This window comes from Staurois parvus, unplaced genomic scaffold (assembly GCF_062004578.1).
Source record: "Staurois parvus isolate SC_StPar_1 unplaced genomic scaffold, SC_StPar_1.0 ptg000066l, whole genome shotgun sequence".
NCBI lineage: Eukaryota > Metazoa > Chordata > Amphibia > Anura > Ranidae > Staurois > Staurois parvus.
In genome coordinates, this window is record NW_028317862.1 from 7,495,536 (window position 1) to 8,648,968 (window position 1,153,433).

The 1,153,433-nt window shown below is 40.9% G+C and overlaps 2 protein-coding genes and 1 long non-coding RNA gene across 4 annotated transcripts in view; 1 reads left to right on the top strand and 2 right to left on the bottom strand.

The window, feature by feature from the left end:
• Positions 1–471,842: 471,842 nt before the first annotated feature.
• Positions 471,843–477,683, bottom strand: LOC149469625 (uncharacterized). Of its 2 annotated transcripts, none has more exons than XM_089668962.1 (6): positions 477,572–477,683; positions 475,248–475,337; positions 474,797–474,871; positions 474,230–474,381; positions 473,804–473,896; positions 471,843–473,019 (listed from the first exon to the last, which is right to left on the bottom strand). In XM_089668962.1, the coding sequence occupies exons 4-6, from the start codon at positions 474,254–474,256 to the stop codon at positions 472,765–472,767; spliced, it is 375 nt and encodes a 124-aa protein (XP_089525088.1). In that variant the 5' UTR covers positions 474,257–474,381; positions 474,797–474,871; positions 475,248–475,337; positions 477,572–477,683; the 3' UTR covers positions 471,843–472,764. The 2 variants fall into 2 exon arrangements, with proteins under 2 accessions (XP_089525088.1, XP_089525087.1); XM_089668961.1 differs by having other exon boundaries at positions 474,797–474,874.
• A 629,898-nt stretch (positions 477,684–1,107,581) lies between these two features.
• Positions 1,107,582–1,114,067, bottom strand: BARHL2 (BarH like homeobox 2). Its single transcript, XM_089668914.1, has 3 exons — positions 1,113,103–1,114,067; positions 1,110,935–1,111,160; positions 1,107,582–1,108,437 (listed from the first exon to the last, which is right to left on the bottom strand). The coding sequence occupies exons 1-3, from the start codon at positions 1,113,644–1,113,646 to the stop codon at positions 1,108,125–1,108,127; spliced, it is 1,083 nt and encodes a 360-aa protein (XP_089525040.1). The 5' UTR covers positions 1,113,647–1,114,067; the 3' UTR covers positions 1,107,582–1,108,124.
• A 133-nt stretch (positions 1,114,068–1,114,200) lies between these two features.
• LOC149469627 (uncharacterized) overlaps positions 1,114,201–1,153,433 on the top strand; it is a 129,741-nt gene continuing 90,508 nt past the window's right edge. The window contains exons 1-2 of the long non-coding RNA XR_016311543.1: positions 1,114,201–1,114,617; positions 1,117,916–1,117,969. This is a non-coding gene — a long non-coding RNA (uncharacterized LOC149469627). The remainder of the gene's footprint in view (positions 1,114,618–1,117,915; positions 1,117,970–1,153,433) is intronic.

A 1,153,433-nucleotide genomic window follows, 5' to 3' on the forward strand; every position in this document is an offset into this window, starting at 1 on the left:
TCCTCAGTGCAGGTGCAGATGTGGGGGGTGGCCATTTTTCTTTTTAAATATGAGCATTTTTCAGCCCTAACATGGTGACAGACATGACACAGAGGGCATGAGGAAAAACTGGAGGAGGCACATGGGGACATAAGACAGGCTCAGGACAACTTGCGGGTTATGAGACTTAACTGCTGGGGAATCGGCACTTACATCTAGGGTTTCTCTTGTGATACCAGGCTTGTTGCTCCTTGCATAAATAGCCTTTTAAATTAAGGGGGGCTGTCTTGTCTAGACACAGGTCCTTCTGCTTTGCAAGCTGATGACTTTTAAAAAGAAGAGTGGGAGCATGGCAGGGGGGAGAGTGTGGCAGGTGCCTTCAGGTCATATGGACACTAGACGTGGCCCTGTTGATGCCGTTTTCCCAGGAAGGCCAGGGGTATCAGGAGAATCTGATCTGTTATGCTTATCTGGTCATGTGGCTAAAACAGGGACATCCACATGTGCTATGAAGGAGGATTTGTCAGCTGATTGGCGAATTTAGAGAATGAGCTCACCAGTATGCTTGCTTTTATGGGGTGAGTTACTAAGAAACATGGTCACTCTCCTTCTCCTGCCCTCACTACTTTTTTGGAAAAGGACTGGGTAGATAACAGGCAGAAAGTGGATGTGGTGGAGCTGGACACAAAAGGGTCAGTTTTCCGTATTTGAGTCGCTTGAGTCTGAGGAATTTCAGAGGCTTAGTGAAGTAACTATCTGGTATAGTCCTCAGCGCTTATATTTTACATTTAATTGAATTTGAGTCCCTCAATGCACCTTGGGTTAAAGGCAGCCACCGCAAAGTTCCCAGTCTTTTTTCTTGCACCCTCATTAAGAGGAGGTGATCTTTGTGGAAGGGGCTCACACTGACAAGGTGTTTGTTCCTTCTAAGAGGGTTTCCTCAGCTGTATCCTATGGAGGAAGAATTTGTTAAGAGGTGGAGTATGCCCTCAGTTGGCAGCTATTTTCCTGTCTTAACAAGAGTGACATGCCCTGTGGATAATGTTTCCATCATCAAAGATCCAGGACATAAGAGGTTGGAAACATTGCTGAAGGCCTTTTTTCTTTGGCTTAGGTTGCCATACAGCCAGCAGCAGCAGCATTTTGGTTTTGTCAGTCTTAGGGACGAATTAAGCATCTGTCTAGTAACTTCAATTTCACAGACGGTGAGAGTAATATAAGAGAAAACTTGGCAGTGTTATCTCAGGCCCTCTGTTTTACTATGATGCCCTGAAGGATTCAACTCAGCAGATTTTGCGCTTGGGACTTTGTCTGTTCACACATGTGGGATACTTGGTTGGAGGTACTGATCAGCAGGGTTATCTTGTAATAACTTTTCTCAAAGCAGTCCTTTCGTCATGCAGGGCTCATCCTCCAAATCTAAGCATCAGCTCCAGTTCCACATGAGAACTTGGTCCTCAAAGGCAGCAAAAGTCGGATTCCAGGTCTCCCTCTCTATGAAGAGGTGTCCCCACTCATTCAGGTAGGGGGACGTTGCAGGCATTTGCAGATTTTCTTACGAATTTGCAAAAAAAGGGTGTCTCTCCTCTCACCTGCTTGGTCAAGGAAATAATAATGCCACTTCAAGAACAGGAAAGGGTCCTCAGCTTTAATTTGTGCCTGTTTACGGTTCCAAGTCAAACAGAGATGAACGTCCAATTTTAGATTTGAAGAGTCTCACTGAATTTCTTAAGGTATGGAGGTGTTGAGTGGCTTTGCTGCAGCAAGAGTATTTTCCTGACATCAGTGGACATAAAGGATACCTACCTACATGTCCCGATCTCCCTCCTCATCAGAGGTTTTTTGCGGTTTGCAATAGAAAGTAGGCATTTTGTTTTAGTTTGTAGTGCTGCCATTTCATTTGTCCACGGTTCCAGGAGTATTTATGAAAGTCCTAGTTCCATTTTTTAGTTCCAGGGGTGCCCATTTTGGGATACCTGGATGACTTGCTGCTCAAAATGAATCCCCTAATTACTTAGAGCACAATTGACTTTATCTCTCACAGTCTGCACACTGTAAAGGTTGGATGAGTTCTCTATTTTCCAGAGGTCAGCATTGGTTCCAAACCTTTACCACACCAGTAATTAGAGGTAATTCAGAGGTTAGAGTATCTGGAATTCTAGCAGGACATAGTCCAGGCAAAGGTAGTTCTTCCTCTTGGAGGATCTTCGGCTCTGAGAGATGAGATGTCTTCTTTCAGAACTCTGAGGTATTCTTCCATTCGTCTCTTTATCTCAAGAATGTTTACTGTTGTTTTTCACATGCATATTTTAACTGAGCAACTGCACAAAGGTCCAATACTGCTATTTCCTTGAGGTGTCTAAAAAAATTGTATATGTATATGGATTTAATTTTCTAGCATTCAGGTATGCATAAAAACTTCTTGGTATTTTTTGTTTTACCCTCACGGCGAAATATACAATCATGAGAAAACGTAAGTATACCCAATGGAAACTGGTTCAACATATCTGAACAGGCAATCATTAGACCACTATTCAAGCAAGGCCAACCGATAAAAGTGATACATTTGAATAAAATACAAGGAAAACAATGCTTTGTTAACCACATCCCAACCACCATATAGTAGATATAGTGCTAAAGGATGGCAGGGGTGCGCAAAATCACGTATATGTACGTGATATTTTATTTCCGGGTATACCCGCACCTCCATCCGTGGCCGCGGTTGTCAATCACCGGGTCCCGGCCGGTGATTACCCACCAGCGCCCGGTGATTACTGATGATCTCTGACGGGGAGGAGGGCTGCTTTGTTTACTAACAGTCCTCCTCCCTGTCGGCTCTGGCACACTGCTCTGGATGGCTGTCTGCACAGCACAGCCATCCAGAGCAGTATTCTTACAGTGAAGCACGAACACACCGCCCCCCAATAAAACACTCCCAGCACACAGTTAACCCTTTGATTGCCCCTCATGTTAACTCCTTCCTGCCCAGTGCCATTAATACAGTGTCAGTGCTTTTTTTTAGCACTGATCTCTGTATTGGTGTGACTGGGGATATCAGTGACATCAAGTCAGTTCCCCCCAGTGTCAGAATGCCCACCGCAGTCCCGCTATAAGTCACTGATCACCGCCATTACTAGTAAAAAAAAAATTCCAGTATATATACCGCCATTTGTAAATGCTATAACTTTCACGTAAACCAATTAATTTCCATGAAAATAAATGGTGCAGCGCTAACTAAAAAACTAGTATGAATAAATATATATATAATAATGCATAACGTGCTAATAACAAACCAAAAATTCATATCTCAATAAAGTGACTGATGAAAAAATGGTGATATCACAAATAAAAGTGAACAACCCTGGTGTAAGGGTCACCTTAGTGACCTATAATGGTGATGAACACACAAAATATTCAATAAGTAAACTCATGTAAAGTGTCCTTATTCACTCACAAAAACCTTTTAAACCAAACACTTATAAGTCCATGGATCACAAATAATAAGTGTTATTAAAACCATGCAATGTGTTAAAAGTGGTAACTTTGTGCAAGTGCCAGCACACTCTTAATCCACTCCAGCTGCAGTGCCTCCTCACCTCCTTACTGTGACCCCAAAGGGCCCAACAAGCATTCAGGATCACTCTGGATCCTTCACATCACCGGCTAATAACTCTCCAGAAAGCCAAGGATCATAAACGGTCTCCTGTTCATCCTCCAATGCTTCCTCCTCTGCCCTTTATAAAGGTACTCTGTGGGTATATTACTCACAATACCAGTGAGTAATAAAAAAGATCCTCCATAGTGTAGTATTTAATGCAGTCTTTTTATTTTAAACATAAGAAGTACACTCACATGAACATGCAGTCCCTTCCTCCTGCTGTGTATGGGTATGCTGCATCCATGTGGTACTTCCTGGGTGTACTGGGTGTACTATGGCATCCTCCACTGGATGTGCGTCACTCGTACTGGAAGCTGCGTGTCGGCGTACCTACGCATTACGTCTCGTGACTTCCTCGGGGTATCGCCATGGAGACGCAGCTGCTCCTTTTATAGCGGTATATGCGCATAACCGGCCTCCTAAGCTAATAGTTAACCGCGGCCATTTTCTAGAAGCCTGAAAGATGTATGCTCCTATTAAACTAGCCTCTATACCCAGGAAAATACCCATAAATCCAGCTCTCGGTCCCAAACAATCTATATACTAATTAGACAGATATACTATAATCTCTTTAAAATATATTCCTTTATTAATAAAAGCAACTCTAAATGTACTAAATGCATGATAAACTAATTAACATGGTATTGATTTGGAGAGGGGAATGAACTATGTGTATATAAAATGCTTCCAACATATACACTACCAAAGAAATATAAAGTGTATATGTAAAAAAAAAAGTACATATATAAAAAATATATATATATAAAATATGTGTATATGTAAACCCATAAAAATACTCTAAAAAACAAACTACCACATGTATATGCAATATACCCACATTAACATAGATCGCAAACTAGATGAATATCATTAATAGAGATGAGCGAATCGAAGTAGCCGAAGTGGAATTCGAGTCGAATATCGGAAAAATTTCGATTCGCGCCGAATCCGAAAAATAGCCTACTTCGGACGCGCGAATCGAAATTTTTCCGAAAATGGCGGCGGACATGTGCGGCGACAGAGCGGGGATGTCTGGGAAGGCGCGCAGACAAGGCGCGCTGACCCATAATGCATTCCTCAATGACATGTGATCGCATCAGCCAATCAGCAGCCAGCCAGCCAGCACTGTGTAATGGTCGAGCTATAAATAGTGGCCATTTTGGAATTCTTCATTTGCCTGCAGTCATTGAACAGAGGCAAAAATTATAAGATATCTTCCTGCGCCTAGTGAGACACTCTACTACAGGTACTATCCTGCTGCTGTGCAATGTGAACAACACAAATATATGAAAAAATAAAATAACAGCGCAAAACATAGACCTCTACATAAAATCAAAAAAGTGCAAAAAAATTATGTAAAACAAAATACAATTTAAATGGTGCAGTCCATCAAATTCTTATATAAATAGTGAAATCCATCAAAATAAACAAAAGTTCAAAAATATTCAAAAATATATGTGCAAAAAAAGAAAAAAAAAAAGAAAAAAAGAAAGAAATCTTTTCACATTCTTCTTGTAAAGAAACTTCCACCTTCCACCCGTGAAAACCAATATCAAATGCACTCACCAGATATAGGTGAATAAAACGCCTTTTAGGAATTTTATGGGATCCTACACCCTCTTTCGTATCCACTCTATAGGAATCCTCTCCTCCAACATGGGCTCCACCATCCGACCAGGGAGAAAAAAATCTCAAATAGTGTGATATTGTAAGACACCATTTCATATGTAAAATCAAGGATTAAGGCCACTCACATTAATTTCACTTTAAAAAGGCATATTTATTAAGGCAAGCTTCTCTCCAGATGAACAGTAGATGCAAGGTAACCTCTCACAGAATCTCACATCACAGTCCCAGGTTCCAGCAGAAGCTCCACAGAGACCACACATATATAAATCCCACAAAGATGGCCGCTTTTTTATTTTTTCATTGAACAGAGGCAGACCGCTCTGTATTAGGGACAGAGTTAGGGCCACAGAAACGATACTTGGGGACAGAGAAACGTTACTTAGGGACAGAGAACCATTACTCAGGGACACAGAATTGTTAATGAGGGCCACAGAATCGTTACTTAGGGACAAAGAAACGCTAGTTAGGGCCACAGAATTCTTACTCAGGGACAGACAGAATTGTTACTGAGTGCCAGAGAATTGTTACTTAGGGCCACAGAAACGTTATTAGGGCCACAGAATTGTTACTCAGGGACAGACAGAATTGTTACTGAGTGCCAGAGAATTGTTACTTAGGGCCACAGAAACTTTAGTTAGGGCCACAGATTTGTTACTCAGGGACAGACACAGAATTGTTACTGAGGGCCACAGAACTGTTACTTAGGGCCACAGAAACGTTATTAGGGCCACAGAATTGTTACTCAGGGACAGACAGAATTGTTACTGAGTGCCAGAGAATTGTTACTTAGGGCCACAGAAACTTTAGTTAGGGCCACAGAATTGTTACTCAGGGACAGACACAGAATTGTTACTGAGGGCCACAGAACTGTTACTTAGGGCCACAGAAACTTTAGTTAGGGCCACAGAATTGTTACTCAGGGACAGACACAGAATTGTTACTGAGGGCCACAGAACTGTTACTTAGGGCCACAGAATTGTTACTCGCACAGACACAGAATTGTTACTCAGGGACACAGAACTGTTACTGAGGGCCACAGAACTGTTACTTAGGGCCACAGAATTGTTACTCGCACAGACACAGAATTGTTACACAGGGACACAGAATTGTTACTGAGGGCCACAGAACCGTTACTTAGGGCCACAGAATTGTTACTGAGGGCCACAGAACTGTTACTTAGGGCCACAGAATTGTTACTCGCACAGACACAGAATTGTTACTCAGGGACACAGAACTGTTACTGAGGGCCACAGAACTGTTACTTAGGGCCACAGAATTGTTACTCGCACAGACACAGAATTGTTACTCAGGGACACAGAACTGTTACTGAGGGCCACAGAACCGTTACTTAGGGCCACAGAATTGTTACTCGCACAGACACAGAATTGTTACACAGGGACACAGAATTGTTACTGAGGGCCACAGAACCGTTACTTAGGGCTACAGAATTGTTACTGAGGGCCACAGAACTGTTACTTAGGGCCACAGAATTGTTACTCGCACAGACACAGAATTGTTACTCAGGGACACAGAACTGTTACTGAGGGCCACAGAACCGTTACTTAGGGCCACAGAATTGTTACTCAGGGACACAGAATCGTTTAATTAAAGAGTATGTCAGACAACATGCAGAGGAGTGGCAGAGGAGGCAATGTTTTAGGAGCGAGCAGACGTGGCAGCAGAGGAAGGGGTCGAGGCAGCACTATTCGCAGCCAGAGGCTAGTGCTCCCGGTGTCATCCAGTACAGTGAGGAAGAGCTAACAGAGGGTGGTCAGGAACGGGGGGAGACATCCGCCTCTTCAGCAGCCAGGCGAAGAAGTAGTGGCGAGGAGAGTGGCTTGGTAGCCGGTGTAGAGACAGGTCTGTCTCCTGACCCACACGCAGCCGAGGGGGCTAGTAGTGAGGCGGAGACCCTAATTGATGATGATGAGGCTGATCGCACTTGGCAGCCTCATCGTCATCAGGCTATTGCTTCCGCATCATCAGGAGAAGAGGGTGGCAGCTTGGCAGCGAGCAAAACAGTCGGTGGGTTGTCTCCATCGCCACACTCTGCCATGTGCCACTTTCAGGTCTCCTCACACACTGCTGGTGTGTTGAATTTTTTGACATAGGGTGCTGGCAGATTACGGGCCTCCCATAGCTGCTGCCAGGCCCCTAATCTGCCATGGGCCCCTATACCGCCTCCTCATGCTGCTGCCAGGTCCAGAGTCTCTCATGCCATGTGCCACTTTCAGGTCTCCTCACACTGCTGGTGTGTTGAATTTTTTGACATAGGGTGCTGGCAGATTACGGGCCTCCCATAGCTGCTGCCAGGCCCCTAATCTGCCATGGGCCCCTATATACCGCCTCCTCATGCTGCTGCCAAGTCCAGAGTCTCTCATGGGTCCCTGTACGGCCTCCCATTGCTGCTGTCTCCATCGCCACACTCTGCCATGTGCCACTTTCAGGTCTCCTCACACACTGCTGGTGTGTTTAATTTTTTGACATAGGGTGCTGGCAGATTACGGGCCTCCCATAGCTGCTGCCAGGCCCCTAATCTGCCATGGGCCCCTATACCGCCTCCTCATGCTGCTGCCAGGTCCACAGTCTCTCATGCCATGTGCCACTTTCAGGTCTCCTCACACTGCTGGTGTGTTGAATTTTTTGACATAGGGTGCTGGCAGATTACGGGCCTCCCATAGCTGCTGCCAGGCCCCTAATCTGCCATGGGCCCCTATATACCGCCTCCTCATGCTGCTGCCAGGTCCAGAGTCTGTCATGGGTCCCTGTACGGCCTCCCATTGCTGCTGTCTCCATCTCCACACTCTGCCATGTGCCACTTTCAGGTCTCCTCACACACTGCTGGTGTGTTGAATTTTTTGACATAGGGTGCTGGCAGATTACGGGCCTCCCATAGCTGCTGCCAGGCCCCTAATCTGCCATGGGCCCCTATACCGCCTCCTCATGCTGCTGCCAAGTCCAGAGTCTGTCATGGGTCCCTGTACGGCCTCCCATTGCTGCTGTCTCCATCGCCACACTCTGCCATGTGCCACATTCAGGTCTCTTCACACTGCTGGTGTGTTGAATTTTTTGACATAGGGTGCTGGCAGATTACGGGCCTCGTATAGCTGCTGCCAGGCCCCTAATCTGCCATGGGCCCCTATACCGCCTCCTCATGCTGCTGCCAGGTCCAGGCGAACGTAGTCACACAGGGGAGGAACTTCTCAGTGTAATGAACAGAGAAATCGACAGATGGCTGTCTCCGCGCAAACTGAAAATCGGAACCATGTTGACCGACAACGGAAAGAACATGGTGTCTGCTCTGCGTCAAGGAAGGTTGTGCCATGCGCCATGCATGGCTCACGTGTTCAATCTGGTTGTCAAGCGGTTCCTAAAATCCACCATCCCACTGCAAGACATCCTTAAAATGTCACGTAAACTTTGCATGCATTTCAGCCATTCCTACACCGCAAAGCACACCCTCCTTGAGCTGCAGCGGCAGAACGGAATTCCACATCATCGCCTGATCTGCGACGTTGCAACAAGGTGGAATTCAACCCTACACATGTTAGACCGCCTTTACGAGCAGCGAAAGGCCATCACCGATTTCCTGATGTTACAAGCGGATAAAGGTACTCCCCTGTGTAACTTCGATGTCAGCCATTGGCAGCTCATGCGTGACACCTGCCGCTTGCTCAGGCCCTTTGAGGAGGCCACGCTATTCGTGAGTCGGCAGGACTATGGGATGAACGACGTCATTCCTCTGTTGCACGTCCTTGAACAAATGCTGTTAACAATGGCTGGTCAGGGTGCGGTAGACGTGGCGCACAGATCTCAACGCCACATGACCCCTGTGGGGGCAGGACAGGAAGAAGAGGAGGAGGTAGAGGAGGACATTTGTGCTCAGGAATTATTGAGTGAAATGGGTGGTTTTTCCACTCAGCGGACAGGAGTGGAGGAGCAGGAGCATCTGGTAGAGGAGGAGGAGGAGGAGACAGAGGACCCAGACGCACCGTGGCAGTATGCTGTGGAGATGGAGGCAGGGAGTCCCTCGCATTCCTTGGCACAAATGGCCCATAGCATGCTCGGTTGCTTGCGTAGCGACAGCCGAATAATAACCATCAGACAGAGGGATGACTTTTGGCTGTCCACCTTGTTGGACCCTCGCTACCGTTCAAAAATGGTGGCCTTTTTCACACCTGCTGAGAGGGAGGCCAAAATAACGTACTATAAAAACCACCTATGTAGTCAGTTGGTCTCTGCCTTTGTGCGCCAACGTCCATCCTCAAACACTGTGGGCCCTGTGCGCTCGCATTCCGCTGCCATGGCAGCAGGGGAGGGGTGGGGTGGTAGGAGCAGTGGCAGCTCCACCAGCAGCGGCTGCCTCAGTCTGCAGTCGATGATGAGTAGCTTTCTTCACCAGCGCAGTGAGGAAACTACTAACCAGCCGCAGCAGCAGCAGCAGCAGCATCAGGTGGACCTGGAGCAGGACCTCAAACAACAGGCTTGGGCCTACTTGGACAGTGAAAGGAATTGGCTCCTCTCGTTCCTTCCTGTAGCTACCGACTCCCGTCAGTCCCCTGGCCCTGATCAATGTCTGTCCACAGGCCCGGAGTTCCCTTTGAGACACAGGAAATTGCACACAGACACAAGGTGGTATCTCAGAAGGAACTGAATTTATTCTTCCGTGTTCAAACTTATATATGAAACTTAAAACAATACATGGAAATATAAGAACCAATCAATTGACAGGTATGCATTGACCAATCAGAATATTATATACGTCAGTAATGCCCAATCATTTAGCATTTATGTTAATTATTATTATATGCGTCAAGCATTAATATAGAAAGTAGACAACTTCCCTTTTAGCGCTGGCTATAGTTTATTAATACTTTTGCAACAGGAAAAAGCCCACCGCAGACTTTCAGTCTTATGCTAGGTAGAGGAAAAAAGGAAGTTACATCTGAAAGAAAAAGAGGAACCTCAGACTCTTATCGAAAGTAAGAAACAGTCTTAAAACACAAATTCATCTTTAAGTACTGACATAAATCTCAAAATGGATTCTTATCTTAAAATGGCAGATCTCAGGTCAAGAGACAAAATGGCGGTATGGTAATGCTGAAAGGCTAATTCCTTCAAACCCCCTCTTAGGTCACGCACGTGACCTTACACCTTTTTTACAGGTTGGTACCTGGGGCCCTTAGTAGGTCCTTTATCAAGACACTGATTCCACATGGTTCTAGTAATGGTGGCGTCAATAAGTCTCTGCATTAAACCTCGGATGCAGGGGATACAACAGCAACCACACAGAGTTAATACTGCAGCAGCCATTACTATAGAAATCAGCATAGTTTTCATCAGAGTTCCCCATCTACCAAACCAATTTTCAAAAAAACCAGCTAGTGGATTTTCTACTCCTGAGTTTTCAGCCAATTCTTCAGACAACATTTGGAGGCCTTGAAGGGCTCTAGTAATGCTTCCATCAGGAGCGGTGTTATTGGGGATAAAAGTACAGCAGTAGGAACCAAAAATTTTACATACTCCTCCTTTCTCAGCTAATAACATATCAAGAGCAATGCGGTTTTGCCAAGCAGTAAGGGATGTTGCATCAAGTTGGGCAGAGACCCCCTTTAGAGCATCTCTAGTATAGTTAACAAACCTTTGTTGATTATAATAAATGTAATTAATCCAATCCACATTTTTGTTAGGCTGTACCCATATAGCAATAGAGGCAAACCCTGCAGCAATCTGGTCCTGAGCTTTAAACTCATCAGGGACTCCTCTTGGTACACCTATAGCATCTATGTAAACTCTATTATCAAAGGAACCACGGGGTGCATTTCTTTTATACCTTCTAGATCTGAATTTTTCCAAGATGGGCAAGCTTCTTATCCCATCTTCTACTTTGATCATAAAGAAAGGCATGAGAAGATGGGTCAGAGCGCAGCTTCCCTTCCATCTGCTGGGGAGTCTGGCTCTGAGTCTCATATCTCCACACAGCCACCACACATCCGACAGTTGCTGCCGGTGGTCCTGAAACCATTCCTTCCGGTAGCCTTCTGCGGAGGTGCGGATGGTCTTAACACAGTAATTAGGTGGGAATGTACCTAAATCTTTACCCTTAGCATCATCATGTTCAAAGCAGGTAAAATTTCCTGGTACCGGTTTAGAGGCCAAAGATAAATTTCGTAATCCGGTAACAGGGAACTTCTTAACAAAATCAGAACATTCCTTCTCAGTGATGTTATCTTTATACATTCTAATTAGGCAGGACATATTAGTTTCTTCTTCTAACAAAGGAACTGTGGCAAGTAGGGGGCGGGGATTGGCACATGAAACACAGTCTCCCTGTCCCTTACTTTTAGTGGTCCATCTTACCCATTCAATCCATTCATTTTTGTCAGAGTAACCAGTTTCAATGCTTAATCTGTCTTCTGATTGCATCACTACTCCTGTAACCTCATTATCCAGTCGATTCCTAACTTTGGGGAATGAATTGTCTATGGTATTGACATGGACTCTTGGGGAGGGTTTTACCTGTAATATGAGGTTGGCCCAGGGGTCTGTTCCTGACACAGTTATTCCCAACCTATATTCCCCACTATCTCTGACCTGTGGGTTCCTTATTGTGAAAATGATATTCCCTTGGCCTTTTGCTATAGAGATTCTTTGATAGGTGCCTATGTCCTCTAGGGGAATTCTAGCTGATTGGGTCTCCCATTTATGAGGGTCTGTTGTCCACCATATATTCTCCCAGTAACCACAGGGCTTATTCCTCCCACACATGTACACATTATAAGGTCCAATATCATAAGTAACTTTAGTCGGGTCAAACACCTGGTTTTTAGTCAGAGTAAACACTATGGTCTGATTTACATCCTCAGTAGTCAAGACTGGTGTTTCCTGTAACCCCCATCCCTTATCTTGTACAAAGGACATTCTTCTCATCCTTCTCTTAGTGCGGGTTAGACTTAGTTTCTTTCTGACACTAGAATGTTGTGTACTATGGTTTTGTGTGTGCACTGGTTCTGCATTATCTGGGTCACTAGCTTGGATGGAGGTATTACATATACTCTTAATGACTCCATAATCATCTGGGTGATAAATACAGTTAGTTATTGTCCATACTGGGAGGAACACAGTCAGGGCTGCTAGTATGAGGAAGCAAAATGTCTGCCCAGAGTTCTGTGAGAGCATCAGAAAGGTCATCTTCTTCAAAGACTTTTACACCGGCTTCACTTCCTTTTTCTTCTTCTGTATCTGTGTCTTTGCCTTTGTCTTGCTTCTTAGGGGCTTGGTTCACCCTTTTTACACGGCTGGCATGGATCCAGGCCTTGGAATCCTCAGTCAGGACAGCGGTCCTGGTGACAGCGATCACAGAAGTGGGGGGCCCAAAGGGATACTCTTGCTTCCGATTCCTATGGAGGGCTTGTATCACCACACGGTCCCCGACTTGGAAAGAGTGAGTTGGTTCCTGTGAAGAAAGAGGAAAAGTGCGAGCAACATTTCTTTCAACCTTGTCCAAAGTTTCAATAAGTTTTCTCACATATTCCTCCTGAATCAATTCCAAATCCCCTCTTTCTACCATGAGTGGCTGTCTGGCCCAGGGAGTGGGAAAGGGCCTACCCATTAGAACCTCAAAGGGGGAGTAACCTGTCTTTTTAGAAGGAGTCATCCTTACCTCTGCCAAGACTGCAGGCAGTATTTTCTTCCAGTTTGCAAAGGTACCTCCAGTAGCTTTCCTAATTTTATCCTTGAGGGTCCTATTCATCCTTTCCACTATACCTGAGCTCTGAGGGTGGTAAGGAATGTGAAACTTCCACTCAATTTTGAGTGTTTTCACCAAATCCTGACATACCTTGGCCACAAATGCTGGACCGTTGTCAGAATTAATCTGGAGTGGACATCCCCACCTGGGAATAATTTCCCGTGTAAGGATCCTCACTACAGTTTGGGCATCTTCTTTTGTGGTTACAAAGCTTTCTACCCAGCGGCTAAACATCTCCACAATTACCAAAAGATATTCTTGTCTTTTTCCTTCCTTTGGCATGTGTGTAAAGTCTACCTGTAGGTGAGTAAAAGGTGTTGATGGGTATGTCAGGTGTTCATGTCTTGCCTTGTGAGGATTGTTTGGGTTATTCCTTATGCATGTAATGCATCTAGACACATATGATTTTACCAAAGAGGGAAGGCCAGGAATGGAAAAATCATTATCCAGCAGTTCACATGTAATCCCCTGTGACCTACTCCATGATACTGTGAGATGAACAGAGGTGCACTGGCCTTTGGAATGCATGGTCTCCCCTCTGTGACACAAAGTCCAGTTTGTGGACTCTTTGTCACACCAGCTGCATTCCACTGCTTAATATCTTCTGAGGTAGCATATGTCTGTAAATCCTGCAATGTTTGATCCAACAGTGGCATTTCAGGGGTGAGCATTGGCATTTGGATCATGGCAGGCTGGGTAAGGGCCGCCTCTTTTGCTACTTTGTCAGCTAAAGCATTTCCCTTTGCAATATCAGTTTGTTCATTTGTGTGTGCCCTACAGTGTAGGATAGCAAGGGATCTTGGCAGTTGTATGGCTTTGAGTAAAGCCTTCACCAGAGATGAATGTGAGATGGATTTTCCATCTGCTGCAATAAATCCTCTCTTTTCCCAAATTATTCCAAAATCGTGGCACACGCCAAACGCATATCTGGAATCTGTGTAAATATTTACATCCTGACCCTCAAAAAGCTGACATGCTCTTGTAAGGGCTATCAGTTCAGCGGCCTGAGCTGACTGGTATGGGATGGGTTTTGCTTCAAGTACTTTAGCTGGCAACTGCACCACCGCATATCCTGCATGGTAAACAGTGTCAGTGGGTCTCGAGCAAGAGCCATCTACAAAAACATTCTGTGCCTCTGGAAGAGCCACAGAAGACATATCCTGTCTTGGGGAGGTGTCCTGATGAATCAATTCCAGGCAATCATGCTGTGGAACAACTTCATCCTGCTCTCCCTTTAAGCCTAATAAGGCATTTAAAATTGGAGCTGGACCTGAAGTGGGAGAGGTATATTTTATTCTCAACTTAGGGTTTGACAACAGTATAACCTCATATCCACTAAGTCTCTGGGCTGACATGTGTTGGGTATGTATATTCTTGAGTAGAATAGACACATTGTGGGTGGTATGTAAGGTGGTCTCATGTCCCAGAGTGAGTGACGTAGCCATTTGGACCACCATAGCGCTTGATGCTAGTGCTCTGAGACACGCAGGCATGCCTTGGACCTGTACTGGAACCATTTTTGAGAAAAAAGCAACAGGGCGGAGTTTTCCTCCATGCTCCTGGGCCAGGACCCCTGCCATAGTTTTACAATTTTCCCTAGCATACAGATGAAACATTTGATTATATGCGGGCAGACCAAGACCAGGGGCTATTACCATAGCATTTTTCAGATACACAAAAGCATTGCACATATCATCTGACCATTTCACAAGATCTGACATTTCTGAACCTGTGGCTTGTCTCAAAATGTTGTCATAGTAGGAACAGTCAGGTATCCATTGGCGGCAGTAACCAATCATACCAAGAAAGGTGAGCATGTCTTTCTTGGTCAATGGGCGGGGCAGACCCATAAGAGCCGCAGCTCTTTTGTGGCTGACTTTCCTTTCACCTTTTGTGAGAACAAAACCAAGGTATTCAACAGTTTTCTGACACCATTGTAGCTTTTTCTTAGACACTTTATGACCACATTCACATAACCAGTTCATGAGATCTACACTATCCCCTTGGCTGGCTGCCCGATTAACACTACAGAGAAGCAAATCATCTGCGTATTGAACCAAAACTGAACCATGGCGAGGAGTCCATGGCTTTAAGGTAGCCTGGAGGACAACAGAGTAGACCACAGGCGAATCTACATACCCTTGCGGTAATTTACACCAAGTAAGGGTCTTTCTCCTGTAATGAAACGCAAAAATTGGGCGTGTCTCCTTGGCAACAGGGATTGAAAAAAATGCATTTGTCAGATCAATCACTGTGAAAAACTCAGCATCAGCTGGGATGGAGGAAATGAGTGTTGGTACATCAGGCACTATTGGGGCAATGGGAATCACAAGATCATTAATGGCCCTCAGGTCCTGCACAAATCTGTAAGAGCCGTCCGGCTTCTTAACTGGATTTATTGGGCTGTTGTATGGTGAAATCACCTCTTCAAGGACTCCTTCCTTGAGAAAGTGTTCCACCATGGGCGCTATTCCTTCCTCCTTTTCTTTTGACAAAGGGTATTGTTTGTGAAACACAGGTTGAGCCCATGGCTTCAGTGTGGCCTTATATGGAGTGCAGGAAATGAATCCCACATCCAAGGCACTTTTTGCCCAAACTTTGTCATTAATTGTTCCAGCAGGAAATGAGGGGTCTTCTTTAGTAATCATTGTCATGGCAGGGATGATTGGCATTTTGGCAGAATGAGCCACTATACCACCTCTCCTTGTGGATTTCAAGTTGATGTTCAACTCTCCCATGAGGTCTCTCCCTAACAAATTAACTGGACAATTGGGTATTATTCTAAATGAGTGATCTAGCAGAGTGATTCCCTGTATGGGGTCAAAAATTGGAAGAGGCGGTGTTTTATAAGTCTTGGTCAGTATCCCATTTATTCCCATAGAAGGTTCAGCATTCATTACCTCTCCCTTATAATAATCCTCACTCAGACTCGAACGAGTAGCGCCTGAGTCCAACAAGAATGGGGTTAATTTGCCCTGTATATGCAAGGATACAAGGGGTTGTTCCTTATAAGAGTGAGAGACAAGCGGGAATGCTGGGATACCACCTTCTGGGCACCTTCATTTATTTTGTGATTGTGTCTGCCAAGAGATAGGAAACCTCACATTCTGCTGTGGGAGGTCCCTCTGTGGTTGGCCTGGGGAGGGGCTATGCTGGACGTGGTCCTGAGTTTCATATGGACATTGATTTCTCCAATGATCCTCAGCCCCACAGTTAAAACAACCCGTGTCCCGTCCCCTATTATTCCTCCCTCTTCCCCTAGACCGGCCTCTGCCTCGGTTATTGAAACCCCCCCTTCTCTTGTACGGTGGGTTTGTGTGGGGAAAGGGATCTTCCTGAAAATGAGTGGCCACCGCCTTGGGTATCTCTAGACATCCGGCAGCATCTTTCTCAGTCAATTTCAATTGAAATTGTTCTCTGGTACAAGTGGGCCATTCAGAAATCATCTGTTTTACAGTTAACATGACACTGGGTTTTAGATTGGACAGGAAAGTCTGAATCAGTAGACTATGCATGGTGTCTTGCAATGTCAGTCCTGCCTCTTGTGTCCATGTCTCATTAAACCTTTTCCAAAAATCTAACACAGTTTCTCCTGACTTTTGCTTGCAGGCTACTGCGGTAGGGAGGGAGGATCTAGATTGGAAAGCTCGTTCCATTTCTTCTGAGACCTCTCTCCACATATTGTCCCTACCATCTTCTGTGTTTAATTTATAATTTGTGGCAGTAATGTCGCCTGCTTCTAGGATGGATATGGTCCCAACATTACCCCAATTCCAAGGGGAAGTTTGTCCCAATATTCCATCGAGGATAAGGCGCATATCCTCTTGTGTGTAGTTTCTACCTTTACATGCTTTCTTCAAATAGCTCACAGTAGCCGTTGAAGAAACAGTGGGTCTTGGACAATGTTTGACAATCCTATTTATGTCTTCTATCTCAATGGGTTTCTTTAATAGATTGTCTCCTATTGTCATGAAGGGCATCTGTTGTGTATTGGAATCAATACCATATTGGGTATTATGGCGTGTGTGTGATGGACTTAGCATGTCCACTATACCTAGACTATTAGCTGCTCTGAACAGCAGAGAGCCTGAACTAGCGGATTCATCAACAAGTGAGTCATCTGCTTCAGTAGTTGAAGAAACAGCTATTCCCCCTGTCGCTCCCTGTGTGGTAGGACTTTGAACCACACCCTGGGAGGGCGCGGGAGTTTGAACTGTACTAGGCTGTGTGGTAGAAATGTGAACAGCACTAGGTATTTGAGGGGTCTGTGGAAGTGTTGGTGCTGGTGGTGCTGGAGGTGCAGTGGGGTGTTGGACTGCATAATGTCCGGCTAAAAAATCAATATCTTCTTCAGTAAGAGATGGATAAAGTTTTGTGGGCTGTGGGACAGGTGGGACATATGGGGGAGGGAATGGCATGAGAGGGTGTGTGGGTCTGTCTATTTCTGACTCTAATGCATGTATTTTAGTGGCATCTACATTTCTAGCTTTGGCTTTATTTTGTTTCCCAGTTTGTCTATGAAACCAGAGAGGGGCAAATTCTAACCAATTTTGTCCACCTTTGGTCATGTATTTCTGATCCCACACAGGATCTCCCTTATACAATGGGAAAGCCTGTTTATCCCCCAGACAGAGACCCCTAATCATATCCATATGAAAAATATCATTACTCCCATCACGGGGGAACGGGTCAACACTTCCCATGAATTCACTCCAGTCTGCTAATTTATCCACCCAGGGGTTAACTAGATAGTAATCTGTCCCACAGATACGGGCTACATAATCTTTACATGTCTCACCAACATTTGGGGGAGGGAGTTTATCCTTACTTTGACCACTTCCCATTTTTACACTTACAAAGGTCTGTGTTACAAATCTGTCCTATAGGCTGTCCCAAAAAACAGGGGTCAACTTCCAAATGACAATTTACTTTATAAAAATGTCTGGACTTAAGATATTTATTGGGTCTTTCTCTAGTGGTTGACCAAAAGTGGAGATTATAACCTGGATATACAATACTTCTAATAATACCCTGACTCTGACTAACTCCCACTTTTCTAACAATAAGCCTACAACACAATTTGAACAAGACATTTACATAGGCACCCAACTCCGTGTCACCATGCTATCACCTTCTCTAGGTCATCAGCCAATAAGGCCTAGCTAAAGGGGTGGTGCGTCTTACAACGGAAGTTGACAATACCTTCAGTGACCTCTGGCCCATACACTTACCAACTGGGCACTTGTGTCACACAAACAAATTATCTTATACTTCTATGCGATAGGAAGAAAAGCAAAGAGTTGCAGGACAGAATTGATCAGCCCTGGACTTTTCCTGGTTTCTTCTCAGAGAAACTCTTTTCAGCCCCTTCTCATAAGAGACTGTGCAGTTCCCAAAACTGCTCCTGGTCTTTTCCAAAACACCTTGTGCTCCCCACAGCACTTTGCGCCTGGCCACTAGCGTCTTTAGACGCGAAGCCCAGTGCTACCTAAGGGCATGAGATTTTAATCAGAGCCCTTCCGGCAAGACAGACTAATTGACAGAATGACAAAAAATCTTACCTACCGAAAAGGATGATTATCTCATCCCGGACACGAGCCCCCAATTGAAAGGAATTGGCTCCTCTCGTTCCTTCCTGTAGCTACCGACTCCCGTCAGTCCCCTGGCCCTGATCAATGTCTGTCCACAGGCCCGGAGTTCCCTTTGAGACACAGGAAATTGCACACAGACACAAGGTGGTATCTCAGAAGGAACTGAATTTATTCTTCCGTGTTCAGACTTATATATGAAACTTAAAACAATACATGGAAATATAAGAACCAATCAATTGACAGGTATGCATTGACCAATCAGAATATTATATACGTCAGTAATGCCCAATCATTTAGCATTTATGTTAATTATTATTATATGCGTCAAGCATTAATATAGAAAGTAGACAACTTCCCTTTTAGCGCTGGCTATAGTTTATTAATACTTTTGCAACAGGAAAAAGCCCACCGCAGACTTTCAGTCTTATGCTAGGTAGAGGAAAAAAGGAAGTTACATCTGAAAGAAAAAGAGGAACCTCAGACTCTTATCGAAAGTAAGAAACAGTCTTAAAACACAAATTCATCTTTAAGTACTGACATAAATCTCAAAATGGATTCTTATCTTAAAATGGCAGATCTCAGGTCAAGAGACAAAATGGCGGTATGGTAATGCTGAAAGGCTAATTCCTTCAGACAGCACCCTGCCAACCGAGGTAGACAATCCCCTTGACTACTGGGCAACGAAACTTGACCTTTGGCCCCAACTAGCTGAATTTGCCCTTGAAAGGCTGTCATGCCCGGCCAGTAGCGTGGCATCGGAGTGCGTGTTTAGTGCGGCAGGAGGTATTGTAACTCCGCGGAGGACACGACTGTCCACCCAAAGTGTGGAGAGACTCACGTTTGTCAGGCGTGGATTAGTCTGGATTTCAAACCACCAGTTCCTGACACAACTGACTAAATCCGCCATGAATCATGCCTCAAACATGTGCCACTTTCAGGTCTCCTCACACACTGCTGGTGTGTTCCATTTTTTGTCATAGGGTGCTGGCAGATTACGGGCCTCCCATAGCTGCTGCCAGGCCCCTAATCTGCCATGGGCCCCTATATACCGCCTCCTCATGCTGTTGCCAGGTCCAGAGTCTCTCATGGGTCCCTATACGGCCTCCCATTGCTGCTGTCTCCATCGCCACACTCTGCCATGTGCCACTTTCAGGTCTCCTCACACTGCTGGTGTGTAGAATTTTTTGACATAGGGTGCTGGCAGATTACGGGCCTCCTATAGCTGCTGCCAGGCCCCTAATCTGCCATGGGCCCCTATATACCGCCTCCTCATGCTGCTGCCAGGTCCAGAGTCTCTCATGGGTCCCTGTACGGCCTCCCATTGCTGCTGTCTCCATCGCCACACTCTGCCATGTGCCACTTTCAGGTCTCCTCACACTGCTGGTGTGTAGAATTTTTTGACATAGGGTGCTGGCAGATTACGGGCCTCCTATAGCTGCTGCCAGGCCCCTAATCTGCCATAGGCCCCTATATACCGCCTCCTCATGCTGCTGCCAGGTCCAGAGTCTCTCATGGGTCCCTGTACGGCCTCCCATTGCTGCTGTCTCCATCGCCACACTCTGCCATGTGCCACTTTCAGGTCTCCTCACACTGCTGGTGTGTAGAATTTTTTGACATAGGGTGCTGGCAGATTACGGGCCTCCTATAGCTGCTGCCAGGCCCCTAATCTGCCATGGGCCCCTATATACCGCCTCCTCATGCTGCTGCCAGGTCCAGAGTCTCTCATGGGTCCCTGTACGGCCTCCCATTGCTGCTGTCTCCATCGCCACACTCTGCCATGTGCCACTTTCAGGTCTCCTCACACTGCTGGTGTGTAGAATTTTTTGACATAGGGTGCTGGCAGATTACGGGCCTCCTATAGCTGCTGCCAGGCCCCTAATCTGCCATAGGCCCCTATATACTGCCTCCTCATGCTGCTGCCAGGTCCAGAGTCTCTCATGGGTCCCTGTACGGCCTCCCATTGCTGCTGTCTCCATCGCCACACTCTGCCATGTGCCACTTTCAGGTCTCCTCACACTGCTGGTGTGTAGAATTTTTTGACATAGGGTGCTGGCAGATTACGGGCCTCCCATAGCTGCTGCCAGGCCCCTAATCTGCCATGGGCCCCTATATACTGCCTCCTCATGCTGCTGCCAAGTCCAGAGTCTCTCATGGGTCCCTATACGGCCTCCCATTGCTGCTGTCTCCATCGCCACACTCTGCCATGTGCCACTTTCAGGTCTCCTCACACACTGCTGGTGTGTTGAATTTTTTGACATAGGGTGCTGGCAGATTACGGGCCTCCTATAGCTGCTGCCAGGCCCCTAATCTGCCATGGGCCCCTATATACCGCCTCCTCATGCTGCTGCCAGGTCCAGAGTCTCTCATGGGTCCCTGTACGGCCTCCCATTGCTGCTGTCTCCATCGCCACACTCTGCCATGTGCCACTTTCAGGTCTCCTCACACTGCTGGTGTGTAGAATTTTTTGACATAGGGTGCTGGCAGATTACGGGCCTCCTATAGCTGCTGCCAGGCCCCTAATCTGCCATAGGCCCCTATATACCGCCTCCTCATGCTGCTGCCAGGTCCAGAGTCTCTCATGGGTCCCTGTACGGCCTCCCATTGCTGCTGTCTCCATCGCCACACTCTGCCATGTGCCACTTTCAGGTCTCCTCACACTGCTGGTGTGTAGAATTTTTTGACATAGGGTGCTGGCAGATTACGGGCCTCCTATAGCTGCTGCCAGGCCCCTAATCTGCCATGGGCCCCTATATACCGCCTCCTCATGCTGCTGCCAGGTCCAGAGTCTCTCATGGGTCCCTGTACGGCCTCCCATTGCTGCTGTCTCCATCGCCACACTCTGCCATGTGCCACTTTCAGGTCCCCTCACACACTGCTGGTGTGTTGAATTTTTTGACATAGGGTGCTGGCAGATTACGGGCCTCCTATAGCTGCTGCCAGGCCCCTAATCTGCCATGGGCCCCTATATACCGCCTCCTCATGCTGCTGCCAGGTCCAGAGTCTCTCATGGGTCCCTGTACAGCCTCCCATTGCTGCTGTCTCCATCGCCACACTCTGCCATGTGCCACTTTCAGGTCTCCTCACACTGCTGGTGTGTTGAATTTTTTGACATAGGGTGCTGGCAGATTACGGGCCTCCTATAGCTGCTGCCAGGCCCCTAATCTGCCATAGGCCCCTATATACCGCCTCCTCATGCTGCTGCCAGGTCCAGAGTCTCTCATGGGTCCCTGTACGGCCTCCCATTGCTGCTGTCTCCATCGCCACACTCTGCCATGTGCCACTTTCAGGTCTCCTCACACTGCTGGTGTGTAGAATTTTTTGACATAGGGTGCTGGCAGATTACGGGCCTCCTATAGCTGCTGCCAGGCCCCTAATCTGCCATGGGCCCCTATATACCGCCTCCTCATGCTGCTGCCAGGTCCAGAGTCTCTCATGGGTCCCTGTACGGCCTCCCATTGTTGCTGTCTCCATCGCCACACTCTGCCATGTGCCACTATCAGGTCTCCTCACACACTGCTGGTGTGTTGAATTTTTTGACATAGGGTGCTGGCAGATTACGGGCCTCCTATAGCTGCTGCCAGGCCCCTAATCTGCCATGGGCCCCTATATACCGCCTCCTCATGCTGCTGCCAGGTCCAGAGTCTCTCATGGGTCCCTGTACGGCCTCCCATTGCTGCTGTCTCCATCGCCACACTCTGCCATGTGCCACTTTCAGGTCTCCTCACACTGCTGGTGTGTAGAATTTTTTGACATAGGGTGCTGGCAGATTACGGGCCTCCTATAGCTGCTGCCAGGCCCCTAATCTGCCATGGGCCCCTATATACCGCCTCCTCATGCTGCTGCCAGGTCCAGAGTCTCTCATGGGTCCCTGTACGGCCTCCCATTGCTGCTGTCTCCATCGCCACACTCTGCCATGTGCCACTTTCAGGTCTCCTCACACTGCTGGTGTGTAGAATTTTTTGACATAGGGTGCTGGCAGATTACGGGCCTCCTATAGCTGCTGCCAGGCCCTTAATCTGCCATAGGCCCCTATATACCGCCTCCTCATGCTGCTGCCAGGTCCAGAGTCTCTCATGGGTCCCTGTACGGCCTCCCATTGCTGCTGTCTCCATCGCCACACTCTGCCATGTGCCACTTTCAGGTCTCCTCACACTGCTGGTGTGTAGAATTTTTTGAGATAGGGTGCTGGCAGATTACGGGCCTCCTATAGCTGCTGCCAGGCCCCTAATCTGCCATAGGCCCCTATATACCGCCTCCTCATGCTGCTGCCAGGTCCAGAGTCTCTCATGGGTCCCTGTACGGCCTCCTATTGCTGCTGTCTCCATCGCCACACTCTGCCATGTGCCACTTTCAGGTCTCCTCACACTGCTGGTGTGTAGAATTTTTTGACATAGGGTGCTGGCAGATTACGGGCCTCCTATAGCTGCTGCCAGGCCCCTAATCTGCCATGGGCCCCTATATACCGCCTCCTCATGCTGCTGCCAGGTCCAGAGTCTCTCATGGGTCCCTGTACGGCCTCCCATTGCTGCTGTCTCCATCGCCACACTCTGCCATGTGCCACTTTCAGGTTTCCTCACACTGCTGGTGTGTAGAATTTTTTGACATAGGGTGCTGGCAGATTACGGGCCTCCTATAGCTGCTGCCAGGCCCCTAATCTGCCATGGGCCCTTATATACCGCCTCCTCATGCTGCTGCCAAGTCCAGAGTCTCTCATGGGTCCCTATACGGCCTCCCATTGCTGCTGTCTCCATCGCCACACTCTGCCATGTGCCACTTTCAGGTCTCCTCACACTGCTGGTGTGTTGAATTTTTTGACATAGGGTGCTGGCAGATTACGGGCCTCCTATAGCTGCTGCCAGGCCCCTAATCTGCCATGGGCCCCTATATACCACCTCCTCATGCTGCTGCCAGGTCCAGAGTCTCTCATGGGTCCCTGTACGGCCTCCCATTGCTGCTGTCTCCATCGCCACACTCTGCCATGTGCCACTTTCAGGTCTCCTCACACTGCTGGTGTGTAGAATTTTTTGACATAGGGTGCTGGCAGATTACGGGCCTCCTATAGCTGCTGCCAGGCCCCTAATCTGCCATGGGCCCCTATATACCGCCTCCTCATGCTGCTGCCAGGTCCAGAGTCTCTCATGGGTCCCTGTACGGCCTCCCATTGCTGCTGTCTCCATCGCCACACTCTGCCATGTGCCACTTTCAGGTCTCCTCACACTGCTGGTGTGTAGAATTTTTTGACATAGGGTGCTGGCAGATTACGGGCCTCCTATAGCTGCTGCCAGGCCCCTAATCTGCCATAGGCCCCTATATACCGCCTCCTCATGCTGCTGCCAGGTCCAGAGTCTCTCATGGGTCCCTGTACGGCCTCCCATTGCTGCTGTCTCCATCGCCACACTCTGCCATGTGCCACTTTCAGGTCTCCTCACACTGCTGGTGTGTAGAATTTTTTGACATAGGGTGCTGGCAGATTACGGGCCTCCTATAGCTGCTGCCAGGCCCCTAATCTGCCATAGGCCCCTATATACCGCCTCCTCATGCTGCTGCCAGGTCCAGAGTCTCTCATGGGTCCCTGTACGGCCTCCCATTGCTGCTGTCTCCATCGCCACACTCTGCCATGTGCCACTTTCAGGTCTCCTCACACTGCTGGTGTGTAGAATTTTTTGACATAGGGTGCTGGCAGATTACGGGCCTCCTATAGCTGCTGCCAGGCCCCTAATCTGCCATGGGCCCCTATATACCGCCTCCTCATGCTGCTGCCAGGTCCAGAGTCTCTCATTGGTCCCTGTACGGCCTCCCATTGCTGCTGTCTCCATCGCCACACTCTGCCATGTGCCACTTTCAGGTCTCCTCACACACTGCTGGTGTGTTGAATTTTTTGACATAGGGTGCTGGCAGATTACGGGCCTCCTATAGCTGCTGCCAGGCCCCTAATCTGCCACGGGCCCCTATATACCGCCTCCTCATGCTGCTGCCAGGTCCAGAGTCTCTCATGGGTCCCTGTACGGCCTCCCATTGCTGCTGTCTCCATCGCCACACTCTGCCATGTGCCACTTTCAGGTCTCCTCACACTGCTGGTGTGTTGAATTTTTTGACATAGGGTGCTGGCAGATTACGGGCCTCCTATAGCTGCTGCCAGGCCCCTAATCTGCCATGGGCCCCTATATACCGCCTCCTCATGCTGCTGCCAAGTCCAGAGTCTCTCATGGGTCCCTATACGGCCTCCCATTGCTGCTGTCTCCATCGCCACACTCTGCCATGTGCCACTTTCAGGTCTCCTCACACTGCTGGTGTGTTGAATTTTTTGACATAGGGTGCTGGCAGATTACGGGCCTCCTATAGCTGCTGCCAGGCCCCTAATCTGCCATGGGCCCCTATATACCGCCTCCTCATGCTGCTGCCAAGTCCAGAGTCTCTCATGGGTCCCTATACGGCCTCCCATTGCTGCTGTCTCCATCGCCACACTCTGCCATGTGCCACTTTCAGGTCTCCTCACACACTGCTGGTGTGTTGAATTTTTTGACATAGGGTGCTGGCAGTTTACGGGCCTCCTATAGCTGCTGCCAGGCCCCTAATCTGCCATGGGCCCCTATATACCGCCTCCTCATGCTGCTGCCAAGTCCAGAGTCTCTCATGGGTCCCTGTACGGCCTCCCATTGCTGCTGCCAGGAGGCAGCAGGGTCGCAGCAGTGTCAGTGGAGGCAAACGGCCACGGAGTAGAGCACCAGCTCCACTGCAGCCTACCACCACGGCCAGTAGTGGTGCCGGTGTGCACGGAGGAAGTAGCAGTCAGCCAGTGAGGAGTAGCGGAGGCAAAGTTTCCTACTCTGCGGTGTGGCAATTTTTCGTCAAGCCGCCCGAGGAAGTAAACGTAGCCGTATGTCGACTATGTGGCCAGAAAGTCAAGCGTGGCCAGTAGGCCCATGTTGGGACTACAGCGTTGCGTCAGCATATGCAGCGTCGCCATTCGGTGGCCTGGGAAAACCGTGATAAAGATACGGCGGTTCTGCCTGCCCCAGCCCAGGGTTCCATTTTGTCATAGGGTGCTGGCAGATTACAGGCCTCCCATAGGTGCCGCCAGGCCCCAAATCGGCCATGGGCCCCCGTACCGCCTGGTCACGCTGCTGCTGAGCCCACAGTGTGACCTGGGTCCCTGTACGGCCTCCCATTGCTTCCACTCTGCCATGTGCCACTTTGAAATCTCCTCACACTCCTGCGGTTGTCCATTTTGTCATAGGTTGCTGGCAGATTACAGGCCTTCCATAGGTGCCACCAGGCCCCAAATCGGCCATGGGCCCCCGTACCGCCTGGTCACGCTGCTGCTGAGCCCACAGTGTGACCTGGGTCCCTGTACCGCCTCCCATTGCTCCCACTCTGCCATGTGCCACTTTGAGGTCTCCTCACACTGCTGGTGTGTTCAATTTTTTGACATAGGGTGCTGGCAGATTACGGGCCTCCCATTGCTGCTGCCAGGCACGTAATCTGCCATGGGCCCCCGTACCGACTCCTCATGCTGTGACGTTGCAACAAGGTGGAATTCAACACTACATATGTTAGACCGCCTTTACGAACAGCGAAAGGCCATCACAGATTTCCTGATGTTAAAAGCGGATAAAGGTACTCCCTGTGTAACTTAGATGTCAGCCATTGTCAGCTCATGCGTGACACCTGCGCTTGCTCAGGCCCTTTGAGGAGGCCACGCTATTCGTGAGTCAGCAGGACTATGGGATGAACGAGGTCAAATCGGCCATGGGCCCCCGTACCGCCTGTTCACGCTGATGCTGGTCCCACAGTGTGACCTGGGTCCCTGTACCGCCTCCCATTGCTCCCACTCTGCCATGTGCCACTTTGAGGTCTCCTCACACTCCTGCGGTTTTCCATTTTGTCATAGGTTGCTGGCAGGTTACAGGCCTCCCATAGGTGCTGCCAGGCCCCAAATCTGCCATGGGCCCCCGTACCGCCTGGTCACGCTGCTGCTGGGCCCACAGTGTGACCTGGGTCCCTGTACCGCCTCCCATTGCTCCCACTCTGCCATGTGCCACTTTCAGGTCTCCTCACACTCCTGCTGGTTTCCATTTTGTCATAGGTTGCTGTATGGCCTCCCATTGCTGCTGCCTCCACCGCCACACTGTGGCTCCAAACACTGGTTTTGGCCCCGTGACTGGCCAAATGAGTGAAGTGTGCGGTGATTCTAAGATCGACGGCACTCATCTGCATGTCATACTGAGTGACAGTATTATTTCTCTTCCCCAGCAGACTCCAAGGGCATTTAAATTAAAGGTACAGTGTTCTGCACTAATATTAAGTCTCTCTGAAGCCTAGAAACACCCTTTTTTAAGTTAAATTCACAGCGAATTTATTCGACTCGAAAGGAATATTGTCCACGAATTCGCCGAATCAGTCGAATCGAATTTTTCATTTCTTCGCTCATCTCTAATCATTAACATACCTCCATAAAAATAAATAAATATATTAAAAATGAATAAATAATAAATAAATATATAAAAATACAGCCAACAATCTAAAAACTCATATATTAGTTAAAAATCACTAATTAAACAGTTGAGGTCGAACTCCACGTTCAACCCTCTAGGGACCATGGTTCTCATAAAATAAATCCACCGTGACTCGGCTTGACTGAGGGATCTAATTTTGTAACTGCCTCTCCAGTGTCTCTTATATTTTTCTATACCCCAGAATTTCATATTACTGGGGTCCTTATTGTTATGTGTGGCAAAATGCCTTGAGACATTATGCTTAGGGAACCCCTTCCTAATGTTTTGAACATGCTCTCTAAGTCTCTTCCATAGCGGTCTTTTGGTTCTGCCAATATATTGGAGTTCACATTCGCATTCCAAGCAGTATACTACCCCTTCTGTTTTTCAAGAAATAAAATATTTAATAGTAAACTCTTGTCCAGTAGTATTAGCAATAAAATTCTTATGTCTGATATTTGATTCTCTAGTGGCTATACAGGCGTAGCAATTTCTACATGGGTAAAAACCTTTCTCATTTAAAAACATGACTTTATTCTGACTGGGAAGATCTAATACACTTTTAACCACCTTTGATCTCACCGTAGGTGCTTTCCTATACTCAAATTTAGGAAAAACCGGTAAAACGCCTTTTTAAAATGGGATCTGCCCTTAAAATACTCCAGTGTTTGCTAAAAATTCTTTCTATTCTCTTGTAATGGATATTAAAATCTAAAATTATTGGTAAATTGTCCCCTATATTCTCTTCTTTCCTATTATCTTGCAAGAATAGACTTCTATCCCTATTTCCCACTTCAACTATTTTCTTGGTAATCATATCCTTAGGATACCCTTTATCTATAAATCTAGATCCCAACTTCTTCGCTTGTTCTAAATAATCACTTTCAAGGGTACAGTTCCTTCTAACTCTCATGAACTGACCCTTTGGGATATTAAACAGCCAAGGGGGAAAATGACAACTCCCCATTGGTATATATCCATTACGATCTACACTTTTAAAGTATGTTTTCGTTAAAAATTTCCCATTCATAATCTTAATGTTTAAATCTAAAAATTGTATTTCTTCCTTAATGTGTTCCCATGTAAATCTGATATTTTTATTATTTTCATTTACCGTATTTTTCGCTCCGTAAGACGCACTTTTTTCCCCCAAAAAAGGGGGGAAAATGTCAGTGCGTCTTATGGAGCGAATATGGAGCGGCCGGTCCGGTATTTCCAGCGCCGCTGTGTCAGAATACCGGGCCGGCCGCTCAGCTCTGCAGCGGGACCTTATGGAGATGACTGCTGACCTTTGGGGAGGTGGGGAGCGGGTACCTGAATTTGACAGGTACCCGCTCTTACTTCCGCGGAGTTGTTCTTTGACCTTACCTGTTCCTCTATCCAGCGGTGCGCTGTCTTCCCGGCTTCTGTAGCGCTGGGCTTGACAGCCGGGTGCCAAGTGCGCATGCGCAAGAAGCGGTGCTTTTTGTGAATGGTAAGGCAGTACCTGGGACACATGACAGATCCCAGAAGCCGCCGGACCAATCACAAAGCGCAAGTGCTTCTCGCTCATGTGCACTGGGCCCCCGGCTGTCATGCCGAGCGCCGACACTACAGAAGCCGGGAAGACAGCGCGAGGCTGGATAGAGGAACAGGTAAGATCAAAGAACAACTCCGCAGAAGTAAGAGTGGGTACCTGTCAAATTCAGGTACCCGCTCCCCCCCTCCCCAAAAGTCAGCAGTCATCTCCTGTACTGTCCACAGTCTCTGGTCATCCTTGTGCTGTCCGCAGTCTCTGGTCATCCCTGTGCTGTCCGCAGTCTCTGGTCATCCCTGTGCTGTCCGCAGTCTCTGGTCATCCCTGTGCTGTCTGCAGTCTCTGGTCATCCCTGTGCTGTCCGCAGTCTCTGGTCATCCCTGTACTGTCCGCAGTCTCTCATCATCCCTGTGCTGTCCACAGTCTCTGGTCATCTCCTGTACTATGTCTGCAGTCCATTAGTTCAGAATTTTTTTTTTCCTGTTTTCTGCCTCTAAAACCTAGGTGTGTCTTATGGTCAGGTGCGTCTTATGGAGCGAAAAATACGGTAATTTATTTAAAAACTTCAATAAGGTGTTTTCCTCTCCTTCCCAAATAATGATCTATATATCTTTTATAAACTTTTAACTCCTTTGGATAGTCTTGATATACCGCCGTTTCTTCCCAGTGTGCCATGAATATATTAGCTACACTTGGTGCAAAACGGGCACCCATTGCTATGCCCCTATTTTCTTTATAATATGTGTGCTCATTCCAAAAATAATTATGACTCAAACCAAATTCGAGACATTCCAATAAAAACCTTCTTTGAGTCCAAGACAAATTGCTATACTTCCTGAGTCCCCACCCCACTGAATCTATAGCATCCTCATGCCCTATGATTGTATACAATGAAGATACGTCCGCACTTGCCAGATAAACATCTCTTCCTCCTTTAAATTCCTCCAGCACCTGAATCAGCTGTTTGGTATCACATAAATACGCTGTAGTATTTTTTACCACTGGTTGCAGGAATTCATCTATATACTGTCCCAATCTAGCCACCACTGACTGTATACCATTGACTATAGGTCTACCTGGTGGCTTTGTGGCATTTTTATGTATCTTCAGGACTGTGTAAATGACTGGGACTCTACATGTATCTGGGACTAAATATTTGGCTTCTTTTTTATTCAAAACATTTATATCAGTACCCTTCTTTATCAACTTATCTAATTCCTTTTTGTATGCTAATGTGGGGTCCTTCTTTAAAATTTCATACGTACAGTTATCTTTTAACTGGGTGGATAGTTCACTTAGATAATATTCCTTAGACAGTATGACTATCCCTCCTCCCTTATCCACTGGCCGTATAACTATATCATCCCTTTTAGTCAATTTCTTAAGGCCTATTTCCATCCATTTATTAATACGTGGTTTTGGGATGCTGAGTTTTTCTAAATCATGGTTCACCAATTTCGCAGTCTCTGGCTATCTTCTGTACTGTGTCCGTAGTCTCTGGCCATCTCCTGTACTGTGTCCGCAGTCTCTGGTCATCTCCTGTAGTATGTCCGTAGTCTCTGGTCATCTCCTGTAGTATGTCCGCAGTCTCTGGTCATCTCCTGTAGTATGTATGCAGTCTCTGGTCATCTCCTGTAGTTTGTCCGTAGTCTCTGGTCATCTCCTGTAGTATGTCCGCCGTCTCTGGTCATCTCCTGTAGTATGTCCGCAGTCTCTGGTCATCTCCTGTAATATGTCCACAGTTTCTGGTCATCTCCTGTAGTACATATGCAGTCTCTGGTCATCTCCTGTACTATGTCTGCAGTCTCTGGTCATCTCCTGTAGTACATCCGCAGTCTCTGGTCATCTCCTGTATTATGTCTGCAGTCTCTGGTCATCTCCTGTACTATGTCTGCAGTCTCTGGTCATCTCCTGTAGTACATCCGCAGTCTCTGGTCATCTCCTGTAGTACATCCGCAGTCTCTGGTCATCTCCTGTAGTACATCCGCAGTCTCTGTTCATTTCCTGTAGTACATCTGCAGTCTCTGGTCATCTCCTGTATTATGTCTGCAGTCTTTGGTCATCTCCTGTAGTACATCCACAGTCTCTGGTCATTTCCAGTACTATGTCTACAGTCCATTGGTTCAGAATATTTTTTTTCTTGGTTTCCTCCTCTAAAAACCAGGTGCGTCTTATGGTCAGGTGCATCTTATGGAGCGAAAAATACGTTAATTTCCCAGGAAGGGAATCCCCCTCTGTCCTGGGTGGTGGCACTGCCAATATTAATATCAAATCCACACTTATACTTAGCAAATGTTCTTGTTCCCTTATTTATCCATAGGTTTAGTGCCATTCCCTCCCCAAAAGAGGGCTACACTTGCATTTAAGAGTTTCATTTAGCAAGTTCTTACTATAAAATTCTGGTATTAATAATTAGGATGACAGTTGTTCAACGTAACCATGATAACCATAACATAATATTTACAATTGGGAACTTGTCAGCAAATATCTAGTTTTAGATTGGCCTAACATCTACAAGGAGTGTAAAAAGTTAAAAAGAAACCTCCCTTTGAAACAGAGTAGGAACCGCTTGTGTCCATAGATTAATTAATTCCATCACTGGGGATTTGAATTGTCAGTTGTAAGGTTACTGTCACTGTTAAATGACAGATGTCTTGCTGAAACACCCTCACATCTTTACCTGCGATGTTCAGTTCAGTGGAGGGTATGTTTCTTTAATAACTGTTATATTTATCCTTTAGAGATTTCTCCAAGATGTCCTATTGCTTTTGCAGAGTTCCCTTGACATTATTGTCTGCATTTTCCTGCTGTATTATGCGTGCAGATTTAAAGTCAACACGGTCCCAGTTGTATCAGTGCCGGGATGTGCTTTGCTGTTTCTGCAATTGTCGTAAATTTCTGTCTCTTTTCTAGCTTCATGAAGCATCTGGGATATGACAATGAGGTCCCTGATCTACAATAGCAAACATCCACTAACATTGAACATATGGTTTAGCCATACGCCCGGAAGCCATGAAAAATGTGAGTATTTTGAAGAAGCAAAGTGACTGCTTTCTATTGTTTCTTTAGCAGACACTCAAAAAAGTAGTTTGGTATGATGCGTTTTACTTTCAAGAGAAATAAAAAACATTCAGCATGTGTTAGAGAGCCTAAATCTCAAATACAAGGATCAGATTTTTTGAGTTGCAATGAAAAATGTTTTACATAGCATAGCATAGTTCAAAGGTTTGCAGGAACCTGGCACACACATGTACTTGCTGCATTTTTAAAGAGATATACAACTAGGATTACTATCATAGGTAACATTATAATATAAAACATTATAACATTTGAAAACATTTCAATTGAAATTTACTTGTATTTACAAATGCAGCAGTACATGCGCTGGAGATTAGTTAATATACCCCATTTGCTAAACTGATTAAAAAAAAAATGAGCAGAAGGGAATTGTTGTGGTGCAATTAATGTGCTGCGGCAAATTGTGGGTGTTGCTACCAGTGGTGTATTTAGGTTTTGTGCTGCCCTAGGCAACACAAAAATCATCTGCCCCCACGGACACTGACCAACACAACCCCCCCTTCCCCTTCCCATGGAGATAGCCTGACATTGACCAATAGCACCCCTGCACCCCACCTGGGAGAGCCTTCCACTACTCTCCCCCCCCAGTGATAGACGCTCATCTTCACAGCTCTGGACATCCCCGGGAACGAGAGTCAGGCTCTACATACACCATGAAGCAGGATCCCACCTGGTTCCCATAATGCGCGTGTCCCTTCTTTCATTCCTTCTTCTGGGGGAGCTGCTACCCCCCAAAAAAATGCCTCCCTAGGCAAGTGCCTTGTTTGCCTTGTGGTAAATACGACCCTGGTTGCTGCAGTGCCATATCAGTGGGCAGAGCTTAACCACTTGCCCCGCCAGAGGATTTACCCCCCTTTCTGACCAGGCCATTTTTTGCGATACTGAGCTGCGTTATTTTAACTGACAACTGCGCGGTTATGCAACGCTGTACATAAATGAATTGTATGTCCTTTTTTCCTACAAATAGAGCTTTCTTTCTATGGTATTTCATCACCTGTGCAGTTTTTATTTTTTACGCTATAAACAAAAGAAGACTGACAATTTTGAAAAAAAAACAAAAAACAATATTTTTTACTTTTTGCTATAAAACATATCCAGTAAAAACCATTCACTTTGTAGATGGACACAGACAAATGGCTGATTGCTAATTATAAAATCACTCCTATTATTAATTAACCAGTTGCCGACCACAGATAGCCAAATGACGGCTGCACTGCGGCTGGCCAGTTCTGGGAGGCCGTCATATGATGTCCTCCCAGAACGTGCTCTCCTGCACGCCCCTGGGGGCATGCACCTGGCGATCTCTGTGCTCGCTACGGACACAGCTGATCACATGATGTGGTAAAAGGCCAATCACAGCAGCTTTTTACCACGTGATCAGCTGTGTCCAATGACACGCTGATCACCGGGAAATGCAATTGCCGGTTCTCGGCTGCACTTTCCTCATGCTGTCAGAGCAGGGATCAGCACCGATCATCAGGGTACTGATAATCAGTGCCCTGATGATCGGTGCCCAGCAGTGCCACCCACCAGTTCTGTGCACAAGTGCCAAGCAGTGCCACCCACCTGTGCCCAGCAGTGCCCACCAGTGCCACCCACCAGTACCCATCAGTGCAGCCCAGCAGTGCCGCCCAGCAGTGCCGCAAGTCAGTGCTGCCCAGCAGTGCTGACTATCAGTGCCAGTTCATCAGTGCCGCCTATCAGTGTCACCTATCGGTGCCACCTATCCGTGCTGCCGCATTAGTGCTGCCTATCAGTGCCCATTAGTGCCGCCTATCAGTGCTGCCTGTCAGTGCAGCCTCATCAACGCACATCAGTGAAGGAGAAAAATTACCTTATTATTTCATATGAGTACAATGTTGCATGACCGCGCAATTGTCATTCAAAGTGCTGAAAGCTGAAAATTGGCCTGGTAAGGAAGAGGGTATAAGTGCCCAGTAGGCAAGTAATGGGCTACTACTAATTGTGTCCCATGTAGTAATTATATGTGTGAACAGTGCTGAACTGCTGCAATCCCCAATAATGTGTGTTCATCATCAGGGGCGGACTAACCATTTGAAAACTCGGGCAGTAGGGGGCCCCATGAAATGCCCCTGGTACCTTTTTTAGGCTTTTTTGAGTGTGGGTAAGGACACAGGGTCCCCATGATCCCTTATTGCCCGAGGGCCCCATGAGTTGTCAGTCCGCCCCTGTTCATCACATAAAACAGTAAAGCAAACGTGTGTCAAGTGATGCGCTGCTCAAATATCAGATCCTATTGTGATCAACACTATACATAGAATCAAGTAGTGCTATTGCAATCATAAATCATTCAACATCAAGATAGTGCATACTTTCTAAAAGTGCAAAAACGGACAGTCCCATAAAGTCTTTTCCACTCTAGTGATGCTAATAGGAGTGTGTTCCTGTTGGTGAGTGAGCACACTAACCCGGTGCTGTAAACCTTTAAAGCAATGTGCACCACTGTCAAAAGCATGATTTACAGATGGACCCTCACCTTCATATGTTGACCTATATATTATAATAAGTCAAACTGCATGTGTCCCCTTCTGTTGGGGGTTAGCCAAATCCTCTCACAGGTTATGGTCTTCCTCTTGTTACAAACACTCATTAGGGGTATCTGTATCCTTAATACCTTCACTGTACCCCCCATATTAGCTCTGTAGGTCAAACTCAAAACCACATAAAGCCACCATGGTGCAGTATGTTATAAATGCAGATTCTGTTTATTAAAATAACACTCACATTGTGTAAGAAGTATTGTGCATTAGTAAGAATATTGCAAGGCTTCTACTTGCAACCACACAGCGTTCCCATCGCATTTCCGATATTCTGGCTCTGATATCGCCTGGCTCCTCTCCACACGTATCACCACATCCTGGACCCCTGATAAAGTCTTGTGATACCTGACGATATGCGTCCCCGCACACCAGGTGACGTCAGAGCTGGAATACTGGAAGTTCAGCGGGGACGCTGTGTGTTTGCAAAGTCGAATGAAGGATGCACAAGAACTTAAGCTAGCTGTCTCTCATATACTATATCTTCCACTGAAATCCTGGCATAACTGCCTAAAAGTTTTCCACTCCTATGGTCAGGGGCGGACTGACCATTTGGAAACTCGGGCACTGCCCAAGGGCCCGGGGTCAGTAGGGGGCCCCATGAGATGCCCCTGGTACCTTTTTTCATATGCTTTTTTGAGCTTGGGCAAGGACACAGGGGCCCCATGATCCCCTATTGCCCGAGGGCCCCATGAGTTGTCAGTCCGCCCCTGCCTATGGTCAAAGGAGAAAGAAAGGTCTACTTCCTGCATGCCAGTCTAATCACCCTGGTAATCCAACAGAAGATGACTTCTTGATTATCTGATGGCAAAATGAAAAGATTGTCCACCTTCCGTGTGTCTTTATACCTGTGCAAGTACACTGTTAGCAACTTGACCATGTGTAAGGAACTGAAGTCTTCCTGCTATGTACTGCTAATGCCCCTCCCCCAGTTGTTCGGGAAAATTAATACCATTTTAGAATTGAGCTTTGGAGATGGATGTAGTATCACTAGTTCTGGTAAAAAGACGCAAAAGAGATCCTTCCAGGAAAGTGCTGCAATTTCCAACATCCTGCTGTCTGAAGCAATTGCTGGCAGAAGAGGAACATCAATGGAAATGAAGCTATTGGAGCAAAGGGTGTCTGCACTAGTGCTTTCAGATCCAATCCTGAGACCTATGAAGGAAAAGGATTTCCTTCGGGGTTGTATATGGATTACTGCCTGCATGAAGCATCTGGTTAATGGCTCTTCTGCCCCTCTGCAGCCTGAGAAAGAGGATAAGGCCCCTTTCACACGGGGGCGGTTAGATTTCTGCTTTTAGCTGTGGTTAGAGGAACTTACTTACCGCAGCTAAATGCAGACAATGCATCCCTATGGTTCCATTCACAGACTGCATTTAGCAACGTTTTCCTAACATACGGTTTTATGCGTTTAGGAAAAAAGTTGACTGCGTCCAGGAGAGATGTACCGCAGCTATCTGTACCTATATGCAGTTAATTGCAGAACAAAGAAGAAATAAGTAAATAGTTGCTTTAAGAAACGGCAAGAATTTACTAGCGCAGCTAGACGCAGCCACATGTAAACGCATGTAAATGCACGTAAACGCAGATAAATGCAATGTACAAATGCAAGTGATCTGTGTGTCAGGAGTGTTGGAATTTAAAAAAAAAAACCTGCATTTACAAGTGGCAGAACAACTGCCTGTGTAAAAGGGGCCTTAGAGATCTGTACTTTAATGGAGTTGTATGCCAGATCAACCTCTAACACAGACTAAAAATGTTCATGATATTGGCTAGAGCTGGGGACACAGGAGAGAAATCTATCGCTGAGCAAACAAAACAAACTTTCTTCAATATCTTCTAATATGTAGCATTCAGAGCTTGGTGAAGGCCACAAAATCATCCATGAACCACCTCGTATGAGAGTCCTTGCTCCTCTAGTTCGGCTGATTCAATAACTTGGCTATAAAAGGAGTCTCATTGGATTGGAGTACTGCCATTGATGTTGGCATAAAAGATCTCATTTGACCAGAAATGGGATTGGTGGTGCTGATGATATCTGGAGGAGAAGTGAAAACCAAATCCTTTTCAGCAGGTGGAAAGCACCTGTATGGACATTTTCTGTCCAATTTTGCAGAAGCACCTTCATAATCAAGGACACCGGAGGAAGAAAAAGACTAAACGGAAAATCACATGGCACTGTGAACCCATCTTCCATCAATAAGTCTTTGCCTTTGTACAGTACCTTGTTGCAAATACCAGAAGCTGGAATCTCTATGAGAACTACTGCTGGAATACCCCAGGTCAAAGCTGTTTGAGGTACTCATTGTTGGAAGATAATCTGCCTAACTGATCCATCAGTGGATTCTGCTTTCCCCCCAAGTAGATCATCGTTAACTGCCAGTAAACGGCTCTCCGCCCAGCGAAAGTTTCTATTGCGAGATGTAACAGAAAAAGACTCTTGATGGCCCATGTAGGCTACTGCTGTTTTGTTATCAATCATCAACTTCGCTCAGGTCCCCTTAGAGAAGATCCTGAAAGGCTTGCAATGCTAGAAAAACCACCTTCCATTCAGAACAGTTGGATTGTCTGCATTCCATCAGGCTCCAATGGCCTTGCACCTGTCTCAGACTGGAGAGAGACTGTTATCCGACATCAAAATTATCCCATCTCCTGGGCTGAGAGGCAGACCCCGAAAGAGGCACACTTTTGATGTCCAAAATTCCAGATCTTGCTAAATTTGTGCAGACACAAAGGAATTCTGATCCATAGACAGCCCATCTCATTAACTAAGAAAGACAAACTGAATGCCCCCATGTACCACCTGGTCCAAGGCACCACCGGAATGGCCGTTGTAAAAGGCGCCAATGAGGATAATGCAATCCTTCACTGAAATGCTGTCTCCATGACTCTTTTTATGCAAATTTTCATTTTGGAAATTTTGCAGATTTGAAAAATTACTTGATTTATTCAGGTATCAGATACTACTCCAAGATCCTTATTTGTTCACTAGCCAACTGAACTTGGAAAGTACTTATAGGACAAGGTTGCGATGATATGCCAGCTCCCAGCTTGAACATGCGACAATCAAACCACCAAAGACAAATTACTGCCATCACTGCCAGCAAGATCTTTAAAAAGATTCTGGTCCTGTGCCGATTCTAAAAATGGCAGACACCTGAACTGGAAGTGACATCCGGCCAATGCAAATCTCAGTTGTTTCTGGTGTTCCTCACTGATCAGTACTTGCAGATGTCTAGCAGCCTGCTCTGAATTTGATTCCATGTAAAAAGGAATTCTGAGCCGCCTCCACTGTGATCTGTTAAATTTGCAGCATGGCCTATAAGATTTGGCCTCCTGAACTCCTCTGAAGTTCAACTGACTTGAGAAAAAAGACGGCTACTTCCTCTTATTATATAAAATAGTGTAGCGCTTCAATACTAAACCACCATTAATAGTGTATCATAGACAAATCAAGTCTTAATGTGAATAGTGATATTCAAAAAAACACATAAACTAGTGTGATAAATCATAAAGTGACAGGGTCACCTTGGTGACCTAAAAAAGTGCCAACAAATGACTGGACAATATATACAAAGACATAACGTGATAGTTCAACTTCAAATCTCATAAATGAATCAAAATAAGTTTAGTAGATATGAGTATGTAAGTGATACAACATACACATGCAATGTGCAATTCGTGCTAAATCGTGTAAGTGCCAACACACTTTTCCACTCCAGCTGCAGTGCCTCCTCACCTCCTTTCTGCCACCCCTAAGGGCCAGAAAGCCTTCAGGATCACCCTGGATCCTCAACAATCCCGGCTGGAAAATCTCCTTCTCAAGCTGTTTTCTTATTTAGCCTCATCCAAAATTTCTCCTCTGAGATCTTTAGGACCCTCTAAGCAGGTATTCTGTGAAATCTCACTCACATATTAGTGAGCAAAAATGAGATCCTCCATAGTGTAGTAAATCAAGCAAGCAGTTCTTTATTTTAGCTAAGAAGTACACTCACATTTAGATACATCCTCTTCCCTCTCCTCTGTGTGGGTAAACTGCATCCATGTGGTACTTCCTAGGAGTTTTCAAGATGGCGTCCTGTACCGGAAGTGCGTCACTTCAAAACCGAAAGCTGCGTATCGGCTTACCTACGCGTTACGTCACGTAGTCTCGTGACTTCCTCAGTACTTCGTCACGTAGTCTCGGTACTTCCTCTTATTAGATTGTAGCCACAATCTGGACTTTCCTCCTGTCATTCACTTAATTGCGTTGTTCAGCGTTTCACCAAATAACAACCTCCCAATATGTGGAATGTTATAGAAGGCTTGTGTGGAAGCTCCATCCACCCTCCAGTGGCACAATCACAAAGCTGTCTTGGCTGTGACTGAATATACCATCACTCATACTAGATTTGCCAAAGGGCAGCTGTCAGGTTCAACTCCTCATGAACCAAATCCTGTAGGTTCCATTTTGAACCAAAGGCCATTTTTTAATTATTATTTTTTTTTATTATTATACAGTATTTATATAGCACCTTTTGCTCTGTTGGTGTTAGAGCATTGGTTTTTTATTTTTTTTTATGTGCAAATGATAGCCCCTGCATGGGCGTGTTTTGTTGCTCCTGTCTTAAACTGTTTATAAATTAATAAAAACATTGAAATACAAAATTTTGACACATTTTTCATTATTTGGAGATTCAAATCTATTCAAATTTCCGAATTACAGTAGTAACGAATTTAAATGAATCTGAAATAATGAAACAAAATTACATCCGAAATTCAGATCAGATCAAATTAGAAAACGAATTTGAATTCGAAAGAATAGAATAAAATAGAATAGAAAATAAAGGAAACGAAAAGAATAGAGTAAAACAGAACAGAATAGAAAATAAAAGAATAGAATAAACTAGAATAGAAAATAAAGTAATAGAATTGAAAATAATAGAATAGATTAGAATATTATAGAAAAGAATAGCGTAAAACAGAACAGAATAGAATGGAATAGCATAGAAAATAATATAGAATAAATAGAATAGAAAATAATAGAATAGAGTAGAAAAATAGAATATATCTGCCTTCCGATATTCACATTTTGAAAAGAATAGAATAGAACAAAACAGAATAGAATAGAAAAGAATAGAAAAAAAAATAGAATGGAAAGAATATAAACATCTCCTGAAATTAAAATAAATTATTTTGAATTGAATTCAAAAACAAATAAAACTAAACTAAACAAATTCCAAAAATGAATTAAATGAATTTAACTAAACAAAATGATTTAATCAGCTATTAACACTTTTGCTGCCAGAGCCATTTTTGCGTTTCTTGCATGCGTGTTTAAAAAATAATATTAGGTTTGAAAACCTGTTAAAACAAACAACACTATACAGTATGTATTCTGAAAGCAGAGACCCTGGAGGATAAAATTATGGTACTTTACATTTTTGTGTCCCATGATATTTGCACGATTTATCAGTTTTCAGTAACAAAATACACAGTAGTAAATTTTAGGTCACAAAAGCATTACATATTTACACCAGTTTTTTGGTAAAATATAAAGCTGAAGTTGTGCTGAGCAAATAGCGCTGATGAAAAGCCCTTAGAGATCATCCATTTAGAGTCAACCATGAATAATGACCCTAGAATTGTTGTCTGGTGTTTGTGTCCATATGTAACATTTGTAGTGCAATCAGTGTTTTTGTACCTAGACACGCCCCACATGTGTGTTTACATTCATGTGTATGTGAGAACAGGTTGAGCTCAAAATTTGACAGTTGGCTTGTCAGATTTATGCGCATTCCTGGCTGCTTTTGTTTCCTACCTGATACAATTTTGTTGTCACAGGTTCTTTTTATTGACACATCAGGGTTTTAATACACCTCTAATGTCTCACCTTCTATTTTATGCGGGTTTTGTAAGTTTCTGACAGCGCCACAAAACTCCTGAATGCAGGAGGTTTGGTGCACTTCCAGAAAGTACACCACACCGCGGAGATTAATAGAAGTCTATGGCAAAGTGCATCTAACCCACAGGAAAGCTACCGGTGCACTGCACTGCACCCGTGGTGCTAGTAAACCAGAGTACATCAGTATGAAAGCAGCCTTATAGGTGGCAAAGAACAGTAAGGGCTCATTTACATTTGCGTTTTCTGGGGCAGTAAAACCCTATAGTTGTGATGCATTTTTATCATACCCCCCAATCATTGGTATAGTGTTAGGGGTAGCAATGGTGACTGAGCCCCAAACTCCAGGAGGCCTGTGCGGCCTGCAGTCACATTCTGTTTTACACTTGGACAGGAAGGGTGGTGGGGGCAGCATATACAGGAACTGTTCCCCTCCAATTTCATTCTGCAACTGCTGAAAGCTGGTATCTCCTCCTCTCCCTACCTGCATTCAGTGGCTGCACAAGGAAAATGTTCAATATGATACTGAAAATAAAAAAAGTGGCCCATGACCAGTTACCAAATCACTTAAGTGGCCCTCGCTCTTCAAAAGGTTGGGTACCCCTGCCTTAGAAAAACAAGGAACAGCAAGGTACTGACATCAGCAACTACTTTATTGTAATATATTAAGGCCAATATCCCTCCATATTTGCTAAAATGTTAAATATTTGAGCTGTTTGAAATGCTATATTCATTTAATTTATGTCTGTATTGAACAAAATTTCTACCTGAGAAAGACCTGACCATTAATACTGGCAAACAAGCTATACAAAAAGATGGCAACCAACCCAATTTATACCTAACCTTTACAGTAAGGTGCACATGGAAGGGCAACATACATCACAAATAAATACAAATGTACTAGCACACTTACCAGCTAGTCTGCAAACAAACCAAATTGACCCTGTCTAACAATTCACATTAAAGACAGAGGGTTTCATTGCAAACATTTAAAAATATATGCTGCAGTGTCCACGTCAAGGCTCAACTCTATACTGTGGTCCTAACTCAATGTTTGAGAGTCTCCAAGTTGGAACATATATACCAGTGGATAAATTAAGGGTAGGTTTGCATGGAGGGAGCCCACATCTCCTTAAAGGCACAGGGACACATTCGACACCCAGTAAGAACACAAAGGCAGCTGAAGGCATAAAATGTGTCCCCACACCAAATCATCAATACTGGCAGACGATTGAAAATACTGTACCTAGTTTAATTTTGTGACTGTATGTTGTAAAGTGGTTGCAAAGACCTTTCAGTTGGAAATGCAGCCTCTTCTATTCATCAACCTTGCCAGATTTGGGGATAATTGTATTAGTTGTCTTGATGTGCTCTATGCAGGCTTGAAACGTGTTTTTTAATGGTTGGATTTTTTACTCCTTTCCTAAATGCTGGGCCACCTGCTCTCTCCTCTTTAATTCACACCTTAGTCACTGTATCCTTGGATGTATGCCTTCATAACCACCCTAATCAGGGAGCCTGATGGCTGCAGAGGAAGACTGAGCGGACCTATATGCCATTACCTATTACAGTGGGGCAAAAAAGTATTTAGTCAGCCACCAATTGTGCAAGTTCTCCCACTTAAAAAGATGAGAGAGGCCTGTAATTGGCATCATAGGTAGACCTCAACTATGAGAGACAAAATGAGAAAAAAAATCCAGACAATCACATTGGCTGATGTGGAAAGAATTTATTTGCAAATTATGGTGGAAAATAAGTATTTGGTCACCTACAAACAAGCAAGATTTATGGCTCTCACAGACCTGTACCTTCTTCATTAAGAGGCTCCTCTGTCCTGCACTCATTACCTGTATCAATGGCACCTGTTTGAACTTGTTATCAGTATAAAAGACACCTGTCCACAACCTCAAACAGTCACACTCCAAACTCCACTATGGTGAAGACCAAAGAGCTGTCGAAGGACACCAGAAACAAAATTGTAGACCTGCACCAGGCTGGGAAGACTGAATCTGCAATAGGCAAGCAGCTTGGTGTGAACAAATCAACTGTGGGAGCAATAATTAGAAAATGGAAGACATACAAGACCACTGATAATCTCCCTCGATCTTGGGCTCCATGCAAGATCTCACCCCGTGGGGTCAAAATGATCACAAGAACGGTGAGCAAAAATCCCAGGACCACACAAGGGGACCTAGTGAATGACCTGCAGAGAGCTGGGACCAACATAACAAAGGCTACCATCAGTAACACACTACGCTGCCAGGGACTCATATCCTGCAGTGCCAGACGTGTCCCCCTGCTTAAGCCAGTACACGTCTGGGCCTGTCTAAAGTTTGCTAGAGAGCATTTGAATGATCCAGAAGAGGATTGGGAGAATGTCATATGGTCAGATGAAACCAAAATAGAACTGTTTGGTAGAAACACAACTCGTTGTGTTTGGAGGAGAGAAAATCCTGAGTTGCATCCAAAGAACCCCATACCTACTGTGAAGCATGGGGGTGGCAACATCATGCTTTGGGGCTGTTTCTCCGCAAAGGGACCAGAACGACTGATCCATGTACAGGACAGAATGAATGGGGCCATGTATTGTGAGATTTTGAGTGCAAACCTCCTTCCATCAGCAAGGGCATTGAAGATGAAACGTGGCTGGGTCTTCCAACATGACAATGATCCCAAACATACCACCCGGGCAACAAAGGAGTGGCTTCGTAAGAAGCATTTCAAGGTGCTGGAGTGGCGTAGCCAGTCTCCAGATCTCGACCCCATAGAAAACCTTTGGAGGGAGTTGAAAGTCTGTGTTGCCCAGCGACAGCCTCAAAACATCACTGCTCTAGAGGAGATCTGCATGGAGGAATGGGCCAACATACCAGCAACAGTGTGTGCCAACCTTGTGAAGACTTACAGGAAACGTTTGACCTCTGTCATTACCAACAAAGGATATATAACAAAGTATTGAGATGAACTTTTCATATTGACCAAATACTTATTTTCCACCATAATTTGCAAATACATTCTCTCCAAATCAACCAATGTGATTGTCTGGATTTTTTTTCTCATTTTGTCTCTCATAGTTGAGGTCTACCTATGATGCCAATTACAGGCCTCTCTCATCTTTTTAAGTGGGAGAACTTGCACAATTGGTGGCTGACTAAATACTTTTTTGCCCCACTGTACCATGCTTGTTGGATTCACAATCTTCCCTCCAAAACACCTCTAATCAAAAAAGATTAACTATTTATACATCCATCTCCAGTTTACCTGCCACAGAGTATACTTTAAAGATTTTATCTGTTCTGCTATACTTTGTATAATGAAAATGACATTAGAAAATGTTGTTTTCAATGTGCACTGACAGTGCGCATTGATACTTGATGTCTCCTCTGTAGTTATGGCTTCTGTGAACTTAGAGAGTGGCATAGAGAGAAGTGCAGAGAGTGGGAACACGTGGCTGGATCTGGAGGTGACATCCTGTGTATGGCAATAGTGAACGCAGACTGTGGTGGGGAAGCAGAGAGTGGGAGCACATGGAGGAATGTAGCAGGAGGTGATGTCTAGTCTATGCCAGTGCTGAATTGAGACTGCAGAGAGAGAGAGCAGAGCACAGGTGTACTTGGATGGATGTGACTGAATATAGCAGAGAGATCATAATAGCTTTTTGTACACTTACTATATAGCATAAAGCTGTTATGATCTCACCTCCTGCTACATTCAGTCTCATCCAGCTGGGTGCTCCCCCGCTGAATGTCACCTCCTGCTTTAACCATGTGCTCCCTTTCTCTGCTCAGCCCCCCATCTGTATTCACTGGTGCCTTATACACACAGTGATCCAGCTCCCTGCCCCCCTCTGTAACAAACTGCTGCCATACCAGGACTCATCAGGGATCTCACCTCTTGATCCAGCCATGAACTTGCGCTCTGTGCTCCCTCTCAGTCTGTGATGAGCGCTGCCATAGGAAGTCACCTCCCCTTCAGCTCCTGCTCTCTGATCTACTCCCTTTAAGTTCACAGGAGCCAGAACGGCAGAGGAGGCATCGGGTATCAATATAAACTGACAGTACCAGGGACGGACTGACCATTTGAAAACTCGGGCACTGCCCGAGGGCCCAGGGTCAGTAGGGGGCCCCATGAGATGCCCTTGGTACCTTTTTCATAGGCTTTTTTGAGTTTGGGCAAGGACACAGGGGCCCCATGATCCCCTATTGCCCGGGGGCCCCATGAGTTGTCAGTCCGCCCCTGGACAGTACTGACTGTCAATGTGCATTGAAAACAACACTAGAAATAAAAATGGACAGCATGCATCCGCCACAATGTTGATTTGTGGTGGAACACCTGGGGACTTCTCAGAACCCTGGTTGAAAAACATTGATATTGAGTGATTAGTATATTTAGTGCTGAATGCATGCACTAAAGAAAAAAGGAAGGGCAATTTGAACTTTGAAGGTGCTGGAGGGCAAACAGGCTAAAACTTGTATTTTGTTTCACAAACTTTATTTTACATCAATTTAAGAATATGTAAATGCACAGTTAAATTAAATTAACTTCTTGCCGACCGCGCATAGCCGAATGACGGCTTCACCGCGGCCGGCCAGTTCTGAGTGGACGTCATATGACGTCCTCCCAGAACGCGCTCTCCTGCGCGCCCCAGGGGGCGCGCACCCGGCGATCTCCGTGATCGCTGTGTCCTACGGACACAGCTGATCACGTGATGTGGTGAAAGGCCGATCCCACCGGCCTTTTACCACGTGATCAGCAGTGTCCAATGACACGCTGATCACAGGGAAATGCAAGTGCCGGTTCTCGGCTGCACTTTCCTCACGCTGTCAGATCGTGAGGAAAGTACTGCCGAGAACCGGCAGTTGTCAGAGCGGGGATCGGCACCGATCATCAGGGCACTGATGATCAGTGCCCTGATGATTGGTGCCCAGCAGTGACACCCGCAAGTTCCGCCCAGCAGTGCGCCCACTAGCCCCGCCCACCCGTTCCCAGCAGTGCCCCCACCTGTGCCCAGCAGTGCCCCCACCTGTGCCCAGCAGTGCACCCACCTGTGCCACTCTGCAGTGCCACCTACATGTGCCCAGCAGTGCCACCCACCTGTGCCCACCCACCAGTGCCACCCACCTGTGCCCACCAGTGCCACCCACCTGTGCCCACCCACCAGTGCTGCCCACCAGTGCCACCCACCAGTGCAGCCCAGCAGTGCTGCCAGTCAGTGCCACCAGTCAGTGCCCAGGGGTTGTGCCAGTCAGTGCCGCCAGTCAGTGCCCAGAAGTGATGCCAGTCAGTGCCGTCTATCAGTACCCATCATCAGTGTCACCTATCAGTGCCGCCTATCAGTGCTGCATATCAGTGCCGCCTATCCGTGACCCCTAATTAGTGCTGTCTATCAGTGCCGCCTATCCGTGCCACCTCATTAGTACTGCCTATCAGTGCCCTTTAGTGCTGCCTATCAGTGCCCATCAGTGCCGCCTATCAGTGCCCATCAGTGCCGCCTCATCAACGCAAATCAGTGAAGGAGAAAAAATACCTGTTTGAAAAATTTTATAAAAGAAACAAATAAACTTTTTTTTTTTTTCAAATTTTTTGCACTTTTTTTAATTTATAGCGCAAAAAGTAAAGCGCCCAGTGGCGATTAAATGCCACCAAAAGAAAGCTCTATTTGTGAGAAAAAAATGATCAAAATTTCATATGGGTACAATGTTGCATGACCGCGCAATTGTCAATCAAAGTGCGGCAGCGCTGAAAGCTGAAAATTGGCCTGGTAAGGAAGGGGGTATAAGTGCCTGGTAGGCAAGTGGTTAAAGATTAAATTGTGCTAGGAACCATCCTAGTTGTGTCTGCCCCCACTATGGGTTACCCATATTACATATGCTATAGCTTTCCATCAAATATACTGTATAGGAGGTCCTCATACACCTTTTTTGTGTGCCTCTTAGCATTTCATGGGATAACCCTGCTTCTCCAGGAGGACTTAGAATATACAGTAAGAAAGAAGGGAGGTGCAGTATATGTACATGATTTAATTCATTTTCTTTGTTCTACTTCATGATTGTTTAGAATTTATATCCTTCTTAAACTGATGTAAAATAAAGTTTGTAATATGATATACAAATATTGGCCTGTTTGTCCTTCAGCACCTTCAAAGTCCACAGTGCCTTTTCTTTTTTCTTTAGAATATGGGGACAAAGACTGTTAACCATTTCCATACCGGGCACTTTTATCCCCTTCCTGCCAAGGCCAATTGTCAGGTTTCAGCGCTCTCACACTTTGAATGACAATTGTGCGGTCATATAACACTGTACCCAAACTAAAAAATTTTAATTTTCTTCACACAACTAGAGCTTTCTTTTGTTGGTATTTAATCATCGCTGGGGTTTTTATTTTTTCTAAATTAACAGAAAAAGACCAAAAATTTTGAAAAAAAACCCACATGTTTCTTTGTTTCTGTTATAAAAGTTTGCAAATTAATAATTGTTCTTCAAAAATTTAGGCCAAGATGTGTTCTGCTACATTTCTTTGGTGAAATAAACCCAAATCAGTGTTTATTATTTAGTCTGTAGGAAAGTTATAGAGTTCACAAACTATGGGATATATCTGAAAATTGATCGATCCTGAAGTACTGATCGCCAATCTAATTTCTTGAGGTCCAAGAATGTCAGAACAGTACAGATATCCCCCAATGACCCCTTTTTGCAAAGTGGACAGTCTGACGTATTTCATAACAGGTATGGCGCGTTTTTTGAAGTTGTAATTTTTTTGTCATAATTTTTTGGAAAATTAAGGAATTAAAAAAATAATTTTCACTATTTTTTTTTCACATACTGTCACCAGTGCAGTACAGCGTCATCATATAACTGACATGGCAGTGATCAGGGACAATGACTGGTGACAGTACGAAAAAAAAATTGATAATTTCATTTAAATTTTTTATTACATTTTTTTCTCTTTTTTAAAGTTTTTTTTTCATATTGCACTATGACCAAAGTAGTATAATGTTACCATAGTAACTTTGTACTACTTTGGGGAAGTGATCAGTATTTTTTTTTTTGTACACAATTTGCTTATAGCAAAGGATTGCTTTGCCATAAGCAAGCATTTATCTGAGTGAAATTGATTCATTCAGGGTTTTTGGCCACGGCTAATCACATGACAAAGCTGGGCTGTGATTGGTCCAGCTTGTGCATGTGATCGCTGTGACCATTCACAGCTAGACACACTAGTATACAATGGATGGCATGAAAGGAAGCCATCCATTGTATACAACTGTCATGTGACCTGCTGTGATTGGTCACAGCAGGTCACATGGTACTGGCAACGGGGCCGGTACACAAATCTGTCATCGGCTGCGTCCAAGGTACATGGCCAGTGACAGATCTTGCCACAGCGTGGCCCTGCAGGCATGCGCAATGCGCGTTCCGCAAAGGTCGCCATATGGCATCCACCCGGCAGGACGAGCTGTTCACCCGGCTGCCATCTGGCTATAGGCTGGGTGGCAACTGGTTAAGACAGTCCAGAAATTCTTAGAATCAGTCATGACACCTTCTCCTTAGAAACATCTACAGTCATGGCCAAAAATATTGGCACTCCTGCATTTCTGTCAGATAATGCACCACTTCACCCCAAAACTTGTTGGAATTCCAGATGTTTAGGCGTTCACATGTTTGTTTCTTTTGTTTGTATTGGTATGACACAAAAAACTGGAGAAACAAAAAGCCAAATCTGACACATTCCACGCAAACCCCCCAAATGGACTAGACAAAATTATTGGTACGTTCCCAAAATTGTAAAAAATAATTGCATTCCAAGTTTGTGATGCACCTGTAATTTGTAATTAAACTCACCTGTATCAATTAACAGGTGCTGACAATATAGTAATCACACCAACAATCAGTTAAAATGGTACAAAATTGACTGAACCTTTCTGTTGTGTGCTATGGAGCATGGAGAAGAGAAAGAGCAGCAAAGAATTGTCTGAGGATTTGAGAACAAAAATTGTGGAAAAGCATGGACAATCTCAAGGTTACAAGTTCATCTCCAGAGATCTTAATGTTCCTGTGTCCGCTGTGGGCAACATTGTCAAGACGTTTACAGCCCATGGCACTGTAGCTAATATCCCTGGATGTGGACGAAAAACAAAATTAGATCAAAGATTGCAGCAAAGGATTGTTCGAATGGTGGCTAAAGAACCTCAATCAACCACTGCTGACACAGAAACATAAAAAAGCCAGATTGGAGTTTGCCAAAACTTACCTTAGGGAAGCCAAAATCCTTTTGGGAGAATGTGCTGTGGACAGACGAAACTAAATTACAGCATTTTGGTAAAGCCCATCATTCTGCTGTTTTCAGAAAAAGAAATGAGGCCTTTAAAAAAAAGAATACAGTCCCTACAATTGAACATGGTGGAGGTTCACTGATGTTTTGGGGTTGCTTTGCTGCTTCAGGCACTAGATGTCTTGACCGTGTGCATGGCATTATGAAATCTGAAGACTACCAAATAATTCTGGGGTGCAATGTAGGGCCCAGTGTCAGAAAGTTGGGTCTCCGTCAAAGGTCATGGGTCTTACAGCAGGACAATGACCCAAAGCACACAACAAAAAGCACCCAGAAATGGTTTAAGACAAAGCGCTGGAGAGTGCTGAACTGGCCAGCAATGAGTCCAGATCCCAACCAATACAACGGACTAAAAAGGGTTAACAAAGGGCCTAAATAGCCGATATAGGAGGGATTAAATTCAAAATCACCCTGTATTAACAATCGGCTACCATATAATTGCTGACTCACCTATAGGGAACAAAAATTAAAATAGATGGGTGTGGTCACTGAAACTCAATACATGCTTAATACATATGTGCATAGGGAAAGGGTTCCCCAAAAAAGGTAGTTTCATATGGGACCATACAGCTTTTCAAAGGGCTTTATTTGAAAAAAAAACATACACACAGCAGCTGAGCACACCACCACCGTAACTTCACCAAACTAAAAAGACAACGTTGTCTCATCACCTTAGCAGCTTGTGCATGACATCACCGCATTCTGCGGCCATCTCATCCGACCTCCACCACATGTCTGGGCATCCAGCACTCCCTGCCATAGATACAGTATATAGCATGGGTGTCAAACTGGCGACCCTCCAACTGTTTCCAAACTACAAGTCCCATGAGACATTGCAAGATTGACAGTTACAAGCATGACTCCAAAAGGCAGAGGCATGATGGGATTTGTAGTTTCGCAACAGCTGGAGGGCCGCCAGTTTGACACCCCTGGTATATAGCATGGATTTCCACTACTGATAACGCTGAACAGCCTATAAGAAATGGATCCTGACATTATCTAGCGGTACAGTTAAGGAACTACTTGGCTTGCTGGATTTAAGCCCAGTGAATTTATAGGGGATGGTGAGAAATGTAATACTTGTGTATTTACACTGCTATTCATGAATCTGGCTACTTGGTAATTGTGTGTTAATGGAGTGGATGGTGGTACATTATATGGGCAAAATGAGGAAAAAATCAGAGGCTTATAAATATCATTATAAATTATCTGCCCAGTAACCAACAAACATACATCAAAAGAGGGGAGGACGTGAAAAGAGATTCACAGAAAGTGGTTACATTATGGACAGAATGCGATACTTTATTTCACAATGCACATGTGGACAATTAAGGTACTTATTTTCCGGTGTATAAGACGACTTTTTAACCCATGAAAATCTTCTCAAAAGTCGGGGGTCGTCTTATAGGCTCGTATACAGCGCGCTGACACTTCCGAGCCGGTGTCATGCCGGCACTTTTTAGGGCGGCGGCGTGTTGTCCCGCCACCCGCCCTTCCAACGGAAGGGACACTAAGTACAGGGGCGGGCAGGGGGCTGCTAGTTCTTACCTGGCTCCGGTCCCAGTCCCACGACGATCCAGTCCAGGAAGCGTGGCTGCTCCTTCATTCAGTTCGGCCGCTCCCTCACTCGATGTTTGTGTGGCCGCTCGGCTCCGCCTCCTCACCGGTGATTGGGTGCCAGAACTGTAGCTCAGGAAAGGCACACAGGCGGCCAATCACCTGCGAGGAGGCGGAGCCGAGCGGCCCCGCGAACATCGAGTGAAGGAGCGGCCGGTAAGTGTGCCGTGCAGATGGTGCTGCTGCAACCACATATGCTGGCTGCAGCAGCACCATGCTGGAACAGGGGTCAGCAAGTGTCATTGGTGTCAGTGGGAGGAATAGTGCCCCATCATTGGTGTCACTGATACTAATGATGGTGCATTATTCCTCCCACTGACACCAACGATGGGGCACTATTCCTCCCCCCACTGACACCAACGATGGGGCACTATTCCTCCCCCCACTGACACCAACGATGGGGCACTATTCCTCCTCCCCACTGACACCAACGATGAGGCACTATTCCTCCCCCCCACTGACACCAATGATGGGGCACTATTCCTCCCCCCCACTGACACCAACGATGAGGCACTATTCCTCCCCCCACTGACACCAATGATGGGGCACTATTCCTCCCCCCCACTGACACCAATGATGGGGCACTTTTCCTCCCCCCACTGACACCAACGATGGGGCACTATTCCTCCCCCCACTGACACCAACGATGGGGCACTATTCCTCCCCCCACTGACACCAACAATGGGGCACTATTCCTCCCCCACTAACACCAATGATGGGGTACTATTCCTCCCACTGATACCAATGACGGGGCACTATTCCTCCCACTGACACCAATGACGGGGCATGATTCCTCCCACTGACACCAAAGATGGGGCACTATTCCCCCCACTGACACCAAAGATGGGGCACTATTCCCCCCACTGATACCAATGATGGGGCACTATTCCTCCCACTGAGACCAATGATGGGGCACGACTCCTGCCACTGATACTAATGATGGGGCACGATTCCTCCTACTGACACCAATGATGGGGTGCTATTCCTCCCACTGACACCAATGATGGGGTGCTATTCCTCCCACTGACAGTGGGAGGAATAGTGTCCCATCATTGGTGTCAGTGGGAGGAATAGTGCCCCATCATTAGTATCAGAGCGAGGAATAGCACCCCATCACTGGAATACCATACTGAAATACCATACCATATTGAAATCAAATCTGATATTTTTTTAATTTTTATTTGGGTGTGCGTTGGAAGAGGGGTAGTCTTATATGGCGAGTATAGCCAAAACCCTATATTTTAACAGGAAAAGTAGGGGGTCGTCTTATACGCCCAGTCGTCTTATACGCCGGAAAATATGGTAAATACCTTGGTTCACCATCGCCTCAGTATGAGATAATACAAAAACAGACCTAAAATCACATAAAAGCAATGTCAGGACCGGTCTTAGTAGTGATGTGCTGCAGATATAGTGACAATGGTCTAATATATTTGCAGCACCGACACATTGGTTACACCGCCATGTAGGAGGTGCATCAACAAATTGTACCATATAGGCATAGCATACATTGCAATAATGGCTGATATCAAGTACCAAGTGATAATGACAAAGTTGCCCATAAACCTAGCCAGGTAATGTGGGTGAAAAATAAATACGTATAGGGATGCGGTTAGCCTCTGTGATAACCAGATAAAGTAATGGCAAAAGTTAATAACAAGAGTAGGTGGTGGAATATAAAGCCACAATGAACATGTCCATATTGCTTGAGTATAGAATCAGCAATGTAAAAATCACTATTGACTTCCTCAATGTTGTAGAGATGGCAGGGCCCTGCCTTAAGGGGTTTCTTCACCGCGACATGTGGGCTATTAACTACCTTAGTAGAAATGCAAAGTGCTAGGTCCTATGTGCCTTGTAATGAGTGTAGGGTGCCATGCACCTTTATATAGTGAAACATGCTGTAACAAATAGGTGACATGTGGACAGTCAATAAATATGTTCCTTGAAGTATATATGTAATGGCGGACATGCGCCTTATTTCCGTTTATCTGTGCAGCTATTCACTCACCACCCAAGCCATAGGTGATACTCTTGCAGAGTTTCCTTCATCTAGATGACCAGGCACAGTCCCGGAGGCAGCCGCCATCATCGGGACTGTTATCCAGTGGGCTCCACTCCTGCCTTGGTGCTTGTGCTTGTGCCTTGGTGCTTCACCACTCGTGGCCAGCATGTATGGCTGATTTCCCTGATGGTCAGCGTATATGGCGCCAATGCGTGCACCCGGAAGTGACGTATCTGATGTATGATGTCAACGCATTTCGCCAGTGGGCGTATCTCACTCGGCTTAGTCAGGATCATTTGGCTGCCTCCGGGACTGCACCTGGTCATCCAGACGAAGGAAACTCCAATGTAGGTTCCTCCTCTCCGTCTCCTTCAACATTGCGGTGACGTCACCCGGGACTCCGGGATGTTGGGTACATGTGGTCCCTGCACTGACAGGCATTCATCTCTTCCACTGCTCCCCTCTGAGCGGACGGGCCGTCCATCTTGGAACCTGGCTTCTTAAAGCCACAGGCTGGTGTTTTATTCTATTATCCTGTGAATTGTTATTAAAGGCACACCTCCACATAAGGTGTTTATATGACCACAAAACTACACAGCACCTGGCTCCTGTCTATAATGGTCCCATATGAAACTACCTTTTTTGGGGATCCCTTTCCCTATGCACATATGAGTCCAAATCTCAATCCCATAGAGCACCTGTTGACAGAAATTGGGAAAAGGAACTCTTCCAATATGAGAGACCTGGACAATAAAGAGGTGTAAAAAAACTCATTGATGGTTACAGGAAGTGATTGATTTCAGTTATTTTTTCCAAGGGCTGTGCTACCAACTATTAAATTGAGGGTGCCAATATTTTTGTCCAGTCCATTTTTGGAGTTGATAGGATGTTTTTTAAGTGGCATGTGTCCAATTTGGATTTTTGTTTCTCCACTTTTTGTGCCATACCAATATAAACAAAAGAAATAAACATGAAAATGCCTAAACATTTGTAATTGCAACAATTTTCTGGGCAAAGTGGTGCATTCTCTGAGAAAAAAAATGACAACAAAAGTGACATCCGCTTTGGCTCTGATTTAGCAGTGAATCTGTTCATGAATTTCCTGCTGATCGGATTGGAGGAATGATCTGAAAGAGGCCTTATATGCCTGAATTTCAGTTAGTCGTAGTAAAATAAGATTTTTTTTTATATTATTATTATACAGTATTTATAAAGCGCCAATAGTTCGCTCAGCGCTGTACATTACAATGGGAGACAATACATGAGACAGTACAATAACAATACAGTGCGATACACGAGGGGTTCGAGGGCCCTGCTCCTTGGAGCTTACAATCTAGGAGGGAGGGGATAGTGGTACGGGAGGAAAAGCTGTGGGGGATGGAGTGCTAGGAAAAGTATCTACAGAGTAAAAAAGAACTGTATCAAACTAATCTAGTGGACTCAATACTGTTACCAGGGGCGGACTGACAACTCATGGGGCCCCCGGGCAATAGGGGATCATGGGACCCCTGTGTCCTTGCCCAAACTCAAAAAAGCTTATGAAAAAGGTACCAGGGGCATCTCATGGGGCCCCCCATTGACCCCGGGCCCTCGGGCAGTGCCCGAGTTTCCAAATGGTCAGTCCGCCCCTGCCTGTTACTGTTTTCAGGATCAGTGATGTGTATTTTATTTTCTTAAACTCTAAAGTTTTATAGTATATGAGCAGCATAGCCACTTTTTTTTCTTTAAATGTAAAATCAGAAAGAAACAGCAGAGGGCAGCAGCCACAAAGTTATGCTTTAATGTTTCATTAGCCTGCCATATGACTAACCTAATAAGATCCCATTATAAAAACCTGTATATGAAATGCCAAGTTTGTAGCTCCACTTGTTCATGTGGTATTTAAAAAATTCCTGTAATATATAAGTTAACATGTGAATAAAGACTATTATGAGCTGGTATATTTCCATGATAGGATGTTTTTCACATTCACACACAGGCACAATATAATTATTCTGCTTTATATAAATCGCAACATCTTACCCTTTACATGTGTCTTTGTGTGTATGATATAGTGTGTATGTCTGTAATGAATATACAAAACTGTGCAAAAGTTTTAGGCATGTGTGAAAAATGCTATAATGTGGAAATGCTTTTAAAATTAATGAAATAAGTCGTTTTTTAATTTATCAGTTATCAACCTTCAGAGGGCACAAACAGGAAAACCTATGAATTATATAAATTAAATCAATATTTTGTGTGCCCATCCTTTGCCTTTAAAACAGCATCAGTTCTCCAAGAGACAATTGCACAAAGTCAAGGATTTTGCAGGCATATGGTCCAGTGCATGATTAGCCACTTGACCTCCAAAAGGTTTTACCCCCTTTTTCCTATTCAGCGTTGTGCTACTTTAACTGGCAATTGCTTGGTCATGTAACACTTTACCCAAATGAAATTTGTATACTTTTTGTACACAAATAGAACTTTCTTTTGATCGTATTTGATTGGAATTTCTTCATAAATTTAGGCTAAAATGTATCCTGCTACATACAGTCTCTTTGGTAAACAAATCCCAATAAATGTATACTAATTGGTTTGTGTGAACGTTATAGCGTCTACAAACCATGTTATATATACTTGAAAATACGCAGCTTTAGACGCTATACTGGTAATGGCGGTAATCAGAGACTTATAGTGGGACTGTGATAGTGTGGCGGGCAATCTGGTGCTAAAAGATACTGGTTGGGATTAAAGCTAACTGACACTGACATCACTAGTGACACTATTACAATGATCAGATATAAGACTGTACTAATAACACTGGCTGGAAAGGGGTTAAAATCAAGGTGCAATCAAGGGGTTAACTGTGTGCCTAACAAGTGTAATGTGTTTAATATGTTCTGCTTTTACTCACAGATCTGGCAATTTTTTCTCCCTGCTTTTCAGGAGGGAAACAGCTGGATCACTGTTCTGTTTGCACAGAGTTCTGTATGTTTGTACACACAGAACTCTGTGCTGTGATTGAACATAGCTGGTCAGCAGATTTCAGACAAAATCACTGGCTGAAACCTGCTGACAAACTAGTGCTGTATCCGATCGCAGCACAGGCCAGCAGAGGGCGCATGCACGGTCCCTGCTGACCCACTAGGGGGCCAGGTGAATTGTACTGGGGGGGGGGGATAATGGGTTAAATTAATACACAAAACAGGTGCATATGATCAACAAGATAACATGAAATCATTAAAGTGTCACTGAACCCAGGGCTCTGCATTCACTATATCTGGTCTCCCACAGTACACAGAACATGGAAATGCAATTATTTTAGTAAATAGAAACTGCTAAATACCTTTTCTCATCAGCATTTATAGCAATTTTGTGACTTCTATCAGTGTTCAGCATAGCACTGGTTAAAGCTTGTTGGAGGGGTTTTCTTACTGCTCTAAAAGGATGCAGAACCCCTGACCCTCTGTCTGGACAGCACTGATTGGCCCTGCGTTGATCACATGCACTCTCCCAAGAAAAAAAGAAACCTCTCTAGCAGTACACACCAAATTGAGCATGTGCAGAGTGACTCCACACGATATGTCTTATCTGGAGTTAAGAGGGGGACACTGGGAGAAGGGGAGGATCAGAGAAGTCAGGATCAAACAGCATTTTTACACAATGCAGATGATTAACCCCTTAGGTTCCACAGTGAGTGTAACAAGCATGCTTTACTGCATATACAGACTGATTTTACTGTTGTGGGTTTAGTAACACTTTAAGGCTTCCCTCACATGGCTGTTTAGTCATATACACTGGATTCCAGCAGCATGAATCAGTGGATTCTTGCAGCTGGAATGACAGGTGCATGCAAATAGTCGTGGTCGCTCAGCATGAAAAAAGTGATTAGAGTTAGGAATGGTGTCTGAACTTGGACACATTCAGATTCATCCAGGCTTGGACACCTACCCCTAACTGCAGGTAACTACTTGGTGTGCAACTAAATGTGAACAGCAATGGCTGCTGTTAGTCTGGAAATATTTTGTACAGGCTGACTGGCTGCTGCTATTTGTGTGCACCTGTCATTCCAACCACAGGAATCTGCTGAATCTTGCCTCTGAAACCCACTGTATGTGGCTAAACCGCTATCTGAAGGAGGCCTAAACCAAACAGAGTCATTTGCATAGGACGAATAAAGCTGGGTAAAGACAAGCTCAGCTCTACTAACAAGTTGAAGTTATTGAGGTTTAACAGTTTAATGATGCTGCTGGAATAGCAAGACACAGGGTGATCTTACTGCATCAATAAGTTCTCTCACAGGCAAACATTTCAGACACAGGCAGAAATTTCAAGAAGACGGGTGTTTCCATATATTCTTTTAAGCTTTTTTTCATGAGTACAATTAAACAGACATTTCTGAAGACTGAAAATGCAGTGGTCAACCAGGGAAACATAGTGCAGCAGATGAAAGATACTGGAGAGCACAGAATCCGGTGCAGCTGTGCATAGAAACCAATCAGCTTCCAAGTTTTACATCAAAGTTTAATTGAACAAGCTGAGGTTAGAAGTTGATTGGCTACCATGCACAGTACCGCCACATTTTTCACTCTCCAGTTTTAGTACATCAACCACATCATGTTGACTTCCCAATGATATCTAGTGGGCACACTCAGCTCCCACTTGGCAAAAAACAGTGGGACCCTGGTACACTCATCTACAGTTTGAAGACGTCCAATAAGAAGTGGTGTTCATTGAGGGTTTGACCCTAAGGGGTTTATTTACTAAAGCTGGCGGGTGCAAAATCAGGCTCACTTCTGCATAGAAACCAATCAGCTTCTCCCCTCAGCTTGTTCAATTAAACTTTGGCAATAACACCTGGAAGCTGACTGGGTTCTATGCAGAAGTGAGCCTGATTTTGCACTCCCCAGCTTTCGTAAATAAACTCCTAAAAGTCATATGTCTCATACGGGACAACAAAGCAAAACAATTTGTCAATGGGACTCTGGTACACCTGGTTTGTGGAAAAATGGAAGCAGCTGCTTTGGACTGAGCAGAAGGAACTTTTAGCCAAAGATCTTGAGAGCAGTACAAGGATACGTGTTCACAGTCAAGCATGGTGGATGTTCCTTGCAAGTTTGGGGTTGCACTGCTGCACACGGAGTTAGGGATTTTTCTGAAATAATGGTCTACTCAATGCTAAATAGTACAGGGAGGTACTTATACAATACATACAATACCTTCCGGTAAGAGCCTAATAAGTCCAAAATTCATTCTGCAGCAGGACAATAACTCGCAGACATACAGTCAAAATCATAAAAACTATCTTTTACTAAAAGAAGAACGAGGGGTCCTGGAAGAAATGGCATGGCCTCTACAGAGCCCTCATCTTAACATCATTGAGTCTATCTGGGATTGCATAAGCAACCAAGATGGCATAAATCCACAGAAGATCTGTAGTTACTTCTTCTAGATCTTTGAAACAACCTACCTGCCGAGTTCCTTAAAAAAACAATATGCAAGTGTACCTGGGAAGATTGTTAATATTCAAACTTTTTCTCTGTCACTGCTGTAAGGCTTACATAGGCAGCAGCAGGGGTGTTTACATAGATTCCTGGCTGCTACAGCCAGTTGTACTAATCTGCTACTTTAAAGCAGAGTTCCACCAAAAAGGGGAAGTTCCACTTTAAGTCTTTGTCCCCCGCTCCTTATTAAGGATTGGCACCTTTGGGGAGCAGGAACGCCGAAATTGACAGGTACTCGCTCCCACTTCCCCTGCGATCGCCTAGGCGATCGGAAGCAGAAGTTGTCCTCCTACCCTCCCTCCCTGTAGTCCCCGTAGGTGCCTGGAACACAGGACGGCCAGTGAAAAGGGCTGCGAGGAGGACACTGCAGGATCGTGGGACAGGTGAGTGGCTGTTTTTTAAAAGTCAGCAGCTACAGTTTTTGTAGCTGCTGACTTTTATTTTTTTTACAGTGTGAGTGGAACTCCGCTTTAAGTACACTTTTTAAGCTGATTGTCAACTTTCTGGCCTAAGTTACAGCCGTCCAATCACTCCTGCCAACTGTCAGTGTAAACTGTCTGCTCATAGCTCATACAAGCAGGCAGTTACACACTGACAGGAAGACTCAACAGTCTACCAGAGCCCTCAACAGGGTCCTGGTAGTTCATTGAGAACTACAAGCCAACAGGCACAAAGGATGTCAGTACTTGCCATTTTCTTATTCATAGAACTCTGGAATGTATGATGTGGCGGGGTGGATGTGTTCTTTAAAATAGTCACAGAGATTTTGAGGAGAAGATCCCTGACTCCAATCACAGGGATGTAGCGGATCGAGGAGCGGCTGCAGGAGTGGGAACCTATTACATGTTGCACCCCAAAAACAGCTGAAACATGTAACATGTTCCCAAATGTGAACTTATTCTTTAAAGCATCACCTATTGATAATTTTGGGTATCGGAATTTGTTGCCATTTCACTGGTGGTTGCAATTTTAAGGCATGGTATCTGTTTACTCCTCTTTTATATTATACCAAAAAATAATATATTTGTAAATTGGAAAATATATTTGTGTTTATGTGCTCTAAAATGAACTTTAATGTACTTTTTACGGAAAATATGCATTTGATAAACCGTTGCGTTAATATCATGAGACATAAAAATTAGCAGCTACCACCATTTTACTCTCCAGGGTCTCTGCTTTCAGAAAATATTTAGTACTGTATTTGGGGGGTTTTAACTTATCTTCAGGCTTAAAATGTGCATTTTAACTTGAGTTCAAAAAATTTAAAAAATGTCCCTGCGGCAAAAGGGTTAAATGCAAATAGTTGATGGTAGGTTGATAATTGATAAATAAAAACTATTCATTGCATTATTTATTAAAGCATTTTTACTGTACAGCATTTTTTCATGTTCCTAAAACGTTTGCACAGTTCTGTGTATTTAATGCAACAATCGGAATTCTGTAAAGTACAACATAGCATAAAGAGTGGTCAGTATTCTGTGAAAGTATAACCTAGCCTATAAAGTGCAAAGGTAAGGGGTATGTGGTGTAGAACATAATATATAGCATGTAGTACTCAGGAGTAATGTGCAACATAGCCTTTAGAGTGCAGGAGTCACAAATACAGTCATGGCCGAAATTGTTGGCACCCTTGATATTTCTCCAGGAAATCATGTATTTCTCACGAAACGTATTGCATTAACACATGTTTTGCTATACACATGTTTATTCCCTTTGTGTGTATTGGGACAAAACAAAAAAAGGGAGGAAAGAAAGCAAATTCGACATAATGTCACACAAACCTCCAAAAATGGGCTGGACAAAAGTATTGGCACCCTTTCACAACTGCGGATAAATAAGAATGTTACAAGCATGTGATGCTCCTGTAAACTCACCTGGGGCAAGTAACAGGTGTGGGCAATATAGAAATCACACCTGAAAGCAGATAAAAAGGAGAGACGTTCACTTAACCTTTGCATTGTGTGTCTGTCTGTGCCACACTAAGCATGGACAACAGAAAGAGGAGACGAGAACTGTCTGAGGACCTGAGAACCAAAATTGTGGCAAAATATCAACAATCTCAAGGTTACAAGTCCATCTCCAGAGAACTAGATTTGCCTTTGTCCACAGTGCGCAACATTATCAAGAAGTTTGCAACCCATGGCACTGTAGCTAATCTCCCTGGTCGTGGACGGATGAGGAAAATTGATGAAAGATTGCAACGCAGAATAGTCCGGATGGTGGATAAGCAGCCCCAAACATGTTCCAAAGACATTCAAGCTGTCCTGCAGGCTCAGGGAGCATCAGTGTCAGCGCGAACTATCCGTCGACATTTAAATGAAATGAAACGCTATGGCAGGAGACCCAGGAGGACCCCACTGCTGACACAGAGACATAAAAAAGCAAGACTACAGTTTGCCAAAATGTACTTGAGTAAGCCAAAAGCCTTCTGGGAAAACGTCTTGTGGACAGATGAGACCAAGATAGAGCTTTTCGGTAAAGCACATCATTCTACTGTTTACCGAAAACGGAATGAGGCCTACAAAGAACAAAACACAGTACCTACGGTAAAATATGGTGGAGGTTCAATGATGTTTTGGGGTTGTTTTGCTGCCTCTGGCACTGGGTGCCTTGACTGTGTGCAAGGCATCATGAAATCTGAGGATTACCAAAGGATTTTGGGTCGCACTGTAGGGCCCAGTGTCAGAAAGCTGGGTTTGCGTCCAAGATCCTGGGTCTTCCAGCAGGACAATGACCCCAAACATACGTCAAAAAGCACTCAGAAATGGATGGCAAAGAAGCGCTGGAGAGTTCTGAAGTGGCCAGCAATGAGCCCAGATCTAAATCCCATTGAACACCTGTGGAGAGATCTTAAAATTGCTGTTGGGAAAAGGTGTCCTTCCAATAAGAGAGACCTGGAGCTGTTTGCAAAGGAAGAGTGGTCCAAAATTCCGGGTGAGAGGTGTCAGAAGCTTATTGATGGTTATAGGAAGCGACTGATTTCAGTTATGTTTTCCAAAGGGTGTGCAACCAAATATTAAGTTAAGGGTGCCAATACTTTTGTCCAGCCCATTTTTGGGGTTTTGTGTGACATTATGTCATATTTGCTTTTCTGCCTCTGTTTTATATTTGTTCCAATACATACAAAGGGAATAAACATGTGTATAGCAAAACATGTGTTAATGCAATACCTTTTTTGTGTGAAATACTTGATTTTCAGGAAAAATATCAAGGGTGCCAACAATTTCGGCCATGACTGTACATAACATACAGTGCAGCATACTATGGACTAGGACTATGTAATGTACAACAAAACATATGTGCAGAAGTCAGAAGTATGTAGCATGCAGCACAGGGGAATAGTCAGATGTATGTATTGTACAGAGTAGTGTACCGAGTGCAGTGGTCAGAAGTTCACAATATGCAGCACAGTAGCATTGATGTCAGTGTTTACTAAGGATAGAGAAAGGAGGATACAGTCTGTGTTTGACAAATGCCAGCACTGAGGCCCCATTCACACCTGAGAGTTTTGTAGCTTGTAGCTCAAAGCTCAGAAACACTAAACAAGCAAAAACCCATTGAATTTAATAGTCTTTGTTAACATCTGAGTGTGTTATTGCATGGAGCTGAACGCCTGTCACTCCAAAAAGTACACAAGCTACTTTTCAGGCAGAAATTAGTGTTTTGCCCCATGGACTTCAAAGGGAACACCTGAAAATGCTTGATTTAAGTGTTTTTTTTTCAGGCGATTTTAGCTTATATTAACTGATCTCTTCCCCTAGTGGTTTCCATGAACTAAAACAAAAAACGTAAAGCTTGAATACACATGTAAAACATGCAATACACTTCTAAAAACACCTGTATACACTTGCAAAGATGCTCAAAAAGGCTCAAATAAAACCTGAAAATCACTGTACTCAGGTGTGAGGGCAGTCTTATAAGCTATGCAGGCATTGGGTGGGAGATCAGTCTACCAGACTTTGCCTACAGCATGCAGGGTGTCACTGATCTAGGGCACCAAGCAGGAAACCCAGGGAATGTTCTCCACATCTTTGGAAACCCAAAATCACCCTGTTCAAAAATGCAATACTGGTATTCCCAGAAAGGTTGTAACCTTAGCAGAAACCCAGGGTAAGAAACACATACTGATTTCCTCTTTGGGTAATGTCTTACTCCACTTTAGTTGGAGTTGCCTGGATTTATTCAGATTAATTTATAGCCTTTGACAATATCAATTTCCTTAAGTGCTGTTTGGACTAGGCTTTCTCAACCAGGGTTCTATGGAACCCAAGGGTTCCTACAGAGGTTGCTAGGAGTTCCGTTAGCAGTAGCAGATTAATCTCCCAACTACAATGACTACTAGTGTAAGGGGACAATATTTAGCATAAGGGGTCACTTCTACACTTATCACCAATGTAAAGGGGCTTTTCACAAATGTGAAGGGCCCCTAAAGTGAGGGGGGCATTTTTACATTGACCACAAATATGATAACTCGTGCAAGCGACGCTATAAAGACCAAGGCAGTATTGTAAAATAATTCTCTTTGGGTGTCAAATAATTTAGTTGCACAATTTTCCTTATTGTTCTATATAAAACGTTCTACAACTTACTGATCTTGCTTAACCACTTGCACTCCTGAAGATTTACCCCTCTTCATGGCCAGGCCATTTTTTGCATTACGGCACTGCGTTACTTTAACTGACAATTGCGCGGTCACGTAACGCTGCACCCAAATGAAATGTATGTCCTTTTTTCCGACAAATTGAGCTTTCTTTCGGTGGTATTTGATCGCCTGTGAAGTGTTTATATTTTACGCTATGAGCAAAAAAAGACTGACAATTTTGAGAAAAAAAAAAACTATATTTTGGATTTTTTGCTATTAAACATGTCCAGTAAAAAAAAAATAAAAAGTCAAATTTCATTATAAATTTAGGCAAAAATGTATTCTGCTCCTTGTCTTTGTTAAAAAAAATCCCAATTCGTGTAAATTAATTGGTTTACATAAATATTATAGCATTTATGAATGGCGGTATAGAAAATGGGATTTTTTTTCTACTAGTAATGACGCGATCAGCGACTTTTAGAGGGACTGTGGCAGACATTCTAACACTGGGGGGAACTAAATTGGTGTCACTGACACCCCAGTGACACCAATACAGTGATCAGTGCAAAAAAAAGCACTGGCACTGTACTAATGACACTGGGCAGGAAGAGATTAATGTACGGGGCGATCAAAGGGTTAACTGTGCACTGGGAGTGTTTTACTAGGGGGCAGGGGGTGTGTTATTCACTATAAGCACACTGATCGGGATGGCTGTACTGTGCACAGCCATCCTAAGCAGTGTGCTTGAGCTGACAGGGAGGAAGATTGTTTGTAAACAAACGGCTCGAGTGCGCCCCCTACTTGGAAATGCAGAATGACGTATATATAAGTGATCCTGTGCACGGGTGCTGCTCTGTAGCAGTATATCTGCTATAGGGAGGTCCTTAAGCGGTTAATAGGCCTCTGCTCCAGGTAAGCCTGTTATCACAATCCTCCACATCTGTCATACACTTGGGTGCTCACTCAGCTTGTCTGGATTGAAAGATCAAAAGGTCCGGAAAGCTGCATTCCGAAAAGCATTGTCTTTACTGTATCTTATAAAAGCACTCCAATACATCTATATGACACAGTGGGGACAGAGGAAAAGTTGACGCGTTTCACATTATCTCAGCGCTTACTTATGACTACTCATGGAGTGCTTTTATATGTTACATTAAAGACAGATGTTTTTTGGAGTGCAGCTGTTCAGACCTTTGGATCTTTCATTACTGATCATGCTAACATATCTTGATCAGTGTATATAATAATTTTTCCTATGGTGGTTTCCTGAGACCTCAAAATTATTTCAAGGGTTAATCTCGGTTAAAAAGGTTGAGAAAGATTGGTGTAAATATATTCTTGCTTGTTTTTTTTTTCCTAAAACAAACCCTTACTGACCTCTGTAGTTGCAGGCATTGTTGAGAAATTAATCCTAAGGATCAGAACAGAAGCAATGACATGTTGGCAATTGTCACTTTTAGCAGTTTAGCTTCCCCTTCTCCTAGCACCTGCTCTGTGTTAAAGTGTATGTAAAGTCGAAAGCTTTTTTCTAGTTTTGCATAGAGAATAGAAAGGTTAAAGCCCATGTCAGTTTATTTTTTTGTTGTCTGTTTCCTGTTTTGGATATTTTAACTGGTATGGAGACACAACAGGAAGTGAGAGAAAACTTCTAACAAGTGAGGGGCATTCCCTTTTAGACAGTTGTCGCTGGGGCAGGAGCCCACGTTGGAAAATGTTTCCTCATCTCTTGTTTAAGTGACAGCTCTACATTTTTCTATTTCCCTTTATTGTTTCTTTTGGTGACATGCTGTTAGTTTGTGAAGCCTTCTAAAAAAGGAAGTTCTTTTTAAACACGATCTCAGAGTTTACTTCTCTAGCACTTGTTAGCTAGAATATACACAGTCTAAAAATTCTTCAGGTCTAAAGTAAAGAACTGCAAATATGCTTTAGTGAAAGACCAGGCCATGAAAACACAATGTTAACCTTCGTGTGTATTTTATGCCATTGCTTCATGGATAGAATAATTGCTTTTGTTTATTTGCCTTTCTCCTGTATGTGGACTTTAGATTTACCCTGCTAATATTCATTTCATGTTCTAGACATTAACCTATTGGGTTTGTTAGTAATGCTCAATCCAAATCAATTTTAAAAGACCTTTGCCTGAAGCGATGGTACCAGTTAGGAACTAAAGAACATATGAAGTGAGAAACATGTCTAATTTTGTAGGCTCCAGATGGTGATGTATCTCTTGAAAGATAACAAACTGCATTTTTTAAACAAATTGCACTTTCCAAATTTTGCAGTTGATTAGTGCCTTCTATGTAGTATAACTGTAATATACTTATCAGCATTCATTAGCCTTACTGGGAATCTATGAACCACCAACACTAGAAGTTACAGTAATGACCAGAAACCTACAAGAAGGTATTAACGTTCCCACTTAGCCTTGATACGACTTGGCTATGAAGCTCTTCTCTGGCATGGACTAAACCCTGACATTTGACAAGACACTGTCATTTAATGTACATGAGACAGATATAATTTGAAATAAACATGGCCAGATGCTTGATCTTGTGCCAGGGCTATTCCCCACATGTAAACAGCTGGTTGACCAAAGTTAATTCTTGGAACAGTGCCATTTTTTCACTTTCTCCTACACAATAAAATACTGTTACTATCACTGGAGCAAAGATTTGTGGTTACTTGTTGCTTTATTAATGTATCATAAAGAGTCAATAAAGAGTCATCAGAAAGAGACTATCCACCCAACCTGATATTTCATTTTAGGGTTATTTTATATAGGTCATGTCGCTACCCAACTTCTTGTCAACAACTGCCATTACAAGTCTTGTTCTACTTTTTGTCATTTTATTTTTCTGTACATTACTGAGAATTCATTGGAGAGAATGAGACTCCATCTGCTGTTGCTGCTGCAGGACGTAGACTCCAAGGTAAGAAGAGCAAAGCCATTTGGGAAAGCATCCCCACAGTTGCCAAGAGATCTAAGAAGGGTGCATGTCAATATGGTCCACCAGTGTCCATTCATAACTAATTTTGGGTGCACCAACTCTTTACAGAAAAGGAAGCTTCAAGGTATGAAAATGTTGTTGAAATCTGTTTGTTGATCATTTGAAAATCTCTAACCTGAAAGCAAAAAAAAAAAGCATCTGGATTTTATCTTAATCATTAATGTATTTTACCACTATAACATACTCAGTAGAACCGTACCACAAGGACAAAATTATGACATTTTTGACAAGTATATCATTAGAAACTAAGAGATTTGCAAGTAGTTCTGCTGAGAGCTTACACTTTTCAGACTTTAATTTGATTCCCGCACATAAATAGATCAAGGTATAGCTTAGGGGGTCGATAATACATTGTAAGCCATTTTAGCAAAAATGGTTTCATTTAGAGAAAAGTTGTTCACTATTAATTTTCCATTTGTATTCATATTTAGGTAACAGATGTAGTCTTGCTCCCCAGATAACACATATTGAATTGTAGCACAGGATATCGCAAAAATGTATAGCATTGGAGGATGGTGTTAATTTCAAATATCACCACATAATTTAACAGAGAGAACAAGAGTCTGCCACACAGTGTTTATAAATCCACATGGGAGGCAAAGGTGTAAAGGGCTCTTTTTTTCCTTCAAGTTTTCAAGTTCTTATTTTTCAGCATAAGTGTTGAAGGTACCTGTTGATTTCAGGAATGGACATCTGGAGATTAATATTGCAGCTGAATTCATGCTCACTGTCAGATCTTTCACAATTTTGTATACAAGCAAATGCTCTGCTTTTATTAATAAATCACCAAAATTATGAAAATTAGAGTCTCTTTACAACAGTTTGAATTTTGTGAAAAGTAGGCAAAACAGGCAGAGCTTTTGTTAAAGGATCAGCCTACTCAAATCTAGTTCATTTCAAGGTGGAATACAGTAGGGTTCAATCTCTTTCCAGCTCCTTTAATGTGTCTGATACTGGGGTGTTAAGAATTTCTTCGAATATTCAAGGTCTGTTCACTTTGCTGCAGACAAGCCCCAGTTAGGATTATCTTGACCAGTCGTGTTTATGGTACTAATGCTCCCTATTTGGTTGCTTGTAGGAACATACAGAGAATCTAGTCCTAGTTGGGCAGTACTATTCTATGACAAAAAGCTGATTGAGTTCAACTTTTTTCATTTTGGGTGGGAAAAGAGGAAAATGGTATGGGCATTCTCTGGAAATTGTCCAAAGATTGGACTTTCAATGAACCCAAAAATTAAGGGAATTGATAGAATATAAACACTGTAAAAGGAACTAGAGATACAGTTAAAAATTACATTTATTTGACATAAAAGAGCACAAATTATGGTGAGCAAGGTCACTTTCTTTAAACTGTTACTAAACCCACAATAGTAAAATCATCCTGTATCTGCAGTAAAGCATGCTTGTTATACTCACAGTGGAACCTAAGGAGTTAATCCTCTGCATTGTGTAAAACCGCTGTTTTATCCTGACTTCTCTGATCCTCCCCTTCTCCCAGTATCCCCCTCTTATCTCCAGATAAAACATATCATGTGGAGTCACTCTGTACATGCTCAATTTGGTGTGTACTGCTAGAGAGGTTTTATTTTTCATGGGAGAGTGCTTGTGATCAGCACAGGACCAATCAGCACCATCCAGACAGAGGTTAGGGGTTCTGCATCCTCTTAGAGCAGTAAGAAAACTCCTCCTACAAGCTTTAACTAGTGCTCGGCTGGACACTGATAGAAGTCACAAGACTACTCTAACTGCTGATAGGAAAAGGTATTTAGCAGTTTATACTTACTAAAACAATTGCATTTCCATGGTCTGTGTACTGTGAGAGACCAGATATAGTGACTGCAGGGTTCTGGGTTTAGTAGCACTTTAAACATGGAAATGGTAGTTGGTAGTTTTTTAACCATTATGTCAAGAAAAGTCGAGCACTACTAACAAAATTAAACTACACCAGAGAGGCATGCAAAATAGGCCATTCTGATTATTAAAGCCAGTGGCAGGCATCTTGTGTATTTTCCTAGGCAAGCCTTTTAGTTTTAAATAAGTAAAATAGAGTACAATTGAACTAAACAGCCAGAATATGAGTGGGATATAAACGACATTTGAAAGTCAACAAATACACAAGTAAAGTCAAAGAATATTTTATTACAGGAAAAAATCTTTTTAATGCAAAATTACACTGTTTCTGAGCTCACAAACTAAGTACACGATTGAATTCATTTTTAATATTCAAAGCAAACTCCCCCATCCATGTCTCCATGTCTCCATGCTTTATTTTGCTGAGAAATTGTCTTGAAAAACACCTCCTAGCATTTCTGGCCATGGCCATCTAAAGTAAGAGCAGATGATTCATGTAGCATTTACACCCTGGAATCCATCTGCCCTTAGTTTAGGCATGAAGGCAGGAGGGAGTGCTTAGCCCCCCCCCCGAAGACTCTAGGAATGTATGACTTAATTTGCCTAGGAATGTAAAGCAGGAAGTCACTGATGAAATGTAAAAAGAAAAGTTTAAAACAAGTAAATATGATATACTCTTCTATCTATTTATTAATAATAGCAGCATAAGGATTAACAATAGTCAATGTTGATTGAAAGAAGGAAGTTCCACTTTAGAAACAGTGTTTAAAAGCATACATATTAGCTGACACTATAATTGCTGGATCTTATCACTTTATAACCACTTATGCAGGCCATAGATGGGGAGAAAAACTGCAGATTTTTCTTTTAAAAAACGAAAAATCGGTTGTTCAAGTGGCCGACGTTACTATCAATGGTAAAAAAAATCGGCCGATTTTCTACCCGTCTAGAGCCGGCAAAAAGTGTCCCTGCAGAGAGCTCTGCTATTTCTTTGACAGTTCTCTGACAGTTCCTTGACATTTATAGAAGTTGCAACAATGTATCTATTTGTTTCCATTTAGGATACAGATGTTTTTATTCGGAAACAAATAGATACAATGTTTCAACCGCTGTAAATGTCAAGGAACTGTCAGAGAACTGTCAGAAATAGCGGAGCTCTCTGCAGAGACACTTTTTGCTGGACTGGAATTCTTCTTATTTTCATCCTACTTCTTCTTCTTCTTCTTCTTCATCCTCATCCTCATCCTCTTCTTCTTCTTCTTCTTCTTCATCCTCATCCTCTTCTGCTTCTTCTTCATCCTCATCCTCTTCTTCATCCTCATCCTCTTCTTCATCCTCATCCTCTTCTTCTTCATCATCCTCTTCTTCTTCATCATCATCATCCTCATCCTCTTCTTCTTCATCATCCTCATCCTCTTCTTCTTCTGCATCCTCATCCTATTCTTCTTCTTCATCATCATCCTCATCCTCTTCTTCTTCATCATCCTCATCCTCTTCTTCTTCTGCATCCTCATCCTATTCTTCTTCTTCATCATCATCATCATCATCATCCTCTTCTTCTTCATCATCATCCTCATCCTCTTCTTCTTCTTCATCCTCATCCTCCTCTTCTTCTTCTTCTTCTTCTTCTTCATCCTCATCCTCTTCTTCATCCTCATCCTCTTCTTCTTCATCATCATCATCCTCATCCTCTTCTTCTTCTTCTTCTTCTTCTTCATCCTCATCCTCTTCTTCATCTTCTTCTTCTTCATCATCCTCATCCTCTTCTTCTTCCTCATCCTCTTCTTCTTCCTCATCCTCATCCTCTTCTTCTTCATCCTCTTCTTCTTCCTCTTCTTCTTCTTCATCCATTTCTTCATCGTCTTCCTCTTCTTCTTTTTCTTCTTTTTGTATTCCTCTTGCAGGTCACTGCTCATGCGCAGATTTTTTATCGGTAAAAAATCGGCCGATTTGCCCACTAATTGCCGCGAAAATCGGCCGATCGGCAAAATCGGCCGATTTTTTTCCAACTTTACCGAAAAAAAAAAACGGCCAAAATACCGAAAAACGGCCGACCAAATCGCCCACTAACGATCCGAAAATTGGCCGATTTTATTTTCGGCCGAAAAATCGGCCGATTTTCGACCCATCTATGGCCTGCATTACACTATTTCTAAAAAAAATGAGCATTTTTTTTGCTAGAAAATTACTTAGAACCCCCAAATATTATATATTTTGTTTTAGCAGAGGCCCTAGTGAATATAATGGTGGTCATTGCAATTTTTTTAACCCTTTTTTAAACACGTTTGCATTAAAATTCATTCAAGTGTATTTTTTTTAAACAAAAACAATTTATAACCCATTTTTTAGTACAGTATAAAAGATGGTGTTACGCCGACTAAGAAGATACCGAACATGTAATGCTTTAAAATTACGCAAACTCGTGGAATGGTGACAAATTACAATACTTAAAAATCAATAAGTGGCGCTTTAATTTTTTTTTTACCAATTTAGAGTTACAGAGGAGGTCTAGCACTAGAATTCTTGCTCTCGCCATAATGTTCACTGCGATACCTCACGTGTGGTGACAACACCATTTACATATGCATGCGCAACCTACTTATGTGTTCACTTCTACTTTAAAAATTTTTTATTATTTATTTTTATTTTTACACTGTCCCTTTATTTTTTTGGATCGCTTTTATTCCTATCACAAGAAATGTAAACATTCCTTGTGATAGAAAGGGATTACAGGTACTCTTTATAGAGAAACTTGGGGTCTATAAGACCCCAGATCTCTACTCTACCCTGGAGAGCATGAAATCAATTAATACACATTAAACTCATGCTTTACAAAAAAAAAAAAAAAAACCAAAAGGTAGTGTTTACATCTGCCTAGTCGGAAATGAAGTCATGATGTTGCTTCCAGCCTCCTAAACCATAGAGATGGCCAGAGACCAGAAGGTCCCCAGCCAGCTCTGTTATCACCCTGTGGCACCGTTGGATCAGATACCAGGCTCACTGATTACATGGGAGAGCCCAGAGAAGTGCCGGTGGGGTTCACCTCTCACCACCTCTAAAAGCAATCCAGTGGCTAATCTACCACTAGAATTGCTTTTAGATGAAACAGCATCACTGGCTGGTGGGGGTCACCTACAGGGTGCAAGGCTGCGCTGGTAGGGTACATGCAGGGTGCAAGGCTGCTAGGTTTAATAGGGAGAGAGATTGGTAACATTCTCTGGAAAGTAAAAGATATGGGCAGATGAAATTACATGTTGATATTGATGGAAATGTAAGTGGAGTTTAGTTGCAAGAAATGCAGAGCCATTGGGCCTAGATGATCATTGATTAAAGTTAGAGTGAAAGGTCTGTAGGCAGTTAGTGTGAGATCCAAGGAATGCAAACCTCAGGATTGAGGTTTTCAGTTAACCTTTTGAAGAATAAATGAATGGGTACTTGAATGGTCAAGTATGTAAAGCCAATTTTTTTTAGAACGTGGAAGAGTTAGGACCCCTGCCAGATTTTCATTGCTGTGTTTGCGCAGGTGGGGGTCACCTGTCGCCACCTGTCAAAGCAATCCTGTGGCTAATCTACCACTAGGATTGCTTTTAGATGGAACAGCATCACTGGCTGAAAAACAAAATACCAGGGATATGCAATACAGCTACAGCCATGACCCTGATATATCCATTTGAAGCCAATCACATACATATACATGATTTGGCATCAAGTGGATTATGAATCTCTATTTTCCCACAAACCCTGTAACATAATACAGTATCTGATTCAACATCCAAACATGAGGTATGGGAAAAGTCTGTTGTATATCATATATTGTCATATAGATTCTGAAAGTTACAGTATAGTGTCACTTACAAATCAAAAGCAACCTTATATCTTGTCAGCCATTTTTAAAACATTTTTGTTCCGCAAATCCCAGATGAGGTCTCCTCAGTGGCCCCCTAGCAGAGGCGAAATGTGTCAGAGGGTGTGGCTAGCTGAGGCCACTCCATACACCTAACATGGTGGACTCATGGGGCTTTTTCTGAGCGGTGTCCACTTCCCCTTACCTCACTCTAGACACTGGAATGGACCAAGGACAATGTTCCCTTCATTCCTACGCTGGTGGGGCGGTTCTGTGAATCCGGCTTTAGAGCAGAGCCATTAAGGTTAACACACGGTCTACAAGAATTGAGAAAATCAAAGACCAAGGGCTCCCCAGTGTGCAGCTTATTTTTTATCTTTTCTGTTGAGACTGTTGGGCTTGATGATCCATGGTGGGGTAAATGCAGGGTGCAATGCTGCTAGGTTTAATAGGAAGAGAGATTGGTAAAATTCTCTGGAAAGTAAAAAATATGGACAGATGAAATTACATGTTGATATTGATGGAAATGTAAGTTGAATTTAGTTGCAAGAAATGCGGAGCCTTTGGGCCTAGATGATCATTAAAGTTAGAGGGAAAGGTCTGTAGGCAGTTAGTGTGAGATCTAAGGAATGCAAACCTCAGGACTGAGGTTTTTTGGTTAAGCTTTTGAAAAATAAATGAATGGGTACTTGAAAGGTACAATATGTTAAGCTGATTTTTTTTTTTAGAACGTGGAAGAGTTAGGACCCCTGCCAGATTTGTATTGCTGTGTGTATATCTGCTGGGGACATTCACCTCCATTTATGGTGTTGGTGAGCATTGTCTCCGGTACAGAAATTGATGTGAAATCTAATGTCACATGAGCAGGGAATCATCCAATGGGTAAACATGTTCTGGTGACATCTGTTTGAGAGGAAATATCCCCTCACATTCCTGCTGTATTTCTGAGACAGGAAGTGAAGATAAATTGCTTTATGTCAATGAAAGCCTTTGGATCCTTGATTCTTGTGAACTGCAAATATTGCACTGAATATTACAGATCAGTTCCCAGTCATTAGCAGGTAATGCGTTGGGTAGATAAGGAGAGAACATTGTTGAGTTGCATCATGTTGTGTGGATTGTCTAGATCATTGGCCTCCAAACTTGGTCCCACTGACAAAATGCATTCCTTTGCTTGCTTTTATCACACCTTTGGGATGTTACTCCTCCCACTGATGCAAGGCACTATTCATTGCACTGGCAACAATAATGGGGCATAAATTCTTCTACTGGCAACAATGCTGGGGCATAAATTCTTCCTCTGACACCAATGATAGGAAACTATTACTCCCGCTGGCACCAATGATGGGGCACTATTCTTCCCACTGGCAGCAACAAGGGGGCATTATTCCTTACACTGACACCAACAATGGGGCACTATTCCCTCCACTGACACCAACAATGGGGGTACTGTAAACTGGCCCTTTGTTTCAAAAGTTTGGAGACCCCTTGAGCACTAAATGCATGATGGATGCTGTTTAGAAATAAAATCAGACGTCCAGACCACATTTACTCTAATAAACAATTCTTTCTCTTTTAAAGATGCAGCAGAGCTTATGTATGTGTACACAGTTTTAAATGTCTCCAAACAACATCTGTTCTCTTTAAATTTAAAATGACATCTTAGCACTTAGAGCTATGTTCTGCAAAAGGCTGGGAAACCATGTCTTTGATTTAGCACTATTATATTGATCCATCACAAGACCAATAAAAATATGTCTATTTCAGAAGCCATTACAATGAAGAAATAGAAATAAAAATGTTACAGCCTAAACTAATCCGATTTGACTCCTAAACGTATGTCCTGTGTTTTATGTTTTATAACACTGAAAATATTATATGTTTCTTTTGCATCTCATGTCTGTAATGCCAATGGTGAAGAATTGATTGGCATCTGGTCATTATTTCTTATAAAGTGTATTCTACTTCTAATACTATCTGACAGCTATTTTTTAAGGCTGACAGCAACAATACAGCCTAATTCCCAGTGAACTGCTCTAAATACGTGGTATTGCAATCAGTTTAACAACCCCTGGAGGCAGAAAAATCTCTCCTTTGAACAAACACTCAAGGGGAAGAAATCTAAGATTTATAAAGGCCAAAAAGTATTCAAGAAAAGGGCTAAAGTTTATAAGTGAGCCAATAATTGATGTTTCCTTTGTTGGAAAAGAAAGCTAAAAGATGCTATAAGAATTAATCTTTAACATGTTCTAATCTCTTTTAACAAGAATTTCCAAGCTGAACAAAAGGACAAACTGCTTAGAATGTCAGTTGGTGCAATGTAAAGACAATGATACCTTAAAGTAGAAAATAAAACCAGTTTATGATCATTGGAAGCATAGCACAGCTGCTTAGGTTAATTATGCTGTGCAAGATGCATATAAGCAGTATGATTAGGAGTACATAAACAGAACTTTGCAACAGCCTAATAAAGTTATTATTGTTTATGTCAGTGAGTTCTGACGTTGTTATCTTGAGATTCCTTTTCTAGTGAGGAGTAAGAAAATAATTGCATGATAAAAGGCCAGGATGATGTTCATAAACTGTGAACTTGAACAAGTTGCAAACATGAATTGCAAAGAAGCTGTTTGGTTCTTGTTTTCTGACATTCGTGCTTGTTGACTTGATTCCATTCTATGGGGGAGATTTACCAAAACTGGTGCATACAGAATCTGGTACAGCTGTGCATAGTAACCAATCAGCTTCTCACTTCAGCTTGTTCAATTAAAGTGGTAGTAAACTTGTTTTTATTTTATTTATTTTTTATTCTACCTACAGGTAAGCTTCTAATAAAACGTACCTGTAGGTAAAATTAATATGTTCTAAACATGCACTGTTTAGGAGATGTTCTCTCTTTTTCAAAGCCAGCGCATGTGCTCTGAAGGAACAGTATACCCGTGCTGTTCCTTCAGAGCACTGTGCAGTAGCCTGGGACCCCTGCGCATGTGGAGTGACGTCATTGTGGCCTGGACTGTCAGACGGCCGGAGCTTGTGAACCCGGGTGAAGATGGAAGCCTCTGCAGCGGTGACAGTGCGCCGCTGGAGGGCTTCGTTTTCAGGTATGTTTTACATAATGTGCTTATATGTGATGCATACCGGTACATTATGACATTACCTTGCAGGGGACTTTTTTTTTTCTTTCCAGCGGTTTACAACCGCTTTAAGCTTTGATAATAAAACCTAGAAGTGAACTAGTTAAGTAACATCAACCTGCTTTAAAGCACTTTTGTAATTTCATTGACTTGTTCATTAAAGGACATTTTAGCAACTCATGAATATTTGACCTGATCTATGATAATTCCATAGCTGGGATAACTCCCAGATGTTTATTTAAAACTGTTTGGGTTAAAAGGCTGGGATTTTCACAAGGCATGGCTTCAAAATGTTTGGCAGAACCAGGGTAAAGCTTGGGTCTGAGCCCTGTCAAGGCTTGCTTTCAAGGGTGACAGAACCCAAGCATTAAAGTCAAGCCAAGAGAAATCAAGAAAATGCTGGAACATACGGTAAAGATTAAATGCAGGGTTTTTTTTTCTCAGAGAACAGGTGCAGAAACTCCCTTTACTAAGTTACTTCTTCTCCACCCCTTAGCCACCTCCAAGCACTGTCCTTTGGTTCCAGCCCGTGCCAATCTCCCAGTACTGTCCCTTTGAGAGAATTTGTCATTTGTATGGAATTTTGTTACCGATAACAAGAAAAGCAGTAAAAGAGATCCTCCACAGGCAACAGCGATAGAACCTCCCCCCATCAGCAATGGACCCCCGCAACAAAATATCATACCAACAACAATAGACCCTCAGTGGCAACAACAGATCACTCAGCAGCCAGCATCAACAGACTTTCCAGCAGACAACAACACAAACCTCTCCCTCAAAAGTAGATTATTTTCAGAAATTTACCCCCACAGCAAGTCTTTTGTATGGATTATGTTACAGATAACAAGAAAAGCAGTAAAATAAAACCCCCACAGTCAACAGCAATAGAACTCCACCCCAGCAACAATGGACCCCCACAAAAATGACCATACCAGCAACAATAGACCCCCAGCAGCAACAACAACAGATCTCCCAGCAGCCAGCATCAATAGACTCTTCAGCAGCCATAAACATAGACTCCTCCCTCAACAGTTGATCCCTTTAAGCAATTGACCCCCCTCCCAGCAACAGTAGATCTCCCCAGCAACAACAGATCTCCAAGCAAAAATAGATAATCTCCAGCAACAATATATCCCCCAGCAGCCATCAACAATAGACCTCTTCTGCTACAGTAGATCCATTTAATCAACAATTGACCCCACGGCAACACAAAGACCACCATGCAAAAATAGATTCCCTCCAGCAGCAATATCCCCCCCCTGTAGCCAGCATCAACAGATGCCATTCCCCCGCATTCTCGCTAAAAAAAGCCTTGATTAAATGAGAACACTAGCAAACACTTTAATAGAGTTATTCCTGTGACGGTCACGCGTCAGACCCCAGCCCTTCTCACCAAACTTGTGACCGAAGGACTAGCCAATCTAAAACCAAGATGTCACGTGCGTAACAATGCCACGCCCTGCTGCACCCTGCACAACGATTTTCCAGCTAATGGACCACAAATCGATGTACCGGCAGCCTGAGGGCGATTGTTACTGGGTCAGGTTAATTACGCAATTAACCCTTCACACTGCCACCACCTCCTTTTTTGTACAGAGAAAGAGGAAACTCGGCAATATCAGCAATAACACTATGATGGTTGAAATAAGCGTCTGTATACCACTGTCACCGCAGACAGGTTATACAGAGGGTTAAATACACATAGTAGCGCTCTTCAGTGGCAGGAATTCGTAAGTTGCATTAAAAAGCTATAGAAACAGTTCAACACTTTCAGAAACAAAAATTTATTACTAAAAGGTCAAAAGGGTGCAATAAAAGTATTTACAGAAAAAGATGCAACCAATATATATATATAAATATACAGAAACAATAGCACAGCAAAGAGGTAACAGAAAAGAGGTTAAAGTACTTGCCAATCAGTCTTGAGTTAAGCAGAGCAAAAGGGTACCGTCCCCCAAGTTGGTTCTGATGTTAAACGGGAGAATTCTTCAACTTCCACTCTTAGGCCTGACAGCCTATTTTGTAGTCCCCCAGCAGGGGGTGTCTCTGGAGCCAAGGACCAATGCCTCATTTGGGGAGGGGTGTCTGGATGGAGACCCACACTAGAACCAAAATCTCTCATAGCTCATATTTTGGCTCATAACTCTTCCTAGGCACAAGTACCATTCCACCCACGGGTAAATTAATATGCAGATGAATCTTCGGAACGGTTAGATATGAAATATAAAATACAGACTTGAATGGTTCAAGAGATGTAATTTTCTGCTTTCCTTTATATTCCAGCCAAGGAGAGTGACATATCAAACTGTTTGTCTTCTCGTGGCCAATCTGAAGATATGCCTGGTTTTTATGTAAGTCTCTCATATTCCAAGATATAAGACATAGGGGAAAAATGGATTTTAAAAGTGTTATCTAGTTTCTTACTCCTCTGGAATGTCTTTGAACTCAGGGAAAGGCTTGGGTTATCCTTTTACGATGTGCCAGATTGCACAGGTTCTTTAGACAGTGAAGCCCTAGTTTTATAGCTCGGAGCTGTGCTCTGGCCTCCTGTGACACTCCTCATCACTCAGGCCGTTTGTCACTGTAAATGAACAGAGAGGGAGGGGGGTGATCCAAGAGGGGGAGAAGGATCTACAAGATGAAGGGTTTGGAGCAAAATGGTTGAACCGCGTCCATCTCTGTGGGCATGATTGCTACAATATAATAATACATATATTGAATAAAGATTTATCCATCCATCCATTATTTTTGTTGGTAGGAAAATACATTTTGCACATACTGTATACTCTGTAACCAATTAAAAACAATTCACATCAGTTTGTAAGTGTCCTAAAATGTATTTACTGTCTCCTAATTAAATATATTTATATGAACAAATATACAAAACCCTAAAAAAAGTAAAAAAAAAAAAAGACTATGCACAAAGATACAGATCAAAATCTGAATTCAGTCCCCTAGGGTGCAGTGTGTCCAGGCAATGGGTCCACTGTACCTCGTTTTCTCAACATTAAATCACAGTCACCCCCCTCTCCTGTTTTTATTTACACCATGAATAATAATATATTTAAGTTGTGAGATGGTATGTCCTTTTTTGACTAATGTGTGTTTTAAGAGGTAGTTGAATTAATTTATCCCTTATCATATATTTATGATGGGCAATACAATCTTTTATTTTTTGTGTTGTCTCACTCAGATAGAGCAGCCCACATGGGCATTTAATCACACTAACTACATAAGACGATTGACAGGTATAATAACCCTTAATACTAATATCATATCATCTATGTGGGTGAAACAAATACTGTATATAACATTAATCATGGAACTGCATTGAACACAGTTCAGACAGGGAAGTGAACCGGTATTACGTAGTCTTTAAAAGGTAGCAATTGAAGTTGTTGGAGATATTGATCGGTCCTCACCTATCTATTGCAAAGTATCCTACCTTGTCTATATGAAGGAAGGGGTAGGGCATGAAATTCAGGGACAGTTTGATAATTATCTCTTAAGATGGACCAATGTTTTCTAATGATATTGTGTATGTGAAAAGAAAACAAATGCAATTGGGAGACAAAAGGTGTTCTTTTGTCTCTCACAGGATTTGCACTAGAATTAAATGAATTTCTTATTCCTTTTTTACTGGTTCAGAAGGATAACCTCTCTGTAAGCTTCCCTTCCATTTTGTCTAAACGATTTTAATGGTCCAAGGGGTTACTTACTATTCTTGCTATATGGGACAGTTTACCGTTTAGTATAGATTTAAAAACCCCAGGCAGGTAAAAGCTCTTAAAATACAATCATTGATTGTGTTCTGTAGAGTTTACAAAAAGATCATTAACAATATTACCTTCCTGGATTTTCAACAGGGTGTCCAAAAATGAAATCTCAGTCTAATTAAATGTAGCGCACTCTTGTTAGATAGGATTTTTTGCCTGTGAGTCAGAGGCTTGCTGGAAGCCTGGGATGAGTCAGCCTGGGAGTGAGGCAGTGAGGTTACCTCAGGTGAAGCTGGAAGGCTCTACAGTTCAGGGCTTCTGGAGCCCTCCCATCCTACTAGAAATTGCTGGAACGTTCTAGAAGAGAGGCAGAGGAGGGAATGAGACCTGAATTTGCATGTGTGAGGTAACTTGGCCAATCCCCAGGCATTGGGCCTGGCATGGTGGTTAGAACAGCCCTTAAATGTGGGAGAGCCTGATCAACAGGGAAGTTGTTGGAGTCATGTGGAAGATTGAGTGAAGGAAGGTGCTGGTGTAGAGCCTGGGATGGGTCCCAGCAGAGGGGGGCCTGCCTACAGGCTGAGGCTGGACAGAAGAGTCTCCACTGTCCCACAGTCTATCAGGAAAGACAGCCTGTCAGCAGGGAATGTGCTAGCCCAGTGTAAGGCCTGAAAGCATCTGCAACCCACTAAGCAACAGGAAAAGGACAGTGTGAGTACTTCTACACCCCCTGGGCCAGAGAGGGGGGAGGATGGCTAGGTGCAATACCCAACTAGTTTTCATCTGGGACTACTTCACTGTAGATGTTGGAATCCCTTGCCCAGGGATATCCTTGGGACAGCCAGGTGGATCAGAAGAGTTTCATCTGGGGTCTGAGGAGGTTCATCAAAGAGGACTCAGTGTTCCTTACTAAGACTGTTGCTGATTTTTGTCCACATTTTGTACATTCTCTTTTTTTTTTTGCTAACAAGTTGTCCTCAAAGGTCTACAGTTCCTTGGGCATCCCATATACCCCTAGACCCCGTCTAAGTTGTTAACCCCTAATAAAAAACACAACAAAAACAAACTCAAAGACTGTTTTGAAAGTGAAACTATAAGTGGGCGCTTACAATCCCCATAGACACCCCATACTCAATCTCCAAATGCCATGAACCAAAATAACATAAACAATAAATAGTGCTACATGTAGTCCAACACCAATATGGAAATACTGTTTCTATGCAACTAAATCTTCCCTAAATGCTTCATCTCCTGTGTCACCACTATGCACTCACCAAAGATCCATTACCTTCTTATTTAAAAGAAAAGGTCATAAAGTACTGTTTGCCCCAGATGCTCTCCAACTGCTGTTCCTCACTTTTCCTCCAATCATCATTTGTCCTGTGTATCCAATGTCTCTCCATCAATGTCACCCAAGGAACACAAAGACAGATTCTCTCATTGTGCAGTATTTAATTAAAACTTGGCAATAAAAAGTATTAAAAATTTTACACTTACAAAACGTGGTGCCCAATTTCTCAGCACCAATACACTCAGTGCCTGGGCATAGCCATTCCACTTCTTGGACCTCAGTGTGCGTTCCAAATACTGGAAACCGGAAATGATGTAGGAGCTTGTCTGGATATAACAACTGTAAGCAGCCTCTACATGTTTCGCCATGTGGTGTTCTCAGATTTTATTGTCAAAGCTTAATTAATCAAGCTGAAGTTTGATGCCGATTGGTTACTATGCACAGCTGCACCAGATTCTGTATGCACCAGTTTCAGTAAATCCCCCCATATCACCCTTACATGAGTGAAGATATCCTTTGGTTTTACAATTAAGGTTTTAAAATGTTTTTGAAATGCCTTAGGACCATATGTAGCCCACTGGGTCTCTATACTGTGTGCCTATTACTATAGCAGTGGTACATTTAGGTAAGACAGGTTCAGTGTAGCACCACAGATCATCACTTATGAACTCCAGCCTTAACTTCAGTCTTGCAGTTGTACAGGTTTGTGTCCTGTACTGAAGGTCCTTTCTCTGATTTCACTGCATGCCATGAACTTCTCAAGTGAGCTGCCGCAAGTCAGATAGAGTCTGCCTCATTTCCTGGCTGTAGAACATCCAGCATCATCTATCATGGAGGCTCAACATCATGTGGAATTTTCCTAGGGTGGTCTTCACACAAATGCAGTCTTTCTAGGAATGCTCACTCCTCCAGTTTGACATTTATCCATCAAGGCATTCTGATATTTGCAAAACTGCTTCCCAGAAGCCCTCCTTTTTGAGGCTATGGGATCTTGAGAGGAGTACTGAAGCAGGTTGCTGTGATGTTTTCAGGAAACTGTGTACAGTACCCTGCCAGCCCCTCCCACCAGCAATGACCTACCTACATGGTATAGAGAAGCACAGAGACTCAGTGATATCAATATGTTTAAAATAAGATATCTTATGAAGGCAAGTGTTATTTAAACAAATCACTAGCATGTTAAAGTAGGTCTGGGGTGGGTGGGAGAGAAGCAACCAAGGAAGGCAAAATATAAGGAGTTTAACTTTGAACTGTGTCAGCTTTGCTGTTGATATGTCATTTCAATTCCCAAAGACCAGCAGGCATGCTTTAACCGCAAGGCTCTGTTCGTACTTCTTATGCTACAAGATTTGTATTTAAACTGGTTAACCACCTGCTGTTGATTCAGTTAGCTACACGGCTAGGCCACCTGAAAATGTATATTATATAGGGCGCGCTTGTTGGAGCCAAACCTCTGTAGCTATAGGATAAAGGTGCCAAATGGATATCAGGGATGGATGGATGGATGGGAGCAGTAACACTGAGGCAGCTCTTCTTAAAGTGGAACAAGGCTCTAATGCAGTAACAAGAAAAAGAGAGGAAGGCACATCTAAGTGCAGTATAGACAATTTATTAATGAACAATAGATAACTTGCACTTACAAGATAAATGGTTTCAAAAGACTCATCGTGTGATGTAATAAGATCCAGGTGGGACATCCAGCCATCCATCAGCAAACTCTGTCTATAGGATCAGGAAATAGAGTCCAAGATGTGCCTGTGCATCAAAATGAAGCTTGGAGAGCAGTCGGATGTAGGAGGTGAAGGGGGGCGGTAATGCATTTCAGAGCATGCTCAATAGCCTCCTTCTTCGGACCTCTGACCTTAGTCTGAAGAAGGATCCTATTGAGCATGCTCCGAAATGCATTACCGCCCCCTTCACCTCCTACATCTGACTCTGCTCTCCAAGCTTCATTTTGAGGCACAGGTACATCTTGGACTCTACTTCCTGATCCTATAGACAGAGTTTGCTGCTGGACGGCTGGATGTCCCACCTGGATCTAATTACCACATGATGAGTCTTTTTAACTATTTATCTTGTAAGTGCAATTTATCCATTATTTAGTAAAAAAATTGTCAATACTGCACTTAGAGGCACCTTCCTCTTTTTTTCTTGTTACAGCTAGGCCACCTCCTTTTCCATTTAAGCTGGGCTCATTCCCTCAGGCATTGCCTGTGCAACAATGCCATGTTCCCTAGTGACTTTGTATTTTCAAGGAATTTCTTTGTGTTAGATATGTTTCCTAGTGGAGAAGAATCCTAGTTTTCCCTGTGTATTCTAAAGAGAAGAATCCTAGTTACCCTGAGTCCTACCTGTCTCTGGCTTCCTGAGAAGATTCCTAGAGTCCTCCCATGCATCCTTGTATCCTTGGCTTCTTGAGAAGATTCTAATTAACCCCTTTGTAGACAGGTACGAAATCTGGTGCAGTTGTGTATGGTAGCTTTTTCAATTAAGCTTTGACAAAAAACCTAGAAGCTGATTGGTTTCTATGCAGAGGTGCACCAGATTTTGCACTCTCCAGTTTTAATAAATTAACCCCTGTATGCCCAGTGCTTACTTCTTCCCCACAGTGTACCTATTTTGACAGTGCACACCAACTCTTGTTTCAATGGCAAGTGAAATGATCTATATTATTTATTCATTAATACACTGCAACAATAGTGTTAAAGTGTATACTGCTATACAGAGGTCAAAGGCTACTCAGAATTAGCCCCAGCAAACCCTCAGATGAAAAAAAAAACAACCTAAAAAGTAAATCCTACGTTAAGCCCTATACACACGATGAGAATATTGGACGAATGATCGTCTGTGTGTTTTGCATGCTAGTCTCATATCAAAAGTGAAGAGGTTACTAAAGTTACGAAAATTCTTGTACGACAGAAAGAAAATCCGTAAGTGATGTAATGTATTTGTATTCTATTTTCGGACAAAACTGTGCTGATTAAACAAAAATCGTACGATCTGGTATTGTACGGGAAAGATTTTACTGCTTGTCCCTTCAAATAATTTTGGACAAAAGCTGTGTACCAATGATCAGATTATCAAACGATCGCTTTGAAAGCAGTATTTTTCTTATGATTTTCTGATCATGTGTACTAGGCTCTACTCCTTAGTAGCTCTTAGTTAACAACAAATAACCTTAATTAGTTAAATCAATTAACCTTCATTTTTTTTACTATTTGCATTTAAACTTGTATTGTTTTTGTTCATTTAACTGTATATGTTTTGGTAATGTTACAATAAAAAGAGAAAAAAAATAAAGAAAACCTTTTTTTTCATTTGCAAAAAAATTCATCATGTTTTGTACTTAAAAAGTAATTTTAGTGTTGCAGACGTTGCAGAAATAAATTTGCACTTTTTTGCAGTAACACTATGGGGCATATTTATAAAGCAGTGAATGTGACTTTCTAAAAACATTAATTGGTGGTGAACCAATCCCTGTAAATTAAAACACACTCAAAAGAAGGATTTACTGGTAATAAATGTCTGGTGTATGTCATATTCTCTCTTTATAAATATACCCCAAGTTGTCTTAAAATTATCACTTGTCAAAATGGAAAAAGTGTTTGTTTTTCCTTTGCCTTACCTTTAGAATATATAAAAATATAAATCATTTTTGGCTGACAATTCCTAAAAAAATGTGTGCCCCCCCCCAAGAAAAATATGTATTATTTCAGCATCATAAGTTGTATACTGATCACGACCAAGTTATTGTCAAAGTATATCTATGATCAATATTTGAAATCATATTAATTTCCGCATTGGATTTCAGTTATTTCAAACCTACTCCTAATAATCTGAATGATCTTGAAGTTTGTAAACTTATTTTGTGAAGCTCCCCATACATTTATTTCCTTAAATTCTGTGACACATAGGCCTTGTGCACAGGGGCACAAAATACATAGCTTTTATAGACTTTTACAAAATTCCAGGAAGGTGCTGTATAGTAACATGTTGCATTTTACACCTTAAATATGAGTGTAACATATTACTAAAGGTGAAGTTATCTTTTAATACCCTGGAAAGTCAGCAGAAGCCCCAAAATACCTTTTTTAAATAAAGAGCCTAAATACTGTATATGCACCTTTAGACATCTGGGCAATAGACATGATGGCTAACCTATACCCCTGGTGCACTTTCAAACTATTTTATTTTTCTCTTTAGGCTTCTAAGGGTTTTTGCTTTGAATATTTACAATTATCAGCTTCACAGATTTGTAGAGAGTGCTGTAAATGGTTTAATTTCTCGCCTCCTCTCAATTTAAACAATAGTGGCAATGGTTTAATTGCCACCTTTTTTTAATTTAAACAATTGTTCTAGTGATAGTAATTGTCACCTATTCCAAATTCAAACAATTAGGTCAAGGGTTTTGCATGTGGACGATCTTTAAATTAACACTTCATTGTTATGTGTGTTACTTTTCACATGTTTCTAAGAGGGCGCTTTTTTTTGGCAGAGAGGAGGGAAGGAAGGCAGAGCGCCTGAAGGTGAACATATTTATGTCATCATAACAGTTGATTAAATAATTCTGCACATTTAGCAAGATTCAAAGGCAGTAATAGTTTAATAGCTTCCTGTAATAAAGAAAAGCAAGTATGCAATGCAAAACACTCATGAAATGGGAGGAAATTATTTATTGTAACAATGATGTAGTTAAGATCATGCACGGAAACTGTGTTTGGAAGCAAAAATGTGTGTCATGAAAAAATTATCAGTTAACTTCATATTTTAGGCCCCTTTCACACAGGAGGTCAAATAAGGTTCTAAATGTGACGGATCAAAGATAATCAGATGTAAATACGAACGTCAGTTAACATGCAGTAGCCCATAGATGTAATATGGGTCTGAAAAGTTCTAATGTTTAAATGCAGAAAAAAGGTAATGGACACAGATATCACAAAAATTACATCTGTTTCCTACTGCTCTGGTTCAACAGGTGATCTATTCGTGAATCCCCTGCTGATCAGATCGGACATGGCTCATGTGAAAGGGGTACTAGAAATATAATTTAGAAGATCTTAATTTGGATGAATTAACAGTAAAGGGAAGTGACATAAGAGACTTGTGAGCTTTTGTTGGAACAATAGAACTATTTTGGAGAAGGTGGTCCTCTCTAAGGTCCTACTGCATTCATCTAAAAAGGGGAAGGGTTGTACTGAACGAAATCACTGTCAACAGGAGGTCCTATTTTATAAACAGGTCTTAAAAGAGAAGTATGGCCAAAATGTGTTTGGTCATATTTCTCTTATGGGTCACAGGAGTGAACTTACTTGTGCTCTCTTGTGACCCAGAATCAGCCAACAAGCTAAAGCCTGCTGTCTACTGATGTCACGGAGTGGCTCCAGTCTCTGGATGTAATAAGATGCTTGAGCAGTAGCTGGCTCAGCCCCTCAATGCGTCACTCCCACCTCCCTCTAGTGCCTGTTGCCCATCAGTTTTTGAACCACTGCTTTGTCATATCAGAGCTAACCCAGATATTAAAGGCCTACATAGAGGCAGTGCTCATCATAATGCTGCAGCTTATGTTGATGAGTTGTTATTTTTGTGACAAGTACTGGGTTCACTATCCCTAATCTATTGAAGACTCTTAAGAACTACGTGGACCTCTTTAATTACAAAATTAATGTTCACAATGTTCATAATGAATAATAGACTAAGGCTTATACAATGAAGATTTCCATTCAAGTGGTCCATCGACTTTAGGGTTTATCTTATACTATTACTCCTGGACATTTTCAAGGAAAAATTTCTTCTGTGGCTAGGGAAGACCAGACCAGGCTTCAAGCAGTGGCATCAGCACACTCATACCTGGCTCACAAGGAACAGTATCTTGATAATAACTGTTCTTCCACGATTGCTATATCTTTTGCAGAAACTCCCAATCACAATTCCTGTTGTATGACAAGTGGGGGTGCAAATCTAAATTAATTTTCTATCATCTTCTGGCACTTCTGAAAGTGAGTGGAGGTATAGGATTTCAAGAACCAACTAAATATTACTATGCAGTACACTTAATAAGAGCCCTGGACTGAATAAAGCACTTCTCAGAAATTGGCTGGGTGGGGTTGGAACAAGACATATCTCTCTTACTGCTGCAAACCTTACCTTGGCAATCCTCAGCAACACCTGCTGCTATCAAATCCCACCTCTTGATATGAACCACGCTTGCGGTTCTTTATAAGGTGGGGTTGCCTCTCCAGCTCTTTGTCTTCCACTCACACCTCCATGTCACCAGTGATAGGGGCCTTAAAGTATACCCCAAGTATGATGAACAACAGATTCAAAGCTTTTCTTAAAACCAACCTATTTCGATTATGTCATTTTGCCCAGGGGAACTGTTGGTATTCAACAAAGGACAGTAGGAGCATGCGCTCACCCCCCCTTGGACCACTGGCAGGGTGCTACAGAACTGACATTTTTTATCGTCCATCCCGGAAGGTTTTACATTTAGTAGGATGTTAACCCAATTTAAGCAACATTGTCTGCTCCCCTTTCCTTTGAAACATAATCCTACATGATCCTTTTGAGATCCAACACCCTGCTGTCTCAGCCTGAGGAGGGTTATGTTCCCCCCTTCCTACAAAAATGAGAAAGGGATCTAGACTTAACATTCACATACAAATAGAGGGACTGCATCTTATATTTCACACACCGAGCAAGTAGTATCCAAGAGTCGGGCTACAAGGTCATTACGCTTTGGTATAGGGTACCACTCTATTACACAAGATATACCTTGCAGTCTCGCCTACCTGTTGGTTATGCCTGCAAGATGAGGGTACCCTGTTACATATATTCTAGATGTGCACTTGCATCTGGCCCTTCTGGGACTCATTACAGGACCTCATCTTCAAATTAACTGAGATCTCCTTAGCCGATAAGCCAGAGACATGCCTTTTAAATTTGACCCTGTTCTCGAGATGCAGGTATAAGAGGTCTCTCCTGTAAAACTTGCTTACAACTGCAAAAATCTGTATTCTGCAAAGATGGAAATGCTAGGAACCTCTGACAGTGGGCCAGTGTATAGCCGTGGTGAATGGAATCAATGAAATGGAGCATTTATTGGCTACCTTGATGTCTCTGTGGTCTCACTCCCCTCCTCACACCACATCCTCTCCCTGCCCATTTTCGTTTCTCCTTACCCTTCTCCGTTTCACACCTTAAGCCCTCACACTCTCTTTCTTTACTTCTCCACCTTTTTTTTAAGCTGCCTGTACCCACCCTATGGGTCTATGCATTTAGCTGTTAATAGGATGCTTCTTATAGCTAGTGTTTACTTGAGTTGTATCCAAGTGTTGTAGTTAGGCTTTGTCTCTATCTTTCATTCTATGTTCTTTTTCTTAGCTATACAAAATGAGTATTACAGCAGAGCAATACCTAGGTTGTTTTTCTTCACCTTTTTGTTAATTGCTGTACTAGACCAGGATTATACTCTTTTTACTGCAGGTCAATGTAACTGTGCTGCAGATCAGGCAGACCCTTCTACTGGCAGGATTACTCTTTGTACTTGATCCAGTTTACCTTTGTATGGATCCTGTTTATTACACCTGTTTCGCCTGTATGTCATGTAACATACTGAGGGATTGCTGGATGTTTTACTGTTGTACCCAATAAAAACCTATAACATAAATTTAAAGTTGACCTGGGGCCCCCTTACCACCACCTAACACTTCTACTGCATGCCAAGATACTCCCAACTCACACCAAGAAACTCCAAGTGGCTAAAGAATTATTTCAGACATTTATTTACATATTGAGAGAGCAATTAAAAAGATTGGAAAAACTGTCCACATTTTTCAAATACCTCTCCAATTCTTTTGAATACCCTGGAGCAGGGGTAGGCAACCTTTGAGGCAACCTATTCTTTTAGGAAATTAACTAGCAAGGCCTAACTAAATAGTAAGAAAAACATGCAAAAATATAATATCACTGTAAAAGTATAAACTTAGCCTACCTTATACTGTATGTGTACAGTGTCAGTAGAGCAGTGGAAAGTGCCAGTAGGGCAAAGGGCAGTATGCTAGTGGATGTAGTCAATAGGGCGGTGAATGGAGTCATTATGGCAGAGGTTGATGTCAGTCAGTAGAGCAGTGGATGTGTCAGGAATGGACTTGCCAGTAATGGTGGGACCCACCTGCCTTGTGGGCTGCAGTACCAGGGCTGGCCAGCGGGTGCTCCCGGCAATCAGAGACTCAACCCTGCAGCCAGCCAAACACCTGAAGTTGATCATGCAGGTGTATTTAAGGGATGGCCAGACCTGCAGTCTCTGCATTGGTGTGTGTTTTTCCTGGGCCCTGTATCTTGTTCCTGCATCCCTGTTCCTGTTCCTGTCTCTGTCTGATTCGTTGCTGACCCTGCCTGATCCGGACCTCTGCTGACTTCTTCTGTTTTATCCCTGGCTTGTGACCCCGACCATTCTCTGCCTGACCCCCTGTACCTACCTGCCCGATTGTTATTGACCCGGCCTGCCTGACGACGCTTGCATTATATGTACTGTTATCTGTGGGTGGTTTGGTTTGGTTCGTTTGCACTGTGTTATGTTTGTATTGTTAGTCTTTAATAAATTATATTGTTTATAACTTATCTGAAGCCTGCGTTTCCCTGCGTCAGTCATATACCTCTGGTCACACCTCGGAGCCCTGACAGGATGGTGTCAGTAGGGCAATGGACGAAGTCAGTAGTATTTTTTTTTTGTTATTTTATTTTCTTTATTATTTTTTGCTATTTTATTCATTTTTTTTACAATTTTATATTTTATTTTTTACATTTTTTATCAGCCCTTTTGGTGGGTTTCACTTTTGAAACAAAGAAAAGAGATTGAGGACACAGCCTTCAATCTCCATCTCCACAGCCTCAGCTGCACAGAATGAAATAACAGGAAGAGCTCTGCTCTTTCTTCTTGTTCATTCATTAACTGAAGCATAGTAAACACAATTTACTATGCTTCAGTTATGAATGGACATAAGAGCATCCTGAAATATCCCTCCCCCCAGCACAGAGAGGAGGGAAAGCCGGCAGCGCTGTGGGGAAGGGGATAGAGGAGCACATTGGGGGGCCAAGCAGCAGAAATAAGAGTATCCTGGACAGGTGGGGTGGTGGGGGTGGCATATACAATCCCTTGTATTTTCCTCCTGCTGCCGCTGATTGCTGATGAGAGGGAAAGGAGGAGGAGCAGCAGGCATTCAGCGAATGCAGAAGGAAATTACAGGGGATTGTGTAAGCCATTCCCACCACACCTCCTGTTCAAAGTGTGACAGGGAGGCTGCAAAGGCCCCCTGAAGCTTGAACAGAGTCGCCACTGCGGCCCCTGATGCTACCCCAGTGTTGGGGTTCCTTCATGTCATACAGGTCCCCCTGCTGCCTGCACACTACAAGTCCTAGATTGTCCAGGACTTAACTTTCCTCCTCTCTGGCTCCTGTCATTTTCCCACACATGGGATGTCCCCAGTACAGGAGAAGTCCAAAGAATTCTCAGTCCCCCTCAATATGTATAAGTCTCAAAGCCCTGTGTTCCAGACTGTAGAATGTTCTCAGTTCCTCTATAGTCCCTCCTCTCCCTATGCTCTGCTATCACCTCACTCCCACTTGATGAACTTGCTGCCCCATTGTAGGATTTCCATTACCCAGACTTTCTCCAGCTAGAAAGCATGTATACCCCACAATGACTAAGGACAGGTCGAGGGGGCAATTAGAGAAGAGGGAGCTGAGGAGAGACTATCGGGGACTGACTTGAAAGGAGATATGAGGTGAAGAGACAAGGGAGGAAGGGGGTGAGGCCAGCTAACGGGGCAGGGACAGAAGGGACACAGGGCTGCTAGGCAGCAGGGAAACGTATAAGAAAAGGCCAGCCTGTACACCAGGAAGGAGGAAAGTTCCCTGATCACCACAGTTCTTCCTATCATTCCCCTCAGCGTGTGACCCACCTCCTCCACTCAGAGGCTCCGTCCCGCCTGGTACCTGTGTGAAGTGAAGGGGAGTAGTCTTTCCCATCACATACTGGCCTCTCAGGTGACCCCACTGCCCATACACAGGCACAGTGACATAAAGCCAAATATGAGAGGGAGGCTGCACAGGTCCACCTGGAGCATAGGCAGGGTCGCAATTGTGATGCCTGTGACCCCTGACGCTATGCCAGTGCCTTTAAGGTAAGCACAGCCTGTACACAAGCCTTCTGTTTTTCATTTAGACATGGTTGCAGTGAATCAGGTTACTGTTGCATAAAGTTATTTTACTGCCAGTGAGTTGTTATTCTGAGAGCACCAGTTGCTGCTCCAGGTTTCCTCAATTCCTCTCACTGTAATTGCTACCATGCAATAATGGCAAGAAAGGGAACAAACAGTACAGTCAGAAAGTTTTAGCCCCACCCAGAAGCACATGCAAGGATCTTGCAGAACCAAGGCTTTTGTAGGTTGCATGCAAATCCTGTTAAGAAATTAAGGGCTCTCCAATTATAAAAGTCACAATATTTGCTGGATTGTATTAGCGATTCAGTGATTGATTTCACACATTGCCTTTTATATCGATTTAAAATATATGTGCACCCAGTAAAATAAACCTTATGTTAGCTTTTACATGTTATTATTTTCAAATTCGTGTTTAATACTTTTTTCTGCTCATTTTATTGAAATAGTACCTGGTCATCCTGCCACAATGGTTGTTGGTCAGGCAGTTCCTGCTATAGGGTGACAATGCTGCGTCCCTGCCTTCCACTTTTTCACCTTTACTGTAAAGGCTTTCAATTGAGACAGCAAATGGCTGTTCATCATACATTTTGCAAGCATGGTCCACTGTTGTCACCATCAGAAATCCTGCACTGAGAAAAGATGTAAAGCCAGCACTGCAGTGCATGCAGTTAGACGGGAAGGGGCTGCAAAAAGCCTGCAGGAAATCAACAGCACTTAGAAACAATAAAGTATACAAATATGTAAAGTAGTGTTTTATTTAAAAAATACATACAGTGGGGCAAAAAAGTATTTAGTCAGCCACCAATTGTGCAAGTTCTCCCACTTAAAAAGATGAGAGAGGCCTGTAATTGGCATCATAGGTAGACCTCAACTATGAGAGACAAAATGAGAAAAACAATCCAGACAATCACATTGGCTGATATGGAAAGAATTTATTTGCAAATTATGGTGGAAAATAAGTATTTGGTCACCTACAAACAAGCAAGATTTCTGGCTCTCACAGACCTGTACCTTCTTCTTTAAGAGGCTCCTCTGTCCTGCACTCATTACCTGTATCAATGGCACCTGTTTGAACTTGTTATCAGTATAAAAGACACCTGTCCACAACCTCAAACAGTCACACTCCAAACTCCACTATGGTGAAGACCAAAGAGCTGTCGAAGGACACCAGAAACAAAATTGTAGACCTGAACCAGGCTGGAAAGACTGAATCTGCAATAGGCAATCAGCTTGGTGTGAACAAATCAACTGTGGGAGCAATAATTAGAAAATGGAAGACATACAAGACCACTGATAATCTCCCTCGATCTGGGGCTCCACGCAAGATCTCACCCCGTGGGGTCAAAATGATCACAAGAACGGTCAGCAAAAATCCCAGGACCACACGGGGGGACCTAGTGAATGACCTGCAGAGAGCTGGGACCAACGTAACAAAGGCTACCATCAGTAACACACTACGCCGCCAGGGATCCTGCAGTGCCAGATGTGTCCCCCTGCTTAAGCCAGTACATGTCAGGGCCCATCTGAAGTTTGCTAGAGAGCATTTGGATGATCCAGAAGAGGATTGGGAGAATGTCATATGGTCAGATGAAACCAAAATAGAACTGTTTGGTAGAAACACAACTCGTCGTGTTTGGAAGAGAGAGAATGCTGAGTTGTATCCAAAGAACCCCATACCTACTGTGAAGCATGGGGGTGGCAACATCATACTTTGGGGCTGTTTCTCCGCAAAGGGACCAGGATGACTGATCCATGTACAGGACAGAATGAATGGGGCCATGTATCATGAGATTTTGAGTGCAAACCTCCTTCCATCACCAAGGGCATTGAAGATGAAACGTGGCTGGGTCTTCCAACATGACAATGATCCCAAACATACCGCCCGGGCAACGAAGGAGTGGCTTCATAAGAAGCATTTCAAGGTCCTGGAGTGGCCTAGCCAGTCTCCAGATCTCAACCCCGTAGAAAACCTTTGGAGGGAGTTGAAAGTCCGTGTTGCCCAGCGACAGCCCCAAAACATCACAAACATCACTACTCTAGAGGAGATCTGCATGGAGGAATGGGCCAACATACCAGCAATAGTGTGTGCCAACCTTGTGAAGACTTACAGGAAACGTTTGACCTCTGTCATTGCCAACAAAGGATATATAACAAAGTATTGAGATGAACTTTTGATATTGACCAAATACTTATTTTCCACCATAATTTGCAAATAAATTCTTTCCAAATCAGCCAATGTGATTGTCTGGATTTTTTTTTCTCATTTTGTCTCTCATAGTTGAGGTCTACCTATGATGCCCATTACAGGCCTCTCTCATCTTTTTAAGTGGAAGAACTTGCACAATTGGTGGCTGACTAAATACGTTTTTGCCCCACTGTACATGTCATCCAGATAAGGTTAAAGTAGTTGTAAAGGCTGAAGATTTTTTGCCTTCATGCATTCTATGCATGAAGATAAAAAAACCCTCAGTGTGCAGCTTCTCCCTCAGCCCCCTAATACTTACCTGAGCCTGATCCCAATCCAGCAATGTGCATGAGAGCCAAGGCTCTCCCGCTTGCTCTGGCGGTACTGAGCATGGGGGAGGGGCCAGAAGCACCTGCTGGGGACCCAAGAAGAGGAGGATCGAGGCTGCTCTGTGCAAAACTGTTGCACAGAGAAGAAAAGTATAACATTTTTATTATTGTAAAGAAATAAAACCCTTTTTAACTACTTTAATATCTACTTTAACCACTTTCCCCCCGCCCTATAGCAGAAATACTGCTACAGGGTGGCAGGACTGTGCAAAATCACATGTGTATATATATATATATATATATATATATATATATATATATATATATGTGTGTAATTTTGCATTTCCGAGCCCTACCCGCATCACTTTTGGCGGCCTCAGCTGTAGATCACCAGGTCACGGCCGGTGATTCCCTGCTGGCACCCGGCGATCGCTGAGTATCACTGATGGGGGAGAGACCTGTATGTAAACAATACAGATCTCTTCCTGTCAGCTTTAGCACAATGCTTTGTATTGCTCTGCATAGCACAGCAATACAAAGCAATGTGCTGACACAGTAAACCACACACACAGTACACAGTAAAACAGCACACAGTTAACCCTTTGATTGCCCCAGATGTTAACCCCTTCCTGCCCAGTGTCATTAGTACAGTGTCAGTGCTTTTTATTAGCACTGATCACTGTATTAGTGTCACTAGGGATGTCAGTGACAGATAGTCAGTTCCCCTCAGCAGTCTTCCAGTCCCACTATAAGTCGCTGATCGCCACCATTACTAGTATGAAAAAAAATTCTAGTATATATACCGTCATTTGCAGATGCTATAACTTTCACGTGAACTAATTAATTTACATGTATTGGGATTTTGTTTTAGTAAAGACATGTAGCAGAATACATTTTGGCCTAAATTTATGAAAAAATTTGATTTTTAAAATTTTTTTTTACTGGACATGTATGTTGTTTGTTTTCTCAAAATTGTCAGTCTTTTTTCTTTATAGCACAAAAAATAAAAACCGCACAGGCGATCAAATACCACCAAAAGAAAGCTCCATTTGTGGGAAAAAAGGATATGAATTTAATTTGGGTGCAGTGTTGCATGACTGTGCAATTTTCAGTTAAAGTAATGCAGCACCATATCACGAAAAATGGCCTGGTCAGGAAGGGTGGTAAATCCTCTGGAGGGCAAGTGGTTAATGATACCTTATGACAACATTCTACTCTGTGTATTGATCATACTCAGTGTTGGATCTCTACTCATTTAGAAGTGAAGTTTTGTGATTTGGTCCTATTTGCAACATCTCACAAGTTTGATAATGTTATTTCAGACTGAATTGTAGGTTCAGAAAGCCAAATTCAAAACAAGATTTTAGCTTTTTTTAGCAGTTCAGTTTCAAAAAGGCTTATGGGAGCTTTATAAATGCCTTAGGTCCAATCATAAAAAAAGTTCCTTGAGACTCCTCTCAAAGTTCCATACTCTTCACTGTGGTTGAGGAAGAATCAAGGTAGGGAGGGATTGCTGTGCTTGTAGGGAAAGGGTGTAGTGGGGATTGAACGGAGGCTTTCACATCAGGAATTTACTTTAGGATGCTATTACTGTTGGCAAAGGATGTTGGGCAGGAGGGCCACCCATGAAGTGAATTTTGGCCAGTTCATTAGGAACCAAACAAAATCTGTATAGTTTATGGCCAGCTTTACAGAGACAACTACAAATGAACAGGGTGATTACTGGTGAAAATTGATTTTGAAGCAAAACAATTTAACTGAAAATGCTCTCACTCATTGAGCTGGTCAGAAAAAAATAAATCTACTTTTTTAATGTTTAAAGGATATGTGTTTTTGAGGGTGGCTTATTTATGGTAGTTTATTTTATTTAGTATTTTTGTATTTTTCTCATCTTAGTGTGTTTGATCATTATTTGTGTACTGTCAATTTATGTTTTTAATTTACAATTTTTTTTTGCTGTCTGCATTTTCTTTCTGTGAAAAAAGAAATAAAATAATGAGACTAGGGAGAGGCCTGTTTCTGGCACAAGAACAAATCCAGGCTAGTTTAAAGGAGTTTTAATAACCTTCAGGAACCATCTTAATTTTACCTTACCTAATGACTTCAATGTATTGTGCAGAAATATTATGATTTTCATCAAAATGTTGCAGAAATGAAAACTTTCAAATTCACTCATACAATGCTTAACTTATTTTCTTTATCATACATGACGGGGCACAGAGCAGCCAAATAAATCCTCACTTGATGGGATATGCGCCATCCCACCTCATCCCTTTAAAATCAAACACATATTAATTACACAGGTTCTGTGGCTGATTAAGGTGGTAATAAAACTGACTTAATGCTTTATATGCATTAAATTAGCCCCAGAACCTGTGTAATTAATATGTGTTTGGTTTTAAAGGGATGAGGTGGCAACCCTAGCGCCATCTACAGGTGCTTGGACACTGGAAAAAAAAGACAAGAAGTCCTCCCCTATATAACCCCTCGTAAGCAGGAATTACCCCAGATTTTTCACCAGTGCCTGAAGGAGATAGTCATTGATGTGCAGCTCTCTGCATAATGCTACCAGATTCTCTATGGTTCCAGCAGGTATCAGGAGATTGGTGTTGTCTGGATCCAATCCTACAGCTGTGATGCTAACATGGATGGTGCCTGGGCCCCATTATGTTGGGATTGGAACAAACATGCAGGGATTACCTGTAATACAACCATTTGGCATTGGACCCGGTGTATACAGAACCGTGTTCAGTAATGACTGACCAAGATGTTTCCAATAGGGTCACCAGTCCCTTCTAATAAGACTAAGTGTGGCCGCCATTTTGTGGAAGTCCAGCAGACATTTTCCAAACCACTTCAATGCTAAAAACTGTGTCAGCCATTTTGTTGTAGTTCACAACCCATATTTACCGCCATGGCCATTTTCCAGATAATTCTTAATAGGAATTGATTGTAACCCATAATACAAATACACAAAAGCAAAGAAACAAACAAACAAACAAACAGATCTTGGCAGCTGGCAGCAAAAGAAAACCTCTACGGCCATTTAATAGATTACAATCCTTAAAGAGACCCTATATTAAGAATCAAATCTTACAATTATTCACAACAATAAGTGGGTACATTATCATAACTATTTCTATGTCTGTACTATAAACACTATTGTTTGAAATATTTATAACAACATTTTAGATATTTTAGTCTCAGCTGATAAGAAACAGACTGATGTAATCCTAAACCCCTTGCTGGCAAAAATGAAAATAAAAGTACAGTTACTAATCCAATTAAAAACACAGTAAACTCATTTAAAAAAGACAAAAAAACATATATTATAGACACAGGGTCACTTTTCTATAATCTCTATCTCATATCGATAAAACAATTGATTTTCAGATCCACACTGAGGCCAAAAGGTACACCAGTCTATTTTATCATTCAGACGTAGTACACGGCAGCCTCTCCAGCAGCAGCAGCAGGTGTTATGAAAGCACACCTACAGAGAGGCAGAACTGTCAGCTGGGTTAAGTGTTCTAGACCAAGATATTGTTTGTTTTGTGCACAGTATCCTCTCAGCTGATACATGGATGTCACTATGCATAAGTCCTAATATGGTAAGATCAGCAGGACAAATGCTTTCCAAAAGCATTGGTCCGAGAGGTGGGAACACAGAAGAGGAACCTCTGTCAGATCAGAAGGTCTCTAGATGTAGCCCCACTGCTGCAGTGTTTCCCTAAGGGTCTAGAAGTTTCAGGTAGTTCTGAACTTTTACCCTTATCAGGTTTCCTGTTACCCCCAGGGCACTAACATGTATTATTAAGGAGGATTGCCAACCACTTTGGCAGGCCAAAGGTAGAAGCATTCTCTTTTTTCCCCTCCCCCTTCTCTTTTCTTTTGCAGGAGGAGTGGGTGGGCATTGAGGAAGAGGCAAATGATGGAGGGTCAGAGGTTGGTGAGTTGATAGATTCTTCTGCTGAAGTCTCACAAAATAGTCCATTCTGTTTGATATTGCTTTGGCTGCATCTGTGGACATACACTCACTGGCCATTTTATTAGGTACACCGTACTAATACCAGATTGGACCCCCTTTTGCCTTCAGAACTGCAGTAATTCTTTGTGGCATATATTCACCAAATTGTTGGACACATTCCTCAGATTTTGGTCCATATTGACATAATAACATCACGCAGTTGCTGCAGATTTGTCAGCTGCACATCCATGACGCAAATCTCCCGTTCCACCACATCTCAAAGGTGCTCGATTGGATTGAGATCTGGTGACTGTAGAGGACATTGGAGTATAGTGAACTCATTGTCATGTTCAAGAAACCAGTTTGAGATGATTGGAGCTTTGTGGCATGATGCATTATCCTGCTGGAAGTAGCCATCAGAAGATGGGTACACTGTAGTCATTAAAGGATGGACATGGTCAGCAACAATACTCAGGTAGGCCATGGCGTTTAAATGATCCTCAATTGGTACCAAGGGGACCAAAGTGTGCCAATAAAATATCACCCACACCATTACACCAAAACCAGTCTGAACCATTGATACAAGACAGGATTTCATGTTGTTTATGTCACATTCTGAACCTACCATCTGAATCTTGCAGCTGAAATTGAGACTCATCAGACCAGGCAACATGTTTCCAATCTTTTATTGTCCAGTTTTGGTGAGCCTCTGCGAATTGTAGCCTCTGTTTCCAGTTCTTAGCTTACAGGAGAGGCACCCAGTATGGTCTTCTGCTGCTGTAGCCCATCTGCTTCAAGGTTTGACATGTTGTGTGTTCAGAACTGGTATTCTGCATACCTTGGTTGTAATGAGTGGTGATTTGAGTTACTGTTGCCTTTCTATCATCTTGAACCAATCTGCCCATTCTCCTCTGACCTCTGATATCCACCAGGCATTTTCATACACACAACTGCTGCACACTGGATATTTTCTCCTTTTTGGATCATTTTCTGTAAACCCTAGAGATTATTGTGCATTTTTTAAATACTCAGACCAGCCCCAACAACTAAGCCACGTTCAAAGTCACTTAAATTTTCTTTCTTCCCTATTCTGATGATCTGTTTGAATTTTACCAAGTTATCTTCACCATGTCTAGATGCCTAAATGCTACCATGTGATTGGATGATTAGCAATTTGTGTTACCAAGCAATTGAACAGATGTACCTAATAAGGAGGTCTGTGAGTGTAAGTTTCAGCTATGGTATCACGGTGCTTCCCATGAGGTTCCCAGTCATTCTCTGTATACCCTCTGTATACCCTCATCTTGTAGGGGGTAGTATATGTGGATTGGGCTCATCTTAACAGGGTGTTCACTACATCAAAAAGAAGTTTGTTCAGATATACCTTATGGGGTAGCATGCGGCAAACTCTTATGTCCTGTGGGTGATGCCCAAGTCCTAAATGTCTAGCTGATAAATGGCTGGAAACACTGCCCAAGGCATCCTTTTTTTTGGTCATGGCTGCTATGCAAGTTGGGCTCCGTAAGCAGTAAGGCTGACCTGGGTGAAGGTTTAGCAGATTTTCCCAGGCTCTGGTGTTTTGCTGTGGATGTTTGTAAATTCCATTCAGCAAATGTTGCACCTAAGACTTTTGCGTATACGTTTAAGCAGAGGTTTTTGGTAAAAATGCTGGTCTGTAGAATTACCCTGCAAAGAAAGTTTTGGGCCAAATTTAGATCAGGATATCCAGATGTTATCAGGAGGAAATACATTTCTTTTGCCTCTCTGTAAGAAGGGTAAACATGCTTTTCAATAGGCAGCGTGTTCTACTCCTTTGTCCAGGATACAGTCTTTTAGTCGCTTACAGGCTTTGCCATTCAGGGAGGCAGCAATGATTAACAGATTTGTTAATTTGTTTGGTTTGTCCAAACTGATTCATTTTAAAATTTAAATCAATGAAATTTTATTAGGTCATAAAATAAGGAATAAAATAAAATCTGAATATTTGAACAATGACATAATGTAGGGTGGAGGATCTCATTCAATAAAAGTCAGCTTGCTGTTGCGCCCCACTCACATCCAATAAAAGAAACTTACCCCATGATGGGAAGCTCAGCTGCTGGTCAACTGATTTGGCAGTGATGTAGAATTTCTGACATTTTGATAGTTTTACACATTGCACCTGAAAACTCTACTTAGTGGACATATGCATTACACAGGCCAACAAACATTTTTGTGCTTTGCATGTTAGACCTGTTTCTTGGAATATTTGACCTGCTGATTCCAAAAATGGCACCAGTTTTTCCCTATCATCTCTAGTTTTTCAGGTACAGAATAAATGCCATCTACAGTACCACTCTTCACAAACTAGGAAACAGAAGAACAAGTTGATTAGCAAGATGTTTTCAAAAATGGACTAAAAATTATATCAATTCAACCATATCTAAGAAACTAGAGCTGATGCAGTCTAGTCAATGCAATTTTCTGAATCAGTGCTCTAAGTAATCCAAGAACAGGTATACAGAAGCAAGGCACCAAGAAAAAAGATTTTTTTGTTGGGCTAAGTTATTATACAGTATCTGTGGGAGCAGCTATACATCACAATTATGGATTAATGCAACAACCATCTGTGCCACCACTGAGTTCAGTTCAATTTATATAAACCTAAGTATTTACAGGGATTTTCCAAAATGAATGGAATTCTCTTATTTGCTTCTATGTACCATACCATCACACAATGCTGGACTTTGAAGGTGTCACAAATACCATAATCACATATAAAAGTATGTCAGTTCATTTAATTACAAATTAAAAACAACAGTACTTCCACTATGCAATACAGTATTCAGATATGATATCAATACATGTAACGCTGCACATAAATACTACTCTATCCAGCTATTGTATTCTGAGGAGAACAATACGTTGTCTTTCCAGAATATCCTGATGGTCAAAATAGGTAGTAGGAGGATAGTAATTTCTTTGACGTATTTCCCAGAACAGGTCTGCTTCCTCAGCAGTATGGGGAATATTTATAATTGGGCATAATGCATCATATTAGCCCAATATTATTTACATGATGGTATCACACCATAACACAGCGATTCCACGTCACACATATACACAATTCTATTGCATTATGTCATAAAAATTTCACTTACATAAATCTAGTATAGTTCTGAGCCTGGGCAAGCTATACTTCATGGAAGACTGAGGGGGGATAAAACAGACTTTTCACAACCAAGCCACCACATCACTGAGAGCAAACTAGCCTGAGAGATAGTAAATCCATATTGTAATCCCTGTTTATCAGTATTACATAAAAAATTCAATGTTTATCTCATATTCCCTTGTATCACTTCACCAAGATGGCAATCTGTAAGTAGAACAAAGAGGGGGATATCATGTCCATTTATACAATATGGGCATAAATGTCAATATATTCATATTGCAGTTGGTATCCTATATCCTAAGATCTACTATAAAAGGGTTGGTTCATTCAGGTTGGTGTCTGCTCATGATATAATGCATTGATCTCCATCAGTTGTTTTAGGTGGGAGGGAGAGTAAACAAGTTCTCTCTGAAATCAATGATGTTAAAATGACACTATAATGTGTAATTGATAGCCCCTGCGTGGGTGTGTTTTGTTGCTCCTGTCCTAAACTGTTTATAAATTAATAAAAACATTGAAATACAAAATTACACTATAATTTGGTTTAAATAAAACAAAACATATATTCAAGTACTGTATATATTCTTAAGTTAAAAAAGTACTTTTTTTTGGTCTCAGCATCTTCTAATTTCCCTTTTTTTTGCTATTGTGATCTGAGATCCTGTTAAGAGATGTAAGAATGTAGCCACCCTTGTCATGCTTGCTCCCAAGATGGAGAAAGGACTATGGACTATGGGATCTGTAAGGTGTATAGAGCAGTAGGCAGATACAAGACAAAATTATATGGTGAAGGATTTCCGTTTAAACTTCGCTTTTGAAAGTGTAACATCAGCTTTTACATTTAGTGGTAGTGGTTGTATCACTTTGTTGGAAAACATTTAATATACATAGCGAATGTTGATTTAAATTCTCCACTACATCACTTACTTGCCCAAATTGGCAAATTGTCCTCTCATATTGTACATTTCAATATTTCAGTGGAGTCTTGAAATCTGCTCCACAGATCACGATTCTGCTATTGGGATGCAATTTTCCCTCATTACTGTAATTACTTAAAATGTTTGGCTTTTTAAGCATATTCTAAAGCTTGTTACCGAATCCTGTTATAATTACTAACGCCAGAGGTACATTTTTGAATAGCTTTACATCCACAAGATGCATTTTCTAATAGACCTGTTAGTGACTGTGCAGTAGCGGATCGCTCTAAATTAACAATCTCATGCAAATTAGGTAAGGGGGAACTAATATAAATTGGGTTAATTACTATAGCTCAAGTTTAGCTCAACAGCTCTTAATTCTAACTTTCAAAGGCTACACAAACCAATTTTGTGCTCTTAGAATATAATGAGCAGTCTTTACTGTGTAATCAGTTCTCCCAGTGTTTCCAGTAGCTGTCTAATACAGTGAGCCTTTGAAGTCTGCAAAGATCTAACATAATTGAAGGAATGTCGAACTGCTTGACTTGATGGAGGGGAGGAAAAAAAATAAAAGAATGAAACATTAATCAGACGAGTGCATCTCAATTAAACCAATTAAAATTATCACAGACAGTACTGAATATAGCAATAGGTAGGTTTAGCGATTGAATACATTATGAAGTTTCACCTGGTCTTTCTAAGATATAAATACCCTGGAAAGGTTTGAAGAATTTCACCCTGAAGGTCAGATAAAATATCTTTTAAATTAGCTGTTACCTTTCTAATATAACATGTTCCATCTCCATGAATGTAAAGTGCCATAATGTGAAGAGCTTCATTAAACAGTGATGCTTTACTGGGAGGGTTGTTAATGTTAATAGGAGGTATTTCTAATACCACTATCATAGACTGCATGCCATTTAATCATTTGGTGCCAAACCTTTGCTAGTTCCTTAAACATTTTCAAAAACAGCATATGGTGCTGAGACACACCATGTATGAGAAGCAGAAAAGATTCTGGTTAATAATGTTATATATTATTATTATTTTATTGTAGAGCTTATGCAGCATTGGTTTTTCATAGGAAGTACATAATGCATTAGGTGTCCACAAGTACTAAGTACATGCTGAGAGCTTACCAAGAGCAGCATCAAAGGAAGCTTACAAAGAACCCATCAGATTACTATTTGAGAGCTGCCACTGCTTGCTCTGTGGCTCTTATTGTTATTTTGCTTATGTATCCAGTAAATTACTAACCTGGAAAGTATATGCAATTCCAGAATCCTAACATAAGTAGTGAAGCAAGAATCAAGATGACAGCCATGGAGCTTATATCTTCATAAACCAAATTGGAACTCTATTGTTTCTATGCTGACAGGTAGCTCCTGAACAAGAAGTTGGGGATAATAACTCTAAATCTATAGGTAAAGAAATACCAGTAAGCAGTCACCACCATTCTTGTTCATTGGTAAAGATGGTGAATTGGAAAACCATGTGTGATGAATTAGGCTTCTGTACGGTGTCTGAAGACTTGGTAATTTGCTGTACTGGACAGGCAGCCAATCTATTTATGCCCAGTGTTACACTTTGCAAAATACACAATGCACTATATAAATAATGCTAGTACTCATGCTCTGCCTATTCACAGAAAAAAGAGCTAATAACTGTTCATTGAATTGGATTTAGAATCCACAAGGAAATGTAAACCAAGAACTGTTATTAGAAGTTGGACATATTTAAACACAAGATCTATTTTATCTTGCTTTCAGGTATGTTGACCTTTTCATTTTTTATTGACTGTGTTCCCCCTTAAAAATGAGTAAAATTCTGTTTGCCTTGTTTGGTTGGGCCTATTCACAGAGCAGAGAGCAGAAATTATAATAAAAATACAATGGGTGATGAAAACATTCATCTAGCTTGCCAAATCCTGGCTGATAACAAATACCAAATACAATGGGGTTGGCTAGGAGGTGATTTGGAAAGGTTTGCCTTTTGGTGCTACTACATTCAAGAGCCCCTTTCATGGTAGATTCCCCTGGGCTAAAGAGAGTATACAATGCAAATTATGGTTATTTCAGAGCCATAAAGGATGCTGATGATGGAAACCTTACCACAGCTAAACGTTGTGTTCATGACTCTGAATGGGGAGCAGTTTCTGTTCTAATGGATGTTTACATGGTTAATTATCTCCTCTCAGGGCCACCAGTCCAACATATCATACAAACACTGCCTCAGTGGCTAAATGCACTCAGCCCAGTCTCTCCCTTGGTTTATTCACTTTGTGAACCTTAACAATTGCTAATTGAACAACTCTATTTCTTAAGGGAAAAGTCCAAGCATATATACTTTACATAGTTACACTGATCCAGCCTGGAAAATTGTAACTGTATATGCCATACCTGTCTGATGCCCCTGATAAATGGAAATCACTGAAGTAGACACCACTATTCCTGTGATCTCCACTTTCTTCCAGGTCCTGTGCTAAGCTGTTGTCCTGATGCACTATGAACACATTTTCTGAATAAATGCAACATTCTCTGATTGGACAAACTGGGGAGCATGATGTCACTACTCTGCCTTTCCACCTATCCACCTCATCAAGCAGGGAACCTGGAAGCAGGTGGAGATCACTGAGGTAGCAGGGTCTAGTGATTTTCAACTTCAAGGGGCATTGGCCAGGTATGGTATATGCATTGCTGCATTGGTCCAAGCTGTAACTATGTAAAAATATAACACACACAACACAGCGCAAGGACTTTGAGAGTATATATGGTGTCCTAATAAACAGCTCAGATGATGGTGCTGATGTCTTTATAAATTACTTGGCTGTAAGTGCAAATTATGGACTAATTCAAATGCCACACGTAATGCTCAACTACACATCCAAGCAATAAACACTCTTATGGTGGTGTTGAATTAATGTACCAGAATCTCATATAAAATCCAATGGATACTTTATCGAGTCAATAGGGGTTAAAAACAACGTCCACAGTGAGTAATAAATATATATCATAAATGGTGCTTACACTGGTTTCTGTGGTGTGCAGTGGATAAAAAGCATTTCCAGACCACTGAGGGACCCTTTTCTAAGGCACACTTTTACAAACAACCTGACCAGCGAGTATAATGTGTCAAGATCTGTGCTCCCTGGAAAGTAAGAGTGAAGTAAGCTGCAGCATTCAAGCCAGCGGGGATGCTAGAGCTGCTTCATCAGACTGGAAGTGCATCACTGCTAGCAGGAAGTCCTCAAGCGGCCATATTACCATAGTGCCAGTAAGCATACAGGGTCTCCAAGATGACATGTTTCGAGGTCTTGCCTCTCTGTCAAATCTGTTTTGTGTGTTACCTTTTGACTTCTTGTAACTTCAATTGAATTTCTACAGCAGTAAGACTATTGGGACTACTTCACTCACTACTGGCCAGTAAGGTTTAGTGCCTTGTTATATTGTTTGTGTTGTTTTTTATGTTAAAATATAACATGCCTCAAATTTGTCTTTAAGTAATCAACCCTGAGTATGTAGAATGTCACAGTAAAGTAAAACAAAAATCACAACAACCACAATAACAGTAATTTTTTTTTACTTTATTGTAAATGGTACACTGGACTATGATTATGACTAAGCAGATCAACCAGCCTGCAGTGCACAGATGAGTAAGATATACATTTTATCTTTCTACTTGACATATACACCAAGTCCTTATAATTACTAATAATTTGTAACAAGTGTTAATTGATAAACAGCTCCCTGTGGTAGCTTAATTAAAGCTGTACAATTGCCAGGCGATTTACAGCTGGGATTGATCTCAATTAGTCAACAAAATCTGTGTAGTCTGTTCAAAGAGGAATAAGGAAATTTAGTCTACCGAGGCTTTGGGGATTTTGTCTTGCAGCCTGTACAGCTCACTTTTGAAACAAGTTAAATAAAATTACAAGTATACCAGTTTTGTTTGCAAGCGATTACTCAACTTCACATCACGCCTTCTTTTACAGGCTTCACATTGTAGGCTTTCATTTGCACTGTCTCTTTTTATTGTCAAGTCACAGAACAATAGAGTAGATCTCTTTTATTTTTATATATTTTTTTTATTTCATTTTTGTTTATTGGAGTCAGAATGAAGCAACGGAAATGAAATTTCATGAGGCTGTGTAGGATTTTAAAGATAACATTTTGAAAGCCTTAAAGCACAAAAATGCAAAACAGTCGGTAAATGACACTTTTGATCTTCCAATGATCTGTTTAAAACCTGTCAGTACGCATCCCTAATTATAAAATAGCACAAGAGAGATGGCAGAAGCCGGGGTTGGAAACTGGGAAGCATACTGATCAAGACGATCATCAGGCACGCTAAAGAACAATTCACCAGCCTTTTATCAATTAGACAGATAGTAAGGCAGAAAAGTACAGATTCCCCACTTGCCCAAGAGAAACAGAAGTGTCATTTGTGTTAAAATGAGATCACAGACTGGATACAAACAGCTGCCAAAGCAGTCATTAAGTTGTTTGCAAATAAATAATGGATTTTTGTAGCATCTGAAAATACTGTTACAAACAAGTGAGAAGGCCATTTTCTCCGTAAGTATGATTTTAAGGTTTTCACTGAATTGGTAAAATGTCACAGCACAGGATGCCATATGAAAATCTACGGTCTAAACACAACTGTTTCAAAGTCTGCTTTGTGTATGTGTTGTGCTTTCGCTTGTTACGAAGATAAAAGAGCATCAGTGGCCATGTACTATTTTTAAAGATTTTCTCTAGCAAGATACGTGTAATGTCATAGGAACGGGAGAAGCGGAGACAGCAATTGCTAGTGGATCCAAAGGGGCTGGTTTACTAAGGGCAAATAGATTGTTCACTTTTCAAGGGAATTTTTATTTAGCAAGGTCATGTTCCCTTAGCTTAGATAATCACATGGAGCTCTGGTTATTGCAGCCATCCAATAATGTGCAAGTAAAACCCCATTTACTAAGCTAAGGGGCCATTTAAAACATCCTCGATAGATCTTTATTATAGCAGGCTACAAGGTTGCCATGTTTGGTATATTGTATAAGTCATTTGTTAATTAGACTTTGTTGTTAAAAGTGATGTATAGTGCATTTGTATGTACTTTTTATTAAGTTATGGATTATACTATGGCGTGTGGGCCAACTAGCTACAACAAACTACAATATCACAGACAGCTTTAAACAAACTGGGGAGCATGATGTCACTAAAGGACAAGTATGGCCAAAGCTATTTTGGCCCTACTTCCCCTTTGGGTCACAGGAGTGCACTTAATTCTGCACTCCTGTGACTCGTCAGGAGCAGACTTTAGCCTACTGTTGGCTGATATCACTCAGCCAGCCCAGACTCTGGAGGGATCCCGACTTTAATGTTGGGATCCACCCAGATGCCTGACCGGTAGCTGGCTCAGCCTCTCAGTGCAAAATTTTGTCACTGGAAAAATGCCACCATCTTGTGATGCTGCACATATCTCCACTTGTCTACAAATCAGTTTCTTTGTGCCTGCAGAGTACCCTGGATCATATGATTTCCCATGCTTTCCATAGAGCCTTCTATTAAAGCTGCAATTAAGCCCTTCCACTCCTGTTGCAAAACAGTCTTTGACTGTCCAATGCCACTGGACTTCTGGGCCTGGATGTTTGAGCAGTAGGGAGTTGGGCTTGGCTCCAGGTTTGGTGAGACTTAAAGTACACCTGTCAAGTATAGTGGTTGCCATTACAGACCTCCTTGGGAAAATGTTAGCCTGGCCTAAACACCATTGAATCAATGAATGATGTCAATGAGTGTCAGAAATACATGAAAATTTCTCACCTCTATATCTCTTCCAGGTTAGTAATATAGAAAACAATACATCAGCATGAAAGCCAGTTAAAGAATATTCTCAAAAGGAAAGGTCTGAAGTGGCAGCCTAGATAATTATCTCATGACAGGTGTACTTTAATTTCAGCCATGTAGGTCTCAGCCCTATGTATGCAGTTAAGATCTAGGGGTCCTAAATGCAAATAAGGAAACTGGTCTGAAGGCAAATGCACGTGCTTGCAAGTGCTAGTAATATGAAACATTTAGACTTCAATACTTTGATGGAAATTACAAATTTGTTTTTATTGCTTTTTTTAGGTATGATCATTTTTACCTTGATAGATTTTTAGGAGTGGAACAGCATTCTACAATAAACATAGGGAATCCAAAGCCTTTTGAATTGCTCCTAATATTATGTAGAAACAGAAAAAGGGCGCACCGACCTAGTGCATTATCGTTTAAAATAATTTATTGAAGAAACAAAATAGGTATCATACTCACAATGGACATAATAACACAGGCATGTCAAACTGAACAAGATGTATGATCCAAACAACATCTGAGTCCATACCATGGAACCCTGGATGACCAACTGGCTAACCTGTTTCGAGGACACAACCTCTTCCTCAGAGGTTGGTTGGCTCTGAGGAAGAGGTTGTGTCCTCGAAACGCATTATTTTAAATGATAATGCACTAGGTCGGTGCGCCTTTTTTCTGTTTCTCCATTTGTATCCAGTGTATTTGGACCACCACGGTCTGTTGAGGGCAGCAAGCAATGCATACTCCAGAAAATTCCAGAACATTCCTATTGGGTCTACTGAGTCCTTTCCTAGCGCAGGAGTAAAGTGTTTGTTGTGTTGGATTTTCCTAATATTATGTGATGCTACTGCTGATTGAAACTGATGAGAAAGGAAGGTGGTGACATAACAATAAAGATAATTCCTACTTTCCTTCCAAAAACAGAGCACCCAAGTAATTTGTTTCTGTTTGTTTATTCACCTCAAACAATGTAAGTAGAATAGTAGCATGTTTAATATACTGATTGAATGTAACTGTGCAAGACATGGAAGTGGATCACATAAAAAATTGACACTGTGTGTTAGAGACAAACTTGTCATTACTGTACATAAATCACTGTGGACAACAAGCATTACAGGAAAGCCATGATAACAGAGAGAATACTTCAAAAACATGGTGAACTCATAAGCAAACCTGATTGTCAGGGATGATTTACTAACCATTAAGATTGTACCTAAGTAGACACAGATGACTGACCTCTGAGGGCATACCATTATGGAAAAGTTGTGTTGATTGATGTGCAGTGGATTCTCAGATCTTCGGTGATAAATGTATAAATGTCAAATCAAATGAAATGAATCCAAGACATATCAGTTTGAGGATCATTGAGGGATCATTGAATGCTACTAATTGTAATATAAACTAATCCATAGCGAATCTAATGGTAACATGCTGTAGGTACCATTCTATATTAGTTATGGGTGAAAAACAAACAAATGACCTTGTGCACTTGTGCACTTTAGTTATGTTAGGTATAAATTAATCAGAGTGGTTGACATTTTTATATTGCTTGGATTTATGCAGATAGACAATGGAGGTCTCATGCTGCTTTTGAGCCAAGTCTGGTCTTTCTGATGTGTCCTTGCACTTTTAAGGAGGAATGGGCTACACTCGCAAGGCATACCTGCTCTCATTGAATCATATACCATATGGATTGCGCTCTTCGAACTCACATAAATAAATTATTAAAATTCTAATATGAAAGTGCCTTACTCCAACATAAAATAGATAAATCAACAATTGATACACTCATATACATGAAATTGTAACACAAATAAAGTACCTGATACCGACATAAACTATGTGAAAATCTCAAAAAAATATATGAACATAACTAATTATGCAAAAAAAAAAAAAAATCTAAATTTTAAATCATAGTGCACTGTGCCAAATATCCATGTCAAAATTGTGCAAGAAAAAAGACAGTCGGAAAATAAGTGCCGGATTACCAAATAGGCAGAGTAGGCACCGGCTTATGGGCCCCACACCATTTAGGGGCCCAGTGACAACAAAATAAAATTGATTTGATCTTTTAAGAAAATTACAATGAAGCTTTCTTAAATTGTTTACAAAAGATAGAAAAAATTAATCAACTCAAGGAAAGAGAAAGTTTACAATAAAGACTCTATAGAGAAAATACTGTATTAATATAATGTACCCTATAACAACTTAAAGTACATACACCAGAAATATCACATTCACATTACAGTTTGTTAGAAACTCATCTTCTTTCTGCTGTTAGTTTGAAAAACATATTGTCACGATCAAAGGGTAAGGTCACTTGGGACTGCAGCTCAAGATCTAGTGGCCAGTGTAAACAAGCAAACAGTTGCGCCTGGGTACCTGGTTTACCGGAGAAAAGGGCCCCAGGCTCAGGTCAGGGCGGCCCTTCATGGTATTTTTTAACTGGGGCCCTGAAGGTTCTAGTTATGCCTTTGTCTCACATTCTACTACTAATTTTAAAAGCATTTGGAGTTACTAGTTACATTTGCCACTCAAAACTAGAATTCTGCTTTAGTATTTGGGTAAAGATCCACATAATCTAAGACTTTCATAATCTGGTCCTAGTGATCTGCTTCAAACGAACAGGTTGGGTCACAGTTCAGATTATTTTATGCACATACGCAGAGGAGATAAAAAAAAAATCTATGAAGTCTCCATTTGAGATGTAATTGAAAGGTGACTGTTTACTACACAGCACCTGTCTTAAACTTCAGTAACTAAAAACATGTGTCTAGAACCAACCTTTAACTAAGTGTATTTAAGTTTAGCTTAAGTGTACATTTATAGACTTTTTACGAACAAAGGAGAAGGAAGATATATGCTGGTTGCTTTACAGAATTACTACATAATTTTTTGCTGAATGTCAGTATAATTTTTTTTCAAATCACAATATCCAAGTTAAACATTGGCCAACTGTCTGTTATCTTCTTTAAATGGATGCTTTTTCATACAAAAACTAATTCAGAAGCACATTGTTAACAAAGCAATATGAAGCAAATTTCACATTTTTTTGAAAATCATGTCCAAGTAGGAAACCCTTTTAGTGAAGTGCCAGGCTGCAAATACACAGTATTGAGCTACTTTTGACTCTTCAACTCTCTAACAACGGACATGTGAATACAAGAGTTGAAACTGAACTCAAAGCACACGACGCAACCATTTTAGTAGCTAGTGACCTTAATTACACCAGCAAATCTTATGTGGGTATACTGGACATTGGATTCCTTCCCCACAGGTCTTCCTAGGTTCCTAGAAATGCCCTGTTTTCATCTCTGTATCATACTAAACTGATTCTTATTCTAAGCAGTTATATCACATGCCTCTAATGTGACCCTATTGACCTTCTATAAGTCTATCTACATGTGCTATGGCTGTTGAGGGAGCAGGGTTTAATGTATAAATAAAATTGTCAAAATATATATACAGGTATATATGGTGAGGTAAGAAAAAAAAAATATATACAGTTGTGGCCAAAATTATTCAACCCCCACTGAAATTGAGTGTTTTGGCCAGTTTGACATTGCTTTTGATCATTCAGTCATCTTGCTTACATTTACATTAAAGAGGCACTTGTAGGTCAGACAAATATAACATAACAGTTATAATGAAATAACCACAAATGTCTTTTCTGTGCTCACAGCATTATCAGTTTTATTCAACCCCCAAGTGACATTCAATCTTAGTACTTAGTACAGCATCCTTTTACAGTTATAACAGCTTTTAAACGTGAAGCATAGCTTGACACAAGTGTCTTGCAGCGATCTACGGGTATCTTCGCCCATTCTTCATGGGCAAAGGCCTCCAGTTCAGTCACATTCTTAGGCTTGCGCACTGCAACTGCTTTCTTTAAGTCCCACCAGAGGTTCTCAATCGGATTTAAGTCTGGTGACTGCGATGGCCACTCCAAAATGTTCCAGCCTTTCCTCTGCAACCATGCTCTAGTGGACTTGGAGGTATGCTTGGGATCATTGTCCTGTTGAAAGGTCCAACGTCTCCCAAGCCTCAGGTGTGTGACGGACTGCATCACGTTTCCATCCAATATCTCCTGGTACTGAAGAGAATTCATGGTACCTTGCACACGCTGAAGCTTCCCTGTACCTGCAGAAGCAAAACAGCCCCAAAGCATGATTGACCCTCCACCATGCTTCACAGTAGGCAAGGTGTTCTTTTCATCATAGGCCTTGTTCTTCCTCCTCCAAACATAGCGTTGATCCATGGGCCCAAACAGTTCTAATTTTGTTTCATCAGTCCACAGAACACTATCCCACAACTTTTCTGGTTTGTCCACATGGCTTTTGGCATACTGCAGTCGACTCTTCTTATTCTTTGGAGACAGCAAGGGGGTACGCCTGGGAGTTCTGGCACGGAGGCCTTCATTACGCAGTGTGCGTCTTATTGTCTGGGCTGAAACTTCTGTACCCACATCTGACAAATCTTTTCTCAGTTCCTCAGCAGTCACACGGGGACTTCTCTCCACTCTACGCTTCAGGTAGCGCACAGCAGTCGAAGTCAGCATCTTCTTTCTGCCACGACCAGGTAGCGTTTCAACAGTGCCCTTTGCCTTGAATTTGCGAATGATGCTTCCTAAGGTGTCTCTTGGTATGTTTAACATCTTTGCAATCTTCTTATAGCCATTGCCCTTCCTGTGAAGAGAAATCACCTCTTCTCTTGTCTTCCTGGACCATTCTCTTGCCTTCACCATGTTTGTAACCACACCAGTAAATGTCTAGAAGGAGCTGAGTATCACAGTCATTTTAAAGCTGCCTAATTGGTGCTTATTATGCTTGATTGCTGCTCGGTGACATCCACAGGTGTTTTCAATACCTGATGGAAAGCACCTGTATGAACCTCTGTTCTTCAGAGTGGTAGTCTTTAAGGGGTTGAATAATTGTGGCAATGAAGAAACCACATAAGAACCATTTACTACTGTATTACATAAACAATTGATGTCATTTTAGTTGCATTTGGGTAGTTACAACGTCCTTGTAGGATTTGATTCTGAATACAATTCCAAATGTACACTATAGTCCCTAAACCCCTTTACAGCATTGGGGGTTGAATAATTTTGGCCACAACTGTACACTAGAAGGTCACCACCCTAAGTGAGAGTATGCAAAAACGAGGAGAAGAGAAAGCAGGGAAATCTAGGGTGACTTATTGATGTATACATAAATAAAACAAATAAAAAATACAGATTTAAATGTATAAAATACATCACAATTTTTATTCAAACAGAATATAAAAACAAGCTATAATACATAGATCATAATGCATAAGTTACACTTGTTGGTGAAAAAGTTTGCTTTTTGTGATAACAACTGCTTCTTCAGACTTTTACACTCAAGTATGACAAATATTCATAACATCTAAAGACATTGTAAAGACTATCAGGTAAAAATCACCCCCGTCCAGGAGCGGACTGACCATTTGGAAACTCGGGCACTGCCCGAGGGCCAGGGGTCAGTAGGGGGCCCCATGAGATGCCCCTGGTACCTTTTTCATAGGCTTTTTTGAGTTTGGGCAAGGACACAGGGTCCCCATGATCCCCAAATGCCTGGGGGCCCTATGAGTTGTCAGTCCGTCCCCGCCCCCGTCCGAACCAAGGGGAGGTATGCAACAGAGACCACAGATGGGTAATCATAGGCACATATCAACAATTCCAAAGCGCCAGTGTATGAATAGTACAAACTTAGTAATATGGCTAAAACCCGTAGATAGATAATAGGGACCAAATGTGTTATATCAAGCAACCATGTCTCTACTCAAGATGGAAGACTGAGGTATATATCCCTGGTAAATTAACACAACAGAGAGGCAGGCCTCAATCGGAATAGGGGACAGATATGTGGTTTAAAATATACACACAAACAGTAGAAGGTCACCACCTTAAGTGGGAGTATGCACGAGGAGAAGAGAAAACAGGGAAATCTAGGGTGATCTATCGGTGTATACATAAACAAAACAAATCAATAATACAGATTAAAATGTATAAAATAAATCCTAATTTTTATTCAAACAAAGATCATAATGTATAAGTTACACTTGTTGGTGAAAAATTACGCGTTTTGCGGTAACAACAGCTTCTTCAGACTTTTACGCTCAAGTGTGACAAATATTCATAGCATCTAAAGACATTGTAGACTCTCAGGATATATTCACCCCTGTCTGAACTAAGGGGAGGCATGCAACAGAGATCACAGATGGGTAATCATAGGCATGAATAGTATAAACTTAGTAATATGACTAAAATCGGTAGATAGAAAATAGGAAGCATCCAATTTGGATGCTTCCTATTTGCTATTTACCAGTTTTAGCCATGTTACTAAGTTTATACTATTCGTGCCTATGATTACCCATCTGTGGTCTCTGTTGCATGCCTCCTCTTGGTTCCAACGGGGGTGATTATATCCTGAGAGTCTTTACAATGTCTTTAGTGTTGGGGATGCAACAGCATGTACTATATACAGTATTGTGTGTTAATATCACTTGACCAGAAGATGGCACTGTACACTAAGGTTACCAGTTGTGCATATCTGTAAAACTTGTTGGTTCATTTTCTTTTCTCTCTCTCTTTATAACCAAGATGTCTGCTGTTACAGTCTGCTGAAATGTTTTGTATGTTTGCAACTTAAGCCACACAAGTAAACCAAGTTCTGCCTCATCACAAGCTACTAGTGTCTTCTCTAACACATAACCAACAGGTTATGGGCCCAGCTCCAGACACTGGAAAAAGGAAAACTACAAGCAAGTAAGTGCTGCATTTACAATCCTACCAAATCCTGTATGAGGAAACAAGAGCTGTATCCAATTCACTGAAAGATGGCAAGTGCTTCAGATATGAAGTTTACAATAGCAAAGCTCAACAATACCAACTACCAGCTATGGAAGTTTAAGCTTGAAATGCTGTTATCCAAAGATGACTTGTGGCAAGTACTAGATACACACAGACCCAATGACAACCCGGAACAATGGGACAGAAAAAACAGGCAACCAAAAGCAGTCATAAGCCTGTTAGTGGAGGACGATCAACTGATTCATATAAGGAAAGAAAACACAGCTAAAGGTATGTGGACTGCATTACAAAAACTGCCTGAACGTGCAGACCTAAACAGTAAACTATATCTGCTGCGCAAACTGTATAAGATGAGGTTGGAAAAGGGGCAGGAAATGGGTGAATATGCAAATGCTATGCTAGAAATTGTGGACCAGCTGGGTGCAATAGGAGAAGAAATGAAAGACAATCATGTAGTAGCACTACTGCTATGCAGCCTTCCAGAATCATACAGTGCCCTTATAAATGCTCTAGAAACTAGACCAGAAACTGAACTGATGCTAGAATATGTTAAGGGGAAATTAATTGATGAATACAGCAGAAGAAAGGAAAATTTGCATAGTGAAGAGAACGAGAGACCAGAGGCAGTTCTGAAGGTGCATGAAGGCATAAGACAAAGTAAAGAAACCAGGGTATGTTTTTGCTGCAAAAAGGCCGGTCACCTGAAAAAGAACTGCTCAATCTGGAAAGCTGAGCAGCGAAAGCGGGAGCTACCCACAAGAGAAAGAGCTAAAGCGGTCATGAAAGAAAATGAAAGTGCATCATGGAGTGGTACTTTTAAAGTGACTCAGAATAGTACCTCACACGGATGGTACATTGATTCAGGGGCAACAAGTCACATGAAAAGCGACAAGACATTCTTCACAGAAATTGATTTTAGTGTAAAAGATCAAGTCTTCCTACCAAATGGGAAAAGTATTACAGCGAAAGGTAATGGTCAGGGATTTCTGAACTGCAAAACGCCATCAGGGGGCAAGCAGAGCATCCTTGTAAAGAATGTTCTATATGTTCCAAGCCTAGAAGGAAGCCTCCTATCAGTTAAAACCCTTGCAAGCAATGGACTCACTGTCCAGTTCAGAGGTAATGAATGCACAATTCAAAATGGAAAGCAAATTCTAGCAAGAGGAAAGTTAAATGAACATCTGTACAAAATCGTCACTGAAAGTGAGAAGGCTAATGCGGCAACTCATAACCCACATGACAAGTGCATCCACCTGTGGCATAGAAGATTGGGGCATCAAAACCCAGAAGCTATAAAGGACTTTGCAAAGAGAGGTCTATCAGAAGACATGAAAATATTGCCTTGCCACACACTCAGCAAGTGCCCGTGTTGCATCAAAGCAAAGGCCACCCAAACCTCTCTTCCACAGACCAGTCAGAGAAAAACCATTAAACCCATGGAACTGATACACAGTGATGTGTGCGGACCAATGAAAACCATCACACCTGGCGGGAACAGATATTTACTGACTTTCATCGACGATTATTCCAGGTACACAATAACGTATCTAATGAAGCACAAAAGTGAGACATTAGAAAAACTTCAAGAGTTTGTAGCTATGACAAGCAACAAGTTTCAAAGGAAACCTGGAATAATACGCACTGACAATGGAGGGGAATATATGAATAAAGAGATGGAATCATACCTAAAGAAACAAGGTATTATACACCAAACAACTGTACCATACACTCCTGAGCAAAACAGCGTAGCGGAAAGAAAGAATCGTACTCTTGTAGAAATGACCAGATGTATGATTTCGGACGCTGCCTTACCTAACAAATACTGGGGAGAAGCAATAATGACTGCAACATACCTACAAAACAGGCTCCCATCAAAAGCTATTAAGAGTACACCATATGAAATGTGGAATGGATCAAAACCTAACGTAGGACACATCAGAGTGTTTGGCTGTAAAGCATATGCCCACATTCCAAGTCAGAAACGCTCCAAGTTGGAGAACAAAGCCATAGAAGGCATTCTGGTAGGCTACAGTGAGCAGAGTAAGGGATATAGAATCCTTTGTCCAAAGACCAACAAGGTCACAGTAAGCCGCAGTGTTTATTTTGATGAAAGTGAAGCACCAGATAATACAATTCTTGAAAAATGTGGAGAGGATTTATGCGCTGAATCGGCAGGAGACACTGACCCATGCGAAGCAGGACAAGAAGCCATTTGGATTTGCCAACTTCTACTAGACATGGGACTGAATATGTCACAACCCACACCCATCTTTGAAGACAATCAGGGATGCATAAAGCTTACACACTCTGAGAAGATTAACCCAAGAACCAAGCACATTGATGTAAGATATCATCTGCTCAGAGACATGCAAGAACAAGGGGTTATCGACATCCAGTACTGCCCATCAGAGGAGATGACTGCAGATGCACTCACCAAACCTTTGCCAAGGGAACGTCATTGTTTTCTACAAAAGAGACTAAATGTCATATAATTATGCACATGCCGTTGAGAAGGGGTGTTGGGGATGCAAAAGCATGTACTATATACAGTAATGTGTGTTAATATCACTTGACCAGTAGATGGCACTGTACACTAAGGTTACCAGTTGTGCATATCTGTAAAACTTGTTGGTTCTTTTTCTTTTTTCTCTCTCTTTATAACCAAGGTGTCTGCTGTTACAGTCTGCTGAAATGTTTTGTATGTTTGCAACTTAAGCCACACAAGTAAACCAAGTTCTGCCTCATCACAAGCTACTAGTGTCTTCTCTAACACATAACCAACATTTAGATGCTATGAATATTTGTCACACAGCATAAAAGTCTGCAGAAGCGGTTGTTACCGCGAAACGCGTAATTTTTCACCAACAAGTGTAACTTATACATTATGGTCTTTGTATTATAACTTGTTTTTATATTCTGTTTCAATACAAATTATGATTGATTTTATACATTTAAATCTGTATTATTGATTTGTTTTATTTATGTATACACCGATAGGTCACCCTAAATTTCCCTGTTTTCTCTTCTCGTATTTTTAATGTATAAATACCCTTTGGGGTTGATCTTTGAAATTACTAGGAAGCCAACAGGTTTATACAATGCCCAAACTGTAAAAACAATTTTGGTTGGACTTACCCTTTAAACAACAATTAAAAAAAAGACACAGAGAATGGCTAGTACTCAACACATATGTGGTTAGTACTATTGCTTTTCAACTCTCTTTATAAATTAGAAAAGGAATGCTGTCTGAATAGGGTTTGTATGGGCTCCCCATTTGCATGAGGGTTTCTTCCCATAGTTCAAAAGCATACAGATGGGTAACTGCTTCCTTCCAAGAGGAGTGTGTATAAGTGTGGGAGGGACATCAGACCGTCTAATCCTTTGGAGGCAGGGTCGAATGTGAATGGCTCTATGTAATCTAAATAACATGTGGGTCCTAAGAAGGGAAATCAATCAAATAATACATATAAAAGCATAAAAAACAATACTAGAAAGTTATCTGATTTCTCCAGAAGGGTTATAAATATATAAAAGTGGTGGTATGAACCATTAGATATTTACAGTTGTGTCCAAAATTATTCAACCCCCAATGCTGTAAAGGGGTTTAGGGACTATAGTGTACATTTGGAATTGTATTCAGAATCAAATCCTACAAGGACGTTGTAACTACCCAAATGCAACTAAAATGACATCAATTGTTTATGTAATACAGTAGTAAATGGTTCTTATGTGGTTTCTTCATTGCCACAATTATTCAACCCCTTAAAGACTACCACTCTGAAGAACAGAGGTTCATACAGGTGCTTTCCATCAGGTATTGAAAACACCTGTGGATGTCACCGAGCAGCAATCAAGCATAATAAGCACCAATTAGGCAGCTTTAAAATGACTGTGATACTCAGCTCCTTCTAGACATTTACTGGTGTGGTTACAAACATGGTGAAGGCAAGAGAATGGTCCAGGAAGACAAGAGAAGAGGTGATTTCTCTTCACAGGAAGGGCAATGGCTATAAGAAGATTGCAAAGATGTTAAACATACCAAGAGACACCTTAGGAAGCATCATTCGCAAATTCAAGGCAAAGGGCACTGTTGAAACGCTACCTGGTCGTGGCAGAAAGAAGATGCTGACTTCGACTGCTGTGCGCTACCTGAAGCGTAGAGTGGAGAGAAGTCCCCGTGTGACTGCTGAGGAACTGAGAAAAGATTTGTCAGATGTGGGTACAGAAGTTTCAGCCCAGACAATAAGACGCACACTGCGTAATGAAGGCCTCCGTGCCAGAACTCCCAGGCGTACCCCCTTGCTGTCTCCAAAGAATAAGAAGAGTCGACTGCAGTATGCCAAAAGCCATGTGGACAAACCACAAAAGTTGTGGGATAGTGTTCTGTGGACTGATGAAACAAAATTAGAACTGTTTGGGCCCATGGATCAACGCTATGTTTGGAGGAGGAAGAACAAGGCCTATGATGAAAAGAACACCTTGCCTACTGTGAAGCATGGTGGAGGGTCAATCATGCTTTGGGGCTGTTTTGCTTCTGCAGGTACAGGGAAGCTTCAGCGTGTGCAAGGTACCATGAATTCTCTTCAGTACCAGGAGATATTGGATGGAAACGTGATGCAGTCCGTCACACACCTGAGGCTTGGGAGACGTTGGACCTTTCAACAGGACAATGATCCCAAGCATACCTCCAAGTCCACTAGAGCATGGTTGCAGAGGAAAGGCTGGAACATTTTGGAGTGGCCATCGCAGTCACCAGACTTAAATCCGATTGAGAACCTCTGGTGGGACTTAAAGAAAGCAGTTGCAGTGCGCAAGCCTAAGAATGTGACTGAACTGGAGGCCTTTGCCCATGAAGAATGGGCGAAGATACCCGTAGATCGCTGCAAGACACTTGTGTCAAGCTATGCTTCACGTTTAAAAGCTGTTATAACTGTAAAAGGATGCTGTACTAAGTACTAAGATTGAATGTCACTTGGGGGTTGAATAAAACTGATAATGCTGTGAGCACAGAAAAGACATTTGTGGTTATTTCATTATAACTGTTATGTTATATTTGTCTGACCTACAAGTGCCTCTTTAATGTAAATGTAAGCAAGATGACTGAATGATCAAAAGCAATGTCAAACTGGCCAAAACACTCAATTTCAGTGGGGGTTGAATAATTTTGGACACAACTGTATATACCTCTTTGTTGCACCAAAGAAAAGTGTTTTTCCGAGTCTATTAGTCTGTGTGTTTATTTGATACTGCACAATTTTAAGCTTTAGCACTAAAAGCACTTTGCACTCAGTAAAAACACAGAAAAAAGATAAAGTATAACCAGTCCAAGAAGCCTGAAAAAGAATAACATTAACAGATTTCCCAGCTGGTATGTTTAACATGCAGGTCAAAAAATAATATGGGAATAAGATCCGCTATCGCAGTTTAAATTTATTTTTATCCTTAAAGAAAATTACTTCTGAGCAAAGAATGACTTAAGAACTCCAACAATGCCTTGATTCATTTAAAAATTGTGCTAAACAAATCCTTTCCCTCAAATCATATTTGTACAACACACAATGATTATTAAATAAATTGACATTTAAACCTATTACAGCCTAAACCCATCTTTTACGGAGTTATGCAAAGCATTAAGTTAACATTTACCGGGGCGTTTATTCACACATGGTAGAGAGATCAAATCTAAATCCTTTATTTCATATTCAGATCTTGTTGGGTCAGCAAAGAAAAAACAGCACTTTTTTTCAGATTAGAAAAAATCCTTGCTGAAATCCACAATATAATAATTAAATAATAGATTTTTTTTTTTATCAGTTCAGTGTTGAAGCTGATCCAGTGATCTTTTATTGAATACATGCACCTTTGCCCTGGAGGTCAGCTGTGTGTGTGATAAGGGGAGGTCACAGTTCAAAGTACAGACATGCAACCTTCATGTCTAATTCCCTGGTAGCCAATGGCCAACAAAGCTTATGGATGTGTTTGGTACTTTGTTGTTTTATGCAGGTGTGCTATTATATATACCATATATACAGTATTTGTGAACTAACCTGAGGATTTCAAGCCACACATGTAGTTAATAAAAAATATGAAGTATCAAACCTGTAAATGTATTAATGTAACTGTATATTCCTGCTTTATAATATAATATTTACAGCATTTGTTAATAATAGATGTTCTATAAACTGTTATTTACTATGCTATGAATTTATGTTATCATTTTTAAAATGAACATTTTTCTGAATATGTATATATTTGTTATTTTCAAATTTTATAGATGTTTAATAAAACTGTAACTACAGTTAAGGTAAACCTGTGGCCTCCTCTTAGCTTTAAGGTGGCCCCCGTTATTTTAACTTATATTCCTGCTTTATAATATAATATTTATTTGTTAATAATAGATGTAAACTGTTATTTACTATGCTATGAATTTATGTTATCATTTTTAAAATGAAAATTTCTCTGAATATGTATTTGTTATTTTCAGATTTTATAGATGCTTAATAAATTTGTAACTACATTTAAGGTGAACCTGTGGCCTCCTCCTAGATTTAAGGCGGCCCCCATGTCTGTAAAATGGTTACGTCCAGGTGCTTGTTTACAGCCTCATTTAAAGGCATGGTACACTTTCAAGTGCTTTTGTTGTTTTAACTAGGTGTTGGTGCAGTTATATTCCCTGTGTCATTTTTCTATGTCCATGTATTTCTTCACCCAGCTTGTCCCTATTCACTAAAGGGAAAGGCAACAAGTTGTTCCTAGTCACACAATGTCCAGTCTTGCCATTTTCTCTGTGTTGCATCACAAATCTAGGAGCACTTATGTGATGAAAGACTGCATAGTAATTTCCCTGTTAATTGTTTAGCTTTTGGCTGTGTTAGATCTAATTACTATTTAGCTCTCACCTGCATCAGCACTGGACTGAGAGACCCAAGAATTATGGTATATTTATTTTTTCTACAGGAGGTGTCATATCTTAGAATGTAGACAGAGGTTGTGCATTAACGTGTGCAGTGCCATGCTGCATGCCTCCAGTTTGAACACAAGCTGGAACGTTTGACACAGGAATTTGATAATTTACTGTACTTCAGGCATACAGATTAATATATAACACCACAAAATTACGCGATCAATTGACAGCTAATGCAGGTGCAGGTAGGAAGGTTTATAATAACTTTAATCTTCACAGTTTAATTTGGTGGCAAATATGGAGTTATAGAGAGTTACAGGGGTGCAGGAAGATAAGGAATTGACCACTGAGGCTGTGATGGATAACATCATTCTCAATTTAAACAAAGTATTTAAGCAGACACCTGAAGGTACCAGAGTTACCTTAGATGCTAGAGTGAGTCCATAGGTTCACTTTGATTGTATACACTAATAAATAATATTAAATACTAATAGCTAATAAAGAATGTATGCTATGCTATGCAGAAAAAGGCTTTGTACTGCCAAATTGACAGCTAATGCAGGTGCAGGTAGGAAGGTTTATAATAATTTTAATCTTCACAGTTTAATTTGGTGGCAAATATGGAGTTATAGAGAGTTACAGGGGTGCAGGAAGATAAAGAATTGACCACTGAGGCTGTGGTGGATAACATCATTCTCAATTTAAACAAAGTATTTAAGCAGACACTTGAAGGTTCCAGAGTTACCTTAGATGCTAGAGTGATTCCATAGGTTCACTTTGATTGTATACACTAATAAATAATATTAAATACTAATAGCTAATAAAGAATGTATCCTATGCTATGCAGAAAAAGGCTTTGTACTGCCAAATTAAACAAAAATTGGAGATTGTATTAAATTTTGTGCAACAGAATATGACAGTTTAAATAAAATGTGGATATATAAAGCTGAGCTTGGTGCTAAAAAAAAATGCCTTAAATTATAGCCACACTCAAAAGCATAAAATACAAATGCCCAATAAAACATATATCAAAATATTGTTGTGCTTTTGTGTCAAATCAAAAAAGTGAAAACCATAACTCCATGTATACATATCTGTGAATAGATCACTAAAGTGCTGCGTTATTCACAAACATAATGTCAGTAAATCATAATAAAACCCAGGAAATCAATAATCAGTGTCTATACATAAATCGCCAAACTAAATGTGACCCAAAAAGTCCATACAGAGTCTCTCTCAGTGTTTGAAATATTCAAAACATGTGCTTCTATGGATAACCATGTCCACAATATCCATCAGGATAAATAACCAAGTCACAGATGTGCCCACCACTGCAGAACACCGCCTCCTACCAAATAGCTAGACCCCAAATCATACAAGGTCTAACATAGTGTAGAGCTGCATATACAGTATCTTGCTTCATTGCTTTCTCAGCATGAGGAATATATGTCACACATCTCCAGTATATTCCACCCCTTTCTCTCTTCTTTTGATCCACTGGCAGGCTTGGTCAAAAAGATGAGACTCCAAATAGTGTAATACCACCAATAATTTTAACAGATAATTAAAATTATACATACAAATACCTATCACTGCAAGCATGTAATAAAAAGGCTACTGGTGCTGACTCCAGTCAGGCATTGGTGATGTCAGCAAAACTCTGCCCAGTCCCGACGTATGTTTCCTCTTAACAGATGTTGTCAAGGGGATCAGCTGATTGTGCTGACATATGTGCTAGATTTAAATACACATAAGCCAATAAAAAAGAGCTGTATCTTCACTCAGACTAGCATATTTTCCCTACAAATGTATGTCAAATAAAGCAAATGCACTGATATAAATATAAGTGATAATCATTATAATTTGTCATATAATTATACATATTTTATAACATTTGACACCCCTAGTAATTAAAATACAACAACCTAATCACATTCAAAAGCACCTAATTTTATAGTAATTAAATCTAAAATCAATGCAACAGTTTATATGAAGATATATGCTCTGTTTACAATAAAAAGTATAATAAAAATATATTTTAAATTAAACTACTATTATAATAAAAGTATGCCTAATACACATACTTATTATATCACTAAGGTATATATCAATGTACTGCTAATAAACCCCTATACTAATATCTGGGACTCTTTAACTTCTCCTCTAAAGTAATTCACTCATGTCTTAGGATTCAGTTTTAGGTGTTATTAATAAAAAAATAATATCCTTGTCATGAATGGACTCGCCAATAGTGGTGGGACTCACCTGCCTTGTGGGTTGCAGTACCAGGGCTAGCCAGCGGGTGCTCTCAGCAACCAGAGGCTCATTCCTGCAATCAGCCAAAGGCTGATTGCAGGAGGTGCATATAAGGAATGACCAGGCCTGGGATCTGGGCCTTGGTGTATGTTGCCCATGAGCCCCTGTATCTTGTTCCTGATTCCTGTTACCTGTGTTCCTGTAGTGCGTTCCTTGTTGCCGACCCTGCCTGTTCTGATCCATGCTCACATTCTCCTGCTCTGACCCCCGGCTCGTCCCTGACCATCCTTCTGCCTGATCCTCTGTACCGTGCTGCCCGTGAGTTACTGAACCCGGCGTGTGACCTGACTACCCTTGTCTGCTGCTTGTACCGTGCCTGTCCCCACCGTTACTGACCCGGCTAGACTGACCACGCCTGCTCCTGACTGTCATCCATCCATCCATCCCGCTCGGACCTGGACCTGCCTGCACTCTCTACCACAGCCGGACGCACCCAGGGGTCGCGACCTGGTTCCAGTCTGCACCAAGTCCATCCCCACCATCAGGGGCCCTGGTGAATAGCAGGCTGGGACTTAGACCCTGCGCCCTGAGGAAATCCATGCTGTGGGCTTGGCCTGCCTGACCACTCCACCTCTCCAGCCCTGACTGCACTGTGTACCTATTGGTTTGTTTTGTTCGCACTGTGTACCTATTGGTTTGTTTTGTTTGCACTGTGTACCTCCACACACCTCTGGTCATACCTGGAGTCCTGACAATCCCATTCTATATTATGACCATGGGGTGCATCAGATTTTAAGTCAATGATCCACCTGGTTTCTAACTGAGAAATCCTTATGTAAAAGGAATGAACAGGAGAATAGAATATGCAGTCCACATAGTCCTGTCCCAGGTGGAGGGTAATCAGTCTAAAATACCAGGGCAAGCTGTGGTAGAGTGAAGCAGAACTCTAAAGTAGAAAAAACAGAGCAAGATACACAGCGCCTCTAAGTGTAGACTGTGTGACAGCTTTAATGTTTAAAAAAGTAAGTGTAACAACTCACATCTTCAAAATGACAAACAGGCTCATATGGGTAAGTGTGCAGTACGCCTTGTCGCCAGATGGTCAATCCGCAGTAGGAGTAAGTGTCGGACGATCAGTGGGAGCGCTGAAGGGAGAAGGAGCGCTGGTAGTAAAACCTGGCAAATTCTCTGATGTGTCCGGAGCGGTGGTGTCTGATGTCATAGGGATGTGATGCGTTTCTGAGCATATGCGGGATCTGATGCTCCTTCTTCAAGCATAGGGAGGGCACTAGTAAGGGGGAGCCTTATATGGAATGGGGGAGGGTGATGGCCAGGACCAGAGTCAGGGAAGAGAAGGCATGAAGGCAGCAGTATGCAAAGAGACAACGTAACTATGTATCTCTAGGTGTCGCAGGTTATAACATGATTGCTGTTGCTTTTGTACATGATTTTTGTGACTACATTGTTATAACCTGCGACACCTAGAGATACATAGTTCCGTTGTCTCTCTGTGTACTGCTGCCTTCATGTCTTCTCTTCCCTGACTCTGGTCCTGTCCATCACTCTCCCCCATTCCATATAAGGTTCCCCCTTACTAGTGCTTGAAGAAGGAGCGCGCCAGTCCCCATTGGATCCCGCGCATGCTCAGAAACGTGTCGCATCCCTATTACATCAGATGCCGACGCCGACACTCCGGACACTCCAGGGAAGTTGCCAGGCTTTACTACCAGCGCTCCTTCTCCCTCCAACGCTCCGACTGATCGGCTGGCACTTACTCCTACTCCTGGCACAATCTGGTGACAAGGCGTACTGCACACTTACCGATATGAGCCTGTTTGTCATTTTGAAGATGTGAGTTGTTAAACTTACTTTTTTAAACATTAAAGCTGTTACACAGTCTACACTTAGAGGCGCTGTGTGTCTCTTGCTCTGTTTTTTCTAACTGAGAAATCCCCCTAATTTTATTTCCTGCTCTACAGTTTGGTTCATACTTATCTATAACCATCACCTTAAGGCATGAATGGTACCTACTGTGATATAACTCAAAATGCTTGTATAAACTATGATATTGATATCCCTTTTTAATATTATCTACTGTATGTGTTCAACAACTCTAACATAAAAACTACATTTTATCCTTCCTACATGTTTTCTAGATGAACAACATAACATATATACCACATATGTTGTTGAACAGGTAACAAAATGTTTACTACTGTATCTCTTACTTCTTACTTCAGATGTAAGCTCCTTTGTTGGTAATCAATTATTCTTAACCAATTTACATACTTTACATTTTTTACAGGGAAAAAACCTACTAGATTTCCAAACATAAATGCTCTCTGGGGTCTCTGAACCACACTGGCTAACAAAATGTCCTAAAGTGGTAGCCTTCCTATATTCTGTAATAGGAGGTTTTTCAGGGATCTTATTACCTATAATCTTATCCTTCTTAATTATGTTCCAATGTTTATTTAGTATTTTTCTAACCATGTGGTGTTGTATGAAAAAAGTTTGTAAAAGCTCATTTAAATTTATTGTCACTTTGTTTATTAGGGACTGTATTCAAAAGAATATTCCTCTCTAAATGTGAAAACTCTGTTATTTAACTGAAAGCTTTGTTCTTTATAGCCGTTCACTATAAATATTTTTTTTTAACATTTCTGCTTCTTGGTGAAAGTCCGAGATGTTCGAACAATTTCTGCATAAACGCATGAACTGACTTTTTGTTATACATCATAACCATGATGGATGATGGCAATTACTAGTTGGAATGTATCTAGTTTTGTCAGTTTTTTTTAATGAAAGTTATGGTGACTAATGACCATTTTCTTTATTTAATCCCCAGACAGTTCTCATTTAGAGAAGCCATAAAGGCGCATGCAGAATCCTCTGTTCCATGCCATATTAGAAGGGTGTTGTCTATAAATCTTTCCAGATGCCTATTTCAACTGGATTTTTATCACAGATAGCTTCCTCATCCCAATGTGCCATAAAAAGATTGGCTACACTGGGAGCGAATTTACCTCCAATAGCTACTCCCATTTTCTGGTGATAATACTGCTCATTATGCCCAAAAAAAAGTTGTGTTTGAGACAAAAATCTAGGAGATCTAAAATTAGGAAAACTCATACAAATGAGCGCAGAGAGGCCACTCCAGGTGGAAACATGTGAACAGTTAATCATGAGCTCACCACTGCTGCCTTGTTAATTATTTGCATGATGAAGAGAACTGGAAAAAAAAGACGCTGTGGAAAATGCTCTCAGACAAGCACCTTAGTGAAGGTGCATCTTTATTGGGTGAGACAAAGTAGCAAATATAATAAAATTGACCAGCCTGAAGTGGACAGTGTGACTCCAATGGACGGCCCATCCGCTCTGAGGGGAGCTGAGATCAAAGAATGCTCCTGTCGGCTTCAAATCACGTGGTGTCAGCGTCTCAAGAGACTTGACAAAGCGCAACTGCACAAAACATGTCGAAACTGCGCGAAGCTAAGGTGCTTGTCTGAGAGCATTTTCCACAGTGCCTTTTTTTTCCAGAGATCTAAAATTAACCTTCTCTGTTTATCACCTATAGTAGCATCCTTAGTCAAGTAATATTCCACTGCTTCCATTCCCTTTGCATCTGCTTCTTTCTGGTAACTAGACCCTGCGGCTAATTTTTGTTCAAGTATCGTCGTATTGTGCTCCTTAAAAACAACCACACCATCTTTTTCCAGAGCAGGCTTTATTTCTACTGAGGTTATTTGTGGGTTTTTCTTTGTTACCTGAACAATTCTTCTGGCAGTTGTGGCTGCAATCTTTCTTGGTCTACCTGAACTTGGCTTGGTATCTAGAGATCCCTGACCTTTCCACTTCTTAATAAGCGACTGAACAGAACTAACTGGCATATTCAATTCATATCTTTTTCCATCTTAATAAAGTAAATATCCATTACCTTGTTGAGCAGGTCTTTGGACAGTTCTTTTCTGCTCCTCATGGCTCAGTATCTAGCCTGCTCAGTGCATCCACGTGAGAGCTAACAAACTCATTGACTATTTATACACAGACACTACTGCAATTTGAAAAGCCACAGATGTGGTAAAGTAACCTTTAATTGCCATTTTAACTGTGTGTGTCACCTTGTGTGTCTATACCAAGGGCAAACATTCCAGGGTATGTAAACTTTTGATCAGGGTCATTTGGCTGATTTTTGTTATCATTATGATTTAAAAAGGAGCCAAACAACTGTGTGATAATAAATTGCTTCATAGGATCACTGTCCTTAAATAAAATACAGTTTTTAGCACAATCAGTCATATTTTCAATATCAATGCCAAACTTTCATGTTTTTTTGTTAGGGCATGCAAACTTTTGAGCACAACTGCACTTTTTTGTCCTGAATTTCTCCTGTTAAAATGGAAGTGCACCTCCTGGTATGTAAGGGTACCTAGGCACAAGAGTGTCTTATAGCTCTATATCTGCTTCTGGACTCTATTGTGCCCAGTTAAAAATGTGCAATTACACAAACTTTTTTAATCAGCCAATGTACAGCATAGAGTCAATCAGTATTAATTTTTTTAAATCTTGTAAAACATCAGGGAATATAATATTTTCATGCACTAAATGCTGTTGTGCAAGGGATTTTATAAGGGTAATATAAAGACATATTCCAATACTGCTAGCTGCATGTAATATATATATATATATATATATTCTTTTTACATTAAAGTGATTAAAAATACTTTGTTTCTTTTTCTTAAATAAAAAACAGGTTTAAACTTACACAGATAGTCCCTGAACCTCCTATTCTTGAGTCCCCTGCCAGCGATCCTGGCTCCTCCCCTCCACTGAGTGCCCCATAGAAAGCCACTGATGCCTAAACAATTTATACCTTGATGCGAAGAATGCATTGAGGCAAAAAAATGTTTAGGCTGTATAACCACTTTAAAAAAAGAAATGGGGCTTTTTGCATTTAACTAGATTTTCTTTATAAAATGGGATAACATTTGGAGCAAATAAGAATGGGAAAGAAAACTAGACAAGCATGAAATACTAATTAATGCTCATCTAATATGCGCCGCGTAAAACAACCCAGGGGTCCTCCAGCATCAATTATATCACTTAACACTGAGTTTTCAGTTTAAGGTGTTAGATGCCATTAAACTATGAACTCAAAGATTAAACCCCCTCTTTAGGTTTCGACCTGCTTTTAGTCGCTACCCTTCAAAAATAATGGATTGGTTTGTTAGACATAGAGAAAGATTATGGTGAGAAGGGATAAAAGGAATTAAAAAAAAAACCTCCACCGAACTAGTACATGGAACAGCAGATCTTTCATATAATATTAGGTATTCATGTGTCTCTTTCATCACATATACCAACAAGTAGGATTAATCCTTATTATACACTGCAATGATGATGGCTAAAGTGGTATTAAACCCAAAGCCAAAAATGTAATATATTGCATCTTACCAATCATTAGGTGTGATGTCTGCTTTAGGTTTCTTTTTTAGGCTTTTTTCCCTCTGTTTTCACCTGGCGATCTGTTCAGTACCACACCTACTGTATTAGATTGCCCCCCCCCCCCACTCTGGATAAAGGAGCACAAGGGCACCTTTGGAAAGCAACATTGTCGGTTTTGGGGGAGGGGAGTGTTAGATGTACTTGCAGATTTGGATACACTAACAAAATGAAGCCAAACTCCAGCTAACACTGCAGTTACACAAGCAGTTACACCAAACACACATTCACTGGTCCCTCTCTTCTCTGTCAGGCAGCACCCACCATGGAGTTTCCCAACCCGCATGCTGGAAAGTGGATCCTGGGAAACATGGAGAGGAGTCACACAGGGGTATCTTGGAGGTGAATGTACCAGGGGTGTGTGGAAGTGATTGGATGAGTGTACAGCCAGTGGATCACTTCCTCCTGACAGCTAACAGTCGGTTTGTAAAATTTATATGCATTTTTGGCTACTGTAGCAGACATACAAAGCTGGTAGTGAAAGGGTTAAGGACCCTTTTTCCTGATGTTTCCCTTTTGTTGTTCAAGATATAGAGTTTGTATAGTATAAGTTCATAGGAATAGATAATGTAGCTCTAATCTTTTTCATTATTTAATTGCATTTAGTTTATACTAAGCTCACTTACTCTTTAACTCTTCCTTGACCAGAGTTTTTGGAAGCTTAGCTACTCAGACCAAGTTTAGCAGCATCAATATAGGTTCATTAACTTGACAATAACTCTATGACTGATTTTTCAGTTTGACATTATGTGTTTTTAAAAGTGCATATTGCAGTCACAAAGAAGTTAACCATTTTAGTCCCAGGTGCCCTTCGAAAAATCACTGGGATCACACTTGTTTGTATGGCATCAGTGGCTGTGGTGTAAGGCCCCATTCACACTTGCAAGTGAAGTCAATAGTGATTACATGAAGAAGATCCAGAGGAGGTTCCTAATGATTAGCGATTCTAATTATAGCTGCTCATATGTAATCGCTGAAGCAGAGATTACCTATGAATGATAGGCCCTGGATGCAGACTGTCTGCACCCAGGGTTGATAATTTCCAGGTAATCATTCCATGAGCATTTGCATTTCAACTGGTGCGATTAGCTGCAGGAGCTGTCAGCCTCCTATTGCTTTCAAAGGGGCTTCTGTCCCCAGTTAATCGTTACCCCCAGTTTACATATATGCGGTTGTGCGGGCCGTGTTTTGCACAGGCACGAGAGCCCATTCATTTGAATGGACTCCCGTGCCTGTGACACCCAGGGAAGAAGTCCCTTCACTTCTTTGGAAAATGCAGCCCGCACGGGAACCTCAGTTCCCAGTACGTTTGCTTTTTCCAGTGCAGGCAGCGTGCTATTATAACTAATGGCACCCTCCCGCGGGTCCGCATTTCTCTGTGCGGGTGGTGCGGCTGCACAGAACTTTGTGCGGATCCACAGCGGCACCATCTGCACAGATGTGAACCTAGGGTAAGCGATCCCTCGCTGGGTCTCTTGCGTGTAATATCTAATGGCCCCATTTGCAAGTGTGAATGGGGCCTAGAAAGCAAAAAAAAATATTAATAGTGTTTTTCTCTTTTCGTTAACCTGTAGGTCCCAAAATTATGTTGGACACATAACATTTGAGTTGTCTACATGTGCATCATTTACATTCAGGTTCATTTTTGTCTGCATAGACCCAGCTTGATGTAATCTTTTAATGTTACACAATTTATGAAACACATTATTTTCTCTTGTGTGTGTTGGAAAGTAATGTGAAACAGCATAAATACGTTTTCTTACAATGCAAAGTGAAATTGAATGTTGAACTTTACCATTTTGCTACATTATATACGAGTTGCATTTAAATGTTATATGCTTGTAGTGAGAAGCTTTGCCAATGATATATTGGGGCAAATATATGGGGGGAAATCAAATAAAAGTTGTGTTTTGAAAACTTACAGAAAAGTAAATTTATTAAAACCTAGGAAATAAAAATATAGTAATCCAAATTTTCTATCGATTCAAAGTCCCCTTGCCCCCCTTCCCACAAAAAAGAGTTTTAGTTTAGGAGGGTAGACCACAAGGCTAAACATTTTGCATTTTGAGTGAGGAGGATGAGAATCTCTGTAAGGTTTTCATTGCTGTCAGTGCTGGTGAGAGATGTTCTCTCTATTTGTCCTGGTGGCCATTGTCATCTGAGCAGAAAGTGATGGGAAATCCAAACTTTTACAGTTATCCATGGGATAGAAGATGAGGAGAATTTTTCCAATGGGGGCACCTATTCAGATGACAACTGTCTAGGAGGGGATTTCCCCTGACTTTGTATCTCACTTCCTGTTGTCTCCAAATCATAATGATAGTAAATCTCTCCAATTGGATTCAGACTACAAAAAGAAATAGAAAACAAGTTGAAAAATCTTACAGGGATTTTAAACATTCCCTACTCTATCAAACTCTAAAAAAAACAGTTGTTTAAATTGAATACACCCTGATTTTATAGTGTCATTAGTTAAAGCGGCAGTAAACCGTCAAAAAATAAAAGAATAAGAATCTTCTCTCTGCAAGAGCATAAAGTGCTAGTGTGCATAGCATACTAGCACATTATCAAGGACTTACCTGAAAAAGAAGCCCTGTAGCAGAGTGCTGCTTCGGCTCCTTGGAGCTTCCACCTTCACCCGGTCTACCTTCTGGGTTTGTGGACTGTGCCAGCATGACTGGCTGAGCTGCGATGATGTCACTCCTGCATATGTGTGTGGGAGCTTCAGACGTGACATGGCTCTCTCAATGAACGGCAAGGCGTCTATTGAGAGTGCAGTGTGCATACGCTGGTGATATCACCAGCATTGCTAAAGTAAATATCTCCTCAACGGTACATGTTTAGGAGATATTTACTGTACCTACAGGTAAGCCTTATTATAGGCTTACCTGTATGTAAAACATAAAAAAAAAAGACTTTACTACCACTTTAAAGCACAACTTCACTACATATGAGCACTATAAATCAAAAAAGCTATTTGATTCATTTTCAATATTCAAAGCAAACTCCCCCATCCATCCATGTCTTCTAACATTTCTGGCCATGGCCATCTTGAGAAGGGCAGATGATTCATGCAGCATTTACTTCCTGGAATCCATCTGCCCCTAGCTCAGATATGCAGATAGGAGGGTGCTCTCAGCTGGAAAAGCTCCTTCTCTCTTGAAGACTCCTGGGATGTATGATGTATTCAGTGTTGATTGAGAGAGTGAAGTTCCACTTTAAAGTTGGATTGTAAGGGAATGCCAGGCCGGCCCCCAGGAAGCTTCATAAGAATTATGCAAACGTCCTCTGCTGTGGCCTTGTGGAACTCAAGATGTCTATACATACACTGATGTAGCAGTTCAAACCAAGTGTTAAGTTTTCAGATCTTTAATGGCCATAGTTACATAGTTACAGAACTAGAGAAGCAGACCACATATACTGATAGTTACAGTCACCATATCATATAACTTAACCGACTGTCACGCATATACAGAGATATTAGTTGGAAGCCAGAGTAGCTGTTTGCCAATACCTTAATACACTGCTCAAAAAAAATGAAAGGAACACTTTGAAAACACATCAGACCTCAATAGGGAAAAATATCATGCTGGATATCTATACTGATATGGATTGGGTAATGTGTTAGCAGGTGCGGACTGACAACTCATGGGGCTCCCGGGCAATAGGGGATCATGGGGCCCCTGTGTCCTTGCTCAAACTCAAAAAAGCCTATGAAAAAGGTACCAGGGGCATCTTATGGGGCCCCTACTGACCCCGGGCCCTCGGGCAGTGCCCGAGTTTTCAAATGGTCAGTCCGCCCCTGTGTGTTAGGAATGTAAGGATGCCCCACCGCTTGATGGAAATGAAAATTATTAACCTACAGAGAACTGAATTCAAAGACACCTTGAAAATTAAAGTGAAAAAATTATGAAGCAGGCTAGTCTATTTTTCAATAGTTTATATGGCCCACACGTGCTTTAATGCATGCCTGACAACATCAGGGCATGCTCCTAATGAGACGACAGATGTATCCTGGGGTATTTCCTCCCAGATGTGGATCAGGGCATCACTGAGCTCTTGGACAGTCTAAAGTGCAACCTAGCCATGTTGGATGGACCGAAACATGGTATTCCAGAGGTGTTCTATTGGATTTAGGTCAGGTGAGCATGGGAGCCATTTAATGATATCAATTCCTTCATCCTCCAGGAACTGCCTGCATACTCTCACCACATGAGGCTGGGTATTGACGTGCACCAGGAGGAACCCATGACCCCCTTCACCAGCGTAGGGTCTGACAATGGGTCCAAGGATTTCATCCTGATACCTAATGGCAGTCAGGGTTCCATTGTCTAGCCTGTGCCTCCCTCCATGGATATGCCTCCATAGACCATCACAAAAACATGTTGAACGATATAACAGGTAGCATAACGTTCTTCACAGTTTCTCCAGTCTCTTTCACGTCTGTCATGTGTGCTCAGGGTCAACCTGCTCTCATCTCTGAAAAGCACAGGGGTGCCAGTGGCAGGCCTGCCAATTCTGGCATTCAATGGCAACACAGATGAGTAGGGAACAAATGTCAGTGTCCTCCACCTGTAAAACCATTCCTGTTTTGGGGGTCATCTCATTGTTGCCCATCTAGTGCACCTGTTGTTAATTTCATTAACACCAAAGCAGCTGAAACTGATTAACAACCCCCCGCTACTTAACTGACAAGATCAATATCCCAGGAGTTGAATTGACTTGATGCTATACTCTGATTAAAAGTGTTTTTTTAATTTTTTGGAGCAGTGTAGATTAGGTCTTCAAAAGCCAGATGTATCATGACAATAGTGGTATATAGGAAGCTGCAAAGGGTTAATAGCAGACTGTGATGTCAACCTGCCATTTGGCAGGGCTAGCTAGTATGGCAGGACTGTATGAAAAATTGGAAAGAAGATATAATTACAAACTCAAGGCAAATTACAGCTCACAAACATTTCAAATGGAGTTTTGGCTAGAGTTCTGATTTAGAGGCCTCTAAATGGATGATGACAGTTCGGTAGATATGACATAACACAAATATTTAATACAATACAGTGATTAGAAAGACATTCAAATAAAATAATATATATACACAATGAAATATACTAGTATCCACATCACATGACCCCAGAAATCAAACTTTACCTCTTGCCATGACTTTTTTTCAATACTGTTTAGTCTTTATTTTTAGGTTGGACCCTGTATGGACATCCGATAGCTGCAGAAATCTTAGTCTCCTGGGCTTTGTCTTATTGCATCCTTTGTTCATTTTTCACTGCATTGCACCTGGTTACTATATGTCCTCTTCACTTAAGGATAGAAGGAAAAACATTCCAAGATATATGTGCTTAAATGTGGACCTTCCCTTGAGAGGTCAGAGTCATAACAATACAACTATAAATAGAGGACCCAGAGGAAGCCATTTGAAGCACATTTTTGCTACATGAATTTTCCATTCAAGGGTTTTGATAATGGCAAAGCCATTGTCCTGTGCTGAGCAGACATCTAGGCAAAGACAGGGATACATAATCTGGCAGACAGCTCATCATTCTTGAAAGGAACCTCTATTAGCATATGAGAGACACATTAATTTTATGAATGATACACGAGAAGCTAAGCAAAGAGAAAAACAAATGGAGTCACATGGATGTCATGGTTGTTTTTGTCTCATATGGTATTTTGCTCATCTTTACATATACTGAAAATTTAGATATTGTAAGTTATCAGAAAGAAAAAAAAGACAGTTTATGTGAAAGAAAAAAATCTTTGCTTAGTGAGATGCAGTTTACTTTGTTGGATAGCTTGTTTTGCTTTTATCAGTTAGTAAACTTTTATTGCAATTCATTCTTAATAAAAGTCAATAACTGTGGACCTGCTGCATTTCTTAAAGGTGAACTTTGGTCAAACAGCTAAATACACAGTTGAAATACAGCTAAAAAAGCTGTTTTAACTGTCAACGGATCTGTTTTTTGTCCTGAAATTTATGCAGCCACGTCAGGGAAGATAGTTGGGTTGGTGACCACACTTTTCTTGATCATCTCCCTGCTCCCAGCCTGCAAATGAATAACAAAGGCTCAGCAATACACTAATTAGGTTATCATTTTCCTGTCAGCATACTAAACTGGCCATAGCTGGATCAATACCTGCAAAACCAGCCAAATTTTGATCCATCCAATGATCGACTTCTGATGAACTGGAAAGTTAGAAAATGTTTGTTTGATCAGTGCTGCAGCCAATCAGTGTATTCTGAAATTGGAGGATTACCCGCTGTCAGAATACAAAAGTGCAGTGGGGAGGATTCTTCTGTCCACCTCTAATATGTGGATGGGGGAATCTGTTTGTATTTCTATCAGCTTGCTGGCTGATCAAAAAAAAAAAAAAGACCCATCTATGGACAGCCTAACTCTACAATAAATATGCATGCATATTAACAGATTTGGATTTCCTAAGTGGTATTATTACCTGTGATAATATTGTTGGATTCAGCAAAGACAGAAAGGTCTTTAACAATTAGAAACTGAAAGCCGTATTTAATGCCCAGGATTTATTGGCATGCCAGTCTGCCACCTGATTCACAAAACTTTTTTTTTTCTATAAGAAAACTCTGGTGTTATGATTGGTTTAGTCTTTTACCTGCCAGAAGCATGTGAATAGCTAGACAATTTAACATGGCTTCTATTACAAAAGAAAATAAACCAAAATACATTAATAATACATAATAATTAAAGGACATGTTTAATTCCAAAATACATAGTAGCTTTTTGTACGTTTTCTTTCAGTTTTATTCTATTATGGTCAGAAATAAACCTTTAAAATGTATATTTTAATTAGGCAGGCAGAAATGAAATATTACATATTAATATTTAGCCACTTTTAATGTTTCTAAGACCTTTCTTTTTTCTATTAACAAGGACTGTTTATAGAGCTAGATAGCTCAAGCAGAAACGTATCTGAAGTATTCAGAACAGAGATTTATCCCATCACTCCCCCTTCTTGGCTGTCTTTTTCAGATGGCTCCATCCACAGTTTTATTGTGATATAGAGTCTGGGTATAAAAATCTCATAATGAATCTGGTGTCATGATATCCCTTGTATTAAATGTTTATTTGTAAAACAGAGATTTGCTGTATATATAGTATAAAAAAACATATAATCTTAAAATTTTTTTAATTTACCCCAAATGATTAGGCTTTCTCTTTAATTGTGTAAAATTAGATTTTACCCCCACCAAATCCTAGTGGGGAACATGCATGTGGGATTCATTAAGCCTAATTACCTTATGTGTTAAAAGTTTTTAAAAGTGTCTAAAGATTTTATTATGTGCAATAAATAGCAATGCAGCTTTTAAAACCACTTGCCTACCGCCCTATAGCAGATATACTGCTCTGTGCAAAATCACATATGTGATTTTGCAGTTCCCCTTACCTGCGCTGCCATTGATTGCAGTGAGTCCTGGCTGGCGATTCTTGTCTGGCACTCGTTGATTGCTGCTAAAGCTGAGAGAGGAGAGATCTGTGTGTAAACAACACAGATCTCTCTCGTGGTAGCATGGACATGCTGCTTTCTCTCTCTGAGAAATCAGCATGTCTCCCTATTAAAACAGCACACAGTGTAAGTACAACACAACACGCAGTTACCCTTTGATCGCCCCAGATGTTAACCCCTTTCTGTCCAGTGTCATTTGTACAGTGTCAGTGTCACTAGAGATGGCCGCTAGTTAGTTCCCACCCAGTGTAAGAATGCCTGCCGCAGTCCTGTAGTCCCTATATATATATTTATTTTGATCGCTGCTAAAAAAGAAAAAAAATATTCCAGTATGTACACTGCCATTTGTAGACGCTATAACTTTCACATAAAACAATTAATTTACACGTATTGGGATTTTTTTTTAAGCAAAGACATGTAACAGAATACATTTTGGCTTAAATTTATGAGGAATTTTTATTTTTAAAATTTTTTTGCTCGATATGTTTTATAGCAAAAATCAAAAATAGTCAAAAATAGTTTTTTTTTCAAAATTGACAGTCTTTTTTTTGTTTATAGCACAAAAAATAAAAAACGCAGAGATGATCAAATACCACCAAAAGAAAGCTCTATTTGTGGGAAAAAATGACATAAACTTCATTTATGTACTGCATTGCATGAGCACGCAATTTTCAGTTAAAGTAAAGCAGCGCCTTATCGCAAAAAAATGGCCTGGTCAGGAAGCGGGATAAATCCTCTGGAGGGCAAGTGGTTAATTACTTGTGTAATCCATTTTTAAACCCTGCCAGATCTTATCCTTGGTGGAGGTGTATAGATAGTGATCCCTTAAAATCTGTTACTATTACAAATTATGTGTTTTTGTAAAACATTTTATCGAAAGTGCATTTGTACATAAAACCAGGTAAAAGGTAAAGGTGGCAAGTGAATAGCAAAATTGCTCTTGTTTAACTAATGCAGCCTCCACATCCAAGGACCAGTAAGTTGCAATATATTACACTTTAGAGACACTTGAAGGCAGCAATTTTAATATTCTACTTTCTTCTTTGGCTTTCTCTCCATACAGTGTCACTTTTTATGTTCCTGGTTCTTTGGCTGCCCATGGTATACCCTTCAGCAAACATTTTCTGTAATGTTTTTCTTTATTAGATTATCTCTTTTTGGATTTTCTCCTGACATTTAAGTTAATATTACATTCTTTTTGACAGCCTTCTAATATCATCTCTTTCCTTTATCTCCTTTACCTGTTACAGTGTTGTGTAGGGCTTTTAAATTGTCATGTAGCAGATAAACCATGACATTTTCTAGCTTTGAGCCAAGTGGGACAGTCTTTGCTAGTCTTTATTCAGGAGCAGGTCATAATTTGTGTTTGCCAGTGGCCAGATTCCCAATGCAATTGGTGCAACCTCATATAAAACACAGTCCTCCTCATCTCTCAGCCTGCAGTTACTCAAGGAGGCCAAAAGGGTTGGGATAGTCCAGTGTTTCTCAACTCCAGTCCTCATGGACCCCCAACAGGTCATGTTTTCAGGATTTCCATTATTTTGCACAGGTGATTTGATCAGTTTCACTGCCTTAGTAATTACCACAGCTGTTTCATCTGAGGGAAATCCTGAAAACATGACCTGTTGGGGGTCCATGAGGACTGGAGTTGAGAAACACTGGGATAGCCTAAACTGGAACAGGAGTACATTATACATAATATTTCAGTAATTATTGCAATTATTGACAGTAATTCAATAATTGCAACTGAATAAATGCAAAGTTATTTAACCACTTCAAGTCCGGACACTTTCACCCCCTTCCTGTCCAGGCCAATTTTCAGCTTTCAGTGCTATCACACTTTGAATGACAATTGCGACATGCAACACTGTACCCATTTGAATTTTTTTGAGACAGATAAAACTTTATTTTGGGGGTATTTATTCACTACTGGGATTTTTATTTTTTTGCTATATAAATGAAAATGTCCAAAAAAAAGGTGTTTTTCTTGTAAAATTTTGCAAATAAATAATCTTTCATCATAAATCTTGGCCAAAATGTATTCATGTATCTAAAAAATATCCTAAATTTGTTTATAACCAAAAATTATAATTTTTTCAAAATATTTTTTACATTTTTATTTTTTTTTATATTATTATTTATGTTTTTTTTTCTTAACATACCTTCACCTAGTGACACTGTACTACTTGTGGGGGGTGATGAAGATTTTTTTTTCTTCTTTTACACTGATTGCTTTTACACCCATAAAAGCCGTAAAAGCAATCATTTCTCCTTCTCTCTGGCTGCATCCTTGCAGCCATTGAGAAATACTGTGAGAACTGTGATTGGTCACAACTTGTCACATGGCACAAGGCTGTAGTGAATAGCCTTGCACCATGCGACCTCTGTGATCATTCACAGATTTCACACGTAGTAAGCAATGATGTCAGGAAGTGGCATCTTGTTTACTACTGCTCCTGTGATCACTGATTGGCCAATCAGTGATCACATGAATCGGGACCTCACACAGAGGTCCCTTACAGCTATCGGGAGCACGCACAGGCAGTGAATGCGGAGGCCATTTATAAACAGCCACCCACTCCTGCACTGCCCCCTTCCAGCCATTTATGTACATGGGCTGGACGGGAAGTGGTTAAAAAAGGTGTAGCCATTTTGGATGGGCTGATGCTTTAGCACAACATTATTTAAAGAACTGTAACCAGTGTTGGACCTAGTTCATGCCAATGAAAATAAGAGTGAGGGCCCACCCTGAAGTGTGTAATGTGAAGTGGGAGTGGATTGTTATGAGCAGACATGCTGGTAGGTTAATTGGCTCCTGTCTAAGTTGACCCTAATATGTGTATGTATGAATGTGAGTTAGGGACCTTAGATTGTACGCCCCTTGAGGGTCAGTCACTGATGTGAATGTACAATATATATATATATATATATATATATATATATATATGTGTGTAAAGCGCTGCGTAAATGGACAGTGCTATATAAGTACCTGAAATAAATAAATAAATAAAGTTCACATTGTTTTGTAGGTAAAAAAATGTGCATTTATAATTTTTTTTCTAAGGAGCCTGCAGAGTTTGCACCTACGATCTGCTGATAATGGATATATTACCAGGCACCTGCATACTCTCTGGATAGTTGTCTGCCTGTACCTCATAAGCAGATATTTGAGAGCAAAAAGATCACTACAAGAGCTCTCACCAGCACCCTTGTATTTCATTGAGAACTACAAGCTGTCAGCCACATTGGCTGATGATACTTGTAGTCTATCCATTCACATGAAACTGTCAATGAATGACACAGCCATGTGGGCTGTTTTCAAATTGTGACAGTGGGTGTGGGTGTGGGGAGAGGATCCTCGGCTGTCACAGGGAGGGGGGACTGGGAGGAGAAGGTGTAGATACTGGAACACATATTGCACCCTAAAAAATGGGTGGAACATGTAACATACTCCAAAGGTGAACTTAGCCTTTAACTAGTTCACCGCTTTAGACATTTCTGGTCAGTCCAAAGAGTGAACCGGTGAAAACAAGTTCACAGCTACAGTAGCTGCTGTAAGTCTGTTTTACATTTTATCAGTGGGTTTAGGGCTTTAATGTATAAGGGCTCTATGTAGCTCTGAAACTGCCCAATCACTTGGCCTAATTTACCTCTGTAGTTGGTGGCAGTAAAAAAAATAAGTAAAAAAAATAAAATGATAATAAAATAAAATAAAAATTATGAAAAAAAAAATAACATTATCTCCGTTTCACTGTGCAAACGCAGGACAGGGTGTTATGAAGCATATCCCTGTGCAGACATGAATGCAGACATGAATGTGCACAAAATGCTTTAGAAGGGGCCATATGTACTGACGTCATGCCGCCAAATCCTTGTCAGGCTGGCGGCTGTCTTTGTAAATCCGGACGCAAATATTTTTTATTTCAAGTGGATTTTATCTATTGTCTGAATCAATTACTTTATTAAACTACTACACTATGTACTCTACTATGGGCTCTGTGTGGTGAGCTATTCCCCATAGGGCTTACTGCAAGCTAACGCTTCTATCCATTGGCGAAAGAAGTCTGAAGAGGTCCTGTTTTGGCTGGAAGTTTCCGTTTTTAAGCTGAATATTTCTTATGTTCTTTTGAGTGCTTAAGGGTGGAGGAGTTGCACTGAAGATCACCTACATTTGTTTAGATGCACAATAATTGTGAAATATTTATAACAAAGAATATCTGATTTAATAATTTATTTGGACTTTATGAACTAATATAATTTTGCACTGGCACTTTTTTGCACTAATAGTGATGTATTAATTTGTTTTTTTATATTTATTTATTTTATTCATTGACTGCTGCTATGGTGGATTATTATTTATTTATATTATATTATTGATTGCTTGGTGGGATGCAGTAATAGTGGATTATTTAATTCAATATAGCACATTTGCAGCTATATAAATTTTTCACACATGATTTTTCCAGTGCTGCACTTTTTGTTTATATTTATAGCAGCACAGTGTGTCTACATATACAGTATATACACAATGATTGCGCCACACATGTTATATATCATTGCAAACTTAAAAGTGAGAGCAATAATTCTATGGCCATCATTTACAGGTTACTCTAAACTGGTGAACTGCAAAGACATTAAAATCGCTTCCTATTCATAATTTTGTATACAGTACCTTAATATTTTGCCATTTCATGGTCACATGGAGGTTTGAGGCTCAACACACTTGGTATCTATGTACTCTACACTACCTCATCTTTTATTATTTATAAAAAATGTGGATTAAATTGTGTTTGTGTGCACTAACTTTCATTCTAGTGCATTGCTCCCTGAAAAAATAGATTAGATAAACAGTTTCCCAAAAACAGTATAACATAATTGTTGCAACTACCATCTTTTCATTCTATGAGGCTTCTGATTTTAGAAAATATATATATTATTCTGGGGATTTTACAGTAGGTAATTTAATAGCCCAAAGTGTTACTTGTATGTTAAATAGAGATAGTTTATCTGGTGGCTTTTGCTCCTCTTCATTGGAAGTGGGAGTTAGAATGTAGCTGGATGCAGGGGAGCTGGATCTGAATACAAAGGAAGGACTAACAGGGATGAAGATGCAACAGGAAAGTAGGCATAGCAAACTGTGGGAACCCATGTATTGCCACTTTGTGGTCAAACACTTACTGACAAGGTTCTCGCTTATGTACTTTTAGTTGGAAAAACATATTTTGAGTAGTCATTTTCAGGAGTCTTTCCTTTGTGTTGCTGCACAACAGGTTCTGGATTTTGGCTGGTCCTGAATACTTCCAATGGAAGTGGAGTTAATGCTACAGAAGAGCCTATCTCAGCATTTACATCTAAAGAAGGGTCCTCTTGCACTCTGTGGGGGGCCATTCTCTGCTTTCAGTGATATAGGATTTGGCAAAAGAGAATTTTCCAGTCTACATAAACTTTTATAACTAGTTGGATGAGACAATAAAAATCTAATTTTCATATTTCTTCTTAGGACCAAATCACACGTTTACAATATTTTTTTTTTACATAAATATGTGAAAATGGTCTGCTTGTTGCAGTGCTATTAATTTTGAATGGCAAACTAACACACTTGGCAATGCAGCTTTAACATACGTGCATTACTAGTGTGCATTTTGGTGCACTGTTTCTTAAATATGCTGCAGGTTCCTTTCTTTGTTGTTCTGATGCATTCAATTGAATAGGCTGCTTCAGTGCATTGCTTGTAAGTGTGCAAAATAGTGCTTGTTAAACAGCAAAGTGTGAATGGACCCTTATGATTTCTATGTACATAAATGGGCTTATTGAATTTCATGTCAAATAAAATGCTAAATCAAAGAACCATAGCAGAAATCCAAGAACCACAGCAGAAATCCAAGAACCATAGCAAACAATGTAATTTCATCTTTACTGGTCTAGTTTCAATAAGCTGAAAATAGATTACATTTTTTCAAAGGAATTGTCACGTATACAAGATTTTTAATACATTTCGATGGTAGTTGGTTGATGTAACCCCAAGTTTGCCTAATTTTCTATGTCCCAATCAAAACGCTCTAGTTACTCCCATGTTCAACTTCAATGAAATTTAACTTTCTGTTATTGAGCATTCCAATAAAAATAATAGTGAAAGGAAAAATCTGTTGGGGAATGAACTAAGTATACATCACTAAATTAAAGAATAACCGTCTGTTCACATTCACAATGTAGCTGGATGTTTTGCAACAAAACTAATTACAGTATCTTATGCACATTGTAATTAGTATGTAAAATATGACAACCATCTGATATTAAAAATGGTTAAATTATTCAAAAGCATTCATTAAAAGAAAAAAAAACCAAGCCATAGGCTGAGTTTAAACTACTGTCACGAAATAACCAACATTGACAATATTGTAGAGTGTGTCCCACGCTGGTGATTTAATGAAGCCGCGCAGTTAAATGGTTTTCTGAATTTTAAAGCATCTTGCTGTCCCATTGTACAAGTTGTGCCTCTCAGCAAGACCTGTCCCCTCCTTTACCCTGGCTTTTATCTGACTTTGCTTAAAGTCTACAGTGAAGCTGAGATTTTTTTTCCACCTGTCCCTGTCTTACTGTGACAGTGAAAGATGATTGCCTTCTGGTGAAGCCCTTTTCCCCTTCCTCTGCACCCAAGATCCATGTTCATTGCACATCAAACAGCTGTACCATACCCTGATGGTTTAAATCTTTAAACAGAGAATAAGAGCCTAAGTACATCCAGTGAGACCCCTCACATCCTATACTCTTGTCACTGTATGTTCATGGCACAATTACCAGGAGAGGGGGCTGAACTGTGAATCAAGTACTGTGTGTCGTCTCTGTGGACTGCATGCTGATGCTCTGATCAGGACTCCAGCAAAATTCTGTTTGAAATGAGAATAGACTAATTTTCATCACACTCGTTTCTCAGCTATCCCAAGTGGGTGAACATGCCAAGGGTCATCATTAAAAAAAAAAAGCTGCCTTCAAAAGAGTCCATATCTTTTTTTTATGGAAAGCACACCATTGTTGTTGCCATTTAAGCAAGAAAAATATGATGTGCACTTAATTGTTAAACTCTTTCACAGAGCAAAAATATCTTTATTGAAGAGAAAGAACATGGTAAAAAAAAATCACAAGAACTGGAGGATCAAAGGACAATAGTGTTATCTTTCAAGTTGCTCAAAATTCTATATACTGAAAAGAGAAAACGTGGGTCATGAATGAAAAAGAGTTTAAACATTCTGTATAGTTTACGTGGGTTTGGGAGGAAGATTAAAATACGTCCAGGGGTAAAAAAATGATGAGCTTTTCTGTTCTATTTTTTTTTAAAATAGATTGTACAGTTGAACAATAGACAGATAAAATTGTTCTGTAATATTAAAGAAGCTCTATGGTCAAAACATACATTTTCATTTTATAATGTTTATTTTTGACAATCCAGTATACGCTTACTTGAAAAAACGCCTTTCATTTCATAATGGGTCATTTTGACAATCCAGTATGAGCTTGTTTGAAAAAACTCCTATCATGTTGTCTCCTAGCCATCTCTTTCCACAACTGTCTGAATTCCTTGCATGCTTTGCAACCTCTCCTTCTGTTTACTTTTCATATTTCTTCTTAGGAAGCAGCGAGAAAGTGTTGTTGGACTTTATAAATGAGTAAATATGAGGTTGTGCTTAAGTGTTTCTCTCTTCCCTTCCCTTTTCTGTTTGTGCAAAAAAGTTTCATATACAGTATGTATTTTCTGATATATAACTATCTGTGGGACTCCCCTTGGACTATTGCCTCTATGATTGTTTCCTTTGAACCTCTCTGCAACCTGTGATGGCATAGCCAGTTTACCTACTTTTATCTGTTTACAGGTATGTATGATATATATGATGTTGAGAATGGTGTCCCCCCTCTTTTCTTTTCCCCTCTCTTGATATTGCACAGTGTTGTGCCCATATGGTTTTATTTGCCATTATTTTTCCTCTGAATATGTATGCAAACTGGAAAACCGTTGTACTCATTACCATTTGTTTGATTTATAAATATGCATATGGATTTTTTGGTTATAGAGGAGATGCTGTATGTAATTCATAAATGTCCTTGAAGACACTCCTGAAGGAGCGGACCAACAGCAAAATGTGTAGACTGATTAGGACCGTTGTCTGTGAAAAAGTTTTTAATTACACTATTGTGTGAATTTTGTTTAACCTTGCTATTAATAAATGTTGCTTTTTGTAATCAAATTAATTGTTTACCCAATTGATAGTCATCCTTGAATTCCCTGGTTTTTCTATTATTTATTCAAGTGATTTCTGTACTGACACCTCCTCCTGAAACTCTGAAACATGCTCTGTGAAATGTGTGACACAGCAGTGCCTACCCACAGGGCATACTGAATACATGTTACAGAATTCAGGGAAGTAAATGTGTGGGAGTCTTCATAAAGTAAGTTTACAAATTTCAAGATCATTCAAATTTATAGGAATAGGATAGAAATGATTGAAATAGAATGTGAAAATAAATATATATGATTTTAAATTTTGACTATATATATGCTTTCATGGTATCTTACTGTTAATCACTGTTACTTTTTCTATAATTCAATATTTGTAAAATAATTTTAGAAAATTGCAGAGTTGAGGCCAGTATTAGGTAAATCAGTGTTTCTCAGCCTTTTTTCAGTGAAGGCACTCTTTAAAATTCTGCACAATCTTGAGACACCCATTACAAAATGTAAAAATTAAACACATAGTTATATAGAATGCAGCAACATTTGGACATGTAGGACACCCAAAGTTAGAGATGATTTATTCTTTAAAAGCAAATACACTTATGCACACTGGTACTGACTAGTATTCCATTGTTTCTTTTCTCCCTCAGTTTTTCTCTCACTCAGCTAGTGTGACCCTAGTGCTTATGAAGAGGGGCAGGAAAGGAGCAAGCAAGGATGCTGTGCCCGATGTCCTTCTTATCAACCGATGATATCATTGGTTGTTATGTCATCGGCTGCTAGAAAGTTGTAATGGTGCACAATGAAAACCTGTGGTTTTGTGTAACTAAAAGGCAGGCTTGATCCACCTGCAGGCTTGTATACAATTTTTGGGCAAATTTTAGGCATTTTGTCAAGGCACCCTGGTTGAAAAAGGCTAAGGTAAACACATACAGTAGATGTCTCACTAAGGAAAGCAAGTTGTAGGAAGTGTTTATTCTTCATCTAAGAATTAGAGTGCTTGCTTCATTGCTGTTCATTACTTGAAATTGTTGAGCTGTATTTGTGCACCTGTGAACTATAGACATATTTTGAGTAGATCTCTTTTTATTTTTTATTTGCATATTTAAAGTGGTTGTAAAATCAAGACATTTTATAACCTAATGCATTTCTTGCATAAAGGTACAAAATGTCCCAGTAGTAGTATCACCCCCTCACCTGTCTAAATATTTACCTACTGCGTCTTTACTCGATCCAGTGCTGTGTCTGTAGCAGCTCGCTCCACTCTCTCTAGATTCCAAGGACAGAAAGGCAACAGCGGGAGCCATTGGCTCCTGCTGCTATCAATCAGCTCTTTGAGAAGGGAGTGAGGGATGGGGCTGTGCCGATCTGTGTGTGTCTATGGAAACACACAGCCTGGGGCAGAAGAGAGCCTGCACATATGCCCCCGTAGCAAGTGGTTTGCTATGGTGGCAGACACATAAGAGGAGGAGCCAAGAGTGATGGCAGGGTACCCTAGAAGAGGATGTTCAGAGTAGGTAAGTATAATATGTTTGTTATTTAAAAAAAATGTTTTAGCCTTTACAACCATTTTGTGAATTGATCAAATCAGTAATCATTATTTATAGACAAAAACTTTGTACCCAGTGTATACAGAACCCCATACTGTGCCTTACAATATGTTGATATTCTATTTTGGATTAAAACGTGACCTTTAATGAATAGTATAAGATACAGAAAATTAAAAATAGCATATTAGTATGAGTAATAACATTTTCTGAATAATACTGAGATGAGTGGTGGTGTGAAATATGTAATGTACATCACAGCTTACAGAGTTTGGCAGTCTGGAGTGTTCTATGTACAGTAAGATGTACAGAGTGATGTAGTTCATGGTATGTAACACATACACTATTCAGGGCTTGAAATTTCCGCTCACCTGCTCATCAAATGTGAGGGGAAATCCCTTTGTGGCGAGTACAGATGGATTGGGTGGCTTGCAATGCGAACCCCAGGCCCCGAGGATCGATTTGCGTTCCAAGCCTTGTTGTGAAGCCGACTTCCGGTTTCCAACTTCCGGTTTCTTCTTCACCACCACGGGGGACACGAGGAGAGGCCCGCTCTCCACCGCCTTGGGGGACATGAGGAGAGGCCTGTTCTCCACAACCTTGGGGGACACAAGGCCCGCTCTCCACTGCCTTGGGGGACACAAAGCCCGCTCTACACCGCCTTGGGGGACACGAGGCCCGCTCTACATCGCATTGGGGGACACTAGGAGAGGCCCGCTCTAAACCGCCTTGGGGGACACGAGGAGAGGCCTGCTTTACACCGGCATGGGGGACACGTGAAGAAGAGACCTGCCAATGGTGCACATCACTACACCCACCAGCTTAAGGTAAATTACATTTTTTGTGCAACATGTTTACAATAACTATTATTATTATGTTTTTTGGCATCAAAATAAGCACTTTTTCTTATGCTATACTTCTGTAAACTAAACTTACATATTTTAAAACAGACTTTAGTTTCTAAAGTCTTTTTTTAAAGATGTAGGAGATGGTTGCAGGCAGGGCTGGGGGCGCAGTTGGGGGACAGACCGGAGGGTGGGGTTGGAGGCGGACCTGGGCAAGGGTGGGTGGGGCAACAAGTGGAGAGTAAGGTTTGTGCCTGGCTAGTAGGTCTAGACTCAAAATTTTAAGCCCTGCACTATAAACAGCATATGGAAAGAAATGGTCCATTTAGCCCAAAGCTACTCTGAAAATGTTATCGATAGGCAACTCCTATCCTCATATTGATTAGTGGTTCCAAATTAATAATAACTACTGCAGTTGGGAACAGACACAAAAAGACACACTCAGCATCTTTCCAAATAACTGTTCTGTTTATTCAGCATAATTGAATGTCTTTTATACATGATTATGTAGGTATCACATTATTTTACAATTATATTTTTATGGTAACAAAGGGCGTTACATAAGAAGGCTAATTTTACAAGTTGGTTTTACAACTTCCCCTCTGTTGATCAATATTTTACATTTTTATCACGAACACCTACTATGACCTTTAACCTGGAACTTCTTTACAATTAGGCAGACCTAGTCCTGACCTAGGAAGCAAACTGCACTTGGGAGAAAATAATAGCTGAGAGCAGCTATATTATTACAAAATTACCTTTTATTGTGACTAAAACTGAAAAAATATTTACAGAGTAATTAGCTACACAGTCTTGTGGCCAGAATGACCTTGTAGCCTACTTGTGGAAAAAAAAAGTTCTTGAGTATCCCATCTATCTAGGCTCTGCTAAGTATTAAATATAACCACCTCATGTTAATCTAAAGTAACCCCATATTACAAATATTCCCAATAACTCATATTCTATTTCCAACCAAAGGTTTGTTTAAACCAATTAAAAATTAAAACAAAAAATAATAATTAAAAAAATGCATATACCATTAATAAAATTATTAACATCATATCAGAAATTAATATTTGAGTGATAATCTCAACATCACACCCTAATTTCTATTACACAGGTACAGGTACATCTCTTTAAAGTAGGACGCTTTACCTGATTTCCCTTTTTTTAAATACACCATTTCCGCTAGCAAAGGATGTTTCATTTGTGTTATTTCAAAATGACTGTGATCACATCAGATTAACCACTTCCATACCGGGCACTTTTACCCCTTCCTGCCCGGGCCATTTTTCAGGTTTCAGCGCTCTCACACTTTGAATGACAATTGCGCGGTCATACAACATTGTGCCCAAACTATAAATGTATCATTTTCTACACACAACTAGAGCTTTCTTTTGGTCATATTTAATCACTGCCGGGGTTTTTATTTTTTGGTAAATTAACAAAAAAAAGACCAAAAAGTTTGAAAAAAAAACACGTTTTTCTTTGTTTCTGTTATAAAAGTTTGCAAATAAATAATTGTTCTTCATAAATTTAGGCCAAGATGTATTCTGCTACATGTCTTTGGTGAAAATAACCCAAATTATAATGTATTTTTTAGTTTGTAGGAAAGTTATAGAGTTCACAAACTATGGGATAGATCTGAATATTGATCAATCCTGAAGTACTGACAGCCAATCTAATTACTTGAGGTCCAAGAATGTCAGAACAGTACAGATATCCCCCAAATTACCCCTATTTGCAAAGTAGACAGTACGACGTACTTCATAAGAGGCATGGCGAGTTTTTTGAAGTTGTATTTTTTTTGTCATAATTTTTCGGAAAATTAAAAAATTAAAAAAATTATTTTCACAATTTTTTTTTCATACTGTCACCAGTGTAGTACAGCATCATCATATAACTGACATGGCGGTGATCAGGGACACTGACTGGTGACAGTATGAAAAAAAAAATATATATATTTTTTTAAATTTTTTTTTTACATTTTTTAATTATTTTAAATTTTTTATTACATTTTTTAACTTTTTTTAAGATTTTTTTTTCATATTTCACTATGACCAAAGTAGTACAATGTTACCATAGTAACATTGTACTACTTTGGAGAAGTGATCAGTATTTGTTTTTTTTTTTACACAATTTGCTTATAGCAAAGAATGACTTTGCTGTAAGCAAGCATTTACCTGAATGACATCGATTCATTCAGGGTTTTTTTTTTGTGTGCTTATCTGTGATTTGGCCACAGCTAATCACATGACATGTGCATGTGATCGCTGTGACCATTCACAGCTAGACACTAGTATACAATGGATGGCATGAATGAAGCCATCCATTGTATACAACTGTCATGTGACCTGCTTGGTCACAGCAGGTCACATGGTACCGGCAATGGGGGCCGGTACTCAGATCTGTCATCGGCCGTGTCCGAGGTACACGGCCAGTGACAGATAGCACCGCTGCGCGGCTCTGCAGGGGAGGCTCTGCAAGCGCACAAACTGCGCATGCCTGGGAGTATGCCATATGGCGTCCACCCGGAAATCTAAAGCATTTTTCCGGCCACCAAACGGCTATTGGCTGGGCGGCCAATGGTTAATTACACTGGCACATAATGTTATTAAACTCGTAGTCATATCATGGATGACCTTGCCAGTGTTATCATGTCTCATCCAGCACATTTTTTTCATGGGAAAGTTAAAGGGAAGGGGCAAATCTGCACAGAGCTACAGGACACACAAAAAATGTAGGACTAAAAGCCCTAGCACACCCATTCACACGCATACACAGTTATCTATCTAAAATTGCTTATGTTTTTCTCATTTTTACACAATACTTGCACATCATTCTCGTGCTTTCTTTTAACTCTCTTGAAAATTTCCCTGCTTAAGTTAGTTTTCCTCCCTAAATTCTGCTTTCCTTATTTTGCTCTCTGATATCCCTTGCATCCCATGTACTGTAATCCTGTACTTAACTTACTCCAGCGCTTATGATCAGATAGGAAGCCATAGTGCTCATCCCATCTTCCTTCTCTGATAACATATAAAGTATTCTGTTTGGGCCAGGGTCACAAATTATGTTATTTATACAATTCGAATTTGTTTAGGCTTTTTCCCATATTTTAGAATTTACTAGTTGTGATGCCTGACCCTAAATTCATTCCACAACTTAACATCATAATTTTTCCATATGTCGAGTGTTGCATTGTCTGTCACACTTCATCCATCCTTCTCAAAAAGATAGCTGTTTCTCTTTTTCTCTAAATGTTTACTCTGCATGATTCTTAGTCCCTGTAGCCTTGGTAACCCTGTTACCAGGGGCGGACTGACAAATCATGGGGCCCCTGGGCAATAGGGGATCATGGGACTCCTGTGTCCTTGTCCAAACTCAAAAAAGCCTATGAAAAAGGTACCAGGGGCATCTTATAGGCCCCCTACTGACCCCGGGCCCTCGGGCAGTGCCCGAGTTTCCAAATGGTCAGTTCGCCCCTGCCTGTTACCCATTGTGGATCTCTGTCCTCTTTAACCATTAAAGTATACGCAGAACCACACCTTCATATTCTGTAGAGCTCCACTTGTGCTGGGCATTTTTGAGGGTCTCTTACCCTTCATTCCCTTACTTTATTTATTGCACACAATGACTGGCCAGTCTTCTCTCTTCTCCACATGTGCCTATACCTTCTTGCCTCTAGATCTACTATTACAGCAGATGTCTGCTTAATATAACCTGTTAACAGCACTATTCTTCCTTTTCTTATCTATAACACTCCAATGGACAGTAGTCAACAGGGGCGGACTGACCATTTGGAAATTTGGGCAGTGCCCGAGGGCCCAGGGTCAGTAGGGGGCCCCATGAGATGCCCCTGGTACCTTTTTCATAGGCTTTTTTCAGTTTGGGCAAGGACTCAGGGGCCCCATGATTCCCTATTGCCCGGGGGCCCCATGAGTTGTCAGTCCACCCCTGGTAGTCAATGACAACATAACAATCACCAATCAATACATTTCGATTAAGGGAAGTAAAACAGGTACCCTTTGTCCCAAAAATGACTATTGATCAAGGAAGTCTGATAACTCAAATGTAGGCAAAGGGCTTACCTTAGTCGGCTGTTTATCAGAAATTCCCAGATCATCTCAGGCTCCTCATTTCAGATTCTCAGGGTCACCTGTAAATCCCCTCCTAGGCACCTGTTCTGGAAATTTTATCAATAGGCAACTCTTATCCTTATATTAATTAGTGGTTCCAAATTAATAATAACTACTGCAGTAGGTAACAAACACAATATCTTAAAAAAAAGTTGCAAAATTCTGTAAAAAACTGTGTACTATTTTGTATGCTTTGCCTATGTATTGCACACTGCACTCATTGTGCACGTGGCACTAATAATGTTTTCATTACATGTTTGCATTATTTCAAATCCTGATTAGAAATTACCTGCCTATGTAACGTCCTTTGTTACCATAAAAGTACAATTGTAATATTATTGTGATACCTACATAATCATATGTATAAAAGACTTTCAATTGCCACGTATAAACAGAACAGTTATTTGGAAAGATGCTGAGTGTATCTTTTTGTGTCTGTTCCCTAGTGCTATTGAATTTGATTATGAAAAAATACTCTACTGTTGGTGGTTGGTTAGAGTAAAATAAGCCCCAGAAATGGTGCTCAGTGGGAGTAAGAAAGACCAAAGGGTTGGTGGTCCATGCGAGTCAAAAAGCCATGGTTACAGTGTTCAGTGGGATTAAAAAATTCACCAGTATTGGTAATCAGTGGGAAGTAGAATGCCCCACTAACAAATCTCAAAGAGAGTAACAAATGGCACACTATTTGTGACCATTGGGCTTTTAAAATACTGTGGTTTTGGAGATCATTTCAAAGATGAATGTGCCTGCATTTGTGGACAGCAAGAGAGGTGGTTAAAATGTGGGAGCATTCACTTTTTTTTACTTTTTAGTTTTATAGTGTATGAAAGGGTTGGACCCTCCATTGGGGAGATTTACCCCTCTTCGTAGTAAGGAGATCATTTTTACCTAGACAGAAAGTTTGGAGGTGTACACAATTTTAAAGCTGTCATGACAGCAAGGGTGAGGATAAATCCAATGGGGACAAATGTTTGTGTGACAACTGTACAAGATGAGAATTTCTCTCAATTTGGGGAGATTTTCTTTCATATCTGTTGCTTCTTTAGAATATTAAGTGTGGGAAAATCTACACAGTGGGGATACATGCAGCAAAAAAAGAAAAAAAAACTCAGTAAATGTTTGGACCCCTCCCTACTTTGTCGTAAGCTTAAAAACAGGTTGCCTTTACACATGCTTTAAAATGAAAATACAATTTGCAGTATATGGATGTGTTTATTATGTTTAAAGCTAAACATTTTCAAATTGCTGTTTTTTTGCCAAGCCCATTCTTTATGTTTACATTCAGTCTTATGTGAGCCCACACAGGTTTTATAAACCAATAAACATAATAGAATGTTTGTCATACTCTACAAATATCCATTGTTACCCTTATCTGTTAATTCTAGGGTTTTGGTAATGTTAAGACATACAAACCACTTCTACTCGCATATTTTTGTATTTGTGAACAATCTTTGCTTTCCCACAATTTGGTACTGTCCTATGGCCTTTCCTTAAATTAAGTAACATTGCCATAGCAACCAACAGATTGGTGAGGAAATACCCCAGTATTTCTTGCAGACGGCAATAATATGGGGGGCATTCAAGTCAAACTGGGATTTTTGAGTTTATATAATAAAATAACAAATTTCAAGGAGTGGAAACTGCTTATATTTTGACATACTTCCCTGCTACATTTATACACTTATCCCAGCGTTTAACTAATACCTGGATAGAAATATTTGTCAATATGCCTGAACCATCCTAGGACAGCCTGCTTCACTTCGTCATGATTGTGTTCACCGTTCCCACAGAAAGATTTGTCTCTTGTGCAATTTCATGACAGATTATGCGTCAATTATCCAGGATCAGGCATTCCACGCACTGAATGTTCACAGGAATTACTGCTTTGGGCTGGGAACCACCAGGGCCGGGATCGTCACTGAGGGATGTATAACCATCTTTGTAACATTTACACAATTCACATGTCTTACTGCAGCTCAGCATCTCATCACTGTACTGTGTTTGAAGCCTTCTGTGGATATCCAGGGGTTTTACGCCATCTTTCACAAGAAACTTCATCACCACACGCTGTTCCATGCACACACCAACACTGTTGTCTGCCATCTTGATTAACAATTTCTGGACATGTATTTCGCCTATCAGTAGTAAGACACACTTGCAAACTACTATTGCGTGTAGTACCACCACACTAACATCCGTTTTTATACCTTTAAAATTCAAAGTCCTGGTTTAGGGCCTGTGTTGATGAACATTGGGCTTGTGTTGATGATATCAGTTTGAGATCAATCTACAACATTTTTGAGAACATTCAGAATTAGTTGATAAATGGGTTTAAACCTGCATTTAATCTCCTTCTGAGCTGTATTTGACCTGCTTCAAGTGGATTTTACATTTCCATAGACTTGTATGGCAATGCAAAATGTTTTAAGCAAATAAAAGCTTGCTGAGATAGGCACTAAAAGCTAAGCATTCATTCACTCCATTGGTATTGGGCTGAATTCTGAAGTCACAAGGGAATGACTGTTTTGAGTATCCAAAACAGCATACATCTTAACTGCTTTCATTGGTTGCCTATCAGTAAACATTTTGACAAGACATATTTTTACACACGTTTTTTTCCCCCATGGTTTTTGCTGTCATACAGCAGTTTACTGCACTTTTGATGTGTCTGTTGCAGGTGATTATTCACTGCTCTCCCTGCCTCCCCAAGTAGGATGATCTGCAGAAGAAAAGTTGTGACAAAGTGGATGAAGGGCTAGGACAAGGGTATCGCTCCTGCATTATATGTCTTTGATTACAGTCTTACAGTCCTTGTAAGATGTTCTGTAGGAGAACAGCACTTAAAGAAAATTCCAAATTGTTTTAAGAGTTTCGTGTGTTTCTTCAGGGGTTTGTTATAGAACCGAATGCATTTTTGAGAGGATATTGTTTCTTAAAAATTGAGCATTGATAATTGGGATTTTCTATCTCTGGCCGTGTCTGTCAGAGTTTGTTTCAGAACTGAATAACGTTTGTCTATTCAGGGTTCATGTCAGGCCTTGGTAGCATAGCTGTTTTTTTCACAATCACATGAACCCTGGAGTCTCTGAATTTAATGTGAAGGTATTTGTCCTTGGGAAAGGTTGGACTCTCAGTGCTATGCTCACTATGCACAAAACTAATTTTGTGTATTGTAATTATTGGTTTCTACAATGTTCCTTATGAAATCACAGAAATAGAAGAATGGTGGAAAGGAAACTTGTTTTTTCTTCTTGTACTTTGAACCCATAGATGACCACGTCTCTCACTATATACTGTATGGCAGCTTTAAAACTATAGGATTCAAACCACAAGTTGCGTCTAGATGTCTGATGCTTGGTAGGTGTGGATGTGCCCTAGCATGTTGTAATTTAAGCAAAAAATCAGTCATATCCTTACCAGATATCTTGAAAAAGTCTTGCAACTCTTTGAACAGAGCATCTTCTATAGCTTCTGGACTGCTGTAGCTCTGAACTGGGCACTCCCAAGCAGCAGGGAGATCTAAAGCTGTGTTTCCAACATGAATAGGCCTGGCCATTTTATCAGCACGTCAACTTCTTCCCTAAGTAGGATATTCAGTTCATTGATGACAGCCCTAATGTGAAATGTCCACACTCTGTATTTTTTAGGCTGGTCACCAAACTTTACAAGCTCAGCTCTTGTAAGATGATGCTATACCACGAATCTGGCAAAGTGACATGTCAGAGCAGCATGGCTTAGAGTAGTATGGAGAAGCGAGTATCAGCTTAGCCAAAGTTGCTGCTTCCTTGCTGTCTTTCTAAAGGACTCCAACTCTGCTTCTGCTTTGACCTCCATTACCTGTGCCTCAGTGACTTGTACCTTAATGGTTTCTTCCTTCTTTATGCCGTGAGTTTGTGCTTTTGCTGCCTCTTCATCTGCATCAGCCCTTACAAGTGTGGAACACTTTTAAGCTGGAAGATCTTGAAGATCTCTTGTTTTCTGTGTTTGATCGATGTCGAATGATGAAATGTAGCTTTATGTAATTGTACTGTGTTATGTAATTGTATTGTTATCTACCTGTGACATGGCTTATAAGAATGTAATGTATCTTTCTTTGTTAAGTGCAGTAAAATGATTTAACGCTTGCAGAGATTCTTCTGGATTGAGACTCAATAGAAGAGATGAGTATTTTCTGACAGTCTTTTATAGCATTCATAAGCTATAAAGATATTTTTTTAAGCTACATGGGGTAAGCCCTATTTGCGAATTACTTAAAGTGGTTGTAAACCTCCCAAAAAATCAAAATTGAAATGACCAGTCTACTTCACACAGCATAACAGCAGAAGTCATCTGTCCCCAGTCTGGCCAGGAAAGGAGCAGTCAGTCATCTGAAATCTTCTCTGCTTTCCTACAGTGAAAATAACAGACACTTGAAGAAAATTTGTGTCGCCACACCCCCTCTCCTGTGACTGACAGAATAATTAGGAGTCTCATGCATGAACATGAGACAAGGGGGCATGTGTCCCTCAGCCATCCACACAGATCTCTCCCAAAATAGCCTCAGCTCCAGCCTGGGGAAACTGTGGAAACAGTTAACCCCATAAACACTGGGCAGCATTTGAGGCACAGGAGACTGAGGACTTTCATAGGCTGGATGGAGCTGAGCAACTGTTTGGAATTACTTAGTGGGACCCTGCCGACACTGTGTGCTTATCTCTACTATCAGAGGAGGTGGAGGGGGGTTCATGCGAGCCATCGATTGATTTGGGTGCAGTCAGCACGCTGCATTTTTAGAATGCGATTATTGCCAGCTGCTAAAGCCACTAGCAGTAATCACTGCATTCTCCAAGTGGAAGAACACTATAGCTCTGCGGGAGCTATTCCCCACCAACACTGTCTGTGTTGATGGGGGAATCAAGTGACTTTCTTTCCTGCAACCCATGGTTGCAGGAAAGAAAATCGCATAATCTATGGCGTACCTTAGAGTTTACTTTTCCTTCTCATAATGCAAGTCTGAGTCATTTGACACTAGACTCACTGCAAACAAAGCTCTCCCTTTGTGGTTGATATCTCAATAGTCATTAAGCAGGAAACAGTGTTATTGTAGTGATCTATGGGAACTTCTTCTGGTGGCTGGCGAATCTATCAAATTCTATTTCAATGCTAGAACAAAAATATGAAAGAGCAAGGCTCAGGAGGCATTGGAGTTGAACATAGCTGCAAGAGAGTTAGGAGCTGACACAGCTTATGACATTGACTACTAGCTGCACTGCATACATTATATTATTGGCTATTACCACGGTTTTAATTTAAATGCAAGAGATAGTATATTTTCCAGTGGTGCATATTTTAAACTATTATTGCAGTGGTTGTTTGATTTTAAACGTGACTTTCAAATTTGCATACTTTTTATTTAAAGGATAAGTTTACCTCCGGGAACATATTACATGTTTCACCCATTTTTAGGGTGGAACATGCAACATGTTCCCAGTGCTGCAGCAGCTACCTGCTGCCTTCCCCCTTCCTGTGATAGAAGTACGGGGAGAAGTTCCCCATTCTTGCTGTCAGATTTAAAAACAGTGCGGCTGTGCAGGGCTGTGAATGAATGAACTACAAGTCCCAACAGCCTTAGCAGCTGTCGGCTTGTAGTTCTCAACAAACTTCCATGGTGCTGTGGAGCACCATGGTAGTTCATTGACTCTTCCTATCCCATATGGGTAAGCAGATATACTGACAGGTCTGCAGGAGACCTGCAAGATGATTAAATATTTTGACTATCTTTTGAAACCAGAGATTCTCATCTTTTAGTGCCAGTTCACACCCTAAAAATGCACCCTGGATTATTTCCCTATGTGTTTCTGTTTACAGTTCACACCACATTTGTTCCTGGTGTGCTTTTGATGAGTTTTGCTGTGTTCCAGTACAGTTCTGTGCAGAACAAATGCAGCATGTTTTACTTTTTTTTGCACTGGAAATGCACTGGAACTGACTGCACTAGTATGAACCAGGGCCACTGGAATACATGGAAAACATTGAGCATGCATTTTTGATGCAGAAAAAAACCCCACACTGGACTGCGTCTGGTGTGACCTAGCTTTTAAACTCAGCCTTGTTCATCTCTGTGATCAGCCGGTCAGTCGGGACTCCTGGTGGGAAGGAAGATCCCGGTAAAGCTGCAGAAGGTGGAGGGGGGGGGACGTCCCCTCCCACTGCTTGTAACAGCAATCCAGTGACTAGTTAGCTGATCTTATTGCTATTACAGGAGAGCTGACCATCAGCTCTAAAAAAACAGTACCGGGATAATGCCTGCAACTGCCCATTTTAACCCTGTAAATGCAGCACCACTATGCCCCAAATACATGTATTGCACATGGTTGTAGGTCAGTCGCAGCTTCGCCTCATTTGCTTGAATAGGTCATATTTGGCTGTGGTTCTGCTCACAAATGCGATGCAGGGCAACATTTTCGGCGTTGTTGGGACGGAAATCATCACAGCCATGGCATGTGTAAACCCCAATCTGGCTGCTAAGGAAGGATGGTTGGGGTGGGGGATGTAAAATCACTGCCTAACCATGTGTTTTTACCACCCTCCAACTGCAAGTTTAAATAAACCTAAAGGAAATGCACACTTGGAGTGGGCGCATTTATATTGCCTTATACTGATAGCGGAGCAAGTAAATTCTTCAAAAGTTGCCTACTTCAGACAGTCTAAGCACCCATGAACATGGACATTTTTTAGCAGGTACAGTATATTCAACTGATAAAATAGAGTTATCTCACTCAGTTTGTTAATACAGTATATGAAGTATTCCAAATGGTGCCCATTATCACTGTTTCCTCTATATATCTATTAAAACAAAACCGTTTCCAAAGTTAGCATTTTGTATTGGTAATGCAACACATAAAGTATCGATGTATTTAATGTTTATTCATATTTTTTCTCATTGGGTCACATTATTCACGGTCAAATCTAGGTTTCAGGTTATCACACCATGGTAACATTTAGGTTACAAGTTTGAAACAAGAACACGTGTTTGTATGTTGTCTACTGTAAATTAACCGCTTAAGGACCGCCCTATAACAGATATACTGCTACAGGGCGGCACCTGTGCGCAGAATCACGTATATATGTCATTTTGCATTTCTGGGTAGAGGCCACGCCGCCATTTGCTACCGCGGATCACTGGGTCCCATCTGGTAATTGCCCGCCGGCGCCTGGTGATTATCGGCTATCACTGAAGGGGAGGAAGATTGTTTTGTTTACAAACAATCTTCCTCCCTGTCAGCTCAAGCACACTGCTCGGGATGGCTGTGTATAGTACAGCCATCCCAATCAGTGTACTTACAGTGAAGAACACACCCCTAGTAAAACACTCCCAGCACACAGTTAACCCCTTGATTGTCCCTCACGTTAACCCCTTTCTGCCCAGTGCCATTACAACAGTGTCAGTGATTTTTTTAGCACTGATCACTGTATTGGTGTCACTGGAGTGTCAGTGACACCAAGTTAGTTCCCCCCCAGTGTCAGAATGTCCGCTGCAGTCCTGTAGTCCTGCTAAAATTATGGTCGCTGATCGCCGCCATTACTAGAATAAAAAAAAATCCCATTATCTACACTGCCATTTGTAAACGCTACAACTTTCATGTAAACCAATTAATTTACACATATAGCGCTGCATGTCATTCTGTTTGTTTCAATTAATTTACACGTATTGGGACTTTTTTTAGCAAAGACATGTCACAGAATACATTTTAGCCTAAATTTATTACAAAATTAGATTTTTTTAATTTTTTTACTGGACATGTTTAATAGCAAAAAGTCCAAAATATTGTTTTTTTCTCAAAATTTTAGGTCTTTTTTGCTTATAGCACAAAAAATAAAAAATGCACAGTTTATCAAATACCACCGAAAGAAATCCCAATTCGTGGGAAAAAAAGGACGTAAATTTCATTTGGGTGCAGCGTTGCATGACTGCGCAATCGTCAGTTAAAGTAACACAGTGCTGTACTGCAAAACATAACCTGGTCATGAAGGGGGGTAAATCCTCAGGAGGGCAAGTGGTTAAAGTGTTGTGCCAACAAAATGTTTTTTTTTTTGTTTCCGGTAGGGTGGGGAAGGAAAAAACATCTGTAAGTTTTTTTTATTGTTGACTGTATTCCCACAGGGGAGATTCCCCCATGCTTTTAACTGTGTCACCACCAATTCCTTTGAATTCCGATGAATATTATGTACTTTTCTATTAAGCCAATGAATGAACTTGGCTCTTTTTCATGGTTTCCTCTCATTTTTTCTTCTTTTTAAACAACTCAGTTTCCACACATCATTTGACTATTCAGATACTATGCTGTATATTCCTGTGACTTTCCATGCTAGCTATAGATTTTTTTCATTTAAACCAAAGTCAGATGTTTACTGTTGTTTATGTACCAGCAGGCAAGAGTCACCATCTCAATTTGTTGTAGTCTTCTTTCTCATTTGGAGAGAAAGGGCTGGGAAATTTGAAATTGTACAGTTGTCACCAGATATATAATAAGACAGTACAGCTATTTCTCTTGTTCTGGGCCCAGGACCCATCTGTTCCAAAGGGGGGCCCAAGGACCTGCTAAGCAGAAGGACCGGCTGTACTGCATGATCACTGACACTGATCCTCTTGTGGCTCCCACTGCAGTGCCACTGGCTTCTCCTCCTCTCTCTTCCTCTGGATGCACTGCAGGGGAATCGGTTCTAGCATTTGCATCCATTACTCTGATCACCCCCACCCCCCTGCTGTCTTGGCCCCCCTTCATGCCCCACCTTCACCTGCTGTCCGGGTCCCCCTTTGTGCCCTTTCACTTGCAGTGCTATGGGATTTCCTCTTCTCCCTCCTTCCCAGCAGCACCCACTGAGGGCACATGGAGGGGGGTCATTTCAGGATGGAGACTGGGGGGGGGGGCATAGTAAACGGTGTCGAAGCATGTAAATGGGAAGTCCCCTTCAATAGGACAGTTAAAAAAAAAGTTACAAAAAATAACATTCTAAAAAGTTATTTAAAAAAATGAAGGGATTGTTCACATGTGCTTTGTTCTCTGACGAGTAGTCAGCATTGCTACCCGCTTTTACCCTGCACTAGTGTATTTTTAGCAAAAATATAATTTAATATTTTCCCGGGGGGTGGTGGTGGTGTTGGGGGGCTCTCAGGTAGGCTGTACGGGGTCCAGTGATTTCTAACAGCAGTCCTGGTTGTCACTGGAACAAGAGGTGAGTTTAGGGGATCATTCTGTACTCTATCCAAAACTGTTAGAAGAAAAAGTTTTGGCTCAAGAAATGATTTGTTAACCTCCCTAGCTGTTTTCCTGATCCTGGCACGAGGTTAAATCTAGCTGTCAAAAGCGGTAGCCCCGAGCCATACTTGGGGTCACCGCAAAATACATACCTGGTCCTGCGATCCGTGTCCCGGGTCCTGCAGCCACCTCCAGCCATCCCCTCCAACCATTCCCTCTCCTTCCTGGCTATCTCACGCTGATCAGTGTGATCAGCGTGAGACAGCTGCGCTGTGCTGTTGGGGGCTGTTGGGGGCTTGCGGGAGGCGGGAGTTTTAAAAATAGACCTGTGTCAAAATAAAGTGTTACTCAAGTGCATACATAGTAACTTTACCTCAGATATATCCATAGTGCAGTTTTTCAGTTTCTGTGACTAAAAATAGGTTTGCACTCATGGCTTCCAAAAAGCGTCTCGCTAGCGCCAAAGCGGTTTATGATGAGCTAGCGAACAGCGACAGTGAGGAGCTACTTGAATTGAGCAACAGCAACTCATGTGGAGATTTGTCTTCAGACACCAAAAGTGAAGACAGCAGCGAATCTGAGATTGACATGAGTGATCTGCGCACGTGGTGCACTATTGATTGAGGTATGCCAGCACCACCAAGATTTACATTTACCGCGGACTGGTATGAAAGTCCACGTTGAAGGTGACAACCCCGTACTTAGAATTGTTTCTGACTAATGAGGTTATTGAAATAATCGTGACTGAGGCAAATAGGTATGCAGAGCAACAATTAGCTGCTCCATATAGCAGGTTTTAACGAAGCAGAAAGTGGGAACCTGTCACCAAAGAGGACATTTGGCTGTTTCTGGGCCTAATTATTCTGCAAGGAGTGGTGGGGAAACCACTGCAGAAGTGGTACTGGACCACCAACAAAATGCTTGCCATGCTGTTCTTTGGCACAGTCATGTCGGAGTACAGCTTTTCCCTTATTATGAAATTTTTGCACTTCGCAAACAATGAGGATTTTGACAAAACAACTCATCTGGCTCCCAAGCTAAAAGAAATTTGGGAAGTCTCACAAATAATTGTCAGAAATTTCCAGCAGAGCTATGTGCCAGAGAAAGACATTAGCATAGACGAAAGTCTAATGGCCTACAAAGGAAGGCTCAGCTGGATACAGTATACTGCATCCAAGAGAGCACAATTTGGCGTCAAATCCTACCTGCTGTGCAAATCCTCTACTGGCTACATAAGGAACACAGTTATATACACCGACAAAGGCACAAAATTTGATCCCAAGTACAGCAACTACGGAATGGCAACATCTTCTGTCCTGTCACTGATTGAGCCTCTGCTAAACCAAGGCTACTGTGTAACGACGGACAACTTCTACACCTCTCCAGAACTTTATGAGGTATTTCTGCAGCACAAAACGGATGCCTATGGAACCGTTCGGGCTAACTGGCGCAACCTGCCATCGATGTTTGGAAAAACCAAACTGAAGCCGGGAGAATTAGTTGCCTGGCAGAAAGGCAAAATGATTGCACTGAGATGGTGGGACAAGAAGAATGTGTGCCTAATGAGTACCATTCATAATGCCTCCACAGTGATGGCACAAACAAAAGGTGGGAAAAACATCCAGAAGCCGCAGGTTGTTATTGACTACAACAGCACCATGGGAGGTGTTGACAGAGCTGACCAAGCTATGACATTCTATCCGGCGACGAGAAAGCAGCAGAGGAAATACTACAAAAAGATTTTCCAGCATCTTCTGGAACAGTGCTTGTAGATTGCCTATATTCTGTTCTGCAAAAACAGTGACAAGCCTGTGGTTCATGCGGACTTTATCCGTAAAGTGGCGGAATCCATTTTCCTCAAACATCAAACACCATCAGTGTCTGTGGGTACATCTGGACAATGTGCTGTGGGAGATGTCAACCCAGAACGTCTGACTGGATGTCATTTTATGGACCACATCCCACCAACCCAAAAAAAGGCAGCACTTACACGGATGTGAGTGGTATGTTGCTCTCGGCGAGACGAGTGGAAAATAAAATCCTCACGGAAACGAGGTTCCATTGTGTTCATTGCGATGTCCGACTTTGTGCAGTCCCGTGTTTCAAAATATACCACACCCGTGATGTTTTCTAGAATATGCAGTGTCTATATAATATTGTTTGGACAGAGTTCCGTGTGTTTGATTTTATTACATTATTTAATTTATTATTATATTATATTTTTTTATTATAATTTATGATTTAATGTATTAAACTTTATTGCACCAAGGATGTCTACTAGACTCTTGTTTAAACAGATTTCAGTGAGTTATTCCTAAGAATTACAAGCCTACAATAAAACAACAACATATTTCCATTGAAAACAATGTACCGCTTTGAGCACAGAAATACTGACATAACCATATTGCTAGGTAGGTTAAAGACAACCAGACTGTTAACTTTGCAAGGGATTTTGCCCTTTACCTTACTCAATGAAGTGAAGCTCTGATGACTTTCATCATCCAATTATATGCAAGTAAAATGCAGTTTTTTTTATCTTCTTTGATCATGATTGGGTATTCTTTGCAAAGTAAACCTTCACCACATTCTGCTCTGGAGCAAATTCCTTTGCAAAGTGCATCTTCCTTTGCACAGTGAACAGCCTATTTGCCTTTAGTAAAGCAACCCCCTAGGTATACTTTATCATATATACTGTATACTTTATCAGCATGCTGTATACTGACAAAGCGTTTAGCAACATTGCGATTCATCTATGATTAACCTAACAGTCAGGCACAAACAAAACAAGAAATAAACTAAGAAAAGTTTGGTCTGTGAATGCGGGCCAATTGTATTCCTCAGCATATCACAGCTGAGCACCAGGAAATGTGCCTCCATCATGTAACAGTTGATTTCTTTACTGGGCTGGCAGTTAGCATGGTATAACAAATGGCTTAAGGGCAGACAAAAAATAGATCAAGATTTCAGTTCATAGGCTGTAAACTGAATGCTTCCCCACTGTAAGAAACGGTCACAGAAGTGTAATTTTCTCAGTTATTTTTTTAAATATAAATGTGAAAGAGAAGCTTGTTATGTTATCAATATATTATGTATTAAAAAAGTTTCTGTTTATAGTTCATAATTAAATATGAATATGAGGGCAGCCATATTTGCCTATTACCTATGTTGGCTCTGCTGCATTGTTCTACACAATGGTCTTGCTTCCCTACTCAGGAGACTGATTCCATTGGTTGTCTGCCAGATATCTCATCTCCTTCCTGGAGGCACTTGTCATAATGTGTATGTGTAGCCCTGTTTTGGGGGGGGGGTTATGTGAAATGGCCCACACCAAACAAGCTATGGCGCTAACCTGTATATGAGTAGGCAATCCTGAGCCTTCGCTATATGGAAGAGGGGGTTGTGATAATACAAATGGCAGTGCCTCCACCTAGAATAGGGATCCTGCAATTGAGGAGACTCACCCCTTTCTAGGAATGTAACAGGTAGACAACTTAAAGTAACTATACATAGCAGTATTAATGCACCCAGCTTATATTTCTAACATGAAAACATGTCACCACACCTGTATGAGATTAATGCAAAGTTTATATAAAGCAGCCACTTAAAACAGGATGCATAAGAATAACATTCAGGAATTACAATTTACCATAAATTGGGAGGTTGCAATTATACCCGGGTATATGTGCATGTAGTATACAGAATACCTCCAACCATGGGTTATAGCGCAGTCCGGTTGCAGGGGCCCCTGGAGAGGTGAGAGTCAATAAGATGCACGCTTCCACTTTAGATGCTGTGATGGCGTCCAAGTAACATGCAGATGATTGCACTACTTGTCTGAAGATCAGCGATGCATCACCTAAAAGGATAAAATGCCCTATCTATCCTTACTCTTAGTCCCTATCCCTAAACTGGGCTGTCACTGCAACCGGGCCTCTGTCTAAGTGGCCGTCGGATGCCTAACCTACCTCTAGCCTAATCTATCCAACGCTCCCTATGCTAATCCTAGCTAAAGAGAGATCCAGACCAATAAGGATGCTATAGCTTTAAGCAAAGAGGCTGCAAAGATACACTGCAATTAACAGAAAGTTCACCTGACAGTCTTATGCAGGTGAAAACACTGATCTATATATATATATACAACTATAAGGATTCTGCAGTGTGTAAATAGAATAATGATAATGAACCACAACTCTCTCTCTTACAGAGATATTAGGGTTCCTATACAGAAGTTGAAATATAACAGAGGCAGACCTAATCTGCTTCAGTAACAACTAGATAGATAACAGCCTTGTTAATCTGGATCATTACTCACAGAATCCCCATACAGTTCTCCCCAGATACATAGCACATGGCAGGCTGCTACCCTCTGCCTGATACTTCCTGGAAAAACAAACTATATAACATCCTGGGGTTTCTTGACCTCCTTGTAGGGGCAGGAAGCACACCTAGGGACTTGTCTGTAATGGGACCTCTATGGTAGTGGCTGTATATGAACATAAACAAACCACAACTAGTGTATAAAATAACAGTTCCCTACATATGTATGGGACAAATCCGCTCTCCTTGTCCCTTGCCCTGCTTCATTGCCACCACCAGGACCTGGATGGAGGGGGCAGAAGGGGCACATGCCCTGAATGCAGCATCTCTTTGTAGAGGAGGGCAGACTGGGAGCTTGCATCATTGGCAGGGCTTTTTTTGCCCGGGACATGGCGGTACTTGTGCTCACTGCTGTCATTTGTTCTAAAAACAGAAGCCGGCCACTAACTTATGTGACAATGCACTTTTCCTCACACAGAATTCTCCCCTCTGCAACATAACAGTCTAACCTCCTGGCAGCTGCTCCCCCCTGAACGGAGGACTGGGTAGGTAGCTAGGGGTGGGGTGATGTAACAATATTTTTTCCTTTCAATGACACCACTGACTGACTGGATTCTTTTCCTTCCAGTGACACCATTGACACAGGGTCATTTTTTGTTTTTAGTGACACTACCGACTCAGGGACATTCTTTATTTTCAGTTACACAACTGACGCAGGGACATTTTCTGTTTTAATGACACCACTGACACAGGGACCTTTTTTTGTTCCAGTCACAACACTGATGCAGGGACATTTTTTTTCCTTTCAGTGACACCACCAACTTAAAGACATTTTTCCCTCTGCCACTGTTCGCACAATATTTGTGAACCAGTTTTAAACTTTTCAGTTTGCTGCAGTGTACCACAAACATTGGTACTATATCATTCCATGCCACAAATACAACAAATGTTTTTGTGTGCCACTTTTGGCTTGGTCCCCTTCTTCACCCAATGAGGGTGGGGGAAGTTGGTGATAGGCAGGGGGTGGCTTGTGAGTTGGTGGGATGCCAGGGGAAGCAGTTTCCTGTCTTTGCCCTGGGAACTGGATGACCTTGTCCCGGCACTGGTCACCACTCACGTTTTCTGGGATTCTTCTTCCCCATTCACCAAAGGCAGTGTACAATGAGAAGAATAAAATTACTAAACTGTTAAATTATTTTTTTGGCAAAAGATACTGTACAGTATATACCAAGTCAATGTTAGCAAAAAAACTCTTACACACTAGCATGCTTTTTTTGGTTTCAGGAATAGAAATAAAAATATAGGAAGAGCTTCAGCTCTCATTAACCACTTGCCTACCAGGCAGTTATACCCCCTTCCTGACCAGGCCAATTTTCAGCTTTCAGCAACATTGTAGCCATATGACATTTTTATCATATTTTTTTTTACACAAATAGAACTTTCTTTTGGTGGTATTTACTTGCTGCTGGGTGTCTTTATTTTTTGTGCTATAAACAAAAAAAGAGCAAAAAATATGAAAAAAAGTTTTTCTTTGTTTCTATTATAAAATTTTACAAACAGGTAATTTTTCTCCTTCACTGATGTGCGTTGATGAGGCTGCACTGATAAGAAGCACTGATGGGCACTGATAGACAGCACTGATGAACACTGATAGGAAGCACTGATGGGCACTGATGGGCACTGATAAGCGGCACTGATGAGGTGGCACTGATAGGCGGCACTGATAGTTGGCACTGATGTGCACTGCTAGGCGGCACTGAAAGGCAGCACTGACTGGCGGTACTGCTGGGTGGCACTGCTGGGTGGCAATGGTGGGCTGCACTGATGGGCACTGGTGGTTGGCAGTGTGGGGCACTGATGGGCACAGGTGGGTGGCACTGCTGGGCACTTGTGGGCGTCACTGGTGGGTGGCACTGCTGGGCACTGATCATCAGTGCTCTGATGATCGGTGCTGATCCCTCCTCTGACAACTGCCAGTTCTCGGCAGTACATTCCTCACGCTGTGACAGGGCGATCCATCCTTTCACGAATGTTTGTAAAAGCAGTCTACATGCCTAGGTGCTTAAAATACAGTATACTTCCCTTTTAAATGGTTATGAATGATTCCAAAAGCTTCCTACCCTGCATTTTTGTTATACTGTATATTTCTTTGGTGCCTGTTGTTACAGGGTAAGATATCTGAACATTGTGTTGCCATCAGCATACCATAGTGACCCCTGTTGTCTGAACTCGTCAGTATCACATATAACAGATGATGTCAATTAGTACTTTAAATGCCTAGCCATCATGTTAAATTGCAGGTGTATTTAAAAAAACTGCAAATACAGCAAACAGCAAATACATCTGTTTACCAACCAAGAGTCGCAGTGAATTTGCTTAAAGTCATCAAACATTCTGCAGCCTCAGGGTATCCATGATTCAAGGCTATATAACATGAAAAATAAATGTTATTGACATGTGATCATGTGGACAGCAAAGTAAAAAGACAAACTACTGAGTAGATCATGCACAGTTTTGTTTGTTAAGCACAACACGACCTTCCCAACAAGACAAAAAAAACATTTACTTTATAAATAGTCTATTCCCTCTTTTGGATCCTAATTCTGTTGAAAGCCTTTGAAATAATTGATTTCAAGAATAAATGTTCATATTTTTCTAGCAGTCTTTGGATCTGCCAATAGCTGTCTACAACTAAAACTTCAAGCTTCACATATACTCAACATTCTACATTCTGGATCCAATAAAAAGTTTGCAAACAGAGGTGATCATCATAGAGTACATCATTTAATAAACTTCCATCCTGTAAGGAAGCATGTTTACTAATAGCTGATTATTTAAAGCTCAACTGAAAATGTGAAATTATCCCTTACAGAGGGGCTGTGATAGTACTGCAAGGATTAATAGCTTGTTTTGTCTAGGGGAGAGGAGAAACACTTTTACTTAACTGATCCTCTGCTCCCCCAGCAGATGGCATTCCCCCATGCTCTGCTGATGGACTGTTCCTTACTGTCACCATGTCCAATGCAGGGCTATTGACCCTGCAATGTTCTTGATGATGTCAGTGCCCTAGACCAGTGGTCTCCAAACTGGCCCTACACTTGCTTTTATCTGTCCCTTTGGGCACTATTTTATCTACTGATACCAACAATGGGGCATAATTCCCTCCACTGACACCAATTATGGGGCACTATTCCTCACAATGACACCAACAATGAAGTCTGGAGGACAGTAAACTGGCTCTTTGTTTAGAAAGTTTGGAGACCGTTGCCCTAGACCACTGGAGTATAGGGGAGAAGATGCTTCGGGACAGGTCTAGCAGTGAGGAGGTGCAGATTATCTGGTAAGAAAAAATGTTTTTACTGTTCCCTTAGACTTAAATAGGCACTTGTAGTGTGAGGGTGGATCTATTGTAGGATAACTGTGATCCCTGTTGCTTTTTGTTTTTTCTAGTGATGCAAATACTGTGCATTTTACAGTGGCACTATTAAAGTATATTTATTGCCTATTTGTTAACCTTCTAGAAACATAAGGAAGTTATTAAAACCTAAGGAATTTTTTGTCCGGAACTGGATGTTTTCCATTTTATTCCTGTTCTGCTGCCAACCCAAAATGTTGACTTTTTTTCTCTTCCACTTTCTTTTACCAGGCCCAATGACAATGGACACCAGCATAAACAGAGAAGATAAATTTCTCTAGTGAAGACACAGATTGCTATAGAAACTTGATAGGAATATGGCTTCAAAAAAATTTATCTAAAAATGTATCTAAACCCAAACATTTAAATTGGTTGTAAAGAATAAGGTTTTTTTTAACCTTAATGCATTCCCTGCATTAAGGGAAAAATCCTTTTAGGTGCAGCTTCCTCCAGCCCTTCTAAATACTTACAGGAGTCCGATTTTGATCCAGCGCTGTGCACAAGAGCAGTGAAGCTGCTCTCTCTGTCCCTCCTCACTGGACTCAGTGAGAGCAGTGGGAGCCATAGGCTTCTGCTGCTGTCAATCAAATCCAGTGACAAGGAAGAGGGGGCAAGACAGAGCTGCATTATGTGTGTCAATAGATACATACAGTGCGGCTCAGTAGCAAGCCTGCACAAGTAATTGCCCTAGCCATGAGCGCTGGTGGGGAACTCCAGAAGATTGGGGCTGCTCTGCGCAAAACCATTGCACAGAACAGGTAAGCATAGCATGTTAATTATTTTAAAACCAACTGTAAACCAAACCTGGTGCTGTATGTTCCTGTGATGTAAAAAAGTTTAATCATATTCTGATATTTCATATTTGGTGATCCTATGAATATGGTGTATACTCAGGCAATTCCTTTCCTGGGGTAACAATACCTCTGTGTGTTTCCAGTTACCCATTATATTAAAATTGTATTTATTATTTATTGTTAGAATTTACAGTCTTTGCTTGTTTTTAATAAAAGAGCTTATTCATAGATATGTTGTACATGGCTTTTGGATAAAGGGAATTTACAAAGCAAAGCAATTACATGATTCAGAATTAATAGATAATTGCACATCAATACAAGAATAATATAAATAATGTAAGTGAATCACATAAAATGTGTAATATCAATAACAAAAGTTCAATATAGTGCTCATGTAATGAAGTACTCCTCTTGATTGGACAACACCACAAAAAGTGCAAAAGGAAAGTGAAATGTTGAAAGAAAACTCTGGCTAGTGCTGAAGGAGAACCCACAAGTGCAATGAACCCTGCATTTAAACAGTGCTTCCTCAAAAGACAATATTGTGTCTAGTATGATATCTCCTCCAACTGATACACAGGATAAAAGGTTGCTGCCACAGATTGCTCAGAGGTGGAATATAAAAGAAAACACTTCCATAGTGTAAAACCACTTTATAAAATTTCTTAAGAAATAAAAAAGAAACTCACAATATAAAAGGCATCAACAGGCTTATCAAACAATGCAGAAACAAAACTCTCCAATGTGGTGGTCCTATGGCCAGCTGCAGGTATGATATTGATCCCTGTCCAATAGCGATCCACGTGTGTGATGATATCACCATCTGAAGCCCCAGCCGATGCGTTTCATCAGAGGTGACATCGTCTGGGGGACAGATGAGGGAAACCCATGTTCCACGTGAGCTTCCCTCACTTCAGGTGAATGCGCTTCCCTTGCAAAAGTGTGTGGGTGCCAATAACTTGTTAATGGCACCCCAAATGCATCTCACAAGCTCAGCATGTTTGCGCACATCAAATCGCATGGTAGCGCAGTACCATACAGTTTTGGGCAGTGTGTTCTGAAAAAATAGTGCTTCGAATGACTGAGCTGCCAAGTTGGACCGTATGTGAGAGCACGTGTTCTGGTGTGAACTGACCCTAAAGGGATACACACAAACCAATATACAACTATTTAATACTCCTAAAACTCTGTCACCAAAGTGCTATTCATGTATTCATGGAAAATTCAAAATATAGATGAGACTTTAATCGTACTATGCAATACACCCACTCAAAGTTTAAACCCAGACCTCTTTTTTTCCCAGTATAAATATCCAGAATATTTCTTATCTACATACACATATCTACATAGGAGTTTTTTAATACATTTTCAAAGTAATCCTCTTGCTATTGAGATTGGTGCACAGTTGGCAAAGACAGCCACACGATGCATGTTTTATTTTCACTTTGCATTTTTTGGCTTAAACAGATGAACTTTATAAATAGGGCACAACAATTAGCCAAGTAGCTGACAAAATGTGAAGTGATAGACTATTTTGTAATATAAGTATGTTGATCAGCATTGCATGCCAAAGTCATGAATGGGCAGCACTTAGCTGGTGCCCCTGTCATACCATTTTACCAGTTGCTTCACTCTTTATTAGGTGGATGTGGATCTAATATTATGGGAATTTGCCAAACTAGGATTTGCAGATAAATATTTAGATCCCTGAGAAATCTTTTCCAATATATCAAATACAAGAATAATGAATTAAAAATATATATTGTATTAGCAGTAATTAATGGGAAACAAGAGTGGTTTGAAATCAATTAATTGATTTTTTTATGATTGCCATTAAAAATTTATAATATGACACCATCGCAATCCGCAATGATTTTATATTTAGTTATTCCCTGTCTGCCAAGCAAAGTGATGCAGTTCTAGTTTGGGTTAATCCAAAATTGTATATTACAAATAAACATGTACTAATAGATTCATACATGATACCCATTTTGCAGGGCACTCTGAATTCTCAAACAAAATCACACTGCTGAAGCTTTTCCCTTTATAACTTTGGGGGAGATTTAATAAAACTGAAGAGTGAAAAATATAGTGCAGCTCTGCAAACCAATCAGCTTCCAGGTTTAATTGGCAAAGCTTCATTGAATAAGCTAAATAAGCTAAGTTATAAGTTGATTGGCTACTGTGCACAGCTGCAGTGAGGTGGATCCTACGGTCAATGCCCACTTCAATGGTAAGGTGTCCCTTATCCAGTTATTCGCTTTGTTGCCTTGTTGGGAGATGTGATGGTCAATAGAACCACTGTACGGATATGGTTTTGTTCCCCTGGGAGTCCCCTTGGGGTACATTCTATGCCCCTTTCTTTGGAGATCTGTGCTTGTGACTTTGTCATCAATCTCCATTTTCCCCACCCTAGGTGTTCCTCCACAGCTAGGTTATGAGAGTTATTAACTCTGCAGGGTGCCCAAACTTTTTCAGACGCCATTTTTTTGTTTTCTGTTATTTTGAAAGTGTAAATGATGGAAATAAAATCTAACTTTTGTTGACATATTATAAGAATGCCTAATCTGTAATTTGATGCCTTTTGGAGATTTTTCCATCTTTCCTTGGCTTCTTTATGCACATTAATACAAATTTTTAGCTGGGGTGCCCAAACTTTTGATCCCCACTGTATATATGTGTGTGTGTGTGTGTTTTTAGATGTTTCAAATAGATTTTTTTGTATCTTCATCAGTTTCCTATATGTACATTCCCTGAAGAAGCCATGCGGCAAAACATGTAGAAGACAAATGCAGGATTTCAACCACAATTATGTCAATGAGTATGCCAATTAAAAGAATATTTTTGTTTAAACATTGGATGTTTTTTTATCATGGATTTGTAATAAACACTATTATATTTTAATTCTTTATTATAAATAAATTATTCCCCTTTTTATAAGTGATTTCTTCAGATAGAACTTCAGAGGGCTAGGGGAGTAGAAACAGCAGCCCACTGCTCTTCCCAGTGAATGGTTGTGCAGGGTGGTTGTGTCAACACAAGTCTAATATATGGAGGAGAGCAGGCTGAGTTCCCAGCATTGTCAGAAAACTGACCACGTTGTGCTTTCAGGCCAAGTGTGATAAGTTTTTAATAGGAAAGCAGAGGGACTGGCAGGAACATCAGGGATTTCACACAAAGGGAGCAATACAAAGAGAACAGGATACTTGTTCCTAGAAGTACATGGTACAGCAGCTACATATCAGGAATATGAAATGTTGGGGTAATGTATTCTTTAAATAATAATATGCTATATCTCATATTTACCTGACTAACAAAATAAAAACATATATATTATTTATTTTTTTTATATCAGAAAATGATAATTATAGAAAATACGTATAAAGTCATTAAACCTTGTTGAAATGGTAAACATTTTCAATCCTGCAGTACAATGTTAACTCTGATATGTCAAGGTTGATGGATTGAGTGATTTTCTCTTCAAGGACTTAAACACCGTACAGAATATGGTAAAAACAGGAAGTACTGTATATAAGAACAGTATTGGAATTGGCAATGGCTTATAAATGCCATAGGCTTGAATAAACCAGTAGGCATTTAGTATGATTTTAAATATGTCCAGGGATACAGTTTCCAAGAATGAAATGGATTTCTTCAGTGTTAGAGCTAAATGTGAGAAAACCTGTATGCTAAGGAATTTCAGCTGGGTTCTGAATTACTTGTTGGGATAAGGTTCCCTCCCTGTTGAAAATAACAAATAACAAGACTCTTTAATTTTGCAAAGAAATGGGTGCAATACTACTTGCTTAAAAAAAATGTGGCTGTGGATCTCGTAATTCTGCAAACACCTGCCTATGTAATGAACAAATATATCGGTCTTCGTGTACATTACAAACCAGAACTATATATAGAAGCAGCATAGAATACTCTTAAATTAAAGCACACTTGTCATGGAAAAAATATGGGGGCTGACAATGTTGACCTCTTCTTTTGAGAATGCTAGTTGCCTGACTGTCATGCTGATGCTGCGACTTCAAATCTTTGAGTCACCGACATAGATCAAGTATAGATATAAGGAATGCTGATACAATTTTGACACTAATTTGCACCATTCGTGTTCCATATGAGTGACTCTATTGAACTTCAAACAGACACAGCCGGACAAATATAATTTTTAGAAGGATGGCAGCAAATTACAGTTTTCCTACTTTAGCCATCTCCCGTCCAGCGACGTACCAGTACGTCGCTGGACGGGAAGGGTGATATCTCGATCATAGTCTAATAGACCCCAGATCTCTGCATAGAGAGGACCTGTAATGGCCCATGCTATCACATGGGATGTTGTTCATTCATTGTGATAGCAAAGTTAAATAAAAAAAAGTTAAATATATAAAACAAACAAAAAAATTAAAAGTGTCCTGTCCCCTTGTGCTCACCCGCAAATGTGAATGCTTGTGTCGATTCCGCACACATCTGTAAACAGTGATCACACCACACATGTGAGGTATCTCTGAGAACCCCAGAGTGAAATCAATAATTCTACCTCCAGATCCCCTCTGTAACACTAAACTAGTAAACTAGTTTAGTTTTAAAGCACCGCCTATGGAGATTTGTAGGTACCATAGTTTGGCGCTGTTCTTTGGGTGTACGCAGTTTTAAAGCATGATATGTTTGGTATCTATTTACTTGGTGTAACACCATTTTTTATATTTTATCAAAAACCCTGGGTATTATATTGTGTTTTTGTGCATTAAAATTCATTAAAGTGCATTTTTTACAAAACCATTTGTCTTTGAAAAACTGTTCCGTAAACATTGTGTGACATAAAAATATGCAACACCCACCATTTTATTTTCTAGGGTCTCTGCTTAAAAAAATGTAATGTTTGGGGATTCTAATTAGTTTTCTTGCAAAAAAATTATGTTTTTACATATAGGAGAGGGATGTCAGAATTGACCTGGACTGGAAGTGGTAAAAAAAGGCTTTATTAGAGTACTTTCCAGCTATAGTCAAAAGAATTTTGCCAAACAAAACCCTAAGGACTGTGTTTACAGTGCCGGGACCATGGAAACAGGCAGAACAAGTAAGTGACATTCAGATTTTTGTCCAGTTCATTTTCTTATTTATATTAGGGGGTCATGCTATTTTGTGCATAGAGAGAACATCAGATATGTAAACATGTTAGGGACACGCATCTGGGTTTCCTAATATGATAAGGCTGATTTACTAAAGGTGTTGGTAATCTTCACTCAATAAGCGGTGTAAATATTCACTTCAATTATCCAATCATGTGAAAAGCAAATTATTGTTCACTTTGAATACTTAATCATGGGCAGATGCTTTTTACCTGATTGGATAATAATGCAAATATTCACACCATTTTTTAGTAAAGATTTTCAGCACCTTTAGTAAACCAGTACAGTTGCATTAGAGATATTGAGAAGGGATTCTGTTTTATATAAGGGCACCTGGGATATATGTATGGTATGTATAGGGCATACTTTGCAATTAGGCTTAGCAGTGAAGGTCACAGACTTTACATTTTAGATGGACCTGCAGGTACAATCCAACCACTGGTAGACATATTTTATTATTGATTTTTCCATAACTATATAAGCATGTTTATGACTATGGAGTGGATGTAGACATTCCTGGTCCTAGCTTATCCAGTGCTTGGAGACTCCAACTCAGTTGACTGTATCTGACCCAGAAAACAGCTGTTCAAATGGATCTTGTGGAGCAGAATACTGTCCTACTTATCTGATCAGTTGTAATGGTCAATTTTCTTGGCAACATATTCTAGATAATCACAGAAGTGTCTTAAACTGATTTTATTTTGTACAGGTTACTGTTATGCAATGATATACAGGTATATATATATATATATATATATACTGCTTTACTGATGTGAGGTTTTAGATCGATGACTGCCTGTGTTCACATCTGGCCATGTTCACATCTGAGCATTCTAGCATCGCCAACAAAATTGCATGATTCTGCCTGACTTTCTGTAACGCTGTGAAATTGGGGCAAAATGCATGAATTATGTTTTGGTGCCATTAACTGTTAATGGAAATCCAAATGTAGAAAAGAAATGGGAATTTTGTCACACAACAGAAAACACACAAAACGCTCAAAACCACACTTTCCAAAAACACACCAAAATCTAGGCTTTATTGTCAAAGCTTAATTGAACAAGCTGAAATTAGAAGCTGATTGAATACTATGCAGAGCTGCACCAGATTTTGTGTGCATCAGTTTCAGTAAATCTCCCCCAATGAGTACTGAAGCAGCAACTTGTATCCCTTCATTGGAAGCTCCTGTGTGGGTGACAATGCAGACATGCAAGTGGAGGACAGGGGCATGGTGTTTTAAGCCACCTCCTACAACAGGAGGTGGCTTAACAAGGATTTCGTGACAAAATCATCTGGTATTATTTTAATAAAAGCTGCAGTGTTAAAAAACTGATATGACTTACTGGGTTTACCAGGGGCGGACTGACAACTCATGGGGCCCTCGGGCAATAGGGGATCATAGGGCCCCTGTGTCTTTACCCAAACTCAAAAAAGCCTACGAAAAAGGTACCAGGGGCATCTCATGGGGCCCCCTACTGACCCCAGGCCCTCGGGCAGTGCCCGAGTTTCCAAATGGTCAGTCCACCCCTGGGGTTCACATATACTCATTCTGCAACTTTTGTTTAGTTTAGTACAGAATGGCGCATTTAAACAAAAATTAGATGTTTGGACAAAACTCAGACAAGATATTCTTTTAAATGCTACTGATTAATTTGCTTTAGGAATCCCTGCAGGTTTTACTGCTATCAAGTACTCCATTTAGAAGATTTTCTCTTACATACTGTCACAGTGCCAAAGGTTTCACCAGACAGAAAGTGAGAAATGAATGGGGGTTCTAACTTTTCCTTACTTTACTAAAAAATATAAATTTTGATGTTAAAGATTTTTCTCTTTTTTTTTGTCTAGTGAAACCATTGTCACCTGGACAGTAGGGGGAAGGAAAAACTCTTTAATGAATCCCTGGATTGCAGTAAAACCCAACAGGGGTTCTAATCCTTCCCTACTCTATCCAAATCAAACAATCAAAAAAGAAAATTATTTTAGTCAAGCATACACTTTAAAGTGAATGTATAGCCAAAGACTTGTATTTTTAGCTATTTCCTGTCCCCTGGGAGAGATTTTGTTTGCTTCCTGTCTCAGTGAGGCAAAAAGAAGTGAGTGGAAATCTATAACACAAAGGAAATTTCACTCTTAGACAACTGTCACCAGAACAGGTGTCCCCAACTGAAGAGTTCCCAGTACTGTACCTCTGGTCTTGGTGACAGTTGTAAAATTTTGGATTTGCTATTCCTTTCTGTCACAGTAACAATGGTCAATAGAACAAATAGAGAAGGTAAATCTACCCAAGGGGGACACAAACAGCAATACAACCTTTTGCCACTTTATCCAAAACAAAAAAAAAGGCCTTTGCATACACTTTAAAGTTGACCTTGCATTAAACTGCTTATTAGAGCCAGGCCTCCTTCCCTTGTAAAATAAAATGCACCTAATAGTACTTGAAAAATCTACCTGTAAGAAAAAAAGGTGGATTATATACTTACCTTAAACTCATTTTCCAAGAAAGCTTCTAGACAAGGGTGACATCACCCTCCATCCAGTGAGATCCTGGGGAATGCAGAGCAGCCCAAATCAAATACTAGATTTGAGTGTCTTCTTGCTTTTTTGTTTCACTCACCCTTCCTCATGAATATCATCAGAAGGACGATGATATCAAGCCCTCCAATGTGGAAGATGGTATACTGTATAATGTAACTTCTTTTCTGTACAGGTACAATTTTCAAGTACTCTTACTTAGTAATTTTACAGAGGGAGGGGACCCAGACCTAAAAAGTGGACCTTACATTTATGTGCAAAGTCTGCTTTAAGTAAATTTGTTACTTGAAATCATTTTCAAGGAATTGACTAATAAAGAACTGGCACTGAACATAAACCCATCACTTTAGTTTGCCAGTATATAGCTTTTTTTTTGTTTTGTACTGATCACCATATTGCAGGCCACCTACCAATCATCAAAAATCTAGCCATAAACTACCTGTCTTCAGAAAGAAAAAATATGCACACAAGACACACGGCAAGGGAGAAATGAAGACATTATTTCGCTGCTTGTTTCATGCACACCACAAAAAGAATTATTGAAAATAGTTGTCATGCATCAATCTCCTCTAGAGTAAAGTTGACAGTTCTAGTGAGTTGGAATAAAGAAAAGCAAAATATATGAAGGAACCCAGGCATAAGATAAAACACAAAACACAACAGTGTTGTGCCTTTTTTTCTGTATTCTTGTCTTTGGAGAATTTCAGTTACAATATGTGACACTGATGGCTCTAAGAGCACTTTCTATCATATATCAAATTTTTTAAGCTGCATATGTTTGTAAAGGACAAAACAAACTAATAATGCCATTAAGTTGTTTAGACCTTGTTATTTTCCCTAGGCAAAAAGCAGATTCTTTGCAGGATCTAGCATCTGACCTTCACAGTAGTGCTCACTCTACAGTAGTAGCCAACTCCTTATTTCTTAAGTGCTGGTGGATTCATGAAAAATTCAGACACCAGGTTTCCTTGAGACCAATCTGGTGACTTATCTTTGTGCTAACTGCTTTTCTATATGCATCATTCAAAAGGTACATTCTGTTGTCAGCCCAAGAACTGCTACCTTGGTGTTAAACATGAATATTTGTAGCTTGGCAAGGGACTATATTTAAAAATATTAATATTTCACGACCTTTGAGAAGATTTTGTGCATTTAGCCAAGAGTGAAGAGGTCTGATTAATCTGGAGACAGACTAAAATAACAGAAAGAAAAGAAAATGTTTGGTGAGCTTCAGTTCCTAGAAGAAGGTCACATGTGTGATAGCTTTGATTGTTACCACTCATGATAAAAAAAGACCAACAATTGAATAAAAATAGTGATTACGGTTTCATTATTTCGCCTCCGGGGAAATGCATTCAAGTGTATGAGCCTCTAATCTCATCAGCGCACAGCGACCAGGGAACATTATATGACTTGGCTCAGAAAGATACACAAATGATATATACTTAGACCCACATGTATATGTCTTGTGGCAAAATTACCTTTTTCTTTTTGCACTTAATTAGAATTGGAATCAGTGTTGAGCTAATAGAATATCTTATTAGCAACAAAAGGCATAGCTGGTTCTTCAGTTTGAGTGGTAGAACTGCATAAATTATAGTTGTAGGAGCTTATGGAGTCACTCACTCCTGCCAGAATGCCTTTTACACTGTCATATTAATGAGTTGTTCTAAATTTAGTCGACTGTGACAAACTAATATTAATACAGTATTTTATGGCCCTGAGCTCTGTTAATGCATAGAAATGAAACCTTGTATCTGGGGGAGGGAAAAAAGGATTACTTTCCCTGATTGTCAAGATGGGGAATAATCCACGCATGTAGATATTAAGACTGAAACATAATGCACTTCTTATAGATTTGTATGATGTGAAACATTTTCTATTATTTTAAATCCTCGCTGTATTGCTTTGCTCCTACAGTGCTAGGGTATCTTAGCAGTCTATAAAAATTGTAATTCTTAAATTCCCTGAGTGTCACGGAAATACTGTTTGTAATTATTTAATGTAAAATGCAACTTACTGCCAGAGATAAAACCTGGGCATTCGATTTGGCTGGGGATTGCTAGGATAAATGTCAAGTTTAATGTTTTTTCGTAATATCAAACAGTACCCGCTTTATATCGCATGGGCAATAAAGTCTGTTAAGTCTGTGGAATGAATGCATGTGTTGCTGTGTAATAGCTATCACCTACTAAAGTTTTTCAAAGAGCAGTGAGGCACTGTGGCTGCAATAGTTAATTGGATATTTTGAATCTGGAATCCATCGGCTTTTTTTGGATTCATGTTTTCTTTGTAGAAACATATTTCAAGGACATTAGTTATTCACAAAGAAGTGCATAGCGCACCTCCATAGCCTCGAAATAGGCCAGTGACATTAAAATACACAGAGCAATTACAATTTCAAGAACGCCACGAAAGAAAGGAGTAATTTTCTTTATTTTTGATGTATTCCTTTTGTAGATGATTGGATTTCTGATTTCTGATCCTCTCAACAAACATTTTGTGATACAGTTGAGGCAGTGCCTCCATGAGAGATGAGCATGAGTCCTTTGTGTTCCTAAAAGTGGGAGGAATGCATAGCCAGGAAGTATCATGTGATCAGTAGATTATTCTACATTTAAATTTGAGACAATACTTTTTTGAATTATGTCTTGCTGATGGAGCCTCTGCACTTTGGGGTTGTGTTTGTTTAGCCTTTTCATTTTGAATTGGTACTGGGAACAGGCCTACCACAAGAAGAAATGAACACCTTATCTCAGGAGACAGGATCAGGATCTTGGTTCCTCTTTGACAGGCAGAGAGAGCATGAGTGAACGTCCATAGTTCTTCCTATTCATGTGACAGAAGGTCATTCTCTAATGTTCTTTGCTTACTGCCCCAGTGTTTGCATTAGAAAACTGGAATGGTGGAGTTAAGCATGGACAATGAAAAGGGAAACACCACTGATTTTAATGATTTTGGTCAAATGTGGTCCGTTTTTCAGGAATACTGGCTTTTATGTACACAATAAGATCTTCTGTTATAACTTTGGTGTGATAACAACACTGAAAAAAGAGAATATAGTTGTCTCCAAACCCATCTGTAGCAAATTGTTCTGGGTGTGGTGGAGTTGGGTGCAGCACCTTTCGGCGCAGCCCTCTCCTCAACATGCCTGTCAAGTGACACCAGCAGGACTATGTCCTAGCATCTGCTTGACTGCTGCTGTACTCCAAAAGAAGACTAACGCCTGCAGTGTGCTCTAGACAGCCATCTTAGGGGATGCCTCCTGTGGACAGGGATGTTTTCTCACAAATTGGGACTCCTTCAGGTAAGAAGAGTACAAAATTCATATTAGTGCTGGTGCCCCCTTTCTGTAGGCTCTCCCTTTTGGAGGAAAGTGGGAGAGCCCTAGCTGAGCCAGGATAGAAACTGCAGAGTACGCATGCTGGGAAGGGCTTTGTTCATGACTCATGTCATTGAGCCTTTTGAGAACAGACAGAACAGAAGTTTCATCTTTTAAGAAACTAATTGAGAACCCATGTCAGCTTGAGCATTAGAGGTTATGAAAATGCCTCCTTCTGACTTGGGATGAGGTGAACATAATTGGATTTGGTAACACTAGTAGCAGAATGTTAAAAAACAGTAATGGCCATTTTCTGGTTTAATAGGCATGGGTTTGACAAACAAATGGCATGGGGAGAGGGGGGGGCTGCATACTGCCTTGGGGAACATGTGCCAAAGCAATACATTTTTTTAATAAAAATCAAACGTATTTGGTACAATGATTTTATAATGCTTTCTGTGAAAATTCCTTTGAATAGCACGATTGGGGGGTGACTGTAATCTGCCTGCAAGTGATGTATCTGCACAATGTACTGTAAAAAACCTACTGCAGCAAAAATTGATATTTACAGGAAAAGTGCCTCTTCTCCACCAGCTTGGCCCGGTGGCTGTGAGGGTCTGCAGGAAGAGGTCTTATTGGCATCTGGAAACCATCTTTAAGATAAAGGGGCCCTCATGTACCTTCACATTACCCCATGTGAATAAGTAAGTGGTTCAGTAGTAGCCATACTCATTCATGAAAAAAATTTAAACAGTACATAACCATACCACACTTTTTGACAAGTAATTTCATAAGAAAAATAAAAGAAAAAAGTCCCAGGATGTACAACAATTATCACTCATGTTGTCCAGCAATGCAGAGCCACACCAATCACTTTAAATGATGCCTGCCAAAACAATGAAAGAGAAAAATCCTGCTGACTCACAATATGCTCTGGGGGCTCATTCATGCTGAAAGACATCTTCTGGTTGCTGCCGCTAATAGTAAACAAAGGGGAAGGGTCATCTGGGTGATGGCATTGACCAAATATGGCCATGTGATGTTAGCAATATCCCATTTCTTTGTTTACATGGCTAGAATACATGGCCAGTAAAGGAAATAGGCCAGGTGAAGTCACTGGTTGATAAGGAAGTGGTGGGAGGAAAGCTGTCATAGATAGTGGTGGAAATACTGCTACTATATATGATGTTCAGCTCCCACTATATGATCAAACAATCTGGTGTGAGGACTAACAAAAAAACAAAGTTTACTCTGAACTTTTGTTCAGACTGAATCTTGAGCACATCCCTACACGATTGTTTGCTGACAGATTATGTTGAAGAAAAGTTGGTAAATTGCAACATGAACCCTACTGAACATTCTGCATCTATAATGTGCTGGGCTGAAGTTTGAGTGAGACTGCAAATTGCCTTTGGAGGAAAGGAATAGTTGGCCTGTACAAGCAAGGGTACTGTGGTGGGATAAAGCTCTAGGACCTCCCATTAGCTGAAGTGGACTGACCATTCAGGACTGCAGCATTTGGCTGGCCTGGTGAAACATTGGTCCTTTGTGCAGTGCCTGCAGCTACTGGAAATAGCATCCAAAGTCAAGGATTTCCCTTTATGATAGTAAATTGTGCAGTGGAGAGCCCTAAATGTGACCTGGGTTACCAACCCTCCTATAACTGAACTTCTGGAAAGTCCTGGTAAGATTCTGAGGCTTAGATGAACCTATGTATTGCAGTAACTAGGGGGAGCCTTGCCTTCACTATCTGCTCCATGTTGGTTGTACATGTTTGATAATGCATATAAAAAATGTATTTCTTTAAAAATTATGGATTACCATGGATGTCTAACAAACCTATGTGTGCATATTTGACAACTCTCCCAGATTTGCTGGGACAGTTCGGTTATTTACTTACTGTCCTGCCTCTGCTGTGGCCCAGGCTTTGTCCCAGAATAAGAGCATAGGGATGGCCAAGCTGCCTGCTACAAATGTGCTGGCTCAGCATTGCTGATAATGATAATTTGTACACTGCCCCAGACCTTCCTCTCCGCTTCTGCATGAAGTGTCATCTGTGCATGGTGAGGAGTGGGGTGAGGCAGTCACTGGTTTCAGAGTGCAAGCTGCGAGATCTCCAGGGCATCCAGAACGGAGTCTTTAGGGAGGAATAGAGTAAGAAAATCAACAAGAATGGCAGTGAGTACAGTTCAGAGGGGAGACTGTAGAATGCAGAATAGATTATATATCCGGTGGTGCAGCTCTGTACTTACTATTCTATTATTGTTATATTGATAAAAAAAAACAATAGCTACAGTGATGCACAACGGAAAAGATAATGTACAGTATAATGTACACAATGCAGCAGTGTGCAGTATATAATGTGCAGAACAGTGTATGCAAAATGAAATTGTTAAGTTAAAAACATACAGCATTGTCTACAGTGTGTAGTATATAACAAACAGCACTGTGCACTGTGTGGAGAAATGGGGGGTATATAACACCAAGTGCCGAGAGCTTTGTAGAATATATGAGTGTGTAAACAGTGATGCAGTATGGCATGCAGGGCAGGGGGACACAGACAGTCCTTCCCTACTGGGCCTGGGCTCCATTGGGTCACCAGTGGGGCCCGGCAAGGGCTGCCTTTGGCTCTCTCTCCTGACGTGCAGTGGGTCTCTTGTATTCCTCCTCTCCAGTACTCTTCACAGAACTGGCCGCCAATGGGGACTTTTTCACAGCTCAGCAGCTTCTCCCTGACCAGTAGGAGGTGGTGGGTGGGCCAGGGATTTGGCAGACTTCTTTCTTTGTCCTGGTAGCTGCTCTGATAAAATGATACAAATGAGACAGAAGGAGGAGCAGAGATGGCAGCCCAGCAGGTCTTCCACCTCCAACCATGTGATAGGTGCCTGATGGGAGAAGTTTGTCCTGCAGGTACTCCCCCTCCCTGTGCTGCTTCAGGACCCTACCCTGACTGCTACACTGCACACAATAGGTGGGGAGCTGCTCCCTGTCCTGCCATACATACTGTTCACTGACTGCCCTGCCTGTACACACTGCTCACTGACTGCCCTATCAGTACACACTGCTCACTAACTGCCCTATCAGTACACGCTGCTCACTGACTGACCTGCTACTACATATTGCTGACTGACTGCCCTATTACTATATACTGCTCACTGACTGCCCTATCACTGCACACTGCTCACTAACTGCCCTATCCCTACACACTGCTCACTGATTGACCTGCCACTACATATTGCTGACTGACTGCCCTATCACTACACACTGCTTACTGACTGCCATGCAATTACATACTGATCACTAACTGCCCTACTACTACATACTGCTCACAAACTGCCCTGCAACCACATACTGCTTCCTGGCTGCCTTGCCACTGCATACTGCTCATTGACCAAGATACCACTTCCTACTGCTCACTGACTGCCCTTCCACCACATACTGTATACTGACTGCCATGCCACTGGATACTGTTCACTGACCACCCTCCCACTTCATACTGTCCACCTTGGCACTACATACTGCTACATACACTGACTGTCTTGCCACTATATATTGCTCACTGACTGCCCTGCTACTACATACTGCTCACTGATTGCCCTACCACTGCATACTGCTCACTGACCACCCTGTCATTACATGCTGCTCACTGACTATCCTACTGCTATATACCATACATTCCACAACTCTGCACTGTCATTTCCTATTGCCCTGCTTTTTTTGTTTACTTTTATATTTTTGTAGCCCCATAACTACAGCTCTCTTATATTTGAATAATTAAAGTATGCCATTAGGTTAATGATATGCCTCTTGTAAAATAATGCCCATTTTAAATCAGTGCCCCAACCCTAATTAAAGTACATTCTCTGCCTACAACAGCTTGCTGGACACACAGCAAAAAAAAAAAAGGTGCCCCTGGAAATTTTTCCTAAATGTTCACAACAATGCATGTGGTTGGTATAGCAGTTCAAACATTTTGACAAACATAGCCTTCATGCATCAATGAATGAGTGAAGGGATGTCTGTGTAGGACAATTTCCATAGATGCTAATCAATAGCTGTGTTTCACATAACATGGATAATAGAGGGTATGGTAGCTCTCCATATGCCACATTATAGAAACAAACACTGTAAGTAACCATAGGTATACTATATTTAACTTATTGCAACAGTGAGATAGAAAATCAAGTGAAAATACTTTTTGTGTCACACCAAGAGCTGGAACATGCTATACAGACTAAGGCTGTTCTGTTCTGAATAAACATAGCATATTATATAGAATCAGAGGAATGGGCAGAATTACATTTGGAACATAAAATTTTGTTCAAGCAGTTGGTATAATATTTGTAAGAAACAATATTTTATATATTGTACCTTTATAGTTTGTTATATTCATCTACATCATATACTACATGTTGCAGTATCTTGCAGGATACATTTTTGCTATTTACGTCAATCATTGCCTATAAAAAACTTAGAATCGAATGATTAAAGTACACAGAGGCAGACATACCACTGAGACTGTGCAGCTGCCTAAGGGTCCTTTGGAACTTGGGGTCCCTATTATACTAGATGTGGGTCAATATTGGTCTTGCACAGGGGCCTTTTGGTGACTGTGTCCACCACCGTCAGCAAAGTCAAGGAGATTCTAATGTTAATTGGTAGGAAGAGGCCTATTCAGCTATTCCAATTTTTTCAAAACGTGAAAGCAAGTCAAAACATCTGGAAGAAAGCAACACAAATATAAACAGAACATAACAATATCAATGTAAGTAAGATCTTGGTAAGGTTTTAACCCAGAATCTCAACAGTACCAGGTATCTGTGTTAACTACTGAGCAACCCTATCGTGCTTTTTCATTGTTTGCAGATCTCATTGTTTATAGCTAGGGAATACCTTTATCACAGAAGGAAATAAGGACCTGATTCTGTCAGATTAAAAAACAAAACAGATTAAAATATAATTTTAATGCATAGAGAATCTAAAACTAGGAAAGGAATCAAAGTGAAGGTGAGGAAGATGTATTAAGATTACTAAAATCAGTCAAGAATGATCAAAGGAAATATATCTTTTACACACCTGAGCCACTAATGCACATACAGAAAGAGTAACTATTAGTAGTCCTGGCAACTTGACTCATATGCATAGAACAAAGTGACAGATGATGTCCTCTTCATTTTCACTTATGCTAGTAGATCTGGCCAAATGTAGTAGTATAATGGCACTCGCTCAGACCAAAATCCAATGAAATGTGTCACATAAAAGATAGCATTATTTCATTGGAACATAAGAAAGAATTGATTTACTTACTTGGGTGAGCATAGGGATCCATGAAAAATAAGTGCAACATGCTTACTCACTTCCTGCAGGCTACGCTCACTGCATAGCAACAGTGGGCCCTTGGTAGTAGAAAGTGAGAGTGTTGTCAACTCTGATTGCAGAGAGCTATACATATTGACTCAATGTATACATACCAGATGCTACATTCAACAAATGTGCTTAGCACTAATACTACTCAAAGACAATCGCTAGTGGAGTCATGCAGCAGGTTGCTAGTAGGAACCTTATAGCATCTGCTCTTATGCTCTTACCTTGTCTCTGTTCTAATCTACCTCCAATGCTCCCAAAAGTCTGGCACTTGTTGGCATGGGGCACATTTGACATCTCCTGTCTTCCCACAATACAGGTGCTTGCCGTTTGAGGGGTCTATAACCAGGCCCAAGTGCCATGACATGGTTTCAGAAGAGGGACAAGCTTGCTTACCCTTGTGCAAGTTACTAATTTCAGGAAAACTAAATATGAACAGAGATTTCAGGACAAGTCAGTGGTGGATTGGTCAGTAGATAGGGTAGGAGCAGGTATGTGTTCTGTCATTATGGCATTGGCTAGGGATGAGGTTTTATGTTTATGACAACATTGGGAATACTATGAACTCTGACTGGTTTTATTCTCAAAGCTGGTGAACTAAATGACCTGTTTACCCACTGGCCAAACTAAACCTCTATCTTTGCAGAAGGTCAATAATTAAGTGGCGGGATTACTACCACTATCAGATTTCAGAAAGTTCTGCCTTGTTAACACTCACATCAACCCAACCAGTGATGTGGCAAAATAGCTCTTTGGCCCCATCAACCCTCTTGGCAAGGTACCTCTATAGTGTTAAGGTCACACTCATGCTGCTGTACTCCATTTTCTGGCTTGCAACACTGCATGCTCAGATAAGGGTCTGGAATGGATTTGGTTGGGGAAGAGGCTGCACTTTTTTACATTGGTGTTTTCACTTAAAATACATACCAGTACACTAGAAATATCAAATCGCAGGGAAATGTAATTTGTGTAATTTTTCCCTTTTTTAAATTACACTTTTGCTGTAGTACATCTTATAGGTGTGCCACTTCATATGCAGGTTTACGGCATTCCCCAAGCATGATATTAAAGGAATTTTGTTTGGCAACCCCTTTGTTTGAAAATCCTTCACCTATTAGATTTAAAAATGGAAAGAACTGATTTTTAAGATTTGCCTCCCATTGATTTCAATGGGGCTTCACATTAAAGTTCACAACATGCTATGTCTTTTCTGCACTATAACAAACTTACCTGCCTGTTCGCAATCTTCTTTAGAATTTACACTGAGCTACATATGCATTCTCGGCATACCTTTACACTGGAATATATGAACTCCCATGCACATGCATGGGAATTACGCTATTCTTCAGATGACCAAGATGGCCAAAGACCCTGCACCTGGAAAACTCAGGGAGAAAATGTTGGCATCAGTAGGGGGCCTTACTGACATTGTGTTATTGTAGTGGAGGTATGTATTTGCAAACTTCATAAAAAATGGTGCAGCGCTATGGGTATGATGTAGGTCACAGCAAGACTAAAAATATCTAAATGCACAATAGCACGTCAGTTAAAAACAAGACTAAAAAATCAAAATGTCTAAATGCATAATATCACATGCAATAAGTCAAGGCAAGAAAAAAATAGTTCCGTGTTTTCATTAGAGTCTTATAAAGTGCTTTTCTTATAAAACTGTGGTGTTGTTCCAAGTAATATAGGGGGATTGTGCACTCACCAGATGCACAATACAAATGTGCATTGAACAAAAATCCACAGAAGCTTCCTTCAGGATCTGGTCTGGAATAGGGGAAGTTGTCCTCCCTCTGGATGATTGGTCTGGTCAGGGACACCTGGAATGAATCCTCCCTCTAGGTGGGTAGTGATGGTGGGAACCCTCAGGGTGGTATGAAGAAGATTCAATAGGCTGGAGGTCCTCTTAAGGGATAGATGGATGTAGGTCTCCTGGGTGTAGGATCTCCCTTCTCCAAAATCCTTGAAGGTGTTGGATCCAGCAGGAGCTATGAATAAATATACTATGAGTATAGAATGTACTCATAGTGTAGTAATTATGGATGTAAACATTTATTTATAAACCATGGTAAGAACAAATATAGTAGACTTAAAATCAATGCAGAGTGTGCAGCACACTGGGTAATGTAGAGTGTGGCAGCAATGTGTATGGGACTAACCGTCCAAAAAGCAAGATGGCCGCCGGGCCTCCTTGTGGCACTAGCGGCTTAACGTCACAGCGTCTTGGCCCCTCCTGATGCGTGTCGTTCTTCAGAGGCAGAGGCATGTGATATTATGCGTTTAGACATTTAGATTTTTTAGTCTTGTTTTTAACTGACGTGCTATTGTGCGTTTAGATATTTTTAGTCTTGCTTTGACCTACATCATACCCATAGCGCTGCACTATTTTTTATGAAGTTTTATTAGGGTTTTCACTTGGTTATCTTGAGTGTCCAGCAGCTTACCCTTCAAGAGCGCTCACTTTTATACCATTTTTTACATGTATTTGCAAAGTTTAGTTCCTTAACGCTCAGTTTACACTTCCACATTGTGGTAATGTATTACCACAATGCATTACGGTGCATTGTGGTAATGCAATACCACAATGCACAGTAATGCATGTAACATACATTTTTAAAGGCACTCCAATACACTTAGGCAATGCTTCTGCATTGTACTGTGTCAGAATGCATGACAATATGTGGCAGTGTTTGTGGCGTGTGTATTAGAAAAAAGGGTTATATGTTTTTTTAAGCATGTTAGCGTGCATTGTGAACAAGCTGCCTTAACACAATGCACATTAACTAAATGACAATGCACATGTGATAACACACCACAAAGAAGTGAATGGGCCAAAAGAGCTTGTTCTTGCAATACAGAAAATACATTGTTTCTGGTATAACTTGGTTCAACCAATAGCCTACATTGGGAAAATCCCTTCATGTTACACTTTGGATGCATAGCTCAATTTTGCTCAATGCTGCTTAGGTAAAAGACATACTCTTTTTTCTTTTTTTTTGCCTTTTCTTCCATGGGGGTTGGGTTTTTTTCTTAGGAGAGTTTTGTCCATTAGTATTGTTTTTATTTAGGGGTTCCCCCCATTTTTGTGTATGTTATCATTATTTGTGTGTCATGTTACTTTGTATTTTTTTCTTATACCTCTGTCTGTTTTTTTTCCTGTAAAATTATTAAAACAGTGGGTTCTGGATTGTCGTAAGGTAGTTCTGTAACTATCCTATCCAAAGCCATTTAAAGCCCATTCTACCATTAAAGTGCTGGTCATATTACAAAGCTTGGTGCTTGTCATGTTACTAAAAGAATGGACCTTTGATCAATCAATTTGAATTGTAATGCTTCCCTTTAACAAACATTCCATGACCAAGCCTAGGTTTTGTATATGTGAGTAGTATTAGAGGAAGATTGGGGCTGCATTTTTTTTCCAGTAGTAAGTATTTTAGTCCTTCTTTTAGTTTTTTGTCTAGCAATCCCAGCAAGACAGTTAACATGGGTTTAGGTTTAAGTTTTGAGCTAACTTTTACGTACAGGTCCATTTTAGTAAAGCAGCTGCTCATTACTATGGAAAGAAGAAACAGTTGCTGTTTCTTTCTACAGCCCCAGTAAGACCTGTCTTATAGGACAAGGCCATTGCAAAGCTTTGATAACTTTGTAATTAACAGCTCACCATGATTATTTAGAAACTAAAACAAGACAGTATCATCACTTTCCAGCAGGACAGCTTAGGCCATGAAGAGATGATAATAATTTCTGCTTGGTCACCCAGAACTTTCTAAATTAAGCTTTGGGAATGGCTGGGGGTTTTACCAAAATAGGCACTGTCTCCATTTTCCACCTGTTAAGGAATACCAAAAAATAATTGCAGGAGGATTTCTATTTCTCATTGTGACTTCTTGAACAAGTAGGAAAGAGATATCTTCTGTTTGCACAGTGCCTCTGCTTGTGCTGTGATAAATCTCTTGGTTATGTATTATGTCATATAAAAGATTTGTGAAACTGAATAGATAATTGGTGTTAGTGTCACACAGCAAGAGTCAAGGGCCACTGGTACCTGATGTGATAAATGCATTGTTTCATACAAAGGGATTAGTAACAAGCAAATCAAACAAAGCAAACAAAAACAAAAAACAGCACCTAAACCCTATGGGAGTCAGTGGCAACCAACTTTTGTAATTTATGTCTGCCCTTTTTCAGGGCGATTTTTAAGCTTTTGGCAAAAAGGGCATGGGTAGCTGGGTACTTCCATGTACCAATCAGATCATGTAACAATGCAAAAAAATATTTAAAAAATACAGTTTCATGGGGAGATAGTCTTTTGAAAGGTTTCAAATGCAACAGTAAAAATATACTATTTATTTAAATAACATGGTTGAGGGGGTGCCTTAAACCTGCATGTGAAGTGGTGCACCTGAAAAGTGGTATTTAGAAAAATAAATGGCATTGGATCCCCCTAAAAACCCATACCAGATCTTTGGGGGAAAACCCCAAAGCCAGTTTCAGATCCTTATCTGAGCATGCAGCCTGGCTGAAGAGGAAAGGGAGGGGCATTGAGTGTGTGCTGCCTTCCTGATTTCTGTAATGGTGGTAGTAATGCTGCCACTAAATTATGCCTTCTGGCTGCAGCAATAGCCAAAAGTTTCATAGGCTAGATGTGGCCTTTGCATTCCCCCATTCAGCAAACCTTGTAGTTAAAGTCTGGGTTGAACCCTCTGTCGACCTAAATCAAAGCTCATCCTTCATAGAAATGGGGTCCAGGTTTTCTGCTACCATGGGTTCATGGGGAATCCTTTGAAATCGTAAAGTTTGTGAATTGCAACCTTTGGCTGAAAACTTTGCAAGTTTACCCCCAGTTAAAAGAAACAACCCAAACGCAGTAAATAGCTTCTGCCCCTGTTCAGCTGAATCAGTCAAAAAGCCAATAATTTGAATGATGGATAACCTAGTCTACATTCTATAAAATGTGTGTGCTCACAGCAGCCATATTATCAGTGTGTGTTGGAGCTAGAGATGAGCGAATCGAACCAGGCGAACCGGAATTCGAGTCGAATTTCAGGAAATATTCGATTCGCGGCGAAACCGAAATTTTGCCTACTTCGGGTGCGCGAATCGAACATTTCCCGATCAGCCGGCAAAAGTGTCCCTGCAGTGAGCTCCGCTATTTCTGACAGTTCTCTGACAGAAGGAACACATGTTTAGCGGTTGAAACATTGTATCTATTAGTTTACATTTAGGATACAGATGTTTCAACCACTGTTCATGTGAAGAAGCTGTGAGAGAACTGTCAGAAATAGAGGAACTCTGCACATACACTTTTTGCCGGCTTGGAATTATTCTTCTTTTCATCCTACTTCTTCTTCTTCTTCATCTTCATCCTCAGAAGAAGAGGATGAGGATGAGGATGAAGAAGAAGAAGAAGAAGTAGGATGAAAAGAAGAATAATTCCAAGCCGGCAAAAAGTGTATGTGCAGAGTTCCTCTATTTCTGACAGTTCTCTCACAGCTTCTTCACATGTACAGCGGTTGAAACATCTGTATCCTAAATGGAAACTAATAGATACAATTTGTATCTATTAGTTTCCATTTAGGATACAGATGTTTCAACCGCTGTACATGTGAAGAAGCTGTGAGAGAACTGTCAGAAATAGAGGAACTCTGCACATACACTTTTTGCCGGCTTGGAATTATTCTTCTTTTCATCCTACTTCTTCTTCTTCTTCTTCTTCATCCTCATCCTCATCTTCTGAGGATGAGGATGAGGATGAAGAAGAAGAAGAAGCAGTAGGATGAAAATAAGAATAATTCCAAGCCGGCAAAAAGTGTATGTGCAGAGTTCCTCTATTCTGCAGATACACTTAGAGGAGCTCTGCACATACACTTTTTGCCTGTTTGGAATTAATCTTATTTTCATCCTACTTCTTCTTCTTCTTCTTCTTCTTTATCCTCATCCTCAGAAGAAGAAGAAGAGGATGAAGAAGAAGAAGAAGAAGAAGAAGAAGAAGAAGAAGTAGGATGAAAATAAGAATAATTGCAAGCCGGCAAAAAGTGTATGTGCAGAGTTCCTCTATTCTGCAGATACACTTAGAGGAGCTCTGCACATACACTTTTTGCCGGCTTGGAATTAATCTTATTTTCATCCTACTTCTTCTTCTTCTTCTTCTTCTTCTTCATCCTCATCCTCAGAAGAAGAAGAAGAGGATGAGGATGAGGATGAAGAAGAAGAAGAAGAAGAAGAAGAAGTAGGATGAAAATAAGAATAATTCCAAGCCGGCAAAAAGTGTATGTGCAGAGCTCCTCTAAGTGTATCTGCAGAGCTCCTCTAAGTGTATCTGCAGAATAGAGGAACTCTGCACATACACTTTTTGCCGGAAACCGCTGTATGGAGGGAATGTCCCAGAACTGTCAGAAATAGTCTATTTCTGACAGTTCTGGGACATTACCTCCATACAGCTGTTTCAACCGCTGTATGGAGGGAATGTCATAGAACTGTCAGAAATAGACTATTAATGACAGTTCTGGGACTGTCCTTCCATACAGCGGTTGAAACATTGTATGTATTTGTTTCCATAAATGGATCCATTTATGGAAACAAATACATACAATGTTTCAACCGCTGTATGGAAGGACAGTCCCAGAACTGTCATTAATAGTCTATTTCTGACAGTTCCATGACATTCCCTCCATACAGCGGTTGAAACAGCTGTATGGAGTGAATGTCCCAGAACTGTCAGAAATAGACTATTTCTGACAGTTCTGGGACAATCACTCCATACAGCTGTTTCAACCGCTGTATGGAGGGAATGTCATGGAACTGTCAGAAATAGACTATTAATGACAGTTCTGGGACTGTCCTTCCATACAGCGGTTGAAACATTGTATGTATTTGTTTCCATAAATGGATCCATTTATGGAAACAAATACATACAATGTTTCAACCGCTGTATGGAAGGACAGTCCCAGAACTGTCATAAATAGTCTATTTCTGACAGTTCTATGACATTCCCTCCATACAGCGGTTGAAACAGCTGTATGGAGTGAATGTCCCAGAACTGTCAGAAATAGACTATTTATGACAGTTCTGGGACATTCACTCCATACAGCGGTTGAAACATTGTATCTATTTTTTTCCATAAATGACATTCTGCAGATACACTTAGAGGAGCGCTGCAGATACACTTTTTGCCGGCTTGGAATTATTCTTATTTTCATCCTACTTCTTCTTTTTCTTCTTATGAGGATGAGGATGAAGAAGAAGAAGTAGGATGAAAATAAGATTAATTCCAAGCCGGCAAAAAGTGTATCTGCAGCGCTCCTCTAAGTGTATTTGCAGAATGTCATTTATGGAAAAAAATAGATACAATGTTTCAACCGCTGTATGGAAGGACAGTCCCAGAACTGTCATAAATAGTCTATTTCTGACAGTTCTGGGACATTCACTCCATACAGCTGTTTCAACCGCTGTATGGAGGGAATGTCATGGAACTGTCAGAAATAGACTATTAATGACAGTTCTGGGACTGTCCTTCCATACAGCGGTTGAAACATTGTATGTATTTGTTTCCATAAATGGATCCATTTATGGAAACAAATACATACAATGTTTCAACCGCTGTATGGAAGGACAGTCCCAGAACTGTCATTAATAGTCTATTTCTGACAGTTCCATGACATTCCCTCCATACAGCGGTTGAAACAGCTGTATGGAGTGAATGTCCCAGAACTGTCAGAAATAGACTATTTCTGACAGTTCTGGGACAATCACTCCATACAGCTGTTTCAACCGCTGTATGGAGGGAATGTCATGGAACTGTCAGAAATAGACTATTAATGACAGTTCTGGGACTGTCCTTCCATACAGCGGTTGAAACATTGTATGTATTTGTTTCCATAAATGGATCCATTTATGGAAACAAATACATACAATGTTTCAACCGCTGTATGGAAGGACAGTCCCAGAACTGTCAGAAATAGTCTATTTCTGACAGTTCTGGGACATTCACTCCATACAGCTGTTTCAACCGCTGTATGGAGGGAATGTCATAGAACTGTCAGAAATAGACTATTAATGACAGTTCTGGGACTGTCCTTCCATAGAGCGGTTGAAACATTGTATCTATTTGTTTCCATAAATGGATCCATTTATGGAAACAAATAGATACAATGTTTCAACCGCTGTATGGAAGGACAGTCCCAGAACTGTCATTAATAGTCTATTTCTGACAGTTCTATGACATTCCCTCCATACAGCGGTTGAAACAGCTGTATGGAGTGAATGTCCCAGAACTGTCAGAAATAGACTATTTATGACAGTTCTGGGACATTCACTCCATACAGCGGTTGAAACATTGTATCTATTTTTTTCCATAAATAACATTCTGCAGATACACTTAGAGGAGCGCTGCAGATACACTTTTTGCCGGCTTGGAATTATTCTTATTTTCATCCTACTTCTTCTTTTTCTTCTTATGAGGATGAGGATGAAGAAGAAGAAGTAGGATGAAAATAAGATTAATTCCAAGCCGGCAAAAAGTGTATCTGCAGCGCTCCTCTAAGTGTATTTGCAGAATGTCATTTATGGAAAAAAATAGATACAATGTTTCAACCGCTGTATGGAAGGACAGTCCCAGAACTGTCATAAATAGTCTATTTCTGACAGTTCTGGGACATTCACTCCATACAGCTGTTTCAACCGCTGTATGGAGGGAATGTCATAGAACTGTCAGAAATAGACTATTAATGACAGTTCTGGGACTGTCCTTCCATACAGCGGTTGAAACATTGTATCTATTTGTTTCCATAAATGGATCCATTTATGGAAACAAATACATACAATGTTTCAACCGCTGCATGGAAGGACAGTCCCAGAACTGTCATTAATAGTCTATTTCTGACAGTTCCATGACATTCCCTCCATACAGCGGTTGAAACAGCTGTATGGAGTGAATGTCCCAGAACTGTCAGAAATAGACAGAAACTGTCACAGAACTGTCCTTCTTCTCATCCTTCTCCTTCTTCTCATCCTTCTTCTCATCCTTCTTCTCATCCTTCTCCTTCTTCTCATCCTTCTCCTTCTTCTCATTCTTCTCCTTCTCCTTCTTCTCATCCTTCTCCTTCTCCTTCTTCTCATCCTTCTCCTTCTCCTTCTTCTCATCCTTCTCCTTCTCCTTCTTTTCATCCTTCTCCTTCTCCTTCTTCTCATCCTTCTCCTTCTCCATCTTCTCATTCTTCTCCTTCTTCTCATCCTTCTCCTTCTCCTTCTTCTCATCCTTCTCCTTCTCCATCTTCTCATCCTTCTCCTTTTCCTTCTTCTCATCCTTCTCCTTCTGCTTCTCCTTCTCCTTCTCCTTCTCCTTCTTCTCATCCTTCTCCTTCTTCTCATCCTTCTCCTTCTTCTCATCCTTCTCCTTCTCCTTCTTCTCATCCTTCTCCTTCTTCTCATCCTTCTCCTTCTTCTCATCCTTCTCCTTCTCCTCATCCTTCTCCTTCTCCTCATCCTTCTCCTTCTTCTCATCCTTCTCCTTCTCCTTCTTCTCATCCTTCTCCTTCTCCTTCTTCTCATCCTTCTCCTTCTCCATCTTCTCATCCTTCTCCTTCTCCTTCTTCTCATCCTTCTCCTTCTTCTCATCCTTCTCCTTCTCCTTCTTCTCATCCTTCTCCTTCTTCTCATCCTTCTCCTTCTCCTCATCCTTCTCCTTCTCCTTCTTCTCATCCTTCTCCTTCTCCTTCTTCTCATCCTTCTCCTTCTCCTTCTTCTCATCCTTCTCCTTCTCCTTCTTCTCATCCTTCTCCTTCTTCTCATCCTTCTCCTTCTCCTTCTCCTTCTCTTTCCTCATCTCCAAGGGCATTTAAATTAAAGGTACAGTGTTCTGCACTAATTTAAAGTCTCTCTGAAGCCTAGAAACCCTTTTTATAAGTCATCTTCGTAGCGAAGAAATTCGCATCGAATCGAATTTCACACTGGAATTCGCCGAATCAGCCGAATCGAATTTTTGAGAAATTCGCTCATCTCTAGTTGGAGCTGTTGGAAAAAGCTGACAAATCTGTGTAGCTGACAATTCTACACAATTCTGTGTAGCTGAATAACAAGACCCCCTCCCCCTGTAGATTTCAATTGGGTTTGGTGCAACATTTTCAAACTTAGAGTTTCAAGATGGTTTCATGAAAATTTTCAGACCCAGGTAGCTTTTTATTTTTATTGCCCATCTCTATACACCCAGTTCTTGGGTGTAGAGAAATGGGCAATAAAATGGGGTTATCCTACTGCTCTTAATTTACTCTGCTTAACCAGGCACCAACAGGGGAAGTACTTTTTTATCTTTTTGGTTTAATAGTCAAACAAATATTTGGGAGAAATATAACCATGGAAACAGAGGGATGCGACCAGAATAACATGATTAAAATAAATACGCTGTATATAAAAAAAAACTTGCAGATTTAAATGACAAAATGTATGACTGTAAAGAAATTGTGTTCAGAAGAAAATTGCTCTGTAGTCTCCAACTGTTTTTTCTTATTATCAGCCTGAATGTTTGGCAATAGATTTGCACTGTATTTGTGTAATCATTTGCTTCTGTAACTAAATGTACTATAATATTAATGTCCTCAACTGTAGCAATTACAGGAAAGTTATGAAATGTCTACACTTATTTATCATATTCACAGAAGATTTGCAGTAATGTTTTGCATATGGATATATAGGACACCTATCTCACATATTTTATGAATATGTAAAAAATATATTTTTATAGAAAAAATTTAAATTAAGTGTAATGGTGATAATGAGTTTTAATGCCCTTGTTATCAGATCCTATATTATTCTTCGTGGTTTTTCAAATGATTTTTTTCCAGTATGAAATGTGAGTATTAAAGAACTGGTCAGAATTATATACTGCTAGCTGTCCTCTATGCGATTATTAGGATTTTTAAATATACAGTATATTGATAACTTAAAGCTACAAAAAACCTATTTAAAGCATTTCTAGGATATCTTTTAAAGACTTTTAATGACAGGATGCAATGTTGGCAAATGGATCTTAAAACCAGTGATAACTAGTTTGATGTTAATTTTCATTTAAACTATTACCTGTAATCATTTTGGTAACTGTTACTACTAAGCACTACAGCATGCCATAGTGTGAGCTTCATTTATGAAAATGCCTGAAAGAAAAATGTTCTTGTCATGATAAGTGTTATGGAGGTTTACATAGAACTAAGCTGATTGTGTTCTAAGCACTAGATATGTGATACTTTGTTTTCTTTGCAGTAGTGTTTTAAAATGATAATTAGATTGGTGTATTAAAGGCAAATAGACTGTGCTCCCATTTCCCCCAGAGTGCATGTGGTGACGCTCTACTAATTTCCATCATCCATTTATGTGCAAGCAAGAATACTTTGAAAAATTTTCTTTGCACCTGATTGGGTATTCTTTGCAAAGTGAAGCTTCACCCCAAGTACATTTACTATGAAAAAAGAGTGCAACTGCACTTGCAAAGTGCACAGTCTATGTGCCTTTAGTAAGTCCACTCCATTATGTAGCTAGAACAGGTGAAGAATTTTTATACAGACTTGGAGCTGTGACATTGTCTGATGTAATAGGAGATGGTTTAAATTTTTTATATGACCTGGTGGGAGCCTGTTTGTGGGAAAAATGGGGAATACCTGCCATAATTTTGGAGGAGAAACTGGATGGAATTAATAACTCTAAAACTCAAGAAAGAATGAAATTTACAATAAGCACAATTGTCCTTTCTAATTTTTTAAGGTCTGGTTCTTAGAATTACTCTTGGCCAAACTGGGATGGTAGCTATAAGTGAAGCCCAGAGGTGGATACACTTATTGTCTTGTTTGTACAATTTATGAGCATGGAAAATTTCCATTTATATTTTTCAATTATATAACTGAAGTGTTATCAGTTTAAAGTGGAGATATCATGTAAATTATGTAACAACAATTCAAGTATATTCAAAGCAACATTTTTTATTTTGGATAAAGTGATAGAGTGGGGATTTAAAACAGCTATCTGACTTATTTTGCCATATATGTCTCATTAGGGAGGTTTCCTTTCACTCCCTGTCCTGTAGACTCACCAGGAAGTGATATATATCCATTACGAGGTATATCCCCTCCTAGGCATTTGTCATGCAAAAAAGTGTTGCCCCAGGAAGATTTCCACTCTGTTCCTGTTTTGATGGCAACTCAAAATGTTGGTCTTACCCTCACTTTTATTCCTGGTTACATTGGTATTGTAGACAATAAGAGAGAGCGAATCTCCCTTATGGGGACACAGACAGTAATAACAACCTGACTGGGGTTCTAAGCACTCACCACTCTATTCAAATCCAAAAAAGAGAGTTTTGTCTTTAGTTATCCATTGAACCTACAGCTGCAGAGAACTGAAGCATTAGATATCCAAATATTGGAAGTGATTTGCTCAACTTTGGGAGTGTTGGAAAGAGGCAATCTGTACAGTTCACCTAGCTATAGGAGTATTAGGCCTGAGCACTATTGTGTAGGGGCATAGGGGAGAATTTACTGTTGTATGTGAGTTTCTATTTGCTTGTAAAGTTGAAACTTACTGTACACAGGAATTTTGGAGAGTCTAGCATTATATCAGGACATTGTGGTTGTAAAGTCTCAAGGTTTTTTACATTCATGCATTCTATGCATGAAGGTAAAAAAACTTCTTTGTGCAGCTGTGCCCCCAGCCCCCTCAATACTTACCTGAGCCCCATCTCAATCAATTGATGTGCAGGACAGCCTTGGCTGTCCCAGGTCTCTGCCTCCTCATTGGCTGAGACAGCAAGCTGGAGCCATTGACTCCTGCTGGTGTCAATCAGAGCCAGTCAGCCAATGAGGAGAGAGGGGGTGGGTCTAAGCCGCTGCTCTGTGTGTGAATTGACACATGGAGCAACGGATGCCCCAAAGCAAGCTGCTTGATGTGGGGGCATCCAACAGGAGGGAGGGGCCAGGAATGCATGTGGGGGACCTGAAAAGAAGAGAATCCAGTCTGCTCTGTGCAAAACCACTGCACACAGTAGGTAAGTATAGCATGTTTGTTATTTTCCATAAACAAAATGAACCTTTAGAATTGCTTTAAGGAAGAATGATGAAGACAATAAGTACTGACTGTTTATCGTTCTTCCTTTAAAGCGGTAGTAAACCTTTGAAGAAAAAAAAAAGTTGCTCCTGCAAGGTATTACCATATTGTGCTAGTATGCATTGCATACTAGCACATTTTGAAGGACTTACCTTGAAATGAAGCTCTCCAGCAACTCTCTGTCACTGCTGACAGGGTTTCCATCTTCATGCAGTCTTTCTACTGGGTTCACTGGCTCTGGCTGCTTGAATGGCTGAGCCCCAATGATGTTAGTCCTGCGCATGCATGTGGGCGTCATGGCCGCAGCACAGAGCTCTGAAGGAAAAACTCTGAAGGAAAAGCCTAAGTATAGTGTTCTTTCATAGCGCATGTACTGGTGACATCACCAGCTGCCAAACAAGTGAATATCTCCTAAATGTTGCACATTTAGGAGATATTAATTTTACCTAAGGGTAAGCTTTATTACAAGAAAGCAGAACACAAGCTTAGACCTGGAGACAGCCAGCTTAGGATGCAACCAGTACAGTATTTCTTGAACTTACACTCTCAAATGCACTATGTTTAAAAGAAGAAAAACAGACCAGTGCTCCACATACAGTAAAATCCAAAAAAACCATTTAATAAATAAAAAAAATATTGCACTCACATCCATAAGGATATCACAGCATTGTCTACAACAAACAATATGGCTGAAACCGCACTTCAGTAGCATGGCTCCGCTCTACGCGTTTTGTCAAATTTGATCTCATCCATCTGTTGACAAATTGCACACTAGGGTGGGTCCCGCACCAGACTGTATGGTTAACTGCAGTATAGTCTAGTCTAGAGGGATATCCAGAACCTGGCTTACATAGGTGAAGAGATCACAAGACTGGCTGCACAAAATTACAAACCATTTTGCAGTTTTCCTGTAGGTCTGTATGAAATTGTCATAAAGAGAAATTTGATTATAATGTTACATACTATAACAAACAACACCAGGGGCAAATTGCTATCACCTAGAAACAGTTAGATGTAGTAAAAACTGCATTGTTCATATAGAAAACACCAATTTTTGGTTAAGAAACTTCTATAAAAGTTGTGAACCAAAATGAAATGATCCAATTTTTTTTTATATTTTAAGAGTCAGCCCAGGAGCACTTTGATAAGACAGTAGAGGGAAAAGGTGTTTTGGAAGAAAAAAAGTTAGCTTGTATCATTATTTAATTCATACAGAAACATGATATTGTAGAATTACTGCATATTTTCATCACCTGTAAATATACTTATACAAATATATGTACTTATACTTTATCCAAGTTTTTGGGAAGCCTGACAAATTTCTGGCTGTAGAAGTGCTCTACAACATTACTCCAGTGGAGAGCATAATCAGAATGTATAAACAGTCATATCTGTGCAATAACAACAAGAAAGCATGTTTTCATGCTGAATAAACCACCTTTTTGATAATAATTTCCTGTTTTATGTTCCTGGTCTATATAATGCTGTTGGGTGAACATGATTGAATAGCCTAATAAAATATTGTAAGTGTGACTTTATGCTTGGGAATTTTCTATGAAGGGATTTTTGTTAAACCTCACCATGTCACACTAATCAGAGTTGCACAGTGTCTTAGTAGTTAGTACTTCTGCCTTGCAGCACTGGGGCCCCAAGTTCAAATCCCAGTCGGGACATTATCTGCATGGAGTTTTCATGTTCTTCTTACATTTGTTTGGGTTTTCTCCCACACTCCAAAGACATGCTCTAGGTCATGGGTGTCATACTGGTGGTCTTTCAGCTGTTGCCAAACTACAACTCCCATGAGGCATTGCAAGATTGACAGTTACATGCATGACTCCCATAGGCAGAAGCATGATGGGACTTGCAGTTTTGTAACAGCTGGAGGGCCATCAGTTTAACACCCCTGCTCTAGGTAATTGACTCCTGTCCAAATTGCCCCTACTATGTGCATGTGTGAATACACAGTGTGTATGGGAAATAGGGACCTTAGAAGACAGGAATTGAATGTATAGTAAGTGCTGTGTGAATTGCCAGCTTTATAAAAATACCTATAATAAATAAAATAAATAAATAGGTTTCTACCTTGGCCCCCTCAACAAAAGTTAATGTGTGATCATTAAGAATAGTAACGTGTTTTTGAAGGCAACATTTTTATTTAGATTTGGAGAGAGATGGGGAGAATTAAAACCCCCTATTCACTTTCCCTATATATTCTGATGATTGTTGTGAAAGACAGAGAAAATGACAGTACATCTAAATGTATAAATTGTTACCAGAACAAGATGCGAGCCTAAATCGTCCAATGGAGACACCTTTTCCGGTGCAACTGACTAAGAAAGGAATTTGCAGTTATTCTCCCACTTATTGTTGCATCTCTGGGATAAGAGGTGAGGGGATTTGAAATGTCTCCAATAGGACACCAACAGCAGAAAAATAAACTAACAGAGGTTTTCACCTTTCCCTATTCTATCCACAAAGAAAAATATATTTGGCTTTACATGCACTTTAACCTTCAACACACCAATAAAAACATAACCATATCGTGCAAAATACAACGTAACATGCAATTGATTTATTTACCATTTGAACATCTTTGAATATAAAAGAAAGACGTATGAAGTATGTGTATGAACTGCTATTCTTACCTTTTGTCAGTGCCAACCTTGCCATAAGTACATGCTGCAGTGGCCAACCTTCTTTACTTATCACAACATGTTAAAAAAAAAATGAAGCTTGCAAGGTTTCTTTGTTGCTGGATCACTGGCACATGTGCATTCTAAGTAACATTGTTTCCTCTGTATGCTGTAGAGAAGCAACATTATTATTTTATCTCCAGTGATAGCATAAATGAATTGCCCTAATATGTAACTTTATGTGGATGTGTTGATAGCAAAGTCTGATATGAAAGTCTAGGTTTGGTGACTCCATGCTTGTCTGCATGGGAACCAAGAAGATCATTATAGAGATAGGACAATATATGATAAAGTGTTTTCATTACTGCAGGCAGTGTTTTTACTACTTAATGCTTTTTGCTATTTTTATTTTTTTGAAATTCCTAGTGCTGACCCTCACCACCTCCAGTCTGAGTTTTACCATAGAGAAGATTACAAAGGCTGATACAAAGTCAAGTTGAGGTACTTAAACTAGGCGTATCTAACAATCATATTTTAATGAATAACTGCATTAACTACCCCTGACTACCTCACCAACCTGATCCCCAAGTACCACCCTACCCATACCCTTCGCTCCTCACAGGACCTCCTTCTATCCTGCTCCCTGGTCTCCTCCTCCCATGCACGACTGCAGGACTTCTCCAGGTCCTCCCCTATCCTCTGGAACTCACTGCCCCAATCCATCCGACTGTCGCCTTCCCTCCCCACATTCAGGCGCTCCCTCAAAACCCATCTCTTCAGGGAAGCCTACCCCACCCTTACCTAACGGCCATCCTCCCTCATTCCTCCCACCACTTCATCCCCCTCAGCCACTTCATTCCCATCAGCCACTTCCTATTGTTCCACTGCCCCCTCCCTCCTAGATTGTAAGCTTGAAAGAGTAGGGCCCTCTTACCCCTCGTACGCTGTCTGTTTTTGTTGTACTGTGCCATGTATTGTCCCCCTATCGTACAGCGCTGAGCAAACCCTTTGGCGCTATATAAACTCGATATAATAATAATAATTAAATGGTGTTTTTATGTATCTGCTTGGAGTTCAGTCTTAAAGCAAACTTGTCTTGAGAAAAGCATGGGGGCTACCACTACTGACCTCCTTCCAAAAATGCTAGGAGAAGGCACTCACTTGTAACAATAGTTAGCAGTCCTGCACATCCTTGCTGGATCCAAACATATTTGTAACTAATATTGTAAAAAGCCAAAGAAAACACAGAGAGCCATGGACTGCCAGAAAATTGCCTCTTTTTAAGAACAAGCAACCTTAATTCAAGAATATCAGTAGGCTGGTACACAAATTTCACTGTCCTTACAGTGCAGATAGGAAACACCTCTACCTCCTTATTACCAGAGTGGAAACTAGAAGGTGATGACACTCATTTTTGGAAAGATGCAAAGTCACCAGTGCTCCAAATAAATGCGTTTCATGTGTTTAATGTGAAGACAGCACCACATAGCACTTCTTATGCCTTTTGTGATACTGTCTTCACAAAAAATACGTGAGATGCATTTATTTTCAGTGCTGGTGACTGCATTTTTGCATTTGGTTCTTGCATGGCACCATCTTTGGCATTCACTTCAAGCACTCATCATTACAGGCTTTATTACTATGAGAAGTGCACTTCTTTTTGAACATTAAACTCAGTTTGAGGGAGACACCACAGGTACTAAAAGCTAAATGCGAAGAGCTCAACCTAACAACCTGGAGAGGAAAATACACCACTGATGTATTTTGAGATCCCGCCCCTTTACTTATTAAAGGGGCTGTGCCACAATAGGACTCAGTGACAGATTTTTTTCTTTCTCTAGGCTGTAATATTAAACTCTTCTCATTGGATCTTCTTTCCTGAAGTATGTATTTAAGATCAATGTAACTGATTTTTATGATTTAATTTTATTTAATTTATCTGTTACATATTACCTACTTACCAATTTTCTGAAATGCTTCAAGCAAGGATGTTTTATATTAAGTGCAATCACATATTTCCATTAAAATGGTGATTTTTGTTTGTATTCTCGTAAATTGTGGGTGTGACCAATCACATCAACCCACTACAGGCTGTCTACAGAAACCTACAAGGTTTTGGAGATTAGACCATACACGTCTCACAAGGAGAGAGAACAGCAGTGGCAGGTCTTTATTAATGTTGGGTTACGACACAGATCTGGAATAAATACTGAAAAGACACAAAGATTAAGGTAAGAATAATGGCTCTTGTATCTGGACAATCTTGTGTAGCCCATACTTTAGTTTTATCCCATTCGCTGCCAGATCCATCTTTTTCGATAAATTCTCCATACATAGCAGAGGCAAGTAGAGACATCATTGTGCTATAGAATTTAGATACATAACTATAGCAAAAAAAAAAAAAAATAGGGCTTTCTCTTAGAAACATATGCCTCACAGAAATACAAGCATCAGATCAACTGAGATATAGTTTTAGGGGATAGAGAATAATTCTAGCCAGTGAAGTGTGTGCTCTTTTGTACGACAGTCACTGCAACTCTTTGTAGGGTGTTATTCCTTCCCTTAGCCATTTTGAAAGAGAAAGGCATAGAGGGAATTAGGGTTGGGACATAGAAGGGAGTAGGCAGGAATCATTGGGATAGGGTATGTTAGGGATGGGTGGGAGAGGTGGCAGGATGTGGTGGAGGGGAGAAAGAGGCTAATGGGATTAGGGAGAGGCTGTGGGGGAACTGGGGTAGGGGAATGGAGTTTGAGTGTGACTTCACAGTTAATAGTGCACAATGCTCCTTTTCTTGCTACAGTATTTTCACTTAGGTCACTATGGCAGTGGAAGGCAACCTATGAAGAAGAGAGGAGAGATGTATACTCTTGGGAGCAAGTAAAATTAACCCAATAGAACCATGTTTACCTTAACTTTTCTCCTTGTTGTTTCGACTGTGAAAGTTAGATCCTCCAGGGCATACATTTACTGGATCTTTACACAACACAGGACCAGGGTGGGATGGGGAGTTTGCTTCCACTGTAGAGGAATGCATGCCCTGACTGCATTAATCAAGTGAATTAAAAAAGAATGCTTGTATCAACATCTAGCAGTGATTTAGATGGAATAAGTAGGTTGCATGATTTTTCCTTAGGTCAATATCTGTAAGTTTTTAAATTAGATCTTGAAATCTACCCCAAAAGGGACTAAACACAGGACATTCATTGAAAATATGAATATAGTATTCATCCTCAATGCCAGTATAAAGGTGATGTTAGCAGAAAAACCCTGTGTAGGGTTGAGAGAACCTTTTACCACCCAGGTGAAATGTTGCAGTCTATTTCCTTTATCATATTCCACATAGAAGATTTGTGAGTGAAGCAAAGAATGTGATCATTCTGGATAGCCAAGAATGGAAGAATGGAAGAACTTGAAGGTAGAGATAAACAAGGAGATAATTAGGGTAAAGACTCTGTCAATGGAGGGCTGCGTTTATGTGATTTAAAGCCCACATGAGTGTAACGCTTTGCTTTAAGTAGCGAAAGAGGTATGTAATATAATGTTCAAGGTTTCTGATTTTGAAAGGTTTCTCATAGTACATGCAGGAGTTTGGATGGGGTGATTTTGTGGGGAAAGGGGGGGGGGTGCTTAGTGAAATGAAAAAGGTCATCAGTAAAGCCCACCACACTGTGGCAGGTAGAGGCTATGTGGATCATGTTGATATCAGGATTAGAGCATATATGGCACAATAGGGGCTCCAGAATGAAGCTAAAAATTATGGGAGACAAAGTTCATATTTGCCAGTGCACCATGGATCACATTGTTGTTCAAAAGACTGTTTTTATTGAAAAATGATCACACCACAAAAAGAAAGGTACAACGTTTCGGAGCCGTGCAGGACCCCTTCCTGAAGGCAGCCCATCGGATGCCATGGTTTATCTAGAAGTAGACTGAGTAGGTCTCATTGACCTTAATTGTTTCAGTTGGATGAGAATAAAGAGCTTCAATTCTATAGTATGCTTCCCTAGGCCAATGTCTTTTATTGGTGTGTTTAGGGAACATCCAATCAACCCGATCAAATGCCTTTTGGCAGAATGGTGGAGATCTTGTTTGTGCATCCTATATAAATGAGAGTGAGTGCTTTAACAGTATTACTTCTTGACATGGCATAAAGCCCATTTGGTCTGAGTGGCTAAGGCTTTGAATGCATGGCAATAGTCTGTTAGTCAAAATTTTAGGAAAGTAAGAAGGGTTGATGGTTAATTTCCCTCCATAGGAACTACTCTTATGTGGGCTCACAATGAGTCAGTGGAAAAGGATCCCCCATCAAGGAGACAATTATATGCTTTCAGAAATTCTGAGATCAGGATATGAGGAAAGACTTTATAATATGGAGCAGACAATCCATCCAGACCTGGTACCTTATAAGTCTCATGACCTTAAAGCAATTCTAAAGGTTCATTTTTTTGTTTGTTTGTAAACTAACAAACATGTTATACTTACCTGCTGTGTACAGTGGCTTTGCACAGAGCAGCCTGTATCCTTCTCTTCTCGGGTCCCCCAGCAGGCTCTTCTGGTCCCTCCCTCCTTTTGGGTGCCCCCGCAGCAAGCAGTTTGCTATGGGGGCACCCGCTGCTCCATGTGTCCATTCACACACATGGAGCCGAGGCTTGGTCCCACCCCCTATCTCCTCATTGGCTGACTGGTTGTGATTGACAGCAGCAGGAGCCAATGGCTCCCGCTTGCTGTCTCAGCCAATGAGGAGGCAGAAACCCGGGACAGCCGAGACTGTTATTCACATCACTGGATCACGATGAGGCTCAGGTAAGTATTGAGGGGGCTGGGGGCACTGCTGCACACAGAAGGTTCTTTACCTCCATGCATAGACTGCCTGAAGGTAAAAAACCTTCAGCCTTTACAGCCACTTTAAGTGCCGATCTATGTAGCTTCCACGTAAGAAATAGTCTCTTCAGTGGTTTGTTTAGCTACCAGGTTAGTTGGGACATACCTGAGGACTGATGATATTGTAAGACCTGTTTTTTCAAAGGTCATGAGTGTTCAGGGGGAAACTCCTGAAAGTAAGATATAAAGTTCTGTGCTATCTCTGTGGATTCACATGTCCTGTTTCCATATTTGGTTTCTATGTGTGGGATATAGGCCCCCAGCCTTTCTTCCTGCAGTACCCTTGCCAGATGTGTCCCTTAATTGTTGCCAAATTCATACCAATTCCTATGACTTTTGCCCTGCTGGTCCTTAATTTTATGTGAATGTTGATATTCAATTGGCCTTGTAAAATATTAAGCCGGAGACATTTTTTTTGTGTGCACAAAATACGAATTCTTTTGAAACACACTTAAAACTCCATGTTTTCTGAAAGCAGAGAGCTTATAGAATAAAATGGTGGTAGGTAATACAATTTGTTATGTTTCTTGTCACTTGTGTTACTGTTTATCTAATCAGAATTTTCAGTAAAAAATACACTCAGATTAATTTTGGTGTACACAGACACAATATAATCCCCAATTTTTTGGTCAAATATAAAAGTTGAGACTGTGTCCAGTAAATAGATACAATATGTCAAGCCACTAATTTGCATGTGCCCATGAAACAGCAAAAACGTATGATACACAAATATACCAAAATTGTTCATAAGCAACATTTTAAAAGCGTTTACTTTAATTTAGAGTTAACTGTGAATTACCACCCTAGAATTATTGCTCTAACTCCAGCATTATACCTTGTCATGGAGTGCCTGTGCATCCCCCACCCCCTGTGCCTGCTGTCCCCCGGCTTGTTGTCACCTCACCCCTCTGTTGTCACCTCCCCCCTCCCTCCCCCCCTTGCCCAGTTCTCTCATCCTGAGGCAGCCTTTGAAGACAGCCTTAAGAAAGCTGTCGCGGGACCCAGCCTGCTGTTCATCCCCCGCTCGGGACAGGCTGCTGTACAGGGTCTGAGCTTTGGCCAGACCCCACAGCCAAGACCTTGCCGAGTCCCTGCAAGCCTGCTGTGTCCCTGACAAGCTGACTGCTGTGTTGGTCCCCTGCAGGAGAGAGAGAGAACAGCTGTTGGGAGGTCTGAGCCGAGGCCAGACCCCTCAGCCAAGACCCCGCTGAGTCCCTGTGAGCCTGCTGTTGTCCCTAAAAAGCTGTGCGAGGTCTGAGCTGAGGTCAGACCCCACAGCCAAGACCCCGCTGAGTCCCCATGAGCCTGCTGTTGTCCCTAGAAAGCTGAGCTCATAAGGATCCCTGTCTGCTGACCGTTTTGTCCCTGGAAAGCTGTGTGAGGACTGAGCTGAGGTCAGACCCCACAGCCAAGACCCCGCTGAGTCCCCGTGAGCCTGCTGTTGTCCCTGGAAAGCTGTGTGAGGTCTGAGCTGAGGTCAGACCCCACAGCCAAGACGCTGCTGAGTACCCGTGAGCCTGCTGTAGTCCCTGGAAAGCTGAGCCTGTGAGGATCCCTGTCTGCTGACCGGTTTGTCCCTGGAAAGCTGTGTGAGGTCTGAGCTGAGGTCAGACCCCCCAGTCAAGACCCCGCTGAGTCCCCGTGAGCCTGCTGTTGTCCCTGGAAAGCTAAGGCCCATGAGGATCCCTGTCTGCTGACCGCTTTGTCCCTGGAAAGCTGTCCCTGTCTGCTGACTGCTTTGTCCCTGGAAAGCTGTCCCTGTCTGCTGACCGCTTTGTCCCTGGAAAGCTGAGCCCCATGAGGATCCCTGTATGCTGACTGCTTTATCCCTGGAAAGCTGCCCCCTGTCTGCTGATCGAGTGTCCCTGGAAGCCGCCTGCTGCTGAGTGTCTGCAAGCCGCCTTCCGTGAGTGTCCCTACAAGCCGCATGTTGCAAAGTGCCCTGAACTGCCCCTATTGTGTGCCTAAATTACCCTTGCCTGAACTGCCCCTATTGTGTGCCCAGATTACCCTTGCCTGAACTGACCCTTTTGTGTGCCCAGATTACCCTTGCCTGAACTGCCCCTTTTGTGTGCCCAGATTACCCTTACCTGAACTGTCCCATTGAGTGCCCGGATTATTGCTACCTGAACTGCCCCATTGAGGGCCATGATCAGAGCTGCCTGAACTGCCCCTATTGTGTGCCGGGATTAATGCTTGCTCGGACTGCCTATTGCATGTCTGGAGTATCGTAGCTACCTGGACTGCCCCCCCTGAGTGCTCAGGCTATCGCTACCTAGATTACCCTATCGTGGGCCTGGTTACAATTATTTTGGTCTCCTCCCCTCTCTTCCCCTTTTTGGGTACCTGGACGCTACCTTCCTACCCTGATTGAGTGCCTTCCATAGTTCAATAAAGCTTTGTGTGTTTACCATCTTCTTTGTGTGTTCTGTCCTGCCTACGCTTCCGTCACATACCTAATATTGTCACTTTCGTATGCAAGCACCCTGATGCTTTTGTATGTGTGCATACATGGGGGCAGGGGGATTTTAGAGGTTTTTTTTAAATCTATTTTAATAAAATTCTGTTTTTAATTTTTTTAACTTAACTTTTTTTTATATCACAATATGTGATAGCATTGTGCAGGTGGCAGGTCCTCTTAGGGAGATATCAGGGGTCAATTAGACCCCTATTATAATGCCTGAATTCTAATGAAGTAAATCAAGACAGACTGTGCTCAACCAGACAGAGACTCCAGGATTTGACAGTTCTGAATATGGAAGGGCTCAGAGCCAAATGATTCAGGTAGTTCTTACTTCACAGGGGAGATCAGCAAAAGGATATTCACTGGTCTCCTGCCACTCTCCATCCTGTCACCTGCCGCCCAAAAGGGATAGGTAAAACTGGGATACATGGCAGGTGGGGGTTTAGGTGGTTAGGCAGTACCTTCTTTAACATGTTGATGTGATTAGCCACTTCTACTCAAAAAACAGCAGCTAGGAGAAAGAAAAAAATTAAACAAACTCTAGGTTATTATAGCAGTTGCAAATCTGCGTAAGTGTCCTATGGGACAAAGCTAGGTTTGTCCAAAGCCCACTAGAAGAACTGGGGTGGGGACCTTTGAAACTGTGGACAGTCAATAATCAAGCAGCACAACATCCTGAGAGTTGTGTGCTTTAGACAAACTTAGCTATGTACGCACATAACACTATGCAAGAAGCTTAGGGGCACTTCTGGCTGCCATTTTTTATATGTTGACAGTGGTATTCAGAAAATACAGATATGGGTTAACAGGTAGCAAATAAATAAAAATTGAATAATATGTGGGTTGTATTTAGAAAGGTGATAGCTGTTGCATTTCAAACAGGATGTAGTCTTTTAAATTCTTTAAATCTTTGACTTTATAGGAAAATTACAGATCGGCAAACTCAGAGAAAAGTCACAACTCATAGTTAGTCTGGCTGAAAAAAGACAAAAGTCCATCCAGTTCAACCAGTAAAAAAAAAAAAAGTTATAATCCTATACCCACAGTTGATCCAGAGGAAGGCAAAAAAAACAGCAAAGCATGATCCAATTTGCTCCTGCTGGGAAAAAAAAATTCCTTCCTGATACTCATGACTTAAAGTTTTGAAGATAGTGGCATTGCATGATTTTTACATGGGATTTTTACATACAATTATAACATGTGGTGATTGCCAGTGGCTATAGCTGCTGAAACGATGCACTGTTTTATAACTGGTATAGCCCTTCAATCAGCACCACATCCTGAAAAGGATAAATTCAAAAAAGTAAAGGAATATATGGGACTTTTAAGGTGCTTTTAGGGAGGGTTCACTTATTTGTGTTTTTAGATCTTGCCAGGAGAACACAATAGCTTCACGAGAGGGATTCCCCCATAAACACTGACTGTGTTGATGAGGGAATTGAGTGATTTTCTTTGCAGGAAAGAAAATCGCATCATTTATGGCCTGCTTTAGTACCGCTTTCCTTTCAAACGCCAGTTATTTCTAACTGTGAATAATTGCATGGCTCTTTGAGGTTTTGAGGTGCCTATTGAGGGGAGCAAAAAAATGAAATCATTCAAAAAATACAGATTCATGACAAATAAAGGTTTGAACTAGTTAAAAAAATATGTAAAAATAACAATTGCACACCTATTTAATATTTATGTATGGAAGGTGAACAGTTTGATTTTTGTGCGTTAAAATAATGAACGCAGTTAAAATATCTCATACCTCTTAGTGAACGGACCCTCGTGTGATTTAATCTGCTTTAATATTTTCTTCACAGCAGGATTTGACACTCATTTAATAAGTCCCCCAGAGAGAACTGGTACATGTATACTATTTTAATGTATTAATATTGTGCACATAATATGATCAAATAAGTAAGAGTTTGTTATTCTGAAAGTTTTGGTCAGTATTTAAGTAGATTTGCAGTATATGTTAATATTATGCTCAGTACTTCACTAGAGGGCAGCATTTGATCATATGTCTTATTCTGGTTGATAGATTTTAGAAGCTTTATGCAATAAATTGCAGTCCCTTTGCAGCAAATTTAGCAGCATTCGAGGGGAAACATTCTTACTCTAATTTCAACATATTTATCAGTTGGGTTGACCACACACTTTGCTCTCCAAAGAAATTTGCAAAGCTTTAAAAGATTGAGCTTGCTAATAAATAAGATTTAAAATTGCTACCGTCTCTGAGTTGTATAAATCAAGCTTAGCCCAACAGTCTGCATCTCAGAGCTGCAGCTTTTTAAATGCATTGATATTAATATTTTAAAGTCTTTTATTATTGTAACAGAATAAAACATGAATAGGTTCTATGGTCTATTAGCCCCTCTCTTTTCCTTTCTTCTACTTAGCACTCATATATGACAAGACCTAATGAGAGATGAAATAAGGTTCCTATTTGTGGCATACGTTTGTATTTTTTCCTACATAATAAGCATGAGCGAAATACACAAATATGTATATGCATTTAATGTATTCGTCATAAAAATAATCCCTTTGCTTTCTTATTTCACAAGAGCGTAAAACAAAAAAAAAAATGAAGATTAAAATATTAGCCAATACTAAAACCTAAGACACGTTGGCCAAGTATTAATTTTAAATATAATTATATTTATTATTGTAATCAAAATATCTCCATGTCAAATAAATACGGTAAAGTAGGTTGTATTTATTGCTTCTGCAATTTGTGAAACAAATTTCATGCTTTTATCCATACAAGTCAATAATCTTGACACCATTAGTACTATTAGCAGCTGAAAAAAATACCAAAATACGGGCATTGTGTATGAAAATGCAAGGCCTTGGCTCATTTATTTTATTCATGGTGAATAAAACAATAGAGCTTGTTAAAATCAATTTTGAAAGGTAATATGCTTGAAATAAACCTATAGGTAACACTGCTGCATTTGACGACTATGGAAGACTCAGATATATAAGGATTACTAGCTGAAGGATTTACATGCATATTGTTCATCCTTTGGGAAATCCTCATAATTAAATAAAGAAAAAAAATTAATTTAGTAGTGTCTGCTATGTCAATTTAAAAAGTAGATAAGTACACCTGACTGTAATGACTAAAAAGCTCAGACAGAAGAGGAAACATAGCTCTGCATTACTGTATGACAAGAGTTCCATACATTTACAATTGGTACAATCTTTTTGCACAATATTTGAGAGGTACAGTCAAATACATAGCTTTGTTGGGGGCTCTGTGGTCTTTTGTGTCATAATAAATCTTATGTATAGGTATGAAATGTTTTTAAAATAAGCATTTTTATTTACAGGTATGTATGTGTTTATTAATGTATTTAATTTTACTTGGCATTGAGTTTTTTTTGCAGATGACACAGATACTAAAGATTTAAGCCACTCTCATACTTTTATCAGTTGCAACAATTAAATATATGTAACATGCTAATGTAATTTCAAGAGTAATTTTCAATATTTGTAAATCTGACACTTTCAATACAATGTTTCATGGTGATCCTGCCATGAAGGTCCTTGTTCAGGCACTTGCTGTTATGGGATGACCATGCTCTGTATCTCCCAACTGTGTTTCTGTGTTGTCACTCTGTTACATTAGCTTCAGATAGAGACTACAAGTGGCCTTTTCAACATAAATTATACAGGCATAGTGAACTGTTGTCACCATTTATTTATTACAGGTAATTATATAGCGCGATCAACTTACCAATATATAGTGTACATTCACATCAGTCCCTACCCTCAAGGAGCTTACAATCTAAGGTCTCTTGAACCAACGACCCTAGTGCTGCTAGGCAGAAGTGCTAACCACATAGCCACTGTGTTGCACATACCACTTAACCATTGTGTTACCCATAAACTCAGCCTGGGAAATGTCATGTAGCCATATTTTGAGCCATATTTTGAGCACATGCATGTAGACTAGAAGTTCCTGCAAAAAAGATAGAGGAGTTAAGGAGCCCTGAGGTGCAAACAAAGGATCTATAAAGGTATTAAGCATTTTAACAGAAAATTGATGTTGTTTATGATACATAATGATTTAGCAAATTAAATGTCATTTGGTTGAGGTTTACAGCCACTTTAAGAACAAGCATTTCTATTGAAACTCTCCAGCATTTGTAAAAATCTAACAAATGTTTGCCATATGTTTAACATATGAGTAAATGTGGGTACCAAAAACTTCACACTGTGTGTTGACTGGTGTTTTTCCACACTAGATAAACACAGGTTACTGCAAGAGAACAAAGAAAACAATGACAAAGTACTACCATGTGAAGATATGAATAAAGTGTCACTTTGTCACACTTAAAATAAAGTAATAATAATTGATTGAACACACCTACATCATGGCATGGTCTCCATGGGTGTTTTGGTTAAGATGTATTTGTGCCATGTCCTACTTGACTAAAATTTTTATTAAACACAAAATGAAATTATATGGACTTTATAGGCACCATAAACACCAATAAAATTACAAATTGTTCTTTATTTATACAAACATGTTTAAAATACATTGAAAACAAATATAAAATTCTTACGCAAAAACAGATGGTAAGGTCCAGCGGGTGATAGAATAGGAAGTGAAACACTTGGATTAGCAAGAGAATTCAAATCTTAGGTTTCTTACACCCGGTTGTTCCCTGAGGGTCACAATATGAGCTCAACATGTTTTATGATAATGATCGCTTCTTCAGGAGCTTGAAATTGATGTTTTATGTTAATAAAAACAAAGCAAACCATAAGTATTCACATATTCATACATTATACTTGTATTGTAGTCAGTGGTTAGTTACCATAACGTACGTATACACAAAATATGTCATAAGAGATGGACATCAAAAAACGGGCAGGATCAGTGGATTGATGGACACCCGGACAGATATGGAGACCGATATCATGAGACCAAGTAACTGTCTGAACAACAATGGCTGATATTCATTGAGTGGCTCTGGATATTTACTGGTGTTATCCCTCTAACTAGCCGCCTGTGCGGGAGTAATCATTGCTTGATAGTGCTATACCTAACTAGCAGACACTTTATTCCTAGGAATCCCTGGCGCTTTAGGTGAGTTCAGCATTTGGGCTTATTACTTAGTTCAATAAGGAGAGTGTTACTGATTAATAATGTCCTTTCTGATTTGAAGGGGCCTTCCCTGGTAAACCAGGCAGACCATTGCATCTTCCATCTACCCCCCAAATATGGTACCCCACCTTAACCATTTAACTTTTCTAAAATTGATGTACATGAGTATTTACATTGTGTGTATATTTCTTCAGACAATTACTTGACCTCATGATATCAGTCCCCATATCTGTCTGGGTGTCCATCGATCCACCGATCCTGCCTGTTGTTTGTTATCCATCTCTTATGACATATTTTGTGTATACTTTATAATAACCAACTACTTTCCATAATACAAGTATAATGTGGGTATGCGTGAATACTTATGGTTTGTTTTGTTTTTTATTAACATAGAATATAATTTTCAAGCTCCTGAAGAAGCGATCATTATCACGAAACATGTTGAGGTCACATTGTGACCCTTAGGGAACCTCCGGGTGTAAGAAACCTAAGATTTGAATTCTCTTGCTAATCCAAGTGTTTCACTTCCTATTCTATCATCTGCTGAACCTGACCATTCATTTTTGCTTAAGCATTTTATATATGTTTGCAATGTATTTTAAACACGTTTGTACAAATAAAGAACAATTTGTAATTGTATTGGTGTTTATGGTGCCTATAAAGTTCATATAATTTGATTTTGTGTATAATAACAATTCTCTTAAAATAAAGAAAAAAAGAAAAATGTAAACAGTGTGATGATTTGAAATGTGCACTGTACTGCCCTCTGCTGGACTGTACAGTAATTTTTACTGTCTAAGCTAGTGTGAACAAGCCTTAAAGGGCAATTGGCTTAGTCATAAAACAATGCTATTTGCAATAAGCAACAATGCAAAAGAGGTTCAGGATGGCAAAAAAACATGCATGCACTGTGGGGTAGATTTATAAAAGCAAGTAGACTGTGTACATTTCTCCAGAGCTTAGTTAGTAAATGGGGGAAAGCTGTGCTAACTTCCATCATCCAATCACTTGCAAGCAAATTTTTTAAATTTTCCTTGCATGTGATTAGGCATTTGTTGCAAAGGATGGCAAAAAAACATGCATGCACTGTGGGGTGGATTTACTAAAGGCAAATAGACTGTGTACATTTCTCCAGAGCTTAGTTAGTAAATGAGGGAAAGTTCTGCTAACTTCCATCATCCAATCATTTGCAAGCAAATTTTTAAATTTTTACTTGCATGTGATTGGGCATTTGTTGCAGAGTGAAGCTTCATCTCATTTACTAAGCTCTTCCTTAATGCATAATCTATTTGCCTTTAGTAAATCAACCCCCCTTGACTCAATTAGAGTAAAATGTGGTTGCTTAGCATAGTCTCTAAAAGACTCTATAAAAATAGATTAAAGCCGAGAATTACTATGTCAGTAAAACATTACAGAACCTGGCTACTTGTGAATATACTTAATAACAGCATCCCTCACAGTGAAGTCCAGGGTAGCTCTGCTATCACAAGTAAACAGCTGGAGGGGTTCAAGTCCCAGGGCTGATACACTACCCTATTGGAACTGGAGTGCTCTGGTAGCAACTAGGGAGGGTCTCCAAACAGTAGCTGGGATTTTTGGAGAAGCAGTGTTCTATTAGGCTCAGGCTAAGCTGTCCACATGCTCATTCTGAAAGTGGAGGGCCTCTCACCTGGCTGCAGTTCACCTGCACAGCTACTTTTCCCTCATCAGCTGTGGCATCTGAGTTGCTGAGGGAAGAAAGCAGCAAAATCTATCTTCTCTGAGCATGTCCAGGAACCCAGAGAGTTGTGAGAAATGGGGGGAAAAGAGTCCTGTACCTGCATCTGAGGATTGTAAATGAGCACTCCCCCACTGCATATACTGTATACTAAAGCAGTGCAAAGAGTTATGATATGCTGATATTTCATAAACATGTACTCTCATCTCTAATATATCCAAATATGCATATGCTGTATGTGTATGCCAAAGGACACATAGAGTTGCTGCCTATTGGGTCTCCCAGTACCGTTACTGTATCTTGAATTAGTATTAGGGACATATATATTTGTTCCATTAATATATACAAGTACCACAAGGGCACCTAGATTTGCTGCCCATTGGGACTCTCAGTAAAGTTGCTATATTTTGAATTAGTATTAGGGTCATATATGCTTGTTACATCAATATAATGTATATAAGATAAGATATTTGTAGCATGGTGATGTTGAGAACGGAGTTAGGAGGTGCACTATTTTTAAAGTGTATATATAGTATGATATCCATGAGCTGGAAATTGAGCTCTGTAGTACGGGTTATAGGTGGTTTTTTCATGAGCAAAACTTAAACAAATTTAAATAGTGTGCGCTGAGATTCCTATGGTATCTTTAAAGTCCTGCACTACACACATAAATATTTCAGCTATGATATGCAGTATGCCATTGTAGCCATCTGATTGATCCTTGATACTATGAAAGTACAGTATGCCTGTAATGGGAGAAACATGGACGCTGTCATTGCTGACCTCCTTTTGTAAATTCCAAATGTGTGGCTGTTTGTGGTTTCAACACTCCATAGACACTGAGGCCAATTTACTAAAGGAGTTGAGAATGTGCACGCAATAAATTATGTGAATATTCACTTCAGGTATCCGATCATGCGCAGATGAAAAAAGTAAACAGGGACTTGCTTTTCACGTGATTGGATAATTGAAATTAATCTTCACAAAAATGTATTGGGTGAACATTCTCAATAATTTTAGTAAATCAGCCTGACTGGCTTAGGTCTCATTCACACCGTCGTGTGTGAATCTGCTCCTCCTGTGACAGCCATGTTTATCCACATAGGGATGCACAGATGCTCCGTGCATCCGCATGCAGGAAGTCCCATTGCTGTCAATTGGTAAGCAGCGGCTGCTCCCAATGTGACATCTATGTGGGTGCACGACCCCAAATGCACCATGCATGGACAAAGCTTCATCCAAATTGCCAGCAATGGAACTGCCTGCGCGGGTATGCAGGAAACACCTATGCATCCCCGTGTGGGTAAACATGGCCGTTGCAAGGGCCATGGATTCATATGTTGTCTGAATGAGGCCTTAGAGCCAGTATGTGACAAATGAAAGTGATCAGTGATTCAGAAGGTATTGAAACCAAAGTATCAGTATTACAGTCATGCAAATAGCATCATCAGCCCACGTACTTCTCTCCTAGAATGTTTCAGTCTAATGCTTCAAGGTAATTCACTAGTCCTGCTATGAGCTCAAAAATGATCCTGAACAGGAAGTACTATGCTATGATGTACGCTGTCAGAGCTGTAAACTCATTTTAATTCTGAACTACAGAACCAAATTACTTTTTATAGAATGCTATCTGGATTCACTGTAAATAAGTAAGCTAAATCAAATGAAAAAATAATATTATAAATAATGTTATAACAGTTTTAAAACAGATTTAAGTTAATGAAATTATTCTGAAATTATATTTGCAGGTTGGTCTAGCTGCACTTAGAAGATAAAAATAGAGCACATGCTTTCTGTATGATATTAGACGCATTGGTCAGCCATGTTGTCACATATGGCCGAGATTGTGAACTTCCTTTGATATCTGCACGGTGATGGAGCTAAGTGCCAAAATACATAATCCAAGAAGCCACCTGATATTCACCAGCACACCCTGCAAGGGGTGATGGACTTTGCGGCAAGACGACTCCCAGGTTGTGTTCTCAGGCACACCTGTGCAGATGGCAGCTGACATGGAAAAACAGAGCAATACAGTGCAAAATCAATAGATAAACAAGAATTCTGGAATACTATGGAACTTGGAAACAGAAACACAAGGATGCTGGACTCAGGGACAGTGGGTGGCACAGGGGTTACCCAGGGGTGTATTTACCACAAGGCAAACAAGGCATTTGCCTAGGGCGGCATTTTTCAGGAGGGGCAACACTGCTCCCTGGAAGAAGAGATGGAAGAAGGGACACACGCGGCATGGGGACCAGGTGGGATCTGAGAGAGACTATGGGCTGCTTGACGGTGTATGCAGAGCCTGACTCTCATTCTCGGGGATGTCCAGAGCTGTGAAAGTGAGTGTCTTTCTCTCTCTTGCTGGGGGGGGTCGGCTGGTGAATGGGGGCCAATGGTAGTGGAAGGTGGTGTTGGTTGGTGCCAGTTTCTCTTTGCAGGGAGGGGTGGGTGTTGCTCGGTGTCAGTCTTTCTCTGTGGGGGTGGGGGTGGGGGAGGGGTGGTGGTGTTGGTCGCCGTCAGTCTCTCTTTACAGGGAGGGGGGGTGATGTTGGTCGGTGTCAGTCTCTTTCCATGGGGGGAAGGGGCATGGTGTTGGTCTGTTTCAGTCTGTCCCTGCGGGGGGGTGTTGGTCAGTGTCAGTCTCTCTCCGTGTGGGGGGGTGTTGGTCGGTGTCAGACTCTCTCTGCAGGGGAGGGTGGGGGAGAGGGGGGTGGTGTTGGTCAGTGTCAGTCTCTCTCCATGGGGGCGAGAGGGGGGGTAGTGTTGGTCAGTGTCAGTCTCTCTCCTGATCGGTGTCAGGTTCTCTCCGCGGAAGGAGTGGGGGGTAGGCCAATTTTTGTGTTGCCTAGGGCAGCACAAAACCTAAATACACCACTGGGGTTACCAAAGAGGCAGAGGGCAGGGGTCAATGGAGAAAGTGTGGTCACAGGAGTGTACAGGGTGACAGAGTCTCTGGGGTCACAGGATTGCAGGAGACAGCCAAGGTACAGGAGCACAAGAATGGAAGAGCACAGGGATTCGGTAACCAACATGAAGTGTACCTTGGAGCAAGGAATTGACGCTACTGCTCAGGCCAAGAGTGTCAGTCTGAGACAGCTTAAACAGAACGGTAGATTCACAGGTAGGGCAGGGATTGGCTATAAGGTCAGATATCTTAATCAGCAGGTATGATGAAGTGACACCTATAGCTTCCAGTTCTGTACAAAAACTAAAACTACAAGCAACAGATCAGCTCTGAAACTGATCTGTGACAACATTTTATCTAAAGCCTATCCTTTGGATAGAGTATGGCATGGTTAAAACTCCTGTCAGGTTTTTGCTGTCTGTGTCAATTTGGGGAGATTTCCCTTCACTTCCTGTCCTAGAGACTCAAAAGGAAGTGAGAGACTATCTCTCCAACGTGAGGGGAATCAACTCTTAGATAGTTGTCAGTGGAACAGGAGTTGGAGAGCTTACTCTCTACAGTATGTCCATTTCCATGACAACTGTAACATTTTAGATTCATATCACTTATTGTACTGGTGTTATAGGTAAACAGGAAAAAGAAAAAGGTAAATCATCCCAACAGAGCCCACAAATATTCCAGGAGTGTAGCAGAGACACCAGCTGCTGAAGGAATAAAGTAAGTATTATGCTTATTCCAGGGGATTCTTGCTCTTGGGCAGGATTACTCATTTTATCCTTCTTCCAAATTTAGTTTGGGGATTTTTCTGTGCAATTAATAGGTTGTAAATTAAAACCGAACACTAAATATCTCCTCTTGCATTGGGGCGCCTCCTAATCTGCAAGGGTTAGAAGTTTGTTTTGTCAATAAGTAAATGATAAGGTGAAACACTTATTTTATTCCTCACTCCTGCAGGCTTCTTCCACTTCATAGAGTTCAGCTTTAAATACTTCACTGGAAAGATAATCAGTGCAATCATGCGCCATAGTGATGAAGGACTCAAAAAAACAGGAACAGCCAATGGTATATTTTATGACATAGGACCCCATAGCAAAATCATAGCCCCCTGTCTTTCCCACTTTTGTCTCAATGTAAAATTCCACTTTCATCAGTATATCAGTCTAACAAACATTGCTATACAAGCCATTTTACAAATTCCACAAAACGATTATATCTCCATTATTTTCAACAGCATTTGTGCACAGTAGATAGGATTTCCTAGCATTCCTAAAGCAGACCTTGCGATAAAATACAAGGTCCACTCAAATGCCAGTTCCCCCTCTCATTTGCAAATCTCCTACTGTTAGTAGGTTTAAAATGTACCTGTAAACAAAAAAAGGTAGATTTATCTTTTGCTTACCCCCTTCCTTCTGAAAATATTCCTGGGGATTGGAGAGTAGGTGAAATCTTTTGAGAAGACACTGCAGTCCATTGCAAGAGTATCTTCTCAGATCATTTCTGTGACTCTCTATAGTTTAGAATCTAACTTGAAGAAGTGTGACATCATCTTTACCTATTCGACATAGGTGGAAGTCAGGGTTGAAGGAAAGTATGAACCCTAGCTTTTTTTCTTCACAGGTACATTTTACACCTAATAATAGTAGGTGATTTGTGATTGCAAGGTCTGCTTTAAGTCTATTATCAAATAGTTGGCTAACTATTATTCCCAGAAGTCTTCACAGAGCTATAGGTAAAATTGTAAGCTTCCTAACACTTTGGTTTACTGCAATGAGGTTGTATCTTTGATGGAATACTTTGTCAGGGTACTGCACTCCTGAATTAGTGCAGAGTTCCCGGTTACAGCACTGGAACCAATCATGTAATTTAGCTCTTAGATTACAGAACAGAGAAAGTGGGTAAGACAAGGGGCACAGCCACAGGTCATTTTCCTGCATGAGTGCATTTTTTGCTGGAGTGCGAAGAAGCAGTTGAACATAGCCCCCTGATTATGTCCTCTCTACTTTTTCACAGGTAATGCTGCTGTCTCAATTCCATCTTAAACTGTCTCACTGCTATGCATTGACTATATCTGCAAAACTTAGGTAATATTGCTGTTTCAACTCCTTCTTAAACTGTCTTACTGCTGTGCATTGACTATCTGCAAAACGTAGGGTAATTAATCTATATCTTTTTGTCTGTTTGTGACGATTGATTCTCATCTCCTTTTTTTCCTCTCTGTGATCAGAGAATCAAGCATGTTTTATGACTTTGTCCTGTGTCTAGTCTGGCTTTGACCAATCCCAATTGGGGTTCGGAAGAATTCCTCATTTGATCATCTCCTTATAAATTTAGACCAGCTTAAGGGTGCACAGTCACAAGGCATTTTCCTGCTTGAGTGCATTTTCTGCTGGAGTGATCAGCAGCAGTGCATTTTCTGCTGGAGTGCGAAGCAGAAGTTGAACAAAGCACTTTAACAAAAGCAGGATAACTAAAGCAGCAAGAAGATACAGCAAGGAACTCTACTGCACTCTGAATGGATTGCAAGCAAAACATCCTGCAAAACATCTCCTACAAGTCTGATTTCCACTCCATCTACCTTTTTATTTTTGCCCCCTCCACTCTTCCTTTTCATATTAGTATCCATTCTCAAAATCTAATTTCTCTACCCATCTGCTCCAACCCAAAGCTTATAATATATCACCCTCACTTCTACCATATCCCTACTACTGCTCTCATCACCTCCTGCTAATACTTAACCCACCTGCTGACCCAAACACCAGGACAGGAAGGCATGTGCACTCATTTACATTCCACTCCAATCTTACTTTCCTCACACTCCTTCTTCTCCTAACCTCCGGGGATATGTCCCCGAACCCTGGTCCTCCTGTATCTCGCCCCCACGCCAGGCACCCTCCTTCTTCCCGGAATAGCCACAATCCACTTAATTTAATCTCAATCCCTCTGCTCCTAAAAACCACCCTCCCTTTTTCATGTGCACTCTGGAATGCCCGCTCTGTCTGTAACAAGCTCACCTCTGTCAATGACCTTTTTGTCTCCCACTCCCTTAATCTACTAGCAATTACAGAAACCTGGCTTTAAGCATCAGATTCTGCTTCTCCTGCAGCACTTTCTCATGGAGGCCTCCACTGGACTCACTCACCCAGACCCAGTGATCGTAAAAGAAGTGGAGTTGGTTTGCTTCTATCTTCACTGAGCACCTTTCAAGTCCTCCCTACCACTCCCTCTCTATTATTCTCTTCTTTCAAGACTCACTGTATTCAGCTGTTTTCTCCCATTTCTCTGAGGATTGCAGTGATCTATTGCCCTCCTGGACTGGTATCGAGCTTTCTTGATGACTTCTCTTCCTGGCTACCCTACTTCTCTCATCTGAAATATCCACTATCATTCTTGATGATTTTAACATCCCCATTAATGTGAACAACCCAGCTACTTCCCAACTCTTTAACCTAACCTCATCTTCTGCCTTAACACAATGGACACAATCCTACATTCACTCTGATGGTAATACCTCAGACCTGGTTTTCTCCCATCTTTGCACTCCCTACAACCTGACAAACACCCTCTTTCCTCTCTCTGATCACAATTTCATCTCCTTCACAATTATTTCATCTTTAAACACCTATCCCTCCAAGCAGCAAACAATTACCCGCAAAAACCTTCACAACTGTAACCCTTCTGTTTTCTACTCTGCAACTGACCGCCTCTATGACAGAATCTATCCCCTGTCCTGGCCACTTCTGTCTATAACAGTTCGCTTTCATCCACACTAGGCTCACTTGCTCCTCTAACTACACAAAGTATCAGGGCCCAACCATTACAACCTTGGCAGACTGACAACACGCACCATAAATCTTAAGAGACATAGCTGCGCACTGGAGCGATTGTGGAGTAAAACCAAATCTCAGCAAGCATTCACCTTATATAAATCTGCTTTCTTAACATACAATTCCTCAGTCCATGCTGCCAAACAAGCCTACTTTGTCACTCTATGAGGACACTCCAGACATCGTCATCTCTTCTCTACTTTTAACTCTCTACTTTCTCCATCGCCACTTCCACCCAGTAACTCACTCACTGCTCACGAGATTGCAAATCATTTCAAAAACAAGATTGATGCAATTCGTTGGGGCTTCTCCACTGCACAGACATCTATCCAGCATAGCATACCTTATACTAAACCTCCCTCAACACTTTTCTCTTTTGACCTTGCTACTACCGAAGAGGTCACTAAAATTTTCTCAGAAGCCCGTCTCACCACCTGCCCCCTGGATCCTGTTCCCTCACAACTAATACGGTCACCCTCTTCTTCTATCCTATGCTCCTTCACTCACATCTTCAATCTCTCCCTCTTTACTGGCACCTTCCCCTCCCCTCTAAAGCATGCATAGATCACTCCCATATTTAAAAAGCCCTCACTGGACCCCACCAACCTGAAAAACGTAAGACCCATCTCCCTGTTCCCGTTTACCTCTAAACTCTTAGAACGCCTAGTCTATAATCGCCTGAACTCCTACCTCACTGACAACAACCTTCTTGACCCTTTACAGTCTGGCTAAAACCAATGGCCACTACTCCATACTCTTAAACTTGACCTCTCTGAGGCTTTTGATACTGTTGACCATCCCCTCCTCCTCCTCAAACTCCACTCTCTTGGCCTCTGAGACTCTGCCATCTCCTGGTTCTCCTCCTACCTATCACAGCGCTCCTTCAGCAATACCTATAACTCTGTCTCCTCCTCTCCACTTTCTCTTTCTGTAGGGGTCCCTCAAGGTTCTGTCCTTGGACCCCTTCTGTTCTCCATCTACACCTCCTCCCTTGGTCACTTGATAAACTCCCATGGCTTCAAGTACCATCTCTATGCTGATGACACACAAATCTATCTTTCTACTCCTCACCTCACCCCTTCAGTCTCCTCTTGCGTTACTAACCTACTAAGTGACATATCAGCATAGATGTCACTCCACTTCCTCAAACTCACTCATTCTAAAACTGAGCTCATAATATTCCCTCCAGCTCATGCCCCCTCCCTTAACTTCTCCATCAAGATCAATAACACAACCATCAGTCCCTCCCCTCATTCCAGGAGTGTAATCCTGGACTCCCATCTGTCTTTTCAGCCCCAAATTCAATCACTATCCAAATCTTGCAGACTTCACCCCATAACATCTCCAAGATATGCCCGTTTTAACCACTGAAACCACTAAGCAACTTATTCACTCCCTTGTTATCTCTTGCCTTGACTATTGTAACTCCCTCCTTATTGGCCTACCTAATCGTAGGCTATCCCCTCTTCAGTCTATCATGAATGCTGCTACCAGACTCATCCACCTTACCAACCATTCTATGTCTACCATCCCTCTCTGCCAATCCCTCCACTGGCTTCTCATTGCCCAACGAATAAAATCCAAAACATTAACAATAACACATAAAGCCATTTATAACTCTGTCCCAAATTACATCACCAATCTTGTCTCCAGCTATCACCGAAACTGTCCTCTCTGCTCCTCCCATGACCTCCTGCTCTCTAGCTCCCTTGTCTCCTCTTCCCATGCTCATCTCCAGGACTTCTCCAGAGCCTCCCCAATCCTCTGGAATTCTCTACCCCAATCTACCCGACTATTGCCTATTCTGCCCACTTTTAGGCAATCTCTAAAAACCTATCTCTCTGAAGACTATCCTTCCTTCAGCTAATAACCGAATCCTCTAGTTCATCCCCCACAGTTATTACCTTTTGTACCACCAGCCCCTCCCTCTTAGATTGTAAGCTCCAAGGAGAAGGGCCCTCCTAACCCTTTTGTATTGAACTGTATTTTCAGATTGCCATTCTATCAAAGCAATGTCATACACGGTCAAACAGCAACCTTCTATGCCTCTTATGTATGTATATATGATTGTTAACTAATCAAAATGATTGGATTGAGTGACTGTTATGTCCATGTATAGCTTAAAGAGACACTGGGGTTGGTTTACTAATTGCAAATAGGTATTGATTTGCAAAGTAAGTTGCACTTGCAAGAGAATTTGCCCCAGAGCTTAGCAAATATAGTAAAGCTTCAATTTTCAAAGAATACCCAATCATGTGCAAGCAAAATAAAAAAAAAACAGCATTTGTGCTTAAGCTTTGGAGCAAATTTCCTTGCAAAGTGTACAGCCTACTAGTCTTTAGTAAATCACCCCCATTATTAACTTTTCGATTTAAGACAAATTGATAGTGCCTTCTGATAACCTGCACTCACAGCAAGGTATCCACCCCAGCAATACTTCTCTATTGCTGCAGGAAGTTATTTTCAGTGCTTTGTCATATGCACGAACATGCCGACCACTATGTTCACCATCACAACAAGAAAATGCACCATTCCAGGGCCCAGTCAATCCCGCTTTCTGTGGGTACTGGTATTCCAGGCTCATCCCTACATAAACTAGGTGCACAGCATAACTCCTACAAATGCCACATACCAATTTACACCAGATGACAAACTTTAGCAAATGAAAAAGCCATTCTCACCTAAGTTTCCAAAATAAAATTCATATCCTGTAGGTGCATATTCTTCAATTAAAAAAATTCCCAAATGTGCTCATTAAAACATTATGCCTCAAATGCAAATGGTTATAGTACAAGTCCACATATCATATATAAGTACAGAGTCCCAAATCATGCATGTTCCATAAACCCCCACACAATGTAGGTAAACAAGATGTCCATATAAAATGAATAAAGTGCTCTTCTCCATTGTGCCCACTGTTGAGTAATCCACCACCAATGATCAGAAACACTCCTCATTCACCAGATGCCATTGAACTTCTTGTTATACAAGAAAAGCCATATAGTGCTTTAATGTCACCCCAGTACCTCCTTGCTTGACACCTTTCTCCATAGTCACCTCTCATTAAATGGTCAGATGGTATTTCAATGGCATTTAAATGGCATGTGATCTAAAAAAAGAGAAGAGGGATCCTCTCATAGTGTAAAACCGTACAATTTATTGGTGTTAAACAGGTTTACATAAAAAGTATGAATAAAGGTTAGTCATTCCTATAAGCAATCAACCTTCTGATAGTAATATAAACATATATAGTATGTCAGCAGTATTCATTAGACACCATTTCTTGGTTGTTTTTTCTTATTTTTAATGGTAATTTGAGATTATGTATGGTATGGGAAGTCTTATTGACGCAAAATATATATGTTGGAGATATGCACCATCTTCCTGCTTCTGAAAAGGTCACGTTTTGTTGACTAAACGAGTCAAGCAGAACTTCTGGTGCATCACTTCTGGTCACAAAAACTGTAGCTGCTGACTTTTAAAAAACAGCCACTCACCCCTTTCCTAGGGTCCAGCTGTGTCCTCACCGCAGCCAGGTTCACCAACCGTCCTATGTCCCCAGTGCTGGCATCATAAGTGTGGGCACCCGGCTGTGACAGCTTGCAGCTTCACAGTCGGGTGCCCACTGTGCATGTGTGAGCGACGATGCTCATTATGAATGGTCCCCCAGTCCTCTGGGACCTGTTACCTTTATGAACTAAAATATTCATGTCTTCCATTGTGTGGTTTGGTTGTGATAAATGATGTTCCAAAGGTGTTCAGAAATAATCTTTGTTAAGTTATTTAGTGGTGTGTCTGTGTAAATTCCTTCTTTCTTTGTAATGCGTATCCTGTTTCATCAACATAAGATCCTTGGTTGCATTTTTTTTGCATTTAATGAGATGCACAACATTACTGGAGGTACAACTGTATGATCCTATAATACTGAATATCCCTTTTGTGTGTGTGCCATGTTTAATGGATTTATCTGCACAGTTTAAAGCATTTTTTGTTGCAAGGCTTGGTTCCTTTATTTGTGCCTTCAAAATCAGAATGAAATTTCCTGCTGATTAATTTATCTCTGAGGTGGAATGGTTGCCTGAAAGCTAGTATTGGGGGTTGTTGTAAAATTTCTTTCATAGTTTCATCCTTTCTCACCTCTGTGACTCTTTTTCGCACTCAGTCCATAGCCCTCTTCTTTGCTTTTCTCACTATCTATCAAAGTTTCATTACCATTGTATGTTTGTGTTTTATTTCCCTCAGAGATGGTCTTACTTAACATTCTGCTAAAACATTTTGCATTAGTACTGCTTGGACCTTGATGAAGGGGTACACCCCAAAAGCTTGGCATGAAATGTGGGATTTTATTGCAAATAAAAAAAGTGTCATGGACAGTACTCAATTGTTTTTATGACTGTGCCCAATGGGAATCCACATGTGAACCATGTTCTTAAAAAATGTTGAGACATATTAGTTTTCTTCTTGAATTTCGTATTATGTAATTGGTCTCACAACCTCCTCATGTTTCCACTGATTTGACATCACATGGTAATGAATACAGCACATACTGAGTATTGCCATTTATAGTTTGCTCCTTAAAAAATGAAACTTCCTTTCCTGTGACCCAAGTTTAAAACATTATTTCACCTTGTAATAAAAAATTCACATTTCTTTGAAGGTATAAAAATGTGCGATTATAATTTTTTTTCTAAGGAGCCTGCAGAGCATTGCATCCATTATCAGCAAATCATGAATGCAATCTCAGGCTCCTGAAGACTCTCAGCACAGCTGTCTGCCTGTACCTCCTATGGGCAGGAAGTTACCTGAGAGAAGGAAGCATCAATGAACTACCAGAGAGCTCACCATCGCCCTCATGGTTCATTGAGAACTACAGGCCATCACCCACAATGGCTGACGGTACTTGTAGGCATTCATTCACACGAAACTGTGAATAAATAACTTGGTCATGTGGGTGGAGCCCGTACGGCCACAATATATAATAAAATTGTGACATCTGGTGCAGGGAGAAGAATCTTTGCCCGCTGTCACAGGGAACGGGGGTGTGAAGTGCAGATACTGGAACATGTTGCAGGTTGAACATGTAACATGTTCCGAAGGTGAACTTATTCTTTAATTTTTTTGGATTTATTTTGAATATATGCTTTCATGAAAAAGAACATAGCATGGTCCTATCATTGGGTTGCTGCTTCATCCTGTTGGAAACTTAAATACCAACTAAACTTTCAGTTTAAATCACCTAAACACAGTCCAACTGCATCAAAAAAGAAGATGTGCAAAGTCTTACAGTTTGTTTTCTTTTAAAAGAAGCAACAGCATGCTGTGTGGAAGCAGTTGTCTCTCTGCAGTGGTTCAGTTCAGTTCATTTCTCCAAACAGCAGAAAACATGAGCTTTGCTGTTTGTAGATCTATAGTTCTGAGTAAGAACGGGCATTTCTCAGACCACTGCAGATAGAGCACTGCTTCCAAAGAGAAAGCAGTGATTCTTCTCTGAAGCATGCTGTCAGGAGACAGGCTTTTCCACTCAGGCTGCTTTTTAAAGAAAACAAACTATACTATAAGACTTTGCCCACCTTTTGTTTTGATGCATCTGGAATGTAGCTGATTTAATGTTTAGTTGGGCTTTAGAGATCAGGATGTGTTGTCTGGTAGGGGTGCCTGGATAACATTAGCAAAAACTGAATTAAAAACCCTTTGGCAGGTTAAATGACTGACATTTGTATGTATGTATTTCAAACTGTGTATGTGGCTATTGCATAGAGTTCAGCTTTAATACTACAACATTTTTTAATGCTGTATGCTGTTAAATATGTATTTCATTATCCAAAAGTACTTTCTAAATGTTCTTTCTGCTAAGATAAATAAATTATAAGGTCACATAGTACAGGATCCTTGTTCTACTCAGTCCAAAAATAGTAATTTGCTCTGCATTCCCTATTGGTAGTACCTTCTTCACTTAATTAATTTCTTATTGAAATTCTTATCAAAATGTACACTTTTCAAACATCACCTGGGCACATATCTACAATACAAAATCATAATATTATTTTGAGTAGAAAAAAAGTGTCTCTCTCCTGACAAGCAGAAAAATTGCTGCTCCTATGCTTTTCTTATATGACATTGCATCAGACTGCATAGTCCATTTTTTTCAACAAGACATACCCTGTGGGGCAGAGTGGTAATATAAGAGCCATCTGTCCCTGTTTCAAGAGGTTTGTTCCCAGTAAACAAGTGTCCCTGTAATCGTTCCTTGGCATGTACTGTACAAATTGTACTGCGCAGGTGCCAACCCATCAGTAGCACAAAACCTAGATGGCACCGTTAGATCCTTTTGCGCTCATGTGACAATCTTGATTTTTGCATGTGCACAAATGAGTTTAATGGCATCTTGGTTTGGCCAATGTGCAGTCCTACTGATGGATTGGCACCTGTGCAGCTGTGAAGACCGCCATTAATTATTGAGGTGACGTTTGTGCAGTTTCTGCCTTTACAATTTGCCAGGGAAGAAAAAGGGGATATGTGTTGTTCTGTGCATGGCTATAAATAGGGGTGTGATTTATGGGTGTGGTCATTAGGGTTCACCCCAATTTCATTTTGAAAATCTGGTGATTTTATTGTAATAATTCGAGAGGATTAGGTGAGGACTAACATTGTACAGTACTACTAGCAGAAAGTAGGGAATACATTTGTAATGTAACATGGACATATGGAAAATATGAATAACCCCATGCACATACTGTAAATAATTGCTAACTATAAAATGCTAATACATTTTTATAAACAACACGCATTGATAAGATTATTTAAATATAATTATTTATATGTACTAAAATTCAATAGGAAAAAATACAGTTCCCAATTAAGTTGTAAGGAAAACAAAAGTTTTATGCCATTGTTAACTATTTACAGTTCAAAAAATTAAAACACTGAATGTAATATGTCAGGAAAAAACAAGTATAGTGTACCATTACTAATTTTATCATATACACTCACAGGGCCTAGGGCATCATCAACTCAGAATACGACCCTACCTCCAGCAATATGACTTTAAAGCTGTGATTTTTTTTTGTTAGAGCTGTGATTTTTTTTTTCTCAATGTGAACAAGCACAAGAAGTGTCACACGCAACAGATTGCATTTCCTTTATTTGTGTGATGCTACACAGTCTGCATTTTCTGTTTCTGCAGCATATCTAAAATAAAAGTAAATAAAAGCAAAAATTAATAAGAACTGTAGCATCTAAAATTTTAAATAGTCTAACTGAGTCACATTAACATGTGACAAATTATATAAAGATTAAATCCAATATTAACACACATATTATAATGCAGTGTATAGAACAGGGGTGGGCAAACTTTTTGACTTGAGGGCCGCAATGGGTTCATATATTGGACCTGGGGGCCGGACCAAGAGTAGATGAATGATGTGTATGTGTGAATTAATATAAATTAAATTATCTTTGCTCCGCGCGTTCCTCTCGCCGTGTTCCCGCGCCGTTCCGGTCTTCAGGGAGGACTGTGAGAGGAGCCTAGCTCCCCTCACGTTCGTCACGCTGCCCCGCCTACACACATCCTGACAGCCAATCCCTGGCTATCAGGATGTGAGTGGCAGCGAGACTGGCCAATCATTGCATTTGAGCGCGCTGAATGATGCAAATGTTTGCCTGCCCTGGCTGTTTTTTTTTTGTATCACGCTCCGCGGGCCGGATTAAAAGGCCGTATACGGCCCGCGGGCCGTAGTTTGCCCATTCCTGGTATAGAACATTGTTCTTTTATAAGTGTAGTAAGAGAGGTTAGTACATTTTACTGCAGTCTCTGTGAAATTTGTGACACAGCAATGCATAGCCACAAGGCATAGTAAATATGTGTCACAGAATTTCAAGAAGTACATTAAATTGGTTGGATTTTTCACAAAGTAAGTTTACAAAATCAAAGATCATTTAGATTAATAGGCAGGCTAGAAGTAATTGAAATTCAAAGTTGAAATTAATATACGATTTTAAAATTTTGGTTATAGATACATTTTAATTTCCTCCTCACATGATCAATTTCTGCTTTTCAAAAAAAAGCAAAAAAAATCCACAATGATTCTTAAATGTTCCTTGATGACCTTTTGTTATAGTTTTTTCTGTAGGAAATAAAATTAATAGAAATGCTCCTTTTGGGGGGTTTTCACAAGTCATTTGTCCTCTTTTGCCCTATGCCCAGATTAAATATTAATTATAAGGAAAATGTGAGTTTTGCTTAAGCTGTTCTGTTTTTTATTTATTATTAGACAGCATCATCAGCACCTTGAGCATTTTAGACCACAAAAGGATGCCAATGGCAATGAAAACACAAAATAAATTCTCTAAAATTTTTGAAATTGGTGATGCTCAGGGGTGTATTTACCTCAAGGCAAACAAGGCATTTGCCTAGGGCAGCATTTTTCAAGGGGGCAGTGCTGTCCCCCGAAAGAAGGAAAGAAAGAAGGGACACACACAACACGGGGACCAGGTGGGATCTGAGAGAGGCTGCGGGCTGCTTTATGATGTATGCAGACCTTTGTGCCCGGAGATGTCCAGAGCTGTGAAGATGAGTGTCTTATGTCTTGCTGGGGTGGGGGGTTGTCAGTGTATGGGGGGCGTTGGTAGTGTTAGGCTCTCTCGGGTGGGGGGCTGGGGTGTTGTTGGTCAATGTAAGGCTCTCTTCGTGGGGGAGGGGGGTGTTGGTCGGTGTCAGGGTCTGTCCGTGGGGAGGGGAGCCAATTTTTGTGTTGCCTAGGGCAGCATGAAACCTATATACACCACTGGTGATGCTGTCATGACTTTGAGTGGTTGTAGCAATAACAGAAAATTGTCAATCATCATTTTCCTGTAACATTTGTCTGCTTGTCAACATATGGTGATTCCAAATTCCAAACAATACCTAAGCCGTGCACCATACTAAGTAGCTAGGCCCTCCAGATTTTAACAACCATAACAATCTAGAATTAGAAAAAAGCCAAAAAAAACAAGTGGCCATGGTAGTACAATTTTAAAATTGACCTTTGTTGGTGACATTGCAATGCTTTGGTGTTCCATATTTATATTTTCTTTTTTGTCTGTTACTCTTTGTAATGTTATTTTGTTCTTTTTTTTATAATTAACAATTTTTATTGATTTTCACATAAATATACAAACATCACCTTTGAAAGAGAAATAACAGGAAAAAGCACATCAATGGTAGAAAACTGCATAGGTACAGAACATATAATGTCACAAAATAACAGTGTAGAGGCTGTTAAAACCATACATTTTGGGCAGGTAAAGAAGAAATAAAGATATCCCATGAGTTCTATACTGCCTCAAACACAGCAATCGAACAAGTATGTAAGGCGGTCAAATATTCCATCTGTCTTACATCAGCAATAATTTTAAACAAAATCGGCATCGAAGGGGGTATAGAGGATAGCCAACACATAGGAATGCTTCTTCTGGCCGCAAGAGTTTCCTGGACGATTTGGGTAGGACCGGAAATGGCAGGCTCAATAAAAAATATAAAGGTTCGAAAGGGAGAAAGGTATGCAATAGCAATTGTAACAAGGTCAGAACCTCTTCCCAAAAAGGAGTAATGGATCTGCATGTCCAAAAAATATGGTAGAGAGAGCCAAAGTCCTTCCCACAGTGCCAGCAGGCAGAAGAAGCATTCGGTTTACAGGCATGGAAAACTGCAGGCGTTTTGTACCACAACATCATAATCTTGTATGTATTTTCCTTAACAACCACAAAAACAGAAGATCTAGGTGCATTTTTCCAAATTTTCTTCCACATTATCAGATCAATCTCACATTGTAAAAACTGGGACCACTTGCGCATGTAAAGATGAGTGTCATTAGATAGGGGGGAAACATCCATAAGGAGTCTATATGTATTAGAAATAATTCCCCTTTGGTGTGGACCCTGTATACATAGACGTTCAAAGGGAGTAGGCTTCCCAAGGGTCAATGAGGGTTATATGGTGGAAAAAAAATGTCGTATCTGAAGATAGACATATAGGTGTTGGGATGGTAGGAAGGCTTTTATCTGGAGATCTGAGAATGATTGTAACTTCCGAGTCACCGGGTGTACCAAGTGACGCAGTTGGAAAAGGTTGGCTGCGACCCAAGGGAACACCTGGGACACGGCCATACTATCCAGGAGATTGGGATTGTAAAGGATATTGGTCAGTGGAGAGCAGTCAGAGACCAGTGCAAATTTAGCCTTACATTTCTGCCAAACAGTCAGGGAAATTGCATGGGACCAAGGAAGAGATGACGAAAAGATGTGAGATCTACTGCCGAGGTCGACCAAAGGAGGGAGCATGGATGGGTCGGAGATAACTGCAAGGATTTAATCTCAGTCCATATGTTGGGAGGATAATGGGTGGACCATGACATAAGAAAACGAAGATGAGTAGCATAATAATAGGTCACTATATCCTGTTCCCCTAAGCCCCCTCTAGAACGCAGAGAAAGTAGTACAGAATGTGCGATTCTAGGCCGTTTGCTGTGCCAAATGAAATGTAAAATGGATTTCTGGATGGAATGATGTTTGAACATAGGGATGGGGATGGGGAGATTCGCGAATAAATATAGGAGTTTGGGCAACACAGTAATTTTTATTACATTGATGCGTCCGAGAAAAAAAATGGGTAGGGTATCCCAAAATGTCAAGAAGCGGGAAATAGCTATATATAGGGGGGGGGGGGGATTAGCCTCATATATGGAATGATAGGAGGAAGTAATGTTAGTACACAAATATTTTAAAGAGTGGGTGCACCACCGGTAAGGAAAGGACACTTGAAGAGAAGATAGAACAACGGGTGGAATGTGTAGTCGGAGTGCCTCAGTTTTGGATGTAATAACTTTGTAACTTGACAGGGCCCGAATTGTCGTAAAATATTATGTAAAACCTTTAGGGAGGTGTGAGGGTTTGAGAGTGTGAGGAGGATGTCATCTGCAAACAGGGATAGTTTGTACTCGCGGCCATGGGAGTGTATCCCTCGTATATCTGGATTAGACCTGATGGAAATAGCTAGCGGTTCCAAACAGAGAATAAACAATAGAGGAGAAAGTGGACAATCCTGACGTGTACCATTCGACATCTGGAAAGGGGATGAAAGAAAGGGCTAGTCTGACCTGCAAGGAGGGGGAAGAATAAAGAACCTTTAAGGCTGCCACAAACAGGCCCCAGAAGCCAAACTTCTCCAAGACTATAAACAGGGATAGAAGATTGGTTAACCAGGTCAACCAGATCAATAGATCTCCTGGTGTTATCTGCAGCATGTCTGGCAGGCACAAAACTAACCTGATCCCTGTGTATGACCTTGGAGATGAGTCTGGACAGCCTGTTGGGCAAGATCTTAGTGAAAATCTTGTAATTGGAGTTAATTAGGGCAATGGGGCGATACTTATCTACAATAGAATGGTCCTTGTCAGGTATGGGGATAACAGAAATATACACGTGGGAGAAATCAGCCTGAGGTGTGACTTCTTTGCAAAGAGAGAGGAGGTGAGGGGCCAGGATACCAATGAAGGACTTATAGTAAGAGTAGGGCAATCCATCTGGTCCCGGAGTTTTGAGGGAGGGGAGATGTTTAACTGTCGAATAATTCCTCAGATGAGATGTCAGCATTAAGGGCCCGCAATGTCAGAGGGCGATAGCCTCCGTAACGATAGGGGATCAAAAAAACTATCAAAAGACTGTTTTGTGAGGGGGGGGTGGAAATCTGGGGTCAAACAATTATAGAGATTCTCATAATATGAGCCAAAAAGGGAGACCATGACATGGGGGTCATAGGTAGGGTCCCCATTTGGTTGGATTAGATGATCTGGCATCGTAGAGGGAGATTGTGCTATTGACTAGCATACGATGAGGTTTATTAGAAAATTCATAGAATTTCTGTTTGACCCAAAGGAGGGATTGTGCAGACTTACAGGAATCGAGGGCCTTGATTCGGTCATGAAGAGAGGTCACCTTGTGGAGCTCAGAAATGGATGGTTTTGCCAATAGTCGTCGTTCAGCCAAGGATAATTGGGGAATAAGAGAAGCCTTGGCACTCGCCAAGGATTTTTTTTAAACGGGAGCCCATAGAGATACAAAGTCCCCGAAATACCACCTTATGGGCTTCCCACAGAGTTGAGGTAGATAAAATACATATCAAGTCCCCGAGAAAGTTTGTCCCGGAGATGTTCCGTGGATAGAAAGGTCTCATTGAGGTGCCAGTGGCATGCTTTCGGCATAACATTAGGGAAGAAGATTAAAAGTTGAAGAGGTGTGATCGGACCACGTAATAGGATTAATTTCAGAAGCAACCAGGAGAGGAAGCAATGGGGTAGAGATGAAGAAATGTTCCAAGTGGGAAAAACTATGATGAGGGGTGGAGTAGAAAGTAAACTGTTTAATCTGCCAGGCATCAAAGAGATGATGCTCCCTTATCAATCTGCGAAAAGATTTTGAAGAGGAGCATTGCCACTTTGAGGGATTGGACTAGAAGAGAACTTTTCTGTCTTTATGAGGGGAAATAATTAAATTAAAATCACCCCCAATAATCACATGTGGAGTAGAAGAGGAACGTAAATTGGCAAGTGTTTGGGAAAGAAATTGCAATTGACCCATATTCGGAGCGTACAAATTCAACAATACAAGGAAAGTGTCACCAAGCATACATTCCAAAATAATGAAACAACCTCGTTGGTCAACCTTGGAGGAAACAACCTGAAGGGAGCAGTGTCTCCTAATCAGAACTGCCACTCCAGCCTTCCCGGAGGGATCAAAAGCCGAGTAGGAGTGGGAAAAAAATCTTGAGGCAAAACGAAAGGAGCCAGTTGATTTGAAATGGGTCTCCTGGACAAAAATAATGTCTGCTCCTGAGGATCGAAGTTCCCTCAAAGCCATCCACCATTTTTGGATGGAATTAAGGCCCTTGACATTATATGATAAAAACCTTAAGGCCATCATAAAATAATAATGGATATAGCATGTGTACCAGAAGAAAAAATAAATGAGATATCATTGATGAAACAAAACAGAAAACAGATAACACTAATATAACACAAGAAATAGAAACCATGGAAATTACAGCGGCAGACATAGATATCTGTAGGGATATATACTTGGGAACAATAACTAGCCCAAAGTCATCTAGGCCAATGGTTAGACGAAATCGGGGGCAACACAACATCCGACACATCTAGACAGTCGTCAAACCTGGCCAGAGAAAAAAACAAAAGAAAAAAGTGCACCCAAGAGGGCTCGGCCAGCTAAAGAAAAACAATGTAAAAACAATGTAACAAACGGGGGGGAAGGGTCAGTACCGGAATTACCACAAGAGATCACCCCAGAAGAACATCAGAGAGGCACATCGCATGATCGAGGAGGAAGTGGACGTTGTGGGGTACGAGGAAGTCGCTTCCGTCCCCCGCGAACCGGTGTCCAGATCTTGCTGGGGGTGGCAGAAGGGCGAGATGGGGTAGGCGGCAATGAAGACGCATCATCTGATAAAGGTGGGAGTCCCAGCTGCTGTAGGAAAGAGTCCGCTTTACAAAGATCACGTAGAACAACTTGAGTGTTATCTTTAGAAACAACCAGCTTGAAGGGAAACCCCCAGCGAAAAGGGACAAGGTGTTGCTGAAGGTGTGTGGTGATCGGCTTCAGTGCCCGCCGTTTGGCCAGGGTAATCGGAGAAAGGTCACAAAAAAACTGGAGACTGTCCCCTTTAAATTCCAAAGAAGGTCTATGGTGGACTGAGGCTAATAAGGCTTCTTTGATTTAAAAAAAATGGAAGCGGACTATGACATCGCGTGGTCTGGTGCCTTCAACAGGTTTCGGGCCCAGAGAGCGGTGAGCCCTATCCATCCGCCAGTCTGCTTCTGGAACCATGGGAGCGGTTGCGATGAAGAAGGACAATAGATGTCGGTGTAGTTGAGAATCAGTAATTGATTCAGACATACCGCGAATACAGATATTTTGGCGACGTTCCCTGTTTTCCAAATCTTCTTATTGGAGCTGCATGTGGGACATGGAATGCTTTAGATACGCATTGTTTTCCTCCAAAACATGAACGTATTGCACCAAATCATCAAACTTATTCTCTAATTGATCCGTGCAGTCTCCAATCTGGGCTATTTCCCCTCTGAGATCCAAAGCCAATTTTCCAACTTCAGCGGATATAGAAGCGGTAATGTTGCGTAGAAATACTTGCAATTTATCATCCAGCTCAGAGATTGTGAGAGAAAACGATGCATGCTGCGATGCCGGGGTAGAAGATGGATGATGTCCTGATAAAGGGTGGTCTATTGCCCCTCCTGTCATGACCTGGGGTTCAGAATCCTCCATCTGGTAATGGGTAAGTACTGGTGACCTTGGCTGCTCTAATGGGAGGTAAGCTGCAGTACCCCCCGTCGCCGCCGGGGGTCCGGAATCCCTCCTCAGACTCTTAGCAGCATTCGAGGCCAGAATGGAAAGGAACCGCCAAAGTGGTGAAGGCTGCGGGTCCTGCGGTGGCAGAGAGGGGGGCTTCCAGTGCCCAATCTTCCTCATTTATGATTTCCCCAGGTGCTGGGCCGGGTGCAGAGCTGATATGGCTCACCCGGAGTGTAGTGGAGGGTATGATGTGTAGCAGGAGAGCCAGAAAGGCCGGAAATGAGCGGAGCTGAAGAGCTAAACGTCCGCCATCATCTCTGGTCGCTCATGCACACTGTTATTTTGTATAAAAAAAAAAAAATTGCCTCTGTAGCTCACAGTGATCTGAGCTATGCACTTCTCCTTATAATGAATTTGATTATTGAATTAAACAAATGGAAGACTTTTTTGGCATTGCAATGTTTGTGTCTGGTAATCTGTTGCATCTGGCTATAACATAGCCACAGCCAATGCATGCATGCTGACTCATGGGTCAGTCCCTGAAACTGATCTTCTTTCTTGCCTTGCTGCCTTTCTTTTATATATCTTGCTTGCAGAAGTTTAACTATGGATACCTTTGTTCTTGATCTTCTTGCACAAATTATTGTGGTCTTTTTTTGGGTTTTTTTTTTGTCTTCCCATCACCATACAATTGAATATCACGTCCTCCACTTCATCACTACATCACTTATTTTTAACTTTGCTTCAAATATGTTGTAAATACTAAATAAAATTACCAAACCAGATGTGAGGATTTGGTCACAAGTTGGATTAGAACATGGCATGCTGTAATTCTTTGAGCTGCCTCTGTGTGCTCTTCTGCATATCCTCTTCATTTTTTGTGTGTTTCATCTTGGATGTCTCCAACTTGTCTCATTTGTCAGTGCCTCAGCCTTGCTCTATCACATTTCCATTTCTGCGGCATTTCATCCATTACTGTGGTCTTTTATTTTGTGTCCATTTGGCTCTTGTTGGAACATACAGACAGTGTCTAATCCCTGACCAGGTTCCATATTCAGCTTCTGCTTTGTTTTGTGTGCAAAAAGGAGAACATTAGTCCCCCAATATACTGGCCCTGCTTCTCCTCTTCTGGGCTGCCATCTTTGAATATCTGGCACAGGCAGAGTTGTGGTGAAGGTATCTACCCAGTCTTTGGGACCCAGCACATCTGAACACACACAGAGGTTTTATGCTAGTATCTGGCAACCTGACATCTGTAGCATTTGTGTGTATGTGTGGAAACCCCCCTGCTTGTGCGGAGGTGCACTAAAGATCTCTGCCAGGTCCATTAGACCTGCATTGCATCTGTGCACACTGGAATTCTATGGCTTGCATGTGTCCATCAGCAAAACTGCCTACTGAAAAGTGTTATGTAGACATCTCGGGAGGCAGCAGGAGCCACAACATTTTTCTTGGTCATCATTCGATAAGGTAATATTCTCCAATTATTGTAGAGGGAATACAGAGGAGTCAGAAGGAAGAAAGTTGTTTAATTGCTAAAGGTCCACTTGAAGTATTTTGTTTGCTCCTGTAAAGTCTGTTTTCTGTCCTATTATCTTGTGTTTGTATGTTTTGTTTGAGCCTGTACTGGGTCTGCCTCTGTTGTTCTGACTGTTTTTCTATTTCTGTTGTGTTACCTCTGAGGGTCACAGGCTGGGTAGGCTAGTAACACAGTTCCATCTGCAGCATTAGAGGCTCTGGTGAAGACCAGGTACTTTAATGTCCTGCTCATCAATGTAAGCTTCCAACTTTTGACACAACTGCTGCTCTCTGTCCTGTCTGTCTTTTGTAGATTGCCATTGTTCTACCTTGGATTGTCCGCTTGGTAATTGTGCTGTTGTTTAAAGAAAAAAATGTAACTGTGTATGGATAACTTAAGATATTTGCTATTTTTAAACTAATATGACACTAGGAAAGTCTAAGCCTCTTACCCCAAATAGCAGTCTCTTGCTGGTCATTACAGCAGAAGCATTAAGCAATCTATTCCCACCACAACCATCTGAAAAAAGTATGAATCAACAACAAATTTTGTAAAAAAAATTGCAATATACACAAATCAGGAGGTTTTTTTTTTCTCAGGAAAAAAGTGGATTCATACTTTGGTTGTTATGTGTTACAATTATAGATAGAGAAGATCAGTTGATGCCATTATACAAACTCATGAGTTGATTTACTTAAAGAGAAGTGCATAAAAGTGATAGTTATAGAACATGCGAGTAGCTCTATACTCACAGACGGAAGCAGCTGCTGTTCAGTATTGCTCAGTATACTCATTTGATTAAAATATATAGAAAATATAACAGGATGAAATTTATATACATGTCTGCATTTAAATTTTGACACATTTTTCATTATTTGGAAATTCGGATGTATCCAAATTTACGAAAGCATCCGTAACAAAGTTCAATTTTCATTTGGATCCAAAATGAAACAAATGATTTGAATTAATTCAGTAATAGCTGATTGTTAAGGAGCGGGGCACCACATCCTTAACAACCATGACTCATCTGCTGTCAGCAGGACTCCCCGCTGACAGCTGAATACAAAAAAAAATTGCTGACATTACTTTCGGGTCTGGTAAGAATTTTAAGGGGAAACCTTCGCCAAACATTTTTTCTAAAAAAAATGCATGCCCCCCCTACCTCCCCAAAACCATACTAGACCCTTATCTGAGCATGCAGCCCAGCAGGTCAGGAAAAGGGGGGGGCAAGCACCCCCCCTCCTGAACCATACCAGGCCACATGCCCTCAACATGGGGGGTGCTTTGGGGGGCAGGGGGACAAGGGTCTCTTCCTCACAACCATGGATGGTGGTTAACAAGGGGGCCCCATATCCCGCCCCCCCCAATGTGAATGAATATTAGGTACGCTGTAATTGTTTCCTGATTTCAGTTATAAACAATGACCTTAAGATCTTTGGGAGCCTATTGGGGGATAGATTAGAGTCAATTATTTCCTGCTTTATTTATCCAGAGAAAACTGGTTTTCTTACCTTCTAGTCAGATTGTGGACAATATCCTTTTGGCCGCAAGCATTATTCGAGACAAAAATACATTTTATAGATCAGTACTTTTTGTTAACCTTGATATACACAAGACCATTGATAGCATGGCCTGGCCCTATATACATCTTCTTTTATCTAAGTTTAACTTTATGGTGAATTTTTGCATGGGTTCCAGTCTCTTGCATGCTCCTCAAATGAGATTCAAACTCCCAAGCTGTAATGCTGACTTTTTGGGGGGTCGTAGAATGAGGAAGGGGTGTCCCTCCTGTTCATGCTTGTGATTGAGGCATTAGCTTGCGCAATTAGGAACAACTTAAATAATAAGGGTTATTCAAAGGTGATTGGGAATTCAAACTAAATATGTATGCTGATGATGTTTTATTGTTTTGAATGGATCAAGTAGTCTCACATCCTAATGTAATCTCTACTTTGAAGATTTTTTCAGGACCTTCTGGTTTAGGGATTATCTATCGAAATGTGCTGTTCTTAATCTCTCACACTCTACTGCTACTATCATTCCAAACCAATTCAAATTTTCTTGGTGTGAGAAAATATTTCATTCTTGGGTATTCAACTACAGTAGTTCTATTTCTGCATACAAAGTATTTCTTCAACTATTCACCAATGTTCTCACACATCAAGAACTAATTAAAGCTTTGTTTTTTTTAGAATGTTATGGTTATTAAAATGTCTATCTTGCTTAAGCCTTTCTTGTTTTTTGAACATTGACTATCTATGTTTCTTAACCCACCATTGAGACCATTCAATCACCAATTAACCACTTGCCCTCCAGAGGAGTTTCCTGACCAGGCCTGTGTTATGGCGCTGCACTATTTCAACTGGTAATTGTACAGTCATGCAACGTGGCACCCAAAGGAAATGTATGTCCTTTTTTTTACATAGATAGAGCTTTCTTTTGGTGGTATTTGATCATCTCTGGGCTTTTTAATTTTTGCACTCTCTCTTCTAACCACCTGAAGACCAAGCCTTTTCTGAAACGTTTTGTTTTTATGAAAAAAATCTGCATTTTTTGCTAGGAAATTCCTTTGAACCCCCAAACAGTATATATATTTTAAATCAGACATCCAATGAATAAAATGGTGGGTGCTGCAATGTTTTATGTCACATAGTACTCAAATGCAAATTAAAAAAAAAAATACACTTTTTTTACTTTTTATGCACAAAAACACAATATATTGGCAATTATATTGTAAAGCGCTGAGCAAACTGTTGGCGCTATATAAATCCTGTAAAATAATAATAATTGTTTGGTAAGATATAAAAGATGTTGGTATGGCGAGTAAATAGATACCAAACATGACATGCTTTAAAACTGCGCACATCCCTGTGCAACGCTGACAAACTTCATACATTTTTAATATCCATAGGCAACCATTTTAGATTTACATAGGATGTCTAGTTCTAGAATTACTGCCCTCGATTTGACGATTTAACAATAAAACAGTAACTCAAAAAAACAATTTTTTTATTGCAATATGAGCCAAAAAATATTATATAATATATATGCTAAAGCTTAGGAGGCATCCACCCACTGGCCACCCCAGGCCCCCATGCTTGGGCATATATGCTCTTTTTTTAACGGCGGAAGAAAAATCTCCTCCAACAGCGCTGCACACACTTACTTATGTATATTCTGAGAGCAAGGCCCTGTTGCTGTCAGAATAAACAGATCGGTGCTGCAGCTGAATGGCGTTCCTGAAAAAAAAACAACAGCAATGGTTAACAATAAAACAGTAACAGTAAACATGACATCTTTTTGGGGTGTCCTTTGGGTTGGGATACCAGGAATGGCATCAGGAAAATGCCTCTCATGCAGCTGGCTATCTGCATCTGGGTTGAGGGTTTGGGGCATAGTACCTTCTGGATACAAAAGGGCCATGATGATCTCTTCCTGGAATTTTAGGAAGGAACCATTACGTCCAGTTGCTTTGTAAAGCACAAAAGCATTATATAAAGCCAATTGAAATAAATAAACAGACAATTTTTTGTACCAGGGTCTTGCTTTATGGGAAACTAAGTACAACTTCATCATCTGGTCATTGAAATCCACCCCTCCCATGTGGAGGGGAGGGGCTTTTCAACAACACCAGCTGCTGTGGAAATTTGGATGGTTTTGTCTGCATGAATGGAAGACAGGATGAAAGCATCACTTTTGTCCTTCCACTTCACTGCGAGCAATTCATCATTTCTCAAGCAGGCTTTTTCCCCCTTTCACGTGACTATCTTTTCTCTCGTACATCTGAAACTTACATGTATAGCCTGTTGCCCTCTCACAGGTCTTTTACATCTTGACCCCATATCTGGCATGCTTGCTGGAGAGAAATCGTTTGAATGTAAGTTGGCCAGAAAAACTAATGGGAAGTACAGACATCTGAAAATGTTCAGTTAAGTTAATTTACGAGGGGCTGAATTTTGTGGAGCCAGTCAAATTCAGGGTCACCCCAAAGACAGCAGAGTGTATATTCGTAGAAATGCATAAATCACATTATATTCTCATATCTATGTCTGGCCATGGCAGCAGAGAACATGGGCATATGATGAATTGGGTCTGTGGACCAATACAACTGCAATTCATTTTTTTAGTAATGCCAATGTTGAGGGTTAGGCCCAAAAATCTTTAAATTCAGAAACCGTATTAGGTTTCCATGCAAATGGTCTGGCAAGGTTTGAATTTTGGTTGGCGGTGATAAACTGTTCATAATAATTGCTTTGATCAATCAATGCATACAGATCTTTCGTGAAAAACAGCTCCAAAAATTCAAGGGGAGTAGTTAAATTTGCTGTTTACATGTGAATTCTTAGTTGGGCAGTAAATGGGGGAAGTACAGGTGGCTGCAGAATTTGTGGGCTGCCAATCACGATCTGCAAGCACAATCAGAAGGACACTGCGGGCTCTACGGGCCTGTGTTTGAAATCTTGGTGGCTGCAGGACACTACTTCTGCTAGCCTGCACCAGCTTGTATTGCACTTATGGGACTTGCCACATCACCAAGTGATACTGCAGTGCTGGTATATATAAGATGAGGATGTACTAGGCCGCTGGTGCCAAAAGGTAGAGCAGCACTAGTGATGGCACTCTGCTGCATATGAGGATAATCATGCAATTGTACCACTTCAACAACCTGGGAACGGGGTTGGGTACGCCTGACCTTAGCAGGGACTTCTACTCCATTGCAGTCCAGGAAATGGCTATCAAATTACACAACAGGAGGTACTTGGCCTCTTCCAAACTTCACACTATTTTCCCAACAGTCCCTGCAAATGGCTTCAGAGGGTGCTGGACCCTGTGACACTTTTATTCCAATTTTTTGGAGCTGTAAAGTACTCTGACCTCTGCAGCAACATGCATTTTCTAAAACAGCCCACATTTTAGGTTCACAATTATCTTTGACAATGCCACTGTGACTTTTGTTTGCCTCTATCCCAGATGTGCCACCTCCCTGCAAAGCTTGTTGCACTCCTTATTTAGTGATATTTGATGGGTAATTGATTTCAAATGGTGCTCTAATTTTAAAATAAGATCACAAGTATTAGCCCATATGGAATGACAGCATGCCAGTTTTACTAAAGGAAGTTGGATTACTAGTTTTCCTATTAAAATACTCCTGATTCATTTTTGTATGACATTCTTTTTTTATCCCGATCTTGCTTGTGGTGAGTTCACTCTGTTCTATTCCTCTTGACTGTAGCCATTAACATTTTTTTTGTTTGTAACACTATCCTTTTGTTGATTATTGAATGATTTTTTTTTATGTGATCAGTGATCCCTTTTTTGGAAAGTAGACAATCCAAGGTATTTAGTAAGAGCCATGGAGAGTTTTTTGAAGTTGTAATTATTTGTCACAATTTTTTTGGAAAATGAAGAAATGAAAAAACAAAAGTCTTATATATAATATAATGTTACCATAATAGCACTGTACTACTCTGGGGAGGTGATCAGCCTTTTTGTTTACACTATAATTGCTTATAACAGTAATAATCACTGTTATAAGCAACCATTTGTTGTGAATTAATCTTTTTCACTGAGTGTGTATTGTTGATCTTAACTGAGATTGGCCACAGCCATGTTTGTACCATGTGATCACTGTGGCCAATCACAGCAAGCAACACAATAATAAATAATGAATGGCTATGAATGGAAGGCATCCAGTGTATACAATTGCCATGTGATTTACTGTGATTAGTCACAGTGATTACATGGTTCCAGTAGCATCCTGGTACACTGATCTGTCATCTGCTGTGTCCAGGACACAGCGGGTGACAGATTGCACTGCAGTGCAGCCCATGGGGTGTGTTCTTGGGAGGATGTCATATAACTGCAACCCAGAATGAGAGAGCTCCCGCCCGGCCATCACATTACAATAGGCCAGGCAGAAAGCACTTAACTTCACTTTTGTGGAAAAGGTAACTTCACTTTTGTATAAAAAAAAATTAGCTAATAAAATGGAATAATATAGCATATACAATTGCTACATAAATTATATTGTAATTTAATGTTATTAAAAAGACCTTTTCTTATCAATCTGCAGTACTGACATTTTCTGTAAAATTCAGAGCAATAAGATAACCTGAAGATGTTACCTTCCAGAAATGTAATTTCCTGTTTGCATGATTAGCTAATTGATTTTCCCAGAAGACTGCACTAACATACATGTCAAAGTTTAAGCTCCCCCTGCAATAGAAATTTCTGTTTTGGTGAGATACCCCCCCAAGGGTTAAATACTTCTAAAGGGATGCAGACCCTGCAGATTTTCTCATTAGAACAGTGAGAGTACACCAGCTGATTAAAATGAACCAGCCCTTCCCATTTAGAATCAGTCTGCAAAGGGCATAGTGAAACAAATCCTTGCCATATACATTTACTCCACTGCACAGCAGCATTGAAGCTGAAAGAGGGAGAGCTAGCAGGGCTGACAGTGAACATGCTGGTAGAAGGAGAGAGCAGAATGAGCTAAATAGATGACCCCATCAGTGTGCTGCTACTCTTTCACAGTCTACACAGTAAGCTAGGGGTGTATTCTAGACCAAACTTTTCTGCTATCACAGTGGAGGTTGAATATTTGACTGTGCTGATTGACAGATATGCTTGATCACAAAAGTGTTTCCAGAGAACAAAAAATTGGTTCCCATATAAAAAGGACTTTTATTCTCAGACAATAGGTGCAGGAACTCTCCCTTTCCAAGTCACCCCTTATCTTTGCCCCCCTACCCACCTCCTAGCACTGTTCCTTAGTTCCACTCCCTCCCAATACTGCCCTTTTCGAAGATTACAGAACAGTATAATTTTGTGGTGTTAAGTAATTTGTATGGAATTTGATAATGATAATAAGAAAAGCAGTAAAAAAGACCCTCTGTAGCCAGCAACAATAGACCCCCCCAGCAACAATATATCCCCCAGCAATAATATACCCCCCAGCAACAATAGACCCTCAGCAGTCAGGAATATTAGACTCCTCTCTCAACAGTGGATTCATCCTATCAACAATTGACCCCCAGCAACATAAGACCCACCGCAGCAACAATAGTTCCCCCACCAGCATCAGTAGACTTCCCCAGCACAATAGGCCTCCCACGAAAATAGATTACCCCTTCCTAGTAACAATAGATCCCCAGCAACCAGCATCAATATACCCTTCCGCACACCTCAGCATCCCTTGCCAGTACATACATTTACTGCTGGAGGTGCCGCCATGTTCCCACTGTAAAATAGCCCTGCATATAAGTATTTAAACTGCAGATATATCTGTGTGCTTGTGCTTGTGTGCTTGCAGTTCAGCTTTAACTTTATCACTGCTCAGCCAAAAACTGTGCTTCAGTTTTACATTTTATGTACATGTAAGCCAGATCTTAAACCCTTCCACCATGCTTTTAAGCTTTTGTTTACTTTAAATGCTCCTTTACAAATGGACTGTCCTCTTTTGATTTTTAAGTCTTAGTATAATTATGATAGCATACTTTTAAAATTACCATAATATTCACATTATATTAATACAATACTTAAAGTTAAAATAAATAGTATAGGTTTGGAAATCACAATCTCTGTATGCAATGAGCTCACCCATTATTAGGTCGGTCATTTCCACTAGAGATAAACTGATATTGTAATAGTCCCCAGTTCATCTGACTTGTGAATCAATTTATTTATCCCTATTTTCTACCCATATTTATCATAAAATGGTATGCCTCTTAATGCTACCAGGGAAACTACAATCATATAGCATGGCCATATACCTGAAATTAAGCACTTCCAGTTTGTTAATGACTACATGATGTACAGTAATTGCTGCTACCTGTACCTGGTTCAATAAACCTGGCTACTGTAGAATGCAGAGGAGAACAAAAACTATAAATGTAATAAAATTCTGTATCAGCCACTTGTTTTCTATAGTGGACAGGTCAACACACAGATTTTACCACCACATAAAAGGGTGATACTTTTTTAGCGCTTCTAATTATACATTTGACTTTCATGACTTGTAGCTTACCACTTGTCTTCAGTCACATTCCTCATATTATTACTTCCTACCTGTCACTTATAGCAAAAGCTTGGATTTTAATGGAAATATGCTCTTTCTGGAAGGAACCTGCATTGCAGTCATATCAGGCACCTCATTCTAAAAACGACTTAACCCCTGGAGCTGAACTTGTCTTTCTGTACACAGCTCAGTTAATAAAAGAGAACTAGCACAGTCCTCCAATGTCTTTTTTAACCTTTTAAGTGTAATTAGTAATTCTGACAAAATGCAAAAATGTACGATAAGACCTTCTGTCTTTAATTAATATGGTTACCTGGTTGGTATTTGTATTTCATAGGATTGCATCAATAATGCAGTAACAATGGAAAAATGAATGGGTTTTCAATTTTAATGGCGAACACTCACAACGCCAATATATTTAGGATTTCCACTTTGCTGTCAAGATTAAAACATTATCATCTTCACCATAAAGTGAGTTCCAATGTGTTTGGGCTGAATAGCTATCTATCTATCTATCTATCTATCTATCTATCTATCTATCTATATAATGACCATAAATATACATATATTCAGATAGACATACTCTAGGATCAGTATGTTCTTGAATTTATTAAAAGGGTAGAGGAGAAAGATATATTTGTCTAGCCAAGCAAAGCTGGGTTAATGGAATGGTGTTTGAAAAGCAGAAGTTATGTGAGAATGATAACTGTTTACTTGCTTAAGTAAGCAAAATAAAAATCAGGAAGAAAAATTGTAGTGCCTATTTATTCACTGTGTTTAGGTGCAGGCACTGGTCGTTTACCTCCTTTTCCCACAATCCCTAGGTTCCTGGTCATACCCAGGGAACATACGTTTCTTTGCCTCCCTCCCTCAACAGCTCAAGGGGGTCACTCTTAATGGGGCAGAGGTAACTGGGCAAGTGATCTGTTGCCAGGTTGGGGCCCTTCACTGTCAGAACCAGCATGTGGGCAGCTAGGCGGGAGCCTAACAGCACTCAACTTCTCCAAAGGACCCAGCTACAATGAGGAGCCCTTCTTCAACTGCTACCAGAATACTCTCATTTCAGTGGGGCAGTCCTGTGTTCTTGGACCTGGAATCTCTCCAGCTGTTTTCCTGTATTACCACAGCTACCCTGGACTGCAGTAAGGGCGGTGCTGCTCATGTGTATAGTTGTGGGTATCTTTTTTGTTCTGAATTGTTTTACTGAAGTAGTTTTTGACTCTCTTTTGTAACAGAGTTTTATAGAAATAGTGCTATGTAGCCACATGCTACTCTGATTGAACCAACGATGTCCAGCGCTCATCATCTTTTTGTATTATGCAGTTTATACATGTTTTTGCCATCCTGAAACTTTTTTGCATTATTGCTTCTAAGGTTGCCTTGCTTAGTAAATTGCAAATGACAGCTTCTCCCTGTCTCTGCATTCAGTCAATAACCTATGCTGTTACAAAACTAGTTGTAATAGAAATCCTATATATACTCACACAGCAGTAGAAGTTACATACTCAAAGTAATATTCCATATATTCGGTTCTGTCCAGACAGTAGAATTAAATGGCAGAATTATTAATAACAAGAATACTTGGTAGATATGTTCAGTGAAATGTACAGTATGTTTTTGTTAGCCATGCTGTTTCTAAGCCTTATACTAGATACAGGCCAAGATGGTGGCAGGCAGGGTTAACATTCCAAAATCTTTCTTAGCAAAGATGTTTCTATACAGAAATATTCCAAGGATAACTACACACTGGAAAAAGAGCCAAATCTTTTATTTCATCAAATAGACAATGTCCACATCATAACAGGAGAAACAGACATGTTATCTTTTATCTGTGGTTATCCTTGGAACATTGTTGTGCAGTACTTTAGTCGCAAGCCGAACCAGCACTTGGATTAATATACAGTAGATCAGCTGGACCTGGACTAGTGTTCCAAACTCCACAAAGATGTTTCTATAACAAGCACACCTGTTTTGGCTGAATTCACATGCTTAGGTACTGACCAGATACCACTGGTGCTGCCCTTATCTTGGATCATTTTAAAGGTCCATTCCTAATTATCTATTTTATGCTCCAGGATCAGTTGGCCAAGGGTGTCTGAAGAGGTTACAGTGTGAATCTATAAATATACAGTTTTCTTTCTTGATCCTGTTGGTATTAGCTGGACAGGACAATGTTCATCTCATACTGTATATATGGGTACAGTGAGAAACCTCAACAAAGATTGTCAGTTCACATTTTGACAGCTGCCTGCTGTTTCATTTTTTTACAAATGGAAAACACTTCCACTTGTCCTTCTTCAATCTGTATTATAGAAAGTTTCTTTTTTATTGTTTTTGGTTTTGACAAGATTTTCAAAAGTTGGTGAACTTACTGAATGGTCTTTGCCCATTGTTATAAGACAGTAAAATAAACTGTGTATTTGTAAAATATTTATATACATGTAGTGCACATGCATTCATCTCCTCAATGACAATAATAGGAAGTAATGATTAGGCCTGTTTGAGATGACATTACTACACTGGATGGCTCATCCCAGAGGAGGGAGCCTCTGGACCATCCAGTGGTAAGTGATGTGAACTGACACCTGCTTAAGCCAATAAGCCCATTCTTAGCCCTTATAAATTGATTGCCATTTCACAACACACAATCTGTATTGATCCAATTTGTCCAAGTTGGTCATTTCAGTTTATTCAACTAGTTATTATTATTATACAGGATTAATATAGCGCCAACAGTTTGCTCAGCGCTTTACAATATAACAGAGACAATACAGCAACAATACAGTTCAATACAAGAGGGATTTGAGGGTCCCGCTCCTTGGAGCTTACAAACTAGTATACTAATTTAGCTCCCATGTGGTTGCTGCAGGTTTGAATGTGATAAACGCCAAGGAAAACCAAATTCCAAATGCCACAAGAAATTTTTCATATGTAAAACATCATCTCTTCAGAAACTGCCTATTGTACACTTTCTGTGCATCTTATTTTAGCTGCTGCATTGAGCCGAGGTATTGCATATAGCAACCAGTAAACTAGCTGCATTCATCTTTACTCATGTGCAAGATAAAAAGCTGAAAGTTGGTTGGGTGCTATGCTATAGACAGTACCTTTATTGTAATCACAGTTGTCAGTTTTTTAGGGAAGGTTAGACAAAGCAGATCATTAGTTGCAAACAAATATTGTACTCTTCTCTATTCTTTCTATTTTGCTAGGTTATTCCTTCAATATGTAAGTAAAAAAGTTTGTTTTTTTTTAAATATGTTTTTCAGCACAAGGCAATATTTTCATATATGTTGTTCTATAACCACATTTTGTTAACTTAAACATTGTGCCAGCAGGATGAATTACCCACCAGTTTCCTGTATGTCCTGTAAAGTCCATAGGTGAGTTTTCTACACCTGAGAACCTGGCTGGACCTACCTGTAGCAGCCTTTAGTACGTGTTATTGTTCCTACTGCTAAACATACATTATTGTATGACCTCATAATGGCTGCAGTTGGTGCAAAGCTGGGAACTCCAACTGGAATATTTCAGTGATGGAGTCCCCAAGAAATATAAGAAACCAGTAGGTGATTCAGTTCATCACCCAATACTGAAACATCAGTTTGTATGGATGTAGTCCTAACTTGTGTTAGTCTTTTATATTGAATGGAATATATAAAAACAATAAGTACATTTTACACAAAAAAAAATAAAATTCACCCCTAGGTAGCGCTCCACTTTCTTAAACAGATCTTTTCAAGAAAATGAATAAATCAATCTTCATATGTTCTATTCCACAAGGCAATCTTGATCACTTAGGCAGGAGCCTACATCGCTGATGGCATGCCCCCGATATCGAGGAGTGGCGGCCATCTTGGTATTTGATTGTACATTTTAATTACTCCACGTGGATGTTTTCTTACTACTGTGATTTTAACTCATCAATAAATACTGCACTATATAAGCGCTTTCTGGTTCCTCTGGTTGAGCTGATTCCCCCCAGGATTAGATGACACCTGCCCCAACTGATGGATGGAGGGAGCTGCAGGAGAAAATCCGGAGCTGTCATTATACCCCAGATGTGTGATATAAACAGATGCGCTGATTTACTTGCAGTCTGGTGAGTGTACATCCATCCGAGGCGGTGGATTCTCTTCATCAATAACCGCACATTTGCACTTGCACACTTGGATAAAGGACATTAGCAGTTTTCACTGCCTGCTGTATAATATTTGTGGTCGTCATGGACTCTCAGTGGTTTATTTTTTTTATTGCACTATTCACGTACTTGTTTGCACTTTATATATTCAAGTATGATATAAGATATTTATGTTTCATGAGTTTACAGCGCTGCACGTTTATGATATACGTTTACATTGGGACAGATACCTTAAGTGCTAGCAGCTATTTCATTTATCCGTAATTAATTTATTTACATAATTTTACATATAATTTTTTAGAACTTGCTTTTATACTCTCTTTTTATGTGAATTTATGAATATATATATTATTACCTATGCCCTGCATTACTAATGACAACTAGGTATAACACTAACTATAAGATCTCATTATATGCGCTTTTTTATATTGATCACTAGATCGCTTCCACCACTGTGCATAATGTAATTTACACTCATAGCAAGACACTACACTCACCAATTACATTTGCCTTTCATTTTATGATTTCATGATTGGCAAAAAGCTCATTTATCATATTCTTTACAGCACCTTCTGAACATCACCAGCAGATTTCACAATATCTCCCATAGATGCATTAGGACTTGATCTCTTTCTCTTTGGACTTCTTGCTTCTGGTTGGAGGGAAGGGCTAACTGCCTTTTTACTCCTCCCACACTCACTTGGCCAGAATGGTCTGCTTCATGTCAGCCTGGCAGCACATGGAGGGAGTGGATTGACCCCAACGACAAAGCCCAGCAGGTAGGGGGTAGTGGACTTCATAGCCAGGTGTACCAAGAAGGTGCCCATGTCTTCAAGATTGGCTTCTGGTTTTGAATATATGAAGATTGATTTATTAACGCATGGGACATTGTGAAATATTTTCTGAACTTTGAATAGATATCACTGTGGTGAACTTTTTGCTTTTTCAATTTAAATCTTTAATCACTGGGCGATATAATTTTATTGAAAAGATCTATTTAAAAAGTGAATCGCTACCTGTGACGAACTGTCCCTTTGTGATAATATTTTGCCTTTTCTGTTCTGGTTTTCTCTCTTGTTAAGTGGTCTTCCCATTCTCCCCTTCGTAAGCTGTAAATGTTTAGCAGCTGTTATGTAGACAGACATTCTAGACTGTTTGTTTAGGGAAATGTGACCTTGTAGTCTTTCACTTCTCTAGAGTTCATACTGTATTGTTGGGTTGTAGGGTTTTGTTGTGGGTGGGGAAAACCCGGTGCCAGGCTGTCTGGTGGGGGTGAAGCAGTATATACTGAACTATGTTCAATGAAGATTGATTCATTTCACCCTACATGAAGTTCCGACTCGTGGTTGGGATAGCAGGGAAGGATTGGTTTTGAGCTCTAATACCTGCGGTATTAGCAGAGCGCTGGAAGACTTGCAGGACAAGGGGACCATTGGCTGAGATGCATCGCTCCGCACGAGGAAGCCCAGGCGGAACGGTTCCGCCACACTATCCAGGGGTAAATGTTTGTTACGCTTTTTGTGTTTAAGGTTACGTTATATGTATTTATGGTGCTCACTATTAAATGGTAAATCAAAAAAAATGCAGCACAGTACTATACATTCAAATATGGTGCTAAATAAATCCAACGTGCATATGTGAATAGTGAAAAAAAAATTGTACTTAATGACACAACAGATTTAAAGGGACAGTTCACCAGCATTTTGATACCATAATATTGGGACACTTGTTGATGGTATATTTGGAACACGATGCATAGGAGATATACTGCACAAGCACATGTGAAGATATTGGAGTGTTAAAGGGACAGTTCACTATTTTGTATGGTTCATTTGATATTTGTATATACTATTCATTTAGCATTGGTATATGCAGTTTTATGGATATTCATGTACTGTATATGTGTTGAGATTTATTTTGATGTAGCACATATTATTGTCATGAAGCACAATTTTCTGTTTTCACTATTTACATATGCATGTTGGATTTATTTAGCACCATATTTGAATTTATAGTACTGCGCTGCATTTTTTTTTATTTATGGTTTACATGTGGGAACACAGTACAAGCTAGCTGCAATACTTGTTTCATAGGAGGTCCATTGCTCGGAGGGTCTCTCCTATACATCACTATTGAATGGTGTTTTAAGTTGATTTTAGTTCTTCGTAGGCATAAGGTATTATTAATGTTTAGAATTAAAGACTAATATTAAAAAGTATTTCAGTAGCCAACTGATGGAGCTCTGGGTTAATTTACATGCTTACCAGACTACATGGTGTATCCATGGTGTCATGGATACATCACATAGTAAATGTTTGTTTAAAGATATATAGTAATATTAAAAAGATATAAAACATTAGTTTAAATATATAAACAAAAAATTACTCAGACCCATTATAATTTCCTTTTTATTTTTTCTAATGTTAGAGAAATGATTTTTTATGTAGTTTATTGGGGAAACCCATTGACATAAGATATTTGCCCAATATCCCTCCTCACTGGCCTACCTCATCGCAGGCTATCCCCACTCCAGTCCATCATGAATGCTGCTGCCAGACTCATTCACCTTGCTAACCGCTCTGTATCTGCCACCCCTCTCTGCAAATCCCTCCACTGGTTCCCAATTGCCCAACGGATAAAATTCAAAACACTAACTCTTATGTATAAAGCTGTTCATAACACTGCCCCTATTTACATCACCGACCTTGTCTCTAAATACCACCCAAACCGTACTCTCCGCTCCTCGCAAGGCCTCCTACTCTCTATCTCCCTTGTCTCCTCCTCCCATGCTCGTCTCCAGGATTTCTCAAGGGCTTCACCCATCCTCTGGAACTCCCTACCCCAAGCTATCAGGCTATCGCCTATTCTGCTCACTTTTTGGCGCACTCTGAAAACCCATCTCTTCAGGGAAGCCTACTCCTACCTCAGCTAATACTGGAATCCCCTCCATAATATAAAGAGCTGAGCAAACTGTCAGCACTATATAAGTCCTGTATAATAATAATAATGGGCAAAAAAGCAGAGACATCATGACTTGACGTGTCATGCATGTAAATATGTAACGCCTGACAAAATCATTTTATCATTATTTTATCATTTTGGATAGTGGAGTGATGTTTAGAACCTTTGTCTACTTGTTATTGCACTGTTTTTCCCTGAGGATATTTTCCTTCACTTTTTTATCCAGTGATCACTTCCAAGTTTGAATTGCTGTCTGTATCCCCTTTTAAATACTCCCTGCCCCCCACAGCCTGTCCTGGTGACCACTATCACTGAGATAGACTTTGAGGAAATGTTTCACACTGGGACTGGAGACAACAATAAAAAAATAAAAACCTGAAAGAGGTTCTAGTCTTACCTACTCTAGCTAAAACAAATGTTTGCCTGGAATTCTATTTTAATGATGTCAACTAGCAGATAGTTTTCTATTAGCCGTATGTACATAGAGAGATAAAGATTTTATAGCTTTCAGCCTTCTATGGAGCGTGTGACAACAATATTTTTATTCTGTGCACTTATTAAAAATTAGACATAACACACAACATTATAAAAATTAACACCACATCTATTATCATGCACAGCAATGTAACATTCAGATAATCAAAACACATTTTTTTTTTTAAATTTAAGATTCCAGCAGACCATCTCAAAGTAATTAGATGCCTTCAAAAATGTGGAAAAGATAAAGCTGGCCTGTTGAACTGCAGGGATGTTGACCTTTTTTTTCCCTTAACTCATCCTGAATGCAGCATAGTTTGCAATAAAGGTTTAATGTAACTTAGCAGATCTAAGTTGCTTCGGGAAGGCTTTAATGCTTGGCAGGTCTGTACATTTTATTTATGAAATCAAAGCTACAACCTAGAGTTTTACTCACTTGAAGACATAAAAGAGATTCAGAAGTCAACCAAATCATCTTGTAATTAATGTTACCATGCACGCCCAAGACATTAGAATGTTAACAGTGTTAGAATCGTGTGCTTTGGAATATAGAGTGAGGGCTTTATTAGAGGGAAATTCACTGCAGATGTCATCCACCCTAATTGAGGACATCAGGGCGCCTGCTGCTTTTTCCTATCAGTGGCTGATGTTTTTTTTTTTCCTCCTTTTAATTTATGCATTTTCCTTACTGCTAAAATCTGCTCTCATTATTAGTCTATCTTGTCAGTCATTTGCATTTCAAGTGCTGGGACTGTGGGGTACCAGCTAGCTGCCTTAGAAGAATACTTCAAGGGGTTACACTATCAAATAGCAGCACAGTATCACAGTGAATTTGACATCTGGGTTATCGTATTCCCAGATGCTCCGCAGTGTCATTAGCAGGATTAATCTTAGCTTTAATTTCATAATGATTCTTATTCTAATGTATGTGAATGAACACAAAGTCTCTTGACTCATTATCACCAATTTACCCAAGATATGTAATCAGGCTCTTATATTCACCAACATTTATTTTTGCTAATACATCTAAAATTGTAGATTAAGCAAATACAGTTAGTTCCAGCTGGGTGAGTGCCTGGTGAGGTAGCTGTGCACCGTTTATGTTTTAATTAAGCAGCATTAACGGTTATTGTCTTTTAAATATGTATTGACCAAAATATTTTTTGTGCGGGAACAGCAATGTCAGCCTTCAATTTGCATCCCGCTGCACATGGATTAGGATTGTTGGAATAAACATAAGGTATTGCAACAGTAACATTTTTATTCTCACTCTGAAGGTGAAAAAAATAAGAATTTCGCAGTTAGGAACTTCCAAGACGCTGTTTCCAACTGTGTTGTGCACCTGCATATATTCATTGCTAACATCAGAGATATTAACATTTGTTTTACATTTGTAAAATATCTCACAGCTATTTTCCTCTCATTTACGTTTTATTTTTAGTTGTTTCAGTGCGTCAAAAAAAAATATTGTTGACTTTTCAAAAGAATGTTATGTTCAGTCCACAAATCAGCTATTTTCCCCAGCAAAATAAAATGTATTTTCTTTCCCATGCTTGAAATTTGTGCCATTCATTCAAAAATAATGTAATTTATAAATTAATTAATAAATAATTAGACATATATGTGAAATGGCCAACACACAGAGGACATCATGATAACAAAATATCACACTCGTAGTAATGATAAAAACCACATATAACACCCCAGCTCATACTGATTGAGTAGTAATATACATTTTTCCAACACTGCGGTTTAAAGACAGTAATTGTAACCACATTTAGATGGTCTTTGAGTCACATGAGCTTGACATTTATTTAAAATATAACCCAAAGCAAAAATGTAATATTTTCTAGCTTACCAGTCCTCAGATGTGGTGACTGCATTAGTTTTATTTTGCAGGCTTTCTTTCTTTTCTTTTTTACCTGTTATTTCTGCCAATAACACACTTACTTCCCTAAGGTGACTATATTCATTTGATTGTATCTATGGGGGAAATCATGGTTATTATTCAGGTTGCTCTTATGATTTCAACTACAAATACACCTTCCTCTCTTTATCTCCATTAAATGGAATGAAGGTAACATTGAAGATAAGATTGTTTGTTCTTTCATTTCAGCACACACGAAGTTACAAGATCTGGTAAAGTGGGTACACACTATGAGAAAATCAGATGACCAATCATCCAATTTTCCACGAAGGTGCGTATCATGATTTAACCAACAATGGTAATAACTTGTACAAAAATTCCCAAGCGACAAAGGCAAATGTTCTTTCTATTGTACAATTTCTATGTTCATTGCCATCTTTTTCCATGTCGTTCTTTGCTTCTGATCATGGACTTTTTTTTTCTATTCAATTATTTCCATACAATTACTGCACACATTGAGTGAAAATTGGACGTTGTGTTCAGGCACAATAAAGATTTTCTAGCTTGCACCTTCATTTTTTTTTTGTCTGAACAGTTGAAATTAGCTGTTGAAAGCACTATACTAACAATCAGATAATTGACCGATCGTTCATTGTAATTAATTTTTCTTATAGTGTGTATTAAACTTAAGATTAGCAGGTGTTTTCTACACTCCTAAAAAGTTCTTACCTTGAAAAATTTAAAAGCTTGTGAAATTAAAGGAGTTCTTCAGTAAGTGCACAAAGAGCAACACATTAAAGTAAGGAACGCAAACCTGGCCCACAGAGCTTTTTCACTCCTCTATATGTGGAATGATGTTTTCAATACACAATGTCTGTTGCAAAATTGTGGATGATCCATAATAGTAAGAGCAGACATCTCTTGGGAATCATTAGGGTTGATGATTGCTCTAAATGGTTGTATATTTGCTAAAGTATAGAGTTTTTCTGACTAGTACACATTACAGTACAAACATGCTCCAGCTTTCCAGGATGATAACACACCTTCAACACCACCAGTGAAAAAATGAGCCTATAGTTACAAATTGTAGAGTTTTGTCACTAGTTCACCATAAAAATGGGTGAAAAGCATCAAGTAGAGTTGTCTATTTGCTTTTCTAAAAGCAAAAAATGAATTTGCTTTTGCGATTGCTTTTGGATATTGAGTAGAGCTGCTTAGCTAGCTGTTAACCAGCACTTCCAGGTTCTTTTCAGGGTCTTTCTTCGCTGACTTTATTTCATTTAATATACAGGGACAATTACCAATTGCTTTGAGCTCTATGCTCTTCTCCCCTAATGCCCCCCCAAGCATTATTTTTTTGTATTCCTTACAATATCTTCTGGTTAGTCACATGACACATGGGGTTTATTTACTAAAGCTGGAGAGCCCAAAATCAGACTCCCTTCTGCATAGAAACCAATCAGCTTCCAGGTTTCATTGCCAAAGCTTCATTGAACAGGCTGAGGTTAGAAGCTGATTGGTTTCTATGCAGAAGGGAGTCTGATTTTGGACTCTCCAGCTTTAGTAAATAACCCCATAGGGTTCATTTCCTCTTTGGTCTTCTCCCTGAGATAAATGGTCATGGATGATGCAAAGAGTGGCGCTGACATGATGATATTAGTACTTTTCTCTGGGGCCATGACATCTGGAACTCAATTCTGTTTCAATTCTAAGTGATGACATAATTCAACCTAAAATATTAAGGCTATCTTGTGGTGAAGGGAGGGGGGGCAGTACATTGGGGAATTGAAAATGAGTATTTCAGCTAGGGCTTTTTTTTTTTTTGGGGGGGGGGGGGCATTTAACAAAAAGTCCAGACTTGGGCTTTACATTTTTATCCATTTTGTTAGGATTTTGTTTTGTAAAAGGTAACTATGCTGCCAATCTTTAGTAATTCTACATAGTTTTGTATTAGCAGCAACATTGGCCACACAACCTGTTGCATCCATCAGGTAGATTTGTTAAAAAAAATATTGAAAGAATGATTAATCACTTGCCCTCCAGAGGATTTATCCCCCTTCCTGACCAGGCCATTTTTTTGTGATACGGCGCTGCAGTAATGTATCTGACAATTGCGCGGTTATGCAACGCTGCACCCAAATGAAACTTAAGCCCTTTTTTCTCCACAAATAGAGCTTTCTTTTGGTGGTATTTGATCACCTCTGTGTTTTCAATTTTTGTGCTATAAACAAAAAAAACCCACAATTTTGAGAAAAAATATTTTTGACTTTTTGCTATTAAATATGTCCAGTAAAAAAAAAAATAAAAAATCAAATTTCGTCATATATTTAGGCCAAAATGTATTCTGCTACACCTATTTGCTAAAGAAATGTGTAAAATAATTGTTTTATGTGAAAGGAATAGCGTTTACAAATGGCAGTATATATATTATACACTAGTAATGGCGGTGATCAGTGACTTATAGCAGGACTGCAGCGGGCATTCTGACACTGGGGGTAACTGACTTGGTGTCACTGACATCCCCAGTGACACCAATACAGTGATCAGTGCTAATAAAAATTGCACTAATGGCACTGGGCAGGAAGAGGTTAACATGTGGGGAGATCAAAGGGTTAACTGTGTGCTGTGTGCTGTTTTACTATGAGGCTGTTTCACTGTAAGCACACTGCTTTGTATGGCTCTGCAGGAGCTGACAGGGGAGTGATCTTTGTTGTTTATACACAGGTCTCTCCCCCGTCAGAGATACTCAGTGATCACTGAGTGCTGGTGAGAAATCACTGGCTAGAACCCGATGATTGACAGCCGAGGCCGCAAATGGCAGCGCGGGTAGGGCACCCTACCCAGAACTGCAAAATCATGTTTATATACGTGATTTTGCTCACCTGTGCCACCCTGTAGCAATATTTCTGCTATACGGCGGTGCAGAACAGGTTAAATATAAATTAAAATATATGAGTATAGATTTTAAGAACCCACAGTACTCAATAATTTGATCAAGAATTGTGACAATCTTGATTGATTTAGGGCTTAATTGCCCTGGCTTACTCAACTATTCAAACAATCAGTAGTGTCCATTTTCATTGCTTAGTAAGTGTAAGAAATCACACCACGCAGAAACATCAAGGAAAAGTCTGTAACATTGTTTACCACAATCCAGCAAAACTGGAAGCAAAGGCATGCAAATCTAAAGCAAACTGGGAACAAATAACTGGTAGATCATTGTCATTCTATAATGAGAACATTTATAACACACAATATACTAAGCTCCTTTTTGCACTGCTGTGATCCCCAATCCCCAAGGAATCGAAACCTACAAAGAAAATAACTCCTACCTCTATGTTGGCATAGCAAACTTTATGTCTAATAAAAAGATTGAACTGGAAAAAAGCGCGTTAGTTGGTAGGCAAATCAGGATTACACTTCTGTTTGGCATTGTTTACAGGTGTACAAGATTATTACATCTTTTAAATTATAGATTCTCTTTAAGTGCCATATTTTGCGTGCTCAAAAACTGCTAGCATAGTGCTTTTGGCTGAAAATCACAAGTGCTATCAATTTGAAATTTTTTGGCTGATGTTGCCATTCTAGCAGCTTCAAAGCATATAAATATAACTCCTTTTTTAGCGAAGGCCAAGCCATTCTGAACCTCTGTGATGCCATAGTGAACATTTCTAAACCATTACCCACACACACTGGATTTCAGATGAATATTTTACTATGCTCCAATATTTCCAGCATGTAAAATGAATAACTCTGGGCAATCTGCCATGAAATTCAAGACTTTTTCTTTTAATTTTTACACTATCGCATTCAATGGCTGTTTGCTGTATTTTGTCACAGTGCAAATAATATTTTGAAACAAATCAGACGTAGACCCATCTGTCTTCCCTTAAAGAGGAACTTGTATAAGATTTTTTATATTTATGTAATCACCAATGCATAGCTCTTAAACATTATATATTTTTGAGCATACAGTACAAAACAGAGATACTAAATACAGTAAAGCAAGCCATAGACTCTGAAAATTTCTTTCCTGCAGCCACGGTTGCAGTGTTCAAGTGTTGATAGGGGAATCCCTCCTGCCAAGCTATTGTGTTCTCCTGGCTGGGGAAGCTGTCCTCACAAGGAGAAGACAGTGAACATTGTTAGTGGCTTTAACAGCCACTAGCTATAATCGCATGTAAAATCTGTCAGGATGGTTGTACCCAAGTTGACTGATCTTTCAACATGGGTACATTGCCCATACATAGTTTGAATCTTGGCTGCTTCCTGCTGAACCGGCCGAGATTTGAACTGTCTATGGCCGGCTTAAGTGCTCCAACTTTAAGATTCAGCCCATTTTCCAAGCCTTTATTCCTTTGTGTGTCATAAGCATCCTAGCCTTTTTAAAACATGCTTAATTAAGTACCTCCTCCAACTTACACACAGCATTCATAAAACGTGCATAGAGACTATACATATGTGTACCAGTCATTACAGCACTTCAGTGTAAAATTTCCCAAACACTCAGTCCAATTTTCCCATTAAGGGCTTTCTGAATCTCAGAAAGTACAATCATCTTACTGGTTAAATGACCATTATGAGTAAATACATTTTAGAATCTAGATGACAACTTACGATATACTCCTATACAGATCTAAAGACCTATTGTTATATTGAAACTAAGTTAAAATAAACTTTAGGGAACGTTAATGGAAAATATCTAAGCATCCTGGTTAATCTTTCCAAAGTCCTTTCAAGTTTCAATAGAAGCAGTATTGGCACTGGATGATGGACAGTTGTCTCCCTGCCTGACATTTACCCACACATGGCTAACCTAAGGCACCAAAATTGTTTATTGTATTAAAGTACTTGTGAACCCCTACCTTATAACATTATCAATCTTCTGAAGCGCCGTGGACAATCGTCCTTGTCCTGTACAGAGAGTTCAAGAGCTGATAACGCTCTATTCACTTGACACAATTGTACTTTCACCTCCTCAATGACAATCAGCATATAATTCAGAGAATTGTGTGTTGAAACCTCACACCATTTCTCGCAGAACTTCCACTTGTGACGACCGATCATCGGTTGGTTCTTTATGTAAAAACCCCTCGGGATTTTCTTTGTCCTGTAATATTCTGATAATGTCTGAACGTGCAATTCGAGGTCAACACGTCTCTTTCTAAGCCGTTTAATTTCACAATATACATCTGTGGTGGTATCAGATCCAAAAGCTTTCTCCTCGTCCGGGGGAAATAAAATATCATCAATTTCCTCCTGGCTATAAACACAAGCAGGGTTCCTGTTAGATTGGGAAGAAGTCGTCTCCACAGGTGCCATTAGTGCCTGAAAATCTCACTCAGTCGGATTGGTCGATGGTGGTCGTGTCCCATATGGTATGGACACGATATAATGATAAACCCATGTCTGGGTGACCACCAGGGGTGCAAAATGGAGAAACCAGATGCAGACGATAACTATATTCCCTTCACACACATTCCTGGAAGCAGGGGCGGACTGCCAACTCATGGGGCTCCTAGACAATAGGGGATCATGGGGCCCCTGTGTGCTTTCCCAAACTCAAAAAAGCCTATGAAAAAGGTACCAGGGGCATCTCATGGGGCCCCCTACTGACCCCAGGTCCTTGAGCAGTGCCCGAGTTTCCAAATGGTCAGTCCGCCCCTGTCTGGAAGTATGGCTCATCAATAGAGGGTGCTATAGTGACTACCAGCTGGGACTGGAAACATCATAGGCAAACGTACAGTGGGGATCGAAAGTTTGGGCACCCCAGCTAAACATTTGTATTAATGAGCATAAAGAAGCCAAGGAAGATGGAAAAATCACCAAAAGGCATCAAATTACAGATTAGACATTCTTATAATATGTCAACAAAAGTTAGATTTTATTTCCATCATTTACACTTTCAAAATAACAGAAAACAAAAAAATGGCGTCTGCAAAAGTTTGGGCACCCTGCAGAGTTAATATCTTGTACTGCCCCCTTTGGTAAGTATCACAGCTTGTAAACGCTTTTTGTAGCCAGCCAAGAGTCTTTCAATTCTTGTTTGAGGTATCTTTGTCCATTCTTCCTTACAAAAGTCTTCCAGTTCTTTGAGATTTCTGGGCTGTCGGTCACGCACTGCTCTTTTAAGGTCTATCCATAGATTTGCAATTATGTTGAGGTCAGGAGATTGTGAAGGCCATGGCAAAACCTTCAGTTTACGCCTCTTGATGTAATCCCCCGTGGATTTCGAGGTGTGTTTAGGATCATTATCCATTTTAGAAGCCATCCTCTCTTTAACTTCAGCTTTTTCACAGATGGCATCAAGTTACCATCCAAAATTTGCTGAAATTTTATTGAATCCATTTTTCCTTCTACTCGTGAGATGTTCCCTGTGCCACTGGCTGCAACACAACCCCAAAGCATGATTGATCCAACCCCATGATTAACAGTTGGACAGAGGTTCTTTTCATTCAATTCTGTGCCCCTTCTTCTCCAAATGTACCTTTGCTCATTCCGGCCAAAAAGTTCAATTTTAACCTCATTGGTCCACAGAACTTGTTTCCAAAATGCATCAGGCTTGTCTATATGTTCATTTGCAAAGTTCAAACAATGATTTTTGTGGTGAGGACGTAGAAGAGGTTTTCTTCTGATGACTCTTCCATGAAGACCATATTTGTACAAGTATCTCTTTATAGTGGAATAGTGTACCACAACTCCAGCGTCTGCCAGATCTTTTTGGAGGGATCGTGCAGTCAAACGTGGGTTTTGAATTGTTTTTCTCACAAGTCTGATATTTTTCTTGGTCTTCCAGATCTTGCTTTAACTTCCACTGTTCCTGATGACTGCCATTTCTTAATTTCATTCGGAACAGAGGATATTGACATCTGAAAACGCTTTGCTATCTTCTTATAGCCTTCTCCAGCTTTGTGAGCGTCAACTATTTTCAGTTTCAGTTTTTTAGACAACTGCTTAGAAGAACCCATGGTGCTGATTGTTGGGGCAAGGTCAGATGAGTCTGGGCATTTAAAACCTTTGAGCTTGACATCACCTGGTCTTCCCAGACGATGATTGAGAACAATCCATGACACTGGCAGGTCTCAGCTTTGCAAAGGGGGCAGTGCATGCTATAAATTCTGCAGGGTGCCCAAACTTTTGCAGACGTCATTTTTTTGTTTTCTGTTATTTTGAAAGTGTAAATGATGGAAATACAATCTAACTTTTGTTGACATATTATAAGAATGTCTAATCTGTAATTTGATGCCTTTTGGCGATTTTTCCATCTTTCCTTGGCTTCTTTATGCACATTAATACAAATTTTTAGCTGGGGTGCCCAAACTTTCGATCCCCACTGTATATATTCGCCAGTACACTACGGATCTCAAAATGGTCCAAAGAGGTTTTTATTCCAAAAAGGTCACATCACAAAGAAAAGTGCAACGTTTTGGAGCCACGCAGGACCCCTTCGTCAGGCATGTGATGATGCCCTACCATATAAAACAACCCATTCAGTTTAATAGAAATGAAAGGCAAAATGTTTCTATATATATATATATATTTTTCTCTTCTTATAAGTGATCACATAAACTCTGTTCTCAGCTACATAAAGAGCTTGAGGTGAGGGTGGAACCTGCAAGAATCGGGTCAGCAGGAGGCCGAGAAACAGCAGGATACTGACCTTCCAGTTATTGGCTGTGCAGGAAGACATGTCAGCACAAGTCTGACCATTGGAGGACAGGCAGACTGTGCTCCCAGGTAGAATGCAAAGAAGAAGAAAACTCACCACCCTGGGTTTGAGTAGCTTCCACGCCTTAACAATGCAAAAAAAAAACGGGACACATTTTAACATACAGTACATGATATAACAGACACATATCATGAATTTGTTGGGGTAACAAACACTTTAAGTGTTAAATAGCTTTGTCCATAGGGTGACACTAAGATATGTAACTGGCCCGTACAACTTTCTTTTTACATTTATTGATAGAAGTATTTACATTACCCTGATCACATTTACATATATATATATAATATTTAAAAGCTGTAGATTACCATTATAGTATGTTCATCCCCCCTCCCCTTCCCCCTTTTACGCCTGCACAGTTTTTATTGTATTTTGTCAAACTTCCCAATGCCAGCTGTTCAGCCAGCTCAGCATGAAGTTGTTTATTATTGATGGATAAAATGTTCAAACATTTAAGCAAATGAAAATCAGCTTTGCATTCTTAATTAATTAATTAATAGCACTGTAAATGCCAGCATTCTTCTTGCAGGTAGCAGTGAAACAATACTGATTTTCATCACATTCCTGGAATATTAATTTTTTTTCTCATCCTGCTAATTCTTGGGAAGCCTCTCATGCAAACATATTAGCAAAGAGTAAATATTGAATTTAAAACAAAACTACCAGCTTCATCTTTCACTGTACACAGAGTAGGATTTAAAGCGGGATTTAAATTTTCTTGGCTTCTAATTAAGTAGTGATAATCAGGCTTTCTGCTTAGGGTCACTTCCTGGGAGTGATTTTAGTTATTAAAATGCATGTTTGTGTTTGTTCTGCTTGGTGCGCTAGAACTAGATCTCTTTTAATATAGCTGCAAATATGCAAATGGGTGCTTCATATTAGTGTGCAATTTATGGCAATCTTCTCTAATTTTCTGAAAGGGCAGGAGTGGAACCTTGTCACTCATATATTTTTTTTACTTAAGCTAAACTAATTATAAGGCTCTTTCTCGTGAAACTCTAAAAGTGTGTGGCGAGTGACATAACAGCGAATGTGACAGATTTGGCTTGAATGTAAGAGCCTTGCATTTAGCTTCTCCCGTTCACGAGGATGGCCTTCAGCAATATTTGAATGTCACTGCTGGTTGATAGATAATTTAAAAATTACATCAGTTAGATCTACATCTGAGGAGCTGACTGCTGGAAACCTTTTCAAATGGCTTTATCAAAAAATAAACAGCTCTGATATATAACACATGTCCAGTGCTTTTGTCACAAGACTATTTTCAGAAGCCTAATATTTAAAGGGGAAGTGCTAGCTATACAATAGCTCTTTTTTTTATATTTTTAACTAATTTTTCAAGCCTTACAAGTGATGATGTTGTTCTACATAGTTGCATAGTTAGTCTGGCTAAAAAAAGACAAAAGTCCATCCAGTCCAACCATTAAAAAAAAGATAAAGTTGTAATCCTATACCCAGAGTTGATCCAGGAAGGCAAAAAAACCCAGCAAAGCAGGATCCAATTTGCTCCTGCAGGGAAAAAAATTCCTTCCTGATCCCCCGAGAGGCAATCGGATATTCCCTGGATCAACTTTACCTATAAATGTTAGTAACCAGTTATATCCTGTGTATCTAAGAAAGAATCCAGGCCTTTTTTAAAGCAATCTACTGAGCTGGCCAGAACCGACTCTTGAGGGAGTCTTTTCCACATTTTCACAGCTCTCACTGTGAAGAAACCTTTCCGTGTTTGGAGATTAAATTTCTTTTCCTCCAGACGTAAAGAGTGCCCCCTTGTCCTCTGTGATGACCTCAGGGTAAATTGCTCTACACCAAGTTCACTATATGAACCACTGATGTATTTATACATGTTGATCATATCCCCCCTAATCTCCTCTTCTCAAGAGAGAATACATTCAGTTCCTCTACTCTAATTTTTCCTCATAGCTGAGCTCCTCCATGCCTCTTATCAGTTTGGTTGCCCTTCTGTGTAATTTCTCCAGTTCCCCAATGTTCTTTTTGTGAATCGGTGCCCAAAATTGAACTGCATATTCCAGATGAGGTGTTACTAATGATTTGTTCTATGCTAGCTTATACTTAGATAAACCACTTTGTTATAGACGACGCTACTTTGGACCTATGTTATCTTCCCATCATCCCCATTCTTATTGCAAGATTCCTTAAGGTGATTTTAAATATAAAAAATTTTATACTTATCTGCTCTGTTCAATAGTATTGTAAAGAGCAGCCCTGATTCTCCTAATCTGGGGTTCCCAGTTGGCACTCTGGACTCCTCCTCTTCTCCATGTGCCACCATAGGAAGCCACTTCTATGGTGGCACAAATGTAGGCTTGATCCCAAGCCTGGCTGTGTGCATCTATTGAAACACACAGTGTGGCTCAGCACCACCCCCCTCCCTTGTTACAGGATTTGATTGACAGCAGTAGGAGCCAATGGCTTCTGGAGCTCTAAATTAATTCTGTGAGGGAAGAGCAGCGCTGTTGCTCTCTGATTGAGACCAGGCTCAGGTAAGTATTTGGGGAGGGTTTGGGGGCTTTATTTTACCTTAATGTAGAGAATGGATTAAGGTTAAAAAATCTTTAGTCTTTACATCCACTTTAAAGTAGACCTATTTCCTAATTGGTAGACAGAGACAAAAGGGGTTATGTACTAAAAATTAAATCTGGTGCAGCTCTGCATAGAAGCCAACTAGCTTCCAGGTGTTATTGCCAAAGCTTAATTGAACATCTTAGAAACTATCTGGCTACTATGCACAAGTGCATTAGATTATGAGTGCACAAATTTTAGTAAATCTGCCCTAGAGTGTTGTCACTCTATAACAGGAAGTGCCTGAACAAGGGCCTTCATAGCACTTACCAGATATTATTTTAATGAAAGATGTATATTTTAAAAATCCTAAATATTACTTCTGAAATTACATTAGCATCATAATTGATGCCAGGTATCATAGCTTACCTTTCATACTGTGGTGCCAGAGATTTCCAGCTTCCAGGGGGATCGTATAGGCAGGGGTGGACTGACCATTTGGAAACTCGGGCACTGCCCAAGGGCCTGGGGTCATTAGGGGGCCCCATGAGATGCCCCTGGTACCTTTTTCATAGGCTTTTTTGAGTTTGGGCAAGGACACAGGGTCCCCATGATCCCCTATTGCCCGGGGGCCCCATGAGTTGTCAGTCCGCCCCTGCGTATAGGTATGATATAAGCATAGTTACAGTGGTCCAAGTTGGACCGATGTAAATATGTAAATATGTAAAGATAAAGATATACTTGTACAAAAGACAGTAAACACCTATTATGCTGCCTGTACAACATAATTCTGCTCTATAAAATCACCCCACCGAGGAATTAACACTTCAGGGAGGGTCGATTTCCTCTACCCCTCAGCTTTTACTGTTTCCTCCTGCTGACCTCCATGCCACTATTGTACCCTACAATGAGTGGAGATCAAAGGGAAAAACTAGTGAACACTGTGAGCAACCCAGGAATTCAAAACTCACAGTGACGGTATCCCAGCTAACTTGGGAGGAGAATTTTACAGAAGGGTTTAGCTCTACAAGCAGTTGAAAAGTTAAAGCATTTGTAAACCCCTACATATACCCAATGAAGTGACTAGCTTCAGGTGATATACAGAGATTAAACAAATCATCCTTTATGTACCTGTTTATCTACATCTGTCTGTTCCCTACATGCATTCAAAATGCAGAATTTACATAGGATCTCTTAGCTCTGAAAAGCAAGAGGAGGGGAGCTGAAGTTACAGTGAAGAGAGGTGAGAGCTGATTGGAGGGAAGGGACACCCCCCTTCACACAGCACACAGGAACAGAGCTGAGGCTGTCAATCACAGGCTGTGCCCTCCCCTGTTATAATTTTTCTCTTGTTTTCAAGAAAACTCATCAGAAGGGACTCATGCTTCGAAAGAGGCAGCGGACAGAAATTACACAGCATTCTGGATTGAGTCAAGTACACACTATAGAGGGATGTTTTGTTCATATTTCCATGTCTGAGGTTTACAACTACTTTAAGTATTTACTGTTCTCTTGTACAAGTATATCTTTGCTGGGCATGTGCATAAAACTAACCAGAAAGTGTATTGTTCAAGACATGAAATAGATTTCTTCTACAAGTAATGTTTTTCACTATTGTCTACCGTGTTCTTCTCAAATCCTATGTAACATACTGTATATAGCCATCAATAAAGATGGATTTTTTTAAAATAAGACATGAAATAGACCATGACTGGTCAACTCAGATTAATTAGCATTAGTTTAATGTGAAATATGACACATTGATTTGTTATAGAAATCTGATCACACGATGCACAGGTGTGCAATCTTAACCAATGTATCATGCTGGATCTTCATTTTACTTTTATGTTTCTATAAAATTAACAACGTAAATCTACTTCTAATTGATATGGTCTGTATTTACAGATTTTACTCAAAGATTGAGTAGCAGCCTTTTGATACTACAAAAGCCAAATATTGATAGGAGCTTGAATCCAAGCACTTAAATTAGCAACTTAAATGTATATTTATAGGGAGAAGACACATTGGGATTTGGAAGTCTCAGGTGATGTCTTCGTCTTTGATGTAAGGTTGTGGCATGTGTCAGGCGCAATGCTAATAAGGATTGCCAGTCTCTGTAAATATTTAGAAAACACTGAGTCATTAATAGCTCCTAATTTACATCTTTATGTGCTGTAATTCACCTTCTAATTGCTGACTTAACTATTGTGATGTGGACTGCACTGGCATACCATTGTGTTACTTTTATTGATTTATTGGTACGCACTATACTTACTTTGAAATTTTCAAAGCATGCTCTTTTGCCTTAGGGATATATGGAAATCCTCTAATTCTCTGTATATATGCATATGTGACTGCAGACAACCAGAATCGACTTGTCTGTGCTATTCTACCCTTTTAAAATGACAAGAAAATATAAGGAGCAGGATAGATCTGTCACTAAACAAACAAAAGATGAAAACTTTTCTCGTGCTATACTTTTTTTCTCTGAGAAGCAATTGGAACATGTCCCTGTAAACAACAATGCCAAACTATGCATATATCTACGCAGACAAATGCTTGACAGGATGTGTTGTTAGAAATAGAATGGCATGCACATCATTAGCTGTGTTATGAGACAAGATGCCTGGCAATTTTTCCTTTCTATTTCTCTGTGCACTGGCTTTCTGCTAACTCTCACAATGATCTGTCAGTTTGTAAACCATAAATAAATATTTAAATAGGGACAATTAAGTAGGGCTGTCTGGGGTACTGTTGCTGCATTTATCCTTCTCACAATGGTGCACAAATATATATATATATATATATATATATATATATATATATATATATATATATATATCAGTATATACATACATGTGTGTCTGTTCACTGAATGTACTTATATTTTTGCATATCTATCTATCTATCTATCTATCTATCTATCTATCTATCTATCTATCTATCTATCTATCTGCCTATCTATCCTAAAAGTACATTACAGTCTTCACTGTTTATTTAACTTCAAATGATTGTAAATCTATTTTTTTAAATAGCAAACATGTTATACTTAGCCCCAATCTAGCTCTTCTCGAGTCCCCAGCTAGTGCTCCTGGCTCCTCCCCCCTGCTGAGTGCAATGCATAGCAAGCTGCTTGCTATGGGGGCATTTGTGCGGGCTTGATCCTAGCATGGCTCGGCCCCACCCCGCCCTCTCTCTCTGCTTGATTGCTGTGATTGACAGCAGCAGAAGCCAATGGCTGTCTCTCTGTCCATTGAGGAAAGAGAGAACTGCTGCTCTTGTGCACAATGCTGGACTGAGAAAAGGCTTAGGTAAGTATAAGCGGGGGCTGGGGAAGCTGCATAAAGAAGGTTTTTATTATCTTAATGTAGAGAATGCATTAAAGTAAAAACCTTCTAATGTGCTAGGTTTTGGCTTTTTGCAAACTTGCAATTTGGAGAGGACTGCTTGGGGCTGGAGGAGTTCTGTAGATATACCAGTGTTAACAAGTGCTTCTTTGCTACAACTGTTAACACTGGCATAAACTGCCTCCTAAAACTGTTTTAATAAGAAAAAATACAGATCTATCTAGTATTTGAGTCAGTTTAAGCATGGTTGAAATTCCTGAGCCCTGATGAAGAGGAAGTCTGTTTGCCTCCCTGAAACACATTAGATGTATTTCTGCTATAGCTAATTTTATTGTTAAAAATGCTTTGGATTTTATATACTATACATGGATTCTTAACTTCAGGTTTCCCCCCCATTTCCAAGGAGGGTCCCCATTTTGTGGAGTGATGCTTAACCAAAACACATAAGCCCAATGATAATTTGACTGATCCATTGAAACTCTGTACCCAGCACCTCATTTTTTTCTGTGCTAAGATTTTTTTTGGCATACAAGAAGTGAAATGTTAGGAGGCATTTAGTATTGGAGTTTATCTTTAATGCTTCAGTATCCCTAGAAGGCAAACTGTGGGATTACAAATATTCAGAAAGACATTTGTAGAAAACTGGTCATTTCCAACTAGTATTTATGAATATATGCACAGTTCCAGAAAGAGTGGAAAATATGTGTCTGTTCATTGCAGCCTTTGAAATTGAATTGTGAGGATGTGAAATCCAGTTTGTTTAGAGCTGCAGGTGTGTAATTAATTTAGTGTAAAATTTTTAGCTGGATAATTTTATGAAAGCGGCGAGGGCATATAATATACTGTAAGTATCTTTAAATTCACCCATCACAAAAACTTGACTCAACTTTCATTGGGCAGACTCAATGAAAAACAGGCAGACTCGATGGACCACTTAGTCTTTTTCTGCCATCACTTTGTTATATTTCTATGTTTCTATCATTAATTGTGAAATTAAGTTCTGCCATTTCTTTTTAGTCTTCTGGAATTTAGAGGATCTGGCAATTATTAATTTAGAATAATGGGTGCGAAAGAGGTTTGCTAAGCCCTCCTGATGGAGAAGTTTTGCGGTTGAGATAATGAAAATATGTTGTGTGAGGGACCCCATGTTCCTCCTGAAGATAGGAGAAGATAATCATGTTCCTGTCGTTAAACAATTGGTGCAAGAATTTAGATAGGCAGTTTTTATTGAACTTTCAACTGAATGAGGCCATGCCACAACTGCCCCACAACCGCATGTAATGCGCACAGTTGCAGTGCGTTGATGTGGGTCATTAAGGGTTAAAACAGGCAGAGAAGAGGCTCTCTGAAAGCCATCCTTCACAGATCACTCTTCAGATGGTGATGCTAGTGTAAAAGAGCCTTTAGTGTGCTTAATATCATCACTCTATAGCTGGCCATACATTGATATTTTTTTGTTTAGATGTAAGGCTGAATGAAAGAATTCAATAGATTTTTCCATTCATGGTAACAACTGTAACTTTAGTTTTTCTGCCCTAGAAACAGACATTCTTTGTCCTATATCCATATCAATTCAACCCAGGTGCTCCTTAGACTCTGAACCTCTCTTGCTTTAGGAATTTTACTAGTCCGTAATCAATTCATTAAATTTGAAAAAGAAAAAATAATGAGGAGTTAGCGCACTACACATGTTTGCTTTATAATTCATTAAATGTATCTAAGAAAACAGGGATTTTTTCCAAATGAAAACTGGGAGGCTCTACCTTTAAAAGTAAAATGGACACATGGGTTAATACTTAACTTTGATTAATTCCTTGAATAGGATTGACACGCAATCTATAAATAAGAAAAAAAGGCTTTAGGGAAATAGATATTCAATGCTCAGTGCCGGGTTGGAGGCTTCCATAAGTCTTTGTTCAGCTGCTTAGGGCAAATCTAAAATGAAGAGTTCCTTCACTATTATTAATCAAGTTGCTTATCTTCAGTGCAGTCATGCCTATTCTTCTTTCAGAGCGCAGGAATTTGTGCATCACGCATATTTATTAAGAATGCAAAGTCATGTAGGATCTATTGTGTATAATAATGTTACTGAATGCATGAGCAGGCCTCGTGGTCCTATACATGTAGGTGATACTTAAACAGCAGTAATATTTAAATTAAGGTATGTGGGGTATTCTACGAATATTCCTTTTCAAAGGAAATAAGAATTGTCTTCATACATATTCAACATTATTGTAATTGATCCTATGTCCATAGTACTACTGCAATTAGAAGAGTTGTAAGCAGGATGCTATTTACTGTAAGCCTTTTTGGTCCAAAACCTATTGCAGTGTATTAGGAAGCAGTATCATATCTAAATATATACTACTTGAGTTCATCTTTATTTTAATTTCTCAATGTTTGACCACATCTTTTGATTTGGTCACGTAGGCAGTGGTCCAGAGGTGTCAACAAACTATCCACTTATTATATTGCTTGCATAAGACATATTCTAGCCTGCCTACTTGACTGCTATTTTCCTTGTTGCTGCTTTGCACAGATTGTGATTTATCATTTTGGCATGGTATACTTAGATTTGTCTGTTCTAGGTAAATGGACCTAGGGTGTGCAAACAATTTCTTTTTCACCTCCAGCCTTGGTATAGAGCAGAACAAAGTCATCCAGAGCCTGGAAAGAGGTAAAAGACATCATATACAGGTAATCCCCGAGTTACAAACAAGCTAGGTTCTGTAGGTTTGTTCTTAAGTTGAATTTAAATATAATTTGGAACAGGTAAATTTTTTTAAGTGTATCTCCAGCCAAAAAAATAATTTTAGTTTATTTTGGATAACATAGGGGAGGGTTAATACCCCATGTAATGTTTGTTTTGCTGTCTGTGCCCCTGTTCAGAAGATTTCACCTTGCTTTCCCTGTGACAATTGGATTTTGAAAATTTTGGGTTATCGTGGAAACAAGGATTGGTTATAAACCTTCAGTGGAGACACTTTTTTCCCATGATAACTCTTGCAGAAGTGAATTTCCCTTCCTATGGGAAGATTTCCTCTCACTTCCTGTTGTCTCCCTCCGTTTGTAGGAATGAGTCGTATGTAAGTATGTAAGTTGGATGTATGTAACTCAGGGACTGTCTGTATGCTTACAGCAACCTGGGATTTTAATAAAAGTTATCTAGGATCCACTCTCAACAGGCCATAGCAAATACCATAAGGGCAAAGTCACATTACAGTTGCTCATGCTATTATTTTCTTAACGTGAATTTTTGCTTTGTCCAAACATTCAAATTGTCAGAACACAGAGCAACGCACGCTATTCTTACCATGCATGACAGTGTTGAGGCCTAGCATTTGGCAGGTCAGGCATGCAGTGTTGCATCATGAGAGGAAGGACAGATGTGCTTCCCATACTTTAACCACTTGCCTCCCAGGTCAGTTCTGACATATCTCACATACAGGTGAAACTTGAAAAATTAGAATATCGTGCAAAAGTTAATTTATTTCAGTAATGCAACTTAAAAGGTGAAACTAATATATGCGATAGACTCTTTACATGCAGAGCAAGATAGTTCAAGCCTTGGTTTGTCATAATTGTGATGATTATGGCTTACAGTTCATGAAAACCCCAAATCCACAATCTCAGAAAATTAGAATATTGTGAAAAGGTGCAATATTCTAGGCTCAAAGTGCCCCACTCTAATCAGCTAATTACGTCATAACACCAGCAAAGGGTTCCTGAGCCTTTAAATGGTCTCTCAGTCTGGTTCAGTAGGAATCACAATCATGGGAAAGACTGCTGACCTGACAGTTGTGCAGAAAACCATCATTGAAACCCTCCATAAGGAGGGAAAGCCTCAAAAGGTAATTGCAAAAGAAGTTGGATGTTCCCAAAGTGCTGTATCAAAGCACATTAATAGAAAGTTATGTGGAAGGGAAAAGTGTGGAAGAAAAAGGTGCACAAGCAGCAGGGATGACCGCAGCTTGGAGAGGATTTTCAGGAAAAGGCCATTCAAAAGTGTTGGGGACTTTCACAAGGAGTGGACTGAGGCTGGAGTCAGTGCATCAAGAGCCACCACACACAGATGGATCCTGGACGTGGGCTTCAAATGTAGTATTCCTCTTGTCAAGCCGCTCCTGAACAACAAAATGTCAGAAGAGTCTTACCTGGGCTAAAGAAAAACAGACCTGGTCTGTTGCTCAGTGGTCCAAAGTCCTCTTTTCTGATGAGAGCAACTTTTGCATCTCATTTGGAAACCAAGGACCCAGAGTATGGAGGAAGAATGGAGAGGCACACACTGCAAGATGCTTGAAGTCCAGTGTGAAGTTTCCACAGTCTGTGTTGATTTGGGGAGCCATGTCATCTGCTGGTGTTGGTCCACTGTGCTTCATTAAGTCCAGGGTCAACACAGCCGTCTACCAGGAGATTTTGGAGCACTTCATGCTTCCTTCCACAGACGAGCTTTATGGGGATGCTGACTTAATTTTCCAGCAGAACTTGGCACCTGCCCACACTGTCATAAGCACCAAAACCTGGTTCAATGACCGTGGGATTACTGTGCTTGATTGGCCAGCAAACTCGCCTGACCCGAACCCCATAGAGAATCTATGGGGCATTGCCAAGAGAAAGATAAGAGACATGAGACTGAACAATGCAGAAGAGCTGAAGGCCTCTATTGAAGCATCCTGGTCTTCCATAACACCTCAGCAGTGCCACAGGCTGATAGCTTCCATGCCACGCCGCATTGAGGCAGTAATTGCTGCAAAAGGGGCCCAAACCAAGTACTGAGTACATATCCATGCTTATACTTTTCAGAGGTCTGATATTGTTCTATGTACAATCCTTGTTTTATTGATTGCATGTAATATTCTAATTTTCTGAGATTGTAGATTTGGGGTTTTCATGAGCTGTAAGCCATAATCATCACAATTATGACAAATCATTGAACTTGAACTATCTTGCTTTGCATATCATGAGTCTATCTCATATATTAGTTTCACCTTTTAAGTTGCATTACTGAAATAAATGAACTTTTGCATGATATTCTATTTTTTCGAGTTTCACCTGTACATGTTAAAATCTGCATTTTTTTGCCAAATTGCTTAGAACCCCCAAAACATTATATATGTTTTGAAAACAGAGGCCCTGTAGAATAAAATGGTGGTTGTTGCATTTTTTTATGTCACATAATATTTGCACAGCCATTTTTAAAATGCAAAAATATTATTACACTGAGTAGATAGATACCAAATATGTTGTGCTTTAAAATTGCACATGCCTGTGGAATGGCAACAAGTTACAGTGCATTAAATTATTCATAGGTAACTCTTTAAAAGCTTTTACAGGTTACCAGCTTAGAGTTAAGCAGGAGGTCTTGTGTTAGAATTATTGCTCTCACTCTGCTGCTCGCAATGAAAATTCACATGTGTGGTGCGATCCCTGTTTACATATGTGTGTGAGACATACATATGCATTTGTATTTGTGTGTCAGCATGGGGATCAGGGATGCTTTAAAATGTTTAAGAAATGCTATTACTTATTTTATTTACTTTTTTTTTACACTGTCTCTTCAAATTTTTGGGATAAACTTTATTGATAAGGGATGAACAACATCTGACATGTTCGCATGGGCAGCTACAGGTACTCTTTACTGAGAAATCTGGGGTATAATACCCCCGATCTCTCCTCTGCCCTCAAAATGATCAAATCATCAAAAATGATCAAACTGAAATCGGTTTCATCAAGTGCTTTACAAGATGGTCATAACAAACTGAAACCCAAGGGAACAAAATCCCTGTCACTTCCTGTTTTATTCATCATAGAGGAAGGGAGGGTACAAATGTACCTTCTTCTCTGTTCAGCGAGCCACACAGAGAACAGTGGGTGAGGATGGGGCCCTTTCACGCTGTGTAGAAGTGATTGGGTAGCTGTAGAGCAGCACAGATTACTTCTACAGAAAAGCCCATCGCTGGCTGAAAATTTTGATACCAGGATTATGGCTACATCTACTTCAACCCAAGGACATATGGGTACTTCCTACGGGTGTGAAATGGTTAAAGTACCAAGTATTTCACATTGCTATGGTTCCAAAGTGGAACTGTTGGAAACTAAGGGTAATTTAGTATAAGAGATGGAGCATGAAATTGGGTGAACCTGTTGTTTTGTTCTGCATTGGCTGAGTAGACACTTGCTTTAAATTGAAGCACAACATGCAAATGTCTCACTGTATTGGTTAACAATACAGTATACAACTAAATCTTCTTTGTGTGAAAGCCTATAAGGTATACTCCGGTCCCTTCACACATGCAGCACTGTATGGAAGCAAGAAACCGCTGACAATGAATTGAGATTCAGGTGTAAGCAGTAGTTTTTCACCTGGTTGCAGTAGTCAACCCAAGCCAAGGAATAAGATAACCAGGTTTACCACTGTCCCATCTCAACACCACTGAACTGTTGTCTCTTTAGCCAACATATCTGGATCTTTCCATTGTTAGGGCCTGCTCATCTACACTTGGAACATTAGAGTGTACAGAAAGGCTCATAATGAGAAATCCTTTTTGCAAATAGAACATACATATACAGTACAATTATTGTTTCACTTCACTAAATTAATGATATCTGACCAGTTGTCAGGGCTTACTGCAATTCACACTCTGTCAATGCCCTTTGCACTGCTATAGGGAATAAGACTCTATACTTGGTTAACAAGCCCTTATAGAGTACAGAACCTGGTAAATGATTTAATTAGGTTGGTAGACAAGTAGCAGTAGAGAAAAAGTATGTTGAGGATTTATGGATTTAAGCAATCTACCAATAGCAATGCTATTGCTCTTAAAGTGAACCTAGAAAAAGACATACTTTTGCATGTTAGCTGCATGCATGTTAAGTAATGTGTAATGCTTACTTTTTATTACCTCTCACAGGTTAGAGTACCCCCCTTAACAATGCTTCCATCTATGTTTCTTGTTTAAAGGATGGCACTATTTTTGCTCAGTAATCATTCAGGGTCAAAATGTATTTCCTGGAATGGGATGCTGGCTCAGAGATGTCATCTCTTCATTACAAATGCCCCTGCTGCATCCTTTTACCTTGTTACTAGATACAAGGTTACAAAGTGATAGCAATAATGACTCAGAAAATGCTTCCTCATGCATGCAGCAAATTTATGACATCATTACAACCTAGGCAAAGCCATGTTACTGGAACCTAAGAATTTCTTTTTATACATTGTTAAGCATTTTTTAAATATTATACTGTTGCTGTATATTGTGATAAGTCTGGAATTTGACAGAAGAGAGTGAACAGAAGATAGACGATAGAAAAAACTTCTACCTGTAATGCATTTTTTTTACAGTAAAATATATGTTTCCTTGAAAAATTTGAAACCCTTCTTCCATGCACATGTTCTATTAAAACAGTACATGTAGGCAGGGCCCTGGATAAGGGGTTACCACCTGTCCTCCTGTGCGGGGCCCAGGCCCGGGCGAATAGGATGTGGTCAGGAGGGAGATCAGCACAGCGGGGGGGGGGGGGATATTACATCCGGCTAAGAGCTGGCTTCTTCTCTCCTGCTGGCTTTCAGTTGTAGTAGAGAGAGCCATACAGGGGATCGGTTCCACTAATTGCCCAACCCCCCCGCTACACCCATCACCCTCCCTGTGCACAATACATTTCTCATGCTGCCTAGGCCCCTCACCCTTTCAATGCTGCTGGTTTCCGTCCACTCCTTCCCAACAGCACTGCAATGCGCTTCAAGCTGCAATAGGATCCTTCAGGATGGAGAATGAAGGAAGGGTCCAGTAAGTATGTCACGATTACCAGCCCCTTCCTTTCCTGAATGAACCCAACGAGTTATCGGTACCCATCGCTCACTGTGTTCATTCATAACTGAAGCATAGTAAACTGGGGGTTTACAGAAGCAATACAGAAGCGTTAATTAATTACATTTTAGAGTAAAGGCATACATACATTGTGTCATCCTTTATTCTGAACACAGTTGTAAAATGTATCACTTAAGCCTTGTAGGCTTATAAAAGGGAAGTGTAACATGGAATTACTATATCTAACGTCATAGCAACAGATTAAATATTTGTGTCTCCTGACTTTAGTAATGTAGGCATCATAATGAAAGTTGTGGGTTAGTATACAATTTTTAACTACTTTAGTAAAGCACAACTACTGGCTAAAAAAGACTATGTTTGAATAGATTTAAGAGGGTTAGCATCTCTGTCAGGTTTTCTCTCAGGAGTCCCTGTTGAGTGCCCCCCCCCTTACTTCTTACTGGTGACCACACAGTAAGTGAGGGTAATTTCTCCAATATGGACATACCAATAAAAATGCCCTTCCATAATTTGTCTTAAATTTTAAAAAATGTGTTTGTGTTTTTATGACCAATTCCTTTAAACAACAAACTGGCTCAAGTGACAGCACTATTCTCTCAGTATAACCTGGGTAGTCTAAAAACCCTGAATAAAGAAAAGTTATTATTTGAGTTGAATTAAAGGATAAGTTCACCTTTCTAAAAAAAAATAATAAATGCACATCTTTCTGCAGGTACAAAATGTGCATTTACAAATTTTTTAGGAGCCTGTAAAGCATTGCACCCATGATTAGCAGATCCAGTGTGCAATGCAGGGCTCCTGAAGACTTTGTGTATGAATGGTGTGGCAGTGTGCGCTGTGTTCTTTTCAAACAGTGGGTGCAGGCAGAAGATCCCAGGCCAGCTGTCACAAGGATGGAGAGGATCGGAGAGAGGCTGAAGGACATGTTTTACATGTTTCATCCTAAAAATGGGTAGAACATATCCGTATAGGTGGACTTAGCCTTTAAAGGAAAGCTGTCATGAGAAAGTTTAACAATTTCTGATTTTTTTCTGACATACATTTATTGCATCCTACAGCATCCTTGTTTTGGGTATGCAAATCAGAAGCCAGAGACTGCCAGGCAACATATAGAAAAAGGTTGGCAATTGTGGCCCCATATTTCTCTCATGACAGGTATATTTTGAAACTTGCCCTTAAAATGAGACATCAGCACCAGCATTTTTCTTACTACTCTTTTATACAAAACCATTGATATGTTTTTACAATTCAGAATCAGAATCAGAAAATATATTGTCATTTTACAATAACGATCATAAAATGAAACACAGTTGTAACTCCCTCACATTAACCTCCCTCAGTTCTAGCTTCTATACCTACAAAGTACTAGAAATAATTTTTTTAGGATACTTTATTTATATTTATGTTAGTTTTGTATTCAATTGTTATGTAAAAATGTGCCTTTGTTATAAAAAAAAGAATACGCTTAAAATAAAACCTTGACATTTCTGTAGTCCTTAAAATGTTAAATGCTAAAGTTCTCGTGTAACTTCACTGCGTGGATAATTTAGCTGCAGCATTTAATTTTACACTTATTTTGTACCATCTCTTTATTTTGCTAGAAGCTCAGAACATTCTTTTGGCTTTCAGTACATTTTTACCATCTTGTACTCCTAGATCAGCCAAGCGGCTGAATTTTCTAACTTTCCATCTTGTAAGACAAAACCACCTGGTAGTTCTCTTTCCTGCTTTGCATCACTACAAATGTATCATCTTATTCAGACATTGATGTAATAAAATGCTCTCTCAGTCTCAACCCTGGCAATTCTTTGTGAGCTTAATTCACTTTCAAGTGTAGTGCTATTGCGCCATGCATTGCTTAATTAACGCCATGCTAGAGATGGTCTTTGATAAATAATGCAAAGTCATTTTAAAAATCTGTGGATCCTTTTAATTGTTGTGCACTTTTCTTGTACTGAATATTAATACATCTCTAAAATGATTGCTGAATAAAAATATTATCGGTGCAATGAAGCCTCTATAACAAGGTGAAAAGGTAAGCACTTGAATAGCATTGAAAAGAAGATTGGCATGTATTTATCTCTAATGTACTTAATCAAGATCTACAAGCAAACCATGCATGGTGATAGAAGATGCTTAATCTTTTATTATTACATAAATTTTAATAGCAAGTTTTGGTAATCAGTAGCTTAGAAGTACCTATTAGAAGTGAATAAATGCAAGCGCAAAGCAAGAGGGTAGCCTTTTTCTGTTCTTTTATACATTTCTACAATTCTAAGGAACTCATCAGTGGCAGAGAAACTAGCGTACGGTCTTCCTTGGCTCATATATATGTATATTATCTTCACCTACTGTGGCATATCAACTGCCAAGCTTGTTATCTGGCTCTAGCCTCCCATTAGCAGAATCCCTGGTGGAAAGCCGTTTCTCTACATTATATTGTAATGCTCTTGTTAATGATAAATTGATGAAGAGCTGCTTTTTTAGATTAGGTGAGTGGTCCTTTGATAATGGGGTTGGACTCAAGCCAGGGGTTTTATTCAACTTTGCCTGGAGGGTGAGAACTAACTAAAATATTCCTTTCTTGCATTCACTTAGAAAGTGAGACAGTCAAAGAATTTGTGCTTCACCTTTTTAGATGAGAAAATTAAAAGTCTATTCGGCAAAGTCTTGCATTTTGTTTCCACTTGTCTTTTTTTTTCTTTTTAAGGTGGCATGTAATTAATTAAAAATGGATGTTATTTACATTATACTTTAATTAAATTGACTTTTTTCAGTATTGTCATTGACAGATAAAAATGGTGTTAAATGCTGGTTGGAATTCATTGAGCAGGAAATGCAAAGCTATTAAGCATTGAAATTATTATTTTAATGTAACTTAACTTGTAAAGAATGATTATGCAGAAGGATTTTATAAGAAAATGCAGCACCCAGTGTGAACAGGCAGCCTTGAGTCAAATATATTTTCGTAATGCATTTTTTTCTACTAATATTTTTTTTACACACTACTTCAGCTGAATCACAGAGGCTATGACTTTTTTAGCCTTGAAACTTCTGCTTAAGCAAGAACACTGAAATGAAATGTGGCTTGATAGGATATTACGTATTGTTAGATCCTACATAAACTGTGATTTGTTCTTGTGTGGGGAACACTTAATTAACCTATAAATTTGACTCATATTTTAGCAATCAGTATAAACATTTCTTTTTTTTTATCCTTATGCTGATATATACATGTTTACATCCCTTGCATTTGTAATGCTTGTTAAAGGCAGTGCATCCAAAGTAACAATGGACAGCTAAAACATTACATGTAGAATTGGACTTTGCAGTAAATCCATTAGGTTCATTCTGAGCTGAAGTTTACCTGAAAGGGACAATTTGCTTCAATGGTGAACCCAGTTCAGTCAGTAAACATGTAAAGTAATCCAAAGGCAGTACAGCCACAGTGCTGCCACAACAGGAACATTGCCGATATGACATTACTACAGTGTTAATTAAATATTACACTTTCATATTAGAATAGTAGCTAATGTGGAAGGATACTATTATCTTATTTAGCCACAAAAGTCAGTGAGATAGGAAAATGCCAGTTGGAGAGAGACTCTTACACCATAAAACGTTGGCATTAAAAGTGGGATCTCCATCAAATCCCACCAGGTGACTGAACTTTGGGGTGGACCACTTTGCAGTCTGCATTTAATAGAGATCTGGTAAGTGGTTATTTGGACTAATTTATCTACTAAATAATAACATCAAGGTGAATCAAATATTGGCCCAGTGGAGAAAATTATGGATCCACAAAAAATATTTAGTTATAGGTAGAGTTTGGTGGGTTAAATCTCCCCCCTTATAACTTCTGATAGTTTTAGGTAGAGTCTGATGGGTTAGATCACCCTCCTTATTTCTCTTGGTAGTTATTGATAGGATATGGTGGGCTAAATCGTCCTCCTTAAATCTCATAGTAGTTATAGGCAGAGTCTGATGGGGTGACTCCCAGCAGTAAGCAATGGTTGCTATGTTTCATCTTCTGTCTTCAGCAGGAGTGTCCTTAAGGGTCTCTTTTTTTCTCTGGCTGCACGCTTTGTAAAATAATGTAAAACTTAGGGAAGGAGAGACCACTCTTAACTGACTTGGTAGGTGTGCAGACCATAAGACTTAAGTAAACAATTTTCTCCGGAGTACCTAAGAGACAAAAAACATCAGTCAACAAGTGCTTCAAGCAGATCACTTAGTGCTATGAATCTCAGTAAGTACATTTCATTTATACTGGGTTTGGAAAGTAGAGCACCTGGTGTAGAGTTATTTGCTTTAAGGCCATTACAAAGGACAAAGAGCACTATTTACAACTGTAGGAAAAGGTTTAACATCCACACATGGAAAGGCTTCTACACAGTAAGAGCTGTGAAAATGAGGAATAGGCTTCCTCAACAACTAGTTCTGACCAGCTCAGTGGGTTGCACCAAATATAACTGGTTATTAACATTTATAGGTATTAATACCAGTGGAAAAGCTAGACTTTCTTTCACCCGGGACAAAAACTCAGTTTGGTGCTTCCCCCCTTCCCTGAAAGTCAGTAATTTTTATTCTTATTATTTCATTTTCGTTTAAATTTTTTTTTACAATTGTATTATTTCTTTAACATTATCTTTCCAATATTATTTTGTTGCATAAGTGTCCCCCCTTACATCAATGTCTCCCTTGCTTCAGAGTCCCCCATTGCTTTAGAATCCCCCTAACAACAGTGCCCCCCTTACATTAGTTTCCCTTTACATCAACTTCTCCTATTACTTTAGAATCCCCCTAACATCAGAGTTCCTCCTATCGTTAGAATCCCCTTTCACATCAGAGTCCCAACTTACATTAGTGTCTTCCCTCTATCAATGCCCCACCTTATATTAGTATCCTCCTTTACATCAGTGTCCCTCCTTACATTAGTGTTCCCCTTTACATCAGTTCCCCCCTTTATATCGATGTCCCCTCCTACATCAATTCCCCTTTACATCAGTGTCTTCCTTTACAATAGTGCCTTTCTTACATCAGAGTCACTCCTTACTTCAGAGCCCCTCCTTACATCAATTCTTCCTTTATATCAATGTCTCCTCTTACATCTATTCCACCATCATCAGTGTCCCCCTTACAAAAGTGCCTTCCTTGCATCAGAGTCCCCCCTTACATCAGTGTCCCCTCTTACTTCAAAGCCCCCCCTTAAATCAATTCCCCCCTTTATATTCATGTCCCCTCATATCAGTTCCCCATCTTACATCAGTGTCCCCCTCTTACATCAGTTCCCCCCTTTATATCAGTGTTCCCCCCTTTACATCAGTTCCCCCTTTTCATTAGTCTTCCCCCTTACATCAGTTTCTCCACTTACAATAGTGCTTTCCTTGCATTAGAGCTTCCCCCTTACATCAGAGCCCCCTTACATAAGTTTCCCTCCCTTACAACAATGGAGTCCTTTACATCAGAGTGTCCCCCTCTTAAATCAATTTGCCCCTCTCAGACACATCAGTGTGCCCCCTCTCCTTTTACCTCAGTGTGCCCCCACCCACTTTACATCAATGTTCCTGCCCTATCTTAATCAGCGTGAATGTAGCAGCACAGCCGGAGCTGGGAGACAGAGCAAGTGTAAATGTGGAAGTTGTGTCCTCCTTTGAGATATGGCCCAAACAAGTGATGTCATTGGTTGTTAGGACACCAGCGGTCCTAGAAACCAGGTACCAGGGGGGTGCAGAGTTTTAGAGCCCTAGGCAGTGCAGTTGTAGTAACACAGAACATATCTTTAAGCTGCACCTGCTCCTGACACTGTCAGCTGCTGTCTTCAAAGCACATTCCTCCATCCGGTCCTGCTTGCACAGGCTCCTATAAGCATTCTGGACACTTTGGGGTCCCTGGGAACAGACCATCAGCACTGCCTGACAGCCTACAGAGCCAACACAAGTAGCACGCACATGTCCTCCCTAGCACATCATAGCATGTGGCATCTGAGTTGCAGCTCCCCCATCCTACATCAGGCTCTCACCCCTATGCCTCTCCAGTGCTACTTAGGACAGATGACTGGAGCTTTTAACTGCCACCAGGAGCTGACAGGGGAAGGAAGGGGGGTGCATGTTCTCCTGCATACTCTGTATTTGCCCCACTCTCCTACCACCTCGCTCCCTCTCTGAGCAAATGCCAACATACAGGCACCCTTCACCCCAACTACTGTCCTCTCTCAGGCTTCCATTGATCCCTGGTGCATGGGGATGCCCAAGGGCCAGCCAACAGCACAGCAAAAAAACAAGGGGAGCCAAAGAAACAGCTAGCAAGAGAGAATACCTGATCTGGTTCTGTGTGATCAGGAGTGCTGCACTGACAAAAAGGAGAAGGGGGAGAGAGAACACAGTGGGCGTCTTCTACTGCCTTTCTCCTCCTTGCTCCCAGCTCTGGGCTGACAGGAGTAATGATGTTGCTCTCACTATTCCTGTAAGCGACGGCGCCCCTCTTAATGTGGCGCCAGGAGCACATGCCGCCCCTGCCCCCCCAGTTTCAGCCCCGAAAAACACCATAGATTTTTGATCCAGAGCATATCCAAATACCTTGTGGGGGACCAGGAAGAATATATTTTCCCCCACTGGAGCAATGCTTTATAGGTTTTTAGGGTCCTTAGGGTCAACTATTAGGGTGTTTTCTATTTTTGCTGTTGGTTGAACTAGATGGTCTTTTTTCAACCTGACTAACTATGTAACTATGGATGATAGAAGTCAGCAGAGCTTCACCCCATTCACTAAACTCTGGGGAAAATCCCCATGCAAAGTACAACTTCTTTGCAAAGTAAATAGCCTATTTGCCTTTAGTAAATCAATCCAGGTAACTGAAGTCACTGTTTGGTTGAGCATTATCTATGCGTTTCCTTAGATTTTTGTATCAAAGGATGTCGGGTGGTAAGGTGCTGGCAGGACCACCCACTGCTTGAATTTTAGCCAGCTTATCAGGCTAAAATTCGATCAGTGCATGGCCAGCTTTATTCTACCCTCTCCCTAGGATCACTTTGTTCAACAAAGTTTTCTGCCCTGTCACAAACTTAAAGGCAGCACTGTAGCTGATCTATATGAGACTGTAAGATGTTTACACTAGTAGCTTAGAAAGTAAAGGGCAGTAGCAGAAGGTTGACTTTTTTTTTTTTGTTTACAAACGATTTTATTGTACAAGTGTAGACAGTAGAACAACAGCACATTTTAAAAGTGATATTGTCAGCAAAAACAAGGCACTTTTGAAAAGTACAATACATAAAGGTATATTAACATAACAAAGAAGATAAGAAAAAAAAGAGGAAGTTACAAGTGCATGAAGTACGTAAACGACAAAATAGGTTAGGTGATACACCTGTCAATAGTACATGCCAGCCAACTTTTACTGGGGATGTTATTAAGCATGTAATAAGTGTCTGCAATCTCTCCATGACTCCCATTTTTTATCGTATAAGTGCAGCTTATCCAGTAGGGTATAATGAATGCGTTCCATAAGCATTACAGTGTCAATTCTGTGTAAAACGGAGTCTAAGGGAACAACATTGGACCTCCAATGTAGGGCAATAGACCATAAAGTGGCAATACATAATGTGTGTATCAATCTCAGATTGGCGTCAGAGACCCCTGGGATATGGGCCCCCAACAAACAGGTCTGCATGGACAATCGTATCGGGGCGCCCGACAATAAGGTAGCGACCTCAGAAATCCTACGCCAGATCAAAGATATGATCGGGCAATCCCAAAATATATGAACCAAAGTACCCGTGCAGTCACAGCCCCGAAAACATAGAGGGGACGTTTGTGGAAACAGTACATGTAGTCTTGACGGGGTATAATACCATCTGGTTAGAACTTTAAGGGCCGTCTCACGAACCGAAAGAGACCTAGAGCTCTTGCATATATTATCCACCATGGAATCCCAATCCTCATCCGAAAAAGTGACGCCACAATCCTCCTCCCATTTTCGTCTGTACAAAGGGGGAGCATGAAAAAGACAGATCAAAAATTGGTGATAAAGATTTGAGATAAGACCCCTACCCCTGGGAGAGTCACGGCTGACACGTTCAAAAAAGGAAATCGGAGAGGATGGGGCAAGGCCAAAGTGCGCTTTAAAAAAGTGCCTAATCTGTCTATATCGAAGGTACTCGCGAAGAGGAACATCAAACAACACGCGCAGCATATCAAAAGTAATATAAGATCCTCCTCTTTGGAAATCAGACAATCTGATAAAAGATCGATCATACCACCAACGAAACATATGAGGGGAAGAAAAGGCTACAACAAAAGTAGGATCACCAAAAAATGACACACCTGGGGGAATAGAAGAGACTAAACCCAATTTAGATTTGTGTTTGGACCAAAGCGTCAGTGAGTGAGCCACTATGGAGTTATGAAAAACAGTCGATCGGGGGGAGATGTTAGACCATAAAATTCCCGGTAAATAAAAAGGGCGTATCGACTGAGACTCAAACTTGATCCACGGGATTTGAGAGTTAATAGTAGCCCATTGTGACAATTGCGCAAAACGAGCCGAGAGGTAATATAGCCAAAAGTTAGGAAGACCGAGACCTCCCGACCGTTGTGAGCGATACAAAATGGATGAGGCAAAACATGGATGCTTATTTCCCCAAATAAAATTATTAATAGTCCGCTGAAAATGATCCAAAAAGGTTTTTGAGACCGGAACTGGAAGTGCTCTAAAAAGATAAAGCAATTTGGGCAAAATATTCATTTTAACCGCCGTGACTCTACCCAGAAAGGAGATATGATAACCATGCCAGATCTTCAGTAGAGTAGAGAGACGCGATACACATGGTGGATAATTAGCCGCAAATATATCCGAGTATCTGGGAGTGAGGTTAATCCCCAGATAGGATATCCTGTCCTTGACCCAGCGAAATGGGAAAGAACTACGGAGAGATGCACTTAGGGAGTCAGGAACATTAACAGGCATGATCACAGATTTGGTAAAATTAACGGTGAGACCTGACACTTTGGCAAAATCGTTCAATACAGCACACAAGTTAGGTAAAGAAGTCAACGGGTTAGTAATAAAAAGCATAACATCATCAGCATACATGCTCAATTTAAAATGTGAAACTAATAATGAATAGCCAGAAATATCCGAATGTGATTTAATCGCCAATGCCAAAGGTTCCAACACCAGCGCAAATAAAAGGGGTGAAAGAGGACAGCCCTGGCGGGTACCTCTACCCAATGTAAAGAAGTCAGAGTCACAGCCAGGAAGCCTAATTCTCGTTTTAGGAGAGTCATACAGGGCATGTATGCCTGCCAAAAACCCCTCACTAAAGCCCATTTTCTGTAGCAAAGAGAACAAGTAGGGCCAAAGAACACTATCAAAGGCCTTGTTTATATCCAAACTCATCAACAGAACCTCTTTGGAATGTAAATTGGCGTCTTGAATAACATTTAGAGTGAGACGAATGTTATCTGTAATAAATCTGTCGGGAATAAAACCCGACTGGTCTGGAGAGACCAAAGAGGAAATGATAGGGGCCAACCGGTCCGCCAAAATACGGCTAAATATTTTTAGATCATTATTCATGACTGAGATTGGTCTATAGTTTTGTGGCAAACAGTGGTCCTTCTGTGGCTTGGGTATTAGAGACATGTTAGCCAATAACATCTCCTCAGGGAACTTACCCCCCTGCAAAACATCATTAAATAAAGTTATCAAGTATGGAGCCAATGTAGAGGCAAAATGTTTATAATAGCTAGCGGTAAATCCGTCAGGACCCGGCGCAGTAGAGTGCTTGAGCGCGCCTATCGCACATGTTATTTCCTCTAAAGTACAGGGGGCATTAAGAGTGACAATCTGAGAGGGTGTAAGGGCAGGGAGGGGTATAGAGTCCAGCCAAGAGTCCGACAGAGGGACAGAATCCGACTGCGGAGGAGCTAGTAGTTTTGAATAAAAATGTTCGAAAATACCCAAGACTTCCTGAGGTAGAGATGAGATAGCACCCGAATTTGTGCGTAATTTATACACGTGTGGGGGGCGCAGAGAGTGGTTCAACTTCCTTGCAAACATGGTAGATGCCGAGTTACTATGTAATAGGAATGAGGCCTTCGACCAGCGAAGGGCCTTTTCAGTTTTTTGGGAAAGCAGGGCATTCAGTTCCAAGCGCTTTTGGGACAGTAGCTGTTTATTAAGCAGAGATGGATTAGCGACATGGCTTCTATAGTGTGCTTCTAATTCTCGGGTTAGAAGTAGTATTTGCTGCCAACGTTTTCTATTTCTGGATGAGGCCATGGAGATAAGTCGGCCTCGTAGGACCGCCTTGTGGGCTACCCAGAGTGTGGCTGGGGAAATATCAGGGGTTAAATTAGATTGAAAATATTCCTGAATAGATGAAACCACTTCCTGGCGAGAGTCGATATCGGTTAGCATAGAATCATTAAGTCTCCAAGAGAAAGGAGTAGGTGCCAATCCCACAAATGTGATAGATAAGGCCACAATACTGTGATCCGACCAGGGGCTCAAATGAATGCAAGCTACCTTAGAATTAGCTAGTAAAATTGGGGTACAATATATATAGTCTAATCTAGCATAAGAGTTATGTGGATGGGAATAAAATGTGTAATCCCTGGCTCCGGTGTTGTGCGCTCTCCAGGCATCCACCAACTGAAGGGTATCTAATTTCTTAGTAAGGGATTTTGGGAAAGCCTGGGAAGAATGCGAGGGGGAACTACGGTCCAAAAGAGGATTTGCCACCAGATTAAAATCCCCACCCACCAAGAGATGAGGGGACAAAAACCTATCCAGAAGGTTGACTTTTGAACTAAGAATGATAATTCTATTTGACACAAGAGATAATGGTCTGAATTTGGACATGGGATTCCTCATTCATTATCCAACAGTTTTATCACCTCAAGCATGACTGCCTCTGTGAGTGTTGTCTTCCACCCCCCCCCCACCAGACATTTTCCTTTTGCTGTGTCTTATCTCTCTTTTTTTTTTTTTCCTCCCCATCCCCTACATCTCTTCTAACATTCAGCTAAATCTGTGTTCAGTACTGCTTAGACCTGAAGAAGGGGACATTCCCCGAAAGCTTGTCCTCAAAATTGTATGTTAGTGCAAAGTATCACGGACAGTACTCAATTGTTTCTGTCGCAAATGCACTAATACGGCTACAATCACCTCACTTCAAGGTTCTATAGAGATACAAATTTGAATAGAGGATGTCCTAAAAAGTATGAGTGTGGCAAAGATGACTCTCTACACCGTCACTTTCCTATGCCTAAGCATACCTCTACTTTAGTTGTTTCATGTGAAGATATCCTGCTTTAGGGGTCTTTGTTGACCAGGGCTGAGTGGCCTTGTTTACCCAATTTGTGTATAACCTCTGATGTTTCTACTATTTATCTTATGATTCTGCCTATGCCTAGTTCACTGGTAAGAATAATACATCCTATGGCATTTTCTCTTATCAAGGGGACGGATATTAACAATATATCTTGCCACCTGATTAGGAGGTTTATCCCTGGCCCTTTGATTTTGCTATTTCATCTCTGAATTGGGGGTGGGGGGGGGGGTGGAGGGGGGAGGAAGGTTGGAGAGGAGGCATTCTATTTTTTTTTTTTTTAACTTTTGTAAATGGTTTACTTTACAATGTGCCCTCATGGGCAGTATTTTGCTCTGGTGAGGCACTGTTTGGCCACTCTCATTTTCTTATATAGTTATCATACATTGTACTAAACCTCTTCACTAGCATACTTATTGTAATCAGTAATGTAAGGGTCTTGTTACTTGCAATGGCTATTAGTTTGGCAGTAGAAATTTTGTCTCAGTAGGCCAGAGGCATTGATTGTTTATAGGCCCTAGCCAATTATCTCCCCATCATCTACAACATGGTCAAATTCATATCTGGATTCCTTCTCTGTCCACGGGGGGGTATTGGCACTGTGGCTTACCATTGTCAATAACAGTATTCTGCTTCCATTACTGTGGTATACTGTTACCAATGACAGTGTTCTGCTTCCATTATGGAAGCTGTGGACAATTAAAGAATAGATAAATCCCATGTTTTTTTCATTTTGGTTAGAGTCAGGCAGAGTTTAAACCATCTTGGGTTTATTTTGCATTCTGTGTTCCATTTGAGAGATTCCCCTTATCTTTCTGTGCTGTAGACACAACAGCAAGTGAGAAGCAAACACTTCAAAAGGAGGAGAAATCCTCTCTTAAACAGTTATCAGTGTCCCCATTGGAAGGCATCACCTGTATTCCTTTTCCAGTGATAAATCACATTTCAATATGTTGGATTTTCCCTCCCTTTCAGTCCAGGTGACTATGGTTATTATGACTAACCAAGAGTGTGAATCTCTCCATCAGGGACACATACAGCAATAAAGCATTTTACAGGGTTTCTAACCTTTCCCTCATTCCTCCCAGGACTGAAGCACTTTTAGTCTTAATAGTATGATATATTGACTACAAAAAGAAGAATATTCTGTTATTTTGGACCTCGGTGGCTTTTTTCATCTACTAGATACTCTCATGAGATTAGCTTTGAGTATTGTTAGGATTGTGTATTCTATTAAGGAACTTGCCTCACCTATCTAATGGATACTTACAGTCAGTATTACACAGTGAAACAGTATTATAAAAATACATTTCGTAATAAGATATTAATGTAGGTTTATTGCATTCTTTGTGTGTGTTTAATTGATGCTCTTTTGACATTTTCCTTTTCTTTTTTTTTCTGATTTTTAGCTATTCCCTCCCCCAATTACTTGCAGTTTCTTAAAGTGCCTACTGAAAATCACTTTCTGGTAAGTTGATCCAAAAAGAAAAAAAAACAGATATAGTGTAATGTAAACAATCCCCTACCTTGCTCAGGATATGAATGGGTGGTTTAGTCAGCTTTGACAGATCAGGAAACCTGGGTTCACTTTAACATCTGATCTTTGGATGTTTGAGTGGGTTTCTGTGCATCAGTTAAGTTGGACTTTTATATGATCTTGGCTAGCTGCTTGAAGGCCATTTTGACTCCAAACGTGGCTCCAAAAGATTTGTAATTCTGTTTAGGCTGTCTTATGATTTACAAATCTCTGCCTCTGTAATCAGCTACAGTTGTACAGCTGTTTGTGTAACCTGCTTCCTCTTTGGATGATAATTCAGAACTGTGGTAATGCTGATTCTTTCTGTGATCAGTATGTTGGAGGTAGGGAGGTGACATAAAAGCTGCAAAGGTAAAAAGAGAAAACGGGGCTATTACCTGCTTGGGTAGATGAATCACAAGATTAGTTAGACTGAATTACACATTATTTGGCATTTAAAATAGTTCACACTTTTGTAAAAGTAAAATAGTTTATATACTGCTCAAGAAAATTAAAGGAATACTTTTTAATCAGAGTATAGCATCAATTCAATTAAACTCCTGGGATATTGATCTGGTCAGTTAAGTAGCATAGGGGGTTGTTAATCAATTTCAGCTGCTTTGGTGTTAATGAAATTAACAACAGGTGCACTAGATAGGCAACAATGAGATGACCCCCAAAACAGGAATGGTTTTACAGGTGGAGACCACTAACATTTTTTTTACCTACGCATCTTTTCTGACTGTTTTTCACTAGTTTTGCATTTGGCTAGGGTCAGTGTCACTACTGATAGCATGAGGCAATACTTGGACTCTACAGAGGTTGCACAAGCAGTCCAACTCCTCCAGGATGGAACATCAATATGTGCCATTGCCAGAAGGTTTGCTGTGTCTCCCAGCACAGTCTCAAGAGCTTGGAGGAGATTCCAGGAGATGGGCAGTTACTCTAGGAGAGCTGGACAGGGCCATAGAAGGTCCTTAACCCATCAGCAAGATTTTTATCTGCTGCTCTGTGCAAGTAGGAACAGGATGAGCACTGCCAGAGACCTACAAAATGACCTCCAGCAGGCTACTGGTGTGAATGTCTCTGACCAAACAATCAGAAACAGACTTCATGAGAGTGGTCTCAGGGCCCGACGTCCTCTAGTGGGCCCTGTGCTCACTGCCTGGCACCATAGAGCTTGATTTGCATTTGCCATTGAACACCAGAATTGGCAGGTCCGCTACTGTCACCCTGTGCTTTTCACAGATGAGAGCAGATTCACCCTGAGCACATGTGACAGATGTGAAAGGGTCTGAAGTAGCCATGGAGAACATTAGGTTGCCTTTAACATCGCTCAGCATGACCATTTCGGTGGTGGGTCAGTGATGGTCTGGGGAGGGATGCACAGACCTCTACAGGCTAGACAATGGCATCCTGACTGCCATTAGGTATCAGGATGAATTCCTTGGACCCTTTGTCAGACCCTACCCTGGTGCAGTGGGTCCTGGGTTCCTCCTGGTACATGACAATGCCTGGCCTCATGTGGCGAGAGTATGCAGGTAGTTCCTGGAGGGTGAAGGAATTGATTTCATTGATTGGCCCCCATGCTCGCCTGACCTAAATCCAATAGGATACCTGTGGGATATCATGTTTTGGTCTATCTGACACCACCAGGTTGCACCTCAGACTGTCCAGGAGCTCAGTGATGCCCTGGTCCAGATCTAGGAGGCAATACCCCAGGACACCATCCGTGGTCTCATTAGGAGTATGCCCCGACGTTGTCAGGCATGAGTTGACACAATGAAATTTCAGCAAAATTAACTAGCCTGCTGCATCATTTTCTCACTTTGATTTTTGGGGTGTCTTGGAATTCAGTCCTCTGTAGGTTGATAATTTTCATTTCCAGCAAACGATGGGGCATCCTTGCGTTCCTGACACATTACACAGTCCATATCATTATAGATATCCAGCATGATATTTTTCCCCTTTGAGATCTGATGTGTTTTCAAAGTATTCCTTTACTTTTTTTGAGCAGTGTATATGGGTATTTTTGCTCAGTATTTAGTGTTTTGCCTAAAGTTCAGCTTTAATTGCAATTGAAATGAAAAAAAAAATGTTTTTAAATAGGAATGATTAATTAGAGAATGTGTACTGAATTTACGATAACACAGTATCCAAGAACAGTCCATTTAGGACTGATTTTATGTCCGCTCATCCTAAGAACAACATACAATATCAAACTATTGTTGACTAAGACATGGAAGCTCTTTGCTTCTGAGAAAGTAACGAAGTACAGAAAATACTTACTTCTTCCTTGGCTGGAGATTAATTGGCCTATTCTTCCAAAAGAGGACATTCCTTTATTTAATTGGCCATTAATTTATATTTGTAAGGAAAAAGTATTCTATTCTATTTTTCCAGATCTCCATATCTCATTTTGCTAAACATTACAAATCACAGTGAACATTCTTTATGTGTCTTTGACAATGAACAAGCACTTTTTTGTATGTTTTATGGATACATGAAATGAATATGGTAAGATACAGTTTCTATACAATCCTATAAATCCTTTCTATTTCCTCAAGTTTTCCTCTGTGTTTGTCAATAACTTTCATGTATTTTATGTAGTACATATAAGTTTAGTTCATTAGTTGTTGTGCGTCATCTTGTACATGCTGTATATGTTTTTGCAAAATATTACCAGGCTAAGCCATAATAGTGCATCTGTACAAACAGAATTATTTACTGTAAATTTCAGCCACAGGGATGTCTCATGTCCACACATGATGGCAGGAGACAGAGTAGGTTCTGAAGGGGTTCTGTAACATTCTATTCCATCTTGCTGCTATAGGGTACAAGCGATGGACAAACCTTAGAACATTGAAGAGTTTGTTAAGTAATCCCCCTGTGCCAGACTCTCAGCAATTGTGGCCCTCCAGCGCCCTATTTTTATATGACTGCCTGTTGTGGTTTTAGGTTTACCGATTGAAATTTTAGATTGTCTTGGTTTGAAATTCAGATGAAAATATACAATGTAAGAAAGCTTGTGAATTCTCGCTGAAAATGGATAATAAAGTGTCCACAGGGCTACTTGTGTGTCACACACAGTAAGATTATTACATACTTGTTTATATTGTCCCACATTCATTTCCAGTTTAAGTTCAAGCTTTAATCTCCAATGTAGAGGTTGATATATTTGAAAAGCAAATCTCAAATCTCAGTAGTGAAAATTCAGTACAAGATGGTTAATAACTGGAGTCTTTCTTACGTCTAGGAATCCAGTAATTGGGAAAATGTTGAGGTTGTGCTTTGTCCTGATATCAACTCTTTGTACCATGTTATATATTGGGTACAGCTGTTTTTTTTATTTATGTATTCATTTTTTAATATTTAGGAGTCATATTAACATTGACATTTTTGTTTTGAACTGGAACTTTGCTAGATCACTTCAGGCTGGCCCCTTTTGCAGATATAGCTATGTAAAACATTAAAAATAAGTGAATACTGTATAAAATCCAGTAATACACTGACCCACCCTACTCTGCACATGCTCAGTTGCTCTCCATTTCGGCATTTTTAGTAGAGGCTAATCAGCTGGCAGTGTAAAGATTAAAGTGGAACTTAACCTATCAATTTAACAGTTTCAAAAAAGAGTTATATTCCTGGCATGCCAGATATGCTAACTGCCACATTTGCTTGTGTTTGCAACCAAACTATCAAACCATCAAATGACTAGTGTTATAACTGATCACATGTGCAGTACCATGGCAGTTACAGATCAAACAGATGGCAGCTTCCTTTGCTGGAAAGGATAGGCGGGTTTAGTTCTGCTTTAACTGCTTTAACTACTGCTCAGGGTTTTGGGCTTCAACAAAATGGCAGCCTCCAGCAAAAAGAAACATGAACAATGCTGGAGGAAATTTACAGCACACACTAATTTTGCTTGCATATTTTTAACGTGGAATGTATGTACTTTGCCAAAGAACATTATTTTTTATCAATTGTTATGAATAAAGTTCTGCTTTAAGGAGCTGAGAGCTCCCAATATGTACAGGGTGAAACTGCTGCATCAAAATGGTGTCTATGGATGTCTCCAGTTCCAATGTTCTTCGCCCACCACTCTCACTCTGTTGTTTCAATTAGAAAATCTACTCAGTAGTGATAATTCAATACAAGGTGGTTACAAAACTAGTGTCTTTTTACATCTAGGAATCCAGTCATTGCAAAAAAATTTGAGGATGTGCCTTGTTATGATATTGACTATGTTATATCTTGGGCACAGCTGTTTTTCTTTATTATTATTTTTTTATCTTTAGGAGTCAGAATCATATTAAAACTGTCATATTTGTTTTTACTGAAGGAGCTGAGAGCTCCCGATATGTACAAGGGGAAGCTGTTGCATCAAAATTGTGTCTATGGATGACTCCAGTTCCAATGTTCTTCACCTATCACTCTTCCTCTGTCGTGTCAGTTACACAGCACTGTACATACATCATCACTGTGCTGAGCTTTGTGAATGAGTGAAGAGGTGTATGCATGGCACAGAAACTAGTGTTGTTCGTAGACACAGTTTCCATTTAGCAATGTGTTGGAAATGTGGCTCCTTGCAGTACAAACCATTACTCAGCTGAGATTTAAATAGCTCCCAAAGTAGAAACAAATTCATTGATTAATGTGACTCTTAAAAGATTTGGGGTTTCTAAAAAAATAAACATCCATAATCATAATCTGTGATGCTTCAGCTGTCCCACATTTGTTCACAGATCACTCAGTTGTAGGCCTGCTTAGAGCAGAGGGCAACGGCTATCAGTCACTACTCTCCATTCTGCCTCTCCAGTGCTCACTGGAGCACCAGGCACAGGGGAAGGGTAAAATTCAGCTAGCTTCGGCTCTCAGCTACTTGCTAAGAACAGGAGCCAGCTGTCAATCAGGCAGCTGGGTGGACCAGCAATATGGTGGCTCTGGAGTGGCCCTGTGATGTCATCTGACAGTGGCCAAAAATAAGCTGACTCTGAGTCACAGGAGAGAACAAAATATGTGCACTCATGTGACCCACAAAGAATTATGGCCAAAATAGCTTTTTTAAAAGATGAAAAAACATCTCGCTTAGCTAAGTGTTATTAAATCCTCAAAAGTGAAAAGCATACAGTACTGCGGACCCCAGTACTTACTATACTTGCTGTTTTTTTCATTCCAATACTATGCTTCCCTTGCTTTTGATTCTGTAAAAATACTCTCTTCTCAGGTTTCTGTTTTCAGGAGGCTCCATCCCCTTACAGGGTCCCACAGAGCCATTTTTGCACGTGTGCACCCAGCTAGTACTACATATACACCTCCCTACCCTGCTTGCATTTACACAAGCACAAAAGCCCAAAGCCTAGCATAGAAAGCCACTCCCTTGCTCCCTCACCTACAGTTGATTGACAACAGGTGAAGCCTGCACTGTCCCTGTAAATATGAATGATGGACGTTCCAGGAATTGGTTCACACAATCTGGTGTCAGTGTCAATAAACAGCCAGCTTTGTAAGAGTTTGTGCACACATAGGAAGAAAAACATATACTGGGGAAAGTTGTACCAGTTGCTTAGAATGCAATAAATGAAACAACGTGTAGCATTTAATATTACTTTAGGACTATTATAGGTGTTTAACAGCCCCATAGCAAAAATACTGTTACAGGGTGGCACGGGTGCGCAAAATCATGTATATATATATGTGATTTTGCATTCCCGGGTAGGGGGTGCCCTACCCACGCCACAATTTGCAGACGTGGCTGTAAATCACTGGGTTCCGACCGGTGATTACTCACCGGAGTACTGAGGATCTCCGAAGGGGAGGAGAACTGTTTTGTTTACTAACAGTTCTCCTCCCTGTCAGCTCGGGCACACAGTGAAGCACACAGACACTGCCCCATAGTAAAACACACCCAGCACACAGTTAACCCTTTGATCGCCCTTCATGTTAACCCCTTCCTGCTCAGTGCCATTACTACAGTGTCAGTGCTGTTTTTTAGCACTGATCACTGTATTGGTGTCACTGGGGATGTCAGTGACACCAGGTCAGTTCCCCCCAGTATCAGAATGTCTGCCACAGTCCCGCAGTCCAACTATAAGTTGCTGATCGCCGCCATTACTAGTAAACAAAAAAAAATCCCAGTATATATATACCGCCATTTGTAAACGCTGTAACTTTCACGTAAACCAATTCATTTACACTTATTGGGATTTTTTTCTAGCAAAAACATGTAGCAGAATACATTTTGGCCTAAATTTATGACAAAATGTGATTTTTAAAATTTTTTTACTGGACACGTTTAACAGCAAAAAGTCAAAAATATTGTTTTTTTCTCAAAATTGTCTGTCTTTTTTTTATAGCACAAAAAATAAAAAACGCACAGGCGATCAAATACCAATGAAAGAAAGCTCAATTCATGGGAAAAAAGGACATAAATTTCATTTGGGTGCAGTGTTGCATGACTACGCAATTGTCAGTTAAAGTAACGCAGCACCGTAAGGCAAAAAATGGGCTAGTCTGGAAAGGGGGCAAATACTCTGCAGGGCAAGTGGTTAAATAACAATGCAACATTGTGCTTATCAAACATTTTATCATACAAATGTGGGTGAGTGATTTAAATATGCCAAACCTGCTTTTATCTGAGTCTGTGGTGTTTATTTATTAAGGCAAATAGGCTGTTCGCGTTGTAAGGGAAGTTGTAATTTGCAAAGGAATTATCCCCAAATCTTAGTGAATGCGTTGAAGTTTCGCTTTGTAAATAATACCAAATCACATGCAAGGAAAATGAAAAAAAAAAACAGCATACATTTGCTTGCACATGATTGGAAGATGGAACACAGCAGACCTTCACTAAGCTCTGGGGCAAATTCCCTTGGCAAAAGTGTCCTTTAGTAAATCAATCCCAATGTGGATATATATTATTATGTGGGGTATACAGTGACAATAATAATAATGGGCTTAATTTATCAAAGTATTATTATTATACAGGATTTATATAGCGCCAACAGTTTTGTCAGCGCTTTACAATATAACGGGAGACAATACAGCAAGAATACAGTTCAATACAAGAGGGATAGGAGGGCCCTGCTCCTTGGAGCTTACAATCTAGGAGGGAGGGGCCAGTGCTACAAAAGGTAGTAACTGTGGGAGATGGACTGGTTGGAAGAGTAGAAGATTCCATTGTTTGCTGATGGCAGGATAGGCTTCCCTGAAGAGATAGGTTTTCAGAGATCGCCTAAAAGTGAGCAGAGTAGGCGATAGTCTGATAAATTGGGGTAGAGAGTTCCAGAGGATGGAGGAAGCTCTGGAGAAATCCTGGAGACGAGCATGGGAGGAGGAGACAATGGACCTAGAGAGTAGGAGGTCTTGCAAGGAGCGGAGAGTACAGTTTGGGTGATATTTAGAGACAAGATCGGTGATGTAATTTGGGGCAGAGTCATAAGTGGCTTTATACGTTATTAATAGAGATGAGCGAATCGAACTTGGCGAAGTGGAATTCGTTTCGAATATTAGGAAAAATTCGATTCGCATCGAATCCGAATTTTAGCAAACTTCGGATGCACGAATCGAATTTTCCCCGATCAGCCGGCAAAAGTGTCACTGCAGAGAGCTCCGCTATTTCTGACAGTTCTCTGACAGTTCATTTACAGCGGTTGAAACATTGTATCTATTTGTTTCCATTTAGGATACAGATGTTTTTATTCGGAAATAAATAGATACAATGTTTCAACCGCTGTAAATGAACTGTCAGAACTGTCAGAGAACTGTCAGAAATAGCGGAGCTCTCTGCAGATACACTTTTTGCTGTACTGGAATTCTTCTTCTTTTCATTCTTCTTCTTCTTTTCATTCTTCTTCTTCTTCTTTTCATTCTTCTTTTCATTCTTCTTCTTCTTCTTTTCATTCTTCTTCTTCTTCTTTTCATTCTTCTTTTCATTCTTCTTCTTCTTCTTTTCATTCTTCTTCTTCTTATTTTCATTCTTCTTCTTCTTTTCATTCTTCTTTTCATTCTTCTTCTTCTTCTTTTCATTCTTCTTCTTCTTCTTTTCATTCTTCTTTTCATTCTTCTTCTTCTTCTTTTCATTCTTCTTCTTCTTCTTTTCATTCTTCTTTTCATTCTTCTTCTTTTTCTTTTCATTCTTCTTCTTCTTTTCATTCTTCTTTTCATTCTTCTCATTCTTCTTTTAATTCTTCTTTTCATTCTTCTTCTCATTCTTCTTTTCATTCTTCTTCTTCTTCTTTTCATTCTTCTTCTTCTTCTTTTCATTCTTCTTCTTCTTTTCGTTCTTCTTCTTCTTCTTTTCATTCTTCTTTTCATTCTTCTTCTTCTTCTTTTCATTCTTCTTCTTCTTCTTTTCATTCTTCTTTTCATTCTTCTTCTTCTTATTTTCATTCTTCTTCTTCTTTTCATTCTTCTTTTCATTCTTCTTCTTCTTCTTTTCATTCTTCTTCTTCTTATTTTCATTCTTCTTTTCATTCTTCTTCTTCTTATTTTCATTCTTCTTTTCATTCTTCTTTTCATTCTTCTTTTCATTATTCTTCTTCTTCTTTTCATTCTTCTTTTCATTCTTCTTCTTCTTCTTTTCATTCTTCTTCTTCTTCTTTTCATTCTTCTTCTTCTTTTCATTCTTCTTCTTCTTCTTTTCATTCTTCTTCTTCTTCTTCTTTTCATTCTTCTTTTCATTCTTCTTCTTCTTTTCATTCTTCTTCTTCTTCTTTTCATTCTTCTTTTCATTCTTCTCATTCTTCTTTTCATTCTTCTTTTCATTCTTCTCATTCTTCTTTTCATTCTTCTTTTCATTCTTCTTCTCATTTTTCTTTTCATTCTTCTTCTTCTTCTTTTCATTCTTCTTCTTTTCATTCTTCTTCTTCTTCTTTTCATTCTTCTTTACATTCTTCTTCTTCTTCTTTTCATTCTTCTTTTCATTCTTCTTCTTCTTCTTTTCATTCTTCTTCTTTTCATTCTTCTTTTCATTCTTCTTCTTCTTTTCATTCTTCTTCTTCTTCTTTTCATTCTTCTTTTCATTCTTCTTCTTCTTCTTCTTCGTCGTGCCCCGTGACTGCCCAAATGAGTGAAGTGTGCGGTGATTCTAAGATCGACGGCACTCATCTGCATGTCATACTGACTGACAGTATTATTTCTCTTCCCCAGCAGACTCCAAGGGCATTTAAATTAAAGGTACAGTGTTCTGCACTAATATAAAGGCTCTCTGAAGCCTAGAAACCCTTTAAATAAGTTAAATTTGCGGCGAATAAATTCGAATCGAATTTCTCCCGCAAATTCGGCGAATCAGCCGAATCGAATTTTTGAATAATTCGCTCATCTCTAGTTATTAATAATGTTTTTAATTTTATCCGTTGGGCAATGGGAAGCCAGTGGAGGGTTGGCAGAGAGGGGTGGCAGATACAGAACGGTTAGTAATTGTGGATGAGTCTGGCAGCAGCATTCATGATAGATTGAAGAGGGGATAGCCTGCGATTAGGTAGGCCAATGAGGAGGGAGTTACAATAGTCAAGGCGAGAGATAACCAGGGAGTGAATAAGTTGCTTAGTGGTTTCCGAGGTTAGGAACGGCCGTATCTTGGAGATGTTGTGGAGGTGAAGTCTGTAAGATTTGGACAGTGATTGGATTTGGGACTGAAAGGACAGATAGGAGGCTAGGATTACACCTAGTACCCTGGCATGAGGGAAGGGACTGATGATTGTGTTATTGATCTTGATGGAGAAGTCAGGGGAGGGGGCACGGGCTAGAGGGAATACGAACAGAGCTCAGTTTTGGAAAGATTGAGTTTGAGGAAGTGGAGTCACATCCATGCCGATATGTCACTTAGTAGGTTAGTAATGCGAGAGGAGACTGAAGGGGTGAGGTGAGGGGTAGAAAGATATATTTGTGTGTCATCATCATAGAGATGGTACTTAACCTCCTCAGCGGTATGATTCTTTCCGATTTTTTGTGCTGAAAGCGGTACCATGTTTTGCATGGAAATATGTAGTTTTTTATTGTAGGCTGTAATTTTTAGGAATAACTCACTGAAATCTGTACAAACAAGAGTCGGATTATCGAAACATTCCGGATATGATAAAATTTGAAACACGAAATCATAAATTTATAATTTAATAAATAATCATAAAAAATAATAATATAATAATAATAAATTTAATTCAATAATATAATCAAACCAAAAACACTGAAATTTTAAATACAGAGGCAAATTCGCACATCGCTGAGCAAAGTCGCAAAATTGTTTTCAGTGTCTGATGACGAATTTCCCCACGAATCATTATCACTCAATTCTGCAAGTGGTTCTGATTTACTATCGCTGCTCTAAAACCGCTTTTGACGTAAAGGGACGCTTTTTGGACGCCATGGACTTTTCTCAGTTTCCAGGCAGAAAGAACATTCAAAATGCAGGCAGGGCACAGGACAAAGCAGTAGGGACAAAATATATGTGAAACGCATTGAAACAGCAATGACAGCAAAAATGAAATTTTTTAAAAATTTCAAATTTCCCGCACGTCACAGGGACCGGAACACAAAAGCCGGATGCTGGCATCGGCCAGAGGAGATGGCCGGGGATGCTGCAGGGGACACATCGTGGGAGCGAAGGACAAGGTAAGTGCTGCAGGGACCCCCAGAGCAACGCCGCATGGTAAGCCCGAGTGTAGCTCGGGGTTACCGCTTTTGGTATAGAAATTTTACCCCGAGCTACACTCGGGATTACCGCTAAGGAGGTTAAAGCCATGGGAGTTTATAAAGTGACCAAGGGAGGAGGTGTAGATGGAGAAGAGAAGGGGTCCAAGGACAGAACCTTGAGGGACCCCTACAAAAAGAGGGAGTGAAGAGGAGGAGGCAGCATTATAGGTAACGCTGAAGGAGTGCTGTGATAGGTAGGAGGAGAACCAGGAGAGAGCAGAGTCTCTGAGGCCAAAAGAGTGGTGTTTTTGAGGAGGAGGGAATGGTCAACTGTATCAAAAGCAGCAGAGAGGTCAAGTAGTAAGAGTACGGAGTAGTGGCCATTGGTTTTAGCAGTTAGTAGATCATTAGTGAGTTTTGGTAGGGCAGTTTCAGTGGAGTGTAGAGAGTGAAAGCCAGACTGTAAAGACTGTACTTCTCCCAAGCGGCGGGTATGCGCGGGTAACATCGCCGCCGCTGTGCGCACCCAGGTCCTATTGCTCGCCTGGTGGTAAGTGCTGGTGTTCTGCGCATGCGCCGCCCGACTTCCCAATAATTCCCAATAGTATGCACCCTAGAATTGATGATGCATGTGAATGCCTAAAAAAAATGTGGGTAAAAACCTTACTGACACCCCTTAAAGATTTCTTCATCCCATGCAAACAAGGTTAGAAGAAAATGAGGTTAGAATTTCGGGTACACATATCATTGGGTGATTACAGGTAATATTCTAATATATTATTAGATCATCCAGAAAATGAACATCATCGCTCCACACTGACACCTTTCCTCCATGCTCACAGTCCTAAAACACAAATATGCAGAAGTCACATTCTGATGTCTATTCACCTAAGCACATTTATTTTTCCATGAACATCATAACACCATACAAGAAGCCCATGCAGAGACTACCCCTCCTTGGCACATTTCACCATAATAGGCGTAATCTTTGGCTTAAAGTGGTTCTAAAGGCAAAACTTTTTTACCTTAATGCATTCCCTGCAATAGGGTGAGAAATGTGTCAGAAAGTGCCCCCCCCCCATCTCTCTATATATGTATCAGAGTCCAATATTGATCCAGCACTGTGCCTGCTCTCCCTCTTCACACAGGCACAGAGGCAGCATCAGGAGCCTGCTGCTGTCAATCCTATGTGAGGAGGTAACGGGCTGTGAGGCTGATCCGGGCTGTATGTTTCTATAGACGCAGGTGCACCCCCATAGGAAACGTTTTTTATGGTGGTGTTTGAAAAAGTGGATGAGCCTAGAACACTGGCGGGGTACCCAGAAGAGGAGAATAAGCCACTGTGTGCAATACTATTGCACAGAGAAGGTAAGTATAATGTGTTTATTATTTAAAAAAAAAAAGAAGCACAATCATGTTAATCGTAAGGCGAATCGTAATTATGATTAAGCGTACTGTAGTGAAATGCTCCAAGGAGGGTTAGTCGTTGGGCAGGGACATCATGTTTGCTGTTATGCCATTTGTGGTCCAATAAAGACGTTCGGATGAGTTGACCCTGGAGCATTGGAGTGAGGCTCGTTTATCTATGCATTTTGTAACAGCCTAAATAGTTCTAAAACTCAGTTTTATTTAAAAGTATAATTCTAAATGCCTGCTTGTAATTTGTTAAAAAAGGCTCCCATAATTTCTTTGCATATCACGTTTTTGCTGTAGCTAAAGAGTGCACAGACTGAACCTATTGACTGAGTTGTGACATGACTGTTTTCAAACTACAAATCCCAATATGCATTGCACCCGTACCTTGTTTAGGGATTTGTAGCTTGTGTTCATGTTGTCATTGCGGGTGAGTGACCCCCAGAGAGCTGGGAATCTAAGAGTTCCCACTGAAATAGCTCAAGGGAATGTGTGAAGGTCTAGATTTTCAGCATACAGTAAAAATGAACATGACAGGGGGTCAGGCTGGAGCATTTGCAGAGAAGCATGGTTATTCTGAACAAAGGTATTGTGATTCCTTAGCACATAGGCTGCTAGTTTTCAGGGATCCTAGAGTTCAGCCTTAAGACACAAATGGCAGATTTCAAAGGAAGTGAAGAGCCAAGGTGTCAAGAAGTACAGAGACTGCAGTTGCTCCAGGGCCTTCAAGGTCAGGGAGACCAAGTATGACAGCTACTCCCCCATTATTTAGCTGCTGTGTGTTTTGTACAGACAACAAAAAAATTCTTCAGATATTAATAAAAAATTAACCATATTCCAGCATACGGAACCACCAAAAGGGTGTTTTATGAGATGCAAGCTGCTGGGTCTTTTAGTTATGCCTCTAGCTATGAACTGTTTGTTCTTAGAACAATTGTTGTAACCATTGTTACGATCTCCCATCCCACTCAACAGCAGTTGAAGTGTATCTAAATCTATGGATAAAAGTGTATTATATTGCAGCCTGGCAGTCTTTAGGTGCAATGGCTGCATCAGTTTTCCTCTTTCTAATTGTTTCTCCTTTATTTTCACCTGGTGATCCTGCCAATAACACACATCTAGTCTCAAGGTGACAATGCTCACTCGTTGTACTGTATTTATGAGGAAGCAGCATTGTCATCATAGGAAAGGACTGCAGAACACCTACCTCTCTTCTCCATTACATAGGGGGAAGTGTCCTGTTAACTGGGAACACTGTAACTTATAAGACTGCAACACAGGCATAGAGAACTGGAAGTTATCAGCTCACAATATTTCTGACAGGATCAATAGGTATTTTTTGTATTGTACTTATTGAACAAATATAACAAGATGCCAAAATTGTGTATGAAGATGGACGCCGCTCAGACAGATTACTATTATTATACAGGATTTATATAGCGCCAACAGTTTGCTCAGCACTTTACAATATAACGGGAGATAATACAGCAACAATACAGTTCAATACAAGAGGGTTAGGGGGGCCCTGCTCCTTGGAGCTTACAATCTAAGATCTCCAGGAGTCAGAGAGGAACAGTGTGTAATGAGTGGCTGTCACTCTCAAAACACCCTCTGATGCATTTCACCTAGCCCATAGGGGGCTTGGTCACAGAGGCAAAAGGCTAAAATTCTTTCATTAATATATTTAACAAACAAAATGCAAACAAATGAGAGAAGTTCAATATTAGGGTTTACATATACTTTAAACCTAGACGCACACTAGTACTTCTGCATAATCATGTGTTTTTCACTGTGTTTATATAGTGCGTTGTTATATGCATTTTTAATTCATTTTCATGCTTAACACCTTCTCGCCTGGCCTATAGCAGATTGACGGCTGGGCGGGACACTCCTTATGACTGGGAGTCATATGACGTCCTGTCAAAAGGAGCCACTTAAGCGGCGACACAGCCGATGACATCACTACACCGGCCCATTGCCAATGTCATGTGACCACTGTGACCAATCACAGCAGATCATATGTCAATTGTATACAATGGATGTCATACCAATCATTGTATACAATTGTGTTGCTAGCTGTGATCTGTCAAAACAGTCACATGGTACAGACAGAACCAATCAGAGCCCATCTATATCATGTGATGAGCTTTGCCCAATCACAGCTAATCACAACAAAAGACTGAATGAATCAGTTTCATTCAGTAACAATGATTGCAAATATCAATGAAATACATTGGTATTAGCAATCATAATGTGTAAAAAACAAAAAATCATGATCACTTGCCCAGAGTAGTTCAGTGTTACTATGATAACATTGTATTGCTTTGGTCACAGTGTGTTGAAAAAATAGTAAAAAAAAGGAACCACCATGTAATAAAAAATAGAAACATTTGAAAAAAAAATTAAAATTACATTATTATTTTTTTTTACATATTGTCACCAGTCAGTGTTCCTGATCACTGCCACACCAGTTATATAATAACACTGTACTGGACTTGTGACAATATATTACAAAAAAAAAAATTGTGATTTTCTTTTTTTTTTACATTTCTATAGTTTCCAACAAATTGTAACAAAAAATTACAACCTTCAAAAAACTCACCATGCCTCTTACTAAATACCTTGGACTGTCTATTTTACAAAAATGGGTAATTTGGGGGTATTTGTACTATCCTGGCGTTTTCGGGCTTCAAGAAATGAGATGGGCTGTCAGTACATCAGGATTGATCGATTGTCAGATATATATACCATCGTTTGTGGAATCTATTACTTTCCTACAGACTAAATAATATACACTAATTTGGGGTATTTTCACCAAGAAATGTAGCAGAATACATTTTGACCTAAATTTGTTATTTATTTGCAAAATTGTATAACAAACAAAAAAAAATCATTTTTTTCCAGAAGTTTCAGTTTTTTTTGTTTATTTAGCAAAAAATAAAAAACTCAGTGCTGATTAAATACCACCAAAAGAAAGCTCTATTTGTATGAAAACGTTATGCAAATATTTTATGGGTACAGTGTTGCTTGACCGCACAATTGTCATTCAAAGTGCAGCAACACTGAAAGTTGAAAATTAGCCTAAGCAGGAAGGCGGTAAAAGAGCCCGGTATTGAAGTGTTTAAAGTGGATGCAAAGGCAGAAGGCTATTTTTCTCAACCCCCAAATGCTTACCTGTGCCCAATCTCAATTCAGCATTGTGCCCCAGAGCAGAAGATTCCTTTGCTCTCTATCTCCTCATTGGACATGGAGGCAGCAGTGGGAGTCATTGGCTCATGCTGCTGTCAATCAAAGCCTGTGAGGAGGGGGAGGGGCTAAACCGATCTCTGTGTATCAATGGACATAAATAGCCTGGCTTGGGATCAAGCCTGCACAGGTGCCCTCATAGCAAATGGCTTGCTATGTGGGCAGCCATAAGGAGGGCTGAGCCAGGGGCTCTGTCAGGAGACAATCATTTTAATGTATTTTTTTTTGTAGGAGGTGACTGGTTGTTAAACACAAAAAATACACCAGAAACACATATACGGGTGAAACTCGAAAAATTAGAATATCGTGCAAAAGTTAATTTATTTCAGTAATGCAACTTAAAAGGTGAAACTAATATATGAGATAGACTCATTACATGCAAAGCAAGATAGTTCAAGCCGTGATTTGTCATAATTGTGATGATTATGGCTTACAGCTCATGAAAACCCCAAATGCACAACCTCAGAAAATTAGAATATTGTGAAAAGGTGCAATATTCTCGGCTCAAAGTGTCCCACTCTAATCAGCTAATTAAGCCATAACACCTGCAAAGGGTTCCTGAGCCGTTAAATGGTCTCTCAGTCTGGTTCAGTAGGAATCACAATCATGGGAAAGACTGCTGATTTGACAGTTGTGCAGAAAACCATCACTGACACCCTCCATAAGGAGGGATAGCCTCAAAAGGTAATTGCAAAAGAAGTTGGATGTTCTTAAAGTGCTGTATCAAAGCACATTAATAGAAAGTTATGTGGAAGGGAAAAGTGTGGAAGAAAAAGGTGAACAAGCAGCAGGGATGACCGCAGCCTGGAGAGGATTGTCAGGAAAAGGCCATTCAAAAGTGTTGGGGACTTTCACAAGGAGTGGACTGAGGCTGGAGTCAGAGCATAAAGAGCCACCACACACAGACGGATCCTGGACATGGGCTTCAAATGTCAAGCCGCTCCTGAACAACAAACAACGTCAGAAGCGTCTTACCTGGGCTAAAGAAAAACAGACCTGGTCTGTTGCTCAGTGGTCCAAAGTCCTCTTTTCTGATGAGAGCAACTTTTGCATCTCATTTGGAAACCAAGGATCCAGAGTATGGAGGAAGAATGGAGAGGCACACACTGCAAGATGCTTGAAGTCCAGTGTGAAGTTTCCACAGTCTGTGTTGATTTGGGGAGCCATGTCATCTGCTGATGTTGGTCCACTGTGCTTCATTAAGTCCAGGGTCAATGCAGCCGTCTACCAGGAGATTTTGGAGCACTTCATGCTTCCTTCCGCAGACGAGCTTTATGTGGATGCTGACTTCATTTTCCAGCTGGACTTGGCACCTGCCCACACTGCCAAAAGCATCAAAACCTGGTTCAATGACCGTGGGATTACTGTGCTTGATTGGCCAGCAAACTTGCCTGACCTGAACCCCATAGAGAATCTATGGGGCATTGCCAAGAGAAAGATGAGAGACATGAGACCAAACAATGCAGAAGAGCTGAAGGCAGCTATTGAAGCATCCTGGTCTTCCATAACACCTCAGCAGTGCCACAGGCTGATAGCTTCCATTCCACTCCGCATTGAGGCAGTAATTTCTGCAAAAGGGGCCCAAACCAAGTACTGAGTACATATGCATGCTTATACTTTTCAGAGGTCCGATATTGTTCTATGTACAATCCTTGTTTTATTGATTGCATGTAATATTCTAATTTTCTGAGATTGTGGATTTGGGGTTTTCATGAGCTGTAAGCCATAATCATCACAATTATGACAAATCACGACTTGAACTATCTTGCTTTGCATGTAATGAGTCTATCTCATATATTAGTTTCACCTTTTAAATTGCATTACTGAAATAAATTAACTTTTGCACGATATTCTAATTTTTCGAGTTTCACCTGTATATACCTTTTTCATGCACTCCTGTTGAAGTCTATGGGGCCAAAAATGCACTATGCTGGACCAAAAGAAACACCTGCGCCTTTTCAAAAATTGCACTGCATGTTGCATTGATGTAAATGAGCACCTAGGAGAATAATGTGATTCACACATGCATTACAGTGTGACCTCAGATGCAGAAGAAATCACACTAGTGTGAACTGGTCCTAGATCATACAGGAAAATGAGACAATCAAAGACTGGTTCTGAAAAATTCCCTAGGGTGCTACACAATCTTTTGCCAATCGGTCATTAGGTTGACTTCTGTGCTGCTGATCAGTGTATTCTGACAGCGGTGAGTCCCACTGTCAGAATACAATGTCCCAGCAGGAGTATTCCTCCATCCACCTTGCTTTCCTAGAACAACCGAATCTGGCTGGCAAGTTGAAAGGTTAAAGTCCGATCTTTAAAATAGTTATGGGGTAAAAATCCAGGAACAAAACAGTTGACTCGTTTCAGCCTATGCAGGCCTTAGTCATAATAATACATATACAGGCTGATTTGATGTGAACTGAGTTTGTTTCTAAGATACCTATGAACCACCTATGCGCTGCCATATGGCGACACGGCGACAGAGCTGCGCAAAATCACGTATATTTCCTGCCGGTGCCTGGTGATTGCCGAGGATCACTGACAGGGAGGAGAACTGCTTTGTTTACCAACAGCCCTCCTACCTGTCAGGTTGGGCACACTGCTCTGGATGGCTGAATGGCTGAGCAGAGTCATCCAGAGCAGTGTGTTTTACAGTGAAGCACACACTCCCCGCCCCCCAGTAAAACACTCCCAGCACACAGTTAACCATTTGATTGCCCCCAAATCTTAACCCCTTCCTGCCCAGTGCCATTAGTACAGTGTCAACGTTTTTTTTTAGCACTGATCACTGTAATGGTGTCACTGAGGATGTCAGTGACATCAAGTCAGTTCCCTCCAGTGTCAGAATGTCTGCTGCAGTCCCGCTATAAGTCACTGATCACCACCATTATTATTGAAAAAAAAATTTCCAGTATCTATAACACCATTTGTAAATGCTATAACTTTCATGTAAACCAATTAATTTACACGTATTGGGATTTTTTTTCAGCAAAGACATGTAGCAGATTACATTTTGGCCTAAATTTATGACGAAATTTGATTAAAAAATTTTTTTTTTGCTGGACATGTTGAACCACTTCCACGCCACCCTATAGGATAAATACTGCTACAGGGTGGCACAGGTGCGCAAAATCACATACATATACGTGATTCGCGCTCTTGCGGTTTTCGCTCCCCTCCCAGATAGCGTCAGATTGCCCGTCAGTACACCAGTAATCACATTTAACCCCTTGATTGCCAGGAACACACTCACATACACAATAAACCTCCATTGCTAGAATAGTGTCTGAACGGATCAATATTTTTGAGCACTATACCAGCGTTCACATTAGTATAGTGTCCCCAAAAATGCAGCATTAGCGGGATTAGCCCCGACACCTGCCAGTACCCACATTTAGCCCCTACGCTTACCCTCCCCCCTTTCCCCCAGCAAGTACAGTGTCAGTAGGTCACTGTAATTTGATACATTGCACACAAAACCACAGTGTTCGCAGAATCAGACCTAATCTCTGCTAGCACTTGCAGGTAATTTTTTTTCTAGCGCTGCATGTTCTATGTTTTGAATTTGTTACTGAGGTGCTGAGGAATACCTTTCATGCTAGCAGCTTGTCAATTTATTATTATCCGTACTTTTTTACTTTATTAATTTAGTTGCGCTCATTCAATCTGTTATATTTATACTAGGTAATTTTTTTTGTAGCAGTTCAAGCAGTCCTTGAGAGATAGCTCAGACGATGGTGAAGAGGTCCCTGCTAAGATCAGGCATACCCGACCCCATTCCCATGTTGCTGAGATGTTCCAAATGCATGATGACTCTCATATGCAGCAGAGTGCCATTGCTAGTACTAACAGCGACCTAGTACATCCTGGTCTTTCACATACCAGCACTGCAGTATCACTTGGTGACGTGGCAAGTCCTATAAGTGCAGTACAAGCTGGTGCAGTGGCGAGCACAAGTAGTGTCCCGCAGCCACCAAGAATTCACACACAGGCCTGTAGAGCCTGTAGTATCCTTCCTGATGTGCTTGCAAATCCTGATTGGTAGCCTACAAATTTTGCAGCACCTGTACTTCCCCCATTCACTGCCCAACCTGGAATTCAGTTGGAAACAGCAAATTTAAATGCTCGCTTGATTTTTTGGAGCTGTTTTTCACACAAGATCTGTATGCATTGATTGTGGATCAAAGCAATTTATATGCACAACAATTTATCGCCACCAACCCAAATTCAAACCTTTCCAGACCATTCGCATGGAAACCTTTTACGGTTTCCAAATTTAAAGTTTTTTTGGACCTAACCCTCAACATGGGCATTACTAAAAAAAAAGAATTGCGGTTGTATTGGTCCCCAGACCAGATTCATCATATGCCCGTGTTCTCTGCTGCCATGGTCAGGCATAGATATGAGAGTTTAATGCGTTTTATGCATTTCAATGACAATACATTCTGTCATCCTCGGGGTGACCCTGAATTTGACCAGCTCCACAAAATTCTGCCCCTCTTAATCACCTTAACCAAAAATTTGCAGATGTCTATACTCCCCAGCAAAACATCTGCATTGATGAGTCCCTCATTAATTTTTCTGGCCGCCTTGCATTAAAACAATTTCTCCCCAGCAAGTGTGCCAGATAGGGGGTCAAGAAGTATAAGACCTGTGAGAGGGCAACAGGCTATACATATAAGTTTCGGATTTACAGTATGAGGAAAAAGATAGTCACATGGAGCCCCCCCCCGGATGCCCAGACTACATGGGGATCAGTGGCAAGATAGTTTGGGACTTGGTGTCATATTTTTTTTTAATATGGGGTACCGCTTATACGTGGACAATTTTTTTTTTGTTTACAAACGATTTTATTGTACATGAGTAGACAGTAAAACAACAGCACATTTTTAAAGTGATATTATCAACAAAAACAAGGCATTTTTGAAAAGTACAATACATAAAATTGTATTAACATAAAAAAGAAGATGAAAGAAAAGAGGAAGTTACGAGTGCATGAAATACGTAAACGATAAAGTAGGTTGAGTGATACATCTATCAACAGTATATGTCAGCCAGATTTTACTGGGAATGTTGTTAAGCATGCAATAAATGTCTACAATCTCTCCATGACTTCCATTTTTTATCGTATAAGTGCATCTTATCCAGTAGGGTATAATGAATGCGGTCCATGAGCATTACAGTATCAATTCTGTGTAGAACGGAGTTCAAGGGCACAGCATTGGACCTCCAATGTAAGGCAATAGACCATAAAGTGGCAATACATAATGTATGTATCAATCTCAGATTGGCATCTGAGACCCCTGGGATATGGGCCCCCAATAAACAGGTCTGTATGGACAATCGCATCGGGGTGCCCGACAGTGAGGTAGCCACCTCAGATATCTTACGCCAGATCAAAGATATGTCCGGACAATCCCAAAATACATGAACCAAAGTACCTGTGCTGCCACAGCCCCAGAAAAATAAAGGGGACGTTTGTGGAAACAATACATGTAGTCTTGACGGGGTATAATACCATCTGGTTAAAACTTTAAGGGCCGTCTCATGAACCGAAAGAGATCTAGAGCTCTTGCATATATTATCCACCATGGAATCCCAATCCTCATCTGAAAAAGTGATACCACAATCCTCCTCCCATTTTTGTCTGTACAAAGGGGGAGCATGAAAAAGACAGATCAAAAATTGGTGATAAAGATCTGAAATAAGACCCCTACCTCTGGGAGAGTCACGGCTGATACGTTCAAAAAAGGAAATCGGAGAAGATGGGGTAAGGTCAAAGTGCGCATTAAAAAAGTGCCTAATCTGTCTATAACGAAGGTACTCACGAAGAGGAACATCAAATAACACGCGCAGCATATCAAAGGTAATGTAAGATCCTCCTCTTTGGAAATCAGATAATCTGATAAAGGATCGATCATACCACCAACGAAACATGTGAGGGGAAGAAAAGGCTACAACAAAAGTAGGATCACCAAAAAATGAAACACCTGGGGGAATAGGAGAGACTAAACTCAATTTAGATTTGTATTTGGACCAAAGTGTCAGCGAGTGGGTCACTATGGAGTTATGAAAAGTAAACGATCGGGGGGAGATTTTAGACCATAAAATTCCCGGTAAATAAAAAGGACGTATCGACTGAGACTCAAACTATACGTGGACAATTTTTATTCAAGCATGCCACTATTTAGACAATTGTACAATCTTAGACCAGCAACATACTGGTACATCACTGGACTTTGAGTGGTTATACCAGGATGATGCCTGCAGCTGCAGGCATCATCCTGGTATCATTTTTTTCAGCAGACGATCGTCATGTAAAAGCAATACTAGTGGCTAATTAGCTGCAGGATTGCTTTTACAAGCAGCAGGAGAAGATGCCCCCCTCTTCCACTGCCTTCCATGGCCTTCTTGGGCAGTCCCATGCCGGTGTTTCTACCAGCTGACCATAGAGCTGATTGGAGACCGGAATGGTGCCAATCATATCTATAGTCTAAGAAATCGGAAGCTACAAGCATTTCATCACTTCAGTTTTTCAGGATATAAACAGCGCCATTTATAAATTGGGAAAGCATCTGATCACACCAATCTTGGTGAGATTAAGGGAAGAGGAGAGATCTAGAGTCTGATAGACCCCAGATTTCTCAAAAAAGAATATATGATACTGCCCATTGAAGTTATAAAAGGGTATTTGCATTCCCTGTGATAGCATTAAAAGTGATTAAAAAAAAAAAAAAATTAAAGGGACAGTGTATAAAAAAAAAAAAAAGCAACCTCTCCCTTGAGTGTTGGCCCTGTGCCAGTATATAAACAGCAGTTGCACCATGCATGTGAGGTATCTCCAAAAACATCAGATGAAGGGCAGTAATTCTAGCACTAGACCTCCTCTTTAAATCTAAAATGGTAGCTTGTAAAAGCTTTTAAAGCTTTGTCTATGGCTTTTAAAGCTTTGCCTATGTATATTAAAAATATATGCAGTTTGTCGCCATTGCATGGGGCATGCACAGTTTTAAAGCATGTCATGTTTGGCATCTCTTTACTCGGCATACCATCATCTTTTATATGTTAATAAATATTTGGCCAATATATTGTGTTTTTGTGCATTAAGAGTAAAAAAAAGTGCATTTTTTTTCCAAAAATTTGCGTTTGAAAAATCGCTGCGAGTGTACTATGTGACATAAAAAATTGCAGCACCCACCATTTTATTCACTAGGGCGCCTGCTTTTAAAAAAAAATATAATATTTGGGGGTTCAAAGTAATTTTCTACAAAAAGATTTTTTTTCATGTGAACAAAAAGTGTCAGAAAAGGCTTGGTCTTCAGGTGGCTAGAAGAATGAGTGATGTGTGGCATAAACTTTTTTTTTTACACAAAATTTCCATTTAAATGATGTATTGCTCACACATGCCATGGGTATATGTGGAATTACTCCCCAGAATACATTATGCTACTTCTCCCAAGTATGGGGATACCACCTGTGAGATAATTTTTAGCAGTCTAACCAAGTACAGGACCCCAAAATCCAATAAGCACCTTCAGGCTTTTAAAGGGCTTTATTTCCTCATCACATTTCCTGACTACCTATAACAGTTTTGGAGGCCCTGAAATGCCATAATAGCACCCCCCCCCCCCCAAATGACCCCTTTTTGGAAAGTAGACACCCCAAGGAATTTGATAAGAAACATGGTGAGTATTTTTCAGATCTCATTTGTTGCCACAAGTTTTTGGAAAATGAAAAAAGAAAATAAAAACATATTTTTTCTTTTTTTCTATTTTTCTATTTCAAAACCTTGTGAGAAAAAAATTAGATCTGCAAAATACCCACCATGCCTTCTTTTAAAATCCTTGGTGTGTCTATTTTTCAAAAAGGGGTCATTTGGGGGGGGGGGGGGGAGTGCTATCCTGGCACTTCAGGGCAATATATCATTTAACTTTGTGTTTAAAAAAAATTCATTTTCCAAAAATGTGTGGAAAAAAAATAAATTTTCCATGGACTCAATATGCCTCTCAGCAGATAGCTTAGGGTGTCTACTTTCCGAAAAGGGGTCATTTGGGGGTGTTTGTACTGTCCTGGTATTTTAGCACCTCAAGAAATGTGATAGGCAGTCAGAAAGTAAGAGCTGTGTAAATTCCATTATCTATTCCATAGTTTGTAGATGCTATAAATTTCAAACAAAGCAATCAATATACACTTATTGGGATTTTTTTTTTTACCAAAAACATGTAGCGGAATACATTTTGGCCTAAATTTATGGCAAATTTTTAGTTTTTTTGATATTTTTTATGACAGAAATGTTTGTTTTTTTTCAGAAGTTTTATTTTATTTTTTTGTTTATAGCGTGAAAAATAAAAAGCACACTGGTGTACAGCATGTACAATGTACAGAATTGCATGACCGCGCAATTGTCAGTTAACTAGTGCAGCACTGTATAGCAAAAAATGGCAGAAATTGCAGTATGTATTCCATAGTTTGTAGATGCTATACCTTTCACACAAAGCAATCAATATACACTTATTGGGATTTTTTTACCAAAGACATTTAGCAGACTACACTTTGGCCTAAATTTATGACTAACTTTGAGTTGACTATATATTTTGTATAGCTGAAAGTAAAAAATATAATTTTTTTTTCAATATTTTCAGTCATTTTTTGTTTATAGCCGAAAAAATAAAAAGCACACAGTTGATAAAATACCACCAAAAGAAAGCTCTATTTGTGTTAAAAAAGGACATAAACTTTGTTTGGGTACAGCATTGCATTACCGCGCAATTCCCAGTTGAAATAGTGCAGCGCTGGATAACAAAAAGAGGCCTGGTCAGGAAGGGGGGTAAATCCTCAGGATGGCAAGTGGTTAAGAGCCTCTTTGGAAGATACATGCCTTGACTCCTTTGACTAAAATGCTATCTTTATAGTGACTTACATTGTGTCTGGATAGTTCCCTATTGATAAGTCGGTCCTTCTATTTAAAGATTATGTGTACAAGACCATTGGCTGTTTACTGAATGTACCTGAACTGCCCACCTGAGAGGCAGTGGCTTCACCCTGGCTTACTCATTTTCACCTCTATGAGCAACATGCACATGCTATGAATTCCACTCTTCCCTACTGGCTGATATTACTCTATTAAAGATTAGCTGTGGGTTCTAGTGTACTGATTCTGTAACATGTGTTCCTGAAGAAGGATTCCTAAAGCATGTCAAGTCCACATGTGAGCTCTAATCTGAATCTTTGCATGTTGTGAACCTCTATGTGGAGAGTAATTTTTAATGTTGTGTAATAGATTTTTAATGGTAAATAATAATGTTGTTTTTACAGTACTCAGTTTCTCTTCTATATGTCCACACAAAGTCCATAACTACATATTCTGATCGTAGTTGTACATAGGCTGAAATGTGTCAAATGTTTTTTTCCTGGAATTTTCCCCAACATTGTTTTTATTAAAGAAGATTGGATTTTAACCATTGGAGTTGCCTGCTCTTTTGTTGTATACTTATGGCTTGCAGTAACTTTGAGGGGGACACTGATAAGGTATTTAACCTCATTTGAGAAAGGATCACAGGGTGGTAGCACTGTCAGTTCTTGGTATTGTTCATGTCTTTGGGGAAGGTTCCTTACAATCTATCTAATGCATTTCTAGGGATGTATGCACTATATGTACACAAAGCTTTCTCTGAAAGGCATATATATAATTGTGTTGACACCTGGTTTGCTTACCAAATAATTAGCATACAAAATAGTGCAGTCTCTCCCGCATCCATAGAGGCAGGTATAGTGATTCAATGTTTTGATTTACAGTTGCACTGATGTGTGAAATTTCGCCTCAATTACATTAAATTGCTGTAAAGTGTTCTTGGGTTTCTTGGCAGATACAGAACTAGCGTGAAAGACTTTTCTTTAAACTGAACCTTGTTTCAACTACTGAAAGAGCACTGACTGAGCGCTTGTTACCTTGTATATTTTCTTTTAAGTGAAGAAAGAATGTGTCAAGTTTTAACTCCAAATATATTCACACATTTGAATATATAAATGATACTGTTACTTACTTTTAGTGTGTTTTTTTCCTACTGACAGGTATACTCAGAAAACATCTTTGGGTAAAAATGAAATGTTGATATAAATATCTGAGGAAAAATACTAATCAGAGCATACATTGAGCAGACTTACTGATCTTGTATACCTGGAAACTGATTTTCAAACAGGCCCTGTCAGTTCAGTCTTGGCATTTCTTGTCAAACAAAAGCACGCCTAAAGACACGTTTCAAAAGCAGACAATGCAGTACTTGCTAACCTGCAGAAAATCGAAAAGGATCAGGGAGACGGAGAACAAACAGAATAGGTAAGCATTAAGAAATGGAACATAGTTCTAAAGACATGTTTCTGAGAGCCAAATATGTTTAAAGAAGCAGCATTAATAATTAAACGTGAGTAAGTAAAATTCAGTATACTTCTTTTTGCTGGTATTGTCTTAAGATTTGTAATGTAGAAATAGAATAATTGATTCAATATCAGTATGGAACGTGATTGTGTTGAAAAAAAAAAATGAACATCAGGAAAGGCGACTCTGGAATCTGAACTTTTTTTTCCTACTGGCGCTGCGTACTTTTCTTCGGTATTTGCCCATTGCAGTCATATGAAAATTTGGGTCAGGTAGCCGTTATGTGAATTGACAGCCGCTATCTCACAAAAAGATGTTTCCTTATAATGTGACCTTTCCTATCTGCTGTGTCACATTTACGCCACTCATGTTGCTTATATTGTGTCATATTGTACAGTGATTTGATGCTACATAACATAACATGACAAGAGCCACAGTTGACTGCTATTCGTGTTTCATTCAGCTAGCTTTTTCACTCAATCCTCTGCAGCAATTTTTTTTTTTTTAAATCTCCTTTTAAGATAGAGAACACAGTTTCCAAAGGCTCCAAAATCCATTTTTCATGACTCACAGCACAAAAGTTTGGCCACTTCAGTCACTTAAGAGCATTTACTAGCCCTAATTTCAAGACGGCTGAGGTTATTCCTTGCCCACAGCACAACTCTTTGGAGAGAGAGCCTTTATACACGAAATGTTTGAACTTGTTTTCAGGATAGATATAATAACACATTCAGTCTGAGGATGTGATAGGTAACTTTAGTCGATTCTACAATTCCCCATAGCATTAGGAAAGGGTTATTTACCAAGGCAAATGCTGCAAAGCACCTTAGAATCTAGCAAATAATACTAGCTACTCCATAATGTATCTCTTGTAAGTATTAGGACACATTCTGTGCATAGAAGTGGGATGATATATGAAAACTGATGGAAAGGCCAGGCTGTGGCCCAGGGAATAGCCCAGCCTTTCTCAACCAGGGTTCTGTGAAACCCTACATTTCCTCTAGAGGTTGCTAGGGTTTCCTTGAGCAATCCACATTTTCTCAGGGAAGTAACCTCTGACACCTATGATCTTCTTACCTGCCTACAAAGCACAACATTGAATGTGATCAGCTAGTTTGAGACCTTCATACTACAAGCACAGCCATATGTAAGAGCACTATCTGTATGCATAATACTAAAATCCTAGGTCACACAGGGGTTCCACGTCACAAGATCTCTTGGGTCAACATGTTTCATGGGAGCCACTTCCTCAGGAGTTCTTGGATGCAGCATAAAATTTCAAAATATGTTAGATATGGATAGTCATATAAGGTTCCATGCAGATGGGAATGCAGATGGACATGATGGCTAATTGGACCTCCTCCACTCTTCCTACCACTCCATTCCCCACAGCTATCTCCTCCTGTACCACTATCCCCTCCCTCCTAGATTGTAAGCTCGAAAGAGCAGGGCCCTCGAACCCCTCGTGTATCACATTGTATTGTTTTCATACTGTTGCATGTTCTCTCTCCCTTTGTAATGTACAGCACTGAGCGAACTGTTGGCACTTTATAAATACTGTATAATAATAATAATTGTCCCTTAGTGGGTGTGGGAGTGCACCCACAAGGTAGGGGGTGTGAGCACAGCTTTCCTAGTAGAGCATATAATAAGATCTTGCTAATAGCATGAGGTGATAGCACTTGGATATTCATATACCTTTATATGGCATTGAACACAAAGAAGGGAGTACTCCCTGAATTGTCAAACCCGTTTCTATGCTGAGGTCTCCCTTACTGAGGCATATTCCAGGAGAATGTCACTCATTGGAGAGACCTAGTAATAATACTCATGGGTAGTGATATCTCTCCTTTAAGGTATCATAATAAAGCTCAAAATTTAGCCCCCCCCCCTATTCAGGACCACTATGAATTAGAAGGAATGACACCTGCTTCCGCTTCTTCTTTTATAAAATACTTGTTTTTAAACAATTTCGTACAAAAAAAAAAAAAGGATGCGTGTTTACTAAATTGATGTTGCGTGCCTAAAAAATCTCTGTATGTTCTATAACAAATATTTTCCTTTTAAATGTTGTTATTGTCCTCTGCATTTTAACTTCCTTTTATTAAAAACTGGAGTGTGCATAGGGTAGGGGGGATTCACGAGTTTCGCTGTCTTATCTGAAGCTAAGCGCTGGACCATACCGTTTACATACAACCATTCCTCATTTAGAGTTTTGCTTGCAGCACCTTTTCTTGTTTTCATAAGGGCACAATGAAACATTGTTTATTTTCATCACAAAAATGTTTACTTCATCCATTTAGTGCTTTGTTCAAACTGTAGGGATATGTGTTGATGAGGAAATGCAGCTTGCTGTCAGGTGCATTCAGCATGCTTTTGAAGTCAGTTTATTTGCTTTTGATTTCCATCAGTTTTTCACAGCTGCACTTTTGGTTCTCAACTAGCATGTGTTCCAGAGTGGCATCGTCCATTTTGGACTCTCATCTATGGTCAAACAATGCAGAAGTTTTTTTCTTTTTTTGGCTTTTTATATTGCATTTGTGACAGTCCAGCTTTGCCATGCCCCAAAGACTTTGGATCTTATTGGTCATGAGCAGGGGGGGACTGACCATTTGAAAACTCGGGCACTGCCCGAGGGCCCGGGGTCAGTAGGGGGCCTAATGAGATGCCCCTGGTACCTTTTTCATAGGCTCTTTTGAGTTTGGGCAAGGACACAGGGGCCGCATGATCCCCTATTGCCTGGGGGCCCCATGAGTTGTCAGTCCGCCCCTGGTCATGAGTGTATGTATATAAATATAGATATATATATTTATACATATATCTATATTTTATTTATTCTAAAAGCTTTTATTACATTTAATGGCGTTACAGAGGAAATACTTACCTATTGCATGGGATGGATATTTTGAGATTCTCAAGTATATTTGTGTTAAGAATATTATTGAGTGTGTATTTTGAAGCCAGATATATACAGTGGGGCAAAAAAGTATTTAGTCAGCCACCAATTGTGAAAGTTCTCCCACTTAAAAAGATGAGAGAGGCCTGTAATTGGCATCATAGGTAGACCTCAACTATGAGAGACAAAATGAGAAAAAAAATGCAGACAATCACATTGGCTGATTTGGAAATAATTTATTTGCAAATTATGGTGGAAAATAAGTATTTGGTCAATATCAAAAGTTCATCTCAATACTTTGTTATATATCCTTGGTTGGCAATGACAGAGGTCAAATGTTTCCTGTAAGTCTTCAAAAGGTTGGCACACACTGTTACTGGTATGTTGGCCCATTTCCTCCATGCAGATCTCCTCTAGAGCAGTGATGTTTTGGGGCTGTCGCTGGGCAACACGGACTTTCAACTCCCTTCAAAGGTTTTCTATGGGGTTGAGATCTGGAGACTGGCTAGGCCACTCCAGGACCTTGAAATGCTTCTTACGAAGCCACTCCTTTGTTGCCCGGGTGGTATGTTTGGGATCATTGTCATGTTGGAAGACCCAGCCACGTTTCATCTCCAATGCCCTTGCTGATGGAAGGAGGTTTGCACTCAAAATCTCACGATACATGGCCCCATTCATTCTGTACTGTACATGGATCAGTCGCCCTGGTCCCTTTGTGGAGAAACAGCCCCAAAGCATGATGTTGCCACCCCCATGCTTCACAGTAGGTATGGTGTTCTTTGGATGCAACTCAGCATTCTCTCTCCTCCAAACACGACGAGTTGTGTTTCTACCAAACAGTTCTATTTTGGTTTCATCTGACCATATGACATTCTCCCAATCCTCTTCTGGATCATCCAAATGCTCTCTAGCAAACTTCAGACGGGCCCGGACATGTACTGGCTTAAGCAGGGGGACACGTCTGGCACTGCAGGATCTGAGTCCCTGGCGGCGTAGTGTGTTACTGATGGTAGCCTTTGTTACGTTGGTCCCAGCTCTCTGCAGGTCATTCACTAGGTCCCCCCGTGTGGTCCTGAGATTTTTGCTCACCGTTCTTGTGATCATTTTGACCCCATGGGGTGAGATCTTGCATGGAGCCCCAGATTGAGGGAGATTATCAGTGGTCTTGTATGTCTTACATTTTCTAATTATTGCTCCCACAGTTGATTTGTTCACACCAAGCTGCTTGCCTATTGCAGATTCTACAATTTTGTTTCTGGTGTCCTTCGACAGCTCTTTGGTCTTCACCATAGTGGAGTTTGGAGTGTGACTGTTTGAGGTTGTGGACAGGTGTCTTTTATACTGATAACAAGTTCAAACAGGTGCCATTGATACAGGTAATGAGTGCAGGACAGAGGAGCCTCTTAAAGAAGAAGGTACAGGTCTGTGAGTGCCAGAAATCTTGCTTGTTTGTAAGTGACCAAATACATATTTTCCACCATAATTTGCAAATAAATTCTTTCCAAATCAGCCAATGTGATTGTCTGGATTTTTTTTCTCATTTTGTCTCTCATAGTTGAGGTCTACCTATGATGCCAATTACAGGCCTCTCTTTTTAAGTGGGAGAACTTGCACAATTGGTGGCTGACTAAATACTTTTTTGCCCCACTGTAGGTACATCTGTATTTTACTCGCCCATGAATAGGAGGAGCCTGCATGGGGCATCATGTGGCCTATCTAGTTACTATATAGGGATCAGTTATGCCTCATCCAAAATTGGCTCTGAGGAAGAAGGTATCCCCCTCAAAATGCATCAACCTTTTGGAAGGTCTTCTCACTCTTGTGATTCGCCTAGGGGACCAGACTGCTTCAAGTACATTGTGGACTTTAATGTGTCTTTATTCTGATGTTATTTGTGAGTATACATCTGTTCCTTTTACATGAATAAAAACATCCCTAAGGTAATATGCTAGGCTGGTGTGCTCTCTGCTCTTTGTTTTTTGCAGTTATCGTTCTGGGTTTTCCTAGCTCGTTAAGGGGCAGCAAGGCCTTTGCCAATATGGGACCAGTACACTTCTCTTGAGCGCAGGAGATTGTTCTCTTCTTTTCTACATTTGACCCATAGTTCATGACTTGTAGGGGAGAAAAGCAGTTCTGATGCAAATAAAAGCTTGCGTACATGGACTTTTTAGTTTATAGGGTTAGTTCACCTTTACCAAAAAACTACCTATGCTTATTCCTTTGCATCTTTAGATAAACACAAACTGTTCAGGTTTAACTAAAGTTGATAAAGTTGAATAATGCTCTTGTTAAAGGTGTAGGCCATTTACGTACTTCCTGAAGCATGAAAAACTCCTAGAGATGACATCATCCCACCCTACCTTGTTACTAGGAAGTTTCTAAGGCACTCCCAGCCATTACTGCTCACCCCCATCATCACAGGAGTGAGCTCTCAAATGCCAGCACATGTGTGGTCCACTATCTCCTCATTTGCTGCATTGCTGAGCTCACAGCTACTGTGACAAGAGAAAGACAGTGCATATGAGGGGATTTGAATTGGCTGGGAGTGTCTTAGCAACATCCTAGAAGCAAGGCAGGATGGGATTAAGCCTCTGGGAGGTTTTCAAGCAGGCATCAGGAGGTATGTAAATGGACTACAGGTTTAGCAAGAGCTTTATTTAACATTCAGCAACGCTGCATATGTTATTTTATCTACAGGCACACCTTACTTTCTTAGGCAGTGTTTTGGTAAAGGTGAACTAACCTTTTAAATGAAATTCAAGTTATTTTTAAACAACTTTATTCTACCCGATACAGGCAGAGGTATGGGTTAAAGATATTTTTTTCAAGCGATATACTGTTAAAGTTTAGTCAACATAAAAATAAGCACAAGGCACATTACTTACACTACTTACAGTCAGTAGATCATGTCCTTTGTGCTGCTGATTCCTTTGTCAGCTGTAATTTTCCTCCACTGATCCCCATACCCTGCTGTGATCTTTTGGTTTATAGAACTAAAGAAGTTATGACAGGCACTTATCAAGAGTTTCCAACAATGCTCCCCTTTCTGCCCAGCTCCTCTATTCATAGAAACCATTTTACAGCTTCTATGAATGATACCTGATCTATGAATGGAGGGGTGGACCTTTCAATCATCAGCACATCCTAGATTCATAGATTATTTTTCAATCTTAGAAGCTGTAATACTGGCTTCAATGAATGTAGGAGTTGGGTGGAAAAGGTGGATATAGTTGGGCACTCTGATGATTGCCTGTCACTGCTCTCTTAGTTCTCTTACCCCCTCTGCACCAGGCGATTACAACAGCAGGGGTGGAGGGGAGATCCTTTTTTTGACTAAACTTAGACTTTTACTCCAGTTATGCTGGTGTTTCTTTTTTTTTTAGTTCATGTGCAAAAAAGTGTCCTCTTTCTATCTGATTTTCTTCAAAAACAGTGAGATAAGGACCTAAATAGGTGAACACGCAGAACTAATCATTTTTGCATACACACAAAGCTTTTGATAAGTATATCAGTAAAAAAGTTCAATATGTTGTGAGTTTATTCAAGTCTGTGTATAGAGCAAAGTCAGTTGCATAAAGCACCATATGTAAGTGCACTTCTCTGCTGCCATCTTCCACTTACTAATCACTATTTGGACAAAACCGTGACAGACAAGAAACAAAATGGTAGACAGACGTGCATAAGCCCTTACAGTATCTTACACATATTTAAAATGACACTAAACAATATCCCTGTTCTTTAAAAAATAATCCATAGACAGACATCCACTAGTTAAAGGCCCTATAATCTATGTTTCATTAAATTATTTCTTACTGTGTTTTTCTGCCTTCTTATATCTTTTGTGAGATCCAGGTCCTCTTCTTTTCCCCCTCAATTCTGTTCTGTGTGTGCTCCATGTACACTACACATTCCATAGTCCATCATTCATAATCTCCAGTCCATCTTGGATGCCAACAAGAGACAGTGGCTACATTTCTACATACAGCAAGACCACAAAGAACAAAAGAAGCCACCATCCAACAGGAAGTTGGATTACAGCAACAAAAAAAAGGAAATTGGAGATTCAGAGGAGGTGGAAAACAACAGAAGGAACTTTTTGAGTTGAGAATACATACTTGATGTCACATACCTGACTGTGGGGGCCTGAGATGATGAGGGCGGCCTCCTGTGCAATTCCTGTCCAAGCACCCCTGGTAATGGAGACAGGGACTGCTAGGGCAGTAGAAAGGTGCAGGTCCTGGGAATCTGGAGCAGTGAACTTGAGCTTGGAAACACAGGATTCCTTCCAGTGACAGTACATGAGTCAACAACATTCTGGTGGTGAGGTACCAAGTAAGGAGGCAGAATCATGGTCAGAAGTCTAAGCAATGTTTAATAACACAGGTGAACAGCAGACATAACAGGCAGGGGTGATCCAAAAGAAGTGGGTCAAGAACAAGGTAAGCAGACTTTCAGGAACTTTGGATACAGGAACAAAAGCTGAAGACAAACCAACACTGAGGCTAGGCAGACCTTGGGCTTAAATAGGGCACCAGGTGCCAGGATCTGTGGGTGTGCCTGTGCATGCATGAATTCGCCAAGACCCATGCTTGCTGCACGTGAATTAGCACATTCTGCACAAGATCCCTGATAGTTTTTTTTTTCAACCATAATTTAGTATCACTTTAATTTTAAGCTCCCCTAGGACAAGGGTGGATGTAAATGCTGTACGTGTGGTTTATAAATTGGAATGTAATATTTGAATATATATTTGGGATGTTAATTGATGAAAAAATTATCTTGATCCATAAATGCTTGTAAGTGATATTAGACGTCATCCTCTGATAATGTATACACCGCTATCTTCAAAACATTGTAGCATACATTGTAATTAATAAATAATATTTTGGAATAACAAAATATAAATGCAGTGCTCTGTATATCATAGAAACAAAAAGTCCATAAATAAAGTCCTTTTTGAAATCACCAAGTGGATTGGGTTATCAAAATAAATCATCATGTGACTCTAAATAAATATCCAAACTGTGCTGTGCTCCCCCTATAGGTGTGCACTCACCAACTTTATTTGCCTCCCACTCTCATGGTTGGCAAAATGCGCTTTGGTATAAATACATATTTCTCCAGACCAGGATAATCGCTCATATACATTGATTTTTCTCAGAATGGTTCCAACACTACAAATTAATAGCCTTTGTAACTGACTCTCTACAGTGACCTTCCCAGAATGGCTCCAACACTCCAGATTTGCAGTTTCTGGTAATGACTCTCCATATCATATGAAAGAAAGGAAATAGAGACCCGACATGGTGCAGTATCCTTTAAAACCATTTCATCTCTGCTTAAAGAAACTCACTTACAAGAACAAAATGCAAGATAAGCCCAAAGATTTATATCTCTACTTTAGTGAAGGTAATGTCAGGGAGGGAAGACCGCACAACACTCTCACCACTGCCGGTCCTCGCTCTCAGACAACCTGCGTTACTTCCGGTTCCAAAGATCGTCACTTCTGGTTCTCGTTCAGCCAATCACTGACGCGTTTCATCACTTCTGGGCTTATTCATAGGGAGTGGCTAAGTGATGCAGTTCCACGCTTTTATAGCGTGCACAATAAATATGCAGTGTTACTAATTGGTTGATTTTGACAAACGGAAATACAGCCCATAACCTGGGGGATGTTAACCATCACTGCTGCCATATTTGAGGGCACAAGAGCTTAAAACACATATAATATGTCTCTACAACTTCGATTTGTTTATTAACGTTAATTCTTGGATTATTAAGAAAATATTTTTTAAGATTTAGTTGTCATACATATTTATGTACGTCTATGAAAACATTGAATTTATTAATAGATTTTTTAGGGGCACATTTTAAACCCAAATTTAAAATATTATTCTCTTTATGTGTCAATATTGTAATAGATGCCCCCAAAATTACATCTATGTTCCCTCACAATAAGGGGTTTAAAACATACGGTAAATGTAGAGCTTGCTGTACTGTTAGAAACACTAAAACATTGACCACTACTTTCACTGTTGTGAATGTGGAGCACAAATTCACCATATTGGAATTTATCACTTGTGACACTACCCATGTAGTATATTTGTTACAATGTCCATGTAATTTGATTTATGTTGGGAGAACAAAAAGACCACTAAAAACACACATAGCAGAACATATTAAAAACATCAAAATAGGATTCAAGGATCATAGTGTATTAGAACACTTTTCTAAACATCATCATAAGGATCCTTCCTTATTAACATTTTGGGGAATTGATTGGATACCCCCCAAATAGAGTTAGGGATCTATCTAAACGTGAAACTAAATGGATGTTTCTTCTTAAATCATTAACGCCATATAGATTAAATGTTGAATTAGATTTATACTGCTTCATTAGTGATCTTTGAAGCTCTATTATTATGTGAAACCCAAAAAAATCAATTATTGTACTCCATTATTGTTAATAGATGACATAGTTACAGTTAGTTTATAAATACATTTTTTAGTTTTATATAATTTTACATATATTTTAATATTTTTTATGATTTAATAATTTTATATGTACTAATTAAAGTTTAAGTTTATAATATATGGTTGTGTAATACGTTTGTAAAAGCCCAAAGATGTATGATATTCATATCTGTCAGTATATTGTTGATATATATTTATGTACTGTTATGAATATTTAATAGTCTGCCCTTTAATATGGGAGTAATGGGGGATCATTTCTGCCAGGTTATGGGCATAATAATGAGGTATCGAGTAACTACTAATAATATATGTTTAGTGATATATTGATATACCAGCTAAATATGTTTGTGAATATTTAATAATATATACCATCTTATCCATGTTTGACATTGAGTTGTAGAGACAAATTATATGTGTTTTAAACTCTTGTGCCCTCAAATATGGCAGCCGTGATGGTTGACATCCCCCAGGTTATGGGCTGTATTTCCATTTGTCAAAATCAACCAATTAGTAACACTGCATATTTATCGCGCACGCTATAAAAAGCGTGGAATTGCATCTCTTAGCCACTCCCTAGGAATAAGTCCAGAAGTGATGAAACGTGTCAGTGATTGGCTGAGCGAGAACCAGAAGTGACGATCTTTGGAACCGGAAGTGACACAGGTTGTCTGAGAGCGAGGACCGGCAGTGGTGAGAGTGTTGTGCGGTCTTCCCTCTCTGACATTACCTTCACTAAAGTAGAGATATATGTCTTTGGGCTTATCTTGCATTTTGTTCTTGTGAGTTTCTTTAAGTAGAGATTAAATGGTTTTAAAGGATACTGCACCATGTCGGGTCTCTATTTCCTTTCTTTCATATGATATGGAGAATCATTACCAGAGATTGTAAATCTGGAGTGTTGGAACCATTCTGGGAAGGTCACTGCGGAGAGTCAGTTACAAAGGCTATTGATTTGTAGTGTTGCAACCATTCTGAGAAAAATCGATGTATATGAGCGATTATCCTGGTCTGGAGAAATATGTATTTATACCAAAGCGCATTTTGCCAACCATGAGAGTGGGAGGCAAATAAAGTTGGTGAGTGCACACCTATAGGGGGAGCACAGCACAGTTTGGATATTTATTTAGAGTCACATGATGATTTATTTTGATAACCCAATCCACTTGGTGATTTCAAAAAGGACTTTATTTATGGACTTTCTGTTTATATGATTTACAGAGCGCTGCATTTATATTTTGTTATTCCAAAATATTATTTATTTGTTACACAATAGAAAGTAGCGGCTACATATAATTTTATAATATATATTGTTTGTTATTCACTTTTTTATTGTTTTGAGCACAGTTTATATTTAGAAAGGTGGATTTTTTATATATATTTTTTCACCTGATGTGTCATATAGATTGTAGCATACATACAGACAATACCACAATTGAATTTATGAATAGAAATAAACAACTCTTCACTTAGGTGAAAAGAGGTTACTAATCCTTATGCTTGGAATATACATCTCTTAATGTAAAGTCATTACCTGACTATATTTCCACATTCCACCTGCGGTCATCATGAGCCCTTGGATGTCACTAACAACAAAATTGATGAATTTGTTTGCAAGGATTTGTTGACTCATGCTTGGAAACAGCTGAGAGATTTGCCAAATGACAGGAAGACGCTTAGATTCACAAGGTGTGATCGCCTAAGTGTTTGCCTGTGTCTAATTAGCTTCTCTTTGCTGGTTGGTACCTCCACAGCCAGAAGCAGATTGACTCTGCAGGGTTTAAACTGAAAACTGTGATTGGTGTTATTATCATTTGTTTATTTAACCCTACATCAAGATCCAAATCCATCTATTGAGGAACACACCATGTCTGCATTCTATGTCTGAACAATGCTTTAATTGCTTTCAACTAATAATAAAACCACTTTCTTCATAAATTGTTAATAGCCGGTGAACCTGCAAGTCACTACAAAGGTGTTGGCAATATAGTTCTGTAAGATATTTTTAATACTAACCCTTCACTTAAAGAGCTAATTGTTTTTTAATAATGAAGATAAAAATCTACACAGGTCATAGGAGGATGGTTTATTGCGATGATAAGGATTTATTTACTAAAGGAACAACCTTACTGCTGGCCTGTGTTAGCTTCCATTGGCAAGGCAATCCGAAGGAATAAAAAAAGTCTGAAAAACCTAACTGGGTTGTATAAAAATGTTTTATTTTATTTAACATGATTATTTTCTTATGTAATAGTTATTAGGGTGATTTACTATGAGTATGTTTTTGCCCAGGGGACCTGCTTCCAGGGATGGACACATTTTTTAGAAAGCTGCTGCAGGTATACCTTTTACCAGTCAAAATTGTGCTAGACACGTGGTTGAGCCCTCTTTGTTTTGCTTGAAAAAACAAGAACACAGTGACAAGAAATGACATCATGCCCATGTAGTTTCACTAGGAAGAACCTTACATTATACAAGAATTAAAGTGTCATTTCACCTTTTCAGAAAAAAAGAAAGAGGTGAACGAATACTCCACACCCTAACAGGTCTGTACTGTACTTACTTCTGTAGGTGATGAGCTGTCAGTGCCCATGCAGCTGATGTAGTGATCTAGGGGTCCTGAGATTTGAAATCCCCACTCTTCTCCCCCTTCTTTCTTCAGGTCCTCTAGGATGGATCAGAGATTCAGATTGGTCTGGACCAGCACAAAGAATCACACTGATCTGCTCCAGAATCCCTGCAGAAAGCAGGGAAAGAAGAGCGGGGATTTCAAATTTTCACCTGCTGCATGGGCACTGACAGTTGATCCATGGAGTTAAGTACAGTAGAGACCTGGGGTGGGGGGTTGGGAAAGGTGTAGGGTCACACTGCAGATCATGATGTAAGAGGGGAAAGCTGCAGACTTTCGTGTAAAGGAAAACTCTCTGGTCACCAGAGCCCCCCCCCCCCTTTATATCAGAGTCCACAGCTTTCCCTTTTACAACAAAGTTCCCACCTACATCAGGGTCTGCAGCATTACCCTTTACACCAGAGTTCCCCTTTACATCAGAGTCTGCAGAGGTCCTGCTTGCACTGTAATTGGGAATCTTGCAGACTCTGATGTAAATGGGAACTCTGAGGAAACTGATTTAAGGGGGAACGCTGGGAACTCTGACGTGGATGGGACTCTGGTGTCACAAACCACCTTCCGCAGAGTGAATACACTAAGGTAAGGGGAGGTAACTGATATACAGGGGAATCTTTCTGTCTGCACCCCCTTACCATACTGTATTCATTCCCCCCTTTCATCAGTGACCCATCCTCAGACTGGCCTGGCAGTGCTGTCACTGAGCTTCTCTCAGGTGCACCATGCAGGGATCAGTTAGATGATCCTCTCTAGGCTCCAGCTTGGTGGATCTGGTTTCATCTTATATTCTTCTCTCCAAATTCTACACACGTCTGACTCTTCCCATGACCCCCATCCCGGTGGTGCTCCTGCTCTTGACTCCCCAGGCTCCCCCTCAAACTGCAGACATGATACAAGATGAGAGACAGTCAGAGATTGTGGACATGATACAAGAGATGGTTAGGGGCTGTGGACACGATACAGGAGAATGTTAGAGGCTGTGGACATGGTACCGGGGATGGTCACAGGCTGTGGACACGGTACAGAAGATGGTTAGAGGCTGTGGAAATGGTATAGGAGATGGTTAGAGGCTGTGGACATGGAACAAGAAATGGTTAGAGGCTGTGGACATGTACAGAAGATGGTTAGAGGCTTTGGACATGATACAGGAGATGGTTAGAGGCTGTGGACACGGCACAGGAGATGATTAGAGGCTGTGAACATGGTTAATGAGATGGTTAGAGGCTGTGGACATGATACAGGAGATGGTTAAAGGCTGTAGATATAGTACAGGAGATGGTTAGAGGTTGTGGACATGATACAGGAGATGATTAGAGGCTGTGAACATGGTGAAGGAAATGGTTAGAGGCTGTGGACTTGATACAGGAGATGGTTCGAGGCTGCAGAGATGATACAGGAGATGGTTTGAGGCTGCGGCCAAGATACAGGAGATGGTTAGTGGTTGTGGGCAAGATACAGGTTGTTTCGGGACTCCAGCAGCACACTTTAGCAGTTCAACCTAGGTTCAGTTGGGGTCACTGACAGCGCCAGAGAGGTGCATGCGCAGTTCAAAGCCAGCGAGTTCTTGGGCTGGTGCAAGCGCAGTGACAACATGGCACTGCTGAGTGCCATTTATCAATGGACTTGCCTCCCAATCTGGTGATCAGCGGATTCGGCAGATGGACCCCCCCCCACCTCGCATCCATGAACTTAGACTGTCCGCCTGAGAATAGCTGAGTATGACCAAGCTCGCCCAAGCCTAGCCGCCTTTGGAACTGCACATATGACATACTTTGACAGACAGTTCCTATGCTGGCCACACCTGACTGTACTCTGCACAATAAACTCCCCCCCCCTAGTGGATTAGACAGATTAGATTAAAAAAAAGAATTATCCATTCTTTAGTATTGCAATTGTACTCCCCTCTTATACTTAAATAAGTAGGTCAATGCTTGCTTTATTTAATATCAATAGCTCTCCCAGGTTCTCCTCCAATCATCACAGGTAACTTGCATGGATAATTCCCAGCAGCCTCACATTGCAGCTCACTCGCTGAGGAAAAAAGAAGAAAAAATCTAATTGTGTAACTCTTTATTGTATTTAAATTGTGGCCGTAAAACAAATATTTGCACTTACATTACATGTGCTTTCATTGGCACTAAGGTAAACCAGCCAACTAGAATGTAGAGCCCAGTGCCACTACTTTGCTCTCTTCCTGGAGCCAGCTTGGGTTCCAATGGGTGGATTTGCCATCAAACCGGAAGTCCCATCCGTGCATGTTTTGTCATACACCAGATGTCCTCAGGAAGCCTTGTGCAGAGTATGGTTGAGTGTGGCCAGCATAGGAATTGTTTGTCAAAACATGCCACAGCCCTGGAGACCCAAAATTGTGCAATCTAAGTGCAGTAAGTGAGTCTTTTTTATTAGAACCAAACAAATGTACACTCACATATTGTAGCATGATAAGTGTTTGTAGAGTACACCAAGACTGTCATCCACTAGTTAGTTGCAGTGCAGTTGGAGTAGAAGCCAGAGAGAGCAGGTATCCAACAGCAGGAAGGCACACTCTGCCAAAGCTACCACTTTGACAGCATGGGAGAACACAGCTGGTGAAGTCAGACACCGGAAGACATGCAGGGGGTATGGCAGGGGCATGGCTACGTGTTTCAAGGATTGAAAGAGAGGTGTTATCACCTCAAAATGTTAGATTATGCCCTCTTGTGTCCCTTTGTGCTATCACAGGTACTCCTTCTAACTGCTGACGTGCTGCATTATGTTAATTTCTCAGCCATCTGAATTACCCCTTATGTGCCTCTGTAGATGTGATGATTGATCCAGCCTGGAATTTATAGTTGTGGAGCCCCCTGATTATTTTTTGCACTACAACAAACTTTTTTACCCACAGCGCTGAGGAGGCAGGGAAGATATGGAAATATGGGCAACTACGTCCTGTATAGAGACAATACCAAACACACCATCAAATCCAGGAAGATCCCACATAATACAGAATAGGGAGGCAACCCAACAGTGTGAACAAATGGTAAAACACAAACTATTTTAAAGAAGCATGGAATTATGTTTCAGATTGCTGTACCATACAACCCAGAGCAATATAGTGTTGCAAAGATAATGAAGCACACTTTACATGAGTGGCAGAAGTTTGCTTTTTGATGAGGATATGTTAACAGTATACTGTGATGTGGCAATTTCTGCAATCCCTAAAACTACTTGTAGGTAGAACTAAATGGACTAGTGTCTTTTTTAACCAGATTAACTATGTAACTATGCTTTTTTGGAAAAGCAATGGAGGAGACTCCATATGAGCTATGGAATGGAAAGAAGCTTGACCTGAATCATATCAAAATCTTTGAAAGCAAAGCATGCATACATTGCAAAAGATGGGTCTGTTTTCCATAACACAAGGAGCAGCACAGTCATGTAGAACAGTAGCTGTCTAATACATCTATTGGTAACCATTTTCCATCTCAGGCATGTGAAGTACAATTGCAACCCCTAAAGGGCCTAGCCACTTCCCTGATTCATTTGACTCAGCAGGTGGTGAAGCTGCACAGGTTAATGAACTCCACACTGTGGGAGAGGAGTCATTGAAGCAAACAGACTTGGTTGTTGGGGATGCTGGATTAGAGACCCATTGGGTGATGAACTTCTCAGCTTTAGCTCGGTCTGTGAAGACCTGTTGTTGACCAATTGTGTAGTAGGGTGGAAAACTGCTGGATAGAATAGTGCACATTTGATCTGCTGGTTAAACAATTGCTGACATATGCCAACAAAGACCTTGCGCCATTTGGTCTCCTCAGCCAAGAAGTCAGAGAAAACCAGCAGTATGTAGTCTTGTATGTTCAGTCATTGCTGGCTGCAGCAAGCTCAAAGGATTTTGGTTTTCTCAGTGAAATCTAAGTAGCAAATAATGTTGAGACATAGAGCACAGCACCCAGTCTCGGAGCGCCATCTAATTAAAAGAGGGCATGAAGGCCCAAGGCCTCTAGGAGAGTTTCTGAAGGTCAGTCACCTTATACATTTCTGGTAGTCCTGCAAAATGCATATTGTTCTTTCTTGAACAGTTTTTGAGATACTGTGTGAACAGGAAAAATGTCTACAACTTAATCTTAAAGGCAGTACTTGCAAAGCCCCACCACAGGAGCCTATGTTTTCATATTTTGTACTTTGGATAGATTACAAGCTCCAAAACAGTTTTATGCACAACAGACACGTGGCCTCATAGTTAGAGGAAAATGAAATTTAGGCCTCATTTACAGGCATATTCAAGCATACATCTGTGCAAAGGGCTCTCTTTGCCCATATAGGATGCACAAGTGTTCTGTGCATCTGCGTGCAGCCAATCCTATCCATGTCTACTGGGATGCAGTGGCTGCATAAACACAGTCTCTGGTCCTAAGTTGACAGCCATGCAGGTGTGGGTATGTGTCCCCAAATCCAGGAAGAATGCATCCCAACAGACATAAATTGGACTACTTGCATGCAGATGCATAAAACACCTGTGCATTCAGTGTGGGCAAAGACAGCCCTTCACATGAATGTATGCTCAAGTATGCCAGTGTGAATTTAATGTTATTATGACTTGCCATTATCTTTCAACCTACAGGCATTTTAAAACTGTAAAAATATTCAAATGCTACCTCTTTGAAATATGTCAGCCTGGATGTGTTCTGTACATTGTATACAGAATGGCCCCAAAAATATAATTTCCTGGTTGTATGATTGGTTCACTGTTTTCTTTTTTAAATAAGTCATAACTTTTAAGGCATCCATCACAATATGATTTTCAGATTTGGTAAGGTACTATCAATAATTTACCCCCATCTAAAGGGATGCTGACAATTTAGCATTTCTTATTAGAGTACTGAGATTGGAGCAGATGGATATAATGGCAGAGCATTTCATCCAGAAATCACCTTGAGAAAGGAATGTTGAAACAAAAGACAACTTTATATGAACAGAAAAAAGTATGAATCTGTAAAAAATGTATACTAAAACGCTTGCAATATATAAAGTTTAACTGCAGGGGACCAGGATTGTTTGTTCACTGTAAGGATGTGACTGTACTGTACTGTAAGCCAGCAGCTTTGAATGCACGGCTAACCACAATTTCTGAAACTTTCTTTTTCTAAGCATAATATTGCATTAGCAAAACAACCCTTATATCACCATTCATATGGTCACACCAGAATGATGTCACAAGCCAAATGGACGAGCTAGGGTGCCATTTTGTAGTTGGGGGATATATAAGGCAGAGGATTGCAGGGAAGACAGCCCCTTCCCCCCTTTGGAATTAGAGTAAATGGATGTCCCCCTTTTGTGATTGAAAACTAAAGGGACCTTTTGATGGGTATTCAAAATATTATTGAGATACACTCGGGATAATGTTCTGGAGTTTTTTGTTCTTTTTTTTTGTTAATTTTAATTACAGTGGAATTACCTGGCAATTATGTAATTAAGTGTTTGGTGAACGGTTAAAGTACAGTTTGGGATACAATTGAGAAATAATGGTAAAGTGCAATTTAAATTATGTCATATACTAGGATCTATGAGTACACTATTGGGATAATAATTGCAGGTTTATGGTTATATGGCTGTTAACTAACCAGTAAGTTATCGATATATATCCTCCTTTCCCCTCTCCCTTTTTTTAATAGCACTTTATTTAAAATACAAATAATATCCTAGATATCTGAGATCCTTTTCAATGTGAGGATATTTAAAATTTATGAGGAGAATGTGTTATAAAATTACTAGTACACTTTGTAATATTTAGAAGCATTGGAAAATATCACAGAAGAGGCCTAGATAGCCAGAGTGTGTAACATATTGTTTTGAATTTTAAAAATTTATAAGTGAGACACTTTGAGAAGGAAACCTCTGCTGCTACAAAAAAAAGTGAACCTCTGGACTATTTGATACGTACCTTGTACAAGGGGTTGATCACCCGTGGGGAGGTGTTTGTATGGAGGGATTTGGTATTTTAATTAATTGTATGTGGTATAGCCTCATTGAAAAGCAGAAGAAATGTATACATGTAGATTTATGTTTTGGGGGTGTGGTTTGTCAGCAGATGAAGCCGGATGTTTGGTCTGCTTGCTTCTCCTGTACTCTGTGCACTCATCCTGAGGGCACAACTTCTGGGCACCTTTTTGCAGACTCCTTTACATAGGGCAACTGCTCATACTCTGGGCTACATTCTGGCACCCTTTCCGCAGCCAGTCGACATGTCTAAGTGTGGCTTGAACACTTGCTCCATCACAGACCATGCGAGCCAAGAAGGCGATCTTCCTCCTTGGCCAGGCAAGGAGTAGTACAGAGAAGCGGCCCAGAAATTAATTGACAAACCCATGACTCCTCTTGAATGCAGGATCAAGAGAAGTATAATAGCATCCCCATTGGAGGATCCTGCTGCCTCTCTGCTAGAATGGAAGTGAGTACTCCCTTGGACATCTTTGCTGCACTGCCTACTCAAATACTGGACCCAACTGGGACGGATCCTATCCTGTGGGACATTCTGACAGCCATTACCTCCTGTATTCCTCCATCAAAGCACTCCCAAGTGAGATTAAGGGGGTGATTAAAGGGGTGAAGACAGAAATATCTTTCCTCCATCAGGTTAAGCAGAAGCTAAAGGACCGCACGGAGGCATTGTAGGGGCACCTCAGCACACTGGAGGATGAATGGGTGCCATTACAATGTGATGTACACTACAATTAATTATTCTCTTGCTGTTAAGCATGCCGCCCATCTCAATGACATGGAAAACAGGCTACGCAGAAAAAATGTTAGAGCCATAAGTATCCTGGAAAAAAGGAAGGGAAAAACCCAGTGGCCTTCACTGAGCAATAGTTAGTTACCATCTTTGGGAAGGACTCCTTTTCTCCTATGTTCTCTATGGAAAGAGCTCACAGAGTCCCTCTTTAAGAAGCTCAATTACAAGGACCGAAATGCTGTCCTCTTCAGAATCAGGGATATGGATGACACACTTGTGATAATAACTCAAAGGTCTCATTGTTTCTGGACTTTTTAGCACTTTTTTGAGAAGTCTTTTAGTTCTTAGGAAGCAGTGAAACGTCATCTGGACACCTGACGTTTTGTATATGTGCTGATGTTACTCCAAATACATAAAAAATATAAAACACAAAGGTGCGGCGCTTCGGATGATCACACCAAAATAAAAGAAAAAGAAAGTCCAATGGTGTCTGGTATAGATAGAGTTAGACGTCTCTTTACTTGTATAGTAATGATGTCATATAAATTCCAAAATAATAATGTTCCAATAAGTTGGGAGAGTCCACCATCACCAACACCCCAAAAAATGCTGCCTCTTACCAGACCATAATGACCTCTCAATTGAGTATGGGTCAAAAAGCACAGTACAGATTCCAAAGGTAGGCTGTGAACCCGAACACTTTTTGGCTCCAAAAGGACAAGCTGGCCCCCAGGTGTTGAATGCTGGATCACTTGCAAAAATATGCCATAATCAGGAAATTGGCTGCCAACTGGCAATCCAAGCATAAGGCTAGAGATGGACCTGTAAAAATGAATTATCCTCGTAGAGGACAATACCATTCAAAGAACAAGAAAAATTCTCATAGTGTAGTATATTCAAAAGGATTTATTGCCTTAAAACGTGGTATTAAATGTACATCAAAGAAAAAGTAAAAACAGCATGCCACCATATATCCCAATGATATGTTTCAAACCCATAAGATGGCTGCCACATTGCGGTACATGCTGACGTCACATGCTCTGGCTTATCTCTGTTACAGACCCCATGATATCTCTTCTGAAGAGGCTTCGGTCTGTAGTTAAAAGCAGCTTAGGACTTGCAGGTTTTCTGCAAGAAACGCCGCTATTGCATAATCCCATGTACACCAAATTACATAAATTGGAGTGGTTTCAGATCTAGGAGGATGCAGGTATCTGTTATATATTGCAATTATACAGCCAAGTTATATTGAAATCTTTTTTCTGATTTACAAGGGGAATTTGCTATGCCTAGACAACAGTTCTACTGGTATCTTCAAATGTGACACGCCTTGCAGTCCCAAGCTCACCACTCTACTTTAGTATTATGACTACCCATTATTGAGCGACATAATATGTGGGCAAAATAAGAAAAGCTTGATTTCACAAATTTACCTTAGTTTCAACTTTACAGGATGTGGCTAAATTGCCTTGTAGACATGGATGGGAACAAGATATGGGTGACTTTGGAGGGGAGACCTGGGAGATATGTCCATACCTTCTATCTCAGTCTTGCCCTCTGAGAAATTATCACAATTGTTTCTGTTACATAGAGCCTATTGTAACCGAGTGCAACTTTACCGATGGGGAGAAGGGAGTCTCCTATATGTCCTAAATGTTGAGTTGAAGGCGATCTAATTCACCAGCTGTAGTGATGCCCAAAATTATTCCAATATTGGAAAGCAGTGCCCAATACTATTTTGACAGTATATATGATTAAGGTTCCATTGGACCCTATAGTTTGCATAATGGGTGCAGTGGATGAGGACATTTTTATTCCTCCGACTAACATAGCAGTACTCAGGCTTTTGTATATTGCTCGTAAACAAATTTCCCATTTTTTTGTCTTTTCCGCATACACCAACTAAGAAACACTGGATTGATCAGGTTAATTTTATTCTTATAAAAGAAAACTGACTTATCAACACAGAAATGCCAATTATAAATTGTCTTCTATTTGGCAGGCATAGCTTGATACTCATGGGCTTGCCCCACCTCAACTGGTTATGACTAGGCTACTGCAAGTGTGAAGTGTCATTTGGTCCTTGGTATATTCTATTTGCCTGGTTCCTAGTCACACTTAGGGGTTCTTACACACACTGGTAAATCTGAACACAGATGACTCAGGCTAGTATTACTTAGTATCCCACATGGAGGTTGTTTGTGTTTTCTTTCCATTGTATGACAAAAATGTATGCTGTACACAGCATTTTGGCCATTGTCCTCTTATTGTGCTTACAGACTCATTTGTAATGCTTTTTTTTACCTTACCCTTCCTGTATACCAAATTGTATTTTTATTGTTTTTTGGCACAATAAACAATTTCCTGATTTAAAAAAAAATGTGTTCTTTTGGAGTCTATAGTAATTGTACACGCATCTTTAAAATCCCACAGAGCTGTTATTATCAGTTGTGATTGGCTGTATATATAGGGTGTGTGGTGCATTCAAGTTCCCCTGATGGCTCAGTACACAAAATGCATACAGTATTCACATGTTGAATACACAGTTCTGATTATACTTCTGAAATTCAATTAAAAAAATAGACAGAGATTTTGCAGTTAGTTATCAATTTACATTACCAACACATTACATTATTTTATTTGTGGCAGGGTTTTTACAGATATCTAGGCCAGGGATTTAACTACAAAACTCCTGCAATTTTTTAATGTGATATCGGAAATGGAAAACAGCAAATGGTTATTTGCTTTGCATATATAAACATTTTTTGACTACCTGGGACATGCAAATTGGTAAGCTAAATCAACTTGCTTACTTATCTACATGATTCAAAACATATAATTTGGAGGTTAGGAACATATATGGGGTGTGAAAAAGAAATGGTTTGCATGTGATGTCACATCCATATTCATGAATTCCCCATGGATTAGGGCGGGAGCTTTACAATATTATTTCGATTATAGAATTTTTCTTGGACCTAAAAAAAATATTTTGGAAGAATTGCATTTTCTGTTTCAAAGACATGGTGTTTCTATGAGAGCAAAGTTTGTGCTAACCTACCTTTAGGCTGGTGGGAAGAGCACAATGTTTTAGGAGATACTAATCCCTTCAGGTCCCAGATTGAGATTTTTGTTTTTTAACATTTCAACAATCTAATTTTTATGATGGACTGTGATATGTCTGTGGATGGTTTCTTGAACATTATTTAAACACAAATTAACATAAATGGAAAATTACTCATGAAGAGCAGGATACAAACCTCAGTTAGATTTGACTCAAAATTCTTGTGAAGAGAGCTAGAACCCAGGGCCTGAACAAACTGTTCAGCAATGGACGGCTTTCAATATGCACCTTTAATGGTTATAATGTTGCTGTTTTATGCTTGTTGAATTTCTAGGTGCATATGCCTTGAAGACCACCCTGTTTAATTTATCAATACTGTATTAATAGGTTTATTCCCCTTGCTCATCTCTGTGATTAAACACTTTTTAGGGGAAACTATATAACAGAACATGGCTTGGATTTTTTGTGACATTTTCCTGGAACTATAAAGTTATGTGAAAGTTCATGCCATCGGAGTATGGTCTGCTTGCTTGTTCATTCTATGTTGGCAGCACTGACATGCTTCTTTGACTGGCACTTGAAGCCAAAGAGATTAGTGGATTGCAGGCTTTGCATGGTATCTTGCTTTGGTGCTGTGAGCTTACCTGTAAGCATTGAAAAAGACCAAAACAATTAGCAATCTTTGCTCCCCAAACCTTTATTGGAGCATAATCTTAAATTCAGGGTTTGCAAACTTCCAGCTGGGTTAGCTAAACATGGTTCAATGTAAATCCAGGCAAATTTACTCACCCCTGATAAAAACTAGCAAACTATATTCAGAAGGCTCTACTTTCTGCACTTAGAATATAGGCAAACAGCTAACACTTTTTCTAAAATTACCTTAAAGAGAAAATCTTTTAAATAATCAAGACAACTGAGCAACCAGCAGGTGTTGAGATACTGAACACTTTGGTCTGGAGTATGTAATATTGCATAAAAAGTGCATGGGTCATATATATATATATATATATATATATATATATAGCAAAGGAGTGCAGGGGTCAGAACAGGGGCAGACTGACAACTCATGGGGCCCCCAGGCAATAGGGGATCATGGGGCCCCTGTGCCCTTGCCTAAACTCAAAAAAGCCTATGAAAAAGGTACCAGGGGCATCTCATGGGGCCCCCTACTGGCCCCCGACCCTCGGGCAGTGCCCGAGTTTCCAAATGGTCAGTCCGCTCCTGGGTCAGAAGCATGTAATGTACTGAGTGTACGGGTCAGGGGTATGATATGGTTTAGTGTGCAACAGCATTTCTGGGGCAGTGTGAATGGGCCTCTGTAACTAGTGTACACTAGACTTTACCAAAGTGGGTTGAAAGTGTTCATAATACAGTTTTGACATTGAAAAGCTATAAATGTAAAGAATTAAAAAATATGCATGCACAATAAATGTATCAAATCTTTTGTTAATGGATATCAGGAAGAAACAAGTGCTGTAATTACCGGTCTTGTGTCTTACCTGACTGCATTTATTTTATTTACAGTCAGATATTATGGACAGCTGCTCCGTTCTATTCTCCAAAGCTGTCCTAAGGTTTACAAAGGTAAGATGCATATGTCCTAATTCTATGCATGTCCCAGGACCCTGGTTATTATAGCAAATTGTAGGGATCCCAGGAGAAGGACAAGCCCAAATAAATATTTTATTGCAAGGCACTGAAGTGTCAAGAGAAGCGTGCAAAACCAATTTAAAAGGGACAAAGATTAGGCTCAGGTGGCTTGTTAATCATGTCATCAAAGACTCTCTTGACAAGTGCCACATAATTAGTGTGACAATCATGACTGTCAAGGTAATAACATGATGCCATGCTAATTGCCCTGGGTTTGTCACTGGACATTTGGGATCATTGGTCCTTTAAAAATCCCAAAGAATGTCACTGGCTGTGTTCAGTTGTTCACCTAAACATGCCCCTCCTGACCACCTGATTCTGTTCATGTTATGCTCATTTACTCCTACTCCCAAAAGCTGGACAAATGAGTTAATCTCTAGAGTTCTGTAGACTGGCCCGGACTTGCTGCTTGTGCCATTGAATTACTACAGTCATTTGTCTGTACACCAGTGAGGAATAAAATGACTTAAGTAGCTGTAGGCTTAATTTGCTCTTTATTTGGCCTGATATAAAGTTGATCTCCAGTCTCACCTAAAGCTCTGCACAGTTGTACAGGTTCCTCTTCAATACTGAAATTGATCATTCGGATTTCACTGCGCGCTATGCACTTACAGTGTACATGAGAAGCTGCAGCAAATCATATAAAGTCTTCCCTCATTTCTTGGCTGGAGGTTATTCAACACAATTTAGCCCTTTCCCCCCTAGCTTGACTGTCCTTGACCCACCCCTTTTACTCATGATGTTTTCAGGAAGCTATCTACTGCCTTTCCTATCTGACTGCATTACATAGAGAAGCAATGAAACCCAGGGTTGATATAACTGCGTCTAAAATATTATATGTAATAAAAACAGAAAGGTTTAATTTAACTTTAAAGTGAAAAATTGAGTTTGCTTCCTTATGTATAATGATTGTCAGATCAAACTTTTACTAATCTGCAAGGAATGTTATTGCCTTTTCTTGATTTGGTCTGGCTTATAGTATTAAAGTGTAAATCCTAACAATGAACTTTTATTTGCTGTTATTTGGTCTGTTAAATATCATTGTTAGCTCACACATAATAGTTACAAGCTTTTTTAGTCCAAATCTAAAGAAGCGAGCAGCAACATTGTTTCTCTATAGATACAGTAAAATTAGTGAGCATTGTCACTCTAGAACAATAAGTATGTTATAGGCAAGATCACCATTTGAAAATAAAAAACAATAAAAAATGAAAACCAATGCAGCTGGAGGGTGCATGTGCACAGCAGATTATGGCAGATGCCTGAGCTCACCACTCTGCCACACACAGGCCATCTCCCACTGATCATGACTGCATCTGGGGACCAAACCATTGGAAACTAACCCCCACCAGCTTGCTGCACCCTCGGCACTTCTGCATGGCAAAGGGGAAGCAGAAATTCATCCCTACACAGTCAGTGGAGGATCAAGTCCTGGAGCCACGCAGAAAACATTATGGCAGGTGCAGCTCCACACAGTGCATTCACCACGAGGCAGGCTGAGAATTATGAGGCAGCAACCTCTGGAACCTCTCCTCCTGAAATGGGTGAACATGATTCGCCCCTCATGTATACCATCATGAACTTTGAGGGTGACTCCTCAGGCAGAGACTCCCCTCAGTCCATAAGCGCCTCCCTGAACAGACCAATGAGGTAGATCATTACCAGTCAGAACAGCCATATTGTCAGCTTTGAGCTCCACACTTTTCCTTTTTAGTCTCCGCAATCAGAATACTCTGGTGACCCCATCATACTAGAGAAATTCTCAGAGCTCCTAGACCAAGGCTTGAGGAAAGCTAGCAAACTACTACTGAAATTAAGCAAGAATTTACAGGTTTAGGCAACTGTATCAATATTATAGAATCCAAGCTGGATTCTATAATCTCCAGGACAAAGCAGAACATTTCCCAATCAGTCAACTACATGTCCAACTGGAAGAAACTCTAGTGAAAATTGACGGAATAGAAAATAGGTTCTGGTGATATATTTTAGGATCAGAGGCCTTCCTGAGTCATATACTGATACCCAAGCAGCAGTTATGGTCCTTATTACCCAATTAACCTGATCATGAACAGGAGTTGGATTGGGTCTATAGGGCCTTGAAGGCCCTCCATCCAAATGAGCCACCCAAAGACAAAATAATTTCTATGGGATTAAAGAACAGATCATGAAAAAGGCCCTAATATCGAGAAAGGAGGCCATGCTATTTATTTCAGTCACTTATATAGAGCTTTCAATTTATGCAGCGCTTTACATATATTGTACATTCACATCAAATTTTCAAAGAGATATCGCTGGCTACAGTCCATAAAATATGGACATTCAAAACACTCCTAAAACCCCTCAAAGAAAGGGGGATTACATATTGTTGGATGTTTCCATTCCATCTGTTGTTTACTTATTGTGGCAAAACGCACTAATGTTTTACTTTTATGGAAGGAGGATCTCTATCACATCATCTGGGCCTGATTTTGATTTATCCAGCCACATCATCATGGGATCAATTGCCTCGTCCTAAAGACAAAAGCCACTTGAATGCTGCAGCCTCTTTACTGCCTCTGTGTCACAACACCAAAAGTCGCTCTAAACAACAGTCCAGACCACCTTGATGGGAACTGCTGGGAATATCAGTTTCTCACTCCATTGTACACTCTCTAGATTTAAGGGTCCCCACCCATATGCATCTTATGACGCCTCCTTTGACAAGGCTGGTTTACACCCTCCATGTGTTGTTGGTAATCTAAATCTTTGATTTTCTATTTGCTTTTCAGAAGATTTACTTAACATTTAAGGACTGACATTGCTCCTATCTGTGTACTGTCTATATTCAGCACAGGCCATATGCATGAGCAATGCACCCCACTCTGACTCCTGCCTAATAAATATACCAGCTGATGTGGAAGCCACTGCAGCATGCCCACATTTGACTTCACCACACTGCTGCTTACAATAGCTTGTTGTTTATTACTTTGTTCTTTTTTTTTCTCCTTGACTAAAGGTCTCTTCTCTATTTAACAATTTGATGGAGCACCCTTCTTTCTCCTTTTCCTTCTTTCTGCCACCCCACTCATGTGCCACACACCCACCACTAAAGACAGACTGCAGTATGCCCTATGGTATAAGATTAACTAGGGTAAGCCTGTTTTTTTCCACTCTTTCTTAAGGTATCTCTGGTCCCTCTAAACCAAAACCATAGTCTCTCATAATACGCAGGGCCTGAACTCACCAGAAAAACACCGCAAGAACTTTGACTATTATCACTCCGTGGGAGCAAAGGTGGTTCTTTTACAGAAGTCCCACTTTCCCACCACATACTAGCCCTATTTTATTCATAGCCAATACCCCCAATTTTATTTGGCAAATGCATAAGATAAGAAACATGGAGTGGCAATATACATCTCCAAATGGCTTTCTTTCTCATCCCTTAATACTACCGAGGGCCCTAGAAGCAGGTACCTATTAGTGGCTTGGGAAATAGTGGGTGAACAAGTAAATTTTCTCACTCATTACAATGCTAACACTGACCAGATAACCTTCTTTAGGTCTCTTTTTCAGACGCTGTCTTCATACTTTATGGGGACTGTGATTCTGGGAATAGACTCGAATATAGCTCCAGACTCTATGCTCTAGATAAGACTTGGCCCCTGGGGTCCCAAATCTTATGCTCCTCTAAGATAAGCACCAATTTTGGAAAACTGCTGCATCAATTTGACCTCATTGATGTTTGGAGGGAATTTACTGTCTGTAGATGTAATTTTACCCACTTTTCTAATGTTCATTCCAACTACTCTAGGACAGACCACATCTTCACCACATCTTGTGATGTGCTTTTGTTCATATACTCAAAAATACTAGAGGCTCCTTATTCTGATCATTTGCTCACCACTGCCATCATCACTGTTATTCAAAAGGAAAACTCATTATATTCCTAGTGGCTAAACGAGTTGTTACTCACTAATCCCTCTATTTGCTTTGATAATAATTTGCATCTGAATTCATTTTTTGCTATTAATGAGCCAATACAGACTTCTCCGCAGAGTAACTGGGAGGCTCATAAGGCTCTCATTCAGCTGGCCTCGAGATACTGTACAAGAAAAATTCTGAGGTTCTTATTCATCAAAGAGAGTCAGAATTAACAGCCCTCCTTAAACAGCATAAACAGAACCCACGTCTTGACTTTCGAAATAAAAAAGAATCCATACGTCTCGAGTTTAACATCTGTCTCATCACCAAGGTAGAAAAACATCTAGGGTAGGCCAAAGCTAAATTCTACCATCATTCTGATCACCCAGGAAAATTGTTGGCTAGGAAATTAACTTCCATACCGCAAGTGACATCAGTTCCCAAACTTAGAAAGGCAGATGATTGCTAAATCAGAATTCTGTGATAGTGCTAAAAGAATTCTATATTTATACCAGATGCTATACAAAAACATGCATACCCCAACTCAACTAGGATTTTGAAGAATTTGTGTCCCACCTTCCTTTGCACACTTTGTCAGATTCCCATAGGGATATATTGGAAGGTGACATCACTCAGGCTGAAGTCCTTCAGGCATTTAAGGAGTATAAGCCAGCTAAGGCCCTGTATTATAAGAGTTTTGCTCCACTTCTTTCTCCACATATAGCAAACAACTTTAACACTCTTAGAAATGGTGTCCATAGAGATGTATCTAATTATAGTCTAATATCCTTGATAAAAACTGATTTGAACCTGTTAGCAAAAAATAATGCTATGAGGCTGAATGGCTTAATTGCATGCTACATCCATATGGACCAAGTTGGGTCCATGCCTGACAGAGAAGCTTCTGACAAAATCAGGAGAGCTATTGATCTAATTTCCATCCTTCATTCTGTTGGGACCAAGCCAGACCACAAAAACGAATGTTGCTTTCACTACTGTAGATATTCGGAAAGCATTTGATACCATCTCCTGGGAATTCCTTTTTAGGATCCTTTCAAGATGGCACTTTGGCTCCAATTTTTGGCTTCCCTTCATACCCTATGTAGCAATCCTTGTCTGCAGATACTGTTGAGGGGATACATATCCGAACCTATCTCCAAAGAGTCCAAGACTTGACAGGGCTACCCGCTGTCCCCTCCTTTCCCCTCTCCTATTTATTATTGCCATCAAGACTCTGCCTGTAACCATCTGGGCCCATCTTAGGCATGGAATACAGAGACAAATAGCATAAATGCGCTCTATTTGACGATGATCTGCTTCTGTTCCTTGCTTCCCCATATACCTCCCTTCAGTCCCTTCTGTACCTTCTTGCAAGATTTCTCCCTGCAGTGTATAAAAAGTCAATGCAGCTTTATCTGCAGCTGGTTTCTTGCCATATCTAGGAATCAAGTTGACCTTTACCATAGCAACACTTTATAAGGCAAAATAATTGTACCTTTTCACACACTTACTGTGATGTGGAGATGTGGTCCACCTTTGTCTCTTTATCATGGATGGGTAGGATCACTGTAGTTTACATGGTTGGGTCAAAAATTATTTTCAGAACAAAATATTACACTTTTTTGGAGCCCCAGAGGTCACAGAGTACAACACCAAACACTTTACATGCTGTGAGAATCAGATGCACTAGATATTTCGGATTTTAGGAATTATTACAGGGCTGCTCAGATAACTCAGTTGACCCAATTTTACTCCCAAAAAACATTGGAATGCTATTCTCTGTCCTACTCTGCCCCATTCCTTGCACTTGTGGGACATGCATTCATGCAAAAATGTACATAAATTAAATTTATGTATTTTTTTCCCCACAAATAGAGCTTTGCTTCAGTGGTATTTGATCACCTCTGCATTTTTATTTTTTGACCTATAAACAAACAAAAACCGACAATTTTGAAAAAAAAAAAAACATTTTTGAGTTTTTGCTAGAAAACATATCCAATAAAAATATTTAACAAATCACATTTTTCCATAAATTTACTTTAAAATGTATTCTGCTACATGTCTTTACTAAAACAAAATCCCGATAAGTGTATATTAATTGGTTCACGTGAAAGTTATAGCATCTACAAATGGCGGTATATATACTGTAATTTTTCTTTAAATTTTTTTATATTAGTAATGGTGGCGATCAGCAACTTATAGCGGGACTGCAGCGTGCATTCTGACACTGGGTGGGAACTGACTAACTGCCACTGACATCCCCAGTGACACTAATACAGTGATCAGTGCTAACAAAAAGCACTGACACTGTACTAATGACACTGGGCATGAAGAGGTTAATATCTGGGGTGATAAAAGGGTTAACTGTGTACTGTGTGTGTTTTACATTGTGTGCTGCATGCTGAGTTAGGGCCGGGACGGGTGGGACTCGGTGATTGACATCCCCAGCTGCTAATAGCGGCTGTATATAGCGGCACGTATTTAGTCAATAGCGGCACGTATATAGTATATATACGTGATTCTGTGCAGTGAATGTTAATAGGAGCGCTGCACAATTTATTTTTTTTATATTGTTTAATTGTGTTGCTGATGGTTTCACAACAGTGCTAGCTGCTCTGCATTGTAAAACAACTTTCACATTTTTCATACACTGTTTGGGCTACACTTTTCGTTTAGTTTTGTGCTGTATATTTTAGGGTAGTGCAGGGATATTGTTATTTTTTTTGTCATATAATTGCAATGCTTTGCACCAGAATTATAATTTGTCATTTTAAACAGGACAGATTATAGAACAAAATGTATTTTTATCTAATTTTTTAAACTATCAACTGATGAAACCAAAAATAATATTTTTTTCACCCAATTGTGTAAAATGGATGGGGGGAAGAGTCAGAATAAAGGAAGTCATACTTATTGTACTGTGCAGGAAGTTTTCACATTAAAGTGTTACTAAACCCAGGATCCTGTATTCACTATATCTGGTCTCCCACAGTACACAGAACATGGAAATGCAAATATTTTAGTAAATATGAACTGCCAAATACCTTTTCTCCTCAGCAGTCTTGTGACATCTATCAGTGTTCATCTGAGCACTAATTATTCTTGTAGGAGGAGTTTTCATTCTCCTCTGACTGTCCTAAGAGCCTGCATAACCACTAACCCTCTTTTTAGACAGTACAGATTGGTCCTGTGCTGATCACATGCACCCTCCCAAAAAAAAGAGAAAAACTCTCAGTGATACAAACCAAACAGAGCATGTGCAAAGTGACTCCTAAAGCTCTGTACTATCAGCAGATGGACAGTAGAAGAAGGGGAGGATCTGAGAAGACAGGGTCAAACAGCCTTTTTATACAATGCAGAAGATTAACCCCTTAGATTCCATAGTGAGTATAACAAGCATGCTTTACTGCATATACAGACTGATTTTACTGTTGTGGTAACACTTTACTGTTGTAGTAACACTTTAATGATGGCTTGCAAGCACAGACATACCCCATTCTAAGAATTGGTGTACCTCTAATTGGCACCAGTTTCCTATGTGCCACAGGGATAGGTTCTTAAGGTGGTCATAGCAATGTACTCGAATTTGTTCTCTCGTGTCAGTAATATTACCAAAACTGGCACAAATGCTTGCCTGAATTAGGCATAGGTAGTGCTAATGGAAATTACCACCAGAAAATTACTGTTAAAATGTTATTGCATTCCTTTGTATAAAGTATGTATTACTTTGCTATCTTAAAGTGGAACTTCACCCCTACCTAGCTATCTTTTTTTTATTCCTTGGTAATTGTTCCTATGTTGAAATAGAATTACGTGCTTACCAGTCCATGTAGTCCAGCATTGTTCTTCTATCCCAATATTCTTATTTGTCATGGTGCTTCAGCAATGCAATCTTTGTCAAGTGTAGGACCTGGCAGAGCTGTATGGTGTGTCTTCCCATGAGTGGAATCAAGTGAACCCTTGTGAATGCACAGAGAAACCTTGTGACTTTTCCAGGTTACATTTTTTACCCAATTGTGTAAGCGGTAAGGGGGAGGGGATCAGAAGAGTGGAATTTATACTTATGGATTAAGGTCCTCTTTAACCACTTACCGCCTACCCGCATTGTACTGTGGATGGGAGGCAGCTTCAGGCAGAGCTACATTACCTGTACGTCACTCTGCTCTTTTGCGTTTGGAACGAGCATGCGCGCACCCCCCACTGACTTGGCCCTTGCTGCAGAAGATGTTTGGCAGCATTGTTAAATTGCCTGCACACTATCACACTCATGCAATAAGTCGCTGATCACGCCATTATTAGTATATTGTTTGTACAAATCAATATATTGATAACGAAAAAAACTATACTGGTGCCCCTTAGTACTAGGATCAGACCCGTTCGCTGCCAGCACTTGCATTTAGTCCCTCCACAACCCCCACCTTCAACAAGAAGTGCAGTGTCAGTTTAATTTCTGATCACTGTCACCTGTGATACATTGCACACAAAACTGCAGCATTGGTAGAATCAGACCTGATCTCTGCAAACAGTAGCAGATGAATTTTTTTAGTAGTGGTTCAAGCAGTCCCTGACAGCCAGTACATGTAAATTTAAAGCCCAAAATGTCCCAAAAGAGGTAAACTAGTGAAGAGGCCTACAGGATTCTGAGCATGTCAGATGAGAGCGAAGGGAAGGCCTCTCTGACAAAATCTGCCTCAGAATATGAACCTGTACAAAGCAGTGACACCCTGACAGATAACTCGGACAATAGAAAAGAGGTCCCTATTAAGATCAGGTGTACCTGACCCCATGTAGATCAAGTGCCATCTTTGGTGTCATCTTTGTTCCGCAAGGGGTACCACTTATATGTGGACAACTTCTATAGAAGCATGCAGCTATTTAGACATTTGTACAATCTTGGAATTGGCTCATATGGCTCCGTGCGACCTAATCACTGGGGCTTCTTCCAATGGCTTGTAAACACCCTTAGAAAGGGGGAAAAAGCCTGCTTGAGAAATTATGAATTGCTCACAGTGAAGTGGAAGGACAACAGGGATGTTTTTGTCCTGTCTTCTATTCACGCAGATGCAACTGTCCAAATTAGGACGTCATTTGGCGTTGTTGAGAAACCCCTCTGAGTCCACAACTATAACCTTAGCATGGGAGGGGTGGACTTCAATGACCAAATGATGAATCCGTAACTAGTTTCCCACAAAGTTCAACACTGGTACAAAAAGGTCTCCATTTATTTTGTTTGGCTATATATAATGTTTTTATAATTTATAAAGCTTTCTAAAATTTCAGGAAGAGATAATCAAGGCCCTTTTGTATCCGGAAGGTGCTGTGGCCCACTCCCCAAATCCAGATGCAGTGAGTCGGCTGCATGAGAAACATTTTCCAGATGTCCTTTCTGGTAGCCCAACCTAAAGGTCACCCCAAAGAATATGTTGTGTCTGTAGCAGATACCGAATAAGGCGCAACACCCACTTTTTCTGCTCCTCTTTTCCTAGCCAACTTGGTCTCTGCCTCAAGGACTGCTTCCATCACTACAATACACTAGGGGAGTATTAGTATAAAGTACAGAATGGCACAATCTAGGGCACATTTTTACAATTCTCACGCAAGTTAAAAAAAAGAAAGCATATGCCCAAGCATGGGGGCCTTGGGTACTTAGTAGGTGGATTGCTCCTATGCTTCGGCATATTTTTTTTTCACTTTTTTTGGCAAAGATTTCTTCACCACATCGATCAATGTGAATGGAGGAATCTTTTAGGTTCTTTTTTTTGTTCAGCCCATGAGCATTTCATCACTTCAGTTTAGACGGATATAAACAGAGCCATTTTTAAATTAGCAAAGCATCTGATCATACTAATCTTGGTGTGATCAGATGCTTTAAGGGCAGAGGAGAGATCTAGAGTCTAATAGACCCCAGATTTCTCATAAAAGAGTACCTGTCACTGCCTATTGCTATCATAGGGGATATCTACATTCCCTGTGATTAAAAGAAAATTAAAGGAACAGTGTGAAAATAAAAAATAAAAATAAATAATAGAAAAAGCAGCCCCACCTCCCGTGCTCCCGAGCAGAGGTGAATGCAGCATCGATCCCATGGTGGTATGTAAAGAGTGATTGCACCATACATGTGAGGTATCAGCACAAACGTCAGATCACGGGCCTGGACTGGGACAAAAAATAGGCCTGGGAATTTTAGACTGAGCAGCCAATTTTTCCAGGGGGGGGGGTGCAAGGGCGTTCGCGGGGCAGTTGGTGATAAAATATTCACGGAGTCGTGGAGTCAGTGCCCCACACTGTAATGCAAAGGAGCACTTTATGTATTGATTACAGTGATTACAGTGCCCCTTTACAATGCAGTCCATTTTATATCACATTGTCCCTTTACATTACAGTGCCCCTAGAGCTCTAATCACAATGTCCCCTATATATTTAAAGGGATGGCACGATCCAGCAAAGAGAGATCACAATCCAACAAAGAAACATCCCCATATAGCAAAGAGACAGCCCAGACCAGAAAACAGACATCCCGATATAGCAAAGAGACATCCCAGTCCAGCAAAGAGACATTCCCATCCAGTAAAGAGACATCCCAATCCACAAAGAACAGGATGTCTCTTTGCTGGACAGGGATGTCTCTTTGCTGGACAGGGATGTCCCTTCTTGCACTGGGCTGTCTCTTTGCTGGATTGGGATATCTCTTTGCTGGACCCGAATGAGCAAAGAGACTGATCAGTCCAGCAAAGAAACATCCCATCCAACAAAAGTGACATCCCCATCCTGCAAAGAGACATCCCAATCCAGAAAAGAGACATCCCCATACAGCAAAAAGACACCCCATTCAGCAAAGAGACATCCCAACCAGCAGAGACAGCTCATCCAGCAAAGAGACATTCTGTCCAGCAAAGAGACAGCTCATCCAACAAAGAGAAATCCTGCCCAGCGAAGAGACAGCCTATCCAACAAACAGACAGCTCATCCAGCAAAGAGACATCCTGCCCAGCAAAGACACAGCTCGTACAGCAAAGACACAGCTCGTCCAGCAAACAGACATCCTGCCCAACAAAGAGACAGCCTGTTCAGAAATGAGACAGCCCATCCAGCAAAGAGACAGCCCATCCAGCAAAGAGACAGCTCATCCAGCAAAGAGGCAGCCTGTCCAGCAAAGAGACAGCCCATCCAGCCAAGAGACATTCTGCCCAGAAACAAAACAGCGCATCTACAAAAGAGACAGCCCATCCAGCAAAGAGGCAGCCCATCCAGTACTGCATTCCAGATGCTACAATATGTCACCTGCAAAGGATCTGGTGACTACCTTGAAACTGCCATCTAAGTGGCTGTCTGCTGGAGCATGCAAGCCTATGCCAACCCCCTCAGTCACAAAATGGCAAGATGGCCAGAAAAATATGTGAACACACACTGTCCAGATAGGGTGACACCTATAAACAAAACTCATCATTGCAAGAGAGTGTATGGCACAAAAGGATTAAAACACATAGATGCATTTCCACACAAAAAAAATACAGTGAGTAACAGAAGTATTTGAACACCCTGCGATTTTGCAAGTTTTCCCACTTAGAAATCATGGAGGGGTCTGAAAATTATATTGTAGGTGCATTCCCACTCAGAGACAGTATTTAAAAAAAAATTTCAGGAAATCACATTGTATGATTTTTAAAGAATTTATTTGACTTGCACTGCTGAACATAAGTATTTAAACACCTAAGAAACAGCAAGAATTCTTGCTCTCAAAGACCTGTTACTGTGCCTTTTAAAAAGTCCACCTCTACTCCACTCATTAATCTAAGCACCTGTCTGAGCTCTATAAAAACACCTGTCCACCCCACAGTCAGTCAGATGCTAACTACTACCATGGGCAAGACCAAAGAGCTGTCAAAAGACACCAGAGACAAAATTGTAGACCTCCACAAGGCTGGAAAGGGCTACGGGGCAATTGCCAAGCAGCTTGGTGAAAATAGATCAACTGTTAGAAAATAGAAGAGGCTAAAGATGACTGTAAGTCCCTCGGACTGGGGCTCCATGCACAATCTCACCTCGTGGGGTATCACTGATGATAAGAAAGGTGAGGAATCAGCCCAGAACTACAAGGGAGGAGCTGGTCAATGACATGAAAAGAACTGGGACCACAGTTTCAAAGGTCACTGTCGGTAGAACACTACGCCGTCATGGTTTCAAATCATGCATTGCACAGAAGGCTCCCCTGCTCAAGTCATCACATGTCCAGGCCCGTCTGAAGTTTGCTAATGACCATCTGGGTGATCCAGAGGAGGCATGCGAGAAAGTCATGTGGTCAGATGAGACTAAAGTAGAACTTTTTGGTCTACTCTTCACTCGTCGTGTTTGGAGGAAAAAGAAGGATGAGTTGCATCCCAAGAACACCATCCCTACAGTGAAGCATGGGGGTGGTAACATCATGCTTTGGGGGGTGCTTTTCTGCGAAGGGGACAGGACGACTGCACTGTATTAGGGAGAGGATGAATGGGGCCATTTATTGTGAGATTTTGAGCAACAACCTCCTTCCCTCAGACAGGGCTGGGTCGTGGCTGGGTCTTCCAACATGACAACGACCCGAAGCACACAGCCAGGATAACCAAGGAGTGGCTCCATAAGAAGCATATCAAGGTTCTGGAGTGGCCTAGCCACCTAAATCCAATAGAACATCTTTGGAGGGAGCTGAAACTCCGTGCTGCTCAGCGACAGCCCCGAAACCAGAGTTCTGTGTGGAGGAGTGGGCCAAAATCCCTGTTGCAGTGTGTGCAAACCTGGTCAAGAACTACAGGAAACGTTTGACCTCTGTAATTGCAAACAAAGGCTTCTGTACCAAATATTAACACTGATTTTCTCAGGTGTTCAAATACTTATGTTCAGCAGTGCAAGACAAATAAATTCTTTAAAAATCATACAATGTGATTTCCTGAATTTGTTTTTTTTAAATTCTGTCTCTCAGAGTGGGAATGCACCTACAATGTAAATTTCAGACCCCTCCATGATTTCTAAGTGGAAGAACTTGCAAAATCGCAGAGTGTTCAGATACTTCTGTTCCTCACTGTATATCTTATGCAAATCTAACATAGAGTAAGAAATCGAAATTAAAAAATTAATTATTTAAAAAATGAAATTTAAAGATATATATGACAAGTGGTGTAGAAATAATACGTATAGGTATAAAAAATGCATAAAAAGTGGTAATACTGGTGAATTCTTAATAAAAATAGTGCTGAAGTATACACAAGATGATGTATCATTATTATTACTACACTTGTTTGGCTTAAAGCGTGCGTGTACACCATATCTAAAACTGAAAATAAATGATTGTTTAAAAATGATAAAACATGCACATATACTTGTGTAAATGTATACATGCATTACAGTCAGGTCCATAAATATTGGGACATCGACACAATTCTAACATTTTTGGGTCTCTACACCACCACAATGGATTTGAAATGAAACTAACAAGATGTGCTTTAACTGCAGACTGTCAGCTTTAATTTGGGGGTATTTACATCCAAATCAGGTGAACGGTGTAGGAATTACAACAGTTTGCATATGTGCCTCCCACTTGTTAAGGGACCAAAAGTAATGGGACAGAATAATAATCATAAATCAAACTTTCACTTTTTAATACTTGGTTGCAAATCCTTTGCAATCAATTACAGCCTGAAGTCTGGAACGCATAGACATCACCAGACGCTGGGTTTCATCCCTGGTGATGCTCTGCCAGGCCTCTACTGCAACTGTCTTCAGTTCCTGCTTGTTCTTGGGGCATTTTCCCTTCAATTTTGTCTTCAGCAAGTGAAATGCATGCTCAATCGGATTCAGGTCAGGTGATTGACTTGGCTATTGCATAACATTCCACTTCTTTCCCTTAAAAAACTATTTGGTTGCTTTTGCAGTATGCTTTCGGTCATTGTCCATCTGCACTGTGAAGCAGCGTCCAATGAGTTCTGAAGCATTTGGCTGAATATGAGCAGATAATATTGACCAAAACACTTCAGAATTCATCCTGCTTTCTTTTGTCAGCAGTCACATCATCAATAAATACAAGAGAACCAGTTCCATTGGCAGCCATACATGCCCACGCCATGACACTACCACCACCATGCTTCACTGATGAGGTGGTATGCTTAGGATCATGAGCAGTTCCTTTCCTTCTCCATACTCTTCTCTTCCCATCACTCTGGTACAAGTTGATCTTGGTCTCATCTGTCCATAGGATGTTGTTCCAGAACTGTGAAAGCTTTTTTAGATGTCGTTTGGCAAACTCTAATCTGGCCTTCCTGTTTTTGAGGCTCACCAATGGTTTACATCTTGTGGTGAACCCTCTGTATTCACTCTGGTGAAGTCTTCTCTTGATTGTTTACTTTGACACACCTACCTCTACCTCCTGGAGAGTGTTCTTGATCTGGCCAACTGTTGTGAAGGATGTTTTCTTCACCAGGGAAAGAATTCTTCAGTCATCCACCACAGTTGTTTTCCGTGGTCTTCCGGGTCTTTTGGTGTTGCTGAGCTCACCGATGCGTTCCTTCTTTTTAAGAATGTTCCAAACAGTTGTTTTGGCCACGCCTAATGTTTTTGCTATCTCTCTGATGGGTTCGTTTTGTTTTTTCAGCCTAATGATGGCTTGCTTCACTGATAGTGACAGCTCTTTGGATATCATCTTGAGAGTTGACAGCAACAGATTCCAAATGCAAATAGCACACTTGAAATGAACTCTGGACCTTTTATCTGCTCATTGTAATTGGGATAATGAGGGAATAACACACACCTGGCCATGGAACAGCTGAGAAGCCAATTGTCCCATTACTTTTGGTCCCTTAACAAGTGGGAGGCACATATGCAAACTGTTTTAATTCCTACACCGTTCACCTGCTTTGGATGTAAATACCCTCAAATTAAAGCTGACAGTCTGCAGTTAAAGCTCATCTTGTTCGTTTCAGTTCAAATCCATTGTGGTGGTGTATAGAGCCAAAAATGTTAAAATTGTGTCGATGTCCCAATATTTATGGACCTGACTGTACATACATGCGCATATATTTATATATATATAAATATACTGTATACACATGCATGTGTACAACATATGTAAAGGGAGGAAAAACAAAGCAAGACCTTGTTCTTGCTTGATGTTAATATGATAGTAATTATGGTGAAAAATCCTGATGGGTAAAGTGCTCAAGAAACTGGTGGGGGGGAGGGAGGGGGGAGGAAAAATGTATAGCACACACCAGGGATCAACTGTGGCCAATGGATGACAGACATACACATTCTGCTACTTCTCCTCAGTATGGGGATACCACATGTGAAAGACTTTTTGGCAGTCTAGCCATGTATAGAACCCCAAAATCCATTAAGCACCTTCAGGCTTTTAAAGGGCGTTATTTCCTCAGTACACTTCCTGACTACCTGTCACAGTTTTGGAGGCCCTGAAATGCCAGGGCTGCAAATGACCCCTTTTTGTAAAGTAGACGCTCCAAGGTATTTGCTAAGAGGCATGGACAGTATTTTGCAGATTGTTTTTTAAAAATTTTTATTTTTCACAATCTTGTGAGAAAAAATATCTGAAAAATACTCACCATGCTTCTCATTCAATTCCTTGGGGTGTCTACTTTCCAAAATGGGGTCATTAGGGGGGGGGGGTATTGTACTATCCTGGTATTTCAGGGCCTCTGTAACTGATATAGGTAGTGAGGAAGTGACATGAGGAAATATGCCCCTTGAAATCCTGAGGGTGGTCATTGGATTTTTGGGGGCCTGTATGTGGCTAGACTCCAAAACTGTGATACGTAGTCAGGAAGTGTACTGAGGAAATAACGCCCTTTAAAAGCCTGAAGGTGCTTATTGGATTTTGGAATCCTGTACATGGCTAGACTGGCAAAAAGTCTCAAATGTGTGGAATCCCCATACTCAGAAGCAGCAGAATGTATTTTGGGGTGTTATTCCACATATATCCATGGCACGAGTAAGTGATATATAATTTAAGTGACAACTTTGTGTAAGAAAAAATGTTTTTGTCATTTTTCCAAAAACTTGTGGTAAAAATAAAATCTTCCATGGACTCAACATGCCTTTCAGCAAAAAGCTTGGGGTGTCTACTTTCTGAAAAGGGGTTACTGGCATTTTAGAGGAAGTGAATTGAGGAAATTACAGCCTTTGAAAGCCTGTTGGTAGTCATTGCTTTTTGGGCTTCGTATGCAGCTAGGCTCCCAAAAAGTCTCAGACATGTGGTATCCTCATACTCAGGAAAAGCAGCAGATAGTATTTTGTGGTGTAATTCAATTCCTTGGTGTATCTACTTTCCAAAAAGAGGTCATTTGGGGTTTTTGTTGTACTCCTCTGGCATTTTAGCACCTCAAGAAATGGCAGTCAGAAAGTAAAAGCTGTGTAAATTCCAATATACAGTATATACCATAGTTTGTAGACACTATAGCCTTCACACAAACCAATTAATATACACGTATTGGAATTTCTGTAGCCAAAGACATGTAGCAGAATACTTTTTTTTGGCCTAAATATATGACTAAATATAAGTCTATTGGATATTTTTTTATAATGGAAAGCAGAAAATATGTTTTTCTTTCAAGATTTTTGCAAAAAATTAAAAAAAACAGTGATGATCAAACACCACCAAAAGAAAGATCTATTTGTGTGAAAAAAAGGACATACATTTTGTTTAGGTACAATGTTGCATGACAGCACAATTACCAGTTGAACTAGTACAATGCCGAATAGCAACAAATGAGCTGGTCATGAAGGGGGGGTAGGGAAACCTTTCAGGGCTGAAGTGGTTAAGTAACTACAAAGTTACTGCCAAATAAACAGCAGAAATGTAAACATTGCATTGGTCCATAGTGGGTATACAGGTTTAGGAGATGAAGTGGTTAATTTTTTTTTTACTTTTAGGTTTAATGTGCTACTTTTAGAACCATTCCTAAGCCCAAGAGCAAAAAATTTAATATGTAGAAGTGTACTAGTCCTTATACGAGGTGGCTGCAATTGTTATCTTTTTTTCAAATTGGGTACATTTTCTGCAAGTAAGAACACTTTCTGTTGATCTTGCTAGTGTAGGGATCTGCTGCTCTCTGCCATCTGTATTTGTAAATAAGAGTGCTGCTTAATATCATGGAATTAATTATATACAAGCCCTTCCTGTCTGAAAACCCCAGATGGAGGAAGTAGAGGTATAGTCTGGGACAACATGTGGAGGAGCTGCTGCTGATCCAGACAAGAAGTAGGAACTATTAGGCAAGTGCTCCTACAGTATTTTATTCATTTATTTCAGGTACTTATATAGCGCTGTCAATTTACGCAGCGCTTTACACATATATATTGTACATTCATATCAGGCCCTAACCCTCAAGGGGTGTACAATCTAAGGTCCCTAACTCACATTCATACATACACATACTAGGGCAAATTTAGACAGGATCCAATTCACCTACCAGCATATCTTTGGAGTATATATATGCAGTGCTCAGCATAAATGAGTACATCCCTTTTGAAAAGTAAGATTTTAATCAGTATCTCAATGAACACAAGAACAATTTCCAAACTTCTGACAAAACTGAGTTTTACAGAACATTTGTTAAGCTCATTACATGAAAGCAAGGGTAATCATGTAACTTAGGTTACACCCCACAACAAAACTACATCTAGTATTTTGTACCTCTATGATTTGTAAGGACAGCACCAAGTCTTCTATGCATAGAATGAACAAGTTGGGGACATATTGCAACATCTATCTTTTTCCATTCTTAACCATTAGCCACCCGGCCAATGGCCGTTTGGCGGCTTCAGATGTGTCTCTTCACTCCGGGTGCACGCCATTTGGAGTGCTCCCGCACATGCGCAGTTTGCACTAATGCAGAGCGGCGCAGCAGTGCGATCTGTCACCGGCCATGCACCTTGGACACGGCCGATGACAGATCCGAGTACCGGCTCCCGTTGCTGGTACCATGTGACCTGCTGTGACCAATCACAGCAGGTCACATGACAGTTGTATAAAATGGATGGCTTCATTCATGATGCCATCCATTGTATACTAGTGCCTAGCTGTGAATGGTCACAGCTAATCACATGCACATGTCATGTGATTAGCTGTGACCAAATCACAGCTAAGCACAAAAAAAAAAAAAAGAAAAGCTGAATGAATCGATTTCATTCAGGTAAATGCTTGCTTATAGCAAAGTAATTCTTTGCTATAAGCAAATTGTGTAAAAAAAAAAAATACTGATCACTTCCCCAAAGTAGTACAATGTTACTATGGTAACATTGTACTACTTTGGTCATAGTAAAATATGAAAAAAAATCTTAAAAAAAAAAAAAAATGTAATAAAAAATTTAATATAATAATAAAAAAAAAAAAAAATATATATATTTTTTTTTTCATACTGTCACCAGTCAGTGTCCCTGTTAACCGCCATGCCAGTTATATGATGACGCTGTACTGCACTGGTGACAGTATGTAAAAAAAAAAATAGTGAAAATAATTTGTTTAATTTTTTCATTTTCTGAAAAATTATGACAAAAAATACAACTTCAAAAAACTCGCCATGCCTCTTATGAAGTACGTCGGACTGTCTACTCTGCAAAAAGGGGTCATTTGTGGGATATCTGTACTGTTCTGACATTCTTGGACCTCAAGAAATTAGATTAGCCGTCAGTACTTCAGGATTGATCAATATTCAGATCTATACCATAGTTTGTGAACTCTATAACCTTCCTACAAACTAAAAAATACATCCTAATTTGGGTTATTTTCACCAAAGACATGTAGCAGAATACATCTTGGCCTAAATTTATGAAGAACAATTATTTATTTGTAAACTTTTATAACAGAAACAAAGAAAAATGTGTTTTTTTTTCAAAATTTTTGGTCTTTTTTTGTTAATTTAGCAAAAAATAAAAACCCCAGCGGTGATTAAATACCACCAAAAGAAAGCTCTAGTTGTGTGAAGAAAATGATAAAATTTTAGTTTGGGTACAGTGTTGTATGACCGCGCAATTGTCATTCAAAGTGTGAGAGCGCTGAAACCTGAAAAATGGCCTGAGCAGGAAGGTGTAAAATTGCACGGTATTGAAACGGTTAAAGAACGTCTTCTTTTAGAGCCTGGATGCTGGATGGAGCATGAGACTCAACTCGTCTCTTCAGAATTCCCCATAGGTATTCGATTGGGTTCAGATCAGGAGACATACTTGGCCACTGAATCACTTTCACCCTGTTCTTCTTCAGGAATGCAACAGTGGCCTTAGATGTGTGTTTTGGATCATTGTCATGTAGGAAAAGTGCACGACGACTGGAGTGATGGTTGCATCTTCTCTTTCAATATAGAGCAGTACATCTGTGAATTCATGATACCATCAATGAAATGCAGCTCCCTGATACCAGCAGCACTCATGAAGTCCCAGAGTAGGACACTGCCACCACCATATTTCACTGTAGGCACCATGCATTGTACTTCTCACCTTTGCAAAGCCATACAGTTTTGAAGCTATCAGTTTCAAAAACATTTATCTTGGTTTCATCACTCCAGAGTACAGAGTCCCAGTAGTCTTCTTCTTTTTCAGCATGGGCCCTGGCAAATTCTAGGAGGTCTTTTTTGTGCATGGGCATTAAGAGAGGCTTTCTTCACGGATGACACCCATGCATGCCTTTCCTCTGCAGTGTATGCCATATTGTGTCACAGGAAACAATCACACCAGTTTGGCTTTCTACTTCTTTAGCTAACTGCAGTGAACTTGCATGGCAATTTTCTTTAAACCTTCTCATCAGAAGACGCTCTTGTCGAGGTGTAAACTTACGTGGATGGCCTGGATATCTCTGTGAGATGGTTGCATTTCCATCTTTGTTAAATGTTTGTATCACTTTTGCTACAGTATTCTGACTGATAAGTAAAGCTTTGCTGATCTTCTTGTAGCCTTCACCTTTCTTGTATAAAGAAATTATTTTCTTTCTCAGGCCTTGTGACATTTCTCTTCCATGTGCTGACAGCATGAAATGGGAAGTGGTTTTCTTTGTTACGTAATGCTCGCTTATAATCAACTGTCTGCTGGACTCCTGTTTAATGAATAATTAGACTCACCTGTAGTTGAATTCTTGTTTATTAGGATTTTGTTGTCTAAAATGTAGCTTTGCATCTCAGACTTTCATTGGGATGTATTCATTTTTGCAACATGGTCTTGAATTAATTTGTTAGGAAAAATAAGTTTTTGTGTGTGCAAATCAACACATCTTGTTTGCAATCAATGGCCCACATTTGTGGGAGTATTTTGTAGTATAGTGTCCCATAGAAAATGTTGATTCTGAAAGGAAAGGTTTTATATATATATATATATATATATATATATATATATATATATATATATACACACTATATTGCCAAAAGTATTGGGACACCCCTCCAAATCATTGGATTCTGGTGTTACAAATAATGTCTACAAACATTTGTGAAAGAATGGGTCACCCTTAGGAGTTCAGTGAATTCAAGATCATCCTTGAAATTTCCTTGCTACTAAATATTGCACGGTCAACTGTTAGTGGTATTATAACAAAAGCAACTGGGAACAACAGCAACTCAACCATGAAGTGGTAGGCCACATAAAATGACAGAGTGGGGTCAGTGCATGTTGAAGCGCACAGTGCGCAGAAGTCGTTGTCTGCAGAGTCAATAGCTAAAGACCTTTAAACTTCATGTGGCCTTCAGATTAGCACAACAACAGTGTGCAGAGAGCTTTATGGAATGGGTTTCCATGGCAAGCAGCTGCATCCAAGCCTTACGTCAACAAGTGCAATGCAAAGCGTTGGATGCAGTGGGGTAAAGCACACCACCACTGGACTCTAGAGCAGTGGAGATGTGCTCTCTGGAGTGACGAATCATACTTCTCTGTCTGGCAATCCGATGGACGTGTCTGGGTTTGGCAGTTGCCAGGAGAACAAGACTTGCCTGACTGCATTGTGCCAAGTGTAAAGTTTTATGGAGGGGGGATTATGATGTGGGGTTGTTTTTCAGGTGTTTGGCTTGGCCGCTTAGTTCCAGTGAAGGGAACTCTTAAGGTGTCAGCACACCAAGACATTAAGACAATTTCATGCTCCCAACTTTGTGGGAACAGTTTGAGGATGGCCCCTTCCTGTTCCAACATGAATGCACACCAGTGAATAAAGCAAGGTTCATAAAGACATGGATGAGCTAGTCTGGGTGGAGGAAATTGACTGGCCTGCATAGAGTCCTGACCTCATCCCAATAGAACACCTTTGGGATGAATTAGAGAGCAGACTGTGAGACAGTATTCTTGTCCAACATCAGTGCCTGACCTCATAAATGCGCTTCTGGAAGAATGGTCAAACATTTCCATAGACACACATAGATAAACGTTGTGGACAGTCTTCCCAGAAGAGTTGAAGCTGTTATAGCTGCAAAAGGCAGGCCAACTCAATATTGAACTCGACGGACTAAGACTGGGATGCCAGTAGCCTCCCTGGCGGTATTCCCGAGTGTAGCTCGGGGTAAAGTTTCAGTACCACAAGCGGTAACCCCGAGCTACACTCGGGCTTACCATGCGGTGCTGCTCTGGGATCTGTTCTTCTCTTACCTAGTCCTGGCTCACGCAATGTGCCTCCTGCAGTGTCCCCTGTAATGTCCTCCGGCGGATGCCGGCATCTGTCTTCTGGGTCCCGTCCCCTGCGACGTCGGGACGTACGGGGACAGAACGGCGGGAAATTTGAAGATTGCAAAAAGTGACATTCACTAAATTCACTAAAATAACATAGTAAAACATTACCGTATCAAACCATTTCACATACATTTTGTCCCTAGTGCTTTGTCCTGTGCCGTGCCTACATTTTTACTGTTCTTTCTGCCTGGAAACTGAGAAACGTCCATGACGTCCAAAAAGCGTCCCTTTAGGTCAAAATCAGTTTTAGACCAGCTAGAGAACAGCGATAGTAAATAAGAACTACTTGCAGAATTGAGTGATAATGATTCGTTCCCAACGAATTTCCCAAATTCGTCATCAGACACTGAAAATGATTTTGCAACTTTGCTCAGTTATGTGCAAACTTGGCGCTCTATTTCAAATTTCAGTGTTTTTGGTTTGATTATATTATGGAATTAAATTTATTATTATATTATTATTTTTTATGATTATTAAATCATAATTTATGATTTCGTGTTTCAAATTTTAACATACCCGGGATATTTACTAGACTCTTGTTCGGACAGATTTCAGTGAGGTATTCCAAAAAATTACAGGCCTACAATAAAAAAAATACATATTTCCATACAAAAAAATGTACCGTTTTGAGCACAGAAATATGGACATAATCTGACCGCTAGGGAGATTAACGTTCACGTGCATGTAAAGGCGGGCATCCCAATACTTTTGGCAATATAGTATATATAGGCTGTATGTATATATTTAAAGTCTGGTGACACTATATCTGTCCCTTTGTTGTTATCTCACATGCACTATACCAGAGAGTTCAGTCTGTTGCACAGTGTGCATGTGTCATATGAAGCTCCTGTTATTATAATTAACCCTGTCCTTTGTAGTCTGGGAATCTATACCTTGTGTTAGCTTAGTTAGAGAGGTCCAGCTGCATGGCAGGTGTCAGACCTGGGTCCGAACCTGGGCCTTCTGCGGTGAGTGGCAATGTTTCTTCTTGCTGAGGCACCTGGAATGCTGGACAGTGCCCTTCACAATTATTTGGATGATCTTACCTTGACCTTCTAAAAAAGCAAAAGATAAGTGAGCGCTTGTATGAATATATAATGAGCAGCAGCTGTACACCAGACAAAGGCACCGTATCAGACCTTCAATAGCATAAATGTGAAAAAAGAGGTGCAGCGCTATACAACTAGACACAATAATAAATAAACCACTAGTGATACACAATAGTGATAGACAGTGACTGAAATTAATAACGCCACTAGATGGTGGCCATAGAGTGAGGAGAGTGAAACAGTCCAATGAAGGAGTGCTCTTGAGATCCGGGACGATCTTCAAACGTCCTATATGAAGGACCAACAGGTGATAAAATATGAAGACTGCGCACTCACCAGATACGCAATCTTTATGCGCATTTGTGTAAAATATCACTGGACCTCCTGTATCCTCATCCTGGTCTGGTCAGATCTGGTCAGCATATCCCTCAAGGCCTGGTATCCACATAGATGTAGCTTTTCCGTAGATTTGGCCGGCTTTCACCAATGCTCAAATAAATAGAAAGGGCCACATAGTGTAATATCCTCAGGTGTCTTTATTAGAGGTACAGGATAGCAGGAAAACTGACAAGCAAAAATATACTGACCAAATGAAAATCAAAGATGGCCGCCGGGGCCCCTCGTGGCGCCGGCGGTTTCCCCTAAAGGGAAAGCTACAGCAGGTCGGACGCCTCACCGCCGGCGCCACGAGGGGCCCCGGCGGCCATCTTTGATTTTCATTTGGTCAGTATATTTTTGCTTGTCAGTTTTCCTGCTATCCTGTACCTCTAATAAAGACACCTGAGGATATTACACTATGTGGCCCTTTCTATTTATTTGAGCATTGGTGAAAGCCGGCCAAATCTACGGAAAAGCTACATCTATGTGGATACCAGGCCTTGAGGGATATGCTGACCAGATCTGACCAGACCAGGATGAGGATACAGGAGGTCCAGTGATATTTTACACAAATGCGCATAAAGATTGCGTATCTGGTGAGTGCGCAGTCTTCATATTTTATCACCTGTTGGTCCTTCATATAGGACGTTTGAAGATCGTCCCGGATCTCAAGAGCACTCCTTCATTGGACTGTTTCACTCTCCTCACTCTATGGCCACCATCTAGTGGCGTTATTAATTTCAGTCACTGTCTATCACTATTGTGTATCACTAGTGGTTTATTTATTATTGTGTCTAGTTGTATAGCGCTGCACCTCTTTTTTCACATTTACCTTGACCTTGCTTATCATGAACCTTGAACCCCTTGCTCCTCCCATAAACTTCCTGATATAAGCCATGTCTCTGCACTTCCTGTTTGCCAGATTATTGTGCTCTCCAGCCAGTATCATGCTCCTATTCATCTCTGTTATTATCCATATTTTGCTACCACCCGTTATTGACCCTTGGCTTGTTCTCGACTATGCTTCTACCTGATCCCAACCTGCGACTGCTCCTTACTGACCTTGCCTTGTTTACTGACCACGCTTCTGTTTGATCCTTACCTGCTTATACGTTACTGGACCTCCGCTTGCTCACCTCCTGGTGAGGTGATCCTGAGGACCACGACCTGGTACTAACATGCAGCAAAATCCATCTCCACCATCAGGAGCTCTGGTGAACACTGGTTGGTACTTAGACTCCGCACCTCGGGTGATCCTACTCCTCCGCCACGGTGACCTGTCTGTGTATCTATCCTGCTGGTTTCAGATGAGCCTTTCCACTGCTATAGCAACTGGTCTTTGAGCCTTACCCCTGATTGTGACAGCAGGTTACAAACTACTAGGTGCTAAGGCTGCATTAACACTTGAGCGTTTTGTAGCTTGAAGCTCGAAGCTCCAAAAATGCTCAAACTTAAAAAAATCAATTGTTCTCTATGGTGCCTGATCACGCAAACAGGCACCATAAAAAACAATTGATTTTTTTAAGTTTGAGTGTTTTTTGAGCTGTGAGCTTTGAGTTTCGAGCGGGTTGGAAACCGAGTTCCAGCTTGGTTGCACAACAGTTGGAGGCTCTCTCTATCATCACTGATGATTCTGTCTTCAGGTCTTTGACATCAAGATGTATGCCCTATCGCAATCTTCTTTTAGGGACCCCTGCAACAAGACTTTGCTGCAACATTCATCTGCAAGTATCTTTATTTATTTATAAATATATATATACCTCGTATATGTATGCAATGTCACCAGGACTCCTGAAGGCCTTTTGCTGATAATACCTGTTTGTATATTGGATGTATGTACTATTACTAATCTTTTCTTAAGTGTGTGCTATTTTTTACTGGTGTAGCTATATATTTATGGTTAATGTTATATTTTGGCTGCAGTAGTTCCTCTTTTCCCATTTATTTGATTAGATTACTGGTTCATTTCCCAGGATGGCAATCCCCTTTACTCTCAGAGATATCTTGAATGGAGGCACTGCCAACTTTATAAGCAAACACTCTCTACCACTTAACGAAAGGTTCTGGTTCTCTTGTTTACCTACAGATTTAGCAGAATATCCTGGTTGGTGAAGCCCAGTCTCATAACCATGTTATCAGCCTTCCCAGCTATCCATGTAATTTTAGCTATCAATGTAATGGAGATGAGGAAGGTTTGTGTTTGTAGATCAAATCAGGAGATAATCCAAGGTGATAATGCTGTTCCTTCATTGATACAGTACAGTGAACTAGCTAGCGTTGTCAGCTTAGTACTTCAAGTGTGTCATTGGCAGGACCATCACTGAAAATGAAGGGAAAAAAGCCTATAAAAAGGAAACTACTGTAATACAGCCATTGCATCTAAGGATTAGAAAGATGCAATATACAGTATAAAATGTTTGTTATGTTGTATAGATACCATTTATCTTTCTGTCTATATATCTGTTTTGGATGGAATGGCCCTTTATTTCTCTGTCTTCACTCAATAACATGTAATTTTAGTGTCATATGCTACGTAACCTGTACATTTCTAGCTAGCTGAATTGGGAACAGAAAAGGTTGTCACTTTTACAAGGTAAACTGATCATTGTTTGTCATATAACACTTTCATCCATTTCTATCTTTACTTTCTCTTATTGTCTTTTACTATTTATATTGAAAAAGAATAACTTACTTAGCTAATTTGCCAGACTAGACACAATGCCCTGTCATCATATAGCCATGGAATTTCTTGGAGACAGTTAAGAGTTTACATTATCTTTCACGTTAAAAAAAAAAAAATCTGATTTCTTTTGTAAATCAAATTGCACTTACGTAGAGATTAATTTTAATGTGTATTTCACAGTAATTTCAGTGTTTACAAATTTGACCCTCTTCTCATTTAGTGTTTCATGAACAACGTAGAGTAGTAATGCGTCATTTAGAATTCTGGGAGCTTAAAGTGAATACTATTTCAGTCTCGAAATTGTACAGCATTGACATGTTGTCAGAATGTCATCTTCTTCTGCTATACCTTGACTTGTTTTTTTCATCCTGCTAGTTGGCATACGGTGCTTCCTTCTAAAACGTTAGCAGGAAATTATACTTAAAGCATTAATTAAAATTGCAAAAGAAAAAAAGACCCTTTTTATAGCTCTGTACAAGTTATAAATTATACAATGTACTTGATACCAAGTTAAGGTCAACATTTTAATTGTTAAACTTTAACAATTAATTTAGTGCTTTGAATTGAAAAAAAAGAGCAAAAGCCCCAGGTATAAAATCATTGTTAAAAGGCTAAGTATTTTTACCGTGAGTGACAGTCACTGTCTTCTAGTTCTGACTTTTCCCAGAGCTCTGTAAATGTCAGTGTTCCTGAAGCTTTTAAGGCCACTTTTTCTCCAAGTCCAAATTAATAAAATGAAGTCTGTTCATTCAGTACATCTGGCTCTCTGGCACAGCGGGTAAACTATAAAAAAAATCCTTCAAAATGTTTTCGCTAATAGTAGGTGCCTACAGATACTTCGCAATGGAGATGAAAAGTGATTACTGTCCTAAGCACCTTGCTACAGTTAAAATGCCTTTAAATTGAGTTTTATTGTATGACATTAAAGTGGACCTGAACTAAAAAAAATAAGATTTGCTGTGTTATAGGGAACATCTAGAAATATTAATTGTTCTTAAGCATTACCCTAAAAATATGTCTGGAATTCCTGTAGAAAAATAGAAGTGCACGCTTGGTATGTGAGGGTGTCTGGCCACTCCTGTGCCTACAGCCTCAAAGCTGTGTATACTGTATGCAGCATGAGATATAAGGAACTTCTGCATTTAACTGCTAGATTTACCAGATTAGGAGTGATATTTGATGATGTGCTGCTCAATGTTCTCTTCAGTAGAGACTCTGCTATTTGGAAACAAAACTTCCTCTACAAAGATGGCCACCCCACACAGAGAATAGTACCAAGTAAATCAAATATTGGGTAAAGATCAGCTGTAGGGACACCATAGGCTTTGCTGGTGACTAGAGATGAGCGAAGAAATGAAAAATTCGATTCGACTGATTCGGCGAATTCGTGGACAATATTCGATTCGAGTCGAATAAATTCGCTGTGAATTTAACTTAAAAAAGGGTGTTTCTAGGCTTCAGAGAGACTTAATATTAGTGCAGAACACTGTACCTTTAATTTAAATGCCCTTGGAGTCTGCTGGGGAAGAGAAATAATACTGTCTGTCAGTATGACATGCAGATGAGTGCCGTCGATCTTAGAATCACTGCACACTTCACTCCTTTGGCCAGTCACGGGGCCAAAACCAGTGTTTGGAGCCACAGTGTGGCGGTGGAGGCAGCAGCAATGGGAGGCCATACAGCAACGTATGACAAAATGGAAACCAGCAGGAGCGTGAGGAGACCTGAAAGTGGCACATGGCAGAGTGGGAGCAATGGGAGGCGGTACAGGGACCCAGGTCACACTATGGGCCCAGCAGCAGCGTGACCAGGCGGTACGGGGGCCCATGGCCGATATGGGGCTTGGTGGCACCTATGGAAGGCCTGTAATCTGCCAGCAACCTATGACAAAATGGACAACCGCAGGAGTGTGAGGAGATTTCAAAGTGGCACATGGCAGAGTGGAAGCAATGGGAGGCCGTACAGGGACCCAGGTCACAATGTGGGACCAGCATCAGCGTGAACAGGCGGTACGGGGGCCCATGGCCGATTTGACCTCATTCATCCCATAGTCCTGCCGACTCACGAATAGCGTGGCCTCCTCAAAGGGCCTGAGCAAGCGCAGGTGTCACACATGAGCTGACAATGGCTGACATCTAAGTTACACAGGGAGTACCTTTATCCGCTTTTAACATCAGGAAATCTGTGATGGCCTTTAGCTGTTCGTAAAGGCGGTCTAACATATGTAGGGTTGAATTACACCTTGTTGCAACGTCACAGCATGAGGAGTCGGTACGGGGGCCCATGGCAGATTACATGTCTGGCAGCAGCAATGGGAGGCCCGTAATCTGCCAGCACCCTATGTCAAAAAATTTAACACACCAGCAGTGTGAAGAGACCTGAAAGTGGCACATGGCAGCAGAGTGTGGCGATGGAGACAGCAGCAATGGGAGGCCGTACAGGGACCCATGAGAGACTCTGGACTTGGCAGCAGCATGAGGAGGCGGTATATAGGGGCCCATGGCAGATTAGGGGCCTGGCAGCAGCTATGTGAGGCCCGTAATCTGCCTGCACCCTATGTCAAAAAATTTAACACACCAGTAGTGTGAAGAGACCTGAAAGTGGCACATGGCAGCAGAGTGTGGCGATGGAGACAGCAGCAATGGGAGGCCATACAGGGACCCATGACAGACTCTGGACTTGGCAGCAGCATGAGGAGGCGGTATATAGGGGCCCATGGCAGATTAGGGGCCTGGCAGCAGCTATGTGAGGCCCGTAATCTGCCTGCACCCTATGTCAAAAAATTTAACACACCAGCAGTGTGAAGAGACCTGAAAGTGGCACATGGCAGCAGAGTGTGGCGATGGAGACAGCAGCAATGGGAGGCCGTACAGGGACCCATGAGAGACTCTAGACTTGGCAGCAGCATGAGGAGGCGGTATATAGGGGCCCATGGCAGATTAGGGGCCTGGCAGCAGCTATGTGAGGCCCGTAATCTGCCTGCACCCTATGTCAAAAAATTAAACACACCAGCAGTGTGAAGAGACCTGAAAGTGGCACATGGCAGCAGAGTGTGGCGATGGAGACAGCAGCAATGGGAGGCCGTACAGGGACCCATGAGAGACTCTAGACTTGGCAGCAGCATGAGGAGGCGGTATATAGGGGCCCATGGCAGATTAGGGGCCTGGCAGCAGCTATGTGAGGCCCGTAATCTGCCTGCACCCTATGTCAAAAAATTTAACACACCAGCAGTGTGAAGAGACCTGAAAGTGGCACATGGCAGCAGAGTGTGGCGATGGAGACAGCAGCAATGGGAGGCCATACAGGGACCCATGACAGACTCTGGACTTGGCAGCAGCATGAGGAGGCGGTATATAGGGGCCCATGGCAGATTAGGGGCCTGGCAGCAGCTATGTGAGGCCCGTAATCTGCCTGCACCCTATGTCAAAAAATTTAACACACCAGCAGTGTGAAGAGACCTGAAAGTGGCACATGGCAGCAGAGTGTGGCGATGGAGACAGCAGCAATGGGAGGCCGTACAGGGACCCATGACAGACTCTGGACTTGGCAGCAGCATGAGGAGGCGGTATATAGGGGCCCATGGCAGATTAGGGGCCTGGCAGCAGCTATGTGAGGCCCGTAATCTGCCTGCACCCTATGTCAAAAAATTAAACACACCAGCAGTGTGAAGAGACCTGAAAGTGGCACATGGCAGCAGAGTGTGGCGATGGAGACAGCAGCAATGGGAGGCCATACAGGGACCCATGACAGACTCTGGACTTGGCAGCAGCATGAGGAGGCGGTATATAGGGGCCCATGGCAGATTAGGGGCCTGGCAGCAGCTATGTGAGGCCCGTAATCTGCCTGCACCCTATGTCAAAAAATTTAACACACCAGCAGTGTGAAGAGACCTGAAAGTGGCACATGGCAGCAGAGTGTGGCGATGGAGACAGCAGCAATGGGAGGCCGTACAGGGACCCATGAGAGACTCTAGACTTGGCAGCAGCATGAGGAGGCGGTATATAGGGGCCCATGGCAGATTAGGGGCCTGGCAGCAGCTATGTGAGGCCCGTAATCTGCCTGCACCCTATGTCAAAAAATTAAACACACCAGCAGTGTGAAGAGACCTGAAAGTGGCACATGGCAGCAGAGTGTGGCGATGGAGACAGCAGCAATGGGAGGCCGTACAGGGACCCATGACAGACTCTGGACTTGGCAGCAGCATGAGGAGGCGGTATATAGGGGCCCATGGCAGATTAGGGGCCTGGCAGCAGCTATGTGAGGCCCGTAATCTGCCTGCACCCTATGTCAAAAAATTAAACACACCAGCAGTGTGAAGAGACCTGAAAGTGGCACATGGCAGCAGAGTGTGGCGATGGAGACAGCAGCAATGGGAGGCCGTACAGGGACCCATGACAGACTCTGGACTTGGCAGCAGCATGAGGAGGCGGTATATAGGGGCCCATGGCAGATTAGGGGCCTGGCAGCAGCTATGTGAGGCCCGTAATCTGCCTGCACCCTATGTCAAAAAATTTAACACACCAGCAGTGTGAAGAGACCTGAAAGTGGCACATGGCAGAGTGTGGCGATGGAGACAGCAGCAATGGGAGGCCGTACAGGGACCCATGAGAGACTCTAGACTTGGCAGCAGCATGAGGAGGCGGTATATAGGGGCCCATGGCAGATTAGGGGCCTGGCAGCAGCTATGTGAGGCCCGTAATCTGCCTGCACCCTATGTCAAAAAATTTAACACACCAGCAGTGTGAAGAGACCTGAAAGTGGCACATGGCAGCAGAGTGTGGCGATGGAGACAGCAGCAATGGGAGGCCGTACAGGGACCCATGAGAGACTCTAGACTTGGCAGCAGCATGAGGAGGCGGTATATAGGGGCCCATGGCAGATTAGGGGCCTGGCAGCAGCTATGTGAGGCCCGTAATCTGCCTGCACCCTATGTCAAAAAATTTAACACACCAGCAGTGTGAAGAGACCTGAAAGTGGCACATGGCAGCAGAGTGTGGCGATGGAGACAGCAGCAATGGGAGGCCGTACAGGGACCCATGACAGACTCTGGACTTGGCAGCAGCATGAGGAGGCGGTATATAGGGGCCCATGGCAGATTAGGGGCCTGGCAGCAGCTATGTGAGGCCCGTAATCTGCCTGCACCCTATGTCAAAAAATTTAACACACCAGCAGTGTGAAGAGACCTGAAAGTGGCACATGGCAGCAGAGTGTGGCGATGGAGACAGCAGCAATGGGAGGCCGTACAGGGACCCATGACAGACTCTGGACTTGGCAGCAGCATGAGGAGGCGGTATATAGGGGCCCATGGCAGATTAGGGGCCTGGCAGCAGCTATGTGAGGCCCGTAATCTGCCTGCACCCTATGTCAAAAAATTTAACACACCAGCAGTGTGAAGAGACCTGAAAGTGGCACATGGCAGCAGAGTGTGGCGATGGAGACAGCAGCAATGGGAGGCCGTACAGGGACCCATGACAGACTCTGGACTTGGCAGCAGCATGAGGAGGCGGTATATAGGGGCCCATGGCAGATTAGGGGCCTGGCAGCAGCTATGTGAGGCCCGTAATCTGCCTGCACCCTATGTCAAAAAATTAAACACACCAGCAGTGTGAAGAGACCTGAAAGTGGCACATGGCAGCAGAGTGTGGCGATGGAGACAGCAGCAATGGGAGGCCGTACAGGGACCCATGAGAGACTCTAGACTTGGCAGCAGCATGAGGAGGCGGTATATAGGGGCCCATGGCAGATTAGGGGCCTGGCAGCAGCTATGTGAGGCCCGTAATCTGCCTGCACCCTATGTCAAAAAATTAAACACACCAGCAGTGTGAAGAGACCTGAAAGTGGCACATGGCAGAGTGTGGCGATGGAGACAGCAGCAATGGGAGGCCGTACAGGGACCCATGAGAGACTCTAGACTTGGCAGCAGCATGAGGAGGCGGTATATAGGGGCCCATGGCAGATTAGGGGCCTGGCAGCAGCTATGTGAGGCCCGTAATCTGCCTGCACCCTATGTCAAAAAATTTAACACACCAGCAGTGTGAAGAGACCTGAAAGTGGCACATGGCAGCAGAGTGTGGCGATGGAGACAGCAGCAATGGGAGGCCGTACAGGGACCCATGAGAGACTCTAGACTTGGCAGCAGCATGAGGAGGCGGTATATAGGGGCCCATGGCAGATTAGGGGCCTGGCAGCAGCTATGTGAGGCCCGTAATCTGCCTGCACCCTATGTCAAAAAATTTAACACACCAGCAGTGTGAAGAGACCTGAAAGTGGCACATGGCAGCAGAGTGTGGCGATGGAGACAGCAGCAATGGGAAGCCGTACAGGGACCCATGACAGACTCTGGACTTGGCAGCAGCATGAGGAGGCGGTATATAGGGGCCCATGGCAGATTAGGGGCCTGGCAGCAGCTATGTGAGGCCCGTAATCTGCCTGCACCCTATGTCAAAAAATTAAACACACCAGCAGTGTGAAGAGACCTGAAAGTGGCACATGGCAGCAGAGTGTGGCGATGGAGACAGCAGCAATGGGAGGCCGTACAGGGACCCATGAGAGACTCTAGACTTGGCAGCAGCATGAGGAGGCGGTATATAGGGGCCCATGGCAGATTAGGGGCCTGGCAGCAGCTATGTGAGGCCCGTAATCTGCCTGCACCCTATGTCAAAAAATTTAACACACCAGCAGTGTGAAGAGACCTGAAAGTGGCACATGGCAGCAGAGTGTGGCGATGGAGACAGCAGCAATGGGAGGCCGTACAGGGACCCATGAGAGACTCTAGACTTGGCAGCAGCATGAGGAGGCGGTATATAGGGGCCCATGGCAGATTAGGGGCCTGGCAGCAGCTATGTGAGGCCCGTAATCTGCCTGCACCCTATGTCAAAAAATTTAACACACCAGCAGTGTGAAGAGACCTGAAAGTGGCACATGGCAGCAGAGTGTGGCGATGGAGACAGCAGCAATGGGAGGCCGTACAGGGACCCATGAGAGACTCTAGACTTGGCAGCAGCATGAGGAGGCGGTATATAGGGGCCCATGGCAGATTAGGGGCCTGGCAGCAGCTATGTGAGGCCCGTAATCTGCCTGCACCCTATGTCAAAAAATTAAACACACCAGCAGTGTGAAGAGACCTGAAAGTGGCACATGGCAGCAGAGTGTGGCGATGGAGACAGCAGCAATGGGAGGCCGTACAGGGACCCATGACAGACTCTGGACTTGGCAGCAGCATGAGGAGGCGGTATATAGGGGCCCATGGCAGATTAGGGGCCTGGCAGCAGCTATGTGAGGCCCGTAATCTGCCTGCACCCTATGTCAAAAAATTAAACACACCAGCAGTGTGAAGAGACCTGAAAGTGGCACATGGCAGCAGAGTGTGGCGATGGAGACAGCAGCAATGGGAGGCCGTACAGGGACCCATGACAGACTCTGGACTTGGCAGCAGCATGAGGAGGCGGTATATAGGGGCCCATGGCAGATTAGGGGCCTGGCAGCAGCTATGTGAGGCCCGTAATCTGCCTGCACCCTATGTCAAAAAATTTAACACACCAGCAGTGTGAAGAGACCTGAAAGTGGCACATGGCAGCAGAGTGTGGCGATGGAGACAGCAGCAATGGGAGGCCGTACAGGGACCCATGAGAGACTCTAGACTTGGCAGCAGCATGAGGAGGCGGTATATAGGGGCCCATGGCAGATTAGGGGCCTGGCAGCAGCTATAGGAGGCCCGTAATCTGCCAGCACCCTATGTCAAAAAATTAAACACACCAGCAGTGTGAGGAGACCTGAAAGTGGCACATGTTTGAGGCATGATTCATGGCGGATTTAGTCAGTTGTGTCAGGAACTGGTGGTTTGAAATCCAGACTAATCCACGCCTGATTCATTTTCACAAACGTGAGTCTCTCCACACTTTGGGTGGACAGTCGTGTCCTCCGCGGAGTTACAATACCTCCTGCCGCACTAAACACGCGCTCCGATGCCACGCTACTGGCCGGGCATGACAGCCTTTCAAGGGCAAATTCAGCTAGTTGGGGCCAAAGGTCAAGTTTCGTTGCCCAGTAGTCAAGGGGATTGTCTACCTCGGTTGGCAGGGTGCTGTCCAAGTAGGCCCAAGCCTGTTGTTTGAGCTCCTGCTCCAGGTCCACCTGATGCTGCTGCTGCTGCTGCGGCTGGTTAGTAGTTTCCTCACTGCGCTGGTGAAGAAAGCTACTCATCATCGACTGCAGACTGAGGCAGCCACTGCTGGTGGAGCTGCCACTGCTCCTACCACCCCACCCCTCCCCTGCTGCCATGCCAGCGGAACGCGAGCGCACAGGGCCCACAGTGTCTGAGGATGGACGTTGGCGCACAAAGGCAGAGACCAACTGACTACATAGGTGGTTTTTATAGTACGTAATTTTGGCCTCCCTCTCAGCAGGTGTGAAAAAGGCCACCATTTTGGACCGGTAGCGAGGGTCCAACAAGGTGGACAGCCAAAAGTCATCCCTCTGTCTGATGGTTATTATTCGGCTGTCGCTACGCAAGCAACCGAGCATGCTATGGGCCATTTGTGCCAAGGAATGCGAGGGACTCCCTGCCTCCATCTCCACAGCATACTGCCATGGTGCGTCTGGGTCCTCTGTCTCCTCCTCCTCCTCCTCTACCAGATGCTCCTGCTCCTCCACTCCTGTCCGCTGAGTGGAAAAACCACCCATTTCACTCAATAATTCCTGAGCACAAATGTCCTCCTCTACCTCCTCCTCTTCTTCCTGTCCTGCCCCCACAGGGGTCATGTGGCGTTGAGATCTGTGCGCCACGTCTACCGCACCCTGACCAGCCATTGTTAACAGCATTTGTTCCAGGACGTGCAACAGAGGAATGACGTCGTTCATCCCATAGTCCTGCCGACTCACGAATAGCGTGGCCTCCTCAAAGGGCCTGAGCAAGCGGCAGGTGTCACGCATGAGCTGCCAATGGCTGACATCTAAGTTACACAGGGGAGTACCTTTATCCGCTTGTAACATCAGGAAATCGGTGATGGCCTTTCGCTGCTCGTAAAGGCGGTCTAACATGTGTAGGGTTGAATTCCACCTTGTTGCAACGTCGCAGATCAGGCGATGCTGTGGAATTCCGTTCTGCCGCTGCAGCTCAATGAGGGTGTTCTTTGCGGTGTAGGAATGGCTGAAATGCATGCACAGTTTACGTGACATTTTAAGGATGTCTTGCAGTGGGATGGTGGATTTTAGGAACCGCTTGACAACCAGATTGAACACGTGAGCCATGCATGGCGCATGGCACAACCTTCCTTGACGCAGAGCAGACACCATGTTCTTTCCGTTGTCAGTCAACATGGTTCCGATTTTTAGTTTGCGCGGAGACAGCCATCTGTCGATTTCTCTGTTCATTACACTCAGCAGTTCCTCCCCTGTGTGACTACGTTCGCCAAGGCATACCAGGTGCAGCACAGCGTGACACCGTTGCGCCGTGCACATGTGATATGCCGGTCGGGTAATGGGACTTGGCACGGGGGTGGCGGCTGAGGACACGGCGGAAAAAGAGGTGGTAGAGGCGGACATGCTTGCTGGACCAAGGACGTGCAAACGTGGAGGCAAAAGCGTCGTGACCTGTCCAAGTTGCTGGTGCGGCTGTGCCGGCACCACGTTCACCCAGTGGGCCGTAAATGACATGTACTGTCCCTGACCGTAGTTACAGCTCCACACGTCGGCGCTGCCGTGCACTTTGGCAGAGACCGACATGCTCAAAGACTGGCCCACCATCTCTTCTACATGTGAATGCAGGGCTGGCACTGCCTTTTGGGCAAAGAAATGACGGCTTGGCACTCTCCACCGCGGCGCGGCACAAGCCATCATTTCTCGGAAAGGTGCTGAGTCCACCAGTTGGAAAGGGAGGGACTGCAGCACCAGCAACTTGGACAGGAGGACGTTCAGCTTTTGCACCGTCGGGTGCGTGCTCGCAAACTGTTGTCTCTTGGATACGGATTCCAAGAAAGACTGTTGACGGAATCCGAGAAGAGGAGTAGCAGGAGAAGGAGCATCTGAACGAGCGGAAGATGCCAATGAGCGACAACTCCCCTCAGCAGAGGTGTTGGAGCCTTGACTGGCTGATAGAGGGCGATTGACGACGTCGGGTGACGGAGCAAGTAACGGAGCGGGTGATGGAGCGGGGGCTGGGGCAGGCAGAACCGCCGTATGTTTATCACGGTTTTCCCAGGCCACCGAATGGTGACGCTGCATATGCTGACGCAACGCTGTAGTCCCAACATGGGCCCCCTGGCCACGCTTGCATTTCTGGCCACATAGTCGACATACGGCTACGTTTACTTCCTCGGGCGGCTTGAGGAAAAATTGCCACACCACCGAGTAGGAAACTTTGCCCCCGCTACTCTTCACTGGCTGACTGCTACTTCCTCCGTGCGCACCGGCACCACTACTGGCCGTGGTGGTAGGCTGCAGTGGAGCTGGTGCTCTACTCCGTGGACGTTTGGCTCCACTGACACTGATGCGACCCTGCTGCTGTCTCCTGGGCAACCCACCGACTGTTTTGCTCGCTGCCAAGCTGCCACCCTCTTCTCCTGATGATGCGGAAGAAATTGCCTGATGACGACGAGGCTGCCAAGTGCGATCAACCTCCTCATCATCAAGTAGGGTCTCCGCCTCACTACTAGCCCCCTCGGCTGCGTCTGGGTCAGGAGACAGACCTGTCTCTAGACCGGCTACCGAGCCACTCTCCTCGCCAGTACTTGTTCGCTTGGCTGCTGAAAAGGCCGATGTCTCCCCCCGTTCCTGACCGCCCTCTGTTAGCTCTTCCTCACTGTACAGTGGGGCTGAGCCCACAGCATGCGATACTTCGCTTGGTGAGGGAACAGCAAAGGACAGGGGCAGGTAGAGGACACGTGATTTCAGTGGGCTTGGTCCCGGGCCATGCCAACTAACGGTTGTGTCTGACGTACCCACCGACCGTTGGCTGTAGGTGTCAGAGGTGACCTGGGAAGAGGAAGACGACCGAGCCAACCAATCAATGACGGCAGGGTTGTCGGTGGAGACACGACCGCTGGATGACACCGGGAGCACTGGCCTCTGGCTGCGAATACTGCTGCCTCGACCCCTTCCTCTGCTGCCACGTCTGCTCGCTCCTAAAACATTGCCTCCTCTGCCACTCCTCTGCATGTTGTCTGACATACTATTTAATTCAACGATTAGGTGTCCCTGAGTAACAATTCTCTGGCACTCAGTAACAATTCTGTCTGTCCCTGAGTATGAATTCTGTGGCCCTGAGTAACAATTATGTGTCTGTGCGAGTAACAATTCTGTGTCTGTGCGAGTAACAATTCTGTGTCTGTGCAAGTAACAATTTTGTGTCTGTGCGAGTAACAATTCTCTGGCACTCAGTAACAATTCTGTCTGTCCCTGAGTAACAATTCTCTGGCACTCAGTAACAATTCTGTCTGTCCCTGAGTATGAATTCTGTGGCCCTGAGTAACAATTCTGTGTCTGTGCGAGTAACAATTCTGTGTCTGTGCAAGTAACAATTTTGTGTCTGTGCGAGTAACAATTCTCTGGCACTCAGTAACAATTCTGTCTGTCCCTGAGTAACAATTCTCTGGCACTCAGTAACAATTCTGTCTGTCCCTGAGTATGAATTCTGTGGCCCTGAGTAACAATTCTGTGTCTGTGCGAGTAACAATTCTGTGTCTGTGCAAGTAACAATTTTGTGTCTGTGCGAGTAACAATTCTCTGGCACTCAGTAACAATTCTGTCTGTCCCTGAGTAACAATTCTCTGGCACTCAGTAACAATTCTGTCTGTCCCTGAGTAACAATTCTCTGGCACTCAGTAACAATTCTGTCTATCCCTGAGTATGAATTCTGTGGCCCTGAGTAACAATTCTGTGTCTGTGCGAGTAACAATTCTGTGTCTGTGCAAGTAACAATTTTGTGTCTGTGCGAGTAACAATTCTCTGGCACTCAGTAACAATTCTGTCTGTCCCTGAGTAACAATTCTCTGGCACTCAGTAACAATTCTGTCTGTCCCTGAGTAACAATTCTCTGGCACTCAGTAACAATTCTGTCTGTCCCTGAGTAACAATTCTCTGGCACTCAGTAACAATTCTGTCTGTCCCTGAGTAACAATTCTCTGGCACTCAGTAACAATTCTGTCTGTCCCTGAGTATGAATTCTGTGGCCCTGAGTAACAATTCTGTGTCTGTGCGAGTAACAATTCTGTGTCTGTGCAAGTAACAATTTTGTGTCTGTGCGAGTAACAATTCTCTGGCACTCAGTAACAATTCTGTCTGTCCCTGAGTAACAATTCTCTGGCACTCAGTAACAATTCTGTCTGTCCCTGAGTAACAATTCTCTGGCACTCAGTAACAATTCTGTCTATCCCTGAGTATGAATTCTGTGGCCCTGAGTAACAATTCTGTGTCTGTGCGAGTAACAATTCTGTGTCTGTGCAAGTAACAATTTTGTGTCTGTGCGAGTAACAATTCTCTGGCACTCAGTAACAATTCTGTCTGTCCCTGAGTAACAATTCTCTGGCACTCAGTAACAATTCTGTCTGTCCCTGAGTAACAATTCTCTGGCACTCAGTAACAATTCTGTCTGTCCCTGAGTAACAATTCTCTGGCACTCAGTAACAATTCTGTCTGTCCCTGAGTAACAATTCTCTGGCACTCAGTAACAATTCTGTCTGTCCCTGAGTATGAATTCTGTGGCCCTGAGTAACAATTCTGTGTCTGTGCGAGTAACAATTCTGTGTCTGTGCAAGTAACAATTTTGTGTCTGTGCGAGTAACAATTCTCTGGCACTCAGTAACAATTCTGTCTGTCCCTGAGTAACAATTCTCTGGCACTCAGTAACAATTCTGTCTGTCCCTGAGTAACAATTCTCTGGCACTCAGTAACAATTCTGTCTGTCCCTGAGTAACAATTCTCTGGCACTCAGTAACAATTCTGTCTGTCCCTGAGTAACAATTCTCTGGCACTCAGTAACAATTCTGTCTGTCCCTGAGTATGAATTCTGTGGCCCTGAGTAACAATTCTGTGTCTGTGCGAGTAACAATTCTGTGTCTGTGCAAGTAACAATTTTGTGTCTGTGCGAGTAACAATTCTCTGGCACTCAGTAACAATTCTGTCTGTCCCTGAGTAACAATTCTCTGGCACTCAGTAACAATTCTGTCTGTCCCTGAGTAACAATTCTCTGGCACTCAGTAACAATTCTGTCTGTCCCTGAGTATGAATTCTGTGGCCCTGAGTAACAATTCTGTGTCTGTGCGAGTAACAATTCTGTGTCTGTGCAAGTAACAATTTTGTGTCTGTGCGAGTAACAATTCTCTGGCACTCAGTAACAATTCTGTCTGTCCCTGAGTAACAATTCTCTGGCACTCAGTAACAATTCTGTCTGTCCCTGAGTAACAATTCTCTGGCACTCAGTAACAATTCTGTCTGTCCCTGAGTAACAATTCTCTGGCACTCAGTAACAATTCTGTCTGTCCCTGAGTAACAATTCTCTGGCACTCAGTAACAATTCTGTCTGTCCCTGAGTAACAATTCTGTCTGTCCCTGAGAATGAATTCTGTGGCCCTGAGTAAGAATTCTCTGGCACTCAGTAACAATTCTGTCTGTCCCTGAGTAACAATTCTCTGGCACTCAGTAACAATTCTGTCTGTCCCTGAGTAAAAATTCTGTGGCCCTAATAACGTTTCTGTGGCCCTAAGTAACAATTCTCTGGCACTGAGTAACAATTCTGTCTGTCCCTGAGTATGAATTCTGTGGCCCTAACTAGCGTTTCTTTGTCCCTAAATAACGATTCTGTGGCCCTCATTAACAAGTCTGTGTCCCTGAGTAATGGTTCTCTGTCCCTAAGTAACTTCTCTCTGTCCCCAATTCTCGTTTCTGTGGCCCTAACTCTGTCCCTGTCCCTAGTACAGAGCGGTCTGCCTCTGTTCAATGACTGCAGGCAAATGAAGATTTCCAAAATGGCCGCTATATATACCTCGACCATTACACAGTGCTGGCTGGCTGGCTGCTGATTGGCTGATGCGATCACATGTCGTTGAGGAATGCATTATGGGGCAGCGCGCCTTGTCTGCGCGCCTTCCCCGACATCCCCGCTCCGTCGCCGCACATGTCAGCCGCCATTTTCGGAAAAATTTCGATTCGCGCGTCCGAATTAGGCTGTTTTTCGGATTCGGCACGAATCGAAATTTTTCCGATATTCGACTCGAATTCCACTTCAGATACTTCGATTCGCTCATCTCTACTGGTGACTAATCTTTTGGCCTCTACCATTTTGGTACCTCTTTAAGACAAAATAGAAGTTTTTTTTCAAAATGCTAGCATGAACAGTGACTAGTTACATTTGTTTTACGCTGAATGTTTCTACTTTAAACTTTTAGAGATCAGGTTGGGCTTTTTGTTACCTGTGCCTGCTGTGACTAGTCTACTGGGATTAGTCTTTCTGTGTATTGTAACAGGTCAGCTTGAGTTTTTAACCACTTGCCCTCCGGAAGATTTACCCCCCTTCATGACCAAGCCACTTTTTGCAATGCAGTGCTGCTCTACTTTAACTGACAATTGTGCAGTCATGCAATACTGTACCCAAACAAAATGTATATCTTTTTTTTCACACAAATAGAGCTATATTTTGGTAATATTTGATCACCTCAGGGTTTTTTATTTTTTAATATAGAAAAGAAAAAAGACTGACAATTTTGAAAAAAAAATATTTTTTACATTATGCTATAAAACATATCCCATAAAAAATGTAAAAAAAAATCAAATATCCTAATACATTTTGACCAAAATGTATTTTGCTACGTCTTTTGTAAAAAAAAAATCCCAATAAGTGTATATTGATAGGTTTGTGTGAAAGTTTCAGCGTCTACAAACTAGGGGATATATACTGGAATTTATATGTATTTATTTTTTTATACTAATAATGGCGACTTATAATGGGAATGCGACACTGTGGCCATCAATCTGATACTAATTGGTGCTGGGGGGAACTAACTAACCACCACTGACATCATTAGTGCCATTATTACAGTGATCAATGCTAATAATATGCACTGTCATTGTACTAATGACACTGGGCAGGAAGGGATTAACATCTAGGGCGATCAAGGGGTTAAATATGTGCCTAACATGTGTTTTTGTGTACTGTGTGCTGCTTTTACTGTGGATCTAGTTGTTTTCAGTCAATGAAAAATCAATTAGATCCCTACCGCTGAACACAGCTCTGTGCTGTTTACACTGACAGAGCAGTGTTCTATGAGTTTCAGAGCCGAGCACCGGGTTCCGGTAGTCAATCACTGGCTGGCACCCAGGGATTGGCATGTGCTGTGATGAATCAATATCTAGTAATGCAGACTCACGTATATATATGTGATTCCAAGTACAGCGGCCACCCTGTAAATCTACAATAGGCTGGTCGTAAAGTGGCTAACACTGGTTTGTGAGAGTTTATTGAAATTAGATGAAAGTACCGTATTTTTCGCTCCATAAAACGCACTTTTTTCCCCCCAAAAAAGGGGGGAAAATGTCAGTGCGTCTTATGGAGCGAATATAAAGTGGCCGGTCCGGTATTTTTGCGGCCACCATGTCAGAATACCGGATCGGCCGCTCAGCTGTTGTCTCCTGCAGGGCCTTACCTGTTCCTCGCTCCAGCGCTGCACAGTCTTCCCGCGCTGGCTTCTGTGACAGCCGGGTGCCCACTGCGCATGTGCTGCGCTTTGTGAATGATCCGGTGTCTTCTGGGACACATGACAGGTCCCAGAAGGCGCCGGGCCATTCACAAAGTGCAGCGCTTCTCACGCATGCGCAGTGGGCACCCGGCTGTCACAGAAGCCGGCCCGGGAAGAAGAGGTAAGGACAACTCCGCGGAAGTGGGAGCGGGTACCTGTCAAATTCAGGTACCCGCTCCCCCTCCCTCCCCAAAGGTCAGCAGTCTCTGGTGATTCCCTGCACTGTCTGCAGTCTCTGGTCATTCCCTGCACTGTCTGCAGTCTCTGGTCATTCCCTGCACTGTCTGCAGTCTCTGGTCATCCCCTGCACTGTCTGCAGTCTCTGGTCATTCCCTGCACTGTCTGAAGTCTCTGGTCATCCCCTGCACTGTGTCTGCAGTCTCTGGTCATCCCCTGCACTGTGTCCGCAGTCTCTGGTCATCTCCTGCACTGTGTCCGCAGTCTCTGACCATCTCCTGTACTGTGTCCGCAGTCTCTGGTCATCCCCAGTACTGTGTCCGCAATCTCTGACCATCTCCTGTACTGTGTCCGCAGTCTCTGGTCATCTCCTGCACTGTGTCCGCAGTCTCTGGTCATCCCCTGCACTGTGTCCGCAGTCTCTGGTCATCCCCTGCACTGTGTCCGCAGTCTCTGGTCATCCCCTGCACTGTGTCCGCAGTCTCTGGTCATCCCCTGTACTGTGTCCGCAGTCTCTGGTCATCCCCTGTACTGTGTCCACAGTCTCTGGTCATCTCCTGTACTGTGTCCGCAGTCTCTGGTCATCCCCTGTACTGTGTCCGCAGTCTCTGGTCATCCCCTGTACTGTGTCCACAGTCTCTGGTCATCTCCTGTACTGTGTCCGCAGTCTCTGGTCATCTCCTGTACTATGTCCGCAGTCTCTGGTCATCTCCTGTACTATGTCTGCAGTCTCTGGTCATCTCCTGTACTGTGTCCGCAGTCTCTGGTCATCTCCTGTACTATGTCCACAGTCTCTGGTCATCTCCTGTACTGTGTCCGCAGTCTCTGATCATCTCCTGTACTGTGTCTGCAGTCCATTGGTTCAGAATATTTTTTTTCTTGTTTTTCGCCTCTAAAACCTAGGTGCGTCTTATGGTCAGGTGCGTCTTATGGAGCGAAAAATACGGTATATTTATAATACTTTAAACTATGACTCATGCCAATCCTTTTGCTATCCATTATTACAATACCTGTGCATAGGAGCCATTGTGCACCATTTACTGCTCTGTCTGTCTCTCATATCACCCTTAGATAGCAGCTATGAAAACTCTGTGTTACAAATCAGCTTCAGAAGTTAGATTTGTAATGCTAGTATACAGTCATGCCTGGAACATGGACATCAGCCCTCTTTTGCTGATTGGCTGAAATGTTATCAAAATTTGATATTTTAAAAACTAATGAAGGAAAAACTTTGCTTTTCATTTTATTTCATCATTGGCCATTAATAATTATTGATTAGGAAGTCTTTAAACATGATTTTCCAAGACATTGCTTGTTGCTGGAAGATGCACCAGAAAAATCAATGAAACAGTGAAATCTTTTTATGTTTTCTGTTTTAATATGATAGTACAACCTTTAATAAAAGTAACTCTTGGTAGCTGAAGTAGGGGGCCATGACTTCTGAGCTTTCACAACTATCATGAAGTAAGCGTAACTATACAGCTCATAATAATTGCAGACAACTAAGTTGAAATTTTACCTGAGGTCATAAGTAATATCAAGTGTTTTTTTCTGTATGTTTGAAATCATATTTAATTTATAGCTAAATGTAACTGAATGCCAAGGTAAAACTATAAAAGAATTATAACCCTTTTAGTGACTTGTCCAAGGTCATGAGCAGAGATCCAAGAATCAACGTTTAGTTTCAATTCACAGTGCAGTACTGTCTATTTAGGTAGCACTTTGTCAAGACAGATTTTATTATTTTGGTTGCTGCTTAGTTTTGTTTACAATTCTCTAAAATAGAAAAATACAGGAAATAAAAACTTTTTTATTTGATACGCGAGGAACTAATTAATTTATCTCTAATGTTGGGAACAAATAACACTATATTTTTAAAGATCCCCTTTCATTCGCTTGATATTTATAGAATTTCATGCCAAACTATATATAGCTAAAAGTTTTTTTAGTTTTGAATAGAAAGAAAGAAGTGGGGAATGGTACAAGTCCCTGTCAGTTTTTATTTTTTGCTCTCTGAGATTTCTCCTTAACATGCACTCCAGAGATGCAGTGATTCAAAAATTAATGCTGCGCTACTTTCATAAGGATAATGGTAAAGTGCTGAAAACCTCCCTTAATTTATGTATGCGTAACTTAAAATGAAATAAAACCTCAAAACATCAATTATCATGACTCTTGTTATTATCAATAATGATGATACCCACACAGAGGACAGCTCTGGATACAAAAATAATGAACAATTAATAAATAAATAAATAAAAAATGCTACCAAATAATCACAGTCTTTTAGTGATGGTTACACTCCCACCAATGTCTGTCTATTAAAATCAAACCAATTAGCTCTGCGCCTTGGATGGTACAAACAGTGCTAAAGAGTTAGCAAATAAAAACTATAAATTTGCCAGTGCATATAAAATGAAAAGTAATAAAAATCATTTATGTGAACTGTGACTATTGCAGCTGCAAATATGTGCTGACTAATGCACAAATAGCTGAAAAAAAAAAAGATAAAAATGCAGACCGCGCATGTCACTCCTGAAAAAAGCATGTGACCCCATAACATTATAATGCCTTCATTAAATATTATAACCAGAATCTGAAATGAGAATAAAATCAAAGCCCAACACAAAAAAGAGTCCCAATGTGATAATAGTGCTTGTGTTGCTATGGACATGAGACAGTGCTTCACTGCCCCACATGGACTAACACTCACCACAGGCGATAGACCAACTATCTCCAGTTAGGTCAATAGTGATTGTGGAGCATCCCCATATGCTTTCACCCCAGCTTGTGTGTTCCAGGTTCACTCAGAAGGAAGGGTGACATGGCAAAACGTTAAAAGCGTAAAACCATTCATATTCATTGAAAGGATGAAAAGACAAAAATCCACTCACTTGCAACAATGCCTGTGTAAACTGGCACTAGGTGTATACAGCTTGTTTGTTTAGAGGTAAAGATGGCTGCTAAAACAGAGAGTGGCTTGCATTCCATTTCTATTGCATTTTATTTCAGATTCTGGTTATAATATTTTATGAATGCATTATAATGTTATGTGGTCATGGGTTTTTTCAGGAGTGACATGAGCGGTCTGCATTTTTATCTTTTTTCAATTTCTATCTATTACCCTTCATATACAAGAAAAACATTCACATTAATTACACTCCCCTTCATGCAAACAAAAAACTTCAAAGAAAAAATATTGCATGCATGAAAAACTGTGGAAACCCCAAAACTCAAAGTTCAGTTCCTATAACACAACAATTGCAAGAAACTGTCCCAATGTGATCTTCAATTCTTCATGCAATAAATTTTTTGCCCAACACCACCATGTGCTATCCTCCACCATATGCACCAACTTTGTGTAAAAGAAGTCAAAATGAGCTTTACCTTTTAAACGGGGTCAGTGACTCCAGCTGCAGTTTCCTCCAGGAATAGCCAATTGGATTCTGCTCCTCACTGGTTTACACTCTCCACAAGGTGTTATGTTCTAGCAATGCTCAAAAAATCAGAACAGGACCATCATTGTGCTTATTGTACAAAACTCCAGTATTTATTAAAACCTCAAAAGAATGCCACTCACATTTAAAAGTGCACAATATTCTGGTGCACATCAGACTATCAGCATATACTAGCTGCCTGGCCCCCTTAACCCTTCCGCTGCCAGGTCCGTACAGCATACAGACCTACAGCACTGCTTCTAGCAGGCCAGGTCCATATGGCATACGGATCTACATTCGTCCTCTGCTATGATCTCATGGTCACTTAATATATATTACAAACAGCGGGAGGGGACATCCCCCCTTCCTCCCCCTTCCGCAGCTCGCTCGGGCTCTCCTGACCCAACAGGAGACTCCTCACTTTTTCTGTATTGACCTATGTGTAAAAGAAGTCAAAATGAGCTTTCTCTTTTAAACAGGGTCAGTGACTCCAGCTGCAATTTCCTCCAGGAATAGCCAATTGGATTCTGCTCCCCACTGGTTTACACTCTCCACAAGGTGTTATGTTCTAGCAATGCTCAAAAAATTAGAACAAGACCATCATTGTGCTTATTGTAAAAAACACCAGTATTTATTAAAACCTCAAAAGAATATCACTCACATTAAAAATTGCACAATATTCTGGTGCACATCAAACTATAAGCATATATTAGCTGCGTGGCCCCCTTAACCCTTCCGCTACCAGGTTTGTACAACATACAGACCTACAGCACTGCTTCTAGCAGGTCAGGTCCATACAGCATGTGCATTTACATTCCTCCTCTTCTATAAGCTCATGGTCACTTCAGCTATTACAAGCAGCGGGAGGGGACGTCCCCCCTCCCTCCCCCTTCAGCGGCTCTCTCGGACTCTCCTGTCCCACCAGGAGACTCAAGCAATCAGCTGGCATGTCCACCAGTTGGCCAGAGTCCCACACAAAGCCAGAATTGGCTTTGATCTGATTTCCATAGCAGTAACCTGGAAGTGATGACCTGACAGCATTTTACCCAGATGTCATCAGCACCATTTTTAAACAATTGAAAGCATTTAAACCACTGATATTGATGTTTGGAATGCTTTTAAGGGCAGAGGAGGGATTTGGGGCCTTATAGACCCCTGATCCCTCCATAAAGAGTACCTGTTACATGCCTATTGCTGTCACATGGGATGTTTACATTCCTTGTGACAGCAATAATAGTGATCAAAGAAATTTTTTTTAAAGCAACAGTGTAAACATAAAAACAATAAAATAAATTAATAATTTAAAAAAAAATTAAAGTGCCCCTGTCCCCCCGTGCTAGCGCTCAAAGGCGAACGGTCGTTTTGGTCCTGCACACATGCAAACTGTAATAGGCCCACACATGTGAGTTATCACCAGGAACATCAGATCATGGGAAGTAATTCTATCACTAGACATCCTCGACATCTCTATAAATCTAAATTTGTAGCTTGTAAAGGCTTTTAAAGCATTGCCTATGAATAGTAAGATTTACTTTGTTTGTCGCCTTTGCATGGAGTGCACAATTTTAAAGCACAATTTGGTATCTATTTACACGACATTAACATCATCTTTTATATTTTACAAAAAAAGTGGGACATGTGTTGTGTTTTTTTGCATTAAAATTCAAAAATTTGTATTTTTTCCCAAAAATTGCACATAAACAATCATTGTGCAAATACCATGTAACATAATAAATTGCAAAACCCACCAATTTATTCTCTAGGGCCTCCAATGACACAGCAGATCATGGAGTAAAAACAGTTTCCGGTTATCGGCAGCACTTTCCTCACACTGTCACAGCATGAGGAAAGTACTGCCGATAGCCGGCAGCTATCACAGAGCAGATCAGCACTGATCATCAGGACACTGATGATCAGTGCCCTGCAGTGTTGCCCAGCAGTGCCACCCACCAGTGCCCAGCAGTGCCTTCCACCAGTGCCCACCAGTGCCCAGCAGTGCTTCCCATCAGTGCCCACCAGTGCTACCCATCATTGTCCAGCATTGCCACCCATTCAGTGCCCCCCATCAGTGCCACCCATCAGTGCTGCCCAGCAGTTGCGTCCATCAGTGCCTCCCATCAGTGCCGCCCATCAGTGCCCAGCAGTCAGTGCTGACATTCAGGGCTGTCAGTCAATGCTGTCAGTCAGCGCCACTCGTCAGTGTCGCACATCAGTGCCCATCAGTGCTGCCTATCAGTGTCCATCAGTGCTGCCTATCAGTGCCCATCATTGCTGCATATCAGTGCGCATCATCAGTGCCTCCTCATCAATGCCCACCAGTGCAGTTACCATCAGTGCTGCCTATCAGTGCAGCCTCATCAACGCACATCAATAAAGGAGAAAAATTACCCGTTTGCAAAATTTTATAATAGAAACAAAGAAAAACGTTTAATTTTGCAAACAGAAACATAACCATCATATGTAGTGAGGAAATACAGCTGATAGCATATCTGCACAATTTGTGTTGCAATGGTCCACCATAGTCACTATTATGGGTACAGTACATTTAGCGAGGGGACAGCACAGGAACACAGTTAGTTGTCACCGCATAACAATACGTTTTTGAACAAGAAGTTTTATGGCAGGGTCACAAGGCATTCTTTTAAAAAAAACTGCATATTAATGAAGATTGAAAGCCTGTTTTTGAAATTACATAAAAATGTTATATATAAATAAGTAATATTAACACTTTATTTGAGTTGTTTAAATCTACTTTAAGAACAACTTTGCCACGTAACTGTAGTGACTAATATTTAACTATTTAATTTAAAATGTGATCAATAAGTTGTGCTTTATTTTAGAAAATTAGATTAGACTTACTGTCAAACATGAGAAAACCGAGACATGGTAAAAATGAAGAATGCAAGGCTAAACTCCAACTAATTTTTCAATCGTAGACTTAAAGATTTCCCTAAGCTATACAACAATTTGCTTTGGGGTTGTGTTACCACTTGCACAGTGATTGTAAGCTGAAGTCAGGCTATTACACCTTCACTTTTCAAAACTAAAGATTAATAAGATTAATAACTTGTTACAGAAAACCAACCAAATAAATATTTAACTAATGATGCAAATTTTGGCCAAAATAAACAGGGTAAATGCTATCCTATTCAACTAGGATTTTCATTAAAAAAAAAACCCTCCCACAATCCTTACCCTTTTTTCCCCAAAGGGAGCAAAAATCATGCAATTTTGCTTAAAATAAACTAATAGGGTAAATGAACAGTTGCTAATTTTGAAGCATGTGAATGTTTTTATTTCTCAGAATAAAGTTTCCTATGGTTCACAAATAGTTTAAACTAGTGTAGTTAGAATACCTTCATTTTTACAAGTGATCTTTTTGACAAATTCAACACATTTCAACAGGTTGGGGATGAGTCCACCAAACGCAGATGTATTCTTGGGCTAAAGCATATAGATCCTTCACCCAAATCTATATCAGCATTTTCACGGGGAAACATCAAATTAAAGTTGTTACAGGCTTTGAATTGAGTGAAAGCTCTCTTGTTTATTCATCTGGGCCCAATGGGATTGCTTCTTCAAAGAAAACAGTGATTTACTGAGTCTTCTTTCCATCGTGGCATGTGTTTATTGATTTTGAAGAACAAGGGGACAACCAAGAATGCTCTTTAAATTTGTTTTATGATTCAGTGAAGGGAACTTCTAAAGTGCTGCACATCATTTAAAAATAAAATCATTGATAGACGATAGTCACAAAAAGTTTATGACTGCAAGATCTTAAAAAGCATAAAATTTGAAGTCTTCATCATCCATGCATTCATGAATTCCTTTGGCATTGTTAAATATTGTAATTAACTGATATTTATTATTTTATACAACACTTCAGACTTGATGATACTTAATAAAATACATAGATATTGCAAACTTTTTTCTTGTTTAAACATTCATTTTAAAATATTTGCTAATTCCCTGAAACTTAACAGATGTAACATATAGGTTGATCTTCAAAGTTGGTTACTGAAAAATAAATTCACAATTTTTACATGTGTGATGTTAAAATACAGACATGATGAAATAATTATGAAAACATTTCCAAGCCAACATTTTTTCCCCTTTTTGAGATTTTCTGCTTGCAGCCCTCTTGGGATGCATTCAAGGAAAATCTACTATGGTTGTAAAGTATCAAAGGATTTTAGTGGTTTCAGAAAACCACATGTATTGATTTTTTTCATAATCTGAACTTTACAGTGACTTAACTACTGAGCAACAACTGCAACCATGGTGGGCAGGGGGCTGCTTTCAATTCTACCCTTATATTTGATTTGAATTTACAAAATATTGCTTGCTGATGCAATCATACCTGTCAACAGAGAACACAGTGGCTCTTGAAGATACATTCACTTTCATCTATTCCTAAAAATAAGGGGCAAACAAGGTACATGTCAGGAAGAAAGGGAGCGGTTTGATTTATACAATATACATAATGTGTAGTCTTGCCTTGCTGGGTTTAAAGAATATGATCAAGTTCAGAAATAGTTTAAAATTGCTGATTTTATGGTTGCTTGCTTGAACGTATTCACTGCATAATTATTACAGCTGATGAGCCTAGCATTCATTTTCCGTATATACATTGGAAATCACATAACCTGACGTATTTTGGAGACTACAACACAAAATTTCTGAAGTTAATTATTAATTATGATATGTATGTATTAGAACCACGCATTTTCATAAATAATTGGTTTAAAAAGGCATGTTATTATTAAAGTACATAAAGCCCAAACTTTTTTTTTTGTTTTGATAGTGGAGCGAAGGGTGTAAACCTCTATTGTGTTCTCTTTTTGCTGTCTGTCTCCAAATGGGGAGAATCAGCAGGGAATCACAGGAAATCTTACTAATAAGGATCTAAATTCCATCTTAGACAGTTGTTAACAGAACATTTCTCCCATTAGATGCGTACCAGGGACACAGACAGCAAAAAATGACAGAGGATCTAACCCTTACCCATTATATTCAAAACTAAAGAAAATGATTTTGCCGTTGATACACTTTAAACTTTTGTCAGCATAGTTATTCAGAACAGAAGCTTACATTCAAAGAAACCTTTGTTGAGAGAAATGAAGAGACTGCCATTGCTAATTTTAATCCGAAAGTGCTCTTTGCTTGGTTCTCTCTGATTGCTTTACTTTCTTAGTCACTGGCCCAGGAATGTCATGAAGCAAATGTAGTAAGAGCAAAGCCAAATCACCCAAGCTTTGTATTTGTTCTGAGTCAGCGACTCATCTAATAAATCTGACAGCCAATCCATTAGCATTTTCAAAAGGAACAGTCAGCTTCGTGAGCCTACATAATTCTCTCAATGCCAATTTCAAATAATATTGACAACAATAAATTGAGAGAGTGAGCTACTGATTTGGCTTCTTTCTGTAGAGAATGTTAAAAAGTACATTTTGTTTTCTAAAACGATGTTTGTAACATTTAACAGCAGTCACAATTGCCACATAATTAGTCATCCCCTCCTTTTTTAAAGAGTATGTTCTCATAAAGTTTTTCCATAGAGAATAACAGATACAACCTCAGTTCCAGAGGCGACACACCCCTCATGATGGTGCAGAATGAATAAGCAGTGTTTGAAAGTAAGACCTATTGTATGCAGTGTGATAAGACAAATGCAATAAAGAATCAACTGTTGAAAGACTTTTGATTGGCAGTCTTCATTGCTTTAGGCTAATGTTACAGAGAAGGCTACCAGGGGGAAAATATTATGGTGTTGTCACTCTACTGGACCAAAGGGCCACATCAAAGTTGGAAGAACAGATAAAACTAGAAGGAAAAAGGAGGCGATGCACTGAGGAAGAAAAAAGGAAAACCCAAAAGCTCTATGTAGGTGATTGTCTTTACATTAAAATATTTTTAGGCTTTGCTGATCCTAAATGGACAATCCAGATACTCATGAAGCTAACTTACCAAAGGCAAATCGGCTGCTCACTTTTCAAGAGAATGTTCACTTTGCAAGGGAATTTCCCTCAGCTCAGTGATTGAGATGAAGCTGTGCTGATTTCCATCATCCAGTCATGTGCAAGCAAGAATATACTGCTTATTCCTTGCACGTTTGGGTATTCTTTCCAAAGTGAATTTTCACCAAATTAACTAAGGTAAGGGCTAGTTCACACTTGGCTGTTTTACCAACGCTTGCCAAACGCCCCTATAGCGTTTGGCAAGCATTGGTCCGGCGTTTGCGGAGCGTTTTTTAACGCTCGGCAAATGCTCTGCAAACGCTGCAATGCGCGGTTTAGCGGTGGTTGCTAGGCATTTGCCGAGCATTAAAAATGCCCCACAAATGTCTATAATGAAGTTTGAATGGTGTTACCGCTCAGCAAACGCCCCGCAACCGCATCGCAACCGCACCGCAAACACCCGGCCGGCGCCATAGGCTAGAATAGGAGGCTTCAACGCCTCCTGACTCAACCAGAGGCGTCCGTTTTGCCGTGCCGCAATGCTACCGCTCCTGTTAGAACAGCACCATGTGCTGCAATGTGCAGAATTGGCAGAGGCGTTTGGGAAGCTGTAAAAACGCTTCCCAAACGCCTCTCTGCCGCCTGCACACAACGCTAGTGTGAACTTAGACTAAGGGAAAATTTCTTTAACCACCTCCCGCCTGCCATATAAGGTAATGACGGGCGCAAGGTGGTTCTCTCGTTCTGGGAGGACGTCATATGACGTTCTCCCATTATAACCACCTCTGGGAGCGTGCAGTGCGGCCATCGGCGGTTCGCTGTGTCCTTCAGACATGGCAGATCACCGAACAATGGAAAGAGACAAAGATTTCGGCTTGGTCATGTGACCAGCTGTGTCCAATAACAGCTGATCACACGTAAACAGGGAAATGTCGGTTATCGGCATTTCTCTCCTCTCGAGCTGTTACGCTGAGAGCTTGAGCGGAGAGGAGAGACGGTAATCGGCATTTCTCAGAAGGGACATGTACACTGATCAACAGGGCACTGATGATCAGTGTGCCCTGATGATCAGTGTAGCCCCAGCAGTGCAACCTGTCAGTGTCCATCAATGCCAGCTGTCAGTGCTCATCAGTGCCACCTGCCAGTGCCCATCAGTGCCACATCAATGCCACATATCAGTGTCTACCAGTGCACATCAATGCCACATATCAGTGCTCATCTGAGCTGCCTTTCAGTGTCATCTATCAGTGCCAGTCAGTGCCACCTATCAGTGCTGCCAATCAGTGCCACCTATCAGTGCCAGTCAGTGCTGACTATCAGTGCGCATCAGTGCCGCCTATCAGTGCCCGTCAGTGCTGCCAGTCAGTGCCACATATCAGTGCCAGTCAGTGCCGCATAACAGTGCCAGTCAGTGCCGCCTATCAGTGCCAGTCAGTACCGCCTATCCGTGCCACCTATCAGTGCCGCCTATCAGTGCCATATATGAGTGCTGCCTTTCAGTGCCCATCAGTGATGCCTGTCAATGCCCATCAGTGCCACCTACCAGTGCCTCCTCATCAGTGCCACCTATCAGTGCCCATCACTGCAGCCTCATTAGCGCATATCAGTGAAGGAGAAAAATTACTTATTTACAAAATTTTAAAACAAAAACTAAGAAATTTTCAGTAGTTTTTGGTTTGTTTAGCAAAAAATAAAAAACCCAGAGGTGATTAAATACCATCAAAAGAAAGCTCTATCTGTCTCAAAAAAATGATAAAAATTTCATATGGGTACAGTGTTGCATGACCGCGCAATTGTCATTCAAATTGCGACAGCACTGAAAGCTGAAAATTGACCTGGGCAGGAAGGGGGTATAAGTGCTCAGTAGGCTAGTGGTTAAAAAGTTGTTTTGTTTGTTCCGGTAAGGTTCTTTGGCTATAAGCCAATGAAGCTTCCAATTCTATAGTGTATTAACTGCTTGCCTGCTGCCCTATAGTAGTAGTACTGCTACAAGGTGGCAGGGCTGCGCACAATCACGTATATATACGTGATTTGCATTTCTGGGTAGGGGGCATGTGCACCACCGTACCAGAACCGCCATTGGCGGTTACAGATGTAAGGGGGGCAAGTGGTTAATGCACTTTACTAAACAGAAAATTCATAGTATGCAAAGTATAACAAAATATGCATACAATGTACAAACTATTTATTTTTCCTAAAATCGGAGGAAGCAGACCAACATATGGAAATATGGCACAGTCTAATGGCATAGCCCAAAACCAGTGAGGGAGATGAGATACTAGAAGGAAAGGAGGATTGTGAAGGCAGATCTTCAGACTGTACACATAGAAAGGAAGACAAGTGTCAGGAAACTAGTGCAGCTACTGCTAATTCTTCTACAGTTAATGCTAATTCTTCTACAGCTACTGCTCATTCCAGTGCAGCTAATGCTCATGCATGTGTACCAGCACACAGACACACCCAGGCTAATATCCAACATGCACTGACACATAGATGCATTTCTATGCACCACCGTGCATCGGTGTGCACGTCTTCCAGCATTGCCGCCAAGCTGCCAATTTAAAGGAGACTCTGCTGTGTACTAATCAGTGGATGCTCTTCAGCTTCCTGTGATCCATGTTCCTGTTTGTACTGACTGATCTTCTGTTGCTGACCAGGCTTGCTCCAGACCTTGTTGTGTGGATTCTGACCTCGGTTTGCCTTAGACTACTCTCTGCCTGATCTCCTGGTGCCGACCTCGGCTTGCCTCTGACTACTCTCTGCCTGATCTCCTGGTGCTGACCTCGGCTTGCCTCTGACTATTCTCTGTCTGATCTTCTGGTGCTGACCTTGGCTTGCTACTGGACCTCACTCTACTTACTAACCTGGTACCAACCCTAGCCTGCCTCCTAACCATGCTGCTGTCTCACTGTTTATGACCCTGGCTCACCTTGACTACATCCCTGACCGTGACAGTCACCTGCTATCAAGCAATTGACACCCATGCTTCTTTGAGCTTTATACCACTGTCACCACATTCAGGGGTGCTCGGACCAGACCTGCGAGCGAAACACTCTGGTCAACTCAGCCTTCAACCAAGGTACGTGACAACAAACGGTATAAGCAAAAGTGTGTTTTCTATGTCAATCCATATTTTTGCTGTTGAAAATTTAATCTATGATATGGGTTAAGAGTGCAGATTTATAGTAGAGGGCAACAAGTGAAAAGCTTAGCTCCCCTGATCATCTCAGTAGTTTTAGAATGTTATAGCTCAATCGTGGTGGAGAGTGTGCTCAGATGTTTTTAATTTAAAGAATGTTATACGTCCAAACCAGGAGTGTTTTTAGTTTGACCATTCTGTAAGTGTGCACAGGTCTGCTGTTAGAAATCTTGCCAGGGTTCCTCCTGAAAACATCAAAACAATATTTTCACAGAAAATACACTAAAATCCTTATTAGCCAACACAGGCATAACTTAACTTACAAAAGTCCTGCTAAATCTAAAATAAAAACTGCAGTAGGTTACTGAATAAAGTTTTGTGTGTAAATTAGGTTTTGGGGCTCATTCACATAGGTGCTGTGGCTTGTACAGCGTGAATCATAATTTAAAATTAATGTGTCTATTTCTGTGTGCAGGCAGCCTATATTACGCTATGGGGACGCACCAGTTGTTCGAACACAATCGCAGGTCCTAATTTGACAAGTATGTGGATGCAGGTGTATGACCTCCAAACACTGACAGTGATTATTGGGACCATTAACCCAAACCTGCACACTTATCATATTAGGGCCTGCAGCTGTATTCATACAGCCACTGCATTCTCATAGAGTCACAGATGGTTTCAGCCGCACAAACTGCTCATTCACAGTATATGGACCAAAGATCCTGTGTAAATGAGCTCTTATTTTTTTAAATCTATATGCAAGTATGAAAAGCATAACAGTGTATCAATAGGTTCAGAAGACTCAAATAGACTGCCAGTCTCCAAAAATCAAACAATTATAAAAAACTCAACAGGGGCACACGTCTCTGGAAAACTAAGGGGTGCATTGCAAAGATCACAATTACACATAAAACTGAAAACAATCCAGTGACTGTGATCAATGAAGGCCCAGATTAGGGCCTAATACCAGGCCTATCAGAGTCCTAGTGGCCAAGAATAGCTAAAGAAAGAATCTAAGAAGCAAAGATTAGGTAAAGGTAGAAGGAAGGCCCAAAGTGGAAAAAAGAAAAAAAAGGCAGGCAAAACAAAAAAAAAATCATCTAGTCCCCTTGGGGGAAGAGGGTTAAGAAAACAGACAGCCAGGGGCAGACTGACCATTTGAGCACTCGGGCACTGCCCGAGGGCCCGGGGTCAGTAGGGGGCCCCATGAGATGCCCCTGGTACCTTTCATTGACTGTTTCATAGGCTTTTTTGGGTGTGGGCAAGGACACAGGGGCCCCATGATCCCCTATTGCCCGGGGGCCCCATGAGTTGTCAGTCCACCCCTGCAGACAGCATTAAAACTTTCCAAACCATCTCTAGTTTAGCAAGAGTTAGTGTGTCTCCTGTTCAACTATACTGCATCAATTGTTTATGTAGGTCAGAGGTGGTAAAATCAATCCAAACTGCCCAAGTCATATAGAACTGAGATTATTTATCAAGACATTGGTGCCTCCACTCCTCCACTGCCTGAATTTCTCACACCCTCAGAAGACAGACCTGCATATTGGGAACCACTGAGGACTTACAGTGTGGAGGTATAAGGCTTCTGCCAGCATTGAGGGTTGACATATCAAAGAGCATTTGCATTTACCAACCAGTAAATGGGTAGCATGAAACAATACTGGAAGATGGTTGCCCCTTAATTGGTGTTTTGTGACCGTGGCTGAAAGGCTCTGGATATCTGACCAAAAGGATTTAATACAGGGACAATTCCACCATATATGCAGAACTGTTCCCCTCTGTTCACATCTTCTCCAGAAATGTGCAGATGCAAAGTGATATATCTGGGACAGTTTATCTGGGACCCTATACCACTGTGCCAGGAATTTAAAACAGGACTCCTGTGTTTTGGAGCAAACAGAAGACTTATGGGTGGTTTGGTGACCTTACCTATCCTGCCTATGGAGAAGCATCTACCAAGCTAATTCTCCCACTCTTTAATATAGTAAGGTGTCATCTGTGTCGAAAGGTGAAGTAGAAGCTTGTATAACTTAGATAAGAGTCTGGTCGGACTATCAGTTGCAATAAAGTCAGAGAGTGCAGCGCTCACAAGATAATGATCATATAAATATTCTCAAATCCAATAAAGTGCTTTAAATTAATTAATCTTTTGCGTAAACCCACAGTTAAAATAAGTAGTTAAATGCAATCCTGAAGATTTCAATATGTGCTCTGAAATGAATATATAAACCAATAAATAGTCCATCTGAAAGTAAAAATTCTATTAATTGGTGATACTGAGTGAAGATCTGTGTTCAAGTGGTCACAAATACATTCCATGTGTCAATAAAATATTCGGAGAAGTGCCAGGGGTATAGTAAGAATGCGCACTCACCAGATGCACGTTTTAAATACGCATTTGTGTAAATGACGTGATCAGCCAGAGTTCCCCTTTAAGGTGGAACGGATGTGTAGCCTGGAAAGGAATCTCCCTCCTCTGGATCCTGAACTGCTCTGCAGCCTTCCTTCACACTGGGGTCTGAAAATCATCAGCTTGATGTGGAGCCAAGAAAGAAGGCGCCCATAGTGTAGTATTTCAATATTTATTAAGTAAGCCAATAAAATGCCATCCACGTGGATAAAATAGTAAAATTGGGCAGTACAGAATAACAGCTGTATAGTGTGCACTGACCATCCAAGTGTGTAAGATGGCCGCCGGACCTTCATGAGGCTCCGGTGGCGTGACCTCACGGCGTACGGCTCCTCCTTGACGCATTTCGTGCCACACACTTTATCAAAAGGGTTGTGCCTGTATCGCCGGACTTCAAGTAATGTCTGTATATAGCCCGCTACGCTCGTGCGCATTTAAAGGGCACCATTTTCTTGAAGACATAATGCATGTGCGAATGCCATTTTCCAAAAAGTCTAACTACAAAGAGAATCCAGAATAGAATAGGCATGAATATCTATTCTCTTGTAAGACTAAATAAATTGTACGTATCTATATAAAAACTTGCGTAGACTGCATCTAAATCGTAATATAAATAGTATGTTTTTATATAGACAACAAATTTTACATGCTTTTGAAGTTTTTTTGGTTGCCTTTTAGTGCATTAGTGGTTGGTTTGAAGTGCTCGCTGATTCTTTTTAGTTTATAGATCAGTTGCAGTACATAAAGCTTCCAACGGTGTCAGAGAATCTTTAGGTCAAATTCGACCCTGAAGATGTCTAAAGAAGTCCTGTAATTGGAAATGACTCCAAGCATCGATTGGGGTGGTCTCCCATTCCCTCCTGAGCTCCGACAAAGACTTCAGCTCTGAACCATTTAAGAACAGAAAGCACTGGACCTCTGTAGTGCCTCCCCAGGGGCCAAAAACACCAACAGTGCCCTTAAGTTTTTAAACAAAATGCACATTTTTTAAAAATGAATTTTTACAATTTAAAACACTTTTTTTTACAATTTATTGAGACCTTTGAGACAGAAAAAGAAAATGAGGATACAGATTCTTCAATTTTTCTATGCAGCCTCAGTGCACTGAAGATGAAGGAACAGGAGACAGGAGGTTCCTGTTCATTCATAAACTGAAGCATAGTAAACACAATTTACTATGATTCGGTTACGAATGGACACAGGAGCAAAACACAAGGAACAGCGGAGAAAAATAAAGAGGCGGGGAATGTTTGATAATCCCCCTCTGCTCTTCCTGGCAAAACCAACAATGATAATCCTAAACCTGCAAGAGGAACAGCATTGCCTGGGATATATGGCAGTGGGTGATCAGGCAGGAGTGGAATATTCCAGGGTGTGTGAGAGTAATTGGCCAAATTTACATAAACCTTACATTGGTGGCAATAAAAGGGTTAATTGTTGGGTTGTTGCAGTATCACTTGCAAGGACTGTTAAAGCACTGCACATTGTGAATTCCAAAGTGGAGCCATGATACCATTGGTGCAACATGAAAGCATAGGCCTGGGGAGCCCTATCTTCCCTAGGCACCTGGAGTAGAAAATAGAAAAAGGAAATGGGAGAAGTTAGAGATGTTCCATGTTAGGTGTAATGCAGATCAAATAAGTTTCTGCAAAACAGCAGAACATGGGTCAAGCTCAAAAACAGTAACCTCCTGCATCAAAAGGAGGAACAAGCCTATAAGGAACTAGAGTGTCTGCAATAGCCTCAGAACTAGAACATGTAAGACTGAAGTTATATGAGTTTGTGGGGATATCAACAAAGCTCAAAGGACAGGTGAGAAAAAGAAAGGGGTGGGGGTCTGTTGATTTAGATGTGGGAGAGTATATGTAGGACTCAAGCTATATCTGGTACACTCTTATATCAAGTGTGGACGCTGTGAGCAAGTAGAGCTCACAAAGCAGTGCAAAGAGACATATACAAGCGGGGATTCAAGAACAGAGACCCTGGCACACCCCAAGCTGTTGGGGAAGCTTTGTGGCCACAAGAGAGTGAGGGTGGCTATAATTTTATTTATATGCATCTGCATTAGTAGCAGGTAAAACACTAAAGATGTAAAGTAAGATGTGTAACTAGCATGATAGAAGAAGGGGAGAATTACTAAAATTGGAGCACTCAGAATATGGTACAGCTGTGCATAGTAGCCAATCAGCTTCTGACTTCAGCTTGTGCAACTAAGCTTTGGCAATAAAACCTGGAAGCTCATTGGTTTTTATGCACAGCTGCACCAGATTTTGCATGCTCCAGTTTCAGTATATCTCCCCCATAATGTCTACACGTCCTGAGCACTCACTTTCCTCTACCCAAATAATACAGTGGTGACCACCATGAAGGACTCATAGAGGATCAAGACCACCCTTCCAAAGGCAAAATTCATTCCCATGTAAAATCTTGTGGTGCAGAGCCCAGTATGTGTGGGCACACCCCAACAAAGCAAATGACACATGAATCAAGTTATATGGAATATATATACTGTATATTAAGACCATGTTTGTAGATATCGAAAAGTCTCTCTGGGATAGAAATGGGATATAAATGTCCTACTAGGCCAAGTGTAGGAACCAATGGCAAAATGTAGAGTAATGCACAGATCCCTGGGGCCTGAAAGGCATTCATGGAAGATCTACAGAACTTCAGTGAAGGAGTGGGTGTGGAAATAAACATAAGGGGGTATGATTTTATTCCACAGATGCAGTGAACTGACAAGGTCAGATATGGGGACAGGATCTGGCATTCATTTAGGAAGGGCAAAGTCTAATAGTCACATCAATAAAAAAAACTACAGTATATAAAACCATAACATATGAATTCCAGTTATGTTACCAATATTCCATGTTGCAGAAGTAAGCAAATAGGCAGCTTCTAAGGAGTTGATTGTGGAATTGAAACTGATGGTTCTGGTGCTGATGGGGTGAGGCAGTGATCTTTTGCCACTGCTCAGGGAGAGCATGTGGGGACCATACAGATGGATCTGGGTCAGCTCATTGCTCAAGTTCCACAGGAGTAAGGCTTAGGGCCTTCGGGAATGCAAACACATCAGCAGAGGATCAATGAAAATGTGCCTTCCCATTCTTCCTCACCAACATATGGAATGAAAAACGCAACTGATAAACAATGCATGCATCTTGTAGTGGCAATGGAAATAGCAAATTAGCTAGAGCTCTGACTCTTCCTCATCCTACTGCATTCTGTAATTAGTGAATGATAAGCAGTAATAATCTTCTATTTCTTCTATTTCTCCCATCAGTTCATCCCCCACAGTTGTTAACATTTGTTCCACAAGCCACTCCCTATTAGATTGTAAGCTCCCAGGAGCAGGGCCCTCCTAACCCTCTTGTATTGAACTGTATCATTGCTGTATTGTCTCCCTTTATATTGTAAAGCACTGAGCAAACTGTTGGCGCTATATAAATCCTCAATATTATTATTATTATTAATAATAATACGTCCCTGTCTAGTTGCTGGAACTCTCTCACATGTGTCTGTTCTCAGCCTTAGGCTCCATGTACACAAGCCTACCCTGGCAGCCGGCCACGGGAAAAATGCAAATCGCTGCAAAACAGCAGCATAACTGCGGTACTGCGGTTGCCATATTTTTGCCGCATTTTACGTTTTCCCGTGGTTGGCAGTCAAAACGTTCCTATCCTGAACCTGATACTTCTGCGTTCAGGAGAGGGAGGTTTAACCTCACCTAACCGCGGTAGTTGCTAAACTCTGCTAAAAGCCTATGTGTACGTGGCTTATGGAGTTGGGTTTAGGAGCTTTGGCAAAAAAAATGCCAAAAGCTCCTAAACACAAGTTTAGCAGTTGCGCATGTACATGAGCCCGTAGGCAAGCCATAGCCTTAGGCCCTGATCGTCCTCTCTTTTTATTGTTAATCAGCAAATATATAGTTAACAGTTGTAGTGTTAAGCTAAAATTCTGACTCAGAAATGTATTTGTAAATTTCTTTACCATGCACTGCACCAGCAATATAATTTTAGAGTCATTATGTCAGGGAAAAGCTGAAAAATTAAATAGGTATGCCAAATCTATAGAACAATCGCTGTTTTCTAGTTTTCACAGTTAAACTGGAAAAGTGTTTTTCTATCGTTTTTGTTTAATATGCTTAAAAATAGCATAATCACTGGAAAAAATAACACTAAAGAAAACTTTTTTTGCCTTATTAAAGCCAAAATGCATAAATGCAGTAATTAGGTATTGACAAACTTATTTCTAAACAATAAGCACATAGCCAAAATGGAAACATTGCTGCTGAGTATAAGGTGTAACACCTCTAGTGGTTAATAAAATTGCATCTGATCCACTTTTAGGAGGACCAGGCAGTTACTGCTTGATATGGCAATGAATACTGTGAATACAATGAATGTGAATACAATACCGTGAATACAATGAATACCTTCCACCTTGTCTCATGGCAAGTCTTAATTCACTGGGTTGGATTTTCCAGGCTGGTTATCATTGCACCCCTTAGATGAGTAGAGGTTAATGGTATCATTTGCAATCTTAAGCAGGCCATAGACAGGTCAAACATTGGCCGACTTAAAAAAAAAAATCGGTCGTTCGGTTGGCCAGCGTTACCACCAACTTTAAAAAAATTTTCATCCCGTCTATGGCTGGCACTAACCCCATAACCTCTGTCCCTTGCAGAGATACCATACAATGTGACAGCAATACATAAGAATAAGAAGAATAAGAAGAATTCAAATAAGAATAATAATAATAGGAATTTAAGTCCACTATTATATTTTATATGAAAAAGTCTTGCGGTTGCAACAAATGTATCCATTTGTATCCAAATAAAAACATTATAATACATTATTTGGATTACAATGTTTTTTTGTTTGATACAGATGTTTTTATTTGGATACAAACGGATACATTTGTTGCAACTGCAAGGCTTTTTCATATAAAATATAATAGTGGACTGGAATTCTTCTTCTTCTTCTTTTTCTTCTTCTTGCAGGTCACGGCTCATGCGCAGATTTTTTATCGGTAAAACGATCGGCCCATCATTGCCGGGAAAATCGGGCAATCTGCAAAATCGGCTGCAAATTGTCCGATAAAAAAAATGTGCAAAACCCCCGAAAAAAGGCCGACCAATTAACCCACTAACGGTGCAAAAATCGGACCATTTTGTTTATGGGCCAAAAAATCAGCCGATTTTCGACCCATCTATGGCCGGCATAAGACATACATGTTTGTGTGACAGAACACTGCATGGTTATGCAACAGCAAAAATAAAAATATTTGAACTAAGCTAGCCTATACAAGTGAATAACTAACCTATCCAGTGTCAGTGTAAATAATCATCATACTTTATGTTGCAGCCTAATAGATTAATGCATTTGCCTTTATTTAATAAGGCAATGCAAAAACATTTCTTCAATGTCATAGTGTTGTAACCCATGGTGACCAATCAAATCTTTTGTTTTTCTTACGTGAAACTAATGAAAGATGAATTTATTATTATGGATCATTTCATTTTCACATTCGTACTGTTAATGAATGAATTTAAAAGGGCGTATTTACAAAGCAATGAACACACTTACTACTGGTAAACCCTATCATTTAAGACTTTTGTTGTACATACCTGGCCAATAAAGCTAATTCTCACTAAACACATGCACCTGGAAGATTCATCTGCAGTGGATAATTGGTGAGTGTTAGAGTCACTGCTTCATAAATATGCCCCATAGTATTTTGTATCTATGTATTTGTTTCTGGCATATAGAAAGCTTTAAAATACATTTAGCACTTATATTATGTTTTTGGCATGTTTTTTCTCTGGGTTTATTCACTCAAGGGGATACAAAAGAGATCCCTTAGACAAGATTAATAGTATATCAAATTCTACATTGTAAGTAGATGTATATGCTTTGTTTTTATAACAGGGTGCAAAGCAATAAACGTGGTTTTTAATCAGTAAAATACATTGGTCTGACCTTATGTTTCTCAGGTGCCAAAAAGGCTAAGTTTTAACATATTTCCACATTTTTCCACAGTCCAATTTACAGGTCTAAACCATGCAATTTTCTGTATTACCAAAGGGGAAGTCTAAAAATTAATAGTATTTATTTTTCAGTATGTTATTCTATTTGCCAAACCAAATCATATTTTAAACTGTAAATTGCACATATAATTATGTTGAACAAGAATGATTTGTTAGTTAAATGTCAATTACTAAGAAAAGTGTTCCATTTGTGACATGTTTTGATGGGAGTCAACCTCTGAAAATCAGAAAAATGAACTTGTTAAAGATAAATTATCAGGAATGATGAGATCTATTCAAAAAACATTTGTAATGCAATTTTAAGGCATATTTTCAGGGGAATAAATTGTCCTCCAAAGAGTAACATCATTTTCTGTATACTTTAATTCATTAAAGTACCTTTCTAGCAGCTGGATCTTGTACCACAATGATGCCATCACAAGAGTGGGCTTTATGAGGAAATACTGTAAATTGATAACATTGATATCCCTTGCACAGTATTGCTGTATATAAGAAAACGATAATTATGGTTGAACAAATGTTCCCCAGTTTGATTTGTGGGAGATACGTAAAATGTTTTAAACTTTTACATGATTTCTTGGCTCAAATACAGCAGCAAATAAACAGAGTGTAATATCTTTGAGAAAATAGCCACAAATATTATTCAGTTGCTGGACAATATGTAAGCAGTTTAATGAGGCCTGGAATGTAGGAGGGAGATGCAAGGTAGGTTTTATCTTCAAAAGAACATTACAGTGTATTATTTTAAAGACAATAGTCACACATTTTATAGTGGCTGGACAGTGTGTAAGCAGCTTAAAAGAGAAAGTATAGCCAAAGCTATTTTGGCTATAGTTCTATTTTGGATCATAGGAGTGCAGTTTGAGGCAGTAGGCAACAATCCTGCTGAGATAGCAGAAATTCCTCCTCTTATTCTAGCTGCTGTGCCTCCAATGCCCTGTAAATCACACCACACAGTGTGTGCTCCAAGATGAACACCTCAGGAATCTTGTTACTAACCCTTTCTTCATAGAGGCAGGCAAGCCATTCTGTATACCTTTTTTATTGGTGACAAGATGCTTTGGTTGTCCTGAATCATAAGCCACTGACATTGTGAAAAGAATCATCCTGTACTAGCACAAAATCTTACTGATGGTCTGCAGCAAGGAAAACACTGAGTTCCAGTGCTAAGATGTGTTGCATATCAGGCAGTTGGCAGTCAGCTTGTGTTGTCTCTTCATTTTGGCCTGGTGAACACTTGTACAGTACCACTGCCTAAAGTGGCTGCACATTATTTGGGTCTGATGCAGGATCTCCTGGAAGACCTAAAGGTACCTACCCAGAAATTTCTTCACCACCGGGAAGGGTTGAGGATATGTGCCAGGCAAGGTATGTGTGTGAACTTTTCTTTATGAAGGGCAGCCAGCAGGTATGTGACTTGTCACACATGACCTTGCTTGGTACAAGATGGCTTGCAGTCAGCTACCTCTCAGCCTGGCCCTGGAGAGATGCTAGAATCTCTGTTCCAGTGTTGGGAAAATCCCTGTAGAGTGTGGAGACTAGTGGTCCAGCACGCCAGCCTATGCACTGCTCTGAAGAGGTTGAATTGTTTGAACCACTAGACAGATGATTAGTGTAAGAGTCACTAGCCAAGGTTGATGCAGGAGAAGAGTTTCATAGTCGAGGTCACAAGCCAAGGTCGATGCAGGAGAAGAGTTTAGTAGTCATGGTCACAAGCCAAGGTCGATTCCAAGCAGTAATAGGGGTAGGTCAAGGCTGCAGGTAGAAATACTGAGAGAAGAACAATAATCTGGCAACAGGAAGTGCTGAGGCATGGCTTAAATCAGGAAGTGAATAGGAAGAGCAAAGAGTTCAAGGTTCAAGACAAAACAAGGTTCAAGACAGGATCATCCAAGAATTTGTTCAGAGAATTGTCCAACGTTCCAGGTGGCTCAACAAGAAAAGACCCTGCCTGACACCGCAACGGTCCAGGGTCAAACCCATTCCTGGACATCCTGACATTACTCCTCCCTCTCAAATGGACCTCTCCTAGACAGTCCACTGTTTTGCTTATCAGGATATCATCTGTGGAAATTTCTGAGTAAATGGGGGCAATGCATATTTTGTTCTGTGCCCATGAATCTTCTTGTGGTCCATAGCCTTTCCATCTTATCAGGTATGGTAATTTACTAAGATCTATACAGGAATCAAGAATTTTATCCACCAAGAATTCTTCCTCCCCTTGCACTTGGATTGAGTCCGGTGGAGGATGTGTATGTCCAGAAAAGGGATTCTTTCTGAAGGGCTTTAAAAGGGCCATATGAAAACAGGTAACTTTAATTTGTAGACCACAGGGTTAATTTGTGCAGTTACTTCGAAAAAACCAATGCACTTAGGACCAAATTTCTGAGAAGGAAGTTTAAGCTGTAAATGTTTAGCGGATAGCCAGACCTTATCACCTAATGAATAGGAAGGAATGGTTCATCTGGGTCTATTTGCAGTTTCCTTATGGGATTGTTGAACTACGTGTAAGGTCTTCTTCAATAGTTTTTTATTGTTTTGTAAGCCAGTTACAGATGGTAATGATGAATCTACTGGAAGTCCCGGAATAAAAGATGGATGATATCCATAACTGGCAAAAAATGGGCTTTGAGAAATGGAACTATGGCATGAGTTGTTAGAAGTAAATTCTGCTAATGGTAGATATTCGGCCCAATCGTCCTGGAGATGGCAGATGAAACAACAGAGATATTGCTCTAATGTTTGACTCATTCCTTCAGTCTGAACATTTGTTTGTGAATGAAAGGCAGTAGATAGGTTAAGTAGATAGAGTAGAACAGAAAGTCTTCCAAAGCTGAAATGAGAATTAGACTCCTTGATCTGATATTATTTCATCTGGAAGACCATGCAATCTGTAAATAGCTCATATTAGTATTTCTGCAGTGACTTCAGCTGTAGGGATACTAATGAGGGCAAAAAATGGGCCATGTTCGTTAAACTATCTACTACTACCATGACAGTTGTAAATCCATTGTATGGTGGTAGATCAACAATAAAATCCATGGAAATGGATCCCCATGGTCGTGATGACACAGGGAGGGTTGTAACAGAACTATAAGGAGGGAGCGTGCTACCTTATGGAGGGCATAGGTTTCACATGAGAGAACATAATCCTTTACATCTTTCTGATAGGAAGGCCACCAAAAGGTATGGGCAAGGAGGTCAACTGTTTTTCTAATTCCAGGGTGACCAGCATATTTTGACTCACACATCAACCGAAGGCCCTTAAGTCGTGCCTCTTTAGGGACATACATTCTTCTTTCAAAGGTCCAGTGGCCATCATGAAAATCCATGTGCAAATTCTCTGGTGGATTGAGTGGATCCCTGTTATAAGCTTCTTTAATCTTTGAAGAAAGCTTTGCAGGGTATATTACTTTCAAAAAGTGTCTTTCTTGTAAGATAGTACTCACTGGTTCCAGGTTGGTAGAAAAGTCACCTGATATTCTTGACAAAGCATCTGCCTTTCCATTTTTGGATCCTGGTCTGTAAGAAACAACAAAATTAAATCTTGGGAAAAAAGAGAGTTCATCTTGTCTGCCTTGCAATTCTTTGAAAAAGAACTGATTCAATGGCTGTATTGGAGGCATCTACTTCTACGATAAAAGGAAGTTCTCGTTTATGGTGTACTAATACAGATGCAGTGATGGTTAGGGTTTTCAAATGTGAGAAGATCATTTCCGCCTCTATGGACCACTGAAAACATGCCTCCTTTTTAGTTACATGAGTAAGAGGGGTACCACAATTTTTGAAAACATTTTAATGAATCTCTGATAAAAGTTTGCAAATCCGTTGCACATCTTATATGTTTTTGGGGGTAGGCCTGTCTAGGATGGCCTGGATTTTGCTGGGGTTCCATGTTCAGCCCTTCAGGAGAAATGAGGTAACCCAAAAACTGTATATGGTTCTGTTCAAAATCACATTATTTCTATTTAATGTATAATTTATTTTGTCATAGTCTTTCTAAAACCGTACAGACATGATCCTGATTAGAAATGGACCGAGCCCTGGCCTGTTTGGTTTGCAACATTCAAACCTAACCTAAAGTCCGACTACAAACTTCGAACATATTGTAAGTCTATGGGACACAAACTTGTAAATTCAAAAGTGCCCATTTTGAAGGCTCATATGCAAGTTATTGGCCATAAAAGGGGTATGGGGCTCTGGTACTGCCCTGAGGGACATGAATCAGTGGGAGAAAATTTTCAAAAAGTACCAAAAAGGGGCAGTCATTTTTCTTTGCTTAAAGTAAAAAATAACAAAAAAAACAAAAGTTGCACATTTGTACAATGTATAGAACCTGCTGCAGCAGAGACCCCATAACCAACTTGTTTAAAATTAACTTGCATTGTTCTTTGAACTGGCTAGCAAAATTTACTAGTCAATCCTCTGACACAATTCCCTTCCTTCTTGCCCTTTCCTTCTTTTGGAAGTGCCTAATTACTCTTTGTGCTGGCCAAGCTATTATGTCCCTTTCTTACATAAACTTTTATGTAGCTGCTGGAGGTGGAGTGGAGGGCAGTGTGACAGAGGCCATCTCAAGTCCCATCATTGCCACCAATATGTGACGGTGGCAGTCTCAAATCACACCTTTGCCATCAAAATGTGCTCCCATCCTCACCCTGCACAAATACTTTCCAGCCTGTGGGACAACAATCTAAACACCAGTAGATTAAGCGTGAGATTCACTGGGGTCAGTAAACGCTGCAGTTAACCCTTTACTCTCCAAAAAGGTAGCCACCATTCACAATATCTACAATAGCAATTTGACCTTCGAGAGATGCCTGTGCCACTGACTGCTATACCAGAGGGGAATGTAACAGTATGATAGCTCTCACAGAGATAATAATTCTTTATTTCTGGTTAGAGCATAAAGATATTCTGCTTTAATGAAATAAAAAAATGTGGAAGAAAATATTTCCAGTAAACTATATTACAGTATAGATAGTAAGCAACATCAAATTTAACATGGAAAGAGAAAATGTACTTACCAAAAATGTACTTACCCAAGTCCCCCTTTGGTTCATATGCAGAGTTCAGTTAACTTCAGAGGTAGTCTGATTCTGAGTCACTGGCCCCCTCCCCAATAAAGGGAGCTGAGGGGTGTGATGTAGTTGTGCTGAAGCATATCATTATATTTCAGTGGACACTCCCTCAATGCCAGTTTTTCTAACTATATTTCCAGACCAACATCTTATTGAACAGATTGAAATCACAATTCGATAGACATAAAACATGATATAGATCTTATGTATGACTATGAGTAATATATCCCATCAGCTAGCTTTCTGCACCTTTTAATATTGGGGTGTTTTGTATCTGAGTAGAAATATAGGGGGCTGATAATGAATGTTCTAATATACACATATACAAGTGTATATATATATATATATATATATATATATATATATATAGTATACTAGTTTTTATTGCAGTTCCTTTTTTTCTTCTCAGGAAATGTGATTTGAAGTATGTCTGAGAAGCAGACCCAGCCGGCTGGAAATATGTTAACTTCCTCTTTCAAGTATAAGAAAAGCATCTTATGGTCAAACCAGTTTGAACCAGCAACCGTCTATTTTGGACTGACTATGTCCTAGTAACCTGCACTTAACTCTGAGTTTGCTGTTAAACATATGAAGATTTGATTGGATTGAAACCATATGACCATGCCTGAACTTCTGAACGATCACACCTAGAATTTATGTCTATATATGTAATAGTCTAAAGCTTAAGAGACAGATATATATTTTGTATTACCTTAGTTCATCTCATATGAGGTAAAATTTTGTATGCTATATTATCTCCACTGCAGTGTAATAAATGCACCTTTCTTTATTAGTCTGGATCTGCTATCTCATCTAGAAAGTCTCGCTTGGAGACACCCTAAGCTGAAGTTACAAATCTAACTGAGCATTATTTTTTATACATTTATGCATAGGGTTGTCATGCATGTCATTTTGTCATGACTGATCATATGTACAGTTTGAGAACTATAGGGCAGTTTAAGGTCAAGTAGAGCCAGATTTAAATGTGTATTGCTTCTAAATGGTTTTATGACAATCAATTATGAGGTTTACAGTGGGGCAATTGGACTTAATTATAAGTCTAACAGTTCAGTACAACACCCCATTCCCACTCATTTCCACTCAGCTTGGGTTTATCAGATCTCATTATCTTAGCAAGGATTACTATAGCTTGTCACTTGAGTGACAGCTCTCAATCTACTGGGACTGCTGAGCACAATGGTGTCGACCAGCAACAGTCTCAAGACTTTAGTATACAATGGAGGTGTTTACAGGTACAATATATGTATAAAATATATAAGTGCACATATAATTTTATGAGAAGAATTATGTTGTAATGCAAGGTCTTCCCACGTGGTCTCTTTAAGTTAATGCTTTTTCCTTTCCATCTCAACAATGGACACATCATCATGTTATACTGTATTTATCAGATAGAAAATGATTCCAGTTGGTATGTGGTATTGATAAATATGATATCTTTTTGTAATAAAAATATGTACAGTGCATCCAGAAAGTATTTACAGCGCTTAACTTTTGTCACATTTTGTTATGTTAGAGCCTTAATCCAAAATGAATTAAATTCATTTTTTTCCTCAACATTCTACAAAGAATATCCCATAATGACATGAAAAAAGTTTGTTTTGAAATCGTTGAAATTTATTAAAAATAAAAAATGAAAAAAACCACATGTACATAACTATTCTCAATCTTTGCTCAATACTTTGTTGAAGAACCTTTAGCACCAATTACATCTTCAAGTAATTTTGAGTATGATGCTACCAGCTTGGCACACCTATTTTTGGGCAATTTCTCCCAGTCTTCTTTGCAGTACCTCTCAAGCCCCATCAGGTTGCATGGGGAGCTTTGGTACACAGCCATTTTCAGATCTCTCCAGAGATGTTCAATTGGGTTAAAGTCTGGGCTCTGGCTGGGCCACTCCAGGACATTCACAGAATTGGCCCATAGCCACTCCTTTATTATGTGCGCTGTGTGCTTAGGTTCGTTGTTCTGTTGAAAGATGAATCATCTCCCCAGTCTAAGTTTCAGAGCAATCTGGAACAGGTTTTCATCAAGGATATCTCTGTACAATAATGCAGTTATCTTTCCTTTGATTCTGACTAGCCTCCCAGTACCTGCCCCTGAAAAACATCCCCACAGCATGATGCTGCCACCAGCATGCTTCGCTGTACGGATGGTATTGGCCAGGTGTTGATCTGTGCCTGGTTTCCCCCAGACATGTCGCTTGGCATTCAGGCCAAAGAGTTCAATCTTTGTTTCATCAGACCAGAGAGTTTTGTTTCCCATGGTCTGAGAATTTCTCAGGTGCCTTTTGGCAAACTCCAGGTGGGCTGCCATTTGCCTTTTACTGAGGAGTGGCTTCCATCTGGCCACTCTGCCATACAGGCCTGATTGGTGGAGTGCTGCAGAGATGGTTGTTCTTCTGGAACGTTCTCCTCTCTCCACAGAAAAATGCTGGAGCTCTTTCAGAGTGACCATCGGGTGCTTGGTTACCTCCCAGGCTAAGGCCCTTCTCCCTCGATCGCTCATTTTGGCCAGGCGGCCCACTCTAGGAAGATTCCTGGTGGTTCCAAACTTCTTATATTTACAGATGATGGAGGCCACTGTGCTCATTGAGACCTTCGAAGCTGCAGAAATTTTTCTGTACCCTTCCTTAGATATGTGCCTTGATAAAATCCTGTCTCAGAGGTCTACGGTCAATTCCTTGGACTTCATGGCTTGGTTTGTGCTCTGACATGCACTGTTAACTGTGGGACCTTATATCGACAGGTTTTTGCCTTTCCTAATCATGTCCAATCAAACTGCATTTCCCACAGGTGGACTCCAATCAAGTTGTGGAAACATCTTGAGGATGCTCAGTGGGAACAGGATGCACCAGAGCTCAATTTTGAGTGTCATGGCAAAGGCTGTGAATACTTAAGTTCATGTGGTTTTTTTCATTTTTTATTTTTAATACATTGCAAAGATTTCAAAATGAACTTCTTTCACAATGTCATTATGGGTATTGTTTGTAGAATGTTGAAGAAAAAAATGTATTTAATCCATTTTGGAATAAGGCTGTAAAATAAAAAAAGTGGCAAAAGTTAACCACTGTGAATACTTTCTTTATGCACTGTAAATAATATTTTGTGATAAAAATATACCTCATCTTCCTTTTGTTTCAAGCAAAAACCCTACATCATATGTGTTGGATGCTAATTTTCTTCAGGTTTCTTTCAACCTGGCATGTTGCTTAACAGAGGAAAACACCAAGATTCTGGTCAGTAAAGACAGAAAATTTGAAATCGGAACTGATCTCTACATGAAAAAGGGTTTCAGATGGACGATGCATGTAACACAGAAATATATCACAAGCAGGGGCGGACTGACAACTCATGGGGCCCCCGGGCAAAAGTGATCATGGGGCCCCTGTGTCCTTGCCCAAACTCAAAAAAGCCTATGAAAAAGGGCATCTCATGGGGCCCCCTACTGACCCTGGGCCCTCGGGCAGTGCGGAGTTTCCAAATGGTCAGTCCGCCCCTGATCACAAGGTTTTATAGCTTGTGGTCATTGATCCAAGCTGACAGACAACAGGAAAGCCACAAAATCCTGTAGTTTATTTAACATGGAGTTACTTTGTACTTTTAAGAGCCTTGGTTGGACATATATACCTTCACTTGCTATGACAAAAAAAAAATCAACCATTATATGTGTATTTTGCACTTCATACACATGAAGTTATTTAGTTGGGCGATACATATAATGCAGGAATATGCCCCACATGATTTTGTACAGTAGCTTGTGGACATAGATCCAGCCTCACAGACAACAGAAATGCCCCCAAACCCTTGAGTTTATCTAATAAATGGGCTCACTTTGTACTTTTAAGTACTATGCCAGGAAAAATTTTATATATATATATATATATACTGTATATACAGGTGAAACTTCAAAAATTAGAATATCGTGCAAAAGTTCATTTATTTCAGTAATGCAACTTAAAAGGTGAAACTAATATATGAGATAGACTCATTGCATGCAAAGCAAGATAGTTCAAGCCGTGATTTGTCATAATTGTGATGATTATGGCTTATAGCTCATGAAAACCCCAAATCCACAATCTCAGAAAATTTGAATATTGTGAAAAGGTGCAATATTCTAGGCTCAAAGTGTCCCACTCTAATCAGCTAATTAAGCCATAACACCTACAAAGGGTTCCTGAGCCTTTAAATGGTCTCTCAGTCTGGTTCAGTAGGAATCACAATCATGGGAAAGACTGCTGACCTGACAGTTGTGCAGAAAACCATCATTGGCACCCGCCCTAAGGAGGGAAAGCCTCAAAAGGTAATTTCAAAAGAAGTTGGATGTTCCCAAAGTGCTATATCAAAGCACATTAATAGATAGTTATGTGGAAGGGATAAGTGTGGAAGAAAAAGGTGCACAAGCAGCAGGGATGACCACAGCCTGGAGAGGATTGTCAGGAAAAGGCCATTCAAAAGTGTTGGGGACTTTCACAAGGAGTGGACTGAGGCTGGAGTCAGTGCATCAAGAGCCACTACACACAGACGGATCCTGGACATGGGCTTCAAATGTCGTATTCCTCTTGTCAAACCACCCTTGAACAACAAACAATGGCAGAAGCGTCTTACCTTAACTAAAGAAAAACAGACCTGGTCTGTTGCTCAGTGGTCCAAAGTCCTCTTTTCTGATGAGAGCAACCTTTGCATCTCATTTGGAAACCAAGGACCCAGAGTATGGAGGAAGAATGGAGAAGTACACACTGCAAAATGCTTGAAATCCAGTGTGAAGTTTCCACAGTCTGTTTTGATTTGGGGAGCCATGTCATCTGCTGGTGTTGGTCCACTGTGCTTCATTAAGTCCAGTGTCAACGCAGCCGTCTACCAGGAGATTTTGGAGCACTTCATGTTTCCTTCCGCAGACGAGCTTTATGGGGATGCTGACTTCATTTTCCAGCAGGACTTGGCACCTGCCCACACTGCCAAAAGCACCAAAACCTGGTTCAATGACTGTGGGATTACTGTGCTTGATTGGTCAGCAAACTCACCTGACCTGAACCCCATAGAGAATCTATGGGGCATTGCCAAGAGAAAGATGAGAGACATGAGACCAAACAATGCAGAAGAGCTGAAGGCCGCTATTGAAGCATCTTGGTCTTCCATAACACCTCAGCAGTGCCACAGGGTGATAGCTTCCATGCCACGCCGCATTGAGGCAGTAATTGCTGCAAAAGGGGCCCAAACCAAGTACTGAGTACATATGCATGCTTATACTTCTCAGAGGTTCGATATTGTTCTATGTACAATCCTTGTTTTATTGATTGCATGTAATATTCTAATTTTCTGAGATTGTGGATTTGGGGTTTTCATGAGCTGTAAGCCATAATCATCACAATTATGACAAATCACGGCTTGAAATATCTTGCTTTGCATGTAATGAGTCTATCACATATATTAGTTTCACCTTTTAAGTTGCATTACTGAAATAAATTAACTTTTGCACGATATTCTAATTTTTCGAGTTTCACCTGTAGTGGCAGTGCAAAACCATGCCACTGTGTGATTAGGCATTTTACGCCAGATTTTGTAAGAGGCAAGCACACTAATGGCACAGGTGTGTGCAGGCTTTTTCTGGTTTCTGCAGTTCTGGTTCGGGACATTCAATCCTGTGTCTGAGTTTTGCTAGACACCTGCAATCTGGAGTACACAGCTGTGAGGTGTCATTAAATACTCGGCTCTGAGAATAGCTCAGGGCTCCCAGTTGGAGATTGCTACCAGTGAGATGGAAGGGCATATCGAGGGGTCAGAGGACCCTGCTGGAAGCCAAGAGACAGAAGTCTCAGTTCCAGGAATCAGGAGAATACCCCATGCATAGGCCAGAGGTGAGCCTTACAGCAAGGCCATGTGTCTAAAGGCTAGAGAGCCAAGGATCCAGGAGAGGTACTGCAAGTGAAGCTGAGTAAGCTTATGAGCCAGGTGGCTCAGAATTTTCCAGTGTATGATTTTCTGTTCAAGTTAGAGAAGATCCCCTGCACGGGAAATCATTCATTTGTGAAGTTTTGCCTTCTTTTAAATAAAAGTGGGCTTCCAAGCCCTAAAAATAGTTCCTGTCTGACGTGGACTCACTAAAACAATGCATCTACTGCGAGAGCTATCTACCCCATGTTACAATACATATATACATATATATATATATATATATATATATATATTACTCTTTATGCACACTATGGAATTGGGGGATTAGGACCTATCCATACTGACAAATATTTTTTGTCCATTATCAATTTTGGAAATCATTTGGTTTTTACGGTTTTTTTGGCATTTTGATGTTGAGGTGTGGGGTAACTGACACCTTCATAGTTTGGAGATATTCAGATTGCAACTTTTTATAATAATTTTTATCATATGTGTATTTTAAATGATAGAGACAGAATATCAACCAAAAATCCAGAAAAAACACGATACAAATGTTAAAAATTAAGTTGCAATTCAGTGAGTAAAGTAGATATTCGATCCCCAATCAAAACATGACGTAGTACTTGGTGGAGAAACCCTTGTTGGCAAGCAAAGAGGTAAGACATTTCTTGTAATTGGTTACCAGGTTTGTAGACATCTCAGGAGAGATTTTAGTCCACTCTTCTTTACAGATCTCCTATAAATCCTTTAGGTTTCTTGGTGGTCGCTTGACAACTCGAAGTTTCAGGTTCCTCTATAAATTTTCTATAGGATTAAGGTCTGGAGACTGGCTAGGCCTCTCCATGACCTTAATGTGCTACTTCTTGAGCCACACCTTTGTAGTCTTGGCGGTATGTTTTGGGTCATCGTCATGCTTGAAGACCCATCCACAACCCATCTTCAGTGTTCTGAGGGAAAAAGGTTCTCTTCCAAGATTTTACAATACATGGCCCTGTCCATTGGCCCTTCAATGTCAAGTCAGCTTGCACCTTTAGCAGAGAAACAGCCCCAAAGCATAATGTTTCCACCTCTGTGCTTGACTGTAGAGGCGGTGTTCTTAGGGCCATAGTCGTTAGTTTTCTTCTTCCAAACATGACCAGTCCAGTTAATGCAAAAGAGCTCAATTTTGGTCTTATCTGACCACAGCACTTTCTCCCAATCCTTCTCTGAATTATTTAGATGTTCATTGGCAAACTTCAGATGGGCCTGTACATGTGCCTTTTTGAGAAGGGCGACCTTACAGGAGCTGCAGGAATGCAATCTATTGTGGCGTATTGTGTTACCAATGGTTTATTTAGTGACTATGGTCCCAACTGCCTTGAGATCATTCACAAGCTCCTTCCATGTAGTTCTGGGCTAATTCCTCACTTTTCTCATGACCCCATGAGGTGAGATCTTGCATGGAGCTCCAGACTGAGAGCGATTGAATCGCTTCAACAGTTGTCTCCTTCTCTTATTTTACTCACAGAACTGCAACTCAATTTAAAATATTTGTATCATGTGGATTTTTGGTTGATATTCTATATCTATCATTTAAAATATACTCATGATAAAAATTATATACCCTTTATTTCTTTGTAAGTAGGCAAACTTACAAAATCTGCTGGGGATCAAATAATTATTTTCCCCACTGTAGTAGCTGTTGGCCAGGCATATACACAAGACCACACAATTGCAGCTGGTTTCTCTCAGAAAAGGTAGTAAAAAGTGAAATATCAATTTACTTCAAACCAAAACATAGGATTTTACTACAAACAATGTTATACTGTCTTGGTAAAATATTTAAAAATTTTCTAGCAATACAAAGCTTGGAAGAAGTTGCCTTGTATAGAGGTCTAAGTCCATTTTCATATACCATTATGCTATTTCTCATTCTTGTTAATACGATAAAAATCGAGGTGGCATATTGCTTTATAGGCATCAACATGCCATAATTGTCTGCATTGGTACTATTACATGCTTTGAGCACCTTAATACTTATTTGTATGCAGGCTAGTATGGCTGTATATGGTCGGGTGCTTAGGTGGCTACATGCTCTAAAATGTGGAAATTAACTTAGGAGATTTCTAAAAGGCCTTCTTACCAGTTCACCTATAAGACTGGATTGTCTGATCAAGCAAATCAATTTATATTTATACTGTGCTTTCTCAAGAGCATTGTCTCAGTCTATTAAATATTTTGAGTATTGTATCTGTTGCCTTTGAAGTGTAATCGGCGTTAAAATATTAATATAGTTCTAGAATCATATCTCTGGCTGGATGGTAGTTTCTCTAATGACCACACTAATGTTCACTCACAATGAAAATAAGAATATTCCACCTAAATGACTCAAAAGGGTCCATTGAAACTGGATGCAGTCGGACTGCACAAGTGATTATTCCAGCTCAGTTCCACTGCATGACAAGGCAAAATGCGTTGTCATCTGTGTGCCCAATTCACTGTGTTGCGGTGGTGTGCCAGCATGCACTACTTTTTTTAGCGCACTGCACCATCTCACACCGCACAGCAGCCAATCGAACTTAATGAAATGTCTGTGTGACATTTCAATAAAGTCTGTATAAAAAAAAAAAGAACGGTGGAGTATAGAGTGGGTATACCTGCAGGACTGCACACCAGCTGCTGCATTATAAAGTGGTGGTTGGTGTGAATGGACGCTTAAGAAAGTAGCTATATACTATTTTTAAATTTAGGAAAAAAGAGTAAGGGTACTGCTCTCTAAAAAAATGCTAAACAATGCTAATGAGCACAAGGACAGTCTGCTGTCAAAGTATATACCACACAGGTTGCATTCAGAGTAGAACTCAGGGGAGCAGAAGGCGAGAGAAAAAAATGAATGCTCTCCTTCACAAAAGTAGTTTAGTAATTTAGCATCAATTTCATTACCTACTGCAAGTGTAATGTCCATGTGCACAGCAACATTTCAGAGTTGCGCTGAATTGTTTAAAAGTGTATATACTGTATATATATTTGTTTTCAATTTTACGTAGAATATCAAAAATACTATCTACCTCCAATATATGCAAATACTGCTGACCCAACACACAAAACAAGTGCTCAACCGTGAACGTGACCAGCAGTCTTATATTCATCCCATCACACTAATGTCTATATATTTGTTATATCTAATGAAACATTAAACAGTGACCAAAAACAATGATCCTTAGTCCTGTTATGTCTACAAGTGATGAAAAACCTTCTGTATTTCTGTTCAAGCTGTTGCTGTCTGTGACCTATTGAGGAGATTTCCTTTCTCTTCCTGTTTTGGGGCAAAACAGAAAGTGAAAAGAAATCTCTACAAATTTATGGGAATCCCATAAAGTTTTTACTGAAATAGGTGTTTACATTGGAAGATTTACCTGATCTTTTGTTTTGATTACTGCTTTGATATTTTGGATTTCCCTTCACTTTCTATCTGAAAATTGTCAAGACAAATAGAGGGTGAATCTATCTAGCAGGGACACAGGCAGAAAAAAGGTTCTAATCCTTCCCTATTCTTTTATGAATCAATCTGATTCATAAAAGCTTTGCTTCTGTTCCTGGAGAGCTGTGATTGGTCAACAGCTCTCACTTGACACATGGGGCCAATCACAAGACCCTGTACAATGTGACCAGCTAGAGCCAATCACAGATTACTATTATATTGAACTGTCATGAACTTAGCACATTCATGAATGTTCAAAGCAAGCTTTGATCTTCATTGCCCATGCAATGCAAAGTGTAAAAAAAAAAATAAATCCCTGATCACCCCCCCCCCCCCCAGAGTAGTACAAGATTACTATGGTAACATTACACTACTCTGATCAAAGTATTTTGTAAAAAACTGTAAAAAAAAAAAGAAAAAGAATGTTTAAAAAAAATTGAGATAATTTTTTTTTAACTACTTGCCGTTCGCCTGCCAACAATGTGCAGGCGAGCGGCGCCTCTGGGCAAAGCGACATAATCTTACATAGCTTTCTATTTCTGGGTGTGTATGTGTGCGGCCCCCTCTGCCCCCTATGCCATCCAGGCAGAAAAGAATGAACATGGCACTGAGTAAAAGCACTACATTTTACATGCTTATGTTAGATTAGCACACTTAACCCATTGATCACTCCATCACCCAGCCAGTGCCATTAGTACAATGTCAGTATATAGAATTTTTTAACTGATCATTGTATTACTGCCATGAGCGACATCAGATAGCATCAGGGTCAGTTAGCACCCCTCCCATCCAGGGTCAGCTTGTGTTAGATTGACACACACTATTGCACTCACGCTATAGGTCGCTGATCACCACCATTATTAGTTTAGTGTTTGTACAGATCAATATATTGATCATAAACAGAACTATATTAGTGCCTCCTTTTATAGTATCCCCAAAAATGCAGTGTTAACAGGATCAGCCCTGTTTGCTGCCAGCACTAGCATTGAGTCCCTCCATTGTTATTGTAACAATTGATTGTGGGCCAAAGCAATTTGTATGCACAACAATACATCGCTTCCCACCCAAATTCAGCTCTTGCCAGACAATTCGCATGGAAACTTATCACGGCTTCCAAATGTAAAACTTTTTTGGGCCTAACCCAACATGGGCATTACAAAAAGGTATGAATTGTGGTCATGTTGGTTCACAAACCCAATTCATCATACGACCGTGTTCTCTGCTGTTACATATATGCCCAACATGGACCAGCAATGTACTTGTACGTTCCTGGAATTTGAGTGGTTATACCGGGTTGATGCCTGCAGCCACAGGCATCATCCTGGTATCATTGTTTACAGTTGGTGGTCAGCTTTCATGTAAAAAACAATTTTAGCTACTAATTAACCACTGGTTTGCTTTTACGAGCAGTGGGAAGGGACTCCTCCACCCCTCCCACCGCCTTCCTACCCAGAAATTCCACTGGCTGACAATACAGCTGATCGGAGACTGGAATACCTCCAATCATCTCTATGGTTTAAGAGACCAGAGGCTACGAGCATTTCATCATTTCCATTTTGCCAGATATAAACAGCACCATATGTTGTGTGGCAGAAGCTTCTAATGTTGGCCCTGAAAAGCTAGGACAGTAGAACCACCCATCCCCCCCAAATTCCCCCTTTTTTGAAAAGAAGACACTCCAAGGTATTTTCTAAGAAGCATGGTGAGTATTTTGCAGATCTGTTGCCACAAGTTTTTGGAAAATGAAGAAAGCAATGAAAATGTATTTTACTTTTCTTTTATTAATTTTCAAAACCCTGTGACAAAAATGATATTTGCAAAATACTCACCATGCCTCTTAACAAATTCCTTGGGGTGTCTACTTTCCAAAAAGGGGGTCATTTGGGGTGTGGGGGGGTTGTACTATCCTGGCATTTTAAGGCCTCCGAAACTGTGATAGGTAGTGAGGAAGTGATATGAGGAAATATGCCCTTTGAAAGCCTGGAGGTGGTTATTGGATTTTGTACACCCCTTTTGAAAAGTAATATTTGAATCAATATATCAATGAACACAAGAACAATTGCCAATCTTTTGCCAAAGCTATGTTTTATAGAATATTTGTTTAGCTTATTACATGAAAGTAAGATTAAAAACATTACTTAGATTACAAAATCTTTAGTTTTACTCAAATTAATTGATGCAAAAATTAATATACCCCACAACAAAAAGTACTACATCTCGTAATGTGTATAACCTTCATGATTTTTAAAGACAGCACCAAGTCTTCTAGGCATGGAATGAACAAGTTGGCGACATTGCAACATCTATCTTTTTCCATTTTTCAAGAATGTCTTCTTTTAGAGCCTGGATGCTGGATGGAGAGTGATGCTCACCTTGTCTCTTCAGAATTCCCCATAGGTGTTCGATTGGGTTCAGATCAGGAGACATACTTGGCCACTGAATCACTTTCACTCTGTTCTTTTTCAGAAATGCAACAATGGCCTTAGATGTGTGTTTTGGATCATTGTCATTTTGGAAAAGTGCACGACGACCAAGGGCACAGAGTGATGGATGCATCTTCTCTTTAGAGCAGTACATCTGTGAATTCATGATACCATCAATGAAATGCAGATCCCCGACACCAGCAGCACTCATGAAGCCCCACAGTAGGACACTGCCACCACTATGTTTCACTGTAGGCATCATGCATTTTTCTTTGTACTCCTCACCTTTGCGACACCATACGGTTTTGAAGCCATCAGTTCCAAAAACATTTATTTTGGGCTCATCACTCCAGAGTACAGAGTCCCAGCAGTCTTCTTTTTCTGTATGGGCCCTGGAAAATTCTAGGTGGGCTTTTTTGTGCATGGCCTTTAGGAGAGGCTTCCTTCGTGGATGAAACCCATGCATGCCATTCCTCTGCAGTGTGTATTGTGTCACAGGAAACAATCACCCCAGTTTGGCTTTCTACTTCTTTAGATAACTTCAGTGAACTTACATGGTGATTTTCTTCAACCCTTCTTATCAGAAGGGGCTCCTGTTGAGGTGGTAACTTCCGTGGATGGCCTGGACGATGAGATGGTTGCCGTTCCATCTTTCCAAAATTTTTGTATCACTTTTGCTACAGTATTCTGACTTTGCTGATCTTCTTGTAGCCTTTACCTTTCTTGAGTAAAGAAATTATTTTCTTTCTCAGGCCTTGTGACATTTCTCTTCCATGTGGTGCCATTGCTGACAGCATGGAATCGGGAGGGGTTGTCTTTGTTAAGTAACGCCCTTTTATAATCAACAGTCTGCTGGACACCTGTCTAAGGAATAATTAGACTCACCTGTAGTTGAATTCTTGTTAATTAGAATTTTGTTGTCTAAAATTTAGCTTTGCTCCTAAGACTTTCATTGGGGTGTATTCATTTTTTGAATGGTCATGTCTTGAATTAATCTGTTAGGAAAAATACTTTTTTGTGTGTGGAACAAATCTTGTTTGCAATCAATCGCCCACATTTGTGGGAGTATTTTGCAGCATAGTGTCCCATAGAAAATGTTCATTCTGAAAAAAATTAAGGTTTCCTGACACGTCTCTTGGGATGTACTCATTTGTGCTGAGCACTACATATACCATCGTTTGTAGGCACTATAACTTTCACACAAACCAATAAATATACATGTATTGAAATATTTTTTTACCAAAGACATGTAGCAGAACACATTTTGGCCTAAATTTATGACCAACTTTGAGTTTACTACATATTTTTTATAACTGAAAGTAAAAAATATTGGTTTTTTTTGTTTATATCACAAAAAATTAAAATCAAATACCACCAAAAGAAAGAACTATTTATGTGAGAAAAGGACATACATTTTGTTTGGGCCCAGCATTGCATGACCGCGCAATTACCAGTTGAAATAGTGCAGTCCTGAATAGCAAAAAATGGCCTGGTCATTAAGGTGGGTAAATCTTCCAAAGGCCAAGTGGTTAATGTTTAATATTACCATTACTTTCACCATGGCCATCTATAATCTTTGTCAAACTGTAAACCCAGACCTTGTTTCCACCATTACTTTTTAGTTTTGTCCTCAAAATGAGCAGGAGTCTTAGAGGAAGCCAGACAAATTGGAATATGATGTAGTATAGATCACAGTAGAGCCATGTTTTCTTTTATAATCATGGTAGCTAGAACTCTTGTCCCAGCTTAAACCCACATGTTGGCATGATATCTAATTTATGTTACCATTACTGTGTATGGCAATGATAAGAAGCATTCTCACCATAACGGTACAAATTATGCCAGCTGGCCCACAATGAAAATACTCAGCAGAGGTTGTTTTTCACAATTGTTTATGAACATACTCATATCATTCACATGTTATTTCACAACCTTTACTTTTGTTAAATATATTTTATTCATTTATCACCTATAATTCCCTCTATTTCTATCTTGTGTTGTATATACTCTGCCTCCTTTCTTCCTTAGCAAGTGCAACCTTTGCTATGGAGCATTTCAGCCATCCCTACCTTTGTAGAAATGTCTTGTATAATCATCGAGAAAGCTTGTTCAATACCCTGAGCATTTCTAATGTACCTTGTTAGTGCTTATTGTGGATGGTGTTAACATCATTTCAAATATTCAGACTGAATGAGACCTGATTTAAGTCCTTAGGAGAAGCTAAAAAGACTATTAACAAGGCAGGCCCAAGGAAAACATCTGTTCAAGTCACACTGCTGTTTTTTATTAGTGCTCCAAACCTGTAACAAAGACGTTCTCATGAGAGTTGAGAATATAACCCCAGAATGATACACTGCAAAGTAATTTACCATACCTTGGTTAACCTGCAGATAGACAGTCATACATATTTATGAAAGCAGCACTGGCTCAGAATACCACAACACGCAGCCCATATTATATATTTCCTTCATTTACTTTTCCTTGTAATGTAATTTGGTGTAAAAGCCCTAAAACCTAACTGCTTAATAAGAGATGAAATACACTAGCTTTTTCTTTCCAAGTCCCCCTTGTGTGATTACTCTCAGCATGTGAAAGACTGAATTGTAAACAATTTGTGTTTTCTTCACTTAATAAGTGATTTGACTTTAAGAAATGTTTTTTGGAGATTATGTTGTAGAATATTCAATTTTTCATGTATTGATTGCACCATCCGCTTCTTACGGAAACGTTTTCTCTGGTGTCTTTGTGAAATGTGTTATAATACAACAACATGTAAAAAATATATGGTCTAGTAGTACATTCTGCCATGTAACATTCCCCATGGAGCCTGCTGGTGAGATTAGAGAAGGCTAAAAAATGTACATTGGCATTATAATGGCAAGTATTTTTCAGTTGTTTTATTGGATTCTTCTATTCCTATTACTGGAACTTCTTGATCTTATTATGACATTTTCTAAACTGAAGTCTTACTGTAATTCTTGTTTATCTGCCTATTTAAGTACCAGTTTATTCTACATATGCACAATTTAATCTTGACTACAGTCAAGATTAAATTGTACATATGCATAAATTGTGCATATTCAATAAATGTGAACTAAAGTTTTTTTTCCACCTTCAAGCAGATTAGTATTGTATATTTAAACTTTAAAATGATACCAGCTTTTCATTAGGTTTTTTTCCAGTATGCCTGCCTTATTTACTGTGACTATCTGTCTTCTATCTATCAACTGCCCTGATGGTTTAGAGTTCACTGTCTACAAACTTCACTTAGAGCTTGATGATCATAAGCATATTCAAAACCAAACTTTTTTTTTTTAGATAAACTTGGGATAGGTTAGAGCCTCTGTCAAGTTTAGCTTTGTGTCCTTGCTGATGAGATTCACCTTTTTTATTTGTCCAGGTGACTATTCACGGAACAGAAATGGGAAATCTACAATTTTACAGTTGCCAGCAAAATAGGATGTGAGGGGAAGTCTTCCAATAGAGACATCTGTTCTGGATACAACTGTCTCAGGGGATTTCCTTTCACATTAGAGAGATTTCTTGTAACTTCCTGTTGGTCATGAAATTAAGCTAAATTTTGCCAACAGAACAGAAAGTGCAAAAGAAAATCTGAGAGGGGTTTAAACCTGCTCTATTCAAAGCTGAAACAAAGCTTTAGCTTTAGATACACTTTAACCTCTCCCGTGTAAGGTTTGGTTGTATCCAAGAAGGGCTTGGTACTAAAGGGAAAGTGTAGGAGTTATGTATACTTTTTATATATTAGGGTTAGGACTTAAGCATTTCTAAATGTGTTTGTAGTCAGGTAAACATGCAATATTGCATATTATTATATTGTATATTCTTATATATGGCCAACAAGCAGAGCTTTAGGTTATTTTTCTTGCTTTCTTACCACCTGTTATAAAAAAGCCTTATGTATACAGAGCTAAATAGCTCAAGCTGAAATTTTTGCAATTATGTGAATGAGTCAGAGTAGTATCTGATCCTTTGACAGCTCCATCAGAGAAATCAACCAGGCTGCTACTATTGTGCTGTCACTTTAAATGTATTTATTTCAGGTACTTATGTAGTGCTGTCAATTTACACAGTGCTACACATAGATTGTGCATTCACATCAGTCCCTAACCCTCAAAGAGCCTGCAATCTAAGGTCCCTAACTTATATTCATACATACATATACAAGGGTCAGTTTAGACAGGAGCCAATTAACCTACCCTGGGAGAAAACCAGAGTACCAGGAGGAAACCCACTCACGTACAGGGAGAACATGCAAATAAACCTACACTGCTCTAAAAGTATGTTTGCATGTCCTAAATGTAAAGTACAGATTGTATTATATAGTAAAAAATGTAAGGGTTTGAAAACAAATGCAAAAAAATAAATTTGTCTACAAGCCATTAGAATTAGAGGGACACTATAGCTGTCAGGAATGGACTCGCCAATGGTGGTGGGACTCACCTGCCTTGTGGGCTGCAGTACCAGGGCTGGCCAGTGGGTGCTCTCAGCAACCAGAAGCTCACTCCTGCAATCAGCCATAACCTGAGGCTGATTGCAGGAGGTGTATTTAAGGAATGGCCAGACCTGCAGTCAGTGCCTTGGTGTATGTTTCCCATGAGCCCCTGTACCTGCATCCTGTCTGCTTCCTGCCTGATTCCTGATTCTGCTTTGATCCTGACTCTGTATGAACTCCGGTTGTCCTGACCTCGGCTATTCCTGACCACTCTCCAGCCTGCTCCTTTGGTACCTTGTCTGCCTGATTGTTCCTGACCCGGCCCATCTGACTACGCTCTGCCTACTCCTTTGTGTCTTGTCTGCCCGATGGTTCCTGACCCGGCCCGCCTGACCACTCCACCTCACCAGCCCTGACTGCTCCCGTCTGTGTACATTCCGCTATCAGTTGGAGGTTTGGTTTGTTATATTGTACGTTGATATTTGTGTATAACCTTTAATAAATTATATTGTTACACCATACTTGAGCCTGCATTTCCCTGTGTCAGTTCACGCATCTCTGGTCTTACCGGTAGCCCTGACAATAGCAATTGATTTGTTGAATTTGTTTGTATATAATGTATTTTAGCACATTTTATGCATATATTTTTAATGTTTTTAAATTAAAAAAATGAGTTTTTTTATATCATTTTTAGATAATCCCGTGATAAAATGTGTGAAGAGCAGATCAAATCAGAAAGCCCAGCAGTGGCTGTTCATTATTTTTATACAGCCATTATATTTTTCATTTTTTCAATACATGATAATAACATGAGTGATAATTGGCAACATAATGATAGGAGGATACATGTCTAAAAGAACAATTGTATTTATAAAATATTGCTCAAGTTTACTGTCTTTGTCAAGCTGAAACCACATACAAGACTATAAAGGATGGATGGGGAGTAGGTACATTGGTCCTTAAATTCATTTAGCTGTTTTTGTGTTTTAACAAGATCAAATTACAGCCTGTATTAAAAAGCAGTACTAAAAATTGTAACGCGATGAAGAACTGGTTCTAGAGCAACACTTGCTTCCTACATGAAATGCTCATGTGCAAAATTTCATTTTTTCATTTTTAGCCCTAGGCATAGTAAACAACTAACAACCTCAGTTAAATGGGCAAGTCTACCCAAAACCAAAATATGAATAAATGTTGTTATCTTAAACTTTATTATGCTGCAATCTTGTGTAGCCAAAGTTACTAGAAGATCTAACATGCTTGGTAGGAGAATATATTCTGATCCCTGTACTATGTAACTTTCTGTTTTGCTGTATGTCATATCACCATTCTGATTCAAATCTCAAAGGCATGTTTAAATCTGACTGGTAGCAGTAAGAAGCTTCTTAGTTCTAACACTTTTTTAAAGTAAAATTTAACACCCAGAATAAATCAGCAGAAAACATTCAAGATGCCTCAAAATAAAAGGTGTGCAAAAGTCTTATAGTTCATATTCTCTAGAGAAGAAATGCCTTTCCCCCGCCAGCATGCTGTAGATAAGGACCATTGCTTTCTGAAATGTCAGCTGCAGAATCTAAGCTAGAGCTCTCTAGGCAGCAGGTAACATGAGCATTGGTTATTACAGAACAATAGGTCTGACTCAATTGGGGGCAAGTTGGACCTCTGCAGAAAGGTCACTGCTTCCACACAGAGAGCAAGGATACTTCTTTTTATCATAAAGATAGGGGACAGGCTTTTCTACTCAGGCTGTGGCTCCTTTCTAAGGCAAATTAACTAGAAGACTTTGATAGCCTTTTTTTTAAATAGATGGATTCTTGGAAATTAATATGATTAATTTCCCAGTTATGAAATCAAAGCATGAGAAGTACAGTGTAAGAACCTCCCAAACTACCATGCTTCATTTATGGTATCAGTCTAGGACAGGAAAAGTCTAGGACAGGAAACATTGAATGGTGTAAACAAGGGAAAGGTCCTTATTCTGGTCCCCCACCCCCCAGCTCATGTGCTTAATATGTCAATCAACCAAGGGGTGAATGGCACACTTTGGTTTTAAAGCTTTAACTAAAACCTAAAAAGAAAAAAGAAAAAAAAAAACCACGGATTTATTTACTTATAGTCAGTCAGAAATACTTTAAAGTGTTATTATTATTATTATGAAGACCAAAAACATTATGAAGAGCTTCAAGTTTGTTCAAAGTGTACAGTTTTTTAAAAATCCTTTCTAAATATATAATTTTAATGTACATAGAAAAAAGGCAAGCTAAAGGTTGCAGCAAGTTTTATTCATATATTCACTGCATTGATATTCCTAATTTTGGAGTGTTTAAATTTTTTTTTGTATCACTTCAAAATTTTATTGATTTCAACAAAGAGGTGATAAAGAGAGTAATGAAAGTGTTTAGAACCGCTGTAATTACATTTCTGAGCAGGTGACATTCAGGAAACACACTGTAGTTGTATATACAGGATGCACACCAGTAAGAGATGGCATATGTCCTGACCCGGGTATCAACCAAAACAAAGATAGAAAAAAAAGAGAGCTACATAAGGTACGTTGAAGCAATTCAAGCCAAGTATTATCATAATATAATCATAGATGGGGGTGATCAGATGAGATTCACCATAGATATTCCAGAGACAGGCAAAAGGAGTGTTTCAGTTTTAAATTATACATATAATGTACTCCACTGGTGAAACTGAAAAAATAAATTCAATTTATAAAAATAGCGAAAATGAATTTAGAAAAAGGTCTATAAAAGATCTATAAACCTGTAAACTGCGGGTAGGGTATGTCAACAAAGCATTATAATGCATATCTCAAAGCCCAATTCCATCTTGAGCAAAAAGTAAACAAATGGATGCCCCAGCATCTGTTAAAAATGAAAAAGCAGATGCAGCACGCACTTACCAATCCAAAACCTGTCCTCTTCCAGCTTGAATGATGTCCAGTCTAATTCAACCCCTCTTTTTGTGCTCAGAGCATCATTGCTCTACTCCCAATGCTGGACTCACAGGAAAATGCTGCAGGCAGCAGTGTCACATTGCAGCATTTAGAATCCATCCACTGCTGGAGGAAAATGAGGGAAAAGAGGACTTTTGACATCACTGTATCAGCTGGTAAAAAATAAAAAGGCAGATCAAGCTCACTTACCCATTTACTGACCCATGACACTGTGGGACCAAAGAATGCTGGAAAAAAGGTAAGTATAGAGATTATTTTAAGCCTGTGCGTTGCTGCAAAGGGAGTTGTAGGGAGCATGGATTTAGGCTTTAAATGAAAGCTTTTTCTTTTTTTTTTTAAGTGGAAGTAAAGGCCAGCTATAAGTGTTGTTAAAAATGTTGCCTCCTCCCTATTCTACCTAGGCTGAGTGCAGGGTTGCTTTTAGAAACCACTGGTCCCCTCCTCCCCAAAAGAAACACTGTTTACTATGCTTCAGTTATGAATTAAAACAGTGAGTGATTGATACCGATCACTCATTATGTTCATTCAGGAAAGAAAGGGGCTGGTAAATGTGACATATTTACTGGACCCTTCCCCTACTCTCCATCCTGAAATATCCTATTGTGTGCTTGCAGCTGCCAGTGGGAAGCACAGGAGGGAAGCCACAAGCACTGCAGGGGTGGGAGTACACAGGGGACTGGGCAGCAGGGGAAAATGTATGGTGCACAGGGGGGGTGATGGGAGGCAATTACTGGAACCAATCCCCTGTATGCCTCCCTCTGCAGCAGCTGAAAGCCAGTGGGAGGGAGGAGAAACTAAGCCATCTTTAAGCTGCTGCAGAGAGAACTATACAGGGGATAGGTTCCAGTAATTGCCCCCCCCAGCATACTGACCACCTTCCCTGCCCACATCTGATTTACCCAGCTGCCTGGGCCCCCTGCTGGCCTTGGCCCCATACAGGAGGACTGGTGGTACCCCCTTTTCCACGGTTCTGGCTTAACAATGGCTCTTAATTCCTGGTGCTGTGATGTCACCTGCCTGCTCCCTTCCTCCCATTGTTGGCACCCCCTCCCCTTCCCTTCTGGGCAGCTGGAGCTTCTGTACTGTGTGGCAACAGCAGAGTGAATTTAAAAAAAGTATTTCCACAGATCTATTTTATCTAGCCTGTGCAGTATAGGTGTGTGTGTGTGTGTGTGTGGGGGGGGGGGGGATCTTTAACAACATTTATACTGAATTTAGTCTTTACTAACACTTTTACACAGCCATAGGTTCTGTTGATGCAACTGTGGTTTTACATATATTTTTAATAACTTTAACTTTTTAGGGGCCTGGAGTGCTGAGCAATGGGGTGTAATGAATATCACTTAAACATCTTACTTAAAACCTAAACTTAAAAAGCCTCTTGTGTGTAGAAAAATATTGTTCAAATCCCATTCTAACAGTGTAGAGAAAATATCTGCATTTCTGAAAAGAAGACTCAAGATTTTGCTTTCATGCTTGAAAAATGTCATTTATTTCTTGTTATATTTTTTGTTTCTGCTCAGTTAGGATTTCACTCTCTCCCTCTAATACACTGTATACAGTATATGTTAGCAATAGACATTTGCGTGTTTTCAAATACTCTCTGCAACAAAAAATGCTTTCACTTTGCCGTCAAATAACTACCCATCGACTGTATAAATTCACAGTGATAAAGTTTCCAAGTTCACAAAAACTTGTAGAAAGAAAGAAGATTGTTTTTTTACTAAATAAATATTTTTAACACGTGGTACAAGTTGTGAAGTGAATATGTCCCGCTGCTCTGATCCTACATCCTGTCACATTAATGTTTCAGAGCACTCAATATAAATATTAAAACTAATAGCTTCACTCTTCAGCTATTACTCCATCATTCCCTGAAATCATCATAAAACATTCAAAACCTTTTAGAACATTTACACACTTGAATCTGATGGCAGAGAAAGGAGACTAACAGTGCTCGGCTCACAAGCTTAAATAATAGTAGAAAGCTGTTTATGGAGTATGCTTTATTTATTCATCATTTGAAGTAAGCTTCCGTTTTGATTGAGGGGAAAAAAAATCAAAGTATAGTTGTCAAGGGAGAAATCCAGAGTATTGCTTCTCTAAACCTAAGAGAAGCTACGAGAAAAAAAAATTAGCTAAGTCCAGGAGAATCTCAGTCCAAGGTCAATCAATCTGAGGACTCTAGGTACGTAAACAGCTAATGGATTGTAAAGACACATACTGGTGTTATGAATTTTTAAAGAGCAACACTTCAGCACCATTCCCTATAAATCAATGATGACTTATTAGACGGATCAATTATGCAAACTTTCAAACATTTAATGACAGGTAATGAACAGGCCTCGTGAGTCCACTACTCAGCCATTCCATAGTTGAAGTGGCAACTATTTGACTAGAAAGTCTTTAAGGAGACATTTCAGAGATGTAATTAAAAGCTGCAGTTTTACTTCAGTGTAAACGTGGAAAATTGTGATTATGTTTCTTTGAAGGTTTGCTCTGATTGAGTGGCCTGTCTTAAACAGTTTTCCATGCATTTATTAATTGTTTTGTAATACCTAGTAAGCATTAATGGATTCTACTGTGGACTTTAGATCAAAGTAAAAAAGGTAAATCCTTGCTTCTTGTTATTCCATTTTCATTTACAATTGAATATTTTATATTTAAATAAAGCATAAATAATAGACTTAAATAGCTAATTAAAATGAGCCACAAACATACATATACATGAATATATTCGTAAAAGGATAAGTTCACCTTTGGGAACATGTTACATGTTCCACCCGATTTTTAGGGTGGAACATGTAATATGTTCCCATAGTGGCAGCCGCACCCGTCACCCCCTCCTTGTGACAGTCAGTATGAGAAGTTTCCCCGTATTATCTGTCAGATGTGAAAAGAGCGCAGCCGTGTGGGGCTCCCAGAGTTCTGTGAATGAGTGCCTACAAGTCCTGACAGCCTTACCAACTGTTGGCTTGTAGTTTTCAATGAACTACCATGGCACTGTGGAGTGCTGTGGTAGTTCATGGAAGCTTCCTGTCAGAATATCTGCTTGCTCGTACATCCCGTATGGCAAGCAGATATTCTGACAGGCCTGCAGGAGACCTGCATGGTATCGATGATCTACTGATTGCAAGTGCAATGCTTTCCAGGCTCCTGCAGAAAAAAATAATAAATGCAAATGTTTTACTTGCAAAAAAAAGTGCATTTATTATTTTTGTCAAAAGGTGAACTTATCCGTTAAATGAAAGCACAAATGGTGTGCAGTTTACAGGACAGATGGAAATCCTTATTGTTAATGGTTGTGGCTATGAATAATATTTTATGAAGCGTTTCCATATATAGAATAGGAATGGTGTAAGTAGTCCTTAACATACAGTATATAAAGACACCACATCCTATGTACAATAAGTAAAATAATTTCCTAAAAAAAAAAAAATAATATATATATAAATTTCACAACATCATGAAAAATACATCTATTTCATTTTACAAAAATGTAGAACCACATTTAAAATACATATCTCACAGCTGGTATAGAAACATGATCCATGAAGATATTACATACATATATACCCATACTAAAGCCCCTAAATAGTCCACTGAAAATGTTTTCACTCCCTGTAGCTTCCACAGATTGAAGATGATCACAAGTGGAATGGTGGTAGCTGCTCTGATACGTTTTTCAGACACTAGTTTGTTTTTCCGAAAAATATGGAAAAATATCTACACTTAATATAGAAACTATATTGGAATATTTATATACAATGCAACACATCATAGTAGTATAGCTTGCAGATCACATATAGTATCGTGTCTGTATGCATATGTCTCCAGGGAGACTGCAGGAGACAACTGTTCAGCAGCCGATGTTACTGATACAATATATACAAATAATCACATTCCTCCCACAAAAAGAATAATAATAATAATAAAAAAATAAACTAAAGGATTAAAGACTTATGCAGGCCATAGATGGGGAGAAAAAACGGCAGATTTTTCTTTTAAAAAACGAAAATTCGGTCGTTCAAGCGGCCGACGTTACCATCAATGGTAAAAAAAATCGGCCGATTTTCATCCCTTCTACAGCTGGCAAAAAGTGTCCCTGCAGAGAGCTCCGCTATTTCTGACAGTTCTCTGACAGTTCCTTCACATTTACAGCGGTTGAAACATTGTATCTATTTGTTTCCATTTAGGATACAGATGTTTTTATTCGGAAACAAATAGATACAATGTTTCAACCGCTGTAAATGTCAAAGAACTGTCAGAGAACTGTCAGAAATAGCGGAGCTCTCTGCAGAGATACTTTTTGCTGGACTGGAATTCTTCTTATTTTCATCCTACTTCTTCTTCTTCTTCTTCTTCTTCTTCTTCTTCTTCATCCTCATCCTCATCCTCTTCTTCTTCTTCATCATCCTCATCCTCTTCTTCTTCATCCTCATCCTCTTCTTCTTCTTCATCCTCTTCTTCTTCTTCATCCTCATCCTCTTCTTCTTCTTCATCATCTTCTTCTTCATCCTCATCCTCTTCTTCTTCTTCATCTTCTTCTTCTTCATCCTCATCCTCTTCTTCTTCTTCTTCTTCATCTTCTTCTTCATCTTCTTCTTCATCCTCATCCTCTTCTTCTTCTTCTTCTTCTACTTCCTCATCCTCTTCTTCTTCTTCTTCTTCTTCTTCATCCTCTTCTTCTTCATCATCCTCATCCTCTTCTTCTTCATCCTCATCCTCTTCTTCTTCTTCTTCTTCTTCATCTTCTTCATCCTCATCCTCTTCTTCTTCTTCTTCATCTTCTTCTTCTTCCTCATCCTCTTCTTCATCCTCATCCTCTTCTTCTTCTTCATCCTCATCCTCTTCTTCTTCTTCTTCTTCTTCATCCTCATCCTCTTCTTCTTCTTCTTCCTCATCTTCTTCATCCTCATCCTCTTCTTCTTCTTCCTCATCCTCTTCTTCATCCTCATCTTCTTCTTCCTCTTCTTCATCCTCTTTTTCATCCTCTTCTTCATCCTCTTCCTCTTCTTCTTTTTCTTCTTTTTGTCTTCCTCTTGCAGGTCACTGCTCATGCGCAGATTTTTTATCGGTAAAAAATCGGCCGATTGGCCCATTAATGCCGCGAAAATCGGCCGATCGGCCGATTTTTTTCCAACTTTACCAAAAAAAAAAAACGGCCAAAATCCCGAAAAACGGCCGACCAAATCGACCACTAACGATCCGAAAATCGGCTGATTTTATTTTCGGCCGACAAATCGGCCGATTTTCGACCCATCTATGGCCTGCATAATCAAAGCTTAAAAATGCTATCACACTTCTGTAAATCAGGCTAATTTAGGTAGTGGTAGTATTACCCCAATGATCTTACAATGGAATGCATACTTCCTAAATAATTACTTAACTAATTTGTGAAAAATGTTCTGGAAAAATGTAGATATGAAAATATATTTGATGCAGGAAGGGATTTATTGGAAGGAAGATATACAGTTGGGTAGTTCCGTATTAAATCAGGCTAATTTAGGTAGAGGTAGTATTACCCCAATGATCTTACAATGGAATGCATACTTCCTAAATAATTACTGAACTAATTTTTGTAAAATGTTCTGGAAAAATGGCGATATGAAAATTTATTTGACGCAGGAAGGGATTTATTGGAAGGAAGATGTACAGTTGGGTAGCTGCTGTTTTTTGCACAGGGTTTTTGATTTCTTCTGTATCTTCTCTGACTTGGGTATTGTATATTCCATTGCAGTAATAATGGCCATGATAATGATGACAACAACAATAACAATAACAATAGCAATGAGAAGTTTAATATAAACCTGTAAACTGGTGATAATTTTCATTACTACGATTAGTAATGATAATATATCAGAAAATTATTCCAAGATTTAATCCAGAATATTCCAGATCATTCTTCTTAGCAAACCTACAGATTGTCATGGGCTTCGACTTGTAAAAGCTCACTGATCCCTTTTTCTGCTGTATTTGTAATACATTTTGTTAGAAAATTTGCTATTGATTTATAGTTAAAGTGCATCTAAACCCGAACTGGACAACATTTAGTTTGCCAAAGCACTGTGATTTATAAACAGTTGTAATATTTTTCCACATAAAATACTGTTTCCCATGTTTTTCATCCTTTTTTGTATGTCAGTGCTGCTGATTTCCTTCACATTTATTTGTCAATTTTTTGTCTACATGAACTTGGTCCAGTATTGGCTGCATATCAATGCTTTGGACTGGCTTCTTGATAATGACAACAGTGGACAATTTTGACACAGTTTTTGTTGGTATGTCTATCTCTAGTCTCCATTGGAGGCCAATGTGACAGGGTGGCAAAGTACAAGCACAATTGATAGGCAGTTGTCATCCCATAATAGAAAGTGCCTGAACAGTGAAATTTATGAAAAGAATCACCTGGGATTATATTGGTGAAATCTGCTGATTTAAAAAGAATAAATACCTTTTAAAATGCCATGTTAAAATTTATATGGGATTTTAGTGATTGGGTTCAGTACTTTAATACTCTATATACTAATAATACTTTTATATATTCCATATGGAATACATACTGTATACTATACAATGTATTGTATGAATCTTTCAAACCTTTACTAGAAAGGAAAGCAAATGGCAAGATGAAGAGAATTGCTCTGTTACTTAAATGGAGCACTGGATGGTAAACCACACTCTCCTGCTACATGTAGCTTTATATTTCAGAGGTTAAATATTTTTTTTCTTGGAAATCCCGGTTAATGTATTAACCTTATGCAATCTATTTAGTACAATAAAAGCCTTAGATAAAAATGTGCTTTGAATAATAAAGAACTTTATATTTTAAAAGCGGAACCCCTTTTCTTGGATGTACTTGATATCCTTCATAAAACAAAGAACTAATTGTAGTTCAATTTGCATACATTTTATGTATTTAATGATTCATCTATTAAACAAAATTATTTGGTGAATTTAAAATGTAATGACCATAATCTTCATAAGTAAGCAATAGACTACGAGATTAGAAACTGCAGATTTCTTTGTTATCTCCATCACTGCACTGGTCTTGTAGAGCAATCTTGGCTATTTTGTTATGATGCACCATTAGGTAATGGCATTAATTGGATTCAAATCTTTTGAGCCAGACAAATCAAATGACTAAACTTCATCCAGATGTTGTGTTTTGCCTTTAGGTTGTTTTCTGCATTCAGCTGTACATGCTTACCATGCATCTTGTGCTACCAAAATCCTCAACATGATTAATTCAAGATTTATATTTATTCCCATGTATTTGATATATATTTATAAACATTTTGCAAGCACAACACATGGAGGGAATTCTAAAAGCTTCAAATGATGGCACAAATAAGCTGGCAGATGAATTTAATATCATAATCCAAGAACTTGGCTAGCTTTTCCCCACAGCACTCAGTATTGTATGGTAACATGTTTACATTTCTTGATACAGTAAGCAAATATTTTATTATATTTTCTGATTGTTACTAACAATGTTTTAATATGTATGATCATTTGAATAATGCTATATCATATTTTAATATTTACTGTTTTAGCAATGCTTGTTTTTCTGCCTTATTAATCTCCCTTTCATTTGTAGGATAACACATCATAGTTAGGCAGTTTAGATTTTTAGGTCCTTGCATTCAGGAAGCATTCTTGTTGTATTAAGGCATGGATGTTTACTGTATATCCATGGTCTACAATTATGCAATATTTGATATTTGTATAACATCCTACCAATAGCTACACAATAATAATTAAACATAATTAAACATAATTGATTAACATTTTCTATCCTGGAGTTGTTTAACCTCCAACCTAAAGTGTATATCAAGGCAACATTTTCAAAATGTAGTACATCTCTGCAATACATGCACATTTCATCATGTTTTATCTCTTCAAATACCCTTAGGTACACAAAAATGTTTACACTGACTGACGTTAGACCTGCTCAATTGCCTTTGCTGAACAACACAACCCCTACCACTCTCCTCTTCTCTACAACATTAAGACAAATTGTCCTATGGTCAAAAATAAGAATTGATAGACCTAATTACACTCCCTAAGATAACTGCTCGAGGAAATGGGCACAACACAAAGGACAGCTCTAAATTTATGACATCATCAATGGGTAGTTTTTGCACTTGTTGAACAGATATAACAAATCATTTTCAATGGTAAATTCAAAAGACTAGAAGGTAGCAAATATGACAAGTTAATTGTTAGGGTTTACATACACTTTAATCCAAATCCCACATGGATGTAACAGGGATAAAAAAATTCTATGTAAAGAAACCATGTGGATTGAATGCCTAAATGCTGTAAACCCACCAAGCCTTAATGAAACCATGTCCTATAAATCTTTTCTATAAATTGGATTGTATAGATTAACAAATAATGTTATATGTGATCAGTCCAGAAATATGTGTTTTCTAAATCTTTTATGTTTTATTTACAATCCATGGGATTGACTATTATGGTCATCTATATTTACCTTGTTCAATTTAATGCATGGGATGGACTATTATGGTAATGTATATTTACCTTGTTCATTCAAGATACAGGCCCTTTAGACACTTTGTCCTATACAATTAAAATAATCTGTGGTATTGAACAAATAGAAAAATGCAGCGCAACAATATATATACAAAATATAGTGCTAAACAATAAATACGTGCAAAAACAAATGACTATGCTTGTGAAAATCAATGTGTGCTATACCAAACATCTAATCAATACATACTGTACATATGGGACTCCATAAACTGCACATAACCAGTGCTCTAAATGAATTGTGCACACAAATAACGAATAATTGTCCTTAATAGTGAACTGTCCCTTTAAATCTTGAATATCAGCATGTGGACTTGTGTGGTATATATCCCATATATCGTGATCCACATACACCAACTATAAGTGTCATCAGAATATGGTCTAAAAAAATGGTGAACCATCCCTTTAAATCCACTGTACTTCAAGTAGACTAATGTAACACACTACTGTATACACGTGTACAGTGCTCCTGTGTCACCCCTTAGTGCTCATCCACTTCCAACACTCAATTGCGCTCACCTCCAGGTTTGACCAGTAATGACAAGTCAAACTACGCTTTCCCCTTTAACCTGGGAGGGTATACTGGTACATAGATCTTCACCACCATTAGCCAGCACTTTAAACATCTCCAGGTTGCTCCACATCCATGTGAAAATAATGTTCCATATAGTGTAATATTGCCCCTCAAAATAGCCTGTTTTTAAATCACTCTAGTAAAACTCACATTAAAATCTGTCCTCCTGGGACACTACAGGGTTAAAAACTCACTATACAGTGTTTGCTGTAAGAAGTGTGCAGAAATCCCTTATCCAAAATGGAGGCACGTGCACTTCTGGTTTACGGCCTGATGTCAACGGCGCACCCTACGCGTTACGTCATATCATGTGACTTCATCACATGATAACCTCCCGCGTTTAAGGGCAAAGCGTAGTTTGACCTGTCATTACTGGTCAAACCTGGAGGTGAGCACAATTGAGTGTTGGAAGTGGATGAGCACTAAGGGGTGACACAGGATCACTGTACACGTGTATACAGTAGTGTGTTACACTGGTCTATTTGAAGTACAGCAGATTTAAAGGAACGGTTCACCATTTTTTGAGACTATATTCTGATGACACTTATAGTTGGTGTATGTGGATCACGATTTATGGGATATATACCACACTAGTCCATTTGTTGCTATTCAAGATTTAAAGGGACAGTTCACTATTATTATTCATTATTTGTGTGCACAATTCATTTAGAGCACTGGTTATGTGCAGTTTATTGAGACCTATATGTATGTATTGATTAGACGTCTGGTATAGCACACCTTTATTTTCACAAGCATAGTTGTTTTTGCACGTATTTATTGTTTAGCACTATATTTTGTATATATATTGTTGTGCTGCATTTTTCTATTTGTCTACTAATGTTGTACATGTGGGAACACATTATATGCAAGCCGCACAAGTTTTTTAGAAGGTCCATGGCGCCGATGGTTTTCTATACACAATCTCTGGTAATGATCATCAGCGCCATGGTCTGGTCCCACTAAGTATTGCAACCACTATGGTAAACATTCCAATTACATAATATATAGACATATGTTTGCTTTGGGGTCTTTATTGTTAATAGCCCCTTACATTTGTTGCCTTAATAAAACATCCTGGACTATAAAGTGTTTACAATATTTGTCATTGTAAACATGTCACTGGCAGATGATACTGTGCAATAACGTCCATGAGCTATTTTGTTGTTCTATTCTTATGCTTGAATTTGATCTGTCAAGAACATCCCTATTTTTTGTTTGTTGCTATTGTTATGTAGATTTTGACTAATTGGTTTAGTTTTAGTATTGGACTCCTTTTGGCAGTGTTAGGGTTCTTGGCCTTCATGGCTGCGCTTTTGGTTGGGTGTGTGTCCAGCCTTCCCGCCCCTCCATAATGCAGTGTTAGAAGGGGGGGTGCAGTTGGCTTGTTTGCCCATGGTGTAGGGGGTTGCTGGTGGGCCTCCACCAGTCCCCCTTGTGTCTGCACATGTATGGTCATCCTTGGTGGTGCATCACGGCACCACCCATGCTGGCTCGCCGGTGTGGTGCTGTGAACACATGCGGGGGCCCCATGCATGGGCAGACACCATGGCTGGGCCAGGATGACATTACATGCCAGCTGGCAGTGGCGTGCCTGGTTTGGGTGCATATAAGCGGTGTGGACTTTCGTGTATACCCCTGGGACTCCCAATATGGCGCCAAAGGCAGTCTATTACTCTTCCAGGAATAGTGGTTTCTTTTTCTCTTCACATCGTGGTATGTGTATTAAGGGCTTGAACATTTTCTAATTATGGTGGTTATAATTTGGGGGGGGAGCTGGGAAGGGGAATCCACTTATCTTGGGATATTTCTTGTGTTTTTTAGTTCATCTGGCTTCTACGTTAATTAGTGGAGGTGATCCATCTCAAATTTGCTGATAGTATTTCAACTCCCTGCCTCACGGATGGTAGTTGTCCTCATATACCTCCTAGCTCTATACAGTGGACTTTTGTCTCACATATTGAGGTACTTTTTTATGGTGACCTTGGTTGAAGAACCTTGAGCCTTTTTTAAAACATGATTATGTAATGCAGAGATGGGTTGCCTTTTTAAGGCACTACTGACTATTTTTTATACTTTGGTCTCCTGCAGGCCTGTGATGCTCCCTACTACCATACCTTATTAGCTGGAAAACAATGATGATGATGTTTAATGTTGCTCTGCACCCCTGACCAACTATTTAATCTCATCTGCATATTGCCCGTGATTCCTGCGGGATGTTCTTGTTTGCCTATTCGCTTGCTTGATGCTCCCCTGCACTCGCTGTGGGGTTGGTGTGCTGACTGGCTGCGGGGACTTTTTTTTGCTGCCTTGAAGAGTCCTTTACCATACAATACACACTGTATATATTTTCATGTAAAGGCAGTATCCTGTTTGTATTGAAGTCTATTGGTAATGTTTGCAATAATTACCTGTAAGTCTGTCCATCTTTTAGATCCATTGCAAGCCCCTGAGGAAGTGACTCTGGTCACGAAACATGTCGCGCTCCATCTAATGGCTCATATACCCCACTCACTCTGAAGGAAGTGTGTTTACCATCTTTACAATAAGTCCAACGGAAAATCATATATTTTACTTGATGGGGGAAAATGCTGTGATTTTATGTGCAATGCATATTAACAATTTTAAATAAGCAAAATATATTTTATATATGGTGTGTTAATAAAGTAACAATTGTTTTTACTTTCTTTGTAGTGAGTTTATGCGCCTAAAAAGTCTGTAAGCACGTATCATGGGGCCCTAAAAATCAGTATCACCTTTATTTTCCTCTAATGGCCATGTGCTTTCAGAAAATGTATGGTATTGTGGGTCTTTTACAAACTCTGAAAGCTGTAAGGGAAAAATAAAAAAAATTAAAAAATTGCAAAAACAGTCTGGCCACCTGAGTTTAAAAGTGAAAGCCTGGCAGTGAAAGGGTTAAGGAGCTAGTGAGCGCTTTCATTACCATGATGTAATTTATTCATTCAAATCATTGTTTTACTGTTGGTGGGGAGGGGTTCTTCCAGAAGGCTGGAATACATGCCCTGGCTGCATCGACTATGTGGATCTGGATTGAACCCTTGTTATGATTAGGGACATGGAGTCATGGTGTAATTAGAAAAAACCCAGAGCTCTATGGATGGGGTGGTCAGTAAACTTTTGAGTGATCTTACGCACAGTTTGAAAAATGGTTGTTTGTGACAGGACCTGAAGATGTGCTGGTTGTCTCCACTAGGGTCTCCACATCACCAGCAGTGGGAAGAAGTATTGGGATAGAAACGGTGACATAGCCAGGATGTTTTCTACTGACAAAGGAGGATTTTGTATTCTGACTCTTGATACTTATTACTGATAGAGGATTTTGTGGCTAGGTAGAGGATTATGGGTTTTTCCTTTGAGGTTAAAATGAGTTTTAAATCTATATCCCACTGCTCAAGAAAGGTGGGCAATATGTAAAGGTCTTCCTGTAAGAGTAATTTATATGCAATTGAGAGGGTATGTTTGACTGGACCAGTTTCGAAGCATTCATGTTCAAAAAAGGTTAGAGGTTGTTTGAAGCCTGTTTCAGGGGGAGAAAAAGACAGAAAGTGAAGCAATTGGCTCTGTCTCCAAGGTTCCAGGGAGGCGAGATTGCAATTGTCAGAGGGAGAGAACCTGGGTCAACCCATTTGTGAGCATGGAGCTCTGTGAGCACCACAAGAAGCCATGGTTTTGGATTTGATATGCAAGATATATTATGTACTTTTAACATGTTAGTTGTTATAACATTAACCGGTTCCTGCCCGGCCTATGGCCGAATGGTGGCCGGCAAAAACCCTCATTGTTCCGGGTGGACGCCACATGGTGTCCTTTCAGGCATGCGCAGTTTGCGCGCCTGCAGAGCCGCGCAGCGCCGTGATCTGTCACCGGCCGTGTACCTCGGACACGGCCGATGACAGATCTGAGTACCGGCCCCGTTGCCGGTACCATGTGACCTGCTGTGACCAATCACAGCAGGTCACATGACAGTTGTATACTAGTGTGTCTAGCTGTGAATGGTCACAGCGATCACATGCAAAAGTTGGGCCAATCACAGCCCAGCTGTGTCATGTGATTAGCCATGGCCAAATCACAGCTAAGCACACAAAAAAAAAGAAAACCCTGAATGAATAGATGTCATTCAGGTAAATGCTTGCTTATAGCTAAAGTAATTCTTTGCTATAAGCAAATTGTGTAAAAAAAAAAAAAATACTGATCACTTCCCCAAAGTAGTACAATGTTACTATGGTAACATTGTACTACTTTGGTCATAGTGAAATAAGAAAAAAAAATCTTTAAAAAATGTAATAAAAAATTAAAATTTTTTAAAAATGTATATATATTTTTTCATACTGTCACCAGTCAGTGTCCCTGGTCACCGCCATGCCAGTTATATGATGATGCTGTACTGCACTGGTGACAATATGTAAAAAAAAAATTGTGAAAATAATTTTTTAATTTTTTCATTTTCCGAAAAATTATGACAAAAAAAAAATACAACTTCAAAAACCTCGCCATGCTTCTTATGAAGTACGTTGGACTGTCTACTTTGCAAAAAGGGGTCATTTGGGGGATATCTGTACTGTTCTGACATTCTTGGACCGCAAGAAATTAGATTGGCTGTCAGTACTTCAGGATTGATCAATATTCAGATATATCCCATAGTTTGTGAACTCTATAACTTTCCTACAAACTAAAAAATACATCCTAATTTGGGATATTTTCACCAAAGACATGTAGCAGAATACATCTTGGCCTAAATTTATGAAGAACAATTATTTATCACAAACTTTTATAACAGAAACAAAGAAAAACGTGTTTTTTTTCAAACTTTTCGTTATTTTTTTGTTAATTTAGCAAAAAATAAAAACCCTAGTGTTGATTAAATACCAACAAAAGAAAGCTCTAGTTGTGTGAAGAAAATGATAACATTTTAGTTTGGGTACAATGTTGTATGACCGCGCAATTGTCATTCAAAGTGTGAGAGCGCTGAAACATGAAAAACGGCCTGGGCAGGAAGGGGGTAAATGTGCCCGGTATTGAAGTGGTCAATAAACTGTTTGTTTATCTATTGCTGCACTTTTTAGATGGCACTCCCCTGCCTTCCTATATTGAGATCACACAGGAGTGGTGGGGAAACCACATGCGATTTGGACAGAAATCGCACTGCATTCCTGTTCAAATCACATGTCAATCGCACAGGAATTGCACCACATTCCTGTTCAGATCACATGTGATTCTTTGCCATGTGATTTGAGCCCATTCATTTTGTATGGGCTCAAATCGCACCGCAAAAGTATTGGTATTCGGTATCGGTGAGCACTTGACCAAAAGTATCAGTGCTTGTACTTGCTGGTAAACAAACGGTATTGGTTTAACCCTACCGATCATAGTAATGACATAATTCCCCAGCCACTCACAGTGGCCGGGTATTGAGTGCTGTTATCCATGGTGTCCACCAGATGCAGTGGCCATTGGAGTGCGCCACTGTGTGCCTCGGGGGGCATGATAGCATGCATCTAGTACGTCATGCCATTATGTCACCTGGTTTGGCTCTGCTACCCGCAGCTGTATGTATTCCAGTGTTTCTCAACCTTTTTTGCCTTCAGGGAACCCTTAGCAACAGGATTGGGATCTCGAGGAACCCGTGAAAAACATGGCACATTTACAGCGTACAGCACATTGGATCTGATCAGTGAGCTTTAGATATAACAGCTAGAGATGAGCGAATTATTCAAAAATTCAGTTCGCCTGATTCGTCGAATTCACTGAAAAAATTCGCTTCGAGCCGAATATATTCGCTGCGAATTTAACTTATAAAAAGGGTGTTTCTAGGCTTCAGAGAGCCTTTATATTAGTGCAGAACACGGTACCTTTAATTTAAATGCCCTTGGAGTCTGCTGGGGAAGAGAAATAATACTGTCAGTCAGTATGACATGCAGATGAGTGCCGTCGATCTTAGAATCACCGCACACTTCACTCATTTGGGCAGTCACGGGGCCAAAACCAGAGTGTGGAGCCACAGTGTGGCGGTGGAGGCAGCAGCAATGGGAGGCCATACAGCACCCTATGACAAAATGGAACCCACCAGCAGTGTGAGGAGACCTGAAAGTGGCACATGGCAGAGTGTGGCGATGGAGACAGCAGCAATGGGAGGCCGTACAGGGACCCATGACACACTCTGGAAATGGCAGCAGCATGAGGAGGCGGTACAGGGGCCCATGACAGATTACGGGCCTGGCAGCAGCATGAGGAGTCGGTACGGGGGCCCATGGCAGATTACGGGCCTGGCAGCAGCATGAGGAGGCGGTACAGGGGCCCATGGCAGAATGGCGGAGCGTAAGCAGCTAAAATTGAAGGCCATACAGAGGCCTATGTTAAAAAGTCCCCCCAGCAGCAGCGTGGCGAGACGACTATCAAGAGTCCAATGGCAGAGTGGCGGAGCAGAAGCAGCTTCAATTGAAGGCCATACACAGGCCTAGGTTAAAAAGCGGAAGCCGTCAGCAGCGTGAGCAGAAGACAGAGACACATGGCGCAGGGTGGCGGTGGATGCAGCAGTATTCGGAAGCCAAACACAGGCCTCGGTTAAAAAGCGGAAGCCGTCAGCAGTGTGAGCAGACGACAGAGGCACACGGCGCAGGGTGGCGGTGGAAGCAGCAGCAATGGAAGGCCATACAGCACCCTATCACAAAATGGAACCCACCAACAGTGTAAGGAGACCTGAAAGTGGCACATGGCGCAGGGTGGCGATGGAGGCAACAGTATTCGGAAGCCATACACAGGCCTAGGTTAAAAAGCGGAAGCCGTCAGCAGCGTGAGCAGACGACAGAGGCACATGGCGCAGGGTGGCGGTGGAGGCAGCAGTATTCGGAAGCCATACACAGGCCTAGGTTAAAAAGTGGAAGCCGTCAGCAGCGTGAGCAGACGACGGAGGCACATGGCGCAGGGTGGCGGTGGAGGCAGCAGTATTCGGAAGCCATACACAGGCCTAGGTTAAAAAGCGGAAGCCGTCAGCAGCGTGAGCAGACGACAGAGGCACATGGCGCAGGGTGGCGGTGGAGGCAGCAGCAATGGAAGGCCATACAGCACCCTATCACAAAATGGAACCCACCAACAGTGTAAGGAGACCTGAAAGTGGCACATGGCGCAGGGTGGCGGTGGAGGCAGCAGTATTCAGAAGCCATACACAGGCCTAGGTTAAAAAGCGGAAGCCGTCAGCAGCGTGAGCAGACGACAGAGACACATGGCGCAGGGTGGCGGTGGAGGCAGCAGTATTCGGAAGCTAAACACAGGCCTCGGTTAAAAAGCGGAAGCCGTCAGCAGCGTGGGCAGACGACAGAGACACATGGCGCAGGGTGGCGGTGGATGCAGCAGTATTCGGAAGCCAAACACAGGCCTCGGTTAAAAAGCGGAAGCCGTCAGCAGTGTGAGCAGACGACAGAGACACATGGCGCAGGGTGGCGGTGGATGCAGCAGTATTCGGAAGCCAAACACAGGCCTCGGTTAAAAAGCGGAAGCCGTCAGCAGCGTGAGCAGACGACAGAGGCACATGGCGCAGGGTGGCGGTGGAGGCAGCAGCAATGGAAGGCCATACAGCACCCTATCACAAAATGGAACCCACCAACAGTGTAAGGAGACCTGAAAGTGGCACATGGCGCAGGGTGGCGGTGGAGGCAGCAGTATTCGGAAGCCATACACAGGCCTAGGTTAAAAAGCGGAAGCCGTCAGCAGCGTGAGCAGACGACAGAGACACATGGCGCAGGGTGGCGGTGGATGCAGCAGTATTCGGAAGCCAAACACAGGCCTCGGTTAAAAAGCGGAAGCCGTCAGCAGCGTGAGCAGACGACAGAGGCACATGGCGCAGGGTGGCGGTGGAGGCAGCAGCAATGGAAGGCCATACAGCACCCTATCACAAAATGGAACCCACCAACAGTGTAAGGAGACCTGAAAGTGGCACATGGCGCAGGGTGGCGGTGGAGGCAGCAGTATTCGGAAGCCATACACAGGCCTAGGTTAAAAAGCGGAAGCCGTCAGCAGCGTGAGCAGACGACAGAGACACATGACACAGGGTGGCGGTGGATGCAGCAGTATTCGGAAGCCAAACACAGGCCTCGGTTAAAAAGCGGAAGCCGTCAGCAGCGTGAGCAGACGACAGAGGCACATGGCGCAGGGTGGCGGTGGAGGCAGCAGCAATGGAAGGCCATACAGCACCCTATCACAAAATGGAACCCACCAACAGTGTAAGGAGACCTGAAAGTGGCACATGGCGCAGGGTGGCGGTGGAGGCAGCAGTATTCAGAAGCCATACACAGACCTAGGTTAAAAAGCGGAAGCCGTCAGCAGCGTGAGCAGACGACAGAGACACATGGCGCAGGGTGGCGGTGGATGCAGCAGTATTCGGAAGCCAAACACAGGCCTCGGTTAAAAAGCGGAAGCCGTCAGCAGCGTGAGCAGACGACAGAGACATATGGCGCAGGGTGGCGGTGGATGCAGCAGTATTCGGAAGCCAAACACAGGCCTCGGTTAAAAAGCGGAAGCCGTCAGCAGCGTGAGCAAACGACAGAGACACATGGCGCAGGGTGGCGGTGGATGCAGCAGTATTCGGAAGCCAAACACAGGCCTCGGTTAAAAAGCGGAAGCCGTCAGCAGCGTGAGCAGACGACAGAGGCACATGGCGCAGGGTGGCGGTGGAGGCAGCAGCAATGGAAGGCCATACAGCACCCTATCACAAAATGGAACCCACCAACAGTGTAAGGAGACCTGAAAGTGGCACATGGCGCAGGGTGGCGGTGGAGGCAGCAGTATTCAGAAGCCATACACAGACCTAGGTTAAAAAGCGGAAGCCGTCAGCAGCGTGAGCAGACGACAGGGTGGCGGTGGATGCAGCAGTATTCGGAAGCCAAACACAGGCCTCGGTTAAAAAGCGGAAGCCGTCAACAGCGTGAGCAGACGACAGAGACACATGGCGCAGGGTGGCGGTGGATGCAGCAGTATTCAGAAGCCAAACACAGGCCTCGGTTAAAAAGCGGAAGCCGTCAGCAGCGTGAGCAGATGACAGAGACACATGGCGCAGGGTGGCGGTGGATGCAGCAGTATTCGGAAGCCAAACACAGGCCTCGGTTAAAAAGCGGAAGCCGTCAGCAGCGTGAGCAGACGACAGAGGCACATGGCGCAGGGTGGCGGTGGAGGCAGCAGTATTCGGAAGCCATACACAGGCCTAGGTTAAAAAGCGGAAGCCGTCAGCAGCGTGAGCAGACGACAGAGACACATGGCGCAGGGTGGCGGTGGATGCAGCAGTATTCGGAAGCCAAACACAGGCCTGGCAGCAGCATGAGGAGTCGGTACGGGGGCCCATGGCAGATTACGGGCCTGGCAGCAGCATGAGGAGGCGGTACAGGGGCCCATGGCAGAATGGCGGAGCGTAAGCAGCTAAAATTGAAGGCCATACAGAGGCCTATGTTAAAAAGTCCCCCCAGCAGCAGCGTGGCGAGACGACTATCAAGAGTCCAATGGCAGAGTGGCGGAGCAGAAGCAGCTTCAATTGAAGGCCATACACAGGCCTAGGTTAAAAAGCGGAAGCCGTCAGCAGCGTGAGCAGAAGACAGAGACACATGGCGCAGAGTGGCGGTGGATGCAGCAGTATTCGGAAGCCAAACACAGGCCTCGGTTAAAAAGCGGAAGCCGTCAGCAGTGTGAGCAGACGACAGAGGCACATGGCGCAGGGTGGCGGTGGAAGCAGCAGCAATGGAAGGCCATACAGCACCCTATCACAAAATGGAACCCACCAACAGTGTAAGGAGACCTGAAAGTGGCACATGGCACAGGGTGGCGGTGGAGGCAACAGTATTCGGAAGCCATACACAGGCCTAGGTTAAAAAGCGGAAGCCGTCAGCAGCGTGAGCAGACGACAGAGGCACATGGCGCAGGGTGGCGGTGGAGGCAGCAGTATTCGGAAGCCATACACAGGCCTAGGTTAAAAAGCGGAAGCCGTCAGCAGCGTGGGCAGACGACAGAGACACATGGCGCAGGGTGGCGGTGGATGCAGCAGTATTCGGAAGCCAAACACAGGCCTCGGTTAAAAAGCGGAAGCCGTCAGCAGCGTGAGCAGACGACAGAGACACATGGCGCAGGGTGGCAGTGGATGCAGCAGTATTCGGAAGCCAAACACAGGCCTCGGTTAAAAAGCGGAAGCCGTCAGCAGCGTGAGCAGACGACAGAGGCACATGGCGCAGGGTGGCGGTGGAGGCAGCAGCAATGGAAGGCCATACAGCACCCTATCACAAAATGGAACCCACCAACAGTGTAAGGAGACCTGAAAGTGGCACATGGCGCAGGGTGGCGGTGGAGGCAGCAGTATTCGGAAGCCATACACAGGCCTAGGTTAAAAAGCGGAAGCCGTCAGCAGCGTGAGCAGACGACAGAGACACATGACACAGGGTGGCGGTGGATGCAGCAGTATTCGGAAGCCAAACACAGGCCTCGGTTAAAAAGCGGAAGCCGTCAGCAGCGTGAGCAGACGACAGAGGCACATGGCGCAGGGTGGCGGTGGAGGCAGCAGCAATGGAAGGCCATACAGCACCCTATCACAAAATGGAACCCACCAACAGTGTAAGGAGACCTGAAAGTGGCACATGGCGCAGGGTGGCGGTGGAGGCAGCAGTATTCAGAAGCCATACACAGACCTAGGTTAAAAAGCGGAAGCCGTCAGCAGCGTGAGCAGACGACAGAGACACATGGCGCAGGGTGGCGGTGGATGCAGCAGTATTCGGAAGCCAAACACAGGCCTCGGTTAAAAAGCGGAAGCCGTCAGCAGCGTGAGCAAACGACAGAGACACATGGCGCAGGGTGGCGGTGGATGCAGCAGTATTCGGAAGCCAAACACAGGCCTCGGTTAAAAAGCGGAAGCCGTCAGCAGCGTGAGCAGACGACAGAGGCACATGGCGCAGGGTGGCGGTGGAGGCAGCAGTATTCGGAAATCATACACAGGCCTAGGTTAAAAAGCGGAAGCCGTCAGCAGCGTGAGCAGACGACAGAGACACATGGCGCAGGGTGGCGGTGGATGCAGCAGTATTCGGAAGCCAAACACAGGCCTCGGTTAAAAAGCGGAAGCCGTCAACAGCGTGAGCAGACGACAGAGACACATGGCGCAGGGTGGCGGTGGATGCAGCAGTATTCGGAAGCCAAACACAGGCCTCGGTTAAAAAGCGGAAGCCGTCAGCAGCGTGAGCAGACGACAGAGGCACATGGCGCAGGGTGGCGGTGGAGGCAGCAGCAATGGAAGGCCATACAGCACCCTATCACAAAATGAAACCCACCAACAGTGTAAGGAGACCTGAAAGTGGCACATGGCGCAGGGTGGCGGTGGAGGCAGAAGTATTCGGAAGCCATACACAGGCCTAGGTTAAAAAGCGGAAGCCGTCAGCAGCGTGAGCAGACGACAGAGACACATGGCGCAGGGTGGCGGTGGAGGCAGCAGTATTCGGAAGCCATACACAGGCCTAGGTTAAAAAGCGGAAGCCGTCAGCAGCGTGAGCAGACGACAGAGGCACATGGCGCAGGGTGGCGGTGGAGGCAGCAGCAATGGAAGGCCATACAGCACCCTATCACAAAATGGAACCCACCAACAGTGTAAGGAGACCTGAAAGTGGCACATGGCGCAGGGTGGCGGTGGAGGCAGCAGTATTCAGAAGCCATACACAGGCCTAGGTTAAAAAGCGGAAGCCGTCAGCAGCGTGAGCAGACGACAGAGACACATGGCGCAGGGTGGCGGTGGAGGCAGCAGTATTCGGAAGCTAAACACAGGCCTCGGTTAAAAAGCGGAAGCCGTCAGCAGCGTGGGCAGACGACAGAGACACATGGCGCAGGGTGGCGGTGGATGCAGCAGTATTCGGAAGCCAAACACAGGCCTCGGTTAAAAAGCGGAAGCCGTCAGCAGCGTGAGCAGACGACAGAGACACATGGCGCAGGGTGGCGGTGGATGCAGCAGTATTCGGAAGCCAAACACAGGCCTCGGTTAAAAAGCGGAAGCCGTCAGCAGCGTGAGCAGACGACAGAGGCACATGGCGCAGGGTGGCGGTGGAGGCAGCAGCAATGGAAGGCCATACAGCACCCTATCACAAAATGGAACCCACCAACAGTGTAAGGAGACCTGAAAGTGGCACATGGCGCAGGGTGGCAGTGGAGGCAGCAGTATTCGGAAGCCATACACAGGCCTAGGTTAAAAAGCGGAAGCCGTCAGCAGCGTGAGCAGACGACAGAGACACATGACACAGGGTGGCGGTGGATGCAGCAGTATTCGGAAGCCAAACACAGGCCTCGGTTAAAAAGCGGAAGCCGTCAGCAGCGTGAGCAGACAACAGAGGCACATGGCGCAGGGTGGCGGTGGAGGCAGCAGCAATGGAAGGCCATACAGCACCCTATCACAAAATGGAACCCACCAACAGTGTAAGGAGACCTGAAAGTGGCACATGGCGCAGGGTGGCGGTGGAGGCAGCAGTATTCAGAAGCCATACACAGACCTAGGTTAAAAAGCGGAAGCCGTCAGCAGCGTGAGCAGACAACAGAGACACATGGCGCAGGGTGGCGGTGGATGCAGCAGTATTCGGAAGCCAAACACAGGCCTCGGTTAAAAAGCGGAAGCCGTCAGCAGCGTGAGCAAACGACAGAGACACATGGCGCAGGGTGGCGGTGGATGCAGCAGTATTCGGAAGCCAAACACAGGCCTCGGTTAAAAAGCGGAAGCCGTCAGCAGCGTGAGCAGACGACAGAGGCACATGGCGCAGGGTGGCGGTGGAGGCAGCAGTATTCGGAAATCATACACAGGCCTAGGTTAAAAAGCGGAAGCCGTCAGCAGCGTGAGCAGACGACAGAGACACATGGCGCAGGGTGGCGGTGGATGCAGCAGTATTCGGAAGCCAAACACAGGCCTCGGTTAAAAAGCGGAAGCCGTCAACAGCGTGAGCAGGCGACAGAGACACATGGCGCAGGGTGGCGGTGGATGCAGCAGTATTCGGAAGCCAAACACAGGCCTCGGTTAAAAAGCGGAAGCCGTCAGCAGCGTGAGCAGACGACAGAGGCACATGGCGCAGGGTGGCGGTGGAGGCAGCAGCAATGGAAGGCCATACAGCACCCTATCACAAAATGAAACCCACCAACAGTGTAAGGAGACCTGAAAGTGGCACATGGCGCAGGGTGGCGGTGGAGGCAGAAGTATTCGGAAGCCATACACAGGCCTAGGTTAAAAAGCGGAAGCCGTCAGCAGCGTGAGCAGACGACAGAGACACATGGCGCAGGGTGGCGGTGGATGCAGCAGTATTCGGAAGCCAAACACAGGCCTCGGTTAAAAAGCGGAAGCCGTCAGCAGCGTGAGCAGACGACAGAGGCACATGGCGCAGGGTGGCGGTGGAGGCAGCAGCAATGGAAGGCCATACAGCACCCTATCACAAAATGGAACCCACCAACAGTGTAAGGAGACCTGAAAGTGGCACATGGCGCAGGGTGGCGGTGGAGGCAGCAGTATTCAGAAGCCATACACAGACCTAGGTTAAAAAGCGGAAGCCATCAGCAGCGTGAGCAGACGACAGAGACACATGGCGCAGGGTGGCGGTGGATGCAGCAGTATTCGGAAGCCAAACACAGGCCTCGGTTAAAAAGCGGAAGCCGTCAGCAGCGTGAGCAGACGACAGAGACACATGGCGCAGGGTGGCGGTGGATGCAGCAGTATTCGGAAGCCAAACACAGGCCTCGGTTAAAAAGCGGAAGCCGTCAGCAGCGTGAGCAGACGACAGAGGCACATGGCGCAGGGTGGCGGTGGAGGCAGCAGTATTCGGAAGCCATACACAGGCCTAGGTTAAAAAGCGGAAGCCGTCAGCAGCGTGAGCAGACGACAGAGACACATGGCGCAGGGTGGCGGTGGATGCAGCAGTATTCGGAAGCCAAACACAGGCCTCGGTTAAAAAGCGGAAGCCGTCAGCAGCGTGAGCAGACGACAGAGGCACATGGCGCAGGGTGGCGGTGGAGGCAGCAGTATTCGGAAGCCATACACAGGCCTAGGTTAAAAAGCGGAAGCCGTCAGCAGCGTGAGCAGACGACAGAGACACATGGCGCAGGGTGGCGGTGGATGCAGCAGTATTCGGAAGCCAAACACAGGCCTCGGTTAAAAAGCGGAAGCCGTCAGCAGCGTGAGCAGACGACAGAGACACATGGCGCAGGGTGGCGGTGGATGCAGCAGTATTCGGAAGCCAAACACAGGCCTCGGTTAAAAAGCGGAAGCCGTCAGCAGCGTGAGCAGACGACAGAGGCACATGGCGCAGGGTTGCGGTGGAGGCAGCAGCAATGGAAGGCCATACAGCACCCTATCACAAAATGGAACCCACCAACAGTGTAAGGAGACCTGAAAGTGGCACATGGCGCAGGGTGGCGATGGAGGCAGCAGTATTCGGAAGCCTTACACAGGCCTAGGTTAAAAAGCGGAAGCCGTCAGCAGCGTGAGCAGACGACAGAGACACATGGCGCAGGGTGGCGGTGGATGCAGCAGTATTCGGAAGCCAAACACAGGCCTCGGTTAAAAAGCGGAAGCCGTCAGCAGCGTGAGCAGACGACAGAGGCACATGGCGCAGGGTGGCGGTGGAGGCAGCAGTATTCGGAAGCCATACACAGGCCTAGGTTTAAAACTGGAACCCAGCAGCGTGAGCAGACGACAAAGACGCACATGAGAGGATTGATCTGGCAGCAGTATGAGAAGGCGGTACAGGGGCCCGTGGCACAGTGTGGTGATGGGGTCTACAGCAACTGGATGCTATAAAGTGGCCGATAGGGCTATATACTGCATAAAATTATAAAGTTGTAAAGACAGCGGCCTATAAGGCTATACACACTATAACAATCATGACTTGATTGACCATTGGCCTATAAGGCTATACACAGCATGAATATCATGACTTATTCTGAGAGTGGTTTGGAAGGCTATATACAAAAAGTAATTCATGAGCTGTCCGGACAGCGGACAATAAGTACATATATACAAATCAATTCATCAGCTGTCCAGCCAGCGGCCTCAAAGGCGACACATATAGAAAGCAATTCATGAGCTGTTCAGACCGCGGCCTCTAAGGCGACAGATATACAAAGCAATTCCCGAGGTGTTCAGGGAGCGGCCTGAACGGCTAGGTTATTAGGTCAGTTGTGTCAGGAACTGGTGGTTTGAAATCCAGACTAATCCACGCCTGATTCATTTTCACAAACGTGAGTCTCTCCACACTTTGGGTGGACAGTCGTGTCCTCCGCGGAGTTACAATACCTCCTGCCGCACTAAACACGCGCTCCGATGCCACGCTACTGGCCGGGCATGACAGCCTTTCAAGGGCAAATTCAGCTAGTTGGGGCCAAAGGTCAAGTTTCGTTGCCCAGTAGTCAAGGGGATTGTCTACCTCGGTTGGCAGGGTGCTGTCCAAGTAGGCCCAAACCTGTTGTTTGAGGTCCTGCTCCAGGTCCACCTGATGCTGCTGCTGATGTGGCTGGTTAGTAGTTTCCTCACTGCGCTGGTGAAGAAAGCTACTCATCATCGACTGCAGACTGAGGCAGCCGCTGCTGGTGGAGCTGCCACTGCTCCTACCATCCCACCCCTCCCCTGCTGCCATGGCAGCGGAACGCGAGCGCACAGGGCCCACAGTGTCTGAGGATGGACGTTGGCGCAGAAAGGCAGAGACCAGCTGACTACATAGGTGGTTTTTATAGTACTTTATTTTGGCCTCCCTCTCAGCAGGTGTGAAAAAGGCCACCATTTTTGAACGGTAGCGAGGGTCCAACAAGGTGGACAGCCAAAAGTCATCCCTCTGTCTGATGGTTATTATTCGGCTGTCGCTACGCAAGCAACCGAGCATGCTATGGGCCATTTGTGCCAAGGAATGCGAGGGACTCCCTGCCTCCATCTCCACAGCATACTGCCACGGTGTGTCTGGGTCCTCTGTCTCCTCCACCTCCTCTACCAGATGCTCCTGCTCCTCCACTCCTGTCCGCTGAGTGGAAAAACCACCCATTTCACTCAATAATTCCTGAGCACCAATGTCCTCCTCTACCTCCTCCTCTTCTTCCTGTCCTGCCCCCACAGGGGTCATGTGGCGTTGAGATCTGTGCGCTACGTCTACCGCACCCTGACCAGCCATTGTTAACAGCATTTGTTCCAGGACGTGCAACAGAGGAATGACGTCGTTCATCCCATAGTCCTGCCGACTCACGAATAGCGTGGCCTCCTCAAAGGGCCTGAGCAAGCGGCAGGTGTCACGCATGAGCTGCCAATGGCTGACATCGAAGTTACACAGGGGAGTACCTTTATCCGCTTGTAACATCAGGAAATCTGTGATGGCCTTTCGCTGTTCGTAAAGGCGGTCTAACATATGTAGGGTTGAATTCCACCTTGTTGCAACGTCGCAGATCAGGCGATGCTGTGGAATTCCGTTCTGCCGCTGCAGCTCAAGGAGGGTGTGCTTTGCGGTGTAGGAATGGCTGAAATGCATGCAAAGTTTACGTGACATTTTAAGGATGTCTTGCAGTGGGATGGTGGATTTTAGGAACCGCTTGACAACCAGATTGAACACGTGAGCCATGCATGGCGCATGGCACAACCTTCCTTGACGCAGAGCAGACACCATGTTCTTTCCGTTGTCGGTCAACATGGTTCCGATTTTCAGTTTGCGCGGAGACAGCCATCTGTCGATTTCTCTGTTCATTACACTGAGAAGTTCCTCCCCTGTGTGACTACATTCGCCAAGGCATACCAGGTGCAGCACAGCGTGACACTGTTGCGCCCTGCACATGTGATATGCCGGTCGGGTAATGGGACTTGGCACGGGGGTGGCGGCTGAGGACACGGCGGAAGAAGAGGTGGTAGAGGCGGACATCTTTGCTGGACCAAGGACGTGCAAACGTGGAGGCAAAAGCGGCGTGACCTGTCCAAGTTGCTGGTGCGGCTGTGCCGGCACCACGTTCACCCAGTGGGCCGTAAATGACATGTACTGTCCCTGACCGTAGTTACAGCTCCACACATCGGCGCTGCCGTGCACTTTGGCAGAGACCGACATGCTCAAAGACTGGCCCACCATATCTTCTACATGTGAATGCAGGGCTGGCACTGCCTTTTTGGCGAAGAAATGCCGGCTTGGCACTCTCCACCGCGGCTCGGCACAAGCCATCATTTCTCGGAAAGGTGCTGAGTCCACCACTTGGAAAGGGAGGGACTGCAGCACCAGCAACTTGGACAGGAGGACGTTCAGCTTCTGCACCGTCGGGTGCGTGCTCGCAAACTGTTGTCTCTTGGAAACGGATTCCAAGAAAGACTGTTGATGGAATCCGTGAAGAGGAGTAGCAGGAGAAGGAGCATCTGAACGAGCGGAAGATGCCAACGAGCGACAACTCCCCTCAGCAGAGGTGTTGGAGCCTTGACTGGCTGATAGAGGGTGATTGACGTCGGGTGACGGAGCAAGTAACGGAGCGAGTGATGGAGCGGGGGCTGGGGCAGGCAGAACCGCCGTATCTTTATCACGGTTTTCCCAGGCCACCGAATGGCGACGCTGCATATGCTGACGCAACGCTGTAGTCCCAACATTGGCCCCCTGGCCACGCTTGACTTTCTGGCCACATAGTCGACATACGGCTACGTTTACTTCCTCGGGCGGCTTGACGAAAAATTGCCACACCGCCGAGTAGGAAACTTTGCCCCCGCTACTCCTCACTGGCTGACTGCTACTTCCTCCGTGCACACCGGCACCACTACTGGCCGTGGTGGTAGGCTGCAGTGGAGCTGGTGCTCTACTCCGTGGCCGTTTGGCTCCACTGACACTGCTGCGACCCTGCTGCCTCCTGGGCAACCCACCGACTGTTTTGCTCGCTGGCAAGCTGGCACCCTCTTCTCCTGATGATGCGGAAGCAATAGCCTGATGACGACGAGGCTGCCAAGTGCGATCAGCCTCATCATCATCAATTAGGGTCTCCGCGTCACTACTAGCCCCCTCGGCTGCGTGTGGGTCAGGAGACAGACCTGTCTCTAGACCGGCTACCGAGCCACTCTCCTCGCCAGTACTTCTTCGCCTGGCTGCTGAAGAGGCGGATGTCTCCCCCCGTTCCTGACCGCCCTCTGTTAGCTCTTCCTCACTGTACAGTGGAGCTGAGCCCACAGCATGCGATACTTCGCTTGGTGAGGGAACACCAAAGGACAGGGGCAGGTCGAGGACACGTGATTTCAGTGGGCTTGCTCCCGGGCCATGCCAACTAACGGTTGTGTCTGACGTACCCACCGACCGTTGGCTGTAGGTGTCAGAGGTGACCTGGGAAGAGGAAGACGACCGAGTCAACCAATCGATGACGGCAGGGTTGTCGGTGGAGACACGACCGCTGGATGACACCGGGAGCACTGGCCTCTGGCTGCGACTAGTGCTGCCTCGACCCCTTCCTCTGCTGCCACGTCTGCTCGCTCCTGAAACATAGCCTCCTCTGCCACTCCTCTGCGTGTTGTCTGACATACTCTTTAATTCAATAAGCACCCCAAAAATAAAACCAGATTTAACTCTTTGAACGTACAATAGTGGTTGTGAAGCAGAAAGTCAGTTTATTTAGCACAATCGGTCAATTGCAGCTTGCCGTTGGCTGGAAACTGTACGTTTCTGTCACTGGAATGCACTAATCACCCAAAAAATATTACCGCCACCCGGCGTGTATATGGATTTAACTCTTTGAACGTACAATAGTGGTTGTGAAGCAGAAAGTCAGTTTATTTAGCACAATCGGTCAATTACAGCTTGCCGTTGGCTGGAAACTGTACGTTTATGTCACTGGAATGCACTAATCACCCAAAAAATATTACCGCCACCCGGCGTGTAAATGGATCTAACTCTTTGAACGTACAATAGTGGTTGTGAAGCAGAAAGTCAGTTTATTGTACACAATCGGTCAATTGCAGCTTTCCGTTGGCTGGAAACTGTACGTTTCTGTCACTGGAATGCACTAATCACCCAAAAAATATTACCGCCACCCGGTGTGTAAATGGATCTAACTCTTTGAACGTACAATAGTGGTTGTGAAGCAGAAAGTCAGTTTATTTAGCACAATCGGTCAATTGCAGCTTGCCGTTGGCTGGAAACTGTACGTTTATGTCACTGGAATGCACTAATCACCCAAAAAATATTACCGCCACCCGGCGTGTAAATGGATCTAACTCTTTGAACGTACAATAGTGGTTGTGAAGCAGAAAGTCAGTTTATTGTACACAATCGGTCAATTGCAGCTTTCCGTTGGCTGGAAACTGTACGTTTCTGTCACTGGAATGCACTAATCACCCAAAAAATATTACTGCCACCCGGCGTGTAAATGGATCTAACTCTTTGAACGTACAATAGTGGTTGTGAAGCAGAAAGTCAGTTTATTTTACACAATCGGTCAATTGCAGCTTTCCGTTAGCTGGAAACTGTACGTTTCTGTCACTGGAATGCACTAATCACCCAAAAAATATTACCGCCACCCGGCGTGTAAATGGATCTAACTCTTTGAACGTACAATAGTGGTTGTGAAGCAGAAAGTCAGTTTATTTAGCACAATCGGTCAATTGCATCTTTCCGTTGGCTGGAAACTGTACGTTTATGTCACTGGAATGCACTAATCACCCAAAAAATATTACCGCCACCCGGCGTGTATATGGATTTAACTCTTTGAACGTACAATAGTGGTTGTGAAGCAGAAAGTCAGTTTATTTAGCACAATCGGTCAATTGCAGCTTGCCGTTGGCTGGAAACTGTACGTTTCTGTCACTGGAATGCACTAATCACCCAAAAAATATTACCGCCACCCGGCGTGTAAATGGATCTAACTCTTTGAACGTACAATAGTGGTTGTGAAGCAGAAAGTCAGTTTATTTAGCACAATCGGTCAATTGCAGCTTGCCGTTGGCTGGAAACTGTACGTTTATGTCACTGGAATGCACTAATCACCCAAAAAATATTACCGCCACCCGGCGTGTAAATGGATCTAACTCTTTGAACGTACAATAGTTGTTGTGAAGCAGAAAGTCAGTTTATTTAGCACAATCGGTCAATTGCAGCTTTCCGTTGGCTGGAAACTGTACGTTTCTGTCACTGGAATGCACTAATCACCCAAAAAATATTACCGCCACCCGGCGTGTAAATGGATCTAACTCTTTGAACGTACAATAGTGGTTGTGAAGCAGAAAGTCAGTTTATTTAGCACAATCGATCAATTGCAGCTTGCCGTTGGCTGGAAACTGTACGTTTATGTCACTGGAATGCACTAATCACCCAAAAAATATTACCGCCACCCGGCGTGTATATGGATTTAACTCTTTGAACGTACAATAGTGGTTGTGAAGCAGAAAGTCAGTTTATTTAGCACAATCGGTCAATTGCAGCTTGCCGTTGGCTGGAAACTGTACGTTTATGTCACTAGAATGCACTAATCACCCAAAAAATATAACCGCCACCCGGCGTGTAAATGGATCTAACTCTTTGAACGTACAATAGTGGTTGTGAAGCAGAAAGTCAGTTTATTGTACACAATCGGTCAATTGCAGCTTTCCATTGGCTGGAAACTGTACGTTTCTGTCACTGGAATGCACTAATCACCCAAAAAATATTACCGCCACCCGGTGTGTAAATGGATCTAACTCTTTGAACGTACAATAGTAGTTGTGAAGCAGAAAGTCAGTTTATTTAGCACAATCGGTCAATTGCAGCTTTCCGTTGGCTGGAAACTGTACGTTTCTGTCACTGGAATGCACTAATCACCCAAAAAATATTACCGCCACCCGGTGTGTAAATGGATCTAACTCTTTGAACGTACAATAGTGGTTGTGAAGCAGAAAGTCAGTTTATTTAGCACAATCGGTCAATTGCAGCTTGCCGTTGGCTGGAAACTGTACGTTTATGTCACTGGAATGCACTAATCACCCAAAAAATATTACCGCCACCCGGCGTGTAAATGGATCTAACTCTTTGAACGTACAATAGTGGTTGTGAAGCAGAAAGTCAGTTTATTGTACACAATCGGTCAATTGCAGCTTTCCGTTGGCTGGAAACTGTACGTTTCTGTCACTGGAATGCACTAATCACCCAAAAAATATTACCGCCACCCGGCGTGTAAATGGATCTAACTCTTTGAACGTACAATAGTGGTTGTGAAGCAGAAAGTCAGTTTATTTAGCACAATCGGTCAATTGCAGCTTGCCGTTGGCTGGAAACTGTACGTTTCTGTCACTGGAATGCACTAATCACCCAAAAAATATTACCGCCACCCGGCGTGTATATGGATTTAACTCTTTGAACGTACAATAGTGGTTGTGAAGCAGAAAGTCAGTTTATTTAGCACAATCGGTCAATTGCAGCTTGCCGTTGGCTGGAAACTGTACGTTTATGTCACTGGAATGCACTAATCACCCAAAAAATATTACCGCCAACCGGCGTGTATATTTATTTAACTCTTTGAACGTACAATAGTGGTTGTGAAGCAGAAAGTCAGTTTATTTAGCACAATCGGTCAATTGCAGCTTGCCGTTGGCTGGAAACTGTACGTTTATGTTACTGGAATGCACTAATCACCCAAAAAATATTACCGCCACCCGGCGTGTATATGGATTTAACTCTTTTAACGTACAATAGTGGTTGTGAAGCAGAAAGTCAGTTTATTGTACACAATCGGTCAATTGCAGCTTGCCGTTGGCTGGAAACTGTACGTTTGTCACTGGAATGCACTAATCACCCAAAAAATATTACCGCCAGCCGGCGTGTAAATGTATTTAACTCTTTGAACGTACAATAGTGGTTGTGAAGCAGAAAGTCAGTTTATTTTGCACAATCGGTCAATTGCAGCTTGCCGTTGGCTGGAAACTGTACGTTTATGTCACTGGAATGCACTAATCACCCAAAAAATATTACCGCCACCCGGTGTGTAAATGGATCTAACTCTTTGAACGTACAATAGTGGTTGTGAAGCAGAAAGTCAGTTTATTGTACACAATCGGTCAATTGCAGCTTGCCGTTGGCTGGAAACTGTACGTTTGTGTCACTGGAATGCACTAATCACCCAAAAAATATTACCGCCAGCCGGCGTGTAAATGTATTTAACTCTTTGAACGTTTCAATAGTGGTTGTGAAGCAGAAAGTCAGTTTATTTTGCACAATCGGCAAACTGCAGCACCAACTGTGCACGACAGCCACCAAAAAAAAAAAGGGTGTATGTCACTTTAAATTTTCAATTCTTTGATAGCTGTGGCCCTAAGTAACGATTCTGTGTCCCTGAGTAACGATTCTGTGTCCCTGAGTAACGATTCTGTGTCCCTGAGTAACGATTCTGTGTCCCTGAGTAACAATTCTGTGTCCCTGAGTAACGATTCTGTGTCCCTGAGTAACGATTCTGTGTCCCTGAGTAACAATTCTGTGTCCCTGAGTAACAATTCTGTGTCCCTGAGTAACGATTCTGTGGCCCTAAAGTCTCTGTGGCCCTAACTCTGTCCCTCAATACACAGAGGTCTGTCTCTCTTGAATGACCGGAGGCTAATGGAGAATTCTAAGATGGCCGCGATTTATAGCTCCACCATTACACAGTGCTGGCTGGCTGGCTGCTGATTGGCTAATGCGATCACATGTCATGATTCATGACTCATGAATGCATTATGGGTCAGCGCGCCTTGTCTGCGCGCCTTCCCAGAGATCCCCGCCCCATCTTCTCTGTCCATTTTCTCCTGTCGCCACACATGTCGCCGCCATTTTTGGGAAAATTCGATTCGTGCATCCGAAGTTTGCTAATCTTCGGATTCGTCGCAAATAGAATTTTTCCAAATCTTCGGAACGAATTCCACTTCGTCATGTTCGATTCGCTCATCTCTAATAACACAAATTAAGAAACTGTATCAAATAATAGTTTAACTATAGAAAAAAACTTACCTTCTTAATGTGAAACTTGGGCTTTCTTTTTTCTGCACAGATGCTTAATTCTGGGTCGAACTTGAGATAAGCACACAAATTTCATCTTCAACTGAAATTAAATGATTTTGTTCCTTGCTGTTGATGCTTGTTAAACAGGAAAAAGCTTGCTCACACATGTAGGAAGTAGAAAACTGCAGCAAAACATTTAAAGCCTTTCTGCAAATGGCAGGATATTCATCTTTGACTGAAATCCAGAATTTCTCTGCAGATCACAAATTTCTTCCTGTTCGTTTAAACTCAAGTTCTCTGACTGAACAGAAGAATCAGAGAAAGGGCTCCTCACCCAATCATACATTTGTGTTGAAAAAAGAAGGAAAATAATATTCAATTTTGCTCTTCAGTACATCCAAGTGGCTTTCAAATAGACTTGAAACTTGCTGGTATTCTTCCTCACTTCCAAGGCCAAGCAACATAGAAAACATCTCCAGATTTCCTTTAACAACATGGCTTTTCCAAAGATTCAATTTCCTTTTAAATCCAGGTATCTTGTCACTTGAAGTCAGGATATTTTCTCTAGAACCTTGTAGAGACTTGTTCAGCAGGTTTAAGTGATTAAAAATGTCAGCTAAGTATGCCAGTTTCTGCAGCCATTCTTCATCTTCAAAGCACTCAGCAAAATCTGACCTACTAATTTCTTGAAAGTACTCTTTTAGTTCACAGTACTCTGTGGAGGACTTGTCCTCTGCTAAGCCACCTGATTTCTGTATGTAGCAAAAGAGTTACGTGGTCCTTCTTCATGTTTTCACAATGTTTTTGAAACATTCTTGAGTGAACTGGTCTTTGTTTAATAAAGTTCACCATTTTTGTTGGATCATCCAGAACACTTTTCAGTTCTGCCAAGAGTTTTGGACATGAGCACTTCTCTATGAACAAAGCAGTGTGTTGTGACTATCAGTACAGATTCCAACACAACCATTCCAAGACAGGCCTTGTGATTCCAGATAGACAGGCAAAACGTTAAGTATATCTTGACCCTTGGTTGTTTCAAGCAGCTTTTTGCAGCAGAAAAAGTTTTATTGAATTTCACCACTATTTTCAAAACGTACAAATGCTACAAGATGGCATGCATTGGTGATACCAGTGGACTCATCAACCTGGATAGCGAAGCAGTTTTTTTCAGAATATCACACAAGACCTCTTCCACATCATGTGACATGTCATCAATACGCTGACTTATTGTACTATCTGAGAATGGAACCTTTTCAATTTCTTTTATTGCACTTACTCCTAGCATGTGATTTACAATAATGTTACATCCTGGCATTATTATATTCTCACAAACTGTTTGACTTTTTTTATGGGCAATAATTTCTGCCCAAATAGCTTGCTTCATGGGCCTTTTTACTAATGGAGACTTTTTTTTAACAAAGCCGTACTTTGCTTGCTTTGAGATTCCAATAGCTGTTTGAAATAATCAGCACCTTTAGATACCAAATGGCTGTGGTTTGTAGTATAGTGTATTTTCAGTTTTGCTGGAGCCATTGCTGTATTTGTAAGTTGTTTGCCACAGATAAGGCACAATGGAATTAGACAATGTAGGTCACCTGTCCATGAAAAACCCATAGTTAGGTAACTTTCACTGCAGACTTTTATGGGGTCAAGTATTGTGCTGGTGCATGCAAAGGACTCAGACTGTTGTAATTCTTCCTCACTACCCTTAAAGGAATTTTCTGTAGTAGAAGATGAAGGTGTACTATCCTCCTTTTGTACCTCACTCCTCATCACAAAACACCACATTGGACCTTGAGCCAATTTGTTTTTAACACAACTAATAAAAAAACACAATGGTATACTTCTGTAAGTCAACCACACTATCACTAATATCAACAACTGTGCATTATATAGCACAAGTCTTTCTGCAATGCAATTATTGCACATACCTTGTTCTCAGTGCTAAACCTACACTGCAGTGCAAAAATGTCAACACACTTGAAAAACCCAACTTATCTGCACCTTTCTCTGCAAGGGCACAAATGCAACTTCTTTCTGTGTGCAGAGGCACAGTACAATATGGAGGTCATCAGGGCACAGTACAATGTGGAGGTCATCAGGGCACAGCACAATGTGGAGGTCATCAGGGCACAGTACAATGTGGAGGTCATCAGGGCACAGCACAATGTGGAGGTCACCATGGCACATTACAATGTGGAGGTCATCAGGGCACAGCACAATGTGGAGGTCATCATGGCACATTACAATGTGGAGGTCATCAGGACACAGTACAATGTGGAGGTCATCAGGGCACAGTACAATGTGGAGGTCATCAAGGAACAGTACAGTGTGGAGGTCATCAGGACACAGTACAATGTGGAGGTCATCAGGGCACAGTACAATGTGGAGGTCATCAGGGCACAGTACAATGTGGAGGTCATCAGGGCACAGTGCAATGTGGAGGTCATCAGGGCACAGTACAATGTGGAGGTCATCAGGGCACAGTACAATGTGGAGGTCATCAAGGAACAGTACAATGTGGAGGTCATCAGGACACAGTAAAATGTGGAGGTCATCAGGGCACAGTACAATGTGGAGGTCATCAGGGCACAGTACAATGTGGAGGTCATCAGGGCACAGTACAATGTGGAGGTCATCAGGGCACAGTGCAATGTGTGTCCTGTTCACAGCACAACACTGGTATCATGTGACGCGCATTTCTTTCTCAACAGAAATCTGAAACACATATGCAGGTTTCAAATTTTTAAAAATGCAGGAAAAAATAATAAGACAGCAGTGTTATGCTGTGAACAGGGCACATAGAAAAAAAGGAGCTATTTTACTAAAATTGAAGAAAGCAAAATTTGGTGCAGCTCTGCACTGAAACCAATCAGCTTCCAGGTTTTTTTGTCAAAACCTAACTGAACAAGCTGAAAGTAGAAACTGATTGGCTACCATATACAGTTGCACCAGATTTTACACTCTCCAGATTTACTAAATCAACCTCAAAAAGTCATTGCATTGAGAAATACCCCCCACCGTGTAGCATAGTACTTACAAAAGTTCTTGCTGTTCCGTCAACTGTGTGCACTCCTGGTTTGGATCTAAGGCTTCCTGTAGGTAGGTTTCAGCCAAGTCCTGAAGCTGCAGTGTTGTCCCCTGCTTTGTAACACAGTCAGCCCTGCTGAAAGAGAACAATTGGTCATGTTCAAAGGACAGAAGACACAGTACAGTGGGGAGGTCACCAGGGCACAGTGCCATGTGGAGAGGTGAGAGGGGGGTATTGTTGAGGGTGGAAGGTGGGGGGTATTGTTGAGGGTGGAGTGGTGGGGGGTATTGTTGAGGATGGAAAGGTGGGAGGGCATTGTTGAGGGTGGAGAGGTGAGAGGGTTTTGTTGAGGGTGGAGTGGTGGGAGGGGTATGTTTAAGAGTGGAGCTGTGGGGGATATTGTTAAAGGTCAAGTGGTATGAGGGGTATTGTTGAGGGTGGACTGGTGGAGGGGTATTGTTGAGGGTGGAGTGATTGGAGGGGTATTGATGAGGGAGGAGTGGGTGGCAGAAAGGGAGTTAATTGAGGGTGGAGAGGGGAGTCCAAGAAGTTCTGCAGCAGCTGAAGGAAAGGAAATTTGTCAGAGGCAGTGGGGGGGAAGGGTAGTCTGGCTCAGGGAAGAACACACTGTGTCACACACACTTCTCACTGTGCAGAGTGGAGTTACCCGGCAGCCACCCACAGAGGAGCCCAGGGAGGGGTGCAGCACATCTCCAGGAAAGAATGCACTCCTCAGCTCAGAGATAGGGCGGGGCCAGTTTGGGAGGGGACACTGCATGGAGTCTGGACACTTAGCCTATGCTATCAGCCCAAGCTGAAAGGGTTAAAGATGGCCCTGCCCCACCCCCCTATGTGCTCCGACCGCTCTCTGTCCCCCCCTGCACTCTTCATTACTGCAGCTATAGGACTCTGGCTATGCTGTGGAAATGCACAGTTCAGGGGGGAGGCAGACAGCCGCTGGAGCACATTACACAGTGCAGGGGGGACAGACAGCCGCTGGAGCACATTGCACAGTGCAGGGGGGCCAGCCAGCCGCTGGAGAACATTGCACAGTGCAGGGGGGACAGACATCCACTAGAGAACATTGCACAGTGAAGGGGGGGCGGACAGCCGCTGGAGAACATTGCACAGTGCAGGGGGGACAGACAGCCGCTGGAGAACATTGCACAATGCAGGGGGGACAGACAGCCGCTGGAACACATTGGGTTCCGTAGAACCCCGGTTGAGAAACACTGATATATACTGTTACCGAGTTGCAAGTGGTTAAAGAAACAATACCTCTATACAGACTACAATGGAAAAAACACACAACTGCTAATTTGCACAAGCAAGAACTAAGTGACAAGAGTGTCTGTAATGAAATAGCATAGTTCTGTCACTTAGCTCATGATATCTTGCTGTGCCTCCAGTAAAACAGGCTCCCTACTTAGGCTTCTATTTTATGTTTTGTATTTGCATAGAAAATTACAATAACTGCTTGGTAGATTTCACTACAACCCCCAGAACTCTAATAAACTGTTGTGTGTTTATGAAATAAAAAAGAAAAACTATACAAGCAACGTAATACACAACAAAACTTGTAGTTAACTAGCTGACTACAGGAATAAGTGTATCTGTGGTTAACATCTGAAATCATTATGCTCCTTTTCACATTGTATTTCAGTTATTTCTGAATTAACTATAATCTGATGCTGAAGTTTGTAAACTCACTTTGTGAAGATCCCCACACGTTTACTTGAATTCTGTAACACATATTCACTATGCACTGTGAGTAGGCACTGCTGTGTCACAGAATTCACAGAGCCTGCCTTCTGAACTATAGAAGTGCTGAAATGAGGAGCTTCAGGTGGCAGAGTCAGTACAGGGATCAGTGCTTGTAGGCAGCAAATGGCACGGAATATGTAAAAATTGAAAATAAAGAGCAGAGAAGTTGAAAAACATGCAAGAAATCCAGGAAATTGTGATGAGAGATGGCCAGTAGACAGGCAGCACTCACAACCCAAAAGGAGATTTTTCAAGTATGTATGTACAATAGAACACCATTGAATATTTTTGTGAAGTGCTTGATACAGTCAAACAGAAGTAGGGCTATACATTTGTGAAGACGCTACTAGTGGCAAATTAAAATTGTTGGGCAGAATTTGTTTCGCTCATAGCATATATTTTGATGTTCATTGCCATTTAAGTTGGTTTACTGTCACTTGAATCAATGGTAAAATGGAAATTTTCTTTCACTGCTCACAAATTGGCAGATATCCTTGATGCCGAAAATTGCAAAAACATGGTGCTGACTTATTTATTTCAGGTACTTATATAGCACTGTCAAATTATGCAGTGCTTTACATATATATTGTACATTCACATCAGTCCCTAACCCCCAAGGGGCATACAATCTAAGGTCCCTAACTCACTTTCATACATACACATACTAGGGACAATTTAGACAGGATCCAATTCACCTACCAGCATGTCTTTGGTGTGTGGGAAGAAACTGGAGTACCTGGAGGAAACCCATGCAGGCACAGGAAGAACATGCAAACTCCAGGCAGGTGGTGCCATGGTTGGGACGCAAACCAACAACCCCAGTACTGCCAGACGGAAGTGCTAACCATTTAGCCACTGTGCTTATCTGCTATACACTGTTGGCCCTACCACCTCTCCCCCACACACTGACTATCAGGCTATAGCTATACTCTTCTTTCTCCATCTTCTTCTCCATCCTCCACCTATGGCAAGTCCTTCAATAAGCAATATGGATGAATAGGGATGAGCAAATTTACCAAGGTTTTGGTTAATGGGGGAAGGAGGTTCTCAATTCCTGTTTAAATAAAAAAAAAAGCATATTTAGCAGTGCACCTCATTGAGGCCTGCGGGGGCAAAGTTTGATACTACATTCCAGATTATTAGGCTAGCTATTGTCAAAAAGGACACTACAAGGTGGGCACTACCATACGGAGTATCTAAAACAAAAAAAGTAAAAATCTGTACTGTGTGAAAATAGTCTTGTAGTGAAACTTTGAGGGCAACTTTGAAAATAACCCAATCATGCTTGCATGATACCTTTATGCTGCATGTGCATATGGGCAGCACAATGGCTAAATGGTTAGCACTTCCCCCTGGCAGTACTAGGGTTGTTGGTTCAAATCCCAACCACAGCACCACCTGCCTGGAGTTTGCTTGTTGTACCTGTGCAGGTTTCCTCCCACACTCCAAAGACATGCTGGTAGGTTAATTGGATCCTGTCTAAATTGGCACTAGTATGTGTATTTATGGATGTTAGGGACCTTAGATTGTACACCCCTGGAGGGTTAGGGACTGATATGAATGTACAATTTATATATATAAAGCGCTGCATAAATTGACAGCGCTATATACTGTAAGTACCATAAATAAATATGTTGCTTTATGAAATGTGACATTTTTGCAAACTACCTCAGCCACACCGTATTCTTGCATCATTTTAGATGTGTAATTGATTTTGTAACATTTACATTTAGCGTGGCTTGATCCCAGTAGTACCACCGAATGTGATTCATTTCAACTTGAAAAAATGGCATTTCTAGGTAGTTCTGGCTGTGACGCTCTGTTCTTTTATTGAATGGTTAAAGGTTTGAATGAAATGGTAGAAATACTAGGTATAACAGATCTTAAGACTATAGAAAAGTTTACACTTACAAAAAGTAAAGTTACAGCCCTGAACTTTGTACAAATTGATCAGTGGCAATATAGTTTAATAGTATAGTTTTTGAGCTTTCTTTGCATAATCACTCTGCATTCTCGTAAACGTTTTAGAAGATTTCAAAACAGAGTGCAGAAGAACATTTCAAAACCACTACCCCACATTCTCCTGACCCTCTTCCATCCTCATGTCCCCAATTATTCCTAGAATAGTTAAAATATTTACTCCAGGCATGTGTGTGGTAGATACTGTCTAGCCCAGCAATGGGCAAACTACGGCCCGCGGGCCATATACGGCCCGGCGGACCTTTTAATCCAGCCCGCGGATGTGGCTGAATATGGGGAATGAATTACTATAGGGGGGATGAATTACTATAGGGGGGATGAATTACTATGGGGGATTAATTACTATATGGGGGATTAATTACTATGCTTACTATGGGGGAATATTACTATACTTACTATGACACATACACATCATTCATCTACTCTTGGTCCGGCCCCCGGGTCCAATATATGAACCCATTGCGGCCCTCAAGTCAAAAAGTTTGCCCACCCCTGGTCTAGCCTCAGTACAGAATGCCCAAATAGGCAACAAACAGAAGAAACAAGGCAAGCTTTATGTTGTAATGAAAGCTATAGTTTATTATCTGAGAGACAGTACTCACAAATATCGTTTAGTGCCTGGAGAGTATGTAAGCAGCTTGGTTAAACTGGCCACACATGGATTGAAATTTGGCCAGTTCAGCAGGAACCTGACAAATTTCAATCCATCTATGGCTGATCCTGTTCATGAAAAGTTGATCTTTCAATGGACTTTCCCATGAACATTCCTGCTGGAAAATTTCCAGCAGCTGCATTGCTGATCAGTGCATTCTACTGGCCAGGAAGTTCCTCTGTCAGAACACAATAACAAAATGGGGAGAATTCCTGCATCCGCATTGAATGTGTGGATGGGGGAATCAGGTTTGTATTTTTTCAACCCGCTGGCTGAATGAAAAAAACTGACCCATTTATGGCCAGCTTTAGGTTACAACATGAGAGTGAGAGATACATTTTTGTCTTGAAATAGAAATTAGAGTGTAAATGAGAGACAATAGTCACAAATATAACTGGAACTGGACAGTTGGCAGTGGGCATCAGCTGCACTGTAGCCACCAGGGGTGAACTGACAACTCATGGGGCCCCTGGGAAATAGGGGATCATGGGGCCCCTGTGTCCTTGGCCAAACTCAAAAAAGCCTATGAAAAAGGTACCAGGGGCATCTCATGGGGCCCCCTACTGACCCGGGCCCTCGGGCGGTGCCTGAGTTTCCAAATGATCAGTCCACCCCTGGTAGCCACCCCAATGTTGTGGCACTTTGAATCCCACTTTTCAATGTGTTTGTACTGCATCCCTTCACATATAATCTAGTGGACCTTTTGTATTAATGCAGTGGTTAAGCTGTATGAATTAATAAGTGTCTCTGCTGGGTTTCAGATCTACTCTCTATATTAAATCCATGTCCCATGGTTGTCTATGGCAAGCAGAGCACTAGGCAGCTTCGTAGCGTTGCTCATCCATCCATCCATTTATTTAAAGGCGAGCAGTGCAGTGCATCACCAGGGAAGGATTTTTATTATTTTTTATATGTGTGTAACTTTCCATTTATTTATTCATTTTTCACTGTGCACACTTCTTATGGTTCATATGATTTTATGATTGTCACTAGTTTCAATGGTTTTATTTATACACATATATATATATATATATTTTTTTTTTATATACCTTTCGTGTTTACTTACACTATGTCGATTGCCCCTGTGACTCCTCCACCTGCACAGGGGAGTGTCCAGGACGGCCCATGTGACCTTTGGTTTAACTAGTAGTGAGCATATAAAAGAGGGAGCAGACATTTGGTCAGTTGGCTCTGAGGAAGAGGCAAGTCCTCGAAACGCGTCAGCCTTTTGGATGTCTAAACTCCCTATTGCGGACTGTTACTCAGCGCGGTGTTGATCCAGCTGTTCTTTTATGATGTGCCTTGACTATATTGTCGTTTGTGAGTACAACACCTACTTTATTATTTTTTATTAAACATTTTTTATGGTAATGCACTAGGCCTGTGCGCCCTCTTTTTGTTCTTTCCCCATTCAGTATATTTGGATTCCCCCGGTCCATTTGAGGGCAGCAAGGTGTGCATGTTCCAGGACATTCTTAATGTGGTTGTAGCATCGAGTCCATCCCCAAGCGCAGGAGCATTTGTGTTTGCTGGTTCTTTATAATCTTTCTACTGCCAGGGCTCAGCGTCCAGTTGTCTCCTTTTGGATGTATTTCATTATAGTCAGATCAATGGAAGCATAGCTGCCAGAGTGAGGGAAAATGTATGTCCATAGGCTGCCCACCATCCCACAACACAGGGGTAAGGGCAGTCAGCAGCAAATAGGGGGTGGGGGGGGGATTGTAAAGCCAGGAAAAAGGGCAGAGAGAAGCAAAAACAACTAAACAGTGCCACCTGCCCATGCCAAGTTTTTGTTGGAGCAGAAATAAAAAATGTATCAAAATCATTCCCCCAGCATCTGTATTTCAGCTTGACACTGCAACTGCTTCCATACCAGCTGCAAAAAAAAACAGACCCCTTCCTCTAGTCCTGGACATTTTCTACACTAACATTTTCCCACACACCATGACTATTGGTTTTATGGATTTTATTTCGGTAACCACTTCAGCTCTGGAAGATTTACCCCCCCACCTTCATGACCAGACCATTTGTTGCGATATGGTGCTGCATTACTATAACTGACAATTGCACAGTCATGCAACGCTGTACATAAATTAATTTTATGTCATTTTTTTCCCACATATAGAGCTTTCTTTCTGTGGTATTTGATCATCTCTGCGGTTTTTATTTTTTGCGCTATAAACAAAAAAACTGACAATTTAAAAAAAATATATATTTTTGACTATAAAACATATCCAATAAAAAAAATAAAATTTCTTCATAAATTTAGGCCAACATGTATTCTGCTACATGTTTTTGCTAAAAAAATGACAATGAGTGTATATTAATTGTTTCATGTGAAAGTTATAGGGTCCACAAATGGTGGTATATATACTGAATTTTTTTTTGTTTATACTTGTAATGGCAGTGATCAGCAACTTATAGTGGGACCGCTGGACTGCGGCAGGCATTCTGACACTGGGTGGGAACTGACTAACTGCCACTGACATCTCCAGTGATACTAATACAGTGATCAGTGCTAATAAAAAGCACTGACACTGTACTAATGAAACTGGGAAGGAAGGGGTAAACATCTGGGGTGATCAAAGGGTTAAAGGTGTGCTGTTTGTGCTTACTGTGTAAAATGTGTAGACCCGCTGCTTTCTATTTTTCTACTGTGCAGAGAGATAGAAAGCAGCCCATTCATGCTGACAGGAGAGAGATATGTGTTGTTTACACTAAGATCTCTCCCTTCTTAGCTTCGCCGATGATCACTAAGTCCCGGTCGGGAATCGCCAGCCGAGACCTGGTGATTGACATCCCAAGGAGCCAATAGTAGTATGGAGGTGCAAGAGCCCCCACCCGGAGATGCAAAATCATGTATATTTACAGTACATCTGCTATGGGGCAGTCTTAAAATGGTTAAAGACTATTTACAGATTTACACTTTTTCTTTTCTTTTTTTTTTATTTCCCCATAAGGCTATTCCTTTCCTGATCGAGTAAACATGGGTGGGGATGGCAGAGCTGTCATTGAAATGCTTACAAGCATTCATTTCATTGGAGAGGTTCAGTATGTGCTTCAGGGACTAGCCTACAGTGCTGCATGTGTTGTATCAGAGAGGGCCTTCATCAACATGGCATTCATCAAGGCTTTCCATCAACATGGTCTGGCATGGCTCAAGAGGGGGGAGCACATACTCACTGCCCCACCTTTCCTGGATAGCCAGGCTGTATACTTGGTTATGGGTCTGATGGATTTTGGGGGACCCTATGATTTATTTGATTTTTGCATGGGGTACCTCCTTAAAATCCATGCTGATCCCTCATCACCAGCAGCATTTTTTTTTGTAAATGTCACTTTTACTTTAGTACATTGTGTAGGTACGCCACTTCACGTGCATGTTTAAGGCATCCTCTACAATTTTACTAAAGGAATTGGTGAATCAGCAGATCGTGGATGCCATAATAGACTCCTTCAGACTTGTCAGTGTATCTGTTTGCTCTTAATTCATACAAGCAAGCAGATACAGACTGACAGGAAAAATCAATGAGCTACCACAGCACTCAACGAGGCCTTAGAAGTTAATTGAGAACTACAAGCTGACAGCAGTAAAGACTGTTGGTACTTGTAGTTTTGCATTCACAGAATTTTTTTTATTTTTTTTAAATAAAGACAGCTAGATCCCCCGTTAGCTGTCACTAGATGCAGCAGAGTGGGAGGCAGCTCTGGAAGTGGGAACATGTTAAATAAAAACAAGTGGAATGTGTAACAGGTTTCCAACGTTAAACTTATCCTACAATGCAAAAAAACACAATACATAACCCAATTTTTTGGTAAAATATAAAAGTATGATGTCCCCTCCTGCTGCTTGTTAGCTGCTCAGATTGCTATTACAAGAGAGCCAATCGTTGGCTCTAAAAAATGGTACAGGGATGTTATGGTACAACCACTTAATGCCAAATAACAAACATGACATCAACTGGTTAAGGTTCTTCTATAAGTAAAAGGAGAACACCACAGGAAAACAAAGGAGCAGGGCCAGCATCAGCAGAAGCCAGTTTACCCTGCTTGATATAATGGTCAATAATTTGCCACTCCAGTATTAGACTAGGGTGTCATATGTAGCAACTGGAAAGTGTGATTATGGCTTATAGCCCTAGGAGATGTAGCTGATGACTGATGAAACTGATGAGTCGACAGATTTGGCCTAAATTGACCCATATACTGTTTCTCTTTCTCTTGCACATTTCTGAGAGTGTTTAGCCTGTCAACTGAAAAAAAGCACAGGCAAGTGTCCACAATTGCTTCCCAAGTGTAACAAGAGAATGACATGCCTCAAAATAAGTTAGTTTAAGAAAAGTCAAGATTATGGAGATGTCTTTCATAGTAAACCATGGAAATGAATTATACATCAACATGACATTCTGCACCACCTGTAATCCACATGACAGACAAAGATATGTAATCCATGTACTTACTTCATAACTGATGGGCACTAGTGGCTTGCTATGACTCACACTACTCTCTAAATGAGGAGCACCTGAGCTCCCATGATCTGCTTCCTCTGTAGAATAGGTTTATATGGTATGCATGTAGGGGATGGCATATCTACTGTAGAATGTTGCATTCTAAGATCTGGAAAGAACACGTTCTGATATACTGGAGTTGTGATATAGTAAAAAGTGATGTCTTTCGAATTTTGAGATACTGATGTGTAATAACAATGCTGGCATTGTGATATGTACTGACAATACTATCTTCAGACATTTTGGCATGCTGTGACATTACTGTGGTTTGGACAGAGTGAAGCAAACCTTTCAATATACCATTGCTGTATTCAAATGCTGGAACCTTTCTGGCCTTTCACATGTACCCGTATGTACTATATATAATTTGGGTGACTGATAAAGATAGTTGAATAATATGGCATTGATTGATTGATTTCAAATTTGTCCTTTCTTTTTATTAGGCTATCATCTATTACCACAGACTTTTGTGACCAGAGAATTTTGTATCTTACATAAAAATACATTTATTTTAGTTTGGAGTTTATGTCTTAAGCTATCATACAAAATCAAAATAGTAAGATAAAAAGGGGCAGTAAGAGACCTCTTTAGTATCTTGATTCAGCGCGGCTTGCAATACTTTTACACATATCCAAGCCTGAAAAGAGGTTAAAAAATATATTATTTAGATTGTCCTGCTGTAAAGTAACAATGCTGTAAACCTATAGTATTGTCCTTTAATTTTATATAGTTGATATATCTTGCCCTCTGTCTGACTGAAAATACACTTATTGGACATATACAACTGTTTGTTTGGCTCATTGTGTTTGGTATACTTATTATTTTTTAATTATATTGCATTAAAATGATTGTACTTGTGTCTCTTTCTTATCTTTCATGTTGGGAAATCTTCTCCCATGGATTCTGTGCCCCAGACTGATATTTTATTTATTTTGTTTGGCATAATATGTTTGTGCTTTTATTGTTTCTTAGAGTCTTGAAATATATAGTAAGAAAGTAGAGTGTAGACTATAGAAAGAGCTCTAGTGGAGCAATAGAAAAAACAGATCTCTGTTTGAGTTTAGCTTTCATGCAGACCTTTCATCTGCAATCCCATTTTTTTGTAATGTGGCATAGTGTGTAATAGATGTAAAATTGCAAAAAACGAAGAATAAAAAAGTGTAATACTTAAAGTTAACCAATAAAAAATATCTACAGGGGTGACCATGTTTTAATAAAATGGAACAGCTACTGCTGCTTTATAGCATTGGTATATATTACTTACTGTTGCTTCTCCATGTCACCTTCAGTCCTCAAACTCAAACGTTTATATTGTCCAGGGAGGACATCTCATGCACACACCCTGAATTAGAGACAAAGGTATTCTTTCCTGGCTCAGAAATTCCATGCACCTCCAGAAAGATGTTTAATCACTAGGCATCACGTTTTAAGATTTAACCATATGGCCTTGCTTTCAAATGTTTGGCTGTTTTAAAAGAAAGCTCCAACTCACTGTCTTAATTAGATCTAAAACATGGTAAATAGAAGGCAGCTAACCAGTGTGTCAATATTCTAGTTTACCACATACTCATCAGGAGATCAGCAGCTCTCTCCATTGAAGAAAAGGGTTATTCTCATGAGAGCCAATGCAAAAATCCTGTTGTAGCCAAACTGGCTGGCTCCATTCTGTTTTGGACACAGCAGACATTTTTTTATATGAGGCAAAGTTTCATTATTATACATACAGTGATGTAATCTATATACATAGCTATATATATATAGTGATAAAGCTGGTCATACACTGACTGAAAGTCAACCAGTCCAGCAGGAACTAGCTGGATTTCAATCAGTGTGTGGACTCCCCAGTTTGAGAAAAATTGATTGTTTATGAGCCTTCTGTTGGAGGGACATGTTGGAAAATTTTCCATCAATGATGCTGATTAATGATAGGTGCTGCTGCCAGAATACAATATCATGGTGGGGGAAGACTCTTTGTTCATCCTGTTTAAGTGGATGGAGGAATTTCTTTGGCTATGTCATGAATTTTCACCAACCAGCCATCAATGGGGAGTTCTTACTTGGGAAAAAAAACTCTGCCTCTACTAAGATGGCCATCTCCACACAAAGACGCAGTGCACATTAAGGCATTGTAAATTAGTAATGGGAAAAAGATCGCTGCAGGGAGTCTATAGGCCATCTCTGGGACATGATCATCCAGAGCCCCTATGCCAAATTCCAAACTGCGCCCCCCCATTCCCTGGTTCATGATGTGCAAGCTTAAGGGATCCTACACCCAGCAGTCACTCCATTGTCGTAATCACTGTGGAACTCCTGATCTATCACACTGTAAAATCCAATTAGTAAACCTTACTTAAAAAAAGCATGCAAACCGATTGCCTCAAAAAAACCAAGTAAACTAGAATAAGAATTGTATTTTCTTCTTACAAATGCTTATTGAGTGTGGTGAACTTACACTTTAGTATACACAACTAACAAAAAATAGTGAATAGTACTTGGAAATTTTACGTTAGGTGAACTCTTAACTTAGTATGGAGTACTCAGATTTGCCATTTAAAATAACAAAATCATTTTAAGTTAAGTTTACTGTATAATGTATTCCAAATGACACATTTATTTAGGTTGGGCTAACTAATGTGATATTTTCTGCAACTCTGAATATTGAGTTGTGGTTACTTGCACAGCAATCTGATTTACTTGTTAAAACCATGCAAACCGATTGCCTTAAAAAAACCAAGTAAGTGTTACTTGTTTTATTTTAGTTTCATCCAGACATCCATTTTACATTAACATCTCCCATCCGCCCAATACTGCAGACAAGCGGCGCAGGGAGGCCAGACTATCTAACTGTATGGCATAGGCCTGTTTCAGGGTTTGGCACCCCCTGCCTACCCATGCTGTGATTGGATGCAGTACACATCAATCAACAGGTTTCAGCCAATGATTGTGGCTGAAACCTGCTGACCGGCTCTTTCAAATCACGTTTACACAGACACAGCCAGATCACTGTGCTGTGAACAGAGGTCGTGTTTCTTCTCCCTGACAACTAAATCTGTTAACAACAGCACATAAGACACACATTACACTTCACAGATACCCCCCCCCCCCCGTCAGTGTCATTAATACAGTGTACATTATTATCTGATCACTGTATTAGTGTCACTATTGATGTCAGTTGGTGTCCCTCCCAGCCAGTGTGTTAGCTCTAGATTGCCCACCACTCCATCATAGTCATACTATGTTGCTGTACCGTCATTACAGTATAGAATCTATAGCTGTGTAAATTCCATATGTGTAGACACAAACCAATTAATATACACTTATTTGGATTTTGTTTTAACCAGAATACAATCATTTTTTTCAGAATACCAATATTTTTTATTGGATGTTTTGTGACAAATCTATATCTATTAAAAACCCAGTGGAGATCAAATACCACCAAAATAAAGCTCTGAGTAAAAAAAAAAAATTGTATATAAAATTTAATTTGGGTACAGCATTACATGGCTGCACAATTGTCAGTTAAAGTAGTATGGTGCTGAATAGAAAAAAAAATGACCTGGTCATGAAGGGGCAAAAGCTTCTGCGGGGCAAGTGGTTCCATTCTTACAGGTACATATAAATAAATGACTGTTCCAAAGTTCAAATACAATTTTTTTTATTTTTCTTACTGTTATAAGAAAAAACATTGTTCTTTAAAATTTTGTTACATAACTCGCTTTTGAAAACATTTAGGCCTCGTTCACACCATGAGGTTTTGTGCACCTTTTTCTGCAAGAGAATGAAAACATCTTCTGCGCTATGTTGATACCACAAAACTAAATTAAAGTGGTTGTAAACCCTTCCATATATACCTAGTGAAGTGACTGGCCTTAGGTGATACAGAGATGAAACATCCTCCTACACAAATTATACCTGTTAATCTTCACTACAGCCATTTAAAGTGCTGTATTTATAAAGCTTGTCCGAGAGTTCAGAAAACAGAGGGTGGAGAGCTGAAATGAAACTCTGCAGAAATTCAGTGAGGAGAGCTCTAAGAACTGTTTGGTGGGATGAGACACCTCCTTCCCAGGAACAGAGCTGAGGCTGTTAATCTGCTAGAGGGCCCTCCAGTCACCTTTTTTCTCTTGGTGTCAGGAAAAAAAAACTTGTCAGAAGTGATTCATGCCGATATGGAGAAATAAAGCAGCAGAAATGAAATTATACTCATTGCTTTTAATGGAGACAAGTACACACTGTAGAGGGATATACTTTGTTCATATTTCATGTCTGAAGTTTACAACCATTTTAATAGTAGTTTTCCTCCATGCCATTTTACACCTTACTCACAATAGGTCCGCTAAATTAACTCTGCCTGCAAGTAAAGGACCTTTTACAGGATGAGTAGGAACTAGTGAACACTTTGCATATACAAGAGATGTACAAGCTGGCCAACTGTATCAAAATGATCTGTCTCTGGTCCTTGCATACCAAATCACCAAAATAGAAAATATAGGCATAGCTCACTGCATATATCACAATTGATATTAAAGTTGACCAACTGCCTCAAAGTGATTTGTACTTACATGGAATAAACTCAGTGCATATATTATAGAGATGTACAAACTAGACAACTGCATCCATAAGTTTATTCCACGTAAGTACAGATCACTTTGAGGCAGTTGGTCAGCTTTAATATAAATTATGATACATGAAATGAGTTTAGCCCACATTGGTAATATACAACCACTCAGGTATGTTTGTTGTATGATCAGAGATAGATTACTTTGAGGCAAATGAACATCAATTGCAATATATGAAATTACTTTAGCCTGTATTGGTTCTGTACAACCACTGAGGTATGCCTATATTTTCTATTTTGGTGATTTGGTATGCAAGGACCAGAGACAGATCATTTTGATGCAGTTGGCCAGCTTGAACATCTATTACAATAAATTTAAAAACAGCACACTAAGGTTTCTGAGCTCTGTGACGTCAGCTAACTTTAGTCTACTGAAAACAGGTCACAGGCATGCAGAAAAACAAAACAAAACAAAAAAAAAAACATTCTAGCACAACAGGAGATTCTTCAGACTTTTGCAGTTTTGGTGGGAGTTTGTTCTCCCACATGCCAAGCATCACTCTTTGAATGAAGTTAAAAGTGTTTTGATGGCTTTAGGGTATTCCAGGTGTAAAGCATATAAAAGTCCAACGATGAGGCAAAGTGCTTGAGGTAGGTTCTGGAGATCCTCCATTACAGTACCTCCCTCGGCTATGATGGCAATAGACACTGGGTCAGGGTGGAGATGATTTGGAGAAGCAGGCATACTTTCATCAATGACAGTCATCAGTCCAACAGGTAAACGTGCCCAGACCTCATCACTGTCAAAAGGCTATACAAAAACAAACATGATCATTTGTCACTGTGTTGTATATGGTTAGTTTTAGCTTCAAGGTAAGGGTCAAAGTCAATCTATTTTTGGAAGATTTCTTCCTTTAAAGCATTTTTTTAAGCGGTTCTAAAGGCAGGTTTTTATTTTAATGCATCTATGCATTAGGATAAAGCACCTTCTGTGTGCAGCAGGTCCTCATTAACTGAGACAGCAGTGGGGCACCATTACCTCCCATTGTATTCAAAGTTAGTGAGCCAATGAGGAGAGATAGGAGGTAGGGCCAAACCGCAGCTCTGTGTCTAAATAGACACACACAGCCTTGGCACAATTGCCCCATACAGCTGCTGGCTGTAGGGGCACTCAGCGGGAGGGAGGGGCCAGGAGTGCTAGCAGGAGACCCGAGAATAGGAGGGTCTGGGCTGCTTTGTGCAAAACCAACTGCAAAAAGGTAGTAAGTATAACACGTTTGTTATATTTAAACAAAAAAACACACAAGGACTTTAATATCACTTTAAATTAGATAGCTATATACACACACAAAAAAGGGTATAATCCATCTGGATACACAAAGTAGTTGTAATGATACAGTTCTACTAACATGTCTAAGTTGCAAAATTGTGTTCAGGCATTAACATTTCTTTTACCCTCCCTCACTAAGGGATTACATTTTATAAACTGCCATGCCCACCACTGTACTAGTGATATAATAAGTATTAATCTGTATTTCTAAGGAATACAAAGCAAATCCCCCCTCAACTGCCAAGGTGCAACTATGATAACTTACGAAGCAGGTGATGTAGAATGTACTGGGGTCATCACCAAGTAGAACAGGGAAGCCTCGGAGCACAAGGGTGTGCATTGCTGTCACATCAGGTTTCTAGAAGTAAATTATCAAAAGTTCAGTTTAATACTGCATAAAATGTAAACCTACATGTCACACTATTTGACAGTTCAGGAAAGTTACTGATTGAAGTTATTTAAATTACACCCATAGCTTCGATGTTTTAACATCATTGGATCACAACTTCTCAAGACCACTTTAAAATAATGAAATCAATACATGTAGCAACATAGGCCAAAAGGGATAGTAGTAGAGGTTACAGGTTGTACATTTATGGTATCTTACATATTTCTGTATATTACAACAAAGTGAATCATGAAAGGTTTTGTAAGTTGAGAACAAACAAAAAGAGGGTTGCAGTAGACTCACCTCTGAATTAATTTGCTGCACAAACATGGACAATGTCTCTCCAAAACTTCCTTTCTTGGACTTGTGACAAAGCGTGGTGCGTATCGATCCAGGGCATCAAAAAAGTTATTTTGCAGATTTGTGGTGGCTATTCTATTGAACTCTGCAAACACCTACAACACAAAAACAAAACAAAAAAAAAATCTCTTTTGCCCTAATATTTGAATAAGTTTCTCCCAAATTCTCCAGTGCCCCAGCAGGCAGATCCTTGTCCTCCCTCTCTCTGTGATTCTCCCAGCTTTTCCCTCACCTTTACCTGTGAAGTTCAGTGGTTTGTAAGGTAGACTTTTCTTCCTTACCAACTACTAAACTCTGCATTCAGAGATCATTGGTTTGTAAGCCAACACAAAACTGCTTAACTCCTAAATTTACTTACCAACTACTGAACTCTGCCTTACAAACTACTGAATTCTACATGTATAGTTCAGTAGTTTTGTGAACCAGAGCTCAGAAGTTTGAAAGGCAGAGTTCTAAGTAGACCTATTGCAGGAAAATCCATTAAAATATTACTAGCTATTGGCATCTTACCTCCAGTGTACTGAAGCCCACTTTGACAAAGAGTCTGTTCAAGGAAGAGATCTCAGGCATCTGCTGTGAGCAATTCTTCTGAAAAGGACACAATTCCTTACTTAAAAATAAGTTCCCCCTTACAACCTAGTGGTTAGTAGATTACAGACAGACACAGTCTTTGATACCATATGTACATTCTTTATAAGCATAGGAAACTACAGCAAACATTGAAAAAAAAATACTACAATAAAATATTAAATGAAACATTCAATTTTAAGTTAAGTGGTTATGATAAGTTCAATGGTTTAAGGCAGCATCCAAAGTTCACTGGTTTGTAATGCAGTTTATATTTACCGCCTCCATCCTGAACACAGGCTTTTGTGCCCTGTAGCACCCCTCTTCTTGGTGGGCAGTATCTGCATCCACTCCCCCATGTGGTCAGTGTTTGTGTACCCCAGAAAATACTCACAATGGCAGAGACTGTCCAGTCGGTAATTATGGATCAAGGATTACCATCACACAAGGTAAAATCCTCCTCTGTAGAATGGATCGTTGTTGACTGAAAGAGTAGAGTACAGGAAAAATGGTCATAACTGTAATAAAAGCTGTGTCTGTGCCCCTTGTCCTTTGTGGTCAAGTGTCTTTTCATCCAGCGCTCCCCCACAATAGGTTTGAAGATTGCCACCATACAAGCATTCATAGAACAGAGTGATTGTAGAGAGACAGCACAATGTGCTCCTGGTGGTCAGACGCCAAGCCCCTGGCGTTCAGTGGCTGCTCCCCCATTCAAATAGTGCTTGTTGGCTGCGTCCTTTTCTTGCCAGTCCATGGCCGCATGCACCCCTCCCCTTGCTGGTTGGTGGCCACACCCCCATCCTCCTTGCTGGTAGTCCGTAACTGCGCCCCCCCAGGCCCCAGATGATCAGTGTCCACACTCCATCTACAGGGTTGCCAACCTACCAAAATAAATTTACTGATAAGACACCCACGAATTACTGACACAGCCAAGTTTTTACTGCCATTTTGACAATTACAGTTGTAAGTGCAAATTTCAGTATTTAAGTTACAATTAAGTACAATATATAATTAGCAATGTGAGAAAATCTGAAGGCAAAATGTTTTTTGATAAAGTAAGGCAGTTATTAAAACCCATTCGTTTTCTGTCATCCCTGTCCAACTCAAGAGATTTCCTATTAACCACTTTAGCCCCAGAAGGATTTGCCCCCTTCCTGACCAGGCCATTATTTGCGATACAGCACTGCGTTACTTTAACTGACAATTGCACGGTCATGTGACATGGTACCGAAACAGAATCGATGTTCTTTTTTTCCCACAAATAGAGCTTTCTTTTGGTGGTATTTGATCACCTGTGCGGTTTTTACTTTTTGCGCTATAAACAAAAACAGAGCAACAATTTTGAAAAAAATATAAATATTTTTTACTTTCTGCTATAATACATAGCCAATAAAAAAAATGTAAAAAAAAAAGTAAATTTTCTTCATCAATTTTGGCCGATATGTATTCTGCTCTCTGTTTTTAGTAAAAAAATCCCAATAGACATATATCGATCGGTTTGCGCAAAAGTTATAGTGTCTACAGACTACACGAAAGATTTATGGTTTTTATTTTTATTTGATTTTTACTAGTAATAGTGGCGATCAGCAATTTTTAGCAGTACTGTGACATTGGGACGCACACTTGTGAACCATTTTGGGAACCAGTGACACCAATACAGAGATCAGTGCTAAAAAAAAGCACTTTTTCTGTATTGGTGTCACTGGGAGGGAAGGTGCTAACACTAGTGAGATAGGGAGGGGTTAAGTGTGTTCCCTGGGCATGTTCTAACTGTGAGGGGAGCTGGGCTGTCCAATGGAGCAGAGTGATCTGCCTCCTGATGACAGGGAGGCGGGGATCCTTCCGCTCCTTACCGAGAGAACTGTGAGCTGCCTTGTTTACATAGGCGGCTCGCCGTTCTCCTCTCATAGTGAAGATTGTCGGGTAGCTGGTGGCAATTGAGCCTGCCGGACACCTGCGCTGTCTCCCGCTGTGTTTGGAAACAGTGACAGCGGAGCACGTGGGCACCTCACCTGCCTGCCTGCACCCTCGACGTACAGTTATGGGATTTAGCCTGCACGTGCCGCCCTGTTGCCATATATGTGCGCGGAGGCGATGTGAAACAGGTTAATTTCTGTTTCATAGCCAACACTGAAAGCGAAGGGAAATCCATGGTAGCCACCAGGATCACCAGAAAGTTTGTCTCCAATTCTAAAATGTTGCCTTTATTCCTGTTTTAGATTCTTCTACTCTTGGTGAAAGCAGTAAAAGGAGAGGAAAAAAATCTACCAAACTGGGGCATGAGGGAGAGAAAAAACACACACTGAGACTGCTGCACATTGCCCCCCGCCCCAGACTGCAGAGGGACACAGATATGGAAGCACACATTGAACAGAACTTAGCTTTTCCCATGCACTCCCTCTCTCCAGATCACAGTGCAACACACACTCACCTCCAGAGATGATACTAAATCCCAAGAGGGAATGGCAGTCACAGAACTCAGCTTTTCCCCCACTCTTCCTCTCTCCAACTCACACAGCCCCCACCTTCCTGATCACACACAGCTCTCCGGAGAAGCAGACACTGAACACCAAGGAGGAGTGGCATATTACAGCACATGGACTTTCCCGCGCGCTTCCTCTCTGCAGCTCACACTGCTCAGGCACCTCCTCTACATCTCAGATCTGTCTTCAAGTCCATACTTCAAGTCCAATTGCCCACATTTCCCACTGTACTCACTCCGTGTCTCTCACACCCTCTTCAGCAGCTCTTCTTTCTCCTGGACGTCCTTCCAGTCTGATGTCCACGTGCTTTCTGCCTGCATACTGTTGTAGCTTAGCTGTGACCTCTGCTTCTCATTAGTGCAGACAACTTTCTGTCACTAATAAGCCCATATCCTATTGGAAGTAGGGAGGAGGAAATTGTAGGTGACTGGAGATAGGACAAATAATGATTGAGGCTCTGAGGCTGTGTATGGCTATACACTTGTATTCCTGTGTGCATGTAAATGATTATGTAAAGAGTATAGACAGAGACTAAGTGTACTTTGTATTTTTTTCTTGCACACTTTACTCAGTGCTGCTTTATTAGTGTTTAGTCAGTAGTGTGCATTGTGTCATAGACATCAATACATCTGATTAGAGATCAGTAAAACACAAGGTGTTTATCACTCCCATGTGCAAGAGGCCTAACCCTTTCTCCTCCTTAAATGACCAAAAAGAACCAGAAAGGCAGCACTGTGAAAAAAAGAGCCAGCAGGAGAAAATGTACTGTAACTGGCTGCCTGTTAGGGCATTTTTAATACATTTGCAGCAGTACTGAAACACTGGACTAAAGTGATTGTAAACACAATTTAAAAAAATAACAAAGGTTCATACTTTTCTGCTCTGTGCAATTCCCCCAGTTGTCCTTTTTTGGCGCTCATGGCTCCTCATGTTCTAAGTGTGCTTCCTATGGTGGTACACCTGCAGGCTCAATCCTGAGCCGCTGTCTGTGTCAATTGACAGACTCTGGCTCTGCTTAATACCTCAATCTCCCTTCACTGGCTTTGATTGATGACAGCAGGAGCAGCTGCCTCAGCAAAGCCTGTTAGACCTGGAAGTCTGAAGAGAAAGCCGCTATACAGACAGACATAGCGCTGGATCAAGTGTAATAAGGGGAGTGAGGGGGCAATAATATTACCTAAACATGTATCACCTTAATGCAGGAAAAATTGTTTAGACTTTACAATCACTTAAAGCCCAACTCCAGGCAAAACAAATATTACCTTGCAGTGGGACTGCAAGGGTTAACTATGCATTTTTGTCTAGTGGTGAGAGAAAGGAGATATACTTACCTAATCTTTCAATTCTCCCTGTACAAAACTGATCCCTGCAGCTCATGCAACTCCACCCCCCATGATCTAGCATTCTTGAGTAGAGAACTGGTCCTGATGTCAGCAAGCCCATAGACCTGTAGGACATGAGGATGTCAGGAATAGTCCACTGTTGGATCGTGGGGGAGTGCCATTTGCAGTATTGGAGGATCAACTGAGTTTAAGCTTTTTTTCTCCCCTGCAAAAACAGTTATCCCTTGCAGTGCAAGCAAAGCTCCTCTGCATAGGAATTTCTTTCTTTTTGCCCAGAGTTGGGCTTTAAGGACAGTTAATGCATTGCTGCCTCCTACTGGTGTAGTATTGCCACTGTGTCCTTTGTTGCAACTTGATTATTTTAAGTTGGTTTCACTCAAAAAAATAAGTAAAATGGTTTCATTACCTTGCAATTAACTCTAACTTAATAAACACTAGTAAGAAGGCATATTTTTGATATATGAGTAAAATTAACAAATATATCTAAGTTGGGAAAGCTATTGGATTTTACAGTGCAGTCTGGTTTTGCATTGACCTGTAAGCTCACCATTTTAACTTTGGGCACATGCTTGTGTTGATGTCTCTTTAAAAGTTTGCTATTTGCAATAATTTGTGAGGGTAGATTCACATGAGGTAAGGTAGGACTGTGTTGGGTGCTATTCCAACACTGTCCCACCACTGTCTCTACTCCTGTCAGACTTGTAACAGAAGGAACATGCCCCCATTCCTACAGTAAACTATTGCACCCAGGGCTGCGGCCCCTTCCACCCACCCCTTGTCCCGCACCTGCTATAGACAATACTGATGGCTGGTCCTTTGCCCTTTGTTTGCTTGTTTGGGCACAGTATCCACAATTCAAGTCCTCTTGAACAAGCTGAAATTTCAAATACGTGTGATAGGTCTTTTTGCTAAATAATATATGGCTTCTGTATGAAGGTGTTTATTGAAATACAAATGACCATAATACATGAATATATGGTCAGCCAAGTGCAAACACAGAATAGGATATGAGATTACCAGTAAGTTAAATCCAGTCAATGTACTGTATTTGGTCATCGATTCACCAATGGCAAAAATCATTGTTTTCTAATTTCCTAAATTGAAGCTTAACGTATAACTGTGACCAGGCAATTGCATTTAGATAAGTACACATTTTTAACAAGCACTAAATGAACTATAAAGAAATCTTCTGTAGCTTCAGGCACTCATTTTCAAAGTTTATGGCAGTTTAAAACAAATTTCCACTTTTGCAGGCAAACTAGGCAAAAACCCACTATGTGTTTGGTATGTGTTACCATTCAGACAGCATACTGAAAAAAATATATACCATAAGACTCACCTGACCTTAAGATGCACCTAGGTTTTAGAGGAGGAAAACAAGAAAAAAAATATTATGAACCAATGGACTACAAACAGTACAGGAAATTACCAGAGACTGCGGACATAGTACAGGGAATGACCAGAGACTGTGGACATATTACAGAAGATGACCAGAGACTGCGGACATAGTACAGGAGCTGACCAGAGACTGTGGACATATTACAGGGGATGACCAGAGACTGCGGACATACTACAGAAGATGACCAGAGACTGCGGACACAGTACAGGAGATAACCAGAGACTGCGGACACAGTACAGGAGATGACCAGAGACTGCGGACATAGTACAGGAGATGACCAGAGACTGTGGACATAGTACAGGGGATGACCAGTGACTGCGAACATAGTGCAGGGGATGACCAGATACTGTGGACACAGTACAGGAGATGACCAGAGACTGAGGACATAGTTCAGGGGATGACCAGAGACGGTGGACATAGCACAGGGGATGACCAGAGACTGCAGACATAGTACAGGAGATGACCAGAGACTGCAGACATATTACAGGGGATGACCAGAGACTGCGGACATACTACAGAAGATGACCAGAGACTGCGGACACAGTACAGGAGATGACCAGAGAATGCGGACACAATACAGGAGATGACCAGAGACTGCGGACATAGTACTGGAGATGACCAGAGACTGTGGACATTGTACAGGGGATGACCAGAGACTGCGGACGTAGTACAGGAGATGACCAGAGACTGGGGACGTAGTACAGGAGATGACGAGAGACTGAGGACATAGTACAGGAGATGACCAGAGACTGCGGACGTAATACAGGAGATGACCAGAGACTGGGGACATAGTACAGGAGATGACCAGAGACTGCAGACGTAATACAGGAGATGACCAGAGACTGGGGACATAGTACAGGGGATGACCAGAGACTGCGGACATTGTACAGGAGATGATCAAACACTGCGGACCTTTGGGAAGCAGAGGAGGGGGAGAAGCAGGTACCCGCTCCCACTTCCATGGAGTTGTCCTCCCTCCCCATCTTCCGGGACATGTGACAGATCCCAGAAGACTGCTGGACCATTCACAAAGCGCATCACTTCTCACGCATGCGCAGTGGGCAAGTGGCTGTGAAGCCGCAAGCTGTCACCACCGGGTTCCCACACTAAAGATGCTGGCGACGGGGAGAGAAGACGGTGAGGACAGCGCTGGACCACGGAACAGGTAGGACCGAGGAGCACAGAAGAGCCAAGTGGCCTGCCCAGTATTCTAACATGGCGGCGGCGGGAATTCCAGGCCGGCTGCTCCATTTTTGCTCCATAGATGCACAGACATTTTCTTATGGAGCGAAAAATATGGTATATATATTTCTTACCTTTTCTATGTTTCTTAGAAGTGAATCTGCCCAAGGTATGTCCTCATTTACATACAGTACACAAAACCTAGCATCTAGACCTTTAACCCTTTGTTAGGGCAGGCAGTGTTATATGTTATATATTTACAACTAAATATTAAGATTAGAGATGAGCGAATCGAACCAGGCGAAGTGGAATTCGTTTCGAATATCGGGAAAAATTCGATTCGCATCGAATCCGAATTTTAGCCAACTTCGGGTGCACGAATCAAATTTTTCCCGATCAGCCGGCAAAAGTGTCACTGCAGAGAGCTCCGCTATTTCTGACAGTTCTGACAGATCATTTACAGCGGTTGAAACATTGTATCTATTTGTTTCCATTTAGGATACAGATGTTTTTATTCGGAAATAAATAGATACAATGTTTCAACCGCTGTAAATGTGAAGGAACTGTCAGAGAACTGTCAGAAATAGCGGAGCTCTCTGCAGATACACTTTTTGCTGTACTGGAATACTTCTTCTTTTCATTCTTCTCATTCTTCTTTTCATTCTTCTTCTTCTTCTTTTCATTCTTCTTCTTCTTTTCATTCTTCTTCTCCTTCTTTTCATTCTTCTTCTTCTTCTTTTCATTCTTCTTTTCATTCTTCTTCTTCTTCTTTTCATTCTTCTTCTTCTTCATTTCATTCTTCTTTTCATTCTTCTTCTTCTTCTTTTCATTCTTCTTCTTCTTTTCATTCTTCTTCTTCTTCTTTTCATTCTTCTTCTTCTTCTTTTCATTCTTCTTTTCATTCTTCTTCTTCTTTTCATTCTTCTTCTTCTTCTTTTCATTCTTCTTCTTCTTCTTTTCATTCTTCTTCTTTTCATTCTTCTTCTTCTTCTTTTCATTCTTCTTCTTCTTTTCATTCTTCTTTTCATTCTTCTTCTTCTTCTTTTCATTCTTCTTCTTCTTTTCATTCTTCTTCTTCTTCTTTTCATTCTTCTTTTCATTCTTCTTCTTCTTCTTTTCATTCTTCTTTTCATTCTTCTTCTTCTTCTTCTTTTCATTCTTCTTCTTTTCATTCTTCTTTTCATTCTTCTTCTTCTTCTTTTCATTCTTCTTTTCATTCTTCTTCTTCTTTTCATTCTTCTTCTTCTTCTTTTCATTCTTCTTTTCATTCTTCTTCTTTTTTTCATTCTTCTTCTTCTTCTTTTCATTCTTCTTTTCATTCTTCTTCTTCTTCTTTTCATTCTTCTTCTTCTTCTTTTCATTCTTCTTTTCATTCTTCTTCTTCTTTTCATTCTTCTTCTTTTCATTCTTCTTTTCATTCTTCTTCTTCTTCTTTTCATTCTTCTTCTTCTTCTTTTCATTCTTCTTCTTTTCATTCTTCTTTTCATTCTTCTTCTTCTTCTTTTCATTCTTCTTCTTCTTCTTTTCATTCTTCTTTTCATTCTTCTTTTCATTCTTCTTCTCATTCTTCTTTTCATTCTTCTTCTTCTTTTCATTCTTCTTCTTCTTCTTTTCATTCTTCTTTTCATTCTTCTTCTTCTTCTTTTCATTCTTCTTCTTCTTCTTTTCATTCTTCTTTTCATTCTTCTTCTTCTTCTTTTCATTCTTCTTTTCATTCTTCTCATTCTTCTTTTCATTCTTCTTCTCATTCTTCTTTTCATTCTTCTTCTTCTTCTTTTCATTCTTCTTTTCATTCTTCTTCTTCTTCTTTTCATTCTTCTTTTCATTCTTCTCATTCTTCTTTTCATTCTTCTTCTCATTCTTCTTTTCATTCTTCTTCTTCTTCTTTTCATTCTTCTTCTCATTCTTCTTTTCATTCTTCTACTTCTTCTTTTCATTCTTCTTCTTCTTCTTCTTCGTCGTGCCCCGTGACTGCCCAAATGAGTGAAGTGTGCGGTGATTCTAAGATCGACGGCACTCATCTGCATGTCATACTGACTGACAGTATTATTTCTCTTCCCCAGCAGACTCCAAGGGCATTTAAATTAAAGGTACAGTGTTCTGCACTAATATAAAGGCTCTCTGAAGCCTAGAAACCCTTTAAATAAGTTAAATTCGCGGCGAATAAATTCGCATCGAATCGAATTTCTCCCGCAAATTCGGCGAATCAGCCGAATCGAATTTTTGAATAATTCGCTCATCTCTAATTAAGATCTGCCTGCACAATACAGATAGGGTTAATTATGGCAAACACAGCTGACCAGCCTCATAAACAATGAGAACTAGTAGGATTTTTTTCTTGTTGGAAGTTAAAAAAAAACCCATAATAATACATAATAATGAAAAAATAAAACATCTAAAAAAATGTAAGCTGCAATTTTTCAATATTAATTATTATGCTATATGAATGAGAACAAATGTGACAAATATAAAGTAGGTATTGTTCCAATTTGGCTGCAAATGTGGAAATACATTTTAAGTTCCTTTCTAAGCCATCTCACCTTACCCTGCTCCTCCATTATAGCAGTGATCTGATAAGCTTCTTCTAATTTCTAAAGTAAACACAAAGCAGGTACTATTGGAATGGGAAAATGGGGAGCTAAGCTGTTTCTTTTAAAGCTCATATACTTTATGTACTGTATACTTAAATGTGTTTTAGTGGGGAAGGTCTATTAAGAGGAAAACCACCTGTCAAATGCATGTACTTTGAAGCAATCTTTAATAGCATTGTATTTTCAAGCCTGTCTAAAATTCCTTTTTGCTGCTGTAAAAATGCATGAAGCTATTGCTGGAAGTGAAATTGGTTCCTTTTTAGTTCTTCTCTCCAGATACAGGCAAATAAAAGTTCTGCAAAAACCATTAATGAAGAAGACGAGTCACATTCAATTTGTGATTTATTCAGTCCCTATAGGACTGTCCCCAATTATGTTTTTATGTTGACTCTGAATACACTAATCTTAGTACTGATTTTGCTTATTTCATGTCCCAGTAAGTGATGCTTCCCTAGGCTGCTGCCAATATTACTTACACTGGAAACTGATACCTGGTTCATAGTGCAGGTCATTTTAGAAGTCTATGCATAACAATACTGGTTCTGTTATTTGTGTTAGGTCATTAGCAAAGCATAAAGACACCTTAAAGCGGAGTTCCGGTTGTTTTTTTGTTTCTTTTTTAAAGCCCCCCCCATGATAGTGGCAGCTTATTCCATGTAATTTGGCATAAACTGTACCTGTAATAGTTTGTGTTCCTATTAAAAAAGAAGTTACTTACTGGACCCTCTGATTCTGCAAGCTTCCATCTTCAGTGTGGGCATCTGAAGCCTGCTCAGACATTCTTCCAGGAAATGGTGCTGCTGGCTACCCAGCATGCACCTTTCGATCTTGCGCCTGCATAGTGTAAAAAAGGTGCAGCGTCTTCCTTGTATTGAAGGTTGCCATAGCAATGGCGCTGCCGGAGGAAGTTCCTGCCCCATTGCTATGACAACCGTCAATCAATGCAGCAACCTGGAATGGAAGCAAAACAGCCTTTTACGCTATCTATTGATTCCTGGGACTGATGACACATATATACCAGGAACCAACGGGCTGGCCGATATGACGTACCGCTGCGGCAAGGTACATAGGAAGTAAAGCACTTCAGCCCAAATAAAGGTATGAAAACATTCAAAAAAAAAGGTGCCAAATATTGATGGGGCAGCAGGAGGAAAGAGATAGGGACAAACTTTATAAATCAGGTGGAACTCCACTTTAAGTTATTGGTGGACACATTTATATGATATTAATGCGTTGAGATTTATAATTCTCTTTATGTATTATCAAAACTCTTTATAATAAAAGCTATATGTATGAAACAACTATTTGGGAACAATTTATACTATTTAGGAACAATATTCCAAATTGTAAGTGAATGTATATGTTCTAAAGTAATAAGAGCGCAGGGTTAAATGGGTTGTCTACAACTGGGCTTGATATCCAGGGTGTCAGGGGAGAGCTTCTGTGAGAATAAAGCTGTAAATTATGCATTGCAAGGATTATCTGCCCAGAGGTGCTGTGCCATCTGTTAAATAAACCCTGCATACAATTAGATTATGCCTTCTAAAGTATTTGTATGTCTACTTCAAGTCATCCTAGAAACAAACCAAACTCTTGCCTCGTTTATTCTGATTAATTGCATATATACTGTACTGTTGATTATTAGGTATGACTGGTTTCAACACATTAGACAACTAATATGGCAAATAATACATGTATTTAAAAATCTTACAGGTGTCATGTGCCATGCAACTAACTCATTGCCCAAAATAAACATGGGGAATACCACTATTTAAACCTGTTGTAACATACAAAGTTCTCATCAGCCAGGAACCACGTTTCCATTTGGTCTTTTGGTATACACCACTCTAGAACCAAATGTTATTCTTTCTTTTTGATTACTTATGCTTCCATTTTTAATGCTGATACCCTTCTCTGAAATCCTGTTCTACATGCTATTATGGATCAGAAGTTATTAGCATTTGCAGCAATGTGCTTTTTCTTTCAATGTTAAGCTGTGTGGAACCAGTTTGGTTGCTACTGGTGTAGAATGAGTTATATATACAGAACAAGGGCTTAATTACCAGTACCAGTAAACCATAGAAGGCCGTATGATTCATCATACTGTAAAGGATACTCATGATTATTGGGTTTTTAAGGTTGGTGGTCACATTATTTTGCTGGTATCTTTGTTTCTATTAATTTAGATTGCATAACTTCACATATGGAGAATCCTACCAATGACTGTCAAATGTAAGATGTCTTTCTTGCTAAATTTTCACGTAATTGTCATAGATAGTCTAAGACTAAACTAAGGTGCTAGCATACACAAATTAACTAGTGCAGTCTTGAATCATTAATCCATTTAAAATGTGTCATTTCCTTTTTCAAGGAGAAATATTGGAATACCAAGTAGATAGAATGACTGAGCTTCATTTAAATGAGTCTGAAAAGTGCAGTAAAGTGGTGGCAGTTCTGCAGAATATGAAGTGTATTTTGTGTAATAACTGTTCCAAAACTAGATTTCATGTTTACGCAGCATTTGACCACTGGGGAGCAATTCTTTCTTTGTTTCCTCTATGCTCTTTCACAGTGTGTACAGCATTGTCAGGATTGGATAATCACATTAATTTATTGTTTTAGAATAGGACGTGGGCATGAATGATCTCAACTGCCCCAAGCTTTTTAGGAAGTGAGGCTGTAAATCACTGTTATGCTTCTTTGAAAACAGAATATAGATCGGTAATTCCATGTCCCTAGATGTTCTTCAGCAGCTACAGATTTTACTGTTTTATCCTGCTTGATGGACAAGTGACTACTATGGCTGCTGAAGGCATAAAACATTAATGTCTAGGGAGGCTATTGATTTGCCTAACAATTTAATGCAAATAATGAAGCTTAGAAGGTTATTTATAAAATATTGCGTTATCTGGCTAATATTATTGTAAATGTAACTGGATGTTATATGTAATTAATGAGTTTCTTAGTAAAGTATGGTGTCCACCATTTTTAAAAAAATAAATACCTGGGGTTTTTTGTAAATAAATTTAATGCAAATAGTGAAGCTTAGAAGGTTATTTATAAAATATTGCGTTATCTGGCCTAATATTATTGTAAATGTAACTGGATGTTACATGTATATAATATGTTTCTTAGTAAAGTATGGTGTCCACCATTTTTAAAAAAATAAATACCTGGGTTTTTTTCGTAAATAAAAATAAATATATAGAAACTAGATGAATAATGATGGCTACTGAGCCACGCATATAGAAAGGTATGCAGATATTATAGGGAAATTCTGTTCTGATTGTGAAAGGACATTATGATTTTTTTTGCTAGTTTTTTTTTTGAGGTATTGATTTTAAAAAGTTCCTATTTTTTGTCTTTTGAGCATTGTCAGGGGAAAGACTAACAGGATTAAGTAATCAGAGAGGAAGGCTAACAGGATCAAGTAAGGATCAGGATCAAGGGAGCTAGATATGAAGGCAAAAATGTATAATTTTTATAGGATCCTGCACCATCCTAGAAACATCATCATAAGCTAGGAAGGAATGCTGACAATGACAAAATAATGATAAAATGTTTTTTTAGGTTGCAGTTATATGACAGCAACATCAAATATTGGGCTGGGTGACTGATTGGAAGAAATATAAAAATAATTTCCTCCAAACATTGCAAATTCATCAACACTGTCAACCTTACAATAATGGAGTTGAGGAATAAATTAAAAATAAAAATTTTATATAGTTTTCTCTTTTTATTAGGATGTGTATTTGGGTATGTCCCACAATAGACAATGTCAGACAATCATGGCTTGTAAAGGTGGCAGTAATCAGTCAATTAATGGTTTCATCATATAGTATCAAAATTCAGGAATATGGTGGAATGCTGGGGTGACAAAGTGCACATATTCTATTTACCTTTCTTGACCTAAACTAGCTCACCCTCTCTCTAGATGCATACTTAACTCCAACTGGTGGCCACAGTCTTTACTGTTTGATTCTATATTGCCATAAATTGGTTGCTCAATGTTTTTCAGAAGCAAACTGCTTTTACCATGTGCAGAAATAGTATAAACAGAATCTGTATGTTTTAGTCAAACAGGGATTATCCACGGTATCTAAACATTAACAGATATTTGAGCAGCTTGCATTTTCAGTAGAACCAAGTTAGTATCAAAACATTTGTGACAGTTTGAAAAATATTTCCAGAAATGAACTCATCACTATGCATTAGAGATGTGCGATGAACCTAAAGGCTGTAGACTGATTATGACAGGAGTTCACTGCTTCAGCCTGGTGCTAAACCTCCAGTTCTGTATCATTATAGTCATTTTGTTTTTCTTGCTAACGGGTGGTAGTTTATAAAGGTGTTGAATGCTGTTAAATACTTTTATCAAATAAATGTTTTGATGGTACTTTTTTACGGTTCCCTGTACTGTTTGCAATAATCCAAAATAAAACACAATAGTAAAAAATGTGCAAGCATCAGCACATGATGTAAACACTAAAAATTGATTATGGCTAAATTACACTAACCAGTGTTTTACTGCACTGTCAAACACCGGTCACCACTTGGACACACAGAAAGCAATTGTTTTCTGTGTGTCCTATTCACACTGCAAACCAGCCTGGAGTTTTGCTGCAGCAAGCTGTGATAAAATGCAGACATGCTGAACTTTATCAGAACGAACTGTACAGGATTGCATATCACTGTACAGCAGCACAGCACTGATGTACAGCAACATGAATGAAGTGTCATATTTGTGCACTTCAAATAAAGTTTTAACAAAAAAAAAGGAGCTGTGTGATGTGCTGAATCCTTCACCACACCGTATCCACCACAGTCAGAACAGACAGCTGCGCTGCAGTTTACCTCTCTGGCAGCTGTGAATTCATCCTAAAAAGAGAAACAAAAGGGACACATTAAAAAAGGATGAAAAGAAAGAAAAGGAAAAAAACAGAAACGCCAGATGGCAATGGCCATAGGCAGAGAAAGCCATACCTTTGTAAAGTATGCTACCTATTCTCAACTAAACATTTAATGAATATGTACATTTTAGTTAAAGGTCATGTAAACATAATGAATAAAATGTTATAAAACCTTTAACATGTTATTGTATGGAATTTCAAAAGTCATTTTCTTTCTTTTAAAATCTCCATTTTTAAATATTGGCTGGTGATCTTGTAATGAAGATCCTTGTTCAGGCGCTTCCAGTTCTAGGATGACAAAACCCTGTTCCTTTCTCCCAGTTGCTCACCTTGGTTGTCACCCAGTCACATGCACCACTGGTGAAGATTGTGTTTATTGTACAAGCATGATCCATTATTGTCATTAGGGTAAGCAGGTTCCAATCTGCCTGAACTCAGGCTATTTGTGCATCCAGTTACTCTCATTGGCTGCAAGGATGCTGGCTGCCTGCATTCTAGTGATATAATTGGCTGTAAGGATGACAGCACCCATACAGTTAATTGGTGTTCTTTATTATTATTATTATTATACAGGATTTATATAGCGCCAACAGTTTGCTCAGCATTTTACAATATAGACAATACAGCAATGATACAGTTCAATACAAGACTGTTAGGAGGGCCCTGCTCCTGGGAGCTTACAATCTAATAGGGAGGGGTTGGTGGAACAAAAGGTAATAACTGTGGAGGATGAACTGATAGCAGAAATAGAAGATTTGGTTATTAGCTGAAGGAAGGATAGGCTTCCCTGAAGATATAGGTTTTCAGGGATCACCTAAAAGAGGACAGTAGGTAATAGTTGGACAGATTGGGGTAGGGAGTTCCAGAGGATAGGAGAGGCTCTGGAGAAGTCCTGGAGATGAGCATGATAGGAGGAGACAAGGGAGATAGAAATCAGGAGGTCTTGGGAGGAGCAAAGAAGATGGCTTGGGTAATATTTGGTGATAAGATTTGTAATGTAATTTGGGGCAAAGTCGTAAATGGCTTTATATATTATTGTTAATGTTTTGAATTTTATTCATTGAGCAATAGGAAGCCAGTGGAAGGATTGGCAGAGAGAGATTGCAGACATGGAACAGGTGGTAAGGTGGATGAGTCTGGCAGCAGAATTCATGATAGACTGAAGAGGGGATAGCCTGCGATTAGGTAGGCCAATGAGGAGGGAGTTGCAATAGTCAAGGCAAGAGATGACAAGCTAGTGAATAAGTTGCTTAGTGGTTTCAATGGTTAAAATGGGGCGTATCTTGGAGATGTTGCGGAGGTTAAGTCTACAAGATTTGAACAGCGATTGGATTTGAGGCTGAAAGGACAGATTGGAGTCCATTTCTACCTAGTACCCAGGCATGAGGGGAGGAACTGATGGTTGTAGTATTGATCTTCATGGAGAAGGGGGCATGGGCTGGAGGGAATATTATTAGCACAGTTTTATAAAGAATTGAGTTTGAGGAAGTGGTATGATATCCATGCTAATATGTCAGTAAGTTAGTAATGTGAGAGGAGACTGAAGGGGTGAGGTGAGAAGTAGAGAGACAGATTTGTGTGTCATCAGCATTGAGATATTACTTGAAGCCATGAGAGCTTATCAAGTGCCCAAGGGTGGAAGTGTAGATAAAGAGAAGGAGTCAGAGGACAGAACCTTGGAGATCCCTACAGCAAGAGGAAGTGAAGAGGACGAGGTTGGTTTTGATGCACCATAACAATCTATGATGCTGTGCAAAAAGGAAGAAAAAACACAAAAAAACTGCATACTGTCTCTCCCAAAATTCAGACATAGAGCCTAGCTGGCCAAGAGAGAGAAGCAGCAAGTGTGCACCACCTCCTTAACCAAACTCAAGCCAGATGCCCTTCAAAATGAGGAAAGTACCTGTCGGGAATCAGTAGCAGTGATAGCTAGATCTGCGTGGCTACACTCAGGAAACTAAGACCAGACTGTCTATGCATTAAGTGAGATTTATTTACAGTGGAACAAAATCTATCCAAACAGTAGCACACATAAAAATATAAGTGAACCAAAATCCCAGTGATAGAATAACTGACAAAAAAAACTAACAAACAGAAAGCTTAACTAACAACTAACTATAGTATATACAATATATAGAAAATGGGGAACACAAAAAGGCAGAGGGAAATGAGGTGCAGGGAGAAGATGGGAAGGGGGAACAAAACTGGGAAAAGGAATGAGGAAGTGAAGGAACAAAGCAGCAGGTTACTGGGTACCGAGTACAGGGCATGAGCAAGATCACATTAAATGTCAACAGGATCTGGCAGCAGAAAAACACTGGAGCAAGGGACAGTAAATGGGAGGACCTAAATACCCTCCCAACAGCCAGCATCAGGTGAAAACTGATTTACTGGGATCTGCTGGCTGCTGGGAGAAACCTTCTGGTGGACACTGGAATTATAACCCTCTGCCCAGGGAACCAAAGTGCTACCGCCAGGTGATCCAAGTCTTTGCAGAAACTTATCAAGGGAACACCCCTCCCTCCTACAAAGTTCCCTGTCCATATGTTGATGGATTCAAGGGCCTCATTTCCAACAACCTTGGCCAAGTGAATTTGGAGGTCTGTGGGGGAGGTATCTGGAATTTGGAATCCATTTTAGAACAATGGGGCCCTAGAAAAACACCCCACATGAAGTAAAGGATTTACAGCACCCCTGGTTTCTCAGTTATAAAAAAATGTAAACAGAAAATAAAAACACAGAGAAATCAGACAAATCATTTATTAAAGCATTCCCAAATAATGTCCCATGATGTAGATTCATGATGTCAGACACCCTGAAAACTTGCCAACACAAATATGATTCCCTGTGCTGACAATCCACTTAGAAACTCCTGCTAATACTCTCACGTTATTTGGTGAATTACGTCATTCAGCATCACTGACCTCTTTGTTGTTAACTGGAAAAATGTCTTTCCTGCAGGAGTATCAGCAGGAGTGAAATGTTTGCGCAGGTTGTTAATATGAGCATTGCTACAATTGCTACGATATAAGCATTGTATCCTTCCCTAATACATGAAGTACAAAAATAACCTATCCTAGATTGTAAGCTCGAAATAGCAGGGCCCTCGATCCCCTCATGTTTTGCATTGTATTGTTATTGTTCTGTCACATGTTCTGTCCCCCTTTGTAATGTACAGCGCTGAGCGAACTATTGGCGCTTTATAAATACTGTATAATAATAATAATAATAATTATGAATAAGCCATTCTCTACCCTATAAACTCATGTTTATTGGGTAGAGGAAAAGGCTGTACTTTTACTTTATTCCTCCTCCTCTGGCCACGGGCACTCTTCTTTTTGATGCTTTAGGTTGTGGGCAGGCCCTCTAAGTCCTCACATAAAATGAAGGACTGCTGGTCATGTGTTGTATATGGTGATGCCAAAGTGCAAGCTTTGGCTGGAACACCTTATAAAAGAGGCTTTGTGGGACCATCCCACAGCATACAGGAAGGCTGTTGGAACAAGGAATAACTTAAGTATTACAGCTAATTATTCTACCCCTAGATGTAATAAGCATTTAACCCTTGTAATGCATGGAGGCTCCACCGCAAGGGTATTTTTTTCCTTTTACCTGGATTTGGGATTTAATGAAGTATTATGCTCAGTTTTGCATGACAAACCTACTTTAGGGCCTCTTGCACACTGGACCTTTTACCTCTGCTCCTAGAGGCCTCTGGTGTTTTTTCCCCTGCCTCGAAACTCCCCTGCATGTTAGCCTATGTCTCTGTGCTTTTACAGTCATTTATTGGCAGGAGATTTTAGACACAGAAAAAAACACTGCCAGTGCATCCAGGAGCAGCGGAGTTTTGGTAGAAAAAAAAATTGATGTGTGTAAACGTACTTTAACACTAGGCATGTTTAGCACTTGAGTGGTAATTCATTTTGATGGCCAGAATAAAATATTTATTTTGGCCAATGAAATTAATTAACGCCCAAATGCTTGAGGCGGCTAAATTTGTTACCCACTTTTTTAAGGCTTCTAGGAGAGTTTAGAAAATGTACAGTGTGCATGAGGCCTAAAGCATAACTGAAGTACCAAATCTAGAGTACAAGTATACACATAATTGTCACTTGCCTTGGTTGAAGGCCAGAGTGACGAAAGGACCTTTGCATCTCTGATCTAAGTACCCCTGAGTATGGAGGCAGGGCACAGGGGGTAGCAGGTAGCAGCAGTCTCCGGTCTGAAGCCAGCAGTGGTGGAGGCACACCAGAATAGGAGCATTTATTGCAGTCTGCAGGATGACATCTGGAAACAGGACCTTGGAAGCTCAGTATGAAGGTCAGAGGCAGGTGAAGGTACCCATCAAGTTCAAATATGTGGTTAGATGGCGGCATGTCAGGGTCAGCAAGCATGGACTGTAAAGATATAGTCAGTAACCAAGCTGGGATCATATATGAGGAGCAAGAGTAAATGTAGTCAAGCAGCAGGCCAAAATTGATACCAGGAAGACACCAGAGCATAGTCAGGGGCAATCTGGGGTAAGAGTCCAAAATCCACAAAGCAAAGTCAGGAGAAAATGGTCAGCAACGGAAAGTCAGACAATCAGAGTAGGAATGCAGGAACACAGGTCATGGAATGTTGATGAACATCCAATGATTAGCAAACATCAGGACCTCCTTTAAATAGGCACCTTGGAGCCATTCCCGGGATTGGGTGTGTGCCAATGTACGCAGATGTGTGCGTCAATGAGTGCCCCCGCACTCAGATGTGCCGATGTGTCAGTGCACACCAGTTACTGGCCAGAGTTCATCTGTTTGCTGGCACATATGCACAAGCATTAGCATGTATGCGAGCATTAACTGTACAAGTATTCGTTTCCTGACAATTCTACTTAAACATTATGGCAGACTCATCTGGCTGTTTTCTGTCCTACAGCCCTAATTGGTCAGTACTGCCTTTTTCTATTGATTATTTCTCCATCCATCCATCCTCTTCTTTTACTTCTTCTGGGTTCCTATTGCTCCTCTTCATCCCCTGTTTGGTGACTGATTTAACCCCTGAGCGCGTGTGCAGAAGTTAAATCATCATGGTACCCGCTTTTATTCTGGCAGTGTGCACAGGGAGTGTACACTTGAAACAATAGCTAGAAAACAGAATTTTTTTTTTTTGTTAAAAAAAAAAAGTCTTCAGGGTATTTGGTTTTGCTTTAAGCCACATCCTTACAGTATAATATGATTCGTACTTGAACAAATGTTATACATTTCATTTAAATATCCCAGCAATTCTGCTTTCCTTAGAAGGAAAAATAGCTCCTCTGCTACACAGATGGATTTTGCAACATGTTTCTTTCTGTCTTGCAACAAGATCTGTGTTCCGTTTACAAGCTTTAAACAATATGTACAAATCATAAAAAAACAAGCAGGCTCCATTCAGGAACCACTGTAAAAATGTAATGGACTGTAGAAAAATCCTAAGTTTGACTGATGTGAGATGTGGGACTTTATCCAGGTAAGAATTTATGCTGCAATGAGCACAGATAAGGCAGATGACCCGGACTAGGGCCAAACTGTTTACCAGCAGATGAGTTTTTGAAAATCTTTCTTAACTGGTCATGGCAGCGGAAAATACCCTGCTGTTAAACACATCTGCAATCCATTGCTTTCCCAATCCACCTACAAAAATTCTGACCTTTAAAAAATGATGGAGTAGCTGGTGTGTGTGTATTTTCCAAAGCAGTGAATCTGTCTATTTCAGGCTTCAAGGCAATTGCAGCCCTTTTGCTCTCTATTTCTCATCACTTTTAAGTCTCATTTTGGCCACTATGAACCCTTCAGCACTTCTTTGTGTGCAATCACTCGAGTCAAAATCTGTGATTTCTGATTTGTAAATGACATGTACATTTCTTGGCTGATGGCTGTTAAGGCAGTTTGGAAACCTTAGGTGATAAACTGCAGGAAGTCGATCATTGGAGCTGCTGTTGCTATAACATTATCATGCAAATGAACACTGTATTTGCTATTGTTCAGAAAACTGTCAAACTCACTGGTAGATGTTTGATATGACAGCAAAAGAATCTTGTTTGGCTTTCTTATATCAGATCCTATGTTGCAATACTGTATTTTGACTGACATTCAAAATCTTTGTATGTGTGCCTGACTTATTCACATTGAATATCCGTAAAAAGCAAACAGCTAAATTTGAAATGAACTTCACTTACTGTATATATCATGTTATACAGTATGTGGATGTATGTACTAAACAAAGCTTAGATTTAATCAAAATATATAATATGCGTATAATTACTGTTGATTATAGCCTTTTAAAGCTGTAATATTACATGACGGTGTAATTATAAAAAAAATATTAATGTAATATAAAAATATTAAACATATTGTTAGAAAATGGTGTAAAAAATTCAAGAAGGTATAGAAAGGGTATCTTCAAGCAAAAGTGAAAGAACAAATGTATTTTCAATACATATTTTTGGACATTGGTTGTCTATTGCTGTATGAACAAGAAGAAGGCTTCATGCACCTTGAGTGTTAAAAACACCTAAAAGGGGCATCTAGCATTGTCTATTTGCCTCTAAATGCCCCTCCATGTTAGCCTATGTGTCCATGCACATATAGGCGTTTAGAGGCAGAAAAGAAAAAAAACACTGCCAGCAGATCCAGAAGCAGCAATGTTTTGGCAGAAAAATTCTGATGCGTGCAAACGCGTCTCAATATGTGTTAATACTAAGCATGTGAAGCGCTTGAGTGTAAATTCCTTTCAATGGCCATGAAAAAAAATTATTATTCTGGCCAATGAAATAGATGAAAGCTCAAGCGCTTAATGCACCTAAACTTGCCTAAACTTATCTTAAACACGTCAAGAGTTTTTTCTGCCAAAATGCTGCTGGCAGGAGGAAAAACATTTGGGAGAGCTAGGCAAACACCCTGTCTGCATGAGGCAGAATAGTTTATATGTTTTGTGACTGTGAGATTTATGAACTAAAGAGAAATAAAATCAATTTTCTATACAATAAATCGCACATGTATTTCATGAGGATGAGGTCCAGGTTTAAGGTTCATGATTATAAACCATATTGCACTGCATGGCTATAGAACTATGGCCAGCAGGCTTAGAAAAGCCAGTAAGGGGGCTTTTGGATAAGCCAGCCCCCTCACTATAATAAATGGGGAACAAGACTACCATAGTGTCAGTGTATTGGAAGCTACTGTAAGGATAGTATAGGGAAAGCTGACAAACTGCATACTTGTCTCAAGTAATTTCTAGGCTAGCCTTGCTATTTAAAATTGTCCTGTTGCCAGCCAATTATACACTTCTTTGCCATCTTCTGTCTCTTAATTTGTTTTAGTATAACACCTGCCTTTTTTTTAGTACATTTTGACCAAATGACTTTTATTAAAAAAACGCCCTGCTGTTGGCTAATGTTTCATCAGCAAAGAACATCAGCAAAGACAAGAACAGCCTCAATGTACTCCTGGTCAATTTCTATCTGCTGGTTAAAGCAGGCCTACCATGTGAGCTATTGCTGTGAGTAGGCTAAGCTAATAAAATAAATCAATTTCACAGAAAAATATGTGCTACCAGTGTACACTGCTGAGACTGTTTGTGAACATTGTACTGTTTTGTATCATCCAAGCATGTTATTCAAAGGATTTGCTTTTTTCAGTGTTAACCTCAAAGCCACATGAAAATACCCTCTTCTCACAACACAGTATTTAAAAAAATTGTTTTGCATAGGAATGTGTCCCCCATGGCAGCTCTCAGCCTTCTTTCCCTATTTTTCACTGTAAAAAAGATGGTGAAGAATTGAAAGTGTTAAATAAGTTTAAAAGGTCCAATTGAATTTGCCATAGTGAGAATAAGGACTCACCAAAAAGTGCAACATATACATAAATATTTCAGCCGACATTGTTAGATGAAATACATGTGATAAAAGATACATGCTTCAAGAAATAAGATGTCAGCATAATACATATAAGATGTATACAAAAAATCATAAAAAGAAAGAAAAATAATAATCATACTAAGACCAATAATCATAACAACAAATAGCATTAGATATAGTCAAAAGCTAATAGAAGTGTTAATTAATAATAATAATGTTAATAAATATGATCAGATTAACAAATTATTATATTAAAAGACCATTAAAACATGTTTTTTCAAATATCTATATAATTAGCACCATATTGTATTATTTATCGAGTATACACTGATGAAAATGTCAAAATTAATGTATAGTATGTATGGATACAAACATAAATAATAATAGTAAACTAATAAATAAACTTTTTATACGAGGTGCATCTAAAAAGTTTTCTGAATGGTATCAGAAAACAAACAAATTACCTTTATTGGCCTTCAAAATATTCACCATCCTACACAACACATTTTTGGCAACGTTCATAAAGCTTCTGGAAACTGCCAGCAAAGGCCTCTTTAGGAATCGATCACAGAACTGCTTTCACACGTTTTTGGATTGCCACCACATCCACAAAATGTGTGCCTTTTATGACCTTGGACTTTTGCAGGTGACTCTTTTTGGGTCACGGAGAAGATGGTCAACACCATTCCATTGATTGGATTCCGGATTGAGCTGGTAGAACCAAGTCTCATCCCCTGTGATGATGGTTCATAGAAAGGATGGATCCTGGTCACATCTGGTAATGAATTCTCCAGAGGTTTACATCCGTTTTGCTTTCTGTTCATCTGTCAGCTTGTACAGCATAAACCAGGAACAGATTTTCCGCTTACCAAAATCTTCATGGATGATGGTGCACACTGTGGCCTTGCTAATGCCAAATTCCTCTGCCATCATTCGTAGAGTCAGTCGCCGATCTCATGCCAGCATTTATTGCACTCACTCGACCATGTCTGGGGTTCTGCTTGTCAACGGCTGACCCAAATGTGGCTCGTTCTCAGTCATGTCCTTCACGCCATGAAAGCGGTTGAACCAGTTGTAAACACATTTTCTGCTCACGGCTTCCATCCCGTACACTTGCACCAACATTTCATGAGTCTCCATCACCGTTTTTCCCACTTTGTAGCAGAACCTGATGTTCACTCATTGCTCCTTTGCACTGTGACCCTACCTCTCACATTGACTACGTTTGACTGCCTGCAGCGGTTTTACCCTGATGGTCACGTGTACTCCATGCTAGGTGGCGCTTCTCAACATGTCTCTGGATAGCGATGTGCACGATCGTGTACCTGACCAATATTGCCATTGAGATATCAGACCATTCATCAAACTTTTTAGAAACACTTTGTATTTATACCATATTGCATAAGTTACTCTGTGAAGGAATAATGATGAGTAGTTATAATTATAATTAAAACTATTACCGTAAACATATACTGCAAAAATCATAATTCTTAGAGCATATCGCACTGAGTATGTCAGTTGTAGTTATAAAGACTTTTGTATAATTATTAATTATGCAAAGTATATCGATAAAACCTTTTATTTGCAGAATTGCAGAAAAATGTTATTAAATAGTTACTGTAATAATTTTTTCTTGTCCTATCTTCATGTCGTTATACCTACAGGTCAATTCCTTCTCCCATGATTCCATAGCGCCATCCCAGGGGTGGACTGACAACTCATGGGGGTGATTTGGAAGAAACACAACTGACATCCTTTGTAGACACTGTAGACACGTTTGCAAATGCTGCCCAAGATGTTGTGACACTTCATGACTAGTAAGCCCTTACATTCACTGGAGAGGGAAGCCCAAAAAAGGAATATGCCTTCTGAATAGTCCTAACTAGCCACGATACAATGCCTCTTGAAAATGCTGACATGCTTTGTTTGGCTCCCTAAACTGAATGATCAAAGAGTGGTTTGTGCTTCTGTCCCTGGTCAAAATGTTTCCCCTCCTGATACTGATAATGGGAGGGATGCTGATTAGCAACCTGCTGAACCTACACTGTCTCAGATTATGCAAGCCATACATGACTGCAAGACTTCCCTGACTACACAGATAGAGACCATTCATGTCAGTTTCTCTCTGTTGAAACAAGATGTACAAAACCTACGGGAAAGAATGGGAGCAGCTAAAGACAGTATTAGTTCCCTATAAGACACTCTTCATCCTCTGGCTGCCTCAGTGTATGTGGCTACTGATGAAATGGCAGCTCTCAAGGCCAAATTGGATGATTTGGAAAATCGTTCCCACAGAAATAACCTGCATTTTGTGGAATTTTCTGACCGCTCTGAGGGATTAATTCTTAAACAGTTCCTTTCTTCCTGGCTAAGGGACATCTTTGCAAATGAGCGGGCCCACTGCACATCACCGCATGCACCCTCTTCTTTTTTTTTCCAAAAAAAGTTTTATTTTGAAATAAGAAAGGCATAACAAGTCATATACGGATACGGAGCACAGTCCACGCATAAACATCTGTCTTAATCTCCCGTAGCGCAGACGGGTCATAAGTTGTTTATTTGAAGTGTGAATTACCCTGATACAAAAGATCACATTATAGTAGTTGAGTAAACTAAACCAAAAAAAGAGTACTGATTATAATAGGTAGTCTAGAGAATTATAGTGGATGCTGCTCTAATGCGTAGGGATTATTCAAATAATGGGACCATGAAGCGTAGTACAATATATCATTTGAAGACGTGCAGTTCTTCTGTGTCCGTAGCCGAGAAATGTAGGGTTCTTATTGTGAAAGACAATCATACCTATATATGAAAGGGCACCCTGTCCCTCATAAAAGATATAGTTATTTGTAGAGGAAAAAGGTGTGAAGGAAAGAAGAAAAGGAAAAGAAGAGAGAAAGGCGCATCAGGTGAAAGGAAGTGTGAAGAGTAGCATCATAGGAGGAAGGGGATAAAAAAAAAAAAAAAAAAAAAAAAGGGGGGGGTGGAGGGGGTCAAATAATAAATAGTGGCTGTTAACTAATCATATCATGGAGCATTATTTATGGTGACGTAGTTTATACCTTTATGTAAGATATAGTCTGGGTAGACTCAGTCTATGGAGCAATTCTAGAGGTGAGAGCTCTAAAGGTTTTTGTGTTCTTGAATCTCGTCTCATTCATTCATAGAAAAACGATAAATACTGGTGGTTTGAAAGTGTTTCCAACATGCCCAAGTCTTCCTGAATCTCTCGGGGTGTTCTTTTGCCACTGAAATCAGCTCCTCCATCTCCGCAATCCTGATGACCCTAAGAAACCACTCTCGTACAGTGGGAACCTGTTTTGACCGCCAGTGCACAGGGATACATTGTTTTGCCGCATTTATCATGTGCAAGGCAAGAGAATGCACCCTCTTCTGGTTCTCTTCCTAGCTCCATGATTCCTCGGATTCCCAACTTTCAAAATAAAGTTACCATCCTCTGCATTGATAGGGAGAAGGGGCCACTCAGATATAACAGTGCTACCATCTCTAATTATTCTAATTTATTTGCGTACGTGCAGCACAAATGTGCTTCTTATGCCGCAGTAAAAGATCACCTCAGAATCCATGGCCTGCAGTATGCTATGCTCTTTCCAGCCAAACTGCACATCATTTATGATGGGAAAGCTTACTTCTATACAAACCCAAAAAAAGGTGATGGCTTGGCTGGATGACTGTTTTGGGCCAGAGTTTAGGCGTAGGCGACTTTAGCTCTGTAAGACTTTTCCGTGCCTTGTATTCACCCCTTTGGGTCACTACCCTCCATTTCTCCTGAGACTTTTCTTTGCTCTGGCCATGTATGCTGCTATTTCCTGACTTATTTTGTGCTGATGCAACCTGCAAACTACTACTCTTACCTACCTGCTCTTTGCCAGGATCCGTTTTGAACTCTTTAGAGCTCTCCTCAGACTACTTCACCTGTGCTGGCGGATCCTGCTACCTTCGGCTCCTATTGAATACCTTTTGGGGTGATGGACTACCCATTTATGCCTTTTTTGCTCTGCATCAGGAACTCTCTATACCCTTTCAGAGGATTTGCTGTCTACTGAAAAGAGCCAACCGGACTTCAGCATACCTTCCAACTTGTTAGTGGCAAGGCCAATGGACGCTCAAGAGATAATGGGATCCAAACTCTCTAAGTTGGGGATAGAAGAGCAGGGTGGGCAGGGAGAGTTTTTGGGGGTTCTTTGTTGGATACAGAATGTTTTTGTTTGTTTCTTTCTTGTTGATCTCACATGCCTTCTTTCCACAGTTTTATTGTCCAACTGTATAGATGTGCTCCATGCTATGTGGATATTCTGTGTTTATATTTATGACTATACTAGTCTTTTATGTCTTTGCCACTGAAAGTTCTTTCCTGGAACACCAGAGGACTGAACTCACCCCAGAAGTGGTCATTGGAATTGTCTTTTCTTAAAAAACATAGACCACATATTGTTTCTCCAGGAGACCCATTTTAATTGGGTCTAAGCTTTTGGCTCTTAAAAGTCATTGGATCGCCAAGTCCTTCCACTCTACCCATACCTCCTACTACCGTGGGGTTTCTGTGTTGCTGACTAAGTCTCTCCCAGCTGATATTCTCCAAGAAAAAACAGATTTGGAAGGGAGATTTGTCATCCTTACCATTCAGATTGCCTTTTATGGTAATTGTTATTGCCTGTTATTGCCTGTTATGGTACTGGTAAATGTCTATAGTCCAACTCTATCCTCTCCAGATCTCCTAATTAAATTATCCCTTATGACTCTGTCCCTCTCTAGTGGCCCTTTACTCTATGTTGGGGACCTTAACGCAGTATTGGACCCCGCCGTTGATCGCTTGGGGGGTGGTGGTAAATGTATCAGATGTTCTTGAACTGGGCATAAGTGTATGGCCTTACTGAAATCTAGCGATGGAAACACCCTGCTGTAGGTCAGTACTCCTGCCATTCTGATTCTTTTCACACTATGTGAAATCTTGATATGGCCTTTGCTCCTGTGACCACACTTCCTCTTGTCTCTGCTGTTTCCTACCTCCCTAGGGGCATTTCAGATCATGCCCCTCTCTCCGTGGACCTCCTTTTACTTCCGTGCACTGGATCTACATTGTGGCACTTGCAACCGCAGTGGTTGGAGGATGAGGTTGTACAGGGAGAATGTACACAGGGTATTGCTGACTATTGGAATTGAAACTTAGGCACTGTTGACCCTTCCATGGAAAGGGAGGCATTTAAAACTACCCTCCATGGAACCTTTATGTCAGTCACTGACATGTTACATAAAAATACTCAAATAGACACTGAGGAACTGTAGTCAGCCATGGTGATGGATGAATATAGTTACAGTATGTTGCTAACCCTGATCCCCATACTAGGGCAGAGTGGCTGTTGAAGCGTAGAGAGTTTGAACTTCAGTTGTTAGACCTTACTTAAAAAAAGATGCTCTATGCTACACAAAACATTTTTGAACATGTAACAAGGCTGGCCGCCTACTTGCTTACTTGACTAGACCTGAATTTGCCCCTGCTTCTATTCCCTGGATATACTTGCCTTCTGGACAGCTTGGTACTGCACCTCTTGAAGTTGTGGATGCCTTACTGTCATATGCTACTACAGTACAATTGCTGGGCTGTTTGAGGTGGGTCACCCTTCCCTCCTTGTCCCTGAGCATAAGAAGGGACCTGGATGCACCTATCTCAGTTGAGGAAATAGAACCTGTTATTTCAAATCTATTTGCTCATAAAACCCCAGGCCTTGATGGCTTTCCAGCCAAGTGGTATGCCCATTTCAAATCACTTATTAGTCCGTTTCTTCTTTGGACATTTAATGAGACCCTAGAGGCAGGCATTTTACCTCCCAGAATGTGAGATGCGCTGATTGTTCTCATTTTAAAATCTCAAAAAGATCCTCTTAAATGTGATTCATATAGGCCAATTTCTCTTATTAATGTTGATGTAAAAATACTGGTGAAAATATTGGCCAATCACTTGAATGGTGTAGTGGTGGCCCTGGTGAAGAGAGACCAGGGTGGCTTTATACCTGGTCGCTCCATTAGAATGAACATTTGCAGATTGTTTCACAATATGCAATACCCCCATGACTGCTCCTCTACACGTGTTATTGTTTCTCTAGACACATGTAAGGCCTATTTCTATTTCTATTTTAATTTATTTTATTGTGGATTTGGGAACTGATATCTCTTTTTTTTTCAATCAGTTTTTTATATTAATACTTTTTATATAATAAAGATATTTGCATTTGAAATTATATATGGTAGATGCCCTAGGCTACTTCAGTTAGGAATTCTTCTATTCTCATTTTTTAATGAAAAGTTGTAGTGTGTAGCATGAGAAGTGCTGGGAGAAAGCTCAGACAGTGTGAACTTGGTATACCTATACTTCCTGTATAGGAACACTTGTTCAGTGGTCAGACAACAACCAGATTAGAGCTTTATAAGACCCTATAGGAGATATAAAGCAGTTGACGAAAGTGATGACAGGTGGGCAAGGGGCAGTAATATGTATATGGGTGTAGTAGAATTTACATGTGAATGGAAAGGAAGGCCTATGTGGAAAGCAGGTCAGGTGGAGAAACATAGGAGAAAGCGTATATCCATAATGTTTGTAAATGACAGATGTTCCAGTGAAAGAATAAAACATTGGCTATTACTAGAAGATAAAATTTATGTGAATAAGGCATCATGAAAGGGATTTTGAAACAGATGCATAACTAATAGTATAGTGTATACACATAAATTAGACAAAAATGTAATGTGAAAGTAGTATATTGAAATTAAATAAGTAGAAAGTAATTTTGAATTAGGTGACGTAGTAGTAGGCTGTGGAACCTCAGGGACAGTGAATATGAGATGGGAAGAATATAATTACTGTCCCACCCGTCTTTGTAAATTACTTTACAATACTTTTTAGAGTTTTGCTAAATATGCTCCACCAATCAGTCTGTTTGTGAGTGATAGGATTTATTAACTGTTAGGTCTTCAGCAATGAATCACTTTTGACATAAACAGTGTCCCTTGGTCCCTAAGAGTCTCTTTTTCTATTCCAGTATGGGTTATCATATGAAATAGTTATTTGGCAATGGTTTTGTCCTAGTGTTTCTCAAAGGGCTTGCTTCTGAATAGCAGGCTGTGTCATATGCAGCAACAAAAATACACTGGTGACCCCTAACAAACTTCACCAAGGGTATGACCAGTTTCATTGCAAACCTTTCAAAAGGCACATCAATAATGGACCCAAAGTAATGGGACAATAGAGCGTTTTTTTTAATAAATAGGACAAGATTTGCAGTGCTCTTTAATGTCTCTTATCCATCCCTGGCCAAAAGAATCTTAGGAGAAATGTTTATTCTTTCGCTGAGTTAGGTGACACCTTAAGGGATGTTGATGAAGCAGTTAAACAATACCTTTATTAAAGGACAGGCACCACAAGTTATTAAAAAGTTTCCTGGTTTATTTTGGCCACGTAGTACAAAAGGTCATTTAGTACTACTATTTGTGCAAGTATATCTGCAGCCCCTGAGACTTAGGAGACTCCATCTGTCTCGATGATATTCACCTCAGCTTTCTGGAGAGTTTGATCACTTCACTGTGCTGTACCAGGGTTTTCTCTTGAGCTTAGCGCAGAAGTGGATGATGGGGTCAGCAGCCAGTCCTCAGTTGTGAGGTAGTTTTCAAAGCTAGCTAAGGGTTTTTGTTTTTGGTGTTTTGGGATGACCTGGGCCACTGACAAGGCCTCTGGATGGAGCTAATTCTTTCCAAGATGTGCCAGTTCATACATCTGAGCCTGGGATTTTTTTCCGAGAGGTGCAATGCATGTATTTTGCTGTGTCCTTATTACAGTAGTCACACTTAGCCAATGCTGGCCACCTCCAGGACCAGCTCAAAGTCTGCATGCTGGACATCTCCAGAGAGAAAGGGCACCATGATGCCTGCCCTCTGTTCCTTTGGTCACTATTCCCACTCTGCAACTTTCTTAAATGTATAAAGAAATGCCTCTATGTTTCTAGAGGAAATGGTCATGTGGGTTATGTTTCTAGAGGAAATGGCTAGCACGTACACCCCAAGTGTGTCTAGGGCTGCTTCCCTCTAGCCTGGGGTACTGTTGCAGCAGTTTGTGTGTAAGAATATACCAAATGTCTCTTAATATGAATTCAGTCTGTACTTCTGATATCTCAGGTATGGGCGGCTGTAGTTTGTCTGGAACACCCACTAGCATCTTCTGTCTCTCAGGGACATAGGTGATGGAATATATCCATCTGTCATGTACCTGGTAGAAGACTAAATTGATGAGGTTGGCCTCCCTTGTATCTCCAGCCAAAGCCCCACTGAAGATGGTACAGATGGTGCCAAGGGACGGGAGGAACACGAGTGCCAGCAGGTGTTGATAGCAGAACTTTCAGCAAGTGATGAAGGCTTGAGAAGACATCAGGGCAGGAGCAGATGTGATGCACCTTGGATCAGCTGAGGTTAAAGGGGCACTTCACATATATTGTAGGTTCTAGAAACGTGGCTTGTTGAAGCTCCCAGCAAGCTGTAGGCAGGAACACACTGCGATGACTGGAGCAATTTCGAGGACAGCAGAAGCAGACACTCAGAAGTAGTATGACGCCAAGTCAGAAGCAAGAGTGAGGTCACAGAGGTAGCCGAGGTCAGTAGCAGGTGGGCAAAGAGGTACAGAAGTGTAGACAGAAGTGTGGTCAGGAACAAAGTTGGAGGTCAGGAACATGTGGGCATAGGTACAGGGTGAATCCAGGATCAGGTCAGTAAACTGGGTAATCAACACAAATCAGATACAGGATACACTCAGGACACAGGGAAAGCTGAAGACCAGTCAGCACTGACAGTGAGCAAAATCATCCCCTAAATAGCCGTTTGGCACCAGAAACTGTGTGTGCACTTGTGTGCAAATGCAAAAGACTGTACACATTTCTATTAGTAATATAATAGAAATGTGGTCAACTGATACACTCCCACGGCTTCAACTACCATCTCTATGCCGATGACACGCAAATCTATCTCTCTACCCCTCACCTCACCCCTTCAGTCTCCGCTCGAATCACTAGCCTTCTGAACGACATATCAGACTGGATGTCACTCCACTTCCTCAAATTAAACCTTGCCAAAACCGAGCTCCTAGTTTTCCCCCCAGCCTGCACCCCCCCCCGACCTCTCCATCACGACCAACATCGCCACCATCAGCCCCACCCCGCAAGCCAGAGTACTAGGTGTCATTCTAGACTACAATTTGTCTTTCCAGCCCCAGATCCAATCGCTGAAAAATTCATGCAGATCAACCTCCGCAACATCTCCAAAATGCGAACGTTCTTAACTCCAGAAACTACAAAGCAACTCATTCACTCCCTTATCATATCACGACTTGACTACTGTAACTCCCTCCTCGCCGGCCTACCCCAACACAGGCTATCCCCGCTTCAGTCTATCCTGAATTCTGCGGCCAGACTCATCCACCTTACCAACCGCTCTGTATCCGCCACCCCCTTCTGCCAATCCCTCCACTGGCTTCCGATTGCCCAATGCATTAAATTCAAAATACTAACATTGGCGTACAAAGCTGTTCATAACACTGCCCCAAACTACATCACCGACCTGATATCCATCTACCACCCAAAACGCACTCTCCGCTCCTCACAAGACCTCCTACTCTCCAGTTCCCTGGTCTCCTCCTCCCATGCCCGTCTCCAGGACTTCTCCAGGGCTTCCCAAATCCTCTGGAACTCACTACCCCAATCCATCAGACTGTCACCTACCCTCCTCACCTTTAGGCGCACCCTGAAAACCCATCTCTTCAGAGAAGCCTACCCCGCCCTCACCTAACTGCTGATCTCCTCCGCTCTCCCCACCACTCCATCCCCCACAGCTATTTCCTCCTGTTCCACTCTCCCTTCCCCCCTAGATTGTAAGCTCCAAGGAGCAGGGCCCTCGAACCCCTCGTGTATTTTATTGTATTGTTACTGTACTGTCCCATGTATTGTCTCCCATTGTAATGTACAGCGCTGAGAAAACTATTGGCGCTATATAAATACTGTGTAATAATAATAATAATATACCTACACAAATTTCTATGAGCAATGCTATGTGCAAATCTATGCGCCAGTTGCCATACTGGAATTCCCTTACATCATCAGAGTTTCCAGCATTGCCTTTATTTCTTTAAGTTCAGACAGCTTCTTGTGAGTGATTCAGACATCTTGCTCTATTGTGCATGATGCCAAATAAATAAAAGAAAACAAACAGAAAGCAAGAATTCTTCATAATGCTTATAGCAGGTGGACCAACGTGAAAATTTGGATGCCCATATTTTCTGACTGAAGCTGTATTTCCAATGTGGGAGGACTTGTTCTTTAATGCATGACATAAATCTGATCTGATGTTTGCAGCTCCTTCCAAAATCTTTCTCTTTATTTATCTGTGACACTTCCCTCACCAAACCGCAACAATGTCCCTTTCTTTGAAAAGTAAAGGAATGCTGCTGCTCTTATGAATAAAAAACTTAATGTGAAATACCCGTGTAATGCAGCAGTCCTAATTGTGAACTTATAAGCACAAAATGAATAATAAATGTCATGTGGACCGTGCATAAGTTGTGTAAACAATAAAAAATTGATGACACTCAAAAATAATCAATAATCATAAGTAGTAAACAATAAACATCTAATTAAACCGGTTGCATTAGCTATGCAGTCCCAATATGTGAAAATAGGGTGCAAGCGTGCTAAATTCTTGATTGTGAACTCCGTAATAAAGTGACAAGTGCTCCACTGTGCTCAGACCAGTGTCCCACATGGATTAGCACTCACTGTCATCCCATGACCACCTATCTCTAGGATGGTCACTAGCGCTTTTATTGGGACTATCCCAAGGTACAACGTGATGTTAGTGATCACTGTTCTTCCACAGCTAATAGTTGCTAATAGTAACCAATATATCTTCCCATAGAATAAATAGCATTGTGGATGGTAACCAGCAATCCTCCTCTCTTTGGTAGTTGGTGCCTAGTCCATTTAGTAGGATAAAACTGAAAAAGCAAAATGAGTATAGAAGAGATCTAAGGCGTCAGATCTTCACAGGTCCCAGAAGACTGCCGGACCAATCAGGATGTGCAGCGCAACCCGCGTATGTGCAGTGGGCACCTGGCTGTGAAGCCGTAAGCTGTCACATTCCGGTGCCCACAGTTGAGATGCCAGCACCGTGGAGAGAAGAAGGAGAGAAGGGACTGCACGGGTGAGCACTTTGCTAGACCCTGGAGGAGTTCTGTAGTTCATAAAAACAGAGTTAAGCAGGACCGATAACTTTAATGCAACATAGACACTGTTATTGGCCCATACAGAAAATTAGTAGCTGAATGCATCAACTGGTATTTTTCTGTACTTGCAGCATCTATAAAGACATAAAGCACTAGGAAATGTGCATGGTTTGCTGAGATATACTGCATATTTTTTTATTTTACTATGACATACCAGTAAATAAATAAATACATAAATAAAATACAACTTAGTACCATCTGTGCCCAGTTTTGGCCATTTCTCGACACTGTTGTAATTGGCTACAGTTTGTCTTCACCCAATTAAATAGTAGTTGAATGATTTGACAACAATCTCAAAATGAAAATGGTTGTCTCATTTTCATTAAAAGGATTTAATGAATAATTTTGAAAGTCCTGTACTGCTCTTTACACAGTTAACAAAGCAAATCCTTGTTTGATGTTTTAATCACATCAGTGTGTAGATGACAAGTCCACTTTAGGAAAAGAAGTAAGCAAAGGTTAAAGGAAGTGATTATTGCATATGAACAATCATAGCGCTCTTTCAAGCAAAGACATTAAACTGTATGGTGAACAAGTGAATACATTTGAAAGTATCTAAGAATTTTAAACTTTTTTTATTTCTTGAAAGATATTTGAAATGACTCTATGTTATAAATGGATTAATTAGATTTCCTTCTGCCTGATGAAATTGCATCTACTCTGATGAAAAATGTATTTCCGACACATTTCATCTTTTTCTGTGCCATCAAGAAGCGCTAAGAGGTATGGGTGTTTTAGGAGTATACAAATTTCAACTTCTTCCCAAAATTCATTTTAAAAGTGTCATCAAAATGTTTCTCTCTATATGATCTTTCCAGAACCAGCAAGCAGAGATCAATGGGAAAAAAACCAAAGAAATAATTGATGTAGGTGCCATTTTAATAGACCATCCATGCTTTATAACATTACTGCATGCATCAACAGTTCATAAGAAGGCTCTCCACTTCGTACCAAGCAAGGAATTATATATCATTATGCTTAAAAAGACTTTTAGACTGTAACATCAATGTTAAAAGAGGCATTTCAAATGTGCAACTTTTCATTGCATATTAGCATATATCTTCCAGCTTTCTCTGAGGGTTTTGGAGAGTAGATAAGTACAGTATTTGAAGAAATAGAAACTGTAATATTGGGCACCATAAGCACAAAAAAACATCAATGTAAGATTTTGGATTCAGGGCTGCAGTAAAACAATAATTACCAATATACTGTGCCACAGAACACACACATAGAGGAACCCCAAAAAGGTGAAGATTAACAGCAACATGAAAGGGGTCCAAACCCAGGCACACTCCAGGTTGATCTGTTATAAAAACTGTGATCTTAAACTTCACAGTTAGGGTCTTTAATAATGGTATGAACTTAGAAGAGAGCAGTTCCATAAATATGCATTATACTAGGGATGACTTTTGACATGCACAATTTTATGCATGATTTATAAAATAAAATGTATAAGATATTAAAACTAAAAAGAAAAGTAAAACACAGAGACACAAACCTACAAATGAAACAATGCATAATACAGAAAATATTTAATTTGTGATACTATCGGTTATAATATTTGGTAGTGAACAATTTAAATAAGACAAAAGGTAATTTATAAAAATGAACCCACTAATGAGATCCGTTTAATCTGTAGGAATATTTGTTAGAATGTACAGTATTCCAATGGTTTTCCTCTTTAAACTACAGAGTTTTAAACTATAGATGTGGACAGCTAGTTCCTTAGAAGTGTTGTTAAACCTTACATTGCTCTTTTCACATTGTCCCCATGGTATATGACAAGGGAAACAAGTCAAAACAGCACTCTGGGTAATTCAGTATAGACTGAAGATGCATATAATGTGTTGCATGCTGAGAACAAGAGAGACTTGCTCAAATCCCATACGCAATGTAGAAGTGAGAGGTCAGCTACACCACCATCTTGTTAGAAAATATGCTGTTCCTATTAGAACAGAGAATGTTCTTGAAATTTGCATTTTATACTTACACAAGAATATCAAAGTTGTACAGAACTGAATTAAGAAATCAGCTCTTTTATTCTATCCATGGTAAATGTATCTCTGTCAAAATGATTATTTCTGTAGAAATAATAAGATGTATCTCAGATTACCCTAAACATGTGCATAAAGAGAAAATAAGAAAATAAACAATGATTTGAAAAATTACAAGAGAGAAGCGGGATAACACTGGACTAAAGCCCTAGAGTGCCATCATGCCAAGCTAGAATTTAACTATAGCAACCAATAAAAAAACAAGGGCCTTCTAGTATGGCATTAAAAGGAAACAAATTCAACAAAGAAATATATCAAACTTTTTTTCATATTTATTAATCACATCACAGAAAAGTTTAAAAGACCCACATACTGTATGCTATACAGTACAATATTCGTAGCCTCCCTAGCGGTCTGATTATGTCCATATTTCTGTGCTCAAAGCGGTACATTTTTTTGCATGGAAATATGTAGTTTTTTTATTGTAGGCCTGTAATTTTTAGGAATAACTCACTGAAATCTGTCCGAACAAGAATCTAGTAAACATTCCGGGTATGATAAAATTTGAAACACGAAATCATACATTATAATTGAATAAATAATCATAAAAAATAATAATATAATAATAATAAATTTTATTCAATAATATAATCAAACCAAAAACACTAAAATTTGAAATAGAACGCCAAGTTCGCACTTCACTGAGCTTAGTCGCAGAATCATTTTCAGTGTCTGATAACGAATTTCCCCACGAATCACTCAATTCTGCAAGTGGTTCTAATTTACTATCACTGTTCTCTAGCTGGTCTAAAACCGCTTTTGGACTTTTTGGACTTTTCTCAGTTTCAAAGCAGAAACAACAGTAAAAATGCAGGCAGGGCATAGGACAAAGCGCTCGGGACAAAATGTATGTGAAATGGTTTGAAACAGTAAAATTTTACTATGTGATTTTAGTGAATTTAGTAAATGTCACTTTTAAAATTCCCCACCAGTTCCGTCCCTGTACGTCCTGACGTCGCAGGGAACGGAACCCGAAGACAGATGCCGGCATCGGCCAGAGGACAATGACAGGGACACTGCAGGGGGGACATCGCGGGAGCGCAGGACAAGGTAAGTGAAGAAGAGATCCCGGAGCAGCGCTGCAAGATATTGCCGAGTGTAGCTCGGGGTTACCGCTTGTGAAACTTTACCCCGAGTTACACTCGGGAATACCTCCAGGGAGGTTAATAAATATTCTGAACAAAGATCATGTATACAGAGGGGCCCCAAAAAAGTATACACACTTCTACAGTTGTTATCTATGCCCTTTTTTAAACCCTGAATTGAATTATGGCAGCATTGTATAGTATTATGTTTCCCCTAAAGATGTCAGTAGTTGCACCATTGTTGATGTCATTATGTGACTGTCAGGAGAGATTCAAAGAAAATGGTGGAGGTACGCTTGACGATGGTGACGTCAGTTTGGAACAGGACCACCAACATGACTAACAATTGCACAAATTTTTGATAGGTTTGAAACTGATTGCACTGTGTACATGTGCACAAACAAAGATCTGGAGGGTATCACACAGCAACGAATTCTGCTTCCTCGGATATGGTGTTGCAATAGTTTTCATGCTCACCGCAAAAGTCAATCAAACAATGTGCAAGTGAAAAAGCAGATCAATAGGAATTAGCAGATGAAGCATTCAACGTATTCTAAAGACAGCACACTGGACATTTTTCATCTCGAGGCTATTACACGCCATGAATGAAGATGACCCTGATCGGAGTACTGGGATTGGTTTAGACACAGCAACAGAGCAATTCCTGTGGACACTCTAGTCAATGTTGTTCATGCAGTAGTTTGCCAAAATCAAAAGTGTCTGGATGCTAATGGTGACCACTTTGAGCACCTAATGTGATTGTATAATTCAAACATGTTTAACAGCTTCCCTTTGATGTTTATATAAATCTAGCAATACAATTTTTATGCATATATTTTTCATGTTGAAATGTGTATACATTATTTGGGCCCCTCTGTATATATGTGTGGAATGTATACCATTCTAGAAAGTCCTTACTATTTTTCTTTTTTTGAGGAAAATAAGCATACCACAGATGCCATGGGTAGAAAGTGAGTGCACTAACTTATTTCAAGGTTTTGAGAGTTCATATCACATCCCTGTTTTCTCTGATTTCTGGGTGGGGTCCTGACTGTCTAGCTAAGTTTACGTTGCCACATGCTCTGAGGCCTTGTAGAGTTTTATTTCAATCAAAATATTTCTGCTATTATGGACAACTGCTTTCTCTTTCCCTTTGGTACCTCTGCATCAGTTTTACATCTGATTTCAAACATCAACATATGCTGGTAAGCTATTGTGTAAGTTATTTTAGTGTTTAACCACTTGCCAACTGCATTATAGCTGAATGACGGCTACAGTGCAGTTGTCCAGTTCTGGTAGAGCATCATATGACATCCTCCCAGAACGCGCCCTCCCATGTGCCCTCGGGGGTGTGCACCTGGTGATCTCCATGATCGCTGTGTCCTATGGACATAGCTTATCATGTGATGTGGTAAAAGGCCAATCACAGCGGCCTTTTACCATGTGATCAGCTGTGTCCAATGACTTTCCTCATGCTGTTACAGCTGCACTTTCCTCATGCTGTCACAGCATGAGAAAAGTACTGCCAATAACCGGCAATTGTCAGAGGACAGAGCGGCACCGATCATAAGGGCACTAATGATCAGTGCCCAGCAGTGCCGCCCAACAATGCCGCCCACCTGTGCCCATCAGTGTCGCACACAAGTGCCCAGCAGTGCCACCCACCAGTGCCCAGCAGTGCCACCCACTAGTGCCCAGCAATGCCCCCAGCAGTGCCACCCATCAGTGCCACCTATCAGTGTCCATCAGTGCTGCCTATCAGTGCCCATCATTGTTGCATATCAGTGCAGCATCATCAGTGCCGCCTATCAATGCTGCCTATCAGTGCTGAGTATCAGTGCCCATCAGTACTGCCTATCCGTGTCACCTCATCAGTGCTGCATATCAGTTCCCATCAGTGCCACTCAGGGGCGGACTGACAACTCATGGGGCCCCCGGGCAATATGGGATCATGGGGCCCCTGTGTCCTTGCCCAAACTCAAAAAAGCCTATGAAAAAGGTGCCAGGGGCATCTCATGGGGCCCCCTACTGACCCCGGGCCCACGGGCAGTCCCTGAGTTTCCAAATGGTCAGTCCGCCCCTGGTGCCACCTATCAGTGCCCATCAGTGCAGCCTATCAGTGCAGCCTCATCAATGCACATCAGTGAAGGAGAAAAATTACCTGGTTGCAAAATTTTATAATAGAAACAAACAAAAACCTTTTTTTTTTTGTCAATTTTTGCACTTTTTGTTTATAGCACAAAAAAAAATAAAACACCCAGCTGTGAGCACTGAAAGCTGAAAATTGGTCTGGGCATGAAGGGGGTATAAGTGCCCGGTAGGCAAGTGGTTAAATATGAAAAGTGTGATCACTCCTTGTTCCCCAGTGAAATCAGCCTCCAATGGGCATTTCTACAGTTCTTGGTTTGTAAATAAAAAGGGTTTGGATGCATGTTTTCTTGCTAACACACTTTCAGAGGAGCGAGGAAAGGTAAATGTAACACTTGGGGGAGGTGGGGGTGACTTTTAAATGAAAACTGTACTATAAGTATAGTTATCCCCAACTAATCAGTCTGTTACCTTAATTTCCCTTAAAAGCAGAATAAAATTTTGCAAATGGAGCAGTGACTTGGTAACAGAGCAGTTTCCGGTGATGTGTGGCTTGCTGTTGTTGGAGGCTTTGGTGATGAAGAATCTATTTTTGTCTCCTCAATTACTATCAGGAATGGGAGGCAGAAGGTCTCAGAATTATTTTTATTTTCATAAATGTCACCTTCAAATGCATTTTAAACATTTTGTTTTGTCAAGCTCGATACAGTAGAAAGGTTTGATGGTGTTGATGGCCACAGGTCATCAGATGACAACAGTTATGTGACCATTGGCATCCAAGCAAGCAAGAGAAAAACCCTATTTCCCTTTCCTAGTATGTTGTGTCATTATCGCTGGCACGACCCCCCTATTCTAACTGGTACTCCATCATCACATTTATCAAGTAAGATGCCTCATCAGAAGCCATACCTTTTGCAGCAAATGGTGTTTTTTGCCCTCTATTGTTTAGCCTAGATGTATAAGCTGCTGTAGGTGGTTTTTAACTGCTGGAACTACAAAATAAGGTGGCTCCTGGAGACAGTGCAGCTGCTTGGAGTTTGCATGACCTCCTGGGGGTATTTGGAGAAATAGACCTTCTGGAAATGTGTGAATATTTTTGGAACATTTCCTATGTTGCTGCTGATTTACTTGCTGCTGCCAGTGGAACAAGCTTTCATCACACCCTGCCACATTTTTTTCTTGCTGACTGAAAGTCATTGATTGCTTCTTTACCCACCAATAAAATGTGTGCTTTTTACATTCATGAATAGACACTTAACCTCCTTAGAGGTCTGATTATGTCAGTATTTCTGTGCTCAAAGCGGTACTTTTTTTGCATGGAAATATGTTTTTTTTTATTGTAGGTCTGTAATTCTTAGGATCAACTCACTGAAATCTATCCGAACAAGAGTCTAGTAAACATCCCAGGTATGATAAAATTTTAAACACAAAATCATAAATTATAATATAATAAATAATGATAAAAAATATTAATATAATAATAAGTTTAATGCAATAATGTAATCAAACCAAACACTCTGAAATTTAAAATAGAGCGCCAAATTCGCACATCAGTGAGCAAAGTCGCAAAATCATTTTCAGTGACTTATGGCGAATTTCCCCACGAATCATTATCACTCAATTCTGCAAGTGGTTCTAATTTACTATGGCTGTTCTCTAGCTGGTCTAAAACCACTTTTGACCTAAAGGGACACTTTTTGGACGCCATGGACATTTCTCAGTTTCCAGGCAGAAAGAACAGTAAAAATGCAGGCAGGGCACAGGACAAAGCACTCGGGACAAAATGTATGTGAAATGGTTTGATACAGTAATATTATACTATGAGATTTTAGTGTATTGAGTGAATGTCACTTTTTAAAATTTTTGAATTTCCTGCCGGTTCCGTCTCCCGTACGTCCCGTATGTCCTGACGCTCGCAGGGAACGGAACCTGGAAGATGGATGCCGGCATTGGCAGGAGGAGATGGCCCGGGGAAGCTGCAGGGGGGACATCACGGGAGCGTAGGACAAGGTAAGGGATCAAGGGAATCCCTGAGCAATGCTGCAGGGTAAGTTCGAGTGTGGCTCAGGGTTACCGCTTCTGGTACTGAAAGTTAACCCCGAGCTACACTCGGGAATACCGCCAGAGGGGTTAAGAAGTGAACAACAATTATTGCCATTTGGCAGGGAGCTGCTCTTTTAAAAAAGCTTAAAGTGAAACATTCCTTTAAATAACAAGCTTGGGGATGTCTTAAACTTTGTTTACAAACGATTTTATTGAGTATAAGTAGACAATAAAATAACAGCACATTTTCAAATATTAACAGCAAAAACAAGGCACTTTGGAAAAGTACAATTCAGAAAAAGATATCATAATAATGAAGAGAAAAAACAGAAGAAAAGCAGATTGCAAGTACATGAAATACGTTAATGATAAGAGAATTTGAAGAATACGTCTGTCAACAGCATCTGTCAGTCATTGTTCACTGAAAACGTTATCAATCATGCAATAAATGTCTATAATCCCTCCATGACTCCCATTTTTTATCAAATAAGTGCATCTTATCCAGCAAAGTATAATGAATGCGTTCCATGAGCATTACAGCATCAATTCTGTGCAGGATGGAGGCCAAAGGTACAGCATTGGATCTCCAGTGTAAGGCAATAGACCATAAAGTGGCAATACAAATAGTATGTATCAATCTCATAATGGCATCAGGGACCCCTGGGATGTGAGCCCCCAATAGGCAAGTTTGAATAGATAAGCATACTGGGGTACCCGCCAGTGAGGTGGCCACCTCGGATATCCTGCGCCAAATCAGAGATATGGACGGGCAATCCCAAAATATATGCACCAAAGTGCCTGTAAAACCACAGTCTCGAAAACATAGAGGGGACGTTTGTGGGTACAATCTATGTAGTCTTGATGGGGTATAATACCATCTAGTTAAAACCTTAAGGGCCGTTTCACGAACCGAAAGAGATCGAGAGCTTTTACAGATATTATCCACCATGGAATCCCAATCCTCATCAGAAAAAGTGGTACCACTATCCTCCTCCCACCTCTGTCGGTACAACGGAGGCGTATGAAAAAGACAAAGTAAAGATTGGTGATAAAAATTGGAAATAAGACCCCTACCCCTGGGAGAGTCACGGCTGGTACGTTCAAAAAAGGAAACCAGAGAAGACGGTGTAAGGCCAGAATGTGATTCAAAAAAGTGTCTAATCTGTCGGTAACGATGGTACTCGCGAAGGGGAATATCAAAAAGCGCGCGTAGCATATCAAAGGTAATGTAAGATCCTCCTCTTTGAAAATCAGATAATCTGATAAGAGATTGATCATACCACCAACGAAACAGTTGAGGAGAAGAAAAAGCTGGTGTAAAAGTTGGATCACCAAAAAATGAAATACCGGGGGGAATAGGAGAGACCAAATTTAATTTAAATTTGTATGTGGACCAAAGTGTCATTGAATGGGTCACTATGGAGTTATAAAATGTAAGTGAACGTGGAGAGACCCTGGACCACAAGATGCTCGGTAAGTAGAATGGGCGTATGGACTGAGATTCAAATTTGACCCATGGGATCTGAGAGTTAATAGTTGCCCACTGTGATAGCTGCGCAAAACGAGCCGAAAGATAATATATCCAAAAATTGGGAAGACCGAGGCCTCCAGTCCGTTGTGAGCGGTATAAAATCGCTGAGGCAAAACGTGCACGCTTATTACCCCAGATAAAATTATTAATGGTCCGCTGAAATTGGCTCAGAAACGTTTTTGAGACTGGAACTGGAAGAGCTCTAAAAAGATAAAGAAGTTTAGGCAAAATATTCATTTTAACAGCCGTGACTCTACCCAAGAAGGAAATAGGATAACCATGCCAAATCCTCAGTAGAGTAGATAGACGTGATATACACGGTGGATAATTAGCAGCAAATATATCTGAATAACTGGGAGTGAGATTAACACCTAAATAGGATATCCGGTCTGTAGACCAGCGGAATGGGAAGGAGCTGCGGAGAGATGCACTTAGGGAATCAGGAATATTAATCGGCATAACTACCGATTTGGTAAAATTAACAGTAAGACCTGACGTTATAGCAAAATCATTCAGTATAACACATAAATTAGGCAATGAAGTCAACGGGTTAGTAAGAAAAAGCATAACATCATCAGCATACATGCTCATTTTAAATTGTGAGACTAACAACGGGTAACCTGAAATATCCGGGTGTGATCTGATCGCTACTGCCAAGGGTTCCAACACCAGTGCAAATAAAAGGGGTGAAAGGGGACAGCCCTGACGGGTACCTCTACCCAATGTGAAAAAGTCTGAATTGCAGCCAGGGAGCCGTATTCTTGTCTTCGGAGAGTCATATAAGGCGTGTATACCGGCTAAACATTCGTTATTAAAGCCCATTTTTCGTAGCAAGGAAAACATATAGGGCCAAAGAACACTGTCAAAGGCCTTGTTTATATCCAGACTCATCAGCAAGACCTCTTTAGAATGTAAATTAGCATCTTGAATAACGTTGAGCGTGAGGCGAATATTATCAGTGATAAATCTGTCTGGGATAAATCCAGATTGGTCCGGAGAGACCAAAGAGGAGATAATAGGGGCCAACCTGTCCGCCAAGATGCGGCTAAATATTTTCAGATCATTATTCATTACGGAGATTGGTCTATAGTTTTGTGGTAAGCTGTGATCTTTCTGTGGTTTGGGTATTAAAGACATGTTAGCCAACAGCATCTCCTCCGGGAACCTACCCCCCTGCAAAACATCATTAAATAAAGTTATCAGATAGGGAGCCAAAGTAGAGGCAAAATGTTTGTAATAACTAGCAGTGAACCCGTCTGGACCTGGCGCAGTAGAGCTTTTCTGGGCGCTAATTGCACGAGTTATCTCCTCCAGAGTGCAAGGGGCATTAAGGGAAGCAACTTGAGAAGGTGTGAGAGCAGGGAGGGGTATAGAATCCAGCCATGAGGCCGCTGGTGAAACAGAATCCGACCGTGGAGGGGCTAATAGGTTAGAATAAAAGTTTTCAAAAATGCCCAAAACCTCCTGAGGCAGAGATGAAATAGCACCCGAGTTAGTACGCAATTTATAAATATGTGGGGGGCGCATGGAGTGATTCAGTTTCCTTGCAAACATAGAGGAAGCCGAGTTGCTATGTAACAAAAATGTGGCTTTTGACCAGCGGAGAGCTTTTTCAGTTTTTTGGGATAGCAGAGTATTCAATTCTAAGCGCTTTTGAGATAGTAACTGTTTATTAAGAAAAGATGGGTTAGCAATATGACTTCGGTAATGTGCTTCCAATTCTCGGGTAAGAAGCAGAATTTGCTGCCATCGTTTTCTATTTTTGGATGAAGCCATAGAAATAAGGCGGCCTCGTAAGACCGCCTTATGGGCTACCCATAATGTGGCTGGAGAAATATCAGGAGTCGAATTAGATTGAAAATATTCCAAAATAGATGCAGCTACTTCATGGCGGGAGTCAACATCCGTAAGCATAGAATCATTGAGTCTCCATGAGAAGGGAGTGGGTGCAAGTCCCATACATGTGATAGACAAGGCTATAATATTGTGATCCGACCAAGGACTCAAGTGGATGTTCGCTATCCTAGAGTTTGCTAATAAAATAGGGGTGCAATAAATATAGTCTAATCTAGCATAAGAGTCATGTGGGTGAGAATAAAATGAATATTCTCTAGCTCCTACATTATGCGCCCTCCAGGCATCTACTAATTGGAAGGCCTCTAGTCTTTTAGTAAGTGATTTTGGGAAGGCGTGGGAAGAGTGCAAGAGTGAGCTACGGTCCAAAAGAGGATTTGCTACCAGGTTGAAATCACCACCCACCAATAGATGGGGTGACAAAAATCTATCAAGAACATCAAAAAATTTTGAGAAAAAGGTAGCTTGTGCCGAATTCGGTGCATAGACATTTGCTATTGTAAGTTCTCGGCCTGAAAGGGTGCCCTTAAGAATAATAAACCTACTGTCTGGATCACGGTACACATGTTGAACCTCAAAGGGGATTGAATTATGCAGAAAAATGGCCACCCCTCTACTCTTGGAGGAGTGTAAAGTATAATACCCTTGTCTATAGGATTTGTGAAAATATGTCGGGTGTTTTGCGGCTGCAAAATGTGTTTCCTGCAATAAAATAATTTTAGCCCCTAATCGCCTATACTGAAGAAAGGCTGTTTTGCACTTGTTTGGCGAGTTGAAACCCTGGACATTATGCGAGATACATTGAATTGCCATAATATGCAAAAATTATTACCATCAGCAAAAAAATATACATTGACAAGACATATACTCGAATTATTTGGCTAGATGTAAGGACCTTCAAGTCCATAGCAAATAGATTTACGGGTAGCATCACCAGTCTGGGGGACATCCAGACCCCAAAATGGGGGTCGTGACGTCCACACACCGGTATCAAGTCAACATCATGTACAAAATTTTTGAGGAAAAAAAAGACAAAAAACAGTAAAAGTGAAGCAATGATAGCTGCGACAATGAAAAGAGTAACTGAGAGACATGGATCAGGTATGCAATTAGCTGTACCTGAAAAAACAAAAAATTTCAACATCAAAGGGCCAATCGGGCCCAAACCCTGTCTCCATAACACATGAGAAACGGAGCCGTCACCCCACAATCGGGCGGTGAGTCCCCCGGTCATGTCAGGAGGCAGGGTGGGGTAACGTGTCCAAGAGTTGAGAGGCCATGAATCAGTGGGCGATATTCAGAGGGCCCGAAGACCCTTGTTAGACTTAAACACATCCAGTTATCAACGAGAGAGCATATATAGTTTATATAAACACAGAAACAGCTCAACCGCGTCCACAAAAACACATATATATATCCCCAAGGTGTAGGGGGTGCTGAACAATAGACATCCCGTGGGTTGCCTCCTATCCCAATCAAGGGAAATCGCTGACCAGGAACATCGATGCAAGTAATAATAGGCAGGAAGGCATGGTCCCATCAGCCCAGTTCTTGTCGGACCCTCCTCCTTTCCCTCCGTGGAGATGGAGTGTGCCAGATAGGAGAGACACGAGGTGTAGGGGGGGGACGTCGAGGTGATGGGGCATCCGCCAGGCCCAACTTGGTCAGGATCTCTCTGCCCTCAGGAAGGGATGTAGCAATATATGTGCTCCCATTATGTGGAACTATCAACTTAAAAGGGAAGCCCCATTTATAATGGATACGAGCTGAAAAAAGAGCCGTTGTAACCTCCTTCATTTTCCTGCGCTTCTCCAATGTAGCCGGAGAAACATCTGGAAAAATTTGTAAAACCGAGCCTTCAAAGGAGATCGTTGGAGTGTTGCGAGCAGCTCTGAGTATGTCTTCTTTGGTCAGGAAATCTTTTAGACACAGAACAATGTCCCTAGGCGGTTTATCACTAGGGGGTTTAGGGCGCAGGGCTCTATGGATGCGATCACAGGCAAAGGATCCGGGATTGCAATCCGGAAGGAGAGATTTGAATAGCTTGGTAACGGTTTGTGAGAGATCAGAAACAGATTCCGGAATTCCCCTGACTCGCAGATTATTTCTGCGGTTGCGATTATCAAGGTCTTCAACCTGTGCCTGCAATTGTAAAAAGGCCGTGTGTAGATGATCATGTTCTCTGGAAAGGTCCCCATAGGCTAGGCTAAGTTCATCATGTTTAGTTTCCAAGCGATCGGTTCTAGAGCCCAATGTGGCTATTTCCTGAGAGAGAACATTAGTGCTTTTGTGTAATTCTGATTGGAATTTGGCGGCCAATTTGGTATACATGGTTTCCAAACAAGATTCCAGGTCACCCTTTGTAAGTTGCTGTGCATCTTCACTGACCAGAGTTAATGAAGGAGTTGTGATATCACGCAAGGGTTCGGATGGGGATGCTCGTTCTGCGTCACCTAGAGACATGTTGCAAATCTCGTGTGTCTTAGGTAGATATGTAGTGAGGGACTTTTGAGCTTGTCCCTTCTTTTTTTTGGTGGACGGCATACAGAGAGTCTCCCGGGGGTGATCAACTGGAAATTGGATGATAAAGGGAGATAATGACCCCAGGGGACCTATAACGCCCGAATCAGGTTTAGGGTTGTATTTACATAAACGCTGTCAAGCTTATCCGAAAAAACTTTATATTGTAAGTACAGTTAGCAAGCCATGAGGATGTGGAGTGGACATAGGCCGTGGTGCACCCCATTAATAGCTCCAGGGTCTGGGATGAACAGGGGGGCAAGTATAGGATAGAGGATCCCTTATGATGGCCTAATAATCCTCCAGAGCAAGCATAGTCTGCCCATACATCCCTCCAGGGCAGTATACAGGCCTCAGTGGGTTTCTGGGCCCAGCAAAGGCCCCAATCACAGAGGAACGGGGTCCCTGGAGTGGTGAGCGGGAGCCCCGTCCCCCGAGACGTCAAAGGGGGATAGGATGGTCAGTGTCTACCAGCCTCCTGCACTCACCGTAGCTCGGATGTGAGGAGGAGGAGGTCCGGGCCGGATGCAGTAGGCCGCAGCCACAGGGAACGGCAATATGCTGCTCCGTCTCCTCCCCAGGTCCAGGGGATGCAGAGGACGTCACCAACGTCACAGGAGGGTCCGCCGCCGCCCGGATGATAGCGGATGCAGGCAGAAACCTCCGGAGTCACGGACCATGCGGCCGCGCTAGGCCGCGCGCATCCACCGCCACAGATGGCGGAGATATCCCCCAGGGCTTCTCTCCCAGGCACAGGGGAAGCACCCAAGGAGCCAGCCGCTCCGCCGTGGTCCGCAGCAGCACGGATGGCGGTGGATTGTGTAGGTCGGCGACGGAGCTCCGGATTATGCGGCCGCTCCGGTCGCCATCTTGGACACGCCCCCGGGGATGTCTTAAACTTGAAAGTGAAGTGACATACCTATAGGTTGTACTAAAGTAAAAATGACATATAGAAAGAAACAAACATTTTTGCCACTAAAAGATATTTTCTGGCCAGCTCTGTTATATTTGTAAACAAAGCCATAAGCAATGCCTTAAAGTGGACCTTTTTCCCCCTTTCCTATATTTCACTTCAGCATGCATCTCTGCATGCTGATATGAAATCATCTAACACATTCTTTTTTAAAGCTGCTTTATTTACCTATTTTTTTCTTCTACTTCCTAGTTTTCATGAAGGTAGTGACCCTGGGAAGGCAATTCACCATTGACTTCAGGGAAATCTCATACCTAAACTGTGAGAACTTGAAGTACTGTCATAGTGCGCATACACGAGATGAAGCTCATATTTTCATGCGCTTCCTCTTTCGAATGCGATGTATAGGCATCTAGTGAAAAAAAACCCTTCCTCGAGGTCTTGTAAGGTTTTATTTCCCCCATTGGATGCCTGTATTGTCATATGACACGTGCACGAGATAAAGCCAATGACATCATGCTCTTCATCTCATACATGCACAGTAACTCAGGCATTTTTAAAACGGTGACATAGGATCAGTGTCCCAGGCAGCAAATAGGCAGGACAAAAATGAGTAAGTTTGTAGAAAACAAGGATATAATTCATTATGATTGCTTATTTTCCCCATAATCAAGTTTAAATGTTTATAGACTAGGAGCGAGGGGAGGTCCTCTTTAAGCCTGCAAGTGAAGTAGCAAACCTATACAATGTACTAAAGCAAAAAACACATTTACAAAGAAAAAAATACCATATAAATTGCTGCGAAATAACATTTCTCTGGTGCTTTGTTATGTTTGTAAACAAAGCAGTTATGATTCTTCCTAATATTCGTACAAGGTTCTTATCCTAGATGATCTCATAACAAAAAACAACAAAAAAAAATGACGATGTGGGGTTCCCCCTAATAATATATTCCAGACCCCTATTCTAGATGAGGTTCTGGTATGATATAAAATAGGGGACCCCAAGAAAAAAAAATGGGATCCTCAAAAATCTATACCAGACCCTTATCCAAGCATCAATCCATCTTGTTTTGCATCCCCCCCTTAAAATCCAAACCAGACTGCTATCTATGATAACGATCTGATATAGATTTTTTTTGGGGGGGGCCCATGTTTATTCTGTACAGAATCATTGGTTTCTATGGTGCACCATAACAACTAATGACTTTGTTGCATCCCAGCAACCAATGGTGTTACCGATTGCTGGGATGCAGGCAGCTGACCTGCATAACTTCCTTGTTTGCTAGGATGGAGGAGGTCACCAGTGTGCTAGCAACCAACAAGATGAAGCAGATGCACGGTCCTGCTGGAGCTGCCACATCTAGTGGTGGTATAAAATTATGAATAACCTAAGTCAACCTGAATCCTATCCCTACTGATAAGATCAAATAAAACAATGGATACACTTACAAAATTGTAGGAGTAATATTTTCAAAACACATTTGTCATGATTTACTAAAGGGTTTGTACACATAACTGTGTATTTAATGTGTGTGAATAATCGTATGCTCGCAGAATTTATTGTAGATCAATGATGTAGGTGAACGTTTGTGCAAGGCTTCCGTGTATATATGCAGAATTTACTACAAGGATGGTATGCCCCGAAATATACACTCCAGTATCAGAATGACTGAAAATGTGCTTTTTTTCACTAATAATTTGGGGTCTAGCTAACAGCTGTTAACATTTTAAATGTGCATAACATATAGGAATAAAACTGCATTAAAGTGTTACTAAACCCAGGAGCCTGCATTCAATATATCTGGTCTCCCATAGTGTACACAACATGGAAATACAATTGTTTTAGTAAATATAAACAGCTAAATATCTTTTTTTTATCAACAGTATATAGCAGCCTTGTGACTTCTATGTGTCCAGCTGAGCACTGGTTAAAGCTTGTAGGAGGAGTTTTCATTCTGCTCTGACTATCCTATGAGGCTGCATAACTCCTGACTCTCTGTTTGGACAGTGCTGATTGGCCCTGTGCTGATTGCATGCACCCTCCGCAAGAAAAAAAAACTCTCTAGAAGGGGAGAATCAAAGAAGAGAGGATCAAATAGCCTTTTTACACTCCACACACAATGTGGAGGATTAACCCCCTAGGTTCCTGATTTTCTGTTGTGGGTTTAGTAGTACTTTAAATGTATGCTGTTTAAGAGAGACAGAAAAAAAGTTTGTTAAGTTTATTTAGTCATTATGGGGAACCCTCTAATTTCAAGATTAATTATACTAAATCAGAGGCACTTAATGTTTCTTTACTTTTACCCTTGGTATGAAAGTTATAAAAGGAAAATCCTTTCCCGTAGGCAGGTTCCCATTTTACTTTTTTGGGTATTAAGGTGAAACCCGATCCCTCTATTTTATACAAAGGTTAAGTATAACTAAAGGCAAAACCTTTTTTTATAGCTTTGGATAGAGTGGAGATGTATTAGATCACCTATTAGGTTTTTATTGCTGTCTCTTCCACTGTTAAGGAGATTCGCACTGTCTGTTTGTCCAGTTCACCATTATCATTATCAGTGAAAGTAAAAGAAAATCCTAAATGTTGGGGTATCCCTTGAAAAGTAATAGTGGGGAAATCTTCCAATGGGGCCCCCAAAGAATTCTTTTAATTTGCAGAGATTTTATTCTCACTTCTTGTTTTGGCTATGGGACAGGAAGTGAAAGTAAATCTCCTAAATGGGACACAGATGGCAAAAAAATTAAACTGACAGGTTGTAACCCTCCATTACTCTATCCAAAATTAAAAATTGTTTGCCTATAGTTCCACTTTAATTTTTATTCACTTCTGAGCAAGATTAGACTGGAGCTGTGGCATTAGTAGTCTCTCAGTTGGTTTGGCCGTAGCAATGCGTTCAAAATGTTTATTCTTCCCCAGCTTCTGTATTTCATACAGATACTTCTGATTCATGTCCCACAAGCATACTTTACTAATTTATGGGCTATCATGAGGTCTCATTTATGGAGTAAGTGATGCCTGCATTTAAATTATTCTCTTTTGACTTTTCCCAAGGCAGCAGGTGGTGTTGACCTGCCAGATATTAAAAAGTACTACAGAGCATCCCTTTTATCTAGGGTGATCATTTGGTGTTCCTGGTCAGGCTCTAAGCAATGGGTCATGGTGGAACAATACTGTACTTCTATATCTCTCTCTGTCCTGGAGTGGTTTTGCAGAGGCGTCCCTAGGGTTGGTGTCACCCGGTGCAGTAACATGTGTCACCCCTTCAGAGAGGAAGGAGCAGTGCCGGTGTAGCGGTAAAATGAGTATCCCGTGCAGATATGTATCCCCTGAAGCAACTGCGTATGTGCCGGTTTCAGGCCAAAAAAGCCGATCTCCAACTTTAGCACAGAGCTGCTGCCAAAGTTAACCCCTTACAGGCTGCAAACCGATGAAGCTGATCCCACAGATCACTATGGGTTGCAAGATCAGTTAACCCAGTATAGGTTGAACCTATATGGGGTTAACTGATCTTGCAACCCATAGTGATCCGCGGGATCAGCTTCAGCGGTTCGCAGCCTGTAAGGGGTTAACTGTGGCAGCTCTGTGCTAAAGTCGAAGATCGACAATTGGCTTCTTCAGCCTGAAACCGACACATGCACAGTTGCTTCAGGGAATACATATCTTCACAGGATACTCATTTTACCACTACACCAGGGGCAGCTGTCACTGTGCCGGGAATCCGGGATCACCCCAATAACTGGCCAGGACCTTCACAGAGCCCAGAAGGTCTGCTGGCATCGTGCTCCTGCACCCCCTGTGATGGTGTCACCCGGTGCGGCCCGCACCCCCCGAACCCCCTAGGGACGCCACTGACTACTAAGTACATGGCAAACTCTAAGATCTCACCCGATGATAAGGCGCTCTCTTGGGGTAATGGTTGGACCTTTTTGTTCAGCAGGATCTCGCCTGCCCCCTCACACTTCTCACCAGTGTATGAACATACAGATTTCTCAGTAAGTTTAGAGAGTAAGCAGCTTAGGGGATTTCGACAAGAGGGCAAGAGGAGAATTATTCATTTTATTTCAAATCAGGATTGGTTACCACGAAGAGATCTAAGCACTGTGCATCACTTAGTGAGCCAGACACATTGGGGGTTATTTGCTAAAACTGAAATATCTAGTGCAGCTCTGCACAGAAACCAATCAGCTTCCAGGTTTTATTGTCAAAGCTTAATTGAACGTACTGAAGTTGTAAGCTGATTGGCTACCAAAGCACAGATGCACCTGATTCTGTGTGCACCACTTTTAGTAAACCACCCCCAATGTTTTTTTCAGTTTATCTTTATGAAAAAATGCTGGCATGCATATTCTGAAGGAGAAGGAACAAAGGTAATGTTTGAATGTTCAACAAGCACAGAATACTAATACACCATACCCCTTTGAATGTACAGTCACCTAGATAAGCTTGGTAATTGCGATTGCTACAAGTGTAAAATGTATGTGCACTCATGTGGATTTATAATCCAAGAGTAGATTTTAGGTTTTAAACCAAAACACATCCCAAACAAACTAGTACTCCTCTCTTAGCAAATACTGATATTATATCAGCTTAAAACACTAAAAGAATGTCAGCTTTTTTGCCAAGTAAGAAAGAAATAAAAAGGCACAGGCATTGTAATCATGTGGTATTCAAATTCTGAGATACTAATCCTAAATGCAACTTGCAGGTTCAAAAATAAAACTTAAAACAACTAGCAGATCCTCCTGCACTGGAAATAATTCCACCCAACCTACTTAACAAAAGCAACATGCTGTCCCATAGGAACATAGAAACGTGATGGCAGAAAAAATACAGAGTAGTCCATTGAGTCTGGCCATTTTTTTTGTGTTTTCTTTTTTTTTGGGGGGGGGGTTGTTTTTTGTTTTTTTTTGTTAACTTTTTTGCCTGAGTATAGATCTGTACTTGTCCCAAGCATGTTTGAAGCCATTTACTGTTGACTGGCTCACTACCTCTGCTGGAAGTTTATTCCAAGCATCAACTACTTTTTCAGTAAAATAGTACTTTGTGAGATTAGTTTTGAACTTTCCTCCAGTTAGTTTAAGATCATGTCCCCGTGTTCTTGATTTTGCTTTCATATTGAAAATACTGCCCTTCTGAACCGTATTCACCCCTTTGATGTACTTAAAGCTTTCAATCAAGTCTCCCCTTTCCTTTCTTTCCTCCAGACTGTACATGTTAAGTTCCTGAAGTCGCTCTTGATATTTCTTATACTCCAGACCTTTCACCGTTTTTTTTACATATCTCAGGACTCATTCTATCTTATCAATATCTTTTTGTAAGTGAGTTCTTCAGAACTGGACACAGTATTCTAAATGAGGTCTAACTAAAGATCTATATAGGTGAATCAGGACCTCCTTCCTCCTGCTGGTGACCCCTCTAGTGATGCATCCTAGAATTCTATTCGCTTTCCCCACTGCTTGGCCACACTGTTTGCTCATTTTACAATCATCTGAAATAAGTACCCCCAATTACTTTTTTTCTCAAGTACTGGCCAACACTGTATCCCCAATGTTTTATTCTCTCAAGTAATTATTTTTCCTAGGTGCATTATTTTACATTTAGAAACATTGAACTGCAAGTTCCACTTTATTGACCAATCTTCTAGCAATGCCAAATCATACCCCATGTTACAGAAACCTCCAGGGATATCAACCCTATTACACCTTTGTGTCATCAGCAAAAAGACGTACCTTACCCAACAAACATTTATTTATATCACTTAAATATAGATTAAATAGAACAGGACCTAGTACAGAGCTTTGTGGTACACCACTAGTGACTGGTCTCTGTTCCGAGTGAACCCCATTTACAACCACACTCTAGTATCTATCCTTTAGCCAGCTGCATATCCACTGAACCATCCAAGGGCTAAGTCCTAGCTTGTACAACTTTTGTATTAGATCATTATGTGGAACTGTATCAAATGCCTTGCTGATATCAAGATATTCTATGTCCATAGCACCGCCCTGGTCCAAAACATTGGTAATTTAGTAAAAAAATCCAATCACATTAGTCTGACATGATCTTGCCTCAGTAAAGCCATGCTGCTTTGGATCCAGCAAGTTGTGTGTTTTTAAGTGACCAATGATCCTTGTTTTCAGGAGTGATTCAATTAACATGACTAGTACCGATGTTAAACTCACTGGCCTGTAATTGCCAGCTTCTACCTTGCTGCCCTTCCTGTGGATAGGTACAATATTAGCTGTCCGCTAGTCATGGGGAACTTCTCCTGTTAGAAGAGATTGATTAAAAAGATCAGTTAATGGTCCAACAACTATACCTCAAAGTTCTCTTAGAATTCTGTGGTGAATACCATCAGGGCCCATTGCTTTATTAATCTTTAACCGAGTCAGTTTCTCTGCTACCTCTGTCTCCAGAAATCCTAAAAATGAACCATCATTACATGGACCAATATGATTTTCCAACTTATTATTGTTAGTATAATTTATTTCTGAGAAGACTGAACAAAAGTAATTGTTTAAATGGTTTGCTACATCCAGGTCTCCCTTAGCATAGGTGTTGTGCCCAGTTTCATTTTAGTGATCCCATTTTTCCTTCTATCACTAATCTACCTAAAAAAGGTTTTGTCTCCTTTCTTAACAACTTGCCTACCAGGCACTTATACCCCCTTATTTACCAGGCCAATTTTCAGCTTTCAGCGCTGCCGCACTTTGATTGACAATTGCGCGGTCATGCAACATTGTACCCATATGAAATTTTGATCATTTTTTTCTCACAAATAGAGCTTTCTTTTGGTGGTATTTAATCGCCACTGGGCACTTTACTTTTTGCGCTATAAATAAAAAATTGCCAAAAATTTGAAAAAAAAAAAAAGTTTCTTTATTTCTATTATAAAATTTTTCAAACAGGTAATTTTTCTCCTTCACTGATGTGCGTTGATGAGGCAGCACTGATGGGCACTGATAGGCGGCACTGATGGTCACTGATAGGCAGCACTAAAGGGCACTGATAGGCAGTACTAATGAGGTGGCACGGATAGGCGGCACTGATAGACAGCACTAATGAGGTGTCACGGATAGGCGGCACTAATATGCAGCACTGATAGGCGGCACTGATAGGTGACACTGATGATGGGTACTGATAGACGGCACTGACTGGCATCACTGCTGGGCACTGACTGGCGGCACTGACTGGCACAACCCCTGGGCACTGACTGGTGGCACTGACTGGCAGCACTGCTGGGCTGCACTGGTGGGTTGCACTGGTGGGCAGCACTGGTGGGTGGGCACTGGTGGGTGGCACTGGTGGGCACAGGTGGGTGGCACTGGTGGGCACATGTGGGTGGGCACAGGTGGGTGGCACTGCTGGGCACAGGTAGGTGGCACTTCTGGGCACAGGTGTGTGACATTGCAGAGTGGCACAGGTGGGTGCACTGCTGGGCACAGGTGGGTGATCTGCTGGGCACAGGTGGGCGGAGCTAGTGGGCGCACTGCTGGGCACAGGTGGGCGGAACTTGCAGGTGGCACTGCTGGGCACCGATCATCAGGGCACTGATCATCAGTGCCCTGATGATCGGTGCCGATCCCCGCTCTGACAACTGCCGGTTCTCGGCAGTACTTTCCTCACGATCTGACAGCGTGAGGAAAGTGCAGCCGAGAACCAGCACTTGCATTTCCCTCTGATCAGCGTGTCATTGGACACCGCTGATCAGGTGGTAAAAGGCCGCTGTGATTGGCCTTTTACCACATCACGTGATCAGCTGTGTCCGTAGGACACAGCGATCACGGAGATCGCCGGGTGCGCGCCCCCTGGGGCGCGCAGGAGAGCGCGTTCTGGGGGGACGTCATATGACGTCCACTCAGAACTGGCCGGCCGCAGTGCAGCCGTCATTCGGCTATCTGCGGTCAGCAACAAGTTAATAGATTTTGAAATGTCCTCCTTTCTGTGCTTTGGCAGCACTGATAATGTGTTTGGCCTCCTTTTGTCTATTCTTATACTATTCTCTGTCAGCTACACCTCTGTTTTCCTTAAATCTCCTATATGCTGATTTTTTTTTCTTTTACTATCCTACTTATCTCTTTAGTAAACCATATTGGTTTTTTTCTTCCGTTTATTCCTTCTAACTTGCCTGACATATAATTTAGTTTCCTCCAGGATGGTAAACTTTAACAGTGCCCACTGATAAAACGACTCCTGTTGTTTTACTCCAACCTTTCAACTCTTTTTTTAGAAATTCACCCATTTCAGCAAAATTTCATCTTTTTGAAATCTAAAACTTTTGTTTTTGTATATGATTTTTCAATTCTTATTTTAATATCAAACCAAAGACATTGGTGATCATTAGAACCAACATTTTATCCCACCTCAACATTAGACAGTCAATCCCCATTTTTCACTAGGTTTAGAATATGATCACCACAGGTTGAACGTTTTACTTACTGTTTTAGAGAAAGCCCGTTCAGTGCTTCCATTACATTCCTGCTCCTGCTTGTAATAGTAGTTTGAGAATTCCAGTTAATGTCAGGCATGTTGAAGTCACCCATAATCAAAACCTACCCTTTCATTGCCATTTGAGTTATCTCGTCAATCAACAAATTATCATAATATTCAGTCTGTCCTGCGGGTCTCTATATTACAACAATTCTAAGGGAAGATCCCTCTCTGGTTGGAAGGCAGACCCAGAGAGTTTCAAGTATCTCATTTGTTTTTTAAATTAATGTTACCTTTATGCTATTTTTGACATATATGGCAATTCCACCTCCCCTCTTCCCTACTCTGTCTTTCCTGTATAGTGTATACCCTGGTATAGTTATTTCCCAGTCATCTGAATCCTTGAACCACATCTCTGTAATTGTAACAAGGTCCAAGTTGTCCCTAGACATAAGAGCTGTCAGCTCACAAAGATTGTTGCCCAAACTATGAGCATTAGTGCACATTACATGAGAAACGCTGCTATCTACTGCTTTATTTTTACCGTTAGAAACTTTAACTGAAGTGACCACCCTATTAGCCCAGTCCCTAGCAACACAAACACTCACAGCTCTGAACTATCCCTTATTTGGAGGAACTGCCCCCTTTTTTATCTTATTTATAGATTGATCAGAAAAACTGCACAGTTTAGCACCAAAGCATGATACTATGCTGAATGTTTCATCAAAACTCTATTTTTTAACATTTGCTATGTTGAAAAGTTAGTATATAAATATAAGTGAGAAACTTGGGGTTTAAATAAATCATTACGAACCAATGGCAACTACCCCATCCTATAACTGACCTTTGCAGATAGGTGATGAATGTCATAAAACAACAAACAAAAATTCCCAGCTCACTTAGCAGCCAGCCTGCAGCAAACCAGATTACCCTGTATAAAAGTTTACGTTAAAACAAGGGAGTTAGTTTGCACACATTTGCAAATATATGCATAGGCTGCAGAGGCAATGTCATGGCACCCCAGTGTACTGCAATTCTAACACTATAAATTTTGAGAGTCTACAAAGTTGGAGCACATATATAATAATGGATGGATTGAGGGCAGGTATGCCTGGAGGGAATCCACCCCTCCTTAAAGGTATAGGGATGCATTAGACACCTAGCAATAGCACTATGGCAGCACTGGCCAGTGCATCCCCTCACCAATTCACCAACTCACCAACAGTTGAAACCATTGTCAGCCATTTCAACCTATAACTGGCTTTCAGCAATACAGTCTGATTTGCCATGAACTGTGACTTTGCACATCAATTCACTTAAGAGAATTTACTTATGGCTTTACCTAATAAATATTGTCATAAGACACTAAACAAAAATACCTTTTATAATCAGTACAAGATAACTTTCAAAGTGTTTTCTCTTGGAGAAACCTAACACTGTTCATTTCTTGTAATCAGCAGATAGAGATTTGTCTTGCTTCTCACAAATGCAGTCTATTTAATCTCCTGTAGTGTGGGAAATTATGTTCAAGCTCTCCGCGCGATGGTGTCCATAGTAAGTTATGCATGTAGTGACAAGTACATGCCATAAGGTCTCCGGATTATATCCGCAATGTGTTGCTGCTGACTGCTGATCAAAATAGGCTTGAAGAAAAACATTATTTCAGGTGTGAAAAACTGTCACCTTTATCAAATAATTTTCTTACATTTTCCCTAAGCCACAGAAGCCTATTTAAACTCAGAAGGTTAACTTTGTAACATTCATTACGGCTGAAAATTCTGTTCACACTACTATGATGCTCTCTTTATAATGTGTTACATTAAAACAACATTAAAATAAACACATGAATAGTCTTTTGTAAACTGCACACAAAGTTAACATTGATTACACAGTTATTATTTGTGTTTAATTATACATGCTCTGGATTTAATTTGCAAGCTGCTAAATGTATAATATCTATGTCATTATTGGCACATTACTTAAAGCTTAGCAACTTCTTTAGAATATGCTCCACTGCCTCAATATGCTCCAGAATAGCTGCATAATAAAAAAGTATAGTTAGAGTCTTGTTGAAAAAAAAAACACGATTTATTCACAAAGAGAGCTGAAAGACCTCCTGGCCATTTACTATGTATAGAGATAAAAGATCGTTATTAAAATCTTCAGCATCGCTCCCAGGAAGTCACTTAACAAAAATCTCGGAGAGAGGATTGGTTACTTCCATGCTGGATGTGACCCAAGGAGATGATAGAAATAAGGCAAGCTTCACTTCATTCCCAAACAGTGGCCCAAAACAGTAAGTGCCTAAGTGGCATATGGGAATAGATGCAAAGTATGGTAAAAATATGACTAATATCTCTTTCAGATGCTTTTATGATTTGAAGAATGATGGTAAAATACAGTAAATGTCAAGGATGGTGCACAATGCATATATATTACATCATGTTTATTTTATTTTCTGTCATTTGAAATTAAAGTCAATGTATAGTCTTTTTAAAGTTTTACTTTACATGTACATGCAAACAGTTTAAAGTAAATCTCATCAGTCTTTGTTATTATTATTTAAAGAGAACCTGTCCTGTGGAAACTGCCCCAAAAAAAGCAAGCCAATGGAATAGGACTATTGTAGTCACCAACATTGCTTTTAGGCTCTTTACAGCTCATCTTTTATCAATTACTGACTTTCTATGCTTGCTTCTGTACTGTTGTCTCTGGGTGGAGGAGGCAGTCTTGGTAGAGGTAAGGCTTTACTTTCTCCTGTCAGAGCTGACTCCCTGATGGCTGGTGATTTGATGACTTGTGGGATGATGATAAAAAAGCAGCAGAAGAGGTGGAGGAGACACAGATCCACAGAATGAATAAAGCACTGTGAATGAAGCAAAATGAATGAAGCACTGCAGTTTTTTCTCCATCAAGGAAAACAGTTAAAGTGGTTGTAAAGATAGGGTTTTTCTTTCTTGTTGTTGTCTTTTTTTCTTTCTTTGCTCTTGTTTGTTATGCAGGTCACCAAGTACAGCTTTCTCTCCAGCAAGGAAAACAGTTGAAATTGTTGTAAAGGTAGGGTTTTTTTCTTGTTGTTTTTTTTTCTTTTTCTTCTTTTTTTATCTTGTTTGATATTTGTTTTATTGGTCTGTGGTCTGGGGATGCAAAGGTTTATGCACAAATATAAATTTGAATGGCAGATAGGTTCAAATTGCATTTGTTCATGATGTTAAATGAGACTTTATGGTGTTATATTTCTACATGTGCTGATTAAGTGTATCCGGTGAAAATGGTTCAATTAAACTGTGAAATAAAAAAGAAGTGTTTGTAAAGGTAGCCTTTTTTTTACCCTAATGCTTTCTGGGCATTAAGGTAAAAACCTTTGGTGTGCAGATCCCCCCCTAGCCCCCATTATACTTATCTGAGCCCGATCTCGATCCAGATCTGTGCCCAAGAGCAATGGCTCTCTCCTATCTCTCTCCTCCCTCCACATGGAAGCAGCCTATGAGGAGAGAGTGGGGGTGGGGCCAAGCTGCGCTGTGTGTTTCAGTGGACACATACAGCGTGGCTCAGAATTGAGCCAGGAGCACTGACAGGGAACCCCAGAAGAGGGGGTTCCGGGTTGCTTTGTGCAAAAACAGAGCAAGTAAGTATGATATGTTTATTATTAAAAATAAAAGAGACTTTGGAATCATTTTACTGGAATAGTAGTGACATCACTAAATCTCACTTCAAATCTGAGAAGATCATATATCAGACCTTCATAGGCACAGTGCATTAGATGATCGACATCACACTGAAGACATACATTTTTGAAGAGCAAGGTCTAAGTTGCTTAGGCACAGGAAGTGCAGAGCTATATTTCAGCAGAGATCAGGGGCGGACTGACAACTCATGGGGCCCCCGGGCAATAGGGGATCATGGGGCCCCTGTGTCCTTGCCCAAACTCAAAAAAGCCTATGAAAAAGGTACCAGGGGCATCTCATGGGGCTCCCTACTGACCCCGGGCCCTCGGGCAGTGCCCGAGTTTCCAAATGGTCAGTCCGCCCCTGGGAAGGATGCATAAAGAAAATAGTTTTTCAGGGAACTGCTTAGTCACAATTCATATTTCTAAATGTTCCTTCACTTTTAGAGCTCAGGTCCGCTATAAAAAAGAAAAACAATTTGCAGAAGGTTTTTAATGTTTTATGTAAGTTGATGTAGTTATTACATATTTCACCTGTTTTTCCTGGTTATAAACATGCATTACTTCCATATGTAGGGACCAGGCAGCAGTCCCTACGTACAGCCATTTCACAAGGACACAGAGCAGCAATAGTTGCTACTTTCTTACAGCTCCTGGAGCAGGTTCAGTGCTGCCTCTACCAGCAGAGTTTGCCAGCTGTCACCAGGATCTTTGGCTGTATGCACATCTGGAATGTGTGTTTTAGATGACCTAAGGTTACTTTTACTGTAGGTTTGGTACTGTTTTGTTTCAATAATTCCTTTTTAACTTCTTCCTGTGTCCTTGTCTGCCTTCTCTCTCTGCTTCAGTTTGATCACCCTGGATCTTCATGGTTCTGGAAGAGAGAGCTTGATGAGCAAGTGTGTTTTCATTAAAGCAAATATTGAACACCAATGATTGTGGGGGAGTGGGGTATTATTATTGTTACAGTCAGCCACTAACCACTAATCTTGGGGGGTATTTCTTATAGTCATCAAATGATCACCAATGCTGGGGGTGGGTTATTTTTACTTTTATATATTTAACTCAGATAGTTGAACTATTGTTCTCGCTCAACTGCTAGGAGAGAGCTTGATGCGGAGCACATACTCAGGAAAGTAAACACTGACCACTAGTGCCAGGAGGGGAAATACGCACAATTGACCTTGGTCATATAATTCTGGTGAATGCAGTGTGATTCCTTTTTGGGAAGAGAGGAAGAGCACTTATTTGAATTGTGGATTTTTGTTTTACTCTTATTTAAAGTCATGTGTTTATATATTGGTTCTGCACTTAATTCACACTGGTATCAGGCACTTTATTTGTGATTTGGAATTTTTTCACTAATCTATGTGTGAATTAAGCTGTTATAATTTAATATTGTTTTTGCACATAGTTTATGTTGGAGGAAGGTACTTTGTCATGCATACCCCCTATGAGTAAGTGCGGTTGCACAAAACGCGTCAGAGAGGAACTGCGGCACAGTGACGTTCTATTGCCACCGGCACCACTGGGGTCCCGGCGGCCAACTTACTTTCTTGTCTGGTCAGTATTGTGCTTTTATACCCTTTTATGCTGGATGGAATAAACACACGCATGTTCAAGCAGTATCACGCTATTCTGGCCTCCTTTTCTCTCTGGGGCTCTTTGGTGAGCTTCCAACCAGCTACAGAGCAAAGAGCAATAGGGGAACAGAGCCATGCATGACAGCTGAGGGTCCACAATGCGGAAATTGACCAGACCTTGCTTCAGATGAGTCCTGGAGTCATACCTTAAGAGGTGTTATCTCTTACATGCGCATATTGATTGTGCATCTGGTGAGTGCACAATCTTATACCAATTTTGGATATCGCCACATATTGTTTTTCTTGGTTATCACCGTGTGTCAACAGGGATCCATTTGATCCCCCACGTCACCCCACCTACTGGAAGATTGTGAACTGAGCACTTATACCATATCAATTCACCCTATAAGGGACAGCATAAGAACTATGTCTTGCCTGTGTTTTGCAGGTATACACCCTTGCACTTTGATATATAATTTTGTGTGTCATAGATTTTAAATGTTTCATTTGTTTTCATAAGCGCTGCACTCTTATCTGTATGTGAATTTTGGAGGTTGTTTTTTGGTACCTTTTGTGTCCAGCAGCTTTTTTACCTTTAGCGCTCACTTATACCTATTTCACAGCATATAGGCAGCACTGGTGGGCATTGATGAGGAGGCACTGATGATGCTGCACTTATAGGCGGCACTGATGGGCACTGATGGGACGCACTGATGGACACTGATAGGTGGCACTGATGGGTGACACTTACGGCACTGACTGACATCCCTGACTGGCAGCACTGACTGATGGCACTGACTGGAGGCACTGCTGGGCACTGATAGGCGAAACTGCTGGGCACTGATGGGTGGCACTGATGGGTGGCACTGCTGGGTACTGATCAGAGGCACTGCTGGGCACTGGTGAGTGGCACTGCTGGGCACTGGTGGGAGGCACTGCTGGGCACTGGTGGGTGGCACGGCTGGGCACTGCTGGGCAATGGTGGGTGGCACTGCAGGGCACTGATCATCAATACTGATCTCCTCTGTGAAAGCTGCCAGTTATCGACAGTACTTTCCTCACGCTGTGACAGTGTGAGGAAAGTGCTGCCGATAACCGGCAACTGTATTTACTCCGTGATCTGCTATCTCTGAGGCCTTTTACCTCATCACGTGATCAGCTGTGTCCCTAGGACACAGCGCTCATGTAGATCACCAGGTGCACACCCCTGGGGGACTGCAGGAGGGCGCGTTCTGGGAGGACGTCATATGACGCCCTCCCAGAACTGGGCAACCACGTTATAGCCATCATTCAGTAATAGCGCTGTTACCAAGTGGTTAATTAACAGGGATAAACCAGGTATGGTTTTATTCAGTCATCATTTTTACTAGGCCACAAGTTTTCACGGTCAAGTTCTATGGTCTGCACTCAGTGGCGCCTTCTTTCATTGCTTTTATACTCCTCAAGATCTATATCATACCCTTGTCAATGAGAAGTATGAAATTTAAGATGGACACCACATAAAAACAAGCTTAAATAAACACAGTAAAGTTCCCCCAAAAATCTGTATCAAACCCTTATCCTTGATAAGGGCCCAGTATGTATTCTAAGGGGAATCCCATTCATAAAAAAGTCTTCCTCAAAAACTCCAACAGGCCCTTATCTGAGCATTCAGCCTGGCTGGTCAGGAAAGGGAGGGGCAGGGAGAGCATGTGCCCTCCCCTTCTGAACAATATCAGGCCACATGCCCTCAACACTACATGAAGTAATAAGGGATACATAGTAGATGCACTATAGCAGCCTCCAAGGTCCAAATTGGCTGATGCATAATAGAAGCTTCTAAGCTTTACATTTAGCTTTAGATCTGGTCTATTGAGATAGCAAGAAAAGATCACAGGAGTGACTTTTTGAGGACAATGTCAAACAGTCAAAAGCAGAAATCAAGTGCATTGTTAACATTTTAAAAAAATGTATATTTATATTTTACACATATGTGCTAATATTGTTTTTTTTTTTTTTATATTAACAATTTTTATTGGTTTTCAAAGAAATCATATGTTACAGAAAACAAGGAGAGAAAAACAAAAAAGACAAGCAAAACAGAGAAGTACATCGATGGCAAGGATTACATTTAGTCAAGACCAATAGAGTCATATATTAACAGTGCGTTAATAATCAGGGTCTTACATTTCAGGCCAGCATAGAGGAAGAGAAATTATCCCACGGGAGCCAGATCATCTCAAATACAGCAAACAAACCACTATGTGAAGCAGTCAAACACTCCATCTGTCTTACATCGGCAATAAGTTTATACAAAGTTGGCAATGAAGGTGGAGTAGAGGATAACCAACACATAGAAATACTTCTCCTGGCCGCTGTTAGCACATGTGCAGCAAGTTTTCTGGCTAGTTTAGGTAGACCCGGGAATGGCAAGCCCAGCAAAAAATGCAATGGGTCAAATGGGAGAGAAACATGTAACAACGATTGCAACAAGGAGCGAACCTCTTCCCAAAAAGGAGCAATGAAGCTGCAGGTCCAAAAAATATGATAAAGAGAGCCAGAAGCTCTACTACAGCGCCAGCAAGCAGGAGAAGCACTCGGATTATAAACATGAAGAACTTCTGGTGTTTTGTACCACAACATCATAATCTTGTATATATTTTCCTTAAAAACCACACAAATAGAGGATTTAGATGCATTGTCCCATATTTTCTTCCATGACAATAAGTCAATATCACGTTGTATAAATTGAGACCATCTACGCATATAGAGGTGAGCGTCATTGGACAAAGGGGGGGCCTCCATAAGAACTTTATAGGTGCTAGAGACAATACCCCTTTGGTGGGGACCTTCCATACATAGACGTTCAAAGGGGGTAGGTTTCCCTAAGCTCAATGAGGGAGATAGAGTAGAGAAAAAGTGGCGTATTTGAAGGTATATATACAGATGGCGAGAGGGTAGAGAGGCTTTCCTCTGGAGATCCGAGAATGAATGCAACTTACGAGTCACCGGGTGTACCAAGTGACGTAGTTGAAAAAGGTTAGATCCTACCCAGAGAGACATCCGGGACTTGGCCATACTGTCTGGAAGATTAGGGTTATAAAGGATATTTGTCAGTGGGGAGCAATCAGAGGCCAATGTGAATTTAGCCTTACATTTCTGCCAAACATTCAATGAGAAAAGCATGGGACCTAGGAATAAGTGTCGAAAAGAAAGGACTTCCACTGCTGAGGTCGACCAGAGAAGGGAACACGGATGAACAGGGGACAATTGCAAAGACTCAATCTCAGTCCATGTATTGGGAGGGTAGTGGGTGGACCAGGACATGAGAAAGCGAAGGTGGGTTGCAAAGTAGTATGTTATTATATCCGGCGCTCCCAAGCCTCCCCTAGAACGTGGGGAAAGCAGAACCGAACGAGCAATCCTGTGCCGCCTGTTCTGCCAAATAAAGTGTAAGAAAGATTTCTGAAGGGAGTGGAGCTTGGACATAGGAACGGGTACGGGCAGAGTTGCAAACAGATATAAAAGTTTGGGTAGCACGGTCATTTTTAGGACATTAATACGACCGAGGAAGGAAATGGGCAAGGCATCCCAGTGTTTCAGAGAGCGAGAAATTGCTACAAACAGTGGGGGAAAATTGGCCTCATATATGGATTGGTAAGAGGAGGTGAGGTTGGTACCTAAATACTTTAAAGAGTGGGTGCACCATCGGTAGGAAAAGGCTGCCTGAAGGGAGGAAAGAACGTCAGGAGAAACATGTATTGGAAGTGCCTCAGTTTTGGACGTGTTGACCTTATAGCCTGATAAAGCCCCAAATTGTTTCAAAGTTTTGTGCAAAATCGGTAAAGAGGTGTGGGGACTCGTAAGTGTAAGGAGAATGTCATCTGCAAATAACGATAACTTGTACTCACGAGAATGGGATTGTATTCCCCGGATATCCGGATCCGACCTGATGGCGATAGCCAATGGCTCCAGGCAGAGAATGAACAGCAGGGGAGAGAGTGGACAGCCCTGACGAGTGCCATTTGACATCTGAAAGGGTGGTGAGAGAAAGGAGGCTAATCTGACCTGTGAGAAAGGGGATGAATAAAGGGCCTTCAAAGCTGCTACAAATGAACCCCTAAAACCAAATCTCTCCAAAACCATGAACATATAGGGCCAGCTTAAACGGTCAAAGGCTTTTTGAGCATCCAGACTCAATAACACAGCAGGGGTAGAGGAACGATTGACCAAATCAACCAGATCAATAGATCTCCTGGTGTTATCTGCAGCCTGTCTGGCAGGTACAAAGCCCACCTGATCCCTGTGTATGAGCTTGGAGATAATACCGGAGAGTCGATTGGCCAAGATTTTAGTAAAAATCTTATAATCGGAATTAAGTAGGGCAATAGGGCGATAGTTATCTACGATAGAGTGATCCTTATCAGGCTTAGGGATAACCGAGATATATGCACGGGAGAAGTCAGTCTGGGGTATGATTCCCTTAAAAAGATCTCGGTAAAGGGAGAGAAGATGCGGGGCCAAAATACCAATAAAAGATTTATAGTAGGAGTAAGGCAATCCGTCCGGTCCCGGGGCTTTACGAGAAGGGAGGTGTTTGATTGTGTCCAATAATTCCTCTAGTGTAATGTCTGCATTAAGGGCGTCCATGTCTGAGGATGTTACTCTCGGAAGTGACAAGGGGTCAAAAAGATTGTCAAATGATGACTGTGTGAGAGACGGGTGAAGGTCCGGGGTCAGACAATTATATAATTTCCCATAAAATGAGCCAAAAAGTGTTGCCATGGCCCGAGGGTCATAAGTAGGGCTTCCATCTGGCTGTATTAGAAGATCGGGCATCGTAGAAGGGGACTGAGTTTTGAGACGGTTGACTAACATACGGTGTGGCTTGTTAGAAAATTCGTAAAATTTCTGTTTAACCCAAAGGAGAGACTGTGCAGTCTTACTGGAGTCAAAAGCTTTAATTTGGGCACGTAGAGATGCCACCCTCTGAAGCCCCGAAATAGATGGCCTATTCAGTAACCGACGTTCCGCCACCAAGAGCTGTTGTATGAGAGAGGCCCTAGCACTCGCCGAGGACTTTTTTAAACGAGAACCCATGGAAATACAAAGTCCACGAAAAACCGCCTTGTGGGCCTCCCACAGAGATGAAGAAGAAGCTACGGAACCGACATTAAGAGTGAAATATGAATCGAGTCCCCGTGACAATTCATCCCTAAGATGATCTGTGGAAAGAAATGTCTCATTAAGGCGCCAGTGACACGGTTTGGACACAGCAGGGGGAAAAAAAAGATTTAAGGTCAAAGAGGCATGGTCAGACCAAGTGATGGGATTGATTTCAGAGGAAACCAGAAGTGGGAGCAAAGAGGCAGAGATGAAAAAATGATCTAGGCGCGAATAGCTACGGTGAGGGTTGGAGTAAAATGTAAATTGTTTATGAAGAGGGTGTTTAATCCGCCAAGCGTCAAAGAGACGATGCTCCCTAATCAATTTACGAAACGATTTTGAAGAGGAGCATTGCCGCTTCGAGGGGGTGGCTTCAAAAAGCACCTTCCTATCTTTATGAGGGGAAACAATCAGATTGAAATCACCCCCTACAATCACCTGTGAGGTAGTAATGGAATCCAGATTAGCGAGCGTTTGGGACAGGAATTGCAGTTGACCTGTATTGGGAGCATATAAATTCAACAGAACAAGGGGAGTCTCGCCAAGCATACACTCTAAAATAATATAACGACCCTGACGGTCAACTTTGGAGGAAACAACCCGAAGGGAGCAGTGTGACCCAATAAGGATTGCCACCCCGGCCTTCCCAGAGGGATCAAAGGCCGAGTACGCTTGGGAAAAAAATCTCGAGGCAAAACGGAAAGAGCCAGTCGATTTGAAATGGGTCTCTTGGACAAAAATAATGTCTGCTCCTGAGGATCGGAATTCCTTCAAAGCCATCCACCGTTTTTGAATGGAGTTGAGGCCCTTGACGTTATATGACAGAAACCGCAAAGCCATTATAAAATAACGACAACGGTTTTACATGTAATAGCATGAAAAATGAATGGAATACCATCGATGTAATACAGTAAAAAACAAAAAACATCAAACAGTTGAACACAATACTTTGCAAGGCAATAGTGTAAAGAACAAAAAACAGAGAAATAAGTATCCGCAAGGATATAAACTCGGGAGCAACAATGTGACCCAAGTCGTCTAGGCCTATGGCTAGACAAAATCGGGAGCAGCACGACAACCAGAACATCGGAGAGGACGTCAAACCCGGCCAGCAAAGAAAAAGTAATCAAAAATGAAAAAAGCACCCAACACAATTTGGCCGGACAGATAAGGGAAACCCGTGGGAAAATTATGTAGAGAAGAAAAAAAAAAAAAAAAAAAAGTGCAAGAGAGAACCAAAAACCCAGGAGGAAAAGGTTCATCACCAGATCCAGAAGGTAGCCCCAGAGATTCGTCAAGCAGGTGGATCAGTTGACCGAGGATGGCGCGGACGTTGTGGGGTACGTGAAGGTCTCTTCCGACCTCTGCGAACCGGGGTCCAAATCCCGCTGGGGGTGGCGGACGGACGAGATGGAGTTGGTGGCAGAGAGGACCCATCCTCTGACAGAGGCGGAAGTCCCAGGCGTTTTAGGAAGGAGTCCGCCTCATGAAGATCACGGAGCACAACTTGGGTATTGTCCCTATTTACGACCAACCGAAAGGGAAACCCCCAACGGTAAGGGACATGGTGTTGTTGAAGGTGCATGGTAATCGGCTTCAGGTCTCGTCGCTTAGCCAGCGTAATCGGGGACAGGTCGCAGAAGAGTTGGAGTCTGTCACCCTCAAAATCCAGCGATGATTTATGACGAACAGCAGAAAGTAGAGCTTCTTTGCTTTGGAAAAAATGAAAGCGAACAATAACGTCGTGAGATCTGGTGCCTTCAGCAGGTTTTGGGCCCAAGGAGCGGTGAGCCCTATCCATACGCCAATCTGCTACTGGAACTAAGGGGGCAGTGGCAGTAAAGAAGGACAGAAGATGACGGTGCAGCTGTGCATCTGCAATAGACTCGGACATACCGCGAATACGGATATTTTGGCGCCGTTCCCTGTTTTCCAGGTCCTCTTGCTGGAGCTGCATTTGGGACATGGAGTGCTTCAAGTAGGCGTTATCTTCTTCCAGTACGTGGACGTATTGTACCAAATTATCAAACTCGTTTTCCAATCTGTCCGTGCGGTCTCCAATCTGGGCAATTTCCCCTCTAAGCTCCAAGGCCAGCTTTCCCACCTCCGTGGATATGGATGCAGTAATGTTGCGCAAAAAATTTTGTAACTTATCATCCAACGCCGACAATGTGAGGGAAGCTGATGAGGTGGCCTGCTGAGGTGCCTGGATGGAGGGAGGATGCTTCCCTGATGCAGACTGCTCCGCAACCCCCCCAGTAGCATGCTGGGGCTCATAGTCCTCCAGCAGTGATTGTGTCAGGGCAGAGGCTGGAACATCTGTGGGTGCAGTACCCTCTGCGACCACCGGGGGGCCGCGATCCCTTCCTGGGCTCCCAGCCATACTAGAGGCCGGGGATTGCGGCCTGGAGAGGAACCGCCGGAGCGGCGACGGCCGCGGGTCACGTGACTGCGGGGAGGGGGGCCTCCAGCGCCCTATCTTCCCCATCAAGTCCCCTCAAGTGCCGGGCCGGGTGCGGGGTACGTAGGACTCACCCACAGCTGAAGAGGAGTGGAAGCGGCTGTCGGGTGAGTCTTTACTGGCCGGGGATGAGCGGAGCTCACTTAAAGTGCGGCCGCCATCGATCCTGTCCGCGCATGCGCCAAATATTGTTTTTTAATGATTCATTAAAGTAATTCTTTTAATGTCAATGCAAGGCAGTTTCAGCTTTTGTGAATCAGTTTATTTCACATTTCCCTCTACTTTTATCATTATTTCAAGGTGGCAAGTGCTGTTATCTATCACTATCTACATTTTGGCACTTTACAATGTGGTGATTTGGTGCACTAAATGTTAATGCATAAGTATGTGGTTATGTGCTGCAAAAGAAAGCACAACTTTGACTCTGTCAGGAAAAATTTCACACTTCTGAACCAAAAATAACAAAGACCCTAGCTAAACTATAACAAAATAATATACAGTGCTGTGAAAAAGTATTTGCCTTCTTCCTGATTTTTTGCCTATTGGTAATATTTACATAATTCTGATCATCAAACAAATTTTATTATTACACAAAGATAACCCGAGTAAATACAAAATGCAGTTTTTAAATTATTATTTTATTTATTAACCTCCCTGGCGGTATGATTATTTCAGATTTTTGGTGCTGAAAGCGGTACCATTTTTTTGCATGGAAATATGTATTTTTTTTATTGTAGGCTGTAATTTTTAGGAAAAACTCACTGAAATCTGTCCGAACAAGAGTCTATTAAACATTCCGGATATGATAAAATTTGAAACACAAAATCATAAATTATAATTTATTAAATAATCATAAAAATAATATAAAAATAATAAAAAATCAGAAAATTTTCAGTTTCTGATGACGAATTTCCCCCACGAATCATTATCACTCAATTCTGCAAGTAGTTCTGATTTACTATCGCTGTTCTCTAGCTGATCTAAACCGCTTTTGACCTAAAGGGACACTTTTTGGACGCCATGGACATTTCTCAGTTTCCAGGCAGAAAGAACAGACAAAATGCAGGCAGGGCGCAGGACAAAGCACTAGGGACAATATGTATGTGAAATAGGTTGAAACAGCAATGTTTTACTGTGTAAAATGTAAAAAAAAAAAAATGACATTTTTTAAAATTTTTAAATTTCCCGCCGCCGGCGGCGCCCGTACGTCCCGACGTCACAGGGACAGGACACAGAAGCCGGATGCCGGCATCGGCCGGAGGAGATGGCCGGGGATGCTGCAGGGGACACATCGTGGGAGCGCAGGGTAAGGTAAGTGAAGAACACTTGCCGGAGCAGCGCCGCATGGTATTCCCGAGTGTAGCTCGGGGTTAACGCTTTTGGTACTGAAATGTTACCCCGAGCTACACTCGGGAATACCGCCAGGGAGGTTAAGGGAAAATCTGTCCAAACCCCCCTGGCCCTATGTGAAAAAGTAATTGCCCCCTCTTGCTAAATCATGAATGAACTGTGATTAACCACATTTTTTGGAAAGCGGAGTTAAATTTCATTTACCACACTCAGGCAAAATTACTGCCAGACCCATTGAATCAATAAATCACTTAAGTAGAAGCTGTCTGACAAAGTGAAGCACGCTAAAAGATCTCAAAAAAGCAACTCATCATACTGCAATCTAAAGGAATTCAAGAATAGATGACGAACAAAGTAATTGACAAGTATCAGTCTGGAAAGGGTTACACAGCCATTTCTAAGGCTTTGAAATTCCAGCGAACCATGGTGAGAGCCTTTATCCACAAATGGAGAAACTTGTAACAGTGGTGAACCTTACCAGGAGTGGTCAGCCTACCAAAATTACTGCAAGAACATAACCAACAATTCATCCAGGAGGCCATAAAAGAACCCAGAACAACATCTAAAGAACTGCAAGCCTCACTCGCCTCCATTAAGGTCAGTGTTCATGATTCAACAATGAGAAAGAAACTGTTCAAAAGTGGCATCCATGGCAGAGTTCCAAGGCAAAAGGCACTGCTAACCAAAAGGAACAAAAAGGCTCATCTCACACTTGCAAAAACACATCTTGATTATCCCCAAAACTTTTGGGCAAATATTCTGTGGACTGATGAGACAAAAGTTGAACTTTTTGAAGGTGTGCATCATGTTACATCTGGCATAAAATGAAAACACCATTTCATAAAAAGAACATCATACCAACAGTAAAACATGGTGGTGGTAGTGTGATGGTCTGGGGCTGCTTTGCAGCTTCAGGACCTGGATGACTTTCCATAATTGATATAACCATGAATTCTGCACTCTACCAGAAAATCCTGAAGGAGAATGTCCAGCCATCAGTTCGTGACCTCAAGCTCAAGCGCACTTGGATTATGCAGCAGAACAATGATCCAAAGCACACCTGCAAGTCTACCTCTGAATGGCTAAAAAAAAATGAATGTTTTGGAGTGGCTTAGTCAATATCTGAACTTAAATCAGATTGAGATATTGTGACATATCCTTAAGCAGACCTTTCATGCTCAAAAACCCTTTACTGTGACTGAATTAAAATCATTCTGCAAAGAAGAGTAGTCCAAAATTCCTTCACAGCGATGTGAAAGACTCATTGCCAGTTATCACAAATGCTTGATTGCCTTTGTTGCCGCCAAGGGTGGCACAGCCAGTTATTAGGTTTAGGGGGCAGTTACTTTTTCACATAGGGCCAGGCAGGTTTGGACAGCTTTTTTCCCTTAATAAATGAAACCATCATTTAAAAACTGCATTTTGTATTTACTCAGGTTATCATTGTGTAATATTAAAGTTTGTTTGATGATCTGAATCATTTAATATATTTATATTTGCATATTGGGATGTTCTGGTAGTCTGGATCTTTAGCTAGCTGTGTTTCTGTAAAACAAGCAGATTTTATTTCTCAAAAAGGTAAACAAAATTGATTATCTTAAGCATAAAGGAACAAAACAGTCAGTGACCTCTGCTATAAAGCAAAGCTTTGGCTTACAGCCAGCATAATCCAGTCCCACAACAGTGTTTAACGTTCCTGATTTTTCCAGAGGTCCAGGAAAAAGGGCTCAACAATCCAGCAGCGTCTCAGTAGCCAAACACTGCAACAGTAGCTACTGTGTCCTGTTCCACACAAACCCTCCAGGGAGATCTCCTTCCCCAGAGGGCATGAAAGGGGCATGTATCAAGGCCTGGGAGACAGGTATTTGATCAGATGGGTGCCTGATGAGAAGTGAGTGGCTCTCTGTTGCGCACAATGCGAGATGGTGATTGAACAGACAGGCCTGTACAGCCCAATATGGGCAGCTTAATAGCCAGGAGGCTGAGGTATAGTCTGTACAGTGGGAGATTGTGATCCTGAGAGGACAAAAATAGTCAGAAGGCTGAAGCATTGCATAGCGTTATGTTCTCTGTGATGGTGAGAACTACTGTGAAGGGAACCCTACTGTACAAGAACTTTTCTTTTAAATAAAAGTGGGCAAAAAGCCCTAAAAACACAAGTTGGTGAGTGGATATAGTCTTCAAAAGCTCTAAGCTTGATGCCAAATCCATGTATATATATATATATATATATATATATATTACCAGCTGTACCTTGTCAATATTTTATGAGTCTTTTGCATTGTTTTTTTATAATGAGCTACAAAGAACTAGTCTTCATACTCTTTAGTTTTCAATTTATTTTTAAGATCTAATGTCGTCAACAGTGCACATTCAGCATGAAGTGGGGCCAGTATAGAAAATGACATCAGCTGGATGTAATAAACACAAACAAACAAAATGCATATTAAGTTGTATCTGTAGTCATAGATTCTGATTTTCTGAAAGGATTTGACAATAGAATGTGTGGAAATTAATAAAATCCCTATTTACTTATCTCATCTGTTAATGGTTGAATAATACAAGTGAATCTTTACACATTTAATTGTAGATTCTCATATCCTTTAGTAAATCAGCTCCATAATGTCAGTAATTGCAAGGTTGGTAAAATGTCAACAGGGAAGTGGCGGAGCTTAAAAAAAAGAGATGAACACCTTCAACTGGAGCGTGTATTGTTCTTATTTAAATGCAGGTGGGAACTTGTATCAGCTTTGACACAACAGCTGTAAACACTAAGAATGAGGATACCTGAAGACTGGGCACCCATCAGCATTAACTAGCCTTGACCTCACTCATGGATTAAATATGGATGGAAAACATTATGTTAGGTTTCACAGTTCTATTATCTTCCAAAAAAAACTAGCATTAAATTTGAGCTGTTATAGCCTTTCCCTAATTATCTTTAAATAGACTCTAGAGCTTATCAGAAGCTTCTGCCAGCTATTCCAGATAAAGAGACATCAAACATCAAGACCCAAACCTAATTAGGCATATTTTTCCAACACATTATTCATGTCGCAAACAATTTCTTGTATCCATCCGTGTTGTCATGTGTGTGTCTGACTGCTGCATATTAAATATTTACTATCCCTACTATGCCCTCCTATAGTAAATCCAACTGGGTGGATGGAGGACTTAGAACCTCAAACTGACAAGACTTAAGGGTTGAAACATTATTAATGTAGTAAGTTACATCTTTAAATTCTTGTAGTCTAATGTGGTAGTCCAAGCATTACTGAATCGGATCTTAACTCTCATTTTTAGCCAGATGAAAGAGAAACAGCATTAATAAAGATCCTATTTTGTCTCAAGTAGTATTATTAACCATTATAAGAGAATGCACATTACCTTTGCATACATCAGTGTGAAACTCCATCTCTTAATCAGCAAGAGGGAGCTGAGAATGAAAGTGGCATGTCTGTTCCCTACTCTGCTCTTTAAGAAAGCAAATGACATATGTTCAAATTGTATATGATGTGATTTTTTTTCCTGGAACCTTCTGTTAACAATGAACTTGAGAAGGTTAGCTACTTCTTTTAATCTCATTTTACAGATTACTTTCTTAAGTTAAGATTTCCATAATACCTCCTCATTTTCATGTGAGGAGGGTGACCTTTTATGTTTTATTATTAATGGCACTTAGGCTTAAATGATCATCTGAATGTGCAGTAACCACTCTGTTATGTGCATATAAGCACTGCTTGAAATAACTGGTACAGACAGATAACTTCATCTAGTATTTAAGTAGGGAAACACAGAACAGTTCTCCAAAGATCCGTGTAACTAGAGGCATCGCGTAAAATACCTGAAGGGACATTTGTGTAGCTACATGTCCCCTCCTTTAGAAACAAAGAAGAAATTCTTTAACAGTTTTTAATGGTGCGACATCATAGGCTATATACTTATTATGAGAGCATAATGCAGTCTCTCGTTGTATCATAAGCGGGGGGATTCTTTGCAGTACTTTTTTTTACTTCCACGCTATTGCACTGATTGTAGAAAAGCTTTTTTCATGGTTTATTTAGCTGAAAGTCATTTTGATTAACAGAATGAGTAATAATTTACAGCTGTTTTCTGTTTCTGCATCTGCTCTATCAGCAGGTGAAGTGACTGGGACACTGTAGCTACAAGAAAGATGAAAGTCATTGGCACAAGATGCAACAAATATTTTGAGGGTGTCTACAAATCACACAGTGTGTTAGGACCTGTAAAGATACACTTAACCTTAAACCATATGTTCTGAGGCTTTTGGCAAATAAAGCCTCTTAATTATTAGTCTCACGTGACACAAGAGTATGCATTAAAAAATAACTACATTTTCTGTGAAAAGCTGTTCGTGACTGCATTCCTGGCACTCATGGGAAGGTCCAGATGGCAAAATTCCATGCTAGATGTAAGAATGAAAATTTATATTATGTATGAAATAGTTGGAAATTGTATTGTTGAAGATTATCATTCAATATCCCCCTTACTTGTGTGTACAGCTGAAACTAGTATTGAAGGTGTGTAACTCGAAATCACATGGCCTCGTAGGAAAATCTGAGCCCTTTTTGGTGGTAGGGGCATGAAATGCAATAAACCACCAACATTGGATTAGATTTTTAAGTTCATTACAATTAAATTTTACATCAAATAAATACATGCATATACCTGCGCATCCACACATAAAGTATATATGTACCAATATATATGCATACATTAAATACCAATAAAATGTAAGCAAAAGTTCATGCAAACAATACAAATGTATTCAACCTAATGCAAATATTACAAACGGAAGAAAAAAAGATTCTAATACAATATTTACATAAAAAGATAAATTACCAAGGAGCGTTTGCATTCTTGGAAATTTGCATATAATGGATAGTACAATTCTGGCAAAGAAACGTTGCTTTTATCTGTTTGTGTGAGTCTTGATTGCACTGTATCTTTTTCATGATGGGAGTGAAATAAACACACTATATCCTAGGTGAGTTGGGTCTTTGCTGATGCTGCTAGCCCTTTTCTTTAGTTGTCCAGTATACAGTGTCCAGGTCTGGTATTTTAGTATCTATAATCTTCTGTGCTAATGTTACTACATGAGACAGATTTTTATTGTCCTTTACTGTGCAACTGGCAAACCACAATGTAGCACAGTGGGGGAGAATGTTCTATATGGTGCAATGGTAAACATTCATCAAAAACCTTTAAGGCATCCTGGTTTGTTTAAGTCTCCTAAGAAAGAACAGCCTCCGCTGTGCCTTCTTCATCACATGGAAGGTATTGGGGGACCCTGACATCTCCTTTTTTTTATAAACTCCTAGGAATTTTATGTTAATTACAGTCCGCTATCTCCTCTCTCTTTATATGCAGAGGAAAATGGGTGATCTTCCTCAGTCTTCTGTAGGTCACCATTATCTCCTTTGTAGTATTTAGTATTAGGTTGTAATCTGTGCACTTCCACTTCCTCTCTATAGGCTGTCCAATCTTTTCATGTATAAGGCTCCTTTCACATTCAGTCCAATTGGGTTCACCTGTCCATTTTTCAGGCAGACCTGATCTGGTCCTCTAAAAACAAATGGAAGGTAATCCATTCCCCTCCATCTCGGTGGATTGGATCAGAGGGCAGTCGGGTGTAAACTGACAGCCAAAGTGAATATAATCACACAGTCTCCTGCATTTGGAAACAATACCCAAAAGATAATGCTTGGCTAGATTTCACTCTCTCATGCCTCGCCTTGCTGCCCTCTCAAAACTTAGGACATCTGAGAACACTAGAAAAATACAAAAGCGGGCTCACCGGCCTAATTCATTGTCCTCAAATATAAACGTTATTCATAAAAGCGTGATAAGTATTTTACTTACAAACCAACAGATGTATCTCAGCTTATCACAATAAAACTGCAACTTCCAACCCATAAAGCATGTGGGCACTCATGGTGGAATGTACAAAGATCCAATCCTCTGTCGCATTTCAAGGTCTTGCCTCTTCCTCAGAGCCATGAAAGACTATACTGGGTATCCATACTTATATAGTATGAGGAGAAATAGTATTTGTCACATGGGCTTGTCTAGCCCCTGCCCTTGTGTGTGGGTATTTGCCCCCTCACAACTCATCCACTACTATACAAGTGACACATGGAACTGAAACATGATTCCTCCATGACTGACACATCAGTGTGATATAAATAACAAATATATAGCATTTAAATAAAATATTTATATAAAATATTTATATGAAATTTGTTCTGCCACTCTCAGGTCACAATCATAACTCAGGCGGGTGCTGGGCGACCATCTCCACAGCAGCCCGCTGAAAATGTATATGCTGAAATGTGTATAAAAATACATGTATGTATATAAATGTATGAAAAATATAAGATAAATTTCTTCCTTTCTATGGACATATATTATATTAAATGTCATACTTGCGACTTGGCTTGTTTTGTCCGCTCCTTGGATGGTGTTAGCTGCTAAACAATGGATGGTGATAATAGGGGGACTGTGAGTGTCCCCTAGGTGGAGCACGGCACGCCACTACCGAAAGTGTTGCTGCGCTCTGCAGTCCAACCAGCCAGGAAGTCTATGTAATTTCCAATGTTTCAGTGATGTCACTTCCGGCTATCATGGTCACAAGACCAGCTCGGTGGTGGTGACAGGAATCCTGGAATGAGTTTGGATCTTTGTACATTCCACCATGAGTCAACATGCTTTGAGAGTTGAAAGTTATGGTTTTATTGTGATAAGTTACAGATACATCTGTTGGTTTGTAAGTATAATATTTACCATGCTTTTATGAATAAAATTTATATTTGAAGATAATGCACTAGGCCGGTGTGCTCTCGTTTGTATTTTTCTAGTAAAGTCCATTTACATCAACCTCTCATAGAGAGGAGTGGGCTGCGTCCGTGTCTGCTCTGCATAAGAGAAGCGGACAAAAACCTGTCATCCTTTCTCTCTTCTCTGCTCTGCTCAGTGGGGGATCAGAGGATAGATCCCCCACTGAACAAGTGGATTCCGCCTCCTGTGAAAAGGACCTTAGTCCGACTGTAGTGGTATTATCTGTGAATTTCCCTATAGCCACTTTAAGACCAGGCCTTTTCTGGCACTTTTTGTTTACATGTAACAATCCGTATTTTTTTAGATTGCTTAGAACCCCCAAACATTATATAATTTTTTTATGCAGAGGCCCTAGAGAATAAATTGGTGTGTGTTGTAATGTCTTATATCACACAGTATTTTCACAGAGGTTTTTTCAAACAAATTTTTTTTGGGGAAAAATAATTTTTTTTAATTTTAATGCACAAAAAGACAATATAATGACCAATTGTTTGTTAAAATATAAAAGATGATATTCAGCTGAGTAAATAGATGCCAGACATGTCACGCTTTAATATTGAGCACGCCTATGCGACGACGACAAATGGCGTAAATTTTACTATCTGTAGGTGACATTTTAAAAGCCTTTACAAGTTACCACTTTAGATTTACACAGAAGGTCTGTGGCTAGAATTACTGCCCATAATCTGACATTTGCAGTGATACCTCACATGCTGTTTGCGTGCGTACGTGCGTGTGGGTCCAACTTGTGCATTCCCTTTGCATATAAGCATGGGAGGAAGGAGGGGAGCTTTAATTTTTTTTTTTTGTATTATTATTATTATTTTTACACTGCTGCGTTTAAATTTTTTTTTTATTGTTATCACAGAGAATATAAATATTCCCTGTACTGTAACAGCAATAGGTAGTAACAAGTACTCTTTATGGAGAGATCTGGGGTCTATTAGACCCAAAATGTCTCCTCTTCCCCTAAAAGCATTTGAAAAAACCAAGAGCATTATGATTAGATGCGTTTCCTTTTTAAAAATTGTGCTGTTTACATCGGGAAAACCTGAAGTGATGTATTCTCTTCTCTTCTGGTTTGTTATATCATAGAGGCAATCAGAGCCATTCCAGTCACTGATTATCTCTTTGATCAGCCAGTGGAAGTGCCGGTGGGTCACTTGGGTCTCCTTGTGGAACAGGAAAGCCTAAAAAAGTCACAGAAGGCAGCAGGAGGGGGTACATCCCATCTCGACGCTTGTAAAAGTGATCCAACTCCTAATTATCCTCTTGGATAGTTTTCACAAGAAATAAGATCATCTTTAAAAAAACAATACTAGGATGATGCCTGCATTTGCAGGCATCATCCTGGTATAACCACTCAAAGTCCAGCGTACGGGTATGTTGCTGTGGCTGCAGGCATCATCTCCGTATAACCACTTAAAGTCCAGCCACGTACGGGTATGTCGCTGGAGCTGAAGTGGATAATATTAGAGACATGAATAGAAATGCAATCATGTGTAAACAAGGTAAGTAGAGCTGGAGTACACAGCCCTGTGGTAATTCTGTCTTCCAAATGAGATTGGAGGAAAGTCAGTTCCCTATACTCACAATTTGTTGTCTGTTAGTTAAATTCTTAATTCATGAACAGAGTGAGGAGCCTAGGCCAAGGTTGTTAAACATGTACACCAGTGTGTAGGGGAATACTGTATTGAAGGAAGAAGCAAAATCAATAAATAACATTCTAACCTGAGTGTTCGGGTGCTCAAGATTGGTAAAAACCTTACACTATGTAATAGTGATAACACCATCAGTTGTTCTGTTCGTTCTGAAATGTTTATTCAGATTAGTGGAGATGCTAGCCTTGTGTGGTTGTAAGTACAAGCTGCCCAAAGTACTTTGTAATTACCAGATTTAAAGTAAATGGGCGATAATCATTCAGACATATCACTGCTGATGTTTCTGTACAGGAATAATAATAGTAGATTTAAAACAGTTAGGGACAGCAGTTTGTCACAAAGACAGATTAAAAATGTTGGTAACAATCTCTGCTAACTGATGAGCACATTCCCTCAGTGTACTGCTTGACTCCACATCTGGTCCTACTGGCTTGTTAATGCTGATCTTCCTCAAGATCTGCCTTGCTGTAACCAAACTATACTTTATAGTCCGTGTGCAAAGAAACAAACAGAGGGCGCATAGACCTAGTGCATTACCTTCTAAAAATGAGATATATTGAATAAAAAGTAGTATACTCACAAAAGAATAAAATAAAAGGCACATCAGAAGAAAGACAGCATGGTCCAATCTCCCTAGATGGTAGCTATTAGGGGACTGTAGACCTCCAAATGGTTGATTTGGTTTGAAGCAGAACCTCTTCCTCTTCCTGTCTTTCTTGTGATGTGACTTTGATTTTATTCTTTTGTGAGTATACTACTTTTTATTTAATAAATCTCAATTTTAGAATAAAAAGTAGAAAAAAAACAAACAGAGGCCTGTGCGCCCTCTGTTTGTTTCTTTGCACACGGTTCCTTTGGATTCCCCTGTTCCATTAAGGGCAGCAAGGCTTGCAGTCCCAATAAGTACTCCATGTGAGGTCATTGACATTGTGGAGTACATCGTCCAGTGCAGGAGTTTCAGCATTCGTTTGCTTTTGCTTTTGCTTTTATATCATACTTTATAGTCTACAGGTGTGGGCAAGGCTACTGAGACACTCCCTTTCGAAATCACGATCTGCTGCAGTGTTGAAGAGGAGCCAAACCAGAACCAAGCTGACTTGGAAGGATAGATCAGTGCATGGTAAGCAAGCACATTGGCTGTTATGGCTATAGTTATGCCCTTGTATTATTATTTTCTCCATATCGAGGACACTGCAAGTACCAGGCACCAGGGGCATGTGCCCTGCATTTCCTACTGGGAGAAATTCACTTAATGACTGAGGGAAGCTGTCCCTAGGCTCCTCTTTAGCTCTGATATGTCACATGACACAACACAAGCTGGAGCCTGGGATTAAGAATATTTTTTGACCTGTACTGTATCTGAGGTCTAGAGAGGAGTTGAGCCGGGTGGAGGGATTTGGGGAGTGGGGATTTATGCTATTAAGAAGGATTTGGTGGAGAGAAGATTTGTATTAGGAACGGGAATTCGGGAGAAGGACATAATTTGTGCTAGGAGGGAAGTTTTTGGAAGGGAGTACATTTTTTATGGGGTGAGGAGCGGACATTTTTCCTTAGAGGGGGGGGGAAGTATTAATTGTAGGTGGGGTATTTTAGCACTCTCCTGACTCCTACGCTCTGTGCATTACACAAACCTGACCCCTGCATTGCATTACAAACCCCTGAACCCAGCACTCTGCATTATGCAATAATGACCCCTGCACTCTGTTCGTTACATACTCCTGCCCCCTGCACTCTGTGTGTTAACTATTCTTGACCCCAACACTCCGTGCATTATTTACTCATGAACCCAGCACAGTCTACAGCACTCTGTGCATTGCAGACCCCTTAGCTTTGTGTTCTGTTCTTTATAGACTCCTGCACTGCAATATATACAATTTTTTGTACTTCTGACCAAAGGGTTCATTGTCTTGCTGGTTGTAAAGCAGTTCTTGACTATTTTAATAAAGTTCTTTAAGGTAGTCTCAGAGAAAGTGTTAGTTCTTTCTCTTTTGTTCAGCATCCACATAAGCATTTAAAATAGATGAGTTAAATTTTTTTTTATTATTATTGTGCTGAGCTTCATACATGTTGGTTAGACATGTTGGCTTGTGGCTCAGCAATCAAAGCATATTTTCTGGGTACAGGTAGGGTTTTTTTTTTTTAATCATACCCCTTTAAGTCCCTCCCACTGGTACCGCAATTTGGCCACACCCATTGGCTCAATATGCACACAGCATTGTTACTCTCCTTCAGGTGTCAAAGGATGCCCCAGATAATTTTTTTTAATGCTAGCAATGTACCTTTATATTGTGAGGCAGAACATACATAAACTTCTTCAATTGTGTTTAATAGCTATGTTGCTTCATTGTACCTGTAAGGGCTCTTGAATTGTCCACATTTCACAGTAATAAATATACATAGTTTGATCATTACAATAGTGGTGCAGCAGACACATGGTACACTGGCATACTTCCATGCCTACATATCAGCGGTCATTGGTTGCTGGGAGCGTGGGCGTCCCGGCAACTAATGATTTTACATGTGCGCCCCATCCCATGCTGCCCGGTATTGCTACCGGTTCCCAATGCCTTGTCTCTGCCTGCCTGCAAGCTATAGTCACATTTGCGCTGTGCCCTGCCCCCTTCAGCAAGGCTCTAGGCACAGCTACCACCCCCGGAATCTTGCTACCTCTGCCATCTCTGCACTCTGTAATTCATCCCACTTTGATTTTACCTAAAAATATGTTAAACAAGTTGCATTAAATGTCTGCCCAGATCTTGTTAGGCCATTCTTATGTATTCAAATTAGATTAAACTGTTCTCATTTTCTACTTTGTTTTTTAACTTATGAGCTAACCATTCAAAAAAGGGACAAATAGGAGGTATCCTTGGATGTAGTTTCAGCATAACTAAAGTAACTGACACAGGAGAGCAAAAAATGTGTAATGTATGTTTGGAGGATAAGCAGATTCAACTTCATACATAACAATGAATATTCCATTTATATTGGACAAAGAAATGTCACCTATGCAATGGTATTTTCTTCAAAACCATAGAGAGATCCCAACATCTATGTGCACTTTATTTTGAAAACTATTTTGTTTATTGGAGACAAGTTGCTGCATGTTTTATAAAAAAAAACATGTATCAGGGTTTCCAGTAATTGAATATTTCTTTGGAATATACACAGGTGATCATCTTAGAAAAAGAAAACAAATATCTTGGGGATGGGTTAGTGGGCTAGTAAGCATAGACAGTATAGATATTATTATTATTATACGGTATTTATAAAGCGCCAATGGTTTGCTCAGCGCTGTACATTACTAAGGGGGACAGAACAATACCAATACAATGCAAAACATGAAGGGATCGAGGGCCCTGCTCTTTCGAGCTTACAATCTAGGAGGGAGGGGATAGTGGTACAGGAGGAGATAGCTGTGGGGGATGGAGTGGTAGGAAGAGTGGAGGAGGTCGGCAGGTTAGCAGGGGGTGGGGTAGGCTTCCCTGAAGAGATGGGTTTTCAGGGTGCGCCTAAAGGAGAGGAGAGTAGGTAATAATCTGATGGGTTGGGGCAGGGAGTTCCAGAGGATGGGTGACACCCTGGAGAAGTCCTGGAGGCGGGCATGGGAGGAGGAGACCAGAGAACTAGAGAGAAGGAGGTCTTGTGAGGAGTGGAGTGTGCGTGCTGGGCGGTACTTGGATATTAGGTCAGTGATGTAGTACGGGGCAGTATGGTGGACAGCTTTGTACGTCAGTGTTAGGATTTTGAATTTGATCCGTTGCGCAATCGGAAGCCAGTGGAGGGATTGGCAGAGGGGGGTGGTGGAGATGGAGCGGTTATTATTGATTATTAATACCCCAAATTCAATTTGATGCTAGTAATGAGTTTTAACAGAGATATTATTTACTCAGATCTTTACAATGGGTTAAAATGGAAGCATGAGATAAACAGGGGTGACACCAGAAAACCAGGGCACGTAATAAGCATTAACACATGTATATGATATAACGTATATGTACATAGCCTCCATTATCTTGAAGGCTAGACAAATCTAATGCCTCAGCCTTAAAAAAATTAAAAAATGACTACAAATAATTATAAATACCTATGCCCGCAAAATATAATGCACCAGAGGGAAAAGTGCACACCATTTCAGATCAGTGATAGGAGTCTGGCAAAAACAGCCCATCAGTGCTCCGAGTAGCAGAGGTGCCCAAAATACTTTTTTGTCAATGACCCCTGCTTAGATGAATCTTTCGGGCACATCTGCTGATCAGAACACCGATGAGATGTTTTTGCCAGACTCCTCTCACTAATTCATTACCCCACCTAAGAACCCCTTAGAGAAACCAGATTGGGAATCCCCGAAACATAGAGCAACCTTCTGGTTTCTGTGTGGAGACGATTTTCTTGGAAGGAGTGTGAGTTTCCCATCTCTTTTGGTGACCGCCGCCTCAACAAATGTAAGTCTAACTTTATCTTTCCTCTTCACAACTGCTCTTCACATTTTTTTACCCTTTTTTGAAACAATTTACCCTGCTTTTTTAAATTACCTGCTACACTGTAAGGGTTCTCCTGCCTTCCTCTTTTCCTTTTCAGGGACACCCAGAGTTTCCCGGCCAGCTCTTCAGTACACTTTTGGCCATGTTTAACCACCACATTTCAGACCTTACACCATTCCAGAGATAGTGCCCATAAAGTACCTTTAGTTGACTCATCATGCAAGACCCTTACAAGAACTTCTATTTTAATCATAGATATCTGTGTACATTACAATACACATTCAGACCTCTTGGGTATATATATATATATACATATATATATATATATATATATACTGTATATGTTCCCAACCTGAACAGCCACTCTCCCCCTCTATGGTCCAGTCAACTAATGGAGTTCACACCCCTCTAATTGGCCTGTACTTGCTGAATGGACAAAACCTTTAGCTTTTCTGGATCCCTCTTATGACATTTTGTTTAACTGTAATGGTACGCCGTGATCTTCTTATCCTTTCTTGATGTTATGTACATGTTCCTATTTAGAGTGTACCCTAAATACTGTAAATACTGTAATTCATATGTACATTCAAGAAGGTAAATCACATTTTGGGAATCACAAGTCAAAAATTAGTGCACCTTAAATGTTTCCCCATAATAGTGGATGTAAAGCTGTCAATATTTTTTTGTCTATTAAGGGGTTGATTTACTAAAACTGAAGAGTGCAAAATCTGGTACAGCTCTGCATGGAAACCAATCAACTTCCAGTTTTGTTTTGTCAAAGCCTAACTGAACAAGTTGAAGTTAGAAGTTGATTGGCTACCATGCACATATGCACCAGATTTTGAATGTTTCAGTTTTAGTAAATCAACCTCTAATAGTATGTATGAAGTAGAAACACCTTCTCAAACCTTTACTTTCTGCCAGGAACATTTTGAAGGGTGTGTGCTTTATTTTCTCATGTATAAAGCTCTTAAAGGTATTATAAGCCTTCCTACTCACACTTTGGAATTGATTTACTAAAACTGGTGCACACAGAATCTGGTGCCACTGTGCAGTGTAACAAATCAGCTTCTAACTTCAGCTTGTTCAGATAAGCTTTAACAATAAAAACTAGAAGCTGATTGGTTACTATACACAGCTGCACCAGATTCTGTCTCCACCAGTGTCAGTAGATCTCCCCCTTTGTGTTTTTCACCTTCCTAATATGTACATTCTCATGTGTTTTTAATATCTGCTTGGAGTTTATCTTTCACAGGTTTAATATTTGTTCCTTTTAACCTCCCTGGCGGTATTCCCGAGTGTAGCTCGGGGTAAAGTTTCAGTACCACAAGTGGTAACCCCGAGCTACACTCAGGAATACCCTGCAGTGCTGCTCTGGGATCTCTTCTTCACTTACCTTGTCCTGCTCTACCGCGATGTTCCTCCTGTAGGGTCCCCGGCAATGTCCTCCGGCGCATGCCGGCATCTGTTTTCTGGGTTCCATTCCCTGCGACATCAGTACGTACGGGGGACGGAACTGGCGGGAAATTTGAAAGTTGTAAAAGTGACATTCACTAAATACACTAAAATCACATAGTAAACCATTACTGTATCAAAGCATTTCACATACATTTTGTCCCTAGTGCTTTGTCCTATGCCCTGCCTGCATTTTTACTGTTCTTTCTGCCTGGAAACTGAGAAAAGTCCATGGTGTCCAAAAAGCGTCCCTTTAGGTCAAAAGCGGTTTTAGACCAGCTAGAAAACAGTGATAGTAAATTAGAACTACTTGCAGAATTGAGTGATAATGATTCGTGGGGAAATTCGTCATCAGACACTGAAAACGATTTTGCGACTTTGCTCAGTGATGTGCGAACTTGGCGCTATATTTCAAATTTCAGTGTTTTTGGTTTGATTATATTATTTAATTAAATGTATTATTATTATGATATTATTATTTTTATGATCATTTATTAAATTATAATTTATGATTTCGTGTTTCAAATTTTAACATACCCGGGATGTTTACTAGACTCATGTTCGGACAGATTTCAGTGAGTTATTCCTAAAAATTACAGGACTACAATAAAAAAACAACATGTTTCCATGCAAAAAAAATGTACCACTTTGAGCACAGAAATATGGACATAATCAGACTGCTAGGGAGGCTACCAGTCCCAAATTTATCTCAGTAATGCTATCTGCACTTTACCAGGGAAAAGCTCCTTTGATTTTTTTGTTTCAATTTAGAAAACTTCTGTTAGGTATTAAGTTCCAGTCAGAGGATTTTTTTAATTCAGTGGGAGTGTAAGTTAACTGGGGTAACATAAAAAAAATAACTTTTCAGCCAAATCATTTTCAAACTGTTTGCAGTAGATTAAACATATTCCAATGTAAATTACGTGCAATCAGTTAAATACACTGAAGAAATACCTTTATGGAAACAGTCTTACCAGCCAAAATATTAGATAAAAGACCCTATGTTGTACACCATAGCCAAGCTGAATACCCTATATTTAACTGCAGTCAAGCAACATAGCTTTGTCATAGTCCAAAGATCCACATGCAGATTAGACAATGAAAAAGTATCACAGCACTGAGGAAGGCATCACTTTTCTCGTACTGCTGTACTCTTCTGTCAACGAGTCCTCAGTGTTTTAGAGTGACAGCAATGAATGCATTCTGCAATGCAGTAGAGACTGCTTGGCTGCAGCCCTACCCTTTCCAGACTTAAATCTGCTGTGCAGGGAATTAAAAAAAATAATAAAAAAGACATATTGCAGATAACTATACCGACCGTATTTAAAATACGTGATTTTTTACATTTAAAGATAGTTAGTTTAAGTGGTTGTCTTTCACAACTGCATGAAGTCCACCTTGAATTACATTATTAATTATAGAAGGAAGACTTCTTTACTTGTAGCTCTAACAGCAGTTTGTAATATTTACAAAGTGTCCCTCTATATTTATTTATTTATTTTTTTTATTTAAAGAAAAATTTTACCTCTTTTGTGGAAAATTAACATTTACCCAATTTAGCATATAAAAAGTAAACGTTATGAAAAATAAAAGGTGCAAATGCAATGTAATTTAAAAAATAAACATTTGATAATAAAGCAAAATTTTAAACTTGTACTGTAACATAAGGGTCGGATTAGACAAAAAATAAAAAAAAGTGCAACATTTGGAGGTCAAACATCAGCCTACCCCATACCGTATAGAAGTCCAGACAGCACATAAGTGGGTACTTTTGAATTTCTGCACCGCAGGGGGAATGCATTTTCCCAAAGGGCAAGGAGGAACGTAAAGAGCGAGTCTCAACCTTTTTAATGGCATAATGGTAATGGCATAATGGTAATGGTGTAGAAAATAGTAGAAAAAAAAGAATAAAGGTACAAACGTACATAAAACAGTAGTTTACAGTCTAGCGGGAAGTCCTGAAATTAAAGCTAAGCTTTCTCCTTCTTTGTTGGAACTAAACAACATAAATCAGACTCTGGACATTGAATTTACAGATAGTTCCTTGAACAGTCTTTCATTCAACAAACATTTAAAATAAATATGAAAAATACATGTTCTGTTTGTCTGGGAAGACAGAGTACAGTGCGATATAGCAACCCAGACATTAGGAATGCAATGTTTAATGCATGTCGTCTACCTTACTTTGCAAAAGTTAAATATTCAGAAAGTGTCTCTGAAGCAAATACTAATTTCTGCTGAATTTGTACCTGTTTCATCCAGACCTAGTTAGAAAATGCAGCTTATTGAATATTGATCAGAGGGATAAGAAGAAGTTTCAGAGTTCAGAGGGCTTTCTCTAGTAGAATTTAGGCATTTTATTGCAAAACAAATCATAGAGCTACAAAGGAATGATTAGATATAATTTGTTGCACCTTTTGGACATTAAGAGTGATTTATGAAAACTCAAGCATTGCAATTAAAAATCCAAATATGTTACATGCTATCTGCCTGCAATTGTGTGCACATGCTTTTTTTTCATGGGAAAACAGCAAACCATTCATTTAGGGAAATTGATCACCCTGGCCAGTACCTATCACAAGCAACTTTCATCCTGAAGGAAGTATCTGCTCTCTAACCCAATTTTACTTGTTTCAAGGTGTGCGTGCAGTACAGTAAAGTATGTTTGGTTAGTTGATTAGTTTCTGTTTATTAGAGTCTAAAGTACATGTACCTAAAAGGATAAGTTCACCTTTTCATAAAGAATAATAACTGCACATATTTGTTAGAAAAAAAAATGTGCGTTTATTATTATTTCCTGCAGAAGCCTGGAAAGCATTGCACCTGCGATCAGTAGATCAGAATTCTGCAGACAAGTCCTGTAGCTTTCAGCCCGTACCTCCATACCTCAGCTTGAAAGCTGCAGGGCTTGTGAATGGAGTACAAGAGCACTTATCAGTGCCATTCATTACATTTCGATCTACCATTCATCTGCCACAGTGGCTGACAGTACTTTTAGTTCATTTATTCACAGGAAATTGTGAATGAATGAGGCAGCCATGTGGGTGGAGCCCCACACTCCACACTGTTTTTGAATTGTGACAGCAGATGCAGGGAAAAATCCCCCATTTGCTGTCACACTAAGGTGGGGATCGGGGGAGAGGTGGCAGGAGCCTTGCCCCCAGTGCTCCCCTGATCTGATATGTTACATGTTCCTCCCTAAAACATGTTTCAAATGGCGAACTTATCCTTTAATTCAATAGCAAAATGACAAAATAAAACAGCCAACACATTTTGGAGTCAAGAGATGTCTACCTTAATCAAGTATAATAATGCTGAACATGTACAAAGGATGTACTCTAGGCTCTTTGAAAATTATGAATGAAATGCTTGCTTTGTGTTCATAAGAAGCAGCATATGCCTGTGTAAAGTGTTACTTATTATGAACCCTCAAAATGCATTGACTATTTTATTCTGTGTCATCTTGTTTGTTAATTAAAGGCTCATCCTGTTAATTTTACTGTGGACTGCAAGAACCAATGATATGGGACTATCATTACTTCCTTCATCTCAAGATTCTACCTGGGGTGCCTGGTAAGGACAGTAGAAGCCATATCACTATAGCCATTGAGTTCTACCAATTAGGTTCTGTTAGGTGATATTGGAGTTCAGTTAGCCCAGGAACCAGCACCTCACTCCATATTTTTTTTTTTGTTCCATAAAAGTTTATTGATAGGTGGCAGCATAATACAAGGAAAGTACACGCAAAGCAACAATCAGGGAATGTATATATCATTAACAAAATACAGGAAAAAACAAGGCAGAATGCGGCACTGTTGGTAACATAAACATGTCAGGTCACGACCATAATAGGCCTGTAATACTCAGGCGGCGCTATAATGCGATATGGAGGATAACAGCAGTCTATCCCCATCAAGTATGTGTCAGCGTGTTAATCTGTACATGGGGGAGTGTAACATTCAATGCCTACCCCGAAAGCAGTACGCCATCTTGAAACGAGGGAAAGCTCAAAGTGTAAATGTGGATGTCGTGAATACCACTGACGAACATATAGGAGCTAGACTATCCGCATACCAAGTATTCCATAAACGATAACCAAAAATGACTAAACCTGATAAATGTACAGAAGCCTGTCTAAGAGAGAAGAAAAAAGGAAGAGGAAAAAAAAAAGAGAAGAGAGAGAGAAAGAGAAAAAAAAAGGGGGGGAGGAATGAGGAAAACAGTAGGTTGGGGTGAGGCGGAAGCTGCGGCATTTGTGTCAACGTTCATACAATAGGTCATAAATGAATGTGTCTGAAATCTATACTAGCGCCAATGCTAAGCAGTCAGGTATAATTCACCGAAAACAGGTCATTACCATCCAGTCCATGAAGGAAGAGGAGTATAACTATTAGTAGGGCTGAGTTCAATCAGGTCACATCCATATTTTTACCATGTACATGTAGCATTTGCCACTGTTACCAGGACTGAAATTGGTGAAAAATGCAACAGTTATCACAAGAACAGTAAAAGAGGGTAAAACAGCCAATAGGGATACTTGTGCTGGGCACAACTCTCTAATAGAGATTTCTCTCATGTGAAAGATTTCCTTTGACATGACAGAAAATGAATGGAAAGTTTATGAATGGGACACAGATGGCAAAGAAAAAAAAACTGACAGTGATTTAACCCATCCTTACTCTATCCAAATTAAAAATAAATCGTTTCAGTTACACTTTATTATAATTATATTTAAATGTTAAAGTACAATACATGGTATTTATAGTAGTCATTTGAAGCCCTTTTTCATTGAAATTAAAAGTCTATTTTTTTTTTTAATTTTAAACAATGTTCAGCCCATCTCCTTTGCAAGCAAACTAAAAGCAGGGTACAGTGCTTATAGTGAAGTGCCAAAATCCACCTTTCGCTTGTGAGCATGCAGTACAGTGCTTGCTATATGTTACTGCACTTTTGAATGAATGAACTCATTATTTTCAGTATGTCTACACATTAGATGATTTTTGTAAGCAAAGCGACAAAAGTGTCTACGTATTAGTAGCACTTGTTGTCACTAACAGATTTTCTAACATGTTTTCATGGAAATATAGTGTGCTTATACTAGAGTCAAACACAGTCTGTGTTTGTGGCTTGCATTGTTGTGATGATGATGGCCAGATCTCGTACCCTCCACCAATTACAGTAAGTGACACTGCTTGATGAAATAGCCAAGGACAGAAAATGTGATATTTTTAACAATGAAAAGCTGCAAAAAACTGTTAAGATTTATTTGTATGTGTATCTTCTGAATTGTGTTTTATTGAGATGTACAGTATATTTGCATGTTTCCACGTAAGGTTTGAACAAAAGCTTTTTCTTATACTTTGTATTTCTGTAAGGTAAAAATTAGCAAAATTGCATATTGTATAACTACACAGACATTCCCTGGTTTAAAAAAAAAACAATACTCAGACACTGGCACTGAAGGTCCAACAATCCTCTTAATCTTATATACTTTAAAATATACCACCTTGAAAATAATAAAGATTTGCCAGAATGCTTACAATTTAAAACCAATGAAAATAAAAGTTGTACTCACATTTTTTCAAGCACAAATGTGTATTGTACAAAGCCACACTTGTATACTACATAAAATGTGAGTGCAACTTTTTAGTTTTATTTGTATTAAACTGATAAAGTGATTTATTGCAAAAGATGTATGTACTTCCCTTATCTCATTTTTGTTTTGCTTTTCCTGGTTTTCAGTTTGGAAACATTTTAAATCATTTAGCCTGACTAAAGAATAACAATTTTCAAACAATACTGTATATTGTGGGGATATTCAATTATCCAATCATGTGCAAATGAAAAGGGAAACAAGACATTGCTTTTTAGATAATTTGATAATTGAAATGAATATTCATGCAATGAAGCTGATATACTAATGAAGTTGGGAATGTTCAAACAGAAAAGGAGTGAAGATTCACTTCAATTATCCAATTAGGTGAAAAGCAAATTGTTATTTAATTTTTTGTTTATTTAATTTGCATGATTGGATAATTAAAGTGAACCTTCAACCTCTTTTGTATGAAAATTCTCAACTTTTTTAGCAAATAAGCCTCCTCCTATCAGGTATATGAATGTTGCTGCCATTGCTGCTTGTTGAAAACTGTAATAAGAATATGCATGTGTTATACATACTAGGGGGGTACAACTGGTGGAGTCAATGGTTGAGAAGGATCTGGGAGTTCTGGTAGATCACAAGCCTAATAATGGCATGCAGTGATTAGGCTGTGGTTTCTAAAGCGAGCAGAGAGATATCAGTTTACCCTGGTACAAATCATTAGTAACACCTCATCTGGAATATGCAGTTCAGTTTTGGGCACCAATTCACAAAAGAACATTGGAGAACTGGAGAAAGTACAGAGAAGGGCAATCAAACTGATAAGAGGCATGGAGGAGCTCAGCTATGAGGAAAGATTAGAGGAACTTAATTTATTCTCTCTTGAGGAGAGGAGATTAGGGGGGATATGATCAAGAGGTATAAATACATCAGTGGTTCATATAGTGAACTCAGTGTAGTTATTCACCCTGAGGTCATCACAGAGGACAAGGGGGCACTCTTTACGTCTGGAGGAAAAGAAATGTAATCTCCAAACACGGAAAGGTTTCTTCACAGTGAGAGCTGCGAAAATGTGGAATAGACTCCCTCAAGAGTTGGTTCTGGCCAGCTCAGTGGATTGCTTTAAAAAAGGCCTGGATACTTTCTTAGATACACGGAACATAACTCGATACTAACATTTATAGGTAAAGTTGATCCAGGGAATCTCTCGGGGGATTAGAAAGGATTTTGTTTTCCTGCAGGAGCAAATTGGATCATGCTTTGCTGGGTTTTTTTTGCCTTCCTCTGGATCAACTGTGGGTATAGGATTATAACTTTTTTTTTCTTTACTGGCTGAACTGGATGGACTTTTGTCTTTTTTCAGCCAGACAAACTATGTAACTATGTGTTGCCTTTGGCAATGTTGGGAAAAACTATTGTATGCTAAAAATGAAATGTATAACCATTTCAATGTTTTTTTTTCATGTATATGAAAGAGATATGTATAATTAGCATAGTGTTTTTTTTTTAATTATATCATTTGTAATTGTGTAAAAATAAATTGTACTGTGCTACAATATTAACCTACAGTATATAAATCAATCCAATATATGTTTGAATAACTCAAAACTGTCAGATAAATCTTGCACTCATTGTGTATGTGAAATCAAACATTAATTAAAGTCCAATTGTTCACTTCCAGCTGCGCTCAGAAGGGTACAAAGAAAAGATAATACAGTATTCAGTCCACCACCAACAACTCCTGTGGAAAAACCCTCACCTTCAATGTTGGACTATAATGTTCTAAAACAGCAATCTCCAAGCTATATACACAAAGTGCCAGTTTACTGTCCTTCAGACTTTGGGGGGGCTGGAGTGTAACCATAGGAAGTAAAAATTGTCCTGGTGTCAGTGGGAATAAATAATGCATTATAGGTATTATTGGGAGGAATAGTGCCCCATTGTTGGTGGCAGTGAGAGGAATAGTACCTCATTGTTGGTGTTGGTGGGAGGAATAGTACCTCATTGATCATGTCAGTGGGAGGAATAGTACCCCATCACTGGTGTTAGTGGGAGGAATAGTACCCCATCGTTCATAGGAGAAATAGTGCTCCGTTGTTGGTATTAGGGTGAAGAATAGTGCCTTATCATTGGTGTCAGTTTGAGGAATAGTGTCCCATCGTTGGTGTTAATGCGATAAATAGTGCCCCATTGTTGATATTGGTAGCAGGAATTGCCCCGTTGTTGGTGTCAGTGGGAGGAAAAGTGTCCCAGGGGTTGGATAAAGGCAAACATAGGGCCACATCTGACCTCCTGGCCGCAGTTTGGAGACCACTGTTCTAAAAGGTCATATGCACAAGGTACCTCTTAAATCAGCTGTGGTGGGCTCTAATAGAGGAGTAAACTCACTCTTTGAGAGAGATCAACTCCAAGCAAATCAAAATGAAGGAGTGCAAACAGAAAAAAATTAAACACATTGTGCTCTCTGTATAGCCTAAAATTAACTGGTATTTATTAAAAACTCACATAAAAACATATTAAGAACAGCTCATCTTAGATTAGTAACTTCAAAGCACAGACGTACTCAGCAGCTCACAGTTCTCACTGGCTAACACCAAGGATCAAATCTTCTAGCTTGTGCTGTTGCTAGAAACACAATCTCTCCTCTCAACTCTGCACACTGTCAGCTCTCGGAGCTCCGCTCTACACACATTGCATCATTAACTGACTTCATCAGGGTGTTTAATGAGTACAAGATGTCTCTGACAGTTTTAATTTATTTACTTATATATTGGATTGATTAATATAGGGTAATATTGTAGAATGGTGCAATTTAGTTTTACAAATTTTTGCAAGGTTGGTTAACATTTTGAGGCACCCCTTCTGGTTAGATTGTTTGGTATATGATGAGCACAAGCATTTCATAAGCAAAAGCATTTCATATAATTTATAATTGTTTAGAATGTAAATCTATGAGTCATCCAACTGACTGAAAAAAATGCCCTCTTTGTCTGAAGGATACTTTATCTCAACATATGTTCAACTGTAAAGCTGGGCTTATACCATTAGTTTTTTTGCATTCAGCCAGCAGACCCCTCTATCCACACAAATACAGTGGATGGAGGAATTCCACCTGCTGGAACATTGTTCTTTGACAACTGCACCCACATGAATACACCGATCGCCAACTGCAGCCAATTGGGTGCAACCACTGATTGAGTAAAGTATTCCAGCTTGTTCCTTCGACAGAGGTTGATCAAAGTATTGATTTCTGTTAGCAGAAATGTCCAAACACTGATCAAAATTTGGCCAGTGTCTTCTAAACCAGATTCATTTTAATCAGTGTTTGGTCAGTTTTAGACACTGGCTACTCTGCTCTGCCTCTAGTAACTAATCTACACATCTCTGCATTCAACATTTAATAAGCTATACAAAAGGAGCATGTGCTATAACAACAAATGAAACTTTTAATGTACTAACTGAAAATACATTATACATAGTATAGGACAATATTTAAATTTAAACCACAATTGTAAATAGCTATCTTCTTTTTTTTTTCAATTTTTTGTTTAAAAGGTCAGTTCACCCACAAATTTTATTTGAATTATTGATGTAATCTGCTAGATTGCGTCAACCCATAATTTCCAATTCCATTTGTGAAGTCTGGGGGTTTTCAACCATCATTGTGTTTTAAGTATTGTCCACGGTATAGAAAAAATTACAAATCTAGGAAAGAAAGGTGACAACTGTAATAATGGAAAGAGAATGTATGCAGACCCAGGAACTCTGGTGAGGTACTGCAGGTGCACTGAAGTAAACAAACAGCCTTAATATATAAAGATCAAACAATAATCAGTGAAAATGTACATAGATATGTTAGAGAAAAAGAGTACATGCAAGTGTTTTAAAAGAAGATTTAGGAGACCACAGATGGCCTTGCTGAACCTAACTTAGCAAGGCTAGGCCCCAGATTACTAGAGACAAAAAGTGCAGGCCGGGGCTTTGTTTCAAGAATTAAAATACTGCAGAGGATACAACAGTGTAAATTTGGTCAACATCAGGAAGGTTTTGATCAGGAATAATAAGTCTAACCAGTGTTTGACCTATTACACAAAAGAAAGGAAACCCCCAAACTACCACCCTTGAAACAAAAGCTCATTTTTAAAAGTGAAGCCGTGCAGTAAAAAAACAACCCAGTTTGCTATGGATGGGACAGCAGCCAACCTCAACCACAAACAATCACAAAATAAAATGAAATACAACAAACCCAAAATATTAAACAAAAACAGCAAAGGGGTTGATTGCTCAAAAAAAGCTAGCAATCAGAAATAAAGTAGTTTAATAACTTACCCTAATCTCTCCCTGTGTAGTTTGTCAGCTTTTCCTATGCATTCCCTATAACAGCATCCAATTCACTGACACTAGATATAAGTTAAACATACCCTGGTTCAGTGAACAATCATTGAACATTACCAAAGTTCAGATCCAGAATCTGAATCCAGCTGAAATCAATGGTATCTGACCAATTGTTATCAGTAATGGCCATTTTCTGGGCTAAATGGAAGGGACTGTACAACATAAAACAAAGTGCATGGGTAGCTGAGAACGGATCTGGGGGACATGTACCAATACAAAACAAAAATTAAAAAATAGGTTATTTTCAAGTGGTTTAATAATGAATATTAAAATACACAATTCCTTTAAATTACAGGCTTAAGGGATGCCATAAAATTGTACTTGGATTTACGGAACACTACAATTCTCAGGGGCAGCATCGTATAAAGTGTATTTGTAGCATTTTTTTCTGTTTTACATTAATCCTTGGCTTACATACAGCAACAGCAGCCCAATACGATTGACTTACAACCCAACTGATTTTTTTTCTATTAAGTAGTTTTTTGTGTAGCGGTAATAGACCAGAAATGAGTGGTGAAACCAGCCAATACAGAAGATAAAATCAGTGGGATAGTATATACTTTGAAGAAAACGCTAAGGCTATCAATGTCAGTGGCAAAAGTAGTTACATAACATGCCTTATTAAGATCTTCAGACTGTATTGTGTACACAGTGTACACATGTGTACATAGTGTAACACAAATGTGAATCTAGAGTGCACCAAAACAACTCCAAACAATTATCCCACAATTTAGAGCTGAGGTAGCTATTACCATTATATAAATAAAATCAGAGTGCCATGTTTATGAGACAAAAGCTAAGATATTTGAACAGTGGCTGGATAGAAAAACATGTAAGCAGTTTAAATGAGGAAGGAAACGATAAGTATATAGATACAACAGTTAAAATCTTATTTTTCAAGCACAGCAGCCATAAATATTGTAGACACTTTCTGCACATTATATAAGCATTTGCTGGTCACTCTGATAGAAGAAGAAATAAGGAATATTTTATTGTGAGAAGTCACTTTATAATGTTACAGTCAAGAGCAAGAAATATTTAAAGAACACACTGGAAAAATGTAACAGTTTTACATCCCAGTTATTAAACGTCTATGTGCAAATGGAGAAACATAAAAAGGGCGCACTGACCTAGTGCATTATCGTTTAAAATATTTATTGAAGAAACACAGTAAGTATCATACTCACAATAGACATAAAAACACAGGCATGTCAAACTGAATAGGATGTATGATCCAAACAACATCTGAGTCCATATGATGGAACCCTGGATGACCAACTGGCTAACGCGTTTTGAGGACACAACCTCTTCCTCAGAGCCAATGATAATGCACTAGGTCAGTGCGACCTTTTTCTGTTTCTCCATTTGCATCTAGTGTATATTGGACCACCCTGGTCTGTTGAGGGCAGCAAGCAGTGCATATTCCAGAAAATTCCAGAACATTCCTATTGGGTCTACTGAGTCCTTTCCTAACGCAGGAGAAAAGTGTTTGTTGTATTGGATTAAACGTCTATGCACAGGCCATACTTTCTAAGTGATAAAGCAGGCAAATTGCATCTGGAAATAAAAAGAAGTGTCTTTTTTGAACACTGGAGATGGTAAAATCATACAGCTTTGTACCACAGCTAGCTTTTGACAGACCACAGTTTCTGATGGATTGAACAGGCAAATTGCATCTGGAAATAAAAAATAGTGTCTTTTTGGGCTCTAAAGATAGAAATAGCATGTATCACAGCTAGTAACCCTTTTTTGACAGGCTACAACTTCTATGGGAAGCAAGCATAATACATCTAGAAATAAAATAAGTGTCTTTTTTTGGACACTCAAGGTTGAAAAAGCATGAAGCTTTGTGCCACAATTTTGAGGCCTTGATCATTAAGGTTGCAGTAGGGCGATAATAAACAGATTGCATTTTGCAATAAAATTTGGTTCCCTTTTCACTGCTTGAAGGACAAATTTTACACTTTTGTTAACTTTTAATCCTTTTCAAACTGTCTACTATTTCTGAGGGAGAGCTCAAGCAGATTGCACCTTACAATTAAAATGTTTATTTGTTCCCAGACAGAAAATGTAAAGCATAGACTAATTGGCAGCATGGCTTTTATACCCTTTTGGACAGGCCACTATTTGTGAGAGAGAAAGCAAGACAGATTTAATTTAATCTTAATTTAAGTTAATAAAAGTTAATTGGACTGCATATTGGTAGAGACATATTTATAAAATTGTACAGATTTCTGGCATACAATCTCATCTTTAAAAATTGGATGCCAATTTGGAGGCAGAAAGTCACCTTATTTCAGGCAGAAATTGTAAAGGAAGCTGCATTTTTGCACACACAGTTTAAATAAATTGTAAATATTTGCTGAACAGAGTCTCATCTTTTTTGACAAAAGGCAATGTTGGAGGGTTGGCTGTTTTCTGCTACAAAATAATACATATATTTTTAGCTGAGGCACTATATAACAATTTCACAGATTTGATTACATATTGTTTTAACAGAAGGTAATTTAGGATGCAGGGAGAAGTCCTATTTCAGCCACCAATACTCAATGAAAATGTTATTTTTCTCTGACATGATATTAAAATGGTACTGATTTGCTGCACAGATTAGCATCTTTTTTAACAGAAAAGTGGAGAGTATTGAATGTTGCAACCAGAAAATGTAATTACATTGTAAATTTTAGAGTGAGAGAGCAGGCAGACTCTTCTTTCTCCAGGGATAAATTCTATTCTCCCTTTGACTAAGGGGAAAATTGTATGATTTATCAGCATATTTTTAATATACAGTATGTTTTATAGGCCAGAATTACAGATATAGAATTTGAGGTCAGGACTTTTCTGTGTAAAGAAGCACTTTATGCCACGTTACTTTGAAGAGTGTGTATTTCTACAAATTGAGGATCAAGCCAGTGCACTCAAGTACGTCCAATAGATTAATATAAACAGCATGATGAAAGCTGAAAAAATTCAAAGCTGAAAAAATTCACAACAGAGGAGTAAAAAGTTGTCCATTTTTAATGACAATGTAGTTCAATGCAAGAAAGTATTAATGGCCAACACAGTTTTTCCACAACCAAAAAATGTTTACATTTTTACTTCTGTAAGAAGCTGGTCAATGAGATGTTTTTAGTAAATAATATATTAAATACTGTACCTATCTTAATGGTTCATGTTTTTCAGTAGCCAGACTGTTTAGGGTAATATCTAAATATTTATATTTTATTGTAGTACTGATATTTTATATATATTTTTCATGTTTTTCTTTCTCTACGAGACAATGCTTAAAATGTATGTAGCTATAATATAAATAGGTATATACTTATACAATTGACCTCATTACATTTTCAGTTTTGATTCACAGATACATATCACATCTGTTTTTCTTCTAAAACAAAACAACAAATGAACAACACTGCATGTTAATAATTTTCTACCATAACATTTGATTCACCATATGGGCAATCATATGTCTGGATATATTTGCTAACCAAACCTTTACCTGATTGCTGAAAAATATGATTTAAGAGAAACAATAATGTGACACATGTCAGATGGATTGTCTTCTATGAATTAAAAGTATGGCACATTGAAACATCATATAGACTTGGATGCTCATTATTAACAAAAATATCTATTTTTTTTTAAGAACACTGTGACAGAACATCTTGTGTTATTATAGGTTTACCTCAAAGTTCAAAAACATTGGCAATCATTATAGACACTGACAGATGTGTGGACATTTTGAACAAAATTAATAAAATAAATCCCATTAAAGGTTTTTGCAGCTATTGATCTAAACAAAAATAAATACATGAAATTTTTGGTTAAAATGATGACATATAACAATAACATGTGAGCTATATTTGAAATATTTGTACTAATGATGTAAGGAAGGAATGTGTTACTCTCAACACTACTGAAATTTCTCTGCAATTATAATAATTTCAGTTAACAATAATATAACAGTAGGGTTGGAGACATAGAAGGGAAGATGAAAGTAAAAGATGAAAAGGGAGGGACATAGTAGAAGAAGAATTTTTTCATGCAAAATAGGGAACCTAATGTACAAATAATCACATTAAAAAAGTGGCCACCTAACAATTTTAGCAGTCTTCTTCATTTTTCAAAACATATCAGAGCCACTGCCCATCTGCCATTTCCATACTTCCCCTTATGTTCTTATGGAAGGTATAGTGCTTACTGTGGGTTACATTTTAATTTTTTTTTATTTAATTCACTTTTTAGGCTACATTCACATGTTCTGGGAATGCTCTAATAACAGGCAAAAATGTGAGTCCAAATGCAGCTAGCAAATGTGCATTTTGTCACACTGCAAATGCTCACCAAAACACATGAATGCTGGAAAAGATCATGGAGATTCTTTTTGCATACTTGTCATTCAAATAAATGGTTTGCTCAATGTGATTGCATGAAAATGCACAAAACATGCAAAAAAAGCACAAAAGAAGTGCTACAAATGTAAAACAAAGGTGTGACTGGGGCCTGAGGCTGCCTTTAAACCAAGGTATTCCATGAATGTGCTCAGAAACATGTGTTTTTTCTAACATTAATATTACTTGTTTTTGACACCCCAGACAGGGCTAGCTAACACGTTTTGTCATGTGGCAAAAAAGGTCAAAGCTCAACACCGGAAAAGGTCCTGGAGTGTCTTTTAGCTCCTGTATCATGCGTAGTGCCGCCCTTTCAAATGAATGGACTGCCCTATGCTGTTGCAGAAAAGTGTGCAAAAAAATGTGACAAACACAACTCGGTGTGAATGGGGTAATAATTTATGGAAAGAGAAACACAAACAATGATAGACAGAAGGAATCATTTATGTCTAGAGGTTAAGAATTATTCAGAATTTTTTGGTATTGGATAAGATGATTTTATATACTGTATAACCAAGAAGTATCAAATTGCATATACTACTGTCATTTGGTCTTTACTGAGCACACCAATCTTTCAGCACATCATGAAAATTACAGTGCTCTGCATGTATTTTAATCTTAACATCAGACATATTTACCATTGATGGTGAATCTGCTTGGATTTGATTCATAGAGGCTTTGGTATATCTGTTTCAAAGTTTGCAAACCTGAACATTGCAGCAAGTCCCATTGATGTCTGTTTGTGGAAGGTAGGAGTAAAATTCTTTTGTTACATTCTAGCCATTGTTAGTTTAATGGGCAAACTATTGTCAAAAAGAGCATAGTAAGCTGGGCACTGCACTGGAAGATATATAAAAAAGCATATAACAAAAAAAATCTGTATAAAGTGAACATAGATCCTTTTCATGCAGCTTCAAGGGTGACAAGGGAAAACATCATCCTATAAACACTAAATTCAGAATGTAACTTTTCATAATAAAAATAAGCCTTTTCTAATGTGGTTTCTGTCCAAGCCATCTAGATGGTTATCTCTCCTTTACCTAGTCCATGGCAGCTTTCAATCTGCACCCTTCTGTTCAAAATGTCAAAAAATGCATTCTGGGCTCTGAGTTCCTGTAACATCATGTGACTATCCAGGAAACTTCATATTCCATCATGCACTGCCTTACTGCATTGCAGAATATGGCATGTTTTACTTTTGTGGACCATGCCTCCCTCATTGCTATACCACCTCTTTTTATTTCCACCCACTTTTCTACATCTTCCTTTGAGGTGGCTATACACTGTACAATCTGATTGTACAATCCCCATTACAATCTCCGTCAATTTTGTAGTGCAAAAGCTTGTCTGATTTGGTACAAATTGTATAGATTGTTCAGGTGGGTCCTCCTATTCCATAGATTAGGTAAATCTAAAAAAAAATTGGACAGAGATTAGACAATCAGATTGCACAGTGTATGGCTAGTGTTTTTATGGTACATGTTTTTTTGTAAACACACTAAATTAACTTTCAGGCCCCATTCACACCTAGCATAGTGGGACCATGCATTTCTTTACGTATTTTTCCCTCAATACACATAGGGCAGCCCATTGATTGACAAACGTGAGTAGCTCAGGGGCATTTTCTTGTGTTGCAGTTATCAAAGTTTTTTCCATGTGTTTTGCGCATGGCAAAAAGTATGTTTGTTTCTGCATTTGGGGTGCCATTGATAACTAATGGCACTGAAAGCATGACCATTTTAGGTCTATAAAGGTGGCAATACACTATACAATATGATTGCACAATTTCTGTACAATCTCTTTCAGATTTACCCAATCTATATAATTGGAGGACACACCTATCGGTCCAATCACTCTGTATCTAGTTACACAGGCCCTTGCACTACATAGTTGGTGACAGATCTAAAGGAGATTGCACAATTAGATTTTATAGTGTATGGTGAGTTTTACAGATTTCCAGGGGCACACTTGTCCTGTTTTCAGTACTACAGCTCTACTCCACATAGGTTGTTATGTGATGGCTCAGTTCCTCCTACTGCTTCAGTGTGCACACTACAAGCAATCTCCTGGAGGTAAAGTGAAGATGCAGGGTATGTTTTAATAAGGTCAGCTGCTGAAGTCCTTCCTTGTTTAACTAACAGTTTTCTCATTCTAAAGAATGGATATCAGGAAGTCATGGAGGAGATTTCTATAGCAGAAACTGGAGGCTGAGGTAAAACCTGACCTATAATATAGGGACAGCTTTTTCTTTTGTGCAGCAGCAGTACACTAATGGTGTATTGGTATATAGCTGGAATTTAGGGGAAAAAAAACAACCTTAGCCTTTAAATGACATGCTTGGAAAATGCTTTTAAGCTGTGTGCAGTATTGCAGAACAGTTTGATTTTCATGACAGTTTGGATGTTTATTTTGTTTACTTTCATATTTAGCTTAGCTTAAATACAGAAGCAGCACCTCAGTATGGTTCATTTCAACCTGGAAAAGTCTTTTATCTGTGTCAGGGGTGGACTGACCATTTGGAAACTCGGGCACTGCCCGAGGGCCCGGGGTCAGTAGGGGGCCCCATGAGATGCCCCTGGTACCTTTTTCATAGGCTTTTTTGAGTTTGGGCAAGGACACAGGGGCCCCATGATCCCCTATTGCCCAGGGGCTCCATGAGTTGTCCCTTTCCCAGAATCAGTGTACCTGAGCACTTGAAAGACAAAAATAGAGAGGAGCAAGTCAGGTTATATCTTGAAATAAAAAATAGAGTGTATTACCTGACATACAACAGCAAGAAATATTGTATAGTGGCTGGACAGTATTTAAACAGGTTGGTTAGGCTGCAATATAAGAGGGAAAGATGAGGCAGGTTTTTTTAATCTTGAAACAGAAATTAGAGAGTATCATCTGAGAGACAAGAGCCATAGATAATGTACAGTGGCTGGACAGTATGTAAGCAGCTTGGATAGGCGGTAGTATGATAGAGAGATAAGGCAGGTTTTGTGAAATAAGAAGATATTATCTATTAGATACTAGCCATACATCTCAACTTTAGAAGATGACAATGAGGGACAGCATGGAAAGGAGCAAATATGTGGCAAAAAGTGGCTGTTCTATATTACACTAATATTTGGTGCGATCTAAAATAAAATAGTTAAATGTAGTCTAAGCTTACTTACAGTAAACACTGCACACATTTTCTGTAGTCTACTGTAGAACTACTGTACCACAAGAGAGATATTCAAAGCACACCGAACTAAAGAAAAGCCTTTAAAGATTAAACAGAATGTGGACAGAAAACACTTTGTCTGAGACTATCTTAAAGATAAAAAAAACTTAATTAAATAGTTGGAAACTACTTAGCAAACCAATGCCTACTGTTGGTGGTCAGGGGGAGGAAATATTCCCAGTATTCTTGGTCAGTGAGAGGATTAAAAGATTAATGGCAGTAATCAGCAGGAGGAAACATGTCTGGCATTAAAAGTTAATGAGAGGAAAAAATGTCTAAGGTGGGTTGTCAGTGGGAGAAGGAATTTTCTCGACTTCAGTGGGGAGAAAGGGGGGAATTGGTGCTCGCTAAAGGGAGAGTGCCCTTTTATAAACCTGCTAAGCTGCTAGGCTTCCACTAGCATAGTAAGAGAGAGAAAGAAGAATGAGGTGATGCCAGCAGTGGGACACTGCAGGGATTCTAAAAAAAAAAACCTAGGACAAACCCATGGAATCTGGGACTGTTGAGAGGTATACATAGCTATACACAAACATGCTGTGCAAGATTACTTATTCCACTCTCCACTGACCTGATATCTAACCCCTCACTGACTGGTTGTGTGTAGCACTGCAGCTGCACTGGTAATTGTATCACTTTTCTAAACTATCCTGCAGAAGCCAAAATGTCAGGGTCAGAAAATCATGCTTGTCAATCATTGAATGAACCTCAGCCTGCTGCCAATATATCCTATAATAACTGCCCCCCAAAGAGGTTCTGCAGCAGTTGCTCCTTTGCAAAGAATTGTCATCCAAAGCATTATTGTTTCCTTCCCTATTTTGGTAGAGTTTTTTTGGCATTACTCTTTTTCTTCCTTGGCCTGGGCCTTTTCTGGACTTAGTGCTCCTCTATGGATTTATAGTGTGCAGGGGTGGTGAGCTGGACCCTGATCTTGGCAATTTGGCACACAGTAAGAGATAAATGATGATCAGCATAGACCCTCATGATGCAGGGGGACCAGGGGTGCTCTAAAACCCTGGGAGAAATGTTCTATGCAGAATTATTAGCGGGAGCCACAGAACATTATCAATGCATCAGGTATCCCATAGTCAGAACAGGGTTTAGAGAGTTGTAGGGATCCTGCATAAGCTGGCAGAGGGGTGGGATGTAGTAGCACAGGATGCAGAAGCATCTGCCTCCCTCTGCTGAAACTATGTAGTGCTCATGTGGGGAAGGAGGTTACTCCACCTGACCAAGCAGCAAAGGGGAAAAATCCCAGAGCCTGGTGAACCACTAGAATAGGCTTTCTACTATACAAGGTTTACTATGCAGCGAGTATTAGAAATTTTGTAGCTGAGGTTATGCTGCGGAAACATTGTGTGGCACCTTTACTTTGCTGAAGCAAATGGAATATGCCACATTTTTGAGCTGAAATGCAGACTTTACCCTGTAGCCAACATTAGAAATTGTGCAGCTGCAGTCAAGATGTGTAAGACATTTGGAGCCAGAGGAAAAGAATATGCCAGAAGAGGTGGTAATTGATGGCAATGGTTTTTGGGACAGATAACACCCGAAATGTTAGTGCTCAGCACCAGCAGCAGAGGCTTTATAAGCATAGGTAATCTAAGACTGCTTCAGTTTAATGATACTCAGCTGGTCCACAGTGTCAGGACACAAAGATTTGCCTCTCCTTAACAAATTCTCCTGCTGCAAATCTCCTGCTGCACTAAAAGCCCCTTTGAACAGTTCCTTGACTGAAGGGCAAGCTAGAAGCTCCAGGGTATACTATACAGATTCTAACAGTTGTCCAGTGCACACTCAATAGTCCATGAGGTCCTCACTTCTAAAAGCGTACACATCAGCCATGGACCTAATAGAGTAATCAATTATGTGGTTCAGGAGCTGCCTGTGAGTACTGCCTGTATCTAGGCTTGTCTGTTGTTTAACAAAAACTCTGAAAAATACTACTGAGCCAACCACAGTCATCATTGTTTCTCTCATCATTGATTAGAGGACGAGAGGCATGTTGGTCATCAGGAGGGATCCTGATCAGGAAATACATCAATGAGGTTGTTATGCCAAACCTATTCTGCTGCATTTTGGGCTCCCTCTAGGACAGCAGCAGTAAATAGGCCATTTTATCCTAGATTTAAAGAATTAATAGTTTGGTCACCCAATAGTCCCTCTCTTAGATGACCAAAATCCTGGGGTCCTTGTGCAGGTATTTGAGCTGAAAAGATGCAATTAACCACAAACTGTCTGCACAAAAGGTCTCTGAGTCTTTTGTGTCTCTAAGAACAACACTGATCTCAACAGCTTTACCCTACCCACATGCAACACCTAAGGGTTGAAAAAGGTAAAATGTCCACCTTAAAGCCATCCCATTTTCTCCTAACCACCAGCAATCTCCTCCTCATTTAATTATTCCACTGCCTTCTGCTTCTTTTGCCTCAAAGGGATAGAGGCAGTAAGCAAAAGATCCTGTTGGTCCTGAAACAGTCACAAGTCCTTCTCTTCCTCTTGCTGCACACAGTGTCCAGTCTATCAAGACACACAGTGCAAGCTCCATGAACAACATCAGAAGAATTGTATCACTAAACCATGTAATTCTGGTTGCCTTTTCAAAAACGCAGCTCCCAAGAACTTGTCCTTATGCCATTATTGCTTACACACTTTTGAAGGTATTTTGCTGCTAGTGCAGAATCATGTGAGGGTGTCACAGACGAGGCAGTTATCAGGCAGCTGATGTTTTAGCTGAATTTCTTCTATCCATGGCCAAGAAGAACCATCTGAAGGGGCCACAAACTTTTCTGACCCGATAAAAGTCCTTCTTGGAGCCAGGGTATTTTATGATGAACAGCTGTACCACCAGGGTAAGGACATTTGCCAGAATGGATGCCAGTGAATATACCACCTGTTAACTATCTCCATATTTTTTCATATATTACTATGATTTTATCTAATGAATGTGCAATTGATTAATAAGTTCCAAATGTTATGAAGTGGATTTAAATGTGATTCATTACTTGGTTGTATTCTGATCTGAGGAAGGGCATGAGCATACAAGCCTGAAACTGTTATTATAGAATACTTGTCGTTTAGAATGCATTGGCATCTGAGCAATGCAGAATTGTTGACAGAATTGCATTATTCTTGCTGCAATTCCAAATTGTGCTAAAATTGTGTTAAAATACGCAGTGCACTTTTGGGTGCCATTCATTGTTAATGACACCCCAAATACTATTAGCAGGCATGCATTTTGCCGCACATTTTGTCATTAATGCTATTAACGCACCAAAATGCGCATTGAAAAAACACACAATGCTTCATGCCCAAAAAAGGTTCAGTTTGGCTTTTTTGGGCCTTTTTAATGTACATTTTGGTGCAGTTTTTAACAAACATTTTTCAACACACTATTTTTAAAAAATGTGAGTTTAAATTTTTATGTGCATTTTGGTGCTTTTTTAACATGTATTTTGGCTAATTTTTTACCTGTGTTTTTGTGTGTTCTAGAACAACATGCAAAATGCATGTCATGTTTGCAGTGCCATTATTTGTTAATGGCATCCAAAAATGGACAGCAGATGTGCAGTTTGCCAAAATATGCATAACAACCAAATCAAAATGCACTTTAAAAAAGTGCCAAAATACGTGCTAAGAAAAGTGCCAAAATGTGGGTTACAAACCATACCAAAATGTATGTTAAAATAACCTGTGCCAAAATGTGCGTTAACCTCCTTGGCGGTATTCCCGAGTGTAGCTCGGGGTAACATTTCAGTACCAAAAGCGGTAACCCCGAGCTACACTCGGGAATACCATGCGGCGCTGCTCCGGCATGTGTTCTTCACTTACCTTACCCTGCGCTCCCACGATGTGTCCCCTGCAGCGTCCCCGGCCATCTCCTCCGGCCGATGCCGGCATCCGGCTTCTGTGTCCTGTCCCTGTGACGTCGGGACGTACGGGCGCCGCCGCCGGCGGCGGCGGGAAATTTAAAAATTTTAAAAAATGTAATTTTTTGTTTTTTTTTCATTTTACACAGTAAAACATTGCTGTTTCAACCTATTTCACATACATATTGTCCCTAGTGCTTTGTCCTGCGCCCTGCCTGCATTTTGTCTGTTCTTTCTGCCTGGAAACTGAGAAATGTCCATGGCGTCCAAAAAGCGTCCCTTTAGGTCAAAAGCGGTTTAGATCAGCTAGAGAACAGCGATAGTAAATCAGAACCACTTACAGAATTGAGTGATAATGATTCGTGGGGGAAATTCGTCATCAGAAACTGAAAACGATTTTGCGACTGAGCTCAGCAATGTGCGAACTTGGCGCTCTATTTCACATTTCAGTGTTTTTGGTTTGATTATATTATTGAATTAAATTTTTTATTATTTTTATATTAGTTTTAGGATTATTTATTAAATTATAATTTATGATTTTGTGTTTCAAATTTTATCATACCCGGGATGTTTACTAGACTCTTGTTCGGACAGATTTCAGTGAGTTTTTCCTAAAAATTACAGCCTACAATAAAAAAAATACATATTTCCATGCAAAATAATGGTACCGCTTTCAGCACCAAAAATCTGAAATAATCATACCGCCAGGGAGGTTAAAGCTCCTAAATGTGTGTTTAGAAAAGCACCAAAATGCACATTAAAAAATCCATGTCACCCGTGTGAAAAAAATACAGCATGTAAAAAGCGTCAAAATGCACGTAAATAATGCTAATGCACAATAAAGAGGAGACAAAATACACATTTAAAGAATGTGCCAAAATGTGCGTTAAAAAGTACTAGTGGTCAGTGCTTATTATTTTCATGTCATTACATGGTCTTTTCAACTTTGGCTTCGCTGTTTAAACTCAGGTGATCTGTAACCACACAATTATCTCAGGAAATCACATGGAGCCCTTCCCCTTCTACACAGATCTTCATTGTTCTTAGATGAAAAACTTCTCCTCTCTTCTCCTTCTGAGAACAAATGTTCTCTGCTTCATAAACAGGGGGACAGAGGAGAATATTTTTCTCTGAGAACTGCAGAGAACTGAAATGAGATAAATTATTTCTGCTTAATAAATGTACACCTCAGTCCATAGGGTTCAATATTGAGTTGGCCCACCCTATGCAACTATAACAACTTCAGCTCTTCTGAGAAGGCTGTCCACAAGGTTTAGGAGTGTGTCTATGGGAATGTTTTACCATTCTTCCAGAAGCGCATTTGTGAGGTCAGGCACTGATGTCGGTCAAGAAGACCTGGCTTGTAGTCTCCACTGTAATTCATCCTAAAGGTGTTCCATCAGGTTGAGGTCAGGACTCTGTGCAGGCCATTCAAGTTCCTCCACCCCAAACTCGCTCATCTATGTCTTTATGAACCTTGGTTTGTGCACTGGTGTGCAATCATGTTGAAACAGGAGGGAGCCATCCCCAAACTGTTCCCACAAAGTTTGGAGCATGAAATTGTCCAAAATGTCTTGGTATGGTGATGCTTTAAGAGTTTCCTTCACTGAAACTAAGGGGCCAAGCTCAACCCCTGAAAAACAACCCTACACCATAATCCCCCCTCCACCAAACTTTACACTTGGAACAATGCAGTCTCAAATAATGTTCTCCTGGCATCCACCAAATCCAGATACGTCCATCGGATTGCCTGACAGAGAAGCATGATCCGTCACTCTAGAGAACTTGTCTCCACTGCTCTAGAGTCCAGTGGTGGCATACTTTACACCACTACATCTGACGCTTTGCATTGCACTTGGTAATTTAAGGCTTGGATGCAACTGCCCAGCCATGGAAACCCATTCCATGAAGCTCTGCACACACTGTTGTTGTGCTGATCTGAAGACCACACAAAGTTTGGAGGTCTTTAGCTATTAACTCTGCAGACAGTTGGCGACTTCTGTGCACTGTGCGCTTCAGCATGCGCTGACTCTCCTCTGTCATTTTACGTGGCTGTTACAAGTTGCTCCATTTACTTTCACTTTGTTATAATACCACTAACAGTTCACTGTAATTTTTAGTAGCAAGGAAATTTCATGAACGGACTTTGCACAGGTGGCAACCTATCACAGTATCACACTTGAATTCACTGAGATCCTGAGAGTGACCCATTCTTTCACAAATGTTTGTGGAAGCAGTCTGCACACCTAGGTGCTTGATTTTATACACCTGTGGCCATTGAAGTGATTGGAACACCTGAATCCAATTATTTGGAGGGTGTCCCAATACTTTTGGCAATATACTGCATATATATCTCAATTTCCCATTTTTACTTTTTTACTTTGTATGTCTAATAATATATTATTATTGTTATTTGAAAAATCATTTGTAAAAATTGCAATGTGCAGATATTTTGTTACACATTATTTTATTTTCAATAAGTCAGTAAAGCAAATACATATGGTATATATAATTATTTTATCTATTACCTTAGTTACTGGTACCAGAGAAAGAAAATAATTATGACCAAATGATATTAGCACTTTATATTTTTATGAGTTTTCCTAATTTTAGTAAGTTTGTAGGTAATTTCGGGAAACACGGAAAATAGTTGCTATTGATTTAATCAATTAATTTACTTCTCACTGTCAAAATACAGCCATTAAAAGGTCTCACTCAGACGTTTTATCCTGCTATATTGATTGTTTTTTAGTAAAAATATCAATAGTTTTGTATAGATCTGAAACACAAATGTTTCTTAATTATTGATCAGGAAATAGTTGCTCAGAGCCGGTGAATTCAAAGAAATAAAATGCAACAGATTTCTAACTTATCTGGAAAAAAAACATATTTTGGTAGGAGAGTGCAGACATCTTTTAGAGATGTCATCTGTCACTCTCTGTCTGAAACTTTCCACTATCTTGCAAACTGCCTATTATATCATGGTCATCTCTATATAACATGTGAAACAAAGAAGTAATTTTGAGGACAAAAGATTAAAATAACATGAACTTATATAAACAATATTAAACAGGCAATTTAACCTTTTTGTATAGTTAAAGTAGTGGAAATGTGTTAATACCTTTTTTTAAAAAAAAAAAATATATATATATTAATTTTGTCACAACACCATATTTGCTATATACAATTATAAGTCAAACTCTTGATTTTTTTTCAAGAAGTTGCTATCATACTGGTTCCATAAAATCATATAAAGTCTCAAGCCTCCATTAACAAAACACTATGTACTATTGGCAGAAACATTAAAAACTATTGGGAAAGAACCAATTTATTGTTGATTTTTACTTTCCCATGGAGAGCTGAATCAATTAATGAGTCTAGGCAGATAATTACCCACTATATTTTTAGACCGTAAAAAGATCGATAAAGTCAAATGTCTTATTCTATAATTCAACTTTCTATCCTCTAAATCCATTGTAGCATTTTTTGACATTCAAAATTTAACAAAATGCAAATTTAAGCTTTTAAATTGACCTAGCTGAACAAGTTGTGCTATGGATACTGTTAGGTATTATTGCCCAACTTAAAAAAATATATAATATATTTCATGCTAGTTTAAATAGCCAATAGGATATTTATGATTATATTTGCACCAAAATCAAGACTGTAGACACAAGTGTTTCTTGATTTCATCATAAACAATCCTCCCATATATTTTAAGTACACAGTTAGAGGTTTTAAAAGTTTGATGCTGAAGTTGGTTTAGAGATTCAGGCACTGGAGACTTGAAGAGTCAATTAGTTATGCCCAGACTAACGAACTGAATAAAAGGCTCTCTATCCATTAAATGCCGCTTCGCAATTGTCAATATTCTTAAAAAGTGTAATGATTTCTTATCAGTGCTTGAATGAACCGTAAAACTACCTTTTGGAATATTGACATTTCCAGAATTTTGAACACAATAAATTTAGTTGTTTATATGCAGTCTGACGGGTCATTATTTTTTATAGGTTCTTCACAACTGGGAGATAACTTGAATGAAATGTGAAAGTACCTTACTAGCCTAGCAAAACCCACAGATTCTATGATTTGTACTAAAAAAATTGTACTTAGCTGCACTATTTACACATAAAATAATTATGTGTTGGTGTTAGGTTTAACATTTTCTCTTCGTAATTGTATGTCTACTATTACTACATATGTAAGACTTTCTGTAGTTTTCCATCAGCAATTAACACTTTTGTAAACTGATTTTTGATCCACTTATTTTGTAAAAGAAGTAAGTACTCACGTCAAAACTTTAAGACTTAGGTTGAGGGCATCATTTAGTGGGAATTTTTAAATGCATTTTAATCTATATAGTTTTATCTTCTAAAGTGCTCTGGCTTTGTGTTATGTGTGCAAATATTGACTTTCCAGTATGGAAGTCAGAAAAACCTTATACCGTCTCAAAATGGGTGTCTTTGTTGGTCAAAGAGACATAGACTTGGTGTGAAAGAACCCTTTCTAACAAGCAGCAGGCTGCCATTGCTCACTGAGAGTAGTTAAAGCGATTCTTTCAGGATAAATGTTTGTTGGCTTCCAATGTTGGCCTTCTTTTGAAAAAAAAACAAAAAAAACAAATTGACTGTGTTTAGCTTCAAAACTATTTAATCATAGACCTGGAGCAAGTATACTGTAAATTAGTGTCAGAAAAGTATTATAATTCTTAATGCTTGCTACCGGTCGGAGATTTAAAAGGCATCAAAGCAAAAGGCTTGGCATGACAACCAGGGAACTAGGATTTTCAAAGCATAGGTTAGCAATGGCAGCTTCCATACTTTAATCATCACAGAATCATTTTAAACTAAGGTATATACAGTTGCAAGAAAAAGTATGTGAACCCCTTGGGATTATGTGGAGTTTTGCATGAATTGGCTATAAAATGTGCTCTGAACGTCATCTAAGTCACAACAATAGAAGAAAACAGTCTGCTGAACATAATACTACACAAACATTAGATGTTGCCATGGTTTAATTGCACATAACATGTAAACATTCACAGTGCAGGAAGGAAAAAGTATGTGAACCTTTGGACTTAATAACTGGTTGACCAGCCTTTGGCAGCAATAACCTCAGCCAAACGTTTCCTGTAGTTGCAGATCAGACCTGCACAACGATCTGGAGTCATTTTGGACCACTCCTCTTCACAAAACTGTTTCAGTGTAGCAATATTCTTGGGATGTCTGGTGTGAATCGTTCTCTTAAGGTCATGCCACAGTATTTCAATCGGGTTGAGGTCAGGACTCTGACTGGGCCACTCCAGAAGGCGTATTCTGTGCTGTTGCAGCCATTGTTTTGTTGAATTACTTGTATGCTTTGGGTCATTGTCCTGTTGCATCACCCATCCTCTGCGGAGCTTCAGTTGGCGGACACATGGTCGTACGTTTTCCTGCAAAATGTCTTGATAAACTCTGGAATTCATTTTCCCATCAATGACAACAATCCGTCCAAGCCCTGAGGCAGGAAAGCAGCCCCAAACCATGATGTTCCCTCCGCCATGTTTCACAGTGGGGATGAGGTTTTGATGTTGGTGTGCTGTGCCTTTTTTTTCTCCACACAGTGTTGTGTGTTCTTCCCAAACAACTCAATCTTGGTTTCATCTGTCCACAGTATATTTTGCCAGTAGTGCTGTGGAACATCCAGGTGCTTTATTGCAAACTTGAAACGTGCTGCAATATTCTTTTTGGACAGCAATGGCTTCCTCCGTGGTGTCCTCCCATGTACTCCATTCTTGTTTAATGTTTTCCTTATTGTAGATGTGTCAACAAAAATGTTAGCATGTGCCAGAGATTTCTGTAGATCTTTAGCTGACACTCTGGGATTCTTCTTTACCTCATGCAGCATTCTGCGCTGTGCTCTTGCAGTCATTTTTACAGGACGACCACGCCTAGGGAGAGTAGCAACAGTGCTAAACTTTGTCCATTTGTAGACAGTGTGTCTTACCGTGGACACATGAACATCAAGGCTTTTGGAGATACTTTTGTAACCCTTTCCAGCTTCATGCAAGTCAACAATTCTTGATCGCAGGTCTTCTGAGAGCTCTTTTCTGCGGGGCATGGTTCACATCAGACAGTGCTTCTTGAAACCAGTAAACCCAAAACAGGTGTGTGTTTTTTAAGGGCAGGACAGCTGTCAGCAACACATCCAATATCATCACACTGATTGGAGTCAAGGTTGGCTCACTTCTGGCTCCAATTAGCTCTGGGAGAAGTCATTAAGCTAGGGCCTCATATACTTTTTCCTCCCTGCACTGTGAATGTTTACATGTTATGTGCAATTAAACCATGGCAACATCTAATGTTTGTGTAGTATTATGTTCAGCAGACTGTGTTCTTCTATTGTTGTGACTTAGATGACGTTCAGAGCACATTTTATGCCCAATTCATGCAAAACTCCACGTAATCCCAAGGGGTTCACATACTTTTTCTTGCAACTGTACATGCATGTATCACTACTTGCTTTTGAGCTCTACTCCCACATGACGATACCAAAAAATGAGTCAATTCCAGCATAATAATTTTTTATTATGTTGTTGCACAAGTAGTCACACAATGTAAATACTCCTATGAATTTTATTACTTCTTCCTCTGCAGTAATTTGAACAGCTTTTTGGAGTCTGGCGTGTTATAGCTAATGACTTTTCTGAGGCTGATTTCTGCTAAAAAAGTTTGGATTGACATTAGGGAATGGCGAAAAACAGTGATCTACCTTCTATAAAGAAAAATAAATTGTTTACATAGTTCAGATTTGAGCAGAAACAGCCAAGGTCCTTAATAGGTTTACAAATGACAATAACAAGAACCCTTGTTTTTAAATTAATATAGTATCTGGCTATAGATTTGACTTAGTTAACAAAATATTCATGTATAGTTTAATTTTGTTATCATGTTTATTACGATATTGTAGTTTTGCCCCATGTTTTTTAAAATTTACATAACATTATGCTGCCAATGCAGTTAAACAGAATGGTAAATCCCCATCCATGTAAGCAAAGGAGTGGGGATAAGGGAGTTACATAATTGCCTAAATATGGCCACATGACCATATTGAAGGAATAACATTGATGATGTCACCACTAACCCTTCTCTCACTTATATTGCTGATGACAGCTCAGGGAGTTGTCATTTGGCAAGCGGGGTCATTGCGTTTGGTCATAGGGTTTTTTTCTTTTGGTGGTGGTTGGATTGATGTGTATCTACTTAATGGTACTTTTTTTGGGGGGAAGAGGTCCTTGTTCTCATCAACATGGGGACAAGAGGGTGCATCCCTCCTGGTAAGGTACCCTCCAATGTTAAGAACATGTGTCCTGGTAAGGGTAAGGGGACAATATGCTTGCCCTCCCTTTCTTGATCTGCTAGGCTGCATTCACGAATAATAGTCTGGTTGTGGATTTTTGAGAAAACCTCACCCTTTTTTTCTTGATTTTTCCTTGAGTTTCCATCTTAAAATCCATACTAGATTTATTTTCATATGTCAGTGTTGCTGTAGTAGCTTGTATACACCGCACCGATGTGTTACTTCACAGGCATCCTCAAGGCATATTATTTAATGAAGTTTTGCATTTTTAATGTTTCACTTTAAGCATTATAAAAATCACTGGTCCTACCAAACAGAATTTTTTTTCCTTTGGTACATATCCTCCAAGACAGTGCCCAGTCCCCATACCAATAACAATCTCTTGCCTATATGCATCTTTAACATTTAGCTCCTTTTTTACTTCAATGGGGTTCAGATTCGACACCCAAACTTTGGTAACGTTCACTGCTCCCTGCTCCAAAAAACCCAGGTACATTCAGCTCATCTCTAATCCCTGTATCCCAGAAGGCTAATGCCTGTATACACACTGCTAAAGACTTTCAAGAGTGGTTCCATGAACACCTGGTGAAAACAGACACATTTCATGCTCTGCCTAATCACTAGATCTAAACATTACTTATATAGAAGTCTCTGAAGCAAAAAGTACAATTCTAACTTCTTAAAGAGGACCTGAACTATGAAAAACTGTGCCCAAAAAAAGCAAGCAGAGGACAAAGGGCTAGTCACCAGTATTGCCCGTAGGCTTCCTGAGCTGATGTTACTGACTTACCATGCCTTATTCTACACTGTGTTTATGTGTGGAAGAAGGGCTTTGCTTCTTTGGGGTTCAAGTTGACTTCTGATGAGGGGGGACCTCATAACTAGCGAAGGAATATTCAAGAAACAGCAGAAATGGTAGAGGAAGGACTAATGCACAGAATTAAGTAGAAGCAGATACATCTTTGCACTGCAGACCATCAGGTACAGCTTTCTTTGCAGCACAAGGAACATTGAGCAGCACAGTAGTGGCATCACCAAATCTCACTTATCTCATGAAACTATTAGTCAGAGTCACAGTGCCTTAGATGATTTCACACTGAAGATATACAGTTATGAATCTCACAGCATAGGGATGCCTAGCCACAGGAAGTGCACTACTATTTTTAAGGAGGAATTCAAGACAAAATCTTAATCTTTCACAGTACTGTTTGGATATAATTAACATTTTTACACGTCCCTTATAAGATAGCAAAACATTTTACTTTTCAGGTCCACTAAAATCCTACAAGAACTAGATGTTTTCTCCTTCACGAATAGTACAATGTACCACTACACATAATTTAGTACATGCATGGCAGCATTTAAAGAAGGACTGAAGCTGTTCTGAAGGCAAATAATGCCCCTTATCAGATAATTGATACTAATATATTATTAGGATCTTCCATTAACATGTCCACCCACCCCACAGATTGTCATTATTTGACATATGTAATTGTTTCTGTACCAATATATTGTTGCCTTCAATATACATATCCATTCATGATATACCCATTGCTATTTCTGAAAATATGTATTCTTGTTACATGTAAGTGATTGCATAATCAGTAATGATATTACAAGCGAAACATGAAAAACTACTCCCATACATTTCCTGTACTTGCAACATATAAGCTATTTTTTGCTTTGGGGAGTTTCCATGAAAAATTTAATGTAATTTATTTTTGAAGTAAAAGTTAATAATTCTCTTTGCATGAAATATAAATGCTCCCATTAGAATTGCAGATTTCTTAGTGATATATCTGTACAAAATGATTTATTCTAATTTAATAATGGCATAGATTTTTTGGAGCTTGAGTATATACTTCTTCTCGTTAAAGCTGTAAAATATTTGTTGCCACTCAGGAATTCACCAGATCATTATTTTACAAAAGGAGAACCCATTTTGACAGATGAACTCCAGTCATTCTGAACAAATCACTGATACTCTATATAATAAGGCCTCCAAAGAGGTGAGCATGAACTTATTACTATGGCAACCCAAATCAAAACACTGTTTTAGTGAAGATTTCCCTGTTTTACAATGCAATGATGATTGTTTATGATACCACTGGAACCATATTCCACAAAGGTTCAAAAAATGAGCTGACAAGAGAAAACCCTTTATAGACATTCTTCAATTGCATATTCTCAAATTATCTATTATTGGACAAACACTGGAAATGGATTGCACAAAAGAGCCAGAATGACTGACAAGCTGAAGTGTTGAATTATGGAAAATAAGTTTCATCGTTGGCAAACCAAATTGTTATAGCCAGTTTAACAGGTTGATAAATATTCTAAGATATTTTGCAATTTGGCAGCAGTTTTAAAATATTTTATAGCAAATAGATTTTTAAATTCCTTCATGAAGTATGTGAACTTTATCTAAGGTCTAAACTTCACACTATAGTCAATGTTGTGCAAAGTTTGTAGCTTTCATTTCTTAGTTTTATATGTCCAAAATTGTTTTTGGACATTTTTTTTTTACTATTTGACTAGGACTAGGAAAATAATTAGAGGACAATATTTAAATGATCACAAACAAAATACTACACATTATTCTATCTTCTATGTTCTGATAAATCTGATGAAACATTATAGTAATAATATTGTGGAGGCACAAAAGGTTAATGAAAGTGTTTCCATTATAAAGTTAACTTTTGTGTCCTCAATTTCCACCTCTAGGTTGGCTATGCTGCTATGCAGGGACCCCCTGGGGCCCCATTGTAGCAACCCTTAAATACATGCTACGGCCAAGGCTACATCCTGACATGCTGATGTTTAAATCCCTGCATTCTAAGCCACCGATTGGCTAATCCACTGAGGGTTTTAATTGAAAGCAGCTACCAATTCATCATTGTGCCTTCTTCATGAACATAAGTGTGATGTGAGCAGTACATGTTCACCAACTGGAAGTTCAAGGAGTGGTTGCTAAGAGGGACTGAGAGGAGAGCTTTTAAAACATGGAACAGTAAGTGATTTAGAATAAACTGAAGATATACTTAACAGTTTTACTTCCTTTGGTGGACCTAAAGGGAAAGCTCAAAATGGTGCAGAAGATGTAATACTATTTTGAATTCTTTATGCTGCTCAGTTTGCCTGTTGGGGCTCTTGAAAACATCCTGGACTACTGGCTATGGGTACATACATATATTCTTTTATTCATTCTGTACAATTCATATTTTATGACCTATAAACTTTATTGACGTATTGCTTTATTTTTTGTTTTCATTCCAGTGTTTTGTACACCTGTCCTGATAAAGTAGCCATTTTAAGGCAACAAAGTGTGTTGATGGTAACTTATCGTGCTGCATGACAAATAAATGCTTACCTTTTGATGAAAACACCTCAAAGTTCCATATTTCATGAATGCCTCTTCTGACCTAACCTTGATTTTTTGAGGCAAATGTCTTTCATTTCTTCAAAACATGCAGCCTAGGCCAACCAAAGACAGCTGTTACTGATGTGCAAATTTTTACTTTGTCAGTAATATGCTGCCATGTCCTTATCTTCATCTTCATCCCCTGGTTGCAAATGTATGCAGAAATCAGTAACACATGGTTATAATAAACTATGGGGTGGATATTGAAGATCTCCTAGTATAAAAGTTCATATCACATAGAGACTTTTTTTAAACATTTATTGGTTAAGAGCATCATATACATCCAGTACATGTGGGTTGAAAGGCCTTCCACTTTCTCAGGGCTTGAGCAGTGGATAAATCACAATGAGCTGCAATAGAATACCTAAATTGTGTCTTGAAAAAGACTGTCATGTGTTAACAGCACTATGAACTGCCGACTGTGTTTGGGCTATAATGGGATGGACTGAGAGTCTTTAAAGTGTGGTCGGTGACAATTTGCCTTCACCTCACCTATGTTTTTTTCAAGATAAAAATGGAGGTACCTACTGGGGAAAAAACTGAGTCTCTCTGGACAAGATGGAACTGAGTTATGTCTACTGATAATGCACACACTAGTTTTGAATACATATTTAGAAGCGGTTTCAAGATTGGAATTGTAAAGGGTTTTTACAATATTCCATTTGGTATTTTAACATTACACGGTTAACATGTTGATTGACGTTGGGTTTAACAAGAGCTAAAGAGGAAAATATATGCTAGAGATGGAAAACAGAATCATAATTATGTCTGTGTTTCTCCCTGCTCACTTAATAACTATGTTAGCAATGATCTCCAGGTGGACCATTCATCAACAAGCAGCATTAGCGTAGCCTCTGTCAGTTTTTGATGGAATGACTCAGTGTGGCAACTAAAACATCAAAACAATCTTTAACACTCTATCTAAACTGAAATGTTGCAGCGCAGTACTAGGATTAAATAGTAATTTGATTGTTCTTTTTTTCTCTTTTCTTTTTTTTTTAGAAGGATGAGAAGTTCAAGCGATGACAGATCTCCTATAAACTTGGTATTTTCGTTTGATATTTGTCTAAGCTGCAGTTTACTTGTTCAAATTCTGACAAGGTCAATTTATATACTTATCCTCCGGAGAAAATGAGAACCAATTCCAATAGTGTAGCAAGGAAAATGTGTAACTTGTCAGGGAGTCACTGAGATCTTTGGATACAAAGTGCTACAAGTCATTATTAAGTGTGATGCATTCCTATTAGATAATGTCAGTGACCCTGCTTTATGTTACTACCGTACTAAGTGCTATGTGCAGACCACTGAGATATGACAGAGACAGCTAAGGATGGCTTGCAACCAATTCTCCAACATCAACCATGTAAACAAGAGCATAAATGCATTGCTTTGTCCATGACTAGGACATTTAATCCTATTTAAGGTTTGCACGATTGTCAAGTTCTGTGTCATTAATGATCAACTTATATTATTCTTATTGTTCATACAGTTATTATTTTGTGACCATGCAGGAAAAATATCATCATTTCACACTATAAAATATTGTGTGAGCTAGGTTAGCAGGCATCTCTTTCTCTCTCTCTCTCTGTTCCCTTTGATTTATCCAGCAGTTAGACAATAAATGTAACTGGACCTTATTGTTAAGGTACACAAAAATGTAGGTATCCAAGGTTAAACAAATCTGAAAATAATATATAGAAACATTTATTATTACAATTATTGGTTGTTATTATTGTATAGATCCACTTATATTTTCCTCTCCAGCATTGACTGCATTGTGATGACAACTATTTTGAGTGGTTATCTGCTGTACAGTATTATATTTTTGTAATGCAGTTGAAACTGTGTACATCAGGTGTTATCAGTAATAAATAATACCTACTAGAAAGAAGATAATGAGGTAAAGGTGAGAGATGGGTAAAGCAATTAGCGTGAACCCAGAAATTACACAGTTCACACCTATTTGCTCAGTATGGATGTTTGTGAACTTCTGGTGCCTTACTCTAAAAAAGTTTTTGCCATTTCAAGTTTTGGGTAAGGGGTTTGGTTCCTTTCATCCTCATTTGAGCCTTCCTATTCATTTAGCTAATCATGTGGAATAATATCAGAAGCCACTATGTTATCAGGAGTGACCATGATATAAAACCATTGTAAAAGTATAATGGTGTTTATTTTTCATTATTTTCACAGTGAACCTAGTAGGATGTTTTCTTTCAGTGCTAACCAGTGACTTCACCAAAGACAAGTGTTTATGTTTACAGTATTCATTGGTGCCTGTTTTCACCATCATCCATCGATCCCAGTCACAGTGCATCATGTGTTGAGCTTGAGTGTTCACTACAACCTATTAATATTTTTTATTTCACTCAAGAGCATTAACATGGTGTTGCTTCCAACAGTAAGCAATCAAGCTTCACCTTTTAATTTTATGGAAAATGTAAAAGCTATTTGTCACTATGGGCAACAGCTCAAAACTTGCTTTCACATGCTGATCAACATCAACTGATTAACTTTCACTGAATTTGCTAATTGGCCATTTTTGTTTCAATCTGTTACCAATGCATAATGCCTATAATATTTTACTAATTTCATCAAATTTAGGGGTGTCCAATCCATGGTTCATGGGCCACATGCAGCCCCAGACAGTTTGGCATGTGGCCCGGGAATATCTGTAAACACAGCAGCCATGCAATAGGGATGCTGTGCAAACTTAGCCGTTGAGGCAGTCTGTATTGACAAGCCAGGTAATTGCACTTCTAGAGGGATGTTGGGACTGCCATGTTTGCATTATCACTAACAGCAGGGAATGAAGGGGTGCCAGGTGAATAAATGCTGCATGGCAGGATCTAGGGGGGTGCTGGGGTGAGCTGCACCCCCAGATCTCAATTTGTATGGGATGCCCAAGGGAAATGGCAACTGAAGTACAAAACTCCTTAGCAACTATGTACAAGTCTTTACAGCAAAGTTTATCTTCTGGAGAGCTAGCCACCATCTCCTGTAGTACCACCCTAGAACCCAGATGACTCATCTCCTCATCTAGATGTACTGGGTGAAGCACTGGGCAGGGGATCCAGAGCCTGCCACTGCAGTGTTAAACAGTCCCGGGTAAGATAGCAAATCCAGTTTCCTACTAGAGTGATCCTTTCCCGTTACTGGCCCAGGGGGTGCAGGTCTACTCACTTGGACCCTCTTCTGTGCTGCCAGTGGGTTGGTGGCTGCTACCAGGCCTTATAGCTGGGCCACTCCTTCCCTGCCATACAGGTGGTCCTCTGTCCTCTGGAGTCTCAGGTTTTCCACCTTCCAAGGTCCTCTGCCTGCAGGTGAGCCCCTCTCCATCTGGACTTCCTCACAGGCTCCAGCCTTCAGCCTCACATACTTCTCTGCCTCTTTTACCTGCACTCTCCCCTCCTTCACCCCCTGCTGCTCAGCAGGCTCAATCACTTTTAAGGGTTGTTCTGGCCCTTTGCCAAGCCTCCTGTTGGGGATTGGCCAGGCTCCATCAAAAGTAAAGATCAGCCACTCCTCAGATCCACCCACTCCTTCTAGACCTTTCTCCAAAGATCTAGAGCAGGGGGAAATTCCAGAGGGCTGGTCTGCAGATCCTCTCAGCTCTGACCAAATGTTGACCCCTGCTAGCTATTACTACTAGGCTGCTACTCAGCCCTAGTTAATAATTGGAGTCTAGCTCCCCCTAGCTACCTAGGAGGGTGCTACACTTATTGTTAGTGTATTTTATGTGTGTCCCAAAATAATTCTTCTTCTTCCAATGTGGCTTAGGAAGGTCAAAAGGCTGGACACCCCCAATCTAATTAAAATTAATCAAGTAATCTAAGTGGTCAGAACAGGCTCATTCAATACTTTTTTGAGCACATACTTTCTAGAACTTGACAGAAATAAGTTCTACAAGTTCTATTTCTGAATTAAATGTCAATAAAGCCAGCACCCACCTCCACATTGGAGGGGTGAACCTCCATAACAAAATGCTGCCAGATCAAGCTTTATCACACATATATTATTTGTGGAGGATCATAGTCATAGGGTTTAAGAGCAATTACAGTGCCCTCTTTATCAGGCTGCTTGATTTGAACTTTAGTTCCTAAAGCAAGATAGATATTTAAAACCCATCTTCAAAGAAAGCCATTTGTATTGCTACACAAAAGATTTAGACTATAAAATCATCTCCATGTTAGCAGTAGTGAAAGGAAAACTGTTGTTTTATTATTTCTGTATGGCTTCTGCTGGGGAGGTTCACACACTCTATTTGGCCAGTTGACCACTAGTAGCAGGACAAGTAATTGGAATTACATTTTTTTATGTCTCTTACTAGAAATTCAGGAAAGGGGTTAACGTCTAATGGGAGCAACTGTACTAGTGACAGCAGTCCCTCATGTTGGAGAGATGTCCACTCACTCCCTAGGAAATGGTTTAAACTATTATTCTATCCAAAACAAAACAAAAAAATTGTTCTTTAGATATCCTTTAACTTTAAGAGGTTCATTCATTAAAGACTTATGGCCCTGAACTATCTAGCTTAGAAAAATAAATATAAACATGTTCACCAGAAACATGATTTATCAGATGAGAATCTGAGTGCAAACAGAAGAAATAATTGTCACTGCCTACAAGTTAATTTTATGGATTAAACAAAAAAACATTTGCCAAGTCGCCATGAGAGGGTAGCAATTTAGATGGGCTAGGTAAGTTGCGAATACACCACCAATTTACCTCCTGAGGCAACATAGGTCCATAAAAACAGGTGGGTGCTTTGAAAGAGGCCATTTTTTAAATGAGTTCCCATCATGAGGCACCAGATAAATGCAGAATGGTCTATAGACTAGCATGTTTATAGCTACCTAGCCAATATGAATGCCATCTCGTAAGCTTGGTGGTGTTCCAAGCTGCCCCACCATATGTCAATTTTTTTTTAACAAAAAAGGAGTGCTCTATTGAAGTCAAGTGCACGTAACAGCATAAATGCACAAGGCAACATGGTACAGTACAATACAGTAGGTAACCATTAAGTGAACATGAACATCAGTTATAGTAGTCCAATTATGCAAAGCAATATGAAATCATACAGATGACAAACAATAGTTACAGTTAGCTTACCCCAATTATGGACAAAGTGAGCAATACAACAAGCATACTATAGACTTTTTTGTGCACGTGCCATATAGGCAATGGTGAGATGTTGAAGAGGAGAGCAGGGGGGTAGGAGGCACCTCAAGGGACCCTGGGAGGGGAAGGGAAAAGAAAGGGAAAGAAAAAGGGGGTATGGAGTAGAGAAAAGGAAGGGGGGGGAGAGGGGGAGGAAGGAGTGGTGCAGCCTAACCTAATACACTATCCAGCACTCTCTATCCCACCAATCCAATAAAAACACAAGAGCACTGGTTGGATGTCCAAGGAGCCTACACCTTATCATATTTCCAAAGGCAACCCCGGTTTATATATATGAGTCTATACATAGGCAGAGCCAAATCCACCAGGACCTCCCAAGCGGAAAACTCAGGGGGGCTGACGAGAACCATTTCAACTGTATTTCCTTTTTTAGCATAAAACAAAAGGTAAGAGATCAATAGTTTATCATGGTGTGAACATTGTTCGTCCTCATGAATACACAGTAGGGCCAGCTCCGGCAGGATGGTAGAGACAGTTGCAAGCAGAGATTATCCTTGTAAAAATATCAGACCAGTAGGTTTCAATTACAGGACATGACAAAAACATGTGAAAATAGGTCCCTGGATGTGCTTGGCACCAAGGACAAATAGGGTCACGTTCTACTAATATCCTATGGAGTCTTAAAGGAGTGTAATATACCTTATGGAGAAACTTAACCTGGATCAATTTGCCCCTAGAAGAGATATCAAGCTTAGTCCTCCATTCTAGACTATCCTCCCAGTCCTCCCTGTCCAAAGACAGAATATTATCTTAACTCTTCTCCCATATACACTTAATTTTGGGGGAGTTAATGTTCAAAATAGCCCCATATAGGGTCAAGAGGGGAGTTTATCTATGTCTCCTGGGGTCAGCAGTTCCTCAATAGGATCAGCCTGGAGGAGAGGCAGCTGAGGAAATTGAGCTCTGGCATCATGTCACTGCTGGAAATATCTAAACAACATCCTAGCTAGTAGTTGGAAGTTATGGGAGAGTTGGGAAAAGGTTTAGAGGACTCCCTGGGGCATAATATTAGCCAAGATTTTTATGCCATGTCTTGCCCAGACTTGGGGGTCTGGGATAGTGCAAAAGTGGGGGAGGGAAGGATTACATTAGAGCGGTTGGGCTGGGGACCACTGGTTTGGACACCTGGCAGCCACCCACACCCTCCAAGTGGTACGTGTTAGAGCAGGGTCCCCCTGATATGCTTTTGGCCCTCTATACTCCAAATTACATAAGTCTGAGAGAGACCCCAAAAAGGCAGCCCCCAAACACAGTGCAGCATTGGATTTAGAACTAACAAACCACCAATACACCAAGACCAGGACTGCTGCCCAAAAATACACTTGAAAATTTGGCAAGGCCAGTCCCACCATCCGGGGAGGAAGCCAAAGGGTAGACTTCAAATGGGGGAGTGCACCATTTCATATGAAGGTGTTCACACATTTATCAAGATTACTGAAAAAGGAGGAAGGGACCCAAATTGGACAGTTTCAGAAAACATAGTTGAATTTAGGTAGATACATCATTTTGTTGAGGTTAATTCTGCCCAAATGATTAAGAGGGAAGCCAGCCCAGGCAGAACACTGCGCTTTAAGTGCTGAGAGCGAGAGGGGGGGATATTCTGGTCACTTGGACCTCAAGATGCCTAAACTCATCACTGCAACGCAACATGGGGAAAATCTCATTCCTGTGCAAATCACATGCTCTTCTTGTAACTCGGCATCGGTGAGTACTTGACCAAAGGTATCGGTACTGGTACTCGCCGATAAAAAAAAAATGTATCAGTGCAGCCCTACTGATCTGATCGTTTGTCCATTGCTCGGAATCTAGAGAGACACCACAACCAGGACCTAGGGAGCGAAGAGAGCGATAAAGTCAGACACAGGGGGCTTGGTTAGACACCCCACAAGATAGCATTTGTGCTTTCTTGATTCAGCAAAGTACCGAGGGGGGAAGCAAATGCCAAGTCTATCTGAGAAAGCGTCTTGTATGTGACTACATGACATATATTTTCCTTAGTTGTTGGGTAAAGATGCTTCCAAACATACGTAAGGGCAAAGGTTGAGGCCCATTGCTTAAGATCAGGAAAAACACAGGCCGCTGCATGTAATATGTCCAGACCTGGGCAAGGGACCATGTTAAAGTCTCCCACTGTGTGGGAGCTTGTTATACTCACTGTGGAACCTAAGGGGTTAATCCTCTGCATTGTGTAAAAAGGATGTTTGATCCTGTCTACTCGGATCCTCCCCTTCTTCCATAGTCCCCAATCCATCTGCTTATAGAACAGAGCCTTGGTGGAAAACTGCACATGCTCAGTTTGGTGTATATTGCTGGAGAGTTTTTTTTTTCCTGCGAGAGTGCATGTGATCAGCACAGGGCCAATCAGCACTGTCCAGACAGAGGTTCAGGGTCCTGCAGCCTCAAAGAACAATCGGGGAGAATGAAAACATTTCCGACACACTTTAACCAGTGCTCTGCTAGACACTGATAGAAGTTACAAGACAGACTGCTGATGAGAAAAGGTATTTAGCAATTTATATTTACTAAAATAAATGCATTTCCATGTTCTGTGTACTGTGGGAGACCAGATATAGTGAATGCAGGGTCGTGGGTTTAGTAACACTTTAACAGTATATATTACATAGTTACATAGTTAGCCAGGTAGAAAAAAGACTAAAGTCCATCCAGTTCAACCATTTGAAAAAAAAAAAAAAGTTATAATCCTATACCCACAGTTGATCCAGAGGAAGGCTAAAAAACCCAGCAAAGCATGATCCAATTTGTTCTTGCTGGGAAAAAAATTATTTCCTATTCCCCCGAGAGGCAATCGGATATTCACTGGATCAACTTTACCTATAAATGTTAGTATCCAGTTACTGTATACATGTTGATCATATCCCCCCTTAATCTCTTCTCAAGAGAGAATAAATTCACTTCCTCTAATCTTTCCTCATAGCTGATTTCCTCCATGCCTCGTATCAGTTTGGTTGCCCTTCTCTGTACTTTCTCCAGTTCCCCAATGTTCTTTTTGTGAATTGGTGCCCAAAACTGAACTGCATATTCCAGATGAGGTGTTACTAATGATTTGTACCGGGGTAATATGATATCTCTCTCTCTGGAGTCTATACCTCTTTTAATACAAGAGAGGGTTTTGCTCGCTTTAGAAACCGCAGCTTGGCATTACATGCCATCATTAAGCTTGTGATCTGCAAGAACTCCCAGGTCATTCTCCACCATTGATTCCCCCATTTGTACCCCCCCCCCCCCCAGTATGTATGATGCATGCATATTCTTAGCCTCCAAGTGCATAACCTTAGATTTGTCAACATTAAACCTCATTTACCAAATAGTTGCCCAATTAAACAGTGCATTGAGGTCAGCTTGTAAGTTGAAGACATCCTGTAAGGACGTTATTCCACTGCACAGCTTGGTGTCATCTGCAAAGACTGAAATGGTATTTATAATCTCAGACCCTGTATCGTTTGTAAATATATTAAAAAGTAAGGGTCCCAACACTGAACCTTGGGGTACACCACTGATGACCCCAGACCATTCAGAGTATGAATCATTAACCACTACTCTCTGAATACGATCTTTTAGCCAGTTTTCTATCCATTTACCTATGGATTTTTCCAAGCCCGTAGACTTTATCTTCCAAATTAGCCATGTGTGGGGAACTGTATCAAACGCTTTTGCAAAATCCAAGTATACCACGTCCACCGCCACCCCTCTGTCCAAGGTTTTGCTCACCCCCTCATAAAAAGAAATCTGATTTGTTTAACAACTTCTGTCTTTCATGAATCCATGCTGTCTGTTGCTTAAAATATTTTTTTCCAGCAAGAACTCATCTATGTGGTCTTTTATTAAACTTTCCAGTATCTTCCCAACTATAGAAGTTAAACTAACATTTCTATAATTACTTGGTAAAGATTTTGACCCCTTTTTAAATATTGGCACCACATTGGCCATACGCCAATCCAGTGGTACTATGCCAGTCATTAAAGAGTTCCTAAAAATTAGAAACAATGGCTTGAAATGACAGAGCTCAGTTCTTTAAGGACCTGTGGGTGTATGCCATCCAGTCCAAGTGCTTTTTTCACCTTTATACTGTCTAAATATTTTTTGATCATATCAATTGTGAGCCAATGTGGATCATCTGGAGCTGTGTCAATACCATGCCCATTACGGACAAGAGCTCCCCCATGTCCTTTGTATACACAGAGCTAAAGGAGGTATTCAATAAATTTGCCTCTTTGTCCCCAGTCACCCACTCTAGATAATTTTGTAAATGACCTACATGCTCATACCAGACCTTTTTACTATTAATATATTTGAAGAATTTTTGAGGTTGGTCCCGCTATATTTTGCAATCTGCTGTTCGTTTTCAATTTTTGCGGCCTTTATTTCCTTTTTGCATATTCTGTTATATTCTTTGTAACGTTTAAAATGATGATAGCGTTCTTCATTTTTATATTTAATAAAAGCTCTTTTCTTATTATCTATAGCTTTTTTAACATTGGCCCTAAGCCACATAGGTTTGATTTTTAGCCTTTTAAACTGGGAATATATTTTGCAATGGGTTCACATACTGTCTTTTTCAAGAACTCCCATTTCTGTGTTGTGTTCATCGATGCAAATATTCCCTCCCAGTCTAAGTCTTGGAGAGCAGCTCTCAGCCTTGGAAAATTGGCTGTCTTGGAATTGAGCGTTTTTATTTTTCCCGTATGTGCTCGCTGTTTACGGCTAACAATAAATTAAATCATGTTATGGTCACTGCTACCCAGATGTTCTTTTATATGGACATTCGCAATAAGCTCTGCATGGTTTCAGATTGCCGGGTCCAGCAGAGCATCATTCCTAGTAGGGGCTTCTATGAACTGTACCATCAAATTGTCCTTTGGTAGGTTTAAAAATGTTTGCCCTTTAACTGTTCCTGCAGTACCATTACTCCAGTCAATTTCCAGGTAGTTAAAATCCCCCATTATTATCACTGTCCCAGCCCTTGCAGCCCTTTCGATCTGTGCAATGAGCTGAGTTTCCACCTCCTCATTAACACTGGGAGGCCTATAACAAACTCCAATGATTACCTTTGTAGTACGCACCCCCATGTGCAGTTCCACCCATAATACTTCAGCCTCATCACACTCTCCATCAACTAGGTCCTCTTTCACACTCGCTCTGAGATCACTTCTGACATAGAGACAGACGCCACCATCTTTCCTATTTACCCTGTCTCTCCTACAGAGAACATATCCAGGAATATTAATGGCCCAGTCATATGAAGAATGAACACCTTGTTCACACGTATTTTGCATATTTTTTATTTTCATACAAATGGTACCAATTCCACTGGTTGTTTATAACATGGGAACCTTTTTATCATCTGCCATTGCCCTCCCCCATCTTTCCCCATTCCACTCACCAATAAGTACTGACCCCTGTCTGATCTGTCTACCCTGTTATAATCTAATTCTCCCTCCCCCCTCGATCCTAGTTTAAATACTCCTCCAGCCTTTCCCTAAATCTCTCTCCTGGCACAGCAGACCCCCTATCCATTTAAGTGCAGACCATCTCTAGCATATAGGTTGCACCCCAATGAAAAGTCAGCCCAGTGCTCTAGAAACCCAAATCCTTCCCTCTTACACCAGGTCTTCAGCCATGCATTGAGTTCTCTAATCTCCCCCTGTCTTTCCTGAGTTGTGCATGGCACAGGTAATATTTCAGAGAATATCATATCACCTTGGAGGTCCTTCCCTTCAACTTGCAGCCTAGTTCTTTAAATTGATTCTTAAGGAGCATCCACCTTCCATGTATTCTGTCATTGGTTCCAACATGAACCAAGACAGCTGGGTCATGCCCAGACCTTCCCAGTAATTTATCAACACGGTCCACCACATGCTAAACCCTGGCACCAGGGAGGCAGCAAACCATTCAGTTGAGGCGATCCTGGCGGCAAATTATTCTATCAATCCTTCTGATTATAGAATCCCCTACTACTACCAGCTGTCTAGGCCTTCAAGCATTACCCTCACCACCCCTCCCAGATGGTCTGCCCTCCCGACTGTTAGGAGGGATAGCAGTGAGATTCAGGGCTGCCACCCCTGAGCTTGCCACCCCCACATCTTCACCCAACTTGGAGAGTCTGTTTGGTTGCACAAACCCAGGGCCAGCCTTCCTTTTCTTTGAGCCCCTACCACTTCCTCTCGTTACAGTAACCCATCTTCCTACCTGATAATCCTGATTAGCCCCTCCGCCCTCCACATAAATTCCATTCTGTGTTATACTGTAGCAGCAATTGCATAATGGTGTTGAGAACCTGTACAGAAGGGGGGGGCTAGTAGATAGAACCCCACAATCAACATATCTTTATGATATATCCATGTATGCAATATAACAAACCTGCCATACGGGTCAGTTCAAATGTCATGGGCCTGAAATGGAAGAGACTTCTGAACCAGGATGCCTACCCCACAGGCATAGATAGTGTGCACCCACCCATGGTTTCTTAAGACTCATAATTTTAGTGCCCAGCAAATGCATTTCTTGCAATATACAGATTTGGGGACTGAACTTCTGGAGGAACTGGAATACCAGTGATCTCTTAACTGCCAAATTGAGGCCTCGGACATTCCAGGAGAATATTGTTACTTGAGACATAAGAAGACATGAATACATTGATATACAGGAGTTGGTCCCGGGGTGGGGATAGCTGCCCATACAGAACTAAGCCTGAGTGGCAAGTAATGCGGGCAGGTAGCACAGGTTAATAGGACATTAGCTGGACAAACAAAAGACAGATACACCATGTCACCGAAAAAATATCCAGTTAAAGCACTTTCCAAAAAAAAAAAAACCTCCCAAATTCTGCATAGGCAGCAGAGGCTGAGTAACCCACCACTCCACTCTGCATTTTCAACCCCAACACTGGAATGTTTAAGACCCCAAACAGATCAACAAAGAAACAGTAGGGAGGCATGAGCCAGAGGGTTTGTTCCTGAGATAAAGATCTGGTGCACATGACAGAGATGCTAGAACAACATGAAAAATACAACATAATGAAATATAAAAGGTGCAGCGCTAAAATAATGAATGAATTAAATTAAATACTTCTAAAACTTATGCATATACATAAATAAATAATAAATGATGATAAGGTGAATTGAAGCAGCAATAGAATGAATAGCAGCAATATTGAAAAGCAGACACAGTGAGGCGCTCTGATCAACGCTACAAGTCTAAAGCGTGAGAGTTCATGAATTATTAATATAGTAATTATTAATATACTGATACAGTTGCAAGAAAAATTATGTGAACCCCTTGGGATTACTTGGAGTTTTGCATAAATTGGGCATAAAATGTGCTCTGAACGTCATCAAAGTCACAACAATAGAAGAACACAGTCTGCTGAACATAATACTACACAAACATTAGATGTTGCCATGGTTTAATTGCACATAACATGTAAACATTCACAGTGCAGGGAAGAAAAAGTATGTGAACCTTTGGACTTAATAACTGGTTGACCCTCCTTTGGCATCAATAACCTCAACCAAACGTTTCCTGTAGTTGCAGATCAGACCTGCACAACGATCTGGAGTAATTTTGGACCACTCCTCTTCACAAAACTGTTTCAGTGTAGCAATATTCTTGAGTGGCCCAGTTAGAGTCCTGACCTCAACCCGATTGAAATGCTGTGGCATGACCTTAAGAGAGCAATTCACACCAGACATCCCAAGAATATTGCTACACTGAAACAGTTTTGTGAAGAGGAGTGGTCCAAAATTACTCCAGATCGTTGTGCAGGTCTGATCTGCAACTACAGGAAACGTTTGGTTGAGGTTATTGCTGCCAAAGGAGGGTCAACCAGTTATTAAGTCCAAAGGTTCACATACTTTTTCCTCCCTGCACTGTGAATGTTTACATGTTATGTGCAATTAAACCATGGCAACAGCTAATGTTTGTGTAGTATTATGTTCAGCAGACTGTGTTCTTCTATTGTTGTGACTTAGATGACGTTCAGAGCACATTTTATGCCCAGTTCATGCAAAACTCCACGTAATCCCAAGGGGTTCACATACATTTTCTTGCAACTGTAAGTGTGGTGATGATATCCGTGACACTGAGTGGTCAGCTTTGGGTGATATAAAATAAATAGTGACTGATAGAAAACATATATCAAATACCACAATTACGATAAACAATAGTTATAAAAAAGTTCAGAAAATAAATCTGTGAACAGGTGACATCCAGTGCTGGTGAATCTGTGAAAAGTATTCCTTTATATTCACTCACCAGAAGCGCATATAAAATGATCATGAATAGCTGGTTTCTTCCCCAGGAAAGTTAGGCAGCACACCCATCAGTCATAGGATCATGAAGGCCAGGATATTCTAAGATAGGGATGATGACACCAAGCAGCATGCAAACTGCGATGAGAAGTCCTGAGGAGTTAGCTCACAAAAGAGCGAGAAAAAAAATTGGTTAACAGTGTAGTACTTTATTAAAGGTACAGAGTATCCACGTGGAGAGTACAAACAAACTGTATAAAACAACTCACTAAGATGGCCGCCGGACCTTCGTGCGGCCCCAGCGGTGTGACATCAATCATGTCATTTCGTGTACACGCACGTTTTCAAAGGGATATTCATTATTTTAGCGCTGCACCTTTTATATTTCATTCACTAGTGAGGATACCAAAGGTGGTCCTTTAGTGCCAGCAGCTTATACCTTTCTATACACCCATAGCGCTCAATGACACTCCAGGGTGTCATATGCATATCAATATACCATGGCAAACTCAGCAGAGTACCCGAGGGTGCAACTATTAGGCACAGCTAGTGTGATAAGGAAACTTCATGTCCCAGGGGAAGTAGGCATGGTATAATGCAGCTCCACAGAACTCCAATATTGCACTTCCATTTGGGGGAGAGGAGAATGAAATGTAGCAGCAAAATCAGAGAGCATGATGGAGTCACAGTGTAGGGGAGAACCGACATTATCCTGAGAAGTAGATCCTGAGAGCAAACTAGCACAGAGAAAAAAGCAAAAAGCATGAGAGTTCTCCTGGAGATCCAGGGCACATCCTTAGGTTACAGTTCCAACATGGAAACATGCACAACAGGTACAAAGAGTATTATTATGTATCCAAACAAGATGGCGGGACATCCACGCTCTAAATAATTTGGAAAAGTCTGAGTGTAGCAATCACCAGAAAAAGATAGCCATAGTAGTACTCATGAGACCTATACTCAGTGGTGAGGTGGAAAGGAATCATTCAGGTAGAGGCTTCCTATAGAGAGGTAAAGAACCAGACCATTTCCCAATCTTGGACTCGCAGGCGAGCAGTGTAGACAACACTGTAGTGGACTCCATGGGCCCCACAGAGCTGCTTTCACATGGTCAAAGGACTTTTGAAGCTTCTGCGTGTCCACAGAGTAGTCTGGAAAGAGGAGCAATTTACAATTTTGGTAGGTGATGTTGACCTGTAGTCTGGCCGCACAGAGAACCTGAGGAAAATTGAGGAATGAGAGGATGAAGGTTCAGAGTGGTGAGCCAGGGGGGCCAAGGCAGTATGCGGTGTGCCCTCTCCCTGATGTAGTAGGGAGAGAATTGGGCTGCTTGGAGCAAGGTGTATAGCAGGTCTTCCACAAACACCGTCGGATTGTTGCCCTCCACCCCTCCTGCCAACCCCACAATGTGGATTTCATTCCTCCGGTTATGGTTCTCTGCATTCTCCGCCTTGTATTCCAGCTCTCTGACCTTGGTTTGAAGAGAGGGGATAGCTGTAGTGTGTTTGGCGACTGTTTCCTACATCTGGCCCAATCGCTGCTCTACGGTGGAGAGATGGGAGCGGTCTCTATCAATTTTCTGATGTAGTAGTCCCACATCCAGCTGCACCGCTTCAATTAAGGAGGTCAGAGTGGCTTGACAGGAGGTAATCGCTGTCATAACATCAGTTAGATCAGGATGATCAGGAGCAGCCATCTCCTCATGCTCCGTCTGTGATGACATGTTGGAGAAGGACCGGGTGCGAGTCCTCACGTGACCTCCAGGGGCCGTGATATCCTCCTTTGTTATCGACGGGAATCTGGTTGGTGTCCTTGAGGATCAGCGGCACATCAGGGAGGCAAACAACCACCTCCCGAGTGGTCGACCACACAAGTGCCGAATAAATAGATAGTCGGTCCAGCAGAGCTCCAAGAGATGCAGCCACTCAGGTCGCCATCTTGGGCGCCCCTCTTTCCCACACCATATGTAATTGTTAATTAAAAAACAAACTGTGAGAATTAAAAATCGAATATAAGGCAAGGCTGGATGGTCTTCATTTTATGATGCATCAGTGGATGAAAATCTGGCAGCAGACTAGGTGGATTGCTGATGGAGTGGATTTTTTATTTACAAAAAGATTCTAGATCTGCTATACAGAGGTATGCATCTCCATCCCTCATAACACATAGAAAGTCAAACATAAGTGCCCATGGGACTTTTTGGAGATGCATTACACGTGGATAAAATGTGATAAAAGAGATTAATAAAATTCATATATGAACACTGTATAAAACACAAAAAAACAAACAATCTATTAAAACCTTTTTTACACAAGGCACTGATTTACTAAAGTTGATCTAATCAATTTGTGCATACTATTTCCATTTAGCAATAAGTTACAAAAACTTGTAGAATATGCAGATGGACAAAATCACATCACAAATCTCAACACACTTCATGAAATATGATTCACTTCTCCAGGAGTTGATGCAACTGACACCCTTATGGATTAGAAATGACAAGGTGAAAAAGCAAAAAACGAATAAAAATAAATACATAACTGTATCAACAAATGAAATATTCACCATCTTACTATGGGTCATATTACATACTAACAAATCAACTTATACAGAAATTTAAATAAAAAGCCATAAACACTCTTGGATGTTGACTGCCATGGGATGTCTATCCCGGAGCTGTGGAAAAAAGGGAAAAGGACACTGCAACCCAGCGAGGAAGTGACAAACTTTCTTTTTTTTGCCTGAGTTCTTTTTTGTTTTGTTTTGTTTGTGTTGGGATTTAGGATAATTGATTTTACTGGCTCTTTGTTTTGGTTTGGCATTCCTGTCTTGCATTAGCACCATGTGTGTGGTGTATGGCTGTGTGCGCACCTGCTGTGCACATGATGTCATTATGCTGTGTGAAGACATGATGTCATTATGCTGTGTGCACACGTCCTGACATCACCATGTTTCTCTACTGCATGCATGCTCTTTAATCCATCTGCAGCCATATTGGACAAGACTTTTATATTGCATGTCCATGTGATGGGAGGCCATAGGGTGCTTGTTTTTGGCACCTATTGCATGGCAATGGAAAAGGGGTGGACCCTGTGATCCAGTGGGGTATATATTTGAGTGCTGCAGGCTGGAGAGTTCTGTTTTGAGCACAGAATACCACTAGGGTTAAATTGGTCAGGTGGAACCCATGCTTTTTCATGTAAGAATTAGGATTTTTTCATAGTTAGTTTTGGGTGGAGTGGTTGGCTCGTTCTCTAGTCAATAGCAGTTATTTATTGGGGATTTTTTCACTATTTACATGTTTATTATGTTTAGAAGGATTTAACCCCATTTGGGTTCACTTTCTGGTTTTCTAGAAGAAGCCATCAAGCTGAACATCTGACTTCAACAGGAAGTCATACAATTAGCAGTGGTATTATTATCGCTGCTAAATATCAGAGATTCCCAACCTTGGCTCCTGGCCTGCATCCTAGCAACCAGGGATGCATTTCTGGCACCATTTCTATTATGGAGAGGAGATATACAGCAAGCAGTTGAATGTAAACTGGCTGACAGAAAGTACTAAACCCCCATATAATTATGCTTGTATGACCACTCTACATTCAACATGACCTTAAAAGTGACAACAGATCTTGCATGACAAGTGATAACAACCATGTGGATAACCCATTGTGTTTCAATTTATATCTTCTTCAGGGGAAAGTGTGACATAAATCTACAATATTACATCAAGACATTGCATGATATGTACATAATATGATGCAAGTATAGATCTTACATAACAATAAAATCAACTAATAACACTTACATACAGGGTATGAACTTTGTACAGCCATCTCTATTTTAAGACCAAAGAATACCCAAAGGGGCTCCCCAATATCAGCTGTAGAACACGAAGTAGAACAAATATCAAATTGTATCCTAATATGTTAGCAAACAAAGTAGTACTTATAGAGCCACTGAAATAAGAAAAAGTATACCTATATGTGGCCCATTGGACAAGTACAAAATACTGCTTCCAGGTGTCCGAAAGCAAGAAATATATAAATATCTCTAGGTGAAAGAGGAGATCAATATTAAATGGTCTAGGTACAGCATAAGCTGTACCAGAGAGTGAAACCAAATATCAAACAATATTCTACTCTACTGACCAATATTATTATTATTATTATTATAGAGGATTTATATAGCGCCAACAGTTTATGAAGAACTTTACAATATAAGGGGGACAGTACAACTACAATACAGTTTGATACAGAAGGAATTGGAGGGCCCTGCTCATGGAACGTACATTCTAAAAGGAGGGGGAGGTGGTACAAAAAATAATAGCTGCAGGGGATGATCTGATTGAGATGACTCAATTAAATTTCTTAGGTGGAGGTGGGGTAGGCTTTCCTGAATAAATTAGTTATCAAGGATCATCTAAAGGCAGACAGGGTAGGAGCTAACCGGACATACTGGGGCAGGGAGTTCCAGAGGATTGGAAAGGCTCTGGAGAAGTCCTGGAAGCAAGTGTGGGATGAGGTAACAGGGGAACTGGAGAGCAGGAGGTCTTGGGAGGAGCAGAGAGGATGGTTCGGGCGATATATGCAGATGAGGTTGGTGATTTAGTTGGGGGCGATGTTGTAGATGGCCTTGTACGTTGCGGTCATAATTTAGAATTTTATATGTTGGGCTAGTGGAAGCCAGTGAAAAGATTGGCAGAGAGGGGCAGCAGTCATGGATCAGTTAGTAAGCTGTATTAGTCTAGCAGCAGCATTCATAATAGACTGAAGGGAGAATAGCCTGTGTAGGGGTAGGTGAATGAGGAGGGAGTTGCAGTAGTCAAGTCAGGAAATAACCAGAGACTGAATAAGCTGTTTTGTTGTTTTGTTAGTCAGGAAGGGGCAAATTCTGGAAATGTTGAAGACGTTGAGGTGGCAAGATCTAGCCAGTGATCGGATGGGGGGGCTGAAGGAGAGGTCAGAGTCTAGGATTACACCTAGTACCGTGGCATGTGTGGAGGGACCTGTAGTATATTGTGTGTAATGTAATTATGTAGTATATATATATATTATGTGGTGTATTCTCAAGTTATTGACCAAGCCAGAATATGACTGAGCTAGATGTATTTTACACAACAAAAGCAGCAAAGAACTCTTTGCTATGCAAGCTAACCTGGGCACTCAGGGGTCGACTTGTTACATTTCAAAGTAGGTCGTTTGCAAATTTGCAAGGGTGGTAAAATGCAGATAGCTCAGTCAGCCTTGAAAGGAGTTGGCCAACAGAGGTATTAAGTATGGTAAATAGCATTCTTCAAAGGGTAACTTGTTTATCTAATTAATAGTAAAAGAATGCAGTTTAGGAAATATCTAGACAACTTTACTTCAGCTGTCCAAGCCCAAAAGGCATTACCTGTCACCCAGAAGATCAAAGGAGCTACTAAAAGTGTCCAATCAGAGTGCTTGCCATTGTACTGAATGGGAAAAATGTGTATATTAAGGAAGCTTATTTTTGGTTACGTGTGACAGGACACAGGAAGTTTCTCTGAAGGGTTCTAATGATTGCTTGTCATTTACCTTGTCTGTACCTCCGCTGGGAAAGAGAGTTTTTTCCTGTCATTGATATGGAAGCACAGGTATAGATCATAACTCACATTATTACATGCATGGAAGCTACCTAGGTGCATATTATAGATCGGACATATGCTGGCCGGTGTAGTATCTCTATGCTTGATATGAAGTATCCTGAATGGGACTTTGAGGGCTGTTATTCATTGTAATATTTACAAGTATTCAGTTGGATTTCTGTCATCTGTAACAAATATCTTTATCCAAATAAATGCATCTCTCTGGAAAAGAACTATTGGTTGCTGCGGGAAAAGTATATATAAATATACACTGGTGATACGTCCTCCATCATTGATATAAGACAACAGATTTGTCTTATGAACTGTTTCTGTGTGGACTTCATAATTATTAGAAGACAACAGGACCAATGTTTGTTCCCTTGATATCAATGGTAAAGTCATGGAGAGAGTATCTGGGAGGAGGAAATATTACATGCTCAGTTTTAGAAAGATTGAGTTTCAGGAAGTGGTGTGACATCCATACGAATATGTCACTCAGTAAATTTGTGATATGTAAGGAGATGAGGAGTTGAGAGATAGATATAGGTGTTATCAGCATAGAGGTCGTATTGGAAGCCATGGGAGGTTATCAATTGGCCCAGGGAAGAGGTATAGAGAGAGCAGAGGAGCAGCCCAAGGACAGAGCCTTGGAGTACCCCAAGAGGAAGAGTAGAGGAAATGGTATTGTATGTGACACTAAAAGTGAAATAGATAGGTAGGAGAACCAGGAAAGAGCAGAATCACGAAGGCCAAGGGAGTGGAGTTTGTTGAGGAGGAGTGGGTGGTCAACTGTGTCAAAGGCAGCAGAAAGCCTAAGAGAATGTGTATTTAGTACTGGCCACTGGTTTTAGAAGTTAGTACAGTTGCAAGAAAAAGTATGTGAACCCCTTGGGATTACGTGGAGTTTTGCATGAATTGGGCATAAAATGTGCTCTGAACAGCATCTAAGTCACAACAATAGAAGAACACAGTCTGCTGAACATAATACTACACAAATATTAGATGTTGCCATGGTTTAATTGCACATAACATGTAAACATTCACAGTGCAGGGAGGAAAAAGTATGTGAAGCCCTAGCTTAATGACTTCTCCCAGAGATAATTGGAGCCAGGAGTGAGCCAACTTTGACTCCAATCAGTGTGATGATATTGGATGTGTTGCTGACAGCTGTCCTGCCCTTAAAAAACACACACCTGTTTTGGGTTTACTGGTTTCAAGAAGCACTGTCTGATGTGAACCATGCCTCACAGAAAAGAGCTCTCAGAAGACCTACGATCAAGAATTGTTGACTTGCATGAAGCTGGAAAGGGTTACAAAAGTATCTCCAAAAGCCTTGATGTTCATGTGTCCACGGTAAGACAGACTGTCTACAAATGGAGAAAGTTTAGCACTGTTGCTACTCTCCCTAGGCGTGGTCGTCCTGTAAAAATGACTGCAAGAGCACAGCGCAGAATGCGACATGAGGTAAAGAAGAATCCCAGAGTGTCAGCTAAAGACCTACAGAAATCTCTGGCACATACTAACATTTTTGTTGACACATCTACAATAAGGAAAACATTAAACAAGAATGGAGTACATGGGAGGACACCACGGAGGAAGCCATTGCTGTCCAAAAAGAATATTGCAGTACGTTTGAAGTATGCAAAAGAGCACCTGGATGTTCCACAGCACTACTGGCAAAATATACTGTGGACAGATGAAACCAAGATTGAGTTGTTTGGGAAGAACACACAACACTATGTGTGGAGAAAAAAAGGCATAGCACACCAACATCAAAACCTCATCCCCACTGTAAAACATGGCGGAGGGAGCATCATGGTTTGGGGCTGCTTTGCTGCCTCAGGGCCTGGATGGATTGTTGTCATTGATGGGAAAATGAATTCCAGAGTTTATCAAGACATTTTGCAGGAAAACGTACGACCATCTGTCCGCCAACTGAAGCTCTGCAGAGGATGGGTGAGGCAACAGGACAATGACCCAAAGCATACAAGTAATTCAACAAACCAATGGCTGCAACAGCACAGAATACGCCTTCTGGAGTGGCCCAGTCAGAGTCCTGACCTCAACCCGATTGAAATGCTGTGGCATGACCTTAAGAGAGCGATTCACACCAGACATCCCAAGAATATTGCTACACTGAAACAGTTTTGTGAAGAGGAGTGGTCCAAAATTACTCCAGATCGTTGTGCAGGTCTGATCTGCAACTACAGGAAACGTTTGGTTGAGGTTATTGCTGCCAAAGGAGGGTCAACCAGTTATTAAGTCCAAAGGTTCACATACTTTTTCCTCCCTGCACTGTGAATGTTTACATGTTATGTGCAATTAAACCATGGCAACATCTAATGTTTGTGTAGTATTATGTTCAGCAGACAGTGTTCTTCTATTGTTGTGACTTAGATGACGTTCAGAGCACATTTTATGCCCAATTCATGCAAAACTCCACGTAATCCCAAGGGGTTCACATACTTTTTCTTGCAACTGTAGGTCATTAGTGATGTCACGATATGGGTTCTCTGCCAGCCCAGTTATTAATCCCCAGGCATTAATTCCTTGTTCCTAATCCCTCCTGGCCATAGGGAGGGCATCCTTCAATTAGTAATCACTCCTGTGTGCCAAAGGCCCCTAGCTGTAATTAACTCGCCCCTCCACAAAAGATCCCAAATTCAATTAGTGTATACACCACTAATTAGTGACTTACCTTTGTACTAATGTATTTTCCCCCATTGTTACACTGTTTACAGCTGTAGATTGAATTATTGTGTCCATCCTGTTCAACCAGTCTTTTCTGTTTACAGCTGCAAATTAAATTCCATTCCTGTCCATTCTCTTCATTGCCACCTGCTAATGACCCCCTCCGCCTCTCGTCCTGCTCAGGGGGTTTAAGAGGCCAGTGCTGGTCTCTCTTGTTGTTCCATTCTGCGTACAGTCACTAAGGGATCCCAGATGCAGCAGGACGATAGTGGCCAGACTCTGCCTAAGCCCCATTGGAGCAGGGGGACCCCAGAAGCTACATCAGCCCTGCCTGAGACTACCACACCAGCTCTGCCTGAGGCTACCACAACAATTTTGCCTGAGGCTACCACATCAGCTTTGCGTGAGTGTATGCTTCCCTTGTGCTATCTGACTGCTTATGAACTGCCTCTTGGATTACAAATTGCTGTAGAGACTTTAACTTTGCCCACTGGGGCTGGATTACAAGTATTTTGGACTCTCTCTCCCTGCACTACTCCCCATTGAGTGACTGTTGTCTGTTTTAATAAAGCTTTAAGTGTTTGCCATCTGCCTTGTGTGTTCTGTCCCACTTACCCTCCATCACAAGTGATGGCCTTCCAATAACATGGGCAAAGCTCGAGAAATCAGAAGAGATATGATGGTGCAGTACATTTAAAACCAGTAAAATTTTATTAGTAAAGTATAACACTCACAAAAAAGGTGTCTAGCCGACACCAGCAATGACAGCCTCTATAATAACACATCCACGAGGGAAAAAACCAAGGGACGAAACTCCTGCACCGTGATCTCACAGCCAACAGCTGGGAGGAACGTCCCGACATCACATCCACTAGGCCACATCCAACGCGTTTTGTCACTTGACGTCTTCAAGGGCCGTACTGCACCATCATATCTCTTCTGATTCCTCGAGCTTTGCCCATGTTATTGAGCAAAATGCTATCATGCTGGTTTATAATTTAATCAGCATATAGCTCTGGTGAGTGTATTCATTTCATCTGGTGTCGGATTTGCACATGGGTGTTTGTTTCAAGATTGACATTAAGTTGATATTGGATTATCATTGTTTATGGTGGCTGGACTTATGTTTATATTTATGGATTTTATTTGTTATTTATATTATTTATCCTTGTATTTTTTGTGAATAATTAGCGCACTCTTTATTTATACACAAGAGGAAGAGGATACTGATTTTTAATGGTAATTTTGTTAAGCTCTCTGTAGTCAATGCAGGGTCTGAGAGACCAATCTTTTTTTTTCAACAAAGAAAATACAAGCCCCGGCAGGGGAGGAAGAGGGGCGGATGAATCCTTTAGTGGGGTTCTCATATAAGTAATGCTGGAGGGCTTCCAGTTCAAGCTCAGACAACGGGAAAATTTGCCCAAATGGTATTTCTGCCCCTGGAAGTAACTCAATTGGGCAATCATAAGACCGATGAGAAGGCAATGTGTCGGCCTTCTTTTTATCAAACACATCAAGAAAGTCATGGCAGATAGAGGGAACTGATTGATTGGCCTCTGGTGAAGGTTGGACTGAGAGACATACAGAAGAGTTGGTGAAAGCAGGGGCACCACAGTGTTGCAGACAATATTATGATAAAAAGATGATTTGCTTCTTGGGCCAATTGATCTGTGGATTGTGGGCTTGCAACCAGGGTATTCTTAGGATGGCTGGAAACATGGGGGATCTGATGACGTCAAAATGAATGAACTCCTGATGGCCGGAGTCACTGGTTGCTAGAATACGAATTGTTTCCTGGGTAACAGGTCCAGAACTCGGAGTAGTGCCATCCGCTAGTAATAGGTCAAGTCTCTGTTTCTTAGGCAAAAGAGGGATGTGTAAGTCCTTAGCCAATTTGATTTCCAAGAAACAGCTACAGGCTCCTGAGTCAATGACTGCCTGTAACTTGACGTCCCTTCCAGACACCTGCAAAGGCATGGGGAGAATGACATGGGTGGTTAAAGTCCCGGATACCTGAAGGTACGAAGGATGGGGCTGGCTGGACTTACTCGTACTGGGCAGTTACGCAAGAACTGGCCTGTGGCCCCACAGTAGAGACATAGATTGCCTTGCTGTCTGCGTAGCCCTTCTTCTGGAGTTAGGGCAGGTCGGAGAAGGCCAATTTGCATTGTTTCTACCTCAGAAGTGCTGATGGGTTGCGAAGTAGGGGCAGGAGTGTTGGTCCTGGAATCTTTGGCAGAACCCATGTGGGCCGAAAGGTCTGAGTACGCTCAGCATGTCTTTCCCGTAGGCGCTGATCCAACTGGGTAGAGAGCAGGATAAGGTTCTCCAAGGAGGAGGGAGCTTCCACCCTAGTTAACTCGTCCTTGAGTGATTCGGGCAGGCCTAGGCGGAACTGGTACTTTAATGCTGCATTGTTCCAACCAGTATCCGCTGACCATTTGTGGAACTCCACTATGTAGTCCTCCACAGGCCGCCAACCTTGTAGTAGAGCATGGAGGGCGGACTCAGCAGTGGAGGTCCTCTGGGGATCATCGTAAAGGGCAGCCATGGCTTCAAAAAATTCACTCACTGAGTTGAGTGCTGGGTTCTTCTGTTCCAGTAGACTATGTGCCCAAGACTGAGGTTCTTCAGACAAGAGGGAGATGATGAACCTGACCTTGACCACTTCCAGTGAAAAGGTTCTGGGTTGTAGAGCAAAATACAGTTCACAGGCATTTTTGAAAGCTCTGAATTTACGTAGATCCCCAAGGAAACGTTCAGGAGTAGGGACTCTGGGTTCCCGAAGGTTATAACACCATAGCAGGAGTGGTGACAGGAGACAGACTGGCAGGTGTGGCTACTGGGTTAGAACTGACGGGAGGATCCTGGCCCTCAGAAGCTGAGAGGGAGTGAAGACACCCTTCCAACTGGAAGTATCCTTGCTGTAGCTCTTTCACTGCTTGAGTAAGTGCCGTCATTTGTAGGCACAGGGCCTCTAGTGTGGAAGCGCCTCTCTCGGCCTCGGACATACTGGCTGGATGATACTATCATTTACCTGGTGATGGAGGCCAATGGAGAGAGGGCTTCCCTTGTGGCTAAGTTCCAAACTCCCCTGAGAGTGGGACAGCGGGAGTCAGGCCCAACGTGGCACAGGTCGCCTGTAGGAGTGCTGGTTGGTGGTCCACCCAGAAGCACAGCTGATGTACAGCGATAGGTCTGCAGACAGGTGGTGCCTGTGCGAGATATGCAAGCCCTCCGGGATTTAGAGATTTACTGGATAGCCGGTTCAAGCCAAGGTCAGGTACCAGGTGGGAATCAGAGCAGACGTAGTCAGATGGGATAGCTGAGGTCATACACAGAGGAGCGAGAGAGAGAGTATCCGTAAGCCTAGCTGAGGTCAGATCAGGGGTAAAGCAGACTAGACAGGTCCAAGAGCAAGCCGAGTTGATATCAGGAAATCACAGGTCACAATAACACAGGAAACAGAAACAAGACACAGGGAGCTAGAGATCATCCAGCAACTTGAGGAAGTGATGAGCCTCCTTATAAAGGCCGTATGGCACCAAACTGAGGCTGATGTGTGCTTCTGCGGCCATGCAGGGTGCTGACAGAAATGCCAGATCTTCCAGAACTTCTGCTGTGGACAGGACCCTGACAATTGTAGCAGGTGAGGCCTGGTTCTGTGTGCAGAGAGAGAAGTGTCTGTTTCCAGGTTGGATGACAGTGTGTTGTTGTAGGCAGAGGTGGCCAGGTCTGGGCAGGACAGGGGTGTAATTTTATCATAAAGGTTGTCAGCAGCAGGATGAAGAAGGGAAGGGTTGAGGTGGCAAATGTTCTTGGTAACCGTTTGCAGGTTGGAGGTATGGGAGGTAGGAAACAGGGAGAGTGTGAAAGTGATAAGGTTGTGATCAGAGAGAGGAAAGGGGATGTTGGAGAGGTTGCAGGGAATGAAGAGGTGGGAGAATACAAAGTCGAAGGTGTTGCCATTGGAGTGACTGGTGTTTTGTGTCCATTGTATTAGATTAAAAGAGGAGGTGGCTGAGGTGTTAACATTGATTGGAATGTTAAAGTCACCAAGGATGAGGGTGGGTACTTCAGAGGAGAAAAAGTAGGATAGCCATGCAGAGAAATCTTCAAGAAAGCCTGACACAGGGCCGGGAGCCTGGTAAATAACTGCACTCCTCAGACAAACTGAAGAAAAAAGTTGAAAGCAGTGCACTTCAAAAGAACAGAGGGAAATAGAGGGAGGTGTAGGAATAACCTTTAAGGTGCTTTGTGGGGAGAGGAGAAGTCCAACTCCACCACCTTTCATCCGCTGGGCCAGGGTGAGTGAGTCCAGAGGAGGCCACCATGGGAGAGGGCAGCTGGAGAGGCAGTGTCAGATTCCTGGGACCAGGTTTTGCTAATAGCAAGTAGATTGAGGGAGTTGGAGAGAAAAAGGTAATTGACAGGGTAAGTTGTTAGAGACAGAGTGGGAATTTCAGAGGGCACGCATAAGGGGGGGACTAACTTGTGGAAGCAGGGGGCTTGCTTGAGATAAGAGAGTGAGGGTTTTGGCTGCTGTCAGGGAAAGTAGACTGCCAGTTCTGGGGGTGAGAGTAAGCTGGTGGAGGGCCAAGCTTTGGGGCGATATCCCCAGAAGTTGGGAGTAGTAGAAGGGTGAGGGCAGTAATGTGTGAGCGGGACATATATGACGGCAGATGTTGCAGTGTATTGGAAGTGGTGACACTGCGTGGGCTCAGGGTAAGCAGCAGGGGCAGTAATATTGAGAGGGTAAAAGTGAGGGAGATATGTACAGGTTGTGGTGTGGAGAGGGGGTTTAAAGAAATGAGAGTTTGAGGAGAGAGGGTGTTATTGCAAAGAAGGAGATTAGTATGAGCATGTTGAAGGGTAAGGAGAGGAGAAGAAGGAGGCTTAAAGAGAGAGAAAAGATAAAAGGGAACTTCCAGACAACTTGGCATGGAGCACTACTGCTTGTACTTGCTTTTGTAGAAGTACCTTAGTTAAATTGCTATGCTGAAAGTGCCAGGCACTTAGTAAAGAAATGGCACTTTGCACAAGAAGTGGCAAGTTTGACCTTGCAAGTCGTCCTAACAGTTAAGATAAATTTACACTGGCATGGGGTAAGGGCAGGTTAAACAGTTGTTCAATTAATAGCTAAAAAAACAGACATATCGTGAAAATGGAAGTTTTCTGCTCTAAACAGATTGCAAAGCAGGATGGAGACAGCATGATAAGGATAGTTGTTTGGTCTTGGTCAAAGCATCATGAAAAGTGAGTGTAACTCAATACAAACAAGTAGGTTGAAAAGTCTTAGCAAGGTAAATGTTCATTTCAGCCATGGAAAGTATCCCAGTGTTTCAGAAAAGTGGAGTGGAGTCAATTACCAATGGTTACAGCAAAGTAGGTGTGGATTGCAGGCATTCAAAGTGTCTTAATTTGCAGGGAAGAGTGGAGTCAGTTACCTGAAAGAGCAGGGCAGAAAGGAAATGATGAGTGGATGATGATGAGATGTTCCCGTGTTGAAAGTGTCGGGCACTTAGCAAGAAATGGCACTTTGCACAAGAAGTGGCATGCCGGACCTTGCAATAAAGTCAGGATCTGAAACCTGTGCTAATAACATAGAGATAAAGAATATAATTTACATACAGTATATGAGACTGTCCATGTCCTTTAGGATACGCCTAATAAGCAACCCCTCTGTAAAGGTTTTCTGAGTCGCTGTGACATCACACCTAGATGTCATGCACAACCTTTTAAGGTCATGTAGAATGTAGAGTGGTGAAACAAACATAACTATGTGCGGGTTTAGTAGTTTCAGCCTGCGTTTTTCTGCAAATATGTTTTATTGCATTTTGGCCAATAAACATTGACAACATTTAATATGTATACAAGTTCATTCTTGTGTGCCCCCCCCCCCACAGTGTGGCAGGCGCAGCACCCTTTGGTGCCTAGTGCGCTGTGGCACTAGAAAAATTATGCAATTGCTGTTTCTTTGTTTGATTAGACTGACTTTACTCTGTAATTCCTCCAATGCCGCTCTATGGATGCAGTAGGTTTAAAGAGCACACCGAATACTTTAGTTAACTTCTTTAATAACTTCAATCTTCTTCATATAACTGCTTACAATGGCTTGTTTCATTTATCTTACAGTGGCTTGATTCGATAGCTTATCTCGATAGGTTCAATAGATTCGATAAATTCGTTCTGTATATTTCGATAGATTGATAAATTCACTTGGATTTATAAATTCGTTAGATTACTATACAGTGACTTGATTCGTAAGTTCGGTGGAACTACAAGTAAACACATACAACAGTTTTTAGACACAGATCTACCTGCACTGTTATACAATAGAGGAACACACAAGTGCATTAAATACCTATTTGGCCTTCTCTACTTCCATAAAGCTTTTCTGATTGGAACTTTGTCTGTTTCCTCTTCTGTCTGGTGAGCATGTGTCTCTAAAAAATCCTAGCAGGGAGTTTTACACAGGCATAAATGTGAAACTGGCTGGGATTGGTTAAGGCTCTGTACAGTGTGAGGCTGTCTGTGATTGGCTCACCTTATACTAACTCTTAAAGGCATATTTTCCTTTTCTGCTTCTGCTAACACAATTAATATAAAAATGTCATATAACATTCAAAGACATAAATCACAGCAATGATGCTGCTTTTGGCTTTAACATGTGCACATATACACTGTACTGAGGTTATTGGCAGGTTTGGTATACACATATATGTGAACCATATTAGCAACCTAGGACTGGTCTTAGCTGGCCAGCTACACACAGAACAACTCTTGCTAAGCAGAACAATAGTGGCATTTAAGGCTGGTGATGGGAATGGGTCCTTGGTATGCAATGCACTATTCCTTGAGAACTTCATTTGAGTAACCACTTCAATACCGAGCACTTTTACCCCCTTCGTGCTGAAGCCAATTTTCAGCTTTCAGTGTTGTCGCGCTTTGAATGACAGTTGTGCGGTCATGCGACACTGTACCCATAAAAAAATGTGTACAATTTTTTTCACACAAATAGAGCTTTCTTTTGGTGGTATTTAATCACCATTGATTTTTTATGCTGAATAAACAATAAAAACTGAAACTTTTGAAAAAAACAAACACATTTTTCTTCATTTCTGTTATAAAAGTTTGCAAATAAATGACATTTCTTCATAAATTTAGGTCAAAATGTATTCTGCTACATTTCTTTGGGGAAAATACCCCAAATTAAAGTATATTATATAGTCTGTATATATGGCATATACTGTATATCTGACAATCAATCAATCCTGATGTACTGACGGTCCATCTCATTTCTTGAGGCCCAAAAATGCCAGGATAGTATAAATATCCCCCAAATTACCCATTTTTGGAAAATAGACTATCCAAGGTATTTAGTAAGAGGTATGGTGAGTTTTTTTGGAGGTTTAATTTGTTGTTGCTACATTTTAGAAAATGTAGAAATTTAAAAAAAAAAAAATCACAATTTTTTTTTGTTTACATATCGTCACCAGTCCAGTACAGCATTATTATATAACTGGTGTGGCGGTGATCAGGGACACTGACTGGTGACAGTATGTAAAAAAAAATAAAAATAATAATTTTTTTTTTCAAAATTTTCTAATATGTGTTTATTTTTTATTACATTATTTTTCCTTTTTTTACTATTTTTTTTCCAACACACTGTGACAAAAGCAATACAATGTTACCATATTAACATTGAACTACTCTGGGCAAGTGATCAGGATTTTTTTTTTTTTTTTTTTACACATGATTGCTAATACAAATGTATGTCATTGATATTTGCAATCATTGTTACTGAATGAAACTGATTCATTCAAACTTTTATTGTGATTAGCTGTGATTGGGCAAAGCTCATCATATGATACAGATAGGCTGTGATTGGCCCTGTCTGTACCATGTGACTGCTTTGACCAATCACAGCTAACAACGCAATTGTATACAATTGATGGAATGACAGGAAGCCATCCATTGTATACAACTGACATGTGATCTGCTGTGATTGGTCACAGCGGTCACATGACACTGGCAATGGGCTGGTGTAGTGATATGTCAATGGCTGTGACCCATGGACACAGCTGGTGCCAGATGACACCGCTGCATGGCCCTGCGGCTGTGTGACTGGCTCCTTTTGACAATACATTATATGACGCCCAGTCACAAGGAGGAGTGTCCCGCCCGTCGTCAATCTGCTATAGGCTTTATGGGAATTTGTTAAAGTGGCTCTGTCATTGGACATAAGACTTTAAACTGTAAGCAGACTGTAAATGTTTAGTAATATTCACTTGTCTGATGGCTAGTGCCATGTAGCTAGGACTGTCACTGATATTCAACACTTCTGAATGGGTTGTATGCAGCATCTTTTACCCCTATTGTGCTGTGGTTCCACCCAATTACCAATGGATGGAGCCAAAATGCACAGCAAGGGAAGGCAAGAAGTTTCAGATACCACCAGCAGTCCTAGTTTTGAAAGAGAGTAAAGATTGTATAAATATATATATATATATATGCACAGGATACGTTCTCATACAAGTACATGGTACAACAGGCACATATCAGCCTGAATTCTCAACGCTGAGAAATATAGTCAGATGCATGACCATCATGCCATACCATCAGGGAGGCCTGTGATTGGCTCCAAATTTATTCTGCAGCAGTAGAATAACCCCAAATATGCAACCAATGCTATTAGGTCCTGTCTCCAGTGTAAAGAAGAATGAGGAGTCCTGGAAGTGATGGTTTGGCTCTCACAGAGCCTTGATCTCAACATTATCGAGTTTTGCTGGGATTACATGAAGAGACAGAAGGATTTGAAGCAGCCTACATCCACAGAATATCTGTGGTTAGTTCTCCAAGATGTTTGGAACCTGCTGAGTTCCTCCAAAAACTATGTGCAAGTGTACCTAGAAGAATTGATGCTAGTTTAAAGTCAAAGTGTAGTCACACCAAATATTGAAAATATTGATTTGATTTGGATTTCTCTTCTGATCATTTACTTTCCATTTTCGTTAACTGCTAAAAATAAACTGTTAACACTTCTATTTATTTATTCTGCATTTACAGAATTTTTTTCACACCTGCCTAAAACTTTTGCACAGTAATTTACTATCTCTCTCTCATTTATATATATATACAGTGGGGGGGAAAAGTATTTAGTCAGCCACCAATTGTGCAAGTTCTCCTACTTAAAAAGATGAGAGAGGCCTGTAATTGGCATCATAGGTAGACCTCAACTGTGAGAGACAAAATGAGAAAAAAAAATCCAGACAATCACATTGGCTGATTTGGAAAGAATTTATTTGCAAATTATGGTGGAAAATATTTGGTCAATATCAAAAGTTCATCTCAATACTTTGTTATATATCCTTTGTTGGCAATGACAGAGGTCAAACGTTTCCTGTAAGTCTTCACAAGGTTGGCACACACTGTTGCTGGTATGTTGGCCCATTCCTCCATGCAGATCTCCTCTAGAGCAGTGATGTTTTGGGTCTGTCGCTGGGCAACATGGACTTTCAACTCCCTCCAAAGGTTTTCTATGGGGTTGAGATCTGGAGACTGGCTAGGCCACTACAGCACCTTGAAATGCTTCTTACGAAGCCACTCCTTCGTTGTCCGGGCGGTATGTTTGGGATCATTGTCATGTTGGAAGACCCAGCCACGTTTCATCTTCAATGCCCTTGCTGATGGAAGGAGGTTTGCACTCAAAATCTCACGATACATGGCCCCATTTATTCTGTCCTGTACATGGATCAGTCGTCCTGGTCCCTTTGAGGAGAAACAGCCCCAAAGCATGATGTTGCCACCCCCATGCTTCACAGTAGGTATGGTGTTCTTTGGATGCAACTCAGCATTCTCTCTCCTCCAAACACGACGAGTTGTGTTTCTACCAAACAGTTCTATTTTGGTTTCATCTGACCATATGACATTCTCCCAATCCTCTTCTGGATCATCCAAATGCTCTCTAGCAAACTTCAGACGGGCCCGGACATGTACTGGCTTAAGCAGGGGGACAAGTCTGGCACTGCAGGATCTGAGTCCCTGGCGGCGTAGTGTGTTACTGATGGTAGCCTTTGTTACATTGGTCCCAGCTCTCTGCAGGTCATTCACTAGGTCCCCCCATATGGTCCTGGGATTTTTACTCACCATTCTTGTGATCATTTTGACCCCACGGGGTGAGATCTTGCGTGGAGCCCCAGATCGAGGGAGATTATCAGTGGTCTTGTATGTCTTCCATTTTCTAATTATTGCTCCCACAGTTGATTTGTTCACACCAAGCTGCTTGCCTATTGCAGATTCACTCTTCCCAGCCTGGTGCAGGTCTACAATTTTGTTTCTGGTGTCCTTCGACAGCTCTTTGGTCTTCACCATAGTTAAGTTTGGAGTGTGACTGTTTGAGGTTGTGGACAGGTGTCTTTTATACTGATAACAAGTTCAAACAGGTGCCATTGATACAGGTAATGAGTGCAGGACAGAGCAGCCTCTTAAAGAAGAAGGTACAGGTCTATGAGAGCCAGAAATCTTGCTTGTTTGTAGGTGACCAAATACTTATTTTCCACCATAATTTGCAAATAAATTCTTCCAAATCAGCCAATGTGATTGTCTGGATTTGTTTTCTCATTTTGTCTCTCATAGTTGAGGTCTACCTATGATGCCAATTACAGGCCTCTCTCATCTTTTTAAGTGCACAATTGGTGGCTGACTGAATACTTTTTTGCCCCACTGTATATATATATAAATATATGTATATATTTGTGCAATTTAGTGCTGAGAACATTACTGAATGAAGCAATCAGTACAATTTAAAGATGAACTACTTACATTAAGTCTAAATTCAGTCTAATTCTTTATTTATTGTGATACCTAGAGGAAATGCTCACCATTTGTATTACATGGGTTGTTAAACGTACTGTATTTGATGATGAAATTTGTTTTGGAACAGTTTTGTTTGCTGATTTGCTTGGAGCTCTGCCACAATTACTACACATAAGATACAATAGCACCTGCCATGATTCTTGTATGCTATCACTAAACTTATTCTTTCCAAAGTTAGCTGTTTATTAGGAATTTTTTAAAGACTATGTTTAAAAACTGCCAAATGACAAATTAGTCAAATATATTTTGATTTGTTGTTTGTGTACAGATAACTGTGCATGCGTATCATTCAGTAACTCTGTGCTTCCAAAATATAAGCAAGGCAAGGCATAAACAATAATAATCTGCAGAAAAAAACATGTCTAAACTCATTACTGCCATAGTTTACACTAAGTGGCATACATTTCCTAGCGAGGTCAAATTTCCTTGAAAGGTCTGGTAAAAAAAATTGTTTAAACATTTTTCTAACATATACGCATTGTCTAAAGTGTATAGCTGGTAATTTTTTACACCTATTTATAAAACATCAAAAATGTATGAAATTGAAGATGATCATAAAAAGTTATGGAAAACTGTTTAGCTGGAGGTTTTGTCCAGCATAATCCATTGCTTCTAATGGATTCATATTACATCAAGCATTTGTGCTGTTCTTTCAATGTTATAAGAGCAGTTTTGAAAATCACATTTTAATTTTGACTCTTTTTCAAATGTGTTACATTTTTATCAAATTAAGATATAGAAACATCTTCAAACAAAACACAAATGAGGTTCACAAAGATAATCAATAGGTTGTTAAGATTAGAAGAATAAGATTATTAATAAGGGGGTGGCAATAGGATTGGCAAAGAATATGAGATTTGAGTTAGAAGATAGAAGGACTGACCCGGAAGGGAGATTCCTGTTTTTGAAAGGTAAACTTCAGGGAATTGAATGTACACTAGCCAACATATATTGCCCCAATAAGAAACCGGAGATCTACTTAAAGGGTATGCTGAAAAAATTGATAGACTTTAAAAAAGGGTGTTTGATAATAGCAGGAGATTTTAATCTCTGTATGGACCCACAAAAGGATACAACCTCCCTTGTGCAGAGAGAAGGGGGTAGGTCTCTGAGAGCCCTGAAGAGGGCGATCCACGAGTTCCAACTGGTGGACACATGGAGAATGAGGCATATGAAAGACAGAGACTATTCCTTCTTCTCCAATGCACATGAGATATACTCGAGATTGGATTATATCCTAATAGATCACCAACTCATTGAAACACTAGTTAAAATAGAAATAGAGACAAGAACTTTCTCGGACCACGCCCCAGTCGTAATGAAAATGGGATGGGGAAAAAGGTGGGTGGGAGGTTTAGGATGGAGGTTAAATGAGGCTCTTCTCTTAGATGAGGATATTGTGCAGAAGATCAGGGAAGAGATTAAGGTTTATTTTAAGGAGAATGAGACAGAGGAAGTATCGACAGCTACAGTGTGGGAATGCCATAAGGTATATATAAGAGGCATCCTGATAGCGATGGGAGCAAGGAAGAAAAAAGAAAGAAGAGAGAGGGTTAGTGGACTATTAAAGGAAATCCTGGATCTGGAACAGATTCATAAGAAGAAAATAACAAAAGAAACAAGACAGAAGTTAAGTGATAAAAAAGACGAATTAGAGAGATTGATGGAAGAGGAGAGGAGAAGAGTATTTAATAAAGTATTAAGTGAAAGATATAGATGGGGTGATAGACCAGGAAAGTACTTAATGAGAGCTTTGAATAAAAAGAAAAACAGGAATTATATAGAAAAGATAAAAAACCCCAAGGGTGAGATGGTCCATTCAACTAAAGAAATCATCAAAGTATTTACGGAGTATTATAGAAAGTTGTATAACATCAGCCACCAAGGTTCACCAAAGGAAATTAGAGAGGGTATTGACGAGAAAAGGATGATATACCTAAAAAATGCGGGATTGCCAAAGCTCAGTGAAACACAATTGAACTCCTTGGATGCAGAAATTTCCCAGGAAGAAATAGAAGTAGCATTGAGAAGTACAGGGGGAGGGAAAAGCCCAGGCCCGGATGGTTATACAGTTAAGTACTATAAAAAATTCTGTGAAGTATTGTTACCAAAGTTAAAGAAATATATGAATGACTTGGGAGGAGGGATGGAGGTGAGGAGGGAATCCCTTCAGGCTCATGTTGTTCTCATCCACAAGGAGGGAAAAGATCTATCTCAGTGTTCTAGCTACAGACCAATTTCATTACTAAATACTGATACTAAGTTGTACGCAAATGTCCTAGCAAACAGGCTGAAAGATCTAATGCCCGAATGGATCCATGGAGATCAGGTGGGCTTTGTCCCAGGGAGAGAGGGTAGAGATAATGGGTTGAGAACTTTGATGCTTACCCAGAAAAGTAGAAAAGGGAAAGCCCCGGTGGTGCTCTTGTCAATTGACGCCGAAAAGGCGTTTGATAGAGTGGACTGGGGCTTTATGATGGACAACTTGGAAGTGTTGGGGATTGGATAGAGAATGCGTGAGTGGATAGGTAAACTATACAGGGAGCCCACTGCAATCATCACGGTAAATGGGGAGAGGTCGGAACCCATTGGGATGTCCAATGGAACAAGGCAGGGATGTCCACTGTCCCCCTTACTGTATGTTTTGACATTGGAACCTCTGTTATCAATGATAAGGAATAGTGGTGCAGTAAAGGGAATACAGATAGAAAATATAGAACATAAAGTAGCGGCCTTTGCAGACGACCTACTGTTATATGTGGGCAACCCCCGAATAACACTACCAAATATAATGAAGATCTTGAAGGATTACGGTGAACTATCAAATCTAAAAATTAACCCAACAAAAACAGAAATTCTGAACATTAATGTACCAAAGAGCGAAAAAGAAAAGCTACAAAAAGAATTCCCCTTTATCTGGAGAGAAAAAGATATAAAATACCTAGGAATAAAACTTGCTACCTCATATAAACAACGGTATAGATTAAACTATATTTCTCTGATAAATGAGACTAAGGATGAACTAAAAAGATTAGAAGGAGGAAACCCATCATGGTTAGGACGTATAAATCTAATTAAAATGGTAATTATACCTAAAATACTCTATAGATTTCAAATGATCCCAATCAAACTTCCAGAGGCGTTTTTTAAGACAATGAGAAAAATGTTAACAAAATATATATGGAGGAATAAGAAACCAAGAATATCTTATGAAACACTAAGTAGGACTAAAGAGAAAGGGGGGATGGGACTACCTGATGTCAAGAGATATTACAAAGCGGTAATGTTAGCAAGAATTTATGATTGGACTTTTAATCATAAGGGGAAAAGTTGGGTAAAAATAGAAAACGAACTGAGTGGAATTAATTTGAGTAAGATGATATGGGTTCCAGCACATTATAGAAGGATTAAAGAGAGCACAAGCACCTACACTTTAAATGTTTTAAGGATATGGGATAATTTACATAGGTATATGAAATGGGAATTCAACTCTATATTAATGCCTCTTGCAAACACGGAGTATTTCCCTCCAGGAAAAGATGAGATATCAGGGAGATGGATTAAAAAGGAAGATATCCAATTGAGAGACGTTTTGGTAGAGGGGGAACTGAGAATATTTAAAGATTTAAAAGAAAGGGGAGGAGATTTGTTTATTAAAATAGATGAGTGGAAATATCATCAATTAAAATGTTTTATTGGATCTCTTCCTAAACCCTTGAGATTAAAAGAGGAGTGGAATCTGTTTGAAAGGTTATTGGAGGCACGTAGAGATGGGAAACACGGTGTCACAAAAATGTATAGAATACTCACAGAACTGTACACAGATATGAAGTTTATTTTTATAACTAAGTGGGAAAGAGATATGGAGGTGGAGATAGATGAAGATCAACAGAACAAGATATTTAGATTAGTTCACGAGAATGTTAGTATGAGAGATGTTGAGATTAATTATAAATGTTTGACACGATGGCATATTACACCGAGCACTGAGCACAGGATGAGGGGGGAGAATTCAAAAATGTGTTGGAGAGGATGTGGGGAAGAGGGCACGGTTTTTCACATATGGTGGCAATGTCCAAAAATTCAGGTTTTCTGGAAGATAATAGTCAATTTAATAGAAATAATAACTGGAAATGACATAGGATTAGACCCAACCATGTGTCTCCTACATAGTGTTGAGACAACAGTAAAAAAATATAAAGAATCAGGCCTATGGTACTATTTAAGTGCTGCAAAAGGGTTGATTCCTAAGTTTTGGTGGAAGATGGAGGTTCCGACGGAGGAGGATTGGATCAATAGGGTAAACCAGATTAGCAGAATGGAAAAATCTTATTATACTCAGGAAGATAGGCTGAAATTATACTACTCGCGATGGGATAAATGGGAAAAATCAGGATTGAAAGAGAAATATAGAATACTCTAAACTAGGAAATCACTTGAAGTTATTGGGCCTAGAGAGACTTTGAGATCTTGCAGAGAGGAGGGAGGGGGGGAAGGAGGGGAAAAGGGGGGTGGGGAGGGAGGGGAAAGAAAAGAGGTAAATATTAGGAACAAGGTAGAAATATATTGACTATTTATATGTATTGTGTTTCTCCATATGAAATTCTTGTTATAATATGAAAAATTAATAAATATTTAAATTAAAAAAAAAAAAAAAAAGAAGAATAAGATTCATACAAAATAAAATAGATAATATTGAGTTATATTAAAGGAAGTCAGCAATTAGACATGTGCACCCTTTCGTTTCATTTAGGATGCATTCGTTATTTAAGAATTTTGTTTTGTCATATTTGTTGTGCTGGCCCAATTCATTTTCAAATTTATTTTGTATTTTTAACATTTGTTTCATATATCCGTTGGTCCAGGTGGGTTCAAAAAATTTTGCAGCTTTTCTGAAAGATTGCTATTAGAGATGAGCGAATCGAACCAGGCGAACCGGAATTCGATACGAATTTCAGGAAAAATTCGATTCGCGGCGAATCCGAATATTTGCCTACTTCGGGTGCGCGAATCGGATTTTTCCCGATCAGCCGGCAAAAGTGTCCCTGCAGAGAGCTCCGCTATTTCTGACAGTTCTCTGACAGAAGGAACACATGTACAGCGGTTGAAACATTGTATCTATTAGTTTCCATTTAGGATACAGATGTTTCAACCGCTGTACATGTGAAGAAGCTGTCAGAGAACTGTCAGAAATAGAGGAACTCTGCACATACACTTTTTGCCGGTTTGGAATTCTTATTTTCATCCTACTTCTTCTTCTTCTTCTTCTTCTTCATCCTCATCCTCATCCTCAGAAGAAGAAGAAGAGGATGAGGATGAGGATGAAGAAGAAGAAGAAGAAGAAGAAGTAGGATGAAAATAAGAATAATTCCAAGCCGGCAAAAAGTGTATCTGCAGAATGTCATTTATGGAAACAAATAGATACAATGTTTCAACCGCTGTATGGAGTGAATGTCCCAGAACTGTCAGAAATAGACTATTTCTGACAGTTCTGGGACATTCCCTCCATACAGCGGTTGAAACATTGTATCTATTTGTTTCCATAAATGGATCCATTTATGGAAACAAATAGATACAATGTTTCAACCGCTGTATGGAGTGAATGTCCCAGAACTGTCAGAAATAGACTATTTCTGACAGTTCTGGGACATTCACTCCATACATGTCCCAGAACTGTCAGAAATAGACTATTTCTGACAGTTCTGGGACATTCCCTCCATACAGCGGTTGAAACCGCTGTATGGAGTGAATGTCACAGAACTGTCAGAAATAGACAGAAACTGTCACAGAACTGTCCTTCTTCTCATCCTTCTCCTTCTTCTCATCCTTCTCCTTCTTCTCATCCTTCTTCTCATCCTTCTTCTCATCCTTCTCCTTCTTCTCATCCTTCTCCTTCTCCTCCTTCTCCTTCTCCTTCTCCTTCTCCTTCTTCTCATCCTTCTCCTTCTTCTCATCCTTCTCCTTCTCCTTCTTCTCATCCTTCTCCTTCTTCTCATCCTTCTCCTTCTCCTTCTTCTCATCCTTCTCCTTCTCCTTCTCCTTCTCCTTCTCCTTCCTCATCTCCAAGGGCATTTAAATTAAAGGTACAGTGTTCTGCATTAATTTAAAGGCTCTCTGAAGCCTAGAAACCCTTTTTATAAGTTAACTTCGTAGCGAATTAATTCGCATCGAATCGAATTTCTTCCTGGAATTCGCTGAATCAGCCGAATCGAATTTTTGAAAAATTCGCTCATCTCTAATTGCTATATATTCAATATATTATCAATTTGCACAGCTTTTAACTGGATGGATTCAATATTTTCAGACACTAGTCTAACCCACCAGCAGGGACAGCATGAGCTTATTGGACAATATTGACTGGCATCATGTGCATCCGAATTAACAAATGGAACGAAATTCTGATCCATTCACCTTCCAATCCTAATCTGAATTATGGAAAGAATTAGAAAATTCCCCATGGGACTGAACTACTGTCGCATCAGGAGACATCCTCTAAATAATCCTATCCAATAAATCCAATAAATGCATTTGTTAATTTCATTATAACTTTTTTTGGATCCGTTAATAATTATTACTATGTGCATTCAGTTCTTCGTATACATCCGAATCTCCAAAAATGTAATTTGTGTACTTAAAATGAATAGGAATGAAACACACATGTCTATCAGCAATATTAACCCATACATTTCTATAATACTTAAATTTTGACTGATTTCTCATATACATTCCAGGTGCATCAAAACAAAAGGTGGGCAAGTCTTAAAGTTAATTTTCTTTAGAAAGCAACAACAGCGTGAATAGAAAAGTCTGCCCCCTGCAGGCATGCTGTAGGAAAGGACCCCCTTGGTCTCTGTGTGGAAGCAATGGTTTTCCCCCTCATTCATTAGACCTAACACATTGAATTAAGCAAAAAGCATGCTCCTCACTGATTGGAGAGAAACTTTGAGGGGAAGGAGGATTTGAACCTCTGCAGAGAGACTGCTGCTTCCACACAGAGCATGCTGACAGGGGACAGACTACTACTCAGATTGTGGTTGCTTTCTAAAGAAAATGAACTGTAAGACTTTGTACAACTTTTGTTTTCATGCACCTGGAATGTATTTATCTGACTTGAACTGAAAGTTGAGCTAGGCCTTAAGACAATGGTCTTTTCAAAAAAAGATCTTGGCTTGCCAGAGTCAAAGAGGTAAATTAATTGACCAATAATGAGTAATAACTTTAATGCAAGTATAAAATTATTTTGTTCTAGAATTTTAATCAGTCCATGTAGAATCAACATGTCAACACATGCCCTATTGTAAAGAGTACTCATAATCATGTGCTTGAATGGTAAATGCAGCTTGTTTAGTGAACAAGGATTGCTTTTATTTACACTTTATGTATTATACATTCCATTGTATTTCAAAAGGTGATAATGCTGGATGCTCTAGTGATGCTGAAATTTCAGCCGCTAGATATATTGAAAGATGTTCAGTGGCCCTGGCTTAATTAAACATGCATGTGTATTTTCAAATGCAATCTTTTCTGCTTGTTGGTTTTTTGACAAACCTCCAAACAGGTCCAGGTGGAACTAAGCATGTAAACATGCTTGTTAATGCAATCTTAAAACACTCAAATTAGCACCTCCTGACAGTTAATATGTAAGCCATGGGATTGCTGTTATTGGCAACGATGCTTAACCATTCTCTATCCAATACTAACTGCTAATTTGAGACAAAGGAGCTAAGAAGACCTGTTTGGACAGTTTAGTTTTTCTGAATAAAGCTGGCATTACAATTATGTTTGGTTTTATGGCTAAGTGTGTTGAAAATAGCTGCATTTTTGTGTCTTTAAATGAGAACAATGAAGGCAAAGCAAACTGAGTGAGGGTGCTACTTAAAATCAGTTTTGTGGATGATTTTGCCCATTGCATCTCTGAGATCCTGTCCTTGTCATAAATATCTTTGGAAACTTACAAATTCCCATTGCGGACTTTTATTTGGTTACATCATTTTTCCAGAAAAAAAAGAAAATAATGTCTTCTACCAAGTCTCAACACACATTGTTTAATGTTGGTACATAAAGCCTTGGAATCTCTGCTCTTTTTAAAATACCTGTAAGTGCCCTGACTTTCATGATTATTTGAGGAAAGTATAAATTTAGCACTGGACATGAAAGGACTGACTCACTGGTAATGCTATCTTAATAAATTGATGTTTATGTAAATTATCTGATTCCCAGGCAGGCAGCTTCTACACTGCAGAGGATCTCCATGGTCTCCTTGTGGAATAATCCAACAAAATGGAAACTGAAGTTCCACACCACTACTAAGAAGTTCATATACAACTTTATTCCAATAAAATCACAGTTCATTTCTAGTCTATTCACATTTTCAATCAAGCCTTGATGACATTGGTGCTCATGGACCCCCAAAACACATTGGATACCTTTTGGATAGTCCCCTTAAATCGTATTGGAATAAAGTTGTAAATGAACCACATAGCAGTAGTGTGGCACTTCAATTTCCATTATTTTTACATTACACAACAGCCAAGGACACTGTGGAGATCTTTATGTTTATTGACTGGATAAACCCTACAATATGCACCAAGGACTTTATTAATCTTACAGTTGTAGGGATCAGCTATTGTTTTTTTCCCCAAAGATATCTATACAATATTGTTTATACAGAAACACTGTTTAACTAATGGCATTGGGATAGAATACACTGCTTCAGTTAAAGTGTCTGTCTGGACAAAAATGAAATGTAAAATTTGTAATTCATCAAAATTCGCCCTCCTTGATATATCATAAGGGTTATCTGTAGTTCAGTAGGGCTGAAAACGCTGCTTGCGATTTTAGTGCAGCAGAGGCAGAGTTGTCAGCTCACTACAGGAGGTATAATCAATAGATATTTTTCTATACTTGCAGCATTGACAGACATGAGAAAATGTGCATGCATTGCATACATTACTAAATATGATTGATCTATTTATTTCTGTCCAAGCATACATTTTAACATCAGTACTAGAGATGAGCGAATTATTCAAAAATTCGATTCGGCTGATTCGCCGAATTTCAGGAAGAAATTCGATTCGATGCGAATTAATTCGCTACGAAGTTAACTTATAAAAAGGGTTTCTAGGCTTCAGAGAGCCTTTAAATTAGTGCAGAACACTGTACCTTTAATTTAAATGCCCTTGGAGATGAGGAAGGAGAAGGAGAAGGATGAGAAGAAGGAGAAGGATGAGAAGTAGGAGAAGGATGAGAAGAAGGAGAAGGATGAGAAGAAGGAGAAGGATGAGAAGAAGGAGAAGGAGAAGGATGACAAGAAGGAGAAGGATGAGAAGATGGAGAAGGAGAAGGATGAGAAGAAGGAGAAGGAGAAGGATGAGAAGAAGGAGAAGGAGAAGGATGAGAAGAAGGAGAAGGATGAGAAGAAGGAGAAGGAGAAGGATGAGAAGAAGGAGAAGGATGAGAAGAAGGAGAAGGATGAGAAGAAGGATGAGAAGAAGGATGAGAAGAAGGAGAAGGATGAGAAGAAGGATGAGAAGAAGGAGAAGGATGAGAAGAAGGAGAAGGAGAAGGATGAGAAGAAGGAGAAGGATGAGAAGAAGGATGAGAAGAAGGAGAAGGATGAGAAGAAGGAGAAGGATGAGAAGAAGGAGAAGGAGAAGGATGAGAAGAAGGAGAAGGAGAAGGATGAGAAGAAGGAGAAGTATGAGAAGAAGGAGAAGAGGAAGGATGAGAAGAAGGAGAAGGATGAGAAGAAGGAGAAGGATGAGAAGAAGGAGAAGGAGAAGGAGAAGGATGAGAAGAAGGATGAGAAGAAGGAGAAGGATGAGAAGAAGAAGGATGAGAAGAAGGAGAAGGATGAGAAGAAGGAGAAGGATGAGAAGAAGGAGAAGGATGAGAAGAAGGATGAGAAGAAGGAGAAGGATGAGAAGAAGAACAGTTCTGTGACAGTTTCTGTCTATTTCTGACAGTTCTGTGACATTCACTCCATACAGCGGTTTCAACCGCTGTATGGAGTGAATGTCACAGAACTGTCAGAAATAGGCTATTTCTGACAGTTCTGGGACATTCACTCCATACAGCGGTTGAAACATTGTATCTATTTGTTTCCATAAATGGATCCATTTATGGAAACAAATAGATACAATGTTTCAACCGCTGTATGGAGTGAATGTCACAGAACTGTCAGAAATAGCCTATTTCTGACAGTTCTGTGACATTCACTCCATACAGCGGTTTCAACCGCTGTATGGAGTGAAATGAATGTCCCAGAACTGTCAGAAATAGGCTATTTCTGACAGTTCTGTGACATTCACTCAGTGAATGTCACAGAACTGTCAGAAATTGCCTATTTCTGACAGTTCTGTGACATTCACTCCATACAGCGGTTTCAACCGCTGTATGGAGTGAAATGAATGTCCCAGAACTGTCAGAAATAGGCTATTTCTGACAGTTCTGTGACATTCACTCAGTGAATGTCACAGAACTGTCAGAAATTGCCTATTTCTGACAGTTCTGGGACATTCACTCCATACAGCGGTTGAAACATTGTATCTATTTGTTTCCATAAATGGATCCATTTATGGAAACAAATAGATACAATGTTTCAACCGCTGTATGGAGTGAGTGTCCCAGAACTGTCAGAAATAGCCTATTTCTGACAGTTCTGGGACATTCACTCCATACAGCAGTTGAAACATTGTATCTATTTGTTTCCATAAATGGATCCATTTATGGAAACAAATAGATACAATGTTTCAACCGCTATATGGCGTGAATGTCACAGAACTGTCAGAAATAGCGGAGCTCTGCAGATACACTTAGAGGAGCTCTGCAGATACACTTTTTGCCGGCTTGGAATTATTCTTATTTTCATCCTACTTCTTCTTCTTCTTCTTCTTCATCCTCATCCTCTTCTTCTTCTTCTGAGGATGAAGAAGAAGAAGAAGAAGAAGTAGGATGAAAATAAGATTAATTCCAAGCTGGCAAAAAGTGTATCTGCAGAGCTCCTCTAAGTGTATCTGCAGAGCTCCTCTAAGTGTATCTGCAGAATAGAGGAGCTCTGTAGATACACTTTTTGCCGGCTTGGAATTATTCTTATTTTCATCCTACTTCTTCTTCTTCTTCTTCATCCTCATCCTCATCCTCTTCTTCTTCTTCTGAGGATGAGGATGAAGAAGAAGAAGAAGAAGAAGTAGGATGAAAATAAGATTAATTCCAAGCCGGCAAAAAGTGTATCTGCAGAGCTCCTCTAAGTGTATCTGCAGAATAGAGGGGCTCTGCAGATACACTTTTTGCCGGCTTGGAATTATTCTTATTTTCATCCTACTTCTTCTTCTTCTTCTTCTTCATCCTCTTCTTCTTCTTCTGAGGATGAGGATGAGGATGAAGAAGAAGAAGAAGAAGAAGTAGGATGAAAATAAGATTAATTCCAAGCCGGCAAAAAGTGTATCTGCAGAGCTCCTCTAAGTGTATCTGCAGAGCTCCTCTAAGTGTATCTGCAGAATAGAGGAGCTCTGCAGATACACTTTTTGCCGGCTTGGAATTATTCTTATTTTCATCCTACTTCTTCTTCTTCTTCTTCTTCATCCTCATCCTCAGAAGAAGAAGAAGAGGATGAGGATGAGGATGAAGAGGAAGAAGAAGAAGAAGTAGGATGAAAATAAGAATAATTCCAAGCCGGCAAAAAGTGTATCTGCAGAGCTCCTCTATTCTGCAGATACACTTAGAGGAGCTCTGCAGATACACTTTTTGCCGGCTTGGAATTATTCTTATTTTCATCATACTTCTTCTTCTTCTTCTTCATCCTCATCCTCATCCTCTTCTTCTTCTTCTGAGCATGAGGATGAGGATGAAGAAGAAGAAGTAGGATGAAAATAAGATTAATTCCAAGCCGGCAAAAAGTGTATCTGCAGAGCTCCTCTAAGTGTATCTGCAGAATAGAGGAGCTCTGCAGATACACTTTTTGCCGGCTTGGAATTCTTCTTATTTTCATCCTACTTCTTCTTCTTCTTCATCCTCATCCTCATCCTCTTCTTCTTCTTCTGAGGATGAGGATGAGGATGAAGAAGAAGAAGAAGAAGAAGTAGGATGAAAATAAGAATTCCAAACCGGCAAAAAGTGTATGTGCAGAGTTCCTCTATTTCTGACAGTTCTCTGACAGCTTCTTCACATGTACAGCGGTTGAAACATCTGTATCCTAAATGGAAACTAATAGATACAATGTTTCAACCGCTGTACATGTGAAGGAACTGTCAGAGAAATGTCAGAAATAGCGGAGCTCTCTGCAGGGACACTTTTGTCGGCTGATCAGGAATTTTTCCTGAAATTCGTATCGAATTCCGGTTCGCCTGGTTCGATTCGCTCATCTCTAATCAGTACTATCAGCATCAAAGATGCTGCTACTGTTGACAAGTATAGTAAACAACTTGGTAATTGTAGAGTTCATTTTTCTTTCCTGGCACAGCAGAGTAAGCAACACTGACTTTAGGCTTTGTGGAAAGCCAAAGTGGAACCCAAATATGAAAACCATCCAGAGCTGGTAATAATTAAAAGGTAAACAAAAACAAAGAAATATTTTGTTCAAAATTTCATCTTCCCTCTGGCCTCTCTATGGTCTGCTATCTGGGCTGTTGATGCAGTGGGCAATGTTGTGACCTCTATTTAAAATGGATGAAATAACAACAGAGCAGGAAAACATTAACTGCTACCTAACCCATGTTCTTTGTGTCAAACTTTGGATTAAGAAGTCTTGTTTCTTTTTACCATATTGTAAAAATGAAATAATCTTGCTATCATTCTCTCATGCACACAGTGACTGAAGAGGCAGTGCAAAAAGTTGGTGAATGGAAGAATCAAGAATTAATAGAATACATTGTGTTAATGGTTGTAGAGAAAAATGGTGTAAATCAGGGCTACTAGCCAGGCCTTAAGAGTTACTCGCCACCAGTTTCCCTACCCAACCCCTACCCTGCTACACCCCTAATTCCACCCCTAAACACGCCCTTGTAAATTATTTCAGGAAATGACACTGTTAAATGTTACCCACATTACATCAGGGTCCCCAGAGTCCCCCCACATTACATCAGGGCCTCCAATGTTCCCCTAAACACTCCATCATACTTAGACCGTGCACAGCATACAACCATAACCTCCCATAATCTTTCACTCACAAAACCATAACTCTACCAAGCATATCCTACCTACTATCCAACCCAGCAATACCTCAAATGCCCCATACTCTACCACCCATAATAACCACATAATCCTGAACCTGACCAAACCACCCATACATGTAGGTTTACATACATACACATGTACACACACACACAAACAGAGCCACCTGTACACACCCACATAGACACCTGTACACACACACAGACATGTACATACATACACACACAGAAACATGTACACACACGCACAGAGACACGTACACACACACACATACAGATACATGTATACACACCCAGACACATGTACAGACACACATACATGTACATACACACAGACACATGTGCATACACACAAATACACACGCACAGACACATATACATATACACAGACACATGTACATACACACAGACACGTGTACATACATACACAGACACATATACACACAGACACATGGACGTGCATACACACAAACACACACATGTACACACACACAGACACACACAGACACATGTACATACACATACATGTACATACACACAAACACATGTACAAATACACGCATGTACACAGACAAATGTACATGCATACAAAGACACACACAAACACACACAGATATATGTACATACAAACACACACATACAAATACACACACACACACACGCACATGTACACACACACACACGCAAATACACACATACAAATACACACACACACACATACAAATACACACATACAAATACACACACACACAGCCCTATAAAAAATTGCAGTACTTCGTTACGTTCACTCACAGATCCAGGTACTGCACTCTAGGGGGAGGCAGAGAGCACAGCACACACTCCTTCCTTTGCTTTCACTTTGTTGAACTATTGAGCAGTCTGGCGGCTCCCAGTGCGAGTGATAGATCCGGCCCTGAGTTCCGAGCCTGCTCAGCAAGACGGCCCTGGGGACATACTTGCCCCCACCATAATTTCCACTCGCCAATGCGAGCAGGCGAGTGGAGATTTCAAGGCCTGGTGTAAATGATTAGTAACCTTTGACTGGCAATGTCAAACATGACCAGCACTACTGTAGACTATGTGGCACTTTAAAAAAAAAAATCATCTAGTCTGTCTGTAAACATTTTGAGGCTTGTAGCCTACACTTAATCTGCACCCAGTATATTACTGACATACCAGGGCACCATTCAAAAATCAAAGCTTTTCTACAGGGCTACAGGGCTTATTAAAATGTGCACACTGAAAAAAATTGTAACAAATCATAATGTGTGTAAATAAGTACATACATCTACCAAATATTATCAAACTATTGACACCATCAATAACTTTTACTGCAGTAAAGTTCTTATAGTGTCTGCCCCCACTCCCCATATACATCCCTTAACCACTTCAAGTCCGGACACTTTCATCCCCTTCATCTCCAGGCCAATTTTCAGCTTTCAGTGCTATCACAGTTTGAATGACAATTGTGCGGTCATGCAACACTGTACCCATATGAATTTTTTAGCATTTTTTTGAGACAGATAAAACTTTATGTTGGTGGTATTTATTCACCACTAATCTTTGCCAAAATGTATTCAGATATCTTCTTAGTAAAAAAAAAAATAACCCAAATTAGTTTATAACCAAAAATTATAATTTTTCAAAACATTTTTTTACATTTTTATTTTATTTTTTTATATTATTATTTATGTTTTTTTTTTAACATACTGTCACCCTAGCAGTACAGTGTCACTATAGTGACACTGTACTACTTGTTGGGGTGATGAAGATTTTTTTTTTTACACTGATTGCTTTCACACCTATAAAGGCTGTAAAAGCAATCATTTCTCCTTCTCTCTGGCTGCATTCTTGCAGACATTGAGAAATACAGTGAGAGCTGTGATTGGTCACAGCTTGTCACATGGAACAAGGCTGTTGGGAATAGCCTTGTGCCATGTGACCTCTGTGATCATTCACAGATTTCACACGTAGTAAGCAATGATGTCAGCAAGTGACATCTTGCTTACTACTATTCATGTGATCACTGATTGGCCAATCAGTGATCACATGATCGAGACCTCACACAGAGGTCCTGTACAGCAATCATTATATACATAGGCCGGACGGGAAGTGGTTACGCAGCCCATACATGAGTAATTTTTTTTTGTTCAACCAGGGGTTGAATGAAAAAAATTGACTTGATTACCCTCTCCCCATTGAGCTATTCTGTTTGCATTTTTTAAAATGTTGGATTGTACACTGAAGATGTTATCACTTAATATTGCTCCCAATTTTTTAAATGTTTTTATATCATCAATAACTGGTGAAAATATAAAAATGTTTGCCTATTGATTCCTTCCCTGTTACTAGTTATCAGGCCTTACTTCCAGCATGCAGGACTAGTATAATTAGGTATCTTGGTATAAATATTTCCAGGGAACTTCAAGATTATATCTGTTTAAATGTTGATCTCCTGTTACTACTGTTAAAACTAAGATTGGCATATGGTTGAAGCTCCCAATTGGTGTCATGGGACATATTAACCTTATAAAAATGATCATTGTACCCAAATCCTTTAAATTCTTTTGCACTGGCACAAAGAATATACAGGCCTATAGTTTTGCAGCCTGATGTTAACTCACTAAGGTTGATTTACTGAAGGCAAATAAGCTTTCAGTGTGCAAGGAAAATGCACTTTGCAAGGCAATTTCCCCCAAAGCATAATGTATATGGAGAAATTTAACTTTTAAGAATACCCAATCATACGCAAGGAAAATTACAAAAACAACATTTTTGCATGTGCATGGTTGGATGATAGAAGTCAGCTGAGTTTCACCTTATTTACTAGGCTCTGGGGCAACTTCCGTTGCAAATATACCACCCTATTTGACTTTAGTAAATCAAACCCCAGCATCCCAATTTTGGGTGTTAATAGTCACACTCTACTTTCGCAGAATTGATTTTTGCCTGAGCTTTGTACAATACCACATCCTGAGCTCTGGTGTAGACATTATCACTTGTTGGGGACCAGGTTTTTAGCTCAGGCCTTGTGGGCAATTCAAATCCTTTTGCCCAAATCAATGCAATTTGAACCTGTATTGTCTGTACTCACAGATAGTTGTTTGGCTGCCATGGTTGGATAATCTCCCAAATGAATGATTTTGGAGTTCTATGCAACCTTCCAGCACCCCATGTCACAAGACCAGGATTATAATAAAATGATTTTTTGGAAAGCTGATTGGGTTCTATTGGTGAATGATAGTAGTGATGAGACCTGGGTTCGTCTGAGGTAAGAAAGAAAGCTGTGCTCAATCACCTCACCCATTTTGCATTCATCATCATCATCATCATCATTAGAGATGAGCGAAGTATTCAAAAATTCAATTCGGCTGATTCGGCGAATTCGAGGAATAAATTCGATTTGATGCGAATATATTCGCTGCGAATTTAACTTATAAAAAGGTGTTTCTAGGCTTCGGAGAGCCTTTATATTAGTGCAGAACACTGTACCTTTAATTTAAATGCCCTTGGAGTCTGCTGGGGAAGAGAAATAATACTGTCAGTCAGTATGACATGCAGATGAGTGCCGTCGATCTTAGAATCACCGCACACTTCACTCATTTGGGCAGTCACGGGGCCAAAACCAGAGTGTGGAGCCACAGTGTGGCGGTGGAGGCAGCAGCAATGGGAGGCCATACAGCACCTTATGACAAAATGGAACCCACCAGCAGTGTGAGGAGACCTGAAAGTGGCACATGGCAGAGTGTGGCGATGGAGACAGCAGCAATGGGAGGCCGTACAGGGACCCATGACAAACTCTGGACCTGGCAGCAGCATGAGGAGGTGGTACAGGGGCCCATGGCAGAGTGGCGGAGCGTAAGCAGCTTAAATTGAAGGCCATACAGAGGCCTATGTTAAAAATAATAACATGTTTGGTGCATGATTCATGGCGGATTTAGTCAGTTGTGTCAGGAACTGGTGGTTTGAAATCCAGACTAATCCACGCCTGATTCATTTTCACAAACGTGAGTCTCTCCACACTTTGGGTGGACAGTCGTGTCCTCCGCGGAGTTACAATACCTCCTGCCGCACTAAACACGCGCTCCGATGCCACGCTACTGGCCGGGCATGACAGCCTTTCAAGGGCAAATTCAGCTAGTTGGGGCCAAAGGTCAAGTTTCCTTGCCCAGTAGTCAAGGGGATTGTCTACCTCGGTTGGCAGGGTGCTGTCCAAGTAGGCCCGAGCCTGTTGTTTGAGGTCCTGCTCCAGGTCCACCTGATGCTGCTGCTGCTGCGGCTGGTTAGTAGTTTCCTCACTGCGCTGGTGAAGAAAGCTACTCATCATCGACTGCAGACTGAGGCAGCCGCTGCTGGTGGAGCTGCCACTGCTCCTACCACCCCACCCCTCCCCTGCTGCCATGGCAGCGGAACTCGAGCGCACAGGGCCCACAGTGTCTGAGGATGGACGTTGGCGCAGAAAGGCAGAGACCAACTGACTACATAGGTGGTTTTTATAGTACGTTATTTTGGCCTCCCTCTCAGCAGGTGTGAAAAAGGCCAAAATTTTTGAACGGTAGCGAGGGTCCAACAAGGTGGACAGCCAAAAGTCATCCCTCTGTCTGATGGTTATTATTCGGCTGTCGCTACGCAAGCAACCGAGCATGCTATGGGCCATTTGTGCCAAGGAATGCGAGGGACTCCCTGCCTCCATCTCCACAGCATACTGCCACGGTGCGTCTGGGTCCTCTGTCTCCTCCTCCTCCTCCTCCTCCTCTACCAGATGCTCCTGCTCCTCCACTCCTGTCCGCTGAGTGTAAAAACCACCCATTTCACTCAATAATTCCTGAGCACCAATGTCCTCCTCTACCTCCTCCTCTTCTTCCTGTCCTGCCCCCACAGGGGTCATGTGGCGTTGAGATCTGTGCACCACGTCTACCGCACCCTGACCAGCCATTGTTAACAGCATTTGTTCCAGGACGTGCAACAGAGGAATGACGTCGTTCATCCCATAGTCCTGCCGACTCACGAATAGCGTGGCCTCCTCAAAGGGCCTGAGCAAGCGGCAGGTGTCACGCATGAGCTGCCAATGGCTGACATCTAAGTTACACAGGGGAGTACCTTTATCCGCTTGTAACATCAGGAAATCGGTGATGGCCTTTCGCTGTTCGTAAAGGCGGTTAACATATGTAGGGTTGAATTCCACCTTGTTGCAACGTCACAGCATGAGGAGTCGGTACGGGGAACCATGGCAGATTACGGGCCTGGCAGCAGCAATGGGAGGCCCGTAATCTGCCAGCACCCTATGACAAAATGGAACACACCAGCAGTGTGAGGAGACCTGAAAGTGGCATATAGCAGAGTGTGGCGATGGAGACAGCAGCAATGGGAGGCCGTACAGGGACCCATTAGACACTCTGTACCTGGCAGCAGCATGAGGAGGCGGTACAGGGGCCCATGGCAGATTACGGGCCTGGCAGCAGCAATGGGAGGCCCGTAATCTGCCAGCACCCTATGACAAAATGGAACACACCAGCAGTGTGAGGAGACCTGAAAGTGGCACATGGCAGAGTGTGGCGATGGAGACAGCAGCAATGGGAGGCCGTACAGGGACCCATGAGAGACTCTGGACCTGGCAGCAGCATGAGGAGGCGGTACAGGGGCCCATGGCAGATTACGGGCCTGGCAGCAGCAATGGGAGGCCCGTAATCTGCCAGCACCCTATGACAAAATGGAACACACCAGCAGTGTGAGGAGACCTGAAAGTGGCACATGGCACAGTGTGGCGATGGAGACAGCAGCAATGGGAGGCCGTACAGGGACCCATGAGAGACTCTGGACCTGGCAGCAGCATGAGGAGGCGGTACGGGGGCCCATGGCAGATTACGGGCCTGGCAGCAGCAATGGGAGGCCTGTAATCTGCCAGCACCCTATGACAAAATGGAACACACCAGCAGTGTGAGGAGACCTGAAAGTGGCACATGGCAGAGTGTGGCAATGGAGGCAGCAGAATGGGAGGCCGTACAGGGACCCATGAGAGACTCTGGACCTGGCAGCAGCATGAGGAGGCGGTACGGGGGCCCATGGCAGATTACGGGCCTGGCAGCAGCAATGGGAGGCCCGTAATCTGCCAGCACCCTATGACAAAATGGAACACACCAGCAGTGTGAGGAGACCTGAAAGTGGCACATGGCACAGTGTGGCGATGGAGACAGCAGCAATGGGAGGCCGTACAGGGACCCATGAGAGACTCTGGACCTGGCAGCAGCATGAGGAGGCGGTACGGGGTCCCATGGCAGATTACAGGCCTGGCAGCAGCAATGGGAGGCCCGTAATCTGCCAGCACCCTATGACAAAATGGAACACACCAGCAGTGTGAGGAGACCTGAAAGTGGCACATGGCACAGTGTGGCGATGGAGACAGCAGCAATGGGAGGCCGTACAGGGACCCATGAGAGACTCTGGACCTGGCAGCAGCATGAGGAGGCGGTACAGGGGCCCATGGCAGATTACGGGCCTGGCAGCAGTAATGAGAGGCCTGTAATCTGCCAGCACCCTATGACAAAATGGAACACACCAGCAGTGTGAGGAGACCTGAAAGTGGCACATGGCAGAGTGTGGCGATGGAGGCAGCAGCAATGGGAGGCCGTACAGGGACCCATGAGAGACTCTGGACCTGGCAGCAGCATGAGGAGGCGGTATGGGGGCCCATGGCAGATTACGGGCCTGGCAGCAGCAATGAGAGGCCTGTAATCTGCCAGCACCCTATGACAAAATGGAACACACCAGCAGTGTGAGGAGACCTGAAAGTGGCACATGGCAGAGTGTGGCGATGGAGGCAGCAGCAATGGGAGGCCGTACAGGGACCCATGAGAGACTCTGGACCTGGCAGCAGCATGAGGAGGCGGTACGGGGGCCCATGTCAGATTACGGGCCTGGCAGCAGCAATGGGAGGCCCGTAATCTGCCAGCACCCTATGACAAAATGGAACACACCAGCAGTGTGAGGAGACCTGAAAGTGGCACATGGCAGAGTGTGGCGATGGAGGCAGCAGCAATGGGAGGCCGTACAGGGACCCATGAGAGACTCTGGACCTGGCATCAGCATGAGGAGGCGGTACAGGGGCCCATGGCAGATTACGGGCCTGGCAGCAGCAATGGGAGGCCCGTAATCTGCCAGCACCCTATGACAAAATGGAACACACCAGCAGTGTGAGGAGACCTGAAAGTGGCACATGGCAGAGTGTGGCGATGGAGACAGCAGCGATGGGAGGCCGTACAGGGACCCATGAGAGACTCTGGACCTGGCAGCAGCATGAGGAGGCGGTACAGGGGCCCATGGCAGATTACAGGCCTGGCAGCAGCAATGGGAGGCCCGTAATCTTCCAGCACCCTATGACAAAATGGAACACACCAGCAGTGTGAGGAGACCTGAAAGTAGCACATGGCACAGTGTGGCGATGGAGACAGCAGCAATGGGAGGCCGTACAGGGACCCATGAGAGACTCTGGACCTGGCAGCAGCATGAGGAGGCGGTACAGGGGCCAGTTAACATGTTTGGGGCATGATTCATGGCGGATTTAGTCAGTTGTGTCAGGAACTGGTGGTTGGAAATCCAGACTAATCCACGCCTGATTCATTTTCACAAACGTGAGTCTCTCCACACTTTGGGTGGACAGTCGTGTCCTCCGCGGAGTTGCAATACCTCCTGCCGCACTAAACACGCGCTCCGATGCCACGCTACTGGCCGGGCATGACAGCCTTTCAAGGGCAAATTCAGCTAGTTGGGGCCAAAGGTCAAGTTTCGTTGCCCAGTAGTCAAGGGGATTGTCTACCTCGGTTTGCAGGGTGCTGTCCAAGTAGGCCCAAGCCTGTTGTTTGAGGTCCTGCTCCAGGTCCACCTGATGCTGCTGCTGCGGCTGGTTAGTAGTTTCCTCACTGCGCTGGTGAAGAAAGCTACTCATCATCGACTGCAGACTGAGGCAGCCGCTGCTGGTGGAGCTGCCACTGCTCCTACCACCCCACCCCTCCCCTGCTGCCATGGCCGCGGAACGCGAGTGCACAGGGCCCACAGTGTCTGAGGATGGACGTTGGCGCAGAAAGGCAGAGACCAACTGACTACATAGGTGGTTTTTATAGTACGTTATTTTGGCCTCCCTCTCAGCAGGTGTGAAAAAGGCCACCATTTTTGAACGGTAGCGAGGGTCCAACAAGGTGGACAGCCAAAAGTCATCCCTCTGTCTGATGGTTATTATTCGGCTGTCGCTACGCAAGCAACCGAGCATGCTATGGGCCATTTGTGCCAAGGAATGCGAGGGACTCCCTGCCTCCATCTCCACAGCATACTGCCACGGTGCGTCTGGGTCCTCTGTCTCCTCCTCCTCCTCCTCTACCAGATGCTCCTGCTCCTCCACTCCTGTCCGCTGAGTGTAAAAACCACCCATTTCACTCAATAATTCCTGAGCACAAATGTCCTCCTCTACCTCCTCCTCTTCTTCCTGTCCTGCCCCCACAAGGGTCATGTGGCGTTGAGATCTGTGCGCCACGTCTACCGCACCCTGACCAGCCATTGTTAACAGCATTTGTTCCAGGACGTACAACAGAGGAATGACGTCGTTCATCTCATAGTCCTGCCGACTCACGAATAGTGTGGCCTCCTCAAAGGGCCTCAGCAAGCGGCAGGTGTCACGCATGAGCTGCCAATGGCTGACATCGAAGTTACACAGGGGAGTACCTTTATCCGCTTGTAACATCAGGAAATCGGTGATGGCCTTTCGCTGTTCGTAAAGGCGGTCTAACATGTGTAGGGTTGAATTCCACCTTGTTGCAACGTCGCAGATCAGGCGATGCTGTGGAATTCCGTTCTGCCGCTGCAGCTCAAGGAGGGTGTGCTTTGCGGTGTAGGAATGGCTGAAATGCATGCAAAGTTTATGTGACATTTTAAGGATGTCTTGCAGTGGGATGGTGGATTTTAGGAACCGCTTGACAACCAGATTGAACACGTGAGCCATGCATGGCGCATGGCACAACCTTCCTTGACACAGAGCAGACACCATGTTCTTTCCGTTGTCGGTCAACATGGTTCCGATTTTCAGTTTGCGCGGAGACAGCCATCTGTCGATTTCTCTGTTCATTACACTCAGAAGTTCCTCCCCTGTGTGACTACGTTCGCCAAGGCATACCAGGTGCAGCACAGCGTGACACCGTTGCGCCCTGCACATGTGATATGCCGGTTGGGTAATGGGACTTGGCACGGGGGTGGCGGCTGAGGACACGGCGGAAGAAGAGGTGGTAGAGGCGGACATCTTTTGTGGACCAAGGACGTGCAAACGTGGAGGCAAAAGCGGCGTGACCTGTCCAAGTTGCTGGTGCGGCTGTGCCGGCACCACGTTCACCCAGTGGGCCGTAAATGACATGTACTGTCCCTGACCGTAGTTACAGCTCCACACGTCGGCGCTGCCGTGCACTTTGGCAGAGACCGACATGCTCAAAGACTGGCCCACCATCTCTTCTACATGTGAATGCAGGGCTGGCACTGCCTTTTTGGCGAAGAAATGACGGCTTGGCACTCTCCACCGCGGCGCGGCACAAGCCATCATTTCTCGGAAAGGTGCTGAGTCCACCACTTGGAAAGGGAGGGACTGCAGCACCAGCAACTTGGACAGGAGGACGTTCAGCTTTTGCACCGTCGGGTGCGTGCTCGCAAACTGTTGTCTCTTGGAAACGGATTCCAAGAAAGACTGCTGACGGAATCCGTGAAGAGGAGTAGCAGGAGAAGGAGCATCTGAATGAGTGGAAGATGCCAACGAGCGACAACTCCCCTCAGCAGAGGTGTTGGAGCCTTGACTGGCTGATAGAGGGCGATTGACGTCGGGTGACGGAGCAAGTAACGGAGCGGGTGATGGAGCGGGGGCTGGGGCAGGCAGAACCGCCGTATCTTTATCACGGTTTTCCCAGGCCACCAAATGGCGACGCTGCATATGCTGACGCAACGCTGTAGTCCCAACATGGGCCCCCTGGCCACGCTTGACTTTCTGGCCACATAGTCGACATACGGCTACGTTTACTTCCTCGGGCGGCTTGACGAAAAATTGCCACACCGCCGAGTAGGAAACTTTGCCCCCGCTACTCCTCACTGGCTGACTGCTACTTCCTCCGTGCACACCGGCACCACTACTGGCCGTGGTGGTAGGCTGCAATGGAGCTGGTGCTCTACTCCGTGGCCGTTTGCCTCCACTGACACTGCTGTGACCCTGCTGCCTCCTGGGCAACCCACCGACTGTTTTGCTCGCTGCCAAGCTGCCACCCTCTTCTCCTGATGATGCGGAAGAAATAGCCTGATGACGATGAGGCTGCCAAGTGCGATCAGCCTCATCATCATCAATTAGGGTCTCCGCCTCACTACTAGCCCCCTCGGCTGCGTGTGGGTCAGGAGACAGACCTGTCTCTAGCCCGGCTACCGAGCCACTCTCCTCGCCAGTACTTCTTCGCCTGGCTGCTGAAGAGGCGGATGTCTCCCCCCGTTCCTGACCGCCCTCTGTTAGCTCTTCCTCACTGTACAGTGGAGCTGAGCCCACAGCATGCGATACTTCGCTTGGTGAGGGAACACCAAAGGACAGGGGCAGGTAGAGGACACGTGATTTCAGTGGGCTTGCTCCCGGGCCATGCCAACTAACGGTTGTGTCTGACGTACCCACCGACCGTTGGCTGTAGGTGTCAGAGGTGACCTGGGAAGAGGAAGACGACCGAGCCCACCAATCGATGACAGCAGGGTTGTCGGTGGAGACACGACCGCTGGATGACACCGGGAGCACTGGCCTCTGGCTGCGACTAGTGCTGCCTCCACCCCTTCCTCTGCTGCCACGTCTGCTCGCTCCTAAAACATGGCCTCCTCTGCCACTCCTCTGCGTGTTGTCTGACATACTCTTTAATTAAACGATTCTGTGTCCCTGAGTAACAATTCTGTGTCCCTGAGTAACAATTCTGTGTCCCTCAGTAACAATTCTGTGTCCCTCAGTAACAATTCTGTGTCTGTCCCTGAGTAACAATTCTGTGTCCCTCAGTAACAATTCTGTGTCCCTCAGTAACAATTCTGTGTCCCTCAGTAACAATTCTGTGTCTGTCCCTGAGTAACAATTCTGTGTCCCTCAGTAACAATTCTGTGTCCCTCAGTAACAATTCTGTGTCTGTCCCTGAGTAACAATTCTGTGTCCCTGAGTAACAATTCTGTGTCCCTCAGTAACAATTCTGTGTCCCTGAGTAACAATTATGTGTCCCTCCGTAACAATTCTGTGTCCCTCAGTAACAATTCTGTGTCCCTCAGTAACAATTCTGTGTCCCTGAGTAACAATTCTGTGTCTGTCCCTGAGTAACAATTCTGTGTCCCTCAGTAACAATTCTGTGTCCCTGTGTCCCTCAGTAACAATTCTGTGTCTGTCCCTGAGTAACAATTTTGTGTCCCTAAGTAACAATTCTGTGTCCCTGAGTAACAATACTGTGTCCCTCAGTAACAATTCTGTGTCCCTCAGTAACAATTCTGTGTCCCTCAGTAACAATTCTGTGTCTGTCCCTGAGTAACAATTCTGTGTCCCTCAGTAACAATTCTGTGTCCCTCAGTAACAATTCTGTGTCCCTCAGTAACAATTCTGTGTCTGTCCCTCAGTAACAATTCTGTGTCCCTCAGTAACAATTCTGTGTCCCTCAGTAACAATTCTGTGTCCCTCAGTAACAATTCTGTGTCTGTCCCTGAGTAACAATTCTGTGTCCCCAAGTAACAATTCTCTGTCCCTAAGTAACAATTCTGTGTCCCTAAGTAACGGTTCTGTGGCCCTAAGTAACGGTTCTGTGGCCCTAAGTAACGGTTCTGTGGCCCTAAGTAACAATTCTGTGTCCCTGAGTAACAATTCTGTGTCCCTCAGTAACAATTCTGTGTCCCTCAGTAACAATTCTGTGTCTGTCCCTGAGTAACAATTCTGTGTCCCTCAGTAACAATTCTGTGTCTGTCCCTGAGTAACAATTCTGTGTCTGTCCCTGAGTAACAATTCTGTGTCCCTCAGTAACAATTCTGTGTCCCTCAGTAACAATTCTGTGTCTGTCCCTGAGTAACAATTCTGTGTCCCTCAGTAACAATTCTGTATCCCTCAGTAACAATTCTGTGTCTGTCCCTGAGTAACAATTCTGTGTCTGTCCCTGAGTAACAATTCTGTGTCCCTCAGTAACAATTCTGTGTCCCTCAGTAACAATTCTGTGTCTGTCCCTGAGTAACAATTCTGTGTCCCTGAGTAACAATTCTGTGTCCCTGAGTAACATTTCTGTGTCCCTCAGTAACAATTCTGTGTCCCTCAGTAACAATTCTGTGTCTGTCCCTGAGTAACAATTCTGTGTCCCCAAGTAACAATTCTCTGTCCCTAAGTAACAATTCTGTGTCCCTAAGTAACAATTCTGTGTCCCTAAGTAACGGTTCTGTGGCCCTAAGTAACTGTTCTGTGGCCCTAAGTAACGGTTCTGTGTCCCTAAGTAACGGTTCTGTGGCCCTAAGTAACGTTTCTGTGGCCCTAAGTAACGTTTCTGTGGCCCTAAGTAACGGTTCTGTGGCCCTAAGTAACGATTCTGTGTCCCTAAGTAACGGTTCTGTGTCCCTAAGTAACAATTCTGTGTCCCTAAGTAACGGTTCTGTGTCCCTAAGTAATGTTTCTGTGGCCCTAAGTAATGGTTCTGTGGCCCTAAGTAACGGTTCTGTGTCCCTAAGTAACGGTTCTGTGTCCCTAAGTAACGATTCTGTGTCCCTAAGTAACGATTCTGTGGCCCTAACTCTCTCCCTGAATACAGACAGCTCTGCCTCTCTTGAATGACTGGAGGCTAATGCAGAATTCTAAAATGGCCGCAATTTATAGCTCGACCATTACACAGTGCTGGCTGGCTGGCTGCTGATTGGCTAATGCGATCACATGTCATGAATGAATGCATAATGGGTCAGCGCGCCTTGTCTGCGCGCCTTCCCAGAGATCCCCGCTCCGTCGCCGCACATGTCGCTGCCATTTTAGGAAAAATTTCGATTCGCGCATCCGAAGTCTGCTAATTTTCGGATTTTTCCTAAAATTCAAAACGAATTCCACTTCGCCAAGTTCGATTCGCTCATCTCTAATCATCATCATCAGTTTTGGCCTCTGGTTGTGGGCATCAAAGCATCGCTATGGGGATCATGTACAAAAGATTAAAAAACTAAAAAATATTCAGCTTGGTGGTTCTGTTTGTAAACAATGCAGCTAGAGGTCTTATTCATCTTTTCCAGACCCCTATCCTATATTAATAGGGTACTCACTCCAAAATTGGCAGTGGTTCCCCCCCCAAAAAAAACCATACCAGATCTTTTAGGTCTTGTATGAATTTTAAACAGGATCTTACATAAAAAAGGCATCATTTTTGCATCCATTTATTAATTGAAGATTTAGTTTTTGTATGCATTCATTAGCCACTTGCCTATCGGGCACTTTTACCCCCTTTTTGCCCAGGCCAATTTTCAACTTTCAGCGCTGTTGCACTTTGAATTGCGCGGTCATGCAACATTGTACCCACATGAAGTTTTTATCATTTTTTTCACACAAATTTTCTTTTGGTGGTAATTAATCACCACTAGGTGTTTTATTTTTTGCACTATAAACAAAAAAAGACCAACAAATTTTGAAAAAATAAGTTTTTCTTTGTTTCTATCATAAAATTTGGCAAACAGATAATTTTTCTCCTTCACTGATATGCGTTGATGAGGCTGCACTGATAGGCAGCACTGATAGGTACTGATTTGCAGCCACTGATGGGCACTGATGAGGTGGCACGGATAGGCAGCCCTGATGGGCACTGATAGGCTGCACTAATGATGTGGAACTGATGAGGCTGCACTGGTGGGCATTGATGAGGAGGCACTGATAATACTGCACTAATATGCAGTAATGATGGGCACGTATAGGCAGCACTGACAGAGGGCACGTATGGGCACTGATAGGCAGCACTTATGGGCACTGATGGGAGGCACTGACTGACAGCACTGACTGGTGGCACTGACTGATGGCACTGACTGGTGGCACTGATGGGCAGCACTGATGAGCACTGCTGGGGGCAACTGCTGGGCAGCACTGATGGGTGGCACTACTGGGCACTAATGTGTGACACTGCTGGGCATTGGTGGGTGGCACTGCTGGGCACTGATGGGCGGCACTGATGGGCGGCACTGCTGGACACTGATGATTAGGGCACTGATCATCAGTGCCCTGATTATCAGTGCAGGTGTCCTCTGTGACATTCTCCGGTTATCAGCAGTACATTCCTCACTCTGTGACAGCGTGAGGAATGTGCTGCCAATAACCCACAACTGTATTTACTTTGTGATCTGCTGTGTTATTGGACACAGCTAATCACGTGGTAAAAGGCCACTGTGATTGGCCTTTTACCTAGTCATATGATCAGCTGTGTCTCTAGGACATGCAGGTGGTGCGTTCTGGGAGTAAGTCATATGAAGCCCTCCCAGAACTGGACAACCACGCTGTAGCCATCATTCGGTTATAGCGCAGCTGTAAAGTGGTTAATAGACCTATTCATTTTTGTCATTCATTTCTTTGGCATTCATTAGTTTCATTTGAAATAGAGTTTGCTGTCAAGGAGTGGGTGGCCAGCTGGCGTCCTTAACAACCATGACTCATCTACTGTCAGAGGGATTTCCACTGTCAGCAGAATGTAAACAAAAGAAGTGGCAGTTGAAAAAACAGTTTAAAAACCAGCATGGAAGTTCCCCCAATCCATATAAGGCCCTTCAGCTCTGTTATGGATTTTGATGGAAACCCAGTGCCAAAATTAAAAAAAATGGCTGGGGTCCCCTCCAAATCAATACCAGACTCTTATCTGAGCATGCAGCCCAAAAGACCTGGAAAGGGGGGACGAGCGAGAGCCCCCTCCTGAACCATACCAGGCGACATGTCAACATGGAGGAGTGCATTGGGGGAGAGGGCCCCCCCCCCCAAATCACCTTGTACATAGTACCCCTACTCATTTACCAAAAAAGGTATCAAAAGTAAAAAAAAAAACACAGTTTTTGACAAGTCCTTTACAACTGGCTCTTCTTAATAATCCGAATAATCCTACTGAATTTGAAAATGTTGTTATTGCTTTTTCTAATGAATCTGAAAACTTTGTTATTACTTTTTCGGATTTGTTCAGATTCTTTACTGTGTCCTTTTGGAAATTTGGATATATCCGATCTCCCAACATGAAATTTGCTTCTGAAAAACAAATCTGAACTGACTAAATCACACATGTCTACAACAATATTGGCAAAATAAAGCCTAGTTTGTCCCTCAAAAAAAACAATGTAACTGTTACTACCTTAAGAAATTACAATGTTATCACTGAACAGGCCCACATGGGAAAGGTAAAAGTTACTCTAGTCTATAAGGGTATAAATGTATGAGAGCAGAACTCGTTACAGTCAAAGTATCTGGACAACAGTCAGACTGGGAAAAGAAGAACCTGAACAAAACACCAACCAGGTTTGTTGCAGTGTACATTTGTTAACAGAAAACATGCTGACAAAAGGAGTGAGCAAAGGGATGACAAGTGACCGTGCTGCTACTCCTACACTGTTCACTCACAGGCTAGGGGCTGGGAGGTACTGAAGATGTAAAATCATACAAGATACCATTTCATTTGGAGACACATATTTCACATCATAAATTTGGATAAAATTATTGGTACCTTCTCAAAATTGTAAGAAATAATTGAATTCCAAGTTTGTGATTCTCCTGTAATTTGTAAGTTAACTCACCTGTACCAATTAACAGTTGATGACAATATAGAAATCACACTAGCAACCAGGTAAAATGGTGAAAAATTGACTCAACCTTTCTGTTGTTTGTCTCTGTGTGCCACATGGAGCATGGAGAAGGGAAAGAGCAGAAAATAATTGTCTGAGGATTTGAGAACAAAAATTGTGGAAAAACATGGACAATCTCAAGGTTACAAGTCCATCTCCAGAGATCTTAATGTTCTGGTGTCTACTGTGTGCAACATTGTCAAGAAGTTTACAGCCCATGGCACTGTAGCTAATCTCCCTGGACGTGGACGAAAGAGAAACATTGATCAAATATTGCAACAAAGGATTATTCAAATGATGGCTAAAATACCTCAGTCAACTTCCAGACAAATTCAAGCTGACCTCCAGGCACAGATAACAACCGTCAGCTTGCACTACATCTTGCCATCTGAATGAAAAGGGACATTATGGTAGGAGACCCAGGAGGACCCCATTGCTGAAACAGAAACATAAAAAAGCCAGATTGGAGTTTGCCAAAACTTACCTGAGGAAGCCAAAATTCTTTTGGAAGAATGTGCTGTAGATAGATGAAACAAAATTACAGCTTTTTGGTAAAGCTCATCATTCTACTGTTTTCTTTAAAGCAATGAGACCTTTAAAGAAAAGAATACAGTCCCTACCGTCAAACATGGTGGAGGTTCACTGATATTTTAGGGTTGCTTTGCTGCTTTAGGCACTCAATGTCTTGACTGTGTGCATGGCATTATGAAATCTGAAGACTACCAAAGAATTCTAGGGTGTAATGTAGGGCCCGGTGTCAAAAAGTTGGGTCTCTATCAAAGGTCATGGGTCTTACAGAAAGACAATGGTGCAAGACACAGCAGTGAGTCCAGCTCTCAATCCCATTGAGCACTCATGGAGAGATCTCAAAATAGCAGTTGGGAAAGGGAAACCTTACAATCTGAGAGACCTGAAGTAGTTGGCGAAAGAAAAGTGGTCTAAACTTTCAATAGAGAGGTGTACGAAACTCACTGATGGTTACAGGAAGCGATTGATTTCAGTTATTTTTTCCAAGGGGTGTGCTACCAAATATTAAAGTGAGAGTGCCAATAATTTTGTCCAGTCCATTTTTGGAGTTTTAGGTGGAATGTGTTTGGCTTTTTGTTTCTTCACCTTTGTGTTTCATACCAATACAAACACATGAAATAATCATAAGAATACCTAAACATTTGTAATTGCAACAATTTTTTGGGCAAAGTGGTACAAATTATCTGACAGAAATATAGGGGTGCCAATATTTTTGGCCATAACTGTATGTACATATGTAATGTTAATAACAATATAAATAATAATCATTATTTATATATATATATATATATATATATTCACAAAGAAATGATCAGTCTAAAAATCGAATGGTAGGTGTATTGTAACACTGAGAGACAGAATAGCAACAAAAAATTCAAAAGGAATGCGTGTCTAACAAATTATGCACTGATTTGCATGTTCATGAGGGGAATAAGTATTTGATCCCCTTCACAAAACATGACTTAGTATTTGGTGGCAAATTCCTTGTTGGCAATCACAGAGTTCAGACGTTTCCTGCAGTTGGCCACCAGGTTTGCACACATCTCAGGAGGGATTTTGGCCCACTCCTCTTGGCAGATCCTCTCCAAGTCATTAAGGTTTGGTGGCTGATGTTTGGCAACTCTCTCGAACTCTCAGCTCCCTCCGCAGATTTTCAATCAGATTAAGGTCTGGAGACTTGCTAGGCCACTCCAGGACCTTAATGTGCTTCTTCTTGAGCCACTCCTTTGTTGCCTTGGCCATGTGTTTTGGGTCATTGTCATGCTGGAACACCCATCCACAAACATTCAAAATCAGCAGGGGATCAAATACTTATTTCCTTCACTGTATATATATTTACATACATACATACTATATTGCTAAAAGTATCAGGACACCCCTCCAAATCATTGGCTTTAGGTGTTCCAGTCACCTCCATGACCACAGGTGCATAAAATCAAGCACCTAGGCATGCAGACTGTCTCTACAAGCATTTGTGAAAGAATGGGTCACTTTTAGGAGCTTGGTGAATTCAAGCGTGGTACTGTGATAGATTGCTACCTGTGCAATAAGTCCATCTGTGAAATTTCCCTGCTACTAAATAATCCACGGTCAGTGGTATTATAACAAAGTGAAAGCAACTGGGAACAACAGAAACTCAGCCATGAAGTAGTAGGTCATGTAAACTGAGAGGGCGGGGTAAGCACATGCTGAAGATCACACTGCACCGAAGTCGCCAACTGTCTGCAGAGTCAATAGCTAAAGACCTCCAAACTTCACGTGACCTTCAAATTAGCACAACACTGTGTAGAGAGCTTCATGGAATGGGTTTCCATGGCTGAGCAGTTGCACCCAAGCCTTACATCACTAAGTGCAATGCAAAGTGTTGGATGCAGTGGTGTAAAGCACGCCACCACTGGACTCTAGAGCAGTAGAGACGTGTTCTCTGGAGGGACGAATCATGCTTCTCTGTCTGGCAATCCAATGGACATCTGGGTTTGGCAGTTGTCCAGGGAACGGTACTTACCTGACTGCATTGTGCCAAGTATAGAGTTTTGTGGGGGGGGGGGATTATGGTGTGGGGGTGTTTTTCAGGGGTTGGGCTTGACCCCATAGTTCCAGTGAAGGGAACTTTTAAGGCGTCAGCATACCAAGAAATTTTGGACAATTTCATGCTCCCAACTTTGTGGGAACAGTTTGCGGATGGTCCCTTCCTGTTCCAACATGACATGCTCACCAGTGTACAAAGCAAGGTCCATAAAGCCATGGATGATTGAGTTTGGGGTGGAGGAACTTGACTGGCCTGCAGAGAGCCCTCACATCAACCCGATAGAACACCTTTGGGATGAAGTAGACTGCGAGCCAGGCCTTCTCATCTGACATCAGTGCGCTTCTGGAAGAATGGTCAATCATTCCCATAGATACACTCCTAAACCTTGTGGACAGTCTTCCCAGAAGAGTTGAAGCTGTTATAGCTGCAAAGGGTGGGCCAACTCAATATTGAACCCTATGGGCTAAGAATGGGATGCCATTAAAGTTCATGTGTGTGTAAAGGCAGGTGTCCCAATACTTTTGGCAATATACTGCATATGTACAAAAGTCTATGACTGCGGTCTCTAATCTTGAAAAAACGTGAATTAAAAAGAAATTTTGAAGATGCTTCTTGGCTTTGGGTCTTAGAGAAAATTGCTGATGAAATATGGAGACTGCCATGTCTGATGTTCATTCTGCAAATGCTAGTTGTCTGGCTGTCATACTTAGCATTTGGCTTTAATACAAATCTAGTAAGTAGAAAAGTATTTTTTTCTAGCTGTCCTTATATGTAAATGTCTTCCAGATAAGTAACTCAAAGTATTTATACCAGAGGGTCGATAGAATAGCCAGGCAACTAGACACTTCAAGAATGAAATCAATGGATAAGGTTTCCTTTAACCTCCCTAGCGGTATTCCCGAGTGTAGCTCGGGGTAAAATGTCAGTACCAAAAGCGGTAACCCCGAGCTACACTCGGGCTTACCATGCGGCGCTGCATAGGGAGTCCCTGCAGAGCTTACCTTGTCCTGCACTCCCGCAATGTGTCCCCTGCAGCGTCCCTGGCCATCTCCTCCGGCCGATGCCGGCATCCGGCTCCTGTGTTCCGGTCCCTGTGACGTCGGGACGTACGGGCGGCGGCGGGACATTTGAAAATTTTAAAAAATTTCATTTTTTTCCAAACAAATTTTACATAGTAAAACATTGCTGTTTCAACCCATTTCACATACATTTTGTCCCTAGTGCTTTGTCCTGTGCCCTGCCTGCATTTTGTCTGTTCTTTCTGCCTGGAAACTGAGAAAAGTCCATGGCGTCCAAAAAGCGCCCCTTTAGGTCAAAAGTGGTTTTAGACCAGCTAGAGAACAGCGATAGTAAATCAGAACCACTTGTAGAATTAAGTGATAATGATTCGTGGGGAAATTTGTCATCAGACACTGAAAACGATCTTGCGACTTTGCTCAGCGATGTGTGAACTTGGCGCTCTATTTCAAATTTCAGTGTTTTTGGTTTGATTATATTATTGAATTAAATGTATTATTATTATATTGTTATTTTTTATGATTATTTATTAAATTATAATTTATGATTTCGTGTTTCAAATTTTATCCTACCCGGGATGTTTAATAGACTCTTGTTCGGACAGATTTCAGTGAGTTATTCCTAAAAATTACAGCCTACAATAAAAAAAACTACATATTTCCATGCAAAATAATGGTACCGCTTTCAGCACCAAAAATCTGAAATGATCATACCGCTAGGGAGGTTAAAGGATAAGTTTACCTTTTAGAAAAAAATAATAAATGCACATTTTTGTGCAGGTAGAAAAATGTGCACTTGTTATTTTTCTCTGTAGGAACCTGTAAATCTTTGCACCAGTGATTAGCAGATCTGCCAGTATATCTACTTGCTTGTATGGGATGTACGAGCAAGCAGATATACTGACAGGAAGAATGAATGTGAAGCGCTGTGGTAGTTCATTGAGGGTTACAAGCTAACAGCTGCTAAGGCTATCGGAACATTCAGATGACTGTGAATGAGTGACATGGCACCTTTTTTCAACATTTGGCAGCTAGCCAGTGGAGAAAAGACCCCCGCTACCTGTCAAAGCGGGAATCGGGGGGCAGGGGGGGGCGGTCTAATCGTAGCATGTTACATGTTACACCCTGAACATGGGTGTAACATGTAACAAGTTACAAAAGGTGAACTTATCCTTTAAGGCAATGGCCTTAGTCACCGTGCTCTTAATATAACTCAATAATAATGGTAATAACAATATCAACAAAATCAATAATAATAATTATAACATTAACAATGAATATTACTCAAAGTAGATGTACACTTTAGCTAAATTACATTTAACGATGTGTTACATAAACAATTCCCCCTTTTGTAAAAAAAAAAATACTTGTTTTCTTCATTTTTCATCCTTTGTTGGATCTCAGCATGTGCTGAGGATATCCTGCAACTTCTTTGCATCTACTTCCTGTCTATATGTACTCTAGAAATGTATGACATTTCTAAGTGTGGCTTTTCTGATAAAGATAATGGTCAACCATTGCTGTGTAATGTGTGTTAAAGGGCCACTTGTAGTCACCACTGGAAGCCTATGTTACAGGTGAAAACGCATGAGCAGAATTAAGAGACGAGGACACCCTATAACAGGAGGTGCCTCAACAAGGACCTTCATTTCAGGATTACCAGATATTGTTTTATTGAAATCTGTAGATTTAAGAAGATTGAAAATAACTTTTCAAATAGAATGTACATGTTAAATTTTATATAGGATTTATGGGATTGGGTTTTAATTTGCTGTAATTAGTACACTTTACCTTTGCTATTGCTGTAGTGTTCTTTGCTTTTAAACACCAAACATAAATTGTGATTGTTAAAATATCTTTGGAATTTGAATGTTACTCCAGTCCTAAACACAAAGTCATTGATTTAGGCTGATTTGGAATGAACTAAAATATTTTCTTACAGGTCAGAACATCGTGCTGAAGTCATGACATATCACATTAAGCTGCTAAATCAAGCCTAATACACTCTGCTATCTTGAGGTGCACAAACACTTTGAAATCAAACCTTGTAGAAGCTGTCTTACTGATCTTTAATGGATTTTTAAAGATGACAAGGAAGGAAATGGGAAACTAAAGCAAAGAAAGACAAAAATTCCCTTAAGGAGCATTCTGAAGTAAATCAAGAGCAACTGAAAAGTGAACTGTTTGAGCCCAGGGATATCTTGGGTTTTATCAGCCGGACACTTTCTGCATATTGCGTCCCTGGACACCTTTCCTTTGGGTATGCTTTGACACAGCCAGCCACAGAAAATGAACTACATCACCTGAAGAGCCGTTCGAGGGCCAGGGAATTGCTCCCATTGCATCTAAACTCATGCCTTATTACCACTTTTCCCAACCATTTGTATACGCTAACTCTAACTCTTCCAGACGGAACAGCTATGGCTACTTAAGCGAAACACTACAAAAAAAAAGTCTATTTTTATTTAATAGTTGGTAGTTCAGTTTTACAAAAATAAAGTATATAAAGAAAATTTGAATTATTAGATATTCAACAATAGTGGTTTTATGCTCACGTTGTAGCACATACTAATATTTCGTTTTTCTAAATATTAATTAGCAAATAAGCATCTCCACAATAAAACTATTTTTATTTTACTACATTATGAACAGGGAGGAATTTAAACATTTTGAAGAAAAAAATGTAAGCCAATAAATGTTTTATACCTGGAAGCACTAACATTAAAATAAAACAAGAATCATTCCAAACTGCTGATATATTGTTGAATGATTATATTAGTGAAAAAAATATTTTTTTTGGCAACTAAATGATCTATTATATCTAATGCCACAAGATATATACTGTATAGATATATTTATTATTATATTATAAAGTAATGCAAAAAGAATTAAGAACATACTAATTGAAAATTAAAAAATGAAAATGAAATTTTGATTAATATATAAGTGCTAAAGTTTACTATTTGCATTTTTACTTTCTGAATAAACCCAAAGAATGCACATAGTACTCTGAGCAGAGTGGACTCTAGAAATATTGGGGTTTATTTACTAAAGCTGGAGAGTCCAAAATCAGACTCCCTTCTGCATAGAAACCAATCTGCTTCTAACCTCAGCTTGTTCAATGAAGCTTTGGCAATGAAACCTGGAAGCTGATTGGTTTCTATGCAGAAGGGAGTCTGATTTTGGACTCTCCAGCTTTAGTAAATAAACCCCATTGTGTCATCAAATCAGTATATGTTGGTTCTTTTGAATACAATGTGTGTTACTAGAGGAATATAGGAACTACAGTACCTTCAGACCATGTTTCCATTATGAAAAAATAATATAATCACAGCTGCGTAAAGTGCATGTATAGCCAAATAGTTAGGTTTTCCAGTTCTGAATAGAGTTAGGAAGGGTTGCAATCTATGAGAGGTTTTTATTGATTTCTCCCCCGGGCAGATTTACCATTGTTGGTTGACCTGGAGAGCATTGACACTAGCACAAAAGGTGACTGGAAATTTGGAAATTTAAAGAGGTGAGGGCAAATATTTCAACAGGAGCACACATTCCAATAGCAACAGTCTAAATGGGGGTTTCTCCTTACTCTTAGAGATTCCTCTAACTTCTTGTCTTCCTGTTGTGCCCTTAACTAAATATTCTTAAAGGGACACATATAATAAAAAAAATAAACTGACGGGTTTTAACCATTCCTTACTCTATCCAAAACCAACATTAACAATTGCTACACTTTAATTGACTTTCTTCTTCTTAAAATGTCTATGGAAACAGTACTTGTATCACTGGCAGGCTGGGCTTGAGAAGAACATTTAAAAAAAAAAAAAGAAAGAGAACAAATTTATAGGGATGAGATAACTGAGTTCTATGTTACACTGGGGTTTACTTACTAAAGCTGGTTCACTCAGAATCTCATGCACTTCTGCATAGAAACCAATCAGCTTTCAGGTTTTATTGCTAAAGCTTAATTGAACAAGCTGAGGTTAGACGCTTATTGGCTATCATGCACAGCTGCACCAGATTCTGAGTGAACCAGCTTTAATAAATAAACCCCACACTGTTCTTGCCTGTGGAGATATTTTCCTATCTTTTTATGCCAGTGAGCAGTTTTGCATGTGAAAGTGCTAGCCTTTTTGAAAAAAAAAGTGTTAATTAGTGATAAAGAAATTTCAGCAGACCGATATTAGGAGGGATATTAACTAAGAAAATTAGCAACAAAATTAGATGTACATCTGTTACAAATCAAACAAAGCAATCAGCACATCCCAATCCATGTATTAAAACTTAATGTGTCAAAGGTACCTGGACATGGTTTGGAGGGGGTTCGCCAAACATTATTGAAGTTCAGGTGTGGAATCCAAACCCCATTGAAGGCAATGGTAGATAGATATTTAAAATTAATGACCAGTTTCCAGGCTACTTGTCAAAGGACTGTCAAACAAATGGCATGGAGGTCAAGGGCATGGGCACTGTTCTGGGGAACATGTACCAAAGCAAGACATTTTTTAAAGTATTTAATTTGGTGTAGAGCAACAATATTAATAATGCTTAACTCCTTCCCGCCGATGTCACATGAATATGCGGCCTCACGGAACTGGGCTTTTTTCCGTGGGGCTGCATATTTGCGTACCTGTCTTTGTGCTGGCGCGCTCCCAGCACTGAGACCGCAGTGTCACTGAGAGCACCGGGTCCCGTTCTAATGATTGGGACCCAGGACTCCCGGTCCCGGGTCACATGATCGCTGTGATAGCCTCTAATTAGCTATCACAGTGATCAGTCACAGTGCAGCCCAGCCCCCTTGTTTTTTTTCTCTCTCTATGAATGGAGAAGAGAGATACATTGTATCTCTCTAACTCCTGTCATAGAGAGGAAAAAAAATGTTTGTAAAAAAAAAATAAATAAAGAAAGAAAAATACCTAGATCAAGGTTTGATCTAGTTCAGTGCCAGGGTTAGTGTTTAGGTCAAGGTCAGGGTCAAAGGTCAGGGTTAGAAAAAAAATTGGTGTCACAGTTAGTGGTAACATCAGTGTCAGTGTGTTTTAGGTAAAAAAAAAAAAAGATAAAAACAAAATGCGCACTATTGTTTCTGGGCTGTACTACGGGTACAAACAACAAATAACATACACATATATGGTGCCGCTGTGATCGTCAAGAGCTGGAGAATTTATTTTGGGTTGTTCTTTGGTAGTAGGTTATGGTCGTAACAAGAAACACACAGCTAAATAAAAAAAATGATTTTTTTTTACTATTTTGGGCCAGTTTTCCTTTGATAATAAAGTGTAAAGTGTAGGGGAGGGACTTTGCCATCACGATGCTTGACGAACCTAGAGAGTTAGCGGCTGCCAGCACGCAGAACAGAATCGCTAGCGATATCGGAGGCAATTACTCTGCATAAAGCGCTTTTGTAAACTGCACATGTGAGTGTAACATTTTTAGTACAAATAAATGCTTGTTATAAGGATAAAACACTATGTTCTGGTTATTTCTCTTGACATTTTAACCGATGGAGGAGAACAACTAGAGGAGTGAAGGGGATCCAGATCTGTCGGATAACAGTCCCATCCACATTTGACCCATTAAAGGGACACAGGCTTTTTATGACCTCATTTAATGATTTGGTCATATATTTAAGGTAAGAGCACAACTGGTGGGGGTGCACAAGTGTTGAACTGATAACAGACACCAGAGGTGGATTAAGAAGCACTTGATATATTGCACTACAGTAAATGCAGAGTATTAAGCAACAAATCCGGACATTTTTATATATTTGTGTTGGATTCATTTATCATTTGCACTTATTACATTGAGCTTGCTGTAATTTTGAGTGGAGCGCGGCACACTTATGATATTGCATTATTATTGGCACATTTGTATGAGTATGTGTATGGTGCAAAGCAATCTGCTAATATATATGTATCACATTTTTGGCACAGAGAATTTGGCATAGCAGCTCACAAGTTTTCATTGTATTTTGTACAGATTTTGTAATAACTATACATTCACCGCAGTTTGGACGGATTGGGCGCAAATCGCAGTTAAAGTGAATCAGTATGACATTCCTAGAGTAAATTGATCAGCCTCTAATCCTTTTGGCTGCTAATAAAAATTACTAAATAAGGATGATGATATAGATACAGATTTGAGGAAGACAGACTGAAATAGCTTTCCCATTCTGAACAAACATATATAAATACTAGCAAGAGAGTGCCTGTTTGTCGAATGGGATAATTATGGAAGTGTGCATTGATCCAGTAGTAGAGAGCGAAAAAGAGTGTGGCAGTAACAGTGGCATTGATCAAGGTTACGCTTGTCAGTGAGCAAAGCTGTTTGTGCACAATAAATGATAGATAGATAGATAGATAGATAGATAGATAGATAGATGATAGATGCAGTCTTGTACCTTTTGCTGGCCTCATCAAAGGAAAGAACACAACAGCTATAACATGATCTATTAGCAGTGCAGTGGCCTCTATGACTATTCCCCAAGTGGGCAGGGTGAAATGCATATTGGGAGGAGTAGGGGCTGGATTTGTTCTTTACATTTTGTACAGTTAGAGTTGTTGGTGTGCTGTGCATTCTTATCTTCAAGTTCTTCCAAGATGAGCACACTCATGCCAGCACCCTATTTTGTGGTGGATTATCAGATTAGTGACATCAGCATGCTGCACGAAGCTTATACATGGTCACACAATAACTGTACAGATGGAGGAGTTTTGGCCCTTGTGTGTGTAAATCACCAGGTGATGGAAGCCAGAACTATGATGAAGAATAAGGAAGGCTGTGTGTGAGGTGAGAGGAAACTATGTGGATACTTGTTCCCATTGTCACTGAAGGCCTCACTGTCCCTCTATGAGTCACAGGTTAGTCCACAATTCCCTCTCCTTGGTACAACAGAAAAGTGATATCACACAGCACTGTGAATATTCACTCTGCCGTTGTTATGATGGACACAATTCTTGAGTGAATTCCTATGTGGCGGCTTTAGGCTGTGTAGAGCCAACCCTGAAAGAGGCACTTGTTACTTTGGGTTCTCTGTTCTGTGCCTAGACTCACACCTGGTTGACTAAAAATCAGTGCAAGCACAGACAAACACACTAGGGTAAAACACCTTTCATCCGGCTGTGGGTTACTACCAGTAAATAGACACATGCCCGTTTAGTGGTAAATGCTCCTAATCTATTGATATGGGTTAGAATAAATGGCAAATAGAACATTAATGAGCACACAGCTGATTGATTATGACATAGTCTTTTAGACTGAAAAATAATAATGTTAAATTGGCAAAACTTAGACTTTAGACCCCTAACTACTAGGATCAGAAGGGTTAGTTAGTAAATCAGCAATAAACAATATTAGTAAATGTTAAATGCAGTATAAATGATGATAACACTACACTAGGTTAGAATGCCCTCTAAAGAATTAGCTGGGATGCAGTGTTTCTTAAGAGGTACCTCTTTAACTATCTATTAGGGGAAGTCTTTAGTCCTGACTCTTCAGCTAATCATTGGGGCTCGTTGGCACACGTTGAGGCCATCAATAAAGCCTGTCTCCACTATTAGGGCAGTGGGGTAGCTGGTAGGTAGTTCCTAATGGCTCAGTTTCAAGCTATGGTAACAAGTAGTGGCAAAAAGGTCCAGCAACCCAACAGCAGCGGTCTCTCTGATCAGGTATCCGGTCACTCTGGGTTGCCCGTGATGACTCTAGTAGGTAGCTTTGTCCCTCAGTACTCTCATCACACTCTGTATCCTCTGGCTGTCCCTCACACAGCTGTGGGCTCAGCTGACCAGGCTCTCTCTCTGTTAGGTGGAGATTCCTTGATGTGATTCTGTCACACTCAGCTCCTGTCACATTCCTGTCCCATCACTCTCCTGTCTGCCTCTTCCTGTCACATCCTGGATGTTCCTTTTACATTAAGGATAAGATATCTTGAATACATGAAGAACATTGAACTGCTCAATTTATAATAGTAAGACCATGCAAAAAGAAAGGCAGCCACAATGGGATAAGTAAAAATATATTCATACAAGTTAGGTTAGAATATCCTGATAACAAATAAATAACATTATCTGCACAATAGATTACTAAAAATGTTATTTTTAAAATGTCCAACATATATTTTGCACACATATACTTTATTTTAAAAGAGATTATCACAATAAACTCAGCTGCTTCAGTATAAAACATTGCTGGGTTTGTTTACGATCAACAATCCACAAGTCAGGGCATTGTAAATATTATATATCAGTCAGTTGTTATTGGCGCTTTCCTGCCATTTGCAGAAGTGACCAGTTTACTTAGGTATACTGACAGCTCTACTGTAAAATTTGCAAGCATTAAAGGTCAAAAACATTCAGTTTTCCTCTGTCTACTTGAGCCCAAAAGAGAATAAATCTCAGAAAAGAATCACTTCTCTGACAATAATTTATGAATTATGCACCGACCCTGTTTGAATTGAGAAAGGCTTTCATATACTTTCCATTAGCTCAGATTAAGTTTTCATATAGATGCTGGGAAACATGCAAGCAATATCCTTAACTCATTTTAATGAAAATTTTATCAGTGCTTTTTTTTCTGTTCTACACTCCAATTGGGATGTCTCAGAATCTAAAGCTGAGCTCTGGACATGAACTTCTCTCAACCTAGCTGGCTGCTACTCTAAAGGTTTCAATATTTTATAGGCTCTGGCTAACTCAGCCGTGAGATTCAAGCTGCCGAGATTTAACTCTAATGTAAAATCATGAACGGATGAAATCTGGAATGTCATAAGTAATACATCTACAAGGACAGGATGCAGTTACCATTTTAAAAGGGTTTTAAAATGAAAACAGAATTTTCTGCTACCCTCTTTGTATCCCAAAATGAAAAGCCTTCAAGCTATTGAACCAATGTATAACCAGCTTTTCAAGGCTGTTTCTCTTTCAATTGCTGTCTAATTGTTATGTATTTTTTTTTTCCATTTTCCTTCTGTCTCTATTGTGGTTGCGATCAGAGAAAATGCTGGCTTTTTCGAGGAATGAATGTTGCATGACTTAATTTATATAAGGCACAACCATTTCTGATCATCTTCACTTTTCTCCGAGAAACTGATTTTAAACATTTGGAAAATCCGTCTATTCAACTGGAGTGTTCTAGTGCATTATTTCGGACAAGCAGTGATCAGGCTGATGGACATCTTAACTGCAATCTATCACTATTTCCCTTGAGTCATGAGGGGGCTACTAAAGCAGAACAGCTTTATAATGGAGAATATAACAATGTGTTTTTGTGTAAAAGAATCCAGGGGGAAGTGCTGGAAGGTGCATTGGTCAGTAGGAAGTAGTCTTCGAGCATGTTTTTTCTATTTCATTATTTCTTTGCTTCCACTAGAATTATTTTCTTGACAGACTGCGAACATTTCCATTAAGCATTTACAGCCCATGAGTTGAACAAATACATTTATTTATGAAATTAATGCAGGTTATTAGCACATTGTGAATAGAAATATGTGCAATATGGATGAAGGTTTATCATTCTAGATAATGGAATACTCAGTGGACTTAATCTTTCTCTTGTGATGATGAATAATCAAGTTATAAAATTAAACAAAGGACGAACTTGGACTGATTGTCAGACTATAACATGGTCACATTTTTTTAGATTCAAGAAAAAGACAAAGAAAAAAAAAAACTCAAAAAGAAAATGTTAGTAAAGTAAGCAAGCCTTGAGATAAGACAGAATAAAATTGGTCAAGATTTCTGGAATTGTGCTATATGTTAATGCTTAGAACAGCATACCTTTTGTATAGTTCTGTTTAAAAATATAGTTTTTTTGTGCATTGAGTCTTATTAAGGACCTGTCAAAATGTCAAATGGGCTGATTTAAAACAGCACATATCAGAGCACAAAAAAGTTATTGCGAAGACATGTGTTAAGCTTAGTTTACACTTGCAGTGGGGCAGTTTTGACTTCCTTCCAACCACCCCTAAATCTACACAAAAAATATCCCCCCCATTGTGTTCAGTGGACAGTCCCTCCCACCAAACATCACACATCAAATGAAGGCCTCAACCACCAGCGCTGTGGTGTAGGCTTTTTAGAAATTAAAACAAGTGATGGGGAGCTTACCATGTTGCCTTCTCACCACTGGTAAAATTGCCTCTGAAAAGTGCTCCACTGTAGTTCACTTTTCAGAAGACACGGATTGTATAAAAGAGCCCTTACCGAGCATTGAGATTTATAAATGGACCTAGTGGTAGACTTAGTTTGTTACACTGTTGAAGATCATGACTCCAATGTGATATTCAATACTAGTAAGAACGAAGAATAAAGGTGTTAAAGTAGAACTAAAGGCAATTTTTTTATTTTTGGTAAGGGAGGGTTATGCCATCTGTCATTTTTTTGCAACCTGTGCTCTATTTCCATCTATTTAGATGTCACCAAAAATTTTAGGTTTTAGTTCACTTTCACTTTCCAATTCTGGATCAGAGTATCACAGCATTAGCAGAGTTTGTTAGAGGGTATTTACTTTATTGGCAGAATATGAATTATTTTAGTTTCACCTTTGCTGATAAAGGCAAACATGACAAATTCAGACGGTGAACCTCCCTAATGGGGACACAGACTGCAATAGAAACCTTACTTTGTTCTAATCCCTCTCTATCCTAAACTAAAAAAAAATAGTTTTGCCTTTAGTTACCATTTAAATTGAACACAGAAGATACTACAAACAATCAGAATAAAATATTTTAGTAACAGTCATGAAAAGAGGTAACTACAAATATATGTTGCGCTCCTAAATACCTCTCAATAAATAATAATTAAATTATTACCATTAAATTAATTCAAATAATGATACAAATAACTAATAAAAGTGTATAAATACCAAAAAATATTTAAATAGAAAATTTCAACTAATCAATCTCCTCCAAATAAATATCAAAATAATTCCACATAAAATACTCCTCTAAAAAAAAAAAAAAAAAAAAAATATATTTTACCAAGTGCTCATAAATCATCTATTAGTGACATGATGTACTTACTAATACCCTCAATTTCATTTATATTCATAATACCCTCATTTAATATAACAAAAATAGTAATCCAACTAATAACACTCAACTAAAACGCATTTAAATGATCCCCATAAACAAAAATAACCAAATGCTCATAAATAACCAGTAGTGACCAGTATGAATCCAAACATCATCAAAACAATAGTCCCATTGAATAAATAATTGTTTGTATATAGTGACTTGGTGCTTGTTGTTCTTCAATTTGTGACTTTTGTGAATCCTTCAAATAGTGAAGATGTGCACTCACCTCCTTTGATGCCTGCAATTAGGCTATACACGCTTTCGGTTCACTTTCCCTGGAACCTGCTGGACATATACTTTTGCTGGTAAAATTGGGAGATCCTTCCTTTAGGAGTAATGGATGTATCCTCTGGTGGCTGATTATCCCCTCAGGGATTACACACTCCTTTTGTTATCTCAGACCTCTTAATTATCCTCTCCTTGTATTACTCCGCATGCAGGAAGAAATAGAGGACATAGTGCTTTACCTTTTAAAACTTTTTATTCCCACCATCCAAGTATTAAACTCACATTAGACAGGTTTAAATAACGCAATATCCCATTGGAAATCCTCTGCTGGCCTCTGAGTCATACACCTGCCATCTATCGTGTTGTGCAGCTCCTCTCCGAGTGATGACGTAGTCCCTCCCCTATGAAAAGAGGTAAAAACAGATATTGATAAAACTACACTAGTCTTTTGCATGAGACCACCAGTCAGAGCTGGAAACAGTTCTCGAAGTTTCCAGTTATCTGGTAAAATATACTCCATGTCTTGATAATGTTTTGTTCACTGTGAGGGAGCTTTTTAACCAGGTCCCTCCCAGACAAAAACAAAATTACAGCCAAGTGGGACACATCAATCCGCGTGGGCGTCATATGACGACCTTCCCGGATCACGTCTCACAAGTGCCCACGAGGCAGCACTGTGGCAAGATCTGTCACTGGCTGTGTACCTCAGACACCACAGCTGATGACAGATTTGTGTACCGGCCCATTGCCAGCACCATGTGATCTGCTGTGACCAATTACAGCAGATCACATGACAGTTGTAAACAATGGATGGCTTCCTTTCATGCCATCCATTGTACAATTGTGTCACTAGCTTTGATTTGGCACAGTGATTACACGTACAGATTGGGTCAGTCACAGCCCATCTGTGTCATGTGATTAGCTGTGGCCAATCACAGCTAATCACAACAAAAAAAACCCAAATGAATTAATTTAGTTCAGTTTAATGCTTGCTTATAGCAAAGAAAAAAAATACTGATCACTTCCCCAGAGTAGTACAATGTTACTGTGGTACCATTATGCTACTCTGGTCACAATGTGTTATGAAACAAATTGTACAAAAAAAATATATATACCGTATTTTTCACTCCATAAGACGCACTTTTTCCCCCCAAAAAAGGGGGCAAAATGTCAGTGCGTCTTATGGAGCGAATATCGAGCGGCCGGTCCGGTGTTTCCACCGTGTCAGAATACCGGGCCGGCCGCTCAGCTCTGCAGTGGGACCTTACCTGTTCCTCTATCCAGCGGCACGCTGTCTTCCCTGCTTCTGTAGTGTGTGTGACAGCCGGGTCCCAAGTGCGCATGCGCAAGAAGCGGTGCTCTTTGTGAATGGTAAGGCGGTACCTGGGACACATGACATATCCCAGAAGCCGCCGGACCAATCACAAAGCGCAGCACTTCTCTCTCATGCGCACTGGGCATCCGGCTGTCCGCCGAGCACCCACACTACAGAAGCCGGGAAGACAGTGCACGGCTGGATAGAGGAACAGGTAAGATCAAAGAACAACTCAGCGGAAGTAAGAGCGGGTACCTGTCAAATTGAGGTACCCGCTCCCCTTCCCTCCCCAAAGGTCAGCAGTCATCCCCTGTACTGTCCGCAGTCTCTGGTCATCCCCTGTACTGTCCGCAGTCTCTGGTCATCCCTGTACTGTCCGCAGTCTCTGGTCATCTCCTCTACTATGTCCGCAGTCTCTGGTCATCTCCTGTACTATGTCTGCAGTCCATTAGGTCAGGTGCGTCTTATGTAGCGAAAAATACGGTATATATTTTTATATACATATATTTTTTTTTCAGACTGTTACCAGTCAGTGCCCCTAATCACTGCCACATCAGTTATATCATAACACTGCACTGGTGACAGTATGTACCAAAAAAAAAATGTCTTAATTTTCCAAAAAATTTTGAAAAACAAATTACAACTTCAAAAAATTCACCATGCCTCTTACTAAATACCTTGGACTGTCTACTTTGCAAAAAGGGGTCATTTGGGGGATATCTGTACTGTCCTGACATTTTTGGACCTCAAGAAATTAGATTGGCTGTCAGTACTTCAAGATTGATCATTTTTCAGATATATACCATAGTTTGTGGACTCTATAACTTTCCTACAGACTAAATAATAAATACTGATTTCAGTTATTTTCATCAAAGAAAAGTAGCAGAATACACCTTGGCCTAAATTTATGAAGAAAAATTATTTATTTGCAAAATTTTATAACAGAAACGAAAAAAAAAAATTTATTTCAAAATGTTCAGTCTTTTTTTATTAATTTAGAAAAAAGTAAAAAACCCAGTGGTGATTAAATACCACCAAAAGAAAGCTCTGGTTGTGGGAACAAACTTACAAAAATTTAGTTTGGGTACAGCATTGCATGACCACGCAGTTGTTCAAAGTTTGAGAGCCTGGAGTAAAAGTGTCCAGTATTGAAGTGGTTAAAGGAAGATACTGACGTTCAATTGGAATTTTAATAGTGCCTTAGTGCATTTGAGAAAAAAAACCTCACTGCTGAATGCTTAAACATAAGCTTATAAAAGCTAAAATTCTTGGGATGTTTATGGCAAGACATACTCAGACTAAGCAAAGTACAACAAGGTATGGAATGGAGTGGATTGTAGAATATGCAAGTATTTCAGTGAAAGGGATAGAGAGTGCTGGGTACCAGTTTTAGTTTTGGGCACCAGTTTACTAAAACGGTGCTGCAATTCTGGATAGGGTGTAGATAAGTATCACAAATATATTAAAGGGCATTTATCTTGTAATAAACGAATACTGAATAACTTGTAGTGAAAAACTACTAAAAAGGAAGCATAGTCTGCATATGTAATGAGCAAACAGGGTGGCTAATAGGGTTCAGTAATCTGGAACCACAAGAAATACTGAAAACAGGCTAAAATGTTTTACTCAAAAAACTGCATGTGCTACAGATTAATAATAATTGAAACTCCTTTAACTGATACTGAATCAAAATAAATAAATTGTAGAGGAATGAATAATTTCCCATCAATAAAATAATCCCCGTCTAATTATGTGTACTATACTTTGCAAAACTTATAGGCAGTTGTAAAAAAATGCTGTAAATTAAGAATGTTTTCAGAAATAGAAGTGTTAATAGTTTATTTTTATCATTTAACAAAATAGAAAGTAAATGAAGAGAAGAGAAATCCAAATCAAATCAATATTTGGCACAACTGCCCTTTGGCTTTAAATCAGCAATTCTTCTAGTTACACTTGCACACAGTTTTTGAAGGGCCTCGGCAGATAGATTGTTCCAAACATCTTGGAAAACTAAATACAGATCTGTGGATGTAGGCGGCCTCTTCATATAATCCGTGTCAGACTCCATGATGTCAGGGCTCTGGGGGGGTCCAACCATCATGTCCAGGACTCCTTGCTCTGCTTTACGCTGAAGATAGTTCTTGATGACATTGGTGGTATGTGTGGGGTCGTTGTCCTGCTGCAGAATAAATTTGAAGCCAATCACATTCCTCCCTAATGGTATGGCATTATGGATAAGTATCCGCCTGTATCTCTCAGCAATGGAGACACCATTGATCGGCAATGTTGAGGACAGTAGGCAAAGTGGTTGACCAAGGAATGTTAATGCAGCAGATGCAAGAAACATCATGCTTACTTCCCTTCAGCAACAGCCCCAAACATACAGCCAATGTAACTGAGAACTATCTTCAGCATAAAGAAAAACAAGGAGTCCTGAAAGTGATGGTATGGTGCTCACAGAACCCTGATCTCAACATCATTGAATTACATGAAGAGACAGGAGAATTTGAGGCCTACATCCACAGTCTGTGGTTAGTTCTCCAAGATGTTTGGAACAGTTTAGTGTGCAAGTGTACCTAGAAGAATTGATGCCAAAGGGTAGTCACAGCAAATGTTGATTTAATTTAGATTTTTTTCTGTTTGCTCACTTTGCATTTTGTAAATTGATCAAAATAAACAATTAAAATATATACTTTTGAAAGCATTCTTACTTTACAGCATTCTTCATACCTGCCTATAACATTTGCACAGTACTGTATATATCTGCCCAGGCAGATTATGGACTATACATAAATCAAGCTAGACCATACAAGTCAAGCAATGCATAAGTAACAACTATAGCTGTAGTCGCAACAGAGAGTAAAAAAAAAAAAAAATCTCGTCTGTATAAGGCATATATGTATCCAAATAGGTTTTCCCTGAATGACCCCAAAGGACCAGGTTTGATATTTGTAAGTGCAAACATATTGTAATTCTGAATCAGAATATCACCGTATAGCAGAGACTGTTGGAGGGTATTTACTTTATTGGCAGAAATGGTTGTTAAACAGAGACTTCAATGGCATTAAAACTAGTGAGATCTATTACCAACTAGAGGGAAAACTACACAGTCCATCTATTAGTCATAATCACAATGTGAACATTTATTTTATTTTGAAAGGAAATAATGCACTTGGCTCTGCGAAATGGCATTTAACTTTGTTAAATAATCTTGCAGCACATTCTAAATAGATGAATGCTTTCTCTGAGGATTTAGAAATTGATACTTATTTTCCCAGTATTTCTGCAGTTTACTCACAGGTAGAAATACTTTGCTTTTGGCAGGATTTGAATGTATAAATAAAACACATATCTCAATTAGGAAAAAAATAATTACAAAACAGAAATTGCTAAATTAAAGCAGCTTGGTCCGCTATAGCAGCTAGATAGTAAGTTATGAGTGGATGAGCAAGGTGTTCTATATTACTTTTATCTGACCTGCATGGAATTTCAGCTATTTGGGAAAATGTTACACTCAACATACAGTATCACACATTAAAGGACATGTTAGCCCTTATAATATACTTCTTTTGTTTGGTCTCTTTTGGTCAGCTAAATGAACAATTGAAAGTGTTTTGTTATATATGTTTGGTAGTTATTCAGTTATATTGTTTTCAGCTTTCTCTAAAGAGTACAGAACCACATCCCTCTATGTTATGAATAAGTGGAGGGGTAGAGTCTGGTAGCCCTGTTGACCTGATACAGTAGGGTGAGTGTCTGTTGTCATTGATAGCAAAAATCTTGTCGTAAAGTTGTTGTAAACTCATACAAATACCCAATGAAGTGACTAGCCTCAGTTGATATACAGAGATTAAACACATCATCCTATATAAAGTATACCTGTTTATCTGGAGCCCTCTCTCCTCTACAGCTGTTTAAAGTACATAGATCGGAGGCTATTTCTGAGCTTCAAAAGCCAGGTAGCGGAAAAAATGTCACACACTACACAGCACAGAGCAGGGAACTGAGTGTAATCTGTGAACTGAGTGGAAGGAATGGACACCCTCCTCTACACAATCTCATAAGGGAAACATGCACAATTGAAGCTGTCAATCACCTGCTGTGTCCTGGGGGAGGCAGGGCATTCTTCTGGGATTGTTGGCATTAACTGTCAGAAGGAATTCATGCACAGAGCATAAGAAGGATACAACAGACAGAAATCACACTAGGTGCTTTTGATAATGCCATGTGGACACTCTATATAGATAGGCTTTGCTCATTTTGCATTTCAGTGGTTTACAACCACAGCCATATTAAGCAAAGAATGCATTTGTTGTAAGTGTAAATATGTTGACCATTAATCTGGCCTTGGGTATTAAATGTAATTGTTTGTCCTGATAAGAAAAGGTGTCTAATATGTAAATGTATATTGTCTACATGACCAAAAATCTTTATTTGTTCTTTCAAATAATATATATTTCAGTGTCTTTGTCACTTGCAATGAATTGCTAAGATCCCCACACGTGTATATCTTGTCTGTTTGAAATAGACTTCAAACTCTTTTCACTGCAAGACATGGCCATGAATTCCCCAGCACCATCCTAGGACCGGAATGTGTTACTGGCAGAATAACCAAGTGAAAATAAAATTAAAAAAAGCTTGAAAAAAAACTATTGCAACAATTTTATCTAAGGACTAGTAAGCTGCAATATGTTATATTTTAGTTTTGGGGGCTATACACACTTTAATTCGTGGTGCATTAAGATAGCCCAATAATTTGAAAATGCCAAAACCATGCATCATTTTTCAACACACAGCATATGCAGGTGATGTCTGCTATTGTAGTTGAGCATTAGGTGCTATTCTAAAATAATGTGGAATTGTGGTGGGGATTTACTAAAACAGGTTCAGTCAGAATCTAGTGTACCTGTGCATGGTAGCCAGTCAGCTTTTAATCTCAGCTTGTTCAATTAAGCTTTGGCAAAAAAATCTGTAACCTGATTGGTTTCTATGCAGAAGTGTACCTAAGGCTGACCATACACTATACAATTTTCTTACAATTTTCTGTCCAATTTCTGCCCAATTTCCTTTAGATTTCTTCAACTGTGTAGTGCAAGGGCCTGCCTAATTGGATACAACTGTAAGTGTTGTTTGGGTTTGACCTCCTATTATATGGTTTTTGGTAAATCTAAAGAATAAATCTCAAGAAAATTGTATAATGTATGGCCAGCCTAATTTTGTGCTCTCCACCTTTAGTAAATAAACCACTGTGCGTTTTACTGCATGTTACCATGAAGCATAGTTCTAAAGGTGGCCTAAACCATAGCTATGTGTTGTTCTTTAAGCCTCTTTCACATGAAACCTCCATTCTCCTCTATGGAGTAGCGGGCACCCACTGACATCCAATCTTATCCAACTCGCAAAAGAGGGACAGATGGGGATCCAAATCCCCTTCTATCCGTCAGATTGGGTTGGGTGGAAACAGACAGGCGGTCCATTTTCAGCCGACCACCCACTGAGGAGAGGGAGCTGCTCTGTGTCCACTCTGCAACAGCGGAGAGGACACAGACCTGTCATCCACTTCCTCAGCGGGGATCAGTGGGGAGTTCCCCCACTGAGCAAGCGTATCCGCTAAAAGGGTCCACCCATGTGAAAGGCTAGGGTCACACCTATGCAGTTTGTGTTTGATCCGTTTCTGCGGTGCATTTTTTGCACATGCGGTCTTTACACATTTTTGATGCAGTTTGTGCTTTTTTTTCTTGTTGCTAGGCAGATTAAAATGCAAAATGCATCAAAAACGTGTCAAAACGCAGCAAAAATACACTACATGCTTTTCTGCAGCCTCTCCATTGAAGTCTATAGAACCAAAAATGCTACTTTTTGCATTTAAAAAAGTCCCTGAACCTTTCCAAAAAACGCACCAGGTGAAAATGCGGAGATGTGAACATGTCCCATAGGAAATCGTGTTAAATGGACTGTAGTGCGTTTCTGCAAAACGCTGCGGAAAATGCTTAGATGTGAACCTAGACTCAGTGCTTCAGTTCAGGCCTCTGCTGTGTACACCTGACCCTCATTAACTACCTATAAAGGGTACCCAGCACTTCCACCTAGTGCTTGATCAATAGGTTTTTCTCTTTGCTCATAGCCTGCATTGGGATCTGCTTGTTTCTGACTGCTGTCTGACTGTCACTAGATTATTCTTGTGAATCATGTGGACTGTGTTTGTACTCTGCATGTGTGTGAATCCTGATTGTTGGCCTGTCACTTTTGCTATTTTCCCTCATTGTTCTGTTTACCTGTATAGGACCTGGACTATGTTTGTCTGCTCCTGACCTGGCCATCATTTTGCTTCTGTCTGCTTTGACTTTCTGTCTTGTATTATCAGTATTTCCTTTTGTCAGCTGCTGCCCCTGGCAACACAGATTGTCTACCGACCTTTGTGACACTAGTTTGCATGAGTTTTAGTTTGTATACTATATTTTTTATTGCAGCGAAAAAAGATGCCCTGTTGCTAGTCTGAATCTCAGTCATATATTGGGACAGTTAAAATGGTCAAATACCAATTCTTTCTCCTTAAAACTGAGTTTCCCTAGATGAAGTAAGTCACTTTTTATAATTCTTAGATCATGACAATTTGCACTACTGCCCTGAAATAAAGTATATCATAACTTGTATAGGATATGTATTTGGTGCCCCCATTCAACATATTTGTATGCACCAATAATATGGAGGTTGCATAAAAAAGTCCACTTGTGTCAGTTCCTATACTGAACAGATGCAGTGTAGGGATAAAACAGTATCATGTCCACTGGACTGTAGAAAAAGACTGGTAGACGCCATAGCTAGGTTTTACTCACATTTGTTAGCCAGAAACATACACATCATATAAAAAAAAGAGAATGGATAACATGCAAAGTGCAAACCAATCATACTTCACTTTTCATCTGTTTAGAACAGTCAGAATGATGTCAGATGATTGCTGGTTTAAAATTACAAGCTCAAATTTACATGAAAAAGTAAAGGAGTCAGAACAGTAAATCATCGCCTTTCCCTCTCTCTTTTCTTTATATAACATTATTATTATTATACAGTATTTATATAGCGCCAACGGTTTGCTCAGCGCTGTACATTATAATGGGAGACAGCACACGAGACAATACAGTAACAATACAATACACGAGGGGTTCAAGGGCCCTGCTCCTTGGAGCTTACAATCTAGGAGGGAGGGGAGAGTGGTACAGGAGGAAATAGCTGTGGGGGATGGAGTGGTGGGAAGAGCGGAGGAGATCAGCAATTAGGTGAGGGCGGGGTAGGCTTCTCTGAAGAGATCGGTTTTCAGGGTGTGCCTAAAGGTGGGAGAGAAGGTGACAGTCTGATGGATTGGGGTAGTGAGTTCCAGAGGATGGGGGAAGCCCTGGAGAAGTCCTGGAGGCATGCATGGGAGGAGGAGACCAGGAAACTGGAGAGTAGGAGGTCTTGTGAGGAGAGTGCGTTTTGGGTGGTAGATGGATATCAGGTCGGTGATGTAGTTTGGGGCAGTGTTATGAACAGCTTTGTACGTCAATGTTAATATTTTGAATTTTATGCGTTGGGCAATCAGAAGCCAGTGGAGGGATTTGCAGAGGGGGGTGGCGGATGTGGAGCGGTTGGTAAGGTGGATGAGTCTGGCCGCAGAATTCAGGGTAGACTGAAGCGGGGATAGCCTGTGTTGGGGTAGGCCGGCGAAGAGGGAATTACAGTAGTCAAGTTGTGATATGATGCATAACCTCATCAATGATAATATTTTTAATTATGCACAGTGTCTAAGTGTCTAAAAAGAAGCACCTTTTGCTTTGCTCTATTTTTTGTGAAAGTCCATAATGCCTTAGAAATCCCTCATCATTGGTAAATTGGTACAGCACGGTAGAGATGACTGTTGAACTGATGTATGCAATTTCTGTTTTTTTTCTTATTATTTCAGAGTTTACACCTTGGGGATTATTAACTAAAGCTGGAGAGTGCAAAATTTGGTGCCCCTCTTCAGAGAAACCAATCAGCTGCAAGGTTTTATTCCCAAAGCTTAAATGAGCAAGTTGAATTTAGAAGCTGATTGACTACCATCCACAGCTGCACCGGATTCTGAGTGCTCCAGCTTAAGTAAATCATCCTCTTGTATTTAAAATTAGATCTATGTTTAAATCCATTCAATAAAAACAAGATCATTGCTCATAATAGACCCATACATAGACAAAGTATATACAAAGTAATATTTTCCAGTAGAGTCTCTTTCCTACAATCTGGTATTTTTGGTGGAATTTAATTTCCTTCCTGGAAATCCTACAACCACTAGGAAGTCAGATTATGTTTTGTTTCTTGTAATGCTGTATATTTTACAATATGGACAGTATGTGTGTACTAACTACAAACATGAGTGCTGTTTTTTTTCTCTTCTTTTATCAAAGAAAGGATGCATATTGAGGCTTTGAGCGGTCTGGTAAGCAGGGGGTGGGCACAATGTAGTCCAGAGGCAATATTTTACTTGTGTTTGAACTACTGTCAACAATAATGAAAACAAAAAAAAGGAATATCAAGAAAGACTGATTCAGTAGATAATACATACAGTAGAAAGTTTGTTGGAATAAGAGGAGATATTGTAGTTGCTGAAACACCAGGTATTCTTATCATGCAGGGTGCACAGATAATTATTTACACTGCTCATAGAATTGTTGAACTGACTTACTGCTAACATCTCACAAGACAACTTGATGATATATTATGTTATGTCAAAAGAAATCTGATGTTTTTATTACATGTCTTTTCTTTGAAAATTGTCCAATTATTGTGAAATTGTTTTTGAAAAACAACACCCAGGCTATTGCTTTCACCCACCAAAAGGCCACAGCATGTACAGAGGACTCCTTGCTTTGAATGGTCACTAGTAATTTGCTGTTGCATCACTTGCCACGGCATCTCATACACAGAGATGGAGGGGAAGCATTTATTGCATCTCAGAAAGGTACGAAAGACAGGAACTGTACAGTTGGATTTTGGGTATAGCTAAAGCTGTGTGTAGCATTTTCTATAATGCATGATGTGTTGAGTTGACTATGTGAACTAAGTAACTATTATACAGTACTGTTTATCAGCTTCACTCTGTATTGTGGTATTGAATTTGTAAATTACATTTCATTGTTGTTTAACACATGTTTTTATTTATTTATTTATTTATTTATTATAGGTACTCATATAGCACCATCAATTTACACAGTGCTTTACATATGCATTGTACATTCACATCAGTCCCTGCCCTCGAGGAGCTTACAACCCAAGGTCCCTAACTCACATTCACACATATTATGGCCAATTTAGAGAGAAGGCAATTAACCTACCAGCATGTCTTTTGCAGTGTGGGAGGAAATCCACACAGGCACAGAGAGAACATACAAACTCCATGTAGGTAGTGTGATGGCTGGATCTTGAACCGACAACCATCATGCTGCCAGAAGGAAGTGCTAACCACTAAGCCACTATGCCAAGTACAGGTTTTTCCCCTCCCTTTTCTCTAATGGCCTTGTACATATTTGAGTAATCCTGATATCTTTTTATTCCCCGTATTTGAGTCGTTTGCTTCCAGAACCTCCCCTCAGGCTTGTAGAGACTATTAACCTCTTCGGGCCACAAGCATGCACCCTGTCTGAGTTTCTGTGTGTAGATAAGTAGCGTGTGTAGTTTGTTGAGATGTATAGATGGTTGGCCTCTTTTTTTTTTTTTTTGATTGATGTTTTTCTTTTTTGTCCCCAGTGTTGCAGACCATATACAGTATATCAGGGGTCTCTAAAGTGCAGCCCGAGGACCAGATGTGGATCTTTGCTAGCCTTTATCCAGTCCTTGGGCACTATTTCTAATACTCACTTTAACAATGGCACTATTTCTTGCACTGACACCAAAGATGGGATAATATTCCTTCTATTAATGCCAATGATGTACTCCTCTTCCTCCTCTTACTGACCACATACCCTGAGGCAATGTTTATTCTCACTGATGGTGGGCCCAATACATTTTCTACCCCCACTGGCCACAATCTGGACATCTTATAGTGTAAAGTACAGTAAACTGGCCCTTTTTTGAAAATATTGGAGACCTCTTATATACAGTATATGGTTTGATCATTTTTGTTTTTCTGCAATGATACATGGTTTTTTATTACACTGCTCAAAAAAATTAAAGAAACACTTTGAAAACACATCAGATCTCAATGGGGAAAAATATCATGCTGGATATCTATACAGATCTGGACTGGGTAATGTGTTAGGAATGTAAAGATGCACCATTGTTTGATGGAAATTAAAATTATCAACCTGCAGATGACTGAATTCAAAGACACCCTGAAAATTAAAGTGAAAAAATGATGCAGCAGGCTAGCACATTTTGCTGAAATTTCATTGCAGCAACTCAGAATGGTACTCAGTAGTTTGTATGGCACCCATGTGCTTCTATGCATGCCTGACAACATTGGGGTATGCTCCTAATGAGAGGATGTATGGTATCCTGGGGTATTTTCTTCCCAGATCTGGGCCAGGGCATCACTGATATCCCTAAGGTGTTCTATTGGATTTAGGTCAGGTGAGCGTGGGGACTATTCAATGGTATCAATTCTTTCATCCTCCAGGTACTGCCTGCATACGCTCGCCACATGAGGACAGGAATTGTTGTGCACCAGGAGGAACCCAGGACCCACGGCACCAGCATAGGGTCTGACAATGGGTCCAAGGATTTCATCCCGATACCTAATAGCAGTCATGGTGCCATTGTCTAGCCTGTAGAGGTCCCTCCATGGATATGCCTCCCTAGACCATCACGGACCCACCACCAAAATGGTCATGCTGAACAATGTTACAAGCAGCGTAACGTTCTCCATGGCTTCTCCAGACCCTTTCATGTGTCACATGTGCCCAGGGTAAACCTGCTCTCATCTGTGGAAAGCACAGGGTGCCAGTGGCAGACCTGCCAATTCTGTTGTCCAATGGGAAATACCAATCGAGCTCAGGACCCACTAGAGGATGTCAGGCCCTCAGGCCACCCTCATGTAGTCTGTTTCTGATTGTTTGGTCAGAGACGTTCACACCAGTGGCCTTCTGGAGGTCATTTTGTAGGGCTCTGGCAGTGCTCATCCTGTTCTACCTTGCAGAAAGGAGCAGATACAGGTCCTGCTGATGGGTTAAGGACCTTCCACAGCCCTGTCCAGCTCTCATAGAGTAACTGCCTGTCTTCTGGAATCTCCTCCATGCTCTTGAGACTGAGAGACACAGCAAACCTTCTGGCAATGGCACGCATTGATGTGCCATCCTGGAGGAGTTGGACTGCCTGGACAACCTCTGTAGGTGTAAACAATAAAAATATTTTTTTTCTTATGAATAAAGTTTATTTATTGAAAAAAAAAAGACTAATGTGTGGTCTTGGAGCACCAACTCAGTTGCTAATACCCTCGAACGTTACACTACCCATCACATTTTTGGAGGCCCTGGATATCCAGGACAGTGGAAACACAAAACTTTTGGAAAGCACTTTTGGAGGAACTTGATTGGCCTGACCTCAACCCGACAGAACAGAACACAGCCTATAGGTGCACTTTACTAAGCTGTCACTCTATACAGTAACCAAATTCCCATTTTATAGGTAGATCTTTGGTCATTGCCTGGATGTAAAACATTACATATCTAGAAATCCCAAATTATGAAAATAAGAAATGGTTGTTCCAAAGTATTTTAGCAGATACATCACACTAGTTGATATGGAACAATATAGGAATGTGAGAAAAAAATCAGATGAAATTGGTCATTTGTTTATGCTGTTAAACATATACATGTGATAAATATGCGATAAAAAGGCCCAACACCGTAGTTTGAGAAACATCCCAATATCATGATGCTTGTGTTCAAAATAATAGCAGTCAGACATCTATAACCTGATCAATCACTGTTTTTGGTAGAAATAATATTTCTACATGGCACATAATTTACTAGCAGGTGTAGTAGAGTAATAGAAATCCAACAGACCCAACAGTCATGACATGCATGCTGCTGATTCTGTGTAATTGAATCACTAATTGAAAGGGGCATGTTCAAAATAATAGCAGTGTGGAGTTCTATTAGTGAGGTCATTCATTCTTTGAAAAACAGGTGGCAATTATTGCCCTTATTTAAGGAAGGAAGGCAGCAAATGTTGTACATGCTGGTTACAGTGCATTTCTCTCTGAAATTCTGATGAAAATGGGTAGTTCCAGACATTGTTCAGAAGAACAGCGTACCTTGATTAAAAAGTTGATTGGAGAGGGGAAAACATATAAAGAAGTGCAGAAAATGATAGGCTGCTCAGCTAAAATGATCGCAAATGCTTAAAAATGGCAACCAAAACCTGAAAGACGTGGAAGAAAGCGAAAAACTACCATTCGAATGGATAGAAGAATAGCCAAAATGGCAAGGACTCAGCCAACAATCAGTTCCAGGAAGTTCAAAGAAGGTCTAAAGTTACCTGTGAGTACTGTTACAATTAGAAGACGCTATGTGAAGCCAAGCTATCTGCAAGAAGCCCCTGCAAAGTCCCACTGTTGAAAAAAAGACGTGCTGAAGAGGTTACAATTTGCCAAAGAGCACATTGACTGGCCTAAAGAGAAATGGTGCAACATTTTGTGGACTGATGAAAGTAAGATTGTTCTTTTTGGGTCTAGTATATATAATTTATTTATTCATTTATTTTTTGGGTGCTTACACTCCCCATAAACACCACACAATCAATTTCCAAATGCCATGAACCAAAATCACATCCCTTTAAACAAATAATCTATAAACGTGCCGCATGAATCTTCCCAAAGTGCTTCATCTCCTGTGTCACCACAATGCACTCACCAAAGATCTATGACCCTCTTATTTAAAAGAAAAGGTCATAAAACGCTCTTTGCCCCAGATGCTCTCCAACTGCTGTTCCCCACATTTCCTCCAATCATCACTTGTCCTGTGTGCCCGATGTCTCTCCGTCAATAACATCCAAGGACCACAAATACAGAATTTCTAACTGTGCAGTGTTTAATTAAAATATGGCAATAAAAGTAATTAAAAATGTTTTACTTACAAAATAGGGTGTCCAATAGCTCGCCACCAATACACTGAGCATTTGTGCACCACCGTTCCACTCCCTGGAGCTCGGCATGCATTCCAAATACCGGGAACCGGAAGGGACATAGGGATTTTACCAGATATGACGACCTTATAGCAGCCTCTACATGTTTCACTGTATGGGATCCTTAGGAAGCTCCATTTCTAATTTCTACATTTTTTTTTACAGCTGTTATGCAAAGATCCAATGGTGCGGTAACAGCTGATCGGAAACCTTCGTGACCATTTATTCTTCAGCACAGTTGATTGGCCAGAGTTAGAGGCTAAAAAGATGCCACCACCATTTGAGATGGAACCAATAAGTATGAATATGAATCTAAACATAATCTGTAGTGTTAGAGAAGATTACTACATTCTGATTGAGAAGTTACCTATTATGCCCTTTACTATTTTAAGGAATTGCATTAGTGAGAAGGTTTGTGAAAGTTAAAACAGATTGAATCTAAGTCAAAGTCAAAAGAACACCAGCGCTCAAATCTTCGTGCTCCACAGAATCTCACGGAAACTATCACTAGTTGAGGTGCAGCCCTCTGAAGACAGGAAAATCTTATCACTGACAAGAAAAAACACAACAGGGCGCACTCTCCTCGTGCATTACCGTGGTATCAAATGCTTTATTATAAAAAAGTGACAAGTGCATACTCACAAAAGGACCATGAAAACAGATATGTAGCGAATCAGTCCAAGGTAGCGGGGGTCCTGTAGAACAGGCTACCAGTTGTAATAGTTGATTTGTCTCAAGAGATGCACTCCCTTGCTCAGAGACAAGGCAGACAGACAAGTAGATGACCCATATATAGGGGAAGACCATTTATAGACCATTTTGAGACCATCACCCCACCCACTGCATGAAGAAGTTCCTGAGGCGGAACCGGTCAGGGCCCACCCAACTGAGAAGCCCTACAGCTGATAGAATGCCTGCATAGAGGCTGTACATCACACTCATAGCTAATGAGCTGCTGTACAGAATAAAAAGCTGCAAGAACAAATTATACTCCCTTATGCCAAAACATGTAGGCTATATGTAGAAAAAAGTGTTCTATAAAAGTATGAGACTTATATAATAACATAGAGGAAATCACTTACTGTAATGTCAAAATTATTCTTTGTTCGCGCCAAGTGAGTGGACAATAAAATAGATATCCCCTCTAGCCTCATATCATGTTTGGTGGAGCGCATGGAGGGCAAGCCGTGTACCGGGAACTGCTGTCATCCAGAAATGCGCACCTCCCGGATCTAGTAAAGGTGCACGCGCCCTGTCACTCACCAACTAGAGAAGGTGCGTCATAGGGTCAAGGGCAGAAGCGGAGTCCATTGCGCATCACAAAAAGGGGGACAGCCGAGGAGCGACAAGCCATTGAAGCGAATGAGTGTGACAGCAAACAGTCTATATATGTGTATAAAAAAACAATAATGGGGGTGGGGTGAAGGAAGATTCCCTCCTATATGTGCGGCATGAGCAGACCCAGAGGATGTATATATAAAAAAAAACATATATGAATGGATGCAAATATAAATATACTACAACATGCAGAAAAGACATAAAATTAAGAAATAAAAAGATACAGTGGGGATCGAAAGTTTGGGCACCCCAGCTAAAAATTTGTATTAATGCGCATAAAGAAGCCAAGGAAAGATGGAAAAATCTCCAAAAGGCATCAAATTACAGATTAGACATTCTTATAATATGTCAGCAAAAGTTAGATTTTATTTCCATCATTTACACTTTCAAGATAACAGAAAACAAAAAAATGGCGTCTGCAAAAGTTTGGGCACCCTGCAGAGTTAATATCTTGTACTGCCCCCTTTGGCAAGTATCACAGCTTGTAAACGCTTTTTGTAGCCAGCCAAGAGTCTTTCAATTCTTGTTTGAGGTATCTTTGCCCATTCTTCCTTACAAAAGTCTTCCAGTTCTTTGAGATTTCTGGGCTGTCTGTCACGCACTGCTCTTTTAAGGTCTATCCATAGATTTTCAATTATGTTGAGGTCAGGAGATTGTGAAGGCCATGGCAAAACCTTCAGTTTACGCCTCTTGATGTAATCCCCCGTGGATTTCGAGGTATGTTTAGGATCATTATCCATTTATAGAAGCCATCCTCTCTTTAACTTCAGCTTTTTCACAGATGGCATCAAGTTACCATCCAAAATGTGCTGAAATTTTATTGAATCCATTTTTCCTGCTACTCGTGAGATGTTCCCTGTGGCACTGGCTGCAACACAACCCCAAAACATGATTGATCCAACCCCATGCTTAACAGTTGGACAGAGGTACTTTTCATTAAATTCTGTGCCCCTTCTTCTCCAAACGTACCTTTGCTCATTCCGGCCAAAAAGTTCAATTTTAACCTCATCGGTCCACAGAACATGTTTCCAAAATGCATCAGGCTTGTCTATATGTTCATTTGCAAAGTTCAAACGATGATTTTTGTGGTGAGGACGTAGAAGAGGTTTTCTTCTGATGACTCTTCCATGATGACCGTATTTGTACAAGTATCTCTTTATAGTGGAATAGTGTACCACAACTCCAGTGTCTGCCAGATCTTTCTGGAGGGATCGTGCAGTCAAACGTGGGTTTTGAATTGTTTTTCTCACAATCCTGCGAGCTGTTCTGTCTGATATTTTTCTTAGTCTTCCAGATCTTGCTTTAACTTCCACTGTTCCTGATGACTGCCATTTCTTAATTACATTCCGAACAGAGGATATTGACATCTGAAAATGCTTTGCTATCTTCTTATAGCCTTCTTGAGAACTATTGAGAACAATCCATGACAGGTCTCAGCTTTGCAAAGGGGGCAGTGCATGCTATAAATTCTGCAGGGTGCCCAAACTTTTGCAGACGCCATTTTTTTGTTTTCTGTTATTTTGAAAGTGTAAATGATGGAAATAAAATCTAACTTTTGTTGACATATTATAAGAATGGCTAATCTGTAATTTGATGCCTTTTTGGAGATTTTTCCATCTTTCCTTGGCTTCTTTATGCACATTAATACAAATTTTTAGCTGGGGTGCCCAAACTTTCGATCCCCACTGTACATTTAAAAAGAAAAATAAGAATGAAATTGAAAATAAATAAAAAAATACAAAAATGCCAAGATAAAAATACACTTAGTGGGCTTTAAAACCCTGAAGCTAATAGCCAGAGAGGGATCACTTTGGCGCAGTTGGCCAGCTTGAAACTGTATTGAAATATACACATGAACTAAGAAACCCTATTTTCAGCAAAGGTTTGCTATGAATATGTGAGGGTTAACATGTGGTTACACCTCTTTAGCATTTCATGTGTTGCACAAATGGAAGCCATATAGGACCTGTGCACAGACATATCTCCAGTGCAGGTCAGTGATTAAAAGTGCAGGGATGCCTAGAGTTGCTGGTGGATTCTTTAATAGATAACACTCACGTGAAATAAGGTAAAACATTTTCACTGAGGCAAATATGCAACCTGAGAATTTGCTTTAGATAGATTGATATACTGGGGCTCTAGGCAGAATTATAAAGGGGACCCAAATGCTAAAACAAAATGCCCATGGTACAATTCCTTCAAATAAGTAAATGAAAAAGTAGGTTTGTATATTGTTGAAACATTTAGTTTAAAGACTTACTGTATTCCCCAACCTAACTGCACCTACATCAATATAACTTATAAGTTCTAGCCTGTAGTGTGAATATATACAGAGGGTGGAAGGATATAAATAACACCACATGAAAAAGTAGCTTAAAGCGGAGTTCCAGTGAAAATAAAAAAAATAAAAGTCAGCAGCCACAAAAACTGTAGATGCTGACTTTTAAAAAAGGAACACTCACCTGACCCTTGATTCAACGGTGTGTGTCCCCCCCCCCCCAGCCAGTTTTATCAGCCATCCTGCGTTTCCAGTGCTGGCATCTTCAATTTCGGGTACCTGCTCCCCAAAGGTGCCAATCCTTAATACGGAGCAGGGGACCAATCCTTAAAGCAGAACTTCCCCTTTTGGGTGGAGCTTTGCTTCAACTACCCAACTAAATCACAATTATAGGGTCAGGTAGTACGGGTCATGTGAAGTCCAGGATGGATACAGTGTCAGGTAGTACAGGTCATGTGAAGTCCAGGATGGATACAGTGTCAGGTAGTACAGGTCATGTGAAGTCCAGGATGGATACAGTGTCAGGTAGTACAGGTCTTGTGACATCCAGGATGGAGTATAGTGTAAGGTAGTAAGCAGCACGTGATGTACAGTGTAACGATTTACATTTTAATTCAGCTTACTATTGACTATAGTCAAGCTGGCTGTCTGCCCCTGTGCCACCTAGGAGAGGTGCTGGATGATTGTCCTTGGGTAGGTTTGAGATCAAATAGCTTAAGCATAACTAAACCCAAAACCACAAATGTAATATATTGCAACTTACCAGTCCTAAGATGTGATGGATGCAACTACAAAACTTTTTTCTTCTTTCTTTTTACAATTTTAGCAGTTTTCTACAGTCCAGCTTCAATAACTATAGCCAAAACCGTCCCTGCTTCATACATCACAAAATAAGTTTTGACTGACCGTATATCCACTTTATGATGAGAACACCTGATCTGCATACTTTGTACAGGGCATTGATTTAAAGTGCTGAAAACCATCAGTTTGACATGACAACCCGGCAACAATTTCCAAAAGATTAGCAATGGAAGCCTCCAAATGCCGTCAGTACAAACTTCTTTAAAGGTGCAGGTTATTTTTTTAAAGAAGCCTGTATGGACTTACTATTAGGCATGAGCTCAGTTTAGTCCAAATGCCAACGTTTAGCATGTTCGACGTGAACGAATGAGAACGAGTCTGATTGTAAGTGGTACACATACATGGCCAGGAATCCTTGACTATGTGAGCAAATAGGCAGGGAATGGAGCGGTACATCATTGCCTAAATATGGCCACATCATAGCAATGATGGCACCCTTTAATCCGCCCCTTCCTTTATTTAGCTGATGACAGCTCAGGGAGCTGTCACTAGGCTTTGTAATGAATTGGGATTGGTTGTGTGCAGTCCGCAGCAGCAGACATCTTGATTGATGGACATTTTGGGGGATTTTTTTTCAAATAAAGGACTTGTGAAATATTTGAGTGTCTATTTCTAGGTGTCAATTTTTCTGTGATCCCTTACTCATATCTGATATCTAGCAGTGACAGGGCTTTTATTATTAAAGCAGGCTTATAAATTTTGCAGAATGCCACAACTGAGAAAGGGTTGTGGAGATGAGACCCATGTCTTCATAACCAAGTGGATAAGGTGCATTGCCAGGGGGGCACCCCCTCCATGTTGAGGCCAGATATGGTTCAGGAGGTGTTGGGGGGGGAGCACACTTGCTTACCCCAGGTATTTATTTTCTGGTGGACTTCACACACACACAAACACACACACTAGGCTAGTCAAGTTCCTCCACCACAGACTCGCTCATCCATGTCTTTATGGACCTTGCTTTGTGCACTGGTGCGCAGTCATGTTGAAACAGAAAGGGGCCATCCTCAAACTGTTCCCACAAAAGTTGGAAGCAAGAAATTGTCCAAAATGTCTTGGTATGCTGCCACCTTAAAAGTTTCCTTCACTGGAATTAAGGGTCCAACCCCTGAAAAACAAACCTCATATTATAATCCCCCATCCACCAAACTTTACACTTGGCACAATGCAGTCTGGCAAGTACCATCCTCCTGGCAATTGACAAACCCAGACATGACCTTTGGATTGCCAAACAGAAAAGCATGATTCATCACTCCAAAGAACATGTCTACACTGGTGGTGTTATTTACACCACTGCATCTGACACTTTGCATTGCACTTAATAATGTAAGGCTTGGATGCAGCTGCTCAGCCATGGAAACCCATTTCATGAAGCTTTCTATGCACTGTTGTGCTAATTTGAAGGCCACACGAAGTTTGGCTATTGCTGTTCCCTGTTGCTTCCACTTTATAATAATACCATTAACAGTTGACCATGGGATATTTAGTAGCAAGGAAATTTCATGAATGGACTTATTGCACAGGTGGCAACCTATCACTGTGCCACGCTTTAATTCACTGAGCTCCTGATAGCGACCCATTCTTTCACAAATGTTTGTAGAAGCAGTCTGCATACCTAGGTAATTGATTTTATACACCTGTGGCCAAGAATTCATCTGAATACCTGTTCTAGATTGGCAACTCTGAAAATCATGAAATGTTTAAAGCTCAATTCCAGGTATGGATATTTTTGCAAAGTTACATTGGTCCAACCTGGATCAATATAGTTATACATATTCTATAGCTGTGGAAATAGAGGAATGCTGTAGCATGTGCCGCTACTACAGTGAATGCCATGATTATGATTATGATATTATTATTATATAGGATTTATATAGCACCAACAGTTTATGCAGCACTTTACAATAAAGAGGGACAGTACAATTACAATACAGTTCGATACCGAAGAAATTGGAGGGCAGCCGCCTGAATGCTGATCCCAGCCCGCACCGATAAATAGGCGGCCTCGGTTGCTGTGGCAACCCCCCTGGCACCGGCCAGCATGGTCCCGACACCAGGCTCCTCCACCCAGCAAATCCATCAAAGAGGCCCTGGCTCGAGCCTCCTCCAAGATGGCAGCTATACCTGGCAGCAAGATGCAAGCACAGCCCTATGCAGCCCTGCAGACAGCTCAACCCAGACCCTCCTGTACATCGGATGGTGAGTCAGACATTGACCTGGAGACCCCTACACACGCTCCCACCTCTGACCTCTCATCACCTGACCTTCTCATGTGTTTGGAAAAGATGCTACATAAAGCCCTGAAACAAACATCTGACCGCATTACTGATAAGCTGTCCAAGGAAATCCGCAAATTGGGGCAATGCACTGCTGACTTGGAACAGCGGGCTGATGACCTTGACGCCTTTTGTCAGACACATGCAGATGACCTTAACCTCTTGCGTGATGAAAACGCTACATTACAATCACGCCTTGAGGATTTTGAAAACCGGACTCGCCGCTCAAACGTGCAAATACGAGGCCTTCCAGAATTGATTGTTGATGTCCAATCTACCGTTACAGCCCTATTTCAAGAGCTTGCCCCAGCTATTCCAATAGAACGCTTAGAAATGGACAGAGTCCACAGGGTGCTAGCTCCACGACGCACCGACGGCCCTCCATGTGACATTATTGCCAAGCTCCACTTCTTCTGCACCACAGAGCTACTACTACAAACAGCCCGCAATGCGGGATCTTTAACATTCCAAGGCATCCCTACCAGCTGTTCCAAGACCTATGCCCTACTACCATTGCTAAAGGCAGGGCTATGAAACCCCACTTACAAGCTCTCCAGCAGCATGGCATACCGTACAAGTGGAGCTTCCCCTTCGCAGTACGTTTCCGCTTCCAGGCTTGGGACTACACCTGCAAGACCCCCAAAGGTCTACTAGACACACTGCGGAACCTCCAACTACAACCGCCAGCGACCCCATCCGATGGTTCTCATCGGCGATCAGCGTCCTGCTCTCTGCAAAAATCACACCCTCCACACCTCGTCACGAGTCAACTTAATGCCCACAAAAGAGGATATTTCTCTTCACCTGCTCTGACTCATCAAGACTCTATGGACTGAAGTCTGCCTACCCGTATGGGCTTCACCGCCTGCACACCACCAGACTATATCAACCCATCGACCAAACATCCTCAGCATCCATCTCTTTTCACCGTTCACCCAGTTGAAGACATCCTGTATCCTTGTACTAGCCCCTAAGGCTCTTTTTTGGAAATTTTTCCCGCAGGTTAACAATTCACTTGACTCTTATCTCTCTCTTGTTTTAGAGAGTTTTTTTATGATTCAATAACCTATTTTTGTACTCCATGTTAATAGTTGTACTTATGCATCTACATAGGAACCCCAATCCACGCAGCTAATATTTCCTAAAGTCCATGTTGGACTACATTGATGGCTCGTGTCGCCTGGATTCGGGGCTCCTTAGTTTCTCTGGGAACTTAGTCTCCTGCCTTGCTTGCAGGATCCTAACACTGTGTATCCATTTTTATGCTGTCGTTCCCATGGGACGCGCTACTGTGCACTCGCCACTAGCCCTAAAGGTATTGCAGTTTTAATACTGCTTGGGCTACCCTTGTTCCCTGGGCCACCCCACCATTGGGAGAGCCTAGGGACCATACTCTGGGCCGGAATGGCCCTTCACATCCACCCTCTGACACCCCTTCCTAAACTTATCCTTTTCCCCTCTCTCCCGTGTGACTCCTCAGCCCCTCCCCTTTTCCTCTGCTACTTAACCCCCCTTTCTCGAGGCTACCTAACTCCCATTCAAATGAAGACTTATCATCATTTACTACGCCACTAACTCACCCCATGTGTTCCCTAAATATCCTCACCCTGAACATTCAGGGCCTTAATATACCACAGAAACATAATAAAGCCTTTCTCTCATTTGCATCATACAAAGCCCACATAGTATGCCTACAAGAGACACATTTCATTTCCACGTCTAAATTTGTCGGCCCTCATTATCCTCAGGTTCACACAGCCTCTGCCACCACGAAACACAGAGGCGTACTCATCGCCTTCCCCTGCACGACCCCTTTTACCCTACACAATGAGATTAAGGACCCGGAAGGGCGCTATCTCTTACTAACAGGGCTGCTACTAGATGCATAAATTACCATTGTTGTTTATTACGCACCAAATCAAGGTCCATTACCGTTCCTCTCCCATCTGTTATCGGTCATTGATCACCACAAACGCAGTACCCTGTTCATCTGTGGGGATTCCAGTTGCACTCTGTACCTCTTCTTTGATAAATCTCCCCAGCCTACCCTCCCACCAGCCTCCAAACAAAACTTTCAGACCCTATTACAACACTATTCTCTGGTAGACACCTGGAAAGAACTCAATCCGACAAAACGCCAATATACTTTTTACTCCCACCCCCACAAGACATTTTGAAGAATAGACCACATCTTCACGACTGCCAGTTCCTCCCCTCAGCTAGTGGCCTCCAAAATCATCCCCATACCCTGGTCAGACCACAGCGCCGTACTAACGTCCATCGCCTCATTGGCACCTTCTCCTTCTGATTCCTCATGGGTCATTAATGACAACTTGTTTTCTCATCCGTCACATTGCTCAGATATTGAAGCTGCCCACAGAGACTACCTATCTTTAAACAAGACCCCAGACATCTCTCCCCTTCTTCTTTGGGAAGCGCACAAACCAGTTTTGCGTGGGTTCTGCATTAGCAAAGCATCTTTTCTAAACAAAGAGAAAAAACAGCAATGCTACCACCTTGAACAGGCTTATAACCAATCTCACCAGGTCTTCCAGGCAATCCCCTCCCTTGCCAATTGAGAAGCCCAAGAACAATCACAACTAGCTCTTAATCTCCTCCTTACAGATCAGGCGGAACTATCACTTCGATGGCTTCTCTGCAACCTACTATAAAAAATTTGCCCATCTTCTCTCACCTATCCTAACAAATGCCTTCAATGCAATCCTATCGGGCCATACCTTCAACCCCGAAATAATAACGGCTAACATTTCCATGATCCCGAAACCAAATTCAGACGAAACACAATGGTCCAACTACAGGCCAATCTCTCTCCTCAACATAGACATTAAGCTTCTGGCAAAAATTCTTTCTACCAGTCTCAACTCATGCATAGGATCCCTAATTCATAATGACCAAGTAGGCTTCATCCCAACCCGACAAGCTGGAGACAACATCAGACGCGCGACCCTTCTTGCACATATAGCCTGAACTCGTAACATTCCCACCTGCTTCCTGTCCTTAGACATCAGAAAAGCTTTTGACACAGTCTTGTGGCCACACTTTGACTACATTCTGTGCCGATGGGGCTTTGACCTCCACTTCTTATCATGGATCTTCTCCTTATACCGCGAACCCTAGGCCAGATTTCAATACTTGGGAAACAGGTCGGCCCAGTTCCCAATCTCCCGCGGAACTCGACAAGGTTGCCCTCTATCTCCCCTACTCTTCGCCCGAGCCATAGAGCCTTTGGTGCTTCTGATAAGAGCTAATCCAGATGTCCGTGGTCTCAAAATAGATGGTTCCAACCACAAACTATGTCTTTTTGCCGATGACGTCCTACTCTTTCTTACCTCTCCCTTGACATCCTCCCCTACCCTCCTCCGGCTTTTCGAGGGGTTTGGCTCTATCTTTGGTCTCCATATTAATCCCCAGAAATCAGTAGCACTTACCATATCCCTCCCCAGGAACTGGCCCACCTGAAACAGATCCTCCCATTCTCCTGGTCACAGCTTTCTATCCTATTCCTTGGCATAAAGCTGACCTCTATTCTCTCGGACCTATACACGGCTAACTATACGCACATGCTAACCCATATCACTGCCCTCATTACCAAATGGTCCTCTCTACCCCAGGCCTGGTTGGGTAGGATATCAGTCGTGAAGATGTCTATACTTCCCAAAACACTATATTTATTCAGAGTTCTCCCTATCCCAGTACCCGCACACTACCTCTGCATCCTACAGCGTTGTATACATAGCTATGTTTGGGGCACCATTCACCCCATTCACCCCCGCATACCCCGCTCAACCTTACACCAATCAAAACTTAGAGGCTCTTCTCCGAGCCCATCAATTCCTGACGAAGAGTAAGTTCAAATCCTTTGCTTCACTGTGTGAGACACATGGCCTATCAGCCTCAGAAATATTTAGATATTTTTAACTACAACACTTTTACGCTCCATACACCACAATAACCTGCCCGGCCATCTCTATCTTTCCCTTTGAACAAGCTTGTTACAGAGACCCACACAAGTGAGTCCTTATCTCATGTATATACTCCCTCCTCTCTACCTCTGATTCCACGACATCTCCCCCTTATGTCCACAGATGGGAGATAGACCTCGGTCATCGAATGGACCTTTCTGATTGGGACCTTATATGGTCTAATACCAAATCATCCTCACAAAACATAGCAGCCCTGGAAACTAACTATAAAGTTCTAACCCGCTGGTACCTGGTCCCAGCGAGGATTGCCAAATACAGATCATGGCCAAATCATGGCCAAATCAAGGAAATCTCCCTCCCTAAGCATTGTAGCAGTAAAGAACAAGGTTACACAGGCTATGATCCACGCTAAAGTGGAAGCCACAATCCTGGACACTATCCCCAAATTCCTGAGAATCTGGAACCCATGGGTGGAATGTTTCCTTCTGTCAAATTTTGATGACTCGCTCCTTCTTCCTTGATATACCCATACCCATTGTGCTGACTTGGTACCAAGTCGATCTGCATCACAATATATCTTGAACCCTACTTCACCATTTTTAGAGTCACACACCCCCTCCCTCCCCCCCATCCCTCTTCTGATCCTCCCTACTCGTACTCTTCTCCCTTCCTCCCCTCGACCCCCCTCCCTCTGACCTTTTTACACAGGCATATGTTCTTTTATCCCAAATCCCCCACAAAACTCTGGGGAGCTCACCTCGATACTACTCGAGGTGTATTTTGTTTACATTTGTCTATGTTGATTTTGCTCATCTTCTGCTATCCAAACTGCTGCATCTATGTATCTGTGCCTTTCTCCCCTTCCTCATAAAGACACCACTGCTGCAGCTACTATTGCCTATGTGTACATGTTTGCAGGATGTCTTATATCTATGTTTCTAACCCCTTGTTAAAAATAATAATAAAATACTTGAACAAGAAATTGGAGGGACCTTCTCATGGAGCTTGCAATCTAATGGGAGTGGGAGGTGGTACAAAAGGTAATAGCTGCAGGGGATGATCTGATGGAGGTGACTCAAGTGCAGTTCTTAGGTGGAGGTGGAGGTGGGGTAGGCTTGTCTGAGTAAATGAGTTTTCAAGAATTGTCTAAAGGAGGACAGGGTAGGAGCTAACCATTCATACTGGGGCAGGGAGTTTCAGAGGCTTGGAGAGGCTCTGTGGAAGTCCTGGAGGCAAGCGTGGGAGGAGGTAACAAGGGCAATGGAGAGCAGGAGGTCTTGGGAAGAGCGGAGAGGATGGTGTGGGCGATATCTGCAGATGAGGTTGGTGTTGTGGCTGGGGGCGATGTTGTGGATGGCCTTGTATGTTGTGGTTAGTATTTTGAATTTTATACATTGCAATAGTGGAAGCCAGTGAAGAGATTGGAAGAGAGGGGCAGCAGTCACGGATCAGTTAGTAAGGTGTATTAGTCTAGCAGCAGCATTCATAATAGACGGAAGGAGGTATAGCCTGTATAGGGGTAGGTGAGAGAGGAGGACATTGTAGTAGTCAAGGCAGGAAATAATAGAAGTGAATAAGCTGTTTTGTGGTGTTGTTAGTCAGGAAGGGGTGAATTCTGGAAATGTTGTGGAGTTTGAGGTGGCAAGATTTAGCCAGTGATTGGATGTGGGGGCTGAAGGAGAGGTCAGAGTCTTGGATTACACCCAGCACCTTGGCATGTGGGGAGAGACCAATGGTTGATCTCGATGGTAAAGTCATGGGGAGGGAATCGGGGAGGAGGAAATATTACAAGCTCAGTTTTAGAAAGACTGAGTTTGAGGAAGTGGTGTGACATCCATACGAATATGTTGAATATGTCGCTCAGTAAATTTTTGATACGTAAGGAGACTGAGAGGGTGAGTTGAGGAGTTGAGAGATAGATCTGGGTATCATCAGCACAGAGGTGGTATTGGAAGGTTATTAACTGGCCCAGGGAAGAGATATAGAGAAAGAAGAGGAGAGGCCCAAGGACAGAGCCTTGGAGTACCCCAACAGAAAGAGTAAAGCGTGGAGGAGATGGTATTGTACAATATGAGATTCTGAAAGTCTGCTGAGATAGACAGGAGGAGAACCAGGAAAGAGCAGAGTCATGGAGGCCAAGGGAGTGGAGTTTACTGAGGAGGAGCGGATGGTAAACTGTGTCAAAGGCAGCAGAAAGGTCTAAGAGTATGAGTATGGAGTACTGGCTGTTGGTTTTAGGAGTTAGTAGGTCATTGCTGAGTTTTAATATAGCAGATTTCTATTTCTATTTCAGTAGAATGTTGTGGGCAGAAGCCAGACTATAGGGGATTGAGAAGTTTGTTGTCAATGAGGTAGCAACTCATACGGTTGTGGACAAGGCGTTCGAGAAGCTTACAGGCAAATGGGAGTAGGGAGATGGGCCTTAAGTTATTCAAACAGGTGGGGTCCTGTGAGGGTTTTTTTAAGTATGGGAGTGACCAGTGCATGTTTGAGCGAGAAGGGAAAGGTGCCGGAAGATAAGGAGAGGTTGAAGGGTTGTCGGTTAGAGAGTTAAAGATGGAGCAGGAAGGTGGTTGCAGTAATTGTGAGCGGACAGGGTCCAGGGGACAGGTGGTGAAGTGGGCAGTGGAAAGGAGTTTGGCAGTTTCCTTAGTGGTAAATGAGTTGAAGGAGGAAAGTGCTGAGTGTGGTTGGTGGGGAAAGCTAGACGCTGGCTACCTCATCATGAATTGTGTCGATTTTTGTTTTTGAAATTTTGATTGGCAATCTCCTGGGCAGTAAGTAGGTTGGTTTCTGGAGGCAGTGGGGGGGTGAATTAGGATTTAAGGGTGAAAAAGAGTTGATGAGGTTTGAATGAGAATGTTTTGATGAGTGTGGTGTAGTAGGTTTGTTTAGCAGTATGGAGGCAGGAATTGTATTTGAGAAGGGCAGATTTGTAGAGGGTGAAGTCTTGCAGGGTTTTAGTTTTACGCCATGCTCTCTTAAGAGCATGGCTGTGTCTCTTGAGACTTCTGGTGTTGTCTGTTTGCCAGGGTTGTAGCAGGCAAGGCCTGGTTCTGCATGTAGAGAGAGGAACAAGTGTGTCCAGGGTGGATGACAGTGTGTTGTTGCAGGCAGAAGTGGCCAGGTCTGGACAGGACAGGGGTGGTATTTTATCATAAAGGCAGTCAGTAGCAGGATGAAGAAGAGAAGGATTGAGGTGGTGAAGATTCCTGCAGGTAACCATTTGCAGGTTGGAGATGTGGGGGTTAGGAAACAGGGAGATAAGGATGTGATCAGAGAGAGGAAAGGGGATGTTGGAGAGGTTGCACAGAGTGCAGAAGTGGGAGAATACGAGGTTGACGGTGTTGCCATTGGAGTGAGTGGTGGTTTGTGTCCATTGTATTAGGTTAAAAAACGACCCTTTGAGGACCAAGGGACGTATTTGTCCCATGTTTTTAATTGCCTGTATCATCTGATTAAGAACTTAAAATACTTTTTTTTTTTGGTTTGAGTCAAAATATTAGTTCTTATCAACAAAGGGATCTAGCTTTTTGCCAATAATTTCATGAAATGGCTTAGTTACAGCAACTGAAGTGTACGAACTCTAAAAACAAAAAATAGATTCTTTTGGCGTTCCGTAATCTTATGGTCCTCAAAGGGTTAAGTTGAGTAGTTGAGAAGTGACTGAGGTGTTAACATTGATTGGAATCCTAAAGTCACTGAGGATGATGGCGGGTACTTCAGAGGAGAGAATGCAGGGTAGCCATGTGGAGAAATCATCGAGAAAGCATGACACAGGGCCGTGAGGCTGGTAAATGACTGCAATCCTCAAAAAAATGGAGAAAAAAAAGAATGCAGTGCACTTAAAAAGAACAAATGGAAAGATAGGAAGGTGTAGGAATAACCTGGAAATTGCTTTTTGGGGAGATTCCAACTTTGTCTTCTTTTCAGCTGCTGGGCCTGAGTGAGTGAGTTTAGAGGAGGCTACCGTGGGAGAAGGCAGCTGCAGAGGCAGTGTCAGTTTCCTGGAGCCAGGTTTCGGTAATAGCAAGTAGATTGAAAGAGTTGGAGAGGAAAAGGTAATTGACAGAGGCAAGTTTGTTGGAGACAGAGTGGGCATTCCAGAGGGTACACATAGAGGGGAGACTGGCTTCTGGAAGCAGTGGGATTCAGATAAGAGAGTGAGGGTTTTGGCTGCTGTCAGAGAAAGTAGACTTCCAGTCCTGGGGGTGAGAGTTAGCTGGTGGAGGCCAGGGATAGGGGCGATATCCCCAGAAGTTAGAAGTAGTAGGAGGGTGAGGGCGATAAGGTGTAAGTGGGACTTATATGATGGTAGATATTGCAATGAATTGGAAGTGGTGACACTGTGTGGGCTCAGAAAAAGCAGGAGGTGATAAGTGCAGTAATATTGAGAGGGCAAAAGTGAGGGAGATATGTACAGGGTGTGGGGTGGAGGGGAGGGGGGAAAGAAATGAGAGTTTGAGGAGAGAAGGAGTTATGGCAAAGAAGGAGATTAGTATAAGCATGTTGCAGGGTAGGGAGATGAGAGGGAGGCTGAGGGAGAGAGAAAAGATAAAAGGGAACTTCCAAACAACTTTCAGAGAAGAGTGGAGTCAATTACCAATGGTTACAGCAAAGCAGGTGTGGATTGCAGGCATGCAAAGTGGCTTAATGTTGCAGGGAAAAGTGGAGTTAGTTACCTGAAAGAGCAGAGCAGAGAGCAAATGATGAGCGCACAATGATGAGGTGTTCCCATGTTGAATGTTAGCAAAGAACTGGCACTTTGCACAAGAAGTTTCAAGCCTGACCTCTCAAGTCGTCATAACAGTTTAACTAAATTTAGTTCATTTAGTTAACATAAGTTCAGTAATTAGCTAAATACCCCCTAGCCCTTCCTATAAGTACCCTAAGCTGAACCATCCCTACTGCAGATGCTTATTTACATCTTCTGATGGAAGTGGCCTTCAGCTTTTGTCTTTTTGATCCTGGATGGAAAAAAATCTAGTGCCTGCACTTGTGTATTAGCATCCAACAGACCTAAATATGATGTTGCTTCCACAGTAGGGGTATAACCAATTCAAATCTATTAGATGTTAGTGCTCACGTGCAAGCAGTTCACTATAATATTGCAGGCTGGGATGTAGACTACACAGAAAGCCACTGCTGTTGTGAGAGGTAAGACCTGTAGGAGGTGGTTCAGCTTAGTGCATTTAGGGGGCTAGAGAAAGGGGCTGGAGGGTTTTAAGCTTATTACTAGAGATGAGCGAATCGAACCAGGCGAAGTGGAATTCGTTTCGAATTTCAGGAAAAATTCGATTCGCGGCGAATCCGAATATTAGCATACTTCGGGTGCACGAATCGGATTTTTCCCGATCAGCCGGCAAAAGTGTCCCTGCAGAGAGCTCCGCTATTTCTGACAGTTCTCTGACAGTTCCTTCACATGTACAGCGGTTGAAACATTGTATCTATTTGTTTCCATTTAGGATACAGATGTATTTATTCGGAAACAGATACAATGTTTCAACCTCTGTAAATGTGAAGGAACTGTCAGAGAACTGTCAGAAATAGCGGAGCTCTCTGCAGATACACTTTTTGATGTACTGGAATACTTCTTCTTTTCATTCTTCTTTTCATTCTTCTTCTCATTCTTCTTTTCATTCTTCTTCTTCTTTTCATTCTTCTCATTCTTCTTTTCTTCTTCATGAAAAGAAGAATGAGAAGAAGAATGAAAAGAAGAATGAAAAGAAGAATGAGAAGAATGAAAAGAAGAATGAAAAGAAGAATGAGAAGAAGAATGAAAAGAAGAATGAGAAGAAGAATGAGAAGAATGAAAAGAAGAATGAGAAGAATGAAAAGAAGAATGAAAAGAAGAAGAAGAAGAATGAAAAGAAGAAGAATGAAAAGAAGAATGAAAAGAAGAAGAAGAATGAAAAGAAGAATGAGAAGAAGAATGAAAAGAAGAATGAGAAGAATGAAAAGAAGAATGAAAAGAAGAAGAAGAATGAAAAGAAGAATGAGAAGAAGAATGAAAAGAAGAATGAGAAGAAGAATGAGAAGAATGAAAAGAAGAATGAGAAGAATGAAAAGAAGAATGAAAAGAAGAAGAAGAAGAATGAAAAGAAGAAGAAGAATGAAAAGAAGAATGAAAAGAAGAAGAAGAAGAATCTTTTCATTCTTCTCATTCTTCTTTTCATTCTTCTTCTTCTTCTTTTCATTCTTCTTCTTCTTTTCATTCTTCTTCTTCTTCTTTTCATTCTTCTTTTCATTCTTCTTCTTTTCATTCTTCTCATTCTTCTTTTCATTCTTCTTCTTCTTCTTCTTTTCATTCTTCTTTTCATTCTTCTTCTTTTCATTCTTCTCATTCTTCTTTTCATTCTTCTTCTTTTCATTCTTCTTCTTCTTCTTCTTTTCATTCTTCTTCTTCTTTTTATTCTTCTTTTCATTCTTCTTCTTCTTCTTTTCATTCTTCTTCTTCTTCTTTTCATTCTTCTTTTCATTCTTCTTCTTTTCATTCTTCTTCTTCTTCTTTTCATTCTTCTTTTCATTCTTCTCATTCTTCTTCTCATTCTTCTTTTCATTCTTCTTCTTCTTCTTTTCATTCTTCTTCTTCTTCTTTTCATTCTTCTTCTTTTCATTCTTCTTCTTCTTCTTTTCATTCTTCTTTTCATTCTTCTCATTCTTCTTTTCTTCTTCATGAAAAGAAGAATGAGAAGAAGAATGAAAAGAAGAATGAAAAGAAGAAGAAGAATGAAAAGAAGAATGAGAAGAAGAATGAAAAGAAGAATGAAAAGAAGAATGAGAAGAATGAAAAGAAGAAGAAGAATGAGAAGAAGAATGAAAAGAAGAATGAGGAGAAGAAGAATGAGAAGAATGAAAAGAAGAATGAGAAGAATGAAAAGAAGAATGAAAAGAAGAAGAAGAAGAATGAAAAGAAGAAGAAGAATGAAAAGAAGAATGAAAAGAAGAAGAAGAAGAATCTTTTCATTCTTCTCATTCTTCTTTTCATTCTTCTTTTCATTCTTCTTCTTCTTTTCATTCTTCTTCTTCTTTTCATTCTTCTTTTCATTCTTCTTCTTCTTCTTTTCATTCTTCTTCTTCTTTTCATTCTTCTTTTCATTCTTCTTCTTCTTCTTTTCATTCTTCTTCTTTTCATTCTTCTTTTCATTCTTCTTCTTCTTTTCATTCTTCTTCTTCTTCTTTTCATTCTTCTTTTCATTCTTCTCATTCTTCTTTTCATTCTTCTTTTCATTCTTCTTCTCATTCTTCTTTTCATTCTTCTTCTTCTTCTTTTCATTCTTCTCATTCTTCTTTTCTTCTTCATGAAAAGAAGAATGAGAAGAAGAATGAAAAGAAGAATGGAAAGAAGAAGATGATTGAAAAGAAGAATGAGAAGAAGAATGAAAAGAAGAATGAGAAGAATGAAAAGAAGAATGAAAAGAAGAAGAAGAATGAAAAGACGAATGAGAAGAAGAATGAAAAGAAGAATGAGAAGAAGAATGAGAAGAATGAAAAGAAGAATGAGAAGAATGAAAAGAAGAATGAAAAGAAGAAGAAGAAGAATGAAAATAAGAAGAAGAATGAAAAGAAGAAGAAGAAGAAGAAGAATCTTTTCATTTTTCTCATTCTTCTTTTCATTCTTCTTTTCATTCTTCTTCTTCTTCTTTTCATTCTTCTTCTTCTTCTTTTCATTCTTCTTCTTCTTTTCATTCTTCTTTTCATTCTTCTTCTTCTTCTTCTTTTCATTCTTCTTCTTCTTTTCATTCTTCTTTTCATTCTTCTTCTTTTCATTCTTCTCATTCTTCTTTTCATTCTTCTTCTTCTTCTTTTCATTCTTCTTCTTCTTCTTTTCATTCTTCTTCTTCTTTTCATTCTTATTTTCATTCTTCTTCTTTTTCTTTTCATTCTTCTTCTTCTTTTTTTCATTCTTCTTTTCATTCTTCTTCTTCTTCTTTTCATTCTTCTTCTTCTTTTCATTCTTATTTTCATTCTTCTTCTTCTTTTCATTCTTCTTCTTCTTCTTTTCATTCTTCTTTTCCTTCTTCTTTTCATTCTTCTCATTCTTCTTTTCATTCTTCTTTTCATTCTTCTACTCATTCTTCTTTTCATTCTTCTTCTTCTTCTTTTCATTCTTCTTTTCTTCTTCATGAAAAGAAGAATGAGAAGAAGAATGAAAATAAGAATGAAAAGAAGAATGAGAAGAATGAAAAGAAGAATGAAAAGAAGAAGAAGAATGAAAAGAAGAATGAGAAGAAGAATGAAAAGAAGAATGAGAAGAAGAATGAGAAGAATGAAAAGAAGAATGAGAAGAATGAAAAGAAGAAGAAGAAGAATGAAAAGAAGAAGAAGAAGAAGAATGAAAAGAAGAATGAAAAGAAGAATGAGAAGAATGAAAAGAAGAATGAGAAGAAGAATGAAAAGAAGAATGAGAAGAAGAATGAGAAGAATGAAAAGAAGAATGAGAAGAATGAAAAGAAGAATGAAAAGAAGAAGAAGAAGAATGAAAAGAAGAAGAAGAATGAAAAGAAGAATGAAAAGAAGAAGAATCTTTTCATTCTTCTCATTCTTCTTTTCATTCTTCTTATTCTTCTTTTCATTCTTCTTCTTCTTTTCATTCTTCTTCTTCTTCTTTTCATTCTTCTTCTTCTTCTGAGGATGAGGATGAAGAAGAAGAAGAAGAAGAAGTAGGATGAAAATAAGAAGAATTCCAAGCCGGCAAAAAGTGTATCTGCAGAGCTCCTCTATTTCTGACAGTTCTCTGACATTCACATTTACAGCGGTTGAAACATTGTATCTATTTGTTTCCATAAATGGAAACAAATAGATACAATGTTTCAACCGCTGTAAATGTGAATGTCAGAGAACTGTCAGAAATAGCGGAGCTCTGCAGATACACTTAGCGGAGCTCTGCAGATACACTTTTTGCCGGCTTGGAATTCTTCTTATTTTCATCCTACTTCTTCTTCTTCTACTTCTTCTTCTTCATCCTCATCCTCATCCTCAGAAGAAGAAGAAGAGGATGAGGATGAGGATGAAGAAGAAGAAGAAGAAGAAGTAGGATGAAAATAAGAAGAATTCCAAGCCGGCAAAAAGTGTATCTGTCAGAAATAGAGGAGCTCTGCAGATACACTTTTTGCCGGCTTGGAATTCTTCTTATTTTCATCCTACTTCTTCTTCTTCATCCTCATCCTCTTCTTCTGAGGATGAGGATGAAGAAGAAGAAGAAGAAGTAGAAGAAGTAGGATGAAAATAAGAAGAATTCCAAGCCGGCAAAAAGTGTATCTGCAGAGCTCCGCTAAGTGTATCTGCAGAGCTCCGCTATTTCTGACAGTTCTCTGACATTCACATTTACAGCGGTTGAAACATTGTATCTATTTGTTTCCATAAATGGAAACAAATAGATACAATGTTTCAACCGCTGTAAATGTGAATGTCAGAGAACTGTCAGAAATAGCGGAGCTCTGCAGATACACTTTTTGCCGGCTTGGAATTCTTCTTATTTTCATCCTACTTCTTCTTCTTCTTCTTCATCCTCATCCTCATCCTCAGAAGAAGAAGAAGAGGATGAGGATGAGGATGAAGAAGAAGAAGTAGGATGAAAATAAGAAGAATTCCAAGCCGGGAAAAAGTGTATCTGTCAGAAATAGAGGAGCTCTGCAGATACACTTTTTGCCGGCTTGGAATTCTTCTTATTTTCATCCTACTTCTTCTTCTTCTTCTTCTTCTTCATCCTCATCCTCATCCTCTTCTTCTTCTTCTGAGGATGAGGATGAGGATGAAGAAGAAGAAGAAGAAGTAGGATGAAAATAAGAAGAATTCCAAGCCGGCAAAAAGTGTATCTGCAGAGCTCCGCTAAGTGTATCTGCAGAGCTCCGCTATTTCTGACAGTTCTCTGACATTCACATTTACAGCGGTTGAAACATTGTATCTATTTGTTTCCATTTATGGAAACAAATAGATACAATGTTTCAACCGCTGTAAATGTGAATGTCAGAGAACTGTCAGAAATAGCGGAGCTCTGCAGATACACTTAGCGGAGCTCTGCAGATACACTTTTTGCCGGATTGGAATTCTTCTTATTTTCATCCTACTTCTTCTTCTTCTTCTTCATCCTCATCCTCATCCTCAGAAGAAGAAGAAGAGGATGAGGATGAGGATGAAGAAGAAGAAGAAGAAGAAGTAGGATGAAAATAAGAAGAATTCCAAGCCGGGAAAAAGTGTATCTGTCAGAAATAGAGGAGCTCTGCAGATACACTTTTTGCCGGCTTGGAATTCTTATTATTTTCATCCTACTTCTTCTTCTTCTTCTTCTTCATCCTCATCCTCTTCTTCTTCTTCTGAGGATGAGGATGAGGATGAAGTAGAAGAAGAAGAAGAAGAAGAAGTAGGATGAAAATAAGAAGAATTCCAAGCCGGCAAAAAGTGTATCTGCAGAGCTCCGCTAAGTGTATCTGCAGAGCTCCGCTATTTCTGACAGTTCTCTGACATTCACATTTACAGCGGTTGAAACATTGTATCTATTTGTTTCCATTTATGGAAACAAATAGATACAATGTTTCAACCGCTGTAAATGTGAATGTCAGAGAACTGTCAGAAACAGAGGAGCTCTGCAGATACACTTTTTGCCGGCTTGGAATTCTTCTTATTTTCATCCTACTTCTTCTTCTTCTTCTTCATCCTCATCCTCATCCTCTTCTTCTTCTTCTGAGGATTAGGATGAGGATGAAGAAGAAGAAGTAGGATGAAAATAAGAATTCCAAGCCGGCAAAAAGTGTATCTGTAGAGCTCCGCTAAGTGTATCTGCAGAGCTCCGCTAAGAAATAGCGGAGCTCTGCAGATACACTTTTTGCCGGCTTGGAATTCTCCTTCTTCTCATCCTTCTTCTTCTTCTCATCCTTCTTCTTCTTCTCATCCTTCTCCTTCTTCTCATCCTTCTTCTTCTTCTCATCCTTCTTCTTCTTCTCATCCTTCTCCTTCTTCTCATCCTTCTTCTTCTTCTCATCCTTCTTCTTCTTCTCATCCTTCTTCTTCTTCTCATCCTTCTCCTTCTTCTCATCCTTCTTCTTCTTCTCATCCTTCTTCTTCTCATCCTTCTCCTTCTTCTCATCCTTCTTCTCATCCTTCTCCTTCTTCTCATCCTTCTCCTTCTTCTCATCCTCCTCCTTCTTCTCATCCTTCTCCTTCTTCTCATCCTTTTCCTTCTCCTTCTTCTCATCCTTCTCCTTCTCCTTCTTCTCATCCTTCTCCTTCTTCTCATACTTCTCCTTCTCCTTCTTCTCATCCTTCTCCTTCTTCTCATCCTTCTCCTTCTTCTCATCCTTCTCCTTCTCCTTCCTCATCTCCAAGGGCATTTAAATTAAAGGTACAGTGTTCTGCACTAATATAAAGGCTCTCTGAAGCCTAGAAACCCTTTTTATAAGTTAAATTCGCAGCGAATAAATTCGCATCGAATCAAATTTCTTCCTCAAATTCGGCGAATCAGCCGAATCGAATTTTTGAATAATTCGCTCATCTCTACTTATTACTGAACATGTACTTCAAGGCAATCATGGAAGAAAATGAAAGTAAAAGCATCCTTTGGAAGAACATTTATACTTACTTTTCTGGCAGTGGTGAATTAAAGCTCTCTTGCAGAGCTCTGGGCACCATTTCTTTTTACCACTTCTTTGTGTGTCTCCTGATAGTCGATGTGATTCTTCCCATCAACCCCTGCATCAACACAGGACCCAGTAATGATGTAAAGATTAATGGAAGGAACCACAGTGCCCAGCAGGGCACATGCCTTCTGACATACCGAGAATTGTTGAATAACAACTGCACCTAGAGCTCTGCAAGAGAGTGATTTAACTTGCTACCTGCAAGAAAGGCAAGTATATACTGTATGTTCTTCTCCTACAGGTTGCTTTCATTTTTTTCCGTCCAGAGGCAACAGGCTGCTTTAAAACTGGTTTACAAATAAACAGCTACACACACATATTAAATGCAATTATTGGACCTGTTCTATTTTCATAGGGTTTGTATTAAAGTGGTTGTAAAGCCTTAGGTTTTTTTTTTACCTTAATACATTTTATTCATTAAGATAAAAAAGTCTTCTCTGCTGCATGTGTTCCCCCATTATCCCCCCCCCCCTTATACTTACCTGAGCCTGATACAGTGATGTTCCTGAGAGCAGCTGCTTTCCTGGCTCTGTCCCTCCTCACTGCATAGATTGATAACAGTGGGAGCCATTGGCTTCCGCTGCTGTCACCCAAATTCTGTGATGAGCAGGGGATGGATCCTAGCTGCCATGTCTGTGTCAATGCAGTGCTTATATTTTTTCTCCCTTGGTTTCTCCTTCCTCCCATTATCAACATGTTAATTACATTTTTTAATAAAACTTTTCTGCTTTCATTACATACTTACTTTAAATTCAGTTAAATCACCAGTGGATCTCTGTGCATCTCTATGCACTACATGCAGACCTCTATGTAATGCAGACAGATACCCAGAAAGAAAAAATAAACATAGGCTAAAATAGAGCAGTAGCTCTCCACGATGACATTTCATGTCTTAAAGCGAAGTAATAACTTTGCCTTGGTGTTTTATAAAGGCAGGATCAGATTCGGGTCTACCCTTGGTGTATGGTCTCTAGACTACATCCTACTAGTATATATAGTTTAAAAACTGCTCAGTAATTTAGAGTCTACAACCCCTGACAATAACTCCAAGTGCAAAAGCAACCCATACATTTTCCTAGCACACTTACAGTCCATATTAGGAACTTCAGAAACCAAATCAAAGCCCTAATGAAGCCGTGGTTTTCTACCGCCGAAACTCAGTGGCTATCATTTTTCTCTTGGTTGTGACCCCATGGTCAAGAATAAAGGCTATATGGACTTTTAAACTGATAATGTGGTGCTCTGTTTCTTCTGTTCGCATAAATTTCTCAAGTTGGGTGTGTCCTGCATGTTTTCAGAGTGGCCTGTCAACTCTCAACCTGCATGCGAAGAAAGCTGATCTCCAAGTCCAGCATGGGATTATGAATAAACTGAGGGCCGATATGCCTGGTGACAGTCCATTACTCCAGAAAAGTGCAGAAACACACTGAAAGTCTAGCACAGCACAATGGCAGCTAAAGGTTTTCAATGTGTCCCAATACCAATTCCAGCAAGCTAAGCAAAAATGGCAATCACCCCTATTTATAACTAGCTTTTAGAGTGAGCTGCATATAGAAGGGCTTTGCACAGAAAGAACAGAACACATTTTTCCCAGCACGCTTACCAGCCAGCCAAAAATAGTAAAACAAACTACACAGCCTAACAATTTGCCTTAAAATAAACTCTAGTCTATGAAAGTCTCCATTTTGAAAAAAATATAGCAATTGCTAAATTGAGGGAAGGTATGCTTGGAGGCAACCAATTCATTCTTAAAGCAATCACATTTATTATTTAAGCAATTGCAATCTTGTAAGGAATTGTGCTATTGCAATGATTGCTTGAAAGTAATAAGCTACATAAAATGTCATAAAATATAGCACTACAAATAAAGGTGTTTATTCTAGTTCTTGGTCTTCTTTCTTGAAAATAGACAATAATTGGTAATAGAAATATGTCGTATATTGGGCTTCCAAAAATTAGAAATGAGATTTGGGTGAATTAGCATTTGATTACCTCCCTTTTTGGTATGACACTTTCCATTGACTATTCTACAAATACAACCCAACTCCAAAGCTGTCATTGCTGTCTGTGTCTCTACAGGAGAGGTCTCTTCTCACTTCCTGTCCTAAACAGAAGCTCCATGCAGCTCTATGGGCAGGCGAATGTACAACCACCTTTCTTCGAATTTGTCCATGTCTAAAAAAAACCTTAGAAAAGTATGCACCTACTTCTGTTTTCCTGTTATTTTCAGACCTAAACGTGGTGAATTATAGGTATCCTGATGTAAACAGACATAAGTCAATTTACATCAGGCTGCCCATAGAACCATCACAGGTCCACCACAGTCCACTGTCAAAATGCAGATACAAACTGAATGAGCACAAATGTCTTAAAATGTACTACCATCCAATTCAGTTCCCATTCAGCAGGGGATCTGCTGATAGATCACCTGTTTTGGAGGAAATGAAGAGGCACCATGAGAAAGGACTGTTAAGGGGACAGGAAGTGGTGGGAAATCTCTTCGAGGGAAACCAAAAGAGCAACAGAAACACACTTTTCATATGAGAGGAAAAGAGTACAACCTTGGTCAGGTTTGTATTGCTGTATTCTGGGTGGAGTTGGGTTTAAACGCATCTTTTTAAGCAAATTGTGATTATTTGTCTGGAATAAAATAGTTAATATATTCAATGGATGCCATGAAAATGGCTCCCAGCTGAACACCTATGCAGACTGCAAACCTGAAATAGTAAAAGATGATGAGAATTGACTACATCTCTGTTCTCCACCCTTAGAAACCCCCTTCCAATGCATTTCACCCATGTGGTGCTTAATTATAGCATTTAATATATCTGCTTACACAGAATATGTTTGATTTTAGCTATTTACCCACTCTTTGAATAGACAAATACCTGGTTGCAGTTGTTGAGAATGTGCATCGCATTGCACAGACCACTACAGTGCATTTTATGAATAATTGTGATACCTGTGCGCATGATAATAATAATTGTGAACAATGTAAGCATAAACATCACATTGATCTTTTTTGGGGAAAAAAACAGCCAACAGAATGAATTCATTAATGCCTTTTCCTAAACAAAAAACGCATTTGAATGTGATAACATTTAACGAAAAAATGACTCCGATTTAATTTGCAAATAAAAACAAAACACAGAATGACAAATTATGAAAGTGGTATTACATCTAATAATATTCTATAAAAAATTAAAGCATGTCTTGGAACATTAACAGACTTCTATGTTACTCATTACTGGAGATGTTTGTATCTTGTGTAGTGGAAATGATCTGATTAACAGTTTTATTGTACACACAGCATTTAATTAATCCTGATGATCCTGCTGATGTACTGGAAACTGTTTGTTTCAATAATGTGTTTTAAATTAGACTGGGGCAGCCACTCAGACAGCTGTCATGGAATATAATCATTTGAAAACACTTCAGATAATGACAGCAAAATAGAAATAGCTGTGATTTGGTATAATATTCCCATGACTGCATTACATGCACCACTTTTTATATGGTGAGTCTTAGCAACGCACCAATATGGTGGTGAGTGAAAGAAAAGGCTTTTCTTGCAAGGATGTTACTTTGCATCATTATACAAGAGCTAAGCATAAAACATGATGTCTTCTAATAGTGTACTGTATGTAGTACTTGTAACAGACCATTGAACAATTTAGGTCAGTTCCTTGCAATGTTTAATTAGACTAGTATATATGTTTGTAATTAACAGCAGATGTGACAAGCTAATGTGTCCGTGTACATATAAATTAACCTTTGCCCATCAGCTGCTTGAGTCTGTGAGAAAACTGCCATGTTTGCTTGTGTTCCAGTGAACCAAGATCAAATTAAAAAGGTCATTACAAAAATAAATGCTAATGGAATTTGCCTTTCATTTGAAGCATGAACCTCAGGACACTCTCTCTCCACCACACAAAGATGCTTTACACAATTAATACAAACAGATATTTTCAATCTTATGGAAAGTTTGCAGGATGTTAATTCTGTGGGGAAAATTAATTTGTAAATTATATTTCCCCCTGGAAGGCTGAATCATCTGCGTCTCAGTTAGTAACAGTATTTAAGATTTACATATTGTGCATAAATAATGTAGATCTTGTTGGAATTGTGCTTTCTATGATAACAAGAATGCTAGGGTTTTAAATTTGTTGGGCAAATATTATTATTAATATTATTATTATTTAGTGAAGCTGATTTTTTTTAAACTAAAGAAAGTAAATAATCTCTGCCCATGGCAATCCTAATTCCTAATTGTTCAACCTGCAATAGAAAACATGACAGCTGGACTCTAGTTGGTTGCTACAGGCATTATTCTTACTGTTCTTGTAAGGTAATTTTGATGAGCTTAAAAACAGAACAAATAAACACAGAAATGATAAACTCAGGTAAACCAAAGCTGGCCATAGAAAATACTGTAGATGGCTATTAAATGGGCACTTAATACTCAAATCTCCATGTACATATGATGGGAACAACAACCTAGGTGCCAGTATCATTTCAAGGAAAGTGGGGTATTATTGGCAGTTTTGATGTTCCTATATTCACAGATTCTAGTTTAAAAGGCACCACTCTGGTGGATAAAAGAAATTACAGTTGAAGTACTCTGTGAAGAATGCAATAATATACTCACCTGTCAAATATTCCGTTTGCAGAAACTTCTCTCTGTAGCAGAGCTTTCAGCACCGATCTTATACAATCCTCTGGTGTGTTGAACAGCTGGTCCCCTGCTGACTGTCCATTTCCTCCTGCTGACCCATAGACACCACAGGATATAATAATGATGTAGGGGTTGTTCAGAGGAACCACATCAGCCAACATAGAATTGATACACTCAGAAGTGTGGTATAAGATCAATGTGGGGAAGTCTGTTATAGAACAAAGTTTCACCAAATGGGCCAACGGATATCTTTTCACCACAGGGTACTATAATTATTTTTTACCTCCCCGATGGGGTCTCTTTAAGGTAATCCCCAGATGAGAGAACCATGAAAGCAACCTATGCTGACTTCTGTCAGAAAACACTAGTTGCCTGGCAATCAGTAATTGTAGCATGGGAGGTTTGGAGGCAGTGAAGGCTTAGGCTGTGGGTGTAGCAGTGGCTGGCCGGTGGATGCAATAGAGTTGCAGTGGAGGCTTAGAATGCGGATGTGCTCAGAGAGTGTTTAGATACTATGCTTGAACAGTGACAGCATGCCCCACTTGAGTTTAAATAGAGGAACTGTCATGTGAGGCATTACATGAGATGACCATAACACACCAGGTAAAATTCAGATGTGCCTCCAGCCATGGAAAGTGAAGGAGGCACCAGTGTTGGAACATGGAAGATAAGTAACTGTGATACCCATGCAAGTAAAAGGGTCACAAAATGATAATATATAGTGGGTTGTCATATTTTATTTCTTTAGTTATTACGCTGAAACGTCAACCACAATAAACATTTTGAATATTCCTCCTGCTGTTAAATTCTGTGAAGTAAATATACAGGGGTTGGACAAAATTATGGAAACACAAAATAAAATAATGAAATCATATATGCTTGTCTGGTTTCTAAGCCTACTTGCTGAAGTATATCCAGCATTCTTCTTGTTCAGACCTCCGTGTTAGCTAATGGGTACATTCTGAGTTGGCTGCCGGGTTTCAAGCTCTGGTAATGGAATGTTCCTCACGCTCTAACTCAACATCTAAGAAGATGTTAAATTGTGTTCCCAACTTATTCAGATATTTTGTTACTTGCAGTCATACAGCTGTGATAGATGTAATGTCTCTAGTCTGTACACACAGCCTCACTGTATTTCCATTGTACTTTTCATCATGCAATTAACTCTATGATCATATACTTTCTCATGTATGGATGGTCTGAAGAGTGCTATATATCTCTCTGGATTGTTCTGAATTACTGAAATGTATAATCTGTTTGTAATTTCTCTTTGCAAAATTAAATTAAGAATTTATAAAAAATAAATAATGAAATCATTACTTAATATAGTGTTTGACAGTTTTTGGCATCCAAGATGGCCTAAATTGTCCTGGGAATTGACAAGTATAAGTCTTGGATGGTGGATAATGGAATCTGATACTACTCTTCATGCAAAAATCGTTCCAGTGCTCGCATAGAGCATGGAGCTGTCTTCAGGAAACAATGTCTACACCATGGAGTGCATGTGGTTGGCTAAAATTTGTACATGGTCGTTGGCAGTAACTCTACCTTTCAAGGTGATGATGGGGTCTGCAGACTACCACGATATGGCTGCCCAAAATATGAGTGCACTGCCACCATGCTTTACTGTTGGCACAAGACAGTTCTGGACATAAGCTTGGGATGATGTTTGTCACACGTAAACAGGTGGTTGGTAAACTGGTGGTTGGGAACAGTGTAAAGCTTGGACCATATTGCAGTCTTCCATTGATCGATAGTCCATGATTTATGGGTGTTGCACCACTCTGAGCATTAATATCAATCACTAGTGGTTGGGAAATTGCAGTTAGCCTGTGAATATTTTACTTATGGAGTTCCCTCTGCATAGTTTTTGTGGACACGGTCTTTGGAAGACTAAGATTGAGCTATGCAGTCTCTTTTGCAGCAGTTGTTTTCTTATTCTGGGTCACAATCCTGTGCAATGTAGGAAGTCCGTGGGTGAGAGGCCATGTGACTGGGAAAGAGGGCGGAGGGGATCCGGAATTACACACTGGTTTGCGCTGTAAGAATTAGTGTGGATTACAAATATTTGCTGTAGCAGGAGGAAAATGTCAGACATTTCTCCAGGTTTTGTAGTTAGATTTATGGCAGATAATATCAACCTCTAATAACATTGCACAAGCTCAGAAGCTGGTGGAACAGGTCCACATCGAGGCCGGTATTGAAAGAGTAAAGGATTACTGCCGATGAAGAGTGTTCTTTGGAGTGAGTCATTGGGATCCATTACTCATCAAGTTGATCTTCAGAGTCCACTTTGGGACCAAAAGTGTGGTTATAGCAAGCATAATATATGTGAAGTTGCACTGCTGGAGGTGAGCAGACATCTGGTGGAGGAATTGTGCACTCTTTCTGCTTTTTGGAGCACCAGGTGTTCATAGGAGGAAGAATATTTCATTCAGAAGCAATTTCATTGGGACTTTAATATTATTAATATTATTTATAGTATGCACTATGTTATTTATGTTTTGATGTGTAGTGCTGCACAGTATTAATTTTTAATTATTTACCTTTCAAGGTGATGATGGGGTCTGAAGACTACCATGATATGGCTGCCCAAACCATGACTGCACTGCCACCATGCTTCACCGTTGGCACAAGACAGCTCTGGTCATAAGCTTGGGATGATGTTTGTCACATATAAACAGGTGGTTGGTAAACTGGTGTTTGGGAACAATGTAAAGCTTGGACCATATTACAGTCTTCCATTGATCTATAGTCCATGATTTATTGGTGTTGCACCACTCTGAGCATTAATATCAGTCACTAGTGGTTGGGAAGTTGCAGTTAGCCCATGAATATTTTGCTTATGGAGTTCCCTCTGCATAGTTTTTGTGAACATGGGCTTTGGAAGACTAAGATTGAGCTATAAGAAAAATTAATAATAGCGCCTATGGTCAAAATTATATAACTTACTAATAGTGTACCAGCTGCAAAAAATCACCATATATAAAGTGTACCAATAAATAAATAATTTGCGCTAGTAAATGTGTAGAAATATATAAATGTATATAAAGAAATCATCAAATCATAAGTCCAGAAAAAAATATATATATGCCAATACCACAAAAAAATATAAAAAAACTTTTAAGTGCAAAAAACTTTTGTGCAAAAAAAGTGTCTAAATATGAAAAATTTCACCAAAAAACCTTGATAATATAATGGCAGATCATCCATAAATATATCTTCAGAAACGGAAACTCTGCAACACACCGATCCTCATCGATCGAAATAACAGGATGAAAAACTTTATAGTTAATCGAAAATCCACTTCTCCAGTAGATAAAGAACCACCTTCAAACGTATCCATGGGGGGAAATGCCAAGCACTCGAGAGAAACAGAAAGACTTCATGGTGCAATATTATAAAAACCAATTCCTTTATTAGGTACTCATTGCACTTACTCAAGAGGTGTCCCAGCCGACACCAGCATCAACAGCATAACAGCAATCACATAAACGAGCCTGGCTACTCAGCACATGCGCAGTAGCTGGCAGCCAAAAACGTAATGACGTCACATCAATCAAGCTCCGCCCTTGATTGATGTGACGTTATTACGTTTTTGGCTGCCAGCTACTGCGCATGTGCTGAGTAGCCAGGCTCGTTTATGTGATTGCTGTTATGCTGTTGATGCTGGTGTCGGCTGGGACACCTCTTGAGTAAGTGCAATGAGTACCTAATAAAGGAATTGGTTTTTATAATATTGCACCATGAAGTCTTTCTGTTTCTCTCGAGTGCTTGGCATTTCCCCCCATGGATACGTTTGAAGGTGGTCCTTTATCTATTGGAGAAGTGGATTTTCGATTAACTATAAAGTTTTTCATCCTGTTATTTCGATCGATGAGGATCGGTGTGTTGCAGAGTTTCCGTTTCTGAAGATATATTTATGGATGATCTGCCATTATATTATCAAGGTTTTTTGGTGAAATTTTTCATATTTAGACACTTTTTTTGCACAAAAGTTTTTTGCACTTAAAAGTTTTTTTATATTTTTTTGTGGTATTGGCATATATATATTTTTTTCTGGACTTATGATTTCATGATTTCTTTATATACATTTATATATTTATACACATTTACTAGCGCAAATTATTTATTTATAAGATTGAGCTATGCAGTCTCTTTTGCAGCAGTTGTTTTCTTATTCTGGGTCACAATCTTGTGCAATGTCCTTTTGTCTTTTTCGGTCAATTGACCATTTCGACCATGCTTATACATATCAGGGGATGTTTTCCCAGAAATTTTATATGCCATTATGACCTTTGATGCTGTACCTCACAACACCACAGATAAATTGGCAACTTCAGTCACAGAGGCACCAGCTAAGCGAGCATCAACAATTTGCCCAATCGAAACGCAGTAAGCTCTCACATGGCTCTGTGATATCAGCAGTGCACACAATGAATGATGAAAGTAAGGCTTCCCACCTGTTAGCTAGGTGTCTCATCACATAGTGGAGGCAAAAGAATGTTACATCACTTCTGCTTTCAACAGGAAACATGTTTTCACTTTAAATATATATATATACAGTTGCAAGAAAAAGTTGGTGAACCCCTTGGGATTACGTGGAGTTTTGCATGAATTGGGCATAAAATGTGCTCTGAACGTCATCTAAGCCACAACAATAGAAGAACACAGTCTGCTGAACATAATACTACACAAACATTAGATGTTGCCATGGTTTAATTGCACATAACATGTAAACATTCACAGTGCAGGGAGGAAAAAGTATGTGAGGCCCTAGCTTAATGACTTCTCCCAGAGCTAATTGGAGCCAGGAGTGAGCCAACCTTGACTCCAATCAGTGTGATGATATTGGATGTGTTGCTGACAGCTGTCCTGCCCTTAAAAAACACACACCTGTTTTGGGTTTACTGGTTTCAAGAAGCACTGTCTGATGTGAACCATGCCTCACAGAAAAGAGCTCTCAGAAGACCTACGATCAAGAATTGTTGACTTGCATGAAGCTGGAAAGGGTTACAAAAGTATCTCCAAAAGCCTTGATGTTCATGTGTCCACGGTAAGACAGACTGTCTACAAATGGAGAAAGTTTAGCACTGTTGCTACTCTCCCTAGGCGGGGTCGTCCTGTAAAAATGACTGCAAGAGCACAGCGCAGAATGCTGCATGAGGTAAAGAAGAATCCCAGAGTGTCAGCTAAAGACCTACAGAAATCTCTGGCACATGCTAACATTTTTGTTGACACATCTACAATAAGGAAAACATTTACCAAGAATGGAGTACATGGGAGGACACCACGGAGGAAGCCATTGCTGTCCAAAAAGAATATTGCAGCACGTTTGAAGTTTGCAAAAGAGCACCTGGATGTTCCACAGCACTACTGGCAAAATATACTGTGGACAGATGAAACCAAGATTGAGTTGTTTGGGAAGAACACACAACACTATGTGTGAAGAAAAAAAGGCACAGCACACCAACATCAAAACCTCATCCCCACTGTAAAACATGGCAGAGGGAGCATCATGGTTTGGGGCTGCTTTGCTGCCTCAGGGCCTGGACGGATTGTTGTCATTGATGGGAAAATGAATTCCAGAGTTTATCAAGACATTTTGCAGGAAAGCGTACGACCATCTGTCCGCCAACTGAAGCTCCGCAGAGGATGGGTGATGCAACAGGACAATGACCCAAAGCATACAAGTAATTCAACAAAACAATGACTGCAACAGCACAGAATACGCCTTCTGGAGTGGCCCAGTCAGAGTCCTGATCTCAACCCAATTGAAATGCTGTGGCATGACCTTAAGAGAGCGATTCACACCAGACATCCCAAGAATATTGCTACACTGAAACAGTTTTGTGAAGAGGAGTGGTCCAAAATTACTCCAGATCGTTGTGCAGGTCTGATCTGCAACTACAGGAAACGTTTGGTTGAGGTTATTGCTGCCAAAGGAGGGTCAACCAGTTATTAAGTCCAAAGGTTCACATACTTTTTCCTCCCTGCACTGTGAATGTTTACATGTTATGTGCAAATAAACCATGGCAACATCTAATGTTTGTGTAGTATTATGTTCAGCAGACTGTGTTCTTCTATTGTTGTGACTTAGATGACATTCAGAGCACATTTTATGCCCAATTCATGCAAAACTCCACGTAATCCCAAGGGGTTCACATACTTTTTCTTGCAACTGTATATGCAATGTTTTCCTATCAAGCTGTGAGGTTTCAGGCAAACATGGCTGAAAATCAAACTTTTTGGCTGTGCTGTCTTTCATTAATCCATAGATATTTTGGGGGAATCCTTTTCACATTATATGTTTCATTGTCACACAATGGCTGTATATGCACAGCGCTGAAAAAAACAGTTTAATATGTATATACCAGGGGCGGACTGACAACTCATGGGGCCCCCGGCCAATAGGGGATCATGGGGCCCCTGTGTCCTTGCCCAAACTCAAAAAAGCCTATGAAAAAGGTACCAGGGGCATCTCATGGGCCCCCCTACTGACCCCAGGGCCCTCGGGCAGTGCCCGAGTTTCCAAATGGTCAGTCCGCCCCTGGTATATTCTGAAAAAGACAAACCATAAAAGTTTCCTTTATCTACCTCCCACTTCCTTCTTGTGCCCGCTTGCACTCACCTTTCACTTTCTTCCCTGCTGCTCAGTTTGCCTGCTTGAGTAAAACAAAATAAAATATGCCTTGTGTAAGCTCCAACACATGCAAAGCCCCTTCTCCCACATGACAATACTGGTGCCTGGTGACTGACTGCTCAGACACCCAGCTCTGCATTGTAGGAGGAAGGGAGTCACATGATCCTTCATACACAAAAGTACAGGATGTTTCAAAAAGTGAATGGCTAGGAGGTAGAGTGCCTTGAAGATGAGTATAATCATAAACTTTTAATAAATACTTCTCCCACTTAGCATTAGAGAAAGGCAAATAGGATTGCAAAGCATATGAGTCTGCCAATTAAAGTGAATCTAATCTTTTCTAGTAAATTAAGGGTTTTCAATTTGTCTGAATCTGTGCAGGCAGATTTGTCTTCAGAGAATCACCACCCTTATAAATGTTGGCAGTCATGATTTATGGACTACATGATTCCCCACAAATTACCAGACATGTATTCAGAGGAAATAAAAAAGTGGAATCCACCAAATAGATGATACAAGGTCCTGGTTGATCCCCTCCCAGCAATGAGAACAAATCCACAAAATAAAAAAAAATCTACATGGATAAAGCTAAGCTTTGTAAATTTGTAGAGGCCTGTGTTTTTTTGCAGCCTTCAGATGTAGGTACAGATTGTCAACAAAGGACTGGACTAGGTCACTTCAACTGCAGGTTGTAAACTTTTTTTGCCAAAATAGCAAAACCTACTAAAATTAGATGTTTCGCTCATGTTTGTCTCGCTGTCTATTTTTCTTCTCTCTGTTCTACTTTCTGAGTTACTAGTACTATTTTTCTTACAGTTTCCCTTACCCTTCTACGTTGACATTAGAAATACTGGTCAGTGCAACCAGTCTTTTACTTGACATGGGCAATTTTGGTCAGTGTGTCAAATCTTTTGCTTGACTGAGAGATCTCTATTTAAAACCAGTGAAAGCAGAAATATACACTGAAATTTAATAGATAGAAATCATTCTTTTTTAAATTCTTTATTTATCATTACAAGTCATACAGGAGTACTCAATCCTGTTAGCAGACTAGAATAAACACATCATAACCATAAAATGTTGTACACTCTTATAAGTCAGATAACAATCCTCTTTAACAAGTAGGTTAACACAGGTTTAGAGATCTGAGGTATGCATTAAAGAGCAATCACAGCTGCAAACATGACATCTCCACCTCCAATACTAACTAGTTGAGGTGCTTTCCATATAGTCATAGAAACAAAGAAAAAGAAGAGGAGAAGTACTCAGAGGTACTGTATAAAAAGGTCAGAACTGGAGAAGCAAGAGAACCAGGAAAAAAGGTGGAAGGAGGATAAAAGAGAGGGGAATGTGCGCAACAAGGGTTAGGCATGCTAAGTACACCCCAGTCGAAGTCCCTGTTGCCACCCCAGGATACAGCTTGTGGATTCAAGCTTTGGAGCAGAGAATAACAGGAGAACAGGTAAATTCAGTCCATAAGAACCATGTTTTACAGAGACAGTCTACCCTGCAATTGGCCAAGTTCCTCTATTAGCTTAATTTTAATAATGGAACACACTCCTTTGCAGCATTAAGTAAATGTGTAAATAAGGAACACTTGTAGCACTTGAAAGAGGTAGGGGTTTAGTGAAGGAAAGAGGCAGCAGCATAATTTGGCATTTGGATGTCTGTTAATTTAAGCATCCAGTATTTAACTTGCACTCAAAAGTCCCTAAGTCCTGAACAAGATCAGAAAACATGAAGTACGGAGCCCTCCTCCTCCTTCTGACATCACTAACACAGCACTGAACCTGTACCACCTAGCTAGAATGTTGTACCCTGTCTCTTGAATATTACATTAAACTGGGGATTTATGAGTTATTTGCATAATTCTGTCTCTTTGTTGATCAGGTAGATAGTCTGTAGGTCATTTTCCTACTGGACCAGGTATTTTGAGGGTGGAGAGTTTAAGACAGTGATCAGATTCTACAATTCCCTCAAGACAAACATAATCCCTCTCTTTTGTCCAATATTTTTCAAACAATTCACTTTTTCATTTTTTTTTAAGAGATGTTTTATAGAGTATTAATCTGCATACATGTACAGAGTAGTAAAACAATAAATAGGTACAAGAGACAAAACAGTCATGCTTCATTTTACAAGGGTTGGCAGCATTATATCAAGACATAGCCAACAGTGTTATGAAATCCTTCTACAAAGGGAGTAGAATAAGCAAAGCTATATGTAGGGTTAATTTATGAGAGTCCTGGTTCCAGACTAGAAAGTGTTTAAATAGATGTAATCCATAGTCTCCAGGGGCAGACCGATCATTTGGAAATTCAGGTACTGCCCGAAGGCCCGGGGTCAGTAGGGGGCCCCATGAGATGCCCCTGGTACCTTTTTCATAGGCTTTTTTGAGTTTGGGCAAGGACACAGGGGCCTCATGATTCCTTATTGCCCGGGGGCCCCATGAGTTGTCAGCCTGCCCCTGATAGTCTCAAAACTTTATCAAACAATTGTGACTTGTTTCTGAACTCATAGGGAGAGGTTGGATTATTCAGTTTTTTTTCTAGGTGCCTATGGAGGGGAAGAAGATCACTTTCATGTTAGAGGTATTACTTTTCTGCCATAAAAATAGAAAGTGTATACTATCACTTCGGCAGATTTAGACTATGGTAGGTCCCCAATGATACCTATTAAACAGTTTTTAGGGTGGGAAATATTAGAGAAACCCAGTGCCAAAATCATTAACCTTTAAACAAAACTTATAGTTCTCTTTGAAACACAAGTGTGGTGATTACTATACTTGTAGTTCACTGACACTTCCTTTCAGTCTCTAACTGAAAGTCCATATAACAGAATGGATATAGAGCTGGAGAGAGACTGCAGGAGCTTATTTACAAAGATCATTTTAAGTAAATTAACCCTGCCTATTATGTCCAGGAGTAAATCCATCCAATGTTTAGTTTTATGTTGTAATACGGAGATATTGGGTTGGAGATTATTAGTAATATAGGATTGCCGGGCCTATTGTACGATTATGCGCAAGTAATTGAAGGAATTCTCAAGTTGTAGCAGAAAAGTTGGGTGGACTGATGGGATGTCATTCCTGTCTACAAGGAAGAGGTTGGATATTTCGCAATTAAAAAAAATCCTGAAAACTTCACAAATTAATCTGCTGTCCCCAACAGATGGTGGATAGATTAATTGAGGTCAACCAAATACACCAGCGTATCCCCTACATATAATGATATATTTTCTTCCAAAGTACCAGTGGTCAAACTCATAATATCAGGCAAAGAGCATATCAAAATCCCCAGTGGCTCATTTGCCAGTAGGCAACCTTATCTTGTCCCACAATAGATAGAAAAAAGGGAATGATATTCTGTAGAGTTGTTGACTCAAACTCTTGTAAATAGATCTGTATATAGGAGCTTCACCAAACTAATTATAAGGGTCAAAACCACAGAGACATAATGTTTGGAGCAAGCTGGGCCACCCCACACTGTCGAAGGCTTTACAAATGTCTAAGGAGACTATGGCACACATTCTAGAATGTGTATGAGGATACTGTAAATAATTGAAAAGTCTCTGGATATTTGTTCTACTAGATCAAACATATATGGACCCTGCTTGGCCACCACCCACCAAATGGGACAACACTTTGATAACACTATTGATAGTACATTGGTCAAACTTTTGGCACCCATATTAATCAATGAAATTGCATGTAAGATATACACTTAGTAGGGTCCTTATTGGGTTTCAAAATAGGAAACACAAGTTCCTCTCTTATTGACGGAAGAAGAAACTTTACCTCAAATGTTGAGTTAAAGGTATATAACAGGTGGGGATCAAGCATTTCTATGAAGTTGCCATACAATTCAGCTCAAAAACCTTTCAGTCATGGAGTTTTGTAAGTGAGTGAGAGAGTTGAGAGATTGTGAAATCTATCTCAGTAATGGTAGTAGATGTCTAACTCTACTCTCACTTGAGTTGTCAATTTAGCAAAAGAAATTTTCTCCAGAAAGGCTGTCAGGTGAGTATCAGAGTATTGAACAGTTGTTGAATAAAGAGAGGAGTAAAAGTACTTGAAAGCATCCAGAATCACATGGGGCAATGCATCTATATGGCCTGATGGAGTCACTATCTTTGGGGTAGAGGTTGGAGCATAATCTATTCTGGCTAGTTAAGCAACAAGCCTACTAGTTTTATTTTTTACTATATATGAATATTTTATGGGTAGTGAGTGACATTTATTTCTTGATAAGGGCAAGCAGGAAAGGTTAATATGCACTACATTAATCAAGCCAATTGTTATGATTATCCAATGTGGAGGTAAAAGTATGGATATGTTCAGCCTAAAGCATAGCCACCTCTGTTTTATTAGTAAGCATTTGGATATTTTTTCCTGAGTATCCCTATGCTGGACATGAATGCACTGCTCAGGGTAGTCCTGAATGCCTAGCACACTGTGGATAGTTAGGGTATATTAGAATTAAGATACCAATATTCAGAAGTGCCTTAGGTGCACTGCCCCAGTACTACCTGATAGTCCAACCTATGTGGGTTGAGATGCCACATCACAGGAATGCTTACGTCAAGGAGTTGAACCTTGAGGACAGGAGAGGCATGGTCAGAGATACCTTTAAGTGAATATATAACATCAGATAGCAAAGAAGTGTTATGAGGGAGGCAAAAATAGGTCAGTTCTAGACATGATGTTATGTTGATCAGAATGGCAAGAGAAATGCTGATCATCTGGATGCTTCCACCTCCACTCATCAGTTTCCAATCAACAAATATATTTTAAGGTCTGCTCAATTTACCCTAGTGATCCCTTTTGGGGTCTAGGACCCCCACTTCAAGGGTTTACAGAGTTACCTTATTTGAAAGGTTTGAATCAAAGGGAAGAGGGCCATACATATTCTCTAGACTACCGTTCTACTGTTTTTTTTTTAGTTTAAGTATAACATATCAGCATTGTGGGTCAGTTTGGAGATGGAGAATTTTAGTGTGTGCCACTATTGCTTACTTATGTGAAAGACATACACTCACCATCTCTTGATATGTGTTATTGCACAGTTGTGCAATTACATATTTACCAATATAGCAGTAAACGTCATCTAAGTCACAACAATAGAAGAACACAGTCTGCTGAACATAATACTAAACAAACATTAGATGTTGCCATGGTTTAATTGCATATAACATGTAAACATTCACAGTGCAGGGAGGAAAAAGTATGTGAACCTTTGGACTTAATAACTGGTTGACCCTCCTTTGGCAGCAATAACCTCAACCAAACGTTTCCTGTAGTTGCAGATCAGACCTGCACAACGATCTGGAGTAATTTTGGACCACTCCTCTTCACAAAACTGTTTCAGTGTAGCAATATTCTTGAGATGTCTGGTGTGAATCGCTCTCTTAAGGTCATGCCACAGCATTTCAATCGGGTTGAGGTCAGGACTCTGACTGGGCCACTCCAGAAGGCATATTCTGTGCTGTTGCAGCCATTGTTTTGTTGAATTACTTGTATGCTTTGGGTCATTGTCCTGTTGCATCACCCATCCTCTGCGGAGCTTCAGTTGGCGGACAGATGGTCGTACGTTTTCCTGCAAAATGTCTTGATAAACTCTGGAATTCATTTTCCCATCAATGACAATAATCCTTCCAGGCCCTGAGGCAGCAAAGCAGCCCCAAACCATGATGCTCCCTCCGCCATGTTTTACAGTGGGGATGAGGTTTTGATGTTGGTGTGCTGTGCCTTTTTTTTCTCCACACATAGTGTTGTGTGTTCTTCCCAAACAACTCAATCTTGGTTTCATCTGTCCACAGTGTATTCTGCCAGTAGTGCTGTGGAACATCCAGGTGCTCTTTTGCAAACTTCAAACGTGCTGCAATATTCATTTTGGACAGCAATGGCTTCCTCCGTGGTGTCCTCCCATGTACTCCATTCTTGTTTAATGTTTTCCTTATTGTAGATGTGTCAACAAAAATGTTAGCATGTGCCAGAGATTTCTGTAGGTCTTTAGCTGACACTCTGGGATTCTTCTTTACCTCATGCAGCATTCTGCACTGTGCTCTTGCAGTCATTTTTACAGGACGACCCCGCCTAGGGAGAGTAGCAACAGTGCTAAACTTTTTCCATTTGTAGACAGTCTGTCTTACCATGGACACATGAACATCAAGGCTTTTGGAGATACTTTTGTAACCCTTTCCAGCTTCATGCAAGTCAACAATTCTTGATCGTAGGTCTTCTGAGAGCTCTTTTCTGCGAGGCATGGTTCACATCAGACAGTGCTTCTTGAAACCAGTAAACCCAAAACAGGTGTGTGTTTTAAGGGCAGGACAGCTGTCAGCAACACATCCAATATCATTACTAGAGATGAGCGAATCGAACCAGGCGAAGTGGAATTCGATTCGAATTTCAGGAAAAATTTGATTCGCGTCGAATCCGAATATTAGCCTACTTCGGGTGCGCGAATCGGATTTTTCCCGATCAGCCGGCAAAAGTGTCCCTGCAGAGAGCTCCGCTATTTCTGACAGTTCTCTGACAGTTCCTTCACATGTACAGCGGTTGAAACATTGTATCTATTTGTTTCCATTTAGGATACAGATGTTTTTATTCGGAAACAGATACAATGTTTCAACCGCTGTAAATGTGAAAGTCAGAGAACTGTCAGAAATAGAGGAACTCTGCAGATACACTTTTTGCCGGTTTGGAATTATTCTTATTTTCATCCTACTTCTTCTTCTTCTTCTTCTTCTTCTTCATCCTCATCCTCAGAAGAAGAAGAAGAGGATGAGGATGAGGATGAAGAAGAAGAAGAAGAAGTAGGATGAAAATAAGAAGAATTCCAAGCCGGCAAAAAGTGTATCTGCAGAGCTCCTCTAAGTGTATCTGCAGAATAGAGGAGCTCTGCAGATACACTTTTTGCCGGCTTGGAATTCTTCTTATTTTCATCCTACTTCTTCTTCTTCTTCCTCTTCATCCTCATCCTCTTCTTCTGAGGATGAGGATGAAGAAGAAGAAGAAGAAGTAGGATGAAAATAAGAAGAATTCCAAGCCGGCAAAAAGTGTATCTGCAGAGCTCCTCTAAGTGTATCTGCAGAATAGAGGAGCTCTGCAGATACACTTTTTGCCGGCTTGGAATTCTTCTTATTTTCATCGTACTTCTTCTTCTTCTTCCTCTTCATCCTCATCCTCTTCTTCTGAGGATGAGGATGAAGAAGAAGAAGAAGAAGTAGGATGAAAATAAGAAGAATTCCAAGCCGGCAAAAGTGTATCTGCAGAGCTCCTCTAAGTGTATCTGCAGAATAGAGGAGCTCTGCAGATACACTTTTTGCCGGCTTGGAATTCTTCTTATTTTCATCCTACTTCTTCTTCTTCTTCCTCTTCATCTTCATCCTCATCCTCTTCTTCTTCTTCTTCTGAGGATGAGGATGAAGAAGAAGAAGAAGAAGAAGTAGGATGAAAATAAGAAGAATTCCAAGCCGGCAAAAAGTGTATCTGCAGAGCTCCTCTATTCTGCAGATACACTTAGAGGAGCTCTGCAGATACACTTTTTGCCGGTTTGGAATTATTCTTATTTTCATCCTACTTCTTCTTCTTCTTCTTCATCCTCATCCTCATCCTCAGAAGAAGAAGAAGAGGATGAGGATGAGGATGAAGAAGAAGAAGAAGAAGAAGAAGTAGGATGAAAATAAGAAGAATTCCAAGCCGGCAAAAAGTGTATCTGCAGAGCTCCTCTAAGTGTATCTGCAGAATAGAGGAGCTCTGCAGATACACTTTTTGCCGGCTTGGAATTCTTCTTATTTTCATCCTACTTCTTCTTCTTCTTCCTCTTCATCCTCATCCTCTTCTTCTTCTTCTGAGGATGAGGATGAAGAAGAAGAAGTAGGATGAAAATAAGAAGAATTCCAAGCCGGCAAAAAGTGTATCTGCAGAGCTCCTCTAAGTGTATCTGCAGAATAGAGGAGCTCTGCAGATACACTTTTTGCCGGCTTGGAATTCTTCTTATTTTCATCCTACTTCTTCTTCTTCTTCCTCTTCATCCTCATCCTCATCCTCTTCTTCTTCTTCTGAGGATGAGGATGAAGAAGAAGAAGAAGAAGTAGGATGAAAATAAGAAGAATTCCAAGCCGGCAAAAAGTGTATCTGCAGAGCTCCTCTATTCTGCAGATACACTTAGAGGAGCTCTGCAGATACACTTTTTGCCGGCTTGGAATTCTTCTTATTTTCATCCTACTTCTTCTTCTTCTTCTTCCTCTTCATCCTCATCCTCTTCTTCTTCTTCTGAGGATGAGGATGAAGAAGAAGAAGAAGAAGAAGAAGTAGGATGAAAATAAGAAGAATTCCAAGCCGGCAAAAAGTGTATCTGCAGAGCTCCGCTAAGTGTATCTGCAGAGCTCCGCTATTTCTGACAGTTCTGTGACATTCCCTCCATACAGCGGTTGAAACATTGTGTCTATTTGTTTCCATTTATGGAAACAAATAGATACAATGTTTCAACCGCTGTATGGAGGGAATGTCACAGAACTGTCAGAAATAGGCTATTTCTGACAGTTCTGTGACATTCCCTCCATACAGCGGTTGAAACATTGTAACCGCTGTATGGAGGGAATGTCACAGAACTGTCAGAAATAGCCTATTTCTGACAGTTCTGTGACATTCCCTCCATACAGCGGTTGAAACATTGTATCTATTTGTTTCCTTCTCCTTCTTCTCATCCTTCTCCTTCTCCTTCTTCTCATCCTTCTCCTTCTCCTTCTTCTCATCCTTCTTCTCATCCTTCTCCTTCTTCTCATCCTTCTCCTTCTTCTCATCCTTCTCCTTCTTCTCATCCTTCTCCTTCTTCTCATCCTTCTCCTTCTCCTTCTCCTTCTCCTTCTCCTTCTACTTCTTCTCATCCTTCTCCTTCTTCTCATCCTTCTCCTTCTCCTTCTTCTCATCCTTCTCCTTCTCCTTCTTCTCATCCTTCTCCTTCTCCTTCTTCTCATCCTTCTCCTTCTTCTCATCCTTCTCCTTCTCCTTCCTCCTCTCCAAGGGCATTTAAATTAAAGGTACAGTGTTCTGCACTAATTTAAAGGCTCTCTGAAGCCTAGAAACCCTTTTAATAAGTTAAATTCGTAGCGAATTAATTCGCATCGAATCGAATTTCTTCCTCAAATTCGGCGAATCAGCCGAATCGAATTTTTGAATAATTCGCTCATCTCTAATCATCACACTGATTGGAGTCAAGGTTGGTGTTATGATCCGCCAGGCGGAGCCTTCCAGCTGCCAACTGACAGACCAACCCAGAGCGTGGGGTCTAAGCCCGGGCTGTGCCTTCACCAGGGCCCCTGATGGTGGGGATGGACTTGAAACAGTCCCGGGCCAGGTCACGACCTCTGAGCGGGCCCACCAGCGGCTGAGGAGGCCTCCGGGGATGTGTGTAGGTACTGGGAGAGCCAGATATGAAGAGGATGGCGGCCCCAGCAGGGTGGTACGGATAGTGGTCCCGTGGGGGTAAGCGGGGTACCGAATCGGCGGGCAAGGAGTAGTCGGGTCACATGCAGGGTCAGCCAGGTAAATCAGTCCGTAGAATAGTCAGGATAATCCGAGTCAAAACACAGGAGCGGGCAGAATAGTCAGGACAAGCCGGGTCAATCACAGGAGCGGGTAGAATAGTCAGGGCAAGCCGGGTCAATCACAGGGGCAGGCAGCGTAGTCAGGGTCAAAAACAGGGTCACAAAACGGGTGCAGGAACTCAGGATCACAGGAAGACCTTGCGACAATTGGTGACAGTGCAGGGCATCTTTAAATAGTGCGCCCTGCACTGTCATTGGCTGGCTAGGACGCGCCCCCGGCTGTCATTGGACGCCTGAGGCGCGCCCGCGGCTCTCTACTGCGCATGCGCGGCTCCCTGTCAGCCGCGGCTCGCCGGGACCTAGTGCCCGTGTCCCGGCGCGATCCGCCACCAGTGCGCATGCGCGGGGGACGGCGTCGTGACACAGGACTCCGGAGCCGCGATCCCTGACAGTTGGCTCACTCCTGGCTCCAATTAGCTCTGGGAGAAGTCATTAAGCTAGGGCCTCGCATACTTTTTCCTCCCTGCACTGTGAATGTTTACATGTTATGTCCAATTAAACCATGGCAACATCTAATGTTTGTGTAGTATTATGTTCAGCAGACTGTGTTCTTCTATTGTTGTGACTTAGATGACGTTCAGAGCACATTTTATGCCCAATTCATGCAAAACTCCACGTAATCCCAAGGGGTTCACATACTTTTTCTTGAAACTGTAGTTGTAGCAAACAATTTATGGGTACAGAGAAATGGCAACCAATCACACACAGAACGCCGACTCACTGTGACCAAAACTAAACCAGTAATGTGAGATGGTTTCATCTCTGCTCTCCACTCCCAGGAGAGGTCCCTCATACATGTTTCACTCCCTAGTGGGCTTATTCAGGGGCCTCTCCTGTGGGTGGAAAGCAGAGCTGAAGCCATTTTACATTACTAATTTATTTTTGGCCATAGTGAGCCTGTGTCCTTTGTATGATCAGTTGCTATTTTTTTGTAGTATATTGTGGCCTTACAAGTTGTTTTACATGATCTGGACCAATTTATTACATGTCGTGTTGGCTTATATCCGTTATAGGAGCATTAGATGGGTACTTTTTTTTTGTCTACAAACAATTTACTAGGTTATCAATATCCAGGTGATGGACCAACAGATCGTAGGACTGTAATTTGCCAGAGAAGCATCCCCAGTACTCATTTTGTGTTCAGTTAGTCAAAAGAGTAGTGTGGATTGTTATTGAGAAGGAGTACTTACATTGTCTGAAAGCTGTGAATTTCTGATTCACCTGTGCATTACATGGTCACCATTGTTACTGAAAAAAGCATTTTGCAGAATAAAAAGGTCTGCACTTTCATGGCTGGTTCTGTAAGCCATATTTTTGCAATAGTGGAACTGAATACTGTCATTAAGGAGGCTGGTAGTGGCATTTTCAAAGTGTGCTTAGTTACACGAGAACCCAACTAGTATAAAAATATTTAGAGATTTGTGAGTAACTACTTCCTAGCAGACAAACTCTTATACAATGAAAAAAGTTTAACATTGAAAACCGAACTGCGTTCATAAATAGCTCTGATTTGGCTGACATATGATTTACCTCTTTATAATTCCTTTAAATTGTCTGTGGTATATTATATATATTTAACATAATATGACTTCTTTTAAAAAAAACTGTTTGCCTCAATAAAAATAAAATCAAAGGGAACAGAAAAGCTTGCTATATAAGTTGTAGGAGCTTCATTTGAAACCATTACACATGGATTGTATGATTTGCTTTGGATAAATTAGAGCTTGAAGAAAGATGAAAGGTTAGATCCTTTGTACTTCTTGATCTGTCACTTGCCCAAATAAAATGTAATAACCCTAATTCTGAGTCTGGTTAGTTTGTCTTTGGAAACTAATGGCTAAAATAACATAGACAGCATTTATCTGGAGCAACTATTAAGAATCCACTATGATTTCATATAAATTTAAAGAGCCTTGGAAAAAGCAATATTACGTTGGTTATAGACATCAGATGATGTTGGGAAAGCAGTCTAAAGGATCTTTTTTCCTTCATACATACTGTTAAGAAAGGATTGCCCTGAACATATTGAAAAAGATTTGTTCTGTTTGTAGAGAATCAGATATCCTAAACTGTGTTTATTGCTTGTCATACGACAGCAGTAGTGATTGTTTGTCAAAATATGCCAGTCGGTCAGTTAGTCAGTCAGTCAGTGGATGTTTGCAGAGGTTGCAGACTGCCCATAGATATCCAGTCACGTCTGTATTTGCTTGATACTGGGTGGATCACAATCTAAAGTATTTAAAGGCTAAGTTTGCCTTCAAAAAATAATAATAACTGCACATAATGTTACAGATAAAGTAATATGCATTTACTGTTTTTTTTTACACTGTAGCCTGCAAAGCATTGCAATCACAATCAGCGGATCGTGGTGCAATGTCAGGCTCCTGCAGACTCTCAGTACAGCTCATAGTCCATTGACTCTTTGTGTACTTCATTAACTGTCTGCCCATATGAAGAGTCAATGAACTATGAGAGTACTCATCAGCATCCTCTACCATGGTGGCAGATAGAACTTGTAGTTCATTCACAGATCTCTGTGAATTAATGATGTGGCTGTGTAGATGGAACCACACACCATCGTGCTATTTTTAAAATGTGACATCTGGTGCAGGGATCAGATCTACCATCCACTATCATGCGGGGGGGGCTTAGGGGGAGGGATCAGCAGTTGCATAGTAACATGTTGCTGTTGCAACCTAAATAAAAAACATGTAACATTTTACAAAACCTTGAAATATACTATTGATAGTATTATTAGGTTAATAAATAGTTACATCCACCAAGTCCAATCAGAATCTTGATCAGGATACTTGCAAACTGTTAGGCTAGGCAGGCAACAAAAGGTACAAAAGATGCAAAACCAAAGACAAGCCATGTTATACAACCTGTACTCTGAAGGTCTATAGTTTGTTAAAGATCACCATTTTATGTTCTGCAGCAGTGAGTGAATATGTGTGGGAAAGCTAATTGGGAAGGGTTCTGCTGCCTGGAGACTACATTAGCCTTTGAACATCAGGGCAGATTAGGGAGGTCCCTGACTGATGCCTGGGAAAGGTGAGAATGACATCTGGCAAAAGACTGTAGGTTTGTTGATTGTGAGCAGCCTCTTAGCTAAGGCAAAGGTACTGCGGTGCAAGGATTTAGTGGTTCACATCCTGTTCTTCAAAAATTGCGAGGCATCAGAATGACTTCACCTATATTATTGACAATTATCCCGTAATGCTAGTGAGCCTACCGGTACTTAGATATCCACAGAATTTAAGACACAGTGTTATATTCTCAGAACTGAGATGTTCCCCAGCAACCCCAGAGAGAGAGAGTTCACGTATTGTGGCAGATGGCTTGAGTGCTTGAGTAGTAGTTTAGGAGTAGTTAAATTAAAGAATATTATGCAGGAATGACTGGGGATAATGACTGGCTAGAAGCCAAGCTTGCAGAGTTTAGGGAAGATAGCAGGTAATAATGATCCAGTTTTCCAAACAAGGTTAGGGCAGGTATCAATCAGTAGTTTAATCCATAGCAAAACAAGGGTCAGGTCAGGAGTCAATCAGAAGCATAATATATATCCAGACATACGGCCAGAACAGGTGGTGATCAGAAGCCATTATCCAAGCAAGGGTCAGTAGCAGAGGCATTCAAAAAATAAGGCAGGGCAAAGTGAGGCATAAGGTCCTATATCCAGGTAACTAACACTATTACAAGCCCAAAGCAACAGGCCTCAGCTGTTCAAATATGGAGTCACAGCCACACTGGCCAATTGAGGTAGAGAAAGTGATACAGGCAGTACCAAGCCGCTGTCTAGCAACAATGATGCCTCTTTCTGTTTCAGCCCACTTTTCCTGTTACTGCATACTCCTTTGGGTCTCCTCATACTCCAGGATTCATTCCTGTGTCACAGAATTTGCAACTCTTCCTTTGCCTATCTCCTCAGGTGTTTGTGTGTAGGGGCTCAGTGCCAGACAGATGAATAACTATGCCCCTAACACTGATCAAGCTTTGGGAGGGGTTTAATCCCATGGTATTTAGATGAGCTCAGTTGTAAAAGTAAAAAAGACAATTTCAAGCTCTGGAACATTAGCATTCTATATAGCTACAATGTCCCCCTCCCTCCAGTCTTGTATGACAATTGATGCAAAACTGTCAAAACTTCTAAGTGAAATGGTATTTTTTGAACTTCACAGTTCTGGATTAACATTGGCCTGGAGCTAGAGTTTGTGTATACTTGCTTTGCACAAGCGGCTTAGCTACTGTGGCTATATCGACATAGTGTGTCTATGAATGACATTAAGGCTACTAAGAATGATACAAAATAAAAGCAAAAAAATATAGCAAGTAGTTCTGTAAATTACCTTTTTTCTAGTGAAATGCTCTGAAAAAAAGAGAATTACCTTTTTTTTTTCAACAGATTCTCACTCAAAAATTACCTTTGCCAACTGAAGCTATCGCAAAGTGCCTTGATGTTAAGCAATATAGTTTTAAGTTGAAAATGTCAGAGGCCATGAAAAGAAATTGATGGAAAATTTCAGGGTTCCTTGTTGATATTTGAAGCAGCCTGTGGATTTTTCTCCTTTAACATAGATAGTGTCTGCTGTGTTGCCACTTTGATTTCCGTATTGCCAAAAACAGCATGTTTCTAGGCTTAATGGCTTCACAGAGAAAGAGTATGAAAGTGATTTAGTTATTGCTGTAGAGCTACTGTTACCAGCAGGAAATTGGTAAACAGATGCTTTCAAAATTCTGCCCCTCTCTCTTTATTGTGGAGCTTTAAAAATTAGGTAAATAAACTAAGGAAGTTTTTCAGACAGTGCCCGAAACATCAAAGCCCAATGAAGGACATGGTCTGCAAAGTGCACAGCATCTTTAATAAACAGAAGGATGAACCTGTAAGAGATTAATTTAAAGTGAACTTTGCTCATGCAGGACAAAGCAACAGGTTCACTTTATGCCCTCCTCCCAATCTGCACATACTTACCCTTCCTTTGCCATCTCTCTTGCCTCCCATCAGGAGCAAAGAAAGACAGCCTTTAGTATATCTGGAGTTTCTTCCGTTGGAGCTTACATAGTGCTGAGGTCTTTCTCTTCATCATGTGACTCTTCATCATGCGACAGTGCAGCAGTCATCTGCTTCTGTATACTTGGAAGTAATGAGCATGTTCTTGCCCTTGCAGTTGAAAGTGAAGAATGAAGAAAAGGTGAGGCTACTAGGAAGGGGAAATTAAAGCAAACCTGCTGCTTTGACTAAATTCACACATTTATTTTTTTAGTGTTGGAAAGATTCCTGTCTGTGACCTCGTTGGGGAGATTTTTTTCATATTTCCTCTCTCTGTAACACCCATACAAAAAAATGAGGGCTGTAGTTATCACTTTGACAGAAAGTCATAGATAATAGTAAAACACTGATAGAAGTTCTAACTCTTCCCCACTCTGCTGAACATGTGTTACTGTTTTTGTCTGTGACTTCTTTGGAGAGATTTCCAATCACTTACTGTCCTTACAGAAAGAGAAGAGAGCACTCCCCAATACAAACAGAAATGGCAACTCAAACCTAATAGAGCCTCCAGCCCTTTCACATTCTATCCCAATTAAAATATAACGTTTTTGATTAGAGTTGGGCTTTAATATATTTTTAGCTTTATATATACTGAATATTTATTCACTTCTTCTGTGGCACTTCTTAGTTACTATTGTGGCACCTTTTGTTCACACCTCTCTACCTGAAGGTGGGAGGGCAACACAAACCTTGCTGCCTATAGCTTATGGTTATTTAAAGACTTGTCTCCACTTATTTTTCACAGGTAAAGAGAGCTATCAGCTAGCAGACATATATATCTTGGGGCATCCGACAAGTACTGCTCTGTGAACAAATACAGACCTGTGGCTACCAGAAACAATAGCAGATCATACTGACAGTATAGAATGTGCCAAAAGGAGATAAACAGTTGAAACAAAGCTCTCAGTTGGTTCTTCCTAAACTTTCTGCGAACATTTTTTGTTGGTACTCTCTCTCTCTCACTTCCGACATGATTGCCTAGGCAAGGATGGCATTACTAATCCCCACCAGTGTTATTTTCGCTGATGAAAATATTTTCATCATAGTTTTCGTCAGCTTCATGTTTTTAGTGACAAAAACTAAATGAAAATAAGATTCAGTTTCAATTCAGATGAGTAAAACGGCATTTTAGTAAAAAAAACTATGACTAAAACTGAATTAAAATTTGATGTTGAAATTAACAGTGGTCAGAAAGCAATATTCTTGTTTGTTTATGGAACTTGTTTTTTTTTTTATAAAGATGTTACTTGACACTTGTTTCATTATTAACCATTTCAATACCGGGCAATTTTACACCTTCCTGCCCAGGCCATTTTTCACGTTTTAGCGCTCTCACACTTTGAATGACAATTGCGCGGTCATACAACATTGTACCCAAACTAAAATTTTCTTTACACAACTAGAGCTGTCTTTTGGTGGTATTTAATCACCGCTGGGGTTTTTATTTTTTGCTAAATTAACAAAAAAAGACCAAAAATTTTGAAAAAAAACACGTTTTTCTTTGTTTCTGTTATAAAAGTTTACAAATAAATAATTGTTCTTCATAAATTTAGGCCGAGATGTATTCTGCTGCATGTCTTTGGTGAAAATAACCCAAATTAGGATGTATTTTTTAGTTTGTAGGAAAGTTATAGAGTTCACAAACTATGGTATAGATCTGAATATTGATCAATCCTGAAGTACTGACAGCCAATCTAATTTCTTGAGGTCCAAGAATGTCAGAATAGTACAGATATCCCCAAATGACCCCTTTTTGCAGAGTAGACAGTCCAACGTACTTCATAAGAGGCATGGCGAGTTTTGCAAGCGAGCTCTGCAACCGCACAAACTGCGCATGTGCGGGAGGATGCCAAATGGCGTACACCCCGGAAAGCTAAAGCATTTTTGCGGCTGCCAAACGGCTATAGGCCAGGCGGCTAATGGTTAACAGAGAACTGTTACATTTTTATATTCAGGTAATATGTGCAATGGCATTACAGTCAGTAGAGTTTACAGCTTTTATTTTATCTTTTAAAGTTGCACTTCTGTTTGCTAAAAAGCAATATTTTTGTTTGTTTATAATACTGGAGATTTTAGTCAACTAAAATGTACTGGGGATTTTAGTCGACTAAAATACACTTAAAACTAGAACAATTCCAATTACTAAAATACCACTAAAACTAAAATGGCATTTTAGTCAACAGACTAACTAAAACTAAATCAATTTTGATGTCAAAATTAACACTAGTCGACACCTGCACTCTCTTGGAACACATCAAACATCACAAGAGGCTGCAGGATCTTGCACCCGTGTTGTTTTTTTTTTCCCATAAGAAGTTTATTAACACAACAGAGAGTATGACCATGCAAGGCCATAAACAGAATCTGTAAGACATAAAGATACATATTATGCCAGTATATGGACAAGGGAGAACATGGTAGCATGTAACCTCAAAGAAAAACAAGAATTCAAGTAGACAAATATTAGACATGAGAGGTGACCAATATTGTAACCCAATACAAACAAGAAGTGACATCCATCTCATCAGAAACTTGCCTGTACAGTAGTCAAAATAGAGATGCAACTTTGAGTCGCTGGCAGGGGGTATTACAGGAGAAGGGACAAGAGAAGAATAGGGCTGGGAGGATGGAGGGGGTAGTAAAAAGAGAAGGAGGGGGAATGGCAGTGTAGGAGCAGAAGGTAAGGGTTGGGAATAGGTGAGGCATTGATAGTTAGGGAGTACAAGTTTGTTCATTCTCCTATCCCCTGCAAACAGGTTGCACATCAGTCCAACAGGGTTGCCTATGTCCGAGGGTGATCCTTAAAGAGTATAGGCAGTATAGGGGCCGTGGGTTCATGATTACAGAGTATGCTTTACTTTTGTAGACATAAGTCATGATAGACAGAAGTTGTCCTAAAATGAATACAGCCATACCAGGTGGAAGAAAATGTAGAGAGTCTTTCTCTCAAGATTGCTATGAGTTCCTCTATCTCTTCTGTGTTATCAATTCTCTGGAACCATTCCTCTATTGTTGGCAGTTTTGTAGAATGCCAGTGGCATGGGTTGCAGTGTCTTGCTGCTGTGATCATGTAAATTGCCAAGGATTTGCTATATAATACCTTGGGAATAGGTGTGTGGCGTAGAAGGTATTACGCTGGAGAAAATTCCAAAGCTGTCCCCGTAACAGTAGTTATAGCCCGGTGTGCCATTTCCCAAAAGGGTCTCAACCTGGAACATGACCACCACACGTGAAGCAATGTCCCTTCTTCTAGCCAGCAAAGGTTGGATACATTGGGGAAATATTTGTGGAGGAGAGAGGATACCAGCGTGCATAGATCTTATAACCACCTTCTTGCAAAGCCACATTCATGAAAGTACAGACTGACTCCCAATCTTCCGATGTGAGAGAAACACCTAGATCTTTTTCCCAATGCTGGATTTGCTCTGGTGTGCAGTCAAGATGCTAAAGAGTAAATAATAAAGAGTAGAGATCACGTGCCTCTGTGGTTGTTTTCTGTTGCAAAGAGCCTTCAAAGGCGTGAGTGGCCTAGGTCAGTCAGTATTTGAGCCATGCGAGAATAGAAAGTGTTTTATTTGCACGTGTATCCAAAATGACAGGGCATGGGGGGCGAGAGAGACATTTAATGCACCCCTCATTACTAAGCATGCACAGTGGGGGGATGGCCATGGTTCTTCAGGAAGTCATAGTCAGTCCCAAATCCAAGGTTACGGCACTGGGGACCCTCAGCAGTGAGAAGAACAGGAAGACAGTACTCATGTGCTATGGACTGTGCTAAAAACCTATATAGTGCATATCATTTGTGCAAATCCTCCTTATAAAGTGCATTTTACAACCAATGTGCAAATATCACATACACAATTTAGTCATCTTGCAATATTTCACTTCCAAATGACTGTTCAAATCCTTATGAATTGTGCAAAGTTTAAAATGTCAATATATTCTCATAACTATTCGTGCACATTCCTGCCGTTTTGAAAATCACCCATGTACATTCCTCCTCCACCAACACACATATATACTCTCACCTCCTCTATTTGACCTATATGTATTTTGGTCAAATAGCGCTTTTCCCTTATAACCCGGGTAGGTATGATTTCCTTTTTCTCTCCAACCTCCAATTTCCTCCACAATCTAATTCAGATTCTTTATACAGCGTATCCCACTGCCTTGATTCCATTAGATGATATCACTGGCACACCACAAAAGTCAATGTGTCCCTCAGGTGCACCATTTCTAAACCTTCAACCTGGTATCAGTCTTTTGCAGTTCCTGTATAGCAGAGCTCAGTGTAAGAGAAACATGCAGTGCATAGGTCTACACAGAGCATGCTGACAGAGGAAAAAAACAGAGTGCTCAGAGATTAGGTCATCACTGTGCTGCTCCTCTTTCACTGTCCAGTCACAGGCTGTGAACGGGTACATAACAGCCTGGGGATGGGGGAAAGGGGGTGGGGGGTACAGTACAAATTAAAAGTGAGTATTGTAGAAAAACATAGCTTTTTGATTTTACCTTTTATTGGTTTTCATTATTTTTACTGCAGCCAAAACTTTTTTTTCATTTTGGATCACACATGGAAGAGTTAGAATCTTTGCCAACCTTTAAATGTTCTGTGTCTTCCCATTAAGGAAATATTTATTTACTTTATTTAGGTGAAATAAAAAAAGGGGAGAACATCTTTCCACTTCCTGCCTCAGAGGACAAATCCAAGAGGATGCATATGTGCTTTCATGTACCATTCAGTCTTGTTGGCAGTACCCTCCAGCAGGGCAAGGGTATTCAACAATCTATTAATAACACACAGGGGAAAGACTGAAACTCACATACCCTGGTCAATACTAAGGATGGGTGAATATGCCTGAGCTTGAGTCGTGGTTCATTAAAGCCTGTTTAAAATTTGCAAAACCTGAATTTAGCAGTGAATCCGCAAGGGTGACATGGAAAATATGTAATATTTCATATAGAAGATTTGTGAGATGCCTGAAAGCCATAGATTGTAATTCAGAACCAGCATGATTTAAAGGAACATTCTTGGTCACAGCGTCTGAACGCGACACACAGAAAACTACTGTTTTACCTGCATTTTTCCATGGGGGTGAAATATATTGGCAGCTGGACAAGGATCTCTAAGAGTACCCAATTTGATTTTGTTGGGCCACCACATTTTGCGGGAGACTTCTTTCAATTCTTCTTTAGTCCTCTTTGGTCTTTACCTGTGACTCTATCTCCATAGGTAAGAGGGGAAGGGGAGGCAGTAGAAAAAATGAAGAATACAGTACTTACACCATAGTTTTCCTGCCCTTACCCAAAGTAAAGCCTTGAAACTCAAAGCTGCACTTGTCAATGCTCCCATCATCTCCAGTAACAACCTTCCCGCATTACGTTTCCTTTAGCCCAGTTGCTGGAGCAAATACCCCCAAACCATCACTACACCCAGTACCTGAATACAAGCTTAGCAAAGCTGTTTGGCACATCAGCTGCTTCCAGACCAGCTGATGAAATCAGACCTTTTCCTCCAGTTCATGGCTTGGATGATGCCACATTTACCCTACAAACTCTCTTTTTTATGTTTATGTTAGAATATATATATTATATATTTTTTCTAGTAATACCGTTTGCTTGAAGGTCATACCAGCATGGAAGTTGCCACTTTTGCACTGGCCTCCATGCCCAAGTGCAGGCTGGCATGAGCAAGAACATGTTCTGTTATTATTGGCCCCAAGCAAACTTTATAAACTGGATAGCTGCATGGGACCAGTGCTGACTTGTATTCAGTAATACCTGTTACAATAATTTCCTGATTGACTTTTGGGACAGGAGGAGACTCTTTCACTGTGATAAAATAGGAAAATGTGGCACAGGATTCAATCCTGTGTATGGGTTTGGCTAGACATCTGCAACGTGTCTGACTACATGAGTGGGCAGTGTCATTATATATTCAGATCTGAGAATAGCTCAGAGCTCCCAGTTTGGAGACAGCTCCCAGTGTGGGAGACAGGAAGTCTCATTAAGGGGTCAGATTACCCAGCCAGAAGCCAGGGGACATTTCCTTCCCATCCATAGGCCAGAGGTGGGTCTTGCAGCAGGGCACTGTGACTAAATGCTAGGAGAGGTACTGCAATTGAAGCTGAGTGAGTTTATTATTATTATTATTATAAAGTATTTATATAGCGCTAAAAGGTTTGCTCAGCGCTGTACATTATAGTGGGGAACAGTACATGAGACAATACAGTAACAAAACAGAACACGAGGGATTCAAGGGCCCTGCTCTTTCGAGCTTACAATCTAGGAGGGAGGGGATAGTGGTACAGGAGGAAGTGGCTGTGGGGGATGGAGTGGTGGAAGGAGTGGAGGAGATCGGCTGTTAGGTGAGGGCGGGGTAGGCTTCCCTGAAGATATGGGTTTTCAGGGTGCGCCTAAAGGTGAGGAGGGTAGGTGACAGTCTGATGGATTGGGGTAGTGAGTTCCAGAGGATGGGGGAAGTCCTGGAGAAGTCCTGCAGTCGGGCTTGGGAGGTGGAGACCAGGGAGCTAGAAAGTAGGAGGTCTTGTGAGGAGCGAAGATTACGGGTAGGGTGGTACTTGGGTATCAGGTCGGTGAGGTAGTTTGAGGCAGCATTATGAATGGCTTTGTATGTCTATGTTAGTAGTTTGAATTTAATGCGTTGGGCAATCGGGAGCCAGTGGAGGGAATGACAGAGGGGGGTGGCATAAGCGAAGCGGTTGGTAAGGTGGATGAGTCTGGCCGCTGAGTTCAGGATAGACTGAAGCGGGGATAGCCTGCGATGAGGTAGGCCGGTGAGAAGGGAGTTGCAGTAGTCCAGACGTGAGATAATAAGGGAGTGAACGAGTAGTTTAGTAGTGTCTGGGGTTAGGAACGAGCGTATTTTGGAGATGTTGCGGAGGTGGAGCCTGCATGAGTTTGCCAACGATTGGACATGGGGTTGGAAGGACAGGTTTGAGTCTAGAGTGACACCTAGGACTTTGGCTTGTGGGGTGGGACTGAAGGTGGCGTTGTTGGTTGTGATGGAGAGGGTGGGGGGGGGGCACAGGCTGGGGGGAAAATCGGGAGCTTGGTTTTGGAAAGGTTCAATTTGAGGAAATGGAGCAACATCCAGTCTGATATGTCATTCAGCAGGTGGGTGATACGGGCGGAGACTGAAGAGGTGAGTTGAGGGGTGGAGAGGTAATTTTGCGTGTCATCGGCATAGAGGTGATAGTTGAAGCCGTGGGAGTGTATCAGTTTGCTGAGGGAGGAGGTGTAGATGGAGAAGAGAAGGGGCCCGAGGACAGAGCCTTGGGGGACCCCAACAGAGAGGGGGAGAGAGGGGGAGGTGGTAGCATTATAGGTAACGCTGAAGGAGTGTTGGGATAGATAGGAGGAGAACCAGGAGAGAGCGGAGTCTTTGATGCCAAGGGAGTGTAGTTTATTGAGGAGGAGGGGGTGGTCAACTGTATCGAAGGCCGCTGAGAGGTCGAGGAGTAGGAGGACTGAGTAGTGGCCATTAGCTTTGGCGGTTAGCAGGTCATTAGTGATTTTGAGTAGGGCGGTTTCGGTGGAGTGTGGCGGACAGAAGCCAGATTGTAGTGGATCGAGGAGGTTGTTGTCAGTGAGGTGGGAGCTTAGGCGATTGTACACTAAGCTCTCAAGGAGCTTGGAAGTAAATGGCAACAGGGAGATGGGTCTAAGGTTGTTCAGGTCGGTGGGGTCCAGGGAAGGTTTTTTGAGTATGGGGGTGATGTGCGCAGGATGCGTAGGATGGAGAAGGAGGGTGACCGGAGTTGTGTGGGGACAGGGTCAAGGGGGCAAGTGGTTAGGTGGGCTTCTGAGAAGACTTTAGTAACCTCCTCAGTGGTAGCAAGGCTGAAAGAGCGGAGTGTTGGGGAGGTTATAGTGTGCAGGACGTTAGGTGTGGTGGGGGCTAGGGCGGTTGCGAGGTCAGAGGAGGGGAGAGTTGATGGGGTTATAGTGGGAGGGAGGCTAGGTGGGGAGGTAGGTTGAGCATTGGCGATGTCCTTACTAATTGCGTCGATCTTATTTTGGAAGTGATTGGCAATCTCGTGGGTGGAGAGTGAGGTACTGGGTGGGGGTGGGGGGGGAGAGAGTAGGCAGTTGAAAGTGGAGAAGAGCCGGCGAGGACAGGTGGAGAGGGTGTTGATGAGGGTTATGTAGTAGGCTTGTTTGGTGGTGTGGAGGGAGGAGGAATAGGTGAGAAAGGCGGATTTGTAGAGGGAGAACGGTCGAGGGGATCTGGTTTTGTGCCATAATCGCTCCAGAGCGTGACTGCGTCATTTAAGATGTTTAGTGTGGTCGTTCTGCCAGGGTTGAAGCGGTCGGGGTCTAATGCTATGTGTGGTTAGGGGTGCTAAGGAGTCTAAGGCAGCTGACAGTGAGTCGTTATATGCAGTAGTGGCCAGGTCAGGGCATGACAGTGGAAGGATACTGTCATACAGACGGTCAGCTGCTCAGTGGAGAGGGTTCGGGTTCAGGTTGCAGAGGTTACGGCTGGTGATGGTTTGACGTTTAGGGGGGAGGCGTTATAGGACGTGGAGACAGAGAACGTAATGAGGTTGTGGTCAGAGAGAGAAAAAGGGGTGTTTGTGAGGTTGTGGAGGGTGCAGAGATGGGAGAAAACTAGGTCCAGGGTGTTCCCGTTCGTGTGGGTGGAGGACTGTGTGCACTGCGTGAGTGCAAAAGAAGAGGTTAAGTGGAGGAGTTGGGATGTAGCCGGGTTGTGGACAATGATGGGGATATTGAAGTCTCCAAGGATGATGGTGGGTAGCTCAGAGGAGAGGAAGAAGGGCAGCCAGGCGGAAAAGTCATCAAGAAAGCGGGATAGGGGTCCAGGAGGCCGATAGATTACTGCAATCCTCAGAGGGGTGGGAGATAAGAGTCGGATGCAGTGGGCCTCGAAGGAGGAGAAGGATAGAGAGGGGGGGTTTGGGAGGACCTGGAAGGTGGTCAGCGGTGACAAGAGCACGCTGACCCCACCACCTCTACAACCGCTCGGTCTGGGTGAATGGGACCAGACGAGACCTCCATAGAATAGTGCCGCGGGGGAGGCGGAGTCAGTGACTTGGATCCAGGTTTCTGTGACCCCTAGGAGGTTGAGGGAGTGGGAGATAAAGAGGTCATGGATGGCGGTGAGCTTGTTGCAAACTGATCCAGTTGGCTCTTTGCTGAAGTTGAAGAAGATCCCCTGTATGGGATGTCTTTTGTTCATGAACTTTTGCTTTCTTTCAAATAAAAGTGAGCTACCAAATCCTTAAAAATAGTTCCTGTCTGCTGTGGACTCACTTAAATAATGCATCTACCATGAGGGCTAATTACACCATGTCACACTTCCTAATATGGACTTGGTTTGTCCTGACCTGACCACACTTCCACCTGCTCCTCTTGCTCTAGATCAGGGGTCTCCAAACTGCGGCCCAAGGGCTGGATGTGGCCCTTTGCTACCCTTTATCTGGCCATTGAGGCACTATTCCTCCCACTGAGACCAACAAAGGGGCAGTACATCTTCTCATGAAACCAATGATGGTGTACTATTCTTCCCACTAATACCAATGGTGGGGCACTACTGGCCAACAACCCTGAGGCCATGTTTATTCTCACTGATGCTGGGGCCAGGACATTTTCTATCCTCACCATCCCTTATCTGGCCCTCCTAAAGTCTGAAGGACAGTATACTGGTCCTTTGAAAAGTTTGGAGACCCCTGCTCTAGATCTTCATATCTGCTCTACTATATTGCCAAAAGTATTGGGACACCTGCCTTTACACATACATGAACTTTAATGGCATCCCAGTCTTAGTCTGTAGGGTTCAATATTGAGTTGGCCTACCCTTTGCAGCTATAACAGCTTCAACTCTTCTGGAAAGGCTGTCCACAAGGTTTAGGAGTGTGTCTATGGGATTGTTTGACCATTCTTCCAGAAGCATTTGTCAGGTCAGGCACTGATGTCAGATGAGAAGGCCTGGTTTGCAGTCTCCACTCTAATTCATCCCAAAGGTGTTCTCTTGGGATGAGGTCAGGACTCTGTGCAGGCCAGTCAAGTTCATCCACCCCAAACTCACACATCCATGTCTTTATGGACCTTGCTTTGTGCACTAGTCATCCCCAAACTGTTCCCACAAAGTTGGGAGCATGAAATTGCCCAAAATGTCTTGGTATGCTGACGCCTTGAGATTTCCCTTCACTGGGAATAAGAGGCTAAGCCCAACCCCTGAAAAACAGCCCCACACCATAATCCCCCCTCCACCAAACTTTACACTTGGCACAATACAGTCAGGCAAGTACTGTTCTCATGGCAACCGCCAAACCCAGACTTGTCCATCAGATTTCCAGACAGAGAAGTGTGATTGGACACTCCAGAGAACATATCTCCACTGTTCTTGAGTCCAGTGGAGGCGTGCTTTACACCACTGCATCCAACACTTTGCATTGCACTTGGTGTTGTAAGGCTTGGATGCAGCTGCTCGGCCATGGAAACTTATTCCATGAAGCTTTCTATGCACTGTTGTGCTAATCTGAAGGCCACATGAAGTTTGGAGGTCTTTAGCTATTGACTCTGGAGACAGTTGGCGACTTCTGCACACTGTGAGCTTCAACATGTGCTGACCCCACTCTGTTATTGAGTTGTTGCTGTTCCTAGTTGCTTCCACTTTGTTATAATACCACTAACAGTTGACCATGGATAATTTAATAACAAGGACATTTCACAAATGGACTTCTTTCACAGGTGGCAACCTACGTATCACGATACCACGTGTGAATTCACTGAACTACTAAGACCAACACATTTTTTCACAAATGTTTGTAGAAGCAGTCTGCATGACTAGGTGCTTGATTTTATACACCTGTGGCCATGGAGGTGATTGAAACACCTGAATCCACTGATTTGAAGGGGTCGCCCAATACTGTTGGCAACATAGTGTATCAACCACGGTCTGCTCACCAGGCTGCTGATCCTGTATTTGGGCATTGTGTCTACTGCTCCAGTGGTGGGTCTCCTGACTGTCATCCTTCAGGGGAAGTCCACACATCATGGGCCCCACCAGTTGCTCCCATGCACCTGTATCATCATTCAGCAGACCAACGGGTCACTTGTGCACTCTTGCTTTGTGCAGTCCACTCTGTCAGGTGCCCTGGGATGGAGGTGCATAAGATGTCATCCTCATCTCATCAGGATCCCTTTGCCAGGTAAGTGACAGTCATCTCTGCCCTGGTCAAGAAAACGGGGACAACAGGGCTGTAAATAAAAAGATGAACTAGGTGTTGAGGATGATCAATAAAGCTTACTGATAAATTTCAGTGTGGTTCTGTACCCCATATGTTCTTTTTTTTGTAATTTTTTGGTGTTTTTGGCATTATTTTTTGTGAATAGAGGAAATGCCCCCCACCAACTTAGGTGGTATATATATATATATATATATATATATATATATATATATATATATATATATATATATATATATATATATATATATATATATATATATGGGTTATGCATTTTTATCTTTTTACAGTTTGGGATGTACCACTGACTGAAATTGGCCCAATAATTGCTCAAGGTAACAACAGCCCACTCTGCTTCAGGTGTCATGACAGAGCGGGTCTTCAATACAGCTGGAAAAAGTATGATTGAGAACCTGACTTTTTCATAAAATGAATTGGGCTTGAACATTAAAAGGCTATCAAACACCCACTGGACAATATTGATAAAATATATACATTTATTGTATACTCCTTGTTCTTCCTATCTTGTATCTCCAACTTTAGGCATATATTTGCTTTGAAAATGTGGTTCCCATTTGACCAAGACCTAAGGAGATACCAAGGAGTGATGATGTTCAGAGCAGGACAGCTCCCAAGTTTCAACCCTCGGATTCAATAAAACATTTCCTGGTGGTGAATAAACCACTTCATTTCAAACATGTGCACCAGAAAGATTCACCTACAGTTAATTTTTTCTTGTTGATATTTATGAACTTTGACCCTGCTCTGTAAATTCTAAGCTCAGTATAAGAGTTTGATGTATTCTGTATGTTGGAGGTGCCCCCTAGCATATGGATTGATGACCCAGTTGTGTTGCTACAGGGCCCTCTCACTTACAGCTTTGCAGAGATGGTGTGCCACAGCACCAACTCATCTCACTGATTTCCAGTACAGTCACTTATCAAATATCAGGCCCCAGGCATGGACAGGAGTAATTTACACTTCCATGCAGAGGCCTTTTATACCACTGAGGTCCACATACTATTACCAGACAGTCACTTGCATTGCTGTCATTTTATAGGTTACACTTGGGAACCTACTGATTCTCTATTCCTAATGATGCCGGTAGGTAACCATCACCACCACTCCTATCTTGAAATTGGCTGTTAACAATTTTTCCCTCAGGTATACTCCTGGTCTGAGTGTCAGTAAATGTTCTTAGTCATGCACTTGATTTATTGTAGGACTTTACTTCTCTGCCTGACTGCCTGCATCCTTTAAGTCTGTGCTCAATCTGTGCTTGATTACACATTACTATGCAAAAGTACAATAAGAACAAAGTACACTTTAGAACAACATTCCTTCCAACCAATACTATTCTCTCCCAAATATCTGGTTGTGTTGGTCCCAAACAAATGGGTAGACTCCACAGCTATGGAAAATTCACAGTTTGTGACAGATCATGCCAAGGGCAGTCACAGAGAGTGTGGCTGCTGTGTGCCATAATACCTCAAACTTATTGCTTCTGTCCCTTTCAGGCCACAGGTCTCACTGGGAGCACCCCTTGGTGGAGGTCCGCACTCCCTGCTATCCTGGTTTTTCTGCAACCACTGGCCTCCCTCCACCATGCACACAGGCAAGAAAACCAAAACACTTAACTGGAGTAGTAAGCCCTTCTTACATTCAGAATACTTCAGTAAAATTAATCTGATTTAACTGTAAAGTTTGATGTTGTTTCTGGCTTTCCACTGGATTCAGTTCAGTGTACCTGCAGTTTTCATGTGGGTTACTCATGCTTCCATATGATCAGGCAGCTTTCAAGCGTTTCCTGAAAGCATGCAGGACATTTGGCGTGCTTTCAGAAAACACACCAAAACCACCTGATCAAATGTAAGTCTATGGCAAATTGCAGGTAACCCGCACAAAAACTGTGGGTACCTGCAGCTGATCAGTATGAAAGGGGCCTTAAAGTGTACAGTATGTAAAACATAATAATGAACCTATCTTGTTTGCCTTCATTTGGTCTGTTTGCCATTAAAAAATAGCATTGAAAGCATTTTATCTATGTTTGATAAGTTAAACAAAATACCTGTTGATCATGACATAAGTTCAGAGCTGTCCTCTGTCCCATGCTCCCTTCTTGAATTGTCTCAAGGGGTGTAATTAGCCCTATTACTCCTTATATTGGGACTACTAAATGAATAGCCTTTGTTTTGTGGAGATGGGAGAGTAGATGAGTCTGAATAATTTGACAAGAAAAAATTGGGTAGGGTTGACAGCACAAAATTGCTGTGTGTTGTCAGCCCACAACAGGACTTACTGCATTTCTGACAGACCAACAAGTACTTGAAGGATCCTGAAATGGATACAACATTGGGAATGTGCATATATTACAGAGATATACTGCTTTTTTTTTATTTCACTCTGACATACACTTTAAATTCAGTTTCTTTGGGATTCAGTTCCTGGATGTACTCTCACTGTATAATTAATCAGAAACAAAAATGTCTTATTATTTACTTTGTTTTGTATTGAGCTTTGGGTAGTTTACAATGATGTGCATGAAAATTAGGTTTCTTATTGGAATCTAACTGATAAGGTGTAATTTCCATCAAAAGCACTTTCAATGGAAACTACATCTTTACCATCATTCTGTCTACGCTGTAATCCTGTCATTTTCTAATGGATCCATTTTTAATTTTATTTTTCTACTTGGAAAAGAGGGAAAAGAAAACAAAATGTAACCTGTAATATATTTTTTATGAGATGTTCTACATTTCTGCTCCTAGATCTTGATTTTTTTTTGTCTCATGTTATTAAATATTTCATAAATCATTCCCAGGTTTGTGACAGATTTTTACCATAACATAAACAGCGGGAGGTGTAAACTCAACTCAGTTCATATAGGCATATAATATCAGTGTCAACACCGTCGTGCCCTGCAGGTATATTGGCAAAACAACCAATGGATGCAAAGCTTTTTCCGACAAAGCTTCGAAAATAAAGTTCTCTCCTTTTATCCTACTAGAAATCAATTGGAGCCCTTACAGCAAAATCCTATAAAATAACTTCAAACGCAACTTCTTAGTCTAAAAATTTGTATTATGGCTATACCCCTTTGAAGATATATGACTGAAGTTTGGAGAAAAATGACTTAAGTGCTATCTGCTAGACATCAGAGTGTCAAAATTTTCCCTTAGTTTTTCTTGACACATAAATTGCTGGTCTTTTTTTTTATTTTATTTTTATGGATTTTGATTTCTTTTCAGCAACCCATCTGGTTTGAGTTTAGGAACGTCATTCAACTGCTGTTTGGCCTACCGTCTTATTAAGTCAGACAATTACAGCGTGAACAGCCAACTGACTTTGAAGGTCTAGCAAGCGCCTTGGCCAACAGCGCTCTGCGGGTATTTGGCCAGTCAATTAATGCCGAGATGTAATAGAAGCTGTAAATTCTTTGGAATAATCAATCACATTACAGAAGAAGACTAAAATAGAAGTATTATGAACATTTTCATAGCTAGCTGAAGGTATTGCCGCATGTTTCCAGAACAAATACCAATAATATAAAGCTAGATTCCACTTGCTCAAAAGAGAACTTTTCTTAAAGTGATACTCCTTGGCAGGCAATGACTTCTGTCTGTGCTATCTTGAAGAGCTCCAGTGGCGAACGGGTCTTCAGCATCTGACACAATTCTGGGTGTGTCAGATACCTGTGTCCTGATGCCTGATGTGGTTCTGCTGAACCCTTGCATCACTCTTGTGTCCCATACTAATACAGGGGCCAGTGGATGAAACCACAATTTGCAGCGGGGAACACAGGCTTTACGACATGCTTGGAATTTATTGGTTGCTGATTATCCTTCAGCCACCATAGCTGTTGAGAGAGCAATTATAGGAGTTGCCCACCAGAGAAATAAAGCTCTTTTTTTGCAGGGAACATTTTTTGGATGTTTGTTTTATGGTGACAGAGGCACTGTTAAGGAAAACCCAACAGTATGGCACAGCCATGGAGACTACACATAATCAGAGAAAAGTCATAGGCTGCAGCAACAAATGGTAGGTCCAGTGGTAACAATCCAGAGCACACTGAGAGACAAACAAACAGATCACAGAATAGATATGAACAGAATATATGGCATAGTGAAGATAATCCATGGTCCAAGTACATAAATCTGGGCACAACAAGGATAAATACAGGGTCCCAGGATAGCAATATAGAACAGTAAGAATAGTCCAGAATCCCAGCACAGCAATGGGTTATCCAATGTTGGTCTCAAGGAATCAGTATGGTACAGTGCAGAAAGATACCAGACAGCAATATGGGGTGCAGCAAGGGTTAATCCAGCAGAGGTCACACACAAGGATAAGGGTTATAGCAGATAAACGTCTAGCCAGAGAGAAAATGTAAGTCTCTGCAGTTCTCAGCAGCCCACAACATGAATGAATTACAAGTTCTAGCAGTCTCCAGCACCACACCACAGGAAAAAACTATAAATCTCAGCAATCTTCTGGAGCAGATGACAGAAGGGAACTACAGAGTCAGAGGAGACTTTAGCTGTATACAAGGTTCAATTTGAGGGACATTTTCTGAACAGCTAAAAAACTTCTGAAATTATATCTGAAATTATTATGTTCTCTGACCCTCATAGAAGTATAATGGGGGTGAATACTGCAAAATAAGTTGGCACATTTTAAAGGCAAATAGGAAAGGAATTGTCAAACAAAGGCTGTGGGAAGCTGTCGTTTTAGCAAGTTATATCTCACATACAACATAGGCATACTTAGAATTACACCCCAAAACATATTCTGCTACTCCTTACATATGTGTAAGATATTTCACAGCCTATCCACAAAGCCCAAAATCTAAGCAGCACCTTCGGGCATTCTAGGGGGCTAAATTATGCATCTAATTTCCTGACTGCTTATCACATTTTTGGAGGCCTTGGTGAACCAGGACAGCAGCAACGCCCACAAAATAACCACATTTTGGAAAGAAGACACCCCAAGGTATATTTTAAGAGTCACGAGGAGTCTTTTGAAGATTTAATTTTTTGCCACATGTTTTTGGAAAATGTAGAAAGGAAATTAAAATGTATTTTTTCCACAAAGTTGTTAAGTTAATAAGATATTTCTCACACACAGCATGGGTATACTTAGAAGTACACCCCAAAACACATTCTGCCACTCCTTCTGAGTATGACAATACCACATGTGTAAGACTTTTTCACAGTCTGGGCTGATTATATACTGGACATTAAATTTTGTGTATCACACAAATCAACCAACTATATAAAAGCAACGTGCTGCAATAGTCACCTCTATACAAATGGTCAGGGAATATAGCTTAGTGTAGCATCACCTATAGCAGTCCCAGTTCCTGTAATCCAAGCAAGCCTAGCCTACTGGTGCATGTCTACCCGCAGGAATGTCATGTTCACTGAACAGGAGTCTGAAGAAAGGTAGATCAAAAGAGTTCATGTGGTTCCAGGAGTGCATTTGTCAGCAGGGGATGGCTGAAACTGATGTTTCAGTGGAACATAGACAGTCACCAAACAAGCAAGGTTCTGTCAAGGCAACAAGCAGAAATGTGGTCAATAAATAGGCCAGGATCATTAGAGGCAGCAGGCAGAGGCAACATTGCACTGGTGTGGCGGTGATCAGTAACATTGTTGCTGGTTGCACTAGTCTGGTGACACTGGGAACTAGTGTGGCAGCAGTCAGGAACACTGCTGGTGGCTCATACTGGTCAGGTGACACTGGAACTGGTGTGGTGAAAATCAGGGACACCATTGCTGGCTTACACTGGCGTAGGGACATTGCAACTTGTGTGGTGGTGACCAAGAACACTGTAACTGGTGTTGCGGTAATCAGGGACAATATGACTGGAGTGGTCATGATCAGGGACACTGTAACTGGTGTTGCAGTAATTAGGGAGAATATAACTGGTGTGGTGGTGAAGTTGGACAATGCAACTGGTGTGGTAGTAATTAGAGAAAATATGACTGGTATGGCAGTGCTCAGGGACGCTGTAACCAGTGTGGCAGTGATAAGGACAACATGACTGGTGTGGCAGTGATCAGGGACAATATAACTGGTGTGGCAGTGATGAAGGATGCTGTAACTGGTGTGGCAGTGATCAGAGACAAAATAACTGGTGTGGCAGTGATCAGGGACTCTCAGTGGTGTGACAGTGATCAGGTATAATATGACGGGTGTGGCGGTGATCAGGGATAATATAACTGGTTGGCAGTGATCAGGGACTGTGAGTGATTTGACAGTGATTGGGGTCACTGAGAGTGGGTGGAAGTGATTTGAGGACAATGACTGGTGCAGCATTGATTAGGGATCAATGACTGACAGCACTTGCCTAGTGACACTGTACTGCTGTGGCAGTGATCAGAGATAATGGTTGGCAGCACTGACATCACCATAACAGTGATACAATGTCGTCATAGTGTTAAAAAATATATGTATTTTTTTCTATTACATCCTGTCACCAGAGCAGTGCAGAGAAACCATAGTAAGACTACACTTCTCCAGGAAAGTGATTGTTTTTTTGTTTTGCATAAGCAATCATTTCTGACAGTTCTCGGCTACACCTATGACATGGTACAAGGAGGTGGTGCTTGATCCTGTACCATGTGATTACTTTAATCAATCACAGAGCTCTCATCTTTACTACTGGACATGTGATTGCTGTGATTGGCAGGACCCCTGGCAAAGCACCTTATCCCTATGTTGATGAGGAAAAAGGTCCCTCGATGTCCAAAAAATAATGTTCCATGAAGTAAATGATCCTCTCTTGCGTATCCGCTCACCGCAAATGACAGCAAAGCATCCATGCTGTCATTCACAGTCACATACCGGTTGCTAGGAAGCCAGAATCCTCCAGCAACTGTGAATACTGGTTGCTAGGAAGCCAGAAGCCTCCAGCATCCTAGTAACCAATGATGCATCCCTGGCCCCATTCACTGCTGCCAGACTTATCCACCTTACCAATGGTTGTCTGCCACACCTGTGTGCCAATCCAGCCATTGGTTTCTGTTCACCCAAAAAATAAAAATAAAATATTAATAAGAATTTGCAAAGCCATTCACAAATGCTCTCCTGCTTTCTTGCCACTTCTCCCCCTGCTTGTGCATAGGACTACTCCAGAGTCTCCCTCCATCCTCTGGAACTCCCTACTTTAACCAATATGGCTATCTCCTACTCTATTTGCTTTTGGACGATCCCTGAAAAGTCATATCTTCAAGGAAGTCTATCCCCCTCTAGCTAGCAACTGACTCTTACTTTCTCAAACAACTCATCCCCACACAGTTATTGCATTTTCTATCACTTCACTTTTCCTTTAGATTGTAAGCTCTAATGAGCAAGGCCTCCCTAATCCAAATGCCTTGAATTATATTGTAACTGTACTATCTTCCTTTATTTTGTAAAGCACTGTAAAATTGTTGGTGCTTTATAAATCCTATGTAATAAAAATGATAATAGTGACAGAAACAGAGGGAGGTCTTTTCGCTGAAGTTGTAGGGTTTCATTGACTGACAGGGAATCCATTGCTCTCCTAATGGCTTCATGGTGGGTTTGGGTCCTCAAGACTGCACCAACAAAGTGAAAAGCTCCCACATCATTACTGAGGATTACATCTGCTGGCATTCATGTCATCAAACCCACATTGCAGGTTTTGGACCACAGTCCATAGTCAAGACGAATGGTAGCCAGAGGGCTGAAGTGCCTGGCTAACTAGTACTTCAGGATGCACAATTATATTGTTCATAATCATGAGGGATGCTCCTAAATCCTGAAATTCCACAACCACTTGTCCATCCACAATAACCTCTTGCAAATACATCCCTACTTTATCATAACCTAAAAAAAGTTTTGTCTTTATATAAACTGTAAAACCTGTTTTATATGAAGCTGAGGGATGTCTGTATTGCCAACAAGGGTCATGTCCTAGGATGTCAGAACACGCATGGATGGCACACTGGCACATTTCTGGCACATTATTAAGAGGTTCCATAATGGTGGCCTGTCTACCAGTTCTCATTGATACTGTTAATGCACTGCTTGTATTGTTCATGGAATAGTGTACTGTGCACTTAAAGTTCACTCACCCAGTATGTTTACAGTTAGAATTCAACTGCTAGCAGAGTAGGGTGAAAGCTTGCCATATACCCTTGATTGTCAGCTCTAGGTGGGTGTCATAGTGTGAAAACACTTCAACTGTGGTAGGAGGAAAGCAACACAAGACTGTTGACTTTGGGAGAGACATAGTCCTGAAGATGTTTTTTGTTTTTTTTTAGTAAGCGTGTAGGGACTTGCCCCTTCTATGTATACCATTCCCGCTTTATTACAATCATCATGTCTAAGAAACATTTATAGAGTGATTAAATAAAATGTTTTTTTTTAAATATTGTGTCCATCTTTTTGTGTGCATCTTTTGTGTTACTTTATTTACATACACTCTAACAGAAGATACATATAGATTTAAATCTGTTCACCTGCTGTAGCAGATGCTACTGAGGACAGGCCTAAGATGTTGCGTTAAAAGTGATGTTCTTTTCTCTTCAAAACAGGCATTGATAAGGGCATACAAAGAGTCAGCATTGTGAGAACACACCAAAATAATTTTCACTACAGCTAGCCTATTTGAGAAGCATTAATGAACAATTAACCAACACTGGCACTCTTTCCATCCCTAATCCTATCGTAGAACCACTAATCTCCACCACTAGCAGCTAACGATGAATGTCTCAGAAGCTTTGCTTCTTATCTCAGTCAGTTCTTAATGCTTGCGTAAGTATGATTTCTGCAAAGGGGGCCCCCTACTGCTCCGCAACCTGAATACAAAGGAGCAGTGCATTTTTTGAAGGGCTTTCTGTTCAAAAACACTTTCAGACTTATGTTTGCCTTCGTACTACAACAAGAACAAGTGATCAACAGAGGACTATTGGGGTCGCTAAGGGCTCTTTTTGGAAATACTTGTAATAATGCTTAAAAGAATGTATTCATTCCACATTAACTGCATCTTTTTTCTTTTCACAGACAAAGACATTAAAGGAAAAATATGACGGCATGAAAAACTATCAAAGAATAGAATAGAGCCTTTAAACTATGCAACTTTTGCAAAATATGCCTTCTCACAGAGTGAGATGAGGAACTATGATCTTTGGCAAATTAACTTTCATTGTTAATTTCAATGTGGCATGTATGGGGTTAGGGTAGATAAGTGCATTAAATGGTTAAAATGCATTATTTTGGTGGTGTGCTTTTTAATACCAATTGTACAGACAATGCTAGATCAAGGAAAGAATGAAAAAGAGCAGCTGAGATCCAGATACCAGCCTTCTCACAGAATGAGCAAGTTGAATGGACTAGCTTTTGGAGCTTCTAAGCTTGATACTGTATGAGGTCAGCTCAGGTTATGTTTTATAAGTGCAAAACCTCTTTGGTGGAAGTACATGACTGTTATCTATGTATACATAGGCATAAAAGAAAATAACCAGGAAGACATATTTTATTTGCTAAATTTAGTAATCCACATCAACAAATAAAAAACCCTCCCTTTTTTTTAAAATCAATCTTAACTGCTGAAAGCTAAACTCCTACATGTTTAAATGGGAAAGAATAGTGTATTTTTAGTAAGCCTATATTTTGGGATATTATTGCAGTGTTTACTCTAAAATAATTTGATGTCATTTTTATTTTTACAAGCTATGATATAATTTTTTTATTATTTCATAAAAATATATAAATGTGTGGATTAGCTATAATTGGGATAAATCATATTTTTTATTATTTCAGGTACTTATATAGCGCCGTCAATTTATGCAGCGCTTTACATATATATTGTACATTCACATCAGTCCATAACCCTCAAGGGGCGTCCCTAACTTACATTCATACATACACATACTAGGGCCAATTTAGACAGGATACAATTAACCTACCAGAATGACAATGGAGTGTGGGAGGAAACCAGAGTACCCGGAAGAAACCCATGCAAGCACAGGGAGAAAATGCAAACTCCAGGCAGGTAGTGCCATGTTTGGGATTCAAACCAACGAACCTAGTACTGCCAGGTGGAAGTGCTAACCTGTGCTGTCCTTTCATATATTTGCAATTTGAAGAAACGGTAAACCACAACTGTGCAGCACTTTAAAACATAAAGTAGAACTTGCACATGTAGTAAGCAAATAAGGTTGCCCCTATGTAAACACGGTATATAGCCCTTATGTAAACACAGTATATACTGTATATACTCTATAATCTCACACTACTAGATTACTACTCTAATCTTTTATTTAAAGTTCAAATTTTCTGTATTGACTTAGAATGCATTTTTTGAACATGGTTTACATCTATCATTCTTTCTTTGATTAATTCGATAAATATATATTAAAACTAATAATCTCACACTGCAAATAACACAATACATTTAAAATATGGTAACATATCTATTGGATTATTGCATTATTTATTTATTTCAGGTACTTATTTAGCGCCGTCAATTTACACAGCGTTTAGATATATATTATACAATCACATCAGTCTCTAACCCTCAAGGGGTGTACAATCTAAAGTCTCTAACTCACATTCATACATACTAGGGCCAATTTAGACAGGATCCATTTAACCTATCAGCATGTCTTCGGAATGTGGGAGGAAACCCACACAGGCACAGGGAGAACATGCAAACTCCAGGCAGGTGATACCGTGGTTGGGATTTGAACCAACAACCCTAGTACTGCCAGACGAAAGTGCTAACCATTTAGCACTCATTAGTTTCTGTGTACTACTAAATATTTTAAATAAGTGCACTGAGTGGTTGCTTTTGAACAAACATATTTCAAATTGATTTTTGTAAATATTCTAACATATTTTCAATGGAAATTGATTTTAGAAAGCACACTTTGAATAGAACAAATCAGTTCCGCTAACAGGTAGCCAGATCTGTGTTCAAATTAAAATACACATTTGCAATTACACCAAAACACAAAGTGATAAAAGACTTTAATTCCTTGCCGCAGCCACCTCCTAGCACTTTAAGTGGATAGAAATGCCAGGAGTTGGAGGCGGAGGCGGACATTACGATCATGTGACCGCTGTGTTTGGCTGTCAAGTATGCATCAGGAGCTTTCTGTGATACTTCATTTACTGTGCTGGTAGCATGCTCTCAGCACAGTAAAATGTTTACATACAGAAGCATATACTGTATGTGGCCATTGGGCATTAAAGCCCACCCACTGAGAGGCCTCACATATGCGTGCCGCCTGCAGGAAGGGGATACTTTTTTTTTAAATCCCATACACAGAGTAATAAGATTTGTTGTTGGGTAATGGTTTATAAAAAAAAAGGTATAAACAGAAAGAATAAAACCCAAACATTTCAAGGCAAACATCCAAATTGCACAGTTGATCTTTGGGATTTGCCAAGTGTGCATGCTTAAGTTCTGTGCAGTTACCCTGGATCAGGCCCTGTTACAATGGATTAATACTACAGATCAGCTGGAAATAGATCCCAACCTAGCTAACTGACTTTTCTTTAGAACTGACCATCCAGGGTGTTAGTTACAGCTTTATGGTTTCCAAGGACATAGAATTGTTGCCCATTTTAGATGAAAATGGACCAGTATTGCAATGACTATCCAATTTACGGGTGCCCTAATTCAACTTCATCTGCCAATAAATTGCCCAATTGTGGGGCAGCTTGGCACCTTTTGGGTCATCATAGACAGTAATATACTGTAGGTCAGATAAGGTATTACTCAAGTTAAATACATATAATATACAGTCGAAATTAATCTCTGGGAGGCTGATGTTTCTGTGCTGAGAGTGCGCACACTGTGTGCTCCCTGCACAGAGGCTAAGCTCTGAAAGAGAGCTCCTGGTTCCTGCTAATGATCTGAAGCCAGTGGTACTGGCTCCTGATCATGTGACCACTGTAAAAGCCAATTATAGTGGTCATGTGAAGGGCTGATCTTCCCCCACCCCCCGGCATTGAGAACTTTTTAAAAGGATGCCTAGGTGGGAGGGAAACTGTTAACTAGGAAAGAAGAAGGGAGAGTTATGAGAAACAGGGCTTAAGGGAAAGTGAGAGGGGAGAGGTAATAAGGGAAGTTTTAGTAAAAATGCAGGTCAATCTAGATGTCATATGGCTCATAGGCAAAGCACAGGGACTACACTGTCAAATATTTGAACCATTTTATACACAGTGCATTATCCTATGTTCTGTTCTTGAGCACAAGGGAACTCAAAGAGTTAAAGTGAATCAATCTGTATCAATGTGGCTAAAATGTTATAACATTTTTCATGGTCTTTACCAGGACAAGCCCATTTCTCTTCTTCCATAATGCTCATTTTTTTAATCCATTCAGGGATCAATACAGCTTATACTGTCTTCAGTGAAGAGAGATCAACTGCTTTGCAGGGTTAATTAAGTGAAGGGTGACGGTATGATTATACTGCTTTGTAGAGAGTGGGGTAGGATGAAAAAAATGGCAAGGGGTTGTCTAATAGCTAGTCACCTGTGATGTCCCCTATGAGCTGATAAATGGCATCCCAATATGGTTTGATTATTTTACATTTCCACTAAATATAAAGGAATGTTCCACATTGGTCCTATCCCCTTCAACAGGTGTTAGAGATAGCTGGGAAATTGCACATGAGCTTAGTCAAAATTTAGTGCCATCTATTACACAATTTATAACAAGACTTCTGAGTGTGAGATGAAACATGAATCTGCTGTAGGATTTTAGTCTTCTGGGGGTCTGTAAATGCAACAGCCAGTTCTGCTTTTCATTACCTGAAAAAAATCTAATCCCATCTCCAGTTGCCCATGTAGGACCAATTTATACAAGTGGAATAAAAGATCATTATGAACAGGCTCCCTATGATGAAAGATTTAAAATGGGTCAGGGAGTCATTGAGTCTGTGGTTTTGTATAGCAGAGATGAGCTCAGTTGTGTGTATCTCCAGTCATTAATTGGGAATGTCCCATGTTGTGCCCATTATTGTTCAAGCTGTATTAACTGTATATTATAGATAAATGCGTCACAGAAGATTTTTGCTTCAATGGTCCATGTTTTTAAAAAAAAGACAGATGTTCAGCTGGTGAAAGCCAGGTGAATCTTCCTAAAGGGATTAGCGGAATGTTTAAGGTGGGGGGCATAATGGCCTTCCACATTTAGTTTGTCCCAATTTTTCTTGCATATGAACTGTAAGATTGGAGAACCCTGTCTGACATGCCTCTGACATATTGGGGTACCCATGGTGCATTGGTGCATTCATTATACACGAAAATTACAATATACTGTAAATATTCAGAACAACCATTTGTAGTAGGACATTATTTCTACAAGGCCTAGTCCTCCTTCATCTAAAGGTCCACTCAAGATATTGTAAGATAACGTGGGCCGTGGCCTGTTTCCCATGGCAAATATAGGAGCTACTGGTGTACAGTTGCAAGAAAAAGTATGTGAACCCCTTGAGATTACGTGGAGTTTTGCATGAATTGGGCATAAAATGTGCTCTGAACATCATCTAAGTCACAACAATAGAAGAACACAGTCTGCTGAACATCATACTACACAAACATTAGATGTTGCCATGGTTTAATTGCACATAACATGTAAACATTCACAGTGCAGGGAGGAAAAAGTATGTGAACCTTTGGACTTAATAACTGGTTGACCCTCCTTTGGCAGCAATAACCTCAACCAAACATTTCCTGTAGTTGCAGATCAGACCTGCACAACGATCTGGAGTAATTTTGTACCACTCCTCTTCACAAAACTGTTTCAGTGTAGCAATATTCATGGGATGTCTGGTGTGAATCGCTCTCTTAAGGTCATGCCACAGCATTTCAATCGGGTTGAGGTCAGGACTCTGACTGGGCCACTCCAGAAGGCGTATTCTGTGCTGTTGCAGTCATTGTTTTGTTGAATTACTTGTATGCTTTGGGTCATTGTCCTGTTGCATCACCCATCCTCTGTGGAGCTTCAGTTGGCGGACAGATGGTCGTACGTTTTCCTGCAAAATGTCTTAATAAACTCTGGAATTCATTTTCCCATCAATGACAACAATCCGTCCAGGCCCTGAGGCAGCAAAGTAGCCCCAAACCATGATGCTCCCTCTGCCATGTTTTACAGTGGGGATGAAGTTTTGATGTTGGTGTGCTGTGCCTTTTTTCCCCCACACATAGTGTTGTGTGTTCTTCCCAAACAACTCAATCTTGGTTTCATCTATCCACAGTATATTTTGCCAGTAGTGCTGTGGAACATCCAGGTGCTCTTTTGCAAACTTCAAAAGTGCTGCAATATTCTTTTTAGACAGCAATGGCTTCCTCCGTGGTGTCCTCCCATGTACTCCATTCTTCTTTAATATTTCCTTATTGTAGATGTGTCAACAAAAATGTTAGCATGTGCCAGAGATTTCTGTAGGTCTTTAGCTGACACTCTGGGATTCTTCTTTACCTCATGCAGCATTCTGCGCTGTGCTCTTGCAGTCATTCTTACAGGACGACCACGCCTAGGGAGAGTAGCAACAGTGCTAAACTTTCTACATTTGTAGACAGTCTGTCTTACCGTGGACACATGAACATCAAGGCTTTTGGAGATGCTTTTGTAACCCTTTCCAGCTTCATGCAAGTCAACAATTCTTGATCGTAGGTCTTCTGAGAGCTCTTTTCTGCGAGGGATGGTTCACATCAGACAGTGCTTCTTGAAACCAGTAAACCCAAAACAGGTGTGTGTTTTTTAAGGGCAGGACAGCTGTCAGCAGCACATCCAATATCATCACACTGATTGGAGTCAAGGTTGGCTCACTCCTGGCTCCAATTAGCTCTGGGAGAAGTCGTTAAGCTAGGGCCTCACATACTTTTTCACTGCACTGTGAATGTTTACATGTTATGTGCAATTAAACCATGGCAACATCTAATGTTTGTGTAGTATTATGTTCAGCAGACTGTGTTCTTCTATTGTTGTGACTTAGATGACGTTCAGAGCACATTTTATGCTCAATTCATGCAAAACTCCACGTAATCCCAAGGGGTTCACATAATTTTTCTTGCAACTGTAAACACAATGGAGGGGGGTTGGGAATATTACATCTTGATTGATGGAGGCTTCACTTTCATGTTATTCTAAGACACAACTGGAGGGGTGTGAAAATCTTTTGATTGGTAGAAATCCACTAGCACCCTGTTATTGCAAAAAATAATAAAGATTTAAAGCAGTTGTAAAGGCTCAAAGTTTTTTACTTTCATGCAATCTATGCATGAAGGCAAAATCCTTATGTGTGCAACAGTGCCCTCAGCCCCCTAGATACTTACCTGAGCCCCATCGAGATAAAGTGATGTGCACAACAGCCTCTCTGCCTCCTCATTGCCTGAGACAGCAAATGGGAGCCATTGGCTCCCACTGCTGTCAATCACAGCCAGTCAGTCATTGAAGAAAGAGAGGGGGGGGCAAGCCATGGCTCTGTGTGTGAATGGACACATGGAGCACCGGGTGCTCCCATAGCAAGCAGCTTGCTGTGGGGAGACCTGATAGAAAGGAGGAGCCAGGAGAGCCTGTGGGGGACCTGAAAATAGGCCCAACACCATAGTACCCTGACCCTGTGTTTTGTGGTAGTCTTGAGTACCTATGTCTGAGCAGATTAAAACTAAGCTCACCTTTGGAACATGTTACATTTTCCACCCATATTTAGGATGTAACATGTTCCAAATCCTGCCTACTCCCTCCCTGTGGTAGCGGGCAGGGGATCTTCTCTCTGTACCTTCCGTCACAATTTAAAATCAGCACAGCCATGCGGGGCTCCATCCACATGACCGTGTCATTCATTCACATAGTTCCGTGAATGAATGATTTACAACTACCGTTGACCACCATGGCCAATGGCTTGTATTTTTCAATGAACTGCGAGGGTACTGGTGAGAGCTCTCGTAGATTCTTCCTGCAATTTAATAACTGCTTGCCCATATAAGGTATGATCTTTTGATAGCAGGAGCAATTCTTTACAGGCTCTAGTTTAAAAAAATAATAAATGAACATTTTTTTACCTGCAAAAAGATGTGTATTTATTATTTTTTTTATAAAAGGTGAACTTATCCTTTAAGTCTTCCATTTGCAGACTGTCATTTACTAAGAGTAAGAGTAAGACTAAGAAATACCAATGCTTGATGCCTGTTGTTGTTTTCACAGATCTGGGGTACAACGCCTGACTGCATTAATCAAATACGTATGAACAAGGAATTGCAAGTTGTCTTCGCTTAGATTATTTTTTACCTTTGGATATTACCTTGGATCATGCTTTTTCTGTTCAGACACTTCAGTGAGAGTTTTAATGTTGCGATATCCAGCCAGGGTCTAAACTGCTCATGATCACCTTCTAATTACCCCTATAGATGGCTGATTGTTGTGAGTGATGATCATTCAGTTCAGTCTAACATTGGCCTTAGACCCAAGATGGATGTTGAACGTTTACCAGCAAACCCACCAACGGTGCACCTATCTTTTTCCTAATAGTTTTAATAACTGTGCATACTTGCATCCTAGAAGCATGCCTGTCTATGTGCACAGCAGACACACTTTTTTACAGTTCCTACCTTAGGTCTTGCCTCACAGGAACATTACATTTGTAAATGAACAGTACAACAAAAGCCTTTCTTCCTAAGAAATCTACAAATGATATCCGCTCAAGTCTTTGAATACCATACACATCTAATCTTTTGGCTTACTTATTAGGACCAGATGAGCGAACTCCTCCAAGCCTCTCACCTAGGTAGTATATCTGGGTTTTTAAAAAAAAAATGTATCCCCTTATGACTTCTAGTGCCTATAATGTCTCAAGCACCTGGGTCTTTTGCCTTTTTCCTTTTTGTGAAATTTTACTAACGATAAATGACCAGCCCAGATGTAACCACTTTTGCATTTTCTGACATATTTTAATTCATATTTAGGATCAAAAACCAAACACTATTTACACATATACTTAGTTATACAAATGGAATATTATCTATTTCTGCACATTAACTGCTCCTTCCCTTTGTTCACTGAAAGTCAATTTAAATGATGTATAAAATCACAGTGTTACACATGAGGTCATGAAACTCAATTTTCTCCTTGATGGAAGTATTTTTTCTGTTATTATTCCTGTGAGGTCGAGAAGATAAAGTTGTGGGTCTGTGATCCATTTAATGTTAAATACTGTTTTTCACCCGCTAATAACTTTAGAGAGAAATGTCAAATCCAGAAATCACTTGGTGAATCTTTTGTCCATTTAGACTTTTTTTTCACATTTTAACAATCTAACCACAGAATGTTCTACATTGAAAAGATAAAACAAAGTGTATTACAGCATTTTGACACATTAAAATAAACATACTCAATTTACAGTGTCTTGCTCTACATGAAGAATATTGTTATTGTGAATAATTTTTAAGACATGGTGAAAGTGAAAATTTATGCTAAATATATAAGACATTTATGAAATAATAAAATTATAAGAACACCTTTTCAAAATGTTTTAACTTACATTTTTAAATTGAATTTATTAATATTACTTATAACTTTAAAAATGATATGAATAAGAAAGCCAAAGAACCAAAAGACTTTTTCATACACATACACAGTGGAACCTTCTTAGAATCAAACTTATTCCTGTGTTATTTCATTAGATGTTCCAAATAAAGGGGAATAAGCCTCTTGAGTAAACAATGGAGGAATCATTTATTTAACCCCTTCAGGCACCTGTATATTCAGCACCATTGTTATAACACAACTAAAGGTTAATATCATTGTGCCATTAACTCCAAAGTGCATACAGCTGTTTTAGACATGTTGGACACAATTAATGAAGTGCATGGAAACAGTGACTTCCAGGGAGTAGGAAACCCTGAGAAAATACTTGTGACCATAAAAAATTGATGAGACATCTTCTAAAAGGCTATATAAATAGCAATAAAAACATCTAACAGAGGTTCTAACTCATCACAATAATCCAAACATGAAAAAAGTTTTGGCTGGAATTGTGTTTAAAGTTACATGATGATTAGGTGGCAATCAGAGATTGAGTATGTAGTTTTCTACTGAGAAAACAGCAGCTGCAGAGGCTAATGATATACACATTTACATTTTTTCTAAAGCTGACTATAGAAAATACCAGATTTTCCAGCATTGGAAATAATGTGTGGAATTATAAGCAGTTTTTACATTGGAAGCACTTATTAGTAGCACCTCAGGAAGCGGAGCAAGATCATCAGCCACTTATTGCATGTGATCTGTGAACTGGGCTAGTGGTTGGACTGGGCTAGTGTATGGCTCCTCTGAGCACACGTACCTATTGGCAAATGTAGTGCTGCTTAAGTGTTGCCACTCCCTTGATGATGTAATGGGTGGAGTTTGCAACCTTTTTATTATCTGCAGTGGGTGTGGTCAGTGAGTTTGGGTATGGGAACAGGTCACCCCTGTCCAACAACATATAGGCTTGAGACCTGTGCCTTTCACCTGAGTGAAAGAGCCCTCTACAGGGCTGAACTCATAAGGGCTTTAATGGAGGACTAATTTTGGAGGAAGCAAAAGGATGTAGCTACCCCTGAACTACATTTAGCAAGTCTGCAGCTGGAGTAGAGGAGCCCTTTGGGGTTTGAGTTTGAGAGAATCCATAGGTGAGGATCCACTGCTGGGGGACTCATGAAAGAGCAGGGGGAGAGATGGTTGCTAATGGATTTTTAATATCTGCACTAAAGAATTCTGTACTGTAGAGTCTACTGTTCAGGAAGTTGTGTAATGGAGGTATTCTGTTCTGCACTATAAAGACACTATTCAGGAAGTTGTGTTACAGACTATAATGCTAAGCAAATGTTCTTCAGTAAATTGTTAAAAGGTACCCTGTGTGTGGACATTCTTTATTCTGGGAAACAGGCTGTCGGCTGGGAAAATGTAAGTAATAGGAAATGGGTGAGCCTCAGGTCTGGTGAGTTGGTGACAGATATTTTTTTTGCTGTTTACCATCAGCTATCAATAGCCAGTTGAAGAACTGCAGAAATTGTATGGATTTGAACACTGCCATTTTCAGCAATAAGCTAACCTATCGGTACCTTAATACTGTTTGAATAAATATTTGTCAAAACTTTATCTTTTACAACAAAAATCAGTCCTTGAGCTCCAGAAAAGTAAGTGTACCAAGGCATGAGACAAAACTCTTGGGAGTATAAAAGTCTTAAAGCTGCTACAGAAAGTATTTTTCTAAGGCAGTTCTTAGCTGCGTACAGCCACCCTCGACAATTCATGTCTATGGGTGGCTATATGCAGCACCAGGACATCCTTGGCACCAAAACTACTCAGTATGTTTATACAGCATGGCCAAATGTGCCCATGTGCATGTAGCCTAAGAGGGATTGATTATCCATTATTTCCAGCTATTTTCTCTTGTTACTCATTTGACTAGGGGCAAAGGCCATGCACTGCTTTATAGTTGTTTGTTTCTGATTTCTGCTGGCAAATCTGCAAAGATTTTGATCAAACGTTTGTGGTTTTTTACCTCATTCCTACTAGCTGCATTAGATAGTGCCTTTAAATCTTCCTGAAATTTAGATTTAACGGAATGCTATAAAGAGCATGGAAGTAAAATGCTCCTATGTATGCATTCTGTATTGTGTGTGTACAAATATTATTCCTCCCAGCATGGTAAAATATATAAGACAATGTTAACGCCCTGAAGTCATAGCAGAGAACAACACCTTTATCTGTGAAGGGGATAGGATTCAAACCTGCTTTCCTTAGGTTACAATATTGTGTGTGTGTGTGTGTGAAGCAGCTGCCACTCTGTCAGCAATCAATAAAGAAAAGCATAGTTTTTTAATCCAGATATGGCAAGGGGAAGGAAAGATCACTTTTTTTCTGCCACCTTTAAGACTGCTGGATACTTAGCAACTACAGTATATGCAAGATTGTAGACATCAGCTTTAATAAATGAGTCCTAAAGGTGCTGCAGTGTGATTCCTGTTTACTTCGCTGTCATATCTGGATTAAGTGTTTTTTTTCACCAATTACAGTAAAGTACTCATCCACATATTCCTTACCTTGGCACAGTTCACAGATATACATTCTTTGGATTAGCAATGCCCATTTCTTTGCCCATCAGACTGGCCTTCCAATTCATTGGTTGAAAATGCACTCTTCTTCTTAATAAATACCATGTATTTTTCAACAAACTTCATGAATTGAAACTTGGTATGTTAGAACTAGAGATGAGCGAATCGAAGTATCCGAAGTGGAATTCGAGTCGAATATCGGAAAAATTTCGATTCGTGCCGAATCCGAAAAACAGCCTAATTCGGACGCGCGAATCGAAATTTTTCCGAAAATGGCGGCTGACATGTGCGGCGACGGAGCGGGGATGTCGGGGAAGGCGCGCAGACAAGGCGCGCTGCCCCATAATGCATTCCTCAACGACATGTGATCGCATCAGCCAATCAGCAGCCAGCCAGCCAGCACTGTGTAATGGTCGAGGTATATATAGCGGCCATTTTGGAAATCTTCATTTGCCTGCAGTCATTGAACAGAGGCAGACCGCTCTGTACTAGGGACAGGGACAGAGTTAGGGCCACAGAAACGAGAATTGGGGACAGAGAGAAGTTACTTAGGGACAGAGAACCATTACTCAGGGACACAGACTTGTTAATGAGGGCCACAGAATCGTTATTTAGGGACAAAGAAACGCTAGTTAGGGCCACAGAATTCATACTCAGGGACAGACAGAATTTTCACTCAGTGCCAGAGAATTGTTACTTAGGGCCACAGAAACGTTATTAGGGCCACAGAATTTTTACTCAGGGACAGACAGAATTGTTACTGAGTGCCAGAGAATTGTTACTCAGGGACAGACAGAATTGTTACTGAGTGCCAGAGAATTCTTACTCAGGGCCACAGAATTCATTCTCAGGGACAGACAGAATTGTTACTCAGGGACAGACAGAATTGTTACTGAGTGCCAGAGAATTGTTACTCAGGGACAGACAGAATTGTTACTGAGTGCCAGAGAATTGTTACTCAGGGACAGACAGAATTGTTACTGAGTGCCAGAGAATTGTTACTCGCACAGACACAAAATTGTTACTTGCACAGACACAGAATTGTTACTCGCACAGACACAGAATTGTTACTGAGTGCCAGAGAATTGTTACTCAGGGACAGACAGAATTGTTACTGAGTGCCAGAGAATTGTTACTCAGGGACAGACAGAATTGTTACTGAGTGCCAGAGAATTGTTACTCAGGGACAGACAGAATTGTTACTGAGTGCCAGAGAATTGTTACTCAGGGACAGACAGAATTGTTACTGAGTGCCAGAGAATTGTTACTCGCACAGACACAAAATTGTTACTTGCACAGACACAGAATTGTTACTCGCACAGACACAGAATTGTTACTCAGGGCCACAGAATTCATACTCAGGGACAGACAGAATTGTTACTGAGTGCCAGAGAATTGTTACTCAGGGACAGACAGAATTGTTACTGAGTGCCAGAGAATTGTTACTCAGGGACAGACAGAATTGTTACTGAGTGCCAGAGAATTGTTACTCGCACAGACACAAAATTGTTACTTGCACAGACACAGAATTGTTACTCGCACAGACACAGAATTGTTACTCAGGGCCACAGAATTCATACTCAGGGACAGACAGAATTGTTACTGAGTGCCAGAGAATTGTTACTCAGGGACAGACAGAATTGTTACTGAGTGCCAGAGAATTGTTACTCAGGGACAGACAGAATTGTTACTGAGTGCCAGAGAATTGTTACTCGCACAGACACAAAATTGTTACTTGCACAGACACAGAATTGTTACTCGCACAGACACAGAATTGTTACTCAGGGCCACAGAATTCATACTCAGGGACAGACAGAATTGTTACTGAGTGCCAGAGAATTGTTACTCAGGGACAGACAGAATTGTTACTGAGTGCCAGAGAATTGTTACTCAGGGACAGACAGAATTGTTACTGAGTGCCAGAGAATTGTTACTCGCACAGACACAAAATTGTTACTTGCACAGACACAGAATTGTTACTCGCACAGACACAGAATTGTTACTCAGGGCCACAGAATTCATACTCAGGGACAGACAGAATTGTTACTGAGTGCCAGAGAATTGTTACTCAGGGACAGACAGAATTGTTACTGAGTGCCAGAGAATTGTTACTCAGGGACAGACAGAATTGTTACTGAGTGCCAGAGAATTGTTACTCGCACAGACACAAAATTGTTACTTGCACAGACACAGAATTGTTACTCGCACAGACACAGAATTGTTACTCAGGGCCACAGAATTCATACTCAGGGACAGACAGAATTGTTACTGAGTGCCAGAGAATTGTTACTCAGGGACAGACAGAATTGTTACTGAGTGCCAGAGAATTGTTACTCAGGGACAGACAGAATTGTTACTGAGTGCCAGAGAATTGTTACTCGCACAGACACAAAATTGTTACTTGCACAGACACAGAATTGTTACTCGCACAGACACAGAATTGTTACTGAGTGCCAGAGAATTGTTACTCAGGGACAGACAGAATTGTTACTGAGTGCCAGAGAATTGTTACTCAGGGACAGACAGAATTGTTACTGAGTGCCAGAGAATTGTTACTCAGAGACAGACAGAATTGTTACTGAGTGCCAGAGAATTGTTACTCAGGGACAGACAGAATTGTTACTGAGTGCCAGAGAATTGTTACTCGCACAGACACAAAATTGTTACTTGCACAGACACAGAATTGTTACTCGCACAGACACAGAATTGTTACTCAGGGCCACAGAATTCATACTCAGGGACAGACAGAATTGTTACTGAGTGCCAGAGAATTGTTACTCAGGGACAGACAGAATTGTTACTGAGTGCCAGAGAATTGTTACTCAGGGACAGACAGAATTGTTACTGAGTGCCAGAGAATTGTTACTCGCACAGACACAAAATTGTTACTTGCACAGACACAGAATTGTTACTCGCACAGACACAGAATTGTTACTGAGTGCCAGAGAATTGTTACTCAGGGACAGACAGAATTGTTACTGAGTGCCAGAGAATTGTTACTCAGGGACAGACAGAATTGTTACTGAGTGCCAGAGAATTGTTACTCAGGGACAGACAGAATTGTTACTGAGTGCCAGAGAATTGTTACTCAGGGACAGACAGAATTGTTACTGAGTGCCAGAGAATTGTTACTCGCACAGACACAAAATTGTTACTTGCACAGACACAGAATTGTTACTCGCACAGACACAGAATTGTTACTCAGGGCCACAGAATTCATACTCAGGGACAGACAGAATTGTTACTGAGTGCCAGAGAATTGTTACTCAGGGACAGACAGAATTGTTACTGAGTGCCAGAGAATTGTTACTCAGGGACAGACAGAATTGTTACTGAGTGCCAGAGAATTGTTACTCGCACAGACACAAAATTGTTACTTGCACAGACACAGAATTGTTACTCGCACAGACACAGAATTGTTACTGAGTGCCAGAGAATTGTTACTCAGGGACAGACAGAATTGTTACTGAGTGCCAGAGAATTGTTACTCAGGGACAGACAGAATTGTTACTGAGTGCCAGAGAATTGTTACTCAGGGACAGACAGAATTGTTACTGAGTGCCAGAGAATTGTTACTCGCACAGACACAAAATTGTTACTTGCACAGACACAGAATTGTTACTCGCACAGACACAGAATTGTTACTCAGGGCCACAGAATTCATACTCAGGGACAGACAGAATTGTTACTGAGTGCCAGAGAATTGTTACTCAGGGACAGACAGAATTGTTACTGAGTGCCAGAGAATTGTTACTCAGGGACAGACAGAATTGTTACTGAGTGCCAGAGAATTGTTACTCGCACAGACACAAAATTGTTACTTGCACAGACACAGAATTGTTACTCGCACAGACACAGAATTGTTACTGAGTGCCAGAGAATTGTTACTCAGGGACAGACAGAATTGTTACTGAGTGCCAGAGAATTGTTACTCAGGGACAGACAGAATTGTTACTGAGTGCCAGAGAATTGTTACTCAGGGACAGACAGAATTGTTACTGAGTGCCAGAGAATTGTTACTCGCACAGACACAAAATTGTTACTTGCACAGACACAGAATTGTTACTCGCACAGACACAGAATTGTTACTCAGGGCCACAGAATTCATACTCAGGGACAGACAGAATTGTTACTGAGTGCCAGAGAATTGTTACTCAGGGACAGACAGAATTGTTACTGAGTGCCAGAGAATTGTTACTCAGGGACAGACAGAATTGTTACTGAGTGCCAGAGAATTGTTACTCGCACAGACACAAAATTGTTACTTGCACAGACACAGAATTGTTACTCGCACAGACACAGAATTGTTACTCGCACAGACACAGAATTGTTACTCAGGGCCACAGAATTCATACTCAGGGACAGACAGAATTGTTACTGAGTGCCAGAGAATTGTTACTCAGGGACACCTAATCGTTGAATTAAATAGTATGTCAGACAACATGCAGAGGAGTGGCAGAGGAGGCAATGTTTTAGGAGCGAGCAGACGTGGCAGCAGAGGAAGGGGTCGAGGCAGCAGTATTCGCAGCCAGAGGCCAGTGCTCCCGGTGTCATCCAGCGGTCGTGTCTCCACCGACAACCCTGCCGTCATTGATTGGTTGGCTCGGTCGTCTTCCTCTTCCCAGGTCACCTCTGACACCTACAGCCAACGGTCGGTGGGTACGTCAGACACAACCGTTAGTTGGCATGGCCCGGGAGCAAGCCCACTGAAATCACGTGTCCTCTACCTGCCCCTGTCCTTTGCTGTTCCCTCACCAAGCGAAGTATCGCATGCTGTGGGCTCAGCCCCACTGTACAGTGAGGAAGAGCTAACAGAGGGCGGTCAGGAACGGGGGGAGACATCGGCCTTTTCAGCAGCCAAGCGAACAAGTACTGGCGAGGAGAGTGGCTCGGTAGCCGGTCTAGAGACAGGTCTGTCTCCTGACCCAGACGCAGCCGAGGGGGCTAGTAGTGAGGCGGAGACCCTACTTGATGATGAGGAGGTTGATCGCACTTGGCAGCCTCGTCGTCATCAGGCAATTTCTTCCGCATCATCAGGAGAAGAGGGTGGCAGCTTGGCAGCGAGCAAAACAGTCGGTGGGTTGCCCAGGAGACAGCAGCAGGGTCGCATCAGTGTCAGTGGAGCCAAACGTCCACGGAGTAGAGCACCAGCTCCACTGCAGCCTACCACCACGGCCAGTAGTGGTGCCGGTGCGCACGGAGGAAGTAGCAGTCAGCCAGTGAAGAGTAGCGGGGGCAAAGTTTCCTACTCGGTGGTGTGGCAATTTTTCCTCAAGCCGCCCGAGGAAGTAAACGTAGCCGTATGTCGACTATGTGGCCAGAAATGCAAGCGTGGCCAGGGGGCCCATGTTGGGACTACAGCGTTGCGTCAGCATATGCAGCGTCACCATTCGGTGGCCTGGGAAAACCGTGATAAACATACGGCGGTTCTGCCTGCCCCAGCCCCCGCTCCATCACCCGCTCCGTTACTTGCTCCGTCACCCGACGTCGTCAATCGCCCTCTATCAGCCAGTCAAGGCTCCAACACCTCTGCTGAGGGGAGTTGTCGCTCGTTGGCATCTTCCGCTCATTCAGATGCTCCTTCTCCTGCTACTCCTCTTCTCGGATTCCGTCAACAGTCTTTCTTGGAATCCGTATCCAAGAGACAACAGTTTGCGAGCACGCACCCGACGGTGCATTATTGAGTGAAATGGGTGGTTTTTCCACTCAGCGGACAGGAGTGGAGGAGCAGGAGCATCTGGTAGAGGAGGAGGAGGAGGAGACAGAGGACCCAGACGCACCGTGGCAGTATGCTGTGGAGATGGAGGCAGGGAGTCCCTCGCATTCCTTGGCACAAATGGCCCATAGCATGCTCGGTTGCTTGCGTAGCGACAGCCGAATAATAACCATCAGACAGAGGGATGACTTTTGGCTGTCCACCTTGTTGGACCCTCGCTACCGGTCCAAAATGGTGGCCTTTTTCACACCTGCTGAGAGGGAGGCCAAAATTACGTACTATAAAAACCACCTATGTAGTCAGTTGGTTTCTGCCTTTGTGCGCCAACGTCCATCCTCAGACACTGTGGGCCCTGTGCGCTCGCGTTCCGCTGGCATGGCAGCAGGGGAGGGGTGGGGTGGTAGGAGCAGTGGCAGCTCCACCAGCAGTGGCTGCCTCAGTCTGCAGTCGATGATGAGTAGCTTTCTTCACCAGCGCAGTGAGGAAACTACTAACCAGCCGCAGCAGCAGCAGCAGCATCAGGTGGACCTGGAGCAGGAGCTCAAACAACAGGCTTGGGCCTACTTGGACAGCACCCTGCCAACCGAGGTAGACAATCCCCTTGACTACTGGGCAACGAAACTTGACCTTTGGCCCCAACTAGCTGAATTTGCCCTTGAAAGGCTGTCATGCCCGGCCAGTAGCGTGGCATCGGAGCGCGTGTTTAGTGCGGCAGGAGGTATTGTAACTCCGCGGAGGACACGACTGTCCACCCAAAGTGTGGAGAGACTCACGTTTGTGAAAATGAATCAGGCGTGGATTAGTCTGGATTTCAAACCACCAGTTCCTGACACAACTGACTAAATCCGCCATGAATCATGCCTCAAACATGTGCCACTTTCAGGTCTCCTCACACTGCTGGTGTGTTTAATTTTTTGACATAGGGTGCTGGCAGATTACGGGCCTCCTATAGCTGCTGCCAGGCCCCTAATCTGCCATAGGCCCCTATATACCGCCTCCTCATGCTGCTGCTAGGTCCAGAGTCTCTCATGGGTCCCTGTACGGCCTCCCATTGCTGCTGTCTCCATCGCCACACTCTGCTGCCATGTGCCACTTTCAGGTCTCTTCACACTGCTGGTGTGCTAAATTTTTTGACATAGGGTGCAGGCAGATTACGGGCCTCACATAGCTGCTGCCAGGCCCCTAATCTGCCATGGGCCCCTATAAACCGCCTCCTCATGCTGCTGCCAAGTCTAGAGTCTCTCATGGGTCCCTGTACGGCCTCCCATTGCTGCTGTCTCCATCGCCACACTCTGCTGCCATGTGCCACTTTCAGGTCTCTTCACACTGCTGGTGTGTTAAATTTTTTGACATAGGGTGCAGGCAGATTACGGGCCTCACATAGCTGCTGCCAGGCCCCTAATCTGCCATGGGCCCCTATAAACCGCCTCCTCATGCTGCTGCCAAGTCTAGAGTCTCTCATGGGTCCCTGTACGGCCTCCCATTGCTGCTGTCTCCATCGCCACACTCTGCTGCCATGTGCCACTTTCAGGTCTCTTCACACTGCTGGTGTGTTAAATTTTTTGACATAGGGTGCAGGCAGATTACGGGCCTCACATAGCTGCTGCCAGGCCCCTAATCTGCCATGGGCCCCTATATACCGCCTCCTCATGCTGCTGCCAAGTCCAGAGTCTCTCATGGGTCCCTGTACGGCCTCCCATTGCTGCTGTCTCCATCGCCACACTCTGCTGCCATGTGCCACTTTCAGGTCTCTTCACACTGCTGGTGTGTTTAATTTTTTGACATAGGGTGCTGCAAGATAACGGGCCTCACATAGCTGCTGCCAGGCCCCTAATCTGCCATGGGCCCCTATATACCGCCTCCTCATGCTGCTGCCAAGTCCAGAGTCTCTCATGGGTCCCTGTACGGCCTCCCATTGCTGCTGTCTCCATCGCCACACTCTGCTGCCATGTGCCACTTTCAGGTCTCTTCACACTGCTGGTGTGTTAAATTTTTTGACATAGGGTGCAGGCAGATTACGGGCCTCACATAGCTGCTGCCAGGCCCCTAATCTGCCATGGGCCCCTATATACCGCCTCCTCATGCTGCTGCCAAGTCCAGAGTCTCTCATGGGTCCCTGTACGGCCTCCCATTGCTGCTGTCTCCATCGCCACACTCTGCTGCCATGTGCCACTTTCAGGTCTCCTTCACACTGCTGGTGTGTTAAATTTTTTGACATAGGGTGCAGGCAGATTACGGGCCTCACATAGCTGCTGCCAGGCCCCTAATCTGCCATGGGCCCCTATAAACCGCCTCCTCATGCTGCTGCCAAGTCTAGAGTCTCTCATGGGTCCCTGTACGGCCTCCCATTGCTGCTGTCTCCATCGCCACACTCTGCTGCCATGTGCCACTTTCAGGTCTCTTCACACTGATGGTGTGTTTAATTTTTTGACATAGGGTGCTGCAAGATAACGGGCCTCACATAGCTGCTGCCAGGCCCCTAATCTGCCATGGGCCCCTATATACCGCCTCCTCATGCTGCTGCCAAGTCCAGAGTCTCTCATGGGTCCCTGTACGGCCTCCCATTGCTGCTGTCTCCATCGCCACACTCTGCTGCCATGTGCCACTTTCAGGTCTCTTCACACTGCTGGTGTGTTAAATTTTTTGACATAGGGTGCAGGCAGATTACGGGCCTCACATAGCTGCTGCCAGGCCCCTAATCTGCCATGGGCCCCTATATACCGCCTCCTCATGCTGCTGCCAAGTCCAGAGTCTCTCATGGGTCCCTGTACGGCCTCCCATTGCTGCTGTCTCCATCGCCACACTCTGCTGCCATGTGCCACTTTCAGGTCTCCTTCACACTGCTGGTGTGTTAAATTTTTTGACATAGGGTGCAGGCAGATTACGGGCCTCACATAGCTGCTGCCAGGCCCCTAATCTGCCATGGGCCCCTATAAACCGCCTCCTCATGCTGCTGCCAAGTCTAGAGTCTGTCATGGGTCCCTGTACGGCCTCCCATTGCTGCTGTCTCCATCGCCACACTCTGCCATGTGCCACTTTCAGGTCTCTTCACACTGCTGGTGTGTTTAATTTTTTGACATAGGGTGCAAGCAGATTACGGGCCTCACATAGCTGCTGCCAGGCCCCTAATCTGCCATGGGCCCCTATATACCGCCTCCTCATGCTGCTGCCAAGTCCAGAGTCTCTCATGGGTCCCTGTACGGCCTCCCATTGCTGCTGTCTCCATCGCCACACTCTGCTGCCATGTGCCACTTTCAGGTCTCTTCACACTGCTGGTGTGTTAAATTTTTTGACATAGGGTGCAGGCAGATTACGGGCCTCACATAGCTGCTGCCAGGCCCCTAATCTGCCATGGGCCCCTATATACCGCCTCCTCATGCTGCTGCCAAGTCCAGAGTCTCTCATGGGTCCCTGTACGGCCTCCCATTGCTGCTGTCTCCATCGCCACACTCTGCTGCCATGTGCCACTTTCAGGTCTCCTTCACACTGCTGGTGTGTTAAATTTTTTGACATAGGGTGCAGGCAGATTACGGGCCTCACATAGCTGCTGCCAGGCCCCTAATCTGCCATGGGCCCCTATAAACCGCCTCCTCATGCTGCTGCCAAGTCTAGAGTCTCTCATGGGTCCCTGTACGGCCTCCCATTGCTGCTGTCTCCATCGCCACACTCTGCTGCCATGTGCCACTTTCAGGTCTCTTCACACTGCTGGTGTGTTAAATTTTTTGACATAGGGTGCAGGCAGATTACGGGCCTCACATAGCTGCTGCCAGGCCCCTAATCTGCCATGGGCCCCTATATACCGCCTCCTCATGCTGCTGCCAAGTCTAGAGTCTCTCATGGGTCCCTGTACGGCCTCCCATTGCTGCTGTCTCCATCGCCACACTCTGCTGCCATGTGCCACTTTCAGGTCTCTTCACACTGCTGGTGTGTTAAATTTTTTGACATAGGGTGCAGGCAGATTACGGGCCTCACATAGCTGCTGCCAGGCCCCTAATCTGCCATGGGCCCCTATATACCGCCTCCTCATGCTGCTGCCAAGTCTAGAGTCTGTCATGGGTCCCTGTACGGCCTCCCATTGCTGCTGTCTCCATCGCCACACTCTGCCATGTGCCACTTTCAGGTCTCTTCACACTGCTGGTGTGTTTAATTTTTTGACATAGGGTGCAGGCAGATTACGGGCCTCACATAGCTGCTGCCAGGCCCCTAATCTGCCATGGGCCCCTATATACCGCCTCCTCATGCTGCTGCCAAGTCCAGAGTCTCTCATGGGTCCCTGTACGGCCTCCCATTGCTGCTGTCTCCATCGCCACACTCTGCTGCCATGTGCCACTTTCAGGTCTCTTCACACTGCTGGTGTGTTAAATTTTTTGACATAGGGTGCAGGCAGATTACGGGCCTCACATAGCTGCTGCCAGGCCCCTAATCTGCCATGGGCCCCTATATACCGCCTCCTCATGCTGCTGCCAAGTCCAGAGTCTCTCATGGGTCCCTGTACGGCCTCCCATTGCTGCTGTCTCCATCGCCACACTCTGCTGCCATGTGCCACTTTCAGGTCTCCTTCACACTGCTGGTGTGTTAAATTTTTTGACATAGGGTGCAGGCAGATTACGGGCCTCACATAGCTGCTGCCAGGCCCCTAATCTGCCATGGGCCCCTATAAACCGCCTCCTCATGCTGCTGCCAAGTCTAGAGTCTCTCATGGGTCCCTGTACGGCCTCCCATTGCTGCTGTCTCCATCGCCACACTCTGCTGCCATGTGCCACTTTCAGGTCTCTTCACACTGCTGGTGTGTTAAATTTTTTGACATAGGGTGCAGGCAGATTACGGGCCTCACATAGCTGCTGCCAGGCCCCTAATCTGCCATGGGCCCCTATATACCGCCTCCTCATGCTGCTGCCAAGTCTAGAGTCTCTCATGGGTCCCTGTACGGCCTCCCATTGCTGCTGTCTCCATCGCCACACTCTGCTGCCATGTGCCACTTTCAGGTCTCTTCACACTGCTGGTGTGTTAAATTTTTTGACATAGGGTGCTGGCAGATTACGGGCCTCCCATTGCTGCTGCCAGACATGTAATCTGCCATGGGCCCCCGTACCGACTCCTCATGCTGTGACGTTGCAACAAGGTGTAATTCAACCCTACATATGTTAGACCGCCTTTACGAACAGCTAAAGGCCATCACAGATTTCCTGATGTTAAAAGCGGATAAAGGTACTCCCTGTGTAACTTAGATGTCAGCCATTGTCAGCTCATGTGTGACACCTGCGCTTGCTCAGGCCCTTTGAGGAGGCCACGCTATTCGTGAGTCGGCAGGACTATGGGATGAATGAGGTCAAATCGGCCATGGGCCCCCGTACCGCCTGTTCACGCTGATGCTGGTCCCACAGTGTGACCTGGGTCCCTGTACGGCCTCCCATTGCTTCCACTCTGCCATGTACCTCTTTGAAATCTCCTCACACTCCTGCGGTTGTCCATTTTGTCATAGGTTGCTGGCAGATTAGCGGCCTTCCATAGGTGCCGCCAGGCCCCATATCGACCATGGGCCCCCGTACCTCCTGGTCACGCTGCTGCTGAGCCCACAGTGTGACCTGGGTCCCTGTACGGCCTCCCATTGCTTCCACTCTGCCATGTGCCACTTTGAAATCTCCTCACACTCCTGCGGTTGTCCATTTTGTCATAGGTTGCTGGCAGATTACAGGCCTTCCATAGGTGCCACCAAGCCCCATATCGGCCATGGGCCCCCGTACCGCCTGGTCACGCTGCTGCTGGGCCCACAGTGTGACCTGGGTCCCTGTACCGCCTCCCATTGCTCCCACTCTGCCATGTGCCACTTTCAGGTCTCCTCACGCTCCTGCTGGTTTCCATTTTGTCATAGGTTGCTGTATGGCCTCCCATTGCTGCTGCCTCCACCGCCACACTGTGGCTCCAAACACTGGTTTTGGCCCCGTGACTGGCCAAAGGAGTGAAGTGTGCAGTGATTCTAAGATCGACGGCACTCATCTGCATGTCATACTGACAGACAGTATTATTTCTCTTCCCCAGCAGACTCCAAGGGCATTTAAATTAAAGGTACAGTGTTCTGCACTAATATTAAGTCTCTCTGAAGCCTAGAAACACCCTTTTTTAAGTTAAATTCACAGCGAATTTATTCGACTCGAATCGAATATTGTCCACGAATTCGCCGAATCAGTCGAATCGAATTTTTCATTTCTTCGCTCATCTCTAGTTAGAACTATTGATTTCCATTTTACTACTTCATATACATTCACAAATTATATAAAAAGAGTACTAAAGGAAAAACGTTTTCTTTTTTGCCATTGTTGTCCCCATTGAGTAGATTTTTCTTAACTTCTTATCCTTAGTTAAAGCAAGAAGTCAGAGAAAATCACTCAAAAGTGAGGGAATTCCTGGTTGTCATCAGTGTAACCTGAACTGGTGTCCCCAGTGAAAGATGTCCCCTCTAATCTTGTTCTGGGGAGAGACCAACATTTGGGATTTGTTTTCTATAGACTGTAGACTTCAATCAGTTAAGGTTCACTTTAGGAGTTGACTAATAGGGGTTAATTATGATGGTTCAAGTGTTAGGCCCCCTTCACATGGGTGTTTAGATGCATCCTACAGATTCCAGTGGCAAGAAACAGCAGATTCTTGTGACTGGAAAAACCAGGGCAGGTGAATAGCAGTAGCCACTCAATATCAACCATTATAAACTTATCACAGTCTGACAATGGCCACCGCTGTTTGCATGTAGTGGCACACCATAGAGTTACCTGTGGATGCCCTAGCCTGGATGCAGCTGATTGCATCCACGCTCGAACATCTATCCCTAACCACAGGTAATCCAGTAATTTCGGGCTACGTGCTAACAGCGGAGGCTGCTGTCTGCCTGTCATTTGTTTACATAGGTTGAGCGGCCTCTAACTCCACTTTTACTCAAAATGTAATCTGTTGATACCCAAGAATGTAAAAATCACTGTCATGTATTTGTTGCATGCTCGGAACATCCTGCTCAGACTAAGTTCAAAACACTTGCTGATATAATAACTAATTTGGTATCTGTGTTTATTCTGCCTGCCTTTCTCAGGCCTCTTATACAGGTATACAGTGCTATAAGAGTTGTTGATTACATACTTTCTAAGCTTCTTGGATGCCTAAAGGAATGCTTTTCTTATTTACAGTACTATTCGGTAGCGATAATGAAGGTATACCTTCTCAGTTAGTATTCAGTTTGATGAAAGTGCTGGCTATACAGCGAATTTTTGGTCATCAATGAAAGAGCAACACATACTTGCATAAAAACTTAGCTTGTAAAGACATACATATACAAAACATGTAGAATTACATCATTACAAATTTACTTGACAATACAAATAAAAATTGAATCATAATACACTCTGGATAAATTCTAGGTGAGACAGACAGTTGGAATTAATAAAGTATTCTGAATCTGAATACACTTCAAAGTTTCCTTATTGTTCCAAACTGGCTTTACGTCCCATTAATCAGGTTCTTGAGGATGGGAAAGATTTTTTTTTCTGAACAAAAGAGGAACTTTACTTTAAAAATGTAAAAAATCTTGGGTTTGTGTTCAAATGATTTACTGTACGTCATATCTGCCTCATAAGCAATTTAAAAAGAACAAAATGAACAAACTGAAAGTTAAACTTTGTTTAACTTTGGCCTTCTGTAACCTGAGAAGGCCAAAGTTGAACTAGACAGTCTTATGCCTTTAGCATGTCCTTCTGCTTGACCTCTGCAAATCAACCATATACTGTAGATGGTGACCCATTACAGTACTGGGGCCAAGTGAGGAACTGTATTAAAAGCTGAAAAGAATAAATATTTCCTAAAAAGAGAGATGACTGAGGTTCAGTTCACAAATAGTCATGTACTGTAAATATATATATATACTACTCAAAAAAATGAAAGGGGCACTTTTTAATCAGAGTATAGCATCAAGTCAGTTAAACTCCTGGGATACTGATCTGGTCAGTTAAGTAGCAGAGTGGGTTGTTAATCAGTTTCAGCTGCTTTGGTGTTAAGGGAATTAAGAACAGATGCACTAGGTGGGCAACAGTGAGATGACCCCCAAAACAGGAACTGTTTTACAGGTGGAGGCCATTGACATTTTTTTCCCTACTAATCTTTTCTGTCTGTTTTTTTTACTAGTTTTAAATTTGATTAGGGTCAGTGTCACTACTGCTAGCATGAGGCAATACCTGGACCCTACAGAGGTTGCAAAGGCAGTTCAACTCCTCCAGGATGGCACATCAATATGTACTTATGCCAGAAGGTTTGCTGTGTCTCCCAGCACAGTCTCAAGAGCATGGAGGAGATTCCAGGAAGCAGGCAGTTACTCTATGAGAGCTGGACAGGGCCCTACAAGGTTCTTAACCCATCAACAGGACCGGTATCTGTACCTTTGTGCAAGGAGGACAGGATGAGCACTGCCAGAGCCCTACAAAATGACCTCCAGCAGACCACTGGTGTGAATGTATCTGACCAATCAGAAACAGACTTCATGAGGGTGGCCTGAGGACCTGATGTCCTCTAATGGGCCCTGTGCTCTCTGCCTGGCACCATAGAGCTTGATTGGCATTTGCCATTAAAATACAAGAATTGTCAGGTTCACCACTGACTCCATGTGCTTTTCACAGATGAGAGCAGGTTCACCCTGAGCACATGTGACAGACATGAAAGAGTCTGGAGAAGCTGTGGAGAATGTTTTGCTGCCTGTAACATCGTTCAGCATGACCATTTTGGTGGAGGGTCAGTGATGGTCTGGTGAGGCATATCCATGGAGGGACGTACAGACCTCTACAGGCTAGACAATGGCACCCTGACTGCCATTAGGTATCTGGATGAAATCCTTGGACCCATTGTAAGACCCTACGCTGGTGCAGTGGGTCCTGGGGTCTTCCTGGTGCACAACAATGCCCGGTCTCATGTGGTGAGAGTATGCAGGCAGTTCCTGGAGGATGAAGGAATTGATACCACTGAATGGCCCCCACGTTCGCCTGACCCAAATCCAATATCACACTTTTTGGTCCATCTGATGCCACCAGGTTGCACATCAGACTGTCCAGGGGCTCAGTGATGCCCTGGTCCAGATCTGGAAGAAAATACCCCAGGACACCATTTGTCGTCTCATTAGCAGCATGCCCCAACATTGTCAGTCATGCATAGAAGCACGTGGGGGCCATACAAACTACTGAGTGCCATTCTGAGTTGCTGCAATGAAATTTCAGCAAAAGGGACTAGCCTGCTGCATAATTTTTTCACCTTGATTTTCGGGGTGACTTTGAATTCAGTCCTCTGCAAGTTGATAATTTTCATTTCCATCAAATGATGGGCATTCTTAAGTTTCTAACACATTACCCAGTCCATATCAGTATAGATATCCAGCATGATATTATTCCCCATTGAGATGTAATGTGTTTGCAAAGTGTTTCTTTAATTGTTTTGAGCATTGTACAGTATATATATATATATATATATATATATATATATATCAGATCTTCTTTTAAATGTTTTCTCAATTTCCAACTAGAGTGCTTGTTGCCCAGCAAGATGCCTTTATCAGAGGGTGGGGCTTTGAAGCACATTTGGGAGACTGAGGACTTGATAGCAAAATTACATTAAAACTTAAGAAGCAGAAAAGAATAATCTAGACAAGAAGGGGTTTATTTACTAAACCTGGTTGACTCAGAATCTTGGGCACCTGTGCATGGTAGCCAATCAGCTTCTAACCTCAGCATGTTCAGTTAAGCTTCAGCAATAAAACCTGGAAGCTGATTGGTTTTTATGCAGAAGTGGACAAGATTCTGAGTCAACCAGGTTTAGTAAATAAACCCCGAAATGTCATATCAGGCACCTTCTGGTTATATCAGGTCATTTTCGCCAATTGTTGTGTTTTTCTTTTCTTTGATATGATGAATTTAAATAGTAAACTCATATTTGAGTTAAAGATGATCATGATAGATATGTGTTATGTAAAGTATCAAGAGTCTGAAAGTACATTGTGGAACTAATTAACTTTTTGACAGTTGCTGGTAAATCTGGTGTTCACATAGGTAATCCTTCATAGTCTGGTTTGGTTACCAAAGCAACTAAATCAGCTTAACTCGTTTTACAATATACTAACATAAGAAGTAATGAAATGACATAATGAATTGTATTTATATAAGAAGACAGACAGATAAAGTGATGTAAAATATAACAAATCTAATTAAAATTTTAAGTCTTTGATGTCATTGCATTGTTTTTTCAGACTTCTATGAAGGAATTTTTTGCATAGAGAACAAAATTAAAACATATTTGCTCAAGGATAAAACATAGTGGTTTATAAAGTTATGTAATATATTGGACCATAATCTGTTTAACAATAGCACTGTCTCTTGTTTAACAACAAACAGAACACAGAGCAACAATGAGCTGTGATTCTTGGTAGCTAGCTTTCAACTTTTCATTCGTTTAGAAAAAAATGGAGTTCAATTAATAGATTTTTTTGGCTAACTTGAGTTATTACACATATAAAAGCTTTTGGGATAACTCATATTTTTTCATCAGACTTTATATTTATAGAAAGGAAACATATAAAGCCTGACAAAGGGATTTGAGTTATCCCAAAAACATTCATCTTTAAAAACTCAAGTAAGCCAATAATGTGCACCACCTAAACTCAAAACATTCTGCATTGATTGATGGCTACTATGGTACAACCCTCTACTGCAACATTTAGTAAAATTAACCTTTTTAGAAAATAAAAGTTTTCCTCAATAGCTCCATATATACAGCTTTATATAGACATTGTTAAAGCAGTACTTTGTACAAATAAGTAACTGTAAATAAGCTGATGCTGTATAGGAAGTTTAATAATTTGCATCATTTCCTAGATATTGGCTTCTTTTCTTTGACATCTCAGGTATGAGAAAATGGACATGGACCATTAAGAGGTTTTTACTGCTCAAAATTTTTCTTGAAGGTGGGGGAAAAAAACAAGTCTGTGTGCATGACTGTATAAGGTTGCCTGTTCAGTGTGATGGAGTTATTAGAGTTAATGCAATTGATTTTCTTAAGGCGTAGAACATGTTTAATTGCAAAGTAGATTTTAAAAAAACTGGATTTTTACTTGCACATTATTGGATTACTTAATACAGCACAAGTCCACCTCATTTACTAAGACAACGCAAATTCACCTCATTTACTAAGCTAAAGCTGGCCATAGATGGTTCGAATCTTGACAAGTTCAGCAGGGTTTGGCTAAGAGTTGAAACAATTGAGTACTGTCCGTGATACTTTTTTTATTTGCACTAACATACAATTTTGAGGACAAGCTTTCGGGGTATGTCCCCTTCTTCAAAGTCCAAACAGTACTATTACAAATCTCAAAGTTTAAGCAGAATGTTAGAAGGGATTGAGAAGAAAAAAAAAAAAAAGGCTACAGATAAGATACATCAAGAGCGAGGGGGGGAATACTACACTCACATAGAGGGGGTCAAGCTTCAGCTAATAGATAGTCATAAAGCTGTCGGATAATGGTTGAGGAATCCCATGTCCAAGTTAAGGCCATTATCTTTTGTGTCAAACAGTATTATCATTCTTAGTTCAAATGTTTTTCTTTCCTGGATAGATTTGAATTTTCCTTTCAGAACCAAGACATTGAGGTCTTCCATATTGTGGCCTGGTTGTGTGAAACGGTGTCCCACAGGTGTGCAAAGGTCACCTTCTTTATGTTCCTTGATGGTATGTCTGTGCAGATTCATCCTTGTTTGCAACTTCTGTCCTGTTTCACCAACATAAGATCCTTTGCTACATTTTCTGCACTGGATACACAACATTACTGGAGGTGCAGCTGTATGATCCGGAAATATTGAAGATCCCTTTTGAATGTCTGACACTTTTTGATGGATTGATTTGGTTGCACAGCTTGCAGCGTTTCTTATTGCAGGGTGTGCTTCCATTATTTGTGACATCATAATCAGAAGGAAGTTTCCTACTGATTAGTTTATTTCTGAGGTTGGGGGATTGTCTGAAAGCCAGTATTGGGAGTTGCTGGAATATTTATTTCAGAGTTCCATCCTCTGTTATGATGGGTTGTAAATCTTTGATTATTTTTCTTATTCCTTCTAGTGCCGGGTTGTATGTGGTTACTAGAGGTACACGGTTGTTTGTTTTTTTCTCTTTGTACTGAAGTAGATTTTCCCTTCGGGTTCTCAAGGCTGTGTTTATGCTGGTGTTGATAGTTTTGTCCTTGTAACCTTTCTTATGGAAGGCGTCTTCTAGTGTCCCGAGATGTTTATCTCTGTCTCTCAGAACATACTCGGTGGTATCTGATGACCTGACTGTGTATGATGGCACGTTTCGTGTGTTGGGGGTGGAAGCTGGAACTGTGGAGGTAGTTGCATCTGTCAGTGGGTTTCCTGTATATTGAGGTGTGAAGCGTATCATCCCTGATGTATACTATGGTGTCTAGGAAGTTGACCTGTGTTTTTGAGTATTCCATTTTTAGTTTGATTGATGGATGAAAAGTGTTCATCAATGAGTAAAATTGTTTTATGTTTTCTTCACCTTCTGTCCATATGATGAAAATATCATCAATATAGCGAAAGTATCTGTATGGTTTTTGTTCCATGCTGTTCAGGAATTGTTCCTCCAGGTCAGCCATAAATAAATTTGCATATTGGGGTGCCATTTTACGTCCCATCGCAGTGCCCATACATTGAAGATAGATGTCTTTATTGAAAGCAAAGTAGTTGTGTGTAAGTATGAATTCAATGAGCTGTGTAACATCCTCAGCAGTGTATTTGTTGTTTGGTGAGGATGATAAAGATCTGTGACATGCAGCTAATCCATCCTTGTGAGGGATATTACTATACAGGGATACTACATCCATAGTCGCTAGAAATGTATTAGATGGTAATTGCTGTATGTTGTTGATCTTGTTCAGAAATTCAGTTGTGTCTTGCAGGAAACTAGCAGTATTCATGACTAACAGTTTTAAAATGTTTTCTACAAAGCCTGAGATTTGTTCGGTGAGTGTATTCATACCTGTTATGATGGGTCTGCCTGGATTTCCTGGCTTGTGGACTTTGGGCAGCATGTAGAAGTCCCCAATTTCTGGATGATCCGGAATCGCATTTATAAGTTCTGAATGTAGGTGGGCTGGAAGTGTTTTAATGAGACCTTTTAATTGCTTTGTAAAGTCCTGGGTCGGATCATAATCCAGTTTTTTATAGTAAATGGCATTTTCCAGCTGCCTCTGGCCTTCTTGTATGTATTTGTTTGTATCCATCACAACAACTGCTCCCCCTTTGTCCGCTGGTTTGATGGTGATGGCCTGATTGTTGCGCAAATCGTGTATAGCCCTTTGCTCTAGTGGTGAAAGATTGTACAGAATTTTCTGCTGGGTGGATATCAGGGATGTAGCTCGCAATCTGAAGCTATCAATATAGGTGTCCAGTTTGGGGTTGCGTCCTTGTGGAGGTGTGAAGCAGCTGTTCTTTTTCTTTGTGTAGCACTCCATTGTCCTAGGATTCCTTTCATTATTGTGGAAATATTCTTTGAGCCTTAGTCTCCTGAAGAAATCCTCCATATCTGACAATACTTGTAAATGATCCAATTTGGTGGTTGGGCAGAATGTAAGGCCTTTGGAGAGGATGGTTAATTCTGGTTCAGAAAGTTTATGCTTTGACAAGTTGATGATTCCAAGTTCCTCTGTTATATCCACATTTTCAGTCGGGTCAGCATTTACACAAGGGATCCCTTGGGATTCCGGATTACATTCCAGGTCACTGATGGTAAGAGGTATAGATGTTGGGTTGCTTTTATGTTTAGGTTGTATCCAAAAGGTCTGCTCTTGGTGCAGCTTCTGAAGTTTTTTTTGTTTCCCATTCATTTTTTTTTTTCTTCTCAATCCCTTCTAACATTCTGCTTAAACTTTGTGATTTGTAATAGTACTGTTTGGACTTTGAAGAAGGGGACATACCCCGAAAGCTTGTCCTCAAAATTGTATGTTAGTGCAAATAAAAAAAGTATCATGAACAGTACTCAATTGTTTCTGTCGCAAATGCACTAATACGGCTACAATCACCTCAAGCTAAGAGTTGAACAAACTATGGGCAGGCTGATTGTACGCAACTCGATTGTGCTATGACTTAGGTACAACCAAGTCTGTCTTTTCATGCAATTATTTCCAGCGACTATAGCCACTAGCAATAATTCCTGCGTTCTCCAGGCAGGGACAGCTTCATGCACCCTTGGCAAGGAGAACACAATTGTGCTGCAGGAGAGATTCCTCCATCAACACTGACCCATGGCTGCAGAGAAGAAAATCACATTGTCTACGGTCTGCCTAAGTGAGTTTTCTCTTTGCAAAATGAATTGTCCCTTTGCAAAGATAATTTTTACTTAGCTTAGTGAATGAAGTAATGTTGTCAGTCATCCCATCATGTGTGAGTGAATATCCTATTTCTTTCATTTTTCATTGCACTTGATTTGGTATTCTTTACAAAGTAGATTTTTCACTGTGTTTCATTTGTTTGTGAAAACTTACTTAGTAAAATGTAAATTGGCATTCAAAATAAACATGCTCTACATTACAATTGTTTATTGTATTTGTACTTCTGTATATATCAAGATACAAACGCATAAATAAAATGCCTGAAAAAAAACAACTTAGTTCAGTCCTCAGACATCAGTCCTCTTTTGCTCATTCACTGTCAAGTAAAAGACTGAGGTGACCAGGCTGTATTGCTTAACTGCAACAGAGAAACATTAGGTCACCATCCTGCCTTTCAAGCAGAAACAATTCAGTACAACTTTGCAGGCAGGTAAACTGACAACATACAGTATATTTATTTCCACTGTGTATTTTGCTGTGCACTTGGAGTTTAGCTGTAAACCTAACCTCCTACCCAATGATACTCTTTGATATCATCATAAATATAAATGTACCTCTGAAGTTATAATTCTTACAATACAGAACTGAAAGAAACTTATGATGTCAATGATAGCATAATAATAGACTGCAACAACACTCTCAGCCTCAACCTGCACAGAAATTTTCCAGATTACAGGACAACAATTTGATGGCCAGCAGACAGAGTGCTCATCATTGGGGTTATATCATGTGCCTGAGAGAAGTGCTTGATATGATGAGGAAGGCCTCTTTTACACCACTGATCCCTGATAGTGTGAACAGAAGGTGCAAAAGTACAGAGTTGCACAAGTGCCTGTAGGTATTGCTAGCAGAGCAGGTGTTCATACCAGGCAGGGGTAGACATAAGCAGGGGCAGACTGACAACTCATGGGGCCACCGGGCAATAAGGGATCATGGGGCCCCTGTGTCCTTGCCCAAACTCAAAAAAGCCTATGAAAAAGGTACCAGAGGCATCTCATGGGGCCCCCTACTGACCCCAGGCCCTCGGGCAGTGTCCAAGTTTCCAAATGGTCAGTCTGCCCCTGGACATAAGTGGTCTTCAGTGAAGCAGGCAGGCAGGATGACAGCTGGTGAACAGCAGACTGGTACTGGTGAAAGCAGACAGGGGATGCATATGCTGGTAGCAGACAGGAGATAAGAAAGGTAGGTACCAGCAACAGAAGGAAGAATAGCAGTGTCAGACAGCCCAGGTCATACACTGGCAGACAAATCAGCTACAGATGCACAGACAAGAACATGGTCAAGGTACAAGCTGGCTCAGGAGATGATCAGTAGAGCAGTAGACAAAGGAGCAGGCAGAAGAAGTGGTCAAAACACAAGCCAAGTTCAATACAGGTAGAGTTCAAGGAGTAGTCAGGACTTGTTGGGTCAGCAACTGGAATCATGGTACAGAATCACAGGGTTTCAGGATACACGGAAGGCTGAAGACAAAGCAGCCCTGAACCTGAGCACTGTCTCAGTTTAAATAGTCTATTTGGTGTCATCATCTGTCACGAGTGCACGTGAGCATGCCGTTGTGCACGAGTATGCACGCACGCGCATATACATGTACACGCAAAGGAAAGTTGATTAGCCTGTGATGATGCACAGAAGTCCACCCAGGGGAGCCATCTTGTCTATTGGCATGCCCTTCCTGATAGGTTAGTTAACTCTACTTGCACTGTTCACTGCATCTGCTGTAACAACAAAAATATTAACAGAAACAATATTATAGAAAACAGACAATAGCAATAGTAAAATATACAGTATTAAAAGTGAAAAGTACTTAACAAGGTTTTCCTAGACTGTTGTTAAGGCAGAGTCCAATTCACTTTGAATCCAATTATGACAGAGTCACTGGCTGTCTTGAATAACTCTCAGCATTCATGTATATTTTTGATAAAAAATTGACAAAAGCTCTCAGTTGCCAATTGCAACAGCTTTATTTGGACCCTCTAGAGGCGGTCACTGATCTAATCCTTGCTAATAAAGTGAGATCAGGGGTGGAAGATAGGAGTGTTGACGTGTCTATGATATTTCAGCAACCACTCTCTCTAATGTCACTTTTGTTACTGTATCAATATTTCCAGATAATTATTTTTTACAGTCCAACAACCAACATATTATTGCATAGAATGAAATCACAATTTTGTAGACATTAAATGTGATATTGATCTTATTTATATCATCCTAAAAAAGCCTAATATGTCCAATCTGCTTTCAGCACCTTATAATATAGAAGCGTTTGATATCTAAATTAATTTAGGTTCTTATACATTTGGGTAAACACTTGTTATGACTGATTTTTCTCATGGAAGAATCTATGGAATATGAATAGATCTTCATGTTGGGCTGCATGAAAAGGGAAGCTCTAAATCAAGTAGAAACAGACTCAATTGTGTATTATTCTAAATGGCTTTACAACAGACAATGATGGCAGGCATTAAGACCTGTTAAGCTCTGCTAACGATTTTATACATTTCAACCTGATCTTGTCTTGAGCTGAATATTTTAATCTGGAGTAATATGAGGTGTGTCTCACAGACAAGATTGTAAATCTAATCATCTGTCATTGACTTGCACATTTAGAAGAAAAAAGGGTGAGGGTGGCATTGCATTCAGTATGAGGGTGGCACATTCAGACACCCTGTACTTCTCACTCAGTTTGGGGTCATCACACCTCAATATGGTCACACTAAATGTCCTTTATGCTGAGCAACTGCCTCTGAAAAACTCTATGCCTAAACTATCCAGTCAAAAACACACGATTTACATAAACAGCACCTTCTGTTTTGTTCATTTCTCTCTGTCTCAGAAGTGTTAGCCAGACTTTGCAATATTGTGACTTCTGTCACAAAAGATACCGTTAAGTTATAAGATGGCAAATTAATTTCCCTCATCTGCAAGACTAGCACCAAGTTTGAAATGTATCAAGCTTGCAGTGAAAATCATTTATATAAGTAATATAAGAACAAGGCAAATTACATCAAAATCTGATAGTCATATAGTTTCTATTCAGATACTTTTTAAAAGCCCTATAGATACTATAAAATGTGACCACTGAGATACAGTGTGTACTCTATAAAAGAAATCTGGGAAGAAAGAACAACTGCTCCTTGACATCTTTACTTTCTAAGTCAATGACGTTGAGCAAGCATGCAAAATACAGTCAGAATACAGTCAGAATTCCTAATTAGCATGCTTTCTCCAGCTAAACCAGTCATGAAGCAAAGAAGCCATGAAATCAACATGACAGCCACACAACTATCATTTTAATAAGGAGGGATTGGCAATGGCACCCTCCATACTTTCTCAGTTTCCTTTAACCTCCTTAGCGGTTTTCCCGAGTGTAGCTCGGGGTAAAATTTCAGTACCAAGAGCGGTAACCCCGAGCTACACTCGGGCTTACCATGCGGCGTTGCTCAGGGAGTCCCTGCAGCACTTACCTTGTCCTTCGCTCCCGCGATGTGTCCCCTGCAGCGTCCCCAGCCATCTCCTCCGGCCGATGCCGGCATCCGGCTTCCGTGTTCCGGTCCCTGTGACGTCGGGACCTACGGGCGCCGGAACCGGCGGCAAATTTGAAATTTTTAAAAAATGTCATTTTTGCTGTCATTGCTGTTTCAATGCATTTCACATATATTTTGTCCCTACTGCTTTGTCCTGTGCCCTGCCTGCATTTTGACTGTTCTTGCTGCCTGGAAACTTAGAAAAGTCCATGGCGTCCAAAAAGCGTCCCTTTACGTCAAAAGCGGTTTTAGACCAGCTAGAGAACAGCGATAGTAAATCAGAACCACTTGCAGAATTGAGTGATAATGATTCGTGGGGAAATTCGTCATCAGACACTGAAAACGATTTTGTAACTTTGCTCAGCGATGTGCGAATTTGCCTCTGTATTTCAAATTTCAGTATTTTTGGTTTGATTATATTATTGAATTAAATTTATTATTATATTATCTTTTATGATTATTTATTAAATTATAATTTATGATTTCGTGTTTCAAGTTTTATCATATCCAGAATGTTTACTAGACTCTTGCTCGTACAGATTTCAGTGAGTTATTCCTAAAAATTACAGCCTACAATAAAAAACTACATATTTCCATGCAAAAAAATGGTACCGCTTTCAGCACAAAAAATCGGAAAGAATCATACCGCCGAGGAGGTTAATAAAGTCTTCCATTCTGAACTTTAGGTTGTTGATGGTCTGCATGAGGTAGTGGATAAGGTTGTTGTGAGCACAACAATGCTTTGAGTTTCAGATCTTTTCATTCACTTTGAGGAAGATAGGTGAAAAGCTAACTGGTGACATATGGCAATCTCAAAGCTTCCTCGTTTTAAAAATCCTTTTCAGCTTGACCCTAGTACATTAAATTAACTGTAAAATAAAGAACATTCATTAAGAAGAACTTCAGAGTCAGCCAAAAGTGAAATATATACTTGCATGACCACACAATTATAGCTTTGTAAATAATTGTTGTTCTTGCTAAGATCTGTCCTAGTCTTTAATATGACTCTCCTGACAAACCAACCATAACACATACTGGTTGAGGAACAGTCACAAAGCGAAAACAGTCCATATCCACTTGCAGACCAGCAATGCACCCGTACGTTGCTGGACTTTGAGTGGTTATATCAGGATGATGCCTGCAGCTGCAGGTTTTTCAGCCGGCAGTCAGCTTTCTTGTTAAAGCAATCTTAGCAGCTAATTAGCCTTCCACGGCTCTCTCCCATCCCATCAGGGAACCCAAGAGTGCAGCCAGAAGTTCTGTCAGTTGACCATACTGCTGATCAGAGACTGGAATGGCTCCAATCATCTCTATGGTCTAAGAAACTGGCAGCAATGAAAATTTCATCACTTTCGGTTTTGTGGTTTTAAACAAACCCTTAGCAGTTTGAAAAAAACATTGGATCATACCAATCTTGGTTTGATCTGAAGTTTTTAAGGGGAGAGGAGAGATCTGGGATCTAATAGACCCCAAATCTCTCAGTAAAGAGTACCTGTCACTGTCTATTGTAGAGGTCTCCAAACTATGGCCTTCCAGGTGTTGAGGGGCTGCAAGTCCCATGATGCCTTGCAAGACTCTGACAGCCACAGGCAAGACTCCCAGAGACAGAGACATGATGGGACTTGTAGTATTTCAACAGCTGGAGGGCCATCGTTTGGAGAACCCTGGTCTATTGCTATCACAGGGGATATTTATATTCCCTGTGATAACAATAAAAATGATTTAAAAAAATTAAAAGGACAGTGTAAATAAATAAATAAATAATGAATTTAAAGCGCCCCCATCCCTCTTTGCTTGCATACAAAGGAGATCACAGGTGTCAGTCCCAGACGTATACGTAAACAGCAATCGCACCACACATGTGAAGTATATCCTCACGTCGCCTCTCGGGGTATCAGGAAGGAATTGTTTTCCCTGCAGGAGCAAATTAGATTTTGCTGGTTTTTTTTTTTTTGCCTTCCTCTGGATCAACTGTGGGTATAGGATTATAACTTTTTTTTTTTTCTTTAATGGTTGAACTGGATGGGCTTTTGTTTTTTTTCAGCCAGACTAACTATGTAACTATGTGACATTGAGCAGGATTGTGACCAGGAATAAGAAAACAACTTCTGCAAAAGTGACTGCAAATCTCAGTCTCTCAATGCCCATGTCCACAAAAATTGTGCAGTGGGAACTCCATAAGCAAAACATTCACGGGCAAGATACTAGTTACTGATAGTAGCCTCCCTAGTGGTCTGATTATGTCAGTATTTCTGTGCTCAAAGCGGTACATTTTTTGCATGGAAATATGTAATTGTTTTAATTGTAGGCCTGTAATTTTTAGGAATAACTCACTGAAATCTGCCCGAACAAGAGTCTAGTAAACATCCCGGTATGATAAAATTTGAAACACAAAATCATAAATTATAATTTAATAAATAATCATAAAAAATAATAATATAAAAATAAATTTAATTCAATAATGTAATCAAACCAAAAACACTGAAATTTGAAATAGAGCGCCAAGTTGCACATCACTGAGCAAAGTCACAAAATAATTTTCAGTGTCTGATGACGAATTTCCCCACAAATCATTATAACTCAATTCTGCAAGTGGTTCTTGTAGCAATCATGCCCAAAGAGATGGACGCGGTTCAACCATTTTGGCTCCAATCTCCATCTTGGCAAAGGATCCTCCATCTTGTACAAACATATCCCCCTCATTCTCATTCTTCCTCTCTGTTCAGCCACAGTGACATATGGCCTGGTCACACTCCCTGACTGGAATACCTAGGAAAGCAGAAAATTACATCTCTGGAACCCTTCAAATATGTATTTCATATTTCATATATAACCGTTCCTCAGATGCGTCTGCATAGTAATCTACCCGCGGGTGGAATGTCATTTGTGCATAGGAAAAGTTATGAGCCAAAATATGAACTAGGAGAGATTTTGGCTCTAGTTTAGGTCTCCGCCCAGACCTTCCATCCCTAAATGAGGCATTGGTCCTTGACTTCAGAGACACCCCCTGCTGGGGGACTAAAAAATGTGCTGTCAGGCCTAAGAGAGAAGTTGAAGAATTCTCCCTTTTAACATCAAAACCAACCTGGGAGATTTGCCCTTTTGCTCTGAAACTTGATCTGCAAACCCAAGGCTGATTGGAAAGCACTTTAACCCTTTAACCTCCTTTCTGTTACCTCTTTGCTGTGCTATTGTTCTCTGTATATTTATATATATATATTGGTTACATCTTTTTTCTGTAAATATTTTTATTGCACCCTTTTGACCTTTTAGTAATAAATATTTCCTTCTGAAAGTGCTGAACTGTTTCTATAGCTCTTTATTGCAACTTATGAATTCCTGGCTTTAAAAGAGCGCTACTGTGTTTGTTTAACCCTCTGTATAACCTGTCCACGGTGACCAGGCTATACAGATGATTATCTCAACCATTACAGTGTTATTGCTGAGATTTCCAAGTTTCCTCTTTCTCTGTACAAAAAGGAGGTGGTGGCAGTGTGAAGGGTTAATTGCGTAATTAACCTGACCCAGTAACAATCGCATTCAGGCTGCCAGTACATCGATTGGTGGTCCATTAGCTGGACAATCGTTGTGCAGGGTGCAGCTGGGTGTGGTATTGTTACGCACGTGACATTAGCGGTTTCAGATTGGCTAGTCCTTCGGTCACGAGTTTGATGAGAAGGTCGGGGGTCTGACGCGCGATTGTCACAGTTCTAATTTACTATCGCTGTTCTCTAGCTAGTCTAAATCCACTTTTGACATAAAGGGAAGCTTTTTGGACGCCATGGACATCTCTCAGTTTCAAGGCAGAAAGAACAGTAAAAATGCAGACAGGGCACAGGACAAAGCACTAGGGACAAAATGTATGTGAAATGGTTTGATACAGTAATGTTATACTATGTAATTTTAGTGTGTTTATTGAATGTCACTTTTTGACATTTTTAAATTTCCCACCGGTTACGTCCCCCGTACGTCCTCACCTCGCAGGGAACAGAACCCAGAAGACAAATGCCGGCATCGGCTGGAGGAGATAGCTGGGGACGCTGCAGGGGGGACATTGTGGGAGTGAAGGACAACGTAAGTGCAGAAGGGATTCCGGAGCAACACTGCAAGGTATTCCTGAGTGTAGCTCGGGGTTACCACTTGTGGTGCTGAAACTTTACCCCGAGCTACACTCGGGAATACCTCCAGGGAGGTTAATGCTCAGAAGTGGAGAGAGTGGTGCAACACCCATAAATCATGGACTATCAATCAATGGAAGACTGTAATATGATCCAATAAATTGAGCTTCACACTGGTCCCAAACACCAGACATATTTGCGTGTGGCAAACACCGTCCAAAGCTTACGATCAGGACTGTCTTGTGCCAATGGTAAAGCATGGTGGCTGCAAAATCATGGTTTAGACAGTCATGTCTTGGTATTCTGCAGGCCCCATCATCACCTTGAAAGGTAGAGTCACTGCCAGCAACTACTGTATATACAAATTTTGGTTGACCATGTGCACCCCATTGTGCAGACATGGTTTCCCAAAGGCAACACCATTTACCAGGAAGATAATGCTCTGATTCACACAGCTGGTGTTGTCAAATCATGGTTTGCCACTATGGACAATTTTGGAGAGCAAGGTTCAGGTTTCTTTCCTGCCTCTGGCATCACTGCAATAACTGGAATTACTTTTACATGAAGAGTGGTATCAGACTCCATTATCCACCATCCAAGACATACTGTATTTTTGTCAATTCCCAGGAGAATTCATTGCATATTGGATGCCAAATGCGCTTAGGTAACAATTTCATTCTTTTACCTGGTGTTTCCATAATTTTGTCCAACCACTGTAAAACTGCTTATTCCTCTACCTCTAGAGAAAACAAACATTTAACCCTTGCAGTTCTGAGTGCAGTCAATGAAATCATTATTTGTTTGTTTTCTTTGGAGTTTCACTTTAAAGCAAATGCATGGTAAGATGATTTGCGTAAACTTTATACTGTCCATATATATTATAACAACACAGACATTTAATATTGTGCATATAATATGTTGTCATTTAAATGTCTGTATTGTTTTTTTCTTATGTGACATAAGTTAGATGGATACTTTAGACATTTTAGACACAAAGAAAATATTAACTACAGTATATTAGCGTTTTCTCTATTTTGTTATATTTGATGCCTTAGTAATGATTGCAACTTGTATTTAGAGCTATAAATGTCAGAGACATAACAACCTTCAAATAAGATGGAACACTTTATCAACAATCTTTAGTCCTGGTATTATAAATATCTCATAGGAAGTGTAACACAATGGAAACTTACCTAATAAGAAAGACATCAGCTCTTTGCTGAAACAAAGAGGATGTGAATTGGCATGTAAGGAGCCCATTGGGGAAATTAATGTCAGAGGCCTATTCTCTATTACATTCTGTCATTGCATTTTTCTACCTCTGTCTGTCTTCTCTTCTCTCAAGCTAAGTAAATGCATAAAATTGCCTGTTTCCCTCTGAACATTGCTTCAGCTTCATTAGTTTGGATTCGGTTAACAGACTTCTTCTTTCTATCAGGGCTCAGGCTCTCCTGATTACAAAATCATTGTCCGTACCTCCAGGCTACTTAGGAGAACAATGTTAAGCGAGCATTTCTAGGCAACTTAAGCTCCTTTAAAGGGTTGCCGCTACCCAGTTCTTCTAAAACTTAATGCAAAGCTCAATGGTTTGAAACGTGTGATGATACATGAATTCCACATATAATGTGGAGTGAGACACTCCATGTGAATTCAGATTCCTCTCAGCTAAGCTTCTGGTTACAAATGAAACACTTGTAACTTATAGTTTAAACCTCTCACTGACGGAAATCTCCTGAATTTGAACATAGCAATTGGAAAGCATTTTTGTAATCTTAACAATGTCATGATATATGTCTCGGCTGTTGCAAATCTGGTCTTCTGTAGACAACTCAATAAGACCTATGCTGCCCCCGTCTTCTTCTACAATAATGCCAGTCTAGTGGGAAGTTGGTCACAGCTAGGGAAGAAAGACAACATTTATTTGCTTATCTATCTATCTATCTATCTATCTATCTATCTATCTATCTATCTATCTATCCATTTGTGTGCATCAGTTTTTCCAGCAAAGTGCCTCTAGGGAGCTGAATGTATATCATTTACTAGAGTAACTGTATCCACAAAAGTCAAAATTTAATGCCTATAGAGCCTCCCTATTCATCTTGGTGTATAATACCTATAAGCATATGGGTGTCTAGTAGCTCCCATTTTAACAGGCATAATTGCTGTTTTTTTTTTCAAGGACAATTACAGTGCTGCACATTTTATTTATTTTATTCCCCTCCAAATTACCCCTTCTAGTACAACCCTCCAAATCCCCAACTGCACCCAGAGCAGCCTCCCCTCCTGCCCACCCCTTTCCCAGCCCTGTTTGCCAGCTCACATACAGACTGCTACTTGCTTACTTACACACCCTAGTCAGTTTAGACATAGACTAGCTATGTTCTTTTAGATATCAGTCTGGCTTGGTGATCTGTCTGTTAGGCCAGGCAGGTCCAAACACAGATGAAGCTACTCTGTCAACACATGTGTACAACAAGCAAAGACTGACAATCAGTTTTTTATCTGTTCAGGGAAATTTTCTCTGCTGAAACTGAGAAAATAGATGGTTGGACAGCTACATGGCAGATGAAGTTCAATGTTAAGAAATGTAAAGTTTTACACTTGGGTGCCAAAAATACACATACAAATTACACATTAGTAGGGGCTTCCCTGGGAGCATTAGTAATGGAAAAAGACTTAGCAATAACATACAACACCAAGCCACCATTAACAGAGCTAGTACTGCTCTCATGTATTAACTACTTGCCTGCCAGACCAATTCTAACACTCTTACATGTAAAAATTTTGCTAGAAAACTACTTAGAACCCCCAAACATTATATATTTTTTAAAGCAGAAGCCCTAGAGAATAAATTAGTTGGTGTTGCAATTTTGTATGTCACATGGTATTTGAGTAGAGGTTTTTCAAACAAATTGTCTTGGAAAAAGTACACTTTAACTGCTTTACCACCGCCCTACAGCATAAATACTGCTACAGGGTGGCAGGGGTGCACATAAAAATATATATTTATATACTGTATATATATATATATATATATACTTGATTTTGCATTTCTGGGTAGCCATTAGCGGCCTCACCTATCGATCACTGGGTGCCAGCTGGTGATTCCCCGCTGGCACCCGGTGATCACCATGTGTCACGGACGGGGGAGAGACCTGTCTGTAAACAATACAGATCTCTCCCCTGTCAGGTACTGCACAAGGGGCAGACTGAACATTTGGAAGCTCGGGCACTGCCCGAGGACCCGGGGTTAGTAGGGGGCCCCATGAGATGCCCCTGGTACCTTTTTCACAGGCTTTTTTGAGTTTGGACAAGGACACAGGGGCCCCATGATCCCCTATTGCCCGGGGGCCCCATGAGTTGTCAGTCAGCCCCTGCTCCTGCACACCACTTTGTATGGCTCTGCATAACAGAGCCATACAAAGCAGTGTGCTTATAGTGTAAAGCACAAACACAGCACACAGTAAAACAGTACAGAGCACACAGTTAACCCATTGATCACCCCACATGTTAATCCCTTCCTGCCCAGTGTCATTAGTACAGTGTCAGTGCTTTTTATTAGCACTGATCACTGTATTGGTGTCACTGGGGATGTCAGTGACAGTTATTCAGTTCCCCCCCCAGTGTCAGAATGCCTGCCACAGTCCTACAATCCCGCTATAAGTTGCTGATCGCCTCCATTAACTAGTATACAAAACATTTTTTAAGCAAAGACATGTAGCAGAATACATTTTGGCCTAAATTTATGACAAAATCTGATTTTCAAAATTTTTTTTACTGGACATGTTTAATAGCAAAAAATCAAAAATGTTGGGGTTTTTTATAGCGCAAAAAATAAAAAACGCAGAGCCGATTAAATACTACCAAAAGAAAGCTCTATTTGTGGGAAAAAAGGACATAAATTTAATTTGGGTGCAGCATTGCATGACCATACAGTTGTCATTTAAAAGAAAGCAGCACCATATCGCTAAACATGGCCTGGTCAGGAAGGTAAATCCTCTGGAGGGCAAGTGGTTAATTAATTTTAATTCGCAAAAAAACCCAATATAATTAGAGATGAGCGAATTGAACATGACGAAGTGGAATTCGTTCCGAAGATTTGGAAAAATTCTATTCGCGACGAATCCGAAGATTAGCAAACTTCGGATGCACGAATCGAATTTTCCCAAAAATGGCGGCGACATGTGTGGCCACGGAGAAAATGGACAGAGAAGATGGGGCGGGGATCTCTGGGAAGGCGCGCAGACAAGGCGCGCTGACCCATAATGCATTCATGACATGTGATCGCATTAGCCAATCAGCAGCCAGCCAGCACTATAAATCGCGGCCATCTTAGAATTCTCCATTAGCCTCCGGTCATTCAAGAGAGACAGAACTGTCTGTATTAAGGGACAGAGTTAGGGCCACAGAGACTTTAGGGCCACAGAATCGTTACTAAGGGACATAGAATCGTTACTCAGGGACACAGAATCGTTACTCAGGGACACAGAATCGTTACTTAGGGCCACAGCTATCAAAGAATTGAAAATTTAAAGTGACATACACCCTTTTTTTTTTTGGTGGCTGTCGTGCACAGTTGGTGCTGCAGTTTGCCGATTGTGCAAAATAAACTGACTTTCTGCTTCACAACCACTATTGTACGTTCAAAGAGTTAAATCCATTTACACGCCGGCTGGCGGTAATATTTTTTGAGTGATTAGTGCATTCCAGTGACATAAACGTACAGTTTCCAGCCAACGGCAAGCTGCAATTGACCGATTGTGCTAAATAAACTGACTTTCTGCTTCACAACCACTATTGTACGTTCAAAGAGTTAAATCCATATACACGCCGGGTGGCGGTAATATTTTTTGGGTGATTAGTGCATTCCAGTGACATAAACGTACAGTTTCCAGCCAACGGCAAGCTGCAATTGACCGATTGTGCTAAATAAACTGACTTTCTGCTTCACAACCACTATTGTACGTTCAAAGAGTTAGATCCATTTACACGCCGGGTGGCGGTAATATTTTTTGGGTGATTAGTGCATTCCAGTGACATAAACGTACAGTTTCCAGCCAACGGCAAGCTGAAATTGACCGATTGTGCTAAATAAACTGACTTTCTGCTTCACAACCACTATTGTACGTTCAAAGAGTTAAATCCATATACACGCCGGGTGGCGGTAATATTTTTTGGGTGATTAGTGCATTCCAGTGACATAAACGTACAGTTTCCAGCCAACGGCAAGCTGCAATTGACCGATTGTGCTAAATAAACTGACTTTCTGCTTCACAACCACTATTGTACGTTCAAAGAGTTAGATACATTTACACGCCGGGTGGCGGTAATATTTTTTGGGTGATTAGTGCATTCCAGTGACATAAACGTACAGTTTCCAGCCAACGGCAAGCTGCAATTGACCGATTGTGCTAAATAAACTGACTTTCTGCTTCACAACCACTATTGTACGTTCAAAGAGTTAAATCCATATACACGCCGGGTGGCGGTAATATTTTTTGGGTGATTAGTGCATTCCAGTGACATAAACGTACAGTTTCCAGCCAACGGCAAGCTGCAATTGACCAATTGTGCTAAATAAACTGACTTTCTGCTTCACAACCACTATTGTACGTTCAAAGAGTTAGATCCATTTACACGCCGGGTGGCGGTAATATTTTTTGGGCGATTAGTGCATTCCAGTGACATAAACGTACAGTTTCCAGCCAACGGCAAGCTGCAATTGACCAATTGTGCTAAATAAACTGACTTTCTGCTTCACAACCACTATTGTACGTTCAAAGAGTTAAATCCATATACACGCCGGGTGGCGGTAATATTTTTTGGGTGATTAGTGCATTCCAGTGACATAAACGTACAGTTTACAGCCAACGGCAAGCTGCAATTGACCGATTGTGCTAAATAAACTGACTTTCTGCTTCACAACCACTATTGTACGTTCAAAGAGTTAGATCCTTTTACACGCCGGGTGGCGGTAATATTTTTTGGGTGATTAGTGCATTCCAGTGACATAAACGTACAGTTTCCAGCCAACGGCAAGCTGCAATTGACCGACTGTGCTAAATAAACTGACTTTCTGCTTCACAACCACTATTGTACGTTCAAAGAGTTAAATCCATTTACACGCCGGCTGGCGGTAATATTTTTTGGGTGATTAGTGCATTCCAGTGACATAAACGTACAGTTTCCAGCCAACGGCAAGCTGCAATTGACCGATTGTGCTAAATAAACTGACTTTCTGCTTCACAACCACTATTGTATGTTCAAAGAGTTAAATCCATTTACACGCCGGCTGGCGGTAATATTTTTTGGGTGATTAGTGCATTCCAGTGACAGAAACGTACAGTTTCCAGCCAACGGCAAGCTGCAATTGACCGATTGTGCTAAATAAACTGACTTTCTGCTTCACAACCACTATTGTACGTTCAAAGAGTTAAATCCATTTACACGCCGGCTGGCGGTAATATTTTTTGGGTGATTAGTGCATTCCAGTGACATAAACGTACAGTTTACAGCCAACGGCAAGCTGCAATTGACCGATTGTGTACAATAAACTGACTTTCTGCTTCACAACCACTATTGTACGTTCAAAGAGTTAAATCCATTTACACGCCGGATGGCGGTAATATTTTTTGGGTGATTAGTGCATTCCAGTGACATAAACGTACAGTTTCCAGCCAACGGCAAGCTGCAATTGACCGATTGTGCTAAATAAACTGACTTTCTGCTTCACAACCACTATTGTACGTTCAAAGAGTTAAATCCATATACACGCCGGGTGGCGGTAATATTTTTTGAGTGATTAGTGCATTCCAGTGACATAAACGTACAGTTTCCAGCCAACGGCAAGCTGCAATTGACCGATTGTGCTAAATAAACTGACTTTCTGCTTCACAACCACTATTGTACGTTCAAAGAGTTAAATCCGTTTTTATTTTTGGGGTGCTTATTTAATTAAAGAGTATGTCAGACAACACGCAGAGGAGTGGCAGAGGAGGCAATGTTTCAGGAGCGAGCAGACGTGGCAGCAGAGGAAGGGGTCGAGGCAGCACTAGTCGCAGCCAGAGGCCAGTGCTCCCGGTGTCATCCAGCGGTCGTGTCTCCACCGACAACCCTGCCGTCATCGATTGGTTGACTCGGTCGTCTTCCTCTTCCCAGGTCACCTCTGACACCTACAGCCAACGGTCGGTGGGTACGTCAGACACAACCGTTAGTTGGCATGGCCTGGGAGCAAGCCCACTGAAATCACGTGTCCTCGACCTGCCCCTGTCCTTTGGTGTTCCCTCACCAAGCGAAGTATCGCATGCTGTGGGCTCAGCCCCACTGTACAGTGAGGAAGAGCTAACAGAGGGCGGTCAGGAACGGGGGAGACATCCGCCTCTTCAGCAGCCAGGCGAAGAAGTACTGGCGAGGAGAGTGGCTCGGTAGCCCGTCTAGAGACAGGTCTGTCTCCTGACCCACACGCAGCCGAGGGGGCTAGTAGTGACGCGGAGACCCTAATTGATGATGATGAGGCTGATCGCACTTGGCAGCCTCGTCGTCATCAGGCTATTGCTTCCGCATCATCAGGAGAAGAGGGTGCCAGCTTGCCAGCGAGCAAAACAGTTGGTGGGTTGCCCAGGAGGCAGCAGGGTCGCAGCAGTGTCAGTGGAGCCAAACGGCCACGGAGTAGAGCACCAGCTCCACTGCAGCCTACCACCACGGCCAGTAGTGGTGCCGGTGTGCACGGAGGAAGTAGCAGTCAGCCAGTGAGGAGTAGCGGGGGCAAAGTTTCCTACTCGGCGGTGTGGCAATTTTTCGTCAAGCCGCCCGAGGAAGTAAACGTAGCCGTATGTCGACTATGTGGCCAGAAAGTCAAGCGTGGCCAGGGGGCCAATGTTGGGACTACAGCGTTGCATCAGCATATGCAGCGTCGCCATTCGGTGGCCTGGGAAAACCGTGATAAAGATACGGCGGTTCTGCCTGCCCCAGCCCCCGCTCCATCACCCGCTCCGTTACTTGCTCCGTCACCCGACGTCAATCGCCCTCTATCAGCCAGTCAAGGCTCCAACACCTCTGCTGAGGGGAGTTGTCGCTCGTTGGCATCTTCCGCTCGTTCAGATGCTCCTTCTCCTGCTACTCCTCTTCACGGATTCCGTCAGCAGTCTTTCTTGGAATCCGTTTCCAAGAGACAACAGTTTGCGAGCACGCACCCGACGGTGCAGAAGCTGAACGTCCTCCTGTCCAAGTTGCTGGTGCTGCAGTCCCTCCCTTTCCAAGTGGTGGACTCAGCACCTTTCCGAGAAATGATGGCTTGTGCCGAGCCACGGTGGAGAGTGCCAAGCCGGCATTTCTTCGCCAAAAAGGCAGTGCCAGCCCTGCATTCACATGTAGAAGAGATGGTGGGCCAGTCTTTGAGCATGTCGGTCTCTGCCAAAGTGCACGGTGAAAGGATCTAGATAACTTCCATTTTGTATTATGTACGCCATTTTAAGTATTAAGTATTAAGTTAGCTTTTTGTAGAGATATTAGAAGTTTAATGAAACTGTTTTTGGTTGTTCAAGGATGTATCAACAGAAGCTAACACGACCCTGACAATGTCTTTGTCTGTCTGTTTTCCCTAAAAGTTAGCCAAAACAATTTGTACCAAGAAATGTAAATGTTATGTTTCATGTAGTTAGCTCATGATGGAAAGTTACAAGTTACAGTTTTGAAACTCGCTCCCCCCCCTCCCTTATTATTATCTGCAGTCTATATAATCTTATTAATGTCTAATAAACTTTGAACATCTCTGAACATAAGCTGTCATGATTTCCGTGTTCAAGGGGTGTTCCCAGAATTCTGCTGATAAACCAGGAATCTCTCCACAGACTGGGGGTCTCTGAGGGGAAAAGAAAATCATTCCTTTCAGCTGGGGGCTCGTCCGGGATGACCACCCACCTCACTTGGTAAGTAAACCTTTTGTCTTTTTATGACTAAAAGCTCTTTCTTGCCCTGTGTTGAGGGAAGGTCTTGAATCATTCTGTATTGTCTATATAGACCCGTGATAACCTGTAGCTGCTTTTGGTAAAGCAGACTTAACTCTTTGGTAAGAGTTACAAAATAGTGCACTATAATATAAAAAAAAGGTGTTTTGGTAAACACAGTTCTCTGGAAGAACACACTGTTTTTGGTAAAACAGTGAAGAGATAACTTTTGGGAAGTTATCAAGAGGTTAATAAGTCTGTGGAGCAGATTCTGGTTTATCTGTCTTTTGCTTTTTCTTTCTGTTGCGTAGAAGTATAAGATAATTTGTTGTGTAGAACAAAATAGGATTTTAAGGTAAAATTGTCTTATCCACTGTCTAAATATGGGTCAAGGAGGTAGTTACCCACCAGGTCCCCCAGAAAAGGGAGAAAATTGTAAGGATTATGTTGCTAGAGTTTGTGGAACGGACTATTATTTAATAAATCCCTGGGTGGATTGTATGGCAGGCTGGACAGAAGCTATGGGGAGTACAGACCCATTCCCAAGAAAGGGGGACCCACAATGGGACCAAGTTTATATGAAGAAAGGGGGAGAAAACTGGTTAAAATGGTCACCGTATTGGGTTGATAATAGCAAGGGAAAGTTCAATTTGATTTTCTCTTTAAAACAAAAGAGGAAGTTGAAATTGGATACATTAAAAATATGCCAGGAAAAGCATCAATCTGAAAAGACATGCAGACCCAAGATTGGACTGAAAACAGTTCAGACACCAATCCCACCCCCTCCGTATAATATATATCCTTCATTAAGTGGTTTTAAAAATGCTGCTGATGATGATTTTTTGATTAGTTTGGGGATGATTACTCCCCAGCCTAATGCCCCTCCAGCCCCTGCTCCTGTCTCTGCAGCTCCAGCTCCTGCCCCTGCCCCTCCAGTCCCTGCCCCTGTCCCTGCGCCACTTCCCGTCCCGGATCTACAACCAATACAGCCAGGCCCCTCCACTAGACCCAAACAGATAATTAGTATAAAATCACCAGAGGAGGGTAGCCAAGTTCAAGGCATCCTTACGGAGAATAATGACAATGAAGGAGAGTTGGAATACGAAGAACAGGGACAGGTAAATATAATAAAATTACAGAAAAAGGATGGTCAATGGAGAAGAAGTGACACCAGTCATAGAAAGGGCAGAGATGTGGAGGAATTTAGAATGCAGCTTAGATCCATGGATAAGAAACTAGAGGGAAAAAGAGAAGATGAGGGGGCCGTAGGAGGAAAGGAGTTGGCTATATTGACACTACCTTTTCTCACAGCAGGAGAACTAATTCTAAAAAAACCCATAGAATTAGAAGATATTAATAAGATTGTTAAACATTGTCCCAAGCCTACAGTATCTCCTGGAGGTACACTTGCTTATTTAAAAAAGGCATGTTTAGGAAGAAATTACACGCAGGAAGATATGAGATTGATCATTGATGGTATTCTGGGAAATAATCCAGCTTGGGATTGGATAAATGTAAAAGGCATTAGTCACATAGAACCAAGTAATACACAGGCTACTGCCTATAAACTGGAACACCACAGAAGGGAGAGAAACTATGTGGGAGGAGCTTGACACAGAATTAAAAAGGGTTTTCAAGAATAAGGCTTCCCTCCCTATTGCTACAGCATGTAAACAGAAGGTAGAAGAAACTGTTTCTCCTTACAACACACCTATCAATTCTGTTAAGAAGCCGGATGGCTCTTACAGGTTTGTACAAGATTTGAGGGCCATAAATAATTTGGTGGTTCCATTAGCCCCAATAGTGCCTGACGTGCCATCACTCCTCACCTCCATTCCGTCCGATGCAGAATATTTTACAGTGATTGATTTAACAAATGCATTTTTTTCGGTTCCTGTGGACCACCAGACAAGGGCGCTATTTGTATTTATATTCTGAAAATTGCCAGATGAGCTGGTGTAGAATGCCTAGGGCTATGTAGATTCGCCTGCAGTCTACTCACTTGCCCTCCAGACCACACTGAGGTCCTGGACCCCTCCCAATGGTTCGGTCCTCATTATATATGTGGATGACCTATTGATTTGTAGTTCAAGTCAGGAGGCCAGTCAGGAGGATAGTTGGTCTCTGTTAGAATGGTTGTCAGGGAATGGTCACAAAGCATCTCAAAAGAAATTGCAATGGTGCCAAAAACAGGTTGAATACCTTGGTTTTATTCTAAGTCATGGTGAGAGGAATGTCAGTCACAAAAGAGCTGCGGCTCTCGTGGGTCTGCCCCGCCCACAAACAAAAAAGGACATGCTAACTTTTCTTGGTATGATTGGTTACTGCCGCCAATGGATACCTGATTGTTCATTCTATGATCACACTCTGAGGTCTGCCACACTTTCAGAATCACCTGACATTCTCACATGGTCAAATGAAATGGTTGATGCCTTTGTGTACTTGAAGAATGCTATGGTAACGGCCCCTGGTCTTGGACTACCTGATTATAAGAAAATGTTTCATCTGTATGCGGGGGAAAATTGTACAACCATGGCGGGGGTCCTGGCTCAGGAACATGGAGGCAAGCTCCGCCCTGTAGCTTTTTTTTCCAAAGTAGTGCCAACTCAGGTTCAGGGCATGCCTGCTTGTCTGAGAGCTGTTGCATCGTGCGCAATTCTGGTGGAGATGGCTATTTCTTTCACATTGGGATATGAAACTACCCTACACACCACACACCAAGTGTCCTTACTACTGAAAAACATACACACTCAACACATGTCAGCACAAAGGTTGAGCGGATATGAAGTGATTCTTCTATCTGATCCCAACTTGATTATTAAATATTCTTCAGCAAATTCAGGTCCTACTCCAATTTTGAATGCCCTACTGGGGCTAAAGGGGGAACAGGATGAAGTGGCACCAGAACACAATTGTATAACCCACATACAGCAAGACACTTCCCCTAGGTCCGACATGTCAGCTGTGGTTCTTGATGGGGCCCCAGATGTGTTTGTAGATGGCTCATGTTCTAGGCCAAATGATAGTACTTACCATGCAGGATATGGCATTGTGCAACTTCCTGACAAAATACTCGAGGCAAAGCCAATCCCATATCAGTCAGCCCAAGCAGCCGAACTGATTGCCCTTACAAGAGCATGTCAATTATTTGCAGGACAGGATGTCAACATTTACACAGACTCCAAGTACGCCCATGGTGCTGTACATGATTTTGGGGTCATTTGGGAGAGAAGAGGATTCATTGCTGCTGATGGCAAAACCATATCTCACTCTTCTTTGATATCTGATCTACTCAAAGCCATACAGTTACCAAAAACATTAGCCATTCTTCATTGCAGGGCACATACAAATCACAGAGATCATATTGCCAAAGGAAATGCATTAGCAGATAAGGTAGCAAAGGAAGCCGCATTACAACAGGTGGCCAGTGAGCAGATGCCTTTGCTCACTTCAGGCATCACAACCACCCCACATGACCAGATGTATGCAGATTTACAAAAATTTGCTACAAAAATCGATTTAGCAGACTGGGATGGTTCTGGAGCACAACTAGATCCAGCTTCTGGTCTAGTGTGCTTAGAGGGGAAACCATGCATTCCCATGTCAAGTGCCCCATTGTTCATTGCACAGTACCACAGTCTAGGACATAGAGGATGGAAAACGACATGTGAAACATTATTGCAGGATTTTTACATTACAGGTTTATCTAGGTTGGTGAAAGAATATGTTTCTAGGTGCATTACATGTATAAGGAACAATCCACAGAACCCAAAGAAATCACAACACCAGCATCTAGTGTACCCAACTACACCTTTCACCCATTTACAAATAGATTTTACCCACATGCTAAAAACAGGACAATTAAGGATAAGTTGAGGAAGGCCACTGGAGGAACCTATACCCACTGGAAGAAGATGTTACCTGCAATTCTAGCAGAGGTAAGAATGACACCTAATAAGACTACAGGGTTATCTCCTTTTGAAATATTAATGGGAAGACCGTTCCCCACTCCTTGGGCTAGACAGCCACTTATGTTAGAAAGAGGGGACCTTGACCTGGTACAACAAGAATATGTGAGAAAATTGATTCAGAGTTTAGATAAGGTTGAAAGAAATGTTGCTCGCACTTTTTCTTTATCTTTTCAGGAATCAACACACCTTTTCCAAGTGGGAGATGTCGTAGTGGTCCGCCAACTCGCTAAAGACAAGAAGCAAGGCTACCCCTTTGGACCACCTACTACGGTGATAGCGGTTACCAGAACGGCTGTTCTGGTGGAGAATTCCCAGTCCTGGATCCATGCTAGTCGAGTGAAGAAGGTGAACCAAACACCTGAGAAACATGAGATGGAAAAAGGAGGTGAAGTATGAGAGAAAAATCCTCGAAGAGTGGGTGAAGTAAGTGAAAAAGGCCCTGAAGATGAAATTTTTTACTGCCCCTCATGGTGCTTTGAAACTCTGGGTCCTATTCGGCACACTGACTGTGCTCTTTTTCCTGCCAGTATGAATCCTAACTAACTGTATTTATCACCCTGAGGACTTGGGCCTAATAAAAGGTATCTGTGGTCAAGGACTAGTTTTAAATGAGAACCAGATAACCAAAAGTGAAAGAAAGTCAAAAAGAAAGTTTTGAAGAGAACAATCCTTTTTCAGGAAAAATGTTGATGATGCAGTTTAAATATGCTTATGCTCAAAAGTCAGGTTATGATAAATGTTGGATCTGTAGTAAGTTACATCCTAGCACATATGAAATTCCTCTTCTGGCCGCTCCAGTCAAAATATTTTTGTTAATAAAAGGGAATGTAAGTATTGGTTTGACCAATATTACTTCTAATGCCACCATATCTTTTCCAACTCTGGGAGTCACTCAACTCCCTGATTGGTGTTTTAGACTGGGGAATACTTCCCACAAGGGAAAGGGAATGTGCTCTCAGTCCACATTAAACATATCTGATCCTGGAAGGAGGGATGGAACTTCTTCTGTGAAACTTTGGCAAGTAAATGGTAAAACCCTGAATGAAAGTTTAGAAGGGATACAAGATAATGTGGGGAAAACTATGTTTGGAAAAGTTTTTATTTTACACTTGTTGTCACCCCTGAATTTCGCTCTGCAATACAAAAATTGCCGATCTCCTTGGGAAACAATACCTATATCTGTTGTGGTAAGATCTGTTACCCTTGGATACCGAGTAATGTCCAGGGCTGGTGCTATGTAGCCCAATTAGTGCCAATTATGGCAGCTATAGACCAAAAGGAACACCAGGTAAAAGCCAGTACATACCCAAAATACCAACTAACTCTGAGACAGAGAAGGGAAACCAAACAAGAAAAGGTAGATCTATTCTCTACAGGGGATAAGGTTTGGTCATGGTTTCCTACTTACACGGGATGGGGAATAACACTTATGAACAAAATAAATAATTACACAAACATTATTGATGACATACTGGAGAGGAACTCTAAGGACATGGGGTTGCTAAATACCGAGACCAGAGCTATTAGAGAACAGCTGGAGATGCAAGAATTAGCTATTGAAAGTATGAGTGCTGCTCTGACAGGTTTGTGTGAGATGACAGAGGATTATGAATGTTGTACTTGGATATATAATACCACAATGACTGTTCCAGATTATTATGAAATAATAAAGCAACACAGGGAACAGGTAGATGGTTTGATGGAAGAAGCTAGAGCTATAGGAAAGATGGATGGACTCCTTTTGATAGGTTAGGATCAGGATTTGGTTCCATCTTTTCATGGATGAAAGGTATCGCTGTAAGCATAGTCATGATATTGTCTTTTGTTTTATCTTTATATATATGTTTTAAATGCTCATTCTATTGGATTGCTAGAGCTACAAAGCTGCAAAATACAAATGAAGGTTATCTGGCTATGTAAAGAATTGAGATCATGTTCATGATCTTAGAGGGGATTGAAAGGATCTAGATAACTTCCATTTTGTATTATGTACGCCATTTTAAGTATTAAGTATTAAGTTAGCTTTTTGTAGAGATATTAGAAGTTTAATAAAACTGTTTTTGGTTGTTCAAGGATGTATCAACAGAAGCTAACACGACCCTGACAATGTCTTTGTCTGTCTGTTTTCCCTAAAAGTTAGCCAAAACAATTTGTACCAAGAAATGTATATGTTATGTTTCATGTAGTTAGCTCATGGTGGAAAGTTACAAGTTACAGTTTTGAAACTCGCTCCCCCCCCTCCCTTATTATTATCTGCAGTCTATATAATCTTATTAATGTCTAATAAACTTTGAACATCTCTGAACATAAGCTGTCGTGATTTCCGTGTTCAAGGGGTGTTCCCAGAATTCTGCTGATAAACCAGGAATCTCTCCACAGACCGGGGGTCTCTGAGGGGAAAGAAAATCATTCCTTTCACACGGCAGCGCCGACGTGTGGAGCTGTAACTACGGTCAGGGACAGTACATGTCATTTACGGCCCACTGGGTGAACGTGGTGCCGGCACAGCCGCACCAGCAACTTGGACAGGTCACGCCGCTTTTACCTCCACGTTTGCACGTCCTTGGTCCAGCAAAGATGTCCGCCTCTACCACCTCTTCTTCCGCCGTGTCCTCAGCCGCCACCCCCGTGCCAAGTCCCATTACCCGACCGGCATATCACATGTGCAGGGCGCAACGGTGTCACGCTGTGCTGCACCTGGTATGCCTTGGCGAACGTAGTCACACAGGGGAGGAACTTCTCAGTGTAATGAACAGAGAAATCGACAGATGGCTGTCTCCGCGCAAACTGAAAATCGGAACCATGTTGACCGACAACGGAAAGAACATGGTGTCTGCTCTGCGTCAAGGAAGGTTGTGCCATGCGCCATGAATGGCTCACGTGTTCAATATGGTTGTCAAGCGGTTCCTAAAATCCACCATCCCACTGCAAGACATCCTTAAAATGTCACGTAAACTTTGCATGCATTTCAGCCATTCCTACACCGCAAAGCACACCCTCCTTGAGCTGCAGCGGCAGAACGGAATTCCACAGCATCGCCTGATCTGCGACGTTGCAACAAGGTGGAATTCAACCCTACATATGTTAGACCGCCTTTACGAACAGCGAAAGGCCATCACCGATTTCCTGATGTTACAAGCGGATAAAGGTACTCCCCTGTGTAACTTAGATGTCAGCCATTGGCAGCTCATGCGTGACACCTGCCGCTTGCTCAGGCCCTTTGAGGAGGCCACGCTATTCGTGAGTCGGCAGGACTATGGGATGAACGACGTCATTCCTCTGTTGCACGTCCTGGAACAAATGCTGTTAACAATGGCTGGTCAGGGTGCGGTAGACGTGGCGCACAGATCTCAACGCCACATGACCCCTGTGGGGGCAGGACAGGAAGAAGAGGAGGAGGTAGAGGAGGACATTGGTGCTCAGGAATTATTGAGTGAAATGGGTGGTTTTTCCACTCAGCGGACAGGAGTGGAGGAGCAGGAGCATCTGGTAGAGGAGGAGGAGGAGACAGAGGACCCAGACGCACCGTGGCAGTATGCTGTGGAGATGGAGGCAGGGAGTCCCTCGCATTCCTTGGCACAAATGGCCCATAGCATGCTCGGTTGCTTGCGTAGCGACAGCCGAATAATAACCATCAGACAGAGGGATGACTTTTGGCTGTCCACCTTGTTGGACCCTCGCTACCGTTCAAAAATGGTGGCCTTTTTCACACCTGCTGAGAGGGAGGCCAAAATAAAGTACTATAAAAACCACCTATGTAGTCAGTTGGTCTCTGCCTTTCTGCGCCAACGTCCATCCTCAGACACTGTGGGCCCTGTGCGCTTGCGGGAATTGCTTTGTATATCTGTCGCCTTAGGGGCCGCTGTCTGGCGACATAATTTTTTGTCACTGTGTAGACATCTATTTATAGGCCGATGTTTGGCCACAAAAATATATTTAGTTATAACCTAGCCGTTCAGGCCGCTCCCTGAACACCTCGGGAATTGCTTTGTATATCTGTCACCTTAGAGGCCGCTGTCTGAACAGCTCATGAATTGCTTTCTATATGTGTCGCCTTTGAGGCCGCTGGCTGGACAGCTGATGAATTGATTTGTATATATGTACTTATTGTCCGCTGTCCGGACAGCTCATGAATTACTTTTTGTATATAGCCTTCCAAACCACTCTCAGAATAAGTCATGATATTCATGCTGTGTATAGCCTTATAGGCCAATGGTCAATCAAGTCATGATTGTTATAGTGTGTATAGCCTTATAGGCCGCTGTCTTTACAACTTTATAATTCCATGCAGTATATAGCCCTATCGGCCACTTTCTGGCATCCAGTTGCTGTAGCCCCCATCACCACACTGTGCCACGGGCCCCTGTACCGCCTTCTCATACTGCTGCCAGATCCATCCTCTGCCATGTGAGTCTTTGTCGTCTGCTCACGCTGCTGGGTTCCAGTTTTAAACCTAGGCCTGTGTATGGCTTCCGAATACTGCTGCCTCCACCGCCACCCTGCGCCATGTGCCTCTATCGTCTGCTCACGCTGCTGACGGCTTCCGCTTTTTAACCTAGGCCTGTGTATGGCTTCCGAATACTGCTGCCTCCACCGCCACCCTGCGCCATGTGCCTCTGTCGTCTGCTCACGCTGCTGACGGCTTCCGCTTTTTAAACTAGTCCTGTGTATGTCTTCCGAATACTGCTGCCTCCACCGCCACCCTGCGCCATGTGCCACTTTCGGGTCTCCTCACACTGCTGTCAGGTCCATACTGATTCATGGCCCCCTGTACCGGCTCCTCATGAACGTGGTTCAGCGGGTTTGCATCACTTAACGGCAAATCGTTGACAAACGCTGGGACGTTCAGTGTTGTGCGCATTAAGCCAGACACCAAAGGGCAGCACAGACCTGTTATTACTCGCTCAAGCATGGCTGAACAAAACCAGTCTCTACCACAAATTGGACCCAGACCTGCCCAGGGTCTCGTAAGTAGATTGCACGGAGGAGTAGAGTTCGTTATTGGAATTAACTGTGAGGGACTTTTAAACCTAGCCCTGTGTATGGCCTTCAATTGAAGCTGCTTCTGCTCCGCCACTCTGCCATTGGACTCTTGATAGTCGTCTCCCCACGCTGCTGCTGGGGGGACTTTTTAACATAGGCCTCTGTATGGCCTTCAATTTTAGCTGCTTACGCTCCGCCACTCTGCCATGGGCCCCTGTACCGCCTCCTCATGCTGCTGCCAGGCCCGTAATCTGCCATGGGCCCCCGTACCGACTCCTCATGCTGCTGCCAGGCCCGTAATCTGTCATGGGCCCCTGTACCGCCTCCTCATGCTGCTGCCAGGTCCAGAGTGTGTCATGGGTCCCTGTACGGCCTCCCATTGCTGCTGTCTCCATCGCCACACTCTGCCATGTGCCACTTTCAGGTCTCCTCACACTGCTGGTGGGTTCCATTTTGTCATAGGGTGCTGTATGGCCTCCCATTGCTGCTGCCTCCACCGCCACACTGTGGCTCCACACTCTGGTTTTGGCCCCGTGACTGCCCAAATGAGTGAAGTGTGCGGTGATTCTAAGATCGACGGCACTCATCTGCATGTCATACTGACTGACAGTATTATTTCTCTTCCCCAGCAGACTCCAAGGGCATTTAAATTAAAGGTACAGTGTTCTGCACTAATATAAAGGCTCTCTGAAGCCTAGAAACACCCTTTTTATAAGTTAAATTCGCAGCGAATATATTCGGCTCGAAGCGAATTTATTCCGCGAATTCGGCCAATCAGCCGAACCGAATTTTTGAATAATTCGCTCATCTCTAAATATAATACCCAACAATTTGGTAAAATATTAAAAAAAATTACACCAAATAAATAGATACCTAACACGTCATGCTAAAATGCTCATAGAATGGTCACAAATTACGGTACTTAAACGTCTCCATAGGTGACGCTTTAAAAGCCTTTACTGGTTACCAGCTTAAAGTTACACAGGAGGTCTTGTGCTATAATTATTGCTCTTGCTATAATGTTTGTGGCAATACCTCAAATGTGTGGTGAGAGCACCATTTACATATGCATGTGCAACATACTTATGCATTCGCCTTTGTGTGCGAACACAGGGGGGAGAGAGCACTTCAAATTTGTATTTTACTATTTATTTTATTTACATTTTTTTACATTGCTTCTTTTTTTTACATTGCTTTGCTTCTTCTTTACATTTTGTTATCAACTTTATTGCTATTACAATGGATGGACAACGTCCCTTGTGATACCATGGGTCATGACAAGTCCTCTTTATGGAATGATCTGGGCTTTATTTGCCAATCAGATGCAGATTTGTCTGATCAGCTGTTTCATTGGCTGGTAACCAGCCAGTAAACACAAAGCCGAAACCAGAAGTGACAAAATACTCATCGCTTCTGGTCTATTAGACCATAAAGATGCTCAGGGGTTTTCCAGTCCTTGACCATCTCTATGGTCAGCTGGCAGAACCACGGCTGCAATCTTAGGGTCCCTGCTGGGACTTTTTTATTGTTTTATTCGATTTTCTATCCATGTACAGCCAGCTTAACACTAGGAAAACTTCCCCCTCTCCTCATATGCATAGCATAGAAGGGATATGACTAGTCAGATGGTAGGGTCAGAATTTGGAGTAAAAGGGGAGGAGCCTGAGCATCGCGGTGGCGGCAGCGGGCTTGATGTAGGAGCTCACCGTTAAGCTCCTCTACTAACCTCCCCAAGGGCCCTCTATATGGAATAAGAGCCGTGGCGAGACCTACCTGAGTACAGGGGGTGTTGGCGTGGGAGTGGAGGCCCCGAGTAGTGAAGGGAGGAGAGCAGGAGACCGACCCGTCTGGAGTCCGGCGGGTCAGAGAGCCAGGTTTCTGGGAGACGGGAGAGCGGCGTGGCCACGTGTTCAGCCACAAAGGAGCATTGGGAGCGTGCTGAGAAGAGAAGAAGGCGGCTTTCTGCTCCCGGCTTTCTGCCCCCTAGTCTGCTCCCCGGCTGGCCGTGCATAGTGGTGAGGACGTTGACACTGGCTTTTCATTGGAAGACCCCTATGGAAGCAGGAGACGCAGCCCTGTGGAGTCCCTCCCAGGGAAAGAACTGTACTGAGGAGCTGGATACCTGAAGCCCCAACCTGCCTTGCAGCAAGGGACGAGAGACGTGGGTGAGTGAGATTGACTGGAATTATTACACCCTAAAGGTCCCATTGTGCTGTTAAGGAGAGCAAGGGGTGAGGGGGAGAGGAGTGGGAGTCCCAGGGGCTTTGAAATAGAAGAAGAGGAAAAAGGAAGAAAAGAAGATTAAGCAACCTAAAAGAGGAGGATAATTGGTCACTAGTTGGGCTAAGCTGGGACTTTTATATTTATGTGAATCATCTATCTCTACAAGAGAGCATAGAGGAGAATAAGGCCCATAGAAGTAATGAAGAACAAAAGTAGTAAAGGAAGTGGGCCTAAAGGGTCCCAAACGGGAACGATTAAACAATATACATCCCAGGGAAAAGTGACCCCAGAAAGATCCCAAGGTACAAAAGGAAAAGTGAAGGGGATATCAGTCTGGAAAGCAGCCCTAGACTATCGTTGGGTCTAAATGTTAGTAGTCAACAAACAATAGGAACCATGGAGATGAGAGAGAGCGAAAGTAAACTACAAGTACCGAATAAAAAAGAAATGGCAGGGATGTTTAAAGAACTAGAGAAGACAATAAAGCAAGAAATGGCAACTATCCGAAATGATTTGGGGCAGGTGTTGGTGAGAGTGGAAGAAATGGAGGAGAAAGTTAAAAACTAGACCCAAAGCATTGCGGAATTATTAAAGAAAATAAAGAATATGGGTAAAATCCAGAAAAAATTTATATATAAGATAGAGGTACATGAAAATTGGGACAGGAGGAGTAACCTTAGGATAAGAGGAGTCCCAGAGAATGCTAAAGGGAAAACACTGCAAGAATTAGTAGGTAAAATCTTAAACTCCATAATGGACAGACCTGCCCTAGAGCTGATTTATCTGGAAGATATCGTGAGAATAGGAAAGCGCCAACAAGGCAATGGGAAGGAAAAACCAAAGGACATAATTGTAAAATTTAACAAACATGGGGATAAAGAAGCGATTTGGAGGAAGATCAAAGGAAAAGCATCAATTAGATATGGAGAAATTGATATTCAGATTTTTGCAGATTTTACATCGGAGACTTTGTGGAGAAGGAGATCCCTGAAACCCCTTTTAGAGCAGATGAGGAAAAATAATGTGTTTTATAGATGGGGGACCCCAACATGCCTAATTGGATGGAAAGATGGAGTTACAGCTTATTTGAGATTTCCGGAAGACTTGAGAGATTTCTGTGAAAAACTCGAGTTGCATAGAATGGAGATTGCCGGATGGGAGGAAGAAGAGAGGGAAATAGGAGTAATAAGACAAGAGGACTGGCAGTCTGTTAGAGGGAGCAATTAGGGTGAGGGGGAGAGAGGGGGAGAGGGTTTTTTTTTTTCCTCTCTCTCTCTCCTCCTTCCTCTCTCTCTCTCTTCTTTGCCCTTTTACCTTCCTTATAGTATGTTACCTAGAGTTCTGTTTCAAGGGGCATGTGGAATTTTAGGGAGTTATTTAAAAGTTAGAGGGTACTGGGGAGGTGGGAGGGAGGAGGGAGGAGGAGCTGTCCATGGGTGGAGTTTGACCCCAAGTATTAAATCAAAGGTGGGAATTTTGGCCAACAAATGATTAATAGTTATATTAGTAGCGTAAAAATGGAAGGGGGGTTGGGGGGATGGGAGGGGGGAGGGGTATTAGGGTTAACACTCTGCAGGATTGAGGGGGGTACAAAAACAAGGGAAAAAGAGGAGGAGGGATGGAGGGGAAGAGGAGTGATATAAGAAGGATGGAAGAACTACAAGTTATCACTTATAATGTAAAGGGGTTGAATTGTCCTGGGAAGAGATTTAGGTTATTTAAAGAACTTCACCACAGAGCATCTTCAGTGGTTTTTTTGCAAGAGACACATTTTGAGATAGAATCTAAAGTTAAGTTAAAATCTAGATATTATCCAACATGGTATTATGCAGATTCCCCGATTAGGAGAGCAAAAGGGGTCGCAATAGGGTTTTGCAAAAAATATAAGGTTTGAGTTGGAGGATAGAAAAGTGGACCCAGAGGGGAGATATTTGTTTTTGAAGGGTAAACTGCAGGAGGTGGAGTGTACAGTAGCTAACATATATTGTCCAAACAAGAAGCCGGAGATATATTTGAAAGGTGTGCTAAAAAAACTGATGGACTTTAAAAAGGGTCGTTTGATATTGACTGGGGATTTTAATCTTTGAATGGATCCACAAAAAGATGCAACCTCTTCTGTGCAGCGAGATGGGAGTAGGTCTCTGAGATTACTAAAGAAGGCCATCCATGAGTTTCAATTGGTGAACACATGGAGAATTATGCATATGAAGGATAGAGACTATACATTCTTCTCAAATGCACATGAGATGTATTCAAGGTTGGACTACATATTGGTAGAACATCAATTTATTGAGTTAATGGTTGAAGTAGAAATAGGAACAATGACTATTTCAGATCACGCCCCTGTTGTATTGAAGATGGGATCGGAAAGGGGGAAAACAGGTGGTGTAGGATGGAGGTTGAATGAGGCACTTCTCCTGGATAAGGATACTGCCCAGAAGATTGGGAAAGAAATTGAGAGATTTTTTAGAGGGAACGAGACAGAGGATGTGTCGATAGCTACAGTGTGGGAGTCTCATAAGGCATATATAAGAGGTATCTTGATTGCGATTGAGGCAAGAAAGAAAAGAGAAAGGAGAGAGAAAATTAGTGGGCTTTTTAAAGATATATTTGACCTGAAACAGATACATAAAAATAGTATAGCAAAAGAAATCAAGCAGAAGATAATAAAAAAGAAAGAAGAGCTAGAGACTTTAATGAAGGAGGAGAGAAGGAGAGTCAATAATAAAGTGCTAAGTGGGAGGTAAAGATGGGGAGATAGGCCAGGAAAATATCTAATGAGAGCCTTAAGGAAAAAGAAAAATAGAAATTATATTGAAAAAATAAAAAGCTCCAAGGGAGAACTGGTTCATTCAAACAAGGAGATTGCAAAGGTGTTTATGGATTATTATAGAAAGTTGTATAACATCAATCCCTATGACTCAGTAAACAATACGGAATCTGAAAACAGGAAAAAAAGAAGGATACATTTAAAAAATGGGGGTTTACCTGAAATTAAAAGAAGCACAATTAAATTCCTTAGAAGCAGAAATCACAAAAGAAGAAATAAAAGTAGCGTTAAAAAGTACAGAGACGGGGAAAAGTCCAGGACCGGATGGCTACACGGAGAGGTATTTTAAAAAATTTAACGAATTACCAATTCCCAAGCTGGAGAAATATATGAATGCTCTGGAGGAATTAAAAACTTTAGAAAGAGGAATCCCATCATGGATAGGATGTATAAACCTGGTAAAAATGATAATTGTACCTAAAATCTTATCTAGATTTCAAATGGTCCCAATTAAACTCCCAGAGGTTTTTTTCAGGGTAAAGAGGGAAATGTTTTAAGAGGGAAAAAGAAAGGTAATAGGAAATAGTTATGTATATTTATTGTGAATATGATGAAAGTGTTTGTAAATATTTGGAAAAATTTATAAATATTTAATTTAAAAAAGAAGGGATATGACTATTAATCTACAGATAGGACTGGTCAGATAACACTGCCTATGTATAACAATGCAGCATAGGCAAAGGAAGATTTGAGCTCACTAGATTTCAGTTTCTTTTTTTTTTATCAAACAAAACACTTTCATTGGTATATTTAATAGACTAAAAGGGAGAGGATAAGATACATACACTTTTAACAGCCAGTTTTAGAACCTCATAAGCTTGTCTATTTTTCTCCGTAATATCCTGTTATACACAACAATTTGAATCAGTCAAAAAGTGCCCATTGGCTATGTATTACAACATCAAATGCACATCTGCATCTTTGTGTTCGCTGCAAGAAAACATGGCAGGGACTTCTAAATAAGAATGTTGATGCATGGCTGAACATACATTCCTTTGAAGCTCCTGTGGCATCTTGGAACACTAGCAAGTGTATCTATGTTTGGGGTGAAAATATTTCAGAGCTGTTAAGGTTTATAGTACACTTCCTCATCTAATATTCTGAGTTCAGTTTATGTACTCCTTGTGGGCAATAAACATAGCAAGCTCTTTTAAGCTACTCCAGAAACGTTGCTTTATATGCCCTGATTATAAATTCAGCAACATAACCCACGCTGAACCGTTTATCTTATGTAGTTATTCCACCAACATTCAAACTGACAAGTCTACTATTTCCAGTGTTTCTTTTCATATATTAATGTATGCTTCTCTCAGATAACGTGCAGACATCACGAAACTTTACATGGGTTTTGATTTCCAACATAAAGTAAGGGGCAGATTTACAGCATATGTATTCAGCCATTCATTTTTTTTCCTACATCTTTGAAGAAGACTTCAAACCCTGTGAAAATATAACCCAAATACAAGTTTGCTTTGCAGTCTGTACAAACACGTTTAAGATGCTATATGTCAAGGAAGGATGCGTTCTGGCTTAATTGAAGCTTTATGTATATATGAAGCTAGTGGCAGAATATAATGTAGAGATCTCAATGGAAAATAACATTTGGGATGATGATTAAAAAAGCAAAAAGGAGAAAATAAAAGATATTGTAGCAAGACATATTTCTAATTTTGAAACTGGATGTAGCCCTTTGATAGATGCACAAAAACTATTGCAACCTGAGTCATACTTAAATACTACACACTTGCCTGCATCAGCATATAGTTTTTTTATAGAAAGTCTTTACAGAATAACAATTCAGTTTCCCCTAGTAACCAACTGAATTCAACCTTTAATTTTCACATTTGAACAGGAGCTATCACAGTTGAAAAGGAATTAGTTGGTTAATATGTATACTGCCACTTGACTGTTTGTGGTAATTAGATTTGTCATATGTGAATCAAACTTATGTTAGTGTCTCCATAGCAAGCTGCTTGTTTTGGCAGCACTGGTGCAGGCTCAATCCTGAGCCGCACTGTCTCTGTCCATAGACACAGATAGCACCACTATGCCCCACCACCCACTCCCTTGTGTAGCCAGGTGTGGCTACTAAGACATGGAGGAGAGGAGAGGAAAGATTGCCAAAATAGTAACATAGATTGTCTATTTTCCTCCTTTTGCTCATGCACAAGATCATTGCATCATCTTCTGCCTCTAGAGGGAGATCACACTTCCTGTCTTGAAGCAGAGTGTGACAAACCCAACCATGACAGGGGCTTTTGGAGGGGACTAGGGGCTAGCCTTCTACCCACTGATTATGGTCCATGGAGAGAGCAGATAATCATAACCATAATCTTATACTCTTATACATAGTATGGGGAAAGGCTGGACATTTCTGTTTATCATGTGAGTGGGCAATTTTTGGGGTTTATTTGATTGAATAAAAATTGATTCACACTATGGAGGATCTTTGTTTGTCTTTGCTATGATCCTTATGGGTGAACGAGTACCAGGGGATTGGAGAACCCAGGAGGAGTATAAGTCTGCGGGAGTATCCAGGAGGGTCCTTTTTTGGTGACGTGGTTATTCCTGAGAAAGCGTGGCTTATCCATAAAGCGAGCTGGCCCTTGTGGTCACTTAAAGGAGGTGAGGGGGCACTCTGGCCACTTTAGGATTCCCGAGTTGTTTGGCAATGGATTCACCTCACGTTGTGCTGAATTTATTTACACGCAAGTTACTTGTATGGTGCACTAATCCATATTATTTGTGCAGTGTGTGGACTTTCATTTAAAGTGGATATTTATGATTCATCACTGAGTGTGGTTTTGATGTTTGTACACTTGCACTTGTACATTTAATTGTATTCCCAATAAGGGAATCACATTGTTCACATTTATTTGATCCCCCAGATTGCGTATATATATACTGCTGGGGTTGCACTGTATTATTTGTATTAATTCACATATATATGTTGACACGTTATTTATATGTATTTTATTTTTAATATATTTGTTTGATGCAACTGGTAGTATTTATTTAGCACTACACCATTTTTTGTAGTATTCATATGTTCACTTTGTGGTTGAAGGAAGGTGTTAGCAGCTTAGGGTAGGGATTATTCATTTAAGCGCAGGGGATTTTTTCTATATTTTGTGTGTGTGTAAAGCGCCCTTTACATCTCTTAGGATGTCTTTTTATGATGCATGTGTACGTCATAATTCGTGACCTTAGAACCTTGTATGGTAAACAATTCTGCTTAGTAGAACAATTTCATTGAAGGGAGGGGATACTATTATAGGGGATATTTTGATTGACAAGCCCATATGTAGTGGCTTCATAAGCTGACAATGTTGCATCAGCCTGCTCATGTGACAAGTTTCTCTGTTTAAATGATAGTATAAACTAAGAATCTATCTTTACAACATAATATCTCAATAATGGTGTATAACCAAAAATCTCCTTATATAACACATTACTAACTTATAAAACATAAATTAAATACACACAAATACTATTAGAATATATATTATTTCATACTAATTCTATTTTGGTTCACTCCCATGACATTCTATACCAAAGACCTTTTAACCAGCTAAACCGTTCTATAGAACAGGGGCGGACTGACCATTGGGGAACTCAGGCACTGCCCAAGGGGCCTGGGTCAGTAGGGGGCCCCATGAGATGTCCCTGGTACCTTTCATATGCTTTTTTGGGTGTGGTTTGAGTGTGGGCGAGGACACAGGGGCCCCATGATCCCCTATTGCCCGGGGGCCCGATGAGTTGTCAGTCCGCCCCTGCTATAGAATACTCATCTTGCAGCTAGTTAGCTTCTCCAAATACATTTTTCTGTCTCAGCTATAACTGAAGAATTTAACACTATCATTTGTTCAAGGCCAATCACACATTTTAATATTAATTATGATTAATCATAAAAACCAAATATTTTGCAAGCTTGCCATCAATATAATATAAGTGCTGAATTATGAATTTGAAATTAATGTTACTCTATTGTATGTTACAGAGATGAGCATTTTTTTTGTTTTAAACGCTTAGAGCCTAAGTCCACCTTTAGAAAAAGGAATGAATAAGTTAATGTGTTTTTGTAAACAAACTAAAAAAATTTAAATTGATTTTTATTTTTTTGCAAATGAGCCTGCAAAACATTGCAACTGTGATCAGTGGATCCCAGTTGCAGTGCCAGACTCATGCAGACTTCAGCTTCCTGCTCATACAGAGGTAGGAACTATCAGTTGGAAACCTGCAGGAAGTGGTGATCACAGCACTTGTATTCCATTGAGAATCACAAGTCTGTCTGCTTGTGGTTCATTCACATATATTTTTTGTGATTTTAAAAGTGAGAGTGACATTCACAGATATCTTTTGTGATTTTTAAACATGACAGCATCTGTAGGGGAAAAGAACCCCCGCACGCTTTCATGGGGGGGAATTCTGGGGGTGGGGGATCTGCTTGGCACCATGTTACACTACAAATATTGGTGTGATATGTAACATAGTGTAAAAGGTGGATTTAGCCTTTAAAACTGATCTCTGAATGTCATGTCCATCCACACGTCCCTATCACCACTATCTACCCTCTATTCCCCCTAGATAATCACTATGTGTTAGTTTGAAAAACTCTTAATGAAAAGCCACTTTGACTTACCCAAATCCATGGTGTTATGATGCTCTGGGTCTTAAAATTTGTTTTAAAGTTTTATTTTTAGAAAGAAACAGGTGCATTAGGGCTCCTTCACTCCGTTTGAACTGCTCTTCAGAGAGCATTTGATAGGCAGTAAGGAGGCATTGTATTGCATATACATTCTGGTAGCACCTACAAATGTTATAATCTAGATAGAAGACCTGAATGAAAGTAGCTGAATCAGGCAACAATCATCTCATATCTAGAGGTAGCTTTAGACTCTTTTCTAACTGGATCATTTTCACAAATTTGACAACAGTCTAATATTGTGGTTAAAATGGCTGATGGTGTACCAAGGGAAATAGTAAGTAGAAATATATATTAAATGCAAAATAGCTGGAAAATTCAGAATTCAAGAAGGTCAAAAGAATACCAGTAATTAGTAAGATAAGTATCACCACTCAGGGATAAAAATAGCTATAAAGATCACATACTATACAGGGCCACATCAGAGATTATGAGATGAAGTTTTTATTACCTGAGCCATTGGTGAATTGCAAATTTCAAGCAGACAGATATAGTCATGGACCAGGATCCCTCCACTAGTGGTCCCCAGTGGTTCTGCCATGATCTACCTGATGAGAAAATTGCATCCCCTCTTCTGATACATGCAGAGGTGCTTATATGTGACATCACATAGGATGGACAGGAGAGGAGGGGCCAGCGAAAAACAGAGTGCCACAAGAGGACTCATCATAGCAACTTTCCTGCATTTCTCTGCATATGAATAAAACCACTGCTACTATAAGGTGCCTCTGCTGTGTGCCCCATGTACTGTGCCTTGTGGTGTGTCCCATATGCTGTGCCCTGCTGTGTATCCCATGTACTGTTCCCTGCTGTGTGCCCCATAATGTGCTCTGCTGTGTGCCCCATGCAATATGCCCTGCTGTGTGCCCCATAATGTGCCCTGTTCCCAACGTAATGTGCCCTGCCCCAATGTAATATGCCCTGATCCCATATAATGTGCCCTGCTCCCATGTAATGTGCCCTGCTCTCACATAATATGCCCTGCCCCCACATAATGTGTCCTGCTCCCAGGTAATGTGCTCTGCTCCCATGTAATGTGCTCTGCTCTCAGATAATGTTCCCCACCCACATGTACAGTAATTTGTCCTGTTCCCATGTAATGTGCCCTGCTCCAATGTAATGTGCCTGCTGCCCCCACGTAATGTGCCCTGTGCCCCACATAATGTCATCTTCCCCCACGTAATGTACCCTGCTCCCACATAATGTGCCTGCTCTCATGTAATATGTCCGTCCCTCATATAATGTGCCCTGCTGCCCTCATGTAATGTGTCTGCTGCCCCCATGTAAAATTTCTGCTGCCCCCATGTAATGTGCTTGCTGCCCGCCCATGTAATGTGCCCCGTTTCCCCCATGTAATATGCCCTGCTGTCCCCCATGTACTGTTCCTTCCTGCTCCCATGTACTGTGCCCTCCTGACCCCCTGTACCCCACCCTGCTCCCCACCTGTACACTGTTTATCTCAAGTTGGACTTAGAATTAAGCAATATAAACATAATTTAAAATGAAAAGATAGACAGTTTGTACCTTACAGTGTGTTCTTCATTGTTGAGGGTTTCCCTCCCTTCTTTTTTGTCTTTCGTTCCCAACCCCCCCCCCTTTTTTTTTGGGTGCAGCTCTTATCTCAGCCAATAGAGGGAATATTCCTTCTTTGTCCTCCCTTACTTTGTTTAAATCAGCCTGTTGGCAGAGAGCAGCTATGTGTCCATTAGCCCCCGCCTTGTACATCCTTCCCCAGGATGGGGTCCACTCATGCAGTGGTAGAGGATGTATATAGGGTGCATCAATGGAGGAGGCTGTGGCAAGAGAGTCAGGATGGAGGAGGTACTGGAACATGGGTACTGGAAGCACTTCAAGGAGTTGATGCAGACTCTGTATGTGGAAGAGGATAAAACAGGAAGGAACTTCTAAGTGCAGTATATTCAGATGAACTTTAATGATGTCAGTTAGAAACACTTAAACACTTGCAGTAAAAACAGGCTCAGTAAAATCGTCAGGATGCAAGAATTCTATCAGGAGCGGGCTGACAACTCATGGGGCCCCCGGGCAATAGGAGATCATGGGGCCCCTGTGTCATTGCCCAAACTCAAAAAAGCCTATGAAAAAGGTACCAGGGGCATCTCATGGGGTCCCCTACTGACCCCGGGCCCTCGGGCAGTGCCTGAATTTCCAAATGGTCAGTCCACCCCTGGACTCTATCCACCTTGCGAGAACCTGCTGTGCCAGCCAGCAGCTGCAGGGGGAGCTGAGGATAGGATGTCCAAGATAGCCGCCGCAAGTTCCAGGGTTGCTGGATGTGCACTCACCAGAATGCCACTGATATAGTAGCGTTTGTGCGTTTTCTGGAGAAGTCCATAAGAGGTGGTGGATTCCCACTTTGGATCATGAGCACCTCTTGAATATTCCACTTGGTATTGCTGTACCTTGTAGTAACACGGATTCCTTCACCAGATGATGAGCACTTATATTTATATCACCTTGGCTTTGCTGTGATTTGTAGTACCATGGACAATTCGGGGTTTATTTACTAAACCTGGAGTGTCCAAAATCAGACTCCCTTCTGCATAGAAACCAATCAGCTTCTAACCTCAGCTTGTTCAATGAAGCTTTGGCAATGAAACCTGGAAGCTGATTGGTTTCTATGCAGAAGGGAGTCTGATTTTGGACTCTCCAGCTTTAGTAAATAAACCCCTTTATGTCTATCACACAAGTATTGCTGAGACTTGTAGTGTCATGGGCACTTTATTTACCATTTGTTTTATAAGATTTGGTGAGGTATATGTGCATTGTATCAAGTTCATATCACATTGATATTGTCTGTTCACTATATTCACTTAAAGCACTTTATGATTAAATTGGAGATTTAAAACTTAGCGCTGCACTTTTATTTGTATCTAGTCTTGTGGGTCTTGTTACCTCTGCCCAATTTGTGCTGGCAGCTTCAAACACTCTGTGCTCGCGTTACATCTTGTATTATATTAAATCTAACCGCGTTCATGTTTGCCTGCAGGAGACCTGATTTTCTTCCTCCTTGGCTCCCAAATGCATCTCCTCGTACTTTCCCACTTTCTGTTTAGCATCTGCCCCTAAGAACATATGGGAATCCTTATCACGTTCTGGTGTAACCTAATTTTCTCCAGTACAACGGAAACTGCACACCTGACAGGTAGATACCTCTTGCTGCAGGGGACCTTAAATGGTCCTGAAGCTACCCTGGTGTCATGTACCTTGATTGGATACTGAGTTCAGGAGAGGGCTTCCTTTGCAGCTCTGGTCCAAGCACCCATGAATGTGGCGACAGAAGTACAAGGCTCAAAGAAGCACGAGTGCTAGTAGCTTGATAACAGGTGACTACCACGGTCAGGGAGAAAGTCAAGGTGAGCCAGGGTCATGCACAGTGAGACAACAGCGTGTTCAGGAGGCAGGTCAGTACCAGGTTAGCAAGCAAAGTGAGGTCCAGTAGCAAGCCAAGGTCAGTACCAGGGGATCAGGCACAGGCTAGTCAGAGGCAAGCCGAGGTCAGCAGCAGGAGATCAGGCAAAGGTCAGAATCCACAGTGCAAGGTCGGGAACAAGCCGGGTCAGCAACGGAAGATCAGTCAGTACAATCAGGAACACAGGAACAGAGATCACAGCAAGCTGAAGAACATCCAGCAATTAGTACACAGCAGAGTCTCTGTCAGGAATGGACTTGCCAGTGGTGGTGGGACTCACCTGCCTTGTGGGCTGCAGTACCAGGGTTGGCCAGCGGGTGCTCTCAGAAACCAGAGGCTCACTCCTGCAATGAGCCATCACCTGAAGCTGATTACAACAGGTGTATTTAAGGAATGGCCAGGCCTGTGATCAGGGCCTTGGTGTATGTTTCCCATGGGCCCCTGTACCTGCATCCTGTCTGCTTTCTGCCTGATCCAGATTCTGCTTTGATCCCTGACTCTGCATGAACTCTGCCTGTCCTGACCTCGGCTATTCCTGACTAGTCTTCCGCCTGCTCCTTGTGCCCTGCCTGCCCGTTTGCTACCGACCCAGCCTGCCCGACTATGCTTAGTATTGTTTCTATTGTTATCTGTTGGAGGTTTGGGTTGGTTTGTTTGCACTGTGTTGTTGTTTAGTCTTGCACTGCGTCTATGTTTTGTTTAGTCTTAATAAATTGTCTTATTCACACTATACCTGAAGTCTGCGTTTCCCTGTGTCAGTCCACACATTTCTGGTCATACCCGGATCCCTAACAGTCTCCTTTAAATAGGCAGCTTGGCGCAAATGTGCAAAGATGTGAGTGCTGATGCGTGCTAACGCATAGAAATGCACCTACATGGCATTGCATGCTGGCTATTAGCCTGAGTTTGTCTGTGTGCTGGTACACATGCGCAAGCATTAGATGTACGGGAATGAACAGTAGCTGTACAGAAATGAGCAGTAGCTGCATGGGAATTAGCATGAGCTGTAGAAGAATTAGCATGAGCTGGACTAGTTTCCTGACACCTGGCAACATATTATACTCCTAATCGCTTCCAACACAAATTTTTTTCCCCCTATTACTTTGAGTGGTCTTACAATACTGTGGGGACTCTCCTCCTCATGGGAGATTGGGCACTCATAGACTCCTGCCGGGAATTACACCCCCACTACTAACTTTTAGATTTTTTTTAGCTAACTGTAACAAAATCACATGTAAAATATATACTGTGCATTAAAAATACATGTATAAAATAAGAAAAATAAATATACAGAATTACATAACACATGAAAATATTTTTTGAACATGTACAAAACTTTTTGAAAACATTAGGTTAATATAAACCCTTAAAGCTAACAGGTCACCAGAGGGAGCTTGTGCCTCTACTTTAGTTTTAGCTTTATAGGATTATAGCTGCTCAAGAGTTATGCTGGTGATTTGGTGCTCCAGAGTAATTTTTAGCCCTGAAATGAGTAAAACAAAGTTCATTCAAGTTTACTTTCAGCAAAACACAACGGAATCTAAAAAAGATACAGCTAATATCTTGATGTTTGCTTACAGTCTTTTATCATTTTGCAAGTATATCCTTTGTGTTATTCTGCAAACAATCCATCATTTTCAGTTGACAGGATATGAAATTAATTTTAAAATATGACACAAAATAAAAGTGTGTTGTGTTCAGTGAATTAATATTTTTCATGATTACGGAAGGTTGAAAGAGCTCAAAATATTAAAATATACAAGATAAGACTTAAAGCAACTCTGTGGATGGTTAAAGTATTAATGAAAAAGCTTTGCTTAAAAGAAAATGATTAATGCTTAGCTCTCACACTGCCTGCACTGCTTATCTCCGCAGTCCTCTAACACTGCGCTGAGATATCTTAGGCATCCATCACTTCTAGGGAGTGTGATATGCCTTGTTCCCCTTTGAGCTCTGTGGTTGCTTCTGCCAGGCCCCATGTCACTATAAAACACAGTAGTGATGCAGGGGCAGCAGTAGGGGCCACAGCAAACAGCGAGGGACCAGGCATATGATACTCTGGAAGTATTTTTGATGCATAAACTATGAAAACACTATGGAGATTGGCAGCATGAACTGCAGGATGGATAAGTATAAACTCCTAATAACAACTTTTTTTAACCAAAAAAGACTAATGGATCATCATGCTTTTTCCCAAATATAAAGACCTACAAAAATCAGGCAACATGCTTAGCACCTATGCAAGGCTAATACAGTGTTTCCTCTTCAAGTGTTTCTACAAAGGATATGCATGGGCATTTATATAAAGATTATTCCTTGAAACAGACAGGAACAAAAATAGAAGAAGTATCTACTATAATGGTGTGATAGTGTGCCAATTTACTCAGCATATTACAGAAGTACAGATGAAAGTCCTTTTAACATCTCTGCCCACATCTTCATGGGTTCCTGGACAAGCACAGGGAAGATGCACTTTTCTGCTTCCTTCCCTCAGGAGCCCAGAGAGTCTACACTTGATGATGCAGAGGAAAATTAGCGAGTGTTCTGCAGTTGGGTGGAAGGCCCTCCACTATTACAAACAGCATGTGTATGGCTGAGTTAGAGGATAATATCATGCAGCTTCTCAGCCAGTATGGGGAGCATCTCCGCAACTTTTAGTAGAGTACCTAAATCCCAGTGGGATAACATTTAATCCATCCCTTCAAATGTTCACGCCTGTTAACAGAGCTACCCTTGAATGGTGATCCTCTGATAGATTCTCTGTTGCAATAGAGGCTTATACTGACTATGCCATGCAGCCACATGTTGCCTGGACTGAACCACATAGACATTGCTGTGAAAAGACTATGTTTGTGGAGCTTTCATTATTCTGCAGTGTAGGCATGAATCCATTCTGACTGTAAAGAGACAAATAGAGAGCACACCAGCCTAGTGCATTATCCCAAGTTAAATTTAATAAAATAATAGCAAAATCATAGTCACAAACAATGTATGATAAATCGCATATCAGGTTACAGCCACTTTCAGCCATGGCTGAAAGATACCGTACAAGAACCAAGACAAAGGCTGATGCATTTCAAGGGCAACCCTGTTCCTCAGAGCCAGAGTTGGCTGGAATCTTAGGGTCCATTGGGTCTCATCGATCATTGTACTAAGTGGCTGTAACCTGATATGTGATTTATCATACATTGTTTGTGACTATGATTTTACTATTATTTTATTAAATTTATCTTGGGACAATGCACTAGGCTGGTGCGTTCTCTGTTTGTCACTTTACAGTTGGCATCTGGACTACCCCAGTCATTTATGAGAATGGCAAGGCTTGGCTTATCCGTTGGTCCATTTATGAAACATACAGTCAGGTCCATAAATATTGGGACATAGACACAATTCGAACATTTTTGGCTCTATACACCACCACAATGGATTTGAAATGAAACTAACAAGATGTGCTTTAACTGAAGACTGTCAGCTTTAATTTGAGGGTATTTACATCCAAATCAGGTGAACGGTGTAGGAATTACAATAGTTTGCATATGTGCCTCCCACATTTTAAGGGACCAAAAGTAATGGGACAGAATAATAATCTTAAATCAAACTTTCACTTTTTAATACTTGGTTGCAAATCCTTTGCAGTCAATTACAGCCTGAAGTGTGGAACGCATAGACATCAGCAGACGCTGGGTTTCATCCCTGGTGATGCTCTGCCAGGCCTCTACTGCAACTGTCTTCAGTTCCTGCTTGTTCTTGGGGCATTTTCCCTTCAGTTTTGTCTTCAGCAAGTGAAATGCATGCTCAATCGGATTCAGGTCAGGTGATGGACTTGGCCATTGCAGAACATTCCACTTCTTTGGTTGCTTTTGCAGTCTGCTTTGGGTCATTGTCCATCTGCACTGTGAAGCGTCCAATGAGTTGTGAAGCATTTGGCTGAATATGAGCAGATAATATTCCCGAAACACTTCACAATTCATCCGGCTGCTTCTGTCAGCAGTCACATCATCAATAAATACAAGAGAAGCAGTTCTATTGGCAGCCATACATGCCCACGCCATGACACTACCACCACCATGCTTCACTGATGAGGTGGTATGCGACAGATCATGAGCAGTTCCTTTCCTTCTCCATACTCTTCTCTTCCCATCACTGTGGTACAAGTTGATCTTGGTCTCATCTGTCCATAGGATGTTGTTCCAGAACTGTGAAGGCTTTTTTACATGTCGTTTGGCAAACTCTAATCTGGCCTTCCTGTTTTTGAGGCTCACCAATGGTTTCCATCTTGTGGTGAACCCTCTGTATTCACTCTGGTGAAGTCTTCTCTTGATTGGTGACTTTGACACACATACACCTACCTTCTGGAGAGTGTTCTTGATCTGGCCAACTGTTGTGAAGGGTGTTTTCTTCACCAGGGAAAGAATTCTTCGCTCATCCACCACAGTTGTTTTCCGTGGTCTTCCGGGTTTTTTGGTGTTGCTGAGCTCACTGGTGCGTTCCTTCTTTTTAAGAATGTTCCAAACAGTTGTTTTGGCCACGCCTAATGTTTTTGCTATCTCTCTGATGGGTTTGTTTTGTTTTTTTCAGCCTAATGATGGCTTCACTGATAGTGACAGCTCTTTGGATCTCATATATAGGAGAGCTGTCTATGGTCCTCCACACTCATGCACAGGATATTTTGACATTGTAATATGAATCCATTTTGACCCTGGTTTGCGTTTTTTATTCTACTTTGTACCTTTTTAGTAAATCACAAGGTCTAGTTGCTGTCTTTTGATACATAGGATAATGTTCCGCTACAGACTCTCCTCACTAGAAATTCTCCAGCTGCTGGCTCTTGGCAGTCACTGGCTGCTGCAAAAAATCCATTCACAAAACTCACAAAGAGGAAGAGAAGCCACTCAAAGCTTTGTTCAAATGTATTCAACTAATCAATGTACAGACTGAATCACAGGCACCCTAATGCATTTAACTCCAACCAGAGCTTGCTCATAGGGTGTGAGTATGAGTAAGCACTGATTAGAGTGAAATGTGTTGGTGTGCCTGTGATCCAGTCTATCCAGTCCATATGTCAGACAGTTGAATAAACTTGAACCAGGTTTTTAAACCAGTGAGTTTCCTTTTCTGTTTGTAAGTTTGTAGATGGATTCCAGTGACTGTCTTTGTGATCATTGGCAAGTTACCAATCCTGTTACAGTACTGTCCAATGATTATAGGTGGCTAAGCTTCACAGATAGTGATTGTGAAGATACTACCTATTGTGAATGTTTGAATTCTTGTTTGATTGAAAACAATGTTAAAAGACATGTTGGTAGTATTTTTGACAGAGACTTGACATCTGGAAAAAATGTACCCCAAATGGACCTGGGAATTTACAGATTGTGTCCAAAAGATTAAAGACGCTGATTAAGAAGGTGTTACCCAAAATCAGCCAGAGTATTGTCTCAGCTTTTATATGCACACAAAAAACCGTCTTCATGATACTGTACAGGACTTTTCAGACAGTCTCAGAAATAGTTGGTAGCGGCAGCCCATATTTGGCTGTAGAATTGATTTTTTACCTTTTACCTTCTTATATCTTTTTGCTTGGTTTACATAAAGCAGCAACATCCAATCAAATTCATTATAGTTTGAAAATATATGTTTTTCAAGTAGTTTTAGGACCGACACATGCTTTTCCATCAAACAGTACTAACTTTGACCGAAAGATAGAAATTGGCCAGTAGTTTTATGTGGCTATCCTTGTTCTCACTGATGCTAAACGGTCCTGCAGCTGGACAATTTCTGTCAAGTTCTCACTAGGAAATAAGAAACTGAAGATGATACAGCAGTCTAAAATTGGCCAGCAGAAGGACATAGAAGACTATGATCACCTTTTACTAGGGAAAACCAGGTACAAAATTTATTGCAGAGGATATGGCAATGTATAATTGGTGTGTAGCAGGCCAGTTTTAATCAGGGATAACATGTCAACATATACTAGAGAAACAAGTACAGGCAATGTTTTATTACAAGAATTGAAAAAATTGATTACACAGTAGTGTAAAGTTGGCTATCAGTAAGACAATTTTAATCAAGGCTAGGCCCAAATTTACTAGTGACAAAGAGCACAGGCTAGGGTTTTGCTACAGGAATTAGGATACTTCAGAGGATACAGCAGTGTAAAATTAGCCAACAGCAAAACAGTTTTCTTCAGGGATAATAGGCCTAACTGGTGTATACCTAAACTTTTACCTCATATTTTATCTGTAAAGATGGAGGGTGTGGTAAATGAGAGTGATTTAATGTGAGGTAGTTTAGCTGTACACTGTTCTTATTTGTTTTTCCTTCAAACAATGCAGTGGTGTGCTGAATAACAATAAGAAATAAAAGGCAGCTCCACAAAAAAGTGCGATCTTTGCGAACCTGGTAGTTCCACCACTGGTTGAAAGAGGGCTGTCTTTGTGATTTCACTATCCTTTTCCATGTTACTGAAAATGCAAAAGAAGCAAAATTTGCTTCATACTTATTCAGAGATGATGGTTTCTTGTTTACAAAAGCCTCCTATGGGTTTTGAGGGAGGATACAGTACAAGAAGGATCTAAGAAGGTTATGTATTTGAATTTATAGTTTCCATATGTAGTCACCCTGTCCTACACAGGCATGTTTGTTTAAATTTAGTGGTGCTAACCCACAGTAAGCTAGTTACTTTTAGCTTCTGTCTGCTGCCTGTAGGTATTACTGGTGCTTCTGACAATAGTAAGAAAAACTTCACTAAACAGAACTATAAATATTTATCTCTCACTGGCCAGCCTGCAGAAGATTTCTTACTAGTGTTTCCAGCTGGGAGAGGATATAAATATTCAGGGAGTGACCTTGAGAAGTCAGTTCACTCCTGGGCCTCCTGTCTAGGTGAAGGATGTGTTTCGCTGATGAATACTTTTCTGCCTGCTGCCTGAGGAGAGTGATCATATGGCTGTACCAAGGCCTGAGGTTAAAGTCTAGCTTATGAAACATGGTGATTGAAGTGCCATGGACTCCAGATGTCTTGAGGAGCTGGAGAAGCTGGGGTTTTAAACTTGGACTTCACTGGAGTATGGTGTCTTCTCCCAGGGTATTGGCAGCTGGACTGACAAGATCCTTACAGTCAGGAGATACGGTCACAGAATGCCAGGTCTGCTTTAAGGTTCACCATCCGTGAAGACTGTAGATACATTTGTCCCCCTTTTCTGAATTCTGCTAGTCCATTGGTGTCCTGTGCCCTTACCTTTTCTCACTGGAGTATTGTGTGTGAGTCAATAAACTCTTCTTGCTTTTAATCTAAAATTGACTAGCAGCCATCCGCATGCTCCATTATTGCAGAGGACTACAACCTGAGGTGAAATTCTTGCCAACCTTGTCCCTGGTGGTCCCACTAGCCTTTGGGAGTGCTATATGTAGTTTAGGGAAAGCCCACTAGATGTGAAGCATGGATCTAGGAGAAGAACAACCCCAGAAGCAACTGAGAGTGACAAAGGAAGTGTATTTTGTGATTCTGTCTTGGGTTACGTACCAGTGCACAAGGACGTTAGAGGAATTATCAAAATCTATGGTGTTGGAAGAGATCTTGGCAACATTTAGGCAAATCTCATTCCAGTCCATGCTTTCCAATGTGCTCTGTTAGTCTTTGAACTACTATCCATTTTTATTCTAGCTACAATGTTAAATGCTGCAATTTATAAATTACAATATAATAAATGTTTTACTAACATTTTATGTAAAGTGAAAATGTTAATAAAACTGCAATAAAATATAAAATATATATATAAACACTAGAGTTTCCATTTTGCCACGACCATGGATTTGAGGTGAATCCTACAGGCCATAGATTATTCTGCAGTTGGAACCATGTGGCCTTTATAATATGGTAAACCCAAATGGTCACTAAGGGGGCTTTTGGATAAGCCAGTCACCTCATTATAGATGTGGGAGGCACAGAGCAACTGTAGTGTCAATACATTGGAAGTTGTGGTAGGAAAAACTTAGGGAAAGCTGACAAACTGCTAAGGGATAAAATAGGGTCAGTTAGAAAGATGTACTTTATTTTTGATTACTAGCTCTTCAGATATCAACCCTTTCGCCATTTTTTTCTTGTACTCATTATTGGGGGCTTTTTAGTCCTTAATTTTATCTTGTGGTTGATTTGGGGTCAGAGGTTACATTTAGCAAACTTTTTTTGTCTTTCAAAGCTTCCCTTAAAAAATGAATTTTGTTTCAGGGGTTTTCATTTATTTTAAATGTATGTTGTGCTCCATTTACAAAATAAATTTTGGACATTCACTATAAAAAGCTTCTAAAATACTGCATGCAGTATTTTTCAAAATATGAGGAATTTATCTTATGAAACTCAGTGAGGTTGCCAATCACTGACTTGGGCATAAAACTGCTTCTGTGACTCAGAACCAGTAGAAGATCACATGCCCCCATCTGATGAAACCTTCTACACCACATAGGCACTGACAGCTACAGGGGCTGCTCTGTATCTGAGTTGGTGTTTCATGCTGCACATAACACTCTGTGATGGCTCAAAGCTCCTCCAAACTCCCATGCTGTGGCCTCCACCCAGACATGGCCCATCCCTTCTAGGATTCTGGGAGCTGCTGTCAGAGAGGGCAGACCTGGTAACTGAGGGATAGACTTTGAGCCACACAGATAGGTATGCCAATGCCACTGGGAACATCATGCCAAGGGTTCTCTTTCCTGGCCATTTAGAACTGTCTTCAGGAAACACGGATGAATGGTAGTCATTAAATAAAGTAGTTGTGTATTTTCAATGTTGCCTTCAAAGCCACTGTACAGTATTTGTAAAATGTTTTGTATCACTGTACAGTATTTGTAAAATGTTTTGTATCATTACATATTCTCCATTACTGTGCCCAATTTCTCATGCCTTTTTGACAATAGATTGCCAATTATCCCTAAAAAATTTGATGAAGTGTTGCAAAGTCAAACCTTGACTGATTCACCCATCAATATTAACCACTGCCAACCGCCCCATAGCAGATATAATTATTTTATTTATTTATTTCAGGTACTTATATAGCGCTGTCAATTTACGCAGTGCTGTACACATACATATTGTATATCAAATAGATCCCCACATAATAAAATGACATTAATATGTGCGCAGGAGGGTGAAATACAACCAGTCACTCATAATAATGATTGACATCCCGCTCAAAATTAAGACCATGAGGGATACGAGTCTGGAGATGAAAAATTCAGAATACCTCCCTCCTGCACAAAAGGCAAAAAACATCTCTGCCTCTTTTGGGATTGCAGATCTTTTTAACAATTTCAACAGAGAGACGGTAGATGTGTCGCCTGCATGATAAGTTTTGAAATGCTTTGCCACATTTGTAGAAAGACATTTCTCAATGCTATAAAGATGTTGTTGAAAACGGTACCTAAGATGCCTAATAGTTCTGCCCACATATTGAATCTTACAGATCATGCATATGATCACATAGATGACACAACGAGTATTACAGCTGTAAAAAAAATTAATTTCATACATTCAACCACTACTAGTGGAGAGAACTACAGCTTCCCCTAATATATGGGAACAATAAGGGCAGGTATAATTACAGTACACAGTAACTTTTGAAGTGCAACCACATAGTGGATGGTTCTGTACCAGGTTTGAAAAAGCTAGGAGACGATAGTTACCTAAAGTGGGCGCCCTCTGTGTCCCCACACTGATGCCATCCTTCAAAAGTGTCTTACAGGCAGAATCACCAAGTAAAACAGCAAACACCTGTCCACATTGCCCTTAATCTGGAAAAATTCAAAGCTATAGGGAGTAGAGAGGATTAAATGATTGCAGGCTTTATTGGAGGTGTCTTTCTTGACGTTTCTAAACTTTCTTTGTTTCTTATTACTGTAAACACCTCCACCTCCAAGTAAATCCCCTCTCTTTTGAGACTTAGCAAAGCATACTGTAAGTCCTGTCCAACATCCATTTGGAATAACCCTTTTCTGTAAATCTCTGTTGTAAATTAGAAACCTCCTTCTTGAATACCTGATCATCATTGAAAATCCATTTTGCCCTTAAAAATTGACCAACAAGGATACCCTTTATTGTATGCCTGGTATGACTGGATCAAAAGTGAGTTAGCACAAAGCTGTGTTCTAAAAACGTCAGTGATAACCCTACCAAAATTACCAGTCAATAGTACATCCAGAATGGAAACCTGATGGCTAGCCATGTGGCCCATAAATCTCAAATTCATTCCATTACTGTTCAGATAATGAAATAGAAATCGATAGTGCCAAAACCCTTTTTGACCACAAAGATCAGGTCATCAATGTGTCAAAGGTATGATACAATAAAAGGTCTACAGAGGTTCTGCCCTCCAAATATGCGGAGGAGCTCCCAATCACCCAAATAAAGGTTGGCGAGTGAGGGTGGAAATTTAGCCCCCATCGCGGCCCTGCATTTTTAGAGGTAAAACTGTCCATCGAAAACAAAAAAGGTGTGAGTTAACAAATACTTGAGAACCTCCATAATATACAGACAATGCACATTGGAAAGTTCAGTGTAATTTTCTAAATAGAAAGAGACAATTCTAACTCTCAGATGATGAGGTACACACAAATATAAACTAGCCACATCACAGGTGACCCAAGCAAGATTATCCTCCCAGTGCACAACATTCATAAGGTGCAATAAACAATTAGTGTCCTTTAAGTAACCTGGGAGTTGGGTGACCAAAGGTTGCAGTTGTTGATTCGACCACTGGCCAAGTCTCTCAATGAGAAAACCTATGCAAGAAATGGGTCTACCATGTAAGGGATTTAACACTTTGTGTGTTTTAGGCAAATGATGGAAGGTCGATAAAACAGGATACTGCTGGACTAAAACCTCCACTTCTTTTGCAGAAAAATGCCAACCCTCACAACCCCATTTACCAGTACAGCCAAAATACCTTTAAATCTCTTTGTGGGATCACCACTGAGTTTGGTATATAAATGATATCTACATTAGAGAGCTGTCTAACAGCTTAATTCCTATAGGCATCCGCATTCATTACTACCACTAAGCCACCTTTGTCCGCATTCCGGATAGAGATAGATTTATCACTCTCCAGATGTTTCAAAGCTGTCCTCTCCCTAGGTATTAGGTTATCATGTTGTATGCCTGGGTTGCTGGTTACCTGTGTGGCCAGAGACCTAAGATCTCTTTCTAACAATTTTTGGAATTTATCCATTTCTGGACAATGTGAATTAACAAGATAAAACTCTGAATGGACATGGAAGGAGACAGCAAACAATTCCCTAAAGAAAACAATTCCCTAAAGAAAAACCCAGACACATCACTACATGAACCTGATAAAACCAATTCAGCCCCAGAATCATCACTCCCATTATCCATGAAATAATGTTTCTTAATGGTGACATTTTTTACAAATTTATTAATATCTAAAATGGTTTCGAACAAGTTAAAATGTCTCTGAGGAAAAAGGTTTAACCCCTTTGAAAGTAATAACAATTCATCACGAGCCAAATTCCTATCTGATAAATTTAACACATTAACAGTCCTGATTACATCTTCTGGGGCTGATTGCGGATAGGATAGCAACCAAAACCCCCAACATCCCAGTCGTTTGTGCCCCCTCTTGGTTTTTTCATACCCTTGCTGCAATTCTTCTGATAACCCTTATGTTTGAAAGGTTTTTGAGGCCACTGGTGTACTGGCCCCCTGATGTGATCTTGTGGTTACAAATAGAGCTGACAATTGATCAGAATCTGAGGCAGCCAAGGTATCATACATGCTTTTTAGAATAAAGACGATTACCCCAAAAATATTTACGCCTCCAGATGTCAGCGCTATTGGTGTCAGCATCCAATTTGTCACACATTAACTTCTCTTGTTTTCCAGAAATAATTTCCTTTTTCAAATGGTCAAGCTTATCATTCAAATGCATGTCAAGATCCCTGAAGTCAGCCACACCCTGCCAAGGCTTTAGATCCTGCTGAATAACAGGAGAGTGTTAAATCTAACTCTATCCGGAATGCAGATGAAGGTGGCTTAATGGTAGTAATGAATGCGGGTGCCTATAGGAATGAAGCTGTTATGCCAAACTCAGTGCTGATCCCACGGGTATTTAAGTAGAACTGGTAAATAGGGGTGTGAGGGTTGGCATTTTTTCTGCAAAAGAGGTGGAAGTATTAGTCCAGCAGCATCCTGTTTTATTGACCTTCCATCATTTACCTAAAACACACAAAGAGTTAAATCCCTTACACGGCAGACCCATTATTGCTTGCATAGGTTCTCTTATTGAGCGAAAGAGTGGTTGAATCAACAAGTGCAACCTTTGGTTACCCAACTCCCAGGTTACTAATTGTTTATTACACCTTATGGGTGTTGTGCACTGGGAGGATAATCTTGCTTGGGTCACCTGTGATGTGGCTAGTTTATATTCATGTGTACCTCATCATCTGAGAGTTAGAGCTGTCTCTTTCTATTTAGAAAATTACACTGAACTTCTCGATGAGCATCTTCTGTATATTCTGGAGGTTCTCAAGTATTCCAACAACTATCATTGTGGGAGTTCTACCTTCCCTTGTTGTTCCCATATATTAGTGGGAGCTGTTGTTCACTCCACTAGTAATGGTAGAATGTTTAAAATTAATTATTTTTACAACTGTAATACCTGTTATGTCATCTATGTGATCACGTGTGATCTGTAAGATTCAATATATGGGCAGGACTATTAGGCGTCTTAGGAACTGTTTTCAACAACATCTTTAAAGCATTGAGAAATGTCTTTCTACAAATATGGTGAAGCATTTCAACACATATCATGCAGGCAACACATCTACCATGTTCAAATTGTTAAAAATATTTGCAATTCCAAAAGAGGTGGAAATGTCCCACTGCCTGTGTCAATAGATGCAGACAGAGAGGCTTGGGAGTGAGCAAAGAATACTCCTATAGAAAGTGACTTTTTATGAAGGCACTCAGTGCCAGCAGGGGACCTGAAAAGATGAGGTTCAGGGCCACTCTTTGCAATTCCATTGCACAGAGCAGGTAAGTATTTTTTAAGAGCATTTACAATTACTTTAAAGAGATTATCGAATAAGATTCAGACCATTTGCATTTCTATGAAGCAATAAGTTGAATGGAAGGACATTGATGGAGAAAATTAATTTTTCCTTGATTTTGGCTCACTAATGTATACGAATGCCTCCAAAACCTGGTTAAGGGGTCATATAAGAACATATAAGGATTTACATTAGATAACTTCATACTATAGGAATGTCATTTTGAACTGACCAAAGAATAAGCAATATCTCCCTAAAAGTGATACTACGTTTCCAAGCGTTACAGTTGCTCAAATGCAAACATGTAAAGCTAAGTATTCTTGATACATTTTCCAATATTAATACATATGTTATCTTTATCTGTTGTTATTTAATTAAATGTTATATACAGTGTTAACTACAAGTGTTTTTTTGATCTCTCTTTGCACATCTCAAAAAACCACAAAAAAGTAAACTATCATGTAACTTTGATGAAACATTTGGTGTCAGAAGTGGGATATTTGACTTGCGTGAACTAGAGATATGGATATTGGATTGTGTAGTGGCAGGATTGTGCTTAATTGTTTGTGCTGGGTTTAATACTGTTTTGTATAATAAGCCATAGTACGTTCAGAAAGAGTACAAAATGTATCAGTTGCTTAGCTGGATTAAGAGGCAGGTGACAGATCGAAATGCAAACACATTCTGAGTTAAATACAATATAGAATAAATAATGTGCTTACCAGAAGTACATACAAACTGCGCGTTGTATGTATATAATCTGTAAATGCGTCAAGGTCTGGTCACCGGTATGGCGTCATCAGGTACAGTGGTGGACTCTCAAGGATGATGTCAATCATGCTCAGGGTCCACCTCAGACTCACCAGTGGGTCCAACGCCATCCAGACTCCAGAAATCACTCCACCTTAAAGGGCTCGCAAAATAACGAGCCAGGGAGGCAAGACGGTGCTGATAGTGTAGTATCGTTTCTATTTTAATAGAATCCAAATAAATTGAAAGACACTCACATAGGATAGAAATGGCTTTCAGGCTTTCCTCATGGATGTGTGGTCATCAAAAGAAAAAGCGTCACATTGAGGGATTCCCCTGACATGTTTCGTGTGGAACGCATGTTCTCAAAGGGGTAAAGCCTCTCAGTGAGACGCCAGATTAAATAGACACAGCCGCGCGTGCGCAGAAGCCGCCCCATGCCGCTGTGTGCGATCGTGCGTGCGCGAATGACGTCACACATCGCGATCATTATGAGCCAGCGTGCACCCGGAAGCGCACCGCTGGTCACATTATCCCTGCAGACTCGATTCCTCCCTTAAACACTGCGCATGCGTGAACAAACACGCATGCAGTATAATGCAGTCATAAAAAGTAAATGCAGGGGGATAATCTTAAAGACACAGGGTTACAGTTCTTATGATATGGCTAATTTTATAGCTCATATCTTACATGCACATCCTTGTTAAGAATATACAAATAGGAGTACATTAGAACTAGAGGGTAAAGGTCCCTAATCCAGAACAAACAGACTCCATTTTGTTGAAGCCAATTAACAAATACACAATACTGCTTACTAAACATGTCATCATACTCATTGTATAAATTAAAATACCAATAAGCAAATAACCATATTTTATGAGCATCTTAAAACCTAATGCCCTGCTGTACATGAAATAAAATATATGTATAAATAAAATCAGCCAATGAAAATATAAAAATGTCAAAATATGCAAAACTTGTAGTGATAATCAGAAGCATATCGAGTCATATCAACAGGTAATAGGATCATTTCAACATGACCGATTGAAAAGTTAAATATCAAGTGGTTCACTGAAGAGGCTTGATGCTTCTCAGGAGACTATGCTCTCTTAACATATTGTTATCACATGGAGAATATAAAAGACTATAACCGGTCAAGAAAAAAATTTTTTTAGGAGTATTCAATAATGTTGAATAATGCTATACATTAAATGATAAAAAACACAATGCATCATACATAATAAAATTTGTTCATACACTTCTCATAAAAAGGTACTAAAACCCTATATGACAATGTCTCAAATCCCAAATCCCACATGACTCCAGTGTATCTCAGACATTAGAAATTGAATAAGAAAAATATATATAGTAAAAAATCCAAAGTTGTTATATTCAGCTATTATCTATAAAACAGTTTATATCAAGATCCACGTTAAGGCCATGGGGAGACAGGGACTTCAAGTCCACTATCCATTTAGTTTCAAGCTGGGATATAGCTCTTCTCTTATGACCCCCTCTCCAATGTTGTGTGATAGAATCAATGGCTGCAAACCTCAATAATGTAGGGTCTCTATCATGAAGATCCCTAAAATGCTTGGAGAGAGAGTGGTACTTGAAGCCCTTTTTAATGTTATTAAAATGCTCCCTTAGGTGGTCCCTCAAACGTCTTGTGGTCCGCCCTACGTACTGAAGCCCGCAGGAGCATTCTAAGAGATAGACCGTATGTGTGCTATTGCATGTAATCAGTGGTCTTATAGTATAACTTCTCCCTGTTATATTAGATTTGAATTCCTTAATCTCATTTTTGTGGATACCATTAAACATTCCTGAGTTGGGTACCCACAATTGGACAGTGGAATTCCATTGCTCAAGATCCTTGTCATTTGGTGAAGGAACTGGAGCAAAAGACTGGTGCATTAGTGGGATAGCTGTATTACCAGGTGCTTCAGGTTGAGACAGGAAAAAAGGCATTGGACTCTGGATTGCAGGCAGTTTCAGAGCAATTAGATTTTTTGAGGCTTGGAAACAATGAGCAGAAGACAGAAACAAGTAGGAAAAAGGAGTAAAAATTTGACCTGTGCTGGAGTTTAGATAGTGATTATTGCAGGAATGTGTGTATGTTCTAAATGTTGAGCTCTTTATGTTGTCTTTTGTTTTTAGCTGACTAATGATGAGGAAATATTACTTGTATGAAAACATGAATGCATGTTGTTTTATTTGTGGTAAATGTAACAATGTTACCTGAATTAAGACAGAAAGGGCTAAGTGTGGATGATTTGTAAAATACGTTTTGCTACTTATGTTTGTGCGTTTAGGTGAGTTTAACATTATAAGGATTTTTAAGTACTGAAGTAGGCAAAAGTTCTGTTAAGTTTTATATGAAAAGAATGGTGGCCTTTGTCACTGGAAAGTTTACGTACAATATATTTTAGTGTAATTAAACAAAAAACTATTTGTGGGAGAGATGGGCTGCAGAGTGTGTCTGTGAAAATAACTCTCCTGTGCATGTTCTATGTGTGTTTGTGTAAGGGAGAGAGGAAGAGAGAGCTTTCAGATTCCTCCTCCCCCCATGAAGCAGAGCAATGTTTTTTTTTTTTTTTTAATCCAAGTAGTACATCTGAAAAATATGTAGTATAGCATATGTATGTTCAAATTTGGGTGATGTGAGAGATGTTATAAGGAAAAATTTAAATTTAGCAAAATAAAATCTTAGCTGAAATTGTTAGTTTTTAATTTTTTTCACATTAACAAGTTTATTCAAAGCTTAAATAAAAAATGTCATGTCAAAGTGTAATCAATCTTACAATTATCAGAGTACAAAAATAGCAAAAATAACTCTCTAACTCTTTGCTTCCAGTATAATCATAATGACAGCATGGTAGAATTTTGTATCGTAGTAAAATAACACAAAAGTTGTCCATCAGTACATGAATAATACTGAACGGTTTGGAATCAAAGATAGAGCTTTCTCCCAATAGTATAGTATCTTAAATAAATGTACTGCCAGTTAAACGGGAAAGCAGCAATGGATTACATTTTAAAAATAATCAGGTCATGCTATAAGAGATTAATGGGTTACATAAAAAAAGGTGTAATAACATAACATACCAAATTATAGGTCAATTGTTTGCCATGTCTCATATAGCCATCAACTATGGTGCAAAATTTTCTCAGTTTGTGGCAGCCTGTATAGCTGTAACAAATTGATTATAAAGTTGAAAGTGAAGAGCTTAGAAGAGGTAACTCTCTATTCACATTCCTAGACCTTTTACCTTGATATAAGTATCAGTATATGTGAATATGAATCAAGTAGCCCAGATTTTGTGAAAAAGAACGGTACGATCAGAAGCCATAGCTAATGTTTCTTCCATATCAAAAAGGTAAAGAGGGTACCTTACAGTCATCTTTCAAAAGGTTATAAGGCTTTACCATGCCTGAGTGAAAACAGTGGAAGGCTATAACTGGTTTGTCCTGCTCCAAAGAAAAAAGCGAGTGATTGATGAGCCCAGGTAGGAAATGTGGGTTATGTGCTAGAGGGGTTAAAAGACCTGGCACTGAGGAAAACACACCTTTTGAACAGACCAGTGGGAAAACTTCTAAAAAGCACCTATCAGAGGATGGGTTTTCAATAGAGTAGGAAGACTAGACCATGGTATCCAAGGAGCTATGGATTTTTAACAAGAGCTGCAATTTCTTTTTCACTTTTTCTGTTTTGCACCAAGTTTTATGAGTTTGCTTCTTTTGACACATTTATGCATTCCCCAAATAACTGGGTGGGAAGAGGGATCTGTCAGTAAGGAGACATTCAGCCTCCAGTTAAACACCTTATCCTGGCATGGTGTAATGTCTAAAGTCACTGAAATTGGAGCATGCTCAGATATGGTTTACATGCTGATAGCAGCTTGTTTAACAGAGGGAAAGTCTCTTTGTGAGATGAAAATGTAATCAGTTCTAGAATGTCTGGTGTAATTCTTGCTTGTTGGAAACAACATGCACCAAGAATCAACCAAAACAAAGATTGAAGTAGAGACATAATCAGTAGGTGACAGATGATTTCCCAGTGGAGGTTAGTTTTTTCTATATAACTCATAAGATAATTTGAAACAACGTCCTTACACAATGTCTTCAACTTACAAGCCGACCTCAATGCACTTGTTTAATTGGGCAACTATGTGGTAAATGAGGTTGAATGTTGATAAATGCAAGGTTATGCACTTGGGGGCTAAGAATATGCATGCATCATACATACTAGGGGGGTACAACTGGGGGGAATCAATGGTGGAGAAGGATATGGGAGTTCTGGTAGATCACAAGCTTAATAATGGCATGTAATGCCAAGCTGACGTTTCTAAAGCGAGCAAAATCCTCTCTTGTATTAAAAGAGGTATAGACTCCAGAGAGAGAGATATCATATTACCCCTGTACAAATCATTAGTAAGACCTCATCTGGAATATGCAGTTCAGTTTTGAGCACCAATTCACAAAAAGAACATTGGAGAACTGGAGAAAGTACAGAGAAGGGCAACCAAACTGATACGAGGCATGGAGGAGGTCAGCTAAGAGGAAAGATTAGAGGAACTGAATTTATTCTCTCTTGAGAAGAGGAGATTGAGGGAGGGATATGATCAACATGTATAAATAAATCAGTAATTAATGACAACTTTTAATGGACACCCCTTAATGAAAATCCATGTGGTTAATTAAGTGATATGAGCTCAATAAATATTTGTAACAGAAAGTGCACTTATAAGTCAACAAAACAATGGCCATATGGTTTTATGAGATGTGTTTCTGTGTAATATGATTTTACGTAATATTTTTTTGTTCTAACCATTCTATTATTTCTAGGAGGGAAATGTAATGCTACCCTACTAAGACCTCTTATTTTGTTTAGATGGAATCAATCCACCTGTCTGATATGATTTGATGTTAACAGTACATAAGAAGAAGATCACTGCCTCAAAGGACAATTTGTGTTGTTTTATTATTGTTGTTATATTTTGTGTAAATATGTGAATGTAGTGATATCAAACTTAATGAAAGGTTCCATTAAGAGTGAACAGAGCAGCTTATATTAATGCTGCTATTTAAAAGTGTTTCGCTGAATAATCTGCTATAACATCAGAGAAAAAAATAGTGTTTGATTATTAACAGTAATATTGTTTCCACATTTGGGAGGGTATACTTATTTTTAAAGTGGTTGTAAAGGCTAAAGGTTTTTTACCTTCATGCATTCTATGCATGAAGATAAAAAAACCTTCAATGTCCATCCCCATCTTATACTCACCTAACCCCGATCTTGATCCAGCGATGTGCACAAGAGCAACAGTTCTCATGGATCTCTCCCTCCTCATTGGCGGAGCTTTTGGTTCCTTCTGTTGTCAATTATAGTCAGTAATGAGGGAGTGGGGGGGGCTTGACTGAGCCGCACTCTTTGTGTATTATAGACACACAGAGGCGGCACGGGACTGAGCACGCATTAGTTCTCCCAGAGGAAGCAGTTTGCTCTGGGTGCACTCAGCAGGGGAGGGAGGCAGGATTGCCAATAGGGGCTCAAGAAGAAGAGGATTGGGGCTGCAGGTAAGTATGACATGTTTATTATTTTAAACAAAAAAGCATGTGAACCTTTAGTATCACTTTAATATTTTGGAGGGTGTATGAACTCAAAGATTCACATTAAACATTTAGTGTTACATCTTCTTGTACTGTCCTTTCCTGTGTGTGTTCTAGTTAGACTACAGCAGCTGTGCTAATGGGCAACACTTTGGTTCACTGTGTAGTGGAACTGTAACAGCTCTGCATATGTCCTGGTGCTATCTGTATTTTTTGGATCAATAAATCTATTGCTACATTTCATCAGTCCTCCGGAGTGTGGCCAACCTTTCTTCCTACATGTGGTGGCGAGCCAGGGTCTGCACCTGTTTTGGTTTGATGTGGATCGTCTGCCTGAGAAGTAATTCCTTTGTTCCTTAGTGGAACTGTAATGAAGAACCACTAGATGTGCACAGTACAGGAAAAGAAAGGGTGATAAAAGTAAGATCTTATAAATTTAAAGGTTTTAACTTGAGTCTTACACATAAATGGTGTCTGCTTTGAAGTAAAATGTTAGTATATGATTTACAGTTTACACTTGTTTTGTCCATTAAGGAAATTACTCATAATTGAGCATTTTGGTTCATATTATAGTCCCAATCAAAGATAATCATGTTGCTGCAATGGTTGCAATTTTTAAAGAAAGTCCTTCAAGATGGGGCGATCTAAGTATGTATATATCTGTTCAGTTATATCTGACCCTCAGAGATCCCTTTAGCCACCATGTTCAACACATTTGATTGAGTTTTCATAAAATGTTCTTGGTAAACCATTATTAGATAGGTTTTCCCTCAATCCGTTCAGATTGCTTGGATTTGGGACTGGCATGTGGAGTATGGTGACACATTTGCTTGGGCAATTTGTAAGCACTGGGGCCAATGTAAACAGGAGCCAGTTAGCTTGCCAGAATGTCTTTAGAGTATGGGAGGTAACCATAGTACACAAAGGAAACACACACATTAAACAGTTCTTACAAAATGTTTGAACCTGTACTATGTACCCATATTTAGTATTTGTTATAATACAAAGTTGGATCTATTGTTTGAGACCATTTTATTATTTATTTATTTCAGGTACTTGTATAGCGCTGTCAATTTATGCAGCGCTTTACATATATATTGTACATTCCCATCAGTCCTTAACCCTCAAGGGGCATACAATCTAAGGTCCCTAACTTACATTCGTACATACACATAGATACTAGGGACAATTTAGACAGGAGCCAATTAACCTAGCAGCATGTCTTTGGAGTGTGGGAGGAAGCTGGAGCACTTGGAGGAAACCCATGCAGGCACAGGGAGAACATGCAAACTCCAGGCAGGAGGTGCCGTGGCTGGGATTTGAACCAACGACCCTAGTACTGCCAGGCAGAAGTGCTAACCATTTAGCCACTGTGCTGCCCGCACATTTAGTTTAGATGTAGAACAGTGAAGAGTTCAAGAAGTAGATAGGCAATATAACTCTAACACTGCTTCATTTATTAACGTAGAAAGCTGACTTTTTCTTTACTGTTAGGCCGGGCCACTTGTGATCATTGATTTACCTTATCAGAAATCAATAATGTGCTATATGGGCACTGTTGTTAATTATGAAATGTTGAACTGACAGTCTTAATGACACCTGCCAGGAAGTCAATCATAAACATGTTGGAGGAGACAAATGCTCTTGACAGGAGCAACCGTCTATAAAGACTATTACAAAGTTTCTTGTAAATCAATAACTATTAAACACCTACACTACAGGCATGTGCTTATTATAGCTTACTGGTGCACTTTTTGTGTTTTATTCAGGAAATATGCAACATCTGCATCCCTTTAGAAGTAGTTAACCCTTAGAGAGAATCTTACCAAAAATGAAATTTCTTTTGCAGGGATTGCCTAAAATTTTACTTGTTCCTTAGAGCACATTCATGAGAAAATCAATGAACTAATCACAAAAGCAGAATATCTAATTTCTGGGGGCGTTCCATGCATCATTGGTTGCCATATTGCATTTAATTTTTTAAACTTTTTTTGAAGATTTCTAATTTTTGCTGAACTAATTTTTATTAAAATGCAGCTTTCCCTTTTTTAACTTGTGAGGGTGTTTATATGTATATATATTCACTATATTGCCAAAAGTATTGGGCTTTCTGCATTTACATGCACATGAACTTTATTGGCATCCCAGTCTTAGTCCGTACGGTTCAATATTAAGTTGGCCCACCCTTTGCATCTATAACAGCTTCAACTCTTCTGTGAAGGTTTAGGAGTGTGTCTATGGGAATGTTTTACCATTCTTCCAGAAGTGCATTTGTGAGATCTAGCACTGATGTCAGAGGAGAAGACCTGGCTTGCAGTCTCTGCTCTAATTTATCCCAAAGGTGTTCTATCTGGTTGAGGCCAGGACTCTGTGCAGGCCAGTCAAGTTCCTCTGCCCTTAGCTCGCTAATCCATGTCTTTATGGACCTTGCTTTGTGCACTAGTGCACAGCCATGTTAGAACAGGAGGAACCATTTTCAAACTGTTCCCACAAAGTTGGGAACATGAAATTGTCCTAAATGTCTTGGTATGCTGATGCCTTAAGAGTTCCTTTCACTGGAACTAAAGGGTCAAGCCCAACCTCTGAAAAACAACTCCACACTATAATCCCTCCTCCACCAAACTTTACACTTGGCACAATGTAGTCAGGCAAGTACCGTTCTTGTGGCAACTGCCAAACCCAGACACATCCATCAGATTGCCAGACAGAAAAGCATGATTTGTCACTCGAGAGAACACATCTCCACTGCTCTAGAGTCCAGTGGCTGCATGCTTAACACCACTGCATCTGATGTTTTACATTGAACTTGGTGATGTAAGGCTTGGATGCAGCTGCTCGGCCAAGGCAACTTATTCCATTAAACTCTCTACACACTGTTGTTGAGCTAATCTGAAGGCCACATGAAGTTTGGAGGTCTTTAGCTACTGACTCTGCAGACAGTTGGAGACTTTTGCGCACTGCTTCAGCATGATACCACTAACAGCTGACCGTGGAATATTTAGTAGCAAGGAAATTTCACGGAGGTACTTGTTGCACAAGTGGAAACCTATCACGGTACCACGCTTGAATTCACTGAGCTCCTAAGAGCGACCTATTCTTTCACATATGTTTCAATACATTTGTCAATATAGTGTGTGTGTATGTATATATATATATATATATATATATAATGTTTACTTTCAAATTAACATTTAACCAGCTACCCTCTGGAGCATTATTTTTTGCATTTATATGCGCACATATTAAAATATGCATTTTTGCCTATATAATTACTTCAGACCTTCAGAACATGGAAGGGCTTTGCATATCACAAACCAACAAAAATGTCCAAGCACACTTACCAACTAGCTTGCAAAAAAAAGAAAAATCAACCCTGTCTAACAATTCATGTTAAAAACAAAGGCTTTAGCTGCACACATTTGCAAATATATGTGGAGGCTGTGGTGCCTCACCAAGGCTCCTCTATATTTTCAACGCAAGGTGATCAGGCAGGTACAGCTACCCAGCTCACTTTTACATTAAAGTCGGGAGCCAGTTGAACAGAACAGATACAAGCTCACAGCTGTTACTTAACAGAGTGCAGCCATAACACAGGTTCCACTGACTATAATGGGTTTTCTAGTAACAGAGCTCAGCATAAGCTCTGTCTCTGGTTGAAAATGTATACAGAACTGTCTGAACAGAGGGTATACCTAAAAATAATTAAAAAAAATATTTTCTTACCTTTCTTACCTTTTTTATATACAGCCGTATACTCTACATTTAAGGTATCTTGTAGTGTTCAGAATAGCTTCCAATGTGCAGTTAGGGGACACATTTAGGGATTTTTTGTGCATTTGCATACAATGTAGCACCCAACCTTGAGATCTTTAATCTTTTGTTACGACAGACAATGTGCACATCTAGTTTACAACTGATAATAAGACCTGCCAGCACACTACAGACAGGGTTAATGATGGTAAACATAACTACATCCCCCCTAAACATTGCATAGAAGAAGAAAGCTAAGTAGGATTTTTCAGTAATTAGTCCGAAGATCACTTTACCAGCACTCACAGGCGTCATCATTGGGGATACCTCCGATTGTATCAGTTTAGTGAACCCGTTTTTCAACACTAACAATCCCTGGGGTAGAGGGACCCTTTGAACCCTGAAATGTGTTGGCATTTTATAACATGCAAGTTTGACTAAAATTGAATTTAGAATTTATATGTTCTGTTTTTGACACTTCTTTCTTGCAAACTAAGCAATATAAAGTTAACAGGGATTCTCATTTTCCCCCTGCTCTACTAAAAAATTTTTCCATCTGTATTTCTTTTGGATATTTTCCCTCACTTTGTGAAAACACCATCACAGGGATAGTAAGTGAGTGGAAATCTCTCTAACATAGACTCTGAGGGCAGTAAAAACTTAACAGAGGTTCTAATCCTTCCTCACTTCAAAACAAAGAATTAGCATGATGTCAGCCATGTGCTTTGTGGCACACAGTTGGTCATCATAAGACAGTAAACAAATAGTGTGATGTAGACTCTGTATATATGTATAGACAAATGTTGCATAGTGATTGTTTACTTTTAAAGCATACATGATTTATAATTCATAATTTAATTAAACAAAATAACAAAAATATTATAGTGAAATGTTTGATGCTATTATCACTGTGTTTGAATTTCAGTAAGCAATCAAATTGGTTAGATTCATTAGAACACAAGCTGTCATTTGCATATATAATATATATATATATGTTTTACTTTAAACTTACAAGTTTTGCAAATCATGTTTTTTTGCAGCTATTAAAATGACTAAATCTGCTTTTACATGATTTATATTCACTATTCCTTTAATGACAGCTAAAGGTAGAAATCAAAAAATATAGTGTTTTGCTTTTTTTCGGAGGTGTTATAATGAGATACAGCTCCTTTTATCTTCTAAAACCAACATAAGATAAAACAAAGAATTCTGAAGTCCAACAAGCTACAATCAGAATATAATAGACATATTTTGGATAAATATCATTTTTTTTAAAGCTTTTAGTCGATACTGAACTGTGACACCTTTTAAAAGACTCACATTGGTAATTAGATTTAATTCATGAAATTAAATTAAATTAATTTTAATGAAATAATGAATGTCTTTATTTTCTGTGGGGCAAGCAGTTACTTGAGGCTAGAGTACACTGGTGACTTATTTCTTTGCTGCTGAGAGATTTGATGAAATCCTGACAAGCATGTAATTAGAAACACATCTATTTCAAAATACTGAAAATTAGGTGACTGCCAACAAATGGTTAATCTCTCAAAAAGAAGAGATTAAAATTGTCCATGTAACCTTAGCCTGAGTAGGGTAATTTTTATGAAACTTAGGTCTTGCACACACTTGCAGTGTGGCTATGTTCTGAATTGCAAAGACTGGTATGAAAATACTTGTATGTGGAATTAAATTACCACTGCCATGAAAATTGAAAGTTAAAGGAGAAATATGGACATGTGAAAAAACAGTGGAGAGCAAAAAAATAAAAAAAAATATATATATATATATATGTATATATAAAACCAATAAATAAGGTAAGGAAGGTCCGTAAGGCTCCTCCAAATAGCATATAGAGGTGAAAATCAATGTGAGTCTGCACATAGGTGTAAAAATATATAATACATTCCTTAAATAGGCATGAGATCTCCTTCCTATACACAAGGTCAGCAACAAATTGATGCCAATTCTAATGCACTCAATAAATGGGGCCGCCATGCACCAGCAAAACCCTCAAGCTCATCACCAGAAAAGTGCCAGTGTAGGTGGATGTGCCGCTGGTCATGTGCTATGAGATGTGCGTGCCCAGTGGTGGTGGTGGGAAATTCCATCAAAAAAGCACTTCTGTGCACAGCATGGGACCCCCAGATATACAGTATATGGTACAGCGCTGCAAACAGTGAACGCATGCTCACGCCCAGCAGCATCACCCAGGCAAGGTCAGAAAGCTCTCTGGGTTATTTAGTGTCCTCCAATTGGGTAATGTCCTTCCACTTTACTTCCTCCAAAAGCCTCCTTTTTTTCAGAAACATCTCCAGACAATGACCATACCATCAATGCAAAGGGGAAAAAGGACTATAGTGTAGTACTTTAATAATATAAAAATATATAAGGTATAAAAGCTTTTGCACTCACATAAGATAGTGCCCAAGGTCAGCACTGGTGTAAACAGCCTGTGATTGATGCAATCCCCCTTGGGATCCGCATGCATTCCGCCAACTGGATGGAGCAGGCCAGGCGTGACTTCACAGGAATAGGTGGTATTGACTCTGTTAGGGCCTCAATTACAGTGGGTGTCAGGAATGGACTCAGCACTGGTGGTGGGACTCACCTGCCGTGTGGGCTGCAGTACCAGAGCTGACCAGCGGGTGCTCTCAGCACTGGTGGTGGGACTCACCTGCCGTGTGGGCTGCAGTACCAGAGCTGACCAGCAGGTGCTCTCAGCACTGGTGGTGGGACTCACCTGCCGTGTGGGCTGCAGTACCAGAGCTGACCAGCGGGTGCTCTTAGCAGCCAGAAGCTCACAATCAGCCAAACTTGGGGCTGATTGCAGAAAGGTGTATATAAGGCATGACCAGGCCTGTGCTCTGGGCCTTGGTGTATGTTTTCCCATGAGCCTCTGTACCTGGTATCCTGTGTTCCTGCTTCGTTGCTGACCCGGCTTGATTCTGACCTCTGCTGACCGTCTCCTGTTGAACCCCTGGCTTGCCTGACCATCCTTCTGCCTGATCCCCTGTACCGCGCTGTCCGTGAGTTACTGAACACGGCTTGTGACCTTGACTATTCTCTGCCTGCTCCTTTGGTACCTTGCTGCCCGCACGTTGCTGACTTGGCCCGTCTGACCACGCTAACTACTCTGCCATCCATCCATCCTGCACGGATCCAGTCGTACCTGCACATACCTCTGGCGGATCCCTCTACCACTAGCAGGTGTACTCAGGGGCCGCGACCTGGTTCCTGTCTGCTCCAAGTCCATCCCCACCATCAGGGGCCCTGGTGAATAAGCAGGCTGGGACTTAGACTCCGCGCCCTGGGGAATCCTGTCCTGGGGACCACTAGAGGTACCACCAAATGGTCATTACAGAACCCTACGGTCGGCCTGACCGTTCCACCTCTCCAGCCCTGACTACGCCTGTGTTCCTGCACCTACTAAGATTAGTGGAAGGTTGGTTTGTTCACTGTGCGTTTATGTATATATATCTGGGTGGCTAATAATAACCTGTATTATTATACTATACCTGAAACCTGCGTTTCCCTGTGTCAGTCCACACCTTTCTGGTCATTCCTATATTCCTGACAGTGGGGCAAAAAAGTATTTAGTCAGCCACCAATTGTGCAAGTTCTCCCACTTAAAAAGATGAGAGAGGCCTGTAATTGGCATCATAGGTAGACCTCAACTATGAGAGACAAAATGAGAAAAAAAATCCAGACAATCACATTGGCTGATTTGGAAAGAATTTATTTGAAAATTATGGTGGAAAATAAGTATTTGGTCACCTACAAACAAGCAAGATTTCTGGCTCTCACAGACCTGTACCTTCTTCTTTAAGAGGCTCCTCTGTCCTGCACTCATTACCTGTATCAATGGCACTTGTTTGAACTTGTTATCAGTATAAAAGACACCTGTCCACAACCTCAAACAGTCACACTCCAAACTCCACTATGGTGAAGACCAAAGAGCTGTCGAAGGACACCAGAAACAAAATTGTAGACCTGCACCAGGCTGGGAAGACTGAATCTGCAATAGGCAAGCAGCTTGGTGTGAACAAATCAACTGTGGGAGCAATAATTAGAAAATGGAAGATATACAAGACCACTGATAATCTCCCTCGATCTGGGGCTCCCAAGATCTCACCCCGTGGGGTCAAAATGATCACAAGAACGGTAAGCAAAAATCCCAGGACCACATGGGGGGACCTAGGGAATGACCTGCAGAGAGCTGGGACCAACGTAACAAAGGCTACCATCAGTAACACACTACGCCGCCAGAGACTCAGATCCTGCAGTGCCAGACTTGTCCCCCTGCTTAAGCCAGTACATGTCTGGGCCCGTCTGAAGTTTTCTAGAGAGCATTTGGATGATCCAGAAGAGGATTGGGAGAATGTCATATGGTCAGATGAAACCAAAATAAAACTGTTTGGTAGAAACACAGCTTGTCATGTTTGGAGGAGAGAGAATGCTGAGTTGCATCCAAAGAACACCATACCTACTGTGAAGCATGGGGGTGTCAATATCATGCTTTGGGGCTGTTTCTCTGCAAAGGGACCAGGACGACTGATCCATGTACAGGACAGAACGAATGGGGCCATGTATCGTGAGATTTTAGTGCAAACCTCCTTCCATCAGCAAGGGCATTGAAGATGAAACGTGTCTGGGTCTTCCAACATGACAATGATCCCAAACATACCACCCAGGCAATGAAGGAGTGGCTTCGTAAAAAGCATTTCAAGGTCCTGGAGTGGCCTAGCCAGTCTCCAGATCTCAACCCCATAGAAAACCTTTGGAGGGAGTTGAAAGTCCGTGTTGCCCAGCGACAGCCCCAAAACATCACTGCTCTAGAGGAGATCTGCATAGAGGAATGGGCCAACATACCAGCAACAGTGTGTGCCAACCTTGTGAAGACTTACAGGAAACGTTTGACCTCTGTCATTGCCAACAAAGGATATATAACAAAGTATTGAGATGAACTTTTGATATTGACCAAATACTTATTTTCCACCATAATTTTCAAATAAATTCTTTCCAAATCAGCCAATGTGATTGTCTGGATTTTTTTTCTCATTTTGTCTCTCATAGTTGAGGTCTACCTATGATGCCAATTACAGGCCTCTCTCATCTTTTTAAGTGGGAGAACTTGCACAATTGGTGGCTGACTAAATACTTTTTTGCCCCACTGTAGTTTCACTGAATGTGTCCTCAGGAAGCCAACTGGTGGTCCATTTGGAGGATACTAAATACCCACAGCACTCTCTGACCTTTATTATAATAGAGGTTACTGGAGTGTCAGTGAGTGTGCACTTCTCACGGTGGTGGGGAATCACGGTGGCACTGGTACAAGATTTGACATAATGAGATGCAGAAGAGTTAACAGCACAGTGTTATGTTGGACTTTGTTGATTTAGAGACCTTAATTTATTAATAAAATGAAATTGGGGTTATTATTTGTGTACACTGTGGTAGAGTCCATATATCGTTTTTTTTTGTTTGTTTTACTTTCATGATTACCTCAAATATGTTTCCAAACATAATGTTTATTATCTAACTGTGCTTTTACTTGTGCGACCCCACCATGTCATGTCCAAATTTTTGATAACATAACACACTGAAGCTATGCACCTGCTACAGCATAAGTAGTAAGTACTAAGTCCCCTACATTTACAATTTTTGGAACATTGGTATATAATATTTTATACTTTTGGCACTGTTGTCTATTTACCTGCATTCATTGTAATTCTTTCACCTCATTGAAAGTCAAAATACAAACTGCTGCTTCCAGCCAGACCACCAATCTTAAAATGAACGTAATATCTGTTTTTGCTTTTTTTTATAGTAAGTGCATGTATGTTAAGTAAAGTGTAAGTACTTATTTGACCCATTTTAATAGGACCTATGGTATTTATTACCTCCCAGAAGGCACAGTAACTCCTCTAAAAAATGCTTCATCTGCAAGGCACGATTATTGGGGGACGTCCTCCCAGGACAATCGTGTTCCTTCTCAGCCATCATATAGCAACAGGCCAGAAGGGAAGGAGTTAAAGTCTGAAGCAGGCCATACACTGTTTCTTTTTTTATTCAGCCAACAAGCTAAACTATGTCAACCGACACCAGATGGGAAACTTCAGATTAAAAACAGGTTTAACCCAAACGTAGGCTTTACTTTATTTATATAGAGTTACCATCATCCAGGCAGCTGTAAATGCTGATTATTAGCCCATCTACTGACATGGCACATGCTTGCTGTGCTTCTAGGATCATTCTTTACTTTGGCTAAATAATAAAATATGTATAATAGACATTTTTAACTTGAAATATCACATGCAGCATAGTAGGATGCAGAGAATTTGAAGACTACCTTTTACTAGGAATGCATGTGTGACAATAGCCATACACTCAAAGTCACTTCTACTGAAAAGGTAACATTAAAGTGATTGTAAAGGTTCCAATTTTCTTTATAAATAACAAACATGTCATACTTACCTGCTCTGTGCTATGTTTTTGCAGAGAGCAGCCCTGATGCTCCACTTCTTGGGTCCCCTGCTACTGTTTAAGGCCCCTCCATTCTGTTGAGTGCCCACAGAGAAACCTGCTTGCTCTGGGGGCACTCATGGATGCTTGCTCTTGGGAAGCCTATGTGTATCTATGAGACACACAGTAGGGCTCGGCCCTGCCCCCTCCCTCCTCCCTGGCTCTGATTGACAGCAATGGGAGCCAATGTCTCCCGCTGCTATGTCTCAGCCAATGAGGAGGTAGAGACATGAGAGAGCCTTAGCTCATATGTACATTGCTAGATTGGAATTGTGGTCAGGTGAGTATAAGGGGGCAGGGCTGAGAGGGGAGCTGCACACTGAAGATTTTATAACCTTCATGCATATAATGCATGAAGGTAAAAAACCTTCAGGATTTAGAACTACTTTAATGGCAGATGTTTTGGCGCTGCATAGAAGATTTGCCAGTAGGTGTATAGAGAGAATATGACCAGGCATGGAACATCCTTTCTTTCGATTTGCTTAACTTCTTTGAAGAACAGTTATTTCCCAGCATGCATTTTGGGCTCCTGATTGCATTAACTGTGAATGTCAAATGGTGCCTTTTTTTTTTAAAGGCACATGTTCATAATGCCAGTGATATTTTTGAACAGTGGACGATTGTTTTTCAGCTGACATTTCTTCTGAAAGTTTAGTCTGACATGAGCTATGCCCTTCATTTTCTCCTTTTAGGCAGAAATATTAATGAAAGAGAGTTAATTGGTGAATGACAGGCCTTCTTTAAGATATCTCATTAATATTGGGGACAACGGTTTCCTTTAAGCATGCTATGGAGACATCTATTGCAGGAATTTTGAAATATAGATAGTATGTATAGCTGAGGGAACCAGATAGCTCTGCATACACAACGGCATCTTGGGAATATTAGTAACAGTGTTTCGTTTTGACCCAACATCTGTGTAGAGTCAGATTCTTTTGGAATCATGAGTATGTCCAAAATCTTGTGGTCTCCTGGTACTCAATAGCCTTCATCTTAATCCCAGACCATTCGTCCAAACACTTCTACAGCCATCAATAGATTTAAGCTGTTTTTAATGCCTTCCTTGAACTTGCCTTGTCTCTTGTCAGCCAGCCAGAAGCTTTTTTTATCAAGAGCAACATTCAAAGAGTCTGCCCTGCAGCCATCCCAGAGTGCACTTCTTTGTCAGAATCTTAATGACGATTCATATACATAAGAGACAATCTCCAGCTGGAAATCTGAAGAGCTCCTGGTTGTGTATACAGTTTCTTGACCTGAGAACTAGTTCTATATTTTGATCTGGGGGATACAGACTCCCAACATGTAGAATCCCAACCTATCTCCTGCAGTAAAAAGTGGCAGCTTAGCCACCACTATTGGAATGTAAAATGCTTTGAGTGACCTAGCAGGGTCAAAGAAATTGTTTGTTTTTTGCCAGTTTCAATATAAAACATGTTTAAATTGAAGGATTACGTCTCTGCATGATATGAATGAAACTACGTTAGCTAATATATCTGAAATGTTAAAGAAAAGGTCATGTTGATTTAAAGAAATCAATAAAAAGTGCACAGATATACCAATTTAGTAATACCGTATATTTATACAGCACTGCAGAACATTGTTTAGTAATGGAAAGTCCTGTGAATCTCTATAACTGTTTCAGTATGATCCAGCACAAGATTGCTATGGAAAATACTTCCTGATATGAAGCATAGTAGTACACTTACCTGTCTGTCAGTGATCAAAATGTATCAAGTCCAATGGTGTATCCAATCACTTATGAGATGTCTGTATAATTATAACTGATCAGCTATAGCTCAACTCCAGAAAAAACATTTTTGGAGACTTAGTTGAAGCAAATACTTTTATTCATTTTTATTGCTGTCCATAACCTGGTTGGGGAGGTTCCTATTTCCTATAGCTGGTTACTTCAGGAAAGAAAATAAGTGGAGCAGTCATCACTGGAACACCGAGGGAGGTGCAACTAATAAACCCATCCAATGCTGGTGTAGCACTCACCCCCTAAAGGACCTGCTGATTTCTCACAGGTTCTTTTTCCCAAGTTGGTGTAGCCGCAGCCAGGTGCACAGCAACATTCTCTCTTTCTTGCTCAATGAACAGTCTATGGGTGTCTTTTTGTTGCTTTCTTGTAAACTTAAACTTGGATAGGGTGCAAGGAGCTGTGGAATACTCCAGCAACACTGGAAAGCAATAAGAGGACACTTCTTTTTGTCAAAGCTACTCTGTTCAGTCCCTATAGCAGCCACCAAGGGAATAAGTAACATTATGACCTCATAAGAACTGTCCCAATTTAAACACACTCTGGCATTGATGCACAAGGGATAATAGCAGCACACAGTCACTAGGATCCTTGAGTCTGTATTCAAAATGTCCTGGATACTTGAATGCCTCCTTCCAGCATCAGCCAGACAATCCTCACGTGAATTCTCCAGCCCAGATTCTCAGTGAAATCCCTTTGTCAGCTCCAGATCATTTTTAGCAAGACAGGCCCCTAGCTCTAGCATACCTGAGACCTTGATGAGCACATGTAGAGCTACAGCTGAGCTGCCCAAAAGGGTAGAAAATCCTTCAGGCTTGGAATTTCTCTTCCTGTATAGAACCAGGGCTGCCTCAGGCCCCAGGCTTTCTATGCATTCTCCAGAACCTACTGGTCTCCCACCCCAAGGGATTGGCTGAGACAACATAAATATTCATGCTGCTGATCTGCTGCTTCCAAACCACTACATTCTAGAATCCTCCAAAAGGAAAGGGAAAACAATCAAACCTATAGCCTGTGAAGCCCAGAACAGCCCAAAGCAATCACAAACTGCTTCACTGATTACAGGGGTGTCATAGAGAACTAAATTTGCCCAGCCTTTCTATCAACCTATCTGGGAGGGGGCTACTCTGGTATAGCAGTTGCACATGTGGTATTATGTAGTGATATTAATGAAGGTAGTCAGAGTGATTGTAATTGAAATGGTGAACAATCAAATTTATTTAAATACACCAAATAGATGTGTTATGTGGCTGATCCACTACTTCTTCAGTTTTACAGTGAAACATAAAATGTTCTTCACTTTGTGGTTGTTAAGCAATAACCGGCATGTCTGTGTCCTCTATCAAACACTACCCAGTTGTCTTTGAGGAGGATCTAGGAAGGAGTTTCCTGAGGCATAATGCTGTGTGGCAACAGGGGTATTCTCTTCACACCTACTGGGATCACCAACAGGCACAGTAATAGTAGCCTGAGAGTGGTTCTAACTCTTCTCCATTATATCTAAAATGTGTTGTGTGGCTGTCTGTATCCCTACTGGAGAAATTTCACATTTTCTGTCCAAAATGGAAATCAGGGACGATACCCCCAGTGGAGACACAAACTGCAAATAAACCTGACTGGGATTCTATGCATTCCCCACACTGTCTAAAGCAAGCTTTGGCTGGATTTGTGCTTTAAAATATAAAAGTCTGCTTGAGTTTATATTTTTTCTGCATGTTAATAGTAAGGGAATTTGTAGCTTAACGGAGTTGCATGCTTTTTTGTTCATTTTCAAGAGTTTAGAAAATCTTTAGGATCATGGTGTCATCTCTCCCACACCAGCAATCAATCAGTACTCCTAGAAACAAAGTGATCTTTATAATTTTAAATATACTGAGACTAGGCAGTAGATGGATTCAAAACTGTGATAATGGATGTTTACAGATTTTCTCCACCAGAGGTCCAGTGAACCCAAACCTGAGACTCATTTAATAGAACAGATTAATGTCATCTGATTAATAGCTAGAAGTATGCTGGTAAAGAAGTCATTTGAACCTTTACCTGTCTATAAGGAATGTTATATATTGCTGTATTATGTGTTCTTTGGTTTTTCTTAATGTTTTTGACCGTTGTATTGTTTTGCTATGTTGTCCTTCAGAACTGGTGCATCCTGAGTGTCATGGGTTAACTCTGCTGTCCATATTTTCCCACCCTCTGCTGGAGCCAGTGTATAAAAAGAGCAGACTTCCTCTATAGGGGGTATGCATGGGAGGGGAACAGGAGCTGTGTTAGGATGTGATTGCCTTCTTGCTTGATAACACCCCTTGGTAGGAACCCAGTGTGGGTTCCAAGGACATGGACTTGTATTATCTCTCTAAGGACTTAAAGGATTCTAAAGATTTTCTTCTGTGTACAAGGTATGACTACTTCAAGGGGCATGGGCACCGAGGGGCACTCAGAAGGCACTGAACCATGAGAACTATTAATCTGTAATTATTTATTTACACTTCAAAAGATTTAGTAAAGGAACTTTGTTGTTATACATCTCTCTCTGGCCTGAAGGAATTCAAGGATATACATTAAAGGGGTGCATGCATGCACCACTGAACATGGTTCACACCAGAGGACAAGACAGTATAGGAAATAATGCAGTACAGATGTCTAAGGTGCAGTGAAGCTAATTAGATAAGGCTATATTGCCATTGCCATTAACTATAGCACTAGTGTCTAGGTGCAGCCAGCCAGTCCGGAAGCAGTGGTGACTTGGCATAGGTGATGGAAGGTTCTGGTAGTGAAGGAGCTGGTGTGCTTAGGCTGCTTCGCTAGTGAAAAAATCCCAATCTGTGTCTGACTTGTGGCATGTGGCATCTTAAGCACTCAGCCTGTATGTCACGGAAGATGGAGTGAGGCCTCAAGGAGGATAAGCACAAGTTATGTTAAAAGTCGAGTTTCCTAATATTAAAACTTATTATATGAACTGGTTACACCAGGATGAGGTGACATGTAACTGGGCTGGCAGAGTTTTGTGCATGCTCCATGGCACCAGCTCAGAAATGCTGCATGGAAGAGAGGTTAGTAAAAGGAATTGTTATCCATAGCGTACAGAGTATAAAGAGTTCAAGAACTGTGCCACGGACTACAAGGCATTAACTAATGTGTGCGTGGAGAAGTGCCACTTTTATGGAGAAATATGCCTAAAATGCCATGCCTATGTGTAGGCTTGTGCCTCTGTCAGCCTCTAGGGCCACTAGTGAGCATCCCTTCCCTCCTCCACTTGGGCACCACAAGAGGCGTATCTACCGTGAGGCAAACAAGGCGTTTGAGTTGGGCGGCATGTTTCGGAAGGGCAACACCACCCCCAGGTAGAAGGGACCAGTGGCAACACTACAGGAGGACAACTATTCCTTACCTCCCCGCATGCCTCTCTACCAGAGGTGGACTGTATTGGGCAGTCTCGTCTGGGCTTAGGTGGGGAGTAGTCTCTGCTGGGCTTGGCTGGGCTGGGCTTGTGTGGGGGGGGGGCAGGCCCACAGTGATGTAATGATGCTGCTTGGTGCCTGTTATGTATCCCAGCAACAACCAGAACTGGCTGGGGAGGCAGGGGTGCTGCTTGATGGGAGCCTCGAGGCGAGGAACTGCTGTCCATGGGCTCCACTGTGATGTGTGACTTCCATCAAATCATCTACCATACAGAGAGGTGAGCAAATAGAAAGCATTACAGGATACTTTTCTATTCCCTATGATGATCATGAATGATCATTACTGGGGACTCATGTTCGCAGTCTCTAACCATCTCCTGTATCCTGTCCGCAGTCTCTGACCATCTCCTGTAACCTGTCTGCAGTCTCCGACCATTTCCTGTATCCTGTCTGCAGTCTTTGACCATCTCTTGTATCCTGTCTGCAGCCTTTAACAATCTTCTGTATCCTGTTTGCAGTCTCTGACCATCTTTTGTATCCTGCCGTAGTCTCTGACCACCTCCAGTGTCCGGTCTGCAGTCTCTGACCATCTCCTGTATCCTGTCTGCAGTCTCTGACCAACTTCTGTATCATGCCTGCAGTCTCTGACCAATTCTTGTATCATGTCTGCAGTCTCTAACTGCTGTATTATGTCTGCAGTCTCTGACCAACTTCTGAGGTGGAGCTCTAATAGGAAGAGTTGGAGCCTAAATAGGAAGGGGTGGATCTTAAACAGCAAGGGGTAGGGCAAATTAGATGGGGAGAGCACGATTTTAGTTTTGCCTAGGGCAGCACAAAACCAAAATACACCACTGGGCACCACCCAAGCGTCCACTTATGAGGTGTAATAGTAAGAAAGTGTTAAGCGAGCACCACCTTTAGTTATCGAAAGTAGAAATCAAGCTGCTGGAACACCAAAAAAGTAACCATAAAAACCTCCAATATAATATATATCACAGTAAATAGGTGCAGCGCTAATAAACATGAATATTAGAGATGAACGAATTATTCAAAAATTCGATTCGGCTGATTCGCCGAATTTGAGGAAGAAATTTGATTCGATGCGAATTTATTCGCTACGAATTTAACTTATAAAAAGGGTTTCTAGGCTTCAGAGAGCCTTTAAATTAGTGCAGAACACTGTACCTTTAATTTAAATGCCCTTGGAGATGAGGAAGGAGAAGGAGAAGGATGAGAAGAAGGAGAAGGAGAAGAAGGAGAAGGAGAAGGATGAGAAGAAGGAGAAGGATGAGAAGAAGGAGAAGGATGAGAAGAAGGAGAAGGAGAAGGAGAAGATTAGAAGAAGGAGAAGGATGAGAAGAAGGAGAAGGATGAGAAGAAGGAGAAGGAGAAGGATGAGAAGAAGGAGAAGGCGAAGGATGAGAAGAAGGAGAAGGATGAGAAGAAGGAGAAGGAGAAGGATGAGAAGAAGGAGAAGGATGAGAAGAAGGAGAAGGATGAGAAGAAGGATGAGAAGAAGGAGAAGGATGAGAAGAAGGATGAGAAGAAGGAGAAGGATGAGAAGAAGAAGGATGAGAAGAAGAAGAAGGATGAGAAGAAGGAGAAGGATGAGAAGAAGAAGAAGGATGAGAAGAAGAAGAAGGATGAGAAGAAGAAGAAGGATGAGAAGAAGGAGAAGGATGAGAAGAAGAAGAAGGATGAGAAGAAGAAGAAGGATGAGAAGAAGGAGAAGGATGAGAAGAAGAAGAAGGATGAGAAGAAGAAGAAGGATGAGAAGAAGGAGAATTCCAAGCCGGCAAAAAGTGTATCTGCAGAGCTCCGCTATTTCTTAGCGGAGCTCTGCAGATACACTTAGCGGAGCTCTGCAGATACACTTTTTGCCGGCTTGGAATTCTTCTTATTTTCATCCTACTTCTTCTTCTTCTTCTTCTTCATCCTCATCCTCTTCTTCTTCTTCCGAGGATGAGGATGAAGAAGAAGAAGAAGAAGTAGGATGAAAATAAGAAGAATTCCAAACCGGCAAAAAGTGTATCTGCAGAGCTCCGCTAAGTGTATCTGCAGAGCTCCTCTATTTCTGACAGTTCTCTGACATTCACATTATCAGCGGTTGAAACATTGTATCTATTTGTTTCCATAAATGGAAACAAATAGATACAATGTTTCAACCGCTGAGCTCTGCAGATACACTTAGCGGAGCTCTGCAGATACATTTAGCGGAGCTCTGCAGATACACTTTTTGCCGGCTTGGAATTCTTCTTATTTTCATCCTACTTCTTCTTCATCCTCATCCTCAGAAGAAGAAGAAGAGGATGAGGATGAGGATGAAGAGGAAGAAGAAGAAGAAGAAGAAGTAGGATGAAAATAAGAAGAATTCCAAGCCGGCAAAAAGTGTATCTGCAGAGCTCCTCTATTCTGCAGATACACTTAGAGGAGCTCTGCAGATACACTTTTTGCCGGCTTGGAATTCTTCTTATTTTCATCCTACTTCTTCTTCTTCTTCTTCTTCATCCTCATCCTCATCCTCAGAAGAAGAAGAAGAGGATGAGGATGAGGATGAAGAAGAAGAAGAAGAAGTAGGATGAAAATAAGAAGAATTCCAAGCCGGCAAAAAGTGTATCTGCAGAGCTCCGCTAAGTGTATCTGCAGAGCTCCGCTATTTCTGACAGTTCTCTGATATTCACTCCATACAGCGGTTTAAACATTGTATCTATTTGTTTCCATAAATGGAAACAAATAGATACAATGTTTCAACCGCTGTATGGAGTGAATGTCAGAGAACTGTCAGAAATAGGCTATTTCTGACAGTTCTCTGACATTCACTCCTCAACCGCTGTATGGAGTATTGAATGTCAGAGAACTGTCAGAAATAGCCTATTTCTGACAGTTCTCTGACATTCACTCCATACAGCGGTTGAAACATTGTATCTATTTGTTTCCATAAATGGAAACAAATAGATACAATGTTTCAACCGCTGTATGGAGTGAATGTCAGAGAACTGTCAGAAATAGCGGAGCTCTGCAGATACACTTAGCGGAGCTCTGCAGATACACTTTTTGCCGGCTTGGAATTCTTCTTATTTTCATCCTACTTCTTCTTCTTCTTCTTCTTCATCCTCATCCTCTTCTTCTTCTTCTGAGGATGAGGATGAAGAAGAAGAAGAAGAAGAAGTAGGATGAAAATAAGAAGAATTCCAAGCCGGCAAAAAGTGTATCTGCAGAGCTCCTCTATTCTGCAGATACACTTAGAGGAGCTCTGCAGATACATTTTTTGCCGGCTAGGAATTCTTCTTATTTTCATCCTACTTCTTCTTCTTCTTCTTCATCCTCATCCTCAGAAGAAGAAGAAGAGGATGAGGATGAGGATGAAGAAGAAGAAGAAGAAGAAGTAGGATGAAAATAAGAAGAATTCCAAGCCGGCAAAAAGTGTATCTGCAGAGCTCCTCTATTTCTGACAGTTCTATGTCAGAGAACTGTCAGAAATAGAGGAGCTCTGCAGATACACTTTTTGCCGGCTTGGAATTCTTCTTATTTTCATCCTACTTCTTCTTCTTCATCATCCTCATCCTCATCCTCTTCTTCTTCTTCCGAGGATGAGGATGAAGAAGAAGAAGAAGAAGAAGAAGTAGGATGAAAATAAGAAGAATTCCAAACCGGCAAAAAGTGTATCTGCAGAGCTCCGCTAAGTGTATCTGCAGAGCTCCTCTATTTCTGACAGTTCTCTGACATTCACATTATCAGCGGTTGAAACATTGTATCTATTTGTTTCCATAAATGGAAACAAATAGATACAATGTTTCAACCGCTGAGCTCTGCAGATACACTTAGCGGAGCTCTGCAGATACACTTAGCGGAGCTCTGCAGATACACTTTTTGCCGGCTTGGAATTCTTCTTATTTTCATCCTACTTCTTCTTCTTCTTCTTCATCCTCATCCTCATCCTCAGAAGAAGAAGAAGAATGAAAAGAAGAAGAAGAAGAATGAAAAGAAGAAGAATGAAAAGAAGAAGAAGAAGAATGAAAAGAAGAATGAGAAGAATGAAAAGATTCTTCTTCTTCTTTTCATTCTTCTTTTCATTCTTCTTCTTCTTTTCATTCTTCTTCTTCTTCTTTTCATTCTTCTTTTCATTCTTCTTTTCATTCTTCTCATTCTTCTTCTCATTCTTCTTTTCATTCTTCTTCTTCTTTTCATTCTTCTTTTCATTCTTCTCATTCTTCTTTTCATTCTTCTTCTCATTCTTCTTTTCATTCTTCTTCTTTTCATTCTTCTTTTCATTCATTCTTCTTCTTCTTTTCATTCTTCTTCTTCTTTTCATTCTTCTTTTCATTCTTCTCATTCTTCTTTTCATTCTTCACATTCTTCTTCTCATTCTTCTTTTCATTCTTCTTCTTCTTTTCATTCTTATCAATCTTCTTTTCATTCTTCTTTTCATTCTTCTTCTCATTCTTCTTTTCATTCTTCTTCTTCTTTTCATTCTTCTTTTCATTCTTCTTCTCATTCTTCTTTTCATGAAGAAGAAAAGAAGAATGAGAAGAATGAAAAGAAGAATGAAAAGAAGAAGAATGAAAAGAAGAATGAGAAGAAGAATGAAAGGAAGAATGAAAAGAAGAATGAGAAGAATGAAAAGAAGAATGAGAAGAATGAAAAGAAGAATGAAAAGAAGAAGAAGAATGAAAAGAAGAAGAATGAAAAGAAGAATGAAAAGAAGAAGAAGAAGAATGAAAAGAATAAGAAGAAGAATGAAAAGAAGAAGAAGAATGAAAAGAAGAAGAAGAAGAATGAAAAGAAGAAGGAGAAGAATGAAAAGAAGAAGAATGAAAAGAAGAATGAAAAGAAGAAGAAGAATGAAAAGAAGAAGAAGAAGAAGAATGAAAAGAAGAATGAAAAGAAGAAGAAGAATGAAAAGAAGAAGAAGAAGAATGAAAAGAAGAATGAAAAGAAGAATGAGAAGAATGAAAAGATTCTTCTTCTTCTTCTTTTCATTCTTCTTTTCATTCTTCTTCTTCTTTTCATTCTTCTTCTTCTTCTTTTCATTTTTCTTTTCATTCTTCTCATTCTTCTTTTCATTCTTCTCATTCTTCTTCTCATTCTTCTTTTCATTCTTCTTCTCATTCTTCTTTTCATTCTTCTTCTTCTTTTCATTCTTCTCATTCTTCTTTTCATTCTTCTTCTCATTCTTCTTTTCATGAAGAAGAAAAGAAGAATGAGAAGAATGAAAAGAAGAAGAAGAATGAAAAGAATGAGAAGAAGAATAAAAAGAAGAATGAAAAGAAGAATGAGAAGAATGAAAAGAAGAATGAAAAGAAGAAGTATTCCAGTACAGCAAAAAGTGTATCTGCAGAGAGCTCCGCTATTTCTGACAGTTCTCTGACAGTTCCTTCACATTTACAGCGGTTGAAACATTGTATCTGTTTCTGAATAAAAACATCTGTATCCTAAATGGAAACAAATAGATACAATGTTTCAACCGCTGTACATGTGAAGGAACTGTCAGAGAACTGTCAGAAATAGCGGAGCTCTCTGCAGGGACACTTTTGCCGGCTGATCGGGAAAAATCCGATTCGCGCACCCGAAGTATGCTAATATTCGGATTCGACGCGAATCGAATTTTTCCTGAAATTCGAAACGAATTCCACTTCGCCTGGTTCGATTCGCTCATCTCTAATGAATATGTATGATATATACTATATGATACAATATCAGCAAGTGCAGAATATATAATATCACCTATTGGTGATTATTAGTGACTAAACAGTTCAAGGTGATAAAATCGTGTGGATCTTGAGGGATCACAATTTTAGGTGCACGGGTGTCCTGATCCAAGAGTGATGGATGATGTGATTCAAATGAATGAAAAACGCACTCACCGGAAGTGCGTTTAAAGTACGCAATATGAAATCCTGCGTCATCAAGCAGTAAATAGGTCATCTGTTTCCAGGTCAGATCACATCATAAATCGCTATCCAGGCACATCAGCGTGTAGGATTCCCTGGTCCTTTAGCATGTATCACCATCTGGGGTCGTCTATTTGTTGTATGGGCACTGCGAATGATGGCACTCACACGGAGAGCCCAATAAGAGACCACATAGCGTGATACTGTATAAAGTACCTTTATTCAAAAATAGTGGGTACAATCAATATATGACAATCAAAAAGGTACTGACCATGTGTTCAAGATGTCCAGTTGCTGTAGCCCCCCTGACGAATTTCGTGCAAAAGCACATAGTCATAGGGAGAGAGGGCTTACAGCAGGGACATCCGTTGCCGTGCTATTTATGTATTTGAATGCCAATTGGCCGCGCCAAGCAAAATTGGCATTCAAATATATAAATAGCACGGCAACGGATGTCCCTGCTGTAAGCCCTCTCTCCCTATGACTATGTGCTTTTGCACGAAACGCGTCAAGGGGGCTACAGCAACTGGACATCTTGAACACATGGTCAGTACCTTTTTGATTGTCATATATTGATTGTACCCACTATTTTTGAATAAAGGTACTTTATACAGTATCACGCTATGTAGTCTCTTATTGGGCTCTCCGTGTGAGTGCCATCATTCGCAGTGCCCATACAACAAATAGACGACCCCAGATGGTGATACATGCTAAAGGACCAGGGAATCCTACACGCTGATGTGCCTGGATAGCGATTTATGATGTGATCTGACCTGGAAACAGATGACCTATTTACTGCTTGATGACGCAGGATTTCATATTGCGTACTTTAAACGCACTTCCGGTGAGTGCGTTTTTCATTCATTTGAATCACATCATCCATCACTCTTGGATCAGGACACCCGTGCACCTAAAATTGTGATCCCTCAAGATCCACACGATTTTATCACCTTGAACTGTTTAGTCACTAATAATCACCAATAGGTGATATTATATATTCTGCACTTGCTGATATTGTATCATATAGTATATATCATACATATTCATGTTTATTAGCGCTGCACCTATTTACTGTGATATATATTATGAGGTGTAATGTTTATAGAAAAATACACAATGTAATCTTTACATTTTACATTAAATGTAAAAAATTAGACTGTGTAAAGGTAAAAGTCCTTGCCGGCCTCTGTAGCAGTCACATTGTACTGCACTGCCCAATGAGTTTTCATAGATTTGTATGGGGGTGTCCTGGACCCTTGAGCTGTGTCCTGTCCCTGTTAACATAGATTCATAGGTTTCTTCAGAATGGGTAGGGGACTTTATTGTAGAAGTACATTTTCCCGGTACTATTAAAAAAAAACTAAACTGCAAACTATTTAGTTCTATTTTACAGGATGGGTGTTGAGGAGGGGGCTCTTGTCTTAATGGCATTTATGGCAGACTTACCTCCTAGATTGGTATACAGTACTAATGCAAAAAATGCAGTTTGGTGGGGAGCAATGATTTTATTTATGCTTAGAACAAGACATTTAAAATGTCCAGTTTCTTTAAATAACATGCTGGGTGATGGCTTAACTTGCCTGGAAAGTGGTGCACCTGTACAAAGTATTACAGTAAAAGTGACATTTACAAAAAAATACCATTTAAATGACATTTCCTACCAGATTACTTTTCTTTGTAAAAAACATAAAAGGAACCCTCCCCAAAATATATACCAGAAAAAAAGCATGTATTTTGAGGGACCTTTGGGGGGGGGGGTTCTCTTGCCTCTGTTTACAACTAAACTACTAGCAAAAAATTTTTTTTTCTTTCTAAAATATTACTTTTGCTGTAGTACATCCTGCAACAAGAATATATAGTGCTTCTGCTGTAGGAGCTGCTAGAATACTGCCCAGGTCCTCCCCAGTTATTTTGTCCTGCAGCTAGACACATAAGCTCATTTACTCGTTTCTCCAATAATCAGTCTAGGGGTGTTGTTTTTTTTTTTTTTTTGAAGAATAGGGATGGGGATGAAGGAGATGAGTGGGATACTCCAGATTATTGGCCGAGACTCAATTATGTCACTCCCACGCATGCATGGGCACTGCGGCACAGGGCTCTGAAGGAACGGCATGCCCATGCACTGGTGACGTCATTGGCTGCAGGGACACTGAATATTCCCTAAATGGTGTATGTTTAGGAGATATGCCTTGTACCTGCAGGTAAGCTTTATTAAAAGCTTACCTGTAGGTACAAGTGTCTGTCAGGAATGGACTCGCCAATAGTGGTGGGACCCACCTGCCTTGTGGGTTGCAGTACCAGGACTGGCCAGCGGGTGCTCGCAACAACCAGAGGCTCACTCCGGCAATTAGCCACCACCTGGGGCTGATTGCAGGTGGTGTATTTAAGGGATGGCCAGACCTGCAGTCAGTGCCTTGTTGTACTGTTTGCTTGGCCCTGGTTTCCTGATCCTGTTACTTCTGTCCTGACTCTGCTTGAACTCTGCCTGTACTAACCTCGGCTAGTCCTGACCACTCTCCCGCCTGCTCCTGGTACTCCGTTTGCCCGTTTGCTACCGACCCGGCCTGTCTGACTACTCTTGTATTGTATGTTTGTTATCTGTTGGAGGTTTGGTTCAGTTTGTTTGCACTGTGTTTATGTTTAGTTTTGCACTGCGTTTGTATTGTTAGTCTTAATAAATTATATTATTTACTATATCTGAAGCCTGCGTTTCCCTGTGTCAGTCCACACACTTCTGGTCATACCCGCATCCCTGACAGTGTCCAGTGGCAGCATACCTGTAGGTACAAGTGTCCAGTGGCAGCTTACCTGTAGGTAAAAGTGTCCAGTCGGAGTTTACTTCCACTTTAATTAGTAGTGGACAGATGGACAAAGCTCTTCAGAAAACCAGCAGGTGTTCCTTTTGTTAGACCGGCAGCTGACTTCCTAGCAGGGTTAAACAGCACATAGTCTCTAAGATCCTTGGGAAGGTCTGTACTCACAAGACCCAAGAGCAACTGGACGCCTTCCTACAAGATACCAGATCAGATCTTCAGGAGACAGCCCCTCAGTCAGCATAGCAAAACCCGGGTTTCAGCAAAAACTGCCTGGAAGGGCAACATGCCCTCTCCCAGGCTAGGGCAATCCTAGCCAGGAAAGACCCAGAACCCTGTGTTCTCACTGAATATGTACAGTTACCCAGCATGCCTTAGAGCCTCTGGGATAGGCCAAGGCTGTATCAATATTCATTCTTCCATCTGTATAACTCCACACCTACTGTATCATCCTGCAGTCTCCTGGATACAGAGGAAGCTAGACAGACTAGCTGCACCTGAGCGCACAGAGCAGGCCTCACTATATGATGACAGCTCACCCAGTTCAGTGAGCTAACTATGCTTTTACCTAGCAATAATTACAGGCACTCTGTCTACAGAGTGGCAATTTTCTTATCAAAAACACAACTAATTCTGTTTATCTAATCCTAGCTCCTACCTAGGAAGGTGCTACAAATAAAATAAAAAAAACACCCCCCCCCAGAAATTTCATGTCAAAATTAATTAATATAATGGTTTGTTTAGAATTCTAAGCGCAAAAAACCCTTATCTGAACATCCAGCTTGACTGGCCAGAAAAGGACAGGGCAAGCCGTGCACCTCCCCTTCCCCATACCAGGACATACACCTTCAACATGCAGAAAGTACCTTGGTAGGTGGACCTCCTGGAAAAGCACCACTATCTTGATGAAAGCCTCTTCCCCACAACTTTGGCCTGGTGGTTGTGGTGGTCTGTGGGTAAGAGACTTATTGGAATCTAGAATACAAGGGTGCACCAAGATGCCTCCCCCTACATGCATAAATAAGTACTCCTCCTTCACGTAAAAATTAAAAAATCATACCACACACTTTGACTTTGCCCCATAATGTCCATTGTAAATCACATCATCCTGCAATGCAGATCTTCTTTAACCGGTTCCCAACCACGCTATAGCCGAAGGACAGCTACAGCATGGTTGTGTAATCTTGGGACGATGTCCATGGACGTCATTCCAGAACATACCCCCCTGCACGCCCCCAGCGGTGTACACCCGGCAGCGCTGGTGATCGCTGTGTTCTACGGACACAGCTAATCACGGGGTACAGTAAACGACCAATCTCGGTGGCTTTTTATCACGTGATCAGTTGTGTCCAATGACAGAGCGATCACCAGGTAAATACAGTTGCCAGTTATCAGCTGCACTTTCTTCACACTGTCACAGCGTGAGGAAAGTACTGCTGAGAACAGGCAATTGTCAGTGAAGGAAATGGCACTGATCATCAGGGCACTGATGAGCAGTGCCCAGCAGTGCTGCCCACCTGTGCTGCCCACCTGTGACCATCAGTGCCACCCACCTGTGACCATCAGTGCCACCCACATGCCCTGCAGTGCCACCCACCTGTGCACATCAGTACCACCCACCTGTGGCACTCAGCAGTGCCACTCACCTGTGCCCAGCAGTGCCACCCAACAGTGCCTATCAGTGCAGCAACATCAGTGCCGTCTATCAATGCCGTCTATCAGTGCCTCCTATAAGTGCCCATCAGTGTTGCCTACCCATGCCACCTCATCAGTGCCGCCTATCCATGCCCATCAGTGCTGCCTATCAGTGCAGCATCATCAACGCACATCAGTGAAGCAGAAAAATTATGAACATATCCGATACTTGTCTCCTGATTAAGTAAGTGACTTACTGTTGCTTGTGTTTAGGGCTCACAATCTTTCTCCCCCTTTTTTATATACAGTGGGGCAAAAAAGTATTTAGTCAGCCACCAATTGTGCAAGTTCTCCCACTTAAAAAGATGAGAGAGGCCTGTAATTGGCATCATAGGTAGACCTCAGCTACGAGAGACAAAATGAGAAAAAAATCCAGACAATCACATTGGCTGATTTGGAAAGAATTTATTTGCAAATTATGGTGGAAAATAAGTATTTGGTCACCTACAAACAAGCAAGATTTCTGGCTCTCACAGACCTGTACCTTCTTTAAGAGGCTCCTCTGTCCTGCACTCATTACCTGTATCAATGGCACCTGTTTGAACTTGTTATCAGTATAAAAGACACCTGCCCACAACCTCAAACAGTCACACTCCAAACTCCACTATGGTGAAGACCAAAGAGCTGTCGAAGGACACCAGAAACAAAATTGTAGACCTGCACCAGGCTGGGAAGACTGAATCTGCAATAGGCAAGCAGCTTGGTGTTAACAAATCAACTGTGGGAGCAATAATTAGAAAATGGAAGACAAACAAGACCACTGATAATCTCCCTCGATCTGGGGCTCCATGCAAGATCTCACCCCGTGGGGTCAAAATGATCACAAGAACGGTGAGCAAAAAATCCCAGGACCACACGGGGGGACCTAGTGAATGATCTGCAGAGAGCTGGGACCAACGTAACAAAGGCTACCATCAGTAACACACTATGCCGCCAGGGACTCAGATCCTGCAGTGCCAGATGTGTCCCCCTGCTCAAGCTAGTACATATCCGGGCCCGTCTGAAGTTTGCTAGAGAGCATTTGGATGATCCAGAAGAGGATTGGGAGAATGTCATATGGTCAGATGAAACCAAAATAGAACTGTTTGGTAAAAACACAACTCGTCGTGTTTGGAGGAGAGAGAATGCTGAGTTGCATCCAAAGAACACCATACCTACTGTGAAGCATGGGGGTGGCAACATCATGCTTTGGGGCTGTTTCTCCGCAAAGAGACCAGGACGACTGATCCATGTACAGGACAGACTGAATGGGGCCATGTATCGTGAGATTTTGAGTGCAAACCTCCTTCCATCAGCAAGGGCATTGAAGATGAAATGTGGCTGGGTCTTCCAACATGACAATGATCCCAAACATACCGCCCGGGCAATGAAGGAGTGGCTTCGTAAGAAGCATTTCAAGGTCCTGGAGTGGCCTAGCCAGTCTCCAGATCTCAACCCCATAGAAAACCTTTGGAGGGAGTTGAAAGTCCGTGTTGCCCAGCGACAGCCCCAAAACATCACTGCTCTAGAGGAGATCTGCATGGAGGAATGGGCCAACATACCAGCAACAGTGTGTGCCAACCTTGTGAAGACTTACAGGAAACGTTTGACCTCTGTCATTGCCAACAAAGGATATATAACAAAGTATTGAGATGAACTTTTGATATTGACCAAATACTTATTTTCCACCATAATTTTCAAATAAATTCTTTCCAAATCAGCCAATGTGATTGGCTGGATTTTTTTTCTCATTTTGTCTCTCATAGTTGAGGTCTACCTATTATGCCAATTACAGGCCTCTCTCATCTTTTTAAGTGGGAGAACTTGCACAATTGGTGGCTGACTAAATACTTTTTTGCCCCACTGTATATCTCCCCCTTCACTGGGATGTCTCTCTTTTTTCTTTGGGATAGGGCACCATTTGATTTGGAAAATTGGGAGGTGCAGTGGATATGGATGCTCACTCGAGACCACTCTGTTGACTTCTTGTGTGGGTGCCAATGCCCTGCATCCATATCTATATCGATATGTGAGTTTGTGGAGAACAGTCTCTTTTTTAAGGTTTACAGTTTTTGTGGAATTTATGTTGTATGACTAATGATCTATGTATGTGTATATATGTATATTTTCTTAGCTAAGGCATTTGATCTCTTCGCCTACAATTTTTTGATCCTGAAGAAGCTAACAAGCGAAACGCGTCGACCTTTGAAGGATACAATGCTATAGAATTTAATGCCATTACTATTTGTGCTGGTTAGCCATGTATTGTTTTTAAATGATGCCATTGTAATATGTATTCCAAATAAATATGCAAATTTACACTATAGTGGATATTGGAGTATGTCCGGAACTGTACCAGTTAAGTCCCATTATGTTCTTTTTTTTCTGAATTGTTCATTAGGGATGAGGTACAATGCAGTATATATATATATCCTGAAAGTACAGGGCCTATAGAAGCAAGAGTTGATTCTATTGATTTTGTAAATCCTATGATAGTTGTCCAAATGTTTTTAAAATCTAATTAATGGTATTACCTGCTGACATCTTCTTTGTAAGCACCATCATCCTATCTCCTTCTGAGTCTGGGACTCTGTACATTATTGTTGTGCTAATCTGAAGGCCATATGAAGTTTGAAGGTCTTTAACTACTGACTCTGCAGACAGTTGGTGACTGCTGCACACTGTGCGCTTCAGCATGCACTGGCCTCGCTCTGTCATTTTACACGGCCTGGCAATTCGTGGCTGAGTTGCTGTTGTTCCCAGTTGCTTCCACTTTGTTATAATACCACCAACAGTTGACCGTGGAATATATAATAGCAAGGAAAGTTCGCAGATGGACTTATTGCACAGGTGGCAATCTATCACAGTACCATGCTTGAATTCACTGAGCTCCTGAGAGCGACCCTTTCTTTCACAAATGTTTGTAGAAGCAGTCTGCATGCCTAGGTGCTTGATTTTATACACCTGTGGCCATGGAGGAGATTGGAACACCTGAATCCAATGATTTGGAGGGGTGTCCAAATACTTTTGGCAATTTAGTGTATGTTTGTATAAGGAAAAATGTTTCAATAAAAATCAATTAAAAAAAAAATACATATCTGGTAAGGACTGGTAAGCTGTAAAACATTACATTTTTGTGGGGTTTAGATATATTTTAAAGTCTAAGTTCATTTTTGGTGCATGTTACATGTTCCACCTGTATTTAGGGTGGAACATGTAACATGTTCCAGCTCCTGCCTCCTCTCCCCCTGATTCTCTCCTCCATGTGACAGCAGGCAGGAGATTTTCTCTCCACACCCGATGTCACAGATTCCTATGAATGAATAAACTACAAGTGCATTCTTCCACCATAGCAGATGGACATGTAGTTTTGATGGGCTTCAAGTGTGCTTATGAGCACTCTCATTGTCCAAAGGTACGAGCTAAAAGCCAGAGGATATATCTGCAGGAGCCCACATTGCACCCATGATCTACTAATCGTGGGCGCAATGCTTTTCAGGCTGCTGCAGGAAAAAATAATAAATGCACATTTTTTTCTACAAGAATATGTGCATTCATTATTTTTCTGTAAAGGTGAACTTATCTTTCAACTAGATATACTAATGAAGCTGTACTATCATTTTTATGCTTAATATACAACACATTATAGCCTGCTTTGCTTGGAACCTATAGTTCCTAAACAGTTGTAGTATGGCTGGTTGCACTTGCCTGTTGCACAGTGTTCATTTACCTCTCTTTAAATAAAGAGGATATATAAGGAGAACCAAGCAGAGCAGATAACGAGTAAAAAGACTGATGAATCTGGATTAAGAATAACAGAGTAGGGATAAAATCCTGTCAATGAACTGACACTTCACTTCTCTGTCCATTGTCTAATTATCACAAGGGTAATAGAGAAGCAACATGGATGATCACATAAAGGCGGTGAAACACAACTTTCAAGCTTCAGAGACAAAGCCTTTTCTGACAATGCCATGCCTTCAATCCAGACATTAGAGAGAAGGCAGTGGAGAAGAGAGAGGAAAAAAGGAGCTCACTCATGGACAGCTTACTGAGGATACTGCAAAGATTATGCTAATCTTCTCTTCATTGTCCTCTGCAAAATGTTTTCATACCATGTCTTTTATCTGTGCTAGAAAGGATGCACAACCTCTCAACTCTGTGACAGGGAACACTTTCTGTGTGGTTTCTGCGTAATTAACACCAGCACTAGACCTTTTCTTTCTCTTCACAACTCCAGCTTATGGCCTTTTAAAGGTACCCACAGGGGAGTGTTTGTCATTCTTTGCTTGTGGCCTAACTGATTGCCACAGCTTTGACTCACTTACAAGTCCCATCTGTTAGCAGCAGAGGGATCAGAACCCTTTGTAACTTGCTCTGTCTTAGAGAATCTAATTAGAATTAGTCCACACAGGTAAATGTGGTGATATGATCTGATGGATGTACGGTAACCTCCTGCATTGCCCTTTAGTGATATTTACTTTTTTCTTTTTCTTCTCTGTCTATGTGATTCATTTAAATATATTTTTAGCAAATCAGGGTATTAAGGGATGTCAAGAAAAGGTAATATTGCATGAGACTACAATATGAAACTCTTACACCTGATAACCTTTTTGGAATGATCTGTGTTGAAATATGTCCATTTGCACCAACCATGAGTGCATGTTAATGCTGTCTAGACAACCCTGTGGATATATGCAATCAACTCTTGATACGACTAGATTAGCTAGATCATACATTGATCAGTTCATGTCTATAGCCTTATTATTGCTCATTCCTTATTCAGGGAAGGGTATCATTTCCATTTCTATGGAGAAAAAGGAATAGTTGCTCATTGGTCAGAGAGATTCTTTCACTACAAACTGGTACCTACTACATCTAATTACAAATTAGTGCTCATAAAGACACTCTACATTATCCAATCATAGCAAGCAATACAACCTGGAACATTTCTTGCAAAAAGTGTACATTAAGTATCCTCTTCAACAGAATTTGAACAACGTTTCAACAACGTTTGAAAAAAGGGTCACTCTACCTAAAACTCTTAGGCCCCTTTCACACAGGGCGGACTCCTGCAATCCACTTGCTCAGCAATGGATCTGTCTGTTGATTCTCCACTGAGCAGGTGGATGACAGACCCATGTCCACTCCGCTTATGCAGAGTGGACACAGACACAGCCCGCTCTCCTCCTCTATGGGTGGCTGGAAGTGAATGGACCACCTGTCTGTTGTGACCCATCTGCCATATGATCTGCTGGATGCCCATCTGACTGTTTTAGTGGATTGTATTGGATTGGATGCAGACAGGTGTAAACAGGCACATGTCCGTTTACACCCACCACTCCATAAAGGAGAAAGGAGATTCCTATTGGGTCCACCAGAAAAATGGACAGGCAGACCCAATTGGAGAGTTTGTTTGAAAGGAGCCTAATTTTGCTTTTGTCCATAAAAATCCCTTGCTGAAGCCTGGATAATGTCATCTCCAGATACCCAATTCTTGGCCTTTAGCTGACCCTAAGTGATGTAGGTGTGCACAGCTGGGGCTATTGAGACACAGGTCCAAAAGCACACAGTCTGCCAACTCGGGTGACTGGTGTCTTCAACAGGAAAGGCTGTCGCTATAATAGTTATCATGTAGCATTTCCTTATCAATTCTAATTGAGAGGCAATGTAGTCAGAATGAAGAAGTGTTCCAACAATAAGGCTTTAGATGGGAGCAACACTCTGATATGCTAGATTTTTATATTTGTGGGGTGCAATAGGAATAATGAGAGCACAAACATGGGCACAAAAATATAGGATGGTCTGGGATAGAATAAAGTAGGAAAGTCTCAAAAAAAGATTTTCAAGGGATGTAAGAACCCAGAACTTGACTAAGCTTATCATATTTCTATAAGACTGAATAACACTTTGATTGGGATGGAACATGTTGGTCGAGTCCACACTGTTCTTCTCTAAAGATTCAAGAAACACCTTCAAAATCTTAAACTCATATTAAACTCTCATTATTTTCAAGCTCTATCATCAGTGATTTTAATCACCTACTGAATATGTAACTTTTTAATCTTTGCCTACCATACTGTTTAAGCTGGTGCCAAGGCTGCTGTCCCAGATGTCCAATTTTAGGGTGTCTTCTATCTCTTGTGTCCTTTGGATCCATCTTTCAGCAGTGTGTGCAGGGTGCAGAGCTGTGTCTCCTTTTAGCATGCATCAATAGAAACACACAGACCCATAGACTAGGACGGCAAGGCACTCCCATGCTCCTTCTCCAAGCTAACAGACTAGAGACTGAACTGTCCACTGTTAGCTCTTTTCTGTGAAGACCAAACATTCAGGGAAGCAGCACTCATAGATTAGGAGCCAACAACAATGGAAGTTGTTAATTTGCAAGTGCAAGGGTAAGAATTTTAACAAATAGTTTACTTGAATGCTTATTTTATTGTGCTTAATCCATTTAGCTTAAAAACGGAGGATTTAATATTTAATATGTGCCATGATCAAACCCCAGTGCACATTTGGGGTACACTTCAACTCCAGCAGAGATCCATCAATGCACTTTTATTCAGACTTGTTCATCCTTCTAAATATCACAGAAAAAAAAAAAAATATATATATATATACAGTATATATATATATATATATAGTGATGTTTGGGGGATGTTTAGCTCAAGTGTAGCGCCCACCAGTGAGTACAGCATGAGGCAGTTATGCTGTTTAAGGGCTTGCTGACCCACTTTTATTAAAGAGAACCAAAATAAACTGCTTCCCTTGCAGGGTTTTCCACTTTCAACACAAAATAAAGCAATGTTCAGCCTCCTTTAACTGCACCCCTGTTTAGGCCGTGTGCCTTGGTCCTCCTGACCATTTAATACAGCATCCTTGTGTTCATGTACAAACACTGTACCTCTGTTAGCTTTTCCTTGCAGCTCCCTGCTGCTCTGGCCCTCAGGCTTGAGCCCATTGTCTGTTCTATCACAGACTGCACAATGCAGACAACACACTTCTGGTTGCTCCTTCACAACCACATGGAATTATTGGGAGGGTGGAGTCAAAAACCCTGGTCCTGACTCTCCTAAAGCACAGAACATACCTGCACAATCAGTTTGCCGGTTGTTCCCAAAACCAGGACCAAGGAGTGGAGATTTCATCCTACCCACGTCCCTAAGAAATCTCCAGGATCCAGGTCTCAAACCATGTTTTATTAACCACTGAATAAACTGAAAAAACAATTTCCTCCAAATGTCACAAGCACCCTGCAGCCCCTCAGTCTGTCTAGATTTACAGTCAGGTCCATAAATATTGGGACATCAACACAATTTTAACATTTTTGGCTATATACACCACCACAATGGATTTGAAATGAAACAAACAAGATGTGCTTTAACTGCAGACTGTCAGCTTTAATTTGAGGGTATTTACATCCAAATCAGGTGAACAGTGTAGGATTTACAACAGTTTGCATATGTGCCTCCCACTTGTTAAGGGACCAAAAGTAATGGGACAATTGGCTTCTCAGCTGTTCCATGGCCAGGTGTGTGCTATTCCCCAATTACAATGAGCAGATAAAAGGTCCAGAGTTCATTTCAAGTGTGCTATTTTCATTTGGAATCTGTTACTGTCAACTCTCAAGATGAGATCCAAAGAGCTGTCACTATCAGTGAAGCAAGCCATCATTAGGCTGAAAAAACAAAACAAACCCATCAGAGAGATAGCAAAAACATTAGGCGTGGCCAAAACAACTGTATGGAACATTCTTAAAAAGAAGGAACGCACCGGTGAGCTCAGCAACACCAAAAGACCTGGTAGACCACGGAAAACAACTGTGGTGGATGACCGAAGAATTCTTTACCTGGTGAAGAAAACACCCTTCACAACAGTTGGCCAGATCAAGAACACTCTCCAGGAGGTAGGTGTATGTGTGTCAAAGTCAACAATCAAGAGAAGACTTCACTAGAGTGAATACAGAAGGTTCAGCACAAGATGTAAAACATTGGTGAGCCTCAAAAACAGGAAGGCCAGATTAGAGTTTGCCAAACGACATCTAAAAAAGCCTTCACAGTTTTGGAACAACATCCTATGGACAGATGAGACCAAGATCAACTTGTACCAGAGTGATGGCAAGAGAAGAGTAAGGAGAAGGAAAGGAACTGCTCATGATCCTAAGCATACCACCTCATCAGTGAAGCATGGTGGTGGTAGTGTCATGGCGTGGGCATGTATGGCTGCCAATGGAACTGGTTCTCTTGTATTTATTGATGATGTGACTGCTGACAAAAGCAGCAGGATGAATTCTGAAGTGTTTCGGGCAATATTATCTGCTCATATTCAGCCAAATGCTTCAGAACTCATTGGGCGCTGCTTCACAGTGCAGATGGAGAATGACCCAAAGCATACTGAGTTTTTTAAGGGAAAGAAGTGGAATGTTATGCAATGGCCAAGTCAATCACCTGACCTGAACCCGATTGAGCATGTATTTCACTTGCTGAAGACAAAACTGAAGGGAAAATGCCCCAAGAGGCCTGGCAGAGCATCACCAGGTTTGAAACCCAGCGTCTGGTGATGTCTATGCATTCCAGACTTCAGACTGTAATTGACTGCAAAGGATTTGCAACCAAGTATTAAAAAGTGAAAGTTTGATTTATGATTATTATTCTGTCCCATTACTTTTGGTCCCTTAACAAGTGGGAGGCACATATGCAAACTGTTGTAATTCCTACACCGTTCTCCTGATTTGGATGTAAATACCCTCAAATTAAAGCTGACAGTCTGCAGTTAAAGCACATCTTATTAGTTTCATTTCAAATCCATTGTGGTGGTGTATAGAGCCCAAAATGTTAGAATTGTGTTGATGTCCCAATATTTATGGACCTGACTGTGTATATATATATATTATTTACATTTGAAAGATTTACAAAACTAAATATTTAACTCACAGAACCCAGTGCTGACAATGTTTTACCATGGAATACTTCAGTAAGTTTAATAATTCAATCTAACAACAGTATGTTTAAAAGCAATAAGGTACATTACCTCATGACAACCAACTAGGTATTAGTCCTCCTACTTATACCTGCTGAGAAGCTCTCAATGGTCACTTTGGGTCACATACACCGCTGTTTGTGTTACATGTGTTCATTGTTGTCTACTAAGTAAAGTATATAAAATACTAGTTTTATGTTTAAAACATGGACTCCCACCTTATGTTAGTGTATGATAACTCGGTTTTAGGATCATATTCTCATGCCATCAGTGCAATTCTTCTGTAACAACTTTACAATGTCACAACTGGTGTGTTTGAAGCCATGTAGAAAGCTGGCAGTTGTCCACTTTCTTTCCTGTTCAAGATAACTAAGTGTCATGGTTACCAATGGCCTTTGAGCTGAGAAGACAGTTTTTTTACGTATCGTTTTAAGTCAACTAATATAAGTAGCTAAAGTATGTGAGTTCTTTCATTCTACTTTAGCTTAGCTTTCAAAGCAAGATATTGATGTGGGCTCACTAGCGCTTCTGAAAAAAGCAAACCTGAAGTGTGAAATTGCTACTTCCACATTACTTAACATTCTTTTCCTATAAGCTGTTTAGACCACACGAAACACGTAATGCACGGTTAGATCTTTACAAATTTCATGAAATCTTTTTCGGATATCTTAAAAATCCTTAACCGCTTGAATCTTTTGTATCCCAGTACTAGGGACTGACCCATAATCTCTTTCCCAGCTAGTGTACCAAATCTGTATCAGACCATGTCATCGACTCCTACAGCAGCTTAAATTCACCAGAGGGGAAGCAGAAAGATGGAAAAAAGCCACAATGCTTATGTTTCTGAGGCCTGGGGGCACCAAGAGGGAGGTAAGGAATGAAGAAAAGATAAAGTCCAGTACAAAAAAGATCAGTAAAGTTGAATCTTCTTGATGAAAGTCTTCTGCTTTCTTCTTCATGATGCAAACAACATATAGGTTCATTTTATAAAAGGTCGCTTGAATCAGGCTACAACACAACACCAAAAGCCTTTTTCCGTTGTACTTGTCACGAGTACTTTGTCTTACACAGCCTGCATTGCTCTTGTAAACAGAGGCAGCATCAAAGTGAGAGCAGATAAAGTCACAACAGTGGATTAAGGCCTTCTGCATGATAAATTAGCTACCTAGGGTGGGATAAACTTAATATGTGAAAGAATGTTATTGAGGAAGAATAATGTACCAAAACTCTATCAGTCTGCACGTAATGTTCTAATCTATTGGCTGACACTGTTAAGGCCAGCATTAGTGGTAATCACTGAAATACCCATCTGTGTTCCCTGTCCTTATCATAGTTTAAAAGTAGCCTAAATTCAGTTATTGTTCCTTAGAGACTAAAATGGGATATTAAGTTGGGTGAAAAGGATTGTATCACACAATGGAAATCCCAGTGTTAAAATGCAGAGGTGTCAACAGTGCTGACTAAATTTCAGCTAAGTAGAGATTAAACGGCTGTCCCAGTCATGTGAAAAGTTGTATCAATTAAATCTTTTATTTAAAGAAGTGATCAGAATCCTAAAGACGTGCCTTGAAGTTTTATTGTGAACTTGTTTCAAAGTATTTTTTTATTTGCTACATATGAACTTTCTACAGAGGTGTCATTTTGTAGACTTCTGGGCTTATTCAATAGGACAAATGGCAAAATGCAGTAACCTGTGGCAACTTGCTGCACTTCTTTAAAGCTAAAGTTTTAATCTGCTTTTAGTTTACCTTCCCTGGTTCCCCCTTTCCATTCCCTCATCAACATGGTAATTACATATTTACATAAAATGTTTCTGTTTCTATTGCAGGTCTTACTTTAAACCCAGTGATACCGTCGCTGAGTCTCTGTGTTTCCCTATTTAATGCAGGTAGGTCATGGCTGGCATGAGAGGCTGGTAGAGTGCTGTACGTAGCTTCCTGAAACCATCACAGCACCCTGACTCTTCACTAATCTTCACAGCCTTCAGTCCTGATGCAAGCTGTGAGCTGACTATTAGGAGGAGTTATGTAAAGTTCAAAATCGGTGGATATTAGCCTAGAGGAGTGGGCATTCTTGGCCAGCTAAACTTCCATGATTGGAAGAACTGAAATTCAATAATTAAAGGAGCAACCTGAGGACAGTCAGGCTGGAGAGGAAAAGGTTAGATGATGCTGGACATCCTCTGGACAGGAAATTAGGCAGGTTCTATCTGACTTGCTACAGCTTCTAATGCACACTGTGAGATTAACACTTTCACTTTAATTTTCTCCTTAATAAAAAAGAGTTGTCACCCAATCAGAACCAGAACAAGGCGTGGACAGGAGGGGTGGCTGCCCTGGGCACAATGGTTTACTGTAGGGATGAGGGCACCTTCCGTCTGTTGCAAGGGTGATAGGAGTAGTGACAGCCGCAATGATTTTGAAAGCAAGGTACTGCTGGGTGTTGGATCCCTTAAGCTTGCACATGATAAATAGGATGAGGGCACAGTTTGGCATCTTTGCCCTGGGTGTTGGATGACCTTGTCCCAGCACTGCACCCAATTGCACAGAGTTTTCTATATGCAGCAACAAGTTATCTGAGAAAAATTGTTATCATACGCTAGGGTAGTTCTACATCCCTGTCGTTAACTTAATTGTTGTGATAAATGCTTCACTTGGCCCACAATCTCTGGATATATCCTTACTAATTAGGTCTACAAGTATGTAATGCTGGCATGGAGAGGTAAGGATTCTCAGCAATTTTGCTACATGGATGATTTAAAGAGCAGATGCCAAAATTTATTTCAGCAAGCAATCAAGAATCCATTATATGTTTTAGTATATTTTTTTTCCAAACAAACGTTTATTGAAGTAAATACAGTGAAGAAAATAAGTATTTGATCCCCTGCTGATTTTGAATGTTTGCCCACTCACAAAGAAATGATCAGTCTAAAAATGGAATGGTAGGTGTATTGTAACACTGAGAGACAGAATAGCAACACAAAATTCAAAAGAAATGCATGTCTAACAAATTGTGCACTGATTTGCATATTCATGAGGGAAATACATATTTGGTTCTCTATCATTCAGCAGGATTTCTGGCTACCAGGTGTCTTTCGTACAGGTAACAAGCTGAGATTAGAAGCAGTGTCTTAAAAGGAGTGCTGCTAATCTCATTTTGTTACCTGTATAAAAGACACCCATCAACAGGAGCAATCAATTAATCAGATTCCAAGCTCTCCACCATGGCAAAGACCAAAGAGCTGTCCAAGGATTTCAGGGACAAGATTGTAGACCTACACAAGGCTGGACTGGGCTACAAAACTATCGCCGAGCAGCTTGCTGAGAAGGTGACAACAGTTGGTTCAATCATTTGCAAATGGAAGAAACACAAAACAACTGTAAGTCTCCCTAGGTCTGGTGCACCATGCAAGATCTCACCTTGTGGAGTGTCAATGATCATGAGAACAGTGAGGAATCATCCCAGAACTACACGTGAGGATCTTGTCAATGATCTCCAGACAGCTGGGAACACAATCACCAAGAAAACAATTGGTAACACACTACGCCAACAAGGATTGAAATCCTGCAGTGCCCGCAAGGTCCCTCTGCTCAAGAAAGCACATGTCCAGGCCCCTATGAAGTTTGCCACTGAACATCTGAATGATGCAGAGGAGGACTGGTTGAAAGTGTTGTGGTCAGATGAGACCAAAATTGAGCTCTTTGGTATCAACTTAACTCGCCGTGTTTGGAGGAGGAATGCTGCCTATGACCCCAAGAATACCATCCCAACTGTCAAACATGGTGGTGGAAACATTCTGCTTTGGGGGTGTTATTTTGCTAAGGGGACAGGCCAACTGCACCGCATCAAAGGGATGATGGGTCGTGGATGGGTGTTCCAGCATGATAATGACCAAAAACACACTGCCAAGGCAACAAAGGAGTGGCTCAAGAAGAAGCACATTAAGGTCCTGGAGTGGCCTGGCCAATCTCAATACCTTAATCCAATTGAAAATCTGTGGAGGGAGCTGAAATTTTGAGTTGCCAAACTTCAGCCACCAAACCTTAATGACTTGGAGAGGATCTGCCAAGAGGAGTGGGCCACAATCCCTCCTAAGATGTGAGCAAACCTAGTGGCCAACTACAAAAACGTCTGACCTCTGTGATTGCCAACAAGGTATTTGCCACCAAGTACTAAATCATGTTTTGTGAAGGGGATCAAATACTTATTTCCCTCATGAACATGCAAATCAGTGCATAATATGTTAGACATGCATTTCTTTTGATTTTTTTTGTTGCTATTCTGTCTCTCAGTGTTACAATACCCCTACCATTCGATATTTAGACTGATCATTTCTTTGTGAGTGGGCAAACATTCAAAATCAGCAGGGGATCAAATACCTATTTCCTTCACTGTAAGAGTTACATAGTATTAAATCGGTAGGGAATACAAACTTGAGAAAGTGTTCAGGAAACGGGTTGTACATTATCGTATTTGCATCTATTCATAGAACAAAGAGAGCAGAACAAACATTAACCATTGTAAATGGGAACTATGTCAACGTTAGGGTGTAGACAACTTGTAAATGAAGGGAGTGCCAATGTTGCTTTTAATAGAGAGCAGTATGTGCTCATTGGCAGAAATGTTTGCTTAATAATGTGTGGTCTAATGAGGTCTATTTCAATGGGGCGTGACTAGGAGTTTTGTATCAGCAAAGCTTAGATCAATCCTATGACAGAGAAGGACATCTATTTGGGAGTGTATGTGACCTACACTTACACTGCCACTAGGATCGAACATCTAAGTAAAATGAAAGGTGGAATGGGGGAGGGGGGGCTAGAGAGGTTAGGGTCGAAAGAGGAAAGAGAAAGTAGTCTGGGGGGTATAAGGGCAGAGGGGAAAGGAAGGAGAAGAAGAAGAAAAAAGGGGGGTGAGGGTTGTGTTTACTTAAGGTTTAAATCTGGATTCAAGATATACTAAAATTGGTTACATTTTTTTTTCTACCCTCCTTTTTCTTTCCTTTAACCTTACTTTTTGTTTCTTTTTCCTTTTTTAGAAAAGGGGAAAAGGGTCTGGAATGACCAGAGTATCTTGGCTGGAGTGAAGTTAAGACACGGATGTTTGTCAATTTAGGATTAGTTGAGCAAGGGTAGACCCATGGTCTGGAGGTATTCGTCGGAGAGTAATTTATTTATCATATGAGCCCTTTTCTCAAAGAGAAATCTTTCATTTTGATACCTTATTTTGGTAAAGGACCCCCAAGCTGTCCAGCAAAAGTGACAGTTACAGGGTTTGGGATAAAACATATAACTTTGTTGTAGATATGTGCACTCTGAAAATTTTCATTTAGTTTTATTTCAGATGCATTCTTTCATTAAAGAATTTCATTTCGCCATATTCTTTATGTTGAACAGATTAGTTTTCAGAACTTGTTTAAATTCTTCGCCATTTGTTTCGTATACTCACTGGTCTAGGTGGATTTGAAACATTTCGCAGTTTTTCTGGAAGATTGATATATACTTTTTCCAATTCATGACCTTCTTTAATATGTCTGTTTGGAGATTCATATACATTCAAATCTCTGAAAATAAGATGAAAAATAATCATAACGAGACCCACATATCTACTTTGTTACAATGGTTGTGATTTACTTTATTGATGTAGTTTAAACATTTTTTCCAGTAAAAAAACTGTCTCACGATTTAGCCGTTTCCTGCCTGTGAAATTCTTATCTCCTTGCTGCAGTGTTTTTGCTGTTTTTATTCACATGTGTTGCTCACCTCTGTTCACCTATGGGCGTCACCTGCTTTACTGTGGATTTATATCCTTTTTCTTTCCATCACTTGCTGGCCCACCTCCCAGTCTGCCTCCCAATATAAGACGTGCTCAGAGCAGTCTGTGCTGCCTGAGAAACTTCCCAGTTTCTCTGAACTCATGGTTGAACGTATCCTGTGTTTACTTCCAGTGTAGCTACCCTGGCTTTGTCTACTGTTTTTGCTTGCCAGCCGCCTGCCCTGACCTCAGCTCATTTCTTGGATCCTCTTCTGTCTCCTGCTATCTGTACTCTGCACACATGAGTGGTCTCTGCATCATCAGCTTGGTGTACCTGGGGGCAGCGACCTGGTTCTAGCTTGCTGAAAGTCCATCCCCACCATCAGGATTCCTGGTGAAGAAGAAGGCTGTGGCTTAAACACAACACCCTGGGGAACCCCGAGTTAGTTTTTTACAAAAGTTCACTACCACAGACACCTGACATTGTATATACTGTTTAAAAATGTTAGTGAGAGTTAGACTTTAATTTGATGGTAACATAACTAAAGTTCAAGGGAAAACTCAGTAAGTAAAAAACTGCTGTGCTAAATCCAATAATAGACTAAATGGGTATAGGAGGCTTTGGACGGTAGTTTGTGTGCCAAATGTTAAGCAAGTTGTGTATTAATGGAGGGGTTAAGTGTTAACACAATTATTGGGTGACTTTAGGACAGAAAGTGTGTTATTAGAAGGATCACCAGGTGAAAATGATATAAATAAAGCCTGAAAAGGAAAATTAATGCAGCTTCCACATCCAAGGAATGGTAGGCTTCAATATATTAAGGACTGGTAAGCTGCAATATATTAAGGACTGGTAAGTTGCAATATATTAATTACCGGTATACTGCAATATTACTTTTTTGCTTTTGGGTGTAGATATACTTCAAGCTATGATTATGACTATGCTGATGACAAGAATCTTTCAGCTTGTTGGGAAATTTATGTTATGAAAGATATCACTAGATGAAAGAAAGGGAATGATCCTTTTTCTCTTCAGTGTGTCAGCATAGGAAATATTATGTAAAAAGTAAAAATCACAGAAACAACAGATACTCAGTGACCAGCTTGAAAGCATTAAGCTCCCAGATCTTTTGCTATGTAATGTATAGCCAGTTCTATGAGTGCAAATTCTGCTTAAGAAGTAAACTGTACTCAATAATATCCTCACTGAAGAACGTAATGATTGTCTGTGGAATACAAAGTCTGTCAGGGGGTAGGTAGAAGGTTTCATAATTCATAACTGTTTCAGTAACAAATGAGTTAGTGTAACATTCTTGACAAACCAGATTTATGTTGCATCCCAAAGATGTTTGTTACTTAAGTTTTTTTCTTTTCAATGTTATGGTGTAAAATGCGAGCTTTCTTTGTTTTATGACATTTTTCTGTAAAGTACAAATTTCATTTTTGTACAATATAAAAATTTCAAGCATTAAAAAAAGTTAGGAACCTGTATGCATTTCTAAAACAACTGAATAGCAGCCACTGCTCAACCTGAAAGTCAATGTAAGTGTGCAGTGCTTGGGAGGCTCCTGACAGACACAATAGCAATATGAAATTGTAGACTGGAAAACGCTGATGGAATCCCAATACTCTTTATTTAACATAGGATTAGAAAACCAAGTGTCCTTTCTTGCTTACATTTTTCAGCCCTGTGTGAGCCTTAGTTGTGACTAAGGCCCACACAGGGTCGAACATGTAAGCAAGGGAGGACACTTGTTATATTGGTTTGGTGAGTATTGGGTTTCCACCAGCATGTTCAGGTGTACAGTACAACTTCATACGTTTCAAACACAATTTTCCATCTATGTAATTTGTCCATCAATCTATCTATCAAGCATGTTGAAACTCAGGTGCCTCTGTGGTAAAGAAAAACAGCTGAAGAGATTACTTCTGAATTTAGAGAAAACTAGGGCTAGAATGGGAGCCTTGCTTAGGCCCTATTATATAGACAGACTGGCAGAAAGACAGACAGATGGTAAAGCAGATGAAAAATTAGTTAGATAGAAATGTGTTAAATACAGTTTTAAGATGACATTTTTACTATTATATTCACTTTAGACTTCTGAGAACCCTAAAATAATTATACTTTTAATGCATGGAGCAAATCATTTGTATGTTTTATGATCCTTCAGAGAAGAATTAAAGAGTGTGGAGCACAACATCTTTTAAAATAATGTTTGATGGTAGATACAAAAGTATTAGACATATGCAACCAAAAAAGGAAACTCTGGACTTCAACACTCAATTGTTACTGCCACATTGTATGCTGCTTTTCAGTGAATAAACTACCTACAGTATTCTAGTGGTTAGTGGTTTAAATTCCCTTCTTACAAAGATCACTATGCAAGTTGTTCCTCAGGTTGCCAGTACAATATTAAAGTGGCTATAAAGGCTTTTTTATTTTCTTAAAATAGCAAACGTCTTATTACTTACTGTACCTGCTCTGTGCAATGGTGTTGCACAGAGCAGCCCTGAACCTCTTCTTCTTGGGTCTCTCGCTGGCACTCTCAGCTCCTCGTCTTCGGTGTCTGCCACCATAGCCACTTGCTATGGGTACTGATGTGCAGACTCACTCCTGAGCCGGGCTGTGTGCTTCCATAGACACATACAGCATGGCTCCCCTAATGATAGATGCCTCTCTGTTCTGTGAATGCAGGGAGAGAAGAGAGAGCTGCTACAAAAGGGCATAGCACTGGATTGATTGAGGATTCAGGTAAGTATTTAAGGGGGGGGGGTGATACTGCTACTGGAACTTTTTTTACCTTAATGCACAGAATACATTAAGGTAAAAAAAATCTTGGATTTAGAACCATTTTAACCCTTCAGCTGTCTTCAGCCAGTTTCCCCTCTGCAGCCAATCACAGCAGCTGTAGCTATTTTAGCATGCAGGAGCATTTTAATTCTTCTTCCATTGTTCCTCATTCATCAGTTCCTCAAGGGAGGCTTCTTCCTCCTTCATCTTGTTGCTTTTTTTTAAGTAGGCAATAGAAGCCACATGACTGGTTGATATTACACTATGAGTAAGTGGATTTTTGGTCAAGTTTTTGCAGTTGCCACCAGCACACTGACAATTCTAGCTCTTGATACTGACAATAAGGGGGTGCTTCAAGGTGGCATCTGAGTTTAAGTAGTGGTCTGTACAGATTTGCAACTTGCTCAGTCTTTTAAGTACAGCTGTGCTTGGCTATGGGACTCTAAAGGGTCTTCTATTATTTATGTACAGACACTGGCTCTGTTTTTGTATCTGTAGTTTTTGGTTTTCTTTGTTTTATTCAGTACATTATACTATCATTCTCATCTTGTGCTGGTCTCTAATTCATGTACTTTAATCTTTTTGAATTGTTATGTAAAGGTCAGCTTGGTACTTGTTTGTCAGTTTGATTTTGAGAGGATATTTTGTTGCAAATTAATTTCTTGGCACATGAGCTGCTGGAAAGGTTCTGTGAGATACAGAAAAAAAATGGCAAGATTGAAAACAAATGAACTTTTGGCAGAAGCTTTCTATTCCAGTGTGTCGAAATTCCCACCAACATGTTCTGTGGTCTTCATTTATCTTGATATTGTTTAAAGTGAGGGACTTGCTTGTTTATTTCATTTCATTTTGGATGCATTTTTTCATTGAAGAATTTTGTTTCATCATATTCATTGTGTTGAACAGATTGTTTTCGGAATTAATTTGGTATCTTTGGCATTCGTTTCGTATATTTTTTGGTCCGGATGGATTCAAAAAATGTTTACAGTCTTTCCAGAAGATTTATATATATTCAATACATTATCAAATCAGATACATTTGAATCGGAAGGATTTGATATTTTTGGATGCTACGGTGGCACACCAAGAAGAGAAGGAGCCAGAGGTGCCAGTGGGGGACCCGAGAAGAGAGGGTTAAGGACCACTCTGTGCAACTGCACAGTTCCACTCTATGGAACTCCATTGCACACCTCAGGTAAGTATAAACCTGTTTTGTTATTTAAGAATCAATAAATATATAAATAAAGTTTACAATCATTTTAAGTATTTGTTATGATATGCAAACCACCATAATGCATGAGATTGATTTTGCTATTGTAAGCATTAAAGAATATACTGTACATTATTTATGCTCATTTTTTTTTTTTTGTGCCAGATATTTACTCTTTTCTTTTGACTGAACATGGTTTCTCAGTGGTGTCTAAAAAAGCTGCAGCACACCTGTGGTGTACAATCCACTACAGCAAAACCATTTCTGTCCACCTATGCGTTTATTTTCATATATATATATATATTATTATTATACAGGATTTATATAGCACCAATAGTTTATGCAGTGCTTTACAAAGTGGAGAGAGACAGTAAAGTTACAACACGTTTCAATACATGAGAGACCTGCTCATTGGAGTTTGCGATCTAAAAGTGAGGGTATAAATTTAAGGAAAGTCTGGTTTACCTATGTATTTATCCAATCTCTTCTTTCACATCTTGATACTTAAAAGATAACAATTCTATTTCCTACAAGATTTTCTTCAGATTTTCATATGATCACTTTTTATTACCAAACCTTTACAGCGCTACATTTTCCTGCATATTGGTGAGAAAAGAAGGTCCACTAGGTGCTGTTAAAAAGCATCTGGGGTTGATTTACTAAAGGCAAATAGGTTGTTCAATCTGCAGGGGAAGTTGCACTTTGCAAGGTTACTTGCCCCAGAACTTAGTGAATGAGGTGAAGCTGTGCTGACTTCCATCATCCAATCATGTGCAAGCAAAAGTGCTGTTTTTTTTTATTTTCCTAGCACGTGATTGGGTATTTTTTGCAACGTTAAGATTCACCACATTAATTAAGCTCTGGGGAAAAATTCCCTTGCAAAATTGTACAGCAATGTGGCCTTTTGTGAGTCACCTCCTCTGTCTCTTAAAGTCATTGTTAACTCTTACCTAGTAAAACAACCCATTCAGTTTAAAAAAAAAGTGAAAGGCAAAACATTTGTATATATATATATATATATATATATATTTTATGATAAATATCTTTTTCAGGATATCGTATGTACTCTCCAGCGCCTCAGGATATGCACAGCCAAAAGGAAAGCCAAGGGTACCAGGACAGCGACAACCAAAGGAAATGCTTCAGGGGTGCAGCCCTCCTCAGACGGGGAGATCAGCCACTGGATAGAGAGAAAACAGATGGCGCACACACCTAGTGCATTATCCAAGGTTTATTGTAGGAGTGAAAGAATAATAAAAACATACTCACAGACGAAGCATGTATCTAAAAAGCATAGAAAAATGACAATGGCCACAACGGCAGGCAAGGTGTTCTCACTGTCAGTGCGGTCAAATGGCTGTTGCGTTTCAGGGATGAATCACTTTCCTCAGAGCTGATGACCAGCCTGTATGGAGGTCAAGTAGTAAATAACCATGGCTAAATGCCTGGGAGCAAAGCTCCACCTCCTCTACTTGTTATAAGATGAGGGATTGGAGGGGGTTATTTAAAGTGCAATCTTTTGTAGTTTTTATAAACGCATATACATACATATATACACATGCATATACACATATACAAAGATACATACATACACTAAGAGACAAAGCAAATAAAAAAATTATTAAAAATACATGAATATAGCACCTGCAAATGTAGATAAATAAAAACATTTTTAAAATAAAATGTATAAAAATAATCTTAGTAGTAACACTGGCAATGATGATAAAAATAATAATATTAGTAAACATATAAAAATAAAAGTAATAAGACTAGTGGATAGTGGATGATTATCAGTTCAAAGTAACGAGTGTGGCTGTAGACCATATATATCTATTTAAACGTAAAGCGCTGAGCAAACTGTCTGCGCTATGTGAGTGCTGTGTAGTGATATTGGGAGACAGTACAGTTACAATACAATAAAAAAGTTTTAATTGAGCCCTGCTCATAATAGCTTACAATCTAGTAGGGTGGGACAAGTTGTACAAAAGTTTATAACTGTCGGGGATGAGATGATGGAAGTGATAAATGTTTAATTGGAAGCGTTTAGGCTTCCCCAAAGAGATGAGTTTTCAGGGATCGCCTAATGGCAGCCAGAAAAAACAGGATAGCCGGACATATTGAGGTAGAGAGTTCTACAGGATGGGAGAAACTCTGGTGATATCCTGGAGATGAGCATAAGAGGAGAAGATAAGGGAGCTTGAGAGCAGGAGATCATGAGAGGAGTTTGGGTGATATTTGGAGACAAGATTGGTGATGTAGCTCAGCGCAGAGTTGTGAATGGCTTTGTATGTTGTTGTTTGTATTTTGAATTTAATTCGCCTGGCAATCGGAAGCAGGTGGAGGGATTGGCAGAGAGGGATGGCAGACACGGAGCAGTTGGTAAGGTAGATGATCCTGGCAGCAGTATTCACGACAGACTGAAGAGGGGATAGCCTATGGAGAGGTAGGCCTATGAGAAAGGAGTTGCAATAGTCAAAGTGAGAAATAACAAGGAAGTGAATAAGCTTGGTGGTTACATTAGTTAAAAAGGGGCGAACTTTAGAGATGTTACAGAGGGGAAGTCTATAAGCTTTTGACAGCAATTGGATTTGAGGCTGAAAGGATAGATCAGAGTCTAGAATTACACCAAGTACCCTGGCTTGAAGGGAGGGACTGATAGTTGCACTGTTGATCTTGATGGAAAAGTCATGGAGGGGGACATGTGCAGGGAGTGGAATATTATTAGCTCAGTTTTAGAGATATTTATTATTAAGGAAGTGGTGAAACATCTATGCTGATATGTCAGTTAGTAATGTAGTAATGGGAGGGGAGACTGAAGGAATGAGGTGAAGAGTTGAGAGTTAGATTTGTGTGTCATCAGCATAGAGGTGGCATTTGAAGCCATGGGAGGTTATCAGGTGACCAAGAGAGGAGGTGTAGATGGAGATGAGAAGGGTTCCAAGAACAGAGCCTTGGAGGAATCCTACAGAAAGATGAACTGGAGAGGAGGAGACAAAGTTATAGGTAACACTAAAGGAGCGCTGTGATAGGTAGAATGAGAACCAGGAAAGAGCTGAATCTCGGAGGCCAAGACAGTGGAGTTTATTGAGAGGAAAGGGGTGGTTAACAGTATCAAAGACTGCAGAGAAGTCTAGTAGTAAGACTATGGAGTAGTGGCCATTGGTTTTAGCAGTTAGTAATTCGTTAGTGAGTTTTAGTAGGGCAGTTTCTGTGGAGTGCTGCAAACAAACGCCAAACTGTAAGGGGTCAAGAAGGTTGTTTCCAGTGAGGGGTAGGAGCTAACATGGTTGTAGACTAAGTGTTTTAAAAGTTCAGAGGTGAATGGCAGCAATGAGATGGGTCTTAAGTTGTTCAGGTTGGTTGGTCCAATGAAGTCGTTTTAAGTATGGGAGTGATCTGTGCATGCTTTGGAGAGGGGGGGGGCAGTGCAGTAGATAGTGAGAGATTGAAGAAGTGAGTGAGTGAGCATAGGATAGAAGAAGAGGGGGACCATAGTAGTTGAGAGGGAACACAATTGGTAACCTCTTCAGTAGTAGCCAGTTCAAAAGAGGACAGTGTTGACTGTGATGTTAGACAAAGTATGTTAAGTGGGGAAGAAATCTGTACAGTGGAGGTGTCCTCACATATTGCAACAATCTTGTCTTTGAAGTGATTGGCAATCTCTTGGGCAATGAGTGAGTTAATGGGTAAAGGGGGTGGGAGACAAAGCAGAGAGTTAAACATAACAAGAGCCGATGAGAACTGGAGGACAAGTTATTAATAAGTAGGATTGTTTGGCAGCATGGAGGCAGGAATTGTATTTCAGGAGGACAGATTTATATAGGGTGAAGTCTTGCAGGGATTTGGTTTTACGCCAAAGTTGTGCAAGAGCACGACTCTTGAGATTTCTGGTGTTTATTTGTCAAGGTTGTAACAATTGGGGCCTGATTCATTGTGTAGTTAGAGGAGCAAGTGAGTCCAGTGACGATGAGCATGAACTGTTGTAGACAGAGGTGGCCAGGTTAGTAGAGGAAATGGGAGAGATTTTGTCATAGAGGTGTTCAGTAGCAGAAAAGAGAAGAGAATGGTTAAAGTGGCTAAGGCTTCTCTCTTGTGTTTCCTTTCAGATTGATTTACTTAAGAACCCTTGCACTAGAAGTTTTATACTGTACTGTAACCTATACTGTATGTTTATCTACCCACAACCTTGTTCCAACAGAGAAAGCTAATCCAACGACTATCTGCTCAGAATAGATCTCTTCTTCTGCTTCTTACATTGTCATTGCTGAAATCCATCCAATGCATGAGCCTGCTGAAGAGTCATAAGGGTTTTGGAGAAGGCAGGCACCTTTATTAGTGAGAGGTTTTAGGAAGCATCAATGTCATAAGCCAAAGAAGATTTTTTTTAGACATCTCTAATATTAGCAATAGTAAACCAATCAAGCGTTATAATTATTATTGAAAAAGGCAATAGATCGTTCAAACTATTTATACGTTTCTCACTGATCTCAAAGCACCAAACAGTCATTTAACACAACACACGTTAATGCACCTTCATAGAAAAATGTAAAGGTGAATTAATGCCAGACACCCTCCCCAGCCCCCTAGACCCCGCTGTACTCACTTCCAGGGTTGTTGACCTGACAGCACCCCTGCAGCTGCAGTGTACCAGTGAAAAATTCCACAACTGTACCAGTGATCCACATCTATCACAGTGTACCAGTGAAAAATTCCACAACTGTACCAGTGATCCTCATCTGTCACAGTGTACCAGTGATCCACATCTATCACAGTGTACCAGTGTAAATTTCACATCTGTACCAGTGATCCACATCTGTCTCGGTGTACCAGTGAGCATCCACTTCTGTACCAGTTATCAACATCTGTCACGGCCTACTAGTGTCAAATCCACATCTGTCACAGTGTACCAGTGCTCATCCACCTCTATACTGGTGATCAACATCTGTCTCACCCTACCAGAGTCAAATCCACATATGTCACAGTTAACCAGTGCTCAGTATCTGTCACACAGTACTAGTGTAAAATCCACATCAGTACCAGTGAATAACATATGTCACAGTGTACCAGAGTAAAATCCACACCTGTATCAGTGATCAATATCTGTCACAGTGTACCAGTGTCAAATCAACATCTGTACCAGTGATAAACCTCTGTACCAGTGAACATCAAAATGTCCAAAAAATTATACACCAGCGAGGAGGCTTTCCAGATACTGAGTATGATGGACTTATCTTATAAATGGACAAAGTGTGTAAAAAAAATACATTTTCATTTTCTTTCCACATTTTCAAAAGATTCATTATACCTTGTAATATACATTGGGGTGTTTGCTTTCCAAAATCGGGTCATTTTGTGGGTAATTCCATTGTCTTGGTGCTTCAGGGCCTTCAAAATTGCGATAGGTAGTCAGGAAATTAGATGTGTAAGTTATGCCTCCAGAAGTCCTGTAGATACTACTTGGATGTTGGGCCTCTGTATATGGCCAGGCTGTGGAAAAGTCTTATACATGTGGTATCCCCATACGCAGGAGGAGTAGCAGTATGTATTTTGGGGTGTAATTTTTGGTTTGTAGATGCAATGTGTTAGAAATATCTTATAAATGGACAACTTTGTGCAAAAAAATTTTCATTTTCTTTCCACATTTTCTGAAATCTTGTGGAAAAAAATGACATGTTAAAAAGACTCATTATGTCTCATAGAATATACACTGGGGTGTTTACTTTCCAAAATGGTGTCATTTTGTGGGTAACTCCATTGTCCTGGTGCTTCAGGGCCTTAAAAAATATGATAGGTAGTCAGGAAATGAGATGTATTTATGCCTGCAAAACGCCTGTAGGTATTACTTGGATATTGGACCTCTGTATGTGGCCAGGCTGCGGAAAAGTCTTACACACGTGGTATCCCCATAGTCAGGTGGGGCAGCAGAATGTGTTTTGGGGTGAAGCTGCAAGCATGCATATGCCGTGTGAGAGGAATTACCTGTTATTGTAGCAGTTGTGTGAAAAAAAAATTGTATTTACTTTGTTCATTTTCCAAAGAATTGTTGGGGGAAAATTACAGGTTAAAAAAACTCACCATGCATCTTACTAAATTCTTGGAATGTCTACTTTCCAAAAAGGAGTCATTTGAGGGGTATTTGTACTTTTCTGGCTTGTTAGTGTCTCAACAAATGAGATAGGCCATCAGTACATCAGTTTTGATCAGATGTGTTCGATTTTCAATGATTGGTACCATAGCTTGTAGACTCTATAACTTCCACACAAATAATACACACCAGTTGGGATTATGTTTACCAAAGCAATGTAGCAGTATACATTTTGGCCCAAATTTATGAAAAAAAATGACTTATTTGCTAAATTTTATAACAGAAACAAAGAAACATGCTGGTTTTTTTTAAAAATGTTTTGGTCTTTTTAAATTTATAGCGCAAAAAATAAAAAACCCAGTGCAAATTAAATACCACCAAAAGAAAACTCTCTTTGTGTGAAAAAAAAGACAAAAATGTCATTTGGGTACAATGTTGTATGGCTTAGTAATTATCATTCAAAGTGTGAGAGTGCTGAAAGCTGAAAATTGGTCTGGGCAGGAAGGAAGTAAAAGTGCCCAGTATTGAGGTGGTTAAGGTCATCACAAAGAACAAGGGGGCACTCTTTAAAGCTGAAGAAAAAGAGATTTAATCTCCAAAGACAGAAAGGCTTCTTTACAGTAAAAGCTGTGAAAATGTGGAATAGAATACCTCAAGAGCTGGTTCTGGCCAGCTCAGTAGATTGTTTTAAGAAAGGCCTGGATTATTTCCTAAATGCAAATAATATAACTAGATACTAATATGCTTAGGTAAAGCTGACTGTCATATTGCCTCTTGGGGAATCAGGAAGGAATTTTTCCTCCACTGGAGCAAATTGGATCATGCTTTATTGGGGTTTTTCTGCCTTCCTCTGGATCAACTGTGAGTATTGGATAATGTATATGGAGGTTTCCTATTTGTGTGTGTTCTATATGTGTGTTTTTTTCTGTTGGTTGAACTGGAAGGACTTTTGTCTTTTTGTCAACCAGATTACCCATATGGAAGAAAAATATATTTGAAATATTTTTTTAAAAATACTCTACCCAAATTTATTGCCATATATTTGAAATACTACAACTTTGGCCGCATTCAATATATTTAAAAATATATTTCAATAAATATATATATATATATATATATATATATATATATATGAAAAATATTTTTAAAAATACATTTCAAATATACTGTATGTCTTTAAAAATACAAATCTACATTTTTGGAATGCATTTACAAATATATGTAAAAACATATGTTAAAATGACTTTTTTGTATGTTAAAAAAATCTGAAGAATATATTTAAAAAATACATATATTTTAAAATAGACTTTTTTTAAATATGTTCTTATTTTTTAACATATAAAACAGTAAATTTTACAAATATATTTTTACATATATTTATAAACGCATTCTAATTATGTAAATTTGTATTTTAAAAGACATACAGTATATTTGAAATGTATTTTTGAAAATATTTTTCATATATTTTGTAAAAAAAAATGCATTTCAACATGAAGTGTGTATATATATATATATATTTATTGAAATATATTTTGAAATATATTGAATATGGCCAAAATTGTAGTATTTCAAATATATGGCAATATATTTGGGAAGAATATTTTTAAAATATATTTCAAATATATTTTTCTTCCATGTGAGTAATTATGTAATTCTAGAAGGATATCTAGAGTCCTAATGGCCTCAGACATATACAGGTGCAACATTCATCACATATGTAATATCTCGCAGTGCTGGGGACCACATTACATTAAAGCCTTTATCAGCTGAAGGAGGTAGGGTCATTTTTGATGAATTATTTACTTTTTGTAGTTCCACTTTATATTATGTAGTTGAGGAGAAGGTGTTTTGTAGTACAACAAGAGAAAACTAAGCAGGGGTGAAAATACTACTTGGAATTTCAGTGTTATTGTCAGCTCAAACCGAAATTTAGGAGCCCATAGAATTTCCAGCAAACCAATAAATATTTAACTGTACTTGTAGAATTTTTAAAGGGATAAATCATGGAGATATGTGCAGGCATTGAAGAAATGTAGTGCTCCTGGTTATTTTGCCAAGACATACACTTTAATAATTAATTTTAAAAATTAAAAAAAAAAGTTGTACAATGTAATAATATATCTACATATTAGGAATTAATTAAGCTTTTAAAATTTGGTTTCTCCTAAAAATGTTAGTGTGTGTTGTATGCTCAAAGACACGCACACATATGTATGCGCTATTGCTTTGCTAAATAACAGCAGAAATTTGGCATAATAGGAGAAAGATGATCAGGGATGACATGTAGTAATTTGCAAAGCTGTCAGAACAAAAGCTACATGCAGATACAAAAGCTGGAAGTCAGTTTGCAGCAAAGCACGCATTATACAATGATGATTTTGCATTGAAAGATTTACTTCATTTGATGATCTCATTATTAGCTTCGGGCTATTTATCATTGCCAGTAGGTTCATGTTTTTCAATTCTGTTCTTCAATTTTATGCTTTCCAGTAGCAAGGCGGTCCAAATGATATTCAACAGGAAGATAAATCATGTGTTCAGGTGCCGATCTGTGACACAGTAACTATGTCTCCTGCAGAAATCACTGTTGTGCCATAATTTCATTCTAATAAAAATGATGAACTAGCAGATTTTCCCCCCTCTCTTTTTGAATGCCCATACGCAAATTGTGTTTACAAGTTCCATAATTCAGGTGGTGCCTATTCTATATATGCTGAAGTAATGAAAAAGCATTCTTGCAGATATTGCATGTCAGATGTGCTTCTAAAATGATGCACATTGTCTGGGTGAGAAAAAGTTCACCAGGCAGATAACAGCTTGACACCAGTGCCCAAAAGGCAGGGAGTCACATACTGAGGTCTCCTGATGTCAGTAAGAAAATGGCTAAAGCATTGAACAGGAAGACTTTATGTACTCTAACTGAAGTCATGGTGATAAACAGTATCAACTGGTAGTACTAAAGCTCATCTTCATGATGAAAAATAAAACCCTTTTCGATCTTTCAAACTTTCCTCCTCCATACCTAATATATATATTTATTTATATATTTCCTGGACCTCACCATGTCAGCCTACAATGGGTCAGCTCCGCCCTTTCTGACCCCTCCAGGACAAGCTCTTTCCTAGCCCAAAAGAGCGTCTGTCTTCCCTCACTCAGCGTTCTTTTTGTCCTCTCTGGACACCTTGAAAAAGAGAAAAATCTCTCCCCCATTGCCTTCCCAGATTCAGCCTCCCCCCCCCCTCTCGTTTAGGCTGTAAACCTCCCTGTGCAGTGGGTTCCCTTGGTGTGGGGTTTTTATGCATGCTCTAAAAATTTCTGTGTGTTGATTATGCCACCCTACAGCAGTTATTTCTGTGGGGCAGTATTTCTGCTGGGAAGGTGGGGTGACTTACCTGTGCATAGATTGGCTGGCTTGTAGTCCCATATTTCAGTACATCTGTGGGCTGGCTGGCACTTGTAGTCACATATCTCAGTAGGTCTGTTGGCTGTCTGGCACTTGTAGTCCCAGATCTCAGCAGGTTTGTGGGCTGGCTGGCATCTGGGGTCTGCTTGGGGCTGGTAATCCCCACATCATGGCGGTGGCATTTGTTCCGGCAGCAGAGCAGCCTAGGTGGTACACGTGTAAAGACGTCTGGTGCTGAACTTCCCGGGTGCACAGCAAGTAAAATTGTACATTATAGACGCAGTAGAAAGAGTTCTCCACCCAAAAGACAGAGAAAATACTACCCAGATTAAAAAAAAAGACAGTTCCTTCCTTCCCTTTGATATTTGAAATTCAAGAGCCCGTTAAGGATAAATGGGCAAAAAACCTGACAAAAGATTAAATGTCCATAACAGATTTTCAAAGTTATACCCATTTTGTCAAAGGGATGGCAAATTATGGAACATAGTTCCCAAAGTAGCCGCCTCTTTACAGAGATTGGCCAGCCACATAATGCTTCAACTTGAAGGTTCGGTGTCTATTAGGGATCCAATGGACTGCAATATTGATACAGATCTGAAGAGGATGTACACTGTGGCGGGACTATCCCCTATGACCCTCAAAGTTTGGGTGGCAGAAATGGGGTCCACTGATTAGGGAGAAGTGCAATTCTTCAGGATAGCTATGGACTTCATTGCTGGCAGTGGATCTAGTCAGATTGACAGCAAAGTTATTGGCTCACACAGTAACACCAAAAAAGCCTTAAGGCTAAAGCATTGATCTGCTGACAATGCCTCTAAACACAGCCTTGGATCAATTCTATTTGATGAGAAGCTCCTTTTTGGCAAGACCTTTAAAGCTGCCATTCAGCAGGTATCCAGTGGGAAGTCAGGTCTTATTCTGCAGGAGAAGAGATGGCAACATCAGTCCTTTAGCTCTTTCTGAGAATGATTTAAAAGAAGCCAGTGCGTACACGCCTGGTGGGCCATTTTTCAGACATTGGAAGAATGTCAGTGCAGCATTTCTCAAGGGAGTCAAGTCCAAATAAAGCCAGCCATTTAAGTCTTCCGACAAGGCCTTCGGAAGGTGTCTCAGCCCAGCCCTCTCAAGTGGGAGCACAATCGGCTATATTCAGGGAGGTCTGGGTGGAAGACGTGGAGGATGCTTGAATTCTGGATATCTTCTGATGTGGATAATCTGTTATAATTTGCTTAAAGGCCCCTCAGTATTACTTCGGGGAGAATTCAGGTACCAATGTGTCCAGACATAGTGAATTGTTTGCACGCATATATAAAGGAATTGTTAATAGCTTTAGCTATTTTTTCTGTACCAAGACAAGAATGGGGCAGAGACATGTATTCCTCTTTTGTTCTGGTGCTCAAGTCCTCAGGTGCATTTAGACCAGTCCTCTACAAAGGACCCTCCTTTGAAGATGGATTCCTTGGAGACCATCATTTCAGTAGTAAAAGTCAGAGAATGGATGGCCTCAGTGGATTTGGCAGGCACCTATCTGCATGCCCCCATAGTTCTGGCTCATTATTGCTTTCTTATGTTTGCGTACAAGGGGCACTTTTCCAGTTTGTTCTTTGCCATTCAGGCTTTGCGACACTCCCAAAACCTTCACAAGACTTCTGTCAGCCATCATAGCTGTTCTGAGACTCAGAAGTCTTCATATATTTCATTATCTCGATGACATCCTTCTGTTGGCCCTGTCAAGGAGTCTTCTGATGGATTATGTGTCTCTAACCTGAGACATGCTCAAATGCTTTGGGTGGATAATCAACCAACAAAAGAGTCAACTGCAACAAATGCAGGTCCTGCTACATCTTTCTCCCCCAGAAGATAGTCCAAAAAATCCAGACTTTGGTGAAGGAAGTAATGCACAGGCCTTGCTTATTGGCAAGAGTGTGCATGCAGTACCTGGGTCTTCTGTTATCCACCATCCCAATTTTTCCTTGGGGCAGATGCTGAAGAAGGAAGTTTCAATTCAGTTTCCTTCACCAGTGGGATCATCATGTCTTGAATCAGAAGATCCTCATACCAGGTCTGATAGCCCGTTTATTAACCTGGTACACGGTTTTGTGCAATCGGAAGGGCAGTGTCCCTCTTGAGCCTCCAGAACCAGGCTGGTTGGTTGGGGGAACCCACAGCTTTGGTCACCAGGTTCAAGGTTGTTGGAAGAGGCAGACTACACAGAGTTCCTTTCTGCTAGATTTAGTAGCTTCCCATTTAACTCTGCTAGCGTTCCAGTATCTGTTTAGTGAAAAAGTGGTGAAGGTGCTTTCAGAAAATCGGACTGCAGTGGGTTACTTGGCCTGTCAAGGGGGCACCAGGAGCTTGCCTGTCACGTACCTGGTTGGGGAGCCTGAAGTGGAGAGAGGGCATCCTCTTACAACTCCCGCTCGGAGCCCCTGGAAGTGGAAACAGGGGCGCAGAGCTATGAGGTGCACGAGTGCGGTGTAGGTCTTGCAGCTGTCGGCAGGTAGTTGGGGCCCAGGAGATCCGGACACAAGCCGGGTGTGGGTGCAGGAACGTAGGTGCAGCAGCGAGCAAGTGAGGCGGCAGTCCGGATGTGGGTCTTGGGACCGAGCACCGGTGCGTGGATGCGGTGGCTGACAGGTATGGTGGTGATTCGGATGTAGGCCAGATGCAGAGCCGTGGGTGCAGTGGTCGGCGAATATGGTAGCTGACAAGATGCAGGTCAGGTGCAGGTGCAGGCAGGATAATACAGCAGAGTCAGGCAAGCCAGGTAGAAATCAAGCGGGCAGATAAGTACACAAGGAGCAGGTAAAAGAATGGTCAGGAATAGCCGGGGTCGGTGCAGGCGGAGTTCTCTCTTAGTCGGGTAATGCAGAATACAGGTATCAGGATCAGAAAATGTATGCAGGAATGTATAAGACCAGAAAGCATTTGATTTACTACTTTGCAGGTTTAAATAGCCCGTCTGGAGTGATGTTTATGCTCACTGTGCATGCGTGGGTTTCCCGCGCTACCGTGCATGCGTGGCCGCACGCTCCCGCGCCTGCGTAGCCGCACGCTCCTGCGCCTGCGCACTCGCACCGCCACGGCCCAAGGGTGCGAGGGTGACGGGATCCCTGACATTGCATCTCCTGAGAATAGCCTATCAAATCTACCTTTGAGCAGAAGGGAATTTACCCTCGCTTCATACCTCCCGGGAGGAGAGATCATTCTGACGGACCAGAGTTGGAGTTTTGTAGATCATGGCAATTGGGGCCTCAATTGGAAATTCTTACAGAAAAAGCCTGGGCAACACCAGATCTGGATCTGATGGTGTCAGCAATGAACTTCCAGCTTCCCTCTACTTCTCCTAATTTGGGACCTGCAATCCTTGGGCCAAGATGCTCTTTCCATGCCATGGAGATTTTGCCTGGTGCACATCTATCCTCCAATCCCTCTAATTCTAAGAGTTCTCCTGAATATACAACGTGAAGTGGGGGCAATAATAGCCCTTCTCTTTTGACCGAGCCGGCCTTGGTTTCCCCTTGTATAGAGGATGAGGGTAGAACAACCAATTCCACTCTCAGTTTGTTTGGATCTCCTGGTTCAGAATGTGGTGTTCCATCTGATCCCCACAAGACTGAAATTAATGCCTTGGAAGTTGAGAGGTGCTCTCTAAGACATCTGGAGCTGTCAAAGGGCTTAGCTGACTCCTTATTAAAAGTCAACTATTTCGACCTTCCATCGGGTATGGAAAGCCTTTTTTGGGGCTCTCTTCTGGCAAAAAGTGGAATGCTTCAACTCCCTCGGTATCTAATGTTCTTAAATCCCTGCAAAACAGTTTAAAAATGGCCTGGCTTATAATTAGTTGCAAATTCAAGTTTCAGTCCTCTCGGCCATGGCAAGTAAAAGATGGGCCTTTAACCCTTTAGTCATTCATTTTCTGAAGGCAGCAATGAAGATTAGATCACTAGTGGGAATTCGTCACTTGTCTTGAATGCCTTGCTGGTACCATCATTTTAACTGATAACTTTGTGTTTCGTATTCTATTTGGCTCTGAGGACATATTTCCTGATGGCAATTGCTACCACAAGGAGAGTATCTGACATGTATGACTTTTTAGCTAGAGAGCCATACTGCTGGATCCTCCAAGACAGAGTCATTCTGAGACAGGTCCCAAATTTCTTCCAAAAAATTTCGACTTCATTCCATATATGTTGGAAGTCCGTCCTTTCACCTTTTATGGAAGATGGGTCATAGTGGAAGAAGTTAGATCTGGTTCATTCACTTTTAGTATATCTGAAATGCACGGAGAACATCCATGAACAAGATAGTCTTTATACCTTCCATCAAGGTCCAAGGAGGGGCTTCACAGTATTACCTAAGGTCATGTCTTTGTGGATTGTCAGGACCATTCAGATTGCCTACATAGTCCTAGGCTTGCTGCCACCTTTGGAAGGGAGAGCTAATTCAATGAGAAACATCTCAATCTCATGGACAGCATAGGCTAAAGTGTCAGCACAGGTGGTTTGCAGGGCAGCAAGCTGGAGCACAGCAAATGCATTTATTTGCCACCACAGAATGAGTATGGTTTTTCCATCGGTGCAGTCTTTTTTGGATCTACAGTCATTGCAGCGGCTGTCAATAATAGAGGTTTATATGCAGCATTCAGTTTGTTTGTGTCTTGTTTTTTTTTTTCCTCCTTTTGGGATTGTTTGGTACAACCCCTGGTAGGCTGACATTGGGAGGTTCAGGAATAGGGAAAATTGTATTCCATATTTACCGTAATTTTCCTTTCCTGGATCCTCCCCATGTCAGCCGAGGATTCCCACCCAGTCTCTGTCGCGAGGAGTGATATGTTGAACACTGAGTGAAGGGAGACAGCCGCTCTTATGGGCTAAGAAAGAGGTTGTTCTGGAGGGTCAGAGAGGGGGAGGAGCTGACCCGAGGTAGCTGACGGGGGAGGTTCCAGGAAAGGAAAAGTACGATAAGTATGGAATACAATTTTCCCTAATATATACAGTATATATATACCAAAAAACTCCAGTGCGCTTCCAGCTGACAATAAATATTGATAACGAGGGTTGCAGCAAACACCAAAAGTGTTCCGACCATATAAATAAATAATAAGAGTGCTGCGTTACCCCACTAATCACACAAACACAAATGGTTGAAATACACTAATGACAGACCTTCGCACGTAAAGAAAGCTAACATTCAATCAACACCAATATCAGTGACAGCATATATATCATATCCTCCACACAAATGTGAAAAAAAATAAATGCATATGCATCACCTGCAACAAACATTTCATTTTTGGTGAGATACTCCCAAAGAGTTAAGCATTTCTAAATGACTGCAGATCCTGCCTCCTTAGAACACTGCAATGAAAAGTCACTCCCATTCAGATTCACCCTGCACACAACAGCTTTTTTCTTCAGAGCAGAAACAGGTAGGACTCTACAACAAAGTTTGTTAAAAATGCCTGCGATGAATAATGATTTCCCAGAATAGGGTTTTTTTCTCTTACTCTTTAAAGTTACTCTTTAAAGCATACAATTCTCCATATCAAAAAGTGATATTATGAGCCATCACACGGGCTGTTTATTAAGAATGTAGTATAGACACATGAATCAAATATACTCTTTGTTAGGAACAACAATCAGCCAAAATAACCAATCACTGTAAGCATTCTGCTGCATCCAATTATCATGTGGAAGGAACTTTCAAATGAAAACAGGTGAACCTAGTAGGAAAGTGCAAAACATTGCAGACTAGCTGACCATCCAATGTAATAAACATCCGCCCATGTGTGGTGGGACCTAGGATGACACTGTATATCATTAGCAGACCCACTTAAGACAACTGATGGGGAGCCCCATGTGCATAAAAACAGCCAATAAACACGACCCAAGTTTTTTAAAACAAAGAAAGCTTCAAACTCTACATTCAAAAATAGAGGTTCACTCCATCCCGTCCATACTTGATTGGGAATTAGATATATTAGTATAGACATATGTTTCTTTCAACATTTTCCTAAACATACTTAGTGTAGGACGGGGCCACAGTTGACCCAATAGCTGTCCGCTTCATCTGTTCATTGAATTTACCCTCTAAAAGAAGGTAAAATTTCCATTGTTGGGACATGCCTAGTGCAAAAATATACTTAAAGCAATATTGTTTATCCTCCTTGCAAAAGATCTTCATTTAAAAGTAAAGTGTCTATAACTTTGAAGAATATATTATAGAGACAACAGAGAGGGAATGTTTTCATTTTGTTTTAATCGTTTGGTTTTGGGTTACATTTTTGTTTTTTGGCTTTTTTTTGTTTGTTTTTTCACTTTTATTTTTATCTTTTGTTCTCTATTGTTTTATCATACCTATACCTTAGATGTAATGGATTATTTACAGCATGTATACAGATGGTCATGTAATGGAACTAACAAATTCACAATAAATACCAGGAAGAAGGCATAGCCTTCGAAACGCGTCAGCTATACTGAGTGTCTACCCCCATGATGGGATTCGCGCTGGCTTCTTATCTTTGAAGTCCCTTTGAGGACTACATGCCTGATTGTATTCGCTGTTTGTGAGTACCTATCTCTTATTAATAAATTCTGTTACTGAGGTAATGCGTAAGGTTGGTGCGCTTCTTGTTTTTTGTTTCACTTTGCAGTATCGATCGGGCTTCCCCAGCCCTGTTTTGGAGCTGCACAACCTTGAAATATACTAGTGGTCGCTTGCTCTGGTGTTGGTTCCATGTATTTGCCACCGGTCTGGGCCCTAGAGCGCAGGAGAAATCGCAGCTGGTCTTAGCCTAATTCATGCCATTAGGCTAATGTTCTTTATGTACAAGGCATTTATTAAATATCAGATTGGAGTGTACCAGGGGCGGACTGACAACTCATGGGGCCCCCGGGCAATAGGGGATCATGGGGCCCCTGTGTCCCCACCCATACTCAAACTACACTCAAAAAAGCCTATGAAAGGTACCAGGGGCATCTCATGGGGCCCCCTACTGACCCCGGGCCCTCGGGCAGTGCCCGAGTTTACAAATGGTCAGTCCGCCCCTGGAGTGTACTGCACTACAGGTTATGTTGGACCTATTCTTTCCTACATGTAGATGCATTAACAGCCTATTCAAAATTAATAAGCTGCCTAAGCAACATGTCCCAACACATGAAAATGCACCCTTGACCAGGTACCTCAGTGTTTTGTGAATAGATCCTAAAGCTGTAGAGATGTCATAAACAATATGTATTAACATATGGGTGGCTGAAAAGGATTCTGTGGTATGTTATTTGGGACTTACCATCCTGGAAGATTTTACCCCCTTCCTGACCAGGCCATTTTTTGCTATAACACGCTGCGTACTTTAACTGACAATTGCAGTCACACAACACTGTAAACAAATGACATTTATATAATTTTTTTTCACACAAACAGAGCTTTCTTTGAGATGGTATTTGATCACTACTAAAAACAAAAAAAGTCTGAAATTCTTTTTAAAAAAACAGTATTTTTTACTTTTTGCTACTAAACATATCCAATAAAGGATTAAAAAAAAATTCTCATAACTTAAGACCAAAATGTATACTGCTACGTGTCTTTGGCACAAAATTACCAATAAATGTAAATTAATTGGTTTGAGTGAAAGTTATAGCTTGTACAATTGACGGTATATATACTGGAATTTTTTTTGTGGTGGCGATCAGTGACATATAGCGGGACTGTGGTAGTGCGGTGGGCAGTCTGCCACTAACTGACACTCTGTGGGCACTGACTAACTGACACTGACATCACCAGTGACACTAATACAGCGATCAGTGCTAATATTACGCAGTGTCACCGTACTAATAAATCATCAAAGAAAATGAACAGCGCTACTCATACATGATTCCATCGTGCCACAGTGGGATGGAATCAAGAAGGGGGAGGGTACAGTACACAAGACTGGAGAGAACATGGGGCCGAGAACAGAATTTTGGAGAACAAACAGAGAGAATATAGAGGAAAAGGAGGAGAAGAGGTAAGAGAGGAGGAAGGAGAAAGAAAGAGTAAAAGAGAGAATTAGGAGCTGGCATTTTTAACTAGAGTAGTGCTGTTTAAATGGAAGTGGAATTATACGTTTTGGATTTGGGTCTAAAATATATACCACATAAGAGTATAAATAAATTCAATACTTTTATTGATGTACAGAAGTTTATCAGGAAACTGAATATGAAAAGTGTTTTTGAATTGAATAAAGGTGATAGGATTAATGTTTCTAAAAAAGAAAACAATGGGCATTTTCTGCACAGTTCCCTCAGGAATGCCCCCAAGTTCAATCCGAACAATAAGGGGAATTAATGTTTAGAAGTTTTTAAGGTGATGGTAGAAAATTACATTAAAAGGATTGATATTAAACATAATCAAATATACCCCGATTACGTGGAACAAGGAATAAGGGATCTGGAACAAAGGGAAAATATAGTAATTAGAGCAGCGAATAAAGGGGGAGGGATCGTGATTTTAGACAAAAGGGATTATGAGGAGGAGATGGCTAAATTATTAGGAACCGAAGATACATACAAAAAACTGGCTAGTAATCCCTCCAGAAAGTTAAAACATCAATTTAAAAAAATAGCTAAAAAAAGGAAGAAATTGGGGATTTTGAAGGAGAAAGAAGTCAAATATTTAATACCAAGAATACCCAGAATACCAACAATATATATCCATAAAAATGTAAAGGGACCCCAGGAAGACCCCTAGTCAGTGGGATTGACTCCCTTTTTCAAGGATTGGTGAATATCTTGATTTCTTTTTACAAGATGTAGTGATTAAAAATGAGACCTTTTTGAAGGATAATGGAGAACTGATTAGGTTATTAGAGACTAGAAATGTGAGGGAAGAGTCTTTTTGTCACTGTGGATTGGAGACGTTGTGTATGAGTATCGACCAGAGAGATGTGAGGGAAACAGTTAAATAGGCATTAGAAAAGAAAACAGATTTAAATAAGAAACAGATTGAATTTATTGGGAAATTGCTGGAATTTGCGATGTGTTCATTTTTTCTGGTATGGAGATACAATCTTCCACCAATTGAAGGGAGCTAAATATGCTCCCGGTGTAGAAAATTTGGTGATGGCAAAGTGGGAGAAGAAAAATATTTATTGTAGGTGGCTAGAGATGGTGCTATACAAATGGTATATTGATGACATTCTGATATTGTGAGAAGGCACACAAGAGAGAGTGGAAAAATTTATGAACGAGATTAATAATAATTTATATGGATTAAAGTTCACAGGAACAAGTAGAAGCAGTCAGATTAATATTTTAGATTTTACACTATTTAAAGAAGAAGGAAAAATATACACTAAAACCTTCTTCAAAGATATGGACCGGAATAGTTATATTCCCACTAATAGTTACCACCACACTAGGTGGATTTATAATACACCCAATAGCCAGTTTACCAGGATAAGGAGAAACTGTGATTTAGAAACTGATTATATCCATCAAACTGATAAATTAATAGATCATTTCTTGAAGAAAGGGTACAAAAAAATCTTTTTTGGAGAAAGAAAGAGGGAAGGTGTGAAGGAAGGACAGACAGAAATTATTGAATAATAAAAAAAAAAGAATAGTAAAAAGAGTTGTGAGTTCATTACTGATTTGAATATACAGTATAAAAAGGTGGAGAGAATTATAAAAAAAAAATACTGTCCCATTTTACAAAAAGACGAGACTTTGAGGAAGGTGATCCTGGATAACCTTAAGTTTATCTAGAGAAAGAACAGGCCCCTAAGGAATAGGATTGTGTATATGTTATTGATCCCCCTATAAAAAGTGAGAATGTTTTTGATACAGAAGGATTTTTTTAAATGTAACAAATGTATAGTATGCAGGACAGTAAAAAATGAGAGAAGAAGAATGAATAAATGTAAACCGACCATTACGGAAAAAGAATATAATATTAAATCCTGCATTATATGTGATTCTACCCACGAAGTGTATGTTTTAGAGTGCCTTTGTCGGATACAGTATGTGGGAAGGACTATGAGGAAATTGAAAATGAGAATTGAGGAGCACATTAATAATATAAAAAATGGTTTTGAGAAACATAGTGTTTCAAGACACTTTAAGTTGAATCATAATAAGAATCCCAGTTTATGGCATTGACAAAATTAGCAAACATTGAAGAAGGAGGGATATGACAAAAGAAGTGTCGAAAAAAGTGATCCATTGGATTTTTAAACTAGGGACTCTAAACCCACAAGAGTTTAATATAGATGTGGACTTAAATTGTTTTTTTTAACTAAATACTGATGAGGGTACAGTCTCCAGAATGGTCTCTTATAATAAGGGATAACAGAAAGGGAAAGGAAAAGAATAAGGGGGAAGGGAAGAAAAAGGGAAATTAGGGAAGGGAATAGGTATATGTATATATATATATATATATGCTATATGTATGTATTTTCCTATTAGATCATATATACTGTATATATATATAAATATATATATTTGTGTGTCTAATAATGTTTAAAGTTGTGGGAGAGGTTCCCCTTTAGGTTTGTATTGGGCCCTTAAAAACAGCTGCCATTTTGAGTTACTGAAAATTTTTTGTGTGGTATATTTTTGATATGAAACTGTTTTAGGTTTAGCACTAAGGTTTTTAAGATTGTATTTGTATTTGGTTTTATGTTTTTTTATGGTCACTTTGACTATGATTCGATTTACTATATATATTACGTGCGAGGTGATGACGTCCTTCCACTCCCAGAGGACATGAAACATGTACAGCAGGGTTAGGAGGTGACGTTACTACACACGGTGGTGTTGTCCCTTGGTCAATGAAACAAGACTGGGGATGACCCAGCTTTACAATTTTATGCGTTATCACTTGTGTCAGTGGAGACACAAATCTATTCGAATGGCTTCATTGCTTTTATTTGAATAAACAGTTTGAACATTTTACGCCATGGCAGCTCCTTTTTTTTTTCTGTCCTCACAAGTTATTATGGGATAGTGTGATGCTGTTCTGAAAAGCCTCTGGAGATAGAACTACAAACTGCAGATCGTTACTCCTATAACATGTTGTTTTACTGGTTTATAATCTGACCAGCATATCACTCTGATGAGTTCATTTAAGCTATTAGGTGGTGGAAGAGCACTTTATTGGTGACATCAGAAAGGTAGAATAAACACAGAAGAACAGCACTTGGATTGGTGGATGGTTTTATATACGAACACAATAATATATTGCTTGTACTTTATGCATATGTCTACACTGGACTTTTTAGTAAGTGTACAATATATATGTGCATATGATATTTTAATTTGCAGTACACTAAATGTTATATAATTAGTTGCATTTTATTTATGTTATATGGTTGCAGAGGACACTTTAATATTAAAGTACATATATGTGATTAACAGCACATAATGATATAGTCTACACATATAACTGTTTTTGCACTCTAGGCAGGGTTGTTATATAATATGAGATAATAATCTATATCTTTTTCATATCATTTCATGTGGTTGAGGGGGTTGGAGTTATGTATGAGTAGCGCTGTTCATTTTCTTTGATTATTTATTATTGGATGGTCATACCATCTAGAACGGCAGCTGCTTTGTTAGTTTTTGCTTCTGAAAAAGTGTAACGGCCTGAAGCGCAGTCCTATATAATATCTTTACACCAAACTAATAACACTGGGATGGAAAGGGTTAACATCTGGGGCAATCAAAAGGTTAATTGTGTGCCTAGCAAGTGTTATTGTGTTAACTGTGTGCTCTTTTTACTAAGGGATGTGCCCGTTTTAATTCCCTGCTTTGCAGGGAGACAAAAGCCTCCTCATTCCCACTGTCTGTAGAGAGATCTGTGTTGTTTACCAACTCAGATCTCTCTCACATCTTCTGCTCCAATGATCAGCGAGTCCTGGCCATGAATTATTATTATTATTATTATTATTATACAGTATTTATAAAGCGCCAATAGTTCGCTCAGCGCTGTACATTACAAAGGGGGACAAAACATGTGACAGAACAATACCAATACAATGCAAAACATGAGGGGATCGAGGGCCCTGCTCTTTCAAGCTTACAATCTAGGAGGGAGGGGATGGTGGCACAGGAGGAGATAGCTGTGGGGGATGGAGTGGTAGGAAGAGTGGAGGAGGTCGGCAAGTTAACAGGGGGCGGGGTAGGCTTCCCTGAAGAGATGGGTTGTCAGGGTGCGCCTAAAGGAGAGGAGAGTAGGTGATAATCTGATGGGTTGGGGCAGGGAGTTCCAGAGGATGGGTGACACCCTGGAGAAGTCCTGGAGGCGGGCATGGGAGGAGGAGACCAGGGAACTGGAGAGAAGGAGGTCTTGTGAGGAGCGGAGTGTGCGTGCTGGGCGGTACTTGGATATTAGGTCAGTGATGTAGTTCGGGGCAGTATGGTGGACAGCTTTGTACGTCAGCGTTAGGATTTTGAATTTGATCCGTTGCGCAATCGGAAGCCAGTGGAGGGATTGGCAGAGGGGGGTGGCGGAAACGGAGCGGTTGGAAAGGTGAATGAGTCTGGCAGCCGTATTCAGGATGGACTGAAGCGGGGATAGCCAGCGGCGAGGCAGGCCAGTGAGGAGGGAGTTGCAGTAGTCGAGTCGCGATATGATGAGGGAGTGGATGAGCTGTTTAGTGGTTTCTGGAGTTAGGAACGTGCGGATTTTGGCGATGTTGCGGAGGTGGAGTCTGCACAAGTTTGTTAAAGAGTGAACTTGGGGCTGGAAGGATAGGTTGGAGTCCAAAATGACACCAAGTACTCTGGCCTGCGGGGCGGGTTTGATGGTGGCGTTGTTGGACATGATGGAGAAGTCAATGGGGGGTGGTGTCCGGGCTGGAGGGAAGACAAGAAACTCGGTTTTGGAGAGGTTCAGTTTAAGGAAGTGGAGCGACATCCAGTCTGATATGTCGCTCAACAGGTGTGTGATTCGGGCGGAGACCGAGGGGGTGAGGTGGGGGGTTGAGAGATAGATTTGTGTGTCGTCGGCATAGAGGTGGTAGTTGAAGCCGTGAGAGTGTATGAGTTGGCCAAGGGAGGAGGTGTAGATGGAGAAGAGAAGGGGCCCGAGGACAGAGCCTTGAGGGACCCCAACAGAGAGGGGGAGTGAGAGGGAGGTGGTGGCATTATAGGTAACGCTGAAAGAGCGTTGTGACAGGTAGGATGAGAGCCAGGAGAGAGCAGAATCTCTGAGGCCGAGGGAGTGTAGTTTTTTGAGGAGGAGGGGGTGGTCGACTGTGTCAAAGGCCGCAGAGAGGTCAAGGAGTAGGAGCACCGAATAGTGGCCATTAGCTTTGGCGGTTAGCAGGTCGTTGGAGAGTTTGAGTAAGGCAGTTTCGGTGGAGTGTAGGGGACGGAAGCCGGACTGTAGGGGATCGAGGAGGTTGTTGTCGTTGAGGTGAGAGCATAGGCGGGCGTAGACTAGGCGCTCGAGGAGTTTAGATGTAAATGGGAGCAGGGAGATGGGTCTGAGGTTGTTCGGGTCATTGGGGTCCAGGGAGGGCTTTTTAAGTATGGGGGTGATGTGTGCATGTTTCAGAGGGGAAGGGGAAGGGAAAGTGCCGGAGGAGAGGGAGAGATTGAAGATGTGGGTGAGGGAGCATAGGATGGAGGGGGAGGGAGGTTGTAGGAGTTGTGTGGGGATAGGGTCAAGGGGGCAGGTGGTGAGGCGGGCATCAGAGAGGATCTTGGAGACTTCTTCGATGGTAGTAAGGTCAAAGGTGCGGAGTGTTGGGGGAGCTTCAGTATGAGGAATGTAGGGTGGGGTGGGAGAGGAGGTCAGAGCAGTGGTGGGGCCGTGGGAGAGGGGTGTAGAGGGGGTAGCTGAGTGAGGGGGAAGGGGGTTGGAGGGAGTTTGAGCAGCGACGAAGTCCCTGTGGGTTATGTCGAGGGGGAGGGGGGATGAGGGGGTAGCTGTGTGAGAGGAGACGGGTTGAGAAGGCGTGTGAGTTGCGGCAATGTCCTTGCGAATTGTGTCAATCTTGTTTTTGAAGTGATTGGCAATCTCAAGGGCAGTGAGTGAGGTGCTGGGTGGAGGTGGGGGTGGCGAGAGTAGAGAGTTGAAGGTGGAGAAGAGTCGGCGAGGATTGGAGGAGAGGGCCTTGATGAGGGTCAGGAAGTAGGCTTGTTTGGCAGTATGGAGGGAGGAGGTGTAGGTGTGGAAGGCAGATTTGTATCGGGTGAAGGCTTGTTGGGATTTGGTTTTGCGCCATAGGCGCTCCAGGGCACGACTGTGTTGTTTGAGGGTTTTGGTGTGATCAGTCTGCCAGGGCTGGAGCGGTCGGGGTCTGATGTTGCGTGTGGTTAAAGGCGCTAGTGAGTCAAGGGCGGTTGACAGCGCATTGTTGTAGGCGGTCATAGCCAAGTCGGGGCAGGACAGGGGGAGGATGCGGTCATGGAGTTGATCAACTGCGGAGTGGAGGGAGGCAGGGTTAAGGTTGCGGAGGTTACGGCTGGTAGTAGTGTGACATTTGGAAGGGTTGGCGTTGGAGGAAGAGGAGATAGAGAAAGTAATCAGGTTGTGGTCAGAGAGAGGGAAGGGGGTGTTAGTGAGGTTGTGGGGAGCGCAGCGGTTGGAGAAGACAAGATCAAGGATATTCCCGTCGGAGTGGGTGGTGGATTGTATGCACTGTGCAAGTGCAAAGGAGGAGGTTAAGTGGAAGAGACGGGCTGTGTCCGGGTTGTCGAGGTTGACAGGGATGTTGAAATCCCCAAGGATGATAGTGGGTAGCTCAGAGGAGAGGAAGAAGGGTAGCCAGGAGGAGAAGTCTTCCAGGAAGCGGGGTATGGATCCAGGAGGCCGGTATATCACAGCAATCTTCAGGAGGGTTGGGGAGAATAGTCGGACGCAGTGGGCCTCGAAGGAGGAGAAGGATAGGGAGGGGGGGTTTGGGAGGACTCGGAAGGTGCTCAGCGGTGACAGGAGCAGGCCAACCCCACCACCTTTACGACCGTTGGGCCTGGGTGAGTGGGTCCAGGTGAGACCGCCGTAGGAGAGTGCAGCAGGGGAGGTAGAGTCAGTGGGCTGGATCCAGGTTTCCGTAATCGCCAGGAGGTTGAGGGAGCGGGAAACAAAGAGGTCGTGGATGGCGGTAAGCTTGTTGCACACCGATCGGGCGTTCAGGAGTGCACATGAAACCGGGGGGGAGATTTTAGGGAGCAGGGGGACAGATACTAAGTTGCGGGGGTTGCGGCAGGACGTGGAGGCGGGAGGGTTTTGTGCGGGTGGTGGAGGGCCAGGATTCGGGGAGATGTCCCCCGCGGTTATGAGGAGGAGAAGGGTGAGAAAGGTGGCATGGGAGCGGGATGTGCAGGAGCGTGAGAAACTACTAGTGGAGGTGTTGGGGTCAGTTGGAGAGTGGAGTAATAGGAGGAGGTGGTGGGTGCCATAGAGGGGTGAGGGAAGCAGTGAGGGCACAATATACAAATGTTTGGGAGGAGCAGAGGGATATAGTGAATGGATTTTGGGAACAGAGGAGAGGAAAATGAGAAGGAGGAGTGGAAGAGGCATTTTGGGGAGGTGATGAAAGCAATAGTAGGGAGATGATAGCAATGAGGGGGAGATGTACAAGTTTTGGGGTGGAGCAGAGGGGTAAAGGAATGAGATTTGTGAACAGAGGATAGTAATATGAAGAGCAGAAGAGGGGTGTATTATATAAAAAGGTACACGGAGTGGGACTCAGGTATGTAAGAGATGTTTCCCAGGGTGTTTCCTTGCAGTCTGTCCAGCATGCAGTAGAGTTTCTTGCTGTTGATGTGTCTTCCTGCTGCTTAAGTTCTCCTGAATTATAGACATCTGCATCTAAAGGAGCCAGTGAGAATGCAGTCGGGTGGGTGGGCACGCTCACGTACCCCCTACTCGGAAATAAACAATCACATATATTTACACGATTCTGCACAGTCGGCCCGCACTATAGCAGTAAAACTACAATGCACAGTCTGCAAGCAATTACAGTTGCCCAAGTTTCTTAACTTCATTTAAAAAGTAGAATGTCAGAAAGGCTTTATTGTTTTATTTATCAGCGAGTCCTGGCCATGAATTCTAGACATCTGCATCTAAAGGAGCCAGTGAGAATGCAGTCAGGTGGGTGGGCACGCTCACGTACCCCCTACTCGGAAAGAAACAATCACATATATTTACGCGATTCTGCACAGTCGGCCCGCACTATAGCAGTAAAACTACAGTGCACAGTCTGCAAGCGGTTACAGTTGCCCAAGTTTCTTAACTTAATTTAAAAAGTAAAATGTCAGAAAGGCTTTATTGTTTTATTTTTGACTCACTTTCAAATCGACAAATTGGTTTTGGAAACCTCTACTACTAGCAAAGAATAGTGCTCATTAGAGTTGTGAACCGTTAGTACATCTATTCATTATATACTCTAACAAAATCTAGCACTGTTATTTTAACGAATCAAGTAAAAAAATGCCAAAAAAAAGGATATTTACCCGGCCGTTGTCAAACAGATGCTAGCTAAACACCTGCGATAACAACCACACATTCCAGTGTTCATTGAATATTTGTCTCCACTGAAGAAAAAGTTTGCAACTACTTAACACTAAAAAAGTAACAAGTCTAACAAGATTCTCTGCAGTTAATGATACAGTCTCAACAAGTCAGATGACCAAGCGCATAGGAAGAGCTCGCATACATCTGAAATTTAATTAAAAGTCAAAGGACCATAGCAATGACAACTCAGCAGAAAGCCATTTATTTTTAAAAATCTAATATACTCTTGATGACTAAAGGCTAAAGCCCATGCTGGCTTTTACAGTTAGCTCTAACTGATACAAGATACTTGATGATTTTTTGCACATGAGGTGGTTCTCAACTTGCAATAGAGTAAATTGGAAGATTTTAATACAGTTTTTTTTTATAACACGGCAAAAAACCCTCATTAAAACTCTGTGATGGGTTATGTACTTTTTTCATTATGAACTAGCCTAACAGCTGATAAATGAGATACAATTATGGATTTATATAAATCTCCTATTGTCAAATTAGACCAGAAAGACTGGTGAGTTATCTAATTTTAACTCTGTAATTTTTTTTCCCCCTAACACTTTTGTTTTAATGAGAATCCGCCAAATGCCTAGGTCTCTTATCTGAAAAGTTTGCTGTGACATTTTAGACCTATGACTGAAAAAATTGTATAGCTTCATTTCTGTGCCATGATCTATTGGCTTTTGTATAAAGAGATAGATTTATCCAGTTTCTTTTTATTATAATTTATTAAAAAAAATTGTTTTGTTTGAGAATTTACAGAGCTAATTTATACCATGGCACATCAGAAAAAAAATCTCCTGTTAATTACCAAAACCATTAATTATTTAAAAAAGCTTTTTTTGTGAGCACATGGACATGGAGTTGTTAGCATCCATGCATATATCCAGGGAAATTAAAGGCAAAAAGCACACTTGACGTTGGAGTGCTTCTATTTGTGAAAGTGCAGTTAATAACCCTAGTTAAAACAAAGTCATGTAGCCCTTTCTTCAGTAAAGCAATGCACAGTATGTTTTTTTATGGACCAATACAAGGTTTCTATCATGCACTAACTTTACTATTACAATGCAATAGAATTATTCCACTAGTATCCTAAGGCATTTGGAACCCATTGCCTTTATACCAGAATATCACTCATCGTGTATGCCGGATATTCATAATGCTACACAAATAGTTATTTGCAGCTTCCTAATCAATTTTTTATTATATCACCTGTGACTAACAACTCCAGATGGCCCAGTTGTTGTTCTATAACAAGAGATTTCTGCCACTTACTTTGTGGCAGCTTGTGGCAGTTGGCCAGTAGTAGGTTGCAGAGCTTGTCAGTGCCTTTGAGAGAATCCTGGCTAATTTTGGCTATGGAGTCTGACCACAGAATGTGGGGAGTGAGACGTTTCTGTCTACTTTTTTTCTGCAATTAATACAAAATGGTTTGGACTTTCTTGAAACTGGCATTTGTTGAGTGGAGTATTGGACTCTAAACCCTCACACAAACTTAAAGTGGTAGAATCCTAACATTTACTATCCTTAAAAATGTTCTCTCCCCCACCTTCTACCTATCCTGCATACCCTGTGTTAAAAGAGATCTAGCCCAGTCCAGTCACATGTTCTTGCAGCTCTAACCCCCCCCCCCCGAACAAAGGAGTGCTATACAACTGTTGTAAATTTCAGGAGCTGTAACATCACCCATAAGCTCCCATGGGCAGCCATTGTCAATTCCTCCTTTTCTGCCCTGCAGCATCCTCTCACTGACACAGGGGAGCCGGAGCTGCAGGGTAGTGGGACCAGAGCAAATGGGTATGCAAGATACTGTAGGAAGAAGAAGAGGGGAGGGAAGGGAAATTTGAAAATACCTGCTGTTTTTATCATAATACCTTGCTGTATACAAGAAGAGTAAACATCAGATAAAAATGGTATCGGGGAGAGTAAAGAAATCAATTTAAGAGACCATTTATTGTGAAACAAAAAAGGTTCAAAAGACAGCTTATGGGGAGGAAACCTGCTAGCAGTAATCTATTATTATACATCTGGAAGGCAAATAGACAACTTGTGATCAAGAATGTATATAATATTTCAATACTACATTTTTACATACATTAGATCACTACTCACAAAAGTTTTTTATTTTTAAACTCTAGGTTGGTCTAAATTTGTGGTTAACACTAAATAAATTCATCCAAAAAATCCAAGAATTCAGACTTAAATTCAACTCAGAACTTCCTGTTTTAATTGGTGACAATATCCATTATTATTTGGCAGCCCTTGCCAAAACATTTAAAAAAGGTTTTAGTTTCTGGAGAAGTATATTGCATACCCCCATGCTTTCTTGCATAACATCAGCTCTAAACCTGCACCTTTATTATTATTATTATTATACAGGATTTATATAGCGCCAACAGTTTGCTCAGCGCTTTACAATATAACGGGAGACAATACAGCAACAATACAGTTCAATACAAGAGGGATAGGAGGGCCCTGCCCCTTGGAGCTTACAATCTAGGAGGGAGGGGCTAGTGATACAAAAGGTAGTAACTGTGGGGGATGGACTGGTTGGAAGAGTAGAAGATTCCATTATTAGCTGAGGGCAGGATAGGCTTCCCTGAAGAGATAGGTTTTCAGAGATCGCCTAAAAGTGAGCAGAGTAGGCGATAGTCTGATAAATTGGGGTAGAGAGTTCAAGAGGATGGGGGAAGCTCTGGAGAAGTCCTGGAGATGAGCATGGGAGGAGGAGACAAGGGAGCTAGAGAGTAGAAGGTCTTGCGAGGAGCGAAGAGTACGGTTTGGGTGGTATTTGGAGACAAGATCCGTGATGTAATTTGGGGGCAGAGTTATAAATGGCTTTATATGTTATTGTTAATGTTTTGAATTTTATCCATTGGGCAATGGGAAGCCAGTGGAGGGATTGGCAGAGAGGGGTGGCAGATACAGAAAGGTTAGTAAGGTGGATGAGTCTGGCAGCAGCATTTATGATAGACTGAAGAGGGGATAGCCTGTGATTAGGTAGGCCAATGAGGAGGGAGTTACAATAGTCAAGGTGAGATTTAACAAGGGAGTGAATAAGTTGCTTAGTGGTTGCTTAGTGGCTTAGTGCTGGAGGGAATACTAAGCCCATGCCCCCTCCCCTGACTTCTCCATCAAGATCAATAACACAATCATCAGTCCCTCCCCTCATGCCAGGGTACTAGGTGTAATCCTAGACTCCCATCTGTGCTTTCAGCCCCAAATCCAATCACTGTCCAAATCTTGTAGAATTCACCTCCGCAACATCTCCAAGATACGGCCATTTATAACTCTGTCCCAAATTACATCACCGATCTTGTCTCCAAATACCACTCAAACCGTACTCTCCACTCCGCGCAAGACCTCCTACTGCACCTTCCTGACCTTTCGCACCACCATTTATGGCAATTGTGTTTTAAAAAAACATATATAAAAGCCAGCCATTGTTTTCTGAGTGCACCCAGAGATGACACATCTTTTAGTGCTGGTATCTGTCATTACCATCCTCACATCATAGTCACTATGCATGTATTAAATTTCATTCCTCAATAAAGCTGCTAATAATTCTCCTTCCTCAGTGACTTTAATCATTTAATAATTTCTCAAAGTAGCTGTATTTTTGATAAATGCATAATAACTGAATTTATGTATTTCCATTTTTAGACAGCTCAGCTTGTTGACTGTGTCATGGTCACACAAGTGAACTACCAGGCATTGGGAAAGGTTGGTTGTAGGTCTATTCACAACTAAGAATGAGTTGATTTTTCTTTTTCTTTCTGCCAACATTTTGGTGAAGTACTTGGACATTTCAGTAAAATTTGCCACGTAGCCAAAATGTGTTGATATCAATGGGAAAATGCAAAATTAAATTATGTATGAAGGAAAAACTTTTTTCTAGTTTTGGATGTAAGTGTTAAAACCCATGCCAGGATTAGTTTGTAAGCTCTTACGAGCAGGGCCCTCTGATTCCTCCTGTTTTGAATTGTATTGTAATTGTACTATCTGCTATCATGTTGTAAAGCACTGCTCAAATTGTTGGCGCTATATAAATCCTGTATAATAATAATACTGTATGTGTCCCCAAAGGGAGATTCACCCTCTTTATTGGTTCTGGTGATCGTTGTCTTGGGTATAAAGTCATTAAGTTTAGAGTTTTAAAAGGCAGAAGACATGAGGGAAAATCCTCCAATTGGGATACCTATTCTGATACTAAATACCTAAGATGAGATTTCACATCCCTTTGAGACATTTCCTCTTACAACCTTTTGTGTTTCTGGGAGTGGACTTGAAGGGAAATCTCCCTAATGGAACACAGACAGTAAAAAATAACCTGATATGGATCTTAACCATTTCCTGCAATGGGGTTTATTTACTAAAGATTGAGAGTGCAAAATCAGGCTCACATCTGCATAGAAACCAGTCTGCTTCCAGTTTTCATTGCCAAAGATTAATTGAGCAAGCTGAGGTTAGAAGCTAATTGGTTTTTATGTAGAAGTGAGCCTGATTTTGCATTCTCCAGCTTTAGTAAATGAACCCCTATATCTAAAAATAAGAAAAAAAAATTGACTTTATATACAATATAAGATGCTCTCATCTATCCTAGAGCAGTTCTTGGGCCAAAAAATGTCTCCTTGTTGGCTGGGAACATGAAGTTAGATACTGAAGAACTGAAGAACTAGGACCATAATCCTAAATCTAACCCTAACCTTTCATACAAACAGAAAAGCAGATTTTATTATTCAAACATATATTATTGTTATTATTATTATTATTACTACTATTATTCATGGTTTAGAAAGTGCCAGTAGCTTGTGAAGAATTTTAAAAAATGGAGGGAGACAGTACAAGTAAATATAATTGAATAGACAAAGAATTAGAGAGCCATGTTAATCAGAGCTTACAAACTAAATTTATTTTTTATATTTTTTGTTACTATCATTATCATTATTTTACTGGGTGCTGTCTTATTCAGGAAAAGTATTTCTTTCTAGGTGTCCATTGAGTGCCTTGCAAGAAATACAATGGCATCTGTCAGTGACAAAGTTTTAGGTATTAACAAAGCCCTGTCACTGATATGTCTTTGTTGATAAACAAAACGATGTGATCATCAAGTCATCACTGACATAGCGATAATATGGCTTTGTTAAAAATAAAAAAAACTGATCATAACTCTAAGTAAACTTATCCTCTAACATAAATCTCAAAAACTCAATGAACCCCTGCAGCAGAGTACTAATAATAATCTTGCGCCAGGAGCAACAGTGTGAAAAGATAACAGTGCCACACATTAAAGTAACAGCAGGAGTTCCCCACTGCTGAAAATGAATGATCTGCAATTTCTCATAATTATTCCTTATTACTATGAGTGACCATCACCAAATAGATTATAAAAGTGAATTATTGAGCAGAAGATTTCAGTGCAGCAGTGGCAGTGTTGATAGCTGACTACATATCTGGTAGGTTCCCCAGTGATTTTTGAGGAATTGCAGCAATGTAAAGTGATGAAACATGGAGAAATGTGCATGTGTTAGAGAAATGTACTTAATGTATATTTAATATGTTCTAATGCCCATATTTTCTACAACAGGAAAACTGTTGAAGTTGAATATGTTTCTAATGCCTTTACTCTCACAGCAGGAAAAATCCTGGTTACAACTCTAGAGGTAGCAAGACAGCAGGTAAGTCTCTTCTCCAACAGCATGACAGTCTCTAACTGTAACATATGACAATAGCATACTCATCTCACACATTTTTGGAGGACTGTTGTTGTTTACAATTGTGGATAGGAGGTCCACCCAGGAGGAGTAATATATATATATATATATATATATGGAGCATTACAGCATGATAGCTCTTATTCTATCCTGGGTACCAACACACAACACTCATGGGGGTTGATTTACTAAAGGCAATTATGCTGTATTTTTTTTTTCCTTGCACATGATTGGGTATTCTTTGCAAAATGAAACTTCACCACATTCATTAAGCTCTAGCAAAAACTCCCGTGCATAATGCAACTTCATTTGCAAAGTGAACAGTCCATTTGCCTTAAAGCGGAGCTCCACCCAAAAGGGGAAGTTCCGCTTTAAGGACTGCTCCCCCGCTCCCCATTAAGGATTGGCACCTTTGGGGGACAGTGGGGAGTGGGTACCCGAATTTGACAGATACCGGCTCCCAGTTCCAGTCCAATCGCCTAGGTGATCCGAAACGGAAGGTGTCCTCCCTCCCTGTAGTCTTTTGGGACACGTGACAGGTCCCAGAAGACTACAGGACCATTCATGAAGCACAGCACTACTCGCTCATGTGCAGTGGGTACCCAGCTGTGAAGCTGTCAAGCTGTGTGCCCACACTGAAGAATACAGGACAGCTGGTGAAACGGGCTGCGGGGGACACACCGCAGGACCGAGGGACAGCTAAGTGGCTGTTTTTTAAAAGTCAGCAGCTAAAGTTTTTGTAGCTGCTGACTTTTATTTTTTGACACGGTGAGTGGAACTCCGCTTTAAGTAAACTAATCCCATGGTGTTCCCCTGTTATTGAAAGGTATTCATGCACTTTTCTGGACACTTCCCTTCCAGCCTGTATAAATCAGATATCCCTTTTGGATGATGTCACCCAATTAGAAAGCAGGGTTTTTTTCTGTACCATAGAATACCATCTTATATACAGTATAAAAAAAGTGTGGCAGAATTTAAACAACAAAATAACAAATGCTCCAAGTTCAAACTGTAATGATCAAGTGAACCCAAATATAGAAAGTCCAAAGTTCCAAGGTGATATCAATCACCAGTGTGTGAAGTGATGTCCCTTTAATCTTCTCAATATGACAAATCAAAATGCCAAAAGTTCTCTCCACCATGTGAATAACTTTATGCTCACCATCTTCCCTGGAAAACGAGGTCAGAAAGTACGTGCCCAATGCCCACCCTCTGAACTGGTCTGAACACCAGGGAATCAGCTCTCTGCCTTCTCACTTGCACCAACAGCTCAGTTAGGCATAAAGCATGAAAGAAGAAAGACTGATAATGCTCTCTGTATAAATTTATTGCTGTCCACAACAGGTTAAAAACACACTTTTTTGATAACAAGCGCTTAACAGCACTTCACAATACAGTAAAAGATGGCTACACATCCACATTTCAATCTCACCCCTCTATACTCCAGTGTGGCTGCCGAATAACATCATCAATCAGGCTTTGCCCCCTACATCTTTCACAAGTGTCACTTAGGAAGGCTCACAAACCCCTTCATTTAAAAATCACTGCAAAAAACATGAGGGCACATCTTGTAATTTTTAAAGTAGTAGCTGTTAAACTATGGGAGTGCTTTCCAAAGAAATTAATACTGAGGGTTGAATGCTTCCTTTTAGGCCCCATTCAGATTTAGTAATTTGGAATCATGGGCGCAATCACAGCAATTCTGCCAGCAATTCTAAATCGCACTGCAGTGCTGCCAAAACGCAGCACACATGTTCAGGTACCACTCATTTTCAAAGGCACCTAAACGCTGTGTGCCACAACCCGCATAGCATGAAGCTTGTGGCCCAAAAAGGAGCAGGAGCTTCTTTTGGTAAACAAGCTTCACGCAATGCAGTTTGCCACAACTGCAGTGTGATTTATCACGCGGTATTAGAGTTTGAGTTTTGGGTTTTGCCAGCATTGCAGTGTGATTTGGAATCGTGGGCAGAATTGCAGCAATTCTGACTACTATCTCAAACCGCTAGATGTGAATAGGGCCTAAATGACAAAATAGAAAATGTTACAATTCCAGAAATGATTAGGGGTGTCCTTAAAAAAAAATTGCATAACAATTTGCCAAGTGAATGTATCACTATGTGTCAATGGGGCAAAAAAACAAATGGTATTAGGCTATTTTCTGTGCTGGATTAATTTTTTTTTTATTAATTTAAAATAGAATATACCACATTTGGCCTTTTATCTAATCCATTCTGAACTGGATAATTACAACATGATAACTCCTGTCCTATTCTTTGTAAGCACTTCCATATTTAATGCTGTTTAGTGGCCTAATGCTGTATATTCTGTTATTTAGACTAGTGGTCTCCAAACTGCAGCTGAATACGGCCCTTTGCTTGCCTCAATCTGGTCCTCAGGGTACTATTCCTCCCACTGACACCAACAAGGAGGCACCATTTCTTTCTGGCACCAACTATGGGGCACAATTCCTCCCACTGATATAAACACTGATATAAACAATTAGGTACTATTCCTCCAACTAACGCTAAGGATGGGACTCTATTCCTTCCTCTGATACCAATGATGGGGCACTATTCTTCCCCATGACACCAATGATGGGGCACAATTCCTCCCACTGATATAAACAATTAGGTACTATTCTACCAACTAACGCTAAGGATGGGACTCTATTTCTTCCTCTGATACCAATGATGGGGCACTATTCTTCCCCATGACACCAATGATGGAGCACTATTCCTCCCACTGCCACTAATGATGGGGTACTATTCCTCCCATTAACACCAATGATGGGGCACCATTCCTCCCACTGTCACCAATGATGGGGCATTATTCATCCCACTGAAACCAAAGATGGGACAGTATTCCTCCTAGTAATACCAATGATGGGGCACTAATCCTCCTAGTAATACCAATGATGTGGCACCATTCCTCCAACTAATACCAATGATGGGGCACTATTCCTCCGAGTAACACTAATGACGGGGCACTATTCCTCCCACTGTCACCAATGATGGGGTACTATTCCTCCCACTGAAACCGATGATTGGGCACTATTCCTCCCACCGACACCAAAGATGGGGCACTATTTCTCCTAGTAATACCAATGATGGGTTACTAAGCTTCCTAGTTATACCAATGATGTGGCACAGTTCCTCCAATTAATATCAATGACAGGGCACTATTCCTCCCACTGTCACCAGTTATGGGGCACTATTCCTCCCACTAATACCAGTGATGGGGCACTGTTCTTCCAACTAATACCAATGACTGAATACTATTCCTTCTTCTACTGACTATAAGCACTATGTAATTTTGTTTTTACTACTACTGACGCTGGGACGTTTTCTACTCCCACTGGCCACTCTGGCCCCCCTGACGTCTGAAGGACAGTAAAATGGCCCTTTGTTTAGAAAGTTTGGAGAACCCTGATATAGACAATCAAAAACATTTGTCCAGCACAGGAAACAGTCTAATAACATATATCTTTTGCCCCAGTTGAACAGAACTAGTTCACTGAAGTGAGTGAATTATGTGATTTTATTTTAATAAATGCACCCTGATGATTTTTCCTTTGTTTTGTCCAATTGTCATTTTAGGGTGGAAATTATTTGTTTCTCTGATTTGGCAAGTTGGATCATGTTTATACCTACATTTTTTTCTGTCCTTTCAATTAGTTGGATTTTCTGATGATGCAAGAAATGTAATTTTCTTTTCAATGTTGCACTTTTTGGGAATAACCAAACAATGCAACTGTGTCACAAACAAATGCCATGCTACAAGTAGGTGGAATACTTTTTGTTGACAATGTTCATCAATCTAGGAGTTCTTTTTTATTATCAAAAAGTGTTGCTGGATTATATACAGTAAATCATGATGTTTTTTTCAGTATTGAAACAATGGATAAATAAGACTGAACTTCACAAAGAAAATCAACAAGTGTAAACTTGAACTTAGTAGTCAGTGTTCTTTCTTTTTTTAGTTGTTTTCAGCTAAGCTTTGCAATTAGTTTGTTCACATGCAACTGGCCACATTGTCGAGAGTAAACATTAAGAATAAGTGTAATTTGTTAAATAATGCACTCACCAGATGAAATGATTCAGTAACTGCATCCCAGAATTAAAAAGAGTACTTTACTAATTTATATTGTACTATGTAAAAGGGGCCGTGAAAAGACTCTACGGAAGGACTTGAATTAAACAGTCTTTCAGCCTTTTAATATCCCACAAGAGATTTTTTTCTGCACTGATTCATTTAATTTAGTGGACACAGCAGTGTGGCTCATTGATTGTGGTCAAAACATCTGAAGAGCCTGGTGTGCTCTCTCTTTAAAACGTGGGAAGAGAGAAAAGTTGGATGTGAATTAATTTGATCCTGTACATAATTCTTCTTCAGTGGGTCTGTGTCCTACTGCAAAAGGCTTGAAAAAAGGAGACACTGCGTTTGATTGCTCAATATTCATCTACATCTTCCTCTCTATGGGCACAATATGCTTGGCTTAATTAACTTTTCTCAAAGGTGAAGCAGTCCGCACCATCTGCTGTGAGACAATCACATTTGTATGCTTCAGAATAATCCCCTTTTCTTCCAAAATAGCGATGATAAGGTAACTAAAACAGAAAGTTTGGTAAAGTCTATAATTTTGTAAACAAACATAGACACAATGTTACTGCAATGTTCAAATACAAACCTTGAACATGAAAAGAAGATACCTGCAAGTCTCACTCCCACTCCCTGCTCACTTCCTTGTCTTTAAAAAAGCTGAAACTAATATTTCCTTACACTTCATACAAACACTGGCTTAGCAGTAAGCACACAGCAGGAGCATCCTCCAAGAAAATCTTAAGGTAGCTCTTGCTTTTAAATTCAAAAGGAAAAAAGCCAAAAGGCTCAGTTTTAAAAGAAACACCAAGTCACGGATGCAAAATATTGAGGCAAGTTTTGCCATTTAATTTTTTTAATCAAGTCTCAAGGACCACACAGTGATATCAAGGGCCTGCTGAACTTGCTCCAAAGCTGGGTTGTTATTTGATCTTTGTCGCTGGTAATCTGATTATCTCATTGTGGAGGTAAACTTCAGACCCAATCTTGTTAGCAGCTGGCTAGGCTGGATTACTATAGCTACTGAGCTGGAAAATGAACTGAGCAGTCCAACTTCGGCATGCTCTCTTTGAGACCTAGGTTGTCTTCTTTAGAGTGCGTGTTTTTGTGAATGCCTGATACGTCTACTCCTAAATGTCATTCTGCATATACATTCATCTGACATTTCTCTATCCATCTCCGTTAGTATGGATACCAGAGAAGAGTTAGCATGAGATGTACAATACCATTTCATATGAAATATAAACCAATAACTCTTCAGTTTTCAAGTACACCCTTGCGCCACTCTTCTAAAAAATGCAAATGTGGTTGGAGTTGTGTGGTCCCTGCTTAAAACACTCAGTTTTGCTAGCGGCCTCCTTGCGGCATTGACCGCTTTTACAGGGAATGCACACCACAGTGAAAGCACCGAAAGCCTTGCAAAAAAGATTGAAAGGGTTCAAAGACTCTAAAAGACAAAAAGGGCTAAGCTGGGATTTTTATGTACACTGAAAAGAAGAATAAAATATAAATTCCCTAATGCAGCCCGTTATGGCAGTGTTGCCCATATCAAAGCATTATGTAGCTTTGGAAAAGTGCTGAAAAATTTTCTGGCTCACCATATGTAAAGAAAGGGTAGAAGGAGCAGTTTAGGAAAGTGGTCATTCTGCTACATGAACCATTCAGTGCCCTATTTTGACACACTATTGAGAGAACAAGAGACCCAAACAGCTTGAACCTGAACAAGTGTTCTCTCTCAATAGGCTGTATTATGCTTCAGAAACCACTAATACAATGCCAAAGCTGCCTCCCAAGTTTAAATACTGCTATTTTGTTTAATAGGTTCCTTACAGGTTTGAATTTATTATTATAGAATGTTCCCTGTCTACGGTAATGATATCGCTGGATTTTCTCAACATTTCATATTACCTAATTAACTCAAAAATTAAAACAAATAGGAAAACTATTACCTTTTTTGAAGGCATCTTGACTACAGTTCTTTATTCCAGACCTGAGAAAAATAATATTCAAATGATGAAGGAGAAAAGAATTTCCTCTTCTTCAAAATCTATGTCCCTTTGGCAAAATGTGTTAGTAAAGGCTGCTTCTCACAATGATATAAAAAAAAATTTATGTTTATATTAAAGAAGCCTTTCCATCCAGTTCATGAGTTTCCTAATATGTGAAAATATTAGACAAGATCATAGGAAAAACAATCAACTTTAGAATCATTGAAATCATATGGAATTGATTGAATCTAATGGGTCTGAGGAACACAAGGATTAGGAAGGCAAATATTTTAGGTATTATAATTTTTGCTGAAATGATAAAGTAAAAGGTACAAAGGGATCGTTTGTAAAAATAAATACATACACACTGCTGACAACAGCAGCCCCTTGGATATTGGACATTCCAGCACCCTCTCCTCCTCTTTTGCCAGGTCTTGCCATGCTAGATACATGCTCTTCCATGACTTGAATCTTTCTTTATCACATTGCCTCTGCTTTGAACTGTTTGGTACCATTGTAACGGTGAACATAGTAAGGTCATTGCTTCATATGAGTCAGTCTGGTCCAGCCCCTTGACCTATGATTTGTGCAAATCTGCATCATTGCTAGTTAAATTTTGTACACCTATTAAATCAAATCAAATGGTAGAGTAGAACATATCATTAAACATTTTTTCTCAAATCATGACTGAATTTGAGTGATCTGTAGAGGATACAAAATAGTATGATAGGATTATCTCTTTATGGATATATATTTTGAACCTTTAAAACAAGTGCAAACCATGTAATTAATCTGGAAATACTGTAAATTCATCATTTTCTTAAAAATATTTTAGTTACTTTATAAAAATGATTTAGCAGGCTTAAAATGTACATGTAAGGTATTTACTCCTGCACACTCTCACTCTTGTCATCAAGCTTGTTTCTCTCAGGTACTCATTTTATACCCTTAGACATGCTATACCCTTCTAAATTCATTGGCATTAGAACAATTTTCTGCAGAATGGGGAGTAGGTATGATTGCTCTTGCAAGCTTGCTACTAAAAAAATCTAAGCTCCACCAGCTCAATTAAGGTCAGCATTCTGATGAAGGATGCAACTCAGAGCCCCAGTGATGTTCAATCGATCATTGTTGTTCAGTTTGAAATATTAATTTCTGGAATAATGCAAACCTCAAAACCTAGTTCCACCTGGGACTTTCCAAAGCTTAATCTCCCAGTCACATAACAGTTGATCACATGATGCAGCAGGAAGCCAGGAATGATAGAAACTGTAGGAGTATAAGCTTCAGTGGTCTTTATCAAGCCATAATCAATCTCCTTGTACACCCAAGAAAGTTTGTTCCCCTCTCCATTCAAGAATGAGCCTGTGCATTCTGGGACTATACTATGAAGAAACTGAGGCAAAGAACATTGAGCGTCTGTATCTGTTGCAGTGAAAAGGTCATCTCATGAAATCTTGCCCACCTATGCTGAAAAAAAACTGCAAAACTTAAGAGGGCCTGTAAAAAATTTAAACTGGTATTATTTTTTTTTTTTCATTCATACTACTTGCCTGCTACAGTAAGTTGGTAATAGCATCAATACTTTCTTTGATAACAGGGGTAGAAAATTGCCCTGTTGCAAAATCTGTAACTCTAGTACCTACACACTGGACAATGCATTTTTGCTGCAGTAGGGTTATCTCATATGGCACTGCAGAATTATTGTTTACTGGGGCATCTAACTTAAAATTGATATTTTGTACTCAAGCACTGCTCCTGTATCCTGAGTTGCCTGTAAATTCTCAGCCACAATCCTTTGATTGCATTTAATGGTGGAAAACTTTCTGAATAAGGTCTTACTGTTTTGCCAGTTGTTTGAAGTTACTTGTTTGTTGTATTTCATATATCACACCTGCTTTGTTTTCACCCTACCAAGGTTTTCTTGACATTTTATAACACTGTTATCATTCTAATACAGCCTTTCTCAACCTTTTCAGCACAGAGCCCTTGAAATAATTTTTTGGTCTCAGGTAACCCCTGCTTATATTCATTATATCTACATCTCATGATACATAAGTGTGATGGCCAGTGGGAAACCTCCTTACACTTGTGGACATTGGAAAGAGTTATCCCTTACAGATAGCTAAAAAGACCAATGTTGTCAGTGGGAACTTAGCAGAAATCACTCATTGCTCAAGAAACCCCTAGAAAATTCTAGAGGAATCCTAGGGTTCCATGGAACCCTGATTGAGAAACACTGCTCTAATGTAGCCCAAAACATTTATTTGGACTTTCATTAGAAGTCAAACGTGAGCATTCCCTTCAAGAGGTAATATTCATCATCTGGTCAGTCCCTCTTTCCACCTTTGGTCCGGAAATAGGTATTAAGGATATGCATGCATGCATAGTTGAACACTGTTTTGTACTCTAGTGAATGCAATGTGTGCTCTTTAATTGTCTTACCACTTTATTTACAGGAGGGGCTCACCTATAGCAGATTGCTAGTCATAACACACTCTAGCTCTGGGTGGCACTTCTTCAGCATTGCTCACTTATTACTTCATTGTTGTGCCTGTGCAACCTTGACCATAACCTTTGATTCAAGTCTTTTCCATCTGTGCTTTAATGCTTTGCTGTCTGACTACTTGATATTGACCCCTGGTTTGACCTTGGCTGCCACTGTTAAATCCCTAGGCACCCTATTCATTGGTGGAGTGACCCTCTCCCTGATTCTAAACTTCTTTTATTTGGCACTGTCTGTCTCTCAGATGTTGACTGCATCGTGTTTGCCCCCTTTTGGAACAGCTATTCTGTTCATATTCATTGATTTGGTGGGTAAGAATTTTAGCAAATCTATTTGTGAAGCATGTGCAAAAAATATTCCTGAACGGTGGTACTGGCTGAGAGAGAAGCGTCGAACACACCTGGGTCTGGTGTGAGGTGTGTTCACAGAACACGACTAAAAACTAAGGTATTCAGTCTGAACCCTATTGAAGTCAATGTGAGCCAAATGTTACAAAAAACAGTAATGACCATTTTCTCAGCTAGTAGACAAGGGATTGTCAAACAAATGGCAAAGGAGATATCTGGGCACTGCTCTGGGGAACATGTACTGTTGCCAAAAAAAAAAAATGTAATGCATTTTCGTGGGGAGCAGCAATTTTATTAATTCTTAAACCACTTGCCTACTGGGCACTTTAACCCGCTTCCTGTCCAGGCCAATTTTCAGCTTTCAGTGCTGTTGCACTTTGAATGACAATTGCACGGCCATGCAACACTGTATCCAAACTAAACAAAAATTTTCTCTTTTTTTTGAGACATATAGAGCTTTCTTTTAGTTGTAGTTAATCACCACCGTGCAATTTGATAAACAAATGAAAAAAGACCAAAAATTGTGAAAAAAAAAATGTTCCATTAATTCCTGGTATAAAATTTTGCAAACAGGTAATTTTTCTCCGTTACTAATGTGCGCTGATAGGATGCACTGATGGGCACTAATATGCAGCACTGATGGGCACTGATAGACTGCACTGATGGGTACTGATGAGGCTGCACTGATTGACACTGAGGAGGAGGCATTGAGGAGGCTGCACTGATATACAGCACCAATGGGCACTGAAGGACACTGATAGGCAGCACTGAAGGTCACTGATAGGTTGCACTGGCTGGCGACACGTGTGGGCATTAATAGACATTGACTAGCGGCACTGATGGACACTAACTAGTGGCACTGATGGACATTGACTGGCAACACTGATAGGCACTGATTGCCAGCACTGATGGACACTGACAGCACTTATGGACACTGTTGGGGCTGCACTGATGGACACTGTTGGGGCTGCACTGATGGACACTGTTGGGGATGCACTGATGGACACTGTAGGGGCTGCACTGATGTCCTCTTTTAAACTTGACAGTTATCGGCAGTACTTTTCTCACGCTGTCACAGCATGAGGAACGTGCAACCAATAACAGGCAACTGTGTTTACATTTTGATCAGCTGTGGCATTGGACACAGCTGATCATGTGGTAAAGGGACACTATGATTGGCCCTTTACAGTGATATGGGATCAGCAGATGGGCACAGTGATCACAGAGCGTACCAGGGGCGTGCCCCAGGGGTTCTAGGAGGACTCCATATGCCACCCTCCCAAAACTGGATGACCGCACTGTAGCCGTCATTCGGCTATAGCCCGGTCGTCAAGTGGTTAAAGAAACACTACAAATGCTAATTTCCTTTACCCATATATATTTTCTGAAAATAGAGACCCTGAAGACTGAAATGTTGGTAGTTACAAATTTTTATATCACACAATATTAGCACACTAGTTTATTAAGTGTAAACTTTCAGTAAAAGAAAAAATTAAAGTTCATTTTAGGGCACACAAATGCAATATATTGCTCTTTTTTTTTTTTGCAAAATATGAAAGATGAAGTTGCACTGAGTAAATACATACACAACATGTCAACAAAATGTGGTTTGGTGGATAGCAGAAAGGCGGTGAGGGGAACTGGGGGCTTGAGGTGGAAGTTGTGGGATGAGGGATGAGGTCCATGGCACAGAGGCAATGTAATGAAATGGGCAGGAGGGAGATAGGTAGGAGAGAAGTTCACTGATCAGGGATAAGGAAAGTGGGTGGGAAGTACTCTGGCTGCAGTGGGGGGGAAAGGTAGGTAGAATTAGGGAGGTGTAAAGAGGAGGAAGGTTTTAGTTCAGAGTTCCTAGTGACCTGGGAGGTAAGGTAGGAGGCATGGATGTACAGTGGCCAGGGAAGGAGGTGCTGTGACTGAAGTAGAGAAAGGGAGGTGGGATGTGGGGGTTTTCTGTATAAGGTATTGTGACTAGGGGAGGGGGAGGATGTCAGGTAGACATTGTAATGCAGGTGGCTGGAGGGGGTTGTGACTAGTGGACCTCATTTATATTGCCATTAGCTTCTCTCAGAGAAAATATTTTGCCAATACAGGCAGCAAAGGTATATTCTACTAACTTTACTCCTAACACTGAGAGCCCATCCCACAGCCTGCTGCCTGTGGTGATATTACTGCTTGAACAGTGACTGAGGTGTGGGATAGGAGTTCTGGATGTTTAGTCTGTGGAGTCGGTGACACTGTGCTGTCAGTAATCTAAACTGTCTAAACTGAGGTGAGCCAAAACAATTGAAGATCTGTCAGCACACATATTAAATTTCAAATATTTCAGACTTTGGCTCAGTCCAGAGCACCTGCTGTTATATTTCTGTCCCCCAGTTCCTATGTTTTCATGCATAGGACGTGGGAACAAGATTAAGCAACTCAATTATGCACGAAAAATGGCAGCAAGTGCTCTGGACTGATGAGTTGGAATCTGAAATATTTGATTGTAGCAGGGGGCAGTTTGTTCATGAAGGGCTGGAGAGCAGTAGAATAATGAGTGTCTGCAGTCAATGGTGGAGGTTCCTTGCAAGTTTGGGGCTGCATTTCTACAAATGGAGTTGGAGGTTTGGTCAGGATCTGTGGTGTCCTCAATGCTGAGAGATAGAAGCAGATACTTATCCATCATGCCATACCATCAGGGAGGTGGGTGATTGGCCCCAAATGTATTTTGCAGCAGGACAACAACTCAAAACATACAGCCAATGTCACTAAGAACTACAGTATCTTCAGTGTAAAGAAGAACAAGGAGTCTTGGAAGTGATGATTTGGCCCCCACAGAGGCCTGATCTCAGCATCATTGAGTCTGTCTGAATTTACATCAAGAGACAGAAGGATTTGAGGCAGCCTACATCAGAAGAACAGTGATTAGTTCTCTAAGATGTTTGGATCTACCTACCTACCGAGTTCCTTTAAAAACTGTGTGCAAGTGTACCTAGAAGAATCTATGCTCTTTTGAAGGCAAAAGGTGGTCACACCAAGTACTGGTTTGATTTGGATTTCTCTTATGTTCATTTACTTTTCATTTTGTTATTTGATCAAAAATAAATTATTAAAACTTCTATTTCTAAAAGCATTCTTAATTTACAGCAGTTTTGCATACCTGCCCAAAACTTTTGCACAGTACTATAACTTCAGCATGCATTGACTCCACAGGATACTTCCACAACCATGAGATTACATCACACAGCTTATAGTGTATTGGCTGATGTGTTTCAGGGACCCCCCATTTCCTCATGGCCTATTAAGAGTCAAATATTGTCTGAAAAAATCCTAATCCTAATCCTCTTCCAGACTGCAACCAATCGTAATACTGTTCACCAGAAGGTGTGCCATGTGCGAATGTTCACTAGAAGGTGTGCCAAAGAATTTGACCTTATCACATAAGGTTTTAAAAAGATTTTTTAAACTATCAAAACTAAAGTGTTTTCTTTCAAGGGTTCAGTTGTTGGCTGCAGTTAAATCCTAAAATACCCAGGAAACATAATATACAGTATATGTACAGAAGTCCCTCTAGTTTAGAAAATCAATTTAAAGCAAATTTAGTCAAGAACAAAAAGCAAAATGCAGTGATGATGTTAAAAGCTCAGTATACAGCCCATAGCATCTAATCTTTTATCAGCATACAACATTAAAGATGATTACAGTTCTTATGCTTTACTCCAGTTTGCACATGTTTTACTAAGTGATACTTGTAATAGAAATGCTGGGTGAAATAACTAAAAGCAAGTCATATACATGCACACAATCAACATGTAGTCATGCAGGTACCTTTTAATCAGCATTTGAACCATTACATATTCTACGCATGTGAAAGACCATCTACCAAATGAATACCTGCCTTGGCACATCATAGCATTCACCCGGCACTCCAAGAAATAACAGAATCCAACTGCAATATTCTTGCCCTGTCAAAATATCCACTTTTATTATCACACGACACACAGGAGGATATATTTTATAGTCATCACAATCTGCATAATAACACACACCAATAATAATGTGAGCATTACAGCATGAAATAGACACATCATTTGACAGTGTCACAGCATAGAATTACCAAAGCTATGTTAGAAGCTGGGAGGAACAAATCCCATCGGAACCATACTGCCCAGGGGGTCACGGGGAAGCCGTTGGCACGACCAGTTGATGAGCCCATATAGCCTTGGCAAAAATCCCAGCGTCAAAGCATCCTCTGGCCACTAGGGGGAGCTTCCTCTTGGTCTTACCTGGACCTCCACCTTTTAAACCAATTTTCTGGAAGCTGTCCAATAGTGGGTGGGCGCCACACCCACCATAGGAGGAGCTAGCAGAAGGGTTCCGCGAGGATAACACAGTACCGTTCAACCACCATATTCATTATGTGAAAAGTCACACTTTTGCTTATTATCTACCTAAACTTCTACTCATCTACCCCAAACTAAAGGATTTCTAACTTCTCAAGCAAGTAGATGTCTTTAAACAGGTTTTTATATTCTAATGTGACATACTGGATGTCATAAACACGTTCAATTTCCATAAACAAGTTTTTATCTTGCTCTCAGCAGAATATCTTGTTCCTTTGGTCTAGAGAAATGACACATCAGCCACCTCTCATGCCCCTGACATTTGGGCAACAATGCTTTATTGTAAAATTGCCCAAGAAACAAAAAGTCCAAGGCCAATACATTTCAAAGGCATTACAATACTAAAGGCATTTAAGTTAAAAAAAAGAGGATACACTTACCTGCTCTGTGCCCAGAAATGTCACTTACATCCTCTTCTGGTGATCCTCGTCAGCACTGTTGGCTTCTACCTCCTTTAGCTACTTACTGTAGCAAGCTGGGTGCTAAGGAGAACCATGCCCGCGCACTCCTGCCGTGTCCCAAGCTGGGCTGAGTGCATCTATAGACATATACAGCACTGGTAAGCCACACCCCGTATCCCTCCTGACAAGAGTACAACTGAGGGCAGCAGGAGCCTTTGGCTCTACAGTCTTCAGTTTCTCTTGTGAGGGGAGCAGAAGCTGTGACATGCAGCCAGGTAAGTGTTTAGGCACAGAAGTGAGGTAGGACAGGTAGTGGTGCATTTTTTTTACCTTACCTTAATTCAGAAAATGTGTTAAGGTAAAAAAAATAAACTTTAGAACTACTTTAAGAATGTGTGTATGCATGAATATATAAGTCTATAAGTTCTTTATTAAACTGTCACACACTTTCATATGGTTGGTATAGCATTATCTATTCAAATTGGTTCCCTTTAATTCAGTTCATGTAAGCATTGTTCTAAAACAGATGCTATGTTAAGCATTTATTTAATGTTTTCTAGGGAATTTACATAGGTCTATCTGGTGTTTATGTTTTTCATAAGCAGTTTTAAGTCTTTACAATTTGTCATACAATTTTGCAACAATTTTCTGCTGGGATTTTTCAGCCATCTGCTGCATTTTTGTGTTGTCAGGTTATCTCAGTTTATCTAGTGTAAATATAATAGATTCTGTGTTCTCTTTTTTTCTGTACACAATAACAGAAAGAAAACATTTATTTCATACCAGAATTGCAATGTCATGGTTATTAGGAGCAATGACATACACTTTCATGAGTACCAAAGTAGATATAAACCCTAACTGAATGGCATTTAAATTGCTAAATCACTGTGTATCCTAAACAATTGTCATTTTAAAACAAAATGCTGTTTTTATTTTTTCTCTTCCTTTGGTACATCTCAGTGCTGCTGATCTCTGGCAGCCTCTTTGTAGTCATTTTCTGTCTACATATACTTCTGCGATGGCTGTATGGCATTTCTCAGGGTGGGTTTCCAGATGGTGACAATAGTAGACAACATGTCTGAACAGCAAGTGTTGGAATGACTATTTGAGGCCTCCATCAGAAACCTGTGTGACAGGGTGACAACACAGGAGCAAAAACAACAGAGAGGGACAGAATGTTATCATTCTATAACAGGAAGTGCTTAAACAAGAAACTTCATGATGCTATCGCCAAGTATTATTTTAATATAAGCTGCAGATTTCAAAATACATTTTGAAATTGCATTTACATGTTAAAACTAAAATGCATGTAGCACTTTCCTAGATAGGTGCTAGGATTAGTTAGATTTAGTGCTGGCTCACAGTGTTCAGTAGAGCTGTGTGTATTTTTGTCAGGTAAATTTAGCTTGCCTTGCTGTAATCAGCGTGGCTTTGATTGCTTTGTTAGGTTTGTTCAGTGTTGTCAGTCTGGTAACTCCCTCTGCTTTAAAGAAATCAGCAGAACCTTCTGGATTACAGGTGTGGGGCTATGCAGATGGCAGCCTGAATATTTATACAGCCCTAGCTAATCTCAGGGAGCTGCTCCCTGAAGGATGCTGGGTAATTGTATATATTCTCTGAGCACACTGATCTCTGGGTCTTTTTCAGTAGGAGAGGCACATAGCCTAAGGGGGGCTGTTTGCTCCCGTGGGTTATTCTGCCATGTGCTTGCTGTTTGTGAGGCCTCGGGTGGGCAACCTGAGGGCCTGCTACTGAGAGCTGACTGAGGGGCTGTCTGCTGTAGACCTAGTCTGGTATCACAGGAGGAAATTGTCGCTTGGAAGTTGGCAGGAGCCTACCAGCTGTCCCTGGACCTTTAGTGAGGACAGACTGCTGAGGGATCTTAGAGACCTTTTGGGACTTCTGCTTCAGCCTTACAGATCACCATTCTCAATTTTTACTTAGTTTCTGTTTTTGGAGTATCCCACTCAATTCCCCTATCCCTATCCAAGTTCTCCAAAAATAAAAACACCAAAAACAACACCCATAGACTGGTTATTGCGGAAAAAGAGTGACTGTGTTCTTGTGCCTGGCTGTGCAGCAATCCACTGGGGAATAACCTGGACAAATTTCCAGTGGCTACCTGCAATTTTAGTGATTGAGTTTATATATAACTTAAGACACAAATTGCACCTACATCAGCAACTATTCAGAATTATTTTTTTAGTGTGTACTGCTTTACAATTGAGAAGGTGAAATTTGAGTGGTCGCTAAGGGTTAGTGTTCACCTTTGCTCTTTGTACTGCATTATTTAGTTCATCTATCCTGTAGATGAGAGGATCTGATGCGTGTCTAGCAGATAATTGCCAGACATTGATACAAAAGACTGCAGTGGGATTCTTACAGAAAGATCACAGATCTCACAGATTGCTATTGTGCATTAAATCTAGAAACACGTGTAAAGAGCAGTCAGTAACAAAACATGTACCATGACATATTAGCTTTCTCTTCTAATTGTAGGTATATCTTCCTTGGTGCAGTATTTAGGTACACGTGTTATTGCATCAGTAACGTGTGGGCTGTCTTTCAGCACAATTCATTGGCATTTACATGGGGACTTATATAGAACATAGACACAGGAATAATAAATACCACAGTGTAGCGCTAACAGAAAACGAAATGATACCTGGTGAATAATAAATCGTGATAATAAATACAAAATTAGTGCACAATAACCGATCCCCCTGATAGCCACATCAGAGGGATCCACATATAAATAAATATATAAATATAATAATGATTGATAGATTATGTGTAACATGTGAATTCCCTCTCATTGGGAATATACTGTGCAAATAGTGAAGTGTTATCCGTACAGACAAAAAATGTGAAATACCACTATAAATGTTCAAAACCAACTGCAAAAAAATACTGTAAAAAGTCCCAAAAACAACAACACATTTGGTAGTGCTCCAACTTCACTCTCATGCAGTTGTAGTGATGTGTAGGTGATCAACAGGTGATAATCCTCCAGTGGCCAGAATACCCCCTCACCTCCTTACTTAGACCCCAAAGGGCCAGCTCGCTTTAAGGATCAACAGGATAATAGCCATGATTACACTTGTAGTTCTGACACAGTAAACATGGCACAAGGTGATGGAAAGTAAAAATACCTAAGTCGGGAGGAGCTCGCTTCCTGCAGGGTGAGCAATGGACAGAGCTCCAGCTCTGTGCACAATGCCACCAAGGAGCTGGCAGCTGATACTGACAAGCTGGAAGACATGGAGGACAGACTGAGATGTAACAATATAAGGCTGGTGGGCTTCCCAGTGGGGGCTGAGGGAAAGCAGCCTGAGGACTTTCTAGAAGGTTGGCTTAAAGAGCATATGGAAGTGCATACTTTCTCCCACCTATTTGCCATAGAGAGGGCACATAGGATTCCAATGTGGGCCCTGCATCCAGGAGCTCCTCCCAGACCACTGATAGCTCATATACTACACTTCCGGGAGTGGGAGAATATTTTGAAAGTGGCTAGAGCACTTGGAGAGCTTATGTATAATGGCAATTGTATATCCATATAGCCTGATTTTTCCGCAGCCACACAGAAGCAACAAGCAAGTTTTGTTCATGTGAAAAAATGTCTGCGAGAGTGCCATTTGATTTACAGTATGCTATATCCTGCTAAGCTGCGAGTGGTGGATAATGGCAAAGTGCACTTTTTCACTAGCCCTGTTGAAGTCTCCCATTGGCTGGATGCCAGGGGGCACCCGAATGCAGTGATCAAGTGGAGAACTGATCTCCTGTACAGATGTCTCTTACCCTAAGTGGAAATTGTTGTTTTTGTTTTTTTGTTTCCCTGATTTCTGCTGAGGAGGATGTGTTCTTATGGGTCCTGTGAGAGTGCAGGAATGCACATGGACTCTCTTGCTAGTTTAGTTACATGCTGGGACTATGTTCTCTAAAGAGGGTCACTGTCTGACTTTATATTTTATCCTTCTGTGAAAATGACTTGATTTTGTCATGTGTCAGATGTTCAGTACCTCCAATCATGGTGGTTAATTACTGTTCACAAGTGTTTTTCTACTTGCCACTTTGGATTGTGAGTTCTGTCTCTATAAGTTTATTTGGAGACGGGGCCACCTATATAGGTATTAGGAGGGTTGGATTAGACCTTTGACCCTAGGGATAGGTTTTCTTTTTCTATGTTATGGGAATAAAGCACTCAACAAGTTGGGGTTGCATGCTGGGAAGGGGGAGTTGGGCATTGTTTTTCTGTTTTGCCGTGGTGTGCTAATTATCCATTCATCTTCAGCTATATATTTTGGGGTTACTGTGCTGTCCTTTTGTTTTAATGCTAGGGTTGGCGGGGCTTTATGGCTCTGCAGTTCTTATTCTTTTAGGATATTTATGACTTCATGATAATGGTTCAGTTGGTAAAATTACTGTCTTGGAATGTTCAAGGTTTAAACTCCAAGCTTAATATATGTTTGGTATTGCTATGTCAAAAATATAAATATTATACTGTCTCAAGAGACATATTTACAGGGCTGCAGAGTAATAGCCCTAGACATTCCTATATTGCTCAGGTTTATTGTGCGGAGTACTCCATACATTCAAGAGGGGTTGCCATTTTAGTTGCTAGATCCTTAAATATACATATCCTATGAATTAAGACTGATCCAGGGGGGATATTTGCTAGTCTGGTCTGTAAGATTTTTACCCAGTGTTTAATTATTGTGAATTTGTACATTCCCCCACCATTCTTTATTACAATGCTAGAGGATATTTTTTCAGTAGTAGTGTGGCAGTAGGAACTCTATTGCTTCAAGGAGATTTCAATGTGGTCTCTAATGCTGCTCTGGATCTCCAGGGATGTGTATCTGGGTCCCATCCTATGTTGAAAGTATGGCTGGAGAACTATGCTTTAGTTGATGTTTGGAGCATGGAAATCTGGGGGTCCAGGAATTCTCCTGCCATTCAGAAACTCACCGTACACTTTCTCGCATTGATATGTTGCTTACTGCGATGGATAGTCTTCCATTGATTCGAAATATTAAGTATCTACCGAGGGCAATCACAGATCATTCTCCCATGGAAATTTGCTTACAGCTAGGGGTTCGCTCAGGACTTAAACATTGGCGTACGAATGCTGGGTGGTTGTAGGAGGAATATGTGAAACTTGGTTGTTTGGAGCCAATAAACTATTATTGGACAGACAATTGTATTGATGCTAGTGTTTCTAAACAATGAAATGCTTTTAACCTGCCTAGCGGTAATCCCGAGCGTAGCTCAGAGTTAACTTTCAGTACCAGAAGCTGTAACCCCGAACTACACTTGGGATTACACTGCAGTGCTTCTCCAGTGATCCCTCAAGCACATACCTTGTCCTGCAGTCCCACAATGTCCCCCCTGCAGCATCCCAGGCCATGTCCTCCGGCAGATGTCGGCATCGGTCTTCCAGGTTCCGTTCCCTGTGACGTAGGTACATACGGGGGGGGCGGAACCAGCGGGAATTTCAAAAATGTAAAAATTTGACATTCACTCAATAAACTAAAATCTGATAGTATTACATTACTGTATCAAACCATTTCACATACATTTTGTCCCTAGTGCTTTGTCCTGTGCCCTCCCTGCATTTTTGCAGTTCTTTCTGCCTGGAAACTAAGAAATGTCCATGGCATCCAAAAAGCGTCCCTTTAGGTCAAAAGCGGTTTTAGATCAGCTAGAGAACAGCGATAGTACATTAGAACCACTTGCAGAATTGAGTGATAGTGATTCTTGGGGAAATTCGTCATCAGACACTGAAAACGATTTTGCGACTGAGCTCAGTGATGTGAGAACTTGGCACTCTATTTCAAATTTCAGTGTTTTTGGTTTGATTACATTATTGAATTAAATTTATTATCATATTATTATTTTTTAGGATTATTTATTATATTATTTATGATTTTGTGTTTTAAATTTTATCATACCCTGGATGTTTACTAGACTCTTGTTCGGACAGCTTTCAGTAAGTTATTCCTAAGAATTACAGGCCTACAATAAAAAAACAACATATTTCCATTGAAAAACAATGTACCGCTTTGAGCACAGAAATACTGACATAAGCATACCGCTAGGGAGGTTAAAGCAACTCTTAGAGGTGCCTATATGAAAGTATTGGAGGATTTCTCTAGAGCCGGGGTGTCAAACTCCATTTCATTGTGGGCCATATCAGCATTATGGTTGCCCTCAAATGGCCAGTTGTATCCATAACACTAGATATCTAGAGCACCCCACCCCCCGTACATCAGATGTCAAGAATTCCACACCCTCCCTAACAATACCGTGCATCACCTTTGGGAGCAGAGTTGGAAAGCAGAAAGTGCAGAATCTAGAGGAGGACCAGAGGAGGAGTGGAGTCAGTTACCAGAGTCTGCTGAATGCTGAGACCAGGGAAGACAGAGATGAGGGGGTGCTGCAACTGCACTGAGAGGTGCAGGATTTGGCAGATGAGTTCTATTCTCCTCTGCCAATTGCTGAGACAAGGTGGGGGCAGAGACAAAGGTGTACCTGCAGGAGGAGTGCAAGGGCCACATGAAATGGCCTGCGGGCCTTGTGTTTGAAACCTGTACTCTAGAGCTTGAGAGTTGATGCAGAACAGCTGGAGACTCAATTGTCTCAGGCAGAGCACTCATATGTCAGTGATCCCTCTTCTGACAAATATAGGACATGGCAGGAATATCTACGCTTGTATCGTTTGCTTTTGGCAGAACAAGCGAGCAAATGTCAACTTCACCAACGCAGACGCATATTTGAGTTTGGGGATAAAAATGGGTGTCTTTTAGCTTTTTTTAGCCAGACCTTCCTTTACCCCAATTTCTATATTAAGCATTCGCAATCCCCAAGGAAATATTATTGAAGATACGCAGAAGATATTGTCTGAGTTTGAACAATTTTATAAATCTTTATATCATTCTCAGGGTCTCGACATCTTCTATGTCAGTATATTTAGCATCTATTTTACTTCCTGTATTGTCTTGGGAAGAGAGGGAGGGGTTGGAGCAGGCTATTACATCACAGGAGATTGAGGCTGCGATTGCTTCCTTTGCCCCTCACAAATCTCCTGGCTTCAATGGTTACCCCATAGAATGGTGTAAACTGTATGGGGAATTGTTAGTGCTATATCTCCTAAGGGTTTATAATTATTCTAGGCAGAAGGGGGACCTGCCAGTGTCTATGTGGGAGGCTCTTATAGTTTTACTCCTTAAACCAGGGAAGGATCCCCTGGAGTGTGAAGCCCTATTTCATTGATCAATACTGACGTTAAAATATTGGCGAAAGTGTTAGCTAGGCGGTTACAAAAAGTGATTACAAAGTTAATTGGGTCTGCCCATGCTGGCTTTATGCCAGGCAGGTGTGCTCATATTAATCTTAGACAGCTCTTCGTTAATTTGAAAATAACTCATGATAACGCAGCCGATAGAGTGATTGTATTGTTGGCTACAAAAAAAGCATTTGACTCAGTAGAATGGGCATATCTCTTCCCACTCCTGGCTAAGTTTAGCTTTGGCCCACATTCATTTCGTGGTTGAAGCTTTTATATTGGGAGCCTAAAGCTTGCATTAGGACAGTGGTGGGCAACCTTTTTTTTCAACTGAGCCAAATCTCGCCAAAACCACGATTGATATTTATTTTGAGAGCCACATTTTTAAAACTGAAAATACATCCCCCATATAGTAATTCATCCCCCATAGTAATTCATCCCCCATAGTAATTCATCCCCCATATAGTAATTCATCCCCCATAGTAATTCATCCCCCATATAGTAATTCATCCCCCATAGTAATTCATCCCCCATATAGTAATTCATCCCCCATAGTAATTCATCCCCCATATAGTAATTCATCCCCCATAGTAATTCATCCCCCATATAGTAATTCATCCCCCATATAGTAATTCATCCCCCATATAGTAATTCATCCCCCATAGTAATTCATCCCCCATATAGTAATTCATCCCCCCATAGTAATTCATCCCCCATATAGTAATTCATCCCCCATAGTAATTAATCCCCCATATAGTAATTCATCCCCCATAGTAATTAATCCCCCATATAGTAATTCATCCCCCATAGTAATTCATCCCCCATATAGTAATTCATCCCCCATAGTAATTCACCCCCCATATAGTAATTCATCCCCCATAGTAAATCATCCCCCATATAGTAATTCATCCCCCATATAGTAATTCATCCCCCATAGTAATTCATCCCCCATAGTAATTCATCCCCCATAGTAATTCATCCCCCATATAGTAATTCATCCCCCATAGTAATTAATCCCCCATATAGTAATTCATCCCCCATAGTAATTCATCCCCCATATAGTAATTCATCCCCCATATAGTAATTCATCCCCCCTATAGTAATTCATCCCCCATAGTAATTCATCCCCCCTATAGTAATTCATTCCCCATATTGTGTCAATTCACTTAACCTTTGCTCCGCGCGTTCCTCTCGCCGTGTTCCCGCGCCGTTCCGGTCTTCAGGGCGGACTGTGAGAGGAGTTCGTCACGCTGCCCCGCCTACATCCTGACAGCCAATGTTTGCCACGCTCCGCGGGCCGGATTAAAAGGTCCGCTGGGCCGTAGTTTGCCCATTGCTGGGCTAGCTGAGGAGTCCTGACTTTTGGGGCGGCCGCCCGAGAGGAGGGAGGGGAGCGGGCGCCCGGCACACAGAAGAGCCGCATTGAAGTGTGTAAAGAGCCGCATGTGGCTCGCGAGCCGCGGCTTGCCGACCACTGCATTAGGATTAATGGGCTCATAACAGAAGCTTTTAAGATTCATAAGGGAAGCAAACAGGGTTGCCCCTTATCACCTCTCTTATTCACAATGGCCATTTAGCCACTGTCTGCAAGGTTGAGAGTGGATGTAGGAGTCCAAGGCCTACGTGTAGGAGAGTTGGAGGAGTGTTTATCACTGCATGAAGATGACATGTTATTATATTTAAACAATGTACATGTGTCACTATTTAGGGCCTTTTCGCTGATTCAGGAATTTGGAGATTACTCAGAGTTTAGAATAAACTGGGCTAAATCTACTTTGTTCCCATTTGATGGACAGCAGATGTTGATCTCAGACCTTGGGTGCCCCATTGTGATATCAGATAAATTTAAACATCTTGGGATTAAAAATGATTTATCTCCCAAAGTTTCTGTATGTTCTCTCCAATGCTCCCATTTATATTCCAAAAAAAATTTTCAAATGTATTAATTCTTTACTCAGTTCCATTTTATGGGATTCTAAACCTCCCAGGGTATCCCTTGAAATACTACAATTACCTGTTTATTGGGGGGGGGGGGGGTTGACCCTGCCTGATTTATGTATGTATTACTTTTGCCTCTCAGTTGATGTATATACATTGGAGAATGTTTTTTCAACTAAATAATGTGGCCACTGTGGTAGAGGCAACAGTGGCTACTTCCTATGAGACTCTTCTAAATGTTTTTTTATCGAGGAGAGGTCCCATCAAAAGAAGGTATGGCTATCCTATCAGTATCCAAAAAGATTCTTACCATCTCTGCTAGACATGTTTCACATTAAGCCATATCAATGTCTCCAAATGCTCCTCTCTGGCGTAGCTCAAATATGATTGAATTTTATAGACTTGAGGGGGGATATCACTGGGCTCAATATGGTATTAAATATGCTCATCATATCTATCAGGATGGCAGATTTAAGCCCTTTTTACAACTGAGGTCAGAATGGTGAGTACCAAGCTCAAGGTATTTTCAGTATGATCAGCTCAAACATGCTGCAATAGCCCAGTATGGCCTTGGGGAGGTTAGTCTAAACAATACCAGATCAAAAACCCTTCTCCTAGAGCTGGAACATACAAAATTGGTGTCCTTGTACTACTCAGAATTGACTCTCATTGTTAGTAGGAAATGTCATTGTACCCATGAGCGGTGGTTTAACATTGTTTCTGACTTGACGTAGGAGTCGCGGAAAGATGTTCTTGTCACATATGTGGGTACAGTTATTTCCTCTAGGGACAAAATGATACAATTATGTTATCTGTATCAAATATATTTCCATTATGTGACAAATTAAAAAATAAATTTCCCTTGCTACAAAATAATCCCAATATTTTTGCATTTCTACAAGTGATTAAGGAGGGCTTCCTAAAAAGTATCTTCAATCACAAAACCCCATAAAGGAATATATACAGGCACTGCAAACTCTTAAAAACAACCAGGGTTGTTAATAGTGGCAACATGGTGGTTATGGGTAACCATCAATATGAATGGATGTCCCTGGAAATCCCCAAGAATGTGGAATGGTATCATGAACATAATTCACAAAAGAATTTTATACAATCATTGAATTGGTGTTTCAAAAGAACGTTATAACTAGAGATGAGCGAATTATTCAAAAATTCGATTCGGCTGATTCGCCGAATTTGCGGGAGAAATTCGATTCGATGCGAATTTATTCGCCACGAATTTAACTTATTTAAAGGGTTTCTAGGCTTCAGAGAGCCTTTATATTAGTGCAGAACACTGTACCTTTAATTTAAATGCCCTTGGAGTCTGCTGGGGAAGAGAAATAATACTGTCAGTCAGTATGACATGCAGATGAGTGCCGTCGATCTTAGAATCACCGCACACTTCACTCATTTGGGCAGTCACGGGGCACGACGAAGAAGAAGAAGAAGAATGAAAAGGAGAATGAAAAGAAGAAGAAGAAGAATGAAAAGAAGAAGAATGAAAAGAAGAATGAAAAGAAGAAGAATGAAAAGAAGAAGAAGAAGAAGAATGAAAAGAAGAAGAAGAAGAAGAATGAAAAGAAGAATGAAAAGAAGAAGAAGAAGAATGAAAAGAAGAATGAGAAGAAGAATGAAAAGAAGAATGAAAAGAAGAATGAGAAGAATGAAAAGAAGAATGAAAAGAAGAAGAAGAAGAATGAAAAGAAGAAGAAGAAGAATGAAAAGAAGAATGAAAAGAAGAAGAAGAAGAAGAATGAAAAGAAGAAGAATGAAAAGAAGAATGAAAAGAAGAAGAAGAAAAATGAAAAGAAGAAGAATGAAAAGAAGAATGAAAAGAAGAAGAAGAAGAATGAAATGAAGAAGAAGAAGAAGAATGAAAAGAAGAAGAAGAAGAATGAAAAGAAGAAGAAGAAGAAGAAGAATGAAAAGAAGAAGAAGAAGAAGAATGAAAAGAAGAATGAAAAGAAGAAGAAGAAGAATGAAAAGAAGAAGAAGAAGAATGAAAAGAAGAATGAAAAGAAGAAGAAGAAGAATGAAAAGAAGAAGAATGAAAAGAAGGAGAAGAAGAAGAATGAAAAGAAGAATGAGAAGAAGAATGAAAAGAAGAATGAAAAGAAGAATAAGAAGAATGAAAAGAAGAAGAAGAAGAATGAAAAGAAGAATGAAAAGAAGAAGAATGAAAAGAAGAAGAAGAAGAATGAAAAGAAGAAGAAGAAGAATGAAAAGAAGAATGAAAAGAAGAAGAAGAAGAATGAAAAGAAGAAGAAGAAGAATGAAAAGAAGAATGAGAAGAAGAATGAAAAGAAGAATGAAAAGAAGAATGAGAAGAATGAAAAGAAGAATGAAAAGAAGAAGAAGAAGAAGAAGAAGAATGAAAAGAAGAACGAGAAGAAGAATGAAAAGAAGAATGAAAAGAAGAATGAGAAGAATGAAAAGAAGAATGAAAAGAAGAAGAATGAAAAGAAGAATGAAAAGAAGAAGAAGAAGAATGAAAAGAAGAAGAAGAATGAAAAGAAGAATGAAAAGAAGAAGAAGAAGAATGAAAAGAAGAAGAAGAATGAAAAGAAGAAGAAGAAGAAGAATGAAAAGAAGAATGAAAAAAAGAAGAAGAATGAAAAGAAGAAGAATGAAAAGAAGAAGAAGAAGAATGAAAAGAAGAATGAAAAGAAGAAGAAGAAGAATGAAAAGAAGAAGAAGAAGAATGAAAAGAAGAGGAAGAAGAATGAAAAGAAGAAGAATGAAAAGAAGAAGAAGAAGAAGAATGAAAAGAAGAATGAAAAGAAGAAGAAGAAGAATGAAAAGAAGAAGAAGAAGAATGAAAAGAAGAATGAAAAGAAGAATGAAAAGAAGAAGAAGAAGAATGAAAAGAAGAAGAAGAAGAATGAAAAGAAGAATGAAAAGAAGAAGAAGAAGAATGAAAAGAAGAAGAAGAATGAAAAGAAGTAGAATTAAAGTACAGCAAAAAGTGTATCTGCAGAGAGCTCCGCTATTTCTGACAGTTCTCTGACAGTTCCTTCACATTTACAGCGGTTGAAACATTGTATCTATTTATTTCCGAATAAAAACATCTGTATCCTAAATGGAAACAAATAGATACAATGTTTCAACCGCTGTAAATGAACTGTCAGAACTGTCAGAAATAGCGGAGCTCTCTGCAGTGACACTTTTGCCGGCTGATCGGGAAAAATTTGATTCGTGCACCCGAAGTTTGCTAAAATTCGGATTCGATGCGAATCAAATTTTTCCTGATATTCGAAACGAATTCCACTTCGCCAGGTTCGATTCGCTCATCTCTAGTTATAACCAAAGAGACATGGGAATACTTGAGAACTAAACATTTTGTGATGCCCATGTTCTATGCACTACCTAAAATATACAAAAGACTGGTTAACCCACCAGGACAATCAATTGTCTGGATTCGGCTGTCTTATGGTGATACAAATGGTGGATACACGCATGTGGCCTCACGTTGGGGGTTTACCCTCATATGTAAAAGATATGGCTTATTTCTTACAGATTTAGAAAGGGTTCTATAAACCACAGGGTGAGTGGTTGGTAACCATAGACATGAAGTCCCTATACAGTTGTGTACCAAGGCCTCATTTCATGGGAGTAAAAACACCACTTTTACAGCTATCCAGCATTATTTATTTTATGCATTTAAACTCAGTTAATGTATTTAGATCTGTATTTTAAGAGCAGCATTTAGAGGCATAAAAAAATGCCCCAAAAGCTGCATTTGGAGAAGAGCTTATGAGTGTAATTTACTATTGAACATGCATAAGCACACCTAAAAAATGTATCAATGCACATAAACATGCACTTATGCATGTAAATTTAGTAACTAGAATACGTGACTGCTCTTGCCTATAGAGTTTATTCTCAAACTCTTCTAAACACCACGTGCCTGTAAACATGCAGAAGCAGGAGTGAAAAAGACTTGAGAATATAGGCATTTTTTTCTGCCAACCTCTGGCAGCATATTAGCCCTTAGGGACTGGACCTGATATGAATATTCTTGCAAGAGTGTGGACAACATTAATGGAGGTATAACCAGTTTGTATTGGAAGTGCTGGAATATATATTATTGTATTTGGTGCAACTACCTCCAGGTGCAAGCATGGCTGTTGTGTTCCCTCCTATATTAAAAAGTAGGGTGGAAACAGCAAATCTTTGCTGAAGAGGACTTGTTGGTGTACCTGTGCCTCATGGTGGCCTAGCAAAGGTACATACTGTACAAGACGTCCTCATAATTTGGGATGATGACCATGTGATGTTGCATGTTGATCCATGTTGATCAGAGATTTACCATGTTGTGTGATGAAAAATAAATCGTGTTTTTAGATGTAAGGGTTCTTGCACAGGATGGTGAGTCCATCTCTAGAACACTTTATTGTAAGGCTACGTCTGGCAACACTACTCTACAAGCAAAGAGTGTGCACCCTACCCTTCTAGTGAGAGACAAGCCATATGCACAATACTTACAACTACATTGCAAATGTTCAACAGAGGGTGACTTCCAGAGAAAAGCTAACCAACTGCAACAAAGACTAATTGCTAGAGACAATGGCAGTAATGTGCTGAAAAAAGAATACAAGAAAGCAAGAGAGAAATCGAGAGAGTTTATTATTCAGGTGCAATCAAGTGAAGGAATCTAGGAATCATAACAAGATATGCTAGACAACTTAAACAGATACAACATATTGTTAGTTGATATTGGTATCTGCTCATGGCAGATCCCAAAATAGCCTGTTTCTTTAAAGACACTCCAGAAATCGTATTTAGAAGAGCTGCATCCTTTAAGGACCAACAAGTACAAAGTCATTATCCAGAAAGTCATTGACGCATGTAAAAATGTAGGCACATTTTAGATGTAAGTGTTGTGCCTGTAAATATATAATGATGCAAAAACAGAACAGACTACCTGATGGAACAGTGCATCGACCCAGGGCATGTGCTTTGCAAAGTGGTAGAGGCAATTTATATCCTGGTGTATTAGTGCTGCAAATTCTACACCGGAAAGACCAAAAGGCCTTTATGATGTAGAATTTACACCACATCTACAATATAGAAAGTGGGGATTTATGAGCACCTTTTGCCTGCCATGTGGCATTCTACCATCGCTAATTACCAGTTGTCATTAGTTTCTCAGCACTGGCCAGTATAGAGTATAGAATTTGAATGTAATGGTTCTTCCAGGTGTAAATGAAGCTTTCAAACCATTTTTAGATTAACATGAACACTCTGGTACAGTATATCACTGATGTACTCTTTGTACTTTCTGTGCTTCTCCCTTAAAGTGAATTTTTGTTTTATTAATGAATTGAACTGTATGTACAAATATAAACAATCTCTGAAATTTTTGTATTGTATACCTGATTGCTAAATGGCAAACACTATAATGCATTCCTCTCTCAGGGTCATCCCAAGCCCACCAGATGAGAGAATTGCTCATGCACACACAGGTTCCATGGGAATACTATGGAGAACCTGTTGTAGTAGGAGCCATTATGTCTTCAAGCAGTCTGCCCACAGCAAGAAATTGTTTTTGTTCCTCTTTGTTTGGTCTGACCATGGTCTTTTGAAAAGGTGGGCAGTCAGTAAGCTTTTGCCCTTTCTTGCTCAACACCACATAACTGCATGTGAGAGGACATCATCAATTGCATTCACCATGCGTGAAATTATTGTGGGACATCGTGTGCAGAGTTCAACGATGCGGGGGGGTTTATATAGAGAAGGGGGAGGCCTCCACTCTGTCATCTGCTGTGGGTATGTACCCTCTGATGAGATTAAAGGAGATACACTGATTTGTTAGTATCATGGTTTCTGGCTGCATATGTGCTAAGATCGAGGAGGTGAAGATGAGGCTGCAATGAATTTCAGCTAAATGGTGACTATGCTTGTAGTGTCCTGGAGGTCAACAAAGGAGATATTGTACTGAACACAACAAAAGGGATTAGCTCACACTGAGATCTGAACAAGTGTGTGAATACAAATGAGACAACCCCCAAAGCAGGAATGGTTTTACAGGTGAAGGTCACTGACATTATTTTTCTCTACTTATCTTTTCTGACTGTTTTTCACTAGTTTTGCATTTGGCTGGGGTCAGTGTCACTACTGGTCAATTGAGGAGATACGTGGACCCTACAGAGGTTGCAGGTGATACGTGGACCCTACAGGTAGTCCAACTCTTCCAGGATGGCACATCAATACATGCCATTGCTAGAAAGTTTTCTGTGTCTCCAAGCACAGTCTCAAGAGCATGGAGGAGATTCCAGTAGACAGGTAGCTACTCAAGGAGATCTGGACAGGGCCGTAGAAGATCCTTAACCCATCAGCAGGACTGGTATCTGCTACTTTGTTCAAGGAGGAGCAAGATGAGCACTGCCAGAGCCATACAAATTGACCTCCAGCAGGCCACTGGTGTGAATGTCTCTGACCACACAATCAGAAAATGACTTCATGAGGGCGGCCTGAGGGCCTAGCAGCCCTGTGCTCACTGCCCATCACCAAAGAGCTCGATTGGCATTTTCCATTGAACACCAGAATTGGCAGGTCCATCACTAGCGCCCTGTGCTTTTCACAGATGAGAGCAGGTTCACCCTGAGCAGGTTCACCCTGACAGGCATGAAAGGGTCTAGAGAAGCTGTGGAGAACATTATGCTGCCTGTAACATTGTTCAGCATGACCGTTTTGGTGGTGGGTCAGTGATGGTCTGGGGAGGCATATCCATGGAGGGATGCACAGATCTCCAAAGGCTAGAAAATGGCACCCTGACTGCCATTAGGTATTTGGATGAAATCCTTGGATCCATTGTCAGACATTACACTGGTGCAGTGGGTTCTGGGTTCCTCCTGGTGCATGGTAATGCCCGGCCTCATGTGGCAAGAGTATGCAGGCAGTTTCTGGAGGATGAAGGAATTAATACCATTCAATGGCCCCCACACATACCTGACCTAAATCCAATAGAACACCTCTGGAATATCATGTTTTAGTCCATCCGACGCCACCAGGTTGCACCTCACACTATCCAAGAGCTCAGTGATTCCCTGATCCAGATCTGGAAGAAAATACCCCAGGACACCATCCGTCATCTCATTAGGAGCATGCCCCAATGTTGTCAGGCATGCATACAAGCACATGGGGGCCATAGAAACTACTGAGTACCATTTTGAGTTGCTGCAAAGAAATCTCAGCAAAATGGACTAGCCTGCTGTATCATTTTTTCACTTTGATTTTTGGGGTGTGATTGAATTCAGTCCTCTGTAGGTTGATAATTTTAATTTCCATCAAATGAAGGGGCATCCTTATATCCCTAACACATTACCCAGTCCATATCAGTATAGATATCCAGCATAATATTTTTCCCCATTGAGATCTGATGTGTTTGAAAAGTGTTCCTTTTTATTTCTTTTGAGCAATGTATATACACATATAAATAGGACACATGAGGTGAAGTTTGGTTCTAATTACATTGCATTGTGTCCATATTGTCTTAGGATCTTGGGTTGCAACCAAAAAGATAGCTTTATGCCAAACTATGAAAGGAAATACAGTACTGATGGCTGTGGAAACCTAGGTGAGAGCGTTAAGGTGGGTTTTTCCCTTCAATAATACCATGCTCACCCTTGTTTTTCAACTAGCATATAGTAATGCATTATACACAGTTTTCAGTTATACTCCAGTTATGTATAATATTTCAGAGAGGACACAGCTCTATACTTTTGCAGCTCTACCCCACACACTACTGGTGAGATTTTTATTCTTCAGAGAAATTTACTGTTAGTTTTTAAATTTCTCCTTGGAACATATGCTTCGATCATGTTGGCGTTATGTTTAAGCATACATTGATATAGATGGTAATCAGATATTGATATCTGTATGTGTTGTAATATTTATAGATATACAGCTTATGTATCTCCTGAAGAAATGGACACATGTTTATGAAACATGCCACAATAACATTTACAGAGGGCAGACAGCACAGCCAGGCTAGGCGACATATCCTTACGTCACCTAGCATATGGGCACTAGTGTGCCCCCTGCCATCCTGTTACCACTGTGCACAGGTGGAGTATCATGTGATCGCTATGACCAATAATAGCAATCACATGATACTATGTAAGCCAATTGTCATGAATGGCTTTCAATCATGAACAGCCTGCTTAGTGTTGTGATGATCCTGTAATTGGCCCACAGCTATCACATGGTACCTGGAACCCTGTACCATGTGATTAGCTGCAGTCAATACAATAAAGTGTAGAAAAAAAAATCCCTAATCACCCCCCCTCGTCTGACTAGTACAGTGTCACTATGGTGACACTGAACTATTCTGATGAAAGTATGTAAAATAAAAAAAGAAAGGAAAAAATGTTTTAAAATTTAATTAAAAACTATTTATTTATTTGTTTGTTTGTTCTTTAACACACTGGGCTCCAATCACTAAAGAAGATCACATGCAATATTTAGGTGATCTGACATTTGCTAAATATCGCATGCAATGCTGAAAATGTCAATTCACTATCAACTTATGTGGTATTTACCTCAAACAGCAAAAATGCTTGGTAAATACCTCATAAAATGGTTCTAAAGTCAATTTTCTAAAAGAAATAAATAAATGCATCAGTTAAATATGCAGTAGTCCAGGCATGCAGTATTTAAGGAGTGTAAAAATATAATAGCCAATTTGGAGTAGTCTCTACGTTTTTGCCTGAGTCTCTCAACAGTAAAGTATAGAAAACTAAATATGGAAAAACACAGAATTATTGGGGTTGATTTACTTAAAGTAAAGTCCTGTTTACCATTAACATTAAAATTGAAATTTAAAGAAAACCCACATTTTGGGTTGTTCCCAGAAAAGTAATACGGGGAAATCTTTTTCACTAATTCTGGTGACCTAAGGGTCCCCAAGGGATTCCTTTAATTTGCAGGGATTTTCTCTCACTTTTTATTTTGGCTGTGGGCCAGGAAGTCAAACAGATAGCAAAAAAAAAAATAAATGCTGACAACGGTTATAACCCTCCCTTACTCTATCTAAAATGAAAAAAAGTGTTGCCTATAGTTCAACTTTAAGACAAATAGACTGTGCCCTTTACAAGTTGCTCCAGAGCTTAGTAAAAGAGGTAAAGCTTTACAACAAATACCTAATCACATGCAAGGAAAATTAAAAAAAGCTCTGGAACAAGTGCACTTGCAAAGTGCTCAGTCTATTTGCCTTTAGTAAATCCATGCCATTACATGTAGGAAAAAATATTTATTTTCTCCTGTCATTTCGTCAGATTTTCAGAGACGTTTTTTGTGTATATGCAAAGATATACATCATTAGCTGCAAAAAACCTCCCAATCACTTCAAACATAATACAATGTACATGCATGTCACAGTGGCCTAATCCCTTGTTAGAACATATGTCATATGTAGTGGGGACACCTTACTTTTTCAAAAATATTTTTTGTGATATCTTTGGCTCAAATATTTGCAAGACATAATGAGATTAGGAAAAGACAAGTATTCATACAAAGGTAGGGAACTTGAACAGTTAGGAGAGGGGTGTCATCAATTTGGTGGTTTGACAGATGGATACCAGAGTGGCACGTTCAGGAGCATCAGAGAATGACAATGGCTATTCTCTAACAAGACAAAACAGACATGCCCAAAGATATAGCAATGGCATTGCCAAATATCAGAGCAGAAAGTACTTTAACCGCTTCCTGCCCTCAATGTACTGCGGCAGAGCGGTAGCTACAGGCAAAGATCCCGGTGAATGGGACCCGGTGATCATGTGATCATTATGTAAGCAAAGCTGTTATGAATCAATCTCATTCATAACAGCTCTACTTCTCTTCCTAGTGAGCTGTGATTGGCTCACAGCTGTCACATGATATATAGAACCAATCACAGCACCCTGTGCCATGTGACCAACTCCAGCCAATCACAGATCACTATCCTATGCATCTTATCAAATTCCTTGGGGTGTCTACTTTCCAAAATGGGGTTATTTGGGGGGGGGGGGTTTGTACTATCCTGGCATTTTAGAGCCTCTGAAACTGTGATAGGTAGTGGGGAAGTGATATGAGCAAATATGCCCTTTGAAAGCCTGGAGGTGGTCATTGGATTTTGGAGGCCTGTATGTAGCTAGGCTGCCAAAAAGTCTATCCCATGTGGTGTCCCCATACTCGGAAGAAGTAGGAGAATGTGTTTTGGGGTGTTGTTCCACATATACCATGGCATGCATGAGCAATATATCATTAAAGTGATAACTATGTGGAAAACAAATGTCAAATTCAAAAAATCTGTGGCAAAAAATAAAATTTTCTGTGGGTTCAAATGCCTCTCTGCAAAATCATTGGGGTGTCTACTTTCCAAAAAGGGGTCATTTGGGGTGGGGTTGTACAGCCCTGATATTTTAGCACCTCAAGAAATGTGATAGGCAGTCAGAAAGTAAAATCTATGTAAATTCCAATACATATACCATGTTTTGTAGACGCTATAACTTTCACACAACCCAATTAATATACATGTATTGAGATTTGTTTTTTTACTAAAGACATGTAGCAGAATACATTTTAGCCTAAATTTATGACTAACTGAGTTTATTGGATATATTTTGTAACCAAAAGTGAAAAATATTGGGTTTTTTTTTTTCAAAATTTGCGGTCTTTTTTTGTTTATAGTGCAAAAATTAAAAACCGCAGAGGTGATCAAATACCACCAAAGAAAGCTCTATTTATGTGAAAAAAGGGCATAATTTTTTTTTTGGGTACAGTGCTGCATGACCGTGCAATTACCAGTTGAAATAGCACAGTGCCAAACAGCAAAAAATGGCCTGGTCAGGAAGGGGGGTAAATCCTCTGGAGGGCAAGTGGTTAAAGTGTAACTTAAGACAAAACTTTGCCTTTCCATTTTATAAAGAGTAATGGAGAGTTAGAATACAGCGAGGAACAGAAGTATTTGAACACCCTGCTATTTTGCAAGTTCTCCCACTTAGAAATCATGGAAGGGTCTGAAATTCAAATTGTAGAATTTAAAAAAAAATTCAGGAAATCACATTGTATGATTTTTAAAGAATTTATTTGTCTTGCACTGCTGAACATAAGTATTTAAACACCTAAGAAATAGCAAGAATTCTGGCTCTCAAGGACCTGTTACTGTGCCTTTAAAAGTCCACCTCTACTCCACTCATTAATCTAACTTAGTAACACCTGTCTGAGCTTTTTAAAGACATCTGTCCACCCCACAGTCAGTCAGACGCCAACTACTACCATGGGCAAGACCAAAGAGTTGTCAAAAGACACCAGAGACAAAATTGTGGACCTCCACAAGCTGGAAGGGCTACGGGGCAATTGCCAAGCAGCTTGGTGAAAATAGATCAACTGTTGGAGCAATTGTTAGAAAATGGAAGAGGCTAGAGACGACTGTCAGTCTCCCTCAGACTGGGGCTCCATGCAAGATCTCACCTCGTGGGGTATCACTGATGATAAGAAAGGTGAGGAATCAAACCCAGAGCTACAAGGGAGGAGCTGGTCAATGACATGAAGAGAGCTGGGACCACAGTTTCAAAGGTCACTGTCGGTAGAACACTATGCCTTCATGGTTTCAAATCATGCATTGCACGGAAGGTTCCCCTGCTCAAGTCATCACATGTCCAGGCCCGTCTGAAGTTTGCCAATGACCATCTGGATGATCCAGAGGAGGCACGGGAGAAAGTCATGTGGTCAGATGAGACCAAAGTAGAACTTTTTGGTCTAAACTTCACTCGTCATGTTTGGAGGAAAAAGAAGGATGAGTTGCATCCCAAGAACACCATCCCTACTGTGAAGCATGGGGGTGGTGACATCATGCTTTAGGGGTGCTTTTCTGAGAAGGGGACAGGACGACATTAAGGAGAGGATGAATGGGGCAATTTATTGTGAGATTTTGAGCAATAACCTCCTTCCCTCAGTCAGAGCATTGAAGATGGATCGTGGCTGGGTCTTCCAACATGACAACGACCCAAAGCACACAGCCAGGATAACCAAGGAGTGGCTCCATAAGAAGCATATCAAGGTTCTGGAGTGGCCTAGCCAGTCTCCAGACCTAAATCCAATAGAACATTTTTGGAGGGAGCTGAAACTCCGTGTTGCTCAGCGACAGCCCCGAAACCTGACAGATCTAGAGGAGATCTGTGTGGAAGAGTGGGCCAAAATCCCTGTTGCAGTGTGCAAACCTGGTCAAGAACTACAGGAAACGTTTGACCTCTGTAATTGCAAACAAAGGCTTCTGTACCAAATATTAACATTGATTTTCTCAGGTGTTCAAATACTTATGTTCAGCAGTGCAAGACAAATAAATTCTTTAAAAATCATACAATGTGATTTCCTGAATTTTTTTTTAAATTCTGTCTCTCAGAGTGGGAATGCACCTACAATGCGAATTTCAGACCCCTCCATGATTTCTAAGTGGGAGAACTTGCAAAATCGCAGGGTGTTCAAATACTTCTATTCCTCACTGTAAGTGTCAGGTTTTTTTTTTCGCCATCTGTGTCCCGTTGGGGAAATTTCCCCACTATTATTCGATGTCAACTCAGAATGTGGAAATTTATTTTCCTTTCACTTTCAGTGAAAAGGAGAAACAGTAACAATAGACAGAGTGAATCTTCCAAATGGGGGCACAGACAGCAATAAAAACTGAAGAAAAAAGGTGACAGGAATACCAGTCAAAGGGAAGCTGCTTTCACGGGACACGTGACATATCAGAAACAGTTTTATACAAAATCTTTATAAATGTTGCATATTGAATGAAAATAATATTAAAAATCACACATATATATATAAATACCGTTCCTTCACCAATATGAAGACAACATTGTCTTTTTTTATTGGTGGAAGTAGGATATTTATATACAGTATGTGTGTGATTTTTTACACTATTTTCATTCAATATTTGACATTCAGGTCTTTTTTCCTCATAGAATAGGTGCAGGACCCCCTCCCCCATTTCTCTCATCCCTCTACCCTCCTCTGAGCACCGTTCCTTGGTTCCGCCCCCCTACCCACCTCCTAGTACTGCCTCTTTAAGATAATCAAGTATCGTTTTGTGGTGCTAAATAATTTGTATGGAATTTGCTAATGGTAACAAAAAAAGCAGTAAAATAGATTCCCTTCAGCCAGAAACAATAAATCCCCCAGCAACAATAGACTCCACCCCAGCAACAATAGATCCCCCACAACAATAGACTCCACCAGCAACAATGGTCCCCACCCAGGAACAATAGTTCCCCCATCAAAAAGAGACCCCACTCCAGCAACAATAGATTCCCTGCAGCAACAATAGACCTCACCCCAGCAACATTAGATCCCCACAGAACAATAGACCCCTCACACAGCAACAATGGACCACCAACAACAAAATACCACCCCCAGCAATAAAAAATCGACTCCAGCAACACTGAAACCTATCCCTCAGCAGAAACAACAGATCCCCCAGCAGCCAGCATCAATAGACCCTCCAGTGACTAACAACCTCCCCCTCAACAATAGATCCCTAACAGCAACATAGGACCCCAAGTAGCAATAGACACCCCCTCCCCCATAACAACAGACCCTCACACAAAAACATCACCACCAGTGACAATAGATCCACCAGCAGCCAGAATCAATAGACAATCCAGTGCACCCCCAGCACCCCTTGCCATTACATATATTCAGTGTAGTAGAAGCCGAAACTGCCTTCTTCCGTGTTCATGCTGAAAAAAAAGCCCTGTTGACATTTATAAAGATATTTTGTATTTACTTAATTTACCTTAGTAGTTTTTGATACCACATGTGTCCTGCGAAAGCAGCTTCAAAAGGTTTCTGCACTCTTTTATACAGTATATAATAGAGTTAAAAACTGCATATAAAAGTGCAGTTTTTAAGTTTTTAAGAACTCATATATACCATAGGTTGTAGACTCTATAACTTTCACACAGACTAAATAATATACACTGATTTGGTGTATTTTCTTTAAAGAAATATATCAGAATACAATTTGGCCTACATTTATGAAGAAAGATTTTTTTTTAATATTAAAACATTTTTTTCTTCAAATTATTTTATATGTTTTCATTTATAAAGCAAAAAAAAACCCAGTGGTGATTAAATATGCCAAAAGAAAGCTTTATTTGTGTGAAAACAAAATTATATAAATTTGTGTACACTGTTGCATGACTAAGCAATTGCCAGTTAAAGTAGCACAGTGCTGAATAGCAAAAATTGTCCTGGTCATGAAGGGGGTAAAACCTTCGGGAGGTAAAGTGTTTAATATGTAATATTTGTTAGTAATACATTTATATACGATCTTGCATTTAAGTGGGGTGTGGTTGAAGTTGATTTCTGGAGTTGTAGAAATGTTGGGGGCTAGTAACCCCTTAGTTTGTCTTTTTGTTTTTCCCCCTTGTGGGTAGTCACTGGAGCAATGTATAATATTTTAAAGATTTTGTCATTTTAATTCTATAAATAAATATTTTGTTTAACAGTAAAAATAATTGGTTACATATTACATATATGGAAATTTGGTACTGGCAAAGTCTTGAAGTTTCCAGGAATGCATTCCGGTGTCTATGTTCTATATAAATTTAGGATGTACTGTAGGTACCAATGAATTGAGCTGATAGACTGCCCACACATTATTGATGCAATAATACATGCACCTACATACTTCATTAAGGAGGAAATAACTATAGTCAGAAGAGAAGGCTAATATGTCAAAAACATTAGATTAGAACAGGTGCTTTGATAGTTTTTAATGATATTTCTCTAAAAAATAATATTCCTGCTTAGCATGATGTAAACGAATGTTCACATTTTCCTAGATGAGCAGGCAATGTTAACTGAGAAAGAGAGCAGAGAGTAGCAAAGGTAGCAATGGCTGCTGGGCCCATGGCCCAGAATCTCAAGTTCTGTTTAAAGTCTCAGTCTCAGTTCTATTTCAAGGCAATTTATTACTTTTCCTCTGACTGTACTAGTGGAAGTTATAATTTATGTTCTTATTATTTTGAGTCCACTAGCTTGTCTGTTAGCCCATATGGAAGAAAATATATTTGAAATATATTTTAAAAATATTATTTCCAAATATATTGCCATATATTTGAAATGCTACAATTTTGGCCATATTCAATATATTTCAATAAATATATATATATATCTATATATATAGATATATATATATAGATATTTATATATACACATATATATACACACACACATATATATATATATATATATATATATATATATATACTGCATGTTGAAATGTGTTGTTATTGCAAAATATACAAAAAAAAATTTTTAAAATACATTTCAAATATACTGTATGTCTTTAATTCTACATTTTTGGAATGCATTTACAAATATATGTAACAAAATATGTTAAAATTACTTTTTTATATGTTAAAAAAAATCAGAAGAATATATTTATTTAAAATATATTCTTCAGATTTCTTTAACAGATAAAAAAGTTATTTTAACATATATTCTTACATATATTTGTAAATGCATTCCAAAAATGTGGATTTGTATTTTTAAAGACATACAGTATATTTGAAATTTATTTTTAAAACTATTTTTCATATATTTTGTAATAAAAATGCATTTCATGCAGTATATATATATATATATTTTGAAATATATTGAATATGGCCAAAATTGTAGCATTTCAAATATATAGCAATATATTTGGGAAGAATATTTTTTAAATATATTTTTCTTCCATGTGGGAGATTAAGAAGAATTTAGTAGTTGTTATTGCAACAGTTTTTTTGTATTTTTATATTCAGGCCAAAACAGGAAATTATAGATATAGCATATACACATAAAAAAATGCATATAAATACTGTACATATAGATAATTCAAGTAAAAAATACTCTGGGGGGACTTAATCAAAACTGGAGCAGACAAAATCAACAGTTGGAGAAGTTGTGCATGGCAGCTTGATCAGCTTCTATCTTCAGCTTGTTCAGTTAAGCTTTGAAAATGAAGAACAAATGTTGCCTGCTCCAGATGCTGGCTGCAACAGTTTTGATAAATTCCCCTCTCTGTTCTTCAACTTTTCTGAATTACCTTACTGTATGTAAAGAGTTTAGTTGTGAACCCTATGATAAGGTGTGGATGACCATTCTGAGGCTATGTCTGACTTGCTTTGCTTTACCTTGTTTTCTCTGGATGCAGTAGATCCTATTGTGATCTTCATAAACTGCAGGGAAAGCTGGACAAATGTAGTGTTAACTATGTTTTGCATTAAAAAGCATAGTATGTAACACCTTCCATGCTTCATAACAGGGGGAGGTTTTATGTAGTAAATGGGGACATCTCCTAACTGATACATGTCTGCAGAGGAACAGAACACCAGAAGTTTCCATCTCACAAGATTTATGGCTGAACGAACCGTTATTTTTATTGCACTTGTCAAACAGGTATAATAAAATACTTTCAACAGTATTTTTAGCAGCAAATGTATTGTTAGAGTTTACATACACTATAAAAACAATTATACATAACAAGAGATGTTCCACGGGTAGCACAACTTTTTGAGCTGACACTCTCTTCCTCATTTCTCTCTGATCTCTTCTCTGATCACAGGTTTTGATTGACAGCAGTAGGAGCCAATGGCTCCCGCTGCTCTCAGCCAAGCCTGTGAGAGAGTGGAGATGGGAGAAGAGCTGCTGCAGACATGCACAGGGCTGGATCAAGATCAGGCCCAGGTAAGTATGGGGCTGGTAAATATGTCACATTTACCAGCCCCTTCCTTCCCTGAATGAACACATAGGTACCGATCCCTCACTGTGTTCATTCATAACTGAAGCATAGTAAACACAGTTTTTTGTGGGGAAGGGGACCTGTCAGATTGGCTGTATAGGGCCACGTGCTTTCTAACAGCAGCCCTGGTGGAAGAGGTGGCAGGGGGCTGCAGGGGAGCTACCAATACAAGTTTTTTTTACCTTAATGCAGAGAGTGCATTAGGGTAAAAAAACCCTTATACCTATGAAACCACTTTAAAATGTATGCTTCAGTAGTAACAGCATTACTGAATTCAAGTACCTTTACATTCCTAATTATGTTTTGATGCCTGTTTGTTTCTGTGACACTGGGACATTTGGATCCTTTCCAGCTTGTATGTTTGTATGTGTTGGTACGATTGTTTTCCCAATTATTTATCAGTGTTACTGATTTTGCCAGTAAGACTAGGAAGAGGTGTCAACAACTTGCTTCTTAAACTGTTAATCATCACTTCAATTGCTTTTGTCTGGCAAGTCTTTTATTAAAGTACTACTTGTCACTCCATTTTTGTATTACAATCAAGTTATGTTTTCTCTTTTTTTCAGTTACAGCAAAACCATACACTTTTTTTAATCTTTAGAGATTTCAGATATTAATTAAAAAAGAAAAAGGTGTATGGCCTAATGTGACACTGATTTACAGAAATACAGTAAACTAGTTTGAAAAACAACAAATAATCACCAGCTTCAGCATTTCACAAACCCAAGCAGTGTTGATCCAGAGCAAGGAATAAGCAAAGCCTTAATTGGCAGCATTGGCCAATTTTGCCTTGCAAGAGAAAATTATTTCTTTCTCACCTCACAAGCTAATCAGATTAGTTTCATGAATGAAAACATTGGCATTGGTGGTTTCAACAATTGAAAAGGTGGGGTATTTGAAGCCTATCACACTTTCAGTAAAGAACCTTTTCCTGTATTAATGGTAAAATCCCATTGCTTCTGTGCATAATCGATATCACTTTGTCTTTTATACAGCCATTGGGAAAATGATGTTAATTTGTCAAACTGTATATTATCATGTAGTTATAGACATTTATAGGCAGTCCACCCAAAACTGATTATAGGTGAAGGCTGGCAGTCAGTCCTGGCTTCTTACATATCTTAAATACCCCAAAAGCAAGGGTTTTCAAGATTAAGAGTTGTCATCCACAATAAAACATGTTTTCGATATAGCTGGACTTTAAATGCATAAAACATTATCATATATATACAGTATGCATGCATTACAAAGCAAATATTGATATTAAATATGCAAAGGGATCTGCTGCCTTCTATTGTTAGCTGCTAATATCACAGAGGTATGTATAATTACTGTATGTATTCACATTTCCTGTCTCTGGAAGGCTGGCTTTACAAACCCCAGAAGACAGACAGATCTGAGCTGCATGGCCTTAAACACAGAGGTGCTGCTACTGCTGCTATATTTTCACTCAGACCAGAGTCAGAGGCTAATAGGCAAGTATTCTTATTTTCTAATAGTTTAACAGATGCCCATAGTTTCTTGAGTGTGCATGTAAATCCTTGTGACAGACGTATCGCTGTCCTGTTGATATTATCTCAATAATACCAGATAGCTAGGTCTGTGTTACTGTATGTGTGTAGTGATCACTTTCCAGTATATTCATAGGTGAACTTGTTTATTTCAAATACTTTTATAGGCAGCTCCTGCTGTTTTAGTTAAGCCTGTCCCTTCTGGACTGGGATTCTTTGGCTAGTTTTAGTTTAGTGCTTGATAATCAGCATAGTCTAGAACCAGGTTAGGCATTCAACAGCTACTTCCGGTAGTTGGAGGTTGACAGATTTTAAATTACTGGGGACTAAGAGGCATAGTAGATAGGCTAAGTTCCAGTGCCACACCACAGTTTCTACCAGTGCAAAGCTCCATTCCTGGCTGCTTAACCTCCCTGGCGGTATGATTATTTCAGATTTTTGGTGCTGAAAGCGGTACCATTTTTTTGCATGGAAATATGTATTTTTTTTATTGTAGGCTGTAATTTTTAGGAAAAACTCACTGAAATCTGTCCGAACAAGAGTCTAGTAAACATCCCGGGTATGATAAAATTTGAAACACAAAATCATAAATTATAATTTAATAAATAATCATAAAAATAATATAAAAATAATAAAAAATTTAATTCAATAATATAATCAAACCAAAAACACTGAAATGTGAAATAGAGCGCCAAGTTTGCACATTGCTGAGCTCAGTCGCAAAATCGTTTTCAGTGTCTGATGACGAATTTCCCCCACGAATCATTATCACTCAATTCTGCAAGTGGTTCTGATTTACTATCGCTGTTCTCTAGCTGATCTAAACCGCTTTTGACCTAAAGGGACACTTTTTGGACGCCATGGACATTTCTCAGTTTCCAGGCAGAAAGAACAGACAAAATGCAGGCAGGGCGCAGGACAAAGCACTAGGGACAATATGTATGTGAAATTGGTTGAGACAGCAATGTTTTACTAGGTAAAATGTAAAAAAAAAAAAATGACATTTTTTAAAATTTTTAAATTTCCCGCCGCCGGCGGCTGCGGCGCCCGTACGTCCCGATGTCACAGGGACAGGACACAGAAGCCGGATGCCGGCATCGGCTGGAGGAGATGGCCGGGGACGCTGCAGGGGACACATCGTGGGAGCGCAGGGTAAGGTAAGTGAAGAACACTTGCCGGAGCAGTGCCTCAGGGTAAGCCCGAGTGTAGCTCGGGGTTACCGCTTTTGGTACTGAAATGTTACCCCGAGCTACACTCGGGAATACCGCCAGGGAGGTTAAACAAAAGCTGGAGGATCTTCCCATCACTTCTGACCTTGTCTTCAGGTCTCTGGCACAAAGATGAAAGTCGCTACACGAACATCCTCAGGGGCCCCCAGCAACTGAGCTTTACTGCAATATTTATCTGGAGGTATCCTTATTAATAAGTATATATACCCTAGTATATGTGCACAGTTCCACTGTATTGTTGTGCCCTTTGCTGATAATGCCTGTTTGTACATTGGATGTATGTAGTATTATTAATTTTTTCTTCTATAAAGATTGTATTAGTTCACCATACTGGTGTGCAGCTACATATATGGTTAATGTAATATGCTGGTTGCAGTTGTTCCTCTGTTCCCAATTACTTTGATTAGATTACGGAATAATTTTTAGGAAGGAAATCCCTTCTATTCACAGAGGTCCTGTCCTGGGTGGAGGCACTGTCAACTACATTATCAAGAAAAAGAGAGGAAGGTGCCTCTAAGTGCAGTATTAACAATTTATTAGTAGACAATGGAAAATTTGCACTTACAAGATAAACGGTTAAAAAGACTCATCGTGTGCTAATTGGATCCAGGTGGGACATCCAGCCGTCCAGCAGCAAGCTATGCCTATAGGATCAGGAAGTAGAGTCCAGGATGTGCCTGTACATCAAAAATGAAGCTTGGAGAGCAGAGTCAGATGTAGCAGGTGAAAGGGGCGGTAATGCATTTCGGAGCATGCTCAATAGGCTCCTTCTTCAGACCTCAGAGCCTATTGAGCATGCTCCAAAATGCATTACCGCCCCTTTCACCTGCTACATCTGACTCTGCTCTCCAAGCTTCATTTTTGACTCCTGGACTCTACTTCCTGATCCTATAGGCATAGCTTGCTGCTGGATGGCTGGATGTCCCACCTGGATCCAATTACCACACGATGAGTCTTTTTAACCATTTATCTTGTAAGTGCAAATTTTCCAGAGTCTACTAATAAATTGTTAATACTGCACTTAGCGGCGCTTTCCTCTCTTTTTCTTGTTACTGCATTAGAGCCTTGCTTCCACTCTAAGAAGAGCTGCCTCAGTGTTACTGCTCCCATCCATCCATCTATCCCTGATATCCATCTGGCACCTTTATCTTACAGCTACAGAGGTTGGGCTCCAACAAGAGCGCCCTATATAATATACAACAACTACATTATCAAACCTACTCTTCCAATTAGCGAAGGTTCTGATTCACTTATTTACCTACAGGTTTAGTACAATATCCTGCTTGGTGAGGACTATTTGTCATAACCCCCTCCCAAAAGAGGGTTACATATGCAAACAAAAAATAAAATAATGAAAAAGACCAATTTACATTTATTGTTTACTCTGGGGTTTATTTACTAAAGCTGGAGTGAAAAATCAGGCTCACTTCGGCATAGAAAGCAATTAGCTTCCAGATTTAATTGTCAACTTAATTGAACAAGCTGAGGTAAGAAGCTGATTGGTTTCTATGCAGAATTGAGTCTGATTTTGCATTCTCCAGCTTTAGTAAATAAACCCCTGTGTGTTTTGTGCAAGAATGAAAATAGGTTTGATCCTATCATATCTATTTTATTTAACACCTATTATACAAATTAAACACACAGTCCTTTTGTTCAATCAGTTAATAATGAGAGAAATTATCTTACACTTATTCATTGGCACTGGTTTAGCCAAACGATTATAATCCTGCTATCCATGACAAGCTAGACCCTTTTAGAGCAGGACCTACATTAAAGCAGAACAAAAGGAAAACATTTTTTTCTTTTTGGATAGAGTAAGGGAGAGTTATAACCCCTGTCCATTTTTTTTGCCATCTGTGTCCCATTGGGGAAATTTACCCTCACTTTCTGTCCCAATAGTCAAGGGAATCTTTTGGGACCCCCAGATCACCAGAAATAGTGTCTGCTGAATCTGATCCAATGTCTTTCCCACGCAACTTTTGGAGTGGACAAACAGTGTCTCCTTAAGAAGATTTTCCCCTATTACTGTTCTGGGGACAACCCAAGATTTGGCATTTTCTTTTACTTTCACTTTTGGTGATAAGAGTAAATAGGACAGATAAAGAGGATGAGTCTACCTAATGGGAACAGAGGTATAAGTACAAACTTGACTGGTGTTATAATCTGTCTCCACTCTGTCCAAAACTAAAAAAAAAAGGTTTGCCTTTAGTTATACTTTAAGCTATTCTTATCTACCCTACTCGATGCTAGTAATTTTTGCTATTTTTGGACACATATTTGTTGTAGACTTTATAATATTACTTGTGTGCAATCTATCCTTTGATAAGTTAATCATATATATATATATATATATATATACTGTGTGTGTGTGTATATATATATATATATATGTGTGTGTATATATATATATATATATATATATATATATATATATGTGTGTGTGTGTGTTGGTAAGCGCAAAAACATCTGGTTTTGTGTTTTTGGTGAATGCAAAAGTACATCTAGGTATAGTGTTGGCTGGCTAATATAGGGGTGCAGAGGTGAGGTGTTTGCTAGTGAAGAAATGCTTTGAGATATGACAGAAGTGCTTGGAGGTGTTGTGTCAGGTGCATAGTCCAAGAAAACAAATTTCCGTGCAGTGGGTTGTTGGCAAGTGAAGTGTGTAGTGGTGCAGTTTCAGCTAGTGCAGAGTGCGATAAGGTGTAGTGGTGGCATGCATGGTCCTGAATGTTAAGTGCAGTGATGGCAAGTGGGGTCTTGTGTGATAGTACAATGATGGTGAATGGGGTCTTGCACAAGGGTGCAGTGCTAGGTTTTTGTTTTACATAACTATATAGGATATATAAAACCCAAATGCATGTCTGAAGTCCCAGTCACTGTGTGTATATAGTATGCATGATTGTGAGTCAATAAGCATTATGTCCTTATGGGTTAAACTTAAATGACATTTTAATGTACAGTTTAAGGGTCAAGTTTAAGGGATCTATTTATAAAAAGTAAATTTACTTATGAATCTTCCAAAAACCTTTCTCTTCTAGCACTCAACCACATTCGCGTAGCATTTTTTTCTTACATTTACTTTATAATAGAGTGAATTTGCACCAATTGAATGCACCAAGCTCAGCACCTGCAGAGTAGATGGTGTCCGCAAGGGAGTGAACTTAGAATTTTTTTCTTACTATAAAAAAGTATCTTCATTGGTTAATTGTAGGGAACTTCACTTTTAAATTCTTCTACTTGTGGGAAATCCATAAGCAGTCACAAAAGAAGGGTGTGCAAGGATACCAAATATTGCAACCTAAGAACATAATGGTAACACACAGTGACCTGCAGGACCCTAAAGTGGTAGCGGCAGTCAGTGAGCGGTATGATAATGAAAGTCAGTGAGCCATATGGTAGTGGCAGTCAGTGAGTGTTATGGTAGTGGCAGTTAGCGAGAGGTATGGTAGTGGCAGTTAGCGAACGGTATGTAGTGGCAGTCAGTGAGTGGTATGTAGTGGCAGTTAGTGAGCAATATGGTAGTGGTTGTCAGTGAGCGGTATGTAGTGGTAGTCAGTGAGCAGTATGTAGTGGCGGTCAGTGAGTAAAAGCATTACATTTTTTCTGGAGAAGCCTCTCTCCATCTGCCACTTACCGCACCACTTGAGGTGAAGGGAGACTTGCAAGGCTGCTCTATCTCTGCTCCTTCATCTTCAGCTGTGGACTCAGCCATAGCAGCCACTTGTTTGATGAGTTTTAAAAAAAGGCTAAGCGGTATTTTACCGCATTTCATAAAGCAGTAGAAACCACTTTGTGAATGAAATCCACAATCTCTAAAATTACTACTTGCAACTTTTGTTGCACCACTTCATAAAAAAAAATCAGTTATACATTTACTTAAAAAAATGAAATAAACCATAACAACATACTTTCCTTTTTGGCTCTAATTTGGCCTTCCAAATATATTATTGATAGTGCTGTCTTACATCTGTTTGATAAGTGCAAGAAAATACCAGTTGATTTTGCTAGAAATCTTGTGAGCTGATTACTTACTGTGATCATAATGAGGAGTTCTGGAGATGAGAAAATGGGAGGAAAGGAGGAGAGGTCTGAGTTCTTTGTAATGCATCAGAAAACAAATAGTAAAGGCTGACATCTCAGGAATTCAAAATGTTATGTCAATGAGGAAGGTAATATTGTATATTTTTACTTGCAGTGTGTTTCAAGGGATAAAACATGGGGAAATGTGTAAACAATAAAGAGATATACTAAATATGTATTGTTTTCCTTAACATACTGTTTGCCTTAATGTAGCAAAAAGCCACTTCTATAAAAAAAAGTGTGCCAACATTTAGACAATGATTTTGAGGGGGAATTACCTCTATCAGGGGCAGACTGACAACTCATGGGGCCCCTGGGCAATAGAGGATTATGGGGCCCCTGTGTTCTTGCCCAAACTCAAGAAAGCCTATGAAAAACGTACCAGGGGCATCTCATGGGGCTCCCTACTGACCCCGGGCCCTCGGGCAGTGCCCGAGTTTCCAAATGGTCAGTCCGCCCCTGACCTCTATAGCTCAAAAATAATATGGAAACATTTTACAACCTTCAGAGGTACAGTATGCATAGTTCATGTATAGTTATACATGTATAGTTCTGAGCAAATGTACACACTTTCCAATAATTTCCCCCAATTAATTTCCCCCAATTTTTCCCAAAACATCCCAAAATATTTCACACCGTACTGTGCATTTTATTGTGTGCGTCAAGCATGTGCACTGGTGTTCAGTGTACCATGCACTGCAGCGCATTGTTATAACACATTGCAATGCTTGCTTTTTCCTTCTATATAATTTCTATATAATTATAAAAGAATAAGTGAATAAGTCCTGAATGTATGAATAAGTCCTGAATGGGCTTCACTATTTGTCTTTTAACCCTTGCCCCTCATTCTTCCCAAAGCTTACTTATTCATATTGCATATACATTTATTTGCAAAGAGGTTTACTCCATCTCCATCTTTCTCCATCATTCTCCATATTTTATGCTAAACTCTATTTTTCTTGTAAAATGTTTCTGCATGTCCAGACAGGGTGATTGCATTTTCGTATGATCCTTCTGGACCATAATAATATTATAACTTCTGTCATGACATTCTGTTTCTTAAAATTAAGATTACATTCAAAATACTTAAAAAAATATTAAATATGTCAATTTGTCATAGCTTTCTTTTAAGAGTTGTTGACTTCACATTGTCAAGACAATACATAAACACTTCTAGTAATAAACAACAGACTGACAAAGGTATTACTATCAAACCCTGTGGTGGTTACTGTTTAAGTAAGTATATTTTATGTTTTAAAGCATGTGTAAAAGCAAAAACAACACATTTACAGTATATATTGCAAATTACCAGTCCTTAGATGAAGTGCCTACATTTGTTTTCCTTTTTTATTTTTTCCCTTTTTCCACCTGGAAATCCTGAGAATAACATACTTTCTGTCATTGGGTGGCTTTGCTAATTCCACCACTGTATCCATGGTTGCCACCCAGACTTGATCATTGTGCATGGATGCAGTGTGGTGCGGTGGCAGAAAATGCTCTAGGTGCAGACTAACAGGAATATATTGCATGGAGAGGCAACCACTGCCCATGACAGATGGGAGACCTGTCCCTATTCTAGCCAGACACAAACTGTGCACCAAGCCTGGGAGCCTGACCCAAGATGGCTTCCAAAGTCACATGGGGTGCCAACATCCAATCAGATAGCTACCACCTGTGACCCAGGAAACCATAAAGGAGCTAGGTTCCTCTTGACTTCCTCTCCCTTTGCATTGCTACTGTGGTTGAACACCACCTGCAGTAGAGAAAGTAGACTGCACCTGCCTTCACCACAGTCATGTCTGCTTTTATTGAACTCTGTCAGATGGAGGGTGAGAAGATTAGTGGTTTACAAAAGAAAGAGATCATTGTGTTTTGTTTCCGTTCAGTTCAGAGGAAGTGACAATGACACTACATTTCTGGCAGTATCAACAGGTATTTTTGGCATTTGTTGAACATATTCTTAGCCTGAAAAAAGAAAATGAATGCATCCACCACATCTAAGGACTGGTGAACTGCAATTAATTATATTTTTGGCTTTGGGTTTTGTTATCCTTTAAGGAAAGCTGATCTTACTGGGCATTTACATCTAAATGTTTGAATGAAAGCAGTAGAATAGATCAGATGCAAGGTTTTGCCATCTATGTGTGAAGAGCCATCCAGATACAAGTGGATAACGTGAGCTACAAGTAGATAAGGTGAAATGTCACTGGAAAATACATAAAAAATACTGTACCCTATTAGCTGGATGAGCAAACCTAAATCCAGATTAAAAAAAACAATAGGTTTGAAAGATATTATTCATGAACATTTTAATTCAATAATAAATATGATTTCATCAGAAATCTTGCACTGACATATCCACAGACACACTGCCTGAAAAATGCCTACTATGCATTGATGATATTTGAAATTCTTGAGCTGTAAAATATCACATCCTTGGGTTTTTTTCTTCCAGTGACATGGGTGAAAAATAAGACAGGCTTATAATAAGAAAAAATAGACGTATATTTCATCTTGAGAAATAGTAACTTGGCCAAGGTCACAAATCTGACACTGAGATCTGAATCAGATCAGCTCACATCAAAAGCAGTGCCCTTTCCACTTCACTACCCCTCAAGCTTCTTTAGGCTAACTGTATTCTTGCATACATAATGCATAGAACCCTATTTCAACTTAATTTGTACGAAGCTGCTTGAATAAATGATTTTACTTCTACAGTTCAACATCTACATTACACTTCCCATGTACCACTTGGATCTTCTTTTCATTATAATATATAGTGACTTAAGATGACCATACACAGTGGTGCAAATACCAGTCATTGTGGAACTGGCTACCAATATTGGTTTGTGTTGGATTGGAGAAAGCTAACCCAGCCTGAGCACATTTAAAGATACCACCAGTGCATCATTATATTTGTTGGAAGTGGGCCAGTCAGTTGTAGGTTCATCAATGTGAACACTGATGTAGCAATCTGTGGCTAGGGAATCATATATCAGCTGGCATAGGGAAACAAATGGATGGTAGCTTCAACCATACGTAGTGGAAAACCCTTATTTCGAGACTTCATAGGTACATTAATACATTCTAAGTTGATCTTTACTGAAAGCATGTTTAAACCAGCAAAGCACATGAAAGACAAATTAATTTTTCCTATTTGTTCAAGAAAATTACATGGATCGCTATGTATGGCCATGTTGCCACCACAATGAATTGTAAGTTGTTAAAATAGGTATCATACCCAACCTGATTTATAGAATATGTTTTAGTGCTTTGAAAGTGAGAAGCAACTATACTGTCTGTTACTTGTAAACATTAAATGATGGATTGCCTGTGACCTGTGGCCACTTAAACAGTTTATTGTGGGTGGCCAAGACAGGTTGTATGTCTTTCTGGTCTGGGGGGTATGATACAGCAATATGTAACTTTATAATGCTTTTTCTGAAATGTTCATGTCTGTCTGTGGCATACAATCTAGTCTAATGAACACTTTTGAAGCCACAGTTAAAATTTGCTGCTGGCCAAACATCAACAGCAGTATTTCTTACAGTTATCATGTCTGGGAGAAGGATCTCAGATATCTAAGTATCAGGCTGTAAACTTCCTTATTGCTACCATTTTCCAAACAGGGTAGCTCTAAAACCTCTTCTTTAGCACCATCCATAATCTGCAAATCTTTTCATATGAGTCAGGACTTTGTCCTTCCAGCATGTCCAAACTGAAATGTCTTAGTCACCACATGCATTGGATATGAGTGTGATGTTGAAGAAATACTTTCACAAGGTCAGTAAATAGACTCTTCAGGCCTGGCAGTGTCAGAAGAGGACTTTTACTGTCTTCTTAAAGGGCAGAATTCAGAGGTCCATAAATATTCCACAGAACAGCGACAAGGTCCAGGCAAGGCACATTTCTAGCCTATTACAAATCATTTTTAGCATATTACAAAGTTGATCAAGCAATATTTACAACGGGGGAGTTTTACTTCAGTTCTAAATGAATCTAATGCTATGTTGATTAGAATACTTCAGCATTACCGTCCCTTGTTTTTTGCATGTATGCTGTCATGCTTGTGTCAAGAAAACAGAAAATTGCATACTTACCATATGGTAGTTTTCCTTTCCTAATGTAAAAGCATGATAGCAAACAAATCCCTCCAAGGGCTTCATATTGAGTATAGTTGTGGGCAGGGCTTTTTTTCTTAGAGAATAGGTGCAGGATCTCTCCCTTTCCAAGTCACCATTTGCCTCCACCCCTACCCACCTTTGAGCTCTGTTCCTTGGTTCCACCCCCTACCCACCTGCCAGTACCGCCCTTTCAGAGAATACAGAACCAAGTATCATTATGTGGTGCTAAGTAATTTGTATGGAATTTGTTAATGATAATCAGAAAAGCAGTAAAATAGATCCCCTGTGGACAGCAACAATGGATCCCCCAGAAACAATGGACGATCTGCAAAAAAATACCCTCCAGCAAAAATAGACCTCAAGCAGCAACAACAGATCTCCTCTCAGCCAAAATCAATACACCCTCCTGCAGTCAGCAACAATAGACCCCTCCCTCAACAGTAGATCACTCCCAGCAACATAAGACCCACCCACAGCAACAACAGACTACCCACAAAAATAGATCTCCTCTAGCAAAAATAGATCTCCAGCAGACAGCATCAATAGACCCTCCAGAGCACCCCTATATTCATTCAGTGCAGGAGGTGCCAGAACTGTGTTCCCCCGCATTCCTTCTGAAAAAAAAGCCCTGGTTATGAGGATACTGCCTTTTGGGAGGTGACCTATTTATATAGCAAAACCAGTCCTGCAATTGGCTGGAGCGTGGAGTCATACCCATGCATGCATGCTGTCAAGCTTATGTGTCAGGAAAGGAAAGTTACCATCAGGTAAAAATATATTAAAAAAAAAAAATTTTACATAGCCTTTGATCATATGTCAAGTATTTGACCAAGGAGCACAAAAAACCAAAATTACAGAAAGGTGCACATTCTCATTGCTGTCACATGTCCTGAAATACAGTAAGTCCGGTCTATGTGTTTGCAGGTTCTCCTGCTTCTTCAGGACCAATAGAAACTATTTAAAGATAAAGGGTTGCATAAAGTACAATAGGGTAAATTCCCTAAAAAATGAGGGCTTCAGGGGCACAGCAAATAAGGTGATAGTGTCATATTATTGTGCCCAGCAGCCCATGGGAGGGATCCCCAGGTGCACACAGCCTCCAGTAAAATCACTGAGACTTCTTATATTATAACAGAGGTTTAGAAGGTTGATGTAATAAAACATAATCTTATTAGAATAAAGAGAGCTTCAAGAACCATCCTCCCTGTATCTCCTTAAAATCAAACAAGCGGGTAAATAGTAAGATAGATCCTATGTGCAGCATGTGGATTCAGACATGCTTGGGACAAACATAGATCTATACTTTAGGTATACTATAAGTTTAAAAAAAAATCATATACAAATTAAAAAAGAAAATGGGATGAACTTGATGGTCCACTTAGTCTTTTTTATGCCTTCAATTTTCTTTGTTTCTATGATATAATATAGTATTTATTTAAATAAAATATTTTTGGTACATGTGATTTGAGCATTTTTCTGCAACATATTGATTAACAAGCAGCCCATGTTTGGCCCACTTGTACATATCTAAAGCGATGAACAAACTATTTTACTCAGTGTCTAAAACTGTATTTTATTATTTCCCCCTATAGACTTCAACACCTTAATTTCCCCAACTACTTATCCCTTGGGTATAAGCTATACCAAGTATTTAGGTGGCTACTGTACTAAAACACACACACACATACATGATAATACACAAGCTTCTATGAGAAAAAACAATCATCTGGTGGTCAGGAAAGTCATTGTCCAGGTAACAATATTATTCAACCCCAATCTTACTTTCCTTAGGACATATGGATAAGAGCAGCTTCAGCATAATATTATGCTTTATAATGGTATGCTTATGGGTATTGCTATCATTAGAGATGAGCGAAGAAATGAAAAATTCGATTCGACTGATTCGGCGAATTCGTGGACAATATTCGATTCGAGTCGAATAAATTCGCTGTGAATTTAACTTAAAAAAGGGTGTTTCTAGGCTTCAGAGAGACTTAATATTAGTGCAGAACACTGTACCTTTAATTTAAATGCCCTTGGAGTCTGCTGGGGAAGAGAAATAATACTGTCAGTCAGTATGACATGCAGATGAGTGCCGTCGATCTTAGAATCACCGCACACTTCACTCATTTGGGCAGTCACGGGGCCAAAACCAGAGTGTGGAGCCACAGTGTGGCGGTGGAGGCAGCAGCAATGGGAGGCCATACAGCACCCTATGACAAAAATGGAAACCACCAGCAGTGTGAGGAGACCTGAAAGTGGCACATGGCAGAGTGTGGCGATAGAGACAGCAGCAATGGGAGGCCGTACAGGGACCCATGACACACTCTGGACCTGGCAGCAGCATGAGGAGGCGGTACAGGGGCCCATGACAGATTACGGGCCTGGCAGCAGCATGAGGAGTCGGTACAGGGGCCCATGGCAGATTACGGGCCTGGCAGCAGCAATGGGAGGCCGTACAGGGACCCATGACACACTCTGGACCTGGCAGCAGCATGGGGAGGCGGTACAGGGGCCCATGACAGATTACGGGCCTGGCAGCAGCATGAGGAGTCGGTACGGGGGCCCATGACACACTCTGGACCTGGCAGCAGCATGAGGAGGCGGTACAGGGGCGCATGACAGATTACGAGCCTGGCAGCAGCAACTTGGACAGGAGGACGTTCAGCTTCTGCACCGTCGGGTGCGTGCTCGCAAACTGTTGTCTCTTGGAAACGGATTCCAAGAAAGACTGCTGACGGAATCCGTGAAGAGGAGTAGCAGGAGAAGGAGCATCTGAACGAGCGGAATATGCCAACAAGCGACAACAGTGGCCCATGACAGATTACGGGCCTGGCAGCAGCATGAGGAGTCGGTACGGGGGCCCATGGCAGATTACGGGCCTGGCAGCAGCTATGGGAGGCCCGTAATCTGCCAGCACCCTATGACAAAAAATGGAACCCACCAGCAGTGTGAGGAGACCTGAAAGTGGCACATGGCAGAGTGTGGCGATGGAGACAGCAGCAATGGGAGGCCGTACAGGGACCCATGAGAGACTCTGGACCTGGCAGCAGCATGAGGAGGCGGTATAGGGGCCCATGGCAGATTAGGGGCCTGGCAGCAGCTATGGGAGGCCCGTAATCTGCCAGCACCCTATGACAAAAAATGGAACACACCAGCAGTGTGAGGAGACCTGAAAGTGGCACATGGCAGAGTGTGGCGATGGAGGCAGCAGCAATGGGAGGCCGTACAGGGACCCATGAGAGACTCTGGACTTGGCAGCAGCATGAGGAGGCGGTATAGGGGCCTATGGCAGATTAGGGGCCTGGCAGCAGCTATGGGAGGCCCGTAATCTGCCAGCACCCTATGACAAAAAATGGAACCCACCAGCAGTGTGAGGAGACCTGAAAGTGGCACATGGCAGAGTGTGGCGATGGAGACAGCAGCAATGGGAGGCCGTACAGGGACCCATGAGAGACTCTGGACCTGGCAGCAGCATGAGGAGGCGGTATAGGGGCCCATGGCAGATTAGGGGCCTGGCAGCAGCTATGGGAGGCCCGTAATCTGCCAGCACCCTATGACAAAAAATGGAACACACCAGCAGTGTGAGGAGACCTGAAAGTGGCACATGGCAGAGTGTGGCGATGGAGGCAGCAGCAATGGGAGGCCGTACAGGGACCCATGAGAGACTCTGGACTTGGCAGCAGCATGAGGAGGCGGTATAGGGGCCTATGGCAGATTAGGGGCCTGGCAGCAGCTATGGGAGGCCCGTAATCTGCCAGCACCCTATGACAAAAAATGGAACACACCAGCAGTGTGAGGAGACCTGAAAGTGGCACATGTTTGGGGCATGATTCATGGCGGATTTAGTCAGTTGTGTCAGGAACTGGTGGTTTGAAATCCAGACTAATCCACGCCTGATTCATTTTCACAAACGTGAGTCTCTCCACACTTTGGGTGGACAGTCGTGTCCTCCGCGGAGTTGCAATACCTCCTGCCGCACTAAACACGCGCTCCGATGCCACGCTACTGGCCGGGCATGACAGCCTTTCAAGGGCAAATTCAGCTAGTTGGGGCCAAAGGTCAAGTTTCGTTGCCCAGTAGTCAAGGGGATTGTCTACCTCGGTTGGCAGGGTGCTGTCCAAGTAGGCCTAAGCCTGTTGTTTGAGGTCCTGCTCCAGGTCCACCTGATGCTGCTGCTGCTGCTGCGGCTGGTTAGTAGTTTCCTCACTGCGCTGGTGAAGAAAGCTACTCATCATCGACTGCAGACTGAGGCAGCCGCTGCTGGTGGAGCTGCCACTGCTCCTACCACCCCACCCCTCCCCTGCTGCCATGGCAGCGGAACACGAGCGCACAGGGCCCACAGTGTCTGAGGATGGACGTTGGCGCAGACAGGCAGAGACCAGCTGACTACATAGGTGTTTTTTATAGTACGTTATTTTGGCCTCCCTCTCAGCAGGTGTGAAAAAGGCCACCATTTTTGAACGGTAGCGAGGGTCCAACAAGGTGGACAGCCAAAAGTCATCCCTCTGTCTGATGGTTATTATTCGGCTGTCGCTACGCAAGCAACCGAGCATGCTATGGGCCATTTGTGCCAAGGAATGCGAGGGACTCCCTGCCTCCATCTCCACAGCATACTGCCACGGTGCGTCTAGGTCCTCTGTCTCCTCTTCCTCCTCCTCTACCAGATGCTCCTGCTCCTCCACTCCTGTCCGCTGAGTGGAAAAACCACCCATTTCACTCAATAATTCCTGAGCACCAATGTCCTCCTCTACCTCCTCCTCTTCTTCCAGTCCTGCCCCCACAGGGGCCATGTGGCGTTGAGATCTGTGCGCCACGTCTACCGCACCCTGACCAGCCATTGTTAACAGCATTTGTTCCAGGACGTGCAACAGAGGAATGACGTCGTTCATCCCATAGTCCTGCCGACTCACGAATAGCGTGGCCTCCTCAAAGGGCCTGAGCAAGCGCAGGTGTCACGCATGAGCTGCCAATGGCTGACATCTAAGTTACACAGGGAGTACCTTTATCTGCTTTTAACATCAGGAAATCTGTGATGGCCTTTTGCTGTTCGTAAAGGCGGTCTAACATATGTAGGGTTGAATTCCACCTTGTTGCAACGTCACAGCATGAGGAGTCGGTATAGGGGCCCATGGCAGATTAGGGGCCTGGCAGCAGTTATGGGAGGCCCATAATCTGCCAGCACCCTATGACAAAAAATGGAACACACCAGCAGTGTGAGGAGACCTGAAAGTGGCACATGGCAGAGTGTGGCGATGGAGACAGCAGCAATGGGAGGCCGTACAGGGACCATGACAGACTCTGGACTTGGCAGCAGCATGAGGAGGCGGTATATAGGGGCCCATGGCAGATTAGGGGCCTGGCAGCAGCTATGTGAGGCCCGTAATCTGCCTGCACCCTATGTCAAAAAATTTAACACACCAGCAGTGTGAAGAGACCTGAAAGTGGCACATGGCAGCAGAGTGTGGCGATGGAGACAGCAGCAATGGGAGGCCGTACAGGGACCCATGACAGACTCTGGACTTGGCAGCAGCATGAGGAGGCGGTATATAGGGGCCCATGGCAGATTAGGGGCCTGGCAGCAGCTATGGGAGGCCCGTAATCTGCCAGCACCCTATGTCAAAAAATTCTACACACCAGCAGTGTGTGAGGAGACCTGAAAGTGGCACATGGCAGAGTGTGGCGATGGAGACAGCAGCAATGGGAGGCCGTACAGGGACCCATGACAGACTCTGGACTTGGCAGCAGCATGAGGAGGCGGTATATAGGGGCCCATGGCAGATTAGGGGCCTGGCAGCAGCTATGGGAGGCCCGTAATCTGCCAGCACCCTATGTCAAAAAATTCAACACACCAGCAGTGTGTGAGGAGACCTGAAAGTGGCACATGGCAGAGTGTGGCGATGGAGAAAGCAGCAATGGGAGGCCGTACAGGGACCCATGAGAGACTCTGGACCTGGCAGCAGCATGAGGAGGCGGTATATAGGGGCCTATGGCAGATTAGGGGCCTGGCAGCAGCTATGTGAGGCCCGTAATCTGCCTGCACCCTATGTCAAAAAATTAAACACACCAGCAGTGTGAAGAGACCTGAAAGTGGCACATGGCAGAGTGTGGCGATGGAGACAGCAGCAATGGGAGGCCGTACAGGGACCATGACAGACTCTGGACTTGGCAGCAGCATGAGGAGGCGGTATATAGGGGCCCATGGCAGATTAGGGGCCTGGCAGCAGCTATGTGAGGCCCGTAATCTGCCTGCACCCTATGTCAAAAAATTAAACACACCAGCAGTGTGAAGAGACCTGAAAGTGGCACATGGCAGCAGAGTGTGGCGATGGAGACAGCAGCAATGGGAGGCCGTACAGGGACCATGACAGACTCTGGACTTGGCAGCAGCATGAGGAGGCGGTATATAGGGGCCCATGGCAGATTAGGGGCCTGGCAGCAGCTATGTGAGGCCCGTAATCTGCCTGCACCCTATGTCAAAAAATTTAACACACCAGCAGTGTGAAGAGACCTGAAAGTGGCACATGGCAGCAGAGTGTGGCGATGGAGACAGCAGCAATGGGAGGCCGTACAGGGACCATGACAGACTCTGGACTTGGCAGCAGCATGAGGAGGCGGTATATAGGGGCCCATGGCAGATTAGGGGCCTGGCAGCAGCTATGTGAGGCCCGTAATCTGCCTGCACCCTATGTCAAAAAATTTAACACACCAGCAGTGTGAAGAGACCTGAAAGTGGCACATGGCAGCAGAGTGTGGCGATGGAGACAGCAGCAATGGGAGGCCGTACAGGGACCCATGAGAGACTCTAGACTTGGCAGCAGCATGAGGAGGCGGTATATAGGGGCCCATGGCAGATTAGGGGCCTGGCAGCAGCTATGTGAGGCCCGTAATCTGCCTGCACCCTATGTCAAAAAATTAAACACACCAGCAGTGTGAAGAGACCTGAAAGTGGCACATGGCAGCAGAGTGTGGCGATGGAGACAGCAGCAATGGGAGGCCGTACAGGGACCATGACAGACTCTGGACTTGGCAGCAGCATGAGGAGGCGGTATATAGGGGCCCATGGCAGATTAGGGGCCTGGCAGCAGCTATGTGAGGCCCGTAATCTGCCTGCACCCTATGTCAAAAAATTTAACACACCAGCAGTGTGAAGAGACCTGAAAGTGGCACATGGCAGCAGAGTGTGGCGATGGAGACAGCAGCAATGGGAGGCCGTACAGGGACCCATGAGAGACTCTGGACTTGGCAGCAGCATGAGGAGGCGGTATATAGGGGCCCATGGCAGATTAGGGGCCTGGCAGCAGCTATGTGAGGCCCGTAATCTGCCTGCACCCTATGTCAAAAAATTAAACACACCAGCAGTGTGAAGAGACCTGAAAGTGGCACATGGCAGCAGAGTGTGGCGATGGAGACAGCAGCAATGGGAGGCCGTACAGGGACCATGACAGACTCTGGACTTGGCAGCAGCATGAGGAGGCGGTATATAGGGGCCCATGGCAGATTAGGGGCCTGGCAGCAGCTATGTGAGGCCCGTAATCTGCCTGCACCCTATGTCAAAAAATTTAACACACCAGCAGTGTGAAGAGACCTGAAAGTGGCACATGGCAGCAGAGTGTGGCGATGGAGACAGCAGCAATGGGAGGCCGTACAGGGACCCATGAGAGACTCTAGACTTGGCAGCAGCATGAGGAGGCGGTATATAGGGGCCCATGGCAGATTAGGGGCCTGGCAGCAGCTATGTGAGGCCCGTAATCTGCCTGCACCCTATGTCAAAAAATTAAACACACCAGCAGTGTGAAGAGACCTGAAAGTGGCACATGGCAGCAGAGTGTGGCGATGGAGACAGCAGCAATGGGAGGCCGTACAGGGACCATGACAGACTCTGGACTTGGCAGCAGCATGAGGAGGCGGTATATAGGGGCCCATGGCAGATTAGGGGCCTGGCAGCAGCTATGTGAGGCCCGTAATCTGCCTGCACCCTATGTCAAAAAATTTAACACACCAGCAGTGTGAAGAGACCTGAAAGTGGCACATGGCAGCAGAGTGTGGCGATGGAGACAGCAGCAATGGGAGGCCGTACAGGGACCATGACAGACTCTGGACTTGGCAGCAGCATGAGGAGGCGGTATATAGGGGCCCATGGCAGATTAGGGGCCTGGCAGCAGCTATGTGAGGCCCGTAATCTGCCTGCACCCTATGTCAAAAAATTTAACACACCAGCAGTGTGAAGAGACCTGAAAGTGGCACATGGCAGCAGAGTGTGGCGATGGAGACAGCAGCAATGGGAGGCCGTACAGGGACCCATGACAGACTCTGGACTTGGCAGCAGCATGAGGAGGCGGTATATAGGGGCCCATGGCAGATTAGGGGCCTGGCAGCAGCTATGGGAGGCCCGTAATCTGCCAGCACCCTATGTCAAAAAATTCTACACACCAGCAGTGTGTGAGGAGACCTGAAAGTGGCACATGGCAGAGTGTGGCGATGGAGACAGCAGCAATGGGAGGCCGTACAGGGACCCATGACAGACTCTGGACTTGGCAGCAGCATGAGGAGGCGGTATATAGGGGCCCATGGCAGATTAGGGGCCTGGCAGCAGCTATGGGAGGCCCGTAATCTGCCAGCACCCTATGTCAAAAAATTCAACACACCAGCAGTGTGTGAGGAGACCTGAAAGTGGCACATGGCAGAGTGTGGCGATGGAGAAAGCAGCAATGGGAGGCCGTACAGGGACCCATGAGAGACTCTGGACCTGGCAGCAGCATGAGGAGGCGGTATATAGGGGCCTATGGCAGATTAGGGGCCTGGCAGCAGCTATGTGAGGCCCGTAATCTGCCTGCACCCTATGTCAAAAAATTAAACACACCAGCAGTGTGAAGAGACCTGAAAGTGGCACATGGCAGAGTGTGGCGATGGAGACAGCAGCAATGGGAGGCCGTACAGGGACCATGACAGACTCTGGACTTGGCAGCAGCATGAGGAGGCGGTATATAGGGGCCCATGGCAGATTAGGGGCCTGGCAGCAGCTATGTGAGGCCCGTAATCTGCCTGCACCCTATGTCAAAAAATTAAACACACCAGCAGTGTGAAGAGACCTGAAAGTGGCACATGGCAGCAGAGTGTGGCGATGGAGACAGCAGCAATGGGAGGCCGTACAGGGACCATGACAGACTCTGGACTTGGCAGCAGCATGAGGAGGCGGTATATAGGGGCCCATGGCAGATTAGGGGCCTGGCAGCAGCTATGTGAGGCCCGTAATCTGCCTGCACCCTATGTCAAAAAATTTAACACACCAGCAGTGTGAAGAGACCTGAAAGTGGCACATGGCAGCAGAGTGTGGCGATGGAGACAGCAGCAATGGGAGGCCGTACAGGGACCCATGAGAGACTCTAGACTTGGCAGCAGCATGAGGAGGCGGTATATAGGGGCCCATGGCAGATTAGGGGCCTGGCAGCAGCTATGTGAGGCCCGTAATCTGCCTGCACCCTATGTCAAAAAATTAAACACACCAGCAGTGTGAAGAGACCTGAAAGTGGCACATGGCAGCAGAGTGTGGCGATGGAGACAGCAGCAATGGGAGGCCGTACAGGGACCATGACAGACTCTGGACTTGGCAGCAGCATGAGGAGGCGGTATATAGGGGCCCATGGCAGATTAGGGGCCTGGCAGCAGCTATGTGAGGCCCGTAATCTGCCTGCACCCTATGTCAAAAAATTTAACACACCAGCAGTGTGAAGAGACCTGAAAGTGGCACATGGCAGCAGAGTGTGGCGATGGAGACAGCAGCAATGGGAGGCCGTACAGGGACCATGACAGACTCTGGACTTGGCAGCAGCATGAGGAGGCGGTATATAGGGGCCCATGGCAGATTAGGGGCCTGGCAGCAGCTATGTGAGGCCCGTAATCTGCCTGCACCCTATGTCAAAAAATTTAACACACCAGCAGTGTGAAGAGACCTGAAAGTGGCACATGGCAGCAGAGTGTGGCGATGGAGACAGCAGCAATGGGAGGCCGTACAGGGACCCATGAGAGACTCTAGACTTGGCAGCAGCATGAGGAGGCGGTATATAGGGGCCCATGGCAGATTAGGGGCCTGGCAGCAGCTATGTGAGGCCCGTAATCTGCCTGCACCCTATGTCAAAAAATTAAACACACCAGCAGTGTGAAGAGACCTGAAAGTGGCACATGGCAGCAGAGTGTGGCGATGGAGACAGCAGCAATGGGAGGCCGTACAGGGACCATGACAGACTCTGGACTTGGCAGCAGCATGAGGAGGCGGTATATAGGGGCCCATGGCAGATTAGGGGCCTGGCAGCAGCTATGTGAGGCCCGTAATCTGCCTGCACCCTATGTCAAAAAATTTAACACACCAGCAGTGTGAAGAGACCTGAAAGTGGCACATGGCAGCAGAGTGTGGCGATGGAGACAGCAGCAATGGGAGGCCGTACAGGGACCCATGAGAGACTCTGGACTTGGCAGCAGCATGAGGAGGCGGTATATAGGGGCCCATGGCAGATTAGGGGCCTGGCAGCAGCTATGTGAGGCCCGTAATCTGCCTGCACCCTATGTCAAAAAATTAAACACACCAGCAGTGTGAAGAGACCTGAAAGTGGCACATGGCAGCAGAGTGTGGCGATGGAGACAGCAGCAATGGGAGGCCGTACAGGGACCATGACAGACTCTGGACTTGGCAGCAGCATGAGGAGGCGGTATATAGGGGCCCATGGCAGATTAGGGGCCTGGCAGCAGCTATGTGAGGCCCGTAATCTGCCTGCACCCTATGTCAAAAAATTTAACACACCAGCAGTGTGAAGAGACCTGAAAGTGGCACATGGCAGCAGAGTGTGGCGATGGAGACAGCAGCAATGGGAGGCCGTACAGGGACCCATGAGAGACTCTAGACTTGGCAGCAGCATGAGGAGGCGGTATATAGGGGCCCATGGCAGATTAGGGGCCTGGCAGCAGCTATGTGAGGCCCGTAATCTGCCTGCACCCTATGTCAAAAAATTAAACACACCAGCAGTGTGAAGAGACCTGAAAGTGGCACATGGCAGCAGAGTGTGGCGATGGAGACAGCAGCAATGGGAGGCCGTACAGGGACCATGACAGACTCTGGACTTGGCAGCAGCATGAGGAGGCGGTATATAGGGGCCCATGGCAGATTAGGGGCCTGGCAGCAGCTATGTGAGGCCCGTAATCTGCCTGCACCCTATGTCAAAAAATTTAACACACCAGCAGTGTGAAGAGACCTGAAAGTGGCACATGGCAGCAGAGTGTGGCGATGGAGACAGCAGCAATGGGAGGCCGTACAGGGACCATGACAGACTCTGGACTTGGCAGCAGCATGAGGAGGCGGTATATAGGGGCCCATGGCAGATTAGGGGCCTGGCAGCAGCTATGTGAGGCCCGTAATCTGCCTGCACCCTATGTCAAAAAATTTAACACACCAGCAGTGTGAAGAGACCTGAAAGTGGCACATGGCAGCAGAGTGTGGCGATGGAGACAGCAGCAATGGGAGGCCGTACAGGGACCCATGAGAGACTCTAGACTTGGCAGCAGCATGAGGAGGCGGTATATAGGGGCCCATGGCAGATTAGGGGCCTGGCAGCAGCTATGTGAGGCCCGTAATCTGCCTGCACCCTATGTCAAAAAATTAAACACACCAGCAGTGTGAAGAGACCTGAAAGTGGCACATGGCAGCAGAGTGTGGCGATGGAGACAGCAGCAATGGGAGGCCGTACAGGGACCATGACAGACTCTGGACTTGGCAGCAGCATGAGGAGGCGGTATATAGGGGCCCATGGCAGATTAGGGGCCTGGCAGCAGCTATGTGAGGCCCGTAATCTGCCTGCACCCTATGTCAAAAAATTTAACACACCAGCAGTGTGAAGAGACCTGAAAGTGGCACATGGCAGCAGAGTGTGGCGATGGAGACAGCAGCAATGGGAGGCCGTACAGGGACCCATGAGAGACTCTGGACTTGGCAGCAGCATGAGGAGGCGGTATATAGGGGCCCATGGCAGATTAGGGGCCTGGCAGCAGCTATGTGAGGCCCGTAATCTGCCTGCACCCTATGTCAAAAAATTAAACACACCAGCAGTGTGAAGAGACCTGAAAGTGGCACATGGCAGCAGAGTGTGGCGATGGAGACAGCAGCAATGGGAGGCCGTACAGGGACCATGACAGACTCTGGACTTGGCAGCAGCATGAGGAGGCGGTATATAGGGGCCCATGGCAGATTAGGGGCCTGGCAGCAGCTATGTGAGGCCCGTAATCTGCCTGCACCCTATGTCAAAAAATTTAACACACCAGCAGTGTGAAGAGACCTGAAAGTGGCACATGGCAGCAGAGTGTGGCGATGGAGACAGCAGCAATGGGAGGCCGTACAGGGACCCATGAGAGACTCTAGACTTGGCAGCAGCATGAGGAGGCGGTATATAGGGGCCCATGGCAGATTAGGGGCCTGGCAGCAGCTATGTGAGGCCCGTAATCTGCCTGCACCCTATGTCAAAAAATTAAACACACCAGCAGTGTGAAGAGACCTGAAAGTGGCACATGGCAGCAGAGTGTGGCGATGGAGACAGCAGCAATGGGAGGCCGTACAGGGACCATGACAGACTCTGGACTTGGCAGCAGCATGAGGAGGCGGTATATAGGGGCCCATGGCAGATTAGGGGCCTGGCAGCAGCTATGTGAGGCCCGTAATCTGCCTGCACCCTATGTCAAAAAATTTAACACACCAGCAGTGTGAAGAGACCTGAAAGTGGCACATGGCAGCAGAGTGTGGCGATGGAGACAGCAGCAATGGGAGGCCGTACAGGGACCCATGAGAGACTCTGGACTTGGCAGCAGCATGAGGAGGCGGTATATAGGGGCCCATGGCAGATTAGGGGCCTGGCAGCAGCTATGTGAGGCCCGTAATCTGCCTGCACCCTATGTCAAAAAATTAAACACACCAGCAGTGTGAAGAGACCTGAAAGTGGCACATGGCAGCAGAGTGTGGCGATGGAGACAGCAGCAATGGGAGGCCGTACAGGGACCATGACAGACTCTGGACTTGGCAGCAGCATGAGGAGGCGGTATATAGGGGCCCATGGCAGATTAGGGGCCTGGCAGCAGCTATGTGAGGCCCGTAATCTGCCTGCACCCTATGTCAAAAAATTTAACACACCAGCAGTGTGAAGAGACCTGAAAGTGGCACATGGCAGCAGAGTGTGGCGATGGAGACAGCAGCAATGGGAGGCCGTACAGGGACCCATGAGAGACTCTGGACTTGGCAGCAGCATGAGGAGGCGGTATATAGGGGCCCATGGCAGATTAGGGGCCTGGCAGCAGCTATGTGAGGCCCGTAATCTGCCTGCACCCTATGTCAAAAAATTAAACACACCAGCAGTGTGAAGAGACCTGAAAGTGGCACATGGCAGCAGAGTGTGGCGATGGAGACAGCAGCAATGGGAGGCCGTACAGGGACCCATGAGAGACTCTGGACTTGGCAGCAGCATGAGGAGGCGGTATATAGGGGCCCATGGCAGATTAGGGGCCTGGCAGCAGCTATGTGAGGCCCGTAATCTGCCTGCACCCTATGTCAAAAAATTTAACACACCAGCAGTGTGAAGAGACCTGAAAGTGGCACATGGCAGCAGAGTGTGGCGATGGAGACAGCAGCAATGGGAGGCCGTACAGGGACCCATGAGAGACTCTGGACCTGGCAGCAGCAGGAGGAGGTGGTATATAGGGGCCTATGGCAGATTAGGGGCCTGGCAGCAGCTATAGGAGGCCCGTAATCTGCCAGCACCCTATGTCAAAAAATTCAACACACCAGCAGTGTGAGGAGACCTGAAAGTGGCACATGTTTGAGGCATGATTCATGGCGGATTTAGTCAGTTGTGTCAGGAACTGGTGGTTTGAAATCCAGACTAATCCACGCCTGATTCATTTTCACAAACGTGAGTCTCTCCACACTTTGGGTGGACAGTCGTGTCCTCCGCGGAGTTACAATACCTCCTGCCGCACTAAACACGCGCTCCGATGCCACGCTACTGGCCGGGCATGACAGCCTTTCAAGGGCAAATTCAGCTAGTTGGGGCCAAAGGTCAAGTTTCGTTGCCCAGTAGTCAAGGGGATTGTCTACCTCGGTTGGCAGGGTGCTGTCCAAGTAGGCCCAAGCCTGTTGTTTGAGCTCCTGCTCCAGGTCCACCTGATGCTGCTGCTGCTGCTGCGGCTGGTTAGTAGTTTCCTCACTGCGCTGGTGAAGAAAGCTACTCATCATCGACTGCAGACTGAGGCAGCCGCTGCTGGTGGAGCTGCCACTGCTCCTACCACCCCACCCCTCCCCTGCTGCCATGCCAGCGGAACGCGAGCGCACAGGGCCCACAGTGTCTGAGGATGGACGATGGCGCACAAAGGCAGAGACCAACTGACTACATAGGTGGTTTTTATAGTACGTAATTTTGGCCTCCCTCTCAGCAGGTGTGAAAAAGGCCACCATTTTGGACCGGTAGCGAGGGTCCAACAAGGTGGACAGCCAAAAGTCATCCCTCTGTCTGATGGTTATTATTCGGCTGTCGCTACGCAAGCAACCGAGCATGCTATGGGCCATTTGTGCCAAGGAATGCGAGGGACTCCCTGCCTCCATCTCCACAGCATACTGCCACGGTGCGTCTGGGTCCTCTGTCTCCTCCTCCTCCTCCTCTACCAGATGCTCCTGCTCCTCCACTCCTGTCCGCTGAGTGGAAAAACCACCCATTTCACTCAATAATTCCTGAGCACAAATGTCCTCCTCTACCTCCTCCTCTTCTTCCTGTCCTGCCCCCACAGGGGTCATGTGGCGTTGAGATCTGTGCGCCACGTCTACCGCACCCTGACCAGCCATTGTTAACAGCATTTGTTCCAGGACGTGCAACAGAGGAATGACGTCGTTCATCCCATAGTCCTGCCGACTCACGAATAGCGTGGCCTCCTCAAAGGGCCTGAGCAAGCGGCAGGTGTCACGCATGAGCTGCCAATGGCTGACATCTAAGTTACACAGGGGAGTACCTTTATCCGCTTGTAACATCAGGAAATCGGTGATGGCCTTTCGCTGCTCGTAAAGGCGGTCTAACATGTGTAGGGTTGAATTCCACCTTGTTGCAACGTCGCAGATCAGGCGATGCTGTGGAATTCCGTTCTGCCGCTGCAGCTCAATGAGGGTGTTCTTTGCGGTGTAGGAATGGCTGAAATGCATGCACAGTTTACGTGACATTTTAAGGATGTCTTGCAGTGGGATGGTGGATTTTAGGAACCGCTTGACAACCAGATTGAACACGTGAGCCATGCATGGCGCATGGCACAACCTTCCTTGACGCAGAGCAGACACCATGTTCTTTCCGTTGTCAGTCAACATGGTTCCGATTTTTAGTTTGCGCGGAGACAGCCATCTGTCGATTTCTCTGTTCATTACACTCAGCAGTTCCTCCCCTGTGTGACTACGTTCGCCAAGGCATACCAGGTGCAGCACAGCGTGACACCGTTGCGCCCTGCACATGTGATATGCCGGTCGGGTAATGGGACTTGGCACGGGGGTGGCGGCTGAGGACACGGCGGAAAAAGAGGTGGTAGAGGCGGACATGCTTGCTGGACCAAGGACGTGCAAACGTGGAGGCAAAAGCGTCGTGACCTGTCCAAGTTGCTGGTGCGGCTGTGCCGGCACCACGTTCACCCAGTGGGCCGTAAATGACATGTACTGTCCCTGACCGTAGTTACAGCTCCACACGTCGGCGCTGCCGTGCACTTTGGCAGAGACCGACATGCTCAAAGACTGGCCCACCATCTCTTCTACATGTGAATGCAGGGCTGGCACTGCCTTTTGGGCAAAGAAATGACGGCTTGGCACTCTCCACCGCGGCGCGGCACAAGCCATCATTTCTCGGAAAGGTGCTGAGTCCACCAGTTGGAAAGGGAGGGACTGCAGCACCAGCAACTTGGACAGGAGGACGTTCAGCTTTTGCACAGTCGGGTGCGTGCTCGCAAACTGTTGTCTCTTGGATACGGATTCCAAGAAAGACTGTTGACGGAATCCGAGAAGAGGAGTAGCAGGAGAAGGAGCATCTGAACGAGCGGAAGATGCCAATGAGCGACAACTCCCCTCAGCAGAGGTGTTGGAGCCTTGACTGGCTGATAGAGGGCGATTGACGACGTCGGGTGACGGAGCAAGTAACGGAGCGGGTGATGGAGCGGGGGCTGGGGCAGGCAGAACCGCCGTATGTTTATCACGGTTTTCCCAGGCCACCGAATGGTGACGCTGCATATGCTGACGCAACGCTGTAGTCCCAACATGGGCCCCCTGGCCACGCTTGCATTTCTGGCCACATAGTCGACATACGGCTACGTTTACTTCCTCGGGCGGCTTGAGGAAAAATTGCCACACCACCGAGTAGGAAACTTTGCCCCCGCTACTCTTCACTGGCTGACTGCTACTTCCTCCGTGCGCACCGGCACCACTACTGGCCGTGGTGGTAGGCTGCAGTGGAGCTGGTGCTCTACTCCGTGGACGTTTGGCTCCACTGACACTGATGCGACCCTGCTGCTGTCTCCTGGGCAACCCACCGACTGTTTTGCTCGCTGCCAAGCTGCCACCCTCTTCTCCTGATGATGCGGAAGAAATTGCCTGATGACGACGAGGCTGCCAAGTGCGATCAACCTCCTCATCATCAAGTAGGGTCTCCGCCTCACTACTAGCCCCCTCGGCTGCGTCTGGGTCAGGAGACAGACCTGTCTCTAGACCGGCTACCGAGCCACTCTCCTCGCCAGTACTTGTTCGCTTGGCTGCTGAAAAGGCCGATGTCTCCCCCCGTTCCTGACCGCCCTCTGTTAGCTCTTCCTCACTGTACAGTGGGGCTGAGCCCACAGCATGCGATACTTCGCTTGGTGAGGGAACAGCAAAGGACAGGGGCAGGTAGAGGACACGTGATTTCAGTGGGCTTGGTCCCGGGCCATGCCAACTAACGGTTGTGTCTGACGTACCCACCGACCGTTGGCTGTAGGTGTCAGAGGTGACCTGGGAAGAGGAAGACGACCGAGCCAACCAATCAATGACGGCAGGGTTGTCGGTGGAGACACGACCGCTGGATGACACCGGGAGCACTGGCCTCTGGCTGCGAATACTGCTGCCTCGACCCCTTCCTCTGCTGCCACGTCTGCTCGCTCCTAAAACATTGCCTCCTCTGCCACTCCTCTGCATGTTGTCTGACATACTATTTAATTCAACGATTAGGTGTCCCTGAGTAACAATTCTCTGGCACTCAGTAACAATTCTGTCTGTCCCTGAGTATGAATTCTGTGGCCCTGAGTAACAATTCTGTGTCTGTGCGAGTAACAATTCTGTGTCTGTGCGAGTAACAATTCTGTGTCTGTGCAAGTAACAATTTTGTGTCTGTGCGAGTAACAATTCTCTGGCACTCAGTAACAATTCTGTCTGTCCCTGAGTAACAATTCTCTGGCACTCAGTAACAATTCTGTCTGTCCCTGAGTAACAATTCTCTGGCACTCAGTAACAATTCTGTCTGTCCCTGAGTATGAATTCTGTGGCCCTGAGTAACAATTCTGTGTCTGCGCGAGTAACAATTCTGTGTCTGTGCAAGTAACAATTTTGTGTCTGTGCGAGTAACAATTCTCTGGCACTCAGTAACAATTCTGTCTGTCCCTGAGTAACAATTCTCTGGCACTCAGTAACAATTCTGTCTGTCCCTGAGTAACAATTCTCTGGCACTCAGTAACAATTCTGTCTGTCCCTGAGTAACAATTCTCTGGCACTCAGTAACAATTCTGTCTGTCCCTGAGTAACAATTCTCTGGCGCTCAGTAACAATTCTGTCTGTCCCTGAGTATGAATTCTGTGGCCCTGAGTAACAATTCTGTGTCTGTGCGAGTAACAATTCTGTGTCTGTGCAAGTAACAATTTTGTGTCTGTGCGAGTAACAATTCTCTGGCACTCAGTAACAATTCTGTCTGTCCCTGAGTAACAATTCTCTGGCACTCAGTAACAATTCTGTCTGTCCCTGAGTAACAATTCTCTGGCACTCAGTAACAATTCTGTCTGTCCCTGAGTATGAATTCTGTGGCCCTGAGTAACAATTCTGTGTCTGCGCGAGTAACAATTCTGTGTCTGTGCAAGTAACAATTTTGTGTCTGTGCGAGTAACAATTCTCTGGCACTCAGTAACAATTCTGTCTGTCCCTGAGTAACAATTCTCTGGCACTCAGTAACAATTCTGTCTGTCCCTGAGTAACAATTCTCTGGCACTCAGTAACAATTCTGTCTGTCCCTGAGTATGAATTCTGTGGCCCTGAGTAACAATTCTGTGTCTGCGCGAGTAACAATTCTGTGTCTGTGCAAGTAACAATTTTGTGTCTGTGCGAGTAACAATTCTCTGGCACTCAGTAACAATTCTGTCTGTCCCTGAGTAACAATTCTCTGGCACTCAGTAACAATTCTGTCTGTCCCTGAGTAACAATTCTCTGGCACTCAGTAACAATTCTGTCTGTCCCTGAGTATGAATTCTGTGGCCCTGAGTAACAATTCTGTGTCTGTGCGAGTAACAATTCTGTGTCTGTGCAAGTAACAATTTTGTGTCTGTGCGAGTAACAATTCTCTGGCACTCAGTAACAATTCTGTCTGTCCCTGAGTAACAATTCTCTGGCACTCAGTAACAATTCTGTCTGTCCCTGAGTAACAATTCTCTGGCACTCAGTAACAATTCTGTCTGTCCCTGAGTAACAATTCTCTGGCACTCAGTAACAATTCTGTCTGTCCCTGAGTAACAATTCTCTGGCGCTCAGTAACAATTCTGTCTGTCCCTGAGTATGAATTCTGTGGCCCTGAGTAACAATTCTGTGTCTGTGCGAGTAACAATTCTGTGTCTGTGCAAGTAACAATTTTGTGTCTGTGCGAGTAACAATTCTCTGGCACTCAGTAACAATTCTGTCTGTCCCTGAGTAACAATTCTCTGGCACTCAGTAACAATTCTGTCTGTCCCTGAGTAACAATTCTCTGGCACTCAGTAACAATTCTGTCTGTCCCTGAGTATGAATTCTGTGGCCCTGAGTAACAATTCTGTGTCTGCGCGAGTAACAATTCTGTGTCTGTGCAAGTAACAATTTTGTGTCTGTGCGAGTAACAATTCTCTGGCACTCAGTAACAATTCTGTCTGTCCCTGAGTAACAATTCTCTGGCACTCAGTAACAATTCTGTCTGTCCCTGAGTAACAATTCTCTGGCACTCAGTAACAATTCTGTCTGTCCCTGAGTATGAATTCTGTGGCCCTGAGTAACAATTCTGTGTCTGTGCGAGTAACAATTCTGTGTCTGTGCAAGTAACAATTTTGTGTCTGTGCGAGTAACAATTCTCTGGCACTCAGTAACAATTCTGTCTGTCCCTGAGTAACAATTCTCTGGCACTCAGTAACAATTCTGTCTGTCCCTGAGTAACAATTCTCTGGCACTCAGTAACAATTCTGTCTGTCCCTGAGTAACAATTCTCTGGCACTCAGTAACAATTCTGTCTGTCCCTGAGTAACAATTCTCTGGCGCTCAGTAACAATTCTGTCTGTCCCTGAGTATGAATTCTGTGGCCCTGAGTAACAATTCTGTGTCTGTGCGAGTAACAATTCTGTGTCTGTGCAAGTAACAATTTTGTGTCTGTGCGAGTAACAATTCTCTGGCACTCAGTAACAATTCTGTCTGTCCCTGAGTAACAATTCTCTGGCACTCAGTAACAATTCTGTCTGTCCCTGAGTAACAATTCTCTGGCACTCAGTAACAATTCTGTCTGTCCCTGAGTATGAATTCTGTGGCCCTGAGTAACAATTCTGTGTCTGCGCGAGTAACAATTCTGTGTCTGTGCAAGTAACAATTTTGTGTCTGTGCGAGTAACAATTCTCTGGCACTCAGTAACAATTCTGTCTGTCCCTGAGTAACAATTCTCTGGCACTCAGTAACAATTCTGTCTGTCCCTGAGTAACAATTCTCTGGCACTCAGTAACAATTCTGTCTGTCCCTGAGTATGAATTCTGTGGCCCTGAGTAACAATTCTGTGTCTGCGCGAGTAACAATTCTGTGTCTGTGCAAGTAACAATTTTGTGTCTGTGCGAGTAACAATTCTCTGGCACTCAGTAACAATTCTGTCTGTCCCTGAGTAACAATTCTCTGGCACTCAGTAACAATTCTGTCTGTCCCTGAGTAACAATTCTCTGGCACTCAGTAACAATTCTGTCTGTCCCTGAGTATGAATTCTGTGGCCCTGAGTAACAATTCTGTGTCTGTGCGAGTAACAATTCTGTGTCTGTGCAAGTAACAATTTTGTGTCTGTGCGAGTAACAATTCTCTGGCACTCAGTAACAATTCTGTCTGTCCCTGAGTAACAATTCTCTGGCACTCAGTAACAATTCTGTCTGTCCCTGAGTAACAATTCTCTGGCACTCAGTAACAATTCTGTCTGTCCCTGAGTAACAATTCTCTGGCACTCAGTAACAATTCTGTCTGTCCCTGAGTAACAATTCTCTGGCGCTCAGTAACAATTCTGTCTGTCCCTGAGTATGAATTCTGTGGCCCTGAGTAACAATTCTGTGTCTGTGCGAGTAACAATTCTGTGTCTGTGCAAGTAACAATTTTGTGTCTGTGCGAGTAACAATTCTCTGGCACTCAGTAACAATTCTGTCTGTCCCTGAGTAACAATTCTCTGGCACTCAGTAACAATTCTGTCTGTCCCTGAGTAACAATTCTCTGGCACTCAGTAACAATTCTGTCTGTCCCTGAGTATGAATTCTGTGGCCCTGAGTAACAATTCTGTGTCTGCGCGAGTAACAATTCTGTGTCTGTGCAAGTAACAATTTTGTGTCTGTGCGAGTAACAATTCTCTGGCACTCAGTAACAATTCTGTCTGTCCCTGAGTAACAATTCTCTGGCACTCAGTAACAATTCTGTCTGTCCCTGAGTAACAATTCTCTGGCACTCAGTAACAATTCTGTCTGTCCCTGAGTATGAATTCTGTGGCCCTGAGTAACAATTCTGTGTCTGTGCGAGTAACAATTCTGTGTCTGTGCAAGTAACAATTTTGTGTCTGTGCGAGTAACAATTCTCTGGCACTCAGTAACAATTCTGTCTGTCCCTGAGTAACAATTCGCTGGCACTCAGTAACAATTCTGTCTGTCCCTGAGTAACAATTCTCTGGCACTCAGTAACAATTCTGTCTGTCCCTGAGTAACAATTCTCTGGCACTCAGTAACAATTCTGTCTGTCCCTGAGTAACAATTCTCTGGCGCTCAGTAACAATTCTGTCTGTCCCTGAGTATGAATTCTGTGGCCCTGAGTAACAATTCTGTGTCTGTGCGAGTAACAATTCTGTGTCTGTGCAAGTAACAATTTTGTGTCTGTGCGAGTAACAATTCTCTGGCACTCAGTAACAATTCTGTCTGTCCCTGAGTAACAATTCTCTGGCACTCAGTAACAATTCTGTCTGTCCCTGAGTAACAATTCTCTGGCACTCAGTAACAATTCTGTCTGTCCCTGAGTATGAATTCTGTGGCCCTGAGTAACAATTCTGTGTCTGCGCGAGTAACAATTCTGTGTCTGTGCAAGTAACAATTTTGTGTCTGTGCGAGTAACAATTCTCTGGCACTCAGTAACAATTCTGTCTGTCCCTGAGTAACAATTCTCTGGCACTCAGTAACAATTCTGTCTGTCCCTGAGTAACAATTCTCTGGCACTCAGTAACAATTCTGTCTGTCCCTGAGTAACAATTCTCTGGCACTCAGTAACAATTCTGTCTGTCCCTGAGTAACAATTCTCTGGCACTCAGTAACAATTCTGTCTGTCCCTGAGTAACAATTCTCTGGCACTCAGTAACAATTCTGTCTGTCCCTGAGTAACAATTCTGTCTGTCCCTGAGAATGAATTCTGTGGCCCTGAGTAAGAATTCTCTGGCACTCAGTAACAATTCTGTCTGTCCCTGAGTAACAATTCTCTGGCACTCAGTAACAATTCTGTCTGTCCCTGAGTAAAAATTCTGTGGCCCTAATAACGTTTCTGTGGCCCTAAGTAACAATTCTCTGGCACTGAGTAACAATTCTGTCTGTCCCTGAGTATGAATTCTGTGGCCCTAACTAGCGTTTCTTTGTCCCTAAATAACGATTCTGTGGCCCTCATTAACAAGTCTGTGTCCCTGAGTAATGGTTCTCTGTCCCTAAGTAACTTCTCTCTGTCCCCAATTCTCGTTTCTGTGGCCCTAACTCTGTCCCTGTCCCTAGTACAGAGCGGTCTGCCTCTGTTCAATGACTGCAGGCAAATGAAGATTTCCAAAATGGCCGCTATATATACCTCGACCATTACACAGTGCTGGCTGGCTGGCTGCTGATTGGCTGATGCGATCACATGTCGTTGAGGAATGCATTATGGGGCAGCGCGCCTTGTCTGCGCGCCTTCCCCGACATCCCCGCTCCGTCGCCGCACATGTCAGCCGCCATTTTCGGAAAAATTTCGATTCGCGCGTCCGAATTAGGCTGTTTTTCGGATTCGGCACGAATCGAAATTTTTCCGATATTCGACTCGAATTCCACTTCGGATACTTCGATTCGCTCATCTCTAGCTATCATCTCAGTCATGCTGACTGGTTGCTGTAAACAAACAAATCACCCAAATGAGTCTTTGATATTCCAAGGTTGTATGGGAAGTCCCACCAAGTACCAAAAACATACATATGTAGAGTGAATTGTTTTGACCTGCATTTCCAGAACTGTACATAATTCTTCCTTGAGTGAATCAGCCAAATCCACTGAAAATTACAATTCAGCCAAATTGACTCACTCTTCTACATTCACTGCAGAACATTTTGAAAGCAATAGCTTATTAGGTAATATTGTGAAAAGACCATTGAAATGGGTCAATTACATAGCCTTGGCCAAAGGACCATTTAAGCCATGCAGTTCAGGTGTTACCGCTGCACCAGAGTTATTCCTTCACTCTCCACTGGTAAGGGACATGCTTCATCTCCTTCTTTTTTGCTGAGGTAGTATTTAGACTAAAGACTGCTGTCAGGAAGACATCCAACATTCAGGATATGAGTATTGAGTGGTCTTTGGCCATCCTTGTATTTATTAAACTTGCTTATTATTGCAGAACCTTGCTTCACCCATTTTAAAGGGGTCCTCTTATACCTCCATCTTCAGTTATACTAGGATACTTTATATTATTCATCCGATGATCTCCCACCCCAAGTTAAGGGGCCTCACTGCTGGCAGACTTTACATTTATATGTAACTCACCAGTGGTTAGATAGGGTTGATTATTTTAGATAGGCCACATTGTTAATTGCATTCTCGTATAATTCAGTGACATTCCACTTTGGGACTATTATTACTATTGTTGTAGTGTTGTTTCTTACTCATTTGCCTGGTTCCATCTGCCAGTGCCCTTTACAGATGATTAAAGGGAATGAATATTATTTGTTTCACTTTGACTTTGAATAGTCTGGTGTTTGATCATTTGTTTACCCTGCTACAACTTGATTTCTCTTGTCAAGGCTCTATTTATGGGGGTTATTCCAGCTTAAATAAAACCCATTTTATCACTAATGGTGTGTCAGTGAGTTGTCGGGTCCAGTTAGGTGTGGGTCATCCCTGAGAATTGCAGGAGATTCCAACAATCTAGCAAAAGAAAAACCTTAGGAAGTCATCCTACAATTATAGCAATTACTTCAATTTCATCATTCATCAGTTTATATGTTTTAGGAAAATGGAACATTTTTATTGATTGGCTTCAGTGCTATTTGCATAAGGCTTCATTGTTTAAAAAATTACAGTTCCGTTTGAAAAGTTCATCAGCTGCACCCAACTCTTTCTGCTTATACTTACCCACTAGTTACCTGGAACAAAGAGTGCTAAGTTGGAGGGTTGCCTTTTAGTTTAATTAACCATCATTCCAATTGCTCTAATAAGAGATATTATGCAAGATTACCAAATAGGCAGAGTAAGCACCAGCCTATGGGCCCTACACCATTTAAAGGCCCCACAACAGTGGATCAAAATAATATTGATTTGATCTGGAAAAAAATGACAATTAAGCTTTCTTAAATTGTTTGCAAAAGATAGAAAAAATGAATCATTTCAAAGAATTCAAAACTCTACATTAACCACTCCGTGCCTGGCCTATTGTAATATGTTGGCCGAACAGGAGCTTTCTAGGTCCGAGAGGACATCATATGATATCCTTCCAATCACCTGCCTTAGCGGCTGTGCTACAGCTCGATCTGTCACCCACTGTGACAGATCAGTATACCGGGCCAGTACCATGTGATCACTGTGATCAATCACAGTGCTCACATGATATTTGTACATATTTAATGGCTTTCATTCATAACTATTCATTATGTACTTTTGTGATGATCTCTGTGATTGGTCACAGTGATCACATGGTGCAGACAGGGCCAATCACAGCCTATCTGTGCTTATGATAGTTGTGGCCAATCACATCTCTCACAATAGAAGATACTGGCTATGAATGAATGCCATTCATAAAAACAATTGCTTATAATAGTGATCATCACTGTTATAAGCAATCATAGTGTAATAAAAACACTGCACTGCTCTGGTCACAATATGTTAAAAATATTGTAACAAAAGAAAAAAATTAAGATAAAAAAAGTTTAAATAATGTATATACCTAAAAAAATAAGAATTCCAGTTATGAGTAAATACCACCAAAAGAAAGCTCTATCTGTTTAAAAAAAATGCTAAAATGTAATTTGGGTACAGTGTTGAATGACTGAGTAACTGGCATTCAAAGTGTGACAGCGCTGAAAGCTAATAATTGGCCTGTCCAGAAAGGGGGTGAAAGTGTCTGGTTAACCACTTCCAGACCGGACACTTTTACCCCCTTCCTGACCAGGGCAATTTTCAGCTTTCAGCGCTATCACACTTTGAATGACAATAGCGCAGTCATGCAACACTGTACCCAAATTAATTTTTTACCATTTTTTTGAGACAGATAAAGCTTTATTTTGGTGGTATTTATTCATCGCTGGGATTTTTATTTTTTTTGCTATGTAAATGAAAAAGTCCAAAAATTTTGAACAAAAGTGTTTTTTTTATAAAATTTTGCAAATAAATAATATTTCATCATAAATCTTTTGTCAAAATTTATTCCGTTATCTTTTTAGTAAAAAAAAAAAAATTAGTTTATAACCAAAAAGTATAATTTTTAAACATTTTTTTTTTTTTTATATTATTATTTTTTATTTATTTATTTTTTTTACATACTGTCACCCTAGCAGTACAGTGTCACCATGGTGACACTGTACTACTTGTGGGGGGTGATGAAGATTTTTTTTTTTTTTTTTTTTACACTGATTGCTTTTACACCCATATAGGATGTAAAAGCAATCATTTCTCTTTCTCTCTGTGTGCATTCTTGCACTCATTGAGAAGTACTGAGTGAGCTGTGATTGGTCACAGCTTGTCACATGGTACAAGGCTGTTGTGAATAGCCTTGTACCATGTGACCTCTGTGATCATTCACAGATTTCACACGTAGTAAGCAATGATGTCACAAGTGACATCTTGCTTACTACTTTGCATGTGATCACTGATTGGCCAATCAGTGATCACATGATCGGAACCTCGTACAGAGGTCCCGTCCGACGATCGGTGTTTCACTGTGTCCGGAGGACACAGCGGCACCGGATCGCGGTGCTGCGCGCTCCCAGGGAGCGCGCACAAGCAGGGTGCGGGGAGGCCGTTCATAAACGGCCACCCGACCCTGCACTGCCACCGTCCGGCCGTTTATATGCAACGGCCGGTCGGGAAGTGGTTAAAGATGCTATAGAGAAAATACTATAATAATGTATTGTACCCAATAAAAAGTTAACCTCCCTGGCGGTATTCCCGAGTGTAGCTCGGGGTAGAGTTTCAGTACCAAAAGCGGAAACCCCGAGCTACACTCCAGCTTACCATGAGGCGTTGCTCAGGGATTCCCTGCAGCGCTTACCTTGTCCTTCGCTCCTGCAATGTCCCTCCTGCAGCGTCCCCGGCCATCTCCTCCGGCCGATGCCGGCATGCCGGCATCCGGCTTCCGTGTTCCGGTCCCTGTGACGTTGGAACATACGGGGGCCGGAACCGGCGGCAAATTTAAAAATTTGAAAAACTTTTTTGTAAACGAATATTACATAGCAAAACATTGCTGTTTCAAAGCATTTCCCATACATTTTGTCCCTAGTGCTTTGTCCTGTGCCCTGCCTGCATTTTGACTGTTCTTTCTGCCTGGAAACTTAGTCCAAGGCATCCAAAAAGCGTCCTTTTAGGTCAAAAGCGACCAAGACCAGCTAGAGAACAGCGATAGTAAATCAGAACCACTTTCAGAATTGAGTGATAATCATTTGTGGGGAAATTCGTCATCAGACACTGAAAACGATTTTGCGACTTTGCTCAGCGATGTGCGAACTTGGCGCTATTTTTCAAATTTCAGTATTTTTGGTTTGATTATATTATTGAATTAAATTTATTATTATTATATTATTATTATTTATGATTATTTATTATATTATAATTTATGATTTCGTGTTTCAAGTTTTATCATACCCGGGATGTTTACTAGACTCTTGTTCGGACAGATTTCAGTGAGTTATTCCTAAAAATTATAGGCCTACAATAAAAAAACTACATATTTCCATGTAAAACAAAGTACTGCTTTCAGCACCAAAAATCTGAAATAATCATACCGCCAGGGAGGTTAAAGTACATAAACCATAGACATCAGGTTCACATTACAGTTTGTCTCTTAAAACCTCATGTACTTTCAGCTATCAATTTGTAAAAAAAATTTGGTGCAACCTACATACAGTACATTTAATGTACAGTAGTGGTGATCATCTCCATCTAGCGGCCGACGTACACACTACTTAGTTCAAAGTTATTCTAGTGCATGCATGAAAAAACTTCAGAAACCTGCCTAGGGGCCTCCACAGAGTTTAATCTGCCAGGCATCACTCAAGATGAGCTGAACTCTTTTCAAATATAACAATGAAGTTTAATCTCTTTATACAGTAAATGGAAGACCAGTGCTGGGAAGTTCATATTTAATACAACCAGATACCTGTACATTTACTTCAACCTTTTTATAGAGCCAATTCCAGAAACAGGTAGGGAAACATTCTGAACATTTTTTCTAGCAATTTGTTATCAGCTTCAAAAAGTTATGGTGGCTTGCTGGTGGAAATAGAACAAAAAGTCATTACATATATAGCTTCAGTATTTAATCAATCAAGAGTTTAATTTCAAAGTAAAGCTGTCAGGCAAATATTATACATTATTTTTTGCACGCACACCAAAAATGTGTCCTGTACTTTAACTTGCAGTACAAAACTAATATTTTAATGATATTAATATATGGTTATACACAAATGTTTTTGAATTTTTTTTAAATAAATTACTTTTATATGAAACTGGTGTACACAAACACACACAAGTATCAAAAATATACCTGATATTGATGTCCTAGAAAAGAAATACTGAAATATTGAATGCAGTTAAAACATTTACAGGACATATAATCAACATTAAAACTGAAGCTCAGATAGTAGAAGTCTAGAGTAAAGGGTCTCTATGTTTACTCCTTATCTGCTTGCCGTACAGTACATAGAACAATCAGCAGTATAAAGCCTTGTTCACATGTACTGCAAAGGGACAGTAAAAACAGGTAGTTGATCAACATTGTTATCACCTCCCTCTCCGACCACCTACCTACAAGATGACATGGCGGCAGGTCAGGTTCAAACACATTGACATGGCTGTGACACAGTACAACAAATTTCATACAGTATGTTACATTTGGCACACTGTTCCCCTTGCCAAGTGCGTTCATTGAAGTCAAGGGGGCCACCTCGCAATTGTCTTGTGGACGTAAAATACCCTTTACATGGCAGTATCACCACCTGAATGCCTTTAAATGGGTGGGTTCTAAACGACCTCTAAAAAATGATCCACCGCAGAATGCTTTTCAGAGGTGTGTTTAGAATCACTAGACATGTGAATGAGGCTAATTGTCTGAAAATAAATAGAACTACTAACTTTTCGACCCAAAGTTCTGGTTACTCCATACATACTATATATTATTCTCTTTTTCTGCTTTCATGACCACTATATCAATGATTTTGTCCCTACAGGCCAGAACTGCCTGAGGAAAGAAGTTGTTTGAGGTTTCCAGTGACACCACTGAAGCAGAAAGTTAAAGTCTCAGCTGATGAATGGTCAGAGCAGCTGTCAATCAAGCTGCAGGGGGCAATGACTGATGCAGAATGGATGAAAACATGGCTGCCTCTAGTTCACAGAGAAGGGTGACAACCAGGGGCTGACTGACCATTTGGAAACTCAGGCACTGCCCGAGAGCCCGGGGCCAGTAGGGAGCCCCAAGAGATGCCCCTGGTAACTTTTTCATAGGCTTTTTTGAGTTTGGGCAAGGGCACAGGGGCCCCATGATCCCCTATTGCCCGGGAGCCCCATGAGTTGTCAGTCCGCCCCTGGTGACAACACTCAGCATTGGGACCTGGTGGGGTAGAGTTGTTACCTTATTAAAGTAAAGTCTCAAAGAGAGCAGAAACTGGCAGGATCAACAGGTAATTGTTAAACATTTACTCACCCAAATATAAAAACTTTATACAACTACATTTACAAGGAAATGGGAGATATTTAGCTTTACTATTTGGGTTTCTATATATTCCTGTGCAGATTTCATACCATCGGTATGTAAATAACTAAAATAAATATATATTTATTGCATCGAAAAGTAATAAACAGGTGAGCTGAATAACCCCTGTGTTTTTTTATATTCCCTGTCTTGTAAGATATCCTATTTCTGTGTCTCCCTTTTTATGCCATAAGTAAAAATAAGCCAGGTTTGCAAGAGGAAAAAAAAAAGCATGCATTCTGTTTTTAGAAATAAGATGAAAATCTTTTTAATAGTCAAATGTCGGGCAAACTATTTTTTTTAAGAGAGAAAATCACAAAGATTCAGGAAAAGCAATGCAGTAAAAGTGTATATACAAACACCTCACTATTTCAAACAGACTAGGCTTGTAGGGAAAAAAAAACTTTTCCCTTTGATATCTGTTAGAAGGATAAAATGAAAGGGACAGTGATACATATTTTAAGGCCTATAAATTCACAATGGGACTTTAGAATAAAGAGATAAAACCTTTGAACTAAAGTAAGGTCCATCACTCTACTCTTCTTTCTCGCAAGACCCTATAAAAGAAATTGTGGTAGACAGGGGCACCAGCTGGTTTTTGCCACTGAATTTCTAGTGACATGATGCAGAAGTCGTATTTTAAGGTCATACCAATGAGTTGTGTATTGCATGTCATTGCCTCTGTTAGACCTGATCTCTAAGCTTGTGCGTGCTTGTTTTTCTCGCAAATACTCCTGTGAAAGCATCCACTCATAAGCTTACATCTGAGTATCCCTTTGTACTGTCTCAAAGCCTATAGTCTAGAAGGCTGCATTAAGTTGATTAAAGTGGTATCATAGACAGTTACTTAGGCTCTTACTGTGCCCTTAGATTAAAGACAAAAAAAAATCCCCTCTGCTCAAGATTTTTTTTGTAAAACTGTAACTTTGAAAGGGGTCAGAAGAAGACAAAGGCTCCAACAGAGGAGAAAAAGGGCTTTTATTACAAATTATTTCTAATTGTCCCTTTGTTCTAAAAAAGCAGCAGTTGCATTGACTGGAAGATAACAAGCAATTGACATTTCCCAATAAAAAGCTTTTGCAAATCTTAGAAACAGACGCTTGTACTTGTATGAAAATTGCTCTCTTTCTCTGCTGATCTAGAATTAGTCAAAATTGAAAAAGTGAAGTCAAATTGCTGGATATTTCTTGCTCTGTATTGACTAGTAATGAAAGAAAATTGAAAGTGCATCAGTACTAAAATAATAGGTCAGCTCTTTGTGTTTCTTGAGGGGATCGTTCACCGAAGAGATGTAGCTGTTTTGCTGTAGCAGCTGCAAATTGCTTATGTTAGTTCTTATTGTGGTGTATGGGGTTATTTATACAGACAGGGTGCAATGTATCTTGTCATGACTGCAGCATGCTGTTGCCTCCATATTACTGTCATTTGTACAGACGGGTCTAGCCTAGCTATGTGATTGGAGTGACAATTCTTTTAATAGTCTGCTACGAAGAAGCATTTTTAGAAAAAATAATCCTGGCTAAGATACCCTATGCTGTATTAAAAAAATGACCAGTATAACTCCAATCTATGTGGGATCCTTCCATGATATGTGGGAGTTCACATATACCACAGTTCCTTTTTAAACAACAGTAGCACCTTTATTGCTTTTGAAAATAAAGTCTTTCATTTTTACTGATAGAGACTCGTATTTTAGGGTTCCATTGTACTAACAGGTCAAATCAGGTAATATATGGAACTTTAGCTCCTGGCCACAATAAAACCTAGGAACATACAGTACATGTTACAACTTAGAAGAGACGCAAGAAAATAGAGAATTGCTACTGAAACTTGAGTTTCTCCCTAACTCCTTGGCACCAACATCACACAGATAGGCAGCCATGGGGCTGTATATCTGCGTATCTGTCCTTGTGCTGGGAGAGCGCTGCACGGCGCACTGCCAGCCAGGGGCGGACTGACAACTCATGGGGCCCCCCGGGCAATAGGGGATCATGAGGCCCCTGTGTCCTTGCCCAAACTCAAAAAAGCCTATGAAAAAGGTACCAGGGGCATCTCATGGGGCCCTCTACTGACCCCGGGCCCTCAGGCAGTGTCCAAGTTTCCAAATGGTCAGTCCGCCCCTGCTCCCAGCACAAAGATTGGAGTATCACCAAGAACCCCAGGTCCTGTACTAACGATCGGGACCCAGAACTCACAATTCCGGGTCACCTGATCCGTCTGATAGCCTCTGATTGGCCCCCGTGTTTTCTTTCCCTCTGAATGGAGGATTGAGATACATTGTATCTCTCTCTCGCATTGCAGAGAGAGAAAAAAAAACAACAGTGTGTAAAAAAAGATAAATAAATAAATATGGAAAAATAATAATAATAGATAAAGAAAAAATACCTGCATCAAGGTATGATCTAGGTTAGTGCCAAGGTTAGTGTCTGGGTCAAGGTCAGGGTCAAAGGTCAGAATTTTTTTTTTTTTTTAACTTTTCAAAATTAGTATCAGAGTTTTAGGTAGGAGGAAAAAAAGCAAAATGTGCACTATTGTTTCTGGACTGTACTACAAATAGCAAAAAGCAAAATGTGCACAAATTACATATATATATATATATATATATATATATATATATATGGTATTGCTGCAATCTTCAGGAGCTGGAAAATTTATTTTGGGTTGTTCTTTAGTGGTAGGTTATGGTAGTAACAAGAAACACACAGATAAATTTAAAAATTTACTATTTTGGGTCATTTTTCCTATAAAAAAATAACAATAACAAAAATTAAGGAGATGTCATTACCATTTACAACCATTGCATGCTGTTATTACATATATGATATGGAAGAATTCCCAGGTCCTTGTCAGTCATTGATTCTCCCAGTTGTACTCCACCTAGAATGTATAATGCATGCTTTTAGCCAGAAATTGCATAACTTTACATTTCTCAACATTCAATCTTATTTGCCACTTAGTTACCCAATGAAACTGCATTCAAGTCTCTCTGTAAGTTGGCAATATCCTTTATTGAACTACATAGCTTAGGGTCATCAGCAAACACAGAAATTGTACTTTTAATCCCAAATGATGTAGTGTTTATGTATGGTTCCACTTACACTAAGAAAGTCCCAACACTGAACCTTGGAGTATACCACCTATAACCTTAGACCATTCCTACTATGAATCATTAATCATTACTCTCTGAATATGGTCTTTAAGCAAGTTTTAGATCCATTGACAGACTGAATTTTCCAACCCTGTAGACCTTAATTTACTCATTAGGTGTCTGTGGGGAAACACTTTTGCAAAGTCCAAGTATACTATATCCAAAGCCACTGCTTTGTCTATGTTTTTACTTTAGTCTTTATAAAAAGAAAGTATATTTGTTTGACAACTTTGTTCTTTTGTGAACCTTTGCTGGCTATCTCTTGGAATATTGTTTTCTTGCATATTCAGACTGCCTTCATCTGAAGCTGTAGCAATGCTAGTCCCATTATGGACTTGAGCTCCACCATTTTGTTCTGTAAACACAGGACTAAGGAAGGTATTCAATAAATTTGTCTTCTCTTTGTCCCCGTCACCAAATCTGAGTTATCGTGTAAAAAGCCTATATGTTCAGACCTGGACTTTTTTTTTAAGAATTTGGGGGGTTTGTCCTACTCTCTTTCACAATCTACTGTTTGTTTTGAGTTTTTGCTATCCTAACTTTTTTTTTATTTTTTGAACATTGAAATTATGAACGTTTTCCTTCATTTTTATTATTTGAAATGACCTTTTTTTTTTTATGGTGTTATTAACATTGGAGTTGTGCCACATAGCTTTTATTTTTAGCCTTTTAAACTCAATGCCTGCAGGAATATATTTTTCAGTGTGTTTGCAGTCAATTTAAAACATTCTTATTTCTGTTATGTGTTCTTTGATGACAATATTCTCTCCCAGCCTAAGGCTGGCCATACATTATACAATTTTCTTGTTCAATTTCAACTATGTAGTGCAAGGGCCTGCCTGATTGCAAACAAATTGAAAGTGTTTAGGTTTGACCTCATATTATATGGTTTTGGTAAATCTGAAAGAATTGTAAAAAAAAGTCTTGTGCAGCCCTCAGCCTTGGAAAATGTGTTCTTTAAAAAAATGTATTGTTTTTATCTTTCCAGTGTGTGCTTGTGTACAACTTATTTTAAATGAAATCATATTTCAGTGGTCACTGCTACCAAGTAGTTCTTATATATGAATAATTGTAATAAGTTCACATTGTTTGAGAATACCAAGTCAAGCAGAGCATCATTTCTAGTTGGGACTTATAATCAACTGTACAGTAAAATTGCCAAGTAATACATTTTTAAGTTCCCACCTGTTTGCAATTCCAGTAGTGCTATTACACTAGTCAATTTCATGGTAGTTAAAATCTCCAATTATTACCATTATCCTAGCTCTTGTAGCCTTTTCTGTCTGTGTAAGGAGATGTTTCTACCTCCTTGTTCACTCTGGGGTGCCTGCAACAAGTTCCAATACTTAACTTTACAGTATGCACACCCGTCTGCAATTCCACCCATAATAACTTATTGCCATCACACTCTCCTTCAACAAGATCGTTCACACTAATTTTTAGATCACTTAGAGACAGACACAGCCACCCCTTTGATTTCCTCTGTTCCTCCAAAAGAGATCATAGCCAGGAATACTAAAAGCCCAATCATGCAAAGAATCAGAATTCTTTATTAATCCCCAATGGAAATAATTAACTGAAGCTAAGATTCAACAATACCAGGTAAATATTAGTGCTATTCATGCACAAAAGCTTCCAAATCCTATTTTACTTGGTAGGTCTTAGGCAATGGTGAACAACCACTTTAATCCATTGTTGCAATTTTATTGACCATGTCTTTTTTTGTATTACAGGCAGTGCTGTAAATGCCAACATTTGTTTGCAACATGGGAAACTCCTTATTACCTGCCATATCCCTCCCCCTATCTTCCCCATTTCCACTCTCCAATCTTAGTTTAAATAATACTCCAACATTCCCATAATCCTCTTCCCTAGCACAGCAGACCAGGGTTGCCAAAAATCTGTAAATTTATGGACAGTTTGTAAATATCCTTCCAATTTACACACTGTCCGTAAATGCCCATTAAAAACAGTGGTCGCTTGTAAAAATTTGGACACAGGACTGGCTTAGATGCCTTTTATGACTTGCAGCAAAGCCGGGGAAGCCAGGAGTGAATTGGAAGTCTGAGCACCGCCAGCCACCGGGACTGCTGGCGATGGTACCATGGAGAGAGAGCACCCCTGCACTGATCACAGCCCTTGTTGCCACTGATTGTCTTCCTGATTGTGCCCACTATACACTGCTGCCTGTATTGGATGGATATGGAAGACTAAATGTATATCCTCCCTGAATCAGTGAGTGCCAGCTTCATCTGAGCTCTGATATGGTAGCTGTCACCATCATGATATTTTGGATGTCACAGTTGTCTTATATGAGCCCATCTGATAAAATACAATAGCACAACTATTAGAAAAAACAAAATCTGCTCATGAGAGAGTAGTTAACTGGTTGGGTCTTGTAGATGCAGTTTCCAAGATGTGCCTGTTTATGTGCTGCTAGAGGTGTTTGAACCTCCTTCTCTCCCCTTCCTTTACATCAGGGTCCACAGTGTTTCCCTTTACATCAGAGTCCATAGGGTTTCCCCTTACAGTATAAGGGGAAACCTGCAGACTCTGATGTAAAGAGGAACACTGTGGACTCTGATTTAAGGGAGAAGTTTGTGGACTGTAATTTAAAGGGGGATTCTTGTCTAACGGGGGAGGCTATGGTGACCAGAGACCCTCTTATGTCAGAGTTTCCCTTTACACCAGAGTCCATAGCATCTCCATAGTTCTCTTTACATCAAACTGCACAGATTTCACCTTTACATCAGAGTCCACAGTGTCCCCTTTCACATAAGGGTCCTCAAAGTTCCCCGTTGCACTATAAAGAGAACCTTGCAGACTCTGATGTAAGGGAGAATTCTGTGCTACATTATGTTAACCTGACCTTCATGTAAAAGAAGAAATATGTTTTTTGCCCTTTTTATACCTTTAGCACATTTCTAATTGCACTAGCTATGTGTATGTAGTTTAAATATTGATATTTGCACTGAAAACAGTCATTTTGGCTAAGTTTTTGAACTGTCAGTAAACATTTGGTTCTGTCAGTACATTTTTTGTGTTGTGTCAGTAAAAAAATTGGTTCTGTCAGTAACTTTTTGGTTTCCAGTAAATTTCTCTTTTGGAGATTGGCAATGCTGCAGCAGACCACCTTTCATGCAAACCATCTTTAGCACATAGGTTGCACCCCAATGAAAAGTCAGCACAGTGTTCTAAAACTAAAATCCTTCCTTCTTACACTAGGTTTTTAGCTATGCATTTTGTTCCCTAAATGCCCATTGTTTTTCTTGTGTTGTGCCTGTAACAGGCAATATCCCTGTGAATATAGACTTGGAGGTCTTTCCCTTCATCCTAGTTTTGATTCTTAAAGTGGTAGTGAAATGTAAAAAAAAAAAAACTGGTCCCCCTGCAGGTTATGTTATAATGTGCTAGTATGCATTGCATACTAGTACATTATGACAGACTTACCTGTGAAAAGGATCCCTCCAGCAGTGCACTGTTACTATCCTCACACAGCCTTCCATTTAGGTCTGCGGGCTTCAGTCATTTGAACGGTCGAGCTGCGATGACATTACTCCTTCCTGCGCATGTGTGCTAAAGTCATGATCATGGCAAAGCATTCTCAATGAACAACACACTCGAGCGTGCCACCCATTCAGAGTGCAGTGTGCAGGAACCGGTGACTCACTGGCTGGTACACATGTTAACATCTTCTAAACTGGGCACGTTTAGGAAATAATAACTGTATGTACAGGTAAACCTTATTATTGGCTTAGCTGCAGGTACAAGTAAAAACCTAGAGTTTACCACTTTAAGGATCCTCCATCTTTTATGTATTCTGTCATTGGTCCAAAGGTGAACCAAGTGAGCTGAGTAATGCCCAGCCCTTCCCACTAATTTGTCTACTCGCTCCACCACATGCCAAACTGTGGCACCAGGAAGACAGCAAACCATTCAGTTGGGGCAAACCTCTTGATCATAGAATCCCCTATTATTATTGACTGTCTAGGCCTTTGTGTATTACCCTCACTACCTCTACTAAATGAGCTGGTTTTCAAAGTGGAAGTGGAAGCATTGACATCTAGAGTTACCACCTCTGGTTTTGCATCATGCACAACTTCACCCAACCTGACAAATTTGGGTGTTCTAATACAGGACTGGTCTTTCTTTTCTATGAGTCCCTATCAGTCCCTCTAATTACTGTAACCCAGCTTCCTACCTGATTATCTTGACCTTCCCCTCCACATCAACCTCATTAATTACCTGCTCAGTGAACAGAACCTTATTTTGAGATTTTCAAGTCTCCTCAGTGCAACTCACTCAGATCTTTAATGTGAGCTTTCAGTAGGACAACCTACTCTGCCACAGTGATATTCATCCTGGAACTGTTGGCACACTGTGCACTGAGAAAAAAATTCAACCATGCTAACTATGTCACCCTTTTGAGCAGTTAACCACTCCCCTTAATTAGCATACTGAAAGGAAGGAAAAAGTGCTACTATTTAATATTTAGGAACTCATTATACATAACTAGTACAGTCATCAATGAATTATGAGTGACCCTGGAAACACCAGAGTGCTTGTTCTTGTACTGGTACATCTGTTTGAAGTGTGTAACAAAGTGGAGGTACTAGTCAAATATCTGCTTACCTAGCATCAGTATTTCCATTCCTCTAGCTGCCACCCTCAATGATTTTAGAAGAATTATTACTGTTGGAAGTAAATGTTGGGCTCTCAGTTGTAGCCGTGACTCAAATGTTTTTAAAGCTGAACTCTGGGAGGGAGTGGCCAGCTTTGCATGCAGTAAGAAGTGTGCTCAGTGAGCTCTGCATCCTGTTAATTATCCTGTTTGGCACTTCGTTCTCCGGCTACAATGGCATCTTGGGTCCCCAGGGTGTGCTCTGACCCCCTTGCTGTCACTTGGTGCCCCGATTATCCTGATCTGAGATGGCTAAAAGGGGGAAAGAAACTCAGGCCTTTCCTGAGTCGGCTGGGCAAGATGGCAGTAACCCAATCCGTGCATCCAAGGAGAAGCAGAGGGAGGCTGCTCCAAAGTTCTTTGCCAGGCCGCTCACCAGGGAAACGTCCCAGAAACTACTTTTTGCATCCTCATCTCTAGCTCTGTTCAATTTGTTCATGTGCAGGAGTGGATTGATATGGAGGGCAGGTATATTTTCCTACTGTGTACTTTGAATGGGTTTCGCCGCATAGTGGCTGCCTTATTTATCCCTCCGCCCTACTCTTGAAAGGTCATTAAACGCCTAGCTCAATTTATGGCCAATCATCCTGATGTTCCCCTATTGTTGTGGGGTGATTATAACAATTGCTTCAATTGCTTACTCCCTAGCTTGGATAGATTGCCTTTGTGAGGTAGGGACAATTATCCTCACGGCCTACCCCATTTGCTAATTTATTGGTGGAACTGAGCCTCCGGGATGTGTGGCAGATGAAGTAACCGACAGCAAAATGTTATTCATGTTTTTCTGCTACTCATGATGGGCTTTCACACATAGATTTGGGCCTTGGGAACGTGACTATCCTGACATATGTGTTTGATTCTGCGTATGAACCCAGGTCTCTTTCTGACCATGCCCCTTTCTGGGTCAAGCTACAAGTATGTTATACCCATTCTCGTCCACTGTGGAAGGTGAACCCATTTTGGTTGACACTGTTTCCGGAGTCTGAGTTAATTCTGGGGGAGTTGTCAGACTTTCTGCAGTGGAATGAAGGCTTGTCCCCACCAGGAATGGTTTGGGATGCAATGAAGGCCTTTCTGCGGGGCTTGATTATCCGGGAGATTTCAACAGTTAAGTGTAGATCCAGGGAGTGGGAGAAAAAGGTACGGTTAGATGTTCAATAGTGGGAGGTTCAGATGATCCAAGACCCAAGCCCCTGTAACTGCACCTCCTGGAAAGAGGCCCAAGCCCTTTATAAATCAGTGCTTACTCAAGTGGCAGATAAGAAGCCATAATTTTTGCAACAAAAAGTACGGGAAGGGGAAAGTACTGGGCACCTTCTTGCTCTTGTGGTGAAGTCACAACAAGGGGTGTCCACTGTAGACAAGATTGAGGATGCTGACGGAGTGATCTGCATGAGAGTTTTTCATCACTTTTATGATGATCTGTATGCTTCTAAACCTATAACTACCCATTCTGAGCTTTTGCAGTTTCTAGACACCTGCTCTTTTCCTGTTTTACTGAAGACTAACCAGAGAGAACTGGAGATGCCAATTATTGTTGAGGCGTTATCTGAAGATTTTGCAGGCACCCCCAGTAATAGATCTCTGGGTTCAGACGGATTTCCATTTGAAATCTATAATAGATACGGTGCGCAACTCCTCCCGGCATTACTCAATGCCCTGAATGCTGCCATGGATGGAAATGGTTTGCCCCCCTCCATGAATGAATCTGTTATTATAGTATTATTGAAGCCTGGAAAAGATCAATTAAAACCTGACTCCTACCTACCTATTTCCCTACTGAATATGGATGATAAATTGTTGGCCCAGGTTCTAGCTACTAGACTGGCGTGGATTATTGGTAATATCGTACATAAAGATCATTCGGGGTTTATTCCTTCTAGAGCGACGGCTAATTATATTTGTAGACTTTTTTTGAATTTTCAAATTCTGCTGGACAATCCTGGAGGGAGGGCAATTTTGTCTTTGGATGCAGCCAAGGCATTTGATAGTGTGGAATGGCCTTATCTATGGGAAGTATTGTCTAGATTCGGCTTTGATCCCAAGTTCATTAACTGGGTGCTCACTCTATGCGGCCCCTATTGCCCGAATCCGGGTTAACTTTGGCGTTAGAACCTTTAGTGATTTTGGTGCGACAATCTCCAGACATCATCGGTTTTACAAGGGGTGTTCTTTTGGAAAAGATATCCCTTTATGCGGATGACACACTGTTATATTTGGGCGATACTTCCATATCCTTAGATGCTGTTTATTGAACGCTTTGGTGAATTTTCTGGCTTTAAAATTAATTGGCATAAATCAGTGTTGAAGCCCATGGATCCTGTAGAACTCCTCCTCCCGGCCTGTGCACAACACATCCAAGTAGTGTCTACATTTAAGTATTTTGGGGTGGTAGTCTCTCCTGATCCTAAGCAGTATATTTCTCTTAACCTTTTACCTCTACTCCATCAGCAGAAATTGAAATGTAACAGTTGGTGGAAACTCCCTCTGTCGGTGGTTCTCCCATATGGATTCCTAAGAAATGGTTTCATTGTATAGAGACCCAGTTTAGGAGTCTTATTTGGAAAAAACAAGTGGCTAGGATAAAATTGTATACTTTGCAATATGGCAAGGAGTCGGGGGGTTGGCAGTTCCTAAGCCCAGACTTTATTTTCTGGCTGCCCGATTGCAGCAACTGGTTGGCTGGAATTCGCCTGATAATACTGATCCCATTATTAGTTTGATTTCCCTTCCTGATCCCACCATTTCAGATCTTTCTCATCTTGAGATGGCTCTATGGTCCTTCCATCCACGGCTCCAACTGCGGACGTCTTGAGGTGTGTCTGGAGTACAGTAAAAGCGTCCTTGTTATATTACCGGCTTTCTTTCCTGTATTCCCTTGTGGAATAATGTAGAACTGGCTAAACTGGAGGTTTTTCTCGAGGTCTGAAATTTGTATATCAGCTTTATTCGGGGGTAATCCTAACGCCCTTTTCTCAACTGCAAATGGAATTTACATTTACACATAAGCATTTTTATCATTATCTTCAGCTACGCAATGCAATACAGGCTCAGTCTTCGCTCTCTAATCTCACATTGACTGACTCAGTTTTTCTTAAGGATGTCACTCAGGCAACCCATAAGAAGGGCATGATTTCTCGGGTATACTCCCAGCTATTGTCTACAATACAGGATCAAGCTAGTCTTTGGAGCAGGGCGCAGTGGTCCAGGGATATTGGAGAGTTTGCTGGAGATGTCTGGGATGCTGCCCTGGAATATGTTACGGGAATTTCTCTTTCTCCCTCTCATAAATTGTCTCAATTGTTTATTCTCCATCAAGCGTATAGGACCCCTGTGCAACTGTATCAGTGGGGTAGGCGTGATTCACCTGATTATCCGAGGTGTAGGGTCCAACATGGTGATTTCATTCATATGCTCTGGTGTTGCCTCAAGTTACATAGATATTGCAGTGTGGTTCTCCAACTTATTTCTCTAGTATCGCAATATACTGTTCCCCAGGATACCTTGCATTGTCTGTTGGGGGAACTGGACCAAGAACTGTTCCAACCAAGAGGATATATTATGGTATCTAGACTTTTATATGTGGCTAGGAAGTTGATAGCAAGGTACTGGTTATCATCGGCTCCTCTGACTTGTAAGCAATGGATAGATTATGTTAATTCTTTACTCACGTACCAACATCTCAATGCTTAACGTAAGTTCCAGCAGGTATGGCAGGGTTGGCTGGATACACCTGGGCCCACCCCTCCTCAATTGATAGTGGACCGACATCTGCAGGTGTGATATTTTATATCAGGTGCTTGGCTCCACTCCTCCCCCTGAGGGAGTTCATGTTCAGCTCCCATTCTTTTTGATGAGATGTCTCGGGTGAACCAGAGGTTGTTGTTGATGTGGTTTTTTTTTATTGTTTGAAGACATGTTTTGGGCTTTGTTCCTTTCCCCCATTTCTGTTTACATTTGGTCAGGAAGGAATAAGAGGTAAAAAGGAAAAAGCAAGATATTGTCAAGAAAGTTTTGGATCCTTGTGGTCTCTGTTTTGTTTGATTACCATTACTGTTATTCTGTTTATTACGGGATCTGCGTATCCACGTTGTTCTATTTATGTGTACTCCTGCTGTTGTAGTAATGTCATTGTGGATTCTGTAAGTACTGTTCTATTTTCTCTATTATCTTGACAATAAAAGTTGTTTGGATTAAAATAAAAAAAAAACTGAACTCTATCCAGAAAAAAAAGTAGAAATGTAATAATAAAAAACATTTAACATATTTTACACACAACCAGAGATGTGGAAAAGGGAGCCAATCATATGTACTACATGCACTGTTGCTGATATAGAACATGCTGTCAGGAGGGGTGATTAGATGAATGAACTCATATGTCTGCTGCTGTTCCTTCATTGACCAATCATAAGCTGGGGTGCAGGCAATCACAACCTAGTTGCATTGCATAATGGCAGTAGAGAAAACTCAGGTCACCAACTTTGCTTGCAAGGCTCTGCAAATCTAAGGACAGGATGGACAGAAACTTAAAGTAGTAGTAAACTCACTATGTTAATTTGTACCTACAGGTACCGTACAATAAGGCTTACTTGTAGATACAATGAATATCTCCTAAACGGGCAATAGCCAACGATGTCACCCGCACATGCACAGTGACGATCTGCATTCAGGGCAAACAGTATGCCATGGAATGCAAAGCGCATGCTGTGGCTGCAGCTCCCCCACACATGTGTGGGAGTGACGTCATCATGGTCCTGGCCATTCAAACAGCCGGAGCCCACGAACCTAGAAGGAAGACTGGATGAAGAAGGAAGCCCTGCCAGCGTTGACTGCATGCCACTGGAGGTATTCATTTGGAAGGAAAGTATGTCAAAACGTGCTAGTATGCATTGCATACAAGAACATCATGGCATGAATCTGCGATTGGGTGCGATTCACTACAGCTTTTCTGTAAATTCTTTAACAAGTAAATCAGTACACATATGTGTAATTTCACATTCAACTACACAGGTTGCTCTATTTGGAAGTTTTAACAGCATACAGTATAACCAATAGCTAATGGCCTGTCCAATACACTGTACACACACACGCCAAATTTAACTGTGTAACAGCAATTTTTTTTCTAAACAATATAAATTAGGGTAACTCATACAAGGGCTGAGGCATGACCATGCAAACAAGTTTATCACCAATCCATTGTTTGTGTGTTGTGGCATTGAAGGCTGTCTTCCAACATAACCTTCCTGAAAATGGCCATACAATGCAAGACCTTAAAGGCCGTGAGTGGCAGATCTTCTAATGCAGCACTGTGACTTCCTAATGCTTGCAGGTATATCTGTACATATGTCAGAATGCGTTTTTTGTTTCCTCTCAACAGATCTTCAAATAACAGGTGTGGATATTTTGTACATTTTTATTTGGGTCAGCGGACTTTCTGCCTATTTAATCCTGACTCTCAAAAATGAACTGGAAAAAAAAAATTATTTTTTCTTGGATAAGTAATTGATGTTTTTGTTTATTGTTGAATTTTTTTCTTTTATTTTTATCTCACTAAAGAAGTCAAATCCTCATAAAACAGATTTTTTAGGCTGGTTCATATTTTCCAGAAGACTTAAACAGCGCGTAGTATGCATAATACCTTCATCGCTTGTTAAATGAAACCAGATTTCAATAACGCATGCTCTCAGTGTGTGTATTTTCTGAAAGCATGTGATTTTTTCCTTCTTTAAAGTTTTGTCTTTTTTTCATTACGTTAATGACAAAGCACCTTCCATTAACAATTGCTAATTGACTGCTTGACATTACAATTAACTTTGAAGTCATTGCAAAAGATGAGTGTCTCTGTATTAAAGTGGCTAAAACGGACGTATCTTTACTTTTTTTTTTCATGAGTAGGTGCCTGCAAGAACCAGGTGGTGTTTTTTCAGATGAATGAGCATGTTACAATGTGTTCTTCCTTTTGGATAAAACATTAGCGTATCAGATGTGACAAATCAGATGTTCATCTTCCACGCTCCTGCATTATTTTACATTGAGAATTAGATCATTTCCTGGCTTTGATTTAACTTACCATTATTCTCCTTGAAAATAGGTCTTAAAGCATATACAGTTATGTACATACCATAACAATGCATTCATATATTAATCATTTTTACTGCCATCTGGTGTCTACACTTTTTTTAATATAAATTTATATTTTAAAGAGAATGTGTCACCTACAAGAGAGTGCTTGGGCATGCAACAATTCACTAATGAGATAAAGTCTGTCAGTGTCGGGATTAATGAAACAATGTAATAATACATTCAGTCTGGGTGCTGCCATGTTAAATAATTCTCTGCAGTGTCCATTCACAGAGCAGTGTAGAACAGATACTGTGCAGTTCTTAAGCTCTTCTCTGCAAAACTGGCATAGATAAAAAGATGAGAATTTTAAATTGTTTATTACCCAGCAATGGCAGTATGAATTTAACAAGTAACCTGCTATACAAAATGTTGATCTTGCTGTGCATTTGACAAATTCTCTTTAAAGCCTAACTCCACACTTTTTTAGGTTTTGGATAGAGTTGGAAGAGCTAAAGTTCCTGTCAGCTTTTTATTTCCTGAAAAAATCTGGTGCACCAACTAAGAATTCAAGGGTTCAGTAGGTATAATGTTGTTTATTAAAAACCAATGTATTAAAAGAGAATAAACCAACATGTGTCAAGGATCTGAAACCCCTTCATCAAGGCTACAGTAGAAATATTGAGAATACAAAATCAGGGCCATGATAGAGCTATATGAATTCAGAGTCAATTCACAAAATCACAAGGTACATGTGTGTGTATACTGTATAGATAGATAGACAGTATATATACTATAGATATGTAGATATACTATATATATATATATATATACACACCATATACACCAATAAGCCATAACATGTGACCATCAACCCTACCATTATGACCACCCATCATAACAACCCTTTTGCCACCAAAATAGCCCTGACCTGTCAAGGCATGGACTCCATTAAAAAAAAACATCACAATGCCTCTGCCAGCCTTCCTTATTCTCATCCTGGTGCCATCTCTTCCCTATGGAAATGACGCGCACACACACATGGCTATTTACATGATGTGAAAGAAAACGCAATTCATTAGCCCAGGCCTCCTTCTTGCATTGCTCAGTGATGCAGTTCTGTTGTCAGCTCGTTTGGCTGTGTATACAGGTAAGCATTGTCAACCTAACTGGCCTGCAGAAAGTTGAGCTACAGTAGCTCTTCTACTGGATTGGACTACACAGGCCAGCCTTCGCTCCCCATGTGCATCAATGAGTCTTGGCTGCCTATGACCCTGTCGCCAGTTTGCTGTTTTTTCTTCCTTGGACCACTTTTGGTAGGTCATGACTACTGCAGATCGTGAACATCCCACAAGAGCTGCAATTTTGGAGATGCTCTGACCCAGTTGTCTATCCATTAAAATTTAAATTTGGCCCATGCCAAAGTCGCTCAAATCCATAAGCTGGTAATCTTTTCTACTCCTACATTAACTTCACTTTATTATTACGATTATGATTATACAGCGTATTCAATTTACTAGTCTGTCATGGCTGATCAGTGTATATATATATATATATATATATATATATATATATATATATATATTGGGGGTTAGTTCAGATGGGAACACCTTCTCTGGGAAAAAGGCAGTCCCCAGATGGCATATCTTTTCTGCACGGTTTTGTACTTATTTGTACTACTATTGTTTTGAAGAATGTAAAATACAAAAACGTAATAGAAATGAATGGAAACAAAAGATCATTAGATATTTGAGACTTTACATGTTTTGGCATAACAAATTAGCTGGCATATCAAATAGTCCATTAAATAGAAAAAAAATAAAATCAAAAATCTTGTTTTCTATCTTACCATCTCATTAAAAGCAGTGATGACTATGACTAAGGCCCTTTTCACATGAAGGGTCAGATCAGGTCCGCCTGTCAGTTTTTAAGGCAGACCTGACTGGAGCCTCCATTCACCCATCCAACCCAGTGCACTAAAAAAAAAAAAAGGGAATCCATCCCTCTTCATCTAGGCACATCGGTCGGAGGGTATTTGGGTATAAATGGGCAGCAGAGTCTGTTTACTCCTGGCTGCACATATTGCAGAGTGGGCTCTGTCTGTGTCCAGTCTGCATAAACTGAGCAGACAAGGATCTGTCATCTGTCTACTCTGATCAGCAGGGGATCAGCAAATATACCCCCTGCTGATCTAAATGGAGTCCACCCCATGTGAAAGGGGTCAAGAGTACCATTTAACATCTGAAGGTCATACATTATGGTACTATATTGCATTTTGTACTTTTGGCAAATAATCTTGGTAATGTGTTTTAAAGAGGACCTGTACTGTTAAAACTGTTACCTAAAAAAGCAAGCAGAGGTTGAAGGACAAGTCATCTATATTGCCTGTAGGCTCTCTGTAGCTAATCTTTTTTGATGTCATGCCTGAGCAAGGTCACTGACGACTGGTGATCAAAAAATCAGATGAGGCAGGAGAGATCCAGAAAGCACAGATCCACACAATAAATGAAGCTGACACAGGGAGATCCATGCACTCTAGGTCTTCAAGAACAGATTTCTCTCCAGCAAGGAAAGCAGCACAGGGGTGACATCACCAAATCTCACTGCAAATTCCATGAGATTCACAGTCATAGGCACAATTTCTTAGACCTCAATCTTGAAATACACAGTTATGAGGTTCAAGAATCATGAAATTGCACTGCTATTTGTTAGGAGGAATTCAGAACAAAAGGTAAATCTTTCAGGGCACAATTTAAATTTATACATGTTTCCTGTTAAATAGTAAATCTTCACTTTTGAGTTTAAGTACACTGTAAATGTATTTGCATTACCGATTTTGTTGTTTTGCATGGCAATACCTAATTTAAAATGGCATAGATGAGATGTTTGGCTTTTGTGCTAATTAATGTTTTTAAGCTTTCACATTTTTCAGTAACGCTACATCATAATGTAGTACATTGCGGGTTACATTTTGTATTGTATAGTGATTACGTTACATGGACCTGCTTGGATACAATAATAAACACACACATTTGAACTATGCTTCCACATTGTAAAAGACCCCCAAAGGCTTTACTCGTGTTTTCCTGTAGAGTTTTTTAAATTGAAGCTGACCAAGATATTTGTTTCCCAGTTGGACCTAATCATATTTGGTATGGCTCTGCAGGTCTTAACGTGCACAAACTATATTGTTATAACTGGTTACAATATGATGACCTGTCTTCACACGTATTTTTACTAAATGGTAAAATCCTATCTGGAAAAAGGCCATTCATAAATCAGAATCTTTAAAACAGATGCATAAATATTTATAGTAAAATATTTAGATAGTTAAGTTTAACATGTTTACTTAGTACTATATTATTTCTTTTTTCATTATATCTGTTTTATAGGAACGGTTATCTGCCGGAGGTCTGGCAATTTGTAGACCAGTAATCATGAAAATATTGCCCGGTCTGATAGACAAATGTGATAAAAAATATTTACAAATCATAAAATAAGACATCCTGCTATGTTTTCACCATTAACACTTAGGAAAGTTTTATTACACCATGCAAAACAATGTTGAGCATCTGATGACTTTATATGAGGAGTTGAAATGACAATAAACTGCGTTATATTGCTTATCAGGACTGGTAAAAAACTGTTTTGCAGAAGATAACTATTGAGAAGGGTTTTGAGGTGGGGGGGCATCACAGTGTGATTTGCTAATACATAGCTGTCAGAAATATCAGCTCCCAATTTACTAGTCATACACAATGGGCCAGTTGAAACTTGTACGCTGTTCCAATTTGTCACAGCTCTTGTTTGTAGTCTTCATAAAACTGCCTTGTGAACACAGTGGAAACAGCCCTCTTGGATCCCATGAGTCAATGAAATGCTTTTACCTCCTGCTGGACCTAAATATCAGGTGGCTTGGAGTGTCTAATTATCAATAAAAAATAATAAGTTGATATTAAATGTGGCTGTGATGCACATTTCCTCTAAAACAGCTTTAAATCCAAAGGTCGAATCATCTCATAATCTCTCTCGCACCTGGCTCAGATAACAAATGCTTTTTAGCTTAATTCATTATTTTTGTGCCTCTCTATCACTGGAGTCCTGTTGTGCAATTCACAAAAGAACATAGTTCTAATTATCAAATAAAAGTGCAAAAAATTGCAAGTGGTCAGGGACAGTCTCATTAGTAGTTATGTCACGCTTTCCTCAACATCGAGGTACAATTTATGATATGTAGGGACAGAGATATTCAAACAAGAGTTGCACAAACAATCAAATCAAAAAGAAAAGTTCAATTTATTATATAGAGTTTCATTGGTTACCGGCTACATGATAAACAATACATTTCTATAAATGGTTTGTGCAGTGGTCCAAAAACATAGTACGATATAATAATGTCCGATGTGTCCAATGAGGTACATTGACTGAATACTTTAAACAGTGTCATGTTTGAGCTTTTGTTCTATAATCAGACATGGATCTTTGCAAATTAAACATTAAAGGGTATGTGAACTTACATTACCTGCATGGTCCTTTTGTGTTCTGGGATTACTGACTCCTGTGCATGCAAAAGAATGATGTCATCCCACCCCAGCCAATGAAGTCAACCGAAGACCAGCACCCAGAAGAGGATGTTGGTGCTGGCTAGAGACAGGGACCACTGAAATTGAGGTAAGTTTAGCTCAAATTTCTGTACATACAGTGCTGTGATTTTACCCACCCTTCCTCCAACGTATGTGTGGATAGGGGAAGAGAAGCAGCAGACTGCTCTGCTCTCTCCACCTGTCAGTATGTTCCTTAGCAGCACATGTGAAAGCAGCATATGTGTTTGGTACCCTTCCCTAGTCCACTGCACATGGGCTTAGAAGAGGCTTATACCAAGTCATATTCAAGTGCTTATATTAGCTGCATTTAAATATATACAGGTTTAAATATATACAGGTTTATTATATATATACACAAAGTATTGGGACGCCTGCCTTTACACGCACATGAACTTTACTGGCATCCCAGTCTTAGTCCGTAGGGTTCAATATTGAGTTGGCCCACCCTTTGCAGTTATAACAGCTTCAATTCTTCTGGGAAGGCTGTCCACAAGGTCTAGGAGTGTGTCTATGGGAAGGTTTGACCATTCTTCCAGAAGTACATTTGTGAGGTCAGGCATTGATGTCAGACTAGAAGGCCTGGCTCGCAGTCTCCGCTCTAATTCATCCCGAAGGTGTTCTATCAGAGTGAGGTCAGGACTCTGTGCAGGCCAGTCACGTTCTTCCACCCCAAACTCACTCATCCATGTCTTTATGGACCTTGCATTATGCACTGGTGCGCAGTCATGTTTGAACAGGAAGGGGCCATCCAAAATTGTTCCCACAAAGTTGGGAGCATGAAATTGTCCAAAATGTCTTGGTATACTGACGCCTTAAGAGTTCCCTTCACTGGAACTAAGGGGCCAAGCCCAACCCCCAAAAAACAACCCCATACCATAACCCCCCCTCCACCAAACTTTACATGGCACAATGCAGTCATGCAAGCACTGTTCTCCTGACAACCACCAAACCCAGACACGTCCATCAAATTGTCAGAAAGAGAAGCGTGATTCGTCACTCCAGAGATCGTCACTCCAGAGATGGTGTGCTTTACACCACTGCAATGCTGAGAGTGACCCATTCTTTAACAAAAGTTTGTAGAATTATGCAGGCCATACATGGCTCAAATTCCAAATGAATTTTCTTTAGAAAACCGGAAATTTTGTGCGTTTTGTAATCTGATGGTCACCATTGATTTTGAAATTTGACCAGTCGAGCCTTTCATTTCACCTTTTGTTGCTACAGGAAAAAATATTGGGTGGTCAAGAATTTTCTTTTCTTTCTAGGTCACAGCTCATGCTCATTTCTTTTTCGGTTACATTTCTCATATGATTCTCCCATCATTGATTAGAAATTTGTTTCTCAAAAAATTTCCAATGTGCCCGATCACTCAAATTTGATAGTCGCTCGAAAATTAGCCATTGTTGTGGCCTACTAATGGTGTGAAATTCAAACGAAAAGTCTTAGAAAAGATTTTCAAAAGAAAATTCTTTCAGATTTTGCCCCATGTATGGCCAGCTTTAGTCTGCATGCCTAGGTGCTTGATATTATTTACCTGTGCCCATGGATGTGATTGGAAGACCTGAATCCAATGATTTGGAGGGGGTGTCCCATTACGTTTGGCAATATAGTTAAGTACATATATATATATATATGTATACTTTTTTTTTTATGAAGATATACAGTGAGGAACAGAAGTATTTGGAGGGGTCTGAAATTCACATTGTAGGTGCATTCCCACTCTGAGAGACAGAATTAAAAAAAAAAAAATCAGGAAATCAGATTGTATGATTTTTAAAGAATGTATTTGTCTTGCACTGCTGAACATAAGGATTTGAACACCTAAGAAACAGCAGTCTCCAGACCTAAATCCAATAGAACATCTTTGGAGGGAGCTGAAACTCCGTGTTGCTCAGCGACAGCCCCGAAACCTGACAGATCTAGAGAAGATCTGTGTGGAGGAGTGGGCCAAAATCCCTGTTGCAGTGTGCAAACCTGGTCAAGAACTACAGGAAACGTTTGACCTCTGTAATTGCAAACAAAGGCTTCTGTACCAAATATTAACACTGATTTTCTCAGGTGTTCAAATACTTATGTTCAGCAGTGCAAGACAAATAAATTCTTTAAAAATCATACAATGTGATTTTCTGAATTTTTTTTTTAATTTTGTCTCTCAGAGTGGGAATGCACCTACAATGTGAATTTCAGAACCCTCCGTGAGTTCTAAGTGGGAGAACTTGCAAAATCGCAGGGTGTTCAAATACTTCTGTTCCTCACTGTAACTGCATTATTTGGTGAATTTTGTTATGTCTCTCTCAATCTCACCTTTATATTTCATTTAAACAAGCTAAATGAAAATGTTTTTACTTTTCAATCCTGGCATTTGCAAACTGTATGGATTATATCACATGCGCATTTGATCTGTAATGAATTTAGAGGAGCAGTTGCAGAAAGTAAATTAAAGTATAACCTAACTGAATCACTAAAATCTCAGATAAGCTCTAACATGTTAATTAAATTTCTGTTTTCAGTCTTTTCAGATCTGGTGCTTTCATTAAAAGAATACCTGGTGATCCTGTCGTAAAGATCTTTGTTTGAGAACTTCCTATTATAGGGTGACAATCAGGGGCGCACTGACCATTTGGAAACTTAGGCACTGCCCGAGGGCCCGGGGTCAGTAGGGGGCCCCATGAGATGCCCCTAGTACCTTTTTCATAGGCTTTTTTGAGTTGGGCAAGGACACAGGGGCCCCATGATCCCCTATTGCCTGGGGGCTCCATGAGTTGTCAGTCCGCCCCTGGTGACAACTGTCTCCTAAATGTGTTCCATTGTCACCCCATCGCATGAGTCCCGGATGGAGATTACTGCCATACCACCACACCTTGCACAGGCATGGGCCACTGTTGCCACTAACAGGAAGCCCGTTCAGAGCAATGTTGTACAGTGGATGCTGGATCAAGGGAACATAGACAGGAAATGGCTGAAAGTGGGTGCAGGAGATTGACATCATTGATATTCAAAAAGGAGGAAAAAAATTGTGAAAACATTTTTTTTTTTTTTAAGTGGCAGTTGTTTTTGATTTACAGTGCTTTATCAGACTAAATATCATCCAATTAAGATTTAGATCTACTTAAAATTAGGCAATGGTGGAACAGGTGTTTCAAGAGCAAATACAGTAAGGTTCATGAATAGGCGTGTGTTTTGGTTGTACTTGATATATAAGCTGTTGCTATGATTCAGACCAATTTCTTTTGAATTGCCTTTTTTGTCATAGGCCTACTGGCCCATATTCCTTCTCTCTTTTTTGCTCACTACTGTATTATTTGTATTACTGTATTATTTGTACCATACAAAAAATACTTATTTAACCTCCCTGGCGGTATGATTATTTCAGATTTTTGGTGCTGAAAGCGGTACCATTATTTTGCATGGAAATATGTAGTTTTTTTTATTGTAGGCCTGTAATTTTTAGGAATAACTCACTGAAATCTGTCCGAACAAGAGTCTAGTAAACATTCCGGATATGATAAAACTTGAAACACGAATCATAAATTATAATTTAATAAATAATCATAAAAAATAATAATATAATAATAATAAATTTAATTCAATAATATAATCAAACCAAAAACACTGAAATTTGAAATATAGCGCCAAGTTCGCACATCGCTGAGCAAAGTCGCAAAATCGTTTTCCATGTCTGATGATGAATTTCCCCACAAATCATTATCACTCAATTCTGCAAGTGGTTCTGATTTACTATCGCTGTTCTCTAGCTGGTCTAAAACCGCTTTTGACCTAAAAGGACGCTTCTTGGACGCCATGGACTTTTCTAAGTTTCCAGGCAGAAAGAACAGTCAAAATGCAGGCAGGGCACAGGACAAAGCAGTAGGGACAAAATATATGTGAAATGCTTTGAAACAGCAATGTTTTGCTATGTAATATTCGTTTACAAAAAAATAACATTTTTTTAAATTTTTAAATTTGCCGCTGGTTCCGGCCCCCATACGTCCCGACGTCACAGGGACCCGAACACGGAAGCCGGATGCTGGCATTGGCCGGAGGAGATGGCCGGGGACGCTGCAGGAGGGACATCGTGGGAGCGAAGAACAAAGTAAGCGCTGCAGGGAATCCCTGAGCAACACCGCATGGTAAGCCTGAGTTTAGCTCGGGGATATCTCTTTTGGTACTGAAATTTCACCCTGAGCTACACTCGGGAATACCGCCAGGGAGGTTAAAAGAATAGACATGTGCATTTCATTAGGAATCGAAATTTGGACAAAATTGTTGCTATTCGGAGATTCGAATGTATCCGACTCAATAGTATAGAATTTCAACGAATCTGAAATAAAGGATAACGAAAACAACACATTTATTTGTATTTATTTGTTTCATTTGGATGTCATGATGCGATAGTTTGGGTCTTTGTAAAGACATAACGAAAGATCCAAATTGATTCAGATCCTTCTGTTTTATTCAGATGAGAACAGTAGTGTTTGTCTCTTGGATAATCAGCCGATTCTTTTTGCATTAACATTTTTATTATTATAAAAAATGCACTACATATGAAATGGAAACATATTGCAATAAATACAGTAAGGTATAAAAGTGAAATAAGATAATTCCTGCTCATTGTGTTTAGGTGGGATGGAGTTGAATCCATCAGAATCTCCAAATCATAACATGACAAATGAATCAGAAATTAATTTTGTTTCATTTTTTTTTGGATGCACGTGACTCTAGTCGATATCGTCTAATCAGCTCATTCCATTTCTCTTTGTGGGTTGGACTAGCATTGATGACTCAGCGTGCATAAGTAATCTGAAATAATGAATTAACAAGTTAAAACGAATACAGCAAATCTTCCGAACCACCCTCGAATCGATTCTGAACAATGAATATATGAAACTAATCCAAATATGCAGAAGGAATTCTAAAAATGAATAATTCTAACATAATGAATACTATAAAACAAGTCCAAAACTAAGTGAAAAAATGTTTTCATTGTGCACATCTCTATTCATGAACATAACTATTGTGTTTGCTTCTGGATTATGTTTAGGGTGACTTCTCATTCAGTAAAGAAGACAGATAGCAATGTATGTACTGTAAGGCTCACAGAAACCTAGAAGGACAGAGCAGATAATGTACATGTGCTTCTATTGGATACTGAACTGACAATCAATGGAAGCTAGAGAGGACATCATTCATTATAATTGTTAATGCTTTCGTCTTAGAGTTTAGTCATTTGTATGGGTTCTACCAGCTGACTGTATTCACTGTATGGTAAACTGAAGTCAGCATTCAAGAAAAATGTTCATGTGGAAAGCTTCTTCAGATGATCCTCAAGTTTTGTTCAAGAGTCCAGCAATTTACAACTACATTTGTTTTCATTTGAAATACATTGGAGTAAGGTGACACTCCTGCAATAACCATCTTCCATTACTGTAAGTTTGATGAAAAGATATTTAGACATATACAGTACAGTATATTGGTCTGGCTTTTAAGTTGGCAAAACAAGCTCAACTTCTTTAGATTTGAGAAATGTCAAGCTTTGAACTTGGAAAATCACTTTATATATACTAACATAGTGTTAAGGTTGTGGGTTTTTTTTTTTTTTTTTTTACAAATTGCATATTACTCATCTGGTAATCTGTATGTAGCTGTCAGGTACCTTTGTTAACGCTTGCATCAGTGCCTATGCAGGTCCTTAGTACCTGTCTGTGCGAGCATGCTCTGCATTATACACTTCAATTAGCATAAAGACAAGCAGATGTTACAACTGCCTCATGCCTAATTTATAGCATATTATGATTTTATTTTGGGTTATCGTGGGTAACAAAAAAGGTTTATTAAGTGTTTTTCTTTTTTTGTAATATTTACAAGCTATTCGTTAAAGCCGTGAAAAAAAAGTCAATCGTGATGATATGCAAAGTGCTGTAAATGACATCAGCCATTTGGATTTCAGTTTTTCTTATTCAGTGAAATGATTGTTAATTGGTTGCCATGGGCCACAGCACTTTGCAAATTGTTCTTTTCACTACTGAATAAGTATGGCTCTGTGCCATTTTCTGTGGTGCATTATGAAGGTGCAGATACACCATTTCATTATCAAGCATTACAAAATAACATGGTTGATATGGTCCTTTTTATTGTCATGAAAATGTTGTTCTTAGATGTCCAGCTTTTCCAGTTCATTACCTGCATTTATATGACAAAAACAAAGTGATTAGGTTTAATATCCATCCATAGTGTGATCTATCCCATATGGAAGAAAAAAAAAAAATATATATATATATATATATATATTAATATATTTTAAAAATATTATTCCCAAATATATTGACATATATTTGAAATGCTACAATTTTGGCCATATTCAATATATTTCAAAATATATTTCAATAAATACATACTGTATATATATATACTGCATGTTTAAATTCATTTTTATTACAAAATATATGAAAACTATTTTTAAAAATACATTTTCAAATATACTGTATGTCTTTAAAAATACAAATCTACATTTGTGGAATGTATTTACAATTATATGTAAAAATAGACACACAAGGTGACACACACAGGTTAAAATGGCAATTAAAAATACATTTTCCTCATCTGTGTTTTTTAAATTGCAATTAGTGTCTGTTTATAAATAGTCAGTGAGTTCATTAGCTTGCACGTGGATGCACTGAGCAGGCTGCATGCTGAGCCATGGGGAGCAGAAAAGAACTGTTGAAAGACCTGTGTAACAGGTAATGGAACTTTATAAAGATGGAAAGGGATATAAAAAGATATCTAAACCCTTGAATATACCACTCAGTATTTTTCAATCACTTGTTAAGAAGTGGAAAGTTCAGGGATCTATTGATACTAAGTGAAGGTCAGGTAGACCAAGAAAGATTGCAGCCACAACTGCCAGAAGAATTGTTCAGGAAACAAAGAAAAATGGAAGAAAGAAAAAGACTGTGTTTTTTTTAAATGATCACAATACTACAATACTTGAACAAAAATGAGCTGTATGGTCAAGTTGCCAGAAAGAAGCCTTTCCTGCATCAATGCCACAAAAAAATCTCGATTACAATATGCCTAACACCTTGACACGCCTTACCCTCTAGCCTCTCTACCTTGTGTAGCGCATCCCCACAGAAGCCTCTAGTTTGGTAATCCCTCTGGAGTTATTCTAATGATAATTGTGTGGTCATGCAACACTGTACCCAAACTAAATTTGTATCATTTTTTTAGACAAATAGAGTTTTCTTTTGGTGGTATTTGATCACCACTGGGGTTTTTCTTTTTGCTAAACAAACTAAAAAAATACAAAAAATGTTTTTGTTAGTTTCTGTTATAAAGTTTTGTAAATAAGTAATTTTTCTCCTTCACTGATGGGCACTGATGAGTAGTTACTGATGGGCACTGATAAGCTGCACTGATGGGCACTGATGAGGCTGCACTGATAGGTGGCACTGATGGGCAGCACTGATGGGCACTTTTAGGTGGCACTGATGGGTGGCACTGATGGGCACTGTTAGGGGGTACTGATAGGTGGCATTGATGGGCATTGTTAGGTGGCACTGATGAGTGCTATTAGGCAGCAATGATGGCCACTGATAGGTGACACTAATGGGCACTGTTAGGTGGCACTGATGGGCATTGATAGGTGGCACTGATGGGTAGCACTGATGGGCGGCACTGATAGGTGGCACTAATTAACTGATGGGCACTCATTGCCAGTACTGATGGGGCTGCACTGATCACCAGGACACTAATGATCAGTGCCCTGATGATCAGTGTAGATGTCCCCCTGCAAAATGCCACTTACTGTCTCTCCTCTCCTTACGCGCTGTCAGCGTGAGGAGATGACTACCGATAATCAGCATTTCCTATTTACGTGGTGATCAGCTGTGATTGGACACAGCTGGTCACATGGTAAAAGCAACTATGATTAGCCCGTTCTGTAGCCATGTGATCAGATTGCATGACGCTCATGCCCTAGGGGGCGTGGGGGGCGCAGTTCTGGGAGGATGTCCATGGACACCCTCCCAGAATTAGCTGACCACACTGTAGCTGTCTGAACCACTTGCCGCCTGCCCACAGTACATTTACTCTGGGCAGGTGGAATCTACAGGCTAAGCTTAACACATGCGCACCAGACACTGTGTATCATGGTGCTCAGTACCCTGCCTCTGTGAGTGGCCAGGAAATCAATCACATTATTCCATTTATGACAGCTTGCTTACCATTGTGATGCTGTGATTAGCTGTGATTGGTACCTGGCACCCTGTACCATGTGTGTAGCTCTTGCCAATCACAGCATCACAATAGTAAGCAAACTTTTATGAATTAAAGCCATTCATGACAGTTAAAACTATTACTTATAATGGTGATCATCTGTGTTATAAGCAATAATAGTGAAAAAAATCCCTGATCTCCCTCCCCCCCAGAGTAGTACAGTGTCACTATGGTGACACTTAACTAATCTGATGACAGTATGTAAAAAAGAAAGAAAATCATAGTGAAAAAAAGTTTAAAAAATGGAATAAAAAATATTTTTTTAAAAAAATACTGTTACCAGTCAGTGTCACCAGTCAGTATCCCAATCCCTGATCACCGCCACACCAGTCATGTGATGACACTGTAGTGTGCTGGTGACAGTATGTGCAAAAAATTAAAAAAAAAAACTAAAATGTGTTTAATTTCTTCATTTTGAAAATTGCAGCTTCAAAACACTCACCATGCCTCTTACTAAATACCCTGGATTGTTTACGTTCAAAAAAGGGATCATTTGGGGGGGTGCTTGTACTGTCCTGAAATTTTAGGGCCTCAAGAAATGAGAGAGGTCGTCAGTACAAGAGCACTGATCAATTTTCAAAAATATATACCATAGTTTGTAGACTCTATAACTTTCACACAGACTAAATAATATACACTGATTTGGGATACTTTTACCAAAGAAATGCAGAATACATTTTGGCCTAAATTGATAAAGAAAGTATACTTGTTTGCAAAATTTTATAACAGAAACTAAGAAAAAATTTGATTTTTTCTACATACTTGCCAGTAAAATCCATTTCCTGGAGTACAGTACAGGACACAGAGCAGGTTATTCATGACTATGTGGGTTATAGGCCACCTATAGATGAATGGACACTGGCCGACCAATCAGAGAGGAGGTCCTCCCCTATATAACCCCTCCTATACAGGAAGAACCTCAGTCTTTGTAGCAAGCAATGACATTTCAGATAAAGGGGTGGGACCTCTGTGTTCCATGATGTACTCCAAGAAATGTATTTTACAGGTAAGTATGTAGAAAAAAATCCAATTTTCTTTATCACACATCACGGGACACAGAGCAGGTTATTCATGACTGTGTGAGATGTCCCAAATACATACGAAACTTGAGGGGAGGGTGACACCATGATAGCCACCATCAATAATCCCTCAGGAACTACTCTGCCGTCCATAAAACACTGCGGCCAAAGGCAAAATCCTCTGCAGCTCTGACATCCACCTGGTAGAATCTTGTGATTGTGTGAGGCGAAGACCATGTAGCGGCCTTGCAAACCTGAGCCACTGATGCCTGATGGCCGATTGCCCAAGATGCCCCCACACTCCTGGTGGAGTGTACCTTTGCCTAAAAGGGTGGGACTTTACCTTAGAAACCATAGGCTTGAATGAGCAATTGGCAGATCCAATGAGAAATAGTCACCTTGGATGCCACCTGCCCCTTCCTAGGCCCCTCTGGCAGCACAAATATAGCATCTGACCTCACGACTTGTGCTGTCACTGTCGCCCTCAATAAGACCCTTACAGCACAAATCACATCCAAGGTATGCAGAGATCTTTCTCTTGCTGATTGAGGCCTAGGAACAAAGGCAGAACTATGTCCTGATTGAGATGAAAACCAGAAAACCACGGATGAGGTCATAACACATAAAAACCCTATCATGATGCAAAACCAGAAATGGTTGTCTGCAAGATAGAGTGGCCAGCTCCGACACCCTGATTGCCACTAGAAACAACATCTTACAAGCCAACAGGACCAGTGGAATCTCTCCAACAGGTTCAAATGTTGGCTTTTGCAAAACCTCCAAAACCAAGTTCAGGTCCCAAGGACACAAAGGCAACTATATTTATTGTGTTCAAAACGTGTATGTACTTTTTTAATACTATTTATTAAGAATTTCAAAATCAACAACTCATACTAAACTGCAAGGTCAGCTGGCTTGCCAGACAGACAGATTAGACACAGCATATTCTCAGATACAACCAATTACTACTCCTCTCTCCCTCATCATTTCCAATGAAAATACAAAAGTGTAAAAACTTTTTGAAGACCCCTTGTGTGTGTGTATATATATGAATTTATATATATTTTAAATTTTTTTTATTATATATAGTTACATATTTATATATCCGCTAACCGCCATCTTTATTAGGTATACCTGTTAAATTGCTTGATAACACAAATTGCTAATCAGCCAATCAAATGACAGCAACTCAATGCATTTAGGCATCTAGATGTGGTGAAGACAAATTGCTGCAGTTCAAACCGAGCATCAAAATGGGGAAGAAAAGGGATTTAAGTGACTTTGAACATGGTTGATTGTTGGTGCCAGATGGGCTGGTCTGAGTATTTCAAAAACTGCTGATCTAATGGGATTTTTGCACATAACCAACTCTAAGGTTTAGAGAGAATGGTCCAAAAAAGAGAAATTATCCTGTGAGCGGCAGTTGTGTGGACAAAAATGCCTTGTTGATGTCAGAGGTCAGAGGAGAATGGGCAGACTGGTTTGAGACAATAGAAGGCAACAGTAACTCAAAATAGCCACTTGTTACAACCAAGGTATGCAGAATACCATCTCTGAATGCACAACACATCGAACCTTGAAGCAGATGAGCTACAGCTGTAGAAGACCACACCGGGTGTCACTCCTGCCAGCTAAGAACAAGAAACAAAGGCTTCAATTCACATACCAAAATTGTACAATAGAAGATTGGAAAAATGTTGCCTAGTCTGATGAAGCTTGATTGCAGCTGTGACATTCAGATGGTAGGGTCAGAATTTGGCGTAAACAACATGAATGCATGGGTCCATCCTGTTGTATCAACAGTTCAGGCTGGTGGTGGTGTTGTTATGGTGTGAGGGATATTTTCTTGGCACATTTTGTACCAATTGAGACTTGTTTAAACACCATGGCCTACTGACAGCCGACCAATCTGCAGCAACTGCATGATGCTATCATGTCAATACGGACCAAAATCTCTGAGGAATGTTTCCCACACCTAGTTAAATCTATGCCATGAAGAATTAAGCCAATTCTGAAGGTAAAAGGGGGTCCTACCCTGTACTAGCAAGGTGTACCTAATAAAGTTGCAGGTGAGTATAAATATATACTGTAAATAAATATTCTGCACCTCCTCACCACATATTTAATCAATATTTAACAGTCTCATAGCTAAGGAGATCCTTCTTCAGTCATAGCAAGCATAAGCATCAATAGCTCTGTAACAATAAATATCTTATCTTACTATGAAATAAGACATAGAGCTGTGGAATCAAGTACCACTGAATCACCAGGTCAGATCCTTAGGTGCAGGTTAACCACATGCCGCCCATCCAATGTAGAAATACGGCGGCAGGGTGGCACGGGCAGGCAAAACCACATTTTAAAACGTGTGTTTTGTAAACAGGTAGGGGGCGCGCGCGAGGCGCGCCTCCGCCCTACCTGTCCCGCAGATCACAGTCGCGGATGTCAGTCGCCGGGTCACAGCCGATCGTTACCGGCTATGTCCCGGCAATCGGCGGCAATAGCTGACAGAGAGCACAGCTTCAGTAGCTGTGCTTTCTGTCAGTTCCCTGACAGCTCCAGGACAAGCTGATCGGGACAGAAGAGTTTCTCTCTCCCGATCAGCGGTGTCCCCTGCAGTACACACCCCCGCCCCCTAGTAAAACACTCCCCTCACACAGATAACCCTTCCCTGGGGTTATAAAAAATAAACTTAACCCCTTCCTCCCCAGTGCCATTAGTACAGTGTCACTGTTTTTTTTTTTGCACTGATCACTGTATTGGTGTCATTGGGGATGTCAGTGACCCCAAGTCAGTACCCCCCAATGTCAGAATGTCCGCCGCAGGCCCGCAGTCCCGCCATAAGTCGCTGGTTGCTGCCATAAGTCCCTGATCGCCGCCATAAGTCGCTGATCGCCGCCATTATTAGTATAAAAAAAAAACTAAAAATCCCAGTATCTTTCCCACCATTTGTAAATGCTATAACTTTCACGTAAACCAATTAATTTACACGTATTGGGTTTTTTTTAGCAAAGACATGTCGCAGAATGCATTTTGGCAGAAATTTATGACTAAATTTGATTTTTAAATTTTTTTTTTACTGGACATGTTTTATAGCAAAAAGTCCAAAATATTGTTTTTTTTCCTCAAAACTGTCAGCCTTTTTTTTTATAGCGCAAAAAATAAAAACCGCACAGGTGATCAAATACCACCGAAAGAAATCTCATTTTGTGGGGAAAAAAAGGATGTAAATTTCATTTATGTACCGTATTGCATGACCGCACAATTGTCCGTTAAACTAGCGCAGTGCTGTATAGCAAAAAAAATGGCGTAAATTGCAGTATCTATACCATAGTTTGTAGACGCTATAACTTTCACATAAAGCAATCAATATACACTTATTGGGATTTTTTTTACCAAAAACATGGAGCAGAATACATTTTGGCCTAAATTTATAACCAACTTTGAGTTTACTATATATTTTTTATAGCTGAAATTAAAAAATATTGTTTTTCTTCAAAATTTTTGGCCTTTTTTTGTTTATAGCGTAAAAAATAAAAAGCGCACAGGTGATAAAATACCACAGAAAGAAAGCTCTATTTGTGTGAAAAAAAGGTCGTAAATTTCGTTTGGGTGCAGCGTTGCATGATCGTGCAATTATCAGTTGACTTAGTGCAGCTCCGAGTAGCAAAAAGAGGCCTGGTCATTAAGGGGTGTAAATCCTCTGGAGGTCAAGTGGTTAATAGAATTCTTTTCATGTGACAATACCATTCAAACAAAATATTTTGTGTCAATAAAACATTGGACATTTTTAATAGACAATTATGCCACTATAGTTGAGTTTCAACAACCACCCATACAGTTCTTAAAAAATGGGTAGATCAATTAGGGATATAACAGTCTGAGCAGATTTCAGAAGGATTCAGATTCCCATCAAACCTACATTTTTGAGTCCCATTCAAAATAGACCATACCCATGTCTTTCATGGTCACTATGTTCTAGTATGCTAAAAGGCTCTCTTTTTTATCTGTAGCACAACCCCTGAAGGAGGGTAGTAATGGGTCCTCTGCTCTGCCACATTCTCAATGACACATTTGGTCAAATACTAAAAACTGTTTGCACCTGTGGATTTAAGGTTTAGCAGGATACCACTATAAGAATGCACAGGAATGAGGCTGCAAACAGCTTGACAGTAAATCAATTGAATGTATTAAGGCAATTCAATGCAATATAGTGAAAAATCAACAAACAGATAAATGCATAGACAAAAGAGCACTATGATAGAAAAATGGGCAACAAATCACAAACTTGCTCTTGAAGAAACTAGCACTGTTAACCCAAATCTCAACCGGTTACTAGAGTCTCTAAACAATATCAATCAATTCAAAGACATAGAAAGGGTCCTGTTGTACACTTTGCGTATACAACTCCAGTAACAAGTGGCTGTACACATTCCTGGTGTGAGGTACCCCTGCAGGTGGTAGAAAGTACCTAGTGCATATATTGTATGTTAATTAATAAAAGTTTAAAAGGCTTCTTTACCAGCTTAATCAGTTCATTTTGATGCTGGATGATCTGCAAGGCTAAAAATGGGAAATAGCTGGTGGGCAGAAACTGTGCACATTGCTTATTACCGGCTCCAAAGTATGAGAGGCTGTTAGGTACTGTACTCTTGTGCTATTTGCTCCCCTCTGGTTTATGCTTTAATTGCTTATAGTCAATAATATCCACAGCTCTCTTTTTTTTTTTCAAATGTTATCATTCTGTATAATTAGTCCTCTTTTAAAAAGCTGTTTTTTTTCTTTGTAGTTAAATTGTTCTAGTTGATAAAAAATATATAATAATATAATAAAATAACAGAACGTATGCATGCCATAATATAAAGATAACACAAAGCCAGTTTAAATACAGGCTTAACTGTTATAAATGAAAGACCGGTGAGAACTAAAGTAAACATAATTATGCCATTCTGCTAGTGATATCGATTATGTGCCGTGTATGTAGCTCAGCTTTGTAACCAGCTGTTCTCATCAGCCAAGCTTTGCTTGCTTGTTTGGCACTTGCTGCTTATAAATAGTTTGCTTTGAAGGCTGTTCCATGGTATTCAATATGCTGCCTCCCAGGGAGTTCTTACTGGATGCCTAGATTTCTCCACAATTGAATGAAAATGCATTAACATACCAGCGGGAAAAAACAATAACAATAAAACTGTGGCAGGCTATCATTATTAAGTGAGAAGGAATATGATTGATTTGTCAATTGTATTTTTCCTTTTTGATTATTAAATATCACTTGTATAGAGACTGTCTGCTGTAAAATAGAGAGATTTTTTAAATATAAGCACCATGGGTGTCCCAAGGAATGTATTAGTATGTGTGTGTTTCAATACCCCGGACTAATCTTTTTTTATATTGAGAAATGTTTAGAACATTATATTGATGGCTACATAATCTAGCTTTCATAGTTAGTTTGTCTAAACAGATTTATAACTAAAATATAAGTTTCAATTTTAAACAGAATAGTGCCCCATAAACCAATCTTTAGGCTGTCCTTTTTGCGTGTTAGGGAAAGTGAATATTGCAAACACAGTGTAGAAGAGAGGGTCAAGGTATCAATAAAGCCATGTCAAAAATGTAGTATCCCATAGAAACTCATCACAATTTAAGATCCTCAGATCTAACATTAGTAAACTGAAATCTGTGGCCCAGCAGTATCTATTTGTATTTGAATATCTATTTATTTCCCCTGAATGATCGCATACTCATTCTGAATGGAAGTTTTTGGTTCATTATAATCAGCTGGTGCACGTTCTGTGTTCTAATGAGGAAAGCTGCAGTGTCTGCATTCCTTTAGAAGTAGTTAACCCCTAGAAAGCAGCGCACCAATAGGTAAACTTCTAATATAGGGAATGCCTAAAAACAGATTTGTATCTTACTGCAGACTTCTAGGAAATCAATAAAGCCAATCACACAAGCAGAAAATGGCATTTTGGAGGCATTCTGTACACCAATGGTGTACAGAATGCCACCAGGTTGCCATATTGCATTGAATGTTACAGAAAATTACAGCGCTGCACATGCAAGTGAAAGGTTATTTTTAATAAAAATTAAATTACAATGTGGCTTGTGTAGCAGTTGTAACAATGGTAGATGCTATGTTATTTTTTATATTTGCTATTTTGTTCTATGAAAGTGGAGTTACCCTTTAAAACCACTCGCTGATCGCAGATAGCCGAATGACGGCTTCACTGTGGCTGGCCAGTTCTGGGTGGCCATCATATGATGTCCTCCCAGAACGCGCTCTCCTGCTCGCCCCCGGGGATGCGCCCCCGGCGATCTCTGTGATCACCTACAGACACCGCTGATCACATGATATGGTAAAAGGCTAATCACAGTGACCTTTTACCACGTGATCAGCCGTCTCAAATGACACACTGATCACCGGGAAATGCAATTGCCGGTTATCAGCTGAACCCTACTCACACTGTCACAGCGTGAGGAAAGTACTGCCGAGAACTGGTAGTTGTCAGAGGAGGGATCGGCACCGATCATCAGGGCACTGATGATCAGTGCCCTGATGAATGGTGCCCAGCAGTGCCACCCACCAGTGCCGCCCACAAGTGCCCAGCAGTTCCACCTACCTGTGCCCATCAGTGATCAGCAGTGCCACTACCTATGCCCATCAGTGCTCAGCAATGCCATCCAACTGTGCCCATCAGTGCCCACCAGTGCAACCCACTAGTACCCATCAGTGCAGCCCAGCAGTGCCATCCATCAGTACCACCCAGCAGTGCCACCCATCAGTGCCCAGCAGTGCCACCAGTCAGTGCTCGTCAGTGCCCAGCAGTGCCGCCAGTCAGAGCCATCAGTCAGCACCACCCATCAGTGCCCAGCAGTGCCACCAGTCAGTGCCCAGCAGTGGTGCCAGTCAGTGCCCAGCAGTGCCACCAGTCGGAGCCCATCATCAGTGCCAGCTCTTCAGTGCCGCCTATCAGTTCTGCCCATCAGTGCCGCCTATCCGTGCCACCTCATCAATGCCACCTATCATTGCCCATCATTGCTGCATATCAGTGCCCATCAGTGCTGCCTATCAGTGCAGCCTTATAAACGCACATCAGTGAAAGAGAAAAATTACCTGTTTGCAAATTTTATAATAGAAACAAAGAAAACTTTTTTTTTCAAACTTTTTGCTCTTTTTTTGTTTATAGCACAAAAAATAAAACACCCAGTGGTGAGTAAATACCACCAAAAGAAAGCTCTATTTGTGTGAAAAAAAATTTTCATATGGGTACAGTGTTGCATGACCGTGCAATTTTCATTCAAAGTGCGACAGCACTGAAAGCTGAAAATTGGCCTGGGCAGGAAGGGGGTATAAGTGTCCGGTAGGCAAGTGGTTAAACAATTTATATTTTTGAGAATCTGTTGCAAAGTTATTCAGAGATCCTGCCAGAAATAATACTTCCCTTTGCAGGCTGAAAACACAAATTTCTGGTTCACACATGTGTGGACATGCAGGACGGGATTTGCGTGGGCACGAGAACCCATTCATTTGAATGGACTCCCGCGCCCCGGGACACGCAGGGAAGAAGTCCCTGCTCTACTTGGGAAATCATAGCCCGCATGAGAACCAAGGTTCCCAGTATGGTTGCGATTTCCAGTGCGGGCGGTGTGCCATTAGACTTAATGGCACCTGCCTGCGGGTCCTGCATTCCTGTGTATGGGTGGTGGGGCTGCAGGTATTTGTGTGGGTCTCGCAGCGGCACCACCCGCACAGATGTGAACCTAGTATAAGCCACTGCAACACAATTAGCAGCAGTAGCGTCAGCCTGCTCTGTGGGCTCCTTCAGTTACCAGTTGGACCTCCTATCTTATAGACTTGATAGGCAGTTCAACAGCCGGCTGAAGGAGCTCACACAGCAAGCAGACAACACTGCTAATTGTGAGGTAGTTGATTTGCATTGTCAGCCTGCCTCGCCAAAAAATTTGCAGTAACAAGTGGTTAAATAAATGTAAATTAAAACAAATTTTGTTTCTCAATATAATTAATATAATGTATAATATACATAAACACTATTGCTTTCAATTGCTCTTAGGACTTTTATAGTTGAGCTGGTGCTCATGAAGTGCAATTATGTCTGAGTAGATGCCTGCTATTCCAAATTTTATATGTTATTCTGTTTCAAATGTCACTTTATGCACAGCACATAGCTCCTGAGACCCAACCTGCACAGAGAGTATGGCAACTTGCTGACTCAACCGGATCCACAGAAAGTGTAAACTCAGCCAGAAAACTCAAAGTAGAATACAGTGTAGTTTATTCCAGTCTTCAGAGTATATAGGATATTTTCTGGGTATTTTTAAAGATAAAAAAACATTTTGGGGTTAAAGCCTTCTTACTTTCTAAAATAACTTCTTTAGCGGGCAAAGGTAAAACTAAAACTAGGACTAGACAAAGAGTTTTAACTAGCAGCTTGTCTGGTCTGAGGTCTGCACCATATGATTGCGCTGTGTGCCTGAACAGCCGTTATCCAAGTCTCAGCACTGTCATGTGGGAGAAAGGGAGGTGAGTTGCATGCTCTCATACCCAAAAGGATGAAGTATTTCTATTTGCTCCCAGTGGCGAGAGGGCAGAAGCATTGTAAGTGTTTTGAACTTGGAAGGGAGGCAATTATGTGATCTTGTTGCTTTTTAGAGAGGGGAATGAATAAAAGCATTACAATCCTGTCTTTTTTTCCATTGCAAAGATTTCCCTTCACCTTCCAACTTATAAACACCACAATAAATGACAAGAAATCTCTCAAACATGAGAGAAATCCACCATTAGCTTTTTTTTTTTTTCATTTAACCAGTGGGCTGAATGAAAAACTGGCTTTGTCACCTTTCTCTCCAGAACAGCTATTCTTTCAAGTCATTATCACATAGCCCCCTCAGAAAAAAAAAGATTCCTCTATGCACACAAAAGTAGATGGAGGAATCATCACACACACACACACACTGGGACATTGTATTCTGACAGCGGCACATGCAGCTGTCAAAATACACCGATCAATGGTTGCAGCTGATTGGTCGCAGGCACTGATGGAGAACATTTTTCCAGCATGTCCCTTTGACAGAAGTCAATCAAACAATTCACATCTGCCAAGTAGGGGCTGCCAGACACTAAACGTAATTTGTTTGGTCTCTGCTTAACTGGCCACATTTCGATCAGTGTATGGCTAGTTTTAGTTGTCACTGCAACAATGACCACCATTGGAAAACTTCCCCTTTATTACTGTTCTGGTGAAAAAGTTGCTTTTAGATACACTTTAAGAAAAAGGAACTTAAAACTGCTACTCGGGTCAACTAATTGGATCCTTTATTTAATTTTCTAAACTGAATTAGAGTATTGTTAGATAGAATTTATTGCGTTTTTATGGTTTGCGCGTTCACCATGATTTGCTTCAGTTCTCATGTAGGTCCAGAATTGTTTATGTTATTTATATCACATTATGTACATAACACCAGGCCGATGAAAGCCAGTCAGTAAATGGAACAGAGTTGTTGTTTTCACCAGAGCAGAGTTCGTGAAGAAAGCAACACATAAAGCTGCAATGTTGTTTGGAACGCATCATACATTTTCTTCGATGAATTATTAAATTACTTAATGGACAGTGCATTACAAAGAAAACTGGCAAATTACAGAATAATTTAACTGTTGCAAAGAAGCACACCAACTTGCAGAACGTAAAACACTCCATTTTGACACAAAATGCCTGAAGCTAAAGCAATTAAGCCTGCAAAGTATTGCCGTCTGACATGATGTGTATGTAAATTTGTCACTCATTGGCGAAGGGTTTGTAACAATCACAAGTAATGCTCACAATAAGCGAATCCATGTGGCATAAAATGTTTTTTGCTAGAGGAAGTTTAAAAAGAGTGGTTATGTATCATTTAGGGATATTATCATAATACATATGGCATTCATCTGTGAGAAGGAGAAGAAACTTTGTGGGTCACATATCCAGGGGCTTTTATTTTTTTTAAACCTATGCAGCAAACCCTGCAGGAGCCAAGCTAAACAATTTGCACATTGCCTGGGATTAATTCATTTTGATTTTCTTAAAGGACAACTAAGCAAAGAACATTATTACTCAGGTATCTGAAAAAGCTTTCCTTAGCATTTCACTGACAGATGCAGAATACATCACTAAACATTCCTTAGTCATTCATTTGCCTGAAGTTTTGAATTTATCTCATCAAGTCTCATAGTGGCCATATACTTATAATATATAATATTGAATTATCTTTTGCTTGATAGAGGCCTGCGCCTTTCCACACACATAGGCCTCCTGACTCAAATCTTAGGTAACCCTTTGTTTACCTCGGAAAAGCAGTCCCAGCCTTCTTTGGGTGGACCCTAGATAAGATATTGACTTTTCTTGCAACCCTACACCATAACAGGCTTCAATCACTGACCATGTATGTTGTTATCTAATTTGCCCCACTTCCCCAAATGGTGGTGGCAATACTTTCAACTACTGGACTTTGTCATCTCTCTCTCCAAAAGAGCTGTTCTTTCAAACCATTCTCATACAGAGCCTCATATTATATCAAAGAATGGGAAAAGGAGCTGGACATTGAACTTTCAGGTGTCGATCTTGTACGCTTATGTAGAAATCTTGTATTTCCATGGTTGTGCAAGAAAAGAACTATAAAATACTTACATGTGGGTACTGTTGTCCAATGCTGCTCCACAAAAATGTAACAATCTCACCAAACTGTTAGAAATGTGATCACCTATGGGGATCCATGATTCGTATTTGGTGAGAATGCAATCCCAGTTTTGGCTTGAGCATTTTTTGTATTTATGATGCTGTTGCATACTCCCATACCCCTCTGTTCCCATTGATTGCTCTCCTCTCATTAATCCCAGGCTCCATTTCCTCAGCCCCCCACTCTCTCCTTATTAGCTCACTGACTGTGATTGACAGCAGTGAAAGCCAATGGCTCCTGCTGTTCTTTCTGAGCTACTGAGGAAAGCGAGACCCTGAATAGCAAAGTCTCCTGTGCACATCGCTGGAAATGAGAAGGGACTCAGGTGAGTATTAGGGGGGCTGTGGGGGGAGCTGCACACAGAAGGCTTTTTTTTACCTTTATGCATAGTATGCATGAAAATATAAAAACCTTCAGCCATTACAACTACCTTAAGGTACTCACAGACATAGGCTGGTCTTCATCTCAATATTATAGCTTGCATATCTGTGCTTACTAATAAGGCCTTGTGAGTAACCATGGATATGCAAAGGAATCAAACTGTTTTGTAAAAATTGTTGTGTAGCTTGAAATTTTAATGAGAAGCCTGTTTTTTTATTTTACCTTGCACATTATTGGTAATTGAAGTAAGCATAACTTCATAACAACATAAGTAAATATAGGTAAGGAGAGACCAGGCACAAATGACATATATTCACTGCAAATTTCAAATAGTGGTAATTGGTTCCACTTAGAGTTTGGAAAGGACCACTGAATATTCATTCCAGAGTTCCAATCACTGTCTTACAGCTCTCTGTGATCAGCACCAGAGCTGGAGGTGAGCACTAGTGGCTGATATATAGTGGTTCCCATGCTATGCTTTGGAGCTCAGGAATGGAGATTCTTCCAGGTAGCAGAGTGGCATCCACAAATGTAGACAGCAAAGCACTAATGGAGGGGGTGACACCACCACTTCCCCCTAGTTTCCAACACAGGCAACACAGTGCATTCCAGTGCCAGCTGCTGCAAAGTTATCAGCAGGTTGGGATCACCTGTAATTTGTGTTTACTGGGGTATTGGGGGACTTTAGAAACACGTTGTAATTTTGCCTTGATTTGGCAAAGTGACAGGGTCTCTTCAAAGTGGACAAGCACTTAATTGGCTTTGTTTACACAGTCAGGCACAGATACTAGATACTGAACCTATGTTCCTGTTTAATTACTCTTTTGTGGGGCACTTACCCTTCCCTCTCCCCTTTCCCACCTCCCCTATTTCCCTACTCCTTGTTCTCCACCCCCTATAGATCTCTTCTACAACCTTACATGGTTCAGAATATACTGAGCATACCTCTCATGCCAACACCACTTATTCTAGTATTACCCCCAGCCAAATGGTGGGGAAAATATTGTTTTGTTTACTTTCCTGTACTACATTATTTCTAACTGAACCGTATTTACTTACAATATCTTGTTACTAAAACTTCAATACAAACTATTGAAATGTAATTACTCTTTTGCTTTTATTGGACCTTTGTTTATGGGTGACCATACATTGAGAAGTTTATTGCTGATAATGACAAGGAATTACCCACACTTTTTATACTGGCTTTAAAATTAAAATCCCCATACCATTTTCACCTGGGCTTTGCTGAAGCTTCCTTGCGCTATTTGCACTGTAATGAAACATTAATGGATAAAGGAAAAGGACATATTTATAAAGCAGTGAAATTGACCTTCACCAGTTATCCACAGAAAGTGAGTCATCCTAGTGCTTGTGCTTTAAATTACAGTGGTGGATGCACTTGCACAATGTTTGGTGAATATCACATCACAGCTCCACTTTTGTTGAGAGAAACATTCTACTCTTGGTGATCTATGTACATTGCAGGGATTTTAATGAACTCCTGCTTTTTGTTATTGTGAAGCAATAGATGATTGTTTGTGTGTTTCCACGTGAAAAGTGAATGTGAATGGGGGGTGATTTTATCATTATCAGGGGCAGACTGACAACTCATGGGGCCCCTGGGCAATAGGCCCCTGTGTCCTTGCCCAAACTCAAAAAAGCCTATGAAAAAGGTACCAGGGGCATCTCATGAGGCCCCCTACTGACCCCGAGCCCTCGGGCAGTGCCCGAGTTTCCAAATGGTCAGTCCACCCCTGATCATTATCAGTTAGCTGAAGCACTTGCTGGGTTCTAATCAGGGGAGTATTTACCAATAGGCAAACAAGGTATTTGCCTAGGGCGGCATTTTTTAGGGGGGCAGCACTGCCCCCTGGAAGAAGGGACATATGCGGCATGGGGACCAGGTGGGATCTGAGAGAGGCTGTATGCAGAGCCCAACTGTCATTCCCAGGAATGTCCAGAGCAGTGAAGATGAGTGTCTTTCTCTCTGTCGCCGTGGGGTGTGTTAAAGGAAGGCTCTCTTGGGTGGGGGGGATTGAGCAGGGGTGTTGTTGGTCACTGTCAGGCTCTTTTCCGCAGGGAGGTCTGGTGTTGGTCAGTGTCAGGCTCTCTCTCTGCTGGGGAAGTTGTCCGATTTTTGTGTTGCCTAGGGCAGCACAAAACCTATATATACCACTGGTTCTAATAAGGAAAGCAGCATGGTCTGCATCCTTTTGGACATCATTTCCCTTTAGGAGTAGCTCAGCAAAATTTTTTTTTTTTTAGTTGCAGAGGATGCCCAAAATCTGATTTGTATCTTAGTGTGGACATCTGGAAAAATCAGTGAGTCAATCATACAAGCAGAAAATAACATTTCTAGGGGGCATTCTGCACATTCTGGAGGCACTCTGGAGCTCCAGAACGCCTCCAGGTTTAGGTTTCAATTTTAAAAAAAATGACAACACTGTAGAATGAAAAGGAAAAGTATTTTTAATAACATTCAATTGCAATATGATTTTTTTTATTTGCTTTTTTTCCAACAAAAGTGGAGTTATGCTTTAAAACTATGCTCTATAAATACTCTGACATATTAGAAAACATATATGCACTATGACAAACACTAATTAGCACTCATTAATTAATATCTACAGGCACAAGTATCACAAGCTAAGATCAAACTTGACCCCACGACCCTTGCAAATACTGGCCTATTTATAAAGTCAGAAGACATGTAGTAGTTATGCGGTGTATTCTGCAAGGGGCATAAAAGGCATCTGCCCCAGGCTACCTGGAGAGAGGGTCCACCTGCAAAGACTGGAATATAGAAATCCAAGTATTCATGTTTTAGTTCTATTAGAATAACGGATTCTTTTTTCTTAGTAGTTAATTTAGAAAAGTACTGTATGTTTCACTGCAAATCCAGACAGTTATAAACAAAAGTCTGTAACAAATCTAAATTATTCCTTTCACAAAATCCAAAAACACAGTGTAACATAGTGCACAGTAATATGATTTTCATCTTTTATTTATTGAGAAATATACATATGTACAAGAATTCTGTATAGTACATGTAGTATTTTCTGTATAAAAATTTTCCTTCTAAAATTTGCTTTCTATTTTTTTCAAGATGGATAGGGTACATTGGTAAAAGATGGTTTGCCTGCAGCTCATCACTTCACACCTGTGCAGATTTCTCCTGCCTGCTGTAATTCTGACACACAACTTAATGGGATTGATATTCCAAACGGGTAGAACATTTTCACTTTGCAAAGTTAATGTTCACTTACTGTAGTGAATAGGGTGAAGCTGTGTTCGCTTCCAGGGGCGGACTGACAACTCATGGGGCCCCCGGGCAATAGGGGATCATGGGGCCCCTGTGTCCTTGCCCAAACTCAAAAAAGCCTATGAAAAAGGTACCAGGGGCATCTCATGGGGCCTCCTACTGACCCCGGGCCCTTGGGCAGTGCCCGAGTTTCCAAATGGTCAGTTCGCCCCTGTTCGCTTCCATTAACCAATGATGTGGAAGGGAAAAAAATCCTGTTTATTTCCTGTTGTCTATAACATATAAGGATGTGGTGCAGTAGTCCCCGGAGAACAATGCAATTGATAAGAGTCAGTACAGGCAGAAAGTATAAGAGGTTACCATGTCACAAGAATCCCAGCAAGAGCAACAGTTAATCTTTTCATTAACTCATCAAACAGATATAACAAAATTGTTTCAATAATACATTTGACCAACCAAAAGGAACCAAATAAAAAAAGGTGATTGTTGTGTTTTACAAACACTTTAAATAGGGTAAGTGACCATTTGCCTTTAAAAGAGCAAAAATTCCCTACCTTTTCATAAATCAACCTCAGTTATGGAAAATATTTTTTTGGAGTGGATGTATTTTTTAATAAACACTGTGGGGTTTATTTACTAAAGCTGGAGAGTCCAAAATCAGACTCCCTTCTGCATAGAAACCAATCAGCTTCTAACCTCAGCTTGTTCAATGAAGCTTTGGCAATGAAACCTGGAAGCTGATTGGTTTCTATGCAGAAGGGAGTCTGATTTTGGACTCTCCAGCTTTAGTAAATAAACCCCTGTATGTCTAATTAGTGCATGTTATGTGGTCTGAAGTGGAAAGATAAAATACAGGTTGTCATGTCAGTCAGCATTCCATTTACAAATAGTGCTAATATTGTACTCCAACTTGTAAGTGACAAACTCACAGTTTGATTTATTTTGGATAACAGTTGTTGCTAGCACTTATTTACTTTAAATTGTCAAGTAGACAACTGGGCTCTTTGAAGTTAAAAAAAAAAAAATAAAGATTATTAGCACTCTCCCTAAAATTCTTAAAAGACCCCAATATCTGGGGTCCCAATATTTAACACTTGTCATCTTGCACCATATCTTGAACATGCAGAAAAGTGTTTTAAAGGCTAATATAAGTTTACAAAATCAGCCTTTTCCCAGTTTGATCAGCAACAGTTGTAGATAAAGTCAGTTTTTATCCTCTGATTTCTCCTCTTTACACTTAAGGTAGAATAATGTTTTTACTAGAAAGTAAGGCAAAGTCATTTACAGTAAAAACTGAATAAATACAGTTTTGCCATTTTTATGCATTCTAATTATAATATTATAAATAAGAATAAAAAAAACTGCAAAATGAAAAAAACATTTGTTAAATCTACAGAAAAAGTAAAATAGCAGAATAAAAGGAGTCCTTGGGTTAATCAAAAGTAAATATGAGATTAAAGAGGATTAACTTTTTTTAAAATTATACATATTTTATTATTAATGTATTTTCCGTAACTGACATTATTTGATAGGTCAGAGGACAGCTGTGTAGCAGCTGCCACATAGGAGCCACTGTCAGAACTGGAGGAAAGTGTAGGGCCCATAGGTGAAGTATATCGTAACATGCATGTCCAAAGTCCTTAAATGGTACATAGCCATTCATGTAAAGTGATCTTAAAGCTTCAATTATTTAATTAAAATAATAAACATGTTATACTTACTTGTTCTGTGCACTGGTATTGCGCAGAGGAGTCCCGATCCTCCTCTTCACAGGTCCCCCACTGATGCTTCGGGCTCCTTCTATTCAGTGAGTGCCCCCTGAGGAAGCAGCTTCCTATGGGGGCACTTGTGTGGACTTGCTCCCAAGCTGCCCTGTCTGTGTCTATAGACACAGACATGGTGGCTTGGCCCTGCCCCATGCTCTCTCATTGCAGAATTTGATTGACAGCAGCAGGAGCCAATGGCTCCCTCTGCTATCAATATGCCTAGTGAAAAGCAAGAGAGACGCTGCTCTTGTGCACATCACTGGTTCAAGATCAGGCTCAGATAGGTATAAGGGGGTGAGGGGGGATCCTCTGGCACAGAAGGTTTTTTATTACCTTAATGCATTCCTTAACTCCTTCACGTCGAGCGTACACAAATATGCAGTCTATCGGCGGCTGGGCCTTGACGCCGAGCAGCCACATATTTGCATACAATTTTTTAAACAAACATGCGCTGAGAGCGCGCGCCCTGAGCACTCCCAGCACGTCTCGGCATCCCATGGAAAGGTCCCCATCTCTTTTTGGATTGGGACCTTTCCGATCATGTGACCACCATGATAGCCAATCACATGACCCTAAACCCTACCCCGCCTCCCAGCATCTGAAACCCCTTAAAGGGCATGAAAGGGTTAAGGCTTTAGAACTACTTTGAAATGTTTTTCAAAGTAACAATACAGGGATTGATTTATTAAACCTGAAGAGTTCCAAATATGGCACAGCTGTGCATGGTATCCAATCAACTTCTAACGCAGCTTGTACAATTAAAAAAAAAAATATGGATGCTGATTTTTGCACTCTCCAGTTTTAAGCTGGCTACACACTATACAATTTTTTGCACAATTTCCTTTAGATTTACCAAAACCATATAATATAAGGTCAAACCTAAACACATTAAAATTGTGTGCAGTCAGGCAGGCCCTTACACTGTAAATCTACAGGAAACTGAGCAAGAAAATTGTATAATGTGTAGCCAGCTTTAGTAAATCAACCCCGCAATGTCCTGCAATAATTTTATATGGAAACAAATACCTTCAGTCATCAGATTATGAGAAAAAAAATTGCCTTTTTGAATGATCCTCATTTATCAACATGTTTCTTCCATAATAAGGACATGGACAGAGTTCTGTAATTACAGTATTACACAGCGGTAAGAGTAAAATAAGTAAATTATTTATGATTATAGATTTGTTTCTAGCTATGCTGCAATATTGGTGTTGTTTTTATTAGTTACTGCATGTGCATGTAAACACCATTTAAAGGCAAGTGTTCTGGTCATTTTATTTAACTTTTTTAAAGCTTGCTGTATTTAATTTTTTTTTTTAGTTGCAAAAATTCTTTATTTTACACATAAACGTTTAATACAAGGGGAGCCCATGACAATAATTTTGTAGAGCCCGTTGAACTTTCTATTAAATAACCCCAAAAATCGCTAGTTTACAGTCTGTGTATAACTGACAAATCCAGATGGATCAATCTCTTCTAGAAGAATGGGAGGAGTAAATCCCTTTTCTGAGTTTTAACTGTGTATGTAATCTAATCTCTCCTTCTGTTTAGCTGCTTTTGAGTAGTTTTTGAGCCTGTAGAAAACAGCTGTTTGTACATATGGAATATGGGTGGCACAGTGGCTAAATGGTTAGCACTGCCACCTTGCAGTACTAGGGCTGTTGGTTCAAATCCCAGCCACAGCACCACCTGCCTGGAGTTTGCATGTTCTCCCTGTTCTTGCATGGGTTTTCTCTTAGGTACCTTGGTTTCCTTCCACACTCCAAAGACATGCTGATAGGTTAATTGGATCCTGTCTAAATTGGCCCTAGTATGTGTATGAATGTAAGTTAGCGACCTTAGATTGTACACCCCTGGAGGGTTAGGGACTGATATGAATGTACAATAGATGTGTGAATTGACAGCACTATAATAAGTACTTTAAATACATTTTTAAAAATAAGTAAATTTGTATACTACATTTCATGGGTACCTCATTAAAAAGAAACACATATTTGTTAGTACTGAACATTATAAATTCATAAATAATATTACAAAAATGATTTCTCTTTGCAGAAAAGTCTGTTCCTCGATATGATAAAGCTTGCATTATTCTTACCACTATCTGTCTAATGTTATGGTCTTAGCTCTGCTATACAACCGGAAAATACAGTATGTGTATCCAACATTTCCTACTCTCCCAGTTGCACATCTGACCATAGACAAATAGATTTTCAAAGTACATTAGTATGAATATTAGTACGAACATGTGCATGAAATTTATATCAACACATTCAATGACATGACAAATGTTGTTCAAAAGTTCTTCAAAAAAGTTTGCTTTTAACTTTTGATTTTGAAGTGAATGAACTTTCCTGAACAAAAAAGCATGTTCACTGTTCAAAATTTGTTTTCTCAAGAAAAATCCCTTTCCTTTTTACTCTGTTGCGTTTTCATGAATATGAAGTTGAAAACAGTATGTCAAAACCCTACTAATCATTTGAACATTTTTAAAGCAAACATTTTTGAAAGAGATTCTACTAGTGTATGGCCAGCTTAAGTGTGTCAACTTGGAAAAAAGTTTTAAAGTGGAACTAAACCCGTCTTATTCTTTCCAGCCAAGGAAGCTGCCATGTTAACTTTTGCTTGATCTGCAATTGCCATGGTGCTGCAAATATGATCATTTATTTCTCCAGCCATTTGATGGCTTGACAGGTCAGTTGACAGCAAAAGCAAATGTGAGTAATTTCAATCCTACTCAAGTTTCTTCTGAACTACAAAACACTTCCTCATCTTTATATTATCTGGAGGAGGTGTTCTGTAGTCTGGCACAAGATAATTCTGGTAGGACTGATTTGGGATTTAGGTGTCCTTTTATGACACAGAGAATAGCTGCGATTCAACGGATCTCAGCTATTCTCTGGTCATTCACAGTTTATGACACTCAGGAGATCATGTCAGCCCTTCACTGGAGATCTGTGTTCTCCCTTCAGATTCTCCAGCCCAGAGCTGGAGAATCAGAGGAACCGCAAACTAAGCAGAGATAATTTACCTCTGCATAGTAAACTGATCTTTTACTGTAATCTCGTGAGATTATAGTAAAATGAGCCATTTTTCAGAGTTTGTAGACCGTTCTCCAGCGTTTGGAGACCGTTCTCCCTTCGTTCGGAGAACTGCTTCATAAACTGCATTCACAGGAGAACTGTGTTCTCCGAGAATGCCGGAGAACTGAGCAGCGATCTATTACCGCTGGTTCATAAATGGACACCTTAGTGCAGCAGAGGAAGAGCACAAATGAATTTAGGAGCTCATTGGATTTCTAGCAAGATTAGCAGGTATTTTTTGTGCACTTGCAGCATTTGTAAAGAGACATAATGTTGGGAATTGTAGACACAGTGCAATTTTTTTTTTGCCAAGGCATAAACTTTAAAGGGAAACTATATTTTTTAACTTCATACATTCTTATTGCTTATGTAAATTCTTTATTTTACAAATAAACTTTCCATACAGCTGCACCCGTGGCTCTGGTATCAAAGATCATAATGGGATTTAAGAGAGAGATGAGTTTTTATACCAGTTTATACACATAAGGAGACTTGTTTGTATAAACTGGTTTTTATCAGTAAAGCAGCTAACTATAGTCTGGTAAACATATCAATAAGAACATGAACTCCAATTTATGGCTGTAAATGTTTATATAATATAAGCATTATTTTGTATTTATTTTTTTAACTCACTTTAAAGTAAATCTGTCATGTGGGAAACACGAGGATTGACATCTTCAGCTACCCGGCTGTCTATGGAACTGACAACAGTGGTTATTTTGCTTTAGCACCTTAAAAAGGAACTTCACCCCCGTGTTTTCTATTTTCTAATATCCTCTTACCTGACTTGATGGCTTATGCTGACTAAGCATACTGACACCCAAATCCAGCGGAGTCCTGCAGTGATATGCTGCGCTAGTGCTCTCAGTCAGTCCTATGCCTCTATCTTGCTCTTTGACATCATAGGGAGCTGCTTGTCACTGCAGGACGTCATCAAGGGGCTGCCTGCAAGAACCAGCAAGAGACAACCAGCTCTGTGCAGCAGCTTGAGTTTCATTTTTTATTGCTGATCCCTCCTGGGATGCATGATGTGGATATCCTAGGATACCAGGGGAAATTGGGAGTTACGTTATTCTCTCCTAAGTGGATCATTTGTTAGTAGGCATTTAATTTTTTTTTGTTACTCTGTGAAAGGAGGGTGGAAGGATTCTTATTAGGGAAAATACATGAGTGTAGTAAAGGTCCACTTTAAGAATAGGTTCACACCTATGCAGTTTGTGTTTGATCTGTTTCTGCAGTGCATTTTGCATTTTTTGCCATATGTTTTTTAAGTGGTTTTGCCACGTTTTTGATGTGTTTTTTTCCTTGTTGCTAGGCAGATTAATACTCATCAAAAATGGATCAAAAACGCAGGAAAAACGCTTTTAAGCAGCGTCTCCATTGAAGTTTATAGAACCAAAAACGCAACCTTTTGCATTTAAAAAAGTCCCTGACCCTTTCCAAAAAACGCACCAGGTGAAAATGTGGAGATGTGACGTGTCCCATAGGAAATCATGTTAAATGGACTGTAGTGCGTTTCTGCAAAACGCTACGGAAAACGCTTAGGTGTGAACCTAGGGTGAGTCAATACTCGATAATAAGTGTTTAGATACAAACATCTGACCTCTCCTTTTGCTATCCCATTTTTGTATATTTGCACTATGTCAGCATCTCTGAAAGTATCTTAGCAAAAGACAACCAAGGAAATATATTCAAAAGGAGATCAGAAATGGCATCCCTTATAAAAAATTGCTGACAGGTAGGCGTTTATGGCAGAACAGACTAGTTATGTCTTTTCTGCCATAAAATCTTTGCCTGGTTTTTGCACAGTTCAGTGTACAGTGCCAGGTGCTACGATTAAGCAACTCTTGTGCACAAAGGTAGATAGTATGTCTTCCATGGCAGACCAATAGAGAGAAGACACTGGAAGAACAACTTGGGAACGACATCAAGTGGGGGGTCACAGACATCGCATCTCTGGAGAAGGGCTCATTGGGTGGTAAGGGGACCATAATGTACCAGTATATTGTGCATACTTACTGTATATGTTATGAGAAGACCCATGGGGACCACAAGTAAGTTTGGTTCCAATTTAAAATATTAAGGGTCAGTTCACACCTGAATCACACAGGAACATGATCCGCGTTCCTGTGTGATTCCTATGTGACTCAGTGCAGGGCAATTTTTAGCCTATTCATTTGAATGGGCTGAAATTATACTGGATCGCACCAAAAATATTTCAATATTTTTTATTGTTTTGCAGATGATGGACAAAGAACCCTTTTCCATAAACAAGCCTGTTTGCAATTTTGCCATACAAAACAGAGAACAGACATTGCCATAAAAAAAAAAAGAAATATGCCCCATCCATCATATGGCTGAGCACAACTTAAGAGTACATTCCATGATGACTCAAGAATAATTAGGTATCCTAATAGAGGGTGTATGCACTACTTTTCAAAAACACACTACACCAGATTGCTTGGTATTGCGATACCATGCGATCCGCTGCAGGCAAATGTACTGCTTTGCAATCTGCATATGGGGTGTCGTTAGCTAACACCCACAGCAGATCGCACACCCAGTGCATTTTGAACTGGGTGCGAGAAAAACACATGAAACGTGTTTTTTTGCACCACATTCTGAGCCCTAAAATCATGAAGTTGTTAGAGTTCGCATCTTGACTCTCATATCCTAGAACTAGCACTATTATGCTGGATGCTAATCACCGGATATGTTTGTTTTATCTCATCCCCTGTCACCAATAAGTAAAATATGTCTTTGTTGTTACAAAACACAAGCAATGACAGCAATGGTACACTGGGTTGCATTAGAAAAACAGATAAAATTCCTAAATAATAAAACACCGCGGCCACTTGGGCTTTTAATAAATGTAAATATTTACTCTGAACAAGAATCCAGCTGAAAAGATGTGAAAGCATTTTTTTTTTGGCTGAAAATGTTCTTTCCAATTAAGTTCTTTGCAAGCTGTGTTGTAAATCTTTAAGTCAAGGCACACATGAGTGCATTTTATTTTACACCTTAGTAACTGGAGATACATAGGGATTTTTTTTTTCTACAAATGTTCCTTCTTTACCGGCAGAGGAAAACTGGAAACAACTGCTACAAAGGAGGGAAAAAAAAAACAACAAATAAATATTTAATATGTCAGCACCTGCTACGTAGTTTCTGGGTATTACACTCTTGTCCATAGTGGCTTCTATTCTAACCAACTTCATTAAAGAATAAAAGGAAAGTAATAAGTCATTTCACACCCCTGGTGACCATTATACAATAATAGCGAGATTTCGTGCAAGGGTATAACATTGTGCCCATCACAGTCTCTTTGCAAAAATCTCAATTCACACTTCACATGCAGCTAACCTTGTTACTATCTCCTTACAAACCCATCAGTATTGCAGCTGCACGTCTTCACAGTCTAACATCTTAAAATTCATCCCTTTGGCACCTTTGCATCACTACGGGGTCAAGAAATAGCATCCAGCCAAGAATAATTAAGGGGCACCCAGATGTTTGGTTTACTCTCCTTAAGTCTTTTCGGAAAATACTTAATTGGTCCTGTATTGTTTCCCCATGCCAGAAAGATTCATGTCAGGTGAACAACAACCAGTGCCTAGTGCCTGCTATCTGTAGACTGCTTTGTAGTTGAGACTTGAACAAGAGGCGTGATAATGAGTATGTTGGAGGAAGAGAAGGTGTTATCTCATTAAGGTAATGACTAAGATATGTCCACCATTACATCAGTTTGAAAATGTGGCAATTAAAGCCCCCTAACATGCTCTCCTGTAGACAAGGGAATAAGGCAATTCTCTAGGAACCTCTATGTTGGGTTAATACGTGTCATGTAAATGAATGGGTAGCATAATGCTATTTAATTCTCAACCACAGGCTTGTCTCCCCTTTTGTTCTTGGATCACTGTCATTATTATTGTAACAAGGGCTTATTTATATAATGCCAATAGTCTGCAAAGCAGTATATAAATGATGGGGGACCAGCAAAAAGGATAGAAATTATTCTATAGATGATGAAGGAGGAAAAGGACCCTCTAATACCTATGTGTGAAACTAGTCAGAACTTCAAAAGGTCTGCCAAAATACATTTTTCCAAACCTAGTATTGCTAGGAATGAAATAGACTAAACAAGATTATACTGAGAAGCATATATCAGTTTTTGGAAACTGGGGTTCTAGGAAACTGTATGCTAACCACTGAGTCGGCCTACCAACAAAAAAATACTTCTCTCTTTGGTTTAAGAAAAAAATTACATTTGGGCTAATCTACAAAAAGAGTTGATAATCTGCACTCAAGAAATGTGTGAATATTCACTTCAATTATCCAGTCATGTGAAAAGCATCTGCACGTAATTGAGTATTCAAATGAAACAGGAATTTGCATTTCACATGACTGGACAGAGATCAGTTTTGTTTCCGATCTTGTTGAGTCTATATTCACACACTTTTTAATTGAATATGTCCAGCTCCTTTAGGGCACCTTCACACAGGTGGCCAGGGGGGCAGTAAAAACAGACGGCAAACATTACAGCCTGACAGGGCTGTACACATGCCAGGGCCACCATGCTTTGACTCACGGCCACAGGAGTTTTCACTCTACACCGCCTGTCAAACATACTTATTGAGATCAAACACTTGGCTAGCAGCTGTGGCAGGGTTCTGCAATGTAAAATCGCCATTTGGCAATTTTAAAAAAGTAAAACAAAATAGATGTCAGGAGGCAGCAGTAGTGCCTCCTGAACGTCTGATATCTGCTGATATACTGCCCTCTGTAAAGCAACCTATCTATAACTATAGTTATAGAGTCCTATCTAGGGAAGGAAATACAAAGTTTATAACTGAAGAGTTAAAATAAATCCTTGCTGTGCCCATTAAGTGACATTCATATTCCTCCCCAGCATTGTTACCTTTCCTTCTCTCTTGGGCCATTTTGTTCAGGGCCAGGTGCCAAAGGAAATATAAGGTGACTCAAGTGAAACTTTAAAGTAAACCATCCAAAAAATAAATAAAAGGGTTGTTATTGCTTCCTAAATTGCTAATTAACATGGCTGTTACACATACCCTTTAACATCAATACACACATTGATCCCGAGCAAATAAGCAGATCAGGGAAGTCAGGGCAAAGTAAGAAGTCCTCCATACCATACTTGTTCTGGCTTAGTGGTTCAACATTTTAAGGCTGTTCTGTAGTCCCTTTTGCCAGCCATTACATAATTATTGGGTTCAGCAGTGACATAGTGTCTGGTGGATGACACCACAAAGTGTAGCCTGGGACTCTGGCATCCAACCCTACTTAGAGATTTTTCCACAACATTCTTTCAACAACACAGTGGATTTTGGCAGTGCAAACATCAGGACAGGTAAGCATCAGTTGCTTGCGTTGCAGAGATGATATTTTTCTTTTTTTTAATATAGCAACAAAGTTTCTTTAACTACTTGCCTTCCAGAGGATTTACCCCCTTTCCTGGCCAGGCCATTTTTTGCGATACGGCACTGAGTTACTTTAACTGACAATTGCGCAGTCATGCAATGCTGCACCCAAATTAAATTTACATCCTTTCCTTCCCCCCACAAATAGAGCTTTCTTTTGGTGGTATTTGATCACCTGTGCGTTTTTATTTTTTTTGCATTATAAAAAAAAAAAACAATTTTGAAAAAAAAACAATATTTTTGACTTTTTTTGCCATAAAACATATCCAGTAAAAAAAATGTAAAAAATCAAATTTCATCATAAATTTATTCTGCTGCATGTCTTTACTAAAAAAAAAATTCCAATACATGCAAATTAAATAGTCTATGTCAGGGGTGGGCAACTGTGGCCCTCCAGCTGTTGGTGAACTACAAGTCCCATCATGCCTCTGCCTTTGGGAGTCAGGCTTGTAACTGCCAGTTTTGCAATGTCTCATGGGACGTGTAGTTCTACAACAGCTGGAGGGCCACAGTTGCCCACCCCTAGCCTATTTGAAAGTTATTGCGTCTACAAATGGCGGTATATATACTGGAATTGTTATTTTTTTTATGCTAGTAAAGCAACGATCAGCTACTTATAGCGGGACAGCGGGACAGTGGCAGGCATTCTGACACTGGGTGGGAACTGACAAACTGCCACTGACATCCCCAGTGACACTAATACAGTGAGCAATGCTAATAAAAAGCACTGACACTGTACTAATGACACTGGGCAGGAAGGGGGTTAACATTTGGGGCAATCAAAGGGTTAACTGTGCGCTGAGTGCTGTTTTACTATGTGTGCTGTGTGTGTTTTACTTGGAAAACATGCTTCTGTATATTTCTCTGCTGTGCAGAGAAATATACAGCAGCATGTTATTGCTGGCAGGAGAGAGACCTGTGTTGTTTACACACAGGTCTCTCCCCTGTCAATGTTTCTCAGGTGAAGACTCTCCAGCCGGGACCCGGTGATTGACACCCGTAACCGCTAATGGCGGCACGGGTAGGGCGGCTACAGATGTCAATGGGTGCCCCTACCCGGAAATGCAAATCAAGTATACTGTATATACATGACTTTACACAGCCCTGCCGCCCTGTAGCAGTATTTCTGCTATAGGGTGGAGGGCAACTGGTCAAGATCAACATTTACTAGCAGATTGATCAGAACAGGAATTTTTTTTCAGCCTGAACTCGCCAGTATTCCATACTGGCACCTCTGCCACAGGTCCTGGCTGTACATGTACTGGCAGCAGGGGTGCTCCCTAAAATGTTCTGATGCCCCAAACAGCAGTTGACATACAGAGTTTCTTTTTTTACTTTAACTTTTTTTTTTTACTTTCAATTGCAGTGAAATAGTGCAGATCTGCAGTCAGGCTGTGGAGTAATCCAACAATTTCCATAGTTCCAGAATCCAGAATAGAACTATGACAAGTGGAGTGATATCATATGCCCTCTGTAGTCAGAGTGGAATGTGATGTTTGTAGTTGCAGCACAGCATGCCTGCTTGCCACAGCCTCTTCACTAGTACAGAAAAATGAGCAGGAGCAGATCCGAGGCCCAAGTGAGTTGAGTTACAGGTGAAACTCGAACAATGCAGAAGAGCTGAAGGCCGCTATTGAAGCATCCTGGTCTTCCATAACACCTCAACAGTACCACAGGCTGATAGCTTCCATGCCACACCACATTGAGGCAGTAATTGCTGCAAAAGGGGCCCAAACCAAGTACTGAGTACATATGCATGCTTATACTTTTCAGAGGTCCGATATTGTTCTATGTACAATCCTTGTTTTATTGATTGCATGTAATATTCTAATTTTATGAGATTGTGGATTTGGGGTTTTCATGAGCTGTAAGCCATAATCATCACAATTCTGACAAATCACGGCTTGAACTATCTTGCTTTGCATGTTACGAGTCTATCTCATATATTAGTTTCACCTTTTAAGTTGCATTACTGAATTAAATGAACTTTTGCACAATATTCTAATTTTTCGAGTTTCACCTGTATATGCTGCTGAGTGCCAACAACTTGGCACATTGACCTGTCGGCACTGCGCAGTAGCCATATTGGCATTATCTGGCAGTGTGTGTGTGTGTGTCCATTCAGCCAGCAGCCCACTCACATGCTTTCCAAGAGTAAATCTCGGAATAGTCTGTTCTGCCACGCTAGCTGCTAACAGCTCCTAGGACAGGTGAATGCAATTAAATAGATAGACAGCCTAATGCCCCTACACACGATAAGAAAATCGTATGAAAAATTTCACGGAACCACCGATCGAACGATTTTCTCTTCGCTGATGAGCAGGATGTTTTAACCGATAACGAACAAAACGGATTTTGTGAACAAAAAAATCCGGTTGAACAACAGTGAAAAATTTTGTCATTTCGCATACGAATGACCGATTTTCTATGCGGTGGTATGACAGTCGTACGAAAAAAATCTATCAAGTGCTATCACGAATGAGCGGAAACAGAAGATGACCCAGATGTTTATGTCCAAGGAATCTTCGTAAACACGAACGAAAAATCCAAATGTTAAAAGTAGATTGGCCTAATGAGATAATGAAACCAGAATTCTGCATATTATATTTTATGTATCACTATTTATGTATATAGAATGTAATAAACTATATATACTGATTGCTGTTCATTGTTGTGTATATCGCTCGTTGCTGTTCATTGTTGTGTATATCGCTCGTTCTGGCCAGAAGGGCGTGGCTACAAGGTCACACGCACACTGCATCACTTCCACTTGTATGGAAGATGTCAACACTACGTATTGCCCGACAAATGATTTTTTTAGATTGGTTAATGTGGGCCACGATTTCAACCAACATACGAATGCCTCTCGGTCGTCGGATGACCGATTGGTCGATTTTCTAATCGTGTAGTCCCACCTTAAGGCCTCTTTCATATGGGCAGCCAACGAATGGAAAGTAAAAACAGCTAGTTGAGCCAAGGTTATACCGCCCTTTCCTGACTGCCCACCTAAAGTCTACAATACAGCTGAAGAGTGCTGTTCACATGCCGGGGCCACAATGCTTTGTGTCGTGGCCACAGAAAATTTAGCATGGCAAGTTAAGTTGGGAAACTTCAAAACCTGTCAACCTTGACCATTCAAGTTAATAGGCCCTGGTGGTTCAGAAAAAAAGAAAAAAAAAGCATTCAAGAGTTGTCAGTATTGCATTGCCTCCTGAACAACTGTCAGTGGTTGCTTACCCACACTAAGAAAATAAATCTACCAAACAGAATAGACTAATGTGAACTTAGCCTGATACTGCCGGGGACATCAAGATCTATATTGACCACTGCTGGGGACACTGGGATCTGTATTAATCACTGCTGGGCACCCTGCGTTCTATATTGATCACTGCTGGAAACAATCTGTGCTATTCATTGCTGGGGATGCTGATATCTATTCTTGCCATTACTGGGTACACTGACATCTATGTTGGTCACTGCTGGGGACCCTGAGATCTATATTGATCACTGCTGGGAACTATGAGATCTATACAGGTCACTGCTGGGGCCACTGAGATCTATACTGCAAACTGCTGGGGACAGTAGGATCTATACTGGTCTCTGTTAGGGACACTGAGATCCATGCTGGTCATTGTTGGGGACACTGAGATCTATGCTGGCCACTGTTGGGGACTCTGATATCTTTACTGGTCACTGCTGGGGACACTAGCATCTATACTGGTCACTGCTGCTGGGGACACTGGGATCTATACTTGTCATTGCTGCTGAAGACACTAAGGTCTATACTGGTTACTTCTGCACAGGGGCGGACTGACAACTCATGGGGCTCCCGGGCAACAGGGGATCATGGGTCCCCTGTGTCCTTGCCCAAACTCAAAAAATCCTATGAAAAAGGTACCAGGGGCCTCTCATGGGGCCCCCTACTGACCCTGGGCCCTCAGGCAGTGCCCAAGTTTCCAAATGGTCAGTCCGCCCCTGCTTTTGCAGAACTAAGATTTATACTGGTTACTTCTGCAGAACTAAGATCTATACTAGTCACTGCTGGGGACACTAGCATCTATACTGGTCACTGCTGCTGGGGACACTGGGATCTATACTTGTCATTGCTGCTGAAGACACTAAGATCTATACTGGTTACTTCTGCAGAACTAAGATCTATACTGGTCACTGCTGATGGAGACACCGAGATCTATACTTTTAACTGCTGGGGACAATCAGCTCTACAATGGTCACTGCTGATGACACTAGAATCTATCCTGGTCACTGTTGGGGACACTAAGATCTGTACTGCTCACTGCTGGGGACATTAATATCTATATTGATCGCTGCTGGGGGTTACTAAAGTTGCACTTGCATTCTTTGAACTGCTCCAGAATCGTACAAGAATAGCCCATGGGTAAATGATTACTGGAAAGAAAGATATAGATAGATAGATAGATAGATAGATAGATGATAGATTATATTTTTTTTGCAGCTTAACCACTTGTCAAACGTCTCGCCTGGTGGTAAGTCGGCTCTCCTATGCTGTAGCTAGTATGTGATCTGGCTCTTCTGGGTAGAGGGCGCACCCGTGAGCGCCAACAAATCCGGCTGAGCTGTGATTAGATACAGCACAAACTGATTAGGGGGTCCCGGTCAACGATTGACAGTTGGAACCTGCTGATCAGCCAAACAGAGAACAGGACAGAACTCTGTGAATGTAAACATGCAGAGCTCTGTCCTGTCAGTGGGGATGAGCCTTTTTTGCAGGGGATTTTGCAGGGGATAAAACTCATCTTATCCCTTAGCTAAAAACAGCATACTGTACACATACTAATCACTGTTAGGGACATAGTTAACCCTTTTATTGCCCCTAGATGTTAACCCTTTCCTAGCCAGTGTCATTAGTACAGTGTCAGTGTATATTATTAGCACTGATCACTGTGATAGTGTTACTAGTGTCAGTTAGTGTCAGTTAGTGTCATATTGACCACCGTACTAATAAAAATTCCAGTGTATCTATACCATAGTTTGTAGACTCTATAACTCTCACGCAAACCTATCAATATACACTTATTGGGATATGCAGCAGAAAACATGTTGTCCTAAATTTATAAAGAAATTTTACATTTTTTTTTTAGTATGTTTTAGAGCAGAAAGTAAAAAATATTGTTTTTTTATTAATATTTGGTCTTTTTTTTATTTATATCACAAAAAAATAAAGAAAACCCAGTAGTGATCAAATACCACCAAAAGAAAAGAAAGTTCTTTTTGTGTGATATGATATAATTTAATTTGGGTACATGTTGCATGACCACGCAATTGCCAGTTAAAGTAATGCAGTATGGTATGGCAAAAAATGGCCTGGTCAGGAAGAAGGTAAAATCTTCTGGAGGGCAAGTGGTTAAGTAAATCACAAATGAAATGAATCCATACCTCAACTCTTGTACACTTTACGAAGAGAAGAATACTGTAAGTGTAGTGCAAAGAAATAAAATACACATGGGAACAGCAGCCACTCCTCAAAACAAGTAGAAACAGCGCTGTATAGAAAGAAAACAAGATTAGCATTTTAACTGGCATATGCCATGAAAATTTGCTGCTCTCTTTGCAAAGGGAAATTACACTGTGTGCCTTTTTCCACATTCTGAGCCATAGACTTGTGTAGACAGTTTTCTAAATCAAAATATTATACGATTTTTACTGACTGAATGTGATGTAATGAAACATACAAAATACTGTATATTGTATGTTCTGTCATGTCTCTTAAAGTGGAATTGAACTCAAAAAGTGAAGATTTGCTATGTTTTAGGGAACTTCTAAGCAGTACCTTAAAAAAATATGTTTTATCTCAGATTCCTCCTTAAAATATCAATGAACTTCCTGGTAAGTGAGAGTGCGTAGGATCTGGAGTGTGAAATTTAAAGTGCCACTAAATGATATCTTTATAGATCTGTAATCTATTTTTCATTAAGTCATTTCTTACTGTCTTTTCCTGCTTCCTTGTAATGTCCTCTATGAGCTCCCAATCTTCTCTTTTCCCCCAACTTCAGTTTCTTTGTAACAAGACAGGATGGCTAAGTTTCTACATACAGTGGTACCATGGAGAATGAAGGTGGCCAGCCTCTAACAAGAAGATGAATCACAGCAAAAAAAAACAAAACATTGGAGATTTGCAGGAAGCTGAAAGCTACAGAAGGTCGTTTCGTGAGCTAAGAATACATACCATTAACTAGAGTTTAGTAACACTTTAAGGCTCTGCTGCTTTTGATTGGTGGTCTTAGGAAATTTGGGATGACTGAGATTTAGCATACTTCCCAATGTTTGAACATCAGAAAGAGGCACACTTGAGGATGGGGACCTCAGAATGAGAACCTCAAACTGTTAACAGTGGTAGGGGTTTAAAGTGGTTGTAAACCTCAGACATATGAACAAAGCATATCCTTCTATAGTGTGTACTTGTCTCAATTGAGAGTACTAAGTTTCATTTCTGTCTGCTGCTTTGTTCCTCTGCTATCAGCATGAATCATTTCTGAGAAGTTTTTCTGACACCAAGAGAAAAAAAGGTGACAGGGGAGGGAGCTCAAGTAGATTGACAGCCTCAGCTCTGTCCCTGTGAGCTACGTGTGTGGGGGCCTTCACTTCATCAGCTCGCAGAGTTCTTGTAAAGTGTGTGACTGCACCTTCCCTCCCAGCACAAATCCTCCTTTCCCCATTACCCATTTCAGAAAAAATCATCTTCTACCCCTAAATCCTCCCTACAGCACAACCCCCCATCCCAGTAAAAATCTTCTCCCACCTCAGCGACTCCTGAGGCATGGAAATATTTTTTAAAATTTGGTAACACAAGCAAACAGTCCCTTAACAATTGAGCTCCAATTAGACGTACACAAATTCCTCATACCAAACATATATTTCAAAATATGGGAGGACAAGGGGATATGAAAGCTATCAGACCTGCTATTTAACAGTAGGCCCATCTCCTTTGAGAAACTGCAATCCGATTATAAGCTGTTGGATGGAGACTTCCTCACATATACCCAAGTAGCTTCTTACCTCCAACTCCATCCTATCTCAGAGATAAATATTTCTAAAATAGCATGGCAATATTGGACCTCACCTGTTCCCAAACATAAGGGAATTTCACTCTTTTACAAATTCCTCCATGATAAACTGAATTTAGCTAAATCTAATCCTTTAAACAAGTGGGATACAGAATTACAATAGAGTATGACTGACCAAGAATGGCAATCAGCCATCAAAATCAATTTGTCTACATCACAATGTACGGCATACTGGGAAATGGCACAGAAACTACATCTAAGATGGACCCTATATTTTATCTAAATACAACACAGCCACCTCAAATCTCCTAGATTGTAAGCTCGAAAGAGCAGGGCCCTTGAACCCCTCGTGTATTGTATTGATACTGTATTGTCTCGTGTTCTGTCCCCCCACTTTAATGTACAGCGCTGAGCAAACCTTTTGGCGCTATATAAACACTGTATAATAATAATAATAATGTTGGAGGGGCTGGGGTCAGGTTGGGACCCTATTGCACATGCTGTGGGCATGCCCGCATTTATGCAGCTTTTGGAATTCCATTTTCCGTCTAATAGCAAATATAACTGGATTCATCACTAAAGCTCATTTCAGCCAAGCCATTCTAAGTGTAAATCTAGATAACTTCCCTTTGACCTAAGCCCTATAACTATGCATATACTATTTGCAGCACGTCTCACCTTACTTAGAAAACGGAAATCAAATACTGCTCCAAATGTAGGGGAGGTTACCCAACATGTAGCTGATTTATATTCTCTGGAACAGATCATGGCCTATAAAGAAGGTAGGCTTAATGTCTTCTATAAAATCTGGACTCCCCGGAGGGCATTTCGGAAGGTTATTTAATATTTAATATCTAAATCACTATCTTATAGTCTAACTTATTGGCTAAGGTATTGCCACACCAATGTTGTTTACAATCGGTTAATATGTAATGGCACTTATTTCTTTACCTGATACTGTGTACTAAGTTCCTATGTCTGAGTAGGATAATGCGATTTCATGTTCTCAGCATTGAGTTTGGATTTGCTACAGCCTTACTGCTCTTTCAAATGTGAATCTATCAGGCTTTAATGCTTTAACTGTAACATATTGTATTTTTGAAAACTTTCAATAGAAAACATTCTCTCACCTGATTCTCCTCTCCAAATCCCCCCAGCACAAATCCTTTTTCCCCCAATCCCCTTTCCCAGCACCACAATTCCCCCCAAATTTCTTCTCCCAGCAAAACTCCCCTCCCTTCAAGCACAAATCCACCCATCCCCCTTCTAGCACAAATCCCAGTGTAAATCCTTTCCCCACTTCTAGCACAAATCCTCTCCCCAAAATATCTCAAATATTCCACCCCCTAATCTCCCCCCTCCTGGCACAACTCCTCATACAGGCACAAATACCCCACCCCCAAATACCCCCCCAGCACAAATCCTCCTTTTCCCAAAATCCCCCCTCCCAGCATATATCCTTTCCCTACTTCTAGCACAAATCCACTAACCCCCCCACCCCATCCCAGCAAAAACTCTTCCCTCTTTTCAAAACACCACAACGCAAATCCCCCCTCCTCTCCCAGTCTGCCTCCCAGCACAAATCCTCTCCCCACTTCTAGCACTAATCCTCTCCCCCAAACACTCCCTTCCAGCACATACCCCCCCCCCCACCCTTCATGGAAAAAATCCTTTCCCTCCCCATCTTCTCCAGCACAAATTTTCCTTCCCCCAAATCCCTCTTGCAAGCACAAGTCCTTTTCCAATTTCTAATACAAATCCACACTTCCCACCTGCTTTGGTTTGACAGGAGCTACCCCAGACTTGAACAAAATCCCGGTATCCCATGAGTCCTAGAGCTCAGTGATAGAACACATTCTGGCACTGGCTTCACTAACTTGCCCCGCATCTCTTGTGGGGTGGCCAGGGTCCCAGATGACACTATCAACCCCTCTTTGGCATCTGCTGTTTATTTGATTTGGGGGTGGGGGGTCAAGATGATATGTCCTGGGGAGATTTGGGAGGGAAGAGAAACAGTGGGATACAGTAACCAGGAAAGGGGGTAGGGGTCAAATTAGGAAGTTAACGAAGATGTACACTTGGAGAAGTGATTGATGGGTTATTGGGATGTGCTATGGGGCTCTTCTAGCTAGTGTTGGGCATTATGTTCAAGTCGAACATCAGCTGGTCATGTGTTCAGCAAACACACGAACGGTAAGGGTGTTGCAGCATAATGTAATGAGCCCTGACAATGCATTGTGATTGTCCAAAGCAATGCACCTGACTAAAGGTAGGTACAAGGAGGTGGGGGTGAACCGAATTTAAGAACTGTGATCCTGGCACAGCTGTCAGATGGCGGGAGCCAGCACCAAGAGAAGAGCGTTTTTTTTTTTCAGGTCGGTGGTGGCGGCAGGCATCATGATTGAGATTGGATCTACTTTGGACTTTTTTTTATTTTTATTTTTGATAAAGGACTTGTCCGAGACTGTCTACTGTAATTTTTTACACTACACTTTTTTTTCTCGTGAATGGGTAGCGGTACCATGTACCCCATACTCATTCACATGGGGGGGCTGGGATCTGGGGGCTCCCTTGTTAAAGGGAACTTTCAGACTCCAATAAGTCCCCCACCCACAGACCCCCACAACCACCGGGGATGGTTATGGGGAAGAAGCCCTTGTCCCCATCAACATGGGGAAAAAAGTGCTTTGGGGTTAGCCCCCCCTGCCCCAAAGCACCCCCCTCATGTTGAGGTCATGTGGCCTGGTATGGTTCAGGAGGGGAGGCTGCTTGGGTCCCCCCCCCCTTCCTTTTTTTTTTTTACAAAAACTAATAAAACAGACAGAATACATTACACATATCTGTCATAACATTCCCCAGAAATAACCTTAATCTGGTGACCTTTTATCCCTCCCCTTTCCTATTCCCCCCGCCCCCCCCCTCTTTCCTGACATGCTGGGCTGCATGCTCGGATGAGGGTCTGGTATGAATTTTGGTCCCCCATGCCATTTTTTTTATTTTGGTGTGAGGGTTCCCCTTAAAATCCATAACAGACCTGAAGGGCTTGGTATGGATGGAGGGGACCTCACACTAAAGATACCGTTTAGTGAATTGTCGCCTCAAAGTTCGCGGTCGAACATTCGTAAGGGGGGGTGTTCGGCCCACCACCACTTCTAGCACAAGTCCTCTACCCCCCAAAGTGTCCCCTAGTACATATCCTCCTAACCCCCCCAAACACTCCTCCAAGTGTACAACTTTGTTAACTCAACATCCACCCCCCTTTCGGGTCACTTTGTTCCCCTCCCCTGCAAGTCTCCATCTGCACTATATGATCAAAAGTTTGTGGACACCGCCGGACCATTACTCCTACAATAAATGCGTTTGTTTGATATGCCATTCCAAAACCATAAGCATTGATACACAGCTGAACAACTCTTTGGGGCTATAACAGGTTCCACTGGAAAGCTTGTCTGTGAAAATTTGGCCCATTTAGTAAAAAGAGCACTTGTAAGGTCTAGTACTGATGTTAAACGAGAAGGTCTGGTACACAATAGTTATTTGAGTATATCCCAAAGACTTTCAATAGGGTTGAGGTCAAGGCCTTGTGAAGGCAACTCAGGTTCCTCTACACCAAGCTCATCAAACTATGTCATTTTGGACTTGACTTTTGGGCACAGTCACATCCTAAAACTGTCACCACAAGGTTGAACCACACAGTTTAATATTTCTTTGTATGCTGTAACATTAACAAGAACCTTCATTTTAAACACCTGCACTCAATAATTAGGAGGGAATGTCACATAATTTTTGCCATATACTGTAGTATGTGAGATTATCAGGTGTCCACAAACGTTTATCGTATAGAGTATATTATTCTTACTACAGACCTCAGCTAAGCACGGCACATACGGAGTGGTGTTCCTCCTCCCCAGCTCCTCCTCCTGTCTGTGTACATGAAAATGTCAGAGATGAGGAGGATGAGAAGGTTTCAGTGTGCTCTGCAGTGAGTTCGTGTGAAAGGCAGCCCACAGGGAGAGATGCCAGTTGCCATATAGAGGTGCACTTGCAACTGTTGTAGGACCCCAGGCACCCTAAAAAATATGCAGGGCAGCTGTAATTGGTGCACGCACTGGCATGCCCCTGACAGACAAATTACTGGAGCCAAGTGCAAAAACGTCTTCTGGCACTGGGCTCCACTCTGGGATTCAGCCTTGATTCACCAGGATGCTAAGATTTAAGTCAAACATAGGGACAGTCCCAGCAAATCTGAGATGGTTGGGAGGTATAGATTTAGTGAAGTTTATGCTGCTCAGTGTTCTCCTTGCTTGAAGTTCTGACGTGAGGAAGCAAAACCCTGCCTCCACCAAACTGGCTACATTTATACAAAGACACATTGCAGGACAAGACAATGTAGGTCAGTAATGGTGAAGGATCAGCTGCAGGGAGATCATTGGCAATACTGATATAGTCCTCTGCCCCATTCTTGCCTTTTTTTGGGAACAACTTTCAGAATTCAGTTCATTTTAAAGTTTTTCCAGAATTTTGGGAGTGTACGGTAAAATAAAATATACTAAGTTAATCATACTGAGTTTATATAAAACAAATTAAGCAATTTGAGTATTGTGACTTATAGCAACCAATCAACATTTCTGTTGTGCTAATGTAACTGCCCTAAATTATAGTAACACTAAATGCAGTCATTAAAATCCCATATGAGCTTAACATGTTAATATAATTTCTAAAAGCTGTTTTCAGTCCTAATCTTGCTGTTTACAATAAAATAAAACCAGGTTCTTGTTAAGACAGTTCTTATTATGGGGTGACTACTGACTCTCAGTTTTTTTCTCCTGTGTTGTCACCCTGATGGGAACTACAAGCTGTCATTCTGACACAGATTGTGCAGACATGATTTGCCATTCTCCCTATTAGAAAGCTGGTTCAGAGAGTGGCTGTATGTGGACAGAATGTGACTTAAAAAGGCTAGAAAAGATCAGAAGCAGTGAAATACAAAAAAATGGTAAAAACAGTATATTATGGAAAAAAATGCAATTGTTTATGACTCATGGTGCTTTAGCAAACCAAATGTCATCCAAGTTGGGTTTGGAGCTGTCAAACCTGATTGGTTACTGGGTTGCTGATCTCTTTGTACTGCCTTGTAAATAAGCTAACAATCAATGTGGATAGCATAGAGACGCATGGCTAAAATAAGGTATGCACTCTATGCATAGTTTCCTTTAAAGATTTAGGCTTTCCTCAATCATAGCAATGACGGTGGTCATACTGGGCCCATGTAAAAACTATGCAGAGTCAGTTCTTACTAAGTGCACTAGGGTCTGCCTGCCAGTGCAAAGCCATCAAAAGTAGAAATTACTGTCTGGGCTGGACTGCATTTCAGGAGTATATTATACATTGCTTGATGTGCAAATACAGCAGCATGTTACTACAGCTCACAGCATTGTGCAATGTTTCTCAAGTGCCAGACCTAATTGGAAGCAGAAGGGAGCTTTGTGTCAATCAGATTTTGGTGTTTTTTTGAAAGACCATCTGATATTTCATGTATTCTAATAAGCAGCTAGAGGCTGATGACCAGAAACATACGTTGAGTAGAATGTATGAGACACTACATTCTTGCCAGTTGTCAGCAGAGGACTCACCTAAGGCTGCAGGCACACTCTAGATGAGCATCTTTGGACATTTTACAGCCTTTTTCTTTGGAATTTGTACAGGTATGTTTTGGTGGGCATCCAATGTTTGAGCACTTTTTTTTATCCAGTGGGAAGGTAATTACAAAGTAAAAACACATACAATGTGTGAATTTTAGAATGTTTTTCAGGTGGACCTTTTGAAGTCTATTAGGGTTTGAAGCCTGAAGCTTTTAATTCAAAACAAGTTCATGCAGTTTTTTTAGCTACATGCTTTAAATGACACTATGCTCATGTGTAGGCAGGTACTAAGGGAAGTCCACATCTTACAAACTGTCACTTTAAAAATACACATCAAGCAAGATGAGGAGAGTGCACTATATAGACTGTGATGGTTCCCATTAATTCAGGTCATGGTATGGCTAGTAGTAATTAGTCACATTCAAATAGACTTGTTCTGTAAAGTTGCAGGCATTTCAAGGCTTATCCAAGAAGCTTCTTCACTTATCCAAGAAGCTTCTTTGCTTTTTTTTTTTGTAATCAGGTTTTTATTTAAGTGTAAACAATACAGAAATAACATAAAGCTAAGAAATAAGAGCATAGATACAATGAGAAAACACAGGCAATGTACAACATGCCAGAAGAGCTCAAAAGTGCAAGAAATTCAAATGCAGAAAGGTACACAACAAAGAGGAAAAAAAACCCTTCATACACAGTAAAAGTATGCCTACAAAACAGTAAGATGTAAAGAGCATGCTAAATAAAAAAAGGGGAGCAGTCAGATGTCTAGTATGCCGGGTAATCAAATTGAGTCATGCACGATAGTAGTCACAATCTTAAGAATGTCTAATAGAACCAGTTTAAACCTATATAAAAACCTAATGTATATCCAGGGGTGCAGGTATAAAAAAAGAGTATAAAAAAAGAGTATAAAAAAAAATAATGATTTTAATAAATTGCTAGTCCAGGTGAGTAAAATGAGCAGGGCAGCTTCATGACATATAACAAGATATTTAAGCATCAGGTATCTCAGCAGAATAATACATCCAACCCATCCACGCATCCCTAAATTTGTCCTGTTGGTTTTTAATCAAGTGTATCCAGAGTTTTGCTTTCATTATATCATTTATCTCCTGTCCTAATAGTCAGTGAAGGACATATAGTCTGTTTCTAAAAATCTGGGGATTAAGGATTTTGCTGTGTTTAACAAAAGGGGGGGTGACACTCTTTTTATAGGATTTAAAGGAGCATGTGATATCATGAAACTGGAATTGTAGGGAGTGCTTTCTGTTGGAGATTCTTCAGTTCTGATGCATGTCAGGGACATACCCCAGCATTTAAAGCCACACAAGTAACTCAATCCCCTTAATCCAGTTACCATGGAATGTTGCATCTGCCTTGACATATTCCATAGTGACAGGACTAAGATTACATAGTTACCTGTGCAGAGCTGGATATGGGGGGGTGCTGGGGTGGGCTGTGCCCCCCAGATTTTAGCTTCCCCCCAGATCTCTGAAAGTGCATCCGCTGATCCATGAGTCAGTCTGATGCAGACAGTTGATGTAAGGAGGCACTCTGATGGGTACAATCCATGGAAGGGGGCACTGTGACGAGGACACTGGATGTCAGGAGGAACTTTGATGGGTTTCTGATAGAGACATCTGATATAAGGGGGGAAAATATAATTGTTTAATCATCCTAATCTAATTAATACCTAATACATAATAGTGTTTCCCAGGTCATGAGACTTTATGACTGACTGTCAGTGACTCACACACAATGCTGACATTTTGCCCCATTGACTAGATCCGGCTCTTTACCTGTGTGGCTATAAATTCTTATGCAGTTGAATGTGACTAAGTAATACTAATATTACTATCATACAGGATTTATACAGTATATAGTGCCAACAGTTTGTGCAGTGCTTTTCAAAATAAAGGGAGACAGTGAACATACAATACAAGTCAATGCAAGAGGATTGGGAGGGTACTGCTCATGAAAGATTACAATCTGAAAGGGACAAGTGATGCAAAAAGTAATAAATGTGAGATAAATAATGGTGATAAATAGTATTTTATTTATATGTATGCAATAATCTGTTTGTTTGACAAGAAATATATTATGAATGTTTTTTCAAGCAGTGTAGTCCAGGAGAATGCACTAAGGGAGAGAGTAACAATGCTGCAGTCATTTTTGTATTCATCCTGTGCCATTGTCAAACCCCAAGAGGAAGTGACAAAGAAGGATACTGGCAGGATAAAAAAGTGAGCCAAGCAAAAATAAAAAGGAAATAACTGTTTCAAATATGTATAGTGATTTACTGCAAAGTGCTTTGGAGATACACTTTAACATGAAGAAAAAGATATTCATCTGACTAAACTGTGTGCCCTTATTTGTATAATAGTTAGCAATCTGTAGAAAATATAGTGGGCTAAGTTTACCAAAGGGAAGCAGTCTTCTTCACAAAAATCACCAAAACTTTACATTCACATATATCTTTACTGCATGTAGAAGGGGTCAGGCAAACAATTGTGATGGGCTGAACACCCCCCTGTTCAGTTCACAGATGAACATTCGAACTTCAAACTGGGACAATTCACTAAGCGGTATGTTATTGTATCCGAGTATGCAGTAAGATACCACACAGCTACTAAAATACAGCATGTGTTGTATTATTAAATAATGTGGTATTTTAGTAGTGAATACATTCTTTAACGTATCAGCTATCAGAGGGGTTCCCTGCTGGCAGCTGAATGTAAAAATAATTGCCGGCAAGTTAAAATTGTTTTAAAAAATGGTGTGGTGTTCCCTACCCTTCCGTACCAAACCCTTCAGGTCTGGTATGAATTTTGAGGGGAACCACCACGCCATAATTTAAAAAAAATTGCAAAGGGATCCCCCCAAAATCCATACCAGACCCATATCTGAGCATGCAACCCGGCAGGTCAGGAAAGGGAGGTGACAAGTGAGTGCCCCCCGAACCATAGCAGGTCACATGCCCTCAACATGAGGGGGGTTCTTTGGGGTCCCCCCCAAATCACCTTGTGCCTATATAATGGGGACAAGGACCTCTTCCCCATGACCATGGATCGTAGCTGTGGGGGTCTGCGAGCAGGGGGCTTATCGGAATCTGGAAGCCCCCTTTAACAAGGGGGCCCCCAGATCTCTCCCCCCCCATGTGAATGAGTATGGGGTGCATGGTACCGCTACTCATTCACAAAAAAAAGTGTAGTGTAAATAATGACAGAAGACAGTCTTTGACAAGTCCTTTATTAAAAACAAAAATTAAATGTGCCCCGAAGTAGATCCAACATCAATCATGATGCCCGCCACCACCGCCGACCTGAAAAAAGTTAAAAAAAAACGCTCTGCTCTCGACGTTGGCTACCCCCATCTGACAGCTGCGCTGGCCTAAGAATTCCTAAATACTGTAATAACATCATAAGGGGGTCACTCATTGTGACATCATCATACGCTGTGATTGGCCAAAGCATTACACCTGACCTATGGTCAGGTGCATTGCTGTGGCCAATCACAATGCACTGTCAGGGCACAGTTCATTGTGGGACGTGCCAAGAGAACAGCCCGTCGAACGCCCCTTACCATTCGTGTGTTTACCAAACACATGAACGGCCGGTGTTTAAGTCGAAATCATGTTTGACTCAAACTTCAAGCCCAACTCTAACAAACAATATGATGAGGTAGATGTTGGTATTTGTTGAGATCAAAAGGAATATTTATTTTGTAACCTCAATGTGTGTCTTGCAGGATGAATAGCAGGAACTCACAATACAGAAAGGGGGGAATAGAAAGAGAAGAATATATAGAAAAATACGTGTAGTAAAAGCAATGAGTACAGGTGGCAGCATAACAATAAACAATTAACTTTCAGGAAAGTATAGAAAGCATACACAAATGCAATTACAATGCCTATATAATTGATAGAGGCAGCACAGAAACTGTGTTCAGTTTGAATAGCTAATTAAATGCAAGATAATATAAAACACGGATTCTTGCTTGCATGTGACTGAAGTAAACACAGTTTGACCTTAAAACAGAACTCCAGATTTTTTTTATGTACTCAAAACATAAAAAGTTTTTTTTAGCACTATTTACTCTTTTCACGCCCCTTTGTGTTCTATGACGTTGCTTATCATTGCCCATTTTCTGGTAAAATGACAATGCGCATTATTGTGAGCCCAGGCTGTCATGGACACTCCATCTTGGATTATTTTGTGCTATTTAGTGCTGTGGTTAGGACTGTCCAGTGAAAAAGAAGATGAAAGACTTGTGACTTCCCAAGCTAAAACATAGTTGTAATTAAGGTATGCATTTATGTAATTATCAAAAAACAAAGTGCGGGGGGTGGGGGGAGTTCCAGGTAGAGAAAAGGACACAGGAGACAGGCCTTAAACTAAAGCTGGTTGAACTGGCCATATTTTGATCAGTATGTGGCCATACCCACTTGACAAAAGTCTATTGTTTAATTGACTTCTGTCAAAAGACGCATGTTGAAAGATTTTCCATTGATCAGTAGCTGGAGCCAATCAGCTGCAGCCGCTGATCAGTTTAATCTGACAGTGGTGGTTGCTACTGTTGGAATACAATGCCCCCCCCAAGGGAGGGATTCGTCCAACCACCTGTGTGGATAGAGAAATTTGTTAGTTTTTTTTTCATTCAGTCCACTAGCTTAAAGAAAATAACCACTTCCCGCAATATCACATACCTGTACATTTTTGGGTTTCAGTAGTTCTACCAGGATCATGGCTACAGCTGCAGTCATGAACCTCTTATATTTTTTTTAGAGCCAGCAATGATATATACGTATATATATATATGCACCATCTTCAAGGGCTCTCCCATTCCACTGGGGAGTTCGGGACTGAAGAGGTTGGTCGGTTTAGTACACAACAGAGATTAAGGAGGTACTTCCATTCCCCATTGAGCTCTATGGTGTATGAAACCAGAAGCAATGATGATTTTGTCACTTCCAGTTTCAGTTTGTTGTTTACAAGCCGTTACCAGCTTGTAAAGGATTTGATCAAACCGATCTTAATTTTATCAGATGCTTTTGAGGCCAGAGGAGAAATCCGGAGTCTAATAGACCCCAGATGTCTCGATAAAGAGTCCTTGCTATCACAAGGGATGTTTTTCATATTTCATGATAGCAATAAAGTTGATTAAAAAAATTAAAGAAATAATGTCAAAAATAGTTTTACATTTATAATAATAACATTAAAAATTAAAGTACCCCCTCATTCCCCCCCCCCCCCCCATTCATGTGCAAATTGGAACCCATAAGTCCCACATACATTCAAAATATTGATCACACCATACATGGGAGGTATTGTTCCAAACTTCAGAGTAAAAGCATTAAAGTCTAGCACCAGACCTCTGGTTTAACTCTAAACTGGTAACCTGTAAAGGCTATTAAAGAGTTGCCTATAGTGCTTTTTAGTTACCATAGTTTGTTGCTATTCCACAGGCGTGAGCAATTTTAAAGCGTGGCATTTTAAGTATCTACTTACTCAGTGTAACATTATCTTTTCTATTTTACTAAATAATTGGTTATTATATTGTATGTAAAAAAGTCTCTCACAGCATCTTTAAACAAATAACCCCACAGTGATGAAATATTCCTTCTTCTTTGTTCAAATTCCTTCTGTGCGTGGTTACTACTCCTTTACCCGCTTGTTACCCTAAAAAAAAAGATATAACGTACACAGTGTATTATCCTCAATACACGTAAAATTGTGACTCCGAATCCAGTTTTGAGTTAAACCAGAGGTCTGGTGCTAGAATTTAATGCTCTTACTCTGAAGTTTGCGACAATACCTCCCATGTAGGGTGTGATCAATGGTTTTGAATGTGCTCCACACTCCACCACGTGTCCACATCTAAATATTTGTAATCCTTACTCTTACCCTCTAACTCCTTGAAAATCGCCTCATTATACATTCCACCAGTAAAATTCTCCCACAAAATAGACTTTTCTTCCGTCCCTCCTTTCCCAAGTGGTGGACCCTCTGAAAAGATCAAAATACAATATGATGTCTTGATTCTTCAATATAGTGCTCTCTTGTTCTCCCTTCACTCATCAATATTGCCACCAGTGAAAAGTGAATCCACACTCCACCGCCTCAAGGACCATGCACCTTACCGGACCAGGCTAGATCATCAGCATGGGACAACACCGGCTCCTCCTGGCCACTATTGTTTCAAATACCATATAGCAATCAGGCTACACCAATTCTCCAATGCTGAATAACAATGGTTTAGCAATAATACTTCTGATCCCAGATGTCAATATATAATGGATCAAAACAAGAAGGCATCCATAGTGTAATAAAGTTTTAAAATCGGCTATTTATTCCATATAAAAGCACTTACACACAAACATAATTCAATAGCACTTTCTCATTTAAAATCAGCATTTGCCCACTATGAATGAAAAGAATCTCTGCCTGAATTTATTATAGTATTTTTTACTTGAACAAAACAAAACTTTTTTGGTTTTATAGGTTGACAAACCTGTTTTAAATACAGCATAAACTTGAGGTATACAGCTAAAAACATCTAAAATATATATAGGGGAGTTGATTTATTTGCCAAAAATTATATTCCTGTCCAGGATTTATGCAGATCTGATAGATAGTAAAAAAAGGCACTTGACTTTACTGTGCTGCAGAAAAGCATGTGCAGCTAAATCACTTCCCTGGCCCCAGCCATAAAAAAAAAGTGAAAGATCAGCGGAAGATGAATGAGCACATTCTTCTGCTCACTTGGCACATGTGCATGTGGCATGCCAGATTTGCTCCTAGTGATGCCTTTTCTTCTCCCTATCTGAATTCTATTGTACAGGCATTACATGAAACTAATACTTATTAATATTCTGGTAGAAACAGGATATGTAATAGGAATAAATTACGTACTTAAATTTTATTTATTATTATTTTAAGGGCATGTTTATGGAATAGAGAATATGACATTCGCCAAACATACACTGCAGGCTAATCTCCTATGTGTATATGTTTTAACCCCTTGACGCCGACGTCACACAACTATGCGGCCTCACAGAACTGGGCTTTTTATTGTGGGGCCGCATATTTGCATACCTATCTTTCTGCTGCGAGCGCGCCGCACGGCGCGCTCCCAGCACAATGGCGGCGATGTCACTGGGAGCACCAGGTCCCATTCCAACGATCGGGACTCTTGATTTCAGGTCACATGATCACTGTGCTAGCCTCCAATTGGCTATCACAGTGATCAGTCAGTGTACAGCCTGCCCCCCTTTTTTTTAGTTCTCTCTATGAATGGAGGAGAGAGATACATTGCATCTCTCTAACTCCTGGCATAGAGGGGGGAAAAAAAGTTTGTAAAAAAAAAAAAAAGAAAGATAAATAAATAAATATTAAAAAATAAAATAAAAAATAAAGAAAAATACCTAGATCAAGGTTTGATCTAGTTCAGTGCCAGGGTAACTGTTTGGCTCAAGGTCAGGGTCAAAGGTCAAGGTCAAAAGGTTAGGGTCAAAGGTCAGGATTAAAAAACAATTTGGGGTCAGTTAGTATCGGTGTCAGTGTGTTTTAGGTAAGAAGAAACAAAATGTGCACTATTGTTTCTGGGCTGTACTACGGGTACAAACAACAAATAACACACACATATATGGTATCGCTGCGATCGTCAAGAGCTGGAAAATTTATTTTGGGTTTTTCTTTGGTGGTAGGTTATGGTAGTAACAAGAAACACACAGCTAAATTAAAAAAAGGGTTTATTTTTTACTATTTTGGGCCAGTTTTCATTTGATAATAAAAGAAAAACCTGAGATATCCATGACCATTTACCAATTTACCACCAAATGAAAGCCCAATTTGTCCTGAAAAAAACAAGGTATAATTCACCTGGATGTACAAAGTAGTTGTGATGATATGTACGATTTTACTAACACATGTCAACGTTGCAAAATTGTGCTTAGGCATTTAGATTTGTTTTACCCTTCGGCATAAAGGGGTTAAATTACAAAGCATGATTAACATCCTATAAATGTTTGGTGGATGTCACATTTTCTGCTTCATAAATATGCCCTTTAGTCTCTTTCTTGTATTTATTCTTATATATAAATTATACTGAGCAGGAAACGTTAAGAGGTGTCAATGGGATCAGCAAATACTGTGTTATTTAACGCATGCTTTGTTTATTTAAATTATGAGCCATTTCAAGTTTCAAGACCTTTCCAGAAACATAGCCATTATCTGTTGACAAATGTAGCCTCCTTCAGTTAATATATATACTGTATAAGTATATTCTTAGAAATGGGGGCAGTTGGCACACTTGACATCAGGATAGACTTTTAGTGGACAACAATATTTATTAATTGTAAATAACCCTCTCAGTGTACACACTGTGTAATTACTTTATATAACAGAGAAATGTAATCAACTGTTTTGCTAAATGAGTTGGACAGGTCAAAATGTTTATATAAGGTCTAATAGGATTTTCCTCTAATAAAGGTTGTTAAAAGGGCTCTTAATGTATGAGAAAATAATTGTGTTGTATGCAATTCTAATTAGATTTCCAGCCACCCAGGGACATGTGGGAGGCTAAATAATGGTGAATAGCAATTGGCAACTTTATTCATTGTGAAATGAAAAAATGCCAACACCCTCTCCCCTCTGCGGCAAATTGTGTTAAGCCCATAAATTGCACACAAAACCTCTTACAGACTATTTCTATATTACAAACAGATCAAATGGCTATAATGTATAATATGACACATGTTAGGAACAAGGAAAAGAAAACATTCAAAGATCTGTTTGTAAATGTGACTTTATACTACTAATAGAGACGCCACCGCAGATCTTTGGCATTGCAAGCAGACTGCAACAATCCTATTAAAATGCTGCAAAATATTTTCATTCTGAAGAGTAATTAATTTGTTGTAGCTGTTTCTTCTGGTATACTCTAGATGCACAAGGCTACTTTATAAAAGAATACATAGAAAAAGCATTGAAAGCCAGGATACCAGACTGCTCCTTTTACAAGGTTGCAAGTGTATTTTTAAGTTCTTGTGGTAAAAATGCATACAGACATGAATTAATACATAAGAAAATATCCCAATGCCCACCCCACTGTACTAGTGAACAATCAACTAATGAATATAACATAACAGTGAGGCATAACAAAGCAAGTGGGGAGAGAGACAATAATAGATGACACTACAATATTGCAGACCCCTGGAAGCCAAATGAAGGTGGAAATAACTGCTGAAAATATTTCCAAGGGAGGGTGGAATTTGACTTGAAGAAGGGGTCTTTACCCCAGTAGAGAAGAATATTTTTCAGACAGTCTCTTACAGCTTCCATAGGTTCTTTTTAGCTTTGTGAACCATCTAGTTTAGTTGGTTTGCATCATTACATGTTTCATCAGTGGCAGTTGGACATTGCATAGTCCTGTTCTATAGAGAAGATAGATTTGCAGATATTTCTGCTCTGTTGGCTTCATAGTACTATTTAAGCTCCAGGCTGGGTTCACGCATATGCGGAGCGATATATCGCATGTGATTCGCACTGGAACCCCACTGAATTCCTGTGCAAATCACATGCGAATTGTGTGCGGTGTGATTGGAGCCATACATTTTGTATGGCTCAAATCCCACCATATTCGCACCAAAGAGGTGCAGGAACCATTTTTTGGTCCGCACTAGAATCAAATCTCATGGATATTCACACCCATGCAATTCGATTCTGCACATCGCACCACATCTTGTGCACCGATTTTGGGGTGTTGTTAACTTAACATACAAACCCGCAGCAGTTTGCAAGAAAGGGGTGCAATTCTGATGTGGTGAGGAATTCACACAAAAAGCTCTGCGAATTCCACACCGCATCAGTGTGAACCCAGGCTCAGTGGTGTCCCTAGGGGGGTGTGGGCCGCACCGGGTGACACCATCACAGGGGGTGCAGGAGCAGGATGCCAGCAGAGCTTCTGAGCTCTGTGAAGGTCCTGGCCAGTTATTGGGGTGATCCCGGATTCCCAGTACAGTGACAGCTGCCCCTGGTGTAGCGGTGAAAGGAGTATCCCGTGAACATATGTATCCCCTGAAGCAACTGCGCATGTGCCGGTTTCAGGCCGAAGAAGCCGATCGCCGATCTCCGACTTTAGCACAGAGCTGCCACAGTTAACCCCTTACAGGCTGCATACCGCTGAAGCTGATCGCACGGATCACTATGGGTTGCAAGATCAGATAACCCTGTATAGGTTCAACTTATATGGGGTTAACTGATCTTGCAACCCATAGTGATCCGCGGGATCAGCTTCAGCGGTTTGCAGCCTGTAAGGGGATAACTGTGGCAGCTCTGTGCTAAAGTTGACTTCTTCGGCCTGAAACCGCCTCAGGGGTACATATATTCACAAAATACTCATTTTACTGCTACACTGGCACCGCTCCTTCCTCTCTGGAGGGTTGGCACCATGTGTTGCTGCACCAGGTGACACCAACCCTAGGGACGCCTCTGCCCAGGCTCAAGGAAGGCTTATCAGTACTTTTGGGTCTAGCGGATATCTCTAGCTGTTGCACATCAGCTTCATCTTGGGGAATGAAAGGCTGCTCCCTGTCTGGGATGCATATATTTTTCTTCAGACATGTTGAATTTGTGAGCAGTGCAGTTACATCTGTATACAGTCACAGGTCATGCAGATAGCAGGTGTTTTTGCAGAGCAGAAATCAAACCGTCTCTCACAGCACAGCAGTCCCTGCAGCAGATAATTCTAGAAACAACAGTCCCTTAAATTCCTCAAGTAAATCCAGTACACATAAAACTCCTATGCCTGCACAGCTTTTCAAACTGAAGAATGATTTGCTTCTAGTTAGTTAGAGCAAATACATAAAAAATGTTATAGAATGTAATCTGTTCCCCAGCTGCTTCTAAGCATAACTCAGAGTCTGTAATGCAGCATGTGCTCACACAAAGTGCAGACAAGACCATGTGCTTACTGTGGCACAGGTACAACTTCACAGCAGATGCAGCACAGTGTATTAAAGCTTTAGAAATCTGTCTGCTTACTGTTCTGCTTCAAATGCCGCTTTATTCATTAACATACATCTCTAGACCTAGTCTGTCCAGCCAGTATGGTCACATGCTGAATTGGCAGTATCCACAGACAGCTTAACTTTTCAATAAGACATAGAAGTTGAAAACAACAACATTTTACTACAGATAATTGCAATACAGACGGACCATGATGTGGAGAAGTGGGGAGGGTCTAGTTAGAGCTAAACTATCTAGCACTAAACTGGAGGGGTGGACATAGGGAGAAACCAAAATCACATTAGTAAACAAGTTGTAGTGGCCCAAAACAGCCACTAGATGTCAGCATACTACAGAAAAATTATAACCTCATGCAGTTCAATACCAGGCATAAAAAATACAACACAGTGGGGTAGAAGAGTTGGCCTCTGTCGTCTGATCCTCATTTCTTGTGGCTTACAGTTAACATTTACAAGCACATTATCCAAATGTCCTATAGTTCTTTGGTTCCCAAATAGACTCTTACCCTGTCCCTTCCGTGCATTTAGGGTTTCCCTATCCTATAAGAATAGAAAAGTTGGTTTTCCCGGAACACTGTACCACACAGGATGAGTTTTCCTCATGGGCAGTAAGGCTTATGGGGTACTGGACCTCATAAATAAACAATAAAAAACAAAAAGCAAATACAGTTGCCGGTCATCGGCTGCACTTTCCTCATGCTGTCACAGCATGAGGAAAGTACTGCTGATTACCGGCAAATGACACAGAGGACATCTGCACTGATCATCAGGGCACTAATGATCAGTGCCCTGATGATCAGTGCCCAGCAGTGCTGCCCAGCAGTGCCTCCCACCAGTGCCCAGCAGTGCCACCCATTAGTTCTGCCCATCAGTGCCACCAGTCAGTGCCATCAGTCAGTGCTGCCAGACAGTGCTGTCCATCAGTTTCACCAGTCAGCACCTCCCATCAGCATCGCCCACAAGTGCCCATCAATGCCACCTATCAGTGCCCATCAGTGCCACCTATCAGTGTCCATCATTGCTGCATATTAGTGCAGCATCATCAGTGCCTCCTCATCAATGACCACCTGTGCCACCTCATCAGTGCAGCCTATTAGTGCCCATCAGTGCTGCCTATCCATGCCATCTCATCAGTGCCCATCAGTGCCCATAGGTGCTACCTATCAGTGCAGACTCACCAACACACATCAGAGAAGGAGAAAAATTACCTGCTTGAAAATTTTTATAATAGAAACAAAGAAAAACTTTTTTTTTTTAATTTTTTGCTCTTTTTTTGTGCAAAAAATAAAACATCCAGTGGCAATTAAGTACCACCAAATGAAAGCTCTAACATGGGGAGAAGATGCCTTGCATTCCAGGCATGCAGCCTGGTTGGCCAAGAAAGGAAGGGGCAGAGAGAACGTTTTGCCCCTCCTTAAGCATACCAAGCCAATGCCTTGAACATGGGGAGGGTACTCACTGGGAAGGCACCTTGTTCCCATGTTGATGGGGACAAGGGCCTCATCCCCAGCTACTAAATGTTACCAAGCTGGCCAGCAGACATCATTGACCAAATATCATCATGCAGGATTCCCAGTCACTTTGCCTATAAAGAGAAGCATACCAGGGACTGTAACTACTGAAGACCACTCCCTTTTAAACAGTACTTTTAAAAAAAATGTTTAGCATTGGTACGTGTCCACATGGCAGTGCCAAGCTTTCTATGCCCTTTGTTTTCTAAAATTGTGCATATTGGCTTAGAAAGAGGTCAGACAAAATTACAAGATTTGGGTCATATAGACATGAATGGGTCTTAGTTCTATGTCCAGGGTTTGCTCATTTTGTGAAGTGTTTGGTGAATGTCCACAGCGAACCCAACAACCCAGACAACTTAGCTATTTGATAACACATAATTTGAATCCAATGAAGCTTTACTTAAGAAAAGAGCAATACAAAGGATCTTTTCCAATATATTTTCTTTCCTAAGTTCTGTCTCTGTGATAAAAGTGAAACTGAATTGAGCTACCATAAACAAAGAAGGAGTGTTGGGGTAGGGATGGACTCAAAACAGAGGCAAAACAGGACAGGGAAACAGCAAAACATATCAAGGCAATATACCAAGGCACAACATAAAGAATCTGCTGTGGCAGCACACTCCCCATATGGTATAAGTAAATACCATTATTTAACCACTTGCCCTCCAGAGGATTTACCCCCCCCCCCCTCCTTCTTGACCAGGCCATTTTTTTGCGATATGGCGCTATGTTACTTTAATTGACAATTGTGCAGTCATGCAATGCTGCACCCTGATGAAATTTATGTCCTTTTTTTCCCCACAAATAGAGTAATATTTCAGTGGTATTTGATCCCCCCTGCATTTTTTATTTTATGCACTATAAAAAAAATGACAATTTGAAAAAAAAAACAATACTTTTTACTTTTTTCTATTAAACATGGCCAGTAAAAAAAATTAAAAAATCTAATTTTGTCATAAATTTAGTCCAAAATGTATTCTGCTACATGTCTTTGCTAAACAAAAATCCCAATATGTGTAAATTAATTGGTTTACATGAAAGTTATAGAGTCTACACATGGCAGTATAGATACTGGAATTTTTTTTTTGTTATGTACTAGTAATGGCGGCAATCAGCGACTTATAGCGGGACTGCGGTGGGCATTCTGACACTGTGGGGGGAACTGACTGTCACCGACATCCCCAGTGACATCAATACAGTGATGTGTGCTATTAAAAAGCACTGACACTGTACTAATGACACTGGGCAGGAAGGGGTTAACATCTGGGGCAATCAAAGGGTTAACTGTGTGCTGTGTGTGTTTTACTGTGTGCTGTGTGTGTGCTTTACTGTGTAAGCACATTGCTTTGTATGGCTCTGCTATGCAGAGCCATACAAAGCAATGTGCAGGAGCTGACAGAGGAGAGATCTGTATTGTTTACATACAGGTCTCTCCCCCGTCAGTGATACACAGCGATCACCGGGTGCCGGCGGGAAATCAGCAGCTGGAATCTGGTGATCGACAGGTGAGGCCGCCAATGTTTGCGTGATTTTGCACACCCCTGCCGCCCTCTAGCAGAATTTCTGCTACAGGGCAATGGGAAAGTGGTTACTAATATAATGCAATACATTATGACAACATGATAACATAAATATGTGGGACACTGCACTCTTCTCTTAAAATTGTTTTTCACTATTTCACTGATTACATTTTAAACATAACAGAAAATTACGTGCATGAGTGTGCATGACATGTGCAGGGTATCGCCTGGACCTGGACAACATAAAAGAGAAGAGAAAACATGTACAATATTTACACACTTAGATGAGTCTTGAACTTGGCACTTCCTGAAACAGTCCCTAAAGACATCAGGTTTCTTCTCCAAAATTGGGAGAGTTTGCTAAATCCCTTATAGATAGAAGTAGGTTAATCTCTGTAGCTGATTTCATAAACTTATTAACAAGTCTTTGCTTCCAGCTTGTGAAGAAAAGGATGTCCTTTTGTTGTTATCAAGGTTCTTAGTGTGATGCTTGAGCTTTCAGCTGTATCAGCTTGGGTCTTGACTGATGAATCCATAGCTAATCTATAGATAATCTATAGCTAATCTAACTTGCTACTCGTTGTTAAAAATAATGGCACTGGATGTATAAATGCACATAAAACAAGGGGGGAGAAAAACAAAAAAGAAGAGCAGCTATCTAGTCCTTGAAAACCAACGTGATCTGTAAGATAATTAATCGGTTAGAACAGCGCTCCTCACCAAATTAATATCTATTGATACAAACCGAATACAATCCGAATACAGTCTGCATCAATATTAGTGCAAAAAAAGAAAAGAAAAAACCCATGTAAAATCTCATCAATAAATAAATTGTGAAAGGTGAAATAATACTTTGTGCAAGATCTAAAAATCATATCCAATAAATCATGCATATATGAAAGTGAACAAGTGACTATGTAAAATCAATATTGGTAAATAAATAATCATACAAATAAATCAGTGTCCAAAATGTCCATAACAAATGAGAAATAAAAAATTATAAAATATATTTATATACTGTATATATATATTATATATATTCTTAAGAATTCTTCTCGTTAAACCTTCTGTGTTGTGCAACACCAGCACCATGTGAAATCCACCACCAAACAAAATTAATAAACTCACCAGAGCTCCATGCTGGTAAAATTATAAACCAGCTTAAACCGCTTTGGCTCTAAGAGCAACGATCTGCAGAGGCACTCGCTGACTATTGCAACTCCTTAATCGGATCTTCATATACTCAAATGGAACCATAGAGAAGGAAGGGAAAGCTACATAGCATAAAACCATCCAGGTATTTTATTGTATTAAAAGCTTTAGGTCACACTCACAATAGAAAGTGTCACAGCCGACACTAGCATATAACGTATAGACAAAACAGCCCTTCCACTCCTGGAGGACGTTGAATGACAAAATGCGCAGGGTGGAGCTTTGGAGGTGACGTCACCACCTTTGGGTCAGCTGCTGGTGATAGATTCAGACCGGAGCTGACCTGTTGTTTTGTCTATGCATTATATGCTAGTGTCAGCTGTGGCACTTTTCTGCACTAATATTGATGCAGACCGTATTCTGTTTGTATCAATAGAGATTAATTTGGTGAGGAGCGCTGTTCTAATCGATTAAGTTGCAGATTAGGCCAAGATACCTCTGACAGGTACATGAATCAGCCACAAGCACTGACAATTTGGTGCAGTAGCCAATGGAAATCCAAAGTGTGTCTATGGCAACCTTTATGAATTCCCCTCATGTGCTTTGTGAGGCACGGGTAAAACGTCACAGCTGATCATAGTATGTAAATTACTTTAGAAATCTGACATCTTACTGCTCTGTATCAAATGTCATTTTATGCAATGATATGCCTTCTTAGAACAGTCTGAATCAGCACTTGCCGATTCAGCAAAAAACACAAACAGCTTAACTCTTCAATAAGACACAGTTTAAGTTTAATTCAACATGATTTTACTCCAGGGTACAATCAAAACAAAGTTTATTGAAGACATAAACTTTCCTAAGCCAGCAATGAAGGTGGAACTAAACAAGGAAAGCATAAAAGAGCAAAAAGTATCTATCTAGGGACTATACTAACTAGAGAAAAAAGCAGCAGGGGGATACAAGGGGATATACCAATATTTGGGGCATTATTTGTCCCATTGACGGCAACAATGGGATACTATTCCTTTCACTGACACCAGGGATGGGATACTATTCCTCCTAGTGATACCAACAATTGCCACTATTCCTCCCACCAAAATCAATGATGGGGCAGTATTCTTCCACCTACTGACCACATGTGCTATGTAATATTCTTACTCTCACTGACAACCAAGCCTGAGGTATTATTTAATTCCATTGATGCTGGGGAATTTTCTACTCCCTCTGGCAACAGTCCAGCCCTTCTAAAGTGTGAAGGACAGTAATCTAAATCTTTGTTTAGAACATTTGGAGACCCCTGCTTTATAGCAATAATTAAATGAAAAACTGAGATACTAGGAAGGTAAGTTGTGTGTTAAATTGACTTAAATACAAAACTATTTTTTTTAGTTTTGAATAGAGGGGTGAGGGATTAGAAATTCTGCCAGCATTATTTTTCAAATTTTTTATGGTACATTTTATTTGTGCATATATTTGATTTTTGATGTAGCAAAATATATATTCCAATGCAAATGTTATGATAGTTATTAATGTAAAACTGTTTTTAATATTTTTATAGATACTGTATTTATATATGTGCGTGCATTGAACAATGGAATTGAATATGTTTGAATAATGAAGGGGTTAATGATAATGTGGCAATAGTTAATTAATATTTCTTTATAATGGGTTATGGGTAGTGGCTTTTTCATTCTTTGAGAAAGCACTGTGCCTAGCACAAAACATATCAGCATAGAACCTGTTCCTGTTGGCTATTTTATTAACTAAAGTTTGGGTGCCAAACCAGAACCTAACTGAAGTCAATGGGAGTCGAATGTTGAATGCAGTAATTACCATATTCTAGACGACAAATATGTTAGGGATTTAAAAAAAATGTCATGAGAAAGGAGATGAGTTGGGGGCTAGTTTTTGCCTTGGGTTACATATAAGAAAGCAAAACTTTAAAAAAATCAATTTGGCCAAGATTTTAGTATTGTCTCCAGAAGATTTTATCCCCTTCATGACCAGGGCATGTTTTGGTATTCAGTACTGCGCTGAACTTGTAATTCCGTGGGTATACAATAATGTACACAATTTCAATTTTTATCATTTTTTCTCACAAATAGAGCTTTCTTTTGGTGGTATTTGACAACCACTGTTTTTTTTTTATTTTTTTATGATATAAATGAAAAAAGCCCAAAACTAAAGAAAAAAAATATTTTTTACTTTCTGTTATAAAACATATCCAATAAAATCATATTTCATAATAAATTTAGGCCAAAATTTATACTGCTACATGTCTTTGGTAAAAAAAATCCCAATAAGTGCATATTAATTGGTTTGCGTGAAAGCTATAGAGCTTACAAGCTATGGTATATACAGTATATATTTGAAAATTGATCATTTCTGATGTACTGACAATGTACCTCATTTCTTGAGGCCCTAAAACACCAGGACAGTACAAATTCTCCCAAAACAACCCCTTTTTTGAAAGTAGACAGAGGCATTTTGTAAGAGGCATGGCAAGTTTCTTGAAGTTGTAATTTTTTTACACAATTTTATTGAAAATGAAGAACTGTAATAATATTTTTTTCACAGTGTTTTTTTTTCATACTGTCTCTAGTGCAGTACATTGGTGTGACATTTTTTTTTTTTTACTTTTTCTCATTTTATTACAATTTTTTTTACATACTTCCATCAGAGTAGTTCAATGTCATCACAGCAACACTGTACTACTCTGAGGGGGTGATCAGAGTTTTTTTTTACCACTTTGTTTGCTGTTACAATGAAGATCACATTCATGGCAGCTATGATCTATAGTGATCTGTGATTGGCTATAGCTAATCACATGGTACAGGGTGCTGTGATTGGTCCAGGTACCATGTAACAGCTGTGGGCCAACCACAGCCTAGGAAACACAGCTGTTATGAATTCATTCAACACAGCTTTGTTTACACTGTCATCATGCTGTCTTCCACCACTTCTCCCTCTCATTAATAATTACCCATAGAGACCTACACCACTTTAACCCTTTTCTTCTCCACTGTGCAATTGACCACCTCTATGATAATATCTCACTCCTGTCCTGCCCCAATCCAGCTACTTCGGTCTACAATAGATCCCTGTCCTCCACCCTGGATGAGCTCGCCCCTCTCACTACAAACAGAATAAGACCTCAAACTCTCAAAAAATGTAGCAGCACTCTCGAGCATCTGTGGCGTAAGATGAAGTCTCACAAAGATTTCAACAAATATAAAACTGCCCTCCAAAAATGCAATTCTTGCCTCCACACTGCTAAGCAGAAGACTTATTTTATCACTATCACTTTCTCATCCAGTCCCCGTCAACTCTTCTCTACCTTTAACTCTCTACCATCTCCACTCACTAACTCACTCACTGCCCAGGAGATCGCCAAATACAATTTGTGATGAAATCTCTACTCTACAGATATCCCCCCACTTAACACCCCATGTCTATAGGTACACTCAGCACTTCCCTCATTCAGCCCTGGTACTCTAGATGAGATTGCTAAACTTTTTTCTAACACCCACCTAACACATGTCCCCTGGATCCTATTCCCTCTCAAATACTGTGGTCCCCCTCTGGCTCTATCCTACACTTACTAACACATCTTTAATCTCTCCCTCTCTTCTGGCATCCTCTCTAAATACATGCACTAGTCACCCCCATACTTAAAGAGCCTTCCTTGGACCCTGCCAATCTTAACAACCTACTCCCCATCTCGTTGCTCCTCTCTTCCTCCAAACTCCTAGGACGCCTAGTCTACAACCAACTGACTGATCACATCATTAAGAATAACATTCTTGAACCCCTTCAGTCTAAATTTCGCGCTTAACACTCCCCAGAAACTGCTCTCCTAAAACTCACAATCGATGTACTAACAACTAAAACCAATGGACACTATTCTGCACTCCTGCTTCTGGACCTTTCGGCTGCCTTTGATACGGTTGACCACCCCCTCCTCAAAAAAAAACTTTTACTCCATTTGTCTTCATGACTGTGCTCTTCCTTGGTTCTCATCCTACCTATCCCATTGCACCTTCAGTGTCACTTACAATTCAAGTTCCTCCCCCCTATTCCTTTCTCTATTGGGGTCTCCCAAGGTTCTGTTCTTGGACCTCTCCTATTCTCAATGGATACCCCCTCCCTGGGTCAGCTCCCATGGCTTTCAATAAAATTTCTACACTGACAACACCCAAATCTATCTCCCTATCCCTCAGCTCACAACATCAGTGTCCTAATGCATCACTAACTTACTGACCCACATATCAGTCTGGATGTCACACTACTTCTCCAAACTCAATCTATCCAAAATATTTCCTCCCCCATGTGCCCCTTGCTCTGACTTCTCTGTCAAGATCAATGGCACAACCATCAAACCTGCATGCCAGGGTGCTAGGTGTAATCCTGGACTCTGAACTCTCCTTTTCTCCACATCCAATCACTTTCCAAAGCTTGCTGTCTCAGCCTTTGCATCATCTCCAAAATATACCTCTTCCTAATCAATGACACCACAAAGCTCCTAATTCATTCTCATGTTATCTTTCTCTTCAACTACTGCAACTCCCTTCTCATTGGATTACCATTACATATACTATCCCCTCTCCAGTCCATCATGAATGCTGCTGCCAGGCTCATCCACCTTAACAACCATTCAGTGTCTGCCTCCCCTCTCTGCCAATCCCTGCATTGGCTACCACTCACCCAAGGAATTAAATTTAATAGACTAACAATTCACAGTACAAAGCCATCCACAACTCAGCCCCCAGCTACATCACTAACCTAGTCTCAAAATGCCAACCAAATTGCTCTTTGTTACTCCCAAGATGTCTTGCTCTCTAGTTCATCCTATGGAATTATCAACCCCAATCTGTTCGACTATATCCTATCTGTCAATGTTTAGGCGATCCCTGAAAACTTTTCTCTTCAGAGAAGCCTGTCCTGCTTCCACCTAACAGCTGTACATTTATTTTCTCCATCAGCTCATCCCTCACAGTTATTACCTTCTGTATCACTTGATCCTCCCTTTTAGATTGTAAGCTCTAACCAGCAGGGCCCTCTGATTTCTCCTATATTGAAATGTACTGTAGCTGTACTATTTGCTGTACTGTTTGCGCTGTGCAAACTGTTGGTGTAATATAAATCCTTTATAATAATAATAGCGATCACATGATCTCCAGGCCATGAGTACCAGGATCTGCAATTCGATGTGTGGAGGAACCTTAGGTTCATCCCTACACCAAAATGAAATACAGATGGCAGAAAAAAAATGACAGAGGTTTTAACAATTTGCTACTCTATTTCCTACTTTACCCAAAACGTAAAGAAAAAGTTTTGGTTCCAATACATTAAATAAAAAATGTTTTACAGTTATACCCTTTGTTGCCTCATTTATGCTATTTTCTAATAACTTTTAATAGTTTTTTAGATTTTTATTCCTGTTTATACTGTTTATCTGGATGCTTAAAATAATATACCTCCCGTGTGGCTCATTTTTATACATATAGATTCTGCTTAAAATATTACAAAGTTTAAAAGCCAAGGGGACAAAAATATTTGAAGAACTCTCTTGTTGACAAAATGGTTACGGAGCAAAACTTAATGTCATCACATCATACGCATTAATTACTTGTAATTAACATCCTTTTTGTGCAAAGTATTTACATAAATTATGAGTAAGTTAATGCCAATTTAATTCATGTAATATTCAAGCATAATTAAAGTTACATGACACGCTCAGAGAGCAAAATCTGTTAATGAGCAATAATTAAAAGGCTGATGCAGTATTGATTAAAGGAGATGATTAGCATATATGATATGAGCAGTTATCAATATAAATTATAAAACTATAAAAAATTATCAAATTATTCTAATTACAAATGCTACAGGATAATAGGAGACTATTTGGAGAAATATGGTGGTAATCTAGTTGTGGTGTTTAAGTCCAGTTTTAAATGTCAAGTCAGGTTAAAGAGGCTTTTCATTTAGAACAAAACAAATAGCATTCAGTGCAATTAAAAATAAAGAATTGGTGTCAACTGAGCAGCCATTAATATCACTATATAAAATCAGTTAACATTTGTGTCTACTTTGCTTCACTGGAGAGCATTTGCCACGTACCTTAGTTGGAGGCCGAATTGACGAGAGGGCCTCCTTTGCAGTTCTGGTCCGACCACCCTTGAATGTGGTGACAGAGGTACAAAGCTCGGTACCAGGGAAATAGGCACAGCAAAGTCCTGTAGCAAACCAAGGTTAGTACCAGGAGATCAGGCAGAGAATAGTCAGAGGCAAGCCGAGATCAGAATACAGAATTCACAGAGCAAGGTCAGGAACAAGCCGGGTCACACAGATCATGGGGAGCTGAAGAACATCCAGCGATTAGCATAGAACAGAGTCTCCTTTAACTAGGCAGCATGGAGCCACAGAAATGCGCCTACGTGTCAGTGCATGCTGGATATTAGCCCAAGCTCATCTGTGTGCTAGTACATGTGCATGAGCATTAGCTGCATCTAACATGCAGTCCAATAGCAGAGAACCTGTCAGGAATCTGTCATGTGTTAATCCCCATTCTCCAAATATTGAAGAATACTTTCTTTTTAACATTGCATCTCAAAGTTTTTCATGTTTATAGCCACTAAGCTAGGACATAACAAGGAAAACGCGTGGCACCTAAAAATTCAAACATCTCCACGTGGCTCCTACAAGAGGCATGAGGAATTGATAAATCTATTTCATGGGCTGCACATTAAACTGGCCATTTCACTTTCTATAGGATTTGCTCATATCTCCTTCAGGGCTGATATGCAACCCCATGGTCAAATTAATTGGTGCATATGGAAGTCTGACAGCTCTGCTGATAATTGTGAGGCAGTGGTTTAGTGTTGTAATCCTGCAAAAGAATGTGCTGTTGCTAGTGGGATCTCCAGGTAAAAACTGTTCAACAGATTCACAAAAATGGTCTGCTTAAAGCTGAAGTTTAATCTGACTATATGTTATCTTTCCTGGTCACCAGAACTCGTGTCCCCATTGGACGATTTCCGCTTTACTACTTTTCTGGAAAAAAACTAAATTTGGGATATTCTTTTACTTTCACTTTCAATGATAATGGTAGACAGGACTATGCATTAAGGTAAAAAAAACTTTCTGCATGTAGTTACTCCTCGGCCCCCCTTATACGTGAGCCTGACCTCAGTCCAGCGATGTAGACAAGAGCAGAGACTCTTGTCTCTCTCCCTCTTATTGTCTCAGAGACAACAGTGGAAGCCACTGACTCCTGCTACTGTCAATCACAGTCAGTGATGAGGGAGCAGGTGGGTGGGTCCGAGTCCCTCTGTCTGTGTAAATAGACACAGACAGCAAGGCTCAGGAGCACGCCAACACTCAGCAGGGAGAAGGAGCCAGGAGTGCCAGCTGGGAACCCAAGAAGAGGAGGATTGGAACTGCTCTGTTCAAAACCATTGCACAGAACAGGTAAGTATAACTTTTGCCTTCCCCAATGACATTCTGCATTTCACCAATATTGTCAGGGCTCCCGGTAAGACCAGAGATGTGTGAACTGACACAGGGAACTGCTGAAACTGTCATTGGTGTGGCAGCATTTAGGAACACTGTTGCTGACTTACATTGGTCTGGTGACACTGGGACTGCTGTGGTGGTGATCAGGAACACTGTCACTGGCTTCACTGGTCTGGTGGCACTGGGACTGATTTGGTAGCAATCAAGAACACTGTTTGCTGGCTTACGCTGGTCTGGTAAAGCTGAGAGTGGTGTGGAAGTGATCAAGAACACTGTTGTTAGCTTACACTGGTCTGGTGACACTGGGGCTGCTGTGGTGCATGATCAGGGACACTTTTTCTGGCTGCGGAGACATTGGCATAGGTGTGGCAGTGATCAGGAACACTGCTACTGGATTAAACTGGTCTGATGACACTGCAATTGGAGTGGTGGCAATCAGGAACAGTGTTGCTGGCTACACTGGTGCGGTGACACTGTACTGATGTGATAGCAATCAGGGATACTGTGGCTGGCTGCACTGGTATGGTGACACTTTACTGGTGTGGATAGTAAACAGGGACAGTGGTTGGCTGCTGTAGTGACAAGGTGTAAAAAGAAATAAAGCAATCACACAGTGTTTCCAACAGTGTGGATCACTGTAGAAAAACACTCTGTTTCCTCACACAGTAGGTCGCTGTAAGAGGAAACAGCACACTGAATACAGAATGCTGCCTTTGTTTACGCAAGTGATCGCTGTAATTGGTCATAGTGGTCACAAGGTGCAGGGCCATTTTTGTTGGCCTGTGCCCTAATTTGTGATCTGCTCTGTCCTAGAGGAAATGCACAAGCAGACCAGTGGGGAGATCAGCGAAGCTGGGGGTATTACTGAGTGGGGCATCTGCAGGGGATCTGCTGAATAAGGGTACTAATAAGCTGGGGATCTGCTAAATGAGGGTAATAGTAAGCTGGGGATCAGCTGAACAGGGGTATAAATAAGCTGGGGATCTGCTGAACAGGGGTACAAATGAGTTGGGGTTCTATTTAAAACAAATAGAAAATCAGCAAACACAGGGTATTTTCCAAGCTTCATTAAAGCTTCAAAAAGGCATCGCTTTACTGAAGCATAAGAGAAGCATCAAAAACACATCAAAAAAGCATATTGAAGTGGTAAGTGCTTTAATGTGTGTTAAAGTCGAAGCAAGTGTAAATTAGCCCCAAATTCAGATTTAAACACTTACTGTATGAGATTATTCTGTTCCTTCACAGTTGCTTCTGGCCTACTTCTGACCTACATATTATCTACCCAGGGGCGGACAGACCATTTGGAAACTCGGGCACTGCCCGAGCGCCCGGGGTCAGTAGGGGGCCCCATGAGATGCCCCTGGTACCTTTTTCATAGGCTTTTTTGAGTTTGGGCAAGGACACAGGGGCCCCATGATCCCCTATTGCCCGGGGGCCCCATGATTTGTCAGTCCGCCCCTGTATCTACCCCTAGGTTGCACTGAGCTGCTTCATTATTTTTGTATTCCCATTGACTTGATAGAGAATAAAGGCAGTTCTGACATGAACAGAAGCCCATGTACCCAGGCATTTATAATGAAGCCATTTAGACCCCAACTTGCATGTTCCCCCATACTTAAACTGGTTACCAGTAGTAGTTACATTCATGGTTACCAGTAGTGGAAAGCCTAAGGGCTTGTGCAGATGGGTTTGGGATAGATTCGTTTGGGTTGCTTATATGATTTTTCTTTCCATGGAGTTCCTCCATAGGTTTTTTTGACATGCATTTGACCTCCATCTAAACTAAATCAAGCTGTTTAAAGCTGGTTTTGCATTCCTATTGACTTGTATAGGGAGTATAAGTAGTTCTGATAAAAAGCCTATTACACAAGTCCTAAAACAAACAGGTCACTGTTGATGCAGCTATCCTAATCTACACACACAGCCATGCTCACCCCCCGGCACTTCATGTCACACTTCCTTGTTTCCTTGCAAATTCAATGAGCTATAGACACACTGAAGGAGGAGTGCTCATCATCTGTTCAAGACTGAGATTTCTAGTAACTAGCATTAAAGGATAAGTTCACCCAGTTTTAGGGTGGAACCTGTAACATGTTCCTACCCATGCCGCCACTGCCTGAGTTCCCCACTCCCTGTGACAGCAGTATGGGGAGAAGTTCCCCATACTAGCTGTCACTATTTTAAACTGCAAAACTGTTAATCAATGAACTACAAGTCCCAACAGCCTTAACGGCTGTCTGCTTGTAGTTCTCAATGAACTACCACAGTGCAGTGGAGCACCCTGTTAGTTCATTGAATCTTCCTGTCAGTAGATTTGCTTGCCCGTACATCCTGTACGGGCATGCAGATATACTGACAGGTCTGCAGGAGAGCTGCATGGCACCAGTGATCTGCTGGTCACTGGTGCAGTGCTTTCCACGCTCCTGCAACCAAAAATAATAAATGCACAGAAAAATGTGCATTTAATATTTCTGGTAAAAAGGTGAACGTATCATTTAAAGTTAAATTGTCCCCATCTGTGGGCGTTCATCCCCATTTTCAGTAAATCCAATAAACATTTTTTTGCAATTACAGATCCCAGACCTAGCGCACCTTGCAGGAAATTTCATACCACTTCTAGGGACAGGTGAATGTCACTGTATTTGCCCAGATAGAGATCCAAACTTCATCAGACTATTTCACCAATGGCTCAGACTTGTGCCATTGTTCTGAGCTATGAGTTCCAACAAAGCTTTATATCTGAGGGAAATATTCCAATATTTTGGGCTTAATTAATTAAAGTTAGCTGGACTGAACAAGCAGTTAAGTTTTAAACGTGCAGCGTACAAGTGGAGGGTTTATATGATAAAAGCTCTAAAGTGACAAAACCTTTGACAAGTGCAATGAGAATGCAGCTCATAGACATTTGTTCATATCCATGAGACAAACTAAAAGATTCCAATAAAATACATAAGAGACTTGCACCAAAAAATGCATATAATTTACTTACAAGTAACAAAGGTAACACTTTGGCATCATGGAAGGACACTTTGGCATCTTTTCAAAAATCTTCAGCAGGGATCTATAATATTCTGTCACAATGTAGATTTTTGCCAGCACACCACGGATCTTCAAGTTCAGTCCAAATGTTTTTTTATTGAAGCATGATCACATTGCAAGCAAGAGAGTGCAATGTTTTGGAGTCATGCAGGACCCCTTCGTCAGGCATGTAATTATCTGTCACGCAAATGATTCAAAGGAATTTTCGCTGAACTATATAATATAAATTGTCTATAAAATTAAAGGGAGAGGTACTTGCTCATGATAGTTGATTGATGGCTTACATCAGCCAGTAGGAAGAAAATGTGGAAGAAGTAAAAAAAATAATAATTATGTGTTCTCTTCTCTTTTTCTCAGGTGATTTTTCTTCTAGCACAGTTCTCATTTGTGTTTTTGTTGTTATCACTTATCACAGCTATAAACAGTTATGCATTGACTACTATTATTGATTACTGGAGGGTGATAGGTACTTTATCTATAAACTGTCTACTGTGAATATTTTTATATAGTGCATTTGCCTAGTTTGCAACCACGGTCAAGATCTGAATACTGTAGCATTGTAGTGAAAAAGTTAACATATATGTGCATTATGATATGGTGGTAGCAAATCTGTTTGCACAACAGGACAAGGTGTCCAGAGATCACCACCACGGTCTGGGTGGTCCACGGTGTCTAAGCAACCATAAGCAGGAAGCTGGAGATCCATGGAACATAAGTGGACCGGAAGTGACATTGTGGAAAGCCGTGTGGGGATGGCTACACATTTTGAGATACCTGCCTCTGCCTCAAGCATTCAGAATCGTCATATTACTGCACTTTGTTGGTGCCCGGTGGTGTTCCTGCAGCTTTTTTTAAGTACTGAATAGTTGTTTCCTTTGTGTGTCTGCCCAAGCTGTATCCTCACTCTTCACCTGACTGAGAACCCCAACCAAATTAATGATGATTGCTGATATGCACATTTTAACTGTTTCCATGTGAGTTGCACTCATCATTTTGGTTTTTATAAATGTACTGTATCTATTACACTACACTCTGTCTTGTTTTATTTGCTGCCATAGAAATTGCTTCATTCTCCAGAGGAGCTGCATAGAGGTGTTTTGGAACCAGTACAAGTTGAATTTCATCACCTACTGGGATTACCATGTTGAACTATACACTATTGACCAGGGGCAGACTGACAACTCATGGGGCCCCCGGGCAATAGGGGATCATGGGGCCCCTGTGTCCTCACCCACACACATAAAAGCATATGAAAGGTACTAGGGGCATGTCATGGGGCCCCCTACTGACTGAGTGCCTGAAAGATCAGTCCGCCCCTGCTGTCAACTTGTCACAAAATATTTGGTTCCAGGCCATAGGTTCACGCTGTACCTTTCACACCATATCGCCTCTTTTTTTCTGCAATATAATACATTTTATTTTGGGTGTAATACCACTTTAATTATAATTTATACTAATTTTCTATGATTCCATTCTAGATTCCATGCTATATTGAATAGGTATTTCACAGTGCCTCCAAATAAAATGCCACTTCTTGCTTAAAATGATATGCATTGCAGTTTACTTCCTTCATATCCACATTTCTCGTGTAATGCTTCCTGTAGACTGTGGTGGGGTAAAGCAGGGGCATATGTAACATATAAAAATACAAATACAGTAGCTAACAATATTAGTAAAAATACCATTGTAGAATGTTGAACCAAGAAGTGTGAGATGGGATATCAGGAAGGTTTTCTTTTTTTCCTGTTTCAGCAAATTGCACAACCAATTATAAGATTTTTTTTGCCTCCCTCTGATGCATTTGTATATATAATTTTTTTCAATTGATTTAATTTGATCTTTAGGTGGAACTTGAGAGATGTTCCTTTTTTCAACCTAAATTGTAACATCAGACATATGCACAGTGAGACTGTAAAAGAGTAATGGGGAAATGTATTCCGAGAAAATTAGATTTGTAAATTATGGTGTCCAGAGATGTGCGAGTAATGGCAAAAAGAAAATTAGCAGATCATGATTATTAAAACTGTGTACCTTGTATTACATATTGTATATATGTTGTATATGCCTACCTTTGACAACAATTGAGACTTTAAAGTTTATCTAAGCCGAGGAACAAAAAAAGTAAAATATTGCAGCTTACCAGGTCTTAGATGTGATGGCTGCATACCTTTATGCCTCCACCAAAAACTTCCCCTATGATTGTGAGGAAGCCAGCAGTGGTGAAACGCGTCAAGCAAGGTTGGTTTCAGGGGAAGACATCGATCTAAGCAGTCTTTTTTGACAAATTAAACATAGCAGGGAGAGAAAAGTTCTGGGGTGTAGCTTATATTTTTCATACTTTTTATTGAGAGTGGAGACAGGCTGTGGTAGCCAGCATCCCAATTGTCTGTGTGGGATAAAAGGAGCAAGTCTAGAGCAGAGCCATGGGCCTGGTATGACAATGTTTTCAATTGCATATTTAACAGTCAAAAACAAACATAATCAGAGAAGTTCTTTTTTAGGGTTTAACTACCCTTCAAGAGATGATTGTTTATGAGTGCAGCACAAAAACCATTAGGGAACACCTACACTGGCATTGGAGTTGATTTACTAAAACTAGAGAGTGCAAAATCTGGTGCAGTTCTGCACAGAAACCAATCAGCTTCCAGGTTATTTGTCAAAGCTTAATTTAACAAGCTGAAGTTAGACGCTGATTGGCTACCATTCACAGCTGCACCAAAATTTTCACTCTCCAGGTTTAGTATATCAACCACATTGTCTTGTGTTTAATCCTGATAAAGTGAAGGCATTGTACTGTACTGTACTGTGAATTTGCTATGCTTAGATTTATTTCTATGCAATACCTATTGAGACATAGGTTGAAGGTACTGTTATGAGCAGGTGACAGGTCCACATTTACTGCAGTATTTTATGCACAATCTCTAAAAGAAGATGAATGCTGGTAGCAGATGTTGTAAACATCACATTATTTTCTGTAAATACATCATTCTGTCACATGCCATCACATTCTACCTTAGTATCATAATTATTCAATATGTCTGACCCTCAGCAAAGCTCAACTGCTAGTCATTAGGTGGTTACAATGACCTGTTACCTTCCTCTGGCATTTTAGTCAAGAAATATGACTCTACCCATCACACAGTCTTCACTTTAATAGCGAAATGGAGACAGACAATTTCATCATTAATTCCACAGTACAAGGAAGAGAAATCAAGCTCTTAGGTATTTTTTTTCATCCAGACATTATTGTTCCTTTTCATCCAATGTACTGATTGGAACATCTCAACTAGAGATGAGCGAATTATTCAAAAATTCGATTCGGCTGATTCGCCGAATTTGCGGAATAAATTCGATTCGATGCGAATTTATTCGCTGCGAATTTAACTTATTAAAAGGGTTTCTAGGCTTCAGAGAGCCTTTATATTAGTGCAGAACACTGTACCTTTAATTTAAATGCCCTTGGAGTTTGCTGGGGAAGAGAAATAATACTGACAGTCAGTATGACATGCAGATGAGTGCCGTCGATCTTAGAATCACCGCACACTTCACTCATTTGGGCAGTCACGGGGCCAAAACCAGAGTGTGGAGCCACAGTGTGGCGGTGGAGGCAGCAGCAATGGGAGGCCATACAGCACCCTATGACAAAATGGAACCCACCAGCAGTGTGAGGAGACCTGAAAGTGGCACATGGCAGAGTGTGGCGATGGAGACAGCAGCAATGGGAGGCCGTACAGGGACCCATGACACACTCTGGACCTGGCAGCAGCATGAGGAGGCGGTACAGGGGCCCATGACAGATTACGGGCCTGGCAGCAGCATGAGGAGTCGGTACAGGGGCCCATGGCAGAGTGGCGAAGCGAAAGCAGCTTAAATTGAAGGCCATACAGAGGCCTATGTTAAAAAGTCCCCCCAGCAGCAGTGTGGGGAGACGACTATCAAGAGTCCAATGGCAGAGTGGCGGAGCAGAAGCAGCTTCAATTGAAGAAGAAGAGGATGAGGATGAAGAAGAAGAAGAAGAGGATGAAGAAGAAGAAGAAGATGAGGATGAAAAAGAAGAAGAAGAAGAGGATGAGGATGAAGAAGAAGTAGAAGAAGAAGAAGAAGAAGAAGAGGATGAGGATGAGGAAGAAGAAGAAGAAGAAGAAGAAGAAGAGGAGGATGAGGATGAAGAAGAAGAAGAGGATGAGGATGAAGAAGAAGAAGATGAGGATGAAGAAGAAGAGGATGAGGATGAAGAAGAAGAAGAGGATGAGGATGAAGAAGAAGAAGAGGATGAGGATGAGGATGAAGAAGAAGAAGAAGAAGAAGAGGATGAGGAAGAAGAAGAAGAAGAAGAAGAAGAAGAAGAGGATGAGGATGAAGAAGAAGAAGAAGAGGATGAAGATGAAGAAGAAGAAGAAGAAGAGGATGAGGATGAAGAAGAAGAAGAAGAAGAGGATGAGGATGAAGAAGAAGAAGAAGATGAGGATGAAGAAGAAGAAGAAGAAGAAGAGGATGAGGATGAGGATGAAGAAGAAGAAGAGGATGAGGATGAGGAAGAAGAAGAAGAAGAAGAAGAAGAAGAAGAGGATGAGGATGAAGAAGAAGAAGAGGATGAGGATGAAGAAGAAGAAGAAGAAGATGAGGATGAAGAAGAAGAAGAAGAGGGTGAGGATGAAGAAGAAGAAGAGGATGAGGATGAAGAAGAAGAAGAGGATGAGGATGAGGAAGAAGAAGAAGAGGATGATGAAGAAGAAGAGGATGAGGATGAAGAAGAAGATGAGGAAGAAGAAGAAGAGGATGAGGATGAAGAAGAAGAAGAAGAAGAGGATGAGGATGAGGAAGAAGAAGAAGAAGAAGAAGAAGAAGAGGATGAGGATGAAGATGAAGAAGAGGATGAGGATGAAGAAGAAGAAGATGAGGATGAAGAAGAAGAAGAAGAAAAAGAAGAAGAAGAAGAAGAAGAAGAAGAGGATGAGGATGAGGAAGAAGAAGAAGAAGAAGAGGATGAGGATGAGGAAGAAGAAGAAGAAGAGGATGAAGAAGAAGAAGAAGAAGAAGAAGAAGAGGATGAGGATGAAGAAGAAGAAGAAAAAGAGGATGAGGATGAAGAAGAAGAAGATGAGGATGAAGAAGAAGAAGAAGAAGAGGATGAGGATGAGGATGAAGAAGAAGAAGAAGAGGATGAGGATGAGGATGAAGAAGAAGAAGAAGAAGAGGATGAGGATGAGGAGGAAGAAGAAGAAGAGGATGAGGATGAAGAAGAAGAGGATGAGGATGAAGAAGAAGAAGAAGAAGAAGAAGAAGAAGAAGATGAGGATGAAGAATAAGAAGAAGAGGATGAGGATGAGGATGATGAAGAAGAAGAAGAGGATGAGGATGAGGAGGAAGAAGAAGAAGAAGAAGAAGAGGATGAGGATGATGAAGAAGAAGAAGAAGAAGAAGAGGATGAGGATGAAGAAGAGGATGAGGATGAAGAAGAGGATGATGGTGAGGAAGAAAAAGAAGAAGAAGAAGAGGATGAGGATGATGAAGAAGAAGAAAAAGAAGAAGAGGAGGATGAGGAAGAAGAAGAAGAAGAAGAGGATGAGGATGAAGAAGAAGAAGAGGATGAGGATGAAGAAGAAGAGGATGAGGATGAAGAAGAAGAGAATGAGGATGAAGAAGAGGATGAGGATGAATAAGAAGAAGAAGAAGAAGAGGATGAGGATGAAGAAGAAGAAGAGGAAGAAGAAGAGGATGAGGATGAAGAAGAAGAAGAAGAGGATGAGGATGAGGATGAAGAAGAAGAAGAAGAAGAAGAAGAAGAAGAAGTAGGATGAAAATAAGAAGAATTCCAGTACAGCAAAAAGTGTATCTGCGGAGAGCTCCGCTATTTCTGACAGTTCTCTGACAGTTCCTTCACATTTACAGCGGTTGAAACATTGTATCTATTTGTTTCCGAATAAAAACATCTGTATCCTAAATGGAAACAAATAGATACAATGTTTCAACCGCTGTAAATGTGAAGGAACTGTCAGGGAACTGTCAGAAATAGCGGAGCTCTCTGCAGGGACACTTTTTGCCGGCTGTAGAAGGGATGAAAATCGGCCGATCGGGGAAAATTCGATTCGTGCATCCGAAGTTTGCTAATTTTCGGATTCGGCGCGAATCGAATTTTTCCTAATATTCGAAACGAATTCCACTTCGCCAAGTTCGATTCGCTCATCTCTAATCTCAACATCTAAATTTTTTTCAAAACACGTTTATGTTCCTGTCCAAGTTCAGGAAGGGAGCAAGTCAAAAACACCCACAAGTTTCAAAGTGAGGTTTCATGGTGGTAACAAGTTGTTTCAGGGCACTCTGTGTAAAGTACATTCAAATTGATACATGTGGGATTTTGCAAATCAATCATTTCCTGCATTTGACATATCAGCATTGCTTTGTATTAGTGCAAACTCGGTGGTTCCATGCACAATGTATGATGGTGTTCTGGCAAATAATACTGACATTTTATAGATAGGCAACTCTCATTTTCATAGTGATTAGTGGTTCCAAATTAATAATAACTACTGCAGTAAGGAACAGACACAAAAAAAGATACACTCAGCATATTTCCAAATAACTGTTCTGTTTATTTGGCACATTTAAAGTTTTTTAGACACATGATTAAGTAGGTATCACATTAATATTACAATTGTACTTTTATAGTATCAAGGGGTGTTACATAGGCAGACCAATTTCTAATCAGGACTTGAAGTAATGTAAACATAATAAAAAAATTATTAGGGCTCATGTACACGGGGCGTTTGGAAAAATCTTCTGAACGCTGGAAACCGACTGCTGGAAAACGTAGGTTAAAAAACCTCAGTTCAGCCACGTTTGCATACCGCGTTTATGTGCGTTTATGAATGTTTGCATTTAGAAGCGTTTTTAAAAGATAACCTCAGGAGACCTTCCCAAATGCCCAGAATGCACTGAAAAACCGTAAAAAAATAACTATTTCAAACATTTTGAGAGGAATTGAGAGTGCAGAAGCAGAGAGAGCAGTATGTGTTGAGATTACCTGTCTTTTCTAGTTGTATTCACTATGGATCCCATCATGAGCATAATGCAGCACGTTCTACCATTTTTTCCTTCATGAAAAACCTGCAACTGTGCTGGTGTACTAGGTCTATTTGAGTACCTGGAAAACACTTTGCATGCATTTTTGATGATGAAAAAAGGCTCTGGACAGCATCTGGACATGGAACAGTTAAAAAACGCTTCTAAACGCAAATGCTTATAAATACTTTTAACTGCATTTACATGCATTTACACGCATTTGCAAACATTTGGCATTTGAAATGCCGGTAAAATCTGCTCCTGAACGCAAGTTTGGTGCATTCAATAAACGACTGTAAACTCAACTGACTGTAAATGACTGTAAACGACTATGTGCACATGGACACATAAGAAAACATTAGGGAGAGTTCAGGGGCTGCTGAAAAAAATGCTGAACAGCTCCTGAACATGAGTTTATCAGCTGCAGTGTACATGAGCCCTTAGTGCTCATGAGTGCAAAGCAGGGGCGGACTGACAACTCATGGGGCCCCTGGGCAATAGGGGATCATGGGGCCCCTGTGTCCTTGCCCAAACTCAAAAAAGCCTATGAAAAAGGTACCAGGGGCATCTCATGGAGCCCCCTACTGACCCCGGGCCCTCGGGCAGTGCCAGCGTTTCCAAATGGTCAGTCCGCCCCTAGTGCAAAGTACAATACATAGGCAAAGCATACAAAATTGAAAACAATTTTACAAATGTCCTTTACACTCTGCTCTCTTTAGGTCAATATTTTAGATTTTGATCACAGACCACACCTATCACCTAACCTGGAACCTCCTTACATTTAGGCGGAACTAGTCCAGGCCTAGGAGGCAAACTCCATTGGGAGGAATCTAATAGCTGAAAGCAGCTATATCATTACAAAAGATCCTTTTATTGTGACTAAAACTTACATAAAAATACAAATTGTTGATAAAAAATATTTTCAGAGTATTTGACTATACACTCTCGTAGCCAGAATGGCCTTTTAGCTTAATTGTGGACATGCTGACTTATCAGCATAGTTAAACATAGACAATTCTACATACGATGGAAGACACATAAAAGATAATATGGTTTCAACATGGCTGAACTACTTTTCAAATCACATTAAATATACACATATCCCTTACTAATATATTTATTAAAGCATTTGAATAAATAGTACCCCAAACTGTGATTCCAAGAGGAAACCAAATTAAACAGAGATACTTTCATTTAGTTATTTTTGCAATGCCTGGTGTGGATTCAGGCGACTTTTTCTTCAAGTTTTGTAAACTATATATGAAATAAAAGCTGTATTGTCTCTCCAACCTTTTCCTGTATATTGTATATAGTATATAACAATCCACAAGTTAACTGGCTTAAGTTTAGGAGATCCTTCCAACTGTTAGGAATCTCGAATTTAGGAAGAAAACACATAAATGAGTTTGTCAAAAACCTTAGGATATCAGCAACATTCTCTGTGAGATCTGAGTGGAGGACTTCAGCTGCTGAGAAAGATATAACCAAGTAAGTAACACGCTCTCAAACTAAATCTCATAGGGAGAGAGTCCAATATTCCCTTAGGGGCTTAAAAAATATGAAGACATTCAGGCTAAGGTGTTCTAGTTTCTGGTATCCCCTTAATTACTCTACTTATTCCACTACATTGTAGACGATATGAGGTGTAAAATAACACTTCAAAACCTCTTGTAAGAACTCTCTTATAAAATTAGTTCCTTTCTTACTCTCTGTAGCTTCTGGGACTCTGTGCTTGCAAAATTCTTCTGATAACACTCTTTACTGTGGCCTTTACAGTAGCATTTTTCAATAGTCAAACTTCTGGCCATTCAGAAAACATGTCCATACAGACAAGTGCATACCCATAAGATCCTGACGTGGGCACTTTATAGAACAAAAGAAAGATAAACACAGTGTTCCCTGACATTCTTCCCAGGTACACAGGGGTAGTACAGATGGGTTAGAACCTTTTGGTATGGAAGCAATACCTATGGTTGTCCCAGAGGGGGAGAGGTTTTCCAGACTATATTTAGCATGAACTAATTGTGATTTATATCATACACGGACATTTTGGCATTTTACTAAAAAAAAATTCTTATCTGACTATTATGTATCATTTTAATTTTTGTAAAACAGAGATTTTTTTATAAAAAGTTGCTTGCGCATACATATACACATATATATGGATATATTTCTTATGTATTGTAAGGTTGCTTTAACTCCACCTCCCATTTTTGTATAGATATGCCCCCTTGTCCCTTTAAGATCTGAATGTCAGGAGGAGCTATGGTTCCCTATAAAATCCCAGGACTAGAGGGGGTTGACATGACTTGAGAAAGGAGGCCATGCATTCAAAACACGTTGTCATAGCACAAGTTTCTGTGTTGTCATCCTCCCGCCTACACAGCCATCTGTCATTGGCAGAGTGTGGCGCCAGCTGGACTGGGGGCTTGCGCAGTGGGGAGGGTACGCTGTGTCTTGTCACAGCGCACCCAGTGCAGTCTATGGCCAACAGTGGACTATCCAGAGAACTCAGATCTTTTAGGGATCACGCAGGAGACCACTTTTAAGCACAGACATGCTGTATATCAACTTGGAAAATGTGCTTGTGTTTTGGAAAAGTTTTTTGCTATCTTAATAATACTGTATCACAGTAGGGCAGCTGTGCGCTCTCTTCCTTTTGTATTGTTTCAGGCTTGTTCCCGCACCCCAGTGGAGACTCTGGAGAGCTGCAGCTCCCAAAACTTTGGACACTGACTTTGTAACATCTCCCATCCATTGAAGTATAACAGGCCAGTGCACAGCTAGTTTTTTTCTATTTATGTTTTGGCCTCTGGATATATCCTTTTCTTTCTCTGGAAGGGATGTTCAGTTTTTGGTAGTATTTTTGGTAACAGGTAAAACAAGAAGTGGTATATTCAAACACAACTGTGGTGAACCCTGGCACTATTCCATGCTCATTTACCAAGGCAGCCATAACTTCTTGTGACTGATGACACGGTCCATGTGTCAAGCTGAAGGGAAAAGAATGGTTGGCAGACATAAAAGATCACCTTTTTCCAAAGTCCTGTTTCATAAGAAGTTGCCCCCCACTGTGGACTACTTGTTCTTCTTGTTCTGGGGTTCTCAAAGTTTAATTATTAATCCCAGCTCTACTTGGCCAGAACTAGGATGGAATCTGTGAGTTGCACAGACCCATCAAGTGTCTGGGGCTGTGATGCAGTATTCTTAGTCACCTGGTCTGCTTCCAAATGTGTGCATTTTAATGTTAGTATGGCTACCTCAGCAAGAAGCTGAAAGGCTGAAGACAGCCAATCAATTAACTTAGCATGCTTGATTGGTTTACCTGCCAAAGTAAATAACGTATGGCCCTTCAAATGGAACCAAAACCATGCACCACCCCAAAAGCTCTCTAATTCTCACATATCTATATAAATGTATACTCTTTTGATAGCTCACAGGTTTTGCTAAAGCATGGAGCTCTGCTTCTTGAGCTGGGGAAGAAGGATCCAATGACTCTAAATATAGAGCCTCCTTCTGGGTGATAATTGCATATTCAGTATAGGTATTGCCATCCTTGGTATAAAAAAAGGATCAAATCTACAAATAAATCAAATATATGGGTCCTCAAGGAGTGTGTCCTGCACTGGGCTCACAGAAGCTGATTCCTACAACATCAATTTAACACATATCCTTTTGTCTCCAGCCTCCTCCAGTAGTCATATCATGGGTGTCCTTGCCAGCTCATCACACATCTCATCCCAGCACATTCTTCTCATGGGAAAGAGAACGGGAGGGGGGGAAATCTACAAAGTTACAGTACACAAAAGATGTAGGACTAAAAGGCTCAGCACACCAATTCATACACATACATGATTATCTCTTTAAATTGCTTACATTTTTCACATTTTTACACAACACTAACTTTTATTTAACTGTCTTCAAAATCTCCCTGGTTACGTTAGTTTTATCTCCCTAAATTCTGCTCTCCTTAATTTGTTCTGTTATCCCTTGCATCCCATGTACTGTAATCCTGTACTCAACTTACTTCAGCACTTATGATCAGAAGGGTAGCCATAGCGCTCATCCCATCTTCCTTCTCTGACCACATATAAAGTATTCTGTTTGGCCCAGGGACAATAATTAGATTATTTTTATACAATTTGACCCTCATTGCTCTGTTTTGGCTTTTTCCCATGTTTTAGAATTTAATGGTTGTGGTGCCTTATTCTAAATTCATTCCACAACTTAACATCAAAATTTCCTTTTATGTCTAATGTTACATTGTCTGTCACCCGTCATCAGTCTTGCTCAAATAGATAGCTGTACCTCTAGCTGTTTAAACTGCATGATTCTTAGTCCCTGTAAACTCAGTAACCCTGTTACTCATTGTGAATCTCTGTCTACTTTAACCATATATCTAGGGGCTCAGTATAGGCCGAACAGTACCTTTGGTTCATATATTCTCTAGCACTCTTCTTGCGCTGGGCATTTTCTGAGGGTACCCTCTTACCTTTCATTCCCCATTTAATGCCCATATTGACTGGCCAGTCTTCTCTCTACTATACATGTGCCTATACCCTCTTGCCTCTAAATTTATTACAGCAGATGTGTGCTTCATATAATATGTTAACCAGCACTATTCTTCCTTTTCTTACTCCAATGGACAGCAGACAGTGAAAACATAACATATAATCACCAATCAGTTTGATTAAGGGGAGTAAAATAGGTACCCTTTGTCCCGAAAATGCCTTACCGGTCAAGGAAGCCTAATAACTCAAATGTAAGCGAAAAGGGCTTATCCCACCTAGCTGATTATCAGAAACTCCCAGATCATCTCAGGCTCCTCATTTTAGGTTTCCATGGTCACCTGTAAATCCCCTCCTAGGCAAAAGATTTCCATTTGTTCTGGTGCATTTTAAGGTTTTTTTTATACATGATTACGTAGGTATCATGTTAATTTCACAATTGTACTACTAACAAGGGGCGTTACATAGTCAGGTTAATTTCTAATCAAGACTTGAAGGAATGCAAACATAATCAAAACATTATTAGTGCCGTGTGCACAATGAGTGAAGTGTACAATACACAGGCAATGCATACAAAATAGAACACAATTTTACAAATTTCCATTACAATCTCCCCTCTTTTAATCAATATTTTACATTTTGATCACAGACCACACTGACTATCACCTTTAACCTGGAACCTCCTTACACTGAGGCGGGACTAGTCCTGGACTAAGAGGCAAACTCCACTGGGGGAGAATCTAATAGTTGAGTGTCCTGTGCACAATGACTGCAATGTACAAGACATAGGCAAAGCATACAAAATAGAATACAATTTTATAAAGAATTTACAAATTTCCTTTACAATGGCATAATAAAAAAAGCCCTTTGCTGTGGCCAGCCTTGTACAGCAAAGGGTTAAAAACTCATTAAATCTAGGGGGTAAAGGAGGAGGCTGCATTACTTACCTGACTCCATGCTCTTGCTAGCTCTGGTATTGTCCTCTTCTCATCAAAGCTCCAGTCTGTGAGTAGGGAACCATCACACACAATGCAGGGCTAGTAACCCTGTATTGTAAATCAATTGTTCTCTATGGTGCCTGTTCACACCTGATTGCATGAACAAGCACTATAGAGAACAATAGATTTTTTAAGTTTGAGCGTTTTTGAAGCTTCAAGCTTTGAGCTTCAAACTACAAAATGCTCAAGTGTGAATGCAGCCTAAGTAAATCTAAGTAGTACTTACAAGAGGCTGATGACTCTCTTCCTTTCCACATGGAAAAGTGTTGGGCGAAACAGCAAGCACCAGTGCAATCACGTGAGAAGAAGAGGAGCGAGTTATGTGCTACTTAAAAGACGTAAGTGCAGGGCATTTCCTTCAATCCAGTGTTGGAAAAGCTGGCACTAAAGCAAATCTCTGCTTTGACCATGTAAGGCAAAGCAAAAGGTTTGCTTGAATGCAAGATTTTGGGGTTGACTTACTAAAACTGGTGAGTGCAAAGTCTGGTGCAGCTCTGCATACAAACCAATTAGCTTAAAGATATTTTTGTCAAAGCTTAATTGAACAAGCTGAAGTTAGAAGCTGGTTTGCTACCATGCATGGCTGCACCAGATTTTGCACTCTCCAGTTTTAGAAAATCAACCCCCTATGTTTTAAGGTTTAAGTATAAGTATAAGTGTATGTTCAGGTAAGATATATTTTCCTGCTGGACCTGGCAGTGGTTCCTCATTAACTTCTATAGGCCATCTCACAAGGCAGCCACCACTCTTTTGAATAAGGTTACCAGTGTCATGTTGTCTATGCTAAAAACTAATAACCTGTGATGTTTCTGAGATCATCATAGAATGCAATTCAGTACCAGCACTAAATAAGAGACATTCCAAAATCTAGTCAAAAATGTACATGTCCTTTCTTGAGCTTGGGAAAACTCAAAGATACAAATGATACCTTAGAGCAGCCATTCTCAACCAGGGTTTCCTGCATTTTCCTAAGGTTCCTCCAGAGGTTGCCAAGGGTTCTTGATCAGTGGCTGATTAACCTCCTATGTGATGGTGCCTGGCTAGTTCCAAGGCTAATGCCACTTGGAAGATCCAAGTGCATGACATCAGTGATATTTTAGGCTGCCTATAAGGATGCCATTCTGACCACCACTAAAGTGAAGAATTCTTGTCACTGGACCCAAAAGTAAGGGGCATTTTTCCCACTGATTATCAATGAATTGGTTTTAGCAGGGGTTCCCCAAGATATAAATTGTATTTCAAGAGGGAAAATAATTTGAAAAAGGCTGTCTTGGAGGGCCCCACATACCAATTGATACATCAGTTATCTAAAGACATACTTTATCATTGGTTTTCGGCTTTGTCTCCATGGTGAAATGTTTTTAGGCCCCCTACTTTACAAAAATGCCCACCTATAGCTCTCTGCATATAGGTAGCCTGTGACCTTTTTTGCAGTTTATTGGAAAGAAATGCTTTACACTGGCTGTCAGTGGAAATACTTCTTTATGTCAGTGATAAGTGACAATGTCCTCTTTACATGTGTAATCAATGTAAATGTTCCCTTTATATTTCTTACACAAGATCTGTGTAGCTGTAAAAAAAAATAAAAAAAAGTCACTACATTCTGATTGAGACTATAAAGTTTAAATGTGCCATTTTTTCAGTTTTTGGATTTAATGGAAAATGGTTAGAATTTGCGGGGAAATTTCCATTTGCTTTTTCCTGTGTCTCTGGGACATGATCTGAAAGAATTTTTCCCATTGAGACCCAGATAGTAAAAAAATTAATTATTTTACCATTCCCATTATCTTACTTTACCACAAGTACCATAAAATTCATATGTCTCACTAAATAATGGATACCACGGCTTTATTGTGTTTGATATCAGATATCATTGAGTGCAGATTAGGGGTGAGAGAGTCTCAAAAATTCTTCTGCCTTCCATTCATGTACAACTGGATCATCACAATCTGTCACTAATCCTTTTGTTTGGATAGGGTTAAGAATGTCTCTCCATTGAAGGATGTGGGTAGCAATAGGTTTTAAAATCAATTTGATCCTTGATCCACGAGCATTAAAAAAAGGTCAGTTCTGGATATTTACAGCTTGCTTCAAACATCTTGGGCCTCATTTTTCAAAACATCTCTCATAAGAACTTATTGCCTTACAGCAAGCAATCACACTCCAACCTGAAGCTGAAGATGTCAGTTAGAGAATAGAAGTTTGAATATGATTGGTTGCTCTGGGGCAATACAGGTAATTTTTATGAAAGAAACTTTCATAAATGAGACACATAGTTCTCAATTTCCTTTCATTTTCAGTCTTGCTATGGGACTTTATTAAATTAATGCATAATCTTTGTGAGCATGTAATATATGTTACATCAGTACTAAAAAAGGGGTTAGCATTTTTTAGACAAGTATTTATTTATTTTAGTATTAATATGTAATTTGTGGTTCCATTATATTGTGTGCAACTATACGATTGCACTAATGACCAACCATACTTTATACCTTTGAGAAGTGGCACAAATTTTATTTGTGTCACAAATTATATTTTTTACCCTGAAATTAACCATTGCTGGCATTTGCCTGCCTTTATGTTAAATAAGCCTGTGACCCTCTACATTCTGAAGGACCACAAGTACCATTGTATTCTATTAAAGTATTTTGGGATTTGCATTCTTGCTATACCAAACATTAAAGAAATTCTGCAACCTTTCCCTCCTGAGCTGAGTAATTTTTCCCATCCTGTACAGTATAATTTCAAGAGTCCACAAAAACCTCAGCCTCATGTCTGCATGTTTATTAAATATACTTAATTTGCAAGGAAAAATCTATTTTTATTATTTCCCTGCATATGACTGGATATTCAAAATGAGCTTGACTTTACTGCATTCACAATACAGGCATTTATTTTGCTGGGTGGACATCTCTGCTCTTTTAATAAATTGACCCTTGTGTTTTAAAGCAGATGTAACCCCTAACCAAATGCCAATTAGTTTGCTACCATGCTTCAAAAACTACTGTTATGGTTCTTTTATAAAATACTGTTTTCACCTTTTTTTTAATATATTTTGTTAAGTCTTGATGTTGCATTTTTCCTGCAGCATCTTTGCAACCACATCCTGGTCATATGCATGTATTCCAACTGTATGGCATTTCTCAGAACAAGTTTACTGATGTGACATTCCTGAATAATGTGTTGAAATAGACACTTGTAGGCTCCATTGGAACCCTGTGTGACAGTGACAATGCAACAGCACAAAGCGCCTAAACAAGGACTTTGGTGATGGGATTGCTACACATTATTTTATTGTAAGGCACTGTCATTCTAAAACAGGAAGCACTTAAAAAAAGGACCTTGATGGCAGGATCACCAGTTATTATAATAATGTAGAGAGCATTATCACAGTATGACAGGAAGCACTTAAACAAGAACCTTCATGGCAGGATCACCAGTTATTATTATAATGCGGAGAGCATTATCACAGTATGACAGGAAGCGCTTAAACAAGAACCTTCATGGCAGGATCACCAGTTATTATTATAATGCGGAGAGCATTATCACCGTATGACAGGAAGCGCTTAAACAAGGACCTTCATGGCAGGATCACCAGTTATTATTATAATGTAGAGAGCATTATCACCGTATGACAGGAAGCACTTAAACAAGGACCTTCATGGCAGGATCACCAGATATTATTGCAATGCAGAGAGCATTATCACCGTATGACAGGAAGCACTTAAACAAGAACCTTCATGGCAGGATCACCAGATATTATTACAATGTAGAGAGCATTATCACCGTATGACAGGAAGCACTTAAACAAGGACCTTCATGGCAGGATCACCAGTTATTATTGCAATGTAGAGAGCATTATCACCGTATGACAGGAAGCATTTAAACAAGGACCCTCATGGCAGGATCACCAGTTATTATTATAATGTGGAGAGCATTATCACCGTATGACAGGAAGCGCTTAAACAAGGACCCTCATGGCAGGATCACCAGTTATTATTATAATGTGGAGAGCATTATCACCGTATGACAGGAAGCGCTTAAACAAGGACCTTCATGGCAGGATCACCAGTTATTATTATAATGTAGAGAGCATTATCACCGTATGACAGGAAGCACTTATACAAGAACCTTCATGGCAGGATCACCAGTTATTATTATAAAGTAGAGAGCATTATCACCGTATGACAGGAAGCACTTATACAAGAACCTTCATGGCAGGATCACCAGTTATTATTATAATGTGGAGAGCATTATCACCGTACGACAGGAAGCACTTAAACAAGGACCTTCATGGCAGGATCACCAGTTATTATTATAAAGTAGAGAGCATTATCACCGTATGACAGGAAGCACTTATACAAGAACCTTCATGGCAAGACTGCTAGTTGTTATTTTAATAAGATCAACAGATTAAAAATATTTAAAAAAAACACTTTCAGAATGTATGAACATTAAAGTCTATAAGACTTTAGTGATTGGGTTTACACCTACTATATAGTGTATCTAAACCCTAACAAGACACTTATCTTATTCACCCCCTTTTGGACTGTTTTCTACGCTATTGAAATTATACCATTGGAAATATCAAGTGGCTCTCTTTCCTCTGCACACATAATATATTATCTCAAAGAAACCTTTTATTTCTTGTCTGGACTACAAAATATCTATCCTTTATGTTTTGGAAATCTGAGAGTGGGAATGATTATTTAGCAAAATACACTGGACAGGACTGACAACATCCAGTCCACACAAATGCTGTACGTTGTCAGCACACATTATAGCTTAGCATCTGAGTGCTTTTCTGGCAGATCAACAGGTATTTTCCTGTATTTACAGGGTCTGTAAATGAACAAAACACAGGGAAGAGTGCATTATGAACTGCATATTTTATTTTTATTTTGCCTTTGCATGTGCTTTATCTGAACTGTTCACTGCACAAGCTGTCCATGGTGCTGAAATGCCGCTGTAGTTTTAACATTAATGCATTCATCTTTGTGTGTATTATCTAAGCCCTGTGATAAGCCATCACTGAAGACAGCTTTATTATATGTGTCCCTTTCTTTTCTCTTTTTTTTTTTTGAAAGATGGACTTTAAAAAAACAGGAAAATTAGAGTAAGCTAGTACAGAATAAAAATGCTGCAAGGAAGACAAGCTTATACCTCCGCTTTTTATGACTGTCCTGAGTCACTTTTACTTTCCACTTATAACACTTGCCATTTTTGTTGATAGACGATTGCAGATTCCAATGTGCATGGAACTATTCCTCCTCACCCCCATCGTGCCATAACCTTCCTCTGATGGGATGGATGGCCGCTTGTGTGAACGATCCCTTCAACTCCTACAAAATAATAGGCTTTATGGTCTAAACGACCCTTCTGATGTTGCTCTGTCCCCTTATATCTGTCACCCAGCTAGCTTTAAATCGTTTTGTTGCGTTGACAGGAGGTAAAAACCTAACATACAAAACTTTGCTGAGAGCCTAATGCGTAAACTTGTAAGCGTCATGCAGTTCCCTCGCCTTAAAGGCGATGTACTAAACTAGTCCTCTTTAATGTCACAAGAATTGTTCATGAATGAAAATTGGAAGGCTGGGGACAAATAAACTCCCAGGTGTCTACTGGTGACAATATTCACCAACAGCCCCAGTCCACCCACTCTCTGTGGAAGCAGCTTTTCCTGCTGGCTCTGGTGTTGGCAGAGCTTAGATTTGCTGCAGGCGATGCATAAAAGAAACTGTGATCTCTCAGAAACGCAATGATAAGCGTTTTAGTCAAGCAAAGATTTACATCTAAAAAAAATGGTTTTGCTAGATGTAAAGTTTGCATTTTCTGGATGAGTGTGTACCATTCAAGAGTAAGGTCACCAAGGTATGTCACATACAGGGTATGTAAAATTTTACATATATATATATATATCGTATATCTATATATAGATAAAGATATTATTATATAGGATTTATAAAGTGCCAACAGTTTGCTCAGCTCTTTACTATATATATATACATTTATATATATATATAAATATATACATACTGTTCTGTGACCATTACATTTTTTTTTTCACTATACATATATATATATATATATATATATATATATATATATGACACACACATACTGTGACACACATACACATATATATATATATTCTGCTTTGTACATGTGTATACATTTACAATCTATTGTGTAAGTATATGCAGCTTTCGGTGACTTGGGCAGTTGAAAATACATTTATTGTTCATTTAAAACATAAAAAGGTATATATATATATATACCTTTTTATGTTTATGATATTAAAATATATATATATATATATATATATATATATATATTCTACTGCACCATATATGCATATATAATACAAGTAAGGGTTGGTTTGCTAACTCTGGAGAGTGTAAAATCTGGTGCAGACCTGCATAGAAACCAATCAGCTTCCAGGTTTTTGGTCAGAGCTTAATTGAAGAAGCTGAAATTAGAAGCTGATTGGCTACCATGCACAGCTGCACCAGATTTTTTGCACTCTCCAGTTTTAGTAAATAACTCCATATACATAGACAGATGTTTTTTAAAAATCACTTGCTGCATTGCTGCTTATTGCACCTGAAGATTCCCCTGTCTGTACAATATAACCGAGAAATTACACAATGATCATGAATAAGCTCATCCAACACAGAATACCAGTGGATACTCTATAACGTTCCAGCTAAGCCTTTGATTTTTGCCTGTGTAGCCTCCAACACCGATCACAGTGCTTTGTGTTGGGTGAGCACATTACAATGTAACATTTTTTTTCCAAGTAGCATAAATGATGTGTGTGCCTGTATCTTTTGTATTAAAAAGCACGTGCATAGGGAAGTGCTGTGCCTTGGTGTCTGATGAGCAGAGTGACTGCTGTGCCTGGGAAGAATAGGAACCGGCTGGAGCGCTGTGGTTGGCTGGGAGCTCCCCAGCTCGGAATAATTACACTGGATACAAGGGCACAAACGAGGGAGGCGTTCCTGGGCTTCCCCCTCTGCCATTGTTGGACTGCTGCAGAGGTCAATATGGTTTTAACGCAAATTTATTAGCAGAGAAATCAGCAAACCATTGCCTAATTAGCAAAGCCCAAATAAATGTGCCCGGGGGCTCTTTCACTGCAGAAAAAGAGAAGAGAGAGAAGGAAGAAAAAAAAAAACACAATGAAGGTCCAACCTACCACAAACCTCAGAGGATCTCATAAGATTCCACTCCATGAATCTTTTATATGTAATTGCTGTATATCTTTCTAATTTTATGGAAGAAAATATTGTCTTCACCTTGAAAGCTCCCAGCTTATTATTTTAACACTAATAAATTGTGGCAAGTGGGACACAAGAGCCGGACTGAAAATTACATGCGGTTTTTTTTTATGTTTGATCTTTTTTGTTTTGTTATGTTGGCTTGCGAGATCAGATCTCATTTAATTGCTCGGGATTTCATCTCATGTAACGAATTAAAGAATAAAAACGTATTTTAGCAACAATCTGTGTTAAACAGTGACATCATCGTCAATAAAGAGTAAAATAATACACTGGTTATTAAAATAATTATAATTGTATGTATGTATTGCACGAGTTACGTTAGGACAGAGCTGCAACAGTGTCTATGCTCATAACATAAAAAAGTATATATATATATATATATATATATATATATATATATATATATATATATATATATATTTATATATAAAACTTTTTTTTTTTTTACTTTTTTACTTTTTTCTACTTATTAGGCGTGCGATGTGCTGTTTATTAGGCTTGATCCTTACTTTGATTTAAATATAAGCTATGTAATTGCTCAGGCTGGGTCCCCTCTCGCTTACTGTCTGTTCTCCAAGATCCTCTGCTTCCCTGGAACAGCTGTCAGATTGGGGATTCATATCCTCAGTTCCCAGGCAGGCCACCCAACCTTACAAATCACTCATTTTGCTCATTAACTTGTTTAAAATTCATAAAAAATGAGGACACGCTGCTGCCGACGGCTATCACGTAAAGATATAAAAAAAAAACCTTTCCAAAAGCTTCCCAAAAAAAAATCAGATCTTATTTTTATAGATTAATCTTCAAGTATTTCTTAATAAGTCACCTGTTCCGAAAATATATATAAAAACATTAAAAAAAATCTGAATAAAATGAACTGGTACCTTTTAGCAAAGATTAAATATGGTATTATCTGTATTATTTTATCTTAATTAGGATTTTCGTTCCAGGTTCTAACGGCATTACTTTTTTATCTTAACCCAAAAGAATTTCAACCTTAAACCACCTTTTTTCTAAGCATTTTATTCGAGTTGCTCAAAAAAGACATAAAAAAATCAACGAATAGTTGTGACTTTTATGGACAACATATAATAAATATGATATTTCATAGTCTTTCGAATGTACAATTTAAAATTTGGGAGCATGCCACTTGTCATAATGAATCCACTCATTAGAGATCAGTGCAAAGTTCCCAGTCCCATGTCCTTGTTTCCCTTAACTCCGATCGGCCAGGCTGCTTTTCTTCTCTCCTTTGGACTGAAGTCTATCGTCATTCCCACTCCTCGGAGTGCAGCCATTGCGCACTGCGCCCTCCTTGCGTGCCTGTGCGTGCTACTCTTCTTTGGAGGAGCATAGTGGTCTTTCTGTAGGGTCCCTGCTCTAGATAAGTACAGTACACACTGTAGGTGCTTGGGATTTGAGCCTTCACAGAGGCGATGTCCATACTCTGGCCCCTGTGTCCCTTCTATTTATCTCCTTCAGGTTTGTTTTTATTTGTCCTTGTGGGGTTTGATAGTGCTGTAAAAAATAAAAAAAGGGGGGTGCTCCTTTCACCGCGTGTGAGGAGTGCCAGGTATTGGGTTCCCCAAGGGGTTAAGAGCTGGTTGTCCCCCAGGACCCAGACCATGGATGAGGACCCTGGGAACTAAGGGTCTCTGTAACTGAGGGTGGGGTGCAGGGGGAGTCCTGTACATACTGCTGTACATAGCTGCTGCTGCAGCGGCTGCAGTCGTGCTGTCCATACTACTGAGCAGACTAGGGTGATAAAAATAAGGTGAGGGGAACATCCTTTGAAGAGCTGAATAATTCCCAGCCTCAGCCAACAGCTCTAGTCCGACAGCTGTCTGCCTCTTCCACTTTGTCCTGGAGAATAAAAAATAGAAGATCAAAGTTAAGCTATTGCCTTGTGGTTGCGAAACATTGATGACAATAAGTAGAACCCTATAAGACCTCATTTACAACATCTTTTAGAGTTTTTTTTTGGCTAAAGAAATAAATTAATAAATGCAACTGAATTGAGGATGTCAGAAATAAGATTTCTTTCTTTCTAAAGGAGTTATCCCTATCCATGGATAGTGTACCATAGATTGCACTTTTTACACCAAACCCTCAGAATTGGAATGTTGGAGCTAACTCAAGTCAGTTAAGCCTATCCTTAGTAAATACTGTATTTTTAAAAGTAGCGTCATAATGAAATGCTTTCAAGCATTTTTTAAAGCTTTTTCACTTTATTTTTTAGAGAACAGAATACAAAACTTTACATTTCTGTCCTGCAATGCGGCAATCAAGTAATAAATATGATTTAGATACCACAACTGTGAGTATCTTTAGCTTGATGGCAAAGAAAGATTAATATATATGAAGGTGTATTTCTTCTATCACCATAAAGCCACCAGCCACCCAAACTATAAGTTAGGCACCAGAGGTATTAAGCGCTGAACTAAATGTATAGGTACAAGTGTCGAATGGGATCAAACTGATGCTGTGGAGCAAATTGCCAGAACACCATTCTCATCTTGAGGTTGGATCACCACTGAGCGCGTTTTGACGCTTTTGTAGCCCAAAAGTCGCACAGAGCCTGCGAGCTGGTGGCTACTAAAGGCCGAGGCACATCTAACAAGCCCATGACACACTGTTTAGATTGCCTAGATATGACACTAATTTTTTCCGACAGAATTAGGGTGGCTGAAACCGTATGTAATGAGACAGAAAATTATGGAAAATAGAACTGTACTTAATTTGCTTCAACAAGATCAGCCTGGACATCCTATTAAAGGGACACGGGTGGCTGGCTTGCAGCCTTTCCATAGAATTCATGTAATATACATATGTTTAATTAAAATCATAGTCTGAAAAGGGAGCTCGGAACAGACAAAAAATGCAAAATAAGTATTTTCTAATTGAATTATACAAAAAAAAAATCGTGTCTGGTGCCATGCAACACTGCATAATGAGATAGCAATGGGATTTCATCCCACTGTGTTCCTGGGACACACATAGACTAACATGTCCCTAGTTTTGTAATCAAGATTTACACATTATTTATTCATGTGTGCATTAGTTGGGGATCTTTTTTTTCTGCTTTCTTTGAAGCTATTAATTAGCCATATTTATCTCATTATGAGCAGTTTGTGGGTTTTCAGGAAAAAAATACCCTGGGATAGAGAGGCTAAATTTTGGGGCCTTTTTGTAAGGATTAAATATAAACAGCTAATTCCGCAGTGTGAGCTGGGATCTGTACTAGACATCTTCTGCTGTGTACTGTAGCACTTACCAGCAGATGTCATCTTGATATATTGATATAAGGCTAGTACAAGCATTGCACATATTCCCATATTACACATATAGGTACACTATGCTAGCTGGTTTATTTATTAAAGGGAGTGGAAAGACCATTAATGATGAACACACTGCAGCAATCTGTCAATCAAAGGACTCTTTTAATGGTTGCTTGGGGTTTGTACATTTTTTTGTTTGTCCATTGCTTTATTAAATTACTATAGCAATGATCATAACCAACCAATCAGATTTAACCTTTCATCAGCTTGGACCAGTCAGAAAAAACACTCGCAAATGCTGATTGGCTGCTGTAAATGAATTCACTTTGGGGTTGATTTACTAAAACTGGAAAATGAAAATTATAGTGCAGCTCTGTATAGAAACCAATCAGCTTCCAGGTTTTATTGTCAAAGCTTCATTGAACAAGCTGAAGTTAGAAACTGATTGGCTACCATGTTGCACCAGATTTTGCACTCTCCCGTTTTAGTAAACCAACCCCTTTGTATATTGTTCTCTCCTTTATTAAAACCTCAGCAGACTGTCATAGATTAGCAATGCTGTATATATTATTGTTGTGTGTTTATAGACTAGATTGCATAGGTTTTTTTATGCCTGGTTATAGCACTTATTTCAGAGCCTGTCGGTGAGCTTGTCTGTCTCAGATTTATTATTTCACTTGTTTGCTTGCTTTATCAGGTGCTTATTTTTCACTGAACGTTGTTTTGTCTTATCCTTTAGCTTTGGGATTGCATATGCTTGGCACAATATAAGAGCTGATTTACTAAGAAATCATTTTCTATGAAAGTGAAGCGAACCTGTGTTGACTTCAGACACCCAAACATGTGCAGAGGGCTAGTGGGTTCTATGTCTGAGAATAAAACAGCAAATTTAATTTCCAGGGGAAAAAAATACTTTTTTTTAGTGAATCAGCCCCTTATGTTTTTAGAAATCTTCTGAAAGGGTTTGTGTAGCCTGGCAGAGCCTATGTATGTCGGTCTCTGTGGTCCTGTGCCTGTCTGTCTGAAGTGTCAATCTTCCCCCGTGCTGTGCTGTCAGTGCTGTGCACCGACAATGATCTTACCTCCTGTTCTGGTACCAGGTCTTGACCTGAGTGTCTGTGAGGTTAAGGGCTGCCGCCAGGTCCATGCGGTCCTGCACACTCAGATATTTCTGTCTCTCAAAGCTTCTCTCCAGCTGGTTCAGCTGATGGTCTGAAAAGGCTGTTCTGGCCTTCCTGGGCTTCTTGGACCGGACCGGAGGACTTTCACGGCTGCTGGTGATCTCCCGGTCCCCTTCTTCTTTTGTACCTATACATACAGTTAGGATAAGGCATGGTAAATCAGTGAAATATGATTTACTACTACAGGAGTACAAACATTTTGATAACATAAGTACTGAAGGACAATGAGATATATATATATATATATATATATATATATATATATATATATATATATATAATTTTATATACACAGACACTGAGTACACAATATGGCCGTCAATAAACTCAAGTTAGGGCAGACCAAAATTTCCACCTGTATGCTAAAGGACAAGAATATCTAAAAATATTTCTACTATGTCTAATTATACTATTATTACCACCAACTAACTGCTCTTGATAAAAAAACAAAAAAAAAAAAAAATGATACTAATAGTAATACTCAATAATAATATAATAATAGAAGTGCACAACACAACAGTAATAATTATTATAGTAGCAATAATAATAATGATAATAATAATAAGAAGGAGAAGAGGAAGAAGAAGAAAAGGAAGAAGAAGAAGAAACAGCCAAGAAAATGATCAAGAAGAACAATTCTAAAATACCCAAGATAATTATTATTAATATTACTACTGCTACTACCAATGCCACTACACTACTACTGTCACTGCTAAATATATTTAAAAATAGTAAAAATAATAAGAAGAAAAATAAGAAGAACACCAAGGGTAATTGCAAAACACTCATTTTTTAATTATTATTATTATTATCATCATTGCTATTGTTATTATTATTACATCTACTACACATCTACTACTATTACTATAATTATTATTATTACATCTACTACTATTACTATCATTATTATTATGCTGTTTTAACAGCTGTGCACTGTGTTTGCCCAGCACAAGATGAGAATGATGACATTACCAGATACTATTTATCAGGCTTGTATTTTTGCTGAATTGAAGAAAAATCGATATGTCAAAAACCATTTCTGTTTGTACCAGTTTTTTTTTCCTAGCGTTCCTTTATCTTCCCTGCAGGAAGAACAATAATCTCTCTAATTGACCCACTGGGGAGGTTGGTACACACAAAAAAAAATCGCCAGGCCAGACTGTACGTCTGTTTTTGATCACCAACGTGAGAACCAAAATTTACTATACCAAATAGGATAGTTATTTTAATACCGACCTGGCGAAAACGATTATTTGCGCTAAGTTTTCATTTAAAAAAATACTCCGAAATGCATGGATGTTAACACAAATGAAGTCTGAAAAAGCATGGAAAAGAAAAGCGAGATCTTTTTAATTAACACAGCAGTTTGCAATAATCAAGCACATATTTAACAAGGGATTATGTGTAAATTAAAACATTATTGCCTGGGCATCACGCTAAGAAAAGAATATAGGGTGCCCACAAAATGTCACCATTTGTTAATTTCTAAGGCTGGTGTAATCGCATGGCAAATATTTTTAAAGCTTATTCTCACTCCTAGAATACTAATTTTATTTTATCAGTTTTAAGAAATATCTAAATTTAAAATACATATTAGTTTTCTAAGAATCTCTAGTGCTGGTACATCATTTCATTTGTTTTATGTTTTTACTTTATTGCAGTACGTTTAAATCTAATTGATTGCCTTTAAATTACTGTTGGAAGAATGAGCAATATTGGATTTATCTGATTAAAATATAATGCTAGGGTAAAACTGCAAACTGAGATGATGAGATGAAGCTTTTCTTTTTAAATAAAATGAACTGGGAAAGAAGTGTGTGTATGTTGATCAAATTAAAATGAGACATACACTCGGGTATATGCTACAGTTTTGGATAGATGTTTACTACAATAATATAACAAAAACGTAATATAAAATATAATGTCATATAATAAAATAATTGAATGTAATACAGGAATATAATCTAATCTAATGTAATATAATATAATACAATGTCATGTAATATAATGAAATATATAATCATATATTTTTGTTTATACACTGAAATAATAATAATAATAATACTCACTATGCCCTTTCATGTCTGAATGCATATCATCCCGGATTTTTTCTGCTTTGCTCTTGGCATCTTGCATCTCCTGTTCTAGTTTGGGTCGAAAACTTTCTGAAGACACATTGCCCTCCTGTTTTGGTGTGTGGTGGGGGGAGGATACGCTGGTACTGTAAGGGGCACAGGCAGCCAGGGGTTTGCTGTCTCCCAAAATGTCTTTAATTAAGAAGGAAGAGGTGGAAGTCCTAGGTGCTGAGCCCAGCTGGGCAGGCTGCTGTGGTGGGGACTGCTGAGGTTGCTGGCTGTGGTGCAGGTGATGGAGATGCTGAGGTTGGTGCAGGGCGCTGTCCACTAACCGGTGCTGATCTGCAGCTTCCATAGTCACTGAAATAGGAGAGGAAGGTGAACTTCCCACCGTGTCTATCTCCGAACCAGGAGACAGGGGGCCCTGATTCCTAAAATCCGCTCCTCTCCCATCCCTAAAGTCCCCATTCAGCATGCCAGGGCTGCCAGAACCAGCGTTGGACAATATAGTGTCTATCCCAAAACTGGATCCTTCCATGTTGTTTGCGATTTAAAACGAAGTCTTCATAACAATCCTTTTTATCTTTGAGCAATCTCTTGCCGGTCCTCCAAAAAAAAAAAAAAAAAAAGGCAATTGGAGAGGAATGAGAACTATGAGATGGCTATCAAAGCAGGCAGTGACGAGGAGAAGTGATGGTTGATTTGGGAATAAAACGCTGACAGGCGCCGTCGGGTCGCTCACACGTGCAGTTGTAGCACCTAGTTGGAGGAGGCAGTTTTGGGTCCAGCTCGGTTAGGTTTCATCTTGATGGCCCCTTTATGAAGCTGGGCTGAGGGGTCTGCAGCGCTCCGGAGGGCTGTGCTCTAGTTGATGAACTTTCTTTGGAAAGTTGAGCCTTGCTCATAGACTGTGCCTGCCTGACTCCCGGCTACTGCCGCTCTTTCCCTTGTAATCCTTCTCCTGTTGGGCTCCAGTGACTCCCTCCCGTGACGTCACGGCCAGGACCACAGCCTGCCCCCCTCCTTCTCCATCCTCCTCTTCTTCTCTAACCTTTTCCATGAAGTCCCATCCTCAAAGGCCATTGGTCGGCTCGGTGGGAGAGACTCGACGCTCAGGCCGGGCAGCCAATGGCAAGAAGAGCAGCATCCACTCTACCACGGGCTCGGGCTATGGGCTAGGATGCTCTTTTTTTACCATGTATCTCCTGGGTCGCTTCCTCTAATCTAAAGCACAATAAATTAAATACGGTGAAAGAAATAACAAATAAATAAATAACCCCGGAAGAAAGGTGGAACAGAAGCAGCTCAAAAATTGGGATGACATTTACTTTGAATTAAAAAAAAAAAAGATAACTTCCACGTTCAAGGACAATGCACACTGTATAAAAGCATTTATTTTTTATTTTTAATAAGAATATGATCATACTGGTAAAATATAGCAATGTGGTCTGCAGAGAAATGCAAGAGCTCAATACACTGGATTAAACTTCAGAAGCAGCTTCTAAATGAGTAAGTCACTGAGATCTTTTTATGTTACCCTTTATTTAACAACGATTCTTCCTATTGTGGTGATTGGATTGAATTAGAAATGTGTTTATTGTTTCATTTTTACCATTTTAGATGAGTAGACACGGATAGCGAGAGTGAGAGACAGAGACAGATGGATAGAGATAGAGAGAGCGAGAAATAGGTAGAGAGAGAGAGAGAGAGAAAGAAAGAAAGAAAGAAAGAAAGAAAGAAAGAGATAGAGAGGCAGATAGATAGATAGATAGATAGATAGATAGATAGATAGGAAAGAAAGAAAGAGAAAAAAGAAAGAAAGAAATAGAAAGAGAGAGAAATAGATAGGAATAGATAGGTAGATGGATAGATAGATAGATAGATAGATAGATAGATAGATAGATAGATAGATAGATAGATGGAAAAAGAAAGGAAGAAAGAAAGAAAGAAAGAAAGAAAGAAAGAAAGAAAGAAAGAAAGAAAGAAAGAAAGAAAGAAAAAGAAAGAAAGAAAATTGACAATTGTGATCGATGACAAATGACAATAAACCACTTGTGCACAGTTCCTAATCTTCTATACAGGTAATCCCTAATCTGAAATACATTTAGAGGTAATTGTGTGCAATGACAGAGCCCTTTTCTCGCCCAGACGCCCCCGACTCGCCGTGTACAGTGGATGACACGGAGCTCCTTGTGTACAATTTACATATTTGCATATGGTGCAGCGCGGCGCCTGTGTAATTAGCCGATCTGGTCCGCTCCTATTTTAGTAGTAACAGGAATAGATGTTGTGGCTCCTCTGGGAATGTGAGATGATTCTGCTGATACTGAACAGCATCAAGTTGTGTTAATTTCTCCAGGACAGCTCCAACCTGTCTCGTGCTGAATGTCAGAGGAGGACTGAAGGAAGGGGGAAGGAGGGGGGGTGTCTATGACGAGACTCCATATTACTCCTGACTAAGTACCGTGTTCAACCTAATTAGCAGAGTAATTATAAGGTGCTAATGAATGATTTCAAGTTACATTTTATTTGGTGTTACCATTTTTAGGAATCGGTTATACTCAAGGTACCACTCATCAGCCTTAGATGCAAAAATAAGACAGGATGGCATGGCAAATATGTGACATATAATATATATATATATATATATATATATATATATATATATATATATATATATATATATGTATGTATATGGGTTTTTTTTATTTATAAATTGGTTGTTTGAAACTTTAGGTTTAGATCTGATTTGTTGAAACGGGACGTGTACATTTCCTTTGTGAATTGTATTTATTATTGGTTTATACTATTTTATATGATTGTACTCCTTAAAGTTATAATTATGCGATTTTTCTGAGATGGTATGAAATGTACAAATTTGATAAATTCAGATGCTCATGCCACCAATAGGTATGACACAAATTAGGTTGTCTGGTTTAGGTTCATATGCAATAATGTTATGGAAAAGTAATAACATGGAGAGTCCATAATAGTATTAATAATAGGCTAAGAGGATCGAAGAGAGCTGCCTTGCATGTAGTAGCGACAGATCTCCTCTGAAACACATCATCCCTTGGATACTTAGTCAAAGGCCAAAGTGTAATCCAAATCTTTCTATCTATCTATCTATCTATCTATCTATCTATCTATCTATCTATCTATCTATCTTTCTATCGCCTTATTTCTTTCAGAGATTATGAAATGTGCACAAGTGACTTAATATAATCTGTCACCGATTACAATTGTAAATGCATCTTCTCTTTCTTTTTCTTTCTTTCTTTCTTTCTTTCTTTCTTTCTTTCTTTCTTTCTTTCTTTCTTTCTTTCTTTCTTTCTTTCTTCCTTTCTTTTTCCTTCCTTCCTTTCTTTTCTATCAATTCATTTTTCCTATCCTTTCTTTCTTTTTTTCCCCTTTCTTCCTTCCTTCCTTCCTTCCTATTCTTTTTTTCCTATTCTTTCTTTCTTTCTTTCTTTTTCCTTCCTTCCTTTTTTATATATTCTTTTTTTCCTATTCTTTCTTTCTTTTTCTCTTTTTCCTTCCTTCCTTCATTTTTTATCTATTCTTTTTTCATATTCTGTCTCTCTTTCTTTTTTTTTTCTTTGCTTCCTTCCTTCCTTTTTTTATCTATTCTTCTTTCTTTCTTTCTTTCTTTCTTTCTTTCTTTCTTTCTTTCTTTCTTTCTTTCTTTCTTTCTTTCTTTCTCTCTCTCTCTCTCTCTCTCTCTCCCTCTCTCTCTCTCTCTCTCTCTCTTCTTTCTTTCCTCCTGGCCGGTGAGTAGTCTGTGATTGTGTGTTGGATAAGATGGTCCTTGCTCTGTCTGTAGCAATATGAGAGATCATTGGATAAAACAAAGCATAGCCCGGCGTCCTCCCCTAGTCATGGATAGCACTACAAGTTGAAGCATCGGTCCAAAGTTTATTCGAGTTGACACTGGCAATAAACATTCCAAGAGGCTTTGCATCATCTTGATAGAGCAGAGTATCTGGCATGTGTAACACAACTGCTGCTTCCACAGGACACAGACACCCAGAAATCGATAACACCCATGTTGTTATAAATAATTCATCCGGGCTTGTGGCTGTATGATGGAGTTAAATTGTTGTAGCATTTCAGCGGAGAAGACACATAATAGCACCTAGTGTATATACAATGGAGTCTGTCCTAAGTAGCATGTACATAATTAGTGCTGCAGTCTGTATGGCTATGTCCGCTGTCAACAGTATTGTTGATGCCAAAATCTGCTAATCTGCATCTGCTCACATAGCAAACTGCCACACTGTTCTGTCAATAGATTGTAATTAATGTTTGTGGAAGGGTAATCTCTTCCCATATGACATTTAGAGAAGTCTTATTTTCGGACTGTTACGTGAAATAGTTATTAAAAACAAAAAAGCACAATATTGCATTTTAATAGGGAAGTGACCACATTGGCTGGGTGATATGGACCATATGCTGCAATCCTGAACATTGAAAAATACCAAATGATTGTGGAAAACATGTATAATCATTATTTATAAAGAAAAAAAAATCAGCATAAAGTGTAGCATAATACAACTAGCATTTCGTATATACAAAACATAATTAGAATTGCATCTATTTTACTTATTTATTGTGCTTAACTGTAATAAAGTTTATATCAAATTCTAAACTTTGCTTTACATAGTCAATCATGTTACAGGGGTGACCCAGCAGGCTAGTATTATATTAGACTTTGTTGATTCAAAATATACATACAATAAAACGAATGTTGGGTTTAAGGCTTGGATAACAATAATAGATTCATGCACTTGTATCTGTGTTTTTTTAGGACCTGAAATTTACAGCTTTCTGAAACATAAAGGAGAAGAAAACCCATTACATTGTAAGATTTAAATTTTTAATTAACCTTTGTTGGATTGTCGGTTTTCTTTAAATGTCTTAGTTGTGAACGATAAACTGTTTTATGATATGGTAATTGAAGCCTACTTATTTTTTTTTCCTCTCTTCTACCTGGAGCCACAGGGTGGCGCTAACGGTCACAAGGAGCCCTACCGTCTTTTGTCTAATGGAACACAGCTGCTTTTGAGTAATTCCTTGAACAAACTCCAATGTGAATTTTATCCTTAGGTTTTTATGTAGATTTTTTTATTTCATTAATATTTAATTAGTCATTAAATCAAGCCAGAAAAAAATGAACAGTCTTTTATATGTATTACTATATTAGTGGAATTAGTACTGTCTTAATTAGTAACTTTTAGGTTCACATGATTTGGCTTTACATTCTATAGAATGTACACAATCACTGCATGCACAAATTAATATGCAGCGTTTTAAATTTCTTTAAATACAAGATAAAAATGGCATTATACAAACCAAAATAAATCCAGTTTATATATATATATATATATATATATATATATATATATATATATATATGTATATGTAGAGCAGGGTAATATTTAATTAAATTACATCTGACATCTACAATATAACTATATATATATATATATATATATATATATATATATATATATATATATAGATAGATAGATAGATAGATAGATAGATAGATATATATATAGATAGATAGATAGATTTATAGATAAATAGAGAAATATCTTTCTTTCTCTCTCTCTCTCTCTCTCTCTATATATATATATAGTGTATATCACTAAAAATAAAACATTGCAGATGTAACATTGAGCTGCACTTTACACTTCAACTATTTTTTATTAATTGAATAATAATATATTTTGCACCTATTGCAGACGTTCTGTATATAACTTTTTTACAACCATATAAATAAATATTCAGCATTGTGAATAATAAGGAAACTAACAATAGTAATAAGAAAAGCTGATTAATAAAACACTAACAAAAGTCTTTAGCCCATTCTGGAAATAAAATCTCAAAGTAAATGTATTATTATGACAATTTCCTTGGATGTAAAATATAATAATGACATAATTTTTGTCCCAGTTAAGACAATTGAACTCAAAAGAAGTGCTTAACTTGTGTGTATTTGGAGCCCGAGCAACAGGATTTGGCATTAGAGTGTTCTTCTAAAGCAGTGGACTGACACGTTAGTCCGGAAAGGGTTAATTGGCATTTCAGCTATATCAACGCTTCGGTCTCTATTAATCCGCTTTCCCTTTTTCATGCTTATTTGTGCTATCAGCACGCTGGATCTGTCATGTTTTCATTATGGCGTGAATAATGTCATGTCCTGTGATTTGTGCATCAACGAAGGATAACTGCAAATAAAATCACTTTATTACATATAATCCAATTCATTATGGTACAAGCTTTATGTGATCTATGCATCCCATCAAGGCAGCATGAGATGTATTTATTATATTTTCTCAATTAAGAGTTATTCATAATCCTTACTCCTAATCTTTTTATGTAGATACGAGGAACAAGTAGAACCTGTACTACATTAAATGGTACATATATACCATATGTACAGTTTTGTGGTGGGGGTATATATATATATATATATATATATATATATATATATATAAATAATAACAATAATGTATATCACAAACACACACACAACAAAGACATAAATGTATAATAAACAAAAACTCCTACATAGGCATACAACACATAGACACGTGAATGCAGACAGCAATGCCAGCATACATCAATGCAGATGATGATATTAACGAGGACAATTACTATATTAGCTCCTCCTCCACTTATGTGATAAATGAGAACAGCACCATGTTATTTTAATCAATCAAAACACTTTTAACACACTAATTACCCGAGGGGATCGTGTTTCCCTGCTTGATTACCAAGTGTTATTTTGTGGTTTGTAGATATGGCTTCAACTGAGACAGCATTACACATTAAACTTTGGGGGAAAATGACATAAAATGCAAAGCAGGAGCTTTCTCTGTCCTAAATAGTATGATGCTGGCATATTGTGTGTCATGGGAAGTTATCATTCACTTTGTATTGTAAAAGGCTCCTATAACTTACTTAGAGTGACCAAGTTTTGTTTTCTTGCTTTATGTACATATGAGGAATATTTACAAAGTGGTTTGACACTAGCTAGTTTCTGTTCTCTAAAGATTACTTTATTTTATAAATATGTCCCACTTATTTAAACAGTCTACAACTGTAGTAGAGTTGATATTTTTTCCTAATAAAACTTTATATTGCAGTTGATTTCTGAAGGGACTCATTATGGCAACCTAACAGATCTATGTTTCGTAATAGAATAATAGTAATAATAATAATAATTGAAAGCAGCAATGTTAAAGTGTATCTATGTACAAAATTTAAAGTCATATATTAATTTCCAAAATGAATGTAAATGACTTCTAGCCTATTTATATTTTCTGAACAATCTTAAAGTTTGAAAACTTACTTTTTGAAGAATCCCACACACTTAGGGATAATTCACACATGCTGTGGTGACAGACGTTTTATTACATTATAAAACATCTGCCACTGCAGGGACATACAGGAAACAATTGTTTCCTATATTTCCCATTCACACTGATACACAGACATGCTACATTTTATCGCAGCGCACCATGCCAAATCGCATAGCCATGGGCAGCTAGGGTTGCCATCTCATCCCTTTAAAACCGAACACATATTGATTACACAGGTTTAGTGGCTGATTAACGTGGTAGTTAAACTCACTTGGTGCCTTTTCTGCAAGAAATTAGCCTCAGAAGCTATGTAATTAATATGTATTTGGTTTTAAAGGGATGAGGTGGCATCCCAAAGTGCAGCACATCCCTGTGCTGTACATTGTCATGAATGTTGTACATTTTGTACACTTCAAACAAAGTTTATACAAAAAAAAGTGAGCTGTATGATGCCCCCTACCGCAGCCAGCATCAAAGAGCTGCCGGGGCAGAGAATCGTTCCAGCAGATCTCAATTGCAGGGTGAATTCACCCTTACACCACATTCACACATGAGCATTTTTCAGCTTGCTTCCCTACACCTGACTATGCCTAACATGAAGAATCCCATGCTTTCTAACTGTCCCTGTTTACACTTGGACATTCAGTCGCACTATAGTCTATCCTTTGTGCAAAAAATAGGTTTTTATATATTTAAGCTCTTTGCTTCCATAGACTTCAGTGGGTGTGCCTCTCAATACATGACATCCACATTTGCATGCGCTTTTGCACCTGAAACATTCCCCTACTAACTGCTTTCCTCCATTTTACTGGCCCAGGAAATAAATGCCTGATGCATGATAAATGTACAAAAAACACATGTACATAGCTTGCAAACACCTGGAGAAAAGGTCACTTGTCCTCTTGAGGATTTACCCCCCTTTCCTGACCAGGCCATTTTTTGCGATACAGTGCTGCGTTACTTTAACTGACAATTGCGTGGTCATGCAATGCTGAACCCAAATGAAATGTACGTTCTTTTTTCCCCACAAATAGAGTTTTCTTTCGGTGGTATTTGATCGCCTTTGCATTTTTTATATTTTGCACTGTAAGCCCCTGGACACATCGGGTACAATTTGGCATGCAATTTTCATGCCAGGCGACTTGCAAATCATATGCCAAGTTGCACCCTATTGTCCGCTATTAGAGCGGTCATATCGGTGCCATTCCGACTTGGGCAGAGCCACACCAATTACTAAAGTAGTGCATGTACTACTTTTGTTGCGATTTGCATAGACACCTGTGTCAGGTGTCTTGCAAATTGCAAGGAAATCAGCAGGTCACCCGATTTTGAAAGCGTACGACTTACAGTGAAGTTGCAAGATTTCAAAATCGGCTTTGATGTGACCGGGGTGTAAACAAAAAAAGACCGACAATTTTGAGTAAAAACAATGTTTTTGACTTTTTGCTAATAAACATGTGCAGTAAAAAAAATTTAAAAATCTAATTTCGTCATAAATTTAGGCCAAAATGTTTCTGCTACATGACTTTGCTAAACAAAAATCCCAATACGTGTAAATTAATTGGTTTATGTGAAAGTTATAGCGTTTACAAATGGCGGTATATGTACTGGAATTTTTTTTTTTTACTGGTAATGGTGGGACTGCATTCTGATACTGGGGGGAACTGACTTGGTGTCACCGGGGATGTCAGTGACACCAATACAGTGATCAGTGCTAATAAAAAGCACTGACACTGTACTAATGGCACTGGGCAGGAAGGGGTTAACATCTGGGGCGATCAAAGGGTTAACTGTTTGCTGTTTCACTACTTGGGCTGTGTGTGTGCTTCACTGTAAGCACACTGCTTTTTATGGCTCTGCTGTGCAGAGCCATACAAAGCAGTGTGCAGGAGCTGACAAGGGAGAGATCTATGTTGTTTATACACAGGTCTCTCCCTCGTTGGAGATACTCAGCGATCACTGGGTGCCAGTGAGTAATCACTGAGCGGGACCTGGTGATTGACAGCCGAGGCAGCGAATTGAGGCATGGGTAGGGCATGTGCACGGCGCAGCCACACCTCCTACCTGGAACTGCAAAATCACGTATATATACATGATTGTGAGCACCCGTGCCACCCTGTAGCAGAATTTCTGCTATAGGGTGGTGCGGAACTGGTCAAAATCACTAGTAATACTTACACTCAGCTTAGTTGTGAATGTAGGTTTCAGTGTCACATTATTCACTGTGCCTTGTTAATATTCACTGTTTATGTCACACATTTCACAAAGTCTGTCTTTTGAACTGCAGGAGGTGCAGTCAGTACAGCAAACACCCCACATCATATCTGCTTGCAGGCAGCAAGGTACCATGGGGCATGTAGTCCTTAGAAATTAAAAAATGAACAGCAGAAGCTGCAAAGCATGCAAGAAATCCATGAAGTTTCAGAAATAGAAAATCAGCAGACAGGCAGAACTCACTACATGAAAGGGGGTTTTCAAGTAGGCCTATATTGTTAAATATACAGTAACCATTGCTTGTATTGCTATGACAATGCTGATGTTATAGAATGAAAGGGTAAGCTGTGACCATAGATCTCCTTTAATCCAATAGTAAAATGGTATTGCTATCAATGGTTATTCATTCATTATTTAAGCTGTATTTCCATTTTTTTAGTATTTAGTATTTCATTGTCAATGTTTTGAAAGAGATACGTTTTTGCATGATGTATGCATAACAGACTAGATGTGTCTTTTCCATATTTTCCACATTATATTTAGTTACAGCTTTGCACTAGTTTGTTTCTGTCCGTTTTGCACCACTCAATTTTTCAAATGGTATTGATTGCCATGGATGATTTGTACAAGCAACTAGTCACTAAAGTTACCCCTGGAAGGTTTTATCTCCTTCATGACCACAGAACTTTTTGCTATTCAGCACTGTGCTACTTTAACTGTCAATTGCTTGGTCAAGCAAGTCTGTACCCAAATTATATGTTTAGAACTTTCTTTTTACATAAATAGAGCTTTCTTTGGTGGTAAAAAATGAATTGTTTTTTTATTTTGCCATATAAACTAAAAAAATACCAAAAACTTTGAAAAAAAAACCCTTAATTTTCTTAGTTTCTGTTAAACAATTTTGCAAAAAAGAAATCTTTGTTCATAAATGTAGGCCAAAATGTATTCTGCTACATGTCTTTTGTAAAAATTACCCAAATCAGTGTATATTATTTAGTCTGTGTGAAAGTTTTAGAGTTTACAAACTATGGTGTATATATATATTTGAATATTGATCAGTTCTTGTGTACTTACAGCCTGTCTCATTTCTTGAGGCTTGAAAATGCCAGGACAGTACAAATGTCCCCCAAATGATCCCTTTTTTGGAAAGTAGACAATAAGAATTTAGTAAGAGGCACAGTGAGTTTTTTAAGTTGTAATTTAAAGTCACAATTATTTGGAAAATGAAGAATCTAACAAAAATTTTTTTTTTTCCACATTTTTTTTTACATACTGTTACCAGTGCAGTACATGATCATCATATGACTGGTGTGGCGGTGATCAGGGATACTGACTGGTGACAGTATGTAAAAAAAAAAATAAAAATAAAAAAAAAATATATATATATATATATACATATACATATATATTAATAATACATTTTTATTAACTTTTAAACATTTTTTCCTTTTTTCACTTTTTTTCTTACATACTTTTATCAGAGTAGTTCAGTGTCACCTTAGTGACAGTGTACTACTCTTGGGGGGTGATCAGGGATTTTTTTTTAACACTGTTATTGCTTATAACAATAGATAAGCAATAGATTTAGCTGTCATGAATGGCTTTCCATTCATGACAGCTTAATTACTGTCAACATGCTGTGATTGGCTACAGCTAATCACATGGTACAGGTAGCCAGGTACCATGTGATAGCTGTGAGCCTATCACAGCACCGTAACAGTAAGCAAGCTGTCATGAATGGAAAGCCATCCATTACAGTTTGCTTACATAAATATCATCATCATTATGATTGGTCATAGTGATCACATGATATCCTGGACGCTCAGACACACCATCAGACACACTGGTCATGAGATTGGGCTACTGCATGCCCCAGGGGTTCACTCGTGTGCACTTGCAGGGTGATGCACTTGTACATTGCCCAAGCCAACTGTGTCACCCGCCCACAGTAAAAGTACTGTGGGCAGGTGGCAAGTGGTTATTGAATCTGTTGCTTTAGCCATGCAGAGCAAAACAACAACATAATTGGCCCATGGAGAGAGTCACATGGTCTTTTATTTGTTTCCCATTTGTTGGCTTTTTTTACTTTGTTATTATCTATGGAGAACAGTGTCATCACCCTAGACTGCTCTCCTGGCCTGGACTCCACACTCCTCTTCTCACCCCATTTCATTGGGGTTGATTTACTAATGAAATACTGTATATAAACTATTCCATTTTCAAAGAGAATGTTCACTTATCTTGGTGAATATGTTTTTATTTTTAATTCCCTTTACACATTGAGTAATTAAAGCAATTCTAAAGGTTCATTTTTCTCTTGTAAAACAACAAACATGTCTATAATTAGTGCGTGCAGTGGTTTTGCACAGAGCTGCCTGGATCCTCCTCTTTTCAGGTCCCCTGCAGGCTCTCCTGGCTGCTCCTGTCTGTCGGGTGCCCCCACAGCAAGCAGCTTGCTATAGGGGCACCTTCTGCTCTGTGTGTCCATTCACACACGGAGCTGAGGCTTGGCCCTGCTCCTCTCTCTCCTCATTGGCTGACTGGCTGTGGTTGACAGCAACGGGAGCCAATGGCTCCGGCTTACTGTCTCAGCCAATGAGGAGGCAGAAACCCGGGACAGCCGAAGCTGTCATTCACCTCACTGGATTGCAATGAGGCTCAGGCAAGTATTGAGGGGGCTGGGGGAGCTGCTGCACACAGAAGGTTTTTTATCTTCATGCATAGAATGCTGGAAGATAAAAAACATTCAACCTTTACAACCACTTTAAAGTGAATGCAGCCTGCTCTTATACACTAAACAAAGTGGACAAACACTTTGCAAAGTGAATTATCGCTCCAATAAGTAAAATGCCTTTTTTCCATTAGTAAATCAACTTCAGATAGTCATTAGAGCAGTGATTTATTCCTTATCAGGAAATCATTACAAATTATTAGGAAAAAATGATTACAAAATGTTTCATGGTTAAGGTCGGTTTTAGTGGGGGAGGTTAAAGAGAGGTTTTTCAATTTACCCAACCCACAATTAAAATGCACTTTTTTTTCTCCAGTCCTGCTCCCCTGCTAACATGGGATACTCATGTCCCATCTCACAAGTGGATGCAGGACCAAGGAAACAGAGTAAACAGAGGGTGGGCTAGAGGGTGAGCCCTGCAGGTCACTTGCTGACGAGAACCAAAATGGAGGACCAGGACCCACAGCAGGACAAAGCTGGATTCACTGAGCAGGTGAGTATGTGTTTTGAAGATAACCTGGCATTAAAGTAAGATGGAAAAACATATATGGGATGAGTTTAGATCTACTTTAAAGGCTAGTTACACTTGCAGAAAGGACTGCCACTCCATTGAAAAGCAGTCTGTGCTCGGATCATTTTCAGAGGAGTTTGGCAGTTAGTGAAGAGACAATATGTTGCCTCCTCATCACCTGTTTTAACCCCCTAAATGCTACACTACTGTGCTGCAACTGTGTGCATACAATGCAGTTGCAGTGTGGCCCCATTCACTTCAATGGACCATGTTCAGAGGGCTGCTAAATATGGGTTATAATTCCTGCTGCAGCCACAAAGCAAAGCATGACAAAGCTTATCACAGATTTCCCCTTTTTGGAAAATGAATTCTGAAACTGAGGGTACTGGAATGTGTAAATCAGTGGACAGTCACATGTAAGTCACTACCTGAAATTTCTAAAGGACATTAGGATCGGTCATAGTTAGTGATGAATGAATGTGCTTGAATTTGATTTGTGGCTTGTTCATCGAACTCATTGAAATTATGAGTTTAATCTGAACCCTACTGAAGCCAATAGAGTGAAAATTTTGAAAATGAATGTTGCTGGATTCAGCTGGAAACAGTGGGATGGGGTTAGGTGAAATAGAGCGAGGCTGAAGTCTACACTTGGTCCTACTTTGCTTGACTCACTGCTGACTATGAAGTATGTCCCTTGTTGTGGAGGCACATGGACCCTGGAGAAATGTTCACTGCGGGGATGCCCTGTCCTCTTCCTGCTCCTGTACTTCTGGTTCTGCAGGGGTAATATCTTCAGCTCTTCTGTGAAGCTGCTGTAAAAAAGCTCCTGATGAGGATCTGACCTATCCTCTCTCCTCCATGGCTGAGAAATACTCTTTCATTGATTTTACTGGCCTGTGACATGATCTGTGATTGGGAGAGAATCCTGTTACTCTTCAGACTCTCCTCAATTCTTAAATCACGCTGCTTGTTACAGACAGTGAAAGCAATGAAAGAACATTTAAGGAGGAGGAGGAAGAGGGCAGAGGTGGTGGATCTCTTTCAGGAACTTTTTCACAGCAGCTTCACGGAAGACCTGAAGCTATTGCCATGCAACCCTGGGAGTTGAGCAGCAGGAAGAGGAAAGGGCATCCCTGCACAGAAAATTTCTACAGGAGCAGCTTCCCAATGTGGGACATACTTCATTACAGTTAAGCTGGCTCACTGAATCTATTGCCTTTTTTTTTCTTTTTTGTTTTAGCAAAACCCCACTTTCTAGCAAACCTGTACTGCAAAATATACAGTACTTTTAAGAATACTTATTGCTTCAGTCCCTTCAGGTACTAATCTGGAACAATTATGCAGGTTAGGAAGACAGAATGAAATGAAAACTCTAGTGATTCTGTTCAACTTTTGGGAGTGAAGAAAGTTCATGGTACCTCCATGTATGTAGGAAGGTGCATACATATTGCAGTGATAATGCTTGGCCCATATGAGAAAAAGGAGGCAGTACTCAGCCCTGTCAAAGTTCAAACTAGAATGATCCAGAGGTTACATAGGGCTTCATTACTTGCTCACAATAGATGAATGAAGCAGCAGGTAAGAAACGAAAGGATAAGCATGTGTTTATGGCAAAAACAGCAAAGCTTCCACTTTGAGTTACCTTACAAAAGGAGAGAATGAAGCCATTACTTAAAGTATTTGCACATGTAATGTTGAGTGACAGTTAATAGTTGCTAAGTGCACACATTTAATATAAAGATGGAAATGAGAAAACTAACTGGGCTGGCATTGCTGAATTCCTTCAGTAACAGATAGTTTCTTGCACGTTATGTTGACCCACTGGCTTCACTATTTTTAGCTACCAATATGGAACAAGTGCAATTTAGTGCCTATTTACTCAGTATGCTCAGATGCAGGTGCAGGCACCTTTAACTCTTTTTCCTGCAATCCTCTGCTTTTCTCACTCAGCAGCTCAGAAAGGCTACACCTGATGAGGCAGAGATAGTTGGGAAAATGATCTGTAGCCAGGTGAGAGGCCCTCCACTTTCAGAACTGATGTGTGAGCAGCCAGGAAGAAGCCTAATAGCACATATCCTCTGTAGAGAGCACATCCTCAATTGCTATCAGAGTATTCTACACCTCCTCAATTGCCATCAGAATAATCTACACTTCCTCAATTGCCATCAGAGTAATCTACACCTCCTCAATTGTCATCAGAGTATTCTACACCTCCTCAATTGTCATCAGAGTATTCTACACCTCCTCAATTGTCATCAGAGTATTCTACACCTCCTCAATTGTCATCAGAGTATTCTACACCTCCTCAATTGTCATCAGAGTATTCTACACCTCCTCAATTGTCATCAGAGTATTCTACACCTCCTCAATTGTCATCAGAGTATTCTACACCTCCTCAATTGTCATCAGAGTATTCTACACCTCCTCAATTGTCATCAGAGTAATCTACACCTCCTCAATTGTCATCAGAGTATTCTACACCTCCTCAATTGTCATCAGAGTATTCTACACCTCCTCAATTGTCATCAGAGTATTCTACACCTCCTCAATTGCTATCAGAGTAATCTACACCTCCTCAATTGCCATCAGAGTAATCCAGTATTATTGGGGTGCCCCCCCCCATGTCCTCTGTCTTGGGATCACCCCAGCCGTTCTTTTGTGTTACTAGAGCTACTCTGGGCCTCAGGGATGCTTTTTATGAAGATAACCACAAGTAGCTGTTTTTGTTCAGAGCTCTCCTACTGAAGTAGTGATTATCAGCTAGATGCTCTGTTGTAATAGAGTCTAAAAGAGACTATCCCATGCAGCCACATTTTGCCATGACTGAGTCACAGGTATTATATTTCTTTGAATAGTATATGTTTGTGAAGCTTTTATTATTTATTTTGTTTCAATAAATTATCAACAGTACTTGTTCAATTGTTACGTTTGAAAACAGATGACATTCAATAGACAAAATAACTTAAATTCTTACTAAACCCAGGACCCGGCATTCACTCTATCTGGTCTCCCACAGTACACAGAACATGGAAATGCAATTATTTTAGTAAATATAAACTGCTAAATACCTTTTCTCATCAGTAGTTAGAGCAGTCTTGTGACTTCAACAGAGCACTGGTTACAGCTTGTAGGGGAGTTTTCTTTCTGCTTCAGGAGGATGAAAAACCCCTGACCTCTGTCTGGACAGTGCTGTTTGGCCCTGTGCTGATCACATGCACTCTGACAAGAAAAAAAAAAACCTCTCTAGGAATACACACTAAACTGAGCATGTGCAGAGGGGCTACAGGTTCAGTCTGTCTTATCATTGTGGACATTTGAACAAGAGGAAGAGCAGGGAAGTCAGAATCAAACAGCCTTTTTACACAATGCAGAGGATTAACCTCTTAGGTTCCACAGTGAGTATAAAAAGCATGCTTTACTGCATATACAGACTGATTTTACTGTTGTGGGTTTAGTAACACTTTAATTGCCAACTCGCTTCTCATAATTATGGTTTGTTAAACAGACATATCTATTATGTGGAGCAATCCGGGCTAGAATGTGATCTCAGCAGGATTAGCAGAACAGCAGAACAACCCTCCAAGAACGGACTCCTCTTAATAGTATCCTCCAATGCAGACAAAACCTCACATCAGATGAATGCGTTTAAGCTTTTGACACAAGCTGGACTGATTTACCTGACGAAGGTTTCTGTCAAATGCATCTGATGTGAGGTTTTGTCTGCATTGGAGGATACTATTAAGAGGAATCCGTTCTTGTAGGGTCCAGGAGTGATCCCAAAAGCTTGTAGGCTCTTTTAAGGTCACGGTAAGGAGGTGAGGAGCCAATTTAGCTGTTTTTGGATTCATCACCAGAGGTTGCAACGCACAGGATCACCTGCATGTTTTTTACCTTTGTGGAACACTGGTGTCACATTAATTTTGTTGGACTTTTGTTTAGTACAACTCATATTGCATTTTTATAGGGGATTCATATGTTCATTTTTGTTTATATTCTTTCACCATTATCATTATTCATTTTGATGTTTTGTATGTGAGTTTTGTATTTGTATATGTTGTTTGGAGTGTTTTTAGCACTGAGCACTTTTTTCACTATTATCAATATACCTATCCCCCAGTGCTGGGATCACGTGTGTCTCACCATTTATTTATCTTTTCGATTGTCGAGTTTTTTTTCACTTATCGTAATTGAGATTTTGGAACATTCAGCACTTTATTGTGTTTAATTGGATCACAATAGGTCGGCTGGATTTCATTGGGTATATTACCTATTCACTGGGTTTTTTCACTTGGATATCCCATAAAGGATCATGTGATCACTATTTTAGTATTATTTACACATTATATTATTTATTTATATATTTGTTAATAAGAGCGCTACACCATTTTTCTGTATTTACTTAGCATTTTCACTTCTAGGTAATAAGGTGCAGGTGTTAGCAGCTTTATCCATAACGAGCTACATTCACTTTTAGAGCGCAGGAGGTTTCTATTATACATTGTTCATATGGATACAGTGTTGCATGACCATACAATTGTGCAACAGGTCTGAAAGCTGAAATTTGTCCTGGGCAAGAAGGGGGTAAAAATACTCAGTAGGCAAGGGTTAAACAAACGGAAGTTGATTGGCTACCATTTACAGCTGCACCAGGTTCTGAGTTTCCAAATGGTCAGTGCGCCCCTGGTTACATGTTACATGTTCCACATCAAAAACGTGTGGAACATGTAACTTGTTTCAAAAGGTGAACTTGTCCGTTAAATGTGGATTTAGCAGCACTTTTTGTCCAGTATGAATATGTGAGTTTAACAAATCATGTAAGTTTATTCTTCATATATTTTTTTGATTTTCAACGGCTTTAGGAATGTAATACAGAAATTAATAATATGTGAATACAACTTTGACCAATATATACATGCAGCACAACTCCCTTATGAGTTTCTGAAGTTTTGGGTTCCCCTGTAGTCCTTCACAGCCAAACAACACACATTTTCAGATAGATTTGCATCCAGGAGTCAGTGACCAGTCCTTGAGCTTTGTTTTTGTGATTTTATTAAGGGATTGTAACTTGGATAGGGTAAGGGGTGTATGGGATGTCCAATGGAACTGAGGACAACCTCCTGGAATGGTTTACAAGCGTTTACAGCAAAATTGTCTTTTTGGAGAGCTAGCCATCATCTCCTGTAGTACTGTCCCAGACCCTAGATTCTCCTTATCCAGTTGTTCTGGGTGAATTCCTGAGCAGGGGATCCAGTGTCTGCCATATGAATGGTGAAACAGACTAATCCAGTTTCCCACTAGAGTGCCTCCTTCTCCTATCTGGCCCAGGGGGTGCAGGTCTACTCACTCAGTCCTTCTCCTTTGTTGCTGGTGGGTTGGTGGCTGATACCAGGCCTTCTATCTGGGCCACTCCTTTCCTGCCTCACAGGTGGTCCTCTTTTAGGGTGCCTATGAAGTCCCAAGCTTTCTTCCTTCCTGGAGGTGAGTCCCTCTCCCATCTGGTCCCCCTCCTAGGCTCCTGCTCTCCATTCTTACTTTCTCATCTTCCACCAGATCTCTCCTCCAACTGCTCCCTACTGCTCCCTGCTGAGCAAGCTCAGTTACTCTTAAAGGCTGTCATGGCCCCTTTCCAAACATCCTGTTGGGGATTGGCCAGAACCCTCCAAATGTAAAGACCAGCCACTCCTCAGACCCACCCACTGCTTCTAGATCTTTCTCCAAAGCTCTAGAGTAGGGGGAAATTCCAGAGGGCTGGCCTGCAGAGCCTCTCAGCTCTGACCCCAATTTGACCCTTGCTAGCTATCACACCCAGGCAGATACTCAGTCTTCCTAGCTAACAATTAGAGTCTAGCTCCCCCTATCTGACTAGGAGGGTGCTACATACAGTACATATAAACTGATAAGGATTTTTTTTTTATCTCAAGTCATGTTAGGATTTTTATTTACCATTTGGCTAAATACTTATTGTAGGGTATTTTTTGATTGTTTCTGAATTTTTATACCCAAATATTATTTCTGAGACAGTATTATTCTACTTTTTGTAAAAAAAAAATGTAAATTGCACTTTGTGGAAATTGTCTAAGAATCCATCTAAAGGAAAGTCATTATGTATAGTAACAGACAACTCCCTGAGAACATTGACCACTTTTGGACAATTATTTAAAGTTGACTCTGAATTTTGAGTGTTGTGAAATTCAGACCTAATTACACAGAGGCAGTGATATTGCTAATGGCTCAAATTTAAAAAGGCTTCAAAGAGAAAGAGACCATTGGCTGTTCAAATGCTGGGTTTGCCAAATAGCTGCTTCTGATGCTGCCATTGCCACCACGTCCTCCATTTACGTACTGTATATCCTAGTATCCCTGCTAGAACTTTTAAAGGAAGTGATGCTGTTTTTGGCTCTATCATCTCATCAGGCAAGGCTGTCAGGAGCTTCTGAAACTATTGTGCACAATTTTTCTTAATTTTCTTTACTGTAAAACACCCTTTTGTAGCCTATTTTGGAATTTCTGGTTGGAAATCTGGATTTTTAAACATTTTTGAGCTGAACCACAGCCCTCAATCTGACTGCTGCCACTGGATCAGAGGGAGCTCTTTTCCTCCCAACCTCACACCCTGTCACCAGCAAGACTACAGAGACCAGACGCACATGCACATCTGCCTGGGAATTTTTGGGAAGGTGAAGGAAAGGCAAGAGAACCTGATGTAAATCATGATATTCTGACAATATTAAATTAATACGATACATATTTGTCAAAATGATTTCTCAAGAAATGTGGAAACCACTGATATAATAGTTGAGACATTCATATCTGTCCCCAAAAATTATTTTGGTTAAATTTATTGTAGTTGCAGGCTGTAAACCTAGAGAATATGGAAGAAGTCCAAGCAGGATGGATTCCTATACAAGACATTGTAACTAATAATGTTTATGTGCATCAGATAAGGATTTAGAGATCTAAAACATTCAAGACCTTATTAATGAAAGTGTATTAAATAAGAACAAAAGCACGCACTGGAAATGATGATGGGAGAATAAAAAGATAATTTGGTTTGTTTCCATCAGTTGTGTTCACAGTTCTTTTTTTTCAAGTAAAAATAAATCAATGAATAAGGCCTTTCATGCATCACTGAGATCATGATAGATAACCAATAGCTACCAAATAACCAAAAGCAAGACAAAAATATTATGTTGAAGTGTACATTAAAACTTTATTCATGTTTAACGTACATTTTGGTAACATTGCTTTACATGAATAGTAATTCACATTTTCACCTTTTTTTTCTTTTCATCTGTGAACTTTTTATGTTTATGGATTCAACATATTATCCTTGTCTTAAATGAGATCCTACTTTCTCTGCATGGAAAAGAGGATGCTTTTACATTTTATCAAGGGTCAATTCTAGATGCGCTTTGATTACATGCTACATTTATACAATAGGGATTTCAGTTCGACACATCTATCCCTATATAATTAAAATATGAATTGAACCAAGCTGTGATGCTGGGTACTTAATGAAGCATCAGGTACAATCATATCCATGTGGTTTAGAAGAAAGTGTATTTCCCTTTAATAGCATAATACCCAGTACCAATCAATTAACCTCTTACCGTGTCATTATTAATGTATACACTAACTCCCCAATGTTGTCTATTAGTATTGGAAAAATCAAAGCCAAGGGTGAACTTGGCTCTCCTATAGAGAAACTCATTTAAAATGTTAATTACACAGCAACTAATTAAAACTACTATGTGAGCACTAATCAATTACTTTATTGCATTGTGGGTGTAACTCGAACAAATTGAATGTTGCCAGTTTACGGTATCAAGTTATTAACTTGAGCTGACGGTCGATGATGGGACAATGAATGAGAGGTTTGCACTGTATTGATTTCGTTTTTGCTTAGTTGATGCCTTGCTGTATTTAAAACTAATGGATCATGTGTACAATTTACAGCAGCTTCAGCCAGCTTGTCAGTCAGTGTTTCCCATTTATTCAAAGAATATATAAATCATGAATTAAAAGTCAAAATCATTGAGCCTCATGTATTAATTACTGAAAAGTTTGACATGCAGCACACCCTGCCTGCTTAAGCCCTTGGCATTTAAAACCCAAATGTGGGCACACAAAGTAACTACCCTTGCAGCCCCCCCCAACTGCCAATGTTTTTTTTTGCTTAGAGGTAGTGGAATAAGACATAATACATGTTATTCTTTGCTCCAGTGGTGTGGCTGATCCTGATAAGCCTGTTCTCTAAGCCACTCTTGGCCGTGCGTGAACTCCTGCCTCCTCCACATACAATGCAGGGTTGATAACCTCAACCAAAGTGAAAGTTAGCTAATGTAACCTTCTCATCCCCCTAGATGCAACAAGCATTTAATTTTTGGAGTGCAGGTGATTGGGAAGCCAATGCAAGGGTATTTCTTTTCTTTCTAGGCTTTACCTAATTTCTAAAATATTGTCTTAAATGTAATTCCACTCTAGGAATTAACTAAGAGCCTGAACAAACCTTTCCCATGCTACATGGATTGAAATCACTCAATTGACCCAATAGACTCCAACTCAAGCTGAAACATTTCATTTAGGTTTGGAGGGAATAACCTTCCTGGGGTCTCTATTGACGAAAGAAAACATACAAGACAAGATATGAGGGAAACTCTAACCAATAGGGTCACAAATAGAAATACAATTCTTTAATACATTTTAAAGCATTTAACTCCCCAGTACACAGTGGTGTTCTTAAGAAGGACAGGGGAAAGGGAGCCTGCACTCAATTCCTCTACTTGGGCAGTGTCCTGGTGCAGCCATAGTTGACAAGTGGAGTATCAGTGGTGTTCTGAGTTCTGGAACACTGTCTGCCTTCTGACATCCAGGACTGAAAGAACCAAGAACTGTCAGGTGGAGTGATCTCTGCCCGAAAGTAGAAGTATAGTCCCAGCTGATGGGTGAAAAGACATCTGCACAGTAGGGTATGCTCATGTAAGTAAAAAATTAATATCAGTGCTGGGGGAGATGGTGTTATTTAATTGTTACAGCCTGCCATTGACCACTAATGCTAGGGGTTTGTTACAGCCATCCATTGGCCAAGCAAGCTGAGAGGAGTTATTGTCACAGCCATTGCTTGACCACCTGTACTGGGGGGATATTGAAAAAGCCTGCCACTGATTATATTGCTGAGGGGGGTATTATCAGAGGCCTGCCACTGACAACCACTGTTGAGGGGTTACTGTTACAGGCCAGCCAATGACTGTCAATTTTGGGGGTAATATTGTTACAACCTGTCAATCACCACCAATGCAGGATGGGGTTATTGTTACAACCAGCCACTGCCCGCCAATGCTGGGGTGTGATTATTACAGTCTTCAATTGAACACCACTGCTTTGGGGGGGTTATTGTTAAGGTTTACCACTTAGTGCTTTTGGAGGGGGGTAATTGTTACAGCCAGCCACTGCACACTAATCCTGAGGGGGAGTTGTTTATTATTACATAAGGGGGTATTTCTACAGCATACCGCTGACTACCAATATTGCCAGGTTAACATTACTACCACTGACAACCAATGAAAAAGGGATTATTGCAGTCATTTACACCAGTACTGTGGGTTATTATTTCTGCCAACGACACCAGTGCTGGGGGTTACTATTACTGCCACTGGTGCAAATTATGGGGATAATTTTACTCCTGCACTATAAGCACTTCACCAAAAAGTGACACCCACTTTATTGGCCACACCTCAGTTTTTCTTTTTGATTACTATTTTCTGCTTCTCCAATTTTAAAATGTTGGCAATTGTGCAAGAGATAGTGTCTAGAAGCTCCTGCACGTTGAGTGTATTGATACACTAAATTCAGTCTCTCTGCACTCTGTACTTACAGCTGCTGCTGTCCACCTTCACAGCCACCTTCAGTTTGCATGACATTTTACTTAGTGATTGATACTGAAATAATTTTGAACTATAGGGAAAGTTGTGTTAAAAAAATGATCCATCCTCACATTAGATATGCTAGGTATGCCACTGCCAATAAAATGTAATACTTCCTCAACTGCAGCCTCAAGACTTAACATACAAAACCTTACCTTAACTTTAAAACCTAAACTAGTCTCCTTCATCCCCAATCCTAACACTGACCTTATGTTACTCTTAAGGTAAGCCTTAACATTAACTTTACCCATTCTACTTACTTCATCGTATGCCAGAAGCAGGAGAGTAGAATCTCTATAATCCTGTACAAAAATACTTGTTCCAAGCTCTCTGCATTAACTACTGTTTTGTAGATAGTAACATAGTAGGCCATATGACTTCTTTGGTACTAGCAAAATAGAAGACCTAAAACCCAAAGAAAACACATGCACATTCCCCAAAAGGAAATTTATAGTGATCTGGGATCTTATTTAATTTTTCAGATTTAGGTTTTCAATTTATGTTTTATAATTGCTTTTTTTACACACAAAAAAACCTTTATTTTACAAATTAGCATTAATAATGTGCAAAGCATTATGAGTTCCTATTAAAGAAAAGAACAAAAACACATACAGCGCAAACTGTTTGCCTTAAGATTGTCTCTGAGAGCAAGTAGGAAGGGGGAAAACGTCCCTTGCTCATTCAGTTTTGTATTCATTATTTCATGATGTTAGAAAGAAAGGAAAAATAAAATATATAAAAAAATAAGGGGTGTAAACTGTATATTTAAAAAACCCTAGTTCCAATTGTAATCCTATTTTAGCTATTCATCATGTGAAATCACGCTATACTTATGAATGATCATCTGACATGGAGAAAAACTAGTCCAGTAACATTTGATTTGCTTGCAATTGCACAGAATGAATGTACCTTCAGTTTAGCAGGATAAATAGCTCTGCATTTTTTTTAATACAACCCTATAAATTCACTATTATACATTCACTTTTTGGGTTATATAGTTACTTAGGATTATTATACTTATTGTTTTTTTGTATATTATCTTTCTTATCTCTGCCCCTGCTGAGGCCATCATGGGGGTATCACACTGCCACTTATGGAATTAACCAAAAAGGTAAATTATGTATTTTATGTGAAAGATCTACTAGTATTGTGGTGGTGGCTGACATATTTTTGCATTATAATTTGAAATTTGAGTTGTCGTTAGGACAAGCACAGAAAACACATCTTTCAAAGAGAACACTCATTACAGTGCCAATTGTCTAAAAGACAATTTTCCTTACTGTGGAGAGATCTCCTTTAACTGTCGTGTCTTTAGAAAGAAAGTGAGAAAAAATCTTGGGGGGGAAATAGATTGCAAACAAAAAAATTGTTAGGGGTTATAACCATTCCATACTCTAAAACTAAAAAACCCTTATCACTGTTGATGTTCTCTTAATTCCTTCTTTTATACTATGCATTCTTTGATTTATTGCAAAACCAAATAAAGACAAATTTGCCTTTAAAAAATGTTTTGCATTTAAATACTTTGAAACATTCACTCAATGCACATCATCTCACCATCTACTTAAGATCACTTATCACAATGGACGTTGCACCTGTTATTGGTGACTTTTTCTTAAAATGTACTTTGAAGTTGATTTACTAAAGGGAAATAGGCTTTTCACTCATCTTCCCTTAGCTTTCCCTTAAAAAGTCAAACAAGCTTTACCTTAGTCACTAAGCTAAGGGCAAACATCCATTGCAAAGTGAACGGACTATATGCCTTTAGTAAGTCAACCCCTTTATCTCTTAAAGATACTGGATCATGATGACAAAGCTCAGCTCTCATCTATGCTAAAGGAGATAGTTTGGGGAACACTAGACATAACCCACATGTTTTCTTGAGGCCTCCTTCTCCATCCTGGAGTGAACTGCATGAATCTTTTGCTCTGTTTATCTCTCCTAACAAATTCTTGTGATATGTAACTTCTAAACTCTTAACTAAGCAATAGATAGCTTCTGATTGGATCTTACAGGACAGTTGATGTTATTTTGCTCCAGATGGACAGGAAATCCAATCCAACTAAGTCCTACAAATTCACAGTTCTGGATGCAAAATGATTCTCACTATTACTAAGATTGTGTGAGATTTTTCACATTTATTTTACTTAGCTGTAAAGTCTATTGCTCTGTGTGAGCTGACAAGCCAAAAGGAAGCAATTAAAGACAATTCATGGTTTTTCTCTAATGGATTTATGTTGAAACATGTATTCTCCTGTAATAAACTCCCCAAACATTTACACATCTGACCACAAATGTTATTAAAGTCTGTTTTATATAAAGCAGCTTGAAAACAATATGCTCTTTAATTTAATTTTGGAAAGACATCAGGAAGTCCTTGTCCTTGAGTCTTGCCATAATAAAGATTTTACTTTACTTTTAAAGCATCACATTTAAAGGATAAGTTCACCTTTGGAGCATGCTACATGTTACACCTATATTTACGGTGTAACATCTAACAGCCTTCAGGCTCTCCCTCTCCCTGTGATAGCAGACAGGGGCTCCCGTTGTCACATTTCAAAATTGGCACAGCTGTACAGGGCTCCACCCACATAGCCACATCTTTCATTCACAGCAATCTGTTAATAAGAAAACTACAAGTCCCATCTGCCTCCGCAGCAGACAGCTTGTAGATCCCAATGAACTCTAAGGGCTCTGTTGTGTGCCCTTGTAGATCATTCAAAAGCCCTTCATCTTTCTGACTGAAAGCCCATATAAAGATGCAGGACTGTAGGAATTGTGTGCAGGAGCCTGACATTGCACCTGCAATCCCCTGTTTGTGGGTGCAATGCTTCACAGGTTCCCTGGGGAAAAAGTAATAAGTGCACTTTTTTCTACAACAATATGTACATTTATTATTTTTTCCCCAAAGGTGAACTTATCCTTTAACCACTTGAGCTCCAGAGGATTTACCCCCCTTAATGACCAGGCCTCTTTTTGCTACTCGGCACTGCACTAATTCAACTGATAATTGCGCGGTCATGCAATGCTGCACCCAAACAAAATTTATGTCCTTGTTTCACACAAATAGAGCTTTCTTTCGGTGTAATTTGATCACCTGTGCACTTTTTATTTTTCACGCTATAAACAAAAAAAGGCCAAAAATTTTGAAGAAAAACAATATTTTTTACTTTCAGCTATAAAAAATATATAGTAAACTCAAAGTTGGTTATAAATTTAGGCCAAAATGTATTCTGCTACATGTTTTTGGTAAAAATCCCAATAAGTGTATATTGATTGCTTTGTGTGGAAGTTATAGTGTCTACAAACTATGGCATAAATACTGCAATTTACGCCATTTTTCTGCTATACAGCGCTGCGCTAGTTTAATGGACAATTGCGTGGTCATGCAATACGGTACATAAATGAAATTTACATCCTTTTTCTCCCCACAAATTGAGCTTTCTTTTGGTGGTATTTGATCGCCTGTGCGGTTTTTATTTTTTGCGCTATAAAAAAAAAGGCTGACAATTTTGAGGAAAAAAAAAACAATATTTTGGACTTTTTGCTATAAAACATGTCCAGTAAAAAAAAAATGCAAAAATAAAATTTAGTCATAAATTTCTGCCAAAATGCATTCTGCGACATGTCTTTGCTAAAAAAAAACCCAATACGTGTAAATTAATTGGTTTACGTGAAAGTTATAGCGTTTACAAATGGCGGGAAAGATACTGGGATTTTTAGGTTTTTTTTTTATACTAATAATGGCGGCGATCAGGGACTTATGGCAGCGACCAGCGACTTATGGCGGGACTGCGGCGGACATTCTGACATTGGGGGGTACTGACTTGGGGTCACTGACATCCCCAAAAACACTAATACAGTGATCAGTGCAAAAGAAAAACCACTGACACTGTACTAATGGCAATGGGGAGGAAGGGGTTAACTTTATTTTGCAGGGAAGGGTTATAGGAGTGAGGGGAGTGTTTTACTAGGGGGTGGGGGTGTGTACTGGGTGGGACAAGGCTGATCGAGAAAGAGAAACTGTTCTTTCTCGATCAGCTCATCCTCGAGCTGACAGGGAAGTGACAGACAGCACAGCTTCTGCAGCTGTGCTCTCTGTCACTGATTGCCGCCGATCGCCGGGAGATAGCCGCTAAGGAGCGGCTGTGACCCGGCGACTGACATCTGTGGCAGTGATCGGCGGGACAAATAGGGCGGCAGCGCGCCTCGCGCGCGCCCCCTATTTGTTTACAAAACACACGTTTTAAAATGTGGTTTTGCCTGTGAGTGCCGCCCTGCCGCCGTATATGTACAGTGGCTGGGCGGCATGCGGTTAAAGTGTTCTCTTCCCCTGTGTGGTTGAATACTATTTGGTTTAAATGTCAATCAGCTTCCCAAACAATCACTAAACATTTTTACTTTCTAACATCCTTATAGTTGTTATATAAAGAGGGAGATCTGAGTTTAAAGTTGAACACTGGGCACAAACATTTCATTCAAATTCATTCAAATACATTACACAATAGACACAATGGGGTTGATCTACTAAAACTGGAGAGTGCAAAATCTGGTGGTACTGTGCATGGTAGCCAACCAGCTTCTAACTTCAGCTTGTTCATTTAAGCTTTGAAAAAAAAACTTGGAAGCTGATTGGTTTCTTTGCAGAGCTGCACCAGATTTACAGTTTCAGTAAATCAAACCCAAATGGTATAAATCCATTATAAATTGCCTTTGCAAATTAGACCATTTTCTTCACACAACCTGTGCAGAAAGCAGAACTGTGGGAGGGACCCAGTAGGCCTACCCACTTCAGACTGCCTGCAGAAAACAACCAGAGTGGGTGGATCCAAGACCAATCACCCTCCTCAAGGATAGAGAACAGCAGTGCTTGGTCTTGATTACAGAATGTTCCTACACAAATGCAAAGCTTCATACTGGTTTACTTCATGGATCTAGCAGAAATACACAAAGCACATCAAAATTTAAAGAAGAATAGGCAAGTATTCAGACAATATTTGCTTATGCTGGCATTCAACAACATACTGTAATTTCAGCCATATATACTGTACAGTGAGAGAGAGCCAAGCTACATATAAAAATTGTTTTATCTTTGTCTTAACATTTGCAATTCTTTTCCACCATCCTTCTGCTTCATACACTCTCATTGCATTCTACGTAGCCATAGCGCAGCATTATCTAGACTTGCAGTGCTAAAACTTCCTGTGTCAGTTTCCCGTCCTGTACAAAAACTTATTTGGGTCAAGATTGAGTAGCTCCATAACGCAATCTTCTGATGACCCACCCTTTGAAGTCTCAAGAAGCTGAATCCTATTATGCTGACACAACTGCACAAAGTAATAGAGCCTGACTGGCTTGTGTTATTATTGTGTTGTGACAATCCCAATATAAGCCCGATTTATGATATGTATGTTAAAGTGGAAGTAAAGGCAAAATCTAACTAACTTTAAACCTACTCTCAGCAATATATCTAGCCTAATCTATCTAGCCCTCTAAATAAAAAAATCACTATACTTACCTTTTCTGCATTCACTCCAGTCTGGTCCCAGGCTGAGCTTTCAGTGGCGGCTTCAGCATGTAGGAGAGGAAGCCGACAACAGAAGACCCAGAGTAACTCTATGGGTGAGATCACGGCCTAGGCATTTCCCAGCCATTGTCGGCTGTCTCCAGCACACATAGGTTGCCGCTGGAGACCAGACTGGAGCAACTGCAGATCAGGCAAGTATAGCAATTTTTTATTTACAGGGCTAGATAGAGTAGGTTTAGAATGTGGCTGAGAGTAGGTTGAGAGTTAGTAAGGTATTGCATCAATTTCCAATTTAAAGCGGTATTAAACCCAAAACCAAAAATGTAATTTATTGAAACTTACCAATCATTACATGTGGTGGCTGCATTCATTTTCTTTTTTAAGTTTTTTCCCCTCTCTCTTCACCTCCTGTATTACAGTGCCCCCACTGTGGATGAAAGAGCACAGGGACACCTTTGTACAACAGCTTTGTCAGTCTGGGAAGAGGTGAGAGTTATATGTTCTAGCAGACTTAAATACACTAACACATTGAAGCTGAAGTCCAGCTAATACTTAATACGCAGTTACAGCAAACAGTTTTGTTCCTTTTGGGATAAAGGCTTACATAAATAAATAAAAGCTGATAATTGTAAACACCACTGTCAGTGATAAATGGTTTACCTCTTCCCTTTAACTTAATATATCTTCAAGAGTGCTTGTTCTTTTGAAAAACAACAGACTTACTGTCTAGATCACCAGATGAAAATAGAAGCCTGAAAAAGAAAATGAATGCAGCCATCACATCTAAGAATTGGTAAGCTGCATAATAATAAATGTTTGCTTTTGGCTTAAAAAATGTTTTAATATGAAGATAAATCCACTTATTAGTACTGCTTCCCAGAGTGACCACAGCCTCTGTTAAAATTTTTGAACTTTCCTTTCATTAGAATGTCTGCTTTCAGATTTACATCATTTCCTTTTTCTGTTATTTTGGATACTGTCTTTCATTGCAGTTTTGGTCTGATATCTTCCTCTGAACTTAGAAAAACTTTCTTGAAAATATAATGATATACCAGGTAATTAACCTAACACTATTTAAAATACATACATAGCTACTGTACATTAGGAGCTGCTTGTTTATATCTCCAGGGAGTTCCGCTTGAGTGGTATGGGACAAAAGTGTTAGTTGGTTTAGGAGGTATGGAAATAGGCTTGACAATTTTTTTTAAATGCATATAATAGGGAATAGTTCAAATCCAATGTGTGATTTTTTGCCATCTCCTCTAAGTGAGGAACATCCTATCTCAGAAAGTCACTGGAACAAGTTTCACAATTGTTTAGAGCTTTTACTCTAATCCAGTTCTAATATCCTTTATTCAATTCCCCCCCCCCCTTGATTGCAGCCTGCACAGCAAAAATATTCCCTATTCATTCCTATGGGTAATTTATACCCATAGTTATGGTCTCTAGTGGTCCAGCACACTACTTACTTACACATAGGAATAGAGCTGCAACAAGCATGCACTAGGAAGAGAATGCTTTTGCTAGAAAGGCTGTGTAGTGATGGGCAGACCTAAGTAAGGAAAATTTAGAAGGAAAGTAAATTTCAGAGCTGATGGGGTGAACGTATGTAGATGGGGGACCTCTTTAGGGAACTCTTATACTAAAGGTACAGTTGTCTTTTAAAATTTGGACTTTCCTTCACTCTCAATGACATCAAGGCAAACAAGGAGAGTTGATCTCCCTACTGCATGCTCAGACATCCAGGCACGCCTAACACAACCTCTCACAACTTTATCCAATAAAAAATGTTGACTTTAGGTACACTTTAATATCACTCTTCTAACATATCTCAAAACTTGCCATAGGGATGATTCAGAAAATACATTGCTAGCCTTTATACTTTTAGAACATTTTTTTGAAATTTTCAGAAAATTTTTTGATATTTTATTAATTTGGGAAATTCATAGTGTAGTTAATTAGCTCAGAGGGAAGTGTTTATGGATATTATATATATTTTTTCAATTATATGCTTAAAGTGTATCTGTGGTGAAAATGTAAAATCATATAGTGGGGAAAATTATTATTTGATCCCCTGCATATTTTGTAAGTTTGCCCACTTACAAAGAAATGAAAGGTCTAAAATGTTTATCGTAAGTGTACTTTAAATTATAGAGACGGAATTTCAACCAAAAATACAGAAAAATGCATGACACAAATGTTATAAATTGAGTTGCAGTTCAGTGAGTAAAATAAGTATTTGATCCGCAAGCAAAACATGAGTTAGTACTTAGTGAAAAAACCCTTGTTGGCAAGCACAGAGGTAAGACGTTTCTTGTAGTTGGTTACCAGATTTGCACACATCTCAGGAGGGATTTTGGTCCACTCTTCTTTACAGATCTTCTCTAAATCCTTAAGGTTTATTGGCTGTCGCTTGGCAACTCGAAGTTTCAGCTCCCTTTATAAATGTTCTATTGGATTAAGGTCTGAAGACTGGCTGTACCACTCTATGACCTTAATGTGCTTCTCTTGAGCCACTCCTTTGTTAACTTAACAGTATGTTTTAGGTCATTGTCATGCTGGAAGACCCATCCATGACCCATCTTCAGTGTTCTGGCTGAGGGAAGAATGTTCTCATCCAAAATTTTACAATATCTAGGCCCGTTCATTGGCCCCTCAATGTGGCAAAGTCGGCCTGTACCTTTAGCAGAGAAACAGCCCCAAAGCATATTGTTTCCACCTTCGTGCTTGACTGTAGGGATGTGTTCTTAGGGTCATAGTCACCATTTTTCTTCCTCCAAACACAGAGAGTCAAGATAATGCAAAAGAGCTTAAGTTTGGTCTCATCTGACCACAGCACTTTCTCCTAATGCTTCTCTGAATCATTTAGATGTTTATTGGCAAACTTCAGATGGGCCTGTACATATGTCTTCTTGAGGAGGGGGACCTTGCGAGCGCTGCAGGATTTCAATCCATGGCGGGGTATTGTGTTACCAATGGTTTGTTTGGTGACTGTGGTCCCAACTGCCTGGAGATCATTCAAGATGAAATCTTGAATGCAATCTTCCAGACCGAGGGTGATTGATGGTTATTTCGTATTTATTCCATTTGAGAATAATCGCTCCAACAGTTGCCTCCTTCTCACCAAGCTTCTTGCTAATGGTCTTGTAGCCCATTCCAGCCTTGTTCAGGTCTACAATCTTGTCCCTGACGTCCTTTGATAGCTCGTTGGTCTTGCCCATGTTGATGGTGAGGTTTCAATGGAAGAAAGAGATTCTATGGACAGGTATATTTATACACATAAATTGACAGGCCTAATCTGTGTACCACATGAGTCTGTGGGAGCCAAAATTATTCTTAGTTGGTAGGGGATAAAATATTTATTTTACTCACTGAACTGAAGCTCAATTTATAACATTTGTATTCTGTGTTTTTTATGGATTTTTGGTTGATATTGTCTCTATCATTTAAAATACACCTATGATAAAAATGATAGGCCCTTCATTTCTTTGTGAATGGACAAACTTACAAAATCTACGGGGGATCAAGTAATTATTTTCCCCACTATTTTCCCTACTGTATAATAATTTCCACATTGATTTTCAAGTATTAAACCCCAAACCAAACACTTCCTTTACCAGACTAAGCTGTCCATCAAAAGAAGAAGGTGGGGTTTAAATAAACCATTTAACAGTGACAGGAATGCTTAGAATAGTGACTATTAATTCATTTAAAGAACTGCAATGATTAACTGCTCATTTTGTCCAAGAATGCACCAAAAGGCTGTACCTACTTGATCCTTTGATCCTCCAGATTACAACACACCCCCACATCCATCAGTGGGCTGTTCCTGCCGTCCTCACATCCAGAGCCAGTCTATGGGCATGATGACCTCAGAAACATCCATTCACGAGACTGCTAGCGTGCCGTGGGGCAGAATCAGCAGGGGCCAGCCTTTCACTCGGAGGATCAGTGAATTAGGTAAGTATACCTCCGCTCCCCTCACCCCTCAAAAAAAATTGAGCAGTTAACCTATTCAGTGCACAGCTCAACTGCATTGGAAAAAAACATTTTTTCTTGGAATTCTTAAAAAAAACCTTTTAGCCCAAAAATGGAAAAAAAACTGATGCTGGAGCCCATATAAATTTGTCAGTGTGTCTAACACTAACCTCTCCCCAGATTGGTATTGCCCCTGTGGAGACATCCTGAAGGAAATTTATGCAGCCACCACATTAAAAAATTGGCAATATTGGCAATATATTCAATATATTACATTTTTGTTTTTGGGTTTAGTACCACTTTCAATTACAGTATTTCTAGCCTACTCCTTTTAATCTATTGAGGTTTGAAAGCCTACTTCTTGAAGAATTTTTTTTTTCCTTGAATGCAGTGACACACATTCACTATGCCATGTGACTATGTACTGCTGTGTCAATCCTTTCACAGAGTCTGCTGTCTGAACTATGAAAGTGCTGAAATGAAGGAGTTTATGGAGGGATAGTCAGTACAGGAAACCCCCAGATTGTCATTGCTTGCAGACAGAAAGATATCATGTGATTTGTACAGAGGAGAAGCCACAAAACATGCAGGAAATCCAGGAAGTTTTGGAATGAGATGGGCAGCACTCACAACATGGAGATTTTTAAAGCAATCTTATTTTGGATTGTCAAACGTACCTATTGTTTGTAATGCTTTACAATGGTGATGTTAAAAATGAACGTGTATGCTGTGATTTATGATCTCCTTTAGTTCTACCCTAAGCCCCGATTCACACCTGAGCAATTTGTAGCTTAACATTCCAAAATGCTCAATGACCACAATCCCTTGCTTTTAATTTTTGTCTCTTCTTGAGCACTCTGACATCTGTAGCGGAACAGCTGAAGTTCAGAAATGTTTAACTACTTTTGAAGCAAAATGGGGCATTTTTGGCCCCATATACATCAATGAGAACACCTGAAAAATTGCATTTTTCAAACCTAACCAACTATCTCCTGCTCCTAGGAACTACATTTCCATTGCCTTGAATGAAAATTTTTTTCTGGCGTCTGAAGATGCCAGAAAATTTTTTAAAAGTGCGCAAAAAAAATGCTCCGAAATAATGCTCAGGTGTAAATGCAGCCTAAATTATTAGAGATGAGCGAATCGAACCTGACGAAGTGGAATTCGTTTCAAATATTAGGAAAAATTCGATTCGCGCCGAATCCGAAAATTAGCAAACTTCGGATGCACGAATCGAATTTTCCCCGATCGGCCGATTTTCATCCCTTCTACAGCCGGCAAAAAGTGTCCCTGCAGAGAGCTCCGCTATTTCTGACAGTTCTCTGACAGTTCCTTCACATTTACAGCGGTTGAAACATTGTATCTATTTGTTTCCATTTAGGATACAGATGTTTTTATTCGGAAACAAATAGATACAATGTTTCAACCGCTGTAAATGTGAAGGAACTGTCAGAGAACTGTCAGAAATAGCGGAGCTCTCTGCAGATACACTTTTTGCTGGACTGGAATTCTTCTTATTTTCATCCTACTTCTTCTTCTTCTTCAATCTCATCCTCATCCTCTTCTTCTTCTTCTTCTTCTTCATCCTCATCCTCTTCTTCTTCTTCTTCATCCTCATCCTCTTCCTCTTCTTCTTCTTCTTCTTCTTCTTCATCCTCATCCTCTTCTTCATCCTCATTCTCTTCTTCTTCATCCTCATCCTCTTCTTCTTCATCCTCATCCTCTTCTTCTTCTTCTTCTTCTTCATCCTCATCCTCCTCCTCCTCTTCTTCTTCTTCTTCTTCTTCTTCTTCCTCATCCTCATCCTCTTCTTCTTCTTCTTCTTCATCCTCATCCTCTTCTTCTTCTTCTTCTTCTTCTTCTTCTTCTTCATCATCCTCATCTTCTTCTTCTTCTTCTTCATCCTCATCCTCTTCTTCTTCTTCTTCTTCTTCTTCTTCATCCTCATCCTCTTCTTCTTCTTCCTCATCCTCATCCTCTTCTTCTTCTTCTTCTTCTTCTTCTTCATCATCCTCATCCTCTTCTTCTTCTTCTTCTTCTTCATCCTCATCTTCTTCTTCTTCTTCTTCATCCTCATCCTCTTCTTCTTCATCATCCTCATCCTCTTCTTCTTCTTCATCCTCATCCTCTTCTTCTTCCTCATCCTCTTCTTCTTCTTCTTCTTCTTCTTCTTCTTCATCCTCATCCTCTTCTTCTTCATCCTCATCCTCTTCTTCTTCTTCATCCTCTTCTTCTTCTTCATCCTCATCCTCCTCTTCTTCTTCATCATCCTCATCTTCATCTTCATCATCCTCATCCTCACCATCATCCTCTTCTTCTTCATCATCCTCATCCTCTTCTTCATCCTCTTCTTCTTCTTCATCCTCATCCTCTTCTTCTTCTTCTTCTTCTTCTTCCTCATCCTCATCCTCTTCTTCTTCATCCTCATCCTCTTCTTCTTCTTCTTCTTCTTCATCCTCATCCTCTTCTTCTTCTTCATCCTCTTCTTCTTCTTTTTCTTCTTCATCATCCTCTTCTTCTTCTTCATCCTCATCCTCTTCTTCATCCTCATCCTCTTCTTCTTCTTCTTCTTCCTCCTCATCCTCTTCTTCTTCTTCCTCATCCTCTTCTTCTTCTTCTTCCTCCTCATCCTCTTCTTCTTCTTCATCCTCATCCTCTTCTTCTTCTTCTTCCTCATCCTCTTCTTCTTCATCATCCTCATCCTCTTCTTCTTCATCCTCGTCCTCTTCTTCTTCATCCTCATCCTCTTCTTCTTCTTCATCCTCATCCTCCTCTTCTTCTTCTTCTTCTTCTTCATCCTCATCCTCTTCTTCTTCTTCTTCCTCACCATCATCCTCTTCTTCTTCTTCATCCTCATCCTCTTCTTCTTCTTCTTCTTCTTCATCCTCATCCTCTTCTTCTTCTTCCTCATCCTCATCCTCTTCTTCTTCTTCTTCATCCTCATCCTCCTTTTCTTCTTCTTCTTTTTCTTCTTCTTCATCCTCATCCTCTTCTTCTTCTTCTTCTTCTTCATCCTCATCCTCTTCTTCTTCTTCTTCTTCCTCTTCCTCATCCTCTTCTTTTTCATCCTCTTCTTCATCCTCTTCCTCTTCTTCTTTTTCTTCTTTTTGTCTTCCTCTTGCAGGTCACTGCTCATGCGCAGATTTTTTATCGGCAAAAAATCGTCCGATTTGCCCACTATTGCCGCGAAAATCGGCCGATCTGCAAAATCGGCCGATTTTTTTTCCAACTTTACAGAAAAAAAAAACGGCCAAAATACCGAAAAACGGCCGACCAAATAGCCCACTAACGATCCGAAAATCGGCCGATTTTATTTTCGGCCGAAAAATCGGCCGATTTTCGACCCATCTATGGCCTGCATTAGGGCCACAGAGACTTTAGGGCCACAGAATCGTTACTCATGGACACAGAATCGTTACTCAGGGACACAGAATTGTTACTCAGGGACACAGAATTGTTACTCAGGGACACAGAATCGTTACTCAGGGACACAGAATCGTTACTTAGGGCCACAGCTATCAAAGAATCGAAAATTTAAAGTGACATACACCCTTTTTTTTTTTGGTGGCTGTCGTGCACAGTTGGTGCTGCAGTTTGCCGATTGTGCAAAATAAACTGACTTTCTGCTTCACAACCACTATTGTACGTTCAAAGAGTTAAATCCATTTACACGCCGGGTGGCGGTAATATTTTTTGGGTGATTAGTGCATTCCAGTGACAGAAACGTACAGTTTCCAGCCAACGGCAAGCTGCAATTGACCGATTGTGTACAATAAACTGACTTTCTGCTTCACAACCACTATTGGCCTTCAATTGAAGCTGCTTCCGCTCCGCCACTCTGCCATTGGACTCTTGATAGTCGTCTCCCCACACTGCTGCTGGGGGGACTTTTTAACATAGGCCTCTGTATGGCCTTCAATTTAAGCTGCTTACGCTTCGCCACTCTGCCATGGGCCCCTGTACCGCCTCCTCATGCTGCTGCCAGGTCCAGAGTGTGTCATGGGTCCCTGTACGGCCTCCCATTGCTGCTGTCTCCATCGCCACACTCTGCCATGTGCCACTTTCAGGTCTCCTCACACTGCTGGTGGGTTCCATTTTGTCATAGGGTGCTGTATGGCCTCCCATTGCTGCTGCCTCCACCGCCGCACTGTGGCTCCACACTCTGGTTTTGGCCCCGTGACTGCCCAAATGAGTGAAGTGTGCGGTGATTCTAAGATCGACGGCACTCATCTGCATGTCATACTGACTAACAGTATTATTTCTCTTCCCCAGCAGACTCCAAGGGCATTTAAATTAAAGGTACAGTGTTCTGCACTAATATAAAGGCTCTCTGAAGCCTAGAAACCCTTTTAATAAGTTAAATTCGCAGCGAATAAATTCGCATCGAATCAAATTTATTCCGCAAATTCGGCGAATCAGCCGAATCGAATTTTTGAATAATTCGCTCATCTCTATAAATTATGATTAATTGTACTAACTGTATTTTTGTCTGAAAGTTTAATGTTTTTGGCCTCATACACATGGATGTCAACAGGCTGAAAAGTAATCTAGCATACAATTCCAGTGGTTTCCCAACCCAGGGATCCCAGGTGGCATAACAGCTACCCATACAAATGAATGGCTAAACTCATGTAAATGCTGATGGCTTGTGCATCTCCATTAATCTGCATAGGCCCATACAATGTATTTATCGAATTGCAAAAGTAGCGTGTTGTACATTTATCCAAACCTTTTTTGATTATTTGGACTTTATAATTATTTATTGTGATATAAATTAGCGCTGCATTTCTCACTGTTTTTTATTTGTATATTGACTTTTATGCGAGCAGCTTTTTTATTTTTATATATTTTTTTTTACATTTTGCATTTTGTGTATTAATCCAAGCGCAAGTTTGATTTTTTCTATTTCTTTTTCTCTCTTTGTACAAAGTACATGCATGTGCGGGTAAACAGCAATTCACAAGCCATCAGCATTTACCAATTTATGGCTGCATATAGCTGTTTACTTGTATGGGCAGCTGTATGTTCCACCTGCGCAGGAAAACACCAGAGATTTTATTCTATAGCAGGGGTGTCAAACTGGCAGCCCTCCAGCTGTTCCCAAACTACAAGTCTCTTGAGGCCTTGCAAGATTGATAGTTACAAGCATGACTCCCAAAGGCAAAGGCATGATGGGACTTGTAGTTTCGCAACAGCTGGAGGGCCGCCAGTTTGACACCCGTGCTCCAGAGGACTTCTCAGCCCTAGTTGTGCATGAGGCCATAAAGTTCCAATGAATTGTTACATACAGTAAATGCTGTTATTAGATTTGTGATGCAGTGTGCATGATTTAAGCTAGGTTCACAAGGAAGCAATCTCTGAAGAGTAGTCCAGGGTGGATCAATACATGTTTATATTTGCAGATTTTTCCTTAATGAGCCCCTCTACATTTTCCATTTGTTTCATAAACTAACCCCACTATGAGCATTCCACTGGAGATACAGAAAATACCCACATGTGGGTGAAAATGAGTGCAATGTTTGGCCACTAAACACTTTGGCACAGCTTCTTGATCTCCTTGGAAGATGACCTCATGCATTTGCCAACATAATTGCTAATGATTCTGTTGTTTTTAACAGGCTCTCTATGGTCCTAATTGTTTGTTTAGAGCATATGGAAGGTGATAGAAAGCTAATTGCTAGAAAGTGTATTGACAATTGGGCACATTTGGGCTGCTAATTACTTTAGAAAAAATTCAGACCAATGCTTGTTTGAGATCATTAGGTAACATGTTTCATTACCTTTTGATATTGCTTTTGCTGTTGCCTAAATTGTTAGCAATAACTAGAGTTTCTCTGCATATTACACTAAAAAAGTAAGTTTTTTTTTGACTAAAGCAGCAGAGTGCTCTTGTTTGTACTAGATCTCTGCTTTAAAGGGTAACTCCACTTTTATGAAAAAATCTAGAACATAAAAAAAAATAATATAGCATAAAGATTTGTTACATAGGCCATATTGTAATTTAATGTTATTAAAAACTATGCTTCCATTTTTTGACTAAAGCAGCAGAGTGCTCTTGTTTGTACTAAATCTCTGCTTTAAAGGGTAACTCCATTTTCAGGAAAAAAATCTAGAACATAAAATAATAATATAGCATAAACATTTATTACATAGGCCATATTGTAATTTTATGTTAGTAAAAACTATTCTTCCATTTTTCGACTAAAGTAGCAGAGTGCTCTTGTTTGTACTAGATCTCTGCTTTAAAGGGTAATTCCACTTTCATGAAAAAAATCTAGAACATAAAATAATAATATAGCATAAACATTTGTTACATAGGCCATATTGTAATTTAATGTTAGTAACAAATATTCTTCCATTTTTCGACTAAAGCAGCAGAGTGCTCTTGTTTGTACTAGATCTCTGCTTTAAAGGGTAACTCCATTTTCATGAAAAAAATATAGAACATAAAATAATAATATAGCATAAACATTTGTTACATAGGCCATGTTGTAATTTAATGTTATTAAAAACTATGCTTTCATTTCAATCTGCATCACGATAATTTTCTGTAAAATTCAATGCAATACAGCGACCTGGAGGTGCTCTGTACACAGTTGGTGTACATAACGCCTTCAAAAATGTAATTTTTATGCTTGGGTAATTTGTTCTCTGATTTTTCCAAAACACTGCATTAAGATACAATGTAGATTTGAGGCACCAACCGGCGGAAGAAATGTAAGTTTTGGTGAGATACTTCCCAAAGGTTAATTACTTCTGGAGGGATGCAGACACTGCAGCATTCCTCTTTAGAGCACATAAAGTGCATCAGCAATGAATAATAATCGAGAGTTTGCAGTAGTAGTATCAGTATTATCAGAACACACTATCTGCGTTTGGGGCTGTGCAACTTCACCTGCATGGATGTCAAATTCAGAGCAGAAGCTGTGTCCCAATGGACATGAATGAGATTCACGGAACACCTGTGCATCCCTGTGTGGGTAAACGAGGCCCTAGTGTGGGTGTACACTGTAGTATGCCCATGTGAACAAGGCGTTAAGGAAGTTTGGAAATTTGGATTATTGTTAGCCAGAACAAGAGTGGACTATGGAACTATGTTTTTTTTTATATTTCCTTTACTTTAGACTTCGTGGTAGAAAAAAAAGGTTGCTCAGTAAGCACACGACACCATGGAAAGCAACTAATAAACCCCATCAACTCACAGCAATACATTCCATTTGAGCTCATGTGACCTTGAGCTGCAAGATCTAGGAGAGATTGATTAATGATTCATTAATGATTTATTAATGATGTTGGGTGTATTGTAATGTATATTTTGTAGTAATATTCGGAGCGGTTTTTGTGCAGCAATTTGCTGGATCTTGCAGCTGGAAGACATAGTTGTGGTACCTACCTATCACAGCAGCTTCAGGTGGTAGTTGTGGATAATGTAGTTTAGGCATGTTTGGTTCAGTTCATTCCGAATCAAAATTGGGACAAAATTTTTATTATTTGGAAATTCAAATGTATCCACATTTTTGAATTACAATAGTAACTAATCCAAATCAAGGAAATTAAATTTTGTCTGAAATAATGAAGTATCTGGATCTAATCAAATTCTAAAACAAATTTGAAATGTAAACATATTGCTGATTTCCTTTAAAGACTGTGTGTATTAGTTATAGAATAGAGACATCTTCCAAAATTTGAATTTAGAAAACAATAGAATAGAAAATAAAAGAATAGAATAAAATAGAAAATAAAATAATAGAATAAAAAAAGAGCAGAATAGAATATAATAAAAATAGAATAGAAGAAAATAGAAAGAATAGAGCCATCTTCCAAAATTAACATTTTGAAAAGAATGGAACAGAACAGAAATATTATAGTTATCTAACAAAATTTAATTTTTAAAAGAATAGAATAAAACAGAATAGAATAGAAATAAAAGAATAGAATTGAATATAAAAAAATAAAAAAGAATAGAATAGAAAATAAAGAATAGAATAGAAAAACATAGAAACATATAGCTCTCTTCCATAATTCAATTAGAATAGAATAAAATATATAACAAGTATCTGAATCAAATCAA

What these genes read in the sequence shown, in the direction of transcription:
- LOC149469625 (XM_089668962.1), bottom strand. Translation starts at nt 474,256, where the DNA reads ATGTTTGTGCAGCAAATTAATTCAGAG. An exon ending in TGCAGCAAATTAATTCAGAG is followed by an intron (nt 473,897 to 474,229) that starts GTGAGTCTACTG and finishes ATTTACTTCTAG; the next exon opens with AAACCTGATGTGACAGCAAT. An exon ending in CATTCTACATCACCTGCTTC is followed by an intron (nt 473,020 to 473,803) that starts GTAAGTTATCAT and finishes GTTTTTGTATAG; the next exon opens with CCTTTTGACAGTGATGAGGT.
- BARHL2 (XM_089668914.1), bottom strand. Translation starts at nt 1,113,646, where the DNA reads ATGGAAGGATCCAGTTTTGGGATAGACACTATATTGTCCAACGCTGGT. An exon ending in TTCAGACATGAAAGGGCATA is followed by an intron (nt 1,111,161 to 1,113,102) that starts GTGAGTATTATT and finishes CTGTATGTATAG; the next exon opens with GTACAAAAGAAGAAGGGGAC. An exon ending in ACCTGGTACCAGAACAGGAG is followed by an intron (nt 1,108,438 to 1,110,934) that starts GTAAGATCATTG and finishes TTTATTCTCCAG; the next exon opens with GACAAAGTGGAAGAGGCAGA.